Genomic DNA, 998,571 nt, shown 5'->3' with positions numbered 1-998,571 from the left:
TTTCTCATCAGCCAGGTGACCGCTGCTTTCCTGGTCACCGCATTTTGCTTTGTCATCTCATCTCAGGGTCTCCCTGCTTTTTTCTGTATTCTAATTTTAAGTGTGTAGGCTTAATCTACCATCTTAGTCCAGTTTTGTGCTCTGATTTTATAAGCTAATCGGCATAGATTTTTAGGCAGTAGAGGAACAAGCACTAGCCACCCTGTTGTATATATATGTGTATATATGGTTTGAATGGCACCTGCCCACATGTTTGTTTTGTTGACCTTGAAGTGGTTTCTCTCTCTTTTTAATATCTTCTTTTCCAATGAAGCTCTTTTGATTTACAATCATTAGTTTGTTTTCCCAAAGCTCATCATACAGGGGATTATTTTAATGGTTAAAATTTTAATCTAGATGTCTACATTTACTGCAGTTTTAGGGGACATTGCAAGTCAGATGGATGTGGGTCATTTTCTAGGCTACACTGAGTTAGAGCAATTCTAGAAATTGCAGAGGAGGAAATAGCCTACCCTTAGCACTATATGAATTATAGTTTGTGAACAGGTAATAAGTGTCAACAGTGTGTTTCCACAAGGATTATGCCATGACAACCCATAACAGAGCTGCATACAGTTAGCACTGTCCACCACCTGCCTGAATTTAAAGACATGGCATCCACTGCACATGTTATTGAAGTTTTCTATCAAGTTTTTACCATCATCATTTGATTTAAGGTCCTTATTATATTTAGGGTATGTAAACTTTAAAGAGTTGACAGCTTATATACCTTAAACGTAATCATGAACCGTATCCTTTGTCAGATATGGCTATTTCCACTCAAGCGATATATCCAAGTGAAAGATGACTGAGAACGTTAGCATGATTTCTTTAAAAACCAAATACTTATTTTGTCACAAAAATCAGTACTCAATTCTTTGTGCTTAACACATTATTAACTTAGTCTAGACATAGCTTTTAGACATGCGGGCAATTTCCTACCAGAAAGAACTGCCTTAGAAAATTCATTTCTAAAATTGCCACTGAACAAATTGATTTAAAGAAATCAGTACATGATTATGGGGGAAAAATCCCTTTAAAGGGTAAGATAACAGTTTCCACTGGTGGTAACCAAAATAATTTGAGAAAGAACGTAAACATTGGCCCAAATGTTCAAGGCACATAAGAATTGGCCATTCTAAAGTATTCAGCGCTTGCTCCGTCTCTGAAGGAAACTGAGTGTGTTATGCAGGTGTTTGTAAGTGGAGTCCTTGCACTTCCTTCTACAGCTTCCCTCCAGAGTCGATGGGAGTAGGTATATATGACCAATAGAAGTTAATAGTTCAAATAGAATATTTTTGTGTAGGCTAGGTGATTTTAAAACTAAGGCTCATAAATAAGAGAATTTAAAGAGAAACATGCAAACAGCCGACTCTAGAAAAAGACCCTGATGCCGGGAAAGATTGAAGGCAGGAGGAGAAGGGGGCGACAGAGGATGAGATGGTTGGATGGCATCATTGACTCAATGGACATGAGTTTGAGCAAGTCCTGGAAGATGGTGAAGGACAGGGAAGCCTGGCATGCTGCAGTCCATGGGGTTGCAAAGAGACGGACACGACTGAGTCACTGAACAACAACAACAAAGAGAAACAATGATCTGTGGGGTATTTTTGTTTTCAGCTTTAGTATTTGCAAAACTGAGATATTATTAATAAAATACCTAAGATCCAGAAGATTGCATAGAGTCCAGAGGTTTGTATATATATAATGTTTCAGTAGTGTGAATTCCTTGGCTTTTATCAGTCTCCTTAATATGCAAAAGTATGTAAATAGACCCAAAGAAGTTGAGCTTTGTCCTGGGTCACAGATTTAATAGCAGAGCTAAAGCTCGTTGTTACCTGTTCTCAGCTACATTTATCCATTACTTTGCTCATACTCCATTTCTGTTCTGAAGCTCCAAGTGCTTTGCCACCTTTCTTGTTTATATTTGTAAAATGACTAAGGATGGAATTATCTGCTTCTCCCTTGTTTTATTTTTCTTTCTTCGTTATTTTAGCAAAATGGTGGTGAAATAAAGGGTGTGAAGAGATACTGCTTGTCCCAAATCATGGAGTGTGAGTCAAAGGTTGATTGGGAAATAGAACTCTGAGGGACTTCTTGACTATGTTGTGCTTATGTTGAGTTTTGTTTACATAGACTACCAAGTTAGCCAGTATCTCCTGGATTTTGGGCAGATAAGAAAAAGGAACAAGGTAATTGTTTTCAAATATTTGAAGGACAGTTATGTAGGAGAAGAAAAAGGATGAAGGACACAACTGAGACTGAGATGTAAAGGAGAAATTTGAGTTTAATTAAGTCTTAACATTTTTTTCCAAACATCTGTTTTGGGCTGGGCATTATGCCAGGTGCTTCAGGAGGTACAAAGATAAGGTGATTCCTGTTCTCTTACTCGGAAAAAGTTTGGATAGTCAACTCTAAGACTGTGGACTTCTCCGGTGGTCCAGTGATTAAGACTTCATGCTTCCCCTGCTGGGGGCACAGGTTCGCCCCCCAGTCAGGGAAATGAGATCTAATATGCCACCCTCCAAAAAAATAAAAATTAAAAACTAAGACTGGATGTGCATGTCTAATGTATAAAATGTCAAACTAGCTCAAAGAAATTCGAGCTTTGGATAAACTAAGACTTGGGTGGGGACACAGCCTGAGCAAAGAAAGGCCTTGTGATGAGATTGCATAGGCCATATTTAGGGACTGCATCTCAGTTTGGAAGGAACCTGGGTTTGTACAGGGGACTTGTGAGAAAGAAGGCCTGCAAGAGTCCTGGACTCTGATTTTGTTGGAAATGAGCCCGTTTCCAGTTTCTGTTTTAGGAGAGAGACATTATAAGATTGTACTTTGTAAATACACAGCCCTAGGCAGGAATTATGAAGATGGGAGAGACACTGAAGTGGGATTCTTTAGGTTAATGAAAAACCCCAAGAGTCTGGGGTTTTGCCTCAAAGGGACTGTTGATGACCGCCTGAAATTTTCTATGAAATAAGGTGTGTGCATGTGTGTTCCATCAAAACATGGGAAAGTCCACTATACAATAAAAGGTCTAGCTAGGAAACAAGAGAAATAGTCCAGGTGAAGGTTACTGATTGATAAGGGGTGAGAGGATGAGAAGGGGAAATAATTCAAAAGATATTTCAGAATCTTGAATTTTTCCAAGTGACAGGTTAAGGATTTAAAAAAAAAAAAAAATTCAGAAACATGTTGAAGTTTCTAAAAGTTTCCACTAGACTGTAAGTTCTGAGAGCAAGGAACACCTCTACCTGTTTGTTTGTTTAGGCCATACCAAGTGGCATGTGGGATCTTAGTTCCCTGACCCGGGATTGGACCTGCCACCCCTTCAGTGGAAGCGCATAGACCACCAGGGAGATCCCCATATCTACCTGTTAGCTATGCTAGTCCCAGCACTTAGCAGAGGGCCTGGCACATAGTAGCCTCTCAATAAATGTTTACCTGAATGAGAGTAAAATCTAGTATGGCTGTGGTTTGCAGCCAGATAGCTGGAATAAATAACTGCATTGTGCTTAAAAGAACTGTGGACTCATGAAAAGGAACTAGTTTGAAAAGAAGGTGATTTTTATTGAATGTGTTGAGTTTGAGGTTTCAGCAGATCATCAAGATGGAAGTGTCCAGGAAATAGTTGGAAATTTGAACGCGGAACTTAAGAGGAAAGGCCAGAGGAAGAAAGTATAGCTTTGGAAACATCTTGATAGTGGAGAGAAGTGAGATAGAAATCTGGGGGGAAATAGAGATGAGTGGTCTGACATGAAGAACTGAGTGTATGGTGTCAATGTAGGACTGTTTTTAGGCAAGACTTACTCAAAATGGCATCCTGTATGAGGCTTTCCTCAGGAAACCAGGGGTTTCACATCCCCCAGGAAGGCTGGGAGAGGAAAGGCTAGGAGGACCTCACTGGCTTGCAGGAGATCTGGAAGTGCTGGGGTCCGAGGAAAGCCTTCACCCAAGAGCTCCCTCTCGACTGCCCTCAGCGCTAAGTTGGTGATTCTCAGGAGATTGCAGGAAGTAGCTACCAAAACCCCATGTTTGCCAGTGGCCAGCGACCTGCCCACAGCTGCTGATTCTAGGAGTAAGACTTTTTCTTTTTCACCTTTCAGATTTCACTTTTGGGCCTCTTATCAGCAGGGCCTAGCCTGGGATCCTGTTGGAGAGAATCTGAGAACTGTGATGTGGAGAAAAGGGTAGCAGGATGTGGGGCTGATGATTAATTGTCAACAAAGCTGGCACCTGTGGTTTAGAGCAGTTAAAATGGGTCATGTCACTTCCCTTCAAAACTCTCCAAAATCCCCACTCTAAAACACGTTCATAATGAAGTTTAAGTTTCGCTGGGGTGGTACCCAGTGCCTTCTCCCCAACGCACAGTGATATTCTGTGTTTCACGAGACTGTATGTTCCATGCATTTCTGTTCTCTCGACTTGGAATATCCACACCAATCTCATCTTCACCCTGGTAATCTGCTCCTTGAAGCTTGCTCTCAAATTTTGGTGATCCTTGGTACCTTTCGTATGCTGAGTAATGTTTTCTTTCTTTTTGTCCACATGTTCCCAGGGCTTAGCATACTGCCTGCCATTTCATTTGCATAAATGAGAAAAGGAAGGAAACTTTGGGTGGTGGGCTGCTATTAAATTTTATTGGTAGGTGATCAGTAATGATCTTCAAGGGACTGGTTTTAATACAGAGGAGGTACTGAAAGCCAGTTTGCAGTAGGTTGAAGAATGAGTAGGAATGAAAGAATTAAGAGACATGAATGGCCAAGACGTGTGATGAAGAGATGATGACAACAGTATTTCAGAGGCCAAATCAGAGTAAAAGCAGCTTCCTGCCCGCCTACCAGCCCGCCTGTCCCCCAGGAAGCCATAAGCCTGTTAGAAGTCAGAGAACACAAAACTACCTGGAAAAGGAAATTTGAACAAGAAAGCCGAATTCAATCAAGAGCACATGTGGAGGTTTACTCACAGAAAGAGGGATATTTTTTCCTCCAAGATATTAATAGTAGCAAATATGAGAGAGGGTTTCGAGGTTAAAAACAAGAATTCTTTTCTTTTTTTAACATATATATTTTATTTAAGTATGGTGGTGGTTTAGTAGCTAAGTCATGTCTGACTCTTGCTGCCCCATGGACTATAGCCCACCAGGCTCCTCTGTCCGTGGGATCCTCCAGGCAAGATCACTGGAGTGGGTTGCCATTTCCTTCTCCATTTATTTAAGTATAGTTGACTTAAAATATTTCAGGTACACAGCAAGGTGATTCAATTATACACAAGACAAGAAATTTTAAGAGAACCCATGAGCTCAGTATAATGAGGAGGCCAGGGGTAGACTCAGGGTTTGGAGCTTAACAACAGACAAAATGTACAATTAGCACTTAGGAAAATGTAGCAGGAAGGTTAAAAAAAAATGGATAAAAAGAGTGGTAAACAAGTAGCAAGGGCCTAGTTGAGGTTAGCATATATCTGAAATGGACCCAGTCAGAATAATTTGATGTCATCCCCAAATACTTAACATTCTTACAGCAAACAAAGGCAAGCAGGCAGTAGAGAGCACCCGGACTTTTAGGAAACAGACATGGCAGAAAACCCTGGGGTTGATGCTTTGGGAGAGCGGTGCTTTTACCACCAGATTCAGGCCCACGGAAGGCCAGCAGTAGGGGATGTTCTTCAGCCATGCGCCAGTCTCCTGGGGCAGGGCTTGGTGCCAGTGAGGTTGTACACACACACTAAACAGCCTCTTCTCAGGGGGCAGAGCCCAGTGGGGTGTGGGTGGGTGGAGGTGGTGCCATACCAACCAAGAAGCTGGACCTCTCCCTGATCCTGAAAGTTGCTTCCAACATTTAGGATTTTATGATTATTTTAGGATTGCTGTAGAAGTTGGCAATCTCCAGAATTCAAAACTGAGTGTAAAATGTAATAGACTATATACAGAATTATTAAAATAAAATTCACAATAATCAAATTTCATATATTGATTTTCTTCCAGGGGTATCTGTGTTCTCTTGTTAATAGTATCCCCTTAATTCTTTTTTTTCCCACTCAAAATATTTCTTGAGCCAGAGGTACTTGGCTGTGATATGCTCTAGAGATACAGTTGGTAATAAAACAGACATAACTCCTTCTTTCTAAGAATTCATACTTGAGTGATAGTGCTGACCATTAAACAAACAGTCCAGCAGTGACTATGCACTCATATCGAAAATGCAGAGTAAGGAATCCTCTGATGGTTCAGTGGTTAGGACTCCAGGCTTCCACTCATGGGGTCTGGAGTTTGATCCCTGGTCAGGGAATTAAGCCCTGGAGAAGGAAATGGCAACCCACTCCAGTATTCTTGCCTGGAAAATTCCATGGGCAGAGGAGCCTGGCAGGCTACAGTCCATGGGGTCGCAAAGAGTTGAACACGACTGAGCATGCATGCGTGTCAGGGAATTAAGATCCCACAAGCTTTGTGGCTTGGCCAAGAAAAAAAGTGCAGAAGAATATGTTTACCACCCTAGGGTAAGGAAAACATTTATAAGCAAAATGTAAGACCCAAAAGGAAAAATATTGATTCATTTACTAAACCTAAATTTAAGACATAAAATAAACACTATAAACAAAATTAGATCAACAATAGACCAGGGGAGAATCCTTGCCACCAATGTATTAATAACCATAGTCTAGCTGAGAAACCCCTGATATGAAACAGCAAAAAGTGTTACTGCTGACTCCATGGCCTTGGGAAGACCACCCTAACAGTGCTGGCCTCTTCATCTACACATCAAGATCTTTATACTCATGTGGCCGTGAGGCTTGAATGAAATATTATAAATGAGCATGCTTTGAAAAGGAAGTGCAATGCAAATGCAAAGAAAGAGTGTGTAATGATTTACTGTTAATGTGCTTTCTTCTGAAATACTGCTGTCAAGTGGCAGGCTGGTGGCTGGGAACATGGGCATATGCTTATGGTCATGTGGATTTCATCAGTGTCAGTCAAGGAGCCTCCTAGACAGCCCTCTGCAGGCCACTCTGCATGTGACTGTCACTCCCCCTGGGAATGGCACCCACAGTTTCCTTTCAAGAAGACCCTCAGTTCAAGTGATTTCTAGGTAGTGAATTCTGCTACCAATCCTCCTGGGGAAAAGCCACTGCTTTGGGTTTGATTGCCTCAGATGATCAAGACGACAGCTTTGAGTAATTACCCTTATTATGTTTGACACTTAAAGAGCTTCTAATCATAAGCAGCTGTTGTGATAACCACTGTTATTCCAGGTTTTCACATTGGGAGCAGATGCTTCTACACAGTATATGGTAGGGTTTCTAAAGTGTGTTTCAGAATCCTGTATCTAAGAAGACTTTTAGGGACCACCACATGTGTCCTTATATATCAAAGAAGGCTGGGACGTCCCTGGTGGTCCAGTGATTGTACTTTCAACGCAGGGGGTATGGGTTCAATCTCTGATCAGAGGACTAAGATCCTTCCTGCAGCCAAAAAAAAAGAAGGCTGAATTGTAACCCCACAAAGACGGATGAATGTTTTGCTTATTTATTCCTTGAAGTTAACGTTTTACTGAGTACCCACCTGCTAGAGTGCCCTAAAGGAAAGGAAAGGATGTGTTCTCGACTACTAAAGAAATCACAGGCTCAAAGGGGAGACTGACATCAATATTTCTTAAAGCATTTTGAATGAGAAATATGACATAATAGAATGTACATAAAACCCAGATGTGCACAGTGATCTAGTAACATGGTGGAGGGAGGGATTGGATCAGTATTGGAAGGTCAAGGCCAACTTCCCCGGGGAAGAAACACAGAAGCTGGGCTTCAAAGGATGAGTAGAGCTTGCTAAGTGAAGACCAAAGGTTTGAAGGAGGGCACGAAGGACAGAGAGGATATGACATTCCAAGCGGAGGAGGTGGCAGGTGCAGGACACTTGAGAAAGGCAGAGGAGGACTTACCTGGTGGTGTGGGAGTAGCAAGAAGTGACGCTGGAAAGGTAGATGGTGGCCAGGTTTTGAAAGGCCTTGACCACCGTGCTGAAGAGTGTGGATTTTCTTTTGTAGTCAGTGTGAAAGAGTCTTTTCATGTCTTAGAAAGGTAATTTGGATTGTACTGTACCAAAAGTGCTGGAGAAGAAAAACAAGACGTAATGTATGTGTGGGTATTCGTTGCTCAGTCGTGTCCCCATGGACTGGAGCCCACCAGGTTCCTCTGTCCATGGAATTCTCCAGGCAAGAATAGTGGAGTGGATTGCCAATTCCTTCTCCAAGGGATCTTCCAAACCCAGAGATTGAACCTGCATCTCCTACACTGGCAGTCAGATATTTTACCACTGCACCACCTGGGAAGCCTCAGACATAATGAAACCAGTTAAAAGCTACTGCTGAATTGTAAGATTTGGGTTGACATATATACACTATTGATACTGTGGATAAAATAGATAACTTATGATAACCTAATATATAGCACAGAAAACTCTCCTCAATGCTCTGTGGTGAGTAAAAGGGGAAGGAAGTAAAAAAAAAGAGCAGATATATGTATCTCTATAGCTGATTCACTTTTGTTGTACAGCAGAAAGTAACACAGCATTGTAAAGCAACTATACTCCAATAAAAATTTAAAAATAAATAATGAAAAATTGTAAAAACTACTGAGAATAAGCCAGACACAAAAGGACAAATATTATATGATTCCACTTACATGAGGGGCCTAACATAGTCAGAACCATAGAGAAAGTAGAACACTGATTACTAGGGCCTGGGGCAAGGGGGTGGGGAGTTTCTGTTGAACGGGTACCATTTCAGCTTGGGATGATGAGAAAGTTCTGGAGATGGATAGCACAGCAGTATGAACGTATTTCATGCCGCTGAACTGTATACTCAGAAAGGGTTCAAATGGTAAATTTTATGTTATGCATATTTGGCTTTAAAAAACAGAAAGAAAGAAAAATAAAGCATTTGTCCTGGTAAGAAAGTGCACGTGAATCCGAATTGAGATAATGAGTTTAAAGAGGAAACGAGTAATTAAATTTCCCCCCAATAAGAGTGCTTTAAGTTGAAAAGACATTCCTGAGAGGTAATTGGCAGGACTTGTGTCTGGATGAAAAGATCAAGGAAGAAGGAAGCAGAGATGACAGAGGTCTTTGGTTTACACACAGCTGTGTGTGTATTGGTTGAAGAGGAAGGAAAGGAGGAGTTGGATGCTGGGTGGTGTAATCTACAGTGGACAAAATACATGTGTTCATGCACACACACACACTGGATATCAGAGAAGAGTGTAGAGTTAGAGATGACACTTCAGGGGTGGGTAGTATGGAACTGAAATCATTCAGGGAAGAGTGAGGAGAAAAAACACAAAGAGAACCATAAGCAGGCTTTTGGAGCACATCAGCTTTGTGAGACTGGAGGAGACAGAGACAAAAGAAGAACCAGGGTGGGGAAATGGCTTTATGGAAGCAAAAAGAGGAAAGAGTGTCATGGTCAATTAGGTCAAACGCTATGGAGGTTAGTTAGGATGAAGACAACACAGCTGGCAGATTAGACATTTGGGGTCACTGATGACCTTTTTGGAGGGAAGGTAGCCATGCAATCACAGCAGGGTAAGAAGTGCATGGGGTGTGAGGACATGGATGTGGTCAGCGGAGAGTAATTTTTCAGAAATACATGTGAGATTCTTCATCTCCTTTGCGAATAACACTAGAGGTTTTATCATTCACCCTCACTCTTAATTATATATGGGTTCACACTTCTGATTTCAATGAAAAGCCCACTCAGCAGGGTGAGGAAAGCTGGGGGTGGGGCTCTGAGTCGAGGCCCGCTCTGTTCTGCCTGTGCATTTGAGCACAGAATCCCAGGGGACAGAGAATCCTACATGCAAGCTGCCTCCTAGGTTGTTTTGAAGGTGCGTGTGTCAGTGGAATGATAGGACCGACTTATTCACAGCGCGTCAGCGGGATTTGTAACCCATCAGTGGGCACGGGGTGCATAGGCCTCATTTTGTGTGTGTGCCCGGGGCCTGCCCACATCAAGGGTGCAGGGTCCCTCAGCCATGCTGCTGACAAGGGCAGGCAGCCTTTCTTCTCTCTAGAGGTTTATAGGGACACAGAGTATCCCATTCCTCATTCATCCTCATACCCTTCTTAGGACATCTTCTTCCTCAAGTTCACTTCCCTTAAGGCACAGGACGTGGCGAGTTAGAAAGATCTTTCTGTTGACATGGTGAACACTGCTGATGGGGACAGAGTCTGCAGTCGGATCTCAGCCAGGAGCTTGCACTCTCCAGCCCATCCTAGGAGAGGTCTGGATTGGGCCCCACAGACGATGGGATGGAGAAGACAGGACGGATGGCTGAGTGAGTGACAGCTCCGTCTCCAGCGGGAGCCCAGGACAGCAGGGAGTGTGCTGCTGCTCCTCCCAGCTTGCCGGGGATCCCGGCTCTCCTGGGTCCTTGCCTTGGGGAAGTGTGTCTTCGGAGGCCTGAGCAGAGGGCAGGCCCCTTGGCCCCTGGTGCTGCTGGCATGGCCCCTGGTGAAGACTCCAGAGAAGAGACTCTGGCCTGTCGGTTGGCCTGAAGAGGTGTCTCTGGGATGAAGGGTGAAGTGGGAGAGAAAGGAGGCAGGGAGACGTGAGGGACCCAGGACGCCATCTGTGGGGCCTGCCGCCGGGTTGAGTGTCTTGGTGCTCAGTACTGTCTTGCTCTCCAGACTCAGATGTTTTCTCTGCTTCTTGGGGGAGGGTGGGCCTCCTCCCCCGTCTTCACCGGACTCGGGGATGGGCACTTTCTCCTGTGGCATGTCCCTCTACTGCTTTCCCCTGCCTTTGAGGATAAAAGCCAGCGAGGGCTATCTGTTGCCCGTTCTAGCCAATTTCCAGTCACACACGGTGCTCCCCACTCCTGTATCACCACAAATCCATTTACCATCTAAGGAGAGGCACTGATTGGCTATGGGAGTGAGGTCTGTTCACACCATGCCCCTGTCATCAGGCAAATGGAGTCCAGGTAGCCATCCGGTCACTGGGCACCGAGTGAGAAGAAGGGCCGGGATGTGGGGCCTTGAGGGAGCCTGCTCAAGGCCCAGGCATGGCTGAGAGCCTGGCTGCATAGGAGGAACCAGCCAGCACCCTGGGCAGGGCAGGAGGGCGGCCGGCAGGAGGCCGCTCCAGGGGACGAAGCCCATCTCTGCAGGAGCTGAGTGATGTTGGCCACTGACAAGGGAAAACCAAGCTGGGGGACCCTAAGGCACCGGTAATGAATATGGGGGCAAGAAACCAGTTACCGGATCCAGACACTGGGCCACAGGCAGCACCCTCAGCCCATCACTCCCAGGTGGTGGTGGTGGTCTGCTCACTAAGTCGTGTCTGACTCTTTGCAACCCCACAGATTGTAGCCCGCCAGGCTCCTCTGTCCATGGGATTCTCCAGGCAAGAGTCCTGGAGTGGGTTGCCATTTCCTTCTCCAAGGGATCTTCCCGACCCCGGAGTCAAACCTGATTCTCCTGTATTGCAGGCAGATTCTTTACCAACTGAGCCATGAGGGAAGCCCACCACTCCCTGGCCTGAAGGAAAAATTCCAGTACGGTAGCTTGACCTCAGAGTGACCAGGACCGCCCCCTTAGTGGACTGCCCAGGCCTTCAGGCACAAAGATCAGAGCGTGGTCCTGCTTGAGACATTCCCTCTGAAAGCCCCAGCTATAGGGCTGGTGAGTTGATGGAGTAAAGGGCAGGAAGGTAGCTCTGCATCCCCAGCCCAGCCCTGTCCATCAGCCCCACATGCCTCTTCCTGTGTAGGGCCACCTCCATAGGTAGTACCTGTGGAGAGCGGAGAGAAGCAGGCTGGTCCTGGGAGAGGCACTTGGGAGCCAGGAGTGGCTTTGTGGGCTTCCCTTGGGGCCACAGATGTCACATGTCAGGCCCTTCTGGCACCTTCCAGTCAGCTTGCCTTTCATCCCCACTCCAGGATGTCAGCACCATGGACAGGACTCAAGCCCAGAGCTGGGGAGGTAAGATCTGTTCAGGGTTCAGGCCAGTTGGAGAGAGATGGTGATGATTTCTCCACTGGGTGTCACTACTCCCCTTGCTCTCCATCACACAGGCTCCACCTGACTGCAAGGTCACGATGCAAAGGAGGCCCCTCCCTCTCCGCCAAGTAGGGAACAGGGAAGGAATTATCTGGGTCAGTCTGGAGAAGGCTGGCTGGGAGCCCAGCGATGGCTTTTTAGTCTTTGATGCTACTTAGAAGGCAGGACCCCACTTGACCTGAGTGGTAAGTTTAGGCTGCACTCATTGCCCTGTGGAAAACATCCTCGGAGGGCTCAGGGGTTCCGTGAGGCCCTGGCCTGTCCCACTGGCATGGAAAGGGCTCACAGTGTGTTGGCCTACCCTCAGGGACTTCATATTGTAGCACAGCCTCCCCAGGGACAGAGCAGCACAGGGCAGCCTGTTAGCTGACACCCCATTCAGCACTGCAGCGCAGAGAGTGGCCCGAGCCTGCCTCGATGATGTCAGAGCTGAAAGGAGGAAGGCAGTGGTCTGGGCCTTGGGGCTTGTTAGAAGGACTCAGAGGAAATGCCAGAACTAAGAGAACTCATGTCTAAGAGAACAGCCCTCCAGTCCTGCAGAAATCATATTTCTGAGCAGAAAAATCCACAGGCATTTGTATCGTAGAGCATCTCAAATGATCTCTGAAGTCACTTGGCAGTTCCCACTGTCCCAAGTCGGGATGTGTGTCTGTTTCATCTTCATGGCCAGGCCTAGAGCTGAGTGAGGGGCTTCCCAGGTGGCACTAGTGGTAAAGAACCCACCTACCAAACTAGGAGACATAAGAGACAAGGATTTGATCCCTGGATGGGGAAGATCCCCTGGAGGAGGACATGGCAGCCCACTCCAGTATTCTTGCCTGGAGAATCCCATGGACAGAGAAGCCTGGTGGGCTACAGTCCACAGGGTCACAAAGGGTCAGACATGACTGAAGGGACTTAGCATGGATGCAGAGCTGAGTGAAGCAATTTCCGTATCTCCATGCCAGGAAACAATTATGGAAGAAAGTGTGCCATCAAGTGTAAAATCAGCCAAAGTGCCATCCTCTGGGACCATGACCTGGTTACACCCCCACCGAGCCATCCTTTGAATGGCAACAGGAGCTGCTTCAACGAGGACACACTGGGCAGTGGAAGAGAGAGCAGGCGTGTAACCTCTGTGCCTTCAGCCCCACCCCCTCCAGTCCTCACTGCACAATCTCCCCCATCCCTCCCTGAACCGACAAGATCTGGCATAAATGCCACCCTCCCAGCAGGACATCTTTCTTTGTTCCCTCCAAAATCCATTTTGTTGGGTTTTTTTTCATTCAAGTCATCTAAAGTGCTAAGGGTACAAATTGAGTTCCCAGAGTGGTCACTGGCCTGAGAACACTTTTCTAAGCTAATTACTGGAGGTGTGATGACGGTCCAGAGTCCCAGGCTGTTTCTTTGTTGGGGAGCAGGATACTGTGTGGCTGTTGCATGCAAACAACTCCCTTTGGGTTCAGGAGACAATGGGGAGTCAGGGCTTCACTGCCAGAAGGGTGCCTTGTGAGGCTGCCGGTCACCATGTCTGAGCCAGGAGGGAAGGTCAGGCCTGAGTGACAGGTCCCTCAAGAAGCTCTTACACGAGGGTTCTCCTGGCCTGGGTCCTAGTTTATTGAAATGCTCCTGCCATGACTTGGCCATTTTATGCCACTCTACTTCTGATTTTCCAGGTTTCTGAGCTTCCACATACATTTTTAGAGTGTCTGGTGTAAACCTAAAAAATTTGGGGGAGGGCCTTGTGGTATATAGGATCTTAGTCCCTTGACCAGGGATTGAACCCATGTCCCCTCAATGGAAGCATGGAGTCCTAACTACTGGACCCTCAGGGAAGTCCTTCAGCCTAAAATTTAACATGCCTGCCCCAGATACCTACTTTTACTGAAAGAGGTGTGGTGGGTCTGGCTGCTTGCCACTCAAAAACTGATAAACAGGCCAGGTTAGTAGAGAGGAGAGTTTTCTTTATTTCAGATGCTGGCAACTGGTGGGGTCGGGGGGAGGATATCTGTGCAAAAGCCAGCTCCACCCTCACCCCCCAAAAAGCAGGGGTGAGAGCTTTTAAAGACAGAGTGGGGGGGGGGTGATGGGACTTCATGCAGAAACAGCACCGTCATCTCTAACAGTCATCTTCAAATTGGTCATCAGTGGTCTGACCAGCATCATCTTGGTTGTTTTAGGCACAATTAACCTTCAGTTCCAGGATCCATTTGTTCCCATTTCTTTGTGGCCAGTTCTCAGAATTGTGACAGGTCGTGTCCTGGGTACAGTCTGGTCACCGTGTAGTTAACTTCTCCACCTGGTGTTCTAGTACCTATAAGACAGCCCCCACGATATGGCTCAGAGTATTATCTATAGTCCTTGAGAAAGAACTCAAAGTCCTTGACTATGCCTCATGACTACATTTTTATTATTTAGTCTCCTTTGGCTGTTCTCCTTTGTTTTTATATGTTCTCATTTCTCTGATTAAATTATTCTTTAACTAAAGTTTTTCCATTGACAAAAGGCAAGCAGAGGACATGGTGGGGGGAGTGGCAAGGACCATCAGATCCTGCTCTGTTTCACTGCCACTGAATCTGCTATTACAATGCCTTTTGATTTCTACCTGCCCTGCTCCATCATTTCAAGTTTATTATCCTTCCCCTGCCCCCATCCTCCAAACACACACTCACAGTATCCACCAGAGACCCTCTGGTCAATGAGGGTGTCCTGGCCACTGAAGTCATTTCTCCCAGACTGTCTTAGGAGAAGTGTGCTTGACTTGGTGACTCTGGACTTCTTAGACCCCCTTTGGGGACTTCTAAACCTTCCCCTCAAATTCTTCTGAGTGTCAGTCCAGGGAATGGCATTGCTCAGGAAACTTGTTCACATCTCCAGCAGCAATCAAAGTGGCTTTGAGATTTTTCCAGAACATCAGACACAGGGCTGATGAGGGTCCAGCCCTTTGCACTTTCCTGATCCTGGGAAAGAAAAAAAAAAAGTCAAAACTGAAACCAGACAGTATCAGAAGGAGGGTGTGTAGACTTATGCAGGTATAGGCAAGTTTCCTGAAAGGAAACTTCCGTGAGACACGGACCTCACTAGACCTCCGAGTTCAGACTGGGTGGCTCACTCTTCAGTCACCCTCAACAGAACTGCCCCCTCCCACACCCCCCTCCTGTTGATAGTTTTCAGAGCTGTTGACATAATCCTTTAATAGCTTCCTTCTCCACAAAGCCAACTTGATAAGCCTGATTGTGCTGCTGCTTTTTTGGAGGTGGGGGTAGAAGTGAGGGGCAGGGATCTTAGTTCCCCAGCCAGGGTTTGATCCCACACACTTGGCATTGAGAGCGGGAAGTCTTAACCTCTGGACCACCAGGAGATTCTCTGTGCTGCTGCTTTGGTATCAGCAGCTGTGTCCCACCCCCCACTTCCCTGCCCTCTATACACCTTGCTCCAACCCAGAGCAGATCTGAGGGAAGGAAGAAAACAGACATCAGTAAGGACTGACCTTTGTGACTGTCCAGTTGCATCCCAGACCAAAAGCCAGGTGACTAAGAAGTAGGTGACTCAAGCCCCAGGGCCATCCTGAGCCGTCTAGCAGCCACTCTCCCCTGAGATCTCTGGTGCTTTCCCTCCCTCCTATCTCAGCTCCAACATCAGTCTATTTTGTCCCACCAAAGTGCAAAGCTTGTTTAGAAAGGATGGCAAGGAAAAGTTCCATTTCAGACTCACTTCTCTCTCCCAAAAGTCTCCTATGATCCTTCTCCATGGGCTCTTCTCAGGGAAGAAGTGTCATTACCAAGGTGTATGTGTGTGTGTTCAGTTGCTCAGTTGTGTCCAACTATTTGCTTCCCCGTGGGCTGCAGCTCCCCAGGCTCCTCTGTCCGTGGGATACTCCAGTCAAGAATACTAGAGTGGGTTGCCATTTCCCACTCTAGGGGATCTTCCCAATTTAGGGTTAGAGCCCAAGTCTCTTGCATCTCCTGCAGTGGCCGACAGATTCCTTATCACTGTGCTACCTGGGAAGTCCTCATTACAAAGGGGAAGGTGGCAAATGTAATACCCCCGAGGAGCTGCTCTGGTGAGCAGTGGGCTCATGAGAAACTCCAGTCCTCTCCATCCAGGATCATATTAACTGTATTTTCTTATTTTCTGGCATCTGGGGCTCACAGAAAGACTGCCTCATGGAAGAGGAGGTATTGGAGTCTCCACCTCTCTGTGGACGAAGACCTGGCCCAAGAGTTCAAAGTCACAACTTAATGACTGAGATATACTGAATACGCCTGGATAATGTGATTCAATCCAACTGTTCTTCACGGAGGACCTACTGTTGTGTGCCACTCAGAGTGATGGGGAGTGGTGAGCCATGGGGCTCCGAGAAGGCAAATTGTGAAAGCCATCATAGGCCATGCCAAGGATTCATTTTACTGTAACCTTGGGGAAAGGTGAGTCAGGGAGAGTTTTAAAAAGGAGAATGACAAAACTAGATTTATGTTTTAAGAGTTAACTCAATGAAGTTATCTTAGATGAAATTAATATTATGCATTTGCTACCCCTGGACAACTGGACACACATGAGATGCATTCAGCAGGTGAATTTGACAAGACTAGGGAAGAACTGCATATGGTGGACTGAGCTCTGGCTTGGGTGTTGGTGGATGTTAGTGTCCTTCACTGAGATGAGATGTGTGGGCAGAGCAGGTCTGTCCTCGGGACCTTAGTTTCTTCTATAGTTCTTTCCAGATTTCATCATCTAGAATCCTACTTTCCAGAAACTTCTCTGTAAGAAGATGAAGGGAAAAAAGGGAGCAGCAGTGTTTACCCTGGTGGGCTCTGAAGTCAGCTGCTGATATTTTGCCAGGCCAGCATTCAGAGAAGGACTGAGTTCACGTGGATCTTGGTCAGAGCTGGGCAGAAACCACCCATGATGCCCACCTGGTGTGCCCCTCAGAGAAGCATTTTAATATGTAGCCCAAGCTCTGCTGCTTCTCAGTCTCCTCAGAAATGATTGACGACGAAGCCCTAAGCGTCCCAGTGATTTTAGCACCATGAGCTCAATCGGCACCGGGTATGATCTGTCAGCTTCTACATTCTCTCCGGATGGAAGAGTTTTTCAAGTTGAATATGCTATGAAGGCAGTGGAAAATAGTAGTACAGCTACTGGAATCAGATGTAAAGACGGCGTTGTCTTTGGGGTAGAAAAATTAGTCCTGTCTAAACTTTATGAAGAAGGTTCCCACAAACGACTTTTTAATGTTGATCAACATGTTGGGATGGCAGTAGCAGGTTTGTTGGCAGATGCTCATTCTTTAGCAGACATTGCAAGAGAAGAGGCTTCCAACTTTAGATCTAACTTTAGATATAACATTCCACTCAAACATCTTGCAGACAGAGTGGCCATGTATGTACACACGTATACACTCTACAGTGCTGTTAGACCTTTTGGCTGCAGTTTCATGTTAGGGTCTTACAGTGTGAATGACGGTGCACAACTCTACATGATTGACCCGTCAGGTGTTTCATATGGTTATTGGGGCTGTGCCATTGGCAAAGCGAGGCAGGCTGCAAAGACGGAAATTGAAAAGCTTCTGATGAAAGAAATGACCTGCCGTGATGTTGTTAAAGAAGTTGCAAAAATAATTTACATAGTACATGATGAAGTTAAGGATAAAGCTTTTGAACTAGAGCTCAGCTGGGTTGGTGAAATAACTAATGGAAGACATGAAATAGTTCCTAAAGATGTAAGGGAAGAGGCAGAGAAATATGCCAAGGAATCTTTGAAGGAAGAAGATGAATCAGATGATGATACCATGTAACATTTACTTGTATATTAAATTTCTAATACAGTCCCATGTAACTATTTAGCCCTTTGGATTATTACATACCAATTTTCATTAAATTTTTGTCTTATAACAAAAAAAAAAAAGAAAGAAATGATTGACGAGAAGATGGATACCACGTGCAAAAAGTATTTAGGTCAAACTCCTCTTGAGAGAAATCGAGCAAAGAAAAGGCCAGAGGCTAAAGCCACTCTTTTCTTGTAAGCAAATCACAGGGGAATTCCACACTTGCCAGATGGTCTTAGTCTATCTGGGCTGTGATAACAGAAATAGACTGAGTGGCTTTAACAACAGTTCTGGAGGCTGAAAGTCCAAGATCAAGGTGTTGGTGAACTTAGTGTCTGGTGCGGACCTGCTTCCTGGTTCACAGACGGTCATCTTCCTGCTGTGTCCTCACAGGGCAGAAGGGGTGAAGGAACTCTCTGGCATCTCTTTTATAAGGGCATTAATTCCATTTATGAGGGCTCCACCCTTATGTCCTAATCACTCCCTCAAAGGCCCCACTTCCAAAGACCATCATGTTGGGCACCAGGATTCAACATGTGAATTTGGGGGGAGCACAGATCCTATAAGGTCTCTGGCTCTGGGCTCCCGCCCCCCACCCCCCACTCCCATCAACCCTGGATAGCAGAAGCCTGGCAATGGAGCCCAGTGCCAGCACACCACTGTCTCCAGTACAACCCTGGGGATGGTGTAAAGAATGGCCAACCATGGGCACCTCCATGGTATCTAGTCCCTGATTTGAGCTCGAAGGTGGAGTGTGGGGAAGACACTCACTCTGCTTTGTCTGTGGCTTACACAACCATAGTTGCTACTCCTGGAGCAATTTTCTACTTGTGTAAAGCATCAGCTCTACTCCTTAAGGTTTCCATAACAAGACTGAATTCCTTTTTAAAAAAATGTAGGTGGGCAAAGAGGAAAAAACATTCATTTTTTATTGTGACCCTCCATTCTATTAGGATGGTAGATGTTCAACCTTTCCGGCTGGGGTTTCCCCCTTTCCTGGAGTTTGTGGCTAAGTTCGGGAGCACATGGGTCATGCCAGGGCTTTAGGAAAGGTCCCACTTGGCCTTGAGTCACTTGTGCTCAGGGCTACCCTGGTGGCTGAGATGGTAAAGAATCTGCCTGCAATGCAGGAGACCTGGGTTCAATCCCTGGGTCGGGAAGATACCCTGGACAAGGGAATGGCAACCCATTCCAGTATTCTTACCTGGAGAATTCCAAGGACAGAGGAGCCGGATGGGCTGCAGTCCATGAGGTTACAAAGAGTCGGACATGACTGAGCAACTAATAGCTGTGCTCAAAGATGTCCCCGGAGATGTCTGTTTTCTGTCTGGTCCATGTTCTTCAGTTCACGTATGTCCCCACGAGAATGCCCTCATCATTTCAGGCCATCAACCATCATGACCACCTCTGATTCTCTGATTCTTTGGCTCGAGGACCCAGGAATTATTCAGTTGCCTCAGTCTCCTGGGAGGGTGCTACTGGGTCCCTGCCACTTGGACCCGTTGTGCAGATGGTCCCTTCAGGGTCTTGCTGTCCTCTTGCAGGACTCATTCCCCAGCAAGTGGGGTTTAGCCACCTCTCGGAGATCCACAAGGCTCTGACATTTTCCATTTCCCCTCATCATAGACCCCCTCAACTACCTGCAGCATGAAATCCTTACCTTTATAAATGGTGAACATTTTTTTTTTTAGCCTGAGGAACCCAGTATTATTATTATTTCCAAAACATTATTCTTTCACAGTGTCTTCCTAATAAGTTTGATGTCCTCACAAAGACGGGGACATTGGCTCTGCCCTGCACAAACAGTGCCTGGCTCTGTGGGTCAGCCACTCCTAGGGTCTCTTGGGGACAGCTGGCTGAGACTGGATACTGGGCAAAGATCTCTTTTCCCTTCCTGGCACCATGGTCGCCCCTCCCTCTCTCCTTCCCACACAGGGGCCCAGCATAACTGTCCTTGAATCTGGTTAAGTCTCTGAGTGTCTTCCCTGAAAGCGGGGGTGGGGGTTGGAGGGTAGGGCTTTATGCCCTGGGGTTTCGACTTTAAAGGCAGCAGTGAATGTGGGTGGCCCCTTACCCCCAGTCTCCAGCTATATCTGCTTCTTCCAGTCCTTGTCCCTGGGTCTCAGCCATCTGCCATCACACGGGTGTGGGGTCAGCTGGGGGTAGGATTGTGTGGGACCCTCAGTGCTCCTGCCTCTGTGCTCCTGGTTTCCTGAGATTTTCCCAACCACAACTCACTTTCACATTTTCAACTGAGAGTTCACAAGTGTATGGGTCAAACCACCCTCGAAAGGGCAGAAAGTCCTAGAAACACAGCAAAAAGGACATCCATAGGCCCCAAATTCTGAAGAGATCTCTTGAAACTATGCCTCATTTGCTCCAGCTTTCCTAGGAGGTCAGAATCCTCCCCAAGCTCAGTTTCTGCACTGAGCCTGGCCCCCATCATTGGGTGGGCACCTGGGACCTCTCTGGCAAAGTGCCCTCCTCCCTTTCCTACCTGATGGCCCATGACCCCTGCCTGGTCCCAGCCAGTGATACCAGGTCTGGTAAATGCCCTCTACCCTCGAGGCAGAGGAGGAGGGCTCCTGGAATGGCCCCCTCCCTCTCCAGGAAGAGTGTCCATTCTAGAAATTCCAAGCCTAGCCTGTTGTTGATGTTGTGCTCAGTCGTATTCAACTCTTTGTGACCCCATTGACTGTAGCCTGTCTGATTCCTCAGTCCATGGGATTTCCCGGGTAAGAATACTGGAGTGGGTTGCCATTTCCTTCTCCATGAGATCGTCCTGACCCAGGGATCGAACCCACATCTCTTGTGTCTCCATTGGCAGGTGGATTCTTTACTATTGTGCCAACTGGGAAGCCCCAAGCCTGGCATTGGGAGACTTAAAAATTCATTCTCCATGCCTCTCCTTTTCTAATATTTTCTTCTTAATCAAGAATGAATCTGGTCCGCAGACTCTTAACAGTCTGCATAACTCCCCTCTCTGTTCTTCCATTGGCCCAGGATCTGCTCAAAGCATTCAACATTCCATGGGACCCTCCCCCATGCAGCCTGGCATGTCCTGCTGAGCTCCGGCCTTGAGAGGCTCCACCGTGACTCTACCCCACTTCCCATGGCTGTGATTGGCACTCCTTCTGGTCTGAGATCAGTCACCTCTGCCGTGGAGTCTAGCCAATTGGGTGAGTTCCCACACTGGAGAGTAGGATTCTCGGCCTGGAAAATCAAGTCTGGAAATAACCACATTGTTCTAAAACTTGATCAGAACAGGGATCCTGCCTGCTAGAGCTGTGTCTTGTAGAACAGGCAGAGCATAGGGAGCAGAGAATATGCACACAGAAAACACACATTAATAGTGCAAAAATGGGGTCTGCCCGCTACAGTGAATGTTTATTTCTTGGTGAAGGGGGGGAGGGCAGCAGGTAATCGCCTTCCAGGTGTGTGCTTGGTAGGGTGTAGAGGTGGAAAGTCTTCAGCAGGGGCCTAGAGGGCAGGCCCACTGTGCTGTTGGGTGTGCCTGTTGAGTTGCTTTCAGTCATGTCCAACTCTTTGCAACCCTAAGGATTAAAGCCTAGCAGACTCTTCTATCCATGGGATTCTCCAGGAAAGAATACTGAAGTGGATTGCCATTTCCTTCTCCAGGGGATCTTCCCGACCTAGGGATCAAACCTGTATCTTCTGCAATGCAGGTGGATTCTTTACCACTGAGCCATTTGGTGGAGGCTTCCCTAGTGGCTCAGACGATAAAGCGCCTGCCTGCAATGCGGGAGACTTGGGTTCAATCCCTGGATCGGGAAGATCCTCAGGAGAAAGAAATGGCAACCCACTCCAGTACCCTTGCCTGGAAAATCCTATGGATGGAGGAGCCTGGTAGGCTACAGTCCATGGGGTGGCAAAGAGTCAGACACAACTGAGCAACTTCACTTTTCATCTGGTACTTTACCTAGTGATCACTCACCTAGAGCCAGACACCTGGAATATGAAGTAAAGTGGGCCTTAGGAAGCATCACTATGAACAAAGCTAGTGGAGGTGATGGAATTCCAGTTGATCTATTTCAAATCCTGAAAGATGATGCTGTGAAAGTGCTGCACTCAATATGTCAGCAAATTTGGAAAACACAGAATGGCCACAGGACGGGAAAAGGTCACTTTTCATTCCAATCCCAAAGAAAGGCAATGCCAAAGAATGCTCAAACTACCGCACGATTGCACTCATCTCACAGGCTAGTAAAGTAATGCTGAAAATTCTCCAAGCCAGGCTTCAGCAATACATGAACAGTGAACTTCCAGATGTTCGAGCTGGATTTAGAAAAGGCAGAGGAACCAGAGATCAAATTGCCAACATCTGCTGGATCATCAAAAAAGCAAGAGAGTTCCAGAAAAACATCTATTTCTGCTTTATTCACTATGCCAAAGCCTTTGACTGTGTGGATCACAACAAACTGTGGAAAATGCTTCAAGAGATGGAAATACCTGACCACCTGACCTGCCTCCTGAGAAATCTGTATGCAGGTCAAGAAGCAACAGTTAGAACTGGACATAGAACAACAGACTGTCTCCAAATCGGGAAAGAAGTATGTCAAGTCTGTATATTGTCACCCTGCTTATTTAACTTATATGCAGAGTACATCATGCAAAATACTGGGCTGGATGAAGCACAAGCTGGAATCAAGATTATCGGGAGAAATATCAATAACCTCAGATATGCAGATGACACCACCCTTATGGCAGAAAGTGAAGAAGAACTAAAGAGCCTCTTGACGAAAGTGAAAGAGGAGAGTGAAAAAGTTGGCTTAAATCTCAACATTCAGAAAACTAAGATCATGGCATCTGGTCCCATCACTTCATGGCAAATAGATGGGAAAACAGTGGAAACAATGAGAGACTTTATTTTTCTGGGCTCCAAAATCACTGCTGATGGTGACTGCAGCCATGAAATTAAAAGACCCTTGCTCCTTGAAAGAGAAGCTATAACCAACCTAGACAGCATATTAAAAAGCTGAGACATGACTTTACCAACAAAGTTCTGTCTAGTCAAAGCTATGGTTTTTCCAGTAGTCGTATATGGATGTAAAGAAAGCTGAGCACCAAAGAATTGATGGTTTTGAACTGTAGTGTTGGAGAAGACTCTTGAGAGTCCCTTGGGCTGCAAGGATATCAAAGCAGTCCATCCTAAAGGAAATCAGTCCTGAATATTCATTGGAAGGACTGATGTTGAAGCTGAAACTCCAATACTTTGGCCACCTGATGCAAAGAAATGACTCATTAGAAAAGACCCTGATGCTGGGAAAGATTGTAGGCAGGAGAAAGGGATGACAGAGGATGAGATGGTTGGATGGCATCACTGACTCGATGGACATGAATTTGAGCAAGCTCCAGGAGTTGGTGATGGACAGGGAAGCCTAGTGTCCTGCAGTCCATGAGGTGACAAAGAGTCAGACACGACTGAGCAACTGAACTGAACTGGTACTTCTTATTGATCACGTGGCTAGTTCACTTGCCTGCAATAGCACAGAACTTGTGTGGGAAAACTTGCTGGGCTCCTCCACCCGGATGCTCCCTATTATGGTGATGGTGCCGAGTGATCGCCTCCTTTCTGTACCTTCCTTCGGCTTTTCTTCCCTTTCCTTTGGAAAAACTGCCCCTTTCCCATTTTAGGCGTCCCACAGACAGCTGCCAGCTGTAGGACCCCCACCACCACCCCAGTGCCATGGGCTGCCTGCAGAGGTGGGCACATAACCCAGGCGGGACCAATCAGATCCCGTCTCCTAGAGTCTGACTTCTGAGTGATGGCACAAGGCAGAGACAGTGGGTGGGGAAGCTAATACCCGGAAAGACAAAGTCAGTGTTCCTGCCACTGTGATTCTAGATCCACAGCTGCCATTCTTCCCAGCTCCTGATTCGTCAATTCTTCATTCTCTGAGCTACCAGAGTTCTTCAAGTAAATGCCCATTTCTTGCTTAAGTTGGTCACAGTCCGTTTCTGTTGCTTACAACTAAGAACTAACTCATAGCACTTGATTTACCCCTACTAGGCATCCTCTGATTTCCCAGCTCCTCCAATGGCCAGGCGGTAGCAGGGTGTGTCATGAGTTGCTAACAAATGCTCTGGAAGATAGCCCTCTGGCTATGTGGGCCATGAGGTGACCGACAAAGTCTGCTGAATCGTGCTCAGGCAGGGGAAAAGATCACATGGGGTACTTCAAGCTGGTGGAGTCTGTAATCCCAGGACTGCTCATGCCAGAAGGGTCTCTGCATGAGAGCTCACCTGACTTTCAGCAGTCTCCTCCTGCCAGCCCCGTGCCCCTCTCCCAGCCTTATTGACCTGATGGAGGTGAGGGGTGGGGATTAGCAGAGCATGCTGTAGGACGAGCTGGAATTGTGAAGGCACCAGAGCTGGCCGCAGGGCAATGGGCAGCTTGGAGCAGCTGTTAAATTTTGGCAACCTGTTTTCCAACTTTGGAATCTGCCTGGTTGTATTCAGTTCAGTTCAGTCACTCAGTCATGTCCGACTCTTTGCGACCCCATGAACTGCAGCACACCAGGCCTCCCTGTCCATCACCAACTCCCGGAGTTCACCCAAACCCGTGTCCATTGAGTTGGTGATGCCATCCAGCCATCTCATCCTCTGTCGCCCCCTTCTCCTCCTGCCCTCAATCTTTCCTAGCATAAGGTCTTTTCCAATTAGTCAGCTCTTTGCATCAGGTGGCCAAAGTATTGGAGTTTCAGCTTCAATATCAGTCCCTCCAATGAACACCCAGGACTGATCTCCTTTAGGATGGACTGGTTGGATCTCCTTGCAGTCCAAGGGACTCTCAAGAGTCTTCTCCAACACCGCAGTTCAAAAGCATCAATTCTTTGGCACTCAGCTTTCTTTATAGTCCAACTCTCACATCCATACATGACCACTGGAAAAACCATAGCCTTGACTAGACAGACCTTTGTTGACAAAGTAATGTCTCTGCTTTTTAATATACTGTCTAAGTTGGTCATAACTTTCCTTCCAAGGAGTAAGCATCTTTTAATTTCATGGCTGCAGTCACCATCAGCAGTGATTTTGGAGCCCAGAAAAATAAAGTCAGCCACTCTTTCCACTGTTTCCCCATCTATTTGCCATGAAGTGATGGGACCAGATGCCATGATCTTAGTTTTCTGAATGTTGAGCTTTAAGCCAACTTTTTCACTCTCCTCTTTCACTTTCATCAAGAGCCTCTTTAGTTCTTCTTCACTTTCTGCCATAAGGATGGTGTCATCTGCATATCTGAGGTTACTGATATTTCTCCTGGCAATCTTGATTCCAGCTTGTGCTTCCTCCAGCCCAGCGTTTCTCATGATGTACTCTGCATATAAGTTAAATAAGCAGGATGACAGTATACAGCCTTGACATGCTCCTTTTCCTATTTGGAACCAGTCTGCTGTTCCATGTCCAGTTCTAACTGTTGCTTCCTGATTTGCATACAGGTTTCTCAAGAGGCAGGTCAGGTGGTCAGGTATTTCCATCTCTTGAAGCATTTTCCACAGTTTGTTGTGATCCACACAGTCAAAGGCTTTGGCATAGTCAATAAAGCAGAAATAGATGTTTTTCTGGAACTCTCTTGCTTTCTTGATGATCCATCAGATGTTGGCAATTTGATCTCTGGTTCCTCTGCCTTTTCTAAATCCAGCTTGAACATCTGGAAGTTCATGGTTCATGTATTGCTGAAGCCTGGCTTGGAGAATTTTCAGCATTACTTTACTAGCCTGTGAGATGAGTGCAATTGTGTAGTAGTTTGAGCATTCTTTGGCATTGCCTTTCTTTGGGATTGGAATGAAAAATGATCTTTTCCAGTCCTGTGGCCACTGCTGAGATTTCCAAATTTTCTGGCATATTGAGTGCAGCACTTTCACAGTGTCATCTTTCAGGATTTGAAATAGATCAACTGGAATTCCATCACCTCCACTAGCTTTGTTCATAGTGATGCTTTCTAAAGCCCACTTGCCTTCACATTCCAGGATGTCTGTCTCTAGGTGAGTGATCACACCATCGTGATTATCTGGGTCGTGAAGATCTTTTCTGTACAGTTTTTCTGTGTATTCTTGCCACCTCTTCTTAATATCTTCTGCTTCCGTTAGGTCCCTACCATTTCTGTCCTTTATCGAGCCCATCTTTGCATGAAATGTTCCCTTGGTATCTCTAATTTTCTTGAAGACATCTCTAGTCTTTCCCTGGTTGTATTAGAGTGTGCTTAGTCACTCAGTTATGTCCAACTCTTTGCGACTCTGTGGTCTGTAGCCCACTAGGCTCCTCTGTCCATGGGGATTCTTTTCCAGGCAAGTACTGGACAGAGTAATGCTCTATAATACTCCTCGTCCAGGGGATCTTCCCAACCCAGGGATTGAAGCCAGGTCTCCCACATTGCAGGTGGATACTTCACCTTCTGAGCCACCAGGGAAGCCCTGTATCATAGTAATAGTTTTCAACCCTGTTCTCCAAAAGCTGGTTTCGGATTTTGGTTTTACAGACAGCAGTCCTCTGGTCAGTACCATCTCATCCAGGTGTGCAGCCCTGTCTCCACTGACGCCACTTGGATATTTTTCCCAGGGCCCTGCTTGCCCACCAGAAGGACATGGACACGCAGAGACAGAGACAAGCTAAAGGATTAGCAGAAGCATTTAGTCTACACAAGAACAGAAAGAGAAAAGAGTGTAACTGGCAAATTGCCTGGTATATTCCTATTAAGCCACAATAGGTGACTGCTCCTGTCAAGCAGCTTTGGAAGAGAAAAACAAAGAGGGATAGCAACTGAAAAAGAGAAAATAAGACAGATACACACTATTGTATATAAAATAGAAAAACAGCAAGGACCTACTATAGAGCAAGGGAACTGTATTCAATATTTTGTAATAAACTATAATGGGAAAGAATCTGAAAAGAATATATAAAAAAGAAGAGAAAAACAGAATTTTTAACAAGTTCTTAGTTATACTTCATTTATTTAAATCATACATCCGTTGTATCATTATAGATGAAAAAATTACCTGCTAAAGACTTAATTTTCAGACTGATATTCTATATCAGGAATCAACAAACTTTTTTTTTCTTTATAAAGGGTCAGGTAGTAAATTAGTTTAGGCTTTCTATCTTGTCACAACTATTCAATGCTGCCCTTGTAACACCAAAGTTGCAATAGAGAATATATAAATAAGTGGGCATGGATGTGTTGCAAGAAAACTCTATTTACATAAATGGGCCATGGTCCAGGTTTGGTCTGTGAGTCAGTTTGCCAATCTCTGCATTATAACAAAGATTTAACTGAGTATGGGAATTATTAATATTTAGACCAGGAGGTCATAAATTAAAAGCCACAATCCACTTGAAGCGTTTTCCCAAGCTGCATGTATCAAAATTTGAAGTAAATAATTTGCAAATTCAAACCTAAACGTCTACATGGAATTCAGCTTCTGTTGAAACAAGTTAGGACTTGATGAACATTTAGAAAATCCCAGCCTCCATGACTACTGTCGGTTTCTTGGCCTTTCACATCAAGAGTATAGGATCAACGAATCAGCATGTTCATGTATGGCAGAAACCAACACAGTTCTGTAAAGCAATCATCCCTCAGTTAAAATTAAAAAAAAAAAGATGAGCAAATCAGGTTTTCATTTGAGTGAAGCATCTCAGAGACAAGTAGCCTTTACGTTGCTTCCCCATTACTCTCTTGGGTTGTTTGTGTCACATTTTAAACAATGGATTCTATTATGTTGAGGTTGTCTGCATTGGAATTAATTTTAAGTTATTTGTATTGCTTTTGAAATTAAACAATCATTGTTCATGAAGGGTAAAAACTTGGTAAATGTTGTGCAAGTTGTTCCAGAAAAAGAATCAGTCTGGGACTAGAGATAAAAGTATAAGTTTGTGAATTTTTTTTTTTTTTGGCTTCAAATGACAGAAAACGAAAATCAGATTGATTTAAGCCAAAAAGAGAACTTATTAGCTGAGGTATATGGCTTGATGTATGGATTCAAATATCGCTAGGGCCTGGTCTCTCTTCTGCATATTGGCCTCCTTCACAGACTCTGTGTGTCATGAGGTGGCTGTTGGCAGCTACATCCTGTAGGTTCAGGTTTAGTGATGAAGAGAGAATCCCTCCCTTCCCAAAGTCCCAGCAAAATTCCATTGCATCTGTTACTCTTATTGGCTAACATGCCCATCACGCATCCAAGGCAGTGGCCAGGAGCTTGCAGCACTCCAACTGGCCTCTCACCCTCATGCCAGAGATGCAAGAGATGCAGGTTCGATCCCTGGGTCGGGAAGATCCCCTGGAGTAGGAAATGGCAACCCACTCCAGTATTTTTGCCTGGAAAATTCTTGGACAGAAGAGCCTAGCTGGCTACAGTCCATGGGGCCACAAAGATTCAGACACAGCTGAGTGACTGAGTACACAGCTGGCCTCTCACCCTCAAGCCGGGCAGCCAGGGGCAGAGTAAACTCTGCCTGAAGCCCATGGACTGGCTTCTGTGAGGTCAGGATGGTTCCGCTCAGAAAATCAGGGAAGGCTAAACAGATTCTCAGTGGTAAAAGCTTCAGTTTAGCTTGACCTTCTGAGAAACTCTCTTGGCCTCTTTCATTCTTGCCGTCAGGTATGCCTTGCCCCATGGCTGTCTCCCGGCAGATTCCCTCCTATGACAGCCAACTACAAATTTATCTGACCTCAGTTGGTCCAGATCAAGCCTCCCTGTGGAGCCTATTCCACATACAAAGATGGTGCAATCAGTGGGGCTATTATGCATTATTGATGGAGAGGCCCAGTGCCTTTCTCCTCCCAAAGTGCCTGGGGCCTGAGGAACTGTCTCAGATCTTGGATTAGAAGTTTATGTGTGAAAATGTAATGGAAGAGTTTTTAACTCCTTCATGTGTTTGAGGAACCTTCATAGGTTCCTAGAGAGACCACGTATTCTTAAAAGCAGTTTCTTATTCTTATTTCATATTCTTAAAACTATCATTGCTTGAACTAATTACTAGAATTTCATGGTGTTGGAGAAGACTCTTGAGAGTCCCTTGGACTGCAAGGAGATCAAACCAGGCGATCCTAAAAGAAATCAATCCTGAATATTCATTGGAAAGACTGATGCTGAAGCTCCAATACTTTGGCCACCTGATGGGAAGAGCTCACTCATTAGAAAAGACCCTGATGCTGGGAAAGATTAAAGGTAGGAGGAGAAGGGGATGACAGAGGACGAGATGGTTGGATGGCATCACCGACCTGATGGACATGAATTTGAACAAGCTCCGGGAGTTGGTGATGGACAGGGAGGCCTGGCATGATGCAGTCCATGGGGTTGCAAACAGGTGGAGATGACTGAGCAACTGAACAACAAGATTTCTGTAACTTGAAACACAGGGTAATAAATAATCATATGTGACTGTATTGAATGTGTAGTGAAGAATCTCAGGCTAGTGTGTGTATAGGGTAGCAGGATCATTCTAATCAGGGAGGTAGGGCTGAGCCAACGTCTGGGGCAGCTGAGGAAATGGGAGAGTTGGGGTACCACTGGGGCTTTGGGGTGAGAGATGGTAGCAGAAGCTGAAACCACATAATTCAGATGAGACTTGAACCCACTGTCTTTTAATTAAAATCACACACCTGGTCTCAAGAATTACTGAAGTTCAGGTTTTACGTCTTAGCACAGAAAGAATTCAGTGAGAGACAAAGCGATAGGTAACACACAGATTTATTTGGAAAAATACACATTCCACAGACAGTATCTGGACAGTTTCAAAAGGCAAGAGCAGCTGGAGGGCATGAGATCATCTCAGAACGTGAGCACTGTCATAGAAGAAGCACACTCCACAGAGTGTGGGCCATCTCAGGAGGCAAGAGGTCCCAAAACATGGGATGGTTAGTTTTTACCAACTGGGTAATTTCACAGGCTGGGGATTCTCTGGTGGTTCAGTGGTAAAGAATCTGTCTGCCAATGCAGGAGACGCAGTTTCGATCCCTAGGTCGGGAAGTTTCCCCTGGAAAAGGAAATGGGAACCCACTCTAGTATGCTTGCCTGAGAAATCCCATGGACAGAGAAACCTGTTGGGCTATAGTCCATAGGGTTGCAAAAAGCCTGACAGGACTTAGCAAATAAACAACAACAATTTTGTAGGCTAATGGGTGGGAGGATTATTTCAACTGTCTTGGAAAAGCGGTGGGGATTTCTAGGAATTGGGCCACTGCCCACTTTTTGGCCTTTTATGGTCAGCCTCGGAAGTGTCATGGCGCCTGTGGGTGTGTCATCAGCATGTTAATATATTATAATGAGCCCCAGGGGCTGCTGGGAGTCAGTTCTTCCGCCATCTAGCCGGTTCTAGTCAGTCCTCAAGGGCCCTTCCCTACTGTTTCAAAGCCAGGCCCAGTCAATGGTGAGAGGAGGGACAAATCTGTGGAAGTAACTTACTTTTTTTTTTCCTTTTTTGGCTGTGAGGGCCGTGTGATAGTTCCCTGACCAAGGATTGAACTAGAGCCCTTGGGATTGAAAGCACTGAGCTCTAACCACTGGACCTCCAGGGAATTCCCTGAAAATGACTTCTAAGGTGCGGAAGGTGGAGGAAAAGTAGGGGAGGTGCTGGCTTGTCTCCTCACAGCACTGAGCGAGAAGGGAACAGTGGCAGAGACCACAGGCCAAAGGGCCAACGCTGGGAGGACACCCAACAAAGAGCCTTGTGAGACAGAGTGTCAGCCCTGGAAGAAAGGTGCTGAGGTTGAAGAGGGAGGAAGACGCTGAGCACACTGTACAGGCAGCCAGATGAAGGGGTGAGAGGAGCCCATCTCTCTGCTTTACCTTCCTTGTGTGGCTAACCCAGCACCATTTTACCTCAGTCTATAGAAGAGTTTAATTGTACATCCAAGAAATTGGCAGCGAGAGGAAAGGGCAGAGCCTGGTGAAACCAGACCTCCAGTGTGGGGAGGGCAGAGTCTGAGAAGACACCTCTTTCCTCACTGTCCCTGAAGATGACCCCAACTTTGCCCTTGCCCACAGGTCTGTGAGGGTGGGAGGTGCGGGGACAGTGCAGTCAATTCCCCACTCCTGGACCCTCCTAGCCCCCCCCTTAAGCCAGGCCTTCCTGGAGCAACGAACAGAGCTTGTGCTCTTCATTGTCCATGTAAATGTTGGCACCAGCCCTCTGTTCTCACCTCCTGCCCCTCCCGCCCTGGGGACTGCAGAATTAGCCTGCTCTGGGGATCCCAGCCTCCGCAGGACCCATCACCTTAAGCTGAGCAGCCTCACTTCCCCTTCTCAGGTGAACTTGGGGCCCCTGGCGCCTTTTGGAGAAGATCCACATTTCCTTTCCAGGTGGTGTGGGGAAGCCCCTCTGACCACACTCCTGGACTGTGTCCCCTGAGCCCTCTTCAGGCCCAGAACACTTGCCTGTCTCTGATGGGCATCTCCTTGAGCCCCGTGGGCTGTAGGACAAGACTGTCTGGGTTTGAATCTCAGCTCCTGCATTTGCTATGAATCTTGGGCAAATAGCTTAACCCATCGACACCCATATTTCTCAATCTTAGAAAAATCTGAATTTATAGGATTTTTAATCCTTTTGTAAAATAAGGATATGAACGCTAGTTTGTAGTGAACATTTAGTAAGAAAAACAGAAAAGATATGGTGCAGTGCTCAGTTAGTATTCAGTAAAGGTCTCTTCTGACCTCGGTTTTTCTGTCATAGCCTAAGTCAGCTCTGTCCCCTCCCACGTCAAACTTCTCATTGCTGTGCTTTTCAGGGCTTCCTCTTGGACGGACTCCTATCAGTGTCTATGTATGTCCCACTATGTGTTTCCTGAAACTTGGGTCCCAGTGCTATCCATTCCAGAACATCCCATCATTATGAATAACAGGTATTTGCTTGCATTGGCCTTCATGTGCATACATGCTAAGTTGCTTCAGTCGTGTCTGACTCTTTGCAACCCCGTGGACTGTAGCCACCAGGCTTCTCTGTCCATGGGATTCTCTGGGCAAGAATATTGGAGTTGGTTGCAATGCCCTCCTCCAGGGGATCTTCCCGACCCAGGGATTGAACCCACATCTCTTACATCTCCTGCATTGGCAGGCGGGTTCTTTACCACTAACACCACCTGGGAAGCCCCACTGGATTTTATAGAGTGGGGTTTATTGAGAGTTTTAGAGGAGCATTTTAGTACTCTGTGCGGGATAAGACTGAGACTATGCCTTCCTGGATTTGTCTCTCCAATAGGTAGGTTACTAGAAGTTTCTGCATATTAGGGAGACAGGCACTCAAGGAGTAGAAGCATTTTTTCTCAGCTTCTCACCTGAGGTCTTTGCTCCACCCATGAGCCTTAGTAGCCTCTCCCAGGTCAGCATTTAGGGTCAGCAGTCCCTCCCTAACGACTGTGTCAGTGTATCTCAGGGGCCAGGCTGCTTGTGTCACTTTTGCAATGCTTTCATTCCAGCTCAACCAGTCACTAGAAATCAGCTTTAGAAAACAGAAAAGCCTCTATATCTGGCCCAGAGCCTCACCCGCCTCTTCTCCTAGCCCTGGGAACCTGGTTTCCGGAAAGTGCTGTCCTGCCACATCTCAACAGGCTGCACCCTGATTTATTTCCTTGGTGCCATGCTACTGCTAAGTCTCTTCAGTCGTGTCCGACTCTGTGTGACCCTATAGACGGCAGCCCACCAGGCTCCGCCGTCCCTGGGATTCTCCAGGCAAGAATACTGGAGTGGGTTGCCATTTCCTTCTCCAGTGCATGAAAGGGAAAAGTGAAAGTGAAGTCACTCAGTCGTGTCCAACTCTTAGCAACCCCATGGACTGTAGCCTACCAGACTCCTGCGTCCATGGGATTTTCCAGGCAAGAGTACATCCAATGATAGTAAGTGTTACATCATTTGAAAAGTGTGGGTAGTTGCAGAGATGATATCCCATTGGTGCCATGAGATATCATTAACTTCTCTGCAACTACCCACACTTTTCAAATGATGTAACACTTATTATCATTGGATGCACCTTGGTCCCCTGCAGTGACCGCAGAGGTGGGTGGAGTGGGTGTCTGTTATAGAGCAGCAGGTGGGGCTTGGAGGCCCCACCCTCTCGGATCCTTATCTTTCCCTCTCACTTATTATTTTGGCAGGCTGTGAGAAGTTAATCTTCCTCTCCTGCAGCGGCTTTGCTTTTTTTCTTTTCTGAGAGGAAGCCAAAAAGAGAAGACCCCAAGCGGCCATGGACTCTGCCATCACCAGCTGTGAGCACCCCAACTCCTTGGTGAGTGCTGGTAGAAGAAAGGGAATGACAGAGGTGGGGTGTATGTTATGTGTTAGTCTCTCAGTCCTGTCTGACTCTTTGCAATGTCATGGACTGTAGTCCACCAGGCTCCTCTGTCCATGGGATTCTCTAGGCAAGAACACTGGAGTGGGTTGCCATTCCCTTCTCCAGGTGATCTTCCTGACCCAGGGATCAAACCCGGGTCTCTTGCATTGCAGGTAGATTAGTAGGGTAGCCAAAAAGAGGAAAGACCCTGGAGAAAGGTCCCAGCGTGGAGTCCTAATGCGGATTCATAAGGAAGGTAGCTCGTGTTCTAAGCGAGACTTTGAATTATTACGGCTGTTCTCCTGCCGCCACCCTCACAAGGCAAAGATTCCACCCTCAGTGCTAAAGTCCGTGAATGAATTACAAAGGAAGAAGGGAGAGCTGAAAGGTCCTCTTTGTTTTACTCTGTTGAATCTAAGTGTTTGTTTTCCAGGTTTCTCAGCATTATGATTTCTTTGATCAGAAACCCTTTCTGAAGCAAAGCAAAGAGAAACAGGAAAGCAGAGAGAGAGAGAATGAGAGAGGGAGAGAGAAACACATACAGAGAGAGAGAGAGAAGGGCACGGAACTACTGTTCACCAAATAACTGATATGTCCCAGCATTATGTCCTTTATTTTCTTCCTTGATGCCACTGAGGCATACACCTCTGTTCCCATTTTACATACAAGGAAGCTGAGGCCCAGAGAAGTAAAGTGACAATAACCCATCTGGAGGCCTCTCCAGCTAGTCCTTGAGCCCTGCTCCCACCATTCTTTCCAGCCTAGTTTGGCCACCTAAAAACAACCAGGGCGGGGAGTGGGGGGAGCTGACTGAGTGGGGACCCTCTGCCCACCGTAGCCAGACAAAGCCTCTCCCCACCAGGCCCAGCCATGGTGTCTGTGGGACAGGTGCCACGCATGAGCCTGGGCTGGGCCCTCAGAACTGTCCCCTGGAGCCCGGCTGCCAGACCTTGCCCACTGCTAGTCAGCCTTCTGGTAAAGAGACTGTGGCTGACTCTTCTGGAAAATTGTGACAGGTACCTGAGAGAAATTTCCTCTCTTCTCAGAATTCCTATTGCTAAAAGTAAAAAATTCAACTGGGTAAATTTAAAGCTTAGGTGGCTTTATTTTTAAAATTATTATTATTTCTTTTGGCCACACCTCGAAGCATGCAGGATCTTAGTTTGCCCACCAGGGTTTGGACCCAGGCCCCCTGCAGTGACTCCAGGAGGTTAAGTGTGGAGTCTTAACTGATGGACTGCCAGGGAAGTCCACTCTAATTGGCTGTATTCAATGACTCATGAAATGGACAGCATACCATGATAGAAGATAGAAGGGAGTTTTGAGGAGCTGTACAAAATGGAGGAGTTTTATAGGCAGAAGGAGGCATGGCAAATTTATTCTATCAAAGAGTGGATTGTTTCAGGCCAGGTCACTTTCCTGAAAAGCAGGGGTCTACCAGGCAGATCATCTCACTAGTTCTAACCAGATAATTTGAGATGGACTAGTGAAAGGTTACATTCCTGTGAGAGACCAAAACTGCATGCAATTAAATAGGTTAGATATTAAGTCTTGGTTGGCTGATATGGGCTTAGCATTAGTTACTCCATTTTGGACCTTTTTAAATTTTTTTAAACACTTCTGTCACCATCTCATAGAAGCAAAAAAAAAAAAAAAACTCGGGAAATAAGTTGAAGACTCTATTTCTGAAAGCTGTGATGTTTTCCACGTCTTTAGCACACCTGAGGCCAGTAGGGAGTGGTAGGGTCTGGGCACGTATCTGTCTTTATTCAGTGAACTGTCTTTTCATTTTCCTCAAAGCCTCGGGCTCAGCACCCAGATTAAAAGGCCACTTTTCTGAGATGTTTTGGTTTTCGTGTGCTTTGCTTTGTTAGAATCTTCTAGGGATATAAACATGGGGAAGACAGATTCCCCAGCCATGTTTGGAGAGACCTGGACAATCCCAATGGCTAGAGTCAGTTGACTGGAAGTGTTAGGAAGCAAACCTAGGGGGCAAGATGGGGAGCGGGAGGCTGTGTGGGGGATGGATGGAGTCAGAGGGCCAAGGGATTCATTTCCCCCCAGGAACCCTCCTTCCCACTGCTGTTCCCTCTGTGCCAGTCTCCTGCTCTGCTGCTCTGCTGCAGGGAGACGACAGGCTGTCCCTGTACACACAGGAATGCACCTGCCAGCAACTGCCCTCGACTAGGAGAGGAGAGTTCCATTTTCCCATTTACAAGGGGATCTGGGACAAGCTGTGTCATCTCACTGAGGCTCAATCTCCTCTCTGGAAACTAGGTTGTGAGAATCAAATGAGAGGATGCATTGGAAGCTCTTTGCAAACTGTAAAGCGCTATAAAGTGCCACACCTCAACAGAATGCCTCTTTGAGCAAGTGTTTTGGTGAAATTCCAGCCCATGTGTTGAGCTGATAGACTCTTCCAATCAGAAGAAAAGCTTGTGGCCCATCTTCTCATGCCAGTGCTGACTCATGGGGAAGCTTCATTAAGAGTTTATTCTTCCTTCAAAAAGGGGCTTGTAGGCATTCTTCTGCCACTATGAGTCATAGACTTAAAAACAAATTATTTATTTGGCCATGCCAGGTCTTAGTTGCAGCATGTGAACTCTTGGTTGAGGCATGTGGGCTCTAGTTCTGTGACCAAGGATTGAACCTGGACCCCCTGTATTGGGAGCTCAGCATCTTAGCCACTGGGCCACCAGGGAAGTCTGAGAGTTACAGAATTTTACTGACCAGGGATTCCCCTGGGATAAAGTCAGTTCCCCCATCTGAATATGCCCTGAGGTGGGGCTTTTTCCACCTCCATCTGGGAAGCCCCTGCTCTACAATATCTCTGGGATGTCATGTTTCTATGTATATCTTTAATATGCTAGTGACTCATCTCTCACACACAGGAATCTTAGCCCACTGTGTACCTGCTTATTTTATTTTTTGCCCTAGCACTTTATGTAAGTGACACAAAGTGCTTTACAGCAAAAGATGTATTTTGATCAGGCTCTGTGCTTTCTACCAGCCATAGCTGACGTGTTTCACAGAAGTCACACACTCTAATCAGAGTGAAGAACCAGCTGTTCTCAAGGAAGATGAGTTTTTCTCCACTGTTAAGTTCTAATTTTTTTTTTTTCCCCATGTTGGGCCTCATACAAGGACAATTTCCCAGAAAAGTGTTGTAAAGCAATTACAGAAGTGGTTTCCATAACCTCATCAGGTCCAGATTGATATCCAGACAAAACTTAGACTATTCAGAGTCATCAGGCTGAGAACACTCTGTGAGTCATTGACTTTTGTTTTTAAAAGATTTTTTCTGATGTGGATCAATTTCAAAGTCTTCATTGAATTTGTTACAATACTTCTTCTGTTTCATGTTTTGTATTTTTGGCCACTGGGCATGTAGAATCTTAGCTCCCTGAGCTGGGATCGAACCCTCACTCCCTGCACTGGAAGGCAATCTTAACCATGGGACCACCAGGGAAGTCCTGAGTCATTGACTCTTAAATGGGGGGGGGGGGCGAGAAGGCCCCAAACTAACATCCCCCACTACTGTCCCCCCCGACCCCGCCCCTTCACCTTTCTGAGAATTCCAAGGGGTCTTGGGAGAAGGTATGAGGTGAGTTTGCTAGAGCTGTACCTGCCCGAGTCGTGTGAGCTCATTCACAGGTGCGCATAACAGGAAGCCATATACACTTTTGAGTATTTTTGCAACCCTCCCAGAGTCAGAAGGGGACACGGAGTCTGAGAGAGGGGAAGTGATGTGCTAATGGCTGCCAAGCAGGGGACTGACAGACCACTGCGGCCCCAGTTCAAACTGCGCGCTCGGCTGTTCTGTGTAGCCTACGCAGCGTCAATCAACCAGCGAGCCAATCAACAGCCAGTCTTTTTTCTTCTGCCCCGCCTCTTTTCTTCAGCCGGTTCTTCTGCTGTTGCGCTCAAGGACTGCACCACGTGGTCACTAAAACCTCGCGATAAGTGCTCAGGAGTTCCCTAGGGCATCCTCCAGGCTATCTTTGGCTTGGCCTTGACCTGCTTAGGCAAAACCACCCTTCTTTCACATCCAACCCAAGTACCAAAGCTGCATCAGTACAGCCTTCTTTTCAGGAATCCAAATAGGATCAGCATAATGTTTCCAAAGAGTTCTAAGCAGTTATGGATTTATTTTTAAAAGTCGATGAGAGAATCTTTATGGTCATTAATTTATGTATATGTTCATTTATTTATTTATTTTTCACTCAACAGATTGTGCTGTGAGCACTAACTCTGTGCTAGCGATGGAGTAGAGAAGTTATGGGACTTTATGACCTTTTGGATGAGGAAACGGTGTTATGACTGTGAGGCATGCTGGGCTGTAGTCTGAGCGGGAGTGGAGAGAAGTCAGGGAAGGCTTCCTGGATCAGGTTTGGGAGGCATGCTTCCAGGCATTGCTGAATAGATGAGTAGAAGCAAAACTCTTACATTCAAGTTTCAGAAACTAAATAATAGATTCATGGGCAAACGCTGCACCGAGCCCTGTTCCTGGGGAACAGGGTGACTCTGCAGAGCTGTGCTGTGGCTGACTCAGTCCACCCACTCTCTGCAAGCCTGACCGCAGCCCTGAGCTCTTCCCACCGCCTGGACCTCAGTGCTCTGGGAAATTTTCTCCATCGCCAGTGATGGGGCCCCCACATACTGGAAAGGAGTTGAGATCCGGTTTGCCAGTGCTCCATCCCACGGAAGAGGAGGACTGGCTTCCTCTATCTCTACGTGGAGATAGCACATCCATCCCACCCACTCCCCACTTCAGCCAGAACTGTCCTTAGTTGCAGCTTCCCTGGTGGGATCTGAACAATACCCTTAAAATGGCAGTTCTTAACTGGGGGTGATTTTTACCCTACTGGTGACATTTGGCAATGTCTGGAGTCATTTTGGGTTGTTACAACTGAAGGTGAGGGCAGGGGCTTGCCACTGGCATCTAGTGGGTCCAGGCCAAAGATGCTACTAAATATCCTAGGGTGCATGATATAGCCCCAGCCCCTGCCATGTACACACACAGTGCAAGGAAGCATTATCCTGTCCAAAACGGCAATGGTGCTGAGATTGAGAAACCCTGTCTTAGAACATAATGTTCCCTAGGGACCGGTGCTGTCCTGGAAGTGGTAGGGGACAAACACCCAGTTCTTGATCTGGTGGCTTTCTTGCCTCTCTCCACTGCAAAGCAATTGGTGACCCCTTGCCCCCCATTCATCTGCTTCTCCTACTTCTCCAGAGCAGGGCCACTGATCCTTAGGGAGAGCAGCCATGGTGTCTGTGCCCACAATTTTGCTCCCATTTCTTTTAAAATCAGAAGGAAAAAAAATAATTTTTAGACAAAAGAGAAAATTTTTACTATATAATAATGTATCTTTATATCAATATAGTCACAAAAAATAGCAGATTTCTTGTATAGTAGGAGCCCATAGCATTGAAGTGATTAGCATTCCCAGGAGTCATAGTGCAGCTTCAGTTCAGAAGTTGTTCTTTGAGGCTGTGCTGGAGTAAAGGGTGCTTGACCATAGAGGTTGGTGTTGGTATGGTTGCCTTTAATATCCTTTCCAGAACTTCCTCTGTGAGAAGCCCACACTATCTTCAGGGCACCCTGGCTGTGCCAGTGTGCAGAACCTGCTCTTCTTCTGTGGTCTGACCAGGGCCCAGGACTCTGCTGGGACTTATCACCTAATTGCCTAATCTTCACACTGGTGGCCTTGCCCCCTTCTGGCCACACTGAAGACATTGTTTTCCTATTCCTCTCACCTACAGCTGCTCTAATGTCATTCAAGTGTGAGTTAAAAGCCTTTGAAACATGGGACCAGAAGCTTATCATAATTATAGCAAATAATATATTTACTGAGCAGGAGCACCGTGCAGGGCACAGGACTATGTGCTTCATACTTTGTTTTTTTCCCCAGGTTTATTACATGTAATTGACATATAACATTGTGTAAGTTTAAAGTGTCCAAGACATTGACTTGATACAATTATATGCTGCAAAATGATTATCACCATCAGTTCAGTTCAGTTCAGTCACTCAGTCATGTCTGACTCTTTGCGACCCCATGAACAGCAGCACGCCAGGCCTCCCTGTCCATCACCAACTCCTGGAGTCCACCCAAACCCATGTCCATTGAGTCGGTAATGCCATTCAACCATTTCTTCCTCTGTCGTCCCCCTTCTCCTCTTGCCCTCAATCTTTCCCAGCATCAGGGTCTTTTCAAATGAGTCAGCTCTTCACATCAGGTGGCCAAAGCATTGGAGTTTCAGCTTCAATATCAGTCCTTCCAATGAACACCCAGGACTGATCTCCTTTAGGATGGACTGGTTGGATCTCCTTGCAGTCCAAGGGACTCTCAAGAGTCTTCTCCAACACCATGGTTCCAAAGCATCAATTCTTCAGCACTCAGCTTTCTTTACAGTCAACTCTCACATCCATACGTGACTACTGGAAAAACCATAGCCTTGACTAGACGGACCTTTGTTGACAAAGTAATGTCTCTGCCATAGCAGTTATTAATAGATTCCTAGGTGTCGCTAGTGGTTAAGAACCGCCTGCCAGTGCAGGAGACTTAACAGATTTGGGTTTGATCCCTGTGCCGGGTAGGTCGCCTGGAGGAGGGCATGGTTACCCACTCCAGTATTCTTGCTTAGAGAATCCCATGGGAAGAGAATCCTGGCGGGCTATGGCCCATGGGGTCTCAACGAGTCAGACACAACTGCAGTGACTTGGTGACTTAGCAGCAGTTATTAGTAGTTAACACCTCCATCACGGCATGCAGTCACCACTTCTTTTTTGTGCTGAGAACATTTAGGGTTTACTCTCTTAGCAATTTTCAAATATATAATACAATATTATTAACTATAATCACCACACTGTACATTCATTTCCCAGAACCTATTCATGTTATACTATTTGTTTGTATCCTTTGAGCAACATCTCCCCATTTCTTCATGTTCCAATTTAATTTTTTCATCTATGAAGTAGGTGTTATTAACATTTTTGTTACATAGATCAGAAAAATAAGGCTTATAAATGTTAATAATTTGCCCAAGTTTGCTAAACTATATAGCCAATAAATTGGAGGAGAGAGTTTATGATTCAAAGTTAATTTGGAGTAACCTGATAGGAATGTAACTTGGCTATTGACCCTAGAGCATTCTGTATGCTCTATACTTATTTACATTTGTGTTATGTCCATTCATTCCGCCATTTACTCAGTCTACACTGAGCATTGGGGTTGTTCTAGAAACTGAGACAACAAAGGAGAGTAAGGCACAGTGAATGCGTTGTAGGAACTCAGTTCCAGCAGAAGAGATTGATAAGGAAATAGTGCATTATAATAAACACATTATGATAAGGGCTTTGGCACAGGGCTGGCCTGTGGGAGCATAAACAAGGTCAGCTACACCATCTGGGTCAGAATCCCCATTTCCTTGCACATTTTCTTGAGAAACCCACTTTTCATTTTTTGGCTACACCATGTAGGATCTTAGTTCCCAGACCAAGGATTGAACCCATGCCCTTGGCAGTGAAAGCATGAAGTCCTAACCACTGAATGAATCATCAAGGAATTCCTCTGCCCATTTTCTGACCATGGAGTTGATCCCCATTTGTTCTTCCACAAAGTTTATTTTCTGTTAGGGCTTGCTGCAGATGTATAATATAGAAAGTCACTGGTCTTTTGAGTCTGAATCTAGAAACCACAAGCTGGCCAGCATATATCACAATACCATTGTTCTTGCCTCTAGAAAGCTGTCCATCTGTCTGGTTGTAATAAGAAAGTGAAACTAAGCAGGAACCTCTGGGGGCCTAGAAACCTTTCCATGTCCCTTGTTCCTTGTTTGTGGGGAATAGACTCCAGCCTCCATGACCTTCCTTGAGTCCCAAAGGTTAGATTCAAACAGTTACTAATCAGGGAAAGGAGGGGATTCAGAGACAACGGAGGAGCAGCCAGGAAACAATAGTGCAGGCTTTGGGCAGGGTCCTGGTTCTACCTCAAGAGATAAAACAGATCTTTCAAGCTCTTTAAAGAACTAAAGTAGAAGCAGTGACAGACTTTATTTTCTTGGGCACCAAAATCACTATGGATGGTGACTGCAGCCATGAAATTAAAAGACATCTGCTCCTTGGAAGGAAAGCTATGACAAGCCTAGGCAGCATGTTAAAAAGCAGAGACATCACTTTGCCAACAAAGGTCTGTGTAGTCAAAGCTATGGTTTTTCCAGTAGTCATGTATGGATGTGAGAGTTAGACCATAAAGAAGGCTGAGTGCCAAAGAATTTATGCTTTCAAGTTGTGGTGCTGGAGAAGACTCTTGAGAGTCCCTCGGACAGCAAGGAGATCAAACCAGTCAATCCTAAAAGAAATCAATCCTGAATATTAATTGGAAGGACTGGTGCTGAAGCTCCAATACTCTGGCCACTTGATGCAAAGAGCGCATTCACTGGAAAGGACCCTGATGGTGGGAAAGATTGATGGCAAAAGGAGAAGAGGATGGCAGAGGATGAGAGAGTTAGATAGCATCACTGACTCAATGGATATGAATTTGAGCAAACTCTGGGAGATAGTGAAGGACAGGGAAGCCTGGAGTGCTGCAGTGCATGGGGTCACAAAGAGTGGGACATGACTTAGTGACTGCACCACAATAACAAAAGGACTAAAACCCCCAATAAATGGAAGATGTCACCATTCTTTCAGTTTTAATTGAAGGATAATTGCTTTACAGAATTTTGTTGTTTTCTGTCAAACCTCAACATGAATTAGTCATAGGTATATATATATATATATCCCCTCCCTCTTGAACCTCCCTCCCACCTTCCTCCCTATCTCATCCCTCTAGGTTGATATAGAGCCCCTGTTTGAGTTTCCTGAGACACACAGCAAATTCCTGTTGGCTATCTATTTCACATATGGCAATGTAAGTTTCCATGTTACTCCCTCCATACATCTCACCCTTTCCTCCCCTCTCCCCATGTCCATAAGTCTATTCTCTCTGTCTGTTTCTCCATTGCTGCTTCTGCTGCTGCTAAGTCACTTCAGTCGTGTCTGACTCTGTGCGACCCCATAGACGGCAGCCCACCAGACTCTGCCATCCCTGGGATTCTCCAGGCAAGAACACTGGAGTGGGTTGCCATTTCCTTCTCCAATGCATGAAAGTGAAAAGTGAAAGTGAAGTCGCTCAGTCGTGTCTGACTCTTCGCGACCGCATGGACTGCAGCCCACCAGGCTCCTCCATCCATGGAATTTTCCTGGCAAGAGTACTGGAGTGGGTTGCTATTGCCTTCTCCCTGTTTCTCTATTGCTGCCCTGCAAATAAATTCTTCAGTACCATCTTTCTAGATTCTGTATATATGCATTAGTATATGAGATTTATCTTTCTCTTTCTGACTTACTTCACTCTGTATAATAGGCTCTAGGTTTATCCACCTCATTAGAACTGACTCAAATGCATTCCTTTTTATGGCTAAATAATATTCTATTGTGAATATGTACCACAACTTCTTTATCCATTCATCTGTTGATGGACATCTAGGTTGCTTCCATGTTCTAGCTATTGTAAATAGTGCTGTGATGAACAATGGGAATCATGTGTCTTTTTCAATTTTGGTTTCCTCAGGGTATATGCATAGGAGTGGGATTGCTGGGTCATATGGTGGTTTTATTTCTAGTTTTTTAAGGAGGAAGATGTCACCATTCTTCATTCCAGATTAAAAGAACCTCAAACTCATCAGATCGTGTGCGTCAGTTACTCAGTAGTATCTGACTCTTTGCAACCCCTGGTTGCAAAGAGCCCACCCCTGGTGGGCTGCAGACCACCAGGCTCCTGTGTCCATGAATTCTCCAGGCAAGAATACTGTAATGGGTAGCCATTCCCTTCTCCAAGGGATCTTCCCAACCCAGGGATCAAACCTGGGTCTCCTGCATTGTAGGTGGAGTCTTTACTGTCTGAGCTACCAGAGAAGCCTAAAAACAAGGTTCTCATCAGATTATCTGAGACCAGATTAAAGCAGTGCCCTGTACACAGCCTTCTTTTGTGTTGTTGGAAGAGGGTGTTTGCTGTGACCAGTGCATTCTCTTGGCAAAACTCTATTAGCCTTTGCCCTGCTTCATTCTGTACTCCCAAGGCCAAATTTGCCTGTTACTCCAGGTATTTCTTGACTTCCTACTTTTGCATTCCAGTCCCCTATCATGAAAAGGACATCTTTTTTGGATGTTATCTCTAGAAGGTCTTGTAGGTCTTCATAGAACCGTTCAACTTCAGCTTCTTCAGCATTACTGGTTGGGGCATAGACATAGATTACCGTGATATTGAATGGTTTGCCTTTGAAATGAACTGAGAGCATTCTGTTGTTTTTGAGATTGCATCCAAGTACTGCATTTCAGACTCTTTTGTTGACTATGATGGCTACTCCATTTCTTCTAAGGGATTCTTGCCCACGGTAGTAGATATAATGGTCATCTGAGTTAAATTCACCCATTCCAGTCCATTTTAGTTCACTGATCACTAAAATGTTGATGTTCACTCTTATCATCTCCTTCCAATTTGCCTTGATTCCTGGACGTAACATTCCAGGTTCCCCTGCAATATTGCTCTTTACAGCATTGGACTTTACTTCCATCACCAGTCACATCCACAACCGGGTGTTGTTGTTGCTTTGGCTCCATCTCTTCATTCTTTCTGGAGATAGTTCTCCATTGATCTCCAGTAGCATATTGGGCACCTACCAACCTGGAGGTTTCATCTTTCAGTGTCCTGTCTTTTTGCCTTTTCATACTGTTCATGGGGTTCTCAAGGCAAGGATACTGAAGTGGTTTTTCATTCCCTTCTCCAGTGGACTATGTTTTGTCAGAACTGTCCACCATGACCTGTCCATCTTGGGTGGCCCTACATGGTATGGCTCATAGTTTCATTGAGTTAGACAAGGCTGTGGTCCATGTGATCAGATTGGTTAGTTTTCTGTGTTATAGTAAACACATTCTTCAAACAACACAAGAGAAGACTCTACATATGGACATCACCAGATGGTCAACACTGAAATAAGATTGATTTTGTTCTTTGCAGCCAAAGATGGAGAAGCTCTATATAGTCAGCAAAAACAAGACCAGGAGCTGACTGTGGCTTAGAGCATGAACTCCTTATTCCCAAATTCGGACTTAAGTTAAAGAAAGTAGGGAAAACCACTAGACCATTCAGGTATGACCTAAATCAAATCGCTTACAGTGGAAATAGAAATAGATTCAAGGGATTAGATCTGATAGACAGAGTGCCTGAAGAACTATGGATGGAGGTTTGTGAAATTGTACAGGAGGCAGGGATCAAGATCATCCCCAAGAAAAAGAAATGCAAAAAGGCAAAATGGTTGTCTGAGGAGGCCTTACAAATAGCTGTGAAAAGAGAAGTGAAAGGCAAAGGAGAAAATGAAAGATATACCCATTTGAATGCAGAGTTCCAAAGAATAGCAGGACGAGATAAGAAAGCCTTCCTCAGCAATCAGTGCAAAGAAATAGAGGAAAGCAATAGAATGGGAAAGACTACAGATCTCTTCAAGAAAATTAGAGATACCAAGGGAACATTTCATGCAAAGATGGGCACAATAAAGGACAGAAATGGTATGGACCTAACAGAAACAGAAGATATTAAGAAGAGGTAGCAAGAATACACAGAAGAACTATACAAAAAAGATCCTCACAACCCAGATAATCATGATGGTGTGATCACTCACCTAGAGCCAGACATCCTGGAATGCGAAATAAAGTGGACCTTAGGAAGCATCACTATGAACAAAGCTAGTAGAGGTGATGGAATTCCAGTCGAGCTATTTCAAGTCTTAAACGATGATTCTGTGAAAGTGCTGCACTCAATATGCCAGCAAATTTGGACAACTCAGCAGTGGCCAGAGGACTGGAAAAGGTCAGTTTTCATTCCAATCCCAAAGAAAGGCAATGCCAAAGAACACTCAAACTACCGCACAATTGCACTCATCTCACACACTAACAAATTAATGCTCAAAATTCTCCAAGCCAGACTTCAACAGTACGTGAACCATGAACTTCCAGATGTTCAAGGTGGATTTAGAAAAGGCAGAGGAACCAGAGATCAAATTGCCAACAACCGTTGGATCATCAAAAAAGCAAGAGAGTTCCAGAAAAACATCTATTTCTGCTTTATTGACTATGCCAAAGCCTTTGACTGTGTGGATCACAACAAACTGTGGAAAATGCTTCAAGGGATGGAAATACCTGACCATCTGACCTGCCTCCTGAGAAATCTATATGCAGGTCAGGAAGCAACAGTTAGAACTGGACTTGGAACAACAGACTGGTTCCAAATTGGGAAAGGAGTACATCAAGGCTGTATATTGTCACCTTGCTTATTTAACTTATATGCAGAGTACATCATGAGAAACGCTGGGGTGGATGAAGCACAAGCTGAAATCAAGACTGCCAAGAGAAATATCAATAACCTCAGATATGCAGATGACACCACCCTTATAGCAGAAAGTGAAGAACTGAAGAGCCTCTTGATGAAAGTGAAAGAGGAAAGTGAAAAAGTTGGCTTAAAGCTCAACATTCAGAAAACTAAGATCATGGCATCTGGTTCCATCACTTCTTGGCAAATAGACGGGGAGACAATGGAAACAGTGACAGACTTTATTTTTTGGGGCTCCAAAATCACTGCAGATGGTGACTGCAGCCATAAAATTAAAAGACATTTGCTCCTTGGAAGAAAAGTTATGACCAACTTAGACAGCATATTAAAAAGCAGAGACATCACTTTGCCAACAAAGTCTGTCTAGTCAAAGCTATGGTTTTTCCAGTGGTCATGTATGGATGTGAGAGTTGGACTATAAAGAAAGCTGAGCGCCGAAGAATTGATGTTTTGAACTGTGGTGTTGGAGAAGACTCTTGAGAGTCCCTTGGACTGCAAGGAGATCCAGGGAGATCCAGTCAGTCCATCCTAAAGGAAGTCAGTCCTGAATATTCATTGGAAGGACTGATGGTGAAGCTAAAACTCCAATACTTTGGCCACCTGATGTGAAGAACTGACTCACTGGAAAAGACCCTGATGCCTGGAAAGATTGAAGGCGGGAGGCGAAGGGGATGGCAGAGGACAAGATGGTTGGATGGCATCACCGATTCAATGGACGTGAGTTTGAGTAAGCTCCAGGAGTTGGTGACGGACAGGGAGGCCTGGCATGCTGCAGTCCATGGGATCACAAAGAGTCGGACATGACTGAGCGACTGAACTGAACTGTACCATGGCCTAATCTTATTAGCAGCCCCACCTTTGAGCCGTTGCTATAAAACTCCTCACCAAATCCCTCTGGGTAGGGACACACGGTTTTCGAGGGCAGGAGTCACTGTGTTTCCCTTTGCCTGGCAAAGCAGTAAGCTATTGTTTTCTACTTCATCCAAAACTCTGTCTCCAAGATTTGACTTGACACTGGTACATAGAGGCCAAGCTTTTGGCATCAAAATGCACTTGATTCCTCTTGAAATGCTCAAACGTGTTTTTGTCTTTTTCCCAGCAGAGGGGTGATGATGTGCTCAGCTCCCATGAAGGTGACCAAGGCAGGAAGAAGGATGGCCATCTCAAGAGTCCCAGCAGCAGCCACCTCGCTTATGGCATCCTGGATATCCCACCATGGTATATCTGCATCTTCCTGGGGGTCCAGGTAATGCCAGGCAGAAGCATTGGGTGCAAGGAGGCTCTGTCTCAAAAGGCACATCAACACACACCCAGGTCAAATTAGTCAAGATCCTAACTTCAGTTGCTCATGTTCTTGGCTTCCACGTTGTTAACCTTCAGGGGACTCAAGGCTCCTCCAGGCTCTCTTTTCTCCCAGGGAGTTTGGGGATGGGGCAGGACTCAAGATTCTCCTCCATGCTAAGCTAATAGGTCACATCAAGGACACCAACTGGGCCATTGTGAGTTTTTTTTTTTTTCCTAACATACCAATTTTAATTTGTTTGGCAACAACTGAAATGTTTGATAACCAGTGCTTGGGGAATATTGGAAAACAAGCACTATCAAACACTTGTTGGAATGTTATTTGGTGCAACTTTTCTATTAACATGTAAAACACATGTTATTTAACCCAGGCCCTAATGCTTAAAAATTTTTCTGTAGAGAATTCCCCAGTGGTCCAGTGGTTAGGACTCCATCATTTCACTGCCAAGGGCATGGGTTCGATCCCTGGTGGGGGAACTAAGTTCCCACAAATCGCGTGGCATGGCCAAATTAAAAAAATTTTTTTTAAAGAATTTTTCTCTAGATATGCTGGCAAGACTTGTTAAGATAAGTACAAAGATGTTCTAATGATTAATCGTAAAATCACAACAACAAACAAAACCCAGAAACACCCCCAAAATATCCATCTTAGAGAACTGTGGCACATCCTAACAAATAATTTTTTAATGTAGCTATTAGAGAAAGATATATTTACCTTGAAGTTAAAAAATGATCACCAACATAGATTAAGTGAAAAAAGTCAAGTAAATAACTATGTATAGTGTGATCTTTTTTCATGTTAAAAACTAACAAACAAAAAGAAAGATAGAACAGCAGAAATAAGTATATGTAGTAATTTTTGCATATCTTGAAGGACTCATAAGAAACTAATAGAGGTATTTAACCTTGGGTTGAGGAACTAGAAAAAGGAAGGTAGCTTTCAACTTTCACTATTTGTTTTGTAACATTTTGTAGCTTGAATCTTTAATCTCATAGATGGATTCATTTTCATTTTAATCCCAAAATGTTCAATGTGGAATCAGGGATGGGAAATACTTTTTTGTTTGTTTCTTTGTGTTTTTCCACAAAAGAAGAAAAGCAAATGTCTTACTATTTTAAAAAATATTATTGTGAGCCAATAAAATGGCTAATGTAGATACTTCATTATGAAAGGGTGTTGAATTTTGTCAAATGTTTTTTCTGCATCCATTGGGATGATAGGATTTTTATCTTTCATTTTATTAATACAGTGTATCATATTTATTGATTTGTGTATATTTAACAATCCAGGGATAAAAATCCTACTTTATCATGGCATATGGCCCTTTTAATGTATTGTGGTATGCTGTTTGCTAGAATTTCATTGAGAATTTTTACATCTGTATCCATAAGGGATATTGGCCTGTAATTTTTTTACCTTGTAGGGTCCTTATCTGGCTTTGGTATCAGAGTTATGTAAAAGTTGCTCAGTTGTGTCTGACTCCTTGAGACCCCATGGACTGTAACTTACTAGGCTCTAGTCCGTGGGATTTTCCAGGCAAGAATACTGGAGTCACTTGCCATTTCCTTCTCCAGGGGTTCCTCCCAACCCAGGGGTCAAACCTGGATCTCCTGCATTGCGGGCAGATCCTTTACGGTCTGAGCCACAACTCCATCAGGGTTATGCTGGATTGTAAAATGAGTTTGGGAATGTTCCCTCCTCTTCAATTTTTTGGAGGAGTTTGGGAAGGTTTGGTGTTAATTCTTTAGATATTTGATAGAATTTGCCAGTGAAACCATCTGGTCTTGGGCTTTTCTTTGTTGGGAAATTTTAATTACTATTTCAGTCTCCTCACTGGTTATTGGTCTGTTCAGATTTTCTACTTCTTCATGATTCAGTCTTGGCAAGTTGCATGTTTCTAGTAATTTATCCATTTCTTCTAGGTTATCCAATTTCTTGGTGTGTAATTGTTCATACTAGTGTTTTATGGTACTTTGTATTTCTGTTGTATCATGTCTCATTTTATTTGAGTCCTCTCTCCTTTTTTCTGAGTTTAGCTAAGGGTTTGCTTATCTTAAAAAAAAAAAAAAGAAGCTCTAGTTTTGTTGTTTTTTTTCTATTATTTGCATTTCATGTATTTCTGTTCTGATCTTTATGTCTTTCCTCTCTTCTTCTAACTCGGGACTCAGTTTGTTCATCCTTTTCTAGTTCTTTGAGAAAGAAAGTTAAATTGTTTACTTGAGACCTTTCTTCTTTCTTCATGTAGGCATATATTGCTATAAACTGTCCTCTTAGAACTGCTTTTGCTGCATCCCATTAGTTTTGGTATGCTGTATTTCCATTTTCATTTGTCTTAAGTTATTTTTTATTTCCCTTTTGATTTTTTTCTTTGACTCATTGGTTGTTCAGGAGTGTGTTTCTTAATTTCCACCAATTTGTGAGTTTCCCTCCTCTTATTGATTTCCAGTTTCAGGCCATTTCAGACAGAAAAGATTGTTGGTTTGATTTCAGTTTTCTTAAATTTGCTGATGCTGTTTTGTGACCTAACGTATAATCAGTCTTGGACAATGTGCTCAGGCCTTCCTGGTCAAGGGTCTTGTCCTCACCTTGTGACTTATTTTAACAATGAGCCTCTTGTCTTACTCCTATTCTTAAGGCCACCTCCTTGGTTCCTGTTATGTCCTCCTGCACTGTGTCCCTACCTTGGTTTCTTACCTAGAATGTCAGTTCTCAGCCCTGGGGTCCTGCCTTTGAACTCCAGACCTTCTGGCTGTGTCTCTGCTTCTTGCTGCCAGGGCTTCCTAGTTCCTGCCACTTGCCTGGATCTCCTCTGAGACCAGAGGTGGAGCCTCCAGTAGGAGGAATAGGATTAGGTGGAGTAGGCAGCCACAGCATTTCTAAGCTTGTCTCCTCTCTCTGCTCTGCCCACAGCACTTTCTCACGGCCCTAGGGGGGCTTGTGGCAGTGCCGCTCATCCTGGCCAAGGACCTGTGTTTGCAGCATGATCCCCTGACCCAAAGCTACCTCATCAGCACCATTTTCTTCGTCTCTGGCATCTGCACTCTCCTGCAAGTATTTTTAGGAATCAGGTAGGTAAAACTCCTCTCCGTGGATTCTGACTTTTATCTCCCAGGGTAGCAATAAGGTTTGCCTGGCTGGTAGCCTGAGATGAGTTAGAAAGCTGGTGTGACATGATAGAGGGAGCACAGGACCAGAAGTAAGCGCTTAAGTTCAAGTCCCAGCTCCAACATTTACTATCTACATTAGCCAGAGTTCTTGGTTAAAGTAATACAAATAGCTACAGATGGCCGTGCTTGAAACCTTTTACCTTTGCAAATTCCACAAGGCTTGTGGCTAGTGAACACACTGTGGGGACTCCTCCCCGGACTTTAGAAGGAGTGGTGCAGGTGAGGGGATCTTCACTGTAAGTCTGCTTGTGACCTAATCTGTGCCAGGTCTGTGCCCAGTTTTGGAGATGAAGAGGAAAATGAAAAACATTCCCTAAGATGTACTTCTGCCCAACCTGTCTTATGAGAAAATGACTTGAGAGGAAAAATTACTATTTATTCTTTTTTTCCTTCCAGTTTCATTGAGATGTAATTGACAGACAACACTGTATAAGTGTACAGCATAATGATTTGACTTACATACATCAAGAAATGATTAGCACAGTAAATTTAATGAACATCCATCATCTCACATAGATACGAAATTAAAGAAACAGAAAAAAAATTTCCTTATGATGAGAATTCAGGATTTACTCTATCATTTGTTTATCCTTTATCAATTATCTGAATCAAACTACAGGTGAAGGCTGTTACAAGGTGGCTGATTATTTCCAAGATAGGCAGCCTGTAGAGAGTATCTAGAGAATATTCCTTCCTAACCTAGTCTTCTTGCCTAAATCAAATCAAAGGCTCTTTCCAAAGTGCTGCTTTTGCAAGTCATTTATAGGAGATATGCCAATGCTTAAGGTCTCCCATTTTTTTGTTGAGGAGAGGGGTTTAGAGACTACATCTTTGTCAGATTATTTCCCTTCTCTCTCTTCCTTCTTCTGTCATCATCTCTGAGAGCCAAGATTTCTTCCCAATCCCCCAGCAAGCACTGAAAGAGGTTTAAGGTTTGGTCTGGTCTGTTTCTCAAGCCCCTGAGATCCAGGACCCCTCCTACCTTCCCAGGATCAACCCCTGGAGTGACAGGTGCTGCAGTAGAGAGGCCTTGCAGCCACCTGCCTGGACACCCAGGAGGGGCCACCCCTGAGCCACACCATGGAGAGTTACATATGTGAGGCTCTTCTGGATGGGGAAGCTCCTTGCCTTAAACTGAGATGGTGTTCACTATAATAATGGGAAAATGTTGATCTTGGAAGCTGGGGGCCTGAATTCTAGTCCTGGCTTCTGTGTTGTGGGAACCTGCACAAGCCATTCACCCTCTCTAAAACCCAGTGTTCTCGTCTGTAAAATGAGGGAGTTGAAGCGTGTCATGTCTATAAGTCCTTCCATCTCTAATATGTGGACACCTGTGTTGTTGACAGAGAAGATGATGCAGTACTATGTTCCAACTGGAATCTCAGTACTAAGGGTGCTTGTGGGCCTCACCTTCTGGTAAACCCTGTGAGAGACGTAACAAAATCAGATGATAGAGTTAAAAGAATCTGTTTACCTAATTAAACATGCAAAGAAAGAGGGAAATAAAATTAAGAAATAAAGCCATGCTAGTGTCTTAGACTAAGGTGGGGACAGGAATACGCTTGAGATTATTTCCCCGAAATAGGCTTCCTGTTTAGAGACTAACAAGTATAGTAGCTCATTAGAGACATTAGAAATTATAAAACTAGCCTATAGTCTGTGATCAAAGGCCTAGTAGATTTGATTGCAGGTTGAGTAGATTTGATTGCAGGTTATTGGATAAACAGTATTTAATGATGTCCTTTTTTAGACTGCAAACAAAAATGCTGATACTGCAATAAGATTTCAGAAGATGTTAATGATTAAAACCATATTAAATAGTCAAAGGGAACGATAAGAGGCAATATCAGCTTCCCTGATAAGAGCTGAAGAGTGCAGTGCCCATTGTGGGGCAGGCAGCTGCAACCCTTGGCAGAGGGATGGCTGCCTCCCTGATGTGACTTTAGGGGTCTTAGGTGTATCTCCCAAGGGCTTTCCCACTGAGGTGCTCAATTCTGAATTTATGTAACCATTCGTTTCAAAAGAAAGCATTAAGTTTAAATGCAATCACTAAAGGAAATGAAATATTGACTGTGTAATTCTGGGTCTTAATTCCATTTCTGGAATTATTCATGGTTTTTACCTGGGATTTTCTTTTTCTAGAGTGATTCCAAGTGACATATCTTCCTTTACATTGTCCTGGGAATGTCTCACGTGTGGAGCCAGTACTTCTGCCCAAAGTACATTCAGACCTGGCTTCTATATAGTCTTGCGCAAATCAGCCTGGGTCCTTTTCTTCCACGGACTTCCTTGTGGCTGGGGCCTGATCTGCCCAAGCTCTGTATCTGTTGCTAGCTCTGCAGAAAGTCCATGCCCATCACCAGAGGTCTGCAGCCACCTTGCCCCTGTCTCACTGACAAATCGCACAAGCCACCAGATGTGCCATTGGAACTCTGTGCATGCTTGCAAGTCGCTTTAGTCATGTCCCATTGCAACCTTATGAACTGTAGCCCACCAGGCTCCTCTGTCCATGGGATTCTCCAGGCAAGAATACTGAAATGGGTTGCCATGCCCTTCTCCAGGGGATCTTCCAAACCCCGGGATCAAACTAGGGTCTTCTGCATTGCCGGCAGATCCTTTACTGCTGAGCCACCAGAGAAGCCCATGAGAGATATATGTCTTATGTATACCGATAATCATTTATCTAGTTAAAGATAGCGAAAAGAATCAAAAAAATGTTAAAGGTTATTTCTGGGTGATACACACTATATATGAAAGGTATGTACCAATATTGTATGTGTGCTGATAAAATTTATCTAGTCAAAGATTAAAAAAATGATTAAAACAAAATGTTAACAATTATTTCTGGGTTGTGGCATTATGGTGATTTATGCTTGTATTTTTATTAACCATTAATTTTTCTTCAGAGTCTATGTGTTTGTTTATAACTGGGAGAAATAAGAACCATTTAAAACTTTTTCTTAGAAAAGTATCAGGGCATGTTTCATGCCCCACACCCTTTGAATCTTTCAGTTCAGTTCAGTTCTGTCATTCAGTTGTGTCCGACTCTTTGCAATCCCATGGACTGCAGCATGCCAGGCTTCCCTGTCCATCACCAACTCCCAGAGCTTACTCAAACTCATGTCCATTGAGTTGGTGATGCCATTCAACCATCTCATCCTCTGTCGTCCCCTTCGCCTCCGGCCTTCAATCTTTCCCAGCATCGGGGTCTTTTCCAATGAGTCAATTCTTCTCATCAGGTGGCCAATATATTAGAATTTCAGCTTCAGCATCAGTCTTTCCAATGAACATTCAGGACTGATTTCCTTTAGGATGGACTGGCTGGATCTCCTTGCATCCCAAGGTACTCTCAAGAGTCTTCTCCTACACCACACTTCAAAAGCATCAATTCTTCAGGGCTCAGCTTTCTTTATAGTCCAACTCTCACATCCATACATGACCACTGGAAAAACCATAGCTTTGACTAGATGGACCTTTGTTGGCAAAGTAATGTCTCCGCTTTTTAATGTGCTGTCTAGGTTGGTAATAGCTCGTCTTCCAAGGAGCAAGAGTCTTTTAATTTCATGGCTGCAGTCACCATTTGCAGTGATTTTGGAGCCCAAGAGAATAAAGTCTGTCACTGTTTCCATTGTTTCCCCATCTATTTGCCATGGAGTGATGGGACCGGATGCCATGATCTTAGTTTTCCGAATGTTGAGTTTTAAGCCAACTTTTTCACTCTCTTCTTTCACTTTCATCAAGAGGCTCTTTAGTTCTTCTTCACTTTCTGCCATAAGGGTGGTGTCATCTGCATATCTGAGGTTATTGATATTTCTCCCGGCAGTCTTGATTCCAGCTTGTGCTTCATCCAGCCCAACATTTTGCATGATGTACTTTGCCTGAGAGCAAAAGTCCAGTAGACTGCCCATTACCATCTTGGAAGTGGGGCTGGGAGATATGGCTCAAGGCTCCAGGCTTGAGACAACCTCCCAGATCCTGCAACCTTTGTCACTTCATCTGCTTTTACCTCTGTTTTCCCAATCTGTTTCCCCATGGTGGTCAGCATTAAAGCCCTTAAAAGAAAAGAACAGGTGTTCAAGTCTTTGGGGCAGATCAGAAGGGAGGACTGGAGCAATGCAGGTGGCTGTCAAAGGCACACTCAACGCAGTAAGTAGTGATGGGTTTAAAGAAGACAGACAAACAGCCTTCTCCTCTCAGAGGAGATCTATCCCCCTCCCCTTTCTTCTAGGCAGAGGCAAGCACTCTCATCCCTCCAAGCTGATTATTTAGCTATTTTCCACTAAGTCTCTAATTAATACACTTCTGTCTTATGCACTAGTGACTGGAGTGCCAATATGGATGACTATGATTTCATTTTCTTTCACAGCCCCTCACTCCTACCACATAAAAGCATATTGTCCATCCTCCTATTCTCACGTCCTCCCAGCATAGGTCAACACTGAGTGTTCGCATTATAATGTTGTTGTTTAGTCACTAAGTAATGCCTGACTCTTTTGAGACCTCTTGGACATAGCCCACCAGGCTCCTCTGTCCATGAGATTTCCCAGGCAAGAATACTGGAAGGGGTTGCCATTTCCTTTTCCAGGGGATATTCTCGACCCAGGGATCGAACCCATGGCTCCCGCCTTGGCAGGCAGATTTTTTTACCACTGAGCCACTAGAGAAGCCCTTCACATTATAATGACTGTGTGTTTTCTCTAAAATTAATATCTTAAAAAAATGTTTTAAAGTTTCTTTTCATTTTCATTTCAACAATAAGCTCCCTGCCTGTTGTATAAATCTCTTCTTGATAATTTCATCACATCAGGTAGCTATCAGCTTCATCTTCTTGATGAACTACCCCCTGGGATCTCTGACTTGCTGTAGTCTGGAACAGTCTCTATCTGTGCCTGGTATATATTAGCTGGGTCATCTTGAGATGCCTCTTTACCCTTATCCTGGCAATTCTCTTCATGTCGGTTTTCAAGTCTAGATCTCTTGATCCCATGCCTTTCTCTTCTTTTCAGTGGAACATGATTACACAATAGTTTCCTGAGAGACCATGTGGGAGATAAATTTTGTAAGACTTTCCATATGTGAAAATATCTTGATCCTATTCTCATACTTGATTGATAACTTGGCTGGGTATAGAATTTTAGGTTGGAAATAATTTTTTTTTTCAGAATTTTGAAATCATTTGTTCCCTTGCCTTCTAGTTTCCAGTGTAGTTTTAGGAACTCCAAAGTCTTAGGCAACCTTCCCCCTTCTGCTGCAGGGTTTTGTACAGGCCCAAATTGTGCTGAGTCTATTTAACTGGAGGAGATCCATTTAGTCACTGTGTCTAACATACAAGATTGACTATGATCATCCTACTGCTACATCCAATAAACAACTGTTCAAACAACTGTTCATGGACTTTTGAGCATCCATGTTGGTCTCTGCAAGGTCCAAGTTTAGCAAGAATCCTGCTCAGTCCCTGTAGCCAGACTATCCACCCTCACTCTCTGGTTGGATTCCTCATTCTCCATCATCCCCAGGTGATGTCTGATCACCTTGTCCTGTCTTCATCAAGAATCCTCTCCTTACCCTGATGCTTCCTCTTAGTAATTTTCTATCCACTGAACCCCACTCTCCTCCTTGGCTATAAATTCTCACCTTTCCTTGTCACATTGGGAGTTGAGCCTGATCTCTCTCCCCTATTACAAAATCCCATCGTAGTAGCCCCCTTGAATAAAGCCTGCCTTAATGTCTTTAACAAGTGTCACGTATACTATTTTTATGGAGTGCATGAGGACTCAGAGAGAAGGATTGAAGCCTAACTTCCCAATACTTCCAAAAGGTTAGCTGTTCCTCCTTTATGGGACCAAATGGAAGTATTCATATATACTAAGAGATGAGAAAAATTACTCACATAACCATTACCATAAACTGTTTAAGAAGTTTGTTCTTGCCACATGTCCTCTTATCAGTTGTTCTTATAACAAACATACCATTGCAATTTGGCCCGGTGACTCAGACTTTCTGGTCAGGGTTCTGCACTTCCCAGTTGAACTCTGCCACTGGCACCTCCCCCAGTATCAGTCCCCTCACACAGAGACAAAGCAGCATTGTGCTACCCAGCCTGAAGTACACTTGAGATAACAATGAGAAAATGCTGTGTAACTTTAACACTGTAGAAGCTTGGATGTTGATGGTACCCCCATGGACATGTATCTGTGGCTTTGACTTAAAATACCAATCCTATGAAATTTCTAAAGAATGTTCCTGAGACTGTGGATTTTGCAAGTTGTAGTAAAGGAAAATGGTGGGGGAATGTTCTTCAGACTTGAGCATACAGATGAGATAGTAAAGAGTGAAGAGAAGGGGAGAATGGACAGGGAGAGTCTTAGGAAGCACATCTTAGAAACCAACCTTCAAGAAATGGGAATGCCAGACAACAGCTTTAAAACAACAACAACAAAAAAGCCCATATTAAAACATTTGTTTTTTGAGGAAACATTAAGAAAATGTTTTGGTATACATACCTTTTCCAGTCATGTCCAACTCTTTGAAACCCCATGGACTATACAGTCCATGGAATTCTTCAAGCCAGAATACTAGAGTGGGTAGACTTTCCCTTCTCCAGGGGATCTTCCCAACCTAGTGATCGAACCCAGGTCTCCCACATTGCAGGCAGATTCTTTACCAGCTGAGCCACAAGGGAAGGCCAAGAATACTGGAGTCAGTAGTCTATCCCTTCTCCAGCAGATCTTCCTGACCCAGGAATCAAACCAGGGTCTCCTGCATTGCAGGCAGGTTCTTTACCAACTGAGCTATGAGGGAAGTCCTCATATAAGTGAAGCCAGGCTTCAACAGTACGTAAACTGTGAACTTCCAGATGGTCAAGCTGGATTTAGAAAAGGCAGAGGAACCAGAGATTATATTGCTAATATTAGAGGGATCATAGAGAAAGCAAGGAAATTCCAGAAAAACATCTACTTTTGCTTCACTGACTACACGAAAGCCTTTGACTGTGTGGATCACAACAAACTGTGGAAAACTCTTCAAGAGATGGGAATACTGGACCACCTTACCTGCCTCCTGAGAAACACGTATGCAAGTCAAGAAGTAACAGTTAGAACAGGACATAGAACAACGGACTGGTTCCAAATTGGGAAAGGAGTACATCAAGGCTGTATACTGTCACTCTGCTTATTTAACTTACATGCAGAGTACATGTTGTGAAATGCCAAGATGGATGAAGCACAAGTGTAATCAAGATTGCTGGGAGAAATATCAATAACCTCAGATATGCAGATGACACCACCCTTATTTCAGAAAGCGAAGAGGAATTAAAGAGTCTCTTGATGAAAGTGAAAGAGGAAAGTGAAAAAGCTGGCTTAAAGCTCAACATTCGGAAAACTAAGATCATGTCATCCGGTCCCATCACTTCATGGCAAATGGGTGGGGAGACAATGGAAACAGTGAGAGACTTTATTTTTTTGGGCTCCAAAATCACTGCAGATGGTGACTACAGCCATGAAATTAAAAGACGCTTACTCCTTGGAAGAAAAGCTATGACCGACCTAGACAGCATATTAAAAAGCAGAGACATTACTTTGCCAACAAAGGTCCATATAGTAAAGCTATGGTTTTTCCGGTAGTCATGTAGGAATGTAAGAGTTGGACCATAAAGAAGGCTGAGCATTGAAGAACTGATACCTTCGAACTGTGGTGCTGGAGAAGACCCTTGAGAGTCCCTTGGACTGCAAGGAGATCCAACCAGTCATTCCTAAAAGAAATCAACCCTAAACATTCTTTGGAAGGACTGATGCTGGAACTGAAGCTCCAATACTTTGGCCACCTGACGCGAAGAGCTGACACATTGGAAAAGACCCTGATGCTGGGAAAGATTGAAGGCAGGAGGAGAAGTGGAGGACAGAGGATGAGATGGCTGGATGGTAACACTGACTTGGTGGACATGAGTTTGAGCAAGCTCTGGGAGTTGGTGATGGACAGGGAAGCCTGGCATCCTGCAGTCCATGGGGTTGCAAAGAGTCGACATGACTGAGTGACTGAACTGACTGACCCTTTCCAGAAGTAACCACACATTTCAGAGGGAATAATAATGAAAATTATTCTATTTATTGAGCTCTTCCCCAGGCATTGTGCTAATCACTTACATATATTTTATCTTCACAGTTACTCCTTGGGAGATTACTACTATATTTTGTCAAAGAGGACACTCAGGCTTGCAGAAATTGGGCAACATGCCTTGGTCACACTTGGTCACACAGCTGATAAGGCAAAGTCATATTCAAACTTGCCTCTGGTCTATACCATGCTCTTAACTGGCGTTATAGGGCCGTGGTGAAAAAACCCAAGACTTATCCTGGTTAACTTTATGACCTTGGGCTCCAGATTCATTATCTATAAAACGATAAGGCCAGGCTGGATATGCTTCAAATGGCCCTTCTATTTCTAAAATGTTGAGTTTTAAAAATCAACAATCTGTGGTCTACAAAGAGTTAGAAGGCACATGTATAATAATAGTGAATCATATTCATGGTAAAATTTTTAAAATAAGATGAAATTAATTGTGAAATTAAAAGCAGCTCTGAGATACACATCAAAGTCATCATAAAAAGTAAAATGTATATAGAACAATGAAAGCCTTGTAGTGATACTGAATGCATATATCTTAAACATGTACCAAGAAAGTACATAAAAGAAAAACTAGTAGAAATGCAAGAAATATACATAGATCTCGCTCTCTGTCAAAAGAGTATCAATAAGAAGTTATGAGCAAGGTGGTAATGCTCATAAAACAAGGTGGGGAGGGGGACAGGAATGATGGAAAATGGGATTGGGAGATCTAAATGTAGGAGAGTGAGGGAAGAATTTATGGATACATTGCAGAGTACATCATGAGAAACGCTGGGCTGGGGGAAGCACAAGCTGGAATCAAGATTGCCGGGAGAAATATCAATAACATCAGATATGTGGATGACGCCACCCATATGGCAGAAAGTGAAGAACTAAAGAGCCTCTTGATGAAAGTGAAAGAGGAGAGTGAAAAAGTTGGCTTAAAGCTCAACATTCAGAAAACTAAGATCATGGCATCCAGTCCCATCACTTCATGGCAGATAGATGGGGAAACAGTGGCTGAGTTTATTTTTCTGGGCTCCAAAATCACTGCAGATGGTGACTGCAGCCATGAAATTAAAAGACGCTTACTCCTTGGAAGGAAAGTTATGACCAACCTAGACAGCATATTAAAAAGCAGAGGTATTACTTTGTCAACAAAGGTCCATCTAGTCAAGGCTATGGTTTTTCCAGTGGTCATGTATGGATGTGAGAGCTGAACTATAAAGAAAGCTGAGCACCGAAGAATTGATGCTTTTGAACTGTGGTTTTGGAGAAGATTCTTGAGAGTCTCTTGGACTGCAAGGAGATCCAACCAGTCCATCCTAAAGGAGATCAGTCCTGGGTGTTCATTGGTAGGACTGATGTTGAAGCTGAAACTCCAATACTTTGGCCACCTGATGCGAAGAACTGACTCATTGGAAAAGACCCTGATGCTGGGAAATATTAAGGGCAGGAGAAGGGGACGACCGAGGATGAGATGGCTGGATGGCATCAACGACTCGATGAACATGGGTTTGGGTGGACTCCGGGAGTTGGTGGTGGACAGGGAGGCCTGGTGTGCTGAGGTTCATGGGGTTGCAAAGAGTTGGACACAACTGAGTGACTGAACTGAACTGAACTGTGTAAGTCTAACTGTAGGACATAGGAATACACTCTAGTAAATTAATGTAAACAATTCATCTTGCTCTTGAACATAAAATGTATTTAGTAGTTACAAAAAGGTAGAGGTAATTCCCTGGTGGTTCAGTGGTGAGGACTCAGTGCTTTTGGCACAAGTTCCCTTGGTGGTGAAACTAAGATTCTGCAAGCTGAGAGGTGCAGCCAAAAAAAAAAAGGGTAGAAAGTGCATCTACCACGTTAGTACATTATCCCAACCACATGTATAATCTTGAAAAAAAACATGAGCAGAGTTAGAAAAGTGCTGAACTACTTGAAAAATTTGAAATATCCCTTAAATATGTTCTAAGTTGGAGATATAATAACAGAAAATATTTTTTTAAGTGAAAACAAATCTCATCATCAGTAAAACTGTTTTAAATATATTTTGGCAGTATCTAATTTCTATATAATGAGTAAGACAGTTTATAGAGAAGGAAAAACAGACATAAAATCACATCTTTTATGACAATGAAATGCAAATTCACATTTGTCAGGATTTCATTATATGCCTATTAAACTAAAAAAATGAAATGAGAAAACCCAATGTTGATAGATTTTGCAATACTAACCTCAGTGCTGGAGAGATAGAAAAGAAAAATGACTTCTCTGCCCTCGTGGAACCCAGTAATACTGAAATGGCTGAGGCCATGGTGGTATAGCAATGATGGATTGTTTAAAAGTATAGCCATAAACTGTTTAAAGAATCCCTGAGAGTGAGTTACTGTAAATGATTAGTTTGTTAGTACAAGGGCTAACCAGGAAATATGTAACTAGATATAAGTGGGAATTTTGTCTCACTCACCACGGTATTTCCAATACCTGGCAACCAGTACCTCCCACAGAGCAAGTCCTCAGTAAATATTTGTTGAATGAATGAAATGTGCATATGGAATTACAGCAAAAAAACTGAAACACAAATCTTGTATTACATACTGTCTGTACATATGCAAAGATGTCTATGTTCATTTTAAAAGCTCAAAAGGGATTTTGCAATGATATAAGTATAGTGTATTTCCCTTCTCTGTCAAGATGCTTAGCTTCATAATTTCTATGAATTTTTAATTGAAGTGTAGTTAATTTACAATGTTCTGTTAGTTTCAAGTATACAGCAAATTGATTCCATTATACATATATATACATATATAGATTCTTTTTCATTATAGATTATTATAAAATACTGAGTATAGCTCCTTGTGATATACAATAGGTCCTTGTCATTTACCTATTTTATATATATATTAGTGTGTGCATGTTAATTCCAAATTCCTAATTTATCTCTCCCTACCATAATTTTTTTAATTAAAAAATCATTCATACATACCCATTCCATCACCCATGTTTCCTGCCCTGTGTGTGCCATGTATTCCAATCTATTTTAGAGCCTTATGGGTCTAGATTTATGAATCTAGATCATTTGTTCTCAGCCCTAGCTGACGTTAGAATCACCTGGAGAAGCTCTCTCCATGTCTAGGTGCACCCTCTTGACAAGCCCGTGAACTCATCTGAGGCTGATGCTCAGGCCTTGCTAGTTCCTATGTTCAGCCAGGACAAAGTCCAGTTAGGCAGTAAAACTTTCATATACTTTATATTTTCATTAAATAAAATGTATTCGTTCTCAAGAAGACTCTTCAAGCTATCTTCATGGAATCCTGATTTCAAAAGTACTTTTTTAGTATTGTTAAGAACAAGTATCTAAACTGGGTATGCTCTACTATGACAAATGCAAGCGAGAGGCCAAGAGCCTCTGTTCCACTCTCCCTCCCCACCAGTTCTATTATAATATGCAGGGTGAAGAGACCAGGTCAGTCTTAACAGCTTCTGACCTTCTAGCAAGAGACGGTTATCGGAGGTTGACTTATCAGGCTATGTTCACCTTGAAGGGAGACAAGTCAAATGGATACTGCTAGAAGTTCTCACAGAGGCTGGAGTGAGATGCTGACCAGGAGGAAGAAAGGCCTGTGTGGGGGACACGCCCTGATAATGGACCTCAAGCATGTTCAGTCCCTGTAATAAAAAGGAGCCTGGAGGTGGAGGTCTGGAATTGCCGTTCATTTTTGAAGGCACAAAGGAATCTGGCCACCCAGATTCTAGGCTGCGCATCTCTTGTCAGTGGTGGAACTTGACATATGTGAACTTTGGTTTGATCCTGCGGTCTAGGGAAGTTTCTCTGGGACTAAGGAAGACAGTGGCACCCACCAAACGTGTTCCCTGAGCTCTGTGCTGCCCTCAGATCGTCGTTTCCTAGTATGTGCCTCTCTGCTCCTGGGCTCACATCTCCAGGACTGGGATTAGGTCTGCTGGTCTTATCCTCCCCACCTCTCCTACCTGTCCAAAGTTTGGCACAGTTTGTGGATCTGACTTGGAGATTGATAGGAGTTCCCTATAATTGAGAACTGCAGGAGTCATGTGTTGCCCTGAAACCAAGGTAGGACTTGGGATTAAAAGGCCTCTGCGGGGGCCAGTGACAGGCCATTGTTAAAGGGGCTAATGGGTGACTGTCTCCTTTCCTCTCCTCCAGGCTGCCCATTCTCCAGGGAGGGACATTTGGTTTCTTGGCACCCTCCCTGGCCATGCTGTCTCTTCCTACCTGGAAGTGCCCCACGTGGACACTCAATGCCAGCCTGGTGAACACCAGCTCACCTGAATTCACTGAGGAATGGCAAAAGAGGATCCGAGAGGTAATGGGTTGAGGGGGTGGGGTGTGAGGAATGGGATGGTCCTTAAAAGGGGCTTTGGAGTTGACTCATTTTTTCAGCTCACTGCTAGGCAAGATTCCAACCTTTAAGATACTTGGTCCTTGTTTAATTCAGTTGTGTCATTCAGGGAAAGAAACTAGTGGCCTTGAAGCAGGCTCTAAAGTTTGGCCATGCTCCAGGATAAGTTGAGCTGAGTGAGTGTTAGTCACTTAGTCATGTCAGATTCTTTGCAACCCCATGGACTGTAGCCCACCAGGCTTCTCTGTCCATGGAATTCTCCAGGCAAGAATATTAGACTGGGTAGCCATGCCTTTCTCCAGGGAATCTTCCCAACCTAGGGATAGAATCCTGATCTCCTGCATTGCTTGCAGATTCTTTACACTCTGAGTCACCAGGAAGCCTGTGCTCCAGGTTGGCTTATCTAAATGACAGATTAGGAAGCTAGCACACAGGATTGTCAGCAGAAAGCCCAGCCACACCCTCAGGGACCGTAGGCCTCATAGCTTCCAGACTCTAACATCCTCACCTGGCCCCGGAGGTGAGGTGTCAAGGATGGCTCATGGGTGGAATAGTATATGAGAGTGAAAGTCGCCTGAGATTTCTAGGAAGTCTAATAATCTCCCTCCCAACTTGACTTTAAATATGTAAGCCTGGAGCGACTCAAAGGACCACCTTCTCTGGAGCAGGGCAGAGTTACATAAGCACTATATGGTGTGGGGTTCTTGTTGTTGTTCAGTCGCACAGTCATGTCTGACTCTTTGTTTCCCCATGGACTGCAGCACACCAGGCCTCCCCGTCCACCACCAACTCCCGGAGCTTGCTCAAACTCATGTCCATTGAGTCAGTGATGCCATCCAATCATCTCATCCTCTGTCATCCCCTTCTCCTCCCACCTTCAATCTTTCCTAACATCGGAGTCTTTTCAAATCAGTGAGTTCTTCACATCAGGTGGCCATAGTATTGGAGATTCAGCTTCAACATCAGTCCTTCCAAAGAATATTCAGGGTTGATTTCCTTTAGGATGGACTGGTTGGATCTCCTTGCAGTCCAAGGGACTCTCAAGAGTCTTCTCCAATACCACAGTTCGAAGGCATTAGTTCTTCGACCCTCAGCCTTCTTTATGGTCCAACTCTTACATTCATACTTGACTACTGGAAAAACCATAGCTTTGACTAGACAGACCTTTGTTGGCAAAGTAATGTCTCTCTGCTTTTCAATATGCAGTCTGCTGCTGCTGCTAAGTCGCTTCAGTTGTGTCCGACTCTGTGCGACCCCATAGACGGCAGCCCACCAGGCTCCTTCGTCTCTGGGATTCTCCAGGCAAGCATATTGGAGTGGGTTGCCATTTCCTTCTCCAGTGCATGAAAGTGAAAAGTGAAAGTGAAGTCGCTCAGTCGTGTCTGACTCTTCGCGACCCCATGGGCTGCAGCCTACCAGGCTCCTCTGTCCATGGGGTTTCCCAGGCAAGAGTACTGGAGTGGGGTGCCACTGCCTTCTCCAATATGCAGTCTAGGTTGGTCATAACTTTTCTTCCAAAGAGTAAGCATCTTTTAATTTCATGGCTGCAGTCACCATCTGCAGTGATTTTGGAGCCCAAGAAAATAAAGTCTCTCACTGTTTCCATTGTCTCCCCATCTATTTGCCATGAAGTGATGAAACTGGATGACACAATTTAGTTTTTTGAATGTTGCGTTTTAAGCCAGCTTTTTCACTCTCCTCTTTCACTTTCATCAAGAGGCTCTTTAGTTCTTTTTTGCTTTCTGCCATAAGGGTGGTGTCATCTGCATATCTGAGGTTATTGATATTTCTCCTGGAAATCTTGATTCCATTTGTGCTTCATCCATCCTGGCATTTCACAACATGTACTCTGCATGTAAATTAAATAAGCAGGGTGACAGTATACAGCCTTGATGTACTCCTTTCCCAATTTGGAACCAGTCTGTTGTTCCATGTCTGGTTCTAACTGTTACTTCTTGACCTACATACATGTTTCTCAGGAGGCAGGTAAGGTGATCTGGTATTCCCATCTCCTGAAGAATTTTCCACAGTTTATTGTGATCCACACAGTCAAAGGCTTTCATGTAGTCAGTGAAGCAGAAGTAGATGTTTTTCTGGAATTCCCTTGCTTTCTCTATGATCCATTTAATATTGGCAATATTATCTCTGGTTCCTATGCCCTTTCTAAATCCAGCTTGACCATCTGGAAGTTCACGGTTCACGTACTGTTGAAGCCTGACTTGAAGGATTTTGAGTATTACCTTGCTAGCATGTAAAATGAGTGCAGTCGTGGGGTAGTTTGAACATTCTTTGGCATTGCCCTTCTTTGGGATTGAAATGAAAACTGACCTTTTCCATTCATTCTAGTACAAGGTAGTTTGCTCAGGCATTACTCCAGCCCTCACTTATTGTCTTAGTGTGCCTCCCCCAAGCTCACTAGGACTGGACCAAAGGCATTCCAAAACTCAGGGCTACGGACCTAGAGCAGAATCTGTTAGTAGATATCCCTGGGAGTCTAGCCACCAAGTCTTAGCGAAGTCAGGGTCCATCTAGCATCTGACCCAGTCCAAGTTCGGTAGCCTCATGGCTGCAATAAGGGTCACATCCTCAGAACACGACAGATGAAGGAAGAGGGAATACAGAGGAGACACATTCCTAACAAGATTCCTATTCTTACCCAAGTTTGACCAATGAGAGGGAAAGAATTGACAAAACACTCCAGTCGTGGGGTGGGGCGGAGAGACAGTGATGTAAGTCCTGATCTGATTCCAAAGGCCAGAGAACCAGGAGTGCTGAAGTCTGGGGGCAGTAGAAGATGGATGTCCCAGCTCAAGCAGCAAGCAAAAATGTTCTTCCTCTGCCTTTTGGTTCTGTTGGGTCCCTCAAAGGATTGGATGGCACTCACCACATTGGGTGGGCTTCTCAGGTGCCACTAATGGTAAAGCACCCGACTGCCAACGCAGGAGACCTAAGAAATGTGGGTCCGATCCCTGGGCCAGGAAGATCCCCTGGAGAAGAGCACTCCAGTATTCTTGCCTGGAATATAACCAGTATAAACCCGCTCCAGTATTCTTGCCTGGAGAATCCCATGGACAGAGGAGCCTGGCGGACTACTGTCCATTGAGTCACAAAAAGTCTGACATGACTGAAGTGATTTAGCAGAGAGAGATACTCATATTGGGTAGGGCCATCTGCTTCATTCAGTTCCCAATTCAAATACTAATCTCTTCTGGAAACACTGCAGAAATAATGTTTTATCAGCTGTCTGGGGATCCTTCAGTCCAGTTGACACGTAAAATTCACTATCACATTGTGTATATGTTCCCCTTTAGTAAACACTAGCAAATACATTTCTGAAATGGATGTTCCAATTTACCCTCCTGCCAGCATCATATGTGAGTCCCAGTTACTCCACAATCTCAGCAACATTTTCTAGCTTTTTCATGTTAGCCACTCTACTGAGTGCATTATGGTAAACTTGTATCATTCTTTTATGATGCTATTGAATGATGTAGAATTAACTGTAATTGTCCTCATCTTATAGGTCTCTTTGACCAGCTGGGCTCATTTTTGCTCCTATGCTTGCCACATTAACAGGTGTGTTTGTGTGTATGTGTGTGTGTGCTCAGTCGTGTATGATTCTTTGTGACTCCATGGACTGTAGCCTGCCAGGCTCCTCTGTGCATGGAATGTTCCAGGCAAGAATACTGGAGTATGCTGCCATTTCCTACTCCAGCAGATCTTCCCAACCTAGGGATCAAACCCAAGTCTCTTGCGTCTCCTTCATTGGCAGGCAGACTCTTTACTAACGTGCCACCTGGGAAGCTCTTTAACCAGTGACTAGAGTTCAATATCCCAATATAGATCTTGTTATTTATCATTATTTCTGTGACTTTCATTTCATCAAGTATCATGTAAATCACTTGTGAGCTCATATTTAGTCTATGACCTGTTTTAAAGTTCAGACAATGGACGACGTCCTAAACATGCCATCACTAAATATGCCTAAATAAGCATCACTGTAGGTATTGGCTGCTTCCACAGTATTCATTCCTCGTTGTGCATTCAGTACAGCCCAGCATACTTTGGGTCTAGCTTTATTAGATGTGCTTCAGTTTCATAGAATCAACTATAATGCCAGCACCCCTCATCCCAGATTGAAGATGTATCTAGAAATATGACTAAGAAATCATTTTCTTATTCCCATTTTAAACACAATGGGCAAAAGTAGCATTATTTGATGCAAGATTTAGTGACTCCAATCTTTATGCCACTGTCTTTTTTTTTTTTCTCCCATGGTGAGCCCTTCTCAACCCATTTTCTTGCTCCTAGAGGGGGTTTTGAGTTTTTCCCCCCTAACTTTTAATTAGTGGGCAGGAAAAATAACTTTGCTAAACCTTCCTTTGTGGTCCTTTCCCAAGGTACTTTCAAATGATTTAATAAATATATTGTCACTGGATTCTTTCCACTGGATAGGATGCATCCTGAAAAACACCAGACTTTCCAATCCAGCCCATAAATACCATCAGAATACCAGCAAGTCAAATTAAATTGATTCTAGTATTCCTATCTTAAGGAACACAACCAAAGCTCTAGTCCTGGGAAAATAAGATTTCTTTACCCTCTGCTCCAACTGCTCCACTGGCAACTCACTTTTGTGCCCCATTTTCAGCTTGATCTAGAGCTTACACTGTTACCCTGCAAAGCCTGCCCTTCCTGCCTTTGTCACCCACATTTTATTGCTTCAAACACACATTCTAATTTTGCAGTAATTTTACTGCTTTGGGGTGTAGTGTCACGAAATATGAAAAGATCAGTTGATATTGTATTTCTTGGTCCATTCCTGTCAAAAGTGATCCTGTGAAAAGTGATCCTTGAGCCGTTTAATATATAAGTGAACCTTCATGGTGATGGCAGTCTGGGTTGCTGGTCTCTATGTTGTAGCCTGGGCCAGGACTTCAGTGATAGGATAGGCAAAGTTCAAACCAGAAACACTGTCCATACCAGGTTTTTCTTGTTGCTGTTCAGTCAGTAAGTCATGTCTGACCCTGCGACCCCATGGACTGTAGCACACCAGGCTTCCCTGTCCTTTGCTGTCTCCCGGAGTTTGCTCAAACTCGTGTCCATTGAGTTGGTGATGCCATCCAACCATCTCATGCTCTGTCACCCCCTTCTCCTCCTGTCTTCAAATTTTTCCCGGCATCAGGATCTTTTCCAGTGAGTCAGCCCTTCACATCAGGTGGCCAAAGTATTGGAGTTTCTGCTTCCAATGAATATTCAGGGCTGATTTCCTTTAGGATTGACTGGTTTGATCTCCTTGCTGTCCAAGGGACTCTCAAGAGTCTTCTCCAGCACCACAGTACTCCAGAACCACCAGGTTTTTAAAGAGTGTTAAAAATCTCCCATACTCTGTGGACTGTCCAGTTCGAGCATCCTACCAGCTCTGTGATGGGCCGTTTATCCTCATGTTCTCCCACCAGAGACACTTGTGCCCATCACTGTCATCAATCAATCAATCATTGCCATCAATCTGGATCATCCTGGGAAACACAAATAATGTAAGATAGAGATGGAGATTGTGTAGTTTATGAGCCCATGTGTGCGTGGCTTGTGACCCGAGGCATCATCTCCTGGACCCTAGTGACTACATTCAAAGTCATACTTCCCTCCTCTTTTTTAAGACACGGGGACATTGATATGAACCACCAGTATTTGAGATTTGACTATTAAGTCCTGTCCCATAAAAGGTGAAATTTCAGAACAGGCTCTATGACCGACATGCTAGACCAAACTGCTAGTCCATTGGCCACAGCTTGAGAACCTAAAATTCTAAAGGGATGATTCTGGGTAATTTCGCACATCACACACAGCTTGGTTCATTGGCTGGACTTAGACTTGCCTTTCTTCCTCCATCAAGGTCCTTCTACTGAAATGTTGCACTCTTTCAGTCTCAGTCTTTCTCAGGTGGTTGAGCAGCACCTTTAGCAAGACTCTGACTTGCTTTTTGAATTCAGAGACCCACATAGTGAGATCCAAATCTTGGTTGCTAGAGTTAAATTATCTTGTGAAGTAGTGTTCACTCGGGGAAGGAGAGGACTGTCACTTACTCATGGATCCTATGAACGCCTCCCTGTGTAACTGTGTTTTCTTTTTCTGATTGTAACTATTTCCCTTTAACCAGCAAGTTCTGTTGGTGATACTTAGCATGCACACACACTCCTTTCTTATTTGAATGTCTTTCTGACATCATTCAAGACATCATTGAGATTTCTGATCTTGGAGTTATTTGGTGCCAGTCAATAGTGCTCTAATTCCAAACAGTGCCCAGGAGCAGACTAGTTAGGAGAGTGGCTTAGCCACTTCAAAGGGAGAGTGGCTGAGTAGATGCTTTGGGCCACCTCTGCACCAAATGCCCCACTCAGAGCTGAAGCATCTAGCATCTGCCAGGGTCAGCCCTCATTCAGTGTGGACTCAACCACCAATACTTCTGTTATCTAAGGAGCACTGTGCTGGTTGGGATGCTGGTCTGAGACCAGTCTGAGCCATAACTTGTGAATTTCAGCCAGAACTTTCTGCTGTTCTTCCCTTTCAAAAACAGCCTTTCTGCACATGCCTGCGCTTTGATGTACAGTCCGAGAGATGTGGACGTACTTCGGTGATCTATCGAGTCCTGTGCTTCCTTTCTTTTCTCAAGATGGACCCAGAGTTAACAGGGGTTTTTAATTAATAAATTTTTCCATGGAGCTCTAGACCAAGACATACCTAAGGATTTCACTTGTCAAGCTGGTGGGCCCTGGATTTTTGCCAGGTCAATTGGCCAACCTTCAAATGCCATTTGTCGAACCACTTTTTTCAAAGCAGGATGTATTTCTTCTTCAGTGCAGCCTATTTGTATTATATCATCAATAGCATGAATCACAAAACACATGTGGTTTGAGGTTTGGTTTTGTTTCTGCTCTCCCCCAGGGAGGCAATACTTGGCTTTGGTAAGTCCAAATTAAATAAGAAGTGGAAACTTCAGTTAACTATCAAGTTAAGAAAAAAATAAAAAGGGATTTTATTCTAGCCAAACTGAGGATTATAACCCAGGGAGCAGATTGTCAGGAAGCTCTGGGAACTGTTTCAGCTGTTAGAAGTCAAAGGCATAGTCATATACATTTTTGAGACAAAGGATCATACGTTAAAATGACATACTGGTATTTCATGTAAAGTTCACCAGGGATGCATTGTCCAGTAAGCACATAGAAGGGAGCAGCAGGTCACCATGACTCCCGACAGAGCTGAGAAAGAACACTATTCTTTCAAGAAGTTACATTGCTACAACCTAGAGGGGTGGGATGGGGAGGGAGATGGGAGGGAGGTTCAAGAGGGAGGGAACATATGTATACCTATGGCTGATTCATGTTGATGTTTGGCAGAAACCAACACAATTCTGCAAAGCACTAATCCTTCAATTAAAAGATAAATAAATAAATAAATAAGTTACATTGTTAGCATTAGAAGAAAGGAAAAAAGAACTGCTTTACAGTTTATCTGGCCCTTCCATCTTTGAAGCGCTCTGGTTAATGTGTAATATGGGTGCACAGTGTATTTTAGGGAGGGAGGAGGCCCAAACAAACAGAAGGAATTTTATATTTAATTTTTTTCTTGTCTTCCTTTGTTGTTGTTCAGTCGCTCAGTTGTGTCTGACTCTTTGCGGCCCCATGGACTGCAGCACACAGGCTTCCCTGTCCTTCACCATCTCCCAGAGTTTGCTCAAACTCATGTCCATTGAGTCGGTGATGCCATCCAACCATCTCATCCTCTGTCGTCCCCTTCTCCTCCCGCCTTCAATCTTTCCCAGCATCAGGGTCTTTCCCAGTGTGTCAGCTCTTCACATCAGGTGACCAAAGGATTGGAGCTTCAGCTTCAGCATCAGCCCTTCCAATGAATATTCAGGATTTATTTCTTTTAGGATTGACTGGTTTGATCTCTTTGCAGTCCAAGGGACTCTCAAGAGTCTTTTCCAGCACCACAGTTCAAAAGTATCAATCCTTTGGTGCTGAGCCTTCTATATGGTCCAGCCCTCACATCCATACATAACTACTGGAAAAACCATAGCTTTAACTATACGGACCTTTGTTGGCAAAGTAATGTCTCTGCTTTTTTAATATGCTGTCTAGGTTTGTTATAGCTTTTCTTCCAAGGAGCAATCATCTTTTATGTTTAATTTTTTTTCTTGTCTGCCTTAAAATATGAATTTTACTTCATTAGTTTCTTTATCCTGATCTGCTAGATGCCAGGGGCACGATTTCCTTTTCACTTAGACTTACTGAGAACTATAATTCATTTTTTTTTTAATTTATTTTTGGCTAGGCTGGGTCTTTGTTGCTGCGCATGGGCAAGTGGGGGCTACTCTCTAGTTGTGGTGCGTGGGCTTCTCATTTCAGTGGCTTCTCTTGTTGCAGAGCATGGGCCGCAGGGTACTCGGGCTTCAGTAGGTGAGGCACGTGAGGTCAGTAGTTGTGGCTCCTGGGCTCTAGAGCACAGGTTCAATAGTTGTGGCACATGGGCTTAGTTGCTCTGTGACACGTGGGATCTTCCTGGATCGGGGATGGAACCCGTGAGTCCTGCATTGGCAATTGGATTCTCCATCACTGAGCCACCAGGGAAGCCCCGAGAACTATAATTTCTTATGCAAGAATCTCTTACTATCTCTTACTGATAAGAAAGATCCAACAAGTTAATTTGTCTCCTCTCCTACCTGAGCACTTCTGTAGCTCAAATCCTTCCTGTGTTCTAATGACGTGTCTGCTCCAACACTGTAATAGTCAGCAGCAGTTAGAAACTGTTATCTTGTGTTTTGAGGACACAGTATTAGTAGTGAGAGGATGTTTAACAATGTGGGTTATGCTGAGCCTGCACCGAGCACAGGATCCCAAGTGACAGACACAACTGTGTTTTTTCTTTAGTACATTCACTATTCTTGTGTTTCTGAGTCCTCTAAAGCAGGAGTCAGCAAACTATGGCTCTTGGACCAAATCTAGCCTATAATCTGTATTTTGCTGTGCTGTGCTCAGTCGTGTATGAACCTCTGGGACCCCATGGACTGTAGCCCACCAGGCTCCTCTGTCCATGAGGATTCTCCCGGCGAGAATACTGGAGTGGGTTGCTATGCCCTCCTCTCAGGGCTCTTCCCAACCCAGGGATTGAACCCAGTTCTCCTACATTGCAGGTGGATTCTTTACTGTCTGACCCACCAGGGAAGCCCAAGAATACTGGAGTGGGTAGCCTATCCCTTGTCCAGGGGCTCTTCCTGACCCAGGAATCAAACTGGAGTCTCCTGCATTGCAAGTGGTTTCTTTACCAGCTGAGTTACCAGGGAAACCCAATCTGTTTTTTACTCCTTACCAATTAAGAATAGTTTTTACATTTTATTTATTTATTTATTATTGGCCACACCATGCTGTGGGGTGTGTGGGATTGAACCTTCGCCCCCTAACATGGAAGGGTGGAGTTGTAACCACTGGACCGCCAGGGAAGTCCTGGTTTTTACATTTTTAAGTTGTTTAAAATAAAAAAAAGAATATGTGACAGAAACTACACGTGGCCCACAAAACCTGAAATGTTTACTATCTGACCAGTTACAGAAAAAGTTTGCCAACCCCTGCTCTAAAGCACAGGGCCCAGGGTAGGAGTTCCTCTTGCCCAGATCCAGAATGGTAGCCTCCGCTATTTCTTTCCCACATCACTTCCAAGTGTCTGAGAGTGAACACAAACCCAGAGTCTTAGCTGTGGTATTTTAGCTCCATCTGCTGGTCCAGGGTTTTTCACCAGTGCTGTAAACAGGGGAAAGTTTTTGCAAGTTTCAGCTTCCTTTCACTGATCAATGGATTGGTTTAATTCACTGAGCTAGCCTATTGGAATTCAAGGTAGATTTTTCCATGTTTCACTGGGTTATATTTGTTTACACACATCTCAAGTCTTGAGACCACCAATGGTTAGCAGTCCAACTCTGCATCACAATAGTAGCCACAAATGAAAATGAGGCAAATACAGGACCAATAGTCATGTCATTACTTTCTGGGAGATAAGAAGTAATAGAGAGGACAGGTAAATAGTCTTTATGGTGGAAGAAAATGGTGGTAGGGAAGAGATGGCGAGCTCAGGTTTCAACACATTAGACCAACTTAAACTTCACCTTCTGGTATTATGGTAGTTTAAAAAATTTTATGTACTTGTGTATGCTTATTTATAAGTGAAGTGAATGACAGCAATGATAAAATGGCTAGGTGGGAGAAATTAGGATTGTTTTGTTACTATAAGTTATTAATGCATTCAGGAAGTGGTATAGTGTTATTTGAAAGTTGACTTGAGTTCACTGTAAATGTTTATTGCAAACTCTAGGGCAAGCACTAGAGGGAAAACAATGGATAATAGTTATGCTAAGAAAGGAGAGAAAATGGAGTCATATAAAAATATCAGTTAAAACCACCAAAGGCAGAAAAAGAGTAGAAGACAAAAACAAAGAGTAGAAGACAAAAAAAGAAACGAAGAACAAGGGCAACAAATAGAAAATAGTAATGGATATGGTGGATATGAATCCAAATAGATCAATAATTACTTTGAACATCATTGCTCTAACGACACTGATTAAAAGACCAGAGATTGTCAGAGTGGATCAAAAAATAAGACCCCACCATATGTTGTCCAGATGAAACCTACTTTGATTTTTAAAAAATTTTATTGGAGCAGAGTTGATTTACAATGTTGTGTTAGTTTCAGATGTAAAGCAAAGTGGATCAGTTATACATATACATATATCCACTCTTTTTAGATTCTTTTCTCATAGGTATAGACCATTACTGAGTCGTGTTTCCCATGCTATACAGCAGGTCTTTATTAGTTATCTGTTTTATATATAGCAGTGTGTATATGTCATCCTCAGTCTTCTAATTTACCCCTCCTCTCTTATCCCCTGATAACCATAAGTTTGTCTGCTACATCTGTGACTCTATTTCTGTTTTGTAAGTAAGTTCATCTGTACCCTTTTTAAAAAGATCTACATATAAGTGACATCATATTATATTTGTCTTTCTCTGGAAACCTGCTTTAAATATAGAGATACATGTAGATTAAAAGTGAATAGATGGAGAGGAATATACTATATTAACACTAATCAAAAGAAAGCAGGAATCAGACTTCTTTCTTTTCTGGGAAATAAGACTTCAAAGCAAAGGATAAAAAAGAATGTATAACACCCAGATAAGTAAAGTAAAAAAAGAGAAATAAACTCAATGAGTCCCATAGCTCAGGGGTTGGCAAACTACAGCCTATGAGCCAAATCTGGCCGGTTGCCTGTCTTCTGTTTGTTTTTTGAATGGCCCACAAGCTAAAAATGGTTTTATATTTTAAATGCTTGAAAAAAAATCAAAAGAAGAATAATATTTTATGACAAGTCCAAATTGTACAAAATACAAATTTGAGGGCCTGTCCGTGGAGTTTTATTAGAACATGGACAAGCTCATTTGTTCCCATCTTGTCTGGAAAAGTTTCGACTGATCCTGGATAGCCCACACAACCTCAACAATCCACTTTCTGTCCCCTTTGCCAGCCTCTGTGACAGAAAGTAGGAAAACAGAGAAAAGTAAAACAGCAAGACGGTCAATACACTACTGGGTAACACCAGTATTACAAGTCATCAGCATTATCACCATGATCAATAGATAATCTTGAAGTCTACTTTCTGAAAAACTTCACATAAGGTGAAAATGTCCAACAGACAGTTGGAAATAGAGGACTGGAGAGAGGAGTAAGGTCAGAGCTCGCCTTCCGTTGGTTCCTTTGGGGTCCAGCTTTGCCCCCTGCCCTGCCTCTGAAGGTACCACCGATCCAGGCGGCCTGGGCTGGGCTGAGGCCCCGCCCCACCGCAGGCCCCGCCCCGCCGCTGGCTCTCAGTTGATGAGCCCCACTCTTCCTCTTCAGCTGCAGGGAGCCATCATGGTTGCCTCCTGTGTCCAGATGCTGGTGGGCTTCTCAGGCCTCATTGGCTTCCTCCTGCGCTTCATCGGCCCCTTGACCATTGCTCCTACCATCTCCCTGGTGGCCCTGCCTCTCTTCGATTCCGCGGGCGATGACGCCGGGATCCACTGGGGAATTGCTGCCACGTAAGTATCCTCCAGGGTGGGAGGGCCATTTGAGTTCCCTCTAGAGTAAGGTTACCCAGTAAAAAGAGTGAGTCCTGGCTATTGCCAAGCTCAGGTGGTTTACAAGTACTTTCATGAACATTTGTTGTTGTTCAGTGGCCAAGTCATGTCCGACTCTTTGTGACCCCGTGGACTGCAGCATGCCAGGCTTCCCTGTCCCTCACCATCTCCTGGAGTTTGCCCAAGGGCATGTCCATTGAATAGATGATGCCATCCAACCATCTCATCCTCTGTTACCCTATTCTCCTTCTGCCTTCAATCTTTCCCAGCATCAGGGTCTTTTCCAATGAGTCAGCTGTTTGCATCAGGTGGCCAAAGTATTGAAACTTCATCTTCAGCATCAGTCCTTCCAAAGAGTATTCAGGGTTGATTTCCTTTAAGATTGACTGGTTTGATCTTCTTGTTTTCCAAGGGACTCTCAAGAGTCTTCTCCAGCACCACAGTTCGAAAGCATCAATTCTTCAGCACTCTGCCTTCTTTATTGTCCAGCTCTCACACCCATACATGACTACTGGAAAGACCATAGCTTTGACTAGATGGACCTTTGTCAGCAAAATGATGTCTTTGCTTTTTAACACACTGTCTAGTTTTGTCTTAGCTCTCCTGCCAAGAAGCAATTGTCTTCTAATTTCATGGCTGCAGTCACCATCTGAAGTGATTTTAGAGCCCAAGAAGAGGAAATCTGTCACTGCTTTCACATTTCCCCCTTCTATTTGCCATGAAGTGACGGGACTAGATGCCATGATCTTAATTTTTTTAATATTGAGTTTTAAGCTGACTTTTTCACTCTCCTCTTTCACCCTCATCAAGAGGCTTTCTAGTTCATGTACATTATAATACCTTAAAAAGCAGTGACATGGCTATTTAGAATGTATTATTACTATTTATTTGTTATTAGTCCTCACAGACAATGAGTTCATCACAGGAGGTGTATAAACATACTTAGTGCAGGGTTCACAGATGGCTGATGCTACCAGTCCCTTGCCTCCTAGGTTTTCACTGAGCAAATATTTGTACACCTCCAGCTCCTGGGAAGGGTACAGAGACATGGCCCAGTTCTCAAGCATTTGGTAGTTTAGCAGAGGGTTAAGACTTGAGTCCAGGTACCTGTGACACCAGGAGACAGTGATGAGGGTCCCAGAGTGTCAAGCTTGTTCAAGGGATGGGGAGGTGACAGCCAGCTTGTGGGGGATGGAGAGGGTGGGAAAGAGTGTCAGGAAGGCTTAGGAGTGGGGTGGGGAAGAGGCCTCAATAATTAAACAGAGCTTTGAAGGAATTTGGCAATGACAGATGGACGTGTTCATTCACTCTGACCACAAGGGCCTACAGGACCACCTGGGAGAGAAGATGGTATTTGACCCTGGCCTCATGGGCTCCAGTCTGGATCTATGCAGCTGTCATGCTCATTTCTCAGGTCCCAAGGAATAGTAGTCCTCTGCCCACTCTTCCTCTTCAGCCACCGGCAGCCTCTGAAAGGGGCCCGCCCATCTGTTCCCAGCTGGCAGGATGCAGAGCAGGACCTAGATGAGAACCCTCCTAGCACACCCCCTGCTCCCCAGACCCAGAGGCACACGGTGGCCCAGCTTCCTGGATCCTTGCTTTGGATGAGCCCCAGCTCGCCAGGTTGGGTGTGGTTTGTTTCTGTTTCAGGACCATCTTCCTCATCGTGCTGTTTTCTCAGTACCTGAAAAACATCGCAGTGCCCGTGCCCGTTTATGGACGAGAGAAGAAGTGCCACATCTCTAAGTTCTACCTGTTTCAGGTCTTCCCTGTAAGAAGCACTCCCCACCCACCACCATTCTTAGCTGACTCACCTGGAGAGTGAGGGGCAGCCTCTTGCTCACCCAGATGGGTCTCAAGTTAAATGCTCTCCACCTGCAGTGGCCTCTCCTCCTCAGCCTCCCCTAACTGCTCCTCCCCATCCCGCCCATGGGTGGTGGGCTGCTGCTGCTGCTAAGTCGCTTCAGTTGTGTCCAACTCTGTGCAACGCCAGAGACGGCAGCCCACCAGGCTCCCCCATCCCTGGGATTCTCCAGACAAGAACACTGGAGTGGGTTGCCATTTCCTTCTCCAATGCATGAAAGTGAAAAGTGAAAGTGAAGCCGCTCAGTTGTGTCTGTCTCTTAGTGACCCCATGAACTGCAACCTACCAGGCTCCTCTGTCCATGGGATTTTCCAGGCAAGAGTACTGGAGGGGGTTGCCATTGCCTTCTCTAATGGGTGGTGGGAGCATTGGCTTAATGCCCAACAGCTCCTCCCTCAATGCTTCTCTCCCGCAGGAGCAGAGAGCTTGCCCCATGTTGCTATAGTGGTAGCCAGTGTGGGACAGCTTCCTCATGTTTCCTGGGATGTCCTCAGAGCATGGCCCTGGGGGCGAAAGCCAGAATTACCACTATGGGGGCAAAATGAAGGGCCAAGATGCTTAGATCAGGTTCTTTCTCATTGGTTCCTGGATGATTCAGATGGTGCCTCCTTTTTCAGAGCCTTCTCTGTTGAATTTGTTCCATTCTGTCAAGCAGGCACAGTTACCAACCCCATAAAGGTGTTTTCAGGTTTAATTCACCTATGAACTACATTATGCATTATAAAAAAGATACTTCCATATAATGATCTCATTGATCCTTCCACAACCCTGTAGGCCAGTGGTTCAAAAGTTCATTGTGCATAAGATTCACTTGGGAGCATTGCTAAAAATACAGATGTCTTGGGTTCTACCACCAGAGATTAAAAATCAATACATCTGAGGACCCCACTTTAAGAAATCCTGCTTCAGGCTCTGCAGAGCAATGGCTGAAATTCTATTGTACAGATGAGCAAACTGAGGCTCAGGGAGTTTGAAGCAAGTCATGTGACCAGCAAACAGTAGAAAGAGAGTCAGCTTGCAGTCCTTCTGACCCAGGCCTTTTCTACTTTCCTAGACATTTCTGCCTCTACCTGGCATAAGGTCTCCCTATGGTTTATTGTCTGTGTTCCTTTACTGTGTTACTTATCCACTGACACGGCAGATTTCTGTTGTCACTGGAATGGTTCCTAATCCAACACTTCCTCATTTTGAAGAGCTTTCCTGAATTCTCTCCTTTGCCCAACCCTGCTGGGAGGTGTGGACAGGGGCAGGGAGTGGGACCAGGTGTGAAGGGCACCTCCCTCCCACAGGTACTGCTGGGGCTCTGCATCTCGTGGCTGCTCTGCTTCGTGCTCACAATCACCGATGCCCTCCCTTCAGCACCCACAGCCTACGGGTACCTGGCCCGTACTGACACCAAAGGCAACGTCCTGAGCCAGGCTCCGTGGTTTCGCTTCCCTTATCCAGGTAATGAGAAGAGTGGGCCCTTATTGCCTGGGACACATGCTTCCTACATCTGTCCATGGAGCTCAGGGCACCAGAGCGGGTGGTGAATAGAGCTGGAGAATAGGGTAGAGAATCTTCTCCGAGGGATCTGACAACAGCCTGTGGGTGGGGAAAAGCACAGAGGAACCCGACCTCTAGCTAGCATCTGGGTCTTCTCCTGGACTTGGTGGGTCCTACACAAGGGAGGCTTGGGACTAAATGAGAACATTTCTGGGTTGGAGGTCAAGGCCATCCCTTAGGCCTCTTTTGGTCTCATTTCCCTGCAGTTCTTGGCTCAGGTTGTATGAATAAGCATATTTCAGTGGTGATAGGCAGGGGTGGCCTCGTGGACTAGGGAGCTAGGGCCTCCCTGAGTAAGTATCTTCACTTCAAAATGCTTCAGGGCCTTCCTGGGAAAAGGCTGGGTTGCTGGTTCTTTGTGTGCACTGTGACCTCAAGGTCAGGGCATCTGCCCTATCCTCATGGAGGCACGGTAAGGAAGGGGTTCAAGACAAAGTCTCAGGACAGTTGTTGGGTTGGAAGACGTGTTGCCCGGTTTTCAAAGCCTTCTGGAGAACCCTCTAGGAAAGAAATTATTTGGGGTCCAGAAACCTGTTGTCTTCTGGGTTAATATTCCCTCTGCATTGCATTTTCAGGACAGTGGGGCCTTCCCACCGTCAGCCTAGCTGGGGTCTTTGGGATCATCGCAGGGGTAATCTCCTCAATGGTGGAGTCAATAGGCGATTATTATGCCTGTGCCCGTCTGGTGGGGGCGCCACCCCCTCCGAAGCACGCCATCAACCGAGGCATCGGCATCGAGGGCCTGGGCTGCCTACTGGCAGGGGCCTGGGGGACAGGGAACGGCACCACCTCCTACAGCGAGAATGTGGGCGCACTGGGCATCACCAGGGTAAGGCTGCAGACAGTGGTCCATGGGTGTGTGGGGGCGGGGCGGGGGTGGTGGAGGTGGGGGGTGTGCAGGCTAAGTACCTGGACCTGTCATCCATGTCTTAGTCTCTTATTGTTGCTGCAACAAATTACCACAAACTTAATGGCTTCCAACAACCCAAATTTATTATCTTACCAATCTGGAGGTCAGAACTCCAACACAGGTCTCACAGGACTACAGTAAAGGTATTAGCAGGGCTATGTTCCTGCCTGGAGGCTCCAGGGGAGAATCCATTGCCTTGCTTTTTCCACCATCTGGAGGCTCCCCACATCCTTGGTCATGGCCCCCTTCCCCCATCTTTAAAGCTAGCAACATTGCATCTCTCTGACCTTTCTTCCTTTGTCACTTCTCCTTTGACTACACCTGGGAAAGATTAGCTGCTTATGTGGGTATGTGTAATTAGATTGGGCCCACCTGGGTAATTCAGGATACTCTCTCCATCTCAAAAACTTAAGTCCCCTTTGCCATGTGAGTTTTGGGACCAGGGCATGGACATCTTTGAGGAGCCATTATTCTGCTTACTGTTCTTGACCTTCTAGGTTGTGGTCACCTGTACCTGCATGTCCCAAGGGTACCTCTCACTCAGCATGGCCTCTGTGATGTTCAGTCCATGCCCCATTCTTACTTCTCCTCCTTGTAAACCTTGTCCTAGTGAATCTTTATCGTCTCTGTCCTGCACCCGTCACAGTAGCTTCTGTTTTCTCAGTGTGCCTGTGGCCCTCCTATCCTCTTTTCTCCAAGCAGGACCACAGCTTGATTGATCATCTCTCACCTGAACATGGCAGCATCCCTAACTGTCTCTTGGCAGGATCTTGCCCATCTCTCATCTAGCTGCCATGTGGCTGCCCAAGGATCTTTCTAGAATCCAATTAAATTAGCCCCTACTTAAAATCTCTTCTGGGCTCCTGTTTTCCACAGGAAAGCCCCGTAAGTTCAGCCCAAATTCTTCAAGATGGTGCTTTCTAAGAAGGCTTAGAAAAGAATAGTATTATGAAGTTGCTTTCCTGTCTGCTTCAGTGCAGAGGTGTGCTGTTACCCAGAACAAGTGAAGTGAGCTTTGAAGAATACAGTGCCCGATACCCACTTCCCCTCCTTGCATTTTCTGATCGCTCCTCAGACCGATCCACCTCTGTACGTGCATGACCTCGGGCCCACAGTGGGAGCTAAAACGTGTGGGCAACAGCAGAGCCAGCACCCACCCCTGGAGCGAGTACCGTGTGCATTGACACCATGGACTCTTGGATATTTTCCCAAAGTTTCCAAACCTTTAGTGCCAGTGAAAGGAATGTTTTTCTATGTGAGGACCACTGACCCACACAGAAATATAACAGGAATAGGCTACATGAGTATAAAGCAGCAACCATTTTTCCTGCTAAAGGAAGCAAATATCACTCAGAAAAGAAAATTATACTCAATAAACAGAACAAATTTTTTTGATGTATCATTTCTAAACTAAGGCTGTTTAGAGTAGAGGGAAGGAGCAGGGAAGGAGGGTACGTGAGCAGGCTACAAATCCAGTTGTTGTTCAGTTGCTCAGTCATATCCTACCCTTTGCGACCCCATGGACTACAGTTCAGTTCAGTTCAGTCGCTCAGTTGTGTCCGAACCTTTGTGACCCCATGGACTACAGCACAACAGGCTTCGCGTCCATCACCAACTCCCATAGCCTACTCAAACTCAAGTCCATCATGCTGGTGATGCCATTCAACCATCTCATCCTCATCCTCTGTCGTCCCCTTCTCCTCCTGCCTTCAATCTTTCCCAGCATTGGGGTCTTTTCCAGTGAGTCGGTTCTTCACATCAGATGGCCAAAGTATTGGAGTTTCAGCTTCAGCATCAGTCCTTCCAATGAAGATTCAGGACTGATTTCCTTTAAGATTGACTGGTTGGATCTCCTTGCAGCCCAAGGGACTCTCAAGAGCCTTATCCAACACCACAGTTCAAAAGCATCAATTCTTTGGCATTCAGCCTTCTTTATGATCCAACTCTCACATCCATACGTGACTATGGGAAGAACCATAGCTTTAATTATACAGACTTGTGGGAAAAATAATGTCTCTGCTTTTTAATATCCTGTCTAGGTTGGTCATAGCTTTTCTTCCAAGGAACAAGCATCTTTTAATTTCATGACTGCAGTTATCATCTGCAGTGATTTTGGAGGCCAAGAAAATAAAGTCTTTCACTGTTTTCATTGATTCCCCATCTATTCTCCATAAAGTGATGGGACCAGATGCCATGATCTGAATGTTGAGTTTTAAGCCAACTTTTTCACTCTCATCTTTCACTTTCATCAAGAGGCTTTTTAGTTATTCCCTTTCTGCCATAACAGTGGTGTCATCTGCATATCTGAGGTTATTGATATTTCTCCCGGAAATCTTGATTCCAGCTTTTGCTTCATCCAGCCCAGCATTTCGCATGATATACTCTGCATATAAGTTAAATAAGCAGGGTGACAGTCACTCAGTTGTGTCTCTTTGTGACCCCAAGACTGCAGCACGCCAGGTTTCCCTGTCCTTCACCATCTCCCAGAACTTGCTCAAACTCGTGTCCATTGAGTCAATGATGCCATCCAACCATCTCATCCTCTGTAGTCACCTTCTCCTCCTGCCTTCAATCTTTCCCATCATCAAGGTCTTTTCCAATGAGTCCGCTCTTTGCATCAGGTGGCCAAAGTATGGGAGCTTCAGCTTCAGCATCTGCCGTTCTAATGAATATTCAGTGTTGATTTCCTTGCAGCCCAAGGGATTCTCAAGAGTCTTCTCCAACACCACAGTTCAAAACCATCAATTCTTTGGTGCTTAGCTTTCTTTATAGTACAACTCTCACACCCATACATGACTACTGGAAAAACCATAGTTTTGACTATACAAACCTTTGTGGGCAAAAAATGTCTCTGCTTTTTAGTATGCTGTCTAGGTTGCTCATAGCTTTTCTTCCAAGGTGCAAGCATCTTTTAATTTCATGGCTGCAGTCAACCATCTGCAGTGATTTTGGAGCCCAAGAGAATAAAGTCTCTCACTGTTTCCATAGTTTCCCCATCTATTTGCCATGAAGTGATGGGACCGGATGCCATGATCTTCGTTTTTTGAATGTTAAGTTTTAAGCCAGCTTTTTCACTCTCCCCTTTCACTTTCATCAAGAGGCTCTTTAGTTCCTCTTTGCTTTCTGCAATAAGGTGTTGTTATCTGCATAAATGAGGTTACTGATATTTCTCCTGGCAATCTTGATTCCAGCTTTTGCTTCATCCAGCCTGGAATTTCGCATCATGTACTCTGCATATAAGTTAAATAAGCAAAGTAACAATATACAGCCTTGACCTACTCCTTTCCTGATTTGGAACCAGTCCATTCTTCAATGTCTGGTTCTAACTGCTGCTTCTTGACCTACATACAGGTTTATCAGAAGGCAGGTAAGGTGGTCTGGTATTTCTGTCTCTAAGAATTTTTCACAGTTTGTTGTGATCCACACAGTCAAAGGCTTTAGCATAGTCAGTGAAGCAGAAGGAGATGTTTTTCTGGAACTCTCTTGCTTTTTCAATGATCCAACGGATGTTGGCAATTTGATCTCTTGTTCCTCTGCCTTTCCTAAATCCAGCTTGAACATCTGGAAGTCCACGGTTCACGTAGTGTTGAAGCCTGGCTTGGAGAATTTTGAGCATTACTTTGCTAGCATGTGAAATGAGTGCAACTGTGCAGTAGTTTGAACATTCTTTGGCATTGCACTTCTTTGGGATTGGAATGAAAACTGACCTTTTCCAGTCCTTTGGTCACTGCTGAGTTTTCCAAATATTGGCATATTGAGTGCAGCACCTTAACAGCATCATCTTTTAGGATTTGAAATAGCTCAGCTGGAATTCCTTCACCTCCACTAGCTTTGTTCGTGGTGATGCTTCCTAAGGTCCACTTGACTTGACACTCCAAGATGTCTGGCTTTAGATGAGTGATCACAGCATCGTGGTTATCTGGGCCATTAAGTTCTTTTTTGTATAGATCTGTGTATTCTCGCCACCTCTTCTTAATATCTTCTGTGTCTATTAGGTCCATACTGTCCTTTATTGAACCCTACTTTGCATGACATTTTCCCTTGATATCTCTCATTTTCGTAAAGAGATCTCTAGTCTTTCCCATTCTTTTGTTTTCCTGTATTTGTTTGCATTGTTCACTTAGGAAGGCTTTCTTATCTCTCCTTGCTATTCTTTGGAACTCTGCATTCAGATTGTTATATCTTCCCTTTTCTCCTTTGCCTTTCACTAGTTCTTGGTTATCTCCTAGTTAGTGGGGTGAGAAATGGAGGACAGGTGGCGTGGGGGCAGGAATTAAGTCAGAGACCTCCCATCACTTCTCTAGGGTGTTGTAGCTTCCAGCCCAAATGTCAATCCTGAGATGAAAAGAGGCCCAGGGCTGCATGGTAAATTCTGTGGTGGTAGGATTTGGGATGACCTGCCATTTATGAGATCATCAGTATATCCAAAGGGCATTGGTTGAACCTGACAAGTTGATTTATTGTGCTTAGATTCATGCTTAGTTCCCACAGTTCATTGTTAGGGTTGTAAACAAACAAACAAAAAAGTTTCCTTTGATGTGGTAAATTCTTCTTTTTTTGATAGGTAAGAAGTAGATTTATTAATATAGGATAATTTTAAGAGATGCAGCAGGCAGGGGAGGGAGGTCTGCTGATGTGGTAAATTCTTATCACATGTTTTCTTATGAAGTCAGTTAAGTAAATTGTGCTCGTGGGGTTCTCAAGGCAAGAATACTGAAGTGGTTTGCCATTCCCTTCTCTAGTGGACCATGTTTTGTTAGGCCCTATATAGCAGGGGCATGCCCTTCAGCCACTCCATGTAGCCAGAGGACGTGCCTGGTGGCCTGGTTGTCTCACTGCTGGTCCTTGCTGAGCGTGTAAACCTTTACCAGCCACCAGGTGTCAGTCAGTGGTCAATGTGCTCTTAAGCTGGGAAGAAAAATAAACAAAGGTAGAATCTACTACTTTATCACTGCACTGATGGACTTCAAGTTGTTGACACTGGAGTATCTTAAAATTTTTAAAAATTGTGGTAAAAGACACATAACATAAAATCTACCATCTTAATATTTTTGGAGTGTACAGTTCAGTACTATTAAGTGTATCCACAATGCTGTGCAACAAATCTCCAGAGCTTTTTATTCCTACAAAACAAACTATCCTGGAGTATCTTTTTAATGTTTTTGTTTGTTTCTTTGGTTTTTTACATTTTTGCTGGGCCACATGGCGTGTGGGATCTTCGTTCCAGCATGAGTGAGGAAATTTGCACCCTGGAAATTCCTGTCAAACACTGCCCATATATGAATGGACTTATTTTGGGCTCTCAATTCTGTTCCCTTGGTGTATGTGTCTATTTTTATGCTAGAAGCATACTGTTTTGATTACTCTAGTTTTGTAGTATGGTTTGAAATCAGGAATTGAGATGCCTCCAGCTTTATTTTTCTTTTTCAGGATTGCTTTGGCTATTTGGCATCTTTTGTGCTTACATAAGCATTTTAGGGGGCTTCCTTGCTGGCTGAGATGGTAAAGAATCCCCCTGCAATGCAGGAGGTCTGGGTTTGATCCCTGGGTTGGGAAGATCACCTGGAGAAGGGAATGGCTACTCACTCCAGTAGTCTTGCCTGGAGAATTCCATGCACAGAGGATCCTGGTGGCCTATAGTCCATGGGGTTGCCGAGTTGGACACAGTTGAACAACTGACACTATACTAGTATATGTAAGCATTTAGGATTTTTTTTTCTATTCCTGTGAAAATGCTCTTGGAAATTTGATAGGGATTGCATTGAATTTGTAGATAGCTTCAGTAGTATGGACATTTAGCAATACTAATTCTTCAAGTCATGACATAATATACCTTTGCATTTATTTGTGTCTTCTTCAATTTCTTTCATCAAAGTCTTATAGTTTTCACCTCCTTGTTTAAATTCATTCTTAAATATTTTATTGTTTTTGATGCTATTATGAATGGATATGTTTTATTTCTTTTTCAGATGTTTTATTATTAATGTAGAAAAATGTGACATTTCTGTATGTTGATTTTCTATCCTATAACTTTACTGAATTCACTGATGAGTTCTAACAATTTCTTAGTGAAGTCTTTAGGATTTTCTACATATGAGATCATATCATCTGCAAGTAGAGATAATTTTACTTCTACCTTTTTGATTTGGATGCCTTTTATTTCTTTATATTACCTGGTTCCTATGGCTGTGGACTTCCAGTAATATGTTGAATAGGAGTGGTAAGAGTTGTCATCTTAGTCTTGTTTCTGATCTGCTTTTAGAAGAAAAGTTTCCCATCTTTCAGCATTGAGTATGATGTTAGGTGTGGGCTTTTTATACATGCCTTTAGGTACATTCTTTCTATATTTGATTTGTTGAAAGTTTTTTTTTAATCAAGAAAGGATGTTCAATTTTGTCCAGTGCTTTTTCTGCACCTATTGAGATGATCATATGTTTTTATCTTTCATTCTATTAATGTGGTGTATCACATTTATTGATTTGCATATGTCAAGACATCCTTGCATCCCAGAGATAAGTCCCACTTGATCATGGTGTATGATCATGGTGTATGATCCTGTTAAATTTTGTTTGCTAATATTTTGTTGATAGTTTTTGCATCTATATTCATCAGGGATATTGGTCTGTACAGCTGACCCTTGAACAATATGGGAAATGGGGTGGGATTAGGTGCACCAACCCTCCTTGCAGTTGAAAATCCTTGTATAACTTATAGCTGGATCTTTGTACATTTGGTCCCTCCATATCCATGGTTCTATCATATCTGTTGTTCCACATTCATAGAGTCAACCTACCATGGATTGTTTAGTACTGCAGTGTTTACTGTTGAAAAATATCTGCATGTAAAGGAACCCACACAGTTCAAAATCATTGTTCAATGGTCACCTGTACTTTCTTTGCTTGTAGTGTCCTTATCTGGCTTTGGTAATGCCAGGGTAATGGTGGATTCATAAAATGAGCTTGTGAAGTAAGTATTATTAATTCCACCTGATAAATTTGGAGGCTGATATTTGGAGAGGTTAGATAACATGCGTAAAGCCACACAGCTAGCTAGAGGCAGAGTTGGAACTGGCTCTCAAACCCCATTCTTAAGCATTGGGCTACTCCTTCCCAAAAGAGACTTCTAGCCACTTCTTCACAAAAAGCTGCCCAGAGAAGGAGCACTGGAGTCAGGACGTGAGGATAGGTATGAGAGCAGCAGAAAGGAGAGGTGAGGACCGAGGCCGGGACCCCAGGTCACACCCTCATCTTTTCCCTAGCCCCATGTGCGAGTAGAGGGGGGTCCTCCTGCGGGTCCCCTGGAGCTTTGTTTGTGATTCCCCAGGAAGAGGGCAGACATCTCCAGGGCATGTGGCCTGGCTGGAGTTCAGCCACCCTCTGTACCCCTTCTCCCTGAGTACTACAGGTAGGAAGCAGGATAGTGATTGTCGTCGCGGGCTGCGTGCTGCTCCTGATGGGCATATTTGGGAAGATCGGGGCTGCATTTGCCACCATCCCGACGCCCGTGATTGGAGGCATGTTCCTGGTGATGTTCGGGGTCATCACTGCTGTGGGGATTTCCAATCTCCAGGTGAGGCGAGGCACCCTTAGAAAAGCAGCAGCATTGCATCTCCTGAGAGGAGCACATGGGGATGGAGATGAATGGAACAGGGCGGGGACAAGAGAGGAGAAGGGAATCCTCCAGTCCCAGCAAATGCATTGGCCCCAAATGGAAGGAAGAAGTAACTAGAAACATCCAAACTTTTGAAAAACAAAATTGCATCTGTTTGGATTGTAATATCCAAACCACTCAGCTCCCAGGGTCAAGGGGGAGTTGGGACTTGACTGAGAGCCTGTGCCCTCTGAATCCAGCTTTCCCCTCTAACCTCCAGTGATGGGCGAATGGGGGGGGGGGCTTTGGAGGGGTGCTTGATGTTCAGTATAGGTGCTGATGGCTCTGGGCCTCTCTCCTGCAGTACGTGGACTTGAACTCATCCAGAAACCTCTTCGTCTTCGGCTTCTCCATCTTCTGTGGGCTTGCCATTCCCAACTGGGTGAACAAGAACCCAGAGAGGCTCCACACAGGTGATTCTCTGTCCTCTAGACTGTGACCATTCCAGGGGCAGAGCCGGGGGGGGCCCTTGGTCCGTGGGAATTCCTGTCACTTCTTTTAAATTAATTATAGTCACCATGTTGTACATTACATCGCCATTACTTATTTCCAGTTTTGTTGAGATATAACTGGCATACATCACTGTATGAGTTCCAGGTATACAGCGTAAAGTTTTGATGTATATGAATTGTGAAATGATTACCATAATAAGTCTAGTTAACACCCATCATCTCATATGGATACAATAAAAAGAAGTGGGGGAAAAAGGAAAAAAAATTTCTCCTTGTAGTGAGAACTCTTAGGGTTTATTCTGTTAACAGCTGTATGGTTAACATACAGCAGCATTAACCATAGTTTTCATGTACATTACACCCCTCATACTTACTTATCTCGTAACTGGAAGTGTGTACCTTTTGATCACCCTCCTCCAGCACCTCCTTCTCCTCCCACTTCCTGCCTTGGGTAACCACAAATCTGATCTATTTTCCTATGAGTTTTTATTTTAAGAGTCTACATATAATAAGTGAGATCATACATATTTGTTTTTCTCTCTCCAATTTATTTCACAGCATAATGCCCTCACGGTCCATCCATGTTGTGCAAATAGCGACATTTCATTCTTTTCTTATGGCTGGATAATATCCATTGTAAATATACACTACATTTTCTTTAGTTGCTCATCCACTGATGAACACTTAGGTTGTTTTCATATCTTGGCTGTTGTAAATAATGCTACTGTGAATGTGGCTGCGCATGTATCTTTTTGAGTTGGTGTTTTCATTTTCTTTGAATAAATACCCAGAAGTGGAATTGCTGGGTCATATGGTAGTTCTATTTTTAATTTTTTAAGGAACGACCATGCTGTTTTCCATATGGCTGCACTAATTTACAGTCCCATCAATGATGCATAAGGGCTTCTATTTTTCCACATCCTTGCCAACACTTCTCAGTTCTTTTTGGTAAAAGCCATCCTCACAGGTGTGAGATGAATATCTCACTGTGGTTTTGATTTGCATTTCCCTGATATCAGTGATGTTGAACACCTTTCATGTACTCGTTGGTCATCTGGACATCTTCTTTGGAAAGGTCTCTGTTAAGATCCTCTGCCCATTTTTTAATCCCTGTCACTTTTGTCTCCACTCTAGGGATTCTTCAGCTGGACCAAGTCATCCAGGTGCTGCTGACCACGGACATGTTTGTTGGTGGATTTCTGGGATTTCTGTTGGACAACACCATCCCTGGTAGGGCTCATCTTTGCCCTGTAAGCTGGCAGTTTGGGTAGATGGTCAACATTAGGGCCACCCACATTGCTTCCCTAGCCCTAGTTCCCATGTGAGGCTGGCCACAGCATACCCTGAGCGGGTCCAGGGTCTGGGTGGGGTGATTTAAAGTCCCTGTCTACAAATATAGTCACATTCTGAGGAATGTGAGGAGGAGAGTTAGGGCTTCAACATATGATTTTGGGAGTGGGAGGGTTAGCACAATTCAGCCCATAAAAGGACCCTAAGGTGGGAAATATACCAGAAGCAAAGCGCAAAAGGCACAGCCCCAGCTCTCTTAGAGCCTGCAGTCTAGTTGGGGAGGGAGAGAACACATGTATATATTCATATTCCAACAAAAGCCATAGCTGGTGTGCTGTGTTCCAGGTGCTCTGTACTGAGCATACAGAAAGCAGCAGGACATGCCCTGCCTTCTGGAGCCTCACAGGCTTGTAGGAAAGGGAAACACAGCCACAGACCATTACAATACAGGGCACCGAGTGTGGTGATGAGCACACCGAACCCATCAGTGCTGGGGATGTGTCAGGTGAAGGGTGCAGAGTTGTCCTCATGGGTGGCTTTCCGTGCTCCCTTCTTGGTCCTCCTACAGTTTCTTGAAAGGACCTCTGTAATAACTCCCGCTTCATGATATTCTGTTTTCCACATTTCTTCTCTCCACCAAATATAAAATACACCTGCATTCCAGAAACACTGAAACATGGAAAGGTCCACCATGGAAGATGAGGAAAGAACAGTGGTTCATAGAAGGTCATACCCTAGAGCTCAGAAAACTCCTGGTGATGAGCTGAGTTGTTGTTTAGTCACTCAGTCATGTCTGACTCTTTGTGACCCCATGGACTGCAGCACGCCAGGCTACCCTGTCTATCACCATCTCCTGGAGCTTACTCAAACTCATGTCCATCGAGTCGGTGATGCCATCCAACCGTCTTGTCTTCTGCCATCCCTTTCTCCTCCTGCCCTCAATCTTTCCCAGCATCAGGGTCTTTTCTAGTGACTCAGCTCTTCTCAGCAGGTGGCCAAAGTATTGGAGCTTCAGCTTCAGCATCAGTCCTTCTAATGAATATTCAGGGTTGATTTCCTTTAGGATTGACTGGTTTGATCTCCTTGCAGTCCAAGGGACTCTCAAGAGTCTTCTCCAGCACCATAGCTCAAAAGCATCAATTCTTTGGCGCTCAAGCCTTCTTTATGGTCCAACTCTCACATCCATTGAGTTGGGTGGAGTTGAGCTGAGCTGATTCTTGGGATGGGCTGGGAGGAGGAGAAGGAGGAGCTGCTGGCAGGACCAGGGCATTGCGAACTGGCCTCTCCAGAGGCTCCTCCTGCCCAGGTCCCCCAGCTCCCTTGGGGCCCACTCCTGACCTCGTTTGCTGTCTCCTATTAGGAAGTCTGGAGGAGAGAGGCCTCCTGGCATGGAATCAAGTCCAGGAGGAGTCTGAGGAGACTAAGAAGGCCTTGGAGGTCTACGGCCTCCCCTGGGGGATCGGCACCAGGTTCTGCCTGTCCTCCTGCGCCCAGTACCTCCCCTTCTGGCCCAGGAAAGGCGAGGTGGGAGTGAGCCGGCTCTCGCTCTGCTGCCGGGATTCCTCAGGAGAGCAGCCCAGGAGCATCGCAGACAACCGGATGTGAGAAGGCTCCTTCTGCGCAGTGCCCCAGCCACTGTGCTCATCTCCCCACCCACCTATGGGAGGTACCCTGTCGTCCTGAGCACCTCTGCACCCCACACTCGGTGGCAGAGTTAGATAAGTGTTAGATTAAGGACAGGGCAAGTGTGCTGTAACCCCGTCAGTGAGTCAGCGAGGTCTGGCCTCAGGCTACATCCTTACACCTTGCTCCAGCCCTCCCATCTCCAGTGTAAACCAGTGCAGCCCGGTGTCCACACAGAAAGCCTCTAGGCAGTATTTTGATGCGTTGGGAGGCAGAGGCTTTGGGTGGGGCAGCGGACAGAGATGGGGCTCTTAGCTGAAAGGTGACAGTAACATGTCTTTTCCTCAGCAAAGAAGTATGGGGCCTGCTGACCCCTCCCATCCAGGTTCCTCCCAATCAGGCCCCTCCCCTCCAGGCCCCTGCCATTTGTAAATGCTGTGCTTGTGCTAAGTCACTTCAGTCATGTCTGACTCTGTGCCACCCTATGGACTGTAGCCCACCAGACTCCTCTGTCCATGGGACTCTCCAGGCAAGAATATTGGAGTGGGTTGCCATTTCCTCCCTCAGGGGATCTTTGCAACCCAGGGATGGAACCCGCCTCTCTTACCTCTCCTGCATTGGCAGGCAGGTTCTTTACCGCTGGTGCCACCTGGGAAGCCCCTGTAAACACTGAAGGGTCTGCAAAGCCACAGTCCCTGCATGTCCCCAGTGCTAGTCCTTGGAGTCCGATTGTGCATCACAGGATAGTATGGTAAGGCAGTGAGCACTGGGGGTGTGGAGTCAGACGGCACCAGGTTTGGACCCTGAGACTTAACCTGCACTTCAGGTTCTCACAGGGACATGAAACAGCCAAAGCCTTTGAAAGGCCTTCAGTGGAGTGGAGCCACTGTTGTCATGATTTATAAACTGTACAGAACCAAGGTGAACCTGTTCTCTCTGCATCCACAATGGGTTAGTCAGGATTCTCTAGAGAAACAGAGCCAATAGGGTGTGTGTGTACATGCATATATATATACATATATACATACATGTCTACAGAGAGGCATATATATATATATATACACACACACACACATATATATGTGTACACACACACACACATGGGCAAGGCAGATGGAGAGACTGACTTCAGGATTGGGCTCAGGTGATTGTAGAGGCTGGCAAGTCTGAAGTCTGCAGGGCAGGCCATCAGGCTGGGAGGAGTTGCAGCTGGAATCTGAAGGCAGTCACTGGAAGAATTCCCTCTTCCTGAGGGAGGTTAGGGCTTCCTTGATAGCTCAGTTGGTAAAGTATCTGCCTGCAATGTGGGAGACCTGGGTTCAATCCCTGGGTTGGGAAGATCCAAGGGAAAAGCTACCCACTCCAGTATTCTGGCCTGAAGAATTCAGGGCCATGGGGTTGCAAGCACAGTCTGTTTGGTCCTTCAACTTATTCGATGAGGCCCATCCACACTATGGAGGATAATCTGCTTTACTCAAAGTCTGCTGATTTAAATGTTAATCTCTTCTTAAAAAACCCAAAACCTTCATAGAAATACCTAGAAAAATGTTTGACTAGGTACCTGGGTACCATGGCCTTGCCAAACTGACATGTAATAATAACCATCACCCCCAGTACACAGGCTCAGGTGCACCGATGCACTCTGCCCAGCAGCCACACCAAAAAGCATTCCGAGCACTGTGGGACCTGGTGTGGACTCCATTCAGGAGTCTTTATTGTCAGAAGAAGCAGATACAGGTGATTCTGCCTTGGTGTCCTGGAGCACAAGGTTGAGGTCAGCACTGCTCCTGGGCTCTTAGAGCTTGCAGGATGTGGGGTGAGCACCAGAGCTCTCTAGAACCCATCAAAACAATGCCCTGAACCAGGTGTGCTGCAGGTACCCAGTGTCATGGGACAGATCCTGGCCATCCTGTTCTTGAAAGACTCGTGGCCTGGTCCTTGGGTGCATCTGGTACCCCCTGAAGAGGAGCACAGCGGGAGCAGGTGTGTGCCCTGCAGCAAGCCAGCACCTCATTCAAAACAACTCTGAAAGACCGAGACACTATTCTTGCAGAGAATAGAGACCACACTATTCTTAAATACTTTATAACAACCAGAAACTACAACCATCAAAATGCTTTTGGGACAGCCCACTCCAAAACGCCAAAGCAAGGGCAACTTGGGCTGCCAGAACTCAAAGCCGGAGACCACCAGCCTCCTCCATCCCCTCCTGCTTCCAGCCCTCCTGCATCACAGATCTTCATCGTCAAACGTCTCCATGCACCTCAACATTGTCATCTCGTCGTCGACGGGAAGGTTCGGTTCCTACAAAACACAGGTAGAAGAGGATTCAAGTTTTATTTGAGGGCTCCAGGCCTCCGGCGGGGGAGATGGCCCCACCATCTCAGGCATGGCTCCTCCTTCTGCTTCTCCCCTACATCTCTTCAGCGGTATCTTCTCCTCCAGCTTCCAGCCAGGAAGTTAAGAGCAATGAAGGGCAGGGAGTCCATTTCCATTTCACTCGACTCTGTACTGTACAGTCTCCAGAAGGGCTTCTCTTGGATACAGTAGAACTGGCTTCTTTCCTCTCCTGGGGATTTCTAAGATCCCATGAGAGAGACAGGGGGACTCTTAAAGCTTTATCCAAATGCCCTCAGTAGAGGATGATACCATGATGCACCCACCCGTGGAATACCATGCAGCTGCTTCCAATAGAAGGAATGGGCTCCTTCTCTGTGGGATACTCCATTTAAAAGAGCAAGGTCCAGAGCAGTGTGTATGGTGGGCTGCCATTTGTGTTTGATGTATGTGTGCTCAGTGGTGTCTGACTCTTTGTGACACCATGGACTATAGCCCGCCAGACTCCTCTGTCCACGGGATTTTCCAGGCAAGAATATTGGAGTGGGTTGCCATTTCCTTCTCCAGGGGATCTTCCCGACCCAGGGATCGAACTTGGGTCTTCTGCATTGCAGGTGGATTCTTTACCACTAGCGCTACCTGGGAATACCATTTGTATTTGATAGATTATATAAATATCTGGAGAATATTTTTGGATGACTGTGTAAGAAATTGGTCATGATAATTGCCTTTGGGGAAGGGAATGCAATAGGAATAAGGGACACTGATAGGCAAGAGAGTACATTTTCTTTGTATATCTTTTGGTAACATTTAAACTTTAAACCATGTTCATGGGTTAGCCGTTTGGAGATCATTTTGAAAAGAAACATCATTATGTTAATTTAGCAAGCGTTTCTCACTCCCTTAATGATGACACCACCTCTCTGATTCCCCATTACCTCTCCCCCTAAAAGTACATTCCTGGGTTTGTGTTCTTCCTGTGTATCCCCACCCCAGCAGAAAATCACCCCTGTAGTTTGTTAGCCCTGCTCATTAAGGGTTGATTCTCTTGGGCCTTGGGAAGCAACCCTAATCCAGCCAACCATCTCATGGATGTGGGACCAGATTGGGGGTGATTCTGAGAATGAAGCCTCTTCAGCTCCAGAGAATTGTCCTCACCTGCTGTGCCCTCCTGATAGGGGTGGGGCACATCAGAGCTAGGGTATCCAAGAGGGGGAAGAACTGGTCAAAGGAAAATCACCCAGACCCCTTGTTTAGGATGAGGATGGTGGCAAAGATTGAGAAAAAGGGGAGCTGGAACATGGAGGATGCCCAGAGGCCAAACATCTGGGGAGGGAGCCACACATTGGAGTCTGTCACAGAGTGCCTGAATATCATTCCAAATGTTCTACTTCCTTCAGTCAGTTCAGTTGCTCAGTCATGTCTAACTCTTTGCAACCCCATGAACCACAGCACGCCAGGCCTCCCTGTCCATCACCAACTCCCGGAGTTCACCCAGATTCATGTCCATTGAGTCGGTGATGCCATCCAACCATCTCTAAGCCCCTGAAAACGGTGATGAGGGACTCTTCAGCTGCAGATCTGTGAAATCGCTAGGCTGCGAGAGGCATCTGCTGGGACTGGGTGCTGAAGTGTGTTGAGTAGAATTCCCCCCAGTTCATGTCTACGTGGAACCTATTTGGAACTAGAATCTGTGCAGATGTGATTAGCTAAGGCTGTAAGCTGAAGTCATCCTGGATTTGGGGTGTGCCCTCGATCCAAATGACAGGTGTCCTTACAAGATGAGAGGGACAGAGAGACGCCCAGAAGATGGAGGCAGTGATGCAGCCAGAAGTCCAGGGATCTCCGGCTTTGCTGGGAGCCACTGGGAGCTAGGAAAAGGCAGGAAAAATTCTCCCCTAGAGCTTTCTGAGGGAGCATGGCCTGTCAACACCAAAACTGGGCCTTCTGGGAGAATAAATTTTTGTTGTTTTAAGCCCCTGAGTTTGTGGTAATTTGTTAGATCAGTCTAGGAAACCAAGAGAGTTCCAGAAAAACATCTATTTCTGCTTTATTGACTATGCCAAAGCCTTTGACTGTGTGGATCACAATAAACTGTGGAAAATTCTGAAAGAGATGGGAATACCAGGCCATCTGACCTGTCTCTTGAGAAACCTGTATGCAGGTCAGGAAGCAACAGTTAGCACTGGACATGGAACAACAGACTGGTTCCAAATAGGAAAAGGAGTACGTCAAGGCTGTATATTGTCACCCTGCTTATTTAACTTATATGCAGAGTACATCATGAGAAACACTGGGCTGGAAGAAACACAAGCTGGAATCAAGATTGCCAGGAGAAATAGCAATAACCTCAGATATGCAGATGACACCACCCTTATGGCAGAAGGGAAGAATTAAAGAGCCTCTTGATAAAAGTGAAAGAGGAGAGTGAAAAAGTTGGCTTAAAGCTCAATGTTCAGAAAACTAAGATCATGTCATCTGGTCCCATCACTTCGTGGGAAATGGATGGGGAAACAGTGGAAACAGTGGCTGACTTTATTTTTTGGGGCTCCAAAATCACTGCTGATGGTGATTGCAGCCATGAAATTAAAAGACGCTTACTCCTTGGAAGGAAGGTTATGACCAACCTAGATAGCATATTTAAAAACAAAGACATTACTTTGCCAACAAAGGTCCGTCTAGTCAAAGCTATGGTTTTTCCAGTGGTCATGTATGGATGTGAGAATTGGATGGTGAAGAAAGCTGAGCGCCGAAGAATTGATGCTTTTGAACTGTGGTGTTGGAGAAGACTCTTGAGAGTCCCTTGGACTGCAAGGAGATCCAACCAGTCCCTCCTAAAGGAGATCAGTCCTGGGTGTTCATTAGAAGGACTGATGTTGAAGCTGAAACTCCAATACTTTGGCCACCTCATGCGAAGTGTTGATTCATTGGAAAAGACCTTAATGCTGGGAAAGATTGGGGGCAGGAGGAGAAGGGGACAACAGAGGATGAGATGGTTGGATGGCATCACCAACTCGATGGACATGGGTTTGGATAGACTCCGGGAGTTGGTATTGGACAGGGAGGCCTGGCATGCTGTGATTCACGGGGTCGCAAAGAGTCGGACACGACTGAGCGACTGAACTGAACTGAACTGATGGAAACCAATACAGGTGCTAATTAAGTTTCATCCAACCACGTCCCATGAAGCCGACAGTGGGGGATGAACGGGGAAAAGAGTGCAGTTCCCCTCTTTACACACCTTGTACCAAGGCCTGAGGCCTACTGCATGAGGACACTCTTGGTCAGCTTGTTCAAAACACAGATTCCTGGGGCCGCATCTCACAACACTGAATGGGAATCTTGGGTGTGGGGATGTCAGGAATCTGCGTTCCAATGAGCTCCCAAGGCGAATCAAGTCTGAGCACCTCTGCTTTACATGGGCTCCAGTCCTGCTAGTTCTTTCTTTCCTGCTATGTGCAGAGTAATGAAGTGGGGAAAACAAAGGCTGTCCCATCCATCTGCTCTCAAAGCCCTGGTAAAGTGACCTGACTTCACTGTGTCCAGAGAAAGGGACTCAGTGGTCAGGGCTGGCAGCCAAGGGTTGGTGGGGGGTGCAGAGAGCAAACTGCAGGGAAGGGCCTTGGCTCCAAGTGGTCTCAGCAGAGGGAAGTGAAGGGTGAGCAGGAAAAGGGCCACATTGAAAAGCTGCCCTGATTATTTTTGGACATTTTCATCACTATCACGTACCTTTTAAAATAAACAGCTATATTTTTGCTAAATCAGTGGGAAAATCCATGGCTCTGAATCTGAAAGGGGCTGTCTCCTTGGCAGCTCATGAATAACCCCCTCCCTCCATGGGAACTTCCAGGAATGGACCTTCTAACCAAGACCCCCACAATGCATGTCACTGTGGGCTGTACAGTCAGCATTTTGGAAGCAGAAATTAATATCCTTCAAAAGCTGGCAGCAAATATTACCCCAGGGTCTCAGAAAATGATGACATAGTTCAGCCTCTCAGAAAGCCATCAAGGAATCGCACATGTAGGAATGCCTGCCAAGGGCCAGGCCTCTGAGGTCTGGTCCCTGTCTCAAGGCTCCCAGGCTCAGATGTGCCCTGAAGAGCATCCCTCTGTCTCTTCCCTGTTTCCCTGGACATCCTCCTTCCATAAGATGCATTAGACTAAAGTCAACTATCTGTGGAAGAACGTCCCCTGTGGTGTGAACTTGGGGAGCTGCAGCCAGTGCTCCCCTCCAGAGCCCACCATCTGAGGGGAGGCGAGCCAAGGCCTGACTGCACCCTGCTCCATCCTACCTGTTTGAACTGAGTGTTGACACAGCAAAGGTCTTTGAAAATATCGATGATCTGCACGTAGAGCTGAAACTTCTCCTCGGGATTTTTTAGGTTGCAGACGGCCAGCACGGAACTAATGGCAGAAAGGAGGAAGAAACAGAATTTAGAATCCTAACTTTCTACCTCTGCTTTGTTGTTGCTATTCAGTCACTAAGTTGTATCTGACTCTTTGTGACCCCATGGGCTGCAGCATGCCAGGCTTCCCTGTCATTCACCATCTCACGGAGTTTGCTCAAATGCATGTCCATTCATTCGGTGATGCCATCCAACCATCCCATCCTTTGTTGCCCCCTTCTCATCCTGCCCTCAATCTCCACCTCTGCTTGCACCCTCTAAAAATATCTGGATTACAATGAGAACCAAACACTTTGAAGCACACAGCTGAACCCTCCGGTGGCCCAGAGCCTTCTGTGGAAGGTCTGTACAACCCCGGTTCCAGCATCATGTCTGGAAGCTGCTGGGGAATCAAGACTACAGGGAGGCTGGCCCATGGGTCCTAGTTCACTATTCTGAGCTGTGGCCTGGGGAACAAGGAACAAGATTTCCTCTCCGCCCAAAGTCAGGCTCTGCTCCCACCCGTGGCTGCCCAGGCTCAGGAAGCACAGGGCACGATCAAGTTCAGTCCCTCGAGATGCCTCTGCTCAGGAGGTCTAACGTGAAATGCCAGCCCTGGCACAGACAGAAGGCTGCCCTGAAGATTCTTTTCCTGCTGTTTCCTGGGACAAAGGGAGAAGCCCGCCAACGGGACCATGAATCAGGCCTGGACAGCTGGTGGTGCTTTGACCTCACTTCCTGCTGGAATGAGGCCTCACCGTCAGCTTGGGAACCCTGGCAGCAACCCTCTGCCTTTCTAGGGAAAGAAAGAAAAAAAAAATTTTTTTTTTTTTCTAATTGGTTGTTTTCTGTTCCACCAGCAGGGTGAGGAGTTAACAGAATTATTTGTCAAGTACACTTTGGCCACTTTTCAACCAAATTGTGTTCAGCCCAAGCCCAACAAAGAAATAGCAATGTCTGTCTCCAGCCGGTTTCAGCAAAATCAAACTCTACACAGCCCGGAAGAGTCACCACTGAAAATCGCTTTGAGATTTTGGGCAAGTCTGGCTGGGCTTGGGGTGGGGGAGGGGGTGGCAGCTGAGTTGCAAATGCTTAAGTCTGATCTGCCTGCAGGCCGCCAGGGTTCCGGGCTGGAGCCACAGGCCTCAGAAAGAATGGAGATGTTTTTTGGGATCATGAGAACATGAATGTCACCTCATTCCCAAGGCAGAAAGCTACATATTCTTGCTTCTTTTATTTATTAATTTTTTTAAAGTTATTTATTTGGCTGTGTGAGTGTTACTAGCAGCATGCAGGATCTAGTTCCCTGACCAGGGATCGATCCCGGGCCCCCAGCTTTGAGAGTGTGGAGTCTTAACCACTGGATGACCAAGGAAGTCCATTCTTGCTTCTTTTTAACCAGATATCTGAGGGGGCTGTGCCTTTAGGCTGTAAGACCACAGCTTTTCAAAGTAGCAAGGAAATTTTAGTTCTAAACTCTCTCTTTCTGAGAAACCATAACTGTTTTTTATGTGTGTGTGTGTTTAAAAAAACCAAGCTGCTTCTTGTTTTAAAATCTCCCCAGATGCTCTTCTGACTTTAGAGGGTCATCCCCTCCTTCTACATCCTTCCTGTCGGCACTGTGAAAACAGCTTCTCCCCTTGTGCAGCTCAGAGACCCTGTCCCTCACCCTAAGGCTCAGGCATGGGACCTGTTTCCACGTTGGCCCAGACTCTCTGTGTCCACCTCTCAAACCAGACTGACTGCTGTAACCCACCCACAGCCACCTCACCCCAGGAGACAGCACAAACCACTTAGAGTTGACGACTCTGGCTGATATATCTCAGCCTGGACCACAACAGAAGAACTGTCTCTGCTGAAGAAGCCCCAGAGAAGATCCTCCCTGGGGCAATGGCACAATCCTAGGACCAGCGTTTTCTGAATCACAGGAAAAAGTAGATTTCCAAGAACTTCCACTGAATTATGCTCCCCTCTGAGAGGTTGCAAGGGAGAGGGTCCTAAACACCCCAGCAGGGACACACACACACACAGTCTCATACCCCTCCTCACCTGGGGCTAAATGTGCCTGGAGCTTCATTTTTGTCCAGGAAACTTGCCACATCAAAGGCATCTTCAAAAAGGATCTGAAAGAAACCACAAAACTTCACATCAGAAATCTGCCACACTCTGATGTTTGCTCTGGGCTGCCGAGGGATAGAAAGGCTCCCTACCCCTTGTCCTCAAAGGGGTGCATGTTAAAGTTGACGCCCAAACCCAGGGTCTCTGCTTGGTGACCTTTACAGGGGATGAATATTAAGTTCTTGCCCACCCAGAACACAGTGCCAACCCCAGAGAGTGGCTGAGAGAGGAGGAAGCACTGGGGACCACGTTCTCCTCTTTTTAAAGAAGGTGGGAGCTTAGGCGGGAGAGACAACAGCCAGAGGTAAGACTCTGTTTACACGGGAAAGGGCTCATCTACACCGCCTGAGGGACAGACTGAGCCCAGGATCCACAGTCTAGTAGTTTCATGCCAGGGGAACAGAGGTTACGGGGGCTCTGAGGTTAGGTTGCAGAGAGCCCACTCCCAGGGTGGATATGCCACAGTCAACCCATGTCCCTGCCCCACCCCACTCCACCTTGGAAGTCCCTTGCAGTCACACCAGTCACCTGGGGTGCTTGTTAAAAACGCGGAGTCTGAGCCATCCCCTTGAAGACTCGGATTCAGTGGGTCTAGAGTACTAGCCAAGCACCTACCTTTTAACTAAACTCCACTTGAGAAGCGTGGGGAGATCATGGAGGGTTAACCATACACAAGTGACCAAAGGGCAGAGATTTGGAGAAAAAAAAAATCTGTGATAAAGGATGCAATCCTTAAAGCAGGAACTAGGCATCCTGGATAGGTCCTCCCACACACTGGGCCTCGTCTGTGACCTGGAGGGACTGGACAAGGTGACAGTAGTTTCCCACGCCTGGGCCCTGGAGTCTGGGAAGCCTCCCAGGGAATGCGGCATCCAGGGCTGTCCACTGGATCATAGGAAAAGCTAAAGAATTCCAGAAAAACATCTGCTTCATTGACTACGTCAAAGGCTAATGCCTTTGTGCAGACCACAACAATCTGTGGAAAATTCTTAGAGATGGGAAACCAGACCACCTTACCTGCTTCCTGAGAAACATGTATGCAAGTCAAGAAGCAACAGTCAGAACTGGACATGGAACAACAGACTGGTTCCAAACTGGGAAAGGAGTATGTCAACACTGCATGGAGAAGGCAATGGCAAGCCACTCCAGTACTGTCACCCTGCTTATTTAACTTATATGCAGAGTACATCATGTGAAATGCTGGGCTGGAGGAAGCACAAGCTGGAATCAAGATTGCTGGGAGAAATATCAATAACCTCAGATATGCAGATGACACCACCCTTATGGCAGAAAGGAAAGAGGAATTAAAGAGCCTCTTGATGAAGGTGAAAGAGGAGAGTGAAAAAGCTGGCTTAAAACTCAACATTCAAAAAATGAAGATCATGGCATCCAGTCCTATCACTTCATGGCAAATAGCTGGGAAAACAATGGAAGCAGTGAGAGATTTTATTTTGGAGGGCTCCAAAATCACTGCAGAGGGTGACTGCAACCATGAAATTAAAAGACACTTGCTCCTTGGAAGAAAACCTATGACAAACCTAGACAGCATATTAAAAAGCAGAGACATTACTTTGCCAACAAAGGTCTGTCTAGTCAAATCTATGGTTTTTCCCGCAGTCATGTAGGGATGTGCGAGTTGGACAATAAAAAACACTGAATGCTGAAGAATTGATGCTTTCTAACTGTGGTGCTGGAGAAGACTCTTGAGAGTCCTTTGGACACCTAGGAGATTAAACCAGTCAGTCTTAAAGGAAATCAACCCTGAATACTCATTGGAAGGACTGATGAAGTTGAAGCTCCAATGCTTTGACCACCGCGATGTGAAGAGCCAACTCACTGGAAAAGACCCTGATGCTAAGGAAGGATAGAAGGCAGGAGGAGAAGGGGACGACAAAGGATGAGATGATTGGATGGCATCACCGACTTAATAGACGTGAGTTTGAGCGAACTCCAGGAGATAGTGAAGAACAGGGAAGCCTGGCATGTGCAGTCCATGGGATCACAAAGAGTCAGATACGACTGAGTGACCAAGCCAACAACAAAGGCGGTTCCCCCAGTGTCAGAGGCACCTGGAGGTTCTCTGGCTCTAAGACTCCCCAGAGACACACCAGATATCTCAAAGAAATCACCTGCTGAGGAACGTTTGAAAAGTCAGGGCAAAGCAGGGGGGTGGCGCCATGCAAGCTGAATGTCCTACAAAGCACTAGATTAGGAGCAGAGAAGCAAAGAACTGCTCGCCCCACTAGAGCAGGGAGGAGAGATGCGGCCCCAAGTGGGAGCAGCAGCCTTCCGCGGCTGTCCTAATTCTGGAAGAGCCGCGGAGGAGACCACTTTATCTCAGCGCTCAGGGACCGCTAACGCCCACCAGCGCTCTGCTTGGCTGACCACGGCTGGGGTTAACAGCTTGAACTCGGCATTTAGTAAAGGCGTGGGTATCTCCTCTCTCTATCCCCCAACGCTCTGTGGGGTGTGAGGGAACTGACCCGCTCTCAGGTATCGGCCCTGATTGCTCCGAACAGAATTCTAGCTCGTTATTCATTGGCTCAGTAACCTGGCAATCTAGCCAATTCTGACCAATGAGAGGGCAGGAGAGGCATGGTGGAAATTTCTGGAGATGTTCTTCCTTGATGCTTAGGAAAGAGCCTGAGGCAGTCTTTTCTCTTGCCTGATGTAGAGGATGTATGGATGTGAGAGCTGGACTATAAAGAAAGCTGAGCGCAGAAGAATTGATGCTTTTGAACTGTGGTGTTGGAGAAGACGCTTGAGAGTCCCTTGGACCGCAAGGAGATCCAACCAGTCCATCCTAAAGGAAATCAGTCCTGAATGTTCATTGGAAGGACTGATGCTGAAGCTGAAACTCCAATACTTTGGCCCCCTGATGCAAAGAACTGACTCATTTGAAAAGACTCCGATGCTGGGAAAGATTGAAGGCAGGAGGAGAAGGGGACGACAGAGGATGAGATGGTCGGATGGCATCACTGACTCAAAGGGCATGAGTTTGAGAAAGCTCCGGGAGTTGACGATGGACAGGGAGGCCTGGCGTGCTGCAGTCCACGGGGTCGCAAAGAGTTGGACACGACTGAGCGACCGAACTGAACTGAACTGATGTAGAGGAGAAGGAATAATAACTTGATTGCTACCGGCCGCCATTCCACAGCTATACCCTGTGCGGGAAATGGGTAGGGCGGGAAAGGTGAGATGCCAGCCTTGAGAGGAGGCAAAGCAGGGAGAAGGGAAGAACCGAATCTACGGCCACATGGCCAGGAGACGTAGTGGAAGTCCTCCTGCCGCGCGGGCCCTCCTGGGGTGGGCAGAGTACATCACCTCTTGGTTTAATGAGCGAGTACTTGAAGCTGAAAGAATCCTAGTGGATACTGCCTTCTAAGACATCTCTTCTATAAGCCCCGTGGAAAGGCCAGGAAGGTAACAGGAGAAAAATAAATATTCTGTGATTGTGCATATATGTCGGGAAAATCAGAAACGTACCGCGCCAGCATCCAGACAGCACCTCCAGGTGGCTGTGGGAACCCTGCTAACTTCCCGGGATGTCTCCAGGCACAGGTGATGGAATCATTCCTATCTACCCTCCATCCCACCCGTGGGTCGGCTCACCTCCTCAGGGGTGGAGACCAGGGAGTAGCTGGCCCCCTGGCTGTCAATGCCGCTGTCCTTCATGCTGCCCTCGGGGCAGGCCGGCTCTGGATAGGACCCCACGAGGCCGCTCTGTGCCCGCTCCCAGGCCTGCAAGATGGTGGCCTTCCTCTCCTCCGAGATGGTCTGCCACAGATGGGAAATGGCCGCGGACACGATGGGGAGCGTCACCTCCTTCGAGGTGATGATCTTGTTCTTGATCAGCAAGTCCATCGTCTGCTTGTAAAAGTTGAGGTACCTGCAACCGAAAGGGCAGTGACCCCCAGACCTGAACCCAGTGGCCCGAGGTCCCCCGACCCGGGGCGGCTCCTCAGCATCCCGTGGTGGGGAGGGGGACGGTGAAGAGCCCACAGGCCTTGCCCGGCCCTGTGGTTCACCAGGGACTCAGCCTCACTATTCTCCGCCAGCCCTGACCCTAGCAGTGCAGAGCCAGCTTGGGGGCCACGGGCGACTTAGTTTTCTGTTTTGAGGTCCCTTTCTAAGTCCTCCCAGTGCCCTCTGTGAAGCTCACTGCCCAACAGAAGAGAGGATGAGAGGCAAGGCAGGCTGACTCTCTCACCAGGGGAACCCGGCTTCAAATTTAGAGCCCAGGAACGTGCAGACATGATATGAGCTCGCTTAAATCTGGAAGCTGTGGAGTAAGCCTCTTTCTGTTGGGCCAGCTCCTCCAAGCCCACATACATGGACGTGTTCAGCCTTGAGTTTGCAGAGGAGCAGTGAATAGCAGGTGGAATCTGGGCTAGCCATTCACTGCTTCCCTTGCTCCAAGACTAGTAATGCTGCGGGGGTGGGGAGGCACTTTAGCCCTCAAATCCCACCAACAGACCCCCACAGTGTCACCCCAGATAAAGTCAGTCTGAGGAAACACAGTGTATGTGCTGTGCAAATGTGGTTTCAAGACTATTTCTCTAGCCTCTCTGCCAACCCCATCCCTGAGCCCTTCCTGTGTGGAAATCTGGAGGGCCCATGACTCAGGGCCTGCAGGGTGCTCCCGCTGGAACACTTGTCCTCTTCCCCACGGGTGCCAGGCCTTGCACACCGTTCAAATTCCAAGAGGTCTGGCAGCAAGGTGTTGGAGGAGTGTAAGAGCTCCACTTTTTTCTCCTCTTCCTCCTCCACCTCTTCATCCTCTTCCTCCTCTTCTTGGTCTTCCTCCGCCTCCTCTTCTTCCTCTTCTTCCTCCTCAACATCCTTCCCAGCTGCCTCAATGGAGCACCAAGTGTCTGAGCCCTTCTGATGAACTTTATTTGACACCAGACTGGGCAGGAAATAGAAACAAGACAATTACAGACTAATTTCCCTCATGAACATCAAGACTGAACATTTTAATACAGTTTTAGCATATTTTATATATATTATATATATGCATAAGTGGGCTTCCCCAATGGCTCAGTGGTAAAGAATCTGCTTGCCAATGCAGGAGACACAAGACACACAGGTTTGATCCCTGGGTCAGGAAGATCCCCTGGAGTAGGAAATGGCAACCCACTCCAATATTCTTGCCTGTAAAATCCCATGGACAGTGGAGCCTGGAGGGCTATAGTCCATGGGGTTGCAAAGAGTTGGACATGACTGATGCGCCGGAGCATGCAGGCAACATGGTGCTCTTACTCTACCAACCCTACCCTATCTATGTATAAATACACTATGACCAAGTGAGGTTTATCCTAGGAATGTAAGATGGCTTATTCAAACTTCGAAAATCAATCAGTGTAGCTTACCATATCAACAGACTAAAGGAAAAATATTAATTTCAGTATGTGCAGAAAAGCACTTGGCAAAATTCAACATTCATTCATGATTTTTAAAAACTCTCAGCAAACTAGGAGTAGAAGGGAATTTCTTCAACCTGATAAAGGGCATCTATAAAAATCCTATAGCTAACATCATACTTAACAGTAAAAGATTGTTTATCTGCCAAGATCAGGAACAAGAGAAAGATGTCCTCTCTTACCACTTCTATTCAAAGTTATGCTGGAGATTATAGCCCATCCCATAAGGTGAACCAAAGAAATGAAAGGTGTACAGATTGGAGAGGAGGAAATAAAACTGTCTTTGTTTGCAGACAATGTGATTAATTATGTAGAAAATCCCAAAGAACCTAAAAATATGTGGCCAGAACTAAGAAGGAAGCAAGGTTTCAGAATACAAAGTCCATATACAAAGACCAATATTATTTCTGTATACTAGCAATGAATAACCAGAAATTGAAAATTTAAAAAGTAGCATTTACAGTAGCCCCCAAAACCATGGTTAAATACTTGGGTTTAAACTAAAAGCTCCTCGTAGAAAAGAAAGCAATGAATAAGTTAGCCTTTAAAGTTTTTAATTCTTCTCTTCAGAAGACAGTTTTAAGAGAATGAAACACTATGACACAATTTGGAAAACCAGGACTTGTACCCAGAATCTCTTCATACTGACAGAAATAATCCCCAAGGTATCAGATTGAGTTAAAAAGCAAGTGCACCAGAAGAACACATAGGAGGGGTCTCAGTCTCTCTCTCTGTTTAATTTCAGAGTGGAAGGAGTCTTTCTGACTATTCACTCAACATCAGGCGCCATTGTAGATCGACAGATTAGACTTCATTTTTGCATGGACAAAACAAAAAACAGAAATGCTGAAATAGTAAGACAACCAACCAAGGTATGATTGTTTGTAATCTATATACTAGAAGGAGAGCTGATTTCTCATGATACATTAAAGTGCTTCTACCACTTAATAAGTAAAAGACCACCAACCGAACAGGAAAATGGGCAAAAACTAGGTAAAGAAAAAGCTTCCAGGAAGGGAAATACAAATGACCCTGAACAAAGGCACTTAAACTTACTCATAATTTAATTAATTAATTAAAAATATAATAATTATAAAATGCAATTAATCTAGTTCTCTACTGGTACCACAGTTTTAATTATTGCAGGTTTATAATAATTCTAGTGAAAAATCTTCCCTAATTAATGTGATTCTGAAAGAAATTTAGCCATCTGCATGTATTAATAAGATTTTAGTATGTGATAGTGTTGATATGTTAAATCAGGAGGGAGAGCATGGCTTATGTAATAAATGGGAGGTGGAGTCAGTAGCTATAGTCTGCCTCACTGAGATCATCTCCCAGTCTGATTTCTAGGTGGGGCCAGTCTGATTTGTAAAATATGGCCACAAATACCCTGCCACATATACTCAATACACACACACACGTGCGCGCACACACACACACCAGTTGCCTCTTCCCCTCCACATGACCAAACAGTGCGGATTATGATTACAGGTGATTTCATCCTTCTTAATACTTTTCTGTATTCTCACAGTGTCTACAATGTGAATTTAATTTAATCATTTCTCTCCTGATTATTTCCTTTAGGATATAGTACACATCCACTGTTTTATGTTTTAAAAAACTGGGAATACAGCAAAGCACAGAGAAGACAATGTAAGAAACCAGTAACCTCGCCCAAAACGAAGGGAAACAGCATCACTTGGCCTCCGCGGGTTCTCGGGAGCTTCTGATCACAAGCTGTGTGCAGTCCCCTTTTCAGAGTGAGTAAAATTGTTTACACACATACTCCGGTGCCTCCTCAGAGGCTGGTCTGAGCACGCACCGTGCTGGAAACACTCCGGGGCCACCAGAGATGATGAGGGCCCGGTCATTGTCCCCAGAGTCCAGGCCATGCCTGAAGCAGCTGTGCAGGGCAAGGTGGTGCAGGGCCTGGGTCACCCTTTGAGAGCACAGCAAAGACTGAGTCTACAAAGTGCACGTCAAAAGGTGTGCGAGTTAAATGTCCCACGTGAGATCACAGAAGGGTAAGAGAGATGCTCCTCAGTCAGCCCCTCTTGTCTGAGTGTGATGTTATCAACGAGGTTCCCCTTTCAGCACCCCTTCCCCTTGCAGCACTCGCATGTACTACTTTTTCCTTTCTTCTCTGACATCCTTTTTAGCTTTTCTTAGGTTCCTGTGAAGCTAGAAAGTAGGCAGAGATTTGGATTTCCCTTATCTTCTTATGTATCCTTCAGTAAAACCATTAGGTAAGTTTTTTAAAAGCTATAGTACTATATGAATACTGTGATCTCATTTCTCTACAAGATAACATGCAAAATAAAAAAAATGAGGATATTCTTTACAATTAACATTGATTTTCTTTGAGTGGTGAGATACGTACTTTCATGTTCTTTTTTGGGTACTTCTTTTTGACATTTTCTGTTAATAAGTAGGATTATTTTTATATTTGGGAAAAATCCAATACATGTGATTAGGATAAAACAGAGAAGAGAATTCTCCAGCACAAAGCTGTTCTAAATAGATAAGCAGTGCCTCTCACTCTGTTCTGCATTCTGGAGGGGAGGGTGGGCTGCCAAGCCGTGGCAGAACTGTGGTAGAAGAGCTGCACGTCCTGGGTCTCCTGGTGCTTGGGGGTCTTACCTGGGGTTTCTGGAGTACATGCTGGCATATTCTTTCTTGGCCTCCTCTAAGCTGTTTGCATTCCCATCCTCCAGGTTTAAAGATTCTATTAAGGAGTTGAAGGCAAGGGTCACACGTGGTAAAGTCAGGATTTGGTCCAGTCTCTCCTGCCTTTCTGGACTGCGTGGACCATGGGTGGTCGCTGAGCCCACCCAGGTTCAGTGTTAGGGGTCAAGAACCCAGTTTCACCTCTCTTTTTAGATGGGACGGGGAGAGGGACAGGGGAAGAGCTTCTTGAGCCGGCCCTTCTCAGTCAAGGCATGGAGAGCACCCCTTTCAGAATTCAGCCTCCACTGGCTCTTGAAACCCCAATGTCCAGCCTGAGTGCCAAAGAAGGGAGACAGCTTCTGCCCTTTGCTTTCGAGTTGGACAGCCCCGGTCCACTTCTCTGGCCTCTCAAGAGGAAGTCAGGAACCTGGGAAGGAACTCCTCTTGCTCACACAGCCCACTAACGTTTGTCCGTCCTGCCAGACCCTAAGCTCGCTGAGGACAGGGACATGGATCTCATCGTACCCCTGGCCCAGGCGCAGTGCCTGGCACACAGTAGGCTCTCAGTAAATATATGTTCACTTGGCTTACCCCAATCTCTCTGTTTTCAACAGGAAAAACCGACCAGCCCTACCCTGGGAGGCAGAGGGGTGGCAGATATGGATCGCTTACCTTTCAGCTTCAGCAGATTATCCAAAGTTTGTTCCAGTTCCTGAATATGATTCTTCGCCTTATTCAAAACTTGCCACTGAGGACAGAGACAGACAGTGCAGAGAAGCCGGCCTCCCCCCGCAGAGTTGGTTTTGTGGACACGGAAGCCCCTTTCCTGGCCTGAAGCCACCCCCACCTCGGGTGTGAAGTCTCAGTCTTTGACATCATTGACAGAAAGGGTAGGAGTTAGTTCCCAGCCACAGAAGGCAAGACATTTACTTTGTATTCTGGAAAGGGTTCTCACAGAAATACCAAATCATTTGGAAACCGTTAAGCTGTGTTCAGCAGACAGGGCTGCAAACGACTATAGATGCGCTGTGAAGTTGGGATGGTCAATGTCTGCAGAGGCAGCACAAAGCCCCTTCCTCCCCCCATTAACTTCTGCTCACTTTGCACAGTGTGCTACAGGCGGGTTAACAGTAAATGTACTAGTCTTGTGTTTTTGTTTGCCAAATGCATACATTCTTGTTGACCTCAAGTCTTATCAAGTGCTCTGTCGACTTGAACTATGAATTTCCTGTCCTACAAAAATAGCATCACAAGCATTTCCTTGCTCCCTCCTTCCCTTTCTTCACCCCTGGATATAACATTATTCAAGTCAAAATGGTAACTGCAAGATTATACAACAAGGAGAAACACTGAATATTGTGTATTATGTGGACCGCCCAGTGACTGTGAGGAGTCCCAGACCCTCCTGAGGCATGCACAAGGGCAAAGAGCTGCGTGCCCAGCCCGGGGCCACAGAGTAAACAAAAGTGCCCTGCTTTCAGGCCGCTGACATTCTATAGGGAAGATGAGCATGGAGACAACCACTCATCACACAGAACACACAACAGCCCGTCTTAATGCAGGAGAATTCGGTAAGCGCCGCAGAGGACTGTGGGAGCGCCCTGCAGGGGAGGTGGAGGGACCCACCCTCCTGGAGGGCCCGACTGAGCCCCAGTGGTGTGTGAAAAGGAGACTGGAGGGTGACTAAAGGCACCCCACTCTGCAGACCCACAGGACGGTGATAGGAGACCCAGCGGACCACGGGGATCTCGGACAGCTCCTTTAGAGCGGGGCCCCTGCCATCCTACACCATCTGCTGGCTCCGGTCCCAGGCTCAGAATTACGCCGTTGGGTCAGCAAGGACTCTGTCCACTCTCGGGATACCTGGGGATGACAGGCTACCCGAAACTCAGGCGTGGGAGGCGAGGACTTCCCAGCCCTCTGGTCCAGGACAGTCACCTGCGTCTGTGCAGCACAGCCACCCGTGCCCACCTTGCACTCTGACTGCGTCACCTGGGCCAGAACAGAGCCAGGTAGGCCAGGTGCTGTTCACCGAAACTCTGTTTCTACAATGTTCTTGGCAGGCTGATTTCCTTAGGACCTTTGTCTGGGTTGAATTATGTCCCCCTAAAAACGATGTGTTGAAGTTCTAACCCCAGGCCTGTGAGCGTGACCTTATTTGGAAGCAGGGCCTTTCTAGAGGTAATCAAGTCAATGTGAGGTCATGAGGGTAGGCTCTAACCCAGTATGACCAGTGTCCTTATAAAAAGGGGAAATTCGGACACAGAGAAAGACACACACAGTGACTGGAGTGACGCCTCTGTAAGCCAGGGAACGCCAAGAATTGCCAGCAAATGCTAGAAGCCAGAAGAGGCAGGAAGTGTTCTCCCCTAGGGCCGTCAGAGCGAGCCTGGTCCTGTGGACACATGGATTTTGCACCTCTAGAGGCTAGACCTCTGAGACATTCCTGTTGTTGTAAGCCACCTCATGTATGGTATTTTGTTTTGGCAGCCACAGAAAACTAGTACGACCTTGCTGCCACACATGTGTGCCTCTCACTCTTGTAAGGCAAATCCTTTCTGCATGGACACTACAAATGCAAAATTCAGCGTTGTCCCTCCAGCAGGAGCGCAAAGGAAGGACAGGACAGAAGATATTTGATTTCCAGGCTGCCCCCTGGCTGTGCCATCCCAGGTCAATAGTCTAACTTTCTGGAGCCTCAGTTTGCTCCTCTGCAGACTGAGGGTGACATGAACAAAACTGGGAGGAATAAGTGAGGCGATGCATGGGGAAATAATACTAGCATTCTAAACCACCTAGGGCCGTGCTATGCTTTTCATGCTTTTTCTTGTTAAACTCCACGGCGGGCCTCAGGAAGCCGTGACTGGTGTCCCTGTTTAACCTGTGTGTTAACTGAAGCTTAGCAAGGAAACTGCCTCACGTGGACTGACGCCACTTAACAGCCAGGCTCTCCACCACCACATCAGGAGGTATGAACTTCCAGGGGTGCAGAGGGTTTTCCTCTAGATTTACTTCCACTCCTTACTGCCAGCCCCCAGTACCCGTTTTTCTGTCAGTCGTGCTGCCCATCTCTGCACACTTCTTCACTGGCCAGTGACAGGGGCCTTGGGGTTGTTGTGCATCCCTGGACGCATGTCACCCAGGGGACACAGAGCAGAGTTGTTTTGGACAGGCTCTTTGCTGAGAGGCCCAGATGTAGGCCTCTGAGGTCAGGCTAGTCTGCAGCCGGTAGGTAAGGCGCTGCTCTCAGGCTTTACCCACGTGCAGCAGCAGACACAGCGCCATGAGGCATCCACAGCTGGGTGTCCAGCAGAGGAGCAGCCCTCCCCACACCCCTCACCCCCCACACCCTTCTAGAGGAGCAGGTGGGAGCTCTGTTGAATTCTTCCTGCCCCCCTTGGATCCGGGCACAAGGGCACTCAGGGCACCTTCCTCTGCTTTCCACAGAGGCCTGGTGGCCCTGTGCCCCCTGTGGGGGGTGGTGCTCTTCTGTGCATTTTGTCTGGAAGCAGGCGTGGTCCCTCTCCATAAGTGCAGCTCTGCTGAAAGCACCAGCCCAGAGGGAAACCCGCAGTTGCAGGCCAACGGGCTGGTCCAGAGAGATGGATGGTGGAAAGAGGGCCTGGTCTGGATCCCCAAACCTGGCCTCTCCCTGGGTCCTGCCACCAACCAGCTGGCAAGTCCTGTCTGGATTCCAGTTCCCTCCTTCGCTAAAGAGGGTGAGGGGCCTTGAGGCTACCGCGACCTCCCCCACCTTGGAGACCTCCTGACTGCTCCCTCCGGTGATACCAACTCCATCCTGCCGTCACCACCCAAACCCATGAGAACCTTCCGTGCTCCGCCAGAGACACCAATCAGCAGAACAGCAGCCAAGTAAGGAGAAAGGCAAAATTAAGATCAGGAAAAGACAAATGCTGACCTGGAGAGGCCTGCCACCTAGGGAAAGACCTGGTTAGTGCATGAAAACTGAGGAACACACATGCGCCTGTAGTGGGGGGTGTGCTTTGGTGGAGGGGGGTTTGTGTGTGCTTGCAGTGGGAATGCAGGGTCTGGGCAGTGGCTGGAGGCTCACCACAGCCCGCGAGAGGGATGGGCATTGGTGTGGCTGGCTCACCCGGCCTCCTGGCGGGTCATTTCCCTCCTGAGGAGGCTTGTCTGCAGCGGGTAGGTAGGGCCCGGAGCAGAAAGAGCGCCCTGAGGTGTCCACTGTGGGCCACTGACCCACTTGGGCCGCAGCCCTCAGGGGTGGAGCTCCATACCAGTCCCCACCCTGGCTCCACAGTCCTTCCACGTGTGGGAGCTTTTCCTCCCTACCCTCGGGTCCCCGTACCTTTGAGGCTGGGAGATCAGAGTGGGAGTAAACAACCTGCCTGAGGTTGCCAAAGAGCCCTGCCAGGGTGGCTCGGTGGCGGGCCTGGGACAGGCGTCTGCGGACCACCCGCTGCTCCAGCTCCTGGAGGGCCTGGGGCGTCACCCTGCCGCCGGCGTTGCTGCCTTCTCCTGCAGTCTCCATGAGAAGCTGCAAGGTGCTAGGCTTGGCTTGGCCCTAAATAGTAAAGGTAAAATATTAAAGAGAAAGGAAGGTAGATTGAAGCCAAAAGGGGAACAATTCCCAAGTAAAATGTCCCAAACCAATGAGTATAATCGACAACAGATACATAATCAACCATAGGGGATACAAAACCTGATATCGAAGCTTGACTCCCGAAAACCCAAGGTGCTCATACCTGACTTATAGTCGAAGGGCACTGCTACTTTACAGCAGTAAATCTCCAGGACCTTGCAGGTTCTCACTAGACACCTGTTAATTGACCACGGTGGCCAAGGAGGCCAAGGAGGGCAGGCTGTACCCTGAGGTCTTATTCTTTACAGTCTGTGAGAAGTGGGGCAGGTGTGTCCCAACCATGTGAGGTCTTTCCTACCCTAAGAAGGCACCCTTCTTTGGGTTGGGAGGACAGCCACAGAATCAGAGGCCCATCCAGCCTGAGGGCTAGGTTACATCAGAGGCTACCTTTTATAGTCTCCAATTTCCAGATACAGACAAATCTTTAATAGGAAGCAAAGTGAAACAGTGAAGTGAACAGGAAGCCCAGAGAAAAACAAGGGTTTCCCAGGTGGTACTAGTGGTAAAGAATCTGTCTGCAATGTGGGAGACCTGGGTGTGAACCCTGTGTCAGGAAGATCCCCTGGAGGAGGAAATGGCAACCCACTCCAGTGTTCTTGCCTGGAGAATCCCATGGACAGAGGAGCCTGGTGGGCTAGAGTCCATGGCGTCGCAAAGAGTCAGACTCGACTGAGGGACTAAGGACAGCACACAGTACAGAGAAAAACAAGAACCTTTTAAATGTAAGAATATGAGTCTTCTTTACCTGTTTAAATTAAAAAGAAATGCATGTGCCTGGACACCAGGGCATTTAGGTTGACATTTAGGCTGAGGTAAAAACACCAAGGTCCTCCCAGGATCTCAAATTCTCTAATAGTCTAGGAATATGAATGCCAAAGGCCTCTGGGCTTGTGGGGAGTCTAGAGCTCTCCTGTGCCAATGCTGATAATTTGACTTTCCTCTCAGGTTTCTTACCCAAACACATTCCTCTGGAAAGATCTGCCCGGGTGTGGAGAAGTTTGCCGCACTGGATAAGGGTGCAGCTCTCTGCCTCTCCTATAGGGGGCAGACACTCCCATGACTTGCTGCCTCCAGAAGGTGCCTCCACTGCCTGTCTCCCTTTTTTTTCCCTCCTGCTTAGAATACCATCCCCCACCCCCACCCCACCCCCACCCCTGGTTTATACTTGTCTGGGGTCGCACAGAGTCGGACACGACTGAAGCGACGCAGCAGCAGCAGCAGAGTCAGCTTGTCCTTCAGTTCTCAATTTAAGCCTCAATTTCTCTGAGAAGCTTTTCAGACCCAGGTCACACTGGCTTCTCATTTGAATCTTGTTTTGTCAACAAATCAGTAAGATCCTTTGTCAGGATCCATGTATTCAGCATCTAAAGTGTCTCTCTGAGAGTGCATCAGAATAGATATAAGACAGGATAGCAGGTAGCAGAGGATGAGATGGTTAGATAGCATTCCGACTCAATGCACATGAATTTGAGCAAACTCTGGGAGAGAGTGAAGGAAGGACTGTGAAGCCTGGAGTGCTGCAGTCTATGGGGTCACAAAGAGTTGGACGCAACTTAGCAACTGAACAACAAGGATAGCATTAAGAGAAAATCTTGGGGGCAGAGAGTAATAGTGCGTTGGACACTGACCCCAAAGTTCTCTCTGGATCCTAAGCATTTGCAATCTCATGAATTCAGTTCTTGACAAGATTCACAGTGAGAAGCATATAGTTGAGAAACTTCAAAAATGTCTTTGAAGGTGATGCTGGCCAGTTCCATGTGAGATAGGTGGAAAAGGATTATACAGGGGCAAGAACCTGGATACCTTATTGTGACTCAGGAAACAGGTCATGTTTGGAGGGTGAGTGTGAATGTCTGGGCATCTGATACATGTGAGAACTGGGGAACTCATTACGGGGATAGTAGGTGAAAGGAAGCTAGTCATATGAATCCACAGTGGGTGGGATGATGGAAGGTTGCTCCTAGAGATAGTGCCTGGCCAATGAGACGAACTAGTGTGGGAAAAGCAGATGGATTATGGATTGGCACAAGACCTGAGCTCTAACTCTGTGTTAACCATCAATGTGACTATTCTATGAGCCAGGAAACCTGAAATCTTAATTTCTTTATCTGGATAAAGGAGGTGAAAAAGTCTTTAACTAGATTATAGTTTTAAGCTGTTCACCTTTAAGGTCACTGTCACGAGTCTGTGATTATTTGGAGCAAAGGCAAGCAGCACAAGCTGCTCATTCTCCAGCAGAAGTGGAGTTAGGATCACACGGCAGCATGGGCAGCTGATCTGAAGGAATTCTGGGGACTGTGGCTCCTCAAACAAATGTTTACCAGGCACTTTGTGCAGAGCCCATCCATTCTGCAGGAAACTGGGGCCAAAAATAGTATCAGGCATTTCAGAATGACCATAGCTCTGAAATCTTTTCCTTTTAAAAAACTTTTTACTGTCCTTCAATCCTGTTCATTAGATCAGCCTGCTACGCATAACCTTCAGTCTCACAAAGTTAGAAGACAGCTTCATTGATGCATTCTTCTAAAAAGACATTTTGTGGAGGTTCGTATTCTCATGCCACAATTTTTTTTATCATTATCACCTCTCATATATAAAGCATACTTTCACTATCAAAGACTTTCCTATTGAAACACCACTAATACCTACCTAGAGTTGAACTTTTTTAAAAAAACTCCCTAGGCTAAACTTTAAAAAAAACTATGACTTCACCCTTTCCAAGTTTCAAAGTAACTTTCAATCATTTTAAATTATCAATCCCTAAAACATTTAAGTGTGATCCAATTGCATTAGAGCTTCCCAGGTGGCACTAGCAGTAAAGAACCCGCCTGTCAATGCAGGAGACATGGGTTCATCCCTGGGTGGGGAAGATGCCTTGGAGGCGGGCATGGGCAACTCACTCCAGTATTCTTTCCTGGAGAAGCCTGGCGGGCTACAGTCCATAGGATCGCAAAGTCAGACAGGACTGAAGCGATTTAACACACACACACACACACACACACACACACACACACACACACACACACACAGAGTCTCATTAGCAAACCCTAAGCAAATGCATACAAGACATTGGATGTTTTGCAACCCACCAGCAGCTTCCTTTGGTTCCCTGTACTTATAAGATCATGCTAAAAAAACAAACAAACAAACAAAAAAACACCTCAGAATCATTCTCAGAAATCTGTAGGGTGTCAGGAAAGTTTGAACCCAGACCTAAATGGCCACCTGTTTGGACCCACGAGTTTCAATCAGTCGCATGTATTACATAAACCACCCACAAGGCCAGTGCACAATTCTGGAGGTGAATGGGTGGCGTTTAGTCAGCTCTCACCCTCAAAGGGAGATGAACACCTGGGCACACCGGCCGCGGGAAGCCATGACAGTGGTGGCAGTGGGTCACCGGCCTCATGTGCTAAACACAGTGGGGACCTTCGCTCCCACTGGGCCCGACAGACCTCAGCACAGGTGCGCGGACCAATCGCAGTGTGTCCCTGGGCCCACAGCCAATGAGGATGCGCGGTGGTGGACCAATGAGGTGCAGGCAGTGGAAGAAACAGTGTAACATATTGTCCCAAGGTGACACACGGCGGCGGTGAGGGGGGACGACGGGGCGGGTTGACCTTTTCACCTTTCCCGATGGCTCCTTTCCAAGTGAGGCCGAGGCGGGGCAGGGAGCGGATCCCTGTGTCACCACACGGCCTGTATGTGCCCACCGAGGGCTAAACAGATGTCCTTCGACTGGGTCCGCTGGCCTGACCTAGAGCCCCAGTATCCTCATCCCTCAAACGGGGCTCTGACACCAGCCTAAACAGGATTTCCCAGAGGCTTAGAGAAGACGTGGTCAATACAGGGTCCAGAGCTCAGGTTCCCTGTCTCAGGGGGAAAGATGAGAGCAGGCAGATGTGAGGAGAGAGAGAGAGACAGATACAAGGCGGGGCGGGGGGGACGGGGGGTGGGGAGTGGGGGGTGGGGGTGGGGGGTGACCAGGGGATTGATGTTTTAAACTATGGAATAAGAAAAAGGGGTGGGCCGTGAGAGAGATTGAGCAGAAGTGGCCTTTAGAAAGTGGGATCAAAATAGTAAGAAGAAAAGAAAAACAGTGCTTACTCTCTGAGACAAGAGGAAACAGGTATTCTTCCAGCTTAGGCAAAAAAAAATTCATTTTTCCCCCAAATAGAGATTCGTGTGTCTACGTGTCTTTCCGCTTGAATTCCTGCTCCCATGAATGTTTCGGGGATGGTCTGCTCCCACCCCTTCAGTTTGAGGCTAGGAAGTTCCAGCAGCCAGGCGCCCCTTTCTGCTCCCTGTCCTGGGGCAAGCTGCTTTTCTCTGGGAGGGGTGAACCTGAGGTTGCAAGGCCTCCTGTAGGGGGCCTAGAGGCACTTGGATTTGGATTCTGACTGGGGATTTACCTCACAGTGACTGTGAGGACCATGAGATCTACCTAACGCAGACAGGCAGGGTACCTGGCTCCCTGGTGGACGCTCTTGAAATTCAGCTTCGAAGTTTGGTGGAGCACTAAATTAAATGGTGTGTTATGTAGAAAGAAATTGTCACATGGAAAGCACCCAGGAAGAGCAAATTCTTCTCCTCCTTTTCAAGATAAATATTAAATATTCATTTTAAAACAAAATTCTGCCTAGCCTGAGGCCCTGTCCCTTCTGGCTGTCCAGGACCCTGTGGTCTGGGTCATGGAGGGTCCCTGAGGAACGGGTTTTGTCCCCTGCCCCCTCCTTTGTTTCTCCTCCCTGCCCCTGCTCCTCACCTCCCAACACCGGTATCAGAGTTGTTGAGACCCCTGTGCAACTGAGGGCATTCAAGAGTCTGTACAGTACTCTTGTCTGGAAAATCCCATGGACGGAGGAGCCTGATAGGCTACCATGGGGTCGCGAAGAGTCCGACATGACTGAATGACTTCACTTTCACTTTTCACTTTCATGCATTGGAGAAGGAAATGGCAACCCACTCCAGTGTTCTTGCCGGGAGAATCCCAGGGACGGGGGAGCCTGGTGGGCTGCTGTCTATGGGGTCGCACAGAGTCGGACACGACTGAAGTGACTTAGCAGCAGCAGCAGCACACCTCTGTCTTGGAGAGCTTTACCTTTGCACTAAGAGGGCACACAGAGGTCCAGAAACCAACCTCCCCAGCCCTTTGTCTAGTCATCCCCTCTCCACCACTACCACACATGTCTGGCTCCCTGGATGTGGCCATTGAGGAGCAGGTCTGCACCCAGAAAAATGCATTCCTGGGGTGAGACGTTGCTGAGAGGTTTCCTTACCTGCCGCAGCCTGATTTCTTTCTTGAAAATGAGGACCCCTGGCCCACTTCAGTCAGCCTTCCTCACAGCCGTGAGGCTGAAGGCTCTGCTCATGAACTCTGGGACCTCTAGGTGGCATCTCACCAGTTTTGGATACAATCAGAGTTCTCCCAGGCAACAGCCACACAGAGACACACCATCACCTTCTGACCTTGACTCCTCCCTCCCAGTACCAGAGACCGCCGTGAAATATCCCCCCTCATAGTAACATGCTGCTGCTGCTACTGCTAAGTCGCTTCAGTCATGTCTGACTCTCTGCAACCCCATAGATGGCAGCTCTCCAGGCTCCGCCATCCCTGGGATTCTCCAGGCAAGAATGCTGGAGTGGGTTGCCATTTCCTTCTCCAATGTATGAAAGTGAAAAGTGAAAGTGAAGTTGCTCAGTCATGTCTGACTCTTCATGACCCCATGGACTGCAGCCTACCAGGCTCCTCTGTCCATGGGATTTTCCAGGCAAGAGTACTGGAGTGGGTTACCATTGCCTTCTCCCATAGTAACATGGGTCCTACCTAAAATACCTCCCCTGCCAAAGCAGCATAGATCCTGCCCTGAAATACCCCTTCCCTCCACCTGCCTGAGAGCATTTCTTTCCCTCAGATAACTTCTATACCAGTCCCAACAGGAAGCCTTCTAAGGTTTCTGTATAATGCCAGCCCACTATGGCCACCCGTGTTCTGCATCTTCAGCCCTAACTTTCTGGTTGGAGAAACAGCCTTTTTCACTTGTTCTCCATTGTTGGGGATGACATGTTTAAGATCATTTAAAAATCAAAATGGAGGAACTGTGATTCAGACATGTAAAATGGAGCTGGTGGCCATTGCGGATGTGGTTTCAGACACATTCCTGCATCAATTCCTGAATTTTCTGAACTATATCTAATTCAAGGATGTCACCAGCTATTTTCAAAACATCTGGTAGCAGCTGCCAGCTGCAATCTTATGGTCTCCAGGTCTATGCTTGTAACTATACAACCATTTTGGGCACCAACCAATCCCTGCTTAACAAGCACCTTTCTTGCCAGCTCCAGTCCTAATTCTTGACAAACAACTTACGTAAATTTTATAGGTTTTGTGTACACAAGCCTCCTCTATTTTGTGGTCCTGTGGAACATAATTCAGGTGCTTCTTGAATCTGTGTCTCCTGGGCTATAGTCCTCGCTTTGGCTCAAATGAAACTCTCTTCTGTCCCTTATTATAGATTGTTTATTGACTATTTGCATCAACATTAGTTCTATCCATTTCATGCGATAACAGTCAGGGATCTCAGACTCTATCATCTTTGTATCCTCCAAACAAAATGAGAGTGATGGATTGTGTACTGAGCATCTGCTATGTTCTTAATCCTCATAGATGATCTTGTGAAGAGTCTTCTCTTCCCCATTTCATAGGTGGGAGAAGCCAGCTCAGAGAAGGGCAGTCACCTGCCTAAAGTCTAAACACTTAGGGTTCTCTGGTTTTCTGCTCACCATGCCTCGTTGGGTAGCATTTAGTGAAAGAAATGTTAACTTTTTTCTGCTGGAGAGAAATTTGCATTATTTTGTAAGTTTCCGAACAGAAGATTCTCAGCTGTGAACTGAGGTCTGTGGACAGTGGCATGCAGGGAAGGATGAGGAAGGTAGAGGCCCACAGAAGGGTACAGTCTCTGTCTCCAGTTAGGAGCTCCCAGCTCCTCTTCTGTCAAAAGGAGCCTTAGATGCAATCCTAGATGGGCTTCTGCCTTTCATCTCCTTGGCATAGGGCCAGATTCTGGCTTCCAGAAGAGCCTGGGAATCGAGTAAGCTCCTTCACGAGGAACAGGTATTGCTGAGTCAGCTTGGCTGCGCACTGTCTGCTGTAGAAGAACAGATACATGACTCCCAAGATGCATCCCAGGGTGAGAGTGCCCATCCTCTTCTGACCTCCAGAGTAAAACTCCCAAAGGCTCAGGGCCTGTCATCATGACTCAGCGCCACGGGACCTCCCTCTGGGGTTTCTGTTTTTAAGAGTTTAAAGTGTATGAAAGTGCTGTGAAATGGAAAAAGAGCAACACAGATACTGATGAAGAAAGTTGAGGCTTGAAACTATAGAATTCCTAGAAGAAGACATAAGGGAAAATCTTCAGAACATTGGTTTTGGCAGTGATTTCATGGGTATGACACTGAAAACACAGGCAATGAAATAAAAATATACATTAAACTAAAAGGCTTCTGCAGAGCAAAGGAAACAACAGGGTCAAAAGGCATTCCAGAATGGGAGAAAGTATTGTATGTCTGAGATGGGGTTAATATCCAAAATATGTAATGAACTCCTACTACCCGATAGCAAAAACCCAAATAACCTTTTTAAAAAATGGGCAAAGGACTTGAACAGAGGTTTCTGAAAAGAAGACATACAAACAGCCAACAGCAATATGAAAAGGTGCTCAATACTACCAATCATCAGGGACATACACACCAAAACCACAACAAGATGTCATACCTCATACCTGTTAGGATGGCCATTATCAAACAAAGTATGGCAAGAATATAAAGAAACTGGAACTATGTGCACAGTTCCTGGGAATGTAAAATGGTGCAACAGTTAGGGAAAATAGCATGGAGGTTCCTAAAAAGATTAAAAATAGAACTAACTATCCAGCAATCCCACTTATAGGTATTTATCGGAAAGAATTGAAACCAGGATCTTAAAAAGATGTCTACACCCATGTTCATTTCAGCATTATGTACAGTAGCCAAAGGTAGAAACAACTAAATGTCCATTGACAGATAAATGGATAAAGAAAACATGGTACACACAATGGAATATTATTATATATACAATGGAATATTACTCAGTCATAAAAAGATGGATAAACCTTGAGGACATTATGCTATGTGAAACAAACCAGTCACAGAATGACAAATACTACATATGTGAGATATTTAGAGTGGTCAACCTCATAGAAACAGAGTCCAGAAGAGGCAGTGAGGAGGTGAGGGGGCGAAGCCTGGAGGCCAGGTAAGCTCTTTTAATAACACAGGTGAGAAAATATGAGAGCTGGTGGTGGATGAGGTTAGAAATCACTGGATATTGAAGGCAAAGCCCACAGAATATTGTGATGGGTTGATGGTAGGAGGGCACCACAGAAAGAGGGGAGTCAAAGGTGACTCCCTGATTTTGAGCCTGGAGAGTTGAAAGGATGAAATGAAAGGATGGAGAAGACCAAAGGGCAGGCAGGCTCAGTTCTTATAAACCAAATCATTGGTCAACTCCTTTAGTCAGTTGCCACATAAAGTGAATTTTAACTGCACAAATAATACACATTCCCCTTGTAAAATGAAGACACCTGAGCCCACCCTGGTCTTCTCTCCACTTTTATAGATTTAGCTACTGTTATTAGTTTGATATGTCTGCTCCCAGATCCTTTGCTAAATGTTTACGTACCTACAGATATTCCCTCGGAAAATATCGTTTTGTGAGCTCTGGGAGGAAAGAAGCTTTACATAAATATATCACTCTGCAACATGCTGTTTTTATTCAATCATATAAATTGGAGATGAGTTCATATTTGTATTTGGGGATCTACCTCATTTGTTTTCATGGCTGCATAATATATGTTCATTTCAGTTCAGTCACTCAGTCGTGTCTGACTCTTTGTGACCCCATGGACTGCAGCACGCCAGGCTTCCCTGTCCATCACCAACTCGAGCTTGCTCAAACTCATGTCCATTGAGTCGGTTAGAGAACTATAAAGGAATAGTGAATTCATTTGAAAGTAGAGAAAACTTTTGCAAGGTGTATCAGTCAGGGTTCTTCAGAGAATCAAAATACATTTATACACAGAGAGAGAGGAAGAGGGAGAGAGAGAAAGATTGAGAGGAGTGTGGGGAACAGGCAGGGAAGCTGCCTCATTTATTGCAGAAGGCAGAAACAGGATTTCAGAGAGCAACGAGTTGTTTTTTAGGAAATGAGACAACAGAGATGGGATTTCCCCATGCTGTCCTCCACTCAATGTTTGCGAAAGCGTATTACTTACTAACTTAGGAGACTTGAATGGTTTCAGCAGTGAAAGTGAATAATTTTATAGACTCATAAACTCATGGATTCCTGCCACTGGCAGTTTAATGCCATTATTGGTGGTTTACTGCCCTGGGTTAATGGAGACTTCGGTTCCACGTGGGGTGGAAGGCAGAGGCCTGGAGAGGCAGGCAAGTTCTCACTCAAGGGATACTCCTTAAGGAATGTGATCATGGTGTTTGGGAGAAGGTGGGTCACTTTCAGTGTTTGGGATAATCTCAGAGATAATCTTTAAACAGATAAACCAAGGTCCCCAGCAAGTGCCTTATGCCAGAATGAGGCCCATGAACCATAAGCGCTGGAAGGTCCAGTGCTTCTGGTTCTTCTGACTCAAGTTGTTCATGTTGCAGATGAGGAAGCAGGACAACTTGATTTGTAGAGCTCAAGTGTGAGGTCCTGTATTTTGTTCTGAAAACTGAATTGTATAAGCAGAGGATTGGGAATTTTTAGTTTAGCATCAGTTTGGTGGCTCAGATGGTCAAGAATTTGCCTACAATGCAGAATACCTAGGTTCAATCCCTGGATTGGGAAGATCCTCTGGAGAAGGGAATGCCAACCCACTCCAGGATTCTTGCTTGGAGAATCCCATGGACAGAGGAGCCTGGAGGGCTACAGTCCATGGGGTTGCTAAGAGTTGGACATGACTGAAATGACTAACTTTCACTTTCAATTTATATTTAAAAGTCTTGGGGGGAAAGTTGATAAAAGCTTTGTGTGAGTTGGTACTAAGATATGGTTATGAAAAATGAATGTGCTATATTTAAAGATATTCATCACATTTATAAAATAAAATTAATATGTGTTCATGGTAAGGAATTTGAAAAACATTAAAAAGTATGAAAAGTCAGAAATCACCCATAAAATTCATCATCTCTACTATATAAAGACAATAACTGTAACTATTTTGTGCATATGTATATATCAAAAATATAAGCAATCATATTGCATCTACAACTCTGTATTGCACTTCTTAAAGTTAGTTTTTGAGATAATTGTATTTCTTACACATGCAGTTTTAAGAAATAATGCAGAGATCCCATGTACCCTCCAGCAAATTTTCCCCAGTGGTAACATCTTGAAGAACTATAATATCATGTCACAATCAGCATATTAACCTTTATAGTTCACTGATATTATTAATACTACCCCTTTTACTTGTACATATGTGTGTGGTTACATCTCTACAATTTTATCACGTGTGTAGATCCATGTATCCACGACCAACTTGAAGACCCAGAATAGTTCCATTACCACAAGGATCTCTTATCTGACCCTTTAATAATCTCACCGCCTTCCTCTCATACTCCTTCACTCATTTCTGACCCCTGGCAACCACTAATCTGTTCTCCCTGTCTAAATTTTGTTTTTTCAAAAATTTTAAATAAATGGAATCATACCTGCCTTTTGGTGTATATGTATGCATATATAACGTTTTAGAATTGTTTTCTTCCACTCAGCATAATTTTCTTGAGATCTGTCTACTTGTTGTGTATCACTAATTCACTTCTCTTTATTGTTGAGCACTATTCTGTAGTATGGTTATACCAGTTTGTTTAACTAGAGGAAGTCAGGTAGGTTGGTCATGCTGCCTGTTGACTTTGTTTGTTTTAGCCTCTACCAAAAAGAGTTGAAGAACATCTGGGTTGTTTCCAGTTTGGGGCAATTAAGGAAAGCTGCTATGAGCATTTATCTACAGGCTTTTATGTGAAGATATGCTTTCATTTCTCTGGGATAAATGCTCTAGAGTGTGGTGACTGGGTTATATAGTAATTGTGTGTTTAATTTATAAGAGACTGCCTGAAAATTTTTTTGTAGTGTGAATCACACTTTTAAAAAGCTTTTACTTGAAGGATAATTGCTTTACAATATTTTTTTATTATTATTTTTTAGCTGCACCACATGGCATGCCAGATCTTAGTTCCCCGACCAGGGATCAAACCTGTGCCCACTGCAGTGGAAGCATGGAGTCCTAACCACTGGGAAGTCCCCAAATCACACATTTTTGACAGGTAGTATGAATATTTCTCTAAGTAATGAAATATACTTTGGGGAAAAAAAAGATTTAAAATAATGACCTGATATTGCTTGGGATGGATTAGCATAACTTATTTCAGTTTTTCCCTGAAATAAGTTTTTTGGTTGTTTCAGATTTCTCTTTCCTTGTAGAAATCATGAAGAGATGCCTGCCTGTGCAGTTGGTGTGAAAAACAGGTCAGTTGGAACTTTTCTTGTCATGCCCAAGGATAAGCAGGTTCTGAAAGGCTGATTCGTGCTAACTTCACTGCACAGGGATCTGAGGGAGATATCAGAATGCCACATTTATTGTCATTCAATAAAAAACACAACTATTGCACACACACAGACTGTGCATGCCACACTGGTATCAACGACAGCCCCTTTGGCCTACGTTGGAAGACTAGCATAATTGGAAGCTCCTTTTCAGTTCACCAGAAGAAAGACTCCAGAACGCTACAACTCTTCCTGTGGTCAAATGCCAGGGTAATCAGATGGACCTCTGGTGAGCTTGGACCTTGGAAAGGGTAGGTTACCTCTAATGGCCCAATTTTCGTGGTCTAGTCTTAGTCTTGTCATAGGACAGAACTCAGGATGCCTGCTGGACAAGATGCACTTGAGGGCTTCAGTGGACTCTGCCCTTGGTCACTCACTTGATCTCTGTGTTGTTGTTGTTTAGTCACTAAGTCATGTCTGACTCTTTTTGACCCTCTGGACTGTAGCCCGCCGGGCTCCTTTGTCCATGGGATTTCCCAGGCAAGAATACTGGAGCAGGTTGCCATTGCCCTCCCCAGGGGATCTTCCTGACCCAGGGATTGAACCTGTGTCTCCTACACTGCAGGAAGATTCTTTTACCACTGAGCCAGCAGGGAAGTCCCTGATTTCTGTGAGTCTGAGTGCAAAACCTTTTCTGATGGACAGACAACACTCTTTTGTGAATTGATATGCTCAGTCAAGTACTGAGAGCCAGTAGCTTCTCTCTCTCTTTCCACTAACTTTGTTTCTTTGGTTTCTGATCCATCTTGGGCTGGTTCTGCAGTTCAGCACTCGGTGGAAATGCAGTTTCCTCATCTCTAAGTTCTTGGGGGACACCTCACTGCAGCCTTTAAGTACTTACAACTTCCATCATTATAAATAACTTCCATTATTACAAATAACTTGTGCTCTTACAAACAACCCATTCTACCTGAATCTTGTTTTTGTAAAAATTATTCTTAAGGGAAATTTTGGAAGCAATAGCCACTGAGTTCAAGAGTATGAACATTTTGGAGGGGAGTTGACTTATAGATTATAAGATGACTTATAATGTCATCCCTAGAAAATTAGCTCAATCTGGAGCTTGGTGAGAATGTACACTTAATTTTATGTTGATCAACACCAGGCAGTAGATTTTTCAATGGAAATTTGGTAAGGGAAAATAACATCTATTTTAATTTATGTCACTGATTTTCAGTGGAGTTGAACATCAATGTGCAAACAGGTCATGCCAGGCCACTTCCAGTTTTCAGAAGAGCCCAGGACTTTTTATGACACTGATCACAGTAAGAAAATATTTCTCTGCTGAAGACAATGGCAATGGAAGCTCTGTACTGAGCATGTAACTTGGAGTCCCAGGCAGTACAGTCACGTGGACTTCATTCATTCATTAATTCAACAAATAGCTCTTGGGCACCTCCTTTCAAGGGACGACGCTAGGCACTGGAGGATCAACAAACACACTCTCTGCTCCCAGGAGTTTATAATCAAGGAAATGAGACAGACAGTTACAAAGCAATGTGATAAGCACAAACAGGGTGCTAGGCCAAGGGAACAGAGAGAGGCAAACACCAAGAGCAGCCGGAGCGGTGAGGGCCAGGGATGACTAGGCTGAGTCTTAAAGGATAGGCGTTCAAGGGAGTAACCACAGGCAGAACAGGCAAAGGATGGGGGTGACAAGAAATATTAGAAGTTGTAGATTAAACAAAAAGCAGCCCAGAGCATCAGGATCAGAAGTAAGGGCAGGAAGGACTTCCCTGGCAGGCCAGTGGTTAAGACTCTGTGCTACCAATGCAAGGGGCACAGATTTGATTCCTAGTTGGGGGTCTAAGATCTCACATGCCTTCCACCATGTCTAAAAAGACGTATGGGTAGGAAGTGAAATTCTAAGATAATCCCAGAAACTTAAAGAGCTCCAGAGCTCTCACACCTTTGACCTGTTACCTGTGGTACCCAGGGTTAAACTGACTGATCCCTGTCCCAGGTAGAGTGCTCCAGCCATGAAAGAGACCCTGTGTGGTTAGTCTGAGCTCTAATACTCTTCAGGAGGGGGACATAATTGTTCTCACTTAGCCACGCGGCCTGTCTCACAAGCTGACTAATTCAGTGATGCTGCTGTGAGCACTGGAGGACTTGGAATCAGAAACATCAACCTGAGAACTTGAATAAATCATTTAGGCTCCCTAAACCTCAGTTTTTTATTTCCAAGATGAGAAGAAAAAGACTTCATAGGGCTGAATGAGGTTCAGATGAAATTAGTCAGTCAGTTCAGTCGCTCAGTCGTGTCCAACTCTTTGTGACCCCATGGACTGTGTGCTGTCCATCACCAACTCCTAAAGCTTGCTCAAACTCATGTCCATCGAGTCAGCGATGCCATCCAATCATCTCATCCTCTGTCATCCCCTTCTCCTCCTGCCTTCAATCTTTCTCAGCATCGGGCTCTTTTCCAATGAGTCAGTTCTTGCTTGGATGGTGCCTGAGAATCTGCATTTGGACCAATTTCCGAGGGATTTGTGGGAACACATATGTCTGAGACTCACTTATTTCATGGAAATGGAGCCTAGAAGGGGTCACCTGCCAATCAACAGAGCTTCCAAGCACAAGTGACTATTTTAAGTGTAATAGTAATAGTAATAAGTCAGACACTATCTTAGGCAGTGGGGCTATGCATCCATGCTTAGCCATTCAGTCATATCTGACTCTTTGCGACTCCATGAACTATAGCCAGCCAGGCACCCCTGTCCATGGGATTTTTTCCAGGCAAGAATACTGGAATGGGTAGCCATTTCCTCTTCCAGGGATCTTCCTAACCCAGGTATCGAACCTGATTCTCTTGCATTGTGTGCTTTACCACTGAGCCATTGGGAAAGCCCCAGTGGGGCTAAAGTAGCAAACAATTAAGACAAAAATCTCTGTTTTCATGCTGCTTTTATTTTCAAGGGGGACAGGGGACAGATAATAAATAAGTAAAATATCTAGTATGTCAGGTGGTGATATGTGCTATGGAGAAAGATATAGCTGGGCGAAAGGGCTAGGAGTTCTGGAGGTGATAGCACTGCTATTTTGTACAGGATAGTCAGACTTTTCTGACAAGGTGACATTAGTGCAAATGTGCATAGCTTCCTTCCTGTGTTTGCTCAAATGAGCCATCCATATGGGTATCTGGGAGAAGGCATTTCTGGTAGAGGAAAGAGCTCCTACTAAGGCCCAGAGGAGCTGTCTTTTGTTGATCATAAAACCAATCTTAGTTGGTTTTATAGACTCTGGTCTGAAACTGCCATGGCAGTTGGAGGTGAGCGGGGTGGGGGAGATGAGGGCTGTGGCTTCTGGTGCCTGTAAAAAGGGGAATCTAACTCGAAACTTTCCTGTAGCAGGAGGTATTGGTATTGGCTACTTGTCAGAATTTCCCAAGTTCCCTTTTGAAAACCTGAGATCCCAGTCAAAGTATTAATAGGATTTGCCCCAGTTCTCCTAGTAATCACAGAGGTGACTCTTGTTGCCTGCCCCGTGTGGCAAACCTGTTTGCTTGGGGGACACTAACACCGGTGGAGACAGGTAAAGCGGGCAGAGAGGAACAAGTCTCTACCTTGTCTTGCCATGGGTTTTACGCCTTGTTATCTTTTCAAGTTTCTCTACTGCAGATCAGAATGCCTTTGGGGCTCAATTTCCATGTAAGAAGATTGGAGGATCTGGGCAGAGTGGCAGTAATGATTCTGAGTAGTACTTTGACAAATACAGTAAGTCCCTGGCATACGAATGAGTTACGTTCTAAGAGCATGTTTGTAAGTCTAATTTGCTGGTAAGTCCAACAGAGTTACCCTAGGTACCCACTAACACAATTGGCTATACAGTACTGCACTTATAATAGGTTTATAATATTTTTCACACAAATAATACACAAAAAATAAACACAAAAAATAAAGAAAACATTTGTAATCCAACAGTACAGTACCTTGAAAAGTACAGTAGTACAGTACAATAGCTGGCATACAGGGGCTGGCATCAAGTGAAAGGGCAAAAAATGAAGATACTGTACTGTTATACTCTATACAGTACTGTAAAGTACACAAAACCACAACTATTTGTAGAGGATGCACACATATGACAATGTATGCCAGACACATGAACTAACACATGATTGGACATGTGAATACACGTTTGTATCTTTGAAAGCTTGCAACTTGAAGATTCGTATGCAGGGGACTTACTGTACAGAAAGCCATACCATTAGAGAGAAGGGAACATACCTTGCAGTTTACTGATGGGTTGTTTACTGTGCTAAGCATTTTACATACGTTATCTTATTACATTTTCATTATTACTCTGGAAGGTAGGTGGAAAGTGGGGGTCAAAGATATTGAATATTTCCCTGCTTATATGCACTTTATAAAAATGTCAAACAAAAAAGCAGTAAAAATTAGGAAGTAAAAGTCCCTTGGACTCTCACCTGGGAGAGGAAACAACTACAAGCGGTTAGTGTGTGATCTTCCTGAATTTGTAAAATGTACACAAAAGCGCGTATCTCTCCCCCACTCCTTTCCTCAAGAAACTGGGATCATATTATACATTCTGTTCTGAAACTTGCCTTTTTTTTTTCTTTTCTGGTAACAGTGTGCTTTGATTGTCTTGCGGTGTTGATAAATCTTATTAATGAAAGTAGGTTTGGGGGGGAGGTTAGAGCTCCCTGATAACACACCTGGTTGTGTGATTTCACACACGTTACTTTGCCTCCAGGACTACAGTTTCCCCCATTTGTAAAATGAGGGCAGGCAGAGCACAGAGGATCCGGCGCTGTAATGTCAACGATCAGGGCATCTCAGCCCCCCGCCCGCCTCGTGACTATCTGGGATAATCTCCAAGGTCCAGCTCTACTTGACTTGGACGGCAGCCGCCCCTTTCAATAACTCAGATGACACAGCCGCCGCCGGCGCTGCCAGTAAAACCCAGCTAGCAGGGCTGCTTTCATTCGCTCTTTGAGCTGGGTGATAGTGACGGGAGCAGCTGGGCGGGTCCGGGGGCGGGGCGGGGGCGGGGCCATAGACGCGCGGCGCGCAATGCGTGCGCGCTGGTAGGCCGGCCTCGGCGTGACGGACTCGGCGCTCGCTCCCGGCCCCGCCCCGCGCGGCCTTAGCCCCGCCCCTTCGTCCCTCACCCGGTGCAGCCCCTCGCGGCGCTGGCGCAGAGATGGCGGAGGCTGTGGAGCGCACTGACGAGATGGTCCGCGAGTACCTGCTCTTCCGCGGCTTCACGCACACTCTGCGGCAGCTGGACGCCGAGATCAAGGCGGACAAGGAGAAGGGCTTCCGGGTGAGGGGCCGGCGGGCGCGACGAGGGCAGAGGCGGCCCCGAGGGAGCCAGGAGCTGGCTCTCCCCCAGCACTGCCCTCCGGGGCGGGAGCGGCGCTGTCACCGCGCCAGGGGGATCATTGACATCAGCGCGTCCGGCGCTCGCTTGACAGATAAGGAACTGAGGCCCTGAGAGGGGATGCAACTTGTCTGAAGTTGCCAGCGAGTCAGGAGCATCGCCGAGGCCGGAGCCCAGGTGCCCTGACTCCTGGTGCAGTGCTCTGTTCTCCACCCCAGTCTCCCAGCAGGTGCTGGCCAGCCATTGGCTGGATGGCGATGAGGTTTGAGGAGCTATGGCTGGGTAGACGTTTGGGTTTTGGGAACAGAAATATTCTAAAGTCGGCTTCCAGTGGCACTGGGAGCGAAGGGGTCTGCAGCCCATGTGAGCTAGGTTCAGGTATTTGAAATGGCTTTGGCAGTGACCCATTGGCAGTTTTGCTTCACCTCTGAGGAAGACCTTGTTGTACGTTTGAAAACATACTTTGAGTTCTTAGAAGTTGTATGTGTGTGATTTGTGTGTATGTCTGCTGGCTTCAATTGGTGTTGGCAGGTAAGTTGAGAGAGGCAGTGAGCTAAGCAGGAGGAACACCGGAGGGGAGTTAGGAGTCCTGGGTTCTTGTCTTGCCAAAGTTAGTGGCTACTTGGTGGTGGCTAAAGCAAATCATTTCAGCTCTCTGAGCCTCAGTGTCCTGATCTGTAAAATGGGGGTGGGGGGCGGTTTAGAATGGTATCAGTATTCAAAACCTGTTCCATCTTGTGTCCTCTGATATGGGTGCTCCTCACAAGGAGGGGACCCCTTTTGGCTGACACTCTCAGCAGCTGCCAGGTCTTTAGTGGTGCTTTAGAGGACTTGAAGGAGACCGTACATCTAACGTAAGCCTTGGAATCCTGGAATGGAGAAGGAGCATGGAGATTGTCTCACTCTTTTTTGCTTTTTGAAATCTCAGGTCACTGAGACTGGAGAGTTGAAGTGACATTGCCAAGGTGATTGAATAAATTAGAGCCAGGTCCAGGCCCTGGACTCTGTTTCCTGGGCCAGAGTGCTTTTACACCTGAAATTTCCATGATTGCCGAAGGGTGGAAACGCATATCTAACATTAAGAAAAACACTTGAAACCTATTATGTTACAGTATTTTGAAAGTTTTATAGATTGCTAACTTAAAGGAAAAAAAAAATTGAAGCATCCAGAAGCTGCAGCAAGAGGGAAAAAGCTGTATTAACTCTGTGGAGCGAAGAGAGAATTCCCTTTTCCATCGCATCTTTCTCTCTTCAGGTTGACAAGATTGTGGAGCAGCTGCAGCAATTAATGCAGGTGTATGACCTGACTGCTCTTCGGGATTACTGGAACTACCTGGAGCGGCGGCTCTTCAGCCGCTTGGAGGATGTGTACAGACCCACCATCAACAAGCTGAAAACTAGCCTGTTCCGCTTTTATCTCGTCTACACAATCCAGGTGTTTCTGGTTCAGGGATCTCTTGGTGGAGAAAATTCTTTAATCCAGAAATAGATTTTCTTTTAATGCCTAGGGACTGCTCTTCTCTGTTACTCTGGGAAAGGGTGGAACAGTCACAGTGCAAATTATTTTTGACTGTTTTCCAATTTTTTTTCCCTTCTCATCTGTAGATCATCTGACTTATCTTCCTCATTCCTATTTCTCCTCTTGTCTTAAGCACATTAGCCTGGGTGGTATTTTGAAGAATATAAGTAGCTGGGTTAAAGTTTGAGTAAAAAGGTTATGACTGACTTGGGAGGAGAGTAAATCACTTAGATTATTTGAAAATCAACTAGGAATTAATTTTTAGGGTGGCATATATCACTAGGGCTTTAAACAAGCTTCTTTGAAGTTACAAGGAATTTGAGAAAAGAGTGATGATTTCTTTTATAGAGTTAGATCATGTTTGGTGACTTGCTCAGGAGGCCAGTATTCAAAGGCTCTCTGTGATGTGGTGGTGAAGTCTTACCTCTGGCCTTCTGTCTCTCCCCTTTCTTTGCCGCCTCTTCTGTGTCTTGGCAGACAAACAGAAGTGACAAGGCTCAGGAGTTCTTTGCAAAGCAGGCCTTGGAGCTCCAGAACCAGGCAGAGTGGAAGGATTGGTTTGTCCTGCCCTTCCTGCCATCCCCAGACACCAACCCCACCTTCGCCACCTACTTTTCGCGCCAGTGGGCTGACACCTTCATCGTGTCCCTGCACAACTTCTTGAGTGTCCTGTTTGAGTGCATGCATATCCTCTCAGTGGCTGGGGGGCTGGCGGCCCAGTCTGGGGCCAACTGACCGCGAGATCAGTGGCTGCTGCCCTTGATGCAGTCATTGCTTCTACAAAACGCCCAAAGATCATCGTCGTGTTGTCATGTGAGGGGGCTGGGCAGACTGATTATTTTGATCTGGGAGGGTGGGAGTTGTAATTCATAGTTCTGCTGCTGAATAGTTGACATGTATGGGTGGGGAGACTGTCCTCCCAGTAGGGGGATAGGAGCCCTCAAGTAGGCCGGGGCCTCTCCCAGCAAGCACAGTGAAACCAGCGGCCTCCAGAGCACCCTCTCTGCCCATGCTCCGTGGCTCCCCAGGATTTCACTGGACTTTGCTGGGATTAGGTAGCAGGTGAAAACACTTCTAGGGCTGAAACATCCTTCCTGTGTTAGTGTCTGGGTCACTGTCTTCACAGTGACCTCAGGGACCCTCAACTTGTCAGAGGACAGGGCAGCTTTAAGACTCTGTGGAGAGATTTAGGTGAGAGAGAGGACATAAATAATTTCCAAGCCTACCTTATGTTCCCTTTTGTTGTGGAAAGCTGGGGACATCCTCTCTCACTTGTGCTCTCTGGCAGGAACTCCCCAGGAGGAGAAGGGGGTTTGGTTCGAATGGGGCTGCCTGGTGAGTCACTGATAAGCTGGGCGTTGTGGAGGCCCACCCACCATCGCCTTTTGGTCTCTGGGAGGACCATCTTCTGGTGGAGGTAGGAAGGGAGCATCTCCTTTTGTGCTGGGGTGAGTGAGAATTACCCAGGTTGGCCCTTTTCTCCCCCTGCTGCCACTCTTCATCCTGAGGGCTTTCAGACAAAACGCGCAGGGGCCCCAGCCCAGAGGTGGTCAGGGCTTGACCCCATGGGCCCTCCAGGGAAGCTCGCTTGCCCGATCGAGGCCCTGCCAGCTTAGTGCTCCTCCGGACTGAAGCTGTATGAGGTGGTTGGGAAAGACTGACACTGTGACCTCATTGGTGGATCCTCCTAGGTGGCTCCTAGTCTGCAGAAAGCTTGCTTCTCAGCTGAACCTTTGCCAGGGGGAGGCTTACCCTGAGGAGGGGAAAGGCGAGCAGCCAGTCCTTCCACCCAGCTGGTAGAGCAGCTGGCCATGTGCCCGCAGATCCACTGGCCACTGGGCTGGCTTTTCTCTGAATGTCGCTAAAACTTAGACTGAGTGTGAAGCCTGCAAGATAAACTCTTTACTGCTGGAATTTGGGAGAAAGCATCAGGTTTGGATGTATGTCCTCTGTGGGCTAGCCAAGCAGGTTGTCAGGTGTCCGTGAGTCTGTCTGAACGAAGTCAGGGCAGACCCAGGGTCAAGGGAGAGACTGTTCATAAAGCTGTGAGGTGCCCACAGCTAGGGTCTTTACTCCGTGTCACATTCAAGGGTGTTGCTGTGGTGTCTAGAGTGTCTGGAATGGCGTTTCATCATTTTGCAGGCAGGCTTATTCTTTTTCTTTTAAAACATGTTTATTGAATTGTGTTATCTTATTGCAGAGTTTGTGATAGAATATATATTTTAATTGGCAATTTTTTCCCCAGCTTTGTTGGAATATAATTGACAATTAAACGTTGTGTGTGTGTGTGTGTCTATATATATATATATATATAAGGTATAAAACTTGAGGATTTGATGTATGTATGCATTGTGTCGTGACCACCGCAGTCAAGTTGATTAAAAGGCAGGCTTATTCTTTAACTCGGTACACCAGTTCCCGTGATCCTGAACTTTGATGCGGAGTGCCAGAGGACCAACCAGGTTCAAGAGGAGAATGAAATTCTGCGCCAGAAGGTTTGTTTTGAACGATGCTTGCTCCTTGGGAAGCACTTCTGCTTTTCATGTGTGAAATTAGACGGTGGCCGTGGAGGGTGAGTCAGTAGAGGACAGCGCTGGTCTCAAGTGATAGTGAGTCACCAGAAAGGCAGTGTTGGGAGCTGTGACAAGCCTTTGAAAACCAGAGGCGAGGTTGATGTTTGAGTTCTAGCATGAGCAATGTAGTAACAGTCGTGAACTTTTAAGAGGAAAACGACTCTATCCATGGATGGCTCCTTGCAGCTAACCTGCTTGTGTATCTCCGCTTCCCACTCCCAGGCCTTTTCCACCCATCCCCACATCTGTCTTGTTTATAGCCCAGATATGATTTAATTGTTCTCAGCCTGACCAGGTTTTTCTACTTTGGTAAAAGAACAGCTCCTGGGGCAGCTCACGTTTGCCTTTCCATTTGCCTGAGCGTTTCTCTAACCTTGAAATTGATGCATCATCAGAAAAGGGAGGATTTTTCAGAAAAAGGAAGCTTATAAGCTGTTTAGGTTTAAGGTTCTTAGGTTTGGGCCTGTGTATATAATTATCTTCAGGCAAAAGGTAAAAAATGCTGACCTTCATTAAAAAAAATTTTTTTTCCACCTGAGTTCCAAAGTCTAGTTTTGTAGATTCCCAAGAGGAAAGCAGGAGTGGGTAGAGCTATTTTTCTCAGTGAATTCAGGAAGAAGCAAGTCAAATGATAAAAGGGAAGCAAGTCAAATGGTAAAAAGAAAAAAGAAGTGGGTTCCATATTATCTAACGGTCTTTAGTTTTCTCACCTCCTTGTTGTCAAGTCACAGCAGCCTCACCTATCTTTCCAGCCTGTGGAGAGTGAGATGGGCATCTCGAGGCTGAGGGCGAGTGGCCTTTGAGTCAGTGTGGTTGGGTTTTGGACATGACGTGTCTGATCTTCCCCAGGGGAGGGAAGGCTAGGTGAAATCCCCGTCTCACTCACCCCCACCTCTACGTAGTTGTTTGCACTGCAAGCCGAAATCCACCGACTGAAGAAAGAGGAGCAACAGCCAGAGGAGGAAGAGGCCTTAGTCCAGCACAAATTGCCTCCTTATGTCTCCAACATGGACCGCCTGGGGGACTCGGAACTGTGAGTGTGTGCCGTGCCCCCTCCTCGCTCTGACCCCAGCGTTCTCCCCTCCTCCTGGTGACGCCTCCAGATTGCCAGGAACTTCCTGGGCACCCACTATTCTAGTCTGAGTTTTCTGAGTTTCTGGGCCTGACGAGAGGCAGGGGAACTACAGGCTCTGCCACAGGCCCACACATCTAGCTGTGTGCAGCCTGGGTTAATACACACAGTCGTTGTCGTGAAGCCCTGGGAAGTTTCTGTGCTCTGAAAGTAGCACCTCGTGGATGCCAAGATTGCCAACACATTTCTCCATAGAAGCATGCTCTTGTCTCAGAGTTCGGAGGGGTAGGCAGGTTGGGAGAGAGGTATTTGAGCAGCCTTAAAAAACAGCCATTGAAAGCCAAAGACCCAGATGATGATGATAATAGTAGTGGAAGAGACGCAGGCACCACAGGTCCCAGGATCAGTGATTGGTGAGTCACGGTGCAAACTCAGATAGTCGGATTCCAAACCTACCTGTGGCCAAGTCCTGCAGCAGATGAAACTGCTCTGGTTTCTGAGCTAGTGCCTGCTGATGTAAGTAAAGTGCAAGCCAAAAATCGAACTTAAAAACTTTCAGTAGCTATCTTAAAAAAAGTAAATTTTAATGATATTATTTAGCCCAGGCTTCTTTGGTAGCTCAGATGGTAAAGAATCTGCCTGCAATGTAGGAGAACCCAGGTTTGACCCCTGGGTCAGGAAGAGCCCCTGGAGAAGGGAATGGCAACCCACTCCAGTATTCTTGCTTGGAGAATTCTGTGTACAGAGGAGCCTGGCGGGCTACAGTCTGTGAGGTCTGACACTCATGTCAGCAGAGTCTTGACACTACTGAGTGACAAACACTTTCAGTTTTATATAGCCCAACTGTTTCCAAGTATCATTGCAACATGTAATAAATATAAAGTATTCATGAGCTATTTAACAACTCTTTTTCATGCTAAATCTTCAATTCCAGTGTGGATTTTATGCCTGCAGCACTTCTCCATTTGGACTGACCACATCTCAGGTGCTCAACACCACATGTGGCCAGTGGGCAGTAGACAGCTCTGAGACAGACCTCAGAGCTGCAGCCTTCCTGGTTGTGCCAGGTAGGCTGCGAGCTCCCTTTGTGAAAGAACACCGAGCATCCGGCCGCCTTAAAGCCCAGATGTGCAAACCTGGCCGTGGCTCTGGTTACTAGCCGCATCCATAGCCCGCACGGTGTGCGCCCCAGGATCTCCCAGGTTCCCGTCCAGCGCCGTGACCTTGTGCTGTGTCTGCTTGTCCAGAGCCATGGTGTGCAGCCAGAGGAACGCCTCCCTCTCCCAGTCGCCGCGTGTGGGCTTCCTGTCCTCGCTGCTGCCTCAGAGTAAGAAGAGCCCCTCAAGGTTGTTGCCTGCCCAGGGCCCCCCTCAGACTCAGAGCTCGGCCAAGAAGGAGTCCTTTGGTAGCCAGGTAAGTGCAAGTCCTGCCTCTCTAACTCTCGCCAGGAGGCCTCCGACATCCCACTCGTCACCCACGTCACCCACGTGGAGATTTGCCCGCCCTCCCTTTGGACCTGCAGGTGGGAGGGTGGATGGTGACAGGAGGAAGTGTGCTCTGAAGGGTCCCTTCCCCTTTCTCATCAATTTCCTCTAACTCATGAGTGCTTATGACTAAAATTTGGTTATTCAAGCATGAATTCAAGCGATTCTGGACTAAATTTTTGGTGATAGGAAGTAATGTATAGATAAAAAGTAAAGTTCTAAATCAGTGTGGCATTTCTTTTACTACAAGTTCTTATTTCCTGATGCTACAAAGGATTTTTGCTATTTTTTTTTCTTTCATAAAAGCTTGCAAGAGAATTTCTTTCATGCCAGCATATGTCCAAAACTGAATAGTTTTTCGAGTGGAGATGGTCAGAATTCATTGCTTTCAGAAATGCTGGCCAGAGTGAAGCTTTAACAGATCCAGAGTTATGCTTTATTGCTTGGGTAGGGACTCTCTCCCTCTCGAGATTTTTATTACTTGCAGATACAGTAAGTTGTCATCAATCTCTGCCTTCCTCTCCTGCTGCCCTTGGCTTGAGAACAGTTGCAGGTGACACAGCAGCGTGGGGCTGCCTGGGGAGACAGGGGTCTGTCCACGCTGCCACTGGGACGTCTGGACCTTTAGCACAGCACTTGGATTTCATACTGTTGTTCAAGTGCAGATGCTGAGCAGGACATGGGGGAAGAAAAAGCATGGGCTTCAGACTCGGGCAACTGTATCTTGTTTAGCATCCTTGCTCACATCTCCCCACCCACTTGGCACGGGAATGATAAGAGCATTTACTCCCTGTGGGGAGAGGTATTTGTGTTGAAATGAGAGCCGTCGGTGTATGCAGTGCCTGGCAGATTATGAACTCACAATACATTGTAGTTGTAGTTGTTGTAGTAGAGAAGGTATTAGCCTGTAATAGATGATGTATGGGGTGCTACATCCCTTGAAATGTACATGAAATGATGAAATTCAGTTTCATTAACTTGAAAGAAAGCATGGAGATGGGGTCTTTGTGCTTTGGCCTGTGACCATATCTTTATGTGTTCAGGCGCTAAACTGAGAGTGAAATGGGATTGGAAATGTTTGTGAGGTTTCTATTCAGGAGATGAAGGTAAGAATGTATAATTTGCAGCAAACGTTCCTTACTTTACCTTTAAAATATATTCAAACAAAGCTTCTGGCATGTTAACAGAGCAAAGGTAGCACTCTTTCCATTTCCTTGATATAGACGATAAATGTTCTCAATCTAAAAAATCCAGTGGTTGGCTCACTTGTTTTTTTTTAATGATATATTTGACTCAGCAGTAATGTTTCAGCTCTAAAAATAACTAGTATATCTGAGACTCAAGAAAATCACAGAATTTAAAGTTGGAGGAAGTTTAAAGGTCATCTGGCCCACCCTCCTATTGGCTAGGAGGGTGGGCCAGATGACCTTTCATCTGATAGATTGCCTCCGGTGGTGGGGAGGTCACTGCTTGTGTTGGGAGGGATGTTGGCCTGTTTGAAAGTTGTTAGTTGAAGCCTCTGTGATTTTCACTCACAGATCTTAGCTTTGCCTTTGAGCTGCATAGAATAAGGCTTCTTTCTGTCTTTTCCATGCTAACCACTGTGTTCATTCCTTCCTTTCTGCCCAGCTATTTACCCATGTGGCGTGATTTCTAGACCCCTCACCATCCTGGTTCCCTTCTTTTGGGGGGACATTCTAATTTTTAAACTCCCCAATATAGTTGATGGCCAAAATCGAGTTTATAATTCAGGATGCTCTCTTACCAATACCAAATGCTGTTAGTTATATGATCACTTCCTGTGATTTTAATGATATATGGCTTTTAACTCAATAGAAAATGACATTGGTTTTTTTTAATAAGCCTGGGTCAGGAAGATACCCTGGAGAAGGAAATGACAACCTGCTCCAGTACTTTTGCCTGGAAAACCCCTTGGACAGCGGAGCCTGGTGGACTACAGTCCATCAGGTCACAAAAGAGTTGGATGTGATGTAGTGACGAAACAACAATTGTAAGCTTCAATCATATCAGCATTTTGCCCACTTGTGATCGGTCCCTGTAACTGTTGTTGTTAGCACTGAAAAGTTCACTACATTATAGATGTGAAGTCTACAGTGATACATTCTGTGCTTTCACTATGAATCTGGAGGCAAAATTTTAGAAGTAGCTGTAAAACCACAGTTCCTACGCTCTTCTGGGATCTCTATTATAGAAACCCCCTCAGGCACCTCCTTAGCAGGCTCCCCCACTGCAGTGTTACCCCATCCTCCCCTCCAGTTACAATTTCACTCCTTCCACACCCACTCAGTCACCTTGGAACCATACTTGGAATTATGGTTATTATAGAGATAACCTCTAATTAACGGTAATGTAAAGAAAGCAAAGCGTCCACAGACTTCTGTATTTGTAACTCTTGTTAGTATCAAATTATCCTATAGCTCCCGTGACATCGGCAGTAAGAATGATGTCCCTGGGGCTGTTTCCATGGATCTCAGCAGGATGGGGAAAAGGGAGTCCTCCTCCCCATCTTTCATTCTGTAATTTCTCTGTTACTTGGGCCTGTCTTCTGGGTGGCTTTATTTTGCCTCAGGTGAGGCCAAATTACTGGAACTTGTTTTCTGTTCCATTTGGATGATTGCCTGGTAAGTCTATTCAGGCCACTGAAAATGAAGTTGGATCCTTCTCTGGAGTGAGAGGATAGAAGGTCAGATGATAAAGCACCATAAAGGTACCTCTCTTGAACTGTAGGAGACAGGTAGATTATGATAGATTGAGACAATATAATTTGGACTGTTGGAATGTTACATGAATCCAGTAGTTAAGATTTTTATGAAGTTTGCTCTTAAAGACAAAATAAAACTTTGAATTACTGGGTGTGTCACAGTGAACATTTACTTAAGTCATATGCTTTTGTAGCCGGACACAGGTTTACTTTAACTACTTATTTAGGTGTTTGGTGGATAGCTGCATTTATCAGCTTTAAGTGTGCTATTGTTTTTTGTTGCTATTTCCCCTTCTTTTGTATTTGTCTTGGGGATTCCCTTGTGACTCAGCTGATGTATCTTGGATACAGTTGAAAGAGAAGCTCTCGCTAAGTAGGATCTGCTAGGTCACGCTTAGGTCTATAGCTCTCTTGGTATAAATTACCCTATCGTTATAAAGATAGTTTTTCTTATTTATATGTTAACACCTGTTTGAATTTTCATTTTGGAGGACTTTCCAGCCTGTGATACACTGGACAGCTTCCTTGCCATCTTGACTCAAGAAGAAGCATTGCTTTTGTTCTTCTTAACGTTGTAATATACTTGCTGGGGAAGTGTTACAAGTGCCTTTTGTGTCAGCTGGAGGAATTTGAAGTCTATCCTAAGCCCCTCTATTCCGTCCATTTGGGCCAATTGAATTGGGTACTCTTAACACCACCTGTTAGAAGAAGACACCATTTATCAGGTGTAGCAGGTGAGTAAGGACAGACAAGCATTCCAACAAGTGCCTGTGCCTGTTCTGCAGCCTTCTCCACCTTTGGCCCCAAAGTGGGATACCCCTGCAGGCTGTGTACTCTCCCTGGGCATGCATGCAGTAGTAAATGGATGCTTTTCCCTTTTCTTCTCAAGTATCCAGTATAAAGATTTCTTGGTCAGGCTGATAAGTCTGTAAAACCTGAATCATAGTTGTGCCAGGCTAGTTTGAGACCTTCTTGCTTGCCAGGATCCCACTATTTTGGAAAACAGCTGTCAACCCAGGAAACGGATGATCTTCCTCCTATCAGCACTGTTTTCGTAGCTAGCTGTGGGGTTCCCACTGCCACCTTTGTGGTCCAGAAAACATGGCCTGTACTGCCAACTCTTTTGTCTTTTCTATCAAAATGGTAGAGCTTTTGGAGAGGTGTTTTGGAATTCATTTCTAATTTTATTTGAGTCCTGTTTTTTTTTCTTGGTAAATCAAGCTAAAGATTTGTCTATCTTGTTTGACTTTCAAAAAACCAGCTCCTGGTTTCAAAGATCATTTCTATTGACTTTTTTTTTTTTTTTAAAGATTTATTTATTTATTTTTATTTTTGGTCGTGCTGGGCTTCATTGCTGCACATGGGCTTTCTTTCTCTCGTTGCAGAGAGCGGAGGCTTCTCTTCTTTCGGGGCGTGGGCTCTAGGCTTGTGGGCTTCAGTCACTGGGGCTTATGGCCTCTACAGTGCAGGCTCAGTAGTTGTGAGACACAGGGTTAGTTGCTCCACGGCATGTGGGATGTTCCTGGACCCAGGATCGAACCCATGTCCCCTGTACTGGCAGGCAGATTCCTAACCACTAGACCACCAGGGAAGCCCTCTATTGACTTGTAATCTGTTTCCTTGTTTTCCATTCTGATCATTGTGATTCCCTTCCTTCTATTAACTTTGGGCTTTGTGTATTCTTCTTTTTCTGGTTTCTTGAGGTGTGTAGTTGTTTACTTGAGATCTTTCTTCTTAATGCAGGTGTTTATTATTAGAAACTTCCCTTTTAGAATCAGGTTTGCATAGGTTTTGGTATATCGTGTTTCCATTTTTACTTGTCTCAAGATATTTTTTGATTTATCTTTTGGTTTCTTCTGTGACTCATTGGTTGTTCAGGAGCATGTTGTTCAGTCTCCATGTATTTATGAACTTTTTAGTTTTATTCTTATAATTGACTTCTAGTTTCATCCATTGTGATGCTTGCTATGACTTTAATCTCCTTGCATTTATTAAGGCTTACATTTACCAACATATGATCTATTCTGGAGAATGTTACATGTGTGCTTGAGCAGGGAATGTTCTGTAAATGCCTGTTAAGTTGACTGGGTCTCATGTGCAGTTTAAGGCCAGTGCATCCCTAGTGATTTTCTGTCTGGATGATCTCTTCATTGGTGAAAGTAGGGCATTGAGGTCCTCTACTATTATTGTATTGCTGCCTATTTCTCCCTTCAAGTCAGTTAATATTTGCTTGATATGAGGTGCTCTGATGTCAGGTGCATAAATATTTGCAAATATTATGCCCTCTTGTTGAAATGACCCTTTTATCATTATAAAATGGCCTTCTTTGTCTCTTATTTCAGTCTTTGGCCTAAAGTCTCTTGTCTGATATAGTATAGCCTATAAGGCTTTTCCAGGTGACACAGTGGTAAAAAATCTGCCTGCCAATGCAGGAGAGGCAGGAGACGCGGGTTCGATCCCTGGCTTGGGAAGATCTCCAGAAGGAGGAAATGGCAACCCACTGCAGAATTCTTGCCTGGAAAATTCCGTGGACAGAGGGGCCTGGCAGGCTACAGTCCATACGGTCATAAAGAGTTGGACACAACCGAGCAACTGAGCACGATATAGCCTCCCCTGTGAAATTCCTTAGTCTGAGTGGTTTGCCTTCTGGATCAGTCAGGAGGAATAAATAGATTTGTGTAATGAAGGTTGGCACCCTTGGATCACCTACTAGGGAGTGAACCACCCTCCACTCCACTACCCACCCTGGGACCATGTGAGGGAACATGGTTACCTCAGGACCACTTGTTACTTTTGGGAAGGTAAGAGAAGTCATCTTCCACTTTCTAAAACGATGGGACCTGTTCAGTGCTCCTTGGACCATGGGATGCTTCTCCAGAATGGCCCGAAGCCCTGAGAGAGGGGCCTCTCTTGGTTGTTATTTAGATTCCAGGATTATGATATTCCTCTTCTCTTTTCTACTCAGTGTCACTTTCTTTCATGTGGTCCCATCATGGTTTTGCATTCTTCAGGTTTTTCAGAGCATGGGGCCACTGTCAGATCTGGATGTGAATTACAGTTCTGTCAAATTCTCCCTGTGTAGAGGAGTAATTTAATCTCTCTATACAACTGCTCCCCATCTTAAAATAATGCCTCAACTTTAAGGGAATGTTTGTAAGATTCTTAGCATGGTACCTTACATATGGGTAAATGCTCGGTGAGTAATATATATTGACAGTATTGTTGTTGATTTTCTTCTTAGTTTATTTAAAAAAAAATCTTGACTAAGAAATTTACTGTTCCCCAAATAAGTCAGAATGCAGAGATCAACCACTCTAGAGAAACTATCTGTGACAAACATCTCCAGGTACCGCTGGAGGTTGCTTCAGTCAGAAAAACGAAAATAACCAATCCTGTGTATGTCAGCCACAGTTAGGCTCCAGGTAAACTAATAGCCTTTAAAATTTCTTTTCTTAACTGTTCATATGATCTCAGGGTCCCAGGGAATCTATGTCAATCATTTAAAGTTGTTTAGTGTTAACATAAAATATAACAAGTAGAAGAACTAAAAGGCCATATGTAGACTTTGGTTGAATTTATTCTCTTTACTCACACACTGGTAAAATAATGCTCAAAATTCTCCAAGCCAGGCTTCAGCAATACATGAACCGTGAGCTTCCAGATGTTCAAGCTGGCTTTAGAAAAGGCAGAGGAACCAGAGATCAAATTGCCAACGTCCGCTGGATCATCAAAAAAGAAAGAGAGTTCCAGAAAAACATCTACTTCTGCTTTATTGACTATGCCAAAGCCTTTGACTGTGTGGATCACAATAAACTGTGGAAAATTCTGAACGAGATGGGAATACCTGACCACCTGACCTGCCTCTTGAGAAACCTGTATGCAGGTCAGGAAGCAACAGTTAGAACTGGACATGGAACAACAGACTGGTTCCAAATAGGAAAAAGAGTACGTCAAGGCTGTATATTGTCACCCTGCTTATTTAACTTATATGCAGAGTACATCATGAGAAACACTGGGCTGGATGAAGCACAAGCTGGAATCAAGATTGCCGGGAGAAATATCAATAACCTCAGATATGCAGATGAAACCACCCTTATGGCAGAAAGTGAAGAAGAACTAAAGAGCCTCTTGATGAAAGTGAAAGAGGAGAGTGAAAAAGTTGGCTTAAAGCTCAACATTCAGAAAACTAAGATCATGGCATCCCGTCCCATCACTTTGTGGCAGATAGATGGGGAAACAGTGGAAACAGTGGCTGACTTTATTTTTGGGGGCTCCAAAATCACTGCTGATGGTGATTGCAGCCATGAAATTAAAAGATGCTTACTCCTTAGAAGGAAAGTTATGACCAACCTAGACAGCATATTAAAAAGCAGGGACAGTACTTTGTCAACAAAGGTCTGTCTAGTCAAGGCTATGGTTTTTCCAGTGGTCATGTATGCATGTGAGAGCTGAACTATAAAGAAAGCTTGAGTGCCGAAGAACTGATGCTTTTGAACTGTGGTGTTGGAGAAGACTCTTGAGAGTCCCTTGGACTGCAGGGAGATCGAATCAGTCCATCCTAAAGGAGATCAGACCTGGGTGTTCATTGGAAGGACTGATGCTGAAGCTGAAACTCCAATACTTCGGCTGCCTGAGGTGAAGAGCTGACTCATTTGAAAAGACCCTGATGCTGGGAAAGATTGAGGGCAGGAGAAGAAGGGGACGACAGAGGATGAGATGGTTGGGTGGCATTACTGACTCAATGGACATGGGTTTGGGTGGACTCCGGGAGTTGGTGATGGACAGGGAGGCCTGGCGTGCTGCGATCCATGGGGTCGCAAAGAGTCGGACACGACTGAGCGACTGAACTGAACTGAACTGATACTCTTTACTTAGGGAAGGGAAGGGAAGGAAGGGAAGTCGCTCAGTCGTGTCCGACTCTTTGCGACCCCGTGGACTGTAGCCTACCAGGCTCCTCTGTCCATGGGATTCTCCAGGCAAGAATACTGGAGTGGTTTGCCATTTCCTTCTCCAGGGGATCTTCCCAACCCAGGGATCGAACCCAGGTCTCCCGCATTGGAGGCAGACGCTTTAACCTCTGAGCCACCAGGGAAGTCCTTTACTTAGGACTTGTGTACAAATGATTTGTAAGTAGGTTGGTCTCAAACTGAGTGGCTATTGGTATCTATATCCCTTTGCTAAGAGTGTAAAAAAAAAAAAAGAGGGGTTAGGAGTGTGACCATCACAATTTGTGGGAATAAGATGAGAAAAAGAGAACCCAGCCAGGTCATCTGGAAAGGTGATGAGTTGGCAGCTCCTTTTTAAAAGGCTCTAGCTTAGAAATCTTCAGTCTCTGTGGGAATAGGGTGGGGATTATGTACTCAGTCGTGTCCAACTCTTTGTGGCCCCTTGACTGCAGCCCGCCAGACTCCTCTGTCCATGGGATTCTCCAGGCAAGAACACTAGAGTAGGTTGCCATTCCTTCCTCCAGGGCATCTTCCTGACCCAGGGATCGAACCCATGTCTCTTGTGTCTCTTGTACTGGCGGGCAGCTTCTTTAGCACTAGTGCCACTTGGTTAGCTACTCAGTTGTGTCTGACTCTTTGCGAGCCCATGGACTGGAATTCTCCAGGCAAGGATACTGGAGTGGGTAGCCATTCCCTTCTCCCGGGGATCTTCCTGACCCAAGGATCGAACCCCAGTCTCCTGCATTGCAGGCAGATTCTTTACTGTCTGAGTCACCAGGAAAGCCTGGGGTGGGAATTAACTGAGTTCATTTGCTGTAACGTTGGTTGACTTTATCTCTTGTTGCTGTGAAAAGGAGCCAGAAGATGCCTGTTTCTCTCTTGTCCAGTTCATCCTGCCCCAAAGTCCTTGAGTTTCCAACTATTTCTGTTAAAAGACTTTCTGGTTGCCCAGTAATCATTTCCAAATACCTCAATATTTGTTAACATTGACTGGCTTAGTCATGCACTTGGCCCAAAACAAGGGAGGGTATTGTGTGTCTTTTTCCCCTGTAGAGGGATGATTATATTTTGCGTAATTTTTTTTCCTCTCTATTGCCCAAACACATTGTTGCTTTTAAATATAACACCAGAGTAGGGCCTGATCTGCCTCATAATCATTGCTTCGCTAAGTGCTAACTAAACTAAATAAAGTTAACTGTTGCGGATTAGATCGGGAGGATATGTGTTTATCTACTTCCAGGCAGTAGATGTGGCAGGCAGAGAAGTGCTGGAGAATTGTCTTCTCAGGATGGGGGAGTGGAGAACAGGAAGGAGGAGGTGCAGACTGCTGGTGTTTTGCCCTTGACCTTGCTAATGGTCTGACATGTTTTTTTAAAAAATATTTATTTATTTAGATTTGACTGTGCTGGGTCTTTGTTGCTGCGTGGGCTTTTCTCTAGTTGCAGAGAGCAGAGGCTACTGTCTAGTTGCAGGGCACTGGCTTCTCATTGTGGTGGCTTCTCTTGTTGCGGAGCATGGGCTCTAGAGCATGCAGGCTTCAGTCCTTGCAGCTCCCGGCCTCTAGAGCGCAAGCTCAATAGCTGCGGCGCACAGGGGCTTAGTTGCTCCCCGGCTTGTCGGATCTTCCCGGACCAGGAATTGAACCCGTGTCTCCTGCATTGGCAGGCGGATTCTTTACCACTGTAACAGCAGGGAAGCCCGAGATAGTAACACTCAGCATGGCCAGGGAGGAGCCTTACTCAGGACTAAAGGTAGAGTCCCTCCCTTGGCTCCTGCTCCCCTCCTTGCCCAGGTGTCTTGGCCCCAGCCCACGTGGGAAAACACGTTTCACAGCCTGGTGTCTTGTCCTCCAGACCACCAAGGGCAGGGAGCCGGCTGGCGCGCCCAAGGATGGGAAGAGCCTTTTCGGCGGGCTGGCCCCTGGGGAGTCCAGCTGGTCGCAGCACCGGCAGCGGCGCCTGCAGGACCACGGCAAGGAACGGAAGGAGCTCCTCTCCATGACTTTGCAGGTGCAGCTTGGCCTCAGTGTCTCACGAACGCCTGCAGGGACACCCCACAGGCTCTCCTCCATGGTGGAGAGCCGTGGGGTATGGCGGGGGGTAGGGGTCGAGCAGGGCCTGCTCTTACCTCTCTTGATTTCTTTTGCTATGCGTTGTGTGGTTTTGCCTAACTGGTTTTAACTGCTTGCACTTTGGTTGTTTTATTCCAAAATAATCTGGCTTTCCAGTGATCCTTTTTCCCGGTGTAGTGTTGCCCTAAACGGGAGCCATAAAATGCTGGCCTCTGAAGATGTTCGCAGAAGATGAGCTCTGGGAACAATTGATTTGGGAGCCCTTGCGTGCTCTGTCCTTCCCCGAGTTTAACTGTGCCTGTTAGCGTGCTCATGTCACGGGTGATCGGAGTCGGGGGAGAGGGTCCTGTCCCCTTGGTGTAACCCAGCATTGCCCAGACTTGCTCAGTCATGGGCCTTTTCTCCTGCACTCCCTGCTGGAGTCACTGCCCTCAGGGCCACGTGCCCACACAGCGGCTGTGTGGTGGCCCCGGCCCTTGCCAGCCTGGGTTCAGAGACTTCTCACCAGTGAATGTGGGTTGGGATTTTTCCCTTCCTGGTGGTATAAGCTGCTGCTGCTTCAGTGAAATACTCAGGATTGAAGGCAAAGCCCCAAGGGATTTACTACCTTAAGTTACCTTGTTGACTATTTATCTCCTAATCCAGGCTACTTGCCTGTTTTAAAGGCGTTTTGGGGGCTAGCAGCCCTGAACTTGTTCTGGTCCGATGGCATAGAGCCTTACAGTTCGCATCTCAGATCCTTCTGGGCTGTAGAATTAAAGGTGCACCAGAGCTCAGCTACTCCCGAAGGCACCTCTGAGCTCCGAGGTCTCTGTTCCTTTGTTCTTTTATTTTGTTATATTTTATTTTTTCTGTAAAACTGCTCTTACTGGGTCCCTGAGGAGTGCTTCCAGGAGTCCCCAGAACCAGGGGGATGGTAGAGAGCACCCTGGCTGATGCTCCGTGGCCTGGGTTATGTCTGGGTGAGCAGGTGGTAATAGTGGGGGCCAGCGCCCAGTGCCCCCGAGAGGCAAAGACGGGCAGCAGCAGCCCCTTGGGTGGCAGAGTGTGTGTGGGTGCCATTTGGTGCCCCGCCTTGCTCTGGCTTAGCTGCTGTCCTTGGGCCTAGCCCATCACCCCAGTCTCTTGGCACCCCTTCCCAGGAGGAGGTGCTGGTGGGCGGCCAGGCTTACCTCGGACTGACCTGGCTTCACATCGGCGTCCCACCCCTGGGGCCAGCTCTTGATCCTAGGCAAGGTTACTTCTGCTTTCAGTCTTAGTTTCCACAGCTGTAAAATGCGGTTAATGACAGGATCCCAATGGCTGAGGGAGCATTAATGAGACAGTCCATCGTGTTCACAGCGCCTGGCATGCAGTGGGCACTCCCTCCCTCACTGATTCTTGTTATCATTGGTCTGGTCTGTCAGGGTCGTGCGTGTCCTGGGTCTCGTCAGCTGGGACCGGGAGCCCGTGGCCCACACTTCCTTCCTCATGGTCTCTAGGAAGGGGCTGCCGGTGAAGCCAGCTCTTGGAGTTCAGAGCTCTTTCTTTTAGACCCCATGACCGCCAAGATCCTCCCCCGAGGGCTGTGGCCTGGCGTCCTAGACACTCGTGGCATGTCCCCAGACGTGGGGAGCGGCCGGGCCCAGGGCCAACCCCTCGCCGCTGACTTGTGCCTGCTTTGCTTGGTGCAGTGTGCGGAGAAGAAGCCGGAAGCTGGTGGCCCAGAGGCAGAGCCCTGCCCGGAGCTCCACGTGGAGGCACTGGAGACGCTGACGCGGGTGCCCACGGCAGGCCCTGAGGGCGGGGGTGTCCGCCCCGAGCAGCCATTCATCGTGCTGGGCCAGGAGGAGTACGGGGAGCACCACTCCTCCATCATGCACTGCAGGTGGGTGCTGGCCGCCGGGGCGGGGCCTTGGGGGAGAAAGGCTGCTGGGTGGTGTGGGGGGTGGGCTCCCGGGAAGCCTGGGGTCTCATGCTCTGCGTGTGAAGGTGCGGCAAGCAGGATGATGAGGGATAACAGAGATGCAGGTGGTGGGATGGCCCTGAAGGACCGTGAACTGTCAGAGTAGGGCTGGACAGCTGCCACTGGGGCTGCTGTTGGTCAAGTCAGCTCCTCCACTCCCGATCCTGGAGAGTAATGTCCAGAGGGTAGGCGATGCCTTGCTGGGACAGACATGACAGGCTCCGGAGCCCAGACGCAGGAGGCTCTCAACCTCCTGAGACTGAGTGCTGAGGGCAGGGCTGCATGTGTCTTGTCCACTGGGCCCAGCGCATAATAGATGCTTTATGAGTAGTTCTCAGACAGATGAATGAATGAATATTTCTAGAAGTAGTCCACACCAGTCCTTGGAGCGTGGGCATCTCTCAGCAGGAGAGTCAGAAAAGGCAGTCCTCTGGGCCTGGGCTGAGGAGGATAGCAGACTCAGGCGGGGATGCTAATGGGGTGCCTCTTTGTCTCATCTCAGGGTGGACTGCTCAGGGAGAAGGGTCGCCAGCTTGGACGTGGACGGGGTCATCAAAGTGTGGTCCTTCAACCCCATCATGCAGACCAAGGCATCCTCTATCTCCAAGTCACCACTGCTTTCTTTAGAGTGGGCCACCAAGCGGGACAGGCTGGTGAGTGGTCTTGCCCATGGCTGGACCTGTGGTCTAAGTGAGGACCTCCCAGGGTTCTCCCCTGCTGCTCCGGCACCACGGGCTTGGTTGGGACCCCAGGCTGAGCGCCTTCCCTCTCTCTCACTGCACTCGAGGACCGCACCTCCAGGACTGTCCTGAAGGATAGGATGGCCTCCTCTATTTTTCCCAGAGGCCTTTATAGGCTCAGGGCCAGAGCCGTCCCTGGGACATACAAATGGGGCTGTCACCCTGACCCGTGAGCAGCTGAGGCCTCTGCCCATGGAGGTGGTGGTGGGCCAGGAGTCAGAGGGCAGGACCAGGGCAGCTGGCATTGAAACTGGAAGATGGGGGGGTTGGAGGGCAGAGGGTCTCCTTTCCAGCCCTACCTGTGGAACCTACCTCCCATTCCTCATATTCCTTCAAGGTCAGCTCTAGTGGCTTTAATTTTTAAAAGAGGTCCATTTTAGCCTGCTTCCCCTGTACTGACTGGAGGAGTGGGGGTGGGTCACCCCGCAGCCTGCCCTCCACCTCACAGGGGTGGGCCTCTCGCTCCTGTGAGCCCCCCGAGCAGGCCTGACCCTGAGCTGTCCCTCTCCTTCCAGCTGTTGCTGGGCAGTGGTGTGGGGACAGTGCGCCTCTACGACACGGAAGCCAAGAAGAACCTCTGTGAAATCAACATCAATGATGATATGCCCAGGTGAGCCAGACGCCGCTCCCCCCAGTCACTGTGCTTGGTGGGCCAGCCTTGGCTGAGTCTCCGAGCCCAGCTCCCCCTTCCTTTGTGGGCGGGCAGAGTGCTGAGCTGGTCCCCCCTCCATGCTGACACCCCCTGTGTGTTGCAGGATCCTGTCTCTTGCGTGCAGCCCCAGCGGGGCCTCTTTCGTCTGCTCGGCTGCAGCTTCGAGCCTCACTGCCCACGTGGACATGTTGGCACCAGATATCGGCAGCAGGGGCACCAACCAGGTGCCCGGCAGGCTGCTGCTCTGGGACACGAAGACCATGAAGCAGCAGGTGGGAGTTTCCCATAGTGCCCCAGGGCTGGGCACCCTCCCGGGGCGGGGAGCACACAGGTTGCACCGCCCTCTGTTTCTTTGGTCTCTTCCCTCTTTGCTTTGGGCTCCCCACATTTTGATTTGTGAGATTTCAGAGTGTGTTGAAAAGTAGTAATACTCCAGTGGAGCAGATTGCTGGCAACTGAAGTCGTTCAGAAGGTGCGACAAACTTAGAATTCACACACAGCCTTCTAGTGGGCCCTTTTGGCTTACTGAAAACTTTAAACATTTTTTTTTAATATTTAAAACTTTTTTTTTTTGAGTAGTTTTGAAACTGAAAGTCGCTCAGTCGTGTCCAACTCTTTGCGACCCGTGGACTATACAGGAATTTTCCAGGCAAGAATACTAAAGTGGGTAGCCTTTCCCTTCTCCAGGGGATCTTCCCAACCCAGGAATCAAATCCAGGTCCCTTGCATTGCAGGCAAATTCTTTACCAGCTGAGCCGCAAAGGAAGCCCGAAAGCCTATAGCACCCAGTATTCCCAGGAGGTCTCCCATCCAAGTACTAACCAGCCCCAACCTGCTTAGCTTTCGAGATCAGATGAGGTCAAGCGCGTTCAGGCTGGTATGGCTTTAGAAAGGGTGGTATGAGTAGTTTTAGGCTCACAGTAAAACGGAGAGGAAGTTTCAAAGATATCCCCATGCACACTGTCCCCAAACGTGCACAGCCTCCCCTGCTATCAGCTTCCCCCATTGGAACAGCACACTCGTTACAATTGATGCACCTACACGGATACATTGTAATCACCCCAGGTCCACAGTTGACATCAAGGTTCAGTCTTAGTGTTGTGTGTTCTGTGGGCTTGGACAGATGGGTAATGACGTGTACCCACCTGCCCCATTCCATACAGCAGACATCTGTCCTCCAGCATCTCGTAGGTGTTCTACCGTATCCCACCCAGTCTGATCAGCTCCTTTTTAATCTTGTTATTTCCGCCTGCAATGCAGGAGACCCTGGTTCAATTTCTGGTTTGGGAAGATCCCCTGGAGGAGAGCATGGCAACTCCCTCCAGCATTCTTGCCTGGAGATTCCCCATGGACAGACGAGCCTGGAAGGCTACAGTCCATCGGGTCGCAAAGAGTCGGACACAGCTGAGTGACTAAGCACATTTTCTGCTGAGGGCCTTTCTCAGCATTTAAAATTTTATGTTTACTTGTTATTTTCCAGTTTTTTCATTGAATATTGAATCCGTAGAAAAGAATATTGAAATCACAGGTGTTTGGAATAAAGAGAAGACTGTAAACTAAGCACCTGCCTGCTGTCAGGTTTAAAAGGGGGACACTGCCGATCCTTTTTATGCTCTAGTGTGTCATTCCTCACTCTTGGTCTGCTTCCCCCTTTCAGACAGAACCTGTCTTGGAATTGGTTTCTTATTGTCTTACATTTTAAACGTGGTTTATCCTTTTTATAGCTCCAGTTCTCCCTGGATCCGGAGCCCATTGCCATCAACTGCACGGCCTTCAATCACAATGGGAACCTGCTGGTCACGGGGGCGGCTGACGGCGTCATCCGGCTGTTTGGTAAGCGAGTGTGCTCATGGCAACCCTGGTCCTCTCCTCCATCGACCCAGGGAAGAGAGTTGGGTTTTTTCCAGCTGGATTAGAGGTTACTGCGAAACCCCAGTTCAAGATTCTCCTAAGAGAACTTAACTTTGGTCAGTGTCTGCTTCAGGACTCCCCTAATTACCTTAATCCTGATCTGAGTCAGTGGACATGAGAGGGATGGAGCTTAGCAGTCCTTCAGTCCTGAGCTCTTGGATCTGAGTCCTTATGGCCCAAGTGAGGTCCAGGAGTAATGCTGTCCTGTCCTCTTGGTACGGCCACTTCACTGTCCCTGTGAGAGCAGTAGGAGGGTAGGTGACTTCAGAGTCATCAGTATGCTCTTTAAAGTTCCTCACGGAGGCCTGTCCCAGGAGACCAGAGCCAGCACATCTGCAAAGGCACCACTGGGGGCTGTATCTTTAACTGCTCTCCAGGGAAGATCTTCCCTGGTGGGAAGTTACAGCGCCTTCCTGGGAAGGACTTAGGTGTCCTCCTAGACTTACAGGCTCCACCCCAGGATTCCTGAACCTCACCTTTGACCAGTGAGAGAGGCTTTCGTTTAGGACAGGTTAACAGAAGACTAGGCACGGTGGAGGAGAGAACTAGTGAACTGAAACAGCCCATGCTGGCTCTTCACTGCGGTCAGCTCTGTGACTCCTGTTGGGTCCAGGGGGCCCTTTGCCTCCAGAACAGCTCCTGCCCACCAGGCACAGGGAGGGTGAGGTGCCTCTGCCTGCGGGCAGGTGCCTCCCCAGGGACCGGGTGGGAACCCTAGCGGCATCTTGTTGCCTCAGACATGCAGCAGCATGAGTGTGCCATGAGCTGGAAGGCCCACTGCGGGGAGGTCTACTCCGTGGAGTTCAGCTATGATGAGAACACCGTGTACAGCATCGGTGAGGATGGGAAGGTAAGTGGGAGCGGGCTTCGGTCAGGAAGCTCCCTTCCTCTGGCTTCGTAGTAGAGTCACTCAGTCTTGTCCGGCTCTTTGCAACCCCATGGACTGTAGCCTACCACGCTCCTCCATCCTTGGGATTCTCCAGGCAAGAACACTGGAGTGGGTTGCCATTTCCTTCTCCAGAGGATCTTCCCAACCCAGGGATCAAACCCCGGTCTCCTGCATTGTAGGCAGACGCTTTACCGTCTGAGCCACCAGGGAAGTCCTTCCTCTGACTTAGGCATCTGAGATTCTAGAGGGCCCCGAAATAGCACAGAGGACTGAGTCCAGTCCTGACTGTACCCTTTTACCGGCTCTGCAACCTGCGGCCTCTCTCTGCTCAGTTTGGTCTACTGTAAAACAGAGATGAAAACAGTAACCGGTCTCATAGGATCTTTGCGAGGTCTATATGAGTTCAGTGGGAGTCGATTGTTACGAAAGGGAAGGACCCACATCCGTTCTCCTGGTTGTAGCAGAAAGGATGCATCTCCCTGATCACCCGACTCGTGGGTCCCAGTGCGGCCAGGGTGTACTTGAGTGAGCTTGGTCACTGGGTGATCACAGCATGGGTGGGTAGAACTTACTAGGCCGGGGGGCTGGAGACAGCTTCGTCCAGAGTCAAGAAACATAAAAAGGAAGTTGGGGAAGAAAGTTAAAATAAGTGCCCCCTTTTAGAGTCTCCCTGGAAGAATTCGTTAGGATCCCTGGGAAGGGAGCTGGGGCAGGCAGAGCTGGGATAAGGACTTGCTTTTCGTGTGTCCCCTCCTGGGCCTTCTGGATTGTACCCTGTCCACCTCTCTTATCGAATGAAGACTGTCGTTACAAAATGGATTCTTCACTTGAAAACTCTGAGAAGGGATTTTCAAATCAGAGCTTGCTTTGCTGTTCATCTGAGTAGAGTTCTGTCAGGAGGCGGTCACAGCAGGCAGCCTCGCTCTGAAGCAGGCTGAAGGGTGTTTGCACTACAGTCCCTGAGCTCAGCTGGTGCTCCACCGCCCGTGTTCCATTGGCTGCGCTGCTGAGAAACCCAAAGTGTATTTGGAATTCAAGAAACACCTAGCTGGGTTCTAACCCTACGAATAATATTAACAACAACAACAGTAGCAATAACAATCACTGGAGCATTGCCCCAGCTTGAGCGATGGGAGTCCAGGCTGGTACCTACACTCTTCCGCTCCTGGAGTCAGGCCAGAGAGAAAGTTCCGATCTGGACATGATGTGTCTGACTCTTTCTAGATTTTCTTTCCTTCAAAATAAAAAAAATGCTTACATTGTGTCGGGAGGCCTTGGGACTGGATGGTCGTCTCCCTACCTTTCCTGGGGCCCGGGGACCCCTCCCCCGGGGACCCCTCCCCCACTTCCCGAGGGCCACCTCACTGCTCCCTGCATACCACCCCCCGGGCCCCGCGCCCGGCCACCCTGCTGAGAGCGCTGCGCTCGTGCTCTTTGGCTGCAGTTCATCCAGTGGAACATCCACAAGAGCGGCCTGAAGGTGTCCGAGTACGGCCTGCCTGCCGACGCCACGGGCCCCTTCGTGCTGTCCGGTTACAGCGGCTACAAGCAGGTCCAGGTGCCCCGGGGCCGACTCTTCGCTTTCGACTCGGAGGGGAATTACATGCTGACGTGTTCTGCCACGGGGGGCGTCATCTACAAGGTACCTGGGGGCCCGGTGGGTGGCAGGGAGGTTCCTCCCCAGAGATCTGGGCCTGGTTGAGCTCAAGCCCCTATCCCTGTCCCTGCCCGGTGGCCATGGAGACACCTCTGGCCTGGGATGGATAGCATCTGGGCCTCCCGGCTGCAGGCTGGCTCTGGGGAAACCGTGGGGACGGGAACGAGGGTGACCTGCCTGTCCTCCTCTCTGCTCACCTGTCCCTGTCCCTTCACGAGGCTCTGCCCCTTTTCTGCCTGCTTCCTTGGGAATAATAACAATTACAGAACATCGAGAACTAGGGAGAAGGGCTGTGTGTTGGTTTGGGTGAGTGCCCAGGTGGTCTGTTCCAGTTACTCTAATCTCGCGTAGATTTATTGTTTTATGAGATGTCCTATGGGTCAAGGACATTACAAGCCACAGCTGGGACAAATTCAGGGGTGTGATGTGTCACATGGCAAGTAAGTTGTCCACTCTGTTTTGTCCCTCAGTTGATCTGCTTGTCTTAATCCTCTCGTCACAGCCTCTCTGGTTCATGTACCTTTTTTGTGTATATAATTGCGTGAAATTCTAAACCTTTCCATCTGGACTCGTCTTACCAAGTAGACTGGGGATAAGGCTTTGTGTTGGGGCCTGAGCGCTTAGTTCCACATGAATGCAGTGGTGCTTTGTCTGTAGGCAGAAGGAGTCATGGAGTGGGATGCTCTCTCCTGGGGGCTCACCATCCACGGGCAGCCGTGCCCTGGGGGGCAGCCATGGGTGGGTGTGGCCTTGGCACCGGGCAGTGTACACCAGAGACAGCGTGGGCCCTCTCCTGGTGCTTGCACTCAAGTGAGAAAGAGACACAAGCATCAGCGGTGAGGACAGTACCGAGCTGAGGGCTCAGAGGGGAGGAAGCCGGGTGGGGACCGAGTCCTTGGGGAGGACTGGGAAGGGGGTGCTCGTCTGCGGAGTCACGGCCTTTGAAGGAAGAGGAGGAGGAGTTGGGAGGAGGAGGAGGAAGGTGGGCCTTGGGGTCCCACGGGGCAGCGGGGAGCAAGGGGTGAGGGGTAAGAGGCTGTGGAAGTGGGAAGTCGGGAGCCTTCTTGACCTTAAGAGTGGTGCCAGGGAGCCTGGGTTTACTCTCACCAAGGCTCCTCTTTGCTATAGATGATGACGACTCAGGTGGCTCTTGCCCTCCCCTTAGAAATTAATTCCATAGTTTGTGTTTACTTATTTATTCGTTTCAATGGATACTTTAATAAAAATCTTTTTTAAGCTTTACTGAGCTACAGTTGATAAATAACTCAATAAACTATACGTTTAAGGTGTACAATGTGATGCTGTCATATAAAGCTCCATAATTTCTTGGAATTGCTATTGGGAGATACTGTAAAGAGCTTTCTGTTTAAAGCCTAATTTTATTTCATTATTTAAAGACTTGGTTGAGTTCCAGGTGGGCTGTCCTTTTGCTCTCTATGTTACTGTGTGTTTATGTGTGTATATTATTTTTGATCCTGTAGGCTCTGTCACTTGTCCTGATCAGTTCATATCAGTTTGTAGTCAGACTTGCTCTTTAACCAATTAATGAGTTGAAAGTTTTCCCCCCATATCCTTTAAAAATGTCAGTTCAGTCGCTCAGTTGTGTTTGACTCTTTGCGACCCCATGGACTGCAGCATGCCAGGCTTCCCTGTCCATCATCAACTCCCGGAGCTTGCTCAAACCAATGTCCATCAAGTCAGTGATGCCATCCAACCATCTCATCCTCTGTCGTCCCCTTCTCCTCCTGCCTTCAATCTTTCCCAGCATCAGGGTCTTTTCAGACGCCCACAGCAGGTTATATGTGGCAGAGAGAATTCTGCCTCTTAGAGCATGTTAGGGACTTATTTTCCACTTTGGTTGAAGGAGTAACTGTAGTCAGGAAATTGAAGGTATTGCTGGTCCAAGTGGCGAACCTGAGACTTTCTGGCTAGGGGGGACACGTGTGCCTGGTCATGTCCTGGGCTTGGGGTGGCAGCCCCGGACTCAAGGCAGTTTGGCCCCCTGAAGTGGATAAACTACATGTGTTTGTGAGCAGTGCCCGATGATGTTGTCTCCTGTCCCCTTGCAGCTGGGCGGGGATGACAAGGTTCTGGAGAGCTGCGTGAGCCTGGGCGGCCACCGTGCCCCTGTGGTCACCGTGGACTGGAGCACAGCCATGGACTGTGGGACCTGCCTCACTGCCTCCATGGACGGCAAGATCAAGCTGACCACCCTCCTGGCCCATAAAGTCTGACGGGACCCGCCCCGAGGGTCACCCACAGAAGCAGTATTATCTGAGGACGTGGGCAGAGAAGACACAAAAGAACAGGAAGCTCCCCTCGCGGCCCCCTGCTGGGTGGGCAGTCTTCAGGGAGAGGTTGCCCAGAGCACTTGGGCACTGTCCAGACACCCAACTGGAACGGGAGCCACGTGCAGTGGTGGCATGTGCTCCCCAGACATGGGCTCGCTGGGTCTGCCGGGAGCGGGCTCCAGATGGCAGGGGAAAGCTCAGGAAGAAGGAGAAGCATTGTGGTGGCTGCTCTGTTGGCCCAGAAGAGATTGGAAATATTTTGTATATATTTGTTCAGTTTTCTTTTCTAAAAAAAAGAATGCTCTTGTGGTCACCTGGCCTCTCTTTCTGGAATGTATGTGTGCAGCCCCGTGTCTGCCTTCACCCTTTGCCCTGGCGATGGTCATGGCGAGCCCAGGTCCCGAGCCCCAGCTCTGACCTCACCAGCCATGGGGTTGACCTTTATCAGAGGGTTGCTCTTGCTTCGCTATAGAAGTAGAATGTCTTCTCTCTACCGTTCCATTGGCCAACCAAGGTTTGTGCCTTTCCTTGGTCTTTGGGCTCGTGTCAAGGAAGCTTTAGGCTTCGCTTGTGGCTCAGCTGGTAAAGAATCTGCCTGCAATGTGGGAGACCTGGGTTCGATTCCTGGGTTGGGAAGATACCCTGGGGAAGGGAAAGGCTACCCACTCCAGTATTCTGACCTGGCAAATTCCACGGACTGTATAGACCACGGGGTTGCAAAGAGCCGGACACGACTGAGCGACTTTCACTTTCAAGGAGGCTATAGTGTCTCTTCTTTTCCCTGAGAGTTGGCAGCTTTTGTTCCAGAAGCTTCTCAGCACAAGGGCAGGGTCTGAGGTGTCTGCCCCTTCCATCTGAGTGGCCGTGGTTTCCTGGGACCTGTCATGGGGGCTCCTCCTGTTCTGTGAACTTTGCAGGCTTGAGTTTGAGCAGAGCCAGCCACCAGCGCCCTCTGCTGGTGAGTGGCCAGAGGACAGCAAGTCGGCCAAGTGCCGGCCTGGAACCTGGGGTTCTCACCATCTGGGTGTGTCCACAGCCTGGCCCTCTGTTTCCTGGCTGGGTGGGATCTTGAAAAGGCAGATGCCCTCACAGGGTGGAGAAGCATGAGCGGATGACTGCCTTCTCCTGCTTGCATTTCCATCTCAGGCACTGGGGTTTCAGGCCTGGACCTCGGGCTCCAACACTTGACAGGGCAGCCTTGTCACCAGGCTCTGCTCAGAACAGTTGTTGCAGAGGCTCTTTGGGCTCCAACCCAGATCCGGGGTGCAGACCTGGTGAGGGGGTTCTCCCAGCTACCTCCTTTTGGAAAATCATGAAAAGATGAGTATTAAAACTTTGATCTGCTGGCAGTTGGGAGGAAAGCAGGGAGGCTCAATTATGAGAAAACACAAGAGACTTAGCGATAAGTAGTTACTTATACATTTTTACCCATTTCCACCTGGTAATCCTTCAAATGAATAAACCCAAGACTTTTCCACCTATAATTTTCACCATCTTCTGCATTGAAGCAGCAAACTTATTTCTCTCCCCCAGGGATGCTGAGGGACACTTAAAAAGTGGTCATGTGTTTCATTTGCATGAGAGAATTCACGGTTTAACTTTTCCTCTCTCCATCTTGAAGTTTCTGTCTTATTGCCCATTGAGGGCATATGGGCATCTTCTCCATACATATGGTCTCCGTAGCTTGCCAAACTGTCTTTAAGGTTTGTAGAAAAACAACACTTGAAAAGCTGTCTCTTCTCTCATTTCCTTTATGCTCCGTCTCCCTCTTGTTTTGAGCTCTGTTCACAGCCGATGTGACCGAGGCTCCACCAGGAGGGATGGGGTGGGGGGTTCCACATCGCTGTGAAGCTGCCTAAAAACACAAAACCAAAACAACAATAGCCTCTGACCTTTTGAAATTAGCAAGTACAATACATGCTGCGGGCCACGCTGCCCCTCCTGGCTTGTCTCTCTCTCACCCTCACCCCATCCTGAGTGCCCGTCAGCGTGCCTTCTTCCTGGTGTTCCTCCCTGTCCCTCCCCTCCCCCCTCCAAGGGGATTTCTCATCCTCCAATAAAGCATGTCAATACTTAAATTTATCTCTCCTTCATGATACCAGCTTGGCACCTACCTGGAAACCCCAGCGAGTTCCCTTGATTGGTGCGGGCAAGGCCAACCAGATGAAAACAATCAAGCCAGTCCAGGCCTAGTGCCCTGACCCGGCCCTGGCTCTGGGCTGGGCTGCGTGAGAACAGTGAGGTGCGTTTCCCTTGCTATCCTCGGGACCTGTCTGCGCTTGCCTGCTCCTGCTCCAAGACCTTGGGCCCCCTGAGCTCAGCATTCAAACTGCTTCAGGAGCTGACTCCCACCCGTTCAAATCCCTCCGCTTGGGTTTCTCGTCCCTACTCAGGCTTTCATGCAGGAAGGTTTTTATCCAGATGGGCGTCCTACATTTTTCAGCTGGCTATGGGAAGAGGTTTTTAAGGAGAAAAAGATAGAGGAAGTGGTTCTCGTTCCCCATTCCTTTACTCACAAAATGGTGCACCTCCACTGATTAGACTTGGGTTTGTCTTGGCTCACAACTTGTGGGAGCGGAGGTCAGTGAGGTCACTAGAAGTCAGTGATGTAGGAACCAGAGGAGAAGCAGGTCCTGCCTCATGAGGAGGCTGGAGGCAGAGCCCAGGTTCAACCCACAGCTAAACGACTCCAGTGCCGAGCAGGTTGGTTTTGTGATTTGAAATCCTTGATTTATCTCCTTAATCCTTGACTGACTGAAATTTTCCTGGACCAGCCTACCTCCCTAGGATTGAGGATCAGTTATGAGGTGAAAGTGCTTTGGAGAAACCAAAGTCACCACACAGAAGTGACATCTGGCTCTGATTTTCCAAGCTCTGGATCACAGTCCCCTATCCTCTGTCTCTAGTATGTGGGAAGTAATTCTATTATTACCTGATTTGTTGTAAGTCACATTTCACATGGCTGTCTTGATAATTTCACATTTGGGGGGTAGATGGTTCTGATCATACTTTTGCCTCAAAAATACAAATGTTTGTGTTGTTAGTCATGTCTGCCACTTGGGGTCTGTTTTTGCCTGCCTTTTTCAAGCTATTTCAAGCTGTATGATTTTATGTAAAACTAGATGCTAACTCCATGTGTGAACCGCAGCACTCGGCATCAAATTGAAAGCAAAGTGAGGACACCTGGGCAACTTCGTGGAGCAGCCCTGTCCTCAGAGGGAACACTACAGTTGCCAATTTGAATATTAATTATTAGTAACTCCTACTTTCTAGATAACAAATGTAAACAATGTTTTTAATTTCTCTTCCTGCACCCAAGGGACTCACCTTGCCACCACTCCCCCTACCTGGGGGTGCATGCCTCCAGCAGGGAGCCTGGAACTTGGTTTCTCTGGGACTTCTCCTCTTCCCCCCTCTGCCCTTCCCCATCAGAGCTTTCCAAAATGAAGTTTCCCCTTCCCCCTCTCCTTAATTTCTGGTTGGAAGGAGGGGCCTGGGAATTGCCCCTTTAACAAAGTCCAACCAGCAAGCCACAGGACTGGAAAAGATCAGTTTTCACTCCAATCCCAAAGAAAGGCAATGCCAAAGAATGTTCAAACTACCACACAATTGCACTCATCTAACACGCTAGCAAAGTAATGCTCAAAATTCCCCAAGCCAGGCTTCAACAGTACTTGAACTGAGAACTTCCAGATGTTCAAGCTGGTTTTAGAAAAGGCAGAGGAACCGGAGATCAAATTGTCAACATCCGCTGGACCATTGGAAAAGCAAGACAGTTTCAGAAAAACATCTGCTTTATTGATTATGCCAAAGCCTTTGTGTAGATCACAACAAACTGTGGAACATTCTTAAAGAGATGGGAATACCAGACCACCTGACCTGCCTCCTGAAAAACTATATGCAGGTCAAGAAGCAATAGTTAGAACTGGATGTGGAACAACAGACTGGTTCCAAATCGGGAAAGGAGTATGTCAAGGCTGTAAATTGTCACCTTGTTTATTTAACTTAACTGCAGAGTATATCATATGAAATGCCAGGCTGGATGAAGCACAACCTGGAATCAAGATTGCCAGGAGAAATATCAATAACCTCAGATACGCAGATGACATCACCCTTATGGCAGAAAGCGAAGAGAAACTAAAGAGCCTCCTGATGAAAGTGAAAGAGGAGAATGAAAAAGTTGGCTTAAAACTCAACATTCAGAAAAGTAAGATTATGGCATCTGGTCCCATCACTTCATGTCAAATAGATGGGGATGGAAACAATGACAGACTTTATTTTTTGGGGGGCTCCAAAATCACTGCAGATGGTGACTGAAGCTATGAAATTAAAAGACATTTGCTCCTTGGAAGAAAAGCTATGGCAAACCTAGACAGTATATTAAAAAGAAGAGACATGACTTTGCCAACAGAGGTCGTTCTAGTTCATGCTATGGTTTTTCCAGTAGTCGTGTATGGATGTGAGAGTTGGACTATAAAGAAAGCTGAGTGCTGAATTGATGCTTTTGAACTGTGGTGCTGGAGAAGACTCTTGAGAGTTCCTTGGACTGCAAGGAGACCCAACCAGTCCATTCTAAAGGAAATCAGTCCTGAATATTCATTGAAAGGACTGATGCTGAAGCTGAAACTCCAATTCTTTGGCCACCTGATGTGAAGAACTGACTCATTTGAAAAGACCCTGATGCTGGGAAAGATTGAAGGTGGGAAGAGATCGGGTCGACAGAGGATGAGATGGTTGCATGGCATCACCGACTCAGTGGACATGAGTTTGAGTAGACTCTGGGAGTTGGTGATGGACAGGGAGGCCTGGCATGCCACAGCATTGCAGCACACCAGGCCTCCCTGTCTCTGGGGTCGCAAAGAGTCGGACACAACTGAGCTACTGAACTGAACCAGCAAGCCTCAAATGGAGCCACATTTGGGAACTGTTAAAAAAAAAAAATACCGTTAAAATTATTCACGACCCTTGTTAAAGAACAGCAAGGAAACTATTAGAGGGTCTACCAGGTAGGGTTTTGCTGTAGGGGAGAGGTTGAACTCAACTCCCAGTGCAAGCGAAGTGGCTGGGTGGACGGGGTCAGTGGATGGATAATTACTAACAGGAAACACCAGGGTAAAGTGGGCTTCTGGCTACATCGACCTACTAAGATTATTGCTGGGAGCGGCTGGGTAATCATTCATGACCTGGGGGGATAGCGGTGGATGAGAATCAGGTGTGGAGGGTGGGCGGACTCCGGCTAATCCAGTATTAGCAGTATTCTCGGTAAAAATGGAAAATGTGGAGATGCACGCGGAAGTCCAAAAGGCAGGGCCTCGTTGAGAAGAGTTCAGATCCCCCACCCGAATTTGGTCAAGGACAGACTTGGTCAGGACCCGGGTCAGCGGAGGCCCGAGTTCCCCGCCACGCCTCACCGGGCGAGTCCTCCTCCAACGCCGAGGGCGCAGACCACGCGGCCCGCCGGCAGGGGGCGCGCCGGGTCCTCCACGCCGGCGGGCGGCCGGGAGCCGGAAGTGCGGGAACGTAGAGGAGCGCGGGGCGGGCCGCGGTGCGCGTGGGGCCGCGGCCGGGCCTGCGGGGCTCCCCGCTCCCCACCACCGTCCGGATCCGCCTCCCGGGCCCTCCCCGGAAGCCAGGGAGGGGGCGCGGGCCCCGAGGTAGGCAGCCGGGCCGGAGGCGTACCGGGAACGCGGGTGGCTGGGTCGCGCGTCCCCCCTCGCCCTTCTCTAGCGGGCTGGCCCCGCTCTCGTCGCTCCCGGAGCGGCGCGGGGTCCCCGAGAACAGGGAGGCCGAGAACTGGGGGCTCCAGGCGGGTCGCTGCTCCTGCGGGGCCGCCCCAGGCCCTCACCCACCCCCCCGGCCGGCGGGGCCCAGGGCCAGGGCCTGGAGGGCCCAGGTGCGGGTCCTGACCGGCCGTTTCAAACTTTTTTTTGTGACTTTGTGCGAATTGCTAAATGTCAGTTCTTCGTCTGTAAAATGGGCTTCAGAATATCCATCTCATGGTCAAATTAGTGTATGCACCGAGCACCACAGCTGTGCTTGTGCGGGGCGGTTAGCGGTGCTCATTAGATGTGGCAAAGATTGAGGGCGGGAGGAGAAGGGGCCACAGAGGATGAGATGGTTGGATGGCATCACCGACTCAATGGACATGAATTTGAGCAAACTCCGGGAGTTGGTGATGGACAGGGAAGCCTGGCTGCTGTAGTCCATGGGGTCCCCGAAGAGTAGGACCACACTGAACGACTGAACAGCAACATTAGATGTGGGAATGACTATTACCACCTCTTGAATTTTCACAGAACGCGCGCGCTGAGCTGTTTTCAGGGTTAACTGCTCAATGGAGGGTAGAGATCTGCACCCTTTTGAGTCACAGGGTCGGGACTGAGTTTCAGGAGGAGGGGCAGGGGGGAAATCCAGTGGGGGTGGGTGGGGAGAGGCCAGGTTAGATGAGAACCGGTCCCTACCCCCAAAGCCCTGGCTTCTGGATTCTGCACATTCAGGCACAGTGATCTCTGACCCCCCCACTGCTGGCTGAAATCTGACCGGTCAGAAGTATCTTTGGATTTAAGGGAGTGGGTGTTGGCCAGTGAAACCTCACTGTGAATCAAAGTGGCCTTGGGGTTTCTTATAACCACTCCCAGATAGAGGGAAGGAGAAATCTGTGATGGGAGGAGGAAGGAGAGAGCATTGAGAGATGTTTTAAGGGTGGGATAGTCTGGGGACCCTGGGGACAGTGAGCATCTCGGGTGGAGAAGAGGAAGGGCACCTTCCTTCCTCCTGTGTTGAGGGGCTCACTGCAGAGGCTCCTGGGAGCATGGGGCCCCACTGCTGGTGGGGGCCCTGGTCCCTGAGTGGAGGGCTGCTTCTCCTTGACCGCCATCGCCTGCCCACTCCACACCTCCCTCTTCACGCCCTGTGAATGACCCATCTGAGTCTTCTTGTCCCTGCTCACCTTTGGCCTGCCCTAACCAGTCACTGTGGCTGATGCCTGGGAATACTCTCATTTATTAGAATTCACTGGACTTTGTTCTTTGTAGGAATTAAAGCTGGACTCCTGTTGACGACGAACGGACCTACGGTTCCTGGTGTGTGATGAGAGAGTGGGATTTGCTGTCCTGAAGTCACTAAGCTTGGACCCTGGTTCCTCTTTATGAGAGACTAAAGAGATGGAAGCCTTAAAGTCTGAGAATAAAAAGAGGGTGCTGCCCGCATGGATGACAGCTCAGGTGGCTGAAAAGAGAGCAGCACAGGTGAAGACCCCCAAGAGGAGAACAGCCACGGTGCCAGCGGCTGCAGCCAGGTGGGGCAGCTTCTGTCCTCCTGGGGGATTAGGACGGGGGCGGGATTGAAGGCCTCACAGTTGCTGGCGCCCAGCCGTCCAGTGTTTGTGGAGCAGTGAGGTGGAGGGTGTTTCAGTCCACAGACGTCTCATCCACTCTCAGGGTGCGCAGACTGCAGGTGGCTGTGCCCTGCCAGGCTGACACTGGCTTCTGTCTCTGTCGGTGAATCTCCACCCTCAGGCCCTCATGGGTCAGCTCCCAGATAGCGGCTCCAGCTCTTGAGTTAAACACACCTCAGCCAAGCTCTCAGACACCAGTTGTCCTAATTGCCAGTATCTTCATTTGCCGCAGAAATTGTGACCATCCAATGAGGGGGTAGGTGGACCAGGTAACCCCATCTTCCTGCAGATAAATCTTCAGGGACAGTCAGAGGAGCCGCAGGTTGCCAGGCCGGCCGGAAATCAGAGGCTGTGAGGGGCGGGGGGGAGTTTGGTTGACTGATGATAGTGGCGGCGGTCTCCAGGCTGCCAGGGAGGGGGAACCCCTGTCCTCTCCTAGCCGTAGTCTCAGGCGCTCATTGTCCCTCTCTGACTCTTCCCTTTCTGAGTTTTCTTCATTGACCAGCCTTGCTTTCTGATCTTTGCTGTGCTGTGCTTAGTCACTCAGTTGTGTCCGACTCTTTGCGAACCTGTGGACTGTAGCCTGCCAGGCTCCTCTGTCCATGGGGATTCTCCAGGCAAGGATACTGGAGTTATCAGTATATCAGTATACTGGGATACCATGCCTTCCTCCGGGGGATCTTCCTGATCCAGGGTTTGAATCCAGGTCTCCTGCATTGTGAGTGGTTTCTTTACCACTGAGCCACGAGGGAAAGCCCTCCTTAATGTATTCACACATGGGGGTGAGGGGTGGCATTCAGACATGTCTTGGCCTGTTTGTCCTTCTTGCATCATGCGCACGCGCGTGTGTGTCTCAGGAACCAGCCGTCTCACCCTGTTTCTTAGCGGAGTTGATGGACGGTGGGAAGCCCCCACGGTTGCCCCAAGAACCCCCTGTGCCAGTCACTGGTTCCAAGGATGCAGAAGCCACGGCAGTGCCCTGGGGAAGCTACTGCTCTCAGCCCTGGCAGACAGGCCCCGAGATACGACTCTGGGTCTCATTCTTTCCTCCTGGTGATTCGTGCCTGTCTCTAACTTCATGCTCTTCTCTCAGATTTCCTGCCATGAGGACTGTGTACTGCATGAATGAAGCCGAAATCGTCGACGTTGCTCTGGGGATCCTCATTGAGGTAAAGTCAACTGTGTCTTTTCTTTTTTAAAATTTTATTTATGTATGTAATTTGGCCGTGCTGGGTCCTCGCTGCTGCTCCGTCTTTTTCTCTAGTCATGGGGACCAGGGGCTACTCTCTGGTTGCAGTGAGAGAGTTGCTTATTGTGGTGGTTTCCCTTGTTGGGGAGCACGGGCTCCAGGGCACATGGGCTTCAGTAGTTGGCAGAGCATGGGCTCAGTAGTTGTGGTTCCTGGGCCCAGTGACTGTAGCGTGTGGGCCTTGGATCGTACAGGCTTCAGTTGTCGTGGCACGTGGGCTTAGTTGCCCCGAGGCTTGTGGGTTCTTCCCGGACCAGGGATTGAACCCATATCTCCTGCCTTGGCAGGTGGACTTCTCACTACTGACCCACCAGGGAAGCCCAGCTGTGCCTTTTCTGATGACGGGAGACTCCTGGCAGGCAGAAAGTAGACCAGGCCCTGGTTCATGCTAATAAAAGAGGCGCCCTGCCTGTTGGCAGCCGGGAGCCCGCTCATCTGCAGCCCGCTCAAGGGGAGGGGTGCACCCGCAGGGCCCTTGGGGCTGGAGACCTGGAGGGCGTGGCCGTGGGAGGGAGGGGGAGGGGGCCCTACCTGTCCGGGTGACTCTCTGCTGGTGGCGGGTGGAGGGGACAGGAGTCGTGAACTGCTCGTGTTCTCTGAGGGTCTCCTTTGGGCGAGGTGACTTCTGAATGCCGTCCTTAGCATGTCGCCCCTGAAGCCCTGGCTTCCGGAAGCGGCTGATGGCTGTCCCACCTTCGAGTGGTGAAGTCCCTGAGAGTTGCTCGGGCCTTTTATATATTCCTGTCTCATTTAATGCTTGCTGTAACCTGCTGGTCAGTACTATTGCTAGTCCCAGTGAGTGATGCCCACACTCAGGGTTTGCGTCCTGCGCTCCTTCCATTCTGTCAGCCTGCCCTTCCATGTCCGTTGGGTCCACCTGTCTTCCCTGCGCTGCTGTTCCTCAGGCCCCTGCCCGCCGCTCACCCTGCTGGTCCTGATTTCTGCACTGTCTGAGAAGGAGGGCGGGGAGGGGCAGAGTCGGGTGAAGGGAGGGGGGGCCATCTGTGATTTGGGAGCAGGGCCCGGCCCCCAGCGCTGGCTTTACAGATGCTACTGGGTACATTCTGTGTCCTTGCACGTTAGGGAAGTAAAACCCATCTCTTCTGCCTGCCGTTTCTTCTGCTCAGGAGGACCGAAAACAGGAAAAGCCGTTGGAGCCGCCACCTCTGGCAGGCGCTGATAAGCCCGAGCGCTCCCCGGCCAGCCCAGCACCACCGTCCCTAAGTCCCCCCTGGAGCAGAAGCGAGGACAGTGAGGAGGAAGAGGACCGTGGGGCAGACAGGCCTGCCCCAGGGCCCGCGGGTTCTGACGCGGCCTGCAGCAGAAGCCTCGAGGAAGACCAGGACGAGCTAAAATACGTCAGGGAGATCTTTTTCAGCTAAGGGACAAACTTCCAGGACTTTCTGCTCAGCGGCTGAAGGAAGCTGGGTTTCCCCTCTCAGCCTGGGTGCTGTCCTGAAACTGTGACAGCTTCTGCTTCCAGCGTCGAGCCTCCCTGGGCTGGGTGGGTTCACCTGGGAAAGTGAGGAATCAAAACGAGCTCCCCCCAGAATTTCTGTTCTCTGCTCTCCCTGCTCAGGGGCCTGGGAGCTCGACACTGTCTTATTCAGGTACCTGGTTCCAGGGAAATGAGATCATGGGGGTCAAACTTCCTGGAACTGGAGAGTCAACTTAATAATTTTCAAGGAAAAACAAGTATGGCTGCTAAGTATACTGAAATTCCTACGGTTTGGCTGCCTTAAGGAGGAAGCCTATTTTTAAAATAGCTTCCGTTGCGTGTTAGTCAGTCAGTGAGCGCTTGTTGGTCCAACCCTGAACTAGACACCTTCCCCCAGGGCTCGGCTCCCCCCTGAGAGCCTGCCTGCGGTTCCATGTACAGATTGGGAGGCCTCCCGACCAACCAGACAGCCCTCCTCTCCTCGGCCACCACCTTCTGCCACCTTTCTGGGCCTCGGCCTTGGTCCCTCGGCAGTTAGAAAGTAAGAGTGGGATAGGAGCCCCAAAGAGACACTGAGGACGAGACATCACACTGGAGTCCGTGTTTCTGCCTGTATTCAGTGTGGCTTTGGACAGGCACGGGATGAGGCGATCACGTGCTGTACAGATTGTCAGTGTAACAGATGCTGAAGAATACACAAAGTGCCCCCGTGCGTGAGTGGTGCTCGTACCCTTCCCGGTGCAGGGTGAGAGCGGAGGGGATGCGGCGTTTACATGGACTTGGGCCGGTTCAGTCCCGTTCATCTTCCTCTCCTGACCGGGCATCTGGCGTACTGGGCTCCTGAACACCTAGGTCGTGTGCTGGGAGTGGTCTGTTTGTACATAGTGGTTAGACCCTTGTTCTGTCTGTCTTCACGTCCAGGAGCCTTCTCCGAGGAACGTTCAAAACCGCCAGACTGTTCTCGTGCCTTTCTGCTCTGTGAATCCCTCAGATCACTCTTCGGCCTTTGGGAGCATTGTCTCGAATGGAGATGGGGAGCTTGCTAGGCTGGGTTCCTGGGGACACCGAGGCGTTCCTTCATAAACCATCACCGGGTTCCCGTCTGGCATTTGGCAGCTTATCCTGGAAATCTGGCCCCAGTGACAGGAAGCCTTATCTCCCCATTGTTCTGAGGATCAAGTGAGAATGGCTTGCTCAGGTCAGTTAACTAAAGCAGGAATTCTTGCGACAATGAGCTACGTGGTTCTCGGGTGTTCTTGGAAGTCCCAAAGGACAGACCACCCTATCCTAAGAAGCCAAAGGGGCCCTGGCTGCCCTCGCTGCGTCTTGCCCTCCTTGACGTTGGGCACCCACCCCCTCCGCGGTGGGTCCAGTCTGCTCCAGCTGGAGCTCAGCACTGGCTGTAAAACAGGGGGGCCGAGAAGACGCACCAGCCCGTGCATTCTCTGGCAGCCTTCTCTGAGCACAGTTCAAAGAGAACCCTTGCGATCACGTAAGCCTTTAGACGAAGCTAGCAGCTCCCCAGCTCCTGTCCTTTGCCCTCTGAGGGAACACAGCTGTGGCCACAAGCAAGAGGATGAGCAAGGTCTGGGCAGCGCCCAGAGCTAGAGACCCAGGTCCCAGGAGGGAGAGCTGGAGCCACTTCCAGGTGTAGGTCAGGAAGAGGCCCAGGCCGCTGGCCAGCAGCACGGAGGACGTGGCCAGGAAGCCCACGGCCAGCTGCCACTCCCCCTCGTTGTTATTGCACCAGGCCAGGAGGAGAGGCAGCGGGACGAAGAGGGTGAGGACCAGGGCCCCATATACGCCGAGCCTGGCCAGGGCCAGGCCCACTCGAGGCACGCCCAGGGCCTCCAGCTCTGGGAACTGGTAGCAGTGCAGGGCGCCGGCGCCCTCCTGCCAGAGACAGAAGTTGTAGAAGCCGACCCTGAGGTTGGGCAGGTCCACGAGGTTGCCGGCCTTCCAGAGGAGAGCAAAGAAGAGCAGGCAGATGACCGTGATCGTGAGGGTCATTGTGCCGAGGAACAGCAGCTGGCTCCGCCGCTTTGACTTCAGGACAATCATCTTCATGCCCTTCGCAGGGCGCCTCCTGGGTCCCTGTAGGGGAAGTCACACCGTGAATGTCCAGCTCGCCCTGCCTCCCTCCCAGCTTCTTAAGCTCCTGTTCTGGAATTCCACAGAAAATTGTGGCCAGCTCCCTTCAAGACAAAACTGAAATGAGCCACGGCTGCCCGTCGTGGTGGGCAGTGCAGGGAGTGGTGGCCAGCAGTGGCCCCTGGGGACCACCCTGACGATCAGCTTCTGGAAGCCCCCTTGAGAGGCCCAGCCTCTGCCCTTTCCCCATGCTGGCTGGAGGGTGTGACTGACCACTCCACACTCATCCTGCATGTGGAAAGACAGAGGAAAGCCGTGAGAGGGGGCAGGGTGTGGACAGGCTGTAGGGGAGGGTAGTGTCTGCCTGTGCAGGCTGCTGCCGCAGGTGACTGTGGATGGGGCGGCTTGTCAGCTACAGAGATTTATTTTCCTGGTTAATAAATCTGGCAAGATTTTAGACTGGCAAGCCCCAAATCAAGGCGCTGGCTGATTCGGGGTGTAGTAGGGGCTCGATTCCTGGTTCCTAGATGGTCCACCTTTTGCTGTGTCCTCGTGGGGTGGAAGGGACAAGGGAGCTCTCGAGGGCCTCTATTTAAAGGGCACTGAGCCTATTCAAGAGGGGATATTGTGAATCCCTGCTCTAGCCCTAATCACCTCCCAAAGGCCCCACTTCCAAATGCTGGGGGTTAGACTTCAGTGCACAAATTTGGAGGGACACAGACGTTCAGTCTACAGTAGGCAGCTGATGAGAATAAGGATTTATTAGCAACTCCTTTGTAGATTTGAAAGATGTATCAAATATTAAAATTATGTGTTTAGTCCATGTTGTTAGACTGGTAGGGTGAGAAGTTTTAACCAGTCCAGCCCATGGCATGGGAAAAATTGCCAACAGGAACATAGTTTGCACAGTTCTGCATATTAACAGATGTTTGTAAAAGCCTGTATCTAAATTTTTGATGGATGTAGGAATTTCGGGGTGTTGATTGGACTTCCAGGGCTGGAATCCAGATTTATACCACTGTGCAGTGGGAAATAAGATTCCACTTGCCTCAGTGGTCCAGGAACCAGTAGGCTGGGAGTTGGGTTGCTTGTGTATAAATGCTTACTTCTCCTGTTTCAAGCCTGTTCCACTTGGGCTTGAAAAAAAGCTTAATGCAAAAAGATTCCTGGGGCTTCTCAGAGGAGATTGTACAGCCGCCTCATGCAGCAGCTCCCCAGGCACCCAGAGCCTTTGTTTTTGACTTCCTCTCCTCTCTCCACTGACCTTTTGGAGGTTTTCAATAGAGAATGAAACAAAATAAAACTGGAGCTGAGAGGCCCCTGAGCAGACGTGTGGGTGGCAGTCCTGGTTTCCTTCCTCTCAGCCCTTCATGCAGATAGAATTCAGTTCCAGCTCCACTGTCTGGGGTGACTGAGAACTTGAACTTGGGTTCTCCAGGCAGGCCCTGCTCCCTTCGGCCTTCCCTCCCTTGCTTTGCCCCTTGCCCACCATCCCCCTTCCTGACCGTCCATCCCCTCAGCTGCTGCCCCTCCTCAGTTCAGTTCAGTCCAGTCGCTCAGTCGTGTCCAACTCTTTGTGACCCCATGGACTGCAGCACGCCAGGCCTCGCTGTCCATCACCAACTCCCTGTTTTCTGCCTCTCTGCTGCTGCTAAGTCGCATCAGTCGTGTCTGACTCTGTGTGACCCCCTAGACGGCAGCCCACCAGGCTCTGCCCTCCCTAGGATTCTCCAGGCAAGAATACTGGGGTGGGTTGCCATTTCCTTCTCCAGTGCATGAAAGGGAAAAGTGAAAGTGAAGTCGCTCAGTCGTGTCCGACTCTTAGTGACCCCATGGACTGTAGCCTACCAGGCTCCTCCATCCATGGGATTTTCCAGGCAAGAGTACTGGAGTGGGGTGCCATTGCCTTCTCCATCTGCCTCTCTGGGTCCTGCTGATTTTTCACCAACTTTCTCAGACTACTTCAGCCCACACTCTGATGAAGCTGAAGGCAGGATGTGTGTGTTCCCCCTGCTGTAATCTTTCTGGGGAACAGTCCGTCTATTTTATCCCCAGAATGGTGCCTGATACACAGTAGGAAGTTTTTGTTTTTTTGAATGAGTGAAAATGTCACATAGCATTCTTTAGGTACCACACGTACTGATGTGATGTACATCTAACAAGACGGCAGAGCTTCGTGAGGTGAGGGGCTGTGCTGTGTGTCTGCTCCACACTCACCGCCGGGGTGTCCCCTCCGTGCTTCTCGGGATGTGGACAGATAGCTTGGGGGCTAGGCCTAGCTTCTTTTTTCTAAACATGTCCCCGCGAAAGGATATGGTTATTTGGTTGGAAAACCCTAGGGCACCCTTCTCTGCCTTCCTGAGAGCCTACCCCGATTTTTTGTTTGGTTTTGGCCTTTAACAATCCTTGTAATCTTGTTCTCACCACAGTGAGCTCTTTAATTCCCTTTAATGATAAGCCTGTGCTTCCCTCAGCAGGCAGAAGGGAGACTGCTGAGTCACTGTTGCTATTTTTAAGTGAAGTCTTTCCTGTTTTTAATAAAGTAATGCATGTTGGTTGTAGAAAATCAGAAAAATGTGGAAGTATGGAGACAAGACTAAAAATCGTTGATAACTTCAGGGTTGTAGAAATAACCACCCAGCGACACATTTCCTTCTATAATGTTGTTTTATATAGTTGGGATTGCATAAATATGTGTGTTTGTATCCTGCTTTGTAAACATCACTGTAGCATGGATATTTCCCTTTGTCACTAGAAATGTTTCCTAAAGAATATTTTTAATGGCTGGGTTGGTTAGCTGTACTGTCATGTATGGTTTATATATTCTGTTTTATGACATTGTTTTGGTGTACGGTTTATATATTCTGTTTACAACACTGTTTTGCAGTATTGTAAATAATGCCACGGTGACTTTGCGAATCAGTGTATTCCTCCACCAGAAGTTTGAGAGTGCTTGTCTCATACATCTCCTCTATTGAATTTTCTCATCTTTTCATCTTTGATGATGAAAACTGACACAGCATTGCTATTGTTGAGTAAGGTTTAACAATTTTCGAGTGTTTGTTGACTCTCTTTTTTTTGGCGGGGGGTGGGGTGGAATGCTGTCAGTCCCTTTTTTTATTTTTCCATCGTTTTTAGTTTTGGTTTTTGTCAGTGTACATGAGCTCTTTATAAATAAAGGCTGCTAGCCTTTTGCTGTCATAGTGGTCATCATAAAGCATAACCCTTTTGTAGCAGTGGGGCCCCTGAACCAAGACACAATCTGGACTCAGTAAGTGTGTGGCTTCACATTTGTCACCAGAAGGAAAATACTCTTCAGACTATTCATCTGAGGCACTTTGTGTGTGTGTGTTTGTTTTTTTTTTCAGTTTAAGCACCTCTGAAGTTTTCACATCAATAGGATAATGGTTGGAAGAGGCACAGACATAGGGTCCCGGTCTTCTAAATTACGTTCTTGCCACTTTCGTGTTAAAAGAGCAAAACCTTCCTGAGGTTGTGTCTGAGGGAGGATTAGAGCCCTGGCAGGTTCTCACCCTGCCAGTCCCTCTGGCTGCCCACGCAGCCTGAGTACAGGACACCTGGCAGCAGAGAGCGGTGCCCGGGGAGCTTTCCCAGCATGGGTTCAGCCCTGGCCTCTCCCCTGACTGTAAGGAACACTTGAGAAGGGCTGACCGCGCAGGGAGGCTGGCTCTTGCCACCGACACTGGTTTGTTTACTTCAGATGGCCGGAGGTCCACCGTGTGCGCTGTCTAGTTGCAGAGTCAGAATGGACTTTCCAAACTGCTCATCCACCTTCTGTTACAGAGGAGGTCTGTAGCTACAATCTCCAGCTCCCAGACACTTCTTTCTTGTATGCTGGGATATCTGCCAGCTTAATCATTATGTGCCTTGTATACAAATCCTGATCATGTACTTATTTATAACTTCTGATTTGTCATCAGGGTTTCCCTGGTGGCTCAGTGGTAAAGAACCTGCCTGCCAATGCAGGAGACGGGGGTTTGATCCCTGGGTCGGAAAGATCCCCTGGAGGAGGAAACGGCCACCCACTTCAGTATTCTTGCCTGGAAAATTCCGTGGACCAAGTAGCCTGGTGGGCTACAGTCCGTGGGGTGGCAAAGAGTGACTTAGGCACTAAAAACAATTTGTCATTGCTCTAATCATGGTTTCACATATCCCATTTCCATCTGTCCCAACACATGAGATGCCCACACAACTCCCTCTCTACATTGACTTAGCAAAAATACCCTCCCACCCCTGTAGTCACTCATGTCATTCTGTTTTTTTCAATTCATTCTTCCTGCCTGAAGGTCTAAATGATATTCAGTAACAACACTTTATATTTACAGTTGGGCCTTATTTAGTTTCTTGCCATTTGCCCAAGTTCACCACCGGTATGTCTGTCCCAAGTGGTGCATCCTAGGGGCCCTTGCGCTGTCCCTCACATCAGAGGCCACCAGCGGGAAATTCTCCTTCATCTGTGAAGTGTTTAATAAGCCCTTCTAGGTGCCCATGGGAGAGGCAGGCAAGTGTCTACAAGTGTGCCCTTCAGTCCCAGAGGGTGGGGACGAGACTCTGGAATGCCTGAATTCCTGGGCCAGGGAAGTACACAGTGTGCTGGCCTGGCAAGCGTGTCATGTCCTGGAGCCTGTTACCCTGGGAGCCTCTGGATGCCGTGGGCATCCACTTTCCCGGGACGATGTTTGCAATAATGTGGCCTTCCTCCTGCTTCCTCGGGAGCAGGGCTCCCCAGGGCTGTTAGTGCCCCTGTCACCCCTGGACGCCTTCTCCCCTTATTCCTGCTCTCCACCCCCTCCCTCAGCTTCTGCCGCGTTGGCTTTCTTGAGCATCCTCCGAAACTGTGAGACAAGCTCGGGCCTCTGTGCTGGCATTCCCCCGCCTGGAGTGTTCTTCTGTTGTCACGTGTCTGCTGCCTCCCTTGGGTCTCTGCTCAGAGATCCTTTTCTCAGTGACGCCATCCCTGGCTTGCACCTTGAAACTGTGATGGCTCTTCCACGGCACCCGGCTCTCTCTGTGCCCCTCTCCTGCTCTCCCTCGGTAGCATTTCCTACCATCTAACATCCTAAGTACTTTGTCTGTCTTTCGCCTACAGCCCTCAGTAGAATGCAAACCTCATGAGGGTAAGGAATTTTATCTGTTATGCAAGTCAGACAAAAATCTATGGCCGTCTGTCTCTATCAAAATCTGTCTTTAACTGTTATACCCCCAACACTGCCTGGCACGTCTGTGAATATCCACCAAACAACCTCTGAATGCAGCGTGAACATCAGCCACGGCCCAGAGCTTCGTAAATGCCCCCCTCTAATTTTTTTGACCTACTTCTCTGTCCTGGCTCTCTTCCTTCATGTCCTTCTCTGTTTATTTTTTTTTTTCTTTTTCCCATTTCCTAAACATCAGTTTCCTCAAGCTTATCCCCTCTTTCTCAGACACCTATGTGAGCCTGTAGTTCCCGGGGTTGGACAGGGAGGCCACCTGCAAGGATGGGCTCCTGCGTGGTTGATGGCTGAGGCTGAGGCCCAGTCGCTGCCACGGCCCTGAGAACTGCCTGCTAAAACCTGGGTGTTATCATTTTGCTGCCATCGGACGCTATAGAGCTTGCAAGTTTTGTGGAACAGAAGCTCGAAAGAAAAATGAGTGGGTCTTTGGGTTGTTATGGGCTACAAATTCATCTCCCGGGCTTTTTCTTCTCATTAACGACTTAAGAAAGCTGTAGGGGACCACAGAGGTCAGAACTTGCTTCGAGAAGTCTTTGTGATCACTGGAAGGTGTCTGAGAAGGAATCTAGCTTGACTGAGGACTTAACGATTAAATACCGACCTCAAAATCTTTTTGAGTGTTTACTCTGTGCCAGTCCAATGTGGACTGTAACACATTTCTGTTATCACGTCCACGTTCCAGAGGGGAAAACAGAGGCTTCGTGAGGCTCAGTAACTTCCCCAGGCGAGGCTGGTGCGGCCTGTCGAGCGGGACTGTGAAATCACTGTCAGAGCCTGAGCTCTGCCTCCCCAGGCCGGGCCCCCGCACGCGTCCTCCCCTCTCACGCTCAGATCTGTGCCGGGCAGATAGCCCAGCACTTTCATCTAGCACGGTGGGGGCGCTGTGGACAGTGTGGCTGAGCATTGGTGTGGAAGCTGTGTGTCCAGGGTTCAGATCCCAGCTCTGCCATTGACCAGCTACGTGAACGTCTCTCTGCCTAGGTTTCTCATCTGGAAAACAGGTATAATAATAGAACGTGTTTTGTAGATGTTGGGGAAATTAAATGAGGTGATTTATGTGCAGCCTGGGGAACACAACCTAGTAAGTATTACTTAAATTATTATCATCGTGGAGAGGAAGTTGAGGCTCAGAGAAGCGAGTTCCGGGGGAGACGCTAGGGCTGGCGTTCACGACCAGAGTGTCCCTGGAGGGCCCGGCCTCACTGGTGTCTGGTGCTGATGACTCCGGGATGGGCTTAGGGACGTGGCGATCAAGCGCGTGGACCTTAGGGCCAGACCAGCTGGGTTCAGGCCGCTGGCCTGTCACTCACAGCATGTGACCTTGAGCATGTCACAGGCTTGCCCGCGCCAACGTCCCTGCCCTCAGAGCACCCGCTGGCCTGTTCCTGAGGGTGGTTGTGAGACCGAAGGGAGCTAATTTGATCCATACAAGTGGACTGGTGCCTGCCGTGGGGCTGCCCACGAGGTTCAGGGGAGGAAGGGGAGACAGAGGAGAGGCGGAGGGTGGGGCTGCAGCGGGAACGGAGAGGGAGCGAAGACCAGGGGAGAAAACGGGAGCAGAAGGCAGAGAAACAGCCTGGCGGATGAGAGAGCCGGCTTGCCAGAGGAGGCGCTGGCCCTGACGGGAGCATGTCTGGCTGTGCACAGCTGGGGACCAGTGTGTTCATGGTTTGGGTGTGGCTCCTGACAGAAGCAAACAAAAAGGGAAGAAGAAAGGGAAATGTGTCATATTTCCTCCAGCAGAAATGTGAGCCCAGGTTCTTATTTCTGAAAACGAGGCCACAGAAGTGTCGCCCGAGTGTGTTAAGACGGCAGCAGCACCCGGGTTTCAGAGGCTGTGTGGACAGCCGGGCCAACAGTGTTTCTAGAACACCGTGACGTCTGGATTTATTTAATTTTTCCATGTAAATAAAGCAGCTCGGCCAGCAGAAACATGACTACACCATGAGACTGCAGAGTGGAGCGCCTGCTGCCCCTCCGCCTCCAGCAAGCCGCTGGGATAGACTGTCTCAGCGGCTCCATTAATATTAACTCGCTGTTCGTCCAGTTGTTTTGTTGCTCATTAGCCCTGCTGGCAAGCAGACTATCCAGCTGGGAACAAAGGTCGAAAAAAAAAATTTAGTGGTGGGGGGGAAATCCTTAAAAATGAGGAAGTGCCTGCACCTTGGGACCCATTCTCATTTGGTTTTTATTGGGAGGACTTCACAGTGCAGTTTCCGAGGGGGCTAAGATTCACAGGGCCCAGGAACTTCCCTGGCGGTCCAGTAGTTAAGATTTCGCCTTCCAGTGCAGGGGGTGCAGGTTTGATCCCTGGTTGAGGCGCTAAGATCCCATAGGGACCAAAACATAAGACAGAAGCGATATTGTAACAAATTCAATAAAGACTAAAAATGGTCACATCAGGAAAAGAAAAAAATCTTAAAAAAAAAAAAGTCACAGGATCTAAAGCAGAGTTTGAAGACAGATAACAGTACGAGAAACCAGTGACTGCTTTTGGCTGTCACTCTTTTAAAACTTTTTGGCCATACCTTGTGGCCTATGGGACCCCTTAGTTTCCTGACCAGGGATCAAGTCCACGCCGCCTGCATTGGAAGCCGGAGTCTTAACCACTGGGGCGCCAGGGAAGTCCCTTCAGCTGTCCCCCTTGATTGTGCTGCTCCTGTCCTCTTTGTCTCCTGCACTCGCCCGGAGTCACTGTCCCTCCTCGTACTGACCAGGCCAGAGTTTCATCCTGTGACCCCCGAGGTCACACATGCGGGATGGTCCCCTGAGTCACAGGCCCTGGGCAGTCAGCGACACGCAGGGCGGAGCAGGGGCCTGCCTTCCTTGAGCTTGCACTCTGGCTGGGGCACCAAACACCAAGCACGTGTTTTTACAAAGATAATTATAATTTTTGAAGTGATTCAGGAAAGCAGATAAACAGGATGACGTCAAAGAGAGAACCTGGCAGCAGGAAGTGATGAGCCTCCAGTGGAGGGTCCGGGGAGGGCCTGTGTGTGAAGCGGGCATTTGATCTGAGGCCTGAGGGGTGTGAAGAGCCAGGGGAAGCGTCTTCCAGAAGGAGCGGGCAGTGGTTAGAGATACCGCGTTGGGAGAGGAACAGCCTGGGGGCGGGGTGGCAGCCCACTGACCAAGGGGACAGGACGAGGCTGGACGGGGGAGCGCACCCGGGTCCCTGAGGCCTCGGAGGCCAGGGTGAGAGGTGTGGATTATGTCCTCACCAGGCGCTGCTCCATCACCTCAAGCCCCTGCTCCCCAAACCTGAGGCACATGCCCAGGCGGCGGGGCTGGGGGTGTGGAGAGCTCCTGAGTTGGGGTGGGGGCAGTGCCGGGTCTTGTCTCTGGCAGTCCTTCCCAGGAGCCCTGCTCTAAAGCTAGTGATCACAGTTTGCCCCCAGCGGTCAGAAGGAAAGAGGAGGAGGAGGTGGTGAAGATTGATAGACCGTCACTAAGCCTTAGTCCTTCAGTTTTGCCAAAGGTATTTTGCGAGTTGGCCAGAGGGAGCTAAGTCTTCTAGGACTTGCCCCCCATCCCCACACAGGAGGATGCGGCTCTCATCTGGAGCTTGTAACGCACATAAAATGGCTTCATAACTCAAGCAAGATAACTCACAGCCTGTCACAGACAAACTGAGCTGCACATGCTCTGGGGCCTCCCCCTCCGTTCCTCAGAAAGCAGATCTTCCCCTGGTCACTCGTGGAGGGACGCTAACTGAGGCCTTGTGCTTGCCGGTGGGTGGGATGCTATAGGTGGGATGCTCGGGAAGGGGCTGACGTTGCTGCTCCTGTGTGTTCTCTGCTCTGCCAGGGTCTCTGCTGTCAGACCTCCACCTCCCTCCTGCTGCCAAGTGGGCAGTAGGTCTGTGTCCTTACAGAAGATCTGGGGATCTCCTCCCAAAGCCCACAGGTTTCGGCTGATAAAGTTCATTTGTGTATTGAGACTCATAAAATGAGGTTGCTCCAGTGGCTTGGCCCAGGTCACAAATCTAAACCCAAGTCAGCCTGCGCGAGAAACACCTGTCAAGGAAACCTAACATACACCACTCACAGCCCTCCAGCAGCCTTAGCCAGTTCACCTTCCCTAGGAAGCTGGCTACGAGGTCGGGGTGTCCTTACAAGTCATATGACCTCTTACAGTGCTCTGTGGGACTCGCTCTTGCCCCAGATCCCTAGGAAGGGTGCTCCCCTGCTCGTGAGGTGCTATGCTCCCTTGATCTGTGGCTTGTTTTCCCGTGAGTGAAGGAATGAGTCAAGTAGCTACTAAATTGTTTCAGTTTTCCTTTTGACAGGGCTGAGAAAACTAAGGTGTGAGTCCAGGGGTGTAGAATAAAGTGTCTCAGTTTCTATAGAACCTACTATGCGTGCTTTTGAGGATTAAACCTCCAAAGATACTTGTTATATATTACTTTACTTTAAGATGCAATTCACTGGAAGAGACCAAAGGTAGACTGATCACTGAGGTCACTGCAGTGCCCAGCTCCCTGGTAGAAGTAACTGAGGGGAAAGTGAAACCCACAGAAGAGGATGGCGGGGGACTGGGTGGACGGCTCAGAGAGCAGACTGTCTCAGCAAAGCCACTCCTATGAATACACTCTTAATACACCGTAAGAGTGGCATTATAATTCAGTGGAAGGAAGGGCTTTCCTTTAACTAATGCAGAAGCAATTAGTTAAAACTATCTTAGGGCCTCATCTCACTCCACATACCAAAATAAATTTCACATGGACCCAGTAGTGAGATGTAAGGAGCAAGCAGACAAAATAAAAAAGATCTAGAAAAAAGATATTTGATTTATGAATGAAAAAGAATGCTCTGAGCTTAAAAGCAAGTTGAAACTACAAAGGAAAAATGGTACGGATTTAACCGGGAAAATGTACGTTTCTATACAACAGAAACTCAAAATTAAAAGTCAGTGAACATGGAAAAATATTTGCAACCAATATGGAATGGTTAATATACCTAATATAAAAAATGTTTATGCCCAAAAGTTAAAAAACATTTAATCCCTATGAAAATGGACGAGGCATGTGAAGAGATACTTCACCTGAGAAGGAATGCAAAGTAGTTAACTGTAAAAACCTCTTTTTTCCTTATTTGTACCCTCCACCAAACATGCGAGGGTTTTTCCCCACCAGGGAATTCTCTGCGACACCTGGATGTCCTGTAGTTCCATTCTGACTCTGTCTACCTGGAGGTAGCACCTCCCACAGGCTAAGGGCGCAGTCCCCCCAGTCACAAGCCTGTGTCACCTGTGCTTCTGACCAACCAGCGACAGCTTGGAGGTCCCCAAATCCCCCTCCTAGGGTCTGATTAATTGACTAGAGTGGCTCACAGAACTCAGGCCAGCAGTCTACTTTATTAGAGTACTGGTTCAGCATAAAAAGACACAGCCCAGGAGCAGCCACCCAGAAGACGCTCGGGGCAGAGGATGGGGGGGAGGGTTTGCGGAGCTGCCATGCCCTGTCTAGGCCTGTCACCCTCCCGACGCCTCCATGTGTCCACCAGCCCAGAAGCCCTTGAACCCTGTCCTTTAGGGATTTTTTTTATGGCAGTTTCATTACTCAGGTGTGATCGATGGAATCATTGGCCCATTGGTGACATCCTCTGTCTCCACCTACTCTCACCTCCCTGGAGGTTGAGGCTGAAGGTTCCAACCCTTTAATCATGTGGTTGTTTTCCCTGGCAACCAGCCCCTCTCCTTAGGGACTTTCCAAAAGTCTAGTCATTAACATAAACTCAGAGGTGGTTGAAAAGGGTTTGTAATGAATTAAAAAAAAAACAAAAAAAAACACCTTTACCTCTATTATCACTTAGAAAATGCCAAGGGTTTTAGGAGCTCTGTGCTAGAAATGGGGACAGAGACGGAACATCTGTTTCTTATTGTAAATCACTCTGTCACATTAACTAACGTGAAAAAAAAGTCTACACATCAAGTAATATAATCAAAGATATGCCAAATAGTCTTTGAGTTTCCCTATCAAAACTGCAGATAAAAACACTTGATACCAAGAGTGCAATAAAACTGGCATCTTCATAGAATAATGGTGGATATGGAAATTCTTACAAACTTTCTGGGAGGCAATAGAGCAAAAGGCACTAAAAACACTAAAAATCATCATACCCCTTTGGGCAATTAATTCCCTTATGAGTCAGGCAGCAATCAGAAATGCCGTTAGTGATTTATATACAGGAATGTTTATCATAGTATTACTTCAGCCAAAAATGAGAAGCAACATTAGAATCAAATTATGACATATCAAGATAATAAAACTCTATGTAGCCTTTAGAAAAACCAGGTCTAAAATCACACTATACAGTGTGACCGCAAGAAAGATTCTAAGGAAATGTTCTAAAATGTTGATGTTAGTTCTGGTATCTCTGGGCATTATGGGCAAGAGTTCTTTTCTTTTCGCATTAAAAATATTTCCAGAGTCATGTGTTCTATTTATGTAAAAGTGAAATTTAGAAAACAGTGTTAGCAATTAGATAAATCAAGTGGGTTGGCTGGAAAGAGTGTTGAGAAAGAGGACTATGCAAAATCAAAAGGAGACTGTCATAGGCACGGGTTCAGGAGTTTGGGAGAGAGGAGGTTTAGGAAGAAGATACTGAAAAATGCACTTCAGTTGTCACGAGGGAGGAAGGAAAGACAATCCCAGATACATACGTGTTTATCTTTTCCCAAGGAGCATTTGATTTTACAGGTGAAGACGCTAACTGGAAATTTTAGGGGAAACATATGTACCAACAGAACTAAAATCCCACCGTGAATTTCCATCAAGTTGTGAAAAGCAATGTAGTCTAATAACACTCGGTCTAAAAATCTCTTAGACCCTATTGTCTCCTTTCTGAGTTGAGAGCACAGGTCTTTCTGACAGTCTTAGTCCACAGTGTGTATTTTCAGGAGGACTCATGGTATTCCTGTTTAGCTACTGCAAGTCTGTGATCTGCTTTTGTTTGGCCGCCTATTTCCACTTCATGCGCCATAGATTATTATTTGTGTAGACTCGGTGCAAAATCCCACTGCCCATTGCTCTCCTCTGCATTTCTAACCAGTCATACTGGCATTACCTGCACCGCTTTAGAGGCCAGAGGCCCACAGGCTGATGCTGAAGGGAGTAGGGCAAAAGAGGGGGAAGAGCTGAGCTCATGGAGGTGGGTCATCTATGGGGGTGGGGCGGTGGTCCCCAGACCCTGACTACCGGTTGTTTTCCGGGATCCATGGCGAGAATGCAGGGTCTGAGAGGAAAGCCCACTTGTCTTCAGAGTAGCAGGCATCTGGGCGAGCTGTTGGGCACGCAAGGCAGGTACTTACCGAAAAGAAGATGCAGAACGCACAAAGCAGTCTTCAAGAGGAGGAGCAGGAAATCAGGTTCGGTGGATCCTTCTCTCTCGCTGGCTTCCTAGCGTCCAGGCTCCAGAATCCAGGCCGGTGGAGAGGGGCCGGCAGATCAATGCAGCCCCGGGCTTATGACTGGCTGGCAGGCACGTCGTGCCTAAGTAAACAGCTCTCTGAACTTTGGCACATTTCTGCTGACTGATGACACTGTCCCCTGATTTCACTTTCATTTTTTGCCGGTGGCTTGTGACTTTTCAGAAACAAAGAATGTAAACAACATTGCTCTTCTCCAAACTGGGCACTTTACCCACACCTGAGCCAACCAGCCAGCAGACCTAAATAGCCAGGTAAGTGTCTGGATGATAACACACAACAATTCCAGAAAGGAGACTGGCCAAGACACTTTCAAAACTCCTGTTTTAAACCAAGGTAAACACAACCTAGAATCTTACTCAGAAGGGACCCTCAAGATGAACTAGTCCAAGATCCCAGACCCCGGTCACTGCGGGGAAGCACCTATGCCTCTGTCCTTGCCTTTTCAGAAATCAGCTTTGTAGGATGACTGGGGGTCCCTGGACACAAAACCGTGTCTTCTTGGCGTCCTCACCAGGGTGTTTAGGCCCATGCTAGAGCAGCTGGAACATCTCCTTTCAAAATAAGAGCAGAATGGAGCTCTTATTTTTGTAATCATAGGGGCTCCTAGCCAGAGTTTAAAAATTGCTTTCTGTGCTCACATGACCAGCTGGAAATTCTGATTTGGGGTTAAGCTCGGTTAAGTCAGTAGACAGCTACCTAGTAATATTGCTGAATCCTTCAGGGTTCCTCTTCCCCTCCCTGTCCTTCCTGCAAAGGACTTCTTAGAACTGTTGTATTTTTCCCCCCCTTTTTATTTTCTTTAAACTCAAACCCTAGAAAGAGGTGATGTGATCTAATGAAAAGAAGAACAGAAACCTTGGGATCAGGGAGCTGTGCTTCAGGTTAGCAAATTATTTAACATCTCTGAGCATCAGTTTCTCATCTATAGAATGGAAACAATACCTACTTTGCATGGCTGTTGTGGAAATTGGAGATTATGTATCAAGGTTCTTAGTACAGTACTGGGCACACAGGAATGATAACTGTTATTATTAAAAGCAGCCTTTCTGAATGTCTTCGTAGCCTTCATAGTAATGCCTTCAAGGCAGAGACAAAATTAATTCTTTTGTACTAGTATGAACTAGTCATGAGAATTGAACACTGGTGAATGAAGTGACATAGTATAGGAGAGATAGAAGTATACATTTAAAATTTTTATTTGAAGTTAGAATGCACATAGTTTTTAGAGTCAAGGGTTTGTCAAGCTTGTTATGGAAAACAGCAGTCCCACATTATCCCCTTCTTCTCCAGGTAAGCACCTCACCTGTTTTACCTTATTCTCTAGGTATTTACATTTACATTCAGTTTTGTATGTAACTGTAATTGTACAACTTGGTTCTTCAGTTTCAAGCATAATTTTTATACGTAGCTTTCTTCCTCCTCACTCCTGTTCCACAAGTATAAGTCCTCATTCCCCCTTTCAAATTGGTCATTATTTTGTCTAAACTGATACTCAGTGTCTACAATATTGTAACCATGTAAATACCATATATCAATAATCTCAGATATGCAGATGACACCACCCTTATGGCAGAAGGGAAGAAAGAACTAAAGCGAAGAAGAACTAAAGAGCCTCTTGATGAAAGTGAAAGAGGAGAGTGAAAAAGTTGGCTTAAAACTCAACATTCAGAAAACTAAGATCATGGCATCTGGTCCCATCACTTCATGGGAAATAGATGGGGAAACAGTGGAAGCAGTGACCGACTTTAGTTTTTTGGGCTCCAAAATCACTGCAGACAGTGACTGCAGACAGTGACTGCAGCCACGAAATTAAAAGACACTTGCTCCTTGGAAAAAAGTTATGACCAACCTAGATAGCATATTAAAAAACAGAGGCATTACTTTGCCAACAAAGGTCCATCCAGTCAAAGCTATGGTTTTTCCAGCAGTCATGTAGGGATGTGAGAGTTGGACTATAAAGAACGCTGAGCACCGAAGAATTGATGCTTTTGAACTGTGGTGTTGGAGAAGACTCTCGAGAGTCCTTTGGACTGCAAGGAGATCCAACCAGTCCATCCTAAAGGAAATCAGTCCTGAGTGTTCATTGGAAGGACTGATGCTGAAGCTGAAACTCCAATCCTTTGGCCACCGCATGCGAAGTGTTGACTCATTGGAAAAGACCCTAATGCTGGGAAGGATTGGGGGCAGGAGGAGAAGGGGACGACAGAGGATGAGGTGGTTGGATGGCATCACCAACTCAATGGACATGAGTTTGAGTAAACTCCGGGAGTTGGTGATGGACAGGGAGCCCTGGAGTGCTGCAGTCCACGGGGTCACAAAGAGTCAGACGTGACTGAACAACTGAACTGAACTGAAATACCATGTATAGTATCTGAGTCAGGTAGAAGATGATTTCCTTTCCATTCCTGCATAAATTTTTATCTTATTCTACAGATGATACTCGCCTTAAGTTTCTGTTTGTTTCCTTGTTTTTCTGTGTACTTTACACTAACCCAGCCCTTAAGTCTGCACAGTATTTTTCTTTTCTCAAGGAATTTATATGCATGGTGTCTGATCTTCTCCCAGGATAATCTCCCCCAGTGCCTTCCAGCCTGCTCCAGTCTGGACTGATACCCAGCTGTCCTGGCATTTCATTTCACCACCACCATCCTGGGGTTCTTGCTGGCTCTCTCCAATGTTGGATCACATATTTCCTGCATCAAAGGCTTTTTTCAATCTATTCTTTATCTACTCTTAAATTTGATCAAATATAGAAGAATATATCATTTTAGGTTAAAAATAATTTGCCTTTATAATTTTGAAAGTCTTGTTCGATTCCATCTAGCTTTCACTAAAGTTTAGAAGGTTAAAGCCATCCGGCTTTCTGGCTTCCAAAATGGCCTCCTCTCCTAGTCTCATCCTTGTAGCTTTGTCTTGTAAGATAACAATGATTGTTATTTTAGTAGGTTTTTGAGAAGGAGCAAAATTAAATATGTGTCCAGTTTGCTAGTTTTTACTGAAAGTCTAATTTTTTTTTAAACCCTAGGAGGGTGCTCTCTGGCTCTCTTTCACTGGTTTGCTCTGGCAACACAGCGGCCTTCTGAGTTTGTTGCTTTACCAAATTCCTGTGTGTGCTGTGTTTAGTCGCTCAGTCGTGTCCAACTCTCTGCGACCCCATGGACTGTAACCCGCCAGGCTCCCCTGTCCATGGGATTCTCCAGGCAGGAATACTGGAGTGGGTAGCCTTGCCCTCCTCCGGGGGATCTTGCCGACTCAGGGATTCTTTACCGTCTGAGCCACCAGGGAAGCCCCATGAATACTGGAGTGGGTAGCCTATCCCTTCTCCCGGGATCTTCTGAATCCAAGAATCGAACCCAAGTCTCCAGCACTGCAGGCGGATTGAGCCACCAGGGAAGCCCGATCAAGCTCCTAGGCTCCCCTTAACTGCTGACCACCCACATCTCCATTGTTTTTGACAGCATCCTTAGGAACTTCTCCACATTCCGTTCCAAACAGGTCAGTATAAGTAGGGGAAGTCCAGAGCTCTCAGCCTTGGTCACACACTGCACAGAGTGGCATTTCCCTCACTCTCCACTGGGGTGAAGGGCGAAGTGGGTTGTGGTTTAAGTGCCATGTACTCTCACTGCCCTTACTGAGATTCAATGCTACTGCTAAGTCCCTTCAGTCGTGTCAGACTCTGTGTGACCCCATAGACGGCAGCCCACCAGGCTCCCCCGTCCCTGGGATTCTCCAGGAAAGAACAGTGGAGTGGGTTGCCATTTCCTTCTCCAATGCATGAAAGTGAAAAGTGAAAGTGAAGTCGCTCAGTCGTGTCTGACTCTTAGCGACCCCATGGACTGCAGCCTACCAGGCTCCTCCGTCCATGGGATTTTCCAGGCAAGAGTACTGGATTGGGGTGCCATTGCTGGATTGGGGTGCCATTGCCTTCTCCGTGAGATTCAGTAGACTTTTTAAAATAACTGTTTCTTCACTTGTTATGTGTTGTTGGGACAGTTTCTTTTTAGAAAAATATTTATTTGGCTTCTCCGGGTCTTAGTAACGGCACTCGAGATCTTTAGTTGTGGCCTGTGGGATCTGGTTCCTTGACCTAGGATTGAACCCTGGCCCCCTGCATTGGGACTGTGGAGTCTTAGCCATTGGACCACTAGGGAAGTCCCTTATGACGATTTCTAAAGACTAAATTTTTTTTTTTAAACCCGTTTTGGTATTTTCACTGGGGAGTGGATGGAGGGTTTTCTCAGGTTGTGGTTCTAGAACTGGATTTGGGCCCCTTTATTATTTTTTAAAGGGAAAATTTTTAACTGCATAAAATCTAAAGACATTTAGATAGCAAAGAATATCATGAACAAATCTGAAATGATAAATTGCAGAAAATTACAAAATAAGAAACAATGATTGTAAATTAATAAAAGTACTGATAGGTTTAACTGGGAATGTCTTTGTGGTTGTTTAGGTTTTTGTTTTCTTGAAGCTGATAAACCAATAACAATTTATTGAGGTAAATATTAAGCTACTTATATAGATAGATAGATGCATATATATATCGTAATAGTCTTGTCCCCCTCTGTTTCAAATATCTCCATCTAGTTTTATAAAACATTGATGATGGTTTAATTAAGAGTAAGAATACAATATTTGTATCTTCTAATTCTAGGGGGCTTAATGAAATGTAAATAATGTATCACAATCAAAACCATATATATTTAAAAACACTCTTAGGAATGAATAGTTCTATCAAACAATAAGAACAAGACAAAGAATCAAGTAACAGCAGTTAAACTAAATCGAGGTGAATCTAAATCACTTTTAAAGAGAGAGAAAGCAACCCATCAGATGTCCTGCAGTGCATGTGGATGTTCTGGGGAGGGCTGCTCTGAAATCTGAAATGAACCTGCATGGGACCCTGCATCCCTTGTGGTGACCTCATGGCGTGACCCTCATCCTTCCTTGGAAAGGGAGACATTGTCATCCTCTGTACGATCTTCTCTAAAGAGAGCAGGTAAACTCACCACCAGCAGCACAGTTTGAGTAAGAGATTGTAAGGGATCCCTTTTATCACTTACTGCCTGCCTTACTCACATGTAATAGTTTCCAAGCACTTCTCTTTTTCTGGCCCTTCAGTCCCCACACTCCTCCTGTCCCTCGTCTTCTCGGGAAGGCAGGTTTAGGTTTTCCTGAAGATGAGTGTTTTCATCCAGACCATCCATTATTTCCCTTTGAAGTTCTGCACTTTTTTTTTTTTCTGAGATGCTTTAGGCTTTAATTAGTTGGGACTGGAAGGATTCCCATCCCTTTCTGACTGGTTGCATGTGTTCTTGAAGGTGAGCCATTAGCACACCGTGATGTGAGAGTCAAGGGACGTCGCTTTTTGATTCTGGAGAAGGCAGTGGCACCCCACTCCAGTACTCTTGCCTGGAAAATCTCATGGACGGAGGAGCCTGGTGGGCCACCGTCTGTGGGATCGCACAGAGTCAGACACGACTGAAGCGACTTAGCAGCAGCAGCAGCTTTTTGATTCATTTTGAGAGATCTGCTGTGTCCTCAAGTGAAGAGTGGACCCTTCTACATTTAAATCCTGCCTAACGCAGACTTTGTACCCTTGGAGGATTGGCCTCTGTGAAAGGCAGTTTGAGGCCTTTATAGGTTTGTGTAAACTAATCTTTTCGCTGACGTAACAATATTCTTTATCCAGGGCAGAAAAACTTTAGACTAGCTCTTTATTCCTCCTTAAACTATGTTGGCTTCTTACTAAAAAATAAATCACAGAAGCACCTACTGAAGGAAAACCCAAGGGGCTTTGCTTCAGGTAGTCAGCGAACACCATCAGACCACTGCTTCAGGAGCAGCCAGACAGCTAGTTCTGCAGGCCCTCCACGGCTCCAAAGGCACAGATGCCAGGCCTCTGGCTGTTAGGATGCCATGGACCACACTGCCTGCTTCTGCTCCTATTTTGTAATTTTCTGCAGAAGTGGAGTGAGCAGTGGAGTGAGTACATCTACAACAAGTGCCTGGCACGCAGGCTAGCCCATTGGTGGGGCAGGGCAAGGGAGGTCTAGTTGAATAAAACGTTACACGCTTTGTTCTGTTCAGTGGTGCACACATAGAAAGTGATATTTGTCCTGTGCATCAGGGAACATGTAAAAGGCTGACAGTAGTCAGAAAAGAACCCACAAGCTCCGGCTACTCTGGGCCCCACCTGATGTTGCATAAAACCAGAGAACAGAGTGGTGTCGCGCTGTAACCTGTTGTCTGAACACAAGCACGTCAGTGCATAGTGGTGAGACGTGCCGGAGTAGAGGATGCATGAGCCACGTTCCTGGGTGAGGCTCCTTCTCTGGGGTTGGAATTTCCTTCTGTAGCCTTGAAGCCTGATCCTGCCTACAGAGGTTCCAGGGATCTCTTTTCTCTGTAGGCCCGTTTGCGCCTGTGTCGGGCAGTGCAGACAAGCAGGGTCAGAGAAATGAAGGGCCTTCCCCAAGGTGTTTCCTCCCTGATCTGGAGTTGGGTTAGAACTCAGGAGACATCAAGAGGAACCGTGGATGCCTTCACCTTTCGTTCATTTCAGTGGAGCCTTGTCGTAGTTCAGTCCAGGTGTGCTCAGAAGGGATGACTCTGCCCCAGGTGCCTGCTCTCGGGTGGCCCTGCCACCATCGGCACAGAGTCATCTTCAGAACTGTTGTTACCTCGGCTGAGGGAGTGCGTCATTCTATCAGCAAACTGTGCCATCTTTTATTTCTTTAAACAGAACCTCACACTCCTGGTATCTCTCTAGCAGACTCAGGCCCAGAGCCTCTCTTGTCCATCATGGAGGACTCTGCCATGAACAGTTCTCTCCTCACAGACTTTTTCCAAAGAAGAAAGGCTAGAACTATCTGCAGAGACTGGTCTGGGAATCCTGGAGGGGCCTCCAGGATTTGGGTCAGTGGTCCACCTAGGAATGTGGAGAACAGAGGCTCTTACCAGGTTCGGAGGTGAGGGGTGAAGATGGCCAAATGCTTGATGAAGTGATAGTTGTTTCTTTGTTTGTAACTTATTTATTTGAAAGAAAAGCTGCCAACTAGGAGTTCATAACATGTTTCTGAAAGTAGAGAATTCTTGTATGGTAGTATAGAAGGAGATGTTCCTATGAAAAAACAATGACAAGTAAACCCCTTTTATGTGCAGAAAGGGTGCTCACCTTTCTGGGATAAAGGTGAAATACAACTTTTTTGGTGATAATGGGCAGATCATTCTTATCTTAAAGAATAAGATTAAAGCCTAATTATAAAAGAACAGTTTAATGGTATCAGGATGAAAGCCCTATAGTTAGTGTAGGTCTTTGTTTCCTATTATAAAGCCCTTCTGCCAAAGTCAGTAGCATCAGTGCCAAGTCAGAAACCCAGGCTCTACCAGGCATCACTGTTGCCTTGTGTGGGGAACCAAAGATGGTACAGAATCTGGGTCATGTCTGCAGAGAGGATGGGGTCACATCTCATACTTAGCCCACCTGTCACAGAGGCCTTCATTTGAAAAGTTTTTTCTTCTTTTTTGCTGGATATGAAATACAGGTTTGCCAATACCACACTTGTCTTTTTTTATGGAGCACTTCATGAATTTGGATGTAATCCTTGTGCAAGGGCCATGCTCATCTTCTCTGTATCATTCCAATTTTAGTATATGTGCTGCTCAAGCGAGCACCACACTGTCTTGATTAATGCTCTTTTATAGATTATAAGTCTTTTAAGTCTTGGAGTCAAATAACATCAGTCCTGTCACTTCTTCTGCCCTTTCGACATTGTGTTGGACATTCTGAATCTTTGATACTTCTATGTAAGCTTTAGAATCAAGTTGGTTGATAACTTGCTAGAATTTTGATTGGGATTTAGTTCAAGTTGGAAAGAACTGACATTTTAATGGTAGTGAGTCTTCCTATCCATGTATACGTGGAATATTTCTCCATTTACTTAATCTTTGATTTCTTTCATCAGAATTTTGCAGTATTCCTTATGTAAATCTTGAACAGTTTTGATTTATACCCAAGTATTTGAATTTTTGGTGCTGATGTAAATGGTTCAGTTCAGTTCAGTCGCTCAGTCATGTCCGACTCTGCGACCCCATGAACCTCAGCACGCCACGCATCCCTGTCCATCACCAACTCCCAGAGTCCACCCAAACCCATGTCCATTGAGTTGGTGATGCCACCCAACCATCTCATCCTCTGTCGTCCCCTTCTCCTCCTGCCCTCAATCTTTCCCAGCATCAGAGTCTTTTCAAATGAGTCAGCTCTTCACATCAAGTGGCCAAAGTCTTGGAGTTTCAGCTTCAGCATCAGTCCTTCCAATGAATATTCAGGACTGATTTCCTTTAGGATGGACTGGTTGGATCTCCTTGCAGTCCAAGGGACTCTCAAGAGTCTTCTCCAACACCACAGTTCAAAAGCATCAATTCTTCTGCACTCAGCTTTCTTTATAGTTCAACTCTCACATCCATACATGACCACTGGGAAAACCATAGCCTTGACTTGACGGACCTTTGTTGCAAAGTAATGTCTCTGTTTTTCAATATGTAAATGGTATTGTGTTTTTAATTTCAAACTCTAGTATTCATTGCTGGTGTATAAGATGGTGACTTTTGTATATTAACTTTGTATCTTGCAATCTTGCTATAATTGCTTATTACTTCCAGCAGGTTGTTTTTTGTTGATTCTTTGGAATTTTCTACATAGATAACCATATATTCTGTCAACAAATAGTTTTATTTCTTCCTTATATTTTCTTATCTTATTGAATTACCTAGTGCTTCCAGTATGATATTGAATGGGAGAGCAGACACCTTTGCCTTATTTCTTATCTTAACAGGGAAGTATCTAGTTTCATCATTAGATACAATGTGAGTTGTAGATTTTTTGGTAGATATTTTTTAATCAAATTGAGGAAATTTCTCTCCATTCTTAATTTGCTGAACGTTTCTATTCATGAATGGGTGTGGGATTTTATTCAATTCTTTTTCTGTATATATTGATATTATGTAATTTTTCTTCCTTATTCTGTTGTTGTGATGGATTATATCGGTAACTGAATATTGAATCAGGCTTGCATACCTAGAATAAAGTCTACTTGACCGTGGTATATAATTCTTTTTATACATCATTGGCTTCTATTTTCTAATGCTTTGTTGAGGATTTTTGCATCTATGTTCACAGAAGATATTAGTCTGTAATTTTCTTTTCTTGTAATATGTCTGGTTTTAGCACTAGGGTAATGCTGGCCCCATAGCTTATGTTATGAAGGAGTCTTTTTGCTTCTATCTTCTGGAAGAGATTGTAGAGAACTGGTATAATTTCTTCCTTAAATTTTTGGTAGAATTCATCAGTGAACTTGTCTGGGCCTGGTGATTTCTCTTTTGGCAGGTTATTATTTATTGACTTAATTTCTTTAATTCATATAGGCCTCTTTCAGTTGTCTATTTCTTGTGTGACTTTTGACAAATTGTGTCTTTCAAGGAATTATCCCATTTCATCTAGGTTGTCACATTTGTGGGTCAAGAGTTGTTCACAATATTCCTTAATTATCTTTTTAATTTCTATGGGATCAATGTTAATGGCCCCTCTTTTGTTTCTGATGTTAGTAATTTGTGTCTTTTTTCTTAGTTAACATTGCTAGAAGTTTGTAAATTTTATTGACAATGGAATTCAGTGCTGAAAAGAAATGAGCTATCAAGCCATAAAAAGACATGATAGAACTTACATGAATCTTACTAAGTGAAAGATGCCAATCTGAAGAGGCTACATACTTTATGATTCCAATTATGTGATATTCTGGAAAAGGCAAAACTAGGGAGACAGTAAAAAGATCAGTAGTTGCCAGGGTTTGAGTGCGAGAGAGGGATGAATAGGCAGAACATAGAGAATTTTTAGGGCAGTGAAACTAATTTGTATGATACTATAATGGTAGATCTATTTCGTTATACATTTGTCCAACACCAAAAGCAAACTCTGATGTAAACTATGGACTTTGGATGATAATAGGTATCAGTGTAGGTTCATCAGTTGTAACAAATGAATCATTCTGGTGGGATGGTGATAATAGGAGTAGCTTCCCTGGTGGCTCAGATGGTAAAGTGTCTGTCTGCAATGCGGGAGACCTGGGTTTGATCCCTGGGTTGGGAAGATCCCCTGGAGAAGGAAATGGCAACCCACTCCAGTACTCTTGCCTGGAAAATCCCATGGATGTAGGAGCCTGGCAGGCTACAGTCCATAGGGTCTCAAAGAGTCGGACATGACTAAGTGACTTCTCTTTCTTTCTTTTCTCATTAGTATTGCTGTGAACCTAAAACTTCTCTAAAAAATAAAGTCTATTAAAACCAAAACCAGAACATAACAGTTACTCTTTTAATACCCCAATGAGCTCTCCTTGAACCCTCTTTGGCCATTGGAAATATTGTTGAGAGTACATTCCCCAACCTCAGATCTTCCTAGTTGCATCTTGCTCCTGGGGCCTAATGAAGCTTGTGGCCTGTAACTTGAACCAGCTCTCCTGATTCTCAGTAGCTTTATCCTGTAGTGGCCACCACTGATGACCTGCAACTCCAGGCAGATTGACTCTCTTCTCACTTACCCCTTCCATCTTGATTTATTTGCCCAATATACCTGTTTCTCTGCAGTAAGTCACTAATGGTTTCTAGCACACTGCAAGACAGAAGTTAAAGAAACAATGTTAGTTGACTGATTCATTCAAGTGCCTAGTAGGAACATTAAGAGCAGTACATGTCATCCTTGCCTTGAGGTCTTGGTCTTTTGGTGTTGTGTGAATAAATCATTTCAGAAGAAATCAAAAGTTCAGAGTTTTTTTTTTATCTTGACAAAAATATAAATATCTAAGTGATTTTTAATTTTCTATATTTTTTCTGAATTTCTTTTTAACTCTGAAAGATGTTCCCACTAAAGAAGATAGGATAGCTGAAAGATGTTTCCACTAAAGAAGATAGGATATCTGAAATTTGTAGTTTAGTTCATGCACATGAACGAGGGGAGGGGGTAGGGATTGAGGGGCCAGGAGGGCTTTCCTTTCTCTTTCTTTTCTTTTTCTTTTTACTGTTAGAATATGTTATCTCTCATCCACAGTTTTCAGAGCAGCATAAAGCTAGATTATGCATCCCTCTGCAACTTCAGGTGAAAGGTGGGCTGTCCATGCTTCTTTTTTGGCTGCTCTCCCTTAGTTTTAGTTGGATGGGGGGCTGTCTGCATAGAGCCTTGCTGGCTGGACCCTTCAGCTTGCAGACTCTTGTTTGCATCCTTCTCAGAACTTGAGGGAGTCATCTCCCATTTGCTGCTGGCAGCTTTCATGTCTTTAGTCTTTGTGGCCTTGACTCGAGAATATTTTTTCCTCTTCTTGGGCCCTCTGAGAGGCAGCAAACTTTCCGATGACTTCTGGGACTGAGACTGGAGCCATTTTGGAGCGTTTACTGTAAGAGTCCTCTGGCTCATCAAAGGGAGATTGCTGGGTGGTGTCCAAGATGTGCTGCATTTCCTTATGTTTATGTTAGAAGATGGCTTTTGTCTAGGAAAGAAATGAAATATGTGAGCTTCTGCCCAATATGTACCCTAAGTATCTGTAGTCCTTAGGTACTGTCATAGTATAAATTGTATTTTTTTTTTTTCCTTTGCTGAGTTCATTCTCCTTTAAGACTCTTACCTTTATTTCTATGAGAATGATCTAACTTCATTTCTGGTCATGATTTTTCAGCGCTATCCCAACCTTGTATTTTTAAATGCCCTGAGGATATGTTTATTTGGATACCTGCCCTGACCCCCAGGCTTCCTGCTATAATGGCCACTCGGCCTCAGCCCTTTCTTACATTTATGCATTCAGCTGAAGTCAGTGCTCTCTAAAATTCCACCTTGCTCTAAAAATCTACTTTGTGTATTCTATTAGAATTAATTCAGTGTACATGCACTGTCCCCCCGCCCCGCTCACCCCCTATATTCAGTAAAGAGATCAATATAAGTCCAAGAGAGAGAAGTTTTCCTCGAGAGAGTGAGGTTTTCAAAATTACTAATTGTCGCTGCCTAAAGTCTCTTAGTTTTTCTTTAGAATTCCATTTTTTAACCATAAAATCTCAACCATGTTTTTAATTAAACTCTTAATTTTGAGATAATTGTAGACCTACCTATAGCTGGAAGAAATAACATAGAGATGTACTCTTCACCCAGTTTCCCCTAAATGAAACATCGTGAAAAACTACAAACAATAACACAGGTAGGATATTGCCATTGACATAGTCAAGATACAGAATAGTTCCTTCATGTTTCCCTTTTACTGTCATACCTACTTTTCTCCTTCCTCATCCCCTCAACTCCGGGCAACCAATTTGTTGTCCAGATCACATAATTTTGTTAAGTCAAGAGTGTTGTACAAGTGAATTTACATTGAACCTTTTGGGATTGACCTTTTTTTCACCCAGCAAACTCTGGAGATTCATCCAGGTTGTTTTGTGTATCAGTAGTTCATTCTTTATTTATTGCTGAGGTCATGGCATGGATGTACCAGTTTCTTTAATGATTCATCCGCTGAAGGACATGTGAGTTGTTTCTTGTTTATAGGTATTAGGAATAAAGCTGCTATAAACCTTTGTGAACAGGTTTTTTTGTGAACGTAAGTCTTCCTTTCTCTGGGATTAAATAAAGCTCAGGAGAGCAATTGCTGGGTCATATGTTAGTTTTATATTTGGCTTGTGAAGAAACTGCCAAGCTGTTTTCCAGAATGAAAACATATATATTCCTACCAGCAATATATGAGTGACCCAATTTCTTTGCATCCTCATCAATATTTGGTGTCATCATCATTTTTTATTGTAGCCATTCTGATAGGTATGTAGTGATAACTCACTGTGGTTTTATTTTGCATTTCCCCAGTGGCTAATGATGTGGAACATGTTTTCATGTGTTTATGTGCCATCTGTATGTTGTTTGGTGAAGTGACAGTTCATGTCTTTTGCTCATTTTCTAAGTGATCTATTTGTTTTCTTACTGTTGATTTTTTCCTACTCCTATTGTTTTATATTTGTTATTATTTTATTTTTTAACTTGAAGTAGAATTGATTTGCAATGTTGCATTAGTTTTGGGTGTACAGAAAATTATTCAGTTGTACTATACATATATATGTATATATTCTTTTTCCTATTATTTTCCATTATGGTTTATTACGGAATATTGAATGTAGTTCCCTGGGCTATACAGTAGGACTTTATTGTTTATTTATTTTATATATGTAGTTTGTATCTGCTAATCCCAAACTCCTAAACTATCTCTTTCCCACTCCTTTCCCCCTTTGGCAACTATGAGTTTGTTTTCTGTGTCTGTGAATCTATTTCTGTTTTGTAAATAGTTCATTTGTATCATATTTTAGATTCCACATATAAGTGATACCATATCATTTGTCTTTCTCTTCTTTTGGTTAGTATGATAATCTCTAGGTCGGTCCATCTTGCTGCAAATGGCATTATTTCATTATTTTTATGGCTGAGTAATATTCCATTATATATACCACATCTCTATTACCCATTTATCTATTGATGGACATTTGGTTGCTTCCATGTCTTGGCTATTGTAAATAGAGTTATTCTGAACATTGAGGTGCATCCATCTTTTTGAATTAGAGTTTTCTCTGGATATATGCCCAGGAATGGGATTGCTGGATCATATCGCAACTCTATTTTTAGTTTTTTAAGGAAACTTCATACTGTTTTCAATTGTGGTTGCCCCAGTTTACATTCCTACCAACAACATAGGAGGGTTCCTTTTTTCTCCACACCTTCTTCGGCATTTATTATTTGTAGACTTTTTCGATTAATGTGTATCTCAGCGTGTTCCTCCTTGGGTTTATCCCCAAGGAGGGACCCCCTGCACTTTCTGGACTTGGGTGACTCTTTCCTTTTCTATGTTAGGAAAGTTTTGGACTATAATCTCATCTAATGTTTTCTCAGGCCCTTTCTCTTTTTCTTCTGGGACCCCTGTAATTCGAATATTGGTGCATTTAATGTTGTCCCAGAGGTGTCTGAGACGGTCCTCATTTCATTCTTTATTCTGTTCCCTGGTAGAGATTTCCACCATTCTGTCTTCTCAGTCACTTATCTGTTCTTCTGCCTCAGTTATTCTGCTCTTGATTCCTTCTAGTGTATTTTTCATTTATTTATTGTTCGTGTCTGTCGTATTCTTTGTAGCCTTTTTAATGATGGCCATTCTGATCAGTGCAAGGTAATACCTCACTGTGCTTTTGCTTTGCATTCCTCTAATAATTAGCATAGTTGACCATTTTTTCATGTGCCTATTGGCCATCTGTATGTCTTCTTTGGAGAAATGTCTATTTAGGTGTTCTGCACATTTTTTGATAGGGTTGTGTTTTTTTTTTTTAAATATGAAATTGCATGAGATGTTTGTATATTTTGGAAAATTAAGCCCTTATTGGTTGCATCATTTGCAAGTGTTTTTCCCAGTCTATATGTTGTCTGTTCATTTTGTTTATGGCTCCTTTGCTGTACAAAAGCTTGTAAGTTTGAGTCTCATTTAGCTTTGATTTTATTTCTATTGCCTTGAGAGATTGACCTAAGAAACATTGCTACAATTTATGTCAGAGAATACTTTGCCTATGTTCTCTTCTAGGAGTTTAATGGTGTCATGTCTTATGTTTAAGTCTTTAAGCCATTTTGAGTTTATTTTTGTGTAGGGTGTGAGGGAGTGTTTTAACTTGGTTTACATGTGACTGTAGCTTTCCCAACACTGCTTGCTAAAGAGACTGTTCTGCATTGTATATTCTTGACTCTTTTTGTTGAAGACTGATCCTAAGTGTATAGGTTTATTTCTGGGCTCTCCATTTTTTCTGTTGATTTATATGTCTGTTTTTGTGCCAGTACCATACTGTTTTGATTACTGTGGCTTTTTGGCATTTTCTGAAGTCTGGGACAGTTATACCTCCAGCTTTGTTCTTTTTCCACCAAATTGCTTTGGCAATTCTGGGTCTTTTATGCTTCCATATAAATTTTAGGATTATTTGTTCTAGTTTTGTTAAAAATGTCATAGGTAATTTGATAGAGGTCACATTAAATCTGTAAATTGCTCTGGGTAGTGTGGCCATTTTAACAGTGTTAATTCTTCCAATCCAAAAGTATGAAATATCCTTCCATTTCTTTGAATCATCTTCAGTTTCCTTTATCTATGTTTTATAGTTCTCAACACACGGGTCTTTTACTTCCTTGGTTGCCTCCTTTGTTCTTTTTTTTTTTTATTTGATTCTAAACAGGATTTTTTTTTTAACTTTCCTTTTCTGATACTTCATTATTAGTATATAGAAATGCAACCTATTTCTGTCTGTTAATCTTGTATCCTGCTACATTGTTGAATTCATTTATCAGTTTTAGTAGTTTTTGGGTGGAGTCTTAAGGATTTTCTATATATATTGTATCATGTCATCTGCAAATCATGACAGTTTTACCTCTTCCTTTCCAACTTGGATACTTCTTGTTTTTTTCTTCTCTGATTACTGTGGCTAGGAATTCCAATGCTATGTTGAACAGAAGTGGTGAGAGTGAGCATGCTTGTCTTGTTTCAGCTTTTAGTGAGGCTTTCAGCTTTCCATCATTGAGTATTATGTTGGCTGTGCATTTATCATACATAGCTTTTGTTGTGCTGAGGTATGTTCCCTTCGTACCCACTTTGGTGAGAGTTTCTACTCTGAATAAATTTTCAAATGATTTTTTTGCCTCTGTTGATGATAGAGGATCATCGATCATCTATCTGATGATCATGTGCTTTTTGTCTTTTCTTTTGTTGATGTGGTGTATCACATTAATTGATTTGCATATGTTGAACCATCTTTTGACCCTGGGATGAATCCAGCTTGATAGTGGTGTATGATCTTTTTTTATGTTGTTGGATTTGGTTTGCTAATATTTTGCTGAAGATTTCTGCAGGCAGAATATTATAGGCTATGTTTTGTTATTCCACTGCCACTCTATGTCTTTTAGTCTATTGACACTTAAGGTAATTATTGATAGATATGAATTTGTTGTCATTTTAAACCTTGTTTTCCAGTTTATTTTGTATTTCTTCGTTTCTTTTTTTTTTTTTTTTCCTTTTTCCTTTTGTGGTTTGATGGAGTTTTTAGATTGCATAAAAATTCCATGTTTATTTATCTGTAGTGTTTTTGAGTATATCTTTTTAAGTACCTTTTACATTACCCATGAATAACTTATCACATCTAATGGTGTAATTTTCCCAGCTTGAGTGGAATATAGATATCTAACTTTCCTTTATGTCCCCCTCACCTTCTCATGTTTGTAATTGTCTTAAATATTTTCCTTTAGATACATTTAGAACCATATCAGTGTAATAACTTTTGCTTCAACCATCAACATATTTAGAGAACTCGAGAAGGAAATCCTATTATATTTACTTGTACATTTGCTCAGCATTATCTATTGCCTGATTTTCCTCCTCTATTTTTTCTGTTTAAAAAAATTTAGTCATTCTTTTAGTGTAGGTCTTCTAGTGAAAAATTCTCTTAGTTTTCCTTCATCTTAACATTTGTTGAGCTCTCCTTTATTTTTGCTGTGTGTCAGATTGTGGGTTGACAATTCCTTTCTTTCAATAATTGAAAACATTTTGCCACTTCTTCTAGCCTCTATAGTTTTTGCTGAGAAATTGGCTGTAATTAAACTTGTTTCCCTTATAAATAAGATGTCATTTTTCTCTGGCTGCTTTTAGGAATTATTCTTTTTCTTTAGTTTTCAGAAGTTAAATTTTGGAATATCTTGGCATGATTTCTTTGAGTTTATCCTGTTAATGGTTTGCTCAGTTGTTTGATCTGTAGGTTTGTCTCTTGCCAGATTTGGAGTACCTTTGAGTACCTTCTCAGCCTTGCTGATTTCTCCTCTCTTCCGGGGACTCTGAAAACATGAATGTTAGATTTTGTTTTATGGCTCCATAGGTCCCTGAGGCTCTGTTCATTTTATTTCCAGTCTGTTTTCTCTCTGGTGTTCAGGTTGGGTTATTTCTATCTCTTCCAGTTCATAGATTCTTTCCTGTGTCTCCTCAGTTGTGCTGTTGAGTTTAGCTACTGAGCCTTTTATTTCAGTTATTGTGTTTTTCCATCCAAAAATTTCCCTTTGGTTCTTATTATCTTCTATTTCTTTCTCTCCTTCTCTGTCTGCCTGACTTCACCTTTTTTCCCCACACTGAGGCTTTATATTTTCTTTTGATTTGTTTCAAGTGTTGGTGTTTGTTGAAACATATTTTATTTTTTATTATGACTGCTTTAAAAATCTTTTTCAGAAAATTCTGTTGTTATCATCATTCTCAGTGTTTCCACTTACTGATTATCAGGTTTAATCTTCCTCATACTTGGTATGTGATTTACTTCTGATTAAAACACGGACATTCTTCTATAATGTTATGAGGCTGGATCTTAAACCTTCTGTTTTAACTGACTTTGTGTGAGTCTGCTGTAGCATGGGTGAGTCTTCATTACTAACAGATGTAAGCAGAAGTCCAGGTTCCGCACTTAGACTCCTTGACACCAGAGGAGAGCAGCTTCTCATTCCTGCTGGACAGGCGTGGGAATTTCATCTCACTGTGTAGCCTCCACCTACACTATGATAGGTGGTCTCATTGCTGCTGGGCAATAGTAAAAGTTCTGACTCTCTTCTAGACCTACTCTGACACCCCCATAGTGAGGAGGGGGAAAGGCACCTTATTTTTGTCCAGTGGGTGTGGAAGTCTAGTCTCCCACATGGCTCCCAGTGACACTCTGGGGTGGGGATCTTTACAGGCCAGTGGGGATGGAAGTCCTGACCTGGTACTCGCCTTGACACTGCCTACCAGAGGAGTCAAGATGCCTCATTATAATCTTATGAAAATGGATGGTGTTAAATATGTAGTAAGGTCATCTGTTGCTTTCTGCTTTCCTAATTTTTCTTATTTCCTTGTATATCTATACCAGATACTTCTGGGAACGGTCTAGCCCAGGCAAAATTTTCTCTTCTCTGGGGAGTGCTTCTCGCGGTAGGGCTTCAGTCAGCCACATTTGTAACTAATCGACCTCTACCCACTGGGATTGCTGCCAGTCCAATTATCTTTCCTATAATTTAGAATTGGGAATGAGAGATAGTGGGTCAGTCTTTTAAGTGAAACTGCTGTAGGATACAAATTTGTGAGTTGGGGATGTGAAGACTTTTCTGCAGAGAGAGAAAAGCAGAGACTGAAGATAGATAGTTTTCCATTCCCAATTCCAGGCCTTGCATGAATCCTGCCTGAATTCACTCTCTCATTTCCATGAATAGCCTTCCATTTTCTTACAGTTCTTCCCCTCTACCCTACCTTATGCCTTTTGAGTAAAGTAGCTAGAATTATTTTGTAACATGTAACCAAAGAGTTCTTAATTAATAAAGACTATTATTTACTTACACCTTTAGGCTCAGACCAATTCACATTGAGTGCATGTCTAGGCTCAAAGAATGTAAGAAATCTCTGGTGGCTCAGATGGTAAAGAATCTACCTGCAATGCAGGAGACCTGGTTTCGATGCCTGGGTCCGGAAGATCCCCTGGAGAAGGGAATGACTGGCCACCCACTCCAGTATTCTTGCCTGGAGAATTCCATGGACAGAGAAGCCTGGCAGGTGACAGTCCACAGGGTCTCAAAGAGTTGGACATGACTGAGCGACTAACACATTAACACTTGTGAAAATAATGACTAAAAATTAAGTGATGTCCTAATTGTTAACTCTTAGACCCGTTGCTTATATCCAGATTCTCAGCTTCTCAGTTCCTTTGCCTAGGTAGGTCCGTTGTATTTTTTTAATTAATTTTCTGCTGTTGATTTTGCTGACATCATCATACTTGATGCTTTGTTTGCCTGTGCTATTTGCTTCTCTCATATTAGCTGACCTATTAGATTCAGTTTTTGTAAGGCACTGACAGCTACCCCATCCCACTAGAAACTGCCATCAAGTGCCTATTTTTCTAATTTTTTAACTTCGCTGATTTTACAATGAAGAAATATGCATTAATAAAAATTTAGGAAAAAAAAGCAGGAAGAGGAATATCATACTCTGCCAGTACTTTGACTCTGCAGAGATAATCACTGTTGGGAATATGTGCTTCCAGGATTTTTTCTTGTTATATTATATGTTTGAATATGTACAATCTGCACACATTAAATGTATATACATAATCCATAAATGCAACCACAGCAAATCAAGCTGGTCTGCAGCTTTTATTCACTTATATATTGTGAACATCATTTTATGTTAATATATACATTGATATATTTAATAGCTACATAATCTTTCAGTTTATGGTTATACAATAATTTATTTAAGCAGTCTTCTATTGTTGGACCTTTAGATTAACTTTCTTTTCTTTGGCTCCTGTAAGCAGTACTGCAATGAACATCACTACAGAAGTCTTCTAGCCCTTCCTGAGGTTTTTTTCCCCCTTAGGACTGGTTTCTAAAGGTGGAATTTTTTAAAACAAATGTAGATATTAAGGATTTTCATATATTATTGGATTGCCTTCCAGAAATTGTACCATTTCTATTCCAACAGTCATTGAATGAATTCTTCCGCTGAGAGACAGAAATGAGAGAATTTCATTATTGTTTTAATTTACATTCCTTGGATTTAAGTGAGATTGAGCATTTTTAAATGATTATTGGTTTTTTTCTTTTGTGAATTTCTGGCTCATAGCCTTTGCCCATTTTCCTATTAAAATATTCACGATTCTGTCATTGATTTGTATGCAGTCTTTGAATATTAAGTATGTTGGCCCTCTGTTTCTTATATTATGAAGAGAAATGTGAAAGCATACTGATGAAAGACTCTGCATTCTAAATATCTAGTTAGGGTTGAGTCCAGTTGCTACCTATTGGCTGTGTGACCTTGAACAAATTTGAGGAACAGCCTTTGCATCTCAGTTTCCTTAGTGTAGAATGTAAAATGTGTTTGTGTAAACAAAGAATGTTGTGTAGCACATAGAAAGTACTTCATCAAATCTGTTGATAATATTAGTATTATATTTCTTATTTGCAGCTTGTCATTGTCTTTTATTTGTATTAGTTTCCTTTTGGTCTTATAGATCCAAACTAATGAGGGGTTTCATCTAAATAATCAAGTAAGGCCTGCTAACCTTTACGGCTTCACATATCCAGTGTTTTCTTATGGCTCTGCTGCTGCTGCTCTGCTAAGTCGCTTCAGTCATGTCCGACTCTGTGCGACCCCACAGATGGCAGCCCACCAGGCTCCTCCGTCCCTGGGACTCTCCAAGCAAGAACACTGGAGTGGGTTGCCATTTCCTTCTCCAATGCATGAAAGGGAAACGTGAAAGTGAAGCCGCTCAGTTGTGTCCGACCCTTAGTGACCCCATGGACTGCAGCCCACCTGGCTCCTCCGTCCATGGGATTTTCCAGGCAAGAGTACTGGAGTGAGTTGCCATGGGTTTTTGTCAGATATGTAGCTGCCTCTATTAGAGCCTATATTTTTTTCTTAGGATGTGGAATCAATAAACCATGTTTCTTTATAAAAGAGTGCATGTATTAAATAGCTAAGAATGACAAAATTGTGTTGACTTACTGATGTTGGATTTGAAAGCTGGTTCTTGGGTTGAATACCTCTTTTATCTGAGTGGTTTGCACATTTTTAGTGCTATGCATGATGGGGAGCAAATACTGCAATATTTCTTGAGTTTGAGCTATTTTTTTATCCCTGTAGATTCTTTTTTCATCATCTGTCCAGTTTATATCAGCCTTCTTGCTTTGGAAAGATGGACGTTCTTTCATATTGCTTTTTAAGTTGTGATGCAGATCTGGGGAGCAAGCATAAAAATATGTATAGATACATAAACTGAATTGATTAAGCAGTTACTTACTGAGCATTATCTACCAAAGATTCTAAGAATTCTTATCCATCTGAAGCTTATACTTTAATTACGGGGGAGAAAATAAACAAATAAAACATCAGTCAGATAATAAAATTTATGGGAGAAAATAGAGCTGGGAAGGGGAATAGAGAATTCTTGGGGAGGGGCTGATTTCTGTTTTTAAAAAGGTGGTCAGAGAAGGCCTCCTTATGGTACTACCATGTCAGAGGACTTAGGGAGCGAGTCAAGCCACTGTCAGAGGGAGGAGCATTCACAGCAAGGGGAACAGTAAGTGCAAAGGCACCGAGCCAGGAGCATGGTCGTGTGTGCAGGGTGCACCATGATGAGACAAGTGGCTAAAGCAGAATCAATAAGCAGAGGGACTCCCCTGGTGGTCCAGTGGTTAAGACTTTGCCTTCCAATGCAGGGAGTGCTTGGTTCGATCCCTGGTCGGGGAGCTAAGATCCCACATGCCTTGCGGCCAAAAAAACCAAAAACATAAAACATAAACAATATCGTAACAAATTCAATAAAGATTTAAAAAAAAAAAATCAGTAAGCAGAAAGATTTGAGCTAGATAGGTAACTTAAGAGTTAGTTCACCTAAGGCCTCACAGGCCATTGTAAGGACTCTGATTTTTACTGAATGTGAAATCGGGAGGCCCTGGAAGGCTTTGAGGCGTGTCACATCTCAGATCTGCTTTAATAGGATCATGCTGGTTGCTAAGTGGAGAACAGACTGAAGAGGTGCAGGGGTCAACAGGCAGGGAGATCTCATGGAAGGCTGCTGAAAGAATCTGTTAACAGGAGAGCACACGGTAGCTTGGACCAGGGTGGTGGCAGTTACCCGAGGGAGAGGTGTGAGCAGGGGAGGGAAGAATCCTGAGTATATTTTGAGATTTTCCAATGAATTAGATGAGGGGTGAGAAAAGAGGAGAGAAATCGGTGGTAGCCCCAGAGCTGCTGTTTGAGGAAGTAGAAGGACAAGATATAGAGAAAACTATGGGAAAAGTCTGTTAGAAATTCCTTCTTTATTATTTATTAATAGATGATATGAAGGAATTATTGTTTATTTTGTTAATTGTGGTAAGATTTTAATAACATTAAAAATGTGTAGAGAACTGTTTTAAAAAATAAAGTTCATTTGAAAAGTGTTTATTCCACTCCATACCCATTAGGATGGCTATTGTCAAAAAACAGAAAATGATAAGTGTAGGCAAGGATGTGGAGAGATTAAAACCCTTGTGCATTGCTGGCTGGAATGTAAAATGATGTGGTTGATATGGAGAACAGTATGGCGGTTCCTCAAAAAACTGAAAATAGAATTACTATAGGGTAATTGATGGTCCAGCAATTCTACTTCTGGGTATATCCCCAGGATTGATGACATCTTGGAGAGTTATCTGTACACCAGTGTTCATAGTAGTGTTACTCACAGTAGCCAAAAGATGGAAGCAACTCAAGTGCCCATTGACAGATAAATGGATAAGCAAAACGTGTATATACAATGGAACATTACTGAGCCTTAAAAAAGAAGGAAATTCTGATACCTGCTACAACACAGATGAACTTCAAGGACATTATGCTAAGTGAAATAAGTCAGTCACTAAAAGACAAATAATGTATTTGTTTTCCCAAATATTTGATTCCATGCATATTGGATACCTAGAATAGTCAAAGTAGGATAGTTGCCAGGGGCTAGGAGGAGGGGGGAATGGGCAGTTGTCATTTAATGGCTATGGCATTTCAGTTTTGCAAGATAAAAAGAGTTCTGGAGGCTGTGTGTACAACAATGTGAATGTATTCAACACTGCTGAACTTTATACTTAAAAATACATAAGATGGTAAATTTTATGTCATGTGTATTTTAACAGAATTTTTAAAATTCAATATATATAGGTAGAGAGAGGGGAAAAAAAGAACCCTAAGTAAAACTTGAAGGAAAATTGGTAGACATTTTAAAGGATGTAGCAGTGTTACTTATAATTATGATGCCTGAATTGATATGTATGTAGACAACATAAGAAAAAAGTAGAATACACTTAGAATAAAAGCAAGAAATACATTATGTTTTATTAAAAAAAAAGGTTTATCTAGTTAAGAGACAGACACTGAACTATTTATGGGCAAAACAATATGATTTACTGACTTTGCTTTAATTTGGCAAAAAAAAGTAGTGGGAATATAAATGAAACAAGAATAGCAGGATGCTGATAACTATTAAAAGGTGGGTGACAGGCACCAGTGGTTCATTATTCTATTCTACTTTTGTTTACGCTTGAAAATATCCACAATAATGCTTTTTAAAAAGGAATTGTCCATTACTAAAAAGAAAGGAAACAGATGACTAAAGCACTCACCGAATTAAACTAGACTTGAAAGACAATTAATGAGGGTATGTATGATTACAATATCCGGCAGTGCTAGCAAATAAAATGAATTCATCTACAGTCTCTTGAGAAGCCGTTCCTAGGGTGTTCGCTGAAACATTATTATGTAGCTGGCATTATGTTTAGTTTGGTAAATAGATATGAAAAATATATAGTCCTTGCCTTAAATATGCCAACAGTTGGGACTAGAGAGAGAAGTAAAGCATCAGTTAGAATATATATCTATAGGATAGGGCAAGGTACTTACTGTAGGATTGCTGAAGAGGTACTTCCAGCCATACTTAAAGCTGGAAAAAGAAATATTCCTAATTCCTAATTAATCTGAGTCTTGATGCACAGGTATGTCAGCTAGTTTAAAAAAAAAAAGTAGTAATCTAGGTTCATGTCTATGCCCATGTTCATGTCAATGGACATGTGCTTGAGCAAACTCTGGGAGATGGTGAGGGACAGGGAGGCCTGTTGTGCTGCAGCCCATGGAGTTGCAAAGAGTTGGACACAACTGGGCGACTGAACAACAACAACAGCAGTAATCTAGGTAGTGGGACCAGTATGGCACACTCAGGAAGTCACAGGTATGGTTTAGAATGACTAGAAATCAGATAGGTGTGAATAAGTGGTTCAAAACTAGAGACCTGGTCTGTAATAACAGTACTTCTGGGAGATTTCCTGAGATAGGAATCATGTGTGACTGGTAGATGCTTAATGTTTTAAAAGTGAATTGTTAGGAGGCCTTTATACATGGAAGTGATATAATTAGGTCTGCATTTTTGAAAGATCAGAGTGGCAGCCAGGAGGCTGTCAGGTTGAAGAAAAGTGAGGCAGAGGGATAAGTTAGGAGGCTAATTCAGGGGAGGCAGAAAGGGAGTCTGAATCAAAGGAACATATATCTATGACTCATTACAAATATAAACTCTCCCAGAACTGGAGAGGTCTGCCTAGGCTGCTCATGAATCTCTGCCAGATCCAGCTCATCTCCACTTGAACAGTCCAATAATGGGAAAGGACAGACTTCTGGGAGAAACTGAGTGATGACATAGTTGAGGAAAATGTATAGCCCTAAATGTATATACTATAAAGAAGGAGGCAGCATCAAAAACTAACTCCCTCTGAATTTGTATTTATATGTCATCAAGATTCATCAGGACATGTTAAGATAATATAATAAAAAAGTCATGAGAATCTCAGCTCAGGAAAGATGGGAAGGTTGAGAAACATAATTTTAAATTAAGAGCAGTGGGTGGGTGGGAGCAGTAGGGAACACTGAAAATCAAATCTCCCCTTTGCAGCAAAATTCTATAAATATGGTCTCCAATTTCTCTCCTGTTTTAAGATACATTACACTTTAATTAGACCTGTACCTCAGTCATTCTACTGAAATTTCTCTGACCAAGATCCCCAAATAAAACCTGCTGCTGCTGCTGCTGCTGCTAAGTCGCTTCGTGTCCGACTCTGTGTGACCCCATAGACGGCAGCCCACGAGGCTCCCCCGTCCCTGGGATTCTCCAGGCAAGAACACTGGAGTGGGTTGCCATTTCCTTCTCCATTGCATGAAAGTGAAAAATGAAAGTGAAGTCGCTCAGTCGTATCCGACTCTTAGCAACCCCATGGACTGCAGTCTACCAGGCTCCTCCATCCATAGGATTTTCCAGGCAAGAGTACTGGAGTGGGTTGCCATTGCCTTCTCCGAAATAAAACCTACATGTTATAAAATCAAATAGTAAAACCATCTCACTTAATTAGAAGCATTAGACCTGGCTGATTATGCCCTGTTTGATACACTTTCTCACTTAAGCTTCCAGGAAAGCACATTCTCTTGCTTTCCCTCCTACCCAAGGCGGGGCTTTCCAGTCTTTTGTTGGGTTCTTACTCTTTTCCTGATACATAAGTGTTGGGGGTTCCCAAGGACTTGCTCCTTAACCCATATCTATATCTACACTCACTTAAATCTCATCCAGCTTCATGCCTTAAAAATACTATCTTTATGCTGAAAATTCCTAAATGTATCTTCAGCCCAAATCTCTTCCTTTAACTCTGGACTCATATATCCAACTGCCTGTTCAGTACCTTCACTTCAGTGTCTAAAGGCATGTCAAAAGGAACATGTCTAAATTGAATTGATGCTCCACTCTTGGTCTTTGCCATCTGGTGGCTGACAGTTCAATCCAGCTAGTTGCTCTGGCCCAACGCCCTAGAGTTTCAACAGTTGTAAATACCCGTGAAACCATTACCATAAACCAAGATCTAGAAAAGATGATCACTAAAAGATTCCTGATGCTCCTTTACAGTCCATTCTTTCCTTCCTCCCTTACTCTGTCCCTTACTCGAGGAAGCCGTTATCTACTTTCTGTCTCTAGAGATTAGCTTGCTTTTCATATACATGTGATTTCTTGTAGTTTTTACTTTTCTGCCTCTGGTTGCTTTTTGTCAGCACTGTGATTTTGAGATTCATCCATGTTGTGTGTATCAATTCATTACATTTTTATTCTATGATATGCAAAGGGCATCAATAATAAAGAGGTGATGGGAACAATGCCATTAAATTGACTTTTTCAAGGCTATATTAAATAATTTTCTTCTGTATTCAACTTGTATAGAAGTTAAATAAGGCAAGTATTTTTCAGAGTCAGGAGTAAAATGGCTGTTTATCTTCTCTGTTTATAAAAACAGTTCCCATAATCCAGATTTTGTACAATTTATTAATGATGATATGGTAGAAGCCACCTTGGTATTTATTAAAATCCTAAACATTAAAAAAACACCTTCTGTTGGTATCCTTGTCTTCTCAGTCCAAATAGGAGTCTGTCTGTTCAGAGGACACTTCAGAGATGTCACTTTGACACAGTTTCCATACAAATCATTGTTCCTGGGCTGAACTGTTTCCTGGTTTTTCTTGTCAGTTCCTAATACATATCTGTTGGTCTCTGCTAAGCTTCTGAATCACAGTTTGGGAGCTGAAAGAAATTGGGTACTCTGATTTCAATGTTAACAATGAACTATCTAATTAAGAGTAGTGAAATGCCATGTATGTATGTATATTACATGTCACAGTATGCAGGGTATTGTTACAGATATTACTTTACTTGGGGCTCTCAGCAGTTCTGATACAGGCGAGATGGCCAGTGTTACCCCATCTTATATCAGAAAGGGAATGTTAAGGAATCAGAGAGGTTAAACTATTCGCTCATGATAACATAGCTAATAAGAAGGAGGGGCAGGTCTAGAATACACGCCTTCTAACTCTAGTACTTTGTCTATTACTTTCTCTCATGTTATTTTCTTGTATTATTTCATTTCTTTCCATAGATAAGATGTGAAAGTGGAATTCTATGGAATTCTCCAGGCCAGAATACTGGAGTGGGTAGCCTTTCCCTTTTCCAGGGGATCTTCCCAACCCAGGGATCGAACCCAGGTCTCCTGCATTGCAAGCAGATTCTTTACCAGCTGAGCCACAAGGGAAGCCCAAGAACAGTGGAGTGGGTAGGCTATCCCTTCTCCAGCAGATCTTCCCGACTCAGGAATAGAACCGGGGTCTCCTGCATTGCAGGAGGATTCTTTACCAACTGAGCTATCTGGGGAAGCCCCTTAGATAGTAATATATTTTTAAAAAGTTAAATCTTAGTTTAAATTAATCAACTTTAGATCCAAGTACAAGTATGGCCAAAGGTGGTTTCTTAACCTAAATTTCTAGTTTTTGAGGCAAGAGAAGCCTACATATTTTAACAGAACCCATTGCTGAGCAGAAACTAAGTTCTTAGAAAAGAGGCCAAGGAAGGAAGAACAGGCGTACCATGTTTCCTCCGTTGTGCAAATTCAGTCTGTTCTCATACTTACAAACCCACTGTTGAGATGGTTGTTCAGATCATTGTTCCTGAAGATGGGGAAACTTGCCAAGTGGGCTTGTGATATAATACTTACTGGTTTAGACAAAACTACAGTGTTTATCTATGCTATCCCTGACTTCTCTTCCTATCCCTTTTCTAGTTTTTAGGTACTAATATCAACCCTTTGGGACCAGTGCTTCAATTGCTATTATAGAAAGTAAAACATCTGATAGTCATTCATTCTAAGTATTATCTTAGGCCAGAAGAGAGAAACTCAGATAAAGCAATGATGATTGCATAGAAATAAATGTCTAACTGCAGATGTTAAGGCATACATTGGGGATAGTTTAGGGATACTGAAATCTCAGAACCCTTCAAAATGCACCATATGGGCACTCCTATGCAGTCACAGATACTGTGTCACAGGTACTATGTAGACTATAAGGAGACAACTAGAAATTGTTACCAAAAAGTCACTTTTACCTGTTACTTTAATTCAAAATCAAAATCTTTTAAGATGGAGGAAAGGGAATGAGGTAATCTGGTAGAAGAAATCGGGTATAGTTCTCCTACCTCAGATACCTTTTTAGAAGCCAAGTAGGGGCTCGTCCAGGTATTTTTGCTAAAAAAGAGAATATACCATAAAATTTCTGAACTTAGATTTTAAGGTTAACAAAACTTAATTTTTTACTTTCTTGACAATTGCCTCAATTGCTAGCTTAATTGAGTTTCTCTTCAACCTGCCACTGTCTCATTCAGACATATGAAATATATTAGTGCATATTTCCTCTGGAAGCCTTTAGATCAAACTGTTTCAGGAGAAGAGCAAACAGTAGAAATACCTGTCCAATAATTACCAAGCAATTAAGAACTGCATTCTGCATGTCAGGCTCTAGGAAGGGCATCTACATGTATAGCAGAGTGACTAACTTTTAGAGCACCAACTCAGGACACAGCTATATCAGACCAAAGAATCAGTATATGTAATGAATAAATACTTACACACACGATTATTATTTTTAACATATAGTATAAATTAGCTGTTTATTTAAAGTTATATATTATTCTGTATTATTTGCTATACATAAATGCCATTATTTAAGAAAAACAAGAGGACTAGTTAACAGTGGCAGTTAGCAGTAATTAATAGTGGAACCAATTAAATAGTATCGGTGAGAATAATAGAACACTATAGTGTTTTCCTCTGATGCAGATTTTAACTTTTTATACAATATTTACATTTTATAGGCAATATTATTATGTCTTCTTAAGATAAATAAGACGTTTTAAAAAGTTGAATGTAATACAGTAAGGCTAATTAGATATTATAATTAATAAAAATGGACATGTTTATGTCCCAGATAAAATAGGATATTTTTGCTCTTTGTGTGTCCTCTTCCAATAATACCTCTCTCCACTGCCTGCAGCCTTCAGGATATCCTTTTCTTTTATGTAGTGGTAAAACTGAAAACGTTCAAAAGTCAAGGAGTGTGTCAAGGCTGTATATTGTTACCCTGTTTATTTAACTTATATGGAGAGTTCAATTCAGTTCAGTCGCTCAGTTGTGTCTCTTGACTCCTTGCAACCCCATGGACTGCAGCATACCAGGCTTCCCTGTCCATCACCTACTCCCAGAGCTTGCTCAAACTCATGTCCATCACATGTAGAGTATGTCATGTGAAATGCTGGGCTGGATGAATCACAAGCTAGAATCAAGATTGTTGGGAGAAATATCAATAACATACATCATATGTGTATGTCCATCATATGCACAGCACAGCATGTGAAATGCTGGGCTGGATGACCAAGCTGGAATCAAGATTGTTGGGAGAAATATCAATAACCTCATATATACAGAGGACATCACCCTTATGGCAGAAAGCAAAGAGAAACTAAAGAGCCTCTTGATGAAGGTGAAAGAGGAGAGTGAAAAAGCTGGCTTAAAACTCAGCAATCAGAACCTAAGATCATGGCATCCAGTACCATCACTTGGCAAATAGATGGGGAAACAGTCTAAGACTATTTTCTTGGGCTCCAAAATCACTGCAGACAGTGACTGCAGTCATGAAATTAAAAGATGCTCCTTGGAAGAAAAGCTATGACAAACCTAGACAGCATATGAAAAAGCAGAGACATCACTTTGTCAGTAAAGATCTGTCTAGTCAAAGCTAATGGTTTTTCCAGTAGTCACATATGAATGTGAGAGTTAGACCATAAATAAGGCTGAGTGCTGAGGAACTGATGCTTTTGAACTGTCATGTTGGAGAAGACTCTTGAGAGTCCCTTGGACTGCAAGGATATTAAACCAGTCAATCCTAAAGGAAATCAACCCTGAATATTCATCGGAAGGACTGATGCTGAAGCTGAAGCTCCAATACTTTGGCCACCTGATGCAAAGAGCCAACTCATTGGAAAAGACCCTGATGCTGGGAAAGATAGAAGGCAGGAGGAGATGGAGATGACAGAGGATGAAGTGGTTGGATGGTATCACCGACTCAATGGACATGAGTTTGAGCAAACTCTGGGAGATGGTGAAGGACAGGGTAGCCTGGTGTGCTGCAGTCCATGGGGTCGCAAAGAGTCAGACATGACTGAGCTGAGCAACTGAACAACTGAGGTCACCTTTTATGAAGCCCACATTACACTGACCCCTGGTGGCATGCCAATGAAATGACATCAAGTTAGATATCCTGTCAATAAAGAAATCTGAACATGAAATATGACTTATTAGCAAGTGAAAAGTGAAAGTCGCTCAGTTGTGTCTGACTCTTTGCAACCCCATGGACTGTATAGTTCATGGAATTCTCCAGGCCAGAATACTGGAGTGGGTAGCCTTTCCTTCTCCAGGGGATCTTCCTAGCCCAGGCATACAACTCAGGATCTTCCCACCCCAGGGATTGAACCCACATCTCCTGCATTGCAGGTGGATTCTTTACCAGCTGAGCTACAAGGGAAGCCCAAGAATACTGGAATGGGTAGTCTATCCCTTCTACAGCGGATCTTCCCGACCCAGGAATTGAACCGGGGTCTCCTGCATTGCAGGCAGATTCTTTACCAACTGAGCTATCAGGGAAGCCCCTTATAGCTTGCTGAGCTATAAGGGAAGCCCATCAAGCAAGGAATAGCTTGACTCCAGTCCATGGGGTCGCAAAGAGTTGGACGCAACTAAGCGGCAGAACAACAACAAAATTAGCAATAGGTTTCTAGACTTGTAAGAATTAGTTTCTAGCTTCCCAAAAATGTGTGTTCACTTTGTATCTATAGGCTTGTTTTAGTAGACTGACTTTTGGGCATTTGACCCTTAGCATCCTTAAATTTGGGCTTTCCATGTGGCACAGTGGTAAAGATCTGCTTGCCAATACAGGAGACATAAGAGACACTGGTTTAATCCCTGGTTTGGGAAGATCCCCTGAAGGAGGAAATGGCAACCCACTCCAGTATTCCTGCCTAGAAAATTCCATGGACAGAGGAGCCTGGTGGGTGACAGTCCCTGGGGTCACAAAGAGTCGAACATGACTGAGCATGCATGCATATCCTTAAATTCATCACGTGGGGTTCTCCATGTCTACAATGTCTATTGTTTTTATTATAGATATTCTGAAGCACACTATATCATCACATGTTAAACTTCTCTTTCTCAGGGAAGAGGTTTTCAAAGACATGTAATTCAAACTGAATGTGAATTTCAAATAAATTACAGTTTTTAGTGCTGTTCAACTTGACTGCTCTTTCTGGTGACATATTTTTAACTTCTGAGTCAGTCTTATTTCCCATAAATGTCACTTTTTTCACTATATGAGTTTTTATTATAACCTATCATAATATCGAACAACTGAGGTATAGTTCATACTATGACCTATTCAAAGATGATCAAATAGATTTAGAGAAACAGCATATAAATTGTTTTACTGTAGTCCTGTCCTTTATTCCCTTCTTCAACTATTTACAAATTAGACAAGGCTGTTCTTCTTGCCCCACATGTTGAAAATGTGACTTAATGGCAGACAAGCATTTTAACATCTTTTCCATGGCTATCAATAATGATAGCCACCTTGTAGGCACAGGTCTAAGGAAATACCCTCTTTCATTTCTATAAAGTAAAAAATCTCATTAAGTGCTTCTGCATGTTTTGAGGAAACTAAAACGTGACCCAAAAAGTTCACTATGAAAGTCTCATTATCACAGGACAGCAAATCACTTTTTAAAGTACAAGGTGTGTACAAAGACATTTAGGAGATCAGAATTTTTTAAAAAATTTTCTTTGTTAAGAAGTTGATAGATTGAATGAAATATATGCAAAAGTATACATTTTATACTTTCATTGTCAGTCAACCATGCAGATAGATTAGCAAAGTCTAGCTAGTATGTATTTGGACAATATATTAACAATATCTGGTTGATGTTTCCTATGGTTTCATTAAAAATAATCATAGAAATCAACATTCTCTGAAACCCCATTTTTCAAATTCAACTACTTAAGAGCCAGAGGAAATGTATTTTTGATTCAATGTATCATGTGATAACTGTTCAGTTCAGTCGCTTAGTCGTGTCCAACTCTTTGTGACCCCATGGACTGCAGCATGCCAGGCCTCCCTCTCCATCACCAACTCCCAGACTTTACCCAAACTCATGTCCATCGAGTTGGTGATGCCATCCAACTATCTCATTCTCTGTCGTCCCCTTCTCCTCCTGCCTTCAATCTTTCCCAGCATCAGGGTCTTTTCCAATGAATCAGTTCTTCACATAAGGTGGCCAAAGTATTGGAATTTCAGCTTCAACATCAGTCCTTCCAATGAATATTCAGGACTGATTTCCTTTAGGATGGACTGCTTGGATCTCCTTGCAGTCCAAGGGACTCTCAAGAGTCTTCTTCAACACAACAGTTCAAAAGCATCAGTTCCTCAGCACTCAGCTGTCTTTATAGTCCAACTCTCACATCCATACGTGACCGCTGGAAAAACCATAGCCTTGACTAGACAGACCTTTGTTGGCAAAGTAATGTCTCTGCTTTTTAATATGCTGTCTAGGTTGGTCATAACTTTTCTTCCGAGGAGCAAGTGTCTTTCAATTTCATGGCTGCAGTCACCATCTGCAGTGATTTTGGAGCCAAAAAAAAATAAAGTCTGACACTGTTTCCACTGTTTCCCCATCTATTTGCCATGAAGTGATGGGACCAGATGCCATGATCTTAGTTTTCTGAATGTTGAGCTTTAAGCCAACTTTTTCACTCTCCTCTTTCACTTTCATCAAGAGGCCCTTTAGTTCTTCTTCGCTTTCTGCCATAAGGGTGGTGTCATCTGCGTATCTGAGGTTATTGATATTTCTCCCAGCAATCTTGATTCCAGCTGTGCTTCCTCAAGCCCAGCGTTTCTCATGATGTACTCTGCATATAAGTTAAATAAGTAGGGTGACAATATAGACCCTTGACGTACTCCTTTTCCTATTTGAAACCAGTCTGTTGTTCCATGTCCAGTTCTAACTGTTGCTTCCTGACCTGCATACAGATTTCTCAAGAGGCAGGTCAGGTGGTCTAGTATTCAAATATCTTTCAGAATTTTCCACAGTTTGTGGTGATCCACACAGTCAAAGGCTTTGGCGTAGTCAATAAAGCAGAAATAGATGTTTTTCTGGAACTCTCTTGCTTTTTCCATGATCCAGCGGATGTTGGCAATTTTAATTTGCCAACAGATATTGGCAAGTTTAATGCTTACTTTTTTCATATTTACCATGAGTGTGTTTAATGTTTGGTGTATTAGCTACTGCCAGAGACTCGGAATTCCTACAATAGCCTTATTTTTGTCTATCCTGCTGTCTTTGGGGTTCCCTAAGAACTACTTATCAGATAGAATATATGTCTTGCTTGCAGCTCTTTCAGCTGTCAACCATTGTTACTATACTGGAGTCATGCTGGTGTGGTGGTAAGGCATGGGAGAAAGGAAACATCCTGTAATCTTTTGAAATCTTGGTCTTTTAGTGGGTATGTGTCCCTGGGCTATGACCTTAATAAGTATTTCTTGGCTTTTCTTCCCCCTACGTTTCAGTGAGAGGGGGCTGGCTGGGCAGATGGAAGAAGAGTAAAATATATCCAGAACATTCTAAGAAAGATCTACTCTCCAAATCCAGTCCTTTACATGTTGGAGCTAAAATGAGCAAGTCCCCTTACTATGTTTACAATGTATGTCTATCTTTTCTTCGAAAAGTAGTTTTAGCTCTTACATGTGGGTCACCCATTTTGAATTAGTGTGTATGGTGTAAGGAATGAGCCCCACCACCCACTTCATTCTTTTGCATGTGCATATCTAGTTGTCTCAATACCATTTTTAAGGCTATTTTTTCTTCATTCAATTGTCTTGGCACATTTGTTGAAACTCAGTTGACAATAAATGTAAGGGTTCATTCTGCATTCTCAATTCTACTTCATTGATCTCTGTATCTACCCTTATGCCAGTGCTGCACTGTTATGATTACTGCAGGTTGGTAGTAAGTTTTGAAAATGCAAAGTATGAGTTCGTGAACTTTGTTCTTTTTTTGAAAATTGTCTTGGTTATTCTGGCCTTTTATATTGCCACTGCATTTTAAGTTTAGCTTGTTAATTTTTGTTTCTGCTGAGATTTTGATAGGATTGCACTGAGTCTGTATATCAATTTGGTGAATACTGCCATCTTAACTAAGTCTTCTGATGTATGAACATGGGGGAATCTTTCCATTTATTTAAATCATCTTTAATATATTTCAACAGTTTTCTAGTTTTCAGTGTACAAGTATTATACCGCTTTTATTAAATTAACTCCTAAGCATTTTATTCTTTTTGATGCTTTCTAAGTAGAATTTTTTTCTTAATTTCACTTATAGGGTGTTCACTGCTAGTATTACAGACATATAATTGATTTTTTATAACAGATTTATTGACATCTAATTCACATACCATACACTTCACCCATTACAATTCTTCGTGTTTTTTATCTTGCAACCTTGCCAAACTCATTTATTAGCTTCAGTAGGTTTTGTATGTACATGTGTGTATGTATGTATGTGTGTGTGTATTCCTTAGGATTTTCTATATATAAGATCATGTGTACTACAAATAGAGATAGTTTTACTTCTTTGCAGTCTGGATGCCTTGTCTTTATTCTTCTTTCCAGATTGCTGTGCCTAAACCTCTATTATGTTGAATAGCAATATTGAGAGCAGACACCCGTATCTTGGTCCTGATCTTGGGGGGAAAGCAACATCTATGACATTAGCTGTGACATTTTCATCGATGGCCTTTATCAGGTTGAGGAACATCCCATCTACTTCTAGTCTGGTGAGTATCTTTTTTTTTAAAAAAAAAAACATCATGGAAGATGTTGGATTTTGCCAGACATTATCTCTGCATTTACTGAGATAACTGTGTGCATTTTGTTCTCTATCCTATTAATATGTATATTATATTAATTTTTTTTAAAAATTTTTATTGGCTGGCTCAGTGGTAAAGAATCTATCTGCCCAAATGGATTAGAAAACTGTGGTACATATACACAATGGAATATTACTCAGCTATTAAAAAGAACACATTTGAATCAGTTCTAATGAGGTGGATGAAACTGGAGCCTATTATATAGAGTGAAGGAAATCAGAAAGAAAAACACCAACACAGTATAGTAACACATATATATGGAATTTAGAAAGATGGTAATGATGACCCTATATGTGAGACAGCAGAAGAGACACAGATATAAAGAACAGACTTTTGGACTCTGGGAGAAGGGGAGGGTGGGATGATTTGAGAGAATAACATTAAAACAGGTGTATTACCATATGTGAAATAGATCACCAGTCCAAGTTCAATGCATGAAACAGAGCACTCAAAGCCAGTGCACTGGGACAATCCTGAGGGATGGGATGGGAAGGGAGGTGGGAGCGGGGTTCAGGATGGGGGACACATGTACACCCATGGCTGATTCATGTCAATATATGCCAAAAACCACTACAATAATGTAAAGTAATTAGCCTCCAATTAAATTAAAAAAAAAAAAAAGAAGAAGAATCCGTGTGCCAAGCAGGAGACACAGATTCAGTTCCTGGGTCAGGAAAATCCCCTGTAAAAGGAAATGGCAACCCACTCCAGTATTCATGTCTGGGAAATCCCATGGACAGAGGAGCCTGGTGGGCTATAATCCACAGGGTTGCAAAGAGCTGGACACGACTTAGTGACTAAACAACAACAGAAGTTGATTTACAATGTTGTATTGGTTTCTGCTTTACAGCAAAGTGAATCAATTATACATATATCCATCCACTCTTTTTTAAGATTCTGTTGCCATATAGGTCATTACAGAGAGCCAAATAGAGCTCCCTGTGCTATACAGTAGGTTTTTATTAGTTATTTATTTCATATATAGTAGTGTGTGTATGTCATAGTGTGTATATGTCAATCCAATCTCCCAATTTATCCCTTCCTCCTTACCCCCTTGGTAACCATAAGTTTGTTTTCTATATCTGTGACTCTTATTTATGTTTTATAAATAGTTTCATTTGTACCATTTTTTAAAAAAGATTCCACATATAAGCGATATTCGGGCTTCCCAGGTGGCACAATTGGGCAAGAATCCACCTGCCAATGCAGGAGATGCATGTTTGATCCTTGGGTTGGGAAGATCCCCTACAGTAGAAAATGGCAACCCACTTGAGTATTCTTGTCTGGAAAATCCCATGGACAGAGCCTGGTGGGCTACAATCCATGGGGTTGCAAAGAGTCAGACACAAGCGAGCGACTAAGCGCACACACTCGCACACACACATGTGCACACATAAACACAAGCAGTATCATGACACTTGGCTTTCTCAGTCTGACTCACTTCACTCAGTATGACAATCTCTAGGTCCATCTATGTCACTGCAAATGGCATTATTTTGTTCTTTTTATGGCCAATACATCTTTATCTGTTCCCCAACTGATGGCCATTTAGGTTGCTTCTATGTCCTGGCTGTTGTAAACAGTGCTGCCGTGAACACTGGGGTGCGCGTATCCTTTCAAATTATGGCTTTCTCTGGATATATGCCTAGGAGTGAGAGTGCTGGATCCTATGGTAGCTCTGTTTTTAGTTTTTTAAGTTACCTCTGTACTGTTAGGCATAGTGACTGTACCATTTACTTCCACCAACAGTGTGGGACGGTTCCCTTTTCTCAACACCCTCTGCAGCATTTGTAGATTTTTTTGATGATGGGTATTCTAACCAGTGGGAGGCGGTATCTCACTGTAGTTTTGATTTGCATTTCTCTGTTAGTGATGTTGAACATCATTTCATGTGCCTCTTGGCCATCTATATGTCTTATGAATGTCTATTTAGATCTTCCGCCCATTTTTTGATTGGGTGGTTTTTTTTTTATATTGAACTGCATGAGTTGTTTGTATACTTTGGAGATTAATCCCTTGTTGATTGCTTTGTTTGCAAATATTTTCTCCCATTCTGTGTGTTTTTGTTTTGTTTTAATGGCTTCCTTTGCTGTGCAAAAGCTTTTAAGTTTGATAAGGTCACATTTGTTTATTTTTGCTTTTATTTTCATTACTCTCAGAGGTGGATAATTTTCGTTATGTTAAACCAACCTTGCTTTTCCAGAATAAATCCTACCTGGTCACTATGTATAATCTTTTTTATATGTTGCTGGACTCAGTTTGCTAGTATTCTATCCTACTATTTTGTCTTAATTTTTAATACTTACAAAGGTAAAGAAGAAGTGTTATTTATTTATTAGGCCCCCGGAACCCTAACAATTACCTTTTCAGAGAAACTTTCTCTGATACTTCTTCATCCCCAGACAACTCCTGTATAACACCCTAGCACAGTAAGTAGCACTTACCCCATTATGTTTCTATTGTCTCTCTGTTTGTCAAACTCTTTTTGCTTCTTGAGAACAGACTATATACTGTAGCCCAGTCTCTAGCACAGACATTGACTAGTATAACTTGAGACCTCTGCAAAGCAGATAATCATCAGATTTTTAAAGAAACATGAACAAAGAGGAAAAGGAGATTATATAACAAAGGCTGATTATGAAAGAGAGTGACTAAGACACAGGATAATAGTATCAGGAAAATTTTACTTAGCTATATTCAGAATGAAAATAAATCAACTGATGTTCAGATTTGTTCTGCTGGGGTTATTTTAAAATACTTATGGAAGACAAAGAGCAGACTCCCTCAGCTCCTTTGCTGTACCTGTCTTTTCTATCAAGTAGAGTTTCTTCTGATCAGACAGGGGGAGAATAAACATTAGTACTCATCTTCAGTCCCAGACATGTTACATCTCAAGTAAGAAAAGAATTTCCATATAAATAAGATCACAAAACCGTTGACACTAACCTTTTAAGAATTCAAGGAAGTGAGTCTCCTCTTGCTGCTAAATGCCTAAAGACTCCATCCATCATCCATCATAGTCATGTTCATTTAGGAAAACATTCCCTGGGATTTCCAGGCTGGATTACATCCCCTTCTCTGAGGATGTAATTCATGCATATCAGTCATTCTATCTCACTTTTACTTTAATGAACTGTATATGTGTCTTGTTACACTTCCTTAAGTAATAAGCAGCTCATCCGTTGGAGAGGGAGGGAGAATTATGTTTCAGCCAGAGAAGACAACGTGAGCAATGGCAAGGAGGTGAGAAGACTGATGTATTTTGAGGCTACAAAATGATCACCATTGCTGAAGTGTAAAGGAAAGGCAGAGGATGGCAAGAGGTAAAACTGGAGAGGCAGTCAGGGGCCTGTTCACTGGAAGTCTTGCATGTCATAATAGGCAACTTGGTTTCTCTTCTGTAGCAGGTGGTTGTGAAAAAAAATTTTTTTAAATAACAGACCATTATTGAAAGAAAAATTGTACATGAAAGCCACTCAGGAGGAATAAGGGTTGGATGGGCCAGTTGGTGCTTGGCCTCCCTCTGATTCTCACTGTAGCTCCCAGTGTGGTGAGTTTTAAGTGTGGTCTGCAGATCACTAACATCAGAATTATCTATGGTACCGTTTTAAAAATGCAGATTTGAGGGTCAACAACAAATGCCAGCTCAGAATTCAAAGCTGGGATTATCATAAGCTCCCCAGATAATTCAAAATTTTAAAACCACACGTTCCATAAGACAACTGGCCCATAATCTTCACAATACCACTGCTGTGAGTGACAGGGAAGAACTGAGTACATGATCCAAATTAAAAGAGAATCAAAGGATATGGCAATTAAATGCAATCCATGAAACTGAATCAGGGAGAAGTTTTGTTCTAATGGACACTGGTACATTTAGCAAAACTTAACTATAGGATGATACAAAATAGTATTGTATCAAAGTTGAATTTCCTTAAGAGACTATTCTTGTTCTTGGAAAATAAATGCTGAAGTTCTTTAGCAATAAAGGAGCATGATATTTATAAAAAATGGATTTGGGGGAAATATAGCTAGATAGGTAGATAGATATAGTTCTTTGTACTTTTTGAAATTATTTAAAAATTAAAAGTTAAAAAAATTGAAAAGAGAAAGCCTAGAACAAATTTAAATCTCAGGACTGTGCCAACTTCAACCACTGTTAGAAAACTGGGAATTACTGACAGGCTTTATTTTATACAGTGGTATTAATCAGATTTCTGGTTTTGATAGATTACTTTTATGGTGGTATGAAGGGCAACATTAGGATGACAGTACTGGCTTAGGTCTTTGTGGCTCAGTAGGTAAACCCAGGGTTTGATCCCTGGGTCGGGAAGATCCCCTGGAGGAAGGCGTGGCAATTCATTCCAGTATTCCTGCCTGGAGAATTCCATGGACAGAGAAGCATGGTTGGTTACAGTCCATGGGGTCTCATAGAGTCAGACATGACTGAAGCAACTTAACACACACACATACAGATGGCAAGGAGACCACTTAGAAACTAAAGTGCTTCTCATAAATATGTGATGAGTCTGAAAACAACAGTAGAAGTCACAGATAGATTTAAGGGACTAGATCTGATAGAGTGCCTGATGAACTATGGACAGAGGTTTGTGACATTGTACAGGAGACAGGGATGAAGACCATCCCCATGGAAAAGAAATGCAAAAAAGCAAAATGGCTGTCTGAGGAGGCCTTACAGATAGCTGGGAAGAGAAGAGAAGCGAAAAGCAAAGGAGAAAGGGAAAGATATTCCCATCTGAATGCAGAGTTCCAAAGAAGAGCAAGGAGAGATAAGAAAGCCTTCCTCAGCGATCAATGCAAAGAAATAGAGGAAAACAACAGAATGGGAAAGACTAGAGATCTCTTCAAGAAAATTAGAGATACCAAGGGGACATTTCATGCAAAGATGGGCTCGATAAAGGACAGAAATGGTATGGACCTAACAGAAGCAGAAGATATTAAGAAGAGGTGGCAAGAATACACAGAAGGACTGTACAAAAAAGATCTTCACGACCCAGATAATCATGATGGTGTGATCACTCACCTAGAGCCAGACATCCTGGAATGTGAAGTCAAGTGGGCCTTAGAAAGCATCACTACGAACAAAGCTAGTGGAGGTGATGGAATTCCAGTTGAGCTATTTCAAATCCTCAAAGATGATGCTGTGAAAGTGCTGCACTCAATATGCCAGCAAATCTGGAAAACTCAGCAGTGGCCACAGGACTGGAAAAGGTCAGTTTTCATTCCAATCCCAAAGAAAGGCAATGCCAAAGAATGCTCAAACTACCACACAATTGTACTCATCTCACACGCTAGTAAAGTAATGCTCAAAATTCTCCAAGCCAGGCTTCAGCAATATGTGAACCGTGAACTTCCAGATGTTCAAGCTGGTTTTAGAAAAGGCAGAGGAACCAGAGATCAAATTGCCAATATCCACTGGATCATCGAAAAAGCAAGAGAGTTCCAGAAAAACATCTATTTCTACTTTATTGACTATGCCAAAGCCTTTGACTGTGTGGATCACAATAAACTGTGGAAAATTCTGAAAGAGATGGGAATACCAGACCATCTGACCTGTCTCTTGAGAAACCTGTATGCAGGTCAGGAAGCAACAGTTAGAACTGGACATGGAACAACAGACTGGTTCCAAATAGGAAAAGGAGTACATCAAGGCTGTATATTGTCACCCTGCTTATTTAACTTGTATGCAGAGTACATCATAAGAAACGCTGAGCTGGAAGAAACACAAGCTGGAATTAAGATTTCCAGGAGAAATATCAATAACCTCAGATATGCAGATGACACCACCCTTATGGCAGAAAGTGAAGAAGAACTAAAGAGCCTCTTGATGAAAGTGAAAGAGAAGAGTGAAAAAGTTGGCTTAAAGCTCAACGTTCAGAAAACTAAGATCATGGCATCCGGTCCCATCACTTCATGGCAAATAGATGGGGAAACAGTGGAAACAGTGTCAGACTTTATTTTTTTGGGCTCCAAAATCACTGCTGATGGTGATTGCAGCCATGAAATTCAAAGACGCTTACTCCTTGGAAGGAAGGTTATGGCCAACCTTGATAGCATATTTAAAAGCAGAAACATTACTTTGCCAACAAAGGTCTGTCTAGTCAAGGCTATGGTTTTTCCAGTGGTCATGTATGGATGTGAGAGTTGGACGGTGAAGAAAGCTGAGTGCCGAAGAATTGATGCTTTTGAACTGTGGTATTGGAGAAGACTCTTGAGAGTCCCTCGGACTGCAAGGAGATCCAACCAGTCCCTCCTAAAGGAGATCAATTCTGGGTGTTCATTGGAAGGACTGATGTTGAAGCTGAAACTCCAATATTTTGGCCACCTCATGCAAAGAGCTGACTCATTGGAAAAGACCCTGATGCTGGGAAGGATTGGGGGCAGGAGGAGAAGGGGACGACAGAGGATGAGATGGTTGGATGGCATCACTGACTCGATGGACATGGGTTTGGGTAAACTCCGGGAGTTGGTGATGGACAGAGAGGCCTGGCATGCTGCGATTCATGGGGTCGCAAAGAGTCGGACACGACTGAGTGACTGAACTGAACTTAATTAAGATGAAGATAAAAGGGATTATGAGGTAAAATCAATTGGATTCAGTGGCTCTCTATATATGAGTGGTGGAAGGGAAAGAAGAAAAAAGATAACTTATCAGGTTTCTAATTTGGTAGTTACATGGATAGTACTTGCTACCAAAGATATAGTGAATACAGAAGGAACAGCATGCAGTGTGGGATTAGATGAATTAGAATTTGGCTGTGAGGGACATTGGAGAAGGAAATGGCAACCCACTCCAGTGTTCTTGCCTGGAGAATCTCAGGGACGGGGGAGCCTGGTGGGCTGCCATCTATGGGGTCACACAGAGTCGGACACGACTGAAGTGACTTAGCAGCAGTGAGGGACATTTATGTGAAGATACATAGCAGATAGTTAGATATAAGAGGCTGAAGCTTTGACAAGAGGTCAGATGTATGTATAGATATGTGTGTGTGTGTATAAGGTATATACATGTGTGTGTGGTACAATGTGACATAATCAAGAACGAGTTCATGAAAGGCTGAATCAAAGAAGACTTCGTTTAACAAGAATAAATGTTGGACTCCGTACACGAGACCAAAATACCAGACCAAAACTGAAGTAAGAGAATGGAGGAGACATAGTGGCAGTATCAAAATAAAACTTTATAGGTTTGAGTGTTTGTAAAGCCAGTATGTCAGTATTTTAGGATAATTTTCAAAAGAACATATATAATCTTAGATTGCATTAATGTGAATCTGGTTCTAGAAAGAAGCAAATGAGAAAGATAATTTATTGTATATTGTTAGGCATCCATATCCATGGGTTCCACATCTGCATTCAACCAACTGTGGATCAAAATAGGAAAAAAATTTCAAGAAGTTCTCAAAAGCAAAACCTGAATTTGTTGTGCACTGGTGACTGTTTACATAGCATTTACACTGTATTAGTATTATATTAATCTAGAGATACTGAAGGATATGCATGGGTTATATGCAAATACTGTGCCATTTTCTATAAGGTACTTGAGCATCCTCAGATTTTGGTATCTGTGGGGTTCCTGGAACCAGTTCCCCCTCAGATACCAAGGAATGACTGTCCTAGTTAGATGACATCTGCAATACTGTATTCAGTTTCCTTCAAGCTTGAATAGTGACAGAAAAGAGTAAAATATGATAGTAAAGGGACTTGAATCATATTATGGATGGCTGAAAGAAATGAAAGTTTCAGGTAAATAAATAATAGCTTTAAAAAATATTTATGATCTGTCATGTGGAAGAGGCATTACATTTGTTCTTATTATTTCAAGGAGGATTAGGGAAAATGAGTTGGTCAGAAATGTTTACCTTTAAAGTTTCTTCATTTTTTTTTTTTTTTTGCTCTGTGCTGTTAAAGAGGTGAGTTAAAATTTACAGGGACATGTGCTCTAAACTCAACATAAAAAGAGCATTGCTCTCAAGCAATGGAATGAATTAACTGAGGTTTGGTAAACTGCTTGTCACCAAGTGTTGTCAGTCAAAGGTTGGATGTGCTTGGGTCCTGTCATCTGTAGGAGGTGAGAGTAGGGAACTCTCAAGGCTTCTCTCTGCTTTAAGATTCGGTGAGATGGGAATGAAGATTAGACAATGAGATGAATGGTCTTTTTTTTTTTTTTTGACTTGGTAAAACTACTGGAAATCAAATTGACATATAAGAAAGTTCTACTGTCTTCTATATATTTCTAGAGTTAGAAAAATCAAAATTTGAAGTTCAGACTTTCTAGGAAGGTTAACTGTTCTTTGGCAATCCTATTTGAAGATAATCTTCTAGTTTCTTATGTGTAAATCGTGACCAGATACATATTATTAAATAGCTCACATTCAGATGATAGATGACCACTCATTACTGTCTATAGTCCCATCTTACAAACCTTGATTAGGGAGCTGTCTTCTAAAATAATCAAATATACAGTCATCTGATATAGAAGCCCTTGTATCTAGAAAAGATGGTAAAAGTCCATTAGCAGCAAGAAAACAGCTCATTGACTCTTACATTTCGTATTTTTATCTTTTTATAAATGAAAAATGCTAGTATGCTAGCAAATAATGTGTAAATAGAAGTTTAATGTGTAAATAGTAGTTTAGCTCAATGAAATTAACACAAATAGTTTTCAAATCTTATGGATTTTGTTGCATTTTTGCTGTTGATAGCTAAGGTCTGAAAAATGTTCATACTCTGGGTCAGCAGTTCCTTTCTAGGAATCCATTACAGATAAACAATTATACACAAATAGTGAGTTAAAAAGTCTTCATTGTTTATGGTAGAAAAAAACATGAACAAAATAAAATTTTAACAATGGAAGGTATCTAAATAAATTAAGGTTCACTAATACAATGGAATACTTTGCCACCATTTATTAACATTGAGAGAAGTTAATAATATACTGTGATTTTAAATGAAAACATTTAAATCTTGCAAAAAACTCTGAAGATTAGTCTGTGTGATTAACATGGACTGTACATGGATAGAAAGAATGTCTAAAATAAGTATTCTAAAATGTTATTTTTAAATTTTGACATTAAATTTAACAGAAGAATATATAAAAGTTACATATTAAAGGTGACAGATTTTCTTGGCTTATCACTACGAGAAAGAATTTAAAGTTCAGTGAAGTAACCATCTTAATTATAATAAAATTCCCTCTTGGGTGTGGTTTTTATTTCCATTTCTATTTTTAATTAGCCTACTGCATCACAGTAGGAGATAGTGAGAGACAGCACTGGAGTGCTGCAGTCCATGGGGTTGCAGAGTTGGACACGACTTAGCGACTGAACAGTGGCAACAATTACATCATAAACTGAACAGATTTATGTATATTTATGCTGTGCTGTGCTTAGTTGTTCAGTTGTTTGCAACCACATGGCTGTAGCCCACCAGGCTCCTCTGTCTGTGGGGATTCTCCAGGCAAGAATACTGCAGTGGGTCGCCATGCCCTCCTCCAGGGGATAGTCCCAACCCAGGGATCGAACCCAGGTCTCTGGCATTATAGGTGGATTGTTTACTGTCTGAGCCACCAGGGAAGCATGTACATTTATATATACTTTTAATCATTACCTGAGATCCTTTTTGAAAATAAGTGTGGTATAAATATATAAAAAAATATATATATACACATAAAATTAAAGAATTATTTTAGATGAAATTAAAATGTTTAAGTTACATGAATAGTTTTCAAAGGACCTCAAGTAAAGATAATGAGATAAAAGTTAAGAAAAAAAATACCAGAATATAAATCTCTGAATCTCTAACATTTTTGATATTTGTTTTCTTAGAGATTTATATTTATATCAGACTTAGCAGATTCTCACAGAAGCAAATGAGTAGTCCAAAATTTAATTTCTCTCTTGGCCCATCCTTAATTTATGAAACAAAAGGACCATGATTTTTTTAGACATAAAAATCCCTATATTCTGTTTGGGGATAAACCTTTCAAATGAGGGATATCTCTCAAGTATATGGACCACTCAGTTCAACCCTCAGTGTGCTTCCTGGGCACCCTGTCCAGACTGTAGGCACTGGACCTTTTAACACTGCACTTAACTTGTTTATTTGTTTGTCTCCCCCTATTAAATGATGAGTTCCTAAGGGGTAAGAAATAGTACAATATATTCTTAATATCCCTAGCACAAAGCACAGTGATAACCTCCAAGCTGTAGTACAAAAAATTGTTGAGGAATTAATAGCTTATCAGAGGGTAAAAGCAGAACATTACCTGTCACATCAGAATCTGATTCTTTGTGTTTTTGAACTAAGTATCCTTTATCACAAACCTAATGGAACATAGAACCAGAAGGAAAACAGTACTATATTATAAACGTGAAAATGAAGTATATTTTCTACGATTTATGGTAATTTTCAACATTTCTCATTTTATCCTCACAGATTTAGAATGGACAAAAATAATCTTTTAAGTCAGTACCTTCTAGTTATCTTTCACAATGCTACTTTTCTTCTCCACCAATGACAGAAGAAAATGTTAAATACTGTATTTTGGCATTAAAGGGAGTTTAAATGTTTTTTACTTCATGTAGAACTTACTTATGATGAGAAAGAGACAAAAAGTGTATGCTTTATAATTTCATTTACTTAATAAGAATAAAGATAAAGGAAGAGAAGTACAAAATGAATGAAAATATATAAAATTCTATGAAAAAGTATAAGCAATTACAAAACTGTTTATATAGGAAAGCTGAAAACATAATTTCACATCGCTTGTAAAAAAAAAAAGTTTAGAGTAAGAAAGACCATATGCATGACACTGCCGTCTGTCTTGAAAGGAGACACCTTGCCAGTCTGACCTGGCTGGACCAGAAGAGACACAAAACACGGTAGAAATGTGACTGCTCGTCTTGAGTGGTGTACACAAATCATCATGTGAGTGTGAAAACATTTGCAAAGTCTCTTAGTTGTGTGCAACTCTTTGCGACCCCATGGGCTATACATATACAGTCCATGGAATTCTCCAGGCCAGAATACTGGAGCGGGTAGCCTTTTCCTTCTCCAGGGGATCTTCCAGACCCAGGGATCGAACCCTGGTCTCCCACATTGCAGGCAGATTCTTTACCAGCTGAGCCACCAGGGAAGCTGAAAACATTTTAGATACTTCCAAACTGTTTCAAAATTCTCCAAGCCAGGCTTCAACAGTACTTGAACCATGAACTTTCAGATGTTCAAGCTGGTTTTAGAAAAGGCAGAGGAACCAGAGATCAAATTGCCAACATCCACTGGATCATCGAAAAAGCAAGAGAGTTCCAGAAAAACATCTATTTCTGCTTTATTGACTATGCCAAAGCCTTTGACTGTGTGGATCACAATAAACTGTGGAAAATTCTGAAAGAGATGGGAGTACCAGACCACCTGACCTGTCTCTTGAGAAACCTGTATGCAGGTCAGGAAGCAACAGTTAGAACTGGACATGGAACAACAGAATTGTTCCAAACAGGAAAAGGAGTACATCAAGGCTATATATTGTCACCCGGCTTATTTAACTTATATGCAGAGTACATCATGAGAAACGCGGGGCTGGAAGAAACACCAGCTGGAATCAAGATTGCCGGGAGAAATATCAATAACCTCAGATATGCAGATGACACCACCCTTATGGCAGAAAGTGAAGAAGAACTAAAGATGAAAGCGAAAGAGAGTGAAAAAGTTGGCTTAAATCTCAGTATTTGGAAAACGAAGATCACGGCATCCAGTCCTATCACTTCATGGCAAATCGATGGGGAAAGAGTGGCTGACTTTATTTTTCTGGGCTCCAAAATCACTGCAGATGGTGATTTCAGCCATGAAATTAAAAGATACTTCCTCTTTGGAAGGAAAGTTACGGCCAACCTAGACAGCATATTAAAAAGCAGAGACATTACTTTGCCAACAAAGGTCCGTCTAGTCATGGCTATGGTTTTTCCAGTGGTCATGTATGGATGTGAGAGTTGGAGTATAAACAAAGCTGAGCGCCAAAGAATTGATGCTTTTGAACTGTAGTGTTGGAGAAGACTCTTGAGAGTCCCTTGGACTGCAAAAAGATGCAACCAGTCCATCCTAAAGGAGATCAGACCTGGCTGTTCACTGGAAGGACTGATGTTGAAGCTGAAACTCCAATACTTTGGACACCTGAAGAGCTGTCTCATTTGAGAAGACCCTGATGCTAGGAAAGATTGAGGGCAGGAGGAGAAGGGGACAAGAGAGGATGAGATGGTTGGATGGCATCACCGACTCAGTGGACATGGGTTTGGGTGGACTCCGGGAGTTGGTGATGGACAGGGAGGCCTGGTGTGCTGCAGTTCATGGGGTCACAAAGAGTCAGACACGACTGAACTGAACCGAAAGTCTGCAAGATTAATTACTGAAAGTATCCTGGTAGGGAATAAAGCTTACTAAAATAGTTTAATACTTTTTAAGGGATATATTGATATCTTACAAGCAATCATTTAAGAAACAGTTGAAAAGCATGAGCTTAATTTGACCTCAGGCATTAACCTCGGTTAATAGGTTAATCTTAATTAATCTTTACCAAAGATTATTAAAAAATGAGAAAAAAAATTCAAAAGTTCTTGGAAAAGTAGATTCTGTTAATCCACATTTGGCAGATGGCAGTGTATTTGCTGCTGTATCTGCTGAATGAACTTGTCATGGCTAACCTTAGATTTCCCACTGGATTACACCAGAAATATTTGAGTAGAAATCTAACCTGAGGCTGGTACTCAGGTTGACTTCTGGTCTCTCTGCTTTATGGATTGACCGATGAGATCCAAGGAGGATTTTTTTTTGGATCTCATCAACTTGGGATGTTGTCCTTCATCTGTGTTTGTCAGGCTTATTTCCTAACTAGACAGTTCTTTTGATCTCTGGGTAGGGTACTAATCCTTCCCCCTACCCCTTCCATGCCTGACCACACTCTCTGGGAGGGCAGTGGTTTTGGCAGAAGTCTCTCTGACTCCTTCCCTGACTATACCCAGCTGTTAAATTCCGCTAATTTCTGGCTGGTAGCACTCCGGGAGTTGGTGATGGACAGGGAGGCCTGGCATGCTGCAATTCGTGGGGTCGCAAAGAGTCGGACACGACTGAGCGACTGAACTGAACTATTGCTTTAGCAATGCCTTGGGGGTATAAATTGCTCTACAGGCTAATTCAATCAAATCTGGGTTTCTTTGAAGGGATAATTTGCCAGATCAGGGTTTCAGATTTATACTGACCCTGCCTTAGACTCCTCCTACCTGTTCCCCTGCCCCCAGTTCTGTGAACTAGCCAGCCTACACGTTTGGCCTGTATCTCCAAAGAATCTACCAATCTTCTTCAAATAGCCTTTCTTTATATTTCAATTTTTGAGAATGCTGTTAAGCTTGAATTTCTCCAGGATCTGTTGCAAATTAAGTCTTTTACTTTGGGAAGACATTAGGAGCTGTGTTTTATCTGGTCTGTTGTGTCATCTAACATCTCTGTTGCCTTATTGATTTTCTGTCTAGAAGATCTATCCATTGATGTCAATAAAAGTCTCCTACTATTATTATTGTATTCTTGTAGATCTTTCCCTTTATGTCTGCTAATACTTGTTTTATATATTTAGGTGATCCTGTATTGAGTACATTTATGTTAACAAGTGTAGTATCTTCTACTTGTTTTGTTCCTTTTATCATTATATAATGTCCTTTGTTTTTCCATAAAGCCTTTGTTTTAAAGTCTGTTTTGTCTGATATGAGTATTGCCAGCCCTGCTTTATTGTTTCCATTTGCATGAAATGCCTTTTTCCATCCCCTCACTTTTAATCTGTATTTTTTCTCCTAAAGTGAGTCTCTTGTAGGTGGCATTTTTTATTCAATCTGCCACTCTGTCTTTTGATTATAGAATTTAGTCCACTGACATTTAAAGAAATCATTAATAAAGTGTGTACTAACTGCCATTTTAAACATTTGTTTTCCAGTTTTTGTAGTTATTTGTTCATTTCTTCTTTTTGTTTTCCCTTTCGTGGTTTGACGGCTTTCTTCTGTATTATGCTCGAATTCCTTTCTTTTTGGTTTTTGTGAATCTAGTGTACCTTTTTGATGTGTGGTTACCTTGGGTTTCAAGTGTTAAACCGTAACTATATCTTATGTGTTCTAAATGAATAGTCATATAAGTTCAAACACATTCTAAAAGATCTACATTTTTATATTCCCCTCCTCTACATTTTGTGATTTTGGTCTATTTTACATTTTGATGCTTATCCTTTTACCATTAATTGTAGTTATAGTTGCTTTTACAATTTTTTGGATTGCTTTTAATCTATGTACTAACTTAAGTGATGTTCAATCTTTTTATATATTTGCTTTCCTAATGTTATTTCCCCTTTCCTATAGATACTTGCTTCTTTTCTATCTAGAGAAGATCTCTCAGTATCTCTTTTAGGTTAGGCTTAATATTGCTGTACTCTTTTAGTTTTTGCTTGTCTGAGAAATTCTTTCTCTCTCCATCTATTCTAAATGATAATCTTGCTGGGTGTAGTATCCCAGGTTGCAGGGTTTTCTCTTTCAGGACTTTGACTATATCATGCCACTCCCTTCTGACCTGCACAGCTTTCGCAGAGAAATCAACCTTATAGGGGTTTCCTGACTGTTTTTCTCTTCTTGCCTTGAGAATCCTCTTTAACTTTTGCCATTTTAACTGGGTCTTGGTTTGGGTCTGCTTGTGTTTATCTTCTTTGGGACCCTCTATGTTTCCTGTACCTGGATATATGTTTCCTTCTTTAGATTCTAGGAAATTTTCAGCCATAATTTCTTTAAAAACAGTTTCAATCCTCTTCTCTCTCTATTCTCCTTCTGGTACCAAAATTATGCATAGGCTGGCATTCTTTATGGGGCTTCCCTGGTGGCTAAGACCATAAAGAATCTGCCTGCAATTAAGGAGATGTGGGCTTGATCCCTGGGTCGGGAAGATCCCCTGGAGAAGGGAATGGCTACCCACTCCAATATTCTTGCCTGAAGAATTCCATGGACAGAGGAGCCTGGTGGGCTACAGTCCATGTGATCACAAAGAGTTAGACATGACTGAGCAAGGCACTCTATAATATCCAACAGTTCTTGTATATGGCTTTCATTTCTTTTTCCCCCCATTTGGCTTTCTGTCTGCTCTTCTGATTGGGTGATTTCCATTATTCTCTCTTACAGATCACTTGGGTTCAGTAAGGCTCTGCTACCCTTAACTATGTGCTCTGTCCCAGAGGAGGTGAGTGCTGAAGCAAGTGGGGCCCACGTGGTCACAGCGAACCTGTGCGTCGCCAGTGAAGTCACCTGCAGTTCTGCCCAGAGGCAGCCCGAGGTTGTGTCCCTTCTCCGTTGTGTTTGTCCTAGACTAGTTCTAGGCTGGGGCTGAGAGGTTGGGGTGCTGTAGCTGCAGGAATGGAGGTCCCTGTGCTGCTGCCTGGGGCCCTGGCTGCCTCTGTGGGAGTGCCCCCCAGGGCCTCTCCACCCCTCACCCAGCTCCAAGCTGGGGTGTGAGGTGGGAAGGACCAGAACACTCTCACACGGAAAGGAGCCGCTCTGTATTCCTCCTCAGGGATGTCTGCTAGAGACATGCGGTTCTGGGATGCCACTTGGTGTGCATGCCAACAAAGTCTGTTGGCACAGTACCCGTGCCCCACATGCAGGTGCTAACAGCTTGTGCTCTACTGTACATGCAGCTTCGGTTGTACAATATAAGAGGTCTTTTGCCCGTTTCCTGTCGGTTTTCTGTGAGAACTGTTCCACAGGTGGTTGTATTTTTGACATGTTTGTGAAGAGAGGTGAGCTCCACATCCTTCTACTCTGCCATCTTGCTGCACTTATGCAAAATTTCTAATGGGGGTGTCACACTGAGTGGGGACAGTGGCACTTTCTTTCAGTGGTACCCCACTTTTAGAGCTAAGATGTAGGTGGGAAGAGGGCAGTAGTCTCAGGTCTTCTCTACGTGCTTCTTCCAGTGTGGAACTAACCCTTTATTAGCCAAGATAGGGGCAGTTAGGACTAAAATATTTTCAGTGATGTAGCATCCAAACTAGAGCCTTATTTTCAAGAACAGGGTCTGGATAGAAAGAAGGGAGCCCCCACCTCTTGGCTGCACTTACCTGGAACTTAGCTTTAGCAATAGGTAGCTGGAGACAGAGTAAGAAAGTCTAGTGCCCTGCCCCTACTGGTGTATGATAGCCCTTTTTCTGGTATCTGGGGGAAGAGGGGACCCTGTGTCCTCCACTGCAGAGTATCAGTGAGCTGGGGCGGGGTGAGGGGGCAGAGTCTTCATTCAAATATCAGAGGTTCTGGGGGTTTTTTTGTTGTTATTTTTTGTTTTTACCATATTTTAGATTTTCCTGAGTAGATTTTTCATTTGCTGTATGCCCCTAGGACCATTTCCAGAAACTTTAAAGTTTTTTTTAAAATAATTTTCACCAATTTTTGCTGGTGAAGGGGTTTGCAGAGCTCCTCCTGCTATCATGATGAAAGGCAATCTCAGCACCACCTGTTTTATACTCTTGTATTCCCATTAAGTTTTCCAAGTTTTATCTCTTCTTGCTGTCCTGAATGCATCTTTGTAAGAGAACTTAAATAGTTTTCTGAGTAAAGTAATTATAAGTGAAATTTAAATATAGAACCTTAATAAGACCCACCTCTCACCTGTCAAGATTCTTTTGTATTTTTATAAATAGTAATATGAGCAAAATTTTAATCATTAAGTTTTCCTGGGGGAAAATCATTAAGCTTTCCTGGGTATAAGAGGAAATAACTTGCCATTCTCTTGTTTTTTTCAAACAACCATTAGCAAACATATCAATGAATATTTACCTCTTGCTCTTCTTCTCTGATGTTCTGATGTCTTGCTATGGTAGAGTTTCTTTCCTTCTTTGTTTTTAGTTGTTTTTTCTTGGTTTTTATCTAGGTGAGAGATTCATATTTAATCAATGTATCAAAGATAGTACATAGGCAGATATAAAACTATTTTGAGACTTCTAGGAAGATGAAGTACTTTTTCTCTTCTTTCCACTAAGTACAACTAAAAACCCTGGCCATTATATACAAAGTAAACACAAGAGGCTCTGAAAGGAGAAAAGGAGGAGGCAGATGATGAGGGACTTCAAGAGCAGAAGAGCTGCCTGATGGTGAGTAGTTCTGTGTGTTTTCTTTTTGCCTCAACTATTCCAGCCTTAGAGCTGGAGAAGCCAGAAACCCTGAAGTGCCAGTGAGTGAAGATATAATGCCTGAACACTTCCCAAATTTGATCAAAGACGTGAAGGTAACTATCAAAGAATCTCAGTCAACTTCAAGTAAGATAAAATGCCCACACTAAGTCACATTAACTTTGAAAGCAGTAAGACTGAAGCAAATTGTTACCTGCAAGGGATCCTCAAGATCATTGCCAATTTCTCAGAAACTTTGGAAGCCAGAAGACAATGCAGAATTTAAAGGAGAAACAACAAAAAAACCCCCAGCAGAACTGTCCTTCAAAATTTAGGGAGAAATTAAGACATTTCCAGATAAACAAAAGCTGAGGGAGTTTGTGACCACTTGACATGCCTTAAAAGAAATGCTCAAGGGATTTCTGCAAGGTTAAATGAAAGGGCACTAGGTAGTAACTTGAAGCTGTAGAGAAAAATAAAGGTCTCAATGAAGGTAATAAATACATGGGAAATTATGAAAGTTAGTATTATTGTAATAATAATTTCAAACTGAATTTTCTGTCATCTACATGAAAAAAAGTGTTGGTTGCTCAGCTGTGTCCAACTCTTTGTGACTCCATGGACGGTAGCCCACCAGGCTCTGTCCATGGGCTTCTCCAGGCAAGAATACTGGGGTGGGTTGCCATGCCCTCCTCCAGGGAATCATCCCAATCCAGGGACTGAACCCAGGTATCCTGCATTGCAGGCAGATTTTTTACCGTTTGAGCTAGCTGGGAATCCCTACATGATTAAAGAGAAAAAAAAAATTAAAGAAAAAAAAGCATTTATTAGTCTAAAAGCTAATAGTACTATTACTTTAGCCTATAAAGTGTTAAGTCGCTCAGTTGTGTCTGACCTTTGCAACTCCATGGACTATAGCCCACCAGGCTCCTTTGTCCATGGAATTTTCCAGGCAAGAATACTGCAGTGGGTTGCCATTTCATTCTCCAGGGGATCCCAACTCAGGGATTGAACCTGGGTCTCCCACATTGTGGGCAGATTCTTTATTGTCTGAGCCACCAGGGAAGCCCTGTAACTCCAAACCTTGTTTGTTACATAATTTAGGAGACTAATACACTTAAATAAATATTAGTTTATGTTTTGGGGCACACAATGTATAACTATGTAATTCTGTGACATATACAACTGAAAGCATGGGGGTACAGCTATAAAGGAACAGTTTTTGTATGTTTTGAAGTGAAGTTGGTATAAATTCAAAATAGACTATTATTATTTTAGGATAGTAAATGTAATCCCCATGGTGAAAACAAAGAAATGACTTATAAAATATACACAAAAGGAAATAAGAAAGGAACTGAAACATTTCACCACAAAAAAATCAACTAAGCACAAAAGAAGACAGTAATGCAGGAAAAGGAGTGACAAAAATACTATAAGGCATATAGAAAACAGCACAAGGACAGAAGTAAGTCTTGCTTTATCAGTAATTATTTCCATTGTAAATGGATTAAACTCTCCAATCAAAAGAGAGCCATTGGGAGAATGGATAAAAACACATGATCCAACTATATGCAGTCTTAAAAGACAAAGATCCAAACACACAAACTGGCTGAAAGTGAAAGGAAAGATATATCCTATGCAAACAGTAACCCAAAGAGGCAGAGGTGGCTCTATTAGACAAACAGACTAAATTTTAAAACGTTACTGGAAGCTACTTTTAAAAAGACATTATAGGTTAATAAAAAATTCAATACAGCAAGACTACATAACATTTATAAATATTTACATACCTAATCATCATCAAAATATATGAAGCAAAATAGAACCGAAGGGAGAAACAGACAGTTCTACAATAACAGTAGGAGACTTCAATACCCTGCTTACAATAATATGGAACCAATCAGAAGGTTGTAAGGAAAAAGGATTTAACACAATAAGGCAGCTAAACTTAATAGACATACACAGAACACTGTACTCAACAACATCAGAGTACACATTTCTCCTCAGTTGCATATAGGACATTTTCCAGGAGAGAACATATGTTAGGCCACCAGTTAAGTTTTAATACATTTTAATAGACAGCACACAAAGTCTCTCCCTCTGACTACAATGGGATAAAGTTAGATATAAATAACAGAAGGAAATCTAAAATATTCAAAAACTTGTGGAAATTATACACACACTCTAAAAAAAAATGGATCAAAGAAGTCACAAGGGAAATTAGAAAATACAGAGTTGAATACAAATGAAAACATAACAGAGCAAAATTTATGGGACACAGCATAAGTGACCCTGAGGAGGAAATTTATAATCACATTAAAAAACAAATTCACAGATGGCAGAAGGAAGGAAGTAATAAAGATTAGAGCAGAGATAAATAAATGAAATAGAAAAACTAAAGAAAATGAATCAAAAGGTCAACAAGATTGACAAATCTTTAGCTAAATGGACTAAGGAAAAAAAGACAAATTACTAAAATCAGAAATGAAAGTGAGGATATTAGTATCAATTCTACAGAAATATAAAGGATTATAATCAAGTCTTGTGAACAAGTGTATGCCAACAAATTGGATAACCTAGATGAAATGGATAAATTCCTAGAAACACAGAACTTACCAAGACTATCTCATGAAGAAATAGAAAATATGAATAGGCAAGTAACTGGTTAAGGAGACTGAAATCAGTAATCAAAATTCTCCCAACTAACAATAAAGCCCTGATGGTTTGGTGAATTCTACCAAATTTTTAAAGAACAACTAATGCCGATCTTTCTCAAATGTTTCCAAAAAATTGAAGAGGAAGGAACACTCTATAATTTATAAGGCCAGAGTTACCCTGATACCAAAGCTAAAAAAGACTCTACAAACAAGAAAAGGAAGCTTTGTAGACCAGTATCCCTTATGAACATGCTCATCACTAATCATTAGGGAAATGCAAATCAAAGCCACAGTGAGATGGTATCTCACACCTGTTAGAATGGCCATTATTAACAAACAAACCAGAAAATAACAAGTGCTTGTAAGCATGTAGGTACATTAGAGCCTGCATGCACTGTTGGTGGGAATGTAAAATGGTATAACTGCTGTGAAAAACAGTATGGAGGTTCCTCAAAAAATCAAAACTAGAATCACCATATGATCCAGCAGTTTCCTTTTAGGGTATACACCCAAGAGAATGAAGAGCAGCAGCATCTTGAGAAGATGTGTGATCATATTCACAACAGCTAGAATGTGGAAGCAACCTTAGTGTCCACTGAGAGATGAATTAGCAAAATTCAGTGTAAACACACAATAGAGTATTATTTAGCCTTATAAAGGAAAGAAATTCTGAAATATGCTACAATATAGATGAACCTTAAGGACATCATGCTCAATGAAATAAGCCAATAACAAAAAGATAAACACTATATAATTCCACTTATATTAGGTACTTAGCACAGGCAAAATCATGAAGAAAGAAGAGTATACAGTGGTTTCCAAGAGATGCAGGAGCAGAGAATGGGGAGTTATTAAAGGCTGTAGAGTTTGCTTTTCAAGATGAAAAGAGTTATGGGATGGTGGTGATGATTGTACAACAGTGTGAATGTACTTGTACCAATGAGTTATACACTTAAAAATGGTTAAGATGGTAAATGGTATGTGTAATTTTACTACAAAAAAAAAAAAAAGAATCAATCTCTATATTTTTGAGGGGCTTCTGGAAAAGAGGGTATATACCAGACTTAGAATTGTGAGAATGGGAGGCTGGAATTCCATTTTGCCAACGAGAGAGGAGAGTGTGAGGATAGAACCAACCCAGAAGAGGCAGAAATGACATTAAAATGGAGAAAAAACTTTGCATCCTGGTGATATTCTTTGAGCCCCTTATTTAAGCCATGGCTAAAGCCAGCCTTGTCCCTAGACTATTTCCCTTACTCTTTTAGTTAAGCCATCTTCTGGAACAGTTTTTTGTTCTTTGCAATGGATGGACTCCTGATACACACCCTCAGAATATGATTTAGTAGGTAGAGAAGGAAACAATCCCCATGTCACTAAGTGGAAGCTCCATCTTGTTGCTCAGGCCTGGAATTCTGGAGACCTCTTTCTCTCCTTTGTATTTTTCAAACTCGTACCCAAGCCATCAGCAAATTCTCTAGACTTTGTCAGATATATTGAACATCTGGTCACGTCTCATCCTCTCTACAGCTACCACCTTGGTCCAGCTACCACTTTTTCTTGCCTGGGTAACTGCAATAGTCCCTTAAACGGTTTTCCCTTGTGGTTCATCGTTCTGCTCTCAACACAGCAGCCAAAGTGACACAAAGCACATCATGTTACTCCTCTAACCCAAACTCTCCAAACTCAAAGAGTAAAAACTGAAGTCCTAAGTCAGGTTTTACATGATCTATTCCCCCTGCTCCCCAACTTCCAACACCTATTTCATGTTCTCTCTTACTACTGTTCTCTTTGTTCAATTTTCTCTACCCAGAGTAGTTTCCTTGGTCTTCCCACAAGATAACAGACATGTTCCTTCCTCATGGCCTTTGCACTTCTAGTACTCCTAATCTAGGAATAGGTCCCTCCTAGATCATTCCCAAAGTTTTACTCTCCCTACTCCATTGATGTTAGATTTGGACATATGAATTTAGCCAGTGGAATGATACATGGGAACTTTAAACATACTTTCATGGTTTGGCGTGCCTCCTGAACTCTTGTGATTTACCATGACAGAACATGCCCCAGCTGGCTGCTGGTGTCTATGGAGAAGGAAGAAATTTAGACCAGACCTAAATCAACCCACAATCTGGACATGAGTTCAGTGGATCCCTGGTCAGTCCAATATAGCCATAGATGACCCAAGAATAGGAAAAAAGATATTTGCTAATATAAGCTATTGACATTCTGATAATTGTTTCAATGAATAAAATATGAATAGTTTAGAACTGATACCTAAAAGTAGGATGCTGTCCTAATAAAATCTAAACTATGCGGCAATCATTGGCTTGGTAACTAAATAACAGGTGGTTATAAGAAGGCAGAAAACACAAGTTATGTAGAGGTGACACATTCAGTGAAACTGTCTTCTGTGAGATAAGATGTGACTAACAAACCTGAGCCACTGGACAAAGAGACTTTGAGGCAGAAAGTTTATAGAGTATGAGTTGGTGGTTGCTAGCTTCATTTGATAAGGTGCTACAAGAAAGAAATCAGCTCAAAAATACTTGGATAAAAAAATGGAATTGAGAGGGAAAACAGCCCCAAATTCTAAAATTTGTAGGTTGGCTTCAATATAGCCTTGAGGCAAAAATAAAATCAACATTAATGGCTTTTACATCTGTGGTAGACAATCTCTAAGATGACCTCGATGATCCCCGTCTGTTAGCATTCATATTCTTCTGTGGTCCTAGGTCACTGGGCTCAACCTAGTGATTCACTTCTAATGAATGGTATATGGCAAAAGTGATGGGATTCTGCTTCTGAGATGAGGCTACAGGGAGACTGTACCTCTAGCCTATGTGCCCTCTTCTGCTGTCTTACTTGCTCATTCTGATGAAAGCCAGATACGTGTTGGGAGCTGTCATACAAGAAGCACACATGGCAAGGAACTAAGGGAGACTTCAGCCCTTAGCTAACAAGGAACTGAGTCCCTCAGCTCGGCAGCCTGTGAGGAACTGAATCTTACCAACCAGCTCTGTAAGTGAACTTGAGAGATGGATCCTTCCTCAGTCAAGCCTTCATGATTTCACAGCCTTACCAATACCTTCATTAACAATCTTTTCAGAGAACTTAGGAACTCTGATAAGTCACTCCTGGATTCTGATCCACAGTAACTGTGTGATAATAAATGTTTGTCATTTTAACTTGCAGAGTTCAGTTCAGTTCAGTCGCTCAGTCATGTCTGACTCTTTGCAACCCCATGAACCGCAGCACGCCAGGCCTCCCTATCCATCACCAACTCCCGGAGTCCACCCAAACCCACGTCCATCGAGTTGGCGATGCCATCCAACCATCTTATCCTCTGTCGTCCCCTTCTCCTGCCTTCAATCTTTCCCAGCATCAGGGTCTTTTCAAATGAGTTGCAGAGGTTTGGGGTAATTAGTTACTCAGCAAGAGAAAATGAATACAATATCTGTCTTGGTCCATTCACCTACTCTAACAAAACAGTTACCACAGGCTGGGTGTCTAATAAAAAAGGAAATTTATTTCTTATATTTCTGAGGCTGGAAGGTTGCGATGAGGGTGTGGTATGGTCAGGTGAGAGCTTCTTTTTGGTTTGTGGACTGCCTGTTGCATCTTCACAAGGCAGAAGGGGCTAGGGATCTCGCTGGGCCCTCTTTTACAAGGTGCTAATAAACTGTGGAAAATTCTGAAAGAGATGGGAATACCAGACCACCTGACCTGCCTCTTGAGAAACCTGTATGCAGGTCAGGAAGCAACAGTTAGAAGTGGACATGGAACAACAGACTGGTTCCAAATAGGAAAAGGAGTACGTCAAGGCTGTATATTGTCACCCTGCTTATTTAACTTGTATGCAGAGTACATCATGAGAAACGCTGGGCTGGATGAAGCACAAGTTGGAATCAAGATTGCCAGGAGAAATATCAATAACCTCAGATATGCAAATGACACCACCCTTATGGCAGAAAGTGAAGAAGAACTAAAGAGCCTCTTGATGAAAGTGAAAGAGGAGAGTGAAAAAGTTGGCTTAAAGCTCAACATTCAGAAAACTAAGATCATGGCATCTGGTCCTATCACTTCATGGCAAATAGATGGGGAAACAGTGGAAACAGTGGCTGACTTTATTTTTCTGGGCTCCAAAATCACTGCAGATGGTGACTGCAGCCATGAAATTAAAAGACGCTTACTCCTTGGAAGGAAAGTTATGACCAACCTAGACAGCATATTAAAAAGCAGAGACATTACTTTGCCAACAAAGGTCCGTCTAGTCAAGGCTATGGTTTTTCCAGTAGTCATGTATGGACGTGAGAGTTGGACTATAAAGAAAGCTGAGCGTCGAAGAATTGATGCTTTTGAACTGTGGTGTTGGAGAAGACTCTTGAGAGTCCCTTGGACTGCAAGGAGATCCAACCAGTCCCTCCTAAAGGAGATCAGTCCTGGGTGTTCATTGGAAGGACTGATGTTGAAGCTGAAACTCCAATACTGTAGCCACCTGATGCGAAGAGCTGACTCATTTGAAAAGACCCTGATGCTGGGAAAGATTGAGGGCAGGAGGATAAGGGGACAACAGAGGATGAGATGGTTAGATAGCATCACTGACTCAATGGACATGAGTTTGGGTAAACTCCAGGAGTTGGTGATGGACAGGGAGGCCTAGTGTGCTGCAGTTCATGGGGTCACAAAGAGTCAGATGTGACTGAGCAACTGAACTGAATCCCATTCAGATGGCTACGCCCTCATGACATAATCACCCCCCAAGGGCCCCACCTTCTAGTACCATAATACTGGGCATTATAATGTCAACGTATGACTTCTGGGGGACAGAAGTATCCAGACCATTACACCCCTAAACCTCCAACACTGACATCCTTCTCAAAAGCAAAGTTCATTCATTCCATCCCAACAACCCCTAACTTCTTAACTCATTCCAGTATCAACTCTAAACTCCAAAGTCCTAGCTAAATATCATCTAAATCAGATATGGATGAAACTCAAAATATGATGCATCCTAAGGTAAATTCCTTTCCAGTTATGAAACCATGACCAAGTTATGTGCTTCCAAAGTACCACTGAGGGACAAGCTTAGGATAGACATTCCCATTGTAAAAGGGAGAAAAAGCAAAGAAGGATGAGGGGATGGATCCCAAGCAAGCTCAAAACCTAGTAAAGCAGATTCAACGAGATCTTCATGGTCATGAATAATCCTCGTGCCTCTGTGATCTGCCTTCTGGACCCACTGGGGTGGTAGTATCATCCAACAGCTTGGCAGGCTGCCACTCATACCTGGCTCTCTGTCAGCACTCTGTCCACACCACAGTGCACACCTCCAGACAGCCTACCTCCATGGCCTTCATTTGAAGCCATCTGCCCTGTTAAAACCTAGGCGTTAGCATCCCTGATGATCTCTTAGTCACTTTGCGGCTTTTAAAAACTTATCTTGCTGACACAAACAGATGGAAAGATACACCGTGTTCTTGGATTAGAAGAATTAATATTGTTAAAATGACCATAACTATCCATCGCAACCTACAGATTCAATGCAATCACTATCAAAATACCAATGGCACTTTTCATAGAACTAGAATAATTAAAAAATTTGCATGCAAACACAGAAGACCCTGAATAGCCAAAACAATCTTAGAGAAAGAGGAACCAGAGCTGAAGGAATCATGCTCCCTGACTTCAGACTATACTACAAAGCTTCAGTAATCAAAATCTAGTACTAGCACAAAAATAAATACAAAGACCAATGGAACAGAATAGACAGCCCAGAAATAAACCCACACACGTATGGTCAATTAATCTACAACAAGGGAGGCAAGAATATGCAATGGAAAAAGGAGTCTCTTCTGAAGGTAGGGGTGGGAAAACTGGACTGCTACATGTAAAAGAATGAAATCAGAACATTCACTAACACCACATACAAAAATAAACTCAAAATGGATTACAGACCTAAATGTAAGACCAGAAACCATAAAACTCCTAGAGGAAGGCATAGGCAGGACAGTCTGACATAAATTGTACCAATATTTTTTAGATCTATCTCCTAAAGCAAAGGAAATAATAATAAATGGGATCTAATTAAAATCATTTGCATGCAACCCCAAAGATGCCCATCCACCAGGCTCTGCCCTCCCTGGGATTCTCCAGGCAAGAACACCGGAGTGGGTTGCCATTTCCTTCTCCAATGCATGAAAGTGAAAAGTGAAAGTGAAGTTGCTCAGTCATGTCTGACTCTTCACGACCCCATGGACTGCAGCCTACCAGGCTCCTCCGTCCATGGGATTTTCCAGGCAAGAGTACTGGAGTGGGTTGCCATTGCCTTCTCTGTTGCACAGCAAAGGAAACCAAAAACCAAATGAAAAGACAACCACATACTGAGTGGGAGAAAATATTTTACAAATGATGTATTGATAAGGGTTAATATTCAACATATATAAACTGCCATATAATTCAACATCAAAAAACCAAACCAATTAAACAAATGTGCAGGAGAACTGAATAAACATTTTTCCAAAGAGAAAATGCAGATGGCCAACAAGCACATGAAAAGATGCTCAACGTAACTAATCATCAGGGAAACCACAATGAAATATCAACCTCACACCTGTCAGAATGGCTATCATCAAAAACACAAATAACAAATGATGGAGAGATTGTGGAGAAAAGGGAACTCTCATACACTACTGGTAGGAATGTAAATTTATGCATCCACTACTGAAAACAGTATGGAGGTTTCTCAAAAACAGAACTACCACATGACCCAGCAATTTTACTCCTGGGTAAATATCCGGAAAAAAAAAAAAGACCACTCGTTTGAAAAGATACATTCCTTCCAATGTTCACAGCAACATTATTTACAGTTGGCAAGATATATAAGCAATCAAATGTCCATTAACAGATGAATGGGTAAAGAAAATGTGGTGTGTGTGTGTGTGTGTGTGTTGAATACTACTCAGCCATAAAAAAGAATGGAATTTTGTCATTTGCAGCAACATAGATGAACCTGGAGGGTATTATGCTGAGTGAAATAAATGAGAGAAAAACAAATACTGAATGACATTACTTGCATGTGAATCTAAAAAATGTGAAAATAGTGAATATATTCTAGTGAATATAACAAAAAAGAAACATACTCACAAATATACAGAACAAACAAGTGGTTACCAGTGGGGAGAGAGAAGGGAAGAGGGAGAATACAGGGATAGGGGATTAAGAGGTACAAACTATTATGTATAAAATAAGCTACAAGGATAATTGTACAACATGGGGAATATAACCAATATTTTATAATAACTGTACATGGAGTGTAACCTTTAAAAATCGTGGATCACTATACTGTATACCTGTAACTTTGTACATCAACTCTACTTCAATAAAAAACAAAAACCCGTCAAACTTGTATTGAAGAACATTACACATTTCTCAGCTACAGAGCTCTGTAGTATTGAAGCCATACTGTAAAATTCAAGAAGTTCTGATAGCCTTCCTTTTAGTCTATGTCTGCATCCCCTTCAGTTCAAGCTTGTCTTAGTCACCTCTTAATACCATCACACTGGGGGGTTAGGGTTTCAACATGTGTATTCAGTGGTGGGGCACAAACATTCAGTACACAATACCACCTAAACTCCTTACTCCTCCTCCTGCTCTAATTTCCTCCTTAGGTACTTCTCATCATCTAACATCATACATTTTACTTGCTCAGTTGGTAAAGAATCCACCTGCAATGCAGGAGACCCTGGTTTGATTCCTGGCTTGGGAAGATTCGCTGGAGAAGGGAATCCACTCCAGTATTCTGGTCTGGAGAACTCCATGGACTGTATAGTCCATGGGGTCACAAAGAGTCAAACAGGACTGAGTGACTTTCACATTTTACTTTCCAACTAGAATATAAGCTATGATGGGAAGGATTTTTTTTTCCTTATTTTGTACACTGATCTATTCCTAAGCATGAAGTCAGAGCTCAGTACATAGTTGTTAAGTAAATAAATAAATTGAATACAGGACTAACAGTCAGTCAATGTATGTTATGCTACCAACTCTTATTAACAAGTAGTGTGGCTTTTGCAGTCATCAAGACAGTATGGTACTGGCACAAAGATAGAAATATAGATCAATGGAACAAAATAGAAAGCCCAGAGATAAATCCACACACCTATGGACACCTTATCTTCGACAAAGGAGGAAGAATATACAATGGAGAAAAGACAATCTCTTTAACAAGTGGTGCTGGGAAAACTGGTCAACCACTTGTAAAAGAATGAAACTAGAACACTTTCTAACACCATACACAAAAATAAACTCAAAATGGATTAAAGATCTAAACGTAAGACCAGAAACTATAAAACTCCTAGAGGAAAACATAGGCAAAACACTCTCTGACATAAATCACAGCAGGATCCTCCATGACCCACCTCCCAGAATATTGGAAATAAAAGCAAAAATAAACAAATGGGACCTAATTAAAATTAAAAGCTTTTGCACAACAAAGGAAACTATAAGCAAGGTGAAAAGACAGCCTTCAGAATGGGAGAAAATAATAGCAAATGAAGCAACAAACAATTAATCTCAAAAGTATACAAGCAACTCCTGCAGCTGAATTCCAGAAAAATAAACGACCCAATCAAAAAATGGGCCAAAGAACTAAACAGACATTTCTCCAAAGAACACATACAGATGGCTAACAAACACATGACAAGATGTTCAACATCACTCATTATTAGAGAAATGCAAATCAAAACCACAATGAGGTACCATTTCACACCAGTCAGAATGGCTGCTATCCAAAAGTCTACAAGCAATAAATGCTGGAGAGGGTGTGGAGAAAAGGGAACCCTCTTACACTGTTGGTGGGAATGCAAACTAGTACAGCCACTACAGAGAACAGTGTGGAGATTCCTTAAAAAACTGGGAATAGAACTGCCATATGACCCAGCAATCCCACTGCTGGGCATACACACCGAGGAAACCAGAATTGAAAGAGACGCGTGTACCCCAATGTTCATCGCAGCACTGTTTACAATAGCCAGGACATGGAAGCAACCTAGATGTCCATCAGCAGACGAATGGATAAGGAAGCTGTGGTACATATACACAATGGAATATTACTCAGCCATTAAAAAGAATACATTTGAATCAGTTCTATTGAGATGGATGAAACTGGAGCCCATTATACAGAGTGAAGTAAGCCAGAAAGAAAAACACCAATACAGTATACTAATGCATATATATGGAATTTGAAAGATGGTAACGATAACCCTATATGCGAGACAGAATAAGAGACACAGATGCATAGAACAGTCTTATGGACCCTGAGGGAGAAGGTGAGGGTGGGACGTTCTGGGACAATAGCATTGAAACATGTATATTATCATATGTGAAACAGAACACCATTCCATGTTCGATGCATGAGACAAATGCTCAGGGCTGGGGCAAAGGGATGACCCAGAGGGATGGGATGGGGAGGGAGGTGGGAGGGGGGTTCAGGATGGGGAACACATGTAAACTCATGGCTGATTCATGTCAATGTATGGCAAAAACCACTACAATATTGTAAAGTAATTAGCCCTCAACTAAAATAAATAAAAAATTAAAAAAAAACAAGTAGTGTGGCTTTTGAAAAGCAATTTAATCTCTCTGGATCTTAACTGTTCTCATTAATAAAGTAAGGGTATTAAAAAACTCCTAAGACTAGGAAATTCTATGATTTAAGGATATAGTACATAATAAGAAAATAACAATTATGCTATATAATAATTATACAGCTGCAGACTTTTTTTTGGCCTGGTTGTTAGTCATAGTAAGAAGAGTACCTATTTGGCATATACATATCATAGGCATAAATTTTCAATCGTACCTGAGAATTTAACTTGAGAAGATCAGTCTGAGAGTCATTGGATTCTGAACTGTCAGAGGCATGGCTACTACAAAAAATAATAAATTACTTTACATAATGTTTTGGTGGTGTTTTAAAATTTCAACTGTTACTTTTACTTTATTATGTTATTGGAATGGCAGAAATAGTTCTAGTTATAAACAGGATGTTTACAAAGGTGGTGTAGATGTTTGATAGTTCTAGGCATTAGAAGAGAGTATTAGAGGGATGATGACTGAAATTGATTGGATCATGTCGAATTAGAAGAGAGTATTAGAGGAATGATAACTGAAATTGATTGCATCATGTCAAATATAAACAAATCCATGAGTTCAAAGTGATACTCTATCTGCAAACAAACTTGTGAGTCACCATTGGAGGTTACAGGGGCACTAACTTAAAGTCTGAAAACTTATAAAGGTTAAGAATCAAACATTTATTCTGCTTTTCCTATAGGAACTGCACTAAAATTAGTACCTTCCTTCTTCCAGTAACATTACCTTGGCATTAAATTTTGCAATTATTCACTAACTTAGATTATTTATATGGTGTATATAAATGTGTCAATTCTCTGTGGGTAATGACAGCGTTAAAAACAATTTGAGTGTGTCTCTCACATATAGTACATAGTGGGTACTCAATATCATTTGAATAAATGAAGTCTTGATGAGGTCTGGCTGAAGTAATGTGCATGGGGAAAACTTCCTCCATCTCTAGCCAGGTTTTTCAGTACAGACTGACAGTTACATCCTCGAATTGTTATAACAGGCCTTCGCTAACCAGGAATGGAACCCTAGTTGTAGTGGTGAGTCGAATCCTAACCACTAGAGTGCATGGTAGAATAACACAGCAAATTACATTACTTTCACTGTCTTGACCTACCTAGACTCTAGAGCCAATGTAATTTCTTTCAGAGAGGTATCTGAATCATCAATGATTTTTTCCAAGTTTATATGTTTCTCCATTTCTTCTAATTCTTTCAGGCACTGATAATACTAGGGGAAAATGATAGGTAAGTTAATTATAAAGCAACTATTTCCTAATTAAAGTAACTGAATATTTATAGACACCTGGAACATCAAGTACAACAAAACACTGAATGAACAGTCACGATGTTAGAAGGAACAAACTGCTGCAGGCCCAAAGGCAGGTGATGTTATCTGGGTGTCTGGAGTCTGTTGTATGAGCAAATGGACTTTACTTACCTTGGTTCGGTCTGGATCACAGTAGTCCAAGAGAGAATCACAAAAATGATATCCCATTGACTCCAAGTCTTTCGTGTTGAAATGAGTGCCTCTTTTATTACCTAAAACATCAATAAGTTTATCCACCCTTGATGGTGAATTAGTTAAACATTTTTTTCTTAGCAGGAAGGCCTAAGTCGCAAAACAGAGTATAAACAAAACACCTGATATGATTCCATATTCTGTCCTTTGGATTTTCTACACTGGGGCAGGTCATTAAACAACTGACTGTTTCCCCTTGTTCCCTCTCCACCACCTGGACCAAAGGTGACATTTAAATGAACACAGATTAATCTGTGTTGCAAAGTAATAGAAAATTCAGTCAGAAAGTTATGGACTACTTGGTTACCAGTTATAAGCACCCTAATCATCACTTAGAGAAAAACCTGCATAAATATTTAATGTTTTCATCATCATTAACAGTGTTATATCAATTTCAAGGTGCTTAAAAATTATCCAGAAGTAATATGTCTGGATTTCTGGCACTTTCCTTTGAGTCGATACATTTTCTAATAATGTGAGTTACCCTAATATAAGGCATTCTAAGGATACGTTAAATGTGACTAAAAGCTTCCTTAAATGGAACTAGAGCACACATTTATTTTACTTCAAGGAACCAATTGAAAAAACCAAAGCCCAGTCAACTTTGTCTTAAAAATAGCAAAACTACTAAAGATATTTCTATTCTGATATTTTAATTATGAGCATTGCTTTTTCTTGAAATCATTACAGCCATAGGAACTCTTCTAAAAGAAAAACCCCAAACAAGCAATTAAAGAAGATCATGAAACAACCACTTAGGTATACTATATATGTGCTAAAACTTCCTTTTCTAAACAAAGGAAAATGATGCGATAGAGATACATGCAGTAGGCATTTGTTTATTCATCCTATTTATAGAACTGATTAGATTACTAGTATATATCTAAATAGGAAGAAAGTGCTCACTATCCAGTTGTCAAACACTATGAATCTTATATTGAATGTGTCCCTTTGGTTTAAATCTCTGACAGTCATGAATGAGGGCCCTCGATCTTACCCAGAGTAGATCCACAAAAAGTGGCCTCCATGGTGAAGCTGTTCCTGATCCCCATTTTCCACATCACCACCCTTCCTGTTCCCTCTTTGCTCTTTTGAATATTAAACTTGCAGGATGAGAATGAAAACTGAAAAGAAGCAGATAAAAATGAGACCCACTGCTTTTCTAATCACAATGTCTGTCATAGGAAGTAGGGTTAGAAATGAAAAACTAGGTGTGCAAAAGCATAATTCTCTCTAAAGCTAAAATAAAACCTTCTGGAGCTGCTTTTATTTCCTGATCAGTGGAAATAGCTCATTTTAAGGATGACATACTTACATTTCTGAGAATTATAGGCTTGAATTCTGAAATAAACTTTATATATATATATATGTATATACATATATATATAAAACATATGCATTCAAAACCCAGTTGACTAATTCTTGATAGTGCTGACTTTAAAAGGTTACAGGAAGGCATCTAAACATATTTAGGAATTAAGATCAGTGTTGTAGATTTTTAGAGTAAAGATGCTTTATTATCACATGAAAGATAATTTGAAAATCACCCTGATTGTTATATCAGTATCTACAATGAGTTTTTATAATTTAATTACCATACAATTGAAAAAATTTACTTTGTGTTCCATCCTGTGAATGTTAACACATGTATGTTGTTGTTTAGTCACTAGGTCTGACTCTTCTGTGAGCCCACATATTGTAGCCTGCCAGGTTCCTCTGTCCATGGGATTTACCAGTGGGTTGCCATTTCCTTCTCCAGGGAATCTTCCCGACCCAGGGATCCAACTTGCATCTCCTGCATTGGCAGGTGGGTTCTTTACCACTGAGCCATGAAGAAAGCCCTAATATATGTAAAGGTTTGTGAAAACTGTCAACAAATTGGCACTTGCCATGGGTGCCTGCCATCTACCTCTGTAAGGATTAAGCCATGTGCTACAGCAGCTGCTGACCTCCTCCAATACTCCCCCTGAAGGAGTTCAGGGTAGAAAGCAGGAATGAGACACTCTATGCTACGGGAAACTGGCAGGACAGGCCTTTAGGTAGTTAGATACTGTCAGGAGCTGATTTTACGAGCCCAGTTCTTATATCTCCTCATATCTAGAAAAGCACTAAGATCCTTCATGGTGATGACTGTTTTTCGAGACTAGCAGAAGCTTCACAAGACCAGCAGAAACTTTCTGCAAATATGTGCTTGACTGCAGGTACTTCTTGTTTACCAAAAGCACATACACATGTGTCCTTTTCCCCTACCTCTTTGGAACAGTTCCTCAGAGCTATCTGATGCGCAGTCTTCCAGGCTACAGTCCTCACATTGCCCCAAATAAAACTTACTTGCAACTTTCACATTGTGCATTTTTTTTTAGTTGACAAAACACTACCACAAATCAGAATATCGAACAATTCCATCACCTCTTAAAAACTCCCTTGTGCCATCCATTTGCAGTCTCAAGTCTTTTGCTTATTTTGGAGCTATGGTAAATGGTTTTGTTTTAAATTTTGGTTTCCAGTTGTTCACTGTGAATATATAGAACTGCAGCTGGCTTCTGTGGATGGACCCTGTATCCTATGACATTGCTAAACTCACTCAGTTCTAGTTTTTGTGGATTGCATGGATTTTCTGTGAAGACAATCACATCTGCCTTTCCTTTCTAGCCTGCCTTTTATTTCTTTTTCTTCCCTTACTGCACTTGTTAGAACCTCCAGTATAAGGCTGAATTGAAGGGGTAAGAGTGGATATCCTTGCCTTGTTCCTGACCTTAAGAGAAAAACAATCACATCTTTTATCATCAAGTGTGGTGGTAGGCTAGTGGGCATTTTTCCCTTCATATTTCAAATTATTGGTTATTAAACATTTCACATCATTGCTTTCTATGGTCAATTGTATAAACCAGTCAAAAAAACTAAATAAAAAAGGAGTTTACTGAATAAACCTATCCATTCAGCTGTCCTGCATGGACAGTATGTAGTAAAGGAAAAGTCAAAATCTTAAAGGTGCTTACTTTATCTGGACAATTTTTGCTCAGCATAAGTGGAAAGATTCGTTGCTGTAAGTATAATGCTTTACATCTATCACTACCATCACAGCCATACATGAATATGTTCTCTTTCTTGCTATGGCCATGAAGGTCACAATACAAAATAACCTCTCGTTTCTCCATCAATCTACCAAGAAGAAAAAGAACAAGTTATTGCATTTTATCTCTGCATTTTTCTTCTGTGGTTATAATTATGAATTAACAAGTCTAACATCCAAATAAACAGCATTTCTTATATCCTAGTTTTCAATTTCTTTTCTTCTGCATATTATTAATATATAATTTTTTAAACACCTACAATAAGCTCCTATTAATTATACATAAAATATGGATGCTTTAGCCTTCCACTGGAAAGACAAAGTTTACCTTATTTCCAAGACTTTTTCCAGCAGGATTTCTCTGCTTTTTGGTTGTTTTTTTGTTGTACACTGAAAATAGCTCACTCCTATCCTTGCCATTAGCTCTTAGATTCTTTCTGACTAAAATACCTACCTTCTTCATCTTTGTAAATGCAAATACTACCCCTTATCCATCAACACTGACCTCAGGTCACACTTCCTCTCTGACTAGTGAAGCTCCCCACCAAAATTTTCTTTTCTTTGAAACTCCTGTAGTATTTAATATTGGTACCATTTACTTGATACTTACCTAAATAGATTTTTAGATTTTCCATAGTTAATCTCGTTATAGAAAGGGAATGCTTCAAAATCTCTAAAACAATGCAATGCATACAAGTACCCAAATATGTGTTAAAACTTGTGCCTGATGACACGATGCTGAAGCCAGTTAACATTTACCCTTTGAGTAATGTGGTGAATAAATACCATTTTGAAAAAAATTGTACCAAAGTTTGAATTGGTTATTTTTCTGGTAAATTTCTAATAAATAATTTACAGAAATCATTTCTCAAGAGCACAATTCTTTTAGCTTGTATAATTTAGGCATTCAGTGAATATTAAAGTAATAAAAAATAAGCCCCTCAAAACTGGTTGATGAAAATAACTAGTAGGCTTTCAAAAGGTGAAAAAGTGGTGGTATTAAAGTGGTAGGATTATGGGCATTTTTGCCTTGATTTTCATATTTCAAAACTTAATACAGCTACTTAAATAACTGAAATTACATACACTGTTTGTTATATCTAGGAGGATAAATACAAATGTTAACAATTTGTACTAATATGAAATGTACTACTTTTATAATAAAATATTAAATCTTAAAATCAAAATATTCAAAATGTGGCTTTTATTCAAAACAGTACTTTTTTAAGCTATAGTGAAATTCCAAGCTGAAATCTGTTACATATATTAGTTTATTGCCCTTTTTCATTTGATGACCAATAAATTCTGATAATATAAGATTGACATAAAGCCATCAAATGATCATTGCAAGTTTTTAGAACTAGATTATAAAACTATACATTTTAAAATCATTTCCCCAGTTTTAATGAACATCTGGTTTCTTTTAAGTGAGTCAAAAGAAACTCTAAGTAATTAAATCCCAAAGAAATATTAATTACTACTTTTGAAGTGAAACAAGGTAACGGGATCTCTCATCTTACACTGAATCCCTTTAGAAGCAGTTGGGATTTTTTTCTTACCCACAGTTAAGATATACTAAGTATCTTACACTAAGTATCCTATACTAAAATCTATTATTTTCAAATATGTTAAATATATTTCATCTTAGGCATACTTACAGCTGCTCACCTTTCCACACATGTGACTGTCTTTTATTCCATTTACTGCCTATAATTAATTGCATTACGGTAGTTCTCTTTCTTGCAAGTTTTTCTGAAACTTACTGAATAGATTCCTGCCTTAAGCTTCTTATGAGACAATTTAAGAAGAACTAAGATAAACATCTTTCACAGAGACAAGCCAAGGGGCTTTGGCTGTAATCCATCTTGTGTTGGGCCAGGCACCCTTAATGTCAAAGAGCATTAAGGAGACATTATAAATACTCAAATGGGCTCCAAAAGTTCCCTTTCTATTAAAAATAAACTTTAAATTCTGGAATAACTTCAGATTTACATAAAATTGCCAAAAATAGTTGAGAGTGTCCATATGGCTACCCCTCGGTCCATTTTCCCCTAATGTTAACATAACCACATAACCATGAAATATTGTCAAAAACTAGGGAACCAACATGGGTACATTACTGTTAAACTCCCAGCCTTATTTGGATTTCACGAATTTTCCCAATAGTGTCCTTTTCCTGTCCCAGAATCCAATATAAGATACCACATTGCATTTACTCAGCTCTTTTGTCTGTCATCCCTAGGAAACTAAGTCAGTCATGGGTTAGTCTTTATCACTTAAATATTTCCCAAGTAACTTCAGAGAATCCTGAAGTCCACATCTGTGAGGGGTATAGAACCAGGGTTTTCACTCCTTTTTGTGGGGATCTGCATTTCACTCCCCATGTGTCTAAGATGAAAGGATTAACATGGAAGTTGAGGCTGAACTCAGACAACTAGAGCCATGCTGGGAGCTTTGAAAGCCTGTCAGCCCCTCTAAGCGACTTGGGGGTATCCCTGAGGTGGTCCTTCTTGAAACAGGGCTCTGACACTTGGACTAGTAGCCCTGGGGACGGAGCTGGGTGAGGATACACACACTCTGCAACAGTACTTATCAATGTAACATCTGAACAGTCCTAGAAAGTTTACAAAGAGTTTTTACATCTGTATCTAATTCATTAACTCTTTTTCTTTTTACATTTGAGGAAGCACTGAATACAGTTAGAACTTCCAATATTCCAGTAATATTGGACACTTTATTCTGGGCACTTTAGTAATAATCTCACTTCATCCTGCTGTCTATGAGGTAAGTACTCCTATTCCCACTTTACAAATAGATGAGGAAATGGAGGTTTGGGTTTGTTTTTAAACTGCTCAAGATCACACAGTTAGCAAATGACAGAGCAGAGATTCCCATTTGATGTGTTTTCATTTCAGTCTCCACATTCTTAACCAAAAAGGATAAGAGGCTTTGGACTTGGAATGGGTACTGTTTCACTCCAATAAATCTTTCTACTCTAGCAACGCCTGTTTCTGATTGTTATTACTTGAATTTACTAAAGCATTCATCCAGTAATCCAACAAGTCTTTAAATATTACATGCATTTTACTGTTCTTATTCTTTAGAAAATTTAAAGCTGTTCATTTTTTTCTAGGGGCAAACAAGACTATTCATGAAAGCTTAAGTAAGTATGCAACTTATCATCATCCTAAGAGACTCATCACAGAGCCATGTGTGGTCAACGCAGTACTCAAAGACTGTAGATGTAATTAATTTTCTAGATGTAATTAATGAGGGATTCTCAAGGATTCCAAAAGAAACATCATTAGCTTTAGGAAGAAACCAAATTTAGGTCAGGCAAATTAAAGTTTCACTAAGCTATTAAAATGCTATTATTTAAAAGAAAGCTAGTGAATGTAGTGGCATAATGCCTGAAAAGTACAGAAGCAGAGTTGGGAAGAATGAGGGAAAAAATTAGTAGCTATAGTTAAACTATCTTAAGGGAAGTTAAGAGTAAAGTAAGTGGGATTGTGGGAGCAAAATTCTTACTATCAAGTTTACTAAATAAGCAGAAGGTAATTTAAGGCTTATTTTACCTCCGGATCATGTTCCGGGTATACCAGACAGAAGGAAATGATTCCTTCAGGAGAGATGTATAGTTACGGTTTAAATCCCGTCCAGCTAAGGAACACCGATAATTTCCTACAATCACACCATCTGGATTCAGCATGGGTACCACTTTGAAGACGAATGTGTCCCGAAGCAACTTTGCATCACTTGAGTTTCCTAAAATATAATCTAGGAAGCCTTTCATGATCCAAGAGCTGTTGGTTTCTCCTGGATGTACCCTTGCAGTCAGAATCACAGCCTTCCGCTTTCTTGACTCACTGTTCTTCAATGGGGTAGTAATCGTTAAAATATACACCATGTTCCTAGCAATTGTATGGCACAAGACACGTATTTTACAAAACTTTGACCGTACTGGGTCATTATTGATGCCAGACAGGTATTCTTGCAGGTTTGTGTAAGTGTACGGATAGCAGTGAGCAAAGTAGCAGGTATCTTTACTGTGTGGAAATTGAAATGTCCATGTGAGTGAAAAATGATGGTGCCTATCTTGCCCCTGGTTGTTTCTATAATACTTTATTTGGTCTCCTATTCTCTGCCAGCCAATATTATGAGCACTGGCCTCTTTCTCAGAATAAAACAGTGGGCGCATACCCCGACTATAAAGACTAGCAGGCTTGGTGAAATTGATAATAGTGAATCTGTAGACTATTCCTGCTTGAGTATTAGTGACTTGGAAATAGTACCACTGGGTGTGTTTATTTGTGAACAGGTCAGGTCGCACAGTCAGCTGGTATTCATATTCTGCCCTAATACACAAAAAAAGGAAGGGGGGGGAGACATAAAAATATAAAAATGAGATTCAAGTTTAAATAATAAAAGTAATAATAAATATACAAATAATAACCTACCTATTCATGGAAAGCTTTTTATTTGGGAAACTGTTTATTAAGCAGTATCTAATACCAAGTAATTGCAAAAGATCAACATTTTGAAATTTTCTCTTTTAACTGGATGTGAAACTGATTCTATGCTAATTCTGAAGTCCTTTTTATCCCTTTGTAACTTAAGAGAGCACATTAAAAAAAATGGGCATTTGACAAAAAATTATGTATTTCAACCCAGTTGTTTCCTATAAAAGAAGTGATTAAAGAGTTCTTACGTTTTTAAGAATTAATGTCCAGTGTCTTTTTTTTTTTTTACTTCAGACACGTATTTGTTTTATATTAGACTCTAACTCTAGTGATATGAAATACATATCAATAAGAAAGGTTAAAAACATATATAAATTACTATGAGCATATCAATTACAAAATTTTAAACTCTTTGAGAGGACAGGAACTATATTTGATAACTATTTGCATTCCCCATACTTAATCATTGAAGATACTTAAATAAAAGCAAATATAACTTCATTAGTACATTACTTATATATACAACAGTTTTACCTGGTCAGTTGTGACTTTTTTCTTTACCAAGTAACTTCCTATTCTATCAGCATTATGCACTTATTATGTGTGTATATGTGTTTGTGTGAATTGGTGAAATGAATGTTGCAAAACCTTAACAGCTGTGGAATCTAGGTGATGAGTATATGCAGAACTGTATTATGCTCTGTACTTTAGTGTATGTTTAAAATTTTTCATAAATTTTTTTAAAAAAAAGAATATCCTTGAATTGTATGCATATTCCCAAGCATGTTTTATAGAACACTCATCTGAAGACCTATTCCATTAAAAAGTTGGAGAAGCAGTGTCCATGTGTGTTTAACAGTTCATACCGGCATACTGAAAATGTACACTACAGAAACCTGCTTAACTTTAATTCATAGCTCTCAAAATTCTTTGAATCCAGAACCTTCCATACCTACCCTCTTAAGATAATCTCTAATTAGCATCTATACTTCAAGGAATTATAGTTCAGCCCATGGATACTAAAACTAATGTACCTAATACAGGAAATAGTTGATAGTCTAGCTCCTCAAATAAAAATAATGAAAACCTACACTTTGACTACCTTCTGTAGGTTACCACACTCAAACCTTGCTTCAAATATTAAAGTATCGTCACAGTTATCCACAGGCTGCTTCAAGGATGTCCGGTTGCCCCCAACTCGGGAATACACAAAACACGGCTCTTTGTAGGCTGATGAGAGACCATAAAGATGTTCAAGCCATATCTAAAGTCTATAGGCTATTCTGCATAGAGTTTGGAGCTATAGTATAATTGAAGTGTCACTATGGGTTATAAATTTTATTTTATTTATTTATTTATTTTAGATGACCTTTTATATTTTTTTTTATTTTTTTTAATAAATTTATTTATTTTAGTTGGGGGCTAATTACTTTACAATATTGTAGTAGTTTTTGCCATACATTGACATGAATCAGCCATGGGTTTACATGCGTTCCCCATCCTGAACCCCCCTCCCACCTCCTTCCCCATCCCATCCCTCTGGGTCATCCCATTGCCCCAGCCCTGAGCATTTGTCTCATGCATCGAACATGGAATGGTGTTCTGTTTCACATATGATAATATACATGTTTCAATGCTATTGTCCCAGAACGTCCCACCCTCACCTTCTCCCTCAGAGTCCATAAGACTGTTCTATGCATCTGTGTCTCTTATTCTGTCTCGCATATAGGGTTATCGTTACCATCTTTCAAATTCCATATATATGCATTAGTATATTGTATTGGTGTTTTTCTTTCTGGCTTACTTCGCTCTGTATAATGGGCTCCAGTTTCATCCATCTCAATAGAACCGATTCAAATGTATTTTTTTAATGGCTGAGTAATATTCCATTGTGTATATGTACCACAGCTTCCTTATCCATTCGTCTGCTGATGGACATCTAGGTTGCTTCCATGTCCTGGCTATTGTAAACAGTGCTGCGATGAACATTGGGGTACATTATATGACACTAACATATAGGTTTATGTTGAAATAAGAAAGTCTGAGTATTTAGATTAGAAAAGCAATGCCTAAAATAAATTCATGTATTTCTCACAGTAGAAATACATGAACTCTACTTCTAGTTATAATGAAGTAATTGTTCCTAAAACTGTCTTTTCACTGTAAATGACTATAAAACTGGACAAAAGAAAAAACCAAAAAAACATACAAATTAACCATTTCCATGCATTCGGACAACACAAAGATTAGAATACATAAAGTTCTTGAAAAAAGATAAAAACGTGAAATAAGCTCATGTTTTAACTTTAGATTTCTTCTTGGGAGTACTTTTTAGCTCTTAGAAAGATGGCACTTAAGGATAGCATAACAGTCTTGTTGAGCTGAGGAGGCACAGCTGTTGCCTGGGGCTGCTGAAGTTAGCACCCTGGGTACTAGAAGAAGAAAGCTACATAGAGGAAGGGCTTCAGTAGTCTACATGGTGGTTGCTTGGCTGAAGACTTGGTGTACAAGCACAGGATAAGGTTAAGGAAGACAGGACAGAGTGCTCCTGAAATAGCAGAGGATAAACATTCTGGGATATACTGAAATTCCAACTTATCCAGAACAGAAAGGCTTCACTGAGCACTGCAGGCATTTAACTGTGACTCTAGAAAGGTTGAATATTAGGCATAAAAACCACATTTAGGAGAAGGGTCATGACCTAGAACGAAGGACAAAATATAAACAGATCTGTTTTTATAAAGAAAGTAAACCAATTCTAAAAGAAGCAAAATGGTTTGTCAGCAATTTAGCTGCCTACCAGAAAAAAAATTCAATGCAATTAAAAAAAGGAAACTCCAAAACGTGTCTTTCACAATTTCCCACGTGTGATAAAAAAAATTATGAAGCATACAGAGAATGAGGAAATGTGATCCAATAAATATTTATATATTTAACAGACATTTAGGAGAAGGGTCATGACCTAGAACGAAGGACAAAATATAAACAGATCTGTTTTTATAAAGAAAGTAAACCAATTCTAAAAGAAGCAAAATGGTTTGTCAGCAATTTAGCTGCCTACCAGAAAAAAAATTCAATGCAATTAAAAAAAAGGAAACTCCAAAACGTGTCTTTCACAATTTCCCACGTGTGATAAAAAAAATTATGAAGCATACAGAGAATGAGGAAATGTGATCCAATAAATATTTATATATTTAACAGACCCCAAGATAACTCAGATGGTACGATTAACAGATAAGGACTCTGAATTTATGTTAAAAGGAAAAGATAATGAATAAACAAATCAACTAATAAAAAAAGGAAACTATAAAAAGAATGAAATGAAAATTCTAAAAATAAAAAGTACAATAACAGAAATGAAAGATTTACCAGATGGGCTTAAGAGAAACTGAATATTGAAAAAAAAAAAAGACTCAGTGAACTTACAAACAAATGAATACAATTATCCAAACTCAAGACCAGAGATAAAAAAAAGAACAAAGATCCAGTGAATGTGGGACATAACTAGAAATCTACCACATGTATAATTGAAATTCCAAAGGACAGAAAAGAAGGAATATCATGGAGAAATTATGTGAAGAAATAATGGTTGAAAATTTCTCAAATTGGATAGACAGAACTATTAAACTATGGATACAAGATGTTCAGCAAACTCCAAGCAGGATAAATACAAAGATAACCAAATCTAGGCAGATCACAGACAGAAGACACAGCATATATAATGTGGAACAATGATATAAATTATGTCTGACTTTTTCTTAAAGAGAACAGATGTCATGAGATAATGGAACATTATCTTTAAAGAAATAAAAAGATTTAAAAGAAAAAAATGTGAATCCCAAATTCTTTATGCCCAGTTGTTTGGGGACCTCCTTCTCCTACAGCTACAGGTCTCGACACCAGTCTGATCTCTTACCCTTTCGTGCCGAGGAGAAACAATGGTTCTGTTCTGTTGACAACTCAGTGTTGTCTCACTGTCCCTTATTAGTCTCCCTTGATTCTGTCCATCCTTTTATAAGGTATCTTTTCATTAAAATTTCTTAAATTACGTTTGCCATCCAATTCCTGACAAGACCTTGACTGACTCACCTCAGCTACTTTAATTTTATATTATATCTCATTTAAGCTATGTGTGGAAGTTATAAGGTAGGTTAGCTGGGTACATATTTGAAATCAAATTGAAAAAGATCAGAGGTGCTTTTCTCACCTCAGTTGTTTACAAATGCAAGAATATATGATTTCTGTAATTGCTTACTATATAGGAAGCAATCCCCGTGAATTCCTCTATTTTGCCAGCTCTTTAAATAAAATACAGGTTCCCTGGAAGTTATCTTTAATATATACTCTAAGATATACAAATGTTATGGTAAAACTGTACAGGAGTCCCATACTTCCTGACATTAGGGTTTCAGGAGCAGCAGTTTAGAATACAGGTTGAGACTTCTATGTTTGATTATTAGTACACCTGACCATAAAGCAGAGATTTTTATATTACTGGAACTCTCAAAGTGCCAATTATTAATCCTGAGTGTTAAGAACACTTTCCTAAGATACAATCCTGGATAGTATTTGTGATGTGGGATTTTTTTGGGCAATCCCAAGAGATGCATCAAACTGGCATGAAATGAAAATAAACCATTTGAAAGACTGCATGAATATGACCTATAGACACACAGGTGCAGAGAACTCTGCTGGATATATTTTTGAAAACTGATGTGAAGTTTAATTCCATCTCAATAAAACTCTTCATTCTCATGGTCAACATGATGCTTCATTTTAAAATAACTGGGGAGGGAGGTGGGGAGGGGGTTCTGGAAGGGGAACACATGTACACCCATGGCGGATTCATGTCAATGTATGGCAAAACAAATACAATATTGTAAAGTTAAAAAATAGATAAATAAACTAATTTAAAAAATAAAAAATAAAATAACTGCATAAACTGCAGTATGCACCTTCAAGAATACAATTAGCACTGAATCAACATCTGGATCAATATTAACCAAATATGGTTATGGAGTCAGGGATTTCCTGGTAATCGGCAATTTCCACTATAAACAGCAGAACAAATACACCTAATAGATTAGCCCAGACACCAAATTATTATATTTTATCGCAACATGTCTCCTTATATACCCACCATCTTCAGCTAGATAAACCACAGTTTCTTCCTTGGAGTTTGCATAAAGGGGTTCCATCTCCAGGCCCGTAGGGATGTACACTGGCTCAGGATTAGAAGGGGTCCAATCTGGAGAAAAACCATTATTTGAATATGACTTCAAAATAAAGCAGTAAAATTTTATTGTATACTTTCAAATTATTCATTGGTAGATCTAGGCTCAAATCCAGCAAAGCTGGATTTTTCATTGAAAGTAATAATGAGCATGGTCACACTTTAACAAAACCCATAACATTTTATTTGCACCTTGTGCTCAGTCACTCAGTCATGTCTGACTTTTTGTGAAACCCATGGACTGTAGCCTACCAGCCTCCTCTGTCAATGGGATTTTCCAGGCAAGAATACTGGAGTGGGTGGCCGTTTCCTACTCCAACTTGCACCTTGGTTCTAAGTCATTACATAGTTCACGATTATTTTGTGTCACCACAGATTTACCACTAAAGACTCTATTTCTCCTGGGTGCTTGATGCCTCTCTGACCTATCTTTGGGAGTCTTACTTCACCTTTTTATTCTCCCTTTCCCCGCATCTTCAGTCTTTTGCTTCCTAATGGTTGCCCCCTAAGCTTGCACGCATGGATCAAGTTTCTTTTGTCTCCCCATTGGAAGGCTATCCTTGGAGCCACACCTTTTCCTTTACCTATACCAGCTTTCCTACTCTTCATTATTTTTAAGACCAGATTTTTGACCGTGGTCTATCTGGCTGGGAAAAAATGACTTCACGGTCCAACCACCCGTTGTTCCCACTTTTTAGTGGACAAGAATTTGGTGATGACTCAAGAGCCAGACACGACTGAGCGACTTTACTTTCACTTTTCACTTTCATGCACTGGAGAAGGAAATGGCAACCTACTCCAGTATTCTTGCCTGGAGAATCCCAGGGACGGAGGAGCCTGGTGGGCTGCCGTCTATGGGGTCACACAGAGTCGGACACGACTGACGCAACTTAGCATAGCATTCTACTTATTATTGGCTGCTGTGTGTCAGACTGTGCTTCGCTCTGGGAAAAGAAATGCTCCAGTAGAAGGAGCCAGCCTCTATGATCCCAAATACATTTGCTGAAACAAACAAAAGAACTTGGTGATGAGAAACAAGTGTTGCTGGACAAATACGTTTTTGGTGTTACATGTACAACTGCTTTAGCAGCAGAAGTGTATTTGACATGATGAATAAGGGTCAAGTCTAGCTACAGAAAAAGCACAGAGCAGAATATCAATGCAAATATTCAACAGTGTACTTTGTAGGGTTAACAACAACACACAACTGATAACAATAAAGCAAATTAAAATTGAGAAGTGAGACTCTCATTAGTTGAAAACAATGAACTCAAACCAAAATTAACAATGAACTGATAATACAGCACCTGTTTTGAAATTTCGGGGAATTTTAGCTATTTACTTTTTTTTTTTTTAATCATCTTGATACAAAAAGCTGTATGGTCTGACCTTTAAAAAGTACAGTAATCTCATTTTATATCTTCATGCAATTTGAGGATACCTTTTCTCACTTAGGTTACAAAGTTATTTCATTTTCTTCTCCTTAAAAGGTTCACAGAGGAATTAACCTAATGTCTGTGTACAAATGGAATATGACTTGCCATCCCTATAAACTTCGAGACTACTTTAGAAAACCTATTGACAGGCTGTATTCCTATAATTGTGGTATTTTATTAATAGAAATTCTTTGGGTATTGATTATAAAAGGTGTTCCTCTTCCAAGATTAATTTATGTTCCACTTTCCAATGCTGAATAAAAGGTTCAGAATAAGTGATGGGCTAGATCTGGCCCATGGGCTATAGTTTATTACTATAGAGCCTGGACTGCCTTAGCTTTTCCTACATAAGAAATCTCCCCAAGTCTTAGTGACATAAAACAGTGATTTATTTATCACAACTGGGTGATTCTTCCAGTATGGGTTAGGTCCACTCATGTATCTTGATCAGCTGCAGGTTTAGCTAGGGGCTGGCTGATCTAGGATAACCTCAGCTCATCTCTGCTTCACTCTCATTATAGCAAGGAATCGTTCCATGGTGGCTGGACAGGGTTTAAGAGAAAGCAAAAGTGTACAGTTTCTTGAAGCCTAGGTCAACACTGGCATGCGTTCTTTTCTGCCACACTCAATCTGGCTAAAGCAAGTCACAAGGCCATCTCAGATTCAAGGGATAGGGCACGAGTACACCTCTTCATGGAAGGAGACACAAAGTAGTATTTCAAAGGGTGAGGATACATGGATCCCTATGAAGAATCATGCTACTTTTTAAATCAAGAAAAATTTATATATTATATATAATATGATGTATTCATAAAATGGTACAGTTTAATGAGTTTTAAAAATATATAATCATGTAACCAATATACCTACCAAAATATAGAACATTTTTTTTTTATCATCTTAGAAAGTTTCCTCTTGCCCTTTCCAAGTCAACCCCTACCACTGGTTTCCGGGACTGTAAACCAGTCTGCCTATTCTACAACTTCATATAATTGGAATCATATATAGTTATCTGTTTCTGGCCTCTTTAACTCAGTATAATGTTTTTGGAATTCATTTATGTTGTATTTACCAGGTTTTACACCATTGTATGGCTATACCATAGTTTGGATATCCATTCTCCTACTTCTGAACTGTTTCCAGTTTTTGACTATTGTGAATAAATATGAAAATGCAACTATTTTTGAGGACATATATTTTAATTTCTCTAAACACCTAGGAGTAGAACTGTTGGTCACAGAGTAGATACATACATATTTTTTGTTGTTTTTGTTAAAAAAAAACCTACCAAACCTTTTGTATTAGAATTCCAGTTCTACATTCTATTATTTGGAGTTGTCAGCCTTCTTAAATTAAAAAAAAAAAATCTGTTGTCATCCCAGATGTAAAGTTGTTTTCTCACCGTGATTTTAATTTTCATTTCCTATGTTGAACATTTTTCCGTATGTTTCTTTGCCATTATATGCCTTGCTTTAAGCAAAGTTTGCTCAAGTCTTTTGCCCATCTTTAATTTTTTCTAATATTGATTTGTAATAATTCTTCATATATTCTGCATACAAGTCCTTTGTCAGATATACGTTGGAAATGTTTTCGTACAGACCGTGGCTTGCTTTTTCATTTTATTAACTGTGTCTTTTGATGACAATTTTTAATATCAATGAAGTCAAGTTTGTTAATATTTTCATTGTTTCCTTTTTCTTTCTGGAGTCTCCCTACAGTATTGTTGCCTTATTCTATGGTTATGAAGATACTGTCTGGTTTTCTTTTAGGACTTTAAAATGTTAACTTTAATGTTTAAGTCTACAATCTATTTTGAATTAATTTTTTGTGTATTAAGTGAGATAGAGGTCAAGGTTTATTGTTTTCTACATGGATCCCAAGTCATTACAGCACAAATTATTGAAAAGAATTTTTCCTTATTCCCACTGGATGGTTTTGGTGCCTCTGTCAACAATCGTTTGGTCTCTTTCTGGATTCTATTCTATTGCACTTTTTATCTTTTTTTGTATTTATCTTTTTTTGCTGATTATTTGTGCTCACTTTTCAAATCTACCAAAACATACATCTATCTATAGCTCACATGACCAGAAGCAAATCACACGTTTACACAAACTGTTTATGAGGAATCATGCTTATGCAGAGCACAGGAACAAAGAAATATAGCTAAGCGATTTATCACAGAGCAGCTACCACTCAGGACAAGAAGTACTATACTGTGGGTATCACAGGCGCCCCACTCATGTCCCCTCTAATCACTACCTTTAAAGGTAACAATTAGCCTTCCAGTGTAATCGCTTCCTATTTTCCTTTATAATTTTCAACTTAAGTACTCACATACATACGTATATATAATATATAGTTTATATTTACACAAATACACACATGAAACTATAGTTTTGTTTTGCCTACCTTTGAACTTTACATAAACTGAACTACATAGTATATATTCTTCTGTGCTTTTAAACATATATTTGTGAAATCAGTCATGGTATGCGACTGTAATTTGTTCATTTTCATTGCTCTATAATATGTAACTATAAAAATGTTATAATTTACTTATCAGCATCTACTTGTAATGGACACTGGGGCTCTGTTGGTTTGGGGGTATTATGAACAACAGTGCTACAAACAGCGAGCATATGTGCCCACATTTCTCTTGGGTATATACCTAGGAGTAAGGATTCTAGATCGTAGGGCATGTGTAGCTTCAATTTTAGTAGATAATCCAAAGCTGTAATCCAAAGTAGTTTATACCAATTTACATACCCACTAGCAGGTTATGAAGGCTGTAGTTGCTCCACATTCTCACCAATGTTTAGTACAAGTTAAAACCTGGTCTCTCATGATTTCTAAGAAACAGTATTCAGCCTTGTTAATAATTGGAAATGCACATTAAAAACCACAATGAGACACCACTTCATAGTAAGGTTCAGGGATATGTTTACTGGCCATTTGGATATCCTTTTTAATAAAGTGCCTGTTCAAATCTCTTGGCTGTTTTCCAACTGGGTTGTCTTTTCCTCATTATTTGTAGAAGGGCTTTTGTGTATTCTAGATGTGACCTCTTTGACAGGTATATGTTGCAGACTGCAAATATATAATCCCAATCTATAACTTGCCTTGGTTTTTTTTTTACAATGTACTGCTTGGTTTTTTTTTTACAATGTACTGAAGTTCTTGACTTTGCTATAGTCAAAATTTTCAAACCTTTCACTTATGGTTAGCATGTTTTATTCCATTTTATTAATATATTCCATTAATAAAATATGTTCCATTTTATTCTTTCCCAATTTCAGTATCATGAAGATATTATCCTGTATTATTTTCTGGAAGTTTTGTTGTTTTTAAATGTAGATGTACATTTACATCTACAACCAACCTGCACTTGACTTTTGTGTAGAGTAGGAGTGGAGTGGGTTTTCATTTTTTAAATGCTGAAATCCAGTTATTCTAGCACTATTCATTGAAAAGACTACCTTTTAATTATTCTTCTGAAGCTCCACTTTTATTATAAATCAGGTATCCATTTGATCCCTTTCCAAAAAACACTGTACACTTTGGCTATCACTCTCCAATCCCCTAGCCTTCAAGCCTCTAAGCAACCATTAATCTACTTTCTGTATATATTTGCCTATTCTGGACATTTCAGATGAATGGAATCATACAATGTTTGTCCTTTTGTGTCTGGCTTCTTTTACTTAATGTTTTCAAGGTAAATCCATGTTGCAGCATGTATCAGCACTTCATTCCTTTTTATGTACAATTAATTCCATGTGGATATACCACACTTCGTTTATCCTTTCATCCACTGATGGACACTTGGGCTATCACAAGTCATGTTGGCATATTAACACTCATGTACCTTTGGACATGTTTTCATTTCTCTTAGGTATATAACAGGAATGGAACTGTTGGGTCAAATGGGAACCCTGATACACCTTGGAGAGAAGGGCCAAATTTTCCCAAAGTAGCAATAAGATTTGAGGGTTCTCATTTCTCATCAACTTTGTCATCTGATTTTTTATTCCAGTCAGCTTAGTGAGTGTAAAATGGTATCTCACTGTAATATTAATTTGCACTGCCCTAGTGACTAAAGATGATGAACATCTTTCATGCGTGTACTGGCCATGTGTTCTTCTTTAGAGAAATGTCTACTCAGATCCCTTGCCACTTTTAAACTGGGCTGTCTTTTACTGTGAGTTACAAGAGTTCTGTATGTTCTTTACAAGTCCTTTATCAGATATAATTGTTTGCAAATATTTTCTTCCATTCTTTAGGTTGTACTTTTTTGTCTTTGATAGTTTCCTTTGTAGAATGAAAGTTTTAAGTTTTCATAAAATCCAGTCTATTCATTTTTCTTGTTTCTGTTGCTTATCTTCTAACTAAGAATCCACTGCCAAATCCAAGATCATAAAGATTTAGCTCTATGTTTTTTTTTCTAAAAGCTTTATAGTTTTGGCTCTTGCATTTAGGTCCTTGTCCATTTTGAATTAATTTTTTTTATACGATGTGAGGTAAGGATAAAACTTATTCACACCGCAAATGTGTGTATATGAATGGCAAAAGCAGATATCCTTGTCTTGTCTTTGATCTTATAGGGAAAAGCATCCAGTCTCTATTCTGTTTCACTTATCTATCTATCTATATATGTATCTTCACTAATACCACAAGGCTGTGACCACTGTAGCTATATAAAAGCTCTTGAAATCGGGTAAGCTGATTATTCCCACTTTATGCTTCCTTTCAAATTATTTTAACTATTCTAGTTATTTTACCTTTCCATATAAATCTCTCTATATCTTCAAAAAGTCTTGACAGGAACTGCCTGGAAACTGTATATTAATTTGGGAAGAACTGACACCTTTACTAGATTGGGTTTTCCAATCAATGATCATGGTGTATTTCTTGAGATTTATTGACATCTTCTTTGATGCCTTTAATTAGCATTGTGTAGTTTTAAGCATACAAGTCTTAAAGGTGTTTTGTTAAATTCACACCTAAGTATTTAAGTTTTCCAAGTGATTGCAATGACAATGTTGTATACTGTGGTAGGGGTTAGGATTACACAGATGTATGCATTTGTTAAAATTCACAGACAGATATATTTAGATTTGTACATTTCATTGAATGTAGAATTTAGCTCAAAATAAAAAAAGAATCACAAAGACTGAACTTTAGAGGTGAAATGTAAGAATGGCTACAACTTACTCTGAAATAAATGGAATGAGATGTCCCTCTTCTTGCTCCAGGCCCATAACTTATGGATTTCTATTAACTTTATCAGGCACCTGGGTCTTACTTCAGTTCCATCTCACCTAAAATCACCTACTTTTTCCTCTTAAATAAGATATCTCAATGGACTAAGGACTAATCAGCCCATGTTTCACACATATCTGTGATTTCATGTATTTGGTATTTTTTAACTTTTAAGGGAAGGTATGACTCAGCTATGGCTGGCTGAGGCCTTGACACAGTAAAAAAAAAACCTGTAGCTGGACTTTAATTGAATATTATTTACCAGCATCATCAACCATAAGGTATTATTCAGTCAATGGTACAGGACATAAAGATAATTGCAGACAAACATGCACGTATGTGTACATACACATACATACATATGAACATGTGAATAGCTAACGGATTTGTTTAACAACCCCCCCTTACACCCCACTAAATCCCATGCTCTTTATGCCCATAATGCCCTGCCAACCCCCCCAAACAAGGCAAAAATATATAAATATATAGAACTTGGCCATCTACCCAGTAACAAAGACAACTTAATACCCAAGATTGTTGCTGTTGTTCAGTCACTCAGTCGTGTCTGACTCTTTGCAACCCCATGGACTGTAGCGTACCAGGCTTCCCTGTCCTGCACTATCTCCTGGAATTTGCTTAAACTCATGTCCACTGAGATTAGACAGACCAAAAAAATAAACCCCAATCGTACTAATAAACTACTTAGATATTGGCCATTTATATAGGCAGACATCTCCTAGATCCCTAGACAACCATTTTAGTCAAAATTTTAACACTAAATCTAATGTAAATCACATAAAACAATAATATACATGTTATTTCAGTATGTTACAACATGTTAATGTAGGTTAGAGCCTAAAAGCGAGGCATTGAAATTGCCTAGATGAGTTCACTAACTCTATAAACATATAGGTTTGGTCCCAGTCTTTCTATTAGTTTTAATAAAATTACACAATGCAGGCATCAAGCACACTAACATTAGTGGCTCATAACAGCTTGCTTAACCACAGCCCTACAGGAAGCAGCAGTGATAAAAATTAAGCTAGAGACGCGTGTACCCCAATGTTCATCGCAGCACTGTTTACAATAGCCAGGACATGGAAACAACCTAGATGTCCATCAGCAGACGAATGGATAAGGAAGCTGTGGTACATATACACAATGGAATATTACTCAGCCATTAAAAAAAATACATTTGAATCGGTTCTACTGAGATGGATGAAACTGGAGCCCATTATACAAAGTGAAGTAAGCCAGAAAGAAAAACAACAATACAGTATACTAATGCATATATATGGAATTTGAAAGATGGTAACGATAACCCTATATGCGAGACAGAATAAGAGACACAGATGCATAGAACAATTTTATGGACTCTGAGGGAGAAGGTGAGGGTGGGACGTTCTGGGAGAATAGCATTGAAACATGTATATTATCATATGTGAAACAGAACACCATTCCATGTTCAATGCATGAGACAAGGGCTCAGGGCCGGGGCAATGGGATGACCCAGAGGGATGGGATGGGGAGGGAGGTGGGTGGGGAGTCCAGGAAGGGGAACACATGTAAACCCATGGCTGATTCATGTCAATGTATGGCAAAAACTATTACAATATTGTAAAGTAATTAGCCCCCAACTAAAATAAATAAATTTATAAAAAAAAAAAAAAAAGAAAGTTAAAAAAAAAAAAATTAAGCTAGAAACAAAAGTTCAACTAAGTTATACTAACAGGTTCAGTAAATCTCATGCCAGCCACTGTGGTCATAATGATTAACCCAAATTAACAGAAATAAGGTGTAAAGCACATTAAAGAGTAATATAAAATACAGTTTTAATTAAGCCATAAAGAGCTGTAACTAAAATAAAAAGAGACTACGAAAGTGACTTTATTATTTCCTGATTACACAACAGCTAAGACCCAAATTGGGATTAGATACCCCACTATGCTTAGTCCTAAACCCAAATAATTACAGGAACAAAATTATATGCTAGAGTACTACTAGCAGCAGCTCAAAACTCAAATGATTTGGTGGCACTTCTCACTCCTCTAAAAGAGCCTGTTCTATAATCGATAAAGCCTGATAAACCTCACCAACCCTTGCTAATGCAGACTATATACCACTACCTTCAGCAAACCCTAAAAAGGAGCAAAAGTAAGCATAACTGTTATACATAAAAACATTTGGCCAAGGTGTAACTTACAGAATTGGAAGAAATGGGTTGCATTTTCTCCTTCAAGAATTTATGTTCACCAAACAAACATTTTTTATGAAAGTGAAAAACCAAAGGAGGATTTAGTAGTAAATTAAGAATAGAGTGCTTAAACTGAATGAGGCCATTAAGCATGCACACACCAACCATCATCCTCCTCAAGTATTGTAATCATTTCCTATAATCTGATAGCAAATACTAATCATACGAGAGGAGACAAGTCATAACAAAGAAAACATAACGGAAAGTGTGCTTGGATAAATCAAAGCATAGCTTAAATAATGCACCCAGTTTACACCTAGGCGATTTCATAATTTATGAATACTTTAAATTAAATCTAGCCCAATACCCTTCTCTATTCTACTAGTATAAGCAAACTAAAATATTCATTCAACATTCAAAGTGTAGGAGATAGAAACTTAATATTTTCTGGTACTATAGAGAAAATATTGTTAGGGAGTGATGAAGCCTAAAAAGTAACAAAAAACTAAGTTTATCCCTTGTACCTTTCACATAATGATTTAACTAGCAAGCATTTAACAAAGAGAACTTAAGTTAAATATCCCAAAACCAGATGAGCTACTTATGAACAGTTTATTAGAACAAACTCATCTATGTAGCAAAGTAGTGAGAAGATTCTAAGGAGCCTGGTGACAGCTGGCTGTCCAGGAAAAGAATTTCAGTTCAACTTTAAAAATTACTAAAAATCTTTTATAAGTTTTACTGTATTTTTAAATGTTAGTCTAAAAAATGTATAGATTTTTAGAAATGGGTACAACCTTATCTAGAGAGTAAAAATAAGCAACACCATCAGTTCAGTTGCTCAGTTGTGTCCGACTCTTTGCGACCCCATGAACCGCAGCACGCCAGGCCTCCCTGTCCATCATCAACTCCCGGAGTCCATCCAAACCCATGTCTGTTGAGTTGGTGATGCCATCCAACCATCTCATCCTCTGTCGTCCCCTTCTCCTCCCACCTTCAATCTTTCCCAGCATCAGAGTCTTTTCCAATGAGTCAACTCTTCGCATCAGGTGGCCAAAGTACTGGAGTTTCAGCTTCAACATCAGTCCTACAAATGAACACCCAGGACTGATCTCCTTTAGGATGGACTGGTTGGATCTCCTTGCAGTCCAAGGGACTCTCAAGAGTCTTCTCCAACACCATAGTTCAAAAGCATCAATTCTTCGGTGCTCAGCTTTCTTCACCATCCAACTCTCACATCCATACATGACCACTGGAAAAACCACAGCCTTGACTAGACGGACCTTTGTTGACAAAAGTAATGTCTCTGCTTTTTAATATGCTGTCTCGGTTGGTAATAACTTTCCTTCCAAGGAGTAAGTGTCTTTTAATTTCATGGCTGCAGTCACCATCTGCAGTGATTTTGGAGCCCAGAAAAATAAAGTCAGCCACTGTTTCCACTGTTTCCCCATCTATTTGCCATGAAGTGATGGGACTGGATGCCATGATCTTAGTTTTCTGAATGTTGAGGTTTAAGCCAACTTTTTCACTCTCCTCTTTCACTTTCATCAAGAGGCTCTTTAGTTCTTCTTCACTTTCTGCCATGAGGGTGGTGTCATCTGCATATCTGAGGTTATTGATATTTCTCCTGGCAAACCTGATTCCAGCTTGTGCTTCCTCCAGCCCAGCATTTCTCAATTGTGCTAATTTCACACACTAGCAAGGTTATGCTCAAAATCCTTCAAACTAGGCTTGAGCAGTACAGGAACCAAGAACATCCATATGTACAAACTGGGTTTAGAAAAGGCAGAGGAATCAGAGACCAAATGGCCAACATTCACTGGATCATGGAGAAAGCAAGTGAATTCCAGAAAAACATCTACTTCTGCTTTATTGACTATGCTAAAGCCTTTGACTGTGTGGATCATAACAAACTGGAAAATTCTTAAAAAGATGGGAGTACCAGACCATCTTACCTGTCTCCTGAGAACCAGTATGCAGGCCAAGAAGCAACAGTTAGAACCAGACATGGAACAATGGACTGGTTCAAAACTGGGAAAGGAGTACAAAAAAGTTGTATACTGTCACACTGCTCACTTAACTTATATGCAGAGTACATCATGTGAAATGTCAGGATGAATAACCACAAGCTGGAATCAAGACTGCTGGGAGAAACAACAACAATCTCAGATATGTAGATGATACCACTCTAATGGCAAAAAGTGAAGAGAAAGTAAACAGCCTCTTGATGAGGGTGAAAGAGGAGAGTAAAAAAGCTAGCTTAAAACTGAGAATTCGTTCCCCCCCAGGAACGAAGCCTGCCACCATATCGTGCCCACCATCAGCTGCACATGTGGAGTATCATTCCAGGACCTTGCCTCACACAAGCAGATTCTTTACTGTCTGAGCCATCAGGGAAGTCCAGGGGTGGCCTCAGACCTTCCTTATAACTGGACAGGGCATTGCTGCCTTGTCTCTCTCTCTGTGAACCCGGTTACAAGTTGTTTTATTTGGCGATCTTAACTAAGGACTGTAGCCTGGGAGATAGCCTCTGATAGCTCTAAAGAACTACTCTGAAGAGAGATCAAGCCCTGAGCCTCTGGAGTGGGAGCACTGACTCCCAGACCCTAGACTACCAGAGAACTAACCCTAGGGAGTATCAAATAGTGTGAACTCACACAAAGGAAACCACTTGAATACAAGACCCGGCATCATCCAACCACCAGTAGCACCCTGTGCAGGATGCCTCATCTAAAGAACAAACAAAACAAAAATACAAACCCAGTCATCAGCAGACAGGATTACTACCTCATTCAGCCTTGCCCATCAGAGGAAAAACAAACAAAAACTCAGCACAAATCTCACCCTATAGGAAGCTTACACAAACCAATGGACCAACCTTAGGAGGGAAGAAACCAAAAGAAAGAAAGAGTTCAACCTTTAAGCCTGGGAAAAGGAGACCTCAAACACAATAAGTTAAAAAAAATAACAAAAAGGCAAAGAAATACTACACAAATGAAGGAGCAAACTGGAAACACAGAAGTCCAAATAAATGAAGAGGAAATAGGCAAACTACCTGAAAAAGAATTCAGAATAATGATAGTAAAGATGATCAAAAACCTTGAAAACAAAATGGAGAAAATACAAGAATCAATTAACAAAGATCTAGAAGAATTAAAGAGTAAACATACAGAGACAGACAACACAATTACTGAAATTAAAAATACTCTAGAAGGAATCATAGCAGAATATCTGAAGCAGAAGAACGAATCAGTGAGCTGGAAGATAACATGGTGGAAATAACCTCTGAAGAGCAGAATAAAGTAAAAAGAATGAAAAGAACTAAGGATAGTCTCAGAGACCTCTGGGAGAATATCAAATGCACCAACATTCGAATTATAGGGGTCTCAGAAGAAGAAGAGAAAAAGAAAGGGTATGAGAAAATTTTTGAAGAGATTATAGTTGAAAATTTCCCCAGTATGGAAAAGGAAATAGTCAATCCAAGAGGCACAAACATTCCCATCCATACAGGATAAACCCAAGGAGAAGCACGCCAAGACATATACTAATCAAACTAACAAAGACTAAACACAAAGAAAGAATATTAAAAGCAGCAAGGGAGAAGCAACAAGTAACATACAACGGAAACCCCATGTGCTTAACAGCTGATCTTTCAGCAGAAACTCTGCAGGTCAGAAGGGAGTGGCAGGATACATTTAAAGTAGTGAAAGGGAAAAATCTGCAACCAAAATTACTGTACCCGGCAAGGATCTCATTCAAAATTGATGGAGAAATAAAAGCTTTTCAGAAAAGCAAAAGTTAAAAGAATTCAGTACCACCAAACCAGCTTCATAACAAATGTTAAAGGGACTTATATAGTCAAGAAATACAAGAGAAGAAAAAAGATCTGCATGCACACTGAGGAAACCAAAATTGAAACAGACATGTGTACCCCAATGTTCATCACAGCACTGTTTACAATAGCCAGGACATGGAAGCAACTTAGATGTCCACTGGCAGACAAATGGATAAGAAAGCTGTGGTACATATACACAATGGAATATTACTCAGCTATTAAAAAGAATGCATCTGAATCAGTTCTAATGAGGTAGATGAAACTGGAGCCTATTATACAGAGTGAAGTAAGTCAGAAAGAAAATCACCAGTACAGTATATTAATGCATATATATGGAATTTCAAAAGATGGTAACGATGACCCTATATGCGAGACAACAGAAGAGACACAGATGTAAAGAACAGTTTTTTGGACTCCGTGGGAGAAGGTAAGGGTGGGATGATTTGAGAGAATAGCATTGAAACATGTATATTATCATAAGTGAAACAGATCTCCAGTCCAGGTTCAATGCATGAGACAGGGTGCTCAGGGCTGGTGCACTGGGATGACTCTGAGGGATATGATGGGGAGGGTGGTGGGAGGCGGGTTCAGGATGGGGAACACATGTACACCCATGGCTGATTCATGTCAACGTATGGTGAAAACCACTACAATATTGTCAAATAATTAGCCTCCAATTAAAATAAATAAATTAATAAAAAAAAAAAGAAAAAAGATCTACAAAATCAACCCCAAACAATTAAGAAAATGGCAATAGGAACATATACATCAATAATTACTTTAAATGTAAATGGATTAAATGCTCCAATCAAAAGACACAGACTGGCTGAATGGATACAAAAACAAGACCCATATATATGCTGTCTACAAGAAACCCACTTCAGACCTCAAGAAACATATGGACTGAAAGTGAGAGGATGGAAAAATATATTCCATGAAAATGAGAGGCAAAAGAAAGCTGCAGGAGCAATCCTCCTATCAGACAAAATAGACCTTAAAATAAAGAATATTACAAGAGATAAGGAAGGACATTACATAATGATCAAGGGATCAATCGAAGAGGAAGACATAACAATTGTAAATATCTATGCACCCAACATAGGAGCACCTAAACACATAAGACAAACACTAAGAAATATCAATAACCTCAGATATGCAGATGACACCACCCTCATGGCAGAAAGTGAAGAAGAACTAAAGAACCTCTTGATGAAAGTGAAAGAGGAGAGTGAAAAAGTTGGCTTAAACCTCAACATTCAGAAAACAAAAATCATGGCATCCAGTCCCGTCACTTCATGGCAAATAGATGGAGAAAAAGTGGAAACAGTGTCAGACTTTATTTTGGGGAGCTCCAAAATCACTGCAGATGGTGATTGCAGCCATGAAATTAAAAGACGCTTACTCCTTGGAAGGAAAGTTATGACCAACCTAGACAGCATATTAAAAAGCAGAGACATTACTTTGCCAACAAAGGTCCGTCTAGTCAAGGCTATGGTTTTTCCAGCGGTCATGTATGGATGTGAGAGTTGGACTATAAAGAAAGGTGAGCACCAAAGAATTGATACTTTTGAACTGTGGTGTTGGAGAAGACTCTTGAGAGTCCCTTGGGCTGCAAGGAGATCCAACCAGTCCATCCTAAAGGAGGTCATTCCTGGGTGTTCATTGGAAGGACTGATGTTGAAGCTGAAACTCCTATACTTTGGCCACCTGATGCGAAGAACTGACTCATTTGAAAAGACCCTGATGCTGGGAAAGACTGAAGGTGGGAGGAGAAGGGGACGACAGAGGATGAGATGGTTGTATGGCATCACCGACTCAGTGGAGTTGAGTGTGAGCAGACTCCGGGAGCTGGTGATGGACAGGGAGGCCTGGCGTGCTGTGGTCCATGGGGTCACAAAGAGTTGGACACGACTGAGTGACTGAACTGAACTGAACAGACACAAAAGGAGAAATTTACATTAACACAATAATTGTAGAAGACTTTAACACCCCACTCACACCAATAGACAGATCATCAAAATAGAAAATTAATAATGAAACACAGTTTTAAATTATACATTAGATGAGATGGAGCTCATTGATATCTTCAGGACATTCCACCCAAATGCAGAAGAATATACCTTCTCAAATGCACATACAGCATTCTCCAGGATAGACCACATCTTGGGTCACAAATCAAACCTCAGTAAATTTAAGAAAATTGAAATTGTATAAGCATCTTCTCCGATCACAATGCTATGAGACTAGATATCAACTACAAGAAAAAACTGTAAGAAACAGAAACACATGGCAATTAAATAACATGTTTCTAAATAACTAACAGGTTACTGAAGAAATCAAAACGGAAATCAAAAAATTTCTAGAAACAAATGACAATGAAAACACGACAACTTAAAACCTATGGGATGCAGCAAAAGCAGTTCTAAGAGGGAAGTTTATAGCAAAACAATCCTACCCCAAGAAGCATGAAAAACATCAAATAGACAACCCTAACTTTCACCTAAAACAACTAGAAAAAGAAGAACAAAAAGACCCCAAAATCAGTAGAAGGAAAGAAATCATTTTTTAAGTTGACAATGGCTATTATCCAAAAACCAAAACATAGTGTTGACAAGGATGTGGAAAAAATGGAATTGAATTGAAAAGTAAGTATAAATATAGACTAGGTTTCAAAGACTTCACATTAAAAAATGTAAAATATTTAAAATATATTTGGAATAAATAAAATATATTTTAAAGTCAATTTCACTTTATCTTTTTAAATGTAACTACTAAAAGATTAAAAATTATATACATGGTTTGTGTTATATTTCTGCTGGAACATACTGTTTAATGCCAAGAGTGTTTTTACTGAAGTCAAGTTTGGCACAGTAAGTCTGCCAATGTTTGAATCCCCAAAACTTGCTAAGAACATACCAATATGTTTGACTTTTTCATCAATGACCTCACAGTGGTATGGCCACCGTGTTGGGCTCAGTGGACCAGAAGAAGAGACACCATATAAATCTCGTGGTTCACGAAGTCGTGGCACCCATCTCCCTAGCTGATATTCCAATAGTATCTGTGTAGTCCGGGGGAAAAATGGGTCACTAATAGAGTCAGCTGAAAAAGGATTCAAACACAATCATGAGTGATAAGAAGGAAAACCCCAATTCCTATAATTGTTTTACACAGTCTATTTTTTTCTAATAACATTAATTTATGAATACTTGTGGATATTGTTATAAAATGTTATATTTCATGGCATTTTAAAAAATAAAAGATTAATGAAATTTTAAAATAATTTTCACAATAGCTAGAGAATAGCTGTTGACCTTATATAATATTAATTTATGCTAAATTCTCACTGCTACTCCAAAGATACTTGTTTCTTACAATTTTTCTAGCAAACTGTCTATGGCTAAGCCTTCTTAAACTTAATCAAACTGAGGCTGCAACATTTGTCTAATGCATTAAAAGACACACACTGACCTTAATTCCTGACCACCTACTGGAACTATATTCTCCAAGCTTGCTAGTGAACTCTGAGATACAATGTCTCCATTCTCATTCCAGGGTCACTATGTGATATAACCCCAGGAACATATTTGCATAAAGTACAGTGGGGTTGTCCCAGGTAGGTAAGGCAGTGGCCATCTTTTTATGGGATAATTATGGACCAACAATTTGATGTTGATAATCATCCCTCTTTAAGCTCTGTTCCCTTGTTTTTTTTTTATGAGAACCAGTAGTTTTATGAGAACCAGTTCCTAGTTTTCGATTTTCCACATACTTGGTTCTCCATTTTGTCTCACTGATTCCTTTGCTCTTTCACCTCTGAAATATGGGTTTTTAGATTTAATTCTTGGCTATTTTTTGTACAATAGCAGATATACCAATTGGACTAGGAGTCAGACAAACTGAGTTCTATTCTACCACTCTGTTTTTATATGCTTTTGGTTGGCCAGTGCAGCCTCTTTGAACATAAATCTTATTATATGCAAATAAGGGGTAATATTACCTTCCCTTGCTACTTCTCAGGACTTTCACTTGGATCCATTTATCCAACAGTTATTAATCATCTAGCATTCCATTGTGTGAACAGACATTTTGTCTAATTTACAGTATGCCTCAAAAATGACAAGGTAGCTATTTATGAGTTAGAAAATAAAATTAGATTTGTACCTCTTACTATTTTGTAAATTCATACAGAAATTAAATACAAAAATTCAAACAAGTAGGTAAAAGGACTCAGAGGAAATTTAGAATATTATATTAATGACCTTGGCATACAGAAGGTCTTTATAGCTTAAACAGATATAAAAATAAAGAGCCATAAATAAGTAACAATAAACTTAACATCAAAATAATTCTAAGTAACAGAAACAATGTAAACAAAGTTAACAAAGAATCACTATGAATGGGCAATTCATAATAAGGTAGGATATAGTCAAGCATAGGAAACAATTCTCAATTTCTGTAGCAATCAAGAAAATGTTAGCTAAAATAGTGAGTTACCGTCTTTCTTCCAACAGATAGGCAAAATTTTAAAGAGAAAAATGTGGGGGAAGAAGTCTGCAAAATGGTACTATAAATTTTCTATGAGTATGGGTATAGGTATGTATACAAATGAAAAGAAAAAGGTCTAGAAGGGTACATGCCAAACTGAGAACAGTGGTTATCTCAAAAAGGAAGATCTGTTTCAGGATGGTGGTGAAATGATCAAAAAAAGAGATAAAAACCTTATCTTCAATTTCAGAGTATCTCTGATATGTGACTATTTAGAAGAAATATTTTAATGTATATTTGAAAGTACTCTAAAACAGTGTAAAAATTTTAAAAATCAAGTATACATCAAGATGGTCATATACATGTACATTTGCAAATGAATGACTTTATTATAGACACTATTCACACAGGCGTACTTCATTTTACATAAGGATGTATTTCCAAAACATAATGTTCAGGAAAATTAAAATTTGAATCATACTGTAGTTGCATTTAAAGAACTAATTATTTAAAGAAACGTCAAGGTGGAATTTCCTGGCATTCCAGTGGTTAAGACTATGCTCCCAATGCAGGGGGCATGGCTTGGATCCCTGGTCAGGGAACTAAGATTCTGCATGCCATGACACAGCATGGCCAAAAAAAAGAAGAAAGCAATGTCAAGGTAAATTCTTGTGTTAAGTGAAGTCCTCTATAATGACCACTTTCATTTAGTTTATATAAAAATCAAACAAACCTTAAAAGTTTGAACTTCAGGGGAAGATCAAGATGACAAAGTAGGACCATGAGGTGCTCACCCCTCCCAACAAATACATGTAAAAAAACCTCCATGTGGCACAATTCTCAGAGAAGACTAACTGGAAACTGCCAGAAGGTTTCCTATACAACTAAAGCAGCAAGAAAGACCTTCATGTAACCCGGTAAGACAGATAAAAAGGGCACCAAGTCAGGTAGGACTTGTGCCTCTGAGAGGGATCTGTAAGGAAGAGAAGGTTGCATGGGCAGACCCTTACCCTGGGGAGGGAGCAGACAGACTCACACTCAGGGCATCCTAGTCCTGGGTCCTGCACAAGGAGACAAGCCCCCTTGCCTGCTGGGAAATCCACTGAGCCAGAGAAAAGGGCTGGAGGAACCTAGACTCTAGCTGTGAGGGGTGCACATGAGTTTGACAGTCAGGGTGGAGAGAGCCTTGTACTAGCAGCTACTGCCTTGCTGCACTTCCCAAACCGAAGGGGTGACCATGCTGTCCCCACTCACTCCATACCACAACCTGGCATCAGATAAGGGCAAAGATTTTGTCTAACTACACAGAATCAGACCAGGGTGCCTGGGGGTGATGCAGGCAGAGCTGTGAAGACCACTGTTAGTGTGTATACACCAGGCAGTGCCACAAGAATGTGTGAAGAAGCTAAATGCCAAAACTTGGGTACACAGGCCATGGTCAAGAATACGCCACAATCTGTTTCCCAGTGACTGCGCTCGGGCTCCGTCCACCCCACACTGCAGCTCAGTGCCAGATGCGGGGCAGACAGGTCCAGGGAGAAGTGTGCCAGAGAGGCAGCCCACGTCACAAGGTAGCAGCACAGCCACCTCAATTCCTCTAGCCACAATGTCCACGTCCTCAGCCCCCACACTACAGCCCTGTACTAGATCTGGGACAAACACAATGGACAAAGGGATGTGACTTTGAGCTGCTTCTGAGAGGAACTGCAGATATTTACACAAGTGATGCACAAATGCACTGTGACCACAACAGCACACTTGCTTCAGCAATCACCTCCTTTAGGAAGGGGCATACACTCAAGGGTAATGGAGCCTTATCCGACCCAACCCTCAGGACTTCTACTCCAAAAACTGGCGAGCAGACAGAACCCAACTAGGCAATGATGACCACAAAGAAAGAGGAGACCCTAGCTTACATGGAGCACAGCCTCTAGACACTACAAAACCAATCACACCTCTTCACTTATCAAGGGGTCAAGTGACCCAGCTCCAAGTTCAAAAAGGAAGTTATAAAAATGCTAAAGAAATTAAGAAAGATTATCATTAGAAATCCAAATCACTGTAACAAGGAACTAGACTATAAAGACAAACCAATTAAAATTAGCTAATTCAACTGCCAACATAAAAGCCAATCCAGAAGCAATGAATAGCAGACTAAGTGCCACTGAAGAATGAACAAGTGATTGGAAGGTGGAATAATGGAAATTACCCAATCAAAACAGGAGCATGTGTGTGTTAGTCACTCAGTAGTGTCCAACTCTTTGTGATGCCCTGGTCTGTCTCTGGAGTTCTCTAGGCAAGAATACTGGAGTGGGTTGCCATTCCCTTCTTCAGGAGATCTTTCTGATCCAGGGATCAAACCCGGGTCTCCTGCATTGCAGGTAGATTCTTTACCATCTGGGCTAGAAGAGCAGATGGAAAGACAAAAAAAAAAAAAAAAAAGCAACATACGAGACTTAATGGGATAATATAAAGAGTGCCAACCTATGCATAAAAGGGGCTCCAGAAAGAGAAGAGAGAGAAAAGGGGATCAAAAATGTATTTGAAGAAATTATGGCTGAAACTTCCTGAAATCTAAAGGAGGAAACAGATATTCAAGTACAGGAAGCACCAAGTGTCCCAAACAAGATGAACACAAACAGATCCATATCAAGACATATTATAATTAAAGCAGCAAAAGTTAAAGACAAAGAGAAGATTCTAAAGGCAGGAAGGGAAAAACAGTCAGTTACAAGGGAACCCCCATAAGGTTAATTTCTCTGCAGAAACTGTGCAGGTCAGAAGGGAGTGGCATGATATAGCCAAAGTCCTGAAAGAGAAAATCCTGTAACCTGGGATACTCCACCCAGCAAGATTATCATTTAGAATAGATGGAGAGAGAAAGAATTTCTCAGACAAGCAAAAACTAAAAGAATACAGCAACACTAAATCTAAACTAAAAAGAATATTGAAAGGACTTCTCTGATAGAAAAGAAGCCAAGTATCTATAGGAAAGGGAAAATCACAACAGGAAAGGCAAATATACAAAAGGACTGAAGATCACTTAAATAAGCCAGTACATAAACCAAAAACAATCTAAAAAATCCTATAAAATCTATTATAACTATAATTAATGCTAAAAGGATAAGCATGAGGATATAAAATACAACATCAAAATCATAAAATGCTGGCAGGAGAGTATAAAAATTTAGATCTTTTAGACTGTGTTTAAACTTGTATGGGGATTCCCTGGTGGCTCAGATGGTAGAGTCTGCCTACAATGTGGGAGACTCGAGTTTGATCCCTCGGTCAGGAAGATCCCCTGGAGAAGGAAATGGCAACCCACTCCAGTATTCTTGCCTGGAAAATCTCATGAACGGAGGAGCCTGGCGGGCTAGAGTCCATAGGATCAGAGAGTGGGACATGACTGAAGCAACTTGCTTTCTTCTTCTTTCTTTCTTTAAACTTGTATGACTATCAGTTTAACATGACATTCCAAAAAGCTGTTCTAAGAGGGAGTTTACAGCAATACAGTCTTACTTCAAAAAACAATAAAAATCTCAAACAACCTAACCTCATACCTAAAGCAACTAGAGAAACAAGAACAAACAAAACCCGATGTTAGTAGAAGAAATCATAAAGATCAGAGCAGAAATAAAAGAATCAGAGACACAGAAAACAACAGAAAAGCTCAGCGAAACTAAAAGCTGGATCTTTGAAAAGATAAACAAAATTGATAAATCTTTAGCCAGACTAATCAAGAAAAAAAGGAGGGCTCAAATCAATAAAATTAGAAATGAAAAAGGAGATGTTACAACAGACACTAAAGAAACACAAAGGTACATAAGAGACTACTACAAACAACTATATGCCAATACAACAGACAACCTAGAAGAAAGGGACAAAATTCTTAGAAAGGTACAACCTTCCAAGACTGAACCAGGAAGAAACAGAAAATATAAATAGACCAATCGCAAGTACTGAAATTGAAACAGTGATTAAAAGACTTCCAACAAACAAAAGTCCAGGAGCAGATGACTTCTATTATCTTCAGGCAAATTCTATCAAACATTTAGAAAAGTTAACACCTATCCTTCTGCAACTCTTCCAAAAAAATTCCAGAGGAAGGAACACTCCCAAGCTCATTCTATGAGACCACCATCACTCTGATACCAAGACCATACACAGATACCCACCCCCCATACACACGTCTCACACACAAAATTACAGGCCAATATTACTGATGAACACAGATGCGAAAATCTGCAACAAAATACTAGCAATCCAAATCCAACAATATATTAAAAGGATCATACACCATGATTTATGCCAGGGATGCAAAAATTCTTCAATATCTGCAATTCTTCACACTGCAATAATGCACTGTGATACACCACATTAACAAACTGAAGAATAAAAATTATCATCTCAATAGATGCAGAAAAAGTATCTGACAAAATTTAACAGCCATTTATGATAAAAAAAACTCTCTAGAAAGTGGGCATAGACCGAATTTACCACCATAATAAAGGCCTCTGTAACAAACCCACAGCTAATATCATTCTCAAGGGTGAAAAGCTAACGGCATTCCCTCTAAGATCAGGCATAAGGCAAGGATGTTCAGTGCTGCCACTTATTCAACATAGTTTTGGGAGTCCTAGTCATGGCAATCAAAGAAGAAAAAAAAATAAAGAGGAGTCCAAATTGGAAAAGAAGTAGTTAAAACCGTCACTGTTTGCAGATAATGTGATGCTATACATAGAAAATCCCAAAGATGCTACCAGAAAAGTACTAGAGCTCAATGAATTTGGTAAAGTTGCAGTATACAAAATTAACACACAGAAATATCTTGCAGAAATCCCTATACACTCACAATGAGAGATAAGAAAGAAAGGAATGAAACAATTCCATTTACCATCACATCAAAAATAATAACCTACCAAAGGAGACAAAAGACCTGTACTCTGAAAATTATTAATATAAGACACTTACGAAAGAAATAGAAGATGACACAAACAGATGGAAAGATATATGATGTTTTTGGATCAGAAGGATCAATATTGTCAAAATGACTATACTACCCAAGGCAATCTACAGATTCAGTGCAATCCCTATCAAATTACCAATGGAGTTTTTCACAGAACTAGAAAAAAAACTTTTTCCAGTTTGTATGGAAACACAAAAGACCCCAAATAGCCAAAGCAATCCTGAGAAAGAAAAATGGAGGTAGAGGAATCAGGCTCCCTGACTTCAGACTACACTACAAATCAGTATGGTACTGGCACAAAACGCTGATGCTGGGAAAGGCTGAAGGCAGTACAAGAAGGGGACAACAGAGGATGAGATGGTTAGATAGCATCACTGACTCAATGGACATGAAATGTGAGCAAACTCGGGGAGATAGTGGAGGACAGAGGAGCCTGGCATGCTACAGTTTCTGAGGTCACAAAGCTTCAGACATGACTTAGTGATTGAACAACAACTGGCACAAAAATAAACACGTACATCAATGGAAAAAGACAGAAAACCCAGAAATAAGCCCCTACCCTTATGGTCAATTAATCTATGACAAAGGAGGCAAGAATATACAATAGAGAAAAGACAACCTCTTCAATAAGTGGTGCTGGGAAAACCAGACAGCTACATGTAAAAGAATGAAATTAGAAAGTTCTCTAACACCATACACAAAAATAAATTCAAAATGGATCTTCCTGACCCAGGGATCAAACCTGGGTCTCCTGCAATGCAGTCAGATTCTTTACGGTCTGGGCTGCCTAGGAAGCCCATAATTTATGTGATTATATGCTAAAGAGAGATGTTAGAATTACAGAAACACCCTGCATTGATTATTTGCTTACTCATCTAAGACAGCAGGGATGAGCTGCTTTATTCTGTAGTAAACATGGGACTGTTTTCATTTCTTGACTCTTTTCTGTTAATCTCCATCAGTTTTTGGATCATAGGAAACTATGTTCAGGCCTCTGAGATTGGGCCCACCCTGACCAAGGAGCAGGCTTGGTGGGCTGCAGAGGGCATGATGGAGGCGTTCACGTCCTCTTTCCTGTGCCGTAATCACTCAGGCATGACTTCAACTTAAGCTTCAAGCCTTTATTCTACACCACAAACAATCCCCCATAAATTAAAACACATCAATCTCTTTGCGGACAGTGTCTCTTGAGTCTGGGCCAGTCTTCCCCAGGAGGTGGAGGGATACCCACACTTCTAGGGGTATCCTGAGGTTTCTATCAGAAAAGTCTGCTCAGCATCTTGCATTCTGGCAACGGAGAGCTTCAGCCTCCAGCCTCAGTTCAGCCGATCAGTTGTGTCTGACTCTTTGCGACCCCATGGACTGCAGCACACCAGGCTTCCCTGTCCTTCACCAACTCGCGGAGCTTGCGCAAACTCATGTCCATTGAGTCGGTGATGCCATCCAACCACCTCATCCTCTGTCATACTCTTCTCTTCCTGCCTTCAATCTTTCCCAGCATCAGAGTCTTTTTCCAATGAGTCAGCTCTTCACATCAGGTGGCCAAAGTATTGGAGTTTCAGCTTCAGCATCAGTCCTTTCAATGAATATTCAGGACTGATTTCCTTTAGGATTGACTGGTTGGATCTTCTTGCAGGCCAAGGGACTCTCAAGAGTCTTCTCCAACACCACAGTTCAACAGCATTAATTCTTCGGCACTCGGCTTTCTTTACAGTCCAACACTCACATCCATATATGACTACTGGAAAAACCATAGCTTTGACTAGATGGACCTTTGTTGGCAAAGTAATGTCTCTGATTTTTAATATGCTGTCTAGGTTGGTCGTAACTTTCCTTCCAAGGAGCAAGCGTCATTTAATTTCATGGCTACAGTCACCATCAGCAGTGATTTTGGAGCCCAATTAAATAAAGTCAGCCACTGCTTACACTGTTGCCCATCTATTTGCCATGAAGTGATGGGACCAGATGCCATGATCTTAGTTTTCTGAATGTTGAGTTTTAAGCTAACTTTTTCACTCTCCTCTTTCACTTTCATCAAGAGGCTCTTTAGTTCTTCTTCACTTTCTGCCATAAGTGTGGTGTCATATACATATCTGAGGTTATTAATATTTCTCCCGGCAATCTTGATTCCATCTTGTGCTTCATCCAGCCCAGCATTTCGCATGATATACTCTGCATATAAGTTAAATAAGCAAGGTGACAATAAACAGCATTGAAATACTCCTTTCTCGATTTGGAACCAGTCTGTTGTTCCATGTCCAGTTCTAACTGTTGCTTCTTGACCTGCATACAGGTTCCTCAGGAGGCAGGTCAGGTGGTCTGGTATTCCCATCTCTTTAAGAATCTTTCCACAGTTTGTTGTGATCCTCATAGTCAAAGGCTTTGGTGTAGTCAATAAAGCAGTAGTAGATGTTTTTCTGGAACTCTCTTGCTTTTTCGATGATCTAGTGGATGTTGGCAATTTGATCTCCGGTTCCTCTGCTTTTTCTAAATCCAGCTTGAACATCTGGAAGTTCATGGTTCACATACTGCTGGAGCCTCACATGGAGAATTTTAAGCATTACTTTGCTAGCATGTGAGATAAGTGCAATTGTGCAATAGTTTGAACATTCTTTGGCATTGCCTTTCTTTGGGATTGGAATGAAAACTGACCTTTTCCAGTCCTGTGGCCACTGCTGAGTTTTCAAAATTTGCTGGCATATTGAGTGCAGCACTTTTCCAGCATCATCTTTTAGGATTTGAAATAGCTCAACTGGAATTCCATCACCTCCTCTAGCTTTGTTTGTGGTGATGTTTCCTAAGGCCCACTAGACTTCCCATTCCAGGATGTCTGGCTCTAGGTGAGTGATCACACCATTGTGGTTATCTGTGTCATAAAGATCTTTTTTGTATAGTTCTTCTGTATATTTTTGCCACCTGTTCTTAATATCTTCTCCTTCTGTTAGGTCCATACCATTTCTGTCATTTACTGTGACCATCTTTGCATGAAATGTTCCCTTAGTATCACTAATTTTCTTGAAGAAATAAAAAACTAAAAATAGAACTACCATATGCTCAAGCATCCCTTCACGAATCAACGCCTTGTCTTGACGAAAGAGCTTGAATAACTCAAAGAAGCTACGAGCCATGCCGTGCAGGGCCACTCAGTACAGATGGGTCATAGTGGAGAGTTCTGACCAAACGTGGTCCACTGGAGGACAGAATGACAAACCACTCCATACAGTATTCTTGCCTGGAGAAACCCACAGACAGTAAGAAAGGGCAAAAATATACAACCCTGGAAGGCGAGCCTGTCAGGTTGAGAGGTGTCCAATATACTACCGGGGAAGAGCAAAGGGCAATGACTAATAGCTCCAGAAAGAATGAAGCAGCAGGCCAAAGCAGAAATAACACTCAGCTGTGGATGTGTCTGATGGTGAAAGTAAAGTCCTATGCTGTAAAGAACAATATTGCATAGGAATCTGGAATATTAGGTCCACAAATCAAGGTAAATTGAACATGGTGAAGAAGGAGATGGCAAGAGTGAACATCAACATCTTAGGAATCAGTAAACTAAAATGGATGGGAATGAGCAAACTTAATTCAGGGGACCATTATGTCTATTACAGTGGGCAAGAATCCCTTAGAAGAAATGGAGCAGAATAGTAAGGAGAGATAAGGCGGCCTTAAATGAATACTGCAAGGAAGTAGAGGAAAAAAATAGAATGGGAAAGACTCAGAGAGCTCTTCAAGAAAACTGGAGATATCAAGGGAACATTTCATGCAAGGACAGCACAATAAATGACAGAAATGGTAAGGACCTAACAGAAGCAGAAGGTATTAAGAAGAGGTGGCAAGAATACACAGAAGAACTATACAAAAAAATGTCTTAATGACCCAGATAACCATGATGGTGTGGTCACTCATTCACCTAGAGCCAGACATCCTGGAATGGGAAGTCTAGTGGTCCTTAGGAAGCATTACTATGAACAAAGCTAGTGGAGGTGATGGAATTCCAGCTAAGCTATCTCAAATCCTAAAAGATGATGCTGTTAAAGAGCGGCACTCAATATGTTAGCATTTTAGAAAACTCAGTTCAGTTCAGTTTAGTCGCTCAGTCGTGTCCGACTCTTTGCGACCCCATGAACTGCAGCATGCCAGGCCTCTCTGTCCATCACCAACTCCCGGAGTCTACCCAAACCCATGTCCATCGAGTTGGTGATGCCATCCAACCATCTCATCCTCTGTCATCCCGTTCTCCTCCTGCCCCCAATCCTACCCAGCATTAGGGTCTTTTCCAATGAGTCAACTCTTTGCACGAGGTGGCCAAAGTATTGGAGTTTCAGCTTCAACATCAGTCCTACAAATGAACACTCAGGATTGATCTCTTTTAGGATGTATCGATTGGATCTCCTTGCAGTCCAAGGGACTCTCAAGAGTCTTCTCCAACACCACAATTCAAAAGCATCAATTCTGCGGTGCTCAGCTTTCTTCACCGTCCAACTCTCATATCCATACATGACCACTGAAAAACCACAGCCTTGACTAGATGGACTTTTGTTGGCAAAGTAATGTCTCTGCTTTTTAATATGCTGTCTAGGTTGGCCATGACCTTCCTTCCAAAGAGTAAGCGTCTTTTAATTTCATGGCTGCAATCACCATCAGCAGTGATTTTGGAGCCCCCCAAAATAAAGTCTGACACTGTTTCCACTGTTTCTCCATCTACTTCCCATGAAATGATGGGACCAGATGTCATGATCTTAGTTTTCTGAACGTTGAGCTTTAAGCCAACTTTTTCACTCTCCTCTTTCACTTTCATCAAGAAGCTCTTTAGTTCTTCTTCACTTTCTGCCATAAGGGTGGTGTCATCTGCATATCTGAGGTTATTGATATTTCTCCCGGCAATCTTGATTCCAGCTTGTGTTTCTTCCAGCCCAGCGTTTCTCATGATGTACTCTGCATAGAAGTTAAATAAGCAGTGTGACAATATACAGTCTTGACATACTCCTTTTCCTATTTGGAACCAGTCTGTTGTTCCATGTCCAGTTCTAACTGTTGCTTCCTGACCTGCATACAGGCTTGGCCAAAGGGCTGAAAAAGGTCAGTTTTCATTCTAATTCCAAGGAAAGGCAGTACCAAAGAATGTTCAAACTACCGCACAATAGTGCTCTTTTCACATGCTAGTAAGATTATGCTCAAAATTCTTCAAGCCAGGCTTTAGCAGCACATGAACTGAGAACTTCCAGATGTACAAGCTGCGTTTCAAAGAGGCAGAAGAACCAGAGATCAAACTGTCAACATTCACTGGGTCATACTGTCAACATTCACTGGGTCATAAAGCAAGCAGGGAAATTCCAGAAAAACATCTACTTCCACTTCATTGACTATGCTAAAACCACTGACTGTGTAGATAACAACAAACTGGAAAATTCTTAAAGAGATGGGAATATCAGATCACCTTACCTGTCTCCTGAGAAATCTGTATGAGGCTCAAGAAGCAATAGTTAGAACCTTACATGGAACAACTGACTGGTTCAAAATTGGGAAAGGAGTATGATAAGGCTGTATATTATCACCCTGTTTATTCAACTTATATGTTCCAGTAGTACAAAACCTGCCTGCCAATGCAGGAGACTGTAAGAGATTTGAGTTTCATCCCTGGGTCAGGAAGATCTGGAGAAGAGCATGGCAACCCATTCCAGCATTCTTGTGTGGAGAATCCCATGGACAGAGGAACCTGGTGGGCTACAGTCCACAGGGTTCCAAAGAGCTGGACATGGCTGAAGTGACTTAGCACACATGATTTAGCACACACACATGCGGAGTACATCATGCAAAATGCCAGGATGGATGAATCACAAGCTGGAATCAAGAATGACAGAACAAATATCAATAACCTCAGATATGCAGATGATACTACTCTAATAGCAGAAAGTGCAGAGGAACTAAAGAGCCTCTTGATAAGGGTGAAAGAGGAGAGTGAAAAGGCTGTCTTAAAACTCAACATTCAGAAAACTAAGATCATGGCATCTGGTCCCATCACTTCATGCAAATTGAAGGGGAAAGTAGAAACAGTGACAGATTTTATTTTCTTGGGCTCCAAGATCACTGTGGATAGTGACTACAGCAATGAAATTAATAGACTTGCTCCTTGGAAGGAAAGCCATGTCAAACCTAGACAGCGTATTAAAAAGCAAAGACATCACTTTGCCCCCAAAGGTCCGTCTAGTCAAAGCTATAGTTTTTCCAGTAGTCAATATGGATGTGAGAGTTGGACCATAAAGAAGGCTGAGCATCGAAGAACTGATGCTTTTAAATTGTATTAGAGAACAGTTTTGAGAATCCATTCAACCGCAAGGAGATCAAGCCAGTCAATCTTAAAGGAAATCAACCCTGAATATTCATTGGAAGGAGTGAAGCTGAAGCGCCAATACTTTGGCCACCTGATACAGAGTCAACCCACTGGAAAAGACTCTGATGCTGGGAAAGATTGAATGCAAAAGGAGAAGTGGGTGGCAGAGGATGACATGGTTAGATAGCATCACCAACTCAATGGACGTGAATTTGAGCAAACTCTGGGAGGTAGTGAAGGACATGGAAGCCTGGCGGGCTTTAGTCCATGGGGTCACAAAGAGTTGGACTTAATAACTGAACAACAACAACAACATCATGATCTGGCAATCCCACTCCTGGGCATACATGCAGAGAAGACCATAATTCGAAAAGATAACGCACCCCAGTGTTCATTTCAGTACTATTTACAATAGCCAATGGAAGCAACCTAAACGTCCATTGACAGAGGAATGGATAAGATGTGGTACATATATACAATGGAATATCACTCAGCTATAAAAAAGAACAAAATAATGTCATTTGTAGCAACATGGATGGACCTAGATATTATTATACTAGGTGAAGTAAGTCAGACAAAGACAAACATCCTATGTATCACCAATATATGGAATCTAATTTTTAAAAATGATACAAACGAACTTATTTATGAAACAGACTGATAGATTTTGAAAACAAACATGGTAACCACAGGGGAAATGTTGTGGGGGAGGGATAAATAAGAAACTTGTGGTTACATACAGACAGCACCATATGTAAGACAGATAACCAGCAAGGACCTACTGTACAACACAAGGAATTCTACTCAATATTCTGTAATAAACTTTATGAGAAAAGAATCTGAAAAAGAAATGAATATATGTATATGTATTACTGAATCACTTTGTTGCACACCTGATACTAACACAACACTGTAAATCAACTATATTCCAATAAAATTTAAAAACAAACAAAAAGAACCCCAAACAATCTAGTCAAAAAATGAACAGAAGACTTAAACAGATATTTTTCCAAAGAAGACACAGAGATGGCCAACAGGCACAGGAAAAGATGCTCACAACTGATAATATTAGAGAAATGTAAATCAAAAGCACAATGAGGTTATCACCTAACACAGGTCAGAATGACTATCATCAAAAAGTTTGCAAAGAATAAAGCCAGAGAGGGTGTGGAGGAAAGGGAACGCTTATACACTGTTGGCAGGAATGTAAATGGGTGCAGCCACTATGGAAAACAGTATGGAAGTTTCTTAAAAAGCTACAAATAGAACTATCATATGATCCAGCAATCCCATTCCTGGGATTTATATCCAGAAATAACTAAAAGTCTAATTAAAAAAGAGACATGCATCCCAGTGTTCATAGCAGCACTATTTATAATAGCCTAGACTTGGAAGCTACCCAAGTCCCCATCAATAGATGACTGATTTAAAATATAGTGTATATAGATACATATATATAATAAAATGTTACTCAGCCATAAAAATGAATGGAATATGGCCATTTGAAACAATATGGACCTTGAAAATACATGGATGGACCTCGAAAATACATGGATGGACCTTGAGAACATTATACCTGTATGTGTGTAAGCCCAAGTTCCTTATTTATCCCTCCTCCACATTTCTCCTGTGGTAAACATGTTTGTTTTCAAATATCTATCAGTCTGTTTCTGTTTTGTAAATAAGTTCATTTGTATCATTTTTAAAAATACCTGTGAAGTAAGTTAGACAGAGGAAACAAATTTCAATATGGTTGATATGTGGAATCTAAAAAACAATACAAATGAATCTATATACAAAACAGAAACAGATTTATAGACACAGAAAACAAATTTATGGTTATCACAGGGGAAAGGAAGGGGGAGGGATAAATTAGGAGCATGGGATTAACAACCTACTATACATAAAATAGATAAAAACAAGGCTTTACTGAATAACACAGGCAATTACATTATCTTCTAATAACCTATAATGGAAAATAATGTGAAAAACTATATATATTATATATATAACTGAGTCACTTTTCTGTATACCTGAAACAGAATATTGTAAATCTCCTATACTGCAATTAAAAAAAAGTTCAAACTCCAAAATACTTGTATAAAAATACATCTCTCCTTACCAATAACAGAATAATAATTCCTGTATTATTCACTCTTCTTTTTCTAGCTTTCTCTCATTTTTCATCTACTTAAGGTCTTATCAGAAAAAGAAGGGAGAATATATGAATAATTTCAAACCTGTTAAAAGTGCACATTGATGGATGTCTTCATTTACAAACTTCACAAAGGTATCCTCATCCTAAAACAAGAGAATTTTAAAATATTTCTATTTTAAAAACAGCTTTCCAATCCAGAAATATTTTACATCTTAATACTTAGAACTGAGTGTGTCTTTAATCTTTAATAAATGAAAAAATTAAAGGATTATTATCAGCTGTTGGTCTCAAAGCACCCAACACTTTGAATATCCTGAAACAAAGTTTTCATCTTTTATTTCTCTTCTTCCACAAGGCAAGGCCATATTAATGATTGTAGAGAAGGAATAGTTTAAAGATTCTTAGTAAACCTGGCAAAACAACTTAAGTTCAATATAAAATTAACCGGAAAATGGAAGAAAAACAAGAAACCCAGAAAGCAGTGGACTTAAATGGGTTATACCTCATTTGGGGAGTTTATTTTGGGACCTTAACTTACACAGGTAATTTATACTTTACTAAAATGTGAAGGGAATTTCTTAGAAATATGTGCTAGGATGAGAAGAAATATTTTTAACTACTGCTAAATTATTTTGTTTGGAAAGAAAAACTACTGTTTCTCCCCTCCCCGCTTTCTTCCTCCATGTAATTTTGCTACATCATTGCCACGTGAAACCTATTATGGTGACACACAGTAGGTTTAAAAATAGGAGGTCCCCAAAAAAAATAAAAATAAAAATAAAAATAGGAGGTCCCACTATTAAGATAATTCAGAGAAGTCTTGCCCAAAATACTTTCTCAAAAAACCCCAATATAGATTCTCTTTTTACATAAGGCATACTGCACACAGTAAAAGCTTTGCTTTCAATCAATTTATTCCCCAACTTGAGTGACAAGTGATTTAAGTATCCAACTGATTGTTAGTCAATTGAATTTATAATATTTTTACTGGGAATTTGTATTTTACAACAAGTTTTAAGTAGGATAAAGTTGAGAAAAACATACTGATTCATCTTCATCACTGATTGTTCTGTCTGAATAGTCTTCCTTTTCTGAATCTTCTGACATCTCTTCCAATATCTGGCTTGAAATTTCTTTTATTATGTAGGTCAGCTGTAAAACAATTTGTAAGGAACTTGTTTGGTAGTTTTCTTTGTAAGCACACATTAAATGTTTACCCCCAAATATATTCAATTTAATTAATAGTGACAACAGGTTTCTCTATAAAGTAAATTAGGACACAGCTAATTAAACCTTTAATTTCAAAGATTTAACGACATTTTCTATTTTTATTAGAGACAAAAATCACGAAAGAAAAAACAAGTAAATAATTTAATTGAAAAAGAAATTTCCAGGGTACACAGCCAAATCATTTACATCCTCTATTTACAGTGAAATACCACACAGCGATAGAAAGTTCAGAATGAGCCTGAGGCATGAAAAAAAAAATCATGAATCAAAGAAAATTTACAGTTACTGATTCAGGCATTGAATTTCAACAATATAGTTAATATTTTTTCCGCGTAACTTTCATTTGACCAACGGTTCAAATGAAAATAGGCTTTAATTCTCTGTATTTTGGTTGATATTCTGTAGATACTGTCCGTTCTAAATATTCGGTCGTAAGTCTTCCTGGAATTTCAATCGTTATCAGAAAGCTGTACTGACAACGACCACTAATCCTCCCTATACGAGTATCCTCCTAAATGGTAAAGACAATAACATAATAGAAATCGCTTGTCAAGAGTCTACTATTTTTTGAGAGACTAAAGGAATTTACTAATTTTGAAACTACTGGTTTACGCTCTTTTCTACAAAAAGGGTTTTAGAGCGTGGACTATATAAAGACGCTCTTTTCTACAAAACGTGTTTTAGAGCGTGGACTATATAAAGCCCAAGCTCCATAGCGAAAAGCTATGAATGCAACAGAGAAGTCTGTCTTATGGGTGATACCTTCAGTAGTAAGAGACTAAACGTTCCGTTTGGGGACCACAACTCCAATTTTGGAAAACTAGACTGGTATAAATCTTGGTTCTGTCTTTTTACGTGAAAATATGAGGCACACCAACCTGCTGCGGGGTAAAATTCGAGCGGCAGGGCCGCCACAGACACAGGCGGATCTAAGGTGCGCTCCCTCCACGCGCGTCTTCTACCTCAGCAGCGACACAGCCGGCACCGCCCCGCCCCGCCCCGTCGTGCGGAGGCCGGCCGCGGGCAGGAACAACTTGCTCGGCGGGAAGGACAGCGAAGCCACAATTCCCGGGGAGGAGGGCGGCGGGGGGGGTGGTGGTGGTGGCAAGTGTTCCTCCCACACTCACTTCGCGACCCAGCAGTGGAGGGAAGGGCGCATTTTCTCGGGCGCGCTCTTTCCCCTTAGGGACTGTCCTCCCTCGGCACTTCCCGTCTCGGCCACCTCCTCCTCTCCCCGAGTCTCCGGCCAGGTCAGTCGTCCCGCGGCCCGGCCAGCCGCCCCTTCAGTGCCGGGAGCCGCAGCTCTGCCCAAGACGCCAACAGCCCAGACACTGGATAATACGCTACTGCAGTTGAGCATGCCCCGCCACGCCCTTCACCTCGCGGCTCGCCCCACTCGTTACCAGGGCAACAGGGTCACCCTCGCGAGACCTCGGGCAGACCTAGCTACGCTGCAGTTCAGCTGAAGTAAAGGGAAAGCTATACCTGGATGGCATCACTGACTCAATGGACTTGAGTTTGAATAAGCTCCGGGAGTTGGTGATGGACAGGGAGGCCTGGCGTGCTGCAGTCCATGGGGTCGCGGGAAATCGGACACGACTGAGGGACTGAACTGAACTGAAAGGGAAAGCTATAAAGAAAGCTCAGAGTCGAAGAATTGACGCTTTGAACTGTGGTGCTGGAGAAGACTCTTGAGAGTCCCCTTGGACTGCAAGGAGATCCAACCAGTCCATCCTAAAGAAAATCAGTCCTGAATATTCATTAGAAGGACTGATGCTGAAGCTGAAACTTCAATACTTTGGCCACCTGATGAGAAGAACTTACTCACTGGAAAAGACCTTGATGCTGGGAAAGATTGAAGGCAGGAGGAGAAGGGGACGACAGAGAACGAGATGGTTGGATGGCATCACCGACTGTATGGACATGAGTTTGAGTAAACTCTGGGAGTTGGTGATAGACAGGGAGGCCTGGCGTGCTGCGGTTCATGGGGTCGCAAAGAGTCGGACACGACTGAGCGACTGAACTGAACTGAAAGGAAAAGCGCTAAAGATGACGGGAGCTTGGAAGAGACGCACAGGCGTCAAATTGCCTCTGGCTGCTGGAAGGGAAGGTGGCCAGCGAGAAATTATAGGGGCGGAGAAAGGACAGGTATTTGTTCCCAGGGTGCTGCACCTCAGCTCTTTGCCGTTTCCCTTTTGCGAGGAGACAGTAGAGCAGACTGGTTAAGACTTGTGCTTTGTTGAACTTTATTTGTAGCCACACTGAGTTGCGGTTTGCACAGTTGTGTGGCTAATAATCTTTATTGGATTTGGAAAACGAGACTTTTCTCTTTAAATGTTTGATAGAAGAATCAGAGATATACCAGGGTGAAGTCTCCAGATTTTTATCAGCTCAGAGATTCTTTAAGAATAATAATCATGGTTCAGTGATAAAGAATCCGCCTGCCATTACAGGAGACGGAAGATCCCCTGGAGAAGGAAACGGCAACCCACTCCAGTATTCCTGCCTGGAGAATCCCATGGACAAAGGAGCCTGGCAGGCTATAGTCCACGGAGTCAGAAATGGGTCCGACACTACCTAGCGACTAAACAGCGACAACAACGTATGTAGGACATTATGCAAATCACATTACATGTACTGCTTCATGTAATTAAATATGATCTTCCCATAACAGACTTGGTCATTATTCCTGTACATTCAATCTTGATTTTTCCCCTGGTCTTTAGCTTACTGGATAGTTTATTTGGAATAGTTTTCCAAGTAGAGCTAAAAAAAAAAAAAAGTGTTTGGTGCCTGCATGAGGCATTATGTGTCATGAGACTTGTAATATTGTAGAAATGGAGATGATGCACCATAGTAAGTTTCACAGTAGAATAAATAACAAAGCAATAGCTTAAACGTGGAAATAGATTAATAGTCTCTGGTTAAATTTTGTCAGTTTCCAAAAAATAACATAATTTTTTGAGGTCAGAGGTTTGGAAGATTGGCCCTTCCAGAAAAAGAAATAGAGCACATTACTAGATCACACTTCCTTGGAAAATAATTACCCTTTATAATTGTACCTGGTTTTGTGTCATACATGTGTTACTAAAGATGACATGCAGGACAATTTTTATATACAGAATCTATTTTTGTGTTGGATTTTAGAGTCAAGATTGCAAGCCATAGTGTCAGACACACAAGGTGAAACTCCCAGAAATGATCTAACCAGGTTACACAAGAAATGAATGGCAGAGCTGGAACTTAGATCTCAAGATCTTTAGTTCAAATGTTTACACAATCATATTCCAAGTGAACCTATAGAGAAAAATTTTAGTGCGTAATAAAAATTAAAAAACTTTGAAAATTGTTTTTACTCATTCTTTCATTAATTTAAGAAGTATTTATTCAATCCCTACTACTTGCCAGGGACTGTTCCCCGTGGAAGGTTTTTGCAGGGAATAAAACAAATATTCCTTGTGGAGATTGTGTCCTACTGGGAGAAGACAGATGAATCAGTTCAGTCGCTCAGTCTTGTCTGACTCTTTGTGACCCCACGGACTGCAGCACGCCAGGCCTCCCTGTCTATCACCAACTCCCAGAGTTCAATCAAACTCATGTCCGTTGAGTCGGTGATGCCATCCAACCATCTCATCCTCTGTCGTCCCCTTCTCCCGCCTTCAATCTTTCCTAGCGTCAGGGTCTTTTGCAATGAATTGGCACTTCACATCAGGTGGCCAAAGTATTGGAGTTTCAGCTTCAGCATCAGTCCTTCCAATGAATATTCAGGATTGATTTTCTTTAGGATGGACTGGTTGGATCTCCTTGCAGTCCAAGGGACTCTCAAGAGTCTTCTCCAACACCACCATCTGCAGTGATTTTGGAGCCCCCCAAAATAAAGTCAGCCACTGTTTCCACTGTTTCCCCATCTATTTGCCATGAAGTGATGGGACCAGATGCCATGATCTTAGTTTTCTGAATGTTGAGTTTTAAGCCAACTTTTTCACTCTCCTCTTTCATCAAGAGGCTCTTTAGTTCTTCTTCACTTTCTGCCATAAGGGTGGTGTTAAAAAAAAAAAAGCACCCAGTTGATAATAATTGCCATGGAGAGAAATAAAACAGGGCAAATTAAAGTGCATAGGGAGTACTCTGGTGGGTGGGCCTCAGTATGTGTGTCTCTCTTGATGAGCAGTCCAGGAAAGTCTCTCTGAACAGACATTCGAGCAGAGACCTGAAGCAAGGAAAGGGATGAGCCACGTGGATGTCTAGGGGGAGACCTTGGCAGGCAGGAGAATCAGCAAGTACAACGGTTCTGAGAGAAGACCGTGTTATGAATTATACTAGGCAGTACTGTTTAGCCCAGGGGTCCCCCACCTATGGAATCTAATGCCTGATGATCTAAGGTGGAGCTCATATTATAATAATAGAAATAAAGTCAAGTGAAAGTTGCTCAGTTGTGTTTGACTCTGTGACCCCATGGACTGTAGCCCACCAGGTTCCTCTGTCCATGAAATTCTCCAGGCAAAATACTGGAGTGGGTAGCAGTTCCCTTCTCCAGGGGATCTTTCCAACCCAAGGATTGAACCCATGTCTCCCACATTGCAGGAAGATTCTTTACCATCTGAGCCAAAAGTTCGCAATAAATGTAATGTGCTTGAATCATCCCGAAACCACCCTCTACCCTCAGTCTGTGGAAAAATTGTGTTTCACAAAACTGGTTCCTGGTGCAAAAAGTAGGGGACTGCTGGTTTAGCTACAATCACTACATTTTAAGGAAAGAGGTTTCATTAGGACCTCTTTCTTCCCTAGATAAATTTAAAACGATTTCCTTAAGCACCTGTTGCTTTTTAGCTTTTTTGTTTGTTTGTTTTAAGAAAAACTTACTCTCCTATTCTAGATAGTAGAATATAGTGAAAATGAAATTCTTTGCCTTCAAGTCAAAGTGGAGGGAGTAAACTTCAACCCAGTCATTTATGGCAGATTGAGTTTTTGTTCCCCTTGTCTATGATCTTATCAGAGTTTAAGGAATATACTCCACATGGAGCAGCTTCTGCTTCCTAGGAAATCAGCTTTACCTGTGCAGTAACTTTTCTTCCTCCAGTTTTTGGATGGACTCATCTCCTCTAAGCATGCAGTATAAAAGGCAATAGTAAGAAAAGAGGAAAAGAAAAACCAAAACAGTACTCCAAAAAGCACAGTTATTGGTGGCAATCAGGAGGTAAGGTCACTTCAGCAACATATGGCCAGATGTAAATTGTGTTAGGAATGTGATTTATTCTGTGTGGTTATGTCATTTTGAGCAGAGACTTATATGAGAAGATGAGAAGACTAGGGTAATCAGTTATTTATGACATCACAGAAGTCCGTGGTTATGTGGCTGTAGAGGCCTTGTCATCATTTGCTGAGGAAGCCATATGGATCCTGGGAGCACCTGGGGTTATCTGATATTTTATATTGAGTACCCTTATGGCAGAAAGTGAAGAACTAAAGAGCCTCTTGATGAAAGTGAAAGAGGAGAGTGAAAAAGTTGGCTTAAAGCTCAACATTCAGAAAACTAAAATCATGGCATCTGGTCTCATCACTTCATGGCAAATAGATGAGGAAACAGTGGAAACAGTGGCTGATTTTATTTTGGGGGGCTCCAAAAGCACTGCAGATGGTGACTGCAGCCATGAAATTAAAAGACACTTGCTCCTTGGAAGGAAAGTTATGACCAACCTAGACAAGCATATTAAAAAGCAGAGACATTACTTTGTCAACAAAGGTCTGTCTAGTCAAGGCTATGATTTTTCCAGTAGTCATGTATGGATGTGAGAGTTGGACTATAAAGAAAGCTGAGCGCCGAAGAACTGATGCTTTTGAACTGTGGTGTTGGAGAAGACTCTTGAGAGTCCCTTGGACAGCAAGGAGATCCAACCAGTCCATCCTAAAGGAGATCAGTCCTGGGTGTTCATTGGTAGGACTGATGTTGAAGCTGAAACTCTAATACTTTGGCCACCTGATGTGAAGAGCTGACTCATTTGAAAAGACCCTGATGCTGGGAAAGGTTGAGGGCAGGAGGAGAAGGGGATGACAGAGGATGAGATGGTTGGATGGCATCACTGACTCAATGGACATGGGTTTGGGTAGACTCTGGCAGTTGATGATGGATAGGGAGGCGTGGCCTGCTGCGGTTCATGGGGTCGCAAAGAGTCGAACATGACTGAGCGAACGAACTGAACTGAACTTGTTAAACTTCAATTTCAAACTCGATTCAGTGCCCTTCTCCTCATTACCTCTCAGATCTGTCTCTAGCTCTAGTGACTTAGGAAGTGGGAGGGAAGTGATGTTTTACTATTTACATTCATCCCCTCTTTCTTCTAACTGCTAGTTCCCTGTTGTGTGAGGATGATTCAGGGCTGGGGGGAAAAGGCAGATATCTCCTCACTGGGCCACGTTGCAGTCTGCATCGTTGGTCTTCAGTGCTGTTATTGTTCTTTGTCTGTGTGCTTCAAGAGGAGCATGGTGGTCCCAACTTGCCCCTTGACAAGGGGCTGTCTTCAAGGCATGCTCCTAGGAAATAGCAATCTCTTGTGAGGAATTATGGGGAACAGAGGTTAGAATGTTGATTCTTTATTTACTACCTCGTAATTAATTTGGCTTGGATAAGGATCCAAATTTCTGTTTTCATTTACTTTTCTTCCAGCACTTGCTTCTATTAGTACTTGGCAAAGGTATTTTGTAGAAAATAAATGTGTTTTACTGAAATAGTAATGCTTATTTTGGCAAACTCTTTTCTTATTAGGAAGACAAAGCTAATAGCAATTGCATTTATCCATGGATACCAGTCTAAGTGAACATGTATCTAAAACTAAAGATATACAAATGTTGATAGTAAAGGGGTAGAGAAAGTTATATCATATAGCAAATATACACACACCACACACACACAAAGGTTGAAAATAAAAGAGTGGAGAACTGACTGTACAGCATAGGGAACTCTACTCAACACTCTGTCTTAACCTAAATGGGAAAGAAATCCAAGGAAGAGGGAATGTATGTACACATGTGGCTGATTCACTTTGCTTCATAGCAGAAACTAACACAATGTGGTAAAGCTATTCCAATAAAAAAAATTGAAAAATAAAAGAGACCAAAAAGTAAAACTAATCATTGAGACAGTGAAGTTAACAAGAAAAAAGTAAAAGGGTAGAAGTAAAGTTAGCAATTGCCAAGTCTCAGTCACTCAGTCGTGTCTGACTCTTTGTGACCCCATAGACTGTAGCCCACTAGGCTCCTCTGTTGATGGGATTCTCCAGGCAAGAAAAGTGGAGTAGGTTGCCATTTCCTACTCCAGGGGATCTTCCTGACCCAGGGATTGAACTGCATCTCCTGTGTTTCCTGCACTGGCAGGCAGATTCTTTACCACTGAGCCACGTGCAAGTGCTAACCAAAAGAAAGCCATGGTAGCAATGTTAAGAATAGAAAAAATAAACTTTAAGGCAAAAATCTTTGTTATAATTAGAGAGTCACTTCATAACTGTGGTGCTGCTGGTAAAGAGCCTGCCTGCCAGTGCAGGAGACTTAAGAGAGACAGTTCAATCGGTCCCTGGGTCAGGAAGTTTCCCTTGGAGGAGGGCATGGCGACCCATTCCAGTATTCTTCCCTGGAGAATTCCATGGACAGAAGAGCCTGGTGGGCTACAGTCCAATGGGTTGCAAAGAGCTAGACAAGACTGAAGCAACTTAGTAGGCACACACACTTCATAATATTGAAGTAATTCAATTCACTTGGAAAATGATTCTAGATTTCTGTATGCACCAAAACCATGAGCTTAAAATATGAAAGCAAAATTAACACATTCACAAGTAGAAATAGACAAATCCATAATAATAGAGGGAGATTTTCACATTCCTTATTCAGTCATAGCTAGAAGAAAGGAACAAAACATTAGTAAGGATATAGAATGTTTGGACAACATGATTAATAAGCTTGAACACAAATAGACACAGCACTCAAATCAAGACCTTATTAGGCCATCTCCTTACTCCTGTGGAAGAAGATATGTTTAGGATCATGAGATCTTATCCATCCTTCTACTTGGAACACACATACAAGCAAGAGTAGAAAAGACTCCCTAATACAGACCTGTTTCTACATCACACACAAGACCATAACATCTTTGAGCTCAAACTCTGAAAATGCACATTGTAGGACTAATTTTGACCCATCCCTAATCCTATCAGTTTGGTACTAGTACTACAGGCTGTATGCTTTTCATTGCTTAATTTTGTAATAGACTTTGATGATAACTATCTTTCTTATCTAAGCTTAGAGCCCTTCTTATTAGGACGGAGATGCCAAAAGGACTAGTTGTTTTTAAGTTACAGTAATTTGTTAACTCTCTGTCAGTCTTAAAAACAGGACTGAGGGGACTGTTCAGAGCCTCTGGACTCACAATTTAAAACCTTTATGAGAGGACTTCCCTGGTGCTGCAGTGGTTAAGAATCCACCTTCCCATGCTGGGGACACAGGTTCAATCCCTGGTTGGGGAAACTAAGATCCCACATGCCATGGGGCAACTGAGCCCGCGTGTGCTAGAGTCCGTGCTCCGCAATGAGAAGCCTGAATGCCACAACTGCAGAAAGTTCGCGCACAGCAATGAAGGCCCAGCACAGTCAAAATAATAAAAATACATAAATAAAACCTTTGTAAGACGAGCCTCAGATTCCAAGTAGTGCTACTTAAATATATAAAACTGCTATGGAAAAAATCTTTGGATTTAAATATAATCACCAGTGCCTTGCAAATAGTATTTTATAGACAAACAGTATATATTAAATGGGTATTTCTACTATAAAACACACCGCCTTTGAGAAAACAATACTGCCACCGCAGGAGCAAGAGCAATGACTTGTGAGAACACAGGGAATGAGGAGGATGAAGGAACATTTGATAATGCTTTTTTTTTTTAAGAAAAAGTTTTTAATCCCTCTTGTCAAACTTTCCATATATGTTTGATCAGTTGTCCCTATCAGAGCAATCCTTAATGTTCTGTTGAAAAACTGCTTGTAATAAGAGGTATCTAAAAATATGAAATGGCTTTCTTCTTTAGAGAATGAATCCAAGACTCAATCTGAAACACATACTTTGCTATGCCATCATCTTTATTACATCAGATAGAACTGTTGTAATCAATATAGTACATAAAACAAGTGAAGCAAAGACATTTGGAGGAATTCCATTTATTGTGGATGCATTTTCACAATATATATTTGTTGCAGCGATCAATTATCAGTGAAAAATATCGTGTTTATAAAATTTTTAGGAATGGCAGATTCACAGAACATGCTAGTCACCTTGCAGGTTTATCTCTTAAAAAGATAACAGAGAATTGTAATCAAACAAGTAAACAAGGAATTTCTTTTCAAAAAATTAAATTCAAACCAAACAAAATTCTACCCTAAAAGTTACTCCATCCAAATACTGGAATAGAAGTCACGATCAATCGATATATTCTCTTCTTAACTTTAGAGTTTCTAGAAAAAATATATAACAGTGATCAGGAGAAGCTCTTATTCAAAAGTACAACAAAGAAACTTTATCTCGCCATAGGCCATAATTCAAACTTTGATCCATTTCACTCCAGTGGTGGGAGTCAGTGCTAACTCAGGCACTGCATGGGAATTCTAGTTCATCTTATCATAGACTCATGTCTACTCTGTCATGGGTGGGTGACTTGTGCAATATTGCTGGCTTTACTTTCTTTGGCCCAGGTGTGCTAAAAGCTAGAGGCCTCAACAACTCTATTGATTTACTAGGAAAAGAGCCTCTGGAAGGCGCTAGTCACTCCTCATGCCAGCCCTACCCTGCCAAGCTCCTCCAGGGAACATTGTGGGTTAGAAAAGGGTCATTTGGGAGGCTCCCTCATTGTGGTAGGAATTGAGACTAAGATAACTTTGGTAAGTCATGAGGTATAGGTTTATAGAACTACACTATATGTATAGCTCTATGCTAGAACATATTGCCAAGACACTGGAGTACTCTTATCTATTGTGAAGAATAGATGAATGCATATGAGCTAAAAGAAGATCTGATATCCAGATTGTGTGTGTACAAATGATGAGTTGATAGAGTCTTGGAGAAAAAGGTAAAACTAATAAAAATTACATATATTTCTTTGAAAGCTCAGCACATTATCAACTTATGGCAAGTACCAATGACTAATAAAGGTAGAAAAGTTTAACTAAAAAGATGTTAAAGAAGGAAGTAGGTCATGACTCCTAAATAGTGGCTTTTGCTTATTTTTCTGCTTCCAGAGATTAGTCAAAGTTGGTTTTAGTACACTTATTCATGGAATTCCAAGCTATACAATTTTGTCACTAAGATTCTTGTCTTTAAGTTTTAGAGAAGGAAGAGAACTCAGATAGCATTTAAGCCAACCTATTGTGAACTTGATTCTTAAGAGTGAAGTTCTGAGCAAGCTTTAAGTTTGGTAGATTTGGTATAATTCACACTGGACTTCAAGATTGCTTTTAATTATAAACTAAATACTATGTTTTATAGAAAATGTCAATGTATTTTGACACTTTGAATCTCTCTTTCTTATAGGTTATCCAGCATTGGAAACATATCGATACCTATTCTGCCATGTTTCTATTGGCAAATATGAAATATTAATACAATATTGTGATTTTTAGTTTTTAAAAAGCAGTGATATTGGCTAGTTACAGGGACATACTGCTAAATATAATAGCCTAGCACATAAAAAAGCTTTCTACCATTAGTGTGTTTGTATACGTGTATGCACATACATACATGATCAGGGTCATCTAAAATGTGGTTTACTATCACTACCAAAGAAATCCACAAAGCAACCAACCTAAAGAAATCAGTACCACTGTCAGCTAACATCATAATCCAATTTAGATATTCATCAGCATGAAAAAAGTAATACCTTAACAGTATATCTTTCTATTTTGAAGACAAACATTATTGCAGTATCTCAGATCTGAAGTGGGTTACTTTCACAAAGTGTTATAATTGCCTATAAGATAATTTCTTCCATGCTTTATTCTAAAGTGCAGAAATGACATGACTTCTGTATTTTTTTTTTTAAACCACTAGGTTTCATTTTTCTGGATACTGCACATTCCTCAGGCAATTTCCAACTCGGATCTCCTTTTGTTGACTTTCAATGAAGCTGGTATCACTGTTTGGACCAGTTAGGATGATCAGTAGAAAAGTCTCTATTTCACAGCATGGGTTTCTTTAGAAACAGGCTCCTGTGCAAAGGCAGTACTTTTACCATGAACATCTCTAGACTGTGATTATTAAATATAGTGATAATATACATGGGTTTACTGGGATAATGAAAAACAAAACAAAAGGAAATGAACCCAATTTAGTAAATCAACATAAATATAAAACAGAGCAAATTAGCCCTCTTCAACTGAGCTGGTCCAGCATCTTGAGCGGCTACTTTGGGTTCTTTCTTGAACTGTCTCAAACCTGCTAAGAGAAGAAAGCTTTAAATAGGCAGGCCATGGTATCTCAGCTAGACATTTTGTGTCAGAATAAAAAAAAAGAGTCATAATATGGCAGGAATAAATGTTTATGAAAGGGAGGATTATTGTTGGCATTTCATTTAAATATGCTCCTCTTCTTTCAGTCTATCCTTTCTTCTGTTGTTTTTTTTTTGCTTTCCTTTTTTTTTCTTCTTTATATTCCCTTTTCCATATCTTGATCTGGAGCCTTGCTCATGGCATTCAGGACCAAAGAGGTTTGTTGTTTTTTTTAAACTCTACTATAAGGGCCAGGACTCTATGATATGCCTCCCGAGATAGGCACGCATGACTGAATGGCTCAGTCTAGGCCACATCAAGGCATGATGGTAAAGCGGACTATGCTTATCTTCAGTTCTCTCTGGTTTTTTTCATTTCCTACTTCCTATTCATACACCCCTACCCTAGAAACTTGTCTGATCCATGGTCTTATTGTACACCATTTCTTTTCTTCTGCTAGCTGGTAAAAATCTTTGCTGAGGTATTAACAAATGTCGAGTTGTTGTGAATCTGCAATTTCAAATAGATAGTTTCATTTCAAAGGAATTATGCATGACACTAGTGAGTTTGACATTTTGGACCAAAGGAGCTGTCTACTTTGCTACCTCATAAATGCATCTCTGGGCCTGCTAGTTATGCTATTATTATTACTGTAGAAAGAGTTTCATGGTATAGATCGAAGAGGAGGGGCTTGTATGGGTGAAGTCTTACCCTTTATCACAATGTTGCACAATTTCAGGGAGTACCATTTGTGTTGTATTGTATGTGAGTGGTGCTGTCTGAGTCTGACCATCCCAGATCATATCTTTACTTTCTAGAACACTGGCTCAGAGGAATGCTGTCCAGTGGGGATCTATTAAACCTGTGATGATGGCCTATGGACAGCTGACATCTCCTACTCAGAAAGGAGACTATATAAACATTTGGACTGTCATTTATGAAGGTCTTTCTTAGAAGGATCATAATGGCTTAGGCCAACAAAAGTTCGTCTTCTTCTTTTTAAAAGAACAACTGAAAATGACTCCTTTCCCTTCTACCAGGAGAAAATTGTATAAGAAACTCAGAATGTTATATTTTCTACTGAGTATGTAATTCTCATAAAAACCCCATCATGTATAATGGTTAAGAATGCAGGCTCAGAAGGCATGAGTTTAATCCAGGCTTTGTTCCTTGTTTGCTGTGTGACTTTGAGAAAGTTACTTAACTCTCTGTGCCTCATTTTCCTCAGATCTAAATGGGGCTAATAATAATAATGGGGACTGAAAAACAAAATAAATAATGGTGATTGGAGGGTCAAATAAGATAAGGTAGGTTGAAAAGGTAGAACAGTGTCTTGTATATAGTGTCTTGTATATATATTTATATATATAGATGCTCATTACATGTTAGCAATTTGTAATGGTAATAATTATTACTGATATTTTTAATATATTTAGTGATTATTTAGAAAGCTTATTTAAAAGTCATTTAAGTAGAGAGGCTGGGCCAGTGGATTTTTTTACCAGAATGTAATAACAATTAAGAACTAATAGAGAAGATGGAGTAACACATTCAGACTTAACAGCACCAGATTTAACAGCACATAGAAGTAGGAAAGAGGAAGCAATTCTTTCCCTTTTGTGAATTGTAGTGATTCTTCAGATGCTTTTGAGATGTTATTCAGTTCTAAGTTGCTTAAAAAGTGCTTCTGTGTATGGAGTTCTACCCTGGCCCATAAGCAGACTATTCTAATTTTACTTACTGTTACTCCCTGATTTTTCTCTTTTCAATTTTCCCTCTACCAAGAGAGAAGACTGGAATTATTACTTGGAATAAAATGCCACAACAAGGGGTCCTTATTTTAGTTTGTGCATCATTTAGGTATTGTCCAGAGTCCCCTTTATGAAGGATGAGCAGAAGACCAAAAAAAGACAAATCCAAACATCCTTAGCCACTAGTTTTCACAGGGTAGCAAATTTTGCTAAGTTTTGAATATTATTTTAACTTTTTGTCATATCAGCCTTGAGTCCTAGGTTGCTGGCAATGCAACCCCTTAGAATGGCTCCAGAAAGCAGCTTTGAAACTACCCTGTAGGGAGAGAGATGTTTCTTCCCTGGGCAATCTGAAAATTCTGATCTTCAAACTTGGATTTTGTAAGGAAATGCAGACTGTGGTTATACCACACAGCCTTCAGCTGTCAACGCCCCTTTCAGTACGGTGTTTCTAGAATGTCCGGGAACCATCTCAAGGATCTGGACTATTTACCTTGTATAACTGACAAACCTACCATGCTGAAGGCTCCATGACATTGCCCTTCACTGTACCACATACAGGTCTTTAGAAACTGATGTTTACTCAGGCAAGATTCTGTGGATCAGTGCTATTTCTCATTTGACCCTGGGACCTCACACTGTAGGATACAGTAGGAAATGAACCCATGAAAAACAAATCTCCCAACAGATTACCTTAGTGGGGGAAGTGACCTTGTCCACAGATTGCTTTTCCCAGAGGTTCCGCTTGCCAGATACATCTCCTGGCCTCAAATCCTAATGAACAGAAAGCAGAAAAATTGATACATGGCTCTTTGTATTTTCTGGCCAGGTCTAGATAAATCACAACATATGTTGTTTATTTGTGTAACACACTTTATCCGAGTGATGTGAAATGGTTTGAACCAAAAGGATTGCTAACCATTGTTTGTTTTTATATAGACCCTGACCTATGTTGTGACATGAGAATGGGCTCAAACTATCCAGCACTGAGGTCCCATTATTCACTGAAGACTTACTGTTTATTGACCAGTAAAATTGGAATATAAGCATATTTAAAATGAGATAGCCTATTTTTAACTTTCTATGTCTTTAGAAGTGAATAATGCATAGGTTTTAAATAATTTTTGGTATGAAAGTGAAAGTCACTCAGTCATGTCCGACTCTTTGTGACCCCATGGAGTCCATGGAATTCTCTAGGCCAGAATACTGGAGTGGGTAGCCTTTCCCTTCTCCAAGGGATCTTCCCAACCCAGAGATAGAACCCAGGTCTCCTGCATTGCAGGCGGATTCTTTACCAGCTGAGCCATAAGGGAAGCCAGGAATACTGGAATGGGTAGCCAATCCCTTCTCTAGGGGATCTTCCTGACCCCAGAATCAAACCAAGGTCTCCTGCATTGCAGGTGGATTCTTTATCTACTGAGCTATCAGGGAAGCCCAATTTTTTGGCATACTCCAATATAAAATAAAAAGTTTAAAAAATAAAAAATACTTACAATAAATAAATAATTTTCAGGGGGTTGGATAAGCACTTCATCCCTTGCCAATTAACTTTCTTTTTGGCCCTACGGCCCCCAGCCTTTAAGACTAATGCATATCAGCTGGACTTCCAATGGCCAACCCTGCATCTCTTCACCTTAGGACTTCCTCTGGCTATAGGTGCCCACTATGTCCACCCAGGGGGCAACCTGGACATTCAGAGTCATCCCTAAGAGCAGTCTTAAATCACTCACCCATGAGATTTGGTGCAAGAATATTTCTCAGACTCACTCTCACCTCAGGTAGGGTAACTCAGAAGCATGTGTTTTGCGGTGGCTTCTGGACTTCCCCCAGTGGGGTTATGTTTAAAAGCTCACGTAGTGAGTTGCTTAATAAATATTCTTAATCGGCTATTTTCTTTTCCCGCCGCACTTCCTAGTGTTTTCTTCACGTCCCAAGTACACAGCTTGCACAGGAACCACTATTTTAGGGCAGCCCAGTCTAGGACATTTTTCTAATTGCATTTTCCTCAGACTAAAATAATTTTATGTATTCTGAGAAGCAAGTGGTAATTCAGAAGTGTATCAGGAGAAGCCAGCCCCATGAAAGTAAACATTTACTACAAATTGTACCTATAAGAGAAACTGACAGGTTGATGACATATGCAAGAATGCGTGAAAATCTTGGGAAGAAAACACTAAAATATGATAACAGCTATATATCTTGGATTTTTTATTTACTACCTCATAATGAATTTGGCTTAGACAAGGATCCAAATTTCTGTTTCCATTTACTTTCCTTCTAACATTTGCTTATATTAGTCCTTGGCAAAGGCAGTTTCTGGAAAATAAATGTGTTTTACTGAAATAGTAATGTTTATTTTGGCAAACCCTTTTCTCAATAGAAGGCAAAGCTAACAGCAATTGCATTTACCTATGGACACCAGTCTAAATGGACATATATTTTTTCGTAGATAACTATTGAGATTGTAATGCTGAAGATGCGCTGGTTAAATAGTACCACGTGAAGCAGCTCAGATTTGCCTTAATCTTATTATTAATAAATTTCAGGATTTTCACTGTGATGTGGATTCCTGATATTCTGTTAGAGAGTTACAGCTATTTAACTTGGAACCAGTAAGCAACAAATCAGGTTGTTTTTGAAGAATTCCACTGTATATTCCAATGCAGGCAGAAGCTGCCAAATTGTCTGGAAGACTGTTAAAAAAATTTGGAGACTATTATTAGGAACATGTTAATGGTAGCTCTGGAAAGTGGCTATTACTACTTTATTTATTTGATTCATATTAGACAAATACTTTTTTTAAATGTGAATACTCTTCTACTGAGGAAAATGAATTGTATCTCCCTTAAATCCTGCCTATGAATCTTTTGCGGTCACTTAAGGAGTTTAGAGAGTCTATTTAAAGAAAATATTAACATCCAAGTAGCAAATTGGCATTTCAAATCAAATGGGAAATATAAATGAAATTACCTGACTGGCCTACTACATTTTAGAGAAAGACCCACTCCAGAAGAAGAGGGAAAAATGAAGGCAGGAAAGCAGACTTCCAGTCAACCAGAGATCAAAGAATGAAGAAGAGAATTCAGCTGAGAAAGAAAACGTTTTTTTTTTAAAAACAAAAAGAAAGATAAATTAGCATTTTAATTGCTGTATATAACATGTAGTTTAGACGCAAAGAACAGACAAACCAGGTACAACAGACATATTCAGAATTTTCCACAGTGACACTGAAGTCCTGTAAATTCTACCCACAAACAGCAATAGATGTCCCAGTAAAGAATCAGGTATAGATCAGTGTTTAAATAAGTTATTAATTTTCAGAAACCCCAAATAATATTGATTTGACAAGCTTCTGAGCATTTTTAATTACATGAAAATTAATCCATAGCTAGTAGCAGAGGATGGTTTTTCCCTTAGGTGAATTTTAGAACTGAACACGAATCTCTTTTCCTTCTTCTTGAGGTTTCACTGGATGAGCACTGTTTTGGTGAGAGAATTTCTCTCTGATTTTTCCTTAATGGCCATGTGCCACACATCTGCAAACACAACCCTGGCTTTTCCCTCCACATACATATGCCAAGGAATAGAAACCAAGGGCTAAGAATAAATCGTTTATGGCCCCCAGTTAGAAGGGTGGCTTTGGGAGCCTCCTCTCTATTGTTGTCCTTAGGTAATCTTCTGATATCCTGAGCTCAGTGTTGGCCTGACCAGAATCCCCAGGCTGTCAGACTCACATGCCTGTCATGAAGAGACAGGTTAGAAACAGAAAAGCCGGAAGTGGCTGGTGGAGGAAAATTTTAAATTTTGAAAAAGAGAGAATCAACAAATTAAAGAGTGCATGCCTCCACACCTCAAAAATGTGTTTGAATTATAATTTTAAAAGGGAAAATAAAGCACGGCTGCAGGCCACCAGAGTGAAACCCCCTGGATAAGACCTAGACAACAGTCTTTCTTGACCTGACTTTCTAAGCCGCCTTCCTGGATTTAACCTTTTGTCTGATAAGTTTCATGTACTCATATCTACAGGATCCTTCCGGCTCTTTCCAGTAGTTTGGACATTTTCATTTCCTTTCTGCTGGATCTTTATTGTTTGTGGTTCACACTCCTGCCTTGTTGAACTCCAAGTTACTTCTTTTCCTGAATGACATGTTGCTGGTCTACTACTCTTGGAATGTGCACAAAGCTCAAAGTTGCTTATTAAGAATACTCAAGCTGGCCTTTTATCTATAACATCAATTACGTATCATTATCTTTCAACCTGGCCTTTATCGAGGAAGCCACACTAGTCTACAAAATCCAATGGGACACGGGGAAAAAGAGATCATTCTGATGTATACTAATTGCCACATTCTTCTTTCCTTTTCTTCTCTAGACTCTAGTATAGCAGTTGCCAACCATTTTGGCATGAGGGACCAGTTTCAAGGAGGACAGTTTTTCCATGGACCAGGGGTAGGCGAGAATGGTTTCAAGATGATTCAAGTGTGTTACATTTATTGTGCACTTTATTGCTGTTATTATATTACGTTGTGATATGTAATGAAATAATTATACAATTCAGCAAAATGCAGAATCAGGCAGTAATGCAAGTGGTGGGAAACAGCTGTAAATGAAGATGAAACTTCACTTGCTCTCCCGCCACTCATCTCCTGCTGTGTGTGACTCAGTTCCTAACAGGCCACAGACCACTACTGGTCTGTGGGCTTGGGGTTGGGGACCCCTGCCCTAGGAGACAGTCTAGCAAATTACTTATTAAATATTAGATAAAGCAGGCGATGATTTTGTGATTTCCCTGTAATGCCTGTTTGTCCTGCCATTTTTAGGACGTCATCAATAATTCCCAGAAAATGTGGATTTTTGTGGAAACCTTGACTCCGCTATACCTATTATAATACTAACTGAATTGAATCTTTTTAACCCTCCCATTAGGATGAAATAGATGATAGGCTTATCAGTTAAAGTGTTGATAAAAGAGTATGGGTCAAGTCCTTGACCAAATATATGAGTACAATCTGGGACTGAAATGAAACAAGGTTGCAAATACATGTAAAAAACTGACCACCTCCTTTAGCAATGTGCCATATTCATCCAAGAAGAAAGAAGAAAAACATACACCTCTTTCTTCTTATCTTGTTATCATGAGAAGTCTTAAATGGGTCCACAAACTTGCTGAACTTGTATTATATGCAATGTTTTAGGGGCGAGGGTCCTTAGATTTCATTAGGTTTTCAAAGGGGTCCATAATTCAATAAGGTTGATAAACACTTGTCTGGAACCATACAACTTTACATAAACTTCCATTAAAAAATAATTTCCACTCTTTATGTCACCTGGGGTGCTGGGGAAACTTGAGGCACTAAAGATCACATACCTTGAGGGTATCATCCCTCGCCTTGTGTGTGCTAAGTTGCTTTAGTTGTGTCTGACTCTTTTCAACCCCGTGGACTGTAGCCTGCCAGGTTCCTCTGTCCATGGGATTCTCCAGGCAAGAATACTGGAGTGGGTTGCCATGCCCTCCTCCAGGGAATCTTCCCGACCCAGGGATTGAACCTGTGTCTCTTAAGTCTCCTACATTGGTAGGCGGGTTCTTTACCACTAGGGCCACCTGGAAAGCCCTACTATCTCCTTTTATAGGCCTCCTTTCATATATCTGAGGGCTTCCCTGATGGCCCAGAGGGCAAAGAATCTGCCTGCAATGCAGGAGACACAGGAGACTTGGGTTCGATCCCTGAGTCAGGAATATTCTCTGGAGGAGGAAATGGCAACCTACTCCAGTATTCTTGCCAGAAAAATCCCATGGACAGAGTAGTCTCAGGAGCTACGGTCCAGAGTCACAAAGAGTCTACATCTATTGGGAGAGGGAAAAAGATTTCTTTTCAATATATTAACTTTCCAGTTGTATAAACTGTGTTCACATTAGTTTTCTATCGCTGTGAGGCCTTTATGTAAAGAATCTCAGGCTGAATGTTAATTGATTACAAGGAATTGTACCCAAGAAGAGTATGGAAATATTTCCATTTTTTCTTTTTTCAGTTGGAAGATAAACTCTAGTAACTTTGGAGATTAAACATGGAGCCAATGGGTGTGATTAAATGCTCAATGGTGCAGAGACCTAGGGTTTGGGAAGCTTTTCTTCTGCCTCTGAAATGGAGTGGTTGTGACAATAGAGTTTTTTGCTACCTTGGGCACCAACAAAGCTATAAAAGCCAACTGAACAGAGAACGCTCACCAGTGTACAGTAGGGAGCTTCACAAGGCTTTTGATTTTAATGATAAATGCAAGGCAACTATCATATATATTCAATGAAAAGGTTAAGAGAATATTTTTAGTAAGAAAGCCATGCTTAAAGAGAAGATTTTAAATTTCCAAAAATAACATTCATAACCAGTTTTTATAGTTTCTAGTCTTACTGTTGTTTTGTTTTTAATAGCTCTCCTTTGGAGGTGTTGACAAGGAAATTACAGCAATTATTTCAACAACTACCTAATCACTGTATTTTTGTGTTAAATTACAGAAATTAGGCAAATTAGAAAATGTGAGTTCGATAGCCAGCATAACATCTAAGTCTAGGGGTGCTCTTGACAGAGAAATGGCCAATATGATCTGACATTTCCAAATTCCTAGCTTAACTTATAGAAGAGAAACTAAACACGCAGACAGTTAAAAGGGTAAATCGGAACTGCCTCAGTGTTCTGGGAGAGGTGATGACAGTTCCGTTTTACCTTCTGGGTAATGATAGTGCAGCTGTTTGGGACTGCTCTCTCTCATCTGAGCCCCTCCTTGTTTGCTACTCAGCAGTCACAGCCAAGAACAGGGGTCCTGTTTTTCCCAGACAAATACCCCAACAGCCTGTTTTCTTCTGTTGCTGGAAGCTGAGCTATCAAAGACATTCAGAATAACCTGGAGCTGCTTACAGAAGGCTTGGGAGCAGGCGACTTGCTTCCCTCGGGCGTTTTGGTTAGCCATTCATTGATGCGGCTGGAGACCCCCACCTTCAAGCCAGCGGTTTCCTGTAAAAGTCAAGCATCCAATGTTAAAGGGGAAAAAAAAACTACCTGGAAATTCAAAGCAACCTCAAAATACTATTCAGTATTATTTCATATAGCACCAATCAATTACCGATCATTATATGGACTATTTTAAGGAAAATAAACCTTGAACTTGATATTGAAAGAGTATGATATCTGGTTTTCCTCCCCCTGCACTTCCCCTCCCCTGCCAATCTCAAGGTTAGTGATGAACTCTGGGCATTGTATTTAGAGGCCTCTGGCCAGGGCATAGTATAGAACCTCAGGAACACATTCTTTCTGAGCTTGCTTTTGTGGTCATTGCAAAAGAAAGTAAGAATTATACTTTCTTCATTGCTTTTGTAATTAACTATGTAATTCCTAAAAAAAAAAAAAGAGAGAGAGAGAAAAGAAAAAAAGGGGGGGGAAAATCCAACCTCCAGAATGAAAAGACAGCAATCTTTGCTTACCTTGTTTGGTGTGCCTGATGCAGTGGGGGACGAGAACACGTTGCCTTTCTCCCACATGCTCTTGATGTTGCGGACACCTTCGGCAGGAACAGGAAGGTCCGAGGCTGCTGGCTTTGTAGGTTTTGCAGCTTTTGTTCCCTGAAGTATGTGAATCGTTCTTAGGATTGGCGCTGATAAGTTTGTTCTCGTAAAACTATAGTAAGCCTGTCTTCCTCAACATTATCACTTAACAAATTCATCGGGTAAACACTTTCACCAAAAATGACTCATAATTTCTATACATTTTGATAACATCTCTACCTCCAAATAAACCATTATATGTACTGCAGAGGATCTTTTCAAAGTGAAATATGCTTTTCATTGGCATCCCTCCCCCCACTTATTATTATAGTGATATGCTACTTCATTTCTTCAACAGACACTTTTTGAGTGCCTGCTGTGTGCAGGGCACTGTGTTAGGCTCTGGGGACATGGTGGCACTCAAGATAGTACGCTCTGTAAGCCCCACTGGACTGACATTAATAGGACAGATGGTAACTAGTTATTCAGTATTATTTCACGTTGCAATAAGTGCTATGAAAGATGAGTGTGGTGCTGAAAGCATGCCAAGAGACCATACAACAGGACAGTGGTACTTAGTTTAGTGGGCTTCCCAGGTGGCTCAAGTGGTAAAGAACCCACCTGCACTGCAGGAGATGTAGGAGACGTGGGTTTGATCCCAGGGTTGGTAAGTCCCCTGGAAGAGGGCACGGCAACCCACTCCTGTCTTCTTGCCAGAAAAACCCCATGAACAGGGGAGCCTGGCAGGCTACAGTCCGAAAGGTTGGAAAGAATCAGACAACACCATGCGACTGAGCACGCACTTAGTTTAGGGGGGCAAAGTAGGCCACTTTGAGGATGAGACATTTAAACCCAGATCTGATGGAAGACTTCAAAGAGGTTGGTGAAGGAAAGCATAAACACCGTTTCATGCAGAGCTAACAGTATATGCCAAGGACCAAAGATAGGAATATGCCAAAACATCGAAAGACTGAGAGACCACTGCATGGAGAATATACTGCAAGGAGGAATGAACAGGTGCAAAAAAGAAAGATGTGCGTTCAAGATACTTTTCCAGCAGTAGTGATGCACATACCCTAAATCATGCAGTTTCTCTCCTGGTCCTGCTTTGGGGCCTGTGGCATGTGTCATCAAGGTGGGCAGCCAGGGTGAGTGGCCCCACTGCCGGACTATGTAAAGGCTGAAGCCATAGTCTTGGCTTCATTAACCCTGTTAGAGTTATGACCAATTCAACCACAGAAAAAAAAAACTATTTGCAATTTGTCTTATTTGTCTTATGTTTTAGTGCCATTTAATCTTCTAAAAATCTCCTCTTGAATGTTAGGACTTGATTATTCACTTGATAAACCATCCAGAACTCTTTCTTATTCCCTCTTATCATTTGTTACAAACTATTTTATAGGCATCTCCACTCTGCAGTACAAAGGACAGGATCAAATCAAATCAAACTGATCCAGTCACATCATAGCAGACAACTAAAACTAAAGTCTACACAAAGGAGAAAAAAAAAATCAGGATTGCATCATGATCAATGGCACCCTACCCTCTTAGTGCTTTGGTACTTGGAAATATACATTATTTCCAAATAAGAGTAGAACTCCTAGGTCAGTTGGGGGGAAAAGAAAGTTGGATTAGACAGAGGCATAAAACTATGATCCTTCAAATATAAAACAATCAATTTGAAATGGACTATTAAATTCCAGCTGGCTATCATCTTTATATTAATTTATACTACCAATATATTTGATAATAAAAGCTCTTATAGACAACGAAGGACTAATCATGGTTGTAAAGGACCTATTTAAACTATATGTGGGAACACCTTTTACAAGGAATTAAGAATATTGAAGGTATATTTGTGAACATATAAATAATACAGTTAGGTAACAAACTCATTCATTAAAAAAATTACACCTTCATTAAAGAATACTCAGGTGGAAAGTAGTGAATAATAATTTATTTAAAACTTTTCTATAATTTATCTTTACTATTGCTTTCTCTATAACTAGTTCAAAATAATAAAGCATAATTAACATTCTAACACTACTGGACTTGATTATTGTCCTAAGTGTTTCTCCGATTGTTTATACAATCAGAGTCTATTTCTGTTTGACCATAACACTGAGGCTACAGTTCGTGGGTTCGCACAGAGTCAGACACGACTGAGTGACTAACACTTTCACTTCAGTTTTCTAACATCGAGGACATCTCTCACCTCAATTGCACTGGTGTATTGCTCCAGTCTGCTGTCAATCTTGGAGACTACTGCTGCTTGATGAGTTGATTTGACACCACTGTTAAGTAAATAAACACACACAGACATGCATAAAAATATGAGAGAATTTTTCCATTACATATAATGGTTGATGATTCTCAGTTCAACAATCAACCATATTTACCTTTTCTGCACAGACTTATTCAAAAATTCTGCTCGCTCTTCTATCTAGGAATAGGAAAAAAATAAAACCAGTTAATATTTTCAGCTTATAAAGAGGGTTTCTCAGTCCATACTACTATCTTCCCTGAACCTGGGGAATAAAAGCAGACACATATACAAAGATTTGGGGGACCAAGAAGCAATCAGAGCAGTGGGACTGAAGAATGGAGAACCGCTCAGTGTGGGGAAAGGACAATGGACAGGGGAGACAGAGAGGAGGCCTGTTCTTTGTAGCACCTCTAGCATCGTTCTGACCTGGGGATCATCTTGTTAATGTTGGCCATCACGTTTATTCACATTATGGCTCTCAGACTCTAACGTCTCCTTCTGTATCTACAGTATTCAATATAGCTTGAGCTCATCATCACATTCTGTCGGGACTTACTGATGTATTTTTGCTGGCAAATGCCTGCACTTAGTGACTCTGGGTAATGTAACAGTTTCTACTAAATTTGTAAATTACTCGTTCTGTGTGAGGAGTTTAAAGAGAGAAACTGGAGTTTAAAGAGAGAAATCTATAAACCAAGAGGTGGCAGGGTGGTCCTAATAAAACAGGGTAAAATCACACACATTTCAGCAAACTGGTGCTCTCCTTAACTCTACACTCCTTCCACCACGAGTATATGAAAATAATAACAATAAAAACAAAATTCTAAATTTAATTTACTTTAAACTTATTCTTTGTATGTCTTATGTAAGAAAGATCATTCACTGCCAGCATAATTTAACTATGAGAAACCAGGTTCTGAGCTTCTCAGATGAGGAATGTAAGCCATGAGAAATCAACAAAATACACCAGTGGATAATATCTTGTGGTCAAATATCAAATGTTTCTCCTCCCACTGGCATTCAACAATGTTAGCTTGTGACCATTTATAAAAGCTGCAGGGCCAAGAGTGTCAACAGTTGCAGGAATTTCAATTGTAGGACACAAAATGAAGTTATAAAACAAGAGCCATAGCAGGTTTTTCAAGGCACATACTATGGAGAAAAACACTAGACTGCCTATTCTTGAAAGCACGTCTCTGTTACACAGAAATTAAAAACTTCCTTTTTATATATCAATTTTGATGGCTCACACACGCCTCTCTACTAGAATGTTGTTCAGTTGCTCAGCCGTGTCTGACTCTTTGCGACTGCAGCATGCCAGGCTTTCCTGTCCTTCTCTACCAGAATAAGTAGATAAATGGCTTTGTGGGAACTCTGGAGTCTGGTTGATGGAAACACTAGAGAAGCTAAGTTGGGAACCTTGGTAGAGAGATGTTTGAAGAAGGAGGACGGGTTGCAGTTTCTTTTGAAAAACAAAGAAGAAATTAGAAGTCTCGATAACTACAACTTTTCTCATGTTCTCACACAGTTCAAGGAAAGCTTAGCTCCGGTGGCAATTGAAGGAAGGTTGAAACAGAGAGGACACTTTTTTCTTTTTGATTTTTGATGAGCCAGGAACAAAAGGACCCAGACAGAGGGGGACCTACTGGCTGTGCAGAGATGGTCTAAAGTGAGCAGGGTTTGCATCTTTCTGCTTTTTCTCCTTCAACAGGGATATGCAAATGGAGTTTTGCCCGTGTTCTCCACCCACCCATAAACTAAGAACATTTTACATCGTTAAATGGTTTGGAAAAAGTCAAAAGCATATTTTGTAACATAGGAAAACTTCATGAAATTCAAATTTCAGATCCATAAATGAAGCTCACTTACTCCACACAGCCTCTCTCTCTTCCTTCCGCTCCACTCAGAGACCTCACTGAGCTGGTAGTCTGCACTTGGTTACCCTTGTAATTCTTGAGTCTTCCTGAGGCGGTCAACTGTATGAGTGCCCTAGGGACAGTGACCTCGCTTTGTGCTTCCCTCCTTCATAGTTCATAAAACATATTAGATTTGTTATAAATACCAAATATCAAAGAAGAAAATTCCCCTGTGGCTTAGTTTCAATTCCCGCTGAAGCAGCCCTTGAGAGGAGGTTGAACTATAAGGAGTTTACTTGGGAGGGGTTAGAACCAAGGTAGACGGAGACCCAGACCATCCTAAAGACTAAATGAAATGATCTAGGAATAAAACATCCATGTGAAACAGGTAATAAGTGTAAGTGTAAATAACTGACTTTTGATCAAAATGTGCACACACTGATAGACATACACACACACACGTTAACCAGCTGCGGCCTGGCTATGATTCTATACTGGCTTTACCTGTTGTCAGTGCTTTATAACCTGTTGTCAGGGCTTTGTAACCTAGCTAGGACGACAGAAAATAAAAACTGCTCAAAGTTCCAACCTCTAAAGATTCATTCATCCATGTATTTATTCAATAAGCACTTACTCACTACATCAGTGAGTATCTTCACTGTGCCAGGGACTCAACACATGCTAACTGTATAAGCAAAAATACATATTTGAGTCTATGCTCTTGTCCCTCCATCTCAACCATCCCATCATCGCCCTGACTCAACTCCTTCCTGCTCATTCTCTCAGCAGCACTTCTGTCTTCCTTTATTAGGAAGGAAAGTTATGACCAACCTAGACAGCATACTAAAAAGCAGAGACATTACTTTGCCAACAAAGGTCCGTCTAGTCAAGGCTATGGTTTTTCCAGTGGTCGTGTATGGATGTGAGAGTTGGACTATAAAGAAAGCTGAGCGCTGAAGAATTGATGCTTTTGAACTGTGGTGTTGGAGAAGACTCTTGAGAGTCCCTTGGACAGCAAGGAGATCCAACCAGTCCATCCTAAAGGAGGTCATTCCTGGGTGTTCATTGGAAGGACTGATGTTGAAGCTGAAACTCCAATACTTTGGCCACCTGATGCAAAGAACTGACTCATTTGAAAAGACCCTGATGCTGGGAAAGATTGAGGGCAGGAGGAGAAGGGGACGACAGAGGATGAGATGGCTGGATGGCATCACCGACTCGATGGACATGGGTTTGGGTAGACTCAGGGAGTTGATGATGGTCAACGAGGCCTGGTGTGCTGCGGTTCATGGGGTTGCAAAGAGTCGGACACGACTGAGCGAATGAACTGAACCGATGCCCACTGAAGGGAGTAGTCAGATCAAACTCATCCTGGCAAGGGAGCCTATCCGAGTTACATTTCATCTCCTTTGATGATAACAGCTTTGAAATTTGACCTGTACCATCCACAGCTGTCCTGCTCTTAATAATGATAAAGAAAAATAATGAAATTAGCATGAAAAAACAGCTTAAACCTTTAAAATATATGTGCCCATTTTATAAAGTTTCAATGTTTCTGCTTTTACTTGCTCAAAGTAATAAGGCACACTGAGAGTGTGGGCCAATGAAATCCAGAGGTAATCACCATAGGTCATTTTAATCAAAGATCTAATAAACAAAAGACACAAAGTTCTCCACTTGATTTCTCTCCTATCTATATCTTGAAAATGAAAAAAAGCTATGAAATTGCTGACAGAGGGAGCAAAAAGATAAATGAAGCAAAAACTTTGAATAATCAATAACTAGATCAGGGGCTGAAATCATATTTCTATCATATTTTAATAAACACAAGAAGGTTTTCTGGGGAAAAATACCTTGAGAGATGAACCTTTAGGAGTGAAACATTTGAAGGGCTTCTTGTCCTCTGATAAACCATCTTCTGGCATCTTCTGGCGTTTCTCAGCAGCTTCTGCCCTTCGCCGTTCAATCTCTTCCTTTAGCCTCCTTTTCTCTTCCTAAGAGAGAAAGAACAAATAACAAGGCCGTCAATATCAGCTTCAAGCCAAAAGGAAAGAGTGCTGTAGGGGAATGGTCATAGACCTAGAAGAAAAAGACCTGGGTTCTAGAAAAGATGCTATCCCTTCCTCAAGGGTGGCACTAGAGGTTAAGCCTGAGCGCTTGAGTCCAGCTCCTGATGTGCACTCTGGCACTGCTCCTTCTAAACTGTGTAACCTTGGCCATGTTACTTATCTACCCCATACCCCATGCCTCAGTTTCCTCATTTGTAAAATGGAGCCAATAATAGTATCCACTGACTAAGGATTTAACACAGACTAAATGAGAAAGCCCAGGTAGAATGCTTAGACTCACGTTCAGCAGGATCATTATCATAGTCATCATCACCTTGTCAAGTCATCAAATACTGACCTTTCATTTCCTGTATGTAAAATAAGTTATCACTTCTGCCTACTTCCTAGGAGAGATGTGAAGACAAATGAGATGATTCATGTGCTAAGATATACAAATGTATAGTACTATATTTACTAAGTTGTACAAGAGATGGTTTCATGGTTCTCCCTACCTTAGCTGAATAGATTATTTCTAGATAGTTTGACAAATCTGAAATGGTGTAGATACTGCCCAATAGTGGTGAAATCACAGATGTTTACAATCCATCTCGTCAACCCCTTGGTGCCTTCATTCCTGGCCTAGAACACTTTGTGTCTTCCCATCAGGCTGCACATCCTCTAGGAACAGTTTTCTGAAAGATTTATGTAGCCTTTGTAGTTTTCAAAGGATGTTCTCAAGCAGGAACTGGATGTTCACGTGTCGGAGGATGCTGCAGAAAGATCTTGTGTATTGTGGCCTGAATATTTGTGTCCCGCCGCCAAATCCCTGTGTTGAAATCCCAACCCCCAGAGTGATGGCATTAGGAGGTAGGGGTTTGGGGATCATGAGAATAGAACCTAAAAGAGGCTCCAGGGGGCTCTCTCACCCCTTCTGCCCTGTGAGGACACAGCGAGAAGACTGCTATCTGTGAATTGGGAAGTGAGGTCGCACCAGACACAGAGTTTGCTGGCATTTTGATGTTGGACTTCCTAGCCTCAGAACTGTGAGACAAACATTTCCTGTACGTCTTATCAGCCACCCAATCTATGGTAATTTGTTACAGTGGCTGCCACTAAGACACCCTGCTTAGGTTAGACCAAATCATCTCTGAGGTCCAATTCAGGTCTCAGAAGGCATGTTTCTCCTCTCTTTCATTGATACTTTGCTCCTCTAGAGAACAGCAATAACAATAATAACAGGAATGAAAACTGTGATTTCCTGAGTGTCTATTATGTACCAGGCACCCTGAATACCGTGATTTAATCACCACCACAATCCTGAAAGTAGATATTTCACAGATAAGGAAAAGAGGTCTCTCGGTCTAGTGACTCTCCCAAGGTCCCAGCTTGCCAGTGGCAGAGGGTCTGATTCTAAAACAATCATTCCAATTACTTTCTAGCCAAAGGTCATAGGCTCAAGAAGAGTTGAGTCTTGGAGTTGAAAGAGACCTTGGAGTAACGTATCCAAACTTTCCACACAATTTGGGGAATGTTTGTATAGGATCCATGTCAGAAAGTCATCTAACGTCTTTTTGCATATTTTAAATGATGGGAAATCACAATCTTGGAGATTTGTGTGGAAAGCTCTAGGCGGAGTTGGAGAAGCTGGATTCTAGTAGCAAATCTGTCACTTATTAGTCAAGTGACTTCACACAAGTCAGTCAAACTACTTGATTCCCACTTCTTTGTCTATAAAATGAGGATAATAATGTACCTCAGGAGACAAGGAAGAAATGCTCTCTATGAACTACTGCAATGCTTACAGCAGTTGGTTAAGCACTTTTTCAGTTTTCAAAATTTGCCTTCTTGTAAGTTTATCTGTCGTTTTCAGTTCTGTTTAAGAAGATAGAACAAATTCATTTGCTCATAATCACTGGGCTCCTGCTACATGCCTGGCGCTGTGCCGGGCCCTGGGTGTACAGCAATGAACAAAGCAGGTACTGTCCCTGCCTGTGAAAATCTAGTTACTTACTCTTCCACTTAAAACACCCCCAAAACGATTTTGGGGAAAATCTTCTCTATAAAACCTCTTCAAATATCAAAAAACATCTACCATGTGACTCTTGGTTCTTGCAACTGATCTGCAGACTTTTTCATCCTTCTCTGCTCTCACGGTCTTTACTGAGCGACATTTACAGGGTCATGCTTTAAGACAAAGACAAGTGGGACCCGGGGAAAATTACAAAACCTCTCAGTGCCTTAGTTTCCTGATTTGTAAAATGGGGATGAGAAGACTACCTATATCAGAGAGCTCTTAGGAGAACTTAATAAATTAATGTGTATAAAAGTTTTAGAACCATGCCTAGCACACAGCAAGCTGCTGCTGTTGTTCAGTCGCTAAGTCGTCTAGGACTCTTTGTGACCCCAAGGACTGCAGCACATCAGGCTTCCCAGTCCTTCACTATCTCCCGGAGTTTGCTCAGATTCATGACAAATGCATTTGTAAGAATTCATGTTCAAAAGGGCAGCAGCAGTTCACCAGGGAAAAAACTATTTTCCAGGGTCAGAATGTTCACGGGGAGACGCGTACTCGGGAGCTTGGGTAAGTGAAGGCGCTAGACCGCCGCGCTGCGCCCGGCCTTACCTCCTCTCTCACTTTTCGCTCTGCTTCCTCCTGCTTCTTCCTCTGCTCCTCCTCCTCCAGGACCTTCCTTCGCTCCTCTCTCTTCTTCTTCAGCTCCTCCAGCTCCAAGGCAGCCTCCTGCTGCTTCTGCTTGAGCTTCTCGAACTCCTCGCTCTCCGTCTCCCCGCGGCGGCGGCGCAGCTCCTCCAGCCGCTTGCCGGCTTCCACCTGGGAAGCGCCTTCAGCCTCCTTGGCCTCGCTGACCCTCCCTCCAGCGCGGCTGCAAAAGAGTGGGACACTCGTCTGCCTTGCAGCCTACCCTCACCGCCCTGGAAGCAGGGGAGGTCGGTCTGCAGACCTTGCATCCTACACGGAAATCTCCACTGCCCTCACTGGACAGTGGATCCTCACGGCTAAGTTGGGGTCCATCTGGAATTCCCAGGTCTGAATCCGAGTCCCGTCTCTGCCACTTACCCTGGGTTTCCTAGGTTGTACAATGGGAGCAAATAGGCACTGTTGGTGGGGCTGTAAATTGGTATAACCACTAGGGAAAAACAGTATGGAGGTTCCTCAAAAAATTAAAAGCAGAACTGCCATATGATGCAGGAATTCCACTTCTGGGTAGTTATCCAAAGAAAATGAAAACACTAACTCAAAAAGACACATGTAACTCCCATGGTCATGCGGCATCATTTATAATAGCCAAGATATGGAAACAGCCTAAGTGCCCATTGATAGATGAACATATTACAAAAATGTGGTAAAAGTACATACAATGGAATATTATTGAGCCACAAAAATGGAAGAAATCTTATTTAAATACGCATTAACAAGTAGTGAGGGCATTTTTAACTATATCTGAACCTAGGTGGCCCATTTCTGACACTTTTGTAACAGATGAATAACCATGGTCTAGTATCATTTATTCCATGCAGAGAATAGCACTGGTGTTTCTAGCTATGAAGCAAGAGGAGGAACAGAAAAGGAGCTCAAGATTACATAGTTACCGATACTGATTTTTTGTGTGCATCTCATGCTTTTAAAATAGTGAGATAGTTCTGAATAAACTATGTCCTTTAGTACTATGCTTTTCAAGCTGCATTTTGTAAAATCTATTTCGTGGACTATAATTAGCATTTAAAAGAACCAACAAGAAAACATCAGAGGGTATTGCATGGAACAAGGGAAACGACCCTTTCTTGACGTTCTTGTTTCAGTTATAAATACATATGTAGATGTGTACTGGGATATGATGTAAAATTTATATCTTACTAGGAGTTGAGGTTAGAAGGTTAAAAAATATCACTCTAGGTTCTTGATAGCTAAAGATCAACTCTTATTTTTAACTCAGTCAAGGTTAGGGGACCCCTTAAGACTTGATATTGCTCTTTCAAAGTCTTAAATGTCCATACGCCTGTGACTCCAGAGAGGAATTCTCTCCTTTCATTTGAAGTCTCTCCATCTTCAGAGAGTTGGCTCTTCGTGTTCATGGTGGTAGTGTTTGGGAGGGCTGCTAACACGTGCCTATAGAAACTTTTCTGGACTCCACTAGATGTCGCTCAATCTTCATTTTGGGCATTCAGATGCCCATCACTGCTACTGCTAAGTCACTTCAGTCGTGTCCGACTCTGTGTGACCCCATAGACAGCAGCCCACCAGGCTCCGCCGTCCCTGGGATTCTCCAGGCAAGAATACTGGAGTGGGTTGCCATTTCCTTCTCCAAAGGGACTGGTTAAATCAGTCATGACCCATCCACCCAGTAGAACACTCTAACATTAACTGTCGGCTTATACTCACTGGTGTAGAAAGTTGACAAAGATACACTGTTATGCTCAGTGAAAGAATCACTTGAAAACAGAGATTTATAAATATACACATATATACATCTATGCCTGTTTTGAATGTATACACATAAAGAGTATCTGGGGAAAATGTTACTGGTTTCCTTAGGTGATGGGTGCTTAACTTGCTCCTGAATTGAGATTTTCATGTCATATTTTAGAGAAAACATCTAGCTATAAGAAAATGAGTCTATCAAAGGGAAAAGTAATTAAATCAACAAAAGGAGCTATGCTCAAAACAGGAACAAGAATTTTGGCCATATCACATCTGCTCAGATGTGCTGGTATGGCCTGAGCGTTAGGGTACCACTAATATGGAAATTTCTTCCAGTAGGTTCTTTCCTCTTTCTGTGGCTTCGCTAGGTGAAAGTCTAGATGAACATAGACCTTTCACTATGAACACAGCTAGTTTTCAGTTAGACTAATAGGTACTAAGCTAATCTAAACAGAGGCTCTCACTCCTCCCCAGCTCCCCTCACTCTGTAACTATATGGAGCAAACTGGGTGTCTCTGCTTCTATAGGCATCAATTTCTAATTGAAACTACAACTAACATATGTTGGCAGCTAAATTAAAAACTAATAATATGGTAGCAGTTTGTTTCATTTTTTTCCTGTCAAAACAGCAAAATTAAAGCAAGAGTCCCAATTATGGGTTCTCAGTCCTCAGTCTGTTGCCATCTCTTGTGACTTACCTTTTCAAGTTACCCAGTTTTCTGGATTTCCAAACAATGGGCATGTTAATTGCTAATTTGAGTTTTGACTGAAACTGGTTGACAAGTTTGCTAATTGTTAACCAAACTTCTTTCCACTGACAGATTTTTAAAGTTATTTCTCTTAATAAAATTGTACTTGCACCTACAGCACATATTTTAAACTATCAAGTAATTGTTGCTGCTGTTCAGTCGCTAAGATGTGTCTGACAGTTGTAACCCCATGGACTGCAGCACGCCAGGTTCCCCATCCTTCACCATCTCCAGGAGTTTGCTCAGACACATGTCCATTGAATTGATGATGCCATCCAACCATCTCATCCTCTGTCACCCCCTTCTTCTCTTGCCCTTAATCTTTCCCAGGATCAGAGTCTTATCCAAGTAATTCAACAATAATATTTTTAGGTAATCTTCTTTGAACACTTTGCATGAACTTGACACAGTTCTAGGGCTTTAACACATTAAAGGACTGACACTTCAGCAAGCTCTGCACTCAGCTTACCAGCCTGAATCAGCTTGATTTCTAGATTTTCTATGAATTCCTAATAAACTTAATTTTTACTCTACTTTCTTGCCAATCCCAAGTAACATCTATAGGTTCTACCCTTCTTACTCCTTCACACTTTATTTAGGCTTTGAATACACGTCTTTTCTTCCATGTGCTTTCAGCTTTCTTATTCCACACCTGCTTGGAACTTTCTTATTTGAAGTGTTCCAAAAAAAAGGGTCTACAGGCAAGGTGGCCACCTTGGATTCCTCTGGGAATCCACATTACAGGGACCCCAGACTCTTTTCCAGAATGTTTGGCACAGCAGCCAGTGACATAACAGAGACTGCAATTTGGCACCAGCAATTGGAGCGAGTGTGTGTAGGAATGGGGCAGAGAGAGTCAGGTAGCCAGGTGTCCATGGCAGGCTTCTATAACTTGAGTTCTTCTACAAAGCTAGTGCGGGTGGGGGGAATCTCCATATTCAACCTAGAAGTGAGGATTTGCCTGCATATACTTGATCCCTGGGTCAGGAAGATCCCCTGGAGGAGGGTATGGCAACCCACTCCAGTATTCTTGCCTGGAGAATTCCACGGACAGGGGAGCCTGGTGGGCTACAGTCCATGGGGTTGCAAAGAGTTGGACAGGACTGAAGAGACTTAGCATGCGCGCAATTGTCTATCTGTCCTAAACTTAATTGCCCAGATCTATTCAATGTGATGGGAGAGGGGATGAAAAAGGGGAATCTGAAGCTCTGCAAGAAGGTTTTCCAAACTAGAGCATTAGTTGCACATCCTCTTCCTCCCTCTTAGAGATTCCCCAAGGCAAAATAACATCAAAGACTCTGGAAGTCCTGCAGTAAAGAGATGTAACTTATTTAGTTTAACCTAATGTTTCCAAAGTATCTGGCCAGAGGGCAATCTTTCTTTTATGCAACAATTTATTTACAACGTTTAGAAAAGACATTTTTGAAAATAGTGTTGAGAAGTTTCTTTTATGAAGTCTTCTGGACCATACAGAGAATGAATCAATGACATGAACTCGGGTGATAATGTTTTCTAATAAGCTGACCTTACGTGAACGTATTAGGTCAGTGAACAAAAACATGGATACCAAGCATGATTGATCTGCCTTGTCAAATAATGGGAAAAGCAGATCAAACCTTGTCTGAGCAGGGCCTGCTGTTCTCCTGTTAGTGATTGATAGACTGATCTGCTGACAGAGTATCTCTAAGACAATGGCCAGTGACCTCACAACAAAAGTATGTTGCCTGTTAGCACGTTTCTGTCTGGAGTCACAGGGTAGGGAGACTGACTTTTTTTTTCCACACATGAGCACAGTCACTGTTAACTAGCCACTATGTCTTACCTGAAAGTATTCTCGGTGTGCTTAAGTTTGTGGGTCATGAATTCTCCATTCTGAGACTTCACTTCTGTAAATCCCTTCTTTGCATCCAAAAAGCTCTTAATGTCTTTGCTTTCTTTGTCCTTTTTAGTCTTCTCATCTTTGAGCTAACCAATGGTACATATCAGGAAGAAACATAACAATAAAAATCTTATTAGGTTTCGGTTGGTATCACCAAATAAAATCCAACATTGTTAGGAAGCCAGAAAACTGAGAAGTAAAACAAACCACTGGAGAATGATGTGGTAGACCTGGAATCAGAGGAAATTCTTGGAGCATGAGCTATGGTCCTCCAGCTTCTGAGCAAAGACCCTGACCACAATTTTAGGAGGTCAGGATCATCCCTTATTTCTGCTGAGGTTTTATTTTCAAAAGTGACGGAGGTGTTACCATTTGGAAACCATTATGTTCTGGAAACTCCACATGAGAGGGGTTGTTTTCAGTTCCCACTGGGAAGAACAATTATTAGTGTGGCCTTGATGGGAGAATGGCCAAGTTGCTTGGACAGATTTCTTCTTGGATGGAGGGTGCTTCTTTGAGAAGGACTTGAATGTGTTGAGGAGGAAATAAAAAACCTACCGAGTTAGCCAGATCTGTCAAGTCAGCCTTGGCAGATGTCAGAGGAAGACCACCCTAGTATTTTAATCAAATGAATAACTAGGGTCTTCAGGATAGAAGACATAATAACCCTACCTTTAGAGGGATGATGCAGAGACCTGTGGGGCCATGTTTGTAGTCAACTAAAGCATTAAAGATAGAATGCAAAGGAAAAATTCCAGGGCTGACCTCGACTTCCATTGAAGGTGATAATTTAGTCTCTGAAAGGCTTTGCGATTGTTGTGGGAGACAGATGAAGGTGGTACACAGACAGCAGGTATTAGCTCTAATTTTTGTGTGCATGTGTAGGCTTTGTGTTACAAGTTCCTCACAGTGAGACAGATTATGTCAAAGTATACTGAATTTGCATAGCTTTTTTTGGGGGGGGTAAAGGAGTTCAAATTACCTTTATCATCTCACCCATTCTTAAAAAATGAGTATGAGAACAGGTGAGGCTCATTACTGCTCATTTGAAGACAAACAGTGACAAAGCACTTACACTCTAAAGAGACCAAAGTAGGAGGGTTTGGATGTAAGAACTCAGGGCTCCAGGGGCTGCCAAGAACGGTCCCCCCCTTACCTGATCACTCACCTCTTTGCAGTTGTTATGCTTCCGATACCTAACCCCCACCAAAGTGCATGTTTTACTAAGAAAAGAATTTTTTTTTTTTTTGCTCTTTACTGATGAGTCTTCAGTCCTTTGCCTGATTGCTTTTGCCAAGTATTATTTGATTAAATTACTATCGATGAACTATTCACTACCATGGTGCCCTAGCTAGTTAAGACTTTTAATCTTTTTCCAAGTGGCATATATCTAGGACATCCCTTGGACTTGCTGAAGAGGGAGGCTGTTCTTTTGCTATTCTGAGAGCTTTGTCTGAAAGTCAGGAAATCTGAGTTTTAGTTTTAGTGTTGTCAACAATCTAACTGTTACTTTAAGTCACCTAACATCTCTGGAATGCTGGCTCTGTGTGCATGAAAAGAGAGGGTTGGGCTAGATGATCCCTTCCTAATCCTTCATCCTGTGCCTTCCCTCTTGGCTCCAGATTTGTGCAGAGAAGAGAAGGAAGCTCCTGGTCTGTCCCGCAGCTTTAATTTGACTGTCCTTGCCTGGTGGTAGGAGAAGGCAATGGCACCCCACTCCAGTGCTCTTGCCTGGAGAATCCCATGGACGGAGGAGCCTGGTGGGCCACAGTCCATGGGGTCGCTAACAGTTGGACATGACTGAGCGACTTCACTTTCACTTTTCCCTTTCATGCACTGGAGAAGGAAATGGCAACCCACTCCAGTATTCTTGCCTGGAGAATCCCAGGGATGGCGGAGCCTGGTGGGCTGCCGTCTATGGGGTTGCACAGAGTCGGACATGACTGAAGCGACTTAGCAGCAGCAGCAGCAGCCTGGTGGTAAATCCGTATTTTTTGGGAAGGCAGGAGCAAGCAAGGTCTCTTTTCATTCTGACCTACCATTGTTGGGTATAACCCTAGAAACTATGGATGGGAGTTTATATCCTGGTTAAGAAGTATTTGGGGATACACATTAAAGGGCGAGGGGGTCCCCTTGCAGTGAACCCATGAAAGAAATTGTGACTCACACCTTACAGTTTGTAGAGCACTATATAAAGAGAAACTCACTTCTCCTATTTTGGAGTCAGAGATATTTCCAGTCTCCCAAAATGCATTATCTAATTTACTGACCAAAAATGTGTGTAAAATAGATTTGTAAAACAATACATGTCTAACAGAAGAAACATCCTGTTTTTTTCAAGCTCTGCCTGTATTGGCAAAGTTGTGGTAGATGATATGCTTATATTCTTTTTGGAAGACTTAAAAAAATTCCCAATGAAATAATGATGATTTAATGCTGACTGCAAATTATCTTTTCTTTCTGGGAAATGAATAAATAAATTCTGTAACACTTTAAGGAGCACAGTGGGTTGGCTTCTATAACAGATTCAACCTAAGCTAATGGGATATTCTGAGCCCACTGGGAAAAGCATTAGAGCTTCTAGATCAAAATGTTACCAAGAAGAGAATCTGTGCTGATGGATTAATACCGGGCCATGTATCCTGAGTAGGAAATGGCAATCTGCTCCAGCATTCTCATGTGGGAAATCCCATGGATAGAGGACCCTGGTGGGCTAGTCTGTGCGTGCTAAGTTGCTTCAGTTGTGTCTGACCCTGTTGCAGTAGCCCGCTAAGCTCCTCTGTCCATGGGATTATCCCGGGCAAGAATACTGGAGTGGATTGCCATGCCCTACTCCAGGGGATCTTCCCGACCCGGGGATTGAACCCACGTCTCTTGCATTTCCTGCATTGACAGGTAGGTTGTTTACCACTAGTGCCACCTGGGAAGCCTGGGCTACAATCCATGGGGTCACAAAGAGTCGGACATACCTGGGAACAGCACAGCAAAAAAAAAAAAATGTGATCAGTGGGGTAACACATGGGTGTATGTGTGTAGGGGTAGGAATTCCAGTGACATACTCTTGTGCCAGAGAGACATTCAAAACGTTGTGAACAAGTCTAAAAGGACTGAGGCACCAGTTTCTCTGTTGTGCTGCTTTGTATCATTTGATTCCAGAAGAATGATAAGAACTGGTGCAAGGTACACTTTTTCAGACTAAGTTGAACATACTTTTGTTAGTTTCAGAAGCCTCAATTCCTTTTCCAGGCCCAATGTATATCACATGAACGGCCCTGTCCTTGGACAACATGGACTTCCCTGGGGAGCTGAGGCTCCACCCAGACCCACAGAGTCAGAGTCTGTGTTTCATAAGATCCCAGGTGACCAGCATGCACACTGATGTCTAGTGAGAGGCTCTGGCCTATGTGATATGAGTATTAGTTTCATTATCATATGAACAGCTCTGCTGGAAACCGTTTTCCTGTTAGAGGCCAGAACAAAAAACGAGCTCTGGGGTGAAGAACTAAAAGGAGGCATTTTACTTTCAATATCCTATGATAAACCATAATGGAAAAGAATGTATATAAAAATAGAATATATGTATGTGTATAAAGGGCTTCCCAGGTGGCTTAGTGGGTAAAGAATCTGCCTGCCAATGCATGAGACACAAGAGATGTGGGTTCGATTCCTGGGTTGGGAAGATTACCCTGGAGTAGGAAATGGCAACCCATTCCAGTATTCTTGCCTGGCAAATCCCATGCACAGAGGAGCATAGTGGGCTATACAGTCCATGGGGTCGCAGAGAGTTGGACACGAGTGAGCATGAACTCACGCACACATGCAATATATGTATAACTGAATCACTTGCTGTGCAGCATAAACACAACACTGTACTTCAATTATACTTCAGTAAAAATAAAAAAAAAATTAAAAGAAGGCATTTTATAGTTGGGGAAGAGAAAAAGTTAAATTAAGTTTCAAGGTTACTGGTCATCTGTGATTCATTGCCACAAAGAATTAAACTGCAGTGGGAGAAAGAAGGTTTTGTGTAAGGTGTTGGAGTGACTTCTGGAAATGTAGCTCACCTGATGTTTGTGTTTCCTTTTCTTGCTAACTCCATGAAAGGAAAGACTTTTGTTGAGCATAGAGAACAAAAAGTGGGATGGGGGGTAGAAGGAGGGCGTTTAAAATGGCCACATCACGTAAACCATGATTTAAAGTTACCTATGTGAAGCAGCTACACAAACAGCTGGAGAGGGGGAAAACCTGGTTATTCAGGTAGTAATTTATGTATGCAATGTTAAAACAGGAATGGCAGTTGTTTTTTTTTTTTTTTTTCAAAGCTTGGGTTAAGGAGCTAATCTGTTCTTATGTCAAAAAGAGGCCAAGTTTTGGGACACTGGAATGCGCTGGAGGGCAGACTGAGAAAGGGGCAGGACTGAAATCATCCAACCGCGGCCACTGTTGAACTGGGGGCCTTATCTGAAAAGAGTCTAAAGGACGACAGGATGACTGCTGGTGAGCTCCTTCTAGTTCACAGACACAAAACGTGGACACAGAATGCCGTGGTCATTGAAAACGATCCACATCTTAGTGAACTGAATGAAATGGAGAATTCGTACAGTCATTCTGCCTCTCCTGCTCTACAGAAATGTAATCACCGAGCTATGATTTCATGCCCTCTTCCTCCTGTATTTAAAGATATTCCCCCAAGAAGTTTCTGTATAGCAGAGGGAGCTCAGCTCTGCGCTCTCTGATGACCTAGATGGGTGGGATGGGTGGTGGGAGGGAGACTCGAGAGGGAGGGGATATATGTACACACACCTGATTTCATGCTGTTGCACAGCAGAAACTAATACAATGCTGTAAAGCAATTATACTCCAATTAAAAAATAAATTAAAGATATTCCCCCACACAAAACACTAGCTTTAGAGATGAAGCTAAATAATAATATATGTGGGATATATAAATATATATGTGGGAAGCTAAATAAATAATATATGTGGGATATTTCTGAGTTTAGTCCCAATGTAATTTTCATTTTTTGGAAATGAATTTGTAGTTGTTTTTCTGTTACAGAATGAGAACAGTTGTTTCCCAACATGTTCAACAAATTTCTCAGCAGCCTCATTAGAGCCAAATTTAGTTTTCTAGTTTTTAGCATTCATGCTTTCTCCTGCTTTTAACTGGGCAGTGTCACATTTGGTTTTTACTCCCAAGCCACCACAAGTTCTACTAGAAAATGAGAGGAACACATACCAAAAACAAAATAAACCATAACATGAACTAGAGTTGTTTTTACATGAATCTTAGGAAAAAAAGGTTTAAGAAAATAACTATTCTCCTATTAAATCTCATCTATTTGCTAAATATAGATTTGTCTGTGTCTTATTCTGTGCAATAATGGGCAGAGAAATGTAGCAAGAGTCCATCTGAGTTGGAGCTCAATAGCTACAATTGCGTCCCAAAGGCAGAGTAATTCAAATCTTATGTTTGATAATTTAGTTTTACCACGATCAAGTACTTCAAGCTTATTAAATGCTATCATCATTTTTAGGATTGCTTGGAGCTAACATAAGCATGATGGTTAAAACAAGGTCAGGTTTTCTTTCTCCTTTTTTTTTAAGCTGTGCTATGTGGCGTGTGGGATCTTAGTTCCCCAACCAGCGATCAAACCTGTGCCCCAGCACTGGGAGCGAAGAGTTTTAACCTGAGGTCAGGCTTTCTGATGTGGCATTTTGATTATGTTGGGACATAATGACATGCTCTCTGCAGCAGCCTCTGGTCCACTGACTTGTTTACTTACCTACAGTCAAACACCCTGGCACCAGCTCCTGTGTGTGCCTCAGAAATGCAATGCAGAACATTGTGCCAAACTTTTCTTTTGAAAACCAAATATTATCTTCAGTTCATCAGTTTTCTACTGAGAGGTGTGGGAGTGTTTTCCCTTTGAAAAGTTAAATCATTAATCAAAGCCAGTTGGAAATATTTCATGATTGAAATTAAAGTAGGATGGCTCAAAGGAAAAAAAAAATAGCACTAAGGAGAGTAGAAAGCAGGAAAGGTTGATCAGAGAAGTGTTTTTCAAGCTTTCTGACTGTGACCCATAGTAGAAAAGACAATTTATATCACAATGCAACACTTAATGGCCACAATGTCCTCTGATATTTTCTATTCTACTTCATTTAAAAAAATGCAGATTGACATTTTAAACTAGTTTTGAGATGCCTTAAATTGATTTCACCATTCAATGGATCACGAGCCATGGCTTGAAAAATACTGGGTTAGAGGTTACAATTTTGAGATCATCTGACCTGAAACGTCATGGAACACTGCTCTCTGTGCTTTATGACTAGGTTCCTTCTCAATGATATTTACCTCTTCTTTTTTGAAGGCAGCCTTGTCTTCTTGGGACTTTTCTCTTTTAGCTGGCACTTTAGCCCCCCTTTCTTCTTCCTTTTTATTTTCAAGAATGGTAAGGTCACTTATTTAAAAGTAAGAGTGAGAGGGTGCTCAGGTCACTCTGCATGTGGCGTGAAGTGACTTCTCTGTGGCTGTACCAATGCTCACATTTCCCCAGTGCCAGTGGTTCTAAACAGCGATGTGGGATAGTTTCCTCCCGCCAAATCTTTCCTCGTGTGCCTGCCATCGTGCTCACTGAAGTCCAGCGTGATGTGGTGCTTCTAGTGAGTGTTGAAAACCTCGTGTGTGTTTGGTGCATCTGGTTCCTGATCATCTCTTATGATAGCTGTGTTTATGAGCCCCTTGTAAGAAGCAGGAGTGAAAGGTGACTTCAGTGCAATGCAGACTTAGCGATAAGAGAGTTCTCTCTGGAAAGCTGAATACACAAGCATCTCTTTTCTTTTCTGGTTAGGTATAGGGTTTTTAATGTAGCCTTGCAGACAGAGGGAAAAAAAATGTTTCTTAGATTACAGACATTCCTCCACCTCCATTCCACCCTTCTTTGTGCTACATAAATCTGTATCACCCAGATGGTAAAAGAAGCAAAATGTGTGCTCATAATTACCAATTAGTTTTAAGTTGATGCAGCCCCAGATGAATGGCTTTCTGCAAGTCTACATTAGGCTCAGGTCTACATGACGGCTAGTCAGGGTTTTGACATTTTTTATAAAAGGTCCAAAATGGCTCCTTTCCCTCCTTTATTACCAGTTAATTTCAAGGGGGTTATTTTTGTCTTCTTAAGATATTTCTGACCATGATTCATCATGTCAGTTTCCCACCCCAACTTTTAGCATCTTTTATTAGATGCCAAACACATAGATGAGGTGAGGAGTTATGGTCCTCCTGCCTCATGTAGACCCGTGGAGAGAGGTAAGATGTTAGAAGGAATGAGTTTAGATGCAGGTGCAGAATCATGTCAGTGCAGCACCACCACACTTGTCATCTTTGGGTTAATTCATTTTTTCTGGTATTCATAGCAATCAAGCACACAGCAATTCACTTCTCTCTGGTTGTACCAGTAAATTTGGTTGGTGGAATATTTAGCTCTCAATTGATCGCTCTATGCTTGCATATTGCTATGACCTAAAAAAAATGAACAGCTTGCCAAACGATTAAGCACGTGTGGCCTTAGGAATGTGGCCTCAGTCCCAAATTTGATGTGCATTACATTTCTTGCAAGTTGCAGGCATCACACACTTGGTGCAAAAGGTTTACTGTACCTGTTTCTTTGGGACAGCTGTATGAGGTTTATCTTCTTGTACTTTCTTTTCATTGACCCCCTTCCCTGCTGTTTTCTCCTCTACCTTTTCCCCTTTAATCTTTTTCTCTTGCATTTGCCCCTTTTTCTCTTCTAGTTGCTTCTTACGTTTTTGCTCTTCTATCTTAGCTCTCTCTTCTTCCTCTGACTTTGCCCTCTGCCTCTCCTCTTCTGCCTTTCTCTCCTGCTCCTTGATCCTGTTCCTCTCCTCCTCTGCCTTTCTCTCCTGCTCTTTGATCCTGTTCCTCTCCTCTTCTGCCTTTCTCTCCTCTTCCTTAATCCTGTCCCTCTCCTCTGCCTCCCGTCTTTCTCTCTCTTGGGCAGCTGCTTTTTCTTCTGCTTCCTTTTTTGCTTTCTCCTCTGCTATTTTTCGGTCTTGCTCAGCTTTAATTCTTTCTCTTTCTTCTGCTTCCAACATGGCCCTTTCTGCCTCAGCTCTTTCCCTGGCTTCCTCTTCCATCTTTTCATTATGGGGAATCTCACCTGAGCCCCCTTCCCCCTCCTCCTCAGTCTTAGGCTCATCTGCACTGATCTGCCCATTTTTCAGTGGCATTACTGTTTCCTGCTGGGTGTCTGCTGTTTTCTCTTCTACCACCACCTCTACCTGATTTTCTTCAATGCTCCCTGGCTTTGGCTTCTCTTCTTCCTCTTCCTCCTTTTCTTTCTCTTCTTTCTTTTTCTCTTCCGCTTCCATCCAATCATTCTTCTGGTGGGACTTGGTGACTATTTCCGTTTCCTCTAGCTCCTGTCTTTCCTGGCGACTTTCGCTTTTTCCCTCCTTCTCTGCCATTTCATTGTCTGTTGTGTTGTTTTGCATTCTTCTGCTGGAGAGTGACAAACTTGCATCTGTTATTGTTGGGTCAAACTCCTTCTGCCGTTCCAGGGCTTCCTGGAGGCGCTTTTGGCGTCTTTCCTCCCGCCGAGCCAGTCGCTCCAGGAGAGCAGCCTCATCATCGCCCTCCACCTGAGTGTTGGTGGTGGTTGTCTTGATCTCCTCGTCTGGCACACTGGACAACAGAAACAACACCAAGGACAGCTTGCTGATTAATCGGTCAGCTGGGTTCATGTACTGTGCCACATGGGAATTATAGCAGATACACAGAGAAATATATATACCCACACTCCCCATATATAACCCCATATTAGTACATTCCTGCCTGACTTTCAATGACAGCATATGCAAACCTTTGCCCATGGTCTTTCTCTGGCCATGGTGAGTCTATTCTGTAAGCAGAAGAGCTGAGTATTAATGCCCCCTGGGCATTGTACCTCTAGCAAAAATTGATCAGCATTAGTGAATAAATACCTCAGCTCCCCTCACCTTTGGAATCAGATAGCTCTGAAGTACCTGCACTGCACTGGATCTTAGAGCTCCCAGTTGAGTTACGCTCCAGATACTCACAGTGGTAATTTGCTCAGAAAGAAAACATTTATTTGGTTGTGTTGCCTTCTCTGCCTCACTTTCCCACACTGCTACCGGCTTTTCCTAGGATCACTTTACAAATAAACTGTTTGTGCTCAAATCTTTGTTTCAGAATCTGATTCTTGGAGAACTCAAATTAAGACAAGGACCAAACTGAAGAAACAAATTCCTCTCGTATCATATAGTGTTCCCACATGTTGCCAAGTCATCTGGAATTCCTGATCTGGATTTCTGGAACACAGAGTACTTTGAGAGGAAGGGAGTGTATGTATTAATAATAGTGCACAGATGCTATACTATATTCAGGCTAATAACCCCCACGGTGGGAACATCCAACTGTCCACCACAATTCATGCTCCTCCTTCCTTAGTCACAGGGAAGTCATTGCCCATCAAGTCATTGCCTAACCCTCCCTTCTTCCTTGTACCTGGGTGGGGCCACATGACCAATAATTCCAATGAAGTATGAGCAGAAGTGTGATGTCCAGGCCAGGACAAATAAGAAGCAGAGGTACATTCTCTTCCTTTTCAATCTCTGTCTGCTGGCTAGATCAGAGGACTCCAAAGCCCCTGAGGTTGATAAACTCACAAGAGGAGAGAAGATAGGGGCCAGTTCTACCAATCAGAAATACCCAATTTGGGAACTCATTGTTAAAGCAGCTGATGTTGCCCTAACTAATATATATATAATATACCATCTACATTCTTTGTCAAGATTTCCCCAGTAAAGGGTCTTTTGTTCTTCTTTTCTACAGTAGACAAAGAACAGTTAGATTTGATGTTTATAAAACAAGAAGAGAAAATCTCTAAAGACCAAACTGCAGCATGTCCATCACCATGCTCACTACTGTGGGATGCTGGCTGGACACTGCCCAAGCCAGGGGTGTTGGTCTTCACTGCAGGAAACAACTAGTCATGTGATACTAGGACTGTGACCAGAGTTGGAAGAGTAGTGTTTTAAAACTTCATCAAATTTCATGGTTCATACCAACTTTGGCCCTTTTGAAGTTCAAGTTCACTTAATTTTGGAAAAACACATTTCACCTTTAACAATAAGAAATTGCAGAGTAGAGGCTAGATTTTAAATTTTCTTGGCCTTCATTATTGCTGTAAGACACTGTGTCCATGAATTAGACACATAAGGGTTACACTTCTCTGAAGATACAAATAGTTTAGAATTTAAGGGGAAAAATCTATGTATATGAGGCATTTGGATCAACTGAATTTAAATAATTTTTAAGAGGTACCCCAAATTCCAAAATGCTAGTTGGTTTAAAGAACTCTTAAGAAACAACAGACTCTACTGAATCTTTTTTTGCTATTTGCTATTTATAAATCAGGATAGCTATTATCAGTAGAAGCTGAGTACCAATTACAGTTGCTTAGCCCCAAGAAGAATACTTATTCTTCCTGTCAGAGGTAAATTACATGAATATGAGCTACTAAAAAAAAAAAAGAAAAAAAGAATTTTGTACTCAATCAATAGCATGCAATAACTAGTAATAGTAAATTATGAAAGGAGAGAAATACAAATAGGAGCAAAATTTTACAAGCAAGAAAACTACAGGCACTAGTAAATTTTAAAGGCATTGTTGATTATTCCCTAATAGCCAGATTCATGGAGGGCCTCAAAATGTAAAATGTCGTGTTTAAACTTTTTTTTCCCATCTCCCTCAGCTCAAAAATAGAAAAGGAAGTGATGACCATGCTGCTCTGATTTATAAGATTCTGCTACCATCTTCCTAATAATAGTCAAGATTAGTATGTGCATTTTACATGTGTTATCATCTCATTTAAATTTAACAACATGCCTAAAAAACAGTATAATTTTTATTTCCATTTAACTGAAGAAATAGAGTTAGTGAAGGGAGGGTCAGGTTGGGATTCAAAGCCAAGTGGTGAACCCAACAAACCTAAACCTCTTGGCTATACACCCTCCCTAATTAGGAACTACTTACTGAGGGATGAGGTCTGTTTGTCCACCTAGCCAAGAAGCTTCCTGATTGAGTCATCCTGCCAGCATTTTCACGACTGCCTGTAGAAACCTTCTGTGTACCCACTGAAATTCACGTTAAAGGGGTCAGAACTCTTTCCCTTCAGAATTTTCTATATAGATTGAATGAAGGGGATTATCAAATACAGTTCCTTCCAAACATGCACAGAATAAAAGAATCTAAAACCAAAACCACACAAAAGATCTTGTATGATGATTTCATTATATGTAACCATTCCATAATTTAAGAATTATCTTTTCCTCCATTCCCCCTCAAACATCCTCATCTTTTCTGTACCTTGGAGCACATGCATGACATATACTAACTATTAGCATAATGCACTGTGTGACCGTGTATGTGTGAACTTTTAAAAGTCCCTTTACAAGAAGCTAGGGCTTCCCTGATGGCTTAGATGGTAAAGAATCTGCCTGCAGTGTAGGAGACCCTGGGTCAGGAAGATCCCCTGGAGAAGGGAATGGCAACCCACTCCAGTATTCTTGCCTGGAGAATGCCATGGATAGAGGAGCCTGGCGGGCACAGTCCATGGGTGTCTCAAAGAGTCAGACATGACTGAGCAACTAATATACACTTGTTATAAGAAATTGAACTTACTACTAAGAGATCTCGACTTTCCTGATTTCCACCAGGACTGGTATAGGGGAAAATGCAGTACTAAACTCATAAGCTTGTTTGAATAACTACATTAAATTAAACAGGATTCTGCACCTTGCAGAATATTACAGAGAATAGAGAATACTGGGTTAGAGTGTATATCAGGAAGAATAAGACATCTGCAATTCATGCCTACTTTTAAAACCCAAGTATTATCTCTGCTACTGGTAGGTACAGAGGACTATTAAACTAATACATCTTTAGTTCAGAACAGATAACAATACCTTAAAGAATGAACGTAAATGGTCTTCCTTATTTAAGAATATGACCCGTGATTTTTAGTAAATAAAAAATTTACTAGATTACAAAGAAAATATCCTTCAACTGGGGTATGTATAGGGGACAGGATAGGGGATGAGAAGAAAGGAGTATTGGTGTCCTGATGTCTAAATCAGATCAACTGTTGAGTCTGGTGAGTTGCCAATAATGGCCACACAAAAATTAAACAAGCTAGAAAGAGTGAAAGAGATTGAGTTGGGCTGAGAAGGGAATGCTTTGCCCAACACATTTCTTTCATCAGACAGGCTAAGAAGCAATTGAGAAATGTGCCCTTCCGAAGAGGACAGTACCTGTTCTGGGTATTGACCTCCACCTGGTCGGTCACCTGCCCCAAGGCTTCTTCCTCTTGCTTCTGTCGCAGCCTTTCCTGTCGGGCGCGGCGGCGCCGTTCCCGGGCGGCCTCTTCCTCATCATCGTCATTACGCTGGTAGGCAATTCTGCAACATCGAAAACACCACCTCTTGAGCCAGATGCCAACCATCTTTACCAGCTTCTTGGCAGGATCGACCCTGAACGTGACTACTTACTGAACCACAGAGTTCTAAGAGGACGGTTCTGTTTCTTAACATTTAGAGACCTGATCTGACGAGTTTTTAAACTTTTAAGTATCTGAAAAGCATTAGTCCAATAGCTACAGAGGATAATTGACAACGATCAAAAAACAGCTTAAACTGAAAAAATTTATACAACAGCAACTGCCTTTGAAGACTGTGGGTTAGCTTATTTAGATTTCTTTACTAAGCTGATGATTAGTAAAGATTTAGAAGCAGAAATCCAAAGCATTGGACTGAAAGTAATCAAAACACTTATCGAAAAGATTCAGCATGTTGTATGAATTATTTGTGGATACATTTACACAAAGGTCAGAAAAGAATCAAGTTATGTCACCAAGCCAGGAATCTGGCATTAACAAGCCAAATAGCTAACTAAAAACCAGAGCAGGATATCCTCTTTGCTTGGATTTCTTTTTTCCCTCGTACTTCCTTTTCAAGGAAGAAAGAAGGTGTCATTGACAACTGAGAAGAGGCTTCACACTCAGGGCAGTGCCCTCTATGTATATGTGTGTGTGCTCATTGTGACCGACTCTTTGTGACCCCATGGACTGCAACCTGCAAGGCTCCTTTGTCCACAGGATTCTCCAGGCAAGAACACTGGAGTGGGTTGCCATCTCCTCCTCCAGGTGATCTTCCTGACCCAGGGATCCGACCTGTGTCTCTTATGTCTCTTGCATTGCAGGCGGATTCTCTATCACTGAGCCACTGGCAGTGCCCTCTATGGCCCCCTCTTTTGTTCTAAAACTGCCTTAGTGTCCCACCACCCTCACACTGGGCACCTCATGGGAGCCTATAGGTGTGTATTTAGATAGAACCTGTGGCCTAAGGCGCGCTGCATTCCATGGGGTCACAAAGAGTCCGACACGACTTAGAGACTGAACAACAACAGCAACAATAGCAAGTAGAAGAGGCAGAGAGAGTTTCACAGGCATATGTGATATTTAGCTTTCCTAGTTTATCTGAAGCAAAGAGCTATTTAGGGAAGTTATACAATCAGAATCACTAGTTAGATATGTTTCCCCTAATATTTATTCCCAAGTACAGAGTTGGAGCTGGAGTGCTGCAGATGCTCAGACTCAAAAGGAGAAGGCCTACATGGTTAACCTGGCTGCTCTGGAAGGAGGACTGTGACTGAGATACAGAGCGCTGAGAAGGCATGGCAGTGCTGGGTGACCTGATGATTCCACGGGTTGGGATGGAGCTGCATTGTGCACCAGACTGCTTTTTACATTGGAGAGTTCACGCGCTTTTTTTCTTTACAGTGTTACTTACATATCTACAAATAGAAATGCAGATATGTAAACGTTACATGCCTATCAATCATGACTAAGCTAAAATAATTTACAAATGAGATCTTACAATTTATACCAACAAAACAAACCTAACAGGACAGATGAAGTTTGCTCCTGTTGGATTTACAAACTAGGTACCCTTAGATCCAGTACTTTATCTTTTGACTTCAATAATACAAATGCTATGAATGTTTTTGGACCTTGGTATCTTACAAAAATAAGATGAACAGTTCTGAAGGTTGGTTGGTTTTCTCTTTGCTACTTAAGAAACTCTGACTTCATACTTGCTAAAATGTGCTGGTGTGCAATATTCAAATGCCAATATAAATAAACTGTCACTTAGTAATTCTATAAAGCTGACCAGTTTATTTCCACAAATATGGAGAGAAGGGTAGTGTGATACAGTTAAAGGATAACTAGATTAACATTCAGAAAACCTGGTTTCTACAACTGGTCTCTCTCTAGCTTGCAGCTGTTTGATTAACTTGCGTTACACTGCCTTCTCTGGAAGTGGGTGACAATCAAAACAAATCACGGGTGTGTTGTGGTAAGGCAAGCTATGGTGTAGTATTTTGTTGTTACTAGCAAAGTGCAGTGGAGGAGCTGCTTTGTGAGGAAAGATGAGTTCAATTTTAGACTTGTTGAATTCGAGGTGACAGCATGACATGATTCAAATGTTCCTTTCTAACTCAATCACATTGTAGTTTACAGTCAAAAGCCCTTCCCAGTGGTTTGGCTTCAGTCTTCAGATTCTTGGCTTCATATGCCTTTGGCTTATTTCTCAATAGACAACTTTAACCACAGCAGGGAGAATGAGTCCTTAATGACGGCTTCCCAAGCTAATCAAACAGAAAGTCTTAATTTGCCCTTCTACATCTCTGGTTCAGCCATGAGGTCTTGGCTATTACTTGGGGCCTTCTTTTTCCAAGACAAGCAAGACACATAAAAGCTCCATATGGGACACTTTATGCCAGAAACAAAACTCTCCCCTCTTCTAAAAATGGAATCTCATTTGAAGCCCTTAATCTCCTATTATACTTGAACAATTTGAGATGTTACTGTCTCCTCCCACCCACCCAATGAGGTCCATGGCGGAGGCTGTTGGCTTTTAGTTCTGACACCACCTAGATCTGCCCTCTGTCTTGGCCAGGTCACACTCAGTCTTCCTTCATCTCAGATTCCTCATTGGAGGAGTGACCTTGAACAACCAGATCATCTCCACTGTCTCTTCTGACTCTTTTTACTTCATATGGCTTACAATTTATCATTACATTCCAATGGTAGACTCTTGTCTAGAACACACAATTGCCAGAGCTAAATTTTTGAGAACATTTATTTATTTTTTAATGTTTTTTATTGTGGTAAAATATAATATACAATGTACTATTTTAACTGTATTTGACTGTACAGTTAGTTCAGTGGCACTAAGTATATCTATCTACACTGTCATGTAACTCTCACCATTATCCATCTCCTGAATGTTTCAGCTTCCTAAACGGAAACTCTGTCCCCATTAAACACTAATTCCCAATTCTCCTTCCCCATCCTCTCACCTCCGGCCCCTGGCATCTACCAGTGTACTTTCTGACTCTATGAACTTGACTATTCTAGATATCTTGTATAAGTGAAATCAAACAGTATTTGTCTGCACCTAAGTGTATTGGGGCTTCCCTGGTAGCTCAGCTGGTTTAGAATCTGCCTGCAATGCAGGAGACCCTGGTTTGATTCCTGGGTTGGGAAGACTCCCTGGAGAAGGGATAGGCTACCACTCCAGTATTCATGGGCTTCCCAGTGGCTCAGATGGTAAGGAATCTGCCTGCAATGTGGGAGATCTGGGTTCAATCCTTAGGTTAGGAAGATCCCCTGGAGGAGGGCATGACAATCCACTGCAGTATGCTTGCCTGGAGAATCCCATGGGCAGAGGAGCCTGACGGGCTACAGTCCATGGGGTTGCAAAGAGTCAGACACGATTGAGTGACTAAGCATAGCACAGCATGGCAATGTGCATTGGGATGCATTTTTAAGGTTAGCTTCATTTATTTCCTACAGATTGTACCTTCCTTTTTTCCCTGTGCTGTATAGTAGGTTCTCATTAGTTACCTACTGTATACATATGGCTATTAATAAAGAAACATGTTAAAATTGTTTTCAAAGTTAAAAACAAAAAAGGAGACAAAATGATTTCATTGTATTTTGAATCAGAATGTGCCCAGTTGCTGGCTCAATGACTTATCCGTTGACTTTATACGTGAAATTGTGTCCATGCCAAATGACTTGATATGTGTGGAAATTCTTTGAAAATGAGCCTCCCTACATCAGCTCTCCAATGTCAGAGCACACAGTGGCTGCTTAGCTTTCAGGCCTCTCCCATGACAACTACCCTTCACACTACTACCAGAGATGTATTACTTTTCTTTCAAAATTGAAAAAACTTAATTGTTAAATTTTTTTCTGGCTCCAAAAGTAACATGCATTTATTGTTTTCTTAAACCAGACATTTTAAAATGTAGAAAAGAGAAAGTAAAAATCAGTTTCCTAATCACACCACTCAGATATGAACATGATTAATATTCAATGTATTCTACTAGAACATCTCCTATCTTTACATGAAAGTGTTAGTCTCTCAATCATGTCCAACTCTTTGCGACCCCATGGACTGTAGCCCACCAGGCTCCTCTGTCCATGGCATTCTCCAGGCAAGAATACTGGAATGGGTCATCATTCTCTTCTCCAGAGAATCTTCCTGACCCAGGGATCAAATCCAGGTCTCCTACATTGCAGGCAGATTCTTTACCATCTGAGCCACCAGGGAAGAACTATGCATGCATAGGTATTTTAATTTTTAACCAAGTGGGATCACGATATATACATTATTTTAGAAACAATTTCTTTAATTTACCTTATTTATTACTACTTTTACACATTACTGAAACATAAATCAGTCGTATCTGACTCTTTGCGACCCCATGGACTGTAGCCCACCAGGCTCCTCGGTCCATGGGATTTTCCAGACATGAATACTGGAGTGGGTTGCCATTTCCTTCTCCAGGGGATCTTCTCGACCCAGGGATCGAACCCAGGTCTCTTGCATTGTAGGCAGATGCTTTACCATCTTAGCTACCAGGGAAGCCTATTTTTACACATTAGCAAAATATAATTTTCAATAGCAACACAGTATTCTTTGACTGGATGTATGTAGTAGACATATGTATATGGTGTACTATCATCTATTTAACCAGTTTTCTACTGACAGGCAGTTAAGATTTTTCCAAATTTACGTTCTTATAAACAATGCTACAAAGGACCTCACTATAGATATACTTTTACCACTTGTTCAATTACTTATCTAGGAAATAGTCTCAAAAGTTAGAATTTCTAAGTTTAGGAGCATGCTCATTTAAAGCCTTTTTGATAAACATTGACAAACTGCTCTCCAGAAAGGTATGTCACATGTGAGAGTTAATTTCACCATAACAAGAACTTACTCAAAAAGACAGTTGAGAACACAGCATCCTTAATACACCCACATGATAGCACAACTGCTTTAGGCTTTGGTTAAAGACAAAATGTTAACATTTCTGATTTTCCACACACCACATTTATATGTACTGAAATGCTGCTGACTAGTAAAAATCATACCTAACCATCCACTGGGTTGCAATGAAAGCATAACAATCCATTTGTTCTTTCTGTGAAACTTCAGCAGATGCTGGCAGTAACCAGTCTACTGTATCCTACACTACAAAGATTAAACTATGTTTATTAGAGTTTTAATCAAATGCATTTTATTTAAAAATAAGTAATCCCAAATGATTACTTGATAAGGGTGAAAGATGAGAGTGAAAAATCTGGCTTAAAACTCAGCATTTGAAAAACTAACATGGCACCCAGTCCCATCACTTCATGGCAAATAGAAGGGGAAAAAGTGGAAACAGTGACAGATTTTTATTTTCTTGGACTCCAAAATCACTGAGGATGGTGAGTGCAGCCACGAAATTAAAAGACACTTGCTCCTTGGAAGGAAAGCTATGACCACCTAGACAGCATATTAAAAAGCAGAGACATCACTTTACCAACAAAAGTCTGTATAGTCAAAGCTATGCTTTTTCCAATAGTCATGTACAGATGTGAGAGTTGGACCATAAAGAAGGCTGAGGACTGAAGAATTGATGCTTTTGAATTGTGGTGCTGGAGAAGACTCTTGAGAGTGCCTTGGAAATCAAGGAAATCAACCTTGAATATTCATTGGAAGCACTGATGCTGGGAAGCTGAAGTTCTAATATTTTGGCCACCTGATGTGAAGTGCTGACTCATTGGAAAAGACCCTGATCCTGGAAAAGATTGAAGGCAAAAGGAGAAGAGGCCAGCTGAAGATGAGATGGTTAGATAGCATCACTGACTCACTGGACATGAGTTTGAGCAAACTCTGGGAGATAGTGAAGGACAGGGAAGACTGGTGAATGCAGTCCATGGGGTCACAAAGAGTTGGACTCAACTTAGCAACTGAACAACAATAACAAAATCTCAAGTGATATGTAAAGCACCTCTTATTAAATGAAATGTTCAGTTGACCAGAATCCATGACTTTCCCACCCAGGCTGGGTGTAAGCAGGTTTACTCTGGAGTATTATACTCTGTTTCTGGGTAACTGCCTTTCCTCATGCTTTAGAGAACACTTGGAGGAAGGTGTGATTGATCTTACTGCAGGAAGGCAAGTGCTGAGGGCAGCAAAATGGCACATCAGATGCCTGGGAGAGAGATGATCTTGTGTGTGTGTGTGTGTGTGTGTGTGTGTGTGTGTGTGTGTGTGAATAAGTGTTGACCAATCTCAAAAGTCAATAGTAATTACATGATGTTATTTGATTGTGTCAGTGGTATGATAAAAGCAGAAAGGACTGGCTTTTCTTCCATTCCCAGAACCACTGCCTAAATATCCTGGTGTTATATTATAAGAAAAAACAGATCTATGCACTGGGAAAACTCTCTTGGAATGCTGTGGCTTTCACACCAAAGACTCTTTAAGTCTTTACCACCAGACTTCTATTGCCTCAGTGTATTCAAGTAACACGGTAATCATGTTACAAGCTGTGCTTTTTAGATAGAAAGTTCAAATAAATAAAAGTTTTGCAGACATGGCGAATAATGAAACCACTGAGGACTCAGTGTCTTTATATTTGGCTGGGCCAGGGTCTAAATGTATACTAGATGAAAGAGGAAGTGGCGGAGGCTTCCACAGTCAGGTACCAGAGCAAGCCACTAGTTGTCAGCTTGCCCCTATGTCCCCTGCATCCCATCTTCTCCAGCAAACACTTCTCAAGACTTGCTCAACATTGGCAAAATTCTTTTCATGATTTCTTCTACAGTTTAGAGGTTTTTTTAACCCCATGTTCTCCATAGTTAGAAGAATATTACTCTCATTTCCTTTGATTTTTTCTTAAAAAAAAATTTTTTTTTCTGTTTTCTGATTTGAGACTCTAGTACATGATTCTTAAACTTTCAAGTAAAAATGCTGGCAATAACATTTTATTAACAAGATATCTTATCAGGAAACCATGTTTAAAAATAGAACAAGAAAAAAATAATAACTATTTTTATGAGGGGGCTGATTTTATTAAAAGTTTAAGAGCACTACAGAAAAGATTTAATTTTCCGTATCTTATAGCAATAGTTAGTAACATTTGAAGTATGTGAATCCTTTACAATGTTAACAAAAATAAAATATTATGACAATTGCTTATATATTCATTATCTATTAAAAAATATCTTATAAAGTACCTATAAATTCAACACTGTATAAAAAGGAATCTATTTTATAAAGCACTGTATTAACACATGTTTGGAGAACAGTTTTTCATATCTTAAAAAATTATTTATCAGACTACAGAAAACACTTGGTGTGGATATAAACTTGGGACTCTTTCAGTAACTTCATTGCTGGAGAACCTTTGGTGTATAGAAGATTACCAGAGTGCCACTGAACAGACTTGGACTTGTCTCCTTCAAGCCCTTTTGCATCCTTTAACATTCCTTGTTCTTGGAGGCACACATGCAGACCCACTGATTAAGTGACGAAAACCTCGGGGAAAACAAAAGGCTCACGGCACTAAAATGAGGCCTGTGTACAAAAGACTTAAAGAGAGCTCATTCAGATCAAAATTTCCAAGTCTCTCTGTGTCTCTTGATTGTTTCTGCCACATTCCTCTACTTTAAAAAGAGAATGTTGCACTTAAAATTCAAACAGAACAAATAAATTCTCTACCTGAAAGGACTCCTACCAGTAGCTCATCATTTGTGAATTCACAGTCAGTTGCAGACTAGTAGACACTTAGCTGAACCTCAAGTTCAGCTTTCATCTCCCTGTATCCCTCCGTAACTCTGCTTTCGTGCAAGGAGTCATCTGATAGAAGGTGGTGCTGGCTGAAAAAGATTCCAGGTGGTAACTGAGATACTCAACCCCAAACATGATCTTGTCCCCAGTTTTCTGCAGCTGTACATTCCCCATGCAGGCCAGACTCAGGAGGAAGACAGCCTGGGGTTTAGCCATAAAGGCCAACTTCTTAGTCAATTACATTTCTTTGATTTCCATCATTCTTGGTTCTGACAATGTCATTGTCTTGACCTGGGTTTTACAATGGGATACAACTTAGAGCTAAAACCTCCTATGGGCTGAAAATGTACTCATCAGCTATTAGGAGGCAGAATGATTCATACATACTTTCAGTATTGTTTTTCATGTACCAAAGAACCCCAGTGATTTTTTTTTCCATAATATGAAATGTAAGCGATTCTCCAAACATATCCAGTTAGTTCTGTGGATTGCTCAAATGTTCTCAGTAAAATTTTGGGCAATGCTGTGATCAGGAAGGAAAAAATCCTGAGCTACTGAAATGAGTCATATTTGCTCTACAGATTTATTGTGTATTTGAAAGTTAAAAAGAGGTTTATAGATACATTCCAGGCTCTTAAATATGATTTTGTTTATATGTGGTATCTGTAAAATGTTGTGGCTTCATTTAATGCACACGAGGTCCAATTCTGAATGTTTTTCCTTGGATTCCTTAAAAGAAAGGCATTGAAAATTACAGTGGAGGAAAAAAATCAAGAAAATAAAAGTATTTTCAGGTCAGAATATGTTTAGAAACAGATTAATAGCCAATAGTCAATTGGTCTATTAGTAATTAACGCAGGCCAAAATGAAAGAAAGCCCCTCTCATTTAGAATATATGTGTGTGTGTGTGTGTGTGTGTGTATATATATATATATATTTTTTTTTTCTGGTAGGAAAGGTAAAAATATGCTGAATTTCACTGTAGGATTCATTGCTATGTCAGGGTATGCCTTTTGTTGGAGTGCTGGCATGCAAGGGGATATGATACTCTGAAGTTTACTTAGGAAGAAAGGTATGTCCCACCCCATCTCCTCATACACACACATTTGAGAATTACTAAGTTTGCAAACCAGCCATAAATTTTGGTTCTCAGTAGTAAGACACTGTGTGCTTGCACACTTCAGGGTTCTTATATATGTTGTCACCACAAGTCATCACCAGCAGCCTACCATATGCTTTATATAATGGTGACGGCCATAATCACATGAGTTTCTATAACCACAGATCATGATGGGGAAACGTTTGTTGCAGAGCAGAGTAGGAAGGAACAACCATCAGGCAGTGGGAGACAAATCTCTTCACTTGCCTCCTCACACTGTCGGAGAAGGCTGGTTCTTAGAATCGTAACTGTGTGACGTCCTGTCAGACAAATAGATCAGGTTTGATTGAGCACATATCGGGGAGTACAGGGAGTTCTGATCGTGACTCAGGTTTATATGGCTAAGGGCTTATGTGAACACAGGTCTCAGAATGGTCCTGCCCTGGCAGATTCCTAAGCTTAGAGACTCACTTCTGAATTGATATACATAGTCACAGGAAAGTTTTAAAAGATGAACTCTAATTGTTTGGGATCAGTATTTTAAATTAAAAAGATGTTTAGCATGAAATATATTTTCCCTATGAGTGAGTGTATAGTACATGACTACTTAAAAGAAAAATAATGAAACAAATGCCATGTGGCTTCCACCCAGCTTAAACAGCACCCGCACCCTGGAGAGCCTTACGTGCTCTTCTTCAATCCCATCTGCCTCTCTTTTTTAATGCTTCCAAATAACCTTTAGCCTGATTTTTTTCTATTTTAATTATTTTCTTGCTTTTCTTTGTAGTTTTACCCCAACAGATGTACCCCTAAACAATTCGGTTTTCAGTTTTGCCTTCTTAGAACTTTATATAATGTATGCACCCTGTGATTAGTTTCTTTTACCCAACAGTATGCTTCTGAGATTCATTTATATTTATATAAATAGCTATAGTTTATAATGACAGAGGAGACATAGGTTTCCCAAACATTTCTTGAGATTCTAGTTTGGATGAGATAAATGTCTAATTTTTTATCCAATGGGTGCCATGTTTTTTTAAAACTCCACAGATGGTTGGTGATATTCAGTAGAAGTAAAATGAATAGAATCAGGGTTTATTTCTTTTTGAATTGCTATTTTTTCATATTTTTTGAAAGAACAATGCTTCTGTCAAATCTATTAAACACGGATTTTGGAGGGATAATTCCATGGCAGTTTCCTGAGATAAAGTAAACTCTATTTATTCTGTCACAAACAGGACTGAATTTGCACCACTCCCACGATCCCACCCTATTCAAACAATAAACTTGGTCAGATACAGTTCAGTTTTTAATTTATAAATGTTTAGAAAGTGTAGTTATGGAAAGAGAAGGCTGATGATGGAGAAGATATATTTTACTTCTCACTTGATAATTCAAGTTAAGCTTTGATTTAAAATGAATGACAAGGAGTAAGAGAAATGTTTAAGTGGCTAGTAAGATAATTAAAATAAAGCAAACAAACTTTCCTCCCTTAACTCTAATTTGAAATTCAACTGGTATAAAATGTGGCTGGGGGATAAACCCAATTATTATTCATGTTTTCATAAACTTTACTTTTTCTTCATCCTCAACCTAGGATTCTTTGCCTAGTAAGAATCTTAAATAAAATATGATCATTAATAAACTCAGACTTTTTAAAATGGTATCAGTCAAAAGTAAAATCTGACTTGGGGCTGTTTTCTGATGTATCTATGAAAGGACAGTCTTGTTTTAATGTGCATAATAGAGGTGGACAATAAACCTTGGGCTTAGGTAATTTATTTTCAAATAAAACATGATAAAATAATTCATCAGACCCAGGTTTCTATGACTGGCAATGCTACATCTTGCCAGTTCTTTCTCTTGTATGTAGGTCTGAAAGTGGATACACAACTGATGGAAAAAAACTACCTGAGAGCAAGGTGCAGGGAAAACCCCACCCAAAGGCCGACTTGGATGCAACTACATCTGACCACAGATATATAAGCAAGCAGATTCTTTTCACAGTCAAAAACAGTCTCCTAGAAGCAGAAATTTCCATTGCCATCTTCAAATGTGAATATATGAACACATTTTAGACGAGTCTTAGTGTGATCTAGAAATTCACATATTACCCCTAAATTTGAAATACTTGTATGATGCAGTACAAAGGCCCATAATTCCACGTGGTGGGGCTTTGAATTATGGTACTGCTATCACATTGCTAAACATCAGACAAAAGAAACAAAGTGATTGGAAAAACAAAAACAAGATGTCCTTAAGAGGAGATGATAAACCTGTGAGTAATTAGAAGGAATTCTTGTAAGGGAGAGCAGTATTTCAGACATGCTGATGGAAATGGTACATGGCGTGTGGGTACTGCTAACTGAAGTCACATGTCCTGTGTCAGCTGAGAGGATTCTCAGCATCCTCTCTACATAGGCAGTGCTTAATGCAGGGAAATTGATGGGTAATGGATTTTCATAACAGGCCTTTTATGATCTTCTCCTCCTCCAAAAGTGCCTTCTGGAGCCTTCCTGCTTCCACCCTCATTTTTCTTAATTGGAAAAAGATTTAGTATTCATTTCCTCTTTTCTAGCACGCTCTTGGCTCCATTTCCCTCTGGGTGGCATGGCCTCCCATCACCACCCCTCCTTTCTCTCCCTCCTCTCTTCTTCAGAAAGAGAAAGCTCAAATATACTGATAGATATGACACTGGAGCATTGTTTCTGGCAACTCTGGTGAGTGAAGGGACTGTTATTATAACAAGAAAGCACATGTGAGGGGTGATTACTACTTCCCCAACTCTAGAGGTATTATACAACCTTACCTAACATCTGTGGGCTTCCAAGGTGGCACTAGTGGTAAAGAATCCGCCTGCCGACAGAGGAGGTGCAGGTTTGATGCCTGAGTCAGGAAGATCCCCTGGAGTAGGAAATGACAACCCACTCCAGTATTCTTGCCAGGATAATCCCATGGACAGAGGAGCCTGGCGGACTACAGTCCCTGGGGTCGCAGAGTCAGACATGACTGAGAGCACACATACCCATACCTAACATCCAGCTGGCTCATAGCTTCCCTGCATATGCTAGGACCACAGAGTTTTGTTTACAAGTGGTAGCAAGTAGAAAGACAAACTTTGGATAGAGACAGGAAGTGGAAAATGAAAGGCCAAATCCTGAAGCTTGGACCTGTGGGAAGAACACTTATTCTTGCAGGGGACTTGGGAGCCAACGACTGCTGATGGGCCCAACCTCCCTACTGTTAGGAAAAGAAGTCAAGGGGTCTGCTCTGCGCTTGGTGGATCACCTTCCTCAGTCAACAGAAATCTTACCTACACTGGGACCTGCACCACGGGGAAGGGATAAAGCAGACACCTATTTGTTGTGATTTGAACAAATCAAACTAAACCAGATAAAAACCTTCTTCCATGGTTAAAGTTAATAGAAGATCCCTATAAAAATGTGAACACTTAAATAGTTACTGTAATATTAAATAGCTAAGCTCCCACATTTATGTGTGTTAACCAAATCAGAATCACCAACAGCTTAAGAATCAGACAGCCAGGGCTCTGAGAGAGGGGGACATGGGCATTAGAAACATTCTTGGATAGCACTTAAATTGTTTGAGGTACCTGTCCTGTACCAGCAGATCGATATCCCAGCAACAGAGTGTAAACCAACAAGGTTTAGGCAATCTTCTGAGTAGACACCAGTGCAAGCACTAGTTCTTTAAAACTGTTACCTAGTTCAGGAGGCACTGCTTCAGTAAGGGAGATAACCAACTTTAGAAATATATTTTTAATTACAAACTACAAAGTTACAGCATTGGCACTGGTTTATAGGTTTCTGAAAGTGTGTTAAAGTGTTAGTCACTCAGTCATGTCTGATTCTTTGTGATCCCATGGACTATAGCCCGCTCGGCTCCTCTGTCCATGGAATTCTTCAGGCAAAAATACTGGAGTAAATTGCCATTTCCTACTTCAGGGATCTCCCTGACCCAGGGATCGAACCTGGGTCTTCTGTATTGCAGGCAGATTCTTTACCATCTGAGCCACTAGGGAAGCCCTTACAGGTTCCTAATCTTGCATATATTCTTCTCTACAACCAAACCACTGATCCACGCAGAACGTAGACTTTGAAAAGGACAAAGTGGGACAGCAGAATGGTGGGCCATGAGCAGTCTAGACTCTGAGGAAGTGGTGGGTGATGTGCCAGATACGACTGTGGCATTTTAACTTACGGTATTGGGGTGCTGATTGTTAATGCTACTCTAACACGCAAATTGACACCTAGGTGACTGGAATTAATGCATTCATTCAACACACATTTACTGAGTATTTACTCTATTCAAGCCACTGATGGTGGAAACCGAGATGAAAACCCTGAAAAGAGTTTGTAATCTGGTCAGTTCAGTTCAGTCGCTCAGTCGTGTCGGACTCTTTGCGACCCCATGGACCGCAGCATGCCAGGCCTCCCTGTCCATCACCAACTCCCTGAGTCTCCCCAAACCCATGTCCATCGAGTCGGTGATGCCATCCAGCCGTCTCATCCTCTGTTGTCCCCTTCTCCTCCTGCCCTCAATCTTTCCCAGCATCAGGGTCTTTTCTAATGAGTCAGCTCTTCACATCAGGTGGCCAAAGTATTGGAGTTTCAGCTTCAACATCAGTCCTTCCAATGAACACCCAGGACTGATCTCCTTTAGGATGGACTGGTTGGATCTCCTTGCAGTCCAAGGGACTCTCAACAGTCTTCTCCAACACCACAGTTCAAAAGCATCAATTCTTCAGCGCTCAGCTTTCTTTATAGTCAACTCTCACATCCATATATGACCACCGGAAAAACCATAGCCTTGACTAGACGGACCTTTGTTGGCAAAGTAATGTCTCTGCTTTTTAATATGCTGTCTAGGTTGGTCATAACTTTCCTTCCAAGGAGTAAGCGTCTTTTAATTTCATTGCTGAAATCACCATCTGCAGTGATTTTGGAGCCCAGAATGTAATTGTAGGTAGAATGCAGTAAATATCATAGGAGATATTGATGAAATGATCTAAAGTTTAGAAGAGGAAGAAGGCAATTCCAGCTAAGGGATTAGAGAAGTACATGGAGAAAGTGGTATTTGAACTAGATATTTAGTATTAGGGCTGGGGGGGACAGAAATGGATCCTCCCGCATACAAAGAGCTCAAATAGCAAGGTTGCAGAGTCAGGAAATATGGACATGAGAAAGCAAACAATCCAGCCTGGCCGGGGCTTGGAGTACATGAAGGGTATTAGTGAGGCTCCAGTTGTACTTGGCACACGCAGAAGGACAGCTTCCAGTAACTGGAAGAGTAAACCGACCATTTTACAAAGCTTAAGGCGGGAGGCTTCTTCCATGGCGGTGGCCCTACGGAAACACACAGGGAGGCTTTTCTAGTTTCAGTCTCCACTCCAGGTGTTTCATTTCACTCCACAGCTTTCGCTGAGAAATAAAGGGCCAGCTACCCAATATCAAGGGCTTCATAAATCTTAGCTACAAGAGAAGACTTCAGTTCAGCAAATCCTACAGTCATTTAGAACAGAATCACTGTGAAGGATCCTTCAAGAGCAATACACTATGATTTCCAATTTTTCAGAGTGGCATTATGTCCTTTTATATTCTCGCCACATTCTCCACTGTCTTATCTCCACTTTGCCCACATAGAATAAATCAAATTTTGACTTCTTCTGCTTGTTCATCAAATCCTAGGTGCAATCCAACACTGTGGCAAACTGGCAAGATATTAAAACATAGAATAGTTAAACTGGAAGGAATGTTGGAGGTTATTTTCAATCCATGGTAATGTGGGGTTGAAGAGGTGAAGTGACTCACACAAGCAATTACAAAATCAGGACTAGACCCAGGTTTTTATATCCCATATTTGTTTTCTTTCTAACCTATGACACTATGTTCAGCTTTCTTAGGGTGTTCTGTAGATTAACAAATGGCTTCAGTCATCTAAGTCAGAGACTGGCAAACTATGGCCCCAGGGCTAAATCCAGCCCACATTCTAATGTTGTAAATAAAGTTTTATTGGAGCATAGTCATCCCCAGATTGGCATTCAAATGTGAAAGCAGTCACATACAGAGTTGAGTAATTATGGCAGAGAGTGTACTTCCCACAAATTTGAAAATACATATGTATATACACATATATATGCTTATGTACATATATGAACACATACACATACATGTATATATTTACTTATTTATAAATAAATACATGTAGTGCTGTTTAAATGTTTATAGATTTATAAAACAGAAAAAGATTTAATGACAACAAAATAGAATATTTAAAATAAGTTTAATTTGTTAATGTTCATAAAATATTTTTTGAAAACTCTTAGTTTAACATGCTGGATCAGTAGTTTGAAAATTTGTCTATAAGTTCAATTTATTTTTGATAGTTGATTTTAAATGATGATAACTTAATTAAAAAACAAAAACTCCTAAAAGATAGACACAAACAGAAGGAACACATCATTGGCTTGGCATTTTTACACAAGATACTAATAGAGTCCATCTCCCCCACCAACCATGCAGTTCTTCGTGAAATTTGCCCAGGAAATTTATGTTTGTCATGTTATCAACCGGTTGTTCGCTTAAAGTCAGCCAAAGCTATTTTAGTTTTACATTTTTAAATAAACAGCTTCAAATCCACTGTTATGTTTTGCTTGGGAGGTTTCTTTTAATAGATTAGAAAAGGTTGGTCCTAAGGTGAGGTATGAAGATCAATAGTCTTAAGTCGGTTATATGTTTACACCTTTTTAAACAAAACAAAAAAAAAGTCACAAAACAATGGGATTATTTCCCAAATGATTTCTCTGCTGCATGAACTTCTTCTAAAGACAGTTACATTCCTCACTCTTAGTGGAAAGCTCCCCTTCACTGAAAGGCACAGGTGACGTGTGTGGCTCAGTACTAAAGACTCGTACACGCTCGCAGCATTAGCGACACCTAGAGCTCGTTCTCAGACTTGCCTGGGTTCACATGGTCAGTGCTCCCTTCATGCTGCAGTTTCTACAGAAATCCTTCTGAGTCCAGAAATCTGAATCTATTTCACAAAGGCTAGTTTACTTTAAACTAGATAAGCTATCCCATGGGTAGATGCACTTACCCAGTTACAAGTAAACTGCAAGGAGTCACAGTATGGGAAGGGACAAGGGTCGCCTCACCTCTGGAGGTGGAACTCCTGCTCTTCCTTCAGGACCACCCACACATGGCTGGAAATGGGGACTAGGTGAGGGTGCCAGGGCCAGAAAGCATAATAAGCATCAGTCAGGCTTCATTTCCTATTAGTTTAACTTCATTTATACCTTCTTGCCTGCTCTTCTTTGACCACGTTCTTCCTGCCTCTCTGTTTTTACCTAGAGGGCTTTTCTCTACCCCTCAGGGCTAGCTCAGATCTGTGTGAGTCTTACCAGACAGAATGGAAGTCGACTGGAAGGAACTGCTTCCTTCCTTGAAATCTTTGCAGTTTTTCCAGATATTTCTCAATGTTGCCTTATTGTTCTTTGCGTAACATCCTATCTCTCGTGCATCTTCCCTGGTGACTCAGTGGTAAAGAATCTGCCTGCCAATGCAGGAGACGCAGGAAATGAAGGTTCGATCCCTGGGTTGGGAAAATCCCCTGAAGAAGGAAATGGCAACCCACTCCAGTATTCTTGCCTGGAAAATCCCATGGACAGAGGAGCCTGGCAGGCTCCATGGGGTCGAAAAGAGTCAGACACGACCGAGCACTCATGCATTTCTCTCTCGCATAATATTTCATGTTTAATGAAAGCAAGAGTTATGTTTTATACATATTTTTAGACCTCCTCCCCAATGTGTTTGCATAAGGTACGTATTTAATAAGTATTTTTAGTAATAAATTCGAGAAAGGCATACAGCAAAAGACACTGAGCAATATGGCTAATTAACAATGATGAAGGCTAATTCAGTTCCCTGCATATGAGGTGACCTGCCTAAGTTCATGTGGATTTAACTGAATCAGATACAGAAAGGACAAATAAGTCAACATGAGGCTATTTAAAAGTTTTAGTGTCAAATACAGGACAACAATGCTTCCCCAAAGGACAGATCAATGAGATGTGACTCAGTTTCATGAACAGGGAAAGGCCAACAATTCTACACGAGGCTCACAAGTATTTACTGAGAAAATGATGTTTAAAGTGATTAGAGCTTTATCAGAGGGAGAAGCCACCCCCAAAGGATGTCCCAAAGGCACACATGTGCATGAACATGCACACTCATTCAGAAGTTTTGTGAGTCTCCGAGAAGGCAGACACTCTACACTGGCTTGTGAATATGAATCAGGAAATCTAGCTGTGCCCATGGCCATACTGCATCGGCCATGGGACTTGCTCTCTGACCACGAGTTCCAGCAGCTGAAGCCTCATTATTCACAATGGGAAGAAAGCACCTCTCAGGTTTGAAATTCAACGCTATGAAGCGGTGGAAAACAGCTGTATTACTTGGAACTGGGAGTGCCAGTGGCAGCTTCTATGCTATGCTTGGAGATAGAAGAGGGTTAGCAAAAAAATGCAGAAGCTAGAACCCCAATACCTCACATTTCTCTCAAGTCCTTCCTGCTAGAAGTTGGGAACAGCTACTAGTCAAAGCCATCTTGCAGTGTCTCTGCGGGTACCTGGAAAAATGTAGCTCACTGGCCAAAAATGCCAAAATTTTAATGCACTTATTGTAAATTTGTTTCTCATTTGAATGCTATTTTCTCTATGTATGAGATTATGTTGTAACTACATGCAGAAATCCTCTTAGACTTTAGACTTAGACTCTGAGTTTAGAGCTGGAAAAGGTATGTTTTCCTGGGTAAGAAGAACCAAATGGTTACAAACAGGAAGGATATTTGACTTTTGAATATAGTCAGTAGTCAGGGACTAAAGTTAAACTGAGTCAGCTAGTGTTTTCTCATTTGTTTGCAGATCCTGGCCTGCTTCGGAGGCTTGTGTCGTGAGTGTGTGCACACGCATAGCTGCCATCGGCCTGTCTCTGTTCCTGTCACAGGACTGGCCTCGGCATGGTTTGTGAGCAGAGCAGAAACCCTTTGTTTTCCTGTTACTCTGGTGCATGCCTCCCCCAACTCCCATCACTCCCTCTTGTATCATTTTCCCTTATAAAATCCTTCTATCCCTCTATATTCTCTCTCCTCTCACTATCAAGCCTAGTATTGGTTTTGGCCTTTTGCAATGTGTGTGGAAGGCAAAAATACTTCGGTACAAGTAGCTAAACTAAGCAAATTTGAGTTAGGCATCCTTTAGAAATATTTTTATGTGCTCTAGTCAAAACAGATTCTGTAACTCATGGGATAAATCATTAAGATAATCGAAAATAGCTAATTCCACTGTATCATGGGAAGTCTTGTCATTTTACATCTATTTTCAGAGTTAGGCTTCTAAATTAGTTTAATCTACTTTGTAGCTAACCTAAACTCACCCAGAGATGTATCTACAAAGGGCTAATGAAGTGATTTTATTTTACCTCCAGACATCTTGGGGCTTCCCTGGTGGTTCAGACAGCAAAGAATCTTCCTGCAATGCAGGAGACAGGGGTTCAATCCCTGGGTTGGGAAGATCCCCTGGGGAAGGGAATGGCTACCTATTCCAATATTCTTGCCTGGAAAATCTCAAGGATAGAGGAGCCTGGCGGGCTTCAGTCCATGGGGTTGCAAAGAGTCAGACACAACTGAGCGACTAACACTTTTCAGACATCTTACCCACTTGCCCAACTGATCAAAATAACAACAACAACAAAAATGGAACATTTCAATTTGGTTATTAAATGCTGAAGAAATGATGCTTTCAAACTGTGGTGTTAGAGAAGACTCTTGAGTGTCCCTTGGACTGCAAGATCAAACCAGTCAATCCTAAAGAAAATCAACTCTGAATATTCATTGGAAGGACTGATTGAAGCTGAAGCTCCAATACTTTGGCCACCTGATGGGAAGAACTGACTGATTGGAAAAGACCCTGATTATGGGAAAGATTGAAGGCAGGACGAGAAGGGGATGACAGAGGATAAGATGGTTGGATGGCATCATCGATTCAATGGACATGAGTTTGAGCAAGCTCTGGGAGATGGTGAAGGACAGAGAAGACTGGCAAGCTGCAGTCCATGGGGGTCACAAAGAGCTGGGCATGACTGAGTGACTGGACAACAACAACAATTAAATGTCTCAGAACACTAGGTTGACTATTTTTGATCCAGACATTAGTAGCCATAATCCCCAATGACATTGTATTATGGGATTGTGCTCTCTAGGGCTAAACTTTGGAACAAAGTGTCCAGTGGCTCTTTTCAGACCCCATTTTATTTGACCTCATAGAGGTCTTTGACGCTGTTGACCACATTTTCCTATGTGAAATACTCTGCCTATCATTTATGAAATATTTTGCAGTTTCCTCTGTGTCTTCCTCAGCACTAGTCTTATTGAACATACTTGCCCTGAGTAATCCCATCTATGTTTATAACTTGTTAGTCAATTTTTGGGTAATGATTTTCTAATTTATAGTCCATATAAATTAGAATGTAGGCTGTTCTCTTGAATTTCTAAATGACCTTTTTCTTTGATAATGACATTTCCAGTGAAGAAGTTGAGAGTAATAAGTTATTCTGGACATCTGATTGATCATGACTTTTCCAAAATTCAAAAGTTCTCTCCATGGTGGTACTACACTCTCAGATCCCCTGTTTTCAAAAATGTATCATTTAAAAATACTTTAAAGAAATTTCTCAGTCATATCATCCTATCCTTGCTGCAGACAGCAAGTTCACAGTTTCAGGATGTGAAGTTTGGTTAATATTTAAAGAAAAGTCAAATAAAGAAGCATTTATTAACTAAATTAAATATCGAGATGAATAGCTTGCATAAACACAGAGAAAACATTAAAATATAACATCATTACTTATGCCTTTAAAATGGAATCACTGTTTTTAGACTAGTTGGCAGAGAATTTCACTCCTTACATGCATGGAAAGTAAAGTTCAAATGATACCCATATGTCTAGAAGTTGATTTGGGTTGAAATCATAAGTCTCTACTGTTAGGTTTGAAACAACTGAACTGAACTTACCAACCTGAGAAGAAACCTGTCTAACTCGTTTCATATACATGTTGTATTCTCTTTTAAAGAGGTTTCAAAACATCAGAAAGAGAGAGAGGCTGGCCCTGCCATCCAGGACCTGGACAATACAATAGAGGATGCATTCAGAGCAGCAGTTCTCAACCTTGGCTGCACATTAGAATCACCTGGGGGAGCTTTTAAACATCTTTCTGCCCAGGCTGAGCCCCAAACCAATTAAATCAGACCCACTGTGGGTTACGATCCAGGCATTAAAGCTCCCCAAGCGGTTCTAGGTTGAGAAACACTGATTCATAGTGAATGACTGAGGAACAGTTCAGGCCAGATGCAGTCACGTTAAACGGCAATGGAGAATCATTCAAAAAACAAGAGTGAAGACAGGAGTAGTGGGCAAGTAGTTTGAGATCAGAGTGGAAATAGATGGGGCCACTTGTCCTTATGATCCTAGATATTCTTTTTGTTTCTTTTATTTTTTAAAATTAGGGTACATCAATATTTGCAAGCAGAAAGTGAATGTTACATAATATTTTGTGCAGATAAAAATTTTAAACTTATGAAACACTGGTTAAGTATGCTGAGTGGTCTATTGCATGTTCTCTCCATGACCAAATTTGACTGAGTCTGATGCCACCTTCCTTCTGGTGGCAGCCCCTCAACCTCCATTCAGGATGAAAACTTCATCTCACTCCAAATTCCTATCTTTCCCCTGCGGTGGATGATCTGTGTCAAGATGATACTCTTGTAGCTCAGCTCAACTTTAAGTGAGAAAACAATTCTGAGTGCCTGTTTGACAGAATTTGAACTCTAAAAGAGAAAAAAAAACTAGTTCGGGAGCCAGCCAAACCAACAAGGTACCTGCCAAACCACACCTTATCCTCCTCAATCAGCAAAAATATCATCCACCGCCTGACTGCTCTTAGCTCACCAATAGGAGCTTGTTCATTCCCTTATTAGGACACTGGCAGTGGCAAGGGAGACTGCTCGTGTCTGAGGCCCAGGACTGGCTTCTACAACATGTGCAGTTCATCAAAAATGAGCAGAGGGTAACAGGCACCGAGGGAGGGGACTGGAAAAATTAAATCCTCTCTGTATGGGAGGAGAATCCATCTTGGTAGGCCACAATTATGGTTTTGGATTAAAAAAAAAATTTTTTTTAAAGGCCAAACCAAAAAAACACAATCTTAATATTTTTTAAATGCATTTTTTTTGGGGGGGGGGGAGGGTGTTTTTGAAACTTAGAAATGCAGGCAAGGAAATTTTAAGTTGAATGCTTCCAGGCAGTTGAATAGGTATAATCAGTGAGTACCTGGTCTTAACCTAAAGAAGGGCTAGGCTTAGATGGCCTGTCCCAGTTCTAAAGCATACACCTGAACCTAGAGGTGTTCTTTGCATCTTTGGTTTTGAACCTGAAGCAAAATAAAAGCCCTGACTCCTCTTCTGTCTTTCTGCTTCTCACCTGGCTACAAAGGTTCCCCTCTCCATGCTCTGACCCTTGCCCTAGCTAGCCACTTTCTTCCTTTTTTCAGTGTTCCACCGCTTAAACCAGGCTTATTTTTCTAGGACTTTGGTACAACCGGGAACAGCTTCCAAGTCAAAATGAGATGCCGCCCTGTTATGATCTGTGTCAGCAGGGCTGTCTTGTCAATCCCATCCTGTTTAGTGGCTGAGCTGTTTTCAGAGCCAACTCAGAAACTCAGATCCATCCACACGATTCTAACTTTAACTAGAGTTTATAAAACATTTCCAGCATGTACATGCTTTCAATAGTGAGGCAGACACTGCTATCATCCTTGTTTCACCACTGAGGAAATAGGCTCAGAGAAGATGAGTGACTTATGTTCAGAGTCAGGACATCATTGTAATTTTGGACTCTTCTGACTGATGCTCTCTTCCATCTCAATGATGTCATAGAATTGTGGTGTTCTGCTCAGATGGAGCTCTGAAGCCTACCACAGAGATTTTAAGTCCTCAAGCTCCCCTAGGGACTTTTTTTTAAAAAAGTGCTTACGCCCCCAGGAGATTGGAGGTGGCTCCAGGAGTCACCTTGCCCTCTGGGTGCTACAGCCAACAACTCATTCCGCTAAATTTGACTCCGTGTTAAAGTTTTAAGTTCAATGTTTCTAAGGCTAATGACCCAAACACAATAGCCATTATCCATTTGAAATAATAACATTGGTGATAAAAAAAAAAAGAGGAATGTACAAGACCAGCCAACTTGACTTCGAATGAATGAAGCAAACAATTTTTTTTTTAAAACAAATTGTTTTAAAAAAAGTGAGGGAGCTTATTCAATGGTGATATATAACTCCCATTTGTACAGTACAGGAAGACCTCAGCGATACTGCAGTTTCAGTTCCAGACCACGGCAATAAAGCAAATATCACAATAAAGCAAGTCACACAAATTCTGTGGTTTCCCAGTGCACGTAAAAGTTATGTTATGTTATATTGCAGTATATTAAGTGTGCAATAGCACTATGTCTAAAAAACAATTTATATATCTTAATTAAAAATACCTTATTGCTAAAAATACCAAAAGTTATAATAGTAATATCAAAGATGAGAAGAGTTGACTCATTGGAAAAGACCCTGATGCTGGGAAAGTTTGAAGGCAAAAGGAGAAGGGGGTGGCAGAGGATGTAATGGTTAGATAGCATTACCAACTCAACGGACATGAATTTGAGCAAACTCTGGCACACAAGGGAGGACGGTGGAGCCTGGCATGCTGCAGTCTATGACGTAGCAAAGAGTCAGACATGATTTAACAATTGAACAACAATAACAAAGATCACTGATCACAAATCTCCATAACAAATACAGTGATAATGAAAAAGTTCGAAATATTGCAAGAATAACCAAAGTGTGACACAGAGACACAAAGAGAGCAAATGCTGTTGATTAAATGGCATCGATAGACTTGCTCAACGCAGTGTTGACATAAACCTTCAATTTGTAAAAAACACAGTATCTGTGAAGCTCAATAAAGTGAGGTCTGCCTGTACTGACTAGGTGTCGGGCAATGCACAGGATGCATCTTATCTAACCCTTACAACAGCACTGAACACACACAACAGTTCCTATCTACAGACAAGAGGAACAAACCTGGCACAGGGAAGTCAAGTCACTTGCCCAGGCTTACACATGTAGGATCTTAGCTTGCGCGTGTGGCCGACCCCAAAGTCTGGGCTCTTTGCACAACTATGACATAGCTTGTCTCTTTCGTTTCAGGTCTCAGTTCTTTGACTTTGACAGGGCAGGACTGAGAAGTTAAGATAGGGAAAAGGTCAAAATTATTCAAAGAGTTTATTTTCTTTTAAATAGCATAAGAAAGCCATGTGATTATTAATGGCACAGCTCTCCCATCATGGGGGAAAGGTACACTCACCGCCTCTTTGTAGGGCCCTTAAAGCAACCTGGAGTCCCCTGGGCGGGTTGTTTAAGGTAAAGAGTCATGAAAGATCAAAGACCCTCACCAGACCACTCTTCTCACCCTATCCAGCCCTGCTCCACCAGGAGGAGAAGCTTGCTCATCAAGCAGGATCTGATGTCATATTACAATTGCTGCCAGATTCTCCCACTCAGAGACCAGAGGTTAGAGCTGTGAAAGTACAGGCCTGGAATAACATCCGTGTTAGCTAGAGAAAGGAGGGAGCCACCGGGAGTCAGCCAGGAGGCAGGAGCCAGGCATTACACACCCACACAGGGAGGAAGAGGGCTAGTGAATCAACCTCTTTGGCTTCATTTTCCTCATCTGCAAAATGGACATGAGTTTGAGCAAGCTCTGGGGGTTGGTGATGGACAGGGAAGCCTGGTGTGCTGTAGTCCATGGGGTCTCCAAAGTCTGACACGACTGAGCAACTGAACTGACTGAAAATGGAGATAATGGCACTTAATGCATCATGCTGTTGAAGAATTAAATAAACTCATATTTGCAATGTACTAGCACAGGGCTTGGCACATTCTAAGTACTGTATGAGTGCCAACTATTATTATTATTATTTATTATTACCATTATTTTTACCATCCTTCTCTTCCTCCTCTTCATCATCATATAGAAAATAAGTTCTGTGTTTATGTCTTCCGGGGCAGGCTGCTGTTTCCAAGCGTGAAGGGGAGAACTGGGCAGGAAGATTTTTCTAACTCAAGGACCTTAAACTCCTTTTCACTGAGAATATTAACACCAGAGAAGGCTTAGAAATACGGAACAAATGTAGGGAAATATTCTTTTGTTGGTATTCCTTTATTCCTTCTCTGTTGACTATCTTGTCTCTGTGGTTTGTTTTTTTTTGAGGGGTGGAGTGTGGAGAGGAAGAGTAGGGCTAAAAATGTGCAATAAGTGGAATGCCTTTTATCTCTCATTTTCTCTGTCTCTCTTTTAGTCCCCATGTCACTTGTCATTAAAATGTAGATGGAAATTTATCATCAGACAGCTTTATCTTCCCATGCCAGAAAACGCATGCATACCAGTAGAAGAGGATAATCCCCTTTTCTATTATTCTTTGGGGCTGGCTTAACACCCAGACTTAGTGGAGAATTGATGGTACAGAACTCTATGCATCGAGGTTGGTTCTGAGTGTCACTGGAATGGCTTTAGACAGATGGCCTGTCACTGCCCCCATATCCTTCAGCCAGCTGGCATTTTAATTGTACTAGAAAGTTATCCCACTTACTGCTTATGAATTAAACTATGCAATGTCATGTTAAAGTATTTTAAATCTCTCAGAATCTTGGGAGGCTTCCCTTGTGGCTCAGCGGTCAAGAATTCACCGGCCAGTGAAGGAGGCACAGGTTCTATCCCTGATTTTGGAAGATCCCACATGCCTCAGAGCAACTAAGCCGCAACTATTGAGCCTATAGAGCCCAAGATTCACAATTACTGAGCCCACGTGCTGAAACTACTGAAGCTTGAGCACCTAGAGCCCATGCTCCGCAACAAGAGAAGCCACTACAATGAGAAGTCTATGCACCTCAACTAGAGGGTAGCCCCCCATTTGCCACAATTAGAGAAAGCCTGTGCAGCAACAAAGACCCAGCACAGCCAAAAATCAATCAATCAATAAATAAAATTATGAAAAAAAATGATAGGTTGGTTGGTGACCTAACCCCCAGAACCTCAGAAGGTGATCTTATTTGAAAATAGGGCCTTTACAGAGATAATCAAGTTATGATGGTCATAGGGTGGGCCTTCATCCAATAGGACCAGAGTCCTTACAAAAAGGAAGAAAATTGGACATAGAAAGAGACATGCATGGAAGGTAGACTATGTGAAGAGACACAGAGAGAATGTCAGGGGAAGGCAAAGGACTGGAGTGATATACCTACATACCAAGGATGGTCAAAGATGACCAGTAGACCAAGAAAAGCTAGGACAGAGGCCTGGGACAGATTCTCCCTCATGGCCCTCCGAAGGGAAAGACCTGGCTTGTTGGTTTAAGGCACCTAGTATGTAGTGCTTTGTTAAGGCAGCCCGAGAAAACTAATACAGTACTCAGTTTAAGGATCGAATGTTTCTGCTGAAGCTCCAATACTTTGGCCACCTGATTCAAAGAGCCTACTCATTGGAAAAGACCCTGATGCTGCAAAAGACTGAATGCAAAAGGAGAAGGGGGCAACAGAGGATGAGATGGTTAGATGGCTTCACTGACTCAATGGACATGAATTTAAGCAAACTCCAGGAGATAGTGGAGGACAGAGGAGCCTGGTGTGTTTCAGCCCATAGGGTTGCAAAGAGTCGGACACTGCTTAGCGACTGAACAACATGGTTCTACTTTGTTAATTTTTCTCAACAATTACAAGCACCTTCTACTGTTTATTTAGGTGTGTGGTTGATTACATTGAATTAGTGGCCCATCTAATTTATGAAGTTGTCTTCCATTGTAACTTATAATTTTATTTCCTCATATGCTCAGTTCTCACCTTTGCTGTGTCCCTTTTGCTCCTCTGGTGTCTGAGGGTCTTGGCTTGAGATTTACTTGTAGCTCTAGGTGGACTCATAAAACTAGCCTTCTTAAGCTCCTGGATGGAGGGAATGTTTCACAGGTCTCCCCTCCAGCCTGCAAGTCTTCAGATCTGAGAGAGACAGACTTATAGCGCTTCCCTGGGTCAAACTGAATGTTTAATTAAGGTCAGAAGTTTAAAAATGTGTACAAGGGAGGGAGAATAAGTGGAAAGTAAATCTTTCCCATGATACTAACTCGTACAGGCCTGGCATGGTTCAATTTATGACTTCAAGGCTGTTTCCCTTGGGGTGAGAAGAGGCTATGCTATACATACATACTTCTTGGGTGCCTTTCACTCACTGAGGTTAAAAGGAAAGCCCCATAATGCTTGAGCTTAAGGAGCTTTTGCCCTTTAGTGATCAGGAAAGTACCTGTGTGCATGCCTGCTAAGTTGCTTCAGTCGTGTCCAACTCTATGCGACCCTATGGATTGCAGCCCACCAGGCTCCTCTGTCCATGGGATTCTCCAGGCAAGAATACTGGAGTAGGTTGCCATGCCCTCCTCCAGAGGATCTTCCTAACCCAGGGACTGAACCCGCTTCTCTTGCACTGCAGGTGGATTCTTTACCCACTGAGCCACCTGGGAATCCCCCCGGAAATATCTATTACTAAGCACACTCACATCAGAATATCATTTCCACATTAGGTATCTCCAGGGTACAAAGGGTTTGCTCAATTTGTGGAGACCTCAGCAAACTTTAAAATGTAGAAATAAGGCCCAGGTTCATTGCATTTAATTCTAGGAACTCTGTGTACTCACAAAATGGGTCTAATTGTGTTGTCTCCAAAAATGTGTTGAAGTCCTAGCCTCCAGTACCTCAGGATATGACTTTATTTGGAATCAAGATGTAATCATGTTAAGGTCATTAGGGTGAGCTCCAATCCACAATGACTGGAGTTCTTATAAAAAGGAGAAATTCAGACACAGGGTTAGACAGAGGGAAGATGATGTGAAAAGAAACAGGGAGAATGTCATGAGAAGTAATGGAAAAATTGGAGCTATCCTGCCACAAACCAAGGCCCAGCTGGGGCCACCAGCATCCAGAAAAGGCAAGGAAGAATCTTCCCTATAGGATTCAGGGGGCACATAGTCCTGCAGACACCTTGACATGAGGCTTCTAGCCTCTAAAACTGTGAGAGACAATGAATTTCTGTGGTTCTAAGCCACCAAGTTTGTGGTACTTTCTTATGTGAGCCATAGAAAACTAATACGACTCATCACAGTCATTCACAGTTCTCTGAATACAGTAAGTCCCCTACATACGAACAAGTTCTGTTCCGAGAGGGCATTTGTAAGTTCAACAAAGTTAGCCTAGGTACCCAACTATCACAATTGGCTATATAGTACTGTACTATAATAGTATACTTTGCACGTACATAATGCATAAAAAAAAACCCACAAAAAATAAAGAAGCCATTTTTAATCCTACAGAACATTACCTTGAAAAGTATAGTAGTAAGCTAATATATAGAGGCTAGCATTGAGTGTACAGGCAAGAAGAGTTACTGAGTGGAGGAGGGAGTAGAGGTGGGAGATGGTAGAGCTGAAGGATTGCCAATAGGAGACGGAGGGCAAGCTGCAGTTTCACTCATGCCTGATGTTGACGGAATGCATGTTCGCATCTTTGAAAGTTCACTACTTGAAGATGCATGTGTAGGGTGCTTATTGTACCAGGAAGCTACCTCAGACTCATTCCCTTAGGCATCCAGTTAATGCCAGTAATTATTACTGTCTATCACCCCACACACATCTTTTTGAGCTAAGTGCCAGGCACCGTGCTAACCTCTTTACATATCTTTCCCTCATTTTATAGACAAATAAACTGAGAAAACTCAGTGAGATTAGGTAATCAGCTAAAGGGCACATAGTTAATAAAATGATGCAACTAGAATTTGAGTCCAGCTCCAACTTTATCTGCATTTTTTCAAAGTTAATATTCTTAATTTATACTCTCCTTCTCTATCAAGCTTACTTAGAGAATGGTGGCATCAAAGTTTTTGGCAAACAAATCCCTACTTCTTACTATGTCCTCCTTTACAATGTGTCTGGTTTAGGCCAGTTTTGGAAAGTAGCAATTTTATATTTTGCCCCCAAAGCCTATTTTTAGCAAGTTTCTTTTAACTTTAAGAGTTTGTCCAAAGTGTTGTAGTATGGGTTATAGTTTTTAAGTAGGAAGTACATAGAACGACTAAAATCTGAGATGAGGAGCTCCTCTGATTTTTTAAAAATAGATGGATTTTTTGAACACATGTCAATCACAAACTGAATTCACCTGGCTTTTGCCCCAGCATGTTACACCCCGGTAGCTTTGTTGGTGTAAGAGATCAAGCCATTTCTCTTCTAGGGTCTGTAGGAAGAGGAGTGCTGTTAGGGAAGAGGAAGGTGGAAAATTTAACACTGACTGATTATCTGCTGTGGTTTATACACCTTCACGTAACTAATTCCTTTAATTTTCACTAAACCTGCAAGACAGATACTATACCTTCCCCCCAGCCCTTGCCCCGCCCCACATATGAAGAAACTTAGCCCCTCTGAAATTAAGAGACCTGCTCAATCACACACTTATCAAAGATCAAAGTCCAAACACAGATGTGGGAGTCAGGATACCTGGCTCTAGTTTTCACTTGCCAATAATGTGCTCATCTAGTGCTTTGAAAGGTGGGTCAGGTCAGTAGAAAGAGTACTGAGACCTTTTTCCCAGCCAGCAGTGCTGTTTCACTCTGGAAAGACTACCTGAGAAATAGCAGAGGTGAGCGATCAGCTCCTCTTTAAATCCATAACTTCTGCTTCAAAAGTTCAGTGTACACAGGCCATCTTGGACCTTAAATTTACTTTTATTAAAAAGTTAGTGAACACCATTATTTTCAATTCAGTTCTTAGACATATCATATTAATTCATTAAGTAGCTATGGGAATTACACAGAAGCTATAAATATCATGAAACCATATTAAAGGTAGGTTGAAAAAATTACTTAATTTTTTTGTATTTAATGTACCCTTCTCTGGAAACTATGCAAGATAATTATGAACTGTGGCCTTTGGTGGGGTATCGCTGTTCTGTGCAAGAATGTTTTCACTCTTCAAAGAGCAAAAGTGGCTAATAATCTTGGGGCGAGTATAGTCCTTACTTTATTATATTGTTATTTTATATTATCTCTTCCTGGTGGCTCAGTTGGTAAAGAATCTGTCTGCAATGTGGGAGGCCTGGTTTCAATCCCTGGGTTGGGAAGATGCCCTGGAGGAGGGCATGGCAACCCAATCCAGTATTCTTGCCTGGAGAATCCCCATGAACAGAGGAACCTGGCGGGCTACAGTCCATGGGGTCACAAAGAGTCGGACACGACTGAGTGACTAAGCACATATTATCTCCGTTGCATACAAAGTGCAAGGTATAGCGACTTAGAGAATTGAGTTCTAGAAAAGGTGAGTGCTATTCCTTGTAACCATCAGAAAGAAATCATGGAAAGAAAAGACAGAGCTAGCCTGGAAGAGCCTGTCTAGTATGGGTTAGAGCCTCAATAGGAATTCATTAGCATAGAAAATACAAGCCTAAAATACCAGGCCCTAAATAGCAGTATCAAGATGTAAGAAGCATTCTAATCAATGTCTGCATGAGACGAGGTTTATAATAAGGTTATAAAGAAAAAGTGAACGGTCAGTGAGAAAAGTATCATATTTTCTTTAGAAATTTATTGTTTTAAACTGTTCTTAATAAAGCTATCTCCTTTACTGGTTACTTTTATTTAATGTCAGTTGTTTTTAATAAAAAGCAGTCTTAATAGCAGTGGAAATGAGCCTTTATCAATGCAGTGGGCCAGAGCAGATACTATCAGGCAAAGCATACTCCTTCACAAATTGGCTCAGAAGTTAAAAACCCACCGGCCACCTACTTGCTTCCTTGATTTTACAACCGGAAAAAGTATTTAAGGGCAGAGGAAAGAGGATGACCTGGCTGAGCTTCTTAAATACAAACCTAGTTACAACATCCCAAACAAATGTCACTCTGAGATTTTCATTTGTGAAGCTGTATAATATTACAGCCTATGCAAGGATCTTTCCACAACTCTATAAAGAACAAATGGTCTCTCCAAGTTGCTCCTCTGATATTAAATTTTAATTGGGAAAAATAAGGCTATTTAATAATAACTTGCATTTGTTTAGTACTTAGTTTTTTTCCCATATACTTTGACACACATCACTGTACTGGATGGTCTTACCACCCTGCAAGTTACACTGAGCAGACACGAGCATTTCTAGCTTACAGCTGCATTGCAGCAAGATGAAGTGGCTTCCTGGAGATCACAGGGCTTATTGCTGAAGGAGTTAGACCAGAATCAAGACCCTCTGATTCCCACTTGGAAAGGCTCTCTTTAAGTATCTAGGCTGATCCCTGAAACAGGCAGCTAGCAGAGTCAGGGTTATCAAGATTATGTAATATGTTCAGCGGTTTTCAAAATTCAGTTTGCAGCTTCTGAAATCTACTGAGTAGGTTATGACTAGCATTTTTTAATGAAATATAGAATAAAGAAAATATCAGAGGGCAAGAAACTCTATCACTATATCAGAAATATCTGTATTTTCATGTTATTGCAGCATTGCTCACAATAGCCAAGGTATGGAAACAACCTAAGTGTTCCTCAATGGATGAATGGAGATCCATATACATATGTATATAAATATATATAATATGGAATATTGTAACATATATAATATATACATAGTAATATGGAATCTTATTCAGCCTTTAAAAAGGACACCTGAAACTAATGCAACATTGTAAATCAACTATAGGCCAACAAAAATTATTTTTTAAAAAAGAAGGTAATTCTGCCATTTGCAACAACATGAATGAATATGGAGAGCATTATGTTAACTGAGATAAGCCAGACAGAGAAACATGAATACTGCATGCTATCACTTATATGTGGAATTTAAATAAAAAAGTTAAACTAGAATAGTGATTGCCAAGGGTTGGAGACTAGGGGAAATGGGGAGAGGCTGGTAAAAGGCTATAAACTTTTAGTGATAAGGTGAATAAAGTCTTAGGATCCAATGGATAACACAGTGACTATTGTTAATAATACAGTGTTGTCAACTGAAATATGCTAAGGGAGTGGAACTTAAGTGTTCTCACCAAAAAAGGAAAGAAAGGTAAATATGAGAGGTGATGAATATGTTAATTAACTTAACTATGGGACTTCTTTCACAATGTACAGATCTATAGATCATCATATAGTACATTTTAAATATATTATAAGCTTATTTGTCAATTATACTTTAATAATTGACCTGGAGAAGGGCATGGCAATCCACTACAGTATTCTTGCCTGGAGAATCCTGTGGACATATTATAACAATCTTATTTGTCAATCATACTTTAATAAAGCTGAGAAAAATCAATAGTACTACTTGAAAAAAGAAAATATCAGAGGGCATTGTACATAGCAAGAGTGAGCACTATTTTGTGAAATATTTGTTTCAAATAGATATATGTGTGTATATATATGGTGCCTGCGTGCTTAGTCAGCTCAGTTGTGTCTGACTCTGCGACCCCATGGAATGCAGCAGCCCAGGCTTCCCTGTCCTTCACCATCTCCTGGAGTTGGCTTAAACTCATGTCCATTGAGTCGCTGACATACTGAGTCACAAAATAAACTTAAGTTTATTATATTCAAGTTTATACTCAAGTATAATAGAAACTAGTATTCCTTTCAGAGGGTCAGAGGGAAGGAGAAAACAGGGAAACACTGATGCAGCTAGCGCTGGTCAGGTGTCCATGCTGTTCTGACAGCAGCCCCCGCCCTGATGGACCGGGGGATGTGTGTACGCTGGCAGGCGGGGTGGGATGAACAGAGGGGCATTCCTGCAGTGGGCGGGAGGGTAAAAGACTAGATAATCTTGAAGCCAGAGCCTGTGCTTTGTTCTTTTTTATGTTCTTAGTGTCTAGTCCCAGCAGCACTAACTGGCACAGGAAACCCTCAATGAATATTTGTTGAATGAATGCATGGAAATGAGTGAGGTTTACAGATTTTTAGAGGCTCCTCTTAAAAACTCAATTAGGCTTGGAAATGAATTCAGGCAGTCCTACATTTATGAAAAGCTTGTTTCCAAAACCTTAATTTGCAAATTGGTTTTTGGAACTTCAAACATTATTATACATGGCAGTTGGGATCTCAGGCCAGCCCACAACCACCTTTTAAAACCCAGGATATATCTGAAGCTAGTACTGAGAACTGAAACTGCATTTCTACAGGGAAAAAAGCAACCTCACTGGTCCAGTTAGGAATGCCAGAGGCAAATTAGCCTCCAGATGGCAGAGGAACAGCTCCCCAGCCCCCATTCCTCTGGCCTCAACTAGCCCTGCCTCTGCAAAGCCATTTTGGGGGAACTGGGGAGCGGGGTGTGAGAAGCAGTAGGAAGTGAGGGCTCATGTCAAGGATAGAAATAGGTCAAAGGTGAGGAGAGGGAAAGAGAGGTGAGCAATGCAAATTGCATCAACCAGGAGGGAAAGAAAGGCCTGTGGCCACCAGGCACCCAGTCAGTGTGCTTGTGGCCAGGTGGCTAGAAAGACACATGCAGAAAGTCGAGACCATTTCCATAAGGATTTGGTATAGTCACCATTCCGGCAGAAATTCAGCAATATCATTTATAGAGTGCCCCATACTGGCAAAGCATAACTGCCCGTTTCTCTGCCATTCTTTCTTATTTTTTATCCACTAACAGAAAGTGGTAATTTTACCCTTAACCAGATAAGAGGTCCAGTGAAGTCAGTCATTTAAAACCCAACTTTGAACCCCAAAGTGAACAAAAATGGCCAGTCTGGTATACAAATCAACAGTCACAAAATGTACATGCCCTTTACTTGGTAAGAGAGAAGGAGCCTGAGTGTTCCTCTGCCCAGACTGTTGACTTTTTCCTTGAACACAGTTGTAACAAACGGGGTTTGCTGATAGTCTTGACTACTGTGAATAGTGAGTGGAACCACTAGAACTGGATACACTTATTTCCCTGTCATGTTTTTAACTTAGTTTCTTCAGAAAACTGTGGAATGAACTAAAAAACTTCCTATGTTTCTTTGGTATCATGGTTTAAAAATTTATATACCCTTCTACATTTGTTACAAAATGTGACAAAGCATGGCTGTTTACAGGAAACCCCATATCTTGACTCAAGCAAATTTCACCTGTGCTTTGGGAAAATGAGAAAGTAAGTGCTGAAAATATTAGACTGCGAGTGACAGAATCTCTCAATAATCATACCAGGAACAAATTAAACAGCACCTTGAAAACTATAAAGAACTGAAAAACTGTTCACAACTGCCTCTGAGAATAACATGACCTTGGGTAGGTCTTGGCATTTAGGAATCTTAATGTACCTCATAAAAGAAATACTTCCAATCTTGCTCCGTAGGTGATGAAACTGAGATAAATTATCTGATGCAAATGCAAAGGAATTTAGAAATCATTTTGTTGGGCATCTGTTTTGGCATTTAACCTAAAGCTTCTTCCAAAGCAGAAGATCCAGAAGCTTCTTCCAAAGCCTGTGTTCAAATGACTCCAATGAAAAGTGTGAACTTAGATGAACTGAGTTTGATTTATCCAATAATGGGAAAGTTAAAGAATATTTTTTGACCATTGGCACCATGCTGGAAGCTGAAGGTCCAAAGAATCAAAACAGTTCCTACCCTCAAGCAAATTACCATTTATTGCAAGAGGACAGGCATGCTCACCACTATCTTTAATTTAAAGCTAATAATAGAAGGATGGACAAAGAAAGTTAGTGGTGTGGAGAGAAAAAAAGGAGCGGAGGAAGCCTTGTGGAGAAAGGCAGCATTTGATGAGGGCCCTGAAGGACAGGAATGGAGTCAGGAGCACATGAGATAGAGCCGCTCATCCCTACTGTACTCTCCAATCACCACCCCTCCCATTGCCTCTACCTCCCACCATACTCCCCGACTCTTCTCTATCCCACCACACCCTACTCACTCCACCAAAACTTCCTTGAAATCCTTGGTCTCCACAGAACACTTCAGAAGCCCCAACCTTGTTCAGTTCCTCCATTTCAGAGGGGAAGCTGAGGCTTATAGAGTGTTCACCACATAAGAAATAGTGAGCCTAGGAATGGAGGTGGCTTTTATGTGATAAGTTTGGGGACCAGTGAGTAATCTGATTTGGCCAGAGCAGGGGGCAGTCAGAATGGGAAGGGATACAAAAGGCAGATGGTGGAGAACTTTGAATGCCACATGGAGGACAGTGAGCTCTATCTTCAAGGGTGAGGGGTGGGAGGGCCGGAGGGGACACAGTCAGAAAGGGGACAGAGGCTGAAGCTGATAGGAGGCAATTAGAATTGTCCAGGTGTGTGTGTGGGGGGCAGTAACAGCTGAAATTCAGGAAATGACAGAGTGAGTAGATAAGAGTAAGAGAGATATGGAGAAAGTAAACTGATAGAAGCATGGGCATGATGAAGCAGGAAGAATCAGGACCAGGAATTCACACTGACACACACACACACACCCAGATTGGGCTCTTTGCCCTGAATTCCAGGCTCTGTTGTTGATCAGCTGTGAATACTGGGCCAGCCCTTTACCCCATGTACCTCAGTTTCCTCATTGGAAATTGAGCCATTGAACACAATGAGGGTTTCTCAAATTCCATGGACACCTAGGATTCCAAGGAAGTTTTGGTGGAGTGGGGTGGGGTAGAGAAGGATAGGGAGTGGGGGGGATGAGCAATGGGGACTGCAGCAGTGAAGAGAAGCTCTAGATCCAAAACCACCCATTTAATCAGAACATCTCCTTTATGTAACAGAATTCCTTGTAACAGTAAATTTGCTAAAAAAAAAAACAAACCCCCCAACCAGTCTGACAGCCATACAGATAACCTCTGACACCCCTTTGCGCTCTCACACTTGAGCGATCACCCTCAAAGAAACTGGTTATCCAAGAGATCTACCAATGCAGTGGACGTGGGTCTAGTTTTTAGGACCCTGTTGAGCTCCTGTTTATTTGATGAACTGTTGCACAAATGCTGGAGCGACTGGAACAACAATTGTCATGCTGAATCGATGCCAAAACTTTCAAAAATGGGACAGATTTACTGAAAGGCCATCTGGTGTTCTTACTCTTGTGCGGTACCTTTTCCCAAGACCCAGAGAGTTTTCCAAACCTCATAAACGCCACCGTCAAAAGGGCCCTTGCCTGCAAGTACAAAGACACTGGCTTCCCCCTATTGACTGCTGTCTGGCTTTGGGTGAGAGGAGTTGCCCCTCGGGGTTCCAGTTTCTCAGTCTGTAGGAAAGAGTTTCAGCAAACAGCCCTAGGGGCCCCTCTAGCTTGAACATTCTAAGATTCCAGGACCCTAAACTTTGGAGCCTGTTATCTGAACAATTCTCTGATCGATAGCATGTGCTCTGGGTCTTGTTCTGTCACAGTCAGATGGTCAGTGTATCAAGGGCTTTGGGCTGTTGACTCTAAGGATTGGGCAATGTGTGCTTTAGCCAAAGTCCCTGAGCCCTGCAGATGGATCATTCCGAGCAGAGGGCTCAGGTCTAAATTAACAGCAGATCTTTAGAAACCCGATGCTTTGTGGATCGGTATTTAGAATAAGAAAACTCGGTGCCTAGGTATCAACCCCCCGCAAATAGTCTACTAACCACCCCAAAAAATGGAACCGAGGAAAACCAATCAGAACTACCACCAAGCTGAGACCAAAAAAGTTCCATACGGGTCTGAAACTTACACACTCACCGCCTTCCTTTGCCTCCTGGCTTCTCCTCTCTCCTCCCACTCCCACAATTAAAAAGCATTTTAAAAACAGCAATTCCTTTTTAAGAAAGAAGAAACCCCCGAAGAGGTGAAGCGAGCACTCACTGGGAGAGAGCGGCCAGGCTGCGTCTTCCCTGAGATCCGGATCCCGCGAGCATGTCTGCAGCTGGAAGGGCGGCGGGCGGGCGCAGAGGTGCTGAGACCCTCCGGCGGTCAGGGCGTGGACACGGCCCGCGGAAGTGCCATGTTATCTGTGGCTGAAATGCAGTGTGCGGGATGCTCCCGGGTTCTCCCTTTGTGTTAACACTTTGGTCTGTCCCTGTGACGAAAGTCTGGGCTTGTCCTTTGCCAAATCTACTCCTCCCCACCCTTTCCCTCCTCACAGGATCATCAGAGAGCTGATTGTTATTTTTTACTGTAATCTCTCTAATAGAGGCTCATCATGTTTAGACGTAGGTTGTAAAGGGCCCAGATTGCTTCGTGATTTCCAGAATGTTTATGACTGGACGGCGGGGCCCAGGATCCCCAGTAGCTTTCATGATGAAGACTTCATATGATCAATTACAAAGAATCCTTCCAAGGTAGAGAACTAGTTAAAGAAAAAGACACGGATTTATCCACGTGCCCAGGCTTTGGGAAAACAGGCGACCCTAGGATCACTCACATACACAATCCAATGCTAAAAAGATCAACGGAAATCAGCCCACCAAAATGTTCATCCGGTGCAGTTCTCAGGCCCTCGTCCTGAGCTCTGTTCTCAATTAGAATTGGTGTAGGTGGCTTCCAAAGCAAACAGTTCCCACTGAGAAATCAAATCTGAGAAACCTCTATTATCCCTTTTATTCAGGGGAAGATGCATGATATAAAAATGCATACAAAGGCAAAGGGAAGAGAGGCAGCAGATCAGAGTATATGCTGTGTTATACAGGGCATTTGGTGAAGTGAAGGCAACAGCCCGAGGAAGGAACATGTTGCAACAGCGGGCCTGGTCTGCCCCTGTGGCACTTGGTGTGATGATCTCATCAGCCAGGCCAGGCAAGGGAGCCTGGTCAGCAACAGCTTGGAAAGCAGCCAGATTCCAGCCCCTGTGGAGGGGGTGGTGTTGATTCTATCTGGAGATGACACTCCATCTAGGCTTGAGTTGTGAATGTGTTTCTTCATCTCTAACAAGCAATGAACAGATTGCTGCTGGGGCACCAAGATACTTATGGGACTGGCTTTCTGTTAAATCAGTTGAACGACTCAGATCTCCACAATGTAGGGTTAAGATGATTCTTTTGGTATATAGGAGGAGAAACAATCCTCTTCACACATTGATTCACATCCTTTGGAGAGGATGAATGATTAAAAAAAAAATCTTTGAGATCTATGGCTTCATGTTGCAAACATGGATGCAAAAGCACAGAGCACTTCAAAAGTTCACCCCAAGTCACGGAGAGGTATCAAAGCAGGTACTCTTGTGCTCAACTTAAAGAAGTTTAGTTTAGTTAGATTAAATCCTCTCTTCACTTTCACTAACCAGAAAATTTTGGTTGTTTTCCTGCTTAAGTCTATGCTGTTCTCAAAGTCATTGTTTATAGAGTAATAGAGTTTAATGAATTTCAAAGTTAATTATCTCCTTATACTATGATGAATGGGCTTCCATGGTGGCTGAGATGGTAAAGAATCTGCCTGCAATGCACAACACCTGGATTCAATCCCTGGGTAGGGAAGATCCCCTGGAGAAGGGAATGGTAACCCATTCCAGTATTCTTGCCTGGAGAATTCCATTGACACAGGAGACTGGCAGGCTGCAATCCATGGAGCAGCAAAGACTCCGACACGACTGAGCGACTAACACACACACACATAATGAATATACACCTTTAAACGTCCCTTTGATTATGTATATTATCACTCAACATATATAGACTACTTAAGGTGCACAAGACACTCATAAAATTAGAGATTACACAAGAGGCTTTAATAAAATACTGACTTGGTTTGAGTTTATTGCTCCAAAGCTGTGATAGATACATGTATTGAGGCATTTTGCCATTCCTCTTTCTACTACACTTTTCCCATTTAATTTTTTTCCTTTAAAATTCAGTGATTTGCTGTGGCAGGCAGAATAATGTTTCTCCCAAAGACATCCAATGTCCTAATGCCCAGAACTTGTGAATATGTTACCTTACACGGCAAAAGGGATTTTCCAGATGTGATTAAGTTAAAGGCATTGAGGTGGAGAGATTATCCTGGATTATCCAGATGTGCTCACTCTTAGTGTCTAAAGTGAGATAAGCCTCTCCCGATGAAGTCATGGGGAGATATGGCAATAGAATAGTGGCCAGAGAGATGACCTTGCTAGCACTGAAGACAGAGGCGTGGGGCCAGGAATCCAGGAATGTGGCGGCTTCTAGAAACTGGAAAGGCAGGGAAGTGGATTTGCCCCTAGAGCCTCTGGAAAGGAATGCAGCCCTGTCTATCCATACCTTGATGTTAGCCTGTAGAGAACTGTGTTGGACTCTATACCTCTAGAACAATAGATAGTAAGTTTGTACTGTTTTAAGCCACCAGGATTGTGGTTCTTTGTTACAGCAGTGATAGAAAACCAATACATTTGCTTATGGGACTCAAAAGACCTTGGGAATACATTTCACCTCCTGATTTCCTGTTTCCCACTCCCACTCCAATTCTGAGGTGGCAAGTATAATTTTGGCATCATCAGAATAAACTCATAAAATCGACTAGCCTGGAAAAAATTCAGTGGTTCTTCCAGGCCAGACTCTCTTTTTCTACACACACACACACACACACACACACACACACAGGAGAGCAAGAATTTAGTAATCTTCCACTAACATGCTGACATTCATGCACTGAAAATATGCTAATGGCCAGCTATACAAAAGATTTCCACCGAGTTATTTTCCTAGTTGTACAGACAGAAAGAGGGAAATCACGCACGCTTGTAACTGACCCCTTGTTATTAATGGAATGTGTTTGGGAAGTAGCTGTCTGTCTTCAGTTTGTAAAACTAATGGATGTCATAACTCCTGCTACCTAATAGGGTACTAACATGACAATAGCAAAGAGAGGAATGACTCTGGGGCTCGGGTCAGACGCCAGTAGGGAAGAGGGAGAGCACAGAGGACAATGAGAGGGAGACTGGATGCATTTGAGAGGCAGGAAGATGAGAGAATCACAAGAGGAGAGCGGGGCTGGAGTAGGCAGCTGCTTCCAGGTAGCCCTCTGAGGTCCAGCCGCCAGAGGCTGGAGAGGCGACGTGAGAGGAATCAGGAAGAACATACCAGAAAGTAATCTGTGAACAGCATCTGTTTCTGCAGAGACAGCAAGCACATGTGCTTTCACTGTGTAGCACAGACACGGGTACTCAGAGTCCAGCTGCCAAAACTGGAGTCTCTGAGAACCAAAGTAATGATCATCCGTTGGCACTATGAACAGCTGGGCCAGTCATCCTTCAGCAAGAGAGTAGGTGTCATACATGTGACATTTCTGGCCTCTTTTACTAGCAGAAATGAAAATCTGGGCCACTCTAGAATTACTAATCAGTTCAGTTCAGTCGCTCAGTTGTGTCCAACTCTTTGTGACCCCGTGGACGGCAGCATGTCAGGCTTCCCTGTCCATCACCAACTCCCGGAGTTTGCTCAAACTCATGTCCATTGAGTCGGTGATGCCATCCAATCATCATATCCTCTGTTGTCCCCTTCTCCTCGGGCCTTCAATCTTTTCCAGCATCAAGAAAATTACTGATAGCACCCTTCATTTCTAGATAGTTTGTTTCATTTTTCGTCAAAGAGATTCTGGGCTGGGAAGGTTTGAAGGAGGTCAGTGCTATAGAAAGAAATAAGCTCCCACCACAGGGTGGTCCTTTATTAATAAAATATGATTAAAAAATAACTTTACTTCATGGAGGTAGGAGCTCCATGATCTGTTCCAGACTTTATGGTCTGCAATGGTTGTTTAAGAACAGCTTCTACCATGGAGCAATTCCCTAGGGAAAAGAGAGGTATGTGGGAAGTGCCCCATGTACTGCCCTAATACACTCAAGACAGACAGACAGACACACACACACACACAGACCTCCTACAGAAACACAACTTAAACTCAAAGGAAATCTAAACACATGAGAGGCAACCATTCAAGTAATTTAAAGAGGATGTTTTAAAAAGTTCTTGAAGAAAGTTTTTCTTGTAAAGAAATTCACAGACACTACACTCTTGGAATGTGGCAAAAGATCTTGCCTAGACAGCAGCTCACCAGGAACAGGAGTGAAGGGGTTAACTACATCTTTCCTCCTTTCCCTTGGCCTCTCAGAGTCTTTCTTCCACAGCTGAGGCATCACCCTCCTCCCCATTCCCCTCCCCGAATGGTACTGAACATGTTTCACTTAAATGATATTGCTTTGTATTTTCCTGGGATTACTGCTTTTTAACAGATTTTCCTGAGAAACCTTCTCATGAAATGCTTCTCCCTTTTCCATCTCCTTTTGCAGAAATTACAGACCACTCTTCCTTCTTTCTTCTGCTCTCTACCATCCAGTATTTTCCTTGCCTCTCTTTCCATATCATGTCTTAGCTAAAGTCTGTAGTTCCCACTGTGGAATGTGTGTTGGGCTGGGAGGGGGAGGGGGGTGGTGGGATGTATGTACTGTTATAGAAAGTCACCATTTACCCCTCCTCATAGTCTTCCAGTGCAGCGGCCTGTCCATCACAAGAATGCTTATGGTCTTTGCTGAGACAATTCTCTGAACTATTCTTTGGTCTGACTCCAGGCCTGTAACACAGCTTGGGCTGCTACATTCTCTTGTCTACCTTACAATGGTGGCCATATAGTTTCTGTTCCAGCACCTTCTCCCTACCTAACACTATTTGAATATTTATCCTAAGCAAGTCATGGAGTTAAGTGCCATGAAGCCTCCAAAGATAAGAAGGGCAGTCCCAAAGGGAGATAAGATATGCATTCTAAAATATTAATGGAAGATGGAGAGTGAACAGTATTCTGAAAGTGGCAGAGCTGAAGTACTCTATTTCTAAGGTGACATCCCATGATCAAGGTCCCAGTGTTTAATCACTCTTAAATGCTCAATTTATTCAGTGATTGAACTAGACTTCCTGTGCCTGAAATAGAAATCCACTTATCTCTGTTAGGACCACAGGTATTAAGTCATCCTTCAGTCTTGTCTTTTCTAGGCTAGATGCCAATGCCTATTTTCCATCCTTTTAATATCAGCCTGAAATTTAGCAACTCTTCAAACGGGAAGCCAAAATTGGACATAATAAAGGCTTGACCAAGGCTGAATGTGGCTGGCTGAAGTCCCAGCACAGCCTGCCACGTTCCTGTTAACACATCCTAACATTGTTTTCACATTGATAATAGCATCTCTTATAGAGATCATTCATTAATTTTTGTGCTAAATCCAGGGTGGCTTTTTTTCCTCCAGATTTGTTGTTTAGTCGATTTATCTCCAACATTCATCTGTTAAGCTATTTTTGTTGTTATTAATTACCCTCATACAAAGACTTTTATATTATTTCCAGAGGCTCATTTTTCAGCTCTTTCAGGTTACTCTCTATAGTATTTTTCTTGCTCTCCTGCTTGAAACACAAAATATGATTTCAAGAAAGGAGGACACGATCTTTCAGAGAGCATATACATACCTACATTTCAATGTCTGGGAATTCTAATGATCTATTTGAAGCAACAGAGAGTTCAAGGTCCTGGACTGCACTCAGTCTGAGTGTATTTACATATTTCTACCCCCCATTATTAGGCTGTGAGCTTCTTGAGGAGGAGGACAGTGTCTTACCCATCTTCGTGCCCCATCATCTCACCCCAGTTAGCACAATGTCTGGCATAGAGCAGCCCTTCTGTAATACATGCTGCATAAGTAAATTAGGGCACACAGCTTCATAGAGAACAAATAATGGCCTTGACCAAGTTAATTTGTTTTTTTCAGTCATTGAGTTGAAATGAGAGGATAATTGATGTGACTGGTGGCCCAGCCTCAGGGCCAGTTATGCCCACCGTTGGAATTGAGATGCATCTGGGCACGTGTGAGTGTGTGGTGAAGGAGGTCTAAGGAGCCGATCCACATGGAGGTTTGGCCCATTGTCTGCTATCCCATGCCTTGGAATTGGCCCCTGAGCCAAGACCCGTTGCCACACGTTTGTGCCCTGAGGACCAAGGTGGGCTTCAGGGAAGCAGAAGGTGTTTCCTGAGTCTAAAAGGAAAACCACTCAGCAAAACCACAAGATGTTTGCTGAGTCTAGGCTGAGTTTTGGTGGCCTGGTGACAAAGAGGGGCAGAGGAAAGCTCCCTCCCCCCACTCCCCACCCAACACACACACACACTTCTATAACCACAGCCATTTTGGAATTCTGGAAGAGTGAAAGAAACGCAGGACCACTTTGGAAACTTGAAAGTTTGCAGTAAGGGCATGAGACAGCATCTTTGAGGTGGAAGTGGAGGGCCCCGAGTAAGCCCCAGGGCAGTGGTGGAGGGTGGGAGCAGGGCCTCACTGGGGCAGGGAATCCGCGCAGGAGCCACAGAAGGCTGGACATGTTGGCTGAATGCACCATTTGTTAGGTTTTATGAATCAGACTTCTAGAAACAGAGGGACTCTATTTTAAAAAAAGTTATTGGTGGAGTTAGTCTTGCATCAGCAGGTATCATTAAGAATTATACCACTAGTAATGTCATTTTGTTGACATCCATAGGCAGATCTGATTGAGGATATAGGGGTGCCAGTTATAAGGTTTCTGTACTTTTTTAATATTACATTTTATTCTAAAATCTTAGACAAACTAAAAGGAGTAAGAAACATCTGTGTGCTCACCATTCAGCTAAAGAAAGAAAACTTTCCGAGTCACTTAGTGCTCCATGGGTTCTCCCAGGATGACTTTCTCCCTTTCTCTACCTGGAGGTAGTGTTTCTCCTGAATCTGTCTAATCTGCTTTCTTGAGATCTAATCCTGTGAACTATTCTTCCCCTCTTCTCCTCCCTCCACAGCTGGCCTAGTGGGCTCACCACCAATGTCAGCCTAGTATGTATTTGGTTCTCGAATAAAACAGGATGGGCGCATGGGAGTCAGACATCATTTCACTCTGCCTTGACGCTTCTGTATTTTCATGGTGAAATGTAGGTCCTTTGCTCAAGACCCCACTGTTCAGTTAAAAGGAGGGCATTCTCTCCTTCTCAAGGCCAAATGTTGAACCACAGCATTACCTTGCTAATTCATCCCCTTAGGAAATCGTGACCTCCAGCTGTACCCACCGGCAATCTAGCACACGAACACCCTCAGTGCAATGTACCCTAACATGGATCATAAAGGAGACTTTTGTTCAGTGAAAAGATTATTGGCATTTGCTGCTGTTTTCCCAATATCTCCTGAAGTGTTCTGCCTTTACCCAATGAAGCTGTTCTTTCTCCTTTTCCCTAAAACAGCCTTTTAAATTTCCTTTGCTTCTCTGAATTCTAGTGATTCTTTAAGAACCAGTGTCTGGCTCCACCTCTATAAAGTCTTCCTAGTTTTGACTTAATTTCTTTGTAATTTATCATCTTTGGAGGAGCAATGAGAAAGTTAGAGCCCACTCTTGCTTGCATGCATGTGAGAAATAGTTTTGTTATGTGTGACTCAGCCCTTCCAGCTAACTTGCTGTGAGGTTCCATTTCTGTTTAAATTCTTTTGCGACAATTATTTAGGTCTAGTCTCTAAGCTCTTTTTAAAATCTGAGGGCTTTAGCTAGCTGGACTACTTTCTTTTCCTAGAAAGAAAAGTATCTATCTTAAAAAGATTGTGCCTCCAACTCCCCTCCACCCTCCAGCTTGAAACACATTTTTAAAACAGTAAGACAATGCTTGGAAATAGTAGGGTTCTAACATCAGTTTCTTGAATGAATGGTTGCTAGTGCACATTTATAAACCCCTGGTTCTGGTCTCAGAAAATAATAATATATACCTTATATAATTCTAGGGAAGAAGGGTGTACATGAAAGATATGGTCTCTGCCTGTAGGAAACTGAATTTGGCCCTTGATGATAACTTTAGAATATAGATTTCTTGTATATAGATACAATTAAACTGTGAAGGAAATTAAGAAACTATCGTGGAGACTCAGAACATAATTCTGGTGCAGGGAAAAAGTCACATCTTCAAAGGAAGCATGGTAGTTCATAAGCCATGGAGTTCACCGTGTGTATCACTCTTGTTCAAACTATCTAAATATTTCCACACCATTAATTTATTTTCTAATGTCCACTTTTTGCATCTGGATATAAAATTTACACATGGCTTTCAGAGCTGGAATCAAATCCAGATTTTTTTTCCAGTGATACAATGTAAGGTCTGAAAAAAACTTGATTTCTTTATTAGGTGGTCAGACCTGGATTAAAATATGTATTTGTTCCTATTGCTAGAGAAATAATCCATTGTGTGTTTTGGCTACTTTGGAGGTAGTGTTTACTATTTATATTACATAAATGACACTTCTTAAGGTACTGTCCTATTTTGTGATTAATAGATCACATGAATTAGTATTATAGAAATATCTATTTCTATAGATAGAAATAGATGAATGGATATGGAGAGTCTTATTTATTCATTGTTCACGTTCACCTCTTCTCACCTGTTTTCTGGCAGGGATGTTTCCTAACACCTCTTTGGCATCTGATACAGCCTAAAACAATGTCAGACATATGGCAGGTGCTGAAATAATTCTCATCAATTGCTCTCTGGGTTAAAGGGGGACAGCAATGGACTAGAGATGCTGCATGAAGAAGGCCAGTTGGCCGGTCCTACCAGATACTCCCACGAGTGGTCTTTTTCGGAGTGTTTCTCATGGTACAAGTTCTAGACACTCTGCTGCCCCAGCCACTGAATCTTGGGAGTTCTCAGAATGGACGGGTCTCAAAGAGACTGACTGGCTCACAGACTCATGAGAAACTGATGTGTACATCAGAATGCACAGTTAAGGCCAGTTAATTAAGATAGAATGGATGACCTCCCTCTTCAGTGCCTAGGGAGCTCCTATTTCCCAACCAGGATGCCCGTAGTTTCCACACCAGAGTGTCAGGAAGTCTCATTCACCAGAGACTGCTTCATGACGTGGAGTCAGATTAAAGGGAAGGGAGAGTATCATAGGGAAGATTTCACTCAAGGTAAGCAGAGATGTGAGGAAACATCTCCTTCAGTGGAGAAAATATCTATCACATCACAAGACTGAACAAATCCTGAGAGTCAAGGTCTATCTCATCTGGATATTCCTAGATACCCAGTGCCAACCCTGGACCTGGCACACATGCAGACCTCTTCTACTGACCCATTCTTTTTTCAGACTTACTGATAACCATCAGGGATGTGGACTGAATGTTTGTCTCCCCTAAAATTCATATGTTGAAATCCTAACCCTGGATGTGATGGTACTAGGGGATGGGGCCTTTGGGGGATAATTAGGTCATGAAGGTGGTATCCTCATGAGTGGGATTAGTGTCTTTATTAGAATAGACATGAGAAGGCTTGCCCTTTGTCTCTCTCCTCTGTGTAAAGATGCAACAAGGAGACAGCCAACTGCAAATCAGGAAGAGGGCTGTCATCAGACACCAGATCTGCCAGTAGCTTAGTCTTAGACTTCCCAGCTTCCAGCACTGAATGAAATAAATTCTTTCTATTTAAGCCACCCAGTCTCTGGCATTCTGCTACAGCAGTCCAGACTGACTAATAGAGTAGATTACAGTTAGATTCCATTCGCTTACATCTGGGAGACCTAATGTAATTTGACACGTGTTGAATTTATTAGAAATGTTCTTTTGTATAATTTTTAAGTGTCTTATGATATACCTTGAGATAAGAGGTTAGAAGTAGACTAGGAGGAAGCTCTTCAGCTTTAGGACACTATATTACTTTGAAGTTATTGAGCAATGAAATCAAACTATTATTAAGACCAAGGCAAGAAAAACAAATAGAGCTCCTTTTTGTTCATTATGTTATAGAACAGAACAGGGAAGGGGTTTTAGTGAGAACATTTAATTAAAAAAATCATATTCATTTTTCTTATTTAGAAGTCAAAAGCCATCTGGAAAGCTTTTTAATTTTAAGACCTCATAAAGACAACAAAGAAAATAAAATGGATGATACTTATATAAAAAGTAGCATTCAGTCAAGTCAAATCTGAAAGCCAGTGACCTGAAATATGCATTCAGTTTTCTAAACTATGTTTAAAAGTAGAGAAAGCTAATGTAATATGAGATTCCCATAGGTATTTTAGAATTCAGTGTCTTTCCAGGATAACTTCAAATTATCTTTCCTTTTGACTTTTTTTCAGTGAATGTAAGAATTAAAAATTAAATTAAAAATTAAAAAATACAATTCTGAGGCTATTCTATAGACTATCTGTTCTGGATGTTCCAGTTTATTATTTTCATTTTAATTATAAATTTTATGGTAACAAATCAACCAAAGGTTATACTTTTATAATTAAGAAACCTAGTGCCTACTGTGTTGTATCACAGTTAATATTTACTGAATTAATCTGAATCTTAGAGTTTTGATTGATAACTTTTTATAAATAGTTTACTTATAAATAAACATTTATTTATAAATGCTTCTCCTCTTTCTTCCAAACTATACTTTTGGAGGTGTATAAACTATGAATAAAAACAAAATTTTTCCATTTCACTGAAAATAAAGTTAACTGTCCAAATTGTCCATATCTTGGTTTAAAAGTCTTGGGTTTTCTAACATCTTTCTCTATTCCTTTCTCCCCCCTTGTTTCCTCACAACATCCCAATGCTAGAAAACAGTGCACTATTTAGAGTCTAAACTTTAGACCCAACTTGTGTGTTAAACACTCTCTATTTCAGAAAGAGTGTTAGTAAATACTCGTCTGAGGTTGACCCTAACCCTTATCTACTTTTGCCCATCCTCCTGGGATTAGCTGAAGAAGTTTACTCCTCCAGACCACAAACTTGGTCTTTCATTAGAGACATTTTTTGATTATATAGTTTGTTCACTGTTGGACTCTTTGGAGCTTGGTATGAACCCTGTAATTCAGTGATTATCTGGTCTCACAATGCACATGTTAATTGCAAATAACACTTAAGAGCTTGAGTACCAGAGCAAATAGGCCAGCTAAAGGGAATCTGCTGCTGCTGCTGCTGCTAAGTACCTTCAGCTGTGTCCGACTCTTTGTGACCCCCTTGGACTGTAGCCCGCCAGGCTCCTTTGTCCATGGGATTCTCCAGGCAAGAATACTGGAACGGGTTGCCATTTCCCCCTTCCAGGGGATCTTCCAACCTAGGGATCGAACCTGGGTCTCCTGCATTGTAGGTAGATTCTTTACCACTGAGCTACCAGGGAAGCTCAAAGGGAATCTATTCTTACCATATTAATATCATTTGCCTTCATGAGGCAACTAAATAAACATAATGGTCAAAAATTACATGGAACAGAAGTCCACTATCCTTAATAATCAGAGAAATACAGGAGGTGAGTTTCTTCATATCTCTAGAGACAGATACAGGAAGTCAAAATTCCAGTGGTTCGTCAGGAGAGTGATGGAGCCTCAAGCACTGTATGGATGGTGCTGGTACTCAGGGAATACCACAGAGGTCACCAACGTTTCTGCCTTCCCCCGAAAGCTTATTTTTTTTAAAGACCATTAAAAAAAAGTCTTTATTGAATTTATCAAATATTACTTCTGTTTTATGCTTTGGTTATTTTGGCCTCAAGGCATGTGGGATCATATCTCTCTGACTAGGGATTGAACCTGCAGCCCTTGCTTTGGAAGGTGAAGTCTTAACTACTGGACCACCAGGGAAGTCCCTAAATAGCTTATTGAAGTAAGCCAAGTTCTGCCTTGGTACACAGATATAAATTGAAGTAGCTGTTTTTTCATTCATTTGTTCAGCATTGAGTATGAGTCTTTGGGGAAATAAAAGTAAGATGTCGTTTTGGATTTAGAGTTGCTTTCAGTTTGGTGGGGAAAACAGACATGTGAACAAATAAAAAATAAAATGGGTGATAATAATTAATGTACCAGAAAAGTGCTATGGGAAACCCACGGTGGGAAATCAATCACTTTGATTAGGGACTCTTCCAGAGGATGACTGTTGAGATGGGGCTTCAAGGTAAGAGTTCACCAATTATAAGAGTTTCAGGAGGGAAGGACAGTGGTTGGAGCAGCACAAAATCCCTCTAAGCCTGAGGACTTTTGCTCACTTAGATGCAAAATCAGGCAGGTAAGAGACCAACAGCAGGATTTAATTCTGAATGGGTTAAGTCATCATTTTAAAATCTTTTGAATTTTCTCTTCAATTCACCAGGAGAAAAGGGAAGACAAAATGGTATCTTTTAATCTGCCTTTGAGATCCTAAGGTGATAGGGGTGGTAGGCTCTGGGGAGAGTGGGAGGTAACATTTTACAGTGTTTACTTTGAGTCAGATTTTTGAAAGACTTGAATGCCTGAGGGCCAGTTAGACAGCATAACACAGCAGAATGTGAAGTGTGAACATTCTTCTGAAACACATTATATGACCAAAAGGTCTGAAACACAGTATGTGACCAGAAGGAAACTTGCCACAACGCATCGAGTTAAATGGAAGTGAATTTGACTTCAACGAATCATACAGGTATCTCTACCTGATAAGCATTTGTCATGTGCAGCCCCTTACACTTTTGATAGTATTTGTCCATATGTCTTTTCATTTTCTCAGCTACCCTGAGAAGTGTTAATTCTATTTTACTGTTGAGGAAGCCCAGATCTGCTCAACCTTTATACAGTGTCCTTTTTCTTTAATCAGTGATCTAAAAGGTACTTTCATGGAGTTAGAGGCAGTTGGAGGGGTCAGGCGCAGCGCAATGCAGAAGAAGAGCACCGGAACTAAAGTAAATGACAGCGTTTCCAGATTTAACGCTGACTGATGCTCTTGGATGTGAGCTTTGCAAGTCTGAGTTCAGTGATTCGAATTTCTAAACTCTTTCCTGAGAACACAGGGAAGAGAGTCTTAATTTCTGATCACACAGCCCAACATGATACCAAGATGTTTCCTAGCAGTAATTCTCACTTCAGTCAGCATTCTTATGGAAAACTAACTCCTCTCTGAAGGGCATGTCTCCCCAGTTCACGCTACTGTTGCTCTGATAAATGTTCCAATGAGATAGAATTTATATTCATGTGTCTCTGGTATAAGGCACTTAGAAATGAAAGGATTAGGAATTTCCATCCTGCCTCACCCTTGAGTTTTATAAAAGCTTCATTCTCTTTAGTTCATAAACCATGGAGCTTCCATAGCAATGATACTCCCTGGGCAGCCAGGATATACTCTGAGGGTGCTGGCTCAGAAAACATGCACATATTAGGAAAGTTTTGCTTTCATGGTTAGTTAGGTGGGAAGAGTTAAAGGCTCTTAAAAGGAGAATATCAGCAAGGAAGGGCATCAGATATCAACTTCTTGTATATCACAACTTTTGTCCAAGTCCCCTTAAACAGTAATTTCTCATCCTCTTCATCAAGGAAGGAGAAATGGTGAGGGAATATTAGATCTCCAAAATGGGCCTCTACTAAAAAAAAAATTGGATTTACACAACAGTTTTGATTAGAGAAACAGAAGGACTCTTCAAGGAAAGAGTGGGCAGAGGCATACAGCTACTATGGCTGCCAATAGTGCCTTGGGAAAGATGCAGTGTAATTATAACTGCTGAGGCTCCTTGTCTTGGAATCTGCATGATAACCCATCATCTCATCATGTTTGTCTGTTCACTTCCTGCTCAGTAATTTTCCATATTAGTCTCTTGATTTCTCCAGAAAGTCCTGCCAACAGTGCAAAGCTTTCTGTGGGAACGAAAAATGGATTGACTGCTATTATTCTGAATGGGCACAGTAGAGTTACTAGCTCCAAAGATAAAGGACTGTTTCAATGGCCTAGTTGCTGGGCCCAGCTCTGGAAGTTATCTAGTTTTCATTTGGAGAGCCCCTCATTATGCAGAATTCCCATGGGCAGTAAAACCCAGACTACTTAAGAAACTAAAAAGCACATATTGGGCAATCTTCTGGAATCTACCAGTTGGATCCCTAAATGGTATAAGAAGGTGGAAGCCAGTGAAGATGTGACATGGAATAGACCATGTCACTCACAATGGAAAATATGAACATCAGAAGAATTTCCTATTCTAAACAATGTGCCGTTTAAAATACACTCTCTGGAGACTCTCCTGAATGTACAGGCTTATGGCTGCTATTTATAGAGGCTGATGTGTACTTTACCAAGATTTTTATTCCAACAAAGGAACTGTATGTGATGTAGGGGGTTATTAAAATGGAAAATACACCCTCACATTTTAATTTATTTAGTTGGTAATAATCTCAGATGTAATGTCAAATCTCACTAATCTAGAGTAACTGAAAGGACTCCTGCACTGCGGGCAGATTCTTTACCATCTGATCCACCAGGGAAGCCCAACAGAAAGGAAGGCCTGCACAAATTATGTAATATTTTGAAAGAAATTCTGTTTTGAAAATATGTTCAAGAATGTCTGGTGACTTCAACCAGACTAACAAAACATTAGAAACTTGTTTAAAATTTGCATACATAAAAATGAATTATAATTAGCAAGTTAAGCCTTTAAATGAGGGTGAATTCTTCTAAAATTCTTTAAAAAGTTGTGCTCTCAAGTGCTTAATAACTAAGCCCTGGAATGTAGCTTGCATATTTAACATATTAATCAAATCCTTTATTTACAAATAGTTTAAATTTATACTTTTCCACAGTCTCATAAAGATTTTAAAATGGAAGAATCTGAATATTAATGAAGATTTATGAGACTGAAAACTGATTTTCTGACTCCTGATGAACATTACCTATTATATAGCAAACTCATGAAAAGAACTGGTTTTGTTCATAAGGTATGCACATTATTTTTCTTTAACTTCATTCACAGATGAATGAGAATCCATTTATATAGCCACTGTTCATTCCAACATGCTCATGTTTCACATCCGGTGGTATGTTCTTGTAACAATGTTAAGAACTTTGGGGCTAATAAAGGTCAAGAATTTCCCTAGAAGACTTCAAAGCAATTGAGATAGATTTCCCTTGAATAAGAATTTGGAATAGTCTATAATCATTCCTGTCCACCATTCCTACCTGGTCAAATGATGGCTGTAATGCAGATCTCTTATACTTGGCTGGTCAGTCAGAAAACCAGTGAGCAGAACAGATGTATTCAGCATACATATTTGATAGCCTTCATTACACTTTATTTGATTTTGATGAGCATTCTTTGCTTGTAGATAATTCTTTGTAATACTTCTCCAAAGTTCCCAGCTGTAGACACAGAAGGACTTCTTTGGTCCTCTATGTTTATAAAGGCAAATTTGTTGCCCTCTCAGAGAACAGTGGGCTTCTCATGAACACCTTCACTTGAGTCTGGAAAGAATCTTTGGAAAACTTTGGATCACAGGGTCCTAGAAAAACTATCACCTAAGTTCAAATTATCTTATTTAGAATTTTATTTTTCAAGGTTCTAGTTACCTCTGTGGATGGGGTGGGGGGGAAGGGAGTGGGATTGGAGAGGGAGTTTCAGTGGTACTAGAAATGTTCTAGGTCTTAAGATGAATGGCAAGTTTATAGTGTATGCATTACAATGATTTATAACCTCTATATTGTTGTCTACTTGTCCGGTTGTGTTTGACTCTTTTGCAACCCCATGGATTGGGATTTCCCAGGCAAGAATACTGGAGTGGGTTGCCATTTCCTTTCTCCAGGGGGTCTTCCAAACCCAGGATCAAACTTTGTCTCCTGCACTCTCCTGAGCCACCGGGGAAGCCCTATAATCTCTATACATTACATAATATTATTTTGTATGTATTGGCTTTTCATAACTAAAATGAATAAAATCACTAATTTAGAATAAAGTGATTAAAAGTTATTTTGTAAAAATTAGGCACATAACTTCTTTATATTATTAGTACAGTTTTATGTTGAGTCTTTAAGTTATTTTCTAGCTGTATTGAAACAACAATTATGTAATATGAAAAAAAGACCTGTAATTCAACTAGGCAAAAAAAAAAAAAATCTATTTAGAATATGTGATTAACTAATACATAAATTATCAAGATATAAAATCTTGATATGTTAGATACCAGACTACCCTATATTTTTATCTTGGTTTCAAACTAGTATGGAAGAAAAAGAGACTTTAAAATAAGGAGGTAGATTTTCTTTTCAGCATGGAGACTTCATAACTCTCCCATCACTTTCAAAGTGACTGCTAGAACCGATTTGAAATAGAGTAGATTGGAAACCAGATTGTCTGAAGACATGGGGTCTCTGCACATGCTCAGTGATTCAGAAACCCCAGAATGTAGCTGGAGAGGGGTCGAGTTTCTTGGGAGATGAATTTGGAGAGGGCTTTCCCAATAGCTCCTTCCTTACTCTGTCTTCTAGCCAGCTGAAAACTAGCACTGACAGCTAACATTTACCATGCACTAATTATGGGGCTTCCCTGGTGGCTCAGATGGTAAAGAATCTGCCTGCAATGCAGGAGACCCAGGTTTGATCTTTGGGTCTGGAAGAGTCCCAAGAGAAAGGTATGGCAACCCACTCCAGTATGCTTGCCTGGAGAATTCTATGGACAGAGGAGCCTGGTGGGCTATAGTGCATGGGGTTGCAAAGAGTAGGACATGGCTGAGCAACTAACATTGTCACTTTCACTTTTCAATCATATCTAGGTATCATGTATTCATATCATACATAGCTTATATATTCTACTATCATCTATCTATCCGTTTGTCTATTATCAGTCATCTATCTACCTAGTGCTTTGTAATCTATATGAAACCCCATGAGGAGGAACTGTTATGAGGCCATTTTTCTGATGAGAAAATGGGCTCAGAGAGACTAAGTAGAATCATCTTTCTTAACCCAGCCAGGACTCGCACCCAAGTCTGCGTGATTCTGCTTTCTGGGAGACATCCTCATGTCTGTGTCCCACTCAAATCTGCCCATTCTCCCAAAAGATTGTTGTGATAAAGGTGAAACACGAGATCCTCTTTAATCGTATCAGTTCTTACCCCTCCCATTTTTAGAGAGAAAAATCCTTTGATGAGTTTGAATTGCTCAGATGAAACTGGTAAGGATGGAGAAATCCTACATAATAACTTACTATCATAATTAAGTTTGGTATAAAGAAATCTTGCCAAGACAACATATGTCAAATAAAATACTTCCAAAATTGATGGCAACGGAGTTCTCTTTGGAAAATCACCAGTTTTCTTTTCCTTCTTGACTAAGATGGCAAAGTTCGATTCCTAGTTGCTAACAATTAACTTTTCATGGTGTCTATCTACTTATCTTTCTTTGCTTTTCATTTTACTCACTGTGAAGTAATCTTACAGTCTCCTCTTATTTTGTAATATTATCCAAAAGCTGTTTTTCAATTTAAAAAACATCTTACACTGTAGTATACACTATTTTCCCCAAAGCGTGCTCTATTTTCCTAATCAATTGCCATGGCATCTTTATAGACAATTCCATTTATTCAGGAGCCTGCACTGTGCCAGCAGGCTCTGCCCCAGCTTAGCTGGGTGATCTTGAGGAGGTCCGCATCCCTTGAGATAAGTTTCTTCTTATGTAAAATGAACTTTTAAAATTCATTAGATCAGGGATTCTTGGCCCCATGTTCAAGGGCCCCCACGAGGTCTGTTGATGGAGGACCATGACACCACTGAAAGTAAGTGCCAAGTTTTGTGGGTGCATATATAAATTTTTCTTGGAGGAGTGTCTATAGCTTTCATCAGGGACTCAAAGTAGTGTGTGGTCCAAAAACGAAAAAGTAACATTCCACTGAAGCAGGTTATCTATAAAGTTAGTGACAGCCTTAAGATTTCATGAGTGATGATGTGACTAAGTCCTGTCCTAACGGTGAACACAATCTTATTGAGAAAAATCCAGAGAAAAGTCAAGAAGATTTATGCCAACAACCTCCTTTGGCTAGGAGGGAGAAAATTTGATCTTCTCTGTTTCTATTTTTCTGTGAAATGGGAATAACATGGGAGATTTTTTTTTGAGGGCAAAGAAAACAATGACTTTGTCTACACATGTAAGTAATTTACCTGAATAAGCATAAAGGGCAGTTCAATTAAGCCCAATAACTTCATTTTCTCTGTTGCCACATAACTTCTTTGAATGATCCCCCCCCCCTTGTCTTAGGGAGCTATTTTGGCATTGTAGAGATGATGGACCTTCAGCCAAGACAGCCAGTTGAAACATGAAAAATTCTATTGATCAATTTATTACAGGGAAAATGTTTTGAGACTTGAGGCAGGCAGAACCAGATTGTGGTTCACAGCTATGTGAATTTGGACATGTAACTTAACCTTTCAGACCTGCAGTTTCCTCAGCTATAAAATAGGGATAATAATATCCAGGTCTGCTGTAAACTGAATGGTTCCCCCCACTAGATTCATATGTGGAAACCTAAGCCCCAATGTGATGTTATTTAGTGCTGGGGACTTTGAGAGGTGATTAGGTCATGGAGGTGGAACCCTCGTGAATGGGGTAAGTGCCCTTTTTAAACAAGACCTCAGAGAGTTCCCTCACCCCTTCTGCCAGGAGAGGACACAGTAAGAAGACAGCTGTCTATGAACCAGGAAGTGGACCCTCACCACACAGTGATTCTGCTGTTCCCTTGATCTTGGACATTTTAGCCTCTGGAACTGTGAGAAATAAAGTTCTATTGTTTATAAACCACTCAATCTATGGTATTCTGTTATAACAGAGTGAACAAACTAAGATAATGTCATACAGTTGTTTTGACAATTAAATGATATAAGGTGTAGAGGGGCTTTCCCGGTGGCACTAGATGTAAAGAATCTGCCTGCCAATGCAGGAGACGCAAGAGATACGGTTTTGATCCCTGGGTGGGGAAGACCCTTGGGTAGGATGTGGCAACCCACTCCAGTATTCTTGCCTGGAAAATTCCATGGGCAGAGGAACCTGGTGGACTACAGTCCACGGGGCCACAAAGAGTCAGACGTGACTGAGTGACTGAGCATACACACACACACACACACACACACAGTGTATAAAGTGCATCACCTAGCCTGGCATGTGGCTGATGCTAAACAAATGATGGTTCCTTTTCCTTTTTAACGCTGGGTGAAAAATCTGGTTATATTTTTTTCAACTTGAGAACTATTTTTGCTGAATTGACCTCTTCAGGTAATATTATGAGTTAAGTTTTATATGCTATACTTAAGATAAAGACTTATAATGAATGAGTTGATTAATTTCATAGCTACAATATGTGATTTTGAAATACTCATACAGCAATTATATTTGTGCAGTAGACTTATTTATGGTCAGAAGTTTTCATTCTTTCCCAACTTCAGTAGAAAGTATTTAGCAAGCATCTTAGCAAGCATCTTAGCAAGTATACAGATCAGTATAGAAAAGAAGGATGAAACAAATCATAATGACTGACCTGATAGACAAGTGAAAATTCAAACCCAGTAAAATATTATTTTGTACCAAAGACCTACCAAAACAGTAATATGACTTTAATAATAACACCTAACATTTATTGAGCATATACTCTATGCTGGTCATTGTGCTAATTTCCCTACAAGGGTTAACTAGCTTATCACTTACAATGATCCTGTAAGGTAGAATAATTATCCCCACTTTTATACATAAAGAAATTGAAGCATGAGATGTTTAAGTTATTTGTCAGGACGTTACCCAACCAGTAGTTGTCAAAGTCAGGATTGGAACTCAAGTCTGTCAGACTTCATCATTCACATACTCAACCACTACATTATCCTGTCTCTCCTCAGGTGAGTGAAGACTGATGTATTATAAGTCACATATATAAGTTGTTTAGAAAATTTCAGTACTATTTTCTTTTTCTTTTCAGTGCTATTTTAAGCTATGAGTATATTTACTCATGTATGTGCCACATTTTTTTCCAGCTAAGAATGAAGTTATGGGTCAGCATGTGAAGTCCTTAAGAATCTGGATTTTTCATTCTTACTGAACACGTGTCACCTTGGGCAGATCCTGAATTCTTGATCTACTGATCATCATAAAGTAGGATACTTTTAGGACCAGAGGAATTGTTAGGTTAGTGGAAATTGGTCCAAATATGCCATCTTCATCATTTATAACTTGATCATTTATACATCAACAGAGGCAATAAATAATGTCTATTTATGGGGCATGAGAAAGAGAGCAAGAATATGAATATGTGTATATAGTTTGAGTTTTCATGTGACTAGACACAAATAAATAATTAAAGATCCCTTAGGTGAAAATTACCTCCTTCTCTCAGTGCCCCTACATTCAAGTTAGGCTGACCCTACACAACATCAAATAAATATAAGAACCTTACAGAAATATTTTTACATCTCTTTCAGATGAATTACTTGAAAAAAATCTTTTAACTTAAAAGTAAAAATGCAGATACAAATCTTAACAATTTTTTGCTTCGCTGGAGTGATGAATTTGCTGAGAGAACTGAAGGGAAGTTTTGAGCAAATTTAGCTCCTCTAATAATTTAGACAGTTTCAAAGGAATATTTTCTTTAACTTCCTACTGAAAAATAATTTTCTGACTACAGAGCAACAAAAAACTGCTTTGACTTGAAATTTCAAGGTTGCAGTGCTAAGCACTGTAAATAAAAGTGTTTTTGTATAATCATTGGCCACACCATTAAATCATGTAAAAAGGTTTCAGTGATAGAGTTCTGGGAGGTCACTACTTAGCCTCAATGAACTTTAAAAAATTGTTTTTTTTTTTAGTGAAATAAAAATATTTACTTTCAAATGTCTAATCATCAGTGTATTTCAGAGGCCTATAAAAATGTATGAATGATGACAACAGCATGAGTGCTTTTGCTCCCTTTATTTACATATATGAGTGTCCAAATCTGATAACAACTGTACAATAGCAGCCTCTCTTCTGATCAGAAAGAGGAACTCACACTTGGGTATGGAAAACAGGAGCTGGGAATGCAATGAGTGCACATCTTGGAAAGCGAGAGAGCTGCTTTTGAAAGCAAGCTAAATGCAGGGAAAAGTATGTCTCACCGAAGCTCTCTTCATGGATAAACCATCACTGAAGGTTTCTCAGCAGATACATCAAAGCTCAAAACCCTTTTGTCCAAATGTAATAGAAAATCTCAGTTTAAATTGGTGTGAACTCTTCTTACTAAAGAGTTCACAAACCAGTCAATCCTAAAGGAAATCAGTCCTGTATATTCATTGGAAGGACTGATAATGAAGCTAAAGCTCCAATACTTGGTCCACCTGATGCGAAGAGCTTACTCATCTGAAAAGACCCTGATGCTGGGAAAGATTGAAGGCAGGAGGAGAAGGGGACGACAGAGAATGAGATGGTTGGATGGCATCACCAACTCTATGGACGTGAGTTTGAGCAAGCTCCAGGAGCTGGTGATGGACAGGGAAGCCTGGCATGCTGCAGTCCATGGAGTCACAAAGAGTCAGACACAACCGAGCGACTGAACTACACTGAACTTCTTACTGAGACAGACCTTGTTACCAGTCACATCCTTAAAACTCTTCACCCAACAGCAAATTCCTGCTCCTCATCTTCCTAAGGTTCCTGTGTCCTTTGAGAAATGTAGAAAGAAAACCTTCATATTTTTTATTTTGTTTTGTTTTATGGTAAATATAAATATTTCTTCAATTCTTTGGGTGTTGCATAGAATCAGGTTAGATGAGTAATTTAATATTGATGTTTATTACTTGGAAAAGTAATCCAATGAGTAATAAAAAATTATTATTTAAATAATTTAAATAATAGTAAATTATTATTTGAATAATAAACACTAGATGATTAGTACTGTGTTAACAGTTGCATATATTATCTCTCTCTATCCCCACAAAAACCCTATGAAGTGGATAGTCTTATTTCCCCCATTTTACAGATAATGAAAAAGAATGTTAGGAAGAATGAATAATATGTAAGATCATGCAGCTAATTAGCGGCAGAACTTGGATTTGACAGCAGAGCTGTGAAACGCTCAAGTCCATGCCCTTAACTGCTAAGCTCTACTGCCTCTCACTGTTAGGCCTCTCCGTGTTGCTTCGTTTACAGAGAATGTGTGTTTTATTCACACATACGTAGTATTGGTGCTGTGTCCAGTCCGTCTTTGCCAGATACACATAAAATGCTTGGCTTTTGGCGGGGGGGGGGGGTGCTTGTTGAACAGAGAGAGAGCTGAACTTGACCTCTTTGAAAATGTATCCCTTTACCCTACATTTTCCCCTTTGAAAATGTATTCCCTGATGATACAAAGGACATGCACGCATAATCCAGGATAGATAATTAGGAGGAGATGGAAATAGAAACAAGCGGATTGAGTGTTGATAAAGATGCACATGGACCAGGGGAAAACCCATCAAGATGCACTAAGAAATACAGAGGCAGAACTTCTTTTTTTTTTGAGACAGGACTTCTTTGGTGGTCCAGTGGTTAAGACTCGACGCTTCCACTGCAAGGTGCACGGCTTCGATCTCTGGTTAGGGTCTGAGATCCCACATGCCGTGCAGCATGCCAAAAAATTTTAAAGAAAGAAAAGGCATACAGAGACAGAGGTAGAAAGGGATTGAAATAAAAGAAACAGAAAGGGAAGCAGAATGAATGAATATACCTATTCATTTTGTATTCCCATGACATAGGTAAAGAATAATAGCAAAACAAATTATTTGTTTGTTCAAATAGGTAATTGATTCAGAAGTACAGTTTAATTTGAGATGTATACAAATGGCATTTTTTCTTAGAAACAAAACATTTAGGATTTTCACAGATTACCTGCTGAATTCATTCTGCCAATTAAATCTTTTTCTTCCCCTTTTGATCAAGTTGGCTCTAAAGTTACAAATTCATCTGTGATACGAGCTTCGTGGCTATTGGGATACTGCATGGATTGATGAGAACTCATCCCTTTGGTTCAATATATTATCTTGTATTTTAAAGATATTCCATACTTTTTTGTACCGGATAGATACAATAGATAGTCTTTGGATTTTTACCAGATCTAAAGACTGAACGAAGTACTTCCTTTACCAACTCTAAAGTCTTCATCTTAAGGACTCAGAGTGAAAGTCAAGTGAAGGACAAGGACAAGGGTTAGTCACCTAGTCATGTCCGACTCCTTGTGACCCCATGGACTGGGGCTTGCCAAGCTCTTCTGTCCATATGATTCTCCAGGCAAAAATATGGAGTATGTTGGACAGGGACAAGTGAATAGTAAAAAGATGCATAGGTTAAGGGCAGGACAAAGAAGGGAAGTAAATGCACTGGACTGCAAACCCTTGGAATGAGATGTGAGCACAAGAGTCTCAAGGCAGTTGAGATGCAGTGAAGAACTGTCAGTCCCAAACCCTGAAAAGCCAGCATAGTCCAAAATGTACAATTATCTCTTTAAGTAATCTTCTAAAAACTCTATTTCTGAGGAATAAAATGTGTAAAGAATCTGGTTTATTTTAATTTGTGGTTTTAACATCTGGTGAGAGTACAAGTTTTAAATTATTTATCATTGTAAAGTAGAACAACATCTGTTAGTCAAACTCAATAACAACTAATTAAAATAACAGGGTATTTTTATTTGGAAAGGCTTTGTGGGTAAGAAGAGGAAAAGTCAACAATCTCTTCTCTGTGTTACCATTTTCCCCACACTCTCTGCAGGGGTACAGCATACAAAGGGCATAAGCCATCTTTAAAAACTATCAATGAATATCAGAGTATATATTGCATTTAAGGACATATGAGTATAGTTGCTTGATCACCACCTGGTTTTACACAGGTTGAAAAGCATTAAGCACTTTCCCCAATTCTGTCATTCTGTTGGTCTATCCTCAGTGCAGCAAAATAAAGCTTGAAGCAGAGTAGAAGCCCAGTAAAATTTGTTGAATGAGTGAATGAACGAATGAGCTTACAGCCCTGAGCTTTAGGGCCGTTCCAGATCAAGGCTGAGTTCTTTCTTTTAGTTCCATAAATTCCCAAAGGAGAATTTGATCTTCTCCATCCTGACCCCAAGTACAATGCCAAAGGCCATAAAATCTTATTTTTCAAAATGGAAATCTGCCTTATTGTTTTATTCGCTTTTAAACCAAGAAACACATGATCATTGTAAAAATTGCTGCTGCTAAGTCGCTTCAGTCGTGTCCGACTCTGTGTGACCCCATAGACGGCAGGCCACCAGGCTTCCCCGTCCCTGGATTCTCCAGGCAAGAACACTGGAGTAGGTTGCCATTTCCTTCTCCAATGCATGAAAGTGAAAAGTGAAAGTGAAGTCGCTCAGTCTTGTCCGACTCTTCACGACCCCATGGACTGCAGCCTACCAGGCTCCTCCGTCCATGGGATTTTCCAGGCAAGAGTACTGGAGTGGGGTGCCATCGCCTTCTCCGTTGCAAAAATTAGACAATTCCAAAAGCAAAAGGAAAATAAAAATTATCACCAATCCCCTACTCCAGTCACAGATGAAGAAGCCAAGTTTTAAAGCTAAAAGAAGCGAGACTTGCCCAGGGTCTTATGCCCTTTCAGATGCTTTTAGATGGCGTTTAATTCCTGATTCTGGACATCTGTTTCCTGTACACACCCTGAAATTTCCCATCAAAGTTGGCTGGACTATAAAGTCTGACCTTCACCATTTTCATAAATGATCAAATTTTACAAAATCCTATAGGGTGAACATGGGCTTGCTTAACAAATTACAGAATAACATAACTAAAGTGTTTCCCTTGAAACATTAAACTTAATAAGTACAAATATAAGGAAGTACTTAAGTATTTCTCTTAAAAAAAAAAGGAAGAAAGAAAAGGAGTCACATGAACTATAATATCCCTGAAGAAATGTAAGTTAAACAAGGGTAGTACAAATTTGTGTGAATTTGTTTTAGGTTATTAAGTGTACCTAGCTAAGCTTTACTGGGTACATTTCTTTTACGATTGACTTTAAAGGAAGACATATCCTTCCACACAAAACAAAAAACTGGAAGGAATGAACCGTGTAGATGTATGGAAAATTCTTAGGCAAAATTCTAAAAGAATCTAGCTCATTCACTGTAATTATAGTATGGGTGTAACCACAACAAATTCATTCTATTTCCTCTCCTGTTGAGTCCCCATTTCCCAATTCACACAATCAAGGAAGAAGTTGAAGATACTGATCTAGCCTGATGCCCAACTTCCTGTGCCCACTCTTGAATCCCTCCAGCCCCAATTCTGTTAGATCTGCCCCCTCATCCTGGCCTGGTCTGTATTCTGATTCTGCTGTACTTTGGTTTCCTAGCACATCATGAGGAATATAAAGACAGAAACTATGTCTATTTATATTTCCCCATTTTTCACTGTTCCTAGCATAGTGCTGATGCTGAATAAACATTTGCGGGGTACAGTATCTTGTAGACTTTCAGGAGAAACTGAGGCCACACAACACATCATTGGAAAGGATAAGAGGTACACTCCAATGGGTCTGAACATCCCTACAAGACTTCCATGTACACTCATCATGGTTGCTCCATGCTCTCCCTGGTTCTCCTCCTCTCCCTGATTTTTTATCTCCTGTGATGGTTTCCATTTCATCTTTTATTTTTTTTTAAGATTATTTTTTCTTTTTTGAAGTGGACCATTTTTAAAGTCTTTATTGAATTTGTTACAATATTGCTTCTGTTTTCTGCTTTGTTTTTTGGCCATGAGGCATGTGGGGTCTTAGCTCCCTGACCAGGGATTGAACCTGTACCCTGAGGCGGAGGGTGAAGTCTCAATCACTGGACCACTAGGGGAGTCCGTCCATTATGTATTTCTGACCTTTCTCTGTCTCCACTTGCTTTCATATCACCATTGCTACCTCCATTTTCTGTTTTTGTGCTACCATTGCTACACTGAGTCTGCCCAAACTGACTTCTCTAATAATAATTTTTCTCCTGTTTTGAACAAAGACTGGAATGCCTCTCTCTCAATGCCTGAAGGAAATATCTTTTTGGATGTGGTTTCTACCTGAAATTAAGCACTCTCCCCATGCCTACCCAAGCATGCAACACGTCCCAGTTTCCCCTTCCGGTTCTCCAGACTTACAATCTGTGGGGTTGTCATGAGTTTCTGCCTCTCCTGAAAGATTTGCCAATTCTCCCTCGAAAGAGGATCACATTTGATCTTCATTTCCATATTTGCTGCCCCGATTCAGTCCTCATCATCGTGTGTTCAACACTAACCCTTCCAGTACCCCCACACTCTAGCCCACTGTAGATAACATCCCTCAGTATGTTTTCACTCCTGGTGAAGTCTCTATTGCCTTTTATATGAAATAGAAACACCCAAGATATAAAAATCTAACTCATTCTTCCCTAAGGACTCAACAGGTTTCTTGCACCAGGATTCTTATTCCCACCTCTGAGCTTCTGCAGATGTCACTCTCTCCTCTACACAGCCCGCCTTGTATTCATTCATCATCACCATTGTTAACTTCCTCCATGGCTCTCCACTTCCAGGGAGCTTTTCCTGACTAGTTTCATCACAGTATGATAACTGCCTTTTCCTGGCATTAATTTTTAGTTCTGGTTATATTGCTCTGTTGTTTCTTACTTGTTTAGCTAAGGATAATGGTTTTGAAAAATAATAACATACAAGAAAGATGGCACAAATGAGTCTGTCTGCAGGGCAGGAATAGAGATGCAGATGTAGAGAACGGATGTGTGGACGCAGTAGGGTAAGGGGAGGGCGGGACGAACTGGGAAAGTTGCATTGACATATATACACTACCATGTGTATAACAGCTAGCTAGTGGGAAGTTGCTGTATTGCATGGAAGCTCAGCTCTGTGCTCTATGATGACCTAGAGGGGTGGAATGTGGGGGTGGGGTGGGAGGAAAGCTCAAGAGGGAGGGGGTATATGTATACATAACTGACTCACTTCATGGTACAGTGGAGACTAACACAACACTGTAATGCAATTATACTCCAATTAAAAAAAATAGTAACATACATTTATGTGCCAGGTACTAGTCTCGGCCATTTATTAAGTTCAACAGTCTTCACAACAACCAAAAAGCTACATAGATATTATACCTATTTTACAAATAAGGCAGCTGTGGTGTAGAGAGAAGTCACTTGCTCGTGGCCACAGAGCTCATAAGTGAGACGTGGGATCTGAGCCTATGGAGCCCAGGTACTGTTCATGGTACCGTGTGGCATACAGCAATCTACTCTGACCAACTTAAACAAAGGCAGTAATCTTACATTCTTCTTTTGAATTCTCTACACAAATAAGTAGATCCCATGCTTTAAATCCTGGAGGAGGGCACAGCAACCCACTCCAGTATTCTTGCCTTGAGAATCCCCATGGAGAGAGGATCTTGGAGGCTACCAGTCACAAAGAGTCAGACATGACTGAAGCAATTTAGCACATGCTTTAAATATATTTTGCTATCAGTGTAAGTTTCTAGTTTTCTACTACAAAATCACTGAGGTATTATCTTACTACCATCTTTTGGAATTAGTAATATTATGAGGCAAAATCTATTTGATTTTAAATAACTGTTTAACATTTATCTTTCTGTGAATGCCTATTCTGCTTTCTCAAACGAATGTCTGAGTTAAGTCACATTAAATGCCACTGTCCTTTGCTCTGAGGCCTAAAGATTTAAAAGATGCCTTTATGTCCTGTGCTTCGTATGTCACTGCTTTATTTCCCCAACCTGCCCTTGAAAGTCAATACAACAGAGGCCTCACACAACACAACAACTTTCAATTAGAACCTCTACAATAACACACTCTGCCAGCTACTAACCCATAATATGTCCATTAGTGGATTTGGCTGCTTTTCTCATAAGAATAAAAATTTGTCCTGAGGTCCATCTGGTCTTATTGCCTTTATTCTTTCAGACCGAAGACTTCCATTTCCTAAATGGTTTCAGTATTCAATATTTGTCCTTTTTTTTTTGGCATTTCAATATTACAAGTGATTTTAAAACTTTTATCCATACATTGTCTTTGTCATTTAAAAGTCTATGGATAATATGAAAGACACAGATTAAATCCTCACTCTCTCTTTTTCTTGATGTTTGTTTGCCCAGAATTTAGAGTCTTAATGGCTGGGAACATTTTCTATAACTGCTTTTGCAAACAGTTTAGCATGCCATACATTTGGCCCTTGAGGCCAATGATCTTTCTTCGAGGCCTGAAACCAATATTGTGGATAACAGAACAGAGATACCTTACCTTTCTGCTTCCAGACGCATCTCTTCTCGCTTTTGCCTCCTGAGTTCTCTGCGACGTTCAAAATCATCCATGGTGTGGGTTCAGGTTTAGGGAGACCAGACAATGTCTGGATCTAAAGGGGAGGAAGCAAAATTGATATCATAAATGAGTCATCTCAGCCCCTCACCATTATTTTATCCCCCTTTTCTTTATTCTTAAGAAAAACACTTTAGATGATGAATGAGGTAGCCAGTGATCAATTTCTGACTCCCAACAAGCCATATCCTTTATGTGCTAAATTTAGTCCCATTCATGCAACTTAAGAGACAAATAAGTAAAATTCCAGAATCACAGGTTTTGTTTTTGTTTTTTTTTTTTAAAGCAAAGACCTTGAGAGACAGAGGGGTCTGATGACTTGAAATATTGCTGGGATCACTCGAAACCTACTGAATGATATTGTTCTTTGTAACCTGCTGAACTACAGGCCAAAGTTATAAAAATCAGTGAACAAAGAAAGAGGAAAGGGGAACACAAGTGAGAAAAAGAAAAGTGGCAAGAAAAGGAATGTCTGGAACTAAGAGAAAAGCAGAAGTAAAGAGAGAAATAAAATAATACAAGCATCTAGGCATAATCTGCATATCCTAAAAGAATATTAATATCAGAATGATAATAAAGACCACAGCAAGAGTACCATGACTAAACATAGTGCAGCAGCATTTTTCAAAGCAGTTACATATGATCAAACTGTTTTCAGAGCTCAGAAGTCGCCGCTCTTTGTAATCCAACCATTTTCTCCTTTCCTACCTCCTCCGTGATGGTTTTAATCCCAGAAAGATCTTCCTTTTCCAGCTCTTCAACTGAGGAGTCCGCTTTTCCTGTGTCTCTGTGCCATGGAGTCAAGTATTCCAGAATTCCCCTGCAGCCCCCAAACCCAAAATGACTACCAGAAAAGGGGAAGCAGGCTCTTTTTTGTCCTTGCTTTGTTTACAGAGCTGTCAGTGGTTAGTTAAACTCGGCCTGGAATCTGGCATTTAAGGCCTGCTTGAAGATTGTTTCCTGTGTGGAGCGGGAGGCCTCCACTTCCTCTGGAATCCTAGACTCTGTGCTGCACTCAGATCACAAAAAATATTTTCCAGCCCTTTCGGCGCACATGAGACAAGCCATTTGCCCTGCGTAAGAAGAGAGAGACGTGCAAAACCTGAAGCCATCCCCTAATGGCATCTTTGTGTGAGGGAGTGAAAAGCAAAACTTAGACTTTAAAGCCAAGTTCAGAAACCTTCTGAAATCACTAGATGATTTTATTTTTCCAAGCATTTCCCGCCTTAAAAAAACCCACAAAAACAAAAATAAAATCTCAGCCAACCAAAACAAAACGATACAATGTTTGAATTCCCCCTCCCTTCTTATTCCCTAAGGTATTATTTATACTGCTCATAAATCCTTTAGAAATTCAAATTTGGGTGTTTATTTGGGGATTTTTTATTTTTCAGTGTTTTTCTATCTGCCTCTTACAAAGAGTTCTTTCCAAATACTTAGCTAGTTATAAAGGGAAAAAATCAGTTTTCTTTTTAAAAAAATTACTTCAGCAACCAAGAAAAAATTTCTTTATATTTTTCAGTCTGATCTCTCCATTGTTATCAAAATGGAAAAAAAAAAAAAAGAAAGTGATTCAAGGGTCTCCTGAGAGGCCATGTGTCTCCCTGGGGTGGGCTCCTGTTTTCAGCACAATGCAGGGTGCGTGAGGACAGCCCTGTGGGCAGTGGGACCAAACCTCCGTGACTTAAGTGCTGGGTGCAGTGAGGGCAAAGGCTTCTCCTTCCTTTCTTCAGTAAAGTCTTTTTGTTGTATATACACCACTTCTGGAATAACTATAGCAACAGCAAACAGAAATGGGAGAAAGAGGTTCTGTCTGTAAGCAAACAATTTCACTTTGCTTAATTTATCTAAGTAGCTTGAAGAGCAGCCTCTAAGCCTCTGGGTCTCCCTCCAGCCTCATTAAGCCGAGGGGTCGTGCTGGTGGTTTGCTGGTCACGGCGGCTGGGTTTTTTCTCAGACTATACCTCTATGCAGGTGCCTACGAGTGGTAAAGCAAACATTCCCAAGCAGGCCGAAGATGCGCACGGCTGGCAGAGCCAAGCATCATCCTGGAGCACTCGGGGAGTGCAGCTAATTAAGATCATGTGGTCACTGTGGCTGGCCACCCTCACTGGCTCTCGACCCACGCAAATTTTTTCCCTGACCCATTCCCTCCTCCTACTCCTCACCTTTTATCGTGTGTGTGTGTGTGTGTTAGCCACTCAGTCATGTCCAACTCTTTGCAACCCCGTGTCCTGGAGCCCGCCAGGCTCCTCCATCCAGGGGATTCTCCAGGCAAGAATACTGGAGTGGGTTGCCATTCCCTTCTCCAGGGGATCTTCTGACCCAGGGATCGAACCCAGGTCTCCTGCATTGCAAGCAGATCCCATCTTTTATTATTTGGGTGTTTTTCTTCTTCAACCATATAGGAACTCTACCTAAGCAGGTGTTTGCTCATTGAATGAAGTAAGGCACTAGGAGGAAGAGAGAGGGAGTGAGCGCTCAATGAAGCATCTACACACATGATGTCTTTCCGGGCTCTGCTTTGCGGATGTGTGACAGATACACCTGAGTTGGTGGAAGAAGCACATTTCTGTACCGGGTGGTGCGGGATGACTCTTTTGGAACGTGTGCTGTGTTTGGGGAGAAGTTGTCTGTGCTTGTGAAAATGGCTCTTTGCTGGTCCCACTGTAGGATGGAGCTGGAAGTCTTCTCAATCCTCACACCCTTATATCATCACAGAACTTCTCTGAACCTCCCTGGCACTGTTCCTCGTAAGGGGAGCCACGTCTGGGGAGAATTGTCAGTGAATTTTCCCCTCTTTTGGAAGCAGTAGCTCCCATGTCCTCAGCTTGTAATCTCTCATTTCCTCCCTGACCCCCAGTCGATGCTGAACTCCTTCCAGTAACATTGGACAGGAAACAAACTCTCCATCAACCAAGTGATGACATGTCAAGGCAGAGAGCTTCTGTAAACAGTGGAGCTCGTGAGTGTCGCCAGTGGACAGAGTAGCTTGAAAGACAGACGTAGATGAAGGGAGGTGAAAAGCTTTATGAAAATCTAAATTTTTGTGCTGGGGAGATTGTAGTCATGCTACTGAAAAACCTTGGTGCGACTCCTTTTGTCAAGGGAGAAAAAGCATTTTACAAAGGCAGGAGAACCATCGCCTACTGATATACCTGTCTTTTCAATATGGGTTCTCAAATACCAGATTTTCTTAAAATAGGGCATGTCTATGCTGGTACAATTAAGGAGTAAGTCAATGTCAGAGATTTCAAATCACTTAACATGCTGCCTTTCTTTCCTTTGGGTAATGGTACCACCAAGCCGATGACACAGGTGAACGGTGCTGTGAGTGGACCTCCTGTGTGTCTGCCACGTGTCTCACCTCCATGCCAGAGGATCCTGAAGCTTCCTCCTTCCCTTTCCTTCTCTCTGCTTTCTTTTCCCCTCTCAACTTCTTTATGGGGGATGGGGAGATATTTATCAATATTTCTTCTGTCATTTCCTTGTTTTATGTGTCTCATTCTGTGATACTTCCTTTGTTTCCTCCCTTCTTCATTTCCCTCTCTGTATTGGAAATTAAATTCTACTTATTAAATCCAATCTAGGATTCTTTTCCTTAAAAATATTGAGTTTAATTTCTTATGTGTGTCTTTCAATCACGAATTCTAACTATTATTATATTTTAGCTTTGCAAAGTTTTTTTTTTTTCTTTATGGGTATGTGGCCTTCACTAGAGATATTTCCTGAGACACCTTTATAAGGAGAACTAGTTTCTGCTTTTGTTGGGACAGGGTTGGTGGCAGGTAGGAAGTCATCTTAAATGTGTATGTGTGTGCACATATGTGGGTGTGTATGTGTCTGTGTGCACGTGAGTGTATGTTCATGTATTAATATGTGTATTCACACACATGCACACAGGTGTAAATATAGTCAAGGCAGTAGGTGGTAGCTAGCTGGCCAGTACTCCATTATTAGGGGGAGAAATTTGTAGAGAAAGCTAAGTTCTATCTACCCTCAAATCATCATAAAGTGAATGGTAAATGATTGCAGGAGGTCCTTGGAATTTGGGACAGTGCCAACACTGGTCTCAGAACACATCAAGAATAAAATCTGTTGTTTCAGGGACGCTAAGTCAATACAACTTCCAAAAGTAACCAACATGAATCAAATATGTGCTATGTGCTGGATCATATTTTTTTAAGGTTTAAACAAAAATTTTTTTTAATATTATTTTTTAGTGTAGTTTTAAGTTGAAGGGACAACGGACATGGAACAATGAACTGGTTCAAAATAGGGAAAGGAGTACATCAAGGCTGTATATTGCCACCTTGCTTATTTAACTTCTATGCAGAGTACATCATGTGAAATTTCAGGCTGGATGAATCACAAGCTTAATCAAGATTGCTGGGAGAAGTATCAATAACCTCAGATATGCCTATGATACCACTTTAATGGCAGAAAGTGAAGAGAAACTAAAGAGCCTCTTGATGAAGGTGAAAGAGGAGAGTGAAAAAGTTGACTTAAAACTCAACATTCAAAAAACTAAGATCATGGCATCCAGTTCTATCACTTCATGGGAAATAGATGGAGAAAATGTGGGAACAGTGTCAGATTTTACTTTCTCAGGCTCCAAAATCACTGCAGACAGTGACTGCAGCCATGAAATTAAAAAATACTTGCTCCTTGAAAGAATAGCTATGACAAACCTAGTGTATTAAAAAGCAGAGACATAATTTTGCTGACAAAGTTCTGTATAGTCAAAGCTATGGTTTTTCCAGTAGTCATGTACATATGTGAAAGTTGGACTATAAAGAAGGCTGAGCACTGAAGAACTGATGCTTTTGAACTGTGGTGCTGGAGAAGACTCTCGAGAGTCCTTTGGACAGCAAGAAGATCAAACCAGTCAATCCTAAAGGAAATCAAGCCTGAATATTCTTAGGAAGGGCTGAAGCTGAAACTCCCAATACTTTGGCCACCTAAGGCAAAGAACTGATTCATTGGAAAAGACCCTGATGCTGGGAAAGATTGAGGGCAAGAGGAGAAGGGGGCAACAGAGGATGAGATGGTTGGATGGCATCACTGACTCAATGGACATGAGTTCGAGCAAACTCAGGGAGATAGTGAAGGACAGAGAAGCCTGGCATGCTGCAGTTCATGGGGTCACAAAAAGCTGGACGTGACTGAGCGACTGAACAACATAGTTTAAGGAAAAACTGAGCAGAAAGTACAGAGCACCCATATATTCCCTCACCTTTACCCCTACCCGGTGTATCTGTGTTTGCACTGAACTGTGTATTCCCCACCAAAAGATATGTTGACCTCCTAACCCCCAGCACCTCAGAATGTGACCTTGTTTAGAAATTGTGTCTTTGTACATGTAGTCAAGTTAAGATGAGTATTAGGATGGTCCCTAATCCTGTATGACTGGTGTCCTTATAAAAAGAGGCAATTTGAACATAGAGACAGATATACACAGAGGGAAGATCATGGGCAAACACATGAGAATATGGTGGGGCAGGAATGCCTCAGGCTACGAGCAGCTAGGGGTGAGACATTCCTTGGGGTCTTCAGAGGGACCCTGCTGACACTTTGATTTCTAGTCTCTGGAATTGTGAGATAATAAATGTTTATTCTAAACCACCCAGTTTGTGGTACTTTGTTACAGCAGTCCTAGCAAACTAATACAGCCCATTACTAAAATCTTGCAGTGGTACATTTGTTATAGTTAATGAGCTAATATTGATTTGTTGTTTTTGTCGCTCAGTCACTAAGTGGTGTCTGACTCCTGGTGACTCCATGGACTGTGTTACACCAGGCTTCCCTGTCCTTCACTGTCTCTGGAGTTTGCTCAAGTTAATGTCCATTGAGTTAGTGATGCTATCTAACCGTCTCATCTTCTGCTGCCCTCTTCTCCTTTTGCCTTCAATCTTTCTCAGCATCACGGTCTTTTCCAACTCTCATGTCCATACATGACTACTGGAAGAAGCATAGCTTTGACTATACAGACCTTTGTCAGCAAAGTGATGTCTCTGCTTTTTAATATGCTGTCAGGTTTGTCATAGCTTTCCTTCCAAGGGGCAAGTGTCTTTTAATTTCTTGGCTGCAGTCATATCCGCAGTGATTTTGGAGCCCAAGAAAACAAAGTCTGTCACTGCTTCTACTGTTTCCCCTTCTATTTGCCATGAAGGATTGGGATCGGATGGCACGATCTTAGTTTTTTGAATGTTGAGTTTTAAGTGAATTTTTTCACTTTCCTCTTTCACTCTCATCAAGAGGCTCTTAATTTCCTCTTTGCTTTTTGCCATTACAATGGTATCATCTGTATATCTGAGGTTGTTGATATTTCTCCTGGCAATCTTGATTCCAGCTTGCGATTCATCCAGTCTGGCATTTCACATGATGTACTCTGCACATGTTAAATAAACAGGGTGACAATATACAGCCTTGTTGTACTATTTCCCCAATTTTGAACCAGTCCATTGTTCCATGTTCGGTTCTAGCTATTGCTTCTTGACTGGCATACATGTTTCTCAGGAGGCAGATAAGGTGGTCTGGTATTCTCTTCCGTTAAAGAATTTTCCAGTTTGTTGTGATCCACACAAAGGCTTTAGCACAGTCAATGAAGCAGAAGGAGATGTTTTTCTGGAATTCCCTTGCTTTCTCTATGATCCAATGAATATTGGCAATTTGATCTCTGGTTCCTCTGCCTTTTCTAAACCCAGCTGGTACATCTGGAAGTTCTTGGTTTATGTACTGCTGAAGCCTAACTTGAAGGATTTTGAGCATAACCTTACTAGCATGTGAAATGAGCACAATTGTCCAGTAGTTTGAACATTCTTTTGCACTGCCCTTCTTTGAGATTGGGATGAAAAGTGACCTTTTCCAGTCCTGTGGTCACTGCTGAGTTTTCCAAATTTGCTGACACATTGAGTGCAGCACTTTTACAGCAACATCTTTTAAGTTTCCAGAATAGCTTACCTGGAATTCTATCACCTCTGCTAGCTTTTGAAGTTCATGTTTACATTAAGTTTCACACTTTGGTACATTCTACGGGTTTTGCCAAACACTTAATGTTATGTATTCACCATTGCGGTATCAGATAGAATAGTTTCATTGTCCATATTCAATTCAGTCATGCATTTCTGGCTCAAATTTCAATTCCTTTATGCCTTTCCTGAGGACTCCAGTTTGGTAGTGATATCTAACTCCTTGAATATCCATCATTCAATTTTGGTAATTAATAATGTACTGCCTTGCCCTGGCTTATTGTTCTAACTAGTGCTTAAATATGTTACTGATAATTTACTTTCCACATGCCTTCATTCTTAAGGCCACTTATGAACAGATACAGTCTTTTAAAGGCTCTTTTCATTCTTGGGACATAGCAGGCACTCAGGAATTGTAGCTGATTTGAATTATTAGATTTTTATTCTTGATTTTACTATGCTGAGAGTGAAAAATGTAACTCAAGCTGAATCATCTCTGTGGTTTACTGACTGATCAGTGTTTACAAAGTGAATTAAAGACCTAGGTAATAGGCTATATATGAATCTCCAAAGTTATATAAACCCATGTTTGCAGTAGTTACACAGTAGATCTGGCAGTGTTTTCTGATGAATGAAAATGAACTTTTGTCCTTTTAAAAAAAATCAATTTATCAACCTGTTTTACTCTTTTCTCAACTAAATGGTTCATTTGGGACTCAAAAACCAAATAAACACATAGATTCTAACATACAGTTTAGACTTAACTTTAGCTCAACCTTCACCATTTTGCTCCAAAAATCTGTGCTACTTTTAAAAAAATGCAATCATCAAGACACATGTGTCAAGACCAGGAACACAGAAATAAAAATGAATGGGATCAATCCAAGGAACTCTGCTTTCTCAAGTTGTTTCTTTTCTCTTATCAGCGGAATACAGAACACAAGGCCCTACTAAGAGCAGATTACCATGTTATAACCTGTGTTTTCTTTCCTCCTCCACTCAGTCTTTCATTATTACTTTTTTCTCTATTCATAATTTCTCTACTTGCAAAACAGGAGAACAGAAGTCTTCATGTTACAAAAATCAATGTCTTCATGGCCTCCTTTCCACCTTAGGAGGAGTGGACACTGGCGTTTTAGATTTGTGAAGGGATGGTGTTTGTCTACACTGGCCTCCACACTGGGGATGACCACACACTTCAGAAATTTATGTCTCATCTCCAAGCATTACTACCCATCTGGAGCACTTTAAGTTGTTCACAACCCCATGGCCATCACTGTTTGATCTTCCCAAGTAAGAAAAGCAGATTCACCTTCATTTAAAGAAAGAAGACTGAGACAAATAGGACTGTGGCATCAGCTCCTGGACCACAGCCCATCAGTGGAAAACCAGGACTGGTATTTAGACTAATCTTAAACCAAGATGAAAAGTTTTCTTATAATAGAGAAAGAATTAAACATTTGGAACACTATTTCTTTGGTACCCTTTTTGAGAGTTTGAAATACTCTTTCACAGCAAACTCCAGGAGAATTAGACCAAAAGACACAGAACAGAACATATCAAATCAACAAAGGCATATGGTCACTGTTGCTCTCTTGGCCCAGAAAGAAGAGAAAAAGTATCAAAAGGCATGGGAGTGAATGCTAATGCAAAGACAGAAATTCTCCACCAATCTATGCTCAGGTGAGAAAAAAATGCATAGTTATGCTTTAAAAATTCATAAATGTGCTTTCTAAATGCATACCTGATAACAGAGGCTAATTCTGATGTCACATCAGGGTAGAGTCCTGGCCCCAGTGGACCTATCCAACAACGAGTAGGGCTACCGAGCAAATGTGAACCCAATTACTGGAAATAGTCAGGTAGAGGCGAAATGGCCATCTGTTTAGGGTTGTAGTAGAAAGCTATTTTTTGAGATTCTAAGGCTGTGTTGCTCAATATGTTTGTCACTAGTCACAGGAGGTGATGTAAATTTATCAAAATTAAGTAAAACTAGAAATTCAGTGCCTCTGTCTCACCAGCCCCATTTCAAGTGCTCTGTGGCCACATATGTCTAGTGGCTTCCATGTAAGACAGCGCAGAGAACATTCCATCATCACAGAAAGTTCCATTGGACAGCCTGCTGTAAGGCCTTCCAACTCCTAATATGAAGTAACTTTACCATGGTGTTATGCAGTTCAGAGACATGGTCTCTGTCTTCAAAGACCTTATATCTCCTAGAGTAGACGGAATGGAAATGGGGGGTATGGTATGGGCCAGCCTCTCAAAGCAGGGATGTGCTCATTTAATCCTCTCATTAGTAACTTCTTTGTTGACCTATGGGAAAGCTTTCAGATCTGCAGTCTTGTTCTGAGCACACTTGCAACCGAGATAGTGAAATGACTGCTCAGTGAATGCAAAGGAAGCTGAGACTCTGTCTGAAGAGAGATCACACTTCGAATTGCATAACAAGCCCAAGAGTGGCTTACTTGGAACAAAAGGTCAGAGGCCATAGGTCTTCCCCAATTATAAACATGGTACGGAGGTCACCATATTTTACACAACAGTGGTTTTACTCGTGCATGACTCTCTGGCCTTTCCAGTCTACTCAGCTATAAAAATATCAGCAAACCATGAGTCTGCTCTTCATGACTGGTTTCTCATCTAACATGTCCAATTTAGTGATCAACAACAAGATCCAGAGCCTTAGCCAGATATCCTGCTAGTACAAGACATTAGTAAGGTGACAGGGTTTAGTTGTGCTCAGTCATGTCTGACTCTTTGTGATACTACAGACTGTAGCCCTTGGAAGAAAAGCTATGACAAACCTAGACAGCATAGGAAAAGGCAGAGACATTACTTTGCCAACAAAGGTTCATATAGTCAAAGCTATGGTTTTCCCAGTAGTCATGTATGGATGTGAGAGTTGAACCATAAAGAAGGCTGAGTGCTGAAGAATTGATGCTTTTGAACTGTGGTGTTGGAGAAGACTCTCAAGAGTCCCTTGGACTTCAAGGAGATCCAACCAGTCCATCCTAAAGGAGATCAGTCCTGAATATTCATTGGAAGGACTGAGAATGAAGCTGAAGCTCCAATACTCTGGCCATCTGAGGCAAAGGACTGACTCACTGGAAAAGACTCTGAGGCTGGGAAAGACTGAAGGGAGGAGGAGAAGGGGACGATAGAGGATGAGTTGCTTGGATGGCATCACCTACTCAATGGACATGAGTTTGAGTGAGCTCTAGGAGATGGTGAAGGACAGGGTGCCTGGTGTGAAGGACAGGGTGTCTGGCGTGCAGCAGAACATGGGGTCACAGAGAGTCGGACACGACTGAGTGACAGAACAATAACAGGACTGTAGCTCACCAGGCTCCTCTGTCCATGGGATCTTCCCAGCAAGAATGTGGGAGTGGGTTGCCGTTTTTTCCTCCAGGGGATCTTTCTGACCCAGAGATTGAATCCTTGTCTCTCACATCACAAGCGGATTCTTTACCGCTGAGCCATGGGAAAGCCCATGGCAGGACACAAACCCATTTACACTGCTGGGAACAATTCAATGGTATGCCCTAGTGATACTTTGTACTGGTGACATTTTTGTACATGAAGGATATGCTATTACGATCAGGGGATTAATTATTCCTTAGTAAATTATTCAACATCTATTCATCATGATCATCAAATGCACTTACTGTGTTTTAGAATTTTGAAGCAAGTTAGAGACTATATTCTCGGAGAAGGCAATGGCACCCCACTCCGTACTCTTACCTGGAGAATCTCAGGGACGGGGGAGCCTGGTGGGCTGCCGTCTATGGGGTCGCACAGAGTCGGACACGATTGAAGCGACTTAGCAGCAGCAGCAGAGACTATATTCTAGGAGTTTGTAATCTAAGATGATAAGCTTTGAAACCAAACTGAGGGACACTATCCATTACGTCCCTCGAACATAATAGATACACAATTTAACATATAAATCTGCAACGAAGTTAAATAATAAATTGAAAAGTGCCTAGACTGCTTCCTCCTTCCTTTCTCATGAATCATTTAGATGGTAGTTTCACCCATTTGTTAGTTTGGGAATTTTTGGACTTTCCTTCAAATAAAGAATGGCTTGGAGTGCAAGCCTGCTCAATGACAAGCAGAGATGACAAGATCTCTGAGTCTTGTATTCACTGACATGAGTGTTTACCGATACCTGTATTATTGGAGCTTGCATTTTAATTACTGAATACATATCTGTCTTCCCTAGAAGGCTATATGGAGAAGGAAATGGCAACCCACTCCAGTAGCTTGCCTGGAGAATCCCTTGGGCAGAGGAGCCTGGCAGGCTACAGCCCACAGGGTCGCAAAGAGTCGTACATGACTGAGCAACTAACACACAGAAGGCTGTAATCTCCTAGAGGTTATCAATCATTTTTGTCAACCCTCAAAGTTTTTAACTATTTTTTTTTCTTATAGTCAGCACTAAGTTCACACTTGCTGAATTAAAGTGGGTTCCAGGGCATTGCTTATTTTTGGATTTAATTGGTAAGCAGATGAACTTGGCTAAGACATGATCAAAAGGTCATGCCTCCAGTTGAACTCTTAGTAACCTTGGGGATGATGGTTCAATAAGAAGCTCTATTTTATATTGAGATTTGTAGTTGTGGTTGTTTTCTTCTAGAGGAAAAGAAACTTGTCTTAGAAAGACATTCTGGTTTCAGGAAAGAGGGGTATTAGGCCTTTGTAACTGAGGGAATTTCTGGGACGTTCAAAGAAAAAGGAGAAAGAAGCGATACAATGAATAAGAAGAGAATCAGGGTTGAACACATCAAATTTCCAAGGCCTTTGGAGATGCCTTGCCACTCCTCCATCATGATTAGAAAACACTGACATTCAGAGCTGATTTAAATGCTTCCATCAGTCTAAAAAAAAGTGTTGCCTGATTTTACTCTGTAACCATGCTTGGTAATTAGAAACATAAGGCACTGTTCTGGATGTTTTCTCGGGAACCTACCCTCCCAGGCTTGGTGTCACTACCCATTGGCTACAGGACCTTTATCTTTTCTCACCATCTCTCTTAGGAGCTCCTACCCAGGTCACAGGAAGAGTGTGAGGTTGCCATGGGCATTCCTGGAAAACCCGGAGACCTCCGGCGCCACTTCAGACTCTAAAATACAGGGAAGAAACTCATTTTGCCTGCCTGCTTCCTTACTGAAGCTCGATAAATCTGTATTGCATTTGGAAGGCAGTAGTTCAAGTATGGCAAGGTAAGCATTCAAACCAGAAGATTAAAAAGAAGGATCGTTGCAATGACCAGCGTGAAATAACACCCTTATTCGTTTCTGAAAACAAGAAAGCGATTTCAACAGTGTCTTCTAGAGTACCTCACACTCTTGCTGGGAAATCTGTACTTTGCAAAATGTGGATCAGAATATGATCTAAGAAGCAGAAGCAGGAGCAGTTTTTTACTTCTGACAAAATTCACAAAGAAAATGGAAAAATACTTGTAATCAAGGGCTTCAACTCAACAGTCACCTAGCTTGTCAAATTAAAACATGTGGCAACCACCTGCCAAGCGTCTTGAAACAATGATAGCTTCTTGTTTTTCTACCTGACCTGTAATCTCTTTGGAGCACATTTGCATTTTCCAAATTTTCACACTTAAACAATGCTGTCCACACCATGTATAAAGATGACTAAGCAACTCTGTATTAAGTAACCAAAGCGAGTCTTGCCAGTTTCAGAATAATTAAGTTTCTGCAGTCTAATATAAACAGTTCCAAGAACTACATGCGGCCTACCAAAAGTATATATTACAAGTAGTCAACACTGAGGCCAGCTGGCAGACAGATCAACCTATTAAAGTAGAATTGTTCAGAATTCAGAGTATTATTTTTCTTTCCTCCCATTATTTTTTCTGCATCCAACTTTGTTTCTTTGGGAATGTTTTCAAGTATACAAAGCAAGAAAGTGTTGTGGAATTGCACCTCCTGTAAACGAATGAGCATTTCTCTTGAGATTCTTTAGAGCTCACAAGCAAGTCCCATTTCAATCCTGTCTACACAGACAATAACTGTAAAACAGAGCAAGTGAATCCACTTTGTCCCCACTCAGCTAAAGTGCTGGTACTTTGCTTGACCATCAGAAAAGTAAACGGTAACCACCAGACAAGTGAATGGGCGCACAAAGCCATATGCCCATGGACACCAACTGAAACAGCTTTCTGACTGTAGATCTTTGTCCTGTCTCTACCAGGGAGCTTGCTGGATCAACAGTTATTACAAACAAGGCTAATGTCATAGGTTTAATCCTACTAGGAATGAGTTAACTATTTGAGAGGAAAAAAAAGTCCTAAACTGTTGCCATGTGCTTTGACATTAATCTTGGCCAGCTACATTGCAGATGTGGTCTGACAATTTTCAGTTGAGAGAACATAGAAATGATTAGATCAACTCATCCTGCCGTGACCTTCAGGAGAGAGTATGCCCAAATGAATGGGAGTGTGTCATCACACAAAAGGCTTCTTAAAATTCAAGTGGATTTTAAGTCCTAATGTCTTCTTCACTGTGTTTAAATTCATGTGTATTCAAGAGATGCTGAAGCTGAAGCTCCAATACTTTGGCCACCTGATGTGAAGAGCCGACTCATTGGAAAAGACCCTGATGCTAGGAAAGATTGAAGGCAGGAGGAGAATGGGATGACAGAGGAGGAGATGATTGGATGGCATCATGGACTCAGAGGGCATGAGTCTGAGCAAACTCTGGGAGATAGTGAAGAAGAGGGAAGCCTGGTGTGCTGCAGTGCATGGGGTCGCAAAGAATCAGACACGACTGAGTGACTGAGCAATAACAACAACATATCAAGAGTGGTAAAGGCTCTACATCCATCATCGCAATCAAAACTTCAAAAACAACATTCAACAAATATTATGAATTACCATTTGCTACCTTGCTGGGTGTGGCAAATAGGTTGTGAATGTAACTACTCTGCCCTCACTGTGCTTCTAGTCTGATGGTGGAGACAAGCAATAAATCAACAAAATATAAACTGGGATGGGGTTAGGAAAGGAAAATATAAGCTGCTATGAGAGAGAACTACAGGAATGACATGGTTTTCTTTGTGGTTTTTTTTTTTTTTTTTTTTTGCTTTTTAATATTTTTTTGCAAACTTTTTATTTTGTATTGTGAAATAGCCAGTTAGCAATGTTATGATAGTTTCAGGTGAACAGTGAAGGGACTCAACCATACATATACACGTATCCATTCTCCCCCAAACTCCCCTCCTATCCAAGTTGCTACTTAACACTGAGCAGAGTTCTAACTCAAGGTTTCCTTTGGGTTAAAATAAGATTTAAGAAGTAATAGCTTTTTCAAAAAAGAATAATGTTAATACACTACAGACAAGCATTGTAGCATTGGAGCTACAGACAAGCATTGATAAAGGGAACATAAATGTATGAGACTGAGGTTTGTATTTATTAGATACATATCAACATCTCGATTGTGCCAGGCACTTGCTCTTCTAGGTGTTGATAAATTGAACTCGTCTCTGCTTTTCTGTCCTAAAAAAGCAAGTGAAGAGTGAAGAAGCTAGTCAGATTTGAAGGATGGTGAACTATTCTCACTCTTTCTCTCCAACTTCAGATCCTATGTAAGTAATGTAAAAATAATGACCTATCAAATATAGTCTGCCAGAATTGGTACAGACACAGGGAATCCACTTAAGATACTAGTTTCACATGACTAGAGTGGAGGGCATCTTTCTAGAAACCACCCAACTCAGTGACCTTCCAACAACAAAAGCATGGTTCTCACTCACCACTGGGCAGAAATTTGTTGATTTAAATGTAGCTGGTCCACTTTGTTTTTTCAAATTTTGGTTCATGATTCCAAGAAATGAACAACCCATAATAAATTTACTCCAGTGGCAGAACATCTCATGACCAGCTTTTCTACTTTGAATACCACAAGCAGACCTTTAATTTGTTGACACACAGCCCCTGGACATTCATGAAAACAAGATGTTCCCTTGCTGCTTTTTAAGTTAAACAGATTTAAGTCAGGGTCTCAGCTAAATTTCAAAAACAGATGTTCCATAGCGAAAGGGCTGAACTGACCCCAGCAATGAGAGGCTGTTTCACTTGAACTTGAATATTCTTTTGTTAGTAGGACAAGCGATCAAATCCTGGAACTGGAAACAGGGGCAACCCAGGGCTTACTACTGTCTCCATTCAATGACTACCCTGTGGGTCTGGGAAGAGCGGGCATCCAGGAATCTTGGTTTGGGGAAGAAGCTGATGCTTGGGAGATTTAGGTGCCTGGGTTTTGAAGGGGTTAGTGAGGGGGGATGGTCTTTCCCCCACCCCACCCCCACCCCCCAATGCCACCATCCTGTTTCCCTGTCCACCTTGGTGGCCCTGCATGGAATGACTCCACTGTACCCCCCACCTCTGCTGACAGCACAGTCAGGCCACTTCCTTAGTCCTGCAACCATCCAGCTAGTGTTTTTGCCTCTGGGCCTTTGTCCCTGTTTCCTCTCTTCTGTAACCTGCAGTGCCCTCCACTCCCTCTGCAAATCCCATATACTTTTCTAGAGTGTAGCTTAGTCTTCTCTTGACTCCAGAAGCATCCTGTCTTTCCACTCTGTAGCATTGTTAGCACTGTTCTTTTTGATGGTCAATACTACACAGCTTTGTTATGCAAATGTGTTATAATCTCTCTTTCTCTTGAGCAAATGTGAAGCTGCTCAGTGTCAGGGCTGCATCTCCTTTGATATCCCCTCGCAGTGCTGGGTGTTTTGCTCTGCCTTTATAGATACATGAGAATGGTTGCTAAACTGAACTTATTGAAAAACTTCTGGCCTAAAAATCCAAGTTCCAAAAATTCCACACCTCTGGCTGTTAGTATCCTTTGTGCTTTCTGGGCACCTTATAGAACTGTACTTGCTGGCTTCCCTGTGGTCAGCTGGAGCCAAGTGACTAGTTCTGGCCAATGAGTTGTGAGCAGAAGTATCCCGTCACTTCTGGGGCAGACCATTTACTTGTTGATATGAGATCCTTCAGAGTATTTTTTCTCTCTGCCCTGGGGTCCCCAAGTAAGGATGGCAATGATGTGGACTAGAGACCCCTGCCTATCCAGGGTTAGAGAGAAAGCATGAGTGAGCAACCTTTGTGTTGAAGTCACTAAGATTTTGAGTGGTCCCCAACCCCAGCATAACCTAGCTCGCCATGACTGACATAGCCATAGTTAAGTTAGTCCATGACAAAAATGATCTTGTGATATTAGGCACTGATTCACGAAGATATTTATTCAACTTACTGATTTTCTGTTTCTGTTCTATTGCTTCTAACATAGAAATAGGAACGGGTAAGCTAATCAGGTAGGGCTTCAGGGAGTGGATATGGCTCATTGGCCCCATCTGCCTACTCCAATGAGTCATAAAACGGCCGCTAACTGCAGGAGTGCTCACATGTTATGTGTTCATTCACTTACAGAAGGAATGACAAACTCAAATGCTTCTAAGGACCCAAAAGGTAAACACTTGGGAAGTGGTGGCCTGTGGGGAAATGGAGAATGCATGCATCCCTAAAAAAATTCAAAATCAAAATTTCAAGAAAACCATGCTGGGCAAAGGAAGCCTATTTTCAGGTCAGTGTGGACCTCAGATTGCTTGTTGGTAATCCCTAATTTATACAATCATTCCTTAATGGCTCTCATGTGCTAGGCTAGGCACTGTGAGGAGTTAAAGGGTGAACTTATGTGAATTCATCTATTAGCCTACATTCTAGATGGAGAAGTTTATTTATTTAGTCAATGGTTATATAGCACGTGCTATGTACCCAGTACAGTTCTAAGAACTTTATAAGTATCACTTTAAATCTTTATAACAATCTTTATTGAGTCCATTTTACAGATGGAAAGACTATAAGGCTCAGAGAAAGTGTGTCATTTGCCCAAGGTCACAGAGTTAGCAAATATTAGAGCCAGGATTTACATCCAGGCAGCCTAGCCCTTAGAGTCTGTGCTTTGTGAGATTATGCTACTTCTCACAAGATGTAATACAAGGTAGCTTATGGCAAGACCATGTGATTGCCTGAAGGATCCATACTTGGCTACAAACACCCCTGTCTATAATTTTTTTCCTGTTGGAAGGATTTGGCTTGCTTGATGTTAGGGAGAGTCCATATTTGACGATTATTAATGCAATGAAAATGAGTCTCTTATTGATGTTCATTTGGGCTTTGGCAAACTAATTTATTATTTCCTTTAAGTGGGGTTCACTTTAGAAAATAAGGTGAATTCATCCTAAAGTCTTTAAAAAATAAAACACACTTTGACTATTTCTTTTTGCTTTTTCGCTTAATTAATTTCAAACAGGAAGCCAAATCATCTAAGATTATCTGTTAGTGTCTGTCTTAAGATAGACCCAGATTTTGTGGGACCTGAACATTATTTGGGAGGCCTTTAAGAAAGTGAATACAATGTTAAATGTAAAAACTTAGGCAGGGGTGTGACAGACGTCTGTTCAAATGAGGGGCTCTGTGGCTTAAGCACCATTGGCTTCACAGTGAATCACTCTGGGTTTCTTACTTTTGATTCTTTGAGCATTCCAATAAAAAAGTCACAAACCTTTACTTTGCTCTTAATTTTCAATTATTTTGATACTATAGTTACGTCTCCCCCTAAAAAATTCTTCTTGAAAACAGAATTTAGGAAACAAATAAGGCAGGGGACAATTAAGCATCATTCTTCAAAGCAATTTTCAGAAAAGTAGAATTAGAGATACAGCCAGTGCTCTGCAGTGTTTTGCCTGTAAACCACATAATTAAGCATGATAGGTGGATGAGACAGCAGAGATGTATAAAATATTATGACTCTTTGTTAAGATAAGGCCAATGAAAAATAAATAAAAGGATCAGAAATCACAACTTAGGTCAATGAGTGTATTATTGGAGTCACTAGATCTTCCACTGCATTGAATTAAAAAAAAGTTCATTTTATAGGAAAGAATGAAGGAACACTAGAATTGTTAATGCAGCCCAGACCTAATATAGCACTGAATAGACAAGTTCCAATTCAGTATACAGCTGTAGAGTGAATAAATTAATGAGTGACTGAATATGTATGTTTGAAGAGCAAGGAAGGGACAGGTGGTACTAATAGTGGTCACAAGCCTCCCCCATCAACCCTGACTTAAAACTGCGTCTTTTATTTCTAATCCATTAGCCAGCAAGCTGGGGGAGGCAGTAGATACGTCCCCAGAGTCCCTCATGATAACAAATGTCTTTATGTTTATATATCTTGAGAGTCTGTGATGGAATCAGATTCACAGTCATGGGTATAATATACTTATGGGAGGAATCTTTTGAAGAACTTGAAGAAAATGCTTTTAGAAGAGCGCCTTCCTTCAGGCCTGCCATATGTTTGTATTCACTCCCTCTCTGCATTCTCTGAATATGATAAACACACTTCTCTCCAAACTCAGGATGTCCCATTCCACGGTATGTCGTTCTTGGTCATTAAATAACAGGACTTGATATTAATGTTGGCTGTCTCCATCCCTCTTTAACAAAGTGTTTTCAGCCAAAGATATTAAACTAGTCAACCTCTCTTTTCCCCTGTCAGAGAAACAGCCAGCCTCCTGAAATCACAGCTCATTTATACCATGTTGGCGTGAATATTCAGACTCCGTTTGTCTCCAGCTCTTAAAGACTGGTGTTGGAGTGAATGATGGACATTTTGTTTTGAATTAGCAAAAAGGAGGAGAAAAAAAAACCCAAGTAATAAGTTTGGCCTTAAAATATCTGTTTCAGGGAATGCAGCTCTGCTTTTTCCTCCAGTAAAAGTCAATTAAAAAAAAATCTAGATTTAATTTGGCTTTAAGTTGGACCTGATACAGAAAATAGTAGGAAGAAAAATGTCTCACTCTTTCCCCCCTCAGATGGAGCCTTCAAACCCTACTGGAGGACTGTTTCGTGGACTAGTGTAAGATGTTTGCAGCTTTGTTTTGTTGCACATCCCAAAGCAAACTTTGGAAGTAGTTGAGTCTGTGTCCTTGAACTGCACAAATCCCGTCACAGTTGGAACCTCAGACTTCTGATAGTTTTGTTTGAAAGCTAAATAGAAAGATCATTCTTTTTTTTTTTTCTCTTTACGGCATACTCACTCATGTTTTTTGGAACAGAAGTCTGGAAAGGAGTTCTAGGCAAGAACTCCTGGCACCATTGTTTGTTTTTCTCCCTGCGATCTGTGCCTTGATCTTGGTTTGCCCACCCTGACAAAACCTATTTCCATCAATAGCCATGCTGGGTAGGAATGTGTGCTTAATGGAGGAGGTGCCTCCTAAGGCCAGGTGCAATTCCCTGGCCAAGAAAACACCATCACTTGGCCAAATTGACAAAATCTGCACATGGTGATGCTGGAATGTCCTGTTACCTTCCTTATGAAAGTTTCAAGAAGTGGGAAGACCTCAGAACCCATGCTCCTTGAGTTCTCTTGATTCCTAAGCAAACTTGGGCGTTGTTCTACAGCCACTACCAGAAATCTGTAGGAAAGACTTTTAGTGCAAGAGTGATCCCTTCAGATTTTGCTGTAACAAGTATGGACACACTTGAACTAAACAGGAGGCTGAATACTGTGTCAAGAGTGTCCAGAGAGGCTTGTTCTGCAAAACTCAAGAGAAGATAAAGGGAAAAAACCCTCTCTTCCCATACAACCTGGAGCTTCAACTAACTCTAAAAATACTGGCCCACAGTGGTTATAAAAATTCCCATTTATGCTGTTCTAAAACAAGGCAAAGCCTGCTAGGTGCTTACAACTCAAAGTACTTCTTATACCTGCTCATAGGAAAATTATCTTTCTCTTCATATCCTGTAGCTGACTGAAATGAATGAAATGCAGTCTGGAGGCACCTCTGCTGGCCACTGGCCACTATTCATTTGGAATACCCCACCTAGGCCATTCATGGATTGCAGAGCTGTTTTCTCCTGACTTCAGAATTTCTCCCTGCTCATTTTATACAAATAGCAATTTATGTAAAATCCACTGACACAGGTGCCATTAGCACTTTAGGTCACTGAGTGAAAAATGGCATCTTTGTCCTGGCAACTTGAGGAATACCAAGAGGAAAGTATGGAAGTGGGGGGTACTTGAAGAAATCTGGTATCTCAAAGTTTATTTTTAAGAAATGGAAGGGGGTATGCAGAGAAGGAGGAAATTTACAAACCTCTGATAGGCTCTCCTGCTAATAATCAGACAATCCAAAGAAAGACCATGGGTTTCTGCTCGAGAAAGAGAACCAATGGAGAAAGGGGTGGGGCGCGGTGGGGAAGCAAGGAAAAGAAATGACGTTTTAGAAAATAACAGAGAAATGAATGAATAGTTTTCCTCCTTTTGTTTGTATCACACTAAGCAGGAAAAAAGTGGGAAATTCAGGGCTGGGGTGAAGATGGCCCAATTAGAAATCACTTTTGATGGTGAGACCCAGAGAGAAGAAGCTTGCTATGACCATCATGACTCAGGGCCTCATCCGTTCATGCTTCATTAGCCTCCACTCTGTCCTGCGCATGAAACATGAAAATATCACCAAAACTTCCTTGAAGGCATAGGAAGTGTGGGGAGACCAATGGACTATGGCAGAGGTTCAGTGCAAAGGAGATACATTCCCTTCAACTGAGTCCTTTACTGACTGTCTGGACAAGACGATGTTCCATGGCAGAGGAGTCCCAGCCACCTGACCTTCTGTTTCTTTGGACATTGAGGTATCTAATCCTGGGCCTCCCCTACTGTCCAGTCTGATCAGCACTGATTGTGATAGAGAAAATGGTCCTAAAGGGAAGTGCTGTGGTGTGATACTCCTGAGCAAGCAGCTGGGGAGTCAAACACATGCTCATGGGTGGAGTTGGCTAGAGAGGAGCAAGCTCGGATAGAGAAAGCTCCCCAGGAATGGTTTGGGGCAAAGTCCTGAAGGAGAGGACAGAAGAAGGTATAAAATAGGACCAAAGGAATAAGTGAAGAGAGAAATAGATAGATATCCACAGTTGCTAATACACATGTTCTTACATTAGAAATGCCATTTAGATTTCTTCCTCCTGTTATTTACCAGGAAAACTTTCTACATGCAATTTCTAGTGGAATTGTTAAACCGCTGCTCCTCTCCCTCTGCAATCTTTCTGGGTGGCCTCATAATTCCTATGTGTAGGTTATGATTATGAAAATTTCTATCTCTAGTTATTACCTGGGCTTCAGACTTGCATAGCCCTTGTATTCTAGACTCACACCCTTGGATGTCGCACAGGCCCTTAAACTCAGCAAGTCTCAGTCTAAACTCACGGTCCTTCCCTCTTGGCTCCCAAAAGAGTGTTCTCAGTATCTGGAGCAGGTCCATGTTATTTACTCTTTGAGGAGCAAGGTAAGTCTCCTGCCATCAGTTAATCATATATTTTTTTCAGTCTCTCTCTCCAGCTTTGACATATTTCCACTTTTTGGAAGTCAGGAGACAGGCAGCAAGTGAGGAGAAAGCGCCACTAATAATCATTATTTGGAGGTAGTCTTAAAGCAAATTACAGGTTCAGAGACTTGTATCTTACCTCTCCATTCATTTATTCATTTAATAAGTCCTATTGAATGCTCACTATTTACAAAGCCTCCTCTAGTGCTATGAAAGATGTAAAAGGTACACTTTTCAACTTCAAAAATTACGTAATGAAACAGGGAAGTGAGAGATGTATACAAAGGACTGCAACATACTGTCAGAAAACCAAATATTCTAAGAGTGATGTGAATCCCAGGGGAGTTCAGGAGAGGAGACTCAGAGAGCTGCCATCCGTATGCAACAAACTAAAAATCAGCATATAGAGAAAAAAAAAAATGATGGGATATTAGAGACTGAGTTGTGTTCCCACAAATTCATATGTTGAAATCCTAGCCCCCAATAACTTAGAATATAAACAAATTTGGAGATCTTGTCATTAAAGAGGTGATTAAATTAAGATGAAATCATTAGAGCATGCATTAGTCCGATATGACTGTGGCCCTTCTAAGAAGAGGAAATGTTGGACACAGAGAGAGTACTCCAAACCTGTGCTGGCAGTGGGATGCTATCTGAAGACACAGGAAAAGAGGGCCGTCTGCAAGTCAAGGAGAGAGGCCTTCGAAGAAAACAAACCTGTTGACTCCTTCACCTTGAACTTTCAGCCTTCGTAAATGTGAGAAAATAAATCTCTGCTATGTAAGCCACCTGGTCTGTGGTATTTTGCTCTGGCAGCCACAGAAAACCACTTCTCCCTACTAGTGCCAGCCTTGGAAAAATTGTGAATGAGTGAAGTTTCCTTTAGCTTCTCCATCCTCTACCTTCTGAAAGCTCCTCTTTCTGCTCCCCAGGTAGACTGTCTACGGGTAGAAGTTCTTCCAGGTGAGGAGGATTTGCTGAGAGTAAGGAGTACTTCCTTCTGAAACCATTGTTTGTTCAAAGGTGAACTCCTTTACCCTGAAGACTGCCTCATCATCTCTCTATTCTCTCAAGTCAGCAACATTCTTGGGAAGTGAGAACTTCATTACTGATTGGGGAATGTTTTGCTTAAAATATTATAGATGCAGGAAAAAATTAAAAATAAAGCAAAAAAAATCCGATTACAAAACAGGAAAACAATTTTTTCAAACTTGATAGATTACTTGGTAAACTATGAAGGGCATAGCAGAACCCTTGGTTTCTCACAGTGCATCTCTAGGTGCGAGAATTTAGACAATCAGGCAGAAAGGCTATGTAATTGCTAAGATCAGAGCCCGCCCCACTAACAAAATCACATAAACTCTACTCACAGGCAAGCAGTTAAATGTCTGCTCGTGAACCTCTGGTTGATTACCAATCCCTATGAATTCAGCTGGATGATCTTCAAGCTTTTCAATGATGAGCTGGTGAAAAAGGATGGAAACATAGTGGAGTGAATTTTAGTTAATGTAGAACTATTCCAAACATTAAAAATACAGTTTCTTCTTCAGGTACTGATGTTGGTTAGGACCATAAAAGGGAAATAAAGCACAAATGTAAATAGATATTGCATTTGCAATTGATAGTTGAACTTGCACTTTAAAGAAAATTAATACAATTATTACAGAGTCAGTGCCTAAATTCTTCTAAATAATGGAGGTGAGAGATGGTTTGTACAAAGCAGGGAGCACTACCAATGCCAACAATCAAAAACCAAAGGCATTAGAACATAGTCAGGGACATTGTCTTTTCTAAGTTCACCTTTAAAACCTTCTAAACCTCAGACTCTCAAAGTCTTTTTGGACCCTTTTCTTTGCCAAAAGTCTTCTGCTATTGATAGTTAGGAACTTGGTTAATAGGTAAAAGAGGAGGCTCCAGAAGATTACAAATAATGATAAAATGCACTAGTAGATAATCTAGAGGTAACTCTCTTGTACTTGAAACACAGCAACAGACATTAAATATTAGACCAAAGAAATAATGAACTGCAACAGCAAATTACCATCGCATCCCTAACGTGCCCCAACATGATGCAACAAGATGCTATGGGTATGAGTGTGGGAAGTACAGCTCTGGGTTTTAACATTTGCCTTTTTTGGTAGAATAATGGGGCCCACATGGACCTTAAGGACACACCTTGCTTTCCCCCACCCCATTCTTTGCTTTTTCGCGTTGGAAGAAAATAGAAGTTCTTGGAGTTTAGGGACTGGCTTGAAATCACACTGCTGGGAATCAATCTTAGATTCCTAGATTCTCATTTCAGATTTCACAGGTAAAAAGCAAACCAAACAAAAACCTGCCTAGCATGGTATCAATAGTTTGTATCCATCTTAGGAAGGCTGGTTTGCAAACTAGGGATGGGGAATCCTGAAGGGCTTGTAAATTGTTCAGCAGGGCCAGGTGTTATTTCTTATTCCATTTCTTTATTGGTGAGCAGACACTCAGGCTATCTTCAGCTCGCCTCCCTCAACCTCTACCATTTCCTCCTATTTGTCCAAAATGTACATTTCAACTGTTGTATTGTTGTACACCTACAGTACCTTGCTCCGTATTCTGGGGATGTGGGTGTTGATCTTAAGGAGCCTAATATCTAGTTGGAGTGATAAAAGATATAATTATCTAAGTTACAATGCCAGAAAGTGATAAGATCTCCAAATCCCATTTAAATTCCTTTTCTTCTACTGTGGGCCTCATTTTGGAGGTCTTTTCTATAAAACTGAAGAAAAGAGGGACAAGAAAATCTATGAGACATCTGCTAGCTGGAGAAGTTGCCCAAGCCTGGGTTATAGTCTAGTTCCCTACAGCTCCTAGGCTTCTGCCAGCATGCAGCAGGGCATCAGGAAATTTTGTTGAGTGAGTGAACAAAACCTATGAATGAGTTAGAGGGGGGTGATGAACTCCTCAAAACTGTAGGTCAGATTTTGAGTATTAACTTTCATTAGCTTTCATTCATTTCTCAAAGTAGTCTCTGCTCCCTTTTTCCCTCCCCCCCCCAATTAAGAACCACTGCCTAAATGATTAGGGTAGCACCAGTACACATGTGCTAACTTGCTTCAGTCATGTCTGACTCCTTGCAACCCTATGGACTGTAGCCCACCAGGCTCTTCTGTCCATGGGATTCTCCAGGCAAGAATACTGGAGTGGATTGTCACGCCCTCTTCCAGGGGATCTTCCCCACCCAGGGATCGAACCTGCGGCTCTTATGTCTCCGGCATTGGCAGTGGGGTTCTTTACCATTGGCGCCACCTGGGAAGCCCTGACATAGCATGAGAGGATACAGTTTATATGAGAACAAACCCTACGAGTAAATTTACAAACAAATAAGGATTGAGTACCTAGTTCCAATGCTGCCACATCCAGACCTACTGCATCTATTCCCTGGCCTTTCCTTCATCATCTCTAGAATGCAGGGAAGGCATGACTGCAGGGCAGCTTCAAGGGCCTAAGAGTTAGTTGATGGTCTTGACCTTGACTACAATCACCCAAGGAGCTTTGGAAAAATGACCCAACCCAGGGACCCTCCTTTGATCAACCTAACGAGGATGTGGGGTTCTCGGCCCCAGGCATATGTGTTTCTCAACTGTCCCCAGTGAGTCTAAAGCGCTGGCAGGTTGCAAGTCACTGAGATAAAGACACAGACTTCTTTTCCAAATCACTGAGCCCTGGCACATGTAGGGTGCAGGTGGGAGAGATCCCCTCCAGGTCCTGTTCCTCTCTATGTGCCAGAAACATATCAGAGATGTGCCAGTGAACAAGCAGCCATTGAACCTGGCTTCGTGGTGCTTATGGTACACTGTCCCCCTAGAATCGAGGTTCTCAGACTGGCTGCATATCAAAATCCTCTGTGAGAGCTTTCTCAAGAAAATATGACATGGGGAATTCCAGCGAGGTGTCCAGAAATTTGCACATTATGAGAAGTTCCTTACATTCAGATGCTGATGCAGATTATAGTATCCAATCCACATGTTGCTCTTGTTGTTGTTTAGTTGCTAAATCATGTCTGACTCTTGGCGACCCTGTGGACTGTAGCCCTCCAGGGTTTCCCAGGCAAGAATACTGGAATGGGTTGCCATTTCCTTCTCCAGGGGATCTTCCCAACCCAGGGATTGAACCCAGGTCTCCTGCAGTGGCAGGCGGATTCTTTACCACTGAGCTACCAGGGAAGCCCACCCCTTCCACATAGGCCTCTCATTCTTGACCCTCAGGCTTCATCGAAGGAACAGGAGACTAGAAGAAATCATGGAGTTACTTGCCTAATGAATGAATCAAGAGATTTAAACTTACAGGGAAAAGAAAATCCTCAGTACCTTTCCCCAAACCCTCTGGTAGGGTCAGTACTTATTTGCCTAGTTTCCCTTTCCTTGGTCCCAATTCCCTCAGTATTTTTGTTTTTAAAATTGGGAATGAATAAAGAAAAAAAGTAAAGAAATCAGGGATCTGGGGAAATGTTTCTTTTTTTGGTCTGTAGAGTCTATGCATATGTTAATGAACCATCTTGTTAGTGAGACAAAGAAAGGCTTTTGAGAGAAACCATAAGGTGAATAGCACAGTGACTAAACATAGAGTTTGTCTTCACATATACTTTTTATTTTCAGATTGAGGATGGAAAGGCCAGAAAGTTGATGAAGCTCTCACGTCCTGTTTCAAGACCATTTTTCTATGGTCCGCTAACTTGCAACTTCAGATACTTGCCTAGGTGAACCATTATTCGCTGGATCCCTTTTAAGTTTTTCATTCAGTGCCCAAGATAGAGAAACGGACTGACTTGGCTCAGCTGCTGAAATTCTCTGCGGGCAAAGCTAAGTCTAGACCGGACATGGCAAGGAAGGGAACGACCGAGATGAAGGAAGAGGGACCGGAAGAGAGAGCTGGACGGCGCGAGGCAAATGAGCCCCGCTGCCTCGGTCCAGTCCCCTTTCCAGCCACTGGCAAACGGCCAGGTGCTATTTATTGCTCCTTCGATCGAACTGTTTGCTCAGGCATGTGGGGAAATTGAGGTTTTATATGAAACCATTCACTAACGGAGAATCAAGGTGTAATAAAAAGAAAGGAGGAATTTCTCTCCTTTCAATCAGCTTTCTAGTCTTCTAAGAGGAGTGATTTTCTTAAAACCCTCAGGAAACCTCTAGGTAAAGCCATTCAGTAGCATGAGGAGCAGGACCTAGCACCTTCCTAGGTTATACAAATGGAAAAATATTGACAGTACATACTTGCAAAAAGTGGTTATGCTTCTCCCTTAAAATTCCTATCACAAGCGTTCACAGAAAGATGCCATTTTCCAAAAGGATACCAAGAGGTTGGATAAAGGAGAGTATCTCAAATGATAACTTACTATAACAGGGAGTTATCGAAAAGGTTCAATTAGAGATCGCTTATAAAAAAGAATAACTTCATGGAGTCAACAAGAAGAACCGGGTTTTCATTAATTTATTTATTGCCTTGTGGAGTTGAGTTAGGATCCTTTGATTTCAACATTAATATTTATATAAAAAAATCCCCCGTGACACTTTTGTAATATGCTCTGCTCTCCTCATGGAGATTCTGGTAACTACTGTGTGTTAAGGGTTTTTAGTGCCAGGCCCTGTGCTAAGCTCCTTTCATACATCTATCTCATTTATCACTACAACAACCTAACGAGATACATGTTCTTAACATAGGAGAAGCCCTGAGAAATTAGTTGTGTTTAACACATTGGCCTAAATTCACCCAGCTAGTAAGTAATGAAGCCAGTATTTAAATCCAAGGGTCGGACCCAGCCTGACAGGTAGAGGAGAAGGATACATGCCCACATTCTTTTACAGGTTGAGTGAGTTCTCTAAGCCAGGACGGGACACACAGTGAGGAGCAAGGATTCTGCTCTCATGGAAGTTATATTCTGGTGGAGTACAGATAGCACACATGTTTCCAATAGTGAGCAAATAAAAGAGAGCCTAATGTGATAGAGGGCCACTGAATGTTGGATGGTGAGAGATGGTCTCTCTGAAGAGGAGATACCTAGGCTGAAAATATATTTCTAGTTTAAGGAGTCACTCATGTGAAGAGTGTTTCTGGAAGAGCCTTTGAGAATCCTGGTGGGAGGTAGAGGGTTTTATGAGACAACTGTGTGTTCTGTGATCATGAAACTCTTCCAAGTTGTTCAGTCCATATGGGATTCAGGCTTATCTATTAGCAGAATATACAATGCTGAAAGATGTGCTGAACAAAAAGGGACTTACCAAAAAAAAAAAAAGATTGTCAGAGTACCACCTTTGCCAGAAAGCAGGATGGCAGAGGTGCTGGTCATCTGTCTCCAACCATCGGGGAGCATGCCAGGGATGCGCTTGGTTACCTGCGCATCCAATGCCCAGGACAATAGACATCCCCCTGCACCCCTGTTAACTTGGTAAACTTAAAGAGAGCTGCCTTCTGTGGGTTTCCATGAGCTCCTTTCAGTCTTGTGCATTGGAGAATAAGGCAGAATATTTCTTAATAATAAAAGAATGAAACACTACAGGATATAATCCTTGGAATGGGAAAGGAATGGTAAGAAGCTATTTCAGACTTAGTTGGCAGGAAGTCACATAATTTGTGGGAATGGAAATTAAAATAAAATATTTAAAAATAGATCTATGGGTTTTAGTCAAAATGTGCCAGTAACAATAAAACATTAATAATTGTCTCTTGTGAATTGTCTCTGTTTTACATTTATAGTTGAATATGGGACCTAGGAGTATTTTGGAAGAGAAGAAATATGTGATCTCAGGGAATTTGGGTCACTTAAGTAAATACTAATGAGTGAGCTGACCTTGACCAAGTTATTTAAGTACTCTTGGCCCCTCAATTCTTTCATCTGTAACATGAAGCATTTGGAATAGATTTTTAAAGATCTCTCCAATTCAGAGGGTTTTTGTATAATTCTATGGTTTTTTAACAAAAAAAATATATAATGTGTATGTCTCAGCATCTCTGAATGACCTTGTTATGGCTGGGAATAAAACAAGTTCAATCAAGTTCAGCATCGAAGGGGGTTCCCAGAGAAAAGAATTGCTTTTCAGGGACCACCTACACCACCCCTTCTCCTTTATTTCTAAAAGGTGAATGTATCTTACAGTTCTGGGAGAATCTATTGAACACCTACTATGTGCAAGGTACTTGGTATTTGTTATCTAATTAACCTTCAAAAGAAAACCGAAAATAGTTGTTTTAGTATCTTATTTCAAAGTAAGGATACAGATTCAGACTCGTTGTCACATAGTTAACATGTATCAGAGTTGAAATTGCAGCCCAGATTTGTTCAACTTCAAAGCTCTTTCTAGGACTGAACACTTGGAGTGGAAAGGACAAGAGTAAATAAGAGAATAAGAAACAATGCTTCTGAAAAGCATAGCAGAGTTTTCTGCCGTATTATGGTGCTGAGTAGGAAAAACTCAAAAGTACAAGAAGGAAGAACCACTTTGGAGTTGATATATCTATTTCTTAATTGTGGTGGAAATTACACAACTATCTGTATTTGTCAAAACTTATAGAACTGTACACTAAAAGGAGTAAATTTTTACCATATATAAATTATGCTTTGATTAAAAAAAATGCAAGCAAGAAAAAAAAAAAAAAAGAGGAAAGCGTCTTGGGATATAGTCTCAGACCTTTGGAGAGTTCACCCGTGGAGAAGGGGCAAACTAGAAGTCAATGGAATCGTAAGAAATGGCAGATGAATTTCAAATTCAACTAAAGGGAATTTCCCCAATTCTATCAAACCACAAGAAGATAGAGTAACTCAGTCTGGAGGAAAGTAACATCACCTAGCACCTCAACTGGATACCCATATGGAAGAAAAGAAAATCAGATCTTGACTTTTATTTAATATCATATATCATACACCCTTTCCTCCAATTCCAGATTGATTATAGATCTAAATGTGAAAATTTACACATTAAAGCTCTCAGAAAAAAGAAGTTACCTCCATGATCTTGGGACAGGCAGAGATTTTGTAAATAGGTTATATAAATTATTAACCATAAAAGAATAAAATTGATAAACTGTACTGGATCAAAATTAAGAACCATAAAGAGAGTGAAAGGCAAACCACAGATTGAGAAAATATACACTAGCAAAACTCACGTCTGACAAAGGACTTGTATTTAAATATACAAAGAATTCCCACAAATCAATAAAAAATATGACTATAAAAAATAAGTAAAGACTCTAGTGGGTACTTCAGAAAAAGAGGATATTAAAATGGCAGTAAACATATGAAAAGTGCTTAATTTCATTAATCATTAGAAAATTCTAATTCAAATTACACACTACTAGAATAGCTAAAATTGAAAAGACTGACAATCCAAAGTTTTGATGAGCAACTGTAACTCTCATGCACTGCTGTGGGAATGTCAATTGGAATAATCACTGAGGTCAAATATTTGGCAGTACCTGCTAAAGCTGAATATTGGTCTAACTGGTGACCCAGAAAGCTTACTCCTATGTATATAGATGAAAAAGATCCATGCGTATATTCATCAGAAAACATGAACTAGAATGCTCATACCGGCACTACTCAAAACAGCCACAAAGTGGAAATCACCTCAGTGTCTATCAATAGTAATATGGATAAACCGTGGTTGGCAAACAACAAAACACTGTGTTGCAAATTAGAATAATATAATTGTCACTCATGTAACGAATTTCAGAAACATACTTTTAAATAACAGAGACTGGACACCCCCCTCCCCCAAACTCTATAGGATTACATTACTATAAAATTCAACAACAACAAAAAAAAACAAATAAAGCAAACTATAAAACAAACAAAACTGTCACTAGGTGTCAGAAATCAAAATGATGGTTATCCTGGGACAGTGGGGGAGGGGAGGGGAGGAGGCATGACTGTGGAAGAGGGCACGAGGCGGGTCCTGGGGTGCTAAGTAATGTTCTGTTACTTGATCTGGGTGCTGACTACATCACTTTGTTCATTCTGTGAAAATTAACCATGCTGTATAGTTATGATTTGTGTGCTTTTCTGTATGCTACACATCAATAAAAAGATTATTTTAATAACATGTGAATAGAAAAAGATGAAGCCTCAATCTGGAAAGATGACAACTAATGGGAATTTATGAGCTCAAAATATATAAAATTATGAAAATTTAACATTCCCAGCCATATATTACTATATGTTAGAGTAGGAAAATAAAATAATAAAAAGAAAGACAAACAAAGAAAACAAAAAGGTAATACAAATGAGTGTACTCTGCAGGGGGAAAATCGCAGTTGGGAAGGCTGGGATCAATTTGGCCAGTTATTTCTAAATTAAAAGTCAACACTGGATTATTTACCAATGACTTAGTGAACTTTCCACATATATATTTTGGCTTACTATATCTTAGAAGGGAAATATTGAATGTTTTTGCAAGTGGCCCATACCAAAGCAATTCAAATACAGGGACTACTTATCATCTTAAGATGCTGTGAAACCTCGCAGTGCATCCAGACCCTTGCTCACTAACCACAGTGCCTCCTCTTCACTTTCAACCCCTGCTCTTCCCGTGTCTTACGTGTGCCTTAAGTTCTTGCACAAAGTTTCCTCTTCACTTGTTTCAACTGTATGTTTCCATTTATGTTTTTGCCTGTGTATCTTGAGTAACACTTGCCTATAATATGCTTGTATTTCAGTGTAAATTTTTATGCCTGTGGGAGAATCTCTTGATTTTTGTAGGATGCATTTTCCATATTCTTATGAGATTATGCGTATGGATATACAGAGATATTTGTATAAACTAGTAGATAAGAGGGACAACATATATCAACAGAATACTATGTTAGGAATTTAGCTACCAAGCAGACTAAATAAAGCAAGAGACTAAGGAAATTGCTCTTATAATTCAAGAAAAAGTCAGTTATCCAATGAAAGTAAAAATTGTCTTGGCATTCTGCAACAGTTTTACTGGATTGCTAAAAAAGCTTTACAGTATTCAGTTGGGTTGGAAATGTCTTTCCCTTAAAAGTGGCATGGAATTGTGAAAGAAGACAGGCTGTGAGGTCATAAGAGAGATATATGAGCTTAGGGAATTTCTTTGAAGATATCAGTTACTTATTTTTGCTAGTGGTAGAGAATTCGTCTGCCAATGCAGGAGACATAAGAGATGCGGGTTCAATCCCTGGGTTGGGAAGATCCCCTGGAAAAGGGCATGGCAGCCACCCCCTCCAGTATTCTTGCCTGGAGAATTCCATGGACAGAGGAGCTTGGTGGGCTACAGTCCATAGGGTCACAAAGAGTTGGACACGACTTAAGCAACTTAGCATGCATGCACAGCAGGTTCCATTTTAAAATGAGGATAATAAAAACTGCTTTGAAGGGCTTTTACTCCTCTGTGCCTAGGTAGTATTTTGCTAATGCTGCTATGGAGGCATTGCCACAGTGGGCTGCCATCTTATGAGCATGGGCTTCTTTTAATTTATTTTACTTTTTTTTACAATTAAAAAAATTGGAATATAATTGCCTTACAGTGTTGTGTTAGTTTCTTCTGTGCAACAATGTAAATCAGCTGTATGTATACATATATCCCCTTCCTCTTGAGCCTCTCTCCAACCTAGCTCTCATCCCTCTCCTCTATCTAGGTCATCACAGAGCATCAAGCTGAGCTCCCTTTGTTATACAGCTGCTTCCCACTTGCTATTAATAATCTGTTTTATAGATGATAGTGTATATATGAGCATGGGCATCTTGATGGCAAGGAATGGTCTTACTCATAATTCTATTCCAAGCATTTAGTAAATTCCATGACATATAACACTCTGTAAAAGTTCACTGGTGAGTGAATGAGATAACATATAAAGTGTCTGTTACTGAACCTAGAATGCTATAGGCTCCCAATGAATATCACCCCTTTCTTTTCCTCCTCCTTTTGTTATTCTCTATCTGGAAAGAAAAATGAATCAACACTTAGCTTATTTTTTATTACATGGCCAGGACTAGCCAAGGTAGCCAAGGAAATTTTTATGAATTCCCCTTCAAATTTCATGGGAAGCCAAAGACATAGCTTGTATTTTTGTTCACAGAGGAGCCAATTTTGCACAAGTATGAAGATGAAAAAAATTCTTATTTGAATAGAACAAGATCACATAATGGTACAAAAGAAGGGTTTTGATATTGTAAAATGGTTCCTATTTGCTGCAGCCTTTCCTCTTTTTTTCTTGGACAATTTTTGAATAGGAATAATCCATGATGTTATTTGCATTGGCCAAGATTTTTCAATTGTTAATAGAAGAATAAGGGTGAATTTTTAGAGGCAAGATAATTTCTGATCAGAGAAGACTTAAGAATGTGTCCGGGGCAGGGTGAGGGTTAGATGTTTATTTTTAAGCTTTATGAAAAGTTCTCTACTTGTCTGAAGCAAGCAGGAAAGCGAAAGTAATTTATGGTATTATGAAATTTCTAAGCTTCTCATGGGAAAGTAGCTGACGTCAGTGTTTGATAAGCTTCCTGTGGCTACAAACATATGAGACATTAATTCCTAAGAAAAATGCAATCTTTCTCTTTACAGAATCATGGTGTGCCTGCACCTGGCATTTTGTTTAACTGTCTCCCATCAGGAAAAACCTAATGTAGATATTTTTAGAAGTCCAAAGATTGTGGAGAGGCAATGGCAATTTTTTTTTGTCACCATCATCATCATAAACATCAGCATCACCACCACCATTATTATCATTATCAACAAGCACTGATGTTTGTTTATATTATTTGTAAGGCACTCTTAAATACTTGGGCTCTCATGAGTGATAATAAATGGTACACTTAATTTTTACATATATTAAAATCTCCAAAGCATACAGTCTTTGCAGCACTCATTTGCCTATGTGGTTATGTATGGCTTCTTTATTTTTCAATTGAGTATATTTTATTTATCAGGTATTACTTTATTTTTATATAACAGTTTTATTAAGATACAGTTCACACACCACACAATTCATGTCAGAGAATTTATCTGTTTAAGTGTGTAAATCAATAGTTTTAGTACATTCAGATTTGTGCCATCATCACCACAATCTTAGCCATCTCCCCACCCACCATAATATCCCCTATATCTTCCAGCCCTAAGTGACCACTAAACTATATTTTGTTTCTATAAAGGTCTCTGTTGTGAACATTTCATATGAGTAGAACCATGTAATATGTGACCTTTTGTGACTGAGTTATTTCACTTGGCACAATGTTTTCAAGCTTCATCCATATGGTAGCATGTATCAGTATGCCATTCTTTTTTATGGCCAAATAATATTCCATTGTATGGATACATCACAATTTACTTATCCATTTTGTTTGTTGATGGATGTTTTGTTAATTGCTTCTTTTGCCTATTGTGAATAATGAGGGTATAAACATTTGTATACAAGTTTTTGCACAGACATATGTTCTCATTTCTCTTGGGCATATACCTGGGGTTGGAATTGCAGGGTCATATGGTAATTCTATGTTTAATTGTTTGAGGGACTACAAGACATTTTTCCAAAGTGGCGGCACCATTTGATATCCCTACCAGCAGGGCTCTGTTTTTCCAACATCTTTGAATAACTTGTAAATATTTGCTGTGCAGTAAACTTCAGGCATATAGAATAAGTTTGATAATTGTAAGTTTAGTTACAATTCATTAAATTAAACCCATTAGTTCCAATAGACTCTCAGTTTATTAACAATCTCAGTACTCAGAAATTTTGGATATTCACAAAGAAGCAGTGTCCTAATTCAGTACTTTCTGGTTGAAACTACAGGTAATCAAAGCAACTGGATTATTTATTCAATTCAGTCAGCTCAGTGGAAAATTTGAGCACACTTTATTGATTTAGTAAATCAATATTCTTGTTTCTATTATATAATATGTACTTTGTTTAAAGTATTCTTAAAACTTTTACTAGTGTTAGCTTTTACTACTGATTAAAATTCAAGGACTGTATAGTATATATTTCTTGTATGGCTGGTTGCTCAAGATGAGCAAAACCACAAAGCAAAGTAACACCGAAAGTGGAATGAACCTGTTCCTCTTCTCTATGTTGTAATCAACTAGTACTGCCCACCTTTCTCCTCCACTCCAGGGCTTTATGCCAAGACCTGATTCAGAGCCTTAAGCACGAAAGTCTGACCAGGAATGCGAACAGTGGTAGGACCGAGGGCTTAGAACCTAGAATCACCTTGTCCTACCCATGTAACAAAGATAAAACCATCAATGTGTGTAGCCTTGAAAAAAAATTTGCTGGTTGATGTCATTCCTCAGCATTTAAAAACATCAGTCTCTGCATAATTTATTTGCACATTTAACTCGAACAGTAGACAGTGAAGGCTGCAATCCCACAGATGAGATAGAGGGGCCTTTGCACTAGAAGACTGGTATAACATCACGCTCACTCTGTCTCTGTTCATCATCACCCCCCAGTTATCAGTCTGTGATTGTCTTGGAAACTGTGGACATCAGCAAACACAGCAAAATAACAATGCACAGGGGACCATTTTGTGCACAGGGCCCTGGGAAGGGCCAGTGGAATTCCTCTGATCAGTTGCCTTTTGACTTTTTCCCATAGACCTTGTTTTTGCACTGAAATGTCTGGAATGCTTGGTAGGGATGAAGTGGTTGGTCACAAGGCAATTATGCTTCTATCATCAATGGGATCAGTCATTTGTGGAGTGATTTCCAAGTGACTAGTGGTATCATCAATGAACTAAGAATACAAATGAAAGCAATTTTATAGTAAACAGAGCTTTCATATCCCTTTTCCCAAATGATTTTCATGTCAACTCTGGATATCAGTAAGATAAATATTATTGGAAACATTTTATAAACAGGACCTAGAGAGTCCTGAAGATGTTAAATGGTTTGTCCAAGGCCTCTCAGCTAGGGGTGAGTAGATACGGGTCCCCAGATCTCTCCTCTTTATAGAACACTACTCTGCCTCTAGTTGGTTACTTAACAACCAAGTTCAGTCAGCAGGAGCTAGTTGTTTTTTATTTTAAGACAAATCAATCACTTTATTTGTTTTTAGGGGACAGATAAATCCATTGATTTGATTCCCAACTGCTATCATGGGATAAAAATTTTCAAAACAATAATCCTGAGAACTGATTCTTTGTGACCCTTACAATTTGCACTCTTTGCAGTAATGACATGGTGCGGGGAGTGCCACAATCGATAAATCCTTCAGGTAATCATCTTAACCTCAAAGCACTTGAACATCAAATAGATCTGTCAGTGTATGGAGGCCCACCAGAGGCTTTCCACACGAATTCTCAGTCACAACATCATTACCCATGACGTGTTATCAGAAATCTGAGGTTACGTGTGATTTACTCTTTATTAAAACATTAGGAGAGAGTCAAGGTTATCTCTGTAAACCTGACTCTCACTCAGCTGCATTCTCGGAATCTTTCTTGGGTGGAAGAAAAGGCCCTCTTCTGTGGGTTCCTGAGAGTGAGACTTCGCTGTGGATATCATTCCTCACACATGACACAGGGAGAAAAATATTTTGAGATCTGCTCATCTTCTATTCCTATATCACGACACAAAACATCGGCCCAGTTTGAGATTCTATTTCTAGTTATGAAATGGAAACTGCTAAGGATGAGGCAAAGACAGACTGACAAGATCTCTGCCCTCATTGAGCTAATTCCCTAGGGAGAAAAGTAAAAAATATTAAACTATTTTTCACTTTTTTGTTATTTTTTTGGCTTGAGTTCTTGAAAAAAATTTTGTGATTAGGAATCCTTAACATATGGTCTACTTTCTTAATGTTTTCTTCACTTCTATATCCCCAGTGCTTTGTGGAGTTCTGAGTACATGTTAGTTTCTCAGTAAATATGTGTGATGTCTCTAGATGTTCTGACTTGTTTATTTCTAAATCTTGACTTATTATCCAGGGTCATTCTTTCTGGGACCAGATTAAAAGTATATACAAATAGGGTGGTCAAAATCTCACTGAAGCCTGTTATTAACAATTTTATTGGCAATTATATTAGATGGTTGATGGTTGTGTGGACAATACCTCAACTTCAATCTTTTATAGCCACAAACTTAAACCCAGGCTGATCTCTTTGAAAAAAAACCAACAACAAAAACTGTGTGTGAGTAAACAAATGGAACATGGAGTGAAGATACAGATGGATCAATAAAATCCATTTTCACATTAATACAATAGTTCAAATTTAGCATTCTACAGTAAATTTGTCTCTAAAGAACAGCATTTTTTAAACAGCAGTGTCTTTATCCGTACGCCAACAAAATTACCAACACAAGCCTCATCAGGGACAGCATTTATAGCTGAGTTCATTGAATTAAATGAAAGAGAAAAATTAGTTCAATAAAATCTTTTGGGCAACTGCCACCACCAAATAATTTCATACTGGGCAGCTCTCTGTCTTTTGAAATGGCAATTCTGGCATTACGAAGGCACATAAAGACTGAATAGAGCTGACATGTATGTAAAACATACCTTGCAGCTTTATAAAGAAAGTGTACTTTTCAGAGACAACAATTCTTACATGTTTGGAACATAAAATGAGATTGTGAGAAATCACTGCTAAAGAATGAAAAACAAATGACTGTGAATAATTCAGAACAACTAAGCTTGGATACAAATGCCACCCTAGAACTTTGGATAGACTTACAAATACATTATATGAAATATACTAGAAATGTGAGAGGAAAACATTAAAGTTAGCCGGGATTTAAATGGCATTGAGGCTGCGTAGATACTTAAGCTGCTCGGGTAGTGTTTTTTCCCCTCTCTCTCTGAGCCCTTTCATTTCCTGATGTATCTCAAAATGAAAAACTCAGAGACAAAAATAAAAACTGTCCTTATTATGTTTTTAGGCTATTTGAATCCAAAGTGGGGAAATGTAGGAGAGCAGGCACTTGATCATACGTTCCTTGAGTGAGGAGTAGCATTTTGATCACTTTACATCTCCAAGCAACTTGTGCAGTACTCATCAATTATTTATTGACAGCCTGAAAGACTGATGCTTTTCAAGACTACTTTTATTTCTATTTTACTCTGTTGAAAAAGGTTTCAGACCATTAAATCTGTAAAGTCATATGTATCTCTGAATGCTCTATAGATATACATCTTATTGTGGAGACTGTGGGCTTTCCAGATATCTCAGTGGTGAAGAATCTGCCTGCCAATGCAGGAGACACAGGTTCAATCTCTGGGTTAGGAAGATTCCCTGGAGAAGGAAATGGGAACCCACTCCAGTGTTTTAGCCTGGGAAATCCCATGGACAGAGGAGCCTGGCCTGGTTGGAGAATTTTGAGCATTACTTTGCTAGCATGTGAGATAAGTGCAATTGTATAGCAGTTTGAACATTCTTTGGCATTGCCTTTCTTTAAGAATGTAATAAAAACTGACCTTTTCCAGTCCTGTGGCCGCTGCTGAGTTTTCCAAATTTGCTGGCATATTGAGTACAGCACTTTTAGAGCATCATATTTTAGGATTTGAAATAGCACTGGAATTTCATCACATCCACTAGCTTCCTCCTTGGAAGAAAAGCTATGACCCACCTAGATAGCTTATTAAAAAGCAGACACATTACTTTGCCAACAAAGGTCCGTCTAGTCAAAGCTATGGTTTTTCCAGGAGTCATGTATGGATGTAAGAGTTGGACTATAAAGAAAGCTGAGTGCCGAAGAACTGATGCTTTTGAACTGTGGTGTTGGATAAGACTCTTGAGAGTCCCTTGGACTGCAAGGAGATCCAACCAGTCCATCCTAAAGGAAATAAGTCCTGAATATTCATTGGAAGGACTGATGCTGAAGCTGAAACTCCAGTACTTTGGCCACCTGATGAGAAGAACTGACTCATTTGAAAAGACCCTGATGCTGGGAAAGATTGTAGGCAGGAGAAGGGGATGACAGAGGATGAGATGGTTGGATGGCATCACCGACTCAATGGACATGAGTTTGAGTAAACTCTGGGAGTTGGTAATGTACAGGGAGGCCTGACATGCTGCAGTCCATGGGGTTGCAAAGAATCAGACACGAGTGACTGAATTGAACTGAATTGAGGAGCCTGGTGGGTTATAGTCCATGGGGTCACAAAAGAGTCAGACATGACTTAGTGACTAAAAGACAACAACCAAAGGGAGAATATACAAATATAAATTTCACGCTAGAAAATTTAGAAAATATAGAAATATATGTAGAGAACAATTTTAAAGTCTCTTAATCCCTCCTACTCTGAGATTTAAAGTTTAAATATATTTCCTTCTGGTTCTCTTTACTAACACATATGATAGTATTTTAAAAACAAATTTAATATGTTATGTATTCATATTTTTCACCTACATATATTTTCCTACACCATTCTTTTAACTTGATTAACAATGTCATGGTTTACATAATCATTCCCCTATGACTGGACATATATTTCAAGTTTGGGCTGTTATAAGTAATATTGTAATGGATATTCTTATATATAAACCATAGTCCCCAAATCTCAATCGCTTTGTTTCTAATTGTTAAGTAATATAGAGGGTGTAGTGATGCTCAAGGGATCAAATTGATCATATTTTCTTTATGCGAATTCTTGTTTTCAAATAACCAGCTGGAAAAGTTGGAACAATAATTGCAATGCCACCAAAATACTTATAGATGAATTACAGCAAATAATATATTCATAGCAAGACAAAATTGAAAAGACCTCTAGTATTATCCATTCACTGCCAAGATTATAGAAAAAATCCCCCCTCCAAAAGTTGTTTTTTAAGATCCTAATTTTGGGAAACCTTCCTTGGTGGCCCAGTGGGTTAAGGCTTCATGTTCCCAATGCAGGGGGCCTAGGTTCAATCCGTGGTCAGGGAACTAGATCCCACATGCTGCAACTAACAGTTTGCATGCTGTAGCTAAAGACCCTGTATGCCACAGCAAAGACCTGGTGTGTGACAACTCAGACCTGGCACAGCCAAAAACAAAACAAAATACCTAATTTTCAAGACTGACCGATTTAAGTCTTGAGAAATGAGATAATTCAAAGGTGTATTATAAGCAAAATATACACAAAAGTGTATTGTAAGCAAACACATTATAGGTGGGTACACACAGTGGGAGAAAGGAGAGGGAATAAGTCCTAGTAGTGAGGTAACCCATAGCACCATAGGAGAGCCACTGGTGGTTTGAGAAGGTCTGGTAGTGAAAGTCGCTCAGTCGTGTTCGACTCTTTGCGACCCCATCGACTGTAGCCTGCCAGACTCCTCTGTCCATGGAATTCCAGGCCAGAGTACTGGAGTGAGTAGCCGTTTCCTTCTCCAGGGAATCTTCCTAACCCAGGGATCAAACCCAGGTATCCCCACATTGCAGGCGGATTCTTTACTGTCTGAGCCACCAGGGAAGCCCAGGGAAGTCAAATAGTGTCAATAGTGGGCTTAACGCTTATGGTGCAAATACTCTGAAGGTGGAGTTTATACTTTTGTTTCCTCTCTACAACGCAAAACATTCAAGCACTGCTCCTTTTTCTTTCAGCAAAAAGAATATGTTAATAATTGAATACAGTCCATATTCCTTGAATTCTTCCCATCTTCAAATATGGCACCGGCATTCACCTGACTGCTGAGCCCTGACTTGGGAGTCTCTCCAGCCACTTTGTCCTCACCGTATATTCCCCACCACTCCCCATGCAGTAAATAAGTTCAGTGATTCTCCCTCCGGAATATTTAGTAGAAGCAGTCCATTTATCTTCATAATTATTGCTACTGCTCTAATCTGAGCCACCTTATCTCTTCGGATCATTCCAGGAGACTCCTTTACACATCTTTCTGTTCAAATTTTCTGGCCTTCTGCAAATGAAGACCTTTTATTTTTTTTTTTTTATTTTTTTTTTATAAATTTATTTATTTTAGTTGGGGGCTAATTACTTTACAATATTGTAATAGTTTTTGCCATACATTGACATGAATCAGCCATGGGTTTACATGTGTTCCCCTTCCCGGACCCCCCACCCACCTCCCTCCCCATCCCATCCTTCTGGATCATCCCATTGCCCCGGCCCTGAGCCCTTGTCACATGCATCGAACATGGAATGGTGCTCTGTTTCATATATGACAATACACATGTCTCAATGCCATTCTCCCAGAACGTCCCACCCTCACCTTCTCCCTCAGAGTCCATAAAATTGTTCCATGCATCTGTGTCTCTTATTCTGTCTCGCATATAGGGTTATCATTACCATCTTTCAAATTCCATATATATGCATTAGTATACTGTATTGTTGTTTTTCTTTCTGGCTTACTTCACTCTGTATAATGGGCTCCAGTTTCATCCATCTCAGTAGAACCGATTCAAATGTATTTTTTTTAATGGCTGAGTAATATTCCATTGTGTATATGTACCACAGCTTCCTTATCCATTCGTCTGCTGATGGACATCTAGGTTGCTTCCATGTCCTGGCTATTGTAAACAGTGCTGCGATGAACATTGTAACTTTCCAAAACTGAACCAGGAAGAAATAGAAGATCTTAACAGACCCATCACAAGCACGGAAATCGAAACTGTAATCAGAAATCTTCCAGCAAACAAAAGCCCAGGACCAGACGGCTTCACAGCGGAATTCTACCAAAAATTTAGAGAAGAGCTAACACCTATCCTACTCAAACTCTTCCAGAAAATTGCAGAAGATGGTAAACTTCCAAACTCATTCTATGAGGCCACCATCACCCTAATTCCAAAACCAGACAAAGATGTCACAAAAAAGGAAAACTACAGGCCAATATCACTGATGAACATAGATGCAAAAATCCTTAATAAAATTCTAGCAAACAGAATCCAACATCATATTAAAAAGATCATACATCATGACCAAGTGGGCTTTATCCCAGGAATGCAAGGTTTTTTTAACATCCGCAAATCAATCAATGTAATACACCACATTAACAAATTGAAAGAAAAAAACCATATGGTTATCTCAATAGATGCAGAAATGAAGACCTTTTAAAAAACGCTAATCTGATCGGATCACTGTCCTGCTTAAAATACCTCTATAGCTTCATAGTGCACTTAGATTATAGATTCAATTATTTACACAACCTGCAACTGCTGTTTATGATCTGTCCCTGCCTAACTCTCCAGTTTCCTCTTGTATCACTAATTTTGTGATTTGGTCAGACTTTCTTTCAGTTTCTTGTATAGATCCAAATCTTGCAGGCCCTAGGTCATGCTGTTTGGTAAGACTGAAATGATTCCCCTACCTTTCCTTAATAATACCAGTACATTTCTCACTTGGATAGCCCTTAGCTTTCCTTAAACCCACAAAGTCAAAGTTTTTGCAGCTCTCACAAAACACTGATTTTTTTGTTATAGTACAAGCACAAGATACATGATTAAAAGATTTAAGTATTCTATCCATTTATATTGCCAAAGTATATTAAATTAAAGGTATTAGATATGAAGATTTTTAACATTTTTTCCCTTCATATTATTCTTTTATGGCTCTTGTTATTTATCTTCATGTATAATCACAATTTGTAATGACATTTATGTTTCGGTGTCTATGTATTTATTTAATGTTTGTCTTTCCTACCAGCTTGAAAGCTCCATAAAGGTTATCTGCATTTTTTTTTTTAAACCATTGATCCCCAAGCACTTTGCAATTACCTAAAATATAGTGATCCCTCAACAAATATGTATAAAATGAATAAATGACCAAGAAACAGTCAATATTTCAAAAGAATTCCAATGACAAGATAGGAAATTAATTAATTTACAGGTTTTTAAAATCTATTTGCAGAGAGAGTATTTATTAAGTTTGTCATTGACCAAGTGCCCAATAAACTGAATAAACTAATGAATATAGGGATGAATTTGTATTAGGTGTCAAAACAGAATATGATTAAGTTCTGAATGAAAGGAAGCTAACTATACCAAAGCAACCAGGTAAATAACCTGCTGCTACACTTTTCTCTAAAAGTAGTTTGGAAGAGAAAGTATACTTTCCATCGTTAGTGGTTGAATCATGCATTATCTCATTCGATTCTAATAAGAACATTGTGAGATAGAGAATATATCATCCCCATTTGCTGAACAATGAAATTAAGTCCAATGTCTATGATTACTCAGAATGTAGTGGGTCCAGAACTCAAATGCTGAATTTCTAACACTAGAGACCGAGTGAGAACAGGAGCAAGAGAAAATATGAGACAGTTTAATGTGATTTTGTTCTAATCTCTTCCTCTGCATCTGTGATAAGGTTAGTTGGGCTTTTAATAAATTGATAGAGCCCTTCAAAAAGAAACAAATAAATACCCAAATATTCCCAAGTCTTCCAGGTTAAAAATCTGATTTTGGTGTCAATTGCTATTCCTAATAATTTTGGGATTAGCAAGATTTTATTTTTCTTTCTGGCCATATATCAAAATATACTCTGAGCCACATTTGCCTCTTTTCCTTTTAAACTAATGAGAAAAGGCTCTCAAGAAAACTGCCTTGGTACAGAAAAACTACTCATACACCAGCCATGATACTGGCTTATTTCCATATAACCTAATATGGCTAAGAAAATGCATGACTGGAACAGAGTGAGGATTGCCAAATTTAACAACTTTTTAATAAGAAAACTGCCACAGACTCCTCTGTTTAGACATAGAGTAATTGCCTTTCAGATGCTATCCGTTCACATCAACAAAACTGTAAGGACTTCTATGCAGTAACAAAAACCAGATACCTGCCTGCCTTGCCCACTCAGAGGCAAGATGAATAAATAAAAGTTGCCCAAGAAGGCTCTCAGTGATACCACATTGAACACGTTGCCCTTCTTGGGTTATAAAGGCTGAGTGACTGAGCATACCCAATTAAGATTCTGTAGGAGGGCCTCTGAGTTTGTGTAAAATCAAATAGCTTCACACGGAAGAAAGGATGAAAGAAAATTTACCACTTCCCGTCATGGATTTATCATTATCTTCTGCAAACAACATCTCTGACTGACATTTCTGCTTCTTACTCCTGGTACTCAGATATAGATATCAACACTGTCTTAAATTCACTCTTTCTCTTATCACAAATACGATGCATATGCACGTGTGCTCTGTCATGTCCAACTCTTAGGGACCTCGTGGACTGAAGCCTGCCAGGCTCCTTGGTCCATGGGATTCTCCAAGCAAGAATACTGGAATGGGTTGCCATTTCCTTCTCTAAGGGATCTTCCCAACCCAGGGATTGAACCATTGTCTCTTATATCTCCTGCACTGGCACGTGGATTCTTTACTAGCTTACCAGCTAAGCCATCAGGGAAGTCCACAAATACTATGAATAGTCATCAAATCTGAGGATTCTCCTTAGGCTGTTTCAGTCATGAGGGCTTCCTTGTTTCTATTCCCACTACTGTTTTCATCGTTCACAAACTTTTGTGCCTGATTACTACAACTGTCTTCTGACCAGCACTGTAATTTCTTTGGCTGTTTTGAGGCATGAGCAATGTTTTAAAGTCAGACAGATCTTGATCTGAACTTCAGATCTGCCACTTATTTGCTGGATGACTTTTGCGGACTGTTCAATTTCTCTGTAAAAACGGAAAGCATCTACTTTGCACGGTTGTTGGGGGAACTAAATGAGATTTCACATGGTAGTATGACAGCTGACATGAAGGAAACACTCGGTAAATGTCAGCAAGCTCCCATATTCTGCTTCTCTTCTCTTCCTGAACTCAGGGCATTCGGCACACCCCTGCTAGAGGCTTTTTCCTAACTACCTGTGCAGAAATTGAAAGGGAAAAATATACCACTGACCTCGGAAATTTGCCTTGGTCATTGAGGAATGGAGTGCTGCCTGAAAATTCAGTCTGGCCCAAGTTAAAGAAAAACTAACGTCAACATTTTTGTTGTGACTTAGAGCTACTAAGAGCATAAGCCCAGGGCAGATGACTGTTTTATGTAAATTGAACACTTTTATCTATTTTTGTTTCTATAAATGTGAACAACATCCCCACCCCCAAGTTGCTTGGGAGAGAATTAAGGCAAAGAGCTAAAAAGCTGATTTTTTTCCCTGCAGCCATTCCAGTCTCAGGTAACTTCTCATTTGCCCTCTTCCTCCTTAGGCCCCGCTGGCCACCATGTCTAACATTTTGTTTTAAACTGTGATCCAGTCTGGGCTGTACCATGATGTTCTTCTAACACTTCAAACCATTCATCAGAGTCTATTAAACAGCACAGTTTTGTGGGAATCAGGAAAAAAGGAGTTTTTGCACACATAGGGTGAAGCTGAGAGAGATAGGGAGGGGTGGAAAATTCTAAGAGGATGACAGGAATTTGGAGCAGGAGGTGACAGGAAAACACAGGCATTCCCAGCACTCTCTTTCTTGGGGATTCCTAGAAATATGGAGATTGAGGCTCCAATAACCCAGGAAGAGCTTTGTCATTCCCAGGTTACATACTTATGAACAATGAATCAACAATGCAAAAAAGGTTATGATTAGTTTAAATAATTCAGACAACTATTGCTGTGTAATGGAAAGTACTGGCTAGATGCTAAATGGCCTCAATTTTAGGTTCTGGTGACACTGCTAACTAGTCATGGGACTTGGGGCAAGTCATGAACTCTGCGGACCTCAAGTTCCTCAAGGGTAAAAGGATGAAGGGTGTATTGGAAGAGCTCTGCTACTTACGGATTAGATGAGCCACAGTATTCAGGAAGGCTTCCCAGGCGGCACAGTGGTAAACAATCCATCTACCAATGTAGGAGATATAATAGTTGCGGGTTTGATCCCTGGGTTGGGAAGATCCTTTGGAGTAGGAAATGGCAACCTGTTCCAGTATTGTTTCTTGGAAAAATTCCATGGACAGAAGAGCTTGGCAGGCTATGGAGTCCATGGAGTCTCAAAGAGTTGGACACAACTGAACAACTCAGCACGCACACACACATACACACAGTACTCAGGAGAGGCTTCACAGAGAAGACGGGCTCTCAGGGAAGAGTTAAGATTCAGGATAACTAGAAAAAAAAGGAGTGAGGATATTTCACTCTTGCTCAGGAACAAAGCAAAGCCATTTGAGCAGAAACACACAAGTTAAATTCATGAGTGAGCACATTCAAAAGTATGGCTGGGAGTGTTGGGGAAGCATGTTGTATTGATTATGTCCTTGGATATCCATTTCACACTTTATTCTTGGAACAGTCAGTAGGAATTAGGATTTTTAAATATAAGTGATAGTTTGGAAAGATTCAAAATCAGTGTCTAGAATGAGATGGGTCAGGGAGGGGACTAAACAACATGAAAATAAATTTGGTGATTCTTGAAATCTTAATTAAAATGGTGACAATGAAACTTTGGATGAAAAGATAGTCAGTGAAGAATCTAGAAATAATGCATTTATTTCTCTCCAAACTGTCCTATTTCCTCTGGTTAGTCTGTGGAGTTATCCTCCCTCAGATACAACACTTAACTATAATCCCTGGGTCTAAGAATTGAGCTATTAATGATTCATAAATCATTTGGAAGATTTATCTACAGGAAGTGCCAAGATCATTTTTTTTGTAAGTATAAAATGACTTTGGGTTATTTTGCAAGTAGAGGTCTTTTCTTTAATTGTATGATTGAATATAATTTTATAAATCGTATAGACCAATAATCCACTCCAAATGACTTCAGTAAAAAAGAAATCTCCATATTATTCTGCAAGAATACACATATTATACACACAGCAAACTTAGGCCCGCCTCTACTTTATAAGGTTTTCCTTGGTGGCTCAGGTGCCTCAGATGGTAAAGAATCTTCCTGTAATTCAGGAAACCCAGGTTTTATCCTTGGGTTGGGTAGATTCCCCCGGAGAAAGGAAAGGAACCCACTTCAGTATTATTGCCTGGAGAATTCCATGGACAGAGGAGCCTGGTGTGCTATAGTCCACGGGTCACAAAGAGTTCGACACGACTGAGCGACTAACACTACCTTATAAAGATTTAGTTCCTGCTTCTCACATTTTTTGTTGAAATTCAGCTAAAAGTAAGAGGCTGTCTCAGAAAGAATGAGAACTTTCACCCTGAGGAAGGCCTGCAATGTAGGAAACCTTGATCCTCCCAATCACCTTTCTCTTTCCTTTGACATGGGAAGGTTATTGCCACCTGGGCACAACTTGAAACCTAGCTCTCGGCGTTTGATGCTTATCTGGAACAAAATACCACCCTAGGGGTCCTCAAGATGTAGTCCCCAGACCAGCAGCATCAGTATAATATAGAAATTTACTCAAAATTGTGAAACTTTGAGGCCCCTCCCCACACCTACTGAATTAGAGACAGGGGAAGGGGCATGGCAAACTGTGTTTCACAAGTTCCCCAGATGATTCCAGTGTTAAAGTTTGAGACCCACTATGTTTAAGTATTAGAGCAGATGCCCTTAGCAATAAAAATGGTTAGCAATAATTCACAGGGGTGTGGGAATAATATATGTAAGACTCAGCTAGCAAAGAATCCACCTGCAATGTGGGAGACCTGGGTTCCATCCCTGGGTTGGGAAGATCCTTTGGAGAAGGCAAGGACTGGCTACCCACTCCAGTATTCTGGCCTGGAGAATTCCATGGACTTGTATAATCCATGAGGTTGAAAAAAGTAGGACACGGCTGAACGACTTTCACTTTCTAAAAATCTGCAAGTTAGGCTATGAAATTATCTTTACACAGAGAAAACAATACTAATTTCTCTCCCTCTTTAATACTTAGACATTTTATAGCAATTTAAAGACCGTAAACTACCCTAGTTACTTTTTCTCTTTTGGCCGCACCACATGGTATGTGGGATCTTAGTCTCCAGACCAATGATCCAACCTGCACCCACTGCAGGGTGAGCGCAGTGTCTTAACCCCTGGATCACAAGAGAAGGTCACTTAATTACGCATTAAAATAAATGATTTGAAAGAAGGAATCCAAAATTAACTGTCCACTAGCATTAGCAAAGTTTGCAAAGCAGATTTGTTTTAACTGGGTACATAACATCCTCTTAACAACTCTATGAAGTAGAATGAAACAGCTGAAATGAAGTCCAAGCCTACCCAAATATATGACCCCATTCATTTTCTATTAAACTTTCTGTCATCTTATGAATATTAGTTGTCTTGCCCTTTTCCCATCTCCCATTCCCTGCTTTATCTCAGTCTTGATGCTTTGAAATGACAGTTTCAGGCCAAACAATGGAAGAACCTCTTCAAATTATGGGTAGTAAACACTTGGGAAACATTACTTGCCGTGTTGGTACCAGGCTAAAAATGCATATAGGTTCAAGAAGAGTTTAGAGATGTTATTGGATAATAGACTTAAAAGGGCCTCTGAAAGAAAGGAAAGAAAAAGAAGGCTTGAAGATAACATTAAGTTCTAGAGGACATACAGGTTTCATAATATAACATAAATTCCAACAGTAGTCCCTTCTTGCCATTATCTCAGACCTCAGGCTATAGAACTTGAATTTGACCAAGTGAGCTATATCTTAGATTCTGATATTTATAATAGTCTGATGTCTTGAGTGTCAGATATTCTCTTCACTTTTTTATTAAGAAGTTATCATTACAGTGGAAAGTGGAAAAAGCAGAAGATGCTATGTATATGCCATTCAGGCAACTGGAAAGAAATTTATATTTACCATATGCTAAGTGTGTGTCAAACGCTATACATCTCTTTTTTAATGCTTCAGACAAACACATGAGGAGGGTGTTTTTTCTCTCCACTTGTAGATGAGAAAGTACAGGCTTGAGAGGTTAAGCAACTTGCCGAGTATCAGATAGAGGTAGAAGAGTTGGAACTAGAATGTACATCTTAGTCTAGCTCCTTCCCACCACTCCAAAAGGAAACATTCAAAAAAAAAAAAGAATTAAAGAAAGAAAGAAAAGGTTGTTCAGTTACCCAGTTATTTCATTCACTGTCGTTTGAACAGAAGCAACTGATGTCTTAAATCAATCTGATCAACTGCACAAGAACTGGTTGTTTGGATTTTTTATAAAGGTTTGATTGAAAGCCAGTTATTTCAGTGGCCATATGTAGACCTGGACTTAATAAATGACCACCTTTGAGTCCCCCAGCTGGAAGAGCACAAAAGAAGCTGGAAGCAAGTCAATGGCCAATTGCCACCCCAAACAAATTGCGGCATGTGAGCTCCGAAACTTGAATTACCCTTTAAGGATTAAGGTTCAGGACTGTGAAAAATTAAAAATGCTGCCTAGCCTAGGAAATAGCATATGAATCAAAAATATCATTACTAAGCTTAACTGCACTCCTAATCTTCCACTTTCATGACATCTACACTGTTTTGTTATTCTTAATGGACCAAATCCCCTTTCTGGTAATGTTCTGGAAATTCTATTTTTGTGGTAATTTAAAAAGTCATATGGCATGTACTTTACATTTGGTTTATGTAGGAGTTAAGACCACTTCAAACATACTTTTCTTTTTTAGTCTGATGGCTATTTAATATTGTGTCATTCACTGGTTGAAATAAAAGTAGGTTAATCTGCAAAAATACATGAACACCCAAAAAAGACTGAATTGTATCTTTAGAAATGATTTTTTTTTTTCAAAGTCAGACATCAAAGGCTGCATATTGCAGAAAGTTTATTTTGAGAGGCTTCAGTCAAAACAGTTTGGAAACTATGAAATGAGTCATTTTTTCTTAAAGAAATGTAACTTTGTCTATTCCCACTGCATTTTTGGTTTGGTAGGAGACATCTTTATTCCACAGGATTTTAAAAGCATGTTTAAGATTCCATAGGTTTAGTATTACATCACTAATGGTTTCTAATGAGATCCAGGCAATAGCAAGAGGGGAAAAAAGAACAGCACAAAAACTGAATTCTACAACATCAAGTACAATGTGAAATGTGGAAAAGTCCATGCTTTATCTATGGCTGAAGCCATCTGGCAAAAAAAAAAAAAAGTGTGTGGGGGAGGATTCACATTCTATCAACCAGATGTAGATGACAAGATACCTAATGTTTGACAATTTGGAATCAGTCATCTAAAGGGCTGAATTTTTTACTTTTCAAGCAGATGTGTGCTGCCCTGTAAAATCTGTGAAACATGCAAATGTCTATTCTGTATTCATTCTATTGAGTGCTTGCTGTTGCTGTTTAGTCTCTAAGTCGTGTTCAACTCCTTGTGACCTCGTGGACTGCAGCCTGCCAGGCTCCTCTGTTCATGGGATTTCCCAGGTAAGAATACTGGAATGGATTGCCATTTCCTTTTCCAGGGGATCTTCCTGACCAGGGATCGAACCCACGTCTCCTTTACCACTGAGCCATCTGGGAAGCATATTGAGTGCTTAAGTCTTTAGTTATTTGTTTGATTTTGTCCTCATAAACACCTTTTATGTAAGTATTGTACCAACTGTATTTTTGAGATGTTGTCAGGGTGTACGTAAGAAGATAATGTGAAAACCAAACCTTCCCCAAGCCTTTAGCAACTCTGGTATTTCAAGGAACATAGATGAGGGGACAGTTGGGGTTGGCAGGATGACCCACAGAGGAGATTGGTAAATGATAATGGGTAAATGAGATAAATGGAGACTTTCTAGAATTTTTGCTTAAGGGCTCCAAAGTTAAACTTGCCAATCTACAGATGGGTGTGATAATAACCACACACCAGTTTCTGTTGAAGGGTAGGGCTGTGTTCCCTCCCTGTTATTTGACCTGAGGCTAATCTATGGTGGAGGTGATGAAGATAATGGCAACTTCCTTGGAAAGATCCCATGCATGCACTGCTACGCTCAGTGCCCCCAACCCTGCAGCAGGCCACCACTGATCCACGCCTCCGCCAGAGACTCCCGGACATTCAGGGGAAAGTCTGGGTCAGTCTTTTGTGGGGTCACTGCTCCTTTCTCCTGGGTCCTGGTGCACACAAGGTTCTGTTTGTGCCCTCCAAGAGTCTATTTCCCAGTCCTGCGTAAGTTCTGGTAGCTCTACGGTGGGGTTAATGGTGACCTCCTCCAAGAGGGCTTATGCCATACCCAAGTTTGCTGCACCCAGCCATACCCAGGTCCACTGCACCCAGAGCCCCTGCCCCTGCAGCAGTCCACTGCCTACCCGTACCTCCTCAGGAGACACTCAAACACAGTTCTGTCTCAGTCTCTGTGGGGTCTCTGGGCTGAAACTAGGCTGTATCTCTGAAGGTGCACTCCTAACCCTTTCCTCAGGATTCAGCTCTTTGGAACACGTTAATACAGTTCTCCAGGAATTCCATTCGGTCACGTATCACATGCTCGAAGCTTAAATGATGAAAAATGTCTTTAAAAAGCAGAGACATTACTTTGCCAACAAAGGTCCATCTAGTCAAAGCTATGGTTTTTCCAGTAGTTATGTATGGATGTAAGAGTTGGACTATAAAGAAAGCTGAGTGCTAAAGAAATGATGCTTTTGAGCTGTGGTGTTGGAGAAGGCTCTTGGGAGTCCCTTGGACTGCAAGGAGATCCAACGTGTCCATCCTAAAGGAAATAAGTCCTGAATATTCATTGGAAGGACTGATGCTGAAGCTGAAACTCCAGTACTTTGGCCACCTGATGAGAAGAACTGACTCATTTGAAAAGACCCTGATGCTGGGAAAGATTGAAGGCAGGAGGAGAAGGGGACGACAGAGGATGAGATGGTTGGATGGCATCACCAACTCAATGGACATGAGTTTAAGTAAACTCTGGGAGTTGGTGATGGACAGGGAGGCCTGGTGTGCTGTAGTTCATAGGGTCACGAAGAGTTGGACATGACTGAGCCACTGAACTGAGCTGATCACCAGTTTAGAACTTTATAGTGTCAAAACTTTCTCTGTCATGATCACATTTGAGCTCTGTCACAGGCTGATTACACAGGAAGTTTTCTAAAAACCTATCCAACAATTTCATCTCAAAGCAACTCAACAATTACTGACGTGAGTCTGGAGTGTCCATATATAAAATACTGTACTAGTCATAGTGGAGAGGTAGCAAAACAAAGGTCAATGAAGGCATAGTTTTTGTCTTCAAAGAACTTAAACAGGGAGACAGACACAATCAACTATATCACAAAATAGAAAGCTGAATATAAAAAGTGCAATAGGGACTCCCCTGGTGGTCCAGTGGTTAAGAATCTGCCTTCCAATGAAGGAAACTTGGATTCAATCCCTGAAGAGGAACTAAGATCCCATATGCAGCAGGGCAACTAAGTCTGCGTGTCACAACTAAGACCCAAAGCAGCCAAATAAATGAATAAATTTCAAAAATTTATATTAAAAATAAACAATTAAAAATGCAATAAAACATACCTAGTTCTCTTCAAATGAAGTAGCACAAGTTGCTTTAAGATCTGGAAAGGAAGTTTGAAAAGGTGATGGTAAGAGGCACTGTTTTAGAAAGTTGAAATACTTTTATACAAGGAGGTATCCATGTCATATTATTTATAGTGTTAGCTTTCACTCATATGACAATTATTGAACACTGACAACATTCCAGGAGTGTGTTAGTTAGTGTCTTTCTTTAAAAAATTTAACATTAAATTTTGTCAAATTTCTTATGAAAATCACCACAATATGACATTCAATTGAAGAATAAAATCTCCATCAGTCTACTACATGCCTTATTTATACCATGTTGGGCAACACATTTGACAAGTGAATCAATCAAACACATATGTCTTGTTCAGACACATGATTCTAGAAATTCTAGAAAGTCTCTCTTCATTCAATTTACCCATTATCATTCACCAAATAAACTGATTGTCAGAACAAAGCAAGGAAGTATAACATTTTCCCACATACCGAGGAAATGAGGCAAACCTCATTTTAGGTCCAGACATTGCAATAGTAAAAGGTAGCTATTGGCATCTCATTAAACACAAAATTCTAAAACTGAACATTTCTGATTTCCCTTCTATGTATAACTTTAACTTAGCAAACAGTACTATACCTAAAACAAGATAGAGTTGCCCAAGGATTGACACCATCTTGAGCATCATCATCATCTTTTTGGTGAAAAATCAGAAAGCTGTCAGTTGTTTTGTGATTTTAGTCTCAACTGTTTTGTTAACAGGGCTTCTCTGGTAGCTCAGCTGGTAAAGAATCTGCCTGCAATGCAGGAGACCTGGGTTTGATCCCAGGTTTGGGAAGATCCCCTGGAGAAGGGAAAGGCTACCCACTGCAGTATTCTGACCTGGAGAATTCCATAGACTGCATAAAGAGTGGGATACCACTGAGCGACTTTCACTTTCACTCTCATTTTGTTAATAGTTTAGGACTTTTCCCTACAAGTGTCTGGCCAATAGAATTTGGTGTGCTGAAGTTTACTCATTTTTATAAGAATTATATGCTAAATCTTTGAAGGACACAAGGAAAGATGGATGGCTAGACAGACAGACAGACTGGGGTTATAACAGTTGTTTTTACTACAGATGTCATCTTTAGATATTACCTGACTCTCTACTATAAAACATAGGGAAATTTTTTTCCTTAACACTATTTTTTATAGTTCTTCCTTATTTTAAAACAATATCATTATTATTTTTTAGTTGTTAAGGTATATAACATTTTTGTTTTAAATCATAATTTTGTTTTAATCATAACAGTTGTTTAGCCTTAGTTTTATATTTAATTATAAATATAATCTAAGATTAATATAAAACAACATGTTACATTCTGAGCCTTCTTTTAAATAATGGGAATGCTCACATATATTTTAAAGTCGAAACTTCTACAATTTCCCACCATCCCCTGCTTCCTCCCACCCTACCTTCCAGGAAAAAAATATTTGTCCAATATTGCAAAGTAACACACATATATATATTTTTTAATTGGGTAACCATGGACATCTAGTGCTTACAGAGAATCTCATTTTAAATTATATGAATCACTAAACGTGCAAGAGAGTTGAACTATAAAGAAAGCTGAGCACCAAAGAATTGATGCTTTTCAACTGTGGTGTTGAAGACTCTTGAGAGTCCCTTGGACTGCAAGGAGATCAAGCCAGTCAATCCTAAAGGAAATCAATACTGAATATTCATTGGAAGGACTGATGCTGAAGCTGAAACTCCAATAATTTGGCCACCTGATGCAAAGAACCAACTCGTTGGAAAAGACCTTAATGCTGGGAAAGAATGAAGGCAGGAGGAGAAGATGACGACAGAGGAGGAGATGGTTGGATGGAATCACTGACTTGACTGACATGAGTTTGAGCAAGCTCCAGGAGTAGGTAATGGACAGGGAGGCCTGGCATGCTGCAGGCCATGGGATCACAAAGAATCAGACACGACTGAGCAACTGAACTGAAAGGTACAAGGTAGACCTTCAGATCACCTAAACATTTCTAGTGGATAATATAGTCAAAAAGTCTTCCAGTAGCCAGATGCTTTTTCTCTATCCTGTATACTATTTTCTATATACTTTGTACTATAACCTTTCTTTCAATACTCTGTATATCCCACAAAAGTATCTGAATAGGAACATCTAGACTTTCATACATCTTTCAGCAGTCTTTTAGGGCCAGAAGTATTTTACCTGGAAGACCAAATGTGCTCTACTTATTTTTACCTGTGTCAGATTTCTCCTACATTTTACTGATCTTCCTTTAAAAAACAGAACTATTTTCTTATAGAAACCAATAGACTTTGGAGTAAAATGGATTAAAGGGCATCTCCTCTATTCATAGATTTCAGATTACTGTCTACCTGTGCTGTGCTATGCTAAGTCGCTTCAGTCATGTCTGACTCTTTGTGATTCTATGGCCTATATAGCTTACCAGGCTCCTCTGTCCATGGGATTCTCCACACAAGAAAACTGGAGTGGGTTGCCATGCCCTCCTCCAGGGGATCTTCTCGACTCAGGGAACCTGTCTCTCTTATGTCTCCTGCATTGGCATGAGGGTTCTTTACCACTAGTGCTAACTGGGAAGCCCTACTGTCCATCTACACAGGGTCAAAATCATCAGATCAGTCAGTTTAACCTTTCTACAGTGTAGACAGACTACCCAACTACTCTCATCAATATGGACTGAAGTTACACTTAGACTATGTCTTAGAAGTTTCTGTTTATTGTATATACAAAGAGACATGACTCGAAGTTCCCTTTTTAGATTCAAATTCTCATGAAAACCAAAACTGAACTGTGTAGAAGGCTGAAAAATAAGCACATTAACAAAATCATAAGCCCATGTCTGATTTTCACTAGACCCATTATTTCAGTTCCTGTTATCTTTTCAGGTATATTTTCATGGCTATCTTAATCCTTTCTTTAAAACTTGGAAGATGACTAGAGGAACAGAAACTTTATTTTAGGGGATTATTAGTGTTCCACAATTCTTATTTCCACTGGACAATAAAGACTGGCCACTGGTGGTAGAGGGATATTCCAGTGGCAGTTAACTGAAGCATGCAGAACTATGGGATGCCATGTCTGGGAGGTGCTACAAATAGGCTGGTCAATTTTTATAACATTGGTTGATAATTCTCTACTATGAGGTCTGACTCTCTTCACTTATGAAATTAAAGCCATTTGTCCTTTTTCCACCTCTACAGGGATTTTATGATTAAAAAAATAATAAATATGATAAAAATACCACGTGCAGTCATTGATAAAAATACCATGTGCAGTCATCGTGGGGCTCTACAGTGATTTTACAAGGGCTTCTTAGTAGTTGACTGAACTTTCCAAAACTTTGTAGAGATGATTTCAACACTACTGCACTGGATTGAGGTTCTAAGGGTATGCAAATACTTTTGTTAAGCAATCTTGAGTATCCCAAACAGAAAGGGTGTGGATATCACTTGGGCCTCACAACACCACCTCAAAACAGTACATTTATAGATAAAGGACAGAAATGGTATGGACCTAACAGAAGCAGAAGATATTAAGAAGAGGTGGCAAGAACACACAGAAGAACTCTACAAAAAAGATCTTCACGACCCAGATAATCACGATGGTGTGATCACTCACCTAGAGCCAGACATCCTGGAATGTGAAGTCAAGTGGGCCTTAGAAAGCATCACTATGAACAAAGCTAGTGGAGGTGATGGAATTCCAGTTGAGCTATTTCAAATCCTGAAAGATGATGCTGTGAAAGTGCTGCACTCGATATGCTAGCAAATTTTGAAAACTCAGCAGTGGCCACAGGACTGGAAAAGGTCAGTTTTCATTCCAATCCCAAAGAAAGACAATGCCAAAGAATGCTCAAACTACTGCACAATTGCACTCATCTCACGTGCTAGTAAAGTAATGCTCAAAATTCTCCAAGCCAGGCTTCAGCAATACATGAACCGTGAACTTCCAGATGTTCAAGCTGGTTTTCGAAAAGGCAGAGGAACCAGAGATCAAATTGCCAACATCCGCTGGATCACCAAAAAAGCAAGGGGTTCCAGAAAAACATCTATTTCTGCTTTATTGACTATGCCAAAGCCTTTGACTGTGTGGATCACAATAATCTGTGGAAGATTCTGAAAGAGATGGGAATACCAGACCATCTGACCTGTCTCTTGAGAAACCTGTATGCAGGTCGGGAAGCAACAGTTAGAACTGGACATGGAACAACAGACTGGTTCCAAATAGGAAAAGGAGTATGTCAAGGCTGTATACTGTCACCCTGCTTATTTAACTTATATGCAGAGTACATCATGAGAAACGCTGGGCTGGAAGAAACACAAGCTGGAATCAAGATTGCCGGGAGAAATATCAATAACCTCAGATATGCAGATGACACCACCCTTATGGCAGAAAGTGAAGAAGAACTAAAGAGCCTCTTGATGAAAGTGAAAGAGGAGAGCAAAAAAGTTGGCTTAAAGCTCAACGTTCAGAAAACTAAGATCATGGCATCTGGTCCCATCACTTCATGGGAAATAGATGGGGAAACAGTGGAAACAGTGTCAGACTTTATTTTTTTGGGCTCCAAAATCACTGCTGATGGTGACTGCAGCCATGAAATTAAAAGACGCTGACTCCTTGGAAGGAAGGTTATAGCCAACCTAGATAGCATATTTAAAAGCAGAGACATTATTTTGCCAACAAAAGTCCATCTAGTCAAGGCTATGGTTTTTCCAGTGGTCATGTATGGATGTGAGAGTTGGACGGTGAAGAAAGCTGAGCGCCGAAGAATTGATGCTTTTGAACTGTGGTGTTGGAGAAGATTCTTGAGAGTCCCTTGGACTGCAAGGAGATCCAATCAATCCATCCTAAAGGAGATCAGTCCTGGGTGTTCTTTGGAAGGTCTGATGTTGAAGCTGGAACTCCAATACTTTGGCCACCTCATGCGAAGAGTTGACTCATTGGAAAAGACCCTAATGCTGGGTAAGATTGGGGGCAGGAGGAAAAGGGGACAACAGAGGATGAGATGGTTGGATGGCATCACCGACTTGATGGACATGGGTTTGGGTGGACTCCGGGAGTTGGTGATGGACAGGGAGGCCTGGTGTGCTGCAATTCACGGGGTTGCAAAGAGTTGGACATGACTGAGCGACTGAACTGAACTGAACTGAATAGTGAGTATTTACTATGTGCTAGATACAGTGCTAAGAGCACTGAGAAGAAAGCTATAAACACGAGAGACATTGTCCCAGTCCTCTTAAGTTTGCAGTCTACTGGGGTATGAAAATCAAATATCACAATGCAGTGTGACAATCTTGCTATAGAGAAAGAATTGAGCATTGTCAGAGCACAGAGAAGGCTATTAGCCAAACATGAGTCTGTTAAGCTTTCCTGAGGAAGCAACATCTAAGCTGAGACTTAAGGTAGTGGAGTAAGAGGGTGTGGAATGGCATGGAGAATCTTTTTTAATTTCCCAGAGAGAGTCATTTGTGCCTCAAGTATATTCTTCATGCTAGGGCCTTGGTTCTTTCTCCTGGGCCTCACCTGGGGTCACTCTTCCGTCTGGTCAGATTCCTTGTCCTCAGTTCCTCTTGCTTTGTATAGTATCAGAAGAGCTTATAAAGGAGAGAGGAGAAAAAGACATATGTCTAGAATTTAGATATGGATTTACTGCCTTTCCTTTCAAAGAAAGGCCCTCTTTAGAGTGGTCAGTTCAGATTTTCTCCACTGACTAAAGATGGTTAAAATCTCTACCACATACTCCTGGCATCCAGTCTCCTGTCTTTTTCCTCCTAAAGTTTTCCATTCTAAACAAACAAAAATGTTGGCATGTGGACTACTGCCATCAGTTGATGGCTTGGTTTTGATCTTGGAGAGTGTCATAGACACCAACCTCACACTGCATCCAGGGGCGTCCTGGAGCGTGGCTGCCATCTGTCCTGCTTCCGTGGTGACCCACAGAAGCTCTGGCACACTGGTGGGTCATCCAGTTACATTTTCCAGAGAGGAGTGATAATTGCAAGATTTACTGAGCAGAGAAATATGACCCATTAAATTCAACCTAAAAATAATTTTTGCTCTGAAAAAGAAAATCTAATTACCTTGGTCTTCACTATGAAAAACTGGGTTCATCTGGGTACAGAGACATGGAACTTTCCTTTAAAGTAGATCGTACATTCCAAAATATCTCTGGCAGAGCCTGGGGTCTGCTTCTGATTAGATAATTGACATAAACCTTCCTCCAATAAACACTGAACCCTTCAAAAACAGAGGAATCCAAGAATAAAATACATCTATGTTTTGAGCAGAAAGCCTTCTGTGATAATTGGTTATCAGAAAGCAGTTTATTTTTCCTTTTATCAACCAGCATTAAGACTTAAGAAGCAAAAAGTATGCTGGATGAAATTCTAGTTGAAATTTCAAATCAGTCTTGGATCTATTCTAGATGGTATCAGGTTTATCATTGACCTTAAGGTAGTACTTCTGTATTTACAGTGTTCCATCCTTATCCCAAAAAACTAAATTCATTGCTAATAATTTCTAGTTAAAAGATAAGTAAGTACTAGGAATACAACATAGCTAACACTGTTGTATGATATACATTGATAGGAAGTTAAGAGAGTAAATCCTGTAAGTTCTCATCACAAGGAGAAATTGTTTTTCCCTTTATTCTTTTCTTCTTTCTATTTTATCTATAAGAAAAGATGAATGTTAGCTCAACCTATTGTGGTAATCATTTCACAATCTACACATGAAAATCAAACCTTCATGCTGTGTGCCTTAAATTTATACAGAGATGTAAGTCACTTACACCTCAATAATATTTTGTTGCTAATAAAATATAAATTTTGACAAGTAAAGCACTGTATTTACCTCAGAATATTTGGGCATTTGCACTCAAAATAGCTTAAGTGTGTGTGTGTGCGTGCTAAGTCACTTCAGTCATGTCTGACTCTTTGCGGCCCTATGGACTATAGCCTGCCAGGCTCCTCTGTCCATGGGATTTTCCAGGCAAGAATACTGGAGTGGGTTGCCATTTCCTTCTCCAGGGGATCTTCCTAACCCAGAGATCAAACCCGTGTCTCTTATGTCTTCTGCACTGGCCGGTGGGTTCTTTACCACTAGGGCCATCTGGGAAGCCCAGCTTAAGTACACCATGGGAAAAAAAGAAACAAAAACGCAAAACAACTTGGGTGTGTGTGACTTGCTTCCTCCTACAAAAATTGTGATCCATATATATATGTATATATGTATACACGTATATTGTATATATATATGTATCAAACTTGAAAACAGTTAACTAAGGAAAAGGGGAAAAGGGAAACTCCGGTTTCATTAAGAAGAGGTTATATCTCAGTGAGGTGAAGGTTACTCTGAGGAAAACTATTGTTTGAAAATTCCTATCTTGCTGCCACACACCTGTGACTTTTCAGGCAAATCCTATATGGGGAAATAAAAAAAACAATATCCTATGTCTTGAAAGGCTTCTTATATAATGGAGCGAGTAAGAGAACTCTTGCGTCACTCAGCTTTCTAAGTACTTTGTGCCAACTGATTTCTACCTTCCCATATGGTTTTTCCATTTAGCTTTTGTAAACTTCATGAAAGGAAACAATAACTTTGTTCTGTCCTCAACATGTTGGACTTTGTGAAGATAATCTTTTAGAAGAAATGTAATTTTTGAAAAAAGTTCAGTTCCAGGTGAGTTTGTCTCTGAAAAGTGTGGAAAAGTGCTCAATAAACAACACTCAGGTTCTTCCCTGTAAGAAGGTCAGGTTTTATAAGACGACTGTGGTTGTTATGAATTATTTCTTGTTTTAAAAAGTCCTTCCTACATGAATAAGGTCTGTGGGTTGTACCAAAGTTGATTTCTTGGGTTTTGATAGTGTACTGTAGTTATATAAGATATTATCACTGGGGAAAACTGAGTGAAGGCTTCTTAGGACCTCTGTGTACTATTTTTGTAACTTCCTGCAAATCTATAATTATTTCAAAATAGAAAGTTAAAAAATGAAAATAAATGTTAGTGGTCAAAAAGCACAAACAAAGAAAATAGCCCTTTCTGAAGGTACATGTCTGTTGAGACTATAACTGTTTGTTAAATGGAACTCTTCCTTGGACATAGTCCTGTAGACAGCAAGCTTGTTTACCTTACACTCCTCCTAAGGTACATTCTTGACAGTTTTGACCATATATAAGACTAGTGATAAAAAATGAAAATAAAAATAAAACCAAACAATCATGATTTCCTAGCAAATGCAAACAGCACTTCACTGCTCTGGTTATAACATTAACATTCTCTACAATAAATAACCCAACTCAATGAATCCACACTTCTAATAGCCACTGTTTCAAAAACAACAGATAAATGATTATTTTTAAAGCCAGGAAGAAAACAGATTTCATCAGGGATTTCATCATTAATTTCATTGTTCTGCTGTCTGTTTCAGTAAAACCTCACCTACTAAAGCCATGGGATTGTCAATGAAATGTGACCTGCACTGGAACCAATGAAATTGTCTTTACTTGTATTTGGCAGAAAACACCGATCATATGATCAATGCCCAAAGTGTCCTTACTCTCTAAATTTTACCCATTAATTTGGAGACTCCAAAAGTCTTCTAAAATGCCAGTTCAGTCAAAGCAGTAACATCAACATAAATCTTCCAAACTCATTGAACCCTCTCCAGTATTCTTGCCTGGAGAATCCCCATGGACAGAGGGGCCTGGTGGGCTACAGTCCATGGGGTCGCAAAGAGATGGACACAACTGAGCAACTAAGCACAGCACATACAAAACAGCCTACAGCTAGCTTAAAATGGCTGAATAGAGGCTGTTCAGGAATGGTTTCGTTGAGGTGGATGTACACACGATCTAAGAATGATGTCCTAAACTTGTTTATTTTTGAAATTTATGTATTTATTAATCTGGCCTCCTTGAGTCTTAGTTGTAGCCTGCGGGATCTTTCGCTGCCATGCCCGAGCTCAGTAGTTGTGACTTGTGGGCTTAGCTGCTCCCAGGGTATGTGGGATCTTAGTTCCCCGACCAGGGACCAAACCTATGTCCTCTGCATTGCAAGACAGATTCCTAACCACTGGACCATCAGGGAAGTCCCCTAAACTCTTTTAAATATTTTGGAGTAGCCTTTAAAATGCAAACTAAATATAATTAGTCAAGTTCCACTTTCTCTAGCATATGAGAATGACTAACTGGAAAATGCAAGAACTCCAGTCATTTCCTTCAATAAAAGGTTGTTAATTGATAAACTGTTAGATTCTTAGTCGGAAGGTGATGGCAGGATCCTTCTGTTCCTCAACCTCATCTAGTTTTTTGGGAACATAGTTGCTGATTTGATATACACATATAGCCAGATGCTGTTATACTTGATTTGGTATAACATTTTGCTTTATTTTACAACTCTATAGTCTATATTTGTGCATATAAGCTCTTGCACTTTTCCAGAAAAATAAAATATTAGGACTAAAGGAAGATTGCAACTGGAAGGAAAGTACCTAACTGAACTAAATTACCAAATCTTTAGCTAGACTGGGAGAAAAACAGAACAGCAATGGGCAAAACTAGTATTCTAGAGCTGGTCAAGAGAAGACTAGATGAATTCACAACTCAATGACCCTGGTTAACATAACTGCAATTAAAAGGAAGATTCTTAAGAAGCTGTTATTTCACAAAAGGAATATACACAACTTAGATTTTTTTAATAGACTCTTTTAGAAGAAAGTTATTTTTAAATGATTTATTTGATAAAAACAATCTTTTGAGAATGTCATATATTAGTAGTGTTAAGTACTCAGGCTTCCCAAGTAGCTCAGATGGTAAAGAATCTGCCTGCAATGCAGGAGACCCAAGTTCAATCCTTGGGTTGGAAAGATCCCCTGGAGAAGAGAATGGCTACCTACTCCAGTATTCTTGCCTGGAGAATTCCATGGTCAGAGGAGCCTGATAGGCTGCAGTCCATAGGGTTTCAAAGAATTGGACATAACTGATGAGGCCGAACACGCATGCATGCACAAGTGACTAACACACATTTGATCTCTACTTTCATTCTTTCCATACATTTGTCCCAAATGCCAGATTTCTCAGTCCAACAGGTTCAGTAAAATTGTTCAGCTTAGTCAAAATCCTAGACCCTGTCAGCTTCTAGAAGTTAGAATAAAACTCTGAGACTGGGATCTCATAGTCCTAAACATTCCCTCAACTTGAAAAAATCATAAGAAAACCATTGGTTTGGTCACTCCTCCAGACCAATGACTAGGGTACAACATTGATGACCCAGCAGGAGCTGGTGCAGATCAGAGCAGCTGATCAGAGGAACACTGCTGGTGATTGTGAAGAACCAGGAGAAGCTGAGAGAAACACAGAGTGGGATGCAGGGCTCAGCTCCGTGAAGGAGGGAGAGAAGGAAGGTGGGTAGGTAAGAGTAATTTTTGATTAGAAAGCAGTTCTGAGAAAGTCAGGCAAGGACTTCCCTGGCAGTCCAGTGGTTAAGACTTCACCTTCCAATGCAGAGGATGTGAGTTCAGTCCCTGGTCAGAGATCCCACATGCCTCATGGCAAAAAAAACAAAACATAAAGCAGAAACAATATTGTAGCAAATCCAAAAAGACTTTAAAAATGGTCCTTCCTCCCACCCCCAATCTTAAAAAAGAAGTCAGTCGAGACCTAGGGTAGTCCTCAAAACCAAGTCGCCCAACAGAGGAGTCCCACATCTCCCAGGAACAAGCCTACTTTAATATCCCTGGCAAGGTTCCATGGGATCTGTGGTTTCAGCAGGAACATAGACTTTAAAGTGCAGCTGCTGAGGCATCGAGCAATTACACCCCCAACAGCTGAAGAGCTGAGAGGCCATTTCATAGCTGCTGCTGTGGACTCAACTTTACCTTTCATTACTCCTGTACATTCACCTTCCACTGTCATCAGGTCAGTGAATTCTCCAGAAAGTCTTACAATAATGTCTGTATTGTTGTGCTTTAATATAAATATCTCCATATGACATATTTTTGTCTCTTACTCCTGCTTGATCTTTAAGGCCCAGATGAAACCCCATCTCCTCGAGTAGTCTTATTAGATCATGATGACTTCCATTTAAACTCTTCCTCCTGCTCTGGCTGGATCTCACCCCTGCCTTCTATCATTTAACTGCATACTATTTTATCCTGTTCTCTATGGTTATATGTCTGATCATGTAGCTTTCATCCACCCAGTTTCAACAACCTCCAAGTCCCTGATTTTTCCCTTCTCTGTAATCATCTTAGGGTTCACCACAGTGTGACAAGAAATATGGTTAATTGAAAGTAAATATCATTCTCAGAAAGATAATTCTAAATGTAGAATTTAAATCTTACAAGTAAATTTCAGGTTAGTATCAGCCACATCAAAGTCCCTAACCTACCCATCTTATTCCCTAAAGAGGTCTCAAGTCTAAGCCTCCTGAAACTAATTAGAATTACTATTTCCTTACAAAACAAGATGGCACCATTAACTAAGTATACTAAAGGACGAAGAGCAATCATAAGCAATGGTTGCTTTGGGTTGAGGGGATGCAGCTGGATATTATTGCTTTTTTAAAAACATTTTATTTGGTTATATTGAATTTTAGCTGTGGCATATTCATTGTGTCATGTGGGATCTTTTGTTGCAGCACACGGACTTGTGGCATGCTGGCTTAGTTGCCCTGTGGCATGTAGGATCTTAGTTCCCCAACCAGGGATCGAACCTGCATCCCTGCATCGCAAGGCGGACTCTTAACCGCTGGACCACCTGGAAAGTCCCCGGATACTGCTTTTGAGGGCCACAAAAGTGAGGCCAGGTAGCTTACCAGGTCATCCTAAACATACCAGCGAAGGGGCAAAACTTGTGCTCAAAGCCTTCTCTCAGAATCTGGCAAACAGTGAGGTAGGTCAGGGTCAGGAGAGTTGGGGCTTGGTCACTAGATTTGTGTTCTGGCTGTGTGCTAAGTCACTTTAGTCATGTCCAACTATTTATGACTCCACGGACTGTAGCTTACCAGGTTCCTCTGTCCATGGGATTCTCTGGGCAAGAATACTGGAGTGGGTTGCCATTTCCTTCTCCAGGGACCTTCCTGACCCAGGGATTGAACCCATGTCTCTTGTGTCTCCTGCACTGGCAGGTGGGTTCTTTACCACTAGCACCACCTGGAAAGCCCTTCATGTACTGGAGTTACACCGGTTTACAGAGGATGACGCCGTCCAGTCAGAAAGTCCAGAGCATGAAGGGCTTGGCTAAGGTTGCCAGTGGGAGTCAATAAGTCTAGTGAGTTCAAGATTCAGGAGGGAGAAGTCTGTTGAGGAAAGATCTTGGGTGGGAGCAGAAGCTGCTTCTCACTTTGCTTGTTTGTTTTTTCAACACTAGATCTTTAAAGATTTGCCATTCATTCAAATCCTTATTCATTCCTTCACTTGTTCATGTTCCTGAGCATATTACAGGAGAATGCTAGGACTAGGGACACAGACATGGGCAAGCGAACTTCTAGTGTTTCAGAAGACTGTGAAGTAAAACAATATTAAATCTTGGTGAGCTAAGGGCTAAAAAGAAGGAACAGATATCATGCAGGAATAGAGGTGGCCTGTAGAGCTTTAGCACTCCTAGTAAAAACCCCTCCACAAGCCTCTACTGAGCACTAAGTTGGCTTGAAAAATAAGTGCCAGAATTCTGCACGTTCCTGGAAAGAAACCCCTCCCTTCTTAGCAACAGTCCCAAACTTACTATCGCAGTCTGCACATGGGACTATCAGGACTGTAACATGCACCACATTCTGCAAGGCTCCCAAGACTGTCAGATCCTCCTACATTACCTATAGTCCAAGTCCAATTGGCACTATGCATCTCCTGTTCTGATCCCGTATCATCCTCCTACCTGATTTCTCTAGAACTCAGAATCCGTCATCAACCAAGACCCCATATCACAAACTCTTCAATTATTCCCTCCAATTTCATGCTTCATATATCCCTTTACAATTTACAGTCCTTCTGTCATCCACACCCATGTATCACAGAGCTTGTGGGTGGAGGAGGTATCCTTCTTTCTCCTCTTTGCCATTTTTCATCCCTCATTTCTCCCTAAAAATACTACCCGTTACTCCTTCTTGTTGCAGTCGTTTACTGATTTCTGCATTACTCCCCTTCATTTCTAGAAGACTTTAGCTCCTGGTTGTAACTCTTTTCAACATGATGCCTGCCATAATTCTCAGTGATTTCAAATTCCAGTGTACATGATCCTTCTAATACCTGGCCTCCTAGTTCCTTGAGCTCCTCTCCTCCAATGATCTTATTCTCCAACATATCTCAGCCACCCACCTCCTTTCCCAGATGATACCCCCATGATTCATTGCTCTAAACACTACTTTCCATGTAGCAGGCAGGCAGCTGAACCCAGCTGGAGGAAACTTACAGCTAAGCTGACTGGTGTTACTTAAAATTCATTACTACTAATGTTGAGTGGATCCTTAGTGCTACCTGAGTCTAAACATCCTCTCTTCTCTTAAAACCTCCCAAATTTCCTCTTCCCTTCCCAGCTTAGCTGATAAACTTGCTTCCTCTTTCACTGAGAAGATGGAGGCAATCAGATGGAAACTTCACAGGTTCCCAATCTACATATAGCTGAATCCTTCCCAAGGGCATTGTTTTAGCAATTGCTACTTCTCTTCTGCATCATCAATATTTCTTTCTCTGCCAATTATTTCAACCATCAGACATGCCTAAATATACCTCATCTTAAAAGAAAAGAGAGCTTGTATTAAACTCCTGTGACGCTTCAAAAGCTATTCCAATCCTCTGCTCCTTTGTCAACAAAAATTCTGAGGCTTCCTTGGTGGGTCAGTGGTGAAGAATCCACTTGCCAATGCAGGAGACACAGGTTCAATCCCTGATCCAGGAAGACCCCACATGCCATGGAGCAACTAAGCCCGTGCTCCACAACTATTGAGCCTGTGCTCTAGAGCCCAGGAGCCACAGCTAAGGATGCCTGTGAGCCCTAGAGGCCAAGCTTCACAACAATAGAAGCCGCCCCAGTGACAAGCCTGAGCACTGCAATCAAAGAGTAGCCCCTGCTCCCCTCAACTGGGGAAAAGCCCAAGTGCAGTAACAAGACACAGAACAGCCAAAAATAAATACATGAAGAAATAAAAAAATAAAGTTCTTTTTTTTTTTTATTTTTTATTTTTTTTTATAAATTTATTTATTTTAGTTGGGGGCTAATTACTTTACAATATTGTAATAGTTTTTGCCATACATTGACATGAATCAGCCATGGGTTTACATGTGTTCCCCTTCCTGGACCCCCCACCCACCTCCCTCCCCATCCCATCCTTCTGGATCATCCCATTGCCCCGGCCCTGAGCCCTTGTCACATGCATCGAACATCTTTTTTAAAAATCTCGAAAGAGTTGCCTTTACTCACAGTTCCTACTTCTTTTCCTCCCATCTTCTCTTGAAATCCATGCCAATTAGGCTTTTTATTCACTTTCTTTCAGAGTCATCAATACTTCTACATTGCTAAATCCAATGACCGTTGTTTTACTTGGCCTATTAGCATTTGACATGGTCGCTTCCTCTCTTTGGAAGTCCTTCCTTCCCTTGGTTTCTAGCACATCACACCCTCCTGGTTCTCTTTCTACTTCCATTAGCGTTCTTCTTGGTCTCCTGGGATGGTTCCTGGCCTTCATTATGATCTTTAAAAGTTGGAGGACCCTGGAAATTGTCCTAAGATTGTGTTTCTCTATCTAACTCACTTCTCTGATCACATCTTGTCACTTGGCATTAAATATCATCAAAATGCTGATGACTCTCAAAAACATTATCTTCATCCAGGACCTCTCCCCTGAACCCCAGATTTGTATATCCAACACCCTATTTAACAATTCCAATCAGATGAATAGTTGTTATGTTAAATTCAAAATGTTCAAAACCAAACTATGGGTTTCCAACCCCCAACTTCTACATTTTCCCTGAACTTGGTAAATGAAAATTCCTTTCTTCCAACTTTTTAAACTAAAAACCTTGAGCTCATTTTTGACTCCTTTTTTCCAATGAGTTTCTGGTAAACATGTAAGAAGTTTTGTAACAGGGTGGGCAGTAGGAGAAGGTCCAACTTTCTCTGTATAAATATTCCCACAGTTATGCATTTCTAGCAGCAAAGGTCACATCATTGAATACTAAGTTGCAAAGAGATGTATACTCGCTTTCCATCATGTAATATTTCCACCATACAGATAATCAAAGATGTAAATAACTTCAAGAGCTTAGGCAATTGTAAAATGTAGTAAAATAACTAGGAAATGATGAGGGTTTTTTTTAGTATTCATTACCTTTGTTTTAATACAACTTTTAATTAGAAGTTTATATAATTAATTTATAATACAGTTTGTGTTTAACAACTGGCTTACAAAATTCCTAAAAATTTAGTTATGGTTCTCATGAGCTAAGGACTTCCCTGGTGGCTCAGAGGTTAAAGCGTCTGCCTCCAATGCGGGAGACCTGGGTTCGATCCCTGGGTCGGGAAGATCCTCTGGAGAAGGAAATGGCAAACCACTCCGGTATTCTTGCCTGGAGAATCCCATGGACGGAGGAGCCTGGTAGGCTACGGTCCACGGGGTCGCAAAGAGTCGGACACGACTGAGCGACTTCCCTTCTCATGAGCTCTAATGAGCTGGCTCCAGAATACCACTTACTGTCTGTTTCTCTTTCACTTTTCAATTCATTAGCAAATCATGATGGCTCTAAGTTCAAAATAAATATCTAGAAGCTGATCACTTTTCACTGTCTTCATCACTGCCACTCTAATTTGAGCCATCATTCTCTTTGAGCTACTTCAGCTTCCCCACCACCACCCCGCCCCGCCCTGCCCCAACTCCCCATGGGAGTCTGTTCTCAACACAGGAGTCAGATGCAAATGCTAAGTCAGTTCGCATCACTCTTTTGCTTAAAACTTTCTAATTGCTTCCTGATTTACATAGAATAAAATCCCAAGTTCAGCAAGTGGTCCACAAGGCATTACCTGAAAGAATGGGGCTAAAATGGAAGAAAGAAGAGAAGTGAAAGAGAGGTAGAAGAAGAGAAGGAAGAATGAAAGAACAAAAAAAGAAAAGGGGAGAAAGAAAATAAATGATAATGGTATGGACAGGTGGTGCTGTGAGAGCATAGAGGTATAGAGCTTATAGGGGAGAGGGAAATCTTCCTGGAGGATGGAACCCTTCAGTGGCCCCTGGGATACACAGTCAATTGAACCCCAATTTTGTATTTTGCTTGTTCAGTCTTTCTGTGTAGTTCCAGATTTTGGAGAAGCAGAACTGGAGACTGCATTCTTCTTTCTTTATAGAAAATATCATACCAGCCTAGATGGCTAAAGAGATAATCATAAGAAGCCGGAGAGTAATGGTGGCATGCTACATATCAGGAGCATGGTCCTGTGACATTCTTAGTAACAGTCTGGTCTCAGAAAAAAATGACTAATTGCAAATATTTGATAAGTGCTTAAAAGTTTTCCCCAAAGCTCCAAACCCTAAGGGAAGATAGAGTGTTCCCAGGCCAGACTAAAACCTTTTAACCTTAAGTCCCTCAAACATAAATATGTTGCCAAGATGCCGAGTGGATATTTAAATCATCCACTTCCCGTTTCAGTGCTATCTCTCTGTTTTGGAGAGGGACCAAAAATGTTTCATTCCTTTTGGCACTGTTTTCTTCATTTAAAAAGGATTTATACTTCAGGGGTTTTGACTCCAGAAGAAAAAAAAAAGGGAAAAGAGCACATATTTTGGATGTCAGATTCCGAATGTTTTGACCCTTTCAAACAAGAACGCACTACTCTGTAGCCAGTGGGGTGAGAGAACCAGATCGGGGATACAACATGTCCAGATGGGCTTCTAAAGTGACAAGCAAAGAGGGAAAATTGGCCCACCTACAATAACTTGTTTAGGAAACATTAAAAATAGCCCATCCAAGAAGTAGATCTTTTGTAAATAGTTTTGTTTAAATGTAACTTAAGATAATCTAGCTAAGCATTTCCATCACGCCCAAGCTATCAGTCAATTAAACTTCAAATGTGATAAAAACACAGCTATGGGTAGTTTTATGAAGTTTTCATTAAAATGAATAGGAGTAAATAGAAGGTTCTGAATGGTGAATCTTAGCCTTCTCTGAAGGTTCTCAACCAGGATGCGGGCTGGTGCGGGAACGGGTGAGGATAATTTCAGAATGCCCTGAGTAGCACAGTTCACACTATCAGCCTGTGTAGTTTGAAAAAATCTCCAGCCAGTTCTGATTGTACTGGCAACACTTCTCCCCAGTTATGAGTCCCCAGGGAGCCAGAATAATATCAGAAGTATTAATCGTGTCAGTGAACATTCCTGTCTTCAATTAACTGAATTCAATTCAGCATTTGTTGATCCTCTACTTTGGACTTGAAGCTGTAATTTACAGTGGAATTGAGGGCAGGATATACAAAGATCAATGAAAATTGTTCCTGCCTGATGGTGGAGTGAAGAGAAAAGAATAGTAAACACTTTTGGTCAGATATAATACACAGAGGTTTAAGTTGTGGGAAACTTCTCCATCCACTCTGCCTGGGACAAGAAGGAGGTGGTGGTACATGAGCTGAACTATGGATTACTGACTTTCAATCCGTAGAGAGTGAAGGGAAAAGGACCCAAGGACCAAGAAACATTCTTCTTAGCTGATGGCTTGTGTTGATAGACATGTTTCTGGAAAATTCTGTATGTAACCTGGATGGTTAGTCATTCCTCTTTGGTCCAGGAGATGCCAAGAGTCTTGCCCACACACACCTAGCAGCTGCACTGTCAGCTGAGAGGGAATGGGAGGTGTACTCAGGCTGAGAATACAAAGCTTGAGAACATCTGATGACCTGAGCAAACCTCACAGATAAAACTTTGGGTTTCATTAAACTGCTACCCAATTAAAAAACTGGCATACACTTGGGCATGGGTAAAGAGAAGGCCTTCTGCCACTACAAAGAGGAGCATGAATGAAAAAGTCAACGGTTTGATTTCTCAATGGCCAGATCATCAGTTGTAGGCTGTAGCTCTCACTCCATGGAGTCATTGCAGAGGGCACACTTTTGACCTATGGTGCTATACAAGAATATATTGATGACTGGAAAAACAACATGCAAATATCCTACCAATAGAGTGTTCATAGTGCATATTCTTGTAAATAAATCATGGTAATTATAACCAATCAGAGAAAGGGAGACTAGACCCTCACCAGGCATAATCTGGCAATTCAAAGGTGTGTCAGAAACTGGTAAAATCTAGAAAACACTGATTAAGACAGCAGAGGATAATTCACTGGATGATTTGCCATCTTCAACCATTTGATTCTCTTCACACAGGCAGGATCTGTCTGTTCCTTGAAAATGCAGGATTAGGCCAGTTGGATTAATTAGACAATTGGCAACTAGTCACAATATGTTCACTGTAGTAAGCATTTCTGATTTTTAAGTTTATGCTATTTCTGAGACTAATATTAATCAATTTAAGTACTTTTATTAAAATTCAATATCTGCTAAGTGTTTTGGTGACCTTACTATATCTGTAAGCTATCCAAGAAGACTTTAAAAGTGTATAGTCTTTGGTTTTCTAAACTTTGTCAAATTATGGGGAAAAAATCTTGAAACTTGAGGGTGTTCTTGTGGAATTTGGCTCTCATGTCCCATTTCTGTCTGTATAGCTTAATTTTTTTTCTAGCAATGAAAATATGTTCTCATCACCTCTATGATACAAAGCAAGATGTTGGCTCACAGCCTCTTGCAATTGTGAGTAAGCTGTCAAGGCATTAATATTTTTGTGGCTCCAAAGCTGATTTGAGGGAATTTTAATCTTATTGTCTTTGTTTTCCAATGTGACTACTATACTAAACCTTTCTTTTCATGTCGGAAAATAAAAGATGACAGACATGACTAAAACTGACAGTCAAAATATAGACAACTGTACCATGTCGAATGTACATTTTGTTCTAGATGAAGTGTTGTTCTCATAAAAAAGACATGAGCTGAAAGTAACATATATCATCTTCGTAAAAAAAAAATCAAGGTTACAAGAGGAGGGAACTAATATGTATTGAACCTCTACAGGCTCTGTGCTAAGTTATTTATATTATTTCATTTAGTTCTTATAACTTCCAGCCCTGCCTTTTTTTTTTTTTTTTACAGATGAGGAAATGAAAACTTGAAGGGGTTCAAAATTTTACCTATAGGTCTTATACACAGTACAGATCTGTGCCTTTTGTCCTACACCAGGTTCTCACTTGCCTGTCAATTCTAATCTATCAGCTTCAGCTGCCTAGAATACTGCATTGAAAAGAATTCTGAAGCCACGAGAAAGAATGCTACGTTTAATTAGCAATGTCAGTCAAAGGCTAGTAGCATGATTGGTAGCAAGAATATTATTTGCACCCCCATTATTATACATAAGGGCCTTTCCAGGTGGTGCTAGTGGTAAAGAACCTGCCTGCCGATGCAGGAGACATAAGAAACATAGGTTCAAACCCTGGGTGCAGAAGATCCACTGGAGGTGGGCGTGGTGACCCACTCTAGTATTATTTCATGGAGAATTCCATGGACAGGGGAGCCTGGTGGGCTACAGTCCAGAGGTCTCAAAGAGTTGTACACGACTGAAGCGACTTAGTATGCACTCATTATACATAAATCATATTGGTAATTTTAGCTCGAAAGTAGAGAGCTTGGAGGAATATATTATCCTCATGGATTTTAGCTTTACTATCATTTCCTTTGTAAACATAGATTTTCTCTTAAGTTAGTCTTTCCCCTAGTTGTACTATTTTCTTACCACCCTAGACTCCTCAACTCTATTTATTTTTAAGTATTTATTTTTAAATACTTCAGTGTATTCAATGTAATTTATACATGTGTGTGAGAGCTGGAGAATTAAAAAGGTTGAGCGCCAAAAAATTGATGCCTTCAAACTGTGGTGCTGGAGAAGACTCTTGAGAGTCCCTTGAACAGCAAGGAGATCAAACCAGTCAATCCTAAAGCAAATCAACCCTGAATATTCACTGGAAGAACTGGAGCTGAAGATGAAGCTCCAGTACTTTAGCCACCTGATGCGAAGAACTGACTCATTGGAAAAGACCCTGATGCTGGGAAAGACTGAACGCAGGAGGAGAAGGGGACGACAGAGGATGAGATGGTTGGATGGCATCATTGACTCAACGGATATGAGTTTGAGCAAACTCTGGGAGATGGTGAAGGACAGGGAAGCCTGTGCATGCTGCAGTCTATGGGGTCTTGAAGAGTTGGACATGACTGAGCAATGAACAACAACAACAAATTCATGTATGTGTAAATTAACTCTAACCTGTATGCTAGGAACTATTGTTAATTAGTATATGAAGGACTCTAGTTAGGAATATACACTCCATAAGGTGTATAAGACTGATGTTTAAAATACCATTGAAAGTGAAAGTCACTCAGTTGTGTCCGACTCTTTGTGACCCCATGGACTATAGAGTCCATGGAATTCTCCAGGCCAGAATACCGGAGTGGGTAGTCGTTCCCTTCTCCAGGGGATCTTCCCAACCCAGGGATCAAACCCAGGTCTCTCAAATTGCAGGCAGATTCTTTGCCAGCTGAGCCACAAGGGAAGCCCAAAATACCACTATCTAAATACATACCTAAGAAGCCTATAAATTAGCATAAAGGATGCAGAGATAGCTTTTCAGTTGGCAAATGAGTGGGGGTTCAATATATATGATTGATTTGCCTAGAAAGACTTGTTCATGCATCTCTTCCTAGTGTGTACAGCAATTAAGAATCTGGCAAGCCCTGCATTGGAGAAGTGCCATAACTCTAGGATCCTATTTGGGCTTCAAACATGCCCATTTGAAAATCTGGACCTGGCTAGAGGGGAAACTGATGCTGTCATCAGAATATTTTAATACTTGCCAGGGAGTAAACCTTTTGTAAAAGGTGTTTGTCAGAGCAACTAAAAGGACAAAGAGAGAGCTTCTCCAGGTCTACAGAACAGATTTTCTAGTTGTTTTTGTGCCTACCGGCTAATGAATGTTTGCATGTATGCAGAACTTAGTTCTTGAGACTTGTTTCCATTGTAACATACCTGGTTATCTGGCAGGTTATCTGGGAGGAAGCAGTGACTATATCTGATAATTAGAGACTATTGACATTAACCATAAAGAGCCAGGTAAATTAGAGTAGGTCTTTTTACAACAACCAGTATTGTGGAAGTCCAGTAGAGACCTCTTCCTCCTTCTCTCCTCTCCCAACCCCCCAGAACTCCAGAGTTATTCACCATGATGAAGGAGGGGCAGGGGGAGTTGTTGAAGAGCCTCAGCCATACAACTCTAAGCCCCTAGACTACCCTGGGAGTAGAGGTGGGAGCAGAGCTTTGAATCAGATAAGAGATGAGATTGAAATGTTAAAATAAACATTTATCTTTCTTGCGTTTGGATGCTGGTTGGAGATGTATTTAAGGGACTCATCTACTCTATGATAAATGGAAGTTTGAAACAGTTAAAGGTACTAATAAGGAAAAAAAAACATAAAACCATGTTGTCTTTATACACCCAGTGCTTTGAGACTTCTTAATAAACCAGTCATTCTATCACAGAAAGAATTTTGTATAGATGGGTTAATGTTTAAATATGTATGCAATTAGATGTCTCCAGATCTCATATTCTTCATGATTCTCAAGATGCAAGATTTATATTTCTCCCATTAGGAGAATCATCTCTGTTTAAGAAGTTGAGCATGGCAAAACATAAATAGGAGTAGAAACTAGCTTTTCCGACCATCATGACTGTTCTTTGAAAAGTGAAAGAGTTAGTCGCTTAGTCATGTCCAACTCTTTGAAACTCCATGGACTGTAGCCCCCCAGCTTCCTCTGTCCATGGAATTCCCCAAGCAAGAATACTGGAGTGGGTAGCCATTCCCTTCTCCAGAACATCTTCCTGACCGGGGATTGAACCCAGGTCTCTTGCCTTGTAGGCAGATTCTTTACCATCTGAGCCACCAGAGAAGCCCATAACAATTCTCTACCTACTCACAAACATGTGTGTAGGATGTTGACTTTCTGAGTATCTTCCTCCCATCACAGCTATCTCAGAGGAGGCAACAAATTTCCTTTTAAAATATATTCAAGGCTAAATCTCCAATAGGTTAACTTAATTTTCCTCAATTATTAATAATAATGCGGACTGAATGAAGAAATAGGTAAAAATTTGAAACTTAAAAAAAAGCAACAAAGATTATCAAGATATTCCAAAGCATTCAGTTTCGTCTATCAGATCTACTTTTTGGGAGTCAGACTTTAAAGGAAGAAAAAAAAAAAAGGAAAAAAGCTACCAGAAAACAGTCCCTTAGAACAATATCCCCAAATTACTAGTTGGTTTAGTGACTTACTTAACTGATACATACAGAAAAATAAATACTATAAAAACTATATTGAGAAAACTTTTTGCAGATAAAATTAATGATCAAGGATTGATAACATACACAAAAACAAATATAGGCATTATAACTTACTCAGAGCTCTAAGAGATAAGTATTTTGAATCAATTATTTTATATTTCTTCTCAACATGGTAGACTAAGCAGATTCAAGAAGTGTTCCTACTATGCTCCAAACACATAAATGTTGCAGAAAAACATTTAGAAACATTTAAATGAGATTGAGATGGTTAGATAGCATCATCATCTCAATGGACATGAACTTGAGCAAACTGCGGGAGATAGTGGAGGATAGAGAAATGGCACGCTGCAGTCCATGGGGTCTCAAAGAGCTGTACATGACTTAGCAACTGAACAACAATAAATGAGGTTGAAAGCAAGAGAGGAACACTTATAAGTTACAGAATACAGAGGGAATTCAAAGACAAAGAGGTTAGCCTTTACTGAAGGTGTGGCAGATTTCATTGTTAACATGACAGAAAAGCTATACCTAAGCATAAAGCCAAGAGCTAGGAAGATGGTGCTCCATCTGTGAACAAGAATAGGAATACTCTACCTATGATAACTCACTAATGGGGAAGGAATCTGTCAGCAAGGGTCAAACCCTGGACTGAAAGAGAGAAGACCTCTTTCTGTGTAAGGGAATGGGATCCAAATCTGAACTTCCCACTTATAACTTCTAGCCCAGAAACTGAAGAGACACATGATCTAAAACCAGTGAAATCGACAGAGATTAGTGAAGACAAATAGGAAACCATCCCACGGGGGTGCCTCCACAATCCAGGCCTGAAAACATCTCAAAATGCTGGAGCTGTGCTTATGAGTGCCAGGAGGAGATTGTGAAAGTCTTCTTTGGATAAACTTGTTCAAGGAAAAGAATCGAGAGATATAGGCATTTGGTGATTGTCCATTGAAAAAGTGTTCTTGCCTGGAGAATCCCAGGGGCAGGGGAGCCTGGTGGGCTGCCATCTATGGGGTCGCACAGAGTCGGACACGACTGAAGCGACTTAGCAGCAGCAGCAGCATTGAAAAAAACTGGTCCAATATATGCCAGTGGGCCCAAGAGTGCTCCTGTACTTGGAGCTTCATTGGTGTTTTATTGTCTCACTTCTATATATGGACAGCCAGTCAAGGAGCACCAATATTTTTAGGGAGGAATTAAAGACAGAAACCAGCACAAACAACAAAATATAGAAACACAGAGGAGACACAGATGAGACAGGAAGAGAAAAGCACTTAAAAGTATAAATGATATTTCCAAGGAGATGGAAGAACCATTGATCTCTGAAAAAAATCAGTATGGTATAAAAAAGAACATTCAAAACAATAAGAACAACCAAACAATTCTTGGGAATTCGAAGTATTATGGTTAAAAACAAGGAAGATAAAGCCAAAATTAAGGAAATCTCCCAGATATTAGAATAAGATCTAAAAAAGATCTGAGAAAATATAAAATCAGAGGATAAGTGTATAAAATACGAGAGAGAGAGAGAGAGAACATGGAAAACGAATGAGAAGGAAATTGCCACCAAAATGATATAAGAAAATTTCCCCAAACTAAAAGATGTGTTTTTCTAGATTCAACAGGTGCACTAAGTATTCAAAAGAATGAATAAAAATCCAAATAATACCAGGGTACATTGTCATAAAATTTCAGAATATTAAAGATAAAAAGAAGATCTTAAATGCTTCCACAGAGGAAAAAAAATCAGGCAATATACAAATGTTAGGGATTCAAAATGGCATCAGATGTAAAAAATCAACATTGGAATCTAGAAGACAATGTAGGCATACTTTGAGAAGTTCTAGGGAAAATGATTTTCAGCCTAGAATTCTATGTGTAACCAAATAATCAACCAAGTATAAGATAAATGAAAGACACTAAAATCTGTTCTTCTCCTCTGCATCCATGTTCAAGAAGATCCTAGATGATCTTCTCCATCAAATCAGGGTATTAAAGAAAGAGAAAGAATGAGAATCAGGGAACAGGATTCAAATTTCAACCCACATGCAAAGGAAATTCCTTTCAATCCTAGGAAGGAAATTCCTAAGATGACTGTGAAGTAAAGATTTAGAACAGCTAACTGTGCAACAAACCTAGAAAAATTCTAGGCAGTTTCCAAAAAGGATACCTTCAAAGAAAAAAAAAATGTCAATTTACCTGATGTATTTGACTGTATTGAAGAGTTCGATGTTTGCATTAATGATAGAAAGTTAAGCAGGTAAAAGAAACAGAGTAACTATTAAATTATGAGAGTTGGGAGAAGGAAGGTAGTAATATAAGAAATAAAAAGTAATAATAGTATTAAAATATACTATCTGGTCAGCTAGAAGCAATATTTATACAGTAATAATATTAGAAAAATGAGGAATATGATGTATATTTCTGACAGTAGTTTCTCTTTTGTCTCATAGATCTGTTTGTTAATTCTTACACCAATATCACACTGTTTTGATTTTGGTAGTTGTCTTAGTATTAGAGATTACCTGTTAACTTTCTGCTACAGCAGATAAGAGTTTATCTGCTTATACTGCAGGTTAGTTCCATTTTCAAATAATATGTGCAATATGTCTTATATAATAAACACACCACATAAGGTCTAACAATTCTGGAAACTCAGGGAAAATAGTGTATATGCTGGGTTTTTTTAAGATTAATAATTGGTCCCATTGCTTTAAATTTAGAGACACTTCACTTGAAATGTTTTCTGAAGCTTGAAGAAAAATATATTGAGCAAATTATGTTAAAATGTAGCTAGTTTACTATTTAAAATTAAGTCTGAGGGCTTCCCTGGTGGTCCAGTGGTTAAGAATCCACCTTGCAATGCACGAGATACTGGTTCGATGCCAATTGCTGCAGAGCAACTAAGCCCTAGAACCGTAACTACTGAGCCTGTGTGCTGCAACTACTGAAGCCTGCACCTAGAGGCTGTGCTCTGCAAGAGAAGCCACCGCAATGAGAATCCTGCACACCCCAATGAAGAGTAGACCCTGCTTGCTGCAAATAGAGAAAGCCTGGTGTAGCAGTGAAGACCTATCACAGCCAATAAATACATGTCTTTTAAAAAAATTAAGTTCATCCTATGTTTTCAGAATTTTCAAACATCCTATATATCATGAATCATAACAAACGGACTTACACATCAAATGATACAAATCTTTGAGGATATTTAGAATTTGTCTATATGTCATTTATGAAAGAGCCACTTTATTTTTATTTTTTAAATGTTTTTAATTTTTATTTCACATAGGAATACTGATGTGAAAGTTTTAAAATTTGTTTAATAAGTAAATAACCATAGAAAGAAAGGCATTGTAGCAATATTAATAGCAGGCAAAGTAGAATTTAAGGTGAATTAATGAGAAAGGAATACTCCATCAGAAAGATTTAAAAATCATGAACATATATGTATCAATAACAGAGCCTTAAAACATGTGAACCATAATAATGACAAATTTTACAAGTAGAAATAGACAAATTCACAATCACAGCTCTCTTAGTGATTAACAGATTAAGAAACTAAAAAAATTAATAAGTATATAAGATATTTGAAAAATACAGTTAAACTCAATCAAAAAAGCTTTAAGCAAATGAGAAGCGTCAGAATATTCATTTTTGTTTCATTAGATAATCTAACATAAAAGCACCCAGTTTTCTAAAGAATCAAAACATTTGTGTTAATCTAGTGACCAAAGTTAAGTAACCAGCAACATTTTTACTCTCACTGTCTAGAATTTTCAAATCCTCTTTTCGTGTATAATTGTTAAAGTGCTCTGCGATTTACCAAGCTAATGTTTTAATAGTCCTGACTTTATGTATCATTTAAGCAGGATATTTGCCTCTTTAGTTTAACTTTTTCATCTTTTCTCATGTTCTATTTTTTTCCCCCAGTCCTCTAATCATTTTCATTCTCTTGGCCCTTTACTATCAGATGCTGAAAAATGTCATAAATATTTATGACCTGTTTCTTGTCTTTCCTGATGAAGAAAAACACATATACACCATTTCCATCTATTCACCAGCTATTCCCTCCGGGTGCAAACTGTAACGACTTTGCCTGATCACTGTGATGGCATTTGCTACCAAGTCTTTTATAAATACTAAATGGTGCATTTTTTCACGTTGTGCCCCAAGTAGGGCAGGTTCTCTTTATATATCAGAAGGCCAGTCCAAATGACACATGTTTGCTTTATCAACCTCTGTAAAAGTCTAGAGGTAATTTATATTGATTACATAATAAGAAACTCCATCCCTGGTACAACATGTTCTTTCAGCTGCATAACCACACCTGTAGAAATGCTAACTCACATCTGGTTCCATAAATCTGTTCTTTCTGATCCTCTGGAGAGATATTTTTATGTAAACTGTATAGCTACATGTGGAACAGGAAAGACCAAAGCAGATGGCTAAACTCAGTAACCATTTCCATTCCATGGCTTTAGCTTTTACTCCCTTCCTTGACTTTGATGTCTTCCTATTTGAGAGTCAGTTCAATCATTTCTTTTATGGAAGGTGTCTCTTACCAGTTTTATTTATACATAGATAACAAACTCAGTGATGATAATGTTGTTATCAGGAGGTTTTAAGGACCATCTTTGAGTCAAGACTATCACTTTCACTCACTGATATGTAGATTCCTTCAATTAATTTTTTTGATAAGAATATAACAACAGGATACCTTCCTCATTAATATATATTTTCATTTTTATTGTTTTCATTGCATGTGTTACCTCTCCACACAAAATCTACTTTAAAAACAAACCGTTATAAAAAAACAGAAAAGAAAGCCTGGCTACCTTGAATGTAACTGATTTCTAATGACTGTTTGACCTAATTTAGCTTTTTGTTGTTGTTGTTTACTTGCTCAGTCGTGTCTGACCTTTCTGACCCCAGGGATTGTAGCCTGCCAGGGTCCTCTGTCCATGGGATTTCCCAGGCAAGACTACTGGAGTGGGTTGCCATTTCCATCTCCAAGAGATCCTCTCAACCCAGGGACTGAACCTGCATCTCCTGGAAGTCTCCTGCATTGCAGGCAGATTCTTTACTGCTAAGCCACCAGGGATGCCCCAGTTAGCTGTTATTCTCCCTTTAAGAGGATTTGCCGACAAAAGTACAACATGAGAGAGGTAACCCTGATAGAAAGGACAATGACAAGCCTTTTGAGGGTAAGTCATAAAGCCAATGATCCACAGGGCATTAGAGCTAGGAGAGACCACACCTAGTACAACCTCTTCATTACAAAAACTGACAACTGAAAGGTTGAGTCACCTGCCTGACATCATCAAGTGGGTCAAAGGCAGAATTAAATCGATTCTTTCTGCTATTATCTACTGCTAACTCATATTTCAGAGAAAGTTTGGAAGCTCAGTATAAGGAAGACTGTTACTGAGAACTTCTATAAGGCAAGACCCTCCATAATTTATGTTTTAGTAATAGGTTTTTTTTTTTATTTTTATAAATTGTGGTGTTTTTAAATTGGCTAAAACCTATAGATTTCAAGGTTTGGGGGACCGTGGATCGTCTTTCTTGACTTTGTTAGTGTTGAAGCTCTTACAAATAACTGTGATAGGATGCAGTTTCAGAGCAGAGTGTCAGGAGTTGAACAGCCAGGTAAATAAGCCCTTTCATTCTAATACTTCTGCCTAAAACTGTAAAGTGAGAGTGGGAGGTGTTGCTGGATGTTACCATTTGTTTGGGATGACCCATTTCAGTAAAGCAGCGAGAGGGTTCCAAAATCTTGCATCAAGGTAGAGCAGGCTGAGGAATCTGTCATCAGCCTCAAGGGAAACAAACCAGAATCCAGAGGATTATTTGGGTATTTCAGGTGGAAAGTCCTCAGGGGATTACACAATCTTCATACATGCAATAATGTTCCATCCATATCTCTAATGATATACATATAAAACTTTTACTATGTAAAGCACAATTCTGTTTTAAGGGGCTTAAAAATTAAGCCAAGAATACTAGGCAAAATCTAAGGTGATCCAAACAAAGTATGAAAGTGAAAGTATCAGTTGCTCAGTCATGTCCGACTCTTTGTGACCCCATGGACTATGTAGCCTACCAGGCTCCTCTGTCCATGGGATTCTCCAGGCAAGAATACTGGAATGGGTAGCCATTCCCTTCTGCAGGGGATTTTCCTCAGCCAGGGATCAAACCCGGGTCTCCTGCATTTCAGGCAGATTCTTTACCATCTGAGCCATTATGGAGTTTTGTTAATAATTATGTTGTAGATAATGTTTCATTTGTTGTGATACGTGTGCACAGCAATGTTAACAACAGAGGATATTGGGTGTGGGTATATGAGAACTCTGTAATGTCCTTGCAACTCTTCTATAAATCTACAAATTATTATTCTAAAATAAAATTTTATTTTAAAAATAATAAACAGCATGACCCACCCATCGGACTGCTTGTGCAAGCTTGGCCCAAGCACTCTTGCTTGGATCAAACTTGCTTTTCTTCTACTCTTCTCCTTAGGTTCCTAAAGCATTTTTAAACTTTAACATATTTGGCTATAGATACTATAATCACAGACATTACAAAGCACAGCACTTTCATATATGTGATCTCATGTGTTAGAAATTTCAATGCTGATGAAGACAATTTTAGCGAATCAGAGGTTGACAAGATTCTAAGATCTGTGACTGTTCGCTTTGTGCTTTGGTTTCAGAAAAGCTTGTAAAAAAACTTTTCTGACTACATTAGAGAAAAAGCTCAAATTGGATGGGTAGTTTGTCTTAACCATCCTTTTTCAGCACCTTGGTGTTTCAGATTGTCTCCAAACAAGATGCTGGTCAATATTGCTTTTTAGGGCAAGGATATAAAGGAATGTGCTTGTCCCAGAAGCCTTAAAAAGGAAAAAAAAAGGCGGGTGGGGGTGGGAGGAGGAGAAGGAAAGGCTGAACCAGGGTTGGGGCAGCTCACTCAAGAAAGAGACAGCAGAAGCTGTCAGGCACGGCATAATTTTTGGAAACTTCAAATTCTGAACTTAGAATCTAGCGAGTTTTCTTTAAGAATGTATTCAGTATGACTTATATCTTCCCAGAAAACCAACCAGCAAAAGTCTTCATATTTCAAAAAAAAGACAAGAAAACTATGTCCTAAAGATACTTTACTACATAAAGTGCCTTTATGTTTAAGATCTCACTGCTCCCTACCTGGGTTTACAGAGAAGCAAACAGGCTATTGTAAGTTTTATAATCGGGAAGCCTGAGGCTTTGAACCTGTCTGTTCAAAGCCACACAGGTTATCAGCTGTAGACATGAAGCAGGCATCAGGGCCACTTTTCTGTGAGACCACCCACCTGGAATCTGAAGTACCCACAAAACATAAGAACCAAGACAGCAAGAACTTAGACCCCATTGCACATGCTCTCAGGAAGAAGAATTAGCAAACTAGAAACTATTCCCAATGGTAAGACTGTTTTAACAGCATAACTAAAAGCAGAAATATGGAAAGCTATGACGTATGAAAAAAATTCTCAAACTTCTCTACTTCTAATTTCCTATTTATTCAAGCACAGGTGGGTCAGCAGTTCCAGGCTGGCTGATACAATCTCTGTATCCAATCTTAGGGGCACCAGAGAGCTCCTTGGCTAGATATTTCCATTCCGTCATTGCCGTAACTGTATATTATACTTACCCTGCAGCGTGTTTGAAAATTGAGTTTTCCTTTTATTATCATCAATATTTTAAAGAAGATATATCTAAGCAAGAGAGACATAAGGAGTTCATGGCTAAAGCATATAAAGCTACCCAACAGCTATAAAACATTTTCAACCAAATAAATCTCAATGAGAGAAGAAAACAATAACAACAACAACAAAGAAAAAAATAGAAGGAGATCAGGGAGAGGCCAAGTGCGGTGGCATCAGTATCATGCCTGCTCTACCTGGGGAAAAAGCCATAGAATTGAGGGACTTCACTGAAAGTCCAGTGGCTAAGAATCTCTGCTTCCAATGCAGGGGGCCTGGGGTTCCGTCTCTGGGAAGGGAACTAGATCCCATGTGCCCCAACTAAGACACGGAGCAGCCAAATAAATAAGTAAATAAATAGTAGAGGGGAAAAAAAGCCACAGAATTGAGTGCTGAACATGTAGCCCCCGCTGTGATCCACCAGGAGGAGTGCCACAACACGCCTAGCTGCTCTAGTTATATTCATCAAAAGTCAGAAATGACTTGAGTTTTTCACCAGGCAAACTAGAGTTTGCCAATCATTCAATGGACTGTCAGCAAAGTGAGGGAAAGTGTGAAGGACGCCACAGGCAGGGTCAGGGGTGAACAGCTGGCCAACCTGGTGACAGGGTAACTTTCACAAGCCACACGGGGTGCCCCTTCATGAAGTCTAGGAACAAATGGATGGAAGGGACAGAGGCCAGAACAGTGGTTCCCTGGGCCCAGGTACAGCAATGGGGAGAGGAGCTAGAGGAGAATGGATGGAATTCATCTCCATCTTGATCTGGAGGAGAGTTATATGGGTGTATACATATGTAGAAATTCTTCCAGCTGTACCTTTAAGATTAGCGCACTTCATTGTATGTATATTACAACTCTGTGCACACTCCACCTCAAAAAAAGTGAAGGACGTCACACTTCAACCTTGAGTCAGTCTTTCCCGTAGGCTCCAAAATCAGACCAGAAGGTGTTAGTGAAAATTCTCTACTTTTGTTATAATCAAATTTCATTTTCTAATAAATTATTCCCTATCATCTTTAAAAAAAAAAGAAAAAGGAGGGGGAAGATGAAAGGGAAGGAGGTCCAGTAGTGGGAGGAGAAAGGAAGGATGGAGGGAAGAAGGGAGTAAACTTTAACAAAACCCTTATTTCCTTCCAAAAAGTATCTTCTTTCAGTTTCCCTTATTTATTAATTTTTTGAGTACTTTAAAAAGGAGGGAAAATTATGATCCAAATTCTAAAATAAGTAAATAAGTAAAGGACAAAAACAGCTTTTTCTGGCTGACACAGTGCTACATGTATGCGTGCTCAATCACTTCAGTTGTGTCTGACTCTTCAGTTGTGTCTGACTCTTCAGTTGTGTCTGACTCTTTGTGACCCCGTGGACTATAGCCCGCCAGACTCCTCTGTCCATGGGATTCTCCAGGCAAGAAAACTGGAGTGGGTTGCCATCCCCTTCTCCAGGGGATCTTCCCAACCCAGGGATTGAAACCCCATGTTCCGTCTCCTTCATTGAAGCCCGACACAGCGCTACACTGTCAAATATTTCAGAATTGAGGGCTTGGTTTCCAGTAATTCACAAGAGGAAACTATTTTGCCTTTCTCATTTTCGAGTTGAGAAGGTACATCCTTGCATGACCTTGAATGATAACTGATGCGATTTTTCAGAATGAACCGTATGTTGCAGGTGACTGAATCATAAAAAGAACTGCATTTGAAAGAGATCTAACTCAATGTTTATTCTTAATCTTTTCAACTCAAAGTTTATTTCTATGTATGTTAAGCCTATAGCAGCCATTATTAGACTTTCAGTATATATTACTTTAGAGGCTAAAATAATCCAGATTACCGAAGTCACAACACAGTCAGCTTTGACTATCTTTCTCTTTTTCAGGCCATATATTTTCAACTCTAAGTGTATACATGTACACATACTGAAAATATGCCCTGTAACATCCCAGATGCATACACAGAATGCATCTATGTGATAGTTCTAGGTATGGCTGCTTATGGAGGATAGAGATTGTTATAGTCTCTGAGCAGAGGTGCTGAATTGGTGGACAGTCCTATAAAGGACTCACCTAAGACCCACTTGGTGGTGGTGGTGGCTGTGTGTGTGTGTGCAACAAATTTGTCCTGCACGTATTATGGCAAACAAATGTGGCCTCCTTGAGATGCAGTCAAGATTGTAGCAAAACAAAGGGAAGAAGAGGAACTTAAGTGGTGATGTAAGATCTGGAATAGAGAAGAGGAAAGAAAAGTGAGGAGGGGATAAGGGAAAATAGAAACTCACAATGACAAAAATACAAAAAGGTTGCTGGGGTGGAAATAAAAAGAAGAATCAGAACATAAATGGTGTTGTTTTTTTAAGATCCAGAAATAGAGGGAGCCATTGCTAAGTGAAGTAGGCTCTATGGAAGGCAGAAAACAATCATGGGTAGGATAAGGGTCCATCCCAAATTACCCAGGACTGTCTCCATTTAGAACTGTTATTTTAGGAAAATTATTAATAGCTCTTCCTTTCCCTCCTGGTTTAGATAATAAATGATAGAGTTACTGTCTGTATAGACCACCTCTGGCCAAAGACAGAAAGTAGCCATAAGCAGGACTCAACCTGGGCAATGACATCAAGAAGAGCTTTAAGGAAGGGGTAAAAGGAAACAATAGCTAAAGAAAGAGGGGGAAAAAGGAGACCAGGTATAATGTGCACACAATTTGTAACCAATTGTGCCAAACGTAGATAAAGTTAGAAAGGCCTTGTAGAGGAAAAAGTGTATGAAAACTTAAAGATGGATGGGGAAGAGATAGAAGAATCCAAAGACAAGAGACATGATTCAGGGCACAGATATGTGTAGGCTCCTATATTTTCCCCTGTATTGGGGGATTCGTGGTTATGATCAGCATGTATAAAAATAACTTAAAATGGCCATCCTGGCTTTCCACCCTGTGTAGGCACGCATAAAGTCCCATCTGCTGTTGTCTCCTAGCCTGCTGCTCCAGGCTGCTCACCTCCTCCTAACTCTCTGCCTCTCAGCCTTGCAGGCTGCCATGAGCAAGCCTTCCCATCAAGCCCCTGCCCCCACTTCTGATGGCCGCATACCAGACTGTCTGCCACTGTGGTTTCACAGGCTTCCACAGATAGGCCACAGTATGTGAAGCTGCCCTTCGCTGCGTCATTTCAGAGACCTCCTTTGACTTTTTCCTGGATCGGAATTTTGTGTTGCGAAAAGCAGAAAGTAAATGTCAAGGGCAAGTTCAAAAGGCCAAGTGATTTCAAGCTAAGCCTTGCTTACACCCAGAGGGAAGATGGAATACCACCAGCAAGAGGGTCTTCGGTATTTAGAATTTCAAAAACTATGTCTTATAGATTTCTACCATTATTTTGAATTGGGGCATATTATGGGTTGAAGTGTGCCTCCCTCAAAATTCTTATGTTGAAGTCCTAACCCCCAGTACCTCAGAATGTGACCTTTTTTGAAAATAGGCTCTTCACAGAGGCAATCAACTTACAATGAGGTCATTAGGATGAGCCCTAATCCAATACTACTGGTAACTTTAGAAGAAGAAACTTGCATACAGAGAAGATGCTATGTTTACATGAAGAAGGCCATCTACAAACCAAGGGGAGATGCCTGAAGCAGATCATGCCCTCCCAGCCTTCACAAGGAACCAGCTCCTCTGACACCTTGATGTTGGACTTCCAGCCTCCAGAACAATAGGTTTCCATTATTTAAGCCATCTAGATTGTGTTACTTTATTATAGCAGTCCTAGGAGACTGATACCCTATAGATGCAGTCTGGTGGAAGATGAGACTTAGGAGAAGCTCACCAGACTAATTACAGTTTTTTTTCATTTCCCTAAGAAGACTAAGGAATGCTTCTTTGAGTTACCTGAAAGAGCCCTATGGCAAGTGGGACTGGATGATCCTGAGGAAATAATTTTGATAGTTCGTGCCTCAGTTTCTCCCTCCATGGAGTTGATCATAGGGTCTGTGGTCTGAAATTCACACTATGACTGAGTGGTAAGGTGAAGGGTGATCACAGAAATATTCCGAGTTTGGGGCAGGAAGATCAAACTTAAAAAGTGGAGCCTTATTAATAAATACACTGAGAACAGCTGTCACAGAAAGTAGACCCTCAATTCTTTAGTTAATCACCGAAGTGGAGGACTTCCCACCTGATCCTCACAGAATCAGCTGTCTCCACCTTTTGAGTATCTAAATTTGACATGATCAAAACCCAAAACAGCTTGATGTATTTGGACAAAGTTTTCCTTTGGCACAGACTAGTTCCTCTTGTACCTCTTTGGTACAGACTATCTCCTTTAACAACTAAAAGGCTTGTTAACCTGCTTGTTAAACTATCTCTGCTACCAGAAAAAGAAAACACAAAAATATTTCTGCACATTACTTTTTTTTTTTTTAAGCTGTTATAGGCCGAGATCTCATCCTATCGAACACTCACTTTAGTAACCTCTTGAGTCACTAGTGAAAGCAGTGGTGTTTAGCCCTGCTTCCTTATATGGCAGGGAAAGACAATGTGCTTGTCTATTTGAACTGTAGTGTGGCTCTCTGACAAATTATAATGACTGGTTATGGAAACCTGCTCTGGTTTCCATTGCTCTTCCCAGGAAAGACCCAGAACAGACAGCTGTAGGGAAATGGAAAAGGTTGGAGTCAGGGAATATCGTTGAATCTAGCTTAGCTCTTTGCCAGTTGTGTGACTTTGGGCAATTGATTTACTTTTGAGAGTCTTGAGAGACGCTTGAACTACAAGGAGATCAAACCAGTCCATCCTAAAGGAAATCAGTCCTGAATATTCATTGGAAGAACTGATGCTGAAGCTGAAACTCCAATACTTTGGCCACCTGATGTGAAGAACTTACTCATTGTAAAAGCCCCTGATGCTGGGAAAGATTGAAGGCAGGAAGAGAAGCAGACGACAGAGGATAAGATGGTTGGATGGCATCACTGACTCTATGGACATGAGTTTGACCAAGCTCTGGGAGTTGGTGATAGACAGGGAAGCCTGGCGTGCTGCAGTCCATGGGGTCGCGGAGTCGGACACAACTGAGCAAATGAACTGAATTTACTTTACTGACCTGAGATAGTTATCTTTTACTAGAATAGTGCCTGTCACGTAACAAGTATGCCAACGAGGTAGTTTAATGAGTTAGCTTACCTTCACAGCCATCTCTAACCTAAAGGCTCAGGATAGCTATCAATCACTTCATTTGTTTGCTCTATCTTCCAAGGTCACTGCTTTGTTCCCTAGATAAGTCTCAGTCTTATTCCTTCTCTCATTCTCTTCTCTTTCCTCTCTCCCTCTCTCACTCTAGGTCTAAAACACAAAAATCCTACAAAACAACTCAGTCTCAGGAATAACAAAACTCTTTAGCCATACTAGATAAAAGATGATTTAGAATGTTCAAGGCAGCACAGACCCAATGAAAAGGGTAGGAGAGAAAATCCTGTGGTTGAAAAGGATGGTGGGGGTTGTCTGCCTCTGCAGAGTAGGGCTGTCTGAGCTCCAGAGACAGACAGATCTAGTTAGAAAGTGCTTATGCTGACCTTAAACAAGGTTTCCTGGAATTGTGTCTATTGGTCCTAGTTTTACTTCCTGGAGAACTGGACATGAAAGAATTTGGCTCCTTTTGCTCTGTCTACAGGATAGTAGTGGAGTAGGCAACTTGGGAGAATGGGTAGCTAAGGGCACTGGGACTTTTAAAAGGAGTCCCGTGCCTACAGATAGCCCCCACAGGAGCCATGGCTAGTAGCTGACGATTTTTAACTTAGTGCTTGTCATGTGCAAAGCAGTTCAACTCTATTATCTCTAGTCCTTATGACAATGACAAAAAGGAGGAAAAACTGATCCCCCTGTTGAGGTATAGAAATAGGCCAGAAAATGGTAAGTTTAAGATTCCAGCTCAAGTCTTCCTGATTTCAAAGTGTGTTCTCGGATAGGCCACATCCCCAGAGACATGCACAAGCTCAAATGGAGTAATTAGGCTGCATAGTGTGGTGGTTGAGGATGTGGACTATGGAGCCAGTTTATCCAGGTTTGAATCCTGATTCTGCCACTTACTAGCTGTGTGACATTAGATGTGTTACTTAACCTGACTGTGTAACTCAGTTTCCTCATCTGTCAATCTGATTGTTATGAAGATTATTTATTTAATTAGCTACTTGGCCTTTGTCAGGGGCTGTTGGAAGCACTCAGGACTGATAGAATTAGAAAGCAATCCATGAATTCAAACATGACTATTGGCTTCCGCTTTCTTATCAAGAAGAAATTATGGACATTTATTCCTTTAATTATTTAACTCACATATTAAGCAGCTACTTTATGTGGGGCAAGGCACTTTTTTAGGCTCAAGTCACAGCACTTGAAAAATCCAGACAAGCTCTCTGAGTTCATGGTGCTTTGTTTCAGGAGCGTGGGAAACAATAAACAAGTAAACAAATAAATAGGCAGTCATAAGCATACATTATGAATATGCATGTACCTAAGCATCAGGGGTATCTTGATTGGCTCTTCAGGGCAGAGACTAATTTTACTGACTTGATATTTTAGGGTCAGTGGTGTGCTAATAAATGTTTGATAACAAACCCTGGGGGCTGGCAGGGGTGGGGAGTCTGATTTATGTTATTTCCTAATTTCCAGGGTGTAAATACTTCCATCATGGTTGACCTCAAGCTCCCAACATGTCATCAGTGAATGAAAAATTGAAAAGAGAAGTTCTCTTGCACAGTATTTGGCGGCATTTCCATTATATGGATAAAATAGATGTAACTAACCTTGATAGCATAGTTAATAGTAAAATGTAAAATAATTAGGAGGAGATCAATTTTGAGTATTTTTTTAACCTTGTTTTTTGCTATAATTTAACTGAAAGTCTATGTAATTTAATTTTTGATAATGACTGTGTAATGACTAGTTCTCAAAATCTTGAAAATTTAGCAATTGGCTTTTGGGAGCTAGGATAAGCTGGCTGCACACACTACTGGGTAAGGAGATATTTCAGAGGAAAAGGAGACTAAGTCACGGTTGTGTCATCATGCAGACATAGGTCCTAACCTGATTCCTTTTTAGTTGCTTTTTTCCAGCAAGCTCTGCTTTCATGTACACAGTGGAAGCACTGCTCTGTAAACTAAATACCATCGGCACAAATATAGCAACCATTCTGGCATTCTTATTGGACCAGGTTGTTCATACAGATATGGTTTTAACTCTACAAGCCTTAGTGAATATAATTTATGCCCTTGGTGCTCTGAATATAGCAGATTCTTCTGCGCAATACGGAGGTATCTCCTGACTGTTGTGTAAAGGAAAACCCTAGGGATGGATTTTCTGTCCTACAAAAGCAAATTACTCCCCTTGTCCATGAACTTGAGGCCTCTTGTCCCTTAGGGCTAACAGACTTCTGAAGGGGCCACCCAGGGAAGCATCCAAGGCCCCAGACCAAGAGGAGATAGACGATGAGAGTGGAGGATTTGTACGTTCCTTACCAAGAAGTGGAAAACAGAGAAAAACATTTTCTGTTTTTCTTGGTAAGCTAAATATCTAAAGTAACCAATCTTCAAAACATCCTAAGAACAGAAATACTTAAAGAGACAATTTTTCTTCAATTCACCCCTCCCCTGAAGCCTCAATTTCACTTAGTAATGGTGGCTGGAACAGGAAGTGGAAATACCATGAGAAACTTTATTCTTGCCACATTTTCAGTGCTTTACAAAAGCAAACACTGGAAATCTCATCAGAGAGCTTGACCTTACAGGGTTGATAACTTTGCAGCCAAACCAAAAGAGTATTGGAAGCTGGAGGAATTTTCAGATAAATATTCTAGTGCTTCTGGAGAGACTCTTTAGCAATACTGATTATTTGGAATAGACAGCTGTAACTTTTGGAAAGAAACTATTTGAAACTAAACAACAAGGCTTCTGAGGAGTAAGTGATTCCATGCATCTACTATAAGTTATTTTAAGTACAGATGTACAGAACTGTTTCTGAGTCAGGGTGTTTTAGCAGAATCACAGGGAGTTTTCATAAACTGGACCCCATTCTAATCCTACTGTATCAGAATCTCTGTAGATGGGTCTCAGGAATATTTTCAGAAAACCCTACAGTTGGCACTGATTAAGATCTCCTGGATTATAGGCAAATTGGGCTGCAGTGTACAATCCAAATCCATAAACTGTTAAAATGGGAGGGACATTTTCTTATGCTACCAGGAGAAGCAACCTGGTGTACTGAAAGGTTAACAGCGTGGGACTTAGGACATGTGTGTTCTGGAACCACCTTTGCCACTAATTAACTGGGTGACCTTGGTCGAGTCACTTGGCTTGTTCTTTCATTCAGCAGATATTTACTGGACTTCTGTGATGTGCCAGGCATTGCTGCTGCTGCTAAGTCGCTTCAATCGTGTCCGACTCTGTGCGACCCCATAGACAGCAGCCCACCAGGCTCCGCCGTCCCTGGGATTTTCCAGGCAAGAACACTGGAGTGGGTTGCCAGTGCCTTCTCCTGTGCCAGGCATTAGGTATATAATAATGGGAAAAAAAAGATGTTTCCTGCCATTATGAATCTTACTGACATGAATGAAAGAAACCTACAAATATATGTGTAATTTTACTTGGTGTGGCTAAGCTTTAATTTCTTATCTAGAAAATGAAAAGTAGATTACTGGTTCATTTTCTTTTTTAAAGAATTTCTTCTTAAGATCCCAAATTTCTTGCCCCAACCTTCCCACACACAATATAATTACATGTTTTAGGTCCACTAATTGAGAAAACACAATACCAAAAGCTACTATGAATTCAATAACTGTTTACAATAAATTAACATTTTTGTCATCATAATGCACCTATATAATCAGAAAAATAGTAGCACATATTGTTTACTCAGCTTGTCAAAATCATTTACTGCATATATAGACTTATTTACTCTTGCAGTAACTTAGTGGCCTCCCAGGGTTCCAAGTTACAGAGGTTAGGAAACTACAGACTATATTAATCTCATGAAATACGTGGTATTTGAGTAGCAATGGCTCTTTTCTTATATGACAGACATCACTATCAATGACATTATTTAATTGCCCAAAGGAAGTTTAGCCTCAGCCTCAGAGTCCTTCTCCACGGAGTATTCCAGATGGTCACTACCAACTGTTTAAAGTTGGCAAACAGATGAAAAATTATTATCATTCCCTGGGCAAAATGACTCCTAATGCCTTGCCCAGCTTTTAAAAATCCATGAATTGTTTATATTTAGTTCTGCTGTCTTGTGGGGCTTCCCAGGTAGTGCTAGTGGTAAAGAACCCACCTGTCAGTGCAGGAGACATAAGAGACCTGGATTCAGTCCCTGGGTTGGGAAGATCCCCTTGAGGAGGGCATGGCAACCCACTCCAGTATTCTTGCCTGGAGAATCCCATGGACAGAGGAGCCTGGAGAGCTATGGTCCATGGGGTTGCAAAGAGTTGGGCATGACTGAATAACTTAGCATGTACTGTTGTCTTTCAAACATTACCAAGATCTGAAATGTTTACTAACAGTATATTAGCTTTTATGCATTCAACTTACTAAGTACTGTGATTTACACTGAGATGTATTGATATGTGTGTGTGAAAGCTGCTCAGTCTTGTCCAACTCTTTGCGACTCCATGGACTATATAGTCCATGCGATTCTCCAGGCCAGAATACTGGAGTGGGTAACCTTTCCCTTCTCCAGGGGATCTTCCCAACCTAGGGATCGAACCCAGGTCTCCCACATTGCATGCAGATTCTTTACCAGCTGAGCCACAAGGGAAGCCCAAGAATAATGGAGTGGGTAGCCTATCCCTTCTCCAGTGGATCTTCCCAGCCCAGGAATTGAACCAGGATCCCCTGCATTGCTGGTGGATTCTTTACCAACTGAGACAGGGCAGGCCTAAGAGATGTATTGATACTTATTTTTATTTATTGACATTACTAAGTCATTGCATATTTAATTTGAAAGATTGCCTTATTTTGTGGGGAACCATATCACTCAAATGACTCATATGAAAATACTCATGTTTTCTTTGGAATCTTTCTAAAATGGATAATTCCTATCTTTTCAATTATCCATGGTACAAGCTTCTAGGCCAGTTCCTTCAAGACTGGTTCATCAGACCATGCTGAAGTGAGCATTAGGAACTGTATGACTCTAACAGTGGGTGTTTGATTCTCCATAAATTCTGTCACGTAAAAATTCAAATGATATTCATTGACAGCTGTTGGATATTTCAGCTAATTTGCTTTCCATGCCTAACTTTCTCTTCTAACTAAAAAATTGCCCACTGGGCTGCATTTTTCCCCAGGGGTGATGACTGCAGCCAGACACACTGGTAATTCATCCATAGGCATGCAAGTAACCCTTGATTTTCCTAAGGGATTTGCCAAAAACAATAGTTATTAGCTGAACCAATCACATTTTCTCCCTCAGAATTTAACCAGGAAGCGCAGAAAAAATTTCCCAGTCTGCAGGTCAACAAAAAGCAGCAGCCGTATGTGCTGTAGCTGAGTTACGTTAATGGTAGCACATGGACCTCTGCTGGGTTGCTTTGACCCACCTTGATTGCAGCCCCATTCTCCTTGGACTCTGCTCTGATCTTGGCTTCTATCCTTGGATTTCCTTGAAATTCTATCCCTTTATTATTCCACATGTATCTTATCATTCTGTCCCTTTATTCAAGCTACTGAAGCTTATTAACATAAGGGTCTATTTGTTCGAAGCAGTGTGCCAAGAGTTCTCACATATGTTACCGTACCTGTCTGTACACTGCCTTGCGAAGCAAGCTCTTGGTTTTTAACCTCTGTCTGACTTCTGATTTTTGCTGTTTTTCTTTTACTTATCTGGCAGTAATTCACATGTTAGCCCATCGGTGTATTTTATGTCTATGTGGCTTAGACCCTCCTGACTCCAGTGGAATAAAAGTCCTTGGTACTTCTGGCCCTAGGGTCTCTGGTGGGGTGAGGGGCTCACCCTGGTCCTGCCCCTCTTTAGCACACAGGTGAAATCTGCCCAGTTCCCCAGCTTGAGCCAAGAGGGAATGTTGCATGTGAGGGCAAAAGAAACTAATTACCTATCCCTACTTAATATATCCCCCTCCTAGTGAGATGACTTCCTTACAGTTAAGTGCTTTCATCTACATATTTAGATTTAAAACCGTGCTAGAAGCCTCAGGAAATTATTAAAAAGTAATTTATCTTCAAGTTAGCCATTAGTGGTACACATACATTTTTTAAAAGAAAGGCCATGGTTTAAAACGAGCGCTTAGTAAGAACACCCAATTCACCTAAAATATTCCCCCAAATAGTCATTTTCTTTCAACCATTCTTATCAACCCTTTTACTAAACTCTCAGCATACACTTAAGAGCTTCAGAGCAGCCTTTCCTGAACTCTTCAGCCCCTCAGTTTCCTACAGAAAACTGCTTCTCTAGAGATGATGTTTTATTTGAAACGGCGGCCATATGAGGTAACCTCCTTCTATGTATGTGTATATTTACACCATCCTGTCTTCCTTCCAAAGGATCTGGGAAATAAGGAAGGACACCTCCTCACAAGTTCTGCTCCCACTCACTCTTGTTTCCAGGGAGAATCAACACTTTGTCCCACTCCCCACCCCAACCTCCACCGGCTCAAGGGTTTCTCACAAGTCAGTCAGAAAAGTAGGTTCTCAATGGACCTTGAGGGGTTCGAGTTTTTATCAGTTTCTCAAAGGCTTCCATGAGAAAACAACAGCAGCACAGGGAAGGACGGCTGACAGGGCAGCCCCGTCACCTCTTCCTCACAGCTACCCCATTACCCCTGCCTTTTCCCGTCTGCTCACAACACTCTTCCACCAGCAGCCAGCCTGTGAGCTGAAGAGTGGCTCTTTACCACAGAAACAGCTCTGCATCTGCTCTCACCTTTCTCCCTTGACCTAAAAATGTGATGAGGCTTTCCCTACCTCGAGCATATCTAGGCTCGATCCTTCTGCTATTGTCTGGGCCTCACCCTACAGCCCAGCCACTGTAAATTGTCTGTGTTGGATCAGGAAAGCCCCCTTGTTTGGCCTGGGGATGGAAGAACTAGAGAAATTGGTAGAGGCGGAGGCCTGGGGTAGGAAGTGAGGGATGCCACCCAGGGCCCGTCACAGGGGACCCAGCTGGGGGTGCTGAAGCCTGAAGCAAGCAGAGATGAGAGGTCAGATGCCTGGCTCTCTCTGATCTCAATACCGACAGGAACCACAGCCAGGTGCTCTCGATTACCTCAGCCTCCTCACAAGGCCCAGGCTTGACATGCTGGGATTCGTTCCATGCTTTTGGCTGGGGGCAGAGAAACTGCCTCATTTACCAAGCCCTTTCTGTTGTCAGCGCCTCGTCACTGGTCTTCCATTCAACAGGATCTTCAGATTTCCTGGTTCCTGGATATGGCCTCACACCATTGATGACCCATCTTATTCGATTCCTGAAACTTCTGTCCTCCTGGTCTCTGATTATGAAAGCCAAAGTTTAGTCCACACTGGGGTGGACCAGTATTCCCTAAACTCTGGGTTCTGGGTTTTAGAAAGAACCAGGATCTAGCAGGTATCACTCAAAGGTCTTCAAATATGAGGAAGAATGGAGTAGATATTTAGGGAAAATAGATAAGAAGGGGAGATACCAGCCAAAATGAGCATAATGTCCAAAGGACTCAAATTGAAGGCAGTGGAGCGTACAGCCTATAGACAAGAAGGGGAAACAGCTTCATCTCATTCACACATCTTAATCACTGTGGGAGGTAGGAGAAGCATTAGAAGGCCTGTTCCACAGATAAGGTCAAAAATTGATGACTTCCCTCAAAGTTCTGGGCTTTTTAAATAGGAGATCCAGTACTCAGACTGACTCTCAGGAATGAAGCCAGAGCTACAAGTATCTCTTTAAATTAACCAACTAGTCCAATCCTATGGGCATTTCTTCAATATCAAACTTGAATTAACTTGATGGATGAAGGCCTTTCAGTAAGGAGAAAATGTTTCTATTTTTGGGCCCTTGGAGAATTTACCCAGAAAATTCTTTTTAAAAGTCTGAAAATTCTTTGGCAGCATCTTTCTAACCTCCTCCTTAGTCCTACCATGCTATTTGCATACCACTTCGTCAGCATTTTCCCTGGTCCCCCACCATGGCCTCACCCTACCACATTTCCGAGACACGTGACAGACTGCAGGCAGATGGGGAACCTGCAGTCCCTCCTCATGCCCATGTACAGGTCATTTTTTTATTTTGCTAAAGAATGACTAACCAGTAACCATCCTACCATGAAAATGACAAATGGAGATAACCATGTGTGTTCTTAAGAAAAGGTCTACTAAGGTACATTTTGGGGGCTTCTCCAGGGGCCTCAGTGGTAAAGAACCCCTCCTGCCAATGCAGGAGCCTCAGGGGACCTGGGTTCGATCCCTGGGTTGGGAAGATCTCCTGGAGAAGGAAATGGCAACCCACTCCAGTATTCTTGCCTGGGAAATCCCATGGACAGAGGAGCCTGGTGGGCTACAGTCCATGGAGTTGCAGAGCAGGACACATCTGAGTGAGCATGTACATGGGTACATTATATTCATCAGAATAGAAAATATAGCCAGGTACAGGACCACCCTGTACCATCTGCCCCAGAGCAGATCCTCAGACCAGTCACAAAAGCCAGTTAGAACTGCTAATGGCCTCACTGTCAGGGAATACTTATATGCATCTCATTTAAATCCTTTAAACTTGAGTTTGAACCTTCTCTTCAATGTAAGAAGTGTGTATTTAAAGTAGTCTTTTGATCTGAATTACTTAAATTGTACATTCTGCTGGTTTTGAATAATGGAAACAACCCAGAATGTTACCTATGGATCAATTCATTGTATGTTCCTCCTGTGTGCTGAGATCACTTTTTACTAGTGACTTTTTAGTACAGATTTTTGCCATTGTACTTCTTTTTATTAAATGATTTTAATCAAACAAAATTTTTTGCACTGTGGTTTCATTGTGCTCCTTTACTTTGCTATTTGGGGAGATGTATGTTAGCTAATATTCAACAAAAGTAGCAGAAAGAGTGGCCTGAAGTCCTACCTAAAGTATAATGCCCAAATCCCCTTGCTCCATCACTATGTAGAGTAGAACACTTGAAGCATTATTTTGAGAAAATGTATTTTTGTGGTGGTTTGGAGGGTGCGGAGCACACGAGTAAGGTAGGAGAGAGTGGTGGTAGCAAAGTTTGAACTGTCAGGGACTCAGAGATGTTGGTTTCAAAATGGAATTTATCCTCAAATCCCAAGATTATAGATTTCCTCCCGAACTACATTCCCTACATGGTTTAGAGAGCAGTTGAGAAAGAAACTGCTCTCCATATTTTGATTGACATTAAAAACACTGTGAAAATAGTTTGGAACTTGATCTCTTCAAGGGAATGACAATAATCAAACTATCGCTTTGCCTGCAGCCTTTCTTTCACACTTACTCAGAACTGTTCCAGGAGGAGAAATTCACAGGGAATTCTGTTCTCATATATCACTTCTAGAAGGAAAGGGAGGCATTCTCAAGAAAATCATCTCCAAACTTTTAAATATGAAGAGAGAAGATTATTTAATGAATTTCAACACAAAACCACCTCTATTCAAGGAATAAAATCAAATCGAGTCAGTCATTTAGAGCTGGAAACCTTTAATATCCAGGTTTATTTAAAAAAAAAATGCTCAGATTTGCCTTTCTTGCCCCATACCACCTAGTGTTCACTTAAGTTCTAGATATCCACGTCTGGTTTTGCCAAACATGTTAGAAGGATCTCACTATTCCAGTTCACAAGTCCATCTGCATGGTCTGATTAACAGATGGGATCCATGAATACCAAGTACTTTGTTCTCACCCATCTTTTTTTTTTGACCATGTATTGCCGCTAAAATTTCCCCACCCTTTACAATCATCTCTTTCTAAAAGGAATTCCAGGCTACTACCAACTAGCTGCCTTGCACTACTGTTTAAGATGCCCCAATATGTCTGACTATCTTGAAATGAAAGCCTGCTCCCTCCCTTCCCAGAACAAACTTGCAACCTACACCTTTTTCAAATTCTCCAGTGACACTCAGGCATGCTTTCAAACAGAAAATAGGATTTCTTGAGAAATAGTGTGGTCAGATGTGAAATGCGATTTCTAAAAACACACCCACTAGCACATGCATTCTCTCATTACTAGGTTTTATAGGAAACAGATCAAGGGAGGCATCTTCTGTCTGGGCAAATAGCAGATCAGTTACATTAACCCAGCCGATGCTAAATGCCAGTGCTCTTCCTCCCCCCACCCCCGACCTTATCTCCTTGCAGCTCTAGAAGTCAAGTCTTAAACACTGGTAGCAGAATAAAATGTAAATGCGTTTGGTTAAAAATGATCACTTTTGGCTTCTCATCCACCTAGAAAATTATTATTGCTTTTAAAGCAAAACCTCTTTAAATCTCTGATAATAAAAGATGCAGGAGAGACGGCTGGCATGAGCAGATAGGCACTGCAGGACTACTGACACTGGCCTATGGCGATCAGGTATAATCCCCAGGGCAATCCTGAACAAAAGGCTATCTTATCAAAGTTGCCAGTGGTCCCTGAATATAAGTCTCTCTATAATCTCTCCTCTCATCCTGACTCTAAGAACAAAACTTGAAATCTCATCCTGTTTGTCTTCCGGGAATATCTGCAGAGCAGCAAAGCCCAATCCCGAGCATTTGCGTGGTTTATTGACTTTTATAATCTTACATCTCCAGCTACCTTGCCCAGGAATGCTGACTGAAACCCAGAGAAAGCCCCCACGCTCTCCGGAGGAGATTAAAAGAAAGCCCTCTGTGCCTTACCTCGTAGGCTGAAACTTCTTCCTGGGGACTAAGTCGAAAAGGAAGGACTGATTTCTTTAAGCAGGAGCACAGCAAGAGGGCAGGCAGGCAGGCAGCCTAATACACACTGCTCTATTCAATAAAACTCCAGACCGCCCTTCCTTAGCCCCTCCCAGAAGTCCACGCTAAGTGAACACATATCCCCTATGTTTACAGTCGGCATCGGTGGTATGCATTGTCCTGTAGTTTTTCTAATAGGCAGCCAATGACGACACCCCAGCCGAGGTGGATGCAGCCTGCCTGTGGAGATGCCTGTCATTCCCTAGGCATGCTCAGGAAATCACTCATCAGAAAAAACCAAGACCTAAAAAGCTCTGAAACTGCGTGCAGGCTGCCAAAACCAGCCTGCTACATGCCCTTTTTTGGTTATCCTTAGCAGGGCCTCTGGAAGTGAATCCATTGTCAGGAACAATCATAAGAAATGTTAATCTTGGAGAAAGAGGCTGTCTTGTAGAACACAAATGGAGCTTTAAAAAGAAAGCACCGTCCATGAAACTTAAACTTAACAGTCCGTATGTTTATTGGGGTGGGGGTTGGGGAAGGCTTTTTAATTGAGAGAGTTTTGATAGCCTATTTCTTTTAAAAGTAGTTGTACATACAAAATGGAATTTAATTGTGTATGCAATTTGAAAGCCTGAAATGGCTAGGACCCAGGTCCAACGTACAGGCTAAATTTTAAACTGAAAGAGGCACAGCCTCCTAAAATATGTGCTATAAAAACAACTAATCAAAAAAAAAAAAGCAGGTCTTTTTTTAGTAGAATAAGTATGCTGCCAGAAATTCATCCAGGCAGGGTCCTATAGACTTGGCTATCCTCTTTGGTTTTCCACACCACCTTTCTCTCTCCTTCCCTCTCCCCTCTGTTTACTCAGATTTGGCGACAGAGAGATATTGCTGGAAACTGTGCAGAACAGAGAGGGTGTGAAGGGATCTAGCACCTGCTTTGGAGCTGGTGTAGATGGATGCATATGCCCACAGGGATGACACTGACATCCTAGTGTCTTCTTGAAAGTACTCCAAACTACTCTTCCTTGGTAGGATGTGTGCAGTGAGAGGGTCAGAATTAGGAGGTGCTGAATTAAAATGAAATTAACTAGCCTGTGTGTATAAATATTCTGTGGTCTTGTACTTCTCAATACAGAATTTACTCAGTCGATCAGTACTCTATTCAGTAACAAGAGACTGTGAGCCAGGTGCTGGGGCTAGGTGCTACATTTCCGCCTCATTCATTATTGCTCTGTGTTTGGAGACTGTCCATTACTGACCAGAAGGAGTTAAAATGTTTTCCCTGGCTCATTACAAACCCAGAAGCATGGTCTTCAAAAATCTTATATATAACTTGTATAAACCTTTTTCCTATTTAGGAAGATCCAAATTAGAAATGAGCTCTACTTAGGAGAAAGTCCCTGCCCATTTTGCCTCCCTCAAAAGACTGGGGAAGTGACTGAGCCCCATCAGTGGCTTCCTTCCTCAGTTTCAAAGTACTAAGTTGACATCTCTGTCAACCTACACTCACCTTTTTGGGGGAAAGGCTACTCTGTCCCCTCTTTCCAACTGCTACTGCAGCACAGCCTAAAAAAAAAAATCCACAGCAAAGGCTGCCAGGCAGAGGGAGAGGTGAGCTCCAGGCATCCCAAGCTGAAACCCAGAATGCACTTTCCCAGGGAAGCAGAATAAATAACGGCTTGTGGGAATAGGACAGTCACTGCTGCATTTCAAGTACGCTGTGGCTCAACCAGGCATTTGTGGAACACCACTGTTTATAAAAATTGTTCCTATGGGAAAATGCTCTCTGATCCCAAAGAAATGATTTGGAAATAAACTTTGGGAACACAACCAGTTTGGGCTGCTGGGGACAGGTTGTAAAGATAGAATAACACTCCGCAGTCTGGTAAACTGCTGAGCTTGAACACTTGGTGGGGCAGGCATCCCTGAGCTCTGAAAACAACTCGGCTGGTGAAGTTTATGTGAAGATAGGACCTGTGTCCAGAGAGGCTTGGTGCCTGTGATCTCCAGGCAGTACGACTGTAACTCAGTGAGGCCTGTTTCGATGTGCTGCTTTCCATGGCCACCGCTGATTATATCCTAAGCAGCATTCTCCCTGCTTGTTTGACTAATATCCTTTGGTTGAGCAGGATCAGGGCATAATTTACCATCTATGAATAAAATAAGTACCAGCTTTCCAGAGGAAAGCAAAGTTGTGCTACAAATGAGGAAAGTATTATCAGCAGGAAACATAGAAAGGACATGCATTTTGCATGGTTTTTAGCAGATAAATGGCTAAATATTTTTGGATTATGTCTTTAGAAAAGAGATGTATGTTTCCCTAGATAAATTCTGAGTCCAGGGTTTTGTGGATGAGCAATCATTCAGCCTATTTTGTGTATTTGAAAATAGACTTATTGTGCAGGAACTATGTAGTTGGACGAATAATTTAACAAATTTCATGTAATATACACCATGACATAGAAAAATTCTTTTTTCATTGTCCTTTTACCTTTAAAAAAAGTAAATAGGAATAAAAAAGCAAAGGGAATAAAAAGAAAGAAAAGAGATATATGTTGCCAATCTCTGTCATGGGATAATAATATTCACTTTTTCCAGAAGTCATTTGTAAACGACACTAAAAATACAGGATTTACATAGGAAACTTCTGTGGAATATATTTCCCACTTGGATCATCTCAGATAAAGAACAGCTTGCCTAGCATGGGCTACCTGATCAAACCATAACAACTCTAAAAAGACATTTGGAAACACCTGGATGATTCATTGTATTCTTTCATTTCCAACTGAGTATTTGCAAGTGTGCAGTGGTGAGCAGTTTTATTTTGCTAGTGTGTCAATTTGGGAAAAGTAAAAGCAAGCCATACTTCTCTCATTCAAAATTAAAATCAATTCATTGAGTTCCATGAAAAATATACATTCTTCCAACTTTAAAGATCTACTTTATTGACTTGAACAGATATTTCAAACATTTTAATAGGCAGTAAAACAACCTGTCTCCCACACACACACACCTTCTTTTACTCAAATGAAGTATGTCCAGAAACTCAATAAAATCAGATTGGTAGAATGTTAATATCAAAGTTGGACAACAAAAACAGTAAAAAAAAAAAAAAATAGAGATAAAGAAAAAGAAAAGAAAATTAGACTAAATGTACTTATGAACCTAGATGAAAAAATTAGCATATTGAATCTAACAGTGCAAAAAAAAAAAAAAGACAGGGCCAATTCTGTGATGGTCAAAATCTGAAAATCTATTGATATATTTATACACTATTAACAGCTTAAAAGTCTATAAAAATAGAAAAAAGGAAAGTGAAAGTTCATCTCAATAGATAAAAAATAATGCTTGGTAGGACTGATACTGAAGCTGAAATTCCAATACTTTGGCCACCTGATGAGAAGAACTGACTCATTGGAAAAGACCCTGATGCTAGGGAAGATTGAAGGTGGGAGGAGAAGGGGATGACAGAGGATGAGAGGGTTAGATGGCATCACCAACTCAATGGACATGAGTTTGAGCAAGCTCCAGGAGTTGGCGATGGACAGGGACCCCTGGAGTGCTGCAGTCCATGGGGTTGCAAAGAGTCGGACATGACTGAGCCACTGAACTGAACCTGAAACCGAATGCTTGGTAAAATTAGTAATCACTTATAGGAAAAAAAAAAAAGCTCTTGAGAAACTAGCACCAGAATCTGTACTCCACAGAAAGGAAACTGGGGGGTCCCACTCCGGGGAACCGGCAGACCCACGAAAAAGGATCTGAAGGCCCAACTTTGGGGGACCCCGGAAATGTCTATCTTATCACCCAAAACCCTTTTGTGAACTGAAAGGAATTTTCAGTCAACTGTTTAGCATCTCACTCTTAAATATGAACTTTGAGTTAAAGAAAAGCTCTGAAAGAAAAATTAGAACAACAGAAAAAAAAGAAACTCAGAGGAAGAAGGGGGAGGGTGAGAAATGGAAGAAAACTTCAATAAAACTATAATTACTATATAACTTCAAGAAAACTATAATTACCATTCTCAGAGAGATAAGAGAAGATACTGTAGCCAAGAAACAAGAGAAATACTCTGTAAAAAGGTATTTGCAGGGAACAGGAAAGAACTATTGTAAATGAAAAATACCATGACAGAAATTCATAAAAATTCAATTCAAGAAATGGAGGATAAAGTTTAGAAAAATATTCCAGAAGAGTAGAAGAAAAAGACAAGATGGGAAAAAGGAGAGAAAAGAACATTAGAGAATCAACCAAATAGCCAACATCTGAGTACTCCAGAAAACTGTGGAAAGGAAATTACGAAGGAAATAATAAAATTTCCTCAAACTGAAGGGCAGAAGTCTCCAGATTTAGAGGGCCCACTGGTCATCCAGTAAAATGAATGAAAACATATTGTATTCTGAAGTCATCAAGTTCTTGAAGTTATATATTTTAAAGGGAGAAAAAAGTAGGAGCTAAAATTAGAAACCAAGAAGCTTCAAAGACAAGGATCAGAAAACAAGGGATTCAAACCCATGACAGAGATAAAAAGTGGTCCCATGATGATGGTGAAAGAAAATTCCAGGACAACAGCTGGTCCAGAAACCAATCAGTAGAGATTGGAGCAGAGGACTCCAGGAAAGATATTTTAAGACAAAAGTCAAGTAGATAGATTACCTGATTTGTTTTTGGGAAAAATATTTATGATAGGTATGTAGAAAATAAGTAACTATAAGATTGAGGTCATTATAATTTCATGAAAAATGAAATATTTGTATGAGAAAGGAAAAGTGGCTATTGTACACTACACAGGTCAACTGTGAGAAAAATTTACAGCCATAATTGTGTAAACATTGCATGTTGATTTCACCAAAACAGTGATGATGTAATTAGATTCAGAGGAGAATGAGCAAGAACATGTTAGCAGGATGATGCTAGATAAGAGAGCTGAATCTGCATTTTGTTTAGCAGGAAATTAGTAATAAATGTCTACTCTTGAACTTTTAATAAATAGTAGAATTAGTATATTGTTAGGAATATGAAAGCAATTACCAACTCCCCCTACAATAGTTCATTCATTCACAGAACAAATGTTTATTGAGTCTCACCCACATGCCAGGGCCTGTTCTAGGCGTTCACTGTGAACAAAATACACTTCGATGAAGGGAGACAGATAAACGCATAAGCTAATACATAAATATATAATATGAGGCAGGGGAAAGTGCTGTACAGAAAAAATAAGAAAGTGCAGAGGAAGAGAGGAAATCAGAAAGTCCTCTTTGGAAAAGTTTTTCACTAGCGAAGTGGATTAAAAAAAAGAAATGAAGGAGTAAGCAGTGAGACTACATGAAGGAAGGGCATTCCTGGCTGCAAGCATAGCAGGTACATACTGAAGGAATAGCAGAGATTTCAGAGTAATTGGGAGAAGTGACCTCCAATGGCTCAGATCATCCAGAGCTTTATGGCCATGGCAAGGACTTTGGGTTTTGTTCCAAGTCAGAGGGAAAGGCACTGGAAGATGTCAAGCAGAGAGAAAAGGGTCACTCTGGCTGAGTGCACACACACTTGTGCAGATAGGCGGCGCGAGTGCGAGGGAAGAAGCAAGAGGGTGCTGTTGCCTCCTCCTAGACACGAGGTGCTCCTGGGACTAGGGCCCTTGTGCTCAGGGGAATGAGAAAGCACTGAATTTTGGACACATCCCCGGATGGTTTGAATGAGGGATGTGAGAAAAAGAGGAATCAAGGATATCTCTTTTCATGGTCTGGATAACTGAGTGGGAGTGTTATTTCATGAAACGGGGACCACTGAGGGAGGTATAGATTTCAAGGAGGGGTGGGAATCACACGGGACATATGTTAGGCATATTAAGATGATAAGAGGCATCCAAGTAGAAGCACAGATAGGTGCTGGGATGAACAAATCTGGTGTTAAGGGGGGAGGATGAGGCTGGAGATGCACCTTTGAGAGTTGTCCATTTATAGATAGTATTTTTAAACCAGGAATAAATTACTTGAAAAAAAAATGATGCAGGCAGTGAAGAGAAGAGGTGTGGGAACTGACACTCCATTTAGAGCCCAGAAAAGGAGGCTGAGAAGGAGTCATTGAGAGTCATTGCCTAGGGGGAGGATCAGTTACAGGAGTGGGTGAGGTAGATGTTGACTGCCTTTTATTGAAAGCTGCATGTATTATTTGACTTCAAAAATAGTGTGGTTTGTAATAGATTGGATTCTTACAGCTAAATATTCACTTTCTCTGTGACTGGGATTAAATGCTCATGTCCTCTGCCTTGTATTACCACAGTGCTCTTCCTAGGAGGTCTTGACCTGGGTTTTGCTGTGAATCGTGGGATGTGACTGAAAGGGACGATGTGCCCATCCCAAGTGGAGGCTTTAAGAGGCATCACATTTTGCTTTTACTCTTGAGTGTCTACCCTTTGCTGTGATAACAATAGGCGCTGTGGAATTGAATGGGGTCACCCTGTCCCCTGCAAAGATAAATTCATCCAGAACCTGTCAATGTGACTTTTTTTGAAAATGGGGTCTTTGCAGATGTATTAATAATTAAGAATTTCAAGATGAAATCATACAGGATTATCTGTGCTGTTCTTAGTCGCGAAGTTGTGTCAGACTCTTTTTGATCCCCTGGACTGTAGCCTGGATGGATTATCTAGGTAGGCCCTATATCCAATGATAAGTGTCCTTATAAGGAAAGGACAGGGACTTCCCTGATGGTGGTTGAGAATCCACCATCCAATGCAGGGTTCGATCCCTGGTCTGAAACTAAGTTCCCCCACGTGCTATGGGGGAACTAAGTCTGTAGGGCAACTAAGCCTATGCATTTCAACTACTGAGTCCACGGACTCTGGAGCCTGAGCACTACAATTAGAGAGAGGCCCTCGCACCACAGTGAAAGATCCCACATGCTTCAGTAAAGTACCTGGGTGCTGCAAATAAGACCTGATGCAGCCTAATAAGTAAATAAATATTTGTAATGCTAAGGATTGCCAGCAACCACTAGGAGCTAGGAGAGAGGCGTGGAACAGATTCTCTCTCAGAGTCTTCAGAAGAAGCCAACAACCCTGTCAACACCTTGATTTTGGACTCCTGGCCTCCACAACAGTGGAAAAATAAATTTCTGTCGTTTTAAGCCACCAAGTTTGTGGTAACTTGTTATAGCAAAGCAGGAATCCAATACAGCCCAGATGATGGCTGCTCTTCAGCTTGAGTTTCAGAATAGGACTCACAAAGAGCTCCACTGGGCCAGTGAACCCAGCCAGGACCAGCGGAGTTGCTACTGACCAAAGAGTAAGAAATAAATGTTTGTCATAAGCCACTGAGATTTTTGAAGCATTTTTTAACCAAGAAAAAGCTAAGTAATATTTATTTCTATAAAGTAAAAATTAAGCTAAAGAAATTTAATCTAAAGAAAATTTAGTTACTTCAAGATTTCAAGATGTAAAAACTTCTGTACAACAAAAGCTGTCATATACAAAGTAAAAAGACAAGCCAAGAGAAGATGTGCAAGGTATAAAACAAAAGATTAGAATCTAGAATATCAAAAAATGCCTGAAAATCAATTGTGGTGGGTATCAGAGGGAGAGAGAGAAAGACACAAAGACACATACACAGGAGAAAAATCCAATGGAAAATGGGAATAGGATGTTACAATCCACAGAAGAAAAAAGTCAAAGGCCAAAAACCATGAAATGATGCTCAAACTCATTGGTAACCAGAAAACGCATGATAAATATTGATACCAGTTCATAACCAGCAAATTGGTAAAGAAAAAGACATTTGATTTTGAAAAACTAAATATTGCTGGTAATGTGTATATATTTTGTGTAAGAAAGTAAATTGGTACATTCACTTTGCAGTGATTTGGCAACATCCAGTGATGTTCCGTATATGCATTTCTTATCTAGCAATTCCATTTTTAGGTATATCTTCTTGGGAAACTCCCACATTCTTTAGCAAGGAGACATGTAAAAGGCAGTTCTTTGGAATATCATCTGTAATTGCAATATCACTGCAAAATTTCCAATAGCCATCAGTGAATGAAAGGCTATATAAACTATAGGATGGAATACTATATACTATATATATATATATATATATACACACACACACATATACATACACACTATATATAGCAGCTAAAAGAGATGGATGATTGATTCTATTGATTCTATTCCTGTGAATTATATAAATACCTGTGATGGTAGAACCACACCAAATTCAACATGCTGCTGCTAAGTCACTTCAGTTGTGATCGACCCTGTGTGACCCCATGGACTGTAGCCTGCCAGGCTCCTCTGTCTATGGGATTCTCCAGGCAAGAATACCAAAGTGATCTCCATGGGGTTTTTCCAAGCAGGGGACTGAACCTACACGTCTTATGTCTCCTGCATTGGTAGACAGACTCTTTACCACTAGACCACCTGGGAAGCCCCAAAGTTCAACCTAGTGGTTTCTCATGAGAGGGAGAGAGAATGGTACTGGCCACAAAATCAAGGAACTTGAAATTTATCTGCAATATATAAAAGGAGATCTCAGGCAATGATGACAAAATTATTACATTTGTTAATTCTGCAGAGCATGTACACAGGTTTTATTCTATTCTTAAACTTTTTTTTTTAAAAGAAACTGCAATACAGATGAGAACTCTCTCTCCAGGGCACTAGTATGTGGTCACCTACAGGACACTGGGAAAAGCCTTTGTCCTCAGACCAGTGATCTCCTTCACTCAGGGCCAGCCTGACTAGCAGGAGAGGGGGCCTGCCCTGAATGGGAAGTCCTTAACTTAGTCACACATTTGTAGTAAAGCTTTGACACCACAGAAACAGTAGTTACCCTTAAGGGCTAACATCTTAAGCCATAGCCTACCTATGTTTTATGAATAGGGTATGGTTGAAGGGAGAGCCTGCACTTCTGGGGCAAAGAAGAGAGAAGGAGGCGCTGGTCTCCCAAGGCACCAGGTAGAAGAAGAAGGACATGGTTGCATGGGATAAGGGTGAGGACCTGACAAAATGGAAAGGCAGTGACATCAGAGAAGATCCAGTGTGGAGGGAAGAAGGGCCATCTGAGACAAGGTATTGTTCTCCACTTCTACCCAACAGGACTGAACAATTCCCTCAGTCTCCAACAAGAAATCTCTGTCTCCCTATTTCTGATGGCTCTATGGTTTCCACTCTTCCCTCACTCTTTCTGTTGGATTTGCTTTCCCCTCAGAGAAAGCAAACAGGTTTCATTCATAAGAAATTCCTCTTGTCACTCAGAGCTGTAAACTGGATTCTTCTGATAGTTTTGTTCATTCATTCAACCAACCAACCTCTGAACACCTACTACCTGAAAGGCTTAGTGTTAGGCTATGTGCCTTTTGTAATCTTGTAAAAACACTGCACCTGCCTTTAGAGAATCACTCTTCTAATGGGGAAGCTCAGACAAGCGCATGAGCTGGGCTCCCAGATGGCAAATGCTGTAGGTGTTCCCTCTCCCTGTCCCAGGCTTAGGGAAGGCTGGCTGACGTCCAACCAACACCATGTGGTGAGATCTAGTGTCCACTTTTTTACCAGAAAATATATCTTCTCTCATTTCAGAAAAAAGAGTCAGCCTCATAATTGGCTTTGCATTGCAGGCATACTTGTGAGGGGTGCAAATAAGAAAATATTTAAAATATTCAATCTATTTTTGGGTGAGGTTTTGTAGCTTTGGCCTGGCAGAATGTCATCTAAGAGGCAGTGATTCTCTTGGGGGACAGACTATTTTTAAGATCCAAAAAAAAAAAAGAAAACATATTTTCAAAGATAGTGGAGTCTGGTAATACATGGGGAAGGATGGCTATGTGGAACAAGCAAATTAGCTATGTACTTAGATACATCTAACCACTTATCAAGCTATGCTGGGATTGATCATGTGATATCAGCGAGAGAGCACGTGTGAGACCTGAGAAGTCTTTGCTGTCCAGCAGCACCTCACCTCATGTGCCCTCGTACATACCTCTCTCTCCACTGGTCAGTGCCCTCTGTCCAAAACATGTCCAAGGCTTGGGGGAAAATCACCTTGCATCTTGTTTCTTTGAGCTTCACTCTTCTCTTTCAATGTCAAATTTCTCCAAACAATGCATTTATTATGCAGTCTCCCCCCACCCCACTCTTCTTCCATGACCTCCCTTCTTCTTGGCCCTGGACATTTTACCTTCTGCCCCCTCCTCCCCGGCTTCTGAGCAGTCCTGTCTGTGACCCCTGAAGAGCTGACCCTTGTGCAGTCCTCCCCCAGCCCCCAAGCTCTCTTGGCTCTGTCTTTGGAAGCTCCTGCCACTGGTGTCCTGACTGTTGTCTTACCTCTCTGGCCTCTCTGATTTTCCCATTTGTTCTTTCTTTTCCCACAATTTGGACATTCCCACTATGCCCAGGTCTGATCTCTCTCAGAGAATAATAATATCTATTTCACAGGGCAGATGTAAGAATTAAATGAGATAAAATGGCTATGAAGTTGATTTGTGAACTAAACGCTCATTTATTTCTTCATAGGACAAACATTTATGAAGCACTTTCCCCATACTGAAATTTTTCTTGGTCCTATATAAGGCCCTGTATGGCCCCTTCCCATAAAGGGGCTTGCCTTTTGCTAGCAGACACAGGTACTCACAGAAACACAGTAAAGTAGGCAGGTATTGTCAAAAAAATTCTGTACAGTGAGGGTCATACTGAGAAACCAGGGAGAGAGAAGTAATTTTTATGTTAGTGGATTTAAAAAATTTTTTTCACTTGTCCTCGTTTTCAACAATTACCTCTTCTGATATGAAAAATAAAAATACATATTCAGCCCTGAATTTTAGGCTTTATCATGAATTTCCTTGCTCAGAAATCTTCGATATCATCTTACCATCAAAACGATAAAGTCAAAACTTGACTTGGCATTTTACAGTGATTTTCATAATCACCCTTTTACTTGCTTCTCTGGTGATTCTGACACAAATCACTCACCCTCCCACCCTGATCATGCACCTTCTGCCTCAGGGACTCCAAGTCACCTGGCTCCTCCTCCTTCATAATTCCTGAGCCCCAGATCCACCTAAAAACCATCACTAAAATCTCAGCCCTCAGTTAACAGCCCTCCTTAAATGAATTACAAACCTGATGTTGAACTGACTCATTTTCTATTTATCCATTACTGACTTGATTATTTCATTTGGATTTTTACATCCTAGATTAATTAACTAATGATGGCTTAACCAATTATTACATTAGTGGTTAATTAATCGATAATGAAAGCCATAAAGAAAGCTGAGTGCCAAAGAATTGATGTTTTTGAACTGTGGTGTTGGAGAAGACTCTTGAGAGTCCCTTGGACTGCAAGGAGATCAAACCAGTCAATCCTAAAGGAAGTCAGTCCTGAATATTCATTGGAAGGACTGATGCTGAGGCTGAAATACTTTAGCCACCTGGTGCGAAGAACTGACTCATTGGAAAAGCCCCTGATGCTGGGAAAGAATGAAGGCAGGAGGAGAAGGGGATGAGAGAGTATGAGATGGTTGGATGGCATTACCGACTCGATGGACATGAGTTTGAGTAAACTCCGGGAGTTGGTGATGGACAGGGAAGCCTGGCGTGCTGCAGTCCATGGGGTCGAAAAGAGTCGGAAACGACTGAGCAACTGAACTGAACTGAACTGATAATGAAAAAATATTTCTTGATTGTCTGCTATGCATTGTTAACACTATCAGGTCCCAGTGATGCAGTGGTAAACAAGGCACAGAACTTTTAAAAACAGGGGCCAGGGACTTCCCTGGTGAACCAGCTAGTGCGAGGGACACAGTTTCACTCCCCGATCTGGGAAGATCCTACATGCCGCATGGCAGTATAGCCCATGCGCAGCAACTACTGAAACCCGCATGCCCTAGAGCCTGTGCCCTGCAATCAAAGAAGTCACCGCAGTGAGAAGCCCTCATACCACAGCTAGAGAGTAGCCCCTCTCCCAGCAACAAAGACACAGGGCAGTCAAAAATAAATAAAATAAGTAAAAAAATTTTTTAAATAAAAAATAATAGAAACAGAGATTATACTTAAAATTTTGGGCCATATATTATGCTTACTTATGTCCCCCCAACACTGCTTTGGGGAACAGAATTGGGAAATACAAGCAAATGAAACAGTAAAATCTTGACAGAAACTATTTATATTCAACTGTATGCAAACCCAGGACCAAAACTGAGAGTTCAAGTCAGTGCTTGGGGACTGGTGAGTGTGACTGGGTCTGGGCCAGGAACCCTGGAGTCTTGCTGTTGCAATCCTAATGAAGAGGAGCAGGTGGCTGGAGGAGGTTAAATCCCACGTGTACATGGATACCAGGCATGCCTCAGACAGAACTTTCCATGTAGGGACTTTTGGGGATGTTGGGTTCTTGTGGCTCTCCTGGAGTAAGAGCCATGATAAAAATAACAGACAAGTGGGTATGAATAGTGTTGCCTTAGAAACTAGAGTGCTAACTTATTATCTAAAACTTAAAATATATCCTGAGACAGAAAATCGAGTTGGCCATTTGAATCAAGTTTCCTTTCCATCAGGCAGCTTAGGATGCCGAGGGAGGTATTAGGGAAAGTTCTGACCCAAAGCCCAAGAGGCTGGCCAGTTTGGAGGGATGATTTCACTTATTCAGTGGTGATTGACTAAAATGTCAGTCTTTAAGGAACATTTCTGTCTGAAGAATAGGACTCCAATGCTGAGAGAACTTCTCCTAAAATAGTACTAGGGGAATACTGGCATTTTCTTCTGTCCAAAGCTCTAAAACACCAGACTTCTCTTTGCCTGTCCTACCATCTACATTGAATTCTTTCAACTTACATATCTCAAATTTATATATTATTTGTAATTGACTATCTCCATATAATCTACAGAAATCTATATTCCAAGAAATTATCTCCAGAGAAGGACTACCTCTATATCTGTTCTCTGTTGAGTGGACAATTTCTGGTAAGTTTTCATTTAAGTCAATTATTCATAATCTGTCCACATATCTTTCTCTATATGCACACACAGTCACAAGCAAATACTCATCTCTGTATCCCAATATATATACTGTAATACCTAACACAAAATGTTATAGAATGAATGAATGAATTTTAGAGAAGCTGGGCTGGATGAATCGCAAGCTGGAATCAAGATTGCTCGGAGAAACATCAATAACCTCAGATATGCAGATGACACCACCCTTATGGCAGAAAGTGAAGAACGAAAGAGCCTCTTGATGAAAGTGAAAGAGGAGAGTGAAAAAGTTGGCTTAAAGCTCAACATTCAGAAAACTAAGATCGTGGCTTCCAGTCCCATCACTTCATGGCAAATAGATGGGGAAACAATGGAAACAGGGACAGACTGTTTTGGGGGGCTCCAAAATCACTGCAGATAGTGACTGCAGCCATGAAATTAAAAGACGCTTACTCCTTGGAAGGAAAATTATGACCAACCTAGACAGCATATTAAAAAGCAGAGATATTACTTTTCCAACAAAGGTCCGTCAAGTCAAAGCTATGGTTTTTCCAGTAGTCATGAATGGATATAAGAGCTGGACTATAAAGAAATTTGAGCACCAAAGAATTGATGCTTTTGAACTGTGGTGTTGGAGAAGACTCTTGAGAGTCCCTTGGACTGCAAGGAGATCAAGCCAGTCAATCCTAAAGGAAATCAACCTTGAATATTCATTGGAAGGACTGATGCTGAAGCTGAAGCTCCAATACTTTGACCACCTGATGCACAGAACTGACTCATTGGAAAAGGCCCTGAGGCTGAGAAAGATTGAAGGCAGGAGGAGAAGGGGATGACAGAGGATGAGATGGTTGGATGGCATCACCGATTCGATGGACATGAGTTTGGGAAAGCTCCTGGAGTTGGTGATGGACAGGGAAGCCTGGCGTGCTGCCGTCCATGGGGTTGCAAAGAGTCGGACATGACTGAGTGACAGAACTGAACTGAATATCATTCCCATGTTTGGGGATTCTTCTTACTTTGGAAACAATTAGCTAGGAGAACTTTCAGCAACTCTTTCAAGCCAGCACTCTTAACACTCTTGCCTTGCACAGAAGAAAACCATTGCTAGGGATTGGTCAAGTTCAAGGATTGAATCGATTGGGCTAGTTTTCTAGGCGTTAGGAGCTAAAGCCTTAGAGTAGATCTCCTTAGGGTCAGATGCTCTAGCTTTTCCAGATCGGAGTATTAAGGAGAGCTGGCCCTATCCTCAGGAGAGCAGTGGGCCGTTCATCTCCTCCACTCCCTCCTCACATACTTCCTCTTCATTTTTCTGGCTAATGGGCTTTGGGCTAGCCCTTCTTCCTCAATGGAGTGATAAACTCTAAGATTCAATTGTAGATTCAATTTAATCCAGCCAATCTCACTTGGCAGTTATCCTGGATTTGGGGCCAGATCTCCAGCTAATAGATGAAAAGATACTTCACCCAACACTGGATTCTGTACATTATTTCCCTTGAGAAACTCAAAGAGAAGGCTGCTTGATTGTGTGGATCTAATTTGAGTGTTCCTAGGTCCCTGCTAAATACCGTCCCTTTAAGATAGTTCATAAGCTGCAAAGACTTGGTTGCAAATATTTCAAAAGTAATAATAAGCCATATAATAATAATAACATACAAATAATGGTAACTACCTATATCTACCTATATATACATATGTATTATGTAAACTTATTTACACATAAATAATATATAAATTTATTTATACATAATGTATATATTAATTTAATAGAATGTTATATTACTCAATTTAATACATTATTTAATTTAAATAATACTCAATTTATTATTTACTATTACATATTAATTAACCTATTTAGCACTTTTATCCCAAATAACCATTTCATTCATAGTATCCTCACTTTTCTCTTATACATTCCTGTAAAGTCAGTTGGCAAATGTTATATTTACTTATGGGAAGCAAAGAAAGGTTAGGAACCTGACCTCAGAACACAGAAAGAGTACAGATCACAAATTAAGCAATCTTAGTGAGTCATGTAAGGGGTTTCCTTGGTGTCCAGTAGCTAAGACTCTGCACTCTCATCGCAGGGGTCCTGGGTTGAATCACTGGTCCAGGAATTAGATCCCACATGCTGCAAGTAAAGTTTCCGCCTGCCACAACACAGATCAAAGATTCTGTATGCCTCAACTCAGCTAAGACCCGGTGCAGCCAAATAAATAAGTAAAAATAAATATTCTAAATAAATTATTCTAAATAAATATTCTAAAGTGATTTTTAAGCAGTCTGGCTTTATTTCTTTCATTTATGTAACAGCCCCCTTGAAGAGTTGCTATGAAGATCAAATGGATTAATAAATGTAAACATGTTTTATAAACTGTTAAAAAAAGTACTTAGCTATGAGTGATTTTCATTATCAGCACAGAACTGAGATTAAAACCTAAGTGGGCTCCTAGCTGTCCACTGTTTTTTTTTTTTTTTACCTTTAAGTTAATCTACTGCAAATTTTCTTCCTGTGAGATGTTGACTCTTGATAGATTATGGAACAGTGATTTTAGCAGCCGCAGAACTTTTTCTGATACTTGTCATTCCGAAGAAATTGGTGAAATTCCACTGTGTGCAGAGAAAAACACTAAAGTTTTTCTTAAATGTTGGAATAAGATACTTTTGTAAAACTGGGTTGGGACGAGGAATAGGGGTGGGGAGAAGCAAAAATAAAATTTAATGTTGTTTTCACAACATCCTCTTATTTCACCTCTCCCCACTGAAGACAACCATTCTCTTCTATTAATTGTGCATTTTTGGTATTACATGTCTTCTTCCCAAGTTTATTGGTATCATTTTGTGTGTATGTACTTTCAGCCACATAGGGATATGCCTAGTCCACTGTCTCTTGGGGATTTTTAAACAACCCTTGATTTGGGGAATTTCCATGTAATATCAGCTTCATCTGTGTGAAAGCCCTCAGGCTGGAGGAGAAAGGACTAGAAAAGGGTGCTGAGCTGAGTGACAGATAGCTGAGTGTTTTGTGGGTTATTTTAAGTACATATTTCCAGGAAGAGAATGCTAAGCTCTGTGTGAACTTGATTTTCTCACGTGTGAACATGAGAATAGCAATAAAGGCAGAATATTTCCCAGCACCCCTTTGAGAAATAATAAATAAATGTGATAAGAAACTGTTTCAGAAAATAAAACAGACTTTGAAATAAAAAAGCAGCCAGCCAGAATTCCACATGTTGCTGGAAATTGTTTCACATTTTAACCATTCCTGTCAGGCTAATGGGTGCTAATCAGTAACTTCTCCATCCTCACATTCTTATAATTACACATTCATGTACATTCAGTAGGTGCTATGGATATTTTAAAGAAAGAAGAGCTAACTTCATCTGTTTGTAAATATATTTAGACTCTTATCCCAAATGATTAGTTCATATAAAGTTTAAATATATATAACTAAAATTATTATATATATATATATATTCAAGTCATGTCAACAGGGCAATCATCCCAGTTCTAAAATGAGATAAGTTAGACTAGAATATCTCAAGGCATTTCCAGTTCTAAGAATCTGTGAATCCAGGATTTGACTTTGACTTTGACTTTGCATTATCTCACACATGCTTTAAGAAAGAAGAACAGAGTTGCAAATAACAGTCAGAATAAGCTAGCATCACTCAAAAACACCAGCGTATCTGGAGAGAAAGGAGAGGAAAGTTAGTTTTCATTCAATTGGTCTACATGGAAAGCAAATATGGACAACGAGATTTATACTTCAGGTTGTTTTTTCTTTTAACCAATAACCAAATAACTAAGTTTTGGATTTAAATAGATCTCAAAGAAAAAGATAAATTGACTTGAAGTTTTCTGGCTAAGAAAGACAGGTTAATGCCAAGTCCAATACTTTGGCCCCTGATGCAAAGAGCCGACTCATTAGAAAAGACCCTGATGATGGGAAAGATTAAAGGCAGGAGGAGAAGAGGATGACAGAGGACGAGATGGTTGGATGGCATCACTGACTTGATGGACATCAGTTTGAACAAGCTCCAGGAGATGGTGAAGGACAGGGAAGCCTGGTGTGCTGCAATCCATGGGGTTGCAAAGAGTCGGATACGACTGAGCTACTGAACTTTTCTAATATCATACATTGTAAAGCAGTAAGAGCAAAACAGCAACTCTGAATGAAACAAATCAGTAAAGTGCCTAGAAAAAAGAAATAATAATAATGCTTTTTTTTTTTTAAAGTTAAGCTTGCACAACATTGTAAAGCAACTATACTCCCATTTAAAAAAAAAAAAGTTTTTCTTTAAAGTTAAGCCTGGTGTTAGATTCTTTCACCCTGCAAATGTGTATTTAGTGCTGACTATTTGTCAAACTGGGCTTTCAGATGTATCTTACACTTAAGGTCCTCATGGCCTTAATGAAAAGGTCAAATGCTTTACACTTGCATTGCAAGTGATCTATTCATTTAAAGTTAAAAGATATAGTTATTAATTTTTATTAATTTACTATGTACATGGTTAAATCAAGTTAAGCATTTTCAAGCCAAGCACAGTATTCAGGAAGAAAAAGTTTGGCTGCTTAGCTAGGCACCAGAATCTTGTGTAGAAGCATTATGTAAGATCCACCAGTTCTAACTATATGTTTATAAGAGCAACTAGACAGGGTCTTCAATGTAGGGACTCTAAAGATGACAGACAGATTAATAAGATAGACTGAGCCTCCTCTCAGAAGTGAGAATTTCACATAATTTACAACACAAAGTTTAACATCAAGTTGTATACTGTGAATTAAAGCCAATATTGAATAGATTCTTATTTTAATCTCAACCTCTCTAGATAGTGATAACTCTAGTGTAGCTAAATGAGTACTTTCTCCAAATACTATTTTAATCATAAGACCTCCAAATGCACTCAGGAGTATAGGAAAAAAGAGTATATAATAAAGGTAGTATTTTAGATAAGGGGATAATAATTTTCAGAAACTTTAAAGATATAAGCATTAAAAAAAAACTATGAAAACAATCAGAGGAAATATTGGAAAATGTCTCATTATCTTTAGTAGGAAAGACCATTTTAAACAAGACAGAGAAGGCAAACCACACAAAAGAAAAGACAGATTAGGTATGACTATTCTACTATGAAAAAAATAACACAAGCAATGTTAAAAGACAGGAGACAGATTAAGGATAAAATGCTTACATAATTCATCACAAACAAAAGATGAAGAACTGCCAAGTGTGACTGTGTAAATTGTACACTGCACACCACCAGGGGGAACCTTTCATGTAGACTACAACGTGAATGGTGTCCCTAAAGTTGCCTTGATCAAAATCCAAGATATTTAAAGCATTCTTATGTCAATAAGAAGAAAAGATCAATAAGCCATACAATAGAAAAGTGTGCAAAGGATATGAAAAGTGAATTCATAGAGGAGGAAATACAAGTAACAACAAACATATACAAAGATGTCAAATCTCACTCACAGTCAAAGAAGTGCAAATTGGAACAACAATGAAGCATATTTTCACCACATTAATAATGAGAAAACATTTCACATCAGTTAAGAAATACCATTTCAGATCGACAAGATTTAAAATATCATTGTTGGCTAGGGTATAGTGAAATGGTATCCTCTTGCATTCCTGATATGAATGTGATGATACACATTTAAATTAAAAATGCATATGCCCTAGGATCTAACAATTTTATTTCTCAATGTAAAGAAAGCTCTATTCTCACATATATAAGCTATTCATGGCAGAATTGTTTGTAATCACATAAACTAGAAACATCTTATTTGTATGCAGATAGAGTTTAGCAGTTAAGTAGAATGAGATCGATCTGTATGTAGTGAAATCAAAGATCTTCATTATATACTGTTGTGTGAAAGAAGTAAGTTTCATAATGACACGTATGGTATGATAGCAGATATATAAAACATACTCTCATACATACACATTAATCAATTTTATAATATAATATCTATATTATATAATTATATGTCTTTTATAACATATGTATGTCTTTCTATGTGAATGCACTAGAAGGATTATACCTCAGTTTATGGGAGATACCTCTGGGAGCCAATTGGGATTAGGCATGGAAGTCAGTTTTACTTTTAATGTTTACATTGTTGAACAGGAGAATACATGTGTTTTTTATTGACATTTTAAAAAATTTACACTCCCATTCTGTGCTTGCACCCTTGAGACAAGTGTGCTATTAAAAAGTCATGAAGAAGACAGGTTGCAGGACTTAAAAACATGATAGTGGCAGCTGTACAAGCTAGAGGAACCAACACTAACATTCATCATGCACTCCCAGATTCACCTAAAGACTATTACTTGTCATTCATTTTTCTTCCCCTCCACCCTTTATAATGTTCCTTTTTTCCACATCTTAGTGATAATTGGTGCAAAGGTTGGACTTATAATTCAATCTTACATAACTCAGGCTCAAATTTTATTGGCAGAAATGGAAGTTGCATAATTACTCGGCAGCAGTTACACATTCTTGACACATTTATTCCTAGAGCTTGAACTCTGTACATGCATGGACACATAAGAAATTCCCCACTCCTGATGCCTCCTCTCTGGCTCTTGGAAGTACGTTTATGAAGCACGATAGATAGTTTAACTTTTATAATTTGGGTGGTTTGGAGTAGCCAGGAAAAGAAACTAAACCTTCACATACTGAAATAATAATTTATTCCTTGGAGAGTTTTGGGCTGGATGTGCAAATGCAAGCATAAAATGAAAAATTAATGTGGAAATTATTTGACTAGTTGTTTTGACTAGATAACAGATTTCTTTGGCATAACAAAGACAGCTTCATTTTCTGACAGTCTTGAGATGCCCTGCTTAACCTATATGAAATAAGCATTCTGTCCAAGTCAAATACCCAAGACAGATCACCCAGCTTTTGAAAGTTATTATCTTACACTCTCATGTCTGCTGTCATGATTCCTCTGCCACTTGAAAATTCCTATTAACTTGCTCCTGGAAATCTCCTCCCAGCACATCTCAAGTTTAAAATGCTGCAAGAACGACATTAACTGAAAAGAAACTAAGAGGCCTTGGACTAGGAATCAAAAGCCAATATAGCATAGATGATAGACATAATTTCTCTACTGACAGCAAAGGCTTGGAAGAGAAAAGATGTGGGAGTTGAACGTTCCAATAAAGAGATGATGATGAGAAGTGAGATTTAAAGGACAAAACTATGGTCTTAGATACTGGGGGGAGTGATGGATGCATGGCCAGGGAAGTATGTATAACCAGAGTCTAACTGACTTGACTGAAAAACTAAAGAAGGAGAGAGAGACAGTCACCTTGATAAACCTATGAAAGTGGTACCTGTAGAGGACAACAAGTGTAAGATGAAAATAAGAGTATTGGGAGGGACTTAAGTGTTTCACACCCAGAAAATATTGGTGAGGAAAAGGAAATAACTGATAGACTCAATATCCTTATACTAATAATATCTGTCATTGATTATTTACTTCCTGCATATCACTATTAAACTTAAGAACAGTCCTTTAAAGTAGGTACCATTATTGCTTACATTTTACAGATAGAGAAAATGAAGCTTATAGAAACTAAGCTTATAGACATTAAAGAAGCTGGGTTCACAAGGACATGCACAGCAGGTAAAAGGGAAGGCAAGGATTTATATATGGGCAATCTGGTCCAGGGGGCTTCTCAGGGGTCTTCCCAGGTGGCGTAGAGATAAAGAATCTGCCTCCCAATGCAGGAGCCACAGGAGACACAGGTTCAATCCCTGGGTCGGGAAGATCCCCTGGAGAAGGAAGTGGCAATCTGCTCCAGTATTCTTGCCTGGAAAATTCCCTGGACCCAGAGGAGCCTGGTGGGCTTCAGTCCATGGGGTCACAAAGGGTCGGACACGACTGAGCAACTGAGTGCACACACACACAATTTGGTTCAGGATTCACACTACATCATACTGCCTCCCTAACCTACCGAGTGTGTAGTATAAGCAAAGTGAGCTTGAAATTATATCACAGTGTGATTTTTGAGACATGGTAGGAAGAGATTCCATACTGAAATATGGTGAGGGGAGAGCAAGTCCTAGTCCTGAATGATGGGCCTCTAATAAGGGAAGACTGGGTGGTATTATATGTCAAGGAGCTATTCGCATGAATAACCTATGAATGGAAACACTGTAGAGTGAGGATGAGTTAGAGAAAAAACAGCTTGCTTTGGAATTGTTAGGGGCCATCTGCTCAGAAGGAGAACATTAATTACATTTCTGACAGATAAAACTAGTACAGGAGCAAGATCTAGAATTGATAATTGAATATAAATTATGTATATACAGTGGCGCTGGGTTTCCCAGGTGGGACAGTGTGGAAGAATCCACCTGCCAATGCAGGAGACTCAACAGACTTGGGTTCGATTCCCTGGGTTGGGAAGACTCGCTGGAGTAGGAAATGGCAACCCATTCCAGTATTCTTGCCTGGAGAATTCCATGGACAGAGGAGCCTGGCGGGCTACGGTACATAGGTTCACAGTCGGACATGACTGAAGTGACTTAGCATGCACACATTTATCCTTTTAGTTACTTTGCTAACAGCTCTATCTCTCATTAATGGGCTTTAAAAATATGTTAAATTCTCTCTGTTCAAATAACTAGTAGCAATTTTATCTTCTGAATGGACCCGAACTAATAAAGCATTGGGAATGCTAAAGTCCTAAGTGAGCAGAAAATAGCAAAAAATAAAAAATTTTTAAAAAATCCATGGCAACCAATGGGGTTTTAAAAAGGAATTTCATGATCAAGAGGAAGATCGAAGGAAGGCCAGATGTTTGGAGAGGATGGTAAAGTGGCTGGTGGCATTTTATTGGAGGATTTAGAAGTTAGGCTGGGTCATCAATGGGCAGAAATGTGCCAGAGGAAGTCATCCTTTGGAGAGGTGTTACTCAGAGGATGGGTAGGTCTTAGGATCCTGAGGGGCAGTACCCATCCCGACCCAGAGTTCCCCAGTGCTCTCACCCTATCAGAACAGTTGTTTTGGGGTTTCTGAAGGGGTCATTCTCTCTTTTTTTCTATTACTTCTCTAGTTCTGGGAGACCTGCTTTTCCTAGAATGCTGTTCTTTACTGTGAATTGCATTCCCTAAAGAGGTCTCAGAATTTGCCCTCTCCGTGAGATCAAGAACGTCTTTGCTCCAACCCTGAGCTCTAGAAATCTATGCGTTCTCTAAATAAAACTCCAGAAATGTCACCTACTCTTGCACCTCTGGCATCTCCGTCATCTGTGTATTTCCTAGGCACTATTAAAACTCCCCACTGTTTTTCTGGGACTTTGAAAAGCCCCCGTCTAGGGTTGGCTAAACAGAATCCCTTCATAAAGTTAGAGTGTCCACCTCGGTCCCTGGCTGGGGGTGCATCTTGCCCTTCTGTGTCAGAAGCCCTTTGAGGCTAGACCCACGGCACATCTGCCCTTGAGCTCCCTCTTTTGGCTTTGGCCTTGAGAGTCCTGTTCCTTGCTCTGCACTCCTGTGTCACTGCCATTGTTGTGGCCAGGGCTGACAGGCATTTCTCTGTATTTGTGAAGAAACATAAACAAGCCTTTGTTTTCATTTCTCTAGCCTCATTAGGCTGACCTCTAATGCTTATTTCTCACCAATTTCTTCCTCCCCCAAAGTCCAAGTATCCAAATGACAGGGCTTAAGTTCTGTGCCCCAAAGTTATCACTGCTGGAGATTTCAACCCAGTTAGGTTCTTCGCACTGATTGCCGATAGATTCTCCCCAGTCATCCCAAACTAATAGCAGTTGTTTCATCAAACCCACACAACCATGAGAGATAACACATTCATTACAAACTGAAAAATAAATTCCACCATTGCCACAATCAAAAGGCCTCCCAAGTCTCCCAGAACTCTTAGACACTGAGTAAACAAGATAGGAACTATCTTTCCTACCTTTTCTTCCTCCTTTTAATTCTTCTACCACTTGTTCCTCATCTTCTTATTACTTACATATTAAGACCACATCGTACCAGGTATTATATATAGGGCAATCAGGAGATGAGAGGCACTAGGATATTAAAAGGAGATGGTTTATTTAAAAGTGCCATTTTAAGGAATGGCAAAGCAAACCCCACCCCACCTCTTTTTTTATGTAACCAGGGAAAATTTATCAGAGAAGATAGGTCTCAGAAGTGAAAGCTGAGTGGAAATCGCCCCTTGGAATTTAGCTTAAGTTCACCCCTCCTGCATATGTTTTGATTTAAAATAATTACCTTTTGTTCAGCATTACTTTTAGCTCCCAATTCCTTCTGCTTCCAGTTCTTCAAGGAAGGCACCCCTGAGTACAGTGTGAGGGAGTCCGTTAAATTCAGACTTCTTGAAAACAGCTTGGTATTTTCAACTAAATCTAGTAGTGGAATGTGGGCTTAACTGGCCCCACCCAATTTCTCCCACCCAGATATTTCTCCTTTTTGTCTAGTAAAGTGTCATCTATTCCCAAGGAAGAAAAAAGGAAAGAGAAAGAAAAATGTTTACTTGAGTTTACTTTAGTTTACACTCTAACCTGCTCAGTTGATTCTGACCAAATTAATATGCTCAGTACTGAGTTTTGATAGAGAAAATAAGGGAAGTATTTATTTGAAACTTAGAAAGTGGAGCTTTGACTTTTTCTATCCTTATTTGTAAGAACATTTCTGTTGCAGGCTATTGCTGTGCAGTAGATCTGGCCTTGGATGCATTTATTTCATTGCTAAACAAATACTAGTGTGCCTTTTAAGTACCAGGTACTATGCTAAATAGTGCGAAGATACAAATTATGATCCACATAGTTGTGTGGATCACAACAAACTGTGGAAAATTCTTAAAGAGATGGGAATACCAGACCACCTTACTTGTCTCCTGAGAAACCTGCAGATAGGTCAAGAAGCAACAGTTAGAACTGGACATGGAACTGGTTCCAAATTGGAGTATGTCAAGTCCATATATTGTCACACTGCTTTTTTTTTTAACTTATATGCAGAGTGCATCATATGAAATGCCAGGTTGGATGAATCACAAGCTGAAATCAAGATATTTCCAGGAGAAATATCAACAACCTCAGGTATGCAGATGATACCACTCTAATGGCAGAAAGTGAAGGGGAATAAAGAGCCTCTTGATGAGGGTGAAAGAGGAGAGAGAAAAAAGCTGGCTTAAAACTCAACATTTAAAAAACTAAGAACAGGGCATTGGTCTCATCACTTCATGGCAAATAGAAGGGGAAAAAGTGGAAGTAGTGACAGATTTTATGTTCTTGGGCTCCAAAATCACTGTGGGTGACTACAGCCATGAAATTAAAAGATGCTTGATCTTTGGAAGGGAAGCTATGACAAACCTAGACAGCATAATAAAAACTAGAGACATCAGTTTGCCAACTAAAGTTCATCTAATCAAAGCTATGATTTTTCCAGTAGTCATGTATGGATGTGAGAGTTGGACCATAAAGAAAGAAAGCTGAGAGCCAAAGAATTTATGCTTTTGAACTGTGGTTCTGGAGAAGACTCTTGAGAGTCCCTTGGACAGCAAGGAGATCGAACCAGTCAATCCTAAAGGAAATCAACCCTGAATTATTCATTAGAAGGATTGATACTAAAGCTGAAGCTCTAATACTTTGGCCACCTGATGTGAAGAGCCGACTTATTGGAAAAGACCCTGATACTGGGAACAACTGAAGCTAAAAGGAGAAGGGGGTAGCAGAGGCTGAGATGGTTAGACAGAATCACTCCTCAATGGACATGAATTTGAGCAAACTCTGGGCGATAGTGGAGAACAGAGGAGCCCGGTGTGCTACAGTCCACGACATCGCAAAGAATCGGACACGGCTTAATGACTGCACAATGACACAAAGTACGATGCAGATCTTCCTCGGCTTACAATGGGGTTACATTCAGATATTGTAAGTTGAAAATACATTTAATACACCTAACCTACAAAACACCATATGTTAAATGCACTTAGAACACTTACACTAGCCTGCAGTTGGGCAAAATCATCTAATATAAGGCCTATTTTATAATAAGGTGTTGAAGAGCTCATGTAACTTATTGAACACTGTACTGAAAGTGAAAAACAGAATCGTTGTGTGGGTACAGAATGGTTGAGAGTGTATCCGTTGTTTACCCTCACAATGGCATGACTGACTGGGAGAGGTGGTTACTGCCACTGCCCAGCATCAGGAGAGTACTGGACAGCATATCACTAGTCTGGGGAAAGCTCAAAATTTGATGTGCAGTTTCTACTGAATACATACTGCTTTCATGTCCTTGTAAAGTCAAGAAATCGTAAGTTGAATCCTAAGTTAGGGACTATATATATATCACAGATCTTGCCTTCCAGGAGCTTATAAGTCAGGTGAGATAAGTAGAAGAGGTAAGACGTGAACATACACTGCTACAAGGCAGCACAATGAAATACCTGCCATGACGTGGCGCAAGTAAAGTTCTGTAAGAGTCCAGAGAAAGGCGACTTGCTCCTTTTCCCCAAGAAAGCCTTCCTGGAGGAAGAGGAGTTTCAACTGCTCTTTCAAGAGGAAAGAGAGACAGGCCTTCCAAGGCTTAGGAAGGGCAGGAACTGAGGGGCTAGTCAAGGAGAGGGAGAGGCTCCTTTGAGAAAATCAAGTGATAGTGACCAGGAAGACGTGGAGATAATATCTTCTGGAGAATTTTGCTCTGGCAAGCTTACTGGGATTGGTTTACTTTGATTAAAGGTTCAGTTCAGTTCAGTCGATCAGTCGTGCCTGACTCTTTGTGACCCCGTGGACTACAGGGAAGCACGCCAGGCTTCCCTATCCACCACCAACTTCCGGAGCTTGCTCACACTCACGTCCATCGAGTGGGTGATGCCATCCAACCATCTTATCCTGCCTTCAATCTTTCCCAGCATCAGGGTTTTTTCCAATGAGTCAATTCTTCACATCAGGTGGCTGAAGTATTGGAGTTTCAGCTTCAGCATCAGTCCTTCCAAAGACTATTCAGGACTGATTTCTTTTAGTATGGTCTGGTTGGATCTCCTTGCAGTCCAAAGGACTCGCAAGAGTCTTCTCCAACACCACAGTTCAAAAGCATCAATTCTTTGGTGCTCAGCTTTCTTTATAGTCCAGCTCTTACATCCATGCATGACTACTGGAAAAACCATAGCTTTGACTAGATGGACCTTTGTTGGCAAAGTAATGTCTGCTTTTTAATAGGCTGTCTAGGTTGGTCATGGCTTTTCTTCCAAGGAGCAAGCATCTTTTAATTTCATGGCTGCAGTCACCATCTCAGTGATTTTGGAGCCCAAGAAAATAAAGTCTTTCACTGTTTTCATTGTTTCCCCATCTATTTATTAAAGGTCCATCTAGTCAAAGTCCATCTGGTCCATGGGGTTGCAAATTATCAGACACGACTGAGAGACCAAACAACAGCAACAATTTCAGAGTAATTCAGTCAGTGTCTGCATATATAGGTGAACCTCCTGTGCTTTCAATATCTCCAAAGTTTCCTACAAAAAAATTATGCAGTTGGTCTTGCTCTGCCCCTCTCATAACCACCCCCATCCTCAAACACAAGTATTTCCTAATAAAAGAGAATAGAATAAATCCTTAAAGCTAACTATAAAGAGGCAGGACCTCTGATTTTCTGCATTAAATATCTGACCTGAACTCTAAGCTACACACTCACTCTCATCAGCAATATCCGGAGGTGGTCCCTGGTCTTGCTTCCTGGGAATGAGGTCAAAAGATTTGGGGCCTGAGAGCAGGCTTGATACTTCTTTAGCCTTTCCTTTGCCTAGAAAGTGACAGTTCTCAGTAACACCACATATTGTCTTCTTTAACAAAAATAGTTCTTGGGACTTCCCAGGTGGTCCAGTGGCTAACACTCCATGCTCCCAATGCAGGGGACCTGGTTTTGATCCCTGGTCAGGGAACTAGATCCCACATGCCACAACTAAAAGAATTATGCATGCTGCAAATAAAGTTGCCGTGTGCCGCAACTAAGACCTGGCGCAGCCAAATAATTTTAAAAAATAATTCTCATTACTATGATGTACAGTGAGCTACTACTAGAGAAGAAGTTTCCCACTGGCCAAGGGCTTGACCATGGGGCTTTGTTCTTCCATTTTTCTGTCTTGATCTTCCCCTTGTTAAAAGATAATCTGAGGCATATTACACTTTCAAGAGTTTATTTGAGCAAAAATCAATTTGAATTGGGTACCAGCAAACCAGAGTGCTTCCTCACTTATATTATAACTTACATTATGCTCGAGTAGAGACTTGACAGAGAAGAGGCAAAAACAAAGCAATTATCTGCTTGACTATAGCTTAAGCAGTTGCCTTATTTGGGAAAGTCTACTTGGTTCGTTCTGATGGGTTCTCCTTAGGTTTGATTTCTTTACCTTGAGGTGTCTACAGGTTTAAGTTTGGGTTTGCTTAGGTTTGGCTTAGGTTAGGCTACTAAGGCATTAAAGCCACTTTAATCTAATACCCTCCTTGTTTAATTAACTTCCTCAGGCTTCCCTGGTGGTCCAGTGGTTGAGAGTCCGCTTTGCAGTGCTGGGGACTCAGGTTCCATCCTGGTCTGGGAAGATCCCACATGCCCCAGAGCCACTAAGCCCACAACTACCAAGCCCGAGCTCTAGAGCCTGCAAACCGCAACTACTGAAGCCCACGCACCTAGAGCCTGTGCTCCACAACAAGAGAAGCCACCACAATGAGAAGCCCGCACACTACAACAGAAGAGTAGCCCCTGTTCACTGCAACTTGAGAAGACCCGCATGCAGCAACAAAGACCCATCACAGCCAAAAATAAAGAAATAAAAGAAATAAAAGATAATTAACTCCCTTAAACATGGGTTGGAGAAGGCAATGGCACCCCACTCCAGCACTCTTGCCTGGAAAATCCCACGGATGGAGGAGCCTGGTAGGCTACAGTCCATGGGGTCACTAAGAGTCAGACACGACTGAGCAACTTCACTTTCACTTTTCCCTTTCATGCACTGGAGAAGGAAATGGCAACCCACTCCAGTGTTCTTGTCTGGAGAATCCCAGGGATGGCGAAGCCTGGTGGGCTGCCGTCTACGGGGCCGCACAGAGTCAGACATGACTGAAGCGACTTAGCAGCAGCAGCAAACATGGGTACTGCAGGAAAAGAGGAGCCCATTGTTTCCTAGACCTTAAAATATCTCACTGCTTTTTAAAATGATAGCAAACAACTGATCAGATTGGCTATTTTTCATTGAATTTATTAGAGGACTGTAAGCAGATAAGGAAGAGGTGCCCAGAGAAATAAAACCAGGCATAGCTTTCTCAACATAAGAGAAGCCATTTTTGGCCTAAACCATTCTGTGACTCAAGCCTGGTTATGCCCTTGAACAAGCCTCAGTAATTAATGATCTCTAGGGAACAAAAGAATGTAGAAACAAAGACTCTTATGGCACGAGAAATAACACTAGCAAAGATAATATACCACTTGTAAAGAGTCCCAGTTCTATTTCAAGGTAAAGATTAGCCTGAAGCACTCAACCACACAAGATCAGCTGGAACATAAAGGATGAGGGTGTTGACCTTTACTGACCCTCCTGACTTAATTTAGTTAAAGCTTGGTCTCTGCCTACTACTCAAGCCCTTTCATGAATATGCATTTATCTTTAGCTTAAACTTCCCTATTTTGCTGTCCGGGAAAACGCTGCTTTGGGAAAGATCCCTAGTTCTCCTTACTTGCTTCAAGTATAGTAAGAAAACCTTCCATCTCGCCTTCCTTGGCTTGGTTGTGTCTTTTGGCTTGACATCCACCAAGAGGTGAACCCAAGTTTTCAAGTAACAGGACTGCACTGAGGAAATAAACCAACAGCTTGAGGATCATATAAACACTCAATTTATGGATGTTCATTCTTCAGTCCACAGTTTATTGTGATCCACAGAGTCAAAGGCTTAGGCATAGTCAATAAAGCAGAAATAGATGTTTTTCTGGAACTCTCTTGCTTTTTCGATGATCCAGTGGATGTTGGCAATTTGATCTCTGGTTCCTCTGCCTTTTCTAAAACCAGCTTGAACATCTGGAAGTTCATAGTCACGTATTGCTGAAGCCTGGCTTGGAGAATTTTAAGCATTACTTTATTAGCGTGTGAGATGAATGCTATTGTGTGGTAGTTTGAGCATTCTTTGGCATTGCCTTTCTTTGGGATTGGAATAAAAACTGACCTTTTCCAGTCCCATGGCCACTGCTGAGTTTTCCATATTTGCTGGCATATTGAGTGCAGCACTTTTACAGCATCATCTTTATTGACTTTGCCAAAGCCTTTGACTGTGTGGATCACAATAAACTGTGGAAAATTCTCAAAGAGATGGGAATACCAGACCACCTGACTTGTCTCTTGAGAAACCTGTATGCACGTCAGAAAGCAATGGTTAGAACTGGACATGGAACAACAGACAGGTTCCAAAAAGGAAAAGGAGTATGTCAAGGCTGTATATTGTCACCCTGCTTATTTAACTTATATACAGACTACATCATGAGAAACGCTGGGCTGGAGGAAGCACAAGCTGGAATCAAGATTGCCAGGAGAAATATCAATAACCTCAATTATGCAGATGACACCACCCTTATGGCAGAAAGTGAAGACCTAAAGAGCCTCTTGATGAAAGTGAAAGAGGAGAGTGCAAAAGTTGGCTTAAAGCTCAACATTCAGAAAACTAAGATCATGGCATCTGGTCCCATCACTTCATGGCAGATAGATGGGGAAACAGTGGAAACAGTGGCTGACTTTATTCTTCTGGGCTCCAAAATCACTGCAGGTTGTGGTTGCAGCAATGAAAGTAAAAGATGCTTACTCCTTGGAAGGAAAGTTATGATCAACCTAGACAGCATATTAAAAAGCAGAGACATTACTTTGCCAACAAAGGTCTGTATAGTCAAGGCTATGGTTTTTCCAGTGGTCATGTATGGATGTGAGAGTTGGACTATAAAGAAAGCTGAGCGCTGAAGACTTGATGCTTTTAAACTGTGGTGTTGGAGAAGACTCTTGAGAGTCCCTTGGACAGCAAGGAGATCCAACCAGTCCATCCTAAAGGAGATCAGTCCTGCGTGTTCATTGGAAGGACTGATGTTGAAGCTGAAACTCCAATACTTTGACCACCTGATGTGAAGAGCTGACAAACTGGAAAAGACCCTGGTGCTGGGAAAGATTGAGGGCAGGAGGAGAAGGGGATGACAGAGGATGAGATGGTTGGATGGCATCATCGACTCGATGGACATGGGTTTGGGTGGACTCCGGGAGTTGGTGATGGACAGGGAGGCCTGGTGTGCTGCGGTTCATGGGGTCACAAAGAGTTGGACATGACTGAGCGACTGAACTGAACTGAACTGATTCTTCAGCCCAAGGGAACAGTGATTTCTGCCATGCCATAGCATAAGTAAATTAGATTTGAGTCATGAGATACTCCATGATTGACGTCATGCAAATCTCAAAAGGTGAATTCAACAAAAGGTGAGCAGAAATTAAGCTGAGGCATCACTGCAGATTATATTAGGATGCAGATATTTTAATAACCATTAGAGCTTTCTCATCAGTTCCAAGCTATTATTTTTCAGCACACGTTGCCTGTTGCTTGTTCACTGATAAAACGCTGACTTGAGTGACTGCACAAACACAGAACATGCCCCTTTGGAAAGAGATGACCAACAAAACAAAATCATTTTACCAGGCCTCAAAGAAAAGAAGCTAAGTATTTGCTGGGATCTCAGGGAGGGAAATGAACTCCAAGCCTCACTCCCCTTAGATTTGCACAGGATTGTCAAGAGCTGAAAAACTTCAAAGTATAACAAAACTGTGGCTCAATTTTAGAAATAAAAAGCATTTGGAGTAACTAATTTGGCCAAATATTTATGTTTTGGTGCGTAGTTGAACAACTTATCAGACCTTCAGGAATTCTTTGTTTTTCATTTTTGTTCTTTTATTTCCTCTCCTATCTCCTCCTCCCCTCACTAGAAGCAAAACACCCCTGGCAATGAAAGTTAAAGATGCTTCCCCATAGAGGCACCAAGCCAGGGCCTGGGGGGAGGGGGAGCTGATCCCCAAAGCCACTGCCAACTGCAGTCTAAGCAGTAATTTTCCTTCCCCTTGATTCTCTTCTGGGAAGTTCTGGGAAATGTAGATGTCTCTAAGGCCTCCCAGGAGAGAAACAGAAATCTTTCCCCTGATGAGCATTCCAACTCTCCTTGAAAGATCTCTTATTGACAGCACTTTAAAAGGCTGCTGCAGAGGGGCTAGCATTTGTGTCTGTACTAAAAGGGGGAAGTGGATAGGAGAGTTCCCAGGAACTTCAGGGACTGAAGCACCAAACACTTTGCTTCTCTTTTCACTACCAACTCATTACCCTTCACTGCCTGGGTCCATAATTTCTCTTCAGTTCTGACCTTAAAAAAGACCGTTTCTTTAAAAGGAGGAAGGACAGGTGACACAGCCTTTCTAACTCTCCGTGGTCACAGGGGTGAGGGAGACGTTTGGACAGTCTCTGCTGGAAATTACGCTGACTTGGTGGATATTTGTAAGAAAGGATAGAGCAACCTCTCTCTTCTTTGGTTTTGGTTTCTCCCTGAAACCACCTCTGCTTTCAGGGAGGCCTTCAGTGACAAGCTGTGCATGCAAGTGTGCTAAGTAGCTACAGTCATATCTGACTGTTTGTGACCCTGTGAATTATAGCCCATCAGGCTCCTCTGTCCATGGGATTTCCCAGGCAAGAATACTGGAGTGGGCTGCCATTTCCTCTTCCAGGGGATCTTCCCCATGCAGGGATCAAACCCACGTCTCCTGCATTGTCAGGCTGGTTTTTTGCATTTCCTATTAGTTTCTTTACCTCGTTGGTGAACCACACCAGAGGTCCCAGGTGGGTCCAGACCAGCCCCTGCTATCAGAGCCCTACTGTTCCCAGACTCCACAGCCCACACTGATTTGAGCACATTCCAGGACATTCCACAGCTGGGAGGCCTGGAGCCTGGAATGTCTGGATGGGAAGGTGTCTTGGCTTGCTCCCCTCAACCCCAATCACACTTCTCAAAGCTCTCAAAGCACCTTCCAAGGGTGAGGTCACTTTCTAACAGGTGTTTATTTAAGAATGTTCATCCCTACTGATAGTGATGACCCTTCTTCGCATTTATGTTGCTTTGATTTTTTTCACATAACCTATCTCATGGTAAGAACATCATACTGGAAACCAAGAGCTCAACTACTAATTAGATATGGAAGCCCTTTTCCAGCACACAGGGCTGTGAAATTTAACATTGAGGAAGAATGACCCTTTCAACTTCTACCTATGAAAGATAAATATGTAATGTCGGACCCAGACATTTATTATATGTACGTGTGTATATGTGTGTGTGTGTGTGTATGTCATAGTGCTGGTGCTGATGCAATCTTCAGAACTTCCATTTCCTTAAATATGAAATAGAGGTAACACCTGCTTTATAAAGTTCCTATGATCTAGTGGTATTGTCTGTAACATAACAGACACTTAATAAATGTTTGTTGATAAACAAATGGGTGGATGAACTAATGTAGTCTTTCTGGGCTTGTCTCCTTATTCTAAACTTGCCATGCTTAATTTACAAAGAAATGTGGAGGATTAAAGAGCATCAAGTGTTTTTGAAATGTTTTTGACACCTGAAACTAATGTAATATGTGTCAATTATGCCTCAAATTTAAAAAGTAAAGTGCTTTTGAAAAATAAAAATATGTGGATATTATTCATGAAGCTACTGGAATAGGTGCCCAGGTGTATCCAAACCTCATGAGTGTATTCTCTTATATGCAGCGGGCACTAGACAAGTTCCCACTACTTAGCAGAGAAGAACTCTGCCCCTCTTAGTTCTTTGTACAACTTAGTTTCTACTCACCACTCTACTCTCCCTCAGTAAAATGATTGAACATGAGGGCTTAAGGTTGGGGATTTCAGAGCTTGCCTGAAACTGTGCCCTGATTCCATCATTTACTAAGGAACTTGACCGCACTATGTCTTAGTTCATCCATAAAAGGGGGTCACTAGTAGGATCTATTTAATAGAGCTTCTATGAGGTTAAATAAGGGAATATATGTAAAACATTTAGAGAAACACCTTGCATAAGGGAAAAACTCAGTCAATGTTATCTGTAACCATTGTTGATGGTATAATTATTAGGATCCTTTCATTAATGGAGCTTGTCTAGTGGCTGAGACAGACTGTAGTGCACAGCTGGAGAAATGAGCGCTAAATAGTGGTATGCTATGGATGCAGGGCAGCAGACAGGTTTATTCACCATCTTCATCACCTCCTCCATGGAGTCTCTAGTTCATCACTGTTCCAACATACACAGAAGTTTACAATTATAATTAAAAGACTTCCCTGGTGGCACAGTGGATAAGAATCACCTGCCAATGCAGGGGACACGGGTTTGATTCCTGGTATGGGAAGATCCCACATGCCATGGAGCAACTAAGGCCATGCGGCACAGCTATTGAGCCTGTGTGCCACAACTCCTGAAGCCCTCATGCCCTGCTCCTCAACAAGAGAAGCCACTGCAGTGGCAAGCCTATACATCACAATGAAGAGTAGCCTCTGCTCACTGCAACTAGCGAAAGCCCTTGCAAAGCAATGAAGACCCAGAGCAGCCAAAAATTAATAAATAAATAAATTTTTAAAATTATAATTAAAAACAATACCCCAGATTTCATCTGAGGAGCACACAGCCTAATGTGTCTCATGATGGTCCCACAATGCTCTGATTAAAGCAGATGTTTGAGAAGCCATATCACACTGTTGGCTCAAATTGAGCTTTTGGTTAAATAAGACCCCCAGAGCCATTTTACACCAACTGCTGCCAAGTTACATGTTCTCCATCTTGTATTTTTATAATTCATTTTTGGACCTAAAAACAAGAACTTGCATTTATCCTTATTACATGTCACGTTGCTGGTTTTGGCCCAGCACTGCAGCACATCAACGTAATGAATCTTGATTCTGTCAGTGATCTTATATCTCATTTCTAGCCCCTCCAGAGTTGTGTCACAAGCACATTTGATCAGCATACTTACTACATCCTCATGCAAGACACCAATAAAAATGCTGACCAAGACAAGGCTAAAAGAATAGCCCAATATTTCTGGAGTTGCAGAACACTCTGCATACTTAAATGTGTCCACTAATCATCTGGGGTATAATTGATTAAGCAGCTTTGAGCTCATTGAGTAGTACCTCTGTTTCACTATTTTGTTCAAAAATGCCCTGTTGAGGACTTCGCAGGTGGCACTAGTGGTAAAGAACCTGCCTGCCAATGCAGGAGATCTAAGTGATGTGGGTTCAATCCCTGAGTTGGGAAGATCTCCTGGAGGAGGAAATGGCTCTCTACTCCAGTATTCTTGCCTGGAAAATCCCATGGACAGAAGAGCCTGGTGGGCTACAGTCCACAGGGTTGCAAAGAGTCAGACATGACTGTAGTCACTTAGCATGCACGCCTTGTTGATATCAAGATACACTGGATCTACAGTATTGTTGAATATCATTTTAAATTTTCCTGGAGTGCTGCTATCTCTTTTGAATTTGATGAGAATACTGATGTCTATATCCAGATTGTCGAAGAAGAACATAGGGCATATAGTTTAATAGATTATTTAAGAATAAAATTATGCCATTTGATTGTCATTCTTGTAGTCCCATTTTAGGTTTTTATTTGAAGGGTGCATTTATTATCCACTGTAAAAAAAAAAAAAAAAGAGTTTCCCAAACCCCAGTGACTGAAGACAATAGAAATTTATTTCTCACTCACAAGAAGTCATACAAAGTTCTCCTGGTTGACAGGCTGCTTTCCATGTGTAATTCAGGGAATGTTTCTTCCATGTTATGGATTCACCCCTTTTCTTGGTCCTTGGCGTCCTCTACATTCAGCAGCTAATGGAGAGAAAGGAGAGATGATGACAGGTGCAGGGTTCTGTGATCCAGGCTGGGAAGTAGTGCATATCACCTCTGCATATTTCACTGGTTAGAATTCAGTCACATAACCACCTCTACCTGCATGGGAAGTTGGGAAATGTGGTCTAATTACGTGCCCAGCAAAAAGAGGAAATGACTTAGATGAACAGTAAACCCACCTCTAAAACAGACAGCAGACATAATTTAGGTGGGAGCCACCTATTATTCCAGATCAAATACGAAGCTAAAGCTGTGACTAGAGGAGTTAAATGGGTCAAAAGTTAAAAGAGCCTGACTCCAATTCCAAGTCTACCATTTTTTGTTAAATATAGACTTGGAGAAAACACAGAACTGTAAGATTTCTTGCTGCATAAGAGCACAGTCTTAACTCATTTTATCCATTGCTGTACCCCCAGCCCTAGCCCAGGGCCTGGCATGTAGTTGGTGCAATAAAGATTTGTTCAATTTTTGAGTGAATCAATGAATAATCTTATACACAAGGACAAGGAAATCAGACTTTATGCAACAGACCACAAGAAGACCATTAACTGTGGTAAAGCCTGGAAATATTGTGGTCACAGCAGCATTTTAGAAGGTTCCATCTGAGAGATCATATCTTAGACCGCTTGGAGGGAAATACATTAGTGGGCTACTGCAGCAGTCTTAGCATGAGGACTTAAGAGTATGGGGAAGAAAATATAAAGCACAGATGAAAGGACTTCTGATTATGATAATATGGCAAGCTAACATAACTTGAAAACTCTTCCTTCCTAAGTATTTCTAGGATTACAGGATAAAATATAACAAAAACAAATTTTTAAGCAAAGTTAAGATTGTAGGAAAGAAAAAGAAATCACAAAAGGAGGAAGAATGAAACCAAATAAGTTAGCATATGAACTGATGCTTCTTTTGCCCTCAGAACTGGAGTGAGTCACAGATCTTCACCAGCCTTGGAACCTGGATTTTATTAATAATGGACCAAGGATATAAAGCTGCAAAAGATGGAGGTGAAAATGAGACTCCCACAGGAAGCCAAGATCCTTGGTAGGCCTGAACCATCAAGGAGAATATTGACCAGAAAAAAATTTTCTAACCAGCACAGAAAGATGACATGAAAATTCATTTGGCACCCTTTGTGGAAAAGAAGTCTTTCCTGAGAATTTGAAACCCTGGAACAGCTCTACAAATGAATTTGTTTTTTCAAATTGCCCTAGTGGAATGGCCCAGAAACTTCCAAGCCAAGAAATTAATGTAAAAACTGGTCCCTGTCTAGTAATATTTTGGGAGTGTCTGGCGTAGGCAGTTATAAAAGACACGCTAGAGAAACATTTCACAATTTAGAATACAGGTAGTTTCACAGAAATAAGCAAGTCCCACATGAGATGAGCTCACAATAAAAGAAATTACAAAACACTGGAGGGACAAATCCATCATGGGCAAGAGTCAGTAGAAATTATGAACAGGGACTTCCTTGGCGGTCCAGCAGTTAACACTGAGCTTCCCCTGCAGGGATGGCAGGTTCAATCCCTGGTTGAGGGACTAAGACTGTGCATGCTCCATGACATGGTCAAAAAGTGTTTTTAAAAAAGAAAGAAAAGATACTTCAGACAACAGAATTTACCTCCATCACCTCCCACCTCCCAAGGAACTGAGCTACTAAAACAATCTGAAAGAGAAAATGAAATAAGCATGCTCAAAATGATTGCAGACATTACAAAAGGAAAGAAATCTATGAAAGAAAGAAAATGAAAGAAAGGAAGGAAGAAAGAGAGAGAAGAAGGAAGGAAGGTAGGAAAGAAGGAAGGAAGAAAAGGTAGATTTAAAGAACTGAATAGAAGGGGGTGGGGGAGAATGGATATATGTATATGTTTGGCTGAGTCCCTTGGCTGTTCACCTAAAATTATCACAACATTGTTAATCGGCTATACTCCAATACAAAATAAAAAGTTCAAAAGAAAAAAATAAAGAACTGAATAGAAAGCTTAGAAACAAAATATAGTTATTGGAATTAAAAACTTGATGGATAGACAGTAGATTAGATGCAATCTACTGAAGAAGAATTAGTAAATGAGAAGACCAAGCTAAAGCAACATACCAGAATACAGCCCACAGAAATAATGAAACGGAAAACTTGGAAGGGAAGTGAAGATAGAAAAGGTAGCAAGCATGAGAAGTTTCAGTTAAGTCTAAAAAGATTTCTACAGGAATTTCCTGGCAGTTCAGTGATTAGGACTCAGTGCTTTCACTGCCCAGGACCTGGGTTCAATCCCTGGTGGGGGTACTAAGATCACACTAGCCACAAGTCACAGCCAAAATTTTAAAAAAATAATAGTAAAATAAATAAAAGGATTTCTAGAAAACAAGAATGGTGCCAAGGCAATAATGAAAAAGGTAATGAATGGTGAGAATTTTCTAATTTGATTAAAAAAAAAAAGAATCCTCCCAGTGAAGCAGCACATACTATAGCTTTGCCAAGAACATCATCTTTGTGATGTACCCTACCTACGCACCATCTGGTGAGTGTTCTCAGAGAACTGAAAGCCATCTGGACAGAGTTGGCATTAGCCAAATCAGATGACTCTGGCCAGGTGACATATTGTTTAGCTTTGTTCTGTTTAGCTTTGTTTTTTAAGGGATGGAGAGTGGCTGTCATTTCGTCTCTCTGTACAAAACACGTGATTTCTCTTTGAAGCATCTGAGGCTGAAAAAGAAAGGGAGGGGTCCTGCTGCTCAGAACCTCCGATTGCGATGATCAGTCTGGGAGCGTGCAGCTGTAGAGGAATAGCCTGAGGGGAGTGGATGAATAGAGCCAATGTGCACGTCTAAGCATTTTTCTGTATGATATGTATGTATCCACTGTCAGATATGTATGTATACTGTCAGATATGTATGTATACGTACAAAGAGTTTTAAGTACATAAAGGTGCTGTCCCCTTTTACTGGGTCACACCCTAAATTGGAATTTGAGACTTTCTCCATAGGCTTTCACTGATCTCACACCTCCAGTAAGAGATTTTTGGACTTCATCCTATCTGTTCAGATATAACTCCCTTATTAGTCTCTGCGTTTAAGGGAAATGTTTGGTGTGGGTTTTTGATGGTGGTGATGGTGATTTTTTTTAATTAATTTATTTTTATTTGTTTTGCCATACATTGACATGACTCCACCATGGGTGTACATGTTTTCCCCTTCCAGAACCCCCCTTCCACCTCCCTCCCCATCCCATCCCTCCGGGTCATCCCGGTGCACCAGCCCCGAGCACCCTGTATTATGCATTGAAGCAGAAAAAGACCTCTGTCTTCACTCCTTTCCCTTTAACAGGCACATCAAGGAGAAGGATTTACATTACCATTTCCCATGGCAGGCACCACCGTAGGCAGGAAGAATCTAGAACCAAAACCCCTTGAAAGGGGGCTTTTTAAAAAGTGTTATCATTGGCAAAGTCCATTAATAACTCCAGGGAAATAAAAATAGAATCTCAGTAATAAATTCTGACCATTTTTCTTTCTTTTCCTTTGTGCTTCACCTAGTTTCACTTGCTCACAGGGTGCCCTGTATAGAGACCTCACACTCTGCACTGCAGACCGGAAGTTCCCAGTGCAAAACGGCTGCTCGGATGCTTTAGCTGGGCGGGCCGTGTGCAGAAGCTCTGCACTCAACACTACAGTGCAAGATGGTGGCAACGGGCCGTGTGCAGAGATTCTGCACCCGGCACTGCAATCAGAAGCTTAAGTAGCGCAGCTGTGCGAGTTCGGAAAGCACCCCCTTGAGATCCTATAAGGCAGCCTCACCTACAGCCTGTCTGGAGAGGTGTACTCTAGAGCAGGAGCTCACACTTCTCCGTTCTTAGATCAGAGAATAAAGCTTTCCTGGGACTTCCCTGGCAGTCCAGAGGTTAAGACTCCATGCTCACAATGCAGGGGGCATGGGTCCAACATCTGGCCAGGGAAACAAGATCCTGCATGCTGCACGATATGGCCCAAAACAAAAACAAACCCAAAGCTTTCCTTTGCTTCTGAACTGAACTCTGCCTCATTCTATTGGCTCAAAGGACACAGGCAGGTGGACCCTTGTTAGTTCCCAACCTGAAAAGGTCAGTAACAGTAGAACACCGTATATATTCATTCGTCTCCATTCTGGGATTTTAAGTATGAGTAGCTCTTGTAGATTTCTGATCAGTGTCCCTGAGGCTATTTTTTTTCCTGTTAGTATGGTAAAGGATCCACCTGCCAATATAGGAGACTCAAGTTTGATCCCTGGGTTGGGAAATCCCCTGGAGAAGGAAGTGGCAACCCATTCCAGTACTCTTGCCTGGGAAATCCCATGGATGGAGGAGCCTGGCAGGCTACAGTCCATGAGGATGAAAACAAATCGGACACGACTTAGCAACTAAACAACAAACAATCAAAGTAATTTCATCAACTTCCCAGATGGCAGTCATCAGTGTCCCTAAAATAGTTCTCCATAGGCTACTGCTCAGGGACTCAGTCAGACCTCTCATAAAATGGACCCCAGCTGTGCTCTCAGAAACCAGCTTTCAGAGGACAGTACAGAGCTTCCAGGTTTACACACAGCCCTTCTCCAGCCCTGAAGCTCACTCTACCCTGAGCACCACACACTGCCTGACCAGGGAAGCAGCATGAACACTGCTGCTGCTGCTGCTGCTAAGTCGCTTCAGTCGCATCTGACTCTGTGTGACCCCATAGATGGCAGCCCACCAGGCTCCGCTGTCCCTAGGATTCTCCAGGCAAGAACACTGGAGTGGGTTGCCATTTCCTTCTCCAATGCATGAAAGTGAAAAGTGAAAGTGAAGTCGCTCAGTCGTGTCCGACTCTTCCAGACCCCAAGGACTGCAGCCTACCAGGCTCCTCTGTCCATGGGATTTTCCAGGCAAGAGTACTGGAGTGGTTGCCATGAACACTGTCTTACCTTAAATGATTTCCCTAATTATTCAGTGGTTTCCTCTGAGGGGCTTGTTATATATCCCTACTTCCCAGCAGTGCTCAACCTTAGGCAGCCATGGAACTTCACAAAAAGTTTTAAATTCAGCTTTAAAATCCCTTAGGGCAATAGGATGGTGTGTAAATTAAGTCCCAGAAGCAGTCCAAGGGACATCATAGTACCTGGAATAAGGACAGAAAATTGTTTCTGCTAAGAGAATCAAGTTACACACACACACACACACACACACACACACACACACACACACACCCCAAGAGAAAGAGAGAAGCCATTCCTTTAGAAGTGTTTGACTGTTGTTTAAATAAGTGAGCTATGTGATATGCACACACTCACCAGATTATATGCATATATGGTATTACCACCCAAGTTTAAGTTCTAAGGTTTACTTCAATATTTCACCCTTGTGAACTCAGCTATTCAAATATACCGAATGGTGTTTGTTAATGTGCAATAAGTTTTTCCATCAATTCTCTCCAAATAGATTAATGTGTCTAAATTTTGAATTATATGTTGTGACAATGTGACATTTGATATTAAGGCACTTCAAAGAGACGCATTTGTGTTGCATCTATTTGACACCAAATATCTTAATGCAAATTGAAAACAGTGAGTCACAAATACTAGTTTTCTACATACCCAGATGGCTGGCATTATAGGAAGTGTCTGGGTGGTACAAAATGAGTCACTGTTAAAAAAATAAAATGAATAAATTTTCTTATGAATTTTGGAAAGAAAGTAAAACCTGGCTGCTTTGATAGAATTTTTAAGAAATAACTCTTCATAGGAAATATTTTATCTAATGATTACCTTGTTTTATCTGATGATACACAAAGCTCTAAGTGTGTCCATTTTCTCTGTAAGCCTTCCTGCTATGCAGGCTCAAGAATAATTTGTTTCACTGTGTTATAACCAGTTTTGCTTCTGTAAGTCTCTGGTAATGTCACTGTTGCATATTAGTAGCCCTTTAAATTTTAATAATTTTTTAATATAAATAATTTTATATAATATGTCTTATATGTGATATTCCAGAAAAACAACTACTTCTGCTTTATTGACTACACCAAAGCCTTTGACTGTGTGGGTCACAACAAACTGTGGAAAGTTCTTCAAGAAATGGGAATACCAGACCAACTTACCTGCCTCCTAAGAAATCTGTATGCAGGTCAAGAAGCAACAGTTAGAACCAGACGCGGAACAATGGACTGGTTCAAAATTGGGAAAGGAGTACATCGAGGCTGTATATTGTCACCCTACTTATTTAACTTGTAGGCAGAGTACATCATGTGAAATGCTGGGCTGGATGAAACAACAAGCTGGAAACAAGATTGCCAGGAGAAATATCAATAACCTCAGTTATGCAGATGACACCACCCTTTTGGCAGAAAGGGAATAAAAGTGAAAGAGGAGAGTGAAAAAGCTGGCTTGAAACTCAACATTCAAAAAATGAAGATCATGGCATCTGGTCCCATCACTTCATGGAAAATAGATGGGGAAACAATGGAAACAGTGAGAGACTTTTCGGGGGGGGCGGCTCCAAAATCACTGCAGATGGTGACTGCAGCCATGAAATTAAAATATGCTTGCTCTTTGGAAGAAAAGCTATGACCAACCTACAGCATACTAAAAAGCAAAAACATTACTTTGCCAACAAAGGTCCGTCTAGTCACAGCTATGGTTTTTCCAATAGTCATGTATGGATGTGAGAGTTGGACCATAAAGAAGGCTGAGTGCTAAAGAATTGATGCTTTTGAACTGTGGTGTTGGAGAAGACTCTTGAGAGTCTTTTGGACTGCAAGGAGATCCAACCAGTCCATCCTAAAGGAAATCAGTCCTGAATATTCATTGGAAGGACTGATGCTGAAGCTCCAATACTTTGGCCACCTGATGGGAAGAACTGACTCATTGGAAAAGACCCTGATGATGGGAAAGATTGAAGGCAGGATGAGAAGGGGATGAGAGAGTATGAGATGGTTGGATGGCATCACCGACTCAGTGGATATGAATTTGAGCAAGCTCCCAGAGTTGGTGATGAACAGGGAAGCCTGGTGTGCTGCTGTCATAGGGTCACAAAGAGTTGGACGCTCTGAACGACTGAACTGAGCTGAAGTAAATATAAATAATTTTATATAATATGTTTTATATGTGATATTTTATAACAATATAACATACCAAGTTTATAATATATAAATTATATAACATAAATTGTTATATAATTACTATATAATTTATGTGTAATAATTATCATATAATTTAATATAATGTAACAGACTATTGGGGCTTTCCTAGTGGCTCAGTGGTAAAGAATCCACCTGCAATGCAAGAGCTGCAGGAGACTTGAGTTCAGTCCCTGAATCAGGAAGATCCCCTGGAAGAGGGCATGGCAACCCACTCCAGTATTCTTTCCTGGAGAAACCCATGGATGGAGGAGCTTGATGGGTTACAGTCCATAGCATCGCAAAGAGCTGGACACAACTGAAGCAACTTAGCTTGCACGAATGCACAGCAGACATTATTAAGCACCCAATATGTGTATCACCTTAAAAGATTTATAAAATCTAGTCCTTGACTTCAAGAAGTCTATGATCTTATCAGAGAGAGGATTTTGAGTTCTTCGATGGTTTCTAGGAGGGATGTTTGCCCCTGAAGATTTTGAGTTCTTCGATGGTTTCCAGGAGAGATGTTTCCCCTAACCACCCCTGGGTTCTTGTCCCATCCCTTATTCCTCCCTTTGGAGGAGTGAGTTACCATATGTAATTTCCAGAGTACTGGCTGGGATGGGCCACTTACTTCTTGCCCATTCAGGAGCCCTGTCTTCTAACCCTGCCTGTGACTGGAGAGACATCTGTCATGTTCTGGGGTTTCATGTGTTAGGAAGACTTTTGTTGCAGCACAGACAAGCATCTTTCTTCAGAACCAGTTTTATTAGTAATAAAATGTTGTTTTGATCTTATCTGCCACTCCTTCCTCTCTCTCCTTCACTTCAGAACTCAGGTGGAGAGGAGAAGGGTATAATTTCATGGGGCCCCCTCCAATCTCAACAAGGATAGGACTGGTAACAGGTAATTATAATACAAAGCGCACTGTGATCAGCACAGGGTGAGTTCCAACTTCGAGTAGGTTGTTAGCAAAATAACAGTCACTTCTGTCAACAGAATTGCAAAGAAGCAGGATCAGAGTGGGAACATCCATGCCAGGGGCCTCCTGCTTCAGAACTTCCTGTTGTAATTTTATCATGTATAGCCTAAATTTAATCAATAAATTTCATTATCACTAACTAAATCTACACATACATAAACTGAGTTATTAAGTGATTTTGAGTTAGAGTTTTTTTGTTTGTTTCTTGCCACTGGCTGTAAAACTTTAGCATGTGAAGGACTTCCCTGGTGGTCCAGTGGCTGCTGCTGCTGCTGCTGCTACTTTGCTTCAGTCGTGTCTGACTCTGTGCGACCCCATAGACGGCAGCCCACCAGACTCCTCTGTCCCTGGGATTCTCCACGCAAGAATACTGGAGTGGGTTGCCATTTCCTTCTCCAGGTCCAGTGGCTAAGACTCTACATTTCCAGTGGAGGAGACCTGGGTCTGGTCTCTGGTCAGGGAACTAGATCCCATATGCAGCAACTAAAGATACTGCATGCCATAACTACGACCTGACATAGCCAAATACATAAATATTTTTTAAAAATTAACATGTGATTGTGTGGTGGTGGCCAGAGTAAATAACTGGTAGAGAAAAAAGGAAAAAACTGATGGGAGATAAACCTAGAGAGGTAGTTTGGGGCTAGAGATGAAGGATCCTACATGTATTGTGTGTGTTTGGATCCTTATGCTTTAGGCAATGGGCAGCCATTGAAAGTGACTGAGCAGGAAAATAGCCAGCTTTGACACGTGTCTCAGGAAGATGAATACAGTAGTGCTGTGTCGAATATCAGGTGCAGCTTAGTGGGGTGAACCTGGAAGTAAGGAAGGAGATCTATTAGGAAATTATGGCATTAAATAATGAGGGAGGAGGTCAGATCTTGAACTAGAGGGTATCAGAGGGTATAAAAAGGAAAGAAGAAACACAAAAGATACATATTTTCAACAAATTGACAGAACTTTACTACTAATCAAATACGGGACAAAAAAAAAACCAGAGAAGAATGAAAGATTCTCCAACATTTTGAGCTGGTGCGATTAGAAAAGTCTTTATTAACAGAAATAGGAAGTTAATGGTCAGTAGGGAAAAGAATGAGTTTAGATTGGAACCTGTTAAGATCGTCACACTGGGAGAACATAACGGGGGAAACTTCCAGCCAGGAGTTGGTGAAGCCAGATGGGAGCCATGAGGGTTATCAGAGCGAGAGAGGAGGTTTCAGAAACGAGTCACTCAGACAGAAGAGTCAAAACCATGAGACTGGATGAGTTTTCCAAGAAGGAATGTGCAGAAGAAAGGATGGAGAGCAGGATCAAGGGCAGATTCTTAGGGGAAACTTATTTGGAGCTAGAAAAGAAGAAGAAGGGGAGGAGACACAGGGATGAAAGCGGGGATAAAAAAAAGGATAAAGGTTAGAATTTCCCAAGCATGGGGACACGGTTGGGAGTGGCAGAGCAGGGCCAATCATATAAGGTGATTAAGCAGAATGAGAATTAAAAAAAAAATCACTGCATTTGGTAGCCGGCTGACTGTTTACCTTTAAAAACTTAATATGGAGGGATAAGAGCGGAAGCCTAATTGCAAGGAGTAAGAAGGGAGCCAGTGGTATCAGAAAGGAAGCAGTTGACAAAGATGACCTTTTAAAGACGTTTTATGATGGAGAGAGAGAGAGAGTGAAGGCACTTCTTCTTGGAGAGTGTGAGGAAGCAGACTAGAAGGCCAGTGGTTTTGTTTATGTTTGCGGTTTGTTCTTTTTTTTTCTATTTTATTTTATTTTGGGGGTTGGTTAGCTGGCTTTGGATAGGAAAAACTTTACATGTGGTTACAATAGGGGAGCAAGATCCATTGGCAGAGATAAAGAGAGGAAAGTAAGAGACACAGTCTGTGAAACAGAGCAAAGCTTTAGTGCAGGTAGAGGAACTCCAGTCAAGAGACTACAATGTGTTAATACATAAAATATGTGGAAACTAGAAACACGGTATAGATGATCTTATTTGCAAAGCAAATGGAGATACAGACATAGATGCCAAGGCATACCAAGGGGGAAGGGGGTAGGGTGGGATTAATGGGGACATTGGGATTGCCACACATACACTGTTGATACTATGTATAATACAGATCACTATTGAGAATCTACTGTAAAGCACAGGGAACTTTACTCAATGCTCTGTGGTGACCTAAATGGGAAGGAAATTAAAAAAAAAAAAAAAGAGGGGATATATGTAAATGTGTAGCTGATTCACTTTTTTATACAGCAGAAACTACCACAACATCGTAAGGCAACTATGTGTATATTAGTCACTCAGTTGTGTCCGACTCTTTGAGACCCCATAGACTGTAGCCCGCCAGGCTCCTCTGTCCATGGGATTCTCCAGGCAAGAATACTGGAGTGGGTTGCCATGCCCTCTCCAGGGGATCTTCCCAACCCAGGGATTGAACCCGACTCTCCTGAATTGCAGGTAGATTCTTTACTGTCTGAGCCACCACTATACTTCTGCAAAAATTATTATTTTCCCTTTAAAAAAGAGAGACTAGGATGGCAGATTAGCCTAGGAGGCTACTCCAAAGGCAGGTAGAAGCTGGGGAAGTAACATCAGAACCACAGATGGACAGATGGAATGATGGAGAGACAAGGGGGAAGGACCAGATGCTAGAGGTGACTGTGGGTCAATAGATCAACAGTGCAGTTGGACAGAGTGGGTAGGATAGGTGGGTGGGGGCTGGATAAGAACCAGTTTCCTGTGGGTATATGCACTCTACATCTGGAAGTCTTCTCACTCCACCACCTTCAGTCCCTCCCTGGCCCTCCCCCACACAAATGCCAGCCTGTCTGACATATAAAGTCTTATGACTCATGAAAGCCCGATGTCTAATTTAATTCTAAAATTGCCTTCTACATTGCTGCTTTGTAACTTGTGTTGTGCTTAAGTATGGTATTACTCAATGTTTTAATATTTTTTAATTCTAAAGAATGGATAAGGCCAAAAAATTTATAAATAGACTAATTTGCATTGCTCGTTTTTGTGTTTCCTCAAAAGAAAGGATGCTGGATAGAAGACATTTTTGAGATATAATCTGTTATCAGCCTGAGTGCCCTAAGTCTGGGTGTTTCAAGAAGCTTAAATCATGATGCAGTGGTACTTGTAAAGCCCATTTCTGCTGATAGTACCTGACTCGCCTGCTGGTGAGCAAAGAACTAGAAAGTTGGAGTTATTGCAGGATGGTTTTGGCAGAAGCTTTTCTGTTTTTCTCCACCATTGTCTGGTCTGGGTGCAAAAACTGAAGGATTGCTTGATGTTCTTTTGCTTTAGTTCTCTGTACTTATCTTCTAATGTTTCTGGTTGTTTGATTTTTATTCAGAATCAGACACTTTGGACGCTGTAGGGTAGGGAGGGAAAAGAGACCAAGAGAACCAAGATGGGGTTTGAATGGAGTTTGAATTCTGGACTTTTCTGTAGAAGGGATACGTGTGTGCTGCGTTGCTTCAGTTGTGTTCTACTCTTTGCCACCCCATGGACTGTAGCCCGTCAGGCTCCTCTGTCCATGGGCATTCTCCAGGCAAGAATACTGGAGTGGGTTGCCATGCCCTCCTCCTCCAGCGGATCATCCAGACTCAGGGATCAAACCCAGGTCTCATGTCTCCTGCATTGGCAGGCGGATTCTTTACCACTACCACCACCTGGGTTGCCTGAAAGGGATAGTTGCACAGAACTAAAACTCACTATTTACTTTAGAGGCAGTAAAACCCCCAGCAGAAACAAGAGCAGCAACTTCATGGCTTCTTGTCTGTGAATGCTTGCGCTGTGTGGTGCTTTGTGAACCCATCTCTCCAGTGAAAAGGCTGGAGAGTCCACAGGGACTGCCATCCTGGCCGTTAAGCCTCCCGTCTGACTCTCCACTTAACGATGGCTCCAACAGGTTTTATTTCTCTCATCAGCAACTGGCCTCACTGTTTTCTGCATGTTGCTGACTTTGCTTCCCACAGGCAGCAAATCATTTTCTGTGCCTCTTTAAGCGGTGTCCAGAGAGTTCTGTGTAATAGTCCCCGCTCCCTCACCTTTGTCCTTGGACCTCAAGGTGGCAGAGTTTGCCGATTTCATCAGAAATGAAGGTAGTTGGGGACTTCTTCAAGAAGGCAGATCCCTGAAGTGAGAGCCATCAGCACAAGACAGCGAAGGGCCTCCAGCCAGAAAGAAGGCAGACCCTTAGCCATGGGGTGATCTGTGCTGTCCAGCCCCCTAGATCTGTCTTCTGTGTGTCCCACAGCGTTCCTGCCTGGACTCAGGCCTGCCCTCCATGGGCTGTGTCCTGTGCCCTGGACCTGGGCTCCCTTCTCCCTTTTATCAGCACTTAGCTGCCCTGTGTCTCATTCAGGTCAGTACTCTCTTAGGGGAGAGGCAGCCACCAGTCTAGCACAGAGGTTAGACAGTTACAGAGAAATTCTGGGGATTTGAGTCACAGCTCTGCCATTCACTGTCTGTGTGGCCTTGGCCAAGTTATGTGACTTCTCCAACCCTCCCTTTCCTCATCTGTAGAAAAGCAGCAATAATAATACCCCCAAGATGGGACTTCATGAATAATAGTGACTTAAACTGCACGTGAAGCACTCCATTGTTATTGTTAGTTGCTAAGTTGTGTCCGACTCTTTGCAACTCCATGGACTGTAGCCCGCCAGGCTCCTCAGTGCGTGGGGTTTCCCAGGCAAGAATACTGAAGTGGGTTGCTGTTGCCTTCTCCAGCGGCTCTTCCTGACCCAGGGTTCTAGCCAAATCTCTTGCATTCGCAGGCAGATTCTTTACCACTGAGCCACCAGGGGAGCCCAAGGCACTCAGTTCAGTTCAGTTCAGTCGCTCAGTCGTGTCTGACTCTTTGCGACCCCATGAATTGCAGCACGCCAGGCCTCTCTGTCCATCACCAACTCCAGGAGTCTACCCAAACCCATGTCCATCGAGTTGGTTATGCCATCCAACCATCTCATCCTCTGTCGTCCCCTTCTCCTCCTGCCCCCAATCCTACCCAGCATTAGGGTCTTTTCCAATGAGTCACTCTGCAGTGCTAAATAAATGTTAGTGCTGGAAAAACTTAGGCCTCCAAGGTGTTTAAAGTGATTATTGTTCTATGTGTTGTCCCCTCCATGTTTTTTTGTTTGTTTTTGTTTGGCATTTTAGTGAGAGACTTAGGGAAAGTGTCCAGGGAATTAACTTTAAAGGACAGAACTATAGGGACAATGTTGAGATCCTCCCATCACTCTTAAGTCATACTAATGCAGCTTTCTAAAACACTGGTGCTTCCGGTCAAATATTCCCTACTACTTCCTTTTAAACAAGGAGAATCCAGGCTGGTGGTGGGGGGGGGTGGGGAAGCGGCCTGCTTAAGAATCATCACAGATTAAAGACATAATCCAGGAAGCAAGTTGGACTAAACCAGAGTTAAAATCATCCTCTATAGTAAATACCAGACCACAAAGGAAAGAATGCATTTAACTGCCTTTCTCTTTTTAGATTTTATTTTTCCCATCCTCAGTACAAAGGTTGGTAGCCAATAGGATGTCCATAAAGTAATGGACATGTTAGTAACAAAATCACCAAAAATGGGAAGTTAATAACACTGACTTAGATGATTTACTTCCGAAGGATCACTCACACATCTTGAATACATGTAAATATGACTAAAATTTATTCATTAGGAATAAAAAACAAAGGTGGGCTTAGATGGGTGAAAGCTGGATTCTGAAGAGTAGAAGTTGTGTCAACAATGCTAAGGCTTCCCAGGTGGTGCTAGTGGTGAAGAACCTGCCTGCCAATGCAGGAGATATAAGATGCAGGTACGATCCCTGAGTGGAGAAGATCCCCTGGAGGAGTGCATGGCAACCCACTCCAGTATTCTTGTGTAGAGAATCCCATGGGATGGAGTCAGACATGACTGGAGAGACTTCACTCATGCACCAATGCTAAGGCCCCCCTTCGCTCTGCACTCATGGCTTGCCAACATCAGTAGAATCTGAACTCATAAAATGGACCTTGTTGGTAATTACTATTATTATTACTACTGTCATTACTACTTGGCTGTTCAGTTTCTGCACCCTCTTCAGTTTTGAGATGATTTCTTTTCCTCTTGATGCTTTCTGGGGCAGAAGCTGAAAACTCCTTCTACCAGCCTTCCTAGCAGCTGGGACTCAGACTATAGTGAAGCTCAGTTGTCCGATGCACCCATGGCAGCCTTTAGCTAGTGGTGCAAAGAAACAGGACAAAGAGCATCCCTGTTGGCAGCCGGCAGCAGCAGAGTCCACAATGTGGGCTTTCTGGTGGCAGCAGTGTCTGGAAAGCCCCAGCTGCACACGTGTCAGATGACTTCAGAGGGCAGATTGTGATGTCCAGCGAACATTTTCCTCACTAGATGGGCTCTGGGGCAAGATTTTGGCTGTGGTCCTGGCTGCTGCCAGGTCTCATTTGTTCCTGATCAATTTCTAAGCCTGGTTCTAAAGTCTGTGAAATACACAATATCCTTTTATTAATTTTTTTTTCACTTAAATCAACCACATATGTTTCAGTTATTTGCAACTATAAAACCCTGACTAATACAACTGGTGAGACAAGTTTTTACTATGGTGGCTGGGACTGCCAGCCATCTGCCAATTTTCTTCATTTCATCTTTTGGTTGTAGAACTCAGGATTTTAGCTGCATCCACAGCAGCATCACGTCTTGACCTTAGATCATGAACTGAAAAGGTGAAAGTCACTCAGTCGTGTCTGACTCTTTGCAACCCCATGGACTATACAATCCATGGAATTCTCCAGGCCATAATAATAGAGTGGGTAGTCCTTCCCTTCTCCAGGGGATCTTCCCAACCCAGAGATTGAACCCAGGTCTCCCACATTGCAGGCAGATTCTTTACCAGCTGAGCCATAAGGGAAACCCAAGAATATTAGAGTGAGTAGCCTATCCCGTCTCCAGGGGATCTTCCTGACCCAGGAATCGAACCAGGGTCTCCTGCATTGCAGGTGGATTCTTTACCAACTGAGCTATCAGGGAAGCCGAAAAAAGACAAAAAGGATGTATGCTAGTGCTCCCATCTGTGTTTTCTGGGTCAGTTCAGTCGATTGATTTTTCCCTTTGTTATGTATTTTCCAGCCTTTTTGCATGCCTGGTAATTTTTGCTTGGATGGTAAACACTGTGAATTTTATCTTGTTAGGTGCTGAATAATTTTGTATTCCTATAAATATTCTTGAGTTCTGTTACGGGATGTGATTAGGTTACTTGGTGTATTAGTCTCTTGATGCTGCTGTAATAAATTACCTCAAACACAGTGGCTCAGAATAATAGAAATTTACTGTTTACGCCAGAAGTCTGAAACCAAAGCGTCAGTGGGGGCAGCTTCAGGGCCTCCAGGGGGAGATTTCACCTCTTGCCTCTTCCGGCTTCTGGCAGAGCCCAGCATCCCTTGACCACATCACTCCAATCTCAGCCAGTTGTCTTCACATTGCCTTTGCCTCTGTGTGGTTCTACTCCTCCCTCCTTCTTTGATTTATTTATTTTTGTTCGCACTGGGTCTTCGTTGCTGTGTTTGGGCTTTCTCTAGTTGTGGCGAGTGGGGGATACTCTAGTTGTGGTATATGGGCTTCTCCCGGGGGAGGCTTCTCTCCGGAGGTTCACTGGTTCTAGAGTGCATGGACTTCAGTAATTGAGGCGCCCGGGCTGAGCTGTGGGATCCTCCCTGACCGGGGATCGAAGCTGAGACCCCTGCATTGGCAGGCAGAGATTCTTAACCGCTGGACTATCTGGCAAGTCCTGCCTCCTTCTTATAAGGACACTTGTGGTGGCATTTGGGGCCTTCTTGGATAATCCAGGATGGTCTCCTCATCTCAAGATCCCTAACACAGTCAAACTTATAAAGATCCTCTTTCCCAAATCTGGTAACATTTCTAGGTTCCAAAGATCAAGACTTTTATCTCTGGGCCCCTAATTCATCCCATTACATTAAGAAATGATCTTTTTACGTTTGGTTTTAGGTTTTGTTAGGTGGAAGCAGAGTTGCGTTTAAGCTAGAATTCATTTTGTCCCGCTACTGAGGCAGAACTCTTGAGAATTCTACTTGACGCCTTGTGAATTAGAAGATTTTCTACTCTGGCTAACTGTAAGAGGAGCTTTTCCTACCTCTGGGTGAGCTCTAGAGAATTTTCCTTTCAATACTCTCAGGCCTTGGCTAGTTCCTTCACACCGTGTAGTGATCAGCGCTCAGATGAGACCAGGGGATGGGGGTGGGGGGTGAGGGGGCGGGGTTAGCGGGACCCTGGGCAAACCTCCAGAGTTGTTTGCACGCAGCGCAGCGTTGTCTTTCCCGGCGCTCTGCCTGTGAACCCTAATGACCTGGGCTTCCAGGGACTCCCAGCTCCACTCCACTCCCTGCACTCTGGATTTCCCCATCTTGCACCGAGGTCTGGGACACACCTGCAGAGCTCACCTCCTTTGCTTCGTCTCTCTCTCGGGGATTGTTGCCCTTTGTTGCCTGATGTCTTACATTTTGAAAACGATTGTCTTGTAGTTTGTCTTCTTGTTGTTGTTGTTTGGACTAAGAGGATAAAACCAGTCCCTGTTACCCCATCTTTTCTGGAAAAAGGAAGCACTGCTTTTTAAAAATAAAAATCATGGGACTTCCCTGGCGGTCCAGTGATTAAGAAAATGCACTTACAATGCAGGGGGTGTGGGTTCCATCCCTGCTTGGGGAACTATGATCCCACTTGCTGCATGCTGCGGCAAAAAATAATTTAAAAATTAAGAAAAAGAAAATCATGGCCAAGTGTGCCCTCCCTTTCCCCTTTCTCTTTTCTTTCTCACTGAAATATGGGTATGATGGTGGGAGGTGGAGTGGCCCTCATGACTATGAGGGTAAGAGAAGGCTGTTGAAGTTGATAGAAAATTGAGACGAAGGGACCTGGGTGCAGCTTTGCACGGCCTGTCCAGACTCTTACATGCAGAAAAATATATTTACTATATTGTTCAAACCATTGCATATTTAGATCTCCGTTTTTCTGGTACCCAACTAATAGAATTATATACAGAACATCACAGTATCTTCTCTTTTTGCCCTTTCTGGCTAAGGGACTTGAAAACTGATCCAGTCTTTTGTTGGTGCCTTTGGGCCACAGCAGCAGCCTATAGACACACCCTCCTCAACAATTCAAAAATAATTTCCAATGAGAATCAGTGCATATGCATGTCTGTGTGTACCTGTGTGTGTATGCATGTGTGTACTATACAGATCAACAGTCATTGTAACTTATTTTTCTTCTAACAAAGTTTCTAAGCAAAATAAATAATACTTAATACCTTTTTATGATATCTAACTTATAGTCTAGGTGCCATAAAACTGTAACCTGTGGCCTAAATCTGGCTCATCACTTGGTTTTGTACAACCTACAAGCTAAAAATAGGTTTTACATTTTTAAATAGGAAAAAAAATGATTTTTTGACATGTTAAAATTATATGAAATTCAAATTTCAGCATCTACATATAAAGTTTTATTAGAACACAGCCTTGCACCTTCATTTATATGTTGTAGGTTCTATGCTTTAATGGCAGAGTTGAATAGTTGTGACAAAGACTATATGGTATGCAAAGCATAAGGCACATACTATCTGGCCCTTGGAGAGAAAGTATGTTGACCCCTATTTTAGTCCAAAGAACACTTTTTAAAAAAGAAAACTCCAGCTCTACCACTTAATAGGCATATAGATGGCATTGGTATGATATAAAGAGGACAGTCATACAGAGCACCAGCAAGTGATAGACACTAAGTCCGCTCACAGCATGTAAACAATAGTGAGTTCATACATCACAGTCAATAGCTGCTGTTCCCCAGGTATTTCAAACCATCATGGAGCACACAGCCTAACCAAGATTTTCTACTTGCTCAGGCTACCAGATTTGGAATTAGACTCTTCTTGAGGTTTCCCCTCCCCGCATCTCCAGAAAGAAAAAGGAGATTCGTATTTCAAAATTTTTGTTTATAAAGGTGTATTGGAATATTTCAAATCCTCAGAATTCAAATTGACCAACAGTGCAACCGTACTGTAACGATAACTGTGCCTCTCTTCCTGACATAGAGAAGCCTCTTGCTTCTGTCTCATGCTTTATTCCATGGATCAAAAGTTTCGGATTGTTGACTAATGAGAGAGAAAATGCTCATTATGTCACTGATTCTACCCTTGGTAGGATTCTAAGTTAGACACCCCTAAACTGTATGATCTCTCAGGCTCTCGTTTGTGTCTAAGGCAGGAGTAACACCCGTCAAGCACTAACTGTTAGACACACAAGGATGTCAGACTCAAGGGGTGATGTGAATATCCTGTGGACAGGAAATTGAGGAATAGTGGAACATTATCCTAAACGTCCCACTTTTGAAGGCCTCTCTGAAAGAGATGGGAGCATTGATTATGAAACCAGATAAAGCAACACTGCTCTCAGCAGGATTTGGACCCCGTATGCAAGGTAGGAGCCAAGGAGCCAGGCTGAACCTACAGGGTCCTCCTTCCATTCCACTGCGGAGAGGCCTGCGGAGGTGTTATCTGTCCATCTCTGCATCAAGGATCAAAAATACTGGATTGAGGGAAGGTTCCACCCAGCAAAAGCATGACTTTCTCTGAGGCCTAGAGAGGAGCTGGCCTGGGCCCTCCACAAAGACACCCGGATCAGGGCAGTAGCTCTGGAGGAGGGTATCCAGTGAGTCAGAAAGAGAGGACAGGTGTGTGCAGGTTGGAGGAGCAAGATATAGGCCATCCAACCTCAACACCCTCAGAAGTGGAAGAGATCAGGTTAGCCATTGGCAGAGGGAGGTGACTGCCACCATCTCTGGAGGGAGCTGACTGTGGCTTCAAAGAAGGAGAAGCAGGGACTTCCCTGGTGGTCCAGTGGCTAAGACTTCGTGCTCCCAGGGCCAGGGGCCTGGGTTCGATCCCTGGTCAGGGAACTGGATGTCGCATGCCACAACTAAAAGACCCTGCATGCTGCAACTAAATATCCTGCATGTTGCAGTGCTGTAACTAAGACCTGACACAGACAACTATGTAAATAAATAAATATTTAAATTAAATATTTAAAAGAAAAAAAATAAAAGGAAAGAAGAGGGAGCAGAAGCAAGCCTCCTGGAGGGGCATGAACCTTTATCTCAGCTCACTGATGTCCCCCAACAGATGCAAAGGCTGATAAATGTCCTTAAAATTGACCAACCACGGCTGCAAGTCGCGCAGGAGGTAGACAAGAGGGGTGTTGAGCGCCCCCTGGAGGCCAGAACTGCCTACAGACCAGAGGCATCCAAGGTTGTTTGGAGCTGATCTTTTTAACACTCTCTTGAGGTGGTCTGAGCCCATTTAACAAGCAAGGAAACTGATGTTAAAAGGAGGATTTAGGGAGACAATGGGGTATAGTGGAAAAATCACAGGCTTTGGAGTCAAACAAACCGAGGTGATTTAGCCCATTACTGACTATATGACATAACCAAGCTACCTCAAAGTGTTAATGTATAAATAAAGTGAAATCATATTGCATGTGTAAGACTAGCATTAAGTCTGGCATGTAGTAGGTGTGTGGTAATTTTAGTTAATTTATTTTCGTTGTCCAAGGTCACAGCGTCAGTAAACAGCTGCAGGAGCTGGGGTCTAAACGCTGATTTTCCTGATCCAGAAGCCCAGGCATCTGTCCCTTCCTGATGACTTCCTTTCAGCTTCCCCTGAGAATAAAACCCAGATTCTCCTTTAAAAGAACTTTCCCAGCTAAGCTGGCTCATCTTCGCATCTAAAAAATAAGATGGTTCCCAAACAACCCCTTTTTAGGGCTAGAGCGCTGCCCTTCCCCACAGCCTCCACACTCTCACCTCCGGGGAAATATAAACACTCCTTGATGAGGGGCTGGAACTCAGAAGGCTGGCCAGCCTTGCCTTTCCCAATGATTTTTTTTCAGCTCACAAGGGAAACCCTTGAAGGGAACCCCTCTGAGCAGTGAAGTCCATCCCTTTTATGGACAGATTCGCTTGCTGCCGCACAGCAAACCCTGAGCAAATTTTTTTGGCATGCACAAGGCTACAGATCTCTTTGTCCAAAAGACAAACATATTTCTCTGAATTCATAACAGCAGCTCAGTTTTAAAGGTTTTCCGATCCTGTTGAACGCCTCCTCTGTCCAGACATTTTCAAACCTAATAAATAGTAAGAGGCTAAAAGTGAAAAAGAAGGTCTCACATTTACAAAAACAATTTGTCCAACTGGCTATTTCCAAACTAGGGTCTCTCGACCTTAGCACTGTTGAAATTTTGAATGAGGCATTTCTTTGCACTGTGAATATTCAGCAGCATTCCTGGCCTCTACCTATCACCTGCCAGGAGCACCACCTCAACCTAGCCACCAAGTTGAAACAATGAAAAATGTCTCCAGACATTATCAAATGTTCCTGCGAGTTAAAGTCACCCCTACCTGGAAACTGCTGCTTTAACATACCTGGTGTGAGGTTTAAAATGGGTTTTAAGCCTCTGGCTTTTAACCTTTCCTTCCATACCGGACAACTCAAATCATTAGTGAGCCAAATGGGAATTCAAGGAGGAGGTGCCAAGAATGGCTGGATGTAAGGGTGCCGAGACCAATGTATTATACAGCATGACGTAGATGTAAGGTTATTTCAAACTCAATGTCAGAACAAGAGGACAGGGTGGGGCACTGAGCCAAATGGACCTTTAATTACCCATTAGATGAACAAAGCATCTCTGAAATATGAAAATCCCAAGACAATACAGTAACTGCATAGGAACTTCAAAGTACCCTGAGTGCACTTCACCTGAGATCTCATTTAACCCCTGTTACTTATAAAATACATAGGTGTCATATGTTTTTATAGAGGGAACCAAAAACTGGAAAAGGTTAAGTAATTTATCCAAGATCAGTCAGACGATAACTGGTAGAGAGGGGCATAAGGCTCAGAGCTGACTAGGGTGAGGTGTGCGTGCATGCTAAGTCGCTTCAGTCGTATCTGACTCTTGGTGACCCTATGGACTATATCCTGCCAGGCTCCTCTGTCCATGGGATTCTCCAAGCAAGAATACTGGAGTGGGTTGCCATGCCAGGGGATCTTCCCGACCCAGGGATCGAACACATGTCCCTTATGTCTCCTGCATTGGCAGGTGGATTCTTTGATAGTTAATATTAGAGATCAACTAGTGTTCCTGTTTGACCAAGGATTTCAATACACCGGGTATTTAAATCACATTGTTTGGGTTACTCATATTATAATATTGGAACAGAGGTCAATTTAGCCTTTTTCGTTTAGCCTTTTTTCTCATCCTTTCAGGTCAGGCAGCCCAAATGCTGGATTTGTCTTTTGGATCAAATATAACACCTTATTCTTCTAACCGCAGCCACTTCTAACTGACTCCCTCTTCCCTTGACAGGTTAGACTCCAGTGCCCCTAGAGTCACTACTGCCCCAGACACTTGCTGGTTCTCCGCTTGATGTCTCTAAATCCTGGGCAGCTGGATGCTCTGATATGAACCATCCTCTAGAAATTCAGTCCCAGTGGTTAACTGCAAGTCCTGTTTCCTATATTCCAAGGAAAGTCCATCTGCCTTTCTAGTATTTATCTTTCTGTAAAACCCACCCAGCCACCTCCAGAAAGTACTGTGGATCAATGGAAGTGAAACTTGAGAAAATAAAAAGGAAAGGAGGTCAGGAATGGAGTAAGAAGTAGTAAAGGAGTGAGGAAAGCACAATACCGAAGAATATACAACACAGAATTGGAAAGAAGGGCACACTAAAATCAGACGATTAGGAAGGGGAAAACAAAGACAGGGAGCGTGGTCAACAGACATGAAAACAAAGAGGGGGAGCGTGGTCAACAGACACGAAAGAAAGAAATGAAGAGGAACTTAACTGGGAGAAAGGAATAAATAAAGAGAAGTGAAAGTTGCGCAGTCATGTCCGACTCTCTGTGACCCTATGGACTGTAGCCCGCCAGGCTCCTCTGTCCATGGAATTCTCCAGGAAAGAATACTGGAGAGAGAAGTCATTCTCTTCTCCAGGGAATCTTTTCTCGACCCAGCCATTGAATCCGGGTCTCCTGCACTGCAGGCAGATTCTTTACCATTTGAGCCACCAGAGAAGCCCCTCAACAAAGAGAAACTGCCCCCAAAGTCATCTTTGTGACTGTTAACTTCTAGTTAGCTTTTTCCTCCCTTTAATTCAAGAATAGTTGATTGACAATATTGTGTTAGTCTCTGGTGATTTTTTAAAATCGGTATATAACATTATATAAAATTTCAAGTGTGCACTGCTAAAATACAACATCTGTATATATTATAAAGAGATCACCAAGAAAAATCTAGTTACCATCCATCATTATACGATGAACTCATGCATTTCATCTACCCCTACCCCTTCCCCTCTGGTGACCACCAATCTGCTTCTCTGTATCTATGAGCTTGTTTTTTCGTTTTTTTTTTAGATTCCACATAAAAGTGAGATCATACTCTATTTATCTTGCTCAATCTAACTGATTTCACTCATATAACGAAGTCTATTTGTTTTGTTGAGAATGGTGAGAGAGATTTCATTCTTTTTCTGGCCGAGTAGTATTCCATTCTATACATACACCACGTCTTTATGCATTCATCCCCTGATGAACACTTAAGTTGTTTCCATATCTTGGATATTATAAATAATGCTTCAATGAACATGGTTAGCTTTTAATTTGAATATTTGCCTGTGAATACATGGCAAGATGTCTGTGCACAACTCATATAGCAAAAACTTCCACTTGTTATAACAGAACCCAACCTTTCTACATTATTAAATTAAAGCCAGAATGGCAGCAGCAGCAGCAGACTGGTTTAGCTACATTCTAATTTTGGGCTTCCCTGGTGGCTCAGTGGTAAAGAAACCACCCACCAATGCAGGAGACCTGGGTTCGATCCCTGGGTTGGGAAGAACCTCTGAAGAAGGGAATGGCAACCCACTCCAGTATTTTGGGGTCCCCTTGTGGCTCACCTGGTAAAGAATCCGCCCACAATGTGGGAGACCTGGGTTCAATCCCTGGGTTGGGAAGATTCCCCTGGAGAAGGGAAAGGCTACCCACTCCAGTATTCTGGCATGGAGAGTTCCACGGACTATATAGTCCATGGGGTCGCAAAGAGTCAGACACGACCAAGAGACTTTCACAATTTTTGGAGAAAGATGCAGAGTATAAAAGCTACTGTTAGGGATTCAAAGAAAAGCCCCATGGTGGATCTTCAGTATAGATTCACACATAGGTAGTGCCAAACAGTACCCCCATGACAAAGTATTGAGCTGGCTTTCCATAAATCACACCTGACAAGTGACCCCACTACTATAAAATCTTGCTTCTGTGATCAAAATAGTTTTCAAACAACTGTCTTAAAGATCCATAAAAAAGTTAATAGTTGCCATTTATTGATTACTTACAGTTATTCCTACAGTGATGCTGTAAGGTGAGGACCATCATCCCCATTGGTAGGGATGAAGACATTAAGGCCAAGAAAGGTTGAGTAACTTGCCCAGGGCCACACAGCCAGTCACTGGGGTTGGCTCTAGGCCCCTCAGTCTTTCCCTTAAGCTGTGTCTAACCCTCCCCTTCTCCCACTCCCCCTTGCCACGACACTGCCATCTGGTTACATTCAGTGCAGTTTTTGCTAGAGTAGAACAGTAAACTCAGAAATTTTTACCCAGAAAGATTGAAACAAAATCATGCTTTGTGCTCAATTCACAGAATAGTAGAATTCCAGGGCTGGTAGGGACACTGGGTCATGAAGTCCCCCGTCTCTATTTTCGCAGATGAGTTAAACCAGGCTCAGTGAACTGAAAGGTCCAAAGTCACTAAAGCTAACTAGGAAATTAAGTCCAAAATCCCCATTCTTGAAAACATCCTATTCCTGAGCTTTTTCTTGTGCCCTTGAAGGCACATTCTTTTCTCCCAGAGGGCTGCTTTGACGCTCTCACACCAACTGGAGGGGGCTATGGAGCCTCCCAAATGTACCATTTTGTGTCCCCCTGGGGTGGGGTGGGGATGTGCGAGGAGTAGCCCTCCGGGTTGTTGGGGCGCATGTTGGGAGGAGTTGCAGGAGGCCTATTTGGCAGACGGAGGCTTTGCTAAGAAGTTATGTGGCAAAAACAAAATCAGAGGTTCCCAACTCCTTGCTTGATACTATTACTTTTATAATCTGTGGTTCCCTTTAAATACAGTGTAACATAACAGGCTTATAATTCAAAACACATTTGTACAAAATGTAAAAGACATACTGTACAAGCCCATGAATATAAGAAACAATGTTCCCTTCAGGCATCCTATTGAAAGCAGACAATACGTCAAACAATCTGACTTTTTTTGTCTGTTTGCTTTCACACTTGGCGTTATCCACTCACTGCTGTTTTCCTATTGATCAACTGTTAAGTTTTGCATGGGTCCTCTTGCGGGTATATGAATGCATGTTAAGCACTTGTTTTCTTTCAGGACAGACATTCCCCGCTGTGCTTTTCCTGGATGTGGACTATTTTTATTATTTACTTTATGTTGCCATGGCGATGGGGAGATCCCAGATGTTAAGAGTTGGAATCTAGGGCCACAGGAGACATTTATCATTGTAATTTGTATGAAGTAGGCTCTTGTTCTCTGTGTCTGCAGAGCTGAGTGTTTATTTTATAAAGAAGTTACTAATGAGGACTCAAGCCTAATGAATAATACAAAACTCACCTTCACCTCTACCACACAACAGTGAGTGATCTTATTAGAGAGCAAGATGGGGCTCCTGACAACACAGAGATGGGCAGCTGTCAGGTTTTTCCCTTGTAGGAACTCCTTGAAGGATGCATCAGAACAAGGAACCTATTTATCATTCTTTCGCAGCTCCCTTGAAGAAGAGAAACTTTCCCAATTTATTTCAACAATGCTCTGCCAGGAAACAAAGAACCAGGGGGTGAGGGGCTTAACAGGATGCCACCATCATCACTGATAAATGTTTGCAGAATATCAGTGAATGAACTGTGAGTCTGAACAAAACAAAATACGGTGGGCAATGCTTACATGGCTATGTGCTAACATCATACTGTTTAGTTACTACCCGGAGTGAGAGTTAAATATAACAGCAAACTTTATTATTTTTAAGGCTGTGTGAAGCTCAAAGTGAATTGAAATGAGATAAAAACAGGGACAGAAAAACTCCCTGCAGGTATCTTGGGAGATTGATCCCAAACATTTTGGGTTTTAAACAAGTACCTTACAGAGTTCATTCTCCTGAGGGCCAGCAGCGGTAACTGGTGGTTACTGTCACTCTGTCCAAACCAGATGTGGTCCTTAATGGTTCCCTTCTGCACACAGGAAAGATCATTGATGCCTAAAGAATACAAAGCAGGTATACACCCAGTAATGACAAAAGATGGCTCCCACTTTATAATATTCAAGTGCATCAAGAAATCACTCCTAGTTGTCCCGTCCAACCACCGAGACCTCTTGCTCGATCCCCTTCTCTCACTTCTACAGGACTCTGATGAGCCGCATTCCTCCGCCACCCCCCGCCCCGTCCCCCCTCTCCCCCGCTGTTTTCTTGGACTCCTGGACTTGACTTTTTGGCTCCCTCCAGGCTTTACTTGGGTGCTATATTTGAGATTTTCCATGGATCCCCACCAAGTTTCCTTAACCAGCCCCTTAACCTCCTCCTGTTCCCTTGTTTCAGGGAACCCCAGTCCAATATTTGCTCTCTAAAAATATCAGGACATATATCTTCATCCTATCTGTCTCCCCTCTTTCTTTTTTCTTTCACTCTCACTCTTTCTCTACCTCCCCCTTTCTTTCTTGTTTGAGGCTCACATCTTCTCTTTAAACAATCATTTTTCCTTTCCCAGTTAGCCTTTGTAATTTGGTTTGAAAATTAACACTTCTAGAACTAAAACATTACAAGAGGTAATGGTGGCAGAAAGAACATTGACCAGGTTTAAGACTTTAGTTTTCAGATTTACTAGCTTTAGGATATTGGGAAAGTTCTTAATGTTCCTAAACCTCAGTTTCTTCATTCGAAAAGTGAAAATAATAGTCTACACTAAGCAGAACTGTAAAGCTGGCATGGAAAAAACCCTGGTAGATCCTTATTAAAAGGTGATTCATTCATTCAATTGAACTAAAAGATTCATTTGGCAAGTATTATTTCTCTAGGTATGACGTCTAAGTAATGGCGACAATATTTTCAGAAAGTAAAAAATCCAGATACAGTTGTTAAGAACTATGGAGAGTCTAAGGTTTTACCCTTCTTACAAGCTAGCAAGTTGGCCTGGTACATTTGTGTGAGTGCTGACAGAAGGCATAAGACTTCTGGGTCAGAAACAAAGGACTTTGCTTTTCCTAGCAGTGTATGTGTGCTTGTGTGTGTGTGTGCGCGCGCACACACACATGCGTGTGCCTACATCACACTCAGTTGTGTCTGACTCTTAGCGATCCCATGGCCTGTAGTCCACCAGGCTTCTCTGTCCATGGGGATTCTCCAGGGAAGAATACTGGAGTGGGTTGCCATGACCTCCTCCAGGGGATCTTCCCAACCAGGGATGGAACCCAGGTCTCCTTCATTGCAGGTGGATTCTTTACCATCCGAGCCACCAGAGAAGCCCAGAGATTCTGTAATAGAGAGCAGTAAAGCATGCCTGCTCATTGCTCTGGGAGGTGATGCCATCTGTACATTCCAAAGCTCTTTACTATACAAATATCACTTGAAAAATCATCTAGAAGAAAGTCAGTACCTCTGCTTATAGAACATCCAGAAATGCAAGAGGCCTATGGAGAATTGTCTCCAAACAGAACAAACTGTTTGTCAAGCATTTGCCTAATCCTAGTGACAAATGGACAGCATATTTGAAATTTGAATGTAAGCTCAAGTCTCTTAGGTCCATCTGCACTACAACAGAATCTATATTAAACAATGGAAGACTACTAATTGTGACATAAATCTGAACAGTAATTTACCATAATTTAAAAAGAGCTGAAAGCCAAGATTCATGCATTTCTAAGTATAGAACAAGTCTTACAGACCAGCTTTATCTGGCCACTTATCTTGGCTCCTATATGAGATACATCATTATATTAAAGTTTCCTTACGTTCCCATTAAATAAAACCATAGATATAAACATGTAATTTATAGCAGTAGTATACTGGGTAGGAAGTGAAGTTCAGGAGTCAGCCTGCCCAGGTTCAAAATTCAACTTAATCACCGTAGAGTGGCCTGAAGGGTTATTTAACTTCTCGACTTTATCTTTGCTTCTGTAAAATGGAAATAATGATAGTGTTTCCTTCGTAATATTGATGAGTGGATAAAATGCTTTAGTCCATGTAAAATGCTTAGAATGATGTCAGGCTTCAATAAATGTTAGCTATTTTTAACAATGAGTATTCACACATTCCTTTAGAATAGGCTTCTTCCTCAAGTGCCGGACTTTTAAAACTGTATTCAGTCTAGAACCTAGGATTTCAGAATAAATCCACAAGCACTTATAACCAAAACTGCCCTCTATATTTTCTGCTCCTCACCACTAAATGACTTAAGTATAGTTCTGAAACCGTTTACCTCAGATTGGGACTTGAACCTATGTGCCAGGACTCTAATCCGTCCAAAACCCACGATCTTCCAACTGAGATCACAAACCTGGTTTTAAGACCTAATGAAGTCCAGGTTCTTGATGTCTCACTGCAGAAACAAATCACTGAGAGACAAAGTTAGGCTGTCACAGAGGCTGAGTGTGGCCTCAAAATGTGGTGTGGTTAGCTCTTATGGGCTGGGTAATTTCATAGGCTAATGAGTGGGAGGGTCATTCCAACTATTTTGGAGAAGGGGTGGAGATTTCCAGGAATTGGGCCACCGCCCACTTTTTTGGTCTTTGATGGTGGACCTTGAAACTGTTATGGCAACCCTGGGTGTCATTTAGCTTGTTTATGTGTTACAATGAGTGTATACTGATGATCCAACCATCTCATCTGCTGTCACCCCCTTCTCCTCTTGCCCTCAATCTTTCCCAGCATCAGGGTCTTTTCCAGTGAGTCAGCTCTTCGCATCACTGACTCAATGGACATGAGTTTGAGCGAGCTCCGGTAGATAGTGAAGGACGATTGGCATGCTTCAGTCCATGGGGTCGCAAAGAGCCAGACAGGACTGAGCAACTGAACAACAACAACAGTACTGAGGATCAAGGTCTAGTCAAAGTTGACTTGTCTGCCATCTTGGACCCATTTGATTCTAATCAGTTTATATTGTGTCCTCTGGCTAAGTCATTCTTTCAAAGGTTGTGCCCCGCCCCCTTTCTTCCTGTTTCAGTTATATGTAAATAAGAAGGAAGACAAATCCATACTAAATAAAAGGTCCACCTTCCCTGAGCATTCATTCAGTTTCAAGCTTTATTTCTATTCCAAGAAGAATGTTCTTAAATACACTTTATTCATGTACTTAAGGGAGATGGAGAGAATAGCATTTATTATCTGGAAATAATCTGTTAGTATTATTATTTTTGTTTGTTTGTTTCTTTTAGCTGTAGCCCAAACATGCTATTTAATGACTAAATTGGTAAAATCCAAAATAAGAATCTTTCTATTTATGTTTTCTTAGTCTTTTTAATTCTTGAATACTCCAAAGGCAATCAGCACAAGAAATCCTGAGGCTTGAGGAAAATGTTTTCCAATCCACTAAACACATACTACCCTAGTTATAATTATCTGTACCTTTTTCGACTGGAGCTGGAAGGGCCTTTGCAATCATGGCTTCAAACCTTTATTTTGTGGACAAGGAGCCCAGCCAGCAGAGGCAGACGGAGCTCCATCAGGGAATGGCAAAGCTGTGAGCTGGGTTCCAGTGCTGTCTGATGTTCTGCATCACACCTTTCCTTCTGCTCACCACTTTCTATTCCCTTATGTTTCCTTCCTTCTCAGCATCAAAGCAGGTCAACTTAGTTTGTATTGCATGAAATGTGTTGAATGAGATGGACTGATTAGAAATGAAATGTGTTTCATTTTAGTTGCTGGTGTTTTGCCTGCAGTTGTGAGCAAGGTAACCAGGTTACTCTGATTTCCCAGTTGGGCTCTTTCAGCTTATTAAGACTACTGTGGTCCTCAAGGAGGTGACACTATCTGGTTTACACTGTGATGGTGGACAGATGATGTTACGCACTTGTCAAAACCCAAAGAATGGTCAACACAAGGAGTGAACCCTGCTGTAAACTATAGACTGATAGTTGACAATACTCTATCAGTATTGGGTCATCCATTTCAACAAGTCTACTGCAGTCAAGCAACATGCAGATACAAGGGGAAACCAGTACTACTAGGGGAACTAGAGGGATATCAAGGAACTCTACTTGCTCCTCAGTTTTTCTGTAACCTAAAACTTCTTTAAAAAAATAAAATCTGGGAATTCCCTGGTGGTTAGGACTCCATGCTTTCACCGCCAAGGGCACAGGTTCAGTTCTTGGTCAGGGAATTAAGATCCTACAATCCAGGCAGTGTGACTGAAAATAAAATAGATCCATTATATCTATTTTTAAAAACCTACAGTAGTCCATTCTTGTTATATTTGAGAAATAATGTGGTAATGGAGTTTCTTTACTAATGAAAATAGCCACAAATAAACAACACCAGTAATATCTCATCTCATTTGGCTTCTGTCTTTGGTATGAAAAAGTAAATTCTAGAACTCGTTAATCATATTGTTTAAATCCAACTTGGAAGGACACAATGTAAATACTATTTCTTAATAAAATTGACAATTTGTGTGGCACTATTCAGTGCGGTTCCTGGTGGCTCAGCTGGTAAAGAATCTGCCTGCAATGCAGGAGACCAGGGTTCGATCCCTGGGTTGGGAAGATTCCCTGGAGGAGAGAATGGCTACCCATTCCAGTATTCTTTGAGGGCTTCCCAAGTGGCACAAGTGGTAAAAAAAACCGCCTGCTAAAGCAGGAGACGTAATGAGACACGGATTTGATCCCTGGGTCGGAAAGTTCCCCTGGAGGAAGGCATGGCAACCCATTCTAGTATTCTTGCCTGGAGAATCCTATGGACAGAGGAGCCTGGCAGGCTACAGTCCATAAAGTTGCAGAGAGTTGGACACGACTGAAGTGACTCCACAGACAGCACACAATGGCTTTAAGATGGGGAGGGACGTGGGAGGGAGAGTCAGGATGGGGAACACATGTACACCCATGGCTGATTCATGTGAATGTATGGCAAAAACCACCACAATATTGTAAAGTAATTAGCCTCCAATTAAAATTTAAAAATAAATAAATAAATAATAAAATAAAATGAACTGTTTCTTCTGAGGTCTTTCCCTGCCATTGTTTTCATACCATTCCTACAGATAGCTTATATTTTTGCCACTCTCTTTGAGGGTTTGTTAAAAACTGGTCTAAACACCTTAAAATTTCTTCTTCTTTGTGTACATGTCAAAAGTTTTTAAAATTAATGCATCTTTCTCATATTTGTCTGCATGAACTTATAATACAAAGGCAAGAAAAGTAGTGTTGTCCACTGGATCCATGAAGATTTTGAAAATCTTAACCTTTGAATTAATTCACCAAGCACATTGGGTAATAATTCTTGAATTTTGCACTATACTGTTGTCAGACAATGGTAGTGGTTGAATATTTATAGTAGCCAGTTGCCTCCTTAATAATGGAACGTTTAATGAGGTTTCCCTGATGGAACATTCCATTCTGTCTCTCAGAGCCCATCTACTTTGAGTGATGCTGCTTGTGAATTTTCATTGTCAGATTTAATTTTAGTGTGTATTCTGTTTTCTAGGAACAGTAATCTCAAGACTGCAAGATGTCAATAGCCTTCTTTTTATTCTCACTATATTCTGTTTCAAAATGCCACTGTAACTTGGCAGGCATTGTAGAACAATTTGCAAATTTTTACTGCATGAAGTACATCCAGTAACTTCTAGCACCATAAAAGGTGAACCCCAATGACAAATAATAATTACTGTTCTTCTTGTCTTTCAATGACTTTATGAGATACTTTTCCAGACAGGGCCTTAGTTTTCTGGAAAGATGCTTATTTTGGTCAGATTGTCATGATTAGCTTGATCCTTTTCTTATCATAAATATAATTATTTCATATTACTGGGGGGAGATGCTGAGGCTGAAGCTACTTTGGCCACCTGATACGAAGAGCCGATTCATTGGAAAAGACCTTGATGCTGGGAAAGACAGAAGGCAGGAGGAGAAGGGGATGACAGAGGACGAGATGGTTGGATGGCATCATTGACTCAATGGGCATGAGTTTGAGCAAACTTCAGGAGATAGTGAAAGACAGGGAAGCCTGGAGTGCTGCAGTCCATGGGGTCACAAAGAGTCAGACATGACTTAGTGACTGAACAATGACAACAGTGGGGGAGATAAATACAATTATAAACTCTCTCACAGACATAGATACATACGTGTGTGTGTTAAGTCACTTCAGTCGTGTCCGACTCTGCGACTGTATGGACTGTAGCCCTCCAGGCTCCTCTGTCATTGGATTCTCAAGGCAAGAATACTGGAATGGGTAGCCATTCCCTCCTCCACGGGATCTTCCTGGCCCAGGGACTGGACCTCATTTCTTATGTCTCCTGCATTGGCAGATGGGTTCTTTTACCACTAGCGTCACCTGGGAAGCCCACAGATACATATATATGTATTATATTTGTAAATATGAAGATTGAAAAGATGAAACAATTCATTAAAACCACAATAATACGATACTATCATAATACAATGCATTAAATGTCCACTTGTTATCGTACAACTGATTTCCATTCCATAAGGAGAGCATGTGCTAAACACGTGCACATAAGGCTTGCCCAGCATTTAATGAAGCATGGTCGCTCCCGTGTTAGTGGAGGGTAGGCACTTGTAATAATTTACCTGAGGAAAAATGTACAGGCCTGAATTCAGGAACAGAAAGGAGCAGAGCTACAAGCTCTGTTCAGAGGAACATCTATCCATGAGACATCCAAATATATACATACACATAGACATCAAGAGAAATGCTATTTCCAGGTCTGAATTAAACCAAGTTCACCCAGCAATACGAGTCACAGTAGTGGTGGTCCCAAATATGCTAAAATCTGGTGCATGTCAAATTAGAGCGTGTGTTTATTATCATAGTTTCTTTTTTTTAAATAGTTGAAGTGTGTGTATTTTAAGAAGAAGCTAGAATGCTACATTTATGGAATCTTTGCAACCAGGCATATGTTTGATCCATGGATAACATATGATAATACAGGAATGGAATTGACCCAAATGATCAGGAAAATGAAGCCCCCTCCCCTCATTTGGCAAACATGAAGCCAAAACTGGTGCCAGCATGCAGAGATGCAGAGGAAGAAATGGTCTGAGAGAAGGAGAAACCTGAACAGAGAAAAATCTTCTCCATAGAACTTCTCTGGGTGAGAAGCAGACAGAGACTGGAAGAGGAGACACCCAAAAGTCTGGACAGACTCTGACAGAGGAGGAGAAAGCTGTCCAGGAGATGTAGGATGACAATGACTAGCCATCTCTGTGGTTGTGCAGGACCATGTCATGGAGCTGGAATGTCTTCTGCTCCAAATGAGCCCTCACGGTTCAAGACATCCCTTCTCTCTGCTGTCTGGAGTCACCTGAAGTCCCTCCATCTGCACTTCTGTTTGTTTGTTTGTTTTTTTGGGTAAATTAGGTTGAGTGTGTGCCTTTTCCAAACTAGTGTTTTGTGAATCATCAGTCCATAAGGAAAAAAATAATAATTTTTCCACCTGGGATTGTTATTAAGTTAAACTAAATTAAATGAATTTCTTTACTGCAGAATATCAAGTCTTTACTTATACTATAATGTTTCTTGGGAATTTCCAAGGGAGAATATAATATGTCATGTTTCCCACGCTCATTCAGTTGAGAAATAAATTCTTTATTGAGTGCTTGTAACTATCTCCCCAAATTCATGTTCCAGAGAACACAGTCTGAGGAATACTGCATCTCCTGGAGGCCTCTGCTCTCAGTCACATTCACCATTCACCACAGCCCATCATTCACCATTCTGTCCACATCTCAGGAAACTGGATGTTGGGGAGCCAAACACGTAGTCAACTAAACTCCTTAAAAGGAAATTGTTTGCTGTGGTTATTTTCCAGGTGAGAAGGAACAGGACCAAGGTCAGATAAGTTTGAATTAGAGTGAAAGTGAAAGTGTTAGTCGCTCAATCGTGTCCGAGTCTTTGGGATCCCATGGACTGTATCCTGCCAGGCTCTTCTGTCCATGGAATTCTCCAGGCAAGAATACTGGAGTGGTTTACCATTTCCTTCTCCAAGGGATCTTCCTGACCCAGGAATCAAACCTGGGTCTCCTGAATTGCAGGCAGATTCTTTACAGTCTGAGCCACAGAGTGGAAATTGACAAGTCAGTGTAGGCTCTACGCAGGCATTCAGTACAACTCCCAAAGAGATGTGTGTATGCATGCAGCATGCCCAGGGAACGGGGACTGAAAAGACGGTGAGAGGAAAATGAACACTAATGTCACTTACTTCCCAGTGCTGACTAGCTTGGAAGTAATTTAAAGAACTCTCCAGAACTTTATGTGTCAATGTAAAAAAAGGGTTTAAAGTTCCTTTTACCATTTTGTATCCCTCGTGATATATACCTGAGTGCCTTGCTGTGATAGACACTCAACGACGTCTTAAGTGAATTTCGTGAATAAGTGAGTACACATGATCCTAGGCCAAATAAGAAAAATAAAAAGCAAAGTTTATTTTCAGGTGTATTTTCTCCTGTCTTGGGTTTCAGTGTCTTTCTTCTCTTCTTTCCTTCTATTATGAAAACTTTACACTAAGACATGCCTGTGTGCTTGCTGTGTGCTGTGCTAAGTCCCTTCAGTCGTGTCCAACTCTTTGTGACCCCCTGGACTGTAGCCCGCCAGGCTCCTCTGTCCATGGGATTCTCCAGGCAAGAATACTGGAGTGGGTTGCCATGCCCTCCTCCAGGGGATCTTCCTAACCCAGGAACTGAACCCATGCCTCTTACGTCTCCTGCATTGGCAGGTGGGTTCTTTACCACTTGTGCCACTTGGGAAGTCCCAGGAAGTCAGGAAGACATGCCTGACTTCACCTTAAAGTGCTCTTTTTTCAGGGGTAGGTTGTTATCTTGATGCAAGTCAAATCTTACCTAAAAGACTCTCTGACTCTATGGTGGGAAGGATTTCTGAGCATCAGACTCTCCCCGGATCCTTGCAATATCACCACAAAAGAGAAAACCCACTCTTAAATGAGTCCTGCTGCTAAGTTGCTGCAGCCATGGCCGACTTGGTGCGATCCCAGAGACAGCAGCCCTCCAGGCTCCCCCGTCCGTGGGACTCTCCAGGCAAGAACACTGGAGTGGGTTGCCATTTCCTTCTCCAAAATGAGCCCTGAGGAGGAGCCATAAAATGAACACAATAAAATGTTAACCTATCACCTTTTGGATTCTACCTTCATTCCAGAGGACCCTCCAGGTATTGTGCCAGGTGGAATGTTTTCCAAGGGACATAGCCCCTGTGCCCTGGGCAGGAATGTGACTACTTTGTGGGTGACTCCAGGGCATGCCAGGAAAGCATGCCTGTATCCAGCTGAAATCACAAGGGGGAATTCTAGTGGTCAGGACGTAATTAGCCAGCAATCTGAGCATTCATCTTCCCGGTCCCATCTCTCCAACCACTCTCCAACTGATCCATAATCAAAGCAGAGCATTACGGCTCTGCTAAGACAGATTTCAGACTAAATACTTTAATTTAAAAAGAAGATATTGTTGGCCAGACCTCCAAGTGATGTAGATGAGAGAGGTGTCTGATGAAGCAAAAAGGTTGAGGGAAAATGGTAAGAGATTTGGGCTTGTTGCTTGATTTTAGGTAAACAGAAGAGGAATACTTCAGGCATTAGGTCAAGGATTAAAAAGAGAAAAGGACAACTAGAAGAGTCTTGCCTTCAAGCCTCCCTTGGGGCTTCTTTTCCTCCTTCCCCTCTTTCCTGTCTGTCCCACCTCTGCTCCTTTCCTCTCTCTTTGCTACCTTCCTCTTTCTCTCCCTCCTTCCATCCCTTCTTCTCCTTTCTTTCACTGATACTTAAACCCTGGGAACTGTGTTAAGCTACAGAGATAAACATGACATGGCTTCCGCTCTGAATACATCCAATACCCTCAACCCCCCACTTTCCTCTTCCACTGACTTTATCTGAACATTTGTGTCCATTTACCTTTCTCTATTTTTCCTACATTTTAGATGACAGCCTGTATTAGTTATTGCTCTCCAGAGAAAAAATCAATAGGAGATACACACAAACACAGACCACAGACACACACACACATATGCTGTATATATTGACCCTTGAATAAAGGCAGGGGTTAGGGGCACTGAGCCTCTGCATAGTCAAATATCCATGGATAACTTACACTCAGCCCTCCATACATGAATTTCCTTTGTATCCATGGTTCTGCATCTACAAATTCAACCAACCTCAGTCTTGTAGTGTTTACTACTGAAAAAATATCTGCATATAAGTAGACCTGCACAGTTTAAACCTGTGGTGTTCAATATATATATATTTTTTATAATATATATATTTATTATATAATATATATATTATATAATAATATATAATATTTATATTTCTCTTTGAGAGAGATTTTTAGGAATTGGCTCACATGATTATGGGGGCTAGTAAGTCCAAAATCTAAAGGGCAGACTGGCAGGCTGGAGATGCTAAGAAGAGTTGATGTTACAGTTCAAGTCCAAAAGCAGTCTGGAGGTATTACAGAAATCCTTCTTCCTGGAGAGAGGTCAGTCTTTCTTCTCTTAAATTAAGCCTTCAGTTGATTGGATGAAACCCATTCACATTATCGAGGGTAGAGTAAAACAGTTTTCCTTTACTCAAAGTCTACTGATTTAAATGTGGATCACATCTTTAAAAAAAAAAAAAGTCTTCACAGTGACATTTAGACTGGTGTTTGACCACATATCTGGGTGCTGCAACCTGAACTACTTGACATATAAAATCAACCATCACACAGCCCCTCCCCCCACCCTTTCCAGGATCCTTCCTGGATTCTTTCTTCTTATGAGTCATCTCTGTACCTTGTCCCATCTTGTTTTTCTGTCAAATATCCCCCATCTTCACCGAGGATCACTGAGGTGACAATGACAGTGGCTAACATCTACTGAGCTCTTAGTATTTGCCGGATACTGTGCTAAACTCTGCACAAGTTTCTTATTTAATTCTCACAACTCTATAAAGCAGGCATTGTGATTATTATCTTCTCTCACCCAGAGAGGTGAGGCACTTTACTTAAGGTCCTACAGCTGGTGCGGAGTGGCATAGGGAGTCAAGGCCAGTCAGTCTGACACCAGAGTATGTGGTGGCCAGGCTGCCTCCCTCAATATGCAGTATCAGTCAGTCAGTTCAGTCGCTCAGTCGTGTCCGACTCTTTTTGACCCCATGGACTGCAGCATGCCAGGCTTCCCTGTCCATCACCAACTCCCGGAGCTTGCTCAAACTCATGTCCATGGAATCAGTGATGCCATCCAACCATCTCATCCTCTGTCGTCCTCTTCTCCTCCCGCCTTCAATCTTTCCCAGCATCAGGGTCTTTTCCAATGAGTCAGTTCTTTACATTAGGTGGCCAAAGTACTGGAGCTTCAGCTTCAGCATCAATCCTTCCAGTGAATATTCAGGACTGATTTCCTTTAGAATGGACTGGTTGGATCTCCCTGCTATCCAAGGGACTCTTAAGAGTCTTCTCCAACACCACAGTTCAAAAGCATCAATTCTTTGGATATTCAGGATGGCCATGACCAAAGGCATCCTTGCCTCCTCCCATCCTCCAAGGGGCGGTTCTAGGTTGCTGAAGTCCTCAGTGATGAGAGGCTGCTGCTGTGGATTCTGTTGAGCCATAGGGGATAGCACACAGAGTGTGAGGGTGGGCCCAGCAGAGGATGCCAGCAAGCATCCCTCCATGGGATGTCCTCACCAGAACACACGCTCCTCTAGAGGACAGAGGAGCAGGGAAGTGCTAACCAGCCTGGCCCAGCGGAGGGCTCCCTGAACACAGTGGCCAGACCATACCAAAACCCACGGCGATTCTACAGTCATCTTCAATCATTCAGTAGGAGGTTTAATGACATGGGCAAATGTTCATGAGGCACTAAATTAAAAAAAAAAAAAAAGAGTTCCTAGCAGTTTGTAAGTATGAGCTCATTAAAAGTGTGTATTCCATATATTATATATATCTAACATATATGTGAACCGTGAACCTCCAGATGTTCAAGCTGGTTTTAGAAAAGGCAGAGGAACCAGAGATCAAATTGCCAACATCCACTGGATCATTGAAAAAGCAAGAGAATTCCAGAAAAACATCTATTTCTGCTTTATTGACTATGCCAAAGCTTTTGACTGTGTGGATCACAATAAACTGTGGAAAATTCTCAAAGAGATGGGAATACCAGACCACCTGACCTGCCTCTTGAGAAACCTGTGTGCAGGTCAGGAAGCAACAGTTAGAACTGGATATGGAACAACAGACTGGTTCCAAATAGGAAAAGGAGTATGTCAAGGCTGTATATTGTCACCCTGCTTATTTAACTTACATGCAGAGTACATCATGAGAAACGCTGGGCTGGAAGAAGCACAAGCTAGAATCAAGATTGCCAGGAGAAATATCAATAACCTCAGATATGCAGATGCTGCTACTGCTGCTGCTAAGTCGCTTCAGTCGTGTCTGACTCTGTGCGACCCCATAGACGGCAGCCCACCAAGCTCCGCCATCCCTGGGATTCTCCAGGCAAGAATACTGGAGTGGGATTCCATTTCCTTCTCCAGTGCATGAAAGGGAAAAGTGAAAGTGAAGTCGCTCAGTCATGTCCGACTCTCAGCGACCCCATGGACTGTAGCCTACCAGGCTCCTCCGTCCATGGGATTTTCCAGGCAAGAGTACTGGAGTGGGGTGCCATTGCCTTCTCCAGATATGCAGATGACACCACCCTAATGGCAGAAAGTGAAGAACTAAAGGGCCTCTTGATGAAAGTGAAAGAGGAGAGTGAAAAAGTTGGCTTAAAGCTCAACATTCAGAAAACTAAGATCACAGCATCTGGTCCCACCACTTCACGGGAAATAGATGGGGAAACAGTGGAAACAGTGTCAGACTCTATTTTTGGGGGCTCCAAAATCACTGCAGATGGTGATTGCAGCCATGAAATTAAAAGACAGCATATTGAAAAGCAGAGACATTACTTTGTCAACAAAGGTCCATCTAGTCAAGGCTATGGTTTTTCCAATGGTCATGTATGGATGTGAGAGTTGGACTATAAAGAAAGCTGAGTGCCGAAGAATTGATGCTTTTGAACTCTGGTGTTGGAGAAGACTCTTGAGAGTCCCTTGGACAGCAAGGAGATCTAACCAGTCCATCCTAAAGGAAATCAGTCCTGAATATTTATTGGAAGGACTGATGCTGAAGCTGAAACTCCAATTCTTTGGCTGCCTGATGCGAAGAACTGACTCATTTGAAAAGACCTTTATGTTGGGAAAGATTGAGGGCAGGAGGAGAAGGGGACGACAGAGGATGAGATGATTGGATGGCATCACCAACTCAATGGACATGGGTTTGGGCGGACTCCGGGAGTTGGTGATGGACAGGGAGGCCTGGGGTGCTGCAGTTCACGGGGTTGCAGAGTCAGACACGACTGAGCAACTGAACTAAACCGAACATATAAATGTGCTGTGCTAAGTCACTTCAGTCGTGTCTAACTCATGACCCCATGGACCATAGCCCTCCAGGCTCCTCTGTCCATAGGATTATCCAGGCAAGAATACTGGAGTGGGTTGCCATGCCCTTCTCAGGGGATCTTCCTGACCCAGGGATCGAACCTGTGTCTTTTACATCTCCTGCATTGGCAGGCGGGTTCTTTTACCACTAGTACCACCTGGGGTGCCCCATGGAAGTGTATATGTATGTGTATGTATGTATGTATATGTGTATGTATGTATATATATATATATATATATATATATATATGCACACACATAGAATGCAGATAGGCTCAAAAATGAAATATAATTATGATTGAGAGTGATTTTTATTTATTTTTATGTTTTTCTGCATTTTCCAAATTTTTCACAAAAAATATATTTTGTATAAATGTACAAAATATCATGCTTTTATGATAAAACATAAACACATTTTGTAACTAAACATTTAAATATATTTTGCAGAAGTGTACAAAATATATACTTCTGTGATTAAAAAATGGCCAACATAGAGAAACTTAAATATTTACCTCTTTCTTGGCAATTTAATCCTACACCAATCTATTTTAACAAATTAAGTCCTACAACTACCAGGCTCAGACAGATCCATACTGAGGTTATTGGTTACAGATGGGATGTCAGCCCTTAAAGAGATAAGGTACCTTGCCCAGGAGGGAGCTTCAGCTCTCCCAAGAGGAACCTAATCCAAGGTGTTTGGCTTAATGACAAGAATTTTCATTGCAAAAATATTTTCCATTCTTTAATCAGAGCTTAATCCGAAGGAAACTTCAGATGCCCCGTCATGGTACTTTCCACTTTAAATCTCTACCTCCTTCTCATTTTGGTCTCAATAGCATTCCTTTGCTTTGCAAATGGTAACGAAAAAGCTGGGAATTGTAAAAGTCTCTGTCAAATTGTCACTCATTTTATTAATCCCTCAAATTGTAATAGAATGACTGAATATTTAATCAACATTCCAGGACTAATGCAACAAATGAGAAATGTCTGCTTTGTGAAGACAAAAACTTATTCCAATTAACTTTCGTGAATCCAAACATTTGGGGGAAATCTTTGTGTGAAATTCCTCCACAACCTATAGAAAGTCTTGTAAATGACAATAACAAATAACCATGCCATATATTTATACATCATCCCAATTATCCTCAAAACAGCCCCCAAACTTTATATTACTTCCACAGCATGAAAGAGGCCCTGAGTTGTAAAGTGATTTGCTAAGAACACGGAGCTGGCAAATAAACCAGACTTTTGGCTCCAAGTGAAGTGTTCCTTCCACCTCAGATCTACTTCATGCCTCTGAGAGTGGCTGGAGCTTTGGGAAACAGGCAGCTATCAGTTATTCACAACAAAGTCCTGTAACTCAAGGGGATCTTCGATCAATGGCTAAGTCAATGAAGAACTATTGATTAGGCACTGTTCGTGGAATGGTCCATGGATGTACTCTCTGAGGAGACTATTAGATGAATAACTGGTGGTCCCAGCTGCCATCAAACTAAGTAAAGGCAGATTTTGGTCAAAAAAGGAGGTATCACTTTAATGTAACAAGACCAATGGTGTGTGTGTGTGTGTGTGTGTGTGTGTGTGTGTGTGTGTGGTGTATTAGATCTGCTTTGAAAGTCTCCATTAGCATACATTTCCCTGAAGGTACCAAGGACTTTTGAGATGTTAGGCAGAGTATGATGCTAGAACATGGGTGTGCAAATACCTCATCAACAATAGTTTGCTTTCATGCAAACTATTATGTATAGGATGGGTAAACAATAAGGTCCTAATGTGTAACCCAGGAAACTATATCTGATATCTTGTGATAAATCATATCCATATACTGCAATAAATCATAGCTGAAAAGAATATGAAAAAGAATATATATATAAAGAATATATATAATTGAGTCACTTTGCTGTAAATATATATAAATATATAATATATAATTGAGTCACTTTGCTGCACAGCAGAAACTAACACAACATTATGAGTCAATTATATTTCAATAAAATTTTTAAAAAGACTCTGCTTTGAATGATTTTGGGTTTATACCCAGAAGTGGAACTGCTGGATCATATGGTAGTTCTATATTCAATTTTTTGAAAACCACCATACTATTTTCCATAGCTGCTGTACCATTTTACATTCCCAACAGAGCATAGTGGTTCCAGCTTCTCCACATCCATGTTAATACTTGCTATTTTTCATTACGTTGTTTTTTCCTCTAGTAGCCATCTTAAGGGGTGTGAGGTAGTATATCTTTGTAGTTTTGATTTGTGTTTTCCTGGTAATTAGTGATGTTGAGCATCTCTCGTGTGCTTATTGGTCATTTGTATATCTTCTTTGGAGAGATGCCTATTCAAATCCTTTGTCCATTTTTGAATCAAGTCGTTTTTTCGGTGTTGAGTTTTATGAGTTCTCCATATAGCCTGGATATGAATACCTTGTCAGATATATGATTTGTGCATATTTTATTCCATCCTATGGGTTGTCTTTTTACTCTGTTGATTTTGTCTTTTCGGGCACATATTTTAAAATTTTCATAAAGCCCAGTCTATTTTTTTTTTCTTGACTGTGCCTTTGGTGTCATATCCAAGACATCATTGCCAAATCCAATGTCCTGAAGCTTTTGCCTTGTGTTTTCTTTTAAAAGTTTTATAGTTTTAGGTTTTACATTTAGGTTTTTAATCCTTTGGGGGTTAATTTTTATCTGTATTATTAGGTATAGGTTGGCCACAGGTACTTTTTGAAATTGCAGACATTTTTCTGATATTCCTTTCTACAAGCTTCAACAGCTACATAAATACAAGAGAACATCTACCCCTCAAAAACGCTCATTATTTTCATATTTTGATTGATAGGAATAGCCATATCTTTCTCACATTCTTTATTCAAAACATTGTGTCACAATTTCAATAAAATTGTATTTACAAAAGCTTTCCTAATAAATACAACTGCTTTGGAAGAAACACTGACAGCAGAAGCAGCTGTTACTGCTAAAAATTTTTGAGCTATATTACTATCCTCTCCTACACTGGTTCCTCTGGGATGGTCTTCCCCCATCATTATAGAAATGTGCTGTGATTTGTCTGTGCCCTTGGAGGCTCCAGCTTATTCTCTAGCACCAGAAATGCCCTCCCGAGAGGGGCACAGATCAAGGCTGCCCACTTCTCACCACGCAGTAAGTGCTCACTTCTTACAGAATGAAGGATGGATATTTTCTCTTTCTGGTCTTGGCAGGTTGGCTATTATGTCCTTTTTTGCTTCCCTGGTGGCTCAGCTGGTAAAGAATCCGCCTGCAATGCGGGAGACCTCTGTTTGATCCCTGGGTTGGGAAGATCCCCTGGAGAAGGGAATGGCTACCCACTCCAGTATTCTGGCCTGGAGAATTCCTTGGACTATCCATGGGGTCACAAAGAGTCAGACACAACTGAGCGACTTTCACTATTTGCAACTCTGAATTGTTTCACAATTTAAAACAGTCTTGAGTTCATCCCTATCAAATCTCTTACAATCATCCCTAATTTTTTTTTTCTTTGTTGGTTGACTGGTTTAAAGCTTTGTCAAGTCCAAATTGGATAGGGAGACAATTGTAACATGTGTAATTCCCCCAAATCATTGAGTTGATTTGTCTCTGTATTGAGTCATAGAAAACTGTGTGCACACTTCACCTAAACCATTCATTTGTTTCTACTCCCCAAACACAATAAAAATATTAGCACTCACATTTTATGAGTTTTCTATGTTCCAGGAAAAAAGAAATGGTGGGAGCTCGACATACATGTTAGTTCATTCAGTACTCAGTGCAACTCTATGAATGGATGTTAAGAGACTTAATTTATAGGTATATAAATCTATTTATAATTAAGTCTGAAGTTTGGCAAAGCACTCCTCAATAACTAAAAGCGTAATATTACTTTCATAATTGCTTGAAAATGTCCCCACGGCACGTATCATATGCACTAATTCAGCTTTGGGGTTTGGAAGATATAAATTTGAATCTTCACCCTGCCATCACTTTATTGGGACTGTGGACAAGTCGTTTTTACTCTCCTAGGACTGTTTGCTGGTGTGCAGGGTAGGCCAGTGGGGACCAGGCATTCCCACTGGTGTGTACTGAGAGCATAAGGGAGGTGCTATAATGGAGTGTCTAGTTTTGGGGCAGGTCCCCTCCATCTCCAGGACACTCTGAGAAGGACAAGTTCACGAACTCCCCAGAGTCTCAACATGCCTAAGAAACCTCTTCCTCAGAGTTGGGGTTTGGTCAGGACTCCCTAAGACCATCTTGAGTTCTAAGAGAAGGTGAGATTTTCATGCATCCTGAAATACTTCCAGAGTGGGTCTCCAAGGCTCACCTCAAGCAAAATGCATTGGGAAGGAGGTACTGTGGTTCCTCGATGTTAAACTACAATAGGTTTAGTATCTCCACCTGCTTATCCGCAAACTACCTCTTTGCTGGTGAGTTACCCCTGTATTTTGTGTGCATCCCAGGCCACTGAATCCCTGGCCACCTTTAGAGTATTACTATACGGTATTTGCTAAGGTGACCCAGGAATATCTAGCCATTATTTTTAAAAAGGTGTTGAATGGGTTTGCAGAAAGATTTAGCCAAGATCTCTTCGAAGTTTGCAAAATTCTGTCAGAAATGTCTCTGTAAGAACATTACTCCTGCAGGTTCCTGGTTATAAATATTTAAAAGCCTGAGCACACAGAATGCCAAATTTGTCTACCAGCTCTGCAGATAAAACTACCTATTATTTTCCCATGTAGTATTACACATTTCCTAATTTATACTTGCCCCAAATCAAGCCGTTCCTGCCTTATACAGAGGTTTGGCTTCTCCCTAGGGTTGGTCCCGTGAGTCAGCTGCTAAGAAGACTGATGTTTTTATTTGCAGTTTGTTCTCAGTCCTTGACCTCAGAGAGACTGTTTTCATGAGAGGTTAGGAATCTGCTGGGTGGGGACAGGGAGGGGTGGGGGTGATGGTGGTGAGGGGGTAGCTTTTTCAGAACAAGACCGTCCAATGCACCTCTGCCCTGCGCCATGAGGCCTGTAAAGAGTAAGGACCTCCTTTCTTAGGAAGCCTTTTTCGTCTCTTGGCAACACCTGAGACCACTTGCACACCAGAATTAACATATTTTGGGGAGCAATAGGCTGAAGGGAATCAAATCTGTCTTTGCCTGAGGACCTGAGAATTTTCTGGCTATTTTTTACTCACAATATTCCTTGTGCCAACTTTCTAGCTCCCTGTGTAGAAGGAAGCAGAACAAAAATAACTAGCTGATTGTTGTTTAAAAGTGAGACGAAGAACTATATCAGCGGTTTTAAAATTTAAGCCTAAAGGGAGTTCCCTGGCAATCCAGTGGTTAGGACACCATGCTTCCACTGCAGGGGGCATGGGTTCTATCCCTGGTCAGGGGACTAAGGTCCCACATATCATGTTCAGTTCAGTTGCTCAGTTGTGTCTGACTCTTTGCAACTTCATGGACTGCAGCATGCCAGGCTTCCCTGTCCATCACCAACTCCCAGAGCTTCTTCAAACTCAGAATGTTCAAACTATCGCACAATTGTACTCATCTCACACTCTAGCAAAGTAATGCTCAAAATTCTCTAAGCCAGGCTTCAACAGTTTGTGAACTGTGAACTTCCAGATGTTTAAGCTGGATTTAGAAAAGGCAGAACAACCAGAGATCAAATTGCCAACATCCATTGGATCATCAAAAAAGCAAGAGAGTTCCAGAAAAACATTTACTTCTGCTTTATTGACTATGCCAAAGCCTTTGACTGTGTGGGTCACAACAAACTGTGGAAAATTCTTCAAGAGATGAGAAAACCAGACCACTTGACCTGCCTCCTGAGAAATCTGTATGCAGATCAAGAAGCAACAGTTAGAACTGGACATGGAATAATAGACTGGTTCCAAATCGGGAAAGGAGTACGTCAAGACTGTATATTGTCACCCTGCTTACTTAACTTATATGCAGAGTACATCATGTGAAATGCCAGATTGGATGAAGCACAAGCTGGAATCAAGATTTCCGGGAGAAATATCAATAACCTCAGATATGCAGATGACACTACCCTTATGGTAGAAAGTGAAGAAGAACTAAAGAGCCTCTTGATGAAAGTGAAAGAGGAGAGTGAAAAAGCTGACTTAAAACTCAACACATACCATGATGCAGCCAAAAAAATCGAAAGAAATTCTAAAAAAAAATTTAAGCCTAAAAAGCCAATCTGAGGTGCTGGTTAAAATGCAGATTCCTGGGACCTGTTTCCAGCAATTCTGATTCATTAGTTCCAAGCCCACTGCCAATGACTTCCAGACTAGTTACAGGGTAACCCTGGTGATCACTTAGTCCGCTCCAGCTGATACATCCCAAGACTTTAGACTTCATTGAGTCCCAGCTTGGGGCCCAATATCCAGTCTTCATCAAACGCTTAGCCAGTCACTGCTTCACGGCTATTTGGTGTACCTGAACACACGGTCAAATACCTGAACACACGGTCCTTCTATATAACAACAGCTCAAAGTTTCTGTGTTCTTCTCTTTCTGTTGTCAGGGCCACCCCAATGCAAGGCAAAGAGAAACAAAAGCAGCTGTTTTTTCTAGTGGAGTGAAAGGACTCTGTGGTCCCTCTTTCTCTACCAATGCTTGCTCCCTGGACCCATCCCCTCCTCTCACTGCTACACTGATCATTTCTTATGTATTTTTAGTAAATTAATACAAGCACAGTCACGTTAGGGTAAGTAGCACCTTTGAAAGGACCTGATCCCACCTCCTGACTTTCCAGGTAAGGAAACTAAAGGAGAGAGAGGCTAAGGGACTTGCCCAAGGTCACAGAGCCAGCAGGGCCAATGGTGGGATTCAGATCGAGGCAGTGTGGTTTCAGAACTTACACTTGTAATCTCCATGCTCTATGGTGCATACATTTTTTTAATTAAGGGGTTTCCCATATTTTTTTAAAAAAATATTTATTTACTTAGATCTTATTTGCAGCATGTGGGGTCTTTGATCTTCATTGTGGCTTGTGTGATCTTTCATTGTGGCATGCAAACTCTTGGTTCCAGCATGGGGGATCTAGTTCCCTGACCAGGGATTGAACCCAGGCCCTTTTGCATTGGGAGCATGGAGTCTTAGCCACTGGACCACCAGGGAAGTCCTATTCAGTGCAAAGATTTAGTGAGAGAGCTGAGCTAAGTGGAAGGTAGGCTGGCAAAACTACGTTTGGAAGACACAGGTAGAGTTCAGGGATGAGGGTATCCTGCTATTCTTGTCATTTTGTTCTTCTGTCAGGGTGTCAGGTAGAAAAAGAGGCAAAGCTGCATACTGTCTTGACCATTTGGAAGCATTAATTACGTCAGAAAGGAGATTAAAACCCAAATTGTTGGATTATTTGGCTTCTATCACTTCATTCTTTCCCATAACTCACAAGAAGAGGCAGGTATCATGGACAGGACAGAGAGACCTGGTCAGCTCCAGCAGCCTGGGGTTCTGCTCCACCTCTGTCTCTTCCTAACTCTACTGGGTGCAGAGCTTCCCTTCTTTGGGCACTATTCTTTCATCTGTAATCTGGAAAGAGGATGTTCAAGGTGATTGCTGAGGCTGCTTCCAGTTCTACGATTGAATGTGTGTCCCACCAAAGAGCTGGCAGGGGTGTGTGTGTCATCTCTGGGCAGCTGATGTTGAGGGTAAATGTCTTGGTCACTTACATTTCTGTTGACTGATTTGTGTCAATTCATACCCTTAGGAAAGGTGAGAGCCTTCACAGGCCTCCTAACTCCCCTCAGAATATTGCCAATGACAGGTGTTCAGTAATACTGCTGAATAATATAGGCTGTGCATAGGACCAGAGCCAGCTGGGGACTCCCGGAGTCTTGATAAGGCTGCCTTCTGTAGAATCTGCCTGCTCTCCTCCTCTTTAAGAAGTCACTCTGGAGTTTTGGGGGCTCAAAGACTCAACAAACAGATCTGAGTGACCTTCTGACCCTGTCACCTCATGGTGACTAGGCAGGCAGACAGCCTATCTCCCTGACTCTTGTGAGGCTGCTCTCCCAACCTGTACAGATATCTGGCTGGAGGCAAAGGATCACTCATTTTGCTTCTTGTTTGGGTTGTCTGGGGTGCCTTGGGGTGTTTTTGAGGAAACAGAAAGTATTCACTATCTTAAAAGTATCCCCCTGTCCCTGCCTCCTTTTACCTACAGTCCCTTCATCACCAATAGTTAGTCAATTTCATCTCTTCTCCAGCATCTATCTCTCCCACCTCCTGGGGTAGGGAGACAAATTCCATCCTGGTTTCATGAAGGAAGAGTTATGAAGACCTGTGTCAAAGGCTAAGGCTGAATAAAACCCAATAAATTATTTGCTCCAGAGGAAAGAACTTCTGTGTTTTCATTACGCTATGGCCAGGAAAAATTCCACTTCAATAAATATCATTGTAAACATGCAAGTTTTTTGCAGAGTCCAGCTTTTTTTTCATATTTCTTTGTTGACTTGGTACAACATACCTTCACAAAGAATTGTCTTGAGTTAATTCAGGCTGCTATAAAAAATTCCATATACTGGGCAGCTAATAAACAACAGAAATTTATTTAGAAGCTCTTGGAAGTCTAAGTTCAACATGCTAGCAGGATTGGTGTCTGGTGAGAGTCATCTTCGTGGTTCATAGATGAACATTTTTTTTTTTTTGCTGTGTCCCCACATGGTAGGAAGAGTGAGGATCTCTCTGGGGCCTCCTTTATCAGGGCACTAATTCTATTCATGAGGCGCCATCATCATGACCGAAGCACCCCAAAGACCCTGCCTCAAAATACCATCACATTGGGCATTAGAATTTAACATATAATTGGGGCAGGGGGACATAAACATTCAGTCTGCAGCAAGAGTCATTTAGTCCAACAAACTAATTATATCTTCCTTTTAGATCAAATACATCCCTTTCTCACAAAAGTAACCAATTGATAGAATCTACCTTTGTAAGAAGAGTAGATAAGAATTCAGGTAGTTATGTCTGACTTCAGGGCATTCTTGATCTCCAGAAAGCAGCAATTCCCTTTAGTTCCTCTTTTGTCTCTTTTCACACTACAATTCCCACTGAAAGTGAAAGTTGCTTAGTCATGTCTGACTCTTTGTGACCCCTTGGACTATATAGTCCATGGGATTCTCTAGGCCAGAATACTGAAGTGGGTAGCTTTTCCCTTCTCCAGGGGATCTTCCCAACCCAGGGATCGAATCCAGGTCTCCCGTATTGGAGGCAGATTCTTTACCAGCTGAACCACCCCACTAATACACCTAAAACCTCAAATAATTCAGTCATACCCTTGGGGATGCATGTCACCATGCTTTCTTCTACCAAGAGATGGAGCACAAAATTTTTCATTCCCTACTCCTTTCAAACTATCCAATAGTGTCTGGTGGTGAATTCTATATCAATTTCACCAAAACAAGCCAACAAAAAATGGAATGAAATTTGCTCATCATTTTGCTGTATGGATTCCAGAAACTTCCCTCACATTCTTCCAAAATGGAGAAGCAATGGTCACAAATCTAGATGGCAACATTGTGTAGAGGAACAAGTGCTATCAAGACATAAATATGGTTTTCTCTTAATTTTACTTGTTAGCTGTGTGATCTTAGTAAAGCAAACAGCCTCTCTGAGCAGAGGTCTTCATCTGTGGGCTGAATGATCTCTTAGGTCTTCCAGGCTCACTGATCCTGTTTGCTTCCCTGGTTATTTTTAAAGTTTACCTTTTAGTGTAGGATGTCGTTGTTCTGTTTTTCTGATACTTTAAGAAAGCAAAAATTATTTTCAAAAAATATTTAATTTCACAGTTTGCCATATACATTACTTAAAATGTCAATTTCTCTATCCAGAAAACGTTCATTGCTGTAGTCGACCATTAATTGATGTTATTTCTTTCCACCTGGCATTAATGTAAAGGACCTAACTTTAGCTCATGAGGAAAGAACGATTGTTTCTAAAATTTTGGGAGAAGGACGAAGGAAAGAAGATTTAGTGTTTGGCTTGCTTTTATTTTTGTTTTTCCTCTGGAAGAACTCCTTATATAGTAACTGCTCCAGGATGCATCAGAGGGAAGAGGGTACTCACACCTACATTCAGATGCACGAAGGGTCTTCTGCACATTATCCCTCACCCTCCTTCCACCCCAGATCCTCACTGAGGCAGGTAAGTTATGTCCTGCATGAGAGAGCTCCTCCTATACCCCCAGCCCCTGGCTCAGACCCCTCCACGGAGCTGCAGTTGCCACCTTGCCCCCAGCCTGGGGCTCTGGCCAGGGCATTTGGTGAACCAGCGGGATAACAAATGGTCCCAGCTAAGGTGCTATCTGATCACGTTAAAGTGTGAACCTCTCCAACACTATATTTATTTTGTCTCACCTAGAGGAGGACAGAGTGGGAAGGTATAAACAGGTGGTGAGGTCGAAACGTTCAGACAACCCAGTGCCCCCTACCCCTCCTGTACTGAGGCAAGTGTGGAGGCTACCCGGGAAAGGTGCCAGTCTGAAAACAGCTGCTGGCTGGAAGCCGAAAATCCCCATATGATAGTGTATAGTGTTTGAGTGCTTAACTTGAAAAGGGTGTGAGGATCCCCCAGAGTCCTGCCCATCCTGTACCCCTGCAGTGGAGCCAGGGACACCTCCTTAAGGTGAAAATCCTCAGAGGTCACTTCTGAGGGACTTTCCAGCTGGAGTAGTTCCAGGAAGCCTCACCACCTGCTGTGTGGTGACCTCGGCACCATTTTCTGATAGAAACAGCCAGAGGTGGGCAGGGGGCGTCTACCTCCTCCATAGAACCCTCTACAACACTCACTTCACAGTCTGTACCTTAAGCATCCTTCCATCCTCATCCTAGAGGCTCCACCCTCACACCCTTACACTCCACCCACTGTCACATCAAGGCATTTGGTCTCCTACTTCCTTTCACTACTCTATCACTGGGATGGACTCCTTTCCTCTGTCAGCCTCGTCTCAGCCTTAAAAATTCAGCTCAAATCGTACCTGTTAAAGCATAACCTTCTCATACTGGTCTTAGTTTCGTGTTCACTCCTGAATATGATACTTGTCAAAATCACTTCCTCACTTCTCTACTTGATTATCAACTCCTTAAGGTCAAGGACAAGGTTATATATATATCTTTCAGCCCCAGTGCTAAATACAGTACTTTTACACATGATGGTTACATTTATGTGCCAACATGGCTTCCCAGGTGGTGCTAGTGGTAAAGAACCTGACTGCCAATGCAGGAGATGCAGGAGACCCGGGTTTAATTTCTGGGTCGGGAAGATCCCCTGCAGGAGGAAATGGCAACCCGCTCCAGTATTCTTGCCTGGAAAATTCCATGGACAGAGGAGCCTGGCAGGCTGTAGTACACGGGGCTGCAGAGAGTAGGATACAAATAAGCACAATAGGTCGTGGCTAGCTACGGGGCACAGTTGTTGGTCAAAACCAACCTAGATATTGCTGTAAAGATACGTTAAAGATATGGTTAACTTTTAAATCAGTAGAGTAGAACAGACTACTCTCCATGTAGGGGTGGGCTTCACCCAATCAGTTGAAGGCCTTAAGAGAAAAGGCTTAAGTCCCTGGAAGAGGAAGGAATTCAGTCTCCAAACTCCCTTCAGACTCGAGTCGCTATATCAAACTCTTGGAATTTCCAGGCTGCCAGCCTGTTCTGCAAATTTTGGACTTGCCAGCCCCAACAATCATGTAAGTTCATGTCTTACAATAAAACTCTCTGCCTCTCTCTGTCTCCATTTCCCTCTGTGTCTCTGTCTCTATCTGTATCTCTGTCTCTCTCTCTCTCCTCCTGTCTTCTCTCTCTTTTTCTATACACACACACACATATATAAAGTATTGGTTCTGTTTCTGTGGGGAACCCTAATAACACAGTCCTTGTTTAGACCTCAGATTTAATGGCAAAAAAAGGAATATGGCAAGTGGGCAAAAAGCTGAATAGGAGAGGGAAAATGGCTGAAAATGTGTGGAAAGGTAGGCAGACTGCATGACCAGAGAAGAAACGATGCCACTATTTCTGAAATGATGATTTCTACATTTATTATGCACCTGGGTACCATATGTGCGTAGAAATATTTTAATGCAATTGGATATCTTTAAAGTTTAGAGATTCCCATGTAAATATCAAACTTTCAGGTAGAATGAGATTAAGATATGGAAATGGGGATTTAGGCCAACATAAAGCACATATAACAAAGCATATTTATATTTTGTAGGGGATTTTCTGGAATCTTTAGAGTCTTTTGGGACTGGATTAAGTCCTTGGGATTCCTAAACCCTTAGGAATCCTTAAGTTATTTTCAATATTTTTAGAAGTCACACTGCCTGCTAAGCCTGTATAGGCCCATTAAAATGTCAAAGTTTGTTCGTTTTTACCCAGAATTCTCTTAAACCAATGTTATGACATTGATTCTCCCTTGCTGCTCAATATTTCTATTTGTTAATTGTAATTATCTTTGTTTATTTTTTTTAATGGAAATATAGCTCAACTAATTAACAAATATAAGATTTTGATAGCAAAATCTTTTGAGACATAGGGGACCTAAGAGGTGGAGAAAATGGTGATGGAAAGGCAAGAATCCTCAGACTGGATGGTTGCTGAGCTCCTTCAAGGCCCCAGAGCTTAGTGAAGTCAGCCCAGTGGCTTATTAACCACTAGCTTATGGTGGGCAAATGCTAAGCACCCATCCTCAAGTTCACACGCAGGTGGTACCAGTGAGATGGCTTAGAGAAGCCATCCCAGCTAGCCAGTGGGTCTAGGAGAGAGGCAAGGCTCTAGAACAGCAACTGTGGCGGTTCTGCTCCTTAAGTCTTGGCCACAGGATGTTGAAGCAACAGCCCTCAACCCAGAATGCCTAACTCTGAGTCCCAGCTCTGTCCCTCACTAGGTCTGTGACGTGTTTGTGCCTTACTTTCCTCGTGTGTAAAATGATGCTGGTGTGTTCTAGAGCTGTTCTAAGAATCACACACGTGAACATACAGAGCACCGGCAGCACTGCCAGAAACAGAGGAAGCCTCCAAAAAGAGTAGGTCCTCGTTATAGGTCAGACATTACATGTAACATTTGGTATATACTTCCTCTTAGCCTCCAGAATAATCTCTCAAGGTAGGCACTATTAGAGAAAACTGATGCTTAGAGAGCTTAACAAACTTGTCCAAAGTCACCCAGCTCATCCGTGTCAGAAGCTGGACTCAAGCAAACCTTGATATTCCTGACTATTGTATACCTGCCCCAGTGGGCTGTGAGGTGTGCCTGTGGGGGAGACCAGATCACCTCCCTCAGCATGTGCCTCTGTGGCAAGCCCGGCCTTCCTTCCCAAGCTTCCAAATTTTTATCCATAAAACTAGAGGGTTGTTTCCCAGTTTTGACAATGTATTATGGCTATGTATACTGTTATCATTGGGGAAAACAGGATGAAGCATACACAGCAACCTTAAGTACTAATTTCGCAACTCCTCTGGAACTTCTAAAATGATTTCAAAGTAAGAAAGTTTAAATGTTACTGTAGGGATAAACAACTTGGCATTTTTCTTGATGTCAGGCACTGTGTTTTGCACACAGATGGTGCTCATAAATGCTTACTGATGTGATTGATTTGATTTCTAGAAAGCAGAATGTAACCAGTATGGAGCAAAATGCTGTGTGTGATACAAAATATAGAGGTCTCTCTGTAAAGTCTTGATTTAGGGAGCAAGAACAGTAATTTAGATGTTGAAAATGTCTCATTCTTTAAAATAATATTTTTTTAAAGACATGTCTTTTTTAAAACATGCAACTAAAATTTTATATTAAAAATCCATCACATCAACAAACTAAAAAAGAAAAAAAAATCATGCAATCAGATAAATAGATGCAGAAAAAGAAATTGGCAGAACCTAATACTCACCCATGATAAAAACCCTCAGTAATGTACAGCACACAGAAAATAGTCAATATTTAATAATAACTCTAAATGGAGTATAATATTTAAAAATTTTGAATCACTATGTCGTACACTTGAAACTTATGTAATATTGTAAATCAAATATGCTTCAGTGAAAAAAAACTTTAAAAACCTTCCTTTAGGTTATCTTGTTGGTATTTTAATTCTTGGACTATTTTATGTATTATAAATATTTTTCCAGCTAACCATTTATATTTCTATGTTCTTATATAGTCGTTAAACATTTTTGTACACAATTCAAAAAGATCTTTCAGTAAAATGGGAATAGAAAGGAACTTTCTCTTGCTAGAAACTATCTGCAAAACTCTTACAGCTATCATTATACTATATTAATACTTAATGGTGAGAAAATTGGAGCTTTCCCACTAAAATCAGGTACAAGGCAAAGATGTCTTCTCTCATCAGTCCTTTTCAAACATCCTTAAAAATGAAGGATTGAACTCCATGTTCATGGGTAGGAAAACTGAATATCATCAAGATGTCAGCTCTTCCCAACTAAATCTATAGACTCAATGCAATACCAATCAAAATTCCAGCAATTATGTTATGGATATCAACCAACCAGTTTTAAAGTTTACATGGAGCAGTAGATGATCCAGAATAGCCAACACAGTATTGAATAGAAGAACGAAGTGGGAGGACTGATGCTACCTGACTTGAAGACACTTTAAAGTTACAATAATCAGGACAGTATGGCATGGGTGACAGCATGGAGGACTAGACACATAGCCCAATGGAATAGAATAGAAAGCCCAGAATATATCCTTTTAAATATAGTCAACTGATCACTGACAAAGAAGCAAAGGCAATACAATGGAGGAAAGATAGTCTCTTCAACAAGTGGTCCTGTAAAAATTGGACATCTATATGCAAAAAAAAAAAATGCATCTAGACACATACATTATATCCCTTCACAAAATTAATTCAAAATGGATCCCAGACCTGAATTTAAAATACAAAACTATTGGAAAATAAAATGAGCAAAAACCTAGATGATACTGAGCATGGTAACACATTTATAGACACAACATCAAAGGCACAATTCATGAAAAAATAATTGATAAGCTTCTGTTCTGTGAAATCCAATGTCAAGAGAAATAGAAGGCAAGCCACAGATTGGGAGAAAATATTCTCGAAAGACATATCTGATGAATGACTGTTATCCAAAAATACAAAGAAATCTTCAAAATCAACAATAAGCAACCAACCTGATTAAAAAATGGGCCAAAGATCTTAACAGACACCAAACCAAAGATACATGTGTGTGTGTATGTGAGCTCAGTCATGCCTGACTCTTTGAGACCCCATGGACTGTAGCCCACCAGGCTCCTCTGTCCATGGAATTTTCCAGCCAAGAATGCTGGAGTGGGTTGCTATTTCCTTCTCCAAGATACATAAATGGAAAATAAACATGTGAAAACATGCTCCACATCCTGTATAAGAACTCCCACATATTGCTGGTGGGAATGTACCAGTGGGGTACAGCAACTATGTAAAACAGTTTAGCAGCTTCTTACTAAACTAAATATACTCCTCCTTATGATCCAGCAACTGCACTCCTTGATGCTTACTTAAAATAGCTGAAAACTTACGTCCACACGAAAACCTGCACAGGGATATTTATAGCAGCTTTGTTTATAATTGCCAAAGCTTAGAAACAACCAAGATATCCTTTAGTATGTGAATGGATAAATGAACTGTGGTACATCTAGGCACCTTAATATTGTTTAACACTGAAAAGAAATAAGCTGTCAAGCCGTGAAAGGGCCTGTAGATAAGTTAAATGCATATTACTGTGAAAGAAGCCAATCTGAAAAGGCCACATATTGTATGATTCCAAAAGTCTACATACTCTATGAAATTCTGGAAAAGACAAAACTATGGAGATAGTAGAAAGATCAGTGGTTGCCAGGGGTTTCGGAGGGTAAGGAAGGACGAATAGACAGAACACAGAGGATCTTTAGGGGAATGAAAATACTCCTTAGGATATACTACTGATGGATGTATATCATTATACATTTGACCAAATCCATAGAACGTGTACAACTCTAAGAGTGAACCCTAAGGTAAACTATGGACTTTGGATGATTATGATGTGTCGATGTGGGTTCATCCTTAATAACAAATGTATCACTTTGGTGAGTAATATTGATCCTGGGGAAGGCTATAATGTGTAGGGGCAGGGGTATGTGTATGGAAAAGCTCTGTACCTTCCTTTCAACTTTTTTGTGAACCTGAAACTGCTCTTAAAAATTACAGTAGGACTTCCCAGGTGATGTAGTGGATAAGAATCCACCTGCCAATGCAGGGGACATGGGTTCAATCCCTGGTCTGGGGAGATTCCCGTGCTATAGAGAAATCAAGCCCGTGTGCCACAACTACTGAGCCTGCTCACTGCAACTACTGAAGCTCTTGCCTAGAGCCGATGCTCTGCAACAAGAGAAGCCACCGCAATGAGAAGCCTGTGTACCACAATGAAGAGTAGTCACTGCTCACTGCAACTAGAGAAAGCCTGCATGCAGCAATGAAACACAGCACAGCCAAAAGAAAGAAATAAATGAAGGTGTTTTTAAAAAATACAATCTTTAAAAAGAAGAACAACCTAGAAGGCTGGATGTAGGGGTTAGAAGCCTGGATCTAGGGGCCCTTCCTGGGCTAGGACCACTGTCTGCAATAGAACAAGCTTCCCCATCAGATTCTCTCCCAACAGAAGCAGAGGTTGTGTGCACATCTGGCCCATTGCTGGGGTCTGCCTGCCCAGTCTCCTGTCTCCTTCTGTTTAGACACCGCCTCCCTGGTAAATACTAGTGTGCCCAACCTCCACCCTTGACGCAATCACTGCTGCCTTCAGGAGCAGCTGGAAATCCTTTCTGCCAGGTGTATTTTGTCGGATCATTTTAGTCATTGAGGAGGTGAAAACAGAACTAAAAGGCTCTCTGTGTTTTGGGGAGTTGTGAAAATCTGGGGCCGGCAGGTGGGCTCCAAGCACCATTCCCAGAAATAGCAACAAAGGGATTCTTTTAAAAGCCTGGTGTTTTCCTTTTGACTGAACACTCTCTTTGCGGCCAGAGGTTTTCCTCCGGGCTGAGAGATCTGTGTGACTTTCTTTGTTCTACGACAGCCAAGCAGAGTCAGGTCACATCAGTCAATTTCTTCATGCCTCAGTTTACCCATCTGTCATACATCCACTCTCCTCTGTGGGAAGCACATCATTTGTACAGTGGGGACGGGGAAGGGAAGAGGGAATTAGACTAAAAGGAAGGGCTTCTTTTTTCTTATTTCCATTCACGGCCAGAATGTAAACAGCAGCCTATTTCTAACACTCAGCTGACAGAGGAATACCACGGAGCCAGCGCTGGCGGGCCTGGGACCAGGCTGAGCCGAAACGACCGACAGGGTTCTATCTTGGTCGCTTCACAAATAGCACTCACTGGGGGTTGCTTCTCAAGGCCAGGCCTCCTGGGCCGTCCTGGGCGTCAGATGGAAATGATTTGGACACATCCGGTATGGCGTGAATTTGATCCGTTGGGTAAGATCTGCAAAAGAAAGGAAAGAAGAGGGAAGGCAAACCAAGTCCCTTAAAAACTATGCATACTGAAACCCTGATATTTAATGCTCACCCCTTAGAGCTGTGTTCCTAACTCTGGGTTTGTAAGACACAACATGTTTTATCCCCTAATCCTTTCCAAAAATGCATTCCATAAATTGTTAACATCCCTGCCAGTGGCCCCAGTAAACTCACATACCAGCTTTAAAGTCAACCCCTTTTAAACGAATGTTTCAGTTCTATGAATTAAGGAGATATTATTTCCAGATTCCTACAGCTGCTAGTCTCTTTTCAAAGTTGCAAAAGATCATGTCTCTTTGTTGCTGTTAATTTTTAGAGAGAAACAGATACAGTGGTAGCAATACATGTATACAGTAGCTGTGATCCTCCACAGCCCCTTAGCACCCTCTGAGGTACCCTGACACCCCACTCCCACCTGCCTCCTTGATGTATGGCCTCAAAGCTCTCCATGTTCAGAATGGCCAGAAGTTCCCATATATGGTATTATATGCCACTGCCATTATTATTTGTTTTATAACCAAGATATAGTGGTTTAACACGTGGGCTCCAGAGCCAAACTGCCTAGGTTTGAAGCCCAGCTCTACCACTTGTAGCTGTGTGACCTTGAGCCACTTGCTTAAACACTCTGTGCCTGCGTTTCCTTATTTGTAAAATGAGACTGATGATAGTACCTACGTCATTCACTAACATATATAAAGCAGTTAAGAAGGGCCTGAGCAGAGTAAGTTCCACACAAGTGCTAGTTGCTATTACACAAGGTAGTGCTTTTGGCCATTGCAGATTGCTCTAATGTCTCGACCACCAACATGGAAATGTCTCGAAGAACCTGGGGACCCATTAAAATATATGCAGAGAACACAGGGAAACATGCCTAGTGATTTACGGCCCCTCTCGGTCACAAAGGCTGCTGAAGGAGAGCATCCTACACTTTGTGGATCAACGTGGGCCTCACAGACGCTCAAGCCCCAACTTCTCATTCTAGAGCCTCTTACTGACAAGCTGAGAGCAAACCTAGTGCCAGCTCCTAAGTCTCCAGGTCCCCAGACCAAGTTTTTCCTATTGCCTGGAGCTGTTCTCAGAGGGGAGAGCAGTCATTCCCCGCCCAGGTCCTCATCACACCCAGTACTCAAGTACTGAGTCTCCCTGTTTGAGTTTTCCCTGCTCTGATCTCCTTTACGTCTCTTTGCAGAAATAGTTTTGTTCAAATGCAATTTTTTTCTCACTGAGCTCCAGTGTCTAAGGATCTGCAGAGCTTCTCTCCCGTATGTGATGTGGCACTGATTTTCATGAAGAGGTAAAGAACCAGTTTCATTGCTTCTCATTTTTTATGTGACTTCTTATTCTCTCTACTGGTTAATAGCTTATTTTCCCAAAGGGCAATGTTCAAGAAATGCTTACTGCCAACAAATGGGACATTGGGGCCCTGAGATCTATGTACGGAGACAGAGATAGAGACAGAGATAGAGATATACATCCTCTGGCCCCCATGCACAATTCCTCAGCAGAACAAGCCTCGTGGAGCACGTGCCTTGCTCTAAATCCAGACTGCCGAGTCTCAAAGCCTGTCTGTGATGTTCTTCTAGCGGAAGCTACCTTTGGATGAACTCAAAGAGAGTTTAGCCATCATCTGAGCCAGTGCAGTTGAAACTGTCCCAAGGTTTGGATGAGGTGCCACACAAGCCATGGGAGGAAGGGGGAGAGAGTGGGCAGGGTTCGGAGGCCCTTCCTGCACTTCCAATGGGGCAGTTCTGCTTTCAGAGTGTCCCAACTGAGAAAGAAAGGAACCACGATCTAAAGTGCTTCCCAAGGCAATTAAGCACCAAAGATGAAGCAAGCAGCCACAGGTCTCTCAGCTAGTGGGTGGCAGAGCCTGGGATAGAACCCAAATCTTGGGGTCCCAGTGCCCAGGTCCTTTGCATCTCACTAGGTTGTACCAACAACTGTCTTATATACAGATATTCCAAACCATGATTCTATAGAATGCTCAGATAATGCTTTTTAAAAAGCATTAAGAAAGAAAGTACCGGAACTTCCCTGGTGGTTTAATGGTGAAGAATCTGCCTGCCAGTGTAGGAGACTTGGGCTCGATCCCTGATCCAGGAAGATCCCACATGCCTCGGAGCACCTGGGCTGGTGCGCCACAACTACTGAGCCTGTGCTCTAAAGCCAGGAGCCGCAACTACTGCGCCTACAAGTCACAACTGCTGAAGTCCACATGCCCTAGAGCCTGTGCTCTGCAACAAGAGAAGCCACCACAGGGAGAAACCCAAGCACTGAAACAAGACAGGAGTCTCCACTTTCCACAACTACAGAAAAGTCCGCAGAGCAACAGAGATCCAGTACAGCCAAACATTATTTGAAAAAAAAAAAAAAAGAAAGAAAGCACCGAAATCTCCATAAAGCATAAAGACTATCTATTGCCAACAGACCCATGAGACAAAGATATCGTCACATCCAGTTCTCTCCCCCTGAGCTGAAGATAAACAAAGTCAATGCTGAGTGTAATCAGCTAGTCAGTAACTTTGTTTTCCAGGTCTTGCTTCAACATAAGTTCCTCTGGGTTTTTTTAAGATTTTTTTTTTTTTTTTTGATGTGGACCATTTTTCAGGTCATTATTGAATTTGTTACAATATTGCTTCTATCGTTTATGTTCTGGGTTTTTTGGCTGAGAGGCATTTGGGATTGTAGGGCTTACCTGGTTGCTCAACTGGTAAAGAATCCACCAGCAATGCAGGAGACCTGGGTTCGATTCCTGGGTCGGGAAGATCCGCTGGAGAAGAGATAGGCTACCCACTCCAGTATTCTTGGGCTTCCCTGGTGGCTCAGCTGGTAAAGAATCTGCCTGCAATGCGGGAGACCTGGTTTGATCCCTGAGTTGGGGAGATCCCCTGGAGAAGGGAAAGGCTACCCACTCCAGTATTCTGGCGTGGAGAATTCCATGGACTGTATAGTTCATGAGGTCAAGAGTCAGACACAACTGAGTGACTTTCACTTTCATTTGGAAATGTAGCTCCCTGACTAGATATCAAACCCACACCCCCTGCACTGGAAGGTGAAGTCTTAACCACTGGACCACCAGCGAAGTCCTCAGCCCCTCCTCTGCTTTGTGTGTGCTTAGTCACTCAGTTGTGTCTGGCTCTTTGTGACCCCATGGACCATAGCCCACCAGGTTCCACTGCCCATGGGGTTTCTCCAGGTAAGAATACTGGAGTGGGTTGCCATGCTCTCCTCCAGGGGATCCTCCCAACATAGGGATTGAACCCAGGTCTCTCACATTGCAGGTGGATTCTTTACCATCTGAGCTACCAGGGAAGCCCTCCTTTGCTTTCCCACCCCTATTCCTCTGTCAAAGCTGTGGTTCCATGCATGCGTGCTATTGCTTCAGTTATGTCTGACTCTTTGCGACCTGCATGGACTGTAGCCTGCCAGGGTCCTCTGTCCATGGGATTCTCCAGGCAAAAATACTGGAGTGGGCTGCCGTCCTCCAGGGGATCTTCCTAACTCAGGGGTCAAACCTATATCTTTTATGTTTCCTGCACTGGCAGGTGGGTTCTTTACCACCAGCGTCATCTGGGAAGCCCGTGGTTCCATTTGCTGATTATCTTTTCTTTATGAATGAATGTCTTCAGTGTGCTCTGTTCCTTAGTGGTATTTGCTTTAAAAATGTTTATCTCTAATGATTTCATAGAGATTTTTAGTCCCTTATGAAAGGAATTCCAGGCATCTGTGGTGGCAAAAAGGAAAGATACTTTTACTTAGTGGTTCGGAAGATCTTGTCATCATACTAGGTATTCATTCAAGGTATCCTTAAGTGAACTTCGAAGAGCAAAGGATGTCTTGATATTTCAAAGGCAGAAATCTCTACCTGGTCCTCTGGATCTGAGTAGAACCTGCAGTATCCCTGGCTGATTTTTTTCAACTGCAGGCTACCTCAAAAGCCCTCACAGGTATATTTGCCAGATGTCTGCCTGGGGAGAGAGACTTAGGTAGCTTGGGTGCCTTCTTCCCCCACCTCCGCTCCTGTGCTACCAAAAATCTGAAACTTTGCTTGCCTCTGCCAACTCCCCTGTGGTCTCAAGTGTTCCAGGAAATGAGGAGTCATTCTCTATTTCTTGCTTCACACGGGGAGGGCCCCATGTGACTCCCTGTGGCAGGGGGCGGCAGGGTGGGGAGGGTGAGTGGCTCAGCTGGAGCCTGCAGAGGCCCTGGTTGGGATTCCCGGGGGAGGATGGGCTCTGTCCTTGCCCCTCGGCCTCGCCAGCCTGGAGATGGATTCTACTTGGCACAGTTCCACCTCAGGGCCCTCTCTCCCCTCACACATCCCACCTTCACTGAGCTCTCCCCTCCCTTTGCCCTGGGGCTCCTGCTTGCATTCCTTCTATCTTATGGCATCTTTTTTTTTCATGTTGTTTTACTTTGTATTTAATAATAGCTCCACATTTTTCTCTTTATCTGAAATCAAGAATCATGCCTGTATCATGTGTTCACTTTAGGAATGAAATTTATGGCAACACTTGCCATTGGATGAATTGCTTTTCATTAGCTTCGTACTTCTTAATGATTACAAATTGTTTGCCTGTACAAGAAACAATTCCATCCTGTTCTCCAAATTTCCTGGCCTTCAATTGCAACCAGAAACTGGAAGTCTTGGATTGCCTGTACTTGTGGAGTGAGGTTCCCAGCTTTTTGCATCAGGGTCTGGCTATACTGAGGGTGGGGAAGAGGGTGGGTAATCCTAGATCTTTAGACTTCAAAGCTCAGATTATGGTCCATGGGCCAAATAAAAAGGGAACTTAGCTTTTCTAAGCCATCGACTCTTCTGTGTTTCAGTTCTCAAATCTAGAAAGTGGAGTGAGAAAGACTGGAAGACAAGATATGGATATTTAATAACCAGTTCACTTTAAAAGCAGTTTCAAAAAACCTATACTTCATATAATGAATGGGGTTTTTTAAGGGAGCAGGAAAGAATATACCCACCAAAAGGGAGCAGTGGAATAAGTCCCAATGGAAAATTTGTGCCTTTCTGCGGTTGGAGTCATTTGGTTAAGAAATGATGAAATGACAAATTTCTGAAAAGGGTGTGTGTTTTGGAATTACTGAGGTCCAGGTCTCCGCGTGAGATTCGTGCAAAGCCAGCACTTAACTCCGCGACGCAGGATAAAGAGAAGGAAGTGGTCACCACCAGCATTCCTTCCCACCACGAGAGCACCTCCCTTGTCTAACACTGCCCATCTGGCTCTTCATCTCCTGAACTTGGAATCCGGCTCTCTCAGCAAGCCTGTGTGCCCAGTATTCCCTGTGAGATAATCCATTCTTTAACTCTGTATGAGAATGGTTGGTAAACACTTAGTTGCAGCTGGAGGTGTAGGGGAGCTGGAGCCATCCAGCCTTGCACAGAGGACCTGCATGTGAAGTTGAAGCAGCTCTCTGAGCTGAGGGCCTGGCTCTGGGGAGCAGCAGGAGTTCTCCCTGCAGAGCAACACTGCTACAATTGCCCACATCCCAGTTATTGGACTCTTGTTGTTGTTCAGTCACTCAGTCATGTCCAACTCTTTGCAACCCCATGGACTGCAGCACACCAGGCTTCCCTGTCCTTCACCATCTCCCATAGTTTGCTCAAACTCATTGTCCATTGAGTCGGTGATGCCGTCCAACCATCTCTGTTGTCCCCATCTCTGCCATCCAATCATCCTCTGTTGTCCCCTTCTCCTCCTGCCTTCAATCTTTCCCAGCATCAGGGGCTTTTCTAATGAGTCTGCTCTTCGCATCAGGTGGCCAAAGTCTTAGAGATTCAGCTTCAGCATCAGTTCTTCCAATGAATATTCAGAACTGATTTCCTTTATGATTGACTGGTTTGATCTCCTTGCAGTCCAAGGGACTCTCAAGAGTCTTCTCCAACACCACAGTTTGAAAGCATCAGTTCTTCAGTGTTCAGCCTTCTTTATGGTCCAACTCTCTAGTCCTCACAGTGACTAGGATGCACCTCAGACCAACCCTAGGAATAGAATAAAGCAGACCAGAAGAACCAAGCATCCCAGACCAATCAGCAATTTTTACCACCATATATGCAATGGTTCACCTACTTAATCATCCAACAAACGACTACTGTGTACCAACTGAAGGAGGACAGAAGCCAAGCTACTATGACAACGAGGCATGCGCTACGCTGACATTGGCTTAAGAAGGTTTCTTTCTCTTCCCAGTTACATGAGATCATTTGATGACCCAAATTCCTTAATTATTGTCAACCTGTTTTCTGCTAGGGCAGTGCTGTTCAAAGTATGGTCCAGGGATGGGCAACATCAGCATCACCTGAGAGCTTGTAAGAAAGTTGAATTTGTAGGCCCCAGTTCAGAGCTATTGAGCCAGTACTTCTGGTGTTGGGGCCCGGGAATCTGTGTTTTACCAGACTGTCCAGGTAATTCTTTTTTTTAATTGTGGTAAAATACACAAAAATTTATCATTCTAGCTATTTTTAAGCACACAGTTCAGTGCTATTAAATACAATCACAATGTTGTACTACCATTACCACTAGCCATGTCCAGAATTCTTTTTATCTTGCAAAATTGAAACCTACTAAACAGTAACTTTCCATTTCCCCAGCCCCTAGCAAGCACCATTGTACTTTCTGTCTCTATGATACTACTCTAAATATCTTATATAAGTGGAATCATACAGCACATGTCTTTTTGTGACTAGCTTATATCACTTAGCATAATATCTTCAAAGTTTACCTACATTGTAGCATATATCAGGATTTCCTTCCTCTTTAAGGCTGAATACTGCAGTGTATGTACATACCATATTTTGTTTATACGTTCTTCTGGACACTTGGGTTGCTTCCATGTTTTAGCTATTTTAAATAATTCTGCTGTGAACATGAGTGTACAAATATCTTTTCAAGGCTTCACTTTCAGTTATTAAGGGTATGTACTTAAAGTAGAAGTGCTGAATCATATGGTGATCCTAGTTTAAATTTTTTAGAAACCACCATACTGTTTTCCACAGCTGCTATATCACTGAACGTTTTCCCACAGCTGCTAAATGTAAAATTCCCGTCAACAGTGCACGAGTTGCAGTTTTCCTACATGCGCACTAACACTTGTAGGTTTCTATTTTTGGTAGTAGCCATCCTAAAGAGGATGAATGAGGTGGCATATCCTTATAGATTTGGTTTGCATTTGCTTAACGATTAGTGATGTTTAGAATCTTTTCATGTGTTTATTGGCCATTAGTATATCTTCTTTGGAGAAATGTCTATTCAAGTTCTTTGTCCTTTTTTGAATTGAGTTGTTTATTGTGTGAAGTTTTAGGAGTTCTCTAGATATTCTGGATATGAATCCTTTAGCAGATGTATGATATGCAAATAGTATTTCACATTCTATGGGTTGTCTTTTTACTCTGCTGATACTGTGTTTTGATATACAAAAGTTTTAATTCTCATGAAATCTAATTTGTCTATTTTTTCTTTTGTTGCCTGTGACTTTGGTGTCATATGAAGAAATAATTGCCAAATTCAATGTCATGAAGCGTTCTTCTAAGAGTTTTACAGTTTTAGGTCTTATGCTTAGGTCTTTGAGCCATTTTGAATTAATTTTTATATACACTATGCTGTGCTAAGTTGGTTCAGTCGTGACTGACTCTTTGAGACCCTATGGACCATAGCCCACCAGGCTCCTCTGTCCAGAGATTCTCCAGGCAAGAATACTGGAGTGGGTTGCCATTTCCTTCTCCAGGGGATCTTGCTGACCCAGGGATTGAACCCAAATCTCTTAGGTCTCTTGCACTAGCAGGCAGGTTCTTTACCACTAGCGCCACCTGGGAAGCCCCAGTTTTTATATATAGTATTAGGTAGAGGTCTAATTGCATTTTTTTTTTTTTTTTTTTTGCAAATAAGTAGCTTTCCAGATGATGCTAATGCCTTTAGGTGAGAGAAGCCCTAGTCTCTAGCACTGTCCTCATTCACACAGTCAGAGCCAGGACTCTGGCATGTTTTTGTGCCAGCTTGAAGGAAGGTAAGAGAGAAAGTAAATCCAGGGCAGCAATTTCCTTTTAAGGATGTGGGGGTGGGAAGCTGAACACTTCATTTAAGCTCACATTCCACTAGTGAGAACTTAGAAATAGGGCCACTCAAGCTGCAAGGGAGGCTGGGAAAAGCAGTTTCTGGCTGGCTGGCTATGCCCCTACCTGCAGTGTTTTATTATACAAGGGGAGAATGAGTCTTAGTGGGCATCCAGTAACTTCTGCCACTTGTGTCATGTGCCAGGCACAGTGCTAGAGGGAGGAGATGATGCTCTACAGCAAGGCAGTCCATGAACTCAATAGGCTGGTCTAGTAAGGTGTTCTTTGCCAGGGCAATGATTGAATAACAAGACCTGAGTGTGGGTTGGTCCCCTTAAACTAAAGTGCACTAAATATGCAAGTCTTTCATCTTCTAAAAATGGTGTTAATATCTATGGACATTCACATCCTAAAAAGGCCACCCAAGACATTGCTCTAAAGTGGGAATTGGTCAGCTCTGACCAGTGAACCAAATCAGACCCCTGCCTGTTTTTGTAAATAAAGTTATTGGAACACAGCCACACCCTTTCATTTTTAAATAGTCCATGGCCGCTCTTAAACGATGGACGACAGCAGAATTGAGTAGTTTTGGGAGTTTGTATGACCCACAGGATGACAATATTTACTAGCCAGCCCTTCACAGGAAACATTTCCCAAGACCTCTGCCTATAATGTGCTGAGCACGTTTACCTGTAAGAGTTATCAGCAAGTGTGAAGCCATAGCAGAGATCTGCAGAGATTAAGAGACGTTGATTTCCTCCAAATTATGGTTTTCACAGGAGATGTTCGGCTGCTTATTCCCTACAATCAACTGAAAGTCTCTCTAGCCAAGTCTGGATGCTTGATAATTTCTTGTAAATGATAGGACAAATTTTGACAAGGGACCATCCTTTGAATTGTTAGAATTTAGAAGATAATTGGAGGAGATAAGAGTATATTAGCAGAACTATTGACTGAGCTGAAGCAATATTTGTTCTATTACTTTGCCACAAACAAAACAATATAGTCAATGTGTACATTTTGACTAGGGGGTCAAGGCAAACTCCATTCTAGACCCATATTTTTATTTATTAGCAGTTCGATATTTGGCGGGCTTCCCTGGTGGCTTAGCTGGTAAAGAATCCACCCACAATGCAGGAGACCTGGGTTGGGAAGATCCCCTGGAGAAGGTAATGGCCACTCACTCCAGTATTCTTGCCTGGAGAATCTATATTCTCCAGGACTATACAGTCCATGGGGTTGCAAAGAGTTGGACTTGACTGAGCAACTTTCACTTTCACTGATATTTGGCAGGTCACTAAGTTTTTATGGGGCTCAATTTCTTCTCCCTTGCAACATGGGAATACATATCTGCTCCTCCTGCGTTATGGGAGTAAGGTGAGGTGAGGTAAGGTAAGAGAAAAAAATTTAGCAAACTAATAGCTTGGAGCTTTTGCTACTGATACCTTAAAACATAGTGGCTTAAATAATAACTATTTATTTAGCTTATGACTTTGTGAATTGGCTGGACTGTGTGGTCTGGGCCAGCTTAGCTGATCATTGCTAGGCTCACTCATGCGTTCATGATGAACTGGCAAACTGCCTAGTGGATGCGCAGTCTAGCATGAGTTCCATCACAGGGCTGGTGTCTGTCAAGCTGTAGGTCTAGGTAACAGGAGTGATTGGGCCACGTCTATTACATCATCCAGGAGGGATTTTAAGAAAAGACAAGCCCCATTGTGCACGTTTCCAAATCTCTGATTGTGTCACATTTTTCTGATAACCCATTGGCTGAGCCTAGAATCAGGTGGGAGGGGATACAAAGTTCCAGTTAAAGAAGCATGGCTGGAAGGAGAGCGTGTGGCCATTTTCGCCATCTACCAGACCATTGCCCATTAGGACAGCAACATTAGTATTTCTAGTACTCAGTGAAGACATCCAAGTTTCTCACCTTTAAAAAATGGTGTTAATGTCTAATAAGACCACCAATGACATTGCTCTAGAGTGGAGATCGGCAAACTCTAGTCTCTGAATTAAATCAGGCCTACTGCCTTTTTTTTTTTTGTAAGTAAAGTTTTTTGGAACACTGCCACACCCATTCATTTTCATATAGTATATGGCTGCTCTCACACTACAACATGGTAATTTTATTTTTGGGTTTTAAAGGAACCTCTATACTGTTTTTCAACATCATCGGTGGGAGCTGCAATAACTGAGCCCATTAGTGGGGAGTCCTTGCTGGAGCTATTCTCACACAGTGCTTTGGGTGTTAATTCTCAACTGATTGGCCTTCCAAACTTAACTCTTTGGCCTTCCCAAATAGTCTGTGAGGCATCTGATATCCTTTAAGAAATTCCTTTTTTGTTTAGACTAGAGTAGTTTCTACTGCTCCTGACTAAGGATCCTGACACTGATATTTTCTAAGGCTGGGGCTCTGTGGCTTTAAATAACCTATGCTGAAGAAGGCACAATGTTTGATTTTTATTTTTTTGCAAATAAAATGTTTAGCTCACCTACTCCTCGGTATGCATTCATATAATCCAATTAGGTTTCATACACAAGCTCTGGACTCCCCGAATATCGAAGATGGCTTGAGAAAAGAAAGAAAGCAAACTCTATTTCCTCCAACTTGAAAAGCAAACACTTCAATTTTGTTTGAAAAAACTCAGCTCACGAGCTCCACTCAGTGTCCTGATAGACAATGTTTTCCCAATGCCGTTTGAGAAGGGACTGTCCTTTCCTCATTGTGTAGCCTTGACCCCATTGTCAAAATTCATTTGGCCGTTATGTGCTCAGGTTTATTTCTGGACTCTCTACTCTGTTCCATTGGTCTCTATATCTGTCTCTTTGCCAATCCCAATGGTCCTGATTTCTGTTGCTTTGTAGTATGTTTGACGGAGAAGGAAATGGCAACCCACTCCAGTGCTCTTGCCTGGAGAATCCCAGGGACGGCGGAGCCTGGTGGGCTGCCGTCTATGGGGTCGCACAGAGTAGGACATGACTGAAGTGACTTAGCAGCAGCAGCAGTATGTTTGAAATCAGAAAGTGTGAGACTTCTGAATTTGCTCCTCTTTTTCAAGATTGTTTTAGCTACTGAAGGTCCTATGAGATTCAGTTTTAAGATTTTTTTGTCTACTTCTGCAAAGAATACCACTGGGATTTTGATGGAGATTGCACTGAATTTACAGATCACTTTTGGTAGTCTGAGCATTTTAACAACATTAAATCTTCCAATCCATGAGCACCAGATGCCTTTCCGTTTATTTGTATCTTCTTCAGTTTCTTTCAGTAATATTTTGTAGTGTTCAGTATGTAAGTCTTTCATCTCCTTGGGTACATTTATTCCCAAGTATTTTATTCTTTCTGATGTTATAATAAATGGAGATTATTTCGTGAATTTCCTTTTCAGTTTGGTCATTATTAGTGTATAGAAACACAATTGACTTTTATATGTTGATTTTCTATCCTGCAACTTTGTTAAAATAATTTCTTACTTTTAACCATTTTTTTGTGTGTGAAATATTTAAGGTTTTCTTTAAGACTATGTTATCTGTGAACAGAGATAATTTTACTTCTTCCTTTTCAATTTGGGTGCCTTTTATATCTTCTTTTGATATCAAAGTGATGCTGGCCTCATAGAATGAGTTTGGAGCATTCCCTTATTTAAATTCTTTAGAAGAGTTTAAGAAGGATTAGTATTCATTCTTCTTTAAATGTTTGGTAGAATTCTGCTGTGAAGCCATCTGGCCCTGGACTTTTCTTTGTTGGGAGGCTTTTGATTATTGCTTTACTCTCCTTACTAGTTATAGGTCTCTTCAGATTGTTTAATTTCTTATGATTCTTATGTTGGTTAATTGGTAGGAATATATAATTTTCTTCCAGGTTATTCAATTTGTTGGTATAAATTGTTCACAGTAGTCTGTTATAACCCTTTTTATTTCTGAGACATCAGTTGCAATGTCTCCTATTTCATTTCCAAGTTAACTGAGTCTCATTTTTTCTTAGTTATTCTATGTAAGGGTTTTTCAATTTTGTTGGTCTTTTTTTTTTTCTTTTTTTTTTCAAATAAATTTATTTATTTTAGTTGGGGGCTAATTACTTTACAATATTGTAGTAGTTTTTGCCATACATTGACATGAATCAGCTATGGGTTTACATGTGTTCCCCTTCCTGGACCCCCCTCCCACTTCCCTCCCCATCCCATCCCTCTGGGCCATCCCATTGCCCCAGCCCTGAGCATTTGTCTCATGCATCGAACCTGGAATGGTGTTCTGTTTCACATATGATAATATACATGTTTCAATGCTATTCTCCCAGAACGTCCCACCCTCACCTTCTCCCTCAGAGTCCATAAGACTGTTCTATGCATCTGTGTCTCTTATTCTGTCTCGCATATAGGGTTATCGTTACCGTCTTTCAAATTCCATATATATGCATTAGCATACTGTATTGGTGTTTTTCTTTCTGGCTTACTTCACTCTGTATAATGGGCTCCAGTGTCATCCATCTCAATAGAACAGATTCAAAAGTATTTTTTTTTTTAATGGCTGAGTAATATTCCATTGTGTATATGTACCACAGCTTCCTTATCCATTCGTCTGCTGATGGACATCTAGGTTGCTTCCATGTCCTGGCTATTGTAAACAGTGCTGTGATGAACATTGGGGTACACGCGTCTCTTTCAATTCTGGTTTCCTCGGTGTGTATGCCCAGCAGTGGGATTGCTGGGTCATATGGCAGTTCTATTCCCAGTCTTTTAAGGAATCTCCACACTGTTCTCCATAGTGGCTGTACTAGTTTGCATTCCCACCAACAGTTTAAGAGGGTTCCCTTTTCTCCACACCCTCTCCAGCATTTATTGCTTGTAGACTTTTGGATAGCAGCCATTCTGACTGGTGTGAAATGGTACCTCATTGTGGTTTTGATTTGCATTTCTCTAATAATGAGTGATGTTGAGCATCTTTTCATGTGTTTGTCAGCCATCTGTATGTCTTCTTTGGAGAAATATCTGTTTAGTTCTTTGGCCTATTTTTTGATTGGGTCGTTTATTTTTCTGGAATTCAGCTGCAGGAGTTGCTTGTATATTTTTGAGATTAATTGTTTGTCTGTTGCTTTGTTTGCTATTATTTTCTCCCATTCTGAAGGCTGTCTTTTCACCTTGCTTATAGTTTCCTTTGTTGTGCAAAAGCTTTTAATTTTAATTAGGTCCCATTTGTTTATTTTGGCTTTTATTTCCAATATTCTGGGAGGTGGGTCATGGAGGATCCTGCTGTGATTTATGTCAGAGAGGGTTTTGCCTATGTTTTCCTCTAGGAGTTTTATAGTTTCTGGTCTTACATTTAGATCTTTAATCCATTTTGAGTTTATTTTTGTGTACGGTGTTAGGAAGTGTTCTAGTTTCATTCTTTTACAAGTGGTTGACCAGTTTTCCCAGCACCACTTGTTAAAGAGATTGTCTTTTCTCCATTGTATATTCTTGCCTTCTTTGTTGAAGATAAGGTGTCCATAGGCGCGTGGGTTTATCTCTGGGCTTTCTATTTTGTTCCATTGATCTATATTTCTATCTTTGTGCCAGTACCATACTGTCTTGATGACTGTGGCTTTGTAGTAGAGCCTGAAGTCAGGCAGGTTGATTCCTCCAGTTCCATTCTTTCTCAAGATTGCTTTGGCTATTCGAGGTTTCTTATATTTCCATACAAATTGTGAAATGATTTGTTCTAGTTCTGTGAAAAATACCATTAGTAGCTTGATAGGGATTGCATTGAATCTATAGATTGCTTTGGGTAGTATACTCATTTTCACTATATTAATTCTTCCAATCCATGAACACGGTATATTTCTCCATCTGTTTGTGTCCTCTTCGATTTCTTTCATCAGTGTTTCATAGTTTTCTATATACAAGTCTTTTGTTTCTTTAGGTAGATATATTCCTAAGTATTTTATTCTTTTTGTTGCAGTGGTGAATGGTATTGTTTCCTTAATTTCTCTTTCTGTTTTCTCATTATTGGAGTATAGGAATGCAAGGGATTTCTGTGTGTTAATTTTATATCCTGCAACTTTACTATATTCATTGATTAGCTCTAGTAATTTTCTGGTAGAATCTTTAGGGTTTTCTATGTAGAGGATCATGTCATCTGCAAACAGTGAGAGTTTTACTTCTTTTCCTATCTGTATTTCTTTTATTTCTTTTTCCGCTCTGATTGCTGTGGCCAAAACTTCCAAAACTATGTTGAATAGTAGTGGTGAAAGTGGGCATCCTTGCCTTGTTCCTGACTTTAGGGGAAATGCTTTCAATTTTTCACCATTGAGGATAATGTTTGCTGTGGGTTTGTCATATATAGCTTTTATTATGTTGAGGTATGTTCCTTCTATTCCTGCTTTCTGGAGGGTTTTTATCATAAATGGATGTTGAATTTTGTCAAAGGCTTTTTCTGCATCTATTGAGATAATCATATGGTTTTTATCTTTCAATTTGTTAATGTGGTGTATTACATTGATTGATTTGCGGATGTTAAAGAAACCTTGCATTCCTGGGATAAAGCCCACTTGGTCATGATGTATGATCTTTTTAATATTATGTTGGATTCTGTTTGCTAGAATTTTATTAAGGATTTTTGCATCTATGTTCATCAGTGATATTGGCCTGTAGTTTTCTTTTTTTGTGGCATCTTTGTCTGGTTTTGGAATTAGGGTGATGGTGGCCTCATAGAATGAGTTTGGAAGTTTACCATCTTCTGCAATTTTCTGGAAGAGTTTGAGTAGGATAGGTGTTAGCTCTTCTCTAAATTTTTGGTAGAATTCAGCTGTGAAGCTGTCTGGTCCTGGGCTTTTGTTTGCTGGAAGATTTCTGATTACAGTTTCGATTTCCGTGCTTGTGATGGGTCTGTTAAGATCTTCTATTTCTTCCTGGTTCAGTTTTGGAAAGTTATACTTTTCTAAGAATTTGTCCATTTCTTCCAAGTTGTCCATTTTATTGGCATATAGCTGTTGGTAGTAGTCTCTTATGATCCTTTGTATTTCTGTGGAGTCTGTTGTGATCTCTCCATTTTCATTTCTAATTTTGTTGATCTGATTCTTCTCCCTTTGTTTCTTGATGAGTCTGGCTAATGGCTTGTCAATTTTGTTTATCTTCTCGAAAAACCAGCTTTTAGTTTTGTTGATTTTTGCTATGGTCTCTTTTGTTTCTTTTGCATTTATTTCTGCCCTAATTTTTAAGATTTCTTTCCTTCTACTTACCCTGGGGTTCTTCATTTCTTCCTTCTCTAGTTGTTTTAGGTGTAGAGTTAGGTTATTTATTTGATTTTTTTCTTGTTTCTTGAGGTACGCCTGTATCGCTATGAACCTTCCCCTTAGCATTGCTTTTACAGTGTCCCATAGGTTTTGGGTTGTTGTGTTTTCATTTTCATTCGTTTCTATGCATAATTTGATTTCTTTTTTGATTTCTTCTGTGATTTGTTGGTTATTCAGAAGCGTGTTGTTTAGCCTCCATATGTTGGAATTTTTAATAGTTTTTCTCCTGTAATTGAGGTCTAATCTTACTGCATTGTGGTCAGAGAAGATGGCTGGGATGATTTCAACTTTTCGGAATTTACCAAGGCTAGATTTATGGCCCAGGATGTGATCTATCCTGGAGAAAGTTCCGTGTGCACTTGAGAAAAAGGTGAAATTGGTTGTTTTGGGGTGGAAAGTCCTGTAAATATCAATTAAATCTAATTTGTCTATTGTATCACTTAAAGTTTGTGTTTCCTTGTTAATTTTCTGTTTAGTTGATCTATCCATATGCGTGAGTGGGGTATTAAAGTCTCCCACTATTCTTGTGTTATTGTTAATTTCCCCTTTCATACTTGTTAGTATTTGCCTTATATATTGTGGTGCTCCTATGTTGGGTGCATATATATTTATAATTGTTACATCTTCTTCTTGGATTGACCCTTTGATCATTATGTAGTGTCCTTCTTTGTCCCTTTTCACAGCCTGTATTTTAAAGTCTATTTTATCTGAAATGAGTATTGCGACTTCTGCTTTCTTTTGGTCTCCATTTGCATGAAATATGTTTTTCCATCCCTTCACTTTCAGTCTGTATGTGTCCCTAGTTTTGAGGTGGGTCTCTTGTAGACAGCATATATAGGGGTCTTGTTTTTGTATCCATTCATCCAGCCTTTGTCTTTTGGTTGTGGCATTCAACCCATTTATATTTAAGGTAATTATTGATAAGTATGATCCCATTGCCATTTACTTTGTTGTTTTGAGTTTGTGTTTAAACATCCTTTCTGTGTTTCCTGTTTAGAGAAGATCCTTTAGCATTTGCTGGAGAGGTGGTTTGGTGGTGCTGAATTCCCTCAGCTCTTGCTTGTCTGTAAAGCTTTTGAATTCTCTTTCATATCTGAATGAGATCCTTGCTGGGTACAGTAATCTGGGTTGTAGATTATTCTCTTTCATTACTTTAAGTATGTCCTGCCATTCCCTTCTAGCCTGAAGAGTTTCTATTGAAAGATCAGCTGTTATCCTTATGGGAATCCCCTTGTGTGTTATTTGTTGTTTTCCCCTTGCTGCTTTTAATATTTGTTCTTTGTGTTTGATCTTTGTTAATTTGATTAATATGTGTCTTGGGGTGTTTCGCCTTGGGTTTATCCTGTTTGGGACTCTCTGGGTTTCTTGGACTTCTGTGACTATTTCCTTCCTCATTTTAGGGAAATTTTCAACTATTATCTCCTCGAGTATTTTTTCATGGCTTTTCCTTTTATCTTCTTCTTCTGGGACTCCTATGATTCGAATGTTGGGGCATTTCATATTGTCCCAGAGGTCCCTGAGGTTTTCCTCATTTCTTTTGATTCTTTTTTCTTTTTTCCTCTCTGCTTCGTTTATTTCCATCATTCTATCTTCTACCTCACTTATCCTATCTTCTGCCTCCGTTATTCTACTGTTGGTTCCCTCCAGAGTGTCTTTTATCTCCTTTATTTCATTATTCATTCTATATTGACTCCTTTTTATTTCTTCTAGGTCCTTGGTAAACATTTCTTGCATCTTCTCAATCCTTGTCTCCAGGCTATTTATCTGTAACTCCATTTTGCTTTCAAGATTTTGGATCATTTTTATTATCATTGTTCTAAATTCTTTTTCAGATAGATTCCCTGTCTCCTCCTCTTTTGTTTGGTTTGGTGGGCATTTCTCATTTTCCTTTACTTGCTGAGTATTTCTCTGCCTTTTCATCTTGTTTAGATTGCTGTGTTTGGCGTGGCCTTTCTGTATTCTGGTAGTTTGAAATTCCTCTTTATTGTGGAGGTTCCTCACTGTGGGTGGGGTTGGACGGGTGGCTTGTCAAGGTTTCCTGGATGAGGGAGCTTGTGTCGGTGTTCTGGTGGGTGGAGCTGGATTTCTTCTCTCTAGAGTGCAATGGAGTGTCTAGTATTGAGTTTTGAGATGTCTAAGGATTTGGTGTGCCTCTGAGCAGCCTGTATATTGATGCTCAGGGCTATGTTCCTGAGTTGCTGGAGAATTTGCGTGGTACGTCTTGCTCTGGAACTTATTGGCTCTTGGGTAGAGCTTGGTTTCAGTGTATACGTGGAGGCTATTGGATGATCTCTTATTAATTAATGTTTCCCCTGGCTTTCAGTCTTATTCTTGCAGTAGCCTCAAGACTTCTCCATCCATACAGCATCAATAATAAAACTTTTAGGTTAATGGTGAAAAGATTCTCCTCAGTGAGGGATACCCAGAAAGGTTCACTGAGTTACATGGAGAGGTGAAGGGGGGGGGAGTTTGAGGTGACTAGGAGGAGAAGAGGGGGACTCAAACGTGGAGAGAGCAGTCTAGCCAGTAAGCACTTCCCTCTGTGCTCTCCACAGTCTGGAACCCTCAGAGCGGTTCACAGAGATACAAAGAGAGGGTGGAGGAAGGTAATAGAGGTGAGCATGAGTAGAAAGGGAGGAATCAGGAGGGGAGAGAGAGATCTGGGCGGTATTCTGTTCCCGAAGTGTTCTCCGGTGCCCAGAACACCCTCAGAGATTCACAGAATTGGGTTGAGAAGAGAAGGAGGAGGGTGGGAGATAGAGGTTCCCTGGGGGAGAAGAAAGAGTGTCAATAGGGGGAGAGAGTAATCAAGCCAGTAATCACACTCCTGAGTAAAAATGGGTACTAAAGATTGGATTCTTAAATGTACAAAATTGATATCAAATATGTAAAACAAAGATTAAAAATCTAGAGTAGAGATTAGACTCTTATAAAACATACAATATAAAAAAAAGAAAAAAGAAAACAGTGTAAAAAGAAAAAAAACAGTAAAACAGTAAAAAAAGAAACAGTAAAAAAAATTGATAATAGTAAAAATATATATATCCCGGACTTTCTCTGGGGCTGTTGTGAGCAGTGTGGGGTCTGTTCAGTTTCAGATAGATCCTTGTTCCTGCTTATACTTTTCAAGATCTATAGGCCCCTTTCAATGCAGTCGGTGTTAACTACAGGGATTTTAATCTGTTGGCCTGTCACTTCCAACGCGCTTCCCTCTGCTTATTTGGCTTCTGTTTGGAGGTCTTTTCAGTATCTAATTTCCGCCCTGCCACAAAGGGGCAGAGGTGGTCTCTTTAGGTTCACTTGTTCAGTCGTGCTGTGGGGGAGAGAGGAACAATGCAAACCTATATCACTGGCATGTGTGTGGAGAGCTCGCAGTGTCTCAGCCGCAATGGGTTCGCCCCCACTCACAGCGTGTGTGCTTTCCCCGTCTACCCTGCTCAGGCTTCAGGTTACTCGACCGGGGAGTGGGCCCTGAGATGCGTGCACTTCCCAGGTCTAAGCCGCTCAGGTTCAGGCTCCCGGTTACTCCACAAAGGCACAGACTCAGTTGCGCCCACGGTTTGTGCCGTTCTCCCGGTCGGAGCAGCTCAGGCAGCCAGGAGTTTGGCGAACGCACTCTCCCCTGTTGGGACGGTGCAGCTTACCACCTCCCTGGTCCCCGCCTCGGTTTACGGGCGCGCCTGGCTCCGGTGTGCTTTGTGTCGGTTCTGGGGAGCTGGTCTCTGGCTGCGACCCTCCCGGCGGCTGCCGACCCTCCGGGATCTCAGGCAGTCTTTGCTTAGAAACTGGGAGCCTGTTTGCAGTTTGGTAGGGGGTGCCCTCTCCAGGGCCGAGTTTGCCCCTTTCCGGCTCTGGCGGGCCCCGCCTGCCTGCTGTGTCCGGCGGGGGAATGGGGCGGTCCGCAGCCGGCTAGCTCTCCTCTGGTATTGCTCAGTCCTTTGTTCTGTGAGCGGGCTGGCAGTGCCTTAGATTTGGGCTTTTCGCGGGATAGTTCTCTCTCTCTGGCTGTCCCGCAGTTTAGGTTACTATCTCACGTTAGCTCCCTCAGATTGCCCTCAGGGCGTTCGGGCCCAGTCCTTACCCTAAGCAGTGCCGCCGGCTCCTCTCCGTTCAGCCCCCACTTGCTGGTGGCGGATGCGAGCGTCTGGGGTTCTTTGCTGGGAATTGCCTTTAGGCACGTAATCTGTGGGTTTTATTTATTTTTTCTCCCAGTTATGTTGCCCTCCGAGATTCGAAATCTTCCCCCAAACCCGCCGGTGAGCGGGTTTCCTGGTGCTTGGAAATTTCTCCTCTTTTACGACTCCCTCCCCGGGACGGGTCTCCGTCCCTAACTCTTTAGTCTCTCTTTTTATCTTTTATAATTTCTCCTACCTGCTTTCGAAGATAATGCGCTGTCTTTCTGGATGCCTGACGTCCTCTGCCAGCGTTCAGAAGCAGTTTTGTGAAGTTTGCTCAGCGTTCAGATGTTCTTTCTATAAATTTGTGGAGGAGAGAGTGGTCTCCCCATCCTATTCCTCCGCCATCTTAGCCCCCTCCCCTTTGTTGGTCTTAAAAAAAAAAAAACAGCTCTTACATAGTTCAGTCACCCTGTTCATCACCAACTCCCAGAGCTTGCTCAAACTCATGTCCATCGAGTCAGTGATGCCATCCAACTAACTCATCCTCTTTCATCCCCTTCTCCTCCTGCCTTCAATCCTTCCCAGCATCAGGGTCTTTTCCAATCAGTCAGTTCTTCCCATCAGGTGGCCAAAGTATTGGAGATTCAGCTTCAGCATCAGTCTTTCCAATGAATATTCAGAACTGATTTCCTTTATAATTGACTGGTTTGATCTCCTTGCAGTCCAAGGGACTCTCAAGAGTCTTCTCCAACCAGTTCAAAAGCATCAATTCTTTGGCATTCAGCTTTCTTTATGGTCCAACTCTCAAATCCATACATTACTACTGGAAAAACCATAGCTTTGACTAGACGAACCTTTGTTGGCAATAACTCTGCTTTTTAATATGCTATCTAGTTTGGTCATAGCTTTTCTTCCAAGGAGCAAGCATTTTTAAATTTAATGGCTACAGTCACCATCTGCTGTGATTTCAGAGTCCCCCAAAATAAAGTCTGTCACTGTTTCCATTGTTTCCCCATCTATTTGCCATGAAGTGATGGGACCAGATGCCATGATCTTAGTTGTTTGAATGTTGAGTTTTAAGCCAGCTTTTTCACTCTCCTCTTTCACTTTCATCAAGAGGCTCTTTAGTTCTTCTTCACTTTCTGCCATAAGAGTGGTGTCATCTGCATAATTGAGGTTATTGATATTTTCCCCAGCAATCTTGATTCCAGCTTGTGCTTCATCCAGCCCAGCGTTTCACATGATGTACTCTGCATATAAGTTAAATAAGCAGGGTGACAATATACAGCCTTGATGTACTCCTTTTCCAATTTGGAACCAGTCTGTTGTTCCATGTCTGGTTCTAATTGTTATTTCTTGACCTGCATACAGATTTCTTAGAAGGCAGGTCAGGTGGTCTGGTATTCCCATCTCTTGAAGAATTTTCCACAGTCTGCTGTGATCCACACAGTCAAAGGCTTTGGCGTAGTCAATGAAGCAGAAGCAGATGTTTTTCTGGAACTCTTCTGCTTTTTCGATGATCCAACGAATACTGGCAATTTGATCTCTTGTTCCTCTGCCTCTTCTAAATCCAGCTTGAACATCTGAAAGTTCTTGGTTCACATACTGTTCAAGCCTTGGTAGGAGAATTTTGAGCATTATTTTACTAGTGTGTGAGATGAGTGCAATTGTGCGGTAGTTTGAGCATTTTTGGCATTGCTTTTCTTCGGGATTATAATGAAAACTGACATTTTCCAGTCCTGTGGCCACTGCTGAGTTTTCCAAATTTGCTGGCATATTGAGTGCAGCACTTTCACAGCATCATCTTTTAGGATTTGAAATAGCTCAACTGGAATTCTATCATTACCACTAGCTTTGTTTGTAGTGATGCTTCCTAAGGCCCACTTGACTTCGGATTCCAGGATGTCTGGCTCTAGGTGAGTGATCACACCATTGTGGTTATCTGGGTCATTATGATTTTTTTTGTATATTTTTTCTGTGTTTTGTTGCTACCTCTTCTTAACACGTTCTGCTTCTGTTAGGTCCATACCATTTTTGTCCTTTATTGTGCCTATCTTTGGTAGCTCTAATTTTCTTGATGAGATTTCTAGTCTTTCTCATTCTATTGTTCCCCTCTATTTCTTTGCATTGGTCACTGAGGAAGGCTTTCTTATCTCTCCTTGCTATTCTTTGGAACTCTGCATTCAGATGGGGATATCTTTCCTTTTCTCCTTTGCCTTTAGCTTATATATCCAGAGAAGACCATAATTCAAAAAGACATGTGCACCACAATAGTCGTTGCCCAACTATTTACAATAGCCAGGGCATGGAACAGCTGAAATATTCATTGACAGAGGAATAGATAAAGAAGACATAGTACATCTGTACAATGGAATATTACTCAGCCATAGAAAAGAATAAAATCATGTCATTTGCAGCAACATAGATTGACCTAGAGTTTGTCACACTGAGTGAAGTAAGTCAGATAGAGAAAGACAAATATTATATGATATTGCTAATATGTGAAATCTTAAAAAATGGTACAAATAAACTTATTTTGAAAACAGAAATAAAGTCACAGACATAGAAAACAAACTTATAATTACCAGGGGGAAGTGGGGGAGGGATAAATTGGGAGATTGGTATTGACATATACACACTACTATATATAAAATAGATCAGTAATAAGGACTTACTGTATAACACAGGGTAGTCTTCTGCATACACTGTAATAGGAAAATAGAGAGTCTAAAAAACAGTGGTATATGTGTATATATATATAACTGATTTACTTTGCTATACGGAAGAAATTAGCACATTTTAAACCAACTATACTCCAATAAAAATTTTAGAAAAATCAGCTTTTGATTTTTTCTATTGTTTTCTATTCTCTATCTCTGCTCTAATCTTTGTTATTTCCTTCTTCTTCCTAACTTTTCTTTTAGTTTGTTTTTTTCCTAATTCCTTGAGATGTAAAGTTAGGTTGTTAATCTGAGAGATTTCTTCTTCTTAATGTAAGCATTTGCCACTATAAATGTTCTTCTTAGTACTACTTTCACTGTATGCCATATATTTTGGTATGTTGTATTTTCATTTTATCTTCAGATATCTTCTAAATTCCCTTGTGATTTCTTTTTTGACTTGTTGATTGTAGAAGAGTTGATTATTTTCACATTTTGGTGGATTTTCCTGTTTTCTTTCTGCTGTTGGTTTCTAGTTCCATTCTATATGGTTGAAGAAGATATTTCATATGATTTCAGCTTCTCAAATGTGTGAAGACTTGTTAATTACATGTGGTTTGTGGGGATAATATTTTATGTGTACTTGAGAAGAATGTATTCTGCTGCTTGGAGGGAAATGTTCTGTATATGTCTGTTAAGTCTAATTGGTCTTAATTGTGCTGTTAAAGCCCTCTGTTTTCTTATTGATCTTCTATATAGTTGTTTTATCCATAGCTGAAAGGAGGAATTAAAGTCTCCCACTATTACGGTGTTCCTGTTCATTTCTCCCTTTGGTTCTGTCAATGACTCATATATTTGGGAGCCTTAATCTCTCTTAAAATAATGTAGGATTTATGATTCTTATAGGGATTATATTTCTTGATAGTAGAATGTAAATGTTGCTTTGGGGAGACTGTGTGTCATGTAGCTGAAGCTCGTCAGTGGCAACAAGGTCTTGGGCCACTGGACCACTCTTCTTTTCAGAGAAGACTTCCATAACCATTCCTGATGTGTGGTGGCTTTCAGTTATAAAAAAATACCTTTACATATTTTAAAATATTTTTGTTATGGAGGTATATTTGTCAAGGTACATAAAATGTCTGTTAGCTTAATTGATATTTTAAAAGATTTGGACAAAAAGCATGTGGGCCTCCTCTGTGCTCTCGCATTGGACCTCATAAACATTCAAAAAGAGTCTGGAGAGAAGTTATAGGGACAGAATTGGTTATTATAGCAGGATGTTGAAAGCATCTAATTGCCTCCTTTTGGGACATTTAAATTTTATCCAAATAGTGGAATGGTATTTATCCATATAATACAATTGTTTGAAGTCTACAAAGCATGGAGAAATGCTTATGATGAAGAAAAGAATACAAAATTGAATACAAATTAAGAATATATCTATGTGAAAATTCATATAAGAAAAAAATAGCTCTCTGGATTGCAGGATTAAGCAGTTTACTTATTTTTAACATATTTAGACTGATATATTTAACTCTATAATTTGAATAAAAAGCAAAAACACAACTCATTAACCTGTTTTCTCACCATTATAGCAGCTGCCTATGGAGAAATGCTCTGGCTACTCAGCCTCACTTGTCTTCCACTCCACCAGCAGCAGGGTTTCCATTTCTGCATCCATGAATTCACACAGTGGGAAGACAGCCACAAAGCATAGTACAACTTAAGATCAAATATCTCTAGACAAGAACTATTTTATAGAATATATCTACAAAAAAATGGACAGTTTAATGCTCATGGGAGATAAATTTGGGGAATTCTGGAGAGTAAGTTTGCATGACCTTGCCTGGCACCCAGCTTTGTGAGGCAGAGAACTTGAATTCATTCCATTCTCCTGCCAGCGAAAAGACAAAGGAACAGATGAGATCCAGCACAGGTAAATCACAGGGATCCTTGAGAGCCTAAGAGCCCTGAGAGATAAGCAGATACTAGGCAGGAGATAGAAAGATGGGGTGGTGATGGAGGAGAAATGAGTATTTGCAGAGGCTTTAAAAATGTTGGTGTCCCTGAAAGTTTGTGTGAAAAACTGTGTGGTAGACCTTTTGAAAGGTCACCCTGGAGAGGACTGAAGGAGAATAAAAGCAGAGTCAGGGAGATCATCTAGAAGACTGCTGAAATGTCTAAAGAGAGAAAAGTGCCTTCTTAGTGCAGTAGGCAGCACATGAGTCTCATAAAGAGAGAAAAGGTGGGGATGTGACTCAAGGTGTGAGCGGCGGGGATAGAGATGAATTTGACAGCTAGGAGGAGAGAGAATCAACAAAAAATAAGTAATCAGAAGGAAAGTCAAGGGTGATGGCCAAATTCTGCCTGAGCATTTGAGTGCACCCATAGGACCAATGTTGCCAGACAAGTCTCCAGAAACGAAAAGGATCTGGTGTTAGTTTATATTTCAGATTGAAAACTGTCTGCCTCCTTCCCTGGTTACAGTGTTTATATTTATAATGTTTATATTTACATTTTATGTTTACCTAGGCTGGGCTCTGTAGTTACATAATCAGACAAAGAAATCCCACAATCAACTCCAGGACTCTCTAGACATCACCTTTTTTAAGTAGCCAGAGCTAGGCTTTACAGTCAAATTGAGAGGCATTTATGAATAAATACTGACCCCCAGTGTCTAGGTGCAGAAATAAAGATTAAATAAAGATTATAAAATACCAAGACTCTTGGGAGAGTACCTGGAATTCCAGCTACAAATAGTGTTTCCTACAATCCAATTCAGAATCCTAGGGTGCTTCAGAAATAAAAATACTGACTAATATTTTACTATACCAACGGCTAGTAGCTGCCTGGAGAACTCCAGTGAATATTCTATAGAAAAAGTGTCAGAATGGATTAAATGACCTCAATCATGAGTGTACAAGTATATAACGGTCTTGACCCTCTCTGCTCCAAGGTCCAAGTTTAACTGCTTCAAAGTCTTCGCAGTAAGAGAGGAGATTTTTACACAATTAATTTGACTGATACAAACTCCAGCTGTGTTTTATTCTCCACCTAGGTCAACGATGACCTTCCCTTGTGGCTCAGATGGTGAGGAATCTGCCTGCAATGCAGGAGATCTGGGTTCCATCCCTGGGTTGGGAAGATCCCCTGGAGAAGGGAATGGCTACCCACTCCAGTATTCTTGACTGGAGGGGAAGCCTGGTGAACTACAGCCCACAGGGTCACAGAGAGTCAGACACAACTGAGGGACTAACACTAGGTCAACATTACATCAAATGAAGTTTCCTCTCAAGTGGATGCAGGGCAATGTGGTTGGCTGACGTGCCCTTTTCAGTATCTGTGTGGCTAGAGTGAATTCATGAGAAATTCTTGAGTAAAAACTCTGAAGCAAAAGAGCTCCTTCAGGTCCGAGTGCTTCAGTGAAAGAAAGGCACCACCTACCATCTCGATCTGTGGTTGCTGCAGTTGCTATCAGATGGCATCTGTTTTCTGCAGACTGAAAGTGATGCACTGGCTCTTTGGACACAAGCTTATGTTGCATTCTGGTCTATGCTGAAGTTTTTAAGAACTTGGCATTGCAGAGAATTAAATGAAGCTGTCTTGAAAAGGTAGGGCTTCCTTGTTGAAAACAGGGATTGTTTTCATGAACCTTGTTTTTAAAGTAAGAATAGACTTAGAGCTTAAGTGGCCAACCACAATATAAATAAAAAGCTGGTTTTTAGTGCCAATGAGAAGCATTCATTACAGGCTATCAACCCCCAGCAGTCTTAGTAGAAGGAAGCATGGAGCAGCGGTAGAAACCATAGCTGCTTCAAGGTCACACGTATTCAAGCTGAGGTATGACACCGAGCTGAGTGAAACAAGGGACACGGGAGATGGTTGCTTCGGGGAGCTGAATTCCAAGGAAATGGAGGCCCAGAGATTAAGTGGAGTTTAGGAGTCAAACAGGTGTCATTAAGAAGGGATGTCAACCTCGGGTAGGAAAACATTAAAGCCTAAGGTCTTGCATCAGGAGAAAGAAATTCTGTTTGTTCAGCTATAAGGTGATGGCAATCATAATCCTGTTTCTGACTTGTATTAGCAGAGAAGGTATTAATAATTGTTGGTCTGGTATGTAACTGTAGCACTAGACCTAGCAGAAATAAAATAAGCATACAACTATTTGTTTCTTGACAATATAATATAGACTTAAGGTTTTCCTTTACTAACAAAGACTGAAATTTCGAGAAGAACTAAAAAGTACAGAAACCAGGCACATTTATCCAGTCATTGCATGTAGCAAAAGTATGTTTTTGTTTTTAATACGAGGCTGTTTTGATTGCTTATCAATGTTTCCCCTGTTAATTTTCCTTTGGTTCTATTTTGAAAAATATCAAACCTGGAAACCTGGAAACCTTACAGGAAACCTGGAAGAATAGTATAGCATTATAAATTCTTTCCTCAGTTTATCAATTGTAATTTATTAATTTGCTTTCTGTGTCTCTTTAAATATGTATGAACACTGTGTTGGCTGAACCATTTGAAGGTGAATTGCAGGCATCATGACACCTCATCCTTAAATTTTTCAGCCCCTAAAATGTCCTTTATAACTTTTAATCAAAACATCCAATTAAGGTTCAAACCTAATTGGTAAAATCCTCCTCCCCGGGGTGATGGTGTTTGGAGGTGGGGCCTTTGGGAGGTGAGCAGGTTTAGATGAGGTCATGAGGGCGGATCCCCCATGATGAGAAAAGTGTTCTAAAAGGAAGAGACCAGAGCCCCCTCCCTCTCTACCATGTGAGGACACAGCAAGAAGGTGTCGGTCTGAAAACCGGGAAGACAGTTCTCATCAGACACTGAATCTGCCAGTGCCTTATCTTGGGCTTCCCAGCCTCCTGAACCATCAGAGATGTTTATTTAAGTCATCTGTGGTGCTTTGTTACAACAGCGTGAACAGACTAAGACAAATGTTTGATAATCCATCACCGTTATTCTTTAATCTCAAACTGCCCCAAATTTGGCACCTGAAGCCAATGTTTATGTCCCACCAGTCTTTGGGCATTTCTTCTTTTCTGACTCAAGGTGTTCTAAGCTCACTTTATCTTTATCTGCTTCCAACCTGGAATCAACGGTTTTCCAAAACATCGCTGGATCTGTGGAACAGTACTTAGAAAACAAGATCAAGGTAACTAAGTGTGTTCACTATTACTAGGTTATGGCTTCCAGGCCCTTTCAGAGCACACAGCCAGAGCTGGGGGTGGGGGAAAGGGAGAGGCAGGGCTGGGAAGAGAGAGGAAATTACATACACATTCATACAAATATCTCCAGTTCAAAACTAATAACATGGTGGTCTTCTTTATCTTCCTCCACCTTCTATCTCTCTTCTCCCTTTGTGAGTAACCTAGTTTACAATAACATCAACAAATATGTTCAACTTTTAAACCTATGAAATTCAGAATTACTTAATTCTTTAAAATAGTCTCAGGAACATTTTCATCTTTAAACACTTGAATTTAACATCAGTGTTACCAAATCATCCCAAATTATCCTGCAGAAGTCACACCGGACAGACTAACAGCTCTCTCAAGAGCAACGACAGATAATGCAACTGTATTTAGGACCTGAATCGGACAACTTAGCAATGGCTGTTTCTTGAGAGTACCAAAATGGACAAATATCAGAAGAGATTACTGGGGCTTCCATTTTAACTGGTTGAAGACTATTAAAGGAGTTTTCCTTCTCAAAATCTATCCTGTTTGACATCCAGCATTTGTTTCAAAGCAATCCAGTGGGCAGAGTGAGAAGACACACATAACGGTGGTCACAAGTTAATGAAGGTTTCCCAGGTGGCTCAGTGGTAAAGCATCTGCCTGCCAAGAAGGAGACATGGGTTCGATCTCTGGGTTGGGAAGATCCCCTGGAGAAGGAAATGGCAACACACTCCAGCATTCTTGCCTGGGAAGAAGAGGAGCCTGGTGGGCTACAGTCCATGGAGTTGCAAAGAGTCAGACACGACTTAGTAACTAAACAACAACAAAGTTAATGAAGTGGTAGTGGGTGATTGGTAAATGAGTGCTGTTTGTGCTATTTACAGTCTCAGCTTTTATGGATGTTTAAAATGTTTATAATAAAAAGATATTAAAAATATATTCCTGTTAAATCAGAGTAAGCATAAGTTTAAATGGCCAGCCCCAACTAAATAAAAGGCCAATAAAATGTGGCTCTATTATGTGAAAGTCAAAAGTGATCTGGCTCATGTGTAAGATTTTGTCTAAGGAACTTACATTTTTTGGACTTAAATTCCACATCTTAAAAGCTAGTCTATGTAGTGAGATTATCCTCCAATAAATAAAATTTTGCCAATCGTGGGCAAGAGTGACTTTAATTCTGCCTATCATTTTGCCAAATAGCTTTGGCACTAGAGGGAGATTGCATGATTAAAATATTCTTATAGTATGGCCGTTTCATATTCCCCTTGGGACAAAATTTCCCTCACAGTCCAATGTGGAAACCCTCAGGATACAGCATAACACAGCATCTGCCACAGTCAGATCTGCTGACAGGCAAGCCATGATTTACAAGATGAATAGTGCTATAGAAGTGAGCCCCAAACTTGCAAAATCCAACCATGCAGAAGACGAAAGCAGGAAAAGTGATCAGAGTCTGAAATGTTGAGGCAATTTTGTTTTTCTGAGGGAAGAGAAACATATGAAAGACTTTCCAGGTAAGAGGGAACCTGAACTTTGAAGAGAGCCTTGCCACTTGTGAGAGCATAAAAATGAATTAAAAATGATGCTGGGGATGATGAACTTTCTGTCCAGTAAATCTGGTTCCCCTACTTCATTCTGTCATAAACAGAGAGGGGCTGGAAAAATAAAAAATCATAACTACGTGGTAGGAAGGGGGGAAACACATGTGATCTCTGACTTCTCTTTCCTGGTTTCTGCTTCCGGCCACCAAGTCAGCCAACTGCAGCCCAACAGGGATTGGCTTTAACCAAAAAAAGCATTTTGGCAACAAAGCTACAGAGCCTCTGGGGAGGCTTCCCAGGCTAGAAGACAAATAACTACTGCCATTAATGTGCACAAAAAGGGCTGCATTTTAATAAAAGTGGTCATGACCCAAGATGAGAAATAGTCTGCAAATTGGGGGCAAAAGAATCTGGTTGAGCATGGAAATAGCCAGATCATGTTAAGAAATTTTCCTTGCATATCTTTATCAAGAAAATATACATGATATAATGTATCCTAACTAAGGATGCTTTGTTAATTCAGTGCTCAAATTTGTACTGGATGATTTTAAGAACCTTTTTCCTGAGGCAGAATTTTTTTTTTTTCAGAAAAACAAAGTCTCAATGTACTGGGATACAGGATTCGTTTGAGATATTTAAAAATTAAAATTCATAGCATCTTGCTATGGATATTATCTTACCACACTGGACCTGCATATAACAAGCATTACAGCCTGGGTAGAAGCAACTTGTCTAGGTGGTTCCAAGGCAAGCCCAACCTGGCCTGCCAAGGACCAAATTTCTATCATTTTTTACATTTAAGAAATTCCCCCTTTTTATGGTCCCAGCTTGTCATAGTACAGAGGATACCAAGATAATGATCCAGGTTAGGCATACTTCAAGGTACCTACATCAAAAATCCTGAATACTTTGTAAACCATGCAAAGAAAACAGGTTCGCTAGGTGGTCTCAAGGTTGAAGTGCTAAAGTTGTTAAAGATAATTGTACATCAAGATTTCATAAATATCTCATTTATTTCAGCCAAGATCTCAAAAACAATAAAACCAAAACTGTACCAGAATGTGTCAGCAACAACTATAACTCTCTGAGGAAGGCTGTGAGATTCCAAAGTGACTGAGTGTGAGCACAGCTTTGTGCACATGAGCAATCATGCTGCTGGGGGTCCCCTGGAGGTGGACGTCTAGAGGTGGGACGAGGGAAGAATCCAAATCTGGGATCTCGAGTTGCTTTAAGACATGGTCACCACTTGGGCTGGAAAATTCAGATGCCAGTTCCACAGATGAAGCTGTTCAAAAATGGTCTGAGTTGAAGTTTAGCCATAGGTTTGGAATTCTAGGAAAAGACGGTAGTTGTGTTCACGGCCCCAGTCTCTGAATTACTATAAAGAGTGCTATTTGGTTGGGCAACAGGACTGTGAAAAGAAGGATGGCAGCAGAAAAGACAGTAGTTGGTCAGGAATGTCAAGCAGCCACATTCCATGTCCTTACACGTTGCAGATGTGGCCAGCTGTGAGCAAACCACGTTCTTTTCAGCCATCTTTATCAGCTGATGCTCTGAGTCTTCTTTTTTATCTTTTGGCTGCACTGCACAGCACGTGGGGTCTTAGTTCCCTGACTAGGGATGGAACCCGTGTCCCCCACATTGGAAGTTCAGAGTCATAACCACTGGACTGCCAGGAAAGTCCCTCTAAATTTTGATTTAAAGATCAGTGGAGACCAAGCAGTGGCAAGGGTTTTATAATTAGTTTCCTTCTAATGCCAATCTTACTATAAAATGGATACAAATAAACTAATCCACCAATGGAAAACCACGAAAAACTGGTGATACCTGTAATAGCTATTATAGTTGTAAACTGTTAAGATGACTCTATCGTTGAAATGTATGTCACTTTCTTTGATACAAGGCAGTAGCTTAAAGAAATGATGAAGTACCTGTCCACAGCATCTAAAGACATCCTCTATCCTTAAGATTGATGAGCAATCAATCAATCGGTCTGTGTTCTATCCTGAGTACTATAGACTATGTACCATAATGTTTTGCCCTCAGCAGATAAAGAACAAATGTACGTGACGAGTGCCAGTATACCATTTCCCCTGTTCAAGCGAATGAAATCACACCCACTATATTCTACCTTCACCCTGACCCAACCTTCAATTTATAGAGAATTAAGCACGTATATGTGTCGAAACAAGTACAGCTCTTTGTGTTACAGGAAGATGACAGCAGAGACTAAATCAGAAGCCTGTACTTAATACTTATGAATCATATGGAAATACTTTGGGGGTACCATTTTCAGACACAGAACTTATTTTTAAATCAATTTTAAGGAACCCAAGATTAATGTTTAAAAACAAAAAGAGAACATGAACAGCTATGGCTGTCTATATGCTGCTAATTCCAGCAGCCAGAGAGGAATTCCACCAGATGTCAAACAGGATGTCTCTGGACTAGAGACGAGGCAAAGGGCCTTCCTGTTTGTAGCTGGCTGCTTTAGAGGAATCCATCTGTGACTCTCCCATTTAATGGGCCTCTGGTCTTACCTATCAGAGCACCCCTTTTCCTTGAGGAAAAGACTAGTAATAAATACTTAAGTAGAGCATATTGTCTAATATCCTTTATTATCATCCCAGAAATTTTCTATAAATACAAATGTCTTCTTGACGTAAACTACTTATTGAAGGGAAGGCCTGTCAATAGTGACTCAATACTGATTTACTGAATGAGGACTATTTGAACTTGACCTTCACTTGTTGCTTTCCTATCTCAGAAACTTAGGACATTGATTAAGCCCCACTGGTGACTAACTTAGTGACTAATTAAAAGGAGGCCAGCAGAGGTTAGCGCATAAGGCTCATATGACATAAGCACTTGGGCATCCTAAAGCCTTTAACTGGGCCAACGTTAAGTTATTTAATTACTTCTACAAACTCTACCTTACAGCCTAGATCTGGAAAAATCAGGTGGGGAGACAAAAAAAAAGCGAGATGAGCACCCATAACATACTGCATGCCACTCCTTCTGCAGCTATCCCGAGCCAGCACATGGGAAAGACTTTATTTGTCAGCTCGTTTCACTTTTCCTTGATCCTCAACTTTCTTAATGGCTGCTTGGATAGCCTCTTGGTTGCCCAGGAACTGGTGAGGCCCGATAGTATGCAGGTGCTCGTCCAGTTCCAGCAGAATGGGGACCCCAGTAGGAAGAGTAATGTTGATAATTTCTTCATCCGAGATACCTGGAGATCAAGAGGGGGGGAAACAAGGCATTAAAGACAACCCAGGAGGAAGCTCTGTTTACATATTTAAGTGCACATTTACTTAGCCCCATATTAACGGTGTGTTTGGAACCACACCAGATACTGAAGGATTCCAGCTATAGTCACTGGAAGCCAAGGACATCCCAGAAGATTGGGGGGGTGGAGGGGGGAGATGAGACAGAAATTCACATTACATCAAATCTTAGGAAAATACGTTTTGGGGCAACCTGTTCCTGGTTGTTTCCTAACTAAATGATTGACAGTTCTCGTTCTCTCCTCATCCTTTAACATTCCAGCTGCTGGGAGAGCAAGGTGTGTGTGGGATCTTAGTTCCCAGACCAGGGATTAAACCCACAGCCTTGGCAATGAAAACGTGGAGTCCTTAGCCACTGTACCACCAGGGAATTCCATCAGATCTTTTTTAAGTAACCTGAATCATAGGTTGTTCAACTTTGACCAGAAGAGCTGGAGTTGTAGCAAGGGTAGTAGCAGGCGTGGTGGTTATAGGTTTTTTGTTTATGAGTGCTTTAAACGATAAACAGCTAATGTACATTCCACATGCCAGGTATTTTTCTAAGTATTTTATGTGTTTAACTTGTTTAATCAGATACGCACTATTATTTTTCCATGTAACAATTTTGACACAGAGAAGTTAAGCAAACAATTCAAGATCACACAGGCAGTAAATAGCAAAGCCTGGATTTAAACCCAGGTGTCTGTAATTAGTATACATCAAGTTTCTCTGATTCAAAATGGACAAAGAGAGGAGACCTGAAGAGATGGAGTTAAGCTAATTAAAAGGCAACTGAAAGTGTTCAAATTGTCTACTTTAAAAACAGACATTTATTATATAGACTTCTGAACTCTAATCATATGCTTCTGTGCTATATTTACAGAAAGGACCTAGGTAGAGCAAGTTCTGAGGCAAGTTCAAGGGTCCACCTTTACTTGGAAGGTGAGAATGGCAGAATAAGTTAGTGGCAGTTAGTTATCAATGCACTCTGTCGTTTTTATTAACCAATGGTCATAACTCGGAGGCCCTCCGTGGGCCTCTACTGCCTCTGTCTAATTAAAAAAAGAGACACACACTCTTCTCTACCACCATTACAAAGGGTGTGAGGTAGAAGGAACAGACTTAAAAGAGAACATACATGAAGAAGGACAGCATGAAAAGTATTTCTTCTTTCTCCACTAGGAATTCTCTTCTAGGTTGAAGATTTAAAGAGTAGGCTATTAACACACTACTTTGCCCTGCGAAGCCCCCACCCTCACACTGCAACCCTACATAAGATTACCATTCCAAACTAAAGCTGGTAAGAACAAACAAATTCAGACCAGACAGCCAGCTGTTTAGCTGGGAGATGACTGCCTTGGATTTTAAGAGCCCTCGGGCTCCATCAGGTCAGATCTGTCAGCTGGACGCACAGCAGCTGCCACACGCAACCCCTGGAGACAATCAGAGCAGAATACAACAGCACGTGGTTTAGAGCCAGGTGACCGCTAAGGATACAGAGAAACTGAAATCCTAATACATTGTAAATTAAGAGTATAAGATCCTGTGGAATCTTTGGAAAACAGTCTGGCAATTCTTCAAACAGGTAAGCACAGAATTACCATGGGACCCAGCAATTTTACTCCTAGGTACACAACCAAGAGAAATGCAAACATATGTCCACACAAAAACCCATATCTGAACCCTCAGAGCAGCATCATTCATAACAGACAAAAGATGTAAACAGCCTAAAAGTCCACCAACTGATGAATGGATGAACTAAATGTGGTAGACCCAGACAATGGATTATTATTTGGCACAAAAAGGAATGAAGCGTTGATATATGCTAAACATTGATGACCCCTGGAAACAGTATGCTAAGTGAAAAGCCAGTCACAAAGGAGTAGGTACTGCATGATTCCATTCATACCAAATGGTGCCTTCCCAAGATGGTTCAGCAGGTAAAGAATCTGCCTTCCAATGCAGGAGACACAGGAGACGTGGGTTTGATCCCTGGGTCAAGAAGATCCCCTGGAAGAGGCCATGGCAACCCACTCCAGTATCCTTGTCTGGAGAATCCTATAGGCAGAGGAGCCTGGTAGGCTAAAATCCAAAGGATCACAAAGAGTCGGACTCGGTTGAGCAACTAAGCACGCATGAGGGCCAGAACTGGCAAATCTAATAGTGACAGAAATAGATGTGTGGTTGCTTAGGGCCAGAGGGGATGGGAGGACTGGGCAGTGACAGCCAGGTATGGGGTTTGTGGTTTTTTTTTCTTTTTGAGGGTAATGAAAATGTTCTGAAATTGACTGGAATAGATGGACAACTCTGTGAATAAACAACTCTGTGAAAAGGCACTGAATTATACACTTTAAATGGATGAACCGTATGGCATGTGAATTATATCTCAAGAAAAATGTTTGAAAAACTACCGAACAGATCCAGAGAAGTTTATGGTTCAAATCACAAGACAGTTAAGGTAGTAAAATTGGACTTTTAAAAAATTTTCCAAATTCCAGGCCTTCTGCTCTGGTCCTCTGACTTGTCGATGGCTGTTTCCACCTCAGTACTAGGAGAAAGGAGGATGTTTACGTCCACGCTCTGCCCTTGTGAAGGGCTGGGTGCTAACTGGACACCAGCACCCAGTGGTCTCATGTTTTTAAGACTAGCACAGGGAGGAACGGGCTTCACCTGTGGCTCAGCGGTAAAGCATCTACCTGCAACGCAGCAGACTGAGGGCTCGATCCCTGGGTCGGGAAGATCCCCTGGAGAAGGAAATGGCAACCCATTCCAGCATTCTTGCCTGGGAAACCCCATGGACAGAGGAGACTGGCAGGCTACAGTCCATGGGGTTGCGGAAGAATAGGACATGACTTGGCGATTAAACAACAGCAGGGATGAACTGACTTGTCTGATCCCTTTGAAATAGCTAACACACGGGGATTATCATTGGGTAGGGTTAGGGGTTATGATGTGACCTCAGAGAAAAGTGCTAGGTCTTTGGCAAGGGTCAAGGGGCACACACGGAACTCATCTGACCACAGCCTCAGATCTAACCAGGTGTAATAAGTGTTATTTTTAAGAGCGTTACTCTCAAGCTCATGCTTATGGCTTAGATAACAACCCAGTTTTGTGTGGGACCAAATGAAAGAGCAAACTAAACAAAGGCCACGAGAACTACATATTTCACCTATAAAGAAAGGAGAGTTCAACAAAAATAGAAATATTTCCAATAAATAAAGTTGACATTTCACTTTAATGACTACTCAAGCCATTCACAGAGCAGACTAATTACTTACAAATATTTAAAATACTTAGACCGCTTAATAATCAGTCAACAGACTTAGTGACTGACATTTTAAAATAGCAAATTAGGAAAAACCACAATGAAGCCATTACTCATTAGTCAATTTTGGCATAAGCCACATTCTTTGTCCTAAGAGAGTTAAGCAAGCAGAACTCGTAAGGCTAAAAAATGCATCTGCATTGGATTAAATCAAACTGAATCAATACTATATTATGCAATATCATATTACAAATGCATTAACCGGAACATCATATGAAAGTTATAATGAGTGGCCAGATATCACATCCTCCATCTGATAATGGGCTTAGATTGTTTTAAATGGCATCTAAGAATGTTCTGAAGGGAAATATCTAATCCCGCATCAACCCCATCACCAACTCCCAACTGTTGTCTTCAATTCTTAAATCTTCCATGTAGGAGCATCTGAAAGTTAACTGCAATCCATTTTGATGACTGGGATATTTCAAGTAAGAAATAATGAAAGTTTGGTGGTAAGTCAAAGGAGTAACTTAAAGCCAATATGGGAAGAAATTCAAACAACTTAATTCTCTGCACACAGGACCGACTTCAAAAAATCAAGACTGTATCTACAATGACTCCCCTGACCACTGAGCAGGGACAGGAACCATGGACAGTCATGAAGATCCCCACACATATATACAGCACTACCCCTCCGCCTTCTATCAGCGGTGGCTGAGCAAATACTCACTTCTCCCATCAGGATTACAAGATCGTGTTTTAGCCACTCTTGCGATGCTCATGCTTTTGAACGGGGCCTTATGCAAGAATTTAGTAATGTTTGTTCAACTGTAAGGAATTTCATCATGTATTGGCTGCTAGAATCCGGAATTTTTTTAGCTTAATGATCTGATATTACAACTATATGAATTAAGCAAAGGCTATTAGGAATAGAATGTTAACAAAAACTCTAAGACATATAGTCTGTACATGAAAGCACTTAGAGGACTATGTTGGAGGTACAGTACTGGCCAAGTTTCAGAAGAAGATCAAAATGGAGACTCACCGTGTGCCTCATAAGTACAGACTTTGCATGTCCAAGTCCAGGTGCTGCATCCTTGTACCAAGAATATACGGCACCTGACTTAATGGACCCTTGGCACATGGCTGAAATGAATGAACCTGAACTCTTTAAGCTTTCAAATTAAATCTAGTCCCTTACTGTTGAAGCCCTGACTAAAGATTGTGCTTCCTTTATTACCTTATTAAGAAAAAAAGAGAGAGAGACGGTCAAAAAGGTTGAAGGAAAAGTCATTTGTATTTAGTGCACAAACAGCAAACAACTGAAATTAAATTTGTCTTCAATTTTCTTTGGTTTTCTCCAAAGTGTTTGCCCAAAATCTTTGAATATCAGGAAACAAGAGAAAAGATGTTTGGGGAGACAGATCTATACAGGACAATACATGCGTTATGTGCTCAGTTGCTTCAGAAGTGTGCAACTCTTTATGACCTGATGAACTGTAGCCTGCCAGGCTCCTCTGTCCATGGGATTTTCCAAGCAAGAATACTGGATTGGGTTGCCCCAACCCCCTCTAGGAGATCTTCCTGACCCAAGGATCGAACCCGAGTCTCTTGTGTCTCCTGCATTGGCAAGTGGGTTCTTTACCATTAGCGCTACCTGGGAAGCCCTGGGAAACCCCAATTCCATGATGCATATTTTTGGGAATTAGAGAAAGAGGGCAAAACTCCAATCAAATTATACAAATGTGAGGTGCCACCCGTGCCCCCCTTCCTTTTCCCAATCACATCAGTTACAATTAAAACCCCACTGACGGTGACTTGTGATGAGAGTTCTGTATTCTTCTATTGCCAAAATAAGAGCTGACACAAGATTCTGAATTTCATATATGGTCTGCCTACTTTTAATTTTATTTCTTTTAGGTTTGAATGCTAACCATGTACAACTTGAAAGACTGGCCATAGGACAATTAGAAATTTGAGTAGTGTAACATGGTGACAGCATAACAGTCTCTGATTTAAAATAAGGCAGAGAGTAGAATCCATCCTACATCTAATTTTATAGTTAAATGGTTTACAACTTTAAAAAAGGAAGGCTTCTATAAATCAATTACAATAAAGAGAAAGCTTAACCATACCACTAGATAAGCATTTGCTTCACAGAAGAGAGGCCTGACTTTGTTACTTCTGAAAATATCCCACAAAATGCCAAAGGTGACTGGTCAGTCCCTGTCCCCACAGCAAGTCCTAGCTGACCTTTCCTCCTTAAGTCTCTAATTTCACTTCATCACTTCTTTGCCCTGTTACATGTGCAGCTGCACACAGTTCTTCAGTGGGGCAAGCCTGTCTTGCATGCCACTTTTACTCCAAACTTGAAATTGCCTAGTCCTTTCTTGAACCCAGACTAAACAATCCACTTCCGCTGGCAAAATGCAGACTGCATCCAATGCTTCAGTTCAGTACCTCGCTTCTCCTCCAATGTGGGCCGGCAGGAAACAAACAGGAAGTGGCTCTGCCAACCACAGAGAAAGAAACACACACCCGTCTGGAATGCAAAGGAACAGGGAGCTATTAGATACTAAGCCTGGGCTAGGAGTCATCGTGGTGGTAGCTGGTGAGAGGTGGGCCCTGCTGTAATCTAGACTTCTTAGTACAGCATGGGTAGTTGTTTACGCTGTTAAAGATCAATAAAGCAGTCCTTCATGTAGAAGTTTTCTTACTATATAGTATCTCATATATTTAAGTCTTCTTTCTTCTGAAGGAATTAAGAACTACTATAAAGTTAAAAGTAAAGCAGTCCATGTCACTATACCAAACTGAAAAGCCTTTGCACAGTGAAGGAAACTATCAACAAACCAAAGGGCAGCATTCTGAATGGGGAAAGATATCTGCAAAATGATACATCCGATAAGGGGTTCATATCCAAAGTAGACAAGGAATTCAAATAATTCAGCATCAAAAAAAAAAAAAACAAGCAACCTGATTAAAAAATGAGCAGAGGACCTGAATAGATGTTTCCCAAAGGAGAAATGCAGATGGCCAACAGACACATAAAGAGACGCTCAGCTGTACTAAACATCAGGGAAATGCAAATGAGAACCACAGTGAGATACCACCTCATACCTGTCAGAGTGGCTATCATCAAAAAAGACAACAAATAACCACTGCTGGCAAAGATGTGGAGAAAAGGGGACCCTGTGCACTGTGGGCAGGGTTGTAAATTGGTGCAGCCATTATGGAAAGCAATATGCAGGTTTTTCAAAACAGTAAAAATAGAGCCACTATATGATCTAGAGAAGGATTCCAGTATTCTTGTCTGGAGAACCCCGGGGACGGCAGAGCCTGGTGGGCTGCCATCTATGGGGTCGCACAGAGTCGGACACGACTGAAGCGACTTAGCAGCAGCAGCATGATCTAGCAATTTCACTTCTGGGTATTTATCCAAAGAAGAAAAAAACACTGACTCAAAAAAAATACATGCAAACCAATGTTCACTGGAGCATTATTCATAATAGTCAACCTAAGTATTTATTCACTGATAAATTAATGGATGAACAAGATGCGGTGCATATACACAATGAAACATAACTCAGTGATAAAAAAGAAAGCTTGCCATTTGTGACAATATGGATGGATCTAGAGGGTATTACGCTAAGTGAGATCAGGCAGAGAAAGACAAATACCATGTGATCTCACTTACATGTGAAATCTAAAAACCAAACAAACAAAACAAAATGAAAACAATCAATGATTGTTCAAATGAAAATTTAAAAATATGACTTACGGGCTTCCCGGGTGGCTCAGTGGTAAAGAGTCCGCCTGCCAATGCAGGAGAAACGGGTTCAATCCCTGGTCCAGGAAGATCCCACATGCAGTGGGAAAACTAACCCCAGGCATCACAACAACTGAGCCCATGCACTGCAACTACCGCAGCCCATGCACCCTTGAGTCTGTGTTCCGCAACAAGAGAAGCCAGCGCCATGAGAAACCCACACACTGCAACTAGGGAGTAGCCCCCTCTCGCCACAACTAAAGAAAAGCCCATGTAGCAGCAAAGACCCAGCAGAGCCAAAAATAAATTTTAAAAATTAAAAAAAACATGACTTGGCTACACTAAATAGCAGAGTAAAACATAGAAACAAAGCAAAACAAAATACCAAACCACAGTTTTCTAAGTTCAAACACTTGTTCTAATTCCTACCAGAAACATGTATGCAAAATGCCTAGAACTGTGTTTAGCGCATAGTATGCACTCAAAAAAGGGCCATCTTGTATAACTGTACCAGGGAGTGTCATTCACAAACCACAATGTAAAACCATAATAATATAAGACTCAATTAGTTGCATGAAATTACCTTTTTATAGTTTACTTGCCAAAGATACTAGAGTCAGCTTCTCATAACAGTATTCCAAACAGAATAGATCAAGGGAAGGGCTACTTTTCAGGGAAAAAATTAAAACAGCTCAGGTGGTAAGTATCCTGTGGACAGAGGAGCCTGGTGGGCTGCTGTCTATGGGGTCACACAGAGTCGGACACGACTGAAGTGACTTAGTATGCATGCCATGCATTAGAGAAGGAAATGGCAACCCACTCCAGTATTCTTGCCTGGAGAATCCCAGGGACAGAGGAGCCTCGTGGGCTGCCGTCTACAGGGTCGCACAGAGTTGGACACGACTGAAGTGACTTAGCAGCAGCAGCAGCAGGGTAGAATCATAGCACCAAATGTTTGAGAAACAAAATTAATATCTTAGGAACTAACATTCTCCATTGTCGGGGTATACACAATCTAGAGTAGATGAGTAACACGTGTATACTCTTAGCCAAAAGATCTTAAGGCCCTTGGAGACTTCAGGGCAGACCAATTTCCCAATTAATTCCGTGACTGGCTTATCATTCTTTCCAATCCAAAGTTATAATAAGGTATTTCTATAAGACAGTATGCTGTCATTGATTCTATCAGTTACCGTACTCTGCCCAACAGAAGGTAAGATGCTTTAAGCGTGTCAAACAATTTAAGAACAGTATGGGGGAAACTGCCCACTTCCTTGAAAGATCCTGTTTGTAGGAGAGAATTTTACATAAACATATCTAGAAAACATGACTAAGAATCAGATCAGTCTACAACAACATTCATTTTTACCTTTGTGACCAATGCAAAGAATTTAGCAACTTTTGTACTTATAGGGAATATGGAATCTGGTCACACCTACTTCAAAGATTCATTCTTAATACAGACGAATAACCTGTATAATAAGATGACCATATAATTTATCATCCAAGCTGGGGCACTTTAGAAAGTGAAAGGAGATGCTGTGAATAACTGTACTAGGGTAACAGACATTAATCAAAAACAGGGGGATGTATAGTCGTATAAATTCATAGTAAAAATAAATTAGAAATTAAGATGGCATATTTTATGTTTTTTTTTTAAAATATCTTCATTGTTGCGTGAGGGCTTTCTCTAGTTGCAGCAAGTGAGACCTACTCTCTAGTTCTGGTGCACACACTTCTCATTGTGGTGGCTTCTCTTGTTGCAGAGCACAGGCTCTAGGCACATGGGCTCAGCAGTTGTGGTGCATGGCCTTAGTTGCCCCCACCACATGCGGAATCTTCCTGGGCCAGGGATTGAACCCATGTTCCCTTCACCGGCAGGCAGATTCTTAACCACTGGACCACCAGGGAAGTCCTTTACATTTTTTAACACAATAAACACATATACACACAAATAAATTGGCCAGTCATCTTTTTCTATAAGAAAAATCTTGTATTTTCCCCCTTAAAGTAAGGGTGTGCATGCTCCTTGCTCAGTCATGTCCGACTCTCTGCAATCCCATGGACTGCAGACCAACAGACTCCTCTGCCTATGGAGTTTTCCAGGCAAGAACACTGGAATGGGTTGCCACTGTCTACTCTAGGGGATCTTCCTGACTCACAGATTGAACTCTCATCTCCTGTATCTCCTGCATTGGCAGGCGAATTCTTTACCACTGTGCCCCTTGGGAAGCCCTTAAAGTAAGCGAGATTCACTTAATTTTTGGAATCTTGGAAAGTCAGTATCTGAATTCAATTTGTGGTTGCTCAGTGGCTCAGTTGTGTCCGACTCTGTGACCCCCTAGACTGCAGCACACCAGGCTTCCCTGTCCTGCACCACTTCCTGGAGCTTGCTCAAACTTATGTCCATTGAGTTGGTGATGCCATCCAACCACCTCGTCCTCTGTCATTCCCTTCTCCTCCTGCCTTCTATCTTTCCCAGAATCAAGATATTTTCCAAATTCAATAGAATGTTTCTTTTAGATTGAGAATTTATCAAGTACCACATGAAAATTAGGCTTCCTAACCTTCCAAGAAGATCCAGCAATGCAGAAGACCCTGGTTAGACCTCTGGGTTGGGAAGGGCCCTTGGAGAAGAGAATGTCTACCCACTCCAGTATTCCTGCCTGGAGAATTCCATGGACAGAGGAGCCTGGCAGGCTACAATCCTTGGGGTCGCAAAGAGTTGGACATGACTGAAGTGACTAACACAACACATGTAGCCTTCACACATGAACTCTAAGGTTAATGACATGTAAGATAACTAATGTTGGTATTCCTATTCCAGTGAGCATATACATCTACAATAAATTTTTTAAAGGGCTGTGATCTCAAAGTGAAAGAGGAGAGTGAAAAAGTTGGCTTAAAGCTCAACACTCAGAAAACTAAGATCATGGCACCCGGTCCCATCACTTCATGGCAAATAGATGGGGAAACAGTGGAAATAGTGGCTGACTTTATTTTTCTGGGCTCCAAAATCACTGCAGATGGTGACTGCAGCCATGAAATTAAAAGATGCTTACTCCTTGGAAAGAAAGTTATGACCAACCTAGATAGCATATTAAAAAGCAGAGACATTACTTTGCCAACAAAGGTCCGTCTAGTCAAGGCTATGGTTTTTCCAGTGCCATGTATGGATGTGAGAGTTGGACAGTGAAGAAAGCTGAGCGCCAAAGAATCGATGCTTTTGAACTGTGGTGCTGGAGAAGACTCTTGAGAGTCCCTTGGACTGCAAGGAGATCCAACCAGTCCATCCTAAAGGAGATCAGTCCTGGGTATTCATTGGAAGGACTGATGTTGAAGCTGAAACTCCAATACTTTGGCCACCTGATGTGAAGAGCTGACTCACTGGAAAAGACCCTGATGCTGGGAAAGATTGAGCGTAGGAGGAGAAAGGGACAACAGAGGATGAGATGGCTGGATGGCATCACCGACTTGATGGACATGGGTTTGGGTGGACTCAGGGAGTTGGTGATGGACAGGGAGGCCTAGCGTGCTGCAGTTCATGGGGTCGCAAAGAGTCGGACACGACTGAGCAACTTAACTGAACTGATCTCACTAAATTATCAGAAATGACATGGAAGAAATAAATACTTTCCTCTGATCTTTAAAAAGTGACTTATGCTTAATTCTTGGAACTGTGGCATAGAATACTTGGATCTTATTTTTCAACATACACTGTAAGAGAAATTTTAGTAGAGGGAATTGGCATTTAGAAGATTCCTAAAACAAGAGATAACAAATAATTTATGATGTGATCCTAAAATCTACTCCAGTCTATTTCCAGCACATGAAGTCATTTTCTTCCATGTTAGGCATGGAAGTTACTACAAGGAATCTTAGCAACAACAAAGAACCTTGATGAATCTTAACAACAGTACCACCAGGGGGTACTATAGACTAAAAGGGAACAAAGTTGTTCTCCTCCCAAGGATGGGGGAGCCAAGATCACAAACCACTGTTAAGACTTCCTCTGATTCATGTCAATGTATGGCAAAAACCACCACCACAATATAAAGCAATTAGACTCCAATTAAAATAAATAATTAAAATTTTTTAAAAAAGACTTCCTATGGACAAACTGCAATCTTCACTCATTTGCCTCCCCAGTTATTGGCTTGTGCCTAATGGTATATTCTGGTTTTTCTGCCAATTTTTTCCCCCTGAATGTCTGCCATACTTCCTGGTTACCAACCCTACCATTTCTACCTTCCCCATCTTCCTCCCATAAATCTCCCTTCTCTTCTCCTGCAGACACCTGTCAGCCTTATAACTTTCTCTACATGTACCTTCTATTCTTTGATTAACTGACCTTTTCCAGCATGAACACTGCTGTTCTAAATCAGTTATTCTCCAAATTAAAACATTTTCTATATAGCCTATTTACAGTGATAGGAATAGGAGTTATAATTTAAGGTTGCTCCTACTTCATTAATCTCTGAAAGGTAATTTAGTTCCATACAATCCAAATTAAAGAAAGCAAGACCTTCACAAGAAAAGTTAAATGAAGCCTAAGAACAAATGCCCACTAGTTCCCGAGTCAGTCAGTGTCTGTCACTCAGTCGTGTCTGACTCTTTGTGACCCCATGGACTGTCGCCCACCAGGCTCCTCTGTCCATGGGGATTCTCCAGGTAAGAATACTAGAGTGGGTTGCCATTCCCTTCTCGAGGGGATTTTCCCAACCCAGGGATTGAACCCAGGTCTCTTGCATTGCAGGTGCATTCTTTACTGTCTGAGCCACCAGGGAAGCCTCAGTAATGCCTATAAATCCATTTCTGCCCCAGTGGTCAAAGCTGTGTTTTAATTTTTTAATTTATTCTACACTCCACATCCATGCATATCTTCTTTGTTACCTGTCACTTCCATGTATTTGCCCCAGACTACTGCTTTCCAGGGCTATATCAAATCCTCTCATTTTTAAATCTCATTGATTAAATTATTTTGTAGCTTTAGTAATTCACACACCATACCACATACAACTGACCCATTTAACATATACAATGGCTTTTAGCATATTCAGAGTTGTGCAAACATCACCACAATCAGTTTTAGAACATTTTAACCACCCCAATAAGAAACTCTGCATGTATCAGCAGTCACTCTTCACTCCACCCTCTTCCCCTCCACCTCAGTCCCAGGAGACAAACAATCTATTTTGTGTCTATATAGATTTGCTTATCCTGGAGATTTTATACAAATACAATCCTACAATATGTGATCCTTTGTGACTGGCTTCTTTCATGTAATAATGATATTGAAGCTCATCCACATTATAGCATGTTCACTATTTTTTAATGCTGAATAATATTTAATTGTATGGATATACTATATATTTCATCTGTCCAGTCACCCATTGATGGGCATTTGGGTTGCTTCTACATTTTGTCTTTTATGAATAATGCTGCTTTAGAAAGTTTGTGTACAAATTTTTGTGTAGACATATGTTTTCATTTCTCTTAGGTATTGTTATGAACTTAACTGTATTTCCCCCAAAAAACATATGTTGAAGGTAACCTCCAGCACCTCAGAATGTGATCTCACTTGGAAATGAGTCTTTATAAAGGTAATCATGTTAAAATGAGGTCACTGGCTTAGGCTCGAGTCCAATATTTTGGGTGTCCTTATAAACAGGAAAATCTGGACAAGATGCAGAAACACATAGAGAGAACCCCAAGTGAAGATGGAGGGTTGCACTGATGCATCCACAAACCAAGGAATGTTACAGATTTCTGGCAAACACCAGAAACTACAAGAGGCAAGACAGGATTCTCTCCTAGAGCCATTATGGGGGGAGTAGGACCCCTGCCAATACTATGATTTAGGACTTCCAACTCCCAGGACTGTGAGACAATTATTATTTGTTTTTCTAAGCCACCCAGTTAGGGGTCCTTTGTTACAGTCGCCCTAGAAAATGAATACAGGAATGTATCTAGGGGTGGAACTGTTGGATCATTGTTTCACCATAAAGGAACTGCCAGATTGTTTTCTCAAAAAGCTGTATCATTTGGTTGTTTTCAGTAAATTATTAGTGATTTCAAAACCTCCCTCAAATACAGACAGTCAGCTCTTCTATGTGTTACCTTGCCCTTGACGAGTAATTCTCTCTTCAACCCCACCATGATGGCAATCCTCCTCACCACCATGTATTAAGCCTTCCTATATTTTTCAAAAAAGAACAATAACAAATGGTTAAATTACCAATGCACTAATAGAAGAGGGTATTAGACTAAGCTATGGTTGGGGCTGTAGAATAATCTAAGCACACTAAATCTGAAGATAGGCAAAGAGTAAATAGTACCAGACAGCAGGAAATTGTCTTTAAAAGGAGGACTTCCTAGCTGAGATGGGGAAGAGAAGAAGATCAGTAAGGAGATGATGGCATTTTCTTGAAGGAAGGGAATCTGGCCACAGAGAGATCTAAATTCCATCTCTGGAAAAAAGGAATTAGTCTGGGGAGAAGAGAATACATCTTCTGGCAGAAACTTTGAAATTCCGAATTTCGGTTTGTTGTTCTCCCGAGAGGAGCCTCAACTCTTCTTCAAACAATAAAGTACTATAATAAACCCAGAAATGATGAAGTTATATATATATATTTAATCAAATATCTAACTATTCTCAACAAGGAAGAATAAAACCCTTTATATAGTTGACTAAATAAGATACACACACATACCCACACATAAACAGATCAAGCACCATGCCTGGCCAATAAAGTTTTTAACAGCTAATAAAGTCTATAGATTTCAGATCTTGCATAAGGAATGGATGTCAGGTATATGAGTAATGACTTGGCTCTTGGCCATGTTATAAAAATTAGAGGGGGAAAAAACACATGCTAAAAGGTTTACATTAAAATCTCATAAAGATCACTTCCTTTTGTTAACAATAACCTATTTTCATTTTATTTCATGTCAACCTTTTCATTTTTCACAGCCTCGTATAGAAAAGCAAAGCAGAATGAAAAGGGAGTGTTGGAGAAATGCACTCTAATGCCAGTGAGCTAACTGCTGACAGTGATGAGAGACAGGGAAACACCAGACAGAGCCCATCACACAAAATGCACAACCATCCGGGATTATCTGGGAAATAAGGGCGTCAAGGCTGTATATTGTCACCCTGCTTATTTAACTTATATGCAGAGTACCTCATGCAAAAAATGCTGGGCTGGATGAAGCACAAGCTGGAATCAAGAACGCAGGGAGAAATATTAATAACCTCAGATACGCAGATGACACCACCCTTATGGCAGAAAGCGAAGAGGAATTAAAGAGCCTCTTGATGATGGTGAAAGAGGAGAGTGAAAAAGCTGGCTTAAAACTCAACATTCAAACAACTAAGATCATGGTATCCAGTCCCATCACTTCATGGCAAATACATGGGGAAACAATGGAAACAGTGACAGACTTTATTTTCTTGGACTCCATAATCACTGCAGATGGTGACTGCAGCCATGAAATTAAAAGATGCTTGCTCCTTGGAAGAAAAGCTATGACAAATCTAGACAGTGTATTAAAAAGCACAGACATTGCCGACAAAGGTTCGTATAGTCAAAGCTATAGTTTTTCCAGTAGTCATGTATGGATGAGAGTTGGACCATACAGAAGGCTGAGCACCAAAGAATTGATGCTTTTGAACTGTGGTGTTGGAGAAGACTCTTGAGAGTTCCTTGGACTGTAAGGAGATCAAACCAGCCAATCCTAAAGGAAACCAGTACTGAATATTCATTGGAAGGATTGATGCTGAAGCTCCAATACTTTGGTCACCTGATGTGAAGAGCGAACTCATTGGAAAAGGCACTGATGCTGGGAAAGATTGAAGGCAGGAGGAGAAGGGGACAACAGAGGACAAGATGGTTGGATGGCATCACCAAGTTGATGGACATGAGTTTGAGCAAGCTCCAGGAGATAGTGAAAGGCAGGGAAGCCTGGCGTGCTGCAGTCCATGGGGTCGCAAAGAGTCGGACTCGACTGAACAACAACCAGGATTATTTAGTGAAGGGAGAAAGGAGAGAAAAAACCCCTGAAGGTGTCACAGTGCAATCACGGTGCCCCAGACTGGTGAGCTTGAGTCCTCCGAAGAGTTCATGTTACTTAAGAGATATGTAACAACAGTACTTCCTAGAACACAACATTAAGGAATTAAAATTAAAGCTACTGATTATCTCTAATAAGCCATCCTTTTCTTTTCCTTCTCTTGAACTTTCTCCCAGTCGATGACTAAACCCGGTCTGGAAAGAGAAGACTGGAACAAAACAATTATCCAGGAAACCTAGGTCTGAAAATACAGCAATGGTTGTTTAAAGCTGGAAGAACATGACCAAGACTAAAATCTATATAATTTTACTTATCGTGAAACACTAAACAAACAACAACAAAAAAGATGTACCTTGCATACCATTTCTACAGAAACCTCTTCCCTCCCCAGCCTCCTCTTACCTGGTTACAACAAAAGCCACATAATCTTTTAAATCAGTGGGTCTCAAGCACTTGGAGAAGCCCAAGCAGCAGTATCAGCATTACCTGAAAATTCCTTGGAAAAGCAAATTATGGAGCCACACCCCGGGCCTACAGGCTCCAAGAGTGGGGCCAGAAACTAGGGGTGGTCCCAGTGCTCCCTCCTTTCAGGTGATTCTGAGGCTTGCTGAAGTCAGAGCAAATAATACAAACGTAAAAGACCCAGGATTTCTGATAGAACAAAACAATCCTTAAACGACTGAAGTGACAAAAGGTGATAGGGAAGGAAAGTCTAGAATGTAAACTGTGCATTATTAGTTTAGAAACCATGTTCTTTCTAGACTAAGTCCTCGTTAGTAATAGCATGAAGATGGTACCTTCCAGATATTTCAGGAGTGCCCGGCAGCTATTTCCATGAGCAGATATCAGAATGGTTTTACCACGTAATACTTCAGGAGCAATCCTTTCATTCCAGTAGGGAAGGAGTCTCTCCAGAACATCCTTTAAGCTCTCGGATCGTGGCAGCTGATCCAAAGGCACATCACACACTTTATACCTCCGGTCATTGTAGATGTCATGGTAGTAAGGATGGGACTCATCGATGGGAGGAGGGGTCACGTTGTAGCTCCTTCTCCACAGCCTCACCTGCTCCTCGCCGTGATTCAACGCCATCTGCTCTCTGTTGAGACTGATCAAGGCTCCATAGTGACGCTCGTTGAGACGCCAGGAGCTCTCCATGGGAACCCACTCCTGCCCCAGCTCTTCCAGGATCAGCCAGGCTGTGTGGATGGACCGGTTCAGGATGGATGTGAACACGAGATCAAACTCAAAGTTTAGTGCTTTGAGTTGCTTCCCACAGTTCCGCGCTTCCTCCAGTCCATCACTGTTGAGTTTCTGATCCACCCAGCTACAGAAACGGTTCTCTTTATTCCAAGCACCCTCTCCATGTCTTAACATAATCAGTTTGTACTTGGACATATTGATGGCTGAGCTTCCCTAGGGCTTTCCAAAGGGCCAGTGTTCAGTGACAACAATACATCTAGACAGAGAAGAAACAAGAAGTACAAAAGTTATATGTTTCATTCAACTGACTACCTGGGAGTAGAAGCACAACTTTCCAACAGCCAGTTTCTAAAATACACTGGAATGATTCCTTGAACCCTTCTGACATCAGTCATCCAGCAACTCATACACACTATGGCACATACGGGCAGAGTCTACTGATAAGTACAGAGAACCTAGTTAGCTGACTTAAATTTTCTGATGGTTAGATAGTATATGTTAATTGCATGACGTACAACAACAGAACACTTCATTCTAATGGCATGCTACATTTCTACCAGATAAAAAGGCAGTTCCTGCTTACAGAAGAGAGGATTTAATAGAATGAGTTGCACGTGTCTAAGATGATGACTTGTAGCTGGGAACTCCCAGCTTTGAGAAGCTAACTCAAGATTGAAGGAACAATCGCTTCTCGGCCTTTTGGCTAAGATCAAGTGAAGACTGAAGGAACACCCTTCTCATTCTGTTTTCCCTCTGGTGAAGAAAGAAATATTTACAGTCTCATCTTATTACAGAAGTTATCAAACATGCTAATTCAATAAACCACCGCATTCACCTGGTATGTAAATCACTGAGTGGAGACAACTGGCTCTTTAATGCCATAGTCTATACCATACACAAGAAAATCTAAGTTTCAGCATGTAAACAATACTAAGATGATTTCAATCAACCTTTTAGCATCCAATACGGTAGTCACTTAAATAATCTCTCACCTGACTCAAGATGACAGTTTTTGGCAGAAATAAATCTGGATGCAAAACAAGCTATCAAATTAAGCAGCTGAGAGATGCTGCCTATAGAAACAGATGACCAGGAGCAGGTCTGCAGGAGTGAGAGGAAGCACACAGATAAGGAGGCCACATCTCCTCCTCTCAGCCCTTCAGCTGTCCTATACATGCCAGCCACATTGCAGAGGAAGACTCTAGTAAGGTGGGACAGTAACCCTGGAGTGTTTCTGAACCCCCTAACTGAAGCTGCTAGCCCAGAAATCTGGGCCCACTCTGTCCCCTGGAGAAAATCTGCAGCCTGGCTGCACCAGCCTGCCTCACTGGCCTTTCAACGGACACATTCACACTGACAAATGCTACTTGGTTTACGTGCCCAGCACTTTCCACATCAGGGGGTACAGATTATACAAACATCAGGGCCTGGTCTTCTGCCATTCTTGGCAACTTCCATGAACTGGAGATACTCTGTCCCACGTAAACTGTGATTTGCCCACAGTTATACAATAATCAGTGACGAAGTTAATTGGAATCTGGATCTAATTTCTTCCTTTCCTTAGTTAATTCCGAGAGATTCTGAAGTGGGGGGAAAGTCTTTACAACAAAGCTTCCGATTTCAGAGGGCCAAGAGCGGACCTGAGGGAGGAAGCAGATGGAGATGATCTGCAAGTGGCTGAAAGGCGACAGCAGTTAGGTTTATGACCTCCCCTTCTCATTGGGCATCGATGAAGTCTGACCTTTATTTAATGCATGTGCAACAGAGAAGCATCAGGTTACTGGAAGAGCCCGGGCTCAGGACACAGGTGAAGGTACCCTGCAGAGCTGAGACTTTCCGGAGGGAGAACGATGCCTCTCCCGTCAACCCAGACGGGCATCGAGGAGCAGAAAACTGAAAATGGCAGTGTTTGGCTAGGTGATTACTGGTGCCTGGAAGTGGAATAATCATGAAACGAATGAAGCTCAAGCTTTAGGGCCCCTCACTTGAACAAACTCCTTCTAGGGCACTGGGAGAGACCAAATAATGAATTCACATGGATGAGAATGTGTATGTGTGTTTAATCAGCAAAAGAAAGACACTTGGGTATTGTTTTTTTGAAGAGCCCACCCCAATCCACTAAGTGCTAGAAGCTTCAGGCCTATCAAAAACTGGATTCATGCCCATGCAACATTTAATTTCTGCTCTGTTTTTGGTGGTGGAGGGGGATGGAAAAAAGAGAAGCTGTCAATTGTTCTCTACCTCAGCCCTTATTGTGTCTTATCAAGCAAGAAGCTTCTCATAGCAAAGAAGCTATTTTTCACTTCAGGTGAAGAAGGTGTGATGCACAAATATTGTAGGCAGATGCACTTCTCCATCATCTTTTGATGATGAACTATCCTGAGGGGGAAAAAATGTAGCAATAACATCACAAACACTCAGGCACCTATCACGAAGCTTTACAGTATTTTAATCAGCTCTAGTTGTTTAAGAAATAAGACAATTTCTGTTTCTTCCCTCTCAAAATATATACACTGGAGCAGAGAAATATTGTTACAGCCACAAAGACTCTACAAATACACCAGCCCCTTATTATGGTACTCAGAGGGCAAACACAGGATAAGATACTGAAGTGGAGCATCTACTTCAGGTCAACAAAGTCCCTTCCCTCTCTCCTCCTTTCTATCAACTGACCTTTGCCATTTAATTAATGACTGAATATTTACAAAGGAGCTGTTGAGGTTTACAGCTTGAAGTCTTTATGATTCAACCTCTGTGGGAGCTGGTATGCCAAGTGTTTACCAACAAATACAACACTGCTGTCAGTTTCATTTAAAGTTTCAGGCAGGGGCTGCAGATCTGTGTGGGGCTGCAGGGGTGGTGGGAACATTGCTGAACTGCAGAGAACATATGTGCTTCTCTGATGGATGCAGCTCGTGTACATTGACACATGGATGGAGCATCTGTATAATCTAGTCTTGCTGAGCTAAGGGTACCATTCTAGAACTTTTCTGGAGAACAAAGAGAAGCTGGGGACTGCTGGAAACAGAAGACTGGAGAGAATGCAAGACTCAGACCAGAAAGAACTTGTGGATTCTGTTTTGTTTTTAAGAGTAAATAAATGTCTCTCTCTCTCTTTTTTTTTTTTTTGTAACGTGATCGTTTCAGCTTAAAAGTTCATAGGAAAAATGAAAGGAGTAGCTACTACTTAGCTCCAGCCCATTTCTCTGTGAGACTGAGAACTGAGGTCCTCAATTTTCCAATTTTCAAAAGGACTGGAAATGTGAATTTCATGTGATATCTGATATAAATACTAGCAACTAACTAGAATACATTTTTAAAAACGTGAGCTAAACAAGATCTGTCTGAGGGTAGCTTGAGTCAGCTAGTGTATGACCTGTGACTTAAAGGGGAAGCTCCTCCAAGTCACAGGTGAATGGGAAGCCTTACCCCCACCTCCTGGAGCTGGTCAGAGCCCAGGCCTCCAGGCTCTAACCCGGGCCCTTTCTCTGTGGTTGTCCAGCACACTCTTTCACAGGACAGACCTGCTAATCCCCACATATGCCAGGCTTCCTTGTCCCTGACCCTCCCTTCACCAAACCTTTGCCAGTGCCTTGCAGAGTCCCAGCTCTGTAATCAAACTCCTACTCAACTTTGGACTCTTCTGGAATGTTTCCTCCAGCTCTCAACACTGACCAAGCTGAAAATGAACTGAGCACAAAACTACTCCAAGGTGTCTGCTTTTGCCTTTAGCAGGGGTATTTGTGCCTCATATCCTGGGGTGGGGGCAGCTGATGGACAGGGTCCTGCTCCCTCCCTCTTGATGGTACCGCCTGACCGAATGCCTCCACCCCCACAATCTTTTGGGCAGGAGCAGGGAGCTTTGATTCTGAGAGTCGTGCAATATTCAGCCGTAGTTCTCTTACCCTCATGTATTAGCTACAAACTTCCTGAAAACTGAGTACCCTGTTTAAAATCCTCAAATTACTTCCTGTTGATCTTAGGGCAAAACTCAAAATCCTTAATGTGACCAGAAAGGCTTTGGTTTTCTTTATTTCCTTGAACATACCATGTTCTTTCTGGCCTCAGGAACTCTACACACTCTGTATCCTACACAGAACCCTTGCCCATCATCATCTCCCCTCCAACTGCCACTTTAATCCCACTCTGCTTTTTGGACCCACTAGTCATCAGCCGGTCCAATCAAAATGTAATGCAAGCCACATATAATCGGCTTTTTAAAATTGGTAATTTTAAACTTTCTAAAAGTTATATTAAGCAGAAAAAAGTAGGTGAAATTTTAATAATTCATTCTATTTAACCCTTTAGTTTCAAAGGATTATCATTCTAACATGTGATCTATATAAAATAATTAATGAGGTATTTTCTTTTTTTTTCTTAGTAAGTTTTTGAAACCTGATCTGCATTTTACACTGAAAGCACAACTCACTTTGAACTAGCCAAGTTTCAAGGGCTCCACAGCCACCCATGACCAGTGGTTACTATATTGAATGGTGTGATTATAGAGCTTAGTTTAAATGTTATTTCCTCTAGGCTGGTGGTTTCTCAAACTTTAATGTGCATTGGAATCACCAAGAGAACTGTTTCAGATTACTGGGCCCCATTTCCACAGCCTGAATGTGTAGGTCTGGGGTGGGCATGAGACTGTATTTCTAACAAGATTCCAGGTGATGCTGATGCTGCCGGTTTGAGGACGATGCTTTCAGACTGCTGTGTATGCCCTTCTTTCTCACTCACTGAAAGTGGTGAGGTGCCTTCCCACAGCCCCCTGCTTTATGACATTGGGTGCAGTTGTGATGGGTCACTATGACAGATCACTTGCTCCCCGTCCGTGTGCCCTGTAAACTGCATTAGAGCTGATGACTCACTGCCTATCTCTGGAACCCAGCATGACTCTTGACACATACTAGGTACTTAGTAGGTGTGTTGACTGAATCAAAGACAAGCAAAAATGATTAGACTGTGCTAATAAGGCTAAGTGTGGTGCAGTGAGTATTCAGAGTCATGTTCTTTGCGACCCCATGGACTGTAGGCTGCCAGGATCTTCTGCCCATGGAATTTTCCCAGTAAGAATATTGGAGGGGGTTGCCATTTCCTACTCCAGGGGATCTTCCCAGCCCAGGGATTGAACCCACATCTCCGACATCTCCTGCAATGGCAGGCGGATTCTTTATCACTATGCCAGCTGGGAAGTCCAATAGTTTTAGTGGTAACTGCCAAAGCATAGAACAGTCAACTGGGGACATCTCTGGCAATCCAGTGGTTAAGACTCCACCCTTCTACTGCAGGCAGTGTGGGTTCCATCCCTGGTTGGAACTAAGATCTCACATGTCACATGGTATGGCCAAAAAAACAAATCAACAGTCAGTTGGCAGGTCCAAGATGTTAGGAAGATTTAACTCAAGAATTCCAATGTATTTGATGGCAAAGGCAGAGCCAAGAACAATCATCCATCATATTTTTGTATCTGTTACAGTTTAGTATATTCCTAAATGGCCTTAACAATATGCACAGAGAAAAGAGAGATTGATTTGTTCAAAAACAGAGGCACTAAATGAAACTGGAGCTGTCATCCAGGCCCTGTGCCTCTGACACCCATGCTCTTTCTACCTCATCATGGAAGACTTGCGAGTCTGGGTGTGAGCATCTAGGCTCACTTGGCTTCACTTCACAGGAGCATCTCCAGTCACAGCTTGTCTTTCCAACCCAGGCAGACATTTCATGAGATGTTCACAAACAAGGTGAGTATAAAGGAGGGCTCAGTGTGTGACTGCTCATGAGAACCTCACAGAACAATGTCGAATCAGGCAACAGACACCCCCAACTTAGAAAGAGGGGCCATGCTAAGAATTAAAAACTATTCTTAAAAATCAAGCTTTGTGGGGGGTGGGGGCGCGTGTGCTGCTTTTGGTAAAGCTTACCATGCTGGAGTTGATTTTCAAGGGTCCTCATTTATCCCCTCAGCAAGGGTTATTGGCACTCGAATTAAGCGCTGATTTTAGTCAATGATTTACTTCACACCCCCAAGGGGCCACACAGGTCACTGAGTGACCACACTTCAGGGTGCCTTCCTTTTTAAAATATGATGTGGCTCAAAGAAAAAAAAATACTAAGCAAACATATCTTTTACATGACTCTGCATCTCCTCTTCCTGCCCCTTCCTCTTGGCTGTTTTTCCCTTCCTTCTGGCCATTATTTTTTTTAGTCGTCTGACACCTACCTTGTACCTTGCCCACTCTACTGAAACAGTCTCTCAAAAGACTGCTGATTAGTCACTTCTTAGTAAGTGGAGACCATCTTCACTCAGGACTCCCACTGCTTTGACCCCTCTGAAGCTGAGCACTTCCATAAAGGTAAGAAAAATTCTTCTAAGACTTCAGGGCTGCATTTCTCCCACCTCTTCTATTGTTATGTCCTGGTTTTGCCCACCTGTTGGCAACAGTACTAGGATGGTGAAGCATATATCATAGCATACCTTCCCTACCCAAGAATCGAACCTGGGTCTCCTGCACTGCAGGCAGATTCTTTACCATCTGAGCCACCAGGGAAGCCTGTATGACACCACGGCCTCTACCTTTCTTGGAGTGCTCATTGTGTGCTTGGGGTGATTTGAATTCTCAACCACCATTCTATGGACAGGTTACTACAATTACTCTTATTTTATAGATGCAGAAACTCAGGAGAGGCTAACTTGCCCAAGAGGACAAAGACTGTAACTGGCAGAGCAGGAGTTCAATATCAGACCAGCCTGGACCCCAAAGCCTATACATATGCCCTGACCCACTCTGCTCCACTACCATATGGGCACCCAAGCCTCTGTCTTCTTACCCTGGAAACCCAACTTTTCTCACGACTTTAATTACATTAAGATGGATGATGTATCCATTGACAGCCCCAGATACTCATCAGTCTGCCCAGTCTGGTCAAACAACTCATTCTTCAAATACGTGCTGCAAATCTCATTTGGACATGGCATAAAGCTAGGCCTGGGAGGAACAGAGAATCGAACATGAATGATGCCTTCAAGGGACTAATGGGGGAAAAGTGACGTGTGTGTATCATGACAGCAGAAAATAATCCACAGCATGAGAAAGCACTTGATGTATAAGGGAGATGGAAAAGGAGTTTTTGGGTTTTTTTTGAATAATGCTTCGTGGACATGGCACTATTTAAGCTGGATTTGAAAAGATGTTTAAGATTTATAGAAAAAAGAAAAGGAATTCTGGTCTAAGGGAACAGTGAGTAGAGGTAAGGGAATGGGTATTTATGGATAACCATTCAAACTGGTTTGCCTAGAACAGTCTTGCTTTAGACCTGTTTCCCCAACATAATTATTATAGGGCCCCTTTCACACGTGAAGGTCCCATCTGGAAAATTATATGATCACCCTATACTAAGTATAGGGTATAACAAGGAAGTAGGAGGACACTAGTTTAGAAAGATAAGACTGAATAGTGGCCCTGAAAGGCCATTGTGCCAAAGAACATAGGTTCTTCTGCAAGTACTGGGACATCATTAAAGCTTTAATAATGTGTATTTTAGGAGAATCAGGCAGCACTTACAAGTAAGGGAAATGGATGTGAATACTTATGAATCTTTTGCAAGTATTCTGGTAACATTTAATGAAGACCTGGGGTAGCATAAATGCTGTTGAAATGGGATGAAGGCAACGATGTGAGAGACACTCCAGCTTAGCTGGAGGCAAAAAAAAAAGGGGGGGCAACCTTTTCTGTAAAAGGTCCAAGAGTAAAATTTTAGGCTTTGTGGGCGATATGGTCTGTCTTAAAATTACTCAATTCTGCCTCTGTAGCTGAAAGCAGTCATAAACAATGCATATATAAACAAATAAGGCTATGTTCCAATAAACATATTGGAACTTTTTGACTTTTACATATGGATAAAGAAATGAGAATTTCATATAATTTCCATGCACATGAAATATTGTTATTCTTTGACTTATTTCAACCATTAAAAAAATGTAAAAGCCATTCATAACTTGTGGGCTGGACAGATAGTAGGCCAGAAGGTCTTAGCTTCCTAAACCCTGGTCTAGCTGAGATTACTCAGATCTACTAATCACATCAGCATTTTGAACATTTAAGCATCCTGTCATAGGATAATCCCAACATTATTAAAAATCACCTGATTTTATTCTTGGCCAGCATTGCAAGTACTTTGAATAATAGAATCCCATTCATAACTGTTTTTCGTCCTTCACATAAGACAATACTGACCACATTTAAATCAGTCTGAGCCGTTTATATTGCTTCATCAAATTACTTAATAATGGGTTCAAGATAGAATAGGGAAAAAAATTATTCATCTTGTTAACCAACTTCAAAAATATAATCTGTCATTTTGACACGCTTTACTTTTATTAGACATCTTTATAAACTGTCACAGTGCTTCACACTTCAGGTGAATACATACCTGGTAACTCATGAACAGGTGGGGAAAATTATAGGATAAAGTCCAGTCTCAGCTTGTTTTCTATTTCCAAAAATTGAGTAAGAAATGTGATCAATGATAGAATGTTGAAGCAATATAAAATAAGGGATGCAGAGCCACAGTTGCTTTGATCCAAAGCTTTCTCTTCAATGATAAATATTCAAACGCTACCCTAGACCATTTGGGTGTTTCCACGTTTGCACCACTTGGAGGTCTAAATCCTCACTATGCAGCTTTGAATGACTCTCAATCCCCACTGCGTTAGGGGTCTAGCTCTATAGAAGATAGACTGGCTAGACTTGAGGACAGGAAAAAGAGAGGTTAACCAAGTTTCTGATAAATTAAAAAGGAACCGTTCTAAAGGGAAATGAAATCTGGAGCTCAGTTCCTAAGATTCTCCGAGCCCAGCTCAATATGAAAAGTTCAAACATGCCTGTATCCAAAAGTACCTCCTGTTCCTCATCTATTACTTTTCCGAAAGCTTGATGGTAATTTTTTCATTTGTATTTGCATTAGAAGAACAACTATTTTACCAGGAGCAAACACTATTACTTATAGGTGTTTTCCAGACACTATTACCCTGTCATTCTCCAACTTTATACCTTCTAACAGCCCTGACTGCCCCCATGTTACAGAGGTAACAAACCATAGCAGGTAGGCCTTTATTCACAGGGAAGTATCCAGCAATGAGATGTGTGTGCGTGGGACATGTGGCCTGTTCCAGCTGGCATGGCATCACTCATGTGCGGAATACCTACTCAAGACATTTCCTTCCTATCTCTGGTTACTTATTCCCCTACGTAGTAGCATTTGAGCCAAAACAAGCCATTTCCACCAAATCCCAAAAGTGTGAAGTCAAGAAACCTAGACTTTAGTCCCAGCTCTGCTACTTAATGACCGTGTCATCTTGGCTATTTAAGTTATCTGCTGCACCTCAGGTTCCCTGTCCATAAAGATGAGGATAATGAAATTACTGTTTCTCAAAGGGCTACGAGGAATACTAAATGAGATGATGGTGAAGCGCCCTACCAAAGAATGCAAGGTATTCTGGATTGAATGGAGCAGACTTTGACTAACACATGAAGACTGATACAGACCTCAGGCCCTTGAAAGTGATCCTACCTTGATGATGGTATGAGCAGAAACAAAAGCTGGGGATAGAATAAAATGAAGGTGGGGGTAAGGAGAAGAGGTTAAATTAGCTAGGGGAAGGAGGAATGCAATCAAATGTTGTATGTGTTTCAGGGCAGGGGTATTGATGGTAAGATACAGTCCTAGAAGCATCCCAAATACTAAGTGATATTCTATAATTCACATGCTTTGGTGAAGTGGCTAACATTTATTTTACATTTTATAAACTGTGTTTTTTTTCATATCTGTGGCCACGTTTCAGTTAAAGAGTTTTGTTATTCAGTGATACTTTCAGTCCTATTTCCCCATACAAATATCCCTTCACACCAGATTTCATTCCAAGGATGTTCAAGCGACCCATCAACAGTTCAGATACTGGCGTGTCCTCTGTGCTCTAGGCACAAGACAAAGATGAAGGTGTGGCTGAATTTGATGTCATTACTTAATATAAATTTAAAATGAAATGTGCCACTTAATTTCAACCAACCATAGAAGGCAAAAGAGGAAGAGAGACTGAAAGATCTACCCAGACACCAACAGCAGCTGTCTCTGAGTAGTGGAATAAAGGATGACATTTTCTGCCATGTTTTACTTCTGTACAATGTTCATTCTGGACAATGACCAAATTTTCTACAATGATCCACTTGGTTTGGTTTAAATATGGACACAAAAGAACCAGGTACGACCCTTGTAGCTGGGAGCTTTCATTTGCTAACAGACTGGTTAGGAATTTACTGTAATGAGATTTTGCTGATGTACTTGTGGTGGAAAACGTTTAAGAATCTTTAGTTTAAAACAGACTTTGAACACAGGCATGGACCTCAGAAATAATCTAATGCAACATCCACTTTTTAAAGAGGCAGAAGAGTCAGAGAATTGAAATGATTTAAGATTACACCTGATAGCTCAGTTGGTAAAGAATCTGCCTGCAATACAGGAGAATCTGGTTTGATTCCTGGGTCAGGAAGAGCCCCTGGAGAAGGGATAGGCTACCCACTCCAGTATTCTTGGGCTTCCCTTGTGGCTCAGCTGGTAAAGAATATCCCTGCAATGTGAGAGACCTGGGTTTGATCCCTGGGTTGGGAAGATCCCCTGGAGAAGGGAAAGGCTACCCACTCCAGTATTCTGGCGTGGAGAATTCCATGGACTGTATAGTTCATGGGGTTGCAAAGAGTCGGACATGACTGAGTGACTTTCACTTCACTAAGATCACACAACTTCAAGACTAAAACCAGGTGTCTTGACTGCCAACTCAGAGCTCCTTCCACAACACCATTTGATTGAATTATGCTTCTCTAAACCCCACCACAATTGAGTATAGCATCTGTGGTATGTGAGGTGCATAGGAATACAAGGATGGAACAAACCTAGTCCCCTGGCCTCAAGGGAGACAGTTTTAAAAGACAAAATGACATGTGTTCTGCTTTCATTATAGAAAACCCTAGAAACTACTGGTGAAAGATTGCATCTGATTTTTTTTTCCCCCAAGTGGGCAGTTAACATTCTGGTACCACTTACAAGCCATTAAGCCTCCATAATTTGGGAGGCGGTAAGGTAGTAAGAGTTATAGTAAGTTAGCCAACAACCAATTATTCCTCAAAACTCAACTGTGAATTTCACTTACATTCGGCATTTCTACTCTCTTTCTCCAGTAACATGGCCCTCATCCCTTGGAAAGAAGAAGAAATACACTTACTTTTCCATTTGTAGTGGTTCAAAGAATCTGTGATTTAGTTCCAGATTTGAACCCTCCATTGAAACCACTGCAGATATTTACCTTTCTCCTTTCATGACGTTCAGGTTTTTTCTATCTACTGAGCCTTCGGGGGCCAAGTCTGCCATCGCCCTCAATATAGCGCCAAGGCCCGGAAAACACACGGAAGCGCCCTTTCAAGGGGAGTCCTACGATGGACCGGGCTTTGACTGACACCCGGTACCTGAGACGTCCAGGGGAGTAGAAGTATCACTCCCTTCGACTCCCTGTTTATTTTTGCCGTCAAGATACCACTATCAACGTGGGGTCCTCCTTTCCGCTGGCAGACTAGACAGGCTTATTCTGAGAAAGGGACAGCTGAGCGGGACCTGGGGTTAGATAAGTGAGGGTCGGAGCTGGAAGGGTGGGCGTGCGAGTGCCAGACTCCCACCACAGACTGAACCTGGGGAGGAAAGAAACTGACCCTCCAGCACGCCGAAATAAACTACCACATCATTGACAAATGGAAAACCTTCGCAACAGCACTATTAACAACAGCAACCACTCACCTGCAAAAAGGCCACCAGTAGCAGCCGCTCCTCGGAACAGCCGAACAGCCAGCGTCCCCCAGGACTCATGACTGCGGCCGGCATCGACTCTCTTTTCTAGCACTGGAGCCAGAAGGGGCAGGTCCTAGGGCTCTGACTATTGGAGAGTCGAGTTGTCAATCATTCACACCCCCGCCCTACTCCCAGGAACAGGTCAAGGTCTTTTCCGTTTTTCAAATCCCCTGAGTAGAAAGTAGGGCTCTGATTGGCTCTCTGAGGAGACGAGCACACTTCCGGACCAGTGAGGAGCTAGCTCTGACGCTAGTGGGCGGGCTTGTTCCGGGGGCGGGGGGGAAGTAGAAAAACAAAACCCGGAGCGTCGCCTGGGCAATAGGTAAACCTCAGGAGCTCTTAGGCGGTTGAGGTGCTAGGAAGCGCTTATGCGTCCAGAAGGAACTATCTACCAACGTAGAGAAGTGTCGACGGAATCTTGAAGTGATGAGGTGATGCCTCCCTTTACTCAGGGGAAACTGCAGTTTGGGGATGAAGGTGGGCACTCCTCGCGGAGGAAAGCTCCTGCTTTCCTGGTGTTTTAAATCCTAAACGGTGATTAAAGTAAAAGCCTTTAAAGTGCCCGACTTATGGGCAGTAACTGGCCCTCACTCTCCTAATACTTTTATAGGTTCCCCTTAGGCACTCAGGGGCTTCCCTTGTGGCTCAGCTGGTAAAGAATCCGCCTGCAATGCAGGAGACCTGGGTTCCATCCCTGGGATGCGACGATACCCTGGAGAGGGGAATGGCAACCCACTCCAGTATTCTGGCCTGGAGAATTCCATGGACAGTCCATGGGGTTGCAAAGAGTCGGACACGACTGAGCGACTATCACTTTCATTTAGGGAGTCCTCTTACACTGTTTTGGTTGGAGGTAGAAAAATGGTTCGTGGAAGGCATTGAAAGCCTAGAGGACAGATGAAGGGAGCGTGGAGTGAAATGAGAATTATAAATTTGGAAGCCACAATAACTGAACAAGAGGAACCTATGAAAATACCCGAAGCTTAGCATAGGGTCCTATAAACTTCTAAGCTGGCTTGAACCACCACACAAGCCTTTGAAGCATAACTGTCAGAGCTTTTTGGTGGGCAAGAAAAATAGTAAGGATTGGTGTGTTTGCCTGACCACGTGGGAAATTTCCCTTCCCGTATTTCTGAAAGCTGTCCTTCCTAGTGTTTAGTGTCTTCTTTTTGAGTTTTTCTTATTTCATCCTCATAACAAGTCCAGTAGATATCTGACAGGCAATCAGATCCTCAGAATAATTAAACATACATTTGAAAAGGTAATTTCCACATTTTAAACTCTGTGATCCACTGTATTGAATTAAGACCTAAGCATTTGTAGTTAGTTCTATTATCTCATTTATCCTTAGAGCATAACAGTTTCTCCTAGGATCTCAAAGAACAGATCCTTACTTCTGGGAGAGCACAAACCCAAGGCTTGACAAATCCCAGCAAGGGGTTCATACCACCCAGGGATAGTTGAATTCAGCTTGCATTTGTCATTAACTAAAGAGCCTCTTGATGAAAGTGAAAGAGGAGAGTGAAAAAGTTGACTTAAAGCTCAACGTTCAGAAAACTAAGATCATGGCATCTGGTCCCATCACTTCACAGGAAATAGATGGGGAAACAGTGGAAACAGGGTCAGACTTTATTTGTTTGGGCTCCAGAATCACTGCTGATGGTGATTGCAGCCATGAAATTAAAAGACGCTTACTCCTTGGAAGGAAGGTTATGACCAACCTAGATAGCATATTGAAAAGCAGAGACATTACTTTGCCAACAAAGGTCCGTCTAGTCAAGGCTATGGTTTTTCCAGTGGTCATGTATGGATGTGAGAGTTGGACGGTGAAGAAAACTGAGCGCCGAAGAATTGATGCTTTTGAACTGTGGTGTTGGAGAAGACTCTTGAGAGTCCCTTGGACTTCAAGGAGATCCAACCAGTCCATCCTAAAGGCGATCAGTCCTGGGTGTTCATTGGAAAGACTGATGTTGAAGCTGAAACTCCAATACTTTGGCCACCTCATGCGAAGAGTTGACTCATTGGAAAAGACCCTAATGCTGGGAAGGATTGGGGGCAGGAGGAGAAGGGGACGACAGAGGATGAGATGGTTGGATGGCATAACCGACTCGATGGACATGGGTTTGGGTAAACTCCGGGAGTTGGTGATGGACAGGGAGGCCTGACGTGCTGCGATTCATGGGGTCGCAAAGAGTCGGACACGACTGAGTGACTGAACTGAACTGAGAGGTCAGGTCTGAGCAATTGGAGGAGGTGACTTCCAGTCTGGACTCCCAAGAATGCAGCTTCCAAATCCTATACTCTTACCCACTTCCTCTTCCTTTTCTTTACACCAGGTGAGGACAAAGTGAGGGGAAACTTTCCTACAGGTTGACATCAAAGCTCTCTACTTAGAGTGCCCACCATCCATACCCTGGAGAATAAAGACAGCCATTCACAAATGTCTGTCTTCTAGCATTTGACATTTAGGGATACTTACTCTGGACTTAAGGTCTGTTTACTGTTGTTATGGATACCTGTGGAATGCTAGCTTGTCACACAGAATATTAATAGCATCAAACATCACCTGCCTTTTAGAATCTCATTGTACAGGTGAGTAATCTGAAGATTAAGAGATTTATTCAGAATTACTTAGCTAGGTGAGGACAGAGCCTAGACAAGGATCTTCACGTGCATGCTCAGTCCAACACGACTTTTCTCAACTCCATGGACTGTAGCCCGCCAGGCTTCTCTGTCCAGGGTATTTTCTGAGCAAGAATACTGGAGTGACAAGGTCCAAGTTTGCTAATTCATGATTCTGGGAAAATGCTTCCTCTTCTGCTGCCTCTGCCTCTCTCCTAACACACACACACACACACACAAAACAATTAAAAAAAAATCAAGATTACTAAGTTGAAAATTTGCCAAGATCACTAACTTGAAAATTTGGGGCTTCCCTGGTTACTCAGTGGTAAAGAACCCACTTGCCAATGCAGAAGATGTGAGTTCGATGCCTGGGTCGGGAAAATCTCCTGGAGAAGGAAATGGCAACCTACTTCAGTATTCTTCCTGGGAAATCCCATGGACCAAGGAGCCTGGTAGGCTACAGTCCATGAGGTTGCAAAACAGTCGGACACAGCTTAGCAACTAAACAACAAAAGTTTTGAAAATTTACTTCCATTAGGACCAGACATGAGCATCTACTTCTGATACAACAAATGGTATAGATAGTATGCAAATAACTCAGTGTCCCAGTTCACTACTTCAAACAACGTTTGGTGTTGTCCCAAATAAGAAATGAAAATGCAGTAAATTATTATAGCCATGTTGTCTTTCTTTCTGTTATGTGAGTATATCAAAAAGTCAATATTAGCACATATAGTACTTTTAAGAATTAGTAGCAGAGTGTCTTATTCAGGACCTGAATAAAATACAGTTTTATGATAGCCTACACACTGGGCCAAAATAATTTCACCGCTTTGTGAATGGAGCCACTACCTTTTACAGGTAGGGTTGAGCTGGTGCACCACTCATCAAATTCATTCAAGAACCTCAGCTCTTCTGCCTTGGCTCTCTCCTTTCTTCCAGCAAGCTCCAAAGTAGCTGGTCCTATATCCTCTGTACAGGATTGTCTCCTTAGCAATCTTACCACATGATCTGGTTGTTTGCTGGTCTCCCGCCACACCCTGCCTTCTTCAGGGTCAGATTAAAATCTGCTTCTCGTCATCTGGGGTAACATACCCAAAATGTTTGGCTTCACCATTGACCCATTCAGTACACAACTCCTCTACTGAAGCCAAAAACTGGAAATGGCCTTTGGGATCAGCCGTGAAGAACCTCAGAAAGGCCTTTGAAGCCATCTGTCCCTTCATTTCTCAAGTTAAATCATAGAATGGTCATCTCACAGACTAGTGCAAAGAATGATGGAGGCCATTTTGAAACAGTTTTGCATTCTCCGAAGCACCTTAGGTCTGCCACTTCCTCACACTGGGAACTTAGGCACATTGTCTGACCTCTTTATCTGTGCCTTTATCTGTGAACTAGGGATAATACCTAATTGGCCATCATGAAAATTAGATGATGCAGGAGGCATCCAGCACAAAGGAAGTGTTCAGTAAATGATAGTTATTGTTAACAGCTACAGCAGTGATAAAATGTATTTTAACTACTCACACTATACTCCTGTTTTACAAACTCAAGAAAGTCTGGGCCATATGCTTTCCTCCCCCTTCCCACTGTCTACTCAAGGGGAGATCTGGCCTCCTGCAGAGGCTATAGGACAGGAATTTCCTTTGTTAATCTTGCTGCCAACCAGAGAGGTGACTGTCAAGATGTGAATGCTGACGAGGGTACAAACCCACTGTGCGGCCAGGAGCCTGTGGTATTAGGAAGTCTGAACTATATGTCTCAACATGGAGCATCGTAGGGTGAACGAAGTGGTCATAATTTCTCCCTGTGGAGTTGTTTTTCAAATGCCATATCAGATTTACATATAATACTGTATGTTAAAAATATCATGTTCATTGTACAAGGCTTATAAAGGAAAAAATTTTGAACACCCATATTCCTACCACTTAGAATTTGTTAAGATTCTTTAAATTTAACATTTGTTAAATTGTTAACAATTCTTATTTCCTTCTAATTTTTCCCCTATAAACCAATTATTTTAAAAAGAGGGGAATCTATAGTATATATACTGTTTCATGGCAATATTTACTTAATTCATTATGAACATCTCCCCATGTCATTTAATAGTCTCCAATTACAATTCCATCATGTGACTACCTTTGGGTATTATGTCTCACAGTTCAACCAGTCTCCTACTTTTGTGTGTTGAGTTTGTTTCAGTTACTTTCAAAGTTTCAGGGACTTAAACGGGCTGCTGCTTTCCTTAAATAACAGGGTGCTCTGGGAACGTCTGTTAAAAAGAGGCTGATAAAGTTGCCAAGCATTTTTCTCTCTGTGCCCTGGCAAAGCTAAGAAAGCTGAAGCCAGGGAAGCCAGAAAGTTCCTGGAGGGTTGCCCCTTCACCCCTGCCTCCCTCCCTCAAGTTTCCTATTCTTTAACCTGAAGAAAAGGTGTTGAGATGAGAGAAATTGGAGGAGTGATTGACGTGGGCTCCACTAATAAAACCTTACACAACTCCTGGCATATGTGTCTTCATTTTACAGATGGGGAAAGTAGGGCACAGAGAGAATCTATGCAAACCTGCTAACTAGAGCATCTGGGTTTGACTCCTAGACTTGGTTCTGAAGTTTGAACTCTTCCCCACCATGCTCCTACTTCTTCTAAAAACTGATGGCTATAACTTCATTCTTTTTTTTTTTTTTCCTGTGAGAAATTTGTTGTCAGTCTCCTAAGATTTATTGGTTATCTGCTCCCTTAAAAAAAAAAAAAAATTCCCTCCTGACTGTGCAAGAATTTCTTCTGCCTCTGAGTTTCCCAAGTTGGCTCCTTCTTTGCCTAAAGAATGTATCCTCATTCTTTGATGAAGAATCAGACAACTTAGCTTTTCTTCTCCCATGTATTTGCTTGTTTTCTTACTGAAGTGTTCTCACTATATATGTTGGAAAGTCAGACTCATAAAGGGAAGTTCTTTTAAGCTGCATCAGTTTAACAATGTTACATAGTCCCCTTAGCTTTGGGGAGTTATGAAGTATGACTGTATAGAGAGTGATAAGTCTTTTTCTCTGGTTTGGTTATAAACTGGTTCTGAAGGAAGTTCTAAAAGAGGCTTTACAAAATTGTTTAGAGCCATGCAGCATCATTAAAATGGGTGTATCACCTCCCGATATGACACTTTGAAGGCAGTAACACATATTTGGAAGTGTAATTTCTGGAATGTTTTGTTAAAGGCTGTATGTGTCATCAAATCATAGTTTTCACCAGGAAGATAACTTGGGGACTTCCCTGGTGGTCCACTGGCTAGTACTTCATGCTCCCAACGCAGAGGGTCCAGGTTCAGTCCCTGGTCAGGGAACTTGATCCTACATGCCTCAACTAAGAGTTCGAATGCTGCACTAAAGATCCTGCAAGCTGTCCCCGTGCAGCCAAATAAATACTTTTTTAAAAAAAAAAAGATAGCTCCCCCCCTCTAACCCCCGCCACACACACTATAGCAATACCCTAACCCAAGCTACCATCGCTTCATGGCTGGATTTTATAAGTAACAAATCTCCTGGAATCCACTTTTGCTCCCTTTTAGCTAGACAGGGTGAGCTTTGTCATTGTGGTACAGCTAATCCCCTCCTTCCCCCAGCTTGAAACACCACAGCGGCTTCCCACTACCCCTAATACTGGCCTTTGTTCTCCCCTATGGCTGTTAGACCTTTGCACGAGCATTTTCCCTACCTAGAATGCTCTTCCTTTACAGGTGGTTAAAGCACAGAAGACAAATCCAATTTTCATAGTTCCCAGGCTGAATCGCTAACATAAGTGTGTTCCTGCGGATTTGTTGTTATCCAGAAGGGGGAAAACATGATTTGGAGGTTCAAAGGAAATTCAGTAGCACAGTGGGTAAGAGTGTGGGTTTTAGGCTCAGTCTGCCTGGGTTCCAGTCCTGGCTCTGTCCTGTACTAACCACATGATATTGGGCAAATTTTTTTTTCAACACTCTTGCTTTATTTCTTCTGTTGTATAATGGGCCACTATAAGGGTATCTTGGAGGAGGGCATGGCAACCCACTCCTGTATTCTTCCCTGGGGAATCCCACGGACAGAATCCCCTGGCTGGCTACAGTCCATGGGGTCACAAAGAGTCACAACTGAAGCAACTTAGCACACATGCACAAGGGTATCTACCTCGTGAAGTTATACTATTTAAATAAGTTAATACATGGAAAGAACTCAGTAAATTTTAAAAAGTCTCAACAATAAATGAAGGCCTCAATATAATTCCTTATGTGGAAAGTAAAATCAACCTTGATAATTTTCTCTTGTTTTCTTCTGGAGAAAAACAGATACAGCAAGCAACTGGGAGGCCCTCCCAGGGCAGCCAAAGGCTGGTCCTAGCAGATAAGGCTTCAGGGGCTGCATTATGTAGGGAAAGACATGTGATGACTTAGTCAAAACAGGTGCCAGGCCACAGATGCCAGTGAACTGAGATAATGTGAAGCCTAAAGGGGTTTAATAAATACACAAGGAAAAAAGAAAAATCTAAAATTAAAAAAATTGCAACAGCAGACAAAAGGATAATATATTTACAGAAGAAATCAACTTCAGCTTCTCAACTAAGCCCCATCATGTAAAATATCTTCTACTTATGTGATAAACATTTTGGAGGCTCTCTGAGGTCCCAGAACTTCTTACCAGAATGTTCTCTGGCAGCTTTGAGATCCATCATTTCTAGCTACTTCTAGGTATTATTTTGTACCTAGAGGAGAGAAGCTGCTTTACTGTGGATCTGAGACTCCAACTTGAGTGAGACAACGCTCTTTGTATCCCCCATTTAATTCCTCACAGAGTCCTTATTAATTAAATTTAGAAAATAGTTTGACTGGCTTAACTTACTAGTGAGTTTTCAAGTAAAGAATAATGAGAATACAGAATTTGTTATGAGTTTGGTAACCATGAGTGAGTTCCAGCCAACTTGTTGACCTCCCTATGCCCATTGAATCTCCTAACTAGTCTCTGCCACCATCTCTCTGTGAGGTCAGATAAGAGGAAGGAATAGGTAAATCACCTGTTGTAGGCCACAGGATGTAAAAATTAGCAAGAAAAGCTATCCTCATACGTGGTGTTCTGTAGACTATTATTAGACTTATGAGTTATGGCAAAGGCTCTATCGCTTGATGGTTCTTGGAGAGACGTGCTGAAACTCAGGTGGTTGTGATCCATGGTCATTCAGTGACAGCTGAGGTGGAGAACTACAATGCCAAATGACCTAGTTTCTTCACCTTTGAAATGTTAAGCAAGTGTATAAAGGCCAGGCATCTATAGCTTGCTAAAACTTCCCTTGAAAATTATTTTTAGGACCAGTAGGAAAAAAAACCTGTGTTCCTGGATCCAACCATATTAGGCAGGGTATTAATAACAGGCCAACTTTTAACAAAATATTATGGTAGATGATTCATTTTTTTTTATCCAAAAATGGTGTGTGTATGTATATATATTCCTCTTTGCCTAAAAGCATTTAATTTTTTTATTCTTTGTGTTTCTCTGCCTTCTCTAAAATGGATGAGAAAGAAGAACAAAAATAGGAAAAGGAAGGAGAGAACAAGTGAAACCATCAGAAATACACAGGCTGCTGCTGCTGCTGCTAAGTCGCTTCAGTCGTGTCTGACCCTGTGCGACCCCATAGACGGCAGCCCACCAGGCTCCGCCGTCCCTGGGATTCTCCAGGCAAGAATACTGCAGTGGGTTGCCATTTCCTTCTCCAGTGCATGAAACGAAAAAGTGAAAGTGAAGTCGCTCAGTCGTGTCCGACTCTTAGCGACCCCATGGACTGCAGCCTACCAGGCTCCTCCGTCCATGGGATTTTCCAGGCAAGAGTACTGGAGTGGGGTGCCATTGCCTTCTCCGGAAATACACAGGATCTGGTCTTAAACAGCAAATCAAACTAAAAAGTAACCAATTATTCATTGAATGTCGCCTAGCGTTTAAGAGATTGTATTAAGACGTTCTTGAATTGAAGTGCAAGTCTCTCAGTCATGTCCGACTCTTTGCGACCCCATGGACCACACAGTCCATGGAATTCTCCAGAGTAGAATACTGGAGTGGGTAGCCTATCCCTTCTCCCAGCCCAGGGATTGAACCCAGGTCTCCTGCATTGCAGGCAGATTCTTTACCAGCTGAGCTACCAGGGAAGCCCAAGAAGTTCTTAAACTTCCTAATTTTGAAGTCTTGAAGGAAGAGAATTAACAGTATTTTTAGTACTGACCATAAACTGTACCAGGAGCAAGAGAAATAAAGTGATAAATAGTCCTTGTCCTCAAGGAGGGTGGCCCAGTAAGAGAGAACTCATGAACTATGAATTACAGTCCAACAAATGCAAGTGCAATTATTGAGGACTCAAGGTGTTTTGGTGGGTGGGGGAGGGGGGTGGGGGGGTGGGGTTCTTAAGTGTAGGGGGGAGGGGTTAGGGGTGAGAAGAGTCGATGGGATGTGAGAAATTTAAATACATAGGGGAAGAGGTAAAGTGAGTGATGTTAAAAAAATCGAGTAGACTTCTAGCCAGAATCTAAAACTGGATTGTGGAGATAGTTTCACAATTGTATTAAACTCACTGAAACTCATTTGGATTATATGCTAAAAATGGCTGAATTTTATGATATATATTTTTTTTTCTTAAGAAAGTTGGCTTTAAAAACAGACACCTGTGGACAGATTCCTGGCTCTGTAATTTACTAGCTGTGTGATCTTGGTCAAGTTAGTTAACCTCAGTGTGAAGGAGGAATAATGATCTACTCTCTCTAGCTCCAGGGTTGTTGGGAAGATTACATGGGATGGAGTATGTAAAGCTCCTGCTACATTATCATGCTCAGTATGAAATACTCCCTCTCACTGGGATGCTTAATGAGAGTCCGTATGTGCTGTCTACCAAACACCTCTCTTTGCTCTATCTTTTAAATGGTTTGGCAGCAGCTATAGCTTCTTTTGACTTCCTTTCAGTAGAATTTGACCCTGATACCCACTCCTGAAAGAGAACAGAAGAGGGCAGAGCACAGCTTTTTTAAAAAAATGCCATAGGGACTTCCTTGTGGTCCAGTGGTTAAGACTCTGTGCTCCCAATGCAGGGGGCATGGATTCGATCCTTGGTCGGGGAACTAAGATTTCACATGCCCCAAGGTGCAACCAAAAATAAATAAACAATGTTAAAAAAAAATTATATAGCCTGATGACACCACATAAACTGACTAGAACCAAATGGCTCCAAGATGGCGAATGAATTGACTTCCACTAGACTTGAACCCCAGTATACAATCATTGTAACACATCAGCAAGCTAAATGACATACCCACAGGTGCAAGGACAGTTTCAAAGCAGACCGCAAGGGTCAAAAAGTGGGCGGTGGCCCAATTCCTGGAAATCTCCACCCCCTTTCCCAAATAGCTGGAATATTCCTCCCACACATTAGCCTATAAAATTACTCACCCCTATAAAAACTGACAACCCTATACCCTGGGGCCGCTCTCATCTTCTGAGATGGCCTTCACTCCGTGGAGTGTGTTTCTCTCTAAATAATTTCACTTCTTACCTATCACTTTGTCTCTCCCTGAATTCTTCCTGTAAATGAGACCTCAAGAACCTGAGCTTCATTAAGTCCTGGAACCAGGTGTGTGATCGCAATTAAAAGACTGTAGGTTCAAGTCCCAGTCTGAGTCACACGGTTTCACCCCCTCCCCCAATACTCTCTCATTTCTCTTCTTCCATTGCTTGCTAAGCACCTTCATCAAGCATGTTACCCATACTTCCAATGATATTTCTCCATGCCTTTGCACATGCCGCTCTTTCCACCAGTGATGTGTTTATTACCTCCTTCACTTAACTAACCCTTAATCATTCTTTTATTTTTTAGAATTTTTAAATTATGTAATATTTAAAACATACAGATGTTGGGATCTCCTATTTCCCCAGTCCTGTCTCTCACTAGAGGCTCTCTTCTTGTCTGTGAGGTCAAGCCAGAGCTTGCCACCCGTGTGGGGATAGGAATAGCCATCATCATAGGTGGCAAAAGATAATTTGCCCACCACTGGCCAACCCCTGCCTCCCCAGGCCCAGAAGGCGACGCTTGCTTCCAGAGATGGGGCAGAGGTGATAGTATTTTATGACAATACATTTTGAAAATACAGATTAAATGAAAAAGTATGTAAAAACTACATAACTTACTAAAATTGACTCAAGAAGAAATAGAAGACCTGAATCATTCCATAATCAATAAAGGAATGGAATCTAAAGTATAAAATCTTCCCCTACCAAAATCACTGATCCGGAACATTTTGTAGCTGAGGATTGCAGGAAATGCTTATTCCTAGTGCTAGATATTTGCTACCATGTGGAAGGAACTGTGTTGGTCTAATATAGCTGGCATCTGTCTAGTTCTCAAGGTTACTTATCTTCAGGGGAATGGGGAAAAAACTGCCTCATTAGTAAATACAGGAGAATAAGCTTGCGTGCACCTGATCTCTACCTCCTTTAATTGGCTTGTTTCAGAGAGAAATTGCATGAGTGACCTTATTTATAAAGCCACTGCCCTTGCTGGATAGATCTTAGGGTCTAGTGCTGCCTGTCTAGGTGGAGAGTCAATCTGTCTAGGTTTGGGGATGGTATTAAGCTTACTGTTGCCTCATTCATTCTTGAGCCACATTATCCAACAACTTTTTCAAGCATTGTTGTTGTTCAGTCATTAATTCGTGTCCGACTCTTTGCAATTCCATAGACTGCAGCATGCCAGGCTTCCCTGTCCTTCACTATCTCCCAGAGTTTGTTCAAGCTCGTGTCCATTGAGTCAGTGATGCTATATAACCATCTCATCCTCTGCCACCCCCTTCTCTTTTTTGCCTTCAATCTTTCCAAGCATCAGTGCCTTTTCCAATGAGTCAGCTCTTCACATGAAGTGACCAAAGTATTGGAGGTTCAGCATCGGTCCTTCCAATGAATATGCAGAACTGATTTCCTTTAGGATTGACTGGTTTGATCTCCTTGCAGTCCAAGGGACTCTCAAGAGTCTTCTCCAACACCACAGTTCGAAAGCATCAATTCTTCAGCACTCAGCCTTCTTTATGGTCCAATTCTCACATCCATACATGACTACTGGAAAAACCATAGCTTTGAACATAGAGACCTTTGTTGACAAAGTGATGTCTCTGCTTTTTAATACACTGTCTAGGTTGGTTGTAGCTTTTCTTCCAAGGAGCAAGCATCTTTTAATTTCATGGATGTAGTCACCATCCGCAGTGAATTCTTAGTCCAGGAAAATCCACTTTTCTCCCTTCTATTTGCCATGAAGTGATAGGACCAGATGCCATGATCTTTGTTCTTTGAATCCTGAGTTTTAAGCCAGCTTTTTCACTCTCTCACCCTCATCACAAGGCTCTTAATCAAGCATACAGATGATATTCTGCTTCTACCTTTATTTTTATACACCTATTTCATACACCTACACTCATTTCTTTTCACAGTTACCAATTTTACAAATTTGGACTAGTGAAGAACTGTCTTTAAAACTTTTTATGTTGAACTAAATTTAGACGGATAGAAAAGGTGCCAGATTAGTACTGTTTCATGTATCCTTCACCCAGCTTCCCCCAATGTTAACATCTGACATAAGCATAGTATAATCATCAGAAGCAGGAAATTAGCATAGGTACAGTACTACTAGCTAAACTGAAGAACTTATTAAAATTTTGCCACGAAATTTCCCACTAATGTCCTTTTTCTATTCCAGGATTTTATCTGTTATCTCACATTGAATTTCATTGTTAATTGTCCTTGGTTCCCTGAGGTCTGTAATAGCACCTCATTCTTTCCTTGTACTTCATGACTGTGATATTCTTCAAGAGTGTAGGTGATTTTGCCAAATGTCTCTGAGTTTTAGTTGGCCTGATGTTTTTTCATGATTGGACTGAGGTTCTCTGGGTAGGTGAGAATACCATGAAATACTATTATCCTCGCTGCATCATATATCACAGGGTTCATGATGTTGATATGTCTTATTATTGGTGGTGTTAACCCAGTTGGTTACTATGGTTTCTGCCAAGTTTCTCCACCATAAAATCATGTCTTTCCCCTTTGTAATTAATAAGTATGTTGGGGGAGAGTTTTTGTAATCATGCTGACTTTATTTCTCCTCAAACTTTTATCCACCAATTTTATCATCTATTGATGCAACTTGTCTTCAAGTTATTATTGTGGTATTGCATGGTGATTTTATTTTTTTTCTTTCCTTCTATATTAATTCAAATTCTATCATAAGGAAGAGTTGTCCCATTTCTACCATTTATTTATTTGATTATTTTATCAGTATTGGCTCATTTATTATACTTACGAATTATAATCTAACACTGTAATTATTTATTTTACTGCTCAAATTGTTCCAGCTCTGGCACTTAGGAGCTACTTTGGATTGGCCTCTGTATTTTGTTTTGCTTTTGGAGCATGTTATTACCATCTGGGAAAAGATATTCTGAGCTCATCTTTATATTACCTGCCTTGACCCTGGAATCAACCATTTCCCCAAGAAACTCTGGTTCCTTTTATTAGAGAGGAGAGTTTAGAATCCAACATATGAGCACAAGGTGTGAAATTGGCTAAAATTTCTAACAATTTCAAGTTGATGAAAATAAGAACTAATTGGAATTCATAGGCTTATGGAAACTGGTGCAAGTGGTTTGGAAAACAATTTGGCATTAGCCACTAAAGCGTGGGTAGGTACATTCCATGAGTCAGTAATTTCACTGGAGGAACTCTTGCATATGTACAAGAGTTGTATGCAGTTTTGTTTAGACTAGCACATAATGGAAAACAACCCAAACGCCCATCAGTAGGAGAACAGATGAATAAAGTGTGGTATATTCATACAATGGAGTATTCTAAAGCAGAGAAAATGAGCTACAGCTGTACACATCAACAGGAATGAATCTCAGATGTATAATATTAGCCAAAAAGAATACAGACTGTATGATTCCATTTATAGAAAGTTCCCCAATAGGCAGAATAAAGCAATATAAATATTGTAGGGATGCATAAGTGATAAGATGATCAAACTAGAAAGAAAAGGCAACCATTACGGCAAAATCCAGGAGAGTGATTACCGTTAGGAGTGGAATTTGTGGGGCTTCACAAGTATTGGTTGTATCATATTTCTTAAGCTGGATAGTGGATTAATGGGCATTCATTTTGTTTAGATCAGACATATGTATGTGTGAAATACTGCATAATGAAGAAGAAAAGGGGAGGAGCTGGAGGGAAGGAAAGAAGAGAAAAGAAGGAAAAAAAGAAGAGAGGGAAGGAAATAGGGATGGACGGAGGTAGGGAAAGAAAGAAACAAAAGAGCATTCCTGAACACGGTATCTTAAGATCTGGGTGGTTCAGATTCTGACACCAAATACCTCTTTGACTCTGAGTGAGTCACTAAACTTTTCAGAGCCTCCGTTTTCATACCAGTTAAATAGGTAAAATTTGTTCTTTGTCCTGTGTGCCTCACAGTGTTCTTTTGAGGGACAAAATGAAACTATGTGTAGAATAGTACTTCAAAGAAGTAACAAAGTATTCTGAAATATAAAGGAAAAAGAAAGTTAATACCTCAAATTACCTTGTTTCCTAATGCCAGAAACCTAGTGTACCTTGATGTTTACATATAATTTTTTATTCAGCCACTATTTAACTTCTATCCTGCGCACTCCTTGCTGAACTAACATATCAGGAGGAAAGCAGATATTTGTTTATGCCTTTCCAGAAGGTTGGTTTGCTCTTCTGAGGGACTTACCCAGAGCATTTCTGAGGTCTCAGACTGGAGAACTAAGGCGATTCTCACCTGGGTAGGGCAACTTCAGTGTGCTCCCTGGTGGTCAGAGGAGAAAGCACACATGGAAGGTTGGCCATCAGCCTCAGTTTCAACAAATACAATGACAATATTCATTTTCACGATCTCATTTAATTCTCGTAACAGCCCTGAGAGATATGTCATATTATCCCCACTTTACAGATGAGAATATAGACTCTTGGACAGTTGAAGTAAATGACCCACGGTCACCACGTGAGTGACAAGGGCCAATTTCCTCCTCAGGGCCATCTGCATCCAAAGCCCATATGTATTATCTAACCCAATTGTCTGTTGATCAACTGAGTTCTCCTTAGAGATCTTTACCTCTCACAGGTACAATCTCTGGGCTGATATGACTTCTCATCACCAGCCAACTTCACAAATAAATCTGTGATTTTATTAGATACTACTAATTTTGTTCTTAAATTCCAGCTTTACTGGTAACACACCAGTGGGAGCCTCATGAGGAATACTAAACAGCTTGAATTATTTGTGCTTAGGGAGGATCTTCCTGCTTTCCAGGTAGCTCAGTGGTAAGGAATCTGCCTGTCAATGCAGGAAACGCAAGAGAGTCAGTTCGATTCCTGCGTGGGGAAGACTCCCTGGAGAAGGAAATGGCAACCCACTCCAGTATTCTTGCTTGGAAAATCCCATGGACAGAGGAGCCTGGTGGGCTTCAGTCCACGGAGTCGCAAACAGTTGGATGCGACTGAGCGCACAACGCGATGGATCGTCCTGTTGTAGTTGAAGGACCCTTCAGAAAACAAAACAAAACAAAACAGGAAAGACCACCAAATTTCTAATTTACAGACTCAACCCATTTTTTTTAGTTGACTCACTGTCCCTCTTCTTTGCTTAGAATAATCCTCTTTATCTATCTTGACTGGAGCCCACACTGGCTGCTTCTTCAGTCTCTGATTTATGCTATAATGACTAGCTCTTGGCCTTCTGCTTTTTAAATCTTTTATTCTATTGATAAATAGATATTCTAGTATTTAAATAGCTTTTCATTTCTGAAATAAAGCATATTTGGGCACAATATAGTTTACAAATATGCCATTAGAACCAGTTGTTATATTTATTATTTATGTATTTTAAGAGGTTGGTCTACAGTTTTGAATGATTCTTGGTGAGATTTTGGTCCCCAGGTTATTCTAACCTTGTAAGATGAATTGGAAAATTCCTTCTTTTCTGATTTTGGAAAAATGTAAATATCATATATATTACCTTCATTCTGAATATTTTATAGAATCCTTTTGGTTAATCATCCTAGCTTGAGAGGTGGGAGTAAAGCGGTAAAAAGCATGTAAAAATGTCTATCCTCAGTCCCACCTCTCACCCCTGGTGCAACCCAGTCTACTGAAGTTTTCTTTTTCTTAAGTCAGTATCAGTAATTCGTATTTCCTATGTAACATTCATTTCATCTAGATTTTCAAGTTTGTGGCACCAAAATTTTATGTAAAGTTTTCTTAGAACATTCAAATATCTTTTTGACTGTACTTATAATGCTTTTGTTATTTAAGTTGGTATCATTTCACTTTGGCTGAAGTTACCAATGGCTCAAATTGTAAAGAATCCACCTGCAATGCAGGAGATCTGGGTTCAATCCCTGGGTCAGGAAGATCCCCTGGAGAAGTAAGTGACTACCCACTCCAGTATTCTTGCCTGGAGAGTCCCATGGACAGAGGAGCCTGGTGGGCTACAGTACATGGGGTTGCACCTCCTGACTAGTCTCCCATACCCACTCTAACCACCTTCTCTCCCTGTGTATCCACCACATCTTTTGTCATTCCCTGCTGTATCCATCAATGGCCCAAAGGGACTATTTAAGTAATAAAACAGGTGTAGTCTCTTTCTAGGTGATCCGTTACTAATCCTGGCTGTGAGCTATGGACAGCCTTTCTTGGACATGGAGAGTTGTCATTATGTTGCTTACATGTCTTGCTCTCCTCACCTATATTTACATACACCTGTCTTTCATGGGTCCCTGCTCTATTCAGCCCAGCTGTGTCTATCTTATACATCCTCCCTACCCTGCCCCCATAGTTCACCTCTGTTGTGGGGAAGAAAGTTAAGATACCCTGTATATATAATCTTGGATTCCTAACATTGCATAAAACAACTGAGCAGTCAGTGGTCTAATGGAAGTTTATAGTGCTACAAGCAAACGCTCAACTGTGTGGCAGCCTTTTACTAAAGGCTTACTATAGCCTTTCACTATAGAAACTCCAATCCAATTCTACTCAGCCTCATCCTAAAGGGAGGTGGAAAAGTAGACAAAGTATACATTTAGTCTTCCCTTCTTCAAAACCTCCCCCAAATCAGCTACGCCTACCTATCTTTTAGGATTTTAGGTCCCAACTTGACCCACCTCACACATGTACAGCTCTTTCTTTCCCTCTTCACTTCTTTGCTAGTTATGTCTCTGTCTGAGACACCTTGATTCTTATGCATAAGTCAGATCTTTCCTGATCTCTAACTAAAGCTGTAGTTCTTGCTTATTCCTGGGCATATCCTTAACCACTGAGGTTAGGAGTTGAACTATTACCCCAGAAAAATTGCCTTTATGGTATAAATTATTTTTAAAAAATATAATAGAAGATTTATATTCATAGAAAATAATCCTTCTTTAATAGTGCTTCTTTTAGCCCTATTTAGCACTAGCACTAATAATAGTGCTTCTTTCAGCAAACAAGGTTATGTATGAAGTCATTAGTTCTGTAAAAGGAAAAGAAGAAGAACAATTCATTCAAAGAGAATTTTCTCCCTTTTTTCTGGTATGCAAAGCCACACACTTGAACAATTCACATTGACTCAATTCAGTGGTATAGTGTTGTATAACGCGCAAACATGGCCTGGAGTCAGGAGACTTTGGGTCTACTCCCACGATCTGTTATACTAGCTGTATGTTGTCGTTGTTGTTGTTCAGTTACTAAAGTTGTGTCGGACTCTTTGTGACCCCATGAACTGCAGCACACCAGGTTTCCCTGTCCTTCACTATTTTCCAGAGTTTGCTCAAACTCATGTGACCTCAGGATAAATTGCATAAAACTGTTATCCAATTTATTTGTCTGTAAATTTAAGATATTAAACTATATAACCTTCAAAGATCTTTTAAACATAGCAGTTTCAAATCCCCAAAAGTACATGAGTACTTATCTTACGTTGGGGCCCTGAGTAGAATGGGAAAAATACAGTCCTTATTCTCAAGAAATGTATCATTTCATGAAAATGTGACTTTATTTTAAGTAGTCAGATATAAGATGACATTTTTCTTTTTCAATCTTTAGGGTGAACTTGGTTCAAATCATTTTAGCCCCATTTATAACTAACATTTCTTCATCTTTTCAAACTGTTCATGGGGTTCTCAAGGCAAGAATACTGAAGTGGTTTGCATTACCTTCTCCAGTGGACCACATTTCATCAGAACTCTCCACCATGACCCATCCATCTTGGGTAGCTCTACATGCAGCATGGCTCATAGTTTTATTGAGTTAGACAAGGCTGTGGTCCCTGTGATCAGATTGGTTAGTTTTCTGTGATTGTGGTGTTCATTCTGTCTGCCCTCTGATGGAGAAGGATAAGAGGCTTATGGAAGCTTCCTGATGGGAGAGACTGATTGAGGGGGAAACTGGGTCTTGTTCTGATAGGCGGGGCCATGCTCAGTAAATCTATCCAATTTTCTGTTGATGGGAGGGGCTCTATTCCCTCCCTGATATATGACCTGAGGCCAAACTGTGGTGGAGGTAATGAAGATAATGGCAGCCTCCTTCAAAAGGTCCCATGCACGCACTGCTGCACTCAGTGCCCCAAACCTTTAGCAGGCCACTGCCAACCCACGCCTCCACCAGAGACTCCTGGACACTCAGGGGCAAGTCTGGGCCAGTCTCTTATGGGGTCACTGCTCCTTTCTCCTGGGTCCTAGTGCACACAAGGTTTTGTTTATGCCCTCCAAGAGCCTGTTTCCCCAGTCCTGTGTAAGTTTTGGCAGCTCTATGGTGGGGTTAATGGCGACTTCCTCTAAAAGGGCTTATGCCATACCCAAGTCTGATTCACCCAGAGCCCCTGTCCCTGCAGCAGCCCACTGCTGACCCGTACCTCCATAAGAAACACTCAAACACAGTTCTGGCTCAGTCTCTGTGGGGTCTCTGGGTCCTGGTGCACACATTTGTTTGAGCTCTCTGAGCATCTCTGGTGAGTATGGGGTTTGATTCTAAATGCGATTTTGCCCCTCCTACCATCTTGCTGGGGCTGCTCCTTTGCCCCCCCCCCTTTTTTGTAACACTTTTTAAAATTTTATTTTATTTTTTTAAATATATTTTTTTATTAAATTTATCCTTTGCCCTTGGATATGGGGTATCCGCTCCAGCACCGTGCAGATGCCAAACAGTATGAAAAGGCAAAAAGATAGGACACTGAAAGATGAACTCCCCAGGTGAGTCGATGCCCAATATGTTACTGATCAGTGGAGAAATAACTCCAGAAAGAATGAAGAGACAGAGCCAAAGCAAAAACAACACGCAGTTGTGGATGTGACTGGTAATAGAAGCAAAGTCTGATGCTGTAAAGAGCAATATTGAATAGGAACCTGGAATGTTAGGTCCATGAATCAAGGCAAATTGGAAGTGGTCAACCAGGAGATGGCAAGAGTGAACATCAACATTTTAGGAATCAGTGAACTAAAATGCACTGCAATGGGTGAATTTAACTCAGAAGACCATTATATCTACTACTGTGGACAAGAATCCCTTAGAAGAAATGGAGTAGCCATCATAGTCAACAAAAGAGTCCAAAATGCAGTACTAGGATGCAATCTCAAAAACAACAGAATGATCTCTGTTCATTTCCAAGGCAAACCATTCAACATCACAATAAACGAAGTCTATGCCCCGACCAATAATGCTGAAAAAGCTGAAGTTGAATGGTTCTATGAAAATGTACAAGACCTTCTAGAACTAACACCCCCAAAAAGATGTCCTTTTCATTATAGGGAACTGCAATGCAAAAGTAGGAAGTCAAGAAATATCTGGAGTAACAGGCAAATTTGGCCTTGGAGTACAGAATGAAGCAGGGCAAAGGCTAATAGAGTTTTGCCAAGAGAACACACTGGTCATAGCAAACACCCTCTTCCAACAACACAAGGGAAGACTCTACACATGGACATCACCAGATGGCCAATACCGAAATCAGATTGATTATATTCCTTGCAACCAAAGATGGAGAAGCTCTATACAGTCAGCAAAAACAAGACCAGGAGCTGACTGTGGCTCAGATCATAAACTCCTTATGGCAAAATTCAGACTTAAATTGAAGAAAGTAGGGAAAATCTCTAGCATTCAGGTATGACCTAAATCAAATCCCTTACAATTATACAGTGGAAGTGACAAATAGATTCATGGGATTAGATCTGATAGACAGAGTGCCTAAAGAACTATGGACAGAGGTTCATGACATTGTACAGGAGGCAGGGGTCAAGACCATCCCCAGGAAAAAGAAAGGCAAAATGGTTGTCTAAGGAGGCCTTACAAATAGCTGAGAAAAGAAGAGAAGTGAAAAGCAAAGGAGAAAAGGAAAGATATATCCATTTGAATGCAGAGTTTCAAAGAATAGCAAGGAGACATAAGAAAGCCTTCTCAGTGATCAGTGCAAAGAAATAGAGGAAAACAATAGAATGGGAAAGACTAGAGATGTCTTCAAGAAAATTGGAGATACCAAGGGAACATTTCATGCAAAGATGGGCACAATAAAGGACAGAAATGGTATGGACCTAACAGAAGCAGAACATATTAAGAAGAGGTGGCAACAATACACAGAAGAACTATACAAAAAAGACCTTAATGACCCAGATAACGACGAAGGTGTGATCATTCAACTAGAGCCAGACATCCTGGAATGCTAAATCAAGTGGGCCTTAGAAAGCATCACAACGAACAAAGCTAGTGGAGGTGATGGAATTCCAGTTGAGCTATTTCAAGTCCTAAAAGATGATGGTGTGAAAGTGCTGCACTCAATATGCTAGCAAATTTGGAAAACTCAGCAGTGGCCATGGGACTTGAAAAGGTCAGTTTTCATTCCAATTTCTAAGAAAGGCAAAGCCAAAGAATGTTCAAACTACTACACAATTGCACTCATCTCACACACTAACAAAGCAATGCTCAAAATTCTTCAAGCCAGGCTTCAACAGTATGTGAACTGAGAACTTCCAGATGTTTAAGCTGGATTTAGAAAAGACAGAAGAACCAGAGATCAAATTGCCAACATCCATTGGATCATCGACAAAGTTCCAGAAAAGCCTCTACTTCTGTTTTATTGACTATGCCAAAGCCTTTGGCTGTGTGGACCACAACAAACTGTGGAAAATTCAGAAAGAAATGAGAATACTAGATCACCTGACCTGCCCCCTGAGAAATCTGTATGCAGGTCAAGAAGCAACAGTTAGAACTGGACATGGAACAACAGACTGGTTCCAAATTGAGAAAGGAGTACATCAAGGCTGTATATTGTCACCCTGCTTATTTAACTTATATGCGGAGTACATCATGAGAAATGCTGGGCTGGATGAAGCACAAGCTGGAATCAAGATTGCCAGGAGAAATATCAATAACCTCAGATATGCAGAAGACACCACCCTTATGGCAGAAAGCGAAGAACTAAAGAGCCTCTTGATGAAAGTAAAAGAGAAGAGTGAAAAAGTTGGCTTAAAACTCAACATTCAGAAAACTAAGATCATGGCATCTGGTCCCTTCACTTCATGGCAAATAGATGGGGAAACAATGGAAACAGTGACTTTATTTTGGGGGGCTCCAAAATCACTGCAGATGGTGACTGCAGCCATGAAATTAGAAGACGCTTGCTCCTTGGAAGAAAAGTTATGACCAACCTAGACAACATATTAAAAAGCAGAGACATTACTTTGCCACCTTTTTCCATCAGTCATGTATGGATATGAGAGTTGGAGTATAAAGAAAGCTGAGCACCGAAGAATTGATGCTTTTGAACTGTGGTGTTGGAGAAGACTCTTGAGAGTCCTCTGGACAGCAAGGAGATCCAATCAGTCCATCCTAAAGAAAATCAATCCTGAATATTCATTGGAAGGACTGATGCTGAAGCTGAAACTCTGATACTTTGGCCACCGGATGCGAAGAACTGACTCATTCGAAAAGACCCTGGTGCTGGGAAAGGTTGAAGGCGGGAGGCGAAGGAGACAACAGAGGATGAGATGGTTGGATGGCATCACTGACTCAATGGACATGAGTTTGAGTAAGCTCTTGGAGTTGATGATGGACAGGGAAGCCTGTCATGCTGCAGTCGATGGGATCACAAACAGTCAGACACGACTGGACACCTAACTGAACTTTCTTCATCTATTCTAATATCTCTCATTTTTGTTGTTGTTGTTCAGTCATTAAGTCATGTCTGACTGTTTGCTACCCAGTGTACTGCAGCACACCAGGCTTCCCTGTCCTTCACTATCTCCCAGAGGTTGCACAAACTCATGTTGAGTCGGTGATGCTATCTAACCATCTCTTCCTCTGCCGCCCCATCTCCTTTGGCCTTCAGTCTTTCCCAGTATAAGGATTTTTCCCAGTGAGTCAGCTCTTCACATCAAGTGGCCAAAATATTGGATCTTCAGCTTCAGCGTTAGTCCTGCCAATTAATATGTAGGGTGGATATCCTTTAGGATTGACTGATTTGATCTCCTTACAGTCCAAGGGACTCTCAAGAGTCTTCTCCAGCACCAAAATTCAAAAGCATCAGTTCTTTGGTGCTCAGCCTTCGTTATGGTTCAACTCTCACATCTGTGTATGACTACTGGAAAGTTGGTAAAGTGATGTCTCTGCTTTTTAATATGCTGTCTAGGTTTGTCATAGCTTTCCTTCCAAGCAGCAAGCATCTTTTAATTTCATGGCTGCAGTCATCACCTGAAGTGATTTTGGAGCCCAAGAAGATAAAGTCTGTCACTGTTTCCTTTTTTACCCTTCTATTTGCCATGAAATGATGGGACTGGATGCCATGATCTTAATGTTTTGAATACTGAGCTTTAAGGCCAGTATCACTCTCCTCTTTCATCCTCATCAAGAGTTTTTTAGTTCCTCTTCCCTTTCTGCCATTAGAGTGGTATCATGTGCATATGTTTGTTGATATTTCTCCTGGCAATTTTGATTCCATCTTTTGTGTTTCATCCAGCCCAGCATTTTCAATGATGTACACTGCATATAAGTTAAATAAGCAGCGTGACAATATACAGCCTTGTCTTACTCCTTCCCCAATTTGGAACCAGTCAGTTGTTCCATGTCCAGTTCTAACTGTTGTTTCTTAACCTGCATACAAGTTTCTCAGGAGACAGGTAAGGTAGTCTTGGTATTCCCACCTCTTTAGGAATTTTCCACAGTTTGTTGTGATCCACCCAGTCAAAGGCTTTAGCATAGTCAATGAAACAGAAGTAGATGTTTTCTTGGAATTCCCTTGCTTTCTCTCTGATGCAACTGATATTACCAATTTTATCTCTGGTTCCTCTGCCTTTTCTAAACCCAGCTTGTACACCTGGAAGTTCTCAGTTCACATATTGCTGAAGCCTAGCTTGAAGGATTTTGAGTATAACCTTGCTAGCATGTGAAATGATTGCAATTGTATGGTAGTTTGAACATTCTTTGGCATTGCCCTTCTTCGGGATTAGTATGAAAACTGACCTTTTCCAGTCCCTCTTTCTAGCCCCCAGAAAAAGACACATGATATGATCATGGCCCAAGAAGCTAAATCCTGTTATGTAACACATCTACATGGCTTATTATTTATTTCTCACTTCTTTTTTCTTCCAAAGTTAATAACGTCCAACTATATAGATTGAAATATTTCTCACACATTCACAACTAGGACTATGATGGACAAGATAGATGACTAGAAACTGAATAAATTTCAAATATAGTTTTAATACATTCAGTTCAGTTCAGTCACTCAGTCGTGTCCGACTCTTTGCGACCCCATGAATCGCAGCATGCCAGGCCTCCCTGTCCATCACCAACTCCCGGAGTCCACCCAAACCCATGCGCATCGAGTCGGTGATGCCGTCAAGCCATCTCATCCTCTGTTGTCCCCTTCGGCTCCTGCCCACAATCCTTCCCAGCATTAGGGTCTTTTCCAATGAGTCAACTCTTTGCATCAGGTGGCCAAAGTATTGGAGTTTCAGCTTCAACATCATTCCTTCCAATGAACACCCAGGACTGATCTCCTTTAGGATGGACTGGTTGGATCTCCTTGCAGTCCAAGGGACTCTCAAGAGTCTTCTCCAACACCACAGTTCAAAAGCATCAATTCTTCGGCGCTCAGCTTTCTTCTCCGTCCAACTCTCACATCCATACATGACCACTGGAAAAACCATAGTCTTGACTTGCTGGACCTTTGTTGGCAAAGTAATGTCTCTGCTTTTTAATATGTTATCTAGGTTGGTCATAACTTTCCTCCCAAGGAGTAAGCATCTTTTAATTTCATGGCTGCAGTCACCATCAGCAGTGATTTTAGAGCCCCCCAAAATAAAGTCTGACACTGTTTCCACTGTTTCCCCATCTATTTGCCATGAAGTGATGGGACCAGATGCCGTGATCTTAGTTTTCTGAATGTTGAGCTTTAAGCCAACTTTTTCACTCTCCTCTTTCACTTTCATCAAGAGGCTCTTTAGTTCTTCTTCGCTTTCTGCCATAAGGGTGGTGTCATCTGCATATCTGAGGTTATTAATATTTTTCCCGGCAATCTTGATTCCAGCTTGTGCTTCATCCAGCCCAGCGTTTCTCATGATGTACTCTGTATATAAGTTAAATAAGCAGGGTGACAATATACAGCCTTGATGTACTCCTTTTCCTATTTGGAACCAGTCTGTTGTTCCATGTCCAGTTCTAACTGTTGCTTCCTGACCAGCATACAGGTTTCTCAAGAGACAGGTCAGATGGTCTGGTATTCCCATCTCTTTAAGAATTTTCCACAGTTTATTGTGATCCACACAGTCAAAGGCCACAAAGTGATATCCCTACATGTCAAAAATGGAAAATGAAAACAACTAAATCTGTAATGAAGAGCAGTTTAAACAAATGAAAAGACTAGGACTACCTTGAGGGAAAATGTCAATACCAGCACTGAGATTAGAAAATTAAATCTTGGCTTTCCCCAAAATGGAAAGTGAGACTCTTCCATTAAGCCAAGCTCTTTGAAGGGGACCAGAGTGGTTTCAGATCAGTTGTCCTCCCAACTCCTTCATATTCATGCAGAAACAAATCCATGTCCCTGGTTGAGGCCTTCTGATTTGCAAAGATTAAATATAATCAAATATAATTAGAAATTTTAAAACATATCCTGAATTGAAGATAGGAGAAAACAGTAACAATACATTTAAATTCTTGAGAATTTATATATTGAAATTCACAGAGAGTATAAAGTAATTATAAATCAAATGTTTTAAGAAATTAAAGATGTAATAAAAACTGGAAAAGGACCAAAATATAAAGCCAATAAAAAAATACCAGGCATATTTGAAAAAAAAATCAGAACCTTTATAAATAAAACATAATTATTGAAATTAATAACTCATGGGATGAATTAAACAGCACAATATATGCAGGTGAAGAAGATATTAAGTCTGAAGGAAGTGCTCAGTCTGTAATGCATAGAGACAGAGCAGTAAGTATGAAAGAGAGAGTCAACCACATGGAGGATATAGTGAGAAAGTGTAACGCATCTAATTGGAGTTCCAGGAAGAAAAAATAGAAAAAGAGCAACATTTGAAGACACAAAGGGTGAGAATTTCCCAAAACCAATAAAAGGACATGAATCCACAGATGAGTCCAAGACAGAATAGATACACAAAAAGAAAGTTATACCTAGATATATTTTAGTAAAAGCAAAGAATATCAAAGACAGAGACGTTCTTAAACAGGCAGAGAAAAAAGATAGATAATTTACAAAGAACAACAAGTAGATATCTAATTTCTCAATAGCAATTATGGAAGACAGAACACAGTAGAATTATATCTTCCAAAGTTCTGAAGAGAAAATAACCATCATCCTAGATTTCTAGATTTAGCAAAACTATTTTTCAAGGACAAGGGAAACAGAAACATAGTCGGACTGACATAGACTGAATTTACCTCCAACAAACCTTCCCTAAAGGGACATTTTCAAAAATGCACTCTTGAAAGAAGGAAAATGATTCTACAAACAATTTCAGGATGCCCGCGTGCAATAGAAGTTGGACACTTATCTTACACCATGTACAAAAATTAACTAAAAATAGATCAAAGATCTAAATGTGAAAATTAAAACCATACCTTTGGAAGAAAACATAGGCGTAAATCTTCATAACGTTGGAGTTGGCAGTGGCTTCTTTGATATCACCAAGCGCACAAGAAACAGAAGAGAAAATACACTGCACTTCATCAAAATTAAAAAATTTTCTGCATCAAAGGATGTTATCAAGAAAGTGAAAAGACAACCTACAGACTTGGAACTATTATTTTCAAATTATATAAATGATGTGTCTAGTATCCAGAATTTATAAAGAACTCTTACAACAAATCAACAACAAAAAGACAAAACGATCAAAAAGTGAGCAAATGAGTTAAATAAACATTTTTCTAAAGAGCGTATATAAATGGCCAATAAGCACACAAAACATGTTTGGCCTAATAAAGGGAACTGCAAGTCGAAACCGCAAGGAGATACCACTTCATACCCAGTAGAATGACTGATTATTTTTTAAATAAAATAAACATCATAGATACAGAAAACAAACACGGTTATCAGGAGGGAAGGGTGATGGATAAATTGGGAGATTGGGATTGACATATAAATAACCATATATAAAATAGATATCTAATAAGGACATACTGTATAGCACTGGAAACTACTCAGTACTTCGTAATGATCTATATGGGAAAAGAATCTAAAAAATGGGTGGGTAATTGATTCACTTTGTTGTATGCCTGAAACTAATACAATGTTGCAAATCAACTATATTCCAATAAAAAAATTTTAAAAAACAAATATCGATGAGGATGTGGATAAGTTGGAGTCCTTGTACATTGCTCGTAGAAATTTTAAATGGTGCAGCCACTATGGAAAAAAGTTTGGTAGTTCTTTAAAAAGTTAAATGAAGAATTACCATATGACCCAACAATTCCTCTTCTAGGTATATAACCCCAAAGACTGCTGCTGCTGCTGCAAAGTCGCTTCAGTCGTGTCCAACTCTGTGCGACCCCATAGATGGCAGCCCACCAGGCTCCTCCGTCCCTGCGATTCTCCAGGCAAGAACACTGGAGTGGGTTGCCATTTCCTTCTCCAATGCATTAAAGTGAAAAGTGAAAGTGAAGTCGCTCAGACCTCATGGACTGTAGCCTACCAGGCTCCTCCGTCCATGGGATTTTCCAGGCAAGAGTACTGGAGTGGGTTGCCATTTCCTGCTCCAAAAACTGATGACAGATATTCAAACAGATACTTGGACACAAATGTTCATAGCAATATTATTCACAATAGCCAAAAGGTAAAAACAACCCAAATGTCCATCAATGGATGATGGATAAATAGACCTGCTATATTAATACAATAAAATGTTATTCACCCACAAAGAAAAGAATTAAGTACTGATGCTTACTACAACATGGATAAATCTCAAACACATTATACTAAGTGAAAAAAGTCAGACCCCAAAAATAAAATACTGTATAATTCCATTTGAAATGTCCAGAGTAGGCAGATCCATAGAGACAGCAGGTTACTGGCTGCCAGAGGCTGGGAAAAGGAAGGAACGGAGAGTAACTGCTTAATTGGCATGGATTTTCCTATTGGGGTAATCAAAACGTTCTGGAACCAGATAGTGATGATGGTTGCACATCATTGTGAATGCACTAAATGCCATTGAATAGTACACTGTAAAATGGCTAGAACTGAACTTTATGTGAGTTTTACTGAAATAAAAAAGTTCACAGATATAAAAAAACAGCAAACGTGGGTAAAACCAGACGTTGTAGATTGTATATTATGATAAATGATCATTTATATGTGTTTTTCTTAAAATGAGATAAAAAATAGTACACAGTACAAACATGAGTTGAGAAAAGGGTAATCAGAGTTAAAGTATTTTAAAATTCCTATGTGACCCCATGAGAACCATTGACTTTCAAGTGTTTTTGACTGTAATCCACAGTTAGAAATTGCTACCCAGTGCACACACATATGTATATGAGTGAAACAAAAATTTCACAAAATAATGCTGGTTGAATGTGTTATATGCTGGTATTTTCTAATCTAATTAATTTCATTTTTTAAAATGCTAATCATGTCCCGTTAAGCTGATTTCATGACCCACTAAATGGATTATAATCCACCATTTGAAAAAAATTAGTGTCAAGAGCATGTTGTGACATCCAGTGGAGGTTTCCCTGGTGGCTCAGCTGCGGAATCCACCTGCCAGTGCAGGAGACGCGGGTTCCATCCCTGGATCAGGAGGATCCCTTGGAGGAGGTAATGGCAACCCACTCCAGTATTCTTGCGTGGAAAATCCCATGGACAGAGGAGCATGGAGTGTTACTGTTCATAGGGTCGCAGAAGAGTCGGACATGACTTAGCATCTAAACAACAACAAAGAAGAGAAAATAAGAGAATAAAGGGTCTTGAGCAGTTCAATGTTAACGACGATGCTGTATCCACAAGCAGCAGATGATGAACTGCCAGTGTTTTTCAAAATCTTTTGATGATATCACCCTGTTCTAGGTTTGGAATCTCCTTAGAGCAAAATGTTTCTACTAGTACATTGAAAACCTTTTGAAAAATTCTGCATTTGTATAGTATTCAATGAATACTATACAAGATAATGTTCTCTTGAGTTATTCAGTATGGATTTCTACAGCTAATGGAAAGCATTTCATATCCATGAACATTGCAGAACAGTCTACCTCAATTTGAGGAAATCAGAAGATCTGAGTGGTGGTCTTATCCCTTGTTACCTTAGACAAATCATTTCATTTTTCCTGGTTTCAGTTCCCTTATTTGTAAAATTGAAGGGAAATTTATGTTTTTCCTAAAAAAGAAATCTGTATTCACTCTAACAAGTCTATGGAGACCCTTGATTTCATGCAGTTACACAGAAACATGTACAAACGCGTTGCATCTAGATGAAGGAAATTTAATGTAGACTCTCAAGAAACACCCAAAAGCATTAGCATTAATCTATTTTAAAATAGAAAATGATATATGGAGCTTATTTTTATATATTTTCAGATATAATTGTTAATTTATAAGACATTCATACTTTTTTCTTAATTAGTTGTTGATTGGGTGTGGTGTGTTTTAGTTACTGCCACTTTGGGAGTTTTACTAAGTTAAGAAAAGGGATTATACTGGTCTGGGTATGTACCAGTAAACATACCCATATTCCATGGCAACTAAATGGCTCCTGTTTTTCCAACTACTGCAAGGTACCTCAGGGAACAATATTTGGTAAGCTTTGTTTACACATGAGATACACGTGGCTGTTTTTCCCACCACAATTATTTGTTTGTTAGCTAGTCATTGTAACCTTCCATTGTCTGAGATGAGGTGTGACTAAGAGATTTGGAATCTGCAGTCTACCACTGTCTGGGAAGATTCCTATGAAATGAAACAGTGGAAAAGACACTCCCCATACCAGCTGTACTAAACTATTTTTAGTTCACCGAAAGCTTTTTGATAATTTTTGCTTATTGTCTTTTTTAAAAAGTCATTTTTTGTGTGTGGAAAATTTCAAACATAGATAAATAGCGTAGTATAATGAACCCTGCTAATTCATCAGTCAACTTCAATTATTAATATTCTACCACTCGTTTCATCTATACCATCCACTTCCAACTCCTCCATTTGATTATCATTATTTCCACAGTTTTTAAGATGAGATTTACATACTGAACAATTTTAACAACTAGACATAACTGTGTACCAACACCCTTACCAGATCTCCTGAATTTCCTGAAAAAAAAGAGTACTCCTCCCTTCCCAGATGGTCCCCCTACTTCCACAAAGCAACCACTGACTTTGTTTGACCTTGGTTTTGCTTTTTCTGTTTAAGTGGAAACATACAATCTTCTACATTTTTTTTGTGCCTAGATTTTTCTCTCAGCATTATATTTATGAGATTCAGTAATGCTGTTGCATGTATTGGTACAATAATTCATCCTTTTTACTGCCAAGTGGTAATACACCACAGCTTGTTTAGCCATCCTCTTGTTGATGGATTTTTGGGTTGTTTTCAATTTGGGGCTATTGTGAATAAAGCTGTTATAAAATTTTTATACAAGCTCTTTTGTAAATAAGTATTTTCACTTATCTTGGATAATTACCTGCAACTGCAGTTGCTGGATCACTGGGGTCAGTTCAATTCAGTTAAGTCACTCAGTTGTGTCTGATTCTTTGTGACCTCATGGACTGCAGCATGCCAGGTTCCCTGTCCATCACCAACTCCTGGAGCTTGCTTAAATTCACATCCATCGAGTTGGTGATGCCATCCAACCATCTCATCCTCTGTCACCCCCTTCTCCTCCTGCCTTCAATCTTTCCCAGCATCAGGGTCTTTTAGCCAAAGTATTGGAGCTTCAACTTCAGCATCAGTCCCTCCAATGAATATTCAGGACTGATTTCCTTTAGGGTGAACTGGTTCGATCTCCTTGCAGTCCAAGGGATTCTCAAGAGTCTTCTCCAACACACAGTTCAAACTCTTCAATTCTTTGGCACTCAGCTTTCTTTATGGTCCAACTCTCACACTCATACATGACTACTGGAAAAACCATAGCTTTGCCTAGATGGACCTTTGTCGGAAAAGTAACGTCTCTGCTTTTGAATATGCTGTCTAGGTTTGTCATAGCTTTTCTTCCAAGGAGCAAGCATTTTTTAATTTCATGGCTGCTGTCACCATCTGCAGCGATTTTGGAACCCAAGAAAAAAAAGTCTGTCACTGTTTCCGTTGTCTCCCCATCTATTTGCCATGAAGTGAAGGGACCAGATGCCATGATCTTCGTTTTCTGAATGTTGAGTTTTAAGCCAGGGTTTTCACTCTCCTCTTTCACTTTCATCAAGAGGCTCTTTAGTTCCTCTTCACTTTCTGCTGTAAGGGTAGTGTCATCTACATACCTGAGGTTACTGATATTTCTCCTGCAATCTTGATTCCAGTTAGTGCTTCATCCAGCTCAGAATTCCGCATGACTTATACATTTGCAGGTAAGTTAAATAAGCAGGGTGACAATATACAGCCTTGATGTACTCCTTTCCCGATTTGGAACCAGTCCGTTGTTCCATGTGCAATTCTAACTGTTGCTTCTTGACCTGCATACAGATTTCTCAGGAGGCAGGTCAGGTGCTCTGGTATTCCCATCTCTTTAAGAATTTTCCACAGTTTGTTGTGATCCAGTCAAAGGCTTTGGGCATAGTCAGTAAAGCAGATGTTTTTCTGGAACTCTCTTGCTTTTCCTATGATCAAACAGATGTTGGCAATTTGATTTCTGGGTCCTCTGCCTTTTCTAAATCCAGCTTGAACATCTGGAAATTCTTGGTTCACATACTGTTCAAGCCTCGCTTGGAGAATTTTGAGCATTACTTTGCTAGTGTGTGAGATGAGTGCAATTGTGTGGTAGTTTGAATATTCTTTGTCATTGCCTTTCTTTTTTATTTTATTTTACTTTTTTAAATAAATTTGTTTATTTTAGTTGGGGGCTTATTACTTTACAATATTGTAGTGGTTTTTGCCATACATTGACATGAGTCAGCCATGGGTTTACATGTGTTCCTCATCCTCAACCCCCCTCCCACCTCCCTCCCCATCCCATCCCTCTGGGTCATCCCATTGCCCCAGCCCTGAGCATTTGTCTCATGCATCGAACCTGGAATGGTGTTCTGTTTCACATATGATAATATACATGTTTCAGTGCTATTCTCTCAGAACGTCCCACCCTCACCTTCTCCCTCAAATTCCATAAGACTGTCTATGCATCTATGTCTCTTATTCTGTCTCGCATATAGGGTTATCGTTACCATCTTTCAAATTCCATATATATGCATTAGTATACTGTATTGGTGTTTTTCTTTCTGGCTTACTTCACTCTGTATAATGGGCTCCAGTTTCGTCCATCTCAATAGAACTGATTCAAATGTATTCTTTTTAATGGCTGAGTAATATTCCATTGTGTATATGTACCACAGCTTCCTTAACCACTCGTCTGCTGATGGACATCTAGGTTGCTTCCATGTCCTGGCTATTGTAAACAGTGCTGCGATGAACATTGGGGTACACGTGTCTCTCTCAATTCTGGTTTCCTCAGTGTGTATGCCCAGCAGTGGGATTGCTGGGTCATATGGCAGTTCTATTCCCAGTTTAAACGTAAGACCAGAAACTATAAAACTCCTAGAGGAAAACATAGGCAAAACACTCTCCGACATAAATCACAGCAGGATCCTCCATGACCCACCTCCCAGAATATTGGAAATAAAAGCAAAAATGAACAAATGGGACCTAATTAAAATTAAAAGCTTTTGCACAACAAAGGAAACTATAAGCAAGGTGAAGAGACAGCCTTCAGAATGGGAGAAAATAATAGCAAACAAAGCAACAGACAAACAATTAATCTCAAAAATATACAAGCAACTCCTTCAGCTGAATTCCAGAAAAATAAACGACCCAATCAAAAAATGGGCCAAAGAACTAAACAGACATTTCTCCAAAGAAGACATACAGATGGCTAACAAACACATGAAAAGATGCTCAACATCACTCATTATTAGAGAAATGCAAATCAAAACCACAATGAGGTACCATTTCACACCAGTCAGAATGGCTGCTATCCAAAAGTCTACAAGCAATAAATGCTGGAGAGGGTGTGGAGAAAAGGGAACCCTCTTACACTGTTGGTGGGAATGCAAACTAGAACAGCCACTATGGAGATTCCTTAAAAAACTGGGAATAGAACTGTCATTGCCTTTCTTAAGGATTGGACTGAAAACTAACCTTTTCAAGTCCTGTGTCCACTGCTGAATTTTCCAAATTTGGTAGCATATTGAGTGCAACACTTTTACAGCATCATCTTTTAGGATTTGAAATAGCTCAGTTGGAACAAAGCTCACCTCCACTAGCTTTGTTTGTAGTGATGCTTCCTAAGGTCCACTTGACTTCAGATTCCAGGATGTCTGGCTCTAGGTGAGTGATCACACCATCATTGTTATCTTGGTCATTATGATCTTTTTTGATCATAAGCCATTAAGATTGTAAGCCTCTTATCCTTATTCATCAGAAGGCAGACAGAATGAAAACAACAATCACAGAAAACTAACCAAACTGATCACATGGACCACAGCCTTGAACTCAATGAAACTATGAGCCATGCTGTGCAGGGCCACCCAAGATGGATGGGTCACAGTGGAGAGTTCTGGCAAAACGTGGTTCACTGGAGAAGGGAATGAACAACACTTCAGTATTCTTGCCTTGAGAACCCCATGAACAGTATGAAAAGGCAGAAAGATATGACATTGAAAGATGAACTCCCAGGTCAGTAGCTGCCCAATATGCTACTGGAAAAGAGTGAAGAGATAACTCCAGAAACAAGAAACAGAGCCAAAGCCAAAACAACCCCCAGTTGTGGACATGACTGGTGATGGAAATAAAGTCTGATGCTGTAAAGAACAATACTGCATAGGAACCTGGAATGTGAGGTCCATAAATCAAGGTAAATTGGAAGTGGTCAAACAGGAGATGGCAGGAGTGACCATCGACATTTTAGAAATCAGTGAACTAAATGGACTGGATCACTGGGTTAGCATATGTTTATAAGAAACTACCCTACTCTTTGCTAAGGTGGTTATACCATTTTACTCTCCCACTAGGAATATATGTGACTTCTAATTGTTCCTCATTCTCATCAGTACTTGGTATTGTCTGTCTTAAATTTTAGCTGTTCTAGAGAGTGTAGAGTGCTGTGCTGTGCTTAGTTGCTCAGTTGTGTCCGACTCTTTGCAACCCAGTGGACTGTAGCCCACCAGGCTCCTCTGTCCATGGGTATTCTCCAGGCAAGAATATTGGAGTAGTTTGCCATGCCCTCCTCCAGGGGATCTTCCCAACCCAAGGACTGAACAGGGTCTCCTGCATTGCAAGTGGATTCTTTACCAGCTGAGCTACCAGGGAAGTCCTAGTGTAGAGTAGCCTGCCAATTTAATATTTGTTTGCATTTCCTTAATGACTAAACGTGTGGAGCACAATGTCAAAGGCTTACTACTTTGGCCTAATGTATTTTTCACATGCAGTTCTCTTGCCCACAACACTTACTACCATCCTTGTCTAGTTAACTATTTATTCCTTATCTTGTGAAACTGAAAGTGTTAGTCGCTCAGTCGTGTCTGACTCTTTGCAACCCCATGGACCATAGTCTACCAGGTTCCTCCATCCATGGGATTCTCCAGGCAAGAATACTGGAGTGGGTTGCCATTCCTTCTTCAGGGGATCTTCCCAACCCAGGGATTGAACCCAGCTCTCCCACATTGCAGGCAGGCTCTTTACCATCTGAGCCACCAGGGAAGCTCTCCTTATCTTGTACTTCCCATAATAAAAGGAATCTTTCCTCCGGGGAAGTTAGGAAAAAAGAAAATCAGCTTCATGAGAACTGGTTTTCTAAAATTAGTGTCAGCCATTGTCTTTCTGGAGTGCCCTGCAATGTTAGGCCTGGGGAGGCTCTCCTTTCCTGCACCTCCGTCTTTTTCCAACTCAAGAACTACAAACAGCCCAAGTCTTAGTTACACATTCAGTTTGATTTTAAGAGGTACAAAAAGCTCATATGGCTGGGACTTAAGTGGAGACTGGGGCATATCATAAACTCTAAAAGGAAAGTACTATGTGCAAGTTTATTGAAAAATGTTAAGGACCTCAGCTTCAATCTTTCCCTTTGAAGGGATAATCCTGTGGCTGTCAAGCCCATACAGTTAATAGGATGGTTCAAATTTACAGCATGGGACAGAAATATTACTTTCTTGGAATACAAGCATGAAGTTCCCGTTGATGAGAAAGGCACTGTATTCTCTTGCTGGCTGTGCTCTGTAAAACTCCTCCCCTGAACTGTTTCCAGGGTCTTCTAAGAAGATAGGCAGAAATTTTCTCAAGCCTCCCTTAGCCTGACCTTCAGTGACTGCCTGGGGGTTGAGGAGAAGAATGCAAAGATCTGTCTGGGAAGAAAATAGGGCTGCTACCACAGTGGTTACAGTTTATACTTTCCGTATCTTGCCACCCTTGGTTGTTGGTATTTTGGTTTCCTCCCATTAAGAGGAAGCTTCAGTAGTGTCTGTATAGTCAGCTATGCCTCTGAAGTAGATATTTGTGGCACCACTCGTAACCCCTTGGCACTCAACATTCCTATACACACTGATAGCTTTCTGTTGTCCATACCTGCCTTCCTTCACCCAAGAGCTTTCTTTCACCACAGAAGCATGCTGGGTGCCACGCTGACTGGAAGTGCCGGGTAGTTAACATCTCTGGGAACAGCCCCCAAGCTCATGACAGATGGGAGTCAGTAGCCAAATCCTCCATCGTTCTCATCCTCTGGGTGGGACAATTCTCAGGCATGCTCTCCTCCTCCCAGGGCTGCACAGTAGAAACGAGCCCAGGGTCCCCACCACAGTCACATACTCATGAACGCGTCCTCCTTCGCTGGCTGCCTTCCCTTCTCTGGCTCCTTGGGCCCTCCTCCTCTACTAATGCTTCTTAAGGTCACCTTCCAAATAAACTAGCCTCAATCCTAGTCTCAGGGTCTATTCTGGAGAAACCTATTCTAGGTTAGTTTAATATCAAGCAAACTAATAAAATTATATTAGAATAAACATACCGTTAATAAATCTTCTAACACTTGAAATGCTTCACTTCACATCCAGCAAAAGACCTAGAATTCTAAAGACCTAGAATTCACTTCTTTTGAGTTTACCTAGTGAAAGGTTGCTGTTGCTAGCCGTGCGTCACGCCGGGATTCGTGACCTCAGGAGGAGAGGATTTCCACCCGGGGTTAGAGACGAGGCTTGACTATTTGGAGCTTTTTGTGTAGCAAAGTTTTATTAAAGTGTAATAGGGATGGGGAAATCTTCTGACATAGACATCAGAAGGGGACAGAAAGAGTGCCCCCTTGCTAGTTTTTAGCAAGGTGTTTTATGTCTGTTAGAAAGCTATTAAGCAGATAAGAGAGACAACCTCAAGGCTGAGGGACTTTCACCAGGCCCCTCTCCCACAATATGCAATTTTGAGATAGGATGGCATGAGGTGTGTCATTCCCCAGCCGTAAAACAATTGACAGGAATACTGGTTTGTTGAGCCATTAGCAGCCCAAGGTTTGAGGAATGAAAAAAGTCTTAAGCAGAACCTTTTTGAAGAAAGGCAAATTCCAAAGCAAATACGTAGTTTCATTAACATAGCTTAAGAAAAACATTTCCATAAAAAAAACACATTGGTTAGCTGAAGGCAGAACCAGGTGTCATCACATGTAAACCCATGTCTGATTCTTGTCAATGTATGGCAAAAACTATTACAATATTGTAAAGTAATTAGCCCCCAAGTAAAATAAATAAATTTATAAATAAAAAAAATAAAAAAATAAAAAAAAAATTAAAAAAAAAAAAAAAAAAAAAGAATAAAACATAAAAATGAAAAAAAAAAAAAAAAAAAAAAAAAAAAAAAAAAAGAAGCCTCTTTTAATTTTGGCTTCCCTGGTGGCTCAGATGGTAAAGCATCTGCCTGCGATGCAGGAGACCTGTGTTCGGTTCCTGAGTTGGGAAGGTCCCCTGGAGAAGGAAATGGCAACCCACTCTAGTATTCTTGCCTGGAAAATTCCACGGGCAGAGGAGCCTGGTAGGCTACAGTCCATAGGGTCGCAAAGAGTCGGACACGACTGAGCCACTTCATTTCAGAGAAGGAAAAAAAAAAACGTCTGCCACTTGCAGTTTATTTCCTCCTGCCACTTGGGGACCTCTGGCCTTCCTACCTGTTACCCTCTCACTGGTGCTATCCCAAAGTATTCCCTGATGACTCAGATGGTAAAGGATCTGCCTGCAATGCAGGAGACCTGGGTTCAATCCCTAGGTCAGGAAGATCCCCTGGAGAAGAGAATGGCTACCCACTCCAGTATTATTTGGAGAATCCCAGGGACAGAGGAGCCTGGCAGGCTACAGTCCTTGGGGTTGCAAAGAGTCCGACACGGCTGAGCAACTAATGTTGTTAGAGAATTCTTCTCAGGTAAAGACTGAGTTTAAGGAATAATCCCCAAAACCAAGGAACTCTGTCCCACATATTTGAGTTCAGATAGTCAGCTACTTGCTTTCTCAAAGCAAGTTGATATCATATATATTATTCCCAGTATATTAAGATACTTCTGTGTATAATAAAAAAAAATCCTTAATGTATTGATGTTTTGGTTTTACTCACCTTTGCCCATCTTTGGAAACAAAAATGGAAAGCAAGGATAATTTTGCTGAAGAAAGAAAGATGGCTGATGCTGGTGTGTGTATAGGCATGCATGTACGTGTGGACCCAGGAGTCCTCTGCATTCTTTGCCCTCCACACTCTCCTCCTTCAAAAACATGAACGCAACAACAACTAAAATATTCTGGCAAGTTCAGGTTTATGGATGTGGCATGGGTTTATGGATGTGGCATGGGTTGAAAACTTTGGTAAATAATTCCCCTTAATATTTTTAAAAGTCAAAATCAGAAGAGTATCACAAAATTGAAACGTCAGGGTCCCATGGCTCAAGATGCTAGAAATCTTCTGGCAACAAGATAAATTTTACTTCTCTAGCCATTAAAATGTTTCTTCTTAAATCCTAATCCCAAATCCAGAGATTCAGACCTGAAGCTTGGCTCCATAACCCCCATTCAAATAAGTGTCTTCCAAGTAATTCAATATTAATTTCACTGTTCTTTTTTCCAAAAACGCTGTAATTCCCACTTGATAAGGACTGAATCTTGTTCTAATTTCATGTTTAACTGAATTAAATATACTCTATGGTTTATATAAAGAACCTAGTGCTGGAGGTTTGTCTCACGATCATTTTAGAGAAATCCTTGATTCAACATCGTGCAATGCAAAGACACATTTTGATCCAGTCTTAGACTTTTCCCAGGTCTTTGGAAAAGACCCTAATGCTAGGAAAGATTGAGGGCAAGAAAAGGGGACTGCAGAGGATGAGGGGGTTGGACAGCATCACTGACTCAATGGACATATAAAGTGAAATTTGCTCACTCATGTCCGACTCTTTGTGACTCCAAGGGCTATACGGTCCATGGAATTCTCCAGGCCAGAATACTGGAGTGGGTAGCCTATCCCTTCTCGAGCAGATCTTCCTGACCCAGGAATCGAACCGGGGTCTCCTCCATTGCAGGGGGATTCTTTACCAGCTGAGCTATCAGGGAAGCCCGAGTTTGAGCAAATTCCAGGAGATTGTGAAGGACAGGAAAGCCTGGCATGCTGCAGTCCATAGGGTCTCAAAGAGTGAGACACGACTTATCAGTGGAACAACAGACTTTCTAATCCTCTATCTCTTTGCTCATCAATTCTCAATGAAAGACTTTGTACACTTCCTGTAACCAATATCCTTGTAAATGTAATACCTTTTTCACCCTCCCTCCCCACCCATGGGAGGAAACTGGGACAAGTGTTAATAAACACCTATTCTGGTTATTCTTTGATTCTCCCCAGATCCATTCTCTATTCTCCTCTGATATGTTTTTTGTTCTAGGAGTCTGGCCTCTGTGAACTATGTCACCCTGACCAGTGGGAGACACCAGCAGGAGACCAGACTGTAGGAAGAGAGAGATGCCAGGATGTTTATTCCCTCCCACTCACTCTCTGCTCCACTGTGGTTCTATCAATGGCCTCATCACCCAAACTACAGTTATGGTTAGGCAATCCCTCTTGACTCCAGCTGTCAACCGGGCTCTGGTGATAGGGTTGTCTCCCTTTGTTGTTCAGGCTGGAGATTGCAACAGCCCTCTCTGTCTCATTTCTGGGGGGTGTCAATATCCTTCACTGGCTCCTGGCTCAATAAATGGTTCCTTTATAGAAAAGCCTCTGCAGAACAAAGTTGAGTATGCTATCTGTCTGTTGCTCTCACGTTCGTGCTCAGTCGCTAAGTTGTGTCCAGTTCTTTGCGACCCCATGGACTGTAGCCTGATGGGCTCCTCTGTCCATAGGATATTCCAGGCAAGAATGCTGGAGTGGGTTGCCATTTCCTCCTCCAGGGATCTTTCCAACACAGGAAACGAACCTGTGTCTCTTGCATCTACTGCATTGGTAGGCAGATTCTTTACCACTGAACCACCTGGAAAACCCCCTATTTGTTGCTTAGCCCTTGGCTAATACAGCCTCCTACCTTCTGTTTTCAGCAGTCTATGGTGCAGTGACAGGTCTAGGGATCACAGTCATCTCTCTGAACCTGGAATCAAGTAAGTACCTATGCAGATAAAGACATCACATTTCCCTCTGAGCACTCCCAATACTCAGAGGGAAACTTGATGTCAAAACTAAATTAAAAAAGAATAAAAACACAGAAGTGTTTGTCAGAAGCACACTGTGCCATTTGATCTAGAAGCTCATTAAAAAAATGTTTGCATCTTCTAGGGTCAAGAATGGTATTTTCTGGGAACTCAAACAGAACCGGGCAAAATCTGGTCATTTGTGGAACTATTGGTATATATATATCGGTTAGCTATGGTCCCCCCTATTCTGTGTAACAAACCACCCCAAAACTCAGTATCTTAAGATGATAATCATTTAATCTTACAAAACTGCAGGTCAGCTGGGCAGTGGCTCTTCATCTTCCTTAGATGAGTCACTAGTTAAGACACGTTCCTCTCTCGGCGATGACAGAGGTGCAAGAGGCAAGTCCAACCACTCAAGCAAGTGTGAAACCCCTGTTTGTGTCACATCTGCCAAAGCAAGTCGCATGGCCAAGGCCAAGGTCAAGGAGTGAAAGAGAGAGTGCATAAATATTTTTGAAGATCTACCACAGCAGGTAAACTACAGAAAACTCACTCAAAGGCAGGCTACAATTTGTTCAATAAAATGGAGGAGAATTTGGGTTTGTTTACCTCTTATGCATCAAAAGTGAACTAGAGTGACTTTTTAAAATAGCAGGCTAAATTTCTTGGCATCTTGAAAGTTTCTTTTTTCTTTTTTAAATTATTTATTTTTGGCTGGGCTGAGTCTTCGTTGCTGCTCTAGTTGCCGTGAGCAGGGGTTACTCCTCATTGTGGTGTAAGAGCTTCTCATTGGGCTGGCTTCTCTTGTTATGGAGCACTGGCTCTAGGTGCTCAGGCTTCAATAGCTGCAGCACTCGGGCTCAGTAGTTGCGGTTTGTGGGCTTTCGTTGCATGGGGAATCTTCCCAGACTAGGGATTGAACCTGTGTGTCCTGCATTAGTAGGCAGATTCTTAACGACTATACCACCAGGGAAGTTGTAGAAAGTTTCTTAATGCAGAGATGATATTGCCTTAGAAACAGAGGCATTTGGAGTTTCCAGGTATTAATGTTATGGAGATTCAATATTATGTTATTGTTATGGAGATTCCATGATCTGTTCATGACTAAACTGGGATTACCAGACTTGACACCTGAATCTAGCCTTGTCTATTTTTTTTTTTTTTCGCTTGCAAGTTTCAAATACCAAAAGAATTACTCTCAATCTGAATCCTGGAATGAGAATCAGCACATCCTACTGAATATGCTTGCTAGTAATTCCACAATCTGGATATCCAAAAAAAGGTCAAAGGGTCTAAAATGAATACTTCCTTATCGCACAGGCTCTTCTTAATTAGTGACTGATTTGTACTTCGAGATTTATTCAACTTGGAAGGGATTAAAGTTGAAGATTCTAATAGCTCTCACCAGTTTAATATCTACTAATCTTTTTAGCCCAAGGAGGTGGTGGGGGGAGTGCATCCCTTGCATAGGATTGAAATGGAGCAAAAAGTCCTTAATTATCTTGGTCATCTTCGGGAAGGAAAGCATTGTTTAAAATGATGAACCCAGCAAAGAAAAAACAGCTAGAAAATCAGCAAGAAATCTTCATTATTCTCCTAGCACAGTGTGTCAACCCAATCAGTGTTTATAAATGATGAGTTAATTTCAAAAGAAACACTGTCTTGTTATTCCAGCTCTCAAGGGTCAGTATAGAAATTGACAGTAGAGAGATATTAATATAGCTTGCAGTCATGACAAACCATGCAGATGAGATGATACTGGGACTGCATTTGAAGAATAAATCAGATTGAATAGATAAAGGAAAAGGAAAACGCACTAGGAAACAGAGTGTGAGTAAAGTTTGGAGTGAGGAATGAACAGGATATGTGGAGTAGTCCGTAGGGGATAGTGAGAAGACCATCTTGATCAAGACGGGGAAGTTGTCATGAATTAGGTGAGACAGAGATTGTACTACCAGGTTATGAGGGTCTTAATAGGCAAAGGCATTTCAGTGTTATGTGGTGGATGTTTGAAACTGTTGGATTTCTTGGTGGTGAAATTATTTTAGTGCAAACATCTCTGGTGTTTTCCTTGTGACTCTAGGACAGCTTTTGACTTGATAGTAATGACTGTGGTCGATGAAAGAGGAGATGATTCATGTGTATTTTGACTTCTTCACAAATTTGTTTTGAGCCTGAATCATAGGAAGAGTCTGAAGCCTTTTCCCATGATTTTTGTTGGCAGCAGCTGAATGTTCCCATGGGAACACACATACTTACCTGTCCAAACCTTCCTCTTTTATTTATGCCCTCAGCTTTGTTCAATTGGATGTTTTCATCTCTTCTATCGAGCATATTCACATAAAAGCTTAGAGCACAGCCTATTTTTCTTTCACAATTGAGGATTCACATCTTCAAATACATAAAACTACAAACCAAATATGATGGAAGGAGGCATTTGGATAGACCGTGGAGTGATAATGTCACTTTGAACACCATCTTCGGTAAACATTTTAGCTTTCTGCAATAATCAGATGAAGGAAAGATGGCTCAGTGAGCTTTTTTGGTAGCTAATTTTGGAAAGCCTTTGCTAAATTCTAATCCAAAATAGAAATAGTCTCCCTTGCTCATGAACAAAGCTTGCAATGCCAGGGGTAACATTGCCCTTTTCATCTCCTGGAGAGAAGTTCTCCTCTGATCATAACAGCAAATCAGCAAACACTTACTGAACTTTTTACTCATAGAGGACACATTAATTTCTGTATCACTTTGTTCCTTTGCCAAATTCCAATGGCTTGAAATCCAAAATAGATGAGGTTAAATAAGAGCAGTTGTATATTTTTGAGAAACTCTGAGTTTAGGTACTATAGATTTTCTAAGCTATTGCTCTCCTTAGTTTATATATATATATATAAAAATCTACTGAGCTAGCTTCCAGACTAAGTGCTGATGATTCAGACATGAATAACACTTCCTCTGGAGTGTTTCAGGTAAGACAAATGCATAACAAATAAGCCATAATAAAATTTAATAAGTCCTTTAACTGAAGTGCATGAGTTCTGTGGTAACAGTGAAGAAAACCATTCTGTAGTTCCAGGGTGGTTGTCACAGAGCAGAAACCATTTGGGCAAGCCTCAAAGGGTGAGCAGGGGCTCCCTAAGTGGAGTAAGAGCACTTAAGGTGAGAACAAAATGAGTAAAAACACCAGAATGTCAAAGTGCAGCGCTGGCTGTTATTTCTTTTCATTCCGGAAGACACAGGTCAGAAATTCAGGGAGAGACAAGTGTCTGGGAATTTGCCCTCCTCAAGGATGCTCCTCAGCTCAGACATGCTGCAGGCAGAAATTTCAGGACTGCAGAATCAGGCTGATTAAATCATAGGGCAGGACTTCCCAGGGAGCAAAATATTTGCAAACACTTTCATGGAGATGGGACAATGGACTCAAAATAACTGCAGGTTTCCCAGGCTATCAGGAAACACAATTTCTGGAGGAGGAGCCATATTCTTCTAGAAAGAATCTAAAGGAAATGCCCCAAGGTTTTAGGAACTTTGAGTGGTCCCTGCTGCTGCTGCTGCTGCTAAGTCGCTTCAGTTGTGTCCGACTCTGTGTGACCCTATAGACAGCAGCCCGCCATGCTCCCCCGTCCCTGGGATTCTCCAGGCAAGAACACTGGAGTGGGTTGCCATTTCCTTCTCCAATGCGTGAAAGTGAAAAGTGAAGGTCAAGTCACTCAATCGTGTCCGACTCTTAGCAGCCCCATGGACTGCAGCCTACCAGGCTTCTCTGTCCATGGGATTTTCCAGGCAAGAGTACTGGAGTGGGGTGCCATTGCCTTCTCCATTGAGTGGTCCCAGCCTTCTTCTATAGTCCCATGTGGTTTTCCTGACCACGCACTCTTCCTTTTATTAAACTGCGAGTTCACTCCCTGTATTGGTTTCCTAGGGCTACCATAACAGGTTGCCACAAATGTGGCTTAATACAAGAGAAATTGATTCTCTGGTAGTTAAGGAGACCTGAAGTCTGAGACAAGGGTGTGAGCAGGAGTGATTCCTTATGAAAACTCTGAGGGAGAATCTGTTCTGTGCTGCTCCCCTAGTTTCTGGTAATTACCAGAAATCCCAGCACTCCAGCCTCTGCCTCCACCTTCAAAATTCCTTCTTCCCTATGTCTCTGTGTGTCTCAAAGCTCCTTCTCCCCTCTCTTTATCTGGATACCAGTCATTAGCTTTGGGGCCCATCCTAAATCCAGGATGTTCTCATCCCAAGATTCTCAATTACCTCTGCAGAGATCCTATTTTCAAGTAAGGCTGCATTCACAGTTTCCAGGAATCAGAACCTGGACATAACTTTTGGGGGAACAGTATTCAGTTTACTATGTCTCCCCCTTTTATAGCCCACATCTGATGTCTTCTGAGCACTTGTTAATGAGCTGTTAGACGCTGTGCAGAAACTGGGCACTGGGATGGAAAGACACAGTATTGTAACTCCCACTGGCAAGGAGTAAAACAAAGGTCCAGATTATCCAGCTCTAGATCTCCAAGAGTTTTCTTACTAGAATCTTTGATCAGAGGCTCATCCAAGATGTGAGCACTAACTGCAAAAGGTTCAGAGTAAAAATTTCTATTGGAAAAATATGAGGCTACTTCAAACACACATTTTTTCCCCTCCTTTTTTTTTTTTTTTACGATCTCTATGGTTGTCATATATTCAGCCTCTTGTGAATGAGAACAGATTATTTAGAACACTAACAGTTAAATGGCAAGTTGGGTTCTGATCCCTTAGCTAATCAATAGCTACAGGGTCCCCCAGAGCAAGAGGCTCAGCAAGGAAGGTCAGTTCACAACTTTTATTGAGGGTAGAGGGGTTCATTGATTGTTTCCTGCTAAATCCCTGATGAGTTTTTGCAGAGCAATACTTTCAAAATGGGTTGAGTAAAGCTACTTCTGCTTTGCTTCCTCACAAATCACTTTTTTTTCTGTTGGCTTATAACGTATTCCCAAGAATTTTGGAATTTAGGATGACTTTCCCAAGAAAATTTTATTTCTTAGCAAATTACTATTTAATGTCTTCCAGGAGCAAAATTACAGGCTTGGGGTTGTAAATAAAGCCTACTCAAGCTTGGTCAAATCTAATTTCTCCTACTCCATGCCTGCATGCAAGCAGCTGACCACGGCTGGAGAAAGACTCCCCCATGCTGACTGCTCCAACTTTAAAATTAGTGATCACTAAGCTCAAGCAGGCCTTTGGTGCTACCTGGCCATGTCTCTCCACGTGTCTCAACTACTCCGAAGCCTGAATGACTGTTTCACAGCTTATTCTCTCTTCTCAATTCTTCAACAGCTCTTTCTCCTCATTTCTCAAATACTAATTGACTTCCTTGTTTCTGTGAAAAATACTGCAATTCAGAAGAGAATTTCCACACACTCCCTCAATATCCACACCCATCACCAAAACCTCTGCCTTCTCTCTGTTACTCTAGAATGTGCGCTCCCAAGGACGCTCCCTCCAGTTACACCCCAGTCCCACTCCCTCTCGCTGACTGAGGGCATCACGTCTGTCGTTTTCCCTCTTAGCCCTGCATCATTCGCTTTTCCCTCTTGACTGGATGTCCCATCAACGTGCAAGCCTGCTGCAATACTTACCATCTAAAACAAATATACCTCTATTTTGACCACCCCCCAAACCTCTAGACACTGTTCAGTGTTTCTACAGAAAACTATTTGAAAAAGTTGTCTATACAGGCTGTGTCCTATCTCTCTTTTCTTTTGAACTCGCTCTCTGTCCTGAACCACACCTCCAGAACTGATCCTGTCAAGGTCACCATGGCCTGCAAATTGCTGAATCCAATGGGCAATCTCTAGTCCTCACTTTAATTGGCCCTTCTACAGTATTTGACACAGCTACTGTCTTCCTCCTGTTAGGAGCACTTTTAAAAAACTTTTTATAACTTTTAATTTTATATTGGATTATACCCCTTTAACAGTGCTGTGATAGGTTCAGGTGGACAGCAAAAGGACTCAGCCATACATATACATGTATCCATTCTCTCTCAAGGGCTTCCCTGATAGCTCAGTTGGTAAAGAATCCACCTGCAATGCAGGAAACCTTGGTTTGATTCCTGGGTCGGGAAGATCCGCTGGAGAAGGGATCGGCTACCCACTCCAGTATTCCTGGGCTAGCCTTGTGGCTCAGCTGGTAAAGAATCCGTCTGCAATGCCAGAGACCTGAGTTCCATTCCTGGGTTGGGAAGATCCCCTGGAGAAGGGAACGGCTACCCACTCTAGTATTCTGGCCTGGAGAATTCTGTGGACTGTATAGTCCATGGGGTCGTAAAGAGTCAGACAAGACTGACTTTCACATTCTCCCCCACACTCCCCTCGCATCCAGGCTGCCACATAACATTGAGCAGAACTCCATGTACTATACAGTAGGTCCTTGTTGGTTATCCATTTTAAATACAGCAGAGTATACATGTCCATCCCAAACTCCCTAACCATCCCTTCCCGATCCTTCCACCCTGGGAAGCATAAGTTCGTTCAGCACTTTTCAAACTTGCCTTCCAGGACTCCATTCTGTTTTTCACTGACCTCTCCTCAGTCTCCTTTGCTGCTTCCTCCTCGTCTTCCTGACCTCTCAATGGCAGAATGCTAGAGACACTGGACACCTCTTCTAACTTCACTCACTCTTGGGGTTATACTAGATCATTTCATGCTGTGGCTGCCCCACCAGTATTCCTTTAGGACTCACCTCTCCACACAGAAGGCTATTGCTGGGAACTTTTCTTCTAATTCTCCCGGGGTGGGGGGAGGGGTTGGTGGCCCAGGGAGCGCGGGTTCTCCTGTGAGGAAGCTGGGAGTGCTGCGGCGTTAATGCCCCCAGAGCAGTCCTCAGCCCCAGATGGACGCCGGTTTGGCAGGTAATTCTCTGGTAGCTTTCCAGCCCCTCAGTTAGGATCCCTGTTACGGAGTCCAGGCTCACTCTGCTCACCACACAACAGGCCAGTAAATTGGAAGACAAGTTGTTGAGGCAAGTAACAATGACTTTAATCAGAAAGCTGGCAGACAGAGACGATGACAGAGTGTGTGTAATATGCTCAGTCGTGGCTGACTCTTTGCGACCCCATGGACTGTAGCCTGCCAGGCTCCTCTGTCCATGGGAATCTCCAGGCAAGAATACTGGAGTGGGTTGCCGTTTCCTTCCCCAGGGGATCTTCCTGACCCAAGGTAGTGCCTCAAAAACACCATCTTCTCAGTCCAAATTCGGGCTCCTTTTATACAGAAGAAAGGAAGGGGGCGGTGCCCACTGCGATACCAACCAGTGGCTGAGTGGAACTGCTAACTGTCACTAACAGTCGTTCCCTGGGAGGAGGGACCCACTGCAATGCCGCCGATGACTGAGCAGGACTGCTAACGGTCTCTCCCTAACAGCCAGGAACCTACCCTGCCCCATTCCATTCCTTTGAAGCCTATCCTACCCTCTCTCCAAGAATCCCACGATGGGACAAATTTCAGTTGCTGACAGAGATAACATATTTCATAATGCACCTTTTATTAACTCTCTTCCTTTCCCCATCTCACTTCTTTACTGATAATTCTTGGACTCTCTTCACAAATAAACGATTTGCACTCAAATTCTTGTCAGGGTCTGCTTGGGGCTTACCAGGTGGCGCTAGTGGTAAAAAACCCACCTGCCAATGCAGGAGATGTAAGAGACTCAGGTTCGATCCCTGGGTTGGGGAGATTCCCTGGAGAAGGAAATGGCAACCCACTCCAGTATTCTTGCCTAGAGAATTCTATGGACAGAGGAGCCTGGAACTATAGTCCATAGGGTCGCAAAGAGTCAGACACGACTGAAGCAACTTAACATGCACACTTTGCAGGGGAACCCAAACTAAGACAAATACTAATTATATGCCAGCGACTCTCATATTTATATCTCCAGTTCAAACATCTCTCGGATTCCAAAATCACTGTATTCAGTAGCCTTCCCCCGCAGCTCTGTGTGGGTATCTAATATCCATTTCACACTTTATGTGTCTCTAAGTGAGTTCCCGATTTCCCCTCCAAACCTGCACTGCTGAAGTTGAGGTCACTCCTTCTTTCACGTGTACATACAACCCAACAACGTTGTCTGTTGGCTCCATCTTATGTTCAAATCCTACCTTTCCTGTACCTACTGAGCTCATTCAAGCTGCCTTACCCTGTTTATTGAGATAATGTCTAAACTGTTTTTTTCTCTTGGCCTCTTGCCCCATTAAGGTTTCTTTTGCTCAGCAGCCACAAGGATCCTCTTAAGCCAGAGTCAGATCATGCCACTCTGATCAAAACTTGCCAATGACTTCATCTCAGGGCAAAAGCCAAAGTTCATCATATGGTGTAGGAAGCCCTCTATGGTCTGCTGCCTGTCTTTCCCTCTGATCTCATCTCCTACCACTCTCCCACTCTTTCTGCTTTAGGACCAGTGATTCCATGTGCCCCTATACATGCTCCTTCCTAGGACCTTGGCACTTTTTTTCCATGAAATCTGGAACATTCTTATTCCGAATAACTGCATGGTTTGCTTCTTCTTTAAAGTCCCTTCTGAAATGTCACCTTATTTAGAAGGGCCTTCTTTGTAGAGTGTGAGGTACATGTTATCTGATCATGCCCTTGCCCGACTCTGCTTTCTCCTGCATGCTGCTTTTCTCACACTCCAATGTTACTTGGCTTCTGGTTGGATTCAGTCAACTCAGGAGACTGGAGAGTTGGAAGAAGGAAAAGAGAAAGTGAAGCCGTGTCTGACTCTTTGCGACCCCATGGACTATACAGTCCATGGAATTCTCCAGGCCAGAATACTGGAGAGGGTAGCCTTTCCCTTCTCCAGGGGACCTTTCCAACCCTGGGAACAAACCCAGGTCTCCCACATTGCAGGGGGATTCTTTACCAACTGAGCCACAAGGGAAGCCCAAGAATACTGGAGTGGAGAATACTGGAGAATCCCTTCTCCAGCAGAAAAGAGAGGGAGGGATATTTTCTCCGGCCTCAGGCTGCATTTCCAGACAGCAGCAAGTCTCTCTATGGCTCCTGTTCCCTTTGAACTGGCATCTAGCCTCTTCCAGGTCTTCCAGCCTCCAGGATATGACAGCACAGACTCCTTGTGCCCCCATCATAGGAATGGTAGTGGCTTCCAGCAGTTGCTGATTTCTGGGTTCCTTTACTGTTACTTATTTGGCTCCTCAGATCTTCAATATCCATATAACCAGTTCTTTTCATTAAATTTCTCTCTTTTAAAATACTCAGACCTATTTCTGTTTTATTCATTGAATCCTTACTGAAAACTTTTATCAGTTTCCATCCCAAAAGGAAGTGTGTAATTTGAAGAGATTTTAATAAAAAGGATTCTTTACATAAGTGTTGGAACTCCTGGCTAGTCACAGAATCTACAGAAAAATACACACACACACATGCACAAAAAACTACTAAATCTAATAAATGAAGCAAAGTTGCAAGGTAAAAATCAACACTAAAAAATTAATTGTGTTTCTATATACCAGCAATGAACAATTTGTAAAAAAAAATATTAAAAAAACAATTTCACTTACTATAGCATCCAAAAGAATATAGTACCCAGGAATAAATTTAACCAGAGAAATTAAAAATTTGCACACTAAAAATGATAAAACATTGTTGAAAAAATAAAGAATACTTAAATAAGTGGAAAGACATGTTCTGTGTTCATTGATAAATGACAATATTAACATGGCATAATTACCCAAAGCAATCTACAGAATCAACACAATCTCTATAAAAATTTTAAAGATGATTTTTACAAAAATGGAAACTCTAATTCTCAAATTAAATGGAATTTAAGGAGTCCCAAATAGCCAAAGTAATATTGAAAGAGAAGGGTAGAGCTGGAGGACACACATTTCCCAATTCCAAGACTTTTATAAAGCTACAGTAATCAAATCTGTATTATTGGGATAAATATAGACAGATAGACCAATGTAATAGAATTTAGAATCCTTAATAAAACCCATACATCTATGGCCAATCAATTTTAGACAAAGGTACCAAGGTCATTCAGTGGGGAAATCTCTTCAACAAGTGGTAGGGAAGTAATTTGATATCCACATGCAAAAAGATCAAAATTAGACCATATACATTACACCATATACAAAAAATTAACTAGAAATGGATCAACAATCTAAGTTTAAGAGTTAAATCCATTAAACTATTAGAAGAAAATATGGGTGTAAACCTTCATGAACTTAGATTTGGCTAGGGACTGGGGTAGGACATCAAAGGCATAAGTAATAAAAGAAAAATATAGATAAATTGGACCTCATAAAATTAAAAAACCTTTGTGCATCAAGGAACATTATCGAGAATTGAATGAGCAACATATTTATAATTTATGTTGCTAATGATACAACATAATTTATTTGGGATAATTTATTTGCTAATGATACAAATAATAAAAATCTAACATCCAGAATATACAAAGAATCTTTACAACTCAACATCAAAAAGACAACCCAATTTAAAAATAGGTTAAGGACTTGAGTAGACATTTTTCCAAAGAAGATATACAAATGGACAGGTAAATGAAAATAAGCTCAGTATCATTAGTCATTAGGGAAATGCAAATCAAAACTGCAATGAGATACCACTTCACACCCACTAGGATGGCTATAACTTTAAAATATTAATCATCAGTGTTGGCAAAAATGTAGAGAAATTGCAACCCTCTCACCATGCTGGTGGGAATTTGAAATGGTGCAGCCACTGTGGAAAACAGTTTGGTGGTTTCTCAAAAAATTTAACATAGAATTACCACATGAAGCTGCAATTCCACTGCTAGGTATATACCCCAAACAATCGAATGTACTCAGATGCATGTGCATACATGTTCATAGCAGCACCATTCACAAGAGCCAAAAGGTAGGACAGTCTGGTTTGCATCAGTGAATGACAAATTGTGGGTAAACAAATTATGTTATATTCATATAACAGATTAATATTCAGCCATAAAAATAATGAAGTTGATACATGTTACAACATGAATGTACCTCAAAAATACTATGCTAAGTAAAGGAAGCCAAACACAAAAGGACACATTATGTGATTCCATTTATATGAAATATCCAGGACAGGTACATCCACAGTGACAAAAGGCAGATTGGTGGTTGCCTAAGCCTGGTTGGAGAGGGAGTTGGGAGAAACTGCTTAATGGGTTGGAGTTTCCTTTTGAGGTGAGGAAAATGTTCTGGAACTAGAGAGAGGTGATGACTGTACCACATCATGAGTGTCTTAAATGCCACTGAATTATTCTCTTGGAAGAGGAAAGTATATGTTTGTTAATGTAAGATAGGAAGAGGGTTGGATGAGGGATAATACAGGGGTAGGAGAAAAAAAGGGTTATTATGGGATTATATGAAATCATCTGTGTGAAGTTTTTGAAAATTATAAAACACTATAGAATTTTTAAAAAAATCATTTAATAAAAAATTAATAAATGAAATATATAAGTACTGGACTGTAATAAGAATTCATATGTTCTAGCGATTCAGTATATTCTCCTGAAAAAAAAAGTTTTGAGTCTAACATGTTGGAAATTTAACAGAGACTAACACTGGTAAGTTATATGACTTGCGGCTTATTTTTGTTAAGAAAACTAGAGTGTATGTCTTTGCTATGGTGTTTTGTTTTTACTATACGCTGCTGCTAGAGTTTGATGTTTTGGGCTTTGGTCTGACAACTGTATGACAATGCACTGCATTTATTTGTTCACTTATTGAAGAATTTTATATTGCGATAGGCTAGAATGGAGAAAATTAATCTAGCAAGATGGAACTTAACAGACGTGAGAAGTCCTTTACTCAGATCTAGAACAACAAACAGCCATCCAAGATCTGGCTTGGGGAAAAATGGTTTAACAGTATCACACGGGGAAAAATAAGGCTCTGGGGTTTCCGTTGGCTAGGAGCTGAATATGAGTCAACAGCATGTTGTGGCTTCTTAACAAAACAAAACCCTAAAGACATCTTAGCTTGAGAAAACAGAATTGTAGTACCTGGGCCAAGTGAAGAAATCGTTTTGTTTCTCCTTCACTAATCAGCCCATACCTGGGGACCTGAGTACTGCCCCAGGCATTGCACCATAGGGGGACAGCGTCAAGCCATAGGTGTCCAGAGGAAAGGGATGGGAAAGTGCAAGGCTGAAACCATCCACCTGAAGTGTGTCTGCAAGAATGGGGAATATAGTGAGGGGTATATCTGTGCTGGACAGGGAGATTCAAGGAGGGAGTTTGGAAGAGATAAATTACTTACTCTATGCCACCCCCTTCTATAGAAAAATGCCAAAGGAGAACTTAATATTGAGTGTCTCCTCTGGGCCAGTAAGTGCTAACCACTTTACATGTGTTGTCACATTACTTCCCTGCACCAACTCTCTGGGCTTCCCTGGTGGCCCAAGTGGTAAAGAATCTGCCTGCAATGCAGGAGACCCAGGGTTTGATCCCTGGGTTGGGAAGATCCCCTGGAGAAGGGAATGGCTATGCACTCTAGTATTCTTGCCTAGAGAATCCCATGGACAGAGGAGCCTGGTGGGCTACAATCTGTGGGGTTGCAGAGTTGGACACAACTAATTGACTAACACTTTCATTTTCACCAACTCTCTGAGGCAGTTATTGATGTCTTAGCAGCATTCTAATAACTTGCTTCCATTTGAAGATCAGGCATATGCTTGCTAATGTAAGCATAGTCTTTTGATACTGGGCACCAGTATTCAACTTGAAGGTTAAGCAGTCAACTCCAGAAGAAGAAGGCCCTTTGCTCCCAGGGTCTGACACAGTGGTGTATCATTTACTTTCTGTATTCAGACCAGGAGCAGACTGGGGCAGGGCAGTAAGTGGACGTCAAGGAACAAAGGGTTTATCAGAAGCTGCCAAAGCTGGAAACAGTGCTTGAGTAAGAGGCACCTGTCTCTTTCCACTTCTGCTATTGCTGGCTGGTAGTCAGAGTAAGATCTTTAAGGTTCTCTTTGTTTGCCAAGTCGATCCCTCCAAGTGTATGATACAGCTAGTCACCCTACCCTTGACTGTCTTCTTCAGCAATTACCTGTTCATTGGTTCCTTAGCAGAGTCTTACTCCCACTTGCTTTATATTAGGATTCAGCTTATAAATAAGAGCTTGAAGACAATATTCAGGAAATTATTTGAAAACTACTGGGGAAAGTATGTGAATTTCAGTCAACCACTCCTATGCTTCCATGTGAAATGTAAGTCCTGCTACCTGCTGTCCAGGGCATTTCTTTTTTTTTTTTAATTCCCCCTTCCTCCACACACCACCTATGGTAACTACAAAATTGATCTCTTCTTTCTGTGAGTTATTTTTAAATTAGATGCCACATAAAGTGAGATCATACAGTATTTGTCATTCTCCACTTCACTTAGAATAATGCAGGGCATTTCTGAGTGTGGTGTGCCTAATTCAGGCAATGAACACATAACAACATCACAGATGCTTTCCCACCCTAGGAGGATATGCATGAAACTGTGAAGTACCAGGAGTGGGGAGATTTTCACAATGGCCATGTGCTGAAGCAGTCACTGAAAGGTTGAAAACAGCTATTTAGCTTGGGAAAACCAAGTACTTGAAACTATATCTTGTTTAAAAGTATAGCTGAACCGGTTACTGTCATCCCCACTCCTACTTCCTACCACTCCTGTCATCTCAACTTCTATCTCCTACCATCACCATTTCTGATTTTCCAACATCCAAACTGATACAGCCAACATTTTGTAGACAACTGATGGAGAAGGCAATGGCACCCCACTCCAGTACTCTTGCCTGGCAAATCCCATGGACGGAGGAGCCTGGTAGGCTACAGTCCATGGGGTTGCTAAGAGTCGGACACGACTGAGTGACTTCACTTTCACTTTTCCCTTTCATGCACTGGAGAAGGAAATGGCAAACCACTCCAGTATTCTTGCCTGGAGAATCCCAGGGACGGCGGAGCCTGGTGGGCTGCCGTCTATGGGGTTGCACAGAGTCGGACACAACTGAAGCGACTTAGCAGCAGCAGCAGCAGCAGTGGTATATGAGAATCCTTAGAAGAAATGGAGTAGCCCACATAGTCAACAAAAGAGTCTGAAATGCAGAACTTGGGTGCAATCTCAAAAATGCCAAAGAAGCTGAAATTGAATCGTTCTATGAAGACTTACAAGACCTTCTAGAATTAAAACCAAAAACGGATGTCCTTTTCATTATAGGAGACTAGAATGCAAAAGTAGGAAGTCAAGAGATACCTGGAGTAACAGGCAAGTTTGACCTTGGAGTAAAAATGAAGCAGGGCAAAGGTCAACAGAGTTTTGCCAAGAGAATGCATTGATCATAGCAAGCACCCTCTTCCAACAACACAAGAGATGACTCTACACATGGACATCACTAGATGGTCAATACCGAAATCAGATTGATTATATTCTTTGCATTCAAAGATGGAGAAGCTCTATACAGTCAGCAAAAACAAGACCGGGAGCTGACTGTGGCTCAGATCATGAACTCCTTATGGCAAAATTCAGACTTAAATTGAAGAAAGTAGGGAAAACCACTAGACCATTTAGGTATGACCTAAATCAAATCCCTTATGACTATACAGTGGAAGCGACAAATAGATTCAAGGGATTAGATCTGATAGAGTGCCTGAAGACCTATGGATGGAGGTTCATGACACTGTACAGGAGGCAGTGATCAAGACCATCCCCAAGAAAAAGAAATGCAAAAAGGCAAAATGGTTGTCGGAGGAGGCCTTACAAATAGCTGAGAAAAGAAAAGAAGCTAAAGGAGAAGAAGAAAAGGAAAGATATACCCATCTGAATGCAGAGTTCCAAAGAAAAGCAAGGAGAGATAAGAAAGCCTTCCTTAGTGATCAGTGCAAAGAAGTAGAGGAAAACAGTAGAATGGGAAAGACTAGAGATCTCCTCAAGAAAATTAGAGATACCAAGTGAATATTTCATGTAAAGAGGGGCACAATAAAGGACAGAAATGGTATGGACCTAATAGAAGCAGAACATATTAAGGAGAGGTGGCAACAATACACAGAAGAACTATACAAAGAAGACCTTAATGACCCAGATAACCACGAAGGTGCAATCACTAACTTAGAGAGCCAGATATCCTGGAATGCGAAGTCAAGTGGGCCTTAGGAAGCATCACTACGAACAAAGCCAGTGGAGGTGATGGAATTCCAGTTGAGCTATTTCAAGTCCTAAAAGATGATGGTGTCACACATGCTGCATTCAATATGCTACCAAATTTGGAAGACTCAGCAGTGGCCACAGGACTGGAAAAGGTCAGTTTTCATTCCAATCTCTAAGAAAGACAAAGCCAGATAATGTTCAAACTACTGCACAATTGCATTCATCTCACGGGTTAGCAAAGTAATGCTTAAAATTCTCCAAGCCAGGCTTCAGCAGTACATGAACCGAGAACTTCCAGATGTTCATGCTGGATTTAGAAAAGACAGAGGAACCAGAGATCAAATTGCCAGCATCTGTTGGGTCATTGAAAAACCAAAGAGTTCCAGAAAAACATCTACTTCTGTTTTATTGACTATGCCAAAGACTTTGTCTGTGTGGATCACAACAAACTGCAGAAAATTCTTCAAGAGATGGGAATACCAGACCACCTGACCTGCCTCCTGAGAAATCTATATGCAGGTCAAGCAGCAACAGAACTAGACATGGAACAACAGACTGGTTCCAAACTGGGAAAGGAGTACATCAAGGCTGTAATTGTTACCCTGCTTATTTAACTTATATGCAGAGTACATCATGAGAAATTTTGGGCTGAATGAAGCACAAGCTGGAATCAAGATTACTGGGAGAAATATCAGTAACTTCAGATATGCAGATGACACCACCCTTATGGCACAAAGTGAAGAGGAACTGAAGAGCCTCTTAATGAAAGTGAAAGAGGAGTGAAAAAGCTGACTTAAAACTCAATATTCAAAAAACGAAGATCATGGCATCTGGTCCCATCACTTCATGGCAAATAGATGGGGAAACAGTGGAAACAGTGTCAGACTTTATTTTCTTGGGCTCCAAAATCACTGCAGATGGTGACTGCAGCCATGAAATTAAAAGATGCTTGCTCTTTGTAAGAAAAGCTATGACAAATCTAGACAGAATATTAAAAAGCAGAGACATTACTTTGCCACCGAAGGTCCATCTGGTCAAAACTATGGTTTTTCCAGTAGTCACGTATGGATGTGAGAGTTGGACCATAAAGAAATCTGAGTGCCAAAAAATTGATACTTTTAAACTGTGGTGTCAGAGAAGACTCTTGAGAGTCCCTCGGACTGCAAGGAGATCAAACCAGTCTATCCTAAAGGAAATCATTCCTGAATATTCATTAGAAGAACTGATGCTGAAGTTGAAGCTCCAATATTTTGGCCACCTGATGCAAAGAACTGACCACTGGAAAAGACCATGAGGCTGGGAAAGATTGAAGGCAGGAGGAGAAAGGGATGACAGAGGATGAGATGATTGGATGGCATCACTGGCTTGATGGACATGAATTTGAGCAAGCTCTGAGAGTTGATGACGGACAGGGAAGCCTGGGGTGCTGCAGTCCATGGGGTTGCAAAAGAGTCGGACACAACTGAGCCACTGAACTGAACTGCAGTAGATGAATATATTACTGAAATATGGACTCTGTCACAGGAATAATCACTCCAAGTGGGGAATGTGAATGGTGCTTGCAAAAACCTGGCCCTGGATTCTCTGACTCTCAACTTTATTGTCTTTCTTCAGAACATTTTTAGCTGTACACAACTACGGCCACTCCTTTGTACTAATCCTCACTTAATTGTTGTTGCTCTTCAGTTGCTAAGTGGGGTCTGACTCTTTTTGACCCCCTGGACTGCAGCACCCCAGACTTCTCTGTTCTTCCCTATCTCTGGAGTGTGCTTAAACTCATGTCCACTGAGCTGGTGATGCTATCTAACCACCTCATCCGCTGACGCCCTCTTCTCATTTTGCCTTCAATCTTTTCCAGCATCAGTGCCTTTTCAATGATTCAGCTGTTCACATCAGGTGGCCCAAGTATTGGAGCTTCAGCTTCAGCATCAGTCCTTCCAATAAAGAGTCAGGGTTAATTTCCTTTAGGATTGACTGGATTGATCTCCTTATAGTTCAAGGGACTCTCAAGAGTCTTCCCCAGCACCACAATTTGAAAGCATCAATTCTTCAGCACTCAGCATTCTTTATGGTCCAATTCTCACATCTGTACAAGACTCCTGGAAAAACCGTAGCTTTGACTAGATGGACCTTTGTCAGCAAAGTGATGTCTCTGCTTTTTAATGTGCTGTCTAGTTTTGCCATAGCTTTTCTTCCAAGCAGCAAGCGTCTTTTAATTTCTTGGTTGCAGTCACCATCTGCAGTGATTTTAGCGCCCAAGAAAATAAAGTCTGTCACTCCTTCTACTTTTTCCTCTTCTGTTTGCCATGAAGTTATAGGACTGGAGGCCATGATCTTCATTTTTTGAATGTTGAGTTTTAAGCCAGTTATTTCACTCTCCTCTTTCACCTTCACCAAAAGCCTTTTTAGTTCCTCTTCACTTTCTGCCACTAGAGTGGTGGTATCATCTGCATATCTGAGTTTGTTGATATTTCTTCTGGAAATCTTGATTCCAGGTTGTGATTATCCAGTCCAGAATTTTTTATGATGTACTGTGCATATAAGTTAAATAAATAAGGTGACAATATACAGTCTTGATGTACTCCTTTCCCAATTCGGAACCAGTCTGTTGTTCCTTGTCCACTTCTGTTGCTTCTTGACCTGTATACAGATTTCTCAGGAGGCAGGTCAGGTGGTCTGGTATTCTCATCTCTTGAAGAATTTTCCACAGTTTGTTGTGATCTACACAGTCAAAGGCTTTAGCCTTTAGTCAATGAAGCAGAAGCAGACATTTTTCTGGAACTCCCTTGTTTTTTCTATGATCCAACAAATGTTGATAATTTGATCTCTGGTTCCTCTGCAATTTCTAAAACCAGCTTGTACATCTGGAAGTTCTCAATTCACGTACTGCTGAAGCCTAGCTTGAAGGATTTTGAGTATAACCTTGCTAACATGTGAAATGAATGCAATTGTATGGTAGTTGAAATATTGTATTCCAGTATTTCCAATAAAGAAATATTTTCTATTTCTTTGCATTGTTCATTTAGGAAGGCCTTCTTATCTCTCCTTGCTATTCCCTGGAACTCTGCACTCAGTTGGGTATATCTTTCCCTTTCTTTTGCTTTTTGCTTCTCTTCTTTCCTCAGATATTTGTAAAGCCTCCTCAGCAACCACTTTGCCTTCTTGCATTTCTTTTTCTTGGGAATGATTTTGGTTACTGACTCCTGTACAATGTTACAAACCTCTGTCCATAGTTCTTCAGGCATTCTGTTTATCAGATCTAATCCCTTGAATCATCGCCTCTACTGTATAATCATAGGGATCTGATTTAGGTCATACCTGAATGGCCTGTTGGTTTTGTCTACTTTCTTCAACTTAAGCCTGAATTTTGCACTAAGGAGCTGATGATCTGAGCCACAGTCAACTTCAGGTCTTGTTTTCTCTGACTGTAGAGAGCTTCTCCATCTTTGACTGCAAAGAGTATAATCAATCTGATTTTAGTATTGACCATTTGGTGATATCATGTGTAGAGTTTCCTCTTGTGTTGTTGCTATGAACAGTGTGTTTTCTTGACAAAACTGTTAGCTTTTTCCATGGCTGCTTCATTTTGTACTCCAAGGTCAAACTTTCCTGTTACTCCAGGTATCTCTTAACTTCCTACTTTTGCATTCCAGTCCACTATGATGAAAAGGACATCTTTCTTTGGTGTTAGTTCTAGAACATCTTGTAAGTCATCATAGAGCTGTTCAACTTAAGTTTCTTCGGCATTAGTGTTTGGGGCAAAAACTGTGAATTACTGTGATGTTGAATGCTTTTCCTGGGAAATGAACCAAGATCATTCTGTCGTTTTTGTGTACTGCATTTCAGATTCTTCTGTGGACTATGAGGGCTACTCCATTTCTTCTAAGGGATTCTTGCCCACCGTGGTATACATAACGATCATCTGAATTAAATTTGCCTATTCCCATCCACTTTAGTTGGATGGCATCACCGACTCGATGCACATGGGTTTGGGTAAACTCCGGGAGTTGGTGATGGACAGGGAGGCCTGGCATGCTGCGATTCATGGGGTCGCAAAGAGTCGAACACAACTGAGCGACTGAACTGAACTGATCCACTTTAGTTCACTGATTCCTAAGAAGTTGATGTCCTTGCCATCTTCTGCTTAACCATGTCCAATTTACCTTGAATTATGGACCTAACATTCCAGGTTCCTATGTAATATTGTTTTTTATAACACTAGACTTTACTTTCACCACCAGACACAATCACAACTCAGTGTTTTTTTCTGCTTTGGACTTGCCACTTCTTTCTTTCTGGAGCTATTAGTAATTGGCTTCCACTATTCCCCAGTAGCATATTGGACACCTTCTGACCTGGGGAACTCTTCTTCTTGTGTCATATCTTTCTGCCTTTTCATACTGTTCATGGAGTTCTCAATGCAAGAATGCTAGAGTGGTTTGCCATTCCCTCCTTCAGTGAACCATGTTTTTTCAGAACTCTCCACCACGACCTGTCGATCTTGGGTGGTCTTTCATGGCAAGGCTCATAGCTTCACTCAATTATGCAGGTCCCTTCACCAGAACAAGGCTCTGATCCATGAAGGAGACCTCATTTAATACTCAAAATGTCAAACTCTGAAATTCTCTTAAACCACAAACTCTTATTCTTCTTTCTTATACCTACTAATATTTTCCTTACCCTCATCATGAACTCCAGACCTCTTGAATGCTCATACCCAAGTATTCAGGTCTGTCTTGGTTTTTCACTTGGCCTCTTTCCTAGCTTGGATCCCATGGACATCTGAAGTGACCAGTGACCACCAGGTGGCAGTAGAGTCTCAACTGTCCACCAAATTGGACACCAAGTAGGGTATGGTAACTGTTACTTATAATGGGACCCTCAAGTTTGATGGGGCAGTGGAATTAAACAAAAAATAGATCATACTGAAGGTCAGTCAGCAGGGGACAAGACGAACTTGAGCTTCATGTAACTGTAAACCAGCGAAGTGGCCAGACCTGAGCTATGATGGAGATGGCAGGGTTCTCCCAGGTTCATTGTCTGTAATCATTTCATACCTGTACACATGGGTAGTCTCCTCCTGCTTTGAGACATTCCCTGCCCGATGGCTTTGAAGCTGCTTCTAGTTAAGAGTTAGTTACTTAATGCCAACAAACCTCCGGAATTCTTTGTTCTTAACTGCCTTTCCAATCCCCATTGCTAGGTGGAATCAACCTCTCTCTCTCCTTTTGGACAGCCAAGTGCTCCTTCAGAAAGTTACAAAAGTCTACACATTGAATCAACACTAAATCCATGATATGTAACTTCAGTGGCAACCTCAAGGCTACTCAAGTTTGCGTCTTTCATCCTTTGTTAACTGCTTGGGGCATTGCTCATAGGAGCAATTGCAAGCTTTCTCCACTCTCGGAAATCCTGTTTTGCATTTCGGCTCCTCAACCACAGCAGGTGATCTCACATCCTCCCTTGTCTGGAGAACTGGGACCATCCATCCCATCCTCTTGTGCAAGCCCTCTCCACAGCAGACAGAGCACAGGACTAGCAGAGTTCTCTGTGGTACATTTCTTGAGTTGAATGGGAACGATGTCAGAAATCCCATCTTCTTCAAGGCACAGTAAGAAAACAGACCACCTACATCTCATCTCAGAATTAACTTACTCCTCTGAATGGTATGTTACTCTCTTAGTCAGCTCAGGCCAACAGAACAACACACCTGGGTGGCTGAATCAACATACAGTTATTCTCACAGTTTTAGAGGCTGGGAATTCCAAGATGCTGGCACATTTGATTCTCGACGAGCACTTTCTTCCTCGCTTGCAGAGAGCCACCTTCTCCATACATACTTGCGTGGTCTTTCATTTATTTATTTTTGGTCTTCATTGCTGTGCTTGGGCTTTCTCTAGTTGCAGTAAGCTGGGGCTACTCTTTGTCCACAGGCTTCTCACTGTGGTGGCTTCTTTTGTTGCAGAGCATTGGCTCTAGAGCACAGGCTCAGTAGTTGCAGCTCATGAGCTTAGTTGCCCCACAGCATGTACACTCTTCCCAGACCAGGGATCGAACCTGTGTCCCCCACACTGGCAGGCGGATTCTTAACCGCTGACTACCAATGGAGTCCCATGGTCTTTCCCTGAGTGCATGCAGAGCACGAAAGAGATCTCTTTCTTCTTATAAAGCCACCAATCCCATTATTGCTTCAGTGTCATGATCTAATCTGCTGGGGTGGTAGCTCTTACAAACCTCATCTTCAAAGACAGTGTTTTTAAACTATTCATTGAAAAATTCACAAACCAACATAAAATATATTCTATTCTCTCCAATTTTACTTTGTTATTCCTATTCAACGATTTTTGATTCATTTATTCAATCATTCAATTAACAAGTATTGACTTAGCCAAGACTCCTATCTGCTTCCTACTGCCAAGTACAGACATGATGATGGAGCACATTTGAGGCAGATAAAGAATATTTAAAAGGAAGAGTCATCCAGAATTTGTCAGACTCTCCCTCCAGCAGTATGGAAAGGGGATCCACCCACTGGCCGGCAGGCATAGGTCAGTGTGCTCAGCACCGGGCTCAGCTCCGGGCTCAGTCGAAAAGCAAGCGCTGGCTCAATAGCTGTGGCTCATGGGCTTAGATGCCACGCAGTACATGGGATCTTCCTGGAGCAGGGATCAAACCCGTGTCCCCTGCATTGGCAAGTGGATTCTTAACCACTGGACCACCAGGGAAGCCCCTTACCCAGGTTTGGATACTAGTTTCTTTTATAGGTTAAAGAGGGGGAGGTGAAGAAAGTAAAGTAAAAAAAAGGCAAAAACTATTTGCAAATATTTACTGGTTCTGGCCAGACTGCAGAGGGATTGCATTAATCTCTTCTTTCCTGCAGCCATTCATAAGTGGGCCTGGTCAGGATGTTTCCCGTGAGCTAAACAACGGTATTTTAGCTTAATGCTCAGGGCTGGGAGGCAGGTGTCCCAGAGATGAGCCATTATGTATACTTTAAGCTATAGGCAATATTCCTCTTTGATGAACTTGCAGCAAAAGTAATAGAATACAAAGGTTAAAGTAAAAGAAACAGATTTAGTATGGAGTCAGATTTGTTTTTCCCTATTACAAAAGGATCAGAATGCTGTGTGATCACAGTATACGGAATTGAGACCTATAGGTAGAAGATATTTACTGTTAGTCACGTCCAACTCTTTGTGACCCCACGAACTATAGCCCATTGACCATGGAATTCTCCAGGCAAGAATACTGGAGTGGGTAGCCATTCCCTTCTCCACGGGATCTTCTCAACCCAGGGATGGAACCTGGGTCTCCTGCATTGCAAGCAGATTTTTTACCATCTGAACCACCAGGGAAGCCCTCAGAAGATATAGGAAGGCATATTATGCCTCAACATAAGAAAGACCTCTCTTAACACAAGATTTTCCTGAATACTAGTTGTCAGAAGTGAATTCCTGGCCACCAGAGGAGGCTGGGCATTAGCCAGACTGTGATGTTGAAGACCTGGAAAATGTTCAGTGCTTCTAAAGCCTCACCAGCCTCAGTAGCCTGTGAGTCTAGTCTGGCTGGCACCAGGTGAATCTCTTAAATCAGTTCTATCGTTTCTGCCACAGCCCAAAACACACAGATGCACATTAGCCTTGGGGCTCCCTCGGCTGCTGGCTCTGGCCTACCTCATACAGAGAAGCAGGGCATAACTCCAGGGAGACAAACCTATTTGTTCAGCAGAACTTGTAGAGTGTACAGCTGTGAATAGACTGCTTACCATCTGGTAGATTTGCAAACAGAGGAAGAGCAAAGAGCGTTTGGGTCACTAGGTCACCAGCCAGTTCTACAAAGATTAACCCACTGCAGTGGCTGACCAACAGTGCATCCTATATTTCAGACAGAAGAGATCAAGACGATAACAGGAGGATGCACTCTGTGCTCCAGACAGAGGAAACGAAGACTCCGACAAACAGGCCCCTTAGAGAGTTAGATATATATCTCAGGAAGAACTTTGATGAATCTGGCTTCTTGCATGTTCCCCTACAGAGTAAAGCACTAAAATCACTGACTTGAGATATTTGTTGTTTGAACTAGTGTTGCTGCCAAAATCTTGGCTTTCTCTGCCCACCGGAGCAGAATAAGAAAATATGGAGACAGAGTCTGAAGGATGCGGGAAGACAGCCTTAATCCTCAAGCCGGCAGAGGAGAGAACACAGTAGCCTTCTGCCTCAAGAATTGTATCTCCCCTCCTTGGGGAATCAAGGGGATCATATAGTTGGGGCTCACAGTCAGGGGTTGGCGATAAAGAGCCAAGGTGTAAGGATCCTGTATTCTTCTTTATTTTTGCATTGTATCAAAACGGTCAATAGGCTGGCATCAGTTAGCCTGGTAATTTGGGTCTGGCAGTTGGTCCCGGTAGTAAGTCTATTGTCCTTTGTGGCTTGCACTGCAACTTTCTTTCTGTAATGCCAAAAGAGGAAAAAACAAACTACAAGGGGAGGTTTGCAGAGAGTGCTGTCAAGTCGAGCATCAGGATGGGACTAGCATAAAGTTAGAAGATAATAGATACAGAGTGTGGCTCATGCAGGGTTAGAGGGTGACAGGTGCATAAGTGCAGGATGTAGTTTACACAACAGATTAGTCTTCTGAAAAGACGGAAACTTTGTTATCAATGCAGACAGTAGGTCAGGAACAGTTAAAGAGAAGGACTCAAAAGGCAAAAGAGAAAAAGAAAATTTTTTTCTTATTTCACTGCAACACTAGCAGCAATCTTTTACCGAGATGCATACTTGACTGCACAGATTCCCCAGCCAAAAAAAAAAAAAAAAAACCAAAACCATATGAACTAGCATCCCCCCAACCTCTTAGAAGTAGTTTCTCAGAGCCATGAAGAGGTCATAGTCTCCTGGGCTATAGTCCTCAGTAAGACGCTGAATATAACTTAACTCACAACCCTCACGTTGTGCAGTTATCTTTCAGTTCATAGATTTGCAAGGTTGATAACTAGAATGAAACAAAGTGGCTCAGTGGTAAAAGAATTTGCCTGCCAATGCAGGAGTCCCAGGAGATACCAGTTGGATATCTGGGTTGGCAAGATCCCTTGGAGAAGGAAATGGCAATCCACTCTAGTATCCTTGCCTGGAGAATCCCATGGACAGAGAAGCCTGGCTGGCTACTGTCCATGATGTCATAAAGAGCTGGACAAGACTGAGCATGCACACAAAGCAAATATTTGGGCTTCCCAGGTGGCGCTAGTGGTACAGAACCTGCTTACCAATGCAAGAGACGTAAGAGACTTGAGTTTGATCCCTGGGTTGGGAAGATCCCCTAGAAAAGGGCATGGCAACCCACTCCAGTATTCTTGCCTGGAGAATCCCATGGACAGAGGAGTCTGGCAGGCTACAGTGCATAGGCTGGCAAAGAGTTGGACACTACTGAAGTGACTTGGCATATAGCACACAAGCAAATATTTAAGTTTCTGTCTGGGTGTTTGGCTTCTAGCTTATAGGTAGAAAAGAAATAAATTACAAAAAATTAGAAAACAGCAATTTCAGCAGTATTTTCCACTTTTGAATATCACTAGTTGGTTCAGAAATAAGTCAAGCAAATCTGAAAGAAGAGGCACATTTAAAGTTCTGGAATCACAGAAGAAAAGAGTAGAGACATGTATTTTCCTGAGATAATTTCTTCCCTCTGAACTCTCAAGCAGAAATTAAGAAATTCGTTCAAGAGTTCAAGAGCCCTCAGGACTAGCTGGTTTTCAAATTGTTGCCAGGAAATGGAAAGAGTGGGTCTAGGAAAAGCCATGTGTTCTGAGAGGCAGGCAGAAGGGAAGGAGCTTTATTTTGGCACATGTGCAATTATTAATACTTTCAGAAAAGCTGTAGGTTCTAACTTCAATCTACTAACCTGTTTCTGGACTTACAAGAATACTTGACGTTTGATTTATTTGGCAGAATATATTTAGGTGATGTGTGTGTCACTTTATTACAATAACTAACACTGGGAAAAAGAAAGGTTGTAAAGAGAAAGAAATGAGCTGGGGTTTGTGGATATTTTGATTTTCAGAAGCCTGCCCCCTCTAACTCCACTGCCCTTGCCTTGGTGGGAGAGAAAGAGACAATGATATGTCTTTTGTCAACAGAAGGCCAAAGCCCAGATCCAAAGACAGGATGAGGAGGATGCATATGCAAAGTCATGGTGCAGGGAACTTGGCCAACCATGTAACAATTGATAAGATTGTATTTGGACATGGTAGTGCCAAGTGCAGAGAAACAAACACATAGAAGGCAGTGGGGCTGCTCAAAGAGTGGAAACTGCTGACCTTGTTTCTGGTTATGTCCAGAGCCTGATGTTTGTAAGTTTATTAAGATAACTAATTTAAAAAAAAGTCCAGGGTGATTTTTTTAAAAAGCAGAAACCAAAATGTAGGCCCTCTGTATTTACTGTTTGCTGAATTCTAGGAGAAATATGTAAAAATAATCAGCAAATATTAATTCCTTTTAAAATTAAAAGAAAACTATTAGCAACCCTGCTTATTGCTATATAAAGGAGTGGCCTGGGATCTTGACAAAACCCTTGGCATTTCTGTGTGCTTTAAAAAACATTAATTACATTCTTAATACACTATTGAAAGGAACACTCTTTCTGTCCCTTTGAGCTTCAGCTTTGCCATTTTGATACATGACCCCTAATTTTGTCGAATAGCTCTTACAATGGGATTGTCTGATGTTTCCTCATACAAACAACAAATAAATAAAATATGTAATATGTTAGATAAATAAATGCCACAGGGAAAAAAAGAAAACAGAGAAGAGAAAGAGGGAACACCAGAGAAGATGGATTGATTTTAAATAGTGTGATGAAGGAAGGCCTGCAAAGATGACAAACAAGCGAACACCCGAAGAATCTGAGACAGACGATCGCTCACACTATCTGAGGGTAGATAGAACATCCTGGACAGTGAGAACCACCAGGACAAAGGCCCTGGAGCACACACTCAGTGGTAATCTCAAACCACCCATCTTGTGTAATTTTTAAACAATGGTCAAAGTCTTCTTCTTGGTCCTTTCTGCCTTTGTGGGCCCTGACTGTTTTGAACCAACAAAAGTGCTGAAAGCCAGCACTAAAAGGTGAAAGGTGAAAAACTTCCCCGGAATTGCTGGGAAAACATTTACCCTGATGACGACAAATGAGAAAATACAAACTGGATAGAATTTCAAACACAATGTAATCAAATTTATAAAGCTTTTGCATTCATTATGTCAGCAAATCTTGAAGACCCAGTAGTGGCCTCAGGACTGGAAAATGTCAGTCCTCATCCCAATTCCCAAGAAGGGTAGTACCAAAGAATGCTAACCATTGGACAGTTGCACTCATTTCCCATGCTAGTAAGGTCATGCTTAAAATCTTGAATGCTAGGCTTCAGCAATATGAGAACCAAGAATTTCCAGATGTCCAAGCTGGGTTTACAAAAGGAAGAGGAACTAGAGATCAAATTTCCAACATTTGCTGGATTACAGAGAAAGCAAGGGAATTTCAGAAAAACATCTATCTCTGTTTCATCGACTATGACTGTGTGGATCATGACAAACTCTGGAAAGCTCTTAGAGAGATGGGAATACCAGACCATCTTACCTGTCTCCTGAGAAACCTGTATGCAGGTCAAGAAGCAACATCTGGCCCAATTCAGGTTATTGATATTTCTCCCGGCAATCTTGATTCCAGCTTGTGGTTCTTCCAGCCCAGCATTTCTCATGATGTACTCTGCATATAAGTTAATTACTACATGGCAGATAGAAGGGGAAAAGGTGGAAGTAGTGACAGATTTCCTCTTCTTGGGCTCCAAAATCAATGAGGATGGTGACTGCAGCCATGAAATCAGAAGATGATTGCTTCTTGGCAGGAAAGAGATGACAAACCCAGACTGTGTGTTGAAAACCAGAGACATTGCTCTGCTGACAAAGTCCTTATAGTCAAGGCTATGGTTTTCCTAATGGTCACTACAGTTGTGAGAGCTGGACCACAAAGAGAGCAGAACACCAAAGCATTGATGCCTTTGGACTGTGGTGCTGGAGAAGCCTCCTGAGAGTCCCTTGGACAGCAAGGAGATCAAACCAGTCAATCTTAAGGGTGGTCAACCCTGAATATTCACTGGAAGGACTGATGCTAAAGCTGAAGCTCTGGTATTTTGGTCATCTGATGTGCACAGACAACTCATTGGAAAAGTCCCTGATGCTTGCAAAGATTGAGGGCAGAAGGAGAAGAGGGCATCAGAGGATGAGACGGCTGGACAGCATCACCAATGCAATGAACATGAACTTGGGCAAACTCCAGGAGATGGTGAGGGACAGGGAGGCCTGGCCTACTTCAGTCCATGACATTGCAAAGAGTCAGACAAGACTGAGTGACTGAACGACAACAACAATCAAATTCCACCTGTAGTACATTAAGTGTGGTTGTTTTCTAAAGTTGAAAGGCCAATTGAATGAAAATAATTTAAAGTATAAGTGTTTCTTTGATTTGACTTTCCCAATAAGTGTGTGAAATAACTAAATGAGTTGGATGTTTGTTATTTTTTTTAATACTTAATACATCTCTGATTATAAACATGAATTTTTTGCTTTAGAAAATGTGAAAATTATGTAAGAGAATAGCAAACATGAAATTCACTGCTTACCACCTAGGAAAATATCTTATATTTATATTTTTCTAGATAGACTTTACTTTGAAAGTGAGGTGAAAGTGTTAGTCTCTGAGTTGTGTTCAACTCCTCGCAACCCCATGAGCTGTAGACCACCAGACTCCTGTGTCAGAACACAGGAGTGGGTTGCCATCCCCTTCTCCGGGGGATCTTCCTGACCCATGGATCGAACCCACATCTTCTGCAGCTCCTGCATTGGCTGGCAAATTCTTTACCACTGAGCCACCTGGGAAGCCCTTACCAGACCCTACTTATATACTAATGGGTCCAGTCTGGTCCTGAGAGTTCCTGGGACTTGTCAGACCACAGCAGTGATTTTGCAGATCTCCATATTGGCTGGTACCCATCTTCCCAGCTCAATGCGAAAAATATGGGTAGAGAGACATACTTGGGACAGGAGGACCACTTTTTGTTCACCTACTTCCTGTGACAAGATTCCTTCCTTTTCCATATCCTGCCTCAGCATCCTCCCCTTCCATTACTTCTCATCCTCTCTCCCCATAAGAAAAGGAAAATTCACTACATAATGACATAATCATAGAGTAGACAGAGTTAACACACCTGTAGTGTATACATTAGACTGGATGCAGCATGCTCAGTCATGTCTGACTCTTTGCAACCCCATGGACTGCAGTCCTCCAGGTTCCTCTGTCCATGGAATTTTCCAGGCAAGAATACTGGAGTGAGTTGCAATTTCCTCCTCCGGGAGATCTTCCTGACCCAGGGATCGAACATGAGCCTCTTGAGTCTCCTGCCTTGATAGGCAGATTCTTTACCACTGAGTCACCTAGCTGATGACTAGTGTGGCTTTATTCCCAGCAATCCAAAATCAGTGAAAAAATATTAAGATGGACTCATTGTATTGGTTAGAATTGTGAAATTAAAGAATCCGAGGCCTGCAAAGTTCTCATTACTTGAGATATAAATGTGAAAAATAAAATAAGAGAAAACTAGCAAGTCGCTTTTTAAAATATTTCTCCATAGCCACATTTTAATTCACCTCTGGTTAAACTCAAGTGAAACAAAATATGTCATATAACTTGCTGATAGGAATCTAATCTTTTTATCCTATACCTAAGATTTTAAATTAAGGAAATCAGAGTCACATGAAGGAAAACAAATTTTTTTTTTAATTTTTAAAAGCACTGATTATGAATGTATAATAGCAAGAATGTAAAAATATGGATGGGAAGTGTGATACTATAATCTGTAACTTACAAGCCTTGTGAGGTAAAAACAAAATGATGAACCAAGACCCCCAAGCTCTCTAGCAGAGTGCCAGGGAAACCACAGATACAGGAACAGTTTTTTCATTCCCTCTTCCACTGATGCCCCAGATGATTGACTGTGACCAAGAATGACAGGGCCTAGGGGGCTCCCATAGGAACCACTGGCTCCCCTGATATTTCCCACCTGGAACCCTGGGTAAAAATGACTGGGGGAAATAAGCTTGTTGATTTTTTGATTGATACAGGAATGTCAGATGAGAGAGACTTATCTGAAGCAGTTTCCTGTATGTCTGCTGGGATGAGAGACCTCTTGAGTAAACTAAATGCAAGAGGAACTTTTTCCCAAGAAAGGATGGACATGAAGGTGCTGCCAGGATAATCTTCCTTGCTTCAAGCAGCATTACTATAGCTGGGAAAGGCTGAATGCCTGAAATTACCTGAAGAGATCCTGCAGAAGGTAAGATGGGATGTTTGGGCAGATGGGAACCCACGAAGAGCAAAGTTAGCCACACCCTGCACAGGCAGAACTCCATCCAAGTTCTCTCATTCCGAACTTAAAACAATAGCCCTTAAGGGAACATGTCAGAGAGGGAATCCAGCCAGTAATATGTGCCTTCCTTGGATATAACCTCATCTATCCTTGCCAGCCACCACAGAGCACTCCCATCCTACCAGTCCAAAAGCCGGAGACCCAAGAATATCACTTTATACAGGACCTGAGAGCAATAAATCAGGTAGCTGAGGACATTCATCTGGTGGCATCCAACCCCTATACCTTACTTTCTCCGGAGATTTCTGCTGGCTTACAGTTTTTGGCCTATATAGCTTCCCTGGTGGCTCAGATGGTAGAATCCATCTACAAGGCAGGAGACCTGGGTTCCATCCCTGAGTCAGGAAGATTCCCTGGAGAAGAGAATGGCCATGCACTCCAGTATTCTTGCCTGGAGAATCCCATGGAAGAGGAGCCTGGTGGGCTACAGTCCATGGGTCACAAAGAGACCTTTTATTGCACATCCTAAAGTCCTGAATCTCAGGGATTTTTTGCTTTTGAATAGGATGACCCAGAGACCAAATTGAAACAGCAGTTCTGCTGGATTGTGCCTCCCCAGAGATTCAAGAATGCTTCTCCCAGTTTCAGGGAAGCCCTAGCCAAAGATCTAAAGGACCTACAGTTATATGAGGGAGCCTTTCTTCAGTATGTAGATGAGATTTTGATTGCCAGTGAAACCAAAGATCTCCCAGAGCCTTTGAAACCTGGTTCATCCACTTATAACCTGAATGGCCCTAACCAAGTACCTTGGCCTCCCCATTCCTGCATTTCATCTTCTGTGAAATGTAAGCATATCTCCCTCTAAGGGGTGGTTGCAGGATTCAGTGAGTCACACATACAAAAAGCACCCAAATAGTGCTGGCGCATAGTAAACTCTCAATACCTGTTGGTTATTATTATTCTTTATTATTTTCAGTCATCGTATCCTCAAGTTTAGTGGAGTCCCCACGATCAGATCCAAGAAGTAGAAAAAAAAAAGAAAAAGTAATTGGCTTATCTAAGTTGAATCTCCCGGTTGTAATCTGTTCCTTTGGTTGAACAAACCAGTCCAGATACAGCAACTGCCTAACCCCTGGACTTCAGCAGGGCAGGCCTGGTGTGATTTCAGACAAGCTTGGCTACAACAGCACACTGGTGGAGATAATTACACTTCAGTAAGATGAAGAAGGAGAATGTGCATCAAGAGATTCAGCTTCAATATTCTGCATAGAAGGGATACTCCTCCAGACTTTTCAGCCTGCAGAGAAAACAGTCGTGAAGAATATGCCAGTGTTAAACTCGGGTTAAACGGCGTTCTTCTTCATGGAGCCTATGAGCTTTGTGCTCTCTCAGCCTCTCCTCTTCCCCCAAGATTTTATAAGAACCCAAGTCTTTCTCCACCTTCCATCAAACAGATCTGAAGGGTGTGCTAAGGAGGGTGGGGTGGGGGGTGGTGACCAGGACACCAGAAAGCTTTGTAATGGTAGCTAATAATAACCCTGAAAGGAACAACAATAGAACAGCTTGGGCTTGTTATGATCATTGAATGAGTTAATGACTCAGGCACTGGGCTTATGGTGCCTGGCACATTCTAAGCTAACACTCAAGAGATGTTAGCTGTATCTAATCCTATCATTCCAATTTTGCAAATAAAGAAACCAGCCTGGGAAATTCACCCAAGATCACAAGTCTAATACATTAAGTGTTAGAGCTGGGATTTGAACTGGGTGGATTCATTCCTGAGTCCCACCCTTCGAATGCCTTCGGGGAAGAAGCAGTTTCCTCTCCAGCAAGGTATTACTTTACTTTTTAAATTTTATTTGATTTTATTTAGTTGTTCTGGTCTTAGTTGCAACACACAGGATCTTCAAACTTCATTTTGGCATGCAGAATCTTTAGTTGTGGCACGTGGGATTTATTAATAGTTGCCAACCATGGATAGAACCTAGGCTTCCTGTACTGGGAACATAGAGTCCTAGCCACTGAAATACCGAGGAAGTCCCTCATTTTACTTTATTTTTTTTTTTGGCTGTTTTTACTTTTTTTTAAAATTGGAGGATGATTGCTTTACAATGTTGTGTTGGTTTCTGCCATACAACAAGGTGAATCAGTCATAAGTATACATATATCCCCTTCCTCTTGAGCCTCCCTCCCACCTCCCTCATTTTACTTTTGACGCCCCTTTTCATTCTAAGTAGCTGCTGCTTGTTGTTCTCCAGCAAAAGTAAGGGCTTCCCAGGTGGGGCAGTGGTAAAAAATCCACCTGCCAATGCAGGAGACTCAAGAGACTCGGGTCCAATCCTTGGGTCAAGAAGATCCCCTGGAGTAGGAAATGGAGACCCACTCCAGTATTCTTGCCTGGAGAATTCCATGAACAAAGGAGCCTGGTGGGCTACAGTCCATGGGGTTGCAAAGAGTCGGACACAACTGAGTGACTGACACTTTCACTTTTCACACACTTAGAACTTTACTGGGTGTTGTAAACATGTCCCAAGGCAAACTCCTGATTTCTTCCCCCCAGATGGCGATTCCGTCTTGTGTGTGATTCAGGCAACACCAGAAGAAAAGATGTGGAGCCTCCTTTGAATCCTAAAGGGTTAGCAGATCCGATTGGCTCTGCTTTCCCAATGTATTTAGAATCAGATGGTTCTCTCTACTTACCATCACCCAAGTCCAGCCACTGTTGTCTTTTCCCTGGGTTATCACAGCAGTCTCCCTGCAGTCTCTCAACTCAGAAGTCAGAGTGGGGCTTTTAAAGCACAAGCCCCATCATGCCATCCTCAGCTCAGAATCCTCTACTGGCTTCTCGGAGCCCAAACCAAAAGCCCTCCTCACAGTGTCTACCTGGCCCTGCTTGCTCTGAGCCCCTGACACTGCTGACCTCCTTTTCTCCCTCTGCCGCTCACTCACTCTGCTCCAGCCCCACTCGCCCTCTTACTCGAGAGCTCTAAACACAAGTCCACCTCAGGGCCTTTGCACTTGCTGTCCTCACTGCCTAGAATGCTCTTCCCTGGGTATCTACACGGCTCATCCCTCACTTCCTTCAGGTTTCTGCTCAACTGTCACCAATCAGCAAAGCTTCCTCTGACTCCCCCTATTTAAGGGATCATGCCCCCCCACCCTCCACTCCCTATTCCCTTCCTACCCTACTTGATTTTTCTGCATAGCCTTTATTGCAATCTGACACACACACACACACACACACACACACACACACACACACACACACATATATTGAGGTTATTTCAGTATTCTCATAATAGAAAATAGAAAATTTAGAATAGAATAGGGAATGGAATGGAGTAGAGAAGGTAGACAATGCCTTCCTAAAATTCACTTTGTCAGTTGTAGGATTCACTCTCAATCAACATATTTATTTGTGAGTTTATTTCTGTACTCCCTTACTAGAATGTAAGACTGTGAAGGCAGGAACTTTGTCTAGATGATACCCCAAGCACCTAGAGAATGCCTGGCACGTAGTAGATGCTCAATAAGTACTTAGTGGATGAAAGGATGAATGATTGCCTCTGCCTTCTACTTACTGACAACATGTTGTCTCTTAAGATTCCAGCACTACATCCAGAAGTCCCAACAATATGCAGCAGTTAAGGATATGTCTACCCTGGTGCCTCAGATGGTAAACAATCTGCCTGCAATGCAGGAGACCCAGGTTCAGTTCCTGAATCGGAAAGATCCCTAGAAGGAGGGCATGGCAACCCACTCCAGTATTCTTGCCTGGAGAATCCCTATGGGCAGAGGAGCCTGGTGGGCTGCAGCCCATGGGGTCACAAAGGGTCAGACACAGCTGAGTGACTGAGCACACACGCCTGCTCTTTCCTCATAATGATTCTAGATATTCCAGTTTTGAGTTTCAACATCACCAGAAAATGGCATTTGAAATAAAAGTAGTTCCAGTTATCTTTCAACCCTTCTAGCTAAACTTCTACCAATTTAGACAAACTCCCAGCAATCCTCCTAATTAACTCAGCCCAGCGCCACTTACGAGTTAAAGGTGTAGTACCACCAATTTCTGTTGAGGCTGAGTAGGGTCGCCATCTCCTCATCGCTCAGTTTAAAGTCAAAGACCTAGAAAAGTGAGAATTCCAGAACATCATCAGCAAGCCAGTTCCTGGTGCAATTTGAGGTCTCCAGCCACACTAGTAGGGAGCAAGCTCACATCCACAGCAGTAACTAGCCAAGGGAGTTTCTCCCATTATGTCCACCAGACACGAATGGCTCTAAATTGGGCGCTACACAGAGACTGCCATGTTTCTGAGGTTTTATGTTCCAAAGCCTGTTAGCCTCCTAGACTTACAGGCTCTGAACTGCACAGTGTGCATGCCCCATGATGGACACGTGGGTTCCTCCACAAGGGCAGGTCTTCTAGTATGGTCTATACCTCTCCTGCTGCTGGGAGGCAGGGGCTTAGGCAGGACAATCTGCTGTTGTCTGCAGCCCACGACATAACTGCTTAGGGACAGCCAAGACCTTTTCAGTCAGTGGTGAGAGGTACAGCTGTGCTCAGACCTGACAGGACATCACCAGCTGCTCCCCCGGCCCATCCTTGGTCATGGGTCATTCATCTCAGCCCTGAGAGATGGCAAGGTGGTGGGAAGGTGGCGGAAGCCCACGCAAAACACAGGGACAACATGAGAGACCTGGTGAAGGAGTCTCTCCCATCCCCTCCTCCACTGAGAAGACCAGCTTGCTCCTTGGAAGAAAAGTTATGACCAACCTAGATAGCATATTAAAAAGCAGAGACATTACTTTGCTGACAAAGGTCCGTCTAGTCAAAGCTATGGTTTTTCCAGTGGTCATGTGTGGATGTGAGAGTTGAACTATAAACAGAACTGAGCACCGAAGAACTGATGCTTTTGAACTGTGGTGTTGGAGAAGACTCTTGAGAGTCCCTTGGACTGCAAAGAGATCCAACCAGTCCATCCTAAACAAAATCAGTCCTGAATATTCATTGGAAGGACTGATGCTGAAGCTGAAGCTCCAATACTTTGGCCACCTGATGCAAAGAACTGACTCATTAGAAAAAAACCCTAATGCTGGGAAAGATTGAAGGCAGAAGGAGAAGGGGACAGCAGAGGATGAGATGGTTGGATGGCATCCACTGACTTGATGGCAGGAGTCTGAGCAAGCTTCGGGAGTTGGTGAAGGACATGGAAGTCTGGTGTGCTGCAGTCCATGGGGTTGCAAAGAGTCGGACACGACTGAGCCACTGAACTGAACTGAACTGAACTAGCCAGAACCTTACCTGAAAGTTCTCGGCGATGCGTGCAAGCGTCTCAGACTTGGGAATTACAATCACGTGCGTCTGGATATGGAACCAGATCAGAACCTGTGCAGAAGGGGACTTCTCGTTTACACTCATCTGCAACGACCACTCCCTCTACTTTTTCAGAAAATGAAACATCTCTGCCATTCACTGTGTCTTTATTAAGGTACAATAGCTAATATACACTGAGCATTTTATAGCTATCAGATAACCTCTCAGTCCTCTGTTCAGTTCTCTCACTTAATCCTCACAACAACCCTATATTCTTCCTTTTTAAAAAATAAAGTGACCTGGGATAGTGTTTGGGATCGTGAGGTTGATAAGTGTGGAGCTGGGGTCTGAACCCAAGTCTTTTGGCTGCGAAGCCATGTTCTTGTTCCTGGTCCTCCAGTCTCAACAGAAGTTGTAAGAGGCCATCCCTGTTTCAGTGATAACCATGCTATTTCCTGGAGGTCCAAACAAACAGACTTTCACAGAAAGGCCTTAGAGGCTTCCTCTCTTGTTCCCTTTCCCTTCAAGGAGTTAAATGGGTGCTTCCCCAATGGTCCAGTGGTTAAGAGTCCTCCTTGCCATGCCAGGAATACTGGTTCGATCCTGGTCCGGGAAGATCCCACATGCCGTAGAGCAACTAAGCCCATGCACCACAACTACTGAAGCCTGCAACAAGAGAAGCACTGCAATGAGAAGCCCATGCATCGCAACAAAGAGTAGCCCCCACTCACCCCAACTACAGAAAGCCCTCTCACAGCAATGAAGACCCAGCATAGCCAAAAAATAAAAATAATTTAAATACAGGAGTTAAATGAAGACAATATTAAGAATTATACAAGACTAGTTTGTGGCAGGTAAAGAGACTATACACATTATACCTGGGCTGTGGATTTTTTGTACTTTGAAGCAATCTCATTAATCTTGGGATCCTCCAGTAGAGAAGGGTCCTCTGGTTTGGCCCTAGAGGGAGAAAGATGATTGGTGTGCATAATCACCATGGCTACCATATGTAGATGAATATTACTCCAGTGATGGGCCCAAGGCTGATCGTCAGTCTTCCCTATGTGGTAGATAAGGCAAAAGGATTTTAAAGCTTCATGTCTTACCCATGGGTCCACCCATGGGTTCTGAAGCCTCAGGAGTTTTTGCAAAGGGTGGTCCAGTGCTGGGTGGCTAAACTGGAGTATTCCCAAAGGGTTGCTGTTTTTTTTTTTAAGTTCTCATATTTTCCCCACTGTTTGAGTATGCCAGGCACATTGCCTAACACGGATTTTTCTTTCTGAGGGCTTTCTTAAAAGAATGTCGGCGAGAAAGATCAGATGTCTCACCCAGATCTATTCGGACAGCCTAGCGGGCTGTAAGCCGTGACACTGCTGCCCTTGGACTGACAGTACTGGATCAATTTCTCCTGCGTGAGGTATGGGTGACACTCAATCTGTAAAAGCAAGCAATTCTCATCACTGGGAAAATCCACCTGCTCTTTGAGCTGCCCATAGGGAGTTCTACACACAGAAAAAGGTCTATCAGCAAAGGCCAAATCCTGCCCCCTGCTAGCCTGGCTAAACCAGACCCCAAGACCCGTCTCCCATGACCCACAAAGTACCTCATGCCTGACCTTCAAGATGAGACTTAGTGCAAAGCATTGAACTTGCCTCCAGACATCTAAGAAATAATAGAGAAGAACCTTTACCCTTTACTAAACAATTTACCTGGTTAATAACTGGTTTGTATTTCAGTCCAGGTTTGTTCAAGAGTCTCTCGATCTGAAAGTGGTTGAAGTTGGAAATCCCAATGTTTTTCACCAGCCCCTCGTCCACCAGCTCCTCCATGGCCTGTCATAGAAAGGGACGACTTTGGCCACTGCTAGAGGGATCTCAAGGACCCTAGTTTGGGTTAGTCCTCTCTGGGACAGGAGTATGCGTGTGGATTAGCAGAAGTAATAAAAAGAATTTGACTTCTAACATAAACCCACAGTGATAAGAGAACAGACTCTGCATGATTTCAATACCTTTAGACCATGAAATTTTTGTGCCTAGTTTTATGTCCCTGGATATGTTCCAGCGTCTCCTGGTTTATAGTCTGTGGGAACTTACATAGAATCTATATCCTGCTGTTGTGTGAAAATTGTATAAATCTTAATTACATTGGATTAGTTGATAGTGCTTTTCAGGTCTACTATAGCCTTCTACTTTTCTATTTATTCTATTAATTTTTGAGAGCTTGATATTGAAATTCCAACTAAAAATCTTAATTTATCTACTGAAAAAATAATTGTAATATGTAGTGGAACTATATGTAACCTTGTTCTGTATTTTCCAAGTCTCCTGTAAATGTGTTATCATACTTCCATAATTTAAAAAAATAAGAAAGAAGGGGGAAAAAGGAATTTTCCATCCAGCCCATGAGTAGAGAGGAAAGCAGGAGCAAAGGCTTTGAGGCAAGGACAAGCATGAAGTGTTCGAGGGACAGTTGAGTCAGTGGTTCTCAAATGTGGCTGCAATTCGGAATCACCTGACAGCTTTAAAATATACTGATGCCTAGAGACTTCTCTGGTGGGCTAATGGTTGAGAATCCGCCTCCCAGTGCAGGGAGCACGGGTTGGACCCCTGGTCCAGGAAGATACAATGTGGAGCTGCATGTGGAGCAACTAAGCCCATGCACCACAACGACTGAGCCCGTGTACCTAGAGCCCGTGTTCCACGAGAGAAGCCACTGCAATGAGAAGCTGGTGCACTGTAACTAGAGAACAGCCCATGCTCTCTGCAGCTAAGGGAAGCCCAAGGGCAACTATGAAGACCCAGGGCAGCCAAAAATAAAGTTAAAAATACATACATACACACACACACACACATATATATATATTATATATAAAATACATACATACATATATATGTGTATATATATATATATATAATATATATATATATATACTGATGCCCAGATTCTACCCCCAGAGTTTCTTACCAAATTTATGTAGCATGTGGCCTGAGCATTGGGATCGTTAAAACTCCCCAGGTGATTTTAATGCATAGAGAACCACTAGGGTAGGTGATGTAGTCTTTAAATTGGGCGAAAAAAGTTTAGAATTGATGAGATTGCAAAGTCTCCAAACCATCTGAGTTGGGCCATGAACCAATGTAGCTGTTTCTGTGTACCATGGAACAGGTACAGGTGGGTGCATGATACATCTTGACATTGTTTCACTCTTTCTCCCATCTGCTTCAGGGTGTTCAAGAAGGTTTCTGTTGAACTGGTTATGGGTCCACATAAACGTTGATTGCTTCAGTCCTGCCTTATCATCCTAGATTCTTTGAACTTGATCATCAAAGTCTTTCATTTAGTGATCATTCTCAAATCCATTCTAAGGATACAGCAATGTGAAAATCAGGGTACTTTTTACAGAGAACAATGACTTAGTTGTCACAATGAATACTATTAAGTATTCATTAAGAATGAGGGCAACATCATTGAAAAGTGGACATTTACTTTCCAAATACATGGAGTTTTTAAAGCATCTATGATATTAATTTCTCGTTTAAATGCTTTCTTCCCTGCACTTGCCCTCTCTGTTCTTTCAGTCTTCTAACCTTATTGAGGCGTTCAATCGATAAGTCAAAGATATCTCTTGGTAAATGTCACATTGCACTTGAAAATATGTGGGTTATTTTCATATATCTTGATTTCTAACATAAATCCACAGTGATAAAGAGAACAAACTCTGTACGATTTCAATACATTTAGACCATAAAATTTTTGCAAGTTGTTTTATATCCCTGGATATGTTCCAGTGTCTCCCAGTTTATCATCTATGAGAACTTGAATTTGTATCCTACTGTTGTGTGAAAATTCTGTAAATCTTAATTATGTTGAATTGGTTCATGGTACTTTTCAGGTCTACTATTTCCTTCTACTTTACTGTCTATTCATTCTATTCATTTTTGAGAGTTTGATACTGAAACGCCAACTAAAAATCTCAATTTATCTACTTAAAAAAATCATAACATATAGTGAAACTATATGTAACTTTGTCTTGTATTTTCCAAGTCTCATGTAAATGTGTTATCATAACTTCATAACTAAAAAAATAAAAAAGAAAGAGAAAATAAGAATAAGGTCAAAACTCTTGTGGAAACAACACTAGAGGTGTCTCAGTCTCCATATCTCACAAAGAATAATCCCTAAGATATTTCAGAGGTCTTGTTTTACCAAAGTAATGTATATGACAGAGCCCTCTTATCAAATTTAATGCAAAAGCTTAGTCTATTGAAATCTTAGGCTCTGTTGTAGGTCTTACCATAACTTTCATTCTCAGGAATAAAACATTCACTGAGTTCAGTCCGTGCACATAAAACATTCAGTTCAGTTCAGTTGCTCAGTTGCGTCCAACTCTTTGTGACCCCATGGACTGCAGCACGCCAGGCCTCCCTGTCCATCACCAACTCCCAGAGCCTGCTCAAACTCATGTCCATCGAGTTGGTGATGCCACCCAATCATCTCATCCTCTGTCACCCCCTTCTCCTCCTACCTTCAATCTTTCCCAGCATCAGGGTCTTTTCCAATGAGTCAGTTCTTCACATCAGGTGGCCAAAGTATTGGAGCTTCAGCTTCAGCATCAGTCCTTCCAGTGAATATTCAGGATTGATTTCCCATTGTTAGATGGTTCATTAAATTATCATCCTGAAATACTTCTCTCACAGGAGGTTGTTTGTGGTAGGAAAATAAATATGTTGACTTTTAAAAGAACTAGTTAAGTACCAGAATTCATGTTTCTCTTTATGGCTACTCTTTTGGCACTAGCAGAAAGAAAGTAGTATATTTTCTTGAAAATCCAGGCTTTATAAATTTGTTTTAGTGAGTATATCAAACAAGTGTTTAAGATTATGTATTTGGATAAAGACTTGTGTGGTCATTAGGTTAAAAAGAATACGTGAATCTCAGAAAAACAGCATTTTTAAACTTGAAGTTTGAACCCACCTTCATGTATGTGGGCTCAACCAGCTTTTGGTTTGTACAGCAGTGACATTCTGTCACATTTACCATGGATTTATATTTAATTATATGCTCAAGATAGCAGAATGTTTGACAGATGATGCCTTCATAAGATTTTCCCAAGAGAACTTGATTTACACACACACACATATTTGTATACACACACACACACACACACACACACACACACACACACACATATGTCCCTGGAGGAGGGCATGGCAACCCACTTCAGTATCCTTGCCTGGAGAATCTCATGGACAGAGGAGCCTGGTGGGCTACAGACGATAGGGTCGAAAAGAGCCGGACACAACTGAAGCGACTGTGTGTGTGTGTGTGTGTGTGTGTGTATACACGCTCTTGCTCATGAGATATGATATTGCCAATGGCTTATTATTTAGAATGGCTCTTAATTACATAATCATTGCTTTTTTATTCTTGCTAACTTTTAAATGTCTTTCTGTTGTTTTTTGATTAATTTATTTTTATTTTTGGTCGCACTGGGTCTTCATTGCTGCACGAGGGCTTTCTCCAGTTGTGGTGAGCAGGGGCTGCTCTTTTTTGCAGAGCACAGGCTCTGGGGTGCGTGGGCTTTAGTAGTTGCTGTTCCCCAGCTCTAGAGTACAATCTCAGTAGTTGTGGTGCACCGGCTTAGTTCCTCCCAGGCATGGGGGATCTTCCTAGATCAGGGATGAAATCCATGTCCCCTGCATTGGCAGGCAGATTCTCTACCACTGAGTCACCCGGGAAGCTTTATATTATTAGTATCTATTGGAAGATTTTTTTTTTAAGAAGCAGAAGAAACTGAGGTTTGGAGGAGTTAAATAACCTGCACTAAGTCACTTTAGTCAATACCTGCAATCCCAGGGCAACACTCTGTTTCAAATCCCTCCCCCTGGTATCCTCTGAAATCAGGCATGTTGTATTCCCAGTCTCCTTTGAGGATTCGGTCTTAGTTTTCAAAAATATAAGAACTGTCAGGTGAACACCAAAAGTCAAAGCTGATTAGGAAGAAGTTCAAAGAATTAGAAAATGATGATGAGATAAAACCTCATTGAGCACCAGGGCTCCTTCACACTGGTGTAGACCCTTGTAGATGACTGAAGGCAAGTCTTCACTCCCAGCTCACTGAGAACAAGACAGAACCTACCTCCCAGGCATCCAAGAATGTTGCTTTACTGACGATGGTATCGCCTTTATTGTCTTTGGGAATAAAATCCTCCCCAGGCTGTAAATGCGAAACAAGAGGTTTAGCGCTGTGTGCATCTGAACACTTGATTCTGTCAAATGAGGTTTCAGGATCCTGACTCGTCCTAAACACCCACATATGCATACCATTTTTTTTTCAAGCTCCACAGTATAAATTTCAAGAAGCTGAGTTGAAATAAAATCTCTAAATCAATCTGCTAGAGTACAAAACATAAGTTCTTATATTTTAGAAATTATTGGAGTTTTTTTTTTTTTGGCCATGCCACACAGCTTCTGAGATCTTAGTTTCCTAACCAGGGATTGAACCCATGCCCTTGGCAGTGAAAGCATGGAGTCCTGACCATTGGACCCTCAGGGAATTCCCAGAAACTGCTGGACTGATTTTAAAATCTATCATAAGCACATTCCAGAAGCCACCATTAGCCCCGTGGACATGGACTTCTCACATGCACTTGGGGACAAAGTTCAATTTCATGAGGCGAGAGAGCTGGGAGCTCATGTCTCTCAGGCTCTCCTAAAGAAACAAAAGACTTATATATAGAAAACTATAAAACACTGATGAAAGAAATCAAAGAGGACACAAACAGATGGAGAAATATACCGTGTTCATGGATTGGAAGAATTAATATAGTGAAAATGAGTATACTACCCAAAGCAATCTATAGATTCAATGCAATCCCTATCAAGCTACCAATGGTATTTTTCACAGAACTAGAACAAATCATCTCACAATTTGTATGGAAATATAAGAAACCTCGAATAGCCAAAGCAATCTGGAGGAAGAAGAATGGAACTGGAGGAATCAACCTGCCTGACTTCAGGCTCTACTACAAAGCCACAGTCATCAAGACAGTATGGTACTGGCACAAAGATAGAAATATAGATCAATGGAACAAAATAGAAAGCCCAGAGATAAACCCATGCACCTATGGACACCTTATCTTCGACAAAGGAGGCAAGAATATACAATGGAGAAAAGACAATCTCTTTAACAAGTGGTGCTGGGAAAACTGGTCAACTACTTGTAAAAGAATGAAACTAGAACACTTCCTAACACCATACACAAAAATAAACTCAAAATGGATTAAAGATCTAAATGTAAGACCAGAAACTATAAAACTCCTAGAGAAAAACATAGGCAAAACACTCTCCGACATAAATCACAGCAGGATCCTCCATGACCCACCTCCCAGAATATTGGAAATAAAAGCAAAAATGAACAAATGGGACCTAATTAAAATTAAAAGCTTTTGCACAACAAAGGAAACTATAAGCAAGGTGAAGAGACAGCCTTCAGAATGGGAGAAAATAATAGCAAACAAAGCAACAGACAAACAATTAATCTCAAAAATATACAAGCAACTTCTGCAGCTGAATTCCAGAAAAATAAACGACCCAATCAAAAAATGGGCCAAAGAACTAAACAGACATTTCTCCAAAGAAGACATACAGATGGCTAACAAACACATGAAAAGATGTTCAACATCACTCATTATTAGAGAAATGCAAATCAAAACCACAATGAGGTATCATTTCACACCAGTCAGAATGGTTGCTATCCAAAAGTCTACAAGCAATAAATGCTGGAGAGGGTGTGGAGAAAAGGGAACCCTCTTACACTGTTGGTGGGAATGCAAACTAGTACAGCCACTATGGAGAACAGTGTGGAGATTCCTTAAAAAACTGGGAATAGAACTGCCATATGATCCAGCAATCCCACTGCTGGGCATACACACCAAAGAAACCAGAATTGAAAGAGACGTGTGTACCCCAATGTTCATCGCAGCACTGTTTACAATAGCCAGGACATGGAAGCAACCTAGATGTCCATCAGCAGACGAATGGATAAGGAAGCTGTGGTACATATACACAATGGAATATTACTCAGCCATTAAAAAAAAATACATTTGAATCGGTTCTACTGAGATGGATGAAACTGGAGCCCATTATACAGAGTGAAGTAAGCCAGAAAGAAAAACACCAATACAGTATACTAATGCATATATATGGAATTTGAAAGATGGTAACGATAACCCTATATGCGAGACAGAATAAGAGACACAGATGCATAGAACAATTTTATGGACTCTGAGGGAGAAGGTGAGGGTGGGACGTTCTGGGAGAATAGCATTGAAACATGTATATTATCATATGTGAAACAGAACACCATTCCATGTTCGATGCATGAGACAAAGGCTCAGGGCCGGGGCAATGGGACGACCCAGAGGGATGGGATGGGGAGGGAGGTGGGTGAGGGGTCCAGGAAGGGGAACACATGTAAACTCATGGCTGATTCATGTCAATGTATGGCAAAAACTATTACAATATTGTAAAGTAATTAGCCCCCAACTAAAATAAATAAATTTATTAAAAAAAAAAAAAAAAAAAAACAAAGGCAGGAGCAGAGTCCTATTTCCTCACTGAGCACTGGCTACCTTTCAGCACTTGGGCTCTTCTCCAAAATGGCATTCCCAGTGCATCAGTTAACGAGAGGAGTAAGCCCTGAAACAGTATTATGTAAGAGCTGCCCTGAGAGGAGAGCCCTTGGCATGGAATCAGAACCAAAGCCGTGTGGCAGTTGCAGCTTGCCCGGGCTGCTAGAAATCACAGTTTTCTCAAACGTAACAGAGAAAACCAAGGTGTGTGGTCACCTCCACATTGGTCCATGGACTTGGACTCCTTTTCAGGCCAGTGTCTTTCTGCTCCACCGTCTCATCCTGAAAACTTTCCTGTGGAGTCCTGAAGTGCAAGGCCTCTTGCTTCAGCTCCCCTTGGTCCCCAGCCTCCAGCCCCCAACTCTCCCCTCCCTACTCCTGACACAGCTGTTATCTTCCAGCATGTGCCCAGGAACCAGAGATTGGGACAGGGAGGAACTTCACCCTGTAATGCCTGCGGAAAGTGAATAAGGTAGAGGTCCAGATAGTCCAGTCTCAGATCCTTGAGGGTCTTCTGACAGCATTCCCTCACTAGATGCTTCTCCATGAACGTGGGCCACAACTGCAGAGAGCAGAGGAGGGAGAAATCAGTGCTGGACAGAGAAGGGGCGACCTTTCTCTGCTTTCCCTGCTTTTTGACCCTCAGCTTGAGCTAACCCCAGGGGCAGGCCATTTACAGCACAGGTGGTTAAGATGCATCATCCAGGGATGCAAGGTCACCAGGTTGCTCTGGAAGTCACTGACGCCTCTTTTTGTTGTTGTTGTTTCAACTGTCACTTTATTGTTATGATGGCTGAATTAATTACAAATTTAAACTATAACTTTGACAATTTTTAGCCAGGTACCAAATTTTATTCAAAGAAACTGCTTATTTAAAAGTGATCACAGGACAACTCAAAATGTACAGCAAGATGGATTAGAGAAAGATCTTACTGGCCAATAGATTGTTTTAATTCTCTCATTATATCAGACTTAAAACTTTTCATTTATAGGAAAGGTAAACTGTAACTTCAGTAGATAGCAATACAGAAAGATTTTATCACATTGACTAGTTTCCATTTAGTCAGTCAACTGTTTCTAGATGTCTTAATGGGGATAGATGTGTTTACAGAACTGGCTGAGCTTGAGCCTTCTTTGCGAGCAGCTTTAGATCTGCAATGCACTTGGCGATTGTTTCCTTCTCCTGCTGTTCAGAGATGCTCTGCACCACATGCTTCTCCATCATGTGCTCTTGTTCCTTCTGACGCATCATATTCTGCACAGAGATGTGATAGTCCAGGCGATTCTTTACCTCCCTGTATACTGTATGCAGCCGTTCCCGGTAAGTAACCTCCAAGGCCATAGCAATGTTATTCCTTTGAACATCAAAAAGGTAATGGCGCTTTTGAACCAGTGCCTGCTGTGTCTTCTGCACATCAATAGCATCCTGGATTTGTTTGATGGACGCCTGTTTCACCTCTTCCAGTTGGGCAATTTTTTGCTCATTGAGTTTATCAGCAAATTCCCCAACAGAGGCACCATATTTTTTAACTACATAGACAATGAACCCTATTGTTGATATGGCAGAGAAGGTCTCTGGAGTTATCATGTATATTTCTTTGGAGAGTAAATATAAGATAAGCCCAGTTCCAAGCACATAGGGTCCTGTTACACCAGTTTTAGGATAAAGGAACTGGAAGAATTCCTCAGGGATCAGCCCCAAACGAACTTTTCCTCCATGTTCAGGAAGAGGTGGTACAGGGGCAAGACTTGGTTGCCCTGTGTGAAAGATCCTCGTTGCCTGCAATACCCCTGGACCGAGGAGGGCTGCGTTCTTCAGAAAGAGGGCTGCTGCAGCGGTGGCAGAAAGTACCACCCGGGACAGCATTGTCAGGTAGCGTCCACAGAGCAATCTTCCCGCCCCAGTGACCCTGATAGGAGAATCTGTCAGGGACAGAAGCAAGATGTACTCTCACAAGTTCACTGACATCTCTTAAATGTCAAGGGCAAGTTATCTTTTTGACTCACCTGGTATTCTATATATTTGTTACATCAGGTACCATATTTGGGCACGGACTCAGCATTTGTTTACATGTGCCATTCTCTTCCTCAGCAGTAGGCTTTCTGAAGTTATGAACTGTGACCAGCATTTAAGTTCTTAAGCCTTTGGGAACAGGTGGTCCTCTACTGCTCTCCTACGTCTCCAAGCACATGGGCCACAAATGATGATAACTCTGCAAGGAATTTATCCAGACACAACCAGCGGGGTCTGTTTGTCCCACTAGATACGAGCACTTTCCAAGTGCCTCTAACTAGTAGCTTTTAGCAAATTGGGTATAATGCGCATTCAGTGATTCTCAACCCTTTCTCACTCCACCCCTCCCTCTTTTTATAACATTCTGTAATTTGCCTTTTACTAGACTGAACTGAAGAGAAATTCCTATATGACAATAAGTAAGTCCCACCCTTTTCCAAAGTACCTGCCAGCTGAGAACCTCTGGGCTACAACCACTGAGACCACAGTGCTGAAAGGTGGAGCTTCAGGATCCAATTGCAGCCTTAGCTTTTGGCTGCCAGGGGGAAGATGGAGCCCACCAATAGGAAACAGGGATGCTAAGGACACCACCCTGGCTCAATGGAGACTACTCTTCTAGGGGAAAACCCACTCAAGATGGGTGGGTAGCAGCAGCATCTTTGCACCAACACTGGACGATAATGTGGATATTTGTGTCCAGGGATGTTATAAAGACAGCGATGAAGATGGCTGGGGGAAGTGACCAGAGCCGTTCTTGTTGTTGTTCAGTCACTCAGTCAGGTCCAACTCTTTGTGACCCCATGGACTACAGAATGCCAGGCTTCCCTGTCCTTCACTGTCTCCCTGAGTTTGCTCAAACACATGTCCATTGAGTCAGTGATGCCATCCAACCATCTCATCCTCTGTTACACCTTCTGCTCCTGCCCTCAATCTTTCCCAGCATCAGGGTCTTTTCTAATGAGTCAGATCTTTGCATCAAGTGGCCAAAGTATTGGAGCTTCAGCTTCAGCCTCAGTGCTTCCGACGAATATTCAGGGTTGATTTCCTTTAGTATTGAATAGCTCGATCTCCTTGCTGTCTAAGGGACACTAAAAAGTCTTCTCCAGCACCACAATTTAAAGGATCAATTCTTAAGTGCTCAGCCTTCTTTATAGTCCAACTCTCACATCTGTACATGACTACTGAAAAAACCATAGCTTTGATTATATGAACCTTTGTTGGCAAAGTGACGTCTCTGCTTTTTAATAAGCCGTCTAGGTTTGTCATAACTTTCCTTCCAAAGAGCAAGTGTCTTTTAATTTCATGGCTGCAGTCACCATCCATAGTGATTTTGGAGCCCAAGAAAATAAAGTCTGCCACTGTTTCCATTTTTTTTCTCCATCTACTTGTCATGAAGTGATGGGACCAGATGCCATGATCTTTGTTTTTTGAATGTTCAGTTTTAAGCAAGCTTTTTCACTCTCTTCTTTCACCTTCATCAAGAGGCTCTTTAGTTTCTCTTCTCTTTCTGCCATTAGGGCTGTATCATCTACATATCTGAGGTTGTTGATATTTCTCCTGGCAATCTTGATTCTAGCTTGTGATTCATCCAGTCTGGCATTTCACATGATGTACTCTGTATATTAGTTAAATAAGCAGGGTGACAATATACAACCTTATCGTACTCCTTTCCCAATTTTGAAACAGTCCTTTGTTCTATGTCTGGTTTTAACTGTTGCTTCCTGACCTGCATACAGTTTTCTCAGGAGGCAGGTAAGGTGGTCTGTTATTCTCATCACTTTAAGAATTTTCCACAGTTTGTTGCGGTTCACACAGTCAAAGGCTTTAGTGTCATCAATGAAGCAGAAGTATATGTTTTTTGGTGTGTTTTTTTGGAATTACATTGCTTTTTCTATGACCCAACAGTTGTTGGCAATTTGATCTCTTGTTCCTCTGCCTTTTCTAAATCTAGCTTGCACATCTAGAATTTCTCAGTTCACATACTATTGAAGACCAGCTTGAAGGATTTTGAGCATTATCTTGCTAGCATGTGAAATGAGCACAATTATATGGTAGCTTGAGAAATCTTTGGCATTGCCTTTCTTAGGAATTGGAATCAAAAGTGACCTTTGCCAGTTCTGTGGCCACTGCTTAATTTTCCAAATTTGCTGGCATATTGAGTGCAGCACTTTAACAGTATCATCTTCTAGGATTTGAAATAGCTAAGCTGCAATTCCATCACCTCCACTAGCTTGTTTGTAGTAATGCTTCCTAAGGCCCACTTGATTTCACATTCCAGGATGTCTGGCTCTAGGTGAGTGATCACACCATCATGGTTATCTGGGTCATTAAGATCATTTTTGTATAGTTCTTCTGTGTATTCTTTCCATTTCTTCTTAATCTCTTCTGCTTCTGTTCGTTCCTTGACATTTCTGTCCTTTATTGTGCCCATCTTTGCATGAAATGTTCCTTTGGTATCTCCTCCTTTTTGGAGGTCTTCAGTAGCCCTTCCAACAAAGGTTTGTCTGGTCAAAGCTGTGGTTTTTCCAGTAGTCATGTATGGATGTGAGAGTTGGACTATAAAGAAAGCTGAGCACCAAAGAATTGATGCTTTTGAACTGTGGTGGTGGAAAAGACTCTTGAGAGTTTCTTGGACTGCAAGGAGATCCAGCCAGTCCATCCTAAAGGAAATCAGTCCTAAATATTCATTGGAAGGACTGATGCTGAAGCTGAAACTCCAATACTTTGGCCACCTGATTCGAAAAACTGATTCATTGGAAAAGACCCTAATGCTGGGAAAGTTGAAGGCAGGAGGAGAAGGGGATGACGGAGGATGAGATGGTTGGATGACATCACTGACTCAATAGACAGGAGTCTTAGCAAGCTCCATGAGTTGGTGAAGGACAGGGAAGCCTGGTGTGCTGCAGTCCATGGGGTCACAAAAAGTCGGACACGACTGAGCTAAACTGAGCTGAGTAGCCCTATCATAGAGCATGTAGACTCCAGGACTGGGTTGCCCCAGGCCAAACAACCAATAGGAAAGGAGCACAGTCCACCCACCAGCAGGCAACTGGATTAAAGATTAACTGAGTGTGTCCCTGCCCACCAGAACAAGACCCAGTTTTCCCCACAGCCAGTCCCTCCCATAAGGAAGCTTGCATAGGCCTTTTAACCTCATCCATCAGAGGGCAGACTATAATCCCAAAGCCTCCAGAATGAAAACCACAATCACAGAAAGCTAACCAAAATGATCACATGGATCACAGCCTTGTGTAACAAAGCCATGCCATGCAGGGCCACCCAAGATGAATGGGTCATAGTGGAGAGTTCTGACAAAATGTGATCCACTGGAGCAGGGAATGGCAAACCACTTTAGTATTCTTGCCTCCAGAACCCCCTGAACAGTATGAAAAGGCAGAATTCTGGGTGTTGACTAAATCTAACATTTCTGCCTGTTTTGAAGTGTAATCTTCCCACCAGGTGAGCCCTAGGTACCTTGCTCACTATGAAGAGTTCCTCCCGCTTCACAGCCTTCTCTTGGATCTTCTCTTGAATGGCTTCCCCTACCTCACGCTCATTCTCGTAGACATAAGCACAGTCCAAGTGGCGATATCCTATGTCAATGGCCACCTTCACAGCCTCTCTGACTTCTCCTAGGCCAGACTGGAAGGAAAAAGAAAAAACCATCTCCCCAGACCACCTTCAATAGGCTGTCTTACTCAGCCCAGCTTCTCCAAACCAAGATTTCCCTGGGATCCCCTTTTCTAGGGGATACCTGGGAAGAAAGCATGCTTTGGAAAACTTTTCAAAAGAGAAGGAAGAAAAGTGAATTAACTTTGTGATTATAGCATCATGTCCCATCATAGCTCAAGCCTAGTCCCTTCTGATTCAGGTTCACATTGCAGCCCAGAAGTGTCTCTCCAGGTAGGTAGAAGTGAAGTGACGTGACTCAGTCATGTCCAGCTCTTTGCGACCCCATGGACTGTAGCCTACCAGGCTCCTCCATCCATGGAATTTTCCAGGCAAGAGTACTGGAATGGGTTGCCATTTCCTTCTCCAGGGGATCTTCCCGACCCAGGGATTGAACCCAGGTCTCCCACATTGCAGTCAGACACTTTACCATCTGAGCCACCAGGGAAGTCAAGGTATGTAGAAGAGACTACAAACTCTTTCTGATGACCAGGCTACACACTGGATTTTGAAATAAGCTAAAGGAATTTTCAGAGAGAAAGTAGTTATTACCTCATAAATTCAGGCTCATCTCATGCTAGGTGTGTGGCCTGAGCAGATTGCTTAATTTTTCTAAACCTTGTCTGCAAAATGGGAATAATGACAACAGCATCTGCCTCTTGAAGCAATTGCTGCTTCCCAGGTGATGCTAATGGTAAAGAATCCACCTGCCAATGCAGGGGATGTAAGAGATGAGAGTTTGATTCCTGGATCAGGAAGATCCCCTGGAGAAAGGTGTGGCAACCCACTCCAGTGTTCTTGCCTGGAGAACCCCATGGACAGAGGAGCCTGGTGGGCTACAGTCCATAGGGTCACAAAGAGTTGGACACAACTGCAGTGATTTAGCATGTACACGCACAGGAGGTGATTGTGGTAAGTGCCGCAGCGAGTGTCAAATTTGAAGTACAGCACCAGGCATACATCTAAGAGTCAGTGGATAAAAGACATTATATAGTTATTGTTTCAGAAAAGGAGAAATAGAAAACCTTGTAAAAATGGAATGTCTCCCCTCACTTGAAGGCAGAAAGTTTTTCTTTCTTTGAAGAAAGAAGAGAAGGAAAGAGAGGGAGGGAGGGGGGAAGGAAGGAAGGAAGAAAAAAGAGAGAAGGAAGGGAGGGCGTTAAAAATACCACATTCTGTCTAATCTAGCTAAGCCAAACAATGAAAGAAAAAGAAGCATTTACTACTGATCTACCTATCCTTTCTTCTGGTGGGCTACAGTCCATGGGGTCACAAAGAGTCAGACACGACTGAGTGACTAACACTTTCACTTAAACTGCTTAAAACTTGATACTTGCTAGAAAAGCTCTCACCACTGCTGGAAAAAGTCAGTCTTGGAGCACTACTGCTGAATCAACCCCGAGAAAGCAGCCTCGGTCCTGCCTCCAGCGCCCAATATTTGCCTCCCCAAAACCCTTGCCTCTGGGCTTTCCCTCAGGACAGGAAAAAATGCCCAAAGCCCCTCAAGGGAAGAAGGTGTCCAAATATTTGCACACTTACTTTCCAGGTGCCCAGGCCCAAGATGGGCACCTTAGCCTTGGTACTGTGCTCCACAAAGGTGGCCATGGTGTGTGCAGAAACAGCCCCGAGGGAGAAAGTTAGATGTCTTCTGCCCCACTGAAATGTGCTGACTGCAGAGGAAGCAGCCTGCCCTGGCACAAACTGGAAAGTTCTTTCAGCCTTTTGTTTCAAGTTAATGAACACCAAACACTGTTACCTTGAGAGAGTTCTCCCTGATAAAAAAATACATAAATTATTTCATAAGAGTGAAATTTTATCAACAAATTAAAATACATGCACGTGGAAAATAAAAATGTGCATCTATTTTAATTGTTCCTATCTCATTACTAAACTGTTGTAAATTTTTTTCCCCTCAGAGCATGGAAACTATTGAAGTATAAGAATGTTTGTCTGTTAAGCACCTGGACAGGATCCTTTTATGCTAATATTTATCATATAGTAGTGATTCTTGTCACTTTCTTAAAAAAACAAACGTTGTGATTGAAAAAAAATGCTATGTACTCAAGTCCTAACAAGCCCTAAACTTTTAGGCTTCTTTTCCCATAAGACAATGTTCATGTGAGATTCTTCTTTTTTTTCTTTTAATTTCAATATTTTTATTCACATGAAAAAATTGGAAATAATGTAAGTGTGCTATATAGAAAACTGATCAAAAAATTAATTTGGGTTAGTGAAATTGTTAAAGTAATTTCTTATCAAGAAAAAACGATATATACTCATTATAGTAAAACTGAAAAATGTAGATTATAAATAAGGAAATATTAATCACCTATATTCTCACCACTCATGATACCATTACAAGAGTACTGTTTCCTGCAGACTTTCATACATGTGTAAATGTGTGTGCATGTGTGTGTATACACATTCAAAATATATATTTAATACATCGCATATGTTACTGAACTCAGGTTTGACTGCTAGTCACCTAAGTAACCAATACTGATTGGTTTGGTGGAAAGGAAAGATAGCTTTATTGCAGAAGCCCACAGTCCTGGGGAGAAGGTAGACGCATGCCCCAAAAAACCAGCTCCCGACTCCCCAGGTTTTGCTCTGAGATAACAGAGGGAAAAGAGGAAGAGACCACATGCTTAGGAGAGGTTTATGGGGTGTGTGATCTCAGCTCATGGACAGTCTTCTGATTGGTTGGTGGTGAGGTAGTCAGAAGTCAACATCATCAGCCTTCTGGTTCCAACTAATCTGAGGTCTCTGTGCTTTTCTCCAGAAAGGGGAGTATATGGTCAAAGGAAATCTGTTTTTGTTTATCATGTGAAATGTGGTTCAAAATTGAATTTTTTAAATAGCGGTTTTTTAATTAATTAATTAATTATTTTTTGACTATGCTTGGTCTTCATTGCTGTGGGTAGGCTTTATCTAGTTGCAGTGAGCAGAGACTCCTCTTGCTGGGGAGCATGAGCTCTAGGCACTCAGGCTTCAGTAGTTGTGGCACATGGACTCTAGAGCACTCGGGCTTCAGTAGTTGTGGTGTAAGGGCTTAGTTGTTTGGCCGCATGAGGGATCTTCCTGGACCGGGGATCGAATTTGTGTCCCCCTGCACTGGCAGGCAGGTTCTTAACCACTGGACTACCAGGAAAGTCCCCAAATTGAGGGGTATTTTTTCAACACCATTTACAGAATAACACACTCCACCGTTTGTGATGTTTCAGTAATTATTTACAACTTTCATTTTTTAAATATTATATTCTTTATAAAATATAAAAAGAAAAATCAGTAGGGAACACAAAATAGATTAAGAAAATAAAACCCACACATAGTCCCACATTTAGAGATGATTATTGTTAATATTTTGGAGCATATCTATGGATACCCAGTTGAGTTCGGATGCCCCAAAGTGGAGGAGAACTGTGCCTCATTTTCCACGGTGAGGCTGTGGAGAAGGCATCAAGTCTAGGATGGAATCTCTTGATTCCCAAAATTGTAAGGTCTTCATGACCGCAGGAGGTGTCCAGATGAGTGGTTAAAGGTAGTCTCAGGGTGTCCCATGAGCCCCAGGGGCTGGGAGAGCTGCCCAATTACTCACGTCCACTGGCAAAGCTGGCTGAAAGGAAGTGAAACCAAACAAGTGAGACCGTTGCCCTGCACAAGACCAAAAGAGGCAAAGGTCTTTTGCAGAAGGAGAAAGGCTTTACTGCAGGGCAGCCAAGCAAGGGGACAGGAAGCAAAGCTCAGATCTGTCTCCCCAATGGGCTTTTGTGGGGGGTATTTATTGTGGAAGTAGGGAGCAAGATGAGGAGGCGGCTCTGAAATATTTGGTGGAAATGAAGAAGTTTCAGAAATTCTGTGCACAGGAGTGACTGTCCTTCATGTCTCTTCACAGGTGGCATGTGCAGTATCAGGATAGTTCCACATGTTATACATGGTAGATTTTTGGCAAACGATGTACAAAGTTCACGATCATTTTGGTCCCTCAATGTGCCAGTGGAAGGTGCTGTTAGTAAGTGTTTCCATATCTAGTTTCCCTGGTACTCTGCAAGACAAGCTTAGAGGGAGGTCTCTGTTCATTGTCTTGTTTCTACCTTATGATCCTTGAGTGTGTACATTACAGGGTAAGGTTTCAGGAGGAATCGGTGAGCCCCTGAATGTCTCAAGTCAGAGACTGTGAATGTTGTGATGAACACAAGTTCATCATGCATATGATATTCAGGGGAGCTGGATGGAAGTTGTAGAGTGGGCTGTATAACTAAGGATTCAATGGGAATAAGGAAACCTCAGATAACTACACAAAAGGATGGATGATCACACCCGAGGACCAGATATATGAATCCCATTTCAGGGAAAGTCAATGTATAGATGGTGAGTCACACCAGGTACTTTCCCCACACTGCTGGATTTTGCAAGTCTCTTCTAAACCCTGCTGATACCTACAGAGAAGGAATCTAAATGTAGTGGTTTTTAATCCTGAAATACAAGAAAGTCAAAGCAAAGACTTTGGCAGAGAAGAAAGGCAGTGTAAGCTGAAAGTGTAACACAGAACATTTTCAGAAGTGGATATCATCAGCCAGAAGCAGTTGCTTGCAGCCCATTTTTTTGTTCATGCCATCAAAAATTAATTTCAGTCTCACTTATAAATAAAAGCAAGCTTTAGTCCCACATTGAACTGAGGAATATCTGGTTCAGAATTTATCTCACAGGAAGAATGATCCAGGCACAAGTCTTACTCAGCTTAAAACAAACAAACAAAAAGCCTTCATTGTCAAGTGAGAAGAAAGGTAATTCTGATTCTAATTTACTATTATTATTATTACTATTAGTAGCCATGTGCAATACATAATAGTGCATGTATTAACACATTTTCTCATTTATTCTTCAAGTAGCCTCATGAGGTAGATACTATTACTATCCCCATTTCATAACAAAGGAACTGACACATTGAGATGTTCAGTAGTTTGTTCAAGGTAAATGGTAGAGCTAGGAGATGAATACAGGTTATTGGGCTCTAAAGCCAAAGCCAGTGTGACAGAGGAGCCTGGCAGGCTACAGTCCATGGGGTTGCAAAAGAATCGGGTATGACTTAGCAACCAAACATAAGCAAACACCAAAGCAGGAGAGAGGCTGTAGCATCTGGTAGAGGATGGTAGTGGGGATTCTTGAGGACACTGACAACCAGTGGAGGTGGCTGACATGTCCAGAAACGATGCCAGTATCTGTAGGTCTTACACACTCATCGGAAGGGGTGGTGGTGCCAGCACATGGCAGACGGTGGCCAACGGGGTGCGTCCACGAGCATGAGAAGGCTGTTCTCTGGTGCACTGGTTACCTACTGCCCCTATGATAAATTATTCCCAAAATAACAGTTTAAAACAACAAACATTTATTTTCTTATGGTTTGTGTGGATTGATGACTCACAGTGATCCATGGCCAGCAAACCCAGATGTCCAGACTGATCAAGCATGTATTCAGCTATGTAAATTAAGGAAATATGAGTCATCTAGAGCATAAAAGAAAACACATTTTGAGGAAAGATTGCCAGAACAGGAGAAAGCTCTCAAGTTTCATTTCTGCTGCCCAGAAAACCATGTTCTTACGAGAAAGGCTCCTCAGGTACAGGGGTCCCTGGAGTGTAGGAGGAAGTCAGATGGGGGTTTGTCTTTGTTTCCATAAAAATACATGTTTCTAGATATCAATGTGTATGTTTTTTCATTCATGTACTTGGGGAGTGGTCAGGTGCATGAACTGACTCCATCCATGGCATATGAACATCATTGCTTCACGCAACGTTTGAGTATTAAAAAAGTGTGAAGTGTTGGTCACTCAACTGTGTCTGACTCTTTGCAACCCCATGGACTGTAGTCCACCAGGCTCCTCTGTCCATGGGATTCTCCAGGCAAGAATACTGGAGTGGGTTGCTATTCCCTTCTTCAGGGGATCTTCCTAATCCAGGGATCGAACCCAGGTCTCCCACATTGCAGGCAGATATTTTACCATCTGAGCCACATGGGAAGCCCATGGATTTATGTGTTCACTCTGTTTTATTTCTGTTCCTCATGCTGAGGCCATATGCTAACATTTTGGTGAATGCTTTCATGACACCGACGTGAAATCTGCCTGCGTTTGGAGTTTATATGAACAGTGTTGTGTTATGAGCATTTAGTCCATAGACTCCACACAGTGCTCTGTGCTGTGCATTCTGCTTACAATGTCCATCTTTATCCAGGTAAAGAGACCCTTCCTTCTCAAGAAGAAGGACAGCTCAGGGGTATAGGATTCCCTGAGACAGTCTGTCAGGCAAGGGAGAGATCGGGCAGAAGGGGAAACACCCTGGAGAAGGAGAGAGGGAAAGGAAGGATGCTGTCACCGTGAGGCCAGGTGCTTGCATGCTATTTTTCCATTTCTCATCCAAGGTAACTTTACTGAGTGGACATCATTATCATCCTCCTATGGTAGAGGGAGAGCTTCAAAGAGGTTAGGTGAACTATTCAGGTCAGTCAGTTTATCCGAGGAAACGTTGGCCACCTTAAAGTTCATGCAGTTAATAAGTGAAAGAACTTTGCTACAGACCCAGATTAGGCTTTTCCTTGTGCAGCGGTTCTCGACTTTACCTGTACTCTAGCATCACCTGGGGAACTTATAACCAGTGACACTTGGGACCACCCACCTATACATGCCCACACTCACTCAAGAAGTTCAGATTTAATTGGGCTCCAGGAGAGCCCAGGTACCAACTGAACTTAATTTTTAGTCTTAAGTATGGGGCTTCCCAGGTGGTGCTAGTGGTAAAGAACCTGCCTGCCGATGCAGGAGATATAAGAAAATGGGGTTCGATCACTGGGTCAGGGAGATCCCCTGGAGGAGGAAATGGTGACCCACTCCAGTATTCCACCAGGAGAATCCCATGGACAGGGGAGCCTGGTGGGCTACGGTCCATAGGGTCACCCAGAGTTGGACACGACTGAAGCGACTTAGCACACAGTTATTTGGTCACAGTTTAACATGCCCCTCAAGACAAGTGCTCTGAACCTGAGCAGAAGCTGGTGAGTTTCACACAGTGAACACACCCATGAAAAAACACCCAGAACAAGAAACAACGTTACAGACACAGAAACTCCCTCACACTTTCTCCCAGTCACTCTCCAGATCCTCAAGGATGACCTTTCTCCTGACTTCTGACACCACAGAGCAGTTGTGCCTGGTTCTGAACTAACTGTGTGGGCTTCCCTGGTGGCCAAGATGGTCAAGAATCTGCTTGCAATACGGGAGATCCGGGTTTCGTCCCTGGGTTAGGAAGATCCCCTGGATAAAAGAATGGCTACCAACTCCAGTATTCTTGCCTGGAGAATCCCATGGACAGAGGAGCCTGGTGGGCTACAGTCCATGGGGTCACAAAGAGTCGGACATGACTGAAACGACTTAGCAAGCATGCATACATTACAGGCTAAAAGTCCATGGGGTCGCAAAGAGTCAGACACAACTGACTGACTTTCCTTTTTCGTACATTGTGTATCCTTTCGTGCCTCGTCCCTTTCACAGAAACTCATGCTTTGTGAAGTTCATCTGTGTTGCTGGATGAAGCTGTAGTCTGTTTATTACTATTGTGGTGTAGTATTCCACTCTATGACATTTGGTTCAACTATTGATAAACATTAGGATCTTTCCAGTTTGGGGATATTATGAACTAATGATGATATAAACAGTCATGTATGTATGTTTTGGTGAATATATGTTCACATTTCCGGTGGTTATTTACATGGGAGTGGAATTGCTAAGTCTGAGGGTAAAACAGTGGCAGTGTAAAAAGTTCCCTAGGGAGGTCATTAAGGTGCTCCCAAGGTGGAGACGCTCTTCTTTCCACTAGAGCGTATACCTGGAGCACTATGAAGATGTTTCTCGTAATATCATCTACCAATCGTTGTCACCTAAACCAACTCAGATTTCTTCGTTAAAAATGCAGATAACTGCATCCAGTGAACTAATGGGGAGTGGGGATGTGGTCCTTGGAAGTCTACTGTTTTAACAACCACCATCCAAGTGGTTCTTAATACACCTAAGTTGAAGAACCACAGCATTATGCCATGTTGCAAGGAAGTCAGTCCAGACTTGGTAATATATTTCTCCATCCAAGATCTTTTGAAACTGATGAAAATGCAGCAACTAAAGGGAATGACGATTTTAATTGCCTTCAGGGAGGATTTATAGATAAGACCTACTCCTCTCAAGCATCATTAATTTTGAAAGCTTGCTACAAGAATGGAGATAGTTTAAAGACATTTATATACTTCTGTAACTCGTGAAAGCACTCTTTGGTTGGATTGCTTATCCCTGGGGCTGATAGAATATGTTTCCTTTATTCACATCAAATGGGACTCATGAGATGGATCTAAGTCAAGACCATGGCATTCTTATCTGTGACAGATGAAGACACATGGGTTTTCCTCCAGGAGAATAGGAGTGATTTCCTGGGTTTTTTTGTTTTTTGTTTTTGTGTGTGTGTGAAACACAAGTAACAGAAGTGCTTTCCAGGCCGGTTTAGTCTCTGCCCAGCCAGAGTGAGGTCCCCGCTCTGGTGCCCCCACACCCTGAGAACAGGACTCTTCTGTCTCACCTGGGCCCTGTCTCCAGGAACACAGCTCCCATCTGGCAGTTCCCCATGTAATTGGTACCTAATACCGTAGTTCCAACCCACTCCAGTATTCTTGCATGGAGAATCCCATGGATAGAGGAACCTGACGGGCTGCAGTCCATAGGGTCTCAACGAGTCAGACATGACTGAAGTGACTTAGCACGCCTTTGTCCCTCCGAGCACAGTTTCATATCCCAAACACAAAATACTCTAGCTTCCAACCCCATACCCCACCACCAGCCTCATTCTGCTCCTGCTCATGCTGTTTCTAATTTGCTTTATACTTTTTTTCCAGTAGGCTTGTTGCCCAAGCTTCTTCTCAAAGAACTTGCCCTAGGCCCCTTCTTTTCTTAACATCCCAGCTCTGTTTAAAGCTCTTAGCTCATTTCCAACTGAGCCCCAGCCATGGAACAGGCTCACTGGGAGTTATGTTTCACCCCCACACAGCAAAGGCCTCATAATGACATTTGTGAACCCAAAAACCCCTACTTCCATAAAAATATTTTAAAGTATATTTTATGAGTAAGCTGGTATAAAGGCTGAATTTATGATTATACATATTGCATTATATTATACATATCATGCATGTGTGCTAAGTCATGTCAGTGGTATCTGACTCTTTGCGAACCTATGAACTGTAGCCCAGCAGGTTCCTCTGTCCATGGGATTCCCCAGACAATAATACTGGAGTGGGTTGCCATTTCCTCCTCCAAGTGATCTTCCTGACCCAGGGATTAAACCTGCATCTCTTTCATCTCCTGCATTGGCAGATGGGTTCCTTACCACTAGCACCACCTGGGAAGTCCACAAGAATACACAAAAGAACTGTACAAAAAAGCTCTTCACGACCCAGATAATCACGATGGTGTGATCACTCACCTAGAGCCAGACATCCTGGAATGCGAAGTCAAGCGGGCCTTAGGAAGTATCACTACAAACAAAGCTAGGAGGTGATGGAATTCCAGTTGAGCTATTTCAAATCCTAAAGGATGATGTTATGAAAGTGCTGCACTCCATACGCCAGCAAATTTGGAAAACTCAGCAGTGACCACAGGACTGGAAAAGGTCAGTTTTCATTCCAATCCCAAAGAAAGGCAATGCCAAAGAATGCTCAAACTACCGCACAATTGCACTCATCTCACATGCTAGCAAAGTGATGCTCAAAATTCTCCAAGCCAGGCTTCAACAGTACATGAACCATGAACTTCCAGATGTTCAAGCTGGATTTAGAAAGGACAGAGGAACCAGAGATCAAATTGCCAACATCCATAGGATCATTGAAAAAGCAAGAGAGGTCCAGAAAAACAACTACTTCTGCTTTATTGACTAGGTCAAAAGCCTTTGACTGGGTGGATCACAGCAAACTGTGGAAAATTCTGAAAGATATGAGAATACCAGACCACCTGACCTGCCTCCTGAGAAATCTGTATGCAGGTCAAGAAACAACAGAACTGGACATGGAACAACGGACTGGTTCCGAATTGGGAAAGGAGTACGTCAAGGCAGTATATTGTCACCCTGCTTATTTAACATATATGCAGAGTACATCATGAGAAATGCTGGGCTGGATGAAGCACAGGCTGGTATTAAGACTGCCAGGAGAAACATCAATAAGCTCAGATATGCAGATAATACCACCCTTATGGCAGCTAAGAACTAAAGAGCCTCTTGATGAAAGTGAAAGAGGAGAGTGAAAACGCTGGCTTAAAGCTCAACATTCGAAAAATGAAGGTCATGGTATCTGGTCCCATCACTTCATGGCAAATAGATGGGAAAACAGTGGAAACACTGACAGACTTTATTTTGGGGGGCTCCAAAATCACTGCAGATGGTGACTGTAGCCATGAAATTTAAAGACGCTTGCTCCTTGGAAGAAAAGTTATGACCAACATAGACAGCATATTAAAAAGCAGAGACATTACTTTGCCAACAAAGGTCCATCTAGTCAAAGCTATGGTTTTTCCAGTAGTCATGTATGGATGTGAGCGTTGGACTATAAAGAAAGCTGAGCACCAAAGAATCAATGCTTTTGAACTGTGGTGTTGGAGAAGACTCTTGAGAGTCCCTAGGACTACAAGGAGATCCAACCAGTCTATCCTAAACGAAATCAGTCCTGGGTGTTCATTGGAAGGACTGATGTTGAAGCTGAAACTCCAATACTTTGGCCACCTCATGCGAAGAGCTGACTCATTTGAAAAGACCCTGATGCTGGGAAAGACTGAAGGCGGGAGGAGAAGGGGACGACAGAAGATGAGATGGTTGGATGGCATCACCGACTCAATGATATGAGTTTGAGCAAGTTCCGGGAGTTGGTGATGGACAGGGAGGACTGGCGTGCTGTAGTCCACGGGGTCACAAAGAGACACAACTGAGTGATTGAACTGAACTGAACTGATGTATTATTTTATGTAATTTATTATATTAGGAGCTTCCCAGGTGGCACAGTGGTAAAGAATCTGCCTGCTAATGCAGGAGATGCAGGTTCCATCCCTGTGTCAGGAAGAACCCCTGGAGGAGGAAATGGCAGTCCACTCCAGTATTCTCGCCTGGAAAATTTCATGGACAGAGAAGCCTGGTGGGCTACAGTCTGTGGGGTCGCAGAAGAGTCCGACAGGACTGAATGACTGAGCACACATGCACATTATTATATTACATATTTTTCTTCTGAATTTTAAAGAAATGAAAATTAAAACATCTTTGCAGGTCCCTAAAAAATATCATGGACCTTAGACCCTGTGCCTACTGGGTTTCATGGACCTGTGGGCCCTGCACATAGTCCATTTCGAGATGGGACAGCCTCATCCTTTTTTTGTGACTTTTTTTTTACATTAATAGGGTTTGTTTTGAGGATAGCTTTAGGTCTATTAGCAGAAACTAAACTCTTTGATCAAGTTTCTGCTAATAGACCTAAATTAAGTTTCAGAGCCCTAGATCACAAGTGCAATAGAAGTTTCTGTTTGCTCACAGTGAGGTAACAAAGTCAGCACATGTGAAAGTTGGAAAGGTGCAGTTCTTTTGTGTGAAAGAATCTCAGCTAGGGGAGAGAGATGGAGGAGGGGTGGAGGGAGGAAAAGAAAGGAAGGAAGAGGATAGGGGACTCTCTTACTTTGTGATTGTTTCCACTGTGAAGTGGGGTCTAGAAAAGGAGAGGGGGGCAGCAGTGACTCAGTGATGAGGGTTGCAATTCCAGGTTTAGTTGCAAGATGGCCAGATCCTGATCTGATGCAAGTCGGTTGTGGCTAGTTGGGTAGTCTGCAATACAAAGGCCAGGACAGATGCTTGTGGCATGGTACAGCACAGATTTCAGCCTGCAGGTAGTGGGGTGTCTGTCTTTGTGGTCTCACTTGTTTGTGAGTTGGCTTTGATTGACTTTTTTTTAAAAAAATTATTTATTTATTTTTGGCTGTGCCAGGTTTTAGTTGCAGCATGAGGGATCTTTGAACTTGGTTGTGGCATGCAGAATCTTCACTTGCAGCATGGGGGATATAGTTCCCATTGAAGCTGAGCCCGCTGCATTGGGAGTGCAAAGTCTTAGCCATTCCCAGTGGATCACTGGGGAAATCCTTTGATTGACTCTTGAAGTGAACGTTAACCTCTAGACTGTGTATTGTGATGCAACTCATTGAGGTTAACTGACAGAGTGTTTGCACCTGTGAATAGAAAATCTTCAGACTCCAATAATGTTTGTTAAATTATCTACTTCAGTAAGAGGTAACGTACACCTGTCTCATAACTGTGGCCACCAGGTCGTAGTAGAAAATCTCGTGAATCACGCAGGGCCATCTTATTGTCTCAGCACATATTGATGACATGGCAGTGCAAGTATTATTGAATTAGTAAGTTCTTTGTGACTCACAGAATACCAAAAGTGGTCTTACCTAGCCTTCACAATATTTCCTCTAGAACCACTTAACCGATGATCCAGTGAGAAGGAAAAAGATCTTTATTGAATAACTGGGATTAGGAAGGTGTATCAGCTGTTTCTATGTAAAATATGAGCTCATCATAACAACCACCATTTATTTGCTCATGAGTCTATGGGTTGGCAACTCGGGCTGGAATTCATCAGCGAACTTGTTTCTGCTCCACATAGTGTCAGCTGGGCTCACTCACACCTCCAGCTTCATTTGACTGAGATGGCTGCCAGCCATGACAGCCGAGACCCCTCTCCACATGCCTGTCCGTCATCCTCGCCAGGTTTCCAGACCCAGGCATTTTACGACCTATTCTTAGAATGTCTGCAGTAGTAATTCCACCACATTCTATTAGTCAAAGCAAGTCGCAGGGCCAACACTGAGTCAAGATGTGGGAAAACAAATTCCACTTCTTGATGAGAGTTGTTACGAAGAATTTGTGGCTGCATTTAATCAACCCCAGGAGGTTTAGTAAGAGCTTTGATTAGGTACCTTCCAGCTTCATGGTTTTATACTTTAAGAAGCTGAATTTCTCTTTTATTTGAGGAATATGTATGTACAATGTTTTACTTTGTGTAAAATAAAAGTTAAGATAAAATGATCAGGTTAGCCAAAAAAGTTCGTTTGAGTTTTTGGTAACGTGACGATCCTGAATGAACTTTTTGGCCAACCCAATACTTTGCAGAAGAATAAGTGACAGGCAGCGATCATTTTTAACCCTGTCCAATATTCCCACGTCAATATATCCAAGAGGGAGAGGAAGCAGCAACTCATGTATCCGATGGGAACAAGGAGGAAAAGAACAATTCCAAAAATGGTGAGACACAAAACATTTCGGGCAGAAGAATGGTATAAGCCAGGGCCCTGCAGTGAGAGAGACTGAAATTTACTGGAGGAAGCAGTGTGTGGATGATCCAGGAACAGAGCTAAGGATGAAGCCAGAGAAGTATATGGAAACCAGATGGTCCAGAGCTACAAAGCCATGCCCGCAAAGGTAGATTTGTCATGAAATTTAAGTTTCAGTTGCCCTAATCTTTTTTCTCAGTAGAAGGCTTCCCTGGTGGCTCAGACAGTAAAGAATCTGCCTGCAATGCAGGAAACCTGGGTTCGATCCCTGGGTTGGGAAGATCCCCTGGAGAAGGACACAGCAATCCACTCCAGTATTCTTGCCTGGAGAATCTCCATGGACAGAGGAGCCTGATGGACTACAGTCCATGGGGTTCAAAGAGTCAGACAAGACTGAGCGACTAAGCACAGCACAGCCCAGTAGGCTTTTACTTATTATATTTCACCTTTATTGAGGTATAATGGACAAACACAATTATAAGTTAAAGTGCACAACATGATTTGATATATGTATACATTGTGAAAGGGGTCCCCCCAGCTAGAGTTAGTGAACACATTCCTCATTCCACATGTTTACCCTTTGTATGTGTACACGTGTGTGTGTATGAGAAAGAAAGAACATTACGGTTCTATTCTTTTGGCAAATTTTAAGTATACAGTACAGTGTTATTAACTATAGTCACCATATTATGCATTAGATCCTCAGATTTACATGTCTTATAACTGAAATTTCGTACCCTTTTAATAACTTCTCCCTATTTCCCTGGCAACCACCATTCTATTCTGTTTCTATGAGTCTGACTTTTCTTGTAGATTCCATGTGTAAGTGATGCCATGAAGTATTTGTCTTTCTCTGTCTTTTCACTTAGCCTAATGCCGTCAAGGTCCACCCATGTTGTCACAAATGTCAGGATTTCCTTCCTTTAAAAGCTGAATAGTACTCCATTGCATGTACATAACACATCTTTATCCATCCATCTGTTGACATATACTTAGGTTATTTACATATGCTGGCTATTATGAATACTGCTGTAATAAACATGTGAGTACAGATATATTCTTGAGACCCTGTTTCCATTTTCTTTGGTTATATACCTAGAAGTGAGATTCTTGAATCATGTGATAGTTCTATTTTTAATGTTTGAGACACCTCCATACCATTTTCTATTTGGATAACCAATTTACATTCACATCAACAATGTGTAAGGGTTCTCTTTCCTCCATATCCTTGCCTTGTATCCTGTCTTCTTGATGACAGCCATGATATCTTTATCTTTTATTTTTGATAGGTTCATTATAATACATCTTGAGTGAGTGAGTGCTCAGTTGCTCAGTCACGTCCGACTCTCTGCAACCCCATGGACTCTAGCCCACGAGGCTCCTTTGCCCATGGGATTTTTTACTGCATGAATACTGGAGTGTGTTGCCATTTCCTTCTCCAGGGGATCTTCCCGACCCAGGGATTGAACTTGACTCTTCTGTGTCTCCTGCATTGCAGGCAAATTCTTACTGCTGACCACTAGAGTATGTCTGAGAGAAGGTCATTTTGCATTGAGATAAGGGGTAATAGCATTATGAATACAGATGTTCAAATCTCTCCTCAGGGTCAGGAAGTTCTCAGCTATTATTTCTTTTTTTCCTCCCTTTTAAAGTGTACAGTGTTTAATCACTAAGTAATTACAAACATCACCACTAATTCTAGAGCATTTTCATCATCTGAGCTCTTATTTCTTGATACAATCTTCCTGCCTCCTCTTTCTCTTCTTCTCCTAGAAATCTGTTTATTCTAATATTTGTATGTTTCATTGCATCCCATAGATCATGTAGGGTTTCTTTGCTCTTTTTCATTAACCCTTCTTTGTTCCCCTCTGATTGGGTTATTTCAAAGTTCCTGTCCTCTAGGTAACTTATTCTGTTTTCCCTTTGATCTACTCTGGTACCGACTTTCTCTATTGCATTTTTTCATTTCACTCATTGAATTCTTCAGCTCCAGAATTTCTGTTTGGTTCTTTCTTATGCTTTATATCTCTTAGTTAAATTTCTCCCTTTGTTTATTTTTTTTTTCCCGATATCTTTGAATTGTCTTTCTGTTTCTTGTAGCTCATTGACTTTGTCAGAACAGCCATTTTTAATTATTCAGCAGCTAGATCACAAGGGCTTGTGCCTTTGAGCTTGGTTATTGGAGGGTTATTGTTAATTTTGGGTGTCATTTCCTTGATTCTCTGTGTTCCTTATAGCTTTGCATTGATGCATTTGCACTTGAAGTAGCAGACTTCTCAGAAGATTACTAGTTGCCTTCAGATGGGGTGTATTTTTTTATTGGTCCTATTACATCTGGGCTTTTCCCTCTGCCTTTGTATGGATGTACCTGCTCCATACGTCTTTCTTTTATGGCTGGATTCTTGAGCTTTTAGGTCGTCTCTGGTTCTTTCAACTCCCTCGCTGACTGCTGAAATCTTTCTTGTTTTCCAGAAGGTGGAGCTATAGCTCAAGTTTGTGGCTTCTCCCTTGTCCACAGATCCTGGTCTGTTTTTCTGATCGCACTGATTTTACCGACTCTCTTGCCACTGCCCTCAAGGCAAGCCAGCTAAGGAGTGAGGGGTGATGTGTCTTTAGTCCTGGGGCACTTGGGGTGCCTGCAGGCTGTTGGGGAGACCCTCAGGTGAGGTCCTCCCAGTGGCTTGTGGGCGAGCTTCCTGTTGGAGTCCTGAGCTCAGTCCACAGGAACTGCAGCCCTTTACTGTCCTTTGGTATTTTTAATCTGCCTCTTTCCTTATCTCCTCCCTCCCATCCATCACGGAAGTCCTGTCTCAGGGCTAAGGACACTGCTGGAGAGAAATGGGTTTCTCCAGCTGTGTTCTGTACTCAGCCAGAGATTCACTTCCCTTTCCCCTTGGGCAAGGTCCCCGTGGGATAGCTCAGCCCCTCACTGTGTCAGCGTGGAGAAGGAGCCGCACTGGCAGAGTTCCTCTTACTTGCTCCACCGTGTGCAAACTCATGTTTTTTTTTCCTAACAGCTTTCTGAATCTTTTTTTTTTCCGGAAGACCAGAATTCTCTTCCATCATTGGGTATTTGCCCAAGTTAGCACTCTCCACATCTTCCCTGGCCGCAGCCAAGAGGGTTTGGGGCAGATTTGCTGGCTCCTCTGGTCCTACAGCCCTTTCTGAAGTCTGTCTGCCTATTAACAGATGCACAGGTGGGCAAGAGTCCTCTTGGGTCCCTTGGTGTATAGTGCTGGATACCATAAGTTCCACAAAGTGTTTTTATTCATGGATGAAGGCCTAATTAGGTGTTTTTAAAAGGGACAAAAAGGAGGAACATCCTATGCTGCCATGATGCTGCCATGAGGATTACCAGTTCAGTTCAATTGCTCAGTCGTGTCTGACTCTTTGTGACCCCATGGACTACGGCACACCAGGCTTCCCTGTCCATCACCATTGAGCTGCTGATGCCATCCAACCATCTCATCCTCTGTCATCCCCTGCTCCTCCCACCTTCAATCTTCCCCAGCATCAGGGTCTTTTCCAATGAGTCCGTTCTTGGCATCAGGTGGCCAAAGTATTGGAGTTTCAGCTTCAGCATCAGTCCTTCCAATGAATATTCCTGATTTCCTTTAGGATTAACTGGTTTGATCTCCTTGCAGTCCAACGGACTCTCAACAGTCTTCTCCAACACCACAGCGGGATTGTACATTTTTCTAAAGTTGCCTCTGTGTGTGTGTGTGTGTGTGTGTGTGTGTGTGTGTGCTGTTACTTCAGTCGTGTGCAACTCTTTGCAACCCTATGGACCATAGCCTGCCAGGCTCCTCTGTCCATGGGACTCTCCAAGCAAGAATACTGGAGTGGGTTGCCATGCCCTCCTCCAGGGGATCTTCCTGACCCAGGGGTCAAACCTACCTCTCTTATGGTTTATGCATTGGCAGGTATGTTCTTTACCACCAGCACCACCTGGGAAGCCCTAGTGATGCCCATACATGACCTAAGTCAAAGAACACATTCAGTTCCCAGTTTTACCACTTTGTGTGGGTATGCTCAGTCACTCACTCATGTCCAACTCTCTGCTGAACATTTTTATTTGTGCCTTTAAAATACTTAAAAGAAAAATAGAATAATGTTGAAACAACTTTGAGAGAATTTCTTTGCAATCTTTAGAAAAAATTTTAGTTGAGAACTACATTAACTCTTCTTGTTTATATGACAGTAAATGCTTTTCATAGATCAGTTGACTGATTCCCTCTCACTTTCCTTTCCATTGAAGCCGTACCATGGTGTCCATGTTCACCCAGATCCCTGAAATACCTCTTAACTTGTCTCCATAGACCTATTGTTGTCTCTCTCCGAGCAGCAGTTCCCTGCTAAGTGGCCCCAGCCCAGTATCAGCATCACCTAATAATTTAACTTGGCTGCCATAACAAAGTACTACAGCCTGGGTGGCTCAAACGACATTAATTTACTTCTCATAATTCAAGAGGCTGGAAGCCCACGATCAAGGTGCCAGCATGGTTGGGTTCTGATAAGGGCTTGCTTCCTGGTTTGTAGATAGCTGCCTCCTACCTGTGTCCTTACATGGCACAGAAAGTGAAAGTGAAGTCTCTCCTTATAAGGGCACTAATCCCCTCATGGGAACCCCCACCTTCACGACCTCACTGAAACCTAATTACGTCCATAAAACTCCTCATCCAAATATCACCACATTGGGGGTTACGACTTCAATAGGTGAATTTGCCAGGGACACAATTCAGCCCATGGTGCTGCTACCAAAATCTTGACTTTCTCTGCCTACCAGCATTGAATAAGAGAATACAGAGAGAAACGTTTGGAGGAAGTAGGAAGATAGCCTTAATCCTCAAGCCAGCAGAGGAGAGAGCGCAGTAGCCTCCTGCCTCAAGAATTGTGTCTCCCCTCCTTGGGGAATCAAGGGGATCATATAGTTGGGGCTCACTGTTAGGGGCTGGAGATAAAGAGCAAAGGTATAAGGATCCTATATTCTTCTTTCTTTTTGCATTGTTTCAAAACATTCAATAGGCTGGCGTCAGCTAGCCCAGTAATTTGTGTCTGGCAGTCTGGTAGTTGGATCCATTGTCCTTTGTGGTTGCACTGTGACTTTCTTTCTGTAACACAAAAAGAGGGAAAAACAAACTACAAAGGGTGGTTTGAGGAGAGAGTGCTGTAAAGTTAAGCATCAGGATGTGACTAGCATAAAGTTAGAAGATAATAGATACAGAGTGTGGCTCATGAAGAGTTAGAGGGTGACAGGCACATAGGTGCAGGATGTAGTTTACATAACAAGTTCGGTTAGTCAGTTCAGTCACTCAGTCATGTCTGACTCTTTGCAACCCCATGAACTGCAGCACGCCAAGCTTCTCTGTCCATCACCAACTCCCAGAGCTTGCTCAGACCCCTGACCATTGAGTCAGTGATGCCATCCAACCATCTCATCCTCTGTTGTCCGCCTTTCCTCCTGCCTTCAATCTTTCCCAGCCTCAGAGTCTTTTCCAATGAGTCAGTTCTTCGCTTCAGGTTGCCAAAATATTGGAGTTTCAGCTTCAGCATCAGTCCTTCCAATGAATATTCAGGACTGATTTCGTTTAGGATGGACTGGTTGAATCTCCTTGCAGTCCAAGGGACTTTCAAGATTCAAGAGTCTTCTCCAACACCACAGTTCAAAAGCATTGATTCTTCAGTGCTCAGCTTTCTTTATAGTCCAACGCTCACATCCATACATGACTACTAGAAAAACCATAGCTTTGACTAGACGGACCTTTGTTGGCAAAGTAATGTCTCTGCTTTTTAATATGCTGTCTAAGTTGGTCATAACTTTTCTTCCAAGGAGCAAGTGTCTTTTTATTTCATGGCTACAGTCACCATCTGCAGTGATTTTGGAGCCCCCCAAAATAAAGTCTGTCAGTGTTTCCACTGTTTTCCCATCTATTTGCCATGAAGTGATGGGATCTGATGCCATGATCTTAGTTTTCTGAATGTTGAGTTTTAAGCCAACTTTTTCACTCTCCTCTTTCCCTTTCATCAAGAGGCTCTTTAGTTCTTTGCTTTCTGCCATAAAGGTGGTGTCATCTGCATATCTGAGGTTATTGATATTTCCCCAGCAATCTTGATTCCAGCTTGTTGCTTCACCCAGCACACCATTTCTCATGATGTACTCTGCATATAAGTTAAATAAGCAGGGTGACAACATACAGCCTAGATGTACTCCTTTCTCGATTTGGAACCAGTCCATTGTTACGTGTCCAGTTCTAACTGTTGCTTCTTGACCTGCATACAGATTTCTCAGGGGGCAGGTCAGGTGGTCTGGTATTCCCATCTCTTGAAGAATTTTCCACATTTTGTTGTGATCCACATAAAGACTTTGGCTTAGTCAATAAAGCAGAAGCAGATGTTTTTCTAGAGCTCGCTTTTTTGATGACCCAACAGATGTTGGCAATTTGATCTCGGGTTCCTCTCCCTTTTCTAAATCCAGCTTGAACATCTGGAAGTTCTCTAGTCTTTCAGAATACTAACCAAAAAGAAGGACTTAGTTATCAATGCAGACTGTAGATCAGGAACAGTTAAAGTACAGAAGGACTCAAAAGGCAAAAGATAAAAAGAAAATTTTTTATTTTACTGCAACAATATCACTGTTATCCAACCCACATCTGGATGCTCACCACTCAAAAGCCAATACAGAGGCCAGGTTGGTAGAAAGGAAAGTTTGCTTTATTTTGAATGACAGCAACTGGGGTGGGGGGAGAGTGGGGTGGGGGGCAGATGTCTGTCCAAAGGCCGACTCTCCCACTGACAAACCAGTGGGTAAGAGCTTTTATAGGCTGAAGGAGGAACTACATGCAGAAACAGCACAATCAACTCTGACAATCATCTTGAAACTGGTCATCAAATGGTCTAACCAGCATCATGTCATCTTGATTGCTTTAAGTACAGTTAATCTTCAGAAGGGGACAACAGAGGACGAGATGGTTGGATGGAATCACCGACTCAATGGACTTAGGTTTGAGCAAACTCTAGGAGATAGTGAAGGACAGGAAAGCCTAGCATGCTGCAGGCCATGGGGTCGCAAAGAGTTGGACACGACTGAGTGACTGAACAAGTTAATCTTCAGTTGATATTTGTTTTCATTTCTTGAAGCCAGTTCTCAGAATTGTGGCAGCTTATGTCTTGGCTGCAGTCTGGTCATCATGTAGTTAACTTCTCAGCCTGGCAGGGGTTTCAGTCTCTATAACACAGCTCACAAGATATGGCCCAGAATATTATCTCTAGCCCTTGAAAAAGGAACAAAAGGTCTTTGATTATGCTTAATGACTAGACTGTTATTATTTAGTCTCCTTTGACTATTTTCCTTCGTTTCTTCATGTTCTCACTTCTCTGATTAAACTTATCCTTTGGCTGAAGTTTTCCATAGACAAACGGAAGGCTGAGGACATGCAGGGGCAAGGACCTATATAGAGTCCTGCTCCATTTCAGCACCTAGAACTTGTTTTAAGGCACAATCTCAAGCCTTGCACCAAACCTACTGATTCAGAAACACTGGAGGTGGGGCATTTATATTTTACCTAGGTGGTACTGATGCCTGCTAAAGTATGAGAACTGCTGCTGCAAACCGTTCTCTTCACTGTACCTTTTTAACAATGAAAATGGACCATATCATGGAGTTCCCACCGCACTCACAGTGAAACACGGGTTTGCATTAGAACCTGCAAGGCCTCTGCACTTTGTCCCTTTTTTACCCTTTTTTCCCTTCATCTTGTGACTCCCTTGGCTTATCATGTGTCACACTTGCAGGCTTCTAAGTTCTTTCCTGTCCCAGGGGTAAAGAAAAAAATGTTGCCTGCCATTCCAGTGCTTTAAAGATCAAACCATTAGCCCCTGCAGTCGCCTTCGGGGAATTCAGGATGGCCCCCTAGATAGTTAAGATACATATCTGAGGAAAAATGTCAAGTGACCCCAGAGTCGTGCATTTCCCCATGCGGAGAAAGGCACTAAAATCATTAACTTGACATGTTTCGTTCCTTATGATTAGCAGTAATCTCTTGATGCTTGACTACATTTTTTTCCAAGCAAAAAAAGTTCAGAGACATCCCAGCTCCTCTTTAACCTCTTGGAGCAGTCTCTCAGAGGTATGTTTCCCAAGCCACAGTCTTCAGTAAGGTCTGTGGATAAAGTTTGACTCATAACTTTTACACGCTGCATTTTGCTTTTAGTCAACGCAAGACATAGGCACTTGATTTTTTTTTTTAATTTTTAAGATATATAATTTAAAATTGTTATAAATTAATACCATTAATATGAATTTTTATCTAGTTCATTACGGATGCTAAGTTTTGTGCTCAACATTTTAAGAAAAACATTTTAATGTGTCCATTCTCAAGAAGATTAGAATATAGGATAATGTTTTTTTTTTAACTGGCATAATTAGGTTTTAATTTTTTTTTTTTTTTTTTTTTTTTTGACAAAAATAATTACCCTTTTATTATAGAAACTCTCAGCATAACTAGGAATAGAAAACAATTTTTTAGAAAATATTTACTTTGCTGCTCCATGTCATAGTTGCAGCTCGCAGGATCTTTGATCTTCCTTGCAGCCTGTCGGATCTAGTTCCCTGACCAGGGGTTGAATCCCCTGCATTGGGAGCTTGGGGTGTTAACCACTGGACCACCAAGGAAGTCCTGAAAGTAATTTCTTTTTTTTCTTTTTTTTTTTTTTTTAATTTTATTAAAAATCAGCATACAGACTCTTTTGATGTACAGGTTTCTAATTACTAACATATGCATAAATTCATGTGCCCTCTGCCTGAAATCTTCTTGTTTGGCTGTTAGCAGAGCTGACTTCTCTCTGCATGTCTCAGCAAATTGTCTCCTCTGAACTGAAGCTTCCTTCCTTGACTTGTGTGAAGTGGTATGATTACCCACTCTCTCCCCTGCAACTACTCTCTACCATCCAATTTATTTCTCATGCCAACTCATTACAACCTGAATTAGTGTTTGTTTATTTGTTGTTTCTTTCTCCCATCTCAAGAATGTAAACTCCACATGGAAGAAATCTTAACCTGTCTTGTTCACCACCGTCATTGCCTGGAGAGTACCTGGTATTAGCAGGTATTCAGCACAACTTTGTGTATGAATGAATGAATGAATGATTGTGGCTGGTGAATGTCTTCATCTTTAAGGGAGTGGGCTACACAGCCTGTTACATTCCTTCAGAGTGTGAGTCAGTGCAAATTCTAAAAGATTAACCAACAGTTCTGTCTTCCTGCTTCTTTCCTCTGTATCTGTCATTTAGCATTTTTTCCACAATCAGAGGGAACTATTTACCCCCTGGAGCTGTGCTCCCATTTCTTCTCTGAGTTCTTGGCTGATAGTGGAAACATCCCAGAGGAAAATTTGGGATAAAAGGTGAAGGAAGGATTATCCAAGAGAGAGCAAATAATTGAATGAATGAGTGGGTTGTAGAACATCCAAACCAATAGAAAGAGAAACAGTCAGGCTTAAAGGAAACTTTCTCAATCTGGAAAAAGTCAGGAAAGTGTGACAAAAACAAAATAAGGTTAACTAATAGAAATTTGAAAAGACTTATTATAATAATATGAATATGTTGAATTTACCTATTAAAAATCAAAGAAAACTGTTGTTTCTATGGGCAGGGACACTGTCTTATTCATAATCTATTACTACATTGAATAACCTTTATTGAGCACCTATGATTCTTCTGGAATTGTGCTAATGTTCATGAAACAATTAATCTTTACAACAATCCTCTAGTATCTTTTGAGGATTATGCGTAATAGCTATTGAATCAATATGATTAATTCAGTTCATGATCAAAATTTATCAAATTGGGTAAAAAAACTGAATCTATATAACATGTTTTTAAGAGATAAATAAAGATGAGCTACAATAACAAAAGAACAACACCTCCCACTAGATTGATGAGGAAAACAACAAGGAAGTCGCAAATACTTATCCCCAAAAATAGAAAAGCAAAAATCATCACAGATACAGGAGAAATTTTAAATTTTTTGAAATTCTTTTACATAATTCCATACAATTACATTTTAAATTGTGGAATATTTGTATGTTTAAGTTGCTAAAATGTACTTCAAAAGTAGAAGTATCTACTTACTAAACCCATAAGTATCTGTGGAGAAAGATGAGAATTTGTCAAAGAGCAGTATCTCTTTAGCTCCCACTATCCAAACGGGTTTATAGATCAAGTCTCTTTAAACCTTTAATGAACAAATAATTCCTCTATGTTTTGATTTTCTTTGATTTCCTTCCAGAGAAGGAAGAAAATCTTCACAATTTCTCTTATGAATTCACTGTGGCACTGTTACCAAAACATCTCGATAGTTCACCAAAAGAAAACTATAGGCTCTGTGACAACATGGATGGACCTTGAGGGTATTATGCTTAGCGAAATAAGTCAGAGAAAGACAAATACTGTATGATCTCACTTATATGTGGAATCTTAAAAAAAAAGAAAAAACACGCACAGGAAAGGAGATCAGATTTGTGGTCACTAGAGGCAGAGAGTGGGGGTAGGGGAACTGGTAAAGGTGGCCAAAAGGTACAAACTTTCAGTTATAAGATAAATAAATCCTGAGACGTAACTTACAACACCATAACTCTGCTAACATTACTCTATGATATATTTGATAGTCACTGAGAGAGTAGATCCTAGAAGCTCTCAACATAGGAAATTTTTTTTGTATTTGGGTAACTATGAGAGGTGATGGATGTTAACTAAAGTAATCATGCCACAAGATATACATATGTCCAAAGTTTACACTGTAAACTTTGGGTTGTATGTCGATTATATCTCAATAAAACTGGCAGGGGAAAAAAGCTACAAACCAATACATGCATGGATATTGGAGTAAAAATCTTAATGATATCAAAATATAGAATTTAGCAACACTTATTCAAAAAGCTACCTTATGATACAAAGGAGGTCCCAGTCTTAGATCATGCATTTACAGGCTAAAGCAGAGAAAAACAGTATGATCGGGTGGCTGGAAGTAAAGGGCCCAGGAGGAGTGGCAGGACAAGGTGCCCAGAGCTCTCAGAGGAGGACATTGCAGCACTGAGTAGGGAAGAGGCAAAATCCTCACTCAGGCTGGCTGCAACCTGAAGAATTAGGGAACTCCAGCCTGGGAGAAGCAAGGTACCTCCATGCCATGGTGCTGGGGGGCCCACGGCTTTTGGCACATTCCATAGAAACCCCGCCACCTGGATAGCGTTAGCATGGGAGCTGGGGCAAGATGGTCAGAGGTCAGAGGTGACTTGATAGCCATTAGTATGATGAATGGAGAAGATCCAGATAGGAGAAATGGAGCGGGCTGAAAAATAAGGTATGCCTGACAGACTGCCCTCCTTTCAGCACTTTCGGTAATGAATAAACATTGCCTGTGCTGAGTATCTGAGTTCAATGAAGGAAAATCTCCACTTAAAGAAGAGCACTTAGCACAAAGACCACCTCAACCAAGATGTCAGTCCCCTTGCCACCTTCACAAACAATCATCGCCTTGTAATAGTGTAAAAGTTCAGATGTCTTGGGGCTTCTCGGGAGGCTTAGTGGTAAAGAATCCACCTGCCAGTCAGGAGACACAGGAGACCCAGGTTCGATCCCTGGGTCAGGAAGATCCCCTGGAGAAGGAAATGGCAATCCCCCTCCAGTATTCTTGCCTGGAAAATCCCATGGACAGAGGAGCCTGGCAGGCCACAGTCCTGCTGGTCTACAGTCCATGGGGCCACAAAGAGTGGGGCACAACTGAGGGACTGAGCACTGCTGCTGCTGCTAAGTTGCTTCAGTTGTGTCCGACTCTGCGACCCCATAGACGGCAGCCTACCAGGCTCCTCCATCCCTGGGATTCTCCAGGCAAGAACACTGGAGTTGGTTGCCATTTCCTTCTCCAATGCATGAGAGTGAAAAGTGAAAGTGAAGTCGCTCAGTCGTGTCTGACTCTTCACGACCCCATGGACTGCAGCCCACCAGGCTCCTCCATCCATGGGAGTTTCCAGGCAAGAGTACTGGAGTGGGGTGCCATTGACTGAGCACTACTAAGCCACTAAGTGTCCGGCATGGACCAGCCACTGTGCTCAATGCCGGGCTACAGTCCCAGCCCTCCAGAAGGTCACAGTTCCCTGCACAGGTGGTGGAGAAGGAGGAGGATGGTCTCAGGCCCAGGGCCCATCCCCCACCACAGGCTACAGTGTGGCTTTGGCCCCTCAAGGGTTGAGGGCCACCAGGAGCAGAGCTGTGGGTCAGGACAGCATTCGCACTGAACAGGGCATCCTGGACAGGCCAGGGAGGCCAGGGCAGGAGCCTGAGGGCCCCCAGGTGCCTGAGCAGGCCCCAGGCTCAGCTGTGGAGGCCTTGAAGTTCAGCCTACGTGACTCAGTGCAGTTGAAGTGAAAGCATGACTTTAACTAAGCTGTTATTTTGTTAAGAATCTCAAAAACAAGTATTCTCTTTAGATGGTCCAGGGGCAACCTCAAAGGTCAGAAGAAAATAAATGAAAAGGCTGTGCCTAGGAAGATTAAATGGCTCCATGGGACAGGGAAAGGCTGTGGGGTTTTGACAGTGATTGTCCCAAGGGCAGGAGTAAGGCCTGGACCCAAGGCTGATAAAGGCATTTCCCAGGGCTGTCCCCATGACCTCTTATCTCCGCTCCACTTCTCATTTGGCCAGGATCAAAGACAGCCAAAGCGCTCTTTACTTTGTTGTTGTGCTTTCTTTCTTCTCTCACTGATTCGATCCGTCCTTACCTCACTCCTGCCTGGACTTTTTCTCAGAGTTCCTGGCCCACTTGATATGTCAAGGCTAAAGTCCAACAAATGAAGAATCTGCCCTCCCTTACACCATTCTGCTCAGAAACCAAGTACAAACAGCAGCCGATGCAAAGCCCTCTTACAACATTTTGCAAAAATACCAACACTGACCCTGGCTCAGGCCACAGTACATGAGCACATTGAAGGGAAATTCACAGGCTGCCCTGTTCTGAAATAACAGACAATAACTGAAACTGTTATGAACCAAAGCAAAGGGTGCTTGCTGACAAGTTTTTTGAAGAACTTATCAACAGAGCCAATTAGCTTTGTCCTCTCTCCTGTGAGAAGAGAACGAAGGTGGTTATATCCTGCAGTAATCTCACACTGATCTACTGAAGTTCTTGTCCAGCTCCTTCTCTGCCTTTCCCTGACCTCATCAAATGCAGCAGCAGGCATTTAGTCTGCCCCACGGATGGACTGGCCCAGCCTCTGTCACCAATATCTTCTCCCCTTCAGTTGTTCCCAGCCACTCCAATATGAATGGGCTTCCCTGGTGGCTCAGACAGTAAAGAATCTGCCTACAATGCAGGAGACCCGGGTTCAATCCCTGGATTAGGAAGATCCCCTGGAGAAGGAAATGGCAACCCACTCCAGTATTCTTGCCTGGAGAATTCCATGGACAGAGGAGCCTAGCAGACTATAGTTCATGGGATTGCAAAGAGTCAGACACAACTGAGCAACTAAGACACACTCCATTATGAAGATGTGTAGAATGGTCATGCTCTGTCTCCCTGTCTCCTTCCTCATATTCAAATAGAGTTCTAGCATTACTGATTCTTTTAAGTCTTTTCTGTTTCAATCCATACTTTTCTGTTCCACAGCCCCAGCTTTAGTTCAAAACCATATAGAAACACCCCCCAAATCAATGTCATGGCCCTTTGCTTCCCTTTGGCCCTCTCCTCCTCCTCCCCACTGCCGTTAGATTGTTAGAGAGCTGCCAAAAGTGTGTTCCAGGGAATAGATTTTATGTGGGGGGGAAAATGGATTTATTCAAAACAGCTTGGAAAATTCTGGGTTAAGCAAACGTAAGCAGGTCACTTTTTGTGCAGGACTTGTCAGGGCCTTTAATACACTAACCATATGTATTGTGAATCTTAAAGTGGAAGTATAGTTGTGATTTTTCTAAACTTTTCCAATCCTGGAAGACCATCCTCCCACTCTGATGTACTTTTGTTAGTAGATCATCCTTGACACGAGTGAACTGCAGAGTACACAGTGAGAAACAATACTAAAGAAAACGTATTCCTCAAAAACTATGCCTTAATAGTCCAGGGTGTTTTCCTACCTACTTAGAATTTTGTGTTGCATGGAAATGAAAAGTATTCTTAGATAGTTTATATTAAATTAAAATTTATGCCATATTTCATACCTATAAAAGAATAGATATAACGTATGAATAAGTTATAAAGAATGAAATAGATAACCAACAAAGGCCTACTGTACAGTATAGGGAACTATACTCAGTATTTTGTAATAAATCTATAATATATAAGAATCTGAAAAAGCATATCTATATAATTGAACCACTGTGCTGTACATCTGAAATGAACATGACATTGTAAATAAACTGTATTTCAATTTTTAAAAGAATATTATAAAGGATAGTTGTGCTCCCCACCCTGACCCCTGCCCTGGCTTGATGAACTAAAGCAGGGGACAGAAAACTTTTTCTGTAAAAAGCCAAAACTTATCAAATGAGCAAATTAGCTTGGCCTTCTTTCCTTTAAGAATAGAATGAAGGGTTGCCAACTATGTCCAAAATAGTCAACTTGTCCAACTTGTCCAACTTGTCGAAATAGTCAACCCTGCTGTGTAGCATGAATTCATATGTTCCAATAAAGTGCTATTTACAAACCAGATGACAGACTAAATCTGGTCCAAGGGCTGTAGTCTGCCAACCACTGCACTGGCCCAGTTCCACTGGAGCGCCTGTGTACACCTGCCCTTTGGCATATTTTGTTCATTCGTTGTTGCTGTTGTTCAGTCGCTAAGTCATGTCCTACTCTTGCCACCCCACGGACTGCAGCATGCCAGGCTCCTCTGTCCTTCACTATCTCCCAGCATTTGTTCAAACTTAAGTCCTTTGTGTCGATGATGCCATCCAACCATCTCATCCTCTGCTGCCTTCTTCTCCTCCTGCCCTCAGTCTTTCCCAGCATCAGGATCTTTTCCAATGATGCTCTTCACATCAGTTGGCCAAAGTACTGGAGTTTCAGCTCCAGAGTTGATTTCCTTTTGTTCATGCCAAGGGTTAACCCTCTTAATGGACATTTGGTTTGTTACACTTAAAAAAATTTGTTATTTTGAAAATGCTACTGTGAAAATTTTTGACAGTTCTTCTATTACACCTAAATAAATTTCTTTAAGGTAATGTCTTCTAATTTTTCACACTCTTCCTAAAAGGGTTTGAAAAAAAATATGAACCTTCTTACATAAACCTTACTCTTTATGTTGAAAACTAATATTCTTGTCCAAAGAAATTTTGCAAAATATTTACTTTTTCAAAGAGTTTCAAAGGGCATAATCCCAGCTGATTATCAATATTGCCATTTTAAAGCAAAACATCACTCCTAAATCTGAGATTTTTCTTTAACATTTAGAAACTTTATATCTTGCCTTTTGCTCCTCTAACGCATAACTCCAGGCTCCACTCTCACAGAATTTTATACTAATGTAGTACCTTCTTATGCTCAAAGTATTTTTCTTGTTCACTATATCATGTTTCTCTCCAACAAAAATCAAGATTTAAAATTTTAATATGTTTTATTGTCTGTGACCACTTCCCTGGTGGCTCAGTTGGTATAAAGAATCTGCCTGCAATGCAGGAGACCCAGGTTCGATCCCTGAGTAGGGAAGATCCCCTGGAGGAGGAAATGGAAACCCACTTCAGTTTTCTTGCCTGGAAAATCCCATGGACAGAGGAACCTGGCGGGCTACAGTTCATGGGGTTGCAAAGAGTTGGACACGACTGAGTATCTGAGCATATTGTCTGTGACCATAAGGTTTGAAAGATTAGGAAAGTTTTCTTCTGAATGACATTATTATTAACATTAATATTAGTCCAAAAAATTTTTTAAAACAGAGATAAAATTTAAATTTTTTACAAATCCTTAAACATCTATAACATTTCACTAGAAGTACATCTCTAAAAAAGGCAAATGGAGGTATTTTAGAAAGCAATTTATGTATCCATATATGCCGTGAGAGTTGAATCCATCTGTCTGAAATACACAAAATAGCCTGAACCACATAAAAGTAATAAATATATCTATGGGGCCATGTGGCTCTGTGGCACTGAGCATGAAACAGTGATTTAATGGGTTGCTCTGTCACCCTGATAGCTCAGTTGGTAAAGAATCCACCTGCCCTGCAGGAGACCTCGGTTCAGTTCCTGGGTCTGGAAGATCCCCTGGAGAAGGAATAGGCTACATACTCCAGTGTTTTGGGCTTTCCTTGTGGCTCAGCTGGTAAAGAATCCTCCTGCATTTCGGGAGACCTGGGTTCAAGCCCTGGGTTGGGAAGATCCCCTGGAGAAGGGAAAGGCTACCCACTCCTGTATTCTGGCCTGGAGAATTCCTTGGGGTTGCAAAGAGTCGGACACGACTGAGCAACTTTCACTTTCACCTTGTCACCTTGGCTCTGTGGATTTTCAAGAGAGCTTCTACCAGCTTGGAAGCTTTATTTGCTGACAAAAATAAATTCAGTGATTTGCATCTCAGTGTAAACTCTAATTTACTACCAGTTATATAAGCAAGAAAATGCTGATACAGCCAGTGAAGAATAAGAAACACTGAGATCCCATTTGGACCCCCTCCTTTCACAGGATTCATATGTAAGTTGGTGGTTCCTGATTCAAGAGACAAAGTATGTCTTGGTACAGCCCTTTGTTGTTGTTCAGTTGCTAAGTCATGTCTGACTCTTTGCCTCCCTATGGACTGTAGCCCGCCAGGCTCCTCTGTCCATGGGATTCCCCAGGTAGGAATACTGGAGTGGGTTGCCATTTCCTTCTCCAGGGGATCTTCCTGACCCAGGGATGGAACCTGCATTTCCTGAATTGGCAGAAGGATTCTTTACCACTGAGCCACCAGGGAAGCCCTGGTACAGCCCTTACCGTGGGGGAAAAATGGGAGCTCAAGGGTCTCCCCAGGTCCTTTGCTGTGAGGCAGCCTTTGGCTATGATGGATATTCTTACTTTAATGCTATTCTATATTGAGTCCTTGTTCTACAAGAACCTGTAGATGCCTGCGTTGTCATTTTGGATCCTTTGCATCTTGTTTACCATTCGAAACCCATCTGGCTGTGGAAACCAAGGCCTTTTACAAACATGAGGGTAAAAGAGCCTAGGAGTGTACAAGAAACTCTTTCAGATTTATTGGATGCAAGGATACATTATATATTTCTTCCTGAGCCTCAAAATGAGCTATCTGAAAAGATAGAATTAATTTAGGGAGACATGCAGGGGTGCTGCTAATGTGGACCATTAATTGTGATAATTCTGGCAGGTGAGACACACAGTGAATAGACTTCTACTATTATATGCCAATACCTTACTTAAACCTTCATTATCACAATTCAGTTCAATTCGAGTCAGACACGACTAAGTGACTGAACTGAACTGAATTGTGATAATGATGGTTTAAGTAAGGTATTGGCATATAATAGTAGAAGTCTATTCACTGCGTGTCTCACCTGCCAGAATATCATTTATAAAAATAACTGTCTTGGGTAAGAAATCCATGCTGAGGTAGAGATTCAATCAGCGTTCTCGGATTACTGACAAAGGAAAACCATTAGATGTAACTTGATGGGCCCACATGGCTCAGGATGAAAAGACAAAATTTCACTATGGATGGTTACGAGAAACACTACAGGACACACAAAACAATTCACTCAGGGGTCATTGCTACTCATGTGGTCGTAGCCTGAGGAACTCGACTTTTTGGCGTCTTCCCTTTATTTCCTAACTGTACTAAAACAGTAGTCACCAGCAGCAACATGTCTGGAGGATCAAACAGCATTTGGCTCACTCAAAATAACAGACCTTAGGAAAATTAGGAGGGGACTTTCCTGGTGGTTCAGTGGTTAAGACTTCACCTTCCAAAGCAGAGGGTGTGGGTTCGATCCTTGGTCATAGAGCTAAGATCCCACTTGCCTCAAGATCAAAAAACCAGAACATAAAGCAGAAGTAATGTTGTAACAAATTCAATAAAGACTTAAAAAATGGTCCACATCAAAAAAATCTTCAAAAAGAAAAAGAGAGAATTAGAATCGGAGACAGGAGAAATGGGCCAGGAAGAATTCATTTTTAAAAAATTTATTTTTAATTTATTTATTTTTTATTTTTGGTTGTACTAGGTCTTCATTGTTTCGTGCAGGTTTTCTGTAATTGCAGTGGGCAAGGGCTTCCCTCATAGCTCAGCTGGTAAAGAATCCGCCAGCAATGAGGGAGATGTGGGTTCAGTCCCTGGGCTGGCAAGATCCCCTGGAGAATGGAAAGGCTACCCACTCCAGTATTCTGGCCTGGAGAATTCCATGGACTATAGCCCATGGGTTTGCAAAGAGTCAGACACAACTGAAAGACTTTCACTTGTCACTTGGGGCTACTCTTTGTCATTGCAGTGCACAGACTTCTCATTGTGGTGGCCTCTCTTGTTGCGGAGCACAGGCTCTAGGCACACGGGCTTCAGTAGTTGTGTGGCATGGGCTTAGTTGCTCCACAGCATGTGGGGGTCCTCCTGAGCCAGGGATTGAACCTGTATCCCCTGCATTGAAAGGCAGATTCTTATCCACTGTATCACCAGGCAAGTCCAGAGTGCAATTTTCATGAGGAAAGACATATTGTAGGATAAGACATTTTAACATAAATAGGGCACCAAGAAGGCATCCTATTCCAGGGAGAAGGGAAAATGTAGCAAGTCACCTGGGATGAAAACACAGCACTCATAAAAAGGGCTCTGTAATTAGGGCAGATATGAAGACAACATACCCAGACCCAGCGTGGAAAATGAGCTGGCAGGTCCACACATGCTGGGTTATTAGATATCTTCCTGTGAATGGAGTCTGAGGCATCCCAGGCACGATGACCAGGGGAGCTCAGAGCAAGTGAATGCTCCTGGGGGACTTATAGGCTCCCCCTGCCCCCGTCTATGAAAAGGCTTAATTGGGGAATGAAACCCATAGAAACCCTCTTTCCAAGGGTCAGCACCATGACTGAGCGCTAACCATTCTTTGCCCCGTCGTGCAACTCATGGTAGTTGGACAGGTTTTATTTCTTTGTTTTTGGAAGATATCATGCACTTTGGGGGCAACTTTTTTACTGAACTGTATCTTGGATATCTGAACATACTAGCACGAGTAATATAACAAGGTGTGTAGCAGAAAAGTTGTTATAATAGAATTTTGTACCTAAATTCATACATGAGGTTAGCCAATAGTTTTTGTTTCTTGCCCTACACTCTTTGTTCTTGCTAACAGCATGTTATTTACAAAGTTTAAAAGAACAGGCATCAAAACCCATTTTACAAGGTTGTAATTAATTATACTATAGTGCTAGCCCATGACAAGGAACAGGGAGCATGTAGCAGGGTTGAAGGGCAATGGGAAAAAACGGAAGTAGGAACAGATGACAAATTGAGAGGCCTTGCACGGGCCAGTAGAAATGTGCTGTGTCCTGAAGAGTAGTTATCTGTTATTGGGTTTGCTAGTTTGATGAAACAATTGGCTGACTTCTCTCAATATCTCTTTTTTCTTCCCTATATTGTGGAACTATATATACGACATGAAAATGATCTCTTCCTTGGAAGTTTGCAAAACTCATCCTTAAGATTGTCTGGACCTGGCGCTCTTCTTACAGGTACTTGTTTTATTACTCTTGGGCTTCCCTGATAGCTAAGTTGGTAAAGGATCTTCCTGCAAGGCAGGAGACCCTGGTTCAATTCCTAGGTCAGGAAGATCCTCTGGAGAAGGGATAGGCTACCCACTCCAGTATTGTTGGACTTCCCTTGTGGCTCAGCTGGTAAAGAATCCGCCAGCAACCCAAGAGACCTGGGTTTGATCCCCGGGTGGGGAAGATCCCTGGAGAAGGGAAAGGCTACCCACTCCAGTATTCTGGCCTAGAGAATTCCATGGACTATACAGTTGCAAAGAGTCGGACATGACTGAGTGACTTTCACTTCCTTTTTTATTACCCTTTCCACTAGAGACGTTTTAAACAGGACTAGAGTGTTTCTCATGGTCCCTGCTTTGGACCTTTCTCATTGGGAAGCAGTATTTATTTAAGCCGTATACCCAGAGGAAAGGAATTTGGCTGTGTACTCAAGACTCTCTAATTCTTTACTCAGATATTTTGAATCCTGGAATAACAGAGACATGGCCTCAAGTTCATACTCTGTTGAGAAATAATATATGGGGAATGGTAGGTGAAAAAATGAGCCCCTCAAAGGTATTTACACCCTAATCTCTGGAACCTGTGAATATGTTAGGTTACACAGCACAGGGGAATTAAATTTCCAGATGAACTTTGCTGTTATTCAGTAGCTCAGTTCAGTTCAGTTCAGTTCAGTTCAGTCACTCAGTCATGTCTGACTCTCTGCGACTCCATGAATCGCAGCACGCCAGGCCTCCCTGTCTATCACCAACTCCTGGAGACTACCCAAACCCATGTCCATCAAGTCAGTGATGCCATCCAGCCACCTCATCCTCTGTCATCTCCTTCTCCTCCTGCCCCCAATCCTTCCCAGCATTAGGGTCTTTTCCAGTGAGTCAGCTCTTCACAGCAGGTGGCCAAAGTATTGGAGTTTTAGCTTCAACAGCAGTCCTTCCAATGAACACCCAGGGCTGATCTCCTTTAGGATGGACTGGTTGGATATCCTTGAAGTCCAAGAGACTCTCAAGAGTCTTCTCCAACACCACAGTTCAAAAGCATCAATTCTTCAGCACTCAGCTTTCTTCACTGTCCAACTCTCACATCCATACATGACCACTGGAAAAACCATAGCCTTGACTAGACAGACCTTTGTTGGCAAAGTAATGTCTCTGCTTTTAAATATGCTATCTAGGTTGGTCATAACTTTCCCTCCAAGGAGTAAGCATCTTTTAATTTCATGGCTGCAATCACCATCAGCAGTGATTTTGGAGCCCCCCAAAATAAAGTCTGACACTGTTTCCACTGTTTCCCCATCTATTTCCCATGAAGTGATGGGACCAGATGCCATGATCTTAGTTTTCTGAATGTTGAGCTTTAAGCCAACTTTTTCACTCTCCTCTTTCACTTTCATCAAGAGGCTCTTTAGTTCTTCTTCGCTTTCTGCCGTAAGGGTAGTGTCATCTGCATATCTGAGGTTATTGATATTTCTCCTGGCAACCTTGATTCCAGCTTGTGCTTCTTCCAGCCCAGTGTTTCTCATGATGTACTCTGCATTCAGTAGCTCAGTCGTGTTCAATTCCCTGTGACTGCACGAACTGCAGCACACCAGGCTTCCCTATCCTTCACTATCTCCCAGAGCTTGCTCAAATTCATGTCCATTCAGCCAATGATGCCATCCAGCCATCTCATCCTCTGTCGTCCCTTTCTCCTCCTGCCTTCAATCCTTCCCAGCATCAGGGTCTTTTCTAATGAGTCAGCTCTTCACATCAGGTGGCCAAGGTATTGGAGCTTCAGCTTTAGCATCAGTCCTTCCAATGAATATTCAGGACTCATTTCCTTTATGATTGACTTTTGTTTGATCCCCTTGCAGTCCAAGGGACTCTCAAGAGTCTTCTCCAACACCACAGCTCCAAAGCATCAATTCTTTGGCACTCAGCCGTCTTGATAGTCCAACTCTCACATCCATACATGACGACTGGAAAAACCATAGCTTTGACTATATGGGCTTTTGTTGGCAAAGTCATGTCTCTGTTTTTTAATATGCTGCCCAGGTTGGTCATAGCTTTTCTTCCAAGGAGCAATCGTCTTTTAATTTCGTGGCTTCTATCACCATCTGCAGTGATTTTGGAGCCCGGGAAAATGGGGACAGTATCCTGGATTATTCAGGTGGGCTCAGTGTCATCACATGGATCCTTGTAAGTGGAAGAGGTTAGGAAGAGAGATGAGAAGAGAGTCAGAGATGGCAACACAGGAAGGACTCAGCCTAGCATTGCTGGCTTTTGAAGGTGGAGGAAGGAGACCATGAGCTAAGGATGCAGGCAGCCTCCAGAAATTAGAGAAGTCAAGGAAACAAGATCTCTCCTGGAGCCCCCAGACGAGAAGGCAGCCCTGCCAGAAACTTGTTCTTAGCCCAATGAGAACCATGTCAGACTTGCGACCTATAGAAGTAAAATATAACAAATCTGCATTGCTTTAAGCCAGTAACTTTGTAGTCATTTATCCCAGTAGTATTGGGAAAGTAATTCACATACTATATGCAAAGTTAGATTTTGCTGAGAGGGGAAAAATAATTATATTGTGATTATATCTGATTCGGATTGTAACCATACCTCCAGAGTACTAGTTGCTATAATTTAGGAAAAGACTCTGTTGCTGGGAAAGATTGAAGGCAGGAGGAGAAGGGGATGGCAGAGGATGAGACGATTGGATGGCATCACCGACTCAACTGAGTTTGAACAAGCTCCTAGGAGTTAGTGATGGAAAGGGAAGCCTGGCATGCTGCAGCCCATGGGACTGCAAAGAGTTGGGTACGACAAAGTGACTGAACAACAACATAATTTAGGTAGAATAAATGAAATTAATGTCATTGAAGCTAATGAGACATCATAATACTGATGCTAATAATCACATTTACTGGGAAAATGAATTAAAGCCCCCAAAGGATGTTATCTCTATGGAGAATTAGTCTGAAGGTTTGATTTAATTAATGATTGATTATAGTGCTTAATCATTCAACAGATGTATAGCATGAAGTGCATATAGCTATAGATTAGGGAAGTAAATTTGTAAATTTACTACGAAAATAAAAGATACTTTGTGCCCGAATCCCTGAAGGCTTCAGCTATTTGTTTAAATCTAAAGTAACCCTTCACCGGCTATCGAAAATGTTTGGAATCTGTATGGACCGTTTGATGTCTATCTGATTAGGCAATGTTACGAGGCAAATAGGTACTGTCAGACGGAGAGTGTTTGTTTATCATAAAAAGGCTTTGACTGCAGATTGGGGGTGGGCTGTGCTGTTAGGGTTAATTCCAGCCTGAACAATCTTACGAAACAAGAAATGTAACTCTGTGATGATATGCATGATTTGCCCCTGGTGTTGGTGAGGCCCCCAGAGGAGTGTAGCATCAGGGCTGGTTACAGAGCAAGAATGTCTACGTGACCTGCTTAGACAACACTGGGGCTCCATGAGAACCTGGGAACTGATTTCCTTAAACCAGGGGTGGGGTCCCCAACCTCTCGGTGCAGACAGGTACCTCATAGAGTAGAACTAAAGTGCACAATAAATGTACTGCACCTGAATCATCCTGAAACTATCCCCGCCCATCCCTGTGGAAAAATTATTTTTCATGAAATCAGTCCCTGGTGCCAAAAAGTTTGGGGACTATGCTCTTAAACTATCGTTGTTTTCTCATTCCTTAGAAAGTCCTCATCAGGACCACAGTCATGTCTCCTTTTGTAACCAGAGGGAAGCTTTTTGTGGGTGTAGGACAGCAGATGGGGGAGATGGTGGGCATGACAGTGGGAAGAATGAGGTGGTGCTTGTCCATTTTCTCTGTGTCTCTAAATATGCATGAAGATCATCCACTAAATGGGAAAAGAAAACTGTTGGTGATTTTAAGAGAAGGCATAAAATAGTTTCGGAGAAGACTCTTGAGAGTCCCTTGGACAGCAAGGAGCCCAAACTGTCAATCCTAAAGGAAATCAACCCTGAATATTCTTTGGAAGGAATGATGCTGAATCTGAAGTTCCAGTCCTTTAGCCACCTGATACGAAGACTCAATAGAAAAGACCTTGATGCTGGGAAAGATTGAGAGCAGAAGGAGAAGGGGACGACAGAGGATGAGATGGTTGGATGGCATCACTGACTCAATGGACATGAGTTTGAGCAAACTCTGGGAGACGGTGAAGGATAGGGAAGCCTGGTGTGCTGCAATCCATGGGGTCATAAAGAGTTGGACACAACTGAGCGACTGAACAACGACAAAGCAGAAAAAGACAGAGGAAAACTGACCTCTTGGGTATTTTTTCCCACCAATCAGTGCTCTTTTTCTTCTTTTCTCTATGGCTGCTGGAAGCCATACATTGCCTTGTACTTTTCTTTTTGGCCCTTTCGCCTCCATTAGTCAACAGGCCCCTTAGTGGCCTTCTGGTGAATCTATTAGCTGGGTTACACGCAGAAACCTCAAGATCACAGCTGAAACTGCCCTCCATCGTGAGACAGAAATTGGAAGGATACTGTTTTCATCATTTAGAAGTTTCTCGTGATCCCTTCCATCCCTGTCTTTCACAGTAATCTTCAAAGGAAAGTCCTGGGGACTTGTCTGTTGGTCCCCTGGTTGAGACCTCATCTTCCAAGGAAGGGGTGGCGGGTTCGATCCCTGGCAGAGAACTAAGATCCTACATGCCTCATGGCCAAAAAGATAAAAAAAGTAAAGCAGAAGCAATATTATAACAATTTCAATAAGGACTTGAATATATCGGAAAGTCCTGGGGCTTAAGTTCCCGGTTCTAGGGTTTCTCGGTGGACATTACAAGCCTTGTCCTCAACAAGAGAAAAGCCTGGAGAAAACAGCCAGAGCTGGATTATTCCCAGAGTAGCTGTATTAGGAGAGAATGCTCCACTGCCCTCTGTCCCCTCCTTCTGACCAAACTGATTTATTGGGCAGGAGGGGTTGGTGGAGCTCTGAAGAGTCACCCTCCTGGTCTTTAAGGGGACTAACTGGCTCCTCTCCCAGAGTCGTGACCTGGGACTCAAACGTGAGGTGGCAGATGCTCTGACAGTTTCAGGGCCAGCTTTTCCAAGGTCATTGTGTTCTATCACTTAGCCTCTCTGAACCCTCAGTTTCTTCATATGAAAAATAGCAATGCTGTGGTCATTCTCAGCAGATATAAGGGGTTGCCTGCCAGAAGAGCTTGGAACGCTCTTCTTGTCTCCTGATTGAGGGCAGGAGGAGAAGAGAGAAACGGAGGATGAGATGGTTCGATGGCATCACCGACTCAATGGACTTGAAAAAAGTGAAAAGTGAAAGTCGCTTAGTCACATCAGACTCTTTGTGACCCCATGGACTGTCGCCCGCCAGGCTCCTCTGTCCATGGGGATTCTCCAGGCAAGAATATGGGAGTAGGTAGCTGTTCCCTTCTCCAGGGGATCTTCCCAACCCAGGGATCGAACCCAGGTCTCCTGCAATGCTGGCAGATTCTTTACCATCTGAGCCACCCGGGAAGCCCAAGAATACTGGAGTGAGTAGCCTATCTCTTCTCCAGTGGACCTTCCCAGCCCAGGAATTAAACCGGGATCTCCTGCATTGCAGGAGGATTCTTTAACAGTTGAGTTACCAAGTTTGAGCTAACTCAGGGAGATAGTTAAGGACAGGGAAGCCTGGCGTGCTGCAGTCCATGGGGTTACAAAGAGTTGGATGTGACTAGTGGCTGAACATCAACAACAACAACAACAAATGAAAAAAACCTTCAAAGTCACCAATATACACACCACCCAATACTAAATGGCCATGAAGAACACCTAACAGATCTAACATGTAGTCTGGAGAACCAGCTCTGCAATAACAAGCTGTGTTAAAGTTTGAAAATGTGGCTGTCTAAAGGCTTGCTACAGAATACAACTATGAGTTTGAAGGAATGAGCCCAATGACTTTTATTAAACATTGACCCCAAACTGCCCCATCCAGCAGAATGGACAATGCCAGAGTGTGACCAGCAGAGGGCAGAACATACCTACATACCTGGCTTTTCAGACACATCTAATCAAAACTGGTTCTCAGGTGGTGTTTCCAGCGAGAAACAACTAACTTTCACAAAGCCTACTGCAATGTATCCATTAAAACCCATTTAAATGAACACAATCTGGGGCTTCCCTGGTGGCTCAGTGGTAAAAAAAAAAAAATCCCTCTGCCAATGCAGGAGACACAGGTTTGATCCCTGATCCAGGAAGATGTCACATGCATCGAAGCAACTAAGCCTGTACACTGCAACTACCGAGCCTGTGCTCTAGAGCCCGGGCGCCACAACTACTGAGCCCACGAGCTGAAACTACTGAAGCCTGAGCACCTAGAAACTGTGCTCCACACCAGAAGAAGCCGCTGCAGTGAGAAGCCCATGCACCACAACTAGAGAAAAGCCCACGCAGCAACCAAAACCCAGCACAGCCAAAATAAATAAAATTTAAAAAAATAAATAACTAGAAATAGTTATTTATAAAATAAAATACAATAAAAATGTAAAAAACACAATCTGGAACTCAAGCCCAGGAAAATTTTGTCTTTGAATCCTCCTCACCACCTCCTGTTTTTGTCCCTCTTTTATTTCTCAAAGTATGGCTGGGGGCCTGGCAGCATTGGCCTGAAGTAGGAGTTTGTCAGAAATGTAGAATTTCAGGCCCCACCACAGATCCACTAAGGATCTATCTTTGGGGCAGATTCCTCTAAGGCAGGATCTTCATTTTCATAAGACTCCCAGGCGATTCGTGTTCACATGGAAGTTTGAAAAGTGCTAGGATAACAACTCCTTCTCTACAGACACGTGGCACCCAGAAACCCACCCTACTCCTAGACTCCAACCTTCCTCCCCACTTCCACCCTTTCACCCTACAACACAGCAGAGGATGTCCTGCTGGTTTCACGCAGGAGGACAGGTGGTGTGCCCTGAGGTGAGGTATCCTCTTCAGGACCTCAGTTGTTGTTCAGTCGCTAAACTGTGTTCAACTCTGCGACCCTATGGACTGGAGCATGCCAGGTTTCCCTCTCTATCACCATCTCCTGGAGTTTGCGCAAATATATGCCCATTGAGTTAGACAAGGCTGTGGTCCGTGTGATCAGATTGGCTAGTTTTCTGTGATTATGGTTTCACTGTATCTGCCCTCTTATGCCCTCTCGCAACACCTGCCTTCAGTCTTTCCCAGCTTCAGGGTCTTTTCAAATGAGTCAGCTCTTCCCATCAGGTGGCCAAAGTATTGGAGTTTCAGCTTCAGCATCAGTCCTTCCCATGAATATTCAGGACTGATTTCCTTTAGGATGGACTGGTTGGATCTCCTTGAAGTCCAAGGGACTCTCAAGAGTCTTCTCCAGCAACACAGTTCGAAAGCATCAATTCTTCGGCGCTCAGCTTTCTTTATGGTCCAACTCCCACATCCATCCATGACTACTGGAAAAACCATAGCTTTGACTATACAGATATTTGTCAGTAAAGTAATGTCTCTGCTTTTTAATATGCTGTCTAGGTTGGACATAGCTTTTCTTCCAAGGAGCAAGCATCTTTTAATTTCATGGTTGCAGTCACCATCTGCATTGATTTTGGAGCCCAGGAAAATAAAGTCTGTCACTGTTTCCATTATGTATTCATATTTGGTACTTAATTCCTTGAAATAGTGAAAAGAAATAAGCCAGCCCCTTCCTCTTTCTTATGTCTCCACAGGGAGTGTGTCTCACATCCCAGGCTGCTCAGTGCCTCTTTGAGGAAGGAGCTCTGTCTAGAGTTTCCTCTCCGGGTCCAAAGCTGCCATTAGCTTGTTGTGGAGGAGAAAGGAAACTGGAGACAAATTCCTCTTGAGGGGTGAATGCTTGTCAAGAGCTTTTTGGGGGGAGATTTGTCTTTCTGCAAATCTGTCTTTTGATTTGCAAAGATTTTTCTGTCTTTTGGACTTCCCTGGTGGCTCAGATGGTAAAGCGTCTGCCTACAATGCGGGAAACCCGGGTTCAATCCCTGGGTCAGGAAGATCTCCTGGAGAAGGCAATGGCAACCCACTCCAGTATTCTTGCCTGGAAAATCCCATGGACGGAAAAGCCTGGTAGGCTACAGCCCATGGGGTCGGGAAGAGTTGGACATGACTGAGCAACTCCATTTTTGTCTTTCTGCAGAATAAGGGCTTTTGAGTCATGGCCTCTGAGTTATTTGGGTGAATGAGAGCTTCCCCAGGACTGTCAGATGGGTCCTTGGATGTGGGTGCCCAGCCCCGGGGCTGAAGGAGAGGCTCTTTGGGAAGAATGACTGTCACCAAGGGAGCTGATGCTGACGCTGTGTGAGTGCAGGGCACTGGCCTGGGAGCCCACTCAGCCTCTCTGAAGCAGCATGGGATGGAAGATGCTCCCACGGGTATGAGACACTCCATGCTCAGATAACAGAGGCAAAAGCCTTCTGACGCCTCCCCAGGCTTCTTCACCCCCACTCCTCTTGAGGTAGGAGATAGATGAGCCCCCGGGCTAGACAGCTGGTGTTTGTCAAGTGGGATAAAATTGAAGCTTTGCTTTCACCCAGACACTCCAAGGACAAAGCTGAGCTCTGCTGGAGTAAAGAGATAAGGTGGCTACTTCTGAGGTCAAGGGAACCTTCCCTGTCTGCACATGTGCAGGAAGGCTCTCTGGGGCTCAAAAAGGGAGGGACCCCACCCCATAATAAGAGTGGACATGTACCCATCGGCCACTGTACTGGGATCCATCTTGGAAAAACGTTGCGCACACTTGTTGGGGAGGGTCCTAGGACAGGTCAGATGTGAGAAAAGAAACCAGATAATTGGTCAAAAATAAACCAAGACCTGGGGCTTCCCAGCTGGCGCTAGTGGGAAAGAACCTGCCTGCCCATGCAGGAGATGTAAGAGATGAGGGTTCAGTCCTTGGGTCGGGAAGATCCCCTGGAGGAGGGCATGACAACCCACTCCAGTGTTCATGCCTAGACAATCCCATGGACAGAGGAGCCTGGCAGACTCCTGTCCATAGGGTCACAAAGAGTCTGACACGACTGAAGTGACCTAGTACATGCACACACAAATAAAAAGCCAAAGAACTGTCACTGTAAGTGATTTAAATCCCCTCTTTACTGTGCTCCTCATTCAGGACACTCACAGCTTCTGTCTTAAATAAACAAACTGCTTTCTGTGTGCTCTCCCATACTAGGTACTATGTCTCTAATAATAAACTTTGTACACATTTTTACAGTTTTTGACCCCTTGAAACATTCTTGCTTTCAAATGGGGAAAAGAGCCAGGATCACTTTGCTTCTAGCCTCTGGCCTCTGATGCTCTAGTGGCTAGGATTCCTGGTTTTCATCCAGGCTGCGTTTATGTTCAGTCACTCAGTCATGACCGACTCTTCAAGACCCTTTGGACTGTAGCCCGCCAGGCTTCTCTGACCATGGGATGTTTCAGGCAAGAATACTGGAGTGGGTAGCCGTTCCCTTCTCCAGGGGATCTTCCCAAACCAGGGATAGAACCTGGGTCTTCTGCATTGGCAGGCAGATTCTTTACCCTCTGAGCCGCTAGGGAAGCTTTGGGCAGGAAACTAAGATCTCTCTTCAGGACCACTCACTGCTGTTTCTCTGAGAGACCTCTCAGCCCTGCCTTAGTTTCCTCTTGGTTTATTCTTCACCTAACTTTCCTCTTCCTTGGTGGGAGGTGGAGGTGGGGGGAAGAAACAGAGCACAGGACAGGAGGAAAGTCACCATTTGAATTCCCTAATTCCCCTCCTTATGGGGGTACATGCAGGAGAAGGGGTGGTGGTTTAGTCGCTAAGTCGTGTCCGACTCTTGCGACCGCATGGACTGTATAGCCCACCAGGCTCTTCTGTCCATAGGATTCTTCAGGCAAGAATACTGGAGTGGGTTGCCATTTCCTTCTCCAGGGGATCTTCCCGACTGAGGGATCGAACCCAGGTCTCCTGCACTGCAGGCAGATTCTTTACCATCTGAGCCACTAGGGAAGCCCCAGGTAACAAACCTGCTCCAGGTCCAGACTTGGAGTGTCTGTGAGATAGGGACCCTTCTTTCTTCCTTCCCTCCTTCCTCCCCCTCTTCCTTCCTCCTTCCTCTCTTCCTTTTTCCCCTTTCCTTCCCACATCCCTTCCTTCCTTATTTCCTTCCTTCCTTCCTCCTTCCCTTCTTTCCTTCCCCTCTGTGTCCCTGCTCCTTCAACACAGCACACTTTCCTCTTTCCTCTACAGTAAGAAGCAATTATAACATGAACTCATCATGCCAGCAGGGTCCGCCTTCATGCGTCATTCCCCAGTCCCTCCTCCCTACATGTTCCTCCCTGCATGTTCTGGGGCTCTCAAGCTCAGCCCCCATGGATGCTCTGCTCCTTTCTTCACAATCAAACCTGTTAAAAATGTATTCACACTGAGTCACAAATGATCCATGGGTCCAGGAGCTAAGTTCTTTTGGGCTATTTGCATTTAAAAGCCTGGAGCTGAGCTGAAATCTTGAAGAGTGAATTGCTAGAGAAGGTCTGAGAAGTTACTCCATTTGCAGGGAAGGTTGGATTCCAAGGGAGTATATATGGTCCTGAGTTCGTCTCGAGGGTACTTGCCTCTTCCTATGGCCCCTGCTTTTGAATTTCCCCATCTGGAAAAGGTCTGTACCTGGGGTAGGCACTCAGACAATATTGTAAAAGCAAAACAATGGCTCTTCTGTCCATGGGATTTTCCAGGCAAGAGTACTGGAGTGGGGTGCCATTGCCTTCTCCGAATGGAATATATAAGGCCCACAAAACTATAGTCATGGTAGTAATGATGAGTTCTTGGGTAAATATTGACATTGAAAACAACTGACGCTGTGAATGCTGAATTATTGATATCAGAGATGGATTTGAGAAGGAAATGGCAACCAAATCCTGTGTCCTTGCCGGGAAAACACCATGGACCGAGGAGCCTGGTGGGCTACAGTCCCTGGGGTCACAAACATTTGGACACGACTGAGCACACACACACACACCTTTGACTGTGTGGGTCACAATAAACTGTGGAAAATTCTGAAAGAGATGGGAATACCAGACCATCTGACCTGTCTCTTGAGAAACCTGTATGCAGGTCAGGAAGCAACAGTTAGAAGTGGACATGGAACAACAGACTGGTTCCAAATAGGAAAAGGAGTCCATCAAGGCTGTATATTGTCACCCTGATTATTTAACTTATATGCAGAGAACATCATGAGAAATGCTGGGCTGGAAGAAACCCAAGCTGGAATCAAGATTGCCGGGAGAAATATCAATAACCTCAGATATGCGGATGACACCACCCTTATGGCAGAAAGTGAAGAAGAACTAAAGAGCCTCTTGATGAAGGTGAAGGAGGAGAGTGAAAAAGTTGGCTTAAAGCTCAATGTTCAGAAAACTAAGATCATGGCATCTGGTCCCATCACTCCATGGGAAATAGATGGGGAAACAGTGGAAACAGTGTCAGACTTTACTTTTTTGGGCTCCAGAATCACTGCTGATGGTGACTGCAGCCATGAAATTAAAAGACGCTTACTCCTTGGAAGGAAGGTTATGGCCAACCTAGATAGCATGTTTAAAAGCAGAGACATTACTTTGCCAACAAAAGTCCGTCTAGTCAAGGCTATGGTTTTTCCAGTAGTCATGTATGGATGTGAGAGTTGGACGGTGAAGAAAGCTGAGCGCCGCAGAATTGATGCTTTTGAACTGTGGTGTTGGAGAAGACTCTTGAGAGTCCCTTGGACTGCAAGGAGATCCAATCAATCCATCCTAAAAGAGATCAATCCTGGGTGTTCATTGGAAGGTCTGATGTTGAAGCTGAAACTCCAATACTTTGGCCACCTCATGCGAAGGGTTGACTCATTGGAAAAGACCCTAATGCTGGGTAGGATTGGGGGCAGGAGAAGGGGACAACAGAGGATGAGATGGTTGGATGGCATCACCGACTCGATGAACATGGGTTTCGGTAGACTCCGGGAGTTGGTGATGGACAGAGAGGCCTGGCGTGCTGCAATTCATGGGGTCGCAGAGAGTCGGACACGACTGAGCTACTGAACTGAACTGAACTGAACTGAGCACACACACACGCATGCAGAGATAGATGGTCATTGAGACTGGTATGCATTGCCATCTGCATAGCAACCCTAGATACTGGCTCTCTGAGTCTTAAGATTTGTTGGAATAAATACATAACTTGGAAACAAGTCTAATTTCTGGAAGAAAATCAGAGAAAAGTTTAAAAGCTAGTTTTAGAGTCTGTATACCATGGCATGTGGAAAGCCCCGCATACCCGTGACAAACCCACCGCCTTTGCTTCTGTGCCTCACACTGACACCTTTGTATGGCCCCTAACGTGACTGCAAGTTCTTTTGCACAGACCTGGGACCTTGTGTTCTTAGCTCCCCCAGAGGGCCTGGGACAGGACCTCACCTATAGTAAGTGCAGCCCTTGGGGAAAGAATGAGCCCAGAGTTCTTTGTGGTAAACACTTTGTGCTTTCGTAGCATTATACTCAGACCACCTGTGCCATGATAAAAGCCTAAGCTTTTAGCCAGAAGCTTCCTAAGAGCAGGAACCATGCACAGTTCCATTCTCCTAACTCAGCTCTCCCTACCGTGAAGGCAGTCCATTTTATCTGATGAGTAAATGAACAAGTGAAGAAATGAATGGTACAGTTTCCATGGCGGGCCCAGGTGGGAAAGAGACCAGAGACCTTTCCAGGTGATCTTTAAAGGCTTTACAGAAGGAAACCAGGAAGATGCTGGCAAGCCAGTTAACTGATCCTTCTTCAAGACTGGACGTGCTTGAGGTTATTAATAGATACCACCCGTGCTTTTACATAAAAACTCTGTGCCCCTTTATGGACACAGGTTGGCTCTGAATTTCTGTTCCGCATCTCCATGGCTCTCCTACTTACTCTGATTTTTATCTTATTCATCTTGTGAGTCAGACCTGGTACACCACATTCAAAGTCAAGTTCACTGGCAAGCACAGTGCATTATGTATAAGATGGCTCTGTTTCCTCTGCCAGCACCTGCGTCCAAGTAGATGCACCCTGACCAGTTATCGGTTCTTCAGAGGGAGACAGAGTAATTGGTGGCTAGAGGCTGTCTTAGAGCCAGACCTCTCCTGGATGTCTGGAGAGATTTTTTGCATGTGTTCTAGTCGTGCCCAACTCTTGGAACTCCATGGACTCCATCGACTATTAGCCCACCAGGCTCCTCTGTCCTCGGGATTTCCCAGGCCAGAATACTGGAGTGGGTTGCCATTTCCTTCTACAGGGAAATCTTCTTAACCCAGGGACCCAACACACGTTTCCGGCAACTCCTACACTGGCGAACGGATTCTTTACCACTGAGCCACCTGGGATTCCCCGGTGCTTTTTCACTGGGGTACTAAGTGTTGGCTGGGTGAAAAGAGCTCTTTTCGGAGGGGCAATTACCTGTAGCCAGCATCCACTGGATCATTGAAACATCTGCTGGATCTTCAAAAAAGCAAGAAAGTTCCAGAAAAACATCTACTTTTTGCTTTATTGACTATGCCAAAGCCTTTGACTATGTGGATCACAAAAAAACTGTGGAAAATTCTTCAAGAGATGGGAATACCACACCACTTGACCTGCCTCCTGAGAAATCTCTATGTAGGTCAAGAAGCAAGTTAGAACTGGACATGGAACAACAGACTGGTTCCAAATCTGAAAAGGAGTACATCAAGGCTGTATATTGTCACCCTGCTTATTTAACTTATATGCAGAGTACATCATGAGAAATGCTGGACTGGCTGAAGCACAAGCTGGAATCAAGATTGCCAGGAAAAATATCAATAACCTCAGATACACAGATGACACCACCCTTATGGCAGAAAGAGAAAAGGAACTAAAGAGCCTCTTGATGAAAGTGAAAACGGAGAGTGAATAATTTGGCTTAAAACTCAGCATTCAGAAAACTAAGATCATGGCATCTGGTCCCATCACTTCATGCAAATAGATGGGGAAACAATGGAAACAGTGACAGATTTTATTTTGGGGGGCTCCAAAATCACTGCTGATGGTGACTGCAGCCATGAAATTAAAAGATGCTTGCTCCTTGGAAGAAAATGACCAACCTAGAAAGCATATTAAAAAGCAGAGACATTACTTTGCCAACAAAGGTCCATCTAGACAAAGCTATGGTTTTTCCAGTAGTCATGTGTGGATGTGAGAGTTGGACTACAAAGAAAGCTGAGGGCCAAAGAATTGATGCTTTTGAACTGTGGTGTTGGAGAAGACTCTTGAGCGTCACTTGGACTGCAGAGAAATCCAACCCGTCCATCCTAAAGGAAATCAGTCCTGAATACTCATTGGAAGGACTCATGCTAAAGCTGAAGTTCCAATACTTTAGCCACCTGAGGGGAAGAGCTGACTCACTGGAAAAGACCCTGATGCTGGGAAAGATTGAAGGCAGGAGGAAAAGGGGATGACAGAGGATTAAGATGGCTAGATGGCATCACTGATTCAATGGACATGAGTTTGAGCAAGTTCCGTGAATTGGTGATGGACAGGGAGGCCTGGCATGCTGCAGTCCATGGGGTCAGAAAGAGTCGGACATGACTGAGCGACTGAACTGAGGCTGGAGGCTGAAGCTCTCTGTTGCCAGAATGCAAGATGCTGAGCAGACTTTTCTCGTAGAAACCTCAGGATACCCCTAGAAGTGGGGATATCCCTCCAACTCCTGGGGAAGACTGAGCCAGACTCAAGAGACACTGTCCACAAAGAGATTGATGTGTTTTATGGGGGATTGTTTGTGGTGTAGAATAAAGGCTCGAAGCTTAAGCTGAAGCCATGTCTGAGTGATTAGGGCACAGGAAAGTGGAAGTGAATGCCTCCATCATGCCCTCTGCAGCCCACCAAGCCTGCTCTCTGGGTCAGAGTGGGCCCAATCTCAGAGGCCTGAACATAGTTTCCTACGATCCAAAATTGACATAGACTAACAGAAAATAGTCAAGAAATGAAAACAGTCCCATGTTTACTACAGAATAAAGAAGCAGCTCATCCTGCTGTCTTGGACGAGTAAGCAAATAATCAATGCAGGGTGTTTCTATAATTCTAACATCTCTCTTTAGCATATAATCACATAAATTGTGGGCTTCCTTGGCAGCTCAGATCGTAAAGAATCTGACTGCATTGCAGGAGACCCAGGTTCAATCCCTGGGTCAGGAAGATCCCCTGAGAAAGGAATGGCTACCTATTCCAGTATTCTTGCCTAGAGAATTCCATGGACAGAGGAGCCTGGTGGGCTACAGTCCGTGGGTTGCAAAGAGTTACACAACTGAGTAACTAACATTTTCACTTTTTTTTTAACACATTAGTTATGGGCCTTCCCCCGGTGGTAAAGAATCTGCCTGCAATGCAAGAGACTTGGGTTCCATCCATGGGTCAGGAAGATCCCTTGGAAGAGGGCATAGCAACCCACTTCAGTATTGTCTGGAGAATGCTTTGGACAGAGGGGCCTGGTAGGCTACGATCCATAGGGTCACAAAGAGTCAGACACGCCATAAACTGCATGAGCAAAACTAGATTAGGGCTTCGGGTAGAAAATGCTTTATCCTTGTAGTGCGTGAGTGTGTGCTCAGTCACCTCAGTCACGTCTGATTCTTTGTAACCCTGTGGACTGTAGCCCGCCAGGCTCCTCTGTCCATGGGATTTTTCAGGCAAGAATACTGGGGTGGATTGCCACGCCCTCCTCTGGGGGATCTTCCAGACCCAGGGGTGGAACCACATCTGCATTGCAGGTGGGTTCTTTGCCCACTGAGCCACCTGGGAGCCCATCCTTGTAGTGTGTGTGCTTAGTTGTGTATATAGAACATACTTTGTATGATGTGAATCCTAAACTTATTGAGACCTGTTTTATGGACAAGGTTACTGTTTATCTTGGTAAATATTGCATATGCATTTTAAAAGAATATATATTCTGCTGTTGTTGGATAGGCTATTATATAAATGTTTATTTGATCAAGTTGACGGACTGTGTTGTTTGAGTTTTATGTATCCTTACTGATTTTCTGACTACTTGTTCTATCAATTATTACTAAAGAAATATTGAAATCTCTTATATTACGGATTTGTTTACTTTTCTTTTCAGTTCTATTAGTTCTTGCTGCACACATTTTAATGGTCTATTATTGGGGACATAAATGTTCAGTGTTGTTATATCTTCCTAATTAATTGATAATGTTTGTTATTATGAAATAACCTTCTTTACTCATGAAATATCATCTGCTCTGAAGGCAAGTTTGTTTGATATTAATAAAGCCCTTCATGCTTTCTTTTGATTTGTGTTAGCACGGAGTAGAATTCTCATCCTTTTTCAATTGCTTCCTTATGATTAGCATGCTTCTTATAAACACCATATAGTTGTATTATGCTTTTTTATCCAATCTAATGATCTTTGCCTTTCAATAGGGATGTTTAGACCATCTTCATTTAATGTAACTATTGAGGTAAAGTTAGATTGCTGTTTATTTTCTATTTGTCTCATGTTTTCTGTTCTCTTTTGTTTTTCTTTTTCTGCATCTTTTAGGTGAACTGAGTGACTTTTATGAATTCTATCTCCTTATGAGATTATAAGCTGAAACTCTAAGTTATATATTTTTAGTGGTAGCATTAGGGTTTAAAGTATACATTTTGAATCTATCATAGTCTCAATGCAACTTTTGAAAAAACTTTCAGGTTCACTGAAACATTACCAACTTTGGTTTTAGTGTGAGATTATTCTTCAGAGTAATTTATCCAAATGTGCACAGTATATAGCACACTAGCTAGACTTTTTCAAAAGCTGCTATTGTGAACATAGAAAAGCAAAGAGTGTTTAGTTTTTACTCACATTCCATTTCTACAAGGGTCAAGTTCACAGCAATTGCCAGGCAGCACACCCTGAGAGGAAGGAACACTGGATGAGGCCCTCTGAGCCCTGGAAAAACAGGTGCTTAGATAGTTAGATGTATGTCAAGAAGAATTTCAATGACTCGAGATTCTTGCATCTTCCTATACATAAAAAAGCACCAAAATCCTTAACTTGAGGTATTGTTTGTGATTAGCTATAATCTTTTACCAAGATGTATACCCTAGTGCAAGCTTCTCTGGTGGCACAGAGGTAAAGAATCCACCTGCAATGCAGGAGACACTTTCAATCCCTGGGTTGGGAAGATCTCCTGGTGAAGGGAATGACAATCCACTCCAGTATTGTCTGGGAAATCCCACAGACAGAGGAGCCCAGTAGGCTACAGTCCATGGGGTCTCAAAGAGTTGGACACGACTTAGCAACTAAACAACAGCAAAATATTTGACTACTGTATTTCCTAGCCAAAAAAGCACTCATATGTAAATTGATTTCTCTCTTTATCTCTTTGGAGCAGTTCCCTCATAGCTACCAGAAGCTGTCGCCTGGGCTATAGCCCTCAGTAAGTCCCTGAGTAAAACTTAAACTCATAACCCTCATGGTGCACATTTTTCTTTGATACCATTTGTACATACATGTTGCTGTTCTTTAGTCACTCAGTCATGTCTGACTCTTTTCGACCCCATGGACTCTAGCCCACCAGACTCCTCTCTCCGTGGGATTTCCCAGGCAAGAATACTGGAGTGGGTTGCCATTCCTTCTCCAGGGGGTCTTCTCAACCCAGGGATTAAACCTGGGTCTCCTGCAGTAGCAAGTGGATTCTTTACCACTGAGCCACCTGGGCAGCCCACATATATACGTATATATTTAGTCTGGAGTGTCAACCTAAAAGCTTGAGTTACTGAGTTCCACCATGTGAATGGACAGACAGGGTTATCCTCTGCTACCTGGCCTTTGTGAGACACTTTGAAGAGTTTGTACACTTTGTCTTTGACAGATGATTGCACCAAATAAGTTTCACTTGCCCCACAACAAAGCCAGTGAGACCAAAAGGTTAATTTAATAATTCCTGTGAGATAAATTCATCCAGGGGTCAAGATAACTATACACACACAGTACATTCAGTGCTTAAAATTAGAACAGGGAAGGAGGGCGAAGTAAGATGCTTTGTTTAGCATTCTCTTTGGAGATAGAAGGCAATAACAGACTTTTCTCTTTGGGGATAAAAGCCAGTAACAGACTTTTTCCTGGTACAGTCATTTAAGGCAATTTGCCTGAAAAGAAGATTATTTCAGATAATTCTGAAAATATGTGAAGCTGCTCCCCACTACAGATTTTACCCTTTCCAAAAACACTGAATAGGTAGGTAATAATTGTCATTATTATTTAACTTTTCTATTTTTAATATGGGCTTCCCTGGTGGCTCAACTGGTAAAAAATCCACCTGCAACGCAGGAGACCTGGGTTCAATCCCTGAGTTGGGAAGATCCCCTGGAGAAGGGAAAGGCTACCCACTCCAGTATTCTGGCCTGGAGAATTCCACGGACAGTATAGTCCATGGGGTTGCAAAGAGTCGGACACGACTGAGAGACTTTCACTTTCACGTTCTTTTAAATATAACACCAATTTCTGGCTGGTTTACTTGCTTTAAAATTTCATATCCAATTCCTAGCCTTCCCTGGTGGCCCAGTGGTTAAGAATCCACCTGCCAACGCAGGGGACACGGGTTAGAGCCCTGGTCTAGGAGGATTCCACATGCCGCAGAGCAACTAAGCCCATGTGCTACAACTACTGAACGTGCACTAGCCCCAGGGCCTGCGCTCTGCAACAAGAGAAGCCACTGAAATGAGAAGCCGGAGCACTGCAGCTAGAGAGTAGCCCCTGCCCACCACAGCTAGGGAAAGCCTGCATGAAGCAAGGAGGACCTGTGCAGCCCTCAATAAGTAAATGATTTTTTTTTTAATTTTATGTTTCATTTTGTTTTTGGCGGACTGTCTGAGAGGATCCATTTTGGATTCCTCTCCAAATCTTCAACAGTTACATTCTTTAATAAGGTTAAAAATCACATATCTCAGAAACAGTTAGGAGTACTTTACATCAAGTACTTTAAACACTGAAAGCAGAGTGGCTGAGTATAAAGACTTCAATGTTAATAGACCATAATGGAAAAGAATATTAAAAAGAATATACATACACATATGTATGTATAACTGAACACTTTGTGATACAGCTGAAATTAACACAATATTGTAAATCAACCATATTTCAATAAAAAATTTTATTAAAAAATAAATAGAATAAAATTTCATATTTCAATTCCTTATTCCAAAAATGGAAGAAAGTAATACTAAAGGAATAAATTTTTGCCACTTTTCATCTAAGAGAAGATAAAACATATGTTAGGCTAAAATTTGAGACCAAACCCAACAATGTCTGAATGATGGTTAGGGTTTAAGGGCTCTATTGCTCAAACACAGCATAGGAGGGACATAATTCTTGGAGAAATTCATAATTAGAAAAATGGTTTGCTACCAGCAGTTCAGTAAGAAAAAAAAATTGTATGAAACAATAGAATGACCAATCAAGAAAGCTATTGCCTCATTGTACTCGGCTCTGGGAATATCCTTTCCAGAGAAGTTCTCTTTTCTTCCTATGTGTGCTAAGACCAGGACAAACCCAAGTGTGCTGTTGAGCAGATTAGAAATCAAATCAGACAGAGAACACACAAAAGATATACGCTTGGAGGACAAACTGTGCAAGAGATGGTACTGTCTTCAGAATTTGAAGAACTGTCATATGGAACTTTTAGGACTGCAGGCACTAAGACCAAGAAGAAGATGCCACCAGGAGTTCTATGGGGTGCAAAACAGACGTTAAGACATTACCATTGTCTGGCACATCGGCAAGCTGCCTCCCAAATCTCTGAACTCAGCATCTTTTCCTGGGTTGGGTGACCAACGATTAGGGATGCTGGAAATGATTCCTCATTGAATGCTGAGTAGAAGTAAAACTCTGCGGCAGGAGTCCTCCAGCTTTTTGGTTTCAGGACGCCTTTGTACTATTAAAAATTACTGAGGACCCTGAAGAGCTCTAGTTTAGTGTGGGCTTTATTAACTAATCTTTGCTATGTTAAAAATTAAAACTGAGAGAGTTAAGAAATATTAATATATTAGTTCATTAAAAAATAACAATAATATGGAATTCTGGCGGGCTGCCGTCTATGGGGTTGCACAGAGTCGGACACGACTGAAGCGACTTAGCAGGAGCAGCAGGAGCCAGGGGTTAGGACTCAGTACTCTCACTGTCCTGGCCCCGGGTTCAATCCCTGGTGGGGGAAATAGGATTCCAAAAGCCATGGGATTTGGCCAGAAATAATTATAATAATAACAACAGTACACTCATTACATATTATACATATATTTTATGTGAAAATGGCTCTTTTGCAATACAAAAGAGAAGAGCAGCATTATTTTTCAGTTCACCACCTCTGCAATGTACAGTTTAAGAGAAGACAGTCGAATTCTCATATCTTGTGCATTCACTCTGTTGCAATGATGCGTATCACATAGCCTCTGGCAACTCCACCCTATGCTTGTAAGAAAATGACAGTCAAAAAAGTAAAGTGCTATCTTGGAAGTACTATTGAAATAGTTTGGCCTCATGAACACCCTAGAAACATCTTGCACAATGCTAGTCACACTGTAACCCTTTTATTGTCTAATAACATCAGCCCAATTTATTGAACTTATACTACATGAATAAGCCAGATTCTCCTCTTTCAGTGTAGGACTGAGTGGATTGGAAGAAAGTATCCACGGGTGAATTCATCAAAATGCAAAAGGACTGTTCATTTTTTTCCCCCTAATCAAGATCTATCGATCTTCAACCAGGAGAAGTTCAATCCTCTTGACAGCATCATATCCTTTGTTATTAAAAACTCAAATGATTCATCTGCAAAGAATCTATCTAAACAAAATTTCACAACTGGGTCTTCTCAAAGTCGACACAGTTAGGAGGAAATTTAAATTTGAATTGTCCAAAGAGTAATTTCTTGAGTCCTAAATCTAAAAGCAAAGTGAATTTTCAATTTATAAGTAATTTCCCTAGTTTTCTCAGTTCCACATAAGCTTTATAACAATTATGCTTCAAAGCTGTGGAGATAGATATAAAGTTGAAATTTTAATCGAATAACACTCCAGCTTGCACTGTTTTTTTAAACTAAATTTAAACTTACAAGTTTTCACAACACTAAAAATTTTCAGATCATATTTATGAGAATGCATTTTCTTATGCAAAGTAACATTTATATTTTTAAAATTTTCAAAAACGTGTACTTACATGTGTACTTACATGTGTTAAACTTCTGGCAGATTGAGAGTAAAATACTGTGCTAATTTATAAACAATAAAAGCTTATCCCACTGACATTATTAAATCAATCAGTCTAAATATTTGTTTTTGTGGTACCATATTACAAAAGCACGATAGCCAAACAAAATTCATTGCTCTAATTTTCAGTCATTGTTGTTGTTTACTGCTGAATCATGTCCAACTCTTTTGTGACCCCATGGACTGTAGCCCACTGGGCTCCTCTTTCTTTCTTTTTTTTTTTTTTTTGGGCTCCTCTTTCTATGGGATTTCCCAAGCAACAACACTGGAGTACATAGCCATTTCCTTCTCCAGGGGCTTTTCCCAACCCAGGGATTGAACCTGTGTCTCCTGCATTGGCAGGTGGATTCTTTACCGCTGAGCCACCAGGAGTTTTTAGTACTGCTATAATATTCATATTATTCTCAAAATAAGCCAAATTTATGGCCTAGCCCACAGCTTATTCTTAGTAATTAGATAATAATTGCAATATTTTTTAGTAAAAGATGAAGTTGACTAATCATTTTCAAAAAGATCTAACTTCCTAAACTCACTTGCTTTTTCTCATTTGTTGCTAACAAATTCCTGTTTCCATGTATCTCTCACTTTCTTTTTTTGACCTAGTCACCTGATTTTTTTTCCTACTATTGTGGTCTGATTCCTTGGTAAGGCTGCCCATCCATCAATTCAATTATTTAAAAGTTCTTCCCACATAAACTTTTCTAGCTCAAACCTTCATATTTCTACTAATTTAAGGGAAACTCTTCTTTGGAATGCTAGTCCCCAAAATAATACCAAAACAACCTGCAGATAAGAGGATGCTGATCGGACAGAAGTAAGGGAGAATGCTACCTCTGGGGAGTCTCATTAGCATCTCAGGGGGGCAGACAAAACTGGAATATTTATTGAGACTCTTGATGTCTTGTCTTTTGAAGGAGAAGCAGGCAGAGGTGGAGCTTGATTAGAATTGGGGAAGAATCAGGAGGTAACAGACTAGGACTGGTGGATCCAGCAAGGTCAAGGTTTTGAGGATAAAACAAACGACCGCACAATTGCACTCATTTCACTTGCTAGTAAAGTAATGCTCAAAATTCTCCAAACTAGGCTTCAACAGTACATGAACCAAGAGCTTCCAGATGTTCAAGCTGGATTTAGAAAAGGTAGAGGACCCAGAGGTCAAATTGGCAACATCCGTTGGATCATAGAAAAAGCAAGAGAGTTCCAGAAAAGCAGTTATTTCTGCTTCATTGACTACGCCAAAGCCTTTGACTGTGTGGATCACAACAAACTGTGGAAAATTCTTCAAGAGATGGGAATACCAGACTTCCTGACCTGCCTCCTGAGAAATCTGTATGCAGGTCAAGAAAAAACAGAACTGGACATGGAACAACAGACTGGTTCTAAATTGGGAAAGGGGAACGTCAAGGTTGTATATTGTCACCATGATTATTTAACTTATATGCAGAGTACATCATGTGAAATGCTGGACTGGATGAAGCACAAGCTGGAATCAAGATTGTCAGGAGAAATATCAATAAATTCAGACACGCAGATGACACCACCCTTATGGCACAAATTGAAGAGGAACTAAAGAGCCTCCTGATGAAAGTGAAAGAGGAGAGTGTTAAAAGCTTGCTTAAAACTCAACATTCAAAAAACCAAGATCACGGCATCCGATCCCATCACTTTATGGCAAATAGATGGAGAAACAATGGAAACAGTGACAGACTGTTTTCTTGGGCTCCAAAATCACTGCAGGTGGTAACTGCAGCCATGAAATTAAAAGATGTTTGCTCCTTGGAAGAAAAGCTATAACCAACATAGAAAGCATATTAAAAAGCAGAGACATTACTTTACCAACAAAGGTCCATCTAGTCAAAGCTATGGTTTTTCCAGTAGTCATGTATGGATGTGAGAGTTGGACTATAAAGAAAGCTGAGCACCGAAGAATTGATGCTTTTGAACTGTGGTGTAGGAGAAGACTCTTGAGAGTCCTTGGACTGCAAGGAGATCAAACCAGTCAATCCTGAAGGAAATCAATTCTGAACATTTGTTGAAAGGACTGATGCTGAGGCTGGAGTTCCAATACTTTGGCCACCTGATTAGAAGAGCCTATTCACTGGAAAAGACCCTGAGGCTGGGAAAGATTGAAGGCAGGAGGAGAAGGGATGACAGAGGATGAGATGGTTGGATGGCATTACCGACTCAATGAGCATGAGTTTGAACAAGTCCCGGGAGACGGTGAAGGACAGGGAAGCCTGGGTTGCTAGAGTCCATGGGGTTGCAAAGAGTCAGACATGACTGAGTGACTGAACAACAACAAGAAGATGTTCATGGTCTGGACTAGTCTACATTTCTGGCCACATTTTCTGTCTCTTTTTTCCCCAATGCCTCCCCAACTATCAATGCCAAGATACTTGCCATTTTCTGGATTCAGCATCCTCATTCATTTCAAGGTAACCATTTCTTTCCCATCCCCCCTCCTCTGCTTCCTTCCAGCCCTTCCCCCATCATGTCACAGTTCTATGTACCTTTGCTCTAAGCAGGTGGTTGGTACACAGTTCAACTCATGTTGGCTGAACTGGTTTGGTTTAATTTCACTTGACTTGGTTTGGTTTAATTTAGCTTGATGTAAGCCTGCCACTACACACATCTCTATGGTTTTACTGTATTTTTAACCGCTGTGGTGGTTTCCTTGTTGCATTACAGACAAAGCAGATACATGAGAGAAATGGAAAACATCCAAGCAGTTTAACCTTGAAGTGTCATGGGAGCCACTCCCTGTCCAAACTGTGTTTCTCTTGCTTCCGGTTTCCAGGCAGGAAACAAATAGAATCTTATTTTAAAATAGATATTTGAAATATTACTCTGTTTTTTCCACCTAAAGTATAATAACTATCTCCCACCTGTAGACAATTGATCTTGGATGTTAAGAATCGATCCAAGAAAGAAGTCATTTAAAATGTTAAAATTAGACCAGTATTGTAAAGGAGTAACCCTGCTGGATATCAAGTGGGAAGAATTCAGGTGTTCAAGACAAGTCTTCGGTTAATTACAGGGAAGTGTATCTTGGACACTTGGAACAATGGACCCATGCTTCGTTACCAGTAGTCCTGGTTCTAGACTAAATGATTTCTTTCAACCTTCTACTTGGTAGCACTTTTTTTTTTTTTAATTTAGAAAAAAAGTTTTGTTGACAATGTCCAATAAAGTCCAGGAGATCTCTTTTTAAAAAAAGAAGAATCGATCCAAGGACAGAGAGTAGACTCCATTTTATGAGATCTGAGATCCATGAATGGCCGCCTGCCTTTTCCCTCCACAGAGTTACCTGAGGTTGGGGAGGCATGTCAGGCAAGAAAGGCCTTCACAGGTTGATCATGATGTTTCTTATTATGAAAAAAAAAAAAGTGCTTTCCCATGTCTCTCATTTTCCCCATCATCTCTGGGAACCCCTGCCTGCCTTCCTGGGTTCTGTCTCCAGTACTTGTGAATCCATAATCTCCAGAGCCCCTAACTGCTATGCACCGTCTGCTTAGTGCATCTGCCATGTGGGCAGCCCTGGAAGAGGGTCTAGGGAGTACAAGGGGAGGAGACATACATTTTTTATGGTGCTTTGTCTCAGCTGGGGCAGACATGGGATTGAGAAGAGGACTGCTTACTGCCCTGCCAACCCCAAGTGGAAGGACCCATAGACTGGCCAAGGCAGAGGCAGGCCTTCATTGGGATCCCCCAAGCCTTGAATTCCAGGAAGGATACAGTCCCAGCCATTGAGGCTGAGGGTTAGGTCTCCCTCTCATGTTGCACTCATTGCTTTGCAAAATTCCATCTTCTAGTGAGTGAGAGAGGAAAGATTGGTCTTCAGCTCTATTTTCTACATAGACAAGAAAGCTTGTAATCTGAGTGAAACACAGAGCTAAATAACAACCTAGAAAGGAATCCATTATTTCTCTATATTGTTTATAACAATTTATAGACTGTAGTCATTGAAAATGACACCCTTATTTTCATTAACTTAAGTTGGGCTTCCCAGGTGGCTCTAGTGGTAAAGAACCCGCCTGCCAATAAAAGAGACATAAGAGACGGGTTCAATCCCTGGGTCAGGAAGATCTCCTGGAGGAGGGCATGGCAACCCACTCCAGTATTCTTGCCTGGAAAATCCCATGGACAGAGGAGCCTGGTGGGCTACACTCCGTAGGGTTGCACAGAGTCAGACACGACTGAAGCGACTCAGCATGCACACAATGACTCAGGTACAGAAGGCATCACACATTTATATTCATCATTATTACTTTCACAAGTAATACCCTCTGATTCTTGCATGCAGCCAGATTTTACCCTTTAGTTTTATTCTTTTCATTGCCTGCCTGACCTACTTTAACCTTTATTTCATTACTTATGAATTCTGATAATATGCGTGGTTTTCCTCCATTGTTAATACTGATGGACAAAACAAAAACCCCAAGTTTCTTCTTGCATAGGATAAATAAAAAGATAATGCCTGAGGCCTAGTATGCTTAAGTGATACACATAAACAGAAAGTGAAGCCTGGAAGAGTGTTGTCTCTGGAAACAAGGACAACCTGTTTAGAAATCTCAGTTCAGTCACACAACAGCTTTGTGGCCTTAGTCACACTCTCCGAACTTCTGTCTCTTCATCAGTAGAATGTAAGTAACGAGAAACCTATTTCACAGAGGCTTTGTAAAAGCTACATAAGATAGTAGGTGTCACTCCCTTCCTCTATCATTATTACATTAAACCACATGAACTTGACATTTTTGTATTTCGTTTATTTTTTGATTGGTGTATAGTTGCTTTACAACGTTGTGTTAGTTTCTGCCATGCAGCAAAGTGAATCAGCCACATGTATACATATATAACCCTCTTCTTTGGATTTCCTTCCTAGTAAGGTCACCACAGAGCACTGAGTAGAGTTTCCTGTTTTACACAATCAGTTCTCAATAGTCATCTATTTTAAACATAGTAATATATATACGTTGATCCCCCAGTGTCCCGATCTATCCCACCCCCTTTCCCTCCTTGGTGTCCATACATTTGTTCTCTGTGTCTGTGTTTATATTTCTGCTTTGCAAATAGGTCCATCTGTACCATTTTTCTAGATTCCACATATATGTGTTAATATACGATATTTGCTTTTCTATTTCTGACTTACTTCACGTGGTATGACAGACTATAGGTCCAACCACGACTCTGCAAATAGCACAATTTTCTTCCTTTTTCTGGCTGAGTCACATGACATTTCTGTATTTTAAAAAGCTGAATATTTATACATTACTATGGTTCTATCTTATTTTAAGATGCAAACCTAGAATCCAAACTCAAGCCTTCTGGGTCCCAGCTCCTTGTACTTCCATACTTTTCAAACTTTTGTTGTCAGCAAAACTTGTTTTTAGTTGGACAGGTAAAGAAAAAAACATTGCCTACCACTCCAGTTCTACAAGGTTCAAGCCATTAGCCACTGCAGTTGCCCTGAGAGGAATTCAGAATGGAGAAAAACAGGAAGCATTCTGTGCTTTGGATATACCAACCCACAGATAGTGAAGATGCGTATCTAGGGAAAAATGTCAAGTGACCCTAGGTTCTTACATCTTCCCTTTACATAAAAAAGCACTAAAATCATTAGCTTGAGAAGTCTATTCTTTGTTATTAGCAGTGGTCTTTTTGATGTTTGGCTACATGTTTTCCTCCTGCAAAAAAAAAGAAAGAAAAAAATTCTTGTTCATCTGGGCTTCACCCTTAACTTTTCAGAGCTGTTCCTCGGGGCTATCCAAGAGGCGGTCTCTGGGCTACAGTCCTCTGTGCGTGCGTGTTAAGTCACTTCAGTCATATTCAACTATTTGCGATCCCATGGACTGTATAGCCCACCAGGCTCCTCTGTCCATGGGATTCTCCAAGCAAGAATACTGGAGTGGGTTGTCATGCCCTCCTCCAGGGGATCTTTCCAACCCAGGGATTGAACCCACATCTCTTATGTCTCCTGCATTGGCAGATGGGTTCTTTACCACTAGTGCCACCTGGGAAGCCCTTAGTCATCAGTAAGGACACCAAATCAAACTTAACTCACAATTTTTACATTGTGTGCCTTTTATTCAGTTGACAGACAAGTGCTACCAAGTGGAATTATGGGGCAGCTTAATATAGGAGATGTGTGAAGAGAACAAATAGTAAGAGTGGGAGAGAAAAAGAACTTATGGGCTTGGTGCAAACGTCCAGATTTTATAAATATAATGATTGTCCAGTCAGCCTGCCTCTCATAAGAGCCATGAGCTCTTATCAGTTCTCTTTCTTAATGTCAATGTCATTGGTTGGGTAACGTGATCATTAATTTTATATTTAATTTTAACTTGACTAGGCCATGGGATGCCCAGATATTTGATCAACATTATTTTGGGTAATCTCACCCAGAGATTACATTTGAATTGGTGGACTGAGTAAAGAAGATTGCCCTCCAAAATGAGGCTGGGCTTCATCCAATCAGTTAAAGACCTGAGTAGAAAAAAAAGGGCAGAGCAAGAGAGAATTCTACCCACCTGAATGCTGGAGCTGGGGTGCCAGTCCTGTCCTCTGACTGGAATCTACAGCGCCAGCTCTCCTGAGTCTCCAGCTTGTAGACTGCAGATCTTGGGACTTCCATGAAGCCTCCAGAATCACATGAGCCAATTCTTTATAATAAACCCCTTTCATCTATCTTTAGGGCTTCCCAGGTGGCAGAGTGGTAAAGAACCTGCCTGCCAACACACAAGACATAAGAGACCTGGGTTCGATCCCTGGGTCTGGACAATCACGTGGAGGAGGGCATGGCAACCCACTCCAGTATTCTTGCCTGGAGAATTCCATGGACAGAGGAATCTGGCGGGCTACAGTCCATAGGGTCACAAAGAGTTGGATGTGACTAAAGCAACTTAGCTATGCATGGACATCTATATATAGATAAATGTAGATATAAATATTTGATGTATAGATACCCTTGTGAGGATTAAATGAGATCTCTCTATATAAATTCTCTCTATTGATCCTGCTAAAGCATCCTGCTAACGAGCAAAAAGAGAGATATAGAGACATTATAGCTTAGTTTTACAGGTTCTTGTGAGGATTAAAAGAGATGATATATATGATAATATATATGATATGTATAGCTGCTGCTGCTGCTAAGTCGCTTCAGTCGTGTCTGACTCTGTGTGACCCCATAGACGGCAGCCCACCAGGCTCCGCCGTCCCAGGGATTCTCCAGGCAAGAACACTGGAGTGAGTTGCCATTGCCTTCTCCATGATACGTACAGAAGGAGACAGAAAAAGAAAGATTATGTGTGTGTATATATATATAGAGAGAGAGAGACAAAGAGAAACAGAGACAGCAAGACAGAGAGAGACAGAAAAAGAATGTATGTCTGTATATGTATGTATATATGTGTGAATGTATGTATGTATCGGGAGAAACATATACACACTATTGGTTCTGTCCTAGAACACTGACTCATACAGAGATGGATGCCAAAGGTTCTAGTTCCCTTGAGATGCACTCTGGAGCTGCCACCCATAATTGTACCTAAGGTTTTTTTGTTTTTAAGATAAGGTGTTATCCATCACTTTTAGATTTAGATTTTCAAAGTCTAAGCACGAGAATCCCCCCTTTAGGCAGCCAGCTTTGTTCTGTCTGTGAGGTCATGACTCAAACAGAAAGGCTTCCTGTGGGTGAAAAGGAATGTGTCTCTGATTTCAGTGGCATTGTCCTGGGCAGAAATTGAGATGATGTGTCAGAGGACCTGCATTTGATTTCCAACTCTGCTATTTATTGTCAGTAAGAAGTAACTTTTTCTGAGCTTTGGCTTTTTCACCTGCAAAGTGAGCATAACAAAGCCTGGCTCAGAGGGGTCTGGGAAAGACTTTTAGGAGGACAATATATGTGAATTGTTCATTGTAACTCAATAGCATTTTAAGAATATTAGTTGTTGGAATGTATTCTTTTATGTTGAAAGGAGTTTGGGTTTTGGACTTGTGTACTTAGTTTAGTTAATCTTTTGAGCCTAAGGATCTTCACGTACTAAACAACAAAAAGATAAAGAGAGATTACAACCTACTTTTCCTGCATCTTGTGAGTTTTAAAGAGGGTAACGTATGAACTGCCTCTAGCAAAAACCATGGCAATGCATGTGCTTCCTGCTTGCTGTAAAAGCATAACTCTTTCTTAAATTAATAAATCATTATTATTTCAATGTTACTCGAATGTGTATTTTTAAATAAAGAAAAATCAAAGGACTGCCCCCACCCAAGTTCTGACAAATGATGTCTACATGCATCTTTCACTGTCACCCGTCATTATCACCTCTTCCAGCTCCACAAAACTTCTTGTCCTGAAGCCTTCTTGGCCCATTGAGAACTTGTAACTGTGAAACACAAGGCCCCAACCTTTAACCACAAGAAAAAGTTGTTGAGATGCACGGCTGACAGATACGCATTCTCTCTGCTACCTTGTATTCAAGACTATTACATAGTTATGAGCTTTCTTTCTGAAGATTTCACAGGAAAGAGAAAGCATTTTCTGCTCTGAACACTTCAATCAGCGAGGAAAAGGAAGAAGTTTTATTAATAAACTTATTACATATTCATAGCTCCCTCACCATGAGCCTTCTCTATTTATAGATCTTATAACCACTCTTACTGAGAGGTCTTAGGGTACAGATCGTTCATGTTCTACTCCTCAACCTGGTTCAAGCTCTTGATAGATCATTTTCTCCTTGGCAGCGAGATAAGAGAGAAATTGAAGGGACTTTCTAAAGTATTCAGTCTGGGTTCCATCCTCCATTTAGCTTTATATGGTCAGGGGCAGGTCCCTTAACCCCTCTGAGCCTTAAAGACCTCACCTATAAGGTAGCGCTAATACCCACCTGCAGGCTGGATTGGTAAAATCTGGGTGTCAATCAGCTGCACAGAGAAGGTGACTTCACACACTCCTCCTTCATTTTGAACATCTTTGCCCAGATAGCCACTTTAAGGGTAAAGAGAATGTGATTGAACAGTGACGCACGTGGGACACTCCTTCGGTGAGATGGGCCCCCTGATCCAAGCTGGCCCTTGGTGACTGCTCTCCGTGCACTGGGGACACCCATGCTGTGTGGGCTTCTGTGGTCAGAGTCAGACCAGTTAGCTACCCATCACCTTGTCATGTAAAACTCTTAACACACTGCCTTTCATTTGAGTCATCTTAGCAGGACTTGCTTGTTGTATTTCTCTAGGTTCTACCCTGGCCCCATAAAGTAGGACAACCTGCTCCCTGGGAACTTTTCTTAGAGGACAAGACACCATTCATTCCTTTTCACCTCCACTGGCTTCATTTACTCTTCCTTGTGGGTGGTGGAGTGACTTCTTCAGCGAATCCAGGACTTTTCCTGAATTTGAATTGTGCCTGTTTGGGACAGCCTTTTCCAGATCTTCTCTCTCTCCCTCTGTGTCTCAAAGAAAACCTGTCTTTGGATTGCATGCATTTTCCACCAGGTAAATGACCAGCCTCTGAAAGGGGGACACAGTGGTCCAGGTTTGCATGGCTCTGGCAGGCACATTTAATCAAGAGGTCAGGGGAGGGCGCACGGTGGAGCCTGGTTGCAAAGTTCAAACCCTGTTCTCCAACTCAGCCTTGTCGGAAACAAAGCTGATATTTGGGTTCCGTGTATCTGATTCTTGCATCTCTGGCTCAATTTATTCTCAGCCCAGGAATTGAAAAGCAGTCACCCTCAGACTCCAATAGAATGTGATGAATACACGTTGACGATTACTTGGACTTTTGATTGCATAGGGATTTCCATGCTAGGAACATGCAATATGCCATTTTTTTCTGAACATCAGATAAGTGTTTGATTGCCAAGCAAGTTCTGCTACTTTTAAAATAGACAAATCCAACTTTTGTGTATGGGTGCATTAAATCAGATTATGGTTGGAGTAAATATCTCTTTTTTTTTCTGTTTTGGCCACATTGTGCAGCAAATAGGATCTTAGTTCCCTGACCAAGGATCAAACCCACTCTCCCTGCATTGGAAGCACAGTCTTTACCACTTGACTGCCAGGGGAAGTCCCTGGGTAAATATCTTTCTAGGTTTTGTTACAAAGGTAGCTCTCTTTGAGATTTTTTAAATGACTACTGAAGAAAGTTTTTTGTCTTTTTTTGCAAATATTGACTTTTGTTTCAGCCTTTTAAAAATCAGTGCCTATATGTAGTTTTGGCATTGGCAGTGCTACAAAGCTGATGCCTCTTCGATACCAGAGTTAAGTCAGGGTCGACTCTGGGTACATGGCTGTAAATCAGGTGACCAGATGACTGATGTTCATTCACTGCACAGAAGCAGCCCTCTGAGGAAGGCCGTATTGCAGAGTGTTGGCTGTGAATCCCAGAGTCAGATACCTGCCTTCGACCTGGCTCCATCTTCTTCGCTGTGATCTATGGTACCTTTTAACCTTCCCATGCCTCAATTTCTTCTTTCACAAATTGGGGGAATTATTATCAATAGTAACTGTCTTCTGAGTTTCCTGTGGGGATTACTTCTATTAATAGGCTTGGAATGATGCCTGGCACAGAGTGAGAGCACTGGTTCTGGGGCCAGACTGCCTAACTCAACCTGCCACCTACTCAAGCTCTCTAGGTCTTGGTTTCCTCATCTATAAAACTGGTTTAACAATACCTCTTGGGATGAGTATGATGCATAAGTAAGAACATCTGTGCAGTTTGTGGCAAGCCATAGCATAAATAAGCATGATATCTTTCTGTCATGAAAAAGATTTTTTTTTCCTATTGTTTTGACCACCCTGTGGGGCAGGTGGGATGTTAGTTCCCCCGGCAGGGATGGGACCGATGCCCCTGCAGTGTCTTGATCCCTGGACCACCGGGGAAGTCCCAAAAGAGAAGACTGAAGGAAGACAGTCCGGGACGGATGTGACAGCTGCACTATTAGAATCTAGGCTCCTTCTATCCTGCTGCTTTATCCAAGCTGTCTCATGGTTCCAGCTGGCTGCTTGAGCTCCAGGCCTCATATATCTACATTCCAGGCAGCAGAAAGGAAAAGAAGGAATACCCATAACCCTTTATTAGTTGTTAGGTTTACCAAATGTTCTCTTAGAAAACTCAATTCCCTTTGCTTGACTGGCATGGAATTAGAACCTTTTCTCAACTATAATTTTACTTCCTATAAAACCTGTGTTACCATGTCCAAGCTTGCTCTGCTCGCTGCTCAACAGGCCAATAAACCTGAGATGAGGTGTTAAGACAAGGAAGGGACTTTATTCAGGGGCCAGATGACCAAGAAGATGGCAGGCTAGCACCTCAAAACAACCATCTTGTTGGGACCTGGATGCTAGGTTCTTTTATGGATAAGAGATGGGGGGAAGGTGAGGAAACAAAGTAAAAAGACTATTCAGTCCTTGCAAATGTCCCTAGAATGGCGAGCTCCATGCAGGGGGATGTCTTAGTTTCACTTCTTTGACAGTCATTTTCATGGGTGGTGTGAAATGGAATATCTCCTGTCATATCAACAAACAAAGATGCCACATCTATCTGTGATGCTGGCCTCCTCAAAAGTGAATTTCTGGGCCACGCAGGTAAGCAGCAGACTAGGGGCTCTGAGCCATTTACCACACGAAGAATTTAAGAATGTCACAGTCCTTCACAGGTGGGCAGGGTCAGTTTATCCCCCTGAAGCAGGCTATTCTGTACACCAATAATAACAAAGGCAGCAAGATGAGGATTACAGTCACAGAGCCGATCCAGTGTGAATTCAAAATTAACATGGTTACATGACACCTGCTGGGGATTTTTCTACATTCATAATTGAAACAAATCTCAGAATTTCAGAAAACATTTTTCCCTAAGAAGTTTCATATATATATATGTATATATATGAAACAGGTTGCATGTATGCATAGACAAGCTGCAGCTGATGGATTTATAGTGTAAATATCAGTCATTTACATTTTATGGACGGTGCCCTCTGTTAGGCTTCCCACATGGCTCAGTGGTACAGAATCCACCTGCCAACGCAGGAGACACAGGTTTGATCCTTGTGCTGGGAAGATCCCCTGGAGGAGGGCATGACAACCTACTCCAGTGTTCTTGCCTGGGAAATCCCATGGACAGAGGAACCTGGCAGGCTACATTCCAAGGGGTCGCAAAAGAGTGAGACATGACTTAGCGACTGAACAACAACAAGCCCTCTGTTAACTTTTGAGGAAGTTAGAAATCCATCAGTTCAGGTCAGTCACTCAGTCGTGTCCAACTCTTTGGGACCCTATGGACTGCAGCACACCAGGCCTCCCTGTCCATCACCAACTCCCGGAGTTTACTCAAACTCATGTCCATTGAGTCAGTGATGCCATCCAACCAAGTCATCCTCTGTTGTCCCCTTCCCCTCCTGCCTTCAATCTTTCCCACCATCAAGGTCTTTTCAACTGAGTCAGTTCTTCACATCAGGTGGCCAAAGTATTGGACTTTCAGCTTCAGCATCAGTCCTTCCAAAGAATGTTCAGAACTGATTTCCTTTAGGATGGACTGGTTGGATCTCCCTGCAGTTCAGCGCTCAGCTTTCTTTATAGTCCAACTCTCGCATCTACATCTGACTACTGGAAAAACTATAGCTTTGACTAGACTGTACGAGGATCTAAAAAGAAGCTTGGAAGCCCTCCCTGAAAAGATGCACACAAAAACATATACTCCTAATTGTGCATGTATAATGGTTTTTTATTGCATTAAAAATGCATTTCTTTCTCAGAAATAATATTTTAACATGTACAAAGATTTATGACTCATTCAGGCTTCCCTGGTGGCTCAGAGGTTAAAGCGTCTGCCTCCAATGCAGGAGACCTGGGTTGAATCCCTGGGTCGGGAAGATCTCTTGGAGAAGGAAATGGCAACCCACTCCAGTATTCTTGCCTGGAGAATCCCATGGACGGAGAAGCCTGGTGGGCTACAGTCCATGGGGTTGCAAAGAGTCAGACACGACTGAGCGACTTCACTCACTCTCATAAATGTTGAAGCTTGGCGAATTGTGTTAACAATGGAATTTCCTTTTCTCTTAACAAAAGAAAAAAAAACTGCCTCAAGTTTCAGCATGTGCTGCCTCTGCAAAGTCCGTGAGTTTCTTGGGACTGTGTTCCCATTTCTCAACAAAATCTTGTGATTCAAGCAGGCATTCAAAGCCCTGATTCTGATGAAACTGATGATGCTTGCAGCAGCAGACAAGAGTTCTTTCAGGATTTTCGCAGAGTCCTCGAAAATTACAATGAAATGTGAGGCCCTCCCCAGCCCCCAGGCACTCCCCACTCAGTCATTCTAACTCTTTCAACCTTGTGATCACTCTATGAAATCATCATATCCATTTGGTTAATGAATTTATTTCTTAAAAAAAAAAGTATTAAAATGTTATGCATCATGATTACTGAGGGTTGTTTTTTTTTTGGTGCTGCGTGAAATGTCGAGCCTGAGGCGAATGCCTCCCTGGGCTCACCCTGGTCTTGGCCCTGGAGGTTGAGGCATTTTGAAAGAGGTGGGATGGTGTGGAGTGGGGACAATTTAATACACAGTAACTGGCAATCACTGCAAATCAGAACTCCTCTGCTACCCGCACCCCCCCCACCTCTGCCACCCCCGCCACCCCCTGCCAAGACAACTAACTGGTTATTGGATATTATCAGCAAACCACTGCCAACAAAACTCACAGCCAAACCCCCTTGCTCTTTATCATCCGTCTCTTCTCCCTAACCTTGGGGTCATGAATTGGCTGTACGTGACAACATGCGCCCCCTGGAGGAGAAGGCTTCCTCTGCAGCTCCCTTCAGCACAGTTCAGTTCAGTCACTCAGTTGTGTCCAATTCTTTGCCAACCCATGGACTGCTGCATGCCAGGCTTCCCTGTCCATCACCAACTCCGGGAGCTCTCTTAAGAGGGTGCCATTTTTTCTCTGCCAATCTTCATTCCACTGAGCCTAAAAGTGAAAATACACTCCTGGCATATTGCAGTTTTTAGTTCTTTTCCTCTCTCAACATCACAGATACTGTGAAGCTGCTGCTGCTGCTGCTGCTGCTGCTAAGTCGCTTCAGTCATGTCCGACTCTGTGCGACCCCATAGACGGCAGCCCACCAGGCTCCCCTGTCCCTGGAATTCTCCAGGCAAGAATACTGGAGTGGGTTGCCATTTCCTTCTCCAGTGCATGAAAGGGAAAAGTGAAAGTGAAGTCGCTCAGTCGTGTCCGATTCTTAGCGACCCCATGGACGGTAGCCTACCAGGCTCCTCTGTCCATGGGATTTTCCAGGCAAGAGTACTGGAGTGGGGTTCCATTGCCTTCTCCGATACTGTGAAGCATGTAGCCTCAAATTGTAAGCCCCACGATCCTTTCTACTGACCCCAGGGTCACTCTTCCATATCTCACTAGGGTTTCTGTAACTATTCTCGGCAACTTTCAATATCCACATAATTCTTGGTACCTCTAATATCTCAGTTGATTCCCTTCAATTGTTATGAAATTTCCCCCTCTTTACTGTTACTTGCCAATAAACCTACCATTAAATCTCAAATTTAAGCATCAAATCCTGACCAACACTTCTTATCCCATTATTTCCTCTAACACTCATACTTCATCAATTCTTTGGCACCATTAAGACCTCTGACTGACTAATCTTATCTCATTTCGCTGTCCCTCACCTCTACCTTCACTAGACAGTCAACATCCCTTCATCCTTGATTCCTTCTTTATCCAGCTTAGATTCCAAGGTCTATCGCAATTATTGTTGCATTTATGTTTCCCTGGCAAATGGAGTTTTCCTGTTCCCACCAATAAGGAGAATCAAAGGCTTTTTCCATTTAGACAGAACGGACAATAGTATGCATTTACAGATTTTCCCCAGGATTAAGTTAATTGTCTCATCTTCTGTCATAGTCCACAGATATCTGGACCTCAGGACATCCCACATGGATCCACTATACCACCGACAGCACGCTAATTGGACTGTCTGAGCAAGAAATGGCTAGTACATTGGAGACCTTAGAATGAAGCATGTCCTCCAGAGGGTGGGAAATAAACCCCATCAAGACTCAGGACACATGCCACACCAATAAAATTTTTAGGGGTCTAGTGGTTGGCACATTCTGGAACATCCCATCCAAGTAACATGCATGTGTGTGGCTTCAGCCATATCCAACTCTTTGCAACCCCATGGACTATAGCCTTCCACTGTCCGTGGGATTTTCCAGGCAAGAATACTGGAGTGGGTTGCCATGCCCTCCTCCAGGGGATCTTCCCAACCCAGGGTTTGAAACCATGTTGGCAGGCGGGTTCTTTACCACTAGTGCCACCTGGGAAGCCCCCACCAAAGTAAAGGAAAGCACAAATTATAGCATCTTGAAACTATCAAAACAAAGGTACAGAAGAAATAGCAAGAGTGTCATTAAATGATAAGCTCCTACTGTTGCCTAGGTATTTGGGGCGTCTTCTTCAGCAAATAAGAAGAGTCACAATCTTTCCTTGCTTCTCCGCCACGCCTCATACACACAAAACAACTCAACCATCCTCAAGGTCCGTGGAGGCTTCTTCTCCATGCTGGAACGTGTCTCTCTAAGTATGCACATGGCTCACCTCACTTTCCATCCTCCTTGTCCAGACTGTCAACCCTGCCCTCTTCTCTATCCTGATCACCTCCTTTATTTTCATCACATGGCTTATCATTATCTGGCCGGATATTACATTAGCTTGCTTTTAGGTATGTTTACTATCTCTTCCAGACTAGAGAGGAAGCTGCATATGACCAGAGACTGTCCTGTTTATCTCTGTAATCACAGAGCCTAAAACAATACTTATTGGCATGGAAAGTGAAGTGAAAGTGTTAGTTGCTCAGTTGTGTCTGACTCTCTGTTACCCCAGGGACTGTAGCCCGCCAGGCTCCTCTGTCCATGGGATTTCCCAGGCAAAGGATACTGGAGTGGGTTGGCATTAAATATTCAATAAATATTACAGTATAAGTGAATGAATTTGTTGACTGAATATACCTCTCCCATAAAGATGTCAAACTTGCTAATACTACATGTGCTTTATCTGTGCACAGACATCTTTTCTTCTTCTAGAAGATTTTCTGAGCAAAAGTATGCACTGAGGATGAAACAGGGGCTGGCAGCCAGGAAGTTATCAATCACCTCATCCAAGTCCATGCTCATGGGGAATGACACGCTTTCTGAATATACCAACAGCCGTGTTATCAATTCTGTAGAATCACTGACCCGATACCCTCCATCCCCACCTCCAAAACCAGGACCCCAGATAAATGAGGAGACCCCTCAATCTCACTAGTAATCCATTCCTAAATCGGAGTGCAGGAGACATTTATTTGCATACGAGGCCCATTCATTCCCTCAGCTGGCAATGATGTATAACTTAAGTCTCTCCTCTTGCCACAAGCATCCTGAGTCCTCTCACTCAGGAAAGAGAAGCCATGGGCAACAGAGGTTCTCAGCCACAGAGCTACCACACCCCAGGATAAAGAATTCATTAATGTCTTAGGCATTTCTTACAATGCCTCCCTCATTGATTTGCTTTCTCTTAGGTTTTTTGACTCGAAGAAAAAGGGTGGTATCGCAGCTGCAGGGACAGGAAATTGTGCTGAAGCCCACACAGGCCCACACGTGCTCTCACACTCGCACTGTAATAGTGTAGACAGCATGAATGCTCACGGTGTGGATACTGAAAGCTCTGTGCGAGTAACTCCACCTCTGGGAGTTGGTTCCTTTCTATTTGGATGCTCTTAGGCAATGTGAGGTGAGGCGGAAATTTGCCTCTACACAGAATTTAGGAGAGGAGGGCACCAAAAATCTCAGTAACCGAGATAGATTATATTTTAATGCAATATTTTAAAAAACCTATATTAATGCCAAAAAATCCATGATGAACAAAAATATCAAAATTTTAAAAGCAGGCCACTTACTGACTTGTTGGCCTTGCAAAATCAATATTACCAAACCTCAAGTTTCTTTGATGCTCCAAATGGGAAAGGAATACAGTCGGTTGTCTTGGCCAGGAGGCCATAAGGATCAAATCAGAAAATGAATTTGAAGCACCTGATACACAGGAGGCACCCATGGATATTACTGGGCTTTCCTGGTGGCTCAGGTGGTAAAGAATTTGCCTGCAGTACAGGAGACCTGGGCTCGATCCCTGGGTTGGGAAGAAGATCCCCTGGAGAAGGGAATGGCTACACACTTCAGTATTCTTGCCTGGGAAATTCCATGGACAGAGGAGTCTGGTGGGCTACAGTCCCTGGGGTTGCAAAGAGTTGGAAACAAGTGAGCAACTACCACCTTCACTTCTCACATGGATATTACTATTCACAAGAATTTATTGAACAACTGTGCTAAGGGTGACACAATGTTTGTCTCTCTTTCTCTCTCTCTCTCTCTCTTTTTTTTTTTTTGGCTATCCTGCAGTTGGAGAAGGAAATGGCAACCCACTCCAGTATTCTTGCCTGGAGAATCCCATGGACGGAGGAGCCTGGTAGGCTACAGTCCCTGGGGTCGCAAAGAGTCGGACACGACTGAGCGACTTCACTTTCACTTTCATCCTGCAGTATCGATGAGGAAGGTTAATATTGACAGTTCTTCCAATGATGTTTATCGTCTAAACCTCATCTTGCAAACCAAACACAATTAAGTATTGACACCCCATCAGACCATTTCCCTGAGTCTCTCACGTCCAGCCCATTCCATGATAGGGACTCAAGTCTCTGTTCTTTTCCTGTGACCTCCACACTTTCTCTTTTGCCTTTCCTTGCTTCCCATTTCTAGAGGACCAATCTCAGGTGTTCTCATTCCAAAATGATGATTGCTCCTCCAAGGGTAACGAAGGATGAAGTGGGCAGAAATGGGAGAAAGACACCTTTGCTGGCCTGTTGGGAATGCTCACCCTGTGGATTTCTCTGGGCGCTGCTGTGGTCAGGTGCGCGGTGTCTGGTTATCACAGTTCTCTTGCTACCTGAAATGAAGAGTCATGGTGAGGCCACGATGTGAATGGAGGGCAGAGTTTTCCAAACTGGAGACCATGACCCAAGAGTAGATCATAAAACATTCATCATGGAACTGGGAGTGAGTCATGGTTGCAATAAATACTAGAAAAATAAAACAATATGCACTATCAGAGTATGCCACACATAATAAGGATGAAATTTTTTTGTAGGTCTTTTGTTTCTGTTATATATGCATATATGTCCGCTGTTTCACCTGCCATATCGATAAAAAAAAAAAAGAATTTGTGGCCAGCAAGCCGTCAGCGTCTGCAGCCACCCCTCAGAGGTGTACCTTGAAGGGATTCAGGATGGAAAAAAACCAGGATACTGACCACAGATAGCTGAGGTGCATATCAAAGGAATGATTTCAATGAGCCGGACCCTTGCATCTTCCCAGACAAAGAAAATCGCTAAATTCCTTACCTTGAGATACCTGGTTTCCTTTAATTAACAGTAATCTTTTGCTGATCCCTCTATCTGATCTTTGTTGCAAAAACTCCTACGTATGCTAGCTTCTCCCTTAGGAGCAATCCCTCAGGGCAATCTAAGAGGCCGACTCTCCTAAGGCTTAAATTCTTAGGAAGACTGCCAAATAAAATATAATTCTCAACTTTTAGGTTGTGCTTTTTTTTTTTTTCAGTCAACAAATGTAATCTATTCCTTATTGTGAGTCACAGTAAAATGACTTGAAAGCCACCAATGTATCAGTGAAGAGTTCAGGTGCTATCATCAGACTCCTTGGGTTTAAATCTTAACCATGCCACTTGTTACACGTTTGCGCTTAGTCATGCCAGACTCTTTGTGAGTCCGTGGACTGAAGCCCTCCAGGCTCCTCTGTCCATGGGAATTTTCAGGCAGGAATACTGGAATGGGTTACCATTTCCTCCTTCAGGGGATCTTCCGGAGCCAGGGATCAAACCCTCGTCTCCTGTGTCTCCTGCATTGGCAGGCAGATTCTTTACCACTTGTGCCACCTGGGAAGCCCTCAACTTGCTATGAGACCTTAGCAATATTTTCCCCCCTTCTCTGTACCTCAGTTCCCTCATGTGTAAAATCAATGACTAATACTACCCACTGCAAAGAGTAGTTGTGAAGATTAAATGATTTAATGCATACAATGTTTGTAGAATAGTGCCAGGCACAGAAATTAGCTATTATATTATTCCTGTCAGCAGCAGCACCTGCATATAATGTATGATCCCTGGGTCAGGAAGATCTCCTGGAGGAGGACGTGGCAACCCACTTTAGTACCCTTGTCTGGTGAATCCCATGGACAGAGGAGCCTGGCGGGCTGCAGTTCATTGGGTCACAAAGAGTCAGACACGACTGAAGCGACTTAGCACACACATATGCACTCACAAAGTGACTGAAGCAGTGCCTGAGACATAATACGGGCTCAATAGCTATTTGTCCGTGTGGAATACACTTTGTTGATCACTATATCCTACTGTGTTCTGTTCTCCTCTGCACACAAGAAGATGACACTTCCTCATCTCAGTGAAGACAGGCAGGACCTTGCAACTAGATCTGGCCAAGATTATAGACGGAAGTGACATGTGCCACTTCCAGGCCTAAACAATTTATCGCTCATTTGTGATTCTTCGGTGCTCTTTGACTCTCTTGAGGCAAACCGTGAAGACTTGGGTTGGGGCAATCTGTGAACCAGGGTGGTGGAACCTCTAGCCTGGGTCCTTGAGGGACTGTGTGACTACAGCCTACTGCCTCCCTTCACCTCAACTAACCTGTGTGGACAGGTAGCATGTAACCTCCGTGTGCTTGCTGATCCCAGCTTTACATAGATATAATTCATATGCCATAACATTCACCATTTTAAGTGTGCAATTTGGTAGTTTCTCATATATTTACAGAGTTACAGCAGATTTCACAGGACCTTGAATGCCAAGCTAAAGAGTTTAAGTTTTATCCTATAGGAATTGGAGAGTTAATAGAAAATTGTCTTTTAATTGCAAAAAACCCCCCATATTTATTAATTAAATAATCTGACAAACAGTATTACCCTTACTTTCGGCTTCTTCCTAACTTTATCCATATGTCACATGTTGTTTTTTTCATGTTTGTAACCATGTCCTATCTATGACTGTTTCCTATGGTAACCTTAGGGTTATTTCGTATATATTTTTCTCTATATCTAGATTGTCTTCATTCTTTTTTTTAAAAAAAGATTTATTAATTTTATTGTTTGGCTGTGGTGGGTCTTCGTTGCTGCACGTGGGCTTTCTCTAGTTGCAGAGAGAAGGGGCTACTCTTTGTTGCCGTGCATGGGCTTCTCATTACAGTGGCTTCTCTTGTCGCGGAGCACAGGCTCTGGGTGTGTGGGCTTCCGTAGTTGCGGCTCTCCGACTCCAGAGCACAGGCTCAGTAGTTGTGGCGCACACATGGGCTTAGGGCTTAATTGCTCCGAGGCATGTGGGATCTTCCCAGACCAGGGACTGAACCAGTGTCACTTGCATTGCAAGGTGGATGCTTTACCACTGAGCTACCAGGAAAGCCCCTGTCTTCCCTTAATGGCTACACCTTGTCTCTTGCTATTGTTGGACATTTATAGTTTTCCATTATGTGTATAGAACTGTTTTTCAAACATACGTGTGTGTGGGTGTGTGGGTGTGTGTGTAGACTAGGGTGATTCAAGTGAAATGCCAGGGGTATAAAATTTAAGGAAGTATCCACATTCAGGCTGCAATTTTTCACCTAAGTACCTCACTTGCCCAGTCCCTGCCCTATTCCTATAGTAAGGTGTCTGTGTGCATGTATGTGTATTTTCCTTCTAAATTACTCCCTCAGAATGAGATTACTGGTTCTCATGACAGGATTACTGGTTTAGAGTCCTTTAAGGTTCTTATTGCTCTTGCTAGGGATTACTAGAAGGTTTCTCAGAAGAATTCTGTTGACGGTTTTTTTAAAGCTCAATTGTGATATGTGCACAACAGCATTTTACAAAGATTACAGAAGTAACAGAATAGTAAAGTGACTATAACAACAGTATGTCTGCACTATAGTACCACTATTGCTATAGAAGATCCACAGGTCTGACTTTTTACATTTGCTAGCCCAGTCAGAATACTTCATTTTCAGCCAGTTATGCCTTCATGCCACGGTCAACCGTTAAACTCAATCATCAAAGAAACAACAACAAGCCATTTATATTGAATGTATGTCCCTAACAGATGACCCTTCTGTGTATACCAACCTGCTCACTCAAGGTGTATAATTTCTCTATGAGACTAGCCCTTAGGACAGCAGCCTCTATACCAACAGAGATTTATGCATAAAGAGTGGTATGACTACTGCTATTTTACCACAAACCAAGTTCCTAGCTGTAGGACTCAAATTGTTATTATTGGGGGGGAAATAGTATCAGAATTTGCCTACCCACAACCGTTTTTATAAAAGTCAAATGGAAAAGTCTCTGGCCTAGTCTGTTTTGCACAAATTTTTCCGGGGGCGGTGGGGGGGGGCACTTTTTAGAAGGCACTGAGAGGAAAATCACCAGAATGGAATTTAAAGAGGTCTGGGTTCTGAGTCATCCCCAGGCAAATGTAGTTCCCAATCTCACATAATTAGGGGAAATATTAAAGGGAGATAGAGCAGGAAGAGCAAGTTTGAGGTAGAGTACGGTATCATGGAAAGGGGTTGTTCAAAAGAAGCCAAAATTGTCCACAAAGGTCTTTCAGCAACTTTCTTTTGGTTATCTTGGGAAAGAATGTGTTAGGACTGCTAATTAGGACTGATTAACTCATTACCTGCTGCTAAGTCCCTTCAGTCATGTCAAACTCTTTGCGACCCTATGGACTAGAGCCTACTAGGCTCCTCTGTCCATGGGATTATCCTGGCAAGATATTGGAGTGGGTTGCCATGACCTCCTCCAGGGGATCTTCCCCACCCAGGGACTGAACCCACATCTTTTTTGTCTCCTGCATTGCAGGCAAGTTCTTTACCACTAGTGCCACGTGGGAAGCCCAATCATCTTACTCCTCCTAATTTGGCATACTTGAAGCTATAATATTAAAGTTAACTATTCTTTTGTGGGTTTCTGCCTTATTCATCTAGAGAGCTTTGCTAAGTTACTGTGTATGAAATATGCTGCTTCTGTAGAGTCTTACTTTCCAAAGACTCAATGTCCTCTGCGTGTTTGGGATTAAGCTCATCAAGGATTCCTAACCTCAAGAGAGTCTGGCTTTAGGAGAAAGGCTTGCTGAACCACGTTCAGTGTGTACAAACAGTTCACATCTAGGGCGGAGTGTTTAGATAGCCCTAGGAGGCTACATACAGGCTAGACAAACCCAAATCTCAAGCTGATGCTCTGCAACAAGATTGCAAACCATTTCTCTGGCGTGCACCTTACTGAGAGCAAAGGGCGCTAAACTCCAGCAGTAGTAGTCAGTTCAGTTCAGTCCCTCAATCGTGTTGGACTCTTGGCGACCCCATGGACTGCAGCACGCCAGGCCTCCCTGTCCATCGCCAACTCCTGGAGTTTACTCAAACTCATGTCCATTGAGTCGGTGATGCCATCCAACCATCTCATCAGTGTGTTCCTACAAATTAAATTCCTGGCTTTGGTCAAATTCCCCCCCAAAAAAGCATGCTACTAGGCTTGAACAATAGATAAACTTATCCTTCTGTGCTCTCAAAAAAAAAAAAAAACAACCTGAAACCAAAACTCCTTCCCAGGCTATTATTTATGGGAATTCTGTTACTTTTGCTAAAGCATTCGTGTTTCCACACTCCACAGCTGCTGGCGGTGCTCGCTGCGCCGCGTGGGGGCGTGGGTAAACCGCCCGCTCAAAAGGAATCCGGTGCCGCTAGGACCTAGCAGGAGGCGCTTCCTCGCATAGACCCCCGGGCTAAACAGACGCGCGGCATCCTGATTGGCGGGGCGGCCAATCAGAAGCTGCGCTTGCCGAGCCAGACGCCCATCATATCCGCCCCTTCGGCCTGCCTCACCCGCTATTTAAAGAACCGCGCTGAGCCTGCTCTGCACGGTCCTCTGATCCCAGACAGCGGAGCTTGAGCAGTCATGGCCAACCACATCGTGCTCTACACCGGCGCCAAGATGCCCATCTTGGGGCTGGGCACCTGGAAGGTAAGGTGCCCTGGCGAGCGTACTCCGGGACTCGCTTAAGTGCTCGGCGCGGCCTGGGGCGGGAAGGGACCGAGAATGACCCTGAGCAGCGGCCCCCGCGGCGCACGCCAGGCCTCTAGGGAGCCACGCTCGGGCTGGTCGGGTCCCCGGCGGGATCTGGGCCTGCGGTTCGGGAGCCAGGGCTCTGAGGCGGGCGGGGCGCTTGCCTCGGTCTCGGGCCGGGGGACTTACGGTGGGGTGGGCTAGGGAGGGGAACAGGTGCTTGAGAACGGCTCGCGGGTGGCCGACACCATATATCCCCTCGTGCATGCGATCCAATCTCAACTGGAAAGGCAACTAGGGGGCGCCGGTCTAAGGGAAATTTTCCCGAGTCTCCGTCGCTGTGGCTCGGTGGATGGAGGTCAGGGAGGGGCGTTCCCCGAGATGGAGCAAAAAGAGGCGTGGGGCGCCGGCGTCCCTCGTCTAACTGCACCTGTGGGCGCCCGCGCCTTTTTTCTTTCTTCGAAATAGTTGGTCCTTAACCGTTTCCCGCTTTGCTCCCTCAGGAATAAGCATCCCAAGGTAAGCCTGGAGTCTGCAGGTAATTGAATTAGGCGGCACGAGTGTGCCCAGGACCTTTCTATTTACACTGTCCCCAAACGCGCGGGTCGCTGAACTCCCGGAGGCCGGCGTGCCCCTCGGGGTGTCCTGTGCTGGACGAAGGAATCCGCGGAGGTGCGGGTGGTGAGGGGAGATTCCCGCCCATGCAGAACTGTGGACTGGCATCAGTAGTTAAAATTGCCTCCGAAAACGTCGGCACCCCTGGAACCTCTTCACAGCGTCCCCAGGAAAAGGTTAGGAGTAAAAATGATAGCCTGAGTATCTGACAGTTGGGGAGCACTGAGGAGTGATGTTACGGGCGCCGGGGCAAAAACCCCAATTTTTAAACAGCTTGTAAGTTAGCTTCGGGTATTTTGTACATTACATTCCACGGCTATGACTCGGGTTTTCCAGGAACTTTAAATATAGGACTGGGCATTGGCCATTTGCACACTGACAAGAAAAGACTAGAGATGAAGGGCACCTTGAAATGGCCTGAAAGAGACAGAGGATGGTATTTATCTCTACCCTAAAATCAGCAGCTGAAATCTTGTAAACGTTCACTGTCGTGGAGTTGCCTCCTATGAAAAGTGTTTCTCGGACAAAGCAATCTGAGTTATCTGTGCCCTGTGTTTCCTTCCAAAGTCCAGTGGTGGCTCTAAGGGTGTAATTGAATTATGACCATTGTACCAAGTTAAATTCAGTCTGTCATAGGTTATTCTCTTGGAATGGATGTAAACAGACACTTGCTTGGCAGTGGCAAATTACAATTTCTGAGGCAGCACACAGACATACATGTGTCACTGGAACAGAACCACCACCTCGCTGAGCCTTCTAAGTTTATGGTTTCAAAAATTGGGACCTTAGGTCCATCGTTTCAAAGTCAGTACTCTGGGGGTAAATAAGGAGTAAAAGTTGATTTAAAACAGGGCTTTAAATCATTTGCTTGAGCTCTTAAAACCTACCCCCAAAGCTGTATATTTAGTTAAGATAGCTCTATAAATCTGTACGTTTAGATCATTCACTCCAGTAAGTTCGTTGAGTGTAAGGGTAGCATCTGACTTGGTCACAAACTATTTAATAGGCTCCAGAGCCTATTAAATGGTAGATATCCTAAGGATAACATGTTGAATTAATACGAAGAAGTAAGATAATTTCAGATTTGGGGGAGTGGGTGAGGAGTTGAAGTTGTTTGGAATTGTGTAGAGGCACGGTAGGGGAGGTGATAGTGAAATAAATGGTTTAAGTATGGGCTTGGAGTAGATTTCCTTCTTTATAAGGACAAGTATATGAATAGTGTTTGATAACTTTCCCCTGTATGTGTGAAATAGATATTTTCACAGATGCTGGACAAAAATGGGGTGACCTAAATACCATTTGCTTATCTTTGTGAGAACTGGGGAGGCCCTGGGAGTGGGGGCAGTTCCTGGTTCCCATGGATCTTCCATATCATGGTGGCTGTATTGTATCCTTTGGACCCTTGGCAGGGCTCTGGGAGTCTCCAGTCAGTTACTTTGAAGGTCCTCAGACTCCCGTCCTCTCCTTGGAGGTGAAGGTTTCAGCCCACTGGGAGAGCATCTCTGCCTCCAAGCCCATGTGGCTTAGAGGCCGTTTCCCCTTGGCAGGCTTGCCTTCCCCAGTGGACGGTAAATAAGCCACGGGCATTGTCTTCCCAGGAAGCGGCTAAAACAGATTACTTCTGATGCTGACCAGTGTCCTGTTGCTGATAAATGTTTGGAACTAGCTGAAAACTTGTTGATAGTAAATAGCTGTTGTAACTCACCTACATACTCCAAGCCTAGGAATGGAGGACAGTTTTCTCTGCTGCTTTTCCATCATCTTCTGCCCACACCCACAAGCCTTTGAGACATTTCCCCCTAATGGTCCCCCACCCAATGAAAATTCAACATCACAGATAGACAGTACATCTGTGTGTGTCCTGTGACTCTTTGACAGGCCACAGAACATTTAATAAGATATGTGTTTTTGTTTTTGCCCCCAACAAACCAGTTTTTGCCTCTTTGAGGGTGATAACACTTCCTTTAGGAGAAAATGCTGAGAAAGAACTCAGGCCATGCTCTTGATGGCCTGGAATCCTGGGCTAGAAGAGTCAGCGCTAAACCAGTAGCATGTCTTTCTGTTCGCCTGCTTCATCTCCCTGCAGGCCTCCACCTGAAGGTCTTCAAGAGCGAAGATACTTAAATAAGTCCTGCCTGCGCAGGGCCAGACCTGGGCCGCCTCCATTGCAACCAAGTGGAGACAGTGGTGTAATTTAGGACAGCTGGATTCACACTGAGTGAGAGACAGTTAATCTCAGTTTTCTTTGTTTGTGTTTGTGGCCAGACCTGGTTGTGAGCTTTGGTGTAGAAACCATAGCCAAAATGGACTGTTTTCATGTGATAAGGCAACGAAAAAGATCCTTCTTAGGCAGTCTCCTCTTTATCATATGAAATTGTAGTTTACATTATTAAACTGTAAATTTGGACGTAATTGAACATGAGCCAAATGAGATTGGCTTATCTGCACCAAGCAATAAAAGCGCCTCTGTTGAGGTGAAAGACTGGACATTGTCGTCATTCTCTGGATTCTCCCAGATGCTTATTCTATTGGAGTCTTATGAGTGTGGCAGACTTGAAGTCTTCTTGGTATAAAACCATCAGATAGGGGCATCGTGTGTAAGCACACAGGTTTCCCCAGACTTTATTGTCCACTGATTAAACTGGAGCAGGGTATAAACCCTTTCAGTCTCCAGAATGTCTTTATGTTCAATATCAGGATACCATTTTGTTATTTTGTTTTGTTTTGGGAGGGTTTCTGTTTGTCTACTTTTGGGCTGTACCACATGACATGTGGGATCTTAGTTCCCTGACCAGGGATCGAACCAGTGCCCCTGTATTGAAGGGTAGAGTCTTAACCACTGACTCCTGAGAAATTACCTTTTGGTTATTAAGGTGCTGAACTGCAAACGAGAATATTAGTTGTAAATGGGACAAATCAAGACTGGGACTGTTGCCTAATGCCCGTTTCTTTGTGTGCTTTTCCAGCAACCCCCAGGGGTTGGTAATTTTTATAAGCAAAGTTTTATTAGAACACATCTCACTGCTTTAAATATTGTTTATGCAGCAGATGAGTTGAACAGGTGTGATGAGACTGTTTGGCCCACAAGGCCTAAAGTATTTTCTGTCTGGCCACTTAACAGAAAAAGTTTGCCAATTTCTCTTCCAGAAGATTCTAAATAAATTAACTGGAACTTGGAATACATTTTGAGAAATTAGGCCAAAAATGTCTGTTTAGCATACATGTAGTTGAAATGCTTTATATATAATGAGAAGCAGAAAATTATATCATGACATCACTAGTATTTTAAACAAAACCGATAATTAAAAAGTTGTTGTTGTTGTTGTTCAGTCGCTCAGTCGTGTCTGACTCTTTGCAACCCCATGAATCACAGCACGCCAGGCCTCCCTGTCCATCACCAACTCCCGGAGTCTACCCAAACCCATGTCCATCGAGTCAGTGATGCCATCCAACCATCTCATCCTCTGTTGTCCCCTTCTCCTCCTGCCTCCAATCCTCCCCAGCATCAGGGTCTTTTCCAATGAGTCAACTCTTCGCATGAGGTGGCCAAAGGATTGGAGTTTCAGCTTCAACATCAGTCCTTCCAATGAACACCCAGGACTGATCTCCTTTAGGATGGACTGGTTGGATCTCCTTGCTGTCCAAGGGACTCTCAAGAGTCTTCTCCAAAACCACAGTTCAAAAGCATCAATTCTTCGGCGCTCAGCTTTCTTCACTGTCCAACTCTCACATCCATACATGACCACTGGAAAAACCATAACCTTGACTAGACAGACCTTTGCTGACAAAGTAATGTCTCTGCTTTTAAATATGCTATCTAGGTTGGTCATAACCTTCCTTCCAAGGAGTAAGCGTCTTTTAATTTCGTGGCTGCAATCACCATCAGCAGTGATTTTGGAGCCGCCAAAAATAAAGTCTGACACTGTTTCCACTGTTTCCCCATCTATTTCCCATGAAGTGATGAGACCAGATGCCATGATCTTAGTTTTCTGAACGTTGAGCTTTAAGCCAACTTTTTCACTCTCCTCTTTCACTTTCATCAAGAGGTTCTTTAGTTCTTCTTCACTTTCTGCCATAAGAGTGGTGTCATCTGCATATCTGAGGTTATTGATATTTCTCCTGGCAATCTTGATTCCATCTTGTGCTTCTTCCAGCCCAGCGTTTCTCATTAAAAAGTAAGGTTAGTTTTTTTAAAATGTAGATTGAGTTTCTCTGAAGTGAAGCTGTTTAATCAGAAGAGGTTAAACAATGCTTTTCAGTGACAACTTTTCTCTGATGTGTTACTTTTCAAGGCCTTAGAGGTTGGTGCCCTGTTTCTTTATCAATCAAATTTTTCATCAAAAGTTATGGTTACCTATTTTTGCTCCAAGTTTATCATTGACACGCTGTTAAACTTCTTACCCAGGTTTTTTCCCCCCCTCAAAGTGAACTTTCCTTTATTCCTATCCCCCTTCTTCATTACAAAAGTGATACCTGCTAACTGAAGAAAATATTTTTAAAAGGTCAGAAAGAACACAGTCCTCTCTTTCCAGACATCCCCATGTTAAAACTACAAAGGACTCAATCTCTGAGATACTGTTTTTGTTTGTTTGTTTGTTTTTTAACCAATAACACTGTTTTATAACCTTTGTTGTTCGGAGCTGTGTGTGCTAAGTTGTATCTGACTCTTTGCGACCCCATGGACTTTGTAGCCTGCCAGGCTCCTTTACCCATGGATTTCTCCAGGCAAGAATACTGGAGTGGATTGCCATTCCCTTCTCCAAGTTTGGAGCTGTGGTATTTTTGCTGTTTGTTTGTTTGCTTCTGACTTGCAGAGGGAATAGAGGGAGGGATATTAAGGTAACTAGCACGAGCTCCAAGCAGAGTGGAAGATGATTAGGTTTTAAAAGGAGGGGAGAGACAGAGACACGGATAGTAATTATTCGAGTTGGGACTGCCTGACCTGGAGTGTTACATGAAAAGGAAACAGGCCCAGTTTAGGGTGGGGGGGCAGGTCTCAGGGGTACAGAGACCTGTCAGCGACGTCACTTGGTACCATCAGCCAGAACATTGTCCAGTTGCTGCTCAAGCTCAGAGCTCTAAGTTCTGAGGGGATGGGCATGGGCAGATGTGCCCAAGTCACAGGGCAGATTAGTGGCAGAAGTGAGTTTCAAACATGATTTCGCCTGTATGATTTGTATAATTTGCTTATTCATAACTTGGGTGTTTCCTCTACTGGTTTTCTGTGGATTTCCTGTTAGACGTATAGAAACATATTTTCATGATTTATCCTCTTTTCAAAGCCTCAGTCTGGACCCCTGCCTTGTGTTGGCAGTTTTCAATGTGGCCAGGGGGTGAGGAGATGGTGGAATCGTGTGTTGGCATTCCCAAGTTTATCGAGCCATTTTTTTTTTTTCCCCCACCAGATCTTAAAGCAGCTGCTTCATTAGTGATGAGGAAAGTTAGTTTAGTCTCCTCCTGGGGAGGGTTCTGGGTAATTAGTACTGAACGTAGTTTGTGGGTTCCGGTACATTTTCACCCCAGAGGATGGTTTTCCAAGCCCGGGTGACTTGTTCTCTCCGTGACCAGTGTCTCCCTTCCTCCAAGGACAGGCCTGACCCAAGGCTGGCCCTCAGGTCCTGGTGCCAGAGTTCAAACCCTGACATCTCTTTCTCACTGCTCGATCATGGGCCAGTTTCGTAAACTCTGCAGAGATCACAGATAACCAGGGTTGTGGTGGAGATGCAATTCAGTGATACACCTAAAAACTGGTGAAGACTGATCCATAACAAGCGGGAGCTGTTGTTATTTTCTCTCCAAGCCATTGTGCACTGCACACCAGGCGGGTCAGGTTCCATTTGTGACAGGACCTGCCCTGGCACAAGCCTTCTAGTAACCGCATGCCTGGCCCTGGGCTGGCCCTGGCCCGCCCAGCCCAGGTGAGAGCCATTGTCCCCACTGCACACAGGGCCGGTGGCCCCAGGCAGCCTTCCCCCGCATCACTGCAATGGTGTCTCTGGAAAGGGGAAGCCAACATGTAGTATCCGTTTGCTGGAGTCTTATGGATTGCCATAGCTTGTACGTATTTAATTTGGAAATGCCCAACAGTCCTCGCTTCTGCTCCTCATTGTCCTTTGAAAGCAGTTTGGACTCAGCTTCTCAGCACGTGCTTTCCAACTAATCTGTCTTTTCTGTCCGGGCAAGGGTCGGGGAGCCACAACTTCTTGGTGACCTCTTGTAGGTCATTTCTGGCCTTGGCTCCTCTATAAAAGCATCACAAGAACCTTTTTTTTTTTTTTCAAAGTTTTGGGTCAATCATTCAGCAGCCTTAATTATCCTACTCAGCACTCTTTTGGTCCCAAGGAACCAAATAATCAATTTAATCTTAAACAGGAAAGAAGATGTGTTGCGTGTGAGGAGTCACTGACTTAGAAGTTGTCAGCAGTACCAGATCCAGGGCTATGAAGCATGTGACCAGGAGCTGTCTCTCGTCCACTCTTCATCTGCCCCTCAAACCCCGCTTCCATCTAGCACCTCCTGGCACATGTGCTCCCCGCACAGAGTCGCCAGCAGAAGGAATCTGTGTCCTGGGAGTGCCAGCTGAGGTCCAAAGATGGAATCTTGTGGGCCTGCCTGGGGTCACATCTCGGGCCCTGTACCAGTCACTGTGGCAGATATAGTGTGTGGCCGGGCCTCAGAAAGGTGCCTGCCCTCTGCCCGGGGTTGGGGGCGGTGAGGTGCTAGACCAGCACAGTACAGGGCCCCACAGAGAAAATCCAGCCAGGGTACCTTCAAGCCTGAAGAAAGTTGATGGCATGCTGGAGTCCCTGACCTGTGTCTCTGTATACCACCTGGCTCTCTCTCCTAGGGAGGGGTGTGCCCTGCTCTCATCCGCGACAGCAGTGCCCAGGGGGCCCCAGGGAAGCTGTGGTATTTCTGGCTATGCTGAGGTTCCCTGCTCTGTTCCTTTCACCATGAAGGGTGGGGAAGACTGCAAGTACAGCTTGGGTCCTCCGGGGGACCTAGGAGATGGCCAGGTCGTCTGATGTCACACCCGAGGTCAGCATTGCCCGTCTGCCCCCGCCTGCTCCCTCTGGGGTGACAAGTGAGCTGGGCGAGCTCATGGCTCGGTCCTGCGCTCCTCTGCCTTCCTCTGTTCGCAACAGCTGATATCAAAACAGCAGATGTCTGCAGCTGCTCATGGCCCCCGGGGAGTTCCCCTGCTCATTCTTTTCTACCCCAGCTCTCGGCAGGAATGCGCCCTATTCACCCAACAGTCCAATGCACATGTGTTTGTTTTCCACCTCTCTGGTCCAAGCAGGAGTGTCGCGGAGATGGGTGTGTGCACAGTCAGGCTGGGTGCTGGATGGCGGGGTGGTGCCCTGCCTTCCTGCTCACCAGATATGCACATACATGGTCCAAGCAGGGGCAGCGTTCAGTCTCCATGCAGCTCTGACCACAAATCGTATGATGGTCTTCCACAGCTCCCGTTTCCTGCTCCTGTCAACTCCTTTCTGTCCACTAAATGCCTCTGAGCAGCCACCTCCCGCCTCCACCTCTTAAAGCAGATTCCTACACCGTGAGATTTGAGCACAGGCCTTTGAACCTGCAACAGTCGTGTTTTTGACTTTGATACTCCCCAGACTGTGTAAAAACAAGTGATGACCAATACCAGAATCCACTTGTGGAAGGAGAAAATAAGTCATAGGCGTTCACTGCCGGAACTTGAGAACCAAACGGGATTTGGGGTGAATATTTAACAGCAATTTTGAAGCATTTTGAGTTGTTTGAAAGCAGTAGTATCCCTCATTGTCTTAGGAACCTAACAGATAGAGATAGTGGGGGCTTTTGTTTATACAGTTCACTTCAGTTGCTCAGTCGCGTCCGACTCTGCGACCCCATGGACTGCAGCGCGCCAGGCTTTCCTGTCCATCACCAACTCCCAGAGCTTGCTTAAACTCATGTCCCTTGAGTCGGTGATGCCATTCAACCATCTCATCCTCTGTTGTCCCCTTCTCCTCCCACCTTCAATCTTTACCAGCATCAGGATCTTTTCCAGTGAGTCAGTTCTTCACAGCAGGTGGCCAAAATATTGGAGTTTCAGCTTCAACATTAGTCCTTCCAATGAACACTCTGTCCTAAAGGACTGATTTCCTTTAGGATGGACTGGTTGGATCTCCTTGAAGTCCAAGAGACTCTCAAGAGTCTTATCCAACACCACAGTGGTTTGTTTTACAGTGATTTGTAAATCAACAGATGCTGAACAAACAAGGAAGCGAGGGGCTTTGGTCTATATAGTTAAGGTGATCTGTGTTGCTAGTAAAGGATGGTCAGATTTTCCTAAAGTGAAGCACCACAGCGTTTCACCTGGGGTGGCCTGGCTTTGCGGGCCTTGAAGGAACAGGAGCTGCTAAGGAGCCAGGGTTCCCTTCTTCCTGGCTTGTGTGCAGACTGTGTTTTGTTTCATTTTTGGTCTTATCCCCATGCCTTCCATTTCCTGTTTCTTTCAGTCCCCTCCAGGCAAAGTGACAGAGGCTGTGAAGGTGGCGATTGACCTTGGGTACCGTCACATTGACTGTGCCCATGTGTACCAGAACGAGAACGAGGTGGGTTTGGCCCTCCAGGCAAAGCTGCAGGAGAAGGTGGTGAAGCGTGAGGACCTCTTCATCGTCAGCAAGGTACCCCACCCCGCAGGGGAGCCTGAGGGAGGGTTCTTGTCCATGTTCATCCAGGGCAGCATCCGTTTAGGAGCCAAGACCGCACTCTGGGGTCTCTGAACACGGCTAGGGTTATCACCCAGCAGGCGGTTCTTCCTGGGCAAATGTGTTGACTCAAGGCCACACCCAAGGCCATGTGGGCTCCAGGGCTTGCCTGTCTATTGGATGGTCATTCCACTGGGACCCATTGGCTGGAGCCCTTTGCTGATTAGGCCAAGGCTATGGGTTGGCACCCCTTTCCAGAGGGTTATCTCTGATGATAGGACTTGGTTCCCCTCTGCAGATGGAGCTCTCTTGGTGGTACCCAAGAGATACTGGGTGGGAGGGTGAGGCTGGCCCCACAAAGACCAGCCTGGTGGGAAAGTATGCCCTGAGAACTATGTTCAGGGCCTGGGGCTGGCTTGCCAACCTGCCCATTCCATTTTGTGCCTTCAGTTTGGTCCTCCTGAAAGGGTTCCTTGACCTGATTATCCTCCCTTCCTTTGGGAAGTTAGGATCCAAGTGTGCAGTGGAATCTCTGTGCCCACTGTTGACAGCATCACGGTGAAGTGGGTGGGTTGTGGGGTGTGGAAAGTGAGTCCCCTGTCCCCGAGCCATCTGGCTCCTGGCCTGCGGACTAAGACGTGTTCCCTCCCTGGCTTCAGCTGTGGTGCACGTATCACGACAAGGACCTGGTGAAAGGTGCCTGCCAGAAGACGCTCAGTGACCTGAAGCTGGACTACCTGGACCTCTACCTCATCCACTGGCCCACGGGCTTCAAGGTAGGGGCCTGGGGCTCAGGGGTCGCCAGTGGCATCGCCCTCTCCTGTTCAGTTCAGTCTCTCAGTCGTGTCCTACTCCTTGCAACCCCATGAACCGCAGCACGCCAGGCCTCCCTGTCCATCACCAACTCCCGGAGTCCACCCAAACCCATGTCCATTGAGTTGGTGATGCCATCCAGCCATCTCATCCTCTGTCGTCCCCTTCTCCTGCCCTCTGTCTTTCCCAGCATCAGGGTCTTTTCAAATGTTAGCAGGTCGCGGGCAGATAGACCCTCTGTATGTGCCCCTGCCACTGTGCTCAAGTTGCGGTCCCTAGACTAGCAGCAGTGGCCTTGCCCTGGAGCTTGTTAGAAATCTGCCTCGGGCCCCACCCAGCCCTTTGACCCAAACCAAGGGTGGCTCACATGCATGTTTCAGAGTTGGAGGAGCACGACTCTTTGTTATTTGGTAACTGGGTAACTTCAACCTTTGCAACAGTGAACACAGCTGAGGTGATACTCCTGCCGGTAAGGCATCATCAGCTACCACTCCTGCCGGTAAGGCATCATCAGCTACCACTGCTCCCCACCACCTCAGGCACCTTCACACACACACGCACGCACGCACCCTGCACTTAATACATGCATTTTCCTGTATTCCATACACATGACATCCTGCGGAAGCTTGATAAACCTCGGCAACTTTCCTCTTGACACAGAAGAGCTCTAGAGTTATTCTGCCCTTAACCTCCATCTAGCCACAGGCTCAGTTTTCTGCTTCATCAACCAGTGTGAAAGCATGCGAGTTTTACCCTGAAGCTCTTATTTTATTGCACTGTGGTGTATCCAGGCCTGACTTGCATCCTTTGTTTTTTTCACAATAAGCTGGTGAGGCTCGGTGAGGTGGTGGTTTTGTAGGCTTGGGTCCAGCCAGGACATGGGCCCTGGGTCCCCCACTATCCAGATACCCCCATCCATAGCAGGCTTCATCTCACTGACTGAGAATTGTCCATCTCCACACAATGGTCAGTGCCCACCCCTCTGATAGAAAAGGGGTCTGGAGGCTTCAGGAGCTGTCTGCTATTTCTTTTTCCCAGTGACATGGATTTGCCCTTGATTATCCTCTGAAAACAGACAGCTGTTGCAGTTTAGAGTAATTGCTTTAGAACTTTGCTTTCCACAGTGCGTCTGCCCTGGTAGATCTCTGCAGGTCTGTGATTGTTTTTGATTGTTACTGCAGCCTGGGAAAGACTTCTTCCCGTTGGATGAGGACGGCAACGTGATTCCCAGTGAGAAAGATTTCGTGGATACCTGGACGGTAAGGCAGCCCCTGGGGCTTGGCCTCCCCTTTCTTGCTGGCTCCCCGGGCCTCCTTGTAAGGGACCAGGCGTGAATGACCTGCTCTACCATTTCTTTTGCCATGATTGTTCCTCTGTCACTGTTGTGGCTCCTCCTGCCTCATCAAAGCCATCCTGGCTTTTGTCTCGAAGCCTCTTGTCTTCCCAAAGATCTGACTTGCTGGCACTAAATAGTAAGGGCATGATCTGTTAAGCTGGCTGGTATAAGAGGTGCTTCTGGTCCTTGTCCTTCTGGGCACATGTCAGCAGCAAGCGGACCCTCTTTGGTTTCTAGGCCATGGAAGAGCTGGTGGACGAAGGGCTGGTGAAAGCTATTGGAGTCTCCAACTTCAACCATCTCCAAGTGGAGAAGATCTTAAACAAACCTGGCTTAAAATACAAGCCGGCGGTTAACCAGGTAATGTCAGCAGGGAAGCTGGTGTGTGTGGGAGACTGTTCTGTGACACTCTGATGCTAGCGGTTCCTTGTTAATCCATATCACCCAGGAGGTGGGTCCCTGGGCACTGGCAGAGTCCTGAGTTATGGCTCAGAAAAGACGGTGCCATATCCGAGAGTGAAACTTGCAGGAGAGAAAGGGTTTTGAGCCTGGCTTGTGATGACTTAGACTCTTGACGAGCTGTGTGCAGGCATTGACATCCTCAGACCTGTCACAGTTGATAAATGGCCAAAGCCAGAAAAAACCCTCGAGGCCCGTGGCCATGGTAACAGGACTAGGATCCTTAATGTCAAGAATACTAGCCAGGAAATAAGAGTTGTCACCACCCATCCAGTAGATGGGACGCGGGTTGCCCATAATTTTCTGTCTGGAGGGAAGGTTCTTAGCCAGGGAAGACTTCCGGTTTGGCCTGTGCCCACACGGGGCAGCATCAACCCTCCTGTGTGTATCTGCAGATCGAGTGCCACCCATACCTCACTCAGGAGAAGTTAATCCAGTACTGCAACTCCAAAGGCATTGTGGTGACTGCCTATAGTCCCCTCGGCTCTCCCGACAGGCCCTGGTGAGTCTCTGTGGAATCGTGTTCTCTTGTCTGTTGGTAGAGATTAGAAATAGCTGAAAAAGGAAAATCCAGCATCAAGGAGAGTGCTTCCGAGGTGATCAGCAGACCTCCCCGGGAGCCTCCTGTTGGGTTTCCTGGTCGGCATTTCTAGTAGCAGGATGCCTCCTCTTTTTCCAAAGGGTTGTGAGTTTGTAACTGAGCTCTGAGTCAGGAGGAGACTGGCGGGCTGCCCTCTGAGGTCGATGGGCCTTAGGGTTAGGGTCACGGCTGCCTTGAGCAGTGGTGACGGTGGTCGCTCACGCAGACCGTCTTGCTGTCTGTCTCCAGGGCCAAGCCCGAGGACCCTTCCATACTGGATGACCCCAGGATCAAAGCGATTGCAGACAAGCACAATAAAACCACAGCCCAGGTGCGGCCATTTCCAGGCTCTCGTGACTGTTCCCAGAACTTCCTGCATTTGTGGTGGTTCCCGTTAGCCTGGAGAAGCAAGGGTCTTGAAGCGTGGTAGAAAGGGCCCAGAGGAGCGTTAGAAGACCGTGTGGGGCTGGGGATGATCGGACCTGCCCCGCTACCTCTGAAGGCTACCATGAGGGTCCACACTCACCCTGTTAAGGAAAGCCCATCTCTGCTCGCAGAAGGGCTCAGCTGTGTGCTCCCAAAGGCCAGCGCGAGCTGCTAGACAGGGAGTAACATACAGAGAGACGCGGAGGCTGAGAGCTGGGCTGGGGGTTGGGACCTGAGCACTTCCCTTCCACCTTGCGGGGCGTGAGGCATCACCCCTGAGCTGGTCTCCTCACTGTGAGGTTCTGGGGTTTCTCTCTTCGGGTGTGGGCCAGGGGGTGGTCAGGTTAGGCGAGTGAAAAGTGCAGAGCTCCTGATGGACGTATGCACTCGGCATCTCTTTGCACAGGTGCTGATCCGATTCCCCATGCAGAGGAACCTGATCGTGATCCCCAAGTCGGTGACACCTGAACGCATTGCTGAGAACTTCCAGGTAAGTCTTGGCTGGTTGGCCCGGGGTCCCCTCGGTGGAGGAGGGGCCAGCTTTTCATCGGGCCTCTGGATGGTCATGTGTGGGCCCCCCGCCATCTCCTCTCAGACAGGGAGCCCACTGTAGACATGGGACACTGGTTCCTTGTGGGTGGCAGTGCTGTGCCAGGGTGGACCTGGGCCTCGTTATACATGCACACACCCATGCTGGGACTTCTCAGGGACTTGTCATTTGCCCAAGAAATGTTGCTCTTGAGTGATGCTGCCTGGATTTGCATCAGGGCTCAGATTCCCCATCTGTAAAATTGGTAACTGTTTCAAGGGTTATCACGAAGATGAAATAAGATGCACACAGCACCTGGTACTTTGTAAGCACTCAGGAAACTCTGCTGTGCTGACAGCTCCGTGGCCTGCAGAGACCTTGCAGGGCTCCAGTGAGGTGTTCTGTGTGGATTCTCTGCGCACCTGCCGGAGCCGAGGAGGCCTTCTAACATCACAGCCCCTCCCGCACCAGTGTCGGGAGCCAGGCCAGGAGATGAGCTCACCAGGAGGGTCCCAGTGTCCCTGAGCCTCTGCTGTCCCTGAGGCGAGCAGCTCTCTGTCTTTACCCAAGCCCTGGTTCCCATGGCTCTGTTTCCAGGGAGAGCTACTGATCATTCCTGTTCCACTGGCCAGAGGCTGCGGCTGGAACACAAGCTGCTGGCCGCCTGGGGCCTGGGCAGGGTGGGGGAGGTAGATAGGGGGGTAAAATAGTGAGCATGAGAAACACATACCCTGCTAGAGATGGATTTTTTTTTGTTTCCTCTTTTATTTTTTCAAAGCATTGGAAAAGAAACATTTTCATTAAAAAAAAATTTTTTTTAAAGACCCACTTTTGTTATTTTCTAAACCGATTTACTTTTAACTGGAGGATGTGTTAGTCGCTCAGCTGTGTCCGACCCTTTGCGACCCAATGAACAGTAGCCTCCTACATTCCTCTGTCCATAGAATTTTCCAGGCAAGAATACTGGAGAGGGTAGCCATGGCCTTCTCCTGGGGATCTTCCCAACCCAGGGATCGATCCTGGGTCTCCTGCATTGCAAGCAGATTCTTTACCATCTGAGCCATCAGGGAAGCCCAATTGGAGGACACTTGCTTTACAATATTGTGTTGGTCTCTGCCACACATCAGCCATAGATATACACACGTTCCCCTTCCTCGTTTTTAAGCTTCCAGGCCACATGGCATGTGGGATCTTAGCTTCCTGACTAGGGATCAAACCCTCGCCCCCTGCAGTGGAAGCACAGAGTATTAACCACTGGCCTGCCAGGGAGTTCCCTGGGCAGAGGTTTTGAAGTGAACAAAATAGAAAAAAAAGAAGTATCATTTTGCCTGGAGGATCTAGAAGGGAAAGGTCTGTTTTCATCGTTTGTATCATACCCAGATAAAACATGTGCGTTCTGAGTGACCGTGTAATAAAACTTTCTCTGAGTTTAGTCTTCCTTCCTACCCCTCTGCACAGCAGGCAACACCTCACCAGTGGTCCTGCCTGGAGCTGGTCATATGCTTTCATATTCTGTGTTGGATTTTGTTGTTTAGTTGCTAAGTCATGTCTGACTGTTTTGCGACCCCATGGACTGTAGCCCGCCAGGCTCCTCTGTCCATGGGATTCTCCAGACAAGAATACTGGAGTGGGTTGCCATTTCCTTCTCCAGGGGATCTTCCCGACCCAGGGATCGAACCTGAGTCTCCTGCATGAGCAGGCAGATTCTTTGCCACTGAGTCACCAGGGAAGCCCTTACCTGTGTTGAATAGCTATTTACAGAGCTTTATTGGAGTTGTGGTTTCTGTTTTGTTTTCTTTTCAGGTCTTTGACTTTGAACTGGACAAGGAGGATATGAACACCTTGCTCAGCTTCAACAGGGACTGGAGGGCCTGTGCCTTGGTGAGGTGAGTCCCGGGAGAGCCCCTGGAGGGATGCAGATGAAAGAATAACTGTTGGAGGTCTTACCACCCAGGTCCTGCTCAAGCAGCAGCTCTGGCTTGTTCACATTACCTGGCCTTCTCCTCCGCATGCAGCAGGGAGCATTTACGGCGTGTCAGCTGAGCCGCACTCAGCTCCGGGCAAATGCCCGGCGCCCTGCCCTAGTCTCTCCTCTTCCTGTGCACTGTTGGTGTAACCTGCAGTAACCTGGAAGCCAAACAGCTTCTTTTTTTTTTTTTTTAAACTGGGGTATAGTTGCTTCATAATATTACATTAGTTTCTGCTGTACAAGGAAGTAAATCAGCTATATGTCTATATATATCCCCTCCCTCTTACCTTGTCCCACCCATCTAGGTATATTGACTTTCACTTTTCAAAATTGAGTGGCTCATATGAAACCAGAATATTCCAGGTGGCTCCTGCCCCCACCTTCCTGGAAGAATTTCCCTGTGACTCTTTATCCATAAGGACTCGTGAGAGGGTTTTGGTCAGAAGACTATGTGCTCGGGGCCCGCCAGCACCCCAGCTCTGACAGTGGAGCCACCTAGACCTCTCCAGGAGAATGAGCTGGTTCCATGTGTTCCCTCTGATTTGTAGTTTGGAAGGAGATGACAAGGAAGTAGGGTTTGGTTTTTAGTTTTTATTTTTTTCCTTTTCGTACCACTACATTAACTCAGGAAAGTTTAAAACACATTTCCTGCTTTCAAGAAGACTCTCCCCATTTTACACGGAGACTAAGGACCTGCTCTGTCACTGTTTGTATCGTCCGACCTCACTGTTCTCTGTCCCTTCTGGTAGTTACTCTCCTAAGCAGAGTGTGAGCGTTCCCTCCGGCCAGCCTGGGTGCTCGCTGTCTTTCCAGCCCGTGCTCTCTCTCCAGCTCCTAGCTGGCATCCCTGGTGGCTCCCCCACTCTCCTGGCAGGTGTCCCCAGGTTTGCTTCTTGATTAACAACTCTCGCCTGAGCTTGGGGCGAGCCCTTGCCTGTGCGCGTGTGGCTGCCACGCTGTGGCCATAGGCGGAGCTTACCACTGACCCTCTCTGATGTCTCTGAATGTGTGAATGGCACTGACCCTTTAGACATTAAAATCTTGTTTGATCTAGTGGGCAAAGGAGAGGGAAGAGAGAAGCGAGTCAGTCACCAAGTTACATCCTTGTTCTCCTTTGAGAACCGCTCATCATTCATTCAGTTGCCTTTCCCCTTCCAGCTGCTGACACAGCGTATGGTAGGGCAGCTGCTGCAGACCACTGATGTGCAGTGGGTTAGGAAAGAGTTGTTTGCCCCAAGCAGGGTTCACCCTGGGGCCTTTCACACTCTTCCCAGCCAGGCTTTCCAGCACTATCGCCAGTATGCCTCCAACACAGGCCATAGGACTGTGGACCTCGGCAAACAGCTCCTGTATCTTTCCACCCCCAACTCAACGTCCAGCCTGTCTCCTCTCCCTGTGTTTCCTGTAGCGCATCTTTAGTTGTTCATTTCAACTCCCACTGGTCCCAGGAGGCTTCTGGAGACGACAGTGGCCTCTTGCTCCCTGTGTTCCAAGCACTTGCTCTGTCATGTGTGTGTTCTCTGTATCTGTGAGGCTGTTGGTTTTTTTTTTTTAATTGGTGGAAAATCATTTTACAATTTTGTGTTGGTTTCTGCTATACGCCAATGCGAATCAGTCATAATTATATATATCCCTTCCCCCTGAGGCTCCCTCTCCTCCCGCATTCCCACCCCTCCAGGTCATCACAGAGCACCAGGCTGGGCTCCCTGTGTTATTTAGCAAATTCCCACTGACTATCTGTTTTACACATGATAGTATATATGTATCAGTGCTACTGTCTCCGCTCGTTCCACCCTCACTTTCCTCCGCTATATCCACAAGTCCGTTCTCGACTAGGTCCATCAGTACCATTTTTCTAGATTCCGTGTATATGCATTAATGTACAGTACTCAAGACATCATTTCTATTTGAAATTGGTTACAGTGGAAATCTCATCCGGGAAAGGCTAATGTGTTCCTATTTCCTCCTGACAGCTGTGCCTCCCACAGGGATTACCCCTTTCACGAGGAGTTTTGAAGCTGCGGGTGCCTGCCCTTGCCCAGGTGACCTGCTGTCTCCCACCTCACTTTTCTTGTGTGTAGCATAATTTGGCCCGTGTCCCTCAGTAGCGGGTCAGCGACCTCTAGACAAACCGGCGAGGGCTCGGCCAGCTTGGTGTTGGGTCAGAATCAGTAGATTAGTAGAAGTCTCTTCAGTTTTCCTTTGCCCTTCTACTCTGGGGAACTGGGGAATATGCAACCCAAATACTCTTCTAAATTGAATTTACAAAATCAGAATAGTGCCTCTAACAGTGGGGTTTTGATTGCTTGGAACTGTAATCCTTTCAGCTAGACTTTTCTTTGCCTCAAATAAAAAGTGCTCTTATGAGTTTGATGCTGTCTGTTTTGTTTTGGTTTGTTGAAAGAGTACACTGCCTTCTGTGTCCCTCGACCCTCCTCCCCAGATACCATACAGCTGGCCACTCAGCTCCACAACAGGAGGAAGGACTTAGCATCTTAGCACTTAGGACCTCAGTACTGTACCCATTTAGCTTTAGGGGGCTGGATCCCCTCCTGACTGTACCTCGGACACCCAGGGGGCCTTTGAATGCTAGCATGCTGGTCCTCATCCCTGGAAACTTATCTAATTGGTCCAAGTGTAGCCAGGACATCAGGAGTTTGCAGGACCCCCCAGGTGACCCTTGGTACAGCCAAGCTGAGAGCCACAGCTCTAGGACTGAAACACGAACCCGTTTATAATTTCACAGATTTACTTGGGTTTTCCTCCTACTTGTGAAGGCCAAAGTCCTGTGGTTTCTAAACAGCACCACTCACGAAAGACTGCTCTCATGAAGCTCGTTGTCTGGGGCAGAGGGAAGAAAAGCAGCAATAATTGGTAGCTGGGGCAATTATAACAAAAAACCAGAGACTGGGTGGTTTAACAGAAATGTATTTCTCACGGTTCTGGAGGTCTGAAGTCATAAATCAGGGTGCCAGCATGGTTGAGTTCTTATGAGGGCCCTCTTTTATGGCTGGTAGATGGCTACCTTCTCACTATATCTTCCAGTGATAGAAATGAAAGAAAGTTTTCAGGAGAGCCGACTCATTGGAAAAGACCCTGATGCTGGGAAAGATTGAAGGTGGGAGGAGAAGGAGACAACAGAGGATGAGATGGTTGGATGGCATCATCGACTCAATGGACATGAATTTGAACAAACTGCAGGAGACAGTGAAGGACAGGGAAGCCTGGAGTGCTGCAATCCAAGGGGTCACAAAGAGGCAGACACGACTGAGCGACTAACACTAACTTAACTGATCAAAATGACAAAGGCTAGGAAGGAGATCGGATAGACAAGTGTTGACTTCAAGTTTTATAAAGACAAGTTGCTTTGCTTTGCCCCTGGCTCTGTTTATTGGATGACTAGCTGCTTTCATTCGGTGAAAGCTGCTTTGCAGGTGATGCATGTGTCAGATGGATAGCATTTAGTTGGGCAGCGCTGGTTGCTGGGTCTCACCCAGGGATGCAGGAGAACAGTCCGGCTCCTGAGTGGCTGGGGTGGATCCAGGTGGGGGGCCCAGCACCTCACCAGCTGGCAGCCCTGCACCTGGATCCCTCGCTTACTGAAACCTACCCGTCACTGTGGTCCAGTTGCCCCTGCTTGGTAGGCAGATCCCAGCTTATCCCAAGTTGAACTGCAAACCTCTTGCGTCACCCTCCAATCACCAAGAACAGTGTATGTGTGTCGGTCAGTCATGTGCAACTCTTTGTGACCCCATGGACTGTAGCCCACCAGGCTCCTCTGTCCATAGAATTTTCTGGGCAAGAATACTGAAGCGGGTGCACATGCCCTCCAAGGGATCTTCCCAGCCACCAAGAGCAGACTATCATTTTATAAACGGTTGTGGCAAGTCCTCTGAGATCTAGTTCCCTGTTTCTCCAGGTAGCAAGAGCTGGCTTGAGTGCTCTCTGGGAAAGCTTTGGGTTCATAGCTAGTAAGAGATTTAAAATCAGATGCCTGCCTTCTAGGTCCCTGCTTAAAAACACATTCAAAACAAGACCATTTAGAAGCCAGCCAGAAACACAAATCCAGATAAAATCACTCTGCTGGCCCCCCTCCCTGCTTTCTAACCTACCTCCAGTTGTATCTGGTTTCCCTGGTGGCTCAGATGGTAAAGAGTCTGCCTGCAATGCGGAGACCTGTGTTCGATCCCTGGGCTGGGAAGATCCCCAAGAAAAGGAAATGGCAACCCACTCCAGTATTCTAGCCTGGAAAATTCCATGGATGGAGGAGCCTGGCAGACTACAGTCTGTGGGGTTGCAAAGAGCTGGACAGGAGTGAGCAACTTCACTTGCTTTTCTTTTTCTTTTCCAATTGTATCTAAGAACTCTCACTTGTCTGGTGTGGAGGATGAGGAGGGGGATCATAAACCTATCATGCATGGCTGGGTCTGCATTTTGAAGATAAAATAGAGGTGTATTTGCAGCATAAGGCCCAAGTGATAAATACCAGAGGGTCTCCATGGACAGAGATGCTGCTGCTCGCCCCAACTCCCTCCTCTCACCCATCCCCGGGCGGGTTGCAGCCGAGCCTTAGGACTCAGGCAAACCCCTGGTCCCAAATGCAGTGACACTTCAGAGGCCAAGTTAGTGGCAGTTACAGAACAATGGTGCAGGTCTTTGCTTTGAGGAGCTCTGTTGGGGCCCTGAAATACGTTCACGGGTTTGGAGTTGGACCAAAACAAAGTTCCAGGCAAAGAGTAGAATTGTTCAGATAATGAGACCAGCTGAAAGATGTAACAGAATTTGAACCGCATGGGTGATTAAGACCTGCTTGAAAATCTGCCCTGAACAATAATGGCGCGGGTTGAATGCAGACAGCATGATTGAAGGTCTATGATTTCAGGTTTCTCAGCACAACATCCTTCCCATGGACACAGTTCCCAAACGAGCTGTTTCAGTGCAGCGTCTGGCAAAGTCCTGGGGCTTCCCCTTCCAGGAGAAGCAGGTTGGGCTTCTGAGTCACTGTTGGGCTCAGCCTGGCAAGGCCTTGGCTAGGGACTGTCTCTGAGGGCTCATGGCTCCTGGGATCCAGCTCTGGGTCACAGTCTTTCTGACCCTTGACGGCATTTTCTAGCTGTGCTGCAAGGAAGACATGGGGCTCAGGATCCCCAAGGGGAGTCTCTCTTTTCCTCCCCAGAGTTTGGCTTCTCAGGTCCTCCAGCCCAACTCCCAGCTAAGTCCGAGGGAGCACCAGTGTTGGTTTCCCTCGCCCTCCTGTCTGCAGTGCCTAGAACTGTGCCTGGGCACAGAGTGGGTGCTTGGTGACGGCAGCTGCGTGTGCGAGTGAGTTAACGTGTGAAGAGCTTATCACAACTAGCAGTGAAAACCTTCTAGTGTGAAATCAGTGTATTTTAGACCCAAAGAGGGGCTGCTCAGTTCTGACTGGTGGCCTGAAATACATGAGAGGTAGCAAAGAGGTGTATAAATATAGACAGTGTCTTTTTATTTTTTAAATAAGGTTGGCTTTATTATTTTTAAAACTTATTTTATCATTTTTGGTTGTATTGAGTCTTCGTCGCTGCACGTGGGTTTTCGCTAGTTGTGGCAAGCAGGGGCTGTTCTCTAGTTGCAGCTCGCAGGCCTTAGAGCGCAGGCTCAGGAGTTGTGGCGCACGGGCTTAGTTGCCCCACAACTTGTGGGATCTCCCCAGACCGGGGATGGAGCCTGTGTCCCCTGCATTGGCAGGCGGATTCTTTACCACTGGACCACCAGGGAAGACCTGGAGAGACCGAGTCTTCACTGCAGCTCTTCCCTTCCTAATCCATGACTCACCTCTATTCCTCCAATCTACAAATGCTGCCCTCCTAGCAGTCGGGAGGATTAAGATTGTGAATGTGAACTTTATCTCCCAGGCTTTGCACACAGCCCATGTTACATCATCATCGTTGATGTTCGGTTCAGTCACTCAGTCATGTCCAACTCTTTGCAACCCCATGGACTGCAGCACGCCAGGCTTCCCTGTCTATCACCAACTCCCGGAGCTTGCTCACACCCATGTCCATCAAGTTGGTGATGCCATCCAACCATCTCATCCTCTGTCATCCCCTTCTCCTGCCTTCAATATTTCCCAGCATCAGGGTCTTTTCCAAGGAGTCAGTTCTTCTAATCAGGTGGCCAAAGTATTGGAGTTTCAGCTTCAGCATGTTAATTAATGTTAACATGATGTTGTTAATATCATTATTATTACTATAACCAAATTTGGCAACAGAAGCAAGCCCCCTGAACACCACCCTCCCCCCCAACCCAGTTTGTGGATGGTGCCCCAGGGGTTGGAGCTGTGTCCAGAGTGAGACTCTTTGCTCGGCACGACCAGCTCTTTCTCCACTGCCTGGCCTCAGTCTAGCTTCAGGCACAGACAGGGCCACTCCTGGTACCTTTATCAGTGAGCAGCACAGTGTGAACTTCTGCTTCCAGCCTCAAGGACTGTGCTTCCTGGCAAGAAGAGTGAGCCCTGAAGAAAATGCCACCCACATGTTTGTAAGAAGTTGTTTTTTTTTCCTGTACTGATGGAATCACAGAGCGTTGAAGATCAACTAACCCAGAGTTTCCAACCTGTTTTTGGCAGTAGGCTCCTTTCTCTAAAATAAACTCTCTGTCTATCCTCAATATATACATTAGATAAGAGGAGGGCTGCTGTGGTTTAAGTGAGGGAGGAGTCTGGAACCAAATCAGTTATTACCCCCCTACACACAGGCCCCAGCAGTGAGGGCCCTGGAACACAGTTTCTAAGCCTTGGGATTCAACTGTGTGTGTGTGTTTTAAACAACTATAATATTTATTTCTAGCTCCGTTGGTAAAGAATCTGCCTGCAATGCAGGAGACTCTGGTTCAATTCCTGGATGGGGAAGATCCCCTGGAGAAGGGATAGGCTACCCACTCCAGTATTCTTGGGCTTCCCTTGTGGCTCAGCTGGTAAAGAATCTGCCCGCAATGCGGGAGACCTGGGTTCAGTCCCTGGGTTGGGAAGATAGATCCCCTGGAGAAGGGAAAGGCTACCTACTCCAGTACTCTGGCCTGGAGAATTCCACTGGACTATACAGTCCATGGGGTCGCAAAGAGTCGGACACGACTGAGCAACTTTCACTTGACTTCCCTGGTGACTCAGATGGTAAAGCGCCTGCCTACAATGAGGGAGACCCAGGTTCTATCCCTGGGTGGGGAAGATCCTCTGGAGAAGGAAATGGAAACCCACTCCGGTACTCTTGCCTGGAAAATCCCATGTACAGAGGAGCGTGGTAGGCTATAGTCCATGTGGTCTCAAAGAGTTGGACATGACTGAGCAACTTCACTTTTAGCATTTATTTCACACAGTTGCTGCTACTGCTACTAAGTCACTTCAGTCGTGTCTGACTCTGTGCGACCCCATAGACGACAGCCCACCAGGCTCCGCCATCCCTGGGATTCTCCAGGCAAGAATACTGGAGTGGATTGCCATTTTCCTTCTCCAGGGGATCTTCCCAACACAGGGGTCGAACCCACATATCCTGCATTGGCTGGCGGATTCTTTACCACTGAGCCAGCAGGGAAGTGCCCTTATATCAATTATATGAATATATAATAATATATTAATATGTCAATTATATTAATATATCAATTTTATTAATAGATAAAAATATATTAACATACACTGCTCATTGGGCTCAGTTGCTCAGTCATGTCCAACTCTTTGCAATCCCATCAGGCTCCTCTGTCCATGGAATTTTCCAGGCAAGAATACTGGAGTGGGTTTCCATTTCCTCCTCCAGATTAATATACATTAATGGAATACTATGCAGCTATGAGAGAGGAGGAAACCCTGACATTTACAAGAACATCGATGGACCTCGAGGGCATTAGGCTGAGTGCAGTAAGTCAGACAAAGGAAGATGGTCGGCTTAATGTGGAATCAGGAAGCAATGAACTCAGAGGGTAGAGTGTTGGTTACCGGGGGTGAGGGAGATGGGAAGACGCTGGTCAACGGGTACAAACTTCCTTTAGTTCTGGGGACATAATGTACAGCATGGTGACTGTAGTTAATGATACCGTATTGTATACTTGAAAGAGAAAATAGAGCTTTAACGTTCTCACCATAACAACAACAAGATGGTAATTATATGAGGCGAAGGATGTGTTAACTAACCTTATTGTGGTAGGTATTTCTCAATGTATACATGCATTGAATCATCACATTGTACACCTTAAACGTAACCCAAGTTATACATTAAAGATATCTCAGTAGAGCTGGGGGGAAAAGACAGTCTCGGGGAAAAATGAAAACTAAAATTATGACCAAAAAAGGCTGGGATTTGGGGTGAATTTTGCAATCGGGGGGAACAGACCAAGGGCTTCTAATATACCACTTATTTCTTAACCTGGGTTCTAGAACATAGTTGCTTATTTTGCTTGTTTAAATGGTATACACAGATTTTATATACTTTTTTGGATATATACTTCAAACGAAAGTAAATGTTTGCTGAATCAACATATGATCTCATGTGATCCTTATGACAAACCTGTGAGACATGCACCACAATTCTCATTTTGCAGATGAACTTAAATCAAAAAAAGTTCACCGACGTGCCAAATATCTATTCAGTGTTTCCTCCTTCTCATTCTGTGATCTTTCCACTGAATTTCACTGAAACTAATTTTTATGACTGTTTCTGTTGCTGTCTTAACTCTACACCCAGAAAACCTAGAGTGCCAAACTGCAGTTATTGAGCAAAAGATATCAGATTCTTTTAATAGAATTATCCTTCAGAAATTTCTGTTCTCTCCTATCGTGTTTGATTTTTCTATGCTGTGTAGATAACACAGCCATTCACTAGTGATAAGCAAACTATGCAAGAGTTGCAGTTCAGGAATTGTTCAGGAAGTCAGAGACGGTCAGGCAAGAAACAGTAGATTTTGGAAGAGAATTCTCAGGATGTACGGATTAAAGCTGGGATCCTGGAGGGCAAGTCAGCCTGAGGCCCCAGGACAGAAGTTGAGATGCTTCTGTGGAACTGGAGCCCAGGGTCATGGTGGAGCAGAGACAGGGACACGAACCAGGGGGACAGGCCCCCCACCTCGGCTCAGTACAGCAGGGAGGGCACAGAGGCCCAGCGCAGGACAAGGAGGAGGAACAGCAGAGGACCGTAAACTCCTGCTGCAGGGCTTCTCCTGGGTCAGCAGCAGAGGCTCCCAGCTTGGACCTGGGTCCCAAGGAGGATTCTGTGGCCTTCCCTCTCAGTCACCATGAGTCAGCAGGTATGGACAAGCATGTGAGCTCTGCTAGGGCTTTCAGAGGTCATGTGGTCACAGCCTTCATTGTCCATAATGGACCGAGTGACTCCATCAAGACAAGCCAGCCAGGGGGTTGGGACAGTCAGGATTAGAACTCATGTCTTGGTTGTTCATCCAGTGTTCTTTTTTCCCTAGCTCACCTACACTGGTGTCCTCTTAGCCGGAAGACATCATTTTGGAAACCCCCAACTCTCAATCTGTGGCCCCATTTGGACTAGAGGCTAGACTGACTGCAAAGCCAGTGGGGTGCAAAGCCAAGGGGTCCAAACTGCGTTTGGAGGAAGTCTGGATTTGTGCACCTGAGCCGAGGGTTGGGAAGGGGTGTCTAGGTCTCCTCTCTCCTTCCCGCCTCAACTGGAGCAAATTCCTTTTTATCTCTTTTGTTTGTTGGAATTGTAAGATTTCACGTGCAGAGAAGGGTTCTGATCCTTAGGAAAAAAGATCACAAAGATTAAAAATAATTCCGTGGAAAACCAGATTGTATCTCTTGGGGTTCTCTCTGCTCATTCCCCAATTTTAGTACCTTTCAGTAAGAATTCTTAGAGGCCTCATTTCATGTTCAGCTCTGTGACACGTGCTAAAGGGTACAGAGAGGGCGATCACTCCATCCTCAAGGCATAGATCCACAACCGATTCCTGACACTTGGAGGAGGGAAGCCTTTTTTTAAAAATTGTTATTTTAATTGAAGTATAAGTTGATTTACAATGTTTCAGGTGTACAGCAAAGTGATTCAGTTATATATATTCTTTTTCAGATTCTTTTCCATTATAGGTTATTATTAGAGTTTGAAATATAGTTCCCTGTGTTATATAGTAGGTCCTTTTTGTTCATTTTATATATAGTAGTGCAGTGCACGGGTGCTCAGTTGCATCCAACTCTTTGCAACCCCACGGACTGCTACTATATGTATGGGGAAGCCCATATACATAGTAGTGTGTATCTGTTAATCCCAATTTCCTAATTTATCCCCCTACCCTTTCCCCTTTGGTAACCATAAGTTCGTTTTCTATGTCTTGTTTTTGTTTAGTTGCTCAGTTGTGTTCTATTCTTTGTGACCCCCATGGACTGTAGCCCGCCAGGCTCCTCTGTCCGTGGGATTTCCCAGGCAAGAATACTGGGGTGAGTTGCCATTTCCTTCTCCAGGGGATCTTCCCGACCCAGGGACTGAACTTGAATCACCTGCATTGGCAGGCGGGTTCTTTACCACTGAGTCACAAAGTCTGAGGAAGCATTTTCAAATGATACTTCAGCTTGCCTATTTCACGTACCATGTTCCTACCATCATCCTGTTTAATTGCATCCCTTTACTTGGGTATCTTGGAGAAAGTTTGCAAAGGGTAAAGAGATAAGACCTTGGTGCCTACATCTTGCCAACTTTCTGCTGCTATAATAGGGATGACTTTTTCTTTGTGTGCATGGGAGCTCTATTTCACAAGTTTCCAGGTGATTTCCTGTACAGGGTAACATAAGGCAATAACTTCATCACAGAGAAATAAGGGAGGAAGTTCTCAGTTGATGTTCCTAAATTGGGCACAGCCTGTGTAAGCCCTGTTGATGTCCCTGGGACTACCTGGAGGACAGGTGGAAGTTTTTGTGGCTCAGCTGGTAAGGAATCTGCCTGCAATATGAGAGATCTGGGTTTGATCCCTGGATTGGGAAGATCCCCTGGCAAAGGGAAAGGCTACCCGCTCCAGTATTCTGGCCTAGAGAATTCCATGGACTGTATAGTCCCTGGAGTTGCAAAGAGTCAGACACGACTGAACAACTTTCATGTGAGAGTGAATTGACGTTGTACCCAGAATTCCCCAGACCCAGCACCCACGTCTCTCAGTTATATTAAAATGCTGCTTGGATATCATGGGGGCACATCTAAACCTCTGGTCTCAGCCCAATCGCTGGCCTGCAGCCTCCCCCAGAACATTCCTGACAGTGCTTCAGTGGTCTGGGTGGGCTTGATCGTAAAACAAGGATTGGACACCCCTCTAGGCACTGTGGGCCAAACGGGGTTGGGTGGGTGGTGCAGAAGGAAACTAGTTCCTCTAGTTCATTGCCCGTGAGCAGACAGAAGGCTCCATCCATACTCCCCATTGCATTTTCTTTTCTTCTTAAGCTTAGGCTGTAGTGTGATGCTTGCTGCCCCCTGCTGGCCACACATGAGTCAAGACACATTTTAGTATTAACTCCTGGTGACTGCGGAGCCCTGGTTTACTGCTGGCAGGTAGACCTTCATAGTAACAATTGCAAGAATACTAGCGTGGGTTGCCACTTCCTCCTCCCGCAGATCTTCCTGACCCAGGGGTCGGACCCGTGTCTCTTGCATCTCCTGCACTGGCAGGCAGATTCTTTACCACTGCGCCACCTGGGACGCCCAATAGCCATAGTACTCTGGCCGATACTATCAGTGGGGAACTTATAAAAGCATATCAGGCACTATACTAAGCTTTTTACATACATCATCTGATTTAATCCTCAAAGTGATTCTGAGAGGTAGGTAGTAATATTAATATTCCTAAACAGAGGAGAAACTGAGTCACAGAACAAATAAAGAGCTGGAGCAAAACACATGCTGTTAAATGGCATGTTTGGATTCAGAGCCAGTTGAATCCACATCCCAAAGTCTTCAAAGTCCACATTCCAAGCCATTCTGCAAATTCATGTTCCCAGCAGGCTATGCCTTGAATAGGCTCACCTCTCCCATAGTCTGTCAAAAATGACAAGCCACAGACCCACGTGCGTTTTTATTCCATCTGTCCACATCCTGACAACCTCCCACATAGCTTTCTCCTCCATCACCACACCCACAACTTTTACAGTCTCTTCTTTCCTTCCTGGTCTTTGTGCAATTGGTATCCCTCCTGCTGGCCATAAACATCCCCCTGAGTCCAGGAATTCTTAAGGTGGGGCCCACGGGAGCTCTGGATAGAATCCAAGAGGTCTGTGAACTTGGATGGGGAAAAAAATTACACTCTACTGTGAATATAGAAAACAAACAGAAATGGTAGCTGCGATTTTATTGCTAACAGAAATCATAGGCATTTCTATATAATGTCACCATTGTTACAGATTATCTCAAAATAAAATTATAATAGTTACTACACCTCTCATTAGTCCTGTTACTTAGTTCAGTTCAGTTCAGTTCAGTCACTCAGTCATGTCCGACTTTTTGGGACCTCATGGATGGCAGCACGCCAGGCTTCCCTGTCCATCACCATCTCCCAGATCTTTCTCAAACTCATGTCCATTGAGTCGGTGATGCCATCAAACCATCTCATCCTCTGTTGTCCTCTTCTCCTTTTGCCTTCAATCTTTCCCAGCATCAGGGTCTTTTCCAATGAGTCAGCTTTCCCCATCAGGTGGCCAAAGCGTTGGAGCTTCAGCTTCAGCATCAGTCCTTCCAATGAGTATTCAGGACTGATTTCCTTTAGGATGGACTGGTTGGATCTCCTTGCAGTCCAAGGGACTCTCAAGAGTCTTCTCCAACACCACCGTTCAAAAGCATCAATTTTAGGCACTCAGCTTTCTTTATGGTCCAACTCTCACATCCATTCATGACTACTGGAAAAACCATAGCTTTGACTAGGCGGACCTTTGTCAGTTAAAGTAATGTCTCTGCTTTTTAATATGCTGTGTAGGTTTTTCATAGCTTTCCTTCCAAGGAGCAAGTCTCTTTTAATTTCATGGCTGCAGTCACCATCTACAATGATTTTGGAGCCCAAGAAAATAAAGTCTCTCAATGTTTCCATTGTTTCTCCATCTATTTGCAATGAAGTGATGGGACCAGATGCCATGACCTTAGTTTTCTGAATGTTGGATTTAAAGCTGTATTTTTCACTTTCCTCTTTCATTTTCATCAAGAGACTCTTTAGTTCCTCTTTGTTTTCTACCATAAGGGTGATGTCATCTGCATATCTGAGGTTATTGATATTACTTTATCATTAATTAAAAAACATATTTGTTACTCTATCACAAATTTGGTTTTTCAATATTTTGATTAGCATTCTTTCAAAATTATGGAATTTCTTTGTAATCCTGTACATTTAATGTTATGTATTAAAAAATTCTTAGGGGTCCAAAGGCTTCTGCAGGATGCCAAGGGGTCCTGGCATGAAAAATGATTAGGATTGCTGCCCTTGATTTTATGCCAGGCGTTGGGGCTTCTGACCCAGATCATATAACATAGCAGTGACCAGAGATATAGGAACAGTTGCAGTTCTCCAAATAGGATGACCACGTGACTTATCTTGCAAACCAGGACACTTTTGACTTTTGAGTTGAAACATGACACTATTAATAATTATGTCAGGACAAGTGCAAACTGAGACGTAAGGTCACCCCACCCAAATAGCATGCATTCTGGAAACCGAGGAATTAGATAAGAAAATGCCACGTGATTAAATATAACTTACATCAACATAAAAACTCACCCTATCTATAAATATGCTGCTGATAAAGTTAAATTATCTCCTAAAATCCAACCAGAAAATAAAATATAACTAATATAAGTATGCATGCATGAAAGCTCCTTTACTCAGTCACGTCTGACTCTTTGTGACCCTATGGATTATAGCCCGCCAGGCTCGCCTGTCCATGGGATTCTCCAGGCAAGAATACTGGGATGGGTTGCTATTTCCTCCTCCAGGGAATATAAAGTATACTGAATTCAAAATAAATAATTACAATATATAATTATATTATAAATTATACAAATGTACCCCTTACTATGGACCAAGCACTGTCTGTCCTAATTGGTAGGGACTGACCCTGATGTTGGGAAAGACTGAGGGCAGGAGGAGAAGGGGTTGAAATGGCAAGAGGATTAGATGGTTGGATGGCATCACCGACTCAACAGAAATGAGTGTGAGCAAACTCCAGGAGATAGTGAAGGACAGGGAAGATTGGCATGCTGCAGACTATGGGGTCGCAAAGAATCTGACACGACTGAATGACTGAACAGCAACAACAATTGGTATTATTATCCTCATCTTATAAATGAGGAAAACTTGGCTAGCATCACACAGCGAGAAGGAAGTGGAGCTGAGTCACAAATCCACACGTATACTGACTGCTGTGTCTGTGCTCCAAGCCTTGTTCTTCACTTTGAGACCTTGTAACATTAGGAAATCTCACGATCTGAAAGGAAACCAGCAAAATAACAGATGGAACAAGGCAGATTAGTCTTGTTTATCTCCAGCACAGTGTAAGGTAGAAGCAGCTTTTTTTCTAGGTGTCAAGATCCAGTTATTTGAAAGACATTCTCCAGAGAAGAAGGAGGAATCCGGAAGGTGAGCGATAGACATGTTTCTTTAAGACTCCTAAATTATAAGGATCTCTCCCCATGCGTTCACCATTTTCCTTTGATTGCAACAGAGAGCTCCTGTAGGAGAGGCAAGGATCAAGCGCATGGGCTTGAAGTTGAAATTCCGGGCACTGATTACCAAACTGAGTAGCCTTGAGTAAGTGACGTAGCCCTGGCTAAGTCATGTAGCCTTCTGGACTGTACTTTTCTCATCTGCAGAATGGAAACAATAATAAACCTCGTAGGTGGTGGTGAGGAGTCAGTGAGCCTGGTCAATATGTGAGGTTCATGTGTGCTAAGTCACTTCACTCGTGTCCAACTATTTGAGACCCTATGGACACGAAGCCCGCCAGGCTCTTCTGTCCATGGAATTCTCCAGGCAAGAATACTGGAGTGCGTTGCCATCCCCTTCTCCAGGGGATCTTCCAAGCCCAGGGATTGAACTCGAGTCTCTTAAGTCTCCTACATTGGCAAGCGAGTTCTTTACCACTAGCGCCAGTCAGTATGTAATACAGGCTAGCAATTATGATTATCATTTTATTAGTCTCTAACCATTCTGTTCCCAAACTCATTTTTCTTTATTATTCTGAGTGTTTCTGAGTGTTCTGGAATCTTCCACTTTGCTTCCTCTTCATCTTTCTTCCACCATTCTGTAGCTATCTTTGGGTGATTGTGAGCATGTATGCTTATGTAGCATTTGTACCAGAACCCATGTTGCTGATGCAGTGAAAACTCTGACAGCTGGAAGTGAGACCAGGGCTACGTGTTCTCAGGTTTATCACATCTCGATTTGCCCACTCTGTAATAGCATTTGTGTCCAAGCATTTCATTCGGGTTTTGCTGAGCCAACATGAATTTTTATAAGTTCGGGGGTGTCTGGAGAATGCTTCAGTATAAATTGAGTTGACAAAAAAATGGGACGGATCATTTATCACCTTCGTGGAAACAAGATGAATTTCTGCTTTCAACTGAAATAAATGACGGAAGACTGCTGGGCCTGAGTGCATAAAAAATTGAAGTGGTAAAAAAGGAAGAAAATTCAAAGTAAAAAGAGAAGATATAGCTTTGGAAATGTTCAAGTCAATGTGAAAAGGGATTAATAAATATGGTTTTATAAGGCCAATTTTTAAAAACACTTTGGTCACATCCTCCACTAAGAAAAAACATTTTACATCATAACTCATTAAAACAAAAATTTTCACACACAGAAAACTCATCATGTGTGGAATGGTATTTTTATGTAATTTTCTTATGTTTTTATTCTGTTCTATTCTTTTTGTTGTTGTTCAGTTGCTAAGTTGTGTCTGACTCTGTGTGACCCCATGGGCTGCCCATAGAACTTTCCAGGCAAGAATACTGGAATAGGGTGCCATTTCCTACTCCAGGGATGGAGCCTGTGTTTCCTGTGTCTCCTGCACTGGCCGGCAGATTCTTCACCAGTAGCACCTGGGAAGCCCTTAATGCTGGTCATGAGCCACTTAATCAGTTTCATAATCTACTAATGAATTGTGACTTGCAGCTGAAGAAACAGTGATCTCAAGTGCTCTTATAAATACATTATTGGATGAAGAATATACAAAGATATTTTTATGTATAAAATAATTCTTTGCAATTTTTAAAATATGACAAAACCATTTTTAAATTGAGCAAAATCCCAGCCTCAGTACTCACCCAAGATATACAAATTATAAGCAGTGATAAAATACAATTTCACTGATTAAATTAATGGCGTTAGAGTAAAGGTTTTTCTTTAATGCAGTTATTTATACCCCACTTTAATTCAAAATGAATTTGAGGTGGTTTTATGTACTGAAACTGCTAAACACAATGGAGGGTAGAATCTATCGCTACAGTTTTGAGAAGCAATTTGGTGGTACGTTTGTGGAGTCATAAAAATGTTTGTACCCAAAAGTAATTTCACTTCTGGGAATTTGTCCCAGTGAAGCAGCTCAGAGAAAAAGAAAAATCTCTATGCAACAACTTTTTGTATCAGTACATAAGTAGTAAAAAAATGAGAAGCAGTCTAAATAGCCAAGAATAGCACCATATTTACATTAGCTATCCTGCATCAATTCAAAATATTTTGCAGCCAATAAAATTATAATTGTGATTATGAAGCAACGTGAGTAGATGCTCATGCTAATAAATGCAAAAGTTATCAAAGTTCCAGTTACTATGGCTGCAAAAAATTACCCTGAAACCTAGTGGCATGAAACTACCATTTATTATGGATTAGGAATTCAAACAGGATCACGTGACTGGCAATGGACACTGGCCATCAGCTGAGGCCTCAGATGGATCTCTTGGCTGAGATACCTATGGGTGGCCTGAGCTCTTTCAGAACACGATAGCTGGGTTCCCAGGGTGAACAGTCCCCAGAGAGGGAGCCTAAAACTCACCTTACATGCCCTGGCTTTGGTAATGATGCAGTGTTACTTCCTTCTCCATTCATGGAGACAGTCACAAAATCCCATCTGGTTTCAAAGGAGAAGGAAAAGAGACTCGACCTTGTTAAGGCAGAGGGACCAGTTTCCAAACAAGCATGCAAGACTCAAAATGCTGCTGTGGCTGTTTTTCAGAAAATACAATCTGCTGAAATCTATGAACTGGTTAGAACCACGTTAAAGTCACAAATCCATTAGGATTAAAGACTAGGAAGAAACATGGAAAAATGAAATCCTGCTTTAAGAGAAATTCTGCAATTGTTTTGGCAATATTCTTTGGGTAATAAGTAAAAATGATTAATAAACATTACGTGAACAAGGAATGAAGCTGACAACGCTTCGGAAATTCTTCTCAGGAAAGCCCCTGCTTCCTTTGGCTCCTGCGTTTCTCAGATCCCACTGTTCTCACTGGCAGCTCTCAGTAGCTTAACCCACTGCATCAGCATTGCCCCTCCTCTTATGAGAAGTGGACCTGAAGCCAAAGCCCAAGCACCTGGTGAGCAGGTGCCTCTCCCATGCGTCTTGTCCCCCCATTTCTTTGTCACCGATGTCTCCCCTGTCGGGTGGCCTCATCTGCAGGTGACCTTGCTTTTTAGTTAGTAAACGGAAATGGAGAGGGGGATTTGTCTCGTGTATTAATAAACCCTCGTCTCCATCTGAGAACACCTGTGTCCTCACTTGTCTTCCTGGAAAGAGAGGTCCCTGCTTCTTTAACCTGGTCAATCTCTCCATCTTGTTCTCCTGATCACCTTGCTCATCTTCTCCACACAATGTCCTGCTCAACCACCTCTCCATTGTCCTCGTTTTTTTCTTCCAGCGTCTTTAATCCTCTCGCATTGACTGTATCCTCTTTCTACCTATAGTCACACCCAGGTCCTCTTACTCCCATTCACGCTACCCTCTCCTATTGTCATCTGACGTGTTCTTACTTGCCTACCCCATTAACAAAGGAAGTGTTTCCCTCAAAGTAAACACTGACTCTGGCTATTTTCATTTAGTCACTCATTAACACCAGTGGTTTACCTTTCTCTCCCATCACTGCTCCCATCTTGGCCTCTGAAATGTCGTTTTGATCTCCTGATGATCAGATCGAATGACCATCCTCCTTTGCTTTTGCAACACTGAGTTGCACTGTTCAGCATCATCAGCCTGTAACCCATACTTCCGGGCGTCCCAGCCCCCCTCTCTCTGATTTCTCCCTCATATCTTTAACCACCTTTTCTGTTCCTTCAGCCCACTGTTTCCATCCTATTCACAATCCTTGGCTACATCTAATTATTCTCAGAACTTCTCCTATCACCTAATGATGCCTCCATGGAATTGGATATTTAACTCATGCTACCCCTTGGATGTGCAGGATTAAAAATGGAATTTTTGGACTTGTCTATTGATCCAGTAGTTAAGAACCCACCTGCCAATGCAGGGGGCATGGGTTTGATCCCTGGTCCAGGAAGATTCCACATGCCGAGGAGCAACGAAGCCCGTTCGCCACAACTACTGAGCCTGAGTTCTAGAGCCTGTGCTCCGCAAGAGAAGTCACCGCAGTGAAAAGTCAGTACACCACAACTAGAGGGTAGCTCCCACTTGCCACAACCAGAGAAAGCCCACACACAGCAGTGAAGACCCAGTACGGCCATAACTACATAAATAAACAAAAAGTATTTTCAAAAATGCAATTTTCAATGAGACCTGTCACTGATGAAGTTTAATCAGGTGGGGTAACTCTAAAAGCCCGTTAGGTGTCTTCAGTCTTTCTTGGTCTAAAATGCTCGCTTGTTCAGCTAGCCTGGCCTCTTTCTACTGGGAGAATAGGCTCTTGGCCTGCGGTGTGCTGGCCCAGCTCTCCATCAGGGTCCCTTGCTCTCCAGGATGATGCCCTTTGCTGGCCTCTTGTATGCTTGTATGGCCTCAGATCTTGAATATCTGCTGTCTCACTTAAGTTCTGCTCATTTGAAGCCTGGCAAGGTCATTGGATGACAGGGTCCTATCTTAACTGTCACTGGCTGGGGAATCCTCGATCTCCCACCCCATCCTACCTCTCCCATCTCCTCCTCCTCCCTTAAGTCTCGATCCAAAAGAGAGCGGGAGGACATGCCTTTCTTATACCTCCCTTCTGTCATATTTACTGCGCCTTTAGATTTCCACCTGAGCCTTGTAGACAAGGCAGGAGCCTCACTGTTGATGAGCCAGCATGGAAAAGAGGGAAGTAAAGGAATTTGGCAAGCCCTACATCAAGACACTGTCTTGGCTTGAAGACTCTTGCCCTGCCACATCATCCTAAAATGAGTGTCAAAAGGTGAATGTCAACCTGGCCTTTCTTTAGGCAATCCTTCTGTAACAAATTCTATCTCTAACCAGACATGCAGCTGCCTTAGGCAGACTGTGTGGAAAGGTCGTCGACTCATGAAAACAAAAGAGAAAATCACATACAATTTTTTCAAATCATTCCTGCAGTTACATGCTTACATCTCTAGACCCATCCCAGCCCAAGGGCTTCTCTGAGCTCTAGTTTTTACTATCTCACTGCCTGTTAAGTGCACACATGCTGAGTTTCTTCAGTCGTGTCCGACTCCCTGCGACCCCATGGACTGTAGCCTGCCAGGTTCCTCTCTTCATGGGATTCTCCAGGCAAGAATACTGGAGTGAGTTGCCATTCCCTCCTCCAGGGGATCTTCCCAACTCAGGGGTCGAACCCACGTCTCATACGTCTCCTGCATTGGCAGGCGAGTTCTTTACCACTAGCACCATGTCTGCAAACCCCTTTAAAGCCAAACATCATCTTCCCTCTGCAATCTACTCTTCTTCCTATGTTCCTAGAATCAGCATTCAATGGGAGGGAGAAAAGTGGGGAAAAAACAGTGAATTATGAACCTCTAGAACCTGGTATTTTTCAAGCTCCAGGGGTCCCCCCAGAAATCCAAGTGCAGCTCTGGAATCAGATGGCACTGATGCTGATAGAGGTCGGAGCATGGGAACCACGCTTGGAAAATGTTCTCCGAGCCCAACCGCCATCCAGGAACAAATCTGAGAGCCAAGGAGAAAGCAAACTACACAGTGGACCTCCCACTCCGACCCCGACCTCTGGTCCTTCCATGATGGAGCTTGGCCTGCACACCTGGGCTTGCCACTACCTGCCTGGCTCTCCGGGTCCAAATGGACCTGGGTTGGACTGCCCCCAGGCCAGAACTGGGCTTTGGTGAGTACCTCCCTGTCTTCCTGGTCTGGGCCCAGCATCGGCCCCCTCGGCCTGTGTCTGAACTGCCAGCAGTCATTACATCACACTGTGTGCCGAGCGCTACAGCAAACCCTAGATGCTACTGCTCCCCTTGGTTTAGGAGTTTCCTGCAACTCCAGGGTCAACCCTTGACTGGAAATGAATCAAACATCCATGTAGACGCTGATCATAAAATAAAATAAAGTGAAAAACAACCCACATAGCAGGAGGAAGTATTTACAAATTACATGGTAAGCAACTTGCATTCAGGATATATAAAGATCTCTTTTAACTCAATAATAAAAAACACCCCCCCCCCAAACAACATTCATGTAGAAAGCATCCACTCCAACATCCAAAGACCAAGGAATTTCCTCTCTGCTCCTCATGTCACCGCCCACTGCCCAGGCCCTAGATGGAGGAAGTGTGGCTTCATGGTCAGCTGGACTCCAGCTCCAGACTCCTGGGTTTGCTCGTAGATCCTTGGGCAAGTTGCTGTGCCACTCTGTACCCCAGTTTCACCATCTGTAAAATGAAGGCTATAATAATACCTTAGAACTGTGATGAGGATTAGGCGAGATAACATGTTCAACAGCCCAGGGTGCTTCCTGTCACGTATAAGTGCTCTGAAAATGTTTTGCATGCCTCAGTGTGGATGGTTGTCAGCTGGAATGATGACTCCTGCATGCAAAGTCCACTGAGCTGGCCTCAGGCCTTCTCTGCCCATCTTGTGCCCTTCTGTGATAAGGCCAAATTGTTAGGCACATTTTCCCTGCAGGCCAGATGGAAATTCCTGTAGATGTCCACGGCAGAGATATGCCTCACCTGGGTCTGTCCTTCTGAAATTCTAGGATGAACTTTAGCACCCAGGAAGGCCGCTCAGGACTCCTCCTCCAGTGCCCAGCCTGGATGTGCCTTCACGGGAGGCCCAGGGCTGGGCTCCCCAACCCCCAGCGCGGTAAGGAGACCAAAGAGGAAGGCAGGACGTGAAGATGCAAGAAGTATGTTGGGGGGGGAGGGTCCCCACCAGCCCTTCCCCCACCTTCGATCTGTGCTTTGATCACAGTGGAAATCTACACTCTGGTAGAATAGTTTTTTTTTTTTTTCTAAAACCTTCGGGCTTGTTTGGTTGTCTAAGTTTCTGAGGCAAAGTTCCTCATGGAAAATTCCAGCTCAGTCTCAGCTAAATGAAAGAGAAAAAGGGGTTTTTCCAGAAGGGGTTCTGGATTGACGGGCAAACCCAGAGGCCCCAGCTGACCCTTGTCTGAAAGCTGCAAAGAACCAAGAGCTGGTGGACCCTGGAGGGGCCGGACCAGAGGCCAGCCTGGGAATGCCTTGCCTCCCCTCCCCCACATCACCTCCCGCTGGACGGGAGGGAGGCTCACACCACGACTTGTTCTCTTTTAAGACCCCGCGCTAGGGTTGCACCTCCGCCCTAATTATCCAAAATACTGAACCAAGTAATAGAAAACACACTCAATTTGAATCTCTATTCCAAAAGGAAATCCCTGAGATGGGGGTTGGTCCAGGGAATCCTGGAACATTCTTGCACCTTCTCTCTACCCACAAGAGCCGCTCGGATTTCTTCTCCTTTCCTCCCTCTCCCCTTCCTCTTCTTCCTCCTTTCCTTCTCCTTCTCCTCCTTCCTCGATAAATATTCAAAAGCTTTTTAAATTGAGGTATAATCCTCCCAACATAAAATTCACCTTTTTAAAATCCTCAGTGGAGTTCCTTTTAGTGTATTCATGATTCCCTGTGGGCTCTTATCCCCTTGACATCTTCCCTGGCAGGGAGAGGAAGGAAGCTGGGGCTGGAAGTTTCCCTGACGTGCACCAAGGCGCCCTGGCAGCTGACATCCTAAGGCTGCTCCAGCCTCGTGACACAGCCTCACCCCTCTCTGGAATCCCTGAGGAAATCCTGTCCATGGAGCTGGATTCCTGCCATTGATGGGACAGGTGGGTTCTTAGCTAGGGTCTTACCTGGTGGCTCAGAGAATAAAGAGTCTGCCTGCAATGCAGGAGACCTGGGTTTGATCCCTGGGTTGGGAAGATCCCCTGGAGAAGGAAATGGCAACCCACTCCAGTATTCTTGCCTGGAGAATCCCCATGGACAGAGGAGCCTGGTGGGCTACAGTCCATGGGGTCTCAAAGAGTCGGACATGACTGAAGCAACTTCACTTTATGTATCAGAAGCTCTTACATCAGTGGCACCAAGGTCAACACATGAGAAGTTGGAGACCCCAGGCCCTATGATGAAGTCAAGCCCTGAGGATGAGTTAACCAGGGTAGGACCCAAGACTGGATGGGTGGGGGGTGGTCAGAGCCAATTGCTGTGGAGAGAAAGTCCTGGGACCCTGGCAGAGCCTTCAGAGTCATGTGGCTTGATGCTGTACTCCTATACATGGGGATATAAAGCCCAGAAACCACAGATTTGCAGAAGCTCGTAATGGCAGACCCAAGACCCAGCTCTTTGGATTCTGGGCCATGTAATTCATTCCACAGTGAGTAGTCATTGGATGCCTCCTATGGGTCATGGACCTCACAGGGTGCTAGACAGGGATGACTGGAAATCCACGTGCTCCCAGCTCTAGGGAGGGTTTCAGGGAGGGCTGAGAGAAGCAGCTACTTCACGCTCAGTGGACAGCTGACCTCGAGAAGAAAACCCCACAGTAAGGCTTTGCTGTCTGCCCGACAGTTGCCGCAGAAAGTCCTTTCCTGAGAGTTATCTCATCAGCTCCTGTCAGCATCTCCCTCGCGAGGCTTGGCCCTGCCCTCTGTCTCCAGCCTTAGCTCAGTGGCCTTAGCTCTTTGGTACAGGGTAGTGGTGTGTTGGAAACTGGCTCAGATCAGCTCATGAGAGATGATTTTCAGGAATTTTGCTAAAACACTGCTTATTTTAAAAATTAAATGATATAAACTTTAAATAAATTATATTAGAAGCAAAGATAATACTCAAAGCTCAGCCCTTCCTAATTATTTTATTACATTTTACTGTTACATAAGCTCTTAGGGTGATTTACGACTAAATCCATACAGCGAAATACTCGACTGTGCATTCCCTCTGTGTTCAGTGATGTCAGGTTGTGACTGGAAATAGGCCAGGTGGGAGTATTCATGCCATGGAAACAGGCAAATGTTTCAAATGAAACATTTGCTTCATTTGTTTTGTTTTTTTCATTCACTGGTTTTGTTTTTACATTTTGTTGTTGCTCAGTAGCTATGTGATATCAGACTCTGCGACCCCATGGATTGCAACACGCCAGGCTTCCCTGTCCTTCACCATCTCCAGGAGCTTGCACAAACTCAAGTCCACTGAGTTGGTGATGTTATCCAACCATCTCATCCTCTGCTGCCCCCTTCTCCTGCCTTCAATTTTTCCCAGCATCAGGGTCTTTTCCAATGAGTTGACTCTTTCCGTCAGGTGGCCAAAAGTATTGGAACTTCAGCTTCAGTATCAGTCCTTCCAATATACCAGCCATTAAAAATTCTTTAGTGGTCCAGCAAACAAATCCCTATCCACATATTCAGCCAGTTGCACATATAGGACTCTGTGTGTGTGTGTGTGTGTGTGTGTGTGTGTGTGTGTGTGTGTAGTAATCTACTCAGGCATACCTCATTTTATTGTGATTCACAGATATTGCATCTTTTACACATTGGAGGTCTGTGGCAACCCTGTGTTGTTGATAATGGTTATCATTTTTTTCCCCAATAAAGTATTTTTAAATTAAAGTAGGTACACTGCTTCTGTAGACGTAATGTTATTATTGATGCTGAAGCTGAAGCTCCAATACTTTGGTCACCTGATGCGAAGAGCCAACTCATTAGAAAAGACTCTGATGCTGGGAAAGATTGAGGCAGGAGGAGAAGGGGACGACAGAGGACAAGATGGTTGGATGGCATCTCTGACTTAATGGACATGAGTTTGAGCAAGTTCTGAGAGATGGTGCAGGAGAGAGAAGCCCGGCATGCTGCAGTGCATGAGGTCTCAAAGAGTCAGACACGACTGAGCAACTGAACAACAACGCATTGCTTTTGTAGACAGGTTATTACACACTTAACATGCTACAGTGTAGTGTAAAGTTAACTTGTATATGCACTGGGAAGCCAAAAAATTCCTGTGACTCTCTTTATCACGATGCTTTATTACTGTGGTCTAGACCTGAACTCACAATATATCCAAGATCTACCTGTTTTCAGGATTCTCTTTCCCTTCAATTTCCTGTCTCTTTTATGTTCTTTTTAAACTATTTTAAAAATTTATTTTTAATTGAAGGATAATCGAAGTTTCTGTCCCTTTTAAATGTCATTGTTCCTCCTGCTTGTTCTTTTCACTTTCTCTTTTCATAGGAGGAGCCCAGCGAGCCTTCAGGGCTCCTCATTCATGTCTCCGGTCCCTTTCTGTTCCCCAGGTTGTAACATTCCCCGGACTCTCCCAGGGTGCTTGTTAAACATGCAGGCTGCCAGCCGGCATCCCTGGGGGTTCAGGACAGGAGTTGGCACCCTTACCAGGCTCTCCAGGTGGTTCTGAGGCAGGCGGATTCTAGAGAGGGTTCGTTTCTGCTCATCCATTCCCACTCTCTCGCTTGTCACCCTCACTAGCACAGTTGTTTGACATCCCCCGGTGTTAGCATGGCCAGTCCCCGTGAGCCCTAGGCTCAGCTCTGTGCTCTGATGAGCCTGGCCTTGGGTAACTATGAAAATAACGTGTGCCTGCTCAATTGCTTCAGTCATTTCTGTCTGTTTGTGACCCTATGGACTGTAGCCCGCCAGGCTCCTCTGTCCATGGGATTCTCCAGGCAAGAATACTGGAGTGGGTTGCCATGCCCTCTTCGAGGGGATCTTCCGGACCCAGGGATCGAACCCGCGTCTCTTTTGTCTCCTGCATCTGCAGGCGAGTTCTAGTTTCTGGTCTTACATTTAGATCTTTAATCCATTTTGAGTTTATTTTTGTGTATGGTGTTAGGAAGTGTTCTAGTTTCATTCTTTTACAAGTGGTTGACCAGTTTTCCCAGCACCACTTGTTAAAGAGATTGTCTTTTTTCCATTGTATATTCTTGCCTCCTTTGTCGAAGATAAGGTGTCCATAGGTGCGTGGATTTATCTCTGGGCTTTCTATTTTGTTCCATTGATCTATATTTCTATCTTTGTGCCAGTACCATACTGTCTTGATGACTGTGGCTTTGTAGTAGAGCCTGAAGTCAGGCAGGTTGATTCCTCCAGTTCCATTCTTCTTCCTCAAGATTGCTTTGGCTATTCGAGGTTTCTTATATTTCCATACAAATTGTGAGATGATTTGTTCTAGTTCTGTGAAAAATACCATTGGTAGCTTGATAGGGATTGCATTGAATCTATAGATTGCTTTGGGTAGTATACTCATTTTCACTATATTAATTCTTCCAATCCATGAACACGGAATATTTCTCCATCTGTTTGTGTCCTCTTTGATTTCTTTCATCAGTGTTTTATAGTTTTCTATATATGTCTTTTGTTTCTTTAGGTAGATATATTCCTAAGTATTTTATTCTTTTTGTTGCAATGGTGAATGGTATTGTTTCCTTAATTTCTCTTTCTGTTTTCTCATTATTGAAGTATAGGAATGCAAGGGATTTCTGTGTGTTAATTTTATATCTGCAGGCGAGTTCTTTACCTCCAGCGCCACCTGGGAAGCTCGAAGATACGAAATTAATGAAAAAAAAAAAAAAAAAACTAGCCGTAAAAAGCTGTCGTTTGCCATTTCACCACGTGGTGGCGCCATGGCTCCACTTTCCACTTCTGGTCCTTTTGACGGGCGTCCTGAAAACTCCTATTTTGCTGACGGCTTAGAGGGAATATTTGTTGTTGCTCTGATGAGTTTTTCATCCTCTGTTATAATCTTTGATTCAGAGAGACAGTGACACAATGAGGAGCGTGAAGAGGGAATTGCGTTTCTAAACTCTCACACCCTCCCCACAGGTTTTGGGGATACATTTTGGGTAGAGTTAAAGAAGATGGCAAAGCATCAACAAAAGACCAGGATTGGTGACAACCAAGTCAGGAGGGGTGGGCACACACCTCAGCGACATGGAGAGTCATTTTTCTGTCTTTCCTGTAGGTCCTAACACAGAGCTTACACATCAGTATAAGGAAGAGACCAAATATGACTTGATTACCTCCTGTGTGCCAAGCACTTACGTCATCTCATTGAACCCTCACCATAACCCCATATTTCATATCTCTCAGGAGCGCAAATGACAGCCCTGAGGAAAAATGAGACTCGGAGAGAGCTCTCCAAACAGCACACTCTTTCTGCATACAGCATCAACGCTCTTCATCCTCTGACCAAACAATGATAACAAAGCAGCTTTGCAAGTGATTCTGTTTGAGACAAACTGATGCTACTTGGGCCTCTGCCTACATTCAGAAAGGAAAATATTGAGCCCCTGGCTGTCAAGCAGCGGACACAGTGATTCACTTCTACTACCAAGGGCAGAGCAGATTAAAAAAATAAATGAGAGGAAGGGAAATGTACTACTTTTTAACGAATGGGCAAACACAGTCCCATCAGCGGCTAAAATCAGTGAAGCACAATAGAGGGTGTTTGAGTGAGTCAGAGTGAAGCCCAGAGGCCTGCATCTCCTTTGCCCCCCTGAGGACCCTCCTGTCTCTCTTCTGCAGAATTCTGCCCCAAAAGGTACTGGAGGTGCGTCCTGCTGGAGTCAGACGGAATAAGTAAAATAGATGATTTCCAAGCTGTCTGTGTCCATCCCTTATGTCTAATACGGGTGCAGGCAGGCTGGGGCTCCAGATTAACTGAGGTACAAACAGAACTTTCAAAGGCCTAAATTTAGACATTATCAATACATGGTGTCATTAGGGGGACAGTTAAAAGCAGGCCTGATATGGTAGGAGGGAATCTCGTCTGAGCAAATCACGAGACGCTGTAGACTGCTGAACTCAGGCCAGTCCCCCCAGGAGCATCCACGTGGTCCTGCTTGGATAGGCAGCCTGTTTTATTTTAAATGCCTGCTGTGCTCTTTTGCCTCACCTGTCTTCCATAAGCCACCTATACATCCAGCTGGCCGCCTGATCCCCCTCTGGGCAGATGAGGTTGTGCCACGCCCTTTCTGGAGATCAGTCTGTTATTCACATCCCTCTTCCCTGCCTTACTCCCCACTCTCAGGACTCCAAATCTGCCTACACAGGGCAAAACGGGGAAAACTCAGCTACCCATGACCAGTCTGGGTGCAGCTGAGGAACTGTTTGATCAATTCACTTAATACTAAAGTGTGTGTGTCAAGGTCATTTAACTGCAGCTTGAAGGGTTGCATTGCTTGGCCTCTCCGTGGTCACTCATGAGCTGGGCTGTTGCTTCCATATATTGGTCAACAACCAAGTCCAGATGCCTTAGCATCTTGTGGACCTAGTGCATGTGTGCTGCACACCACTGACACACTCCCTCACTCTCGAGCTCCCTCAGCCAAAGGCTAGTGAGTGCCCGCTCTGTGCCCAGCAGCTTTGGAGGCACCAGAGATCACCATGGTGGGCATGACAAGGAGGCCTCTGCTCTCACAGAGCTTGTGTTCCAGTGAGTGGGACAAAGAATAAGCAAGCAAACACAAATCAGATGGTGATGAGAGCCAGAATAAAAGCATAGAAGTGTGGTGTGCCTGAATGTAAGTGGGGCTTGACTGAGAGTGGATGGGATCTGTCTCCAGGAGCCATGCAGACCGTCCCCTGTAGCATCCTTCCCTGGATGGACTTAGGGCTGGTTTCTGTAGGAGGAAACCAGGGAACAGGCATCAGGGGAAATGGAGGATGTCACTGCTTCTCAGCGCCACTGTAAGACCCTGGGGCAAGGATTACAGATTTCTCAAGGCGCCACTGCCCTCTTGCCGCAGTGTGGGGAGAAGGCTAGAGATCAGGGCTTATCCTCTGCCTCCTGCCTCACAGGTGGTCCAGAGCCGGCCCTCCCCTCACAGGGGTCAGAACTGAAGCTGGACAGGCCGTGGGCTTCCCACATCACACAGCTGCCCGTCACATATCTGCTTTCTGCTCCTCCCCTGGGCTCCTGATTTCCTGGGAAAAGGAAAGGGGCATATGGAAAACTTAACAATGATTTATTTGATTTTCCAGATTCCTGGCCCCCCTCTCCCCTATACATGGCAGTGTTTGATTCAGCTTGGAGGAGAAGATTTCTGACATTAATTGTGATGCAGCCCATAATAGGGGGGTTTCCGTGGTGGCTCAGCTCTAAAGAATCTGTCTGCAATGTAGGAGACTTGCAGGAGACATCAGTTCGATCCCAGGGTTGGGAAGATCCCCTGGAGAAAAAAATGTCAACCCACTCTGGTATTCTTGCCTGGGGAATCCCATCGACCAGAGGAGCCTGGTGGGCTAGAGTCCATGAGGTCGCACAGAGTTGGACAGGACTGAGCACGCGCAGGCAAGACCATAACAGGAGGCAGGACTGTCTTCTGCAGTGGGAGGTGGAGCAGGACCGTAGATGTCACGGCAGCCAACACTTCCCGAAGAGCAGTAACAGGTGACAGAGAACCAGGCGTGAACCATCTCACACCCTCACATCCGTGCTTCAGGTTGGGAGCCCACCTGTGGGAGTCTGCGGTTCATGAAGTAACTTACCTGAAGTGGTAGGTGGGAGCAGTCGAGTTGGGATTTGAACAGATCTCCTACAACGCTTTGTCTTTTTTTCTCGTACAGCATGCTGGGGAAAGAGCTGGAGAACATAAGAGGAAGGAATCAACCTGTAATCTTTACTCAGCACATCAAAGGTCTGCAGCCACGTGGTCCCAGTTGTCCGCGAGTCGTGCTCTCAGATGCTGGCATCTGGCGGCCCCGCAGCCCTGGTCCCCCGAGCATCCTTCCGTGGGACGGCCAGGACTCCCTGCCTGAGCTGCTAACATCCTACAAAGTGAGAAAGCATCAGAGATTGTCACTTACTGGCCCAGGTGGACAGCAGCGCCAAAATCCTATCCCCAGGTCCCATTCTTCCCCTCAGGTAAGTCCATTCTCCACAGGCCAGCCGGGGGTGACCCCTCGCAATGGTCAGTCCTGTCATGGTCTCCATCGCGTTGAGAACCAACTCCAGGGTCCCACGTGAGGCCCCGGGCTGGCGTCCGCTGGCATCTGGCATGGCATCACTAGAACCCTTCCTGTTTCTCGTTCTGCTCCAGCCACACGTTCTCTGAACCCAGGAGGTACACGCCCGCCTTGGGCCCTTGTGGGTTTGTTCCCTCAGCCTGGGGACAGATTTTTAACCCCAGAAATCCCCAGGGCTTGCTCCCGCCCCCACCTCTCTGTATTTAGGTCTCAGCTCAGAAACAAAGCCTTTCCTCCCCATGTGACAGAAACCAACCCTCCCTCATAGTCTCCGTCCTCACTCCGCTGGACTTTGCTCCCTAACACTTGTCACCACTTGCTATCATTTCACAATTTTTTCAATTACGTCTTCTTAAAAATGTTTTTCGACAAGGGACCATTATTAAAAGTCTTTATTGAGTTTGTTACAATATTGCTTCTGTTTTATGTTTTGTTTTGTTTTGTTTGGCCATGGGGTATGTGGGATCTTAGTTCCCCAACCAGGGATCAAACGCATAACCCCTGCATTGGAAGGCGAAGTCTTAACCACTGGGCAGCCAGGGAAGTCTCCTCAGCTATGTCTTGAGCACCTGTCTCTTCCACTAGACTATAAGCTCCCTGAAGGCATAAGAATTTTACATATGATTTTGTTTTTTTTTTCCCCACGCGGAATCCACAGTGCCTTGCAGAAGCAAGGAGCGCTTGTCAAGTGAATGTGTAATGGAGGAGCAGAAGCTCATTCTCCCACGAAAGACAACAGGTTCTGAAGAAATTAAAGGCTTTTGGGAGGGAAACTGCCCCAGCTGCTCTTTGGCTGTCCAGCTGCAGTAGGAGACTCATGGCCTCCTTCCTCTCCTCAGAAGCCCCTTCCAAAGCCCACCTCTCAGAGCCACCTGGGGAGCCTGGCCCCTGAATGCCAGCCTGGGGCAGGATCTTGCTTTTCTCTGGAGCCACCCCGTCTCCACCCAGCTCTCAACCCCCTCTTCCTCCGGCCAACCACCCCGGCAGGGGAGGTGCTTCCCAGCTCCTGCTTCGGTTCAGGTCCACACCAGCTCCCAGAAACACATGCCTCTGTCCCAGACAGCCTTGTTCTAAGTGTCAGCCGCTGATAAGGAGGAGAGAGAGCCTTGAATGGAAAGGCAGGAGGAGAGGAAGGACAGACGGAGAGAAGCCAAGAGGAGGTACACTGCCCCTCTCAGACGCTTGGGGTTTATCCTTCTCCAGTTAAGAAGGTGGAGTCAGACTCCACCGCCCTCCCCGGGGAAAGACGTGGTTCCTGATACGACTCCTTCACTCTTCAGTGAAATTTCACCCACCTACGTGGGTGAACAGGTCCCCCCTTGCAGGGGATGGTCCCTGATGAAGGCAAAGTCACCACACTTCACCACAGACTCCATGTCCTTCTGCAGGCAATGTCAAGGGTGACGCTGAATGATGCTAGCAAAGGAGGATTTTATGAAACTTCTGATTCTGAAAATGGAATCATTCATAAAAGATTGAGCAACTCCAGAGACCAGAACACCTAGTTTTCTCAGTTGATTAATGAGGAAATGGAGACACAGAGATGCTAATGGTCATGGAGCTGGTGAGGGGCACAGCTAAGACTTGAAATCTCCCAATCTGCTGTCCAGCCCAGCTCTGCAGAACCACCAAGGTGAGGCAAAGACAGATTCTCCCCAGTAGGAAGTTTCATTCCCAAAGTGTGCATGGGTTCATTCAGCCTTGCAAATAATTCCCCCAAAGGGTCAAGCTTGTAAACACACCCCATCAGCCTAAATTGTTGCTCAAGGGTCTGACACATTTACTGCTAATTATCCTCTCCCCTTCATTTCCCCTTCTATATTTATTTATTCAAGTCTACCCCCTCCACCATCACCCCAAGCTTTCAAATGATTATTTAGGGTTTAGGCATCAGGCCCTCACTGGTATCGATTCAAGACTTGTGCCCACGTGACACCAGTTTATGGTTGGAGGTTTTTTCTGCCCCCAGAGTTGATGTCCTTCTCTCTTTCCAGTTTCTCCCAAGGTCAGTGACTCCTGGGAGCTCTGGCTGTTAATTTGTGAAATCCTCTCCCCCTGGCAGCATGAGAAGTGGCCGTGGAACAGATGGCATCAAATGACTTCACTTCTACCAAGCTGGTAATAAATTGCATACCTGGAAAATCTATATTTCAGTAGTCACATTATTTACATTTTCATTTATTAATCCTATTAGGACTATTCCCTCCAGGAGAATAGGAAAGGTGGAACAAAGAAGCAAGACAAATGGGCAACTCTGGAAAAAACACCCCATTCAAAGTCCTGCTGTTTCCCTCCGGCACAAGCTTATGTATCACCTGTGTGCGAAAAAAAAATCTGACTTGGTGAAGATATGAGAGCGTCTGCTGCTCCAAGTGGCTTCTGAATTTCCCCCCAGACCCTGGAATGTCCCAGCCTAGGGAGTCTATTTTTCATGGGAACCTGCAGCAAACATTTCTTTTAAAAATTCTGATAATAACCCTATCCAATGCTACAAGAAGTGTTGAAAAGACAAAATGTGTTTTCAAAAAATAAGCCAATGGAAGAGCAAGAAAGCATGGGCTGTTCAGGTGGCTGGCTGGTGGCAACAAGTGTGCAGTGGGCTAAATATTGACCCGAGGTGACCAGCAACACGGTGAATGCTCCTGCCTGCATTTCAGCCCCACTGGCACTCAGTAAGCCCGGCATTCTGGCTGACTCACAAGGTCATCGGTGTGTTTTATCATCAGTGGAGGAAGCGCGACTCTTCCTGAGGGACTGGCTCTCACACTGCCACTTCTGTTAACGCCTCCTGGCGCCTGTGCCTTCTCTAAACTGTCAAGCAGGGCTCCACTTCTGCGCTCTAATATTTGTTAGTCCTTTTCCTATTTTATGTCCCTTATTGGATTGTTAGCTCTACAAGAACTATAAGTTTTATTCACCCTTTTTACCACTCCCATGGCATTCAGTAGGGATACAATAAATAAATGATGCGTTTTTCTAGATTCCACATATTTGCATTAATATATGATATAGAAAGTTTTTCTCTATTTGCAAAGCAGAAATAGAGACACAGATGTAGAGAACAAATATGTGGATACCAAAGCGGAAAGAGGGGTGGGAGGAATTGGGAGACTGGGGTTGACACATATACACTATTGATATCATGTATAAAATAGATAACTGATGAGAATTTCCCTGGTGGCTCAGCTGGGAAAGAATCCACCTGCAATGAGGGAGACAAGGGTTTGATCCCTGGGTTGGGAAGATCCCCTGGAGAAGGGAAAGGCTACCCACTCCAGTATTCTGGCCTGGAGAATTCCATGGACTGTACAGTCCATGGGGTCACAAAAAGTTGGATACGAGTGAGCAATTTTCACCTTCAATTTCAATGAGAACATACTGTAGAGCACAGTGAACTCTACTTAATACACAGCAGTGACCTGAATGGGAAGGAAGTTCAAAGGGAGGGGATACATAGGACTGCAAGGAGATCCAACCTGTCCATCCTAAAGGAAATCAGTCCTGAATATTCACTGGAAGGACTGATGCTGAAGCTGAAGCTCCAATATTTTGGCCACCTGATGTGAAGAACCGACTCATTGGAAAAGACCCTGATGCTGGGAAAGATTGAAGGCAGGAGGAGAACGGGACGACAGAGGATGAGATGGTTGGATGGCATCACCGACTGGATCGACATGAGTTTGAGTAAGCTCCGGGAGTTGGTGATGGACAGGGAAGCCTGGTGTGCTGCAGTCCGTGGGGTCGCAAAGAGTCGGACACGAATGAGCAACTGAACTAACTGACTTAGTATGTATACATATAGCTGATTCATTTTGCTGTACAGTAGAAACTAACAGAACACTGTGAAGCAACTATACTCTAATACAAATTAATTAAAAATAAATAAGTGATGCAGTCTCAGAAGTTGACAGCCGCCTTATTTTTCTTGTTTGTCGGTAGTTTATAATTTCGGCATCCTCGCTCTCCCATTGTAGTATTCGAGACGGGAGAAAGACGCTACAGACTGGACATGCATAGGGAAGGGAAAGTCTTTTTCCCACTTGCCTTCTTGCTTTAGCCTTCTTGGATTTTGAGAGAATAGAAAGGATCATGGTAGAAAAACAAAAAAAGAAATTAAGAAATGCAACCCATTCTTGGAATATAAGATGGAGTTATGAGTTTCTAAAGTTACAATATTTTCACCTCTATGATGAATAGTAATTCCTAGTCTAGTTACCTCACAGGGCTATAGGCTCTGTGAGGCTCAAATAAGAAAATATGCATCTGCAAGCTCTTTGCTGGTAAGAAAGCATGATATCCATGTGAGGTATTATTATCCCTTTAATCTTTCTCTTCTCATAATGGAGAAAAATTTCCAAAGACAAATTGGGAGTTTGTTTCAGGCTCTCAGCTGCCTCTTGCTACGTGATGTCCATGACAATGAAGGCCGCAGAAGAGCTTGGCTGAATTCAAATAAACAGCAGGTGAAGCACATTTGTCGAGCCTCCAGGGCTGCTGAAATCAGGTGGGATTCTCCCATAAGCCTCTGCGACTCAGCGTGGGCTGAGACGCCAGTTCACACGAGAATACCACAGATGCCATTCCAGGTAAGACTTTTATTTCACGCCTTCCTGTATTCTGTTCTTACCAGGCCACCAAGGGCCATTCTGCAGGAGGGCATGGCTGTTCCCTATAGAACACAAAGCCCCCAAGAGTCAACTGGGGGAGCTTTGCATAGACCTCTGCCCCCTTTGGGACTGAGGGACCTATTTCCCCAGCTTCAGGGGGTCATGGCTGCTGGTGGCTCTCCGTCAAGCCCCAGTCTGGGCATTGCCCTCAGCCTGAGGGCCCCTGTTCCAGGGCCACATCCTCTCCCATGCCCAGTGACTGGTCAGAGTGGGGAGGGGCCGGATGAGGGCCTGGCTTCCTTGTCTCAGAGTGGGACAACTCTGAAGGGTGTTCCCTCTCCAGAGCTCCGCAGAGGATCTCCTGAGAGCTTTGAGCCAATTTTATTGCCACCCAGCTTCTTCCTTTGCCAAGTCCTGTGTCCCTCACCCCTCACAGGTGTTGTCCTACAAAGTGAAAGTGATAATCGCTCAGTCGTGTTCGACTCTTAGCGACCCCATGGACTGTAGCCCACCAGGCTCTTCTGTCCATGGGATTCTCCAGGCAAGAAGATTGAAGTGGGTTGCCATTTCCTCCCCAGGAGATCTTCCCAACCCAGGGATGAAACCCAGGTCTCTTGCGTTGCAGGCAGATTCTTTACTACAGAGCCATTCTATAAACACTACTTAATAAAGTGCCTGTGTACTGATCTGCAAGCCACTGTAGCTATGATATGGCTCAGTTTTACAGTGAATGGGTAACTGGGCTGCAGGAATTGGTGCTCTCAGCCCCTGGAGAAGCTGGGTGGGTTTCACGTCAACCCATGTCCCTGGGGCAAGTTGCCTTGTCCATAAGCCATTCTCCGTTTACCCTATGTTGCCAGACCAGCCTTATTTTCTAGGTCCCATGATGCAAAAATGAAGGTTGGGAATCCCTAATGGAATATGTAGAATTGAATGTGTATTAATCTATTTTAATACAGTAATTAATATATTTTAACATAGTATGGCTGTCTTTCCGATATCCATTCCCTCTCTTCCTTACTAACTTCACCCTGATTTTAATTCCAGCTGAAAAACAAAACCCCCACACTCCCCAACCTCCTCTGCAGCCAGGGAGAGCCACATCCGCAGTTCTTGCTCAGTGGAGAGAAGCAAGGACTTGTCAACCCTCTAGCTTCCTCCCATAAAGTCATCTCCCCATTTGTTTTCTGTCTCCTTCTTTGTCTTCTTGCCTGGAACAGGGGTAGGAGGCTGGTGAACAAGAGGAGAACCACGTGCTGAGTATATTCATCATCCGTTGTTGTTGCTTATTCACTAAGTTGTAACTTAGTTTAGTCACTTTTGCAACCCATGTACTGTAGCCCACCAGGCTCCTCTGTCCATGAGATTCACCAGGCAAGAATCCTGGAGTGGGTTGCCATGCCCTCCTCCAGGGGATCTTCCCAACTCAGGGATTGAACCCACATCTCTTACAGCTGCTGCATTGGTGGGCGGGTTCTTTACCACTAGCACCACCTAGGAAGTTCATTCAGGGCATTTCCACCCTCAACTCGTGTTCTCTACAGCAGGAGTCTCCAACCTCCAGATCTAATGCCTGATGATCTGAGATGGAGCTGATGTAATAATAAAAAAGTGCAGAAAAAAAATGTAATGTGTTTAAATGATCCCTAAACCACCACCCCACTCCACACTCCATGGAAAAATTCTCTTCCATAAAACTGGTCCCCGGTGACAAAAAGGTTGGAGACTGCAGCTCTACAGCACAGCATTTGAGCCTCAAGCCTGACGTGTGAATGTGCCAGGACGAAGGGGAAAGGAAGATGATTTGGCTGTTATTTCAACCCTCTCTCTGCCTCCCCATCCGCTGCACACTAAAACCAGAGGTTGTCTATATGAACCTGTACACACACACACACACACACCACACAAGCTTCCCCCAGAGCACACTGTGAGATGTGGTGCTTTAACCAAACAGGCAAGACACAAAAAAGGGCACTAAGGCAGGAATACCAAAACCGATATTTCTGAGATGAGGACAAGATCAGAAATGCATCTGGCGAGTGGCTGATCCAGCAGAAGCTAGCCGGGGATCCAAACTTTTCTTCAAACCTCTCTGAAGCTCCCCACAGAAAGCGGTGATGTAGCACGAGTGAGATGGGGTGGGAGATGCTGGCGGGTTTAGGACTGAGATGCTAAGAGCTGGGAGCAGGAAAGGAATAACAGAACAGTTTCTAGGGCAGTGTGCCCGTCTTCCTTTAACCTTCCAAGATGTTCTGCAAAGCCAAGGACACAGCACCACCCCTTGGGAGAATATCTCCAGTTGTTGAATTGTCTAACTGTGACCTGAGATCTCTCTTTCGTGGCTCATCAGTTGTCCTTCTCTGGCATCTCGTTAATTTCTGATAACTCTCTCAGGCACGACTAGTGAAGCACTTCCTTCACTGTGAGATCTGTGTGAAAAGTCACACTTACAGGTTCTCGGAGGACGATTCCAGAATCAGATCTAAAAGCCGGCCCTGAATACCACTCTGCTGGCTTGGCTGTCTGTGCAGATGTTTCCAGAGGTTCAGTCATTCTCTCTCCTCTGTGTGTTTGTAAAGTTCATTCTTCAAAATTAACATTGATAACCAGATGAAATTCATTTGTTTGCTTTTTTCCAACTGAGGCTGCCAAACCAGATCGGAGGTTCAACCTTCTTCATCTTGTCCCCAAGTAGCAGAAATTTAAGAGCATCAGACCACCTTGGCTATCCGTCTCTATCTGATCCTGGCCCCTCATTTCCAATCATTCCTCCTGCTTTGGCTCATTTGACCCCAGCTTTGCCATGAGCCCCAATTCTGACTGAATCTTGGCCTTGGTTCCAAGGGCTTCAGTACATCCAAGCGTAGGCTAACACCTTATTCTGCATCCTCTGAGCACTGAGGTCCTATTTTGGAACCTAAATTCCTTAAGGTAGATCTTGTCTTCTACCTAGTGGGATCTCCCCTGGCACCTACTTGTTCTAGACTTGGAACTTGGGTTTGTTAGAAGCCTAATTGTTCCAGATCAAGGTCAATGGTCTTTCCACTGTGTCTCTCACTTGTCCAGAAGTTGAAAGTGTTAGTCACTCAATTTGTTTGAGAAGATTCTTGAGAGTCCCTTGGACTGCAAGGAGATCCAACCATTCCATCCTAAAGGAGATCAGTCCTGAATATTCATTGGAAGGACTGATGCTGAAGCTGAAACTCCAATACTTTGGCCACCTGATGTGAAGAACTAACTCATTGGAAAAGACCCTGATGCTGGGGAAGATTGAAGGCAGGAGGAGAAGGGGACAACAGAGGATGAGATGGTTGGATGGCATCACTGACTCAATGGACATGAGTTTGAGTAAACTCCAGGAATTGGTGATGGACAGGGAGGCCTGGCGTGCTGCAGTCCATGGAGTCACAGAGAGTCGAACACAACTGAGCAACTGAACTGAACTGAGTCACTCAATCGTGTCCAACTGTTTGCCGGGCTCCTCTGTCCGTGGAATTCTCCAGGCAAGAATACTGGAGCTGGTAGCCATTCCCTTCTTCAGGGGATCTTCCTGACCCAGGGGTTGAACTCAGTCTCCTGCATTGCAGGCAGATTCTTTGCTGACTGAGCCACCAGGGAAGCCCCTTATTTGCCCAACCACCTATGAAAAACATGGTTCTCATAGCTAGAACGGACTTTAAATGTCATTTAGTTCAGCAACTGCAACCTGTCTTACCTAACAACAAACTCAGAAAGTTATTCAAACAGCTTTGCGAATTCAGAGCGCTCCCCTTGTCATTTTGAATAAGAACAACTTAAGCCAACCATTTCAAAAAATTTATCTCTAACGCTCATGGCCAGGGCTGCCTTGGAAGTCTAAGGATGCTATTTTTCAGATTGTTTTAAAAACTGTCTGGATAACGAGTAGAAGCCTGGCCCTTAACATCAGACACACAGAACCAAGTTTTGGACAGCCAAGAGGGGACAGGGAGTGAGGGGGGAGGCAACCCCACACAATACTGGCTTCTCAGTCCCTGGCAGCTTTTCCTCTGAGACTGGGGTGGGGCCGGAGGCGACACCTCCACTGCCGATTCAATCCCAAGATGAACCCACCTCCTCAATTACAATCAAGGTCTTGACTGAACAAGGAGGACAGCCTTACGGGTTTCAGTTTTTCAGTCTGGGAATGACATAGGAGTCTATGCATCTGGACTGATGTTGATGGCCCTTTGTGTGCATGCCCGGTCATCCAGTCGTATCCGACTCTTTGTGACCCCATGGAGCCTGCCAGGCTCCTCTGTCCATGGGATTCTCCAGGCTAGAATACTGGAGTGGGTTGCCATACCCTCTTCCAGGGGATATGCCCAACCCAGGGATCGAACCCAGGTCTCCTGTGTTGGCAGGCAGATTCTTTACTTCTGGTGGCCCTTTAAGACACAGAATAGATTTCCTGACTCATGGTCAGCTACAGAGCCATGGACGAGCCATGCAAACAGGCTCCCACCTCCACCCAAAACTTCAGAGCTTCTTCAGACTGCAGCCACTCCCTACAGTGTGCCCTGAGGAAACTCAGGGTGTGAAAGTACAGGATACTGGCCCCAGATTGCTGAGATGCATATCAAAGGAATGATTTCCATGAGCCTAGATGCTTGCATCTTCCCATACATAGAAAAGTACTGAATTCCTTAACTTAGGAGATCTGGTTTTCCTTTAATTAACAATTATCTTTTGACTTTCCGACTACCTGCCCTTTGTTGCAAAACTTCAGTATAACCTGGGTCCCCCTCCTCACCTCCGTGGAGCAGTTCTCTCAGGGTTACTTGAGATGCTGTCGCCTGGGCTTGAAGTCCTAAAAATTTCCACTGGATAAAACATAACTCTCAACTAAAAACAAAACCCTTTAGAGCTTCTTCGCAAATCAACGACATCCCTAGAGTAGTCCTTGTAGGCTCCCCCCAACCCCGCCCCGTGCTCCCCCACCTACCCTGCCCCATCTGTCACGGTGCTCAACCCAGTCCTGATCCCTCTTTGTTTGAAACTGCTCCCTCACCGACCAGCCAGGCCACAGGACCGTTGACAGGCTGGATGGCCAAACTCATTAGGAGAGGATGGGGTTTGGGCAAAGTGCATTTTGTAGACGTGGAGAAAGCCCTGTCAACTAAATCTGGGGAGTCCATGAATTCTGGCAGATTTGGAGCAAAGTGGAATCAACAGGGACAAAATTAATTTAGGAGATGCCCTGCTGGGAGCTCCAAAGCTTCTAAGAAGATGCTGCCTGACGGCACCCAACTCAGCTTGACTGTCCCACAAGTTAAGGGCACACTTGGCCATGGTGATGACAGTGCCTGGGTGAGGGAGAAAGGCGTAGAACCACATGACTCAGATGCTTTGGCTGGGCTACTTCTAGAATATTTATTGAAGCAGGCAGTTTGGAGGTATCTAGCCAAGTTACTTAATCATTCAACTAGATGTAAACATATCCCTGGGAAGGGATGGGGTTTGCCCAAGACTTTCAGAGGGGTGAAAAGGCTTTTTAAGGACTTCCCTCTTGGTTCAGTGGTTAAGACTCTGTGCTCTCATTGCAGGGGGCTGTGTGTTCAATCCCTGGTTGAGAATGAAGATCCTGCATGCTGCTCATTGGTGCCAAAATAAATAACAATTAAAAAAATAAATAAAAGAATATCAGTGTTTTTTTTTAAAGACTTTTTAGGGGGCAGTGAAATTGCGCAGCTCTCAGGCCTGTCGGCACGGAGATTCCTGATATCTGGGGGCCAGAAAATTCCAGTGGGACCCCAAACACAGGGGAGACCCCACAGGGCCTTCAGAGAGGCACAGGCAGAGCATGCTCCTTTCCACCAGCACTGGCAGGGCATGGAGTTGATGAGCACCATCCGTGGCAGAACTGAGCAGGGAAAGATGATTCCAGAAGGAGAGAGACCTGATTAATGCACTGCAGCCTCTGAGAAGATTAATGTGCGGACACGGGGAAACCGATGAAGGCAATTTATTTAGATTTTCAGAAAGACTCCAGGCTAAGGGCTATTTTTAAAAGTCACTGAGGAATCTAGGTTTTAAAGGACTAGCTTTTTGAGGTTAACGCCAACGAGACACCCACATTTTCCTGTTGCCCCCACTACAAAATATGAATGACTTGTGACTTTCACCCCATGGGGTGTTCCTAAGCAGATTCCCTCCTCTGCTGGCCCCTCCAGAAGTAGTTTTTGATCCTTCCCTTATGAATTCCCATCTGCTTCCTCTCTTACCTAATGTCTTCCACCTTATATGTAATTATATGTATAAATGCATCCCCGGTAGACTGGAACTCACCTGAGGGCAGGCAGAGTCTTCCCCGTTTTTGTGTCCTATCTAGCACTCGGACTAGGATTCCCTCTCCCTGATTCACCCTGACACATGACGGCAGACCAACAAACTTGACCACTATGGTTTATGTCTTGGGCTATGTTCCCACGCAGGCTGCCCTGGTGGCTTGGCAGTAAAGAATCCGCCTGCAATGCAGGAGATGCAGGTTCGATCCCTGGGTCCAGAAGATCCCCTGGGGGAGGGCATGGCAACCCACTCCAGTGTTCTTGCCTGGAGAATCCCATGAATCCAACTGAAGTGACTGAGCACACACACATGTCCCATGCACCTCAAGTTCAGCCTGACCAGCCCTGCAGCCCCCAGCCCCAGCCTGTCACATACAGCTGTTCTTCCTCTGTCCCTTTTTGGTTAGTGGCATCTTCATTCTCACTGCACCCACCTTAGCTGGGGCCCTCACTGCTGCACCTGTGTTACACCTTCCCATTGGTCCAGTCCTTCAAAGGCCAGTGAACAGGTTTCTCTGTGTCCCCTCCCCACGTCCCCTCCTGTCTCACCTTCTGTCCCGTGTGTACAAAGCTGGGGTCGCTGCCAGGTGGGGCCCCTGCAGGTCTTCACACACCCTGAGAACTCCTGCTGTCCTCCTGTGACCTCCTGCCCCTCCTCACCTGGATGCTTCCAGCTTCTTCCTGTAGTGAAATCCTACTTGTTCTTTACATACCAACCCAGGCGCTGTCTCCTCTGAGAAAATTCTTCCCCAGCCCCCAGTCTGCGTTTATTGTGTTTCCTATGTGCTTATTCATTCACTCAACAAACATGTCTTCAGCAACTACTATGTAACAGGCATTCTCTTAGGCAAAGGTGATAGAATAGCGAACAAGACTGTTGGTCTCTGCTTTCAGAGAGCTCAGCATCATGTGAGGGGTGGAGGCAGTTTTACAAGGAATTATAAAAAATATAGTAAGTGTTAAAATAAATGCCCCCTTCTGCCACAGGGCTTTTGCTTATGCTCCCCTCTCCCCCTGGGACTCTCTCTTCCCTTTAACTAGTACTCCTTCAGATTGCATGCAAAATCACTTCAGTCATATCTAACTCTTTGCGACCCTGTGAACTATAGTCCTCTAGGCTCCTCCACAGGATTCTCCAGGCAAGAATATTGAAATGGGTGGCCATGCCCTTCACCAGGGGATCTTCCCAACCCAGGGATTGAACCCATGTCTCTTGCATCTCCTGCATTGGCAGGTGGGTTCTTTACCACTAGCACCACTTGGGAAGCCCTTCAGATTAAATTTAATTATTTTCCCAGGCTAGATCAAATCCCTCCTCTTTATGCTTTTATCATATTTTGTACTTCATCAAAGCTTGTAACACAATTATAATTTTCTATATATTTGAATCACTGCTTGATTCATGTCCAACTCCTCCTGGCTGTAATCTTTGTGAATGCTGGGCCATGTCCAGTTTGCTCACCTTGGTAAACCTGGCTTAATAGAAACTTAGCAGGTATCTGTGGTAAAGCAGTGCCAGGGAAGTGAACAGAAGACCTCCACCTGGTTTTTAGGGGGTTATGCAAAGCTGCCCAGAGTAAGTAAGAAGTTAGACACCCCCTAAAGGGAATGAAGGAATCAGGCCAAGAGCAAGTGCCCAGCCAAAATGCTCCAGGTAGCAAACAGCTTTGGAAAGACTGTAGCTAGAAGGGCTGGTGTTTTTAAGCACATGTTTCCAGAGTGGAGGACTTGTTCCCCAAAGGGTGCATAAGATAACCCATTAGGAAGCAGGAAGAAAACATATTCATCTCCTTATGCTGAATTTTTAATCTAACTGAAAAAGAAGTTAAGCTTTACGATTATCTAATAAATAGGCTGAAACCAGCGACTCCTTTAGTGTCAGAGGGTCACATGCCATGCAGGGTACAAAGCCCATGCAGTATTCTGAAGGATGAATGGCCACGCCCTACAAGCAGTGTATGTGTGTCTATTACGTGAACTCATGGATTACACGACTTAGCCTAAACCAAACCTCACCAAACGAAACATGCCTCACAGAGTTTCCTGCAAAGAAGTCACAGACGGCAGGTAGTGTTAATAGTGTAAGGACAAGTGAACAAGAATTTTCTGCTGAACTGACACTGCCTCATACAAGTTCTTTGTCAACCACGTTATGAAATAAAAACAATGGTTTAATCAGATCTGACAAGAAGACTGCCAAAAGAATACAAAATTATCACCAAGTCTTCCTGAAATATGGATTTGCATCCTCTATTGTTAAAGGCAAACCTCGGCCTGTTTATAGTTCTCATCTGGATATCTTAATTAATGGTGATAATGCATGTGTACAATTTATAAATGAATATACATATCTTGGGGTATATACATAAGTGTGTATATATAAATACACACATATACATATTGTGTGTTTGTTTGTACATATATATATATATATATATATGAGCCTAGAAGGTTTTTGCTTATTTATTTGTGGTTTTCTAGTTGAGGTGTACAACCAAGACTTGGGAAACCATTTCTTTCAAGAACTGAAAGAAGACAATATGGTAGAACTGGGGGTGGGGGGGAGGGTAGAGGAGAGAAATTAGTCTAGAGAGATAAGCAGGGTACATATCTCTATCATAATACTTATCATACTATTTATAATTGTTTATTTTAGGGATTCTTAACATGGTACCCAATAATTTATATGTAGGCATATTTTGTGTGGAGATGATCCATAAACTTCATACAGTTCTCTGAAGATCTATGTTTTAGTAATGTTGAACTATTGATTTAGTTAATGGTCTGCCTCTCCCAACTAAACTGTGTTCTTTGTTGTCAAAGACTTTTGTCTTTATGATCATCATCATAATAGATATAAAACAGGGATTCAATAATTATTGAGTGAATGAACAATTTACCTTTTGCTTTCTCTTTCAGCATTGGGAGACAAAAACCAGAAAACCACTTGCAGCCCAAAGCAATTCTTACTTATAGAGAGTTTTGTAGGTTTTATTTAATCCATGTTTCCATCGCAGTTATTGTATGAAGAGACTAAGTCTCTGAGCAATATTGACTCCTTCAGTCCTTGTAATAAAACCTAAGAGGAAGGTACTATTGATGTCCTACTTCTTGAGCAGTGAAGCTAAGGGACAGAGAGGTTAAGTGGCTTGTCGAGGGAATACAGCTGGTAAGTGACAGAGGCAGGGGTCAAACCCAGTCTGGCTGCAGAGTCCGTGCTTGTGAGCAGCACACTGTGGCATGACCTGCAAGTTGGCTCATGGGTAAAAGGGTCGTGTCATCAGAAGACACTCAGTGAAACCTGACAGCAAAGACATCTGCTGTAACCGTCGTTGCTTTGTGGCAACTATGTCCTTCAAAAGCAAAGCAGGAAAAAGCAGAGCTTGACTCAAAGGGCTTGAGTTCATGCAGCTATGAATGAAGGGCTCAAGTGGATAGCTCCACCTTGTAAAATGCCAACTGCTGACAAAGCTGTGAGATTACATTTAATGTTTGATTGTGGAAATTCTCTCAAACATATTCAGAATTGTAGAGAAAAATACAATGAACCTCCGTGTACTCATTACCCAGCCCAACAATTAACCACATGACCAATCACATTTCATCCATACTCTCACTTGCTTCCAACTTTATTGCTTCTAACACATTATTGACCAGAAACATGTTAATACCTCTTTTGTTACCTGAATATTATTGACTAGAGTGTCTCAACTTTCACTTACATAACAAATCACCAGCCACAGGTGGTTCTGCAAAAATCTTCCAGTCAATAAAGAGTTAAGTCAGCTCTAGATATCATGTGATTTCATAATGGAACTTTAAAATATTGTGCTAGTCACTTAGAAACTGTCTAGAATTGAATTCAGAAGACTTGGATTTTGCCTTGACCAAATTCCATCTGTGTCCTTGGGGAATAACTCTTCCAAGCCTCAGTTGCATCATCTGTAAATTTTGTTTTCAGATGTTTCACCATATTGTTTTGAGGATTAGATAACTCAACACATGTGAGTAATATTTAAACTAAGGCCTTGATTGAACCTCAGTGTAGCTCTACTTCCATCTTGCCCCACCATGAGAACTGTGATGGTTAATTTTATATGTCAACTTGATGAGACCATGGTGACCAGCTGTTTGGCCAAATATCAATCTGAATGTCGCTGTAAAGGTGTTTATTTATTTATATCATTATTGAGGTACAGTTGATTTAAAATATTACATTAGCTACATGTGTATAGCATTACATTACATGTGTATAGCATGATGATTCTGCATGTTTACAGATTATACTCCACTAAAGGCTGTTACAAGACCATGGGATGATTCCCTGTGCTATACAGTATATCCTTGTTGCTTCTCTACTTTATACATAGTAGTTTGTATCTCTTACTCCTAATTCGCCCCTCCCCTGTTCCTTCGCCCCTCTTTTTTGGTGTGTAGTTGCTTTACAATCTTGTGTTAGTTTCTGCTCTACTGCAGATTGAATCAGCTGTTCCTACACATGTATCCCCTCTTCCTTGGATTTCCTTCCCATTTAGGTCACCACAGAACACTGAGTAAGGTTCCCTGTGCTATACAGTCATTTCTCATTAGTTATTTATTGTATACATAGTAGTGTAGATATGCCAATCCCACACACCCCTGCCCCACCTTGGTTTCCATTCATTTGTTCTCTGTGTCTGTGCCTATATTTCTGCTTGCAAATAAGTTTATTTATGCCATGTTTTATGTGTTGATATATGATAACTGATTTTCTCTTTTTGACTTACATCACCCTCTATGACAGTTTCTAGGTCCATCCACATTTATGCAGATGGCAATGTAAAGGTATTTTAAAGGTGGGATTAACACTTAACAATCAGTTGACTTTAAGTAAAGCAAACAACCCTCCAAAATACAGGTTGGTCTCATCCAACCACTTGAAGGTCTCAGATAAGACTGAGGAGACAGGGTTCCCCCCCCAAAGAAGAAATTCTGCCTCTAAATTGTAGCATAGAAATTCTGCTTGATTTTTCGGCCTTTGGACTACAGGCTGCAATGTCAACTCTTACTCAAATTTGCAGCCTACCACTTGACTATGGATTTTGGACTGGACAGGTCCACGGTCAAGGCTGACTTCAAATTAGGATTTAGCCAAAGGGGGTCAACAGCAGGCAGCTGAAGGATGTGAGGAGAGAGAGGGTGGGGTATTTATCCCCTTGGCTTTCTGCTGGTAGTTTATTCCAAGCTGTCCTTCCGAAGAGGTCCTTTCCACTGCTGAGGTTTGGTACCGCTTCCTCCCCTCCCCCACCGGGTGATCAGGTGACTGTCCTCTCCCACATGGTTCCCAGCCCCGGGTACCATCCCTGTGGTTTCCTCACACTGTGCCCACTCTTTGGCAAACAGTTCCTTTATTAAACTCTTCTAAAGTACCCAGTTTGAGGATGCCATCTGCTTACTACAGGGACCCCAAGGGTACAGATGCCAGAGAAAGCAGTTTAACAGACAATCACATACCAGGTATGTGGATTAAACCATGTCGCAAAGAATTCCATTAGGAGAACTTGAAGTGCTCATCACTTTTCTGGAGTCCCCAGACTGCCACATTCCAAGCTGTCCAGCTGTCTGGGGAAACTCAGCACATGTCTTCACCACCCACTTCCTCTCCACGGTGTTCACTACTGGGAACTGAACTCATTCAGGTCCCTCTCGTCTACCCTTGACCTTTTTGTTTTCTTTTTTTACTGCATCTTGGCAGCAGGGAAAAGCAGCTCCTTCCGTTTCCCACAGTATCACATCATTTCCTTCCTTCCACACCTCTTTCCCCAGCCTCTGAGCCTTGCTCTCTCTGGGACCAGCTAGTTCACGGCCTCTGAAGCCAGCACAGCCAAGGCCAGAGGTTCCCCGTCAGTGTCTACAGATCACCTCCCCAGTTCACCCTCCTTCACACACACACACACACACACACACATACAAAAACACTTTGGTTATTTAAATTGTTATTGTTATTTTTCTTTTAGATGTGGTGATTCAACAGTTTGGCCATTTCTACAGGACTACACAATTAATTTCCACCCACAGTTAATTGGATATCCTTTCATTTCTCCACTAGTCCCCTAGTGTGGCTCCTGCCACCCCTCGCCCCCATAAATATGTATAAAGTCTCTCCAAATATTAGCAGTATGTTTTGAAAAACACAACCAATTATACCAGGAAGCCGATATATTCAAAGCTAGTCACAGCCTTTCCTTCCTTGGCAGCTTACTTTGAAAATTAGAAAACAACCGTCCTTGTTTATTAAAAAAAAACAAAAACTTGACCTCTATTCACCAACACAACAGTGTGTGGAAATTTCACTCTAAATAATTAAAAATATTAATGAACTACGGAGCAGGAGATGTCCATTTTAATGAGACACTGATACAATATAGTGGTTTTGATGTTCCTCTGGTTTCATTAAACCGGGATTATGTGTGGATGGGTGTGTGTAGCCGTAAGAACAAACTCAAAGACCAAAGAGTACAAATGCTGTTTGAAAGCTAATTAAAATGGCCTTCAGGATTTGGGGAGCAGCAATAAAGTCAACACCATCTTCTGCCAACATCCCTCTCTGTCACAGACATACTGTTTTGATTCAGCCAGCATTTCTGCTTTTGGAGTTTATGACTCAGCTGGTGAATGGCCCTTGGATGTGAACATTAATGACCCCAGAGTCATCAGTCAGCTGGGATCTCTTTGACATCCTTCCCCACCCAAACCTCCATTTATCATTGCACCTGGAAATGGGGGACCTTCCCCAAGCAAATCCGCTCAGCTGGTGTGGTTGGGGAAGGTTCTTCTACTCAATAGTGGGGAGGAGGAGGCTGGGACGAGGCTCAGAGAATCAGCCTGCTGGGGACCACAGCAGTGACCCAACCCTCCACCCGGCCTGATTCCCTTACTTGGTCTAAATCCCTGCCTAGAAGAAGCTACAGGAACCAGAAGGCCCCCACAAGCTTCCAGCTCTTAAGAAGCACATGGCTTTTCTTTGTCCTTATAAGCCATTAGCCTCCACACCTTGGGAGCCACTTAGAAACAGTAAGTGAGAAGTAAAGAAATATGCCCAAACTTGCCCCACTTCTGGACACACTTCACTCTCCTGCCCTCTAAACTCTTCCTCTCCAACCCCTGCCTCCTTCACTCACTCCATTTTTCCCAAACCCACTTTGAAAGAGGATGTCAAATAGTCGAAGAAAAGAAAGAGGTCTTACATGGAAATGTTTGTCTTTCACATTTTCCACTCGGGAATTAAACCCCAAAACTGTGTGGTGAGTGTGTCAGTTGGGATGTTCAGTTCTTTCTACTAGTCTGTTTTTGCACGTCTCGGAAAGGGCCTGGGCTTCAGAATCAGGTAGGTCTGTGTGCTGTTGATTACTAGATGACTTTGTGATATTTGACCTTTCTGGGTCTGTGGTTCCTTACACTTGTCAATAGGGCCTCATAATGGGATATTTATGAAGATTAAGTTTAGTTAATGAATACAAAAAAACTATGAGCAGAACTTAGAAGATCTTGGGTCTTCAATCACAAAAGACACCATGAATATATCCAAACCATTCCAGGGGCACAGAATTTGGATGCTCCTTGGAAATGAGTTGTTAAGGCCCATTCTGAACGTCGACATTATGAGACTTACCAAGCGGAAATCCTAGCCTGGAAGCTTTGAGAAACAGGCAGAATGGCTTCACCACGATACTCCCAACTCCTTGGTTTCTAAATCTCTTCTGAGAATTAGGGTCCCCCATGAGTTTGGATGCTTTTGAACTGTGGTGTTGGAGAAGACTCCTGAGAGTCCCTTAGACTGCAAGGAGATCCAACCAGTCCTTCCTAAAGGAGATCAGTCCTGGGTGTTCATTGGAAGGACTGGTGTTGAAGCTGAAACTCCAATACTTTGGCCACCTGATACGAAAAGCTGACTCATTTGAAAAGACCCTGATGCTGGGAAAGATTGAAGGCAGGAGGAGAAGGAGATGACAGAGGGTGACAACTCGAAGGACATGGGTTTGGGTGGACTCCGGGAGTTGGTGATGGATAGGGAGTCCTGGCGTGCTGCGGTTCACAGGGTCGCAAAGAGTTGGACACGACTGAGGGACTGAACTGATGAGTTTGCTGGGCTTCCCAGGTGGCGCTAGTGGTAAAGAATCTGCCTGCCAATGCAGGAGACATAAGAGACATGGGTTCGATCCCTGAGCTGTGAAGATCCCCAGGAGGAGGGCGTGGCAAACCACTCCAGTATCCTTGCCTGGAGAATCCCACCGACAGAGGAGCTTGGCAGGCTACAGTTTACAGGGTTGCAAAGAGTTGGACATGACTGAAGTGAGCTAGCATACACAGATGCACCACGTTAGAATTCTCCCAGCTGCACTGGGCCGGCCCCAGGGTCTTCTGTACTTTACATGGATCATAAGTTCAAATGCCTACATGATCTTGTTTCTGGGCTTAGCTATGACACTTCTTCCCGCCAAGCCCACAGGACTTCAATCAGGTCTCCCTGTTCTATTCTTGTCCCCAACTACCGTCTGTTCTCGCAACAGTGAGAGGAATTTTCTTAAAAATAAATCAAACGATGTCTCTCCTCCGCTCACCACCCCCCAGGGGCTCCCATCTCATCCAGGGTAAAATCCCGGTTCTCCACAGTGACCAGCAAGTTGCTCTACAACATGGCCCTCCCCCACCCATGCTGTCCCCTCCAAGCTCATCCACTCCAGCCACACTGACACCAAACACATCAAGCACATGCCAGCCACAGGGCCTTTGCACTTGCTTCCCTTGATCTGTAAGGTTTTCTTTCTTTTTCCCCACCAGAAGTTTGTATGACTTTCGCCATCACTTTTCTAAGACTTTTCAAGTGTCATATCATCAGTGAGGTCAATCCTAACTGAAAGAATGAAATAGTTTGCACACATGCACACACCCCACCATACTATTACTTCTGTACCTATGTATTGCTTTAATTTTTCATTGCACACATCATTATCCAACATACCATGCCTTTTTAAGTGAGCAGGTTTTAAGTTTGGAACAGTTTCAGGTTTACAGAAAAATTGAGCAGAAAGTAACAGAGAGGTCCCACAGTTTACACTAGGGTTCACTCTTTGTGTTGAACATTCTATGGGTTTTGACAAATGCGTAAGTTCTTGTACCCACCATTGCATGTTCTACATCCACCATTATGGTATCGTACAAACAGTTCCACTGCGCTAAAACTCCTTGTGCTCAACCCACTCATCTCTCCTTCTTCCCTCAAATCCCTGGTAACCACTGACCTCTGTTCTGTCTTCATAGTTTTGTCCTTTCCAGAATGTCATGCAGTTGGAATCATACAGTACATAGTCTTCTCAGATTGGCATCTTTTACTCGGCAGTATGCATTTAAGATTCCCTCATGTCATTGTGGTGGGTTATGTGCTCACTCACTCAGTTGTGTCCAACTCTTTGTGACCCCATGGACTGTAGCCTGCCAGGCTCCTCTGTCCGTGGGATTCTCCAGGCAGGAATACTGGAGTGAGTTGCCATTTCCTTCTCCTGTGGTGGCTTAATAACTTATTAAAAAAAAAAAAATCACTGAACTACATTCCATTGTATGAATTGATCACAGTTTTTCAGGTTTTTTTTTTTTTTTTTAATCCATTCACCTATTGAAGGACATTGTGGTTACTTCCAATTTTGGGCAATTATGAATAAAGCTTCTATGAACATTTGGGTGCAGGTTTTTACATGGATATTATTTTAAACTTGGCTTTCCAGGTGGTGCAGTGGTAAAGAATCTGCCTGCCAATGCAGGAGATAAAAGTGTTCAATCCCTGGCTTGGGAAGATCCCCTGGAGGAGGAAATGGCAGCCCATTCCAGTATTCCTGCCTGGAAAATTCCATGGACAGAGGAGTCGGGTGGGCTACAGTCCATAGGGTTGCAAAGAGTCAGACATGACTGAGTGACTGATCCTGCACAATTTTCAACTTACCCAGGAGCACAATTGTTGGATCATATGTCAAGAATGAGGAGGGCCTGGCAACCCACTCCAGTGTTCTTGCCTGAAGAATCCCATGGCCAGAGGAGCCCGGTGGGCTATGGTCCATAGGGTCGAAAAGAGTTGGACACGACTGAAGTGACCTAGCAGGCAGGCAGGCAGGCATGGTAAGAATATGGTTAGCTTCCAAAGTGACTATCATTTTGCATTCCCACCAGCAATGAGTAAGAATTCCTATTGCTCCACATCCTCACCAGCATTTGGTGTTGCCAGTGTTTTGCACTTTAGCCTTCTAATAGATGTGTATGATACCTTGTTACTTTAATTTGCAACTTCCTAATGACATATGACATTGAACAAGCCTTTGTATTTTTTTCCCTAGTTCACCAGGCCTCCAGTAACAGAGACTCGTCTGTTTCACTCATTGCTACTTCCCCCAGGCCTCAGAATAGCATCTATATAAAGTAGGCTCTTTATAAGTGTTTCTCAGTCTTTTTGATATGTGGGGGAATGTGAGCTGAATAATGGCCCCATACATTGAGCCCCATACAGCTGAGCCACTGGGGAAGCCAGTTTAGGTTTTCACATGGATGTAATTTTCAACTTAGCTTCCCCAGGTGACACTAGTGGTAAAGAACCCATCTGTCAATGCAGGAGACATAAGATATGAGGATTTGATTCCTGGGTTGCGAAGATCCCCTGGAGGAGGGCCTAGCAACCCACTCCAGTGTTCTTGCCTGGAGAATCCCATGGACAGAGGAGCCTGGACGGTAGGGTCCATAGGATCACAAAGAGTGGAACACAACTGAAGAGACTTAGCACACAGCACAATAAGGCCCACATCTTAATCCCTAGAACCTGTGAATATGTTGCCTTAAGTAATAGAAGGGATTCTGCAGGTGTGATTAAATTGAGGCTCATGAGATGAGCCGAGTATCCTGAGTTAGCCAGGTGAGTCTAATTAACCACAAGCGTTCATAAATAAGGGAGGCAGGCTGGTCTGTGCCCTAAAGAAGGCACTGATGAATATGTAAGAGGTCACGTGATGACGGAAGCGCCAGTCAGAGTGCTGCGGTGCCTCGAGCGGAGGAGTATGGCCGTCCCTAGAAGTTGGAAAAAGCCAGGAGGAAAAAAAAAGAATTCTCTCCAAAGCTTCCAGAAAAAGCACAGCCTCTCTGACCTCCAGACCTGTAAGAGAATAAATTTGTGTTGCTTTAGGCCATGACGTTAATGGTAGTTTGTTTAGCAGCAATGAAAAACCAATGCAGGAGGCACCTGTGTATAAGAAAATAATGAAACTGTGTGAGAAATGCTAGAATCAAAACTCATCTCTGTGATAGACTGATCTGGAAGATGAGGAAATGATAACCTCTTTAGAGGACAAGCATTGTGTTTTCAACAGGTGCCCAAGGCAGGAAGGAAAAAGGGGTCCGTCCCTTGGACCGACGGGCCGACTGACGGGCTTCCCTAATAGCTCAGTTGGTAAAGAATCCACCTGTAATGCAGGAGACACTGGTTCGATTCCTGGGTCCAGAAGATCCGCTGGAGAAGGGATAGGCTGCCCACTCCAGTATCCTCGGGCTACCCTTGTGGCTCAGCTGGTAAAGAATCCCCCGCAATGCGAGAGACCTGGGTTCGATCCCTGGGTTGGGAAGATTCCCTGGAGACGGGAACAGCTACCCACTCCAGTACTGGCCTGGAGAATTCCATGGACTGTGTAGTCCATGGGGTCGCAAAGAGTCGGACACTTTCACTTTCCCCTGGATCGACTGTGCAGAGAAGCTGAGCAGATTTATCACACAGATGGTGTGATGTTTACCTCTGTTTGCTCAGAGCCTGCTGAAGTGTCAGGCACAGAGGCGGCGCTCACTGAACGCGCCTGAAGTGGCTGGGAATGCAGTGGGAGAGAACTGGTGCAGAGGCAGAGGTCTTACTGGAAACGGGGGAGGCCTGGTTACCAGAAGTGGCCCAGGTGCCAAGGCTCTCCCGAACCTGTCGAGACCCCTCCCAGAAGAGGGAAGGGACCACTTACTGCAAAGAAGGTCATAGGAGGTAGTTGTTGAGGTCTGCTCTGCCTCCACTTTCAGTGGTCTCTGAAGCGTTCTGCAGTTCCTAAGCTGTGTCTACCGCGACCTATAGACCTGTTTGAACTCCTCCTGGGCCCTTACCCCTTACTGGGCACATCCCCTGGGGCTCAATTTGCATCCTTAAGGACCAGGTGGGCTGACAGGTTTGATTTCAGCCCACAAACCTGGTCTAACTGTGCAGATGGCAACTGGTCTGTCTGCCCTTCCTTTATCTGTTTCTGTGGCTGCTGTTTTGCCCCCAGGTCAGCATATACACAAGGTCATCTCCCATTAGCTTTTTTTCCCTGTAAGAAATCCAGTCAGACCAACCATTTTATGGTTTTTAACAATACTAGTGAAGAAGAATCCCACTGTGTGACACGTGACCTCCTGCTATCTTGTTTATTTGGCTGCAAGGGATCTTCAGTCTTCATTGCAGCATGCAGGACCTTTTTAGTTGCACTGTGAACTCTTAATTCTGCCATGTGGAATCTAGTTCCCTGACCAGGGATCGAACCCAAGCAGGCCTCCTGCATTGGGAGCTCGAAGACTTAGCCTCTGGACCATTGGGGAAGTCCCCTCCCACTGTCTGGTTATCTTATTCTTCCTCCTTTTTACTCTCCTCTTTCCCATCTCTATGAAAAAATAAACAGGTAGATGAATTATGTTTGCTTTCTTAAGCAGAGCAACATTGGCCCTTTCTTGGAAACCTTGGCACCAGAGAACAGCTATGCTTCAAAGGGGATTGACTACACAAGTGAGTTTATCAAGGTATTTTTCTCAAAAAGGCAAGTCTCTTACTAAGATAAATTCTTGTACCAGAGACTAACAGGATGGCATCCCCCCCACCCCCACCCCATCTCATTGTGCCTGGGAATTGCCACTGAGTAGAGTGAGGGATCTGTCAGACAAACCATCTCCTCCTGGCTTGGACCCCAGGTGCTCATGGCTGAGTTCTACAATAAAAGAGCAAGTCAGATCTCTGTGAGCTTTTTCATCACCGTCTCCACAGGGCTCTAAGAACACAAGATGCAGCCATATTGGTCCCAGCAGCTCTGCAATAGTGGGAGATAGTGCCAGGGACTTCAGAAGTACCACACAACTCCCTTGCTCCCATATCTAGGCCTTTTAATCAGACATCAGGCAGCCTCAGTGGGGACCTAGAAGAAGAATTCATGCTTAGATGTTGCTTTTGGAGTTGACCCAATCTAGCAGCATCCAATGAACAAGAAAAGGAAAACTGCTCTGTGCAACCAAGATAACAGATGCACAGAACTCACAGGAGACACCCTCACTCCAGGGTGCCTGGGATGCTCTGGGAGGAATTTGAGCGTTAAAAGGATTAACTGTCCTAGGTTCTTAGCAGAGGACAACAAGGGGACCTATCTGGGTCTCTCTGCTAGGTTTTCTACAACCGAATAGGAAATAATCCTTCAGACAAAACATGTGCTTTGTCAATTTGTCTTCCATGGCGCATGGCAGCGCAGCTTGTCTTGCTCAAGGTTATTTAAGAATAACTTCAAAGTGTGGAGGAAAGAGTGTTTGGGTAACTTCACCCCCTCTTGCCTTTTTTATCTTTCTTCTTCCTCTCTGAGGGACACAGATATGGAGACAAAGATTCTTTTTGTGGATCCAGGAAAGGGCAGAGATAGTCCTGCCTTCTGATTAAAGGTGCTCCTGAATTTTCATAACAACTTCCTTATCTCTCTATCTTTCCCCCACCTCCCAGTCAATTCTGTTTACATGTAAGTTAAGATCTTCATACCCAGGCATTGCATGCTCAGTCGCTTAGTCGTGTTTGACTGTTTGCGGGTCCATAGACTGTAGCCCACCAGGCTCCTCTGTCCATAGGATTCTCCAGGAAAGAATACTGGAGTGGGTTGCCATTTCCTCTTCCAGGGGATCTTCCCCACCCAGGGGTTGAACCCACGTCCCAACATCTCTTGCATTGGCAGAGGGATTCTTTACCACTGCACCACCTGGGAAGCCCTATGCATTAAGGGATAACTTAAGGCATTAACCTCCTTGAGGTTAAAAGTCCTGCTCCTATAAACCTCAGATCAAGCCAGGGTCTTTATAGCTCAGTCATATAATCATTTTTACAAAGTGTGAAATTTACTCCACACTCATTATGTTGTCATCAATATCCTTCTAACCTTTTTAAGTTGTAAACAGATGAGCCACAAATTGGAAAAGATCAGAAATCTGCTGGAAGGGAGTTGAAAGTTCAGTGCTATTGTAAGCTTTACTTCATGTCAATACCAATTTGTTTCACCTAATGATCTGCATGGGAATAAGCATAAAGTGTGTAAGCAGGTGTGTGCTCATGGTTATAAATCGTGTACTTGAGTTCATGGAGACTCTTTGGTCTGTGCCTGACATCCCCCATTGCTCAAGGTTGCTTACACCTTTCCCTAGGCAGGCCAGCCACCAGACCAGAGGTCACCTGGGTGCAGCAGGACCCGCTAACCTCATGCCATCTTCCCCTTCATCCCCACATCTCTGCGTCCTCCCTAGCACACAGGAATGACATCCTAAATGGCTGCTCAAAGGCTGGACGTTTTAACATCAGCATCCTTTCTTTATCTCAAAGCTGAATTTCAAGTGCTTCTCTGGACCATCCACCATGCATTTTCTTTTTTATACCAAACATCTTTGAATCTTCTCTTCTGTGGATTTTTTTTTTTAATGTTTGTTTATTTCTCCTGTGCTGGATCTTTGTTGCTGAGCAGGCTTTTCTCTAGTTGTGGCAAGCAGGGGCTACTCTCTGGTTGTGCTGCACGAGCTTCTCGTTGCAGTAGCTTCTCTCGTGGAGCCTGGCGTCTAGAGCACAGGCTCAATAGCTGTGGCACGGTGGCTCAGTTGCCCTGCGGCATGTGGAATCTTCCTGGACCAGGGATCAAACCTGTGTCTCCTGCGTTGGCAGGTAGATTCTTTATCACTGAGCCACCAGGGGAGCCCTCTTCTGTGGATTTACTAGTATTTCCTTATTTAATTCTAATTATTTGGCTGCACCACACGCATGTGGGATCTTAGCTCTCCGACCAGGCGTCAAATCTGAGCCCCTACATGTTAACTGCTGAACCACCAGGGAAGTCCCAGTTTATTAGTATTTTTAAACCAGAATTAATATCTATAGTTTTCCCCCATAGTATGCATCATATGTTTTAATCTGTATTATTCTTATATTCTGTCTTTCTACCCTCCAACATGCACACAGTAAAAATATTATGCCCAATACTTCACCTGTTAGAATTCCTTTTGCCTACACATTTAGACATTTCTGACTCATTTTCTACCATGCTGTGATTAGAAACAGACTTACAATGACCACAGTCTTTTGTACTAAGTAATACTGGCTATCATTTGTCTAGATCTGTGTAATACCCGATATATAGACCAGGAACTTGGCAGCCAGTGTTTAAGGGACTTATTTAACATTACTCTGTTAGTAAATGGTGGCACTGAGGCTTATTTCATGGTCCTTTTGACTCTAGAACATGTTTTCTTAACTCATGGCCTGGTTATGGTACTGAGTATTTGAAATCAGTACTGACACTAACATTTGATTGCTGTACCAGTCCCCTAAACTTCTAGACTCCCCATCTTTCCACATAATTCTTGTAATTTTAGGAAGGTTGAGGGAATCCTTGTGCAGTCTAGCCCATCTTTATGCTGCTAACCCCAGGCATCTTCGCCTGGTCAATCCCACTCAGCAATTGCCTCAAGCCATACTCCCCATCCATCAAAACTCCTATCCTTTCCTTTAGATGGTGGATGAAAGCAACCTGCTTTATTTTCAGACCTAAAGTGTAAAACAAATCCTACTTTAGAATCAGTCTAGCAGTCACTTTAGAAATGCTTTATAGTTTTGTCCTTGAACAGTAACATTAAAATTTGGACATGACCTTTCCAATCTTCCTAGCCTGAAGATGAGCAAAACCTAGGGACTGAAAATAACCAAAAGGATTTGAAATGGCTCGTGCACGCCAAATTCCTTTTGTGATTAATAAATAACAAAATAACACACAATAAACATTGAATAAGATCCAAAGATATTTTATGGTTTAGATTTTCACCACTTCTGGGGGCTCCTTGAGGGACATAGAGCAGTTTATTTTCAGCCTGTCTTTCTGTTATTTGATTTGAAGGTCTGTACATCAAAGAGGTGAAAATACCTGGAGCTGGGGCTGAGTAGGTGTGAATTCCAGAGTGATGGCAATTAGTATTTTAATAAGGTACCAGGTTGAATAAGGTCCTTTTTATCCTGATGTCAGTCTGCTCTCAAAATAACTTTTCTCCTGAATCTAGACTGTTTGGATGAATTTTGTATTATTAGAATGTTTTCAAAATGTTCTTAGCTACTCTCACCTGTTCTCCAGATGAACCTTGTAATTACATTGCCAATTTCCAAAAAGTAGTCCCATCAGCATATTGATTGGGTTTTTAATAAGTAGATAAACTAATCTGGGACACATTAACATTTTTACAGTATTCAACCCTGTTATCTAGAAGTATGCATATGTCTCCATCTTTTTAAAACTTTTTTTAAAAACTACTTAAATTTATAAGTAATGAGCATATTTTGCTGTTTCACCTCCCAAACTATACTCATTTTATGCTATTTTTTAAAAAGCAATTTCTGCTTTTATATCTGCCATTTCATTCCTTCTGTTTTCCTAAGATTAGTTTTAATATTATTATATTTATTTTTTATGAAGTATAGTTAATTTATAAATTTTATACTTTAGGTATTCAGCAGAGAGATTCAGCATTTTTTTACAGATTATACTTCATTAAAAGTTATTAAAAGATAATGGCTATTATTTCCCGTGCTATACAATATATCCTTATTGCTCATCTGTTTAATACATAGCAGTTTGTATCTTTTAATCCCATCTTGCCTCTTCCCTCGTTCTCTCCTCCACTAGTAGCCACTATTTTTCTATAGTGTGAGTCTGTTTCTGTTTTGCTATGTGCATTAGTTTGTTTTACTTCTTGGATCATGCATGTGAATGATACAGTATTTGTCTTTCTCTGACCTCTTTCACTAAGCATGATAGTCTTAGGCTTCCCTGGTGGCTCAGATGGTAAAGAATCAGCCTGCAATGCAGGAGGAGGACCTGGGCCCATCTATATTGAAGATGGCTGAATTTCATTCTTTCTATGGCTGAGTAATATTCCATTGTGTGTGTGTGTGTATGTGTGTGTGTGTATACAGATATTTTCCCCCAATAGTCTTTTATCCACTTGTCTGTTGATGGACATGGATTGCTTCCATATCTTGGCTATTGTAAATTGTGCTGCTATGAACATTGGGGTGGATGTATCTTTTTTAATTAGTGTTTTGTTTTTTTCCACATATATATACCCAGGAATGGGCTTCCCTTGTGGCTCAGCTGGTAAAGAATCCTGCAATGAGGAAGACCTGGGTTCGATCCCTGGGTTGGGAAGATCCTCTGGAGAAGGGAAAGGCTACCCACTCCTGTATTCTGGCCTGGAGAATTCCATGGACTGTATAGTCCATGGAGTCACAGAGTCAGATATGACTGAGCGACGTTCACTTTCACTTTCACCCAGGAATGGAGTTGCTGTGTCATTTGGTTGTTCTAGTTTCTTTTTTTTTGTTTTGAGGAACCTCCAAACTGTTTTCCGTAATGGTTGCACTAATTAACATTCGCACCATCAGTGCACAAGAGTTCTCTTTTCTCCACATCTTCACCAGCGTTTGTCGTTTATAGATTTTGGATGACAGCGATTCTGATAGTTGTGTGGTGATACCTCATTGTGGCTTTGATTTGCGTTTCTCTAATAATGTTGAGGATCTTTTCACATGCCTGTTGGCCATCTGTATCTCTTCTTTGGAAAAAATTTCTATTCGGGTCTTCTGCCCATTTTTTGATTGGGTTTTTTTTTTTTTTTTTTTTTGACATTGAATTGTATGGACTATTCATACACTTTGGATATTAACCTTTTGTTAGTCGTGTCATTTGCAAATATTTTCTCCCATATATAGGTTGTCTTTTCATTTTGTTGATGTCTTCTTGTCCTGTGCAGAAGTATTTAAGTTTAATTAGATCCAAGTTTTTTTATTTTTGCTTTTATTTTTCTGCCTTGCAAAATAGATCTAAGAAAGTATTGCTGTAGTTTATGTCAGAATATTCTGCCTATGTTATCTTCTAGGAATTTTATGGTATCATGTCATACACTTAGGTCTTTAATCCATTTTGAGTTTATTTTTGTATATGGTATGAGGAAATGTTCTAAAGTCAATGTTTTACATGTAGCTATCTAGTTTTCCCAACACTACTTATTACTTATTAAAGAGACTATCTTTTTCTCCATTGCACATTGTTGCCTCCTTTATCATAGATTAATTGACCATAAGCACATGGGTTTATTTTAGGGGCTCTTTCTTCTGTTCCATTGATCTGTGTGTCTGTTTTGTGTCAGTACCATTCTATTTTGATTACAGTAGCTTTATAGTATAATCTGAAGCCTGGGAGGGTGATACCTCCAGCTTTGATCATTTCTCAAGATTGTTTTGGCAATTCTGGGTTTGTTTGGTTTTTTTTAATAGTTTCATGTTAATTTTAGGATTACTGTTCTAATTCTGTGAAAACTGTCATGGGTATTTTGATGGAGGATGCATTAAATCTGTAGATTGCTTTAGGTAGTAAGGCCATTTTTAACAATATTCTTCCAATTCAAGAGCACAAGGTATCTTTCCATTTCTTTGTGTCATTTCTTTGTATTCTTATCCTTTTTTCTTTTACAAAATAAAAAGATGGTTTGAGTCTGAGTTTACCTGTTAATAGTGCTTTGACTGCCTTCTGTTGGACTTCATGTCTTCATAGCTAATCTTTTTTTTTTAACTATTGCTTTCCTCTTTAAACTTTTATTATTTGGGGTAATAGAGGATGTGACCAAAAAATATTAACAGTAAAAATACCAATAGCTAGTATATATCAAGTGCTTATTATATGCCAACCACTGTAATAAGTTCTGTAAAAACTCATTTTGTCCTCATAATACCTATAGAAGGTAGGTATTATTAATCCTCACGTTTTACAGATTAAGAAACCACGGTTCAGTTAGCAAAGCCAGAATGTGGCGCCACAGTCTCTGCATTGTGTTTTCAATCCACATAGTAATCCCCACTCATCTGAATTTATTGAGCTTGTCGTATGGTCTCTTATTTAAGTTCAGCTGTTGGTGATATAGCATATGTGCTTGATAAAAACGCTGTTGAAATTCATCAGCTTTGAAGTAGATCTATTAATGGACACTCCATTTGTCATTATTTGTATTGCCTCCCTCATAAAAGACTAAGAAAAGGTTTATTCAAGTCTCAATGATCATTCTTCTCTCTGTGTCTCCTGATTGTGCCTGAAATAACTAAGCCTTTAAAATTTTGTAAAGATCTGCCTGCCCCATCATTGAGCCTGTTTGCCACAGTTTCAATCCTGTCCTTTATTAACTCCATAGTGAATTTTGAAAAATTATTTTAAAAAAATATTTTGCCTTTTGGTTTCCCCACAAGCCTATCTCCACTATCTCCCCCCCCTTTCATCTCAGCTTCTCCCATTACTTTATTCTGTTTTGTAGAAACTGTATCTTCTTACATACTACTGACAGTATCATATTGCCCTCTACAATTTTCCTCTAGTTTCAGAGGTCTGCCCTCCCCACCGAGCCATGGAAATTGCATCCTTTCTCCCCATGCCTTCTCTTTTTTCTCTGTTTATCCTAAACTTGCTGCGTGCTAAGAGACAGGGCGTGGGAGTATCATTGGCCTTATTCCCTGCCCCTTTCCTGCTCTGTATTCGGCTTGAGTGTCAATGTGCAGGACCCCTACTCTGGTTCCTTGGTCCTTCAGGCTTTTTGTACCCAGCTTTGCTGAACAGAAATGGGACCTCTTTCCCCCAGCTCAACTTCCTGATGCTCTGACCGATGTGAACAGTCAAAGACAATCTAGGCTTGCGCGCTGAATAGAGCTTGTCTCGTCCATCTTGGCTACCAACAGTTTTTCTCAAATGTGCATCCAGAAACCCATGAGTTCTATAAGAGTTTTAAAATTCTGTCTTTTTACTTTTATGATAATCTGAAAGTATTTATTATTATAAAGATTAATTTCCATTTCAGTGATAATTTGCAAATGGAAGATATTTGCACAGGGCCAAGGTTTCATTTTTTTATGTCACAGATCTTAATTATCATGAGTCATTATTAGCATAACTAGCAAGACTGGATTAGATAATAGTTTTATATAAATTTCAGATTTCCTGATTTTTATAAAAATTTGTTATATTAATAAAAAAAAGTTCTTGTCCTTAGGAAGTAGACATTGGAGTAATTATGAATGTGAATAAAGGTTACAAACACCTTTCAAATGAGTGTATGTGTGTATACTGTAGGCTGGTAGATAGATTGATAGATGAGCAAATGGGGCAAAATGTCAAAAACATGTTAACAACTGGGGTAAAGCTTATATGGATGTTTTTGTATTTCTTGCAATTCTTAAGTGTGAAATCATATGAAAATATTTTTTTAAGTGTCATGACTTTCATGGACCTTGGTTCAGTAAGTGCTCTTAAAGTACACAAATTTTTTTTTTAAGTTATTCAAGTTGAGAAATGTGAATAAATCCTCCACTATCTGACCAGGCTGACCAGTTTTAGAACCCCAGCCACTGGATGGACCAGTTTTAGAACTCCAGCCATTTTACTTTCCTGCTTAGAATGTTCCACTGGCTCCTGGGGACTACAATTCTAGCCTGGCCTACAGGACCCTCCTGACATAGCCTTTGCCCAGTCCCAGCTGCGACAACTCACTGTACTTAATTTAAAAACACTAAGTACTTGTGGCTTCGTAGGAGGACTTTGTGGTTTCACTCTTCTCTGCCTTTGGCCAGGTTTCTCATGTTGTGCAAACTGTCATTCTCTAACTTGCCCTCCTTACACACCCTTCTCTCTTTAACTGAATAAGTGTTAAGCATTTGTTAAAGTCCAGTTCAGATTACTCCTCCTCCAGGAAGCCTTCTTGGAATCCTTCCAGACTGTGTCCACTCTGGGCTTCAAGAGCCCCCTGTGGAATCCTCCATCACATTCCTCTTACTGCTGTCTGTGTCTCCTGTGTCTCCACTGGACTGTGAGCTCCAAAAAGGCAGAGAAATCTGTCCTCTCTCTGTGCCCTCCATACCTAGCATGCTGACTGGGAACAGAGAGGACATTAGTGGACCTGAGCAGTAGAGAAGCTTAGCAGATGGTTAAGTGGGGTCCTGCCGTGTGTGCAAGAAGAGAACAGAGCCACTTTGTGATGGGTGAGTTTAAAAGTTCCAAAAGTATCTGCCTCCTTTGAATGTCTCCCATGATCTTTTCTCAGTGTTTGAAATTTCCACCTAATATCCTTTCTTAGAAATATTGGTTCTAAAAATATAAAGTTTAGCTACACTTAAGTTTTCTGGTATGGATGACCTATTTGTGTGCATTTGCTAGTGGTAAACAATCCTCCTGCCAATATAGGGGATGCAAAAGGTGTGGGTTTGATCCCTGGGTCAGGAAGATTCCCTGAAGAAGGAAATAGCAACCCATTCCAGTATTCTTGCCTGGAGAATCCCATGGACAAAGGAGACTCATGGGCTACAGTCCACAGGGTCTCAAAGAGTCAGAGGCAACTGAGCAACGTGTGCATTATTATAACAGCAGATGATCACCATTAATGAGTATCCTATAGGTCTGTAGAGCACTTTGATTTATAACTGATGTAAGTTTCTTGAGGGTCTCAACTATCTTTCCATATATTTTTGTTGTTTTCAGCCCAGCAAAGTCCCTGAACATAGTAAGTGCTCAATAAAAGTGTGTTGTGTAAATAAGTGAATGAATGACGTTCACACATGTTATCTCAATAGCTGCTCACAGACAAAACCCAAAGCCAGGAGAGATGGTGACTACAAACTTTCCGACATCGTTTACCTGAAGGAATGAACTGTTTGCAGTCAGAGAGGGGGCCACCCCGAAGTAACACACTTGTCTCGTGAGTGTGTGCATTTGCTCATGAACTGGGGCTAGCAAGAGTAAACTTTTTGAAGAGGAAGAATGATGATGGATTTACCTGAGCCTCAAATAGTTGCTGAGATACCTTTTCTGAATCCTACCGATTCAGCAAGGGGTTAATGGAAGCTTTTGAGCTGGCTAGATAATTAACAGGATTAAATCTCTACCTGTCAATTAAGCCAATATATTTGAGTATAATGCTATTTAATTCTGTAGCAGGAACAGTGCAATAAATCAAAGTTTACAGATGTCTTCAGCAAGCCCTTGATAGATGAAACACTGTAACTCAGAGGTGCATAAAAAATCTCAAATAAGATAACCTCCCATGTGATTAATATAGCTGTCTGCATTGGCATTGGCTCCAGAAGGTTCTAATCCAAACATGTTTAACATCACATACTTTATTGTGACAGATTTAGACACCTGAACTAACTAACCAGGCAAATGGTGCTTAATTATACTGACTCATTGTGGACCTCAGCCATAAAGCTGGGATGCAGAATTAGGTGTTAATTCCCATCACACACAGTCACATACTGCACAGGCAGCCCAGTGTCCAGAGGACCTTCCAGGGTCTGGTGCATAAAGCACTGAGCAGAGGAAGAATCTGATTCCTCTAAGGGACACTCCGCTTCTCTCTGTTCAGTGGTGCTTGTCTGCAGGCCTTGTTCAGACTGCCTGACCACCAAATGCCATTACTTCTCACCAGGGGAAAAGAGACAAGTAGACATGAACATGTCTATGAATATCTCCCCATTAAAAAACCAAAAGAATTGAGGTTCAAGGATTTTTTTTTTAATATTTATTTATTTGGCTGTATTAGGTCTTAGTTGCGGCACGTAGGATCTTCGTTGTGTCATACAGGATCTTTCGTTGTGGCTCAGTAGTTGCCACCTGATGGCTTAGGTTCTCCAAGGCATGTGGGATCTTTGTTCCCTGATCAGGGATTGAACCCATGTCCCCTGCATTGTTGTTGTTTAGTCACTAAGTCGTGTCCAAGTCTTCTGTGTCATCATGGACTGTCCCCTACCAGTCTCCTCTGTCCATGGGGTTTTCCAGGCAAGGATACTGGAGTAGGTTGCATTTCCTTCTCCAGAGGGTCTTCCTGACCCAGGGATCAAATCAATTGTTGAACCTGCATCTCCTGCATTGGCAGGTGGATAGTTTACTGCTGAGCCACTAGGGGAAGCACCTCCCCGGCATTGCAAGGCAGATTTTTAACCACTGGATGTACAGGAGACAGGGATCAAGACAATCCCCATGGAAAAGAAACGCAAAAAAGCAAAATGGCTGTCTGAGGAGGCCTTACAGATAGCTGGGAAGAGAAGCAAAAAGCAAAGGAGAAAAGGAAAGATATTCCCATCTGAATGCAGAGTTCCAAAGAATAGCAAGGAGAGACAAGAAAGCCTTCCTCAGCGATCAATGCAAAGAAATAGAGGAAAACAACAGATTGGGAAAGACTAGAGATCTCTTCAAGAAAATTAGAGATACCAAAGGAACATTTCATGCAAAGATAGGCTCGATAAAGGACAGAAATGGTATGGACCTAACAGAAGCAGAAGATATTAAGAAGAGGTGGCAAGAATACACAGAAGAACTGTACAAAAAAGATCTTCACGACCCAGATAAACACGATGGTGTGATCACTCACCTAGAGCCAGACATCCTGGAATGTGAAGTCAAGTGGGCCTTAGGAGGCATCACTATGAACAAAGCTAGTGGAGATGATGGAATTCCAGTTGAGCTATTTCAAATCCTGAAAGATGATGCTGTGAAAGTGCTGCACTCAATATGCCAGCAAATTTGGAAAACTCAGCAGTGGCCATAGGACTGGAAAAGGTCAGTGTTCGTTCCAATCCCAAAGAAAGGCAATGCCAAAGAATGCTCAAACTACCGCACAATTGTACTCATCTCACATGCTAGTAAAATAATGCTCAAAATTCTCCAAGCCAGGCTTAAGCAATACGTGAACCATGAACTTCCAGATGTTCAAGCTGGATTTAGAAAAGGCAGAGGAACCAGAGATCAAATTGCCAGCATCCGCTGGATCATCGAAAAAGCATGAGAGTTCCAGAAAAACATCTATTTCTGCTTTATTGACTATGCCAAAGCCTTTGACTGTGTGGATCACAATAAACTGTGGAAAATTCTTAAAGAGATGGGAATACCAGACCATCTGACCTGTCTCTTGAGAAACCTGTATGCAGGTCAGGAAGCAACAGTTAGAAGTGGACATGGAACAACAGACTGGTTCCAAATAGGAAAAGGAGTACGTCAAGGCTGTATATTTCCAAATAGGAAAAGGAGTACGTCAAGGCTGTGTATTATCACCCTGCTTATTTAACTTATATGCAGAGTACCTCATGAGAAACGCTGGGCTGGAAGAAACACAAGCTGGAATTAAGATTGCTGGGAGAAATATCAGTAACCTCAGATATGCAGATGACACCACCCTTATGGCAGAAAGTGAAGAGGAACTAAAAAGCCTCTTGATGAAAGTGAAAGAGGAGAGTGAAAAAGTTGGCTTAAAGCTCAACGTTCAGAAAACTAAGATCATGGCATCTGGGCCCATCACTTCATGGCAAATAGATGGGGAAACAGTGGAAACAGTGTCAGACTTTATTTTTTTGGGCTCCAAAATCACTGCTGTTGGTGATTGCAGCCATGAAATTAAAAGACGCTTACTCCATGGAAGGAAGGTTATGGCCAACCTAGATAGTGTATTTAAAAGCAGAAACATTACTTTGCCAACAAAAGTCCGTCTAGTCAAGGCTATGGTTTTTTCAGTGGTCATGTATGGATGTGAGAGTTGGACGGTGAAGAAAGCTGAGCGCCGCAGAATTGATGCTTTTGAACTGTGGTGTTGGAGAAGACTCTTGAGAGTTCCTTGGACTGCAAGGAGATCCAATCAATCCATCCTAAAGGAGATCAATCCTGGGTGTTCATTGGAAGGACTGATGTTGAAGTTGAAACTCCGATACTTTGGCCACCTCATGCGAAGAGTTTACTCATTGGAAAAGACCCTAATGCTGGGAAGGATTGGGGGCAGGAGGAGAAGGGGACAACAGGGTGAGATGGTTGGATGGTATCACTGACTCGATGGACATGGGTTTGGGTAGACTCTGGGAGTTGGTGATGGACAGAGAGGCCTGGCGTGCTGCAATTCATGGGGTCGCAAAGAGTTGGACACGACTGAGCGACTGAACTGCCCCAGGGAAGACCCCAAGTCTTTTTTTAATAAACAGAAGTTGGTACCTACTAAAGTACATCTACATGATTGGAACTCTATTGTTGAAGAGACTTAGCCAAATGCTTGTTAACATTCAGTATTTGTTCTGGAAAACAATTCCAAAAGCATGGCCTTCTAAACAGATATACAGATTTGAGTTATCAAAAGTGGGCTAGAAACTTCCAGACAGAAAGAACTAGAAACAGCTAGAAACAACTCCCAGCTCTGTTTCTGAGCTGAACTTACTCAGAGGGGACCCCTCTCTGTCCCATAGGAAAAGCAAAATATGCAAAAGAGATGCTAATTTTTCCAATAGGATCAAGTTGTTGGATTCCAGCTGTGCTAATGTCACACCAGAACCATAGAGTAATGGGCCTCAGTCACTGCTTGCAGATGGGCTGAAGGATCAATAAGGTGTGACAAATGTGCAAAGATGGTGTGAGACAGACATGAAGCAAAACAATAGGCTCTGCTCTCAGGACATGCCTAATTTACTTGGGGAGAGCATCTCAATACATACTAAGAATCAGTTATGGTCTTGGCTATACGTGAAATAAGAATTCAGTGAGGAGAGACCAGTGTGGGCTGCAATTAACCAAGAAAATCCTCATAAAGAAGATTAGGCTGAGATGGTTGAAGAAAGTGGAGGCTTTGGACAGAGACAATGAAATAGGATGTTCAAGATGGGAGAAAACACAGAAGTACAGAAGCAGAAATTGATGTGTTGAGTGAGGGAGGCATTTAAAGAATGTGTATTGCCTATTAGTGGTGGGTAGGGTGGGTGTGTTAAAACCACCCAGAAAAGCACCCGCAATAGTCTGAACCTAAAACAAGTGTCGAAAGAGAGACATTCAACATAATTGGGTAAAGATGTGACAACATGAGAAGAGGGTTTTAAGAACCTTCACCTAGCAGGGGTTCATTCATCTAGAAGGAACTGGAGAAGAACAAGATGAATTGGAGCAGGCAGGTAGGAAGCTATTGCAAAATGTTGACTTTGGTAGTCAGAGGAGAATTAAGACAAAAGCCATCAACCCAGGAGAATAAAGGGAAAATGACCCAAATTCTCTCTATTTCCATTTTGCAGCCATAAATATTGCCAACTAGAAATAGAGATAATGTCTGTGATAGACTCCACAAATACCTATTCCACCCAAATGCTCATCCTCTTACACCTGAGCTGATGGTTCTCAACCAATCGTGACAATTTTATCCTTCTCACCAGTGATGGCTTCAGGATTGTGCTTGTGACCACTTCTGCCCAATGAGAACTAGCTTCTGGGAAATATTTTCTCTCTGTAAGTAAGAAACACAAGATGGAATGATCTCTTATATCCTTCTGAACATCATCCCGTGTAGATGTGATGTCTGGAACTGTTGTACTGCCTCACTACCAACTTTGGAAAATAATCTTAAGTCCTTGACGATGTGATCGAGCTGCTGGATGGGCTAGCCCTGAGCCCCACAAAGCCCCCAGACTCTCAATAATGTGAGATAATTCAGGTCCTTACTGTTTCAGCTATTTTGTATTGGGGTGGGAGTGTTGCTGCTTGTACCCAAATACATCCTAATTGCAGTTCTGTCTTCTTAAGTTGAGGATAGAAAACTTTTGTGATGTACTGTACACGGAAAAGGAGGAGGAGTTGTGATTCAAAAGTTACAACACAGTTTAAGACTTGTTTTTAAATCATTTCATGAATCTATTGCTAATCAAAACATACAATTTTAATATGGCACAACAAACAGATTATGTAACCCTCAGATTTACTAAAATTGGTATTTTCCTTCCATTCCCACTAACAAAGATGCCACTAACTCAAATGGAAATTAGTGCCTTCCTGCTTACCTTGCGGGAATAATTATTAGTGATTGCCATCGATACTTTAATTATTCTTCAAGAATTCTGTAAGACGGTGGCTGAGATTTTAACTACTAATATTCTGAGTGATTTCAGTTCAATTTAAGAGTTGACTATAGCTATAGCAGGCTAAAAGCCCACACTGTGCTGGTTAGGATAAGCTAGGTGATGCTGCAGTAACAAACTAAATATCTCAGGGGCTTAACAATAAATGGTTCCTCCTCACTCACATAAAGTCCACTTTGAATCTAGAAAACTGTCTGGGCAACTGTACTCCATGTGGTGATTCAGCGGCACCAGCTATTCATTTGACTCACCCCACCCAGGCTTCCAGGATCATCGTGGCAGGAGAATGGAGAGATGGAGATTCTTACCTCATCAAAGAAGCATTCAGTCCTGGAGAATGACACCCCAGTTACAACCCACTGACAGACACTAATCACATGGTCTGCCTGACCACCAGGAGAGCAGGAACATGAAACCCACCTGTACGCCCCCCAAAGAGAGAAGAACTAGGTATGAGTTTGGGATTAGCATATGCAAACTATTATATATAGGATGGATAAACAAGGTCCTACAGTATAGGACCCAGATCATCCCAGACTCCCAATCCATTCCTCCCCCTCGATAACCCCAAGTCTGTTCTCCAGGTCTGTGAATCTGGTTTTGTTTCCTAGATAAGTTCATGTTGTGTTTTAGATTCCACATGTAGGTGATATCAGGCTTCCTTGGTGGCTCAGTGGTAAAGAATCCACCTGCCAAGCAGGAGACATGGATCCAGAAGATCCCCTGGAGAAGGAAATGGCAAACTTCTCCAGTATTCTTCCCTGGGAAATCCCATGGACAAAGGAGCCTGGCAGGCTACAGTCCATGGAGTTGCAAAGTGTCGGACATGACTTAGCAAGTAAACAGCAGCAGCACCATAAGTGATACCATATCATGTGGTATTTGTCTGTCTCTTTCTGACTTAATTTCACTTAGTATGGTAACCTCTTGGTCCATCCATGTTGCTGAAAATGGCATTATTCTTTTTTGTGGCTGAGTAGTATTCCATTGTATGTATGTACCACATCTTCTTTATCCATTCATCTACTGATAGAAATTTAAGTTGTCTCAATGTATTGGCTATTGTGAGTATCTTTTTGAATTTTAGTTTTGTTTGGATATATTAAAATTTTTCTAAGTGGAGTGCCTTCTCTTTGGGATTGTCTTACTGTCTTAGAGCTCTTCTCACCTTGGATAGTTTAGGTTATTCTTTTTCAAGATGGTCTCATTGTATTCTCTCTTCATGCTCTGGTGTAGTAAGACCAGGGCCGCCCCTACTTGAAAGGGCCCTGCCCTTGGGAGCCTCAGAGGCCTAGGCCAGTGTCCAATGGAGGGGAGGCACCAAGTGGCCAACTGGGATCAGATCTGCTCTGGTCCCTAGGATGAAGGACTCTGAGTCTTGCAACTCAGATGGCTAAGACCAGGGAAAGGGGACAGGGACACTCTTCAGCTGAATGCAAATGCAGCCAAAAGTTCAGGGTACCAGTGGAGTCACGAGCAGTCTCTCCTGGCCTGGCCCACTCACCAGGGAGAAAGAGGGGGCTAGAGCCATCAAGGGTGCTCATTACATCCTTGTTACTTGTGTTTCCCTAAGAGACACACCAAACAGTGAAAATCAAATGAGATGAAGAGCAGTGGGGCCGAAAGTGGTATAAATATTACCATAGAACAAAAATGAGGACTCAGAGGGAGCTGTGATCCACAGCCTGCCGTGTTCTGATGCCCGCCCCCAACCCCTCTCCTATCCTTACTCAGGTCCCCTCACGAGTGAGAGCTGCTGAGGGGGGGAAGGGCTTGACCGTGTTTGTGTCTTAATAGACCCAGAAGCCTGTGACTGATCTATAATTTCTAGTATCTGCATGTGGCCTTCAGGGGAGCCCTGTGGTCACCCCACTGTCTTTCCATTCCCGTGGCTTCTCGAGAGAGAGAGACACCAGTGATCCAGCCTGAGGACGTGGAAGTGTGTGTCAGCTCAGCCCAGTTTGCCCAGCCTCAATCCAGGGCCACTTGATGGATTGTTAGAATTGTGGGCATCTGGGATGCACGTGGGGGCATTATTTAACCACCAGATTTCAAGGAGTTTCTTCAAAATCTGGGTCTGCCCTCACAAGGGTTGAATGTGTGAACCTCATTCATCATGTGTGTTATGGGAGGTGGGGAAGGAGAGCTGAGGACTACTGTTTTGGCGAAGGCCCTGTTTGTTTTGGCCTCTTCCCTGTTTGTTTTGCTTGCGTTCCAGTGGCTGGACTATTGGGTTGGGGACAGCGGAGGCTTCTCCAAGAAGAAAATGTGCCTGACTTCCATTTCAGGAGGGTTGTTCCTCTCTGAGTGCTAGGTCCTAGGAGGGCTGTCCTGGTGGGAGGAGCAGCTCTGTTCCACGCACTTTCTCCTTTCTTGTTGCGCTCCCTACCCTCCAAGGTGTTGGGTCTGGATGGCCAAAGCTGGGTCACCTCACCTACATGCTGGCTTGCAGAAATTTAGGGAAAGTTCCCCGGTGGCTCAGACAGTAAAGAGTCTGCCTGCAATGTGAGAGACCCAGGTTTGATCCCTGGGTCAGGAAGATCCCCTGGAGAAAGAAATGGCAGCCCACTCTAGCATTCTTGCCATGAAAATCCCATAGACGGAGAAGCCTGCCAGGCTATAATCCATGAGGTCGCTAAGAGTCAGACACTACTGAGCGACTAACACACACACAATTTTCTTTTAGTTAGTATGCTTTTTTTTTTTTCTTGCCGTGCCGCATGGCAAATAATGTCTTAGTTCCCTGACCAGGGATCGAACCTATTTCCCCTGCAGTGGAAGCATGGAGTTTTCCACTGGACCACCAGGAAGTTCCAAGGGAAAGTAATTTTCTTTTTTTTTAGCCATTCTCTTATTTTTATTTTCCTTATTAGAAATAGGAAATATATTTTGATATACTGTTACTCACAAAACAACCAAGAATCTCATGTATTTACTAGCAGGAACAGTGTTGTTACAGGAGTTGCCCATTGCAGCCAGTAACCGTGGTGGCCCCTGAAGGCACAAGTACGTCAGTGGCTGCGGGCTGCTTCTTTTTTTTTTTTTAAGAGTATTTTTTAATATTTTATTTATTTACTTTTTAGCTGCGCGGGGGCTCATGGGCTTCCTCTAGCTGTGGTGAGCAGGGACTACTGCCTAAGGTGTGGTGCTTGGGCTTCTCGCTGCACAGGCTTCCAATTGCAGTGGCTTCTCTTGTTGTGGAGCATGGGATCTATGGCACGTGGGCTCAGTTGCCTCGAGGCATGTGGAATCTTCCCAGACCAGGGATTGAACCCATGTCCCCTACACTGGTAGGAAGACTCTTAACCACTGAACCACAAGGGAAGTCCCGAAAGTAATTTTCTTATAAGCAACTGCGGCAAGTGTTGGGGGCAAATTGAAATCTCCCACACTCATGCCAACCAGTTATTCCTTACTCTCTTCTTCTTGGTAATTCTGTGAAGGGCCAACTCTATTGGTTCAGGAACAGTGGGAACCCAGAGCATTAGGGGGAAATATATTATCACAAATGCAGGGTGTCTCATTCCCTGTGACCAGCTGTTTCCTTGTGCCAATGAGAACAGAATGTAAAACGTAGTCTTAAAATTCAGTTCAGAGACACGCAGTTGATATAGGAAAGGACTATCTTCTTGGAGGGGTTAAAACATTGTAAGCTGCGATATTGTAAAAGACTGTCGAATCATCTTTGCTGCAGTCTTTCAGAACCCCATTGTTAGTGATCATTTCTGCCTGGAAAGCAGAAGCTGAGCAAGGTGACCCCTTGAACTCCCTCCAGATTTATGATTTTTATTACTGTGATCCCTAACAGGCTTGTCATTCCTGCCATACCCTCCCAAAAGCAACTTAAAAAATAACCGGTGTAAAAAGAAATGCTCCCAGAGGGGGAAAAGTCAATTCCTAAATAATTCTACGTTCATGTTAAGAGATTTCCTTTCTTTTATTGTTCTGGTTTAGGCTATTTGCATAGAAACTGAATCACCATCCATCCACTAGCGCTATTTCTCTTTGTGTTCGCGTTCTCGACTGTTCAGTGACGTGACAGTTGGTCGCCGTGGAGATGCTTGCGTGTGGCAGGAATAGAGAATGTCATCATTTCAGGTGTCGGATGACTCCATCCTTGGCTGATAGTTTCTGTGATAGCTCTGGCTCCTGAGCTGCTCTTGTAAGAGCAAGAAAGATCTCCTGTTGAAAAGAATTCTTTTGATTAATATTTTGAAAACTTGTTTCTTTTCTTATTTTCAACTCGTATATATGTTGTCCTTCCAAAGTCACCATCACTTTACAGTTGTGGCAATTCTAAATGTCAACAGAAGAATATCTCCTGGTTTGCAGTCTTGCAGAAAATAAGGTGATCCTAGGCATTCTTGAGCAACACATCAGAGTCCCCAGGCCTAGGAGTGAGCTGACATTTGGCAGAAGCCCAGAAGGTAACTTTATTTCAAGGATCTGGGTAGTTTGCTGTCTCTCCCCAACATGGAGAAGGCAATGGCCCCCTACTCCAGTACTCTTGCCTGGAAATTCCCATGGACGGAGGAGCCTGGTAGGCTGCAGTCCATGGGGTCACGAAGAGTCAGACACGACTAAGCGACTTCACTTTCACTTTTCACTTTCGTGCATTGGAGAAGGAAATGGCAACCCACTCCAGTATTCTTGCCTGGAGAATCCCAGGGACGGGGGAGCCTGGTGGGCTGCCGTCTATGGTGTCGCACAGAGTCAGACACGACTGAAGCGACCTAGCAGCAGCAGCAGCAGCAGCAGCAGCCCCAAACATATTTCTCAATCAGCTGACATTTTGTAATTTAAAATTCCTTCTTTGGTCATCTGCTAAAAGGCAAAAGGTGCTTTTGGCCTCCCACTACCATCCAGTTACCTGAAAAAGAGACAAGGAGTAAGGACTCTGGAAGATGAGGTTGGAAGGGAAATGCACGAAACACAGGAAGGAGGAGAAAGGGGCAGCTGGGGATGTGAGAACCAACATCCCTTTCGTAGAGTTTTCCTTGAAGGCAAGAAGAATGCATGGCAGAGCTAATGAACACATGGCAATGCATCTCTCCCCTGCCCACCTCAAGTCACCTGCAACTCAGTGGAAAGTTTCCATGCAAGGTGAGGGCTAACTTTCTCAAGCACCTGTTACACTTTTTTATGTTTTCGTTCTGTTTTAAACTGAAGTATAGTTGATTTACAACGTTCTATTAATTTCTGCTGTACAGCCAAGTGATTCAGTTATATTTACATTATTTTTCATATTATTTTATACTATGGTTTAATCACAGGATATTGAATATAGTTCTGTGTGCTATACAGTAGGACCTTATTATCTGTTATGTTTATAATAGTTTATATCTGCTAATCCCAAACTCTCAATCCATCCCTCTCCTACCCCCCCATCCACCTACCCACCTTGGCAACCACAAGTGTGTACTCTGTGTCTGCTGAGTCTTGTTTCTGTTTCATAGATAAGTTCATTTATGTCATAGATTCCACATATAAGTGATACCATATGGTATTTTTTCTTTATCTGACTTACTTCACTTAGTACGATAATCTCTAGGTCCATAATGCAAATAGCATTATTTCATTCTTTTTTTATGGCTGAGTAATATTCCATTGTATATACGTACCACATCTTATTTATACATTCATCTGTCGATGGACATTTAGGTCGTTTCCATGTCTTGGCTATAGTGAATAGTGCTATCACTCTTGAAGGCTATCTCTGACCTCATACTAGGAGCACATTCAGCTTGCTTGTGGAGAGGCCATAATTGCAAGGAGTTAAAGACTCAGGTGCAAACTTCAAGCCAATAAGATAGAACTGGATAGATCAAAACCTCGGCTTCCTCATGCCTCAGTGTGGGACCATCCTGAAGTCTTACAACTGTGTCACTGTTCATTGTCAGACTTCACGGGAAGGCTTTAATTATGTTTGCTAAATGCATGCTTATTCTCAGCTTTATTTCTGGAAGCTTAACTGGGTCATGAAGTCTAACTGCAGCTTGAGCTTTCTCATCCTTCATCACAGGCTAAATGTAAAGATATTTGTAAAGTTTGAATGAAATTGTGTTTCTTCATTTTCAGTTAACTATGAAGGAAAGTGATGATATCTTTAAAAATGGAAATTGTTCATTCTGTGACTCGTGAGCGATTCCAAGGGAAAAATCACTTGAGTGTTCCTCAAGTTTCTGGGAGGACCCCAGAGGGATTGCACCCTGGTTATACACAATGACGACCCTCATTCACACACTTTGCTGACTTTCCGTCCTCCAATCTCACTTCCTTTCTTTTTTTAAATTTAAATATATGTTACTTATTCGTCTGTGCTGGGTCTTAGATGCAGCATGCAGGATCTTTAGTTACATCACTGGAACTCTTAGTTTTAGCATGTGGGATCTAGTTCCCCAACCAGGGATTGAACCCAGGCCCCCTGCATTTGGGAGCATGAAGTCTCAGCCACTGGACCACCAGGGAAGTCCCCCGTCTCACTCTCCCACATGCTCACCACATTTTCTGTTATCACTTCCCAAATAAACTGCTGCTGCTAAGTCGCTTCAGTCGTGTCCAATTCCGTGCGACCCCATAGATGGCAGCCCACCAGGCTCCCCTGTCCCTGGGATTCTCCAGGCAAGAACACTGGAGTGGGTTGCCATTTCCTTCTCCAATTCGTGAAAGTGAAGTTGCTCAGTCGTGTCTGACTCTTCGCAACCCCATGGACTACAGCCTACCAGGCTCCTCCGTCCATGGGATTCTCCAGGCAAGAGTACCGGAGTGGGGTGCCATTGCCTTCTCCTCCCAAATAAACTACTTGTCCCCAATTCCATACGCAAGGTGTGCTTCTGAGGGAACTCAGATGGGGACAGCATGTCTTCTCAAACCAGTCACTACCGTTTCACATCCCATGTCACCCAGCACTCTACATCATTTTCTCCCAAGTCCCCACAGAGAAACATCTGCTTCAGCCACACCCTTTCCACAGCTGTTCTCTGATGCCTACTCAGTCCCATCTCCACATCTTTCATCACAGTCTTGCCCTCCCTGGAAGAGCCTCCCAATCTTTCTCCCCACCTAAGTCCTTCAAGACCCAGGAGCCAGTCCTGCACATTTATGACAAAGTGATTTGCCAACATTGTAGATTTTTTGATGACTTCAGGTCATCTACTTTGCCTCCTGACCATCTCTATTTCATTGCTTCATTAGATACTAGTCTGTATCACTGATCCTATCAAAATAAAGATGACCTGATGACCAATGGTCTCTCTATATACCTCAGATGACAAATGCTAGTCACCAAAATAGCTGCAGACATAGCGTGATTAAAATTAGGGGGCTTGTGCAAGAGGTGTGCGTGATTCTCTGGGCAGAAGCAGTAGTGGGTTCTTATTTTCTCTCAGTGGAAAATGGTAAATTTTACATACTTGGAGAACAAATAGAATTGTGACTTATGCTTTGCAACTTATGTAATTGATTTCTTGGATTTTTGACAGGTCTATCATGCTTTCAACAAATATTTCTTTCCTCCCTAGGAAGTTAGTCATATGGTGTTGGGAGGGGGTAGTCCAGGGAGCCCTGATTATTTTCCTTTCTTTCAGTTGCAAGGCAATTACTGCCTAAATCATTTATTTGGCACTTTGCAGAAGCCATCTTGCATTTTTAATTTTTCTACCCACAAAAGCCTTGCTTCCCCAGGCATGCGTCTTGCCTTTTACTTCTCCCAGGATCTGGTAATTGCCAGTCGTCTAAAAATAGAAAAATAATTTTTTCTTGTTATTGATGAGAATGCTGACACTTATCTGAAATGCATTATGAAATTTTCCGCCTTCCTTAAGAGAGATGTTGGCAGAATTGGGTCTCAGCAATTGTACCATGCACTGTTAGGTTTCTACACCGAGTTTAGATTTCTACCTTCCTCTTCCTTAACCAGCTCTTCTACTCTCACCCATCTCAGATGACTCCTCTTTCTACAAGTCCCTTCCCAGTTCCCAGATTATAGTCTCCTGGAGGCTAGGGATCCAGTGTCCCAACTGGGACTTGGCTTAGAGTGAAGAAGGTACCAGATGTCTGTCCTTTGTTCAGCCCCGTGATGGACATGTCCAGTGCTCAGAGATCATCCTCCCCACATCTCCAGACTGAGGCAGTTGCAGAATGCCTCCCTCTCTTCTCAGCTTGGCCAGGTCAGGGCAATGCATGGCCAGTATCAAATGATGCATACAAGGGAGTCATTGACAACCTAAAAGCCAGTATGCAACCACCATGCATGGCTGTGACTCATGCAATATCATTTCTAGCCTTAGTTTTCCATGATTCCAGAACTGGAAAAAAATGTAAGGCAATTTGCTTTCTCAGAATTCAGAAGTACCTACTGATCAGCAGCAGCTCTGCCCACCCAGGACAACCTTTCCCAGCACTCCCCTCTATTAAATTTACTTTGGCCCATGGCCAGAAAAGTTTATCCCTTACAGAGAAATCAACCTTAGGCAGTCATCTTAGATCTACTACAGAAACTAACTTCAACCCATGTCTGAGGTGATATGGTAACATTAAAATTCCCATTCCAATGAAGGAAAAATGCAACCTACAAGGCATTTAAAAATGCTTGCTATCTCTTTTCTACAAATGATGTATGTTGGTTGTACAGGCAACCTGCCGTTCTATGCAAAAAAAGAGCATAACTGAACACCTGGTCTTGTCTGTAATTCAGGGTCTTGGGAACTTTGACCTACATCATTTGTGGGCATTGGGCTTTTCCGTTTTAGTGGATTTAGTTATCACAACATTTCATATACCTGTTCCCTCCTGCAGTGTCAAAATCCTGCCAGAAAAGCTTGCTCTAACAAAAAAAAAAAAGAATCGACGGAACTTTGGTTCCCCTTTGATGGAAAATCCTGGTAAAGTTACATTTTCATGGATATTTTAGGTTCTGCACGTGCTCAATCAGAAACAACCCATCTGTGCTGCCAACATGCTGGTGATGACTGTTGGTGGAAAGTTTCTGTAGCTGAGTGAAGTTAGCTAAAAAATGTCCCCATGTCAGCAGTGGGCTTCCCAGTTGACGCCAGTGGTAAAGAATCCACCTGCCAATGCAGGAGACACAAGAGATGTGGGTTTGATCTCTGGGTCAGAAAGATCCCCTGGAGAGGGAAATGGCAACCCACTCCAGTATTCTTGCCCAGAAAATTCCATGGACAGAGGAGCCTGGCCATGAGGTAGCAAAGAATAGGACACGACTGAGCACGCTCATGCGTGTCTGTGCTCCTCCCTCAGTTCATCCTCCTTCCTTCCCCTCTGTGTCCACAAGTCGGTCTTGTAGGTCTGTGCCTCTATTCTGGGGCTTCCCAGGTGGCACTAGTGGTAAAGAACCCTCCTGCCAATGCAGGAGACATAAGAGATGCTGGTTTGGTCCCCGGGTCAGGGAGATCTCCTGGAGAAGGAAATGGCTACCCACTCAAGTATTCTTGCCTGGAGAAGTCCATGGACAGAGGAGCCTGTTGGGCTACAGTCCATGGGGTCGCAAAGAGTCGGACATGACTAAAGCGACTGAGCAAGCACACATCTACAGTGGTTCAACCGAGGAGAATCATGGAAAATGATAGTGAAAACAGCAATTCCTAGAGAAAATTCACCTTTTTGGTAATCTAAAAGGCTATGCATTCAGGGACTTCCCTGGTGGCTAAGACTCTGCATTCTCAGTGCAGAGGGCCCAGGTTCAATCCCTGGTCAGGAAACCAGATCCCACATGCTGCAACAGAGATCCCATGCGCCACAAATAAGACCTGGCACAACCAAGTAAGTACATTTTTTTTTTTTTAATGAGAGTGCATGCTCAGTCACTTCAGTCGTTTTTGAATCTTTGCAACCCTACAGACTGTAGCCCACCAGGTTCCTCTGTCCATGGGATTTCCCAGGCAAGAATACTGGAATGGGTTGCCATTTTCTCCGTCCAGGGGATCTTCCCAACCCAGGGACCAAACCAGCATCTCTTATGTCTCCTGCATTGGCTGGCAGGTTCTTTACCACTATCACTACCTGGGAAGCCCAGGTGTATGCATGCATAACAGATAACTTTGTGATTCAATATTAGGCCAAGGTGTACTTGGAGATCATGTGACAACAACACTAGTCTGATGAGCAATGTGACATTCTCAGATATGCTTTGTATGGACAAAGATGAGGCCAGTGAACTCTAGTTAGGGCCAGAGGCTTTACCCACATTCATTTAGTCTCACAACCTGCCACATAAGTTCTGGGATAGGTATTTTTTTATCCTCATTTTATAAACAAGCCTCAGAAAATTAAAACAATCTGCCTAAGGTCACCCAGATAGTAAGAATCAGGACCAGCATTAAAACCTATGATTTTTCCATTGAAGGTACATACACATTCTCAGGAAGATGCCTATTTTGAAACAAAGTTTCTGGTGACACAAATTCTCTGGCATGACAATCAAAATATGGAGCCATCCCAGTCAGATGGGAGCCAGTAGTAAATAATGTGTGTACAGCCATAGGGGTGCATATCTGCAGAATACCCACCTTTCCTCAGCAGTCCACAAACGAGATTCAGAACTCTCTGATTATAGAAGAGAGTGTGACTGGTCATTGTCATCAAAATACTTTTTACTTCAAGTAATATTTTTGATGACAGAGAAATGTAGATTAATTGCATAAAAAGACAAAATATTTGAAGGCATAAAAGAGAAAATAAAAATTGTAGGTAATTCACACACCCATACACTCTTGCTATACATTAGATCTTGCTTCTTTTTAAAAATATGTTCCCGTATTGTTTAAAAAAACAACTCTTGTGACATTATATACAGGGCTGCTTAATATTTCACTTCAGGGATGCAGCATAAGTGATTTAACCTTTCTCTTCTTACAGCAAATTTTGAACATTTCCAAGTTTCTGTTTGTAGAAATAATGCTTTGGTAAATATCTTTGTGCCTGAAGCTCTATTTGCCTGTAAGTTTATGTCCTTCAGAAAATTCTTATAACAGTTGCTGGCATTCACCTAATATTGTAAATCTGAACTCTAAACTGATCTTTATTTTCTAATTCAGCTCCTCAGTGAGGTGCTGGAAAGTGGTTAAGTGTTAAACCTGATTTCAGTCTTTTGGTAAACTTGGGGAGAGTTCACAGACTCTGGAGTGTTCACATATTTTCCCATTTGAGTGATTGCCACGTAGAGGGTTCCTACCGCGCTGTCGGAGACAAGGAAAAAGCTTCAGGAATGGGTGAGGTTAGAGCTGGTCCTTGAAGTGAACCAGGCAGCAAAGACCTCTGGCAAGAAACAGTCCCTGTGGTGAGCCAGAGGCAGAGCCTGTGGTTAACATTTACCCGCCATCAGAGTTCTAGACGGAGAAGGCAATGGCACCCCACTCCAGTACTCGTGCCTGGAAAATCCCATGGACGGAGGAGCCTGGTAGGCTGCAGTCCATGGGGTCGCGAAGAGTCGGACAAGACTGAGCGACTTCACTTTGACTTTTCACTTTCATGCATTGGAGAAGGAAATGGCAACCCACTCCAGTGTTCTTGCCTGGAGAATCCCAGGGACAGGGGAGCCTGGTGGGCTGCCGTCTATGGGGTCACACAGAGTCGGACACGACTAAAGTGACTTAGCAGCAGAGTTCTAGAGGCTAAGAGGGGTGGGTGCTCAGGAAAGCTTGTGAGATGTGACTGGATGACACAGGGTATATTCATGCTGTAATCCTCATTCAGAGACTAGTCTCTTAGGGCTTTTCTCTGTGGAACCACTACTAACAATACTTTAAAAAATCGCTTTAGGGACTTCAGGGGCTTCCCTTGTGGCTCAGCTGGTAAAGAATCAGCCTGCAATGCGGAAGACCTGGGTTCAATCCCTGGGTTGGGAACATCCCCTGGAGAAGGGAAAGGCTACCCACTCTAGTATTCTGGCCTGGAGAATTCCATAGACTGTGTAGTCCATGGGGTCACAAAGAGTCGGACACGACTGAGCGACTTTCGCTTTGCTTCACTTCTTTAGGGACTGACCTGGTGGTCCAGGGTTAAGCCTCCATGCTTCTGTGTAAGTTCCATCCCTGGTCAGGGAACTAAGATTCTGTATCCTGCATGTCATGTGATGTAGCCAAAAATAATAATAAAGAAATAGTGTTATTGTTACTTCTTTTACATTTGCACTAGCAGTTTTAGTACTTCTGTATAATTCATGGGACAAAGAGCTAGTCTCAATGGAAATCAACAAATACATTAGCTGAATAAAGTGAAAATGCAACATACCAAAAAACATTTTTTTAAATCACTTTAGCTCAGCCTAGGTTTGGCATGCCTATATTTGCAAATGTTGCCATTAGACCATGGAAATGGAGTCTTCATCTCTGACCCTTCACCTGGGAGGAAAGAGGGGAAGTAAACAGAAGCCAGTCAGGCACTGAGTCTGGATTAGACCCTCAGCCCCCCGTGACCCCTCCCTCTGCCCAACTATCTCCCCATCTTGGCCTCCTATTACCCGGTGAGTCATCTGCTGCCTCCCTCATCTGGCAGGCTGGCTGCCTGATGAACCATGGGGCTTTAATGGCTGAGAAATTTTTCTGCTGCTCACCGCGTCCACCTTTCACATAGAAGATCACGCCTCCCCTCCTATGTCTGCATGTGGATTTCCAGCGGGGGAAAAGAGCACAAAGAGATGGAGGAAAGGAAAAGAGAAGGAAAACGGGACAGAAAGGATGTTCTGGAAGTGTTTCTCTGGAAGCTTGGAAGCAGGGCACTGAAATGAAACCAGTGGAAGACCACCTCTGTGCCCCTGCCCCTGGCCCCCACGTCCCAGCTCAGGCTTCACATCTCCCCGTCTGTATGTGGTTGTCAGGAGCAGCACCTCCATAATCTGTAAATCATGTCGCATCGATTCACTTTCTTAATTGCATTTTTCATAGGCTATTAAAACGAATTTGGACTTGACCCTGTTAAACAATAGGGACCAATCACAGGTTCTTAGTTGAGGGGTACAGTTGAACGTAGCAGCTTATATTTTGTATCTGCCAGAATGGTGGCGGAAATGAATGGCATGTTCCAAGTTGGTGCTTGAAGAAAGTTCATTAAAGAGACTAAGTGCGATGGGGTGGGTGGAGAGGAGCGAATCGAGCGAGGAAGAGTGTGGGAGACCCTGAAGGGTTACTGCAACAGATGGCGGGAAGCTGTGGCCTCTGATGGAGGAGCAGAGTGTGTTTGGAATGGAGGGAGCCGGAAAGAACCTGGCTCCCACCCTCCAGTCTCCTGTGAAAGCCTCCCATTGGCTAAACCCTGGCATGAGACCCAGTTAGGGGGTGGGGCAGGGCAAGGAAGCCCTCAGACACCGTGCATTCAGTTCAGCTTCCCAGGGTCAGAGCCAGAGTCGGTGGGCACGTGAGGTGCTGGGTCTAACAGAGAAGATCTAGTTTGCATTTGTGTAGTATATTCTGTGGAGAAGGCAATGGCACCCCACTCCAGTATTCTTGCCTGGAAAATCCCATGGACGGAGGAGCCTGGTAGGCTGCAGTCCATGGGGTCACAAAGAGTTGGACACGACTGAGCGACTTCACTTTCACTTTTCACTTTCATGCATTGGAGAAGGAAATGGCAACCCACTCCAGTGTTCTTGCCTGGAGAATCCCAGGGACGGCGGAGCCTGGTGGGCTGCCGTCTATGGGGTAGCACAGAGTCGGACACGACTGAAGCAACTTAGCAGCAGCAGCAGCAGTATATTCTGACATCCAGAGGCAGAGACACCTAGATCTGGATAAAGAGATCTATCTTTACACATATTTTACAGACTTTTAAAAAATTTTAATTTATATTGAAGCACAGTTGATTTACAGTGTTGTGCTGGTTTCAGGTGTACAGCAAAGTGATTTATCTATACCTATATATCTGTCTATTCTTTCTCAGATTCTATTTCTTATATAGATTATTACAGAATATTGAGTAGAGTTCCCTGTGCTACACAGTAGGTCCTTGTTGATGATCTATTCCCCACCTTTCCCCTTGGGTAACCATAAGTTTGTTTTCTAAGTCTGTGAGGTTGTTTCTGCTTCATAAATAAATTCCTTTGTATACCCTTTTTAATCTCACTTGATCCTCTAAACAATGCTCCTGGATATTCATGTGTTTCTAGTAAGGTAACGGTTCTCTGATAGATCAAATCAACAGCCTAGCTAGAAGAGATGGCAAAGTGAGGACATGAGTCTTGGATTTTACCCTTATGCATGTCACTCCCTGCCTGTCTCTCTTTTTATACTGTACCTCCCCTACTCCTCACTTCCTAGGGTGGACCTGTCCTTAAAGTCTAGTTCAAACCCTGTTTGAATGAAGTTAAGTCCTTTGATCCCACCGCTTCTGACTACCAAGCACCCTTGGTGGTATTCAACTATATTCAACTTAGCAACTATTCCTTTTTTGACTTTGCATGGCCCTGGGGTGCTGATCCCTGAGCTCCAGAGTCTATTTTCCCTTGTTCTGCTTTAAAAAAAAATGTTTGTTTATTTTTGGTTGTGCTGGGTCTTTGCTGCAGCGTTCGGGCTTTCTCTAGTTGCAGCGAACAGGGGCGACTTTTTAGTTGTGGTGCATGAGATTCTCATTGTGGTGGCTTCTCTTGTTGTGGAGCACAGACTCCAGGGTGCTTGGGCTCAGCAGTTGTGGCTTGTGGGATTAGTTGCTCCAAAGCATGTGGAATCTTCCCAGAGCAGGGAGCGAACCCATGTCCCCTGCACTGGCGAGCAGATTCTTAACCACTGGATCACTAGGGAAGTCCCAGAGTCTATTTTCTTAAGATGAGTTCAAAAGAAGACACCTTTGAACATCAACTTCTGATAGCCCTTGGCATACTCTATTCCTCAGCAGATAACAAATGAATACTTCCCAAAGATAAATCACAGGAGTGGGAAGACAGCCAGAAATACGTATGTGTATGTGAGTGAGCATACATGTGTCAAGCAGGAAACAGAACCACTCCTGCTGAAACAGATGGAATATAGGAATCAGGCATTCCTGATATCACTGGGCAGGCAGAATAAGGGACCACCTTTAGACTATTGGTTTCAAGTTCAAATTGCTCTTAACTGTGATTCCCAGGTCAGGAAGCTGGTATTGCTGGTGATGCCACACAATGACCTCACAGTTCTGCCTGCTTCTCCACTCTTCATGCCAGTCCAGCTCACTGGCACAAGCTGAATTGCACCTAGAACCCTAGCTCTAATAAAGAATGAGAAGGCAGCCTGTACATGCTGCTGTTATTCAGAAGCCAGGACAGTCATGTCTGGGTATCTAGGAATCAGGAGGCTGGGTGAGGTGAATTCTTTGGAGGTATTTTAGATGGAGCACCTTTCTTCCAGTTGGTGCAATTTGATGGAGGTCTTCAAGATCAACCTTGGAGAGATGTGATGGCAATGAAAGAAGATCTGTAACGTGAAAGGGGTGTGTGGAGAAGAAAAGCAAGCATCCTTCCCACTAGGAGTGCAGTAGGGTGCAACCGGCAAACCAGAGACTTTGAGGTATGTGAACCAGCTGCTCAGTAAAATCCCCCTAAGCCCCCTACCATCACCCCACCCCCCATTCCATCCCCCCACCCTGGTTGCCTTCTAGAGTTTCTTCTTGATCAACAGGGCCCCCTAGTGGTATGTCAAAAACACTCCCATTTTCTGGAGCATAGCAACAAATGAGCTCGGTTTGAACTATACTTTTATTCGGAGGAAAGACACAAATCTAAACTGAGACAATGAGCGAATTGGAACTGGAACTCAGTATGCTTAGCTCCTGGCGACTAGGGAAGCCCCTATCTCTTCCGATGTGCCAGGGTCACTCCAACTAGTCCTGGTTCAGAGTGGTGGTTCTCAACTAGGGGCTGTTCTGGAGACATTTTTCATTGTCACAGCTTGGAAAGGGGGGGCTACTGGCATCTAGTGGGTCGAGACCAAGGATGATGCCTAAACATCTGCAGTGCACAGGACAAGAGAGAAGTATCCCATCAAAAATGTCAATAATGCCTCAGTTGGGAAATTCTGCCTTTAGAAGAAGAACTGTCCCCTCAGGATGCTCTCCAGGGTGTCACCAGGCTCAAACCCTCTGCATTGCTCAGGTTCTCTTTAAACCTAAGATAGGAGAGAGATGGAAAATAGGATAAAAGCCCACATATCGCACACCTGTCAAGATGGCCATTGTTTTTTTTTTAAGGGAAAATAAAAAGTGTTGGTGAGGATGTGGAGAAATTGAAACCCTTGTCCAGCACCTGCAAGAACATAAGATGGTGCAGCCCTTGGGTAAAACAGCATAGCAGTTTCTCAGAAAGTTTAACATAGACTTACCTTGGGACCCAGGTGGTACTAGTGATAAAGAACCTGCCTGCCAGTGCGGGAGATGTAAAAGACTCAGTTTCAATCCCTGGGTCAGGAAGATCCCCTGGAGAAGGAAATGGCAAGCCACTCTAGTATTCTTGCCTGGAGAATTCTAGAAAAGCCTGGTGAGATACAGTCTATAGGGTCAGACATGACTGAAGCAACTTAGCACATACCTTTTGACCCAGGAATTCAGTATATTCCCCAAAGAGCTGAGAGTAGAGACTTAAACAGATATTTATGCACCAGTGTTCATAGAAGCATTATTCATAATAGCCAAAAAGTGGAAAAAACCCAAATGTCCAACAGAAGAAAGGATAAACAGAGTGTGGTATATGCTTGCAATGGAATATTATTTAGCCTTAGGAAGTAATGAAATTCTGATAGATGCTACAACATAAATGAACCTTGAAAACATCATTTTAAGTGAAATAAGCCAGACACAAAGGACAAATATTGTCCACTTTTACCTAGAAGAAGCCAGTTCATAAACACGGGAAGTAGAATGGTAGTTGCTAGGGGCTGGGAGATAAGGGGACAGGAGTTATCATTTAATGGGTAGAGTTTCTTTTGGGGAAGATACAATAGTTCTAGAAATAGTGGTGATGCTTGTGCAACACTGTGAATGTACTTAATGCCACTAAATTGTACACTTGAAAATGGTTAAAATGGTAACAGTTTTTAAAGATTTATTTATTTATTGGTTGTGGTGGGTCTTTGTTGCTGTGCGAAGCCTTTCTCTAATTGTGGCGAGTGGAGGCTACTCTTGCTTGCGGTATCAGCTTCTCATTGCAGTGGTGTCTTCTGTTGTGGAGTACAGGCTTTAAGCTTGGAGAAGGAAATGGCAACCCACTCCAGTACTCTTGCCTGGAAAATCCCATGGACGGAGGAGCCTGGTAGGCTGCAGTCCATGGGGTTGCGAAGAGTCGGACACGACTGAGCGACTTCACTTTGACTTTTCACTTTCATGCATTGGAGAAGTAAATGGCAACCCACTCCAGTGTTCTTGCCAGGAGAATCCCAGGGACGGGAGCCTGGTGGGCTGCCGTCTATGGGGTCACACAGAGTCAGACACGACTGATGCAACTTAGCAGCAGCAGCAGCACAGACTCTAAGAGGGCTTCCTGATAGCTCAGCTGATAAAGAATCTGCCTGCAATGCAGGAGACCCCAGTTTGATTCCTGGGTTGGGAAGATCTTCTGGAGAAGGGATAGGCTACCCGTTCCAGTATTCTTGGGCTTCCCTGGTGGCTCAGATGGTAAAGAATCTGCCCACAGTGCAAAACACCTGGGTTCGAACCCTGGGTTGGGAAGATCCCCTGGAGAAGGGCATGGCAACACACTCTAGTATTCTTGCCTGGAGAATCCCCATGGTCAGAGGAGCAGGCTGCAGTCCACGGGGTTGCAAAGAGTCAGATATGACTGAGCGACTAAGAACGCACACACTCACAGGCTCTAAACTTGTAGCTTTCAGTAGTTGCAGCTTGTGGACTCAGTAGTTGTGGTGCATGGTCTTAGTTGCTACGCGGCATGTGGGATCTTCCCGGACCAGGGATTGAACCCATGTCCCTTGCATTGCAAGGCAGATTCTTAACCACTGAGCCCCCTGGGAAGCCCAGTAACTTTTGTATTATGTATATTTTATCACAATAAGAAAAACCTCATAAACTTGAGGTTCTTGGCTCTTTTAGACCAAACAGCAGCCAAGGTCAACAAGGTCCCCAGCTTACCAAGACCCTCTGACAGTGACCCACAAAGGCCCAAAGTATGTTTGTCAGGACTTAGGCCAGGTCATGTCATATTAGCTGAGGACTGGCTGCACATGGCTTTGATAACTTGGGCTCAGGCTGGATTTCATAGAAGCGGGGACAGCTGGCAGCCATGCATCCACAGCTTCAGCTCACCAAGAGGGCATCACTTAAAGGTCTGAAATGCATCTCCTCAGAAGCCCTTTTGGCTTCATTTGCAAAGTCAGCAGGACTGTCTTTCTGGGGAAAAGAAGATAAGAAAAAGGGGCTGGAATTTGTCAGAGGAACAAGGATGTTGCCAAATCCTTCTTGCTTTTCCTGATTCTCTGCTGTGCCCGGGAGTGCTAACTGTGTTCATGTTGTGACAAGGCTACGTTATTTATCTCAGTCCATTTCTCTGTGGCCTCTCATTGTTTGTACGTGTGCATGGGGGTGTGTGTGTACACCCATGGGACTTCCCCGGTAGCTCAGATGGTAACAAACCTGCCTGCACTGCAGGAGACCCAAGTTTGATCCATGTACACTCATGGGTGGTTTATTTAGCAGTTTCCTCTAAACTAGTGATCTCAGTTTTTAGAAAACAGAGATGATGGGTCCAACGTTGTAGGTTCAATTCCAATTATAAACTAGTTAGCATTACATAGTGAAGACTGTTTTAGGTCAGAGAATATCATGGTCTCCGCTCACTGGCTGGCATAGAAATCAGTAAAGGGATACGATGCCATCCAGGAAACAGAAGCCCTTGAAAAGTAGAGAGCGGAGCTGAAGGGCATGGAGCACACGCTCTTGCTCACACAAAAGATGCTACAGACCCCAGATGTACCCCATAGCTGATATCAGTCACTTCCCATTGGCTGAATAAGCTTCATGCTTCAAGCTTAAACTTAAGCTTCAAGCAACATGGTTTCACATTTCTCTTCCTGAAGCAGTGGGTGATATCCACTGTGTGCAACCCAAGATTTTCCCACTGACCTCTTGGGGGTCCCCATTGAGAGGAGCCAGTGAAAGAAGTAGGAGCTGGGTGAATGCGGTTCTTCAGCGGTCAGGACTGGAGACTTCTATATACCAGGTCAGTCCCTGCAGAATCCACAGACCTTGAGGACACCCTCTTGGGAGGGTCTTGCCCAGCAATGCTGGAATTCCTACGACATTCGCTTCAGCCAGCCAGAGAAAAGCTCGTTCACCAGGGACATGGGTATAGGATCAGAGAAGCCATGGGTTTTCTAAAGCCTAGGTGGGGGGTAATGGCGAACGGCCATACCCTGGAGTTCAACAGTATCCCTGTCCACTGCCTATTTGTGCAGAGTTCACGGCAGACTGAGAAACACCAGATCTCTTAAATATCTTTGCCATGACTCCTCACCTGAGATTTTCCCTGAATAGGATGCCTTCCCATCCACCTCTTAGTACAATCTTCTCCAGTTTCTGTCTATATTTATGCATCGTACTGAAGCAAGGCTTCCCTCTGGAGCCTTTTAGTTGCAACACCCAGATCTGCCAGCAGGTGGCGGTGACACCTCACGTTTTGCTCTTCCGGTTCCCGGCGAACAAAAGCCTGCCTGTCAGGCACTGCGCTGGGAGGGATGCCTGCGAGTTGTCTCTGTAGTCTACAGGGACCCAGGGTATTACCACCTCCCATTTTTGCAGAGGAGGAAGCTGAAATTCTGAGAGGCTCAATTAACCGACCAAAGATCACACCCCCCTCATTAGAGGCAGAGCTGGAGTGGTGGCTGCCTTCAAGCCCACAGTGTTGGCTCTGCGCTTTGGTGTCAGGGGCGCAGAGAAAACTCTGCCGGCCGCCTTTTCTTCTAATTGTTCAAGCTGTTCGGTTTGCCCTCCAGTCCAGGCCCCATCTTGTTTGGCTCTCACCCGGAGACTAGATGACCAGGTTCCACGTCCTGAGCTACATGAACTGAGAGAGGGCTCCGTGCACTTGGAGGGCTCCCCTGGCATGAGCTCGCGGCGTGGGGGGTGGGGTGGGGTGCTTACTGAACTTTAATTATTGGGGGTGGGGGGACTGCCAGACATCTCCTTAATGAGGAGATGAGCAGGGCTGCGCGTGGGGGATAGTCTTCCAGGCGGCCTAAAAACTGTCGCGGTCCAGGCTGGAGGGGTGATGTGAAGACCCCTCAAGGCCCCCCAACTTCCCTGGGGTGCCCACAGCTCTTACGAGCTGTGTGATCAGCCTTGCTTGAGAAAGTGTCTGAGACTGGGGTGATGGAGGGGGAGAGAAAGACTGGGGTCAAAGAGGTGTTGAGAGAAGGGCAGGTGAGTGAGCAGGAGGAGGGATGGAGCCAGGGCTTGCCAAGGCTCTCAGTGTTCCTGGGGCACCACCACGGGGAGGTGATTGCATCAGCTGAGGGAAGGGAGGTGGGAGCTCCTGTGAGGAGAGGGGGGGATGGGAAAGAAGAGCCGGGGGTGTGGGGGGGAGGGGCGGAGTTTCCAGTTGGCATCCTGGGCTTGAAGAACCCGTTCCTACCATCCTCTCGGGCTCCGAGGCTCCCCTCTGGGTTCCGGGTCCCCTTCCTGTCCAGATGATCCTAAAGAGCATCACTTGATCAAATACCAGTGCTCCCCCGGAGGAGGGGCAGAGACGCAGCCAGCGTGGTGGGGGGCTCCTGCGAGGCTGGTGCGGGGTGTCTGGCTGAAGCCGAGGAGCAGATAGAGGCCAGAGTCCAGTTCTGTGCAGGATGTGGAAATCCAGGAGGTGGAAGGGGGAGCTCACAGGCAGGAAAGGCAGACTAGAAGCACAGGAAGTGAAAAGAGAGGTCAGAGGGCTGGACCATGTCTGTGACAGGAAACAGGAAGGGTCCAGCCCTGCCTGCGGGGGGTGCTGTTGGCCTCCCATCCCGGCCTATTACTCCGGAGGCTCAGCCAACTGGACCTTGGACCTCGCCCCAGGGGCACTTGGTTGGGCCCTGCGAACGGAAAATGAGGTCAGCCTCTGAAAGTGGCCTCTGATTTCTAACAAGAGTCCTCCAAGGACTTCCCTGGTGGTCCTTTGGCTGAGACTCTGCACTCCCAAAGCAAGGGGCCTGGGTTCAATCCCTGGTCAGGGAACTAGATCCCACATGAGACAACTAAAAAAAAAAAAAAAAAAAGATTCTGCATGTTGCAAAGAAGACCCAGCACAGCCAAATAAATAAGTAAAAAAACATTTTTTTTTTTAAGTGGCCCTTGAGACACGACAGCAATACCAGCACATGCAGCTATGCTGGGAATCTCCAGAAGCCACTTCTGAAGTGGCTGTGCTGGGACTTAGCTTGAGCTGCATGACCGTGTGAGGAGTGACTGCTTATGAACCCTCTGAAATAACTGGGACTTCAGTCTGTAGGATGCTTTTGCAGGAATTCTCTGGAATAGTGGTGCTAACGAGCAGGAGGAAGGTTGCCGTGCGCGGCATTTAGAGTCCTCACTGGTCAGAAGGCTGAGGGCAGAGCACTAGAGAGGACAGGAAACAGGACAGACAGAGGCTGACCCATTCCCACCTCGTACCTTCAATACTGTCACCAGAGGAGACCCCAAATCCCCCAACACTTCAGCCCCTTTTCAGCCACAGCCCTGTTGACAAAGAAAGAATACTTAGCCGCTCGGAGTAGAATCTCTGATGAGCAACCATACTGTCTGCGTGGCCAGAGTTAAAGCATCTCTTACATCATCTCAGTCCTATATGAAGGGGAAGATACCTTTGCTGCCCTGGGTTGCCTCTTTGATCAAATCACCTGCAGGCTCCAGAGTCTGTGTGTGGTTGATTTCTGCCCGCCTCCTGACAATTCACAAAGCCGTTTAGCCCTCTCGCTTATGAATCGCACTCAAACCTCACGATTGATGGTCCTGAAAAGGGAGCTTTACCATCCCCATTCTATGACTGAGAAAGCCAAGGCTAAAAGACAAGAAGTAGCTTGCCTCGAGCCATGGTTGAGTGGGGGTGAGTGGATCAGGACTTGAGCCAGATCTTTAATCCCAACACCCACCACCACCACCCCCTTTTATAATCGGAGTCAAATGATTAAAAAAATCTCAATCTGGTGAGTTCCTAAAATTTAAGTTTTTCATTTTATAAGATTGTCCTATACTCTGTGATTATTTCCTTCCTGTTTTTTTCTTCCCCTTAAAATGCTTTTTCTTCATGAAATGATGCTAATTGTGGATGGTAGATTAACATTTTTATGTAAGGTTTACTTGGCCAGATTGAAAAAATGACAACCCTATGTTAGGCCCCAAGATGTATTAATATATTGGAACCTTCACTGGTGTTTGATCCGGGAAAGCCCAGAAGCAGCAGCCTGCAGTTCACAGTGGGCTGCTGGGTCGCTTACACTCTCTGGGAAGCACATGAGGGCAGGCGTGTTATTTATGTTACAGCCACAAGCCTGAGGCATCTGCCTGGCTGAGAGTGGAAGCCACGTTTTTCTGAAATTTCCTTGCTTTTTCTATGATCCAATGGATGTTGGCAATTTCATCTTTGGTTCACTTATGAAGGCTTTCTTAATCTCTCCTTGCTATTCTCTGAACCTCTGCATTCAGTTGGGTATATCTTTCCCTTTCTGCTTTGCCTTTCACTTCTTTTCTCAGCTATTTGTAAGGCCTCCTCAGACAACCACTTTGCCTTTTTGCATTTCTTTTGCTTGACTAGTCTAGTGGTTTTCCATACTTTCTTCAATTTACGACTGAATTTGGCAATTAGGAGCTCATGATCTGAGCCATAGGCAGCTCCCAGTCTTGTTTTTGCTGACAAAACAAGATAGAGCTTCTCCATCCACGGCTGCAAAGAACCATATGGTGATGGCCATATGTAGAATCATCTCTTCTGTTGTTGGAAGAGCGTGTTTTCTATGACTAGGACGTTCTCTTGGCAAAGCTGTTAGCCTTTGCCCCACTTCGTTTGTACTCCAAGACCAGACTTGCTTGTTACTCTAGGTATCTCTTGACTTTCCAGTTTTGCATTCCAATCCACTTTGAAGAAAAGGACATCTTTTGTTGGTGTTGGTTCTAGAAGGTCTTGCAGGCTTTCACAGAACCATTTGACTTCAGCTTCTTTGGCATTAGTGGTTGGGGCATAGACTTAGATTACTGTGATGTTGAATGGTTTGCCTTGGAAATGAACCGAAATCATTCTGTCATTTTTGAGACTGTACCCAAGTATTGCATTTTGGACTTTTTTGTTGACTATGAGGGCTACTCCATTTCTTCTAAGGGATTCTTGCCCACAGTAGTAGATATAATGGTCATCTAAATTAAATTCACCCATTCCCATCCATTTTAGTTCAGTGATTCCTAAGATATTGATGTTCCCTCTTGCCAACTCTTCCTTGACCACTTCCAGTTTACCTTGATTCATGGAACTAACATTCCAGATTCCCATGCAATATTGTTCTTTATGGCATTGGACTTTATTTTCACCACCAGACACATCCACAACTGAGTATTGTTTCCGCTTTGGCCCATCTGCTTCATTCTTTCTGGAGCTATTTCTCAGCTCTTGCCCAGTAGCATATTGGAAACCTACTTTCCTGGGGGGCTCATCTTCCAGTATCATATATTTTTGCCTTTTAATACCATTCATGGGATTCACAAGGCCAGAATACTGAAGTGGATTGCCATTCCTTCTCCAGTGGACTGAGTTTTGTCAGAACTCTCCACCATGACCCATCCATCTTGGGTGGCCCTGCATGGCCTGGCTCATAGCTTCATTGAATTATGCAAGGCTATGATTCATGTGATCATTTTGGTTAGCTTCTGTGATTGTGGTTTTCGTTCTGGAGGCTGCGGGATTGTAATTCTTGCTTCTTCTGTCTGCCCTCTGGTAAGAGGCTTGTGCAAGCTTCCTGATGGGAGGGACCAGCTGTGGGGAAAGCTGTGTCTTGCTCTGGTGGGCAGGGCCATGCTCAGTAAATCTTTAATCCAATTGTCTGCTGATGGGTAAGGCTCTGCCCCCTCCCTGCTGGTTGTTTGGCCTGAGGTGGCCGAGTCCTGAAGCCTGCAGGCTCTCTGGTAGGACTAAAGGTGACCTCCAAAATGACCATGTGCCTCCCAGGACTGCTATGCCAGTGTCCCCGTGTCAGGCCACTGCCGACCCACACCTCCACAGGGACTCAAATGCTGCAGACAGGTCTTACTGCCAAGAAAATCTTCCAGGTCTGATTTTACATTGTGACACTTTAGCAATTAGTTATTCAAAATACTTTAAGCTCTGGGAAACCTTTAAACGGTGAAAGAAGTGATGCTTCTTAAATTTTAACAATCAAAACAATATATTTTAATGAATCTCTGAAAGCATCACTATGAAGGTGAAAATAGGAGGACAGTTACCATTGGATCCGTGTTTGAACAGTCATGTCTGTTCCTGGCTGTGTGATGCTTACTTGATTGGCTCCTATTGATTGTGTACATAAACAGCTCGGGGAAGATATGTCCATTAGCAGGTGGTAGTGGGACAGGCTTGGTCAAGCCTGGTTTAGAAGACATTAGTCTGTCCACCAACCCGTATCCACTGTTGTTCAGAGAAGCTTATATCAACCTCACTGATGACATCAACTTCCTCCCATTTTAAGTTGGAAAAGAGCTGATCCATGTGGTAATGTCACTTCCAAGGATAAATATTATGCAGTCAATGACAAGAAAAACTGACAAAATTAACATCCTTTTATGAAGCAAAAGTTATCAAGATAACAACAGCTCAGGTACCTCCTCAAAGCCACCAGCCAAGATCATCACTCTCCCCTTCTTGTTTCACGTGCCAGCAAGTAACTTCATCAACAAGTTGGCCACAGTGCCCTCCTGACAACAGGCCTGGTCCTAAGAGAGGGCTGAATATAAGGGTTTATCCTCAGCCAAATTTACTCTGCCTTAAGCTTCTCGCAGTCAAGGAAAACAAATGTTTGGACCAAACTGCTTTCTGGCAAATAACGGAGCAATGCCCACCAGAGCCGGAGGAGGCAATGGCCCCCAACTCCAGTACTCTTGCCTGGAAAATCCCATGGACGGAGGAGCCTGGTAGGCTTCAGTCCATGGGGTTGCTAAGAGCTGGACACGACTGAGCGACTTCACTTTCACTTTTCCCTTTCATGCACTGGAGAAGGAAATGGCAGCCCACTCCAGCATTCTTGCCTGGAGAGTCCCAGGGACAGGGGAGCCCAATGGGCTGCCATCTATGGGGTCACACAGAGTCGGACATGACTGAAGCGACTTAGCAGCAGCAGCAGCCCACCAGAGCAGCCCTTCTGGACCCTGGGCTGCTTTTGTGTTTTTGTGATCATGTGTCCCTGGAATGTCTGTGTGCTGTGTGTGCTAAGTCCCTTCAGTCGTGTCCAACTCTTTGCGACTCTATGGACGGTAGCCTGCCAGGCTCCATGGGATTCTCCAGGCAAGAATACTGGAGTGGGTTGCCATGCCCTCCTCCAGGGGATCGTCCTGACCCAGGGATCAAACCCACATCTCATATGTCTCCTGCATTGGCAGGCGGATTCCTTACCACTAGCACCACCTGGGAAGTTCTAGCATCACCATTGTGCCACCTTCCAAACCACACAGGGCACATTGCCAGCAAAAATGCAAGATTCTTTTTTTTTTTTAATGCCATGCTGTGTGGCATGCGGGGTCTGTTTCCTGACCAGGGATCAAACCCATGCCCCCTGCATTGGGAGCACAGAGTACTTAACCACTAGACCATCAGGAAAGCCCCACAAGGTTCTTTTTATAAATAATCTTCAGTTCGTGTCATATGAATATTTACATATATTTGGGGTTGCTTCTTACCTTGGAAGAGTGGAGTTGCACACGTTCTACGTTCCACAGGACCTAACCCTGTGCCAAACATTTACGCCATAAATGTTGCACTAAATGCTGGATGAGTTTTAAGTCAGCACATTATAGAAGCCCCCATGGGTTAGACTCCCTGAGACAATTTCCTGTCGTGTTAGAGTTTGATCTATAGGAAATATCACAGGTGCTATGCTCCTGAACTACACCTTCCACCTGAGCACACCAGAGGAAATTTGAAGGTGATCAGAGGAGATTCATATAGGTGAACGAAATGAAATCATTTGAATGCCACTTGGTAATTACAGAAACAGAAGTTACTCCCAGAGCATATATAGCCTGAAAGGTTCTAATCCTAACACATGCTCCTAACACATCCTGAACAAGTTGATGGGTCCTGGCTTCACGATGAATCCAGAGAAGTCAGCAGAGCAGCTACAGCTCTGAGCACATAAATATTGAATATCATGTGCCTATAAAATACTGTGTAAGTGGAAAAAGAATTTTCACTGTTATGACCAACCACTGCTGAAAACTGTGGCTAGTAGTCTAGAGGAGAAATAATAAATTTCTTCATGGTTCACAGTTTACAAAATACTTTCACATACCATATCTCATCAAATCCTTCTAATATCCAGGTGAAGGAGGTGTTATTTTCAGCGGAGGAAGGCTTGGAAATGTTACAATTTGCCCAAGTGCAGTGGGAAAACAATGTCTCAAAACCAGAATATTTGACTCCCAAGCTAGGCTCTTTTTCTTTTCAGATACATAAAGCTATATTTTTAAAAACTGCTTCCATTACAAAGCTTAAAGTCTGGGAAGTGCCTTTTCCCCTACCCAAAGAGTTCATAAACATGCAAAGGAGAACAAATTCATTTTTAAAAGACTATTATTAAAAAGGCAAAAGATGCTCTCCACAGACATGGATTTAGATCAACCAACCTTAAGAAACTTACTTAAATGAATTCAAAGGACAACGTGGACGCAAACCTGATTTGGTTGAAAGTTATTATCTTGCATGTTGGTAATTCCGGTGCATCATGGGCTTGTTTTGTAGCCTTTAGCCTTTCTTGTCTTTGTAGGGAATCCTGTCAAATTTTCAGCATTTCTTGTGGGAAACCTTTTGCTCTCTGCTTGTAATTCATTCCAGCGAGTGATTCCTGATCTGCCTTAATCATAGTTGCAAAACACTGGAGCAAAGAAAACATCCATCCACAGAGGGTGTGTTAGATCAACCCCAATGTCTTGGCCTCTCTGCTAGAGTATAGACAATTCTCCCTTTGATCACTCATCTGTGTCACTCTGGAATGTGAGTTCCCAGCTGGGCTGGTCTCTGTCCCTGCTGCTCCCCCAGGCTCAGGCTGGAGTCCGGGGGCCATGTGACCACAGGAGTGACAAACCTTCTGCTCAGAATTGCCCCTCCCCACTGTTGGATAAGAGGGGGAGCCACTTGGTAACACATATCACCAACACCAAATATTAAGTGCCATGCAGTGACAGGCTAATAAAACACTAAATTGTAAAACAATAAAAAAAATCCATGCCCTTTACTAACTTCAGCTGTGGACCAAAGCAGTCTTTTTTATCCTAAGCAAGATTTCATACACTCTTTGTCCTCTTACCTCCCTATCCCATCACACCGCATCTGTATGTTATACACACATACACACGTGTGTGCGTGTGTGCTAAGTCACTTCAGTCATGTCCAACTCTGTGCAGCCCTATAGACTTGTAGCCTGCCAGGCTCCTCTGCCCATGGGGATTCTCCAGGCAAGAATACTGAAGTAGGTTGCCATGCCCTCCTCCAGGGGATCTTCCCGATCCAGGGATTAAGCCCGTGTCTCTTATGTCTGCTGCATTGGCAGGCAGGTTCTTTACCACGAGCGCCACACATACACACACATACACACACATGCCCTCATTTCTGAGGCCCAATGACCAGAAGGATATAAAATGAAAAATGATGGGGGAGAAAGGGTGGAGGAAAAGAAACCAGCCAGCTAAATGGGCAGGCCTCTGAATCTCAGGGGTACTGGCTAATGTTAGTGTAGCTTAGAGACTGCCTAGTCATTTAATGAAACATAGAGAAGAGAGAGATGCATTTGCTATTCTAAAAAGCCACAAGTCAGTAAATGCAAATGTGCCCTATTGGAGAAAACCAAATTAAAGGAACCGCTGGGAATTCTCTGCATAGTTAAGCAGAACAATTTCCCCCCTTTAAGGCCATATTTACCCTTCAGAAATCACACACCCGAAAGCACAGAAACCTAGACATGCATCATTTCCAGGAAGGATGTGTTGCATTAGCCCAGCCCCATCCTTTGAAGGAAGAAACACAAATCTATCATTGGCCTGAAGGGCTGCTGCAGCTGCCAAGAGAGAGAACCCCGGGGCTCACATCTGACTCCACTTCCAGGCGGCCAGTGTCCTGGTGGTCAGAGGCTTGGCCTTCCTGAGCCCATGGCTACACTCCAGCACAAAGACCCTTGGAGAGACTGTAGACCAGAGAAGTGCCATCCCAAACTGGGAACAGGTAACAGGCACTCCGTGGGGTGTGGCGCGCTTATGCCCCAGTTCCTGAAATTTATCACTGGGTCCACTGCAACGAGTGATTCAAGATGTTTGTTTTTTTGCTTAAACTGCTAAGGAAACTTTCTTCTGGTTGGTCTGTCTCCATCTCCAAACAGCCCCTCTTGGTTTCAGGTCATAGAAATGCACTCAGCTTAGCCCAAGCTAAAACAGGACTGGTATGAGGATTTTGAGATCTCATAGGGAAAGAAAAAAACTAACAAAACCAAAACCAGAGTGGGCAGGGGTGTATCCGCCTCTCTCTGAGTCTGTGTCTCTCCTTGTCTCTCCACCGCTGGGTCTATATCACTTTTCTGGCAGGAGTTTCTTCTCTTGCTTTCTGTTCTCTGGTAAGAGATTCATTCCCACAGCTTCTGGAGGGTTTGTCTTCAATGCGAGCAACTAATAGAGACTGACACCATCTCTGATTCTCAGTTCCAGATTCCTAGAAAATATTGGGTTGGCCAAAAGTTTGGGCTTTTCTGTAAGATGGTAAGAAAAACCCAAGTGAACTCTTTGGCCAACCCAATAGAAATTTGTGAACAACAAACACAAAAAGTGCCCCCCGTCTTTATGGAACTGTTATTTAGTAGAGAGAAAAAGACACAACCAAAATAGGCACATAAATTTATGAATTATAAGGCGAGAGGAAGTAGTATGCAGAAGTACAGACTGTTATGGTAGAGAAGAATGGCTGGGGGAATGATATAGACTGAATGTTTGGGTCTACCCCCAAATTCATATGTTGAAACCTAAGCCCCAATGTGATGTATTGGGAGGTGGGGCCTTTGGGAGGAACTTCCATCATGCAGGTGCGTCCCTCATGAATGGAATTAGTGCCCTTTTGAAAGAGACCCCAGAGAGCTCCCTCACCCCTTCTGCCATGTAAGGACATGGTGAGGAAATGGCCCTCTATGCACCAGGAGGAGGGTCTTCACCAGATGCAGAATCTGCAAGCTTAATCTTGGACTTCCTGGTCTCCAGAGCTGTAAGAAATACCCTTCTGATGTTAATAGGCCACTCAGTCTGTGGTATTCTGTTATAGCAGCCTGAACAGACAAATACTGGAGGGATATATAACTTGAGGGTTTAAGCTGAACCCTGAAGAAGTAGGAAATAGTCATTCAAGGGGAAGGGGGAGAATATGGATGGGCAATAAGAACCTACTGTACAGCACAGGGAACTCTGTTCAATATTATGTAACAACCTAAAGGAGGAAGAATCTGAAAAAGAATAGATACATGTATATGTATAACTGAATCACTTTGTTGTACACCTGAAACTATCATAACATTGGAAATCAACTGTACTCCAATATAAAGTTAAAAGTTAAAAAAAAATAAAAGAAAAAAAAGGGAAGGGGAAGAATATTCCAGGCAAAGGAACCACACAAACGAAGCCACAGGGCAGGAAAGAGCTGAGGTTATTTTGTTGTTGCCATTGTTGTTCAGTGACTCAGTCATGTCTGATTCTTTATGACCCCATGGACTGCAGCATAATAGGCTTCCCTGTCCTTCACCGTCTCCTGGAGTTTGCTCAAACTCATGTCCATTGAGTCAGTGATGCCATCCAACCATCTCATCCTCTGTTATCCCCTTCTCCTCCTGCCCTCAATCTTTCCCAGCATCAGGGTCTTTTCCAATGAGTCGGCTCTTTCATTAGGCGGCCAAAGTATTGGAGCGTCAGCTTCAGCATCAGTCCTTCCAAAGAATATTCAGGATTGATTTCCTTTATGATTGACTGGTTTGACCTCCTGCTGTCTAAGAGACTCTCAAGAATCTTCTCCAGCTCCAGAGTTCAAAAGCATCAATTCTTAGTCATTCAATCTTCTTTGTGGTCCAACTCTCACATCTGTACATTACTACTGGAAAAACCATAGCTTTGACTAAACTGATTTTTGTCAGGAAAGTGATGTCTCTGCTTTTTAATACACTGCCTGGGTTAGTCATAGCTTTTCTTCCAAGGGGCAAGCGTCTTTTAATTTCACGGCTGCACTCACCATCAGCAGTGATTTTGGAGCCCAAGGAAATAAAGTCTGTCATTGTTTCCCCATCTGTTTGCCATGAAATGATGGGACCAGATGCCATGATCTTGATTTTTTGAATGTTAGTTTTAAGCCAGCTTTTTCACTCTCCTCTTTCACCTTCCTTCTTCAAGAGATTGTTTAGTTCCTCTTTACTTTCTACCATTAGGTTGATGTCATCTGCATATCTGAGGTTATTGATATTTCTCCCGGCAATCTGGATTCCAGCTTGTGCTTCATTCAGCCTGGCATTTCGCATGATGTACTCTGCATATAAATTAAATAAGCAGGTGACAATATACAGCCTTGACGTACTCCTTTCCCAGTTTGGAATCAGTCCATTGTTTCATGTTCAGTTCTAACTGTTGCTTCTTGACCTGCATACGGGCTTCTCAGGAGGCAGGTAAGGTGGTCTGGTATTCTCATCTCTTAAAGAACTTTCCACAGTTTGTTGTGATCCACACAGTCAAAGGCTTTAGTGCAGTCATTGAAGCAGAAGTAGATGTTTTTCTGGAATTCTCTCACTTTTTCAGTGATCCAATGGATGCTGGCAAGTTGATCTCTGGTTCCTCTGCCTTTTCTAAATCCAGTTTGAACATCTGAAAGTTCTTGGTTCACATACTGTTGAAGCCTAGCTCAAAGGATTTTGAGAATTACCTTGCTAGCATGTGAAATGAGCACAATTGTGCAGTAATTTGAACATTCTTTGGCATTGCCCTTCTTTGCGATTGGATTGAAAACAGACCTTTTCCACTTTGTCAACAAGGGTCCATCTAGTCAAGGCTATGGTTTTTCCAATATTCGTGTATGGATGTGAGAGTTGTACTATAAGGAAAGCTAAGGGCCGAAGAATTGATGCTTTTGAACTGTGGTGTTGGAGAAGACTCTTGAGAGTCCCTTGGACTGCAAGGAGATCCAACCAGTCCATCCTAAAGGAAATCAGTCCTGGGTGTTCATTGGTAGGACAGATGTTGAAGCTGAGACTCCAATATTTTGGCCATCTGATGCAAAGAGCTGACTCATTTGAAAGGACCCTAAAAAAAAAAAAAGAAAGGACCCTGATGTTGGAAAACATTGAAGGCAGGAGGAGAAGGTAATGACAGAGGATTAGATAGTTGGATGGCATCACTGAGTCAATAGACATGAGTCTGGGTGGACTCCGGGAGTTGGTGATGGACAGGGAGGCCTGGCATGCTGCGGTTCATGGGGTCGCAAAGAGTCGGACATGACTGAGCGACTGAACTGAACTGAAGTCCTGTGGCTACTGCTGAGTTTTCCAAATTTGCTGTCATACTGAGTGCAGCACTTTAATAGCATCATCTTTAGGATTTAAAATAGCTCAGCTGGAATTCCATCACCTCCACTAGCTTTCTTCATAATGCTTCCTAAGGCCCACATGACTTCACGCTGTAGGATGTCTTGCTATAGGTGAGTGACCACAATGTTGTGATTATCTGAGTCATTAAGATCTTTTTTGTACAGTTCTTCTGTGTATTCTTGCCACCTCTTCTTAATGTCTTCTGCTTCTGTTAGGTCCTACTATTTCTCTCCTTTATCGTGCCCATCTTTGCATGAAGTGTTCCCATGGTATCTCTGATTTTCTTGAAGAGATTGCTGGTCTTTCCCATTCTATTGTTTTCCTCTATTTCTTTGCATTGTTCATGTACAAAGGCTTTCTTCTCTCTCCTTGCTATTCTCTGGAACTCTGCATTCAGTTGGGTATACTTGAGAACCTTAAAAGCCTGTGTGGCCCAAGGCTGAATTGGGCTGGATCTCAGGAGTCATGCCTTGCTAGGTCTCACAGGCAGGTCGTGAATGTTATTGGCAGTGCGATAGGGAGCAATAACAGAGTTTTAATCAGATACTTTATTTTTTGTTTATTTTGGAAGATCATTCTAGTGACAGCATAAATGAGTAACTGGAAAGGAAAAGTGGAAGCAGAAGGTCATTGAGGAGCAACTGAGGGTTTGGAGGAGAAACTATGCTGACTTCTTTGTCCAAGATTATGGCAACAGAGATAGAGAAGGACTTGAGATCAACTTGGGAGACAGATATGACAGGTGTGTGGATGTATTCTATTGGGAAGAGCAGGGAGTGAGATAAAAGGTAAAACCAAGAGTGCTCCCCAGATTTCTGGGTCTGAGCAGCTCGGTGGGTGCAGGTAGCAGTACCGAGACCAGAGCCCTGGAACAGCAGACAAGTAGGGGGGGAAACTGCTCTGCATCGCACACATGAAACATCAGGTGCCTCTGAAGCATCAGAGTTGAAGAGTAAGGCATTGTACTTGTGAATGTAGTGAGTAGAGAGAGCTCTCGCCAAGGATAAAATTTTAGATCCATCAGGATAAAGAGGGTTTTAAAGTCATGGCAGTGATTGAGTTCACTCAAGGAGTAAGAGTGAGAACAGTGCCCAGGGCTGAGAGAGAACAACTGTAACATCTAGAGCTTAGGTAGAGGAAAATCAGCTAGGAGGTCTGAGGGGCAATGGCCAAAGAGGAATGAGGAAAAACGAGGCAAACCGGCTGTCACAGAGCAAGGAAAGGGCGGGAGTTGAAATCCGGAACAGCGGCTGCTGAGGTAGTCACCTAGATCAACAGCAGTCCAAGGACTGTGCATGGGGATGGGGCAGCCAGTGCGCCTGACGGTGTCTGTCATCCATAACTAGTGATGCGTGCGTGTGCTAAGTCGCTTCAGTCGGGTCCAATTCTGTGTGACCCTATAGACTGTAGCCTGCCAGGCTCCTTGTCCATGGGATTCTCCAGACAAAATTACTGGACTGGGTTGCCATTTTCTCCTCCAGAGGATCTTCCCAATCCAGGAATCAAACCCGAATCTCTTACATCTCCTGCATTGGCAGGCGGGGTCTTTACCACTAGTGCCACCTGGGAAGCCCCACAGCCAGTGATGCTAATCCCTATTTTCCTCCCAGCCCCTTCCTGTTTTACAGCTATTCTGAGTAAACTTTCAACTGTAAACATCCAGTCATTTATGTGCCTTCGTACCCATCTATCCACCTATTCATCTATTCATTCATCCATCTATCCATCCATCCACCTATCCATCCATCCATCCATCCATCCATCCATCCATCCATCCATCCATCCATCCATCTACCCACCCAGCCAACTATCCATCCATCCACCCACCCACCTGTCTGTGCATCCACCCACCCATCCATCCACTTATCCCTCCATCCTCCTATTCATCCATTTATTTATCCACCTATCCCTCCATCCATCCATTCATCCACCTATCCACCCATCTATCCCTCAGCCCCTCCTTCCATCCAAGTCCTAGACTTTCCCACTAAGGTGCAGGGCACACAAGGGTCCCTCGGTCCTCTTCCTTTTATTTATTTATTTATTTGTTTGTTTGTATATTTTTACTAGTTTTTGTTTTCTACCTCTGAAGGCATTGTGCAAGATTTGCCTCACATACACACCATGATACCCATTCTGATGTTTGGTCTTAGTAAAGCACCTCGGATCCCAGTTTAATTACTGCGTTGAGTCCACAGTAGTAACCATAGCAATAAGAGGAACACCATGATTGAACAGTCTTCCTCTTAATGAAGAGAAGGAGTGTTTCTAGCTTCCGCATTACGCACACTGTCTTTTCACACAGCCGAGATTGCTTCTAGCCCATGTAAGTCTCCTCGCCCTCAGTTCACTCAATTTCTCTCAACATTTGCATTTTCTTTCAGCCTGTCAGCATGAAAAGCTCTTCTGTAGCGATGCCTTAAAGGTCAGCACAGTACCTTCACAGAGGCTGATGAGACTCCTTCCTGTTGTGCTTCACTTGATAGCGAGCCTCATTCTCCCCTTGCACGGTCCTGGCTTAGCCAGCATCCTTGCCCACAGCCAACATCCCCCCCAACTGCTACCTCCAGAACCACAAGTTCTCTTTCCTCCTGCTACCACCTGGACTTCCCTTTGTATAGGTCACTTACTATCCAGCTTTGGAACGATGGCAGGATTCATTTGAACTCCCCCACGTGTTCCTTGGTAAAAAATGTCTCTCCAACGCAGGAGACTCAAGAAATTCAGGTTCGATCCCTGGGTCGGGAAGATCCTCTGAAGGAGGAAATGGCAACCCACTCCAGTATTTCTGCCTGGAGAATCCCATGGACAGAGGAGCCTGGTGGACTACAGTCCACGGGGCCACAAAGAGTCGGACATGACCAAGCACACACAGAGAACAGCACATGTTCCTTAAGGATCCTCTGTGACACAGGGTATAAACTGAGACACAAGATTTGAGGATTACTTCCTTGAATCTTCTACGTGTCAAAATTTACCGGTTGCCACCTGTTGTCTTCTTTCCCAAGAGAGTTTCAAAGCAGCTCACACACAGTTCTTGCACTCTGCACCAGTTGTAGCCCTGGGAACTCTCTCTGCCCCTCAGTCCATTCCAGTTATGCTATGTCCAGCCCAGATGCTCACACACTGAGGCCATCCTTTGTCCTTCTTTAGGGCAACACATCACATAGCCCTCAGCTTCTTTACATTCTCTTTTCCCTAAGCTCTGAGCCAACTCCATCAGCGGGTAGCCTCACATACCTTTTGGAAGTGGTAGGATTGTAAATCCTTAGAAAAATAGATAGACTCCATAAGCTTGTGTTTGCTGCGACAGGTGATGAATTAGGGAGAATCAATTTCCAGCAAGTGAGAGTTGTTAACACTGCGATGGCTCTACCAAAAAAAAAGTTTTGTGGGGGTCTTTCGAAATAAAATTACCTCTGATGATTTAGTGGGGACAGCTTAGATAACTTTTCAAAATGCCTCCCACTTCTGAGTTGCTACTATTCATTTCTCCCCAACTCTGCCCTCTGATTTCAGAAGTTATGCCCTGATGAACTGACCTATCCCTCCATCGGTGTTATCTGTTGCCCCAATTTTATTGATGGAATGAGGTGTACACCCCATCAAAAGCATATCTGGAGCATACTCTGGGGTCCACATTACATCTGGGAATGCTATACCCTTTTATTTCTGTCCCCGAATAACAATTAAGCATCTGGGAACATACTTGACTGTGTTTTGGATTTGCCAATTTTGCTGATTTTCTTTGCCTGTTCATCATTCCAAATTTTGAGTGAATGGGCATTTCTTTGAGGCACCGAAAGTCTCCTGAGAAATAATTAAGCCATGAAATTTTTTGCTTGAGAGGGTAACTGTGAACTCAGAAGCATATTCCTATGAAGCCTTCTGAGTTTAAAAGCCAAAGAGGACTGACTCATGCTATCCTTCTCAGCACAGGTGTGTTGTGTGGATTAACTGAGTTCATGCTACTCCAGAATTCGCTTGTGTGATGTCCAGAAATATAGTCCACTGTTGGTGATTCAGTGGTGAGCACAGATGCCTTCCCAAGACATAGCATCTTCTGTAACAGGAAGAGAGTGCAGGGGGCAGGGAGAGCTTGTGGGCTCTGGAGTCAGACACACCTGGGCTTCTAACCCAACCCTGCCTTTGCCACTTCACAACTTCACAGTGTCTTTCCTGAATCTGCTGGCCCCTTACTTTTGGACTTCCCAGACTCCAGGATGGTGAGAAATAAATATTTGTTGTAGAATTTTTTTTTTTTAACTTAAAACCTGCTAAGCCTTGGTTTTGCCCTCTGTGAAATGGGGATAAATGTAAAGATTGCTGTAAAGGTCAGGTGTGCCGATGAATGTAAAGTGTTCAGCCGGTGTCACCAGCATCCTGTGTGCATTAAACATGTCATGACAACTCCTGGCCCCTGAATTAGTCCAGGTATGTCTCACTGCAGGGTTGCATTCAAAAGAAACACAAATTCCATCACAGAAAGCGGTGGAAGGCAATATGCACCTTTTCTGAAAGTGTCTGAAGGAGGCAGAGAGCCAGGCTCCACGGCCAGTCTAGTTTTATCTCTCCGCCCCCAAATCCCAGTTCTCACCCAGAGACCCTACCTCCCTACTTCTCCTCAGTCGTCCTCACCTGCCCCAGACCCCTGGCTCTCATATTTCCCTTTTTATTCCAAAACCACCTACAGCTCACTCCAGCCCACTTCCCTGAAACCCCCTCTGGGGGTGTCCTGAGTTGGTTTCAAGCCATGCTAGACACATAGTGAAAGTGTTAGTCACTCAGTCATGTCCAGCTCTTTGTGACCCCATGGACTGTAGCCCACCAGGCTCTTCTGTCCTTTGAAGGCAAAAGGAGAAGGGGGTGACAGAAGATGAAACGGTTAGATAGCATCACCAACTCAATGGACACAGATTTGAGCAAACTCTGGGAGATAGTGGAGGACGGGGAGCCTTGTATGCTATAGTCCATGGGGTCTCAAAGAGTAGGACACAACTTAGCGGCTGAACAGCAAGACATGTAGCAGCATTTCTAAAGATTGTGGAGGCTATTAACTTGAGGGAAGTTATTCTTTCCCATTTGTACTGAACAAGACTTGATTACAAGGAGAAAATTTATAGGAGACTCTGAAAGGATGGAGGAAAAAGCAGGAGAGAGTAGAAGGCAAGGTTCTTCCCTGTTTCACAAGACAGAATGGCATCTGTCCTGCCAAAGCAGGGAGGGCATAACTGCCCAGGTCTCCCCCCCACCCCACCCCCCGCCCCAGAGAGGAAGGAAGTGTCACTGATCACAGGGAAATGGGAACCGCTTGCATTCCAATCCTCCGCAGAGCCTGTGATTACTGCCTACCATCACTGCAAGAGCAGGGCTTCCTGCAGGAGTTCTGAGAATGCCCTGGAATGCCCCTCACCTCTCTCTTCTCTGGGACCCAAGGTGGGATGTATACATGCTGACTAGGCAGCAAGCTCGACCGATGTATGTTTGGTCACTTCACTGCTCATCCAGGCTCCTCATTCCCAGGTCAGGCTGGCTCCTCCAACGTCATATCGCATCTTCAAAGAGCACTGAAGCGTTCAAGGATCTGGATTCTAAACAAAGTTGGTGTGCAGTAAGCAGCTGCCCAGAGCCCCCTGGGGCCCCAAAGCCGCCTGCGGCTGTGGGTTCAATCTGGCCACCGTGAGAATCTGTGTCTGAAAGCACATTCAGCAACAGCTCTTGCATGCAGGACACAGAGCCTGCTCTGGTGACCTTGGCTGTGAGTTTCATCTGCTGCATCTTAAGGTGGACAGAGGGTGGAAAGAGATTAAAGTCAATTGGGTGCATCCTGTGTGCTGGGAGCTTTACATATGTAATATCACTGAATTCTCGGGCTTATGATAGATAGATGCTATTATTCCCTTTTACAGATGAAGAAGAGGAAGCTGCAGGTTTCTAAACAACTTGCTCATAACACCTAGTAAGAAACCGAGTTAGGGTTTGAAGCCAGTATCTGATTCCAAACGTGTATTTACTTTTCCTGTAACTCCATACTGTTTCTCTTACTTTGGTGTTTACATTAAAATTACAGCCTGTTAACTCTTACAGACCAACTTTACATTCCTAAATTAAAGCTTGATAGAGAAACCCTCAAAAACTCATTTGCACAGAAAAAAACAAAAATCACACATACTGAACTCAAAATCTTCACTTCACCCAATGCTCAAAACGTTGCCCATATCCTGCCACTTTCATCTCCAGATTTATTTACCTAGAGCTGACTCATTAGAAAAGACCCTGATGCTGGGAAAGGTTGAAGTCAAGGAGAGATGGGGATGACAGAGGACGATGATTGGATGGCATCACCGACTCAATGGACATGAGTTTGAACAAGCTCTGGGAGATGGTGAAGAACAGGGAGGCCTGGTATGCTGCAGTCCACAGGGTCGCAAAGAGTTGGACATGATTGAGCAACTGAACAACATGTTCAGTATGGACACATGACTGTGACACCTGACATATGAGTCAAATAGAATTTCTTTGCAAATGGAGCAGGACACCCTTTTGTTGAGAACATTATGGTCCAGGTTTCACCCTGGTTCAGGCTCACAAAGGCAGCCACAATGCCCAAATCTTGCTGAGCATTCCACACTGTCATTAGCCATTTGGGGAGCCAAAATCTGTGCAATTTTTTCACAAAATGTAGAACCATATGGCAAATGGACCTAATTCCTTTCCTTCGAAAGCACATTGCCCAGTAAACTCCCTTTTGTTACCTGGTTAATGAAAATTCCACACCACCAGGTGAAAAATGGAAAAGAAAAATATATCTTTGATTAAAAAGAAAGAAGAAGGGTCCCTTCATCATTACCCACCTAGTCTGGAAGGTCTGCTCAGAGTGTCTGAGATGGCTCCATTAACGCTTTTTTATAGAAAAGGTACATCTTAACTGGCACCTGGCTTTCTTGGTCTTGTACTTCTAATTTGACCTTCTCAAATGACACTGGGGTCTATAAGGAGATATGGGGGAAGGGAAGGTCTGAAAGAGAAGAATAATTGCAGATTGAGGAAGGTCATGGGCTCCAGGATCTTTTTTCTTTTATCTCTTCCTCTGTCCCTCGTAAATGGGACCAAGAGATCTGTCCTTACTCGCCGAGCTGTTGGGCAGAGAAAAGCCTCGTGCAAAAATGAAGCAAAGCAGGCATGAAAGAAGAAAAAATGAAGCTGAGTATCATCTCTCCGACTATGCAAGGCGGTGTTTAGGAGACGGGAAGAGAAAGTCAAGCCCAAATGTCCTCTCCGGCATGGTGCCTCACTGCATGTCCCTGGAGGTTTTGTGTATACGGCTGCTCCACCCATAATTAAACAAAGAGGTTTCAGAGGCTCCCCGCATGGTGAGTAATGTGTGGTGGCCTCACCTCCCAAGACAAGTCACTTGCTGTTCTGCTTCTCAACTCTCCTGTGAGGTCCCAGCCAAGGACAGGGTCCACCTCCTCCAGGCCCCCACATTGCTACCTGGCATACCGTTGACTCTGCATTAATGACAAAAGTAAAAAGGATGCTGACACCTGCCAATAAAGGAACCAGAGAAACCTCTGGTCCTCTTGACCCATCAGCAACTTACAAGTTGAAGACAATCACTGAAAACTTAGGTTGGAAAACACTTTACCAGTTGAGTGAAAGTGAAGTTGCTCAGTCATGTCTGACTCTTTGCAACCCCACCGACTGTAGCCTACCAGGCTCCTCCGTCCATGGGATTTTCCAGGCAAGAATACTATAGTGGGTTGCCATTTCCTTCTCCAGGGGATGTTCCCAACCCAGGGATCGAACCCAGGTCTCTGTCATTGCAGGCAGACACTTTACTCTCTGAGCCACCGGGGAAGCCCCACGTGGCCACTAAGATTCTTAACCAGATGGAAGGCAGGAAAAGCACAATACCAAAGTGCCTCTTCCACTCTCCCAGCTACTTGGAGCAGTGAAGCCTTACAGCCAGTTGAAGTATGCACTGTGCAAACAGCCTGTGCCAGAGACCTCAGATACCTGTGATCAGCAGCAGGGGAGAGTTGGTCTGGATTTATAGATTCTTTAGAGATCATTACTCTATACGATGTACTCTATATACATGTACTCTATATACATGTCCAATTCTGCAGGAAGAATTTCCTTATAACCCCCTGACAACTTTCTACAAGTTTGTGCAAAGTGGGAGGCAAGGAGCTTATTGACAAGAAACTTGGACTCCAGTAGGAGATGCCCATGGGTCCCAAGAAAGTTCTAAAATTTGAGGAGCTCTGGCTAGAAATCCGGTTCCTGTAATGTGAAATTCCCTCCTGTTGTAATTTTGTGCCTCAGTGTTCCTATCTGTAAATTGGTGAGAAGATCACTAGTGCATCCCAGAGGATTACCGAAATGGAAAGAATTTAAAAGGTTAAATGCATACTGCAGGTATAAATTACACATGCAGTATATAAGGTTCCTTTATTCTGAGACATCAAAAAGATATATCACTTTGCTAATATTTACTGAGCATATGCTGTGAGTGGCCAGGAGGTGATGGGATGGACCAGCCTCACACACAAAACCTCCAGGGACATGCTATGAGATTGTGTGCCCAAGAGGGCATTTGGGCTTGGCTTTTTCTCCTCATCTCCTGAACACTGCCTCAGATAGTCAGTGAGTTCATGCTCTGCTTCATCTTTTTTTTTTTTAACCTGTCATTTAATTTGGCTGCTCGGGGTCTTTGTTGCTGCACACGGACTTTCTCTGGTTGTGGCGAGTGGGGGCTACTCTTCATTGTGGTGTGTGGGCTTCTCATTGTAGTCTCTTCTTTTGTTGTGGAACATGGGCTCTAGGGCTCATGGGCTCAATGAGGATCTTCTCAGACCAGGGCTCGAACCTGCGTCGCCTGTATTGCCAGGCAGATTCTTAACCACCGGACCACCAGGGAAGTCCTCTGCTTCGTTTTTGCAGAAGGCTTTTCTCTGCCCAACAGCTCAGCAAGTAAGGGCAGATCTCTCTGTCTCACTTATGAGCGACAGAAGTGATAAAAGAACAGTTTCTGGAGCCCATAACCTCTCTCAGTTTGCAGTTATTCCTTCTCTTTGAGACCCTTCATCCTCACATCTCTTTACAGAGCCCAATGTCATTTGGTAAGGTCAGATCACTCTGGGAAGGTCAAATGTGACATCCAATGACATCATCAGCTGCTGGTGATGCCACAGTGGACAGAACAGCAAAATCCCTGTCCTGTAGGAACTTACATTCTAGTCATGAGGGGCAGAAAGTATGTGATACATGGTATATTTTGTGTGTTGATAATGACACCTTAAAAATAAAGAAGGTGAGGGAGGGGCTGAAGGGTTAATGAAGTGGGGAGAATATTACTATTGCAGATGGGTTGCCAGATACAGTCTGTCTACAGTTTGGAATTTAAGCAGAGAGCTGAACACAATGAGGAAGTGAACCATGTGAATATTGGAGGAAGGAACATTCTAAGCAGAGGGAACAGCAAAAGGCAAAGTCTCACCACTCCTTATTAACACATTCAGAAAAGGGACAAAGATTGGCCTCCTCCAGTGGAGGAGCTGAGGTACAGAGAGAGGCAGGGACCTTATGCAGTCGCTGCAGGGCCAGGGTCTGGAGGAGAGCAGAGACCTGGGGTCTGGCTGTGGTCCCTGGTCCCTTCCACTCAAGCAGATAGCTGACAACCTCAGAGCTGAGCTGTCGTAGCCTCTGGGGTTTTCTGAGACCTGTATTTCTCAGACTATGTAGGTCTTCTATGTTTTTCTGTAAAACAGAGTTGAATCGTGTGCGCCTCTGAAAATGGCAGTGGGAAACTTGGTTAGTGATCTTATTTATACCAAGTATAAGTATACTTATACAACCCTCTCGTCCACCTCCAGTCTGCCCATAAGTAGGCAGCAAGCAAAGCACAATCAGGGCCCCACACTTCCTACTCAAAGTGCCCATTACCCTCTCACTAAATATTATTATTTTTTGCAAAAGCTTTAGCTAAATTACAAGCCGCTTTATAGTCTGAATATACCCCACTGTAGCATGTATATTACACTGAACTATAAAATGTTTTGAGGTTTATTGGGATGGGAATAGGTGTAAAATTATAGTCCATCATTATTATATATTTCTTTTCATTACTCTTTGTTATATTTCTTGGGTCTAAGCAAAATAATTCTTACTCTGCTGGCTGTTTACAACCATCAGATATGAGTAGATGGTCCCTGAGTTTCCCCAGATCATCATTTACAAAGTTCCACCATTCAGCTCTTTTAATTGTCCTCCATAAATCCAGTTTCCCTCCTTCATCACTCTTGTATCTTTCCTCCCAACACTCACCCCATTTGTCGGTACCCGCCTTGTAATTAGATGCTCAGAGCCAAGCACAGCCTTCCAGGTGGAGTCTCAGCAGGGTCGTCTGTTACTCCAAGCATTGCTTTGCAAATCCATTTCTTTTTTTTCCCTGGGTCCAACACTTCACTCCAGACAGGATAAGCCAAAGAGAGAACAAAGAAGAAATGTTATGAAACTCTGCCTGGGGCTGAGCTGTCTGGGGTCTGTCTCCTTCCAGAAGTCACCAGAAGCTGCCTCTACAGTGCGATGAGATGCAGAGGAGAAGGTCCCAATCACAGGCGTGCTGAGGGCACCAGCCAGCACCTTGTCCACACCCCTCACCTCCGCACCTGCTCCTTCCTCTCCCAAGCCACCTCCAGGGCACTTTTCTAGTTACTTGCTCACCATGATCTGGGATCCCTTCATTTTTCTCATCAGCAGGTTTACGGAAGGAGAGGAAACCACATCATTAGACAGCCTGGATGAGTTGATATGAATCAGCCACACCTTTCTGGCAATTTTGTTAGCTCAGTTTTTCCTCATCTTGGGTGCCAACCCCAGCCCTGTATATAACATTTATCACAGGTTAGGGATCTGACCGACACTGGGGAGATGACCTGTAACAGTGTATCTGGATGTGTGTTTAAACCAGGCAGCTCCGGGCTTGTTATGTTATTCTCCCGTTAGCCGTGTGATTCGGGGCAGGTGACTTCACCATCCAGGCCTCAGTTTCCTCATGGATAAGACAGAAACAAGCATCTCACTGGGGTTCTATGAGTCGTGAGAAGGCCTAAGTAAACCCCCTGATATATAATCGGCATTTATACGATGTTCATTTCTCTCCCTTAGAGGGAAACCCAGTCGTGGTGACTGGCTCTGGTAGACCTCACAATCTCTCACGCTTGTAAACTTTCTGTAATCATCTCTACTTGGGGAAAGTTAGTATTTGGAGAGGGAAAAAAAAATTCAAAGAACACAGTTAGTCTAATCCATTAGAAGACAGCACAGAAGTTCATAACCTAGCTTTGATCAGCAATTTGGAGGAAGGAGTTTCCAAATACTTGAGGGATCATTTCTCCCCCTTGATGTGATGTTGGAATTTAACTCCCATTAACCATTACAGGCTTAATGAGTCACATCCTGGGGAAACATACCTTCTAGTGCTTAATGAACACAAAATAAAATATTTCCTTTTATCTTCGACATCTACCAGAGGCATTTCAATAATGATATTCATATTCATGACGCATAAGACCCTTCCACCAGCTCAGCATTGTCACCGAGGCTCCTACAGAATGCCAATGAGGACGCTGAGGTCCTTTCGATGAGACTGTTGTATGGACGCTGCTCCTGCAGAGGAATCACGGGGTCCCAGGTCAACCGACAGTAAGGGATATTCTACAGTAACTGTGTCTTCCCACTCTAACCAATGGAATTTGGTGGCCTTCAAATGGTAACTTTCAGATAGAGCACAAATCACCTTTACTCCAGCAGGGATGTTCTACCACCTGGTGGAATAAAAACAAGGGAGTGGCAATAGTGAAGGTCATTATTCCCCAAGCGTGAGGTTCTGCAGTTTGCCCAGCCAGGACTTGAAGGGGGCAGACTAGGGGGTTTAAAAAGGACTAGGAAAGGACCAGGACAAGTGAAGACACAGAGGTGGTACAGGAAGTGGGGGTAGATGGTTCTAGAAGAGTGCTGTCCAATAGAACTTTCTGTTTCCATCTGAGGTTCTGCCCATGGAATGTTCTCTGAATCTATCTAAAATGATAGCTGCAAGCCACATGTTTCTATTGAGTACTTGGGATGTGCCTAAAAACTGAATTTTCCATCTTATTTACTTTTAAATTCTTTAAGTTTATATAGCCACATGGGGATAGTAGCTACCATGATGGTCAGTGTGGAGCTAGAAGAAAAGGTTAGGGGAGGGTTCACAATAAAGAGGGTCACACATCCGATGCCACGCTTTGAACCTTATCCTGTGGGCGAGGGGAAGCTATTGAGAAGTGTTAGACTGGAAAAGACTAGTGGTCAGATTTTTGAAGCACTGTGCAGAAGACCTAAAGCACAGAAACTTTTCTTTTAATATTTAATTTTTAGTTGTAAGATAATTACAATATTGTGATGGTTTTTGCCATACATCAACATGAATTGACCATAGATACACATATGTCCTCTTCCCTCTTGAACCTCCCTCCTACCTTCCTCCCCGTCCCAGCCCTCTAGATTGTCACAGAGCACCAGCTTTGGGTTTCCTGCGTCATACAGCAAACTCCCACTGGGTATCTATTTTACGTATGGTAATGTGTATGTTTCACCTGCCAGGTGGAGCTAGCAGTAAAGAAAATCTGCCTGCCAATGCAGGAGACATAAGAGACATGGGTTCGATCCCTGGGTCAGGAGGATCCCCTGGAGGAGGGCAAGGCAATTTACTCCAGTATTATTGCCTGGAGAATGCCCACAGAGAGAGGAGCCTGGTGGGCTATAGTCCATGGGTTAGCAAAGAGTCAGACACAACTTAGTACTCATGCAATATGTATGTTTCAATGCTGTTTTCACAAAACATCCCACCCTCTCCTTCCCCTACTGTGTCCAAAAGTCTGTTTTTATGTCTGTATCTCCCTTGCTACCCTGCACATAGGATCATCAGCACTATCTTTCTAGATTCTGTATATATGTGTTCATATACGATATTTCTCTTTCTCTTTCTGACTTACTTCACTCTGTATAATAGGCAGCACAGGACTTTTTAAGATGGAGTCCCAACTCAGAATGAGGTCAAGGGAACTACCTGAAAGAGGAGCTCACACCTGAACAGAACTGAGCAGACATTTGAAGAAATGAGCAGACCTTTGCCAGGTGGCTCTAAAGGGAGGGCTTTGGAAGTGGAAATAACAGATGCAAAGCAGCAAGCCCGGACAAAGATGGTCAGTGCATGCTCAGGAGGCCCAGATACTTCTCAGGACCCAGGGCCCAACGCACAGGCTGGAGAGCGTCAGATGCAGCTAGGAAGATGGGATGAGAAGGCCCTCATCATACAGCAAACTCCCACTGGGTATCTATTTTACGTATGGTAATGTGTATGTTTCACCTGCCAGGAGGAGCTGGTGGTAAAGAATCTGCTTGCCAAGGCAGGAGACATAAGAGACTTGGGTTTGATCTCTGGGCAAGGAAGATCCCCTGGAGGAGGGCATGGCAATTCACTCCAGGAAGTGAATTCCTTCCTTTTTGGAAGGAAGTTTGGATTTTTTGGTTTTCTTTTTCTGTGAAGATACAGGAGATCAATGAAGGCTTTTAAATAGAGACGTGAATCTCAAGTAAGTCAGCTTGGGCTAATGATCAACCTCTCTGAGCTTCTATTTCACTGTTTGTGGGTTGCAAAACTGCAGATAACGAGGTCCACCTTGCCTCACAGATCTGTCTGTTTCAGGACTGCCCTGAGCAGAGGAAGTATTAGTCACTCAGTCGTGTTCTTCTCTTTGAGACCCCATGGGCTGTCCATGAACTTTTCCAGGTAAGAATACTGAAGTGGGCTGCCAAAACGCTGGTTTCCTAGTCTCAACCAGCTGCCTCGTCAACACGTGGCATCTCTGGCTGAGCTGCAGCCTCCTGCAATCACCCCCGCAGGCCTGATGTGGAGCAGACTAGAAATTCCTCTTTAACAATCCACCCCTCTCCTCTGAACCACCCTCCTCACTGTTGCATGAAATTGTGGGTGTTGGGGTTTGGGGAAGAAACCAATGCTAACTATGTGTGTGTTAGTCACTCAGTCGTATCTGACTCTTGGCAACCCCATGGACTGTAGCCTGCCAGGCTCTTCTGTCCAGGGAATTCTCCAGGCGAGAATACTGGAGTGGGTTTCCATTCCCTTCTCCAGAGGATCTTCCTGACCCAGGGATGGGACCTGGGTCTCCTACACTGGAGATAGATTCTTTACCATCTGAGCCACCAGGAATACTCTATAACCATGACCAAAAGAGCATCTGTCTTGTTACAGGATTTGTTCATAATGAAATGCTAAAACTTTTAACAGAAACTGAGACTACCATATTGTTGCCTCAAGGGAAACAGCAAACTCTGGGAGATAGCGAAGGACAGGGAAGCCTGGTGTGCTGCAGTCCATGGGATTGCAAAGAGCCGGGCTCGACTTAGCGACTGAACAACAATAAAACTTCTAACAGAAATTCAGACTACCATATTGGTGCCTCAGGGGAAACAGTTGATACTAATTATGAGTTGTTTTGATTTTGTATGAAAGAACCACCTTCCCTCACCCTTCCCCTCAAGACCAAGCCAAGGCAGGTGGGGTAGGTTTGTGAAAGACGGAATCTTCCAGGTCCACATTCAGAGAATGATTATCCTTCAGGAGGAGATCAGGGACTGATGCTCCACTTTCCCAGGGCATGATGCAACTTCCAGCAATCAGAGCAGCTCAAGGAAAGCAGAAAAACCACACTAGGGAAAAAAGAAAAAAAAAACAAAACCCTGTTGACACATCATCAAAATCTTCGGAAAATATTTTGCATAGGAACAAGCTTTCCTTGTATTAAAGGGTGGGCAGGAACACAAAATCTTCTCTGCCTAGGAGGTCCTCTGACCACTCCTCATTAATGCTCACTCAAGGAACTGTCTGTCCTTTATAAGCCATCTGTCATGGCTGGAATAAAAAGCAGGGAATGGAAAGCATCCTGGGGGAAATCAGTCCTGGACAAGCAGGCTCGTCGTGTGTGACCCTGGTGGGGCTATGCTGTGGATGCTGAGGCTTGAGAAGCTCACCTTCCAGTTATCTTCTCTGTCTGTGAGAACTTGTTGACATCAGTGCAACATGGAAGAGAAACTACTCTCTGCTGCAAGTTTTAGAGAGATTGACTGTATAGCTCTGCCAGAAAAATAAGGCCAGAGAAAATGAACTCTCAGGATATGTTGCATAAATGTTGTGGTTGTTATTTATTCGCTCAGTTGTATCTGACTCTTTTGCAATCTCATGGACTGTAGCTCACCAGGCTCTTCTGTCCATGGGATTTTCAGGCAAGAATATTGGAGTAGGTTACCATTTCCTTTTCTAGAGGATCTTCTCGACTCAGGGATAGAACCCACGTCTCCTGCTTGGCAGGTGGATTCTTTACCATCTGAGCCACCTGGGAAGCCCATGATGAATTATAGGAAAGAGCATTGTCACATCCCAGCTCAGCTACTAACTGCCCTGGAACAGGTTATCCGACCTCTCTAAACTTCGGTTACCTTGTCTGTGCCTGTAAAATGAGAACAAAATACAGCTCTCTCCTGGCGATGTGGCAAAGTAATATATGAGATGCTGTAACATAAAACATCTGGCAAAATGCCTGGCACAGAACTGCTGTTCAATACTTGCCAATTATCTTAAAGAACAATTATCTTAATGATCTTAATTTGTTCATTCAACAGGTATATTGAGTGCTCCTATGTACAAGGCACTGTTCTCGTTGCTGGAGGTATACACAGAGTGCCTGGCTTCCTGGAGTCAAATCTCTAGTGGAAGACACAGAAAATAAAAAGAAATAAATCCACAAAAAGGTAATGACCATCATGTTAGGTAATGGTAAAGAAAATAAAGCGGGGGTGGGCCAGATGGAATGTCAAGGGATGCTATTTTAGATATGGTGGTCAAAAATGGTCTCTCTGAGGAAGTAACAATTAAGCACAAAATTGAAAGAAATGAGGAAGAAAGTCATGGATGTACCTGGGGGAAGAGTGTTCCAGGCAGAATGAATAGCAAGTGCAAAGGCCCTGGAGCAGGAATGGGCTCAACATCCTGCAAAAAAAAAAAACAGCAAGGAGCCCAGAGCGGCTGGAGAGTAGTGGCCCAGGGAAGAGTGGAAGTGAAGTACCAGGGGCTGGGTTATAGCCGGAGTGTCCCGAGACACCTTGGTGGTTTCATGGGAGCTTATCTTGCATCTCTGATGAAACTGAAAACCTCGGGGGTCAGTGGAGCAGAGCAGTTAAGACTCCAGACTCTAGTATCAGACAGATCTGGGTGTTAGTCAAGCTCACAACTTTGCTTCACCATGGAAAGATCTCTTAATCTCACTAAGCTTCAATTTCCTCCTCTAGAAAATGGAGCTCACAATAGTGCCCACGCCTATCTCATTGGGTTTTTATGAAGATGAGATGAGAGAAGTTGGGAAAGGTGCTGGACACTGAATAAGTGTCCATATGTTGTTGTTCAGTCGCTAAGTCAGTTCTGACTCTTTGCAATCCCATGGCCTGCAGCATGCATGCCAGGCTCCTCTGTCCTCCACTGTCTCCCAGAGTTTGCTGAAAGTCATGTCCATTGAGTCACTGATGCCATCCAACCATCTTATCCTCTGTTGCCCCCTTCTCCTCCTGCCCTCAGTCCTTCCCAGCATCAGTGTCTTTAGCTATTACCATTGAGGACAGCAGACCCATGCTCTGCCGTTTTATCCATCAGCAGATCCATATGAAGCTCTTACCATGGACATGCCTCGTGAGATATAGTCCCATACTTCCTAGCATTGTGTTGACCACATAACCCAATGCCTAATGAACTTTTGTAGATTTACAAAACAGCAATAACTTTCTAACCCAACAATCAGTTTACTGACAACTCTATTTGGAACCCAAGAACCAGAAGGAAAACAAAAGATGTCTTTAAATTCCCCAAACACCTGCCAGAAAGATTGCATGCTAAAGCTCCTCCTTCCAACTCTGTAACCTAAGAAACTGACTGATGGAGCATGTGATTGGGTTTGAAAATGTTAGGAATAGAGAGCTCCTCGGCCTAACGTTTTCAAACCCAATCATGTGCTGCATCAGTCGGTTTCTTAGGTTACAGAGAGTTGAAAGGGACAGTGGCCAAAGGCCAATACACTTAATGTAGCTTAACGTAGAGATAGCAACGGTGCAAAAGAACATCAAATGAAAACCATAGAAAGCAGGGAGGAGAACTCCAAAAAGGAAAACAGGAATCTACTCACTCACCCTTTTATTCATGTATTCAATAATTCAGTTACTCATACACGTATTTATGGATGACTATTGTTAGCTAGGTACGATTGTTAAGAGCTGGGAACACAAAAGTGGCAAGACCCTCATCCTTGCCCTGGCAGAGCTTGTGGTGTGGTGAGGGAAGACAGGCAAGGAAACGGTTTCAATACAGAGTTAAGTTATAGGCCAGCGTGAGCACAGAACACTAGAGGGCGCAGGAGGAGCGTCGATCAGCCTTCATCCGGCCGCGTTTGTTTGCTGGAGAAAATTGGAGGCCATTTAGCATCAGGGCACTCAGAGGCCATGGTCCATCCAGTGACTCAGTAAGAATCACCACACTGCAATAATGGATGCTCAAAACCACAGTGTTCAGTGCACAAGATAAGGATCGTCATTGTTCCCTGTATTTTATTTCATAAAGCAGGGAATAACATGAAGATTTCCATTAAAAATTATTTCAGTACAATTTTCAGTTCTTAAATTGATGCATTATCTGGAAATTTTTGCTTCATTGCAATCTTGCCCTTGTGGCACTAACATTTATTTCCTAGTGATACAAGATCTATGAGGGATTATTGTTAGGCCATAGTTTTTCAGACAATGTATGAGGCTTACTATGTAATATTTTGTCTTGTATATAAATATTAGATAAAGTGCCTACTTTATTTTTTTAGGGAAAAAAATGATATAGGGAAAGGTTTGGAAAGAAGTATCTTTTGCTATGGGAGTCCTGTGAAAGTTTGGCACTTTTTTTTTTTCTATTTTCTTTATTGTGGTCAAAAGACAAATAATATTTTAATGCAATATTTTAAAACATCAAAATCAGAGCAGAAAAAGCCACAATGAATGAAATAACAGTTTTTAATACAATAAGGTGGGTGAGGTGACTATGCAAATTGAGGGTTAGATCCTGTGTTTTTTTGTTTTGTTTTTATTTATTTTTTATTTTTTGGCTTCACTGGGGCTTCATTGCTGTGCACAGGCTTTCTCTAGTTGTGGAGAGTGGGGGGCAGCTCTCTGGTTGTGGTGTGTGGGCTTCTCTTGTTGTAGAGCACAGGCTCGAAGTGCATGGGCTTCAGTAGTTATGGCATGTGGGCCCTAGATCGTGCAGGCTTCAGTAGTTGTGGTATATGGGCTTAGTTGCTCCAAGGCATGTGGAATCTTCCTGGACTAGAGATTGAACCCATGTCCCCTGCATTGGCAGGCAGATTCTTATCCATTGTACCACCAGGGAAGTCTCTGTTTTGTTTTTATTGATGTGCAATTGACATACAATACTGTGTTAATTTCAGGTGTACAACATAGTGATTCATTTGTATATAATGATCACACAATAAGCCTAGTTGCCGTATGTCATCATACAAAGTTAGTAGAATATTGTTGACTATATCCCCCATGCTGTACTGTACATCCCTATGACATTTATTTTATAACTAGAAGCTTGTACTTTCTGATCCCCTTCCACCCATTTGCATGCCCCCCCCAACTTCCCTCCCCTCTAGAAACCACCAATCTGTTCTCTGTACCTATGAGTCTGGGTTTGGTTTGGTTTTATATATTTGTTTGCTTTATTTTTTTTAGATTCCACATATAAGTGAAATTGTGTGGTATTTTTAAGTCTGTATGACTTATTTCACTTAGCATGATACCCTCAAGGTCCATCTCTGTAGTTTGAAAATGGCAAGATCTCTTTCTTTTCTATGGCTGAGTAGTGTTCCATTGTGTATGTATATGTGTGTATGTATGCATGTGCCTGTGTGCTAAGTTGCTTCAGTCGTGTCTGACTCATTGCGACCCTGTGGACTGTAGCCAGCCAGGCTCCTCTGTCCATGGGATTTTCCAGGCAAGAATACTGAAGTGGGTTGCCATGCCCCTCCTCCAGGGGATCTTCCCAACCCAAGGAGTGAATCCATGTCTCCCACAGATGTATAGAACAGTATTTTGGACTCTATGGGAGAGGGTGAGGGTGGGATGATATGGGAGAATGGCACTGAAGCATGTAAATTATCATATGTGAAACGAATCGCCAGTCCAGGTTCAATGCATGATACAGGGTGCTTGGGGCTGGTGCACCGGGATGACCCAGAGGGATGGGATGGGGAGGGAGGTGGGAGGGGGGTTCTGGAAGGGGAACACATATACACCCATGGCAGATTCATGTCAATGTATGGCAAAACCAATACAATATTGTAAAGTAAAAAAATAGATAAATAAATTAAAAAAAAAAAAGAATCCACATCTCCCATGGCTCCTGCATTGCAGGTGGATTCTTTACTGCTGAGCTACTGGGAAAGCACGTACATAAGGTGTGTATGTGATATATACGCGCACCATATATACGCATTATACGCGCACCATATATACGCATCTTCTTTCATCCACTGATGGGCATTTAGGTTGTTTCTGTATCTTGACTATTGTAAATAATGCTGCATTGAAAAAGCTTGGTACTATTAACGCTGCCAATCTAAAACATGAATCTAAAACCTGAGTCAGTCAGTTAACTGGGCTGTGTTTCATAGCTAAGTCATGACCAGTTGTCCACTTCTTCAGTTTACTGAAAAATACATACCATTGATAATTCAATGCAGTGTTGATTGTTAGAGCAAACTACTGTAAACAACCTAAAGATCCAACAACAGGGAACAAAATGTCAAAATGGAACATCCTTCAAGATGTATTGTTAAAGAAAAAAATGAGTGAAAAAAATCTACGTACTTTATAGTAAGTGGAAGGAAGCCCAAAACATTAGTGACAATGGTAGCCTCAAAGTAAGGGTGCTGGGTGACTGAGGTTCAGGAAAGGGAAGGAAATTATTTTACACTAGTATCCTTTGTACCTTTTGAATTTTGTACCATGCGTATGTGTTACAAATTCAAAAATCTACAAAAAAAATTTTAATGAGGAAAAAGTAAGAAATGTCATCAATTGAAAAGGCAGCCTGGTGAGATGGTGGAGCAGATTGATCAGGTGCCAAATAAGGGCTGAACAAGGATCCCCTCCTCCTGGCTCTGTTGCTTAGAGCATGATCCAGGGTCAGAAGCCACCAGCCTGCAGAAAGAACCTGGCTTAAAAATCCATGCTTTAAAAATGTGAATTAGATGGACTCTAAAGCAGATATGCAAATGACTGGTGAACAAATGAAAAGATGCTCAATGTCAGTAATCATTAAAGAAATATAAATCAAAACCACCATGAGATACCACCTCACACCCATTAGGATGGTTACTATTAAAAAAACAAACAGAAAATAAGTGTTAGTAAAGTGACAGGAAAAAGGGAATCTTCGTGCATTGTTTAGAAACAGAAAACGGTGTGATTGCTATGCAAAATAGTATGATTGTTTCTCAAAAAATTAAAGATAGAATTACCATCAGATCCAGCACTTCTGAGTATATTCCCGGGAAAATTGAAAGCACGGTCTCAATGGGATGTTTGTACACCCATGTTTATGACAGCATTACTGACAACAGCCAAAAGATGCAACTCAAGCGTTCATCAGTGAATGAATGGATAAACAAAATGTGGTGGGAACAGACAGTGGAATATTATTCACCCTTAAAATGGAAAGAAATTCTGACACCTGTGACAACACGGCTGAACCTTGAGGATATTATGCTAAGTGAAATAAGCCACTCAGGTCATCTCGGGAGGCAGATCTTCAGAAAACTTAAGATCATGGCATCCGGCCCCATCACTTCATGGCAAATAGATGGGGAAACAATGGAAACAGTGAGAGACTTTATTTTGGGGGCTCCAGAATCACTGCAGATGGTGGCTGCAGCCATGAAATTAAAAGATGCTTGCTCCTTAGAAGAAAAGCTATGACCAACCTAGACAGCATATTAAAAAGCAGAGACATTATTTTGCCAACAAAAGTCCGTCTAGTCAAAGCTATGGTTTTTTTCCAGTAGTCATGTATGGATGTGCGAGTTGGACGGTGAAGAAAGCTGAGCGCTGAAGAATTGATGCTTTTGAACTGTGGTGTTGGAGAAGACTCTTGAGAGTCCCCTGGACTGCAAGGACATCCAACCAGTCCATCCTAAAGGAGATCAGCCCTGGGTGTTCATTGGAAGGACTGATGTTGAAGCTGAAACTCCAATACTTTGGCCACCTGATGCGAAGAGCTGACTCATTGAAAAAGACCCTGATGCTGGAAAAGATCGAAGGCGGGAGGAGAAGGGGACGACAGAGGGTGAGGTGGTTGGATGGCATCACCAACTTTTTGGACATGAGTTTGAGCAAGCTCTGGGAGTTGGTGATGGACAGGGAAGCCTGGAGTGCTGCAGTCCATGGGGTCGCAAAGAGTCAGACATGACCGAGCGACTGAACTGAACTGAATTGAAATAAGCCAGTCACAAAAAGACAAATACTGCATGTTTCTATTTCCATGAAGTATTTAGAGTAGTCAAATTCACAGAAGCAGAAACTAGAATGGTGGTTTCCAGGGGCTGGAAAAAAGGCTGAATTGTTGCTTAATGGGTACAGAGTTTCAGTTTTGCAAGATGAAAAAGTTTCTGAGAATGGATGGTGGTGATGTAAACATGTTTAATACCACAGAACTGTGCACTTAAAAAGTGTTAAGATGGTAAATTTTGTGTAAAATACATGTTACCACAATTAAAAATAAAATTAAAAAAATTTGAATTTGAATATACCCAGAAACAGTTTACACCTTCCGATTCCCCCTGAAACTCAATACGTTTTGCAGTTTCACACATTTAACTTGAACATCAGTTTCATATTGACCTCACCTGTTGGCCCCACATGCATTGAAATTTGTGAGCCTTAGCAAATGTATTTAAACTTTTTGACCCTCAGATTTTCTTGTAGGAATAATCATCCCTATCTCCCTCACATAATTGATGGAGGGATAGGTGGGCATTTAGAGGTGTTTAGAAACTGAAATAGTCACTGTGATGTGCTATGTTCATCACGGGGAAGAGCTTATCAAAGCGTTCCAGCAGGTGGGTTAGTAACATAGCTTAATGCCTGAGCCAGGGAAAAGGTCACAGAACCAGAGTAGGAAAATCAAGATGAAATGATTCCATGGGTTTGTTTTATTCCCTTAAAATAGTATCAGTTTTCATCTAGGGGTGAGGGAAGGTGGAAGCATAGTAAGTAACTTAGAGACACATCACATTTGATGCAAACAAGCATGATTGATTCTCTGACATCATTCTTTTCCTAAAAGTGGTTTAAGAGTATCTTTTCCTCATAGTATCTTTTCCTCCAGTCAGCCTCTCCCATCAGGAAGCTTCCATAAGCCTCATCCTTATCCATCAGAGGGTGGACAGAATTTAAATCACAATCACAGAAAACTAATCAAACTGATCACATGGACTACAGCCTTGTCTAACTCAATGAAACCATGACCCATGCCCTGATGGGTCATGGTGGAGAGTTCTGACAAAACGTGGTCCACTGGAGAAGGGAATGGCAAACCATGTCAGTATTCTTGCCTTGAGAACCCCATGAACAGTATGAAAAGGCAAAAAGATAGGACACTGAAATATGAACTCGTCAGGTCAATATGCAGAGAAGGCAATGGCACCCCACTCCAGCACTCTTGCCTGGAAAATCCCATGGACGGAGGAGCCTGGTAGGCTGCGGTCCATGGGGTTGCTAAGAGTTGGACACAACTGAGTGACTTCACTTTCACTTTTCACTTTCATGCATTGGAGAAGGAAATGGCTACCCACTCCAGTCTTCTTGCCTGGAGAATCCCAGGGACGGGGGAGCCTGGTGGGCTGCCGTCTATCGGGTCACACAAAGTCGGACACAACTGAAGCAACTTAGCAGCAGCAGCAGCAGCAGCAGCAGGTCAATATGTACCCAATATGCTACTGGAGAAGAGTGGAGAAATAACTCCAGAAAGAATAAGAGACAGAGCCAAAGCAAAAACAATGGCCAGTTGTGGATGTGACTGGCGATGGAAGTAAAGTCCAATGCTGTAAAGAGCAATATTGCATAGGAACCTAGAATATTAGGTCTGTGAATCAAGGTAAATTAGAAGTGGTCAAACATGAGATGGCAGGAGTGAACATTGGCATTTTAGGAATCACCGAACTAAAATGGACTGGAATTTAATTCAGATAACTGTTATATCTACTACTGTCGGCAAGAATCCAGAAGAAGAAAAGGAGTAGTCATCAATAGCCAACAAAAGAATCCGAAATGCAGTACTTGGGTGCAATCTCAAAACCGACAGAGTGATCTCTGTTTGTTTCCAACGCAAACCACTCAATATCACAGTAATTCAAGTTATGCCCCAACCAGTAATGCTGAAGAGGCTGAAATTGAATGGTTCTGTGAAGACCTACAAGATATTCTAGAACTAACATCCAAAAAAGATGTCCTTTTCATCATAGGGGACTGGAATGCAAAAGTAGGAAGTCAAGAGATACCGGGAGTAACAGGGAAATTTGGCCTGGGAGTACAAAATGAAGCATGGCAAAGGCTAACAGAGTTTTGCCAAGAGAATGCACTGGTCATAGCAAACACCCTCTTCCAACAACACAAGAGAAGACTCTACATATGGACATCACCAGATGGTCAATACCAAAATCAGATTGATTATATTCTTTGCAGCCATAGGTGGAGAAGCTCTATACAGTCAGCAAAAACAAGACTGGGAGCTGACTGTGGCTCAGATTATGAACTCCTTATTGCCAAATTCAGTTGTAAATTGAAGAAAGTAGGGAAAACCACTAGACCATTCAGGTATGACCTAAATCAAATCCCTTATGATCAAATCCCTTAGTGTACAAGTGGAAGTGACAAATTGATTCAAGGGGTTAGATCTGATAGAGTGTCTGAAGAACTATGGCGGAGGTTCGTGACAATGTACAGGAGGCAGTGATCAAGACCATCCCCAAGAAAAAGAAATGTCAGAAGGCAAAATGGTTGTCTGAGCAGGCCTTACAAATAACTGAGAAAAGAAGTGAAAGGCAAACAAGAAAGGGAAAGATATACCTAACTGAATGCAGAGTTCCAAAGATAGCAAGGAGAGATAAAGCCTTTCTCAGTGATCAGTGCAAAGAAATGGAGGAAAACAATAGAATGGGAAAGACTAGAGGTCTCTTTAAGAAAATTAGAGATATCAAGGGAACATTTCATGCAAAGATGGGGTCAATAAAGGACAGAAATGGTATGGACTTAACAGAAGCAGAAGATATTAAGAAGAGGTGGCAAGAATACACAGAAGAACTGTACAAAAAAGATCTTCATGACCCAGATAACCATGATGGTGTGATCACTCACCTAGAGCCAGACATCCTGGAATGTGAAGTTAAGTCGGCCTTAGGAAGCATCACCACAAACAAAGCTAGTGGAGGTGATGGAATTCCAGTTGAGCTATTTCAAATCCTAAAAGATGATGCTGTGAAAGTGCTGCACTCAATATGCCAGAAAATTTGGAAAACTCAGCAGTGGCCACAGGACTGGAAAAGGTCAGTTTTCATTCCAATCCCAAAGAAAGGCAATGCCGAAGAATGCTCAAACTACTGCACAATTGCACTCATCTCACACGCTAGTAAAGTAATGCTCAAAATTCTCCAAGCCAGGCTTCAACAGTATGTGAACCATGAAAATTCCAGATGTTCAAGCTGGATTTAGAAAAGGCAGAGGAACCAGAGATCAAATTGCCAACATTCGTTGGATCATCGAAAAAGCAAGAGAGTTCCAGAAAAACATCTACTTCTGCTTTATTGATTACACCAAAGCCTTTGACTGTGTAGATCACAATAAAATGTGGAAAATTCTGAAAGAAATGGGAATACCAGACCACCTTACCTGCCTCCTGAGAAATCTGTATGCAGGTCAAGAAGCAACAGTTAGAACTGGACATGGAACAACAGACTGGTTCCAAATTGGGAAAGGAGTACGGTCAAGGCCGTGTACTGTCACCGTGCTTATTTAACTTATATGCAGAGCACATCATGCGAAATGCCAGGCTGGATGAAGCACAAGCTAGAATCAAGATTGCCCAGAGAAATATCAATAACCTCAGAGAAGCAGATGACACCACCCTTATGGCAGAAAGTGAAGAGGAATTAAAGAGTTTCTTGATGAAAGTGAAAGAGGAAAGTGAAAAAGTTGGCTTAAAACTCAACATTCAGAAAACTAAGATCATGGCATCTGGTCCCATCACTTCATGCAAATAGATGGGGAAACAATGGAAACATTGAGAGACTTTATTTTCTTGGGGTCCAAAATCACTGCAGATGGTGACTGCAGCCATGTAATTAAAAGACACTTGCTCCTTGGAGGAAAAGCTATGACCAACCTAGACAGCATATTAAAAAGCAGAGACATTACTTTGTTGACAAAGGTCCGTCTAGTCAAAGCTATGGTTTTTCCAGTAGTCATGTATGGATGTGAGAGTTGGACTATAAAGAAAGCTGAACACCGAAGAATTGATGCTTCTGAACTGTGGTGTTGGAGAAGACTCTTGAGAGTCCCTTGGACTGCAAGGACATCCAACCAGTCCATCCTAAAGGAAATCAGTCCTGAATATTCATTGGAAAGACTGATGTTGAAGCTGAAACTGCAATACTTTGGCCACCTGATGCGAAGAACTGACTCATTTGAAAAGACGCTGATGCTGGGAAAGATTGAAGGCAGGAGGAGAAGGGGATGACAGAGGATGAGATGGTTGGATGGCATCACCGACTCGATGGACATGAGTTTGAGCAAGGTCTGGGAGTTGGTGATGGACAGGAAAGCCTGGCATGCTGCAGTCCATGGGGTCACAAAGAGTCAGACACAACTGAGCCACTGAACTGAACTTTCCTGGTAGTGAGATTTACCATCTCAATTCAATAACATAATTTAACAAACATCAGTTCAGTAACAATGAAGAGGATTACTGGGAGGCATACAGATCAAAGAGACATAGTTTCTGCCATCAGGAGCTCACCCATAGCCCCTAGCATGCAGGACTGTTTCTTCCGGTGTTTAGCCTGCTTTGTAGTTTCTACTATAGCCAGTACCATTTTCAACCCTTCATCTGTTTTGTATCTAAGAGTTTTGTAAATAGGAGCTGGTTTTTCTAAAGGTCCTTCATTACTTCCTCCTTCCCTCTCTCCCCTCACTCTGTCCCTCTATTCCTTCCTTCCTTTCTACCTCCATCCATACTCATTGAGCATCTGCTATGAGCCAAACGCCACTGAGATATGGAAGGTACCATGGCTAATAAGACAAAATCCTTAACCTTATGCCACTTACACTCTGATTGAGAAAGTTTCCTTCCTTGGCAAAACTCTGTAGTACTCTGAAAAAGGTCATCCGTCTTTGAATAATGTCCTTGAAGAAGCTAGATGACATCAATGTATCAACACACCAGGGCACTGCTTGACTCTGACCTATGAAACAAGTAACAAAAATATTTGACTTTATAAATAATACTGTACATATATTTATAGTGTGCCTTTCCCATGCACAGCTCCAAGTGTCTTAGGATTTATGTAATGGAGGAGAAAACCATCCTCATGTGAAAGATATGAAAACAAGTTTAAAAAAAAAACTCAAGTGACAGATCTCTGTAGGATCGTCAACTTGAGGACACTTGTCGAGGAATATCCCACAGGAGTCATCTTACTTAATTTTTTGTTAACAAGTTGGTTAAGTGGATTTAATAAATGATTCAAAATATGTCTGAGTGGCTGGAGCTAGAAGCACAAATGGCTTTTAAGACAACCTTGACAGCCTTTTCCTGCTGACAACACAGGGGCAAAGATGATGAACATTCCCAAAACAATAGGTCCTCCTTGTAAGGGAAGTGGTTGCTGTGAAGGTTTGAACACATTGAGCCCAGCTGCTGTCTAAGATGTTACTATTCATTCAAAGATGCTAGAATTTGGAATGGAGCATAGAAAGGAGCCCTGGAGATGAAGCCTTGTCTGCACTTCATAACTGCAGTTTTATGATGAAACCATTAAAATACTGAAGTTGACATGACACCTAACAAAGTCCCAGGTGTCGACTTAGAGCCTCCCAGCTCCAAAGACACCTCTCATGGTTCCTCTTGTGATGCTGGAGGTGGATCCTCTGGCTGTTTATCCTCTGCCAAGCAGCACACTGTGGACCTCAGTCACAATGGTGCTGCAGGAGTACCGCAGGAGGAAGGGCCTTATCTTCCTGGATCCAGGGCTTTTTCCTCTCTCCTTGTTCCTATAGCACATGGGACATCCTGTGGCAGTGAATTCAGTGGTTCCATTCCAGGTGGTCACCAGGAAGTTCTCCAGAGCCCCAGCCAGCTTCCTGAAAAGTACACCCCCACAGCAACTCCCCACGACTTGGCCAGTGCCCCAGCCAAACCCCAGAGGGTGGTTCATAGCTAGTTTCATCAGGATCTTACAGAACTTCTCTGCTAGCCAGAGGGCTGAATAGCCATGCCCTCTGCAGGAAAGCCTGGGTCTCAGTTTGCAGGAGAGAAGGCCCTCTCTTCTAGATCTGTTCCTTCCTTGGGTGGTCTGCTCCTGTCCTAGGTCGTAGTTGTTCTTCCTGTAATCTTGGGAGTTTCTTAAGCCCTTAAGGTAACAAATCTTCTGTTACTAGTTAAAACTTTTTTATATTAAACTTTTCTTGTTCATTAGAGTATGATTTCTGTTTCTTGACTAAAGACCTTGATTAATTCACTGATACTCAACAGAAATGTGTGTTTATGTTCACCACAAGTTATGTACAAGAAATTTCATAGTTGCACTTTTCATAGTGGCCAAAATGTCCATCACCAAGAAACTGTAGTACATCAGTACAAGGGAGTGCTATCCAGCTGCTGCTGCTGCTGCTAAGTCACTTCAGTCGTGTCCAACTCTGTGCGACCCCAGAGACGGCAGCCCACCAGGCTCCGCCGTCCCTGGGATTCTCCAGGCAAGAACACTGGAGTGGGTTGCCATTTTCTTCTCCAGTGCAGGAAAGTGAAAAGTGAGAGTGAAGTCGCTCAGTCGTGTCTGACTCTTCGCAACCCCATGGACTGCAGCCTACCAGGCTCCTCTGTCCACGGGATTTTCCAGGCAAGAGTACTGGAGTGGGTTGCCATTGCCTTCTCCATGCTATCCAGCAATGAGAGTAAATGAACCACAAGTACGTGCAATGACACAGATGAACTGACAAACAATGTTAGGTGAAAGAAGCAGAAACAAAAGAAAATATTCTGTATGATTCCATTTATGTCAAGTCCAAAACCAGGTAAAACTGATCTCTGGTAAGAAACGTGGTTATTTCTGGAGGGGACTAATGATTCAGAGGAGGCACAGGGATCTTTGAGGGTTCTGGTAATGTTCTGTTTCCTGGCCAGGGTATTGGTTGTATATCATTGTTTATGCAAATTCATTGGGCAGTGCATTTTTGACGTTTACATTTTAGAAATGATTCAAGCTGAAAAGTATTATGTAGTTATTGAAATTATGAAGTGTGGCTTATTTGACTCAAACAATGATAGCTCAGTTGGTAAAGAATCCGCCTGCAATGCAAGAGAGCCCGGTTTGATTCCTGGGTTGGGAAGATCTGCTGGAGAAGGGATAGGCTACACATTCCAGTATTCTTGGGCTTCGTAACTCAGCTGATAAAGAATCCACCTGCAATGCGGGAGACCTGGGTTTGATCCCTGGGTTGGGAAGATCCCCTGGAAAAGGGAAAGGCTACCCATGCCAGTATTCTGGCCTGGAGAATTCCATGGACTGTATAGTCCATGGGGTCACAAACAGTCAGATACAACTGAGTGACTTTCACTTTCACTTCCCAATGAAGTCAAACTCATTCATTCAACAAAAAGTATATGTACATATTATATACTAGTCACTGTCTATAATGCTAAGGATCTAGAGATGAATTAGTTATTGTGGTTCCTGTTCATAAAGGGGCATAGTATAAAGGAGGAGACTGACATGAACATGTAAACTACAGTGCAACATGATTCTTGGGTTGGTTCATGTATGTATGGGGTGCTAGAGATATAGAGGAGCAAGCTATGAATGGTGCCCTGAAAAACTACACACAGAAAGGTGATGTTTCAGCAGCGGACTGCCCCCCTGCACAGTGTAGAAGTAACTACTCACTCCTCTGTCCTCCATTGCCATAAAGAGATGAGCAGGAGTTGGCCAAAGTGAAAAGGGTGTTCTGAGCAGGCCAAACAGCATGTGGAAAGGTGAATTTTGAGTCTCCATAAACTCAGAGAACAGAGTGTTTAATGTGGCAGGAATCCAGATAGTACTGGAAAGAATGGCAAGAGAGGAAATTCCAAATGTAAACGGAGGCTTGATGGTGACACATCTGTATGCCTTCTACAGAGTGTGAATTTCACACAAGGAGCCAAGAAACAACGTATAATTAGTCTTCAAAGATGCCTGTCTACCCACACGTAGCTGATGCTTTTGCTAGTCCCTTCCCAGAATGAATCTGAGAATCATTCTTGGCCAGTGGAACCAATAGAATTTGGTGCAACTGATATCTGAGGCCTTCTGACTTGATTTCTTGGAATGCTTGTTCTAGGGGGAGCTAGTTGTCTTGTGGGAAGTCTGGCTATTCTGAGTTCACCTTGTTGTGAGGAAGCACAGCCTAAGAGAGGCCATGAGAAGAGACCCTTCACCAGCCCAGTCAAGACTTTGGATGACTCCAGCCCCAGCTGACATCTGGCCACAACTGCATCCAAAGCCCCAGTGGAGAATGGACTAGCCATGTGTCAGACGTTGTCAACATACAGAACTGTGAGTGAGAGAAAATCTTTTTGTTCTATGCTATCTTTTCTAAATATTTATTTATTTTGGCTGCACTGGGTCTTCATTGCTTTGCACACAGGCTTTCTGTAGTTGTGGTGAGTGGGGGCTACTCTCTACTTCTGGCATGTGGTCTTATTGTGGCTTCTCGGCCTCTCTCATTGTGGAGCATGGACTCTAGGCTGCTCAGGCTTCAGTAGTTGGGTTGCACAGGCTTAGTTGCTCCATAGCATGTGGGATCTTCCCAGACCAGGGATCGAACCCGTGTCTTCTGTATTGGCAGGCGGATTCTTAACCACTGGACCACCAGGGAAGCCCTGTACTATGTTTTCAATTGCCATATTTTGGAGTGGTTTGTTACACAGTAGTAGCAATTGGAAGACTTGTTGGAATAGCATTGTGACATAAAGAGTCTGAGTTTGTTTTTGGAAACAGTGTGGAGACAGCATGGTGGATGGGCTGAAGCTACCAAAATGTGTTAGGAGGGGAAGTGGGCATGGATGTAAACTGAAAGGAGAGGCTGGAATCTAGAGATACTTGTGAGGCAGAAGTGTTGTGAAAAGACTGGGAATATCTTTCAGGTTTTTGCTCAAAGAGAACAGGTGGTGGATAATATCCTTAATAGAAATAAGGGCCCTATTTGAGAGGGTAGATAATGAACTGTGTATATATTGATGTTGAGGGGTTACAAGGATTCATTGGTAAAAATGTCTGATAAGCAATTGGAAACTTTAAGGCACACAGGAGATTGGGGCTGCACATGTACATTCATGTACCATCTCAGTTACAAACAGTGATGGTTGAAGTTATGGAGGCAAGGTCATCAATAGAAAGTATACACAGCAACAGGAGGAGGGACAGATAGTGGAGATTGTTCAGAGAATTCAGTGGACAGAGCAGGAAAAAACCAAATAAAAACTGAAAAAAGATTAAGTCAGAGAAGTAGAAAATTCATGTCATATAAGCAGAAGGACAAGAGAATGTCAAGAGCATTGAGCTCTCCTTATCAAAAGTCATTGTAAGATCGAGTAAGGTGAGCTTGTGGTATTTGGTTTTGACAATTAAGTGGTCAGTAGGTTTCTTAAATGAGACTGCTTTCAATAGGTTGGCTTCGGTCAGAGTAAAATGAAGAAACCATGAATATAGATTACTCTTTAAAGATATTTGGTGTTAAAGTGAAGGAGGAAGACAAGGTAGTTTATTTGAGCATGATTGTAGGCCATGGGGGAAAAAGGAGCCTGGCTGGCTGCCTGAAAGTGAAAGTCGCTCAGTTATGTCTGACTCTTTGCAACCCATGGCCTATACAGTCCATGGAATTCTCCAGGCCAGAAAACTGGAGTGGGTAGCCTTTCCCTTCTCCAGGAGATCTTTCCAACCCAGGGATTGAACCAGGTCTCTCGCATTGCAGGTGGATTCTTGACCAGCTGAGCCACAAGGGGCACTAAATCCCTGAGCCAATGGGAGGGGTGGGATAGAAAGATCTTCAGAGTCAACTGTTTAATAGGCATTTGGGAGGAAAATCCCATAGACAGAGGAGACTTGCAGGTTACAGTCTGTAGGGTTGCAAAGAGTTGGACACAACTGAACAACAGCATACACATTTCAAAGTGTGGTGGATGGATCTGTAGCATCACCAGCACCTAGGAACTTGCTGGAAATGCAGAACCTCAGGATCTGCACTTTCATAAGATCCCCAGATGATCATAGCTTTTAATCCTCACAACCACCAGGTAAAATGGGCACTGCTGTGTTCTGTGCTTAATTGTTTTACTCGTGTCCAATTCTTGGTGACCCCCTGGACAGTAGCCCACCAGGCTCCTCCGTCCATGAGGCTTCTCCAGGCAAGAATACTGGAGTGGTTTGTCATGCCTTCTTCCAGGGGATCTTCCCAATCCAGGGATCGAACCCAGGTCTCCCGTATTGCAGGCGGATTCTTTACCATCTAAGTCACCAGGGAAGCAAGATGGGCATTACTATTCCCATCTTTACCTATAATAAGAAACCGGTTGCCTTAGCCGAGCTGATTAGTGGCTGAGCCAAGATTGAGTACTAGAACTTCCTGAGTCCAAGTTCAGTTTAGTCGCTCAGTCGTGTCCGACTCTTCGCGATCCCGTGGACTGCAGCATGCCAGGCCTCCCTGTTCATCACCAACTCCCTGAGTCCAGAGTTCTTCTCAGAAGGTAGAGAAAGAAGTTCAGAAAATTTACACTTTCTCCCAATTCAGGAGAATTGTCAGATCCTAGAACACTTCTAATGATCAGTCAATCACAGGTGTGTTGTTCTAGTGCCCTCAGCTGTGAGTTTGCCCTGAAAATGATGGACGAATCACTTTCGTAGCCTTTGGCTGCCTCACGGGAAACAACATTGACAGCGTTGGAACTTCACTTCCCAGCAAGCCTCGCGGCTCGCTACGGCGCGAGGCATGACGGGCACCTCGCCTCTCTCTCCGATTGAGCTGCCCGGCAGAAGCGGAGTACGCCGCAGCCTGACGTACGGGCGCGCGGCATTCTGGGAAGTGTAGTCTAGCTCGGACTCGGACGCCCCCTCGTATGAATGGGGCTCCGGTTGACGGCGAACTACAGCTCCTTGACCGGCAGCGTTGGTGGCAGCCGCTGGGACAAGGGAGACCGTCACGGCCCCGGGAGAGCGGCGCTCCGGGACGGTGGTGATGTTCAGTGCCGCGGCGAGGCGGTAGCCGGGCTTCCTGGGGTAGTGGTCTAGTTGGGCGCTTCCTCTGCGCTCTCGCTCCCCTTCCCCTGTCCTGGCCATGCGCCCGGCCTTCGCGGTGGGCCTGGTTTTCTCAGGCTGCTGCAGTAACGTGATCTTCCTAGAGCTCCTGGCCCGGTGAGTGACCCCCGCCGGTGGCACAAAAGAAGCGGGAGGAGGGGCGCCCCCGAGCGCCGCAGCCCGCCCTCCGCCCGTCTTGTTGCCGTTCCCTCCTTTCCCCGAGGCGCGCGCGGGCCGGGATGGAACCGCCTGCGCCCGGGTCTGCTGTGGACTACTTGGGACCTCTCTGAGTTAGCTTATCCGTCATCCTCTGCACCGTCAGCTCTCCTGCCCAACAGTTTATCAGCATCCCTCGAGCGGAATCCTCAGGGTGTTTGCTGTCGTCACCCCCCCCCCCCCCGTTTCATACCCTGGAGGGTTGAAGCCTGTAGAGTTTCCCACCCCTCAAGGTCGAAGGGAGCTTGTGGCAGAAGCCAGGATTCCCCCCAGCTCTTCTCGATCCTGCTAATGCCTCTTGTATGACTTGAGCAAAGCTTGGACTTAAAAAGCAGTCTGATTTGGTTTACGCTGCAAAGAAAGTTTCAGTTGTATTAAAGTAGACTGCAAAACATTTGTTTTACTGGCCTTAGAGGTGGTTATGATACTTTGCCCAGCATACCTCTTGGGGATGTAGTAGAACGAATTCTTAGGCAGAAAGTGTTCTAATTGACCGGAGATAGACTTTCTAGCATTAAGATACTATTGAATAAATTAGGAAGCTTGCATTTTGAGGCGTAAAACTTTATAAATTAAGAATGGTTATGACACTTTCCCAAAGGACACTAGGGTAGCTTTATTGAGGTGGCACACAAACAGTGTTAAGTAACAATGTGCAAAGGTCATTGAGCAGAAACTGTTACAGAAAAGGTGACAGGTGGACTGGAAAAGCTCAAGATGGAAAATCTCTTGAGTTTCAGCCTTTGGCTCTGTCATTCCCCTGGCTGCGTGACGTTTTCAAGTTATTTAGCCTCTCTGGGCTTCCTTTTTCCACCTATAAAATAATATCTGTGTTGTTTAACACCTTGTTTTAAAATCTGCACAATTATCTCCATTGCCCATCAGAACAATCTTATGTACAAGATAGGTCAACAATTATATTCTCTGTTTTACTGAAAGTGAAACACGTCCCAAGAAATTAGGTCCTCTTTTATCACTTGTAAGTGGCGGAACCAGAAGTGGAACCCAAGAATCTAAACTCCTAGTCCAATATCTTTTTCAGCCTTCTTGTTATTTTTAAACTGGAGCAGCCCATAATTTTGGTCACCCAGTTCCTCGTGTGGTGCCTATTAGAATTGTATTTTATTTTCATGACACTATTGATCGATTAAGTTATTCTGAAGCAACCAGCTTACTTAAGGGAATTCTGTGGGGTTGATTTTTGCAATTACAGAGCTTGAAATTTTATTATGCAAAAAGTGTTGATAAAGATCTGTCATTTGTCATTCTTGGGAGTAAGTGGTGAGGGATATGAAAATGAAAGGAAAAGATGCATCCAGCTGTCAGCTGGTACACTTCAAAGGAAGGTCACTTTGGAAATTGGTTTAAAAATATAAAAATGTGATGAAACCAGGTCAGCCATGGAAATGAAGGTCAGAGAAGAATAGTGTGTTTATGTTGAACATGCCATTAAATTAAATCTTGCCAGAGGCTGTATGACATCAGAATATGCTAGCAACTGAGAGCCTTTTTTTTTTTTTTTTTTAACCAGTTGTGAGCCCTTAGCTAAATTACTTAGTCTTTCTGAGCCTGTTCTCTGAGCTGTGAAAGGGTGGTGATAGCTCTGCCAGCCTCACAGGGTTTTGAAGGATTAAATGAAATTCACGTGCAAAGCCTGAAGCTCCTATCGGGTTCGCTCCCCTTCTAACAACTTTTGTTTCAGTATTCATGTACCCTTGTTTTATTGGGCTTCCCAGGTGGCTCAGTGGTAAAGTATCCGCCTGCAATGCAGGAGATGAGGGGTCGATCCCTTGGTTAGGAAGATGCCCTGGAGGAGTGCATGGCAACCTACTCCAGTATTCTTGCCTGGAGAATCCCATGGACAGAGGAGCCTGGAACTATAGTCCATAGGGTCGCCATAGTCTATGGGGCTACAAAGAGTTGGACATGACTTAGTAATAAACAACACCTCTGTTTTATTAACTGTTCCTGAAAAATTGTGGGTAAATATAACTGTACAGAATGTTTTTCTGCATTATTCATCTGAATGTTTGCATACAGTGGTAAGGGGTACATTTGCTAGTTTAATGAATGGTACCCCAGACTGAATAGCAGTTTTTTCCTAATTTGCTTGAGCAACTCTAACTTAATCATGTTTCAGATTGAGAAAATAAGAACTGGTTGGACCAGTCTTCGAGGTTTTTTTGTAGATTTGGCTTCCCATAATTTGTAACTCTTATCTTGGGACATCATAGTGGAACGCTAATAAAATTTTGTAGAGCAGGCACTGTGCTTCTTCTGTGGTTTTCTTGGAATCATTAGGTATGGAACACCAAGTATGAATGTAAATACTAAAGTGACTTATAAAGTGAGCATTTTTAACCGTCCTCTCCCAAATTGGAAACCAAATTTAGGTTTTTCTTTCTGATTTCATACCTATGATTGGGACCTATAATCAAATACAAAGCACCCATGCAATAGATAGGGCAAGCACGAAGTAGTGAATGAGTCCCTGGATCTTTCTCCTGAGAGAGTTCACCTTCTGCTTCAGAATCAAGATACACATCAGTTCCCTATCTAGGCGAAGCGTCTTAGGTTAGGAAAACAATCTGAAACATTTTCTTTTCTGCATTTTATTTTTTAATCAAGTGCCTAATGTTAACTCGAATAAGGACATTTTTAAAAAGTAAAACTTTGGATTCTTGCCAAAGAGAATTCAAACAGAAATGATTGGCAGTTAGCGATTATAATTCCTGAGGAATAAAGTTCAAGAAAATAAGTGATTTAGGGGAGGAAGATCTAGGTTTGTACTCTGATGTTTTCAAATGAATTATTCAAGTTAAATTGTTCCATTGGTAGCTATACAGCATTGTGTTCTTAAAAAGTTCTGTAAATTGATTTCTTAACAATTGAATTATGTGGGCACATTAGGGAGATATAAAAATCCTATGGAAATAGAGACAAAGTAGATTAGATTTTCAAGGGGAGGGGGAAATGGGGACTGATTCCTAATGGGTATGGGATTTCTTTTGGAATGTCCTAAAATTAAATAATGGTAATGACTGCACAACTCTAAATATACTAAAAACCGCTGAATGAAAAAAAAAAACAAACAAAAAAACAGGGACCTCCTTGGTGGTGCAGTGGTTAAGACTCAGCATTTCCAGTGCAGGGACAGGAGTCGATCCCTGGTGGGGGAACTAAGATCCCATATGCCATGTGGCAAAAAGAAAAAAATAATAACAACAATGATAATAATAAATAGAATAATAATAAAATGCAAACACCATTTATTTTCCAGGTAGCCCTGAGAGACTTTCTTAACTCAGTGTCATATTGCCCTCAGTGTCTTTAGCAATGAAATGGGCATAATAATACCTACTATGGAGATAGGTATTGTTATAAAATAACACCCATGAAGCCATCATCATCAAGGTAATAAACACATCCATCACCTTCAAAATTTCCTTGTGTTCTCTTTTTTATGAAAAGAACACTGAACATAAGATGTACCCTCTTAACAAATTCTAAAGTGTACAGTACAGAATTGTTAACCATATGTACTACAATGCACAGGTATCTTTTGAACTTATTTGCTTTGTATAACTGAAAACTTATACCCATTAAACAACAGGTCCCCATTTTCCCTTCCCCCTTGACCTTGGCAGTCTCCATTCTGTTGTCTGCTTCTGTAAGTTTGATTTTAGATGTTTCATGTAAGAGGTGGAGAAGGCAATGGCAACCCACTCCAGTACTCTCGCCTGGAAAATCCCATGGACGGAGGAGCCTGGTAGGCTGCAGTCCATGGGGTCGCACAGAGTCGGACACGACTGAAGCGACTCAGCAGCAGCAGCATGTAAGAGGAGTCATGCAGTATTTGCCCTTTTGTGACTGACTGACTTCATTTAGCATTCTTCCATGTTGTTGCAAATGATATCATTTCCTTCTTTTTTAAGGTTGAATAATATTGTATGTTTATACCACATTTTCTGTATCTATTCACCTGTCCATGGACATTTCAGTTGTTTCTGTATTGCAAATAGTGCTGCAGTGAATATGGGGGTGCCGCTATGCTTTCAAGATCTTAATTTCAATCATTTATTTTTAACATTAAAAAAAAATTGAAATATAGTTGATTTCTAATGTGCCAATCTCTGCTATACAGCAAAGTGACTCAGTTATACACATACAAAGTGGGGGTGGGGGAGCGCTTCCCTTGTAGCTCAGTAGGTTGAGAATCTTAACCTACCTGCAATGCAGGAGACCCAGGTTTGATTCCTAGGTTGGAAAGATCCCCTGGAGAAGGAAATGGCTACCAACTCCAATATCCTTGCCTGGAGAATCCCATAGAGGAGGCGCCTGGCAGGCTACAGTCCATGGGGTTGCAAGAGTCGGATATCACTTAGCGATTAAACCACCACCACATACATATTTTTAAATATTCTTTTCCATTATGGTATATCCCAGGAAACTGGATATAGTTCCCTGTGCTATACAGTAGGACCTTGTTATTTATCCATTTTATGTATAATAATTTGCATCTGCTAACCCCAAACTCCCCAGTCCATCCCTCTCCTCCCCTCCCCTTTAACAATCACAAATCTGATCTCTATGTCTGTGATTCTATTTCTGTTTTATGGATGGGTTCATTTTTGCCATATTTTAGATTCCACATATAAGTGATGTCATATGGTCTTTCTCTTTCTGACTTCATTTAGAATGATATTCTCTAGTTCCATCCATGTTGCTGCAAATGGCATTATTTTGTTTGTTTTTTTATGGCTGAATAATGTTGCATTGTATGTATGTACTATATGTTCTTTATCCATTCATCTGTTGATGGACATTTAAGTTGTATCCATGTCTTAGCTATTGTGAATAGTGCTGCTTTGAACATTGGCATATGTGTATCTTTTTGAATTAGAGTTATCTCTGGATGTATGTACAGGAGTGGGTTTGCTGGAACATAAGATAGCTCTGTTTTTAGTTTTATGAGGAACCTCCATACTGTTTTGCATAGTGGCTGCACCAACTTATATTCCCACCAACAGTATAGGAGAGTTCCCTTTTCTCCACACCCTCTTCAGCATTTGTTGTTTGTAGACTTTTTAATGATGGGTAATTCTGACTGGTGTGAGGTGGTACCTCATTGCAGTTTTGATTTGCATTTCTCTAATAATTAGTGATGTTGAATATCTTTTCACGGGCAATCTGTATGTCTTCTTTGGAAAACTGTCTATTAAGGTCTTCTGTCCACTTCTTGATTGGGTTTTTTTTTTGTTGTTGGGTTGTATGAGCTGTTTGTATGTTTTGGAGATTAAGCCCTTATATGGCACATCATTTGCAAATGATGCTATGGCTTTCATTCTGTAGATTTTTTTTTTTTACCTTTTCCTTTGATCTGCAAAAGCTTGTAAGGTCACATTTGTTTATTTTTATTTCTGTTGCCTTGGGATATTGACCTAAGAAAACATTGGTATGATTTATGTCAGAAAATGTTTTGCCTATGTTATCTTCTAAGAGTTTTATGGTATCGTGTCTTATGTTTAAGACTTTAAGACATTTTGAGTTTATTTTTGTGTGTGGTATGAGGTTGTGTTCTAACTTCACTGATTTATAAGCACCTGTTCAGCTTTCCCAGTACCACTTGCTGAAGAGACTGTCTTTTTCCCATTTTATATTCTTGTCTCCCTCATCAAAGATGAATTGACTGTAGGTGTGTGGGTTTATTTCTGGGTTCTCTGTTCTGTTCCATTGATCTTTATATATGTTTTTGTACCAATACCATATGTTTTGATTACTCTGTGTGTGTGTTAGTCGCTCAGTTATGTCTGACTCTTTGTGACCCCATGGGCTGTAGCCCGCCAGGCTCCTCTGTCCGTGGAATTCTCCAGGCAAGAATACTGGAGTGGGTTGCCATGCCCTCCTGCAAGGTTTGATAACTGTAGCTTTTTATTAACAGTATTGTCTGAAGTCTGGAAGGGTTATGTCTCTTGCTTTTTTTTCCCCCTGTTAGGATTGCTTTGGCAATTCTGGGTCTTTTATGATTCCATATACATTTTGGGGTTATTTGTTCTAGTTCTGTGAAAAATATCATGGGTAGTTTTATAGGAATCACATTAAATCTGTAGATTGCTTTGGATAGTATTGCCATTTTAACAATATTAATTCTTCCAAGCCAAGAGCATGGGATATTCTCCCATCTCTTTGAATCCTATTTGATTTCCTTATTAGTGTTTTATCAGTTCAGTTCAATTCAGTAGCTCAGTCATGTCCGACTCTTTGCGACCCCATGAATCGCAGCATGCCAGGCTCCTAAGGTGGGCCCACCACCTCCTCACACACCTCCCAGCAATGGCCTTGCTTCTCTGGTGGGCCCAGGCATCTAGCCAGCCCCTCAGGCTGTCTGCACGCAGCCAACCCCAGTCCTCTCCCCAGAGTCTGAGCTCTGAAACCGGAGCCTCAGTATCCAGCCCCCACCCACCCCAGTAGAGGAGCATCTCGGTCTGGGGAGGGCTGGGCAGCACTGACCTGGGGAGGGCTGGGCAGCACTGACCGTCTGTGCGGGTCTCTCTCTGTTTGCCCTTCACAGACTGGTTGCTGTGCTCTCCTTCAGGACTCCAAAGCTCCCCCTCTGTCCTGGCTGATCTCCCTACTAGAGAGGGCCTTTTCCAGGGGCAGGAACCTTTCCTCCTTCACAGCTCCCTCTCAGGGGGTCAGGTTCCCATCTCAATTCCTTTCTCTTTTCCCTTTTTGTCCTACCCAGTTACATGGAGATTTCCTTGCCCTTTTGAAAGTCTGAGGTCTTCTGCCAGTGTTCAGTAGGTGTTCCGTGAGAGTCGTTCCACACATAGATATATTTTTGATGTATTTGTGGGAGAAAGTGAGCTCTACGTCCTACTCCTCCGCCATCTTGATCCAATCCTGTTATGATGCCCTTTAAAACATCCTGTGAAGAATATACTTTTAAAGGGAATCTTCTTTTTTTTTTTTTTTTTGAAGTAGTTTCTTTTTAACTTTCATACAATCCTAATATTCTAGGTCATGTTTGCTTCAGTTGCTTGAGTGAAGGCCAGACTCAGTGCCCAGAGACTGGAGGCATGAAGATGAACAGGACACCCTTTAACCATCCAGGAAGAAGGATCAGGGCACTGGGTTCCTTCTGCCTCTTAACTCCATCCATGCTTGGCAGGGATCATGTCTCATTTAGTTGGCAGCTCCCTCACAGCCAGTACTTAACTGCACATGCAGAATGTTCTCAATAATTATTCATTAGTTGAATTAGGCTAAGCTGTTGGTAAAGAGGAAATGGAAGGGAAAGCAAGAAGTATAATGAGCCCTTCTTGGACTGAGTCCTGTGATTGTTGATTTCTCATTGAATCCTCACTATGACATTAAAAATACATCACTTCTATTTTACAGGTGAGAAAACTTGGTCAATATAAATGTCTTTAAAAGAGTTACTATACTTAGGTTGAAGGTTTCCTAGTGTTCTGCTCTTTGCCTTTTCCCTCTGTCAAGTGCATTTCAGGGACTGGCTTATTTACTCAAGGAGATAGGCACTAGTACTGTTCCCATTTTAAAGATAAGAAAACTAGACTTAGGGTAATTAACTTCTGCTGTCATCAGGTAAGCGGCAGAGCAGGATCCCGCATGTCACTGTGTGCTTCTAAGCCGTAGGGTCGCAAAGAGTCAGAGATATGACTGTAGCGACTTGGCATGCACAAGCTCTGTGGAGCACACGGACTCTCAGCCCCATGGCAGCCCTTAAGACTTGTGCGTCTTACACACACACACACTCCTGCACCTCCCAGACCTACCCTAGTGGTTCTCAGCTCTGGGTGCACGTTAGGATCTAGTGGGAAGCTTTCAAAAGTACAGATTCCAGGGCCCCACCCCACAGGGGAGGGTGAGGCTTCTCAGGCTTATGGGTTTTTAAAGAGCAGCCTAGCCTGAGTCCCTGTGGCTCAGCTGGTAAAGAATCTGCCTGAGGAGACCCCAGTTTGATTCCTGGGTCTGGAAAATCGGCTGAAGAAGGGATAGGGGCTACCCACTCCAGTATTCTTGGGCTTCCCTTGTGGCTCAGCTGGTGAAGAATCTTCCTGCAATGCAGGAGACCTGGGTTAGGAAGATCCCCCGGAGAAGGGAAAGGCTAACTACTCCAGTGTTCTGGCCTGGAGAATTCCATGGACTAGTCCATGGGGTCGCAAAGAGTCGGACTCAACTGAGCGACTTTCACTTTCACTTCAGCTGGAGTTGAAGAACACTGTGCTAAAGCTAAAGTTCCCTCTCCTGTCACTCATATTTAGGCTAATAGTCTTGATTAGCACCTTGAATGAGGGAAATGACTTACATGAGTATGTATGGATTCCTGCAATGTTTCACCCTGTCCCTCAAACATAAGGAGTGCCAAAAGAGATCGTTGAATACAGAGCAGTAGTTTTCAAGGAAACCTTCATAAGCAGTAGAGCCTAGAGAGGAGCAACAGTTCCGCTTCAGATGGAAAGCACGGCTCCATACAGGAAGGCTTCTGCTTGGCATGGTTATTTTTAGTTAGTGAATTTAAGAATGCGATTCTTGGGATTGCTATTTTAATATTAATACCACCAATAGGGGCTTCCCTGGTGGCTCAGCAGTAAAGAATCCACCTGCAATGCAGTAGGTTGCAGGAGATGTGGATTCAGTCCCTGTGTCAGGAAGATCCCCTGGAGGAGGGCATGGCAACCCACTCCAGTATTCTTGACTGGAGAATCCCGTGGACAGAGGAGCCTGGCGGGCTACAGTCCACAGAGAGTCACAAAGAGTAGGACACGATCAAGTAACTGAGCACCCATACACCACCAATAGAGAATGGAGTTGTTAATAAATAACATTACTTTAATATATAATAATTGTTAAATCCCTCTAATCACTAGGCTTGAGTAAATGTCTTTGGTTAAAATGTGGATACAGAATTGGGAGGCTCTGTTTCATAATATGGGAATAATGGGAACGTGAGGACTGTGGAGGACTCAGGAAAACAAAGACAACTGCTCACTTTGTCCTTCTTCCAGTGATGGGGCATCACTACATGATGCTAAATGAAGCTGAAAACAAAACCACATATATTAACTAACTTTCACAAAGTGCCTCAAGAGGGACGTCAGAGGACTTTTACTACCTTGTAGATTTGTTCCTAAGCGTCACTGTGGAAGATTCCCCAACCCTTACAGAGATGACTGAAGAGATTCCAGTAAATTCCAGGGATGTACGCTGAGTGCCTAGGACATTTGTGTTAAGGATGGTGGAGCCTGGTAGACTGTAGCAGTGCTCCTCAGTCTTGTCTTCATCATTGCTCCTCCCTCAACGCCCACAAAAGACCCTTTGTAGGCAGTTTTTTTTCCCCCTAGTCATCCCTCTGCAGATACACTATAAATGGACTTACATGCTGTATGTTTATCTTGTGCTTTATACTTAGAAAAAGAGTAAGATTCTGCACCCCTCTCCCCCCAACCAGTTATTGCCCCCACGGGGTCTCTGTCTAACGTAGTGTTCTTGTGGTCAACACTGGACAGGAGTCTTTGATTGACAGCAGTCTTGGAGATTCCTGGTCGGGAGGATGTGTAAACATTAGAGGTCAAAGTGAAAGTGGCTCAGTCGTGTCACTTTGCGACCCCATGGACTATACAGTCCATGGAATTCTCCAGGCCAGAATACTAGAGTGGGTAGCCTTTCCCTTCTCCAGGAGATCTTCCCAACTCAGGGATCGAGCCCAGGTCTCCCACATTACAGGCAGACTCTTTACCAGCTGAGCTACAAGGGAAGCCAAAACATTACAGGAGACCTGAGCATATTTCTGTCCCTGGGCTTTGTGCCCAAGCTGACAAGGATCTGGACTAAAGCCCTCTTGGTTAAGTGAGGATCCCAATGAGAACCTATGACCAACTTCCTACAGTTCACTGGGAAAGTTGTATCATAGCTCTCGGAATGAGCATTATCAGAGTGGTTCTTCCTCCTGGCCTGCTACACCCTCGGAAGAGTGAAGGAAGAAAGCTGACGTTCTTCTCTCTGGGTCTGTTGCTGTGTGTGTGAGATCCATGGGATATGAAAACTGAGATAAAGACGGACCGTGGGTAATAGAAATCCATCTTCCCTGTTATTCTGAACTATCAGTAAAACAAGTCTTAATGCCCTTTATCTCAGTTTTCTGTGGTTTTTTTTCCCTTTCTGTTATCCACTCCACAGGAAACATCCAGGATGTGGGAACATTGTGACATTTGCACAGTTTTTATTTATCGCTGTGGAAGGTTTCCTCTTTGAGGCCGATTTGGGAAGGAAGCGTCCGGCTATCCCAATAAGGTATGGCACGTTGAAGTCTTCCTTTTTTAGCCCTTTAAAAAAACTTAACAGCTATTCTTCTCGTAACCATATAAAAGGAATATGAGGTATCCTTTTATAAGATTTATATCAAAGATATCAGTAGAATAACTCATTTTCTGAATTTAATATGTTGTGAAACTCCAGGGAGCCTATTTTTAGAATACAATTCCTGCCACAACACTTAAAATAACTCATTCGTGTGTGTGTGTATGTGTGTGTATCTTCTGTGTCTGGCATATGGTCATTTAAAGGCCTAGTGTGATAACCAATTTGTAGGTACTTATGTGTGTTATCCTCATGATGGTAACCAAATATGGTAAGAGTGGTATTGTTGTTACTTTTAAAACACTAATGGCTTTTGGAGATGGAGGTGGTAGTTATACAATATTGTAATATATTGGGTTGGTTTTTCTGTAACCCAAACAAACTTTTTGGCCAGCACAATACTAAATACCACTGAATTGTTCACTGTAAAATGGTTGGTTTTCTGTTATGTGAATTTCACCTCAATCAGAACAAAATGATTGGCAAACTAAGGTAAGATTCTTATTTCCAGACCTCCATCCATTAGTCCAAATTTGTGTAATTATATTCATTGAGCCAAATAAAAACAGGGCAGGTCTTATAATAAACAATGTATTGAAAAACAGTGTTCTTGCTGTGAGATACTTGAAATCAAAGTGTACTTATTGTTTTTTTAATTTGATTTTTATTTTATATTGGGGTATCGTTGATTAACAATGTATTCATTTCAGGTGTACAGCAAAGTGATTCAGTTATATGTATACATATATCCATTCTTTTTCAGATTCTTTTCCTGTATAGGCTATTACAGAATAGTGAGTAGAGTTCCCTGTGCTATACATTGGGTCCTGTTGTTCAATTAAATTAAAAAAAAAAAAAAAGACACACATGCACACAAAAACAAAGTGTAATCCATCCAGTTGTGGGTATTTAGTAGGATAAATACCCCCGTCCCCCAGTGGCTTTAGTATCTGTATAAAACTTTCTCCTTCCAAGACCAGCATTTACATCAGAGTAGGAGCCCCAGCCTTTTTTGATTCCTCTGGTCCTTCCTTTCCTCCTCCTTCCACTATTTCTTTCTACTCTGGCAGCCAGTAGCATAGCTCAAGAACATTTTCACTCTCCCTGTAACTTTTATACTAATAGCCTAGCAGGCTGATCTCCTGCCCATCACCTGTTCATCCCTACATGTCAGCTTCCTACCATTGTATCGTAGCACCCACTCTCACAAGCGCTCAGTGTTCACCACTGGACTCAGAGTGAAGCCCAAACTCCCTAACCTGCCTTTGGAGGCTCCCCATGAACTTGCCTTAACAACCATGCTCCCATGTGTGCAGTTTGTGCTGGCTATTTTATTTTCTATCTGTGAAGGCATAATCAAAATCTTGCTCATGTCATTCATCCCCACAAGCAATTTCTAGGCAGTGCAATATGTAGGCAGTGATGTGGAATAGTTGGAATTAATTGTCCTGAAAGAACTTGATGAACTCTATCTCCAAATGGCATCTTTTCAAGACAGGACAAGGAAAATTGGACAAAAAAGCTTGTGAAATCACTAACAGTTTATTATTCAGAAGCTGTAAAATTGCTCTTAGCAGTAACTTTGCATGTGTGTATTACTGGGTTGTGCGTTCATTGTAAAGCTCTTCAAACTTCCCAAACGGGTCTAATGTTGCTCTGACATGGCTGCCTATGAGGGCAGAGAGCCCTCTACCTCACCAGGAACACAGAACTGGTTCTTGTGAGGGAAGGTGACTTGAGACTCAGTGTGTCACATTATCCAGATGTGCAAAGGGGTAAAAGGATGGGATTCTGTGCTCAGAGACTTCCAACACTTCCTGAAGACTATGGAACCACTTGTTCACGTTTGCCCTGAATTCTTTAGCTCTGCTTTGGGTTGGTTGTAAAGTTCATTCAGGTTTTTCTGTAACATCTTGCAAAAAAAAAAATGCAACAAACTTTTTGGCCAACCCAATACTTCAAATACGAACACAGCTAGTGGAGGTGATGGAATTACAGTTGAGCTATTTTGAATCCTAAAAGATGATGTTGTGAAAGTGCTGCACTCAATATGCCAGAAAATTTGGAAAACTCAGCAGTGGCCACAGGACTGGAAAAGGTCAGTTTTCATTCCATTCCCAAAGAAAGGCAATGCCAAAGAATGCTCAAACTACCACACAATTGTACTCATCTCACACGCTAGCAAAGTAATGCTCAAAATTCTCCAAGTGAGGTTTCAACAGTATGTGAACCAAGAACGTCCAGATGTTCAAGCCGGGTTTAGAAAAGGCAGAGGAACCAGAGATCAAATTGCCAACATTCATTGGATCATAGAAAAAGCAAGAGAGTTCCAGAAAAACATCTACTTCTGCTTTATTGATTATGCCAAAGCCTTTGACTGTGTGGATCACAACAAACTGGAAAATTCTTAAAGAGATGGGAATACCAGGCCACCTGACCTGCCTCGTGAGAAATCTGTATGCAGGTCAAGAAGCAATAGCTAGAACCAGACATGGAACAATGGACTGGTTCCAAATTGGTAAAGGAGTATGTCAAGGCTGTATATTGTCACCCTGCTTATTTAACTTATATGCAGAGTACATCATGTGAAATGCTGGGCTGGATGAAACACAAGCTGGAATCAAGATTGCTGGGAGAAATATCAATAACCTCAGATACGCAGATGACACCACCCTTATGGCAGAAAGCGAAGAGGAACTAAAGAGCCTCTTGATGAAAGTGAAAGAGGAGAGTGAAAAAATTGGCTTAAAACTCAACATTCAAAAAATTAAGATCATGGCATCTGGTCCCATCACTTCATGGCAAATATATGGGGAAACAATGGAAACAATGACAGACCTTATTTTCTTGGACTCCAAAATCACTGCAGATGGTGACTGCAGCCATGAAATTAAAAGGCTCTTGCTCCTTGGAAGAAAAGCTATGACCAACTTAGACAGCATGTTAAAAAGCAGAGAAATTTCTTTGCCAAGAAAGGCCCATCTAGTCAAAGCTATGGTTTTTCCAGTAGTCACTTATGGATGTGAGAGTTGGACTATAAAGAAAGCTGAGCGCTGAAGAATTGATGCGTCTGAACTGTGGTGATGGACAGGGAAGCCTGGTGTGCTGCAGTTCTTGGGGTTGCAAAGAGACAGACACAACTGAGTGACCGAATTGATACTTCAAATACAATTTTTCTCAATTTGAATATGTTAGGTTGAATAGTGTGAAATTGCTGATGTTTAGCCTACCAAAAGAGAAAAGCATTTTAAATGGTTTAAGCTGATCTATATGAAAGTCATCATAAATATTTTCTAGCTCAAAACGGGGGCATACAAATATAAAATTTTTTCATTTGTTTATACTTTTTCATTTGTATTTATCCCTTTATCTTTCTAAGTGATTTGAGTTCCTAAATTTTTTTAAATTGTTGTTTTTTGTCATTATGGAAGAATATTAAGTGTTTCTTGAAACATTCTATAGTTCAAACTTTTTCTGTGTTAGTCTAGCTTTGTGAAGTATTTTCATATATACTTGGTATTTGACTTCATGTGATAGTGATACCATCTTTTAACATAGAGAAGACAAGCACAATACTTTTAAAATCAAAAATATGTATTTCCTAGTCTACTTGATTTTCTTGAAATTGTGGACCCTGTGTGATGATGAACTGCTGTCTCTGCCTCTCAGGTACTATGCCATAATGGTGACCATGTTCTTCACCGTCAGCGTGGTGAACAACTACGCCCTCAATCTCAACATCGCCATGCCCCTGCACATGATATTTAGATCTGTAAGTCTGCAGACTCACATGCACATGTTCCTCTGGAAAATGAAGTTAAGCGGGTCCATTAAATTCAAAGGTCCTATAGGAAGTAAAGTCTTGGGTATAAGACTAGGTCTCATGGATGAATAAAAAGAGGCTGAATTTCATCTGAGATGGAAGGCAAAAAGACAGAAATGTGAAGGTGGATGGTTTACTTTCATTTATCGGAGGGCTTATAGGCAGTTAATAAAAGTTAAAATTTCCCCAGATAACAGATCTTGCCTTTAATTTTCTGGTTGATTTTATAGTCAGTCTTGCTATGAATGTTATTTAACTTTTTTTCTCATCACTTTTTGTTTCTTCTGTAAAATTATGTTTACTTCTAGTACGTGGTATAGATTACTTCTTTCTTCTGCTGTTTTTTGAAAGCAGAGACTTGAGATAATTAGCTAGAGGGAAATTTTGAGGAAGGTAGGGTTTCTCCCGAAGCAGCAGAGGTTTTTGTCTTTGCCTCAGGCATGGTGGGAGAGTTTCGTTTAGTCTGTGTATAAATAAGGACAGAGTGTTTCCTGAAGAACAGGAGAGAAACTCAAAGGGGAATGTAGTTAGGCTTGTAGAGGAATGCAAAATGGGTGAAAATTGTAATAATAACTTTTTTGTGTGGCCTGAGATTTTTGTGAGTTGAAATGTGAGATTCCCTAAAGAAACTTTCCAGAGCTGATTATAATAACTAAAATGACCTTCAGAGCATTGCGCACAGAGTAGACTTTCAGTAAACACTTGCTGACTGACTGATGCCTTTTGAGAGGAGAGAGAGGTCCCTGCACAACTTCATTCAGTCGAACAGTGGCTGAGGAGAAGCTTATTAAAGGCTCCTGTGAATTATATGGGCTTCCCAGGTGGCTCAGTAGGAGAGAATCCTCCTGTCAAGCAGGAGACCTTGGTTCAGTACCTGGGTGAGGAAGATACCCTGCAGGAGAATGGCAACCCACTCCAATACTCTTGCCTGGAGAATTCCATGGACAGAGGAGCCTGATGGGTTACAGTCTATGGGGTCGCAAGAGTCGGACATGACTTAGCAATTAAACAACAAATGACAACAACAATTAATTAGAAAATCTGCCAAAAATAAGTCCGTAATATTCCTGCTAGCCCTAGCTTCAACTATGACCGTACTGGGAATTGATCATTTTTATTCTTAATGTCATCTTTAAAAGGTGTTATTATTTTCTGTGATAGATTTTTATAGTTTGTCCTTTTTGCTGTCCTAAGAACAAGTGATTCTCACTAGTTATTAATCCTAACCTCCATCTTTGTAGTTGTTTTTCCCTTTTGTCTATGTTCATTTTTGTCTTGAATTACATTATTTTCTTTCCCTCATGCACTAAAACTGTTGTCTCTTTTTACAGGGTTCTCTAATTGCCAACATGATTCTAGGAATTATCATTTTGAAAAAAAGGTAAGCAGTGCTCTTTTATTTGTATATAGGAAGAGTCACCTGAGCCCCAGCCACAATTTTGTCTGGATTCCTTTTCTCATAGTGGCGATAAGTTTGCTCTTGGCCATCTGCCTTGGTTCTTGGTTCTGTCTGTGACAGTGAGGCCTATTCCTGAGGCAGTGGATCAGGGAAGAGGCCCCAACTGTGTCTTTGGAGCAGCATTTTCTCTGTGTAGAATTAATAGACTCTTGTCATTTAATCTTTAATACCATACTAACGTGTGAAGCCAGGCTTCCCTGGTGGCTCAGTGGTAAAGAAATCTGTCTGCCAATGCAAGAGCCCTAGGTTCGATCCCTGGGTAGGGAAGATCCCCTGGAGAAGGGAAAGGCAACTCACTCCAGGCTTCTTGCCTGGAAAATCCCATGGACAGAGGAGCCTGGCAAGCTATAGTCCACAGAGAGTCAGACACAACTTCTCAACTACATAACAACAATAACTTATGGGTCGAATTGATCTAGAACTTCACTGTCCCACGTGGTCATCACTGGCTACATGTGACTCAGTTCAGTTCAGTTCAGTCGCTCAGTCGTGTCCAACTCCTTGCGACCCCATGAATCACAGCACGCCAGGCCTCCCTGTCCATCACCAACTCCCGGAGTTTACCCAAACCCATGTCCATCGAGTTGGTGATGCCATCCAACCATCTTATCCTCTGTCGTCCCCTTCTCCTCCTGCCCTCAATCCTTCCTAGCATCAGGGTCTTTTCCATTGAGTCAACTCTTTGCATGAGGTGGCCAAAGTATTGGAGTTTCAGCTTCAACATCAGTTCTTCCAATGAACACCCAGGACTGATCTCCTCCAGGATGGACTGGTTGGATCTTCTTGCAGTCCAAGGGACTCTCAAGACTCTTCTCCAACACCACAGTTCAAAAGCATCAATTGTTCAGCGCTCAGCTTTCTTCACAGTCCAACTCTCACATCCATACATGACCACTGGAAAAACCATAGCCTTGACTAGACAGACCTTTGTTGGCAAAGTAATGTCTCTGCTTTTAAATATGCTATCTAGGTTGGTCATAACCTTCCTTCCAAGGAGTAAGCGTCTTTTAATTTCATGGCTGCAATCACCATCTGCAGTGATTTTGGAGCCCCAAAAAATAGTCTGACACTGTTTCCACTGTTTCCCCATCTATTTCCCATGCAGTGATGGGACCAGATGCCATGATCTTAGTTTTCTGAACGTTGAGCTTTAAGCCAACTTTTTCACTCTCCTCTTTCACTTTCATCAAGAGGCTCTTTAGTTCTTCACTTTCTGCCATAAGGGTGGTGTCATCTGCATATCTGAGGTTATTGATATTTCTCCCAGCAATCTTGATTCCAGCTTGTGTTTCTTCTAGCCCAGAGTTTCTCATGATGTACTCTGCAGGGTGACAATATACAGCCTTGACGTACATGTGACTATTTACCCTTAAAAAGTAAATAAAATTAAATATATAGTTTCTCCATCTCTCTAGTCATATTTTAAATGCTCAGTAGCCATGTGTGACTAGTGGTGACCATACTGGAGAGCCCAGGTGTGGAACATTTCCAGATTTACCAAAGTTCTGTGGAACAGTGCTCTCCTAGGAAGCATACAAGATAGCAAACTAAGGAATAATCATACGTATTACAAAGAAAATTCCTAACCAAGGCCCACGTGGCCAAGAAGAGGCAAGGAAAAGTTTCAGGACTGGTCTTTGTGACTATCACGAGCAGCTTTCTCTGGGTACAGTTGGGAAGTATCAGAAGTACATGAGGGACTTTCCTGGAGGTCCAGTGGTTAAGACTGCACCTTCTAATTTGGGCAGTGCGGGTTCGATCCCTGGTTGAGGAGCTAAGATCCCACATGACCCCGAAGCATAAAACAGAAGCAATATTGTAACAAATGCAATAAACACTTTAAAAACGGTCTACATCAAAAAACAATCTTTAAAAAAAAAAAAAAAAGTAGCAGTACCTGGGATGCTGTTTCCAGGGATTTGTGTCTCATCTTCATTCAGAGCCTCACTCCTCACACCCAAGGAGGAGGGGCAAGGGGCAGAGACCACACATACAGGCCGGAACATTTCTTAGGGAAAGTTCATCCTCACTGTTAGGACCAAAAATGTGAGTTGGTGCCAGCTTTTCAATGTAGTCCATACCCAACCCCAGTATTGGAACTCTGTACCAGCTTGGAAAGTAGCTGTCAATTCAGCATGGGAACCTAGGGTTTTTTAAGTAAAAGGGACTGGGTCATACAAAGGATAACTGTCCTGTCCTGCTGGCTCCTGGTGATGAGCTCTTTATCTCCTGAGGCTCATAAATTCCCCAGATGAGAGCACCCTTGTTGTTGATTGCTTTTCTAGGCTCTTCTGTTCAAGCATACAGAGATAATGCTCAGGCTCATTACCTTTGAAGTGACCCCTGTGCTTCTTGGTAGTGTAAAATTCACATTGGGACAGACCTGTGGTCTTTATAACCTTTGATTTTGGTGCATAGCAGGGATACAGAAGAACTTACTAGAAAAGGAATGCATTAATATTCTGACATACCGCAAATGTCAGGGGCCTTTATCAAACATCTAATTTTTCCTTAAGAACCTGTTCTGAGTCTGCATCTTGAATCTCTCTCTTTCTCTTTTTGACTGTCCGGTGGGTCTTACCCAGAGAGCAGAAACTTCTTTAAGCTAACTATCTATATCATGGATTAGTCATTTATCATCTCCTTTTGTTTATCTTGGGTAGTACTCCTTCAAGTTTCTAGTGTGTTCCCCATTCCAGGATTTGAAGACCAAATCTCTATTCACTTTGACTGTGTTCTTCATGATTGTTCAGACCTGAATTTTAGACCTCCCTCTCTGATCATTGCAGACTGAAGAGTTCCCGTCTGTTTATACATCTGCTGCAGCAGTGCCTGTCTCCTCGCCCGCCCCTCTTCTCTAGAGTGGTGCTTTTGGCTCCTTGCCCCACCCCTTAGCCAGTTCTGTTGGCCTTTTTCTGACACGCTGTGACCAGAACTATTCAAGATATTTGAGTACAAAACTTCAGATGTAAGGTTTTAACGTCTTTTCATTGTCACCTGAGGCTTTTTGCTTCATCACCAAGAGCCTGAGAGGGATGTTAATTGATACTATTTTAGTTAATGTGAAATGCCACCGTTATTCCTGCTAATAGTCCTACTGGTTTAGTATTTCTCGCTTTATCCAGCTATGCCAACATTTGAAAACAATATTTAAGTCATTCAGAGACATTAAGACAGCCCCCTCCCCTGAAAAGGAACAGCTGAATTCTTTTCTGAGTGTGGAGTCCTGCTGCTTGCCCTGGTAGTCCTGTCCTGTCCTTCCTCTGCATGCTGTGTCTCTTCACACTAGGTTTGGGCCCCAGAAACCAGGAAAAGCAACAGGAATCCCATATTGAGATCTGTCAGGCTTTCACGTAGACGCAAGAGCAGAATGGGCTGTCGTGCCTGATCTGCCTTTTTTTGTTTTCTGATGAAACAGTCTATTGGTGTACCAAGTCTTGGACACCACCAGAAAGGGTGTGGTCTAGAAACGAGTCAGTATCCTGATTCTTTCATGCACAAACTTAGGTGGACTCTGCTGAGAAGTGATCCCCTTGATCATGTCTTGGTGATCTGTACTTTTGTGAACCATCCTATTGTCAGCATCGTGCGGAAATTCATATCTGTGCTCTTTTTATTATTTTTGCAGATACAGTATCTTCAAATATACCTCCATTGCCCTGGTGTCTGTGGGGATATTTGTTTGCACTTTCATGTCAGCAAAGCAGGTGGTAAGAGTCTGTTCACAAATGATTTCTATTCACTACTCACCAGGGGTGCCCAGGTACTTATTAATGATACAATAAATGTAAGTGCTCATGTAATACAAGGATTTACTTCTTTGAAAGAGAATTATGGAGGGAAATGGGTAACATAAATATTTTCCTTGTATCAAGGCCCCTTGCCTGTAGTTCTGGTCTCTGTACCTCGTATGTTTTCTTATTTCCTAGACTTCCCAGTCCACCTCAACTGAGAATGATGGATTCCAGGCATTTGCATGGTGGTTGCTAGGCAAGTACAGTAATTACAGTAAAGCTAATTGCCTCTGCAGTTCTGTTTTCAGAGTTTTCTCCTAAGGGATATGTTTCTTGGCAAGAAGCTTCAACTGAACAAATTATGCCATGGAAGAGAGAGGCACCTGGGACTATATATCTCTGAACCTTAGGGCTGAAGAAACTAAAAAGAAAATATCTATGTTCATGGTAGCGTGTTCTACAACATGGACGTTTGTCCTGGTTGCCACTAGTATAGAAAGAAAAGTCTGTGTCTAGTTGCCCATTGCACTCTCTGGGAACAGTGGGAGTGTCATCCATTTCTTTATGATCTGTCTGCTGAGCAGAAGCTTCTACAAAAGGAGGGTATATTACAGCAGCTGACTCTCTAAACTGCCGTAGGACCCATTTCTAAGTCTTAGATTTCTTTTCTTCATAAGCTCTACCACATGGCAATGTTCCCAAACCTGACTGGTCATCAGAATCTCCTGGGTAATTTTTAAAAATACAGATATCTCTTTGTTGAATTAATTAAACAACTCCTATAGAGCTTTGCCCTCGCTGTATCCTATAAGGAGGGGAGAGTCAGTGATAGCAATAAGAGATAGAGACTGACCAAACGGAAGAAAAGTAGCAGTGAAAGACCTGGATTCTCCTTGCGTCTTGACTTTGCAACTTTATCCCTTTAGGTTGCTATTCTTAACATAGAAAGATCTTTATGAGCTACTAGGAAGACACTTTCTCCAATAAGAATAAAAGACACTTTCTCCAATAAGAATAAAAGACTTTAACACACAATTCATGGGCACAGAATTAATACTCAATAAACTTATGTTCAGCCTCACTGGTTTACTAAAGAAAGAAATGCAAACTGAAACCAAAATGCAGTACCTTTTTGTTTTGGTCTATTATATTGGCTAGATATTGATTATTCTCATTGCTGCTGAGGGGGCAGTAAGGCAGCCATATTCATATAAATTGTTTATGGTAAATTGGCACAGACTCTCCGGGAAAAAGATTATGTATTGAGCTTTTTAAATGTCTACAACCTTTGTCTCAGTATTCCCCCTTATAAGAGTTTTTCCTAAGGGAATAATCAACATTTTGTTTAAAGATTTATGTACTAGGATGTACATTGATTTTAATGATGAAATAATTAGAAGTAATCTAACCATTCTCCTCTTGTAAGACATTTAAGTATGGTACAGTCCACATGATAGAATAGTATGCCGCTATTAAATCATACTTTTGAAAACATCTTTAATGGAACGACTTGAAGGAAAATCCAGGAAAAAGATCATGAAGAAAAAGATATGAAATTACATACTCATTATGACCCCATCTCAGCATAAAGTATCTATTGGGTTGGCCAAAACTCTCCTTTGGGCTTTCTGTAAGATCTTAGAAAATCCCGAATGAACTTTTTAGCCAACCCAATATCTAAGTAACATATACAGAGAAAGACAGCAAACTATTTAGGACTGGATGGTAATATGGTGGTTGATTTTTATTTCTTTTTAAATTTCGTACATGGTCCACGTTTAGTGTGTAATATTTGTAGAACTGAATAAATGTTTTTTAAGAGAAGAATAAATGTTTTTTGAGAAGTCAGCCAGTACGGGCATTTTGTAACTCCGTGTTTGCTTTTCAGGCATTGGGGCACTGACTTTCGCTCTTCTGATGTCAGCAAGGATGGGTATTTTCCAAGAGACTCTGTACAAACAATTTGGGAAACACTCCAAGGAGGCTTTGTTTTATAATGTAAGCAATTTCTTGAACTTAGGGCAAAGGAAAATTACTGAGTTGTTTTTGTAGTATATTAGTTCAAGTATGATGTGCCATCTTTCTGATGTAGTTGAAGGATCAATTTATTATCCAGTAAACTGCTTTGGGGCCCACCGACTTTGGCACTTTTAATAGCCTGCCGTAGTTCTCTACAAGAAATGATTGTTATTAGTCAGTGTGAACAGAACATGTCTTCCAACCAGGAACAACCATTTCCTTCTCCAGAAGACAAGGAACCCAATGTTCCTAAAAAAGATGAAATCAAGTTAAAACCAATATGGAAACCTGGAAAGGGAACAGAAGTTCCAAAAGCCCTATGCCAAGGAAAATATGTGCAGGCAGGAGTTGCAGAGGACTGGGGAAGATGGGGTTTGAGGAGTAAGCTGCTCAGACAGGCTTTATTCCTTTGATAGAGAGCTTACTTAGCTAATTATACACCCTTTCGCTTCTTGTTTGAAATTGCTGATCTAGAGCCACCTTCTTTAGCTTTCTTCTCTCTCCCCACTCTTTTCTGTTGCGATAACGCCCAGCTCCTCAAGGTCTCAGGGATAGTGTTTCCTCCAAGTTCAGTAACCTCAGGGAGTCCTTCCCTGTGAACCTTTTGAACTGAAGTTGCAGACAAGCAATTTGAGATATTAATTGTAGCTACAGTATGTGGCTGGGAGTTTGAAAAATAAAGGAGCACTCTGTTTGGTTCCCATGTTTCTTTTAGCACAGTATCTGGCACATAATTAACTCCTTGGTAAACGTTTACTGTGATTCTTTAGTAAATGTTTACTGTGATTCCTTAGTAAATGTTTACTGTGGTGGTGGTGGTGGTGGTGGTGGTGGGTGGGTGGTTGTCAGGCACCTTAATCTTTGCTTACCTATTGTTTCTGCTTCCTCTCCAATCTCTCTGTCTTCATTTCTTTTCCCGACTTCATATTGTCCTCTAGTCTCTCTCCCATTAGTTTCATGAACTCCCTAAAATCTGCCTTCACATTCCATATAATTTTTAAATCCATTATATTGTTTAACCATTCTCAAAAATAGTAAGATGTACGCAGATCCTTTGGGCAGAATGACTGTGTTTCAATTTCCCATTCCCTTTTGTTGAGGAAAGGATGCTGGCTCTATTGTTTTGTAATGACCAACAGCTTCTATGGGGCAAGAACTGTAATTCGGGGGTTGATATCATGGCATACAATGTTAGGACTTATTAAAAGTATCCAGTGCTTATTAAAAGCACTGCGTATGTGCTCAGTCACTTAAGTCGTGTCTGACTCTGCAACCGTATGGACTATAGCCTACCAGGCTCCTCGGTCCATGGATTCTCCAGGCAAGAATACTGGCGTAGGTTGCCATTCTCTTCTCCAATGTATCTTCCCAACCAAGGGATTGAACCCATGTCTCTTATATCTCCTGCATTGACAGGCAGGTTCTTTACCACTGGTGCCACCTGGGAACGTATTAAAAGCACTGGATACTTTTAACAAGTCTGACTTGTTTTTCTTTATATTGCTTGTTACACAACTTGTAAAACTTTCAATCATTGTAAAAGATACTCTATATTATACTTCTGTAATGTTTTTGCATTTAAATTTACATGAAATGTTTCTTCCCCTAGCATGCCCTTCCACTTCCTGGTTTCATCTTCTTGGCTTCTGACATTTATGACCATGCAGTTCTGTTCAATAATTCTGGTGAGTTTGGGGTTATCCAGTAGAATTACCTGACAGTTTCAGAGGCAATGTCTCAGTTTTACTCGTAACTTCACCTCTGCAGTTTTCATCATATCCAGATCACCCATCCCCATGCCACCTTCCTGAAATATAGTGCCATTAATCAGTGGTTGCAGCAACAAAAGCTTTTGCAGGCACTTCTCAATTATTTGCCAATGAAGTAAGACAATATCTTCAAATTTTCTGTTTTGCTTTGGAATTTGTGTGCTGTTTGCATTTGAATAGGGAATGTGTGATAATCTGAGAATGCAAATAAATAGTAATCATATTGCAGTGACTGGAGCCATGAGAAGTTGGACAGCAGTCCAGCTTCGTTCCTCCTGTTCCTCCCTCTCTGTTAGGAAAGGCACATCTGCTCACAGATACAGGCCGAGCTGCCTCCAAGCAAGGAGGAACAGAAATGATGACAGGGTAGATAGGCCGCAAGAATAAGTAAAAGTAGTTCAGTTGTCTACAATGTGAGCTGGCTATTACTTTTTACAGTGGCTGTTTAGTACATTAGCTAATAATTGCTAGTTAACTTAAAAGAAATTACCAATGTTAGGTTGGCCCCAAAATTCCTTTGGGTTTTCCCATAAGATGTAATGAAAAATTTGAACAAACTTTTTGGTCAACCCAATATAATCTGATTATCTACTAAAAGACAGAGCATGTTATAAAGACAAATGAATACACAGGGAACAGATATTTTTAAAATTAAGGCTTTATGTTGCTCAGACCTAAAATGGTAAGTGTGTTTTGTAGAATGACAGTAGAGGCTCAGTAAACATTTGTTTGCTATCTGGTCACAAGTTGTGAAGTTGTGACGGATCTCTGAGTCTGCAAAGTTGTATCTTCCATTTGCCTACAAAAAAGTGTGTGATGACGGCATGTAAGAAAGTTTTTAAGGCTCTGAATTACTCAACTGGTTCTGACTTTTTTAAAAAACTGAGATATAATTGACATATAGCTGATTTTTGACATCGTGTTTTCTAAGGTCTCTTAAGAGGCTCCATATAGCAAAGGGCTATTGAAATAAATACAGTATCAAGTTCCTTGAGATTGATACTGATTTAGTTACTTGAATACTTCTTCTAGAAGTCACAGGGATGGGTATTTTTATAAAAAAATCTTTTAAGGTCTGCCTTCAACTTCTTTAGAACCATTCCTAAGTATACATATTTTTGTCTCAGATGAACTTGTTATTTTCAAGGAAACTGAACATGTCTAAATACTGTACATCATATGGATTGTCTTTCCCCAGCAAGCTGATAGTGAATCTCTCAAGTTATTATACAGTAATAATATTTACAGTTATTATACAGTAATAACATATACAGTCAACATTTGTTGACTTTCTTTTCATTTCACTTCATTGCTAAGTATTTCAGAGACTAACTAGAACACTAAATTATTGGGATTTTCCACTAGTCCAGACATAGAATTTCAGAAATTATTTATATGTATATAAATTTTTCGGAGAAGGCAATGGCACCCCACTCCAGTACTCTTGCCTGGAAAATCCCATGGATGGAGGAGCCTAGTAGGCTACAGTCCATGGGGTCGCTAAGAGTCGGACACGACTGAGCGACTTCACTTTCACTTTTCCCTTTCATGCATTGGAGAAGGAAATGGCAACCCACTCCAGTATTCTTGCCTGGAGAATCCCAGGGACGGGGGAGCCTGATGGGCTGCCGTCTATGGGGTCGCACAGAGTCGGACACGACTGAAGCGACTTAGCAGCAGCAGCAGCATATAAATTTTTATTTTTTGCAAAAGAAAATTAATGTTCACTTACTAACCATATTTCAGCATCACTTTGTTAGACTTTACTCAGTTATGCTGTATAATTCAAGTGAAAGTTTTAGTGGCTCAGTCATGTCTTACTCTTTGTGACCCCATGGACAGCCTCCTCTGTCCATGGAATTCTCCAGGCAAGAGTACTGGAATGGGTAGCCTTTCCTTTCTCCAGAGGATCTTTCCTGACCCAGGGATTGAATCCGAGTCTCCCACATTGCAGGTAGATTCTTTACTGTCTGAGCCACCAGGGAAGCCCGTATAATTCAAGCCTCCCAAACAATTTAGCAATATAAAAAGACTGATCCTTCAAGGATTACTATGTCCTTATTCTCTCTGATCTTGAATATTTTATTTCCTCCCACATATTTACTGTGCAAGCCTCATTATAGAAAACTAAACATAAGAATGTATTTCAAGGAAGGAGAGTTACAGTTCTATTGCCCTACACATGAGCTAATTTCATTTTACCAGTTTCCGTCCTGACACTATTTACATATATTCTCACACAGTTATAATCCTTGTGTAAATATAATTTTACACTTTCTTTTTCACTTTCGTTCTGTGTTTTTTATGTGATTATATATAATCTTTGTGATTTTTTTTTAATCAGGTGTATAATGTCACATCTAGTTAAAGTACCTTTGCTTACATAGTCCTTGCTCTATCACTGGGTGTTGTGACTGATTTAATTTTTCCTTTATTATAAACACCACCACAATGTATGTTGAACTTGTTTCTTCTTTATAATTAACTAGGACTAATTCCTGAGAATAAGAATCAATGCCTTTATGGACACTTAATACCTATTGTGAAATTGATTTTGAAAACACCAATGTATACCATCACCCACTGAATGGCTGCTAGTTCTGCTACCACCTTGGCAGATCAGGATATTATTTATTATAAATGTTTAATTGCTAAGTTAATAGATATAGAATGGTACAGCCTTGTAATAATTTAGAATTCTTTGATTACTGGTAGGATTGAACATATTTCCAAATGGCATTTATTTAGGGCTTGTCTCTCATCTTGTATTAACTATCACTTAAGACTGCATCATTTTGAACTTCTCTGTGTTGCACAATCTTTCTCTGTAAAGTGGGGTCCTAGTCAGGTGAAAGGTAAAGAGTTTAAAGTTAAAATATAATTTGTTTTAAGAAACCAGTGTAATGACTCTTGAGGACAATGTAGCCTGGAATCAAGGCAAGTAAAGTATATGACCCAAGTCTATTTGCAAGAGAAATAATGTTGCTGTCTCTACTATGTTCATCTGTGTTACTGTGTTCAAAGGGATGAAAACATAAGCTGTCCAAAGTGATATGACTGTCTCTCAATCTCTGCAGAACTGTATCAGGTTCCAGTCATTGGTGTGAAGGTGCCCATCATGTGGTTCTACCTCCTCATGAATGTCATCACTCAGTATCCTTTGCACTCCTCTGGCATGTGGTCTTTGCTGTGCTACTTTGTCACAGAAATGTTATTTCTTCTAAGGGTGCAATGACATGAATTTCGCTTTTGCTCTGATCTATTCTGCAGTAAGTAGGAGACAGGCCCATCCAGTGAACTCCTTTGTTGCAGGGAGAGGGAGGCAGAGAGATGCTGGCAGTGTGGAGGGTCAGTAAGTCATAAGACACCAGGAAGGAAGACCTCTGGGTGGAGGGATAGGAGTCAATGGGTAACTAAGAATTAGTATGTGACAGAAATCCTCTATGATTTCTACATGGAGTTTTCCAGTATCCTAGGATATTTCACAAGCTACTACAAAATTCTGCAAGAAATTTCAAATTAAATAAGGCCTAATTTTTAAAATGGCTCTTTTGAACCACCTTAAAAGTGAAAGTTGCTCAGTCGTGTCTGATTCTTTGTGATCCCGTGGACTATACAGTCCATGGAATTCTTCAGGCCAGAATACTAGAGTGGGTAGCCTTTCCCTTCTCCAGGGGATCTTCCCAACCCAGGGATCGAACTCAGGTCTCCCACATTGCAGGTGGATTCTTTACCAGCTGAGCTACAAGGAAAGCCCTTGAACCACCTTACTCCCATTAGAAAAACCCTTGAGCCTTTGAAACAATGGAACAGATTGTGGTTGACCTCATTCCTCTGAAATCACCTCATATGCTTGCCCTACAGAGTTCCTTTTTGGAGATGTGATCACCTTTACTGATAGTGTTACCTTCTGTCATTACTTGGGAGGTGACCTTCACTGTAAACTATGGGAAGAATCCAAAAAAAAAAAATTCAAAATGAGTATAATAGGAAGTTTTCAGGCAGCTTCAAGTTAGGATCCACAAATGGTGTGGCAGGACAGGAATTCTGCTGGGTGTTCTACCAAGGAGGAGCCTCAGGGCAGCTGCGGCCGACACCCTGTTTTCTGGTTCCTGGAATGTGAACGTTGAAGCCACGAACCTTGCCAGAAGGTTCCCCGCAAATCTCTGGGTGTTTACAGGAAACCGCCTTAACCCCGCCCCTCCAGGTATGTTTGCATCCGGGGCGTCTTCATTCTCACCACAGAATGCGCCTCCCTCACCGTCACCCTCGTCGTGACGCTGCGCAAGTTCGTCAGCCTCATCTTTTCCATCTTGTACTTCCAGAACCCTTTCACCCTGTGGCACTGGCTGGGCACCTTGTTTGTTTTCATTGGGACCCTCATGTACACAGAGGTGTGGAACAACCTAGGGGCCACCAAAGGCCAGCCTCAGAAGGAGGATAAGAAGAACTGAGGCCGGCCTGCGGTAGAGCGACCAGAGGCTAACGGGCCGAGGTCCGGCCACCATCTCACCTTGGTTAATGCTGAGTTACCTGCCGTGTACCAGGGAATCCTCAGAGGGAGGGACTTCTCACATTTCTCATGGCTCTGCAGACCCACATTTGTGGACCTTGAGTAGAAGCCCCTCTACCCTGAAGTAGAAAAGAGAACGGTTCTCCACGATCGGGTAGCCCTGTTCATTTGTTATTTCTGTTTTGTTTACCAAAATATTCAGCACTGTACTGGCTTACTGAATTCTGAGTCCCCAGAGCTACTAGTTTTATATCCATGGTCTCACACAAGATTCTCCCTGTTCTGGTGATTCTCTTCTGTAACAGCCATCATCCTCCTGGGGCCTCGTCCCCTTGCTCCGTCACCCTGCCACCCTCAGCTGCACTTTTCAGTCTGACACTCCAGGCACCCTCACCAGGAACAACTGAATGGCCGAGACAACGGAGGCTCTGGCCTTTACCCCAAGAGTTGGGGAGGAAGCAGGTGTCCCTGTGTGCCCCGGTGACACTGGGGCAAGACCGGTGGGAATCCTTTCCCACATTTTTCCTTTTTTTTTTTTTCCTCTATGCAACAGTTATGTGCTTTCATACCTTTTGCTTTCTGTACTTAGAACAAACTGCAGCAGTTCTCTATGGCACAGTGTTAAAGGTTGTGTATGAATTGGGAAAGAGAGACTTTTTCTCTCCGTCTTCTCTCAGTTGTCTGAGTCATTTAGCCTCAAGGTTAGATGGTGATGCCAGGAGGACCCAGGAGAAACTAGTCAAAAGGGCACTCGGAGAGCCATAGACTCTCCTGCCTCTACACCCAGCCAGGCACTCAGGGTAGGTTCCACGTGGGAGAGAGGTTAAGTCTTTGAAATGCTGCTTAATCAGAGAGGTTCATCTCTGCCTGGCAACTCTTTACAGAGTTATGACCAGTCAGGCTAATGGGTAAACCAATATATTCAGTACGTGTGGGTCAGGTGTATCAGGCCAAACCACAACTGAAATAGAAAGTTTTTCTTTTTTTAAACAAGGCGTCTTAATGTTCTTGCTGGGTTTGGGGGTGAGTGTGTTTTATTATATGTAGAAACTGGTCCCCCGCTTTTGCTAATCATTTCAAAGGTCTGGTTTTCCTCCCATGGGATAATTTTGAGAAATAAGAACAGCGTTAGGGTGGCATGTGTAGGAGTGTGTCTAATCTTGTGTAATTTGTGATAACTTGCGAGGAGAGAACATGAAAGTCAGTGTTTTATTTCCTCATCCTTCAACAGCCCCGACCTGCATCGCCTCACCAGGTATGTGCTTTGGGGTCCATCAGACTTACCAGCCTGTCTCTTTTTGCACAAAGAGGCCTCTCCTTCTGTGCTGGGCGCAGATTGTATTCTTAAATCGAGAGGTGGCTCTCCAGGTCTCCTGGGCTCACCCAAGGTATGTGTGTTTATTCCACTATCAGGAGCTGTTCTCTGATGGGGTCTGAGATGAGTGTCCTAGAAACCCTGGGTCACTCTGGGGGAAGTCAGTTAAGCTGCCTCTGGTTTTTTGTTACATACGATGTGGATACTGTTTCTCCACCTAAGTCCCAGGGTTTTCAGATCGATTTGTTGTGCCAGTGAGAGTCTATATACTAAAAGATGCTGAATTAAGTGTGAATTTGTTCATGGACTCAAAAGGTATTTAATTTCTTTGAACTGTGTAGAGTTTCTCAGACTGGTGGTGCTATAAATACCATGTGTTTAATAGCCTCTTAAGAACAAAAGCTACTTTTCTTACTGTATAATAAAAGAACCTGTCCCCAGGGGCTGTTTGATTGCTGCATGTCTGGAGTCTTGACAGGATAACTATAGAGCTTTACCTGAAATAGTATCACTTTTTTTTTATGTGGATGGGAAATATTACAATTTTTAGTAACTGAAACAGTGTTAATGTACACAGACAGCATTTAACTGGGTTCCTGAGGTTTTAGGTTCTGGCTCATGGAGCGTATGTTTCTCTCAGTCTAAACACTTCTGCTGGTCTTATTCATAGGAGGATGGGTATGGATAGCTTAGGGCACTCATACAATGAAATGAGTGCATGTAAGAACAGAATGCTGTGGGAATTGGTTTTTCTTTTCAGTAGTTGCATATAAGGAAATACATCTAACAGATCCTAGTTAATATTTTTTAAAAACAGTTTATTCCCCTTAGGGACTTCCCTGGTGGCTCAGAGGTTAAAGCGTCTGCCTCCAGTGCGGGAGACCTGGGTTCAATCCATGGGTTGGGAAGATCCCCTAGAGAAGGAAATGGCAAACCACTCCAGTATTCTTGCCTGGAGAATCCCATGGACGGAGGAGCCTGGTAGGCTACAGTCCACAGGGTCGCAAAGAGTCGGACACGACTGAGCTACTTCCCTTTCCTTATTCCCCTTGGTTAACTGTTTTTTCAATCCTGGTTAAACTTGATTTCAATCCCTGTTAAAAGGGCAAATAAACCACTTTATAGAGGATCAGACTCATCTGTAACTGGAGAAGAATTGTCTGTTAAATGCCTCTCCTCTTTCTCTGGATCAAGACCATGTAATTTGTGCCCCAGAGAGAGAGGGTATGGTTTGTTTACAAAAGAGATTGATGTTTAAGGCATCCAAGAGTCTACCCTTAGAGCAAAGATCAAATAGCAAATGACTAGCCAGAAAACACAGGTTTGTGTGTGTAAATGTACTTGTGAACTCACTTCATAGCTTGACCAGGGTCATAAATGAGGCAAAAGGAGAAAATTGGGGATATCTGAGTTATTTCATTTAATGTCTGCATAGCCTTCACCACAGTTCCATTGTTGTATTATAAATGCTTTTTCATTTTTTATTGGGAATTTATTTTTGATCTTTTCTTTTTCATCCAGCTGAAACCATTAATCCATTTAATAAGTTTCTGTCAAGTTTTGAAGTATTTAGACACAATCTAGATAGTCTTTTCCTTCTTTCTGCCCAGTTACCCAAAATGAATACAGTACCTGAAATTTGGTCATTGCGTCCAGTGAAGAAAAACACAGAAGCTGAGTTGATCTCTGCCAACCTCACCAAACCCCTTCCATTCTTCTGGGAAGACTACCTGGTGTTTTGTAAGGATGCTAATAGCTTGTGTCATTCCCTGAGCACCTTTCCTCCCTTCTGCATATTTGTTTTTCACATCCTAACCCCTACCTCCAATGTCTTCAGCAGCGTCTGGTTACTCGTGTAGTTTTCTACTGAGCGACACCTATAATCTTGTATCTATTTATGCCTCTATTCTTTGGGGCCTGTAGGTGTCTTTTGTGGATTTTTATAGGATATACATATCTGTAGCGTGTATTTTGTTATACATTGTTTTAAGCGCTGATACTAGGGGTGTGTATATATACAGATGCAGATATCGGGCAGAGCGAATGTATGTGTAGATGAGTAAGAACAAGAAAGGTTATGTACAAATGTTTATATACTGTTACAGCTCAAAGTGGAGTGGAGAATCCTACCAATCCTACCACATTCTTGTCTATTTTTGGGAAGCAGTAGTTTTCATCTTTTGCTCTTTTCACCATACCTCTAGCTGACTTTACTCGCAGTGCTAAAAGTCTCTGGTGAGGGGAGGTGGGCCGCATTAGGTCAGGAGTAATTGTAAACCAATGAATTAGTTCTGGGCTGGGGGACACGCTTATTGGTGGGCTAGCACATGAGCCAATGTAGCAAAGACCTGAGCATCTCCACAAATGCACGGTGAAAGGCACCCTAATGTGGAGATAGGAAATCAAGATCCTACGTTTGCTGTAGTTTGTTTCTCTTTGGCTAGAACTATGAGCATTTTGGTCTCAATAGCTTTATCCTGAAAAATGTGCATGGAAGTTACCTATGAGCGTTTAGTCTCAGGGTGAAAGAACTGTCAATATAGATAAAATCCATTTTTATTACAGATGTGTGACTTTTGGAAATGAGTATAAACAGTAAAATTAATAATAAGCATTAGCATACATGTGGTGTGTACCAGGCTGGGCTGGGCGACACTGTAGTTGTGTGTGCTCTTTCTAGCGCCTTCCTTACAGTGGGCACTGCAGAAAAGGGAGGGACCAGGATCTGACTTGCATCCCGTGAATAAGTAAATCCTCACCAAGATCTCTTACTCCCTCAAGTTTCTGAGAAAGCTTCTAATGGTTCTTGATACCCGTTCCCACCCTTCATCAGTAGGTCAACAAGAAAGCAAATAAGACAACATTCCTGAGATTCTAAGCTAGAGAAAGAAGGGAGGATGCACCCCAGGAGTTGTGCAAATGCCACTTTCTGCTCTCCAGTTGCCAGTGGGAGGAGGGCAGTGCATTACATGTTTAGCACCTTGCATCATTTGATGCTCAGCGCAAGCAGAGGCCCTCAGGGTACCATTAAAGATGCTTAAAAGTTTTTGGAGTAGGCTGCTTGGGGTGTCCCTTACATCTGCAAAGCTGGTATAGTGGATTTGCATCGGCTGATGCCTTAAGCTCATTGTCTTTTTGTCTCCTCAGAATCACACCAAGATTTACCTACTTAAATCACTCAGCGTTCTACCAAATGCCCTCAATTTCAATCAAGTAAGGCAAGCTGCAAGGGTACCAGAGATTGGTGGGTTGGGGGGAGGAAAGCTTGGTCTCCATTTAGAAGAAATAAGACTCATACTTTTTAAGGTAAACGTTGTAATGATTCTTTGGCACATTGAATTATTTATAGCTTTTGAGATGTAAAGAAGACTCCCGTGAACCAGGAGAAGCAGTAATTATTCCCCAACGTGATAAAAATGTTCTTTGTGTGTCACTTGCGATCACAAGTCATTTCTGTGCTAGTTGCTTTCATTCCAGAGAATAGCATCATCCTCCCCAAAAAGACGATGATTGTTAAAGTAGGATTTTGTAACAGATTATGTGGCATGGGGCTGGGGAAGGATGATGGGGATTTGATTTATCCAGCCTCTGAGCTCTTCATTCATCCTGTGATTTAAGAACAAAGATGGCGGCGGGGGGGGTGGGGGTGGCTAGACAGCAGTAGAGTATGTAGAACAGCTAAGACATTAGTGAGTATCAGATTTTGAGCTGGGTGAATATCAAATGTCAGCTTCCAGCCTTCTGAGTTATCTGAGCAGAGAGTTACGGAGAAAAGGGGGATTTTGTGAATAAAATGTTTTTGCCAAACAAATTGAATGAGTCTTTTTACCGTGATTTCTTATAAAGAGCACATTTCTGCCTTCTGAAACAATTCATCAGACACCTGGTTTTTAATCTTGAATTGTACAATCATTGTTTCTTAATAAAAGTGACAAATATCTTGCAGGTGTTTCCAATCACCATTACCTTTCAAGTGCTTGGGTGCCATTTCAAAAGCTCTGCAGTTTTTGCCTTGTATAGTGGTGGGACATTTTACCACAATCGTAAGCAACCTGTCTTCTGCTGCCTGGCAGCTGGGTCAATGACAAACCACTTCTCCGGCTACAGGTCAGTTTCTACTTCAGAAATTTAAAGAGGATTGGCTTACTTTGGGAGGTTTTAGAGGTTCGTGGCAGTAAGTTTCTGTAGCAAATCTTCCAAAACCTCTTTGCCTTAATAGAAACACATTGATTTTTGTAACATTGCAATGGCCAGCTCTCTTCCTCTTCCATCTGTTGCTTTTAAATGAATCTTAATGTGGAAGCAACTTTCAAAGCAGTTTACTAGACTCAGTCTTTTTTTTTATTGCAATATAGTTGATTTGCAATAATACTAGTTTCAGGTGTACAACATAGTGACTCAAGTTTTCTAGATTATACTCCATTTATAGTTATTATAAAATACTGGCTGTATTCCCTGTGCTGTACAAAATATCCTTGTAGCTTATTTATTTTATACATAGAACTCTGTATCTCTTAATCCCCTGCCTCTTTCATGACCCTCCCTGCTTCCCTCTCCCTACTGGTAACCACTAGTTCTATATATCTGTGAGTCTGTTACTTTTTCGTTATATTCACTAGTTTTATTTTTTAGATAACATATAAAAATAATAACATACAGTATTTGTCTTTCTCTGACTTTAAATTTCACTAAGCCAATTTCACCCTCCAAGTCCATCCATGTTGTTGCAAATAGCAAAATTTCATTCTTTTCTTTGGCTGACTACTGTTCTGTTGTATTTATACACATCTTTATCCAGTCATCAGTTGATGGACATTTAGGTTGCTTCAAAGTCTTGGCTATTGTAAATAATGCTGCTATGAACATTGGGGCACATGTATATTAATGTTTTCATTTTCTTTGGATATATATACCCAGGAGTGAAATTACTGGATCATATGGTAGTTCTATCAATATCTTTAGTTTTTTGAGGAAAGAACCTCTGTACTGTTTTCCACAGTGGCTGCAACAATTTACATTGTATGTACTTCGGTAGTTCTTTTTTTAGTGTTATGTTTGAATTCCTCTGTCTGTCTGTGCATGTACTACAGATATTTGGTTTGTGGTTACCATAAGGTATCTGAATCTATATGTGTGTGTGTGTATACACACATACATACAATTAAATTGCTGACTCCTTAATTTTAAACATCTTAATAACATTGCATTTTAATCTTCTCCCCTCATAATTACTGTTTTTTACATTATATTTTATATCGGTTTTGCATATCCCTTAATTCTTTATTATGGATCTATTTTACTACTTTTGTCTTTTAACTTTCCTACTAGCTTTGTGTGTGGTTGACTTTCTACCTTTACTGTATTTTTGCCTTTACCAATGAGCTTTTCCTGTTCATGTTGCCTTTGCTTAGAAAAGTCCCTTCAACATGTCTGTTAAACAGCTGGTTTGGTGGTACTGGACCCCTAGTTTTTGCTTAATTTGTAAAACTTTTGACTTTTCCATCAAATCTGAATGAGAGGTTTGTCAGATAGAGTATTCTTGGTTGTAGGTTATTCCCTTTCATTGCTTTAGATATATCATACCACTCCCTTCTGGCCTACAGAGTTTTTGCTGAAAAGTCAGCTGATAGCATTATGGGAATTCCCTTGTAGGTAACTTGTTGCTTTTCCCTTACCACTCTTTAATAGTCTCTTTAATTTTTGCCATTTTACTTATAGTGTGTCTTGATGTGGTCCTCTTGGAGTTGATCTGGCTTGCACACTCTCCGTACTCCTTGGACCTGGATATCTGTTTTTTAGGTTAGGGATATTTTTAGCTATTATTGCTTCGAACATGCTCTCTGCCTATTCTCTCTCTCTTCTCCTTCTGAGACCTCTATAATGCAAATATTAGTATGCTTGATGTTTTCCCAGAGGTCTCTTAAACAGTCATTTCTTTTTATACTTTTTGCTGTTCACCTCCAGTTATTTCCACTACTCTGTCTTGCAGCTCACTGATTGATTCCTCTGTATCATTTAGTCCTCTGTTTATACCTTCTGTATTCCTAGTGTATTTTTCATTTCACTTATTCTTCATCTAGTTTGTTCTGTATATTTTCTAACTCTGTTGACAACTCAAAACTTTTCACTCTTTACTCTCAAGATCTTTATCTTTGACTCTTACCTTAAACTCTTTCTCAGGTACATTGCTTACCTCTAATTCACTTTTTCTGGGTTTTTTCTGTCGTATTCCTTTATTTGGAACATGTTCCTCTGTCACCTCATTTTG

The 998,571-nt window shown here is 42.6% G+C and overlaps 11 protein-coding genes, 6 long non-coding RNA genes, 1 other non-coding gene and 3 pseudogenes across 65 annotated transcripts; 10 read left to right on the top strand and 11 right to left on the bottom strand.

The window, feature by feature from the left end:
• The first annotated feature begins 17,075 nt into the window (after positions 1–17,075).
• On the top strand, positions 17,076–17,988 carry LOC145523093 (proteasome subunit alpha type-3 pseudogene; annotated as a pseudogene). Its single transcript, XR_014066344.1, has one exon. The product of XR_014066344.1 is annotated as a proteasome subunit alpha type-3 pseudogene (transcript).
• A 12,213-nt stretch (positions 17,989–30,201) lies between these two features.
• LOC145523178 (solute carrier family 23 member 1-like) lies at positions 30,202–109,007 on the top strand. The gene is made up of 19 exons (XM_081532977.1): positions 30,202–30,678; positions 31,645–31,758; positions 33,007–33,137; positions 46,716–46,859; positions 49,827–49,984; positions 62,367–62,526; positions 74,506–74,687; positions 76,377–76,497; positions 77,880–78,036; positions 78,711–78,964; positions 86,450–86,614; positions 87,000–87,108; positions 88,282–88,377; positions 89,798–90,103; positions 97,648–97,821; positions 105,071–105,197; positions 105,913–106,088; positions 107,610–108,566; positions 108,701–109,007. The coding sequence occupies exons 3-14, from the start codon at positions 33,096–33,098 to the stop codon at positions 90,040–90,042; spliced, it is 1,833 nt and encodes a 610-aa protein (XP_081389103.1). The 5' UTR covers positions 30,202–30,678; positions 31,645–31,758; positions 33,007–33,095; the 3' UTR covers positions 90,043–90,103; positions 97,648–97,821; positions 105,071–105,197; positions 105,913–106,088; positions 107,610–108,566; positions 108,701–109,007.
• On the bottom strand, positions 92,130–116,998 carry STRA8 (stimulated by retinoic acid 8). 5 transcript variants are annotated; one of them, XM_081532982.1, is made up of 10 exons: positions 115,727–115,950; positions 115,248–115,488; positions 111,326–111,541; positions 107,668–107,743; positions 106,969–107,053; positions 103,593–103,811; positions 102,515–102,791; positions 98,834–98,907; positions 96,692–96,803; positions 92,130–92,364 (listed from the first exon to the last, which is right to left on the bottom strand). In XM_081532982.1, exons 3-10 carry the CDS (start codon positions 111,506–111,508, stop codon positions 92,290–92,292), a joined length of 1,101 nt encoding a protein of 366 aa, XP_081389108.1. In that variant the 5' UTR covers positions 111,509–111,541; positions 115,248–115,488; positions 115,727–115,950; the 3' UTR covers positions 92,130–92,289. The 5 variants fall into 5 exon arrangements, with proteins under 5 accessions (XP_081389108.1, XP_081389104.1, XP_081389106.1 ...); XM_081532978.1 differs by lacking the exons at positions 115,248–115,488; positions 115,727–115,950 and adding exons at positions 112,574–112,654; positions 112,785–113,099; XM_081532980.1 differs by lacking the exons at positions 115,248–115,488; positions 115,727–115,950 and adding an exon at positions 116,899–116,998.
• A 1,127-nt stretch (positions 116,999–118,125) lies between these two features.
• LOC145523177 (uncharacterized) lies at positions 118,126–128,229 on the bottom strand. Its single transcript, XR_014066405.1, has 4 exons — positions 127,936–128,229; positions 123,047–123,264; positions 119,401–119,470; positions 118,126–118,940 (listed from the first exon to the last, which is right to left on the bottom strand). It is a non-coding gene; the product is annotated as an uncharacterized LOC145523177 (long non-coding RNA).
• A 167-nt stretch (positions 128,230–128,396) lies between these two features.
• On the top strand, positions 128,397–162,169 carry WDR91 (WD repeat domain 91). 4 transcript variants are annotated; one of them, XM_081532970.1, is made up of 15 exons: positions 128,397–128,546; positions 129,859–130,038; positions 130,600–130,807; positions 132,535–132,617; positions 133,598–133,728; positions 135,015–135,180; positions 144,773–144,928; positions 146,664–146,857; positions 147,438–147,588; positions 148,191–148,285; positions 148,431–148,599; positions 150,052–150,160; positions 150,976–151,088; positions 152,572–152,769; positions 162,110–162,169. In XM_081532970.1, exons 1-15 carry the CDS (start codon positions 128,424–128,426, stop codon positions 162,131–162,133), a joined length of 2,100 nt encoding a protein of 699 aa, XP_081389096.1. In that variant the 5' UTR covers positions 128,397–128,423; the 3' UTR covers positions 162,134–162,169. The 4 variants fall into 4 exon arrangements, with proteins under 4 accessions (XP_081389096.1, XP_081389095.1, XP_081389097.1 ...); XM_081532969.1 differs by lacking the exon at positions 162,110–162,169 and adding an exon at positions 154,854–155,388; XM_081532971.1 differs by lacking the exons at positions 144,773–144,928; positions 162,110–162,169 and adding an exon at positions 154,854–155,388.
• On the bottom strand, positions 140,000–143,173 carry LOC145523175 (uncharacterized). The gene is made up of 2 exons (XR_014066403.1): positions 142,892–143,173; positions 140,000–142,772 (listed from the first exon to the last, which is right to left on the bottom strand). It is a non-coding gene; the product is annotated as an uncharacterized LOC145523175 (long non-coding RNA).
• On the bottom strand, positions 149,101–149,218 carry LOC145524974 (5S ribosomal RNA; annotated as a pseudogene).
• CYREN (cell cycle regulator of NHEJ) lies at positions 162,142–170,450 on the top strand. 2 transcript variants are annotated; one of them, XM_081532975.1, is made up of 3 exons: positions 162,142–162,372; positions 163,565–163,640; positions 164,851–170,450. In XM_081532975.1, exons 1-3 carry the CDS (start codon positions 162,239–162,241, stop codon positions 165,100–165,102), a joined length of 462 nt encoding a protein of 153 aa, XP_081389101.1. In that variant the 5' UTR covers positions 162,142–162,238; the 3' UTR covers positions 165,103–170,450. The 2 variants fall into 2 exon arrangements, with proteins under 2 accessions (XP_081389101.1, XP_081389100.1); XM_081532974.1 differs by having other exon boundaries at positions 164,848–170,450.
• Positions 165,756–179,993, bottom strand: TMEM140 (transmembrane protein 140). Its single transcript, XM_081532973.1, has 2 exons — positions 179,795–179,993; positions 165,756–167,252 (listed from the first exon to the last, which is right to left on the bottom strand). The coding sequence occupies exon 2, from the start codon at positions 167,223–167,225 to the stop codon at positions 166,659–166,661; it is 567 nt and encodes a 188-aa protein (XP_081389099.1). The 5' UTR covers positions 167,226–167,252; positions 179,795–179,993; the 3' UTR covers positions 165,756–166,658.
• Positions 179,994–180,056: 63 nt separating this feature from the next.
• On the top strand, positions 180,057–232,426 carry LOC145523174 (uncharacterized). Its single transcript, XR_014066402.1, has 4 exons — positions 180,057–180,165; positions 214,153–214,316; positions 229,628–229,778; positions 231,478–232,426. It is a non-coding gene; the product is annotated as an uncharacterized LOC145523174 (long non-coding RNA).
• On the bottom strand, positions 187,485–187,591 carry LOC145524903 (U6 spliceosomal RNA). The gene has a single exon (XR_014067939.1). It is a non-coding gene; the product is annotated as a U6 spliceosomal RNA (small nuclear RNA).
• AGBL3 (AGBL carboxypeptidase 3) lies at positions 190,270–291,431 on the bottom strand. The gene is given in 20 exon segments (XM_081532968.1): positions 190,270–191,451; positions 200,515–200,746; positions 205,949–206,094; positions 206,096–206,140; positions 207,584–207,632; positions 222,856–222,921; positions 224,698–224,755; positions 231,275–231,364; positions 244,120–244,186; positions 245,020–245,132; positions 245,343–245,443; positions 246,421–246,547; positions 248,423–248,585; positions 252,072–252,851; positions 254,048–254,186; positions 258,097–258,204; positions 273,827–274,012; positions 288,936–288,996; positions 289,898–290,005; positions 290,962–291,431. Coding segments are annotated over 19 exon segments (3,006 nt in total). The 5' UTR covers positions 289,961–290,005; positions 290,962–291,431; the 3' UTR covers positions 190,270–191,039.
• LOC145523176 (uncharacterized) lies at positions 235,418–240,196 on the top strand. The gene is made up of 2 exons (XR_014066404.1): positions 235,418–237,100; positions 238,921–240,196. It is a non-coding gene; the product is annotated as an uncharacterized LOC145523176 (long non-coding RNA).
• A 7,839-nt stretch (positions 291,432–299,270) lies between the features above and the next one.
• Positions 299,271–536,806, bottom strand: CALD1 (caldesmon 1). Of its 29 annotated transcripts, XR_014066400.1 has the most exons (18): positions 536,707–536,806; positions 533,068–533,189; positions 521,210–521,324; positions 452,248–452,288; positions 423,383–423,475; positions 400,561–400,672; positions 336,484–336,630; positions 332,431–332,833; positions 324,070–324,212; positions 319,684–319,942; positions 316,866–317,006; positions 313,290–313,333; positions 313,106–313,184; positions 310,831–310,968; positions 310,268–310,363; positions 304,050–304,130; positions 300,999–301,552; positions 299,271–299,580 (listed from the first exon to the last, which is right to left on the bottom strand). XR_014066400.1 is itself a non-coding variant. In XM_081532959.1 (17 exons), the coding sequence occupies exons 6-17, from the start codon at positions 400,629–400,631 to the stop codon at positions 301,547–301,549; spliced, it is 1,608 nt and encodes a 535-aa protein (XP_081389085.1). In that variant the 5' UTR covers positions 400,632–400,672; positions 423,383–423,475; positions 452,248–452,288; positions 521,210–521,324; positions 533,068–533,189; positions 536,707–536,806; the 3' UTR covers positions 299,271–301,546. The 29 variants fall into 29 exon arrangements, 26 of the variants coding, with proteins under 26 accessions (XP_081389085.1, XP_081389089.1, XP_081389087.1 ...); XR_014066401.1 differs by lacking the exon at positions 521,210–521,324; XM_081532959.1 differs by having other exon boundaries at positions 299,271–301,552.
• An 82,679-nt stretch (positions 536,807–619,485) lies between these two features.
• Positions 619,486–652,469, bottom strand: BPGM (bisphosphoglycerate mutase). 3 transcript variants are annotated; one of them, XM_081532938.1, is made up of 4 exons: positions 649,909–650,018; positions 639,487–639,707; positions 637,662–638,323; positions 619,486–621,723 (listed from the first exon to the last, which is right to left on the bottom strand). In XM_081532938.1, exons 3-4 carry the CDS (start codon positions 638,260–638,262, stop codon positions 621,545–621,547), a joined length of 780 nt encoding a protein of 259 aa, XP_081389064.1. In that variant the 5' UTR covers positions 638,263–638,323; positions 639,487–639,707; positions 649,909–650,018; the 3' UTR covers positions 619,486–621,544. The 3 variants fall into 3 exon arrangements, with proteins under 3 accessions (XP_081389064.1, XP_081389063.1, XP_081389062.1); XM_081532937.1 differs by lacking the exons at positions 639,487–639,707; positions 649,909–650,018 and adding an exon at positions 652,439–652,469; XM_081532936.1 differs by lacking the exon at positions 639,487–639,707.
• On the top strand, positions 642,917–648,231 carry LOC145523165 (uncharacterized). The gene is made up of 3 exons (XR_014066397.1): positions 642,917–643,808; positions 644,734–645,315; positions 647,502–648,231. It is a non-coding gene; the product is annotated as an uncharacterized LOC145523165 (long non-coding RNA).
• LOC145523166 (uncharacterized) lies at positions 650,254–719,540 on the top strand. The gene is made up of 4 exons (XR_014066398.1): positions 650,254–650,390; positions 688,828–688,887; positions 689,236–689,456; positions 718,248–719,540. It is a non-coding gene; the product is annotated as an uncharacterized LOC145523166 (long non-coding RNA).
• A 206-nt stretch (positions 719,541–719,746) lies between these two features.
• Positions 719,747–739,727, bottom strand: LOC145523164 (aldo-keto reductase family 1 member B10-like). Its single transcript, XM_081532939.1, has 10 exons — positions 739,662–739,727; positions 737,928–738,095; positions 732,879–733,001; positions 729,946–730,023; positions 725,516–725,638; positions 725,135–725,241; positions 724,685–724,766; positions 723,795–723,878; positions 722,553–722,617; positions 719,747–719,789 (listed from the first exon to the last, which is right to left on the bottom strand). The coding sequence occupies exons 1-10, from the start codon at positions 739,725–739,727 to the stop codon at positions 719,747–719,749; spliced, it is 939 nt and encodes a 312-aa protein (XP_081389065.1).
• On the bottom strand, positions 733,189–734,388 carry LOC145523163 (ATP synthase peripheral stalk subunit b, mitochondrial pseudogene; annotated as a pseudogene). The gene has a single exon (XR_014066396.1). The product of XR_014066396.1 is annotated as an ATP synthase peripheral stalk subunit b, mitochondrial pseudogene (transcript).
• A 75,763-nt stretch (positions 739,728–815,490) lies between the features above and the next one.
• On the top strand, positions 815,491–833,417 carry AKR1B1 (aldo-keto reductase family 1 member B). Of its 3 annotated transcripts, XM_081532934.1 has the most exons (11): positions 815,911–815,994; positions 816,105–816,155; positions 824,741–824,908; positions 825,592–825,708; positions 826,927–827,004; positions 827,319–827,441; positions 827,936–828,042; positions 828,370–828,451; positions 828,953–829,036; positions 830,879–830,961; positions 833,018–833,417. In XM_081532934.1, exons 1-11 carry the CDS (start codon positions 815,989–815,991, stop codon positions 833,058–833,060), a joined length of 942 nt encoding a protein of 313 aa, XP_081389060.1. In that variant the 5' UTR covers positions 815,911–815,988; the 3' UTR covers positions 833,061–833,417. The 3 variants fall into 3 exon arrangements, with proteins under 3 accessions (XP_081389058.1, XP_081389061.1, XP_081389060.1); XM_081532932.1 differs by lacking the exons at positions 815,911–815,994; positions 816,105–816,155 and adding an exon at positions 815,491–815,594; XM_081532935.1 differs by lacking the exons at positions 815,911–815,994; positions 816,105–816,155; positions 827,936–828,042; positions 828,370–828,451 and adding an exon at positions 815,491–815,594.
• Positions 833,418–927,797: 94,380 nt separating this feature from the next.
• SLC35B4 (solute carrier family 35 member B4) lies at positions 927,798–996,114 on the top strand. Of its 6 annotated transcripts, XR_014066394.1 has the most exons (13): positions 962,881–963,189; positions 973,492–973,605; positions 977,341–977,443; positions 978,826–978,875; positions 982,582–982,663; positions 982,883–982,943; positions 984,576–984,685; positions 986,316–986,391; positions 989,553–989,628; positions 992,220–992,376; positions 993,914–994,043; positions 995,451–995,516; positions 995,653–996,114. XR_014066394.1 is itself a non-coding variant. In XM_081532930.1 (12 exons), the coding sequence occupies exons 4-12, from the start codon at positions 977,354–977,356 to the stop codon at positions 994,160–994,162; spliced, it is 951 nt and encodes a 316-aa protein (XP_081389056.1). In that variant the 5' UTR covers positions 927,798–927,963; positions 946,067–946,195; positions 973,492–973,605; positions 977,341–977,353; the 3' UTR covers positions 994,163–994,925. The 6 variants fall into 6 exon arrangements, 5 of the variants coding, with proteins under 5 accessions (XP_081389056.1, XP_081389054.1, XP_081389053.1 ...); XM_081532930.1 differs by lacking the exons at positions 962,881–963,189; positions 995,451–995,516; positions 995,653–996,114 and adding exons at positions 927,798–927,963; positions 946,067–946,195 and having other exon boundaries at positions 993,914–994,925; XM_081532928.1 differs by having other exon boundaries at positions 995,451–996,114.
• The last annotated feature ends 2,457 nt before the right edge of the window (positions 996,115–998,571 follow it).

This window comes from Giraffa tippelskirchi, chromosome 10, assembly GCF_054371585.1.
Source record: "Giraffa tippelskirchi isolate mGirTip1 chromosome 10, T2T-mGirTip1v1.2.pri, whole genome shotgun sequence".
In the NCBI taxonomy this organism is placed as follows: Eukaryota; Metazoa; Chordata; class Mammalia; order Artiodactyla; family Giraffidae; genus Giraffa; species Giraffa tippelskirchi.
This window is presented reverse-complemented; position numbering and strand designations above follow the sequence as displayed.

Bases quoted from the DNA above. Each gene is read 5' to 3' on its own strand.
- LOC145523178 (XM_081532977.1), top strand. From the start codon at position 33,096: ATGGACTCTGCCATCACCAGCTGTGAGCACCCCAACTCCTTG. The intron at 46,860-49,826 runs GTAATGCCAGGC...CTCTGCCCACAG, and splicing joins GCATCTTCCTGGGGGTCCAG to CACTTTCTCACGGCCCTAGG. The intron at 87,109-88,281 runs GTGATTCTCTGT...TCTCCACTCTAG, and splicing joins CCCAGAGAGGCTCCACACAG to GGATTCTTCAGCTGGACCAA.
- STRA8 (XM_081532978.1), bottom strand. From the start codon at position 112,922: ATGAGAAGCCAGTGTGACCTGGGTCTGAAAAGCTTCTCAGAGAAATTG. The intron at 112,655-112,784 runs GTATAAACCAGG...TGCCCCCTATAG, and splicing joins CTCTGTGCGACCCCAGACAA to GAGAGGCAGAGAGCTGCACC. The intron at 102,792-103,592 runs GTGTGCAAGGCC...TTTCGGTTGCAG, and splicing joins GACCTCTTGGAATTTGAACG to GTACCTCAACTTTTACAAGC.
- WDR91 (XM_081532969.1), top strand. From the start codon at position 128,424: ATGGCGGAGGCTGTGGAGCGCACTGACGAGATGGTCCGCGAGTACCTG. The intron at 133,729-135,014 runs GTGAGTGTGTGC...CTGCTTGTCCAG, and splicing joins CGCCTGGGGGACTCGGAACT to AGCCATGGTGTGCAGCCAGA. The intron at 148,286-148,430 runs GTGAGCCAGACG...TGTGTGTTGCAG, and splicing joins ATCAATGATGATATGCCCAG to GATCCTGTCTCTTGCGTGCA.
- CYREN (XM_081532974.1), top strand. From the start codon at position 162,239: ATGGAAGCCTTAAAGTCTGAGAATAAAAAGAGGGTGCTGCCCGCATGG. The intron at 162,373-163,564 runs GTGGGGCAGCTT...CTCTTCTCTCAG, and splicing joins GTGCCAGCGGCTGCAGCCAG to ATTTCCTGCCATGAGGACTG. The intron at 163,641-164,847 runs GTAAAGTCAACT...TCTTCTGCTCAG, and splicing joins CTCTGGGGATCCTCATTGAG to GAGGACCGAAAACAGGAAAA.
- TMEM140 (XM_081532973.1), bottom strand. From the start codon at position 167,225: ATGAAGATGATTGTCCTGAAGTCAAAGCGGCGGAGCCAGCTGCTGTTC.
- CALD1 (XM_081532941.1), bottom strand. From the start codon at position 400,631: ATGGATGATTTTGAACGTCGCAGAGAACTCAGGAGGCAAAAGCGAGAA. The intron at 332,834-336,483 runs GTACTGTCCTCT...TCTGTTGTCCAG, and splicing joins GAGGTCAATACCCAGAACAG to TGTGCCAGACGAGGAGATCA. The intron at 310,969-313,105 runs GTGAGAGATGTC...CACATACTTCAG, and splicing joins AATACACCAGTGCAATTGAG to GGAACAAAAGCTGCAAAACC.
- BPGM (XM_081532937.1), bottom strand. From the start codon at position 638,262: ATGTCCAAGTACAAACTGATTATGTTAAGACATGGAGAGGGTGCTTGG. The intron at 621,724-637,661 runs GTACCATCTTCA...CTTGATCTCCAG, and splicing joins ACTCCTGAAATATCTGGAAG to GTATCTCGGATGAAGAAATT.
- LOC145523164 (XM_081532939.1), bottom strand. From the start codon at position 739,727: ATGGCCACCTTTGTGGAGCACAGTACCAAGGCTAAGGTGCCCATCTTG. The intron at 733,002-737,927 runs GTACCTAGGGCT...TGCTCTCTGCAG, and splicing joins AACTCTTCATAGTGAGCAAG to TTGTGGCCCACGTTCATGGA. The intron at 724,767-725,134 runs GTGAGACATCTG...TTCTCCCTCTAG, and splicing joins GGCTGTCCGAATAGATCTGG to GGCCAAACCAGAGGACCCTT.
- AKR1B1 (XM_081532932.1), top strand. From the start codon at position 815,529: ATGGCCAACCACATCGTGCTCTACACCGGCGCCAAGATGCCCATCTTG. The intron at 827,005-827,318 runs GTAAGGCAGCCC...TTTGGTTTCTAG, and splicing joins ATTTCGTGGATACCTGGACG to GCCATGGAAGAGCTGGTGGA. The intron at 828,043-828,369 runs GTGAGTCTCTGT...GTCTGTCTCCAG, and splicing joins GGCTCTCCCGACAGGCCCTG to GGCCAAGCCCGAGGACCCTT.
- SLC35B4 (XM_081532927.1), top strand. From the start codon at position 963,113: ATGCGCCCGGCCTTCGCGGTGGGCCTGGTTTTCTCAGGCTGCTGCAGT. The intron at 982,944-984,575 runs GCAAGTACAGTA...TTTGCTTTTCAG, and splicing joins ATTTGCATGGTGGTTGCTAG to GCATTGGGGCACTGACTTTC. The intron at 992,377-993,913 runs GTATGTGTGTTT...CTTTCTGCCCAG, and splicing joins GTCTCCTGGGCTCACCCAAG to TTACCCAAAATGAATACAGT.